Below are 1,143,308 nucleotides of genomic sequence, written 5' to 3'. Positions count from 1 at the left end.
TATCCTCTATATCTGGAAAACAAAACTTTAAAGAACCAGCAATGTTTTAAACGCAGTCATAGAATTACAATCATCTTCATGAGTTCATTTAGCTTCTTGCATTTAACTCTTGTTTGGCTTGATCTTGGGTTAGCAGCTTTGTGAATCAATCAGTTTCCATTAGAGTTTTAGAAATTCTTGCCCAATTCTGTGTTATGACCCTAAAGTTATCAGAAATCTGCATTCTACAGTCCTTGTCGAAGTTTTTCCCATGAGTCACTTTGAAGAGGAAGCATTGTTTCCTGTAGTTGATTATAAATTTTTTCAGAGAAGAATCAAGAGTAAAGCAATAACTAACTTTTGTGATTTCTCTGAAGTTTACAAGTAGATAACAAAACCTCAAAGCCAAGTACAAGACTAGGGTCTGATACTGTGTACACCGTAGGTTTCTCTTGATGAATGTTCTAGAGCCATCCCATTTCTATCAAAGATATTTACGGTATTTTCCTAAGACACAGAATCTTTCTTCCCTGGGCAGATGACACTAGAGGGAAAGAAAACATTTTATAATCTTTTACTAAAAATATACCAGTATGGGAATGTAAATTGATACAGCCACTATGGAGAACAGTATGGAGGTTCCTTGAAAAACTAAAAAGAGAACTACCATATGATCCAGCAATCCCACTACTGGGCGTATACCCAGAGAAAACCGTAATTCAGAAAGACACATGCACCCCCATGTTCATTGCAGCAATATTTACAATAGCCAGGACACGGAAGCAACCTAAATGTCCAGCAACAGATGAATGCATAAGGACGATGTGGTACATATATACATACAATGGAGTATTACTCAGCTGTAAAAAGGAACGAAATTGGGACATTTGTAGAGACATGGATGGACCTAGAGACTGTCATACAGAGTAAGTCAGAAAGAGAAAAACAAATATGGTATATTAACACATATATGCGGAATCTAGAAAGATGGTACAAATCAACCGGTTTGCTAGGCAGAAACAGAGACACAGATGTAGAGAACAAACATATGGACACCAAGGGAGGATAGCGGGGGTGGGGTTGGGAGTGGGGGGTGGGATAGCGGGGTGGTGTGTGGTTTGGTGTGGGATGAATTAGGAGATTGGGATTGCCAGATATACATTACTAATGAGAAAAAAATATCAAATTGTACACTTTAAACATATGCAGTTTATTTTATGTCAATTATATCTCAATAAAAGTTCTTAAAAAAAGAGTGAAAAAAAAAGTAAACCAATAACCTAAGAAATTTTCTGCCTTTAACAGAGAGAAAATTAAACTTGTTTTGTATCATTACATTATTGAGCTCATTTTAAAAATCCTTACAAATAAATCTGTACAATTTTAGCCAGCTCTGACCTCATAACATAACATTTCTTTTCCACAAAACTTCTGCAGCTTTCTATACCCATTTAGATTTTTGTCTGCTTTTTCCTTTCTTACTCTGCAACAACCAGTCATTTTATTTTAGGAAAAAATTACTCTTTTTTCCTTAACAAAACACATCTGACGTTTCTTGTATACTCTTTATAATAAAAAATCCCATCTTCTTTCGTATACAAAGTCATATTTTGTGTACAAAGTTGTTCCCTTCCCTTTTATTGTTCCTAATAGCTTTATTTTTACACATGGATTATAAAATTTAACTATGAATAAACTTTACTTTCCGATGAAAACTAGGAAGCAGGTAATTGTGAAGTATCATATGTTAGCAAATTTATAAATTTGTTTTTTATAGTACTATTTTTTATGTAGACTCAAATATCTTTAGTCTTTTTGTAAAAATTAAAAAGCCAAAAGCAGAAAAACTCATTTTTAGCAATTTATATCTCAGTATTTTATCTTATCTGAAAGTGATTTAGATATTCAAAGAAGATCCACTCTTTAACTTAGTGTAAACTTTCATTTTATGTACATCTTATTTAAATTACTTGTTTTCAACAATTATGCTTAGATTAGACATCACACAGCTAACTGTCATCTTAAGTTATTTTTCTTGACAAATTTTGTAACATAGAAACAGCGTGAGTTGACTTGACATGGAAACCAGGTAGGAAAGTGTGTGCATTACACTGAATGTTGAGAAGACATCTCTGCTTTTATTAAACCAACAAACATAAACTAGCTTATGTTTATCAAAGATTATCCGTGCTCATGTGACCTTGAAAACCATTTGGGCTAGTGTTTATATTTCTGAGGGTTTCAGGAATACTAAATTTATATAAGCACTGTTTTTCTTTTCCTTTTATTTTTTTTTTAATTTATTATTTTTTGGGGGGTACACCAAGTTCAATCATCTGTTTTTATGCACATATTCCCGTATTCCCTCCCTCCTTCGACTCCCTCCCCCACCCTAGCACTGTTTTTCTTTAATTCATTTAAATAGAACTCAAAAAAAAGTCACATATACATAATACCTACACACATAAACGTGAAGACAGATACAAACCAGACCTTAGGGCTTCCAGTTTTAAATTTTAGCCATGTCTCAGGTACAACAATAAAACTCAAAGAAAAAAAAAAAGAAAGAAAAGCTGGATCGAAACTGTGTTTCTGGCAGATGAACTAAGTTAAGGTTACCTGCTCAAATGGCCAAAGATTTACACTAAAGGCTTTTTATTTGTGCACTGTAAGGAATTTTAGAGAAGCTATTTCTGGAGTCCTTCTGTCCTTTAGAAGCTTCTGCATCAATGAAAGCATGCATCCCATCACCTCTGAGAGGCTCGGGACCCTCTCTTTTCAAGGGTGCCCCTCAGGGCGGACCATGTTGTCTCAGTTAAAGTTTCCCCAAAGTCGCCACTACAATCCCAAAAGTTTACAAGAGGCACAAGATCCAGTCCATGGAGGGTATAGATACAGGAAGCAGGAGTTTTTCAGGGAGGTGGAATGTTTCAGACCAGGTGGAACCCATCACTGCTTTTAGCTTCCCTAAGACGTCTTGAATACAAAGGGCCCTTTTCTTAACAGCTGTTCTAAAACACAAGCGATCACGTGTTCCCCTCATCCCCGCTTTTTGAACGGAATATGGAGACTTAACAAGAAGTGGCAACAAACAAAATACAGGTATGCACAGTGAAGTTGGAGCACGCAGAACGTAGAGAGTGGATATTGGGCGGCGGGGGGCCGGGGGGGGCATTACAGAGATGGGCTTTTACATGTCTGTTAGTAGGTTGGGATTTTACAAAACTGACGGATTTCGGTGCTGCGTTCCCCAGTGTATCAGAGAAAGGCTTATAGTCTGTGAACTGAGAACAGGTGCAGGTCCAGAGAACACTGTGAAAAGGAGACCAGATTCGGAGGAAGACGAAGCTTTCCATCCATGCAGCCCTGTAGGGAGGGGAGGCTGCAGGAGGCCCCCAGCAGGGCGAGGGCTCATGCCAGCTCAGGCTGCCCCCCAGCAGATGAAGTCAGCGATAAGGGGGCTGTGGGGCTGGACCTGCAGAGGGTTTGGACGCGGTTTGTATAGCAGAAGAAGGAGGAGCTTGGAAGGGCTCAGGCTGAGCTCACTGGCTGAGGATTTTCTCAGGGGGAGTGGACGAGTGGCATCCCTTCCCAGGTGGTCCTTGAATTCATCCCCTGAGGCCATTATAATAAATGGCCACTCACTAGGCAGCTGAAAACAGCAGACATTCAGTCTCTCATGGTTCTGAGGACCAGACATCTAAAATCAAGATGTCTCAGGACTGGGACCCCTCGAAGGATCGAGGGGAGGGTCCTTCCTGCCTCTGCCAGTGTCTGGGGGCCCCAGGGGCTCCTTGGCTTGTGGCTGCACCCCTCTGACCTCTGCCTCCATCGCCACCTGAACTTCTCTGTGTGTCTCTGTGCCTTCTTCTCATAAGGGCACCTGTCATTGCATTTAGAGCCCACCCTAAATCCAGGATGATCTCATCTCAAGACCCTCAACTAAGTAGCTCTGCAAGGGCCCTATTTCCCAATAAGGTCACATTCTGAGCTTCCGGGTGGACATTGATTTGGGAGACAGTATGCAACCGCTACAGTCGTGGTCAGCCTAGATGAATTCTGTGGAGCCCTATGGCAAAGACACAGAACAGAAGAAGCCCCTGGACTAAGTCCAATAGCAGCTGTCGGCAAGGGCTCTCTTGACCTTGTCCGAATAGCACCCCACCTCACCCAAGACCTTGGCCGAATAGAGCACCCCCATCACTCCTTACTAGGCAAAGTATCCAACATTTAGCACCCTGACCAATCACCTAATGACACCCCCTGCCTTAGGGGGTACTGACCAGTCGATTGATGCCATGTTCCTGGCAGGAATTGTCTTTGTCTTGAGGGTATAGAAATTGGCTACAACCCCACGAAAGGGTCGGCTCTCTCTGGTCTGCCAGGAAGTCTTCCAGCGTCCCTTCTCTCTAATAAACTCTATCTTCCTCACATTCTGCCTTGTGTCTGGAAATTGTTTTCCAACCCATGCTCGAGCCTCAACAAATTGCATGTTCTGCACACCTGTGGCCTCACCTGTTCCATCTGGCAGCCCTTGCTTGGAGGAAGGTGACCCAGGACAGTGGGGTTTCCTGACCCCTCCTACGGGTGCATGCTGGGGGTCAGCCCGGGCCTCAGCAGCTAAGCCAGCCAATCGCTTTGACTGGTCACTGTGCCCCTCACTGCCTGAGGGGCGATGGCAGGTAGAAGGCGCTAGAGCCCGTTTGCAAAGGTCTTCTGCGCTCTCCACCTCTGTGGACCTGTGGGGTGAGTGTCAAAGTCCCCATTGTACAGAAGAATAAAGTGACTCGCCCAGGTACCCCAGGTACCACCTGCCCTGGAATCCAGGGCCTGCCCCTGTCTCCCCAGGGTCTCGAGCAGGTGGGGTCAGGTGTCTGAGCAAGCAGACCGACAGATGCCAACCTCCAGGCAGGAGTGGAGGTCACCTTCACTGGGTGGTGTTGCGAGGCTCTCTGAGGTGCAGACAGCCTGCGGCCCCTGGGGTCCCGGGAGGGCAGAGCACCAACCCTGCATGCCTGCCTTTCAGGGGATGCTGTCAGTGATGCTTCTCCTCCTGGCCTTGAAGCTTGGCATCACTGCCCTGTCCTCTGTCCTCTGGTGGAGACAGTCCTGGTCAGCTCTCCCCAGGGTGAGTCCGGGGGCTCACGTGGCAGCACGGGTGGTGGACACGGGGCCGTGGTAGGTTGCACTGAGGTAGACCCCTCACTGAGGATGAGACAGCAGCTGGGAGGACAGGACAGCGAGAGGGTGGGGGTCTGGGACGAGGGTGAGGGGAGGATTGCCGGTGAGGACCTGGTTGGACCTGGGAGGCAGCTGCGTCACTGTTGTCCCCACTGGTTCAGTGAAAGGCGCCTGAGCTGAGCGGAGGATTTGGGTCCCACCCTTGGATGAATCACAACGTCCCCCGCCCCAGCCAACCTCTACCCCCGAGGGCTGGTGGACCTGTTCTCAAGGATTTTCTCCTGCTGGGATCTTCCTGCCTCCCATTTCACACTTGTTAGGAAGACCTTAACACACCTCCCTTACGAGTGAAAGAGAAAGAGACTCAAGCCAAATCCCACAACTCAAACACGGACAGAATTAACCAGTTTGCTTTATTCAAGATTTTATTAAGGAACCACATGAGCAATGGCAGATGCAGAAACACTCTGAGAGCCGTCTGTGGCCTCATAACTGTGGTCTGCCTGGCTGAGGGCCCACAGGGTGACATTAGGGGGAAATGGTGTTGCGAGAGATGCAGGGTCTGAAGCTCAGACCCCAGAGTGAAACGCTGGCCGCCTCCTGTCTCCTCCAGGATGAGATTCCTGGCTCAGAGGGGAACCGATCACATGCCCCAAAGAGCATATGCTGGTCCGGATCCTGGATTTGATGAGCATGTGACCTCTTAGGGGAGAGAGACACAGTGAGAGAGAAAGATGGAGGTGGGGGGCGGGGAGAAGGGGAGAGAGAGAGAAAGATGGAGAGAGGGAGAGAGAGAGATTTGCAGTGACCTGTGAAAACCAATGTCCCTGAGACAGGGAGCCCTCACCTCACTGAAAACTTCAGCCTGAGATCACCCAAGGAATGTATAAACAAATTTGTCTTCTTCTAAGTAAGTGTGTTTATTCAGTGTGGTGTCCTGGTCACCTCACGACCCCCAGACTGCAGATGGGTCAGGGAACCCCAGGAAGCCAGGCTGGGTGGTCATCACAGGGACTGTGAGGCCATCCCCATGAGGCTGGTGCTGGGGTCCCCACCTTAGCCTTCGAGGTGTCTGCAGGTCTCAGGGGAACGGCCACATGCAGACCCTGCCCTCCACGGGCTTTCACCTTTTATCACAATATTTTTACCAGCTCACAGCACATGAGGAACACTTAGATTAGATTTTAGGAACTTAGATTAGATTTTAAGATACTGATGGATTTCTGCTTGGTGCCACACAGTGTACAAGATGTGTGTTTTCCTACTGTTTTTAAAATGGACAACCAACAAGGACCTACTGTATAGCGCAGGGAACTCTGCTCAATGTTATGTGGCAGCCCGGATGGGAGGGGAGTTTGGTGGAGAATGGATACATGTGTATGTACAGCTGAGTCGCTTTGCTGTGCACCTGAAACTATCACAACACTGTTAACTGGCTATACTCCAATATAAAATTAAAAAGTTTAAAAAAAAGATGTGTGTTTTCAAGGTCAAGTCTTCCCTAAATGAGCCTAGTAGGGGATACATAAAGACAATGTTTCTCAGTGCTCTGTGAGTACTGCCCACATGCTGCAGGAGGCCCAAGCCCACACAGCTCCCCTGCAGTATTCAGCAGAGAAAGTTGTGTGAATTGACACAGAAGATCAAGGGAAACCCACTCTCCTCTCCTTCAACCTGCAGTCACTCATGGAAAGGGACATTTGGGGAGGCCAGCAGGACCAGGGCCTGTGCTGGGGCCACCCAGGGTCTGGGAAAAGAAAACTACTGGATCGTGTGAAAGGGCCAAGGTTAAGTTCACCCCCGTTCACAGAAAGGAGAGCTGAGAATGAAAAGCTCACTTGCAGCTGTAAACTACCTGCGGGCTCCTTGGCTGTGGCTTAAGTTTTGTGGATTGTTACAATTCGAACGTGTTACATGTCACCTGGATGAGTGCTTGCCAAACTACAGGTATGTGTGTGTGACGGTGGTGTGTGTGATGGCGGGTGTAGCTGTTACAGTGTTTGTCAAATTTGGGTGCCACTTGTACTGTTATTTGATGTTTTTCTTGAGAGCAATTTGCTTTTTTTACTTAGCTTCATTCTAAGCAATAAAATGTTATGTTTGTTGTGCTGATTATATTTTTATTATATGTTTGATGATAAATTATAAATTATACGATATAAATATATATAAATATAAATATGTATATATTATATGATTATATTATAAATACCTACTTAAAGCTACTATTTAAAAAAATGCCTGCAGGCTCCTCGTTCTATCTGTGCAGAGAGGTGAAAAGAAAGAAGCATGCTGAACTAGTCACAGTTTCTTCCTGAGAGATTGTGCCAAGTTCTTCTTCAACAATTCAGCATTCACTATGAAGTTTCTGGAATATACTTTACAGTTGCAAAGCAAGTAACGGAATAGTTGTAGAAAACTGAAGATGTTCACGTGAACTGGAAATGAGGAGGGTTCACCTGCCACTTGCAGTAAATCGCGCCCTTCTGTACTTGAACACTTCAGATCCTGGGTCTAGTTTTCTTCTCACTGGTCACACAAGTCAGCTAAAAATAGTGGCTCCTGCAGATTCAGACCCAAACATGAAAGGAGTACTTGTTTCTTTCACATTATGTCACATCATCTGTGTGTTCCTAAGATAAAACCTCCTGGAAAAGAGCCCCTTTTTCTCTCACTGATGGGTCTAGTTTGTAATAGTTTTTGGTGTCAGAAATATGTGAGTTTTTTAAAATAAGTTGATACATTTTGCATCCTTTTGGTAGCCTCTAGGAAAGCTTACATGATTCTAGATATTATAGATATTTTATATTTATAGACATAACAGGAATTACCTATCAACAGCTCTTTATTTTCTGTCCTACTTTCTGCACCCTAATTCCAGGTTCTAGGTTCTGCATAAGTTAGGACATTGACGGTGAGTAACAACAACAGCAAAAAAAACAGAACAAAACCAAAACCAAAAACACAAGCAAACAAACAAAACCCCAAAAGAATGAAGAGTGGTTTGAATCGATTAAGAGCTTATTTTTTTCTGACAGGTGTGCAGGTGGGTTGTTGGCACTGGGTATCAGGATTGAGGTCTCCAATTTCTTACCATTTTATTCTTTTTTTTTTTTAAGTTCACTCATTTTAAGAAAATTTTTATTTTTATACAATTTTAATGGTTACACTCCATTTACAGTTATTACAAAATATTGGCTAAATTCCCCATGTTATACAATACATCCTTGAGCCTGTCTCACCCTAATAGTTTGTACCTCCCATCCCCCACCCCTGTGTTGCCCCCCCCCCGCCCGCCACCACCACTACTTTGTTCTCTACATCTGTGAGTCCGTATCTTTTATGTTACGTTCACTAGTTTGTTGTATTCTCTAGATTCCTTGTGTAAGTGATATCATACACTGTTTATAGCCCTCGGTCTGACTTATTTCACTTAGCATAATGCCCTCCGAGTCTGTCCCTGTTGCTGCAAATTTTCTTGCCATGGGTCACTGCAAGAGCCGAGAGAGAAAAGGAAGAAGCCAGGAAGAAGGTGGCACCAAATCAGGGGGCAGACTTCTCCCATGTGCCCTGCAGACTCGCGCACCTGCCTCGCTGAGGCCGCGGCCCCATCGCGACGGACGTGCTGGTCTCCGGTGGGTGTGGGATCGTCTCCTCTCCTCTTCTGTTCTCCGGAGCCCACGTGAGACAACTCACGTGCTATCTGAAGCATTTTTCAACTGGCCTGTGACATCATCTGGGCCTGGTAACGCTGAGCTTTTAAATGACTGGTTTTGTCTTATTTAGTAATTATAACTCTTGTCTATTTCTTCTGTTTGTGTGTGTGTGCTTGTCACATATTTTTAATTCACTCCACAGTGATATTTATACTGTCAGCTCACTAAACACCACCTCTCAAATCAAGCTTTTAGGGTGAAAGAGCCACGTTGAGAAACTTTATTTCACTTGGTGGATGACAGAAAACACACAAGGCTTGAGAACGACATTGACGTCATTTCTCTGGACTGTCTCTGGGGGAGCTTGTTTACCTACATGTCCTGGGTTTAAGCCTCTGAAAATGATAGGCTTAACCTTGATCTCACTTAAGCTGTCAATTTCAATTTCTAGTTGCCTAAAAGATTTCTCTACTTTTGTGCTCAGCAAGCTCCTTATTATGGCTGGGTTTCATCTCCTCGAAATTCATGTGTCAAAGTCCTAAACCCGGCCCCTCAGGATGTGGCTGTGTTTGGAGACGGGGTCTTTAGAGAGGTGAATAAGGTAAATGCAGTCACTGGGGTGGGTCTGAATCCCATAGGACTGGTGCCCTTATAAGAAGAGGAGATCAGGACACAGACACACACAGACAGACGACCTTGTGAGGACACAGGGAGGAGATGGCCGTCCATGTGCCGAGGGGAGAGGCCTCAGGAGGACCCAGCCCTGCCCGCACCTGGATCTGGGATCCCAGCCTCCAGGATGGGAGACAGTGCATGTCTGCTATTTAAGCCGCTGTGGACTGTGGTGTGTGATGTGGTGACCTGAGCTGACTCAGACACCCTCAGACCCAAGAAAGACAACACCCCTCCTCAAATTGTTTCCTCTGCCTTCACCATCCTGTTTAACCCCACCCCCCACCCCCACCTCGGTCACTCATCCTCTAAAACTTGAAATCATAACCCTCGTTCCCATAATGACATGGCCTAATGAGAGCGTTTCCTCAAAGGCTCTTCCCTTTTACGTCTGTCCTGCAAGGTGCTGCTGGCCAGGCTCTGACAGTGCCCTTGACCCCTACTCAGTCGACAGCTGGGCCACTTCACCACCACCTGCACAAGACCGTCTAGTGGTCATGCGATCTGGAACCTCCCGTCATCTGGGGGACGTGACCACTTCTGCCCCCAAATCTTCATTAACCCGGGCAGAGCCTTAGTTTCTATAACATACCTTGTGTTCCCCCCAAATAACACTTTGTCTGTGTTATTCCCAATTCCTAAAATACTTTCCTTTCTGGCACCTGCTTGTGAGTATCCTGACAGCATGGTAATGTCTCCTCCTCCAGGAGGCGTTCTTTGATTGCACATGCCGGGTGTCCTCACCGCCCCCGCCCCCTCCAGCCTCTACGGGATGCGTTTCCCTTTTTCTGCTGAAGAATTGTTTCATCATAACCTGTGACTTGCGTGAGTGTTTTCTTGCTTCTCTCCACAGCTGTCCTTGTGGACAAGGGATGTATTCTCCTCAGAACCTTACATCAGTCTGTATCATTTTATGTCCCAACGTTAGGGCAATCCCAACCATTGTCCTAATTTTGCAGCTAAGAAGGTTCAGGAGAGCAGGTGGGCGCAGTCATGGATAACCCCAAGTCAGTGGCATCACACATCTCACCTTCTAAACCCTCGCACAGCAGAGTGAAACGTATGGCCAGAGTGACAACCCCAGAGATGCCGCCTTACTTGGTCACTAAGGAGAACGGGTCCCCCCCCCGCCCCCAACAGCAGAAGTCAGGCTTCCCAGTACTGGGAAAGGCGTGGGGTTTGAAAGCAGGAAACCTGGCTTCCTATCTGGCTCAGCCATGTACCAGCTGTAGAACTCTCAGAAAATCTTGGAAAGCTTCTCCACCTCCATGATGTATCAGCTGTGTGGCCGTGGCAGACCCCTCTTTATTAGCTTTAGTTTCCTTTGTTAGGAATAAAAGCTTCTACCTTATAATGCAATTGTTTAAATGTCATATGAAACTCAATATATCTAAAACTAAACTCATTTCTTAGGTTTCTGACAATTGCATAAATGCCATCATTCACTTGGTTATCTAGGCATAAAAACTTAGATATATCTTTAATTCTTCACTTGTGTGAAGTTTATTGTGAAGTTCAGATTTTGCCTGTAATGTTTTTTTTTTTATCTTGGGTTCATCTCATCTCCTTCTGCTGCCCTCAGCATTGGCTGGGCTGTAATCTCCTCCTCTGGTCTAAATGTACTAATTTCCTAATGAAATTTTTCCATTGTCATAGTTATATTAACCCTGCTACTGACCTAATATTTTAAAAATACTATTTCCATAATATCACTCTCAATAAAACTGATCATTGACTCAAATAAAAAAAAAGAAAGAAAAAAAGAAAAGCTTCTACCTTATCGTGAATCTGAAAACACATGTAAAGTATGACTGCACACAGTAAGTGCTAAAGAAATGCTCATTTTACTGGGTCCCAGCGCTCAGGTAAGAAAGTGCAGTGTAAGCGAAGTATGGTCTATCTGAACCGTGGAATATTATTCAGCCACGAAAAGGGAGTTCAGACGCTTGCTACAGTGTGGATGAATCTTGGAAACATTATGTTCAGTGAAAGAAGCCGCACAAAGACCACAGATTATCTGATTCTATTTACGTGAAATGTCCAAAATAGGCAAATCTATAGAGACGGAAAACAGAGTGTAGTTGTCAGGTGGGGGGAGGGATGTAGGGACTGACTGCTCAGAGGTGTGGGGTTTCTTTTTGGGGTGGTGAAAATGTTCTGGAAATAGATACTGGTGGTGGTTGTACAGTCTTGTGAATAGGCTGAAAACCACTGATTTGTATACTTGAAAATGGGGGAAATCTATCATATGTGAATTATGTCTCAGTAAAATGAAATAAAATAAAATAAAATAAAAATGAAATAAATTAAAAAGTCCAGAGCCTTCCTGGAGCAAACAAGACCCTTCTCTACGAGCCGGTGTGGCCACGTTTCTTGACCTCGGTTGCTGCTGCCTGGGCTCTGGCCTCGTGTCTTGCTTCCTCTAGCTTCTGGCCTTTTCCCTGGGCTGCCCTTGAGCCAAAGTCCTCACCCCTCACATCTCCTTTCCCTTTCACTTGCTGTCTCCTCCTAGCCCTGCTGGGGTAGGGGTGCGGTCAGCTTAGAAGTCATCGCCCCAAAGTGCCGTCTCTCCATCTCTGCACCCAGTGGTATTGCCATGGGCGTGTTGTTTTCTGAGTGCAGACATGCTCGCCTGCGTTCCAGCTGTCTGCTCAGTCCTCTATCCCCTGGTAGAAAGCAAGCCTTTTGGAGGCAGAAACTCTCTGTCACGTTGGCCATGGTCTCTTCCAAGTGCCTCTTGCGATACTTGGTGCCCACTACACACAGGTCCTTAGTCTTCTCTTCCAAACACGGCAGGTAGTTGTTTCCATGCAGGTGAGAACATTCAAGTTCAAGGAAATGAGGAGGATGTTTAAATCCCATAATACAAGGGGAGCCACCCTGTAGGTCCAGAACCATCTCACCACAAAGCCCAGCTTTGCGCACGAGGCCAGGTCTGGCCCGCCTCGCCACCCCAGGTCTGCAGGTTATCCCTCCCAGTGCTGTCCTGCAAAGCTGGCCAAGCCGGGGTCACAAACCTGTAGGTGGCAGTGGGCCCCCGGCCCACACCAATGTGTTCCTTTCCAGGAGTCTGGTATCTGGAGACTTTGGAAAATTCAGCATCTTAAAAGAACAAATCAATCATGCTAAAACCTTCAGTGGATGGACAGTTTGGTAGTAACAGTTAACCCGGCCGGGTCTGGCTGTCCTGTGGGAGCCGGGAGGAAGCAGGTGGGGGCCTGCATGGCTGTAAAAGACTGCCTGTCGGTGGCCCCAGACAGTAACAAGGTACAGGCTGGACCACGAGAAGCTACTGATACCCAGTGGTTTTTGACCTACAGAGGCGGCAATTTCATGTGATTTGATCTGGTCGCCAGCGTGGCACTGGGCACCTGGTGGCTTCAGGAGTGATCAAGAGGCCATTGTCCTCACAACAGACCCCAACAGAGGCAGCCCGGGCTCCCCCGGCCAATTTCCCCATCACTGTCCTCACCCACGTCACGGGCGTGGAGGCCCCAAGGCGTTCAACACAGGGAAAGAGGACGTATGTGCTTCTCACAGCTCAGCACATCCTCTAAGGTCAGAATAATCTCATGGGGGAGGCAGGGGGCGTGGGAAGGGGCTGCAAGCACTGGGCAGAGAGTGGTGAGACCCTAGCCCAGAATGTTCGGAGCCACTCAGGGGGTATCCCAGACCATGAAGCTAGGGGGTGGCCCCCACTTACCTTCCGGGGGCTGGTTATTCTGCTGGAGGCTGACCTCCGGTTCTAGGGGTCTCGCCAGAGAGGAGGGAGACAACCAGGGTTTGGTGCATGTCAAAGATGACGTACAGGGCTGTGGGGAGCCGAGCTGTAGGATAAAAAGGGTGCTCTGACGACCTGTGACGTTTGGCTGTGGCTGTGGCTGTCGCTGTCAGCGGGGGCTCCGGAAGTCTCTTACATTCTCTGTAATGTCCCCCCTGGTCGACTGCGCCTCTGTCTCAGGTATTTCACTCTTTATATTTTCATGTTCAGGAAAAGTTCAAGCACAAGTAAGCAAGTAGGAGAGGTAGATGGATAATCATGCAAACAGGTGTGGTGTGGGGTGAGGGCTGGTGCTGTGTGGGTTCCAAGTCCCACTAGGGGCTGGCTATGTAAGGTGTTAAGAGTCAGGAAATGCTTGAGAACCTCTGCCCCCGAAAGGCAGCCAGGTAGCAGTTCCTGGTTTGGCTTCTAGGTGGCAGTAGACCAACTTCTAGATCAGGCATGAAGCCAAACCCAGATTCTGCAAGGGCCCCAGGGCCACACATGCACCCACAGAAGGAGGCTTCCCACATGGAAGAAAGTTAGTGGAGGTCCCTAAAGGGAAGGTGGGCGTTTCCTCTCCCCATCTTTCCCAGGTCTAGACACCCAGTACAGATGAGCATGCCTGCCATCTTGAAACCTTGTTCTCGTGTGATTTCCACGAGGCCATCCCCGTCTTCCTGCTGCAGAAGAGGCTACTCTTGATGCTTGTTTCCTTCACAGGCAATAAATAACATACCTATGTGGGTACCCTTGTCCACCTTGACCCAAAGTCCATGATTTTTCCAGAATATCATAATGTCGAGGCCTTAGTCAAAGGCATGGTCACTGTGGGTTGTGAAGCAGGTCTGGTGCAACAAAGATTGAGAAGACAAAAAGGAAAGTGTGGACGGGAAGAGGATCTGGGTGGGGAGAGGCCAAGGAGGCCTCCTGCACTGATGCTCTGTCCTGCATTAGAGACTCAGACGTGCTGGTGGTGCTTCAAGTGATTAAGGATGAACCCATTTGATCCTCCCAACGGGCCTACAAGAGTCTTCATTTTTCAGATGAGGATGCAGAGCCAGGGGTGTTAGGTGACCTGACCAAGGTATCAGAGAGACTCGGGGGCTGAACAAGAAGAACGATATGGCCATGAGCTGGCAGGGGTGCACGACGAGATTTACCAGAGTACACTCTGCCAGTTTTCGTCAGGAGAAGCCCCCCGTAGCAGGACACCTCCCAGAAGCTACAGCACAGGGGTACCACCTGGAGGGCAATGAGAGCAGGGGAGCTGCTGGGTGGAGGGGAGTTGCAGAGAGCTCATGGGTTCAGGTGACACCAGGCAGCAGCATGCGGGAGCCTCTGCATCAGAGAGCACCACAGGAAGTTATGGCTTGAGGTCTTTCATAGCTGGATGTTTGTCTTATCCATGACTCACAGATGATGGGGGCAGTTCTGGATAAACAGGCAGGTTCTAACTGTCTTAAAATCTGCTTATTTGGGCTGTAAGTGAAGTAAGTCAGAAAGAGAAAGACAAATACCTTATGATATCACTTGATGCGGAATCTAAAACACGACACAAATGAACTTATCTATGAAACAGAAACAGAATCACAGACGTAGAGAAAAGACTATTGGTTGCCAAGGGGGAGGGCGTTGGGGGAGAGATGAAGTGGGAGGTTGGGGTCAGCAGATGCAAAGTATTATATGTAGACTGGATAAAAATAACTTTGTTTTCATCTGTCACTGTTTCTGGTTTGTAAATAAGTTCATTTGTACCCTTTTTTAAGATTCCACATATAAGCGATATCATATGATATTTGTTACTGGGGGTAAGAGGGGCGTTAAATTGGGGGATTGGGACTGACATATACACACTACTATATATGAAATAGATAATTAATAAGGAGTTACTGTACAGCACAGGGAACTCTGCTTAATACTCTGAAATGGGCAATATGGGGAAAGAACCTAAAAAAGAGTGGATATACCTATATGTATGACTGATTCACTTTGCTGTACACCTCAAACTAACACAACATTATAAATCAATTATGTGTCAATAAATAAATAAGTAAATAAATAAATGAGTAAAAAAGAATGGATAAACTGTAGAGCACAGACCTGTATTCAATATCCTGTGATAAGCCATAATGCAAAACAATATTAAAGAAAAGAATGTACATATATGTATCACTGAATCACTTTGTTGTACAACAGTAATTAATACAGCATTGTATATCAACTGTACTTCAATTAGAAAAAAAAAAACTGGATGTGTAAAAATTGAGTTTGGTGCTCGGTGCTGGGCTGCAGTGAAGAACTAAAGAAGATGGGGCTAGTATACAGAGGGCATCTTGGATTTGCTTGTATAGCACCAAGCTCATCCAGCTGGTAGAGGGGAGGCTGGGCTTGAGCCCACGTGCTCAGCAGCAATGTGGGCTTGCCTCTCCCGCCCCACTGGGCATGATGTTCTTTTGTCCCAAGCGCGTGTGTGTCCCCCCCCTCCCCACACAGCAACCTCCTGACTGCTGATTGGGATTCCAGGTAGGAAACGGGGCTGGGACTCATGCTGAGAGAGGATATGCCTGGAAGTAACCCTCCCAAGACCTTGTGTTAATCAGCCTTTGTTCTTCCAGCTCAAGTGTTGCCACCGTGATTGGTCCAGCAACACTTTAGGGGACGATCCAGAGCACCCTGGAAATGGGTCCTCATGCTGTGTTCCAGCGTCTACCCTCCCAGCAGTTCCATCTGTGGAAGCGTCTGTCCCAGAAGTTCCTGATGGTGAGCCCGAGGTCCTGAGAGGAAGTCAACACCAAACATTCTGTCCCACCCCCATCACACAGCGACATGCCCAGGAAATGTTAGGATTTAGTGCCTGGACCCATCCCTTGGACCACTTCTCACATTCTTTGTCATCTATTGCAGCTTGATTTTTGTTTCTAAAAATTGTGGCAACTGGACATTGGTCTTTCCAAGGGTGGTGTGTCTGGGTCCCCTCTAGAACAGTTCACCTGGGCACAGAGGGAGGTGAGTCTGTCCCCGGAGGGGGAGCCATGTGTGAACTGGGAGAGCAGGTGGAGAAGAAGTGGGATTTCTCTGTGGGATGTCTTGTTCCCACCTTTCCTCCAAGTATGAAAACCCTCTCACTCACACCTGAGCTCACAATCTTCTCTGGACCCTCAGGTGAAGTGACAGGGAGGGGCGTGGGAGGGTGGGGAGGGGCGTGGAAGGGTGAGAAGCAGCGAAGAGAGTGTTACTTGACTAGCCTCACAGTTGATCTCTGTTCTTCACATCCCGAAGCCTTATTCTCTGTTTTCAGGTTCTCCATCCACCTTCATCATTGCAGGGAGGAGAGAATTGTGCCACTGAACCACCAATGCCATCTTCATCATTGTAAGTCTTTGGTTCTATTTGATTTCTTCCTTGGTTTTTCATCGATCAACACTTCCTCGGCAGTTTTTCTGTAGTCTTGCACATGACTCCACCGTTTTTAACCATCTAAAAGTTTTAAACCTTTGCGTATGTAAATGCCTGATACTCTTACAGTCTTTGGGAGGGGATATTAATATTTAGCCATCCGTACAATTATTATGAATACTTTTACTCAGTATAGTGTGGTTACAGTAAATGATGTGTGTTTCAAGTTTATATGTCGTAAAATTTGATTTGTTTTAGTTTGTTAAAGAGAAGAAAAAAACCAATGCTCAGAAACGTGTACAGTATAGTCCTTTCACCTCTGAGATTCTCAGGGTCAACAATTAAGAACTAGTTGCATTTATTTTCACATGCTTATAAAATCATTGCACTTTCATGGTCTACAGGAATCATGTGAAAAACAAGTTCAGCTGAATTTTGGAGGGAAAACTATCATTGAAGTTGCAAAACATAGTTATTAAGACCTCTAGCCCCAGATTGAGACCACCTTGGGGAGACCCTGACTCTATACTTGCTTGACTGATGTGAGAGATAACAGATGTCTGATGATTCATTTCCAAAGAATGGAGTAAAGTTTGTGGGCGTGACCAAAGTCTCATATCAGAAAGTAACTGGGCAAAAGTTTACAGCCCAAAGTAACAGAACAAAGGGAGGCGTGTAACACTCACAATGTCTAAGCCCACCAGTCAAATAGTAACAAAGTACATATTGTAACCTCATCAATAGATGACTTTCGGGAAAGCATGTGAACCCTGTAGTACTCAGCCAATGAGGAACCAGGAGAGGGATTTGTGAACTAGGGGATAAAATGCTTGCCGTGGCCGTCCTGGTTGTCCACGTGTGCCTGTCTGTCCACCAGACACCCGTTCTTGCAAGACCGTTATTAAAGTCTCACTTTGCTGTGCTCTGAGCTTCCACGTGCTTTCTTTGGTAATTGGACAGGTGAACTTTGTTTCCCACAATCCGTGGGCTAGTCTGGGATTTATTTTGACTTGTGGGGCCCGGGTCTTCCTGAAGGGGAGGGAGATGCGTCCTGCCCCGGTTTCAGGGGGAGGTTCCTGGCCTCCGTGGATCCATAGAGCCCAAGACTGGTTTTTGGAGACAGATAAGGCGATGCTGGGGGAAGAAGAAAAAAAAAAAAGGAGAGAGAGAGAGGAAAAGACAGGCACTGCGGCGACCTGGTCATCTTGTGCACAAGCCAAGGTAGGAAAATTGAACTATGTACTGCCTTGGGGGTCGGGAATTCTTGGAGGCTGAGTGTGCGTGACTGAGACGTAACCTAGATAAGAAGCGAGTGCAGCTGCAGCTCTGTTCTCCTGGGAGGCGGTGGGGGAGATGGCCGGAGACAGACGAGCGGGTCCTGATGTGTGCAAGAAACCTCCATGAAGGGGGTTGAGTACCTCAGGGGGGCTTGGGAACTAGATCACTCACCTGGTAAACGAGAATGGTAAACAAAGAGTCGAGGACTAGGGAAATTGGGAGGAAACTTCAGAAGCTTTCCCCTGGATATTCGCCTGGGGAGTCCACTGGGGGAAGGGCTCTGTTGAAAACACGGAGGTTTGCTCAGTTGTAGGGAACTGAGAGGTCTTGGCTGAATGGTGAACAGTTGGATACAAGGCTGATGACCTGATGGTTTTCCTCAAATTAGCTGCTCCAGTGGAATTTGTGAGGATAAAAATTGAGAATTTTACATGAGAGCTTTGCTCTCAAGAAAAGGGATAAAGACTCCTCCCGGTGGGTTATTGCTTTCTCAGGTGACTGAGCAATTTACGGGAGTGGTAGAGGCGGCGTCTTCATACCGGGCGGTGGTCAAGAAAGCTGAAATGACTCTGGGATGACTCCTAGAGGAATTAAGCTCACAAACAGCGCACTGGCCCACCACCCAGCTTCACTCGTAAATTTTATCCCTGACAAATTCAGCTTTAAAGTCAGAAGATAGGACTTTTCAAACAGGAACAAGGGACATCAGAAAGCCAGCCTCTGACTGACACCCCAGGCAGGTAAACAAATATACAAGAAACCTTGAAGGGTAAAATGAAAAGCCAGTAGAAGAATTCCTCAGAGTGGCACGGAAAGTGTTTGTGAAGTGGGATGAGGAGATGAAGAATGGGATTTCATTTTATGGAAAAGAAAGTAGGTCTGAATTACGGGTGGCTGTTTTTGAATAGGAAAGTAATGATATAAAAAACTGATAAGAAGGTTTGTGGAAAGTGGACCCTGAGAAGAGAGTTTTGTGCATGATCAGGATTGACTGTTTAGAATAAATTTAGTTGAGTAAATGAATTTTAAAAGTAAGCTGGTGCAAAACTTGAATTTGGCCTTTGTCTCTGTTAAGAGGACAAGTTTTCTAGAAAAGAAAGAAATGCTACAAATATATTTATTAAAAAAAAAAAGAAAAAGGGTCATTTCAAGAGAGAGTGCCCTCCGTTGGAAAAAGGGGAAGGATTTCAAGTTCTTATGGTTAAAGCAATGACTGTGAGGACTGAAACTGATCCATGGAGAATGGGTTAAAGAGGTTTTAGAAAATTTGTTCCTCCCTGCAGAGACAGCAATAACACAAGTCAGTGGCCATCCAAGGGGGGCCCCTTTGAGGCGGTTGGCAATAGACTTGCTGATGGAGTAGCCAAAGAAGCCGCCTTAGGGAGTGAGACTAAACTTCTAACCCTCACCCCAATATGCCTGTGGTCACTGTAAGGCCACAGTTTACTGAAGAAGAGATGAAGAGAATGAAAGAATTAGGAGCTTCCCCAAATAGAGAGGGGAAATAGTTTCTCCCAGATGGGAGGGAGATGGTCAGTAAACCAATTATGAGGGAATTAATGACCATATTACACAAGGGAAGCCATTGGGGATCTCAGGCAACGTGCGATGCACTTCTGAAAACCTGTGGGTGTGTGGGCACTTACACCATTGCTAAACAGGTCTGTAGAGGATGTATAGTCTGCCAGAAAGTAAGCAAGAAGGCTATCAGGAAATCAATGAAGAGGGGGAGGCCCCCAGGGCTGAGGCCATTCCAGAGCATCCAAGTTGACTTTACTGGGATGCCAAAGAGTGGAAGACTCAGATATTTATTAGTAATTGTTGACCATCTCACTGGATGGGTGGAAACATACCCATTAATGACTGCAACAGCAGGGTCAGTAATAAGGATACTTTTGGAACATGTGATTCCTGGGTTCAGTTTAATAGAAAATGTTGATTCAGATAACGGGAGTCACTTTACCTCAAAGGTGTTACAAGGGATAATGGGGGCCCTCCAGGTGCAGTAGGACTTCCATACACCCTGGCATCCTCCATCCTCAGGGAAAGTAGAGAGAATGAATCAGACCCCTAAGAAACATTTAACCAAATTAATGCTGGAGACTTAGTTACCTTGGATTAAATGTCTTCCTATAGCGCTTCTAAGAATCAGAACGGCTTCCCGAAGGGATCTAGGGCTTTCCCTTTATGAATTATTATATGGGATGCCGTGCCTGGGAAGGGCCACCGACCTGCCCACTATGGAAACAAAAGATCAATTTCTAAGAGGATATGTGCTGGCCGTGTCCTCTACCTTGTCTTCCCTCAGGTTGAAAGGACTCCTTGCCAGCCTGGAGAACTGGTGCTAATTAAGATCAACTGCAGCCCAGCTGGGAAGGCCCCTATCAAGTGCTCCTGACCACCGAGACCACCATACGGACAGCAGAAAAGGGCTGGACTCATTATATGCATGTCAAGGGATTAATAAAGAACTTAAAAGGGGGAAGGGAGGAAAAACGGTGGGAGGTACACAAAGTGCCTGGAAAGCTTTAAAGCTGACTTTAAGAAAGACATCTTAAGGAAGACATTCAAACATGACAGCTTAATACTGGCAGATTATATGGGGGTCAAAATGGGTGGATCAGATAATCATCTCTGGTGCCCAGTTCATCCTACGGCTAAATCCAGTCTACATCGGCTACCCTGTTAGGTTAACAGTTAATGTAACCAAGCCAGTTACATCCGTAACTATAAAGTTTGATGCTTGCTGAGTTTTACCTTGTGGGAATCTAGAAGCTCAGAGGCAGCTCTCACAGGTAGACAAATATCTCTGTCCTGAACAAATCTCAGGTGAAGGTAATTGAAGTTAAAGACTTAAGGCAAACTCTAGAAATAGAGACAGGTTATGGGGACATTAATGCCTGGGTAGAATGGGTAAAATTTTCAGTACTAGCTTTGAACAAAAGCGCTTGTTATGTATGTGCCGCAGGATGGCCACAGGCGCAAGTGGTGCTGTTTCCTGTTAATTGGGACATAGACCCCACTGGAATGAGTTGTATGCTTGCCGTAAACCAGGACAAGGATGCTTGAAGAAATGAGGATTGTAAGAGCTTGTCCCTGCTCTTCCCTGCATTGCAGAAGTCAGACCCAAGGGCAATCCCCTGTTCCCCACAGGGAGGATGAATCACTCCTGGTGTCTCTCTAGGCAAGGGGAAGGTTTCACAACTCCTGTGGGGCAACTGCTGACTTGTATCCAAGTAACCTGGCAGCAACTACTCAAGGCTGCACATCCCCCGAGCAGATGTTTGATGGTACTGTGGAGGGAAAAGCTTGTGTAACCAGTTGCCATCTGGCTGGACTGGGACCTGTGCTTTGGCCCAATTGGCCATTCCATTCACCCTGGCATTCCACTCTAACTCTGAAGGAAAACTTCAATGTAGAAGTGAGAGGTCTATACAGGGATCATTTGATTCTGATGTGTATATAGACTCAATAGGGGTGCCTAGGGGAGTTCCTAATGAATTCAAAGCCAGGAATCAGATAGCTGCAGGATTTGAGTCAGCTCTCTTTTTGTGGTCCACCATTAATAAAAATGTTGAGTGGATTAATTACATTTATTACAATCAAGAGAGATTTATTAACTATACTAGAGATGCACTGCAAGGAGTAGCAGCTAGATGCCACCAGTTGGATGGCTTGGGAAAATAGAATAGCCCTGGACATGATTTTAGCAGTAAAAGGGGGAATATGTGTCATACTGGGAGGAAAATGATGCATCTTCATCCCTAACAACACAGCCCCAGGCGATATGATAACTAGAGCATTATAGGGATTAGCCACCTTGACTAACGAACTAGCTGAAAATTCAAGAAGTGAAGACCCACTCACAGATTGCCTAGAGGGATGGTTTGGCAAGTGGAAGGGGATGGTTGCTTCGGTCCGTACTTCCCTGGTCACTGTAGCAGGAATCCTAACAGCCATAAGATGTTGTATTATTCCCTGGGTAAGGGGATTAGCCCAGAGGTTAATAGAAGCAGCTATAAACAAACAAATGCCCATGACTTATACCCAAAATAACCTCCTACTGTTAGATGAGAAAGTAAATCATGAAAAAGGAAGTCAATATTTGCTCAATATGTTTGAAAAACAAGGCCTTAAGGGTCTAGCAAAAAAGTGAAAATGAATAAGTGATAAACAAAAAGAGGAGGGAATTGTGAGAGATAACAGATGTCTGATGCTTCACTTCCAAAGAATGGAGTAAAGTTTGCGGACGTGACCAAAGTCTCACACCAGAAAGTAACGGGCAAAAGTTCGCAGCCAAAAGTAACAGAACAAAGGGAGGCATGGTAACAGTCACATCATCATGAGGGACATCTAAGCCCTCCAGTCAAATAGTAACAAAGTACATATTGTAACCTCATAGGTAGGCGACATTTGGGTAAGCTTGTGAACCCTGCAGAACTCAGCCAATGAGGAACCAGGGGAGGGATTTGCGAACTAGGGGATAAAATGCTTGCCCGCCATCCTGGGGTGTGCCTGTCTGTCCACCAGACACCCGTTCTTGCAAGAGAGTTATTAAAGTCTCCCCTCGCTATACTCTGGGCTTCCGTGTCCTTTCTTTGGTAATTGGACAGGTGAATTTTGTTTCTTACAACTGAGAAGACTTTAATCATCCTGTGCCTCTATTTTATCAGCCCTGAAATGAGGATAAGAGTTCCTTGGAGTTCATTGAACTTCTTGGTTACGTAAGTAAGTGTTCTTAATAGATTTTAGAAGTTTTCAGCTGTTATTTCTTCGAATATTTTTTCTGCTCTTTTCTCTCTCTCCTCTCTGGCACTCCCATTATGCATATTTTGGTGTGCTTAATGGTGTCCCACATTTTTCTGAGACTTCATATTTGTTCATTCTTCCCCCCCTCTTTTTTTCTTTGGATTATGTAATTGCTATCGATCTATCTTAAAGTTTGCTAAATCCTTCCTTCTGACAATGCAAATCTCCTGTTGAGCCTGTCTAGTGAATTTTTCATTTCAGTTATTGTATTTTCAACCCCAGAATTTCTGTTTGGTTCTTTTTAGAAATCATTTCTATCTCTTTCTTTTAAAAAACTTTATTGAGGTATAGTTGATTTACAATGTTGTGTTAATTTCTACTGTACAAAGTGATTCAGATATATATATCTGACTATATATATAGTTTCTCATATTCTTTTCCATTATGATTTATCACAGGATACTGAATATAGTTTCCTGTGCTGTACAGTAGGACCTTGCTCTTTATCCATCCTATATATAATAGTTTCATTTCTATCTCTTTACTGATTTTTTTCTCTATTTGATGAGACACTGTCATCACATTTTCTTTCTGTAGGCATGGTTTCCATTATTTCCATTAGCTCTTTGAATATAGTTATAGTGGTTACTTTGAAGTCTTTGCCTGTTCAATTCAACATCTGGTCAATCTGACAGGCAGTTTCTGTTACCTGTTTTTCTTTCCCCAGTGTATAGTACATACTTCCACATTTCTTTTGCATGTCTTGTAATTTTTTCTTGAAAACTGGACATTTTAGGTAACATATTGTGGAAACTTGGGTACTATTTCTCCTGTGTAGTTGTGAGAATCTGCTTACTTTGCCTAAAATTTCTTCATTTCTTGTAAATACTGATGGTATCTCTGTTCCCACTCTGCTAACCACGCCACTTGCTTTAACTACTTACTTGATTTGTAGAGTTGACATTGATGAATGCCAACTAGAGACAAGTCAGTAAAAGAATTCTGGTGCTCCTGGCTTTCTAATGATATAGTAACTCATTAGCTTAAAGATTCAGCTCCAGTGTGAAAACTGAGTTAATATACTCTCTTCACATATGTTTTTTAAAATCTTCAGATATTTCTGAACTTCTGGAATTCATCTGGTAGCAACTAATTATTGAAGGTCTTTTATATGAATGCTTGGCCACAAACAAAATGCTGAAGTGTTCAAAATATTGAATTTTTTAAATATATAGCTTCATGGTTTCTTCTGGAACAACTGTTGAAATTTTCACTGATGGATGCAAAAGCAACAATAGGTAAAACAGCTGATACCTGAGCTCAAATCAAGGCAGTGGTCACAGGTGTAATAGTACTATTGTATTCTTTCCCATTAACATGGGCTCACAGCAATTTTTGGGAAAGCCACCTTCATCCAGGAATGCCTTTGATCCTTAATGAAGCAGTAAAAACTCTTAATTTTATGCTACATAGACCCTTGAGTACATGACTTTTTAATATTTCATGTGACTAAATAGGAAATATATGTAATCTAAATACATAATAAATTCATAAATATAAATATACATCACCTTTTCTGTATATCAAAGTATGATGATTTTCTCAGGCTATACCACTGCAATTGTTTGAGCTGAGAACTGAACTAACTTCTTTATTCTATTGATCACCATTTTTACTTGAAATAATGATTGATTGACCAACTGTGGTTATTCAGACTAGGAGATCTGGAAGAAATTTTCTCAAAATGAATTAAGTGAGATACTCATTTCAAGCAAAACAACTGGAAGTTTTTATTGCCAATGATACGATTTGGGCTTTCAAGAAAAAATTAGAATCCTGAAAAACATATATCTGTTCCATTGATTATAATGGCATCCCAATAATAAAGAGTTTTCTGATGAGATTCATGGTGGTATTAACAATGTGATAGATGATGATAGATGATAGATGGATAGATGATAGATGATAGGTAGATAGATAGGAGTATATAATGAAATGTGCCCACATTTGAAAGATCTGTATAACTCAGGGAACCAATATTTTCCAAATGGCTAACATGTGATGTTACAAAATCACACGTGGGTAAAAGTTCCAATCAAAGTGCAATTTAGATCAATGGATTTTAACATAACAGAGCATGAAAAGTTTATTGATATGGTTTCAGATTCCACATTACAGCTAACCTTGAAGAAACTATCACTTGTTAAGTTTTGGCATAATATCAAGGAAACATATTTCGAATTTCATAGAAGAGTCCTTAAAGGGCTTTCAAATTCCTCTTATCTTTTCCTACAACATATCTGTGTGAGGTCATATTTTCTTCATATACTTCAAACAAAATAGCATTTTGCAACAGATTGAATGCAGAAGCAGATATGAGACTCCAACTGTCTTCCCATGACATTGAAAAGATTTGAATAACGTAAAACAATGCCACTCTTCTCACTGATATTTTTATTTAAAAATTCTATTCATTTTTCATAAAAATGTGCTACTCGTGTTAATATGCAGTGAGTTTATTATTTTTATTTTAAAATGACTTTATAAAATAAATGCGTTTTTAAAATTTTTCAGTTTTATTTTAAGATGATAGATATCAACAGATGTAAACAACATGAACAAATGCTTTTTGGAGTCTTAAGATCAAAATGTTTGAGAACCACTGTTAAAGAGTTTTTAAAAGATTTGAAAAGGAAGGGACGAAGCTGAGATGACGCGAGAGAGTAGCACAGACATATATATAGTACCAACTGTTAAATAGATAGCCAGTAGGAAGTTGTTGTATAACAAAGGGAGTCCAACTCGAGGATGGAAGATGCCTTAGAGGACTGGGATGGGGAGGGTGGGGGGGACTCGAGGGAGTGTGGGGGGGGAGTTGAGGGAGGGAGGGAATATGGGGACATGTGTATAAAAACAGATGATTGAACTTGGTGTACCCTCCAAAAAATAATAAATAAATTAAAAAAAAAAAAAAGGAAGAGACGCGTGTGCCTTTTTCATTTACATTGAGGGAGAGGCTTGAGCTGGTTGACACAAGGACCCCAAACAGTGGAAATGGAACTCTCTTTTGGGCAGACATGATCAAAGTGTCCTATGACAGGCAGGAAACATGCGTTCATTTCTCTTTTCTCATTGGGTTTCTCTAATTATTGCTCCTGGAAAGATCACACCAGTACCTCATCACTGGAAAAGTGTCTCATGCAACTGAAAGTAAAACAACACAGTGGGGAAAAAATCCTTCTGGTGGGAATTTGGAAGCTGTGATAAACATTGTCTGCATCTGTTTATCCTTGGGAAGCTTAGGAGCCTGGGCTGGACCACGGTGACTCTACACCAGCTGGTGTGACTTGAGACTTTTCATCACTTATTTCTGACCTTCTCCAGGGGGCTTGGCCAGAGCTATCCTGTCTCTCCTTCTTCATCATTCTGCTGTCTCTCCCCAAAGGTTGAAGGTCATCCCATTCACAATTAGATGTGGTTTCTGAAAAGAACATGGCTCACGTCTTCAGATGGAGTAGATTCAGCTGTTCCCACCTAACCCCACTGATGCCCCCTGGAAGTGTTGATCTAGAAGCAGGAGTGCTTGGTGTCTAGGACATCTGTATGGTGGGTGAATGCAGGGGGGACATGAGAGGCTGGGACTTGGAAAGAGATGAAAGTACAGAGCATCTGGGAAGGTCAGGATGTGAGCCGAGGAGGAAGATCCTGAACGGGATGACCTTGGAGGGACATTCTTCCAGACATGACCCTCGCATAAGGCTTAGCCACCAAAATATACCAGATAGTTGAAAGTCTAACATCACTGGGATGATGGATGCCAGGTGTTAGGTGTGTTCTAGCAACTGCAAATGTGCAATAGAGGCTTGTTTCAGAGAAAAAGTCACAGGAAGAGAGTGATTTTGAGAACCTTGAGGCAGAAACCAAATGTGAGGATGAGGCAACACAGGAGGAAATGCAAAAGACACAAATGTGATATTGAGATATTCTCCTGAGATGACGCTTGGACTCTGATTGGCCAGTGACCCCACACAGGAAAAGCAAGGGACCTTGAACCAGCTTGATAACACTCAGAGTTCCACTCTCCTCAGGAGCTGCTCGTGGCTCGGTGGTCCAAGGACAGAGCAGATTGCTCCAAGATCAGACCTCTAGAGAAGAACCTCAAAGAGCGGTTCCTGGACTAGACCAGCACCAAAGGTAAGAGTGAGTTGTCCGCCTCCTACCCCTTTACTGCATTTCCCCTGGGGCATTAAGCCTGTGCCTGGTCTGGAGCCCAGAGCATCTGTGGCTTCTCAGGTTCCTCTTGCCTACTGTTTCCACCACATCTTCGCTGACCAGCCATCGCTTTGTCGTTCATCCAGCCTCTGTCTCCCTGCCTGCTGGGCTTCAGTCTGATGTCTCCATGGGGAACATTGATGCCTAGGTCATGCATGCCCTTCTGGAAAATCTCCAGTGGTGTTCCCCGCCCCTCCATTTTAGCCACCTCATGTTTGCTCTCTTCTCTGCCCACTGTACCCCACCCCAGCATACTCATCCAATTACTTATGGAGTGCCTTATGCCATTTTTGCATTAGGACTACAAGGCATGGAGCAACAAATACCTTAAACCATGAAAGTCTGAGATGAAACAGCTACTGAAGCCAGCAGTCACAGGGCTCCTTGAAGAAATAGCCTAGGGCAAATGACCCATCACAGAAAAGATGGCCTTTGTGTCCTGACCATCTTTTAGCTATTGATGCAGCTGGCCAGCCCCAGGGAACAGGTTTCTTCTGAAGACAGTGCCCCCAGGATATTTTGGTAAGCAAAGAAAAAGTTATTCTTGATGACACCAATCTCCTAGTGATCTATCCTTTATGTCGTTAGAATATTTTTACTAGGGCATTATGGATCTACAATCTAAAACCATCTAAAATACTCTAAATCCTTCATGCTACTAATGTATTTCATTAGTTCAAACTTCCAAGAAACTGCTGCTGTACTGCTCATCCCCCTCTGCTTCTGTTACTTTTTTATTTTGGTTGTGCCACATAGCATGTGGGACCTTAGTTCCCTGACCAGGGATCGAACCCGGGCCCCCTGCATTGGAAGCACAGAGCCTTAACCACTGGACCACCAGGGAAGTACCCCCCTCACTTCTGAGTCCTGCTCTTAGCTCCCAGGCATCACTTTCTGCTGTTTTCTCCCTCTGTACCCTCTCCTTTTCTGCATGCTTCTGGTCGTCCTTCATCTACCCATCCATGTAGATGGTACATCTTCCCCAGCCCCACCTCTTTCCTCCCTATAATGTCATCCTCTTCAGTGGCTTCAGCTATCTCTTATATCATGATGTTGGCTAAATCCACACCTCCAGACCACAGCTCTCTTTCTAAAATCCCGACTCTCTGAATGTCTTCATGTGGGTGTTCCACAAACAAACCCAAATCAACACAAGTTAAAATGAATTACTTACTTTCTACTCACTTCTGTCCTCAAAGTCTGGTTTAAATTTTAAAGTTTTTTTTCTTGAAGTATTGTTGATTTACAATGTTGTGTTAGTTTCTGGTGTACAGCAAAGTGATTCAGTTATACATAAATATTCTTTTTCAGATTCTTTTCCATTATGGCTTATTATAGGATATTGAATATAGTTCCCTGGGCTATACAATAGGACCTTGTTGTTTATCTATTTTATATATAGTAGTTTGCATCTACTATATACAGTACGAAGACTGAGCTCGTTGCACAAAGGCACTCATTAATTAGTGGGAGGGGCAGGAATCCAACCCAAGCAGCCTGACCCCAGAGTCCCCCTGGGGCCCTCCAGTGATTCCGCATTTCATATCTACGGGACTGGGTTTTGCGAGGTGAGATAATGTGTAGCAATAAGACAGTGCAGTGGAGAGCACACGTTTGGGGGATGGTGTTATTAGTCAGCAGTTTGTCAGGCTGAAGAAAAACGAAGGTCTAAGATATGTTTGGGAACTGAGTGATCAATGGGATGCCACATGAATGGATAAGATCAGATTCAAGTGCATTGTTTAAATAGAACAGAACAGAATGTTGAGAAACATGACCTGGAAGACGTAGGCATCTGAAGGCTGAGAAAAGGAGAGGAGCTGAATTAGTCTGAGTAAAAATAAGAAGAAGCTGGAAACAAGGAAGGAGAAATGGGAGAAATGTGAAACCCTAAGGGCAGAAAGGACCTCTCAGAACTTGAGTCCCAACCATGGAATGGGCGACCTTACGTAAGAGTTTCCTATGGCTGCTGTAGCAAATCACCACAATGACCCTACAGTTATGGAGGTCCAGAATCCAAAATGCATCTCCCTGGGCTAAAACCAAAGTATGGACAAGGCTACATTCCTTCCCAGGGATTCAGGGGAGAAGCTGTTCCCTGGTCTTTTTTCAGCTTCTGGAGGTGCCTGCATCCTTGGCTGGTGGCCCCTTCCATGCCCTTCAAAGCCAACCATTGCAACACCCCTCCCCTGCTTCCTTCATCACATCTTCTCTGACTCTTCTCCTCTGTCTCCTTCTTACAAGGATCCTTGTGCTTACATGTGGGGCCCACCTGGATGACCCAGGATAATCTGCCCATTTTGAGGTGAGGTGGTTAGCAGCCTTGATCCATGTGCCACCTTCATCCCCTCTCTCCTACCTCAAGTCGTCACAGGGTCTGGAGATTAGGGCACGGGTGTCTTTGAGAGGAGCCATCCTTCTGTCCCACAGCCACTGAGACATGAGAAGCCACAGTCCTAGGAGCTCAAGGAGCACCTTTGGGTGGCTGACCCTCTTCTCTGAGTCATTAGCACCAGGATGGTATTGAAGCAGCTGGAGCAGACAAGATCCCCTAGGGACTCAGGCACTCGCCCTATAGACATCAGTGCCTCTAGGCTGCCACCTGGTCCTAAGTAAGGAGGTAGACCAGATGCCTCCACCCACCTTTACATCACCCAGGTCCACTCCCCTGTATCCCAAACTGCTCTTCAGGTACTAATCATACTAAGAGATCTACCCTTGAACTGGACATGCTCCCCCAAGCCTCTGGTCCTTCTTCAAGTGGTTTCTCTGCATTGGGTATCATCTTCCTTGGTAATGTCTACCATGGCTTCAAGGGTCAACTCCTCTCTGAGTACCAGACCTCCAACCATACCGGCTTGCAAATGGTTGTTCCCTTGGATTCCTTGGCGGCAGAGACCAGGTCTCGCCAACTTCCCCCGCCCTGTGTTCTGCTCAGAGCCTAAGCTGCAGGGGACATCCAACAAGTGAGTCTGTTGAGTGTAGAGATGCATGGGTGGCTGTACTGATGCCCAAGGGGCCCAGCTCATGAGGATGAAGCTGAGTTCCTATCTCAGCCTCTAGGGAGAGACAAGGACCACAGGAAGGACCTGCGCTCAGTTCATTTGTGGCTGGGCTGTGGGGTGGGGAATAGTGGGCAAGGGAAGAGAAAGACAGACAAGCCTAGGGAAGAAGGGGGCAAGGAGGGAAGGAGGGGAGGAGAGGAGAGAGAAAGAGATGGGGAGGAGAGTGCAAGAGCCCGCCTTACTTGCCTAAGGTTCTGTGAGGTTTGACTCCCCCTCTCCCCCCAGGAGGGACAGGAATCACGAATCAGAGGAATCCAGCAGAGTCCTGCTGAGCTCAGATCTCCTCACCATGGACCAGTACTGCAAGACACCCAATCATTCCAGCATTGAGTTTGAGGGGCTGGCTCCAAGATCAGAGAATACTGACCACGCGGTCTTCCGGTCCGTCACTGCGGTTGTGGCCCTTTGTGGATTGGTGGAATCATAATCCGGTTTGTCCATCTGTCCACCAGGAAGAGTGCCTTCGTCATCTACAGCCTCAATCTGGCCATTGCGGATTTCATGAACATTTGCTTCCAGACAGTATTCTCTGTCTGCCAAATCCTGAAGTTTTTCCCTCACTATTGCTTTCATCTGCATGACATCCTTATAGTCCTGAGGTTCTTCTTCTGCTTCACTGGCCTGGGCATCATGACTGCCATCAGCGTCCAGCGCTGTCTGTCTGCCCTCTTCCCTATTTGGTATCGGTGTCATTGCCCCTAGAACCTGTCAGCCATCCTAAGTGCCTTCCTCTGGATTCTGACCGTTTTGTTCAATATACTGAGAGGTCATGCCTGCGGTCAGTTACTCATTGTAAAGACAAATTTCTGTCCCGCACTAATGACCACCAGCACTGTGTGGATCCTCCTCCTGTTCTGAATCCTGGGCACATCCAGCCTGCTGTTGCTCCTCCGAATCCGGGCCAGCTTGCAGCAACATTGGCCCCCAAAGCTCTCCCTGGTCCTTCTGCTCTCGGTCCTGGGCTTCTTTCTCTTCGGTCTGCCCCTCAGCATCATCAGGTTCCTTAGAGCTGACATGAAAAATTACACTGTCAATGACGTCTGCATCCTCTTGTCGTGTGTCAACAGCATGGCTAACCCTGCCATTTACTTCTTCATTGGGGGCCTTGAGAGGCAGCGGCCGAGGGAGCCCCTCAAGGTGGTCCTCCAAAGAGCCCTGGGCGAAGAGACGGAGGATGGCGAGGACGGGAAGGTGCCCCCGACGGGCAAGGTGGAGAGGGTGGACCCCTGAAGGATGGGGTGTTCCCAGTGGATATGCATCCCTACCATCTCCTGGTGGTAACCACACTTTGCTGCCAGCGGGATGGAGCTCCCCAAGTCAGCACCCCCAAATAGTTTCCTTCCCAGCCCCCTTTTTATGTAAAAACTGAGAACAAATTGTCAGAAGCAGAATTTTTTTGTGTATGAAACCAAATGCACATTGGAGCCTTTTGAAACCTGTTAAATTATCCTTCAGAAAGTTAGTGATGTCACAGGCACCAACCTCAGAAAGTCAACTTCAACCTCTGATGTACTGTTAAAAATCTGCTCACTTTCAGTTTTGGATAACAAATGCTGCTAAGTTCCTTTTGGGTGTAGATTGGCCCTACATTGGTCCTTCTGGCATATTCTAGAATCTGAATACAGTGTTTTGGGTTTTTCTTCCCTGACTTTTTTTTTCTTCACATTTTAAAGCTTTTTTGGTATATAATTGCTTTACATTGTTGTGCCAGTTTTTGCCGTACAACAAAGTGAATCATCTGTATTTATACATATATCTCCATATCCCCTCCCTCCCGCGATCTTCCTTGACTTTTAATGGATCGACCTTGTTGCATGTATGAGGGTGAGTCAAAAATTATCTGCACTCCGGTTATATTAAAACTTCTGTCGGCCGCACTGCCTTCTCAGCTCTTTCCATTCAAGGCTTCTGTCTCCCCAGTCACTGCTGTGCAGGTGTGAATGTGTTACATCAGTTCATTTGTAACTGCGGTGCGAGCAGACATGGATGCCCCACTTGTGATCTGCATGAAAAAAGAGCAGCGTGCAGTGATTCAGTTTTTGTAGTCTGAGGGTGTGCACGTCCGCACACTTCTGCCCACACTGTCGACACTCTGCAAAAACGTCGTTTTTAGGTGTTAAAGCATCCTCCCTATAGTCCTGATCTTGCTCCATCGGACTTTCACCTGTTTGGTCCCCTGAAAGCAGCCCTACAAGGACAAAGATTCACTTCTGATGAAGACGTGAAGACAGTGGTTCATGTGTAGCTCACAGCTCAGCCTAAAACATTTTTTAATGAGAGAATACGAAAGCTTGTTGATAGATGGACAACATGTATTGAAAAGCAAGGAGATTATGTCAAAAAATGACATATTTGTCTTCTCTAAAAGTTATTAAAATAAATTCTACAGCCAGAGTGTGGATAATTGTTGACTCACCCTCGTACTGTCTCTCTCAAAACTCTCTCTCTGTCTTTAGAATTCCAGCAAAATAAAGCTTTGTTGACCAATGCTGTCTGGGGGACAGTGTCCAGTTGGGTGCGGGCTTGGCTGCATCAGTAACTTGTGCTGCGGTGACACTCAGGTCTCCATGTGGTCCCCCAGGCTGCTTTACTTGTTGAGTGAAATGTTTCAGCCAAAGCTTGTACAACCATCCAGCCAAGAGGGAGGTGCTGGTGGGTCTTGGTTCTCAGGAGTGACCCCAGGACGTTCCAAGTTAGCTCTGGGTTTGACGTGAGGCTTCACTGCCCTGTCCAGCATCTGGGAGGTGGGAGCTTGTTAGTGTTTGGGTCTCAGAAAAGAGCCAGGACCCCGCACCACGGGCTGGTGCTGTAGAACTTCTCATTAGCCAAGCTCTGGTGACTACCCTATAGCTGCGGGTACACATCCTATAACTGGGGGACACTGCCTGTAACTGGGGGGACACTACCCTATACCTGGAGTCCTGGTCCAGCAGCCAGGGTCCTGGGGCCCCTAGGTGCAGGCGGCCCCTGCAGGACAATGTTCAAGACCCTGACCCTGACCCTGACCCCACAACTGGCCGTCCTCAGCATCCATGCTCCCTCCATCTCCCTTCCCTGGGGCAGAGGCCCCCACCCCACTCCCAGCACACATGGTGAGGGGGCCGCAGCCTCAAGAGGGTGTGTGGGGCTGCAGGGGGTGGGGGTGGCAGACAGGAGGGTGTCTCTTCCCCGGGGCATCAGCAAGATGCCCGTCCTCCCAGGGGACACCTGTGGGGTGCTGACACCTGCACTGAGGGGCCCGGCCGTCACCCTGGGTGACAGCCATCCCAGAAGGTGACAGCACTGTGTAAGCTGTCACGTCTCGGCTGTGGAACCTGCGGCCACATCATCTTGAGCTCATCCGTGTCACCACCCATGAAGGCAAAGGCTGGGATGAGACCCAGAGGGTCAGGGAGGGCTGCCCGCATGGGACATATCCATCTGCTCACCGGCCGTCCCCAAAACCATTCTCGAATTAGGGAAATACTCATCAGCGTACCTGGCCCACTTCAGCTCGAAGAACAGCTTTTACTGCTGTTATATTTGTTTTCTTTCTAGATTCTCCCAAAGGTGAAAGCTGAATTCTCCCTGAAGAGTAAACTGTTCCTTTGTTTTAGGAAAAACACCTTCACGGGGGTCTTAGCACGTGCAGGCTGCTGTAACAAAATATTGATACGACAGACCTGGTGACAAGTAAACAGAAGTGCACGGATCAGAGCTCTGTGGGCCGGGCATCAAGACCAGGTGTGGGCAGGGTTGGGGGAGGCCCCTCTTCTGGGTCAGGTCAGAGACTTCCCTCTGGGTCCTCAAGTGGCACAGAGGCTGGGGGCTCCCTGGGGCCTCAGTTTTAAGGACACTGATCACATTTACGGGGCACCACCCTCTGCCCTCATCACCACCCGGAGGCCACAGCCCCTGACACCAGCATGTGGGAAGTCAGGATTTCCACGTATGAACTGGGGGGGATGGATGCAGATATCCAGACCATAGCCCTGGGATCTGGCTCCACAAGGCCAAGTCTCTCTTCTAGAGCAGGGGTCGGAGATGGAGAGCATCATTGTGTAAAGTGTCTTTATGTCGGGTGACTTTACATCACAAAACAGTGGTCCTCGGTGGGGTGAGGGGGAAGTGGTTATTCTGCCCCTGGGCCTGCAGGAGGGGTTCTGGATTCCGGGGGTGGGAGACACACAGATGGTGGCAGCCTTCGGGGAAAGGGGGCAGCATGCTCTAGCTCCCTTTGCTTGGCCCAAGCCCGGAGCCTCATGAACACGTCCCTGGGTGTTCTGTCACTGTGGGGAGCTGAGGAGAAGTCTGTGCCTGTGCTTTGCAGGCCAGGGCCTGCAGCAGCATCACCAGGAAACGTGGCCTTAGATCAAGAAGCCAGCGTCCAGAGCCTGGGCCTGGGCCAGGGCCTGAGGGTGTGTGCAGTGGGCTGTTCCTGTTTGGGGAACTTGCCATCTATTTTTCCTGATTCTGATAACACCCCCCTGGTCCTCTTGGAGACAGTAGCTAACTGGTTCAGAAGTGGGCATATATGACCCATTTCTGGGCTTGTACTGAAGAAACGGGGAATCCAGGGCTTGTACTGAAGAGATGGGGAAGATACACCGGCTAGTCTCCTGTTGGATCTGAACTTGGGATTTTGCAAGACCGGAGTTACAGTGCCCTGATGCCGAGCACGGACGGAGGAAGCTAGTGCAGAGAGACAGGGTCAGGGAAGGAGAGAAACAAGTTCCAATGACATGGCACAAACCCTGGGTCCAGCCAGACCTGAAGCTGTCACCTCCCTGGACTGCTCAGCATGTCAACCAATAAATTCCTTTCCTTGTTCACCAGGTTCTCTTCTTGGGTGAGGCTTTTGGTAACTCATGTGCCGCAAGTCCAAGCTGACGCAGTTCGCTGCGGGGGCGGGCAGGGATGGTGACCGTGCAGCCAGGCCCTGGGCACAGGTGAAGCCTGCCCTGGTGGCAAATCTACACCCCTGCAGGTTTAGGTCCTTGGAACGACAGTGAACACGACCAGGAAACAGAAATCAGGAAAGTGCGCTGGTTTACAGTGAGAAGCACCGTAAACAAGGATAGAGGAAGAAAAGGAGAAAGGGCCGCTCTGCAAAACTACAAAGATTGCAAGGGGGGGTGGTGATGGGTGGGGACAGTCATCCTGGGACCACCCTCCACCCCCCAGGGCCTCTTCCATCCCCGCCTGCAAAATCCTCCTCGGCTCAGGTGAGGCTCCGGAGATGCCGCACGAGGGCTGGAGGGGCTGGGGAGAGCGCTTACTTTAAGAAGAGGGTTTAAAATCGCATCCTTTTTATTTCAGCCTTTTTTAAACAAGCTACATGGAAAACATCCCTCTCCTTGAAACATGTCAGACGGGGCTTGCTGACACGCCAGCCGCTCCCGCTCACGGCAAGCAGCAAGGCAGACAGAGCACGTGCACATCCTCCCAGGAGGGGCGCCCGCCCGCCGCGCAGGACCTAGCCTCAGTCCACGCCGTCCAGGTCCTGCCGCTGTCTCCTCTCCAGCTGGAGAACCTGGAAGAGGAGAGACGCAGCATCACCACAGGGAACCTGCAGCCACGCCGTCAACACGCACCCGTTCGCCCAAAGAGGGTCGCGGTCACGGGACTGAAACAGCAAGTCTTCCAACAGCATCTTCAGGGACGAGACGCGCGGGTGGATCCAGAGTCCGGAAGGACGTGCCTGGGCCCGGGCGTGGGGGTCACCGCTGGGCTAGACGATCACAGGTGAGCTCCATCTTGACCCCCGTGTCTTTCCGCATTTGCGGCTCTCCTGGCTGTGCAGCCTCTGAACCCCAGGCCTGATGTGGGGGAACCCCTTCCTGAGTGCATCGTGGCGGCAGCCAAGCCGCCCCCTCGCTAATTCTTTGCAGGAGGGGGGCTGTCCTGCGCACTGTGGGGTGTTTCCGCAGCATCTCTGGACCCCCCCACTAGATGCAGCAGCACAGACCCCAGCCCAGGCGTGATAACCAAAAACATCTCCAGGCATCGCCGGACGTCTCCTGGATGCGGGCCGCGGCCGGACGCACTGTGTGACTTGGGTCCCATCTCAGTTTACACACCATCCCCTCACGGATGATGCCCCCTCCCCACCGGGATTCTCTCGCTCACTGCTGTTCTTATGGTAACAGGGAAGAATCGTTGTGATTTATGACACGTTAATCACTAAAGAGATGCTGCCTATGAGCTAATTATACGTAACGGCCCATCTTGGGGAACCCTGCCTCCCAGGTAATGAGCATGGAGCTAAAATCCCTTTCTTGAGCCCACAGGAAACCTCCTGACCAGGCCCACCTACGCATGGCTGCAGGGAGGAAGAAATAAACACATCGCCTCCAGAGCCAGGAAGCGTTTGACTTTACTCCCTCCCCTTTGAGTATAAAAGAAGCCTGAATTCTAACGCAGGCAAGATGGTTCTTTGGGACACAGTCTGCTGGTTTTCCAAATAAAGTCGCTGTTCCCTGCCCCAACAACTCGTCTTTCCATTTATTGGCCTGTCGTGCAGCCAGCAGGACGAGCTTGGACCTGGGAACATTATCACAATTTATCACTTTCACGGGTCCTGTGTTCACTCATGGGCCCTCTTTCTCTCCATCAGATTCTCACCTGCGCTGGGGAGGGGCTGCCTCTAACTGGCTCTCTCTGATGGAAAAGGGAAGGAGGGAAGGACCTAGACTTGCCTTTTAAATTGATTTTATTCTTCCTTCCTTTATTGTTATTGGTTAATTAGGGGGGAAAACAGATGGTTTAGACGATGTGAAGCCAGTTGGATGCCCCAGTAGTCTGGAAGTCACAGCGATGGGTACCCCCACTGACACAGTGACAGAGCCACTGATTTCAGCATCCTCAGCACAGCTGAAAACAGCACACGCCAAGCTGACTGGCTTGAAACCTACTGCATCCTTTGCAGAAAGAAGGACGCTCAGAAAATGCCACCGTATATATTAAAACCCTTTTCAGTCCTCAACGGAAATGAGCTGATATTTCCTCGACAGACACTTAACAGGGAGAAAACCCTTTTCTGCCTGATTTACCTGGTTTTCTATGCAGCGGAACTGCCAAGGCCAGCGGGTGTTGTACAGAAATGGCCGCAGATCGAACCTGTTGTCGTCCGGGCTGTAGCTCTCGGCATGGTACGCGGGGGTCAGCGTGGTCATTTTGTGTCTGTTCACGGAATACTTCGAGAAGAACCGCTTCACTTTGTCGGCCACCTGGGAGGTGAGGGACACACAGGGCCTGACATTGGCAAAGCCAGGAAGACCCCCCCGGCCGGTGTTCTCAGTAGCATCGCCCTGGGCTGTGCCAGCTAATGGTGTCCCCCCCCACCCCCCTGCTGTGCTGGAACCTTCCTAAAGGCAGGAGTGGGCGGACGCCGCTGCTTGGGTCAGGCGGTGGGCTGAGCTGTAAGGATGCGGGTTCCTGACTCCAGCACCCCAGAAACTGCACTGGGAGACCTAGCCAGGGGTCCCAGGAAGAAGTGTTTCAAGAGGCTTCCAGGCGGTTCTGCAGGGACCACCACGTCTGTGGGTTTCAGCCCTAACGAGCCTGACAACTAGCAGAAGAGCAGCGATATTCCGACCTCAGAATTTGCCCTCTGCCCCCAAAGAGGGGAGGAGCTTGCTGGTCATGACGGGGTCCAGCCCCACTCAGACAACTCAGCCAGGGCAGACGGAGGCCCCAGGCTGCTGGGACCCGAGACCTGGGCCGTAATTCCTTAGAGACAGAGTGTTATCCTTTAAAGGTCACACAGTGGCCACCTGCTCCTGTGACTCAAATCCACCCACAAGGTGACCTTACCTGCTGACTCCCCAAGGACATCGCGTGAGGCTTACCTGTCGGGGGGTACAGGTGTCCTTCCACATGTTGAGGAGTTTGCAGAACATGCTGTAGGGCCCGGTCTTGGCGATCTTCCGGAGCCTCCCATAGACTGACAGCTCTGCGTACGTCATCCCCATGTCCTCCTGGGGACGAGAGAGACGTGTCTCACAAGTGACAAGCGAGTCATCGCTGGGGGACAGCTTAAAACGTCTGCTGGAGATGGAACCGAGGCCCCCCCCACCTCATCCTCCCCAACCCCCCCGCACCGGCCCCAACCTTGAGAGGCCTGAATTGAACATCAAAGGCCAGCAGCCCTGGGCTCCCAGGCTGGGAACCTGGCGATGGAGCACGGTTCCTTGGGGGCAGGAAGGAGGCCACGAAGGAACCCATGGGCAGGGAGGTGGGGGAAGAAGCACAGTGACAAAGCCACCATCATTACCTCGTCTGTCTGGGACACCCGTCCGTGGGCCAAAGGCTCCAGCTCGGCAGTGGCCGGCGCTTCCAGGATGCTGCGGCCAAGACACACAGAGGTCAGTCACAACAGCCGGGTGTTAACTCCGCAGATACCATGAAAGCACCAGGCTCTTCTCAGCCTGAAGATGGAGGGATGCACAGACTTCCCATCCTTACGACGGCGGGAGAAGGGTGGGGAGGGGAAGAGGGAGGCAGCAGCTGCCTGACCTGGCCAGAGCCAGGGCAGCACCGATGGGAAGGAAGGGGGTGCCTGTTCTCAGGACCCCAAGTGCCCCTGAAGGGCAGGACTGTTTCCATCAGGCGACAGGGAGCTATGGAAGGTGGCTGAGGGGGGCGAGGGCAGCCTGGGCTGTGCTGAGACCTGTACCCAGTGGCCACAGCCGAGGCCTCACGGGCGCACACGCACCTTTGCAGGGCGGGAAGCTGGAAGCGCTCCACGCAGAGCTGGACGAAGGCTCTCAGGTCCGTCTTGCTGATCCCACCGATGGGGTTGATGTCTGCGCTGGAGCAGTCGTACTTGGTCAGGTAGCCGAGGAGGCTGCAGTAGGAGAAAGAGCACGTGGTTTGGATGCAGCAGACCCGAGGGGCTGCAGTTTCCGCGAACCTGGGGGCCTGGCCATCTTGTCCCTGCGCAGCCAAAGACGCGCTTCTTCCAGGGCCCTGGGGCCAGAGCTTGGCAGGTTCAAGGGTCCTGGAGAAGCCTGATGTGCTGGGGCAGATCGGGGAAGGGGCAGAGGCTGTGGACGGCCGAGGAGGGGTATCTGGTGAGCCGGGGAGGTGTCGGGGCCGGGAAGCAGCTTGGGGAATTACCAGCTGGAAGCGGCCTGTCTGGGAGGGGAGGGCTGGGGTCAGCCGAGTGGGGAGCTGAGGGTCGGAGGTGCTTGAGAGGAAGGGGCAGGACTCAGCGCACACGGACGCTGCGCCAACAGCAACAGAGCCGCCTCCCTACTCCGAGACACCTCCTGTGGTGGGCAGTGGCCCCCCAGAGATGCCCAGATCCTAATACTCGGAACCTGTATGCACATACGTGCAAGGCGAACCAGACTCTGCAGATGAGGTGAGGCTGAGGACCCTGAGACGGGGTGACTACCCTGGATGATGGGGTGGGCCCTGCATGCAATCGCAGGGTCCTTCAAAGTGGAAGAGAGAGCTGGCGGGGGACGGGGGTCAGGCAGTGGGAGCTGTGGCCACAGAGGAAAGGCACAGAGATGCTGTACCACTGGCTCTGCAGACAGAGGAAGGGACCACTAGCCAAGGGATGCAGGTGCCCCCAGGAGCTGGAAAAGGCAGGAACAGACTCTCCCCTGGAGCCTCCAGAAAGAACCAGCCCTGTGCCACCTTGACTTTGGCCCAGTGAGATCTGTGTTGAATCCCTGTCCTACCGAACTATAAGAGAATTCATTTGTGTTCTGAAGCCACCAACTTTGCGGCCACTTGTCACCACAGCCTCATGACCCTCACACACCCTTCGATGGGTCTGGCCCTCTCCACCCCCACCCCCACCACAATATACTCGCTGGACCACTGGATGACTACGGCTCTCCACCCCATCCCAAACTCACCCACCTCCAAGGCCGTTGCTGACCTGTGCTGTGGGTACCATGTGGCCCTTGTCTCACCTGTACTCACACGGCTGACCTCTCCCCACTCTTCAAGAGAAAGACCAACCACTCAGCCCTCCAGGCTCCCACGAGGGCACAAGGCCAGGGTGTAAGACCCCCAGGGTCCCAGACAGGGGGGATTAAACTCTGCACCGCCCTAAGTGGGGCTCCTTCAGCCAACCCCAAGGTGGCGGTAACATCACTTCCAGTCCCGTTAAACAGACGACTGGTGATAGGAACAGGGTCCAGTCCGTGGGCAAGGCCAGGACTTACAGGCTGGAAGAGATGACTGTTTTCATTCGACCCCTGTGCCCCTTCTGCCCCTTGGCTGCTCTCAAAGATGCATCAGGGGCTAAGGCAGAGTGTGGGGGACACGGACCCCGCAGGCGTGGCCTCGGGTTGACCAGGGCGCCCACCCAAGGGCTGCTGCACACACCTCTCATCCACGTTGGCGGATCCGAGCACGAGAAGCCCGCCCGGGGCGCCGCGGGACCAGAGGCTCAGCTGAGCGAAGAGGTAGGCGATGACCATCCTCACCCGCGCCTGGACCACAGAGGGGGAGCGTCACCTGCGCAGGGTCGGGGCGGGGGGGCACGTGCTAACACCACCGCCCCGCAGCTCGGGGAAGCAGCTCTCCCAGCAGCCTCGGGAGAACAGCAACGTTTAAGGGATGTCGGAGCTTCTAGTGTCCAGAAAGTCCCAGAGCCCGTGGTCCCCCCACCCCTCACACCCCCCGCCGTGGGCTCCCGTGCTCCGCCACAGAGATGGAGGGACCAGAGCCTGAGGCTGTGGTGAGACAGGGCAGGGAAGCCAGCAGGGAGAGACCTCGGTCCCTCCGGTCACTCCCCGCACCACTGGGAGTGGTGCAAGGCCACCTGCGCCCACAGAAAGGGGACAGAGATGGGACAGATGCCAGTAGCTGCAGCCCAGGCCCCTTCCTCCCCTCCACGGACCACCCAGGGTCCAGCTCCCCTGCAGCTGCCAGGGAGGCAGGGCCGCATCTGAACCGTTATCCAAAGATGCAGAAAACGCACACACTTGCACACACTACCTCACGCTCACAAGCCCTCCCGCGGACGCGCATGCTCTCACGCACGCACACGCCCACACGCAGACCCCCAGCCCCGTCCATGAGGCTGCACGCTCCGTGTCTCCAAGGCAGGCTGCTGACCCCTGCGCCCTCCCCCAGGGTCCCCGCGGCACCCGCGTGCGGACGATGCCCCGTCTGGGAGGCACACCTGCACGTTCTGCAGAGCCAGGTTCTCCCGGCTGCTTCCCCCACGAACCGCAAATGCAGGGTTTCTCCCCGTCACCAGGCTGAAGATGCCCACGACGGCCTTCACGGCTGGGTCGATGTTGAGACGGATGTGATGGCTGGGAGGGGAAAGGGGGGTGTGCAGACGGTAAAACAAAAACACAGAACACAGAATTTACCGTCTTCAAGCGCACCATTCAGCGCCACTGAGTACACTGACACCGTGCCACCACCACCTGCAGTTCCAGAACTTTCCATCAGCCCAGAAGGAAACCCTGCGCCCACGAGGGGTCCCCGCCCCCCCGACTCCCTCCTCTTCCAGCTCCTGATGACAACTGAGCTACTCTCTGTCTCTGCGGATTTGCCTATTCTGGACATTTCAAAGAAACGGAATCACACAATATCTGTCCTCTTGTGTGTGGCTTCTTCCGCTCAGGGTAACGTTTTCCAGGTTCATCCATGTGGCCGCCTGTGTCAGCGAGTCACTCCTCTCTAAGGCAGATTATTCAGTGGGGAGATGATCATCCCCACATTTTGTTTACTCATTCGAGTTGCTCTGGCTGTTGTGACTAATGTGACACGTATGTGTAAACATCTGTGCGTGTCCCTGCTTTCGTGTCCTTTGGGCCCCTCCCTGGGAGCAGGTGGGGTCGGGGCAGCTTTAGCTGAGCTCTGCATACAGGATGAGCCGCTCCTTGTTTTCCCCTTGGAGGCAGAACAAATGGAACATTCTGAACGGAACCGAGTCTCCCTGTCTGGAAAGATGCCCTCTCTCCACCTTCCTCAGGTACAGAGGCCGCAGGGTGGAAGGGGTAGAGGGCGGGTCAGACTCCTGTGAGCGGCGAGGGCTCCCCGTGCTCGTAGCGGGAGCACATCAGCCTGCAGCCCGTGCCTGGGATGGAGGGAGGGGAAGGGGGGAATCTTAGACACGCAGATTTGGGGTGAAACGGACAGGAAACCTGCTCGCCTCCGGGAAGCTCGCTGAGCCACAAATGCGGCCTCGGGTGGTGCTTCCCGGGGTCACCGCCCCCTGGCCATGCCCGACGCCAGTGACCAGCTACCTGCCCATCTGCTGCGCCAGCTCTCTGGCCCTGTCGCACGTCTCCCGGGAGGAGTTCTCACTGGCCATATAGCTGGTGGTCAGGAGGCGGCCACAGAGCTCCCGGGGGTCCCGCGGGGTGTAGCTGGTCTGGTTCACGATGGTCCGGACGTCAGCCAGCACTTCCTGATCTGAACACCGACGGACAGAAGGGCACGTGCTGTGTGCCAGGTGCCTGCACCATTTACTCCCTCTCCACCCACCGCGATCTTGCCAGATCAGCCCCGCAGTGCCCATTTCTCGGCTGCGGACACTAAGGGAATGGCTGATGTCACCAGACACAGAGGCAGGATGGGAACCTGGGTTGGCCCGACCCCACAGCCCCTGTTCTCTCCTCGAGGCCACACTGCTGACACAAAGCGGCGGCAGGCACTGGTGGCTTGATGGACACAGCCACAGGGGCCCAAGGCCCTGGAAGGGACGTTCATGGCCTTGCTGTCCCCAGTCCCTGGGACGTGGGTGCGACACTCTGACATCTGAGCATGGCCTCCACCGAGATGCCCAGGACCTGGGTTCTCCCTCTGCTCCTCCCACAGGCTGACCCCCGGGACCCGAACATCACCTACTTCCGTGCTGCACAGCCTTGCAGACCTGGTGGCACATGGAGTAGACGAGGCAGGCGGTGGCCGCGCTGTCCACCCCGCCGCTCAGGGGCAGGAAGAACCCCGCCTGGAACGGGCCAACCAGACGGGGGTGTGAGCAGTGCCTCGGAGAAGCAACAGGCCCAGAGATGAGCCCGGCTCCCCCCCGCAAACACGAGCGCCCACAAAATGCTCCTGCCGGGGGAGGAGACAAGATGACTGCACGTTCCAGGATGGACTTTCCAGAAGGCGAAGGGAGGTCCCTTGTGGGGGGGTCTAGGCTGAGTCTCCATGGTGAATTACAGACGCACATGATCGTGAAATCAGAGGGAGACGGGGAGTCCCGTAAACCAGTGTCCTCACACCAGACCCCAAAGACGGGGCCAAAATTCAGTGTGACCTCTGGCCTCTGGCTAGCGGAGCTGAGGCTTCTGACTGACGCAGAGCCAAGAAATGCTTGCATTTAAAAAATGTCGCCTGCTGGCCACAGAATCAAACGCAAACCAACTGGTAGGAGGAGCAAAGGGAGCTGGTGAGACACTGACGTCTTACCTGTTGGCTACGTCTTAAAAAATCCCAGAGCCAGCACGCAGGTCCGAGGCTGGGGAACGATGGGAAGCGTTAGGGTGGGGAGACCTACCCCTGGGGGCAGGTGCCAAGGCGGGCGCAGTGCCCGTGAGAGCTGCCAGCACGACACTCCCGTCTCTGCTTTCAGCACTTTGCGTGAATGAATGCATTTGAAGTCTCAAAACAGCCCCGAGAGGCCAGTGCTATCATTGGCCCCATTGTGAAATGGGGAAACGGAGGCACAGAAAGGCAGGGACAGTGTCTCTGTGCCCAGGGGCCCAGGGCAAGGAGTGGTAGGGCTGGGCGTGGGCCAGGAGGTCTGGCTGCAGGCTCTGGAAACCAGGCCCCACTGGCCCCGTGCGGCCACCCGGGGCTGCAGGGGGTGCCCTGGGGGATGACAGGACCCCCGCTCCAGCACCGCCCTCTCCCCTACCATGCACCCTGAGGACCCCACCTGATCTCCTCGGCGGGACTGTGGTATTTCCATTCGATGGGCTCAGACAGGGGCTCTAGCAGATCCTCGCGGCAGGAGAGGGAGAAGTCCACCTTCACACGGGGGTAGGGGCTCACCCTGCTGGCCTGGGAAGGACACCCCCTCAGTGCTGGTACCCACAGAGGTCACTGGGATGACCAGCCAGCTCAGAATCCCCCTGGGGACCCTTCATGGCCGCCAGGATGGCCAGAGCAGAGACGGAAGCAGCAAACACTGGCAGGGACGTGGAGAACCTGGGGCCCTCACACAGCGCTGGGGGCGGGACGTGAGATGGAGCAGCAGCTGACGACAGTCTGGCAGGGCCTCCCACAGCTAAACACAGAATCACCGCAGCACCCTGCAGTCCAGGCCCAGGTATATAACAAAGGACACACAGACACATCCACACAGACACCTGGGCATACGTCCACAGCGGCACCATTCATCACAGACAGAGTCGAAGTGACCCCAACGTCCATTGACGGGTGAATGGACAGCGTGTGTTCCCTTCATCCGGTGGGGTATTGTTCGGCCATAAGGAGGGATAAAGCACCAACACACACCACAGAGCGTGTGATTCACAAAACATGACTCTCCGCGGAAGAAGGCAGACGCAAAAGGCCACATATGACGTGATTCCATTCATACGAAATGTCCAGAACTGGCAAATCCCTAGAAACAACGGGGCCCTGGGGGGAGGGGAAGGGGGAGTGACGGCTCACGGGTCCGGGTTTCCTTCGGGCGATGAGACTGTTCTGACCCTGACTGTGGTGATGCTGCTTGACTCCTCGAATATACTAAACACCCCTGAATCACGTGCCGACTTCAGTGAATTGCACGCTATGGGAGTGACAGCTCAATAAAGCAGTTCTTAAAAAAACATTCCAGGTCGGCAACCTAAATGCCCACCAACAGATGAATGGGTAAAGAAGCTGTGGCACATATATACAATGCAATATTACTCAGCCATAAAAAGGAATGAAATTGAGTTATTTGTAGTGAGGTGGATGGACCTAGAGTCTGTCATACAGAGCGAAGTAAGCCAGAAAGAGAAAAACAAATACCGTATGCTAACGCATATATATGGAATCTAAAAAAATGGTACTGATGAACCCAGTGGCAAGGCAAGAATAAAGGTGCAGGTGTAGAGAACAGACTTGAGGAAACGGGGTTGGGGGGGCGGGGGGTGAAAGGGAAGCTGGGACTAAGTGAGAGAGTAGCAATGACATATACACACTACCAAATGTAAAATAGATAGCTAGTGGGAAGCTGCTGCATAACACAGGGAGATCAACTCGAGGATGCGTGATGACTTAGAGGGCTGGGACAGGGAGGGTGGGCGAGAGCCGCAGGAGGGAGGGGATATGGGGATATACGTATAAATACAGCTGATTCACTTTGTTGTTTTGCAAAAACTGGCACAATTGTGTAAAGCAATTATATTCCAAAAAAGAGTTAAAAAGAAAACAAAAAACTTCCAGGTCTTTGTGAGCATGCAATGTGTGTGTCTGTAAGTGCTTACCGCCAGGTTTCGAGATGAAATCTCTGCCCTGTAGCTTCTGATGTCCTCCAAATCCAACGTGGCGGTGAGGACTTCCTGGGGAAGGGAGTTTCAAAGAGAAATCGTGATTTCCTGGTTGTTGTTGTTTTTTCACTCATATGTCTAATTTGTTTTCGTAGGTGTGCCAAATTGCACCTGATGAGTTATGCCTTCTAAGGCAAGGCCTGGGGCCCAGGGAGAGGGGACAGTCAGTGGTGCTGCTGACCCAAAGCCCTTTCTTCTGGTTGTTTTCACCAGAACTTCTGTTGAATTGAGACACTTGCTGGTGATTCATTAATCATGACACAGGACTCACTGAGAAAGTTTCTTCAAAAGAAACACAAGGAGCAAGGGCCCCTTTTCTGCATCTGAATGGGGATGCATGAAGATGGGATGGCTGGAGCTGCTGCAGCCATCCTATGACCAGGAGGCAACTGAAAATGAAGCCCCACAGAGGAAGGCCCAGCTGGAGACTCACAGAGGGGTGGAGCCAGAGCTCTGGCAATCATCACACCAGGGTCCTGGCCTGGACATGCTGCCTGTGTTCTAGGAGGTGACGTTTCATTGCCTTTGAGCCCAGATGAGATGGGGTTCTGCCACTTGCAACAAGTAGCAGAAAAAAGCATAGACGTTACTCCTTTCTTTATGAAAAATAAATCCTAATCAAATTATGTTACTAGAATATTGTCTCATACATGCAGGTGCCAGACAGCCAGTACTATTTCTGGACACTGCACAGGGACACAGGATGGCAGTGGCCCCCACTCCTGCTGCTGGGTCTCTGGACAGCTGCCTGTGTCAACACGGGGCCTAACCCAAGCTGGAAATGCCCTTGAAGAGACAGAGGACAAAGAGCTGCCAAGTCCTGCAGACCTCCTGTCATTTCCCAAGTGATGGGTCACTGCAGCCGCTGGGCTGCTCCTGATGAAGCCACAGAAAGTGGGAAGACCCCAGAGGAGTGAACCCTTCCTGAGAAGGAGGCCCCATCCACTTTCCCCAGAACTAGGTTAGCTCCGCACAAATGCCCGGCTGAGGCTGTGAGAAGCATATGCCCTTGAGAAGATCAGCTGACTGTGGAGGAGGTGGCTGAAAAGAACGGCACTGCCCTGGCTCCAGGACAGTGATGCCACTTCCAATCCGAACACTTGAGCAAAATCAGAGAATTCCGGCTTGAGAGCCCCCTCCAGGGGTGGGGCGGGATGCAACGGTCCCCAGGTTTTAGTATGGCGGACAATCATCTGGGTGCTTGCTGAAATGGGGGTCCCTGGAGGGCCTGGAAGGGGTCCAGAACCTGCAGGGACCTGCACACCCGCTCACCCTGGAGCAGGTGACCCCCGCAACCCACCTGCCAGTCACTCCTGCCGCCAAGTGCCTGTGGCTCTGATGTTTGGCCAAGTGTTTTGGCCAAACCAGCCTGCAGTGAAGCATGTTTGGAGCAGACAGACACTCAGCTTTTGCATGGACCTCATCTTCCCCTCCAAAGCCCTCCCGTCTTTATCATGGTTATTACTGAACGACAGGAGGCCTTGGGGAATGCAGCCACTTAGAAAGCAGGGCCTGGGGGACCACGATCAGGAGGAATTTTGCAGCGAGATGGAGTGTTTCTGCCACCGGGGCCCAGACTGCCAAACCCTGGGCTTCCCTCTGGGCAAGGGGAATTCTTATCAAAGTTCCTTTCCTTGGTCCATTATGAAACCAAAGTTTGGTTTCATAACCACTTCCCTGCCAACAACCTCAATGAGACCACGGAAGGGGTGAAACATCACTTCATCCACATGGATGCCAAGGACAGGAAGCAACAGAAGCTTCAACAGAGGGTCTGGGAGACTTTCTTATTCTGTGACGCCCGCTGGCCTTGCTCCGGCACAGCAATCCCGGGAGACCCTTTTATTTATTTTTTTCTTTTGCTAACACCTGCCTCTGTGAATGAACATTCACAACACTTGTTTCCAAAAAAAACCCAGAGTTGGATCCAAAGACAAGACGGCGATGCCATGTGAAGCCCATACTGACTGTCTGAGGCCAGTAACAGGGACCCTTCCCGGAAAAACTGAAAGTTATTTTGTGTTGTGTTTGCAGAATTGGAATCTATTTCCATTTTTTGGGCAATAACAGCCATTTTCTTTCTTGGGGGCTTAAAAAAAAAAACACCCAACTGTGAGAGCCACGTGATTCTCTACAAGGACCTTTCATCTCGTCTTATTCTCTCTGTAAAGGAAACTAATATCCAGTCACATGGGAGAGCTCTGCACCCACGTTAATATGTGTCTTCAGAACAGAGGGTGTGCAGTTTTCATGTTTGTGGCCCCAGTTGGTCATCGGTTCAGTGAGACCAGAGCACCCCCCCCTAGAATGAGGAGGGGGCCCTCTCCACCGAGGAGGGTGGGGCAGTCTCCAATCCTGCTTCCAGAACCCGGGAGGCAGGGCCCACAGGTAACGTGTGCTGCCTGGACCTCTGGGGAAAACCCTGTAACATTGCACCTGCAAGCCCCCCTCCCGGCTCTGCTCCTGAAGATGGGCTCCCCCAGCCAAACGACCCTCTCATTGCAGGGGCCAGGCGCGGTGCCTGCTTATTCCTGAGGACCAGCTCCAGTTCCCCACCGGCCCCAGCCGTGGAACTCTTCACACAAGCACATCACATCCTCCCAGGAGCCAGGGCTCACGCCTCCTCTTGTCACTACAAAGCCCACTCCTCCCCCAGCTCCTGGCCTCTCCCTTGGCTCCAGTGCAGCCTCAGGGGGACCCTGCAGGGCGCGTGGGGCTGATGAACTGCCATGAATCCCATCCGTGCCGTGTGCCGTGCGGGGCGGCCCCATAGCCTCGGGGTGGGAATCCTCCCCCCACCAAGGAGGCGAAGAGGAGGCGATCAAAACCGGCAGGACCCCCCACAGGGGCCACATTAGAGGCCCTGCCCCGGTTATAGGGGCGACAGAGAACACAGCCCCTGAACCAGAGACCCTCCCCACCCCCCGCCATCGCACAGGTGGCTCGTACCACGTCATCCAGCGAGAACTGGGATCCCTGGGCGAAGATGCTGCCGTTCATGGCTATCAGGGCACAGCCGTCATAGTACAGCCGGTCCCCATCACAGCCCTTCTGATTGGCCAGCAAGTAAATCCCGCCATTCTGGAAAATGCAGGCAAAAGCAATGGTCAGCTGTGGTCTGTCATCTTCACCCTCCTCCGGCCAAACACATGAAGCTTCAGTGCCATAACTAGCCCCCCACCCCAGCAAGAAAATGTACGCCCCCAGGGAACACCCCTCAGCTACGATGCCCTCGGCCTCCCAAGGTACCAGGCATCACACAAAGCGTCCACTTTCACCTCCCAACAGCCCTTCAAGGCAGGCGCTGTCACCTCCACCAGACAGGAGGAGAGCTGCAGCTCCAGAGAAGACACCTCCCCAGGTCACCAAGCCGAGATTCTGTCCCGGGAGAGAGCAAACACGGCCCCTGGTGTCACGCTGCCAGCAAGGGTGGCAAACTCGTGGGCATCCCCTGTGTCCTGCTGGCGTGTCAACGGGCATCCTGGTTCCTGGTCACTGTGTCACTTGTCCTGAGACCAGTGTGATGGTCGAGAGCCCAGGAACAGGACGGCTAGGGTGTGAGCCCAGGGGCCACTTGACCACCATATGCTGGGTGTCCTGCTCCAGACAGCGGAGGTGGCAACACTGCCCGCCTTGTAAGGGCGGTTTCCAGGGTTAAATGAGGTCAGGCCCCTGGGGCCCAGGAAGCAGGTCACACACACACACACACACACACACACACACACACACATACACACACGCACACACCAGCAGTGGCCGTGACCACTGAGCATCCTCGGGCTTGAGCCCCACCCAGCGCTGGGCGCTGGGGTCACGAGTGTGTGAGACACATGCTCCAGCATCCCCGCCGCCGCCTACCTTGGTGGTGGCCATGGTCACCAGGTCCACCCTGGCATGGGCTTTGCGCAGCACATGGTGGCTGCCCGAGGCGTTGGTGAAGATCTCCACGCCGTCCAGGCCCATGTCCACGTGCGGGCTGCGGGCAGAGGAGGGACAAGAGAAGAGACCGGTGTCTCCAACACGCCCTCCCAGCCCCACAGCATTGGGGCGTCTCCCCAGCCCCAGGCCGTGACGCCGGGTCGGCCGCAAACCCACAGTCCTCCGGGGCTCAGTGCGGATGGGCTCTGATGGTGCAGGGGGCGCAGCTGACCTGTGGGGCGTCCAGAGTTCCTCGCAGACCTCACTCCCGATGCAGGTGTCCCGGGTGGACAGGACAGCATCCCCGAAGGGCACAGTTTCCTGGGCCGGGAGACCAGAGCGCTTGAGACCCCTTGGCCGTCCCGTCTGGGCCACGTACCGAGCCAGGACCCCAGATGCCACCCACGAGACTCGTGTGGAGGCTGCCGTTCTGTTTCAAGCATTAATGTACGCTTCCTTGACCTGGAGCATTCCCAGACGGGGGCCAGCGGGCCTCTCCTCTGCTGACCCGAGGGCCTCGGTCACAGGCGGGAGCTTGCCTATGGCTGCAGCTAACCGTGGCTCAGTTCCTGAAGCTTCCGTGGGCCCAGGTGCTCAGCAGTGTCAGCATTGGCTACTGATGCTCTTTTGACATTGTCTGTGCTCTGGGGGTCCTGTCCCCATGTCAGAAACGAACCGACTGGGCCCCGCAAAGTTCACGCCCGCCGACGGGCCACCCAGCTCCTGAGCTGCAGGGCTGGGGCAGGACGCAGGTCCCTGTGTCTCCAAGAGCCACGTTCGCAAGCCCCGAGGGGTGGGAGCTTCCGTGGCGGGTTGGGGATGGAGCTGCCCCCGAGGCTGCTGCATGGGTCTGAGTCACTGAGATGAGTGTGTGCTGATGGGGTCACCTGGGCGTGCAGCCCACCTTGGCCACCTCCCTCGGGGACCAAGTTTCAGTGGTGCTGCTACTTCACTCAGCCAAGAAATCATCCCGGGAGGCCTGGACCACATCACAGCACTCTTGGTTGGGTCCCCTGACGTGTATGTGTGCGCGCATGCGCGTACAACACCCTTCATTGCCAAGGGCAACAAGCCAGGGGCAAGCCCAGCATTTTCTGTTCTGACGCTTCATGCCATGGCCACAGTCCTCACCCAGGGCCCCAAGCTGGCCATCCCGGGACCACTGCACCCCCTGCAGACCTTGCAGTGGGCGCCTTGCAAACCTGACCACAGGGGCAGGGCTGGAATCCTGACCCCATCTTCCCACGACAAGACCAGGGCTCAGAGTAACACGGTGATAAACAAAGCATCAGGGGTGGTGCCCAGAGATGGGCCCCCGACCTGAATTATCCAGGCTGCAGCAGTTACAGGGCTGCCTTTGCCCCATTTCTTGAAAATGGCCCTGAACTTTAATCCACGTGTGCCCGGGGCCAATTCCTGCAACTTGCTCCCAACCAAAGACACCAAGCTGCATCCTTCCATCTGCAGACGGCCCCCCACGTCGGTTTAGGGGGTCACCTGGTATGTTTTTTAGGATATCAAAGGGTCCCAGAAGAATGAAATGGAGGATTTCTCGAGGCAGGAGAGTTCCTGCTGAAATGTTTGTTTTTCTCACACACACACACACACGCACACACACACACACTCTCACACCCTGTGTTCTGGATCATATTGATTTTAAGTTGTTCTCGTTGCTGCAGTTCGTGGTCAGGAAAGTACCCAGGTCACCTGGGAGTGACCAGACCTGGCTGAGTTCCTTCCCCCAGCCTCAGCTGTGCCCACCCCCGACGGCCACATGGGCGGCACCGACTCAAGCTGGCCCCTCGGAGACCCTCTCTCAGGAGTCAGAACTGGTGCCAGTGACTTAATCTAGCTTTTGAACGGAGGTGACCTTGGCCCAAGGGCCAGGGAAGTGAGAGGCAGGGGGAGACCTCTGGCAGAAAGAGGAAAGGGGCTGGGGGCCTGGTGGGACTGGGCAGAAGGAGACTCCTGCTCCACACCCCCAGATCCATCCCCGAGGTCCAGGTGCGTCCGGGCCGACCGGCTCCATCGGGGAGGTTCAGTGTGTCCCCGTGAGGACCCTGAGGGCAACGGTGAGGGGTGCAGAGGATTGGGTGTCATGGGCTAAACTGTGTCCCCCACATTCCTATACTGAAGCCCTAACCCATAGCACCTCAGATGTGACTGTGTTTGGAGATGAGGGTCTTTAAAGAGGTGATTAAGGTAAAATGGGGCCACCAGCGTGGGCCCTAATCCTATAGGACTGATGTCCTTATAAGAAGAGGAGGTCAGGACACAGACACACACAGAGGGATGACCCCGTGAGGACACAGGGAGGAGACGGCCATCTACACGCCAAGGAGAGAGGCCTTGAGAGGACCCAGCCCTGCCCACACCTGGGTCTCGGATTCCAGCGTCCAGGATGGGAGACAGTGAATGTTGTTTAAGCCTCCCAGGCTGTGGTGCTTGGTTATGGCCGCCTGAACAAATTAATACACTTGGCAACCAGAATGGAAACTCAGGCAGGAGCCGGAGAAATCAGGGGCCCCCCGAAACACCCCCTCTGTGCCCCTGGCTCTCAACCCCCCGCAGGAAGTGCACAGCACCAGGTTCCAGCTGTCCCACCCCAGCACCTTCCAGAAGGAAGGGGACGGTCGAGGCCCCCAGATAAGGCTGCAAGGTCAGAGCTCTTCAGGCCTGGCCAGCCAGGTGCAAAAGACAAGAGAAGACAGATTTCTGACACTGAATTTTCACAGGATGAAAAGGCAGCCAGGTAAAGTCTTTCACGAGTTTTATAACTAGAAATGCCCCCCAAACTTGGCTTCTTGGGCAGTCCCTGGGCCCGAGCCCCAGCCCAGCAGGGAACAGCCAGCCAAGGTGGGGCAGGAGCCCCCTCCCCCAGGCTCCCCCGAGCCCACCCCGCTGTGCGAGCCGGAGGAGAGGAGGGGGCAGGTACAGAATGGGCATCATATGGAGGAAAGGAGGCGCCCCCCACCCCAGGCTCCTGGGACCCTCCCCACTTGTTACAGAAATCGCCCCTTCGTTTGTGTTTTCCTTACACGGGCCATGGTGCCGCCCGCTACTCTGACCCGAAGGGTCCTGTCCCTACGGCCCAGCCCAGAGGGACATCTGGCTGAGAACGGGTTTTCTTCTCCGAGACTCACCTGCTTTGTCAGGTCCTGTATCATCCGTGGGAGAAAATACTCCTCTGTTTGCCTGGAAAGGAAACCACCACACATCTGAGGAGGACCATCTCGGGAAAGAGGCAGAATGGCAGCCGAACATAGAGCAAAACTCCAACCGAGAGCTCAGAACCGATGAGTTGGCAAAGGAACTGTCAAGTGTTCACAATTTAAGGTGAAAAGGAAAGTACAAGGCGACTCGCTGGGGCTCCCAGGCCACATGACAGCGAGATGCGTGGTGCTCTCCTGTCACTGGCCCCACTTCCCCACGCTTTCCAGCACAGCATCTGAGACGCATGTCACGGGGCTTATTTGAAAAGTAGTCACATTTCTCTATGGAGAAATCCAGGTGGAATTCCTGATCAAAGTTCCTGGATCAAAACGATCACACCATGAACTCAACATACAGCGACCAACCTGTATCATCACTTAACTAATAAAATAATGTTCCAAATTGTACGAGATGGACACAGAGCTTAATACACAACTGTAGTACAAGGCATCCCAAGGGCTACACTAAAAGGTAGAATTCAAACAATAGATGGTTTCCAAACCTGATCTCAAATAGGCTGTTACCAGATGCACCATTAAGACATTTAATTATCTAGATTTCTTTCTGCTTTCTTAGAATTTACAAGAGCCTTCTGGGATGATTTTAGGGGCTTTTATTTAAGTAAATTTTAAAAGCAGAGAGAAGTTGAGAGGACGATGCTGTTTCTCCCTCAGTAATGAAGTAGAAGCCGCCTCTGACCCTCGAGTTGCCTTGGCATCCCATAATGAGCCCTCAGTTCACCATCGGTGGGTTTGTTGATGGCCAAGTTGCTGCATCACAATTCTTTTTAAAGGCAAGAGCTGCCCCAACGTTTCCCCCTTCATTCTCACCTCCCCTCTTCTATCCACACGAAGACCCATTCAGGACCAGATGCGGGCAAACCCACCAGGGGACGATGCAAGTTCACCTTTGCTCCTCCCACCCTCTGCTTCACAGCCAACCTGCACCTAGCGGATGGCTTGTGAGGCCTGCACAGTTCACTAAAGAGCCAAAGTATCAACAATAATCCCCCCCACCCCAATCGGCAGTGAGTCGTTCCAAGCTGGCTTCATGCTGGCCCAACCCATCTTTCCAGCTGCCCCCACACCTGAACGTCTCCTGCTCTGCACAGCTGCTCTGATGGGATGTCCTTCCTCCCCAGCAAGCATCCTATGGAGAAACCCTAGCAGCATGTTCCTGCCAAGAAACCACTTCTGGCCATGCTCATGTCGAGTCTTTTCTGCCCCCGCTGGGAGCTATAAGAGCCCCCGTGACACCCATCTTACCATGCTCAGATTTGGGGCGTCCACCGAAGAACCTAATGAAAATGAGTAGATTCTTAAATTCTCTGCTGTCAAGAACTGAGTCTTTTTTCTGTTTTCCTACAAAAACCTGAAATAGCATCTTGAAGCTGTGATGGCCACATTACTAAAGCAGGGACACAATGACATAAACATTTTATTGTCACCATTTTGGCACAACTCCCAGAGGATAAAAATTCTGTATTTTCTTTTTCTTAACCGTACCAAAACGAAAGTTTCTGGTTCCAGCTCAATATCCACTGCCACCCCTTCTACAGGGGGTGAGTGATCACTGAATGAGTGATGGTCTGAAAGGATTCAACATTAGAAACGGAGAAAAAAAAAGTGAACTAGAGGTCTATACTGGCAAAGAATTAGAGACAATAGAAACCAATGCAAGATTGCAAAGATAATCAGACAATAGAAGATAAAAAGTGAGCTTGAAACTATGAAAATAATTTGAAAAATTAAAACATTTGAAGATATGAAGACATATCAGGTGCATCAAGGAACAGAAGAGACAGGTAACCCTTGGGCGCTGTTGGTGGGAATGTAAATTGGTGCAGCCACTGTGGAAAACAGTAGGGAAGTTTCTCAAAAAACTAAAAACAGAGCTACCATATGATCCAGCAATCCCATTCCTGGGCATATTTTTGAAAAACACATAGATACTAATCTGAAAAACTACATGCACCCCAATGTTCATAAGCAGCACATTTACAATAAATAGCCAAGATGTGGAAGCAACCTGTGTCCATCGACAGATGAATGGATAAAGAAGATGTGATATATATACACAATGGAATACTACTCAGCCACAAAAAAAAAAAGAAATTTTGCCATTTGCATCATTTGTATACGGACTTGGAGGGCATTATGCTTAGTGAAATAAGTCAGACAGAGAAAGACAGACACTACTTATCATTTATATGTGGAACCTAAAAAATAAAACAAACGAGTAAATATAAGAAAAAAGAAACAGACTTACAGGTGTAGAGAACAAACTAGTGATTACCAGTGGGAAGAGGGAAGCTTGTTTCGGAAGCTGATCACAGTAATCTCTCTTTGGATGAAAATCAGATGCCTCATGACCTGCAATCAGGGATTACACACACTAAAGAAGCCATCATTTAAAGGACTCTTTCTGCAGCTGAGATGAGAGGACCCTTATCGGCACTCATAGGAAGCTCACGTGCAGTGAAACAAGGGAATTGACTCTTGAGTTCACATTTCCCACTTAGGAAGGGTCTCTGCATCAGACTGGCCTACAGAAAGGACTGCTGACCCAAACAACACCCACATCAGGATGAGAATAAGACAGCAATGGTAGACAGCTGACCCAACAATCTGGACCAGACCCATTCTACTAATTCAGTATACTGTTTACCAAGTATCTGTCTCCCCATCAACATTAAAAGTTATTGTTTTACTTCTAACCATACCTCTGCCCCCAAACTTCAGGATGGAAAGAAGATTCTCTAGTGAAGCTGTCACAGAGTATAAGTACTCATGACATGTAGCACTGCTTGCTTTGTGTCCCGCTAAAAGCACGTGTAAAATGTTTGTGGGGGAATTCAATATCATTGATAAAATGTATAGCCTATAAAAGGTTTCCTTGCTAGCATACTTCTGTGCTTGTTCAGTAAGTCTGATTAGTTTCCCCAATGTGGATAACTAGGCATCTATATTTGTTTGTGTATACACACACACACACAAACACACAAGCAGGCCTAGCACTGAGGGACACGATGGGCCCATGACAGCAGCAACCACCCTGCCATCGAGGGACAAATATTTTGATCACCAATGCTTTCTATCAAAAGATCTGTAATCAAAAGGGGGAAATGATGGGAGGAAATTTCCACATATTGAGGTAAGGGGAAGTCATTCTGGCTTATACATGATTTAACTTAAATTTTATACTAATGAGAATGGACTGTTTTGTGGCCTATCAGAAATGCATTGTACATCTGCTTTAACCATTAAGGAAAAGAATACATTTAAAAATCAAAATAGAGTAACTGTGGCTTACGCATCCAAAACAGAGCTGGGTGGCCATGGTGGGTGTGGTTTCAGACATGCCCCTGTATTACTGAGAACTTGAATTTTCTGAACTGTATCAGACTCAAGGACACCATCAGCTGTTCTCAAAACAGTATCTGCTAGCTGCCAATTGCAACCTTACCATTCTCAAGGTCTCCTCTTGTAACTATGAAATCTGTCTTTTACTTTAGGAATAGTAGCAAATGACACAGCTCAAGCCATAGCCTCCTAGCAGAGGGCTCTAGATTCTTCAGCCAGAAGGGTACTAGACAAAAAAATTGCTTTAGATTATGTTTTAACAGAAAAAGGAGGCATGTGTGTAGTGGCCAGTAGTTTCTGTTTTGTATGTGTATCACATCAGAAGCTAAAACCTATTTAGATAAAATCAGACAAAAGGCAGCTTGGCTCCAACAAACGTCATCTCCCACACCTGGATTTGATCTCTTAAGAAATATCTTCTCAGGGCTTCCTAGGTGGTGCAGTGGTGAAGAACCCGCCTGCCAGTGCAGGGGAAATGGGTTTGATCTCTGCTCCAGGAAGATCCCACATGCCACGGAGCAACTAAGCCCATGTGCCACAACTATTGAGCCTGTGCTTTAGAACCTGTGAGCCACAACTACTGAGCCCATGTGCTGCAACTACTGAAGCCCACAGGCCTAGAGCCCATGCTCTGCAATGAGAAGCCATGGCAGTGAGGAGCCCACACACCACAATGAAGAGTAGCCCCCACTCACCGCAACTAAAGAAAGTCTGCACACAGCAAAAAAAAAAAAAAAAAAAGACTGAACACAGCCAATAAAATTAATTAATTAATTAAAAAAAAAAGAAATACCTTCTCATGGATCCCAGCAAGAATAAGGTCTATATATGAGAAACTGGTGAAACTAGGTATTATTGTTTTGTGTTTGCTAGGATTTATATCCCTTTTTGTCATAACTCTCTACTGCTGTTTGTCTCATATCTTTAAGCCCAAAGCCTTGGCCTCATCTTGGGATTTGTGAGTATCTGAAATCAAATTAGAAACAGCTTCATTCCTCAAACCCTTGTTAGGCCAACACTCCTCTTCAGTCAGAAGCAGCCAGAACAGTTGTGGCCCTCTTTCCTCAAAACTGAGGAATGATCTAAAAATGGGGGGACTGAAACTGTGCCCCCTAGAGTTAACAGAAACTGATGGCTAAAAGGAATTCTTGCGCTTGTCTTGCAGAGCAGCAGATTGGAGAACAGCTTGTTAAAACCCTTCTGCTTGTAAACTGCCTTCACTGATTAAGCTCACTTTCTTTTCTTTCTTTCTTTCTTTCTTTCTTTCTTTCTTTCTTTCTTTCTTTCTTTCTTTCTTTCTTTCTTTCTTTCTTTCTTTCTTTCTTTCTTTCTTTCTTTCTTTCTTTCTTTCTTTCCTTCCTTCCTTCCTTCCTTCCTTCCTTCCTTCCTTCCTTCCCTCCCTCCCTCCTCCCTTCCCTTCCCTTCCCTTCCCTTCCCTTCCCTTCCCTTCCCTTCCCTTCCCTTCCCTTCCCTTCCCTTCCCTTCCCTTCCTTTCTTTCTTTCCTCTAATTGAATACATTCCCAGCTTCATGTAGCCCAGTTGTTTTACAAGAACATGGAGGGTGGCTCATGGGTTACCAGGGAAACCAGTAGCGGGGCATGCCCCTCACTGCCCTTTTGTTAAACTGTCATAGTGGAGATAGTTCTGATCTAAAGATTAGAATAGTCGTCACTAGCTGGGGCCAGGGGTCAAGCATGTAGGCATTTACTGATTAGGCTCCATGATTAAGAGGGAAGGTCAGTCAGGTGAGTGGGGCATAGGTGAGGCAGGGACGGGTCCAGCAGGATGTACAGAGAGCAAGAGAGCAGCCATCTTGGGTGGCCTAACTGCACAGCTGCAAACCTCAGCATCTCAGCGTTTGGTTTGCTGCATGTTGGACAAATGGACGTGTTTCAGTAACAGACTTGTGATTGCCATCTTAAGTGTGTGTGTGTGTGTGTGTGTGTGGCAGTTCAGTGGGGCTGAGCCCTGAACCTATGGGGTCAGACGCTACCTCCAAGTAGACAGTGCCAGCACTGAGTCCACTACCTGGTGGTGGCAGAACTGTAAAAAGCTAGTGGATGCTGAGTTCCAGCAATGAGTGACCAACAGGGAAAGATGGTCATTCAGGAGGCCGAGAAAACCTAGGAGGGAGGGAAGGGAAGTCCCAGAGAACTGTGACAGGGAGGGGGTGCTGGCTGCGCAGCCAGCCTGGGGGACCATGTACAGACTGGGGCAGGAAGTGCCCATCTGTCCATTGGGAGGAGCACTGGGTGACAATAGAGACTGAAAACAAAGAACAGAGATTTCTCCAGGCAGAAGAAATGAGTGAAGAAACAAGGATTCAGAACACAATCTGGGGACTTCCCTGGTGGTGCAGTGGTTAAGAATCTGCCTGTCAGTGCAGGGGACACAGGTTCAAGCCCTGATCTGGGAAGATTCTACATGCCGTGGAGCAACTAAGCCCTCGAGCCACAACTACTGAGCCCGTGTGCTGCAACTACTGAAACCTGTGTGCCTAGAGTCCATGCTTCATAACAAGAGAAGTCACCACAATGAGAAGCCTGCACACTGCAATGAAGAGTAGCCCCCACTCACCACACTGAGAGAAAGCCCACGCAGAGCAAGGAAGACCCAAAGCAGCCAAAAATAAATAAATAAAAATAAATAAATAAATCTTAAAACAAAAACAAAAGCAAAACAAAACACAATCTGCAGCTCAATTGTGAACTTAGATGAAAGCTGATCAGGAAACACTGAGCTGTGACTGGTTAGAGAGAAATAGCAAGCCCAAAACGGAGTCATCTGCCCCCAAGACAGCAAACCAAAACTTAACTGCAGTTTCAATCCCTATGAGAAATGAGACCTTTAAACAGTCCATCTGATTTCTTGATCACACTGGCGAGGTGGGCTCTGCATGACAAAGACCCTGCTGTTACTATTCACAGCAGATAAGACATGGAAACAACCTAAGTGTCCATCAACAGATGAATGGACAAAGCAGCTTTGGTACATATATACAATGGAATACTTCTCAGCCCTAAAAGAGAATGGAATAATGCCATTTGTAACAACATGGATGGATCTAGAGGTGATCATACTAAGTGAAGTAAGTCAGATCAAGAAAGACAAATATCACACGATCTCACTTACATGTGGAATCTAAAATGTGACACAAACGAACCTATGAAACAGAAACAGACTCACAGACATAGAGAACAGACTTGTGGTTGCCAAGTGGGAGGGGGTTGAGGGAGGGAAGGATTGGGATTTGGGATTAGCAGATGCAAACTATTATATATAGAATGGATAACCAACAAGGTCCTACTGTAGAGCACAGGTAACTATATTCGATATCCTGTGATAAACCAAAATGGAAAAGAATATATATACATATATAAATATAATACACATATATTATATATATAACACTGAATCACTTTGCTGTGCAGCAGAAATTAACACAACATTGTAAATCAACTATAGGTAAAAAAAAGAAAAAAAAGAAAAAAAAGCAAACCCCTGCTGCTCCTGCCACATCAAAGAGGAAGGCCTGGCCTGAAACTATCCTTCCTTTTCTCTCACTAATACCGTCTCATCCTGTCTTTCTTCTGCCTATAAAAACCTTCCATTTCGTACAACCCCTTCTTTTTCCTGGATAAGAGGCTGCCTGGTTCCTGAATCACTGAATAAAGCCAATTAGATCATCAAATTCAATCAGATGAATTTTTGTTTTTTTAACGAAGTTAACCAGGGAGCTGTGCAACACCCATGTTAGGAAGAGGTGGTTAGAGAGACTAATGGTGAGGGCTATATGTGTGAGAAATCCAGTCCTTCCAGAGCAGGAGACCACGAAAAGGCAATGTTTGCACATGACTAAGAAATACCAAAGCAGAACCCAGAGGTTACAGGAGAAAGGAGAAAAGCGGAAAATGGAAATGGACAGCTATGCGGAGCAGGACTTGGAGACAGGGCAGACGAGGGGGGTTTCTGTATTCCTTTTTTGTTATTAAGCTTATAGAATTATTTATGAGTTATAAAGCCATATTATTACATAACAAAACAAATTATTTGTACTATGTAAAGGAACAAACCACTGGACAAATCTCAAAGGCATCATGTTAAGCTAAAGAAACTGGTTACACACTATCATTCAACATAGTTTTGGAAGTTTTAACCACAGCAATTAGAGAAGAAAACAAAATAAAAGGAATCCAAATTGGAAAAGAAGAAGTAAAATTGTCACTCTTTGCAGATGACATGATATTATACATAGAAAACCCTAAAGATGCCACCAGGAAACTGCTAGCACTAATCAATGAATTTAGTAAAGTAGCAGGATACAAAATTAATGCGCAGAAATCTCTTGCATTCCTATACACTAACAACGGAAGAGCAGAAAGAGAACTTAAGGAAACTCTCCCATTTACCACAGCAACAAAAAGAATAAAATACCTAGGAATAAACCTGCCTAAGGAGGCAAAAGAGCTGTATGCAGAAAACTATAAGACACTGATGAAAGAAATCTAAGATGATACAAACAGATGGAGAGACATACCATGTTCTTGGATTGGAAGAATCAACATTGTGAAAATGACTATCCTATCCAAAGCAATTTACAGATTCAATGTAATCCCTATCAAATTACCAACGGCATTTTTCACAGAACTAGAACAAGAAATTTTACGATTTGTGTGGAAACACAAAAGACCTCGAATAGCCAAAGCAATCTTGAGAAGGAAAAACAGAGCTGGAGGAATCAGGCTCCCTGACTTCAAACAATACTACAAGGCCATAGTGATCAAGACAGTATGGTACTAGCACAAAAAACAGAAATCTATATCAATGGAACAGAATAGAGAACTCAGAGATAAATCCACACACATATGGGCACCTTATCTTTGATAAAGGAGGTAAGAATATACAATGGAAAAAAGACAGCCTCTTCAATAAGTGGTGCTGAGACAATTGGACAGCTACATGTAAAAGAATGAAATTAGAACACTTCCTAACACCATACACAAAAATAAACTCAAAATGGATTAAAGACATAAATGTAAGGCCAGATACTATAAAACTCTCAGAGGAAAACATAGACAGAACACTCTATGACATACATCAAAGCAAGATCCTTTTTGACCCATCTCCTAGATTAAAGGAAATAAAATCAAAAATAAACAAATGAGACCTAATGAAACTTAAAAGCTTTTGTACACTAAAAGAAACCATAAACAAGACAAGAAGACAACCCTCAAAATGGGGGAAAATACTTGCCAACGAAGCAACGGACAAAGGATTAATCTCCAAAATATACAAGCAGCTCATGCAGCTTAATACCAAAAAAGCAAATAACTGAATCCACAAATGGGCAGAAGACCTAAGTAGAGAGTTCTCCACAGAAGACATGCAGATGGCCAACAAACACATGAAAAGATGCTCAACATCACTACTCATTAGAGAAATGCAAGTCAAAGCCACAATGAGGTATCACCTCACACCGGTCAGAACGGCCATCATCAAAACATCTAGAAACAATAAATGTTGGAGAGGGTGTGGAGAAAAGGGAACCCTCCTGCACTGTTGGTGGGAATGTAAGCTGGTACAGCCACTATGGAAAACAGTTTGGAGATTCCTTAAAAAACTAAAAATAGAGCTACCATATGATCCATTAATCCCACTACTGGGCATATACCCAGAGAAAACCATAATCCAAAGAGAAACATGTACCACAATGTTCACTGCAGCAGTATTTACAATAGCCAGGACATGGAAGCAACCTAAATGCCCATCAACAGATGAATGGATAAAGAAGCTGTGGCACATATATACAATGGAATATTACTCAGCCATAAAAAGGAATGAAATTGAGTTATTTGTAGTGAGGTGGATGGACCTAGAGACTGTCATACAGAGTGAAGTAAGTCAGAAAGAGAAAAACAAATACCGTATGCTAACTGATATATATGGACTCTAAAAAAGTGGTACTGAAGAACCCAGTGACAGGGCAAGAATGTAGATGTAGAGAACGGACCTGAGGACACGGGCGGGGGGGCAGGCAAAGGGGAAGTTGGGACAAAGTGAGAGAGTAGCATTGACATACATACACTACCAAATGTAAATTAGATAGCTAGTGGGAAGCTGCTGCATAATACAGGGAGATCAACTCAATGGTGGGTGAGCACTTAGAGGGCTGAGATAGGGAAGATGGGAAGGAGTCGCGGGAGGGAGGGGATATGGGGATATATGTATAAATAGAGCTGATTCACTTTGGTGTACTGCAAAAACTGGCACAACAGTATAAAGCAATTATATTCCAATAAAGAGCTTAAAAATGTGCAATGCTTTATAAACATTAGATTTGAAGGGATTACTTTTCAGTCAATCCCTGCTTACTCCTTCCAAGAAAAAAAGCCCATTTTTACGATTGTTCCTTTGTGTCTTGTTAGAAGTTAGATCTCACTCTGAGCCCATTTGTGTTTTACATAGACTGTGTTATTAGATACGAACTCTAAGCTTCCAACAATTTGTAATAAAAGCAAAAATAAACAAAAATCCTTAAAGTCCATTCTTTTCTGAATTTAGAATTCGAGGTTAGAGGAATTTCAGCATTGATTAGCCGAGATATCCCTGTTGTTTATCAGCCCAGAGTCAAAGCTTGAAGAATTTATAAAGATTTCTTCTTTTGAATTTCATTCCCCGACTTCCAAGGCAACCAAGGGTAATTTTCAGTTGGGCCACTGAAAGTATAAAGATCAGTCACAGATTTCACTGAATATTCCATATCCCTCACGTAATATGTTAAAAAAAAAAGTATGGAAAGACTGAGAAACAGAGGTTAACTCTCCAAATTCAAACATATTATAAAATAATAAGATATTTGAATTATTACACAACATCAGTGCCTGCTCTATAGAGGTACTTGCTTCCAAGACTGTTATTGGTCCTGGATCAAAACTTTATTATTAGAGCATGGGGTAACTATCTGATGAGTTTTATGGTCAATGTACGTGACTATCAAGATAACAGGTTTTATAGTTGTGAGGTAGGCTCTGAAAATGTTCCACAGATCCAAGGCTGATAGTTCATCCAGCTTACTAAGAAATACACCATGCATGTTTCATAACACAGATTTGTGAAAGACAGCATGCCCATCAAAAGGGAGCAGGGACAGGGGTTGGGAAAGTGGAGAAGAGTGGGAGAGAGGGGGTGTAGTTCAGTATCAAGAGTGTCGGCTCTGAAGCCAGAAAACATGTGTCTTCATTTCAGTTGAGTTATTTACCGCTTGTGAATCCCTTGGCTTAACCTCCCTGAGTCTCATTCCCTTACTGTCTAAGGCTCTCAAGGCTACGTGACTCACAGAGAGCAGGATAAAATGTGACCTGTGCATACAAAGCAGGGCACACGGAATGGACTGAGTCGCGTCTGACTTAGGGGGTCTTGCTTCACAAGGGAGTCCTTGATGTTCAGGACACAGTGTTCGAAATCAAATGTCTTCCGAGTCGTCATCCTGTTATGAGTAATTCTTAGCTAACTGATGGAGGCTCGGCTACACGTATGCCGCCTACTGAATGCAGTTTTGTTCTTATCTTGGTTTTGATCTGCTTGTTTTGAAATCATACCCTGTGTTCAACATAATGCTGGATGTGAACACCATTGTATCTTCACTCAGAGAATGTACTATTTAGTTACAAAGATTAGCTGGTTGAACATATAAGAGGGCCCAAATAAAATGCACGGTATTTTAAAATTTTATACTTAAAAGCAATGTGATATCCTGGACTGAGTTCTCAAACAACAAAAAAAGACATTATTGGAAATACCAAGAAAATCTGAATAAAGTCTGGAGTTTAGTTAATTTAAAAAAAGAAAGAAAGAAAGAAAGAAATCGGTTACAAAAGAATGTACATGGTGTGACTCCATTTGTATAGATGGACAAGGCGAACCTTGGAGACATCAGCTGGAAAGGGGCAGGGGTGCCGTGGAGATGGCTCTATCTTCGAAGGGTGTGACTGCACAAATGCACACGATTGTCAAAAAGAAAGCACCTAAAATCTGCATGTTTTATTGCATGTTATTTATACCTCACTAAAAAATGTATTTGATACAACATTCCCAATTGTAAAGAGAATTTTTGCCATATAATTACTTGATAATACATGATTTTTGTAATATTTAAAGCATTCAGAGCACAGAAAAATAAAAAAAAAACTTTTTTAACTAACATAATACTGACATATAAATTCAGAAAAGAGAGAGAAATCCTGAATAGATACTAGTAAATGGAAACAAAGTTTAATACACCACATCCATTTGGAGTTTATTCAGACATGCAAAGACTTACCATGTTCACCTCAATATACGCTAAGAAGACATTTGATAAATTCAACATCCATTTTCAGTTAATTTTAAAGCCCCCAAGTAAACATAACTGAGGACGGATATAAATCTGAAACCAAATGCAGAAACAGGACGAGCTTTCCAAGTTAAGTTGGGAAAAAGACAAAAATGCCTGTTATCAAAGACATTTGTTCTAGAAACCCTCTAGAACATTGTTCTAGAAATGCTGGCCAAGAAAAGGAGTTTTGGAAATGTACTGAGGGATGCAAATGTTAGAAAGAAGTAAAATTAGTTTGCTATTATATAATTATATAATTTCTACTTGGAAAAAAAAAAAAACTAAGAAAATCAATAGAATAACTACTAGATCCAATAAGAGAATGTAGTAAGGTGGCCAATTACAAAAGCAACACACAAAATCTCAAGTTTTCCTACATAAAAATATTAACCAATATTAATATTAATATTTTGAAGTGGTTAGTATTTAAATATATTAAAGATTCCATTTGCAACAGCAGCAACAATACACGAAGAAATAACTATAAGAAGAATATAGGGCGGGGGTTCTCGACCAGGGATGATTCTGTCGCCAGGGGACACTTGGCAACGTCCGGAGACATCTTAAATCGTCACAAATGGATGCATCCATCAGGTGGAGGTCAGGGATGCTGCTACCCACCTTTTCATGCATAGGACAGCCCCCCAGAGCAAGCTCGATCCAGCCCCCAAGCAACAGGGCTGGAGTCGAGAAACCCTGATACGTGGGATCAGGTGTTAAACGCTGGATGATGGGTGATGGATGATGGAGAGCTTTACATGGCCTGTGATGAACTGGCTATAAACTAAGCAGCAACATCCAACCAGCCACATCTAAGTGACAGGGACTGTGGGGCAGCGACTTTGCCTGGAATGCTTTCCTGTCTCCCCCACGATCTGCACGAGCTGTGCACAGAAGATGCTTCGCAAGCATCCAAACAGCGGTCACAAACCCGGCTCCTGCATGTCGGGCAGGGACTCACCGGCTCCTGGACCACGGGGTAAACCAGCGCAGCTCGCGGTAGTTGCCTTCGTTCGCTAGGGCCATCTTGGGTCTAATAAGCAGGATCTTCCTACGGGCAGAGGAGCAAGGCTGCCCCTCAGCGGGACACGCCCGTGACAAGGGGCAGCTACGGTCCGTCCGCCCCGACAGTCGACGGGGACAGAGCAGCTGAGACCGGCAGGTGGGCACCTGCGGGCAGCTGATGTCCAGGGTCTGCAGGGGGACACAACAGGACCACCCTCCCTGGACTGACCTCCTGGAAAGGGGGCCACATCTCCCCAAACCCCACCCTGCGGTCTCTTTCTTTTTAATGCCTGAAGGTGGCGGTGGTGGCAGAGACCAGGAGAGGCAGTGCCACTTGAGTCACCTGCCTGGTATATCAGCCCCAACTAAGGTAGTTCTGAGGACGCCTCCCAGCGCTCAGCCCCCAGGGACCACGCACGCCCCAGGGCGCTGGCATGGGCGTCCGCAGGCCCCTACAGCCCGGGGGAGGCGGGGGTTCACTCTGCTCCGGCGGTCACCTACCTGTTGAGAAATATCACCCTGCAGTTGTAGCGGACGTTGCGGTGCATCACGGGCCTGCGGGGAGAGAGGACACACAGGCTTGTCGGCAGAGGGCAGTCACACGTGAAATTTCTCCAGGTCATTGACAAGGAGCAGAAGGCCCCGCTGTGGCTTTCTCAAACCAAAGTTAACAACGAAAGCACGTGTTTCTGCCACAGCACAGGCTCTAAGCGGGAGAGTCTTCAAAATAGAGCACAGAGTCCCTCCCCGCTCAGGGCTCTTCCACTCCTCCTGGAAGGTTCTCGGACCTTCCAGTGGCTGCCTCCCTCCTTTCGCACATTGCTGCTTCCACATCGCCTCTCTATTCCCTGCTGGCCTCAGGCACGAGCCCCTGTGCCTCCCCAGATCTCCCTTCCAGCACCTCTCCTGTCCTGAGCCCCGCCCCGCACCCCCGCCCCCGCCCAAGCCCCGGGCAGGGGCAATGGGCCAGAGGGGCCGGGGCAGGGGCGGGGGTTGGGGGGAGCTGAACAGATCTGCTCACCCCTCTGTCTGGACCCCTCTCAGGAGAGACATTGTGTTTCACATCTCCTCCCTGACCACGTGGCACCTTCCTCCTCTGCAGGGGAGGGGGCCAAAGCTCCACAGGCCGGGGCGCTCTGCTGGCCACTGGCTGGGGCAGAGCTGGGGAAGAACCAGGCAGAGCTGGGGTAGAACCGGGCAGAGCTGGGGCAGAGCTGGGGCAGTGATGGGACAGAACTCGGCAGAGATGGGTCAAAGCTGGGCAGAGCTGGGACAGAGCTGGGACAGAGCTGGGGCAGAGCTGGGCAGAGCTGGGCAGAGCTGGGGCAGAGATGGGACAGAGCTGGGAAGGGCTGGGCAGAGCTGGGGCAGAGCTGGGGCAGAACTTGGCAGAGATGGGGCAAAGCTGGGCAGAGATGGGACAGAGCTGGGACAGAGCTGGGGAAGAGCTGGGACAGAGCTGGGCAGAGCTGGGCAGAGCTGGGGCAGAGCTGGGGCAGAGCTGGGACAGAGCTGGGGCAGAGCTGGGGAAGAGCTGGGGAAGAGCTGGGGCAGAGCTGGGACAGAACTGGGCAGAGATGGGCAGAGCTGGGGTAGAGGTGGGATAGAGATGGGGTAGAACCAGGCAGAGCTGCCAGAGCCCAGGTGGTGGATGCCAGTGCGGGGTGAGAGTGCAGAAGGCCTTAGGCACCGGGGAGGATGGCCTTACGGAGTACTTAAGCAGATGGACTGTCAGATAAAAACTAAGAAGGCAAACAAATGCCCAGGGACATGAGTAAACAAAGCAGTGATGCAGGAGGAAGTAAAACCAACCGTTAATACTGTGGGCTGTCAGGTCAGGTGGCCGGGTTCCAATCCCATTTTACACTGGCTGAGACACGCTGCCCTGGGTTCCTCCCCACAAGAGGGGATTAAAGGACAGGACGCAGGTCGGGGTGCCCCCAGTTGTGGCCATGGCACATGGATGCCCCCAGCCAGGGCTCCCACCACTATGGTTTCTATTCCTCCCCAAGCCAAACCAAAACCTGCCTGTTCACATTTATACAAAAATGTGTTCAAGGCAGGAGGTAAACATATATTTTAAACAAAACAGAGGCCCTCAGTGAATATCTGATTTCCAATTGGAGTAAGCCTCTTGAACAAAAACAAAAACAAATGAAAAGCACAAGAAAAACTTAAAGCTCAAAACATAAAATTAAATAGCAAACAACATACAAGTAAAAGTACTTTTATATTTTTTGGGAAAGGGGTGATAGCTTTCACATATAAAGAACTCAAAATAAATTAGACACAGATACTTCAACTGTAGGCAAAAGAACAAGTATCACAAAATGGCCAAAAAACAGACAAGAAAGTTCAACTTCCTACATCATGAAAACAAATAAATAAGATTTCTTTTTAATTACTGATGATTCTAAGATTTTCTCTATTTTGTTTTTTTAAGTATTCTTTACTTTGAGCTAGTCCTTTGTGATCAGTGCTGAGGACAGCATGCCTCTAAAGACAGAGGGCTGGAAGGGAGGCTTGGCACCTTTCTCCTGGAGGATAATTTGGAAAGAAAGACAGTTCTAGATGGTAAATATCAATGCTATCATGGTATACGGGTTATTTTGTTCAAGGTGCCTACAGGTGCAGAGAAATGCTGGGTTTCCAAAGAAAAATATCTTTCAATATGATCGTTAACACTTTGAGGGCAAAAAGTAGAAAAATTAAAATAGGATTACAAATTCAAGGCCAACAGAGGAAAGTGGGGCAAAGAAAATAAACAAAAGACAAGGGGAAAAACAAAAGAAAAAGAAAACACGGTGACCAGGACACTTACTAAAGTGGCAAGAATCTGTCCGTGTGGCGGGCTGAGTAAAGGCCCCCAGTGACGTCCCTGTCCCGACTCCCAGGACTTGTGAACACATCACCTCATGTGGCAAAAGGGACCTTGCTGACATAACTAAGTTACGGATCCTGAGATGGGAGATTATCCTCGACTCCCTCTCACAATCTACACGTAAGTGCCTATACCACCTGGACCTCAGCTACGGAATCCAGGTACCGACGGAACCTATACCGTATGGACCTACACCATATATAACTACACCTATGGAACCTACAGCTAGGAATCCTGCACTAATATACCTACAGTGTATGTCGGGGTCCTCCAACATAACAAGGGCCCTTGTACAAGGGAGGAGGGAGAGTCGGAGGGGGTGTGGCAGTGGAAGTGGGGTTACAGCATCTGATCACTGGCTTTGAAGCTGGAGGGAGGGAGGGGCCATGAGCCCAGGGATGCAGGCGGGCCCCTACGAGCGAGCGGGACTTTTCCCAGGAGACCGACTCTCCCCCAACAGCCTCCAGAAGCAACCAGCCCTGCTGACCCCTTTTTGACGTCTGACCTCCGGAACCAGAAGACAACGCATTTGTGTAGGTCTGTGTTTTCCATGTGTGGGCGTCCGTCACAGCAGCACAAGAGGAAACAAACGCGGCCCATGTGTCAAGAAGGACAACAAATGTGAACAACATGGGGTTACAGATCCCATCTATTCACTGCTTAAACAAGACCCTACTACACAGATGTCATAGCAGGGTGAAATGAAGTGTGGAACACACGCAAGGCTGAGGAAAAAGAAAGCAAACTCAGCTACGTTCACGCCACATAACACACAATCAAGGATGCAGAAACAGCACAGAGGCCCACTGGTGGGCTTTGGTTACACAAAGCGCATCACAGACACACTCTAGAATAGTCCTAGGCCACAGCCCTACCCACGTGACCTGCACCCATGGAACCTATACTGCCTGGACCTGCAGGTGACCTCGTTTTACTGCACTTTGTTTCATTGTGCTTCGCAGATACTGCATTATTTATTTATTTATTTATTTATTTAATTATTTGTTTACAAATTGAAGCTCTGTGGCAACCCTGCCTTGAGCAAGTCTATTGGTGCCATTTTTCCAACAGCTTTGCTCACTTCTGGCCTCTGTGCCACATTTTGGTAACTCTTGCGCTATTTCAAACTCTGCATCTGGAAGAAGATTACAACTTGCTGAAGGTTCAGGTGATGGTTAGCATTTTTTAGCAATAAAGTATTTTTTAAGCCCACAATAAATGACAGTATAATGTAAACATAACTTTTATATGCACTGGGAAACCAAACGATGCGTGACGCACATTATTGCTATATTTGACTTTATTGCAGTGGTCTGAGACCAAACTTGCAAGGTCTCCAAGGTCTGCCTGTAAACCTACAGAACCTACACCATATACATCTATATTCATGGAACCTGCATCTATGTGACTTATACCATGTGGACCCACACCTGTGGAACCTACAGCTATGAAAGCTACACTTACATATCTACACCCTCTGGAACCATATGGTCAGCATGTAGATATGGAGTGACGTGGAAAGAGCCTAAGACTTACCATTAAGTAAAGAAAGCGCCAGATCAGAATTACAACTAACTACTGAACAATCATCGACAGAAAGACACTGGACCTCACCAAAAAAAACACCCCACATCCAGAGACAAAGGAGAAGCCGCAATGAGACGGTAGGAGGGGCGCAATCGCGTTAAAATCAAATCCCATAAATGCTGGGTGGGTGACTCACAAACTGGAGAACAGTTATACTGCAGAAGTCCACCCACTAAAGTGAGGGTTCTGAGCCCCACATCAGGCTTCCCAACCTGGGAATCCAGCAACAGGAGGAGGAATCCCCAGAGAATCAGACTCTGAAAGCCAGTGGGATTTGATTGCAGGACCTCCACAGGACTTGTGGAAACAGAGACTCCACTCTTGGAGGGCACACAAAAAAATGTGCTCACCAGGACCCAGGGGGAAGGAGCAGTGACTCCATAGGAGACTGAACCAGACCTACCTGCTGGTGTTGGAGGGTTGCCTGCAGAGGTGGGGGGCAGCTGTGGCTCACCGAGGAGGCAGGGGCACTGGCAGCAGGGGTTTTGGGAAGTGCTTATTGGTGTGAGCCCTCCCAGAGTCTGCCATTAGCCCCACCAAAGAGCCTGTGGATAGAACTACAGTCTGTCATACAGAGTGAAGTAAGTCAGAAAGAGAAAGACAAATACTGTATGCTAACTCACATATACGGAATCTAAAAATGGTATTGATGAACTCAGTGACAAGAACAAGGAAGCAGATACAGAGAATGGACTGGAGAACTCGAGGTTTGGGAGGGGGTGGGGGGTGAAGGGGAAGCTGAGACGAAGCGAGAGAGTAGCACAGACATATATATACTACCAACTGTAAGATAGATAGTCAGTGGGAAGTTGTTGTATAACAAAGGGAGTCCAACTCGAGGATGGAAGATGCCTTAGAGGACTGGGGCGGGGAGGGTGGAGGAGACTCGAGGCGGGGGAGTCAAGGAAGGGAGGGAATATGGGGATACGTGTATAAAAACAGTTGATTGAACTTGGTGTACCCCCCAAAAAATAATAAATAAAAAAAAATAAAAAAAAAAAAAAGTAAACAGTAAAAGCAAAAGCGAAACTATAAAAATAGCTGAAGGAAATACAGGAGAATGTATGTTCAAAAAAAAAAAGAGCCTGTGGGCTCCAGCACTAGGTGGCCTCAGGCTAAACAACCAACAAGGTGTGAACGCAGCCCCACCCATTAGCAGACAAGCAGATTAAAGTTTTAATGAGCTCTGCCCACCAAATCGGATTAAAGCTTTACTGAGCTCCACCCACCCAGCCCTACCCACCATCCGTCCCTCCCATCAGGAAGCACACAGGAGGCTCCTAGATAGCTTCCTCCACAAGAGGGCAGACAGCAGTATCAAGCAGTATCAGCAGTATTTCGTCTTGTGGAACTGAAAACCACAGCCACAGAAAGAGAGAGAAAATGAAAAAGCAGAGGACTTTGTGCCAGATGAAGGGACAGGATGAAACCCCAGAAAAACAACTAAAGGAAGAGGAGATAGGCACCCTTACAGAAAAAGAATTCAGAATAATGATAGTGAAGATGATCCAGGACTTTGAAAAAAGACTGGATGCAAAGATCGAAAAGTTTACCAAAGACCTAGAAGAATTAAAGAGCAAACAAACAGAGATATGCAACACAATAATGGAAATGAAAAATACACTAGAAGGAACCAATAGCAGATTAACTGAGGCAGAAGGGCGAATAAGTGACCTGGAAGACAGAATGGTGATCATCACTGATGCGGAAAAGAATAAAGAAAAAAGAATGAAAAGAACTGGAGACAGCCTAAGAGACCTCTGGGACAATGTTAAACACACCAACATTCGCATTATAGGGGTCCCAGAAGGAGAAGAGAGAGAGAAAGGACCTGAGAAAATATTGGAAGAGATTCTAGTTGAAACCTTCCCTAACATGGGAAAGGAACTAGCTCCCCAAGTGCAGGAAGCACAGAGAGTCCCAGGCAGGATAAATCCAAGGAGAAACACACCAAGACATATATTAGTCAAGTGGACAAAAATTAAAGACAGAGAAATGTTAGTAAAAGCAACAAGGGAAAAACAACAAATAACATACAAGGGAACTCCCATCAGGTTAACAGCTGATTTCTCAGCAGAAACTCTGCAAGCCAGAAGGGAGTGGCATGATATATTCCAAGTGATGAAAGGGAAGAACCTACAACCAAGAATACTCTACCCAGCAAGGATCTCATTCAGATTCGATGGAGAAATCAGAAGCTTTACAGACAAGCAACAGCTAAGAGAATTCAGCACCACCAAACCAGCCCTACAACAAATGCTCAAGGAACTTCTCTAAGTGGGAAACATAAGAGAAGAAAAGGACCTACAAAAACAACAACAAAACAATTAAGAAAATGGTAATAGGAACATACATATTGACAATTACCTTGAATGTAAATGGACTAAATGCACCAACCAGAAGACACAGACTGGCTGAATGGATACAAAAACAAGACCCATATATAGGCTGTCTACAGAGAGACCCACTTCAGACCTAGGGACACATACAGATGGAAAGTGAGGGGATGGAAAAAGATATTCCATGCAAATGAAAACCAAAAGAAAGCTGGAGTAGCAATATTCATATCAGACAAAATAGACTTTAAAATAAAAAATGTTACAAGAGACAAGAAAGGACATTACATAAAGATCAAGGGATCCATCCAAGAAGAGGAGATACCAATTATAAATATATATGCACCCAATATAGGAGCACCTCAATACCTAAGGCAAATGCTAACAACTATGAAAGAGGAAATGCAAGGCAGAAATAGAGACACAGGTGTAGAGAACAAACACATGGACACCAAGTGGGGAAAGCGGGGAGGGTTGGTGGGGAATGAATTGGGAGACTGGGACACCAAATTGTACACTCTAAATATATGCTGTTTATTGTCTGTTAACTGTATCTCAATAAAAGTTCTTAAAAAAAAAAAGAAAGCGCCACACATGTGACGGGGGACCCTGTGCTCCCACGTGTGCAAAGTGTGTTCCCACACGCCCAGTAGCATCTGGAAGAACATACAAAGAAACCTCCCAAGAGCTGCCTCCACTGGGGGAATTAGATGCCTGCAGGGCAAGGGAGGGAGCAAACCCCACTTCCCTACACGAGGCCTTCTGTGTCTTTGAAATGTGCCTTCGAATGTCTCTGGACATAGCATGCCCTTGAACTTGCCTCTTTCCAAGCTTGTCTTTTCCCACGCTCCCGCCAGCACTTACATTCCCACATCGCAGATGATATCCTGAGTGATGGGAGATTCCAGAAGGGCAGCCAGGACCTGGAGCGAATGCAGGAGGGTGTCCGACTCGTAATAATGATCCCAGCATCCGTAGCCGCTGCAGAGGGAGGGAGCAGGACACTGAGCCCCTGAGACACATCGGGTGGGCCCCGGGGTGAGGCTGGGGCAGGGGCCTAGGGGCCGAGGGAGTCAGAACGTGCAGGGGTGTAACCCAGGCCTTGGTATCTTTATAAAGCCTCCCAGGAGATTCAATTGTGCAGCCAGAGTTAGAATCACTGCTACCAAAGACCCAAAACAAAACGATGCATTTTATTGGAAATTAATGGACTGGGCCCCAACCATTTCTCATAGTTTTCAGTTACTATGAGAAATTCTTTCTCATATCAAAAAGTGTCTGCCCTTGGATTTTTTTTTTTTAACCTTCAATGTGGCCCAAATCACACTAATCTACAAGAAAGGGATGCGAAACAAAGCTGGACCCAGGGAAAAACATTCCCCAGGCAAAGGGACCACGAATAACCACCTCAATGCCACTCACACAGCTACTCCTGAGTTTCTTGCTACAGAAACTGAAGCTTGTAGCGGGCTGAATGTGTCCCCCCAAAAAGATGTGTCCACGTCCTAACCTCCAGAACCTGTGGATGTGACCTCATTTGGAAAAAAAAGATGTAAGTAAGTGAAAGATCTGGAGATGAGATGGTCCTGGCCTCTCCAGGTAGCCCTAAATCCAGTGACCGTTGTCCTTACACGAGACAGAAGGAGGAAAAGCCGTGGGGAAGAGGGAGGGCCGGGGCTGGAGGGATGTGGCCACGAGACAAAGAACTGGGAGCCAGAGACTGGAAGAAGCAGGAAGGACCCTCCCCGGAGCCTTGGAGGAAGCAGGGCCCTGCCCACACCTTGATCTTGGACTTCAGGCCTCCTGAACTGTGAGACAATCAATTTCTGCTGTTTTAAACCATGCAGTTTGTGGAACTTTGTTACAGCAGCTCCAGAAAGCTAATACAATGTTCAACAAGGCCCTGACATGGGAAGACTGAGTTGAGAGTAATTTCTCAGTCTAGGGGTCCCAGTAATGAAATGTACAGTATTTGTAAACTACTAGTTTATTTTGTTTTATTTTATTTTACTTATTTTACTATTTTATTTTATCTTATTTCATTTCATTTTATCTTATTTCCACACTGCACAGCTTGTGGGACTTTAGCTGCCCAACCAGGGATCGAACCGGCAATGATATCGTAAAGTACTAACCCCTGGACCACCAGGAAATTCCCTGTAAACTACTTTTAAATCTTCAAAAAGCCCTTCCCGCTACGCACTGGAAGTGATGTTGCAAACGCCAAGCAAACTTTGCACACATGAACACAAACCCCCAAACCGGCCTTTGCCATCCTTAATGCCTGCAAAAGCATTTCCCTCAATCTCTGGTTCTGATAAGGGGGAGAGCCTGGTTCTTAGAGGAAAACAGGGTCCAGACCAGGGATGTCCCTTCCTCTCCAAGGACAGATTTTGGCCTCAGGGGCTGTCACTCCCTCAGCTCCCAGGCCATATGTGATACCAAACGCCAGTGCAAAGCCAGATGTGCAGCAGCTCTGACATCAGTCCCAGGCTGGGAAAAGTCAGCCTCTCTATGAGCTCCTATGTTACTCAACGTAGGAATCTGGGATCACCCAGCCTTGCTGGGCCTGCTCTTGTTCAAGGGCGCCAAGCAGGCCCACCCATGGGCTTCTGATGGTCCCCTAAACAGGCCTGCATGTCCACAGTTCTCAATCCCCACCTCTCCTTCCTTGCCCTTTCGGCTGAGGGGAGCTGACACAGACACCTCTACCTGCCCCCCCTGGGGTGTCTGTGTGTTCTGCTCTCACCATATTTCCAGTTCCGGTCCAAGCCTGTATCTTGCTCCTTTGTGTTTGGCAATTTCAATACCTACGTGTACAGAGAGAGAGAAAGAGGGGCAGTTTCAGCACCCACAACCGGTCCAAAGGCAGATCCTACCCTCTGCTGCTGTGAGTGTCATAAAAACCAAAGGGCATCTCCCAGACCCTGCTGACACCTGCAGGAAATGAGACACAGGCACGGCCTGCAGGGCTAACCCTTAGCACCAAGGAGGAGGAGGGCAAGAGTATGCCAGGTGCTGGGGCGGGGAAGGAGTCACACACTGGTAGTTTATTAACAAGCAGATGCGGAAGGCCCTGTGTAAGGAGAAGGCAGGACCCGAAGGCACCAACGGCAGGTACCACCCGCCCCTGGGTTGGAGCAGCAGCTTCCAAACGCAGGCTGGGGAGGAGAGGCTGGCCGAACGGAGACTCAGCTCTGGCCACCGAGACCGCCTCTCTTCACTCTGACTAGATCTGCTCTGAGCGCTGATGAGATGAAAGCAGGTTGAGATTGAAAAAAAGGATGATGGTCCGAGGCACGTGGCTGAAAAGATGCCCTCGCCTGAATCATTCTGCTTTTACTGCGGTTGGCACCCCTGCTGCAGTAAGCTGCTGGGGACCACCAGCCTGAGGCGGCCGCGCCTGCAGGGTTGCCCAGGGCAGCCCCACTTCAGGTGGAGATGTCAACGGTGCAAACTTGCGCTCTCAGAGGTGAGCTGGTGCAAGTGATAACCGTATGGGGACCCCCGCCACACGCACAATGACCACACCTAGTCTATGAGCTGGCGGGCTTGCCCCTATTTCACTCCCCTCTTTGGGCGGGTTTCAGCTCTAGAAATGCCACATGGGACCCCAGATATATATATATATATATATATATTTAAGAACTTTTATTGAGATACAGTTAACATACAATAAACTGCATATATTTAGAGTGTACAATTTGGTATTCCAATCTCCCAGTTCATTCCCTCCCAACCCTCCCCACTTTCCCCACTTGGTGTCCATGTGTTTGTTCTCTGCATCTGTGTCTCTATTTCTGCCTTGCAAACCGGTTGATCTGCACCATTTCCCTATTTTCCGCATATGTGTTAATATACGATATTTGTTTTTCTCTTTCTGACTCATGTCACTCTGTGTGACAGTCTCTAGGTCCACCCATGTGGGGACCCCAGAGATATGTGAGGACAGGTTCGATCCCAGCCCTCCCACCTCCACTTCCACGGCCAGACTTTTCTTACCACGTGTACACGCCACGTGTCCCCAGGCACGGTGACCCCCCACCCCACCCGCATTCACCAGGAGGACCTGGGCACTTACAGGCACAGGCGGGGTGGTCACAAGACAGGTTATCTGTCCCCGTGCCCCCGGCTGCCGAGTTTCTCCAGAGCAAGGCTGCTTTGTGGGTCACGGAAAGCCTGGCGGCCAGAGCGAACCTTCGCCCCTCCGCCCCACGCCGCCCCTAGACTCACTCTTTAAAATCCTTTGCAAATTGCCCTCGAAGTCCAGGGCCCACTGATTGAGCGCGCAGGTGGCCACGGTCACCTTCCGGCCCATCCTGGCTGCAGTCGCCCAGGCGAAAGGCCGGCCGGACAGTGGGTCTTTCTGTCCTAGGGAGACAGGCGGCCGCGGCTTTGGTCCTTCCGGGTTGCCCCGCCCCGTCCGGCCAGGCCGTGCTGGGGGGGACAGGACCGCAGCGCCGCAGCGTCAGGCCCCGCCCCTGGATCGCCCTGCCCCCGGATCGCCCCGCCCCGCTGGGGGACGCGACGCCAGGACAGGACCGCTGAGCCACAGCGTCAGGCCCCGCCCCCGGGTCGCCCCGCCCCGCCCCGCCCCGCCCCGCCCGCGGAGCGCCCCGCAGCGCCTGCGCAGAAGGGGTGCCGGCCGAGCGGAGTGCGCCTGGCCAGGGCCCAGCCTGGCCAGCCGCGCCAGCCGCGCCAGCCGCGCCCGCGCCGCCTCGACTCTGACCCAGGAAGCTGGGATGGCCGCCAGGTCCTGCAGCGCAGGTGGAGGGGCCGGCCCACCCGCGTGCCCCCGTCCGTCTATTTAATGCCACACCTCCCTGTGCAAACTGCATCTTCGTACGCTTGTGCAACTTTTCTTCCCCCCCACCCCCGTGATACGGATTACGGTTTTTTCGTTATCTCTGCAGTTTGACACTGCATTGTAGGGATAAAGCAAGCTTAATTCGTTCGTAACCGACGGGCATTTCAGGTAGCAGCGCTGTGCCAGCACACAGGCGCACTGCGCTTTCGGCTCCTGCAACGCGCCTCCTTTGAGAGCACCTGTGGTTTGTCTGTGCCTACAGTTGCCAGCTTCCCCTGGGGCTGCGCCAACGTGCGCCCTGCCAGGCGTAGGCTATGCATGTGTGCAACGTTACTAAAAGTTGCCCAATTTCCTCTCTGAAGCCTTTGAACCTATCCACTACCAGCAGTTTTTCGGGGTTTGTTTTCACATTTCACGCTTCAGTCCCCTTAGGGGAGGAATTCATTTTTCTTCCCCGTGTGAATAAGTAGCCGGCTGATGGAACAGGCCATCCTTTTGTCCCGGTTTTCAGGGCCGCCTCTGCCGTACATGCTGTGCTCGTTTTCACATTTCGAACAAACTTGTTTCCTGTTGATAAAGTAATGCTTGTTCACGATCGTCAATTTGGAAATTTCAGGAAAGCACAAAAATGTTTATATGTTAATTTGTTTCATCCTCCCTTCACCCCTTCGGGGTAGTTTTCATTGCCAGAAATACCTCAATTCTTTCCAGTTTGCTCAAATATCTCCTGCCAACCATGGCTGATTCTAGGCCTTGGCCAGGGAAGGAGCAAATCCTCCAGTGTCTGGCTGGGGCAGAAAATAAGGACGTTCTCCAAAAATAATGGGAATATGTTATTTGAAAAAAAAAAAAGTCAGTTTGAAGGGGTTCCCACCGGCCAAATATGGGACAATTTGCTCTCCCAAGGTGATGACTCTAAAAAAATGTAAACAGTACAGGATCGTAGCTCAAATGAGCAAAAAATCTATCAGTCCATACTGACAAAAAATTAAATCAGAGAGGGAAATTCTTTGCAGAAAAATGCCAACTGATAAATATCGAAAGAATGATGAAGTTAGAAGATCACCCTTTTTACATCAGAACTTTGATTCAGGGAAGAGTCACCAGTGAATGCTAGATAGTTGGGCCAAAGGTTATTTGGCAGCAGTGTATTTACAGTCTCAAAGTATTACTCCACAGCTTACTCATTAATCATGAAAGGAAAAATGGAGACTTTCAGCAGAAACCACCTGAATCACACCATCAAACTTCCCATCAGGACTTTCCTGGCGGTCCAGTGGTTAAGTCTTGGCCTTCCAGTGCAAGAGGTGCGGGTTCTATCCTTGGTCAGGGAAGCTAAGATCCCACGTGCCTTGGGGCCAAAAAAACAAAACACAAGAAACAGAAGCAATATTGTAACGAATTCAATAAAGACTTTAAAAAAAATGGTCCACATCAAAATAATCGTAAAAAAAAAAAAACTTACCATCAACAAAGGGACAAAGTGACATCCTGTTGCCTCCTGCTATGATGCAGGAAGGTATGACATCTATATAGTATATTGTCCTGCTCCACAATGTGTAACCTAAATGCGAGGACAAGGAAAACCAAATCAAGAGACTTGCTGTGAAAAGCGAGCCTTGACTCTTCAAAATTGTCAAGGACTGAAAAGATACAGTAAAACAAAATAGAAATCACTGCTTGGGGGTGGGGTCTAGATTAAGGGAGGCTGAGGACCCTTGATAACTAAATGCACAGTTTGGTTCCCCAATCGATCCTGGGTTTTTTCAAAAGGAGCCATAAAGGACATGATTGGGACAATGGGAGGAAACTGAATATGGAGAATATATTAGACAGTAGCATCAAATGGATGTTACATTTCCAGAGTGTGGTCATTTTATTTTGGTAACGTAGGAGAATGTCCTTGTTTCTAGGAGAGGGATGCTGAAATATTCAGGAGGGAGGTATCATCTGTAGCTATTAGTAGTTTAGGGCGGTGGGGGGGGGGCGGGGGGAGAGGGGATACACACACCTACAGCGAGAGAGAGAAATTAAATGTGGCAAAGTGTTGACAGCGGCTGAATCTAGGTATGTGGGGGGTTCACTTTACTATTTATTCAACTGGTTTGCATGTTGGGCATTTTCAAAACAAAAAGCTACAGGGAAAAAATGTCTCTGTGAGGGATACAGAGCTGTCCATCCAGATCTGCCAGTAAGGCCAACACCCCAGATGCTGGACGTGGGGTCAGCAGACACTGTCAACTGCCTGCCCTCCAGGGGCTGCCTGGGTTGCACAGCTGCCCAGTCCAAGGTCACGCCCTTGCCAGGGTGGCCAAAGGGAGGCAGGGGTATATGAGGGAGGCTTGGCCATTCCTGCTGACAATAGGAGTAATCAATAAACCAGTCTATAATAGGAATAGAAGAGTTTTAAATTTAGCCAAACTGTGGATTAGAGCCCAGGAGACACTAAGTCAAGAAGCAATTAAAGCTACAAAATGGGGAGGGGGGGGCTTCTAAAGGCAAAAGCCCTGAAAATGACGAAAGTTGTTTGTCAAGAATTGTAATTGCAGTTGGCAAGAAGTAAGAGTGCTGGTTAAGCAAGGATTGGTTGGGTCCAAAATGGTTGCATGGTTACAAGAGGAGACCTTGAGACTATTTTTATTCTTTCTTTCTTTTTTTAAAAGAACTTTTATTGAGATACAGTTAACAGACAATAAACTGCATGTATTTAGAGTGTACAATTTGGTATCCCAGTCTCCCAATTCATTCCACCCCAACCCTCCCCGCTTTCCCCACTTGGTGTCCATGTTTGCTCTCTACATCTGTCTCTATTTCTGCCTTGCAAACCAGTTGATTTGTACCATTTTTCTATAGTCTGCATATATGTGTTACTATACGATATTTGTTTTCCTCCTTCTGACTCACTTCACTCTGTATGACAGTCTCTAGGTCCATCCATGTCTCTACAAACGTCCCAGTTGAGACCTTGAGACTTTTAAGGTTACAGCTGGCAGCCAGCAGATACTGTTCTGAGACAAGCTGGTGGTGTCCTTGAGGCTGATACAGTTCAGAAAATTCTAGGTCGCAGTGATGTAGGAACATGCCTGAAATCATGGCTACAGTGGCCACCCACATCCATTTCAAATGCCTGAACCATAGTCACTCCATTTTGACTTTAACGCATTCTTTTAGTGGTTAAAGCAGATGTACAATGTACCTTTAACAGGCCACAAACTGGCTGTTTTGGTGAGTCTAAAGTTCAGGCTGAATCATGTACAAGCCGCAAGGACTCCCCCATACCCTAACATGTGAACAGTTCTCTCGTCACTGCCCAGGGGACAACGCTGAGGGGCTCTCTTATTAGTGGGCTTCCCCACCTGGTTGCCCGAAGCCCCCGGCTGGCCTCCCCATTCAACTTCTCCCTCCGCCGAGCTCTGCTTCTTCCTCTCCTCCCAGCTCTGCACAAAGTGACCCCCACCCTGAACCTCACCTTCTGCTCCTTTCCTGGGGAAGGCCTGTGACGGCCTCCTAGCAGACAGCTCTCCCCAACACCCCTGAATAAAACTGCTACCCACACACCCTGCTTTCATCTTCTCCACACCACGGCGCACCACCTGCCGCCCTATATACCTACTTGATTGTTTGTTTAATGATTACCCCACCGTCACTACCACCACGTGCGCCCCAAGAGCGGTGATTTCGCCTGTTTTGTGGGTGGCTGTGGACCCCCGCAGTCTGTACACCAGAGGCTGTGTGTACTGCCCATCTTCCAAGCCTCATTGCCAGAAGAGGAAACTGAGGCTGGGGAGCTAAGCAGCTTACCCATGACCCCGGGTGGGCACGACACCCGAGCCTGGGCCGGGCTCCCAGGGCCTTAGGTTCCGCCCCCGCCGGGAGGCAGAGCGAGGGGCGGGTCCTCAGCCTCCACCGCCGCCGCAGAGTGGAGCCCGAGGTGGCCCGGAGTCAGCTCAGGGGGTGGAGCGAGGCGCCGCGGCCAATCGCCGGGCGCGACGGTTCCGGGCCTCATGGGGCCTGCCTCCGATTGGCCGTCTGTCGCTACACCATCCTGGGGACCGGGCGGCGACCCGCCTGGACCGCGCGGGTGGGAGCCGGTGCGCAGCTGGGCGCTTGGGTAAGTGGGCCTGCCGCGCACGTGTGGGGAGCGCGCAGGTGGGTGCGCGCAGGGGAGAGGGGCGCCGAGCAGATCCGGGGGGGTGTGCGCAGGTCAGGGGTGGGATGGGCGTGGAGGGGGGCTAGTGCGCAGGCGAGGAGCAGATGCGTCCTCAGGTGGGCAGGGGGTGCCAGCGTGCAGGTGAGCAGAGGCCGTAGATCTGGGGAGCAGGTTGGCCACCCGAAGACGGCCTTTCGGGGATGCTCCGTCCGCCGGTGGTCGGGAGCTCCCCGGGGAGGGGAACCAGGACGGGGCGGAGCCAGGTGGGTGCTTCCTGGGCCGGGTGGGCCGGTTCCTTCCAGGGGTGCCCCGCGTGAGCGGATGCAGTTTTCTGTTGAGGAAACGCGGATGGTCTGTCTTTGCTCACCGAGAAGATGAGAGCAGGTAGCAGGAGACCCTGAATTGCTTTACTAGGAATAGATTAATTGGCCGGGCTGGAGGGGATGCACGTCAGGCAGTGCAGGGAGTGCTCACAAAAGACCAAACGCGCCCTCTTTTCTTTTCCACCTTCCCTACTAACTTAAATAATGATGTGTTGCTTCTTTCCTGGACATTTTAAAATTTTATGAAAAAGGTTTTTAAGGGTAGGAATTGCTCTGGTGAGATTTCCAACAAAAGGTAAAGAAAAGAGAGAGGAAAGTTGAAAATGATGAATCATATGTTTATCCTAAGTGGTATGTGAGACCTTCTATCATTTACTGGGTGTTTCCTGAGTGTCTGACACTGTGCCAGGTACTTTGACCTTAATTCTCAGAACAACTTGCATGCTAGGCGTTGCCCCCATCTTACAGATGAGGAGACGGAGGCTCCCAAGAAGTGAAGTGACGTGTAGAGCCATGTACTCAGCGGCAGAGCCAGGGTTCAAACCCAGAGATACCAGGGACATGACTTTGGTTTGGGGGGAAGAGCCCCATCAGCAATGCCTGCATTGAGTGGGGGGTAAGGGGGAGCTGAGAAGCTTGGGGTTCACAGAGGCCAGGTGTTAGTTGAGCAGCCCCAGGCACCTTGAAGGTCCCCAGGAAGGTGGCAGGAACAGGCCTGAGGAGGATGGAGTTATCCCACCTGCAGGACACTGTCCACTGAAAAACCAGGACAGTTTGCCAGGTGAAAACTCAGAAACAGCCATGCACAGTTAATTCTTGGAATACTTCTCATAAAATCCTTTTATGTAACTGATGCTTTAAAAAAAAAAAAAGTGGCAGATTTATGTAGTAAATCTACCTAGTAGAAAGCTGCTTTCTGAGATCAGAGAAAGTGAAGAAGTGAAGTTGCAGAACAATTTAGAGGTAAACCAACCTGGGGGAAGAAAAGAGAGAGTGGGTGTGTATTATGTGACAAGTAGCTCATGAAACAATTAGGAGAATATACAGCAGAGTTCAGTGACGCCTGGGGCTGGATTGAGGGGATTTGTATGTTTGACTTTTAAACTTGTGTGGCAGTGATTGTGTTACAGTGAGTGTATATTTTGCGACTTTCGAAAAACAGAAACCCTGTATCCGCAGTCAAAGCTGCAGTTTACCCTTCAGAATTAGAGGTCAGCATTTTTGGAATTTCTTTCCAGGGCTCATGCCTATTTCTGGAGGCCTCAGAAGCGCCCCAGGAGTGGGTTGCTGTGTCCCAGCCAGGACCTCAATCCTCTCCAGGGAAGCCAGGCCAGAGCTGTCCAGTGCCAAGCACGACAGGGCTAAGAGCAGCCTCTGTGTTTGGCAATTGAGGCTTGTGACTTGCATGTGCCAGTTGAGGGAGTGACCGCACCCCTGGCAGAGGGCTGGAGGGATGTAAAAAAAGCACCCGGTAAATCCAAGAATCACCTCCCCCCATGCCTTGAGAACAGATGACCTCCCTGACCCCGGAGAGAGCCACAAATGTTCCCAGAATTGTGAATCTAAGGACTCCAAGAGCTGTTTCAACAATTCGTTTTGTTGTTGTTAAATTATTTTATCATACAAGTACACATCCAGTAGAAAAATTAGGAAAAGGAGGGAAAGCAAGCCACGTGGACATCCCACACAGCTGAGGGTTTTTGAATAGCGTTTTAGTGATAGACCGTCTTGCAGCTGGCCCTCATGCTGTAACATACCAGGAAACTTTTTCCATGTTAAGCTATTTTTTTTTTTTAAACAGTTGGTGAGTATTCCACTGTACCGTGTGTCAGTGTTTCTCCGACCTCCTTATTGATAGTCATTTTGTTGTTTCCAGTATGTTGCAAGTGCATACAGCAAACCAGAAAGAAAGTTCTTGCATCTGCGGGTTAACACAGCTATCCGTATATGTCCCAGAATAAACTCCTACAAGTAGATGCTGGGTCAGTGTGAAGGTCTATCTGGCCTCTGGACCTGTCCTCCCACTGGGAGAGCAGATGCCCCCCCCCCCCCCAATTGTATCATTCCTTTAAGTCCAAGTTGGGACATGTCTATATTTTTCAGTGGCTACCACTTCTTGCACTAACAGGTTTCCAACATAGAGCCCCTGCTGTTCCGATAATGTTCCAGCTAAATGTTTCTCTATGTATGTTAGGATGTTAGAATAGTACCCGGCACAGCACTCAGAAAGATGGGCTGAGTTATCATCACTACTCTGAATTTCCCTCCGCAGCCTCCCAAGCGTGTCGCAGAGGGTGGCATGCGCACGGGCCCAGCTCCGTCCCCAGAGGTGCTAGCTGCTTGCTCCACTCTCCTCGCCTCAAACCCCTCATCCCTAAAATGGTCCTAATGATGGCAACTCTCCAGGGTCGGGGTAGGAATTCTCTGTGATAACGGGTGCTTGGAGCTTGGTAGATGCTCAATGCAGTCACCACCTGTGATAGGTCTTACCACCCGGTGGCAGTCCTGACGACATCTCATGCTCTTCTAATGCTTGGCCACCCCCCCACCAGGATTTGGAGCCTGCTTCCTCTTTCCTGGAAAGCTGGTGGGTTTGTGACTCAGTGCAACCAGTAGAACGTGCTGGGGGTGATGACTCATGCCTTCCCAGGTGAGGGCAGAAAAGGCAACTGGGGCACCTCCTCCCAGTGCCTGGAGTCCACCATGCCCGGAGTCCACCATGCCCGGACGAAGCCCACGCCCACACCGAGTGACCGTGTGATGAGCCCCGGAGCTACGTAGCCGGGCTTCCCAGATTCCCAGTGAAAGAGGATGAAAGACTGTTTGTTTGTTTTGTTCTGTTTGGCCGCACAGCTCGGCATGTGGGATCTTAGTTCCCCGACTAGGGATTGAACCCATGCTCTTGGCATTGCAAGCGCGGAGTCCTAACCACTGGACCACCAGGGAAGTCCCAAAAGAGTGTTGTTTTAAGCCACTAGACTGAGGAGTGATGAGCTGTCCAGTGGGTAACAGAACCCTCCAGGGTTGGGTGTTGCAGGTACATCCCCCTTAGACCTCTGCCAGGCCGAACTTCACCCCGACCCCCTGCGTGAGCCCCGCTGAGCCTTCCTGAAGCCCAGGTGGTGCTGATGGCTATGTCAGCAGTGGCTGACTCGCTGGGGCGAACTCTGATGGGGCGTGGGTGGGGCCCTGAGCACTTGGCCCCATGACCTCATTTACCGACAGAGTAGGTTACTTTGTGGATGAGGAAACCGAGGCTGGGGAGTGGAAATAGCTGCTCAAGGTCATGTAGTCTCAGTTCCAAGGGAGGACATGTTGGCAACAGGACCTTATCCTGCGGAGAACTTGCAGCCTTGATGGTGACATCTGGGCCTCCTGGGGGTCCACCCTGCCATCCCGTCCCTGCTATGGTCCTGGGTCTCTGATGCATCTCCAAATACCAAACCCTCTAGATGCCAGAGGAGCTGCCACAGGGCTTAAGCCTTCTGCTGCGTGCATCCCGGGCTGTCGATGGTGACGTTCTCAGCTAGGAGTGCTGGAGGCACTCGCCCGGCCTGCTTTCTGTGCGGAGCCCTCAGGCAGCGCCCCCTCTGAGCCCGTGTAGTGGCCAGACTGGCCTTTGCAGTTCTTATTATAATTACAGGACGCCTTCAGCAAAACGCATCATGGAACGCTGAGGAATGAGATTTATTACTCACAGGTCCTGTGGATACACGCAGCCAGATTGCGGGTAGAAAGAGGGCGGGGGTATGGGGCGGGGGCTCTGCCTTTACGATGGTGTGAGGGTGGGGTGCCTAGGGGTTCACGGCTTCACTCTTTATTAGTAAATGTGAAGCATGGGAACAGGAATTAGGGGGTGGAAAGGGAGCATCGGGGTTCCTCAGGCTGTTGGTCGCTAGGTTACCCAGGGCTTCCTGAATGAGGGCCCTTCGTGGGTTGGGGATGCCTCAGTCCTCATCTGGTGGTTTGGCTGGTGGCTATGTGTTTATTCAGGATGCATGGCTTTTGAAATGGACGCTTCCTGCCAGGCACTTACCCTATGTCATCCCAAACCATCAGGAGCAATGTCCCTTTATCTTTGGTCTGTGGAACTCAAAATCCGGTCCAGGGAGCTGACCAGGGTGCCATAAAGCCCTATGCATTTCCCTGGCTCCTCCCTGGGTGTGGCCACGAAACCTCCTTTATCAAGCTTTAACAACAAGCACAGAACCTTGTGTGTGTGTGTGTGTTGGCGGGGAGGTCTTTGATACCGCAAGACACTCTGGAAGGTCACGGGGTCCAGTAAGTCTGCAGAGAACCCGGCTCTGAGCCCAGGTTACAAGCAGTGATACCCTGTATTCCTGGGTCTCACTGGCTCCTAGAATGTGCGGTGGGAATGTGCGAGCTCTAGGAGGGGCTTGATCTGGGTCGATGGCACAAACGGCTTGTAGAAACATTTCAGAGGCATGTGCGCTGCCTGGCGTGAGTCTGCGAAGAAGCCAGCTTTGGCTCATGGCTATTCGTCAGCTCCGTGTCCCCCCCTTTAGACTCGTCTCCAAGGCAACTCCTCCACGAAGCCCTCCACCCAGCTCCACCTGTTGTTAATAAGTGGTTACTCTTTGGCAGACAGCGCGTGTGCCAGGCAGAGGAGCTGTGTGATAAGATTTTCTTGTTGTGGGAGATCCCCACCCATGGGGCCTCTTGTGATCTTGAACCCCTGGGCGCTGAGCTTGCACCTTCTACTTGGTTCCAGTGGTGGGCCTCTAGAAAATATCATTTGGGTCCTTATGCTCCCTCCGTCTCCCTGAGTCTCTTCATTACCTCTGTGTCCCCTACAGGATTTCGTCCAGCGGGTTGAAAAGGATCAAGCAGGCCTTGTGGAGCATAGAAGTCAGGGGGCAGTTCGGGAAGGAAAACCTGCGTTCTGCTGTGAAGCTGCTTGGTGAGAGGTTGGAGGTAAGCGCATCTCAGCACTGCTGCTCCTGGGCAAAGGCAGTGACTTTTCAGCTTCGAAAAAGTGGAGGCAACTTGTCCATTAGCTCTCGGTATCAATTTCTTTTCTAGCAGAAAAATAAATTACATCCAGAATACCACCCTCTCCTCTTATTTGCAGCCTTCCACTGCCAAGGATGTTACTTACATTTATTAAAAATTAAATGCTTATAACACAGTGGTGAATAATGCTATTATAAGCTCAAAATAATTATTTGGGCTTGTTTTCATCCCTAGAAGATAACTTTTTCCTTTTGGCTTGCCACACTTAGTTCTCAGCCTATACGTTTCCAGCCCTTTTGCAATTTTCCAGCATGTTAGATCAGGGTAACTGCTAGGTACTGAGCTCAGTATTCTTGAGTTTTGGGGCTGTAAAGATGGGTGGTCCCCGCCCATAAAGAACTCTTCAACCTGCCTTCTACATCATAGATGCTCCATAAACTAAACTATGTAAATTAAGTGATGTGGCTGCAGTTTTCATCATTGAAAAATTTTAAATGCGTGTACAATTGTATTAAAGTAATTCATGGTCACATTTGAAATAAAATCAGTGTTAAAGGACTTACATATGAAATAAACAGTTGCCTAACTCGTCTTATTGTCTCACTTCCCAGAAGCAAATACTTTGCATTCTCTTAGCTACGTCTGCATTGTTTTACCTGCTTATTTCTTTTTTATTTATTTGTTTATTTATTTACCTGCTTATTTCTAGATGATTTGCTTTTAGCACTCCCAACTTTACAAGTTTCCTTCTATACATCTAGTAGTCATTCAATAATCAGAGTTTACATGCTCCTGGCAAAGTTATTATTATTTACTGTTAAGCAAAGTAATGTATTATCATTATGGTTTGGGTTTTTTTTCCTCTTTGTATGGCTTTTTATTTTTTCTGGAGTTAATGGTTGCCTCACTTTTTCCATATGCTAAGGTTTCTATGTATCTGTCACTAACTTTTTTCCTGCATGTTCTAACAGAGCTGTCACATGTATCAGTCATTTTTCTACACACTCGAACATCACAAAACGTGTCGCTTCCATCCCTCCCCCCCGCCCTGCCCATAGCCATTCGTCTTGTGCCGGTATGGACTGGTTATTGCCTGGTCCACTGCATAGCTGTTATCTTGGGACTTTCCCTCGTCCTTTCACTGGGCATTTCTTTAGCAGCTTTCTTGGATCCCATGTTTTCTCTGGATAATAGTTAACCTGGGAATAGAATTGTAGGTTGAAAAAAGTTTCCCTCAGGATTTTAAGTTTTCCATCCTTGTTTTCTAGACTCCAGCTTGCTGCTAGCATGGTTCTTAATCCTGGACTTTCTCTGAAAGCTTTTAACGTCATCTTTTTTTTTTATGCCTGATATTTTTTTAAAAAATTGATTGATTGATTGATTGATTTTGGCTGTGTTGGGTCTTAGTTGCTGGACATGGGCTTCCTCTAGTTGTGGCGAGTGGGGGCTACTCTTTGTTGTGATGTGTAGGCTTCTCATTGCAGTGGCTTCTCTTGTTATGGAGCACAGGCTCTAGGTGCATGGACTTCAGTAGTTGCAGCACACGGGTTCAGTAGTTGTGCGTACAGGCTTAGTTGCTCTGCGGCATGTGGGATCTTCCCAGACCAGGGATCGAACCCATATCTCCTGCACTGGCAAGTGGGTTCTCAACCACTGTGCCACCAGGGAAGTCCCAATGCCTGATATTTTGAAGCTTCACAAGTGTGAACTTGTTCTGGAAGTGGGGATGTCTCTGCTTTCCCCATATTATGACCACTGGTTGGCTTGTGTGTTGGTACAAGATGAATGTGGGTGGGAGAGAGGAATGGAAATGATAAATGGTGTTGGCGTGTGTAGAAATATGATTAATATGACAGCTCTGTTAGAGCATTCAGGAGAAAATATTAGTGATGGATGCATAGAAACCTTAGCAAATGGAATAAGTGAGGCAACCATCAACTCCAGGGAAAATAAAAAGTCATATACAGAGGAGGGGACATTTTATATGAGACCTGAATGAAGAGACCTGTAAAGTGTGCTTTAAGCTGAGAAATAGCAGGTATCATGAACAAGATAAACCATGTTTAAGGCTCCGTAGAGACCTCCACGTGCCTGGAGCAGAGGGTACGAAGGGAGAATGGTGAGGAGGGGAGGCAGGAGCACGTGGGAGGGTTCTGAGCCACGGGTGTCCAGGTTTATGTCGTAAGAAGAATGTTCTGCTGTCATTGGAAAATGAATTGAAACAAGCAAGAGCAGAAGTAGGGCCCGGTGGGAGGTTATTGCAGGTTCCAGGAGTGAGAGTCTAAGGTGCACTGATCACTTCCCTGCCTGGAATCTTCCATCCAGGACAAAGTAGACAGTAGGTGAATGAAGGCAGCCAGCCTTGTGGGGCCCGTGAACAGTGACAGGGAGGTGCAGTATCTGTGTGTCACGGGATGATCTGAATGGGGTGTCTCCTTCCCTCAGAGCCCAATGGCTGCAAAATCCCAATCCAGCGCTCCCAAAATGAAGAGTCCAGCGAGCATCACCAACGGCAAGGCTGCAACCCAAGGGCAGTGGGGCCGTGCCTGGTAAGGCTCTCACCGGTCTTCCCAGCTAGAAAGTAAAGTGGGATCTTAGTGAGAGGTTGCCAGCCTCTGGGATTTCAGGAACCTATTTAAAAAATTCTTTTTATCAGCAAGACTGTCATTAGTAGCAGTTTCCCATTTTAGAAAGTAAGGAATTAAAAGAAGAAGAAACTAAAAACTGACTCCAAGGACAGCTGGTGCCCTTGTACCTCCCTCACTGTGGAGCACATGGGGGTCATGGTTCTTGGGCCTTAGAGCGATGGGGACGTGGTGAATGTCCTCCACGGCCCAGAACGGGAAGCCTCTGGCCAGTGGGTTGTGAAAGACCTTCTGCGTTTCTGTCCTGGGCCCTGGGCTTTCTAGGGGTGCCCACGGGTCCGTCAGCCTTCAGACTGCTCTCAGCAGAGCCTGTGACGGGGGTGCCTTCCCAGGGAGCGGGGGCCTTTGCACTACAAGCCGACAGCCTTCTCTCGGGAGGTGCTGGTGGGCTTGCATGGGGAGCAAAGCATCCCGTGTGTGAGGCCAGAGGGCTGAGCAGGCCCCACGTGACCTCCTACCGTCCGTCTGCCCCGCAGGGAGGTGGACTGGTTTTCCTTGGCGAGTGTTATCTTCCTGCTGCTGTTTGCACCCTTCATCGTGTACTACTTCATCATGGCCTGCGACCAGTACAGCTGCTCCCTGATGGCCCCCGTGGTGAGCATCGCCACCGGGCGGGATCGACTCTCGGACATCTGGGCCAAGACGCCACCTGTGACGACGAAAGCGGCCCAGATCTATGCGGCGTGGGTCATGTTCCAGGTGAGCCCTCCTGGCCACCGTGGTCGGGGCTCAGCCTGAGCAGAGCATCCCCTCCTGCAGGGACAGTCCTGGCCCCTTGTCTGGGATGGCATCCTGGGTATACACTGGCATCCTCATTCCCAGGACCCACAAGGGGAGCACCTGCAGCCTGATGGGCTTAGCTTTGCCTTTGGACCAAGGGCACCTGGTGGCATCTTGGGGTCTGACTTGCCTTCCACTGAGCCTCCTCGAGGTTCAGGGGTGTGCCCAGCCCTGCGGGGACCTGCTGAGCAGGAAGCAGGACCCCGTGGGCGGGCTTGAGGGCGTGGCCCTCCAGGGAAGCCCCCTGCACAACGGGAAGCTTACCCTCGGGTTGCCCGTGGGAAGGAGCACCCAGCCCCAAAGGGCTGCTCTCGGTCTCAGCAAAGCCAAGGCTGTGTCCCCAGCAGGTGGTCGCACAGACTTGACCAAGGACAGCCTTGGCTCTGCTGTGACCCCATTGGCCTCCCAACCTGAAGGAGTTCATCAGAAGGCTGTCTGCACCATGAACTTAGTGAACACACGGTGTTTATTATCTGAACCCGGGAGGTTTCCAGGGAAATGGTGTGAGAAGATGCCCCCTCTCCCTGCCCCCGTGGTTTCCTCTCCTGAAGGAAGGCTCTGGCCACTGTTAGCTATTTCTCCCCACTTTCCCAGCTTTTGGGCTTTAGATTCCCTCTCATTTCAGGTCTCTTGGTCCCTTGGGGTAAAAAGTGATTTGGAGCAGTGAGAGTCACAATAGTCTAACGGTGGAAACAACCGAAATGTCCACCGACAGATCTGGACACACTCGCTGTGATCTGTCCACACAGTGGAATCTCGTACTGTCATGAAAAGGAATGAAGGTCTGACACAGGCTACAGTGTGGCTGGACCTTGAGAAGTGAAGCTTAGTGACAGAAATCAGCTACAAAGGGACAAATCCTGTCTGATTCCGTTATTGAAAAGCCCAGGATAGGCAAATGCATAGAGACAGAAAGTGGGTCAGTGGCTGTTAGGGGCTGCTGATGGGTGTGGGGTTCTCTTTTGGGGCAATGAGATTGTTCTGGAATTGGACATCGGGGAAGGTTGCACAAGCTTGGAGATGTACTGAACGCTTGCAGTGACCACTTTCAAAGGGTGAATCATAAGGAATGTGAACTAGTGGGTTCTCCCGAGGGAAGTGGCCGAGCCCCGTGGGGAGACAGCTTGGGTGCTCTGAGTAGTGACGAGTTTCCTATCCAGGGCCCCCTTCAAAGCCGCAGTCGGCCTGCAACCAGAGCTGCCAGAGCTGTAAACTCTCCTGGAAGAAATCACCGGCCACGTGTAGGATTTCTCCCATTCCTTTGGTGCCTTCCTGTTTACCATCTCAGTTAATAAAGCAAGGCTGTGTCAAAGCACAGCCAGGCCCTCCAGTCCGCAGGGATTGTAGCTGAAAATCTATGTGTTTCAGGTGCTTCTGTACATGCTGCTTCCTGACTTCTGCCATAAGTTTCTGCCGGGCTACGTGGGGGGCGTTCAGGAGGGCGCCGTGACTCCCGCAGGTAACCCGGGGTCCGCCTCCGCTCGCCCCTCCCCATGCCAGCTCTGCCCTGTCCCTTCATCACACGGGGCCTCCCCCCACCCCCGTCCCCGTACAGCTTTCGTCCCAAAGACTGCTCACTGACAAAGTAAAAACTTTGCTTGGGAATTTCCACACCCTGGGACCGCCCCAGCTGTGAGGCTGGAAATCACATTCTCAAGCAGGGAATGGAATAGCCCCCTGCCCCACGCTGACTGTATAGCTGGCCTCATGGAGCATCTCCTGGCGAGAACACTTTGAGTCCCTGGGTGGCAACTGGGGACGGGGCTTTTGTTAAGGGGCCCTTGGGGCTGCCTGGTCCATCGTTCCCCACAGTCACTGAGACCCCACCCCAGTCCACAGAGAGCTCCTGGCCCCCCGCCAGGTACCCCAAGGGACCCTTGTCTGCTTCTGCTGTGGCTCAGCCCCAGCCTCCAGCAAACTGCCGGCCGCTGATGGCCTCTGGCCGGTTGCGGACATTCTGCCCCCTCTCCCCCTTGTTGGGACTCAGCCAGCAGGAGCGGTGAGTCCCTGACTCACAGCGTGGGGCATGCTGCTGGCGTTTTGACTCCAGGGGCCCGAATTGCAGCAGCAGCTGCCTGGCTCTCAGGGCTGGGGGCTGGGGACCCTAGCAGCTGGGGCCCAGACAGGCAGCAGGACTGTAGCTGGAGCTGTTACAGCCAGGAAAACGCCTCCACTCTCCCTCTTCCCTCCGCAGGAATTGTCAACAAGTACGAGATCAATGGCCTGCAGGCGTGGCTTGTCACTCACCTGCTCTGGTTCGCCAACTCCCACCTCCTCACCTGCTTCTCTCCCACCATCATCTTCGACAACTGGATCCCGCTGCTCTGGTGCGCCAACATCCTGGGCTACAGCGTCTCCACCTTTGCCATGATCAAGGGCTACTTATTCCCCACCGACGCCCGAGACTGGTACGTCCTCAGTGGCTGGTTGAGCCCAAGATGGAGAGTAGGTGCCTTTTTCTGTTCCCTTAGGCTAGGAGGTTGCAAAACCCTGAGAGCTGAGATCCTTGAAGGAGGAGCTTAAGGGCACTTCACGGACTCTGGGGAGCATCCTTTCTAAATGTCTAGGTGGCTTCTCCCGCCTCAGGGAGGATGCAGTTGAAGATGGCCAAGTCCATCTTTGGCGGCTGCGCTATCTCCTGTAGGGCTGTCAGGGAGTAGGAGGGTGGGAAAGGCAACTTCTGGCTGGAGGCAGAGGCAGCCCATCGCCTGTTTTTACGTGGCCTGAAACAGTCTTGGTGAGGAGCCTTGTTAGCTCAGTGGCTTTAATGTAACAACTTCCCAAGGAGCCTTGGGTTAGTTATCAACCATCCATCCATCCATCCTTCATCCATCCATATATCCAATTCTTCATCCATTCATCCACCCACCCATCCATGCACCTACCGATCCACCCATCCATCCATCCATCCCTCCACCCATCCAACTCATCCATCTGTCCACCTACCCATCTACGTACCCTCCAACACCCACCCATCTAACCATCCATCCCGCATCGCTCATCCTTCCCTCCTTCCTTCCCTCCCCCTCTCCCTGTATCCATCCATTCACCCACACACCCATTCATCCTGCCCGTTCATCCACCCATCCATTTATCCATCCATCCCCCACCCCCCCATCCCTCCCTCCCTCCTTCCCTCCATCCGTCCATTCATCAAGAGACGTTTGTTGGGTTCCTCCTGTAGACAGGTGTAGGCAGTGGGGCTTTTGAGGGGAACAAGATTCTTGTTCTTGGGATGCTTACATTTTAGTTTGGGGATCCAAATGAAAACAAAGTATGTTTCCTTTAACTGTTACACCTAAGCTCTTAGGAAATCTGTTTGGAGGGTGGTACTTTGAGCTTGTGTGACTTTCATCAAATAATGAGGCAGTGACTCATGGAAATCATCTCTGCTTTATCATCAAATCCCCTGTTGTAGACTTTGTATATTTTGCTTCTTTCTACTTATCCTAACTAAGGGAAGTGGATGCGAACATGTTTCTCTAACACAGAAATCCCTGTGTATATACAGCAAGTTATACTTAATGAGGGTCTCCACATGGGTTATCCTGTCTGATTCCCTGATCACCACCTGGAGAGGGCTGTGAGTCAGGTAACCAGAGTGCTGAAATGTTAAACTTGCCCAGCAAGGGATGGATGTGGGCCCTGGAGCCAGGCTCTCAGCACCATGCTTATTTTGACATCGACCTTGGCATCATTTATAACTTCACTTGCCCATGGGAGGCCCGAATGCCCTGTGAGTCCTTCAGAATAAAAATATCTGTGTCTGGTCGAGCCAGTTGGGCAGCTCACCTGTGCTGTGCCTCCAGGGAGCCTGGAAGGGGCAGGGAGCACCCTGGACGCTGGCCCAAGGGAGTCTTACACACAGGTACAATCTCCTCTCTTTCCCTGGAACAGAGCGAGCAGCTCAAGGGCCAGCGCCAAATGCGGAGTGAAGTCCTGAGGCTGTGGGGAGGCTGGGAGGCTGACACAGCCTCTGCTTTCTGGACCCCTGCAGCTCACGGCAGGCCCCACCGCCCCCACTGGCCCCATCATCTCTCTTGAGCCTGTGGTACCCAGGCTGGGTGAGCACCTGTGTCCATGCCAGCCAAGTAGGCCACTTGCGAGATGTGCTCGTTAATGACACACATCTGTTCTTTGTATTTTTTTTTTAAGAACTTTTATTGAGATACAGTTAACAGACAATAAACAGCATATATTTAGAGTGTACAGTTTGGTGTCCCAATCTCCCAATTCATTCCCCCCCAACCCTCCCCGCTTTCCCCACTTGGTGTCCATGTGTTTGTTCTCTACACCTGTGTCTCTATTTCTGCCTTGCATTTCCTCTTTCATAGTTGTTAGCATTTGCCTTAGGTATTGAGGTGCTCCTATATTGGGTGCATATATATTTATAATTGGTATCTCCTCTTCTTGGATGGATCCCTTGATCTTTATGTAATGTCCTTTCTTGTCTCTTGTAACATTTTTTATTTTAAAGTCTATTTTGTCTGATATGAGTATTGCTACTCCAGCTTTCTTTTGATTTTCATTTGCATGGAGTATCTTTTTCCATCCCCTCACTTTCCATCTGTATGTGTCCCTAGGTCTGAAGTGGGTCTCTCTGTAGACAGCCTATATATGGGTCTTGTTTTTGTATCCATTCAGCCAGTCTGTGTCTTCTGGTTGGTGCATTTAGTCCATTTACATTCAAGGTAATTGTCAATATGTATGTTCCTATTACCATTTTCTTCATTGTTTTGTTGTTGTTTTTGTAGGTCCTTTTCTTCTCTTATGTTTCCCACTTAGAGAAGTTCCTTGAGCATTTGTTGTAGGGCTGGTTTGGTGGTGCTGAATTCTCTTAGCTGTTGCTTGTCTGTAAAGCTTTTGATTTCTCCATCGAATCTGAATGAGATCCTTGCTGGGTAGAGTATTCTTGGTTGTAGGTTTTTCCCTTTCATCACTTTACATATATCATGCCACTCCCTTCTGGCTTGCAGAGGTTCTGCTGAGAAATCAGCTGTTAACCTGATGGGAGTTCCCTTGTATGTTATTTGTTGTTTTTCCCTTGTTGCTTTTACTAACATTTCTCTGTCTTTAATTTTTGTCCACTTGACTAATATATGTCTTGGTGTGTTTCTCCTTGGATTTATCCTGCCTGGGACTCTCTGTGCTTCCTGCACTTGGGGAGCTAGTTCCTTCCCCATGTTAGGGAAGGTTTCAACTATAATCTCTTCCAATATTTTCTCAGGTCCTTTCTCTCTCTCGTCTCCTTCTGGAACCCCTATAATGCGAATGTTGGTGTGTTTAACATTGTCCCAGAGGTCTCTTAGGCTGTCTTCAGTTCTTTTCATTCTTTTTTCTTTATTCTTTTCTGCATCAGTGATGATCACCATTCTGTCTTCCAGGTCACTTATTCGCCCTTCTGCCTCAGTTAATCTGCTATTGATTCCTTCTAGTGTATTTTTCATTTCCGTTATTGTGTTGCATATCTCTGTTTGTTTGCTCTTTAATTCTTCTAGGTCTTTGGTAAACTTTTCGATCTTTGCATCCAGTCTTTTTTCAAAGTCCTGGATCATCTTCACTATCATTATTCTGAATTCTTTTTCTGTAAGGGTGCCTATCTCCTCTTCATTTAGTTGTTTTTCTGGGGTTTCATCCTGTCCCTTCATCTGGTACAAAGTCCTCTGCTTTTTCATTTTCTCTCTCTTTCTGTGGCTGTGGTTTTCAGTTCCACAAGACGAAATACTGCTGATACTGCTTGATACTGCTGTCTGCCCTCTTGTGGAGGAAGCTATCTAGGAGCCTCCTGTGTGCTTCCTGATGGGAGGGACGGATGGTGGGTAGGGCTGGGTGGGTGGAGCTCATTAAAACTTTAATCTGCTTGTCTGCTAATGGGTGGGGCTGTGTTCCCACCTTGTTGGTTGTTTGGCCTGAGGCCACCTAGTGCTGGAGCCCACAGGCTCTTTGGTGGGGCTAATGGCAGACTCTGGGAGGGCTCACACCGATAAGCACTTCCCCAAACCCCTGCTGCCAGTGCCCCTGCCTCCTCGGTGAGCCACAGCTGCCCCCCACCTCTGTAGGCAACCCTCCAACACGAGCAGGTAGGTGTGGTTCAGTCTCCTATGGGGTCACTGCTCCTTCCCCCTGGGTCCTGGTGAGCACATTTTTTTGTGTGCCCTCCAAGAGTGGAGTCTCTGTTTCCACAAGTCCTGTGGAGGTCCTGCAATCAAATCCCACTGGCTTTCAGAGTCTGATTCTCTGGGGATTCCTCCTCCCGTTGCTGGACTCCCAGGTTGGGAAGCCTGATGTGGGGCTCAGAACCCTCACTTTAGTGGGTGGACTTCTGCAGTGTAACTGTTCTCCAGTTTGTGAGTCACCCACCCAGCATTTATGGGATTTGATTTTAACGTGATTGCGCCCATCCTGCCGTCTCATTGCGGCTTCTCCTTTGTCTCTGGATGTGGGGTGGCTTTTTTGGTGAGTTCCAGTGTCTTTCTGTCGATGATTGTTCAGTAGTTAGTTGTAATTCTGGTGCTCTTGCAAGAGGGAGTGAGAGCACGCCATCTTAATCCTATCTCTCCTGATTTCTTTTTATTTTGTTCTTTGTATTTTTAATCAATTTTGAGTTTATTTTTGTGAATTGTGTTAGGGAGTGTTCTAATTTCATTCTTTTACATACAGCTGTCCAGTTTTCCCAGCATCACTTATTGAAGAGGCTGTCTTTTCTCCATTGTATATCCTTGCCTCCTTGGCCATAGATTAGTTGACCATAGTTTATTTCTGGGCTTTCTATTCTGTTCCATTGATCTAGATTTCTGTTTTGTGCCAGTACCATATTGTCTTGATTACTGTAGCCTTGTAGTATAGTCTGAACACAGGAGGTCTGATTTCTCCAGCTCCATTTTTTCCCCTCAGGATTGCTTTGGCTATTCGGGGTCTTTTGTGTCTCCATACAAATTTTAGGACTTTTTGTCCTGGTTCTGTAAAAAATACCATTGGTAATTTGATAGGGATTGCATTGAATCTGTAGATTGCTTTGGGTAGTGCAGTCATTTTCACAATGTTGATTCTAACATCCAAGAACATGGTATGTCTCTCCATCTGTCTGTGTTGTCTCTGATTTCTTTCATTAGTGTCATAGTTTTCTGAGTACAGATCTTTTACCTCCTTAGGCAGGTTTATTCCTAGGTATTTTATTCTTTTTGTTGCGATGGTGAATGTTCTTTGTATTTTAAAGCAAATTCACAGGCAATTTCTTCTACAACTATATGATGGGCATAGAGTTTAACCCGCGAATTGGGAAGTGGTTTGACTTCAAGCTCTTCTTCAATGGACGCCCTGGGATCGTCGCCTGGACGCTCATCAACCTGTCCTTCGCAGCCAAGCAGCAGGAGCTCTACGGCCACGTGACCAACTCCATGGTCTTGGTCAACGTCCTGCAGGTAGCCTGTCTGTGGCCCGGAGAGCGCGAGCTCTGATGCCCGCTGGGCGCTGGGGAAGCCTGGAAGCCAGATAGCTTTCCAGAGACCATAATCTGCCTCCTTTACAAGGGGGTCCGCCCCCTCCCACGTGTGTCTGGGGGACCGGCTGGTGAGTGGGAGGCGAAGACGTCGTGTCCTCACCTGCCAGGGGCTTCCCTGGCCCTGGGGACTCGTGTGGCTCACGGTGAATACCTGTTCGCGGCTCAGGTGTGTCCGTGGTCCTGGCCACACAGCTTTGATGTCTCTGGAAGGACCCCGTCCCGAGCCCGTCCACCCTGAGCCATCTCTCTGCTCCCAGCTCCACAGGCCTGGGCATCAGCGCCTGGGGTGTTGCCGGGTGCCCCTCTCTGGGCAGCGTATCATCTCAGGCCGCAGACTCAGGACGAGGACTCCCTCCCTGCCCCCCGCCCCCGCCACGGTTTTCCGGGCATGGCAGGAAGTGCAGGAGCAGCCCCGTGGTGCACGTCACCAGGGAAGCTCAAGGACACCCAGTGAGCACCCCCCCCACTGGAGTGCGGTTTCCCAAGGGCCCCCTTCAGTGCCTGTGCTCAGTGCACGGCCACGCCTGTATTGCAGGCCATCTACGTGCTGGACTTCTTCTGGAATGAAACCTGGTACCTGAAAACCATTGACATCTGCCACGACCACTTTGGGTGGTACCTGGGCTGGGGGGACTGCGTCTGGCTGCCGTACCTCTACACACTGCAGGTGAGGAGGGGGCAGGGAGCTCCCCGCGATGCACGCCCAGCTCAGCAGGAGGCTCGGCTGTCAGGTCCCCGGGCATGCGCAGCACCGCCCTCAGAGCAGACACAGCTGTCCTCACCCCAGTGTCTGTTTTTGTTGGGGGAGGGGGGTGGCGCCAGAACCTGGAGAAGGGAGGCTGCTCCCCTGTTTTAGGAAGAAGAGAAGACTTAGCATAGGAGTTAGCACAGGCAGCCGTGACAAATACCACGGACCGGGCGGCTTAAACAGCAGGGTTCATCGTCTCCAGTCCTGGAGGCTGGAATCTAAGATCCAGGTGTGGGCAGGGCTGGTCCCTCCCGAGGCCTCTCTCCTTGGCCTGGAGACGGCTGTCTCCTCCCTGTGTCCTCACGGGGTCGTCCCTCTGTGTGTGTCTGTGTCCTGACCTCCACTTCTCATAAGGACACCAGTCCTATGGGATTCGGACCCACCCTAGGGACCCCATTTTACCTTAATCACCTCTTGAAAGACCCCAACTCCAAACACAGTCACATTCTGGGGTGCTGGGGTCAGGACTCCAACATGTGAATATGGGGACACAGCTCCACCTGTGAGACAGGATGATGCAGAGCAGACTCTGGGTCAGAAGAAGTGATTTGGGGGATCTGGGTGGATGGGGGCGGGTGTTTGGTCATATGTGTCCAGATCTTCATGCTGAAGGGGGGACAGGCCTTCCTTCCTTCCGTCGCTTTTCTCTTAAATGCTTTGAGCATCTACAGCAAGAGTGCAGGAGATGTGGCGAGGAGGACGCCGGGGGGACCTGCGCCCTCGGAGCTCACGGCTGCCTCCCTGACGCAGGCAGCCCAGTGCGGGGAAGGTGTGCTTGACAGGAAGTGGGGTGTTGACCCCTGAGAGGGGGCCAAGGAGGAGCCTCCAGCCTGCAGGTGGGGGTCAGCCAGAGCACCTCGGGGCAGCCACAGCCAGGCTGAGAGCAGGATGATGAGTCTGGGGGTAAGAACGCTCCAGAAAGGTAGAGCGGCATGTGCAGCGTCTTCCCGGCAGGGAACGTATCAGGGCGGGGGGCACGTGGGGGGGCAGCGGAGGACGTTTAAGGCACGAGACAGTTCAGCGTGGCTGGGGCACAGGACGTGGGGGTGGCCGGAAGCCTCGCCAGACTGGAGGCCGAGGATCAGAGGCCTAGAAGAGGGGAGTGGACGAGAGGAGGATGCAGGGTGCGGGGCTTGAGGGGTTGGCGTGGGCTCCAGGAGAAGTTCCCACAAATAATGAATCAGGCTGGGTCCCCAGGAGAGCCTCAGCACATGACGCAGAGTTGAGGGTAGAAACCAGGCCTGGGGAGCCCGAGGGGCATGGGTCTACCCCTCTGTGGGGCCACAGCAGGGGGAGGGGACCTTGAGCCCATCCCCGAGCGTCTCTGAAAAATCAGGGCGGACCCACCTCTGTTAGGGCTGGGCGGCTCCGTGCGCGCACCCGCCGTGTGCTCTGTGCGAAGCCGAGCCGCCTGGGGGTTCTGAGGCTGTCCAGGGACAGGGGAGAGGTCTCGTCATCGAGCCCTCCGCGCCCCTCCCAGCTCGTGGAGCACAGCCCTGCTTTCCTCTGCTTGGCGGGTGGGTTCCCGTGTAGGGTGGCTGCTTGAAAGGCCTGGCAGATGCCACCTGCTCGTCCCGTAGGCAGGTGTGAAGGGGTGTGGGGATGGAAGAAAGAACAGGTTCTAGGGCACTCAAGAGATTAGCGGTAAGCTGGGCGGCCTGCCTTAACAGGGTGTGGAACCGTGGAGAGAACCAATGTGGACAGACCTGGCAGGCCGGCCGGGATGTGCACGGGTGAGTGGTGAGAGGTTACAGCCAGTCCTGCAGGCGATGGCGATGAGGCCAATGTCACCTGGCTGACTCCCCTCCCCTGCAGCGCATCCTGAAGCCGGAGCCCTGGGGAAGCAGGAGAGTCCCAGCACAGCGAGCAGGGTCTAGGGGAGACAGCCCTGGGCTGGGGCCCAGACATTCTGGGCTCTGGTCCCCGCACTAGATCCTCAGGACCCATTTCTCCGCTTGGCTGGTTGCAGCCTCACTGGTTCCCTGATTCTGTGAACCCCGCTTTCCAGGCATGCAAAACAATAGCAGCAGATCAGATACACACATGTATCTATATGTGTGGGGGTGTGTGTGTTTGTATGATTATGTGACTGTGGTCCTGTCAAGTCCAAAATCTTCAGGGTAGCTGGCAGGCTGAAAGTCCAGGGAAGAGCTGATATTGCAGCCAGGTCTGAAGGCCGTCCGCTAGTGAATTCACTCTTGTTCCAGGGACTCTTTTATTCTTAGGGCCGTCCACTGATTAGATGAGGCCCACCTACATTGTGGAGGGTGACCTGCTCCATTCAGTCTAACTGGAAATATTAATCACATCTGAAAAATACCTTTGTAACAACTAGACTAATGTTCGACCAGGTGTCTGGGTCCTGTGGCCTAGCCAACGTGACACATGGAATTAACTATCACGATACTATATTGAAATAATGTTTTTACTATTTTGTTATTATTTTATATTTATAGTATATATGATACACGTTTGTGTATGTATGTGTGTGTAGATAGATAGGAAGGTAGCTAGGTAGGTAGATATGCAAATTCGCATATTTACCTGTGATCCCATGGCAACCCTCCAAGGCAGGTGCTTCTATTCACAGGAGAGGAACCCAAGGCAGGGCACGGGGGCAGCTGGTCGGGGGCACAGTGAGGGTTTGAGCCCAGGCTGTGCCTCTCAGCCCGTGGTCCCGCTCGCCCCCCAAGCTCTCCCGTTCATCCTGCAGGGTCTGTACCTGGTGTACCACCCCGTGCAGCTGCCCATCCCCTACGCCCTGGGCGTCCTGCTGCTGGGCCTGCTGGGCTACTACATCTTCCGGGTGACCAACCATCAGAAGGACCTTTTCCGCCGCACGGACGGGCGCTGCCTGATCTGGGGCAGGAAGCCCAAGGTCATCGAGTGTGCCTACACGTCGGCCGACGGGCAGAAGCACCACAGCAAGCTGCTGGTGTCCGGCTTCTGGGGCGTGGCCCGCCACTTCAACTACACCGGAGACCTGATGGGCAGCCTGGCGTACTGCCTGGCCTGCGGTGGTGGCCACCTGCTGCCCTATTTCTACATCATCTACATGACCATCCTGCTGACCCACCGCTGCCTGCGGGATGAGCACCGCTGTGCCAACAAGTACGGCCGGGACTGGGAGCGCTACACGGCCGCCGTGCGTTACCGCCTGCTGCCCGGAATCTTCTAAAGGGCCATCGTGGGAAGAGCCCCCAGCGGGATGGTGAGGAGTGAGGGAGTCAGGTCCGCTGGGTGGCATCCTTCCAGCTCCACCCTCCAGGAGCCTCGATGTCCTCATCTGTAAAATGGAAACAGCCCGGCACTTGTCCTGAGTGGCAGTCCGAGGGTCCACACCACCTGCCTTCTCACCAGCAGAAGTGACCAGCTTTCTCTGTGTAGGGTTCCCACGACCGGGGATGACCTGCTTTGCCCACTGATGACACCATTTCTTCTCTGTCGGGGGTCCGAGCCGCTCCGCTGCCCAGACAGCAGGAGCCTGATACTGAATCTGGCGTCTCCCAGCCCCCGTAGTCAGTCCTGCCATTACTCTTGCTAGATAAAGTAGAAGTGGACACGTAAGCTGTGCAAGTTATCAGCTGACTGCCTTTCAGCTGCAGGCGCACCTACATCACCTGCTCTGCTGTGGTGAGCTGCGCCCTTCAGACTTTTCTCCTTTGCAGCCTGCACCCCGTTACATTTGTCTTTAGAGGGCGCTGAGGAACGCTGCACGCGGAATGGGCTTCTTCTGGTTCTGGTTCTTCCAGACTCGGCTCAGGTGACCCAGAGAACTTGGCCACCGTCTGGGGGCCTCACCCAAGCCTTCCCCCAAGGAGACCTGAACCCCAGGCTTGGGGAGGGGACCCCCTTCACGTGTTTTCTTGCCTTGGGTACGCTTCTCGACCTGCAGGTACTCTTGACAGCTCTCTTTAGATGTTATTGCCCTAGTTGGATTAGTAATACTTTTTCTAGGTGTCCCTGGGAGATATTGTAGGTTCAGTTCTAGACCACCCCAGTAGAGCACATTTCACGTTGAAGTGAGTCACGTGGGATTTTTGGCTTCCCAGTGCATATAAAAGTTAGGTTTACATGATTCCGTACTCTTTTAAGTATGAAATAGCATTGTCTTAAAAGACAGTGTATCGGCTGTTTTCACTAAAAAAAAAAAAAAAAAAAGAAAAATAAGTGCTGATAAAGAATCATGTTGCTTAATTGTTTTCATTAGAATCATTTATCTTTATTCATGATATATTAATTCTGTTTAAAATAAATTATAGCTATTTTCCAAAAAAAAAAAAAGACAGTGTACACACCCTGATTGAAAGATGTTTTATTGCTAAAAAAATGCCAAAATGATCACCATAGTAACATCACAGCTCACTGATCACAGGTTACCGTGAACAAACGCAATGAAGTTTGAAGTACTGCCAGAAATGCTGAAATGTGATGCAGAGACACAAAGTGAGCAAACGCTGTTGGAAAAATGGCGCTGGTAGGCTTGCTGGACGCAGGGTCGCCACAAACGTCCAATTTGTAAAAACACGGTATCTGCAAAGCACAATAAAGTGAGATGTGCCCATTTTAAACTGTCCCTGTTCAGACTTCTGTGTGGTTTGTTGCTGATGGGGCCTGGCCACAGGCAAGGGCTCTGTTTCTGGTGTGTAGACGGGATGCCCAGGGAACGTTGGATCAGATGCTTGGGCGCTGCCTCAAAGCTTTGGGTACCCATCGTGGAATTTCGGGGAGGGGTCCACACTTAGCTCACCCTTGGCCCTCTGCTGGGGCTGCTTTTGTGCCAGCTGTGAGAATCCACGACGTTTGCCAAACGGAGAAATTCCAGGTTGGCTGCCTGCCCCAGCAAGAGGACAGAGAAGCCAGAAAGATGGCACTAGGCTTGCTTCACACCTGGAGGAACCGAGGACTGGGATGTGCTGGGAGCCCCTCCCCCTGGGCAGGGAGGGCAGGTGCAGGGCTACGCCTCCCTGCTCAGGTTAGAGCCAGTTGAGCAAAGACAGGGGGCCTCCTGAAAGAGCCAGGAGGGGAACGGAGCTTGGGCCCCACCCGGGCTAAATTAGAGCCATGATTTTCCAATGTGGGTGCCCCACCCCTGCCCATGGGAGCTCATGGGTCTAAGGGGGTCCCAGGCATCCGTATTTGTCACCAGCCACGTGAGTGATGTGAGTACCAGGCCAGAGAAGTGAACGCCCACCGAGATGTCCCTGAGTGCAACGGACCCGGCCGTTTCCTCCCAGTCATCGGGCAAATTCATTTTAAGGAGGCTGGAGGGTGGTGGCTGTGAGCTCAGGCTCTGAACCCTGTTCCCCGTTCAGCAGCTGTGTGACCACGGCCAGTCAATTTCCCTCTCTGTGCCTTGGTGTCCTTGTTTGAAAAATAAGTGTGATTATTCTTTTCCTGCCTTGCGTGAGGTGGTTTCTCAGCTGGATTTCCTGGGAGAGTTCTGGATTTGAACCTTAGATCTGCCTCTCGATTTGATAAGTTTTGTTTGTGTTCGCCTCTCGGAGCTGGGCTGCAGGCTCATCTGTTTTGTCCAGCACGCTCAGCCAATGCGGTGAGGCAGGGTGCCCCATGCAACACGGCAGGTCTATCTGCCCTCGCTCACCTCTTCTGCACGTGGGTGAAACCCAGCGCCCCCTCTCTGGGCAAGGATGGGGGAGCCCGAAGCTCCACCTTTGTTCATGGTGAGGCCGAGGTGGGTGGTGGTGGGAAAGGATAGTTTCCATGCTGGAGACAGGCTGCCCACGGCGACGGGCTTGGCTTCACTGCTGTTTGCAGGGAGGGAGAGAGGCCCGGGGATGTTCCTCCAGTTCTTGGCTCTCCCCTGTCTGGAGGTGGGTGTTGTTTCAATCATGAGAAGGCAGACCGGGCAGTGACCCAGCTAGGTTCTCTGGGCGAGAGGCTGAGTTGAGGAGAATGTGGAAAATCAAAACGTAAGTCCACACCACACGCGTCTTTCCTAGAAAGGGCAGGTCGTCCTCATCCCTCAAAACCACACGCTGCCCCTCACCAGACTCAGATCTCCAGATCTATTAGGAAAGATGTAGAAAGCATGCTCTGCGTGTCCCATGGGGAGACCACAGTGATTGGGAGGCCGGGATGGGATGGCTTTGGCTTCCAGAAATGCGGTGCTCCACGTGTGGCTATCTACAAGTGACCCACAGACAGACCTGCCCAATTCCTCATCCCAGAATATGGGTGGGAATTGGAGGTTTGTGCAGGGCCAGCGCTATCACCTGGACAAACAGGGATGCTCAAGAGAGCTCTCGGTGAGAGGCAGGTAACCAGGTAACCTCACCTGTCTCGGGGCCTTAAATGCCTCCATCAACACTGGCAATTCCAGAGGTCCACTTCCGACACCTCTCTGGCCTGAATCCCATCCATGTGTCCAGATGTCGCCTCCTTATCTCACTCAGGTGGGTTAGGTTTATTAGGGTCTGAAAGTCTTCTTAATCTTCCCCCATCAGCAGCTTCCCAGAATTTGCTCTCAGGTGATGGCAAGTCCAGACCTGACCATGGAATCATCCCTGTCTCACCCCACACCCAACAGGACGGCAATCCTGCAGGCCCTCCCTGCAGACGGCATCTGGGTTGTGACCTCTCCCTGCCGTCTCCGTGGTGACCCCATCACAGCCCCACCCTGTCTTGACTGTAAGAGGAGCCCCAGCGCTGGTTTCCCTGCCTCTTGCCTCATGGCCCCAACCTGTTCTTAGCACGACAGTTAGACTTGTCCTGTTAAGGTGTGAGTCAGAGCGTGTCTTACAGGAGTGACGAGGTGTCCTGTCACTCAAAAGCCCACGTCATTTCAAGAGCCTAATGTGTGCTGTGTCCCCTCGCCCTTTCTCACACATTTGCTCAGCAATAGCCATGCCGGCCGCCTCGCTGGCCCTCCAAGGCCCCAGGACTCTTCCACCCCAGGGCCTTTTCACAGGCTGTTTCCTCTGCCTGGAACACTTCCCCTTGGCATCCGTGTGGTTCCACGGATGTCCTTCTAGACTTTGCTCAGATATCACCTTCAAAGGGAGGCCTTTCTGACACACTTATGCCAGGACTCTGCTTTGCTCTTCTTCATAGAATCTGCGCTCTGGTTACAGAACACAAATTACCAATTTATCTTGCTGATCTGTCTCCACTCGAATACAAGCTCAGTGAGGGTAAATTTCTGATTATTTTGTGCCCTGATGTATCCCCATCCCCAGAACACCATCTGCCATGTGTTAGCAGCTGACTCTTACAGCTCCTAATGTGCACTGGCCACCGTTGTGAAAACCTTACATATACTCGCTGACCTTCACAATAACACGGGTGCTAAATGCTGTTGTCATCACCTGCGTTTTATAGGTGGTGAAACTGAGGCACAGATGGACAGCGCGACCTGCCCAAGGTTACAGGCTGATACGCGGCAGAGCTGGGACTCAGACTCCATCTGGCACCAGCGTCCGTGCCCTTCCCCACCTCCCTCTAGAACTTCGTCTCCTCTTGCTCCACTTAAGTAACTAGAAAGCCTGTGTCGTGAAGCAGGGGTGGGCCAGATGCAAAGCTTTCCACCAGTGCTCTCCAGACTGTGGGTTGCAACCCACTCGTGCGTCATAAAATCATCCCTAGAAGGCAGGGTTTTGTGTTATCTGTTGCCGTGTTACAAGTGACCCCAGAATTGAATGGCTTAAACCAACAGTAAACATCATCTCACACAATTTCTGAGGCCTGGGGATCCAGAAGCAGCTCAGCAGGTGACTCTTGCCCAGGGTCTCTCCTGGAGTTGCAGGCAAGATGTCCGCTGGGGCTGCACCATCCGAAGGCTCGACGGAGGCTGCAGGACTTGCTCCCAAGGCAGCTCCTCACAGATCTGGAATTGGTGCTGGCTGCTGGCTGGGGGCCTCTGCTCCTCACCGCGTGGGCCTCTCCGCAGGCTGCTTGAGTCCTCGCAACGTGGCGGCCCCCGTGGTGGGCAACCCCAGAGACACGACGTCCCTTACCCCTAACCTCAGAAGCCCTGCATCCGCCTCCCTTCTGTGATATTCCATTGGTTACACAAGCCAGCGCCTTTTTTTGTTGTTGTTGTTAGTGACAGAACATTACCTTTATTTTTTAAATTTTATTTTATTTCATTTTTTTTGGTTTTCATGGCTCTTTTTTTAAAATAACTTTTATTGAGATATAATGGACATGCAATAAGCTGCATATATTTAAAGTGTACAATTTGATATTTTTTTTCTTATTGGTAATGTATATATGGCAATCCCCATCTCCCAATCCATCCCACCCTGGAACATTGCCTTTACTTCTGAAGCCCCCGTGTGTTCCACTCCGATCCCACTCAAAGGTAATCACTAGCTTTATTTGTGTGTTTATGAATCCCTTACTTTTCTTTATACTTTTATCAAGTCAGCGCCTTTTAACGTAGGAGGAGGCTGCACAGGGGCTGCCAACAGCCCGGGCACCATCTTGGAGGCTGGCTGCTGTAGGTTACTTGACAATAAAGGATCTTGTAAAGGTCCCTGCATCTGATGGGTGGCAGAGTTCCACCAAGAGGCAAGAGCATGGGCCTTGTCACCCTCCAGCAGCTGCACCTTCCCGCTGGGGTCCAGGGCTCCTCGAGGCGTGTAGCTCCTGCCTGGGCTCTGCCTTCTGGCCTGGCACCTGGGTTGTTCTCAACACCTGTTGCTTGATGAACTGGAGGTAAAGGCAAGGACAAGAATGTGGCAGGTTCCGCTGAGAACACGGGAGGCTAGAAGGAGACGTGAATCAGCCTTGGTGCCCCATCGCCTGATGTTTCTGGGCCTAAGATGCATCCCATGCCTTCCCTGCCATCTGATTATGAGAGTACAGCAAGCCAACCTGGGTGAGAAGGAACACTGCAAGTTTTAGAACATAAACCGGGTGTGAGAGATCTCCCCCTCCTCTGGAGGAGGCTGGCTGGACCGGAGGAAGAGGAGGTGGGTCTGCAGCCCCTGGGCTGGACGCGTGCGCGCACCTTGTCTGTTTCTGAACGGCAGTTGTTTTTCACTGTTGATTTAAAAACATAGATAATAGGCACGGCAAGTGCACTCTTGAAATTTATCCCAGAGAAATACAAATTCACGTTCACACAAAAACCGGTACATGAATGTTCACAGCAACTTTATTTATAACCGTCAGAAATCAGAAACAACTCAGAAGTCTCTCAACAGGCAAATGGTTAAGCAACTGGTACATCCATGCGATGGTGCTACGGACTGAAAGTTTGTATCCTTCCAAAAATCTGTGTGCTGGACCCCGAACCCCCAAAGTGATGGCATTTGGAGGTGGAGCACTGGGGAGGTGCTTAGGGTTCGGTGAGGTCATGAGCATGGGGTCCTCAGGATGGGATTAGTGCCGACATAACGAGAGACACATCTCTCTCTGTGATGTGAGAGGACACAGCGAGATGGGGTCCTTATGCAAACCTGGGACAGGTCTCACCAGGAACTGAACTGACCGTGCCTTGATCTTGGACTTCCAGCCCTCAGAACTGTGAGGGCTAAAAACGCGTGGTTTAAGCACCCCAGCATACGGCATTTTTGTTGTAGTAGCTCCGACTAAGATGTGGGAACTACCACTCAGCTGTGAAAAGGAATAACCATTGACACAATACAGCTTGGGTGAATCTGTAGGGGAATTCTGCTGAGTGAGAAAACACATCCCCAACGGTTACGTAGTGTGTGACTCCCTCTCTATATAATCACTGAAATGACACAATTACAGGACTGCAGAACCCATTAGGGGTTAACTGGAGTTAGAGGCACGGGTGAGGGTGGAAGGAAGGGAGGTGAGGTGGTTCTACATCATCCCTGTGGCGATGGAACATGTTGTAGCTTGACTATGGTAGTGGATACCCAAACCTGCACTGGACAATTACACACACACACACACACACACACACACAGACAGGAGTAACAGTAAAGTCAGAACAAGACTGAGCGGGCTGTATCTGTGTCACATCCTGGTTGTGCGTGTGTCCTATAGTCCTGCAGGGTATTACCCAAAGTAAAGGTGCAGGGGACCCCGCTGTATTATTTCTTACAACTGTGTGTGGATGTACAGTTATCTCAAAAAAAAAAAAAGGTAACATGTCCCATGGCCACCCTGGCCCCAGCCACCCAGTCCCCTCCCCAGTGGCAGCCCTGTTACCAGTTTCCTGGGCCCCCTCTGGAGGGACTCTGGGTGTGCTCGAGCACGTGCGTGAGAGTGCGTTTTGGAAATCCGAGTGTCAGCCTACCAGGCACTCTGTTGTGCACTTCCTTTACCTCTTGAGCACATGCCTGTCATTCCACACCACTGAACCGCCTTATTCTTTCCGAGAGCTTCGCGATCTCCCACGGCATGGGTACGCTGAGCTGACCAGCCCCTACAGGTGTGCGTGAAGTCGTTTCCAGTCTTCTGCACCTGGTGCTGTGACCCTGAACTTGCAGCCACCTGCGCAGGGCAGAGCAGAGTGGGGGGCCGTTCCCTTCAGTGGTCCTGGGCTCCACCCCAGTGGGCAGCTGGTGTATTCTGAGTTGGAGAGGGTTGTGGCCACCAGGGCAGCTCACTGGCCCAGGGCAGGGAAGAAGCAGCGCCGGGGCCCTGAAAACGTCTCTGCTGCCTGCCCTCCAAGACTTAATGGGAAAACAGCTATTCCCATCTCATCACAGCCCCCAGAACCCCCAGCTTGCATCTGTGACTGGAGGGTGTTCCCCAGAGCAGACTATTTCCAACCGGTCTGGGGTCTCCATGCTGGTGGTTAAATTCTTCCACCTGGTGGGGGTTTCCGTATCTACAAGACAGCTCCCAGGACATGGCTCAAAATATTATCTCTAGCCCTTGAGGAGGAACTAAAGGTCCTTGACTTTATTTAATGGCTAAACTGTTATTATTTTGTCTTACTTGACTGTCTTCCTTTGTTTTTGCGTTTTCTCACTTCTCTGATTAAATTTGTTCTTTGGGACTTGGGGAAGGCCTAGGAGGCTAAAGTTTTCCTACAAAAGGCAGGTGGAGGACGTGGGGGTGTCTGTCCCAGGAAGGCCCCACAAGGCAGGAGCTCGGTTACAAAAATCCAAAGGAGTTCACAAAATAGCTACTAGAACTGTCAAGTGAATTTAGCAAGATTACAGGATACAAGGTCAATGTACAAAAACCTATCGTCTTCCTATCCTAGCCAATAATTCAGAAAATGAAGACTTTTTTATACCATTTATTAAAGCATCCAAAACCACGAAAGACTCAGGATAAAATTTAATTTAAAGAAGTGTAGGACTTTCTGCACATGGAAAATGACAAACTATTTCTGAGTGAAATTAAAGAAAACCTAAGCAACGGAGGGAAATGACATGTATCAGACAACTTGATCAAGTGACAATCCTGAGGGGAGAGAAGGGTCTTTTCAATAACATTTTTTTTTTTAATTAAAAAAAATCAATGCACACTTTTGGGTCAGGTGAATACTCAAATGGATAAAAATGAATCTTGACTCCAGCTCACATCATATTTTAAAAAAATGAGATGTAAAAGGCAAACAAATAAAATCTTCTTTAAAAAAAATAAGAGCATCCTCTTGGTTAGGCAAACATTTCTTTAAAAAGACAGTGAAGCACTAACCACACAAAAAAGAAAAGAGACTGGATTTCAATGAAATTAAGAGTTTCTTTTTGTCAAAAGGAAACATTCAGAGAGTGAGCAAGCAACTGGCAAGGAGGGAAAAGTTATTTGCAACAATGCTTCCCCCACTGGAGGACTCAAGGAAAGAACAGATAAGGGACTCCTGCAAATCACTAAGACGGTGATTGACAAGCTGATTTTTGTCCAGGAGGAAGAGACTTGAACAAAATGACCAATAACCACGTGACAAGGTTCTCAGCATCCTTAGTCATCAGGAAAATGCAGATGAAACCACCCCGAGCTCCTCCACCTCCTCCGGGATGGCAAAGATTAAAGGGCCCAGAGCCCACCTCTCCCCTTCTCCAGGTTGGACCCCCAGGGACAAAGCGTCCGTGCTCACAAGAGTGTTCACAGGGCACTGCTCATAAGCAGTGAAAGAGCATGAGAGTCTGTTGGCAGTAGAGTGGGTGACCGAGGTACGGCACACAGCAACCCCCTGGGGCTACAGCGCTGGGGAGACTCAAGTGCACGGGGGCAAGCGGAGGAAGCCCGGCCCAGGAGCAAACACTCTAAGAATCCAAGGTCAGCCAGCTGCACCACTGCACCAGGAGACAGAGGGTGGCTACCTCCAGGGCCGGCAGTGGGGCGACCGATGCGGAGGGGACAGGGCATCCCCTCTGGGGACTAGAAACACTTGAGTCTCCATCTGGTTACGCAGAGGCAGAGAACATCAAAGCATCCCGGTGTGCCAGTAAGTGTGTGCACTAGATTATCTGCAAATCGTGTCTTTTCACGAAGAAGGGAAGAGGGCCAGGCAGCTCATCTGATGAACCCACAGTGGAAGGGCCAGCGCAGAGCCTCCCACAGGCGGACAGCCAAGCTGTGCAGGGCGGCCTCTGGGAGAAGAGCACGAGGCGGGTGGAGACCCTCTGGGTGCAGAGGGAGCTGGCAGTGGGACAGAGAGGCCCTGAGCAGATAGACAAGAGGGTGCTACCACGAAGCCCAGGTGCTAAACGGTGGCCGGTGTTCATCACGCAGGCGCACTTGGAGTCCACCCCGTGGCCACTCACTCACCCTCCCCTGACCCCACGGGGTGGGTCTGCACCTCCAGGTGGCCATTCTGAGGCGTTCATGGACATGACATTAGGATCCGGGTCCCGGACCCAGGGAAGCAGGGCTGTTACAGTTTAACGACCCCATCGGGGCCTGCATGCTCGCATGCCCACCAGCAGAGGCAATGCCGCAGTGCTCTTTTGCAGAAATCGGTCCCTCGAGAAACCAAGCACCACACTCAGAGGGCTGGAGAACTCAGGTTTACTAAGCCGCGGGCCCCCAACGAGCTAATGCTTCGAAGTTCTGGGCCCCAAACTCAGGGTGAGCTTTATAGTGCACGTTTCCAGAGCGTGGAAGTTTCCAAGCAGAAACTTACAAGAGCAGGTGCAGAACATTCCATTTTTTAGCAAAACATTTTAAAGTTACATTGAATTGTTAGGTCATCCTGTTTTTCTATTTTTCTCCCTGCAGCAAGCATATTTCACAAAAGCCAAATAAGCATGGAGTTGATTTTAGCTGAGTGTAAGTTTCTAACTTTCCTCTTCACTCTGAGTGGGCAGGTTCCAGGAGACCCCCTCACCTCCCGTAAGTGCGGCATGTGGGATCTCGTTCCCCGACCAGGGAGTGAACCCTCGCCCCGTGTGCGTTGAGAGTGTGGAGTCTTAACCACTGGACAACCAGGGAAGTCCCTTTTTTATTTTTTTCATCCTTTCAGTGAAGGTGCTGGATGTCCTGCCCACAGAGGAGAACCCCACTGCTTCTGTCCCTGCCTTGTCCAGGCCAGGACACCTGGGCCCTCCTCCAGCCTGGACCTTCCCTGCCCAGCGCTGAGGGCAGCTCTGCCCAATGGTCAACTCTCCTCCACTGCCCAGGGCTCCTCATCCCAGAGGACGGCCTCGGGGTTCCGGCTGGGGGCTGGGTCTCAGTTCTTTTGCAGCAGGACTGACCCCTGGAGGACCCCACACACCAAAACAACCGTAAGGGTGGATATAGGACAAGTAGAAAGGAGGTCATCAAAACTAGAGGGCACGCCGGGCCCTGGCAGGCTGGCCCTGATGTCAGGGGCAGGGCCTGAGGTCACGGCTGTGTCACAGCACAGGGCAATTGTTCTGCCTCACGATGGCTCCAGGCCACCAGGGCAAGGCCATCCCACACCCAGCACCCTTGGTGAAGCAGGCAGAGAGGTCTGTCACTTCCTTGAGAGGCTCGTGCGTTTAAACCTGTCACATTCCTGAGGTTTCAGTTAACCAGGTAGCTCAGTTGTACAGAACAGCCTTTCCCCCATGGGCGGGGGTGGGGAGGTGGCTAGTGGGTTGCCTTGTCTGTGCTGTTCATTCCGTTCTTTGTTTTGGCAGCTCTGGCTTGGCCTAGATGCTTTCACTGTTTAATTAGAGGCTTTTGAAATCTTTTAAATTATTATTTATTTATTTATTTTTTGGCCACGCTGCATGGCATGTGGGATCTTACTTCCCCGACCAGGGACTGAACCCTCGTCCCCTGCAGTGGAAGCTGGAGTCCTAACTACTGGACCACCAGGGAAATCCATGAAATCTTTTTTTTTTAATAGGAAGAGGAATGTCGCTGAGCAAGACCAAAGGTTGCTGAATAACCCTCCCCCACCCTTGAGCAGCAGGCCAGCACTCTGGGGAATTTGGAGGTAAGAGGGGGGTGGCTGCTTTCCAGGTAGAGAGGTGTGCTTCAGGAATTTCAAATTCCTTATAAGTAAAAATGAATGGTTTTTTGTTTCCCCCGATGCTTGTTTTTATTTTTTTCCTCCAACTATTAAAAAAGACTTTTTTTCTAGGTAGGGATTGAATCAAATTACTTCTAAAAGGGTCTGGAATTCAATTCTAAAGGGGTTGGGGGTTCCCTACTTTCTGTGGGTGAGGCTCCCCCCCTGAGCAGGCTCCCAGGCCCCAGAGTCAGGGGCTCCTGGCAGAATATGTAGCAAAGCAGCCTGGGTTTCTGTTCATATGTCTACACACAGCCCGGTACATCCACATGCAAATTCAGATTCTATTAAGGAAAAGCGTCCACCCTGGGCTGTTTATGGCCACTGGGAGATGAAGATACGTTGGCATTTTCTTCCAAATATTTGAAATTCACGAGTGTTTGCATTTCTCGCCAGTGACACAAGCCAGCATGAGGAAATCCCTAATGCAGCTCTAAGGCTGGGAGGGAGCAGAGCCTTGACTCAATAACAGGTGTGTAACCGGACCTGGATTTTGCCAGGATGCCCTTTCCTGTCCCCTCCTGTGGGCCCCAGCCAGGCTGGAATCGACACGTCGTTGTTGATGCGCTCCCTCGAGGATAAATTAGGCCTCCAACACTATGAGGGGATACAGGTGAATGTGGGGATGGCGCCCATGGTAAATTTCAGTGCAGCAGAGAGGGGGCGTCTGTGCTGAAAGGGTGAAACTTCGGTGGGCTTGGTGGTAGAAGCCAAAAAAAAAAGTGAGACGCTGTTCTGGGTGGAAAATGCTGGTACCTGGTGTAACTAGTGTCCAAACTGAAAATACTGGAGCTGTCCAAGTTTGAAAACACCAAGAATCTTTTCTGGCCAGAGATAGTGCCCGGCACACAGTAGGTCTGCAACAATTTTGGGGGTGAATTGATGACAAATGAAATCCACAGAGGAAGCCTCTTTCCAGGCTAACAACAGCCCATTTTACTGGTGTCTCCGCGAACCCACTCGCCCAGGGATGGGCAAACTTTTTCCAGAAAATGCCAGATAGGAACCTCTTTTGGCTTTGTGGGCCAGACAGCCTCCTTCACAATGATTCAACTCTGTTGCTGTAGTGAGGAAGCACACAGACAATATGTAGACAAGTGGGCGTGGCTGTGTTCCAATAAAACTTTATTTACAAAAACAGATGGGGGGCCAGATGTGCCCATGAGTCATGTGTGTGTTCCCCTGCACTAGACGGACTCATCGCTTCTACAGGACAGAGACAGCACCTTTATAGCCACTCAGGACCCAGCACTGGATATTTTAGTTAAGTACCAATGTGTTAGAATTGCCTCTCCCAAAGAGAACCCTCTTACACTGTTGGTGGGAATGGAAATTGGTGCAGCCACTGTGGAGAACAGTATGGAGGTTCCTCAAAAAACTAAAAATAGAACTACCATATGACCCAGCAATACCACTCCTGAGCGTATATCTGGACAAAATTCTAATTCAGCAAGATACATGCACCCCTGTGTTCATAGCAGCACTGTTCACAATAGCCAAGACATGGAAACAACCTAAATGTCCATCGACAGAGGAGTGGATACAGGAGATGTGGTACGTATACACAACAGAATATTACTCAACCATAAAAAAAAAAAACCGAAACAAAATAATGCCATTTGCAGCTGCATGGATGGATCTAGAGATGATCATACTAGGTGAAGTAAGTCATACCATATGATATCACTTGTACGTGGAATCTAAAATATGACACAAATGAACGTATCTGTGAAACAGAGACAGACTCACAGACATAGAGAGCAGACCTGTGGTTGTCAAGGGGGAAGGAGGGTGGGGGAGGGATGGAGTGGGAGGTTGGGGTTAGCAGATGCAAACTAGTATATATAGGATGGATAAATGACAGGATCCTACTGTAGAGCACAGGGAACTATATTCAATATACTGTCATAAACCATAATGCAAAAGCATATGAAAAAGAGTGTATATACATGTACAACTGAATCACTTTGCGGTACAGCAGAAATTAACACAATATTGTAAATCAACTCTACTTCAATAAAAAAAAAAAGGAGGAAAAAAAAAAAACCCTGCCTCTCCCTTTCACTATTGTGCTTACAATTTTTTTCACGTTGTCAAATGACTATGTGTGGTGTTAGGGGTACGCCGAAAGGCTGAAAACCTTTCTTTGCTCAGGAAGGAAGAGTATGTGAAACAGTTTGCTTTCTGAACTTGGATTTAAGAGCCAGGTCCGTGAGAACTGTGGTCTAGTGAGCGGCCACCAGGGGACACCCCGGGCACACAGGAAACGGAGCTGCTTTGCAGGAAGAAGCAGAAAGCAGAAGCTAGTCTTCAAGGCTGTACCATCCCAGGTGGCCTTGTGTGTGCTCTTGGGGTGCAGGGCCTGGCATCCGGAATGGAAAACACTGAACCAGAAGCTTTCTTCAGTGGCCACACTCTTCGGAAGGTTGGCTGACACGCATTATTCATGCAAATAAATACCTGATTCTAGACATGTAAGTGTGATGTCCTCTGGACTAGACCAAGAAGCATGGCATCACTAGGCGAGAAAGCTGACATCCCTTCGGGCCACGTTATTTAAATAACTGATCCCAACATTTGTTTAAGGGAGAGGTCAGGTGCTATGGGGGGCACGTGGGGGGCTGAGCCTCACCTGGATCGCCCCCAAATTCAGCTCCGTCCCCGACCTGCACACCTCATCACATCCTCCAGAGAGAGGTTGTCAGCCACCTGTTGTCATTCAGACACATCCCTTGGCGCAAATGAGCACGTGTCCACAGGGAATACTCTGCAGTGGTGTTAAATGAACCCCAGCCACGTGCACCCACGTGGGGAAATGTCCGAAGACCGCACAAAACAAGTGAGCCCCAGAAGAAACGTCCAGGGCGATCACTCCATGCACATAAAATTCAAAAGCAGAAAGAACCAAACAATACCTTCTTCAGGAATAGATCCGGGTATGGTAAAATTGGGAGAGGAAGCAAGAGAATTATGAACACAAACTTCAGGGTGGTGGTTGCCCCTCGGAGAGAGGCCGGCGGGGAAGGCTGCACAGACGTCTGGATGGTACAGATGCCTCGCCCTGGGTGGGGATGGACTTATTTATTACAATAAGTAGGGGACTTCCCTGGTGGTCCAGTGGTAAAGAATCCGTCCTGCGGTGCAGGGGATGCAGGTTCAATCCCCGGTCGAGGAACTAAGATCCCACATGCCTCAGGGCAACTAAGTCTGCGCGCCACAACTAGAGAAGAGATAATCTGCGCTCCATAACTAGAGAGAAGCCCACGTGATGCCAGGAAGATCCTGCAAGCTGCAGCTAAGACCCGACGCAGCCAACAAAACAAAACAAAACAAAAAACACGCCATTTAAAAAAATAGAGTAAGTAGTCATCTCTAAGACATGCATAGACATTACATAGATCTTGTTGTACAATACATCACTATAAAATAGTACAAGAAAGAAAAATAATACTCCCGCCTTCCCTGTTTGTATCCTGGGGTGCAGCTCCCTGCGGGAAGGGAAGAGTGTAGATCTGGGGACCCTCGATGTCTGACCATTAAGGGTTGCAGTGTGTTTTCTAGAAGCTGTAGGGGATGCACTGCAAATGCTCACCTCAACCTGAAGAGCTACACCTCATGTGAAGACCAGGCTCCGTGGTCGAATGCTAGCCGTGACAGGTGACAGCCTCAGTGACAGAGATGCTGGGTCCAGGAACACGGTGGCTGGCCCAGATGCCCATGTGGTTCCCCGTGGATGCCAGGCCCCAGCCCAGTGGGAACTAGAATTTCTGCACAGTGGGGAGTGCCTGGCTTTGGCCGCCTCTGACTGGCCCCTGGGCTCCTCGAGCCCCAGAGCCTCGCCTTTCAGCTCCTCCCCCAGTGATGGCACTTAGTGTCAGTAAATGCCACCTACGTGCACATGCTGGGCTTTTCTGAGCTGCAGAAAATGTGGCCCTTAAAGAAGATGTGGCACATATATACAATGGAATACTTCTCAGCCATAAAAAGGAATGAAATTGAGTTATTTGTAGTGAGGTGGATGGACCTAGAGACTGTCATCAGAGTGAAGTAAGCCAAAAAGAGAAAAACAAATACTGTGTGCTAACTCACATATAAGGAATCTAAAAAAATGGTACTGATGAACCCAGTGACAGGGCAAGAATAAAGATGCAGATGCAGAGAACGGACTTGAGGACACGGTAGATGGGGGGGGGCAAAGGGAAAGCTGGGATGAAGTGAGAGAGTAACACTGACATATATACACTACCAAATGTAAAATAGGTAGCTCGTGGGAAGCTGCTGCATAACATAGGGACATAAACTCGATGATGGGTGAGGACTTAGAGGGCTGGGATAGGGAGGGTGGGAGGGAGTCAAGGGAGGGAGGGGACATGGGGATATATGTATAAATACATCTGATTCACTTTGATGTATCTCAAAAACTGGCACAAGAGTGTAAAGCAATTATATTCCAATAAAGAGCTTTTTACAAAAAAAAAGAAAAGAAAACGTGGCCTTTTAAATCCCACATGCGGAGGGACCAACTGTCCCAGTCTGCCCAGGACTGGAGGGTTTCCAGGGACATGGTTCTTTCATCGTTAAACCTGGGAAAATCTGGACAGACCAAGATGAGTTGGTGATTCTGCCCAGACTTTGTGACACAGATATAAGGGCTTGGTTTTGTTCCTATTGAGTTCATGCCGTATAAGCACTCTTGGGTGCCTTCTGTAAATGCTGGACTTATTTGTGGGTGGGGGGGGGGGGCGGACAGGGAGGAAGATTAGACTTCACAGGCGGGAAGAACCTCCTCTCTTCCATCCTTGGTGGGCGGGGGCGGGCATGAGGCATTTGATGGTGAAAAAAAGCAGGACAATGTCCTGGGAATGACCTACCCACAGTGGTCATCCTGATTTTTGCCTTCCTCCTTGTGATGTAGTTGATTTGGAAGAAATCACTTTGCACAAAAGGGAGTGAAACAATCACTCAAATCTGTTTGTGATCTGGGAAAGCTGGGACCTGGGAAACCTGGCTGTAACTGCTTCAGAACTTGGCATTGTCTTCCCACCAGCTTTGATAGGTCTCGGTCATGAAGGTCCTTCCCTCCACCAGGGGTTTTCAGCCACAGCTGTTTTGTCCACCTCCCTCTCCCCAGAAACACCTGGTGGTGTCTGGAGACATTTTTGGCTGTCACAAAGGGGAGGTGCTACTGGACTCTAGTGGGTAGAAGCCATGATGCTGCTAAACACACGACGGTCCCCAGAGCAAAGAATTATGCAGACCCAAATGCCACGGTGGAGAACCCTTGCTCTTCACACTCACCTGTTCAGAGCTGACGGGTCCCCCTAACTTGCTTGGGATGAGAAGAGTTTCCAGCATGCTCCCTCTGCATGACAACGTTATCCTGCAATGCCTTCTCACTACAGTCACAGCTCAATGTCCCAGGCATGGCATGTGGCCCCAGGCAGCTCAGTTCAGTTCTGCTGCGGACCTGCAGGGCTCTGGCTTCAAGGAACTCGAGCTGGGGAAGCGAGGCAGGGAGAGAGTTTCATGGGAGAGGAATAGACGACCAAAGTTAGGGATGTGATTTGTGTAGTCAGGGGACGTGAATACTTTTGGCAAGATTGACAGGCCCTCCTTGAGAATTGTGCTAAATGAAAAGCTTTGAACATTGTAAGACAAATGTCTGCTAATCCTACATCTTAACAAGGTTTAGTGTCCAGAATGTATAAAGAACTCTTGTAACTCAAAAACAAACTCAATTTTGGGGCGCAGCCTATTTAAAGAGAGATTTCTCCAAAGAAGGTATACAAATGGAAGATATACAAATACATACATGAAAAGACACTCAATATACTTATCCCACCAGGGAAATACAAATTAAAACCACAATCAAATGTCACTTCACACCCGCTAGGATGACTATAAAAAAAGATAGACAATAACAGGTGTGTGTGGTTAAGGAGGTGGAGAAATAGGAGCCCTTGTATGATGCTTGCAGGAATGAACTTGGTGCAGCTGCTGTGGAAGGCAGCCTGGCAGTTCCTCAAGAATTTTAAACATAGAGCTACCATATGACCCAGGAATTACCCGAGAGGAATTAAAATATGTGTCCACATAATAACTTGTACACGAGTGTTCATAGCAGTGCTATTTACAAGTCATGGGATCATCTCTGGAGCCAGGGAGCTTGGAGTCTGCTTCACCCAAACCCCAAGAAGGGGGATTTGGTGGAAAGAGAAGCAAAGGCTCCAAGAGCCTGGTGGATGAACTTGGAGAAGCCTAACTGGGTCAAGAAGACGCCACCTCTGCCAATCTCCTCACAGTGGCTCCATCAGAAGCAACGACATGGAGGGACACCACCTGGGCTACAGGTAGACTCCACCTTTTACATCTCTGGACCTTCTTGTCTCCAGCTCTCACTGGCGCTAGGTATGTGCTTAGTACATTTCCTGAAGTTTGGGAGCAGTCCAATCTTCCCCTTCCTTTTGCATGTCTGTCCTGTGGGTAAACAATTTCTTAAGGGGCTGAACAATTTCCTTCCTATTTCCTTCACACCCTTCCTTAGAGTTTTGCATCTGTGTGTCGATACTGAATATGTAGGTTCACAAGTGAGTCCCAGCTCCATAAGGATTTGAACTAAAGTAGGAAAGCTCCCCTTCGTGGAGTGTCCCATCCTGGGTCCAGCAGCCCTGCCCTCCTTTCCAGCGACCAGCAAGCTCAGGGAGTCAGCCCGTTGGAGGCAAACCCCCTCCCTGCTCTGAACCAGTTATATTCCACTCAAGACACCCCAGATGAACATGTTCGGGCTTGGAAATAGCTGTGCAATTACTCGTGGCCTAATTTTCCTACTTTTGCTAAAGAAATGGAAACGGAAGGCAGCCTCAGATGATTTTTAAGAAACAAAGGAAAAATGACAGTGTTGCCACTCTGAGTTTATATGCTATTGTAACAAAAGAAGAATGAAAACCGCTTGACCAGCCCCAGAATAAATTCATTTCCGTGCCCCCCAAGCTGTGGGGAAAGAACATGCGTTCAGATCCCCCTCCCAGGTCTGCAGTTGGCTGGTCGAGAGACTTGGGGCAAACCCCTTGTGTATCAAGAGCATCTGTAATAATACTAATTCATGTTGTGTTAGTAACAATGGTGGTACCTGCCCCACGATCTCCCCTCAGCAAGACCCAGGTGAGCAAGTTCATATCACAGGAGTACTTCCCATGCTGTCAAGCGCCCGTCAATCTCAGACGTCCTTTGCAACACAACCAGCTCCCTCCATGCCCTGTGACACAGAAAAGGGGAGAGAAAGCCAAGGTCCTGGCTTCAAGAAGTTAAGTGAAGATATGCAACCAGCATCCAAACAGGAGACCCACAAAAATGGCCCAAAGTCCCCCGTCAAGGACAGACCAGAACTCCAAAGCCAATCAACAAGCAGTAGCTGGGCATCCGGCGGAGGCAACAGGAGCTGCGGGGAGATGTGGACCCTGCCTGGAGGAGCTTGTGGCCTGTGGGGGAGGCTGGGGCAGGTGGAGATGGTGGACAGCGTGGAAAGGGCCTCGAAGTAGCAGCGGCACACCGGCCGACGTCTCTGGACAGCAATTTGGCAACATGTTTATGGAGCCTTTCAAAGCTCTTGGTCTTCCAACGGGTCATTCTAAGGACGTACAGGGTCAGGACTGGTCCAGAGTTCAGGACAAAGAATGAGGAATAAGGAGGCTGTCACACGGTTACTTACAAAAACCAAAAAGATTGGCTCTAAGTCTTCCACGGTAGGGGTCAGTTAAAGGGATCAGCAGATATATCTATAGATATAGATAATATTTTAAAAGTATATAACATTTTATATTATTTTAAAATTTTTATTTTACATTGGAGTATAGTTGATTAACAATGTTGTGTTAGTTTCAAGCATACAGCAAAGTGATTCAGTTCTACCTATACGTGTATCTATTCTTTTTCCAATTTATTTCCCATTTAGGTTATTACACAGTATTGAGCAGAGTTCCCTGTGCTGTACAGTAGGTCCTTGTTGGTTATCTATTTTATGTATAGTAGTGTGTATCTGTTCATCCCAAACTCCCAATTTATCCCTCCCCTGACCTTTCTCCTTTGACAACCATAAGTTTGCTTTCTAGGTCTGTGAGTCTGTTTCTGTTTTGTAAATAAGTTCCTTTGTATCATTTTTTCAAGATTCTGCATATAAGCAATACCATATAATATTTGTCTTTCTCTATCTGGTAAAACTTAGTATGATAATCTCTAGGTCTGTCTGTGTTGCTGCAAATGGCATTATTTCATTCTTTTTTATGGCTGAGTAATGTTCTGTTGTATATATGTACCACATCTTCTTTATCCATTCACCTGTTGACGGACATTTAAGTTGCTTCCATGCCGTGGCTATTCTAAACAGTGCCGCAATGAACATTTGGGGGGATGTATATATATATAATATTTTATATGCAATGCATGCACATAATAAACGTACAGCTAGACTACATGCCACTGTCCCCGGGAATCGTATGCATGGCTGTTCATAGGGCACCAGATGGAAAATGACCCCAGTGACCCCTGTGCTGTATGTAAGGGCTGGAAGGGCAAATGCCCGCTGTTAACAAAGGCTGTCTACGGTGAGTAGGATCAGGGAAGGTTTTATTCCCCTCCACCCCCCTAGTTTTCTCTACTTTCACTAGTGAACATGCTATCTTTCTCTATCTAAAAAAGAATTAAAATAGTTTTCAAAATGAAGAAAACATTTGTTAAGATCAATTTCTAGTTAAAGTGCAATATTCAAAAGAGCAAATGGATTCATTTATTTTGAGGCCGGTTAATTCTTTAAAATCATGCATTGAAACAGAGTTGAAACAAATATCAAGATAGAACAGACAGAACAGGGCAGCGGTGGGTGGTGGGGCTCTGGGAGACTGGGGTTTCCTTCTTTATACTTTCTCATGTTTTCCAAACTTGCAAAAACGTGGAAGAAGTTGTCTAGAAGCCAAGTGGAGGGAGGGATTGATTTCGACCCAGGGCCAGGAGGTGGAGGACGTCCCCCAGAAGACGCAGTGTGGGACCCCAGCACATAGACCACCAGGACCACCGTGCCTACCAGGGTCCCCCCGCCCAAAGCCCCTGGCTGGGTGAATGGTGAAGGGGCTGCTCAGGGGACCCCAGTGAAACAAGTCACAGGCCACACCAGAGTAGCCACGTGTAGGTGGTCATCTGAGAGCCCGACGGCTCCAGCCAACTGCCCAGGGCCGCCGGACGGCTCCAGCCAACTGGCTCGCCCTCTGGGCAGGCCCGGCTCTGGGTGCACAGAGCCAAGATCCTTCCTGGCACCTCACGTGCCCTGCAGGTGAGCGCCTTGCAAATGGCACAAATAACCGCATCTTCCATCTCTCCCCGCAGCTGCCTCCAGGTCACGTGCGGGGCAATGAACGTGCCCCTCATCTGCGACTACGGCTCGGGCATCAGCAAGGTGGGCTTTGCGGGGACAGAAGCGCCCCTGGCCGTGTTCCCAACCATCCTCGGGAAACTTCGTCACGATGTGAGTGTCGGGTATCCTCCCGGGGGGTTCAGCTCCTCCCCCCACAGGCTGGCCATGTTGAGCCCTTAGAGCAGGGTGGCCATGGTGAGGGTGTATCAGAATCACGGGGTGCTTGGCTCGGCAAAATGTGGGGAGCTGGGTCCACCCAGGGTTTCTGCTTCAGCGGGTTTGCGGGAGCGGCCAAGGGTCTGTATTTCCCACCACTTCTCAGGGGATGTGCAGGCTGCTGGACCAGGGCCACACTTTGAGAACCGCAGACTTAGAAAGAACAGGCCAACTACATACGTTAGAAAAGCAGACAGTTGTCCAAAATAAATCATGCCCTTCCCTTGACTGTTTCATTTTCCCACTTTAAAGAGTGGAAGGAGTTCTCTACCTTCAGGATAGACAGCATTTCACTGGTACAAAGTGACAACTGACACTCAGCCTCTGTGACAGGAGGACAATAGGGAGGGGTGGGGACTGAGGCCAGTGCTCTGCCTGAAAGGGCGTCTCTGCTGCCTGGTGACAGGTGAGAAAAGAGGCCCAATGTTGCCGGAACTTCCCGCTCTTCAAAGAATTTAAAATTCAGTTTTTTTATTGTAATAAAATATATATAACATGAAAGTTACCATTTGAACTTTTCTAAAGCATACGATTCAGTGGCGTTAAGTACATTCACCTTGCTGTGCAACCATCACCATCCACCTCCAGAAAATTGTCATCTTCCCAAATGGACACTCTGTCCCCATGAAACACTCACTCTCCATCCCCCTCCCCCAGCCCTGACCCCACCACCTACTTTCTGTCTCTGATTTAACTCCTCTATGGACCTCACATAACTGGGACCACATAGCGTGTGCTCAGATTTCTCTGTCACGTAACAGGGTCGACAAAAGGATATATACACGTGCATTTAGCTCGAAGGTTAAACGAGATGGTGAATGGATGCTTAGCCGGTAGGAAGTGTCTAACAATTATTTCCAGGGAAATCAAGGTGATCACATCTTGAGATCCTTACCTTAATTGCATCTGCAAAGAAATAAGGCCACACTCACCAGTTCCAAGTGGACATATCTTTTGGGGACACCGCTCAGCCGACCACAGTGACCATGAGAAATTGAAGCAGATTCTGGCCTCTGTACCCTGACACCGAATTAAATCTCGGAGACAGAGTTTTGGGTGAAGTAGAAAAAAACAGCTTTATTGATTTGCCAGGAAGAGGGGGCCACAGGGGGCTAATGCCCTTGAAACTGTGTGTCCTGACCTGGAGGGGGTGGTGACAAGTTTTATGGAAATAGTTCAAAGAGGGCGTGGTCAGCTCATGGACTTTCTTCTGATTGGCTGGTGGCGAGGTCATGGGGAGTCAGCATCACCAAACTTCTGGTTCCAACCCGTCTGGGGTCTGTGTGCTTGTGGGCAGCAAACAGTTATTTCTCCCACCTGGTGGGGTTTCAGTATCTGCAAAACAGCTCCAAGATATTGCTGCGTGTATCTCTTGAGGGGGCACCAGGACCCTGCCCCCAGGCTGCACTGTTATTTCTTGGCTGTTCCTCCCTTGTTTCTGCACCCCCTCCCTTCTTTAATTAGCAACTGTTCAAATCTGCCCTTTGGAACTCAGGGAAGGTCGTGGAGGCTGGAGTCTGTTCCCTACAAACAAGGAACAGGGGGACATGGAAAGCCTTCCGTGCCCAGGAGGCCCCCAGGGTCCTGCTTGGTATCAAAATCTCAGCTCCGCTCTCAGCCCTTCCCCTGGAGCTTGTCTTTGTCTGGAGTGGAAAGGGACTTAAAGAGGGTGTGTGGGGGCAGCCTTGAAACCGTGCATCTCAGATTGGGACTCATCCCATGCGTCCGGGACTCGAACTTGGCCAAAACCCTGATTGGGACTTGAGCCCATCCTGTCTGGACTCAAACCCGGCCAAAACCCGAGGTCTTCCAACTGAGACCACACACCTGGCTTCAGGATTTCATGAAGCTCAGGTTCTTGTTGTCTCATCGTAGAAATAATTCAGTGAGAGACAAAGTGATAGGTAAGAAGTTAGTTTAGAGATTTATTTAGAGAGAAACACTCTGGAGACAGACTGTGGGCCATCTCAGAAGGTGAGAAAGGCACCAGGGTACGGGGGTTGTCAGTTTTTGTAAGGGTGGGTAATTTCATAGGCTAATGAGTGGGTGGAGTATTCCAGCTGTTTCAGGAAGGGGCGGGGATTCCAGGAATTGGGCCACCACCCACTATTATATCCTTATGGTCAGCCTTGGAACTGTCACAGGGCCTGGAAGTCAACTTGTCCACCATCTTGGACCCATTTGGTTCTAATCAGTTTATGTCATGTCCTCGGGCTAAGTCATTTTTTCAAAGGTTGTACCCTGACCCCTTCCCTCCTGTTTCAGCTTTGAGCCTGGGGCAGGCTCTCCCCACCTCCCAACCTCTTGGGTCCACCATGGCCAGGCTGGGGCAGGCTCAGCACGGGGCTCAGCCAGTGCAGAGGCTTCCCCATGGCCAGGCCCACCCTCTGCAGGATGGCCAGTGCTTCTGTGAGGAACAAGACTCAGACACAGACTGAGCCCTGCCCAGTGTTGGGGACAAAGGACCACGGGGCACCCAGGGTGTCAGGGTCCCCAGGGACATCACAGGTACAGACATCCTGGCCCCACCCTGGGCTCCAAGGTCAGAACCTCAGGGGCAGGGGTGTGAGTAGCCAACTGTAGCCGAATAAACTTTCCAGGTAATTCTGATGTCGTTAATCCGTGCAGTTCATAATCAGCCTCTGTGACCCCCCAGCTCTAAGCCCACAGTTAAGGCCACTTTGCAGGTGAGGAAGGAAACTGAGGCACAGAAGAGGCAGGGCTCCTGCATGGGGCTCACAGCTAGTGAGGCTGGGGCTCACACTCAGGGTCCTGACTGCACGTGTGGGGTCTCAAAAGGATCACAGGGTCCAGACCTTCAGCTTGTGGGACGTCCAGTCTGTGTCACAACTACATGATCAGGAAAACAGCCAGAGGCATCACGTATATCAGTCAGGGTTCTCCAGGGAAACAGAGCCAGTGTAGAGAGACAGGCACAGCTGTAGGCATAGGGATATAGACAGAGAGGGATTATCGTAAGGACTTGGCTCATTGGCTCAGGGGTTGCGGGGGCTGCAGGTTCAAAATCTGCAAGTGTGGGACCGGCAGGCTGGAGACCCCGGGAGGAGGTGGCGTTGCCATCTTGTGTTCCACCGCTGACCAGGGCAGAATTCCTTCCTCTTGGGGGACCTCCGTCCTTTCTCTGAAAGCCTTCAATTGATTGGGTGAGGCCCACCCACGTGATGGAGGGTGCTCTGCTTTACTCAAAGGCAACTGATTTCAATGTTAATCTCGCCTAAAAAATCACCTTCACGGCAACACCTAGACCAGTGTCTGGCTGGAGATGGGTCAAGCCACACCTAGGAGAACCAGTTGGGTGTGTTAATTTCCTTGGAGACTGAGCCACTAGATTTCCCAGAAGAGCCGCCCAAACTCCCAGAATCAAACGTTTGTTGCTAGCAGTGGTCACTGGCTTCCAGTCCTGTAGGCTCTGGAGTCTGGAGCGGCAGGAATCCTGGAGATAAGAAAAGGCCAGGAGAGCCTTCCTTAATCTACTTACCACGGCTCAGCTGAGTAAGAGAGGGGTCTCGACATCCCTCCAAGCCCCTCCCGACACACAGCTGTAGACTGAGATTTATCCACCGTGACACCTGCCAGCCGGTGCCGTGGAAGGAGCAGAATGGTCCGTCGGCTGCCCTCCCCCCACTGCATCTGTAGAAGCAGGAGCTCAGCCTGGGTCCCCCCTCCCTCCCTCCTCCCAAAGTTTTGGGGCCTTTTAGCCTCCTCTGCTGTTTACTCTCTATAGGAAACCGAATTCTCTCTGAATGACCTCGATAGGACAGGAATGCATTTACTTCCCACCTCTCTCACTCCACTTTTTAGGGGTTTATCTACTCAGTAGTTTGGAGAGGGGGAGTGAGAATAAATTATGGGGAGGGGGGAGGCAGTGGGGGCTTATACTTTCCCTGTTGTAACTGATGCTGGGCTAGTGCCCTGGGGCTGCAGTGCCCAAGGGCTTCTGTCCTAATGCTGAAACAAGAGACCTTTAGACTCTCCTGGTTCTGCAGCCCCAAGTCCAGAATCAAGGTGCTGTTGATTGGGAAAAAAAAAAAAAAAAAAAAGCAGAGCCTTAAAGCTGAGAATTATGTTTTATCTGGCAGACTTGCTGAGGACTTAAGCTTGGGAGATGGCCTCTCAGATAACTCTGAGGGACTGCTCCGTAGAGGTAAGGGAGGATATATAGGAGTTTTTGTGACAAAAACCAGGCAGTCAGAACATCAAGTATTCTTGTTAATTAAGGGAAAAACACATATCTCAAATTAATGAATTTAGCACTTTTCTACATATGGGGAGATGCAAGAGTCTGGGCTCGTTGGAATCATCCCTTTGATGGGCACCTCAGCTACGTGGGGCCAGTGTCCTGCTTTTCTCCATCGTGTGTCCCCTCAGGGTGCACTGTTGGGGGTGGTGGTGGAGGGGGGTGGCTGCAGTGGCTGATGGCTTTAAAAAAATTATTTATTTATTTGGTCACACTGGGTCTTAGTTGCAGCAGGCAGTCTCCTTAGTTGTGTCAGGCGAATTCTTAGTTGCGGCATGATGTGGGATCTAGTTCACTGACCAGGGATCGAATCCAGGCCCCCTGCATTGGGAGTGTGGAGTCCCAACCACTGTGCTACCAGGAACGTCCCTGGCTGAGGGCTTGATGGCCGCAACACCCTTTGCTTACTGACGTGGCAGGCGACATCCTTCATCCACAGAGTCACAGGGCCACAGTCTCTAGGGTCTAGCTGGGGATCCTCCCCAGAATCTTCCAGGTTCTGGTGGCTGGGAGCGTTCGTGGGCCTGGGGCTGCATCCCTTCGGTCTCTTCCTCCATCATCATGTGGCTTCTCTCACTCTTTTCCCTTCTCTGTCCCAGATCTCCCCTCCCTTCTCTCTTATAAGGACACTTGTCATTGAATCTCAGGCCCACCCTAAATCCAGCATGATGTCCTCTCCAGGTCCCTAAACGAATCACATCTGCAAAGACCCTTTTTCCACATAAGGTCACACTCACATAGGTTCTGAGGGCGACACATAGACCTATCCCCAGGGCCACCAATCAACGCACTGCAGCCGGTTTCTAACTCTGCTCTGCAATGTGGGGGCCGGGGTTCCTCTACCAACTGCTCCCTGAGAGGTTCTGCAAGTAGGCGGCACTTGAGGCCGACTGGAAGCTGGCAGGAGGGGGCAGTCTTCCCGTTTTCCTGCCCATTCAGGCTCCCACCAGCAACAGCAAATGCCTCCATCCTCCGGCTCCACCCACGCAGTGCTCGGCAGCCATGAGAGAGTGGCTGGGCAGAGCCCCCTCCCAGGCCGGCGAGGCCGCCTCTGAGCCCTTGTTCTGCAAACCCACTGCCCAGGTCTTCCTGCAGCCAAGTGGCCATCCGGTGGTCCTACTCTCTGCCGTTTGTGCTTTCAAACGCCCAGTGCTGTGTAACCACCTCCCTGTATTCAATCCCTCTGTGTGAAATCCTTGGTGTGGCATCTCTTGCCCTGATAGATATAATAATTTGTCCTTCAAGCTCAAAACTTAACGTTGCATTCTTTTCCATTATGGTTTAGAATATAAAAAAGGATTGTTTTTTTAAAAAACTGAATACTATAAAAAGTAAAAACAAAAACAACAGAAAAACAAAAAACAACGTTGCCCCATGGAACAATATTCCACAGCCCTGGGGGAGGAACAATACCTCTTAGCTCAACAGAGAGGCACAAGAAGAAACAGAGTGTATATATACCTGGGGAAGCAAAAGATCGCAGCAAAAACAAAACAAAACCCTCAAACCCCCAAATTCCTCACCAAAATAGCAAAGCGTGACCAAGACAAATGACCAGGAAGCAAACAACCTATCGGGACTGCAGCCGTCGGGGCTCTCTGTCTTCGTTTTCTGTGAGGCATCTCGGCTGCATCCTCCTGGGCTTCGGGCCAGTCCCTGGGTGGCAGGAAGGAAGTGTTTGTCTCCAAGAGGGTAACGTAACAGGATGCTCTGCGTGGACTAATTTCCATCCAAGAGCCATGACCCCTCCCGGGCACTTCACTGCAGCAGCAAGAAGGCAGTGAAACCCATCACGGGGAACCTGCGGCCACAGAGGGGCAGGACCAGGCTCTGCCCAGAGTCACCCAGCCCATTGTAACCAGAGCGGTCGTCAGACCCGGTACTGTCCTTGTCAAACCAGGATGACACTGTCCCTTCCTTACCTACACAGGCACCCCGGGTCCCCCTCCTTCCACACGTAGATTGGGGTGAGCTGAAAACCGTTCCTTGCATCAGTGTATGCTTTCAGTTTATAAAATGTGTTCCCAGCCACAGTCTCACTTGACTTGGTCCCCGGCAATGCTGTAGTCAGGTGTGGGGACCAGCAGCTGTTGTCCCATTGGACAGAGAAGGAGGCAGAGCTCAGAGAGGACGGCAACTTGTGTGGGGCTCGAAGCCTCTTCTGCCTAAAAGGCAAATTCCTGAGCTGTAAGAGCTTTGTGTAGATGAGCTGGGAGTGCTTCAAGAATGGGCCTCTCTCTGAAATCCCCTGTACCACTGCACCATTGCAGCCTGGCACCACTACACCACTGTATCGCCAGCATGGCATCACTGCAGTGATGCACTACTGCAGCCTGGCACCACGGCAGGGTGACCCCTGTGCACCGGCACACCACTGCAGCACCCTGCCCCTGTACCAGTGCACGCCTGTACCAGTGCACGCCTGCATCGTGACACCAAAGCTGTGCTTCCCGCCGACCGCTCTTAGCCAACAACTGAGCATCGCAGGGACACCCAGGCAGACCCACGTCTGGGAGAGACAGGACTCCTCTGATGAATGGTTTTGACTCAAGAACTCCCCAACTGCCTTGCTGACACCACGGCACTCCAGGGCCCCCACCCAGCCCTCTGTCCTGTACCCAGCCTTGGACTTGGACAACAGCCTGGTGTCTCTTCTTGCCTTGTCTGGTGTGTTCCCTAATAAAATACTCACACCTTCATCTTCTCTTGGTGTCTGCTTCTTGGTGGACCCAGATTAACACACGGCCGACTCTCGGATCCTTCCTGAATGATAGAACGAATGGTTTAATCTGCATGAAAGTAGAGAGATTTACCTTCCTAAAAAATAATAGAAATTAAATTAAATTGCACTCTTTCCCCGCTCACTTTCCAAAGTAAACGTAGAAGCCAGTGTCCTCCCCCGCCAACCAGTGTTCCTTCCTCCCCCACCTCTCTCTTTGTGGCCCCAGTGTCCTCACCTACAAAGTGGGAGCGTGTCCCAGCAAGGGGTCCTGGGGTGCACTTCCTCCTTGCAGGTCATTTGCTGAAACCCCTTAGTGGCATTTTGGCACAGTGCTCGGGTCTGAGGCCATTGATGGTGCTGCTGGGAACCAGCGCCATCCGCCAGCAGCACATCGGGGGGCCCTGCTGTTCACTGTGTGCCGACAGATGAGAGCCGAGTGCGTCCCTCCTGAGGCTGGATCTGGCCTGGCCTGTGTCTTTCAGAAACAGTTGGTGGGGATGGAAGAAGAAGACTGGTTCATTGGAAATGAGGTTCAGAAAAACCGAGGGAAACTCAACCTGCAATATCCCATCTCTCGGGCAGCCATCACCAACTGGGACAACATGGAGAAGGTAGGCTGAAGCTTCTGTTGGGTGGGACCCACTCACTGGGGCCCCACCGATGCTGATGGGTGGCCCTGCTGCCTGGCACCTAGGGAGGGATGTACCCCCAGCATCCAGGGCTCTTCCAGCATCGCTTGGCTCTGGGTCCCTGGAGACACTACATCACGGTACTAACCACGTAGGTTCTAGAGTCAGAGACCTGGGCCTGAATCCTGTCTCCACTGTTCGTGATCTGCATCACTTTGGACCAGTTACTTGGCTCTCTGGTCCTCACGTTCCTAATCTGTAAGAAAGGGGTAGAGTTTTTCCTACCACATAGCGCTGTTGTGAGGATTAAAAGGGGTGATGGATAAAAACATCCTTAATCCACTCCGCACCTATTAGGACAACTGTTATTTAGGAAACCAACCAACAACCAACCCCCCATCCCCGCCCCAAGAAAATCACAAATGTTGGTGAGAATGAGGAATGAGAAAACTGGAACCCTCAAACACGGCTGGTGGGAATGTGAAATGGTGCGGCCGCTGAAGACAGAATGACAGGTCCTCAAAAAATTAAGCTAGAATCACAGTACAGTCCGGCAATCCTCCTTCTGAGTGAATCCCCAAAGAACTGGAAGCAAGGACAAAAAGAGATATTTGCGCACTTGTGTTCACAGCAGCATGAGTCGCAACAGCTAAAAGGAAGACGTGACCCAGGTGTCCTTCCACAGATGATTGGATGGGCACAGCGTCGCCTATCCCGTGATGAAATACTGTTCAGTCTTAAAAAGGAAGGAAATCCTGACACAGGCTTCAACGTGGATGAACCTTGAGGACAGGATGCTCAGTGAAACAAGGCAGCCACAAAAGGATAAATACATATGATTCCACGTATGTGAGGACACAGGTCATCAAATTCATAGAGACAGAAAGCAGATGGTGGGGCCAGGGGCTGGGGAGAGGATGGGGAGTTGGTGCTGAATGGGGACAGGGTGTCCGTTTGGGAAGATGGAACGTTTCTCAGATGGTGATGGCGGTTGAACAGAAACGTGAATGTACTTCACTGCTACTGAGCTGTAGCATGAAGCATATGAAAGAAAGTTTACACTAGTAAGTTTTACGTTCTGTGTGTTTTACCACAATAAAAAAGTTCCTTAGTCGAACGCAGTAAGGATGCAACACGTACGGCTAATTGGGACCACTCTCTCTCTGCAGCTGAGGGCTCTGATCAGGGCCTCCATATATACGAGTCAAACAGGTGCACGTTGCCTTGGACGATACATTAATTATCTAAGGTTGATAGAAGATTCATCCCAAAACTTAGAGGCTGGAAACAGTGATGGTCACCTATGACCTCCCACAGCTTCCCTGGGTCAGGAATTTGGGGGCGGCTTAGCTGGGTGGTTCTGGCTTGACTCACATGGGGTTTCAGGCAGGTGTCCACTGGGGCTGCATCATCTGAAGGCTCGATCGGGGCTGGAGGACCCATTTCTAAGACGGTGCTCTCCGTGGCCGGCGAGGTGGGCCCTCTTCAAGTGGTCTCTCTGTGGGGCCTCTCCGGTGTCCTCAGGGCACGGTGGCTGGCTTCCCCCAGAGTGGGAGATCACAGCGGCTAAGTGGGGACTGCAGTGCGTCTGTGTGCCCCCCCTCTCTCCTCAGATCTGGCACTACTCCTTCTACAAGGTGCTCCACGTCGCCCCGGAACAGCATCCTCTGATGGTGACAGAGCCTCCCTTGAACTCCATGTCCAACAAAGAGAGAGTGTTGCAGGTAAGAGGCAGGTAGTGGGTGAGGGGGTCAGGGCTCAGGCTGCCTGGAGGGCAGCTCGGACCTCCCCCTGACCCCAGGCACCCTCTGGAGAGATGGAGACACCGGGTGAGACCCGTCCCCTTTGACATCCGCGGCCACAGTGATGGCTGCCGCTAGAGAGCTCGCCAAGCAGTCAGGCACGGGCCAGGTGTTTAATCTGAATTATTTCATCTAGACCTACAGCCACTGTATGGGCAGGGCAGTTATTAGCCGTTTGCACAGGTGAAGAAATTGGGGCTTCCAGGAGCGGGAGTAATTTGGCTGAGGTCACCCAGCGAGTGGCCTGTCGACCCACCCAGACCCCCGGGGTCTGCGTCCACAGCCCCATTATCAGCACTGATGCCTGAGGGGTCCTGCCTGCAGTCTCACCCTGACTTAAAAGCTCCCAGACCTCCTCTGTCTCTGCCCCCACCTGAAGGAGTTGGTGGTGTGTGCTTGTCGGATTGCCCCAGACTGAACAGGATTGAACTGGGTGGTGGAGCCCATCAAGGCTGGTGGGGAAAGGGGGGTGCACCCCAGTGCAGATGGCAGACTCCTCCTCAGGGCTGGAGTGGGGTCCAGGTGGGGTGGGGGCCGCAGGGCTGCCTAATGAGGACATAGGTGAGCTAATGAAGCAAGCAGCCAGCTTCCACCACCTGGCGCTGCCTCCCGCAGTGAGCGGTGACCCAGCGGACATGCCCAGCGGCCGGCAGCACCACCTGCACACGGAGAAGGCTCGCGCCGTGGCCCAGAAACAGAGCACTGCCTCATTTCACACAGCACTCCAGGGGGAGCCTGCGATTCTTCCCCTGCGTGCGGACAGGTCGCTCACAGAAGTGGGCCACACGGGGCGCCACACGGACCCGGCACAGAACCACAGCCTTACCACGGCAGATAGCAGCTTCGAGAATGCCAAGTACCCATCAGGGCCCCTGTGAGCTGGAGAGAGAAGGGACAGAACTGTCCCTCACCCGAGGGAACGTGCCACTCCAGACTGTCTTATTCAGGGTCCCCAGAGAAACAGAACCCATAAGAGATACACAGAAAAAGAGGTTTATTATAAGGAATTGACTCACGTGATTATGGAAGCCCGGGATCTGCGGCCGGCAGGATGGACCCCAGGAGAGCCGAGGGGGTACGTTCCAGTCCAAAAGCAGGAAAAACTGATGTCCCAGTTCAGAGGCCATCAGGCCGGAGGAATTCCCTCCTATCTGGGGGAAGGTCGGGCCTCTTGGTCTAGCCAGGCTTTTAACTGATTAGACGAGGCCCACCTGCTTTGGGGAGGGCGACCTGCTTTACTCACTCTATGGGCTGAAGTGTCCATCTCACAGACACACCCAGACTCACGTCTGACCCCATGTCTGGCCCCTCCATGGCCCAGGCAAGCAGGCACAGTAATTTACCCTCACACAAACTGCTATGCTGGCCACACAGCCTGCCTTAGGCACTTCCCCATGGCTCCTGGGCCCGCCGCCTGCCTTTCTGCCCTGCCTGTCTCCAAACTGACCCCCTAATTGTATCAGGATCCCAGCAGGGAACCAAAGCACACGCACATGGGGTAATGTTGGTGAGGGCTTATTGCAGAGATTACGTATAAAGGCGAGCGTGAGTCTTAGGAAAACAACATGAGGGGGTGCAGAGCTCTGGGCTGGTAACAGGGAGCCGTCACCCCCCACGCCTCCCCAGTCCTGAATCAACAGCAGGTGGGACCCATCATCCAGAGGACCCAGCAGGGAGGGAGAGGGAACGTCCTTGCTCCACCACCCTCTCCTGCCTCCCTCGGCTCTCCTTCTGGACCCCACAGGCAGACCCCAGTAGCTCACCCAGGGGAGGGGAGCCTGTGACTACAGCCCAGGACAGAGAGTGATGCTGGAGGGTGGAAGCTTCTGCAGCCTTCCGAGGTAGCCAGCCATGGGGGTCTGCACCGGGGCACAAGGAATGCCACATGGCAGTGGACAAATGGACTTCTCCACATCTGTGGGCTCCACTGTGAGCTCCCCGTCATGCACTGGTCCTCCCAGCAGGGTCCCTTCCCTGCCTACGTCCCTCTGTCCAGCAGCCAATGTCCAGGGCCCCTCCCGGAGGCTGGGACAGGCTGAGAAGAGCAGAGCTGATTTTCCTCCTGGAATAAATCTGTATCTGAAGAGGATTTCTGGGGGCCGTGTCCCAGAAGAGAAGCCAGCGAGGGAAGCAGCCCAGTGTACAGGAAGGGCCTGGCCTGGCATTAAGACCCCTGGCTGCACCAACACATGCCACCTCGAATGGAGGACTGGTCCTCTCAGTGTCCTGGTTTCCTTATCAAGAAGGATGATGACGGTCTCTCCCTGGGGTCGCTATGGAAATGAAATGAGTTAAGGCTGTAAAGTGCTTGTCCCAGTGCTTAGCATCCATCAGTAAATGCTGGTTCTTGTCTCTGGCCTCACTTTTCTCATCTATAAAATGGGAGTTTAACTGCAGGAACCCTGAAGACCCTTCCAAGCTCTGTGACCTCTGGCCTCATGCCAGGCCAGGGGGAACAGAGGTGGGTTTTTGTCTTTTTGTTTTTAGGGGGAGGGGTCTCTAGTTGGATCATAAAGGCTGCCTCCCACCCCCCACCAGGGTCCAAATTCCAGAATTTAAATTCCAGGACCCACCAGGTTCCAATGGAGGTGGCGGGGGGCACCCAAGAACAGCACAGACACACAGGCCAGCCTTTGTTTGGACATGTTTTCACTTCTCTTGGGTAAATCCCCACCCCCACCCCCACCCCCAGACCCTGCTCTGTAATAACACACTTAGTGGATAACACACTTTGTGAGCAATGTGTTCAGTGATGTCCTGACCATGTGTAATACTGTTTTAAAATTGCTGTCTTGACCTGGTTTTGAGGTCTCTGCTAGAGGCCGGTTAATTTCCCTCTTGGGCAGCTAAGTCCGCACCCCAACCACTCCCCTTATGGTCCTGAAACAACTCCCAGGGCCAATATACACCTGCCTTAGTTGCTCCAGAGCCGGGTACCACACCATTAGGGACTGCCCCTACACACAGGAGCCCACAAAATTATTCAAACTAGCCAATCCACGGGGATCCCGTGAAACCTAGCAGACCACCCTGCTGGCCCTCCATGAGCTGCCCCCAACAGCTCCAGCGCAGTCACCCTGTCCCTGGGCGCAACCCCCGATGTCCCAGCCTGGCAGCCATGTCTGGTTTGGAGCTTATGTGACAAGGCCTGCTTCCATCTATCCGGGTGACACTATGTTGGGTCCTGCCAGGCAAGGAACCTGTAGTCCTATGGACCCGTGTCACCGTCCTGCAGGGGAATCACTCGTTCACCCAGCCTAGTTCACAGAGGTGGTGCCCTGCCATGTCCTCTGGGGGTGGGGCACCATGGGCTGTAAAAGCAAGGCTGTGCCGCCCCTGTTTGCTCCTTCTGCCCTGTATACAGTCAGTACCCAGGAGAGATTTCTTGACCGACCCACGTCTGGACTAAGTGTCTGCCATGCAGTTAACACACAACAACTCTCAGCTTTCATTGTTCCATTTTAATAAAACAAACAAATCATCCCAAGTTCAAGGGTCAGCATTTCTGTACTGTCCGCCTGCCCTTGGGGAGTGGAAAGAAGGGTGTATTCGGTGGAGGGTTAGGGCAGCGATGGCTTCGTAGAGGCTTTGGGAGTTCAGCTCCATCCGCACTGTGATAAAACGGTGGTTTACAAGATGATGTGATGCCCTCTGATGGGTCCTGAGGCAGTCCGCAAGGTGCCATCCCATTATGTACCTGGGAAGGGTGCGAGCCCATTTTACAGACTGGGAAGCAGAGTCAGAGAGCTCATGGGGCAGGGTTGCAGTGAAGAATGGCGTTCCTGATCCCACTGTCCAGATCCTTCTGGGGGGGCCAAGTGCTTCGGGCCACTCACACTCATGCACTCATGGAATTAAAGGAAACCTGCCCCCTGACGGCTACACTCTTCTCTGCAGATCCTGTTCGAGACCTTCAGTGTGCCTGCCCTGTATTTAGCCAACCAAGGGGTCCTTTCTCTCTACGCCTCTGGCCAAACCTCTGGTGAGTGGTCCTGCGGAAGCCCCGCCCCCGGGACCCCAGGCCTGCCCTGTCCCTCTGGCTGCCCACTCCCTCACTGCCAAATGAGAAAAGAAAAGAAAAGAAAAATCCACAGAACTCCACTGGCCAGCCCTTTTCATCCCTCCTGATTGAACATTTCCCTCCCACCGACTCACTTTTCTTTCCCCTGAACAGCTTTATTGAAGCGCAAATGACATGAACTAAACTGCAGTGTTTCAGGTGCACAACTGGATAAGTTCTGACGTGTGGATACACTCTGGAACCACCTGCACAGTCAAGATGACAAACCCATCCATCACCCCCAAACCCTTCCCTCCCACCCCCGCACCCTGCCTCCTCCAGTCTGTCCTCCAACAACCACCAGGCTATCCCTGTAGATGTGTTTGCGTCTTCTGGAATTCTGCATAACTGTGATTGTGCAATAGGTACTCTTTTTTGTACGGCTTTTACCACGCAGTGTAAATATCTGCAGATCCACTCCTGTTGTTGTTTGTATCGGTAGTTTCAAACCTTGTTACTGCTGAGTAGTGTTCCACTGCACGCAGGCCCTTCCTTCCTATTCACCCATGAATGGACATTTGTGTTGTTTCCAGTTAGGGGCTTTTATATATGAAGCTTCTGTGGACATTTGTGTACAAGTGTCCATCTGTGTCCATTTGCAGGGACACTTGCTTTCATTTTATTCCGGTAAAAACCTAGAAGTGAAGTGGCTGGGTTATATGGCGGGTAGATGTTTAACACTAGTTACAGAGTGGTTGCATGTGCCATTTTGCGTGGTCCCATGCAGCCGTGTGTGAGGGTTCCGGTTCCTCCACAGCCCTTGGTAGGGTCAGTCTCTTTCATTTGTGCCATTAGAACAGGCGTGCAGTGGTATCTCATCGTGGTTTTGATTACTATCTCCGTGACAACCAGGGATGTTGTGCATCTTTTCACGTGTTTGTTTACCATCCATGTATCTACTTCGTTGAACCATCTGCTCGAATGTTTTGCCCTATTTTTTATTGAGTTGTTCATCTTTGAGCTTTACAAATTCCTTTTGTGTTCTGGGTACGAGTCTTTTATCAGACACCAGTTTTCAAATATTTGCTCCTAATCTGTGGCTCAACTTTTCATTCTAATGCTTCACTGTGTCTTTTGAAAAACAGAAGCTTTTAAGTTCAAGGAAGACCAATTTATCAATTTAGTTTCCATGGAGCATGTTTTTGGTGTCATAGCCAAGAAATACAGGTGGAGCCCAAGAGGTTTTCTGCTATGTTTTCTTCTAGAGGTTTTATAATTTTAGTTTTCTGTTTAGTTCTATGATCCATTTTGAATAAATTTTTGTATATGGTATAACATATGAATGAAGTTTTTTTGTGTGTGTACATAGAGGTCTAATTGTTCCCACACTATTTGTTAGAAAACTATGCTTTCTTCATTGAATTGCCTTTGCACATATTTTGGAAAACCAGTTGTCTATCTGTGTGTGGGTCTATTTCTGTACTCTCTATTCTGTTTCATCAATTCATTTGTGTAACTGAAGGTTAACACTGCATTGTCTTGATTTATAAGCCTTAAAATAAGACAATGTGAGTGCTATGCTTTTGGTCTCCTGTTTTTGATAATGTGTTGGCCAGTCTAGGTCCTTTCATTTCCATGTGAATTTTAGAATCTGTTTGTCAATTTCTACCAAAAAAAGCCTCTTTGGGTTTTGATTGAAGTTACATTGAAACTATAGATCAGTCTGGGGAGAACTGATATCTTAACAATATTGTGCCTTCCAACTAATAAGTATGGTGTATCTCCTAGGTCTTCTTGAATTTTCCTTGGCAATATTTTGTGTTTTAGAGTGTACAAATCATGCATATCTTTTTTCAGGTTTATCTCTGAGAGTTTTGCATATTTTAGTGCTATTATGGATGATATCTTTATTTCAATTTCTGATTATTCACTGCTGGTATATAGAAACACAATTGATCTTTGTATACTGATATTGTATCCTGATACTCTAACTAAAACTCATTTGTCAGTGCTGGTAGCTCTTTTGTAGATTTCATAGGATTTTCTACTTAGGCAATCATGTTGTCTGTAAATAGACAGTTTTACTTCTTTATTCCCAATCTGGATGCTTTTTATTGTTTTTTTCTTGCCTAGTTGCTCTAGCTGGAACCTCCAGTACAATGCTGAATAGAAATGGCGAGAGCACTTGTTTTAATTTTGTTCCTGATTTTGGAGGGAAGCCATTCAGCCTTATAGCATTAAGTATGATGTTAACTGTAGGGTTTCAGTAGACATCCTTTATCAATTTGAGGAATTCTTTTGTATTCTTCAACGGCTGAGTTTTTCTTTTAAATCATGAATGGATGTTGGATTGTGTCAAATGCATTTTCTGCATCTATTGATATGATCATAGGGACTTCCTATTTTAGTTCTTTAATACAAGGGGAGGGTGAGTCAAAAATTATCCACACGCTGGCTGTAGAATTTATTTTAATTAACTTTTAGAAAAGACAAATACATCATTTTCCAACATAATCTCCTTGCTTTTCAATACACTGTCCATCTGTCAACAAATTTTCGTATTCCCTCATTAAAAAATGTTTTAGGCTGAGCTGCGAGCCACAAATGCACCACTGTCTTCACGTCTTCACATGGACGAGCATCTGGCTCCTTCTTGATGGTTAACACTTGTGCGACCTTCCTTGAGCTTCTCTATACACACGTCTTCGCAACAAAACACTTTCTCCATACTGTGCAGAAAGTCTTCGATAAATAACGGCACCACGTACACCCTCAGACCACAAAAAACCAATCATGGCACGCTGCTCTTCTTTCGTGCAAATCACAAGTGGGGCATCCATTGTTGCTCACACCGCAGTTACATATGAACTGATGTTCGCACCCGTACAGCAGTGACTGGGGAGACAGTAGCCTTGACCGGAAAACACTGATAAGACAGTGCGGCCAACAGACATTTTAATATAACTGGAGTGTGGCTAATTTTTGACTCACCCTCTTAGACTGAATTACATGGATTGATCTTCGAATGTTAAACCAAACTTACATCCATGCCGTAAACCCATTTGGTCATGACATATTATCCTTTCTATATATTGTTGGATTCAATTTGCTAAAATTTTGTTTAGGAGTTTTGTGTGTGTTTGTAAGGCATCATGACCTGCCATTTTCTTTTCCTGTGATGTCCTGTCTCTCAGGGTTCACTGACATTTGTTGCCTGTTCCGTATCTTGAAAACTGTTGTTTCCTGTATTTTGTCCTCTTTGCAGGTGTTTCAGGTGGGAGGCGGAATCCACTCCACGTTCCCCAACTTGACATGGAGTTTTTCTTGACTCACTTTTACTTCATTTTTTAAAGTTAATTAATTTATTTATAGTATTATTATTTTTGGCTGTGTTGGGGTCTTTGTTGCTGCATGTGGGCTTTCTCTAGTTGCGGAGAGCAGGGGCTACTCTTCGTGGTGGTGCGTGTGTTTCTCAGTGCAGTGGCTTCTCTTGTTGCAGAGCACGGGCTCTAAGCGCATGGGCTTCCGTAGTTGCAGCACGTGGGCTCAGTAGTTGTGGCTCACGGGCTCTAAATCTCAGGCTCAGTAATTGTGGCGCATGGGCTTAGTTGCTCTGTGGCTTGTGAGATCTTCCTGGACCAGGGATCAAACCCGTGTCCCCTGCATTGGCAGGCAGATTTTTAACCACTTCCCCACCAGGGAAGTCCCACTTTTGCTTCATTTAAACTTGAAGTTCCTGGTTACCGGATTCTCCCCTGATCAGCCCTTGATGGCTCCAAAAGTCACCATGTCTCACAAAGTGAGGCCATGTGTTCCCCTTCCCACATCACATCCTTTTGGACCAGCACAGAGAGATCTGAGTTGCTGTGCTAAAATGTAGGCCTCCTCCACTGCATTCAGACTCTTGTGGCATTTGAGTGCCACCCAGAGATTCCCAGTACCCACATCAACGCACAGACAGTTCTTTGGAGAAAAAGGTGTGAAGAGCGCAATATTCTTCTTCCTCTTTTACCTCATTGGCAATTGCTGATAATACCTGTATGTCTGATTTAATAAGAAACCCTGTAGGCTTCCTCTTCAACATAGCTGGCCATTGGTCTGAGCCAGATAAGCACCATCCTAGCACATTCTCCTGCAAGGAAAAAAAGTTTCCTCCTCAGATCCTCTGCTTTCCCTTCCAGCTATTTCCTCCTCTGCCATGTCTTCCTGCAGACTCAACAACTGATGAGAAATGCTGTCTACCCAACATTATGATACCAATGTGTTTTCTTATCTAGGAATGACCATTGAGTCTGGAGAAGGAATGACATACTTTGTGCCCATCATTGATGGCTGTCCTTTGCATCAGTCAACCTTCCAGATGGACATTGCAGGCCAAGACCTAACCTTATACTTCCTACAACTGTTGTCAGAAAGTGGGCACTCATTGGTGAGCACAGGTAGGACATCATTCTTCTAAGCCAGGTAAACCAGTCTTTGGGCTCTAATAGCCTCCTTGGCTTCCTCCACCTACAGCCCTCAATTTGTAAAGCTAAGGCTACTTGACCATCATCCAAGTTCTAAGAAGCAACCCTATCTATGTTTAGGGACATTTAGTGCATTGATGATGACACATGGACAATGGGGATGATGATGGTGGTGGTGGTGCTGGTGACGATGATGATGGTGATGGTGATGGTAATGGTGGTGGTGATGGTGATGGTGGTGATGATGGTGGTGATGGTGGTGATGTGATGATGGTGGTGGTGGTGATGATGGTGGTGATGGTGGTGGTGATGGTGGTGATGGTGAGGATGGTGGTGATGGTGGTGATGGTGAGGATGGTGGTGATGGTGAGGATGATGGTGGTGATGGTGGTGGTGATGGTGGTGATGGTGAGGACGATGGTGATGATGGTGCTGGTGGTGATGGTGGTGATGGTGGTGGTGATGGTGGTGATGGTGGTGGTGGTGGTAGTGATGATGGTGGTGGTGGTGGTGGTGGTGGTGGTGGTGGTGATGGTGGTGAGGATGATGGTGATGATGGTGCTGGTGGTGATGATGGTGGTGATAATGGTGGTGATGGTGGTGGTGATGGTGTTTATGGTGATGGTGGTGATGGTGGTGATGATGGTGATGGTGGTGATGGTGGTGAGGATGATGGTGATGGTGGTGGTTATGGTGGTGGTGGTGGTCATGATGGTGATGGTGGTGGTTATGGTGATTGTGACAGCAGTGATAATGATGACAGTGATAAGTTAAGCTTTACAGAGTACTTACCCTGCGAAAGGCACTGGGCTAAGTAAACAGTTCACATAATTCTCTCATTGCTTCATGTTTCAATACCCTGAATGGAAATAATTATCTCCATTGCAAGAGAAATAGGCTGAAGCTCCAGTGGCGCAATCAGTTAGTGCGTGGTACTTATATGGCAAGAGAAATAGGCTTAGGAAGGCTAGGTGACTTCATAATTCCATGATGGATAGGTGTAGCAGCTGGGGTGTGAACCCAAGGACTCCAGACAAGGATGTACCTGTCCCACTTTTCACCCACCTCCTGGACTAAATTCCCAGCCTGTAGAACCTGCATGACACCCATTCCCAACAAGCCTATAACCTGCATTGTGCTTTCTTTTCTTCTCAAGCGAGAGGTCTGTGTCTAAACCACACAAAGTATGGAACCCTGAAGAATAGTGACAATTAGAGGAAAGCAAGGGACAGTGATGAGGACTGGCTGGGACAGGCTCGTCCATTTTACTGACACCTCACACGTAGCAAGATCACATGCACATTATTTCATCTCATTCTGATGACAGTCCTGTGAGTGGTGATTAATCTCATTCTTGAAGATGAGGAGAGAGAAGGTGTAAGAGGGTAATGAACTAGGCACTTGGTAATGGCGGAGGAGGACGAGGTGAAATGTGAACCTAGACTTGTCTCACCAAAGCTTCAATCAGGCAAAGAAGGGGAAAAACTATATCAGGAGTATCCAGGAGCCAAGGAAAGAGAAGGGTGTGGCCAACAGCATCAGTTGCTGGAAGGAAAGAAGTCAAGAAAAAATCTCAGTTCAAATTTCACCTCTCCCACCTCTGCCGTTACCAAGTGCCAAGTTCATTATCCTGGTTTAAAGGGAGTGGGAGAAGGTAGAGGTCGGACGTCCATGGGCTGAAGAACCAGTGGGATTTCCAAGTGAACAGGTATGGGGAGATCCCTCTGACCCAATCCCAAGAGTGATGATGGATGAAACATAAAACCATAACACCAGCAGACATAGCTGGGTCTGAAGCCTATTGTCAGAAATCTAGAAAGTGGAAGAGTGTAACCTTCCGGATATTTCCGAGGGAGGGGACTTAGATTGGCTTGGGCAAGTCTCCAGAGGAGGGGGCAGCGGTGAGCTGTTTGTAGGTGACACTCACAGCAAGTGGGGGGCTGGACACCAATAGCACCTCCTAGATTGACAGATAATAAAATTGAATTAACCCCCAAACACAGCATACATAGCATATGGCATGTACAATGCAGACACTCCCCCAACACTTGCATCTTAGTTCAGGAAAACTGCATTCCACCCTCCTCGTCCACAGGCCAGGCCACCAAAGCGTTACAGACCAGCAGGTACCAGAATGTGAGATGAACATAGAAATCACAGCTACAATGGTGCTGTCTCGTCCCCACCACAAGACGCTGAAGCTTCAGAAAGATGCTCCTGGGGAAAAACATCCTTTTGTGAACTCAGCTCACAGTCAGACACTTTTTCACGTGGCCCCTTTCCTTTCTGCCACAGCTGATCGGGAGTGCATCCGGGACCTGAAAGAGAAATCTTGTTTTGTGGCTTTGGACTTTGACAAGGAAAAAGCGGAAGCCAACTCACCCTCCTACGCACAGAAATGTCAGCTGCCTGACGGCCAGGAGATTGAGCTTGGGAGGGAGAGATTCTTCTGCCCTGAAGTGCTTTTCCAGCCAAACCTCATAGGTGAGCCAGTGGGAGGGTACAGAGATGACCGCAGACACGGATCTGCTGCAGAGCAGAAGGAGATGGGGCAACCAGGAGGGCATTCTATTTTGAGTAGCAAAGAGTAGCAAGATGGCATCTCATTTCAAAAGCTCCTCTGACATCAGCCATCACTTAGTAAGCACCTTCCGTACACCCGTCCCTCTGCTGACCATTGTACGTGGGTTGTATCCTTTCATCCTTCCCCAGATCACACATTATTTCATCTTACAGATGAAGAAACCCACTGGAGAGTGTTTGTCAAATGTGATGAGTTACTTCCCTGGACCAAAAGTCTCCTCTTTCGTTATGTATTACTTACACTCCACCTACCTACAAAATACTTTGAAATGTAAAAATTGAGACACAGCAGAAAAGTGAAAAACCAGATTTTGAAGGGAACTTTAACAATTTGGCTGATCTAGAGATTTTAAATGAGCCTTGAGGTAACTAAGCTCCCTGGAATGCATGGCAGGACAGGAAAAAATGATGGATTATATAATTTCCATTGACTGGGAAAATGAAGTCTGCCAGGTAGTCAAGGAAAACTAACTATTTCCTGGAATTGAATTTTAAAAATAACTGGTTACATTAATAAGGGACAGAGGGGAATAAAAGAGCAGTAATCTTCCCCAGAATTAGTACCTAGTAAGGACATAGTCTTTATATCTAGTACAGGTGAGCTTGGTTCTGTGTTCCCCGCTAGACTGTGCAGGGGATGAAGGTTTAAAACACAGCACATGCCCCCAGATAGTTAAGTGGGTAAATGAAGAAGTTGTTGGGTGAAGTTCACCCACAATGTGAAAGTTCTCTTCCGGGTCTGGGTACATCACATCGAGGGCAGGCACAATGGTCACCTTAACATTAGCTGTGCAGGCTCCAAGCACATCTGTGAATTAGACTTTTCAGTCCTTATTCCAAGGTCACCCAGTCGGTGCCACCACAGATGGGGAGACACTGACAGGCCCCAGCCAACCCTCCCAGAACCTCACAATCTTGATCAGACAGAGCCACAGTGCATACGTCCTGCAGGGCTGTTCTCATTGTATCCGAATTCACACGGGCGAGTGGTAAGTCAGGAAAGGAGGAACCAGTATAATTTTTCCAAAGCCACCTGAGCAAGGGCACTGTGTCTACAGAAGTCCTTTCATAAGGCAGTTGATACCAAGGCATTAAAAATTAATAACGATCGGTGACATTTGGATACAGTTTCTTTCAGATGAGAGAGAAGAATTAGCATTTACCTCTTCCGTCATTAGCAGGGGAGCCCACGGTCATGCTGGGTGGTTCACATACTTCACCTTGTTGAGCCCACAAGGGCCTCACGGTTGGTGGTGCTGTTTGCTCACTGCCCTTGGAGCTGCCTGAGACTCGGGGGACCCTGCCTCCCCAGTGCTTTCCAGGGAAGGGGGAAGCCCGGCCTCTGGTCCCCAAAGTTCTTCCTTGCTCTGTCCATCCTGACAGAGAGCAACCACCTGGGCATCCACATGAAGGCTTTCCAATGCGTCAGCTCCTGCAACCCTGCCCTCTGGAAGATTCTCTTTGGCCACATCATCTTGTCAGGAGGTACTGGCACCTGTTCTGGCTTGAGGTTCCGGCTGCACAGAGAAACATCTGCCCTGGTTTCCCCGAAGATTAGCGTGAAGGTACGGTCCCCTCTGTCCATCCTCTGGAGCTTGGCAAGTTCATTCCACAGATGTTTCCGGAATGCCTCTGAGGGGCCAGGTGCTCGGGGAAGCATCAGTAAACAGAAGCGACAAAACTCCAGGAGCGTCCATGCTGGGGGCGGGGGATGGAGTGGAGGAAGCGGTAGGCAGTGCAGGTCCATATCTGGACACGTGCTGCTGTACATGGTGGCACAGGGTAATATGCTGGGAGGGGCTAGAAGCCACGGGGAAGGAGGGGCTGAGAGAGAGGTCAGGGCAGCAGGGGGGGTGTTCCCAGAAAGGTGGCATTTGAGTGAATACTTAAAGGAGTTGAGGGGAGCGTGTGGATATGTGGGGAAGAGCATTCAAGCAGAGGAAACAGCCCATGCAGCGACCTAGAGGCTTGTTTCCCGGAGGAAGTTCTGGGGACAGTTGGCTGGGCTGAGAGAGGGACGGGGGTAAATGGGGTCAGAGAAGCTGGGGGAGGCTTTTACCCTGAGAGAGGCTGGAAACCACTGGAAGTTTTGAGCAGAGCTTGACATGATCAGGCCAGGCTCTGGAGGGTGGGTCAGGCTGCCGTATGGAGGGCAGACCGTGGGGATGCAGGTGGGAGATGATGCTGTGCTCCAGGTGAGGGATGCTGGTGACTTAGAGCTGGCAGCTCGGGGCAGGGGGGGGGCGGGAGGGTGGAGGTAAGGTGGTCAAACCCCGAGCATATGCTCAAGGCAATGCCAACAGGATCTGTGGGGAGATGTGATGTAGGGGGTGAGAGAGAGAAGCCCAGGGTGTGTCCCCAAGTTCTAGCCTGAACAACTGGGGAAGCGCAGATGCTGTCGCTGAGATGGGCAAAGTTGCTGGAGGAGAGGTCGGGGCAGTCTGAAGTGGCATTTTGGACTCATCCATTTGGAGATGTCTCCCGTCTGTTGGAGAGCAGAGTCTAGGAGGGACAGACAGTTTGGGGGTGGGAGGACTGGGCTCCAGGTACACACTGGCGCTTTCAGCAGAGGCGGGATGCTTAGAGCCCAGAGGGAGGGGTGCAGCCAAGGAGTAGGGCCGAGCTCAACACGCAGCCCCCTCAGTCCTTCAGGAGAGGCTGGAGGAACAGGGGTGCCCCAGGGAACCAGAGCCTCAGAGCGTGGGCAGGAAACCAGGAGAGCAGGCAGCCCTGTTGGTAACAGAGAGAGGCGAACTGCCGCGTCGGCAGGTATGAGGGGGCTGAGAACCGGTCCCTGGGGTCTCCGGGGTTCAGCATCTTCTGTCCGGTGAGACAGACCACCTGGAGGGCCTTTAAGACTGATGTCCGGAGGGCATTTGATGGGGTTTTGCCGCAATAAAGAGCGTAGAACTGGGGTGACAGTCAGGGGACGTGAGATCAGGAGGAGCATTTGCGGTTGTGGCCGTTGTTTTAAGATGGGAGAGCTACCTGCCTGTGTGACCTCTGCTGGGGACAATCTGCAGGGATGTAAAGGCTCCACTCACCCGCCCCCTCCCACCCTCTGGCTCAGGTGTGCAGAGGGCAGGCCGGCCTCAGCGCATCTCTGGCATTAGGAAATCAGGGACTCTGCCCTGCCTGACGCTTCACCCCTGCCAGGGGCTCCTGCCACCCTCTCACCACCATTTAAATTCTATTTATTATTTACCTTAAAATTAATAGCCTTTATTTTTTAGAGCAGTTTCAGGTTTACAGAAAAATTGAACAGAAAATGAGTTCCCATATATTCCCCCCTATGCACACACGCCCATGAACCCATCTTGTATCCGTGTGGTGCATTGGTTACAACCAATGATCCAGCTGTTTTTGACTGAAGTCTATAGCTGACATTAAGGTTTGGCCCTGGTGCTGTACATCCGATGGGTTTTGAGGAATGCAGAAAGTCACATATCCATGGATACACTATCCTGCAGAGTAAGTAGTTCCAGATCTACTGTGACTGTCACACAAAACAGTTCCCAGTAATGATGCCCTGGGCTCTGCCTCCTCATCCCTGCCTCCCCCACCCTGGCAACCGTGGATGATTTTACTATCTCCCCAGGTTTGCCTTTTCCAGGGTGCCACGGAGTTGGGACCGTGTAGCTGGAATCATGTAGTTGGAAGGTCACGTGGTTGGAATCATAGCGCATGTAGCCGTTTCACACAGGCTTCTTTTTGACCCCATTTTTCAAACCTGCTGTTCTTTCTTCTCCCCCCCCCCCCCCGTTTATGAAAGTAGTTCATGGTCATGACAGAAAACACATAAGCAAAGTTTATGCACTGTTTGGAATTTCAGTCCCAATTTGCACAGTGAAGAAAGCCCCTTCCCGTCTCTCCCTCTAACTGGATGCAACCAGCCCGGCACGAGCCCAGCCTGCGTGGCTGGGGGTTGGAGGGACGGGGTCACCCACATGCTTTTGGCTAAATAGGGGCCTTCTTTGCCCCTGGGGTACCCTGGGTGGAGGGTTGTCCCCCACGCAGCTGCCCTTGTCCACCGGTTCTTGGTTTGCTTCCGGCCTCGTGGCCCTGCTGCTGCCTGGAGTCCCACGTCCCGCTGCTCACAGCTGGCCTCAGGCTGGCTGCATCCTCCCTTGACCAGCTCCTGGTGGTGTCTGCAGTGTGCTCGGCTGCTGTGGGCTCCTAGAGCCCCTCCCGGAGTGACAGCAGCTCTTAATCCTGGACGCCCGGCCAGCACTCTGCATCCTCCCCTGGGCTGGGGTGGGTGGGGGTCTCCGGGACACCAGGGTGGGCAGGGGAGTGAGCGGCTGTCTCGGACCGTCTCTCCCTCTGCAGACCTGTCATTTCCCCTCCGCACCTGCCACCCTCCTGTGACACAGGACACCTGAAGGGCGCCTCCTCCCAGGGCCAGAGGCAGGAAGTAGGGACTGAATCCTTTTCCCCTCAGCCCCCCAAACTTCCCTGGAGGATTCCATCGCCCCGCCCTCACCCACCCCAGTTTCAGAGCTGGCTGCAGGCAGGGCCCTCTCAGAGAGAACTTTCTGGCTTGGGTCCTTGGTGTATCTTTGCCACCTCCCGAGCCCCTCTCCCGCCCTGCGGTCCCTGCCTTCTTCCCTTCCTGGCTCTTTAGAGCATCCGCACGGGGCTCAGTGCCCTCCCAGCCCTGATGCAGACCCTTTCCTCTCTCGGCAAAGATTGGCTCACACAAACGACAGCCCGACTTGGTGGACCGGGGTGACATTTGAAAGTAAATGTTTGCACAGCAGTGGCCCTTGTTCCGGGCGGTGTCTCTGCCTCCTCTTGCAGAGCCACTGGGGCAACGGGAGAATCAGGAATTTCGTGGGAAGGTAAACATATCAGCTGGTATTATACACGTCAACACAAGTCTTCTTTCCAAAGACAGCAGCCCTCTTTATATATACGTTATATATAACATTCCTTTATTATTATAAAAATCCATATAATACTGGAAAATTATCTCTATCCCTTCCTGTCTAAGGTTGCAGGCCTTGTTATAAATTAGGATCTACTATGATACACATTTATATTAAAGAACTGTATCCCCGCCTTTGTGCTGCCTAAGACTGCAGACTTCTTTATACAATTTCATATGATGCTACATAAATGTATGTAATGTTGGAAAATTGCTACCGACCTGCTTCCTCTCTTCCCAAGGCTGCAGCCCCTCCTTACACCATCTCACATGAAACCACAGACATTTACATAATTATTAGAAAACTCTTACCCCTCCCGGCTTCTCAGTATGAGGTCCTCGGCTGTCTTCAGGGATGCATTTCCACTGCCCCTCCTCTCGGCTCTCTGAGTTCTCGCCTGTAAAGAACTTTCATGAAACTAGAAAGGAAGGTCCAGCTTAGCCAGAAGGGAAAACAAATGGAAATGGGATAGCCTAACCTCTGTGCTTTCTTGACCATGTTGCAAAGGGCATCCCTGAAGCTGTCCTGCATCGGTTTTGCCTGCCAGCCCGTGGCCGGACTGATATTTGGACCGAGGTCCTCCATCCACCCTCTTCTGAGTCCCCAGCTCCCCACTCCCCCCGCCAACTTCTCCATATGAAGCTTGAGGGCATTGCCCTTTTCCTATAACTTTGTTAGAACTTAGCTCTGTCTCTGCCTAATTCTCTCCCATCCAAACGTCTCTTGAAGGGAAGGGGATGTAAACTCACTTTTAATCATCCACAGAGCTCATTAAATTGTTCCCCTAAAGAAGAGAAGAATTCTCTCCCTGAAATAGACTCATCCCCCTTCAGAGAACGGCTGGTTTCCATGGGGCCAACGTTTAATATAATAGCTTCTCTCGACAGCCTAAATCTTGCTATAATAATGTTCTTGTGTCACAATTTCCTCTCATTTCTTTAGGAGAGTTTTTTTCCCCTTGGAATCCATTTCTAGATGGGAATTTCCAGAGCCAGAAATATATGCACAGTTAAGGCTTTTGGAACATATGGCCAAGGTGCCCACGGAAACAGCCAGCCTCCGGTCCTGTCAATGCAGGGTAGATGGTGTCTCACACACACCTATTAATCCAGCATGGGGGCCTTCATTTTAAAAACTCTTTCCTAACTGGATAAATGAAAAATAAATGTTTTAATTTTTTTCTTTAATGACCAATGAGGGCGAATCTTCTGCAGGTTTCCTAGCTGTCTATAGTTTTTCTCTTTTTCTTTTTTTTCTTGAAGTAGGGTTGATTTACAATGTTGTGTTAATTTCTGCTGTATAGCAAAGTGATTCAGTTATACATACATATATATTCTTTTTTATATTCTTTTCTATATTCTTTTCCATTATGGTTTATCTTGGGATATTGAATATAATTCCCTGTGCTATACCTTGTTGTTCATCTTCTTTTATTTTAACATATTTTTGTCATTGCTTATTCCAAACTTTTGGCCATTTTACTGTGGGTGGTTTTACTTTCTTCTGAATGCATGGACCTCACCAGCTTTGTGCACATTTTTGTCCCATTTTGTGTGTTTGTTTAGACAAGATGCAGATGCGGTCTGTGGCTGGTAAGGGTGGCAGCCTATTGATGGAAGAAAAGTCAGAATAGAGGGTCCCAAGCACTTGTTATCAGCTCTTTTCTCTGCCTGATACCTGACCCTGAACTTGCTTCTCTCCAACCCCCTTTCTGACTCTTTTCCTTGTTTTTCTTTCTTCCTTAAAATTTTAGCCGTCTTTCTTGTCTTAACCACTACCAGCAGATGGCTTCCTAGCCAATCACGGCTCTATGGTGACAGAGCCAGTGAGCGCCCATGACCGAATTTGATAACTCATCTTCCCTTATTCCCACCTCCACCTGGACCTTGGGTTTTCCAAATCTTCCTTCTGAATCCCTTTGCCCTACGTGTCCCTGTGGCAAGGCGCTCCCCCCCACCACCCCGCCCCCGTTTTAGTATAATAAATGTTGCCTTATGATATACCTAGGAGCCTTAAGGAAAGTCAGTGAACATGTGAGGATGACAACTGTCCACACTTGAGCAAGTGAACTAACCTTCCCGAGCCTCAGTGGTCCCACCTGGCAAATGGGTATAGAGATGTTTACCTCCTCCCAGCCTAGAGGGGACCTGACTTGGATAATAAACACTGCTCTTTCCCAGAGCTGAAATGGAAGGAAATACATCCACGGCTGACGTCAGTGTAAAAGGAAAAGCAAAGCAAAAAGTTTGAACCTGGTGGCCCAGAAGGTAGAAGGGATCTTTCCAGGTGGTTTGATTACTTAGTTTTTATGGTGTTTTTTTTGCTTATCTGCATTTTCTAACTTTTCTACAAAATACATATGCCTTACGCATAGTCTTTATATACGTATCAAGTGCGTCATGTATTTTAGAGTGAATCCAAGAGCCAAGTGTGAGTCTTTTGTACTCTTTTATCCTGTAGCTTTAAGGATAAGGACCGTGAAGCATCTTTAAAGGTTGGAATAAACTGTATTTGCCGGGAGTGGGGGAGTGGGGGTGATGAGTCCTGTGAAGTTTGCTCAGGGGTTGGTATTTTGTATCCTTGATTTAGAGCAGTATTTTGATTCTGGGTTCTCTTCCTCTCTCCCCTCTGACCCTCACCCCTCCCTCGCCTTCCCCCCTTCCTTCCTCCACTCGCCCCCCTCTCTGCCTGTTCCACCCCCACCCAGGTGTCCACCTGTCCGTATTTCGTGTATGGTGCCTGGGTAGGCGGCTCCATCCTGTGCTCACTCTCCACATTCCAGGACATGTGGGTCACCAGCAAGGAGTATAAGGACATTGGCTCCTCCATTGTCGGGAGGAGGACCTTCTGATTTGTGGCTTTCTGGACCCCATCACCTATCTCATCAGCACCAGCTCCAGGCTGAGCCTCAGCGTGGCTGTATGGATCGGAGCTTGGAACTGACACAAATGTGAGCATGGCTCTTCCTCCCCAAGATGTCGATAAAAAGGATCAATAAAGGACAGACAGCCTCTTTGAGCAAGGCTTGCAGCACCTTGTGAAATGCTCACAGGGCACTCACTACGTCCAAGCAGAGTCTTGAGGGGAGGGAATTTCTGGTGACCTCTGTGTATCAGTCAGTGTGGCTAAGCTGCGCTGCAGCGACAAACATTCCTCAAGTCTTGGTGCCATAGAACAAAAGCATATTTCTCACCCATGCTACACGTCCACTGAAGGCCACAGGGGCTGTGTCCTGCCTCACTCTCACCCCAGAATCTGGCTGACAGAGCGGACACCATCTGGGACATTGTCATGCGTTGTGGGTGCCCTGCACATAAGGGTGCCCTGGACAGCCTTTCACTGGCAGCAAAGGGACACACAGCACATCTGCTCACAGTTAAATGTCCAGAACAAGTCATGTGCCCCAAACCACCACGGGGGCTGGGAAGCGCCACCTTGCCACAGACCTGACCTCCAACATGGGAAGAGCAGCACAGATGCTCTGGTTCATGAGAGCACAGCTAGGGCACATTCACGCAGGGGGTGTTACATCCTTCCCTGATTTATTCTTTTTTTAAATTAATTAATTAATTTAGTTATTTATTGGCTGTGTTGGGTCTTTGTTGCTGCGCAGGGGCTTTCTCTAGTTGCAGTGAGTGGGGGCTACGCTTCGTTGTGGTGCTTGTGCTTCTCACTGTTGTGGCTTCTCTTGTTGCAGAGCACGGGCTCTAGGAACACGGGCTTCAGTAGTTGTGGCACGTGGGCTCAATAGTTGTGGCTCACGGTCTCTAGAGCGCAGGCTCAATAGTTGTGGTGAATGGGCTTAGTTGCTCCGTGGCATGTGGGATCTTCCCAGATCAGGGCTTGAACCTGTGTCCCCTGCATTGGCAGGCAGATTCTTAACCACTGTGCCACCAGGGAAGTTCCTTCCCTTATTTATTCTTCATGACGTTGCTGTGAGATTGGCTTATTTGAGCCGATTTTGTGATGCAAGAGCTGAAGCTGAGGGAGAGTCATGATCTTGAGCAAGGTCATTGCAGCAGGGAAGGGGAGTTTAAATCTGTAGGGAACCCCTAGTAGGGACACTGGATGGTGAGAGCAGAGAACTAAGGAGAGAAAGTCAGCACAAGCATCAGAGGAGCAGTTCCCAACCTGGAGGCCCAAGTTCACCGGGTAAAGGACCGTGGAGGCCAAAAAGAGCAATGGGGCATCCTCACGGCAGAGGCTGCCTGGAGAAACCCCACAGTGTTGTAGGATAAGAGCAAATTCTGGAGGCGGTAGGAGAAAACAACAAAAAAACAGGTTAACTATAAAATAGGGTTACCAGAGAAATCCAGGCTGCCCAAGGAAATTGAATTTCAGAAATACAACAAATAATTTTATAGTATCAACATGTCCCCAAAATGGCATGTTTTTTTATTTGCTAAATCTTTCAAAAGATTTCAAAAGTCCCTAAAATAAAGAGGCATTGATTTGCATCAGAATTCTTACCTGCAAAGCTGCTGCTGCAAGATAAGGAGACAAAACCGTGACAAGGAGAAGGAAGGATGATCTTGAACTGGAAATTCCATACCTCCCACAACTGGGGTTGGAATGTTGGGGAAAAGTATCACTTGGCCACAGGTAAAGATTCAGAAAATTTACCACCCACCTGCCTCTCTCTCTAAAAAAATCAAAGATTCTATGAGATGAATAAAGAAACAAGCTAAGAAAGAAACAAGCTAAGAAAGAAACAGTGGGGAGTAAGGAAGACCAAAATGGGAGTTACATCTAAATACTTGTGTACACAGAATTTTTAAAAAGCAAAGCCACCTGGAACCAAAAAATCTCAGAGGATCTCAGAATGGGGGTTGGAGTGGGGTTAGAAGTGAATGAGAAAGGAAGTGAATTTGTGGATGACGTGGACGTAATTGAGCTCCAGATGTTGGTGGGGAAAGAATAAGCTTTGATGTATATGTTTGTGATGTAAGGAGAATAGCCCGAATAGCCCACTGCACCACTCAGACCCAGCCTGAACCTGCGAACTTCTGTTTCCTGTCCTCCGCATGAAATACTGGCCATGCAACCTGCCCCAAGCCCTGCACCTGCCCAGGTAATTCAGGCCCAGGAAAGGCACCGTTCTAGCAGCCTGCACTGCATGTCAAAGTCATCTTGCTATTGGTGGAAGGCCATTGCTGACGGCAAACAGTGGTCTGTTTGTTTCAGTTATCAGATATTTCTATTTTTTATTTTTCTGACCTGAAAAACAAGTATCACTTTGTCCATAAATTTGGAAGTAGAAGCAAAAGTTGCTTGTCATTACCTTTCCATTAGCTAGTCACCTGGCACAACGCAGCTGATAGGGCATTCCTGTGCCCTGATCTGCAGGCTGAAGACCACACAGGCATCCCTCCTCTCGATGATGAATTTCACTTTGGGTGGTGGTAGTTGAATGAGTAAATCAGGATCCCTTTAAGGTAGCAAACCTTTAAGCAACGCTTTTACTGCTTGTAAGTGGACGATGGAAGCTAAAGGAATCTAAAGCAGAAGAACCAGTGCCCTTTATAATATTCTGAATTTTGTACTATCTGCATTCAGCTTTCTTTCTTTCTTTCTTTTTCTTGGCTGCATTGGGTCTTCGCTGCTGTGTGCGGGCTTTCTCTAGTTGCAGCGAGTGGAGGCTACTCTCTGTTGCAGTGCGCGGACTTCTCATTCTGGTGGCTTCTTTTGTTGTGGAGCATGGGCTCTAGGAGCGTGGGCTTCAGTAGCTGTGGTGCACGGGCTTAGTTGCTCCGTGGCATGTGGGATCTTCCCAGATCAGGGATTGAAACTGTGTCCCCTGCATTGGCAGATGGATTCTTAACCACTGCGCCACCAGGGAAGTCCCTGCATTCAACTTTAAATGATTGTTTTAACTAACTTAAGGGTAAGCCAGGGGAAAGCAGTAATAAATGGGACTAATGTAAGATGAAATTACAAAGGAAAGTGAAAATAAAGTGATGGATAAGCCAGAAAAATGAGAAAAAAAAATAAGCAGGTGTCAAAGAAACCAAATTCCAGCAAAATGATTAGAAGAATCAGAGAGCTATTTTGCTGATAAAGGGTGAGGAGTAGCCAGAATACAAGCCATGAATCTTTTCACCTTTTTGGTGCGTTTAGCGTCAAAGCACATCAAGCAAAGGTGACATTATGGAGAATGTGCAGAGAACTCCGTCAGAATCCACGTGGCCCAAATCAAACCCTTCGTTTCTGTCCCAGTAAGTGATGGAGCCACTCAGAATCTTTAAAGCAATTCTTGCCTTTTTTCTTTCCTGGCCCACATAAAATATGGCAAATCTTAATGATTCTACCTCCAAACTCGACACAGAATCCAGTCACTTCTCACTGCGCTCCTGCTCTCCCAGAGGCTTTGTCACCGTCTCCCCTCTCCTGGAATTTCCAGCAACTTCCTGCCTGAAGTTCCCGCTTCAACCCAGCAACCAGAGTGGCCTTTGAAACACAGGTGCGGTCACAGCCTCCCTCGACATAGGACCCTCAGTGCAACCCCAGGGAGACACCCCCTCACACCCAGCTGGGTGGTTACAATCAAGAAAACAGAAAACAGCAAATGTTGGCGAGGATGTGGAAAAATTGGAATCCTGTGCATTGCTGGTGGGAACGTAAAATGGTAAGCTACACTGGAAAACAGTTTAGAGGTTCCTCCAAAAGATTAACATAGAATCACCATGTCCAGCATCCCACTTCTGAATATGCACCCCAAAGGATTGAAAGTAGGAACCTAAACCGTATGTGTCCACCAATGTTCACAGCAACATTACCCGCAGAGAGACTGTAGAACACCTGTGCTCCAATCTCTCCTCCCATATTTTATTTTTGTCTTGTGCTTTAATTTGACTTGGTTTTGTTCCTTTAGAAGTCCTTTTAGCAAGGATGTGCTGGTGAGAAACTCATGCCTATCTGAGAATGTCATTTTTTAATATAAATTTATTTATTTATTTATTGGCTGCATTGGGTCTTCGTTTCTGCATGTGGGCTTTCTCTAGTTGCGGTGAGCGGGAGCTACTCTTCATTGTGGTTTGCGGGCTCCTCATTGCCATGGCTTCCCTTGTTGCAGAGCACGGGCTCTAGGTGAGTGGGCTTCAGTAGTTGTGGCACATGGGCTCAATAGTTGTGGCACACAGGCTTAATTGCTCCACGGCATGTGGCATCTTCCTGGAGCAGGGATCAAATCCGTGTCCCCGTCATTGGCAGGCAGATTCTTAACCACTGCGCCACCTAGGAAGTCCCCTGAGAATGTCTATGTTTTGCTCATACTTTTTAAAAAAAATCTTTACTGAGGTATAATCCACATAGCGCAAAATTCATCCACTTACAGTAGGTAATTCAATGTTTTTAGTAAATTCATAGATGCATGCAGCCATCACTGCAGTCTAAGTTAAAGCGTTTTCATCAACCCTAAAAGAAACCCTGTATCCCTTAGCAGTCCCTCCCATCCTCTTCTCCCCCTGCCCCTGGCAACCACTTGTCTACTTTCTGTCCCCGTGGATTTCCTTATTCAGGACATTTCATATAAATGTAAGCACACAATACATGGTCTTTTGTATGTGGTTTCTTTCACATGTGGTGTTTTCAAGGTGCATCCGTGTTGGAGCATGTGTCAGTAATTCATGCCTTTTTACTGCTGAATGATATCCCACTGTATGGCTGGACCACATTTTGTTTACTCACTCATCCTTTGTGGACCCGTAAACACCATCCACACACCCTCTTCCCTCCCTGCTGCCTAGATTGGAGTCAATCTTCAGCTGACCTTGGGAGCCCTGGGTTGAAGATGGAGGCTGGGTCCTGGTATCCCTGCTTAGAGAAGAGGCACTGAGACCTTTAGACGCTCAATAAACAAAGTCGTGTTAGGTTAAACTCCTGAGACTGAGGGTTACCCATTAAAGTAGCTGGTGTTTCCTTAACTTATACATGTGTGGAAGGCACAAGTCAGGGGAGAAGGGGTTTCATCCTTTGAGACCCGAACCAGCCAGACCTTGATTTTTCAATTTAATAAGATAATAAATCACACACCCCTTTTTGTTATAAATAAGTTTCTATTGAGTTTTCCTTTATCACTTGGGATCCAAAATAAGCATATGTGGTACAATCTACAATAACCAATTAGAAAATAAAATTGGGAAAATGTAACAAATGCTATAAAATGCCTAGAGAAGAAAAGTAAACTAACAAGACATGTACAACACTTACATTAAGAAAACCATAAACTTCTAAGAAAACCATAAACTTCTATTGACTTGCTAAAGAAGACTCAGATAAAGGGAGAAAATAACATGCTTGAGGATGAGAAACAGTATATAAAATGTCAGTTCCCTCCAGTTCACCTAGAAATTCAGTGCAATCCTAATCAAACCCCAGCGAGATTCTTTTTTTTAATAAATTTATTTGTTTGTTTATTATTGGCTGCTGTGGGTCTTCGTTGCTGCACAGGCTTTCTCTAGCTGTGGCGAGTGGGGGTTACTCTTCACTGCGATGCACAGGCTTCTTACTGCAATGGCTTCTTGTTGCAGAGCACGGGCTCTAGGCATGTTGGCTTCAGTAGTTGCAGCACATGGGCTCAGTAGTTGTGGTGCACAGGCTTAGTTGCTCCGCAGCATGTGGGATCTTCCCAGCTCAGGGATTGAACCCGTGTCCCCTGCATTGGCAGGCAGACTCTTAACCACTGTGCTACCAGGGAAGTCCCCCAATGAGATTCTTTTGGGTGGAATTTGACAAGAAGGCTCAAGTTTCACCTGGAAAAGAAAATACACACAAAATACCAAAAACCACCTCAACAAGCTCTCTCTTGGGGTGTCCAGAGCAGCCCCCTTTCACAACAGCCAGCAGCACACCCAGGTTGCAGCCCCAGCTGCACCTGAGTCTCAGGTTGCCCTTCAGAGAGCCACTTCCCAGCATCCTAGGACGTGGTCCTGGCAGGTCAAGGGCCCAGGATCCAGGGCACAGTATCTTGGGACAGGAGTGATACCTTCATGGTCCAGCGATCTTTCTCCCTCTGGATCTCCCTTTGGGGGTGGTTTAGATGAGGCTCATACCCACCCTTTCCTGTAAGTACAGGCATACGACCACAGCCTGGCTGACCAGTCCCAGCCGAATGTCACCCAAGCCAGGCCAGTGAGACTCAACTCCAGGACATTGGCTGTTGGGTAGCAGCTCCTTCCGGGAGGGAGCTACCCTCTTAGACAGAAGTCTGGAGCTGCTGACAACCATCAAGCTATCATGATGGGGAGCCTGCATGAGAACAAAGCCGTCACAGAACCCAGGAGTGGGGAGGGGAGGAGAGGGAGGGAGAGAGAAAGACAGAGAGAGACAGACAGAGGCAGAGAAACAGAGAGAGAGGCAGAGAGGCAGAGAAAGAAAAAGAAAGGGAAAGGGAGAAACAGAGTCTGACTCCTCACAGCGCAGCTTGAACGAACCAAGCCTGAACTGCATCATGGACACATTGCTTGAGAAACCAGTAAATCCCACTCTTGTTTAATCTAGTTTGTACTTAAAGATGATTCTTTAAAGCAGAAGTTTAGAGACACAGATGTAGAGAACAAACATATGGACACCAAGGGGGGGAAAGCGGGGCAGGGGGGAGGTTGGGGTGGGATGAATTGGGAGATTGGGATTGCCATATACACATTACTAATAAGAAAAAAATCAATCAGATTGTACACTTTAAATATATGCAGTTTATTGTATGTCAATTATGTCTCAATAAAAGTCCTTTAAAAAAAAGAATTTGTAGGAAACCATCTTTAAAAAAAAAAAAAAAAAGCAGAAGAGGCCTGGGACCCAATCTCAGGGCTGGTGGATAAATATATAAAAATAAATAAAAACCTTTTCTTTGTCAGTGTATTTGGGACGGGATTTTTGCACCGAGATTTAGACTTGGATAATCTTTTCCAAATACCCGGCTTTAGAACATGCCTCCTCCTGGAGATATATTATCCACTCACTCCCTCATTTTCTCTCACCAAAAAGCCCCTTTCTACCAGGAGTGGGGATGGGGAGAGTTGAGGTCAGAAGGTCCCCCCTTCAGGTCTCTGTTCTTGCATCTGAGAAAGGTCGTGTCACTCAGCTAGCAGGTTTTGTAAAGCTTTATTTTCCTGAGGAAGGAGCTGGGAGCCCTCGCTGTCTTGACATTGTCACCACCAGCACAGTGAGTCCAGGCTTGTTCTCCAGCAGTGAAGCCACACGGCAGCAGAAGGCGTCCTGAGGCTCTCTGTCCAGTGCCCACGTCTCAGCTGCAGGCTGTGGCTAATGGAGCAGCCTCCCCTCCAGGGTCTCTTTTGTGCCTCTGTTCACCCCAACATCCAGCAAACGATTTGTAGCAGGTGCCGTGCTGAACGCTCAGGGTACAGACAAAAAGCACTGACCCTGCTCCCCAAACTCCCCAAACTCCCTGTTATAAAAGAATTCAGGCTTCTTTTATACTCAAAAGGGGAGGGGGTGTTGTTGGTTGTTGCAGACTTCTTGGTGCCAGAATCCTTTGTTCTTGCAACTGTCCACATACATCAGGTCACAATGCTCCTGCAAACTTCCAAAAAGACAAATGTTATTCTCTGTTCTGCAACTTTATGTGAATGGAAAAGTGTTACACCCTCAAAGGTCAGAGGCTCGAGAATGGGCTCTCCTGTATATTTCAGGCTATAAAGCAACATACTAAACTTGTAGCAAAAGCAATTGAATACAAAGGTTAATGTAAAACAAACAGATCTAACATGAAGTCCAATGTAGCTCTTCCCTGTAACATCCCCAAATGTCTAAGAGGGGTTCCAGTGGAAGGGATGCTAGCAGGAGGCTCAGAGAGGTGCCCATCTCCAGTTCCACGCTGCGGGTGCTTATGGAGGGCATCTTACTGGAGGGCTGAAAAGCCCATTCAGGGGTATGGGAGCCAAGGGGGATATAAAATAGAAATAGATCCTTCCGGAATTCAAGGAGAAGCAGGATCACTGGGCATCAATAAGGGCGAGGCCCACACACATGCAGGAGCCAGGATGGCAGAGGGTCTCCTGAGCCTTCTCTCCTGTCTGCCCCCACTAAGGCTTGTTGTTCAGAAAGGGGGCCTCTCGTCAGCCAATGGCCAGTCTTCCCCAACAAGAGAGCAGGACCCGGCCATGGCAAGAAGGGCTGATGCCCGGGGCTGCAGACATGGCTCCTCCAGGAAGATGCCAGTCTCTGTCCACCCTTGCCCATCTCTGACTCTGCCCTTCTCCGGTCAGGAGTCTCATCATGGTCAAGGCCCCCAGACATCCTTCCTTTCCTGTTATAACCTCAAAGCCCCTCACCAAATCTGCACGGAGGTTGCTTTCTGAGTGGCCACACCAGGACAGAAAGTGCAAACAGGATTAAAGGGAGGCATGGACAGCGCACTGAACAGCCAGGGGCAGCTCCAGAGCCCTCCCTCAGGAGTTCCCAGCTCCACCTGCCCGCAGAGGCTGAGTTCTTTCCATGCAGGTGCTCTAAGTCCAGATGCATCATAATTCCAGGCAGCGCTACTGGAATCTTCCGGTGGGTCCAGCAGGGCAGGGGGAGATTCTGCCCCAGAGGGGTGTCCAGACAATGGCTCTTCTGAATGTAACAGGATGGACTTAGGGGCTTCGGGCCTGAACTGGGAGTGGCTGAGAAGGAAAGAGCTGGGTTCTCCGAACTCAGAGGACGCCAGGCTGTTGGGCCACCACAGGGAGGGGTGGCTCAGGGAAAGACTGAGACCACCCTCCACCCCCATCCCCGCTCCAAATCCCCCCCCCCCCCCACACACACACCTCCAAGCATGGGCAGCTGGGAAGCAGGTGGGGTCGCCCATCCAAGTGCTCCACACACATCAGGAGAAGCCATGTCCCCTCGCAGCACCATGGACAGGGGCACCCCCCCCCCGCCCCCCACCCGAGGCCAGGGACCCTGGCATCCCAAACTCCCACGCACTCTGAAAGGACAGACGGCAGTTCGTTCTCCAGTTGGGTGTTGCTCTGGCCCCACCTGCTGCTGTGCCCTGGGCTGTTGGACGCAGCCTGCCCTGGTGCCCCTAGGGTACAGACGAGGAAGCATGCCTGAACCCGGGGGCCCCAGGGGGCACACAGGATGGATGAGATGGTTGCTGAGGCTTCCTGAGGACCCCGAGGCAGGGGCAGGGGGGCACTTACAGCCTGAGAATGAGGGGTTATAGAATGTGGAGTCTCACAAAGGCCTCCTTTCCCAGGGGAGCTGCCTGACAAGGAGTCTGCGGGTGGGTTGTTGGCATTCACACCTGCCCACAGCCAGGACTAGTTACAGCAGTGACCCCAACCAGGAAAGTGATGGCATCCTCAGCCTGGACAGTCAGGAGAGGAGCTGTCTCTTCTCCCTCACTCCTCCCCACCCACACTGAGCACCCAGTGCAGCAAAGGGGGTGGGGCACGAGAGAAACAGACCCTTTAACTCTCCTCACTCAGCTGCTCCCCTGGCAGAAGTCAGGGCTGGGGCAGCGGGAGGGAGACATAGAGGGAGAAAGACCTTGAATGAAATATTACGTTCATCTGTCCATCCCTTCACCCACCCCTCCCTCTACCCACCTATTCATCCACCTACCCATCCATCCACCTACCCATCCATCCATCCATCCATCCATCCATCCATCCATCCATCTGTTCATCCATCCATCTGTCCATGCATCCATCCATGCATGCATCCATCCATCCATATATCCACCCATCATCCATTCCTCACTTGGCCAGAGCAGAATTCAGGGCTAGTGCAGTGGGAGGGGGCGCTGAGGGAGAAAGGCCTTGAGTCTCATATGACATTAACATTTGAAAACAAACAGGACGGAGTTGTAGAGCACATAGTGAGACCACCTCAGCCCCTAATACAAGCATAACTTGCTTGGTGCCAGTCCTGCCCTGAGCACCCTCCCTGTGTTCCCTCCCCAAGTCTGCACCATAATCATGGAAGAAGGAGGGGCCACGTTTACCCCCATTTTAGAGAACACGAACGGAAGCACCCGAGGTCACACAGCTGAGGCTCAACATCGGGCACTCGACCAGTGCGGGTTGGCCTCTCTGTAGTAACCAGAAATATCCAAAGGGTGTTAGAGTCAGGGTGAGCTAGCACTTAGGTAACCTGCTGATGAGGGGGGGGAAGAGCAGGGATGAGGTGGGGTCTGACAGCACAGTCAGAGGTAATTAGTGGGAAAACAATCCATATTTATATCCCAGTGAATCCAGAGTCCTCAGGAATGGGTTTCACATACATGTAGAAATCCGGCTTGCCGGGGTAGTGTAATTATCAGCATTCAGCAAGTGATTTATACTAACGACTCGAGAGTGAGTATCTCCTATTAAATACACAACAATTAGTGAACCTAATAGTCCATTACGACTTAATTGGATGCTGAAAATTGCTTTGTTAAAAGCCAGCTGAGAGATTGGGGTAAATACTTGTAAACTCAGCCTCTGGATGACTTTCCTGCTCCTGGAGAGTTGGTTTCCACCGTTGGCTGGATTTCCAATCCCAGCCCAGGGTGTCACGTGTCATGGGCAGCTCAGACCCCATGGACAATCACACCCCAGGAGGTCAGCTTGACTTCAGAGCTCCGATTAGGGGACTCCTTACGCTCCAGTCTGGGTAGCAGCACTGAGGGAGGATGGTGAGAAGGTTCAAGTGGGGCCATCCTGCCACTCCCAGGGCTTTCCATAATTTCAACTGCATCACCCTCCCCAGCTCATGGAGGACGACGCTGCCACTCTGGATGCAGTCCCTGGTGCAGCTCAGCCTATATCTGTGCACTTAATGCTGGGTGCTCAGGAATATAGATGCCAGGCTAGAGATGATCCAAGGATACTACTTTCTATTCTTTATTTTCATCCATCCATCCATCCATCCATCCATCCATCCATCCATCATTTATTCATCCCTCCCTCCCTCTCTCACTCCAACCATTAATCTAGCTCTCCCTCCATCCCTTCCTCCATCCATCCATCCACCCATTCACCCATCCATCCATCCATCCATCCATCCATCCATCCATCGATCCCTCCTCCCTCACTCCATTCATCCACCCATCTCCCCATCCCTCACTCATTCATAAAATACTGAGTTCATACCTCATAAATGTACAAGTTTGCAGTAAAACACCTGTATTTGAAGTCTGGTTCGAACAAGCTGTATGACCTTATGCAAGTTACTTAAGTTTTTATCTAGCACAGTTTCTTCATCTGTAAGTGGAGAAAATAAAATTGCTGTAGATTCAAAAAGTCGACCCATACAAGGGGCTTAGAAAAGTGCCTTGTGGGTAATAAGTGCTCAATAAATGTTGTCATTTCATCATCCTCATTATTAAATATTCACCAAGAGCTACTGTAAGCCAGATGCTGTGGTTTTAAAGAGAGGTCCAGAAAGATTCTGGAGTTCAAAGAAGTTATTGGGGAAGTCTTCAAGGAGTTGGTAGCGTGCTTAGGAATTATATAATACTCAAGTTTGTTCAGATTTCAGAAGAAAAGGAGCTTAACTTTGGAACCTGGTAATTAAACATTTCCAGAGAAACCCATTTGCTACTTTGAAGTAAGGACAATACTGTGATCTTATGTTTTATTTCCGTTCAAGTCATTGCTAAAACTTGGTAATTTTTGAAGCAAATCATGACATTGTGTTAAACTAAAAGAATTCTCAATAAGAAGACTGGTTTAATATGCTGGTATTCTTAAATATCGTTTTAGTGAACAATGCTACTCCCCGTTTCTCTATCTTCATAGAGAGACAGACTCAAACTATCTTCAAGACGTCTTCTAAATCTAGTCAAAGTCAGTGTCATGCAAGGCTTTCCAGCACCAAAGTTTGCTAATTTATAGAAGATGCTGTGACTGTGTGTCCTTTGAGAAAAGGGCATAACTTAAGAGGAAAATGGATAATTTAAAAATAAAAATTAAGCCATGTCATAGTTGAATTGACTTGGCAAGCATCATTGAAGCCTTCAAGTTTGCTGTCTGCCTAGCCCCGCTCCGTCCGCCCCCCACTGGGTGGACATCATGGTCAGGCTGAACTTGCACCTCGCAACCTCAGGCTCACAGCACCATTTTGCCACACCCTAAGTGGGAGGGAAGCCTGAACTTTAAGGAAAAAGTCTACACAAGGCAGAGGAGACACCATTGGCCTCTCCTCCTTTCACACAACCTCCTCCTTTCTGAAAGAGGATGGAATGATGGGGAAAGGGGAACTTGGCAGTCCTGGCTCCGCTGTGTGACCTGTGACCTCAGGCAGGTCGCATGACCCGTCTGAGCAGCCCGTCTCCTCAACATCATCCTTTCTGACCATCTGCTCTGTCTCTGTCTCTATTTCCATCCTTATCTCTACATCTACCTTATCTCTATCTCTGTGAGCAGAGCTGTTGTAAGAATGAATAAAAAGGGATGAGATGGAGCTATATGTCATGAGGTGGATAGACCTAGAGTCTGTCATACAGAGTGAAGTAAGTCAGAAAGAGAAAGACAAATATTGTATGCTAACCCACATATACAGAATCTAAAAATGGTACTGATGAACTCAGTGACAAGAACAAGGATGCAGATGCAGAGAATGGACTGGAGAACTCGAGGTTTGGTGGGGGCGGGGGGTGAAGGGGAAGCTGAGACGAAGCGAGAGAGTAGCACAGACATATATATAGTACCAACTGTAAAATAGATAGCCAGTGGGAAGTTGTTGTATAACAAAGGGAGTCCAACTCGAGGATGGAAGATGCCTTAGAGGACTGGGACGGGGAGGGTGGGGGGGACTCCAGGGAGGGTGGGGGGGGAGTTGAGGGAGGGAGGGAATATGGGGATATGTGTATAAAAACAGATGATTGAACTTGGTGTACCCCCCAAAAAATAATAAATAAAAAAATAAATAAATAAAAGTATTTTAATGGCCCTTGTAAAAAAAGAAAAAAAAAAAGAATGAATAAGAAATGGCATGTACGCACGGATGGCCAAGAAGCACATGAAAAACTGCTCAACATCACTAATTATTAGAGAAATGCAAATCAAAACTACAATGAGGTATCACCTCATGCCAGTTAGAATGGGCATCATCAGAAAATCTACACACAGTAAATGCTGGAGAGGGTGTTGAGAAAAAGGAACGCTTTTGCATTGCTGGTGGGAATGTAAATTGATACAGCCACTATGGAAAACAGTATGGAGGTTCCTTGAAAAACTAAAATAGAACTACCATATGACCCAGCAATCCCACTACTGGGCATATACCCAGAGAACACTATAATTCAAAAAGACACATGCACCCAAATGTTCGTTGCAGCACTATTTACAATAGCCAGGACATGGAAGCAACCTAAATGTCCATCAACAGATGAATGGATAAAGAAGATGTGGTAAATACATACAATGGAATATTACTCAGCTGTAAAAAGCAATGAAACTGGGACATTTGTAGAGACATGGATGGACCTAGAGACTGTCATACAGAGTGAAGTGAGTCAGAAAGAGAAAAACAAATATTGTATATTAACACATACATGTGGACTGTAGAAAAATGGTACAAATCAATCAGTTTGCAAGGCAGAAATAGAGACACAGATGTAGAGAACAAACATATGGACACCAAAGGGGAAAGCGGGGAGGGTTGGGGGGAACGAATTGGGAGACTGGGATACCAAACTGTACACTCTAAATATATGCAGTTTATTGTAAAAAATAAACAAATAAAAAGTTAAAAAAAAAAGAAGTGGCATGTATGGATGGTAAAGCTCTCTGCAAGCACGAGATTGGCATAAGCCAGTGGTTCCCAAACTGAAAGTACATCGGGATCACCTGGAGGTCTTTCCGACGATGGCCGTTCTGGTAGGCGTGCGGTGAAATCTCACTGTGGTTTCGATTTACATTTCTCTGGTGATTAGTGGTGTCGAGCATCTTTTCATGGGCATGTTGGCCATCTGTAGGTCTTCTTTGGGAAAATGTCTATTCAGGTCTTCTGCCTATTTTTTAATCAGGTTTTTAAAAAAATTGACTTGTATGAGCTGTTTGTCTAGTTTCAATATTAACCCCTTATTGGTCATATCACTTGCAAACATTTTCTCCCCACTCCGTAGGCTGCCTTTTCATTTGTCAATGGTTTCCTTTGCAGTGCAAAAGCATTTCAGTTTACTTAGGTCTCATTTGTTTATTTTTTGCCTTTATTTCTTTCACCTTAGGAGGTGGAGCCAAAAAAAGATTGTTGTGATTTATGTTAAACAGTGTTCTGTGTATGTTCTCTTCTAGGAGTTATATGGTTTCAAATCTTACATTAGGTCTTTAATCTATTTTGAGTTTACTTTTTAAATCAAAAAGCCCACAAATAACAAATGTTGGTGAGGATGTGGAGAAAAGGGAACTCTAGTGTACACTCTTGGTGGGCATGTAAATTGGTACAGCCACTATGGAAAAGAATATGGAGATCATCAAAAAACTAAAAATAGAACTACCACATGATCCAGGAATCCCACTCCTGGGTATTTATGCAAAGAAAATGAAAACACTAATTTGAAGAGACACATGCACTAATTTGAAGAGACCATGTTCACAGCAGCACTGTTTACAATAGCCAGGACATGGAAGCAGCCTAAGTGTCCATCAACAGATGAATGGATAAAGGAGATGTGGTCCATATATACAATGGATTACTACTTAACCATAGAAAAGAATGAAATAATGCCATTTGCAGCAACATGGATGGACCTAGAGATGATCACAGTAAGTCAGTCAGACTGAGAAAGAAATATACCGCATGATCTCACTTACATGTGGAATCTGAAAAATAAAACAAATGCGTGTACATAACAAAACAGACTCACAGATACAGAGAACAAACCAGTAGTTACCAGTGGGGGCAGTGAAGCAGGGGAGGGAAGGATAGGAACACGGGCTTAAGAGATACAAATGGCATATAAAATAGATAAGCAACAGGGGTATTTTGTACAACACAGGGAAATATAGTCCTTACTTTGTAAAAATGTAAATGGAGTATAATCTATAAAAATATTGGATCACTTTGTTGTACACCTGAAACTAATATAATATTATAAACCAACTGTACTTAAATATAAAAAAAAGAATCACCCGGAGGGCTTCTTAAAACACAGATTTCTCCCCCTCCCTCACCTAGCGTTTCTGAATCAGCAAGAATTCCATTTCTAAGTTCCCAAGGCAATACTGATGCTGCTGGCATGGGGACCTTCCTTTGGGAATCACTGGCGAAAATATTTGTTGTCAATCTCTGAGTTGTCTGTTATAGGGTATAAGTAAACACTTCCTGTTAGTCTCCACCACAAAGTAGTAGATATTTTGTAAAGATTCAGAGATTTTTTTAAAAATTTATTTATTTATTTATTGGCTGTGTTGGGTCTTCATTGCTGCACATGGGCTTTCTCTAATTGGGGGGTGGGGCTGCTCTTTATGGTGGTGCATGGGCTTCCTATTGTGGTGGCTTCTCTTGTTGCAGAGCACGGGCTCTAGGTGTGCGGGCTTCAGCAGTTGTGGCACACGGGCTCAAAAATTGTGGCTTGTGGGCCCTACAGCACAGGCTCAGCTGTTGTGGCGCAGGGGCTTAGTCGCTCCACGGCATGTGGGAACTTCCCCGACCAGGGCTCAAATCTGTGTCCCCTGCATTGGCAGGCGGATTCTTAACCACTGTGCCACCAGGGAAGCACGATTTAGAGATTTTTTTTAAGTGTGTCTGTGAATCATCATTATGCTATAAAAAAAGAAGCCTTGTTATATTTATTTGACAGATGAACTTGAAAAGTTGACTCAGAGTACTGTTAAGTGCTCAGAGACAGAGTAAAAAGTTCTAGGACTGCAGCCTAAAGCGTGGCCCTTCCCCAAACTTGCCCAGATCAGAGGCCCCCCCATTGTCCCATTGCTGCTGGGACCCCAGCAAAGAATCCTTGTCTCTGGCCAGCTGCAAGCCTTAGCAAGTGCCCCTTTGCCAAAGCCCCCTCTCCGCACCCAAATTGTTATCACTGACACGCTGTCCTCTCTCCTCCGTCCCCCACTTCCCCCCTCCTGGGTAAACTTAGAGTAAAGCTCACATCTGCCCCCATTGGCTTTGTATGCCGCCTTCTTCAGGAAGGCTGTGAGCCGCAGGCTGGGCGTCCAAGAGGGGGCATTCTACGGAAAGATGCATAAACGTAACTCATCTCTCAAAAAACAAACACAAAATGATAACCCTGACTCCACTCTCTTTAATGCACAACCACATTCAGAAATTCGGACCCGATGATCATAGATAGCTTCACTGTACCGCATGCTTTGCCCTAGGGAAAGATTTCACTCTGGCTCTGAACCCGTAAGAACTATTGGAACTATTGCGCATTATAGTTGTTGACTTGGGTTTCGCCTGCTGCAGTAGATGGATGGGGAGCTGAAATCGTCTGGGAAACAGCGAGAGAGAGACAGAGAAAGAGAGAGAGAGAGATGTGCAGGGTGGGGAGCAAGAGAGGACATCAGGACCACTCTCCATTCTAACCTTCCCTAGTGCCTTCCTGGTCTGCATTTCCCACAATCCCTTGCAGTGAGCGGTCCAGCTGTGATGTGGTTGCTACCCATGGATACACTTCCATCCAACTGAAAGTGCATGTAAGGCAAAGGCTCCACCACCACTGCTTGAGGTTCCTGCAGGTGAGAGCACAGGTGTGTAGATTTCCTATGGCAGCTTCCCAGTCCAGGTGGTTTCTGGAAGTTTTTGATGGTGGCAGTGGTGGCCTGGCTCTAGAGCCTAAGAATGTAGCAGCAGTTTCCCAGCTAGGCAGGTGGCTTCCGGTGAGCAAGGAGCTCTGTGGTTGGTCCAGTTATGTTTTCAGAGTCATTCCCGAGCCCGCAGCTCAGCATCCGTTTCTTCAGCCTCTCCTATGAGTCCTCTGCCCTGTAACATCGCATGATGAATTCTTTTCTACTTAAACTAGCTGGAGGGCATCCTGTTCTGTGCAAGAGCCCTGATGCACACAACACAGGTGTGCATTGTCTGGGGAGAAGGACCATCATTTTCCTCAGCTTCTCAATGGGGCTATGACCCAAGGTAGGCTGGGAACATCTCCCATCTGCGGTCTCCAGGACGTTCTGCTGCATCACAGCAGGTGTCCCAGAACATTGTCAGGGAATCAAATCACTCTGAACTTGTGGTTTGAGAGAGTGTTCTAAAAAGCTCTGCTAATTTTTGTGCTGACCTCTGGAGCTTCAGATCCCGGGTCTAATTAATACACTGCTCACTCACAGCCGTTTTCACTTTCAATTCAATTCAACAAATTCAATGACTTGTTTAATAAACATTCACTGGGTGAGACTTCACCAGATCCTCTGCTAGGAGCTGGGGAAGTAGATACATTTGCCATAATTCTTGAGGGACCTCCACCACTGTATAAGGAGGAGAGACCCCAAAAGACAAGCCGGTGCGATATGCGGCCATTATGGCCACCAGACACATGCACCAGAGGACGAGAGAGTACAGAGGACGAGGCAGCAGACATCCCACGTCTGTGAGCACTGATCGTGGAAGATTGCAAAACCAGCCACAAATTCTTCCCCTCCCATCAGGGGGCGGAGTCAGTGTCTTTATCCCTCGGGTTGGTCATGTGACTCCCTTGGGCCAATGAGACAATGGCAGGCAATGGCGAAGATGACGCAGGCAAGGGCCTGAGAAGCACTTACGCATTGGGCTTGCCCTTGGAAACGCTGCAGGTGCCACCTTGTAGCTGGTGGACACACCTGGGATGATGGGAGAGAGACAAAAGGCCCAGTACCCCATTAGCTCCAGCTGACCATCAGCCAGCAGCAGCCAACTGCCAAACACGGGCGCGAGCCACCTGACCACCTCTGACCACAGACAGTGACAAGCCCAGCTGAGGCCAGCAGAAGAACCACCCAGCTGGCCTGGCCCGAGTCATCAGGGCACTTGGTCATGAACTAATAAATGGCTGTCATTTTAGGTCCCAAGGTTGAGGGTCACAACACCTACTCAACGCCTGGATTTCTATGAGGCCTTCAATTAGAGTTACAAAAGAAACAAGGAATATTCCCTGCTCTCAGGTCACTAAGACAGCACACCTGAAACTCGCCTTAGGAGTAGGGACAGGACACCTACACGGCGTTGTCTTCTAGAACCTTCTTCCTAACAATTGCTGATGCCCCGAGTGCTTGCAGCTTTGGTCCTCTGGTGTAGAATGTCACGCCCCAAGGCAGGTTGAGAGGCAGGCTTGTCTGAGACGTGTCCACCAGGTCAAGCGCCAGCAGACCGGCAATGAGGCAGGGGTGCTAGTGGCAAGGACCCCCCACTGTCTGTCGTGCCCGAGTAGCCCAGAGGCTGGTGGATGTGACTCTTCATCAGGCAGACCGGGTTTGAATTCTAGCTACGCCACTCAGTGGGGACATGACCCTGGTTAAAGTCACATCACCTTGTAGAGTTTCCTCGCTGGCCACCCGGGCGGACAGCTCCCGGGTTATTGGAGGTGGGAGCAGAGGGCTTGGTAGCCACGTGCCGGCATCCTCTGCTCTCGGGCTGACTCTGTCCGAGACAGATAGATGCACAATGAACAGAGGAGTGGACTTAGTGAAGGCCGTGGTCATCCATGCCTCGAACAACGTGGGTGACATCATGGATGGCCCTGGGGGACACTGTGCTAAGTGAACAAAGCCGGACGCAGAAGGACATATACTGCATGATTTCACTTACGTGCGGAACCTCAAAAAGCCGAACTCACAGAACCAGAGAGAGGAACGGTGCTGGGGAAGGAGGACCCGGGGAGGTGCTGCTCATACAGCAGGAAGATTCAGGTACGCGGGGTCTAAGGGACAGCGTGGTGACTAGGGTCACCAGTTCTGTGCTGCATACTTAGAGCGTGGTAACCGGGACGGATGCTACCAACCTGCTGGTGGTAACTGGGTCACAGGGGCTACATGTAGTAAATGGTCACGTTGTTCACCCTAAAAAATCCAGCCTGGATGACAGGAAGGTTCTGTTGGGCTGGACTGTTTGGCACCTGGAGGCCTGTCTGCCGCCTAGCAAGCTCAGTTCCAGTCTCGCCCCCGCCTTGGTTCCTGGGAACCCCCCCCCCCCGTAGGCCCCCGCCTCCTCCGTTGTGTCCACAGTGCCTTCTGGGGAGAACGTCCCGACGCCAGGCACCCTTGGTCTCCTTGCCTGTGTCACACCCCCAGCCCAGCCCCCACCAACTCCAGCCAGGACCCTGCGGCAGGACTGGGGCGGAGGCGGCTGAATGAGGCCAGAAAAGGCCTGAGACCGTGGGACCAGCAGCTGGGTTCTCCGACAGGGTGATGGGTGCAGGGTGGGCGCACCCCATGGAAGCAGCTGGGACTCGTCCGGGTGAAGGACAAACTCTGGAGGGGAGGCGGGGGTCTCTGCAGGGCCACCCCTAGGAGGCCAGCGGGGCGGTGCTGAGGAAGGATGAGGGAACCGCAAACCAGGAGGCCTGGGTGCTGCCCCCAGAGGCCCACACGTGCTGGGCCACGGCCGCCTCTGCTCAGTCAGCCCCCATGGGGTCCAGACTGCCCCCTCCTCCAGGAGCCTGAGAGCAGAGCACCAGACAGAGACTCCAACACACGTGTCTTAGAAACCTCTGTTTTCTCTTCAATCTGTGCGCAAGTGAGCATTTCTTTTCATCACGTGGGTGTTTGCTTTATTGTAAAATTTTTGCAATTGCTTACCTATTAAATCACCTAGCTCCTCCTCAAAAGAAGAGCGGGAAGAAAATGGACCCCATCCTCCCGTGAGTCCAGCCCCCCCCCCCCCCACTGGCCCCTGCCGGTCTCCCCAGATCAAGGGCACTCCCATCCGAGGGCAGCAAGGACAGCATGTCTGAGTGGCTCGTTTGTCTGGCTCGCGGCAGCTGACGCCGAATTTATGCTGATGGGATGGTTTGCAAACCCAAAATCAGGCAGAGATTTTTGTGTTGGTGCCAGTGCCAGAGGGGGATTGGGCCGGGCCATAGGGAATCGCGGGGATTTTTGGGGGGAGAGTTTAGGGGGACAACTGGATGGCCTGGAATATTGGGGTCACCGTACTTCTCCTCACTTCTCTTCTTGTCTCAGAACCAGACCAGCCTCCGGTAACAAACTGCTCAGACCAACATCGTTGGGAAAAGTGAGGACATCGGTAAATCCTTGAAGTCACGTTTCTGGAGGCCTGCAATTCCTCTGACCGGCCCTGAAGCTCCCTCCTTTTTGTTTCTTTCTTTTGTTTTTTTGCTCTAAGTATCTTACAGTTTCATTTGACTGCAGTCTTAGAGATGAGTTTTTGGGTTTGACACCAGAAGCAAAGACAACAAAAGCAAAAATAAAGAAGACTACATGAAACGATAAAGCTTCTGCACAGCCAAGGAAAGCATCAGTGAAATGAAAAGGCAACTGACCAAATGAGAGAAAATGTTTGCAAACAGTATATCTGATAAGGGGTTAATATCCAAAATATATAAACACAACTCAATAGCAAAATACAGACCATCTAATTAAAACGTAGGCAGAGGATTTGAATATTTTTCCAAAGACAAAGGCCACTCGGAGGCCTGTGTGCGGTGCTCTCATGAGTGCCCGCTGGTGCCCAGCCAGAGCTTCCTTTGGGAAGGAGCTGATTGGGCCCAGAATGAGGGGGTGCCCATTTCCCTAAGAAGCAGATTCGCAAATGAGGCAGATTTTGTCAAGAGAATTCACTGCAGCCCACCAGCTCGTTGCCCTCCCGTGCACCTTCCACAGCTTTCTGCAAGATGGAAACTCCTCCCTCCCCAGCACAGGGCAGGAGGGCTGTGGGGTGGGGGCAGGGATGCAGGGTTCTAAATTCTGAGATTCCGCCTCCTCCCTGTGGGACCAAGACCAGGACACACACCAGTTCCCAACAGCAAGACAAGGCAAGGAGGCCGGGCACCCAGAGTCCTCGTGAAGAGCATCCCATGTGGGGACTGTCACCCTCCACCCCACCCCCACTGGCACCCTGCCCTCTCCCCGGCCTGTCCATCGTACAGGACCCTGACTTGTCCCTGCAGGCTCTTGGTGGCCTCCCATGGATGTTCAGCCCCGCGAGGTCCCCAGCCCACCAGCACCAGCAGCACCCTCAGGCTTGCGGAAATGCAGATTCTCGGCCCGTCCCGGCCTTGACTCCTGGGCAGGGGCTGGGCCGGGAGTTAGCAGCACCCAGGTGTCTGCCCAAGGCAGGGCCTGGCCGGCGCCTGGTCCCTGTGGGTGGGAGCTGACCGGCAGGGGTCGCTCTGACACCAGTTTGCAGGTCCAGCTGTCCAGCTGCATGTGGCAAAGCCGGTGAAGGTCGGTGGGCAGGGCCGTCCTCTACCAGCCTGTGCTCGGGAGGCCGGCCCTGACCCAGGAGGTGGAGGGCACATGTGCGTGCGTGTGTCCGTGTATCTGTGTGTTCAAGGAGGGAGTGGCTCCGCAAGCACATCCCTGAGAAACATCCCAAGGTCAGAGCTTGGGGTGGAAGTTTGGGGGGCAGCTCTTTGGTCTCAGCCACTCCAGCGAGGGCCGGTCACCCTGGGGAGGCCTTGTGGCGACTCGGTTTCCCCAGCACACAGGGGCCGGTGGCCACCCCATCACAGCAAGGATGAGGAGTGGCCGGGGAGGGTGTGGGAAAGCCTGCAGCTTTGGTGAACACCAGTCCCGTCATCCTTGGTGGGGTGTGGTCATCTTGCATTTGGCAAACACTTTGAGGCCTGTCAAGCGGCCAGCACGTGCTCGGCCAGAGCGGGAGAGATGCCGGGGCCCTGTGGGGAGTGCGGGAGGCAGGGGCAGAGCTGGAAGAAGCCCGCTCCTGCCTCTGAGGCCCGGATCCCACCCAACGCTGCCTGGCGTGGTGACAGAGCCCCATCTGCAGTCTCTGGTCCTCCCTGCCCCCATTCCCCGTGCTTGCCCAGAGTTCTACACCCAACCTTTCATCAAAGTCTGGGTGCTGGAACCACTTCCAGTCCCGTTCTGTCTCCTATGAGGACCCTGGCCAGGTTCCCACTTCAGAACAACCTTCCCAGCAGCGGCACTTTGGAGGATGGATTGGGGCCGAGGCCAGGGGCTACCACGAGCCAGCGGGGGTGCCCGTCCTGCCTGGTGGGGCCGGCGAGCATCTCGAGAGTACAGGAAGCTCACCAAGCAGCAATTTCAGCCAACGCCACTCCCAGAATTTTCCCTTAGCTTGGAATCTTTCCCTAAAACACAGAGAGGAGCTGCTTGTTTCACTGAATGCTTGCCCTGATGCATTCTCTGGCAGGAAATTCCATGACAGCCAGGGACCCCCGGGGAGGGAGCGCAACCCCACATTAAGAAGTCTTTCTGCTGTACCTGGCCCTGCTGGGGGCAGGCCCCACCACCGCCCCCAGGGAAGATGCCCTGGCCTTGGCCGGCTAGTTGATGAGGGTGGTGGCCAGGGGCCCGGGCACCGTGGGTGGGAGGGCTCACCCCTGCCCAGGAAGGCGACACGGGAACTGTTTCAGGCCGTTCAAATGCTAAGGCCTGGACCACACCGATGCCTGTGTTGACGACCTCCTTAATCAAAAGAAATTGTTCTTGGCCTCCTTAATCAATAGAAATTGATCAGAAGCGAGAAGAGAAACTCAGGCCAGGCTTTAGTGGGGCTCCCGCCGGCAGCAAAAAGTAACAGGTTCCCTTGCTCGCTCGCTGCGTGGGGGGAGGGGTGCCGGTGGTGAGCTGGCTCCTTATATGGGGTGAGGGGAGAGGTGGGTCTAGGTGTGGTGCCAGGGGGGTGGCTTGGGTGGTCTGCCCACCCCTTTGGTGCTGTGTGCAGGGGGCAGGCAAAGGACCCTGCTTTTGCTCCCGGCTCTTCAGAAGCGGCACTTGGGTTTTTTGGTCTTTCTGTATCTTCTTGTCCATTATTTGCCCCAACTGCACCTGCACGCAGTTATTTTTAGTCCCTTATAGTTTCTGCATCTTTTGTTGCTCGAGGAGAGGTTTGTCCAGGTGCAAGCACTGCAGCGGAGGGTCCCAGGTCCCAGCCTGTCTCACCGGGAGTGCAGATCCCGCCTGCCAGTGTGCCGAGGTGTCAGGTAGGTTCCACATGGAGCTGGAGGCTGAGGAGGTGAGGAATCCTCAGTGGGGAAGGCGGGACAGTGAAACCAGCATCCTGCGTTTGAACTGTGGCTTCATGCGCTGGCAGCCGGGTGCCCGGCATCCCAGAACCCCTGGGGCTTGGTTCTCTCACCCGCTGGTTGGGGACAACGTCAGCCCCCAGGGACTCACGATCCAGCCTGTGAGTTGCCCAGCAGGGCATGGAGTCTGGGGGACCACAATGTGTGCTGTCCTTCTGTCTTCCCTGCAGGGCAGCAGCCGTCCACGGTCCCATGAGTGACCACAGACACACGGACTGGCCTCTGCCAAGACTCTGGTGCGGGCTGTGCGTGATGACGGTCGAAAAACTTGACAGAGTGTGTCTGTCGTCTGATGACCAGGGGGCCAGAGCTGGTAAGGAGATGTGCCTTCCCGCTTTGCGTTGGAGCCGAGGCCACCGATGACACTCCCAGGGCAGCTGGGTGGGGGAGGGGGGCATGGGGATGGCAGAGACAGAACACGGAGGGACGTGCCATCACCGAGGCTGTAAAACACCAACGTTGCGTCACCATCTCAGAGCAAACAGTGCTCTGCTTTCCATGGGCATTCGGCTGGGTCTGGCCTCGTGACAGTGGCCCCCTTGGTCCCCTTCTGCATGGATTCCCAGCTGGTAAGGACCCGAGCCCCGTTCAGCTTGGGAAGGTCAAGGGCACAGGAATCAACAGAGCAGATGTAGCTCCTTAAATGAGTGATGGCCAGTGAGTGAGTGAGTGAGACCACATGACCTGCTGAGCATCTTTTGTCTGGAAGACAGCGCTGGAGGGAGGCGAGGCTGGGCAGGTGTCCACTGTGCAAGTCCCACAGTGGCCCTTCGTGGGGACACTGCCCTGCCACCTGCAGGAAAAAGGTTGTGAGCGATGCACAGAGCCGTGGGGGCAGGGGTGGCTTGTGAGGGAAGGCTGCTGCAAGGATGTCTGTCTCCATGCGCCCCTTCCTCCTTGGGCCGCTCTCACGTTACCAGTCTTGGCTTTTTTGGAGGGAAAAGGTGGGAAGGCTGGTACAGGGTGGGGGTAGGGCTCAGAGGACAGACCGGCTATCTGCATCCAGCTGGGTTGACCGGGCCTGCCAGATGTGGGGCAGCTGCCTGACTGGCCTCCTGCTGAGCCTCAGCTCAGGACATCAGAACCAAGCTTCCCTGCTGGCTCCCCAGGGCTGACTGCCAGGCGAGCCCTTCTGGGGTCCGCTGGCCAGAGCCGGGCCCTGAGATGGCCCCTTCCCAGCCCCCCTGTGGCTGGGCTGGGACAGCACCCCTCCTAAGGGTTCCGGGCCTCCCAGAATCGGAGGGCTTGAGCCAGTAGAATCCTGAGGAGCAAAGGAGGAAGCAGAGGGTCAGGAGCGGTGGGCGGGCAGCCTGTCGGGTGGACAGAGAGAGACACTGGCTCAGGGCCCACACCCAGCAGCCTGGAGGCCCTGGGACTTAGCTGCTGGACCTGCATCCTCACCACTGACCCAGGGACCATGTGATGGTCCCACAGAGCTGTTGAGAAAGAGCCACGTGTGAGATGTGTGCCACAGTGGCGCTCGGCCAGCGGTGACTCACAGTTGTCACAGGAGGCTCCCAGGGACTTGGTGGCAGCGCTGGCTTTTCTCCCTTTGGGCTCAGGCAGCTGGTCCAGAAGAGCCCAGAATCTGGGGTGACCAGGGCTCAACTGAAGTGCCTGTCCACTCAGGCCTGAGCCACAGCAGGAGATGACACTTCCTGAGGGCCTGCTCGTGCCAGGAAATGTGCCAGTGCTTTCCAGACACCCCGTGAGGATCCAGGGTTCCCAACATCACTCAGGCACTAAGCACGTGAGGACCGATGTCCAAGCCCCTTCTCCTGGGCCAGCAGCCGTCGGCAGCTCAGAGCCAGAGGGTGCTGGGCTCTTCTGAGCAGCCTCTCAAAGTCGAGGGACCACGGGGACTCTGAGCATCCAACTCCCTGCTCGGGGAAAGCCTCACAGCCACCTGGAAACGCTGAGGAGTTTGCAGACGGCTTCTGTGGGGCCTCTGAGGGGACCAGCAGGCTGCAGGCCTCTGATCTTTGTCCTAAAAGACAAATGTTTTCATAACGGATAGGGGTGCGCACACCCTCCCCCTCCACTGTCCGCTCCCACCGAGCCGCTGAGCCAGCTTCAGGCAAAGCCCAGGTTAGGACCATCTCAGCCCCGCAGTCCTTGAACCAGCAGCACCTGTGTGTCTTGAGCAGGGGCCCCTTATGCCCCCAACAGCTTAGGAAGCACTTTCATGGCCATTAGCTCATGTAGTCCTCCAGGCAGAAAGAGGTGTTGGGGATGAACAGGTGTGGAAATCTGGGGCAGAGAGATGGTCTCTTTGCAAGCTCAACCAGCTGGTCTGTGGCCGAGGGGAGCCCATGAGGATCAGGGTCCAAGTCTGCCCTCGAATCTGGTTTCCATCTCTCCATGCTCCAGGTTGAGCTTGGATTCCCCTAAAGGAATCCTTCATGAAGCACAACGCTAGCTCTCTGAGCTCGTGTCCCTGTGAAACAGCAGAGCAGGAGTTTATTTCACTTCGTTCAAATAACCATCCTCCATGGGTCAAGAGGTCAGGACGTGGCTCTATGGCCCCCCGCATGAGTGGCCTCACTTTCTGATCTGTGACCCTCTTCCCCAAACCAATGTAGAGACACCTGTGATGGAGGGCTAGATTGGATGAATAGAAGGATTAGCTAGGTAGATGATAGATAGATAGATAGATAGATAGATGATAAGTAGGCAATGAAGAGGTAGATTGCAAAGATGGCTAGATGGATGGATGGATGTTGGAATAGATAGATGATAGATGGATAGATAGATAGATGATAGATAGATGATAAATAGATGATAGGTAGGCAATGAAGAGATAGATTGCAAAGATGGCTAGATGGATGGATGGATGTTGGAATAGATAGATGATAGATGGATAGATAGATAGATAGATGATAAATAGATGATAGGTAGGCAATGAAGAGATAGATTGCAAAGATGGCTAGATGGATGGATGGATGTTGGAATAGATAGATGATAGATGGATAGATAGATAGATGATAGATAGATGATAGATAGATAGGTAGATAGAAAGCTGATAGATAGATGATAGATAATGAAGAGATAGATTGGATGGATGGATAGATGGATAGATGGATATTGGAATAGATAGATAAGAGATAGATAGATAGGTAGATGATAGAAAGATAATGGAGAGAGTTTGGATGGATGGATGGAAATTGGAATAGATAGATGATAGATAGATAGATGATAGAAAATGAAGAGATAGATTGGATGGACGGAAAGATGGATGGATGGATGTTGGAATAGATAGATGATAGATGCATAGACAGATTGATAGATAGATAATAGACAGACAGGCAGGCAGACCTGCAGGCATGTGCTGTAAAGACCACCCACCCTCTCAGTGCAGGCTCCCCCTCCCACCCTGGCCCCAGAGCCCCTCCTCCCAACTTTTCTGCAGACTCCGGATGTTCTCATTGTGTCCCCCTGCCGTGCGGCTTCTCAGTGTGGATGTGATGATGAGGCCATGGTGAGCTCTAATATGGGGTAATTACACTCACTAATGACGCCTTCATCAAGCCCAGGCTGAGAGCTCATGACAAGCAGAGCTAAGCAAGAGCCCCCTACCACGAAGTCTCTGCGGCTGCAGCCCGGCCCAGAGTCCAGGCTGACCAGGACCAGGGACAGAGAGGGTCACCTCCAGACTGCACTGAGTCCTCAGATCCTGGCTCTATGGCTGACCTGCTGTGTGACCAGGGGCCAGCCGCTCAACCTCTCTGAACCTCAGTCTGCCCAGCACCTGCTGTGCTCCTTCAGTGTGTTGTCAGGAACCAAATCCTCCGCACGTTGCACAGTGTTTGGTAAATGAAGAGACACTGGTTATTATTACTTGGCTGCCACACTCAGTGATGGTCCCAAGACCAGCTAAGAGCACAGTAACGATGGGGATACCGATGGTGGTGGTGACAGTGCCAACGTAACCACAATCATGTTGTCTCCCGAGTTCAGACCCCACCCCGTCAGGGAGGTTCTCAGCCCAGTGCCTGCCACTTATGACTTCACTCTCTCCCTGTGCGGAGGTAGCTCCATTATTCCGTAAAGCCAGCAGGAAAAGCAGGCCTCCAGGAGGTGAATCTGTGGATGACGCTGGTCTCCAGACCCCGGCTCTAGAAGACACAGTCCCTGGACGGCCTGGGGACAGTCTGGCCCTCCTGAGCCGGTCCCTCATTCTGATCCCCAAAGATCAGTGGGTTCTAGGAGAGAATCCGGGTTTGCCCATTCCAAGCCTTAGGACCTGCCTTTGAGAGGCAAGCAGAGATGACTGGCCCAACTGGGTCTGGAGTCTCCCCCCAGAGGGTGGGCCCCACTCAGTCAGGCCACCTGTCACAATCCGGGGAGACTTAGCCTCGAGGGTCCATCGTGACGGATGCCTCCTCTGTTCCAAGGGGGAGGAAGCTGAGGTGCTGAGCGAGGTCACCATGATTAATTGGTGAGCCCAGCTCGTCCCAGAACTGGAGGGGAAATGGGTCACCCTCAGAGGACCTGGGTGAGAGCGTGCGTGTGTCACCTCTGAGTCTGCACGTGGCAGCAGCCAAGGGATGGAGTCGGGAAGCAGGTGACTTTGAGAAGGAGTGGACCTAAGACCTGAGGAGGGCGGCGGATGGCAGGCGTGACGACAGCTGGCATCAGAGACAGAGTCAGAATATTCTCTTTTGTTTACTCTGTCCACAGGCACCCAGGCCTTGGGTAAGACTTGGGTTAGTCTAAATATGTTTGTAGATCCAAACACATAGAGTCACATATGTGTGTAGATTCAAAAGAAGTTTGAGAAAAATGCTTACATGAGATCCTTGAGCCGCTGCCAAGGTGACCTGGAAGAATAGAGAGAGGTTTGGGTTTGTTCCTTAAAAGCATGTAAATCCAACTAAGCCAGGCCAAAGCAAAAAAAAAAAAAAAAAAAAAAAAAGGGATTTTTTTTTTTTTTTTTTGTCTTGCGTAACTGAAAGGTCAGTCTTGGGTATTAGTTTAGTTACATTTGCTGTGCAACAAGACATCCCAGAAGTAACCAGCATTGTGTTACTGCTCATGAGGCTATAAGTTCACTGGACAGTGTGCCCTGAGTCGAGGCCGTGAGACTGGGGGCCAGTGGTGCAGAATGTCCTGAGTCACATGGTGGCCAGTTGGCTCTGGCTATCAGTTGGTGCTGGAGGCCAGCAAGATGATGGGGGAGAGTGAACTCTGTGTCTCTCACCCCCCAGCAGGCTAGCCCAACAGCAGTAGAGAGCAGTCCTACACACGTACACTTTCCCAGGCTCTGCTTGGGTCACATGTGCTACTGTTGCATTGACCAGGGAAAGTCACGTGGCCCAGCCCAGATTCAAGTGGGTGAAGCAAGAGGCTCAACTCCTTGATTGGGAGGATTCTAAAGTCACAATGCAAAGAGGTGTCTTACAGAGATGGGAAGGATATGTGGCCATTTCTGCAATCTACCATGTTGGGTTTCAGGCTAGCCTGGATCCAGGGACTCAAGCGGCATCTCTGCTTCTTCCTTGTCAGATCCACTCTCAGGTTGGCTCTCCCAGCCTTTCTGGGACTCTAGCTTCCCAGTTCAGGTCCATTAGGATGAAAGGTTGTCTCCCAAGTTTCTATGTCCTGGAATTGCCTCTCCCTGGCTTTCAATGGGTCATGTCTCTGAGCAGACTCTGTGTTAGAGGAACGTGATGCTCTGATGGCCTTTCAGGGACCAGAAGGGAAGTAATCTCTTCCCAAAGATATTCTCCTGTGTTTCTCCTAGAAGGTTTTATGGTTTTTGATTGTGAATTTAGGTCTATGATCTACCTTGAATTAATTCTAGTATGATATGAGGTAAAAAATGGGTTTCATTCCTTCCATATGTATAAATATATATCCTGGAACATCCAAACCATCTTCTGTGGTCATGAAGGAATTAAATTACACTAGTGAGTCAAAAATTATTCACACTCTGGTTACATTAAAACTTCTGTTGGCCGCACTGTCTTATCAGCACTTTCTTTTGAAGGCTACTGTCTCCCCAGTCACTGCTGTGCAGGTGTGAACATGTTACATCAGTTTATTTGTAACTGCGGTTCAAGCAAACATGGATGCCCCACTTGTGATCTGCATGAAAGAAGAGCATTGTGCCGTTATTGGTTTTTTGTGGTCTGAGGGTGTACCTGGTGCTGTTATTTATCAAAGACTTGGTGCGCAGTATGGAGAAAGTGTTTTGTCGTGAAGGAGGTCACCTATGGTCCTGATCTTGCTCCATCAGACTTTCACCTGTTTGGTCCCCTGAAAGCCAGCCCTATGAGGACAAAGATTCACTTCTGATGAAGAAGTGAAGACAGCTGTGCATTTGTGGCTGGCAGCTCAGCCTAAAACACTTTTTAATGAGGGACTATGAAAGCTTGTTGACAGATGGACAAAGTGTATTGAAAAGCAAGGAGATTATGTCGGAAAATGATGTATTTGTCTCTTCTAAAAGTTAATTAAAATAAATTCTACAGCCAGAGTGCGGATAATTTTTGATGCACCCTCATAAAACTCAATAACTGGAAGACAAGTAGAAAAACCCAAGTATGAGAAAGTTCAGCAACACATTTCTAAATAGCCCATGGGTCAAAGGAGAAATGACAAGGGGAATTAGAGAAGGAGAGAGACGGCCCTCATCACCTGTCCAAAGCTGAGACTCAGCACCTCTGGTCTCCATCCCTCTGTCCACACGAACTCTCCCAGAGCCTCCTTGACAAAGAAGTAAGAGACATACCTCCCAGAAAGCAGAGCAGGTTCAAAGAAATGGTGCTGCAATGGAGTGGCTGGTATTTTAGAGAAGCGTCTGGAGTTGAACCTCATTTTCTCTTAAGCCCTCTAATTTTTTAAAATTCTAATCTTGCATCCACCCATCCATTCAACAAATACACATTGAGAACCTTCCTCAGGCACCAGGAAAACACAACCATCACAGTCCTTGTTCAAAGGGAGTTTCCAAGCAAGGGACACAGGCAAAAATAAATCACTGGGTAAATAAAATAATCGAGAATGTGCTGTGTTCTGTAAAGGAAACACAGACCTCCTTGCCGAGGCGCAAGGGAGGATGGGGCCGGCCAGTGTTCTCCCTGGCTTTTGGTTGATCCTATAAAAATACTGGCTCCTCTCTGCCTGATATTTCAGAGGACTTTCTGTCTCTCCACAGACACTGAGAACCCTTAGAGCGCAGCGAGTGTTTCCAAACCTGCACCAGGGTCACCAGCTCTCGGGGGCTCCCCTTGGGGCCTCCGGTCTGTCCTATTTCTGCTTTAGATGATAAGCCTGTCGCACAGGGCCTGGTTCTGGGGAGATGCTCACTCACTGATGACTGTCACGGAATCCAATCCCCACCCTCGGGCCCGGAACACTTAGGGGCAGAGTGGGAGACAGTGCAGAGGATCCCACTGCAGGGGGCAGGGATTCGGGGCATGGACTGGGTGTGCCTGAACTTGAGTGAACTTTGTCCTTGACCCCCTCAGCCTCCAGCATAGCCAGGGCCTTCAGGACTGGAAGGGAATTCAGGGGATCTGAGCTCTCAGCCAAAGTTTGGGAGACCCCTTTATCAGACCCCCAAGTGGCCATCCAAGCCCTTGCTAACCTCTGTCAATGGACCACTCTCTGATCGCCAAGGCAGCCACCCCATCTTGGGAGAGATGGCGGGGAGCCAAAAGTGAAGGAAACAAAGTAATCTGAGGTGGGGTAGACTCTTCGTTATACATTCAACACTAGGAAAAAAGTACTTTATATTTTTCTAGGCGCACCATAAATTTATCCGAAAATTCTGCATTTTCTGTGTCATTCAGTGGACGACTTGAAAAAGTGTGTTTCTCCTAAGATCCTGGGATGAGACTCTACCTTGAGTCTGGCCCCGTGGGCCTGGCGAATTCTGGAGGTGTCCCGGAGCCCTTGCAGGGATTTGGGCAAAGTGTTGTGTTGAGTTGAAAGTTGAGGAAGATGCCACCTCAGACCCAAGGGCCCGGGTGGACAATCTGGGCCAGCACGTCGGCTCGCACACCACCTATTTTGAGAAATGGGGCCGTCAAAAATAGAAAGGCCCTAATTCCACAGCCTGAAACACTCATCTAGAGAGCTGGTAATAAGCGAAGACAATAAGTCCCAATCCTGTGACATTTTCACAATGGAATCTTTTTTTAAATACTTTGAAACCTTTGAGAAAAAAATTGGCTAAATTGTCTTTAAGACAGAACAGCAGTTGCCAGCAGCTGCAGGGCAGAATATTCTGGCGAAGGCATGAAGGATGGCTCTGTTTATACTTCCACGGAGAGGCTAGCATTTATTGGTCCGAGGAAGCCTTACACCCTGGTTTCACAAGGCAGCCTATAAAACTGCTAGCAGGAAACAGAGGTTGTGCGGGGAAATTCTGGTAGAAGCAACTGAAATCAAATGTTTCTGGTAGTGCTTGGTCAATACTGTCCTAAACCCAGCAGAGTGTCGTGCTTAACACAAACAATAAATCTAGAAGAAGAAGGAGAAGGAGAAGAGGAAGAAGAAAAAAGAAGAAGAGGAAGGTTTACCAAGGCTAGAATTCAGGGTGTTTTAGTGATTGTTTTTTCTCATTCCAGACATTTCCTGGGAGACATAGTTTTGGCTGGGCTGAAATGTACACAGAGTTAACACTGAATGAAAGATGTTTGCCAAAATCTATGAGAATAAAAGGCATCCTTTTTCTTTTGTCCTGGTTTCTAAGAGCACCTTCTGGGTGGAGATCAGTTCTGAAGACCGCTCACCCTGGCACTAGAAGGATATCAATCAGTACTTATGAAATATTTATTGAATACGGACTTTGGGCGAAGAATTGTGGTGGATGCTGTCTGGGTTTTTGGCAGCTCACATTTCAGGAGGGGGAAGATTGTAGGCAGGTACAGCAAGCCGTGTGCAGCGGTGGGAAAAACAAGGGAGGCAGCAGCTCCAAAGAAAGCTGGTCCTGAAGCAGAAGAGAGGCAGAGGCTGACCTCCGCAGGGAGGGGGCTTGGGATTTCGGTGGCAGTGATGGGATGGAGGGGCCATCCAGGCAGGGGCACAGAAAGGGGAGGAGGAGAGATGGGAAGGTGAGTCAGGGCAGCCGTCACAGGAAGCTTGCCATTCCCTGGAGTTACTCAGAGATGCTTACTTGTGCCAGAGGTGAGCTTGGCCTATGAATTAGAAATATTGCAAAAGTGAGAGAGCATGGCAGGGGTGAGGTGATGCACTGAAAGTAGTGCCTCTGGGGTCTTCATACTGAACGGGGATCCCTCTCTCCACCAGACTCCCATTCCTGCCCATCCGAGACCTACTTATCAGGCCTAAAGAGCAAAGATCCAGATTAAGTCAAACGGATGGAGGGAACATGGAAGAAAGGCTGTAGGAAAATGGAGCTAAGCCTAGCTGGATGGGCTTGATGCCAGGGCAAAATTGTGTGGAAAGGCTGCTGGAGTGTGGGAAGACTTAGCCATGTGTAGATATGATAAAAAAAAACAAAACCCAAAAACCACATACACCTAAGCAACTTGAGGAAATATAGGAAAGTATCAATTCCAGGAAAAACAAAAAGTTGTATAGGAGAAAAGGAAAAAAAGTTAGTCAAACCTGACTCCAAAGCAAATAACATTTACCTAGTTGCAATCATGCAAATCCTGAATAGTGATTTGTCCAAATTTTGGGATGCAACTACTTTGAGAGACTGAGAGAGGAATTGATAAAGAGAGGTAAGTACTTCACCATTCTGTAGATACTGACAAGCTGATGACTCAAGAGACTGCAGTGGAAGCAATATTTGTTTAAAAGTATAGATGATGTAAACACTTAGAGACTTAACTAAAAGAGTTGAAAGTCAATGGCTCTGAGGAGTTGGGGTGGGAGTGGGGACAGTTGTTTATCTTTATACGCCCTTTAGCACTATTTGACATATGTGTCTTCTTAGATGTATATATGTACACACACACACACACACACGCATGCATGTCCTACTTTGATTTACGAAAAAATAAAAAGGAAGAGAGGAAAACGACAAGCCCTAGCCTTCTACAAGGGAAGTGTGGTGAAGGGTAATAGAGTATGACAAGGAGAGAAGATGTTTGCAAGGGCGTGTCTGGAAAAGCCCAAATCTTCTCATCCTCGGGGAACATGCCATTCTAAATCCTGCCTTTAAACTTTCCAAAGACATGAAGGAGACCATGAGGCCCCTGGGGCAGGCGCCCACGAGACCCAGGAGCCGCTGGAGATCTGGGCTCACATTTTTGTCTGCATTGTTGCCTTCTGAGCTGAGAAGCCAGGGTCCTGCCCCTTTGCCCCCCGACACGCCTGCTGCCAGGAGCTGCCACCAGGGGCTGTGGGGCGCTGTCACAGCAGGTGATGGGATGCATTTGATCATCTTCCTGAGAGCACAGCCTTGCCTGGATGGCCCCACGGTCTCCCTGTTCATGGCTGGGGGAGACGGTCGATGTCTCCGGGGCTGGGGGGCGGGTGGCACTGCTGGGACTCACCGTGGCAGGGACAGGGACCTCTAGCCCCAGGTGGATTTGAGGCCGGACAAGGAGCCTTAAACCCTGTCCTTGCTCAGCCACAGGAGATGACGTGGAGCCCCCACTGCAGACGTTTAAGGGGACAGAGTCCTTGGCCGATGCTGTTCATCCTTTTAAAACAAAACAACGCTGTTATTTCCCACCTGCCTCCAGGTTGAGTTTTCTGGAAAATCCAACCCTGCTCCAGGTTCAAAGGCAGCACCAACAGACTCACAGCTCCCTTGGGAGGTCGCGATGGGACGAGAGCTGGGGCCTTGCAGCCGCCCAGACATGGGCAATTCCCAACTCAGGATCTTACCAAACCCCCAGGGCCCCAGTTTCCTCTGTGAAGTGAGAAGAAAAGCCAGCTCCCGAGGTGTTGGTTGTGAGGAGGCTTAAAAGCGAGAGACTTTGCAAAACACGGGCGCCGAGATCACAGGCCTCCAGAGAAGCCCCTCCCGGCAGCCCCCCCAGCCATGCCATCCTCAGTGGCTGTCTTTTCACTCTCTCTTCCTCTCACAGTTTCTCTCAGCCTCTTTTTTCCCCCTCTAAGATAATCCTCGATATGATAGTGAATTCTCAGAGGTAAATGCACAGACGAAATCACACACAACAGTGTCTTCTAGCACGTTTCTCTCTTGGCAGAAGGTGGTAGCACAACGAGGATGGTAGCCGCAAAAAGAGCAGAGAGTGGGCCCCGAGATTGCAGGGCACAACTCCTGCCAAGCACCTTCGTAGCTGTAAGCCCTGGAGCGATGTGTTCAGGGCCATAGTGACTCAACAGCTCGAGAGAGAGAGGCGGGCAGGGGAGGAGGGTGCAGAGCAGGAAGGGGACCTGGACCTGGGTGGTGGAGGCAGGGGGATGGGAGAGGTGGTACCCTGGCCTGGAGCCTGCAGGACCATGGCAGCTTTGTGGAGTCAACACCAGTCCCTGAGGGCCACAAGATGCCAGCTTGGGGACTATGCCCGTATTCACGCTATTTGCATCATCTGGAATTAGTTCTCCTTTGATGATTAGGGCTTTTGTTTTGGTGCTGGTCTCGTTCTCAAGGGACGGGTGGTGTATGGCTGGTGGGATCCATTTTCCAAGGAAAGCAGCAAGACCTGGGAGGGGGTCTTGGGGGTGGTGACAAGAACCGCCCGAAAGAGCTGTTCCCCCCAGCCCGTCTCTGCTCCAGGTCAGAGGATTCTGTGATCAACTCCCAGAGGGGTCTAATCTCGCAGACTCCACTGTCGCACCTCCCATCATCTCCAGAATGTCTCCCACCCCACCCCCACCCCCAGACCTGCCTTTCTTTCCACCAATGCACCAAAACCTCCCTTGTCAATGTCACCAACCACTGCATCTGGGGAAATCCGGGGGCCAATTTTCATCCCACCTTCTCTCCAGCACTGAGACCCTGATCACTCCTTCTGGAAACGCTTTGTTCATGTCTCTTCTAAGATGCCGTGGTCTCCTGTGTCGGGAAAAATAGGGAAAGACTTTAAAATGGGCAAACAACAACAAAAACTCCCCACAACTTTCCTGAGTGTCCTGTCTACTGCACCTGTCGGGTTTTTCTCTACTTCTCATCGAGCTATTTTACACGTTGCACGGAAATGCAAATTAATTGCAGCTGCTGGAATGAAATTGGTTTTTTCCCATGGACAGAACTGTCAGGCATATATGTAAATTTATTTCTGGACTCCTTACATCCTCTCTAATGTTCTTTGAATTCTCCTTGGAGCTGGTTGTAACATCTGATTGGTTTCCTCATTAATTAGCGACTCAGATAAAATCTTGGGTGTTTATTTTATAGTCACATGAGCCTTACGATTTTGCCTTTTGTTTATTCTTTGCTCCTACCTTCCTGGCCATTCCTTCACCTTCTTTGCTGACCCCTCCTCTTCTTCCCAGCTTTACCTGTGGCCCTAGCCTTGTCCTCAGGTCTCTGTGTTTATCTATCTTCCAGCCTCCCCAGGTGATGCCGTCCAGCCGCTGGCTTAATGACCAGAGATGGTAGAGGTCCTCAGAGCTCCTCCTCCAGCCCCGCCCTCTACCATGGGCCCCAGAGCAGCAAATCCAGTGTCCCTCACACGGCTGTCTGACTACTTAGCAGGCTCATCAAACAGGCCACCGATGACGTCTCCGATGTCTGTCACCCTCAACCCCACCTGCCCTACGACTCTTGCCAGAGGGGTCTCTGGGCTCCACCCACCTCCCCAGCCTCCCTGCCTCAGTCTCCCCATCACTCACTGCCCTTCCCCGCTCAGGTCTTTGCACGGGCCGTTCCTTGCCCTGGACACACCCTTCCCTGCAATAGCTGCGTGGCGAGTTTCTCGCTTTCTTTAGGTGTCAGCTCAACTGTCACCTACTCCCAGGCTTTCCTTCACTTTCCTTTGAAAACAGCTTCTCCGATCAGTTTCCAGTCCTTTCCCTGATTCACTTTCCTTCAGAGCCTTGGGCATGTCTCAAATTATTTGACATAATGTGTTTTTTATCACCATCTTGTCGGTTAGAATGTGAACACTTTTGTGTGTTTTGTTCATCACTGCAGGCTCAGAATCTAGAAAAGTACTTGGCCATAGTAGCCTCTCAATAAACAGTTATTGGGAGATTGATTACTTTCCCTACAAGTTAGCTCCCTTACAGGTGGGACTCAAAAGATGAAAGAAAACACTGCAAGCGAAGGAAGATGTATAAGCAAAGTCACTTGGGCAAGAAAAGTCTACTATTGGTCTCCCATGTACTTGTCTGTCTGCACGTGTCCCGTTTCAGTTCAGTTTAACAACTCTCTCTCGAGGGCTTCCCATGTGCCAGGCACTGTTCTGGAGCTGAGATCCAGAGATGAGTAAGACCTAGTCCCAACCCTTGAGAAACTTAGTGCAGTGAGAGGAGTTGGGTATGTACACAGCTGACAGCCAAGGAGCCATTGTTCTGATGGGGTACCAGGCAAAGAAGAGGGGAGACACAGGGCCTGTTTACCCTGTGAATAGGCAGGTCAGGACAGGCTTCCCAGGGGGCAAGGAACTTGAGTTGTGAAGGATGGACAAGAGCCTGATAGTGGGCAAATTATATACAGGAAACAGTTTGTTTAAAAAAATTGTCATCTTATGGGACTATAATATTTGTTGAGAAGAATTGTATCAGTCAGGGTAACCAAGGTTATGCTGAAGTAACAACCATCCCCCAAGTCCTAGTTGTTTTAAACAATGCCAGATGCTTTCTCACTCAGGTAGCACATCTATCATGTATCAGCAGGGATCAGGGACAGAGAGCAGAGAGGCTCTGTTCATTGAAGTCACTCGGGGCCCCGGGGCTCAGGGAGCATCTGCGTTCTCAAACCTCGCCAGCTGCCGTGCAGATGGAGAGAGCCCTGGAGAGTCGCAGGCCCACACTCCAAATGCTTGACCTACTTCTATGCACAGTACATTGGTCAGACCTTGTTCCATGCCTCCCAGTCCCCACAAAGAAGACAGAACAGCAGCCCTGCACGTTGAGGAGAGAGGACACGGCACACACGGGGATGCACAGGCAGACTCTGATGGTGCCCAGGACCCAATCCTATTCTCCTTCTTATAGCGGAAGCCCAGTGGGGTGGGGGTGGCCTCCAGCCCAGCTCAAAGGCTGTGTTTCCTAGCTCCCACCTCTGCCAGGTACAGCCACGTGATGGTTATGAGCAATGAGATGTAAGCGATGTGCTGGGGGAGCTTCTGGAAAAGGGGCTACAAGGGGCAGACCTGCTGGCCCCTTTTACCCTCCTCCTGCCTGGAATGCATGTGGCACTAGAAGCAGACAGTCATCCTGAAAACGTACGGCAGCCAGCATGAGGGCAATCTCTGCACACTCGGTTGGCTGAGCAGCTTGCTAGGAAGAGTCCTGTGTTGCACACCACCCCTGGACTATTGACCTTGCACTTCTCGTTACATGGGGAGAATAGATCCCTTCCTCATTAAGCCCATGTGTATGAACCAGATCTCTGATCCAAGATGCAAGATTGTGGCTCATGAGTCTGGGGTTGGGTCCTGGAGCCTCCTTTCCTAATAAGCTCCCTAGTGAGGGATGCTACTGACCGTGGATCTCACTTTGAGAAGCAAACTAATGGATGAGGGGGAGGGAGCAGGAGCTGAAGAGGGAGGCAGAGGCTGGTTCTGGAAAATTGTGTAAGTCTTGAATATAAACCGATTAACCCAGGAGCCTTCCCAGGGTGGGGACTGTATTTGTTCATTGCTCACTTGCCTTGTTAATCTTTTCTTCCTCCACCCCCTCCCATACCCATGGGTGTTCTGTCTACCTAATACCTGCTGTCCACTGGACAGAATGACATCATTCCACCTGCTATCCATTTTTGAGTTCCGCCTTGGCCTGGGACCCTGTGCTGTGCCTGGGGTGGGGCCCGGCCTGTGGCCTTAGAGGGAGCTCCCCCATGACACGGCTGCTGCTGGCCCATGGGCCACACCTGGAGCAGAGGGCCAGGGCGTCCCCTCCCCACCGGTCGTACGCAAGTCAGGGCTGAGCCAGTGTGTGCCCCTCTTCGGGTGCCTCCCCAGGCCAAGGGGGGGCTGCCTAGGAAGCCCCCCAGCAGCTCTGGCTCCCTCTCCCCAGTCTGTGGCCGACAGCATCTGTGCACTCGCGCTGTGATGACTCACAGCAGTTTCTGGAGTTCATTTTTCAAAGCCAACAGCTCAGGGCCACCTCGCTCCCTCTTTAAATCCCAGCATCCCTGTGCCCTTAGTGGTGCCCTGATTAGGAGGCTGCAGAGGAGGGAGCCGTCCAGCTGCGCAGCGATGGAAGCCGTGGCTGCTCTTGTGTTAATTGGACTTTTCAGCCCTAGCTCCCAGGTTGGGAAGCCGCACAGACCCTTTTCCCAGGGAGCAAAGGTTCTGGACTCCATGCAGCCTGTAGAAAAGGTTCATCACCCCCTGGGGAGCATTCGGGGGAGGGGGTAGTCAGATAGGGAGGGGGGACTAGGAGCAGATTTGGCATCAAGGCGGGGTGGGCGCTGGACCCCTTCACCCTGGCCTGGAGCTGGGGCTCGCTCCCTCCGGGAAACGGGCCTGTGACACTGGAGTCCCTCTCTGAGCTGGGGCCTCTGCAGATCTGAACAATGGGAGCTTGCAGCTCTGGGGGGGGGTGGGGGGGGCGTGCGGAGGGGTTGGGGGAGAGGCAGGGGAGGAGGAGGGAGATGAAATTGGGGGAGGACCGGGAGGAGGAAGGGAAGGAAAGAGAAGGGGAGGAAGGAAGAAGGAAGCAGTCATCACCAAGGCAGCCCTGAGCAGGAACAGAGCTGGGACCCCAGGTCCCGTGAGGGGTAGTGTGTCTGTGAATCCCACAGAAGAGCGGGTGGAAACTGAGGGGCTACAGGGATACGCCCAGTGCCACACAGCCCTGACTGGCCACGTTCAAACTTGAGGGCCCCCAGATCCCAGGCTCTGAACCTACTGAAATCCCTGAGGAGGCAACCTGGTAGTGTGTGGCAGGTGCTGGCTGAGGTACGAGGCTCAGACATGGGGCTCAAGTGTGGGGCTCAGGTACAGGGTGCAGGTACAGGATTCAGGGGCAGACTCAGTTTGGGGTCAGGTTTGAGCTAGGGCTCGAGTCTGGACACCATGCTCATCCACCCTCTGCAGAGGGAGCACGTGGACAAAGGACTCGGAAGCCAATCAGACTGGCTGGGTGGAGAGAGGAGGATGGAGCACAGGCACCCTGGTTCTGCTGTGGGTCCTCAGGGGGACAGTGACACTGTCTTTGAAATAGAGAATCATTCTGAATTTGGGCCGTTGGGGGCAAAGGACGTGGCAAATTCGGGTAGAGGGTGTTGGTTTGGGGACACTGGGGGAATCAGACATAGCCTCTGAAGAGAGACTCTTCTGGAAGGTGCTCTACAAGTCTTCCGCATGCAGATAGGGGTGAGGGCCCTGCCCCGAGTGAGGGTCCAGAGCAGGAGGGGACACCAGGAACAGTGGCATCATGGCAGAGATGGAGGTGGGAAACACAGCAGGTCCTGGGAACAGGGGCTGGCAGAGGATGAGAGAGCACAGGACTAGAGATGCCAGGGACAGGATCCCAGCGGAGAAGCAAAGGGCTGGGAGGGAGATGAAGGGACTGGGAATGGGGTCGGCTCTACCAGAAGCATGGCTGAGGGAGGGTAGTCAGGGGTCTCTCTCCCTCTCTCTGGTTCAAGATCAGTGTATGAGTCAGTGCAGCTGCTATAACAAAATACTGCAGACCACGGCTCAAACAGCAGACACTCACTGTCCCCAGTCCTGAGACTGGAATCCGAGATCCAGGTGTGGGTGGGGGAGGTTCCTCCTGAGGCCTGTCTCCTCAGCGTGTAGACGGCCGTCTCCTCCCTGTGTCCTCACGTGGTTGTCCCTCTGTGTGTGTCTGTGTCCTGACCTCCTCTTCTCATGAGGACACCAGTCCTGTAGGATTAGGACCCACCTTAGTGACCTCATTTTACCTTAACCACCTCTTCAAAGGCCCAACTCCAGATACAGCCACTTCCTGAGGTCCAAGGTCAGGGACCTCAACATACAAGTTTGGGGGGACACGGTCCAGCCCATCTGGTCAGTAGCAACTTGACCTTGAGCTCTAACTTGGCTGTCGGTCTGAATGCTCTGAGACTCCCTGTGACATTATCACATCATCCATCCAAATCCTCAGACTCTACCGTGATTTCTCATGGGTACTTCCAAGTTAATGTGTCCCAAACGTAGCCTTGGACCTCCCCCCATGCCTACCATGCATTCGCCCCTCTGCAAGTAAAAGTATACGCCTTCTGGCTGTGGATGACTAAGACGGGGAGTTGTCCTGGACTTTCCACCCTCCCCAGGTCAGCCTGGGTCAGCTGGCGGTCCCTTCAGCGCACACTTTGAGTCCAGCACCGTCATTGTCCATCACCTCCTTTCTTCCCCAATGGCTGCGATGCTACTAAGTGGTCTGCCCCACCCACCTTGCTCCCCTCCCTCCTGCCTCCCACAGAGCCATCTTTCATTCTTTTCTTTTTAAATTTTTATTGAAATATAGAGTTACAATGTTGTGTTAGTTTCAGGTATACAGTAGAATGATTCAGTTATACATATATATATAAAATATATACATACACTTTTTTTTACAATCTCTTCTACTATAGGTTATCACACCATAGAGCCATCTTCTGTAAAATGCAAGGTGGGTTGTATTACTCCCTTCCATGAAGGCTTTGGTGCTTCTCCATTGCTTCTGGGACAAAGACTAGAATTCAGAGCGTCACCTGCAGCCCTGCCCCGTGCCCATGTTGGAATGACTGCTCACACGTCCCGAGCTGCATCACTATCAGTCATCTTCCCATTTCTCGAATGTCCCAAGTCATCTCCCTCATCAGCGATTCTGCCTGTGATGTTGCTTCCTCCTGGAATGAACTCCCCAACCCCTCACCTGGCCAGCTCCACCCCGCCTTGCAGGTGTCGGCTTAGACACCACCTCTGCCAGATGCTTCTGCGCTCCTTCCTCCAATGGCCTGTGCAAAGCTATTTATGGAGCACCCGGCTGTGTGCCGGTTAGCACTGCAGGGGACAGGACAGAACAGGCACTGGTGAAGGACGGATATCCAAGAGGTAAAGGAAATAAACGCACCGCAGTCCGGTGATGCCGTATGGGCAGCCCACCTCTCGGGGCACATGGTCTTTAAGCTGAGACCTATGTGACAAAGGAGGCAGGCATCTGAAGACCGGGAAAGAGCACCCCAGGTGGAGGGAACAGCTTGTGCAAAGGCCCTGAGGTAGGGATGGGTGTGGTTTGTTTGCAGAAGAGAAGAAAGTGCAATTGGCCAGAGCTTGTGGAGAGAGGGCAAGTACCAGCGAGGGTGGTATGAGGGGTGAGGCTGAAGTCTGTAGGGCTTGCACGCCTGGGTGAGCATTCTGGATTTTACCCTGCATATAATGGGAAATCACTGGAGAGTTTTTAAGTAGAGACAGGCCATGATCCGGTTTATATGGTTAAAAGACCATTCTGGCCGTCCTAAAGAGAGAGTACGGCCAGCAAAGAGGAAACAGGGAGCTGTATCAGGTTATTATAGAAGCAGGAGAGAGCTGATAGTGACCAGGAAGAGGCTGGTCAGTAAAGATGGAGAAATGTGGTCAGACTAAGTCTCTGGGGTTTTTTTGTTTTTTCAAATTTTTATTGGAGTAGAGTTGATTTACAATGTTCTGTTCCTTTCAGGTGTACAGCAGAGTGAATCAGTTATACGTATACATATATCCACTATTGTTTAGATTCTGTTCCATATGGGCCATTACAGAGTATTGAGTAGAGCTCCGTGTGCTCTACAGTAGGTCCTTGCTAGCTATCTATCTCATATATAGCAGTGTGATGTGTCAGTAGGTCCTTTCTAGCTATCTATCTCATATATAGCAGTGTGATGTGTCAGTAGGTCCTTGCTAGCTATCTATCTCATATATAGTAGTGTGATGTGTCAATCCCAATCTCCCAATTTATCCCTCCCCACCCGCTTTCCCCTTTGGTGACCGTAAGCTTGTTTTCTACATCTGTGACTCTATTTCTGTTTTGTAAATAAGTTCATTTTACCATTTTTTTTTAGATTCCACATATAAGCAATATCATATGATATTTGTCTTTCTCTGTCTGACTTACTTCACTCAGTAGGACAATCTCTAGGTCCATCCATGTTGCTGCAAATGGTATTATTTCATTCTTTCTTATGGCTGAGTAATATTCCATTGTAAGTCTCTGTTCTAAAGAGAGATTAAGGAGAACTTACAGAGGTTGAACAAAGGTGGTGAGAGGAGAGGACTCAAGGATGACTCTGGGGTTTTGATCTGAGCAACTGGGGGGACCCTTTCCTGGGAGGGTGAAGACAGGGGGCAGGGCAGGGGGGCCAGGATGGGGCAGGAGCTGGGAACGGTGGGCACTCTTCCCTAACGGCCGTGTAGCACAAGCTGCCTCTCAGGGACCCTCCACACACGTGCCTGGTGCGTCTTGTTCACAGCGGCGACCGTTTCTGTCACGTGTGGCCTGTAATTCCTTGTCTGATGGTCACCCCTTCCCCAGACCATCGGCTGCACCCCATGGACCCTCTCTGTCCCCTCCTCATCTCTGCAGCAGCCCCAGAAACCAGCACAGAAGTCTCAGCACATGGTAGATGCACAAGAAATGTTTCTTGAGTGGACTGATGAAAGAAAAGCAGAAGTGAAGCCTGAACGGACCATCACGGCCAGGTTCACATTGGAAAGTTAGCATTTGTTTGGCAACTTGAAAATCAGCTATGGTGGGGACTTTTTTGGGTGTGACCATCTACATATTTTATGACTTATTCTAAGAAGCCAGCATCAGAGAGCCCAATGAGCAATTACAGTCATTAACCTAAATCAGGCTCTGGGTCAGCCCCTGCCGCGCACTCCCTTCCAAGGCTGCTGCATCCTCTTCGCAGCTGATGAGCCTCCTGAAATAAACAGGCTCCACAGAGGTCCAAAGTCCCAGTCGGGAATCCCACTTGAGTCACCGCCTCTGTGGCCTCGGACGGAGCCCGCAGGCAGGGCTAGCTCCTGACTCCGGCACCTGCGGCTTTGTTCTCCACGTGGCCACCACTAGGTTCTACCCTGGAGGTGCCACCCGTTGGAGGGAGAGCCTTTTCCAGGCAGCCCAGTTCAGGAAACAGTCTCCCTCTCTGGGAGATGCATTAGAGCTCACCTGAAGCATCCACGTCTGTGAGGGGAAACCAGGATGTCGAGGCTCGTCGAGCAAATGTGTTTCCTCTTCGGAAAATGACTGCTCCCGGCAGCCCTGGACAGAGCTGAGTGCAAGATGGGCCTGGGCTGAAGGGGCTGTGGGTGAAAGCGGGGGAGGACACAGACACCTGCCGAGAAACAGGCTCTTTGGGACTTGAAAATGAGCCACTATGGACCAGAAGGGTGTTTGTGCTTCCTGCCGGACTGCCCGTGGTGAGGGACATGACGGCGCTAGCAGTTCTGCTGTTGAGACACCACTGATTGTGGAACACGGCTGCCTATGCCTGCGTGTTCCTCTCCACTGTCAAAATGCCTTGTCCTAAAAAGCTCACAGCAAATGCAACAGGCTTTCAGAGATGCATCACGTAAAAGCCATTTGATGGTCAGCAGAGCTTCCGCAAAGCAAGGCAAATGCAGGATAAAGGGATGCAGGGGATGGATTCCCAGGAGCGGCCAAGGTCGGGGTGGCAAACAACAGTGCAGGACACCCAGGTGCATTGGCATCTCATAAACAAGCAGTATGTCTTCAGTAGAGGATGTCCTGAATATTGCATGGGACACATTTATGCTTAAAAAATGGTTGTTTGGGGCTTCCTTGGCGGTCCCGTGGTTAGGACTTGTTGCTTTCACTGCCTGGGCCCCGGTTCAATCCCTGGTTGGGGAACTAAGATCCTGTAAACTGCACAGGACAGCCAATGATAATAATAATATAATAATAATAATAACAAATGGTTGTTTATCTGAGAAGTCCAACATACCTGGGTGCCCTGTATTTTAGCTGGCAACCCTACCTGGAAAGCAAAGCACTTCACGTGGGCTCTTAAATGGGTCTGACATATTGTTTCTGACTTTTTGTTTCTGAAAATGTTAACTTCTTGACAGGAAGCAGATTGGTTCAATAAGCAGGCTAACAAGGTACTGTTTAGCGAGGTAGTTTCCACTGCTACACTCTGTCCACACTGCACTCAGGGCCGTGTGGGTGGGCCCAGGGATACACACACTGCACACGTCTTAACCAAACCTGCAGGGCAGGGGTTCTTGTCCCATTTGAACCATGACCGTGTAAGGCTCAGAGACCGGCAAGACGTACCCAAGCTCACACAGTGTATCAGTTAAGGTGCTCTGGTTGTAAGCAAGGGAAAAATGGATTCTGATGAGTATAGGCTGAGTAGAATTATACTCATATTAGAAAAATGAAGGGCAAAACACAACATTGGCAGAAGGAAGGGAAAGCGCTGCCCCATCGCTATGCAGCTAGGGCTGCAGACCTGGTCAGGTGAGGGGGCTGCAGCCAGGGCCCTGAGGTCCAAGTGTCCCAGCCAGGACACCTGCAGACTGGCCTGGATTGGGACGGTCACACCTGATTAGCCAAGTGATTCAGGGCCGGTGCATCTGATTGGCTGGGAAGTTCAGGGGCGTCATATCAGATTACCTAAGAAGTTTAGGACAGTCACATCTGATTGGCTGTATGATTCTGGGCAGATGCATCTGATTGGCTAAGTAGTTCAGGGCAAGAACACCTGATTGGCTGGATCAGGCCACAGTCCCATGCCCAGCTTCCGGGGGACGGCTGGTGCTTTCAGCTTCCCTAATGGAAGGGCCTGTCCTCCCCACCAAGACTCAGGAGGGCGGGAGAGGAGAAAATCTACACCAATGAACATCTTCCCTGCTTGGCTAGTGGGCTGTGGGGACTGACCTGAACCCAGGCGGGCCCAAGTCTGAAGCCCCACTCTCTCTGTGTTACCAGCTGCCTCTCTGCCTCTCTGGCTCCAGGGTGGGCATGCAAGCCGCAGGCTCTCTCCCTCTGGACCTGTCCCCAAGGCCACGTGGTTAGAGCCCAAATACAGAGGACGCTGCCTGGGGGATGAACGAATCGGCCACAGAGATCGCATCATCCCCATGGCAACATGTCAAGTGTCCCACGTACAGCGGTGCCATCCCGGTCACACGGACCTCTTGTCTGTATCTTGTCACCCCTGCAAAGTGCACAGGTGCTATGGCAGCTGTAGGTCCCTGGTCCCCAGCACCATCCCCGCTTTATACCTGCTGCCCGGTGGCGTGATGACTGGTAGCACCGCCCTCCTTCTCCAAACCTTCCAGTGTGGATGACAAAAGGTCAGCGCCCAGGCGAGGAGGCTCCTCCGGGGAGTGCTAGGAAGGCTGTCACAGGTGGTGCGTTTCCCCGTGTGTACCTGGGCGTGCACCCTGCTAGGGATTGTTCCTGCCATTTGTATATCCAGTACTTCCTTTGTTATTTTCCCCAGAAACATAAACTGAGAGTAACGAGAAAGACGTCTGGCCTCCAGTGCACATCTTCTTGGCTGCAAGCATGTAGCTCAGGAATTCTCCGCAGAGTTTTTCTGCATACGGTGTTGCTTCTCTGAACTGTCCTCCACTGCCCGTGGTGAGGCAGACCAGAAGGTTCTGGGCCTGGCCTCCAGCTTCCGGGTTCTGTTTAGAGGCTGGAACACCAAGGTTTTGCAATGCTTATTCTTAACATCAATAGACTGTCTCCGCCCAGGGTTTGTACTTAGCAGGTGAGTAAGCCCCCAGCTCACCGTGCTGGCTCCCAGAGGGCAGCCCCCATGCCAGATGCATCCTTCACTCCACCCCATCCCCCCTCCTTCCCACCCAGGCCGGAAGCCCCGGCTCAGCCTGAGCCCTGCCCAAGCCGCACAGAGGGCCAGCTGACTAGGGTGGAGGTCTCGGGCCAGCCAGAGGCCCTCAGCTCCGAAGGCCCGAAGGGCGGGCGCTGCAGCTGCACACCCCAGAGGACAGCTAGCAGAAGCCAGCACCGGCCAGGGGTGACCCTGCCGTCATCCTACCGTGGAGGCTTCTCTCTGCATGGCCTGCTGCAAGCTCTGGGCAGCCAACCACATCATGAGCCATCCCAACCCTGGGTTGCATAAACAGGAGTATTGTGGCTAGGACGATGGAGGTGAAAGTGCAGCTGGGCTTACAGTCCCCAACTCTGTGGAGTACAGCATCTGCTTCCCAGCACCAAACTCTGGAAGGGAGGAGGTGTGTTAGGAACAGATCCAGGAAAAGTGGCCTCAGGGGCCAGGAAAGGCAGGGAGCCTTGAGCCTGGAGAAAGATTGCTTCAGGGGAAAGCTGTGTTGTATAACCACTGGTCCCCGGTCATGGAAGAGTGAATAGGCCCGTCCTGCACACCTCAGAGAACCGAGCTATAGCTTGGATGTTCATTTCTTTGTAGCAACGATTCCTGAAGACAGAGCAGTTTCCTCGGTCCCCACCTCCAGGGGGACTGCTGTGCACACATTGTCTTTTGAAGGCTGGTGACTTCCCTGCACTGTTGGTCCTGTCTCCCCCCGGAGCGAAGGTTCTGTAATTTGTCCTCATCGTGCAACCAGCACCTGTAGTGGGGTCCAGCTCAGGCTCCGTCCCTGCTGGGAACCCCTGGTGCCTCTCTGTGTGGAGAACCTTCTAGTACTGAAGTGGCCTGTGATATCCAAGCAGCTGACGGGTCTGTGCTGCTCACCCTCCATATGTCTGCAGTTACGGTCCCCGGGGTGACCGAGGAGGTGGCCCTGCTTCATGGAGCATCTAGCTGGGCCACAGAGTGAGGGGTCTGGGGAAGTATGGGTTCCCCGCTGCGGGGACTGTCCCACTGCCGCAGGTGATGGGGGCTGGGCACAGGGATTTGTGCACCCCGCTGGGCCTGCAGGTGGCTTCTCAGAGCCACTTCCACATGGGGACCCTCTGAGAAGCTTCCAGAGAAGGCAAAGAGCTCCCAACCCCCAGCCAAGCACCAGCCTCCAGGCGGGACCACAATGGTGCTGACCCTCTCTGAGACCTGCCGGTGGCATATTTCCTCCAGGGCAGTGAAGGTGAAATGGAGAGGGAGCCTGGACCACCTGGGAAGCTGGCTAATGGGTGCAGCGCAGAGACCCGCGGCCATTAGAGCCAGTGGGAGGGGCCCCCTGGGGCCAGGGGTACAGGCTGGCCAGCAGGAGATAACTGGCATCCAGGTCCTTCTCAGCATCCTGGGCTGCAAATGCCTGTGCTCCCCACTCAGACCAGTTCGGCAGAGATAGATGGGGCATCCTGGGGTCCAGCCTGAGCTTTCGGCCCCTCAGCCTGGTGCTAAGGCCATCCTGCTGGGATGCTTTTAGCCGTCAGATCCAATGGCTGATTCACAGATGGGGGGTGGAAAGAGGGCAGAAACTTCTCTCGGGACAACTCAGAAAGGTCCAAAGCCCAGGCCTCCCGATTCCCACCAGCCGTCCTTCCAGCGCCACACCAGCCTTGTCCTCGCGGCCCTCCATCCAGCATGGCTCACGTTGACTGAGCCCTCGCTGTGTGCCAGGCACTGGGCCAGGTTCCTGAAGAGCAGACTGTTCCTCCCAGTAGCCTCTGTGTGGATGTTCTCAACCCAACCCATCGCAGGGAGGGAGACGCAGTTTGGAGAATTTGTAACTTGTAGAACCGAGGAAGGTGGAGCCCAGGTCTGACTGTGGGTCCCGGCTTCGCCCTGCGGCCCTGTGGTCGGCTGCTCCCAGACCAGAGAGCAGTCGGGATGTGAGGAAAGGCTGGCCATTTGCAGCACAAAGAGCCTGAGCGAGTGGTGTTGCACTGGCTTTTCCTAGACCCGGCGGTGCCCCGCTCACCGGGTGTGGTTGGCCTGGTGCGTTGGCCCTCCACTGTTCCAGCCGCCTGCTGTGGAGCCTGCCTGTACAGCAGAAGCAGGGAAACTAAAAACTACGTTCTCCAGGTGCCCTTGGAAGGCAGGAGATGGATGGGCCCCAGGCTGAGCAGCTGGAGTTTGTCCCCTGTGGACAGATTCTCCAAAATAGCAGGAGCGAGAGAAGAGCTGAGCCCTGCCCAGATAAGAGATTAAAAAACCACAGAGTCCTCATTCCTGACTACACATGTGCAGAAAGGCTCCCCGGGGGTCAAAAAGGGAGTGATGTCAACCTACCTGCAGGCCTCTTTGCCAGACTCCATCTTGGCTAAGAGATGCACGCACACAGGGGAGGACCCTGAGATAAACCAAATATGGACTCAGAACAAGGAAAAGCAAGATGATTGGCCAAAGAAATCCCAGAAGAAATGCCCCATAAAAGGGATTCAAGCTACCACGGGGGTGCGACTCTCTCTCTGAGTCCACGGGTGTACTCTTTTCCCTCCTAAGGAACACTTTACTTGTTTCACTACCTGCCACCTCTTTGTAAAAATTCATTTTCTGCAAAGCTCACGGGCCAGGGCCTTGACACTGGCCACTGGTCCCTGGTGGTCTGATGGCTAGGATTCAGGGCTCTCACTGCCGCAGCCAGGCTTTAATCTCTGGTCGGGAACCAAAACCCTGCTTCAAGCCTCTGCAGGCCGAGGCCACCTGAGATCTCTTGCATTTGGGTTTCTGAATGAAAACTTTGCTGTATGCAAATTAGCGTTCTCTAATTATACATTTGTGTGAGCCGTGGACCGCCTGTGCTTCTGCTGAAGGACCCCACCGTGGAGCTGTGGGTTCCTGCGGTCTGGCCACTGGCTTTGTGAGTGTTGAGGGGTGGCTGCACAGGTGGAACATTCTAGAAATCAGCACTTCCAAGGGCAGCTTCCTGATTGGGCGCCTCCTTGGCTGTGGGCTCTTCCGGACAGGCTCGCCTGGCGGCCCAGCGCAGGACTGTGACTCCAGCTGGTCCAAGATCCTTTGTTTTAAAACCTAAATCGAGAGTGGTTGTTTCCTGCAACTGGAACTGAACTGATGACCCTGGTCATTTTTATAGCAACCTGAGTCAGAGAAGAAGCAAAGGTTGCAATTGTATCCATTTTACAGATTAGGGTCCCCAGGCAAGGGAGGAAATCAACCCCGAGACCCTCGTGGTGCTCAGACTACTCGTGGGCTCTTAACTCTGGGCCAGGAAGGGGTGCAGCGCAGACTAGACTGAAAGCAAAACGTACTGTCAGCGTTTGGACCCCTGCCCACCTCAGATTCCACAGCATCTCCTTCCCAGAGGAGCTTTCCCTGGCAACTCTTAGTCTAGCCGTCAACTAATCCCATTGTAAAACTCCCAGACAATGGGATTCCTGTCATTTGTAAGAAATGAATAAAATATGCTAGGACAAAACCCGATTGTTGGAGTTGATTATGCAACTCAGGCTCCATTATCATAGATGCATATGATATGCAAATGTACGCACACACTTCCGAATGTGAAATTGCATAATCTCCTACCTTGCCCTTCGAAATCTCTTTGGCAAAATGCAGTGTTGGCACCAGGGTGTGTTTGGACACCAAATTGAGCTTGAATAAGGAGATTAGAGACGAGGGAACTGCCGGCCTGTCTTTTTCCTTCTCATTTCGTGGCAATTTTGTGGATCCATCTTCAAGATCAAGGCGCGATGCTCTTAATGCCTTTAATGCAGGCTAAGAGCCTAGAAAAGCCCAAGGTGGTCCCATTTGCTGCTGCGGCCACAGCTGTGGCTGCAGTGACCAGTGACCAGGGTGCCCATCAGGCCTGACACCTGCTCAGGGCCCTGAAGGGCAAGGAGCCTGTGGAGAAGGGGAGCCTCTCCCGCCCCACTGCTTCAGTGGGTTTCCAGTGGGGCTGGCGAGGAGGGGCAGGATAGGGGATACCTGGCATCGTGGCTGGAGGGGAGCCCCAGGATTTGCACTGAATCTGGTGCCGGCTCAGTCCTCCCAGGGCGCAGGCTGGGAAGCAGCAGCTCTCTCTGCCCCCTCCCCATCCCCCACGTCTGCCCTGTTGCCCACACATGGCACCCAGGACAGTCCTGGAGCCCCACCTACGGCCCCTTCCACAAAAGCACTTCCCAATGTGGCCCATGGGCTGCTTTCTAGATGTGATGGGTGGGTGAGCCGGCCCCTCCTGCAGGTGTGGAGCTAGGCCTGGAGCATGTCCCTGATGCTGGGTCGGGTGTCCCGTGTCGCCTGCTGCCACAGCCCCCCTGCATGTTCCTCCCCAGAGGCTCTGCTCTCCCCTCCCCCCCTCCCCCCTGCCCCGAGCTCCAGAGTTAAGCCTGACCCACGTGCCCTGGAGTCCCGTCCCCTGGCTGGTCCTGGAACACTTGCCATCTCCCTTCATTTCTGTGCCCACTCTGCACTGTCGACTGAAAACAAAAAAAAAAAGCACAACCTAAACGTTGAGAGTTATGTTTTATTTGGCAGACAGATCCAAGGACTTAAGTCCTGGACACAGCATCTCAGATAATTCTGAGCGGCTGCTCTGCAGAGGTGAGGGGGGAACCAGGATATATAGGAGTTTTTGCAACAAAAGACCAGGTAGTGGGAGCATCAACAGATGACTGTTAATTAAAGAAAACCAGACATCTCAAGTTAAGAAATTCAGTGCTTTTCTATGTATGGGAAGATGCAAGAGTCTGAGCTCCCTGAAATCATTCCTTTCATATACACCCCAGCTCTCTGGGGCCAGTGTCCTGTGCTCTCTCATCCTGGGTCTCCTCAGGGTGCTCCCTCGGGGGAGGCTCAGGGCTTGATGGTGGGCATCCTGCCTCCATCCTGAGTCCCCGCAGGGCTTACCGTCAGGGCGGCTGTAACGTGATGGCTTGTTGGCTGCAGGTCCTTTGTTTACTGATACGGCAGCCACATGGTTCATTCACACCACCCTCACCTGGGAACCATCCCAGCCGTGGAGCCCCGAGCTCTCCTTAGAGTCCCAGCCCTGAAAGTCTTCAGGCGTCTGTTTCCTCACCTTGAGCACGGAGAGATGAATCCCTACACCCAAGAGGTGATATGAGAGGGGAAACCAGGAGGAATGTGTCAAAGGCCACAAAGTTCCAGTTCTGCAGGATGAATGAGTCCTAGAGGGCTACTGTCCAGCACAGTGCCTGTGGTCAACAATACCGCATTGTGTGCTTCAAAATTTGCTCAGAGGGTAGATCTTGTGTCAAGTGTTCTTATCGCAAAATAACAACAGCTGAGAGAAGAGGACGCTTCTGGAGGTGATGAGTGTGTTTATGGCCTAGATGGTGGCGATGGTTTCGCAGGGCTTTATCTTCACTCATCAGGTTGGATACATTAAGCATGTACAGCTTTTCGTATTTCAAAAAGAATTTTTTTTTATTAAACACTTTTTAGAAGAGATGCTATTAGAGAAATCTTGCAGCTCCCGCCTGGCACCGAGCAGGTGCTCATGAAATGTTAGGAACAGCTTGTCTCTCCAGTTAAGTCTGTGGTTTAAACATTTTAGGGGCCGTGAAACCCTTGAGGACCTGGTGAAAGGAACTGACCCTCTTCCCAGGACAAAGGAAATGTGCATTAGTATAAGAATTAAAGTGAATTGCAGGGGTTCCATCAGTCTTTGCTCGGGGAGTGAAGAGCCCAGCTGGCCCTGCAGCTGAGTCTCCAGGCCACGTGTGTGCCACCCAGTGGATCTGACCCCACATGGGACAGACAGGAGTGAGTGGCACAGGGAAGGGGGTGACTCCAGAGAGAGTGCTTGGCAAGAGCCCTTCAATCTGACTCACCTGTCCCAGCTCCCCGCAGGTGAAAACGCCTCCTGGCTCCCAGCAGGGCATCACATAGTGCTTCTGGGGAACATGGGGAGGGCAGTCCTACTCGGGATGGGGGGGCAGGTGGAGGGAGACTCCAGGCAGTTGCTTTGCCAAGGGCGCCTCCCCGCTCTGCACCCACCTGCCTGGGCCCTGCCTCTCCTAGCATCATGGGAATCTCCAGGACTTGATGTTATCGGACTTCAGTCTCTCCTCGCACAGTTGATTATATAAAATTTAAGGTACTCCGTGTCACAGTCAAATATACCACCTTGTTTACAAATGGAGTTTTCCTTTGGCCACTGGTGGCTGTTTTGGATATTCGATTTCTCATTAGTATTTATATGACTTAAAACACATTTCATTGTGAAGTAAACATATGTGCATCAGGATGAGACGTCCATCTATCCGTCCGTGTCAGCAGTCTGTCCTTTGGTGACTCCGCTTCTACCCTCTCTCCTTCCGCTGCTTATGGGAGAGGGGATGGGGTGGGGGAGGGGTAGACCAAGGCAGCACCAGCCGGGCCATGTGGGCCCCCCCGCCCCCCCATAGACTCTGCAACAGGCAGAAACCTACACGCTTGTCATGTACGAGCTCACTGCCTTCGTGCAGGTTTTCACTCAGCAAAAATTATCCTCCCTACTAAGTGCCCAGAACTTTCTAGGAGTTTTTGAAGCACGTAGGGTTCAAAGGGACTAAGATTTCTTTCCTAGCAATACGCCTGATGGACATGTAAATTACCTGTTAAATAGGTAAACTGTCAAAAAGTGATAACCATAGGAAAGAAAAGGGCTGTGGACTGAAAGTGTCCCCTCAGATTCGTATGTAGAAGCCTTACCACCACCCCCATGTGATGGCATTAGGAGGTCGTGCCTTTGGGTGGAGATTAGATTGGATGAGTTCATGAGGGTGGGCCCCATGATGGGATTGGTGCCATTGGGAGAGTCACAGGAGAGCTTCCTCCCTGTCTGCTCTCTGCCCTGGGGGCACACAGCGAGAAGAGAACTCTCAGCCAACCCCAACCCCACCATGCTGGCACCCTGATCCCGGACGTCCAGCCTCCATTGTTTATAAGCCACCCCTGTGGTGTTCTCTTATGGCAGCCTGAGCTGATCAGACGAAAGAGAGCAGAATTAGGAGGACCTGGGATGCATGCTGGGCTGCAGGTGGGCCACACAGGAGGCCTCGTAGAGAAGGTGATGGGTGAGCACGGGCTGCGAGGTTGAGCAGGGAAGAGCGTTCCAGGCAGAAGGAACAGCCCATGCAAAGACTCTAAGGTGGAGGCATGCACGAGAAGTTTAGGGAAGGGCAGGACTCTGGGGCTGAGTAAGTTGAAGGGAGGGAAGAAGATGAGGAGGATATACGGGGCGGCAGGGGGGACATGGTGTTCTGCAGACCCCCTCAGACTCCGTGCACCTTTGTAAATGCATTAAGTTTTACTCAGAGAGAAATGGGGAGCCCTCCTGGGTTTTGAGCAGAGTCCCGTGATGTGACCTATACCTTAAAGGATTACCCAGAGAGCCACGAAGGATGCAGGAACAGAGGCAGTGGGACTGGTGGGGAGACCACGGCAACATCCAAGCCAGACGTAAAGGCAGCTCAGCCCTGGGGGGTGGTGGTGGTGGTTGGGGGGGTGCTGAGAAATGTCCCGAATGCAGATTTATCTTGAAAGCAGAATTAACAAGTCATGGACGGATTTGATGTGGGGCAAGAGGATGAGAGAGGCTGGTTACTAGCTGAGCACCTGAAAGTTTGGAGATGCCGGTGCCCGCGATGGAGCAGGCTTGGGGGACGTTCACCAGCTGGGCGGGGTCCCTCTGAGCTGGTGGACACCCACAAGGAGAGGGACAGATGGGTCCTTATAAGAAGACAAGCCATGTAAAGACACAGAAATGCGGGGAGACAGAGGCTGAGGCGGGGCGGGATGCAGCCTCATGCCGAGGGATGCCCACGATGGCCGGCAACACCAGGGGCGGGCAGGGGGGCCTGGACCAGAGTCTCCCTGGAGCCTCAGCAGGAAGCAGCCCTGCCACACCTTGCCTTCCGGCCTCGGGACTTTGAGACGGTACATTTCTGCCGTGTTAAGCGCCCAGTTCGCGGTCCTTTGTGACAGCGTTCTGTGAGCAGGGGCCGTGGCCCAGCAGGACAGTCTGCCCTCCAGTGCCCCCATCCCCCAGAACTCTCCCCTCTCCCAGTGCCTCCCTTTCCCACACTTCCTCCATGGCCATCCCTCCCCTTACTGTCTGGCCTCACTCAGTTTATCTGACCCGGTGGTCCACTCCGCCCACAGACGCCAACTTGACTGCTCAGGTGGAGGATAAGGCCTCAGATTTTCCTGCATCCCAGGGCTGAGCATGTGGACCAATCACAAACCACGTGGAGCAGCGGGCAGTCCCGGACCTCAGGGCTATAAATCAGCCTCACGGTGTTTATTTCTGACCAGCGGTCCTGGTCGGCACACCTGGGCCTGCATGTTTGCTCTTGGCCTCTGCAAATCTCTCCCCACAGGGCTATCTGGGCTGCCGGAGATCAATCCCACATTCTAGCTGAGCATCTCTTCCTCCAGACTTCTCAGATGCCTCCCCGCCCCCGCCCCCTCCTCCCTCCCGCAGTCCATGAGGCAGTGGACCAGACCGGGGTCTCCTCTCTCTGCCGGCAACCCTGGCCTTGGTCCTTCACGTCCAGCATCTCACGTGGGGCGGGGGGTCACTGCTGGGTGGACGCAGCTGCCTGAATCCTCCCCACGGCAGCTTCTCACTGACTCTCGCCCTCCTTCTCAGCTCTACTGCCCCCAGCATCCACATCTCTCGGCCAGGACCCAGCCACTATGCATCCGTGAGCAGCCACCTCCCATCAACCACTTTTGTGGACGCCTAAGCAGAGTCAGAGCAGCGGGGCGGGGGGTTACCATCTCCCAGAACATCACATGCTGTTAGCAGCAGAAGGATGGAAGATACTAAAGACCAGAGAAGGGCAACTGTTCGCATGTGCTCTAGTGCCATGTGGGTGCTGCCAGGCATCTGTCGGTTTTGTTTTTTCATGTCTGTCTGCCCTCTGCTCCCCTCCCCTCCACCCAGCCCAGCACAGACCCTTTGTGCCTCCAAGTTCAGGGCAGGAATCAGAAACCTCTGGGTGTCCATGGGGAGCTGTTTTGGAGATAAAGAGGTACCCGCAGCAGGGGATGGGGGAGGGGCACTGCTCCCCAGATAAGGAAGAAGTTGGGGGCCAGGGGTGGTTGGGCCTTCCATTTGGGTCTCCCCAATACCCTGCCCTGAGCCCCTCAAGACTCACTCTGGGGACTCCAGCTCCAGACCTCCGTGTGCCCCCGGAGGTGGCGGGGGGGGGGAAGGAGGTGTCTCGGTCGGGACAGGGATTGCTTGCCCACCAGTAGCCCAAGCAGGAGGTCAGGCTGGAGTCAGGGCCAATTTAAAGGAAATGAAGACACGTGATCTCCTTTACACTCTGGGCTGAGACCCAGATATGCTGTAAAGAGGCGGGGAGACAGGTCAGCACAGAGGGATGTATCCTTTCTTCAGGCCACCCTGCCAGCATCTGATGGAAGCTGATCCCACCATGGAAGCAAGAAGTCCTTGGAAACACCAGACAGAAGAGTCCAAGTTCACGGTCCATTCTCAGACCCCCAGCCTGGGGCCCTTTCCCCGGGAGACGGCAGCTAGGGAGGTTCTTCTGTTAGGAGGCACCAAGTTGGGGAGCCGGGATAGGGCACGGGGGCCTCTGCGTGGGGCCCGGCGGGGTTCAGGCTGAGGGGCTGGGAGCAGAGGCAGAATCCGAGGACTGCCCGGCAGTCAGCCCCGCCAGGGAGCACCAGGCAAGCTCAGCAGAGCAGCTAATGACAGCCAGCAGCAAGCAAGTGGTCCCAAATCGATGGCTTCAGAGCCTAACTCGACAGCCGTGACTGACGTCAGACGTGTCCAATCTCTGTGGCCTGGCTCATGTGACAACTGGTTAAAAGCTTGGTAACCTCGAGGTCACCGTGTTGCTTCCAGCCCCATCACTCGGGTGCATTTGCATGTTAGGCTCGTGATTTCTTCCAGAGCAGTTGTAATTGGCTACAGCAGTAGGTCAGTAGATGAAAAGGGATGAAATTACCTTCCATGTGGCCAAAGGCTCACCAGAAATTGTCAACACAGAGGGACGAAAGAAGACAGGGTCACCCCCGGGGGGGTCCCACGGGATGGCCACAGTGAAAGCCACCAGGTCCTGTGCGTCCCTGTGCGGCCCCACCCTTGTGCGACACTGTCCCTTGTCCTCAGATGGCCTGTGATGGGGGCGCTCTGATGGCGCGTGCTTAGTGCACAGCCTGGCGCTAGAGGCTCCCGTAACCAGGAGATGGGAAATCGAGGCAGAGGGAGAAGTGGCTTTCCCCAGATCAGGAGGAGAGTGGAGGGTTCTCACTGCAGAGCCCTTTCTCCTTGTGTTACCCTGTTACTTCGACCTCTGCTCCCCCACCCCTTGTCCCCCCACACCCCGCTCTGTCCACCCACTGCCTCTAATCAACGCACAAGACCCACCATGCACGCAGTACTTATTAGGTGTTAAGGGTGGGGTGTTTGGGTCCCCAGATTCGTGTGGTGAAGCCCTAACCCCCCGTGTGGCTCTTTCAGGAGTAAGGAAGTAAATACGGTTAAAGGAGGTTGTAAGGCTGGGGCTCTGATCTGATGGGATGAGTGTCCTTATGCCACGCTCTCTGTCGCTGTTTATCTCTGTCTGCCGCTGTCTCTGTCTTTGTCTGTCTCTCTCTCTCTCTGCCCGTGTGTGCTCAGAGGAAAGGCTGTATGAGGCCAGGATGAGAAGGAGGCATCTACAAGCCAGGAAGAGAACTCCCACCAGACACAGAGTCAGCTACATCTGATCTCAGACTTCCAGGCTCCAGAGCTGTGAGAAGTAAATGTCTGCTGCTTGAGCCCCCTGATCTGCGGTGTTTTGTTACAGCAGCTAGGCTAAGACGTGAGGCTTTGGTTAATGATCTCATTTAAGCCACCTCATAAGCAAAGGGTCACTGAGGATGAGCGATTATCAGATTTCCTGCATGTGGGGTGCTCTGGTGCTTCCTGAGAAGAAAGGTGTGGGCCCAAAGAACCCCAACCTCCCCCAAACCCTGACGTGCATCATTATTTTCCCAGCATGACCATTCACGATACTGAGTGTAAGGCTGCCTGGTGGTTTCGTGGCTCTCCTCATGCATTTTGCTTTGTGATCATTTCTCAGAGAAAAAGAGAGGCCAGCACTGGAGAAACAGCAGTGAACAAAAGCATGCACGTCCCTGCCCTCGTGGCGCTCAGAGCCCCGGTGGAGAGAGGGGCTCGGAGACCCATGTCACGTGCACCAAGGATTAAAGCCCCTGCTGGTTGTACTGAGAACCCGGTCTCATAACTAACACTATCATCATTAGTGCTTATCGCATCCTTCTTAACGTAGGTTGAAGTGCATTTTTGAATATTAATGTTTATCAAACATTTACACTTGTAGGAGCAGGCTTCGGGCATTTAGTAGAAATTTCTTCCTGCAGTGCCCATTCCAGGGCTGGGTAAGCCGCTGCAGGCAGGATGTGATTTCAGATTGTTGAAGACCCAGGGGTTTCCTCATCTGACGGCCAGAGCTGTGATAGGTGAGGCAAGGGTAGGGGAGGGCTCAGATGGACCCCAGGTCCCCTCCCAGCCCAGAGCTGAATGAAGCCCCAGCTCTGTTTCCTCCCCTCCTCACAGGGGAGGGTGAAGGGCTCTGGGGTGAAGGCCAGCTCCCCACTCACTGTGGGACTTGGGCAAGTTACTGACTTGAACTTTGCTTGTGCTTCAGTTTTGGTGAACGAGGACATTTGTGTGCTGACTCTGATTTCCTTTGAATGTGCTGGAGACCAAAGAAGGGACAAACGTCTCTCTTCAAACGCACTCTCTTTAAAGCAGAAGGGGCAGGAGTTTTTTTTGTTTGTTTTCAGGTTTCCTAGAAAGCAAAATAAACCCTGTCAGTCCTGTGTTGGGTCGAGGGTCTTGGCTGGGCCTCCCAACATGTAGGCAGAAGGTCTCAGGCAGGTGGGGGCTGGCAAAGAAAGAGCAGAGTGGTAGAATCAGCCAAGATGCAAGAAAAAACACAGTCTGAAAGGACAAAGTAATGAGCAGAACAGGACTCGGATATGACACAGATGTTAGAATTTTCTGACAGTGAATTTAAAATAACTATGATTCATACATTAAGGGCTCTAATGGAAAAAGCGGACAGTACGTGGAAACAGATGGGTAATGTCAGCAGAGAGATGGAAACTCTAAGAACCAACCAAAAGGAAATGCTGGAAATAAAACCCACAGTAACAGAAAAGAAGAAAGCCTTCAGTGGGCTCATCACCAGATACAAGGCAGCCTTGGGAAGAATCTGAACATGGAGATATGGCAAGCGAAACTTCCAAAATGAAACTCAAAGAGAAAAAAGGAATGCGAAAAGAACAGAATAGGTAAGAACTCTGGGACAATAAAAGGTGGTGTAGGATACCCCTTTGTGTGTAATTAGAATACCAGAACAAGAAGAGAGGACAGAGCAGAGAAATATTTGAAGTAATAATGGCAAAGAACATTCCAAAATTAATCAGAGACACCATGCACATATGCAGAAAGCTCAGAGAACATTAAACAGGATAGATGCACACACACACGCACACACACACACAGACACACACACACACACACCCCCCCCCAAGTATATCATATTCAAACTGCAGAAAACCAAAAGCACAGAAAAATTTTTGAAGGAAGCCAGAGGAATACAACATCTTATACACAGGAACAAGGATAAAAATCACAGTGGACTTCTCAGAAACCATGCAAACAAGAGGATAAAAATATTTTTAACATGTAAAAATTTAAGAAAAGAATTATAGAAATAAATTACCCAGCAAAATTATCCTTTAAAAATAAGGAGAGAAAGGGACTTCCCTGGTGTTGCAGTGGTTAAGAATCCACCTGCCAATGCAGGGGAACGAGTTTGATCCCTGGTCCAGGAAGATCCCACATGCTGTGGAGCAACTAAACCCATGCGCCACAACTACTGAGCTCATGTGCCGAGAGCCACAACTACTGAAGTCCACACGCCTAGAGCCCGTGCTCCGCAACAAGAGAAGCCACCACAATGAGAAGACCATGCACCACAAGGAAGAGTAGCCCCCTCTCCGCAACTAGAGAAAGCCTGCGTGCAGCAACGAAGATCCAATGCAGCCAAAATAAATAAAAATAAATAAATTAAGCCATTATTTAAAAAAAAAAAAAGGTAAGGAGAGAAAATCCAAAGGAATTGACCAAAAAATCCTTGAAAGTAAAGAGCAATTATAGCAAGATTGCAGAATACAAGGTTAATATACAAAAGTCAATTGCTTTCTGATATATTAGCAATGAACAAGTGGAATTCAAAATTTAACACACAATACCATTTGTATTAGCATCCAAAAAAATGAAACGCTTAGGTATAAATCTAACAAAATACATACAAGATCTATACTAGGAAACTACGAAACTGGTGAATGAAATAGCTAAGTTAATGGAGAGAGGTTTCGTGCCCATGGACAGGAAGACTCAATGTTGTCAAGATGTCATTTCTTCCCAACTTGATCTGTGGATTCAATGCCATCGCAATCGAATCTCAGCAAGTTATTTTGTAGTTATCGACGAACTGATTCTAAAGTTTATAAGACGAGGCATGAGACCCAGAATAGCCAACACAATACTGAAGGAGAAGAACCAGGTAGAAGGACTGAGACTCCCCGACTTCAAGACTTACTGTAAATCTACAGTAATCAAGACAGTGTGATATTGGCGAAAGAATAGACAAAAATATCAGTGGAATAGAATAGAGGGCCCAGAAATAACCCCCCATAAATACACTCAACTGATCTTTGACAAAGGAGCAGAGACAATACAATGGAGAAAAGGCAGTCTTTTCAATCTGTGGTGCTGGGACAAGTGAACATCCATATACCAAAGAGGAAAATAAAAGAATCTAGACACAGACTTCATACCTTTCACAAAAATTAGTTCAAAATGAGTTGTAGACCTAAACATAAAATACAAAACTATGAAACTCCTAGAAGACAACATAGGAGAAAACCTATTTAACCTTGGTCGTGGTGAGACTTTTTTAGAAAGAACACCAAAGACACAAGCCATGAAAGAAATAATTAGTGTGCTGGTTTCATTAAATTAAAAGCTTCTGCTTTGTGAAAGACAGTAAGTATTAAAAGAATGAGAAGGAAAGTCACAGACGGGAGAGAATATTTGCAAAAGATGTATCTGATAAAGGATGGTTATCCAAAACATGCAAATAACTCATAAAAGTCAACAACAAGAAAACAAACAACTTGGGAGTTCCCTGGTAGTCCAGTGGTTAGGATTCGGAGCTTTCACTGCCATGGCCCAGGTTCGATCCCTCACTGGGGAACTGAGATCCCATAAGCCATGCAGCATGGCCAAGAGAGGAAAAAAAAAAAAAAGGAAAAAGAAAACAGATAACCTGATTTTAAAATGAGCTAAAGATCTTAGCAGTCATCTCACCAAAGAAGATAAAGTATGGCAAATAGCATATGAAAAGATGCTCCACATCATATGTTATCAGAGAAATGCAAATTAAAACAACAAGATACCATGACACAGCTACTCAAATGGCCAAAATCCAGAACACTGACAACACCAAATGCTGACGAGGCTGTGGCGCAACTGGAACCCTCATTCATTGCTGGTGGGGATGCAGAACGGTACAGCCACTTTGGAAGAGTGTTTAAAGGTTTCTTACAAAAACTAAACATATGCTTACCTTATTATCCAGCAATCATGTTCCTTGGTATTTACCCAAAGGAGTTGAAAACTTACTTCCACACACACACACACACACACACAATGCACACACATGTTTATAGACGTTTTATTCACCATTGCCAAAACTTGGAAACAACATGTCCTTCAGTAGGTGAATGGGTAAGTAAACTGTGGTCCATGCAGACAAGGGAATGTTATTCAGGGCTAAAAAGAAGCGAGCTATCAAGTCTTGAAAAGACAGGAAGGAAACTTAGATGCACATGACTAAGTGAAAAAAGACAATGAGAAAAGGTACATTCTGCACGATTCTAACTAAAGGACATTCTGGAAAAGGCCAAACTATGGAGACAGTGAAAACCTCAGTGGTTGCCAGGGATGGGGGAGAAGGATGAGTAAGTGGAGCACGGAGGATTTTTAGGGCTGAGAAAGTACTCTGTATGATGTTATAATGATGGATATATGTCTTTATACTTTTGTCCAAACTCACGGACTGCACAGCACCAAGAGTGAACCCCAAAGTAAACTATGGACTTTGGGTGATTGTGGTCTATGTAGCTCCATCTTTGGTTAAAATAAAAAAGTACCATTCTGGTGAGTGATATTGATAGTGACAGCGTTATGCATGTACAGGGACAAGAGGTATTTGGGAAATCTCTGTACTTTCCTCTCAATTTTGTTGTGAACCTAAACCTACTCTAAAAAAGAAGAATAAAAATTGCTTACTGGAGAAAAAAGTGAAGGAGAAATAAAGATCTTCTCAGAAGAAAAACCCAGAGGGAATTCTCTGAAAGCAGACCTATCCTGCAAGAGATGTTTCAAGAAGTTCTTTAGGAAGAAAGAAAATGGTATAGGTCAGAAATGTGGTTCTACATAAAGGAAGCACCTCGAAGAAGGTAAAATAGAATCTTTTCTTCTTCTTAGTCTTCATAGCCCTAAAAAGTAACTTTGTTTAAAGCAATAATAGTAACAATGTCCTGGGTGAGTATGGCCTGTGGATGAGAAGCAGATGATAGAAACGTCACGAGGGCAGGAGGGAGCCCTTAGGACACTCTTTTATGTTACCTCCACTCTCGTGGAGCACCATAGTGTATTTGAAGGTGAACTTAGATTAATTTTGAGTGAATTAGGCAACCACTAGGGCAACCACTAAAACAATTTATGAGAGAAGTATATTGAAAAATCAAAAAATGCAGAAAAGGGAGGGGAGAAACAAAATCAAATGCAACAAATAGAGAACAAATACATATGTGACAGATATTAATCCAAATATATCAATAAATCACTTAAATGTGAATAGGCTACACACATCAATTAAAAAATGGAGATTGTCAGGACTTCCTTGGTGGCGCAGTGGTTAAGCATCTGCCTGCCAATGTAGGGGACGCGGGTTCAACCCCTGGTCTGGGAAGATCCCACATGCTGTGGAGCAGCTAAGCCTGCGAGCCACAACTACTGAAGCCTGCGCACCTGGAGTCTGTGCTCCCCAACAAGAGAAGCGACTGCAACGAGAAGCCTGCACCACAGCGAATGTAGCCCCAGGTCTCTGCAACTAGAGAAAGCCCCTGAGGCGTGATGAAGAGCCAATGCAGCCAAAAAAACACAAATAAACAAAAAACAATCAAAAAACCCAAAACAAACAAAAAACAAACCCAGAGATTGTCAAAGTAGATTAAAAAAACAAAACAAAACAAGATACAACTATGTGTTGTCCACGAGAAATACACTTTAAACGTAAAGACTCAGATGGGAAAAAAGTCAAGGGATAGAAAAAGGGCTACTGAGCTCAGGAAGCTAGAGGAAAGAGAGCAAAATAAGCCCACAGCAGACATATTAATAAACTGTAATAATACTAGAGCCCAAATCAATGAAATTGAAACAGGAAAATAATAGAGAAAATCAATGAAACAGAAATCTGGTTATTTGAAAATATCAATAAAATTGATAAGCCCTTAGCCAGGATAATTAACTAAAAAGAGAGAAAAGTTGAAAAGAATGTGATGAAAAGAATCAAAGAGACCTAAATAAATGGAGAGGTATTCCATGGTAGTGTACCGAAAGATTTAATACTGTTAAGATGTCAGATCTTCTCAACTTGATCTATATGCAAAACGCATATCTGATAAAAGATTTGTGTCCAAAATACACAAAGATTTTTTAAAATATAACAAGAAGAAAAAGGACAACCCTATTTTTAAAAGGGCAACAAATCTGAAAAGACATTAAAGAAGATATATAACTGGTTTGCAAGGCAGAAATAGAGACACAGATGTAGAGAACAAACATATGGACACCAAGTGGGGAAAGTTGGGGAGGGAGGTTGTGGTGGGATGAATTGGGAGACTGGGATTGCCATATATCCATTACTAATGAGAAAAAAGTACCAAATTGTACACTTTAAATATATGCAGTGTATTGTATGTCAAAAAAATGATATAACTGATGGTTTAAGTACTGCTTAAGAGACTGACCACTTTTAAAAATAAATTTGTGATTTTGGAGAGAAAAAAATAAAGAAGATATGTAGATGGCAAATAAGTTTGTCTTGGTCTGCTAAGGCTGCCCTAACACAATACCATAAACTGAGCAGCTTAAACAACAGAAATTTATTTCTCACAGTTCTGGAGCCTGGAAGTCCAAGGTCAGGGTGCTGGCATGGTTGAGTTCTGGTGAGAGAACCCTCTTCTGGGCTGTAGACAACCACCCTCTTGCTGGGTCCTCACGTGGGGTTTCCTCGGTGTGGAGGGAGTGAGATTTCTCTCTCTCCCGTTTTCTTGTGTGGACACTGATCCCTCACCCTTATGACCTCATCTAACCCTAATTACGGCCCTAAGGCCCCACCTCCAAATGCCATCACATTGGAGGTTCAGGTTTCAACACATGAATTTGGGGAGAACACAAATGCTCAGTCCGTAACAAAGCATGTGAAAAGATGCTCAAGTTAAGACAGTGAGATACTACCTCACACCTATTAAAATGGCTAAAATTCAAAGCACGGACAATACCAAACACTGGTGAGCATGTGGAGTGACCAGAACTCTTTCATTGCTGGTGGGAATGAAAGATGACACAGCCGCTGTGGAAGACAGTTTGGTAGTTTCTTATAAGACTAACATGCTCTCGCTACATGACCCAGAAATTGCACTCCTTGGTATTTATCCAACTGATTTGAAAACTTATGTCTGCACAAAATCCTGCACGTGAAAGTTTATAGCAACTCTATTCGTAATCACCAAAAACTGGGAGAAGCCAAGGTGTTCTTAACAGGGGAGTGGATAAACAAGCTGACATATACCCATACAGACGAACGCTATCCGGCAATAAAAAAGGAACAATCTATCAAGCCATGAAAAGACGCAGAATGAATCTTACATGCCTATTGACGAGTGAAGGCCAGAACTATAAAGACGGAAAAAAGGATCTTCTGTACAACAAAAGAAACTATCAACAGAGGGGAAAGGCAATGTACCAAATGAGAGAAGGTATTTGCAAACTATACACCTAAGAAGTTAATATCCCCAATACATAAGGAACTCCTACAACTTAACAGCAAAAAACCCAAAGAACCCAATTTAAAAAATGGGCAGCAAACTTGAACAGACATTTCTCCAAAGAAGATGTACAAATGGCAAACAGGCGTGTGAAAAGACACTGGACCTCACTAATTATCAGGGAAATGGAAACCAAAACCACAATGCCTTATTATCTCACACCTGCTAGGATGGCCATTATCAAAAAAATAAAAGATAAGTGTTGGTGAGGATGTGAAGAAATTGCAACCCTTGCACACTGTTGGAGGGAATGTAAAATTGGTGCAACAGCTGTGGAAGACATTACAGAGATGCCATAAAAAACTAAAAATAAGATTACCATATATATGATCCAGCAGCCCCACTTCTGGGCATTTATCCAAAAGTATTAAAATCAGGATATTGTAGAGATATCTACACCCCCGTGTTCACTGCAGCACTAGTCACAATGGCCAAGATATGGAAGCAACCTAATTGTCCCTCAACAGACGAATGGATGGAGAAAATGTAGTTTATACATGAATGGAATATTACTCAGCCACGAAAAGGAAGGAAATCCTGCCATGGTCAAACGACAAGGATGAACCTGGAGAATATGATGCTTAGCAAAATAAGCTGGTTACAAAAGGAGAAAAATCTCACTATTCTACTTCTATGAGTTCTCTAAAATAGTCAAAGTCAGCGATAGAGACCAGATTTGTGTTACTGGGGTGGGGAGGGAGGGGCAAATGGGGAGATGTCCAAAGAGCATAAAGTTTCAATTAAACAAGATAAGTAAGTCCTGGGGGCCTGCTGTACAACAATGTACCTCTAGTCAACGATACTGTATCCTGCATGTGAAATTCCCTTAATGGCTAGATCTTGGGCTTTCTATTCAATTCTTTTTAAAGGGAGAAAATGCCCATCATATATCAAGGCAGTGGATTTTTTTTTTTTTAAGGAATCCTTAAATCCTATGCAATTTTCTTCTCCTTTCTTGACCCAGCTCCAGCGTGAATGACGGGGCCACGCAGACCCACGGTTCCTGGAGGGAGCAATGGCTCAAGTCCAAGCTCATCGTGCATGGCCTGGTCACGGAGCTTCTGCCGGCCTGGGGTGCTATTGGGTGGGGTCCAGTTCTCAGGATGACTCTGGTGATTTACACCGAGGAGTGTGGCTCCCAACCAGCCCTCCACATTCCAGAAGCGTCTTCTCAACATGCAAACTGAGGGCAAGTTTAGGAGGGCCCTTGGGCAGACTGGGGTTTAGAAGAAGCCTCCAGACCTCTGGTGGGGAGGGGGTGGGTGCATGGGGTCTCAGCTCCCTCTCCATTCCCTTTCATGTCCCACATGGAGTAAGGGACGTCTGGAGGGAGAGGGCCAGGCGTCCAGAAGCCTGGGAGCCGCCAGAGGACCGTGAGCCCGGGTGGCACGTTCCCGTGCACAGCTTCCGGGTGCCTGGCCCTGAGCCAGGTGTAGGGTGCATGAAGATGGCGCAGGTCAGAAAAGAAAATCAAATTCCAAAACGCCCTTTTTTGAGTAGCTACTTTCTTCCTGACAGCCTTTTTTTTTTTTTTCATTGGCCGCAAGGCTTGTGGGATCTCAGTTCCCCAACCAGGGATTGCACCCCGGCCACCGCAGTGAGAGCACCAAGTCCTAACCACTGGACCCCAGGGAGCTCCCCGACAGCCCTTTTATGCACAGTGCCTGATACTCTCACAATCAACCCACTGAGTATTCACATCCCTGTAAGGAAAACCCAAGACCAGAACATTCCAGAAGAAGCACAAGTCCCACGGCTGGTCAGTGCAGGTCCCTCCTTCAGACTCTGGAGTGGCAGGCTGTTTCCACCATTCAATCTGCAGCCAGTCGTTCTCCCCTGGGGGCGATTCTGCCCCCACAGGACACTGGGCAATTGTCTAGAGACAGTTTTGATGGTCAGGATTGGGACCTGTCACTTCAGTCTAGTGGGTCAAGGCCAGGGATGCTGCTACATGTCCTACTCCACAGGACAGGGCTTCACCCCAGAGAATGACCCAGCCCAAGTGCCAGGAGCACAGAGTTTGAAAAACCACTTTGCTGCAGCCACCTCTAAAGGCTTGAGAATGAAGAGCGTTTAAAAAGGAAAAGGTTGGGGGGAGGCTTTTCTAAGACTATACAGCAGGACTTCCTAGGTGGCACAGTGGTTAAAAATCCACCTGCCAATGCAGAGAACTCGGGTTTGATCCCTGCTCCAGGAAGATCCCACATGCCACGGAGCAACTAAGCCCGTGCGCCACAACTATTGAGCCTGCGCTTTAGAGCCCATGAGCCACAACTATTGAGCCCGTGTGCTGCAACTACTGAAGCCCACGCGCCTAGAGCCCGTGCTCTGCAACAAGAGAAGCCACCTCAATGAGGAGCTCGTGCACCACAACGAAGAGTAGCCCCCACTCACCACAACTAGAGAAAGCCCATGTGCAGCAATGAAGACCCAACGCAGTCAATAAATAAATAAAATTTATTAAAAAAAAAAAAAGACTAGACAGTGATTCTCCCAGCAACATCCAGTCTGGGACTCAGAGCAGCGGTTTCTGACATTGCCTGAGGTGCCTCGCCCAGCACAGCTTGGTTGAATGGTGACCCCCCCCCCCCACCACCCCCAAACAAATGTCCATGTCCTAACCGCTGGATCCTGCGAATGTGACCTTATTTGGGGAAAGGGTCTTTGCGGTGGTGATTAAATGAAGGATCTTGAGGTGCGATCATTCTGCATCACCTGGGTGGGCCCTACATGCAATGACCCAAATCCTATTAAGAGACAGAGAGGAAGATGCAGGCCCACAGGGAGGGGAGGAGGCCATGCGAAGACAGAGGCAGAGACTGGAGAGATGCAGCCACAAGCCAGGGGCTGGAGCCTGCCTGGAGCAGGGACACCTGGAGCCCCCAGAGCCTGGAAGAGGCAGGAGGGACCCTCCCCTGGAGTCTCCAAAGGGACCACGGCTCCATGACACCCTGATCTCAGACTTCTGGTCTCTAAAACGGAGAGGGGATGAATCTATGATGTTTTAAGCCCCCAGCTTGTGGGAAGTTGTTATGACAACCCAAAACACTTGTAAGACAGTCTTTGCCTTTAGATTTCAAGTGCTTCAAGGAAACTGCCCGAGGATAGCACGCATTCAGAAACATTCATGAGCATTTTAATCTAGGATCTCAGGTCCTGAACCACCAGGTGTTCCTCAAGCACCTTTCAAAATCAGCTTCCACCGGAATGAGCGGACTGTTGTGGAATAAAAAAGACTGCTTATGAAGTGCCTTCCCTGCTCAGCTAGGCCACGGTCGGTGATGATCTGATGAAGACACACCCTAAGCTCTGTGTGCATGACTCTTGCCAGCCTTGCATTTATTGGCTTTTCACAGAGCCCAACAGCCTTGCGCTGTCGGGCAGGGCAGGAACGCTGCGTCCACACCCCACAGATGGGAACTTGACGCCTGGGGACCAAGAAGCAGGACACCCAGCTCAAAGTGACTCGGAGAAAGTGGCTCTGGCAGCTGGAAGCTCAGAGCCGAGCGCTGGAGGGTGGTCACACAGTCTCCATCTCTGCTTCCCTGCGGTTCCCCTGGCTCCACTCTGCCCCTCTTCTCAGCTTGGTCCTGGAGCTGTCACGTCCCTCCCTGGGCACAAGACACTGCATTCCGGCATTCTATTCTAATACCCACAACCCAGGGGCGGCCTCCCTTAGAAGAGCCCCAGCCTTGGTTGTCACCGACTTGAAATTCTTAAGAATTTATCTTTGAACATGTGTTTTGTAACAGAGGTCCAATGGTAGAGTGGAGTAGCACGCGTGTGACAAAGGAGACGTGGACAGCATGCCTGCCCACCACCCTGTGTTGTCCCCTCTCGTATAGCTCCTGCGATACCCTTGGAGCACAATTCTGGTGGACGCACGCTGATGCATGGGCAGTGAGCATGGCTCAGGGAGGGTGCAGGGTGGGTGTGCTGCAGCTGCAGACCAGTCAGCGTGGCACAGCCCCCAGAGGCCACGCTTTCCATTTCAGTCAAAACTTGCTTCAGATGCAGAGGAGACGGTGGTGTTCTAAGGACATGAACCACCAGGGAATCTGTGTTAGTCTCCTAGGGCTGTCAGAAGAAAATACGTAACACGGGGCCAGTAAAACAACAGACATTCATGGTCTCCAGGCCTGGAGGCTGGAATCTGAGATCCAGGTGTGGGAAGGGCTGGTTCCTCCTGAGGTCTCCCTCCTTGGAGTGAAGACTGCAGTCTTCCCTATGTGTCCTCACACGATTGTCCCTCTGTGTCTGTCTGTCTGATCTCTTCTTATAAGGACACCACTCAGATTGGCTCAGGCACCCACCTTACAACCACACTTAACCTTAATTATCTCTTTAAAGACTCTGTCTCCAAGTTCAGTCACACTGGGGGTAGGCTTCAACAGATGAACTTGGGGAGGGCAGAGTTCAGTCCCACATCCTATTATATTTTTTTTCTTACTCATGTGACCTCCATATATTAGTTAACAATTCATGCTGTAAACGATGACATTGAAGGAAGAGGAGAGGTTGGTGAACCCACAGGTTTTTTTTTCCTTTCAATCCTTCCTTACCCATCAGTCAGCTGAAGGTAGAGCATGTTGGCTACTTTTTTTTTTTTTTTCAATCTTAGTGGGTAAGGTAAGGGAGCAGGTCCTGGAAGGACCTCTCTTTTTAAGTGACCTCAGCCTCTGAATTAGTGCCGTCTTGGTCCCAGCCCGGGAGAGGGGAGGGTCAGCTGCCTCCTCCCACCTGCTGTTTCTGTTTGCTCTGATGCAGGGAGGCCGAGTGAGGGGGCCTCCACTGGTCAGCAGATCCACACGGAGGAAGCAACACAGAGCCTGCCCGCCGCTCACTTTTCCGTGCCCTGTCCTTTGTCCTTTGTCGTTGTGGAGTCAGGATGCCGTTACCTGTATGAGGGGAAAGGGTCAGCGTGATACCTTTTGGACTTGGGCTGGTGGAAGAAAAAAAAAGGTACAGAGCGTGAGTAGAACAAGCACAGATTAAAGAGTAAAATAAACATAGTTGAGTCACTTTTATAAGAACAAAATTCACATGCAGGTGTGGGCACAAATTGTATGATTTCTGTGATTCTGCGAGGAACATAGATGCTCTTATATTTGCATTTAAAACTGGCATCCTACAACATAAATGTAAACATTAAAATCAATGCTAATAATTTAAACTTGTCCTTAGAATGACATTAAATTGCAAATTAAATAGAGACACATCAAGGGAGAGACTGTGGAAATAAGGGGAAAATTTATAAATTTACTTTATTCCTGCTTTTGAACAAGGGACCCTTTTTGTTTTTGTTTTTGTTTTTGTTTATTTATTTTTTTTGGGGGGGTACACCAAGTTCAATCATCTGTTTTTATACACATATCCCCGTATTCCCTCCCTTCCTTGACTCCCCCCCTCTCGAGTCCCCCCCACCCTCCCAGCCCCAGTCCTCCAAGGCATCCTCCGTCCTCGAGTTGGACTCCCTTTGTTATACAACAACTTCCCACTGACTATCTATTTTACAGTTGGTAGTATATATATGTCTGTGCAAGGGACCCTTTTTTTTCCTTTTGTTTTGAGCAAAATTATGTAGCCAGCCCTTCAGTGCACAAAGGGCATGTCTTTCCCAGCCACTAAACACAATTCCTATCTCCACCCTGATTGGATCATCTCCGGATTAATTGCTACGGCAGAGGGGAGGTCTCAGTGCTGATTGGTTTAGGTCTAGGCCATATGCCCATCACTGACCAATCACAGAAGTGATCTCCATCAGAGCCCACCCTGAGCTAGGGGCAGGGCCCATCCCACCCAACCCAGGTCTGCCCGGTAGAGGATTGCTCCCTGAAGAAGACCTGGTTGCAGTTCAGAAGGAAGAGGGGAATGGGTGCTGGGTGGCAGCCTGTGAATGTCCACTGTGTATGCTTTCTTAAAATCTTTGGGTTTCCTTGGTAAATCTACCACAACTTTAAAGAATTATACATCCACTCACTTGTTTAACCTCATCTCCTCAAGGAGACTCTGAATTAATGAGGGCAGGGACGGGCTTCTCTGGATCACAGCTGTGTCCACAGGGTGGGGAGTGAGGCCTGGTGACCAGGAAGCCGTCCTGGTTCTATCACTGCCCCCAGAACACGGAAAGAATGGAGCGATTAAGATAGGCGGTCAAGGTCACACCAAGGGCTACACCCAGGTCTCCTGTCCAGAAGCCTAGTGTGTTTTCTTTCTGACCACCCTTCTCTCTTTGGTCAAAGATCAGGAATGATTTTCAGGAGAAGAGCTGTAGGGAATTCCTGGTACCAAGAGTCCACTTGGTCTGGACTCACCATAATGGACTAGCCTCACGGATCGGGACCTGATTGGCAGGTTTCACTCAACCCTGCTTCTTCCTTCTAGGTGATTCCACCATTCAGCCTATTCTTATTCCAGATGAGCGTGTCAGCCCTCCAACCTGGGGACATCAGTGTATGTGACTTGGTCGGGGGTGGGAGTGTATATGCAAAGTTGGATCATGACTTTCCCTGGCCGGTGCTTTGAAAATCTATTCAAATTGACTTTGTAGCACAAAATTAACGGAGCTGTTGTAGAATCACAGGCTGACATATTGGATAAGCACAGAATAATTAAGCCCTCCAATAATGCTCATTTAGAAATTAGTCAATAATGATCAAAAATTACTCCTTTGCCAGCTAATGGGCCAGCGTAAAGGAGGAAGGGAACTGATTTCCAGCAAATTGTCAGTAACCCGAGTGGAAGATGGGGGCGTGAGGTTCCTCCTTGATTCTCCACCACAATTACCATCTGCAGGTGCGCAGAGGTGAGGGAAGGGTCTGTGCCTGTCCCCACGCTGCCCCTGCTCTGGTTCCCGGCATCCTCCCGTCACCTCGAGGGGCCCTTCCACAGGCAGCTGTTGCTGGCTGGGAGGGGCCAGGGGAGGGAGAGCCCTCCACTACCTCTGACTCCATATGCCAGCTGCCTGGGGATGGTCCTGCTGGGTTATGTAACCCTGACCTTGGAGAGGGAGGGTGGGGCCTGACTCTGCTGCTCAGTCCCCAGCACCAAGCCCTGCAAAGAGGTGCTGGGGCAGCTTCGGGCAACAGGGTGAAAGCTGGCTTCTGGCTGTTCTGCCCACCGAGCAGATAATTGAGAGTTTGGTTTGGTTAAATAAAAATCTAAGTATGAAGGAAACTCTCAGGTACATGTTTAAACCTCTAGGAATATGAGGCCACCCTCAAGATTCTGGTGGTGTTGAGGGGGCACAAGCGCGGGCTTGGGGGCAGAGAGAACTGGGTTTGAATCCAGGACTTGAGCTCGCCAGCTCACCCACCCTGCAGATGGGGAGACTGAGGCTCAGGGACCAGTCACAGGACAACATCGCACTGACTTGGCTCTCACTTCCTCAAGGCTATTTTTGGGGTTCCATCTGTGACCTCTAAAAGCCCCAAAGCCAGAGCCAACTTACCTCACCTCCTCCCACTAAACCCAGAAGGCAAGGCTGATGGCTCAAAACATGTCTGCAAATTCTTCAACACTCCGCCATCCAGAGCTGGAGCCTAATTTCCATCTTCTTGAATAATGGTTGTCTTAGCAACTCGCTTCTAATGAGCAGAACGTAGCAAATGTGGTGCTGCCTGACTTCTGAGGCCAGAAGGCTAGGTCCTAAAAGGCAGTCCAGCTTCTGCCGCCTCTCATTCCCTCTTGGGACCTAGCCGTCAGGCTGCGGGGAAGCCGGGGCCACATGGAGAAGACACAGGTTGGTATCAAACGCCAGCCACATGAGGGAGGATGCCTCTGAGAAAACCCAGCACAATCACCACCCGGCTGCAACACACGAGGGACCCCCCGCTGAGTCCGGTCACCCCCGGTGATGCACGGAAGAGAAAAATAAATGATGCTGTAGTTTTCAGACTCTACTTTCTGGGGTGGCTTCCTGCCTTGTAACAGATTCTTAGAACAAGGTTCTAACGAGGGGTTCAAGATCCCAGGCACAGCCCACGGGGGAGGGGGCAGACACACAAAGTGGGGCCACCGTTCGGCTATCTCCTCTCACGTCGTGACTGTGGATGCCAAGAAGCGAGACTCCAACGGCTGCTTTTGCTTTGCACTCAGCCCGTCCCAGCTTCTCATAAGTGCCGTGTCAACCTCTGACCTTCACAGTTTTGTTGAAAAGGTCACACTTAAAAAACGTATTTGCCGTCCAACCCGAGTGTGGGGAGAGCCATTACACACGAACTCAGCCGACTTCTGTTCTCTGGGTGGGTCCAGACTCTTCACCAAGCCCTTTCCAGCGTTTTCCTTCGCCAGGAACCTGAGACTTGTGTGCTTCCATGATAACTCTTCTATCCACTCCTCATCCCCCACTGGCATCACTTTCATTTCCTTCCAGTTTCCCGATCCCTCCTTATTCCTTCATGGAAAGAAGGCATTCCGGATGGTCCTCTGTGCTGCTGTCCTGCATTTGAGGCTGTGGGTGGCTTCCTTCTGGGGTCCACGTTGGTGGGAGAACCATCCTGTTTTCTCCACTGCCCCCTAAATGGCTGGTGTGCATAGGCTGTGAAGACACAGCCCCTCCGTTTGCTGAATTTGCCTGAAAATCCTCCCCCTGGAAGCAGGGAAGTATGCCCCCCACTTACAGGTAGAGTTTCTTAGCCCAAACGGGGGCCACGGCAGCCCCGGGCCCTCCTCTCCAGAGCTGGGCCCATCTTGACTCTCGTGACTGGGCCGAGTCAGCCCCCACCAAGGAGAACTGGCCTGGAGGTGGGGATACTGCCCTCCTCCTGTTACAGTGCTGGCCTGAGTCCTCCTCCCCTACACCTCCTTCTGCTGCCCGAAGGCCCCCAGAGTGGCCCCACACTGTGCCATTTCATCTGGTCTGACGCCCCACAAGGCATGGATATTCATTTCCTGTGGCTTAAAAGCATCAGAAACTGGTTCTTTCACAGCTCTGTGCAGAAGTCCAAAAGAGCTGTCAGCAGGGCTGTGCTTCCGGAGACTCCAGGGCAGGACCCTCCGTGCCCCATCCAGCTTCGGGCGGGGCCGGCAACCCTGGGTGCTCCTCGGCTGGTAGACGCATCCCTCCAGGGCCTGCCTCAGTCTCCCCTCGCCTTCCTCTGTGTCTCCAAGTGTTCCCCCCAGTTCTTATCAGGACACACATCATTGGATTTAGGACCCACCCTAAATCCAGGACAATCTCATCTTGAGATCCTGAACTTTATTACATCTGCAAAGATCCTATTTTTAAATAAGGTCACATTCATTCCTATGTACCAGGGGTTAGGACTTGGACATATATTTGGGGAAGAGGGGGAGACATTTGACCCCCTGCAGCGTGCTTTGTGCTTTCATGTTGTCCCTCCTAACTTTCCCATTTTACCTTTTTTTGTCCTTTTTTAAATTAAAGTATAGTTGATTTACAATGTTGTGTTAGTATCAGGTGTACAGCAAAGTCATTCAGTTTTATATATATATTTATATATATATATACATGCATGTATATATACATATATACACATGTGTCTGTGTGTGTGTGTGTGTGTATATCTGAAAAGAATCTTTTTCAGATTCTTTTCCATTATAGGTTATTACAAGATACTGAATATAGTTCCCTGTGCTATACAGAAGGTCCTTGTTGGTTATATGTTTTGTATATACTCCCAATCTGCTTTTTTTAAAAAATAAATTTATTTATTTATTTTTATTTTTGGCTATGTTGTGTCTTCGTTGCTGTGCACAGGCTTTCTCTAGTTGTGGTGAATGGGGGCTACTCTTTGTTGCAGTGTGCGGGCTTCTCATTGCAGTGGCTTCTCTTGCTGCAGAGCACGGGCTCTAGGCATTCGAGCTTCAGTAGTTGTGGTGCTTGAGCCCATTAGCTGTGGCGCACGGGCTTAGTTGTGCAGTGGCATGTGGGATCTTCCCTGCCCAGGGCTCAAACCCGTGTCCCCTGCATTGGCAGGCGGATTCTTAACCACTGTGCCACCAGGGAAGTCCCTAGGGTATGAGTTCTTGGCATTGCTCAACAGAAGGGGTGTTAATGTTCTGACTGCCTTATCAAAGACATTAATCCAATTGAAAAACACGCCTTAATCTTTGATATGCTGATTGGGGCACAGAGACCTTATCCTGCTCGGATTTAATCAGGACGGCCCTCCAGGGGATGTAGACTCAGCACTGGTTCTCAGAATGCTTATGACCGACCTCCTGGGAACACAGCCTTGAGCGCAGCTGCATTTACAAGAAGCCACAGCCGTGGATTTACTGAACATCTTGCTGCATCAGACTCTGGGCAGGATTTGGGATTCAGAAAAAAAGAATGGAGAGAAAGATGTAACATTTCTGGCTTTAAAGGTGGAGGAAGCGTCCGTAAGCCAAGAAATGGGGCCGCCTCAAGAAGCTGGAAAAGACAAGGAAAAATGCATTTTCCCCTGGATGCTCCAGAAGGAACACAGTCCTGCTGATTTGAGCTCAGAGAGACCAGACTTCTGAGCTCCAGAACTGCAGGGTATAAGTCCATGTTGTTTTAGGCATGTAACTTTGTGGTCATTTGTCACAGCGGCCATAGGGAACTAGGACCGGCTGGGACTGGATTTGAGAAATGCATGGTGTGGCCCAGAGGTGTCGTGTGACCACCTCCCAGGACGCAATGATGGGTGGGTTCTGGCAGGTCCTTGTTTTGGGGAGAAGATAAGAAAATCTTCATGGACATGAAGGATATTTGCTGTGTGAAGCTTTGTCAGCAGAAACACAAAGTTTTTTTGTCTTTGTGGGTTTCTGGTGGGGTTTTTTTGGTAAGGATGTTATGGGTATGTAAGGAGGCTGAATAGACAAAGGAGAGGACCATGCCAGCTGTAAACCCGTGGGCTCCCAGCACTTTGTGAAGCCGGGGCTGGGGCTGTGCCCATTGGCGGTGCTTGAGGGAGGCTGCGGGGCTGCAGGTGCTTCCTGCTCCTGGGGGCATCGCCCAGCAACACTTCTCTCTGGCGGTCGCAGTCCTTCCCAGCACATGGTTGGTCCAGTCTGCAGATTTCCCAACTTTGGCAGACCCAGTGACATTGTACCTCCTCTGAGACACCCACCGGCCAGTGTTTCCTCCTTGGAGGTCAGAGTTTGAGCTTCTAGGGGCAGCTCTTCTGCGTTTCCACCTCCTCCTGCTGGAGTAGCTGCTTCCTGTAGCCTTTGAGTCTTCACCGGGCCTCCATCAACCAGGTCTAAACAACTCTACCCCCAGGCAGCATCCTTCTACCTTCTCCTATAATAAATTCTGCTAAAACGGCTGCATGGTTTCTGTCTCATGACTGGACCCTAGCAGCGTGCTAAGCATTGTAACAGGGTAACAAAGTGCATGTTTAGGGAGAGTCATTAGGAAGTGATTCATCCTGCCGGGCTCCTCAGAGGTGGGGATTTCAGGACCCATGGAGGGAAGGAGAGCTGTTTGGGGTGGGCTGTTCATCCTGGCATCTCTTGACACCTAACACACCCAGACCAGCACTATCTTCCTCTCTCGAGGTCACCCTGGAATCTCCCCAGTTGTGTAAATTTCTCACTGTAGGGATAAAGATGTGTCCTCCAGCTGCTGGAGTAAGGCAGGAGGACCAGAAGGTGGAGGAAACAGCAGCCCAAACTCCGGCATCTAGGGCCTGGGGGGCCTTCAGCTACCCAGTGTCCCCAAATACCGCTGTGGCCCTATGATTTCAGAGTCTCTCCCTCCATACCCTGGGGCCACTATGAGACGCTGACTGGCAGAGGTGGGGTGAAGTCCTCACCTCGGCCAAGGGAGTCATTCTGAAAAGCAGAGGCCTACGTGTCCTCAGAAATATTCTTTTTGTTCCTTAAGAAAAAGCGGTTTCCAAGGATGCTTTTCTCCAGGAAAGACCACTGATGCAGATAATTTCTAAATCTGTGCTCACATGTCCTGCCTGCATCCTCTTGAGAACCTTCATTGAATTTGCACTGTTAGAACCTCTGTCTTTCATTTTCTTGCAGGCGGCCCCCCACCTGCCTGTCCCCATCCCCCCACTGTCTGGGGATCAGTAGAAAGGCCCAGATCCCCTCCCTCCCTCCCCCTCTCCTTCCGGGGTGAGCAGATGTCTGTCTGTGGTCCCTAGGGTTTTGCTGATGTTGTTTGGAAAGCCGGGGCCATTCACCTGCCTGACTGGGGAGAGCTTGAGATGATGTTGTACCATCTTTCTCTGGCCCCTAGAAACCCGAGCTTATGCAACATGTCCTCTTTGGGAGGAAAAAAGAAAAATCATTGATCATTGAGTCTGGGTGGGAGAACAGGCACAATTGTGAAATATAACATTTTTCATGTTTTTATCTGTGCCATGTGGCCACTTCGCCCTCCTTGTTTTCTAGTTTCACTGTTGTGATGAATAGCTCACACCTTTTATTCTTTGGTCTACCCTCCAAAAATGGTCTTGGGTTTGTCACATCCTGGCTGGCTGGTCTGGAAGGGCCCCACTGTGCCCACCCTTTACACATTCATTTCCTTTCTTAGGTCCTGTAGCTGCCGTGAGGGTTGACCACAAATTGAGTGGCTTGAAGCAGCGGGAATGGATTCCCTCACAGTCCCGGGGCCAGAAGTCCGCAGTCGAGGTGTGGGCAGGGTTGCTGCCTTGTGGAGACTCTGAGGGTGCCTGCCTTCTTGGCCTCCCTCCCACATGCTGGTGATGGCCAGTGTTCCTGGGCTCGTGGCCACGCCCCCCCATCTCTGCCTCTGTCCTCACATCGCCTTCTCCTCTGGGTCTCCTCCTCCCTTCTCTTGTAAAGACACTGGTCATTGGGTTGAGGGTCCACCCTAACCCAGGTGGATGTATGTCATTCATCGTACATCTTTCCAGACCCATAGATTGTGCGATACCAGGTGAGTTCCGGTGGAAACTGGGGACTTTGGTGACTACGCAGTGTTACTGTAGGTTCAGGGGTTGTGACAGCTGCACCATCTGAGTGGGGGATGCTGATAGCGGGGGAGGCTGTGCGTGTGTTAGCGGAGCAGAGGGTATACGGAAACTCTCAGTACTTTCTGCTCACTTTTGCTGTGAACCCACATCTCCTTAGGAGAAAAGGATGACTTATAGAGAAAATTTTTAAACTACAGGGTGCATGGTCAAATTTGAATTTCAGATAAACAACAAATAATTTTTTAGTGTAAGTGTATTGCATGCCATATCTGGGACATTGTGCTAAAAAATCTACTTTCTGGCAAGCTTATTGTGGCAAGAGGTGTGGGAAGAGGCTGCAGACTCGGAGGAAGGGAACTGTTTCTTGGTGGACCACTGGCTTCCTCTCTCCGGGGAGGGGCATCTCTGTGCCTGAAAGGGTGAGGCCAGAGTCCTGGCCTTGGCTTAAAAATCTCAGGGGTGGGCAGGCCTACTGTTTTGCACTCCAGGGACGTCAGTGGGTGTGGATGGTGTCCCCTTGCCTTGGGCGGGCATCACCCGCTTAGCTAGAGGGGACCCAGGGGCCAGATTTCAAGGAGCAACTGCCCTAGATTTCCGCCTCTTATCGTCCCTTCCGGCACCTGTCGAAATTCTGGGGGATTCATTTCCTGGCACTGAGCACTGGATTAGGCTTTCAGCATTTTGCCAACAATTTAATTAATTAATTAATTTTTTATTTTATGTTGGAGTAGAGTTGATTAACACTGTTGTGTTAGTTTCAGGTGTACAGCACAGTGATTCAGTTATACATATACGTGTATCTATTCTTTTTCAAATTCTTTTCCCATTTAGGTTATTATAGAGTATTGAGCAGAATTTCCTGTGCTATACAGTGGGTCCTTGTTGGTTGTCTATTTTATTTCTTTTTTCTTTTTTAAAATACTTTTAACTTTTCTTTAATTGGAATATGGTTGCTTTACAATGTTGTGTTAGTCTCTGCTGTACAGTGAAGTGAGTCAGCTATATGTGTACATATATCCCCTCCTTCCTGGACCTCCCTCCACCCACCCCCCCACCCCACCCATCTAGGCCACCACAGAGCACCGAGCCGAGCTCCCTGTGCTGTACCGCAGGTTCTCACTAGCTATCAGCTTTACACATGGTCGTGTATATATGTCAGTCTAAAACATAGCAGTGTGTACATGTGAATCCCAAACTCCCAATCTATCCCACCCTCCCACCCTTTCCGCCGGGTAACCATAAGTTCGTGCTCTAAGTCAGTGAGTCTGCTTCTGTTTTGTAAATAAGTTCACTTGTTTTTTGTTTTTTTTTTGGTTTCGCGTATAAGCGATATCATTTGACGTTTGTCTTTCTCTGTCTGACTTACTTCTCTCAGTATGACAATCTCCAGGCACATCCATGTTGCTGCAAATGGCATTATTTCATTTTTTAAGTTGTGCTGACAATTTAAACTGGACACTTTTGAATACCATGATCCAGTCGCTTTCAACCTCAGCCTTTAGAAACCCGGTGCTGTGTCCCACAGTGTCGCGAGCCAGCCTCTGAGCACCAGACGTGCCTTGCTGCTGTGACGGTGGCCGGCCAGCCTGCCGAGTCCCGCACTGTCCTGCTTGTCAACAGCTGAAGGAGCAGCTGGACTGACCACTGAGTGCGTGTTTAAAGAGCCTGGCATGTCTCGGGCTTGCAGCTTTACCTGGACAATAAGTGGGGTACAGGGGTTGCAGGGGCCACTGATGGCGACGTCATTGCGCTGCACGCGCAGCCCAAGCTCCTTCCTCAGCTGCATCCTGAAGGCCCTGTGCCAAGCTCACCGTGCTTGCAGCAGTGACAGGACAGAGCATCTGGGAAGACAGCAACAGGGCTGGGCCTGACCTCCGCGTGTGTGTGAAACACTCCTGCTGTCACAAGTCTGCTTCTAGTGAAAAGTAACCGGTTTCCCTGCCATTTCAGTGACAGACGGCAGGGAAGGTGTTTTAAGGCTGAACTCTGTGGGAGGAAAAGCAACCCAAATGGGCAATTTGCAGAAGGGAAGATGAACATGACGCACTCACCAAGGAAGAGCTGCTCAGAGGGTGCAAAGGTGAACACGGAATTCCCTTTATACCCGGCAGATCTGCAAGGGTTAGAGCATGGCCATTGCCAAACGCTGAGGAGGTGGTGGGGAGGCAGGAACCCTCCAGAACCACCCACTGTGGGGCAGATTCGGAGCACGCCAGGCTGGAAAGGATGCACAGGGAAGCGTGGGTCTGTGGCTCAGCAGTCAGGCTTGGGAAGACGCAGCCAAGAGAAATTCTCCCCGCACCCTCCTCAGCAGGACATACAGCCAGGACCATGCATGGGGCAGCCTGGGAGTCCAGCAGTCAGCACTGGGTTAGTAAAACACCATGACACAGCAGATGGACACCGCATCTCACTCCATGGGTTAGGTGTGCACACAGCCACGTGGAGACGGCTCGTGGTCACCGTGAGTGCCCCTCACACCCGTCAGGATGGCAATTATCAAAAAGATGGGAAATGACACGTGCTGGCCAGGATGTGCAGAAAGTGGAAATGTGTGCACAGTTGGTGGGAATGGAAAATGGTGCCCCTGTGCCACTGCGGAGAACAGTATGGCGGGCCCTCCAAAAATTAAAAATAGAATTACCATAGGATCCACTCATCCCACCTGCAAGTATATACATAAAAGAACTGGGGGCTTCCCTGGTGGCCCAGGGGTTAAGAATCCACCTGCCAATGCAGGGGACACGGTTTCGATCCCTGATCCAGCAAGATCCCACATGCAGCGGAGCAACTAAGCCCATGCCCCACAACTATTGAGCCTGTGCTCTAGAGCCTGCAAGCCACAACTGTTGAACCCATGTGCCGCAACTACTGAAGCCCACACACCTAGAGCCCATGCTCTGCAGCAAGAGAAGCCACGGCAATGAGGAGCCCACACACCACAACGTAGAGTAGCCCCCACTCACTGCAACTAGGGAAAGCCTGCATGCAGCAACAAAGACCCAACACAGCCAATAAATAAAAAAATTTAAAAATTTAAAAAAAAAGAACTGAAAGCAAAATCTTGACGAGGTATTGATACACCCATGTTCATAGCAGCTTCATCCACAATAGCCAGGAGTTGGAAGCAGCTGAAGTCTCCATCCACAGATGATGGACAAACAAAATGGGATCTATCCACACAATGGACCGTTATTCAGTTTTAAAGAGGGAGGAAATCCTGACACAGGCTTCAACCTGGATGACCCTGGAGGCCATGATGCTCAGGGACATCAACCAGACACAAAAGGACAAATCCTGTCTGATTCCACTCATAGGAGGTTCCTAGTGATGTTACATCCATGGAGACAGAAAGTAGGATGGCGGGGGCCAGGGGCTGGGGGAAGGGGGACGGGGGTGAGCGTTTAAAGGGGGCAGAGTGTCAGTTTGGGGAGATGAAGAAGTATGGGAGACGCATGGTGGGGAGGGTTCACAGCCGTATGCGTGTGTTTAATGCCGCTGAATTTTCCGCTTAAGGAATGGATAAGATGGTAAGTTTTGTATTATGTGTATTTTACCACATTAAAAAAAATACCAATGACAACACCACCAGCATTGAGTGAAAGACGTGTGAAAGAGAACAGGAACTAAGGCAAAACAGCCTCAATTTGAAGCACACGCTCACTGGAAACAGGACTCCGTGTTCTGTGCCGTGGCATTCACATCACACACGTGTACCAAACACACCGATTGGGATGAACGTGAGGACGGCAGTGGACAACAAGGGCCGTGAACTGAGTGTAGGGGAGGGAGGAAAATCAGCACACCCTGCTGCCCCCCAGGGCCCCAAGAAAAAGGAAAACTGAAAACTCATCCCGCCTCGCTGGATGGCTGGGAGGGAAGGAAGTGATTCAAGGGCTAAGGGGACCCCATCCAGTCTGTGTGCTCATGGTCACACATTTACTGCTTTGCCTCTGTTTTCAACTCTAATTTTTGTAAGTTCAGTGGAGGGGGCCTGGAGGAAGGGAGGCAGGGCCCACGTCTCACCCTTTCTCAAGTTCCTGGGAGTTTCGACTCAGGCAAGGCTGACATCGATTGGCTTTGGCTGTCCAGAAAGAGCCTTGGTTCTTCCCAGGGAAGATGTGTGCCCTGACCCGCCACATGTATGGATCCCGTGGCATGGCTGACCTCTCCCTGCAGCAGAAGTGGCCAAACGGTCTGGCTTGGCCCAGAGGGTGTCTGAGCATCCTGACGGGGGTTGGATCAGAGGTGGGCAGGCACCCAAGCTGATGGAGTTCAAGTTCACGTGTGGGCCCCAGGTCCAGACAGCTTGATGTAAGTTTTAGCAAAGGCAGGTGGTCCCTCCACTGGGGCCCCCAAGGGGATTGTATCAGCTAGTGTACTTTGTTACACTGTGTAACTGCTACAGGTTGCACTATGTTCCCCCACATTCGTATGCTGAGGCCCTAACCCTAGATATACCTGTGTTTGGAGACACGGCCTGTAAGGAGGTGAAGCTGAATGAGGTCAAAAGGGTGGACCCTGATCCAATAGGAATGGTGGCCTTAAAAGCAGAGGAAGAGAGAGCTGTGTGTCTCTCTCCACAGGCGAGGACACAGGCGGTAGGTGGCCGTCTACACACCGGGAAGGGAGTCCCCACCACAAACCCAAATCAGCCAGCACCTTGACCTGGGACTTTCCTGCCTCCGGAACTTGAGAAGTAAGTTTCTTTTGTTTAAGCCACCGCATCTGTGGTCTTTAGTGATGGCTGCCCTGAGCAGCCTGGGACAGTGACTAATGACCCCAGCGACAAGGGGGAGTAGCTCACGCACATCAGTGTCCCGTGCCTGGCGGCTGGAGCTCTGCTTCATGGCGTCCTTATTTCAGGTCTGAGGCTGGACGAGCAGCCCGTCTGCTGGTCTCGGGATATCAGGTCCCCTGGCAAGGAGGAAACAGTGACAGGAGAACTAGACGAAGGCCCCAGAAGCTTCTGCTCAGAAATGGCACAGGTCACCTCCACTCACATTTTCTCGACCAAAGCGTGTCACGGCCTAATGTCAACGGGGTGGGGGTGTGACCCTCCAGGGGTGGGGGATGGGCATTGGAGGAGGCAGCAGTTGGACACCTGTCCAGTCTCTGCTGGCAGCCGGCCACACGCACAGGCAGGGGCACCCTGACGCCGGGGCTCATCAGAGCCGAGCACCGCAAGGCACGCAGTGGCCTGAGCCCTGGACCCCGCCGTCCTGATTATCTGAATTTTTCCAGATTCATGACTCAGTGAATTCTTCTTATTTTCCCCTTAAACCAACTGAGCTGAGTTCTATGCCCCTAGAAACCTAGGAACCGATAGGCCCCTGTCCAAGGAGAGGACTCAGCAGTATCCCTCCCCAAGCGAGGGGGCGGCATGCTTTGCTTTTCACATCCATGCAAGATGCGAGTATTCTGTCTTGGCAGACCTACCCCATCTCATGTCGTGCCCCGAGCCCCTTCCCTGTGTCCACCTCTGTCCGTGACCTTGGGGTCAGAGAGAAGAGTAAGAGGTGGTCATGCAGTTAGACGCTCAGTGCAGTGGGGACCAGACAAGACACCTCCATGGACAGAGCAGAGATGAAAACAGGAGTGGACAGGGACAGAAGGGGTGCACCTCTCCCTCAGGGGAAGGGACGTCTCCCAGTGGCCCCGGGTGGCGGCTGAGGTTCACTTTAGCTCCGTCAGGGGTCACAGGTGGAGCCCAGAGAGGACCCCATGGCCTTGCTTGGCAGGGATGTCCCCTGGGCTGTGGCATGGTGCTGGAGGAGGGATGTGGTCTGGGGAGGGGCTGATTTGTAGAAGTTGCTGATTCTCATGGTGTAAATACCCTCACTGGGCAATTTCAGGTACCATGGTGATGGTGTCTCTCCAGAGAAACAGAATCAACAGGATGGAGATATATATATATATACACACACACATTAATATCTTTATGTATAAAGATATTAATCGTAAGGAATTGGCTCACGTGATTATGGCTGTTGAGCAGTCCAGACCCTGAAGAACCAATGGTGCAACTTCCAGTCTGAGTCCAAGTTCAAAGGCAGGAGGAGACCAGTGTCCCAGCTCCGAGACAGTCAGGAAGAGAGAGTGAATGCTCCCTTCCTTAGCCTTTTGTTCGATTCAGCCCCTCCCTCAACTGATTAGATGTGGCCCACCCACTTTGGGGAGGCCCATCTGCTGGCCACAGTCTATTGATTCAGGTGTTAATCTCATCCAGAAATACACCCCCCCCCCCGGGCTGCATCCCATTTGACCAACTACCCAGCCAAGTGGACACACAAAATCGACCCTTGTACATAGTGATGTCACGGACCATGGAGCTGGGAAGAAATGTGTCCAGCTGACTCTTGAGCCCATGCCAGCCGCTCGGGCACACGGCAGCCGGGCCCCACCCCTGTGCCCTCACGCCCAGCTCGTGCTCCCCTCTGGGTTTCCCAGGCTCTGTGCATTCCTGAACAGACCTCCCAGTCCAGGGGGCCTTTCTCACGGAGGCCGTCCACAGCTCCGAACAATCCTGCCCTGTTTTATTGTTTGCGGTAAACAAGCTGGATTATGGAGAACAAGGTCCTTCTTCCTGATTCTTGCCCCACACAACCCACCCGACCAGCCGGGCCTGTTCTGCATCAGGCAGCCGGCACCGTCCACAAGGAGCCTTGCGAAAATGGCAGAGAGAGGGGCCCTGAGAAGCTGGCCTCTCCCCTCCTCACAAGGGCTGACTGTCCCTCAGCTGCCCCCTCTTGCTGCTGGATGTTTGAGGTCATAAAATCCCTTAAGAAAGCCAGTTTCAGGGAGAGGGATAAATTAGGAGTTTGGGATTAGCAGGTATACACTACTGCATATAAAATAAACAAGGACCTACTATACAGCATGGGGAACTATATTCAATATCTTGTAATACCCTATAAGGGAAAAGAATCTGGAAAAGGATATATGTATATGTATACTGAATCACTTTGCTGTACATCTGAAACTAACAGAGCATTGTAAGTCAACTCTACTTCAAGGAGGGAAGGAAGGAAGGAAGGAGGGAAGGAAAAGAAAGGAAAGGAAAGGAAGGAAAGAAAGAGAAAGAAAAAAGAAAGAAAGAAAGAAGAAAGAAAGAAAGAAAGAAAGAAAGAAAGAAAGAAAGAAAAAAAGAAAAAGAAAGAAAGAAAGAAGAAAGAAAAAAAGAAAAAGAAAGAAAGGAGGAAAGAAGGAAGGACGGAAAGAAAAGAAAAGAGAAAAGAAAAGAAAAGAAGGAAGGAAAACCAGTTTCATTCAGTCCTCACTGAACACAGCTACTCAACACACAGCACTAGGGACTTCACTATGCCAGGCACCAAACCCAGCACTGAGGGTTCAGAAGTGACCAAGATATGGCCCCTCTCCATGGTGTTCGTGAGGGCTCCATGGTAGGTACAGGGTATGGTCAGGAATGAGAACTTCTCTTATGACCCTAATGGGCCAAAAATGGCCTCCTGTTGCCAGAGGATCACATTTCTGGTGGGGGGGTGGGGTGAATCCTGGAGTTCCCTGGGGTCCCCTGCCATCCTGGCTGCCTTCTTGAAGATGCTCTCGGATGCTGCTGCATCTCGTAGGGAAAGGTGACTGCATTGGGGAGACCAGCAGCTGCCTGGTCTCCAGAGGACACGCAGCTCTCAGCACCCTCTGGGACAGAAGGGTCCCTGAAGGTGCATCAGATGGTCACAGCGGGGAAAGTAGCCCCGCCTCCACTCCAGCACTGGCTTCCGAAAGGCCCGGGACTTCACAGGGACAATGGTGTGGTGTTTGGCCGCCAGCATCTGTCAGTCTCACCCAGCCTCCCCAGCGAACAAAGAGCTGATTGAGGACGCCTTGTTCCTGCTTCCTAAGCCTCTTTTATTTATCTTCTTCAAGGTGCAACTGAATCGAGGAAAGGGAGGGCCCAGCAGGGGTAATGCCATGATTACTGGGTCTCGAGCTAAATTGCAATAATGTGCACTGTGAGAAATCCGGAACCAGCCCCACCAGGCACAGAGCCCAGACTCGAGGGCGGCCTGGGAGAGGTGGGCTCTGCTCAGACCTTCAAGCCTCTTCAATTTTCTTGAGTGTTTTTGTGGCTGAAGCCCAGTGAACGATCATCTCGGCCAACCCACGAATGTATGTATTTTTGCCCTAAATCCTATCAGAGTTATATTTCCTGTTGAGAGTCAGACTGAAAGTCAGGCCTCAAGGTCATCTTGAGGTCCTTGTTGCCTACAGATGAAGGGCCTGCCAGTCTCTGTCCAGGGCTTCTCCTCTGCCCCATGGACCCAGGACCATCACCTAAAAATTCCGAGGTCGTTTTTACTTGACTTACTGATTTCTGTAAGCACTGGAGTCCAGTGAAAACGTCTTTTCCATGGATGACTTATTGAGCTTCTCACCTGACGGCTGAAGTCCGCTCCCCATGCCTCAGACATGGAGCAGCTAACGTCTCAGGATCTCATTTTCTGCTAAACAAAGCTTGGAAATAAATGTTATTATCCCTTGTGATTTCAGAGCAGAAACAGGCACAGAGAGGTGAAATGAAATGCCCAGTGTCACACAGCTAGCAAGTGGCAGGGCTGGGATTTCATTGTTTTACAACTTTACCGATGTAGACTTGATGTACAAGAAACTGCCCCGATTTCAAGTGTACAATTTGGTGAGTTTTGACGTATCTGCACACCAAGGTTTTTAGCCTTGGCACTATTGGCATTTGGGGCTGGAGAATTCTTTGTTGTGGGGGTCTGTCCTATGCATTATAGGATGTTTGGCAGCATCCTTGGGGGTCTCTGCCTGCCGAGATATCAGTAGCAAACCCACCAGGTGTGACAACAGAAATGTCTCCAGACGTGTCCCCACCTGAGAACCACGAGTGTGTGGTGTTCACAGCACACTCAAGATGGTGAACATGGCCACCATCCACCAAAGTTCCCTCTTTCCATGTAACCCCCACACCAGGCCACTGCCTGTCTGTTTTCTAGATTTTTCTAGTATTTTCTAGAATTTTGTGTAAATGGAATCATACAGGATGGATTTTTTTCATCTGGCCTTCCCTGAGCTTCACTGTTTTGAAACTGACCCAATTCACTGCCTGTATCTAGAGCTCACTGCTCTGTGTTCCTGAGTTGTCTCCGAGGCGTGGAGGTACCACGCTTTGCTTAGCTGTTCACCTGTTGATGGATGTCTGTGTGACTTCCAGCTTTTGGCTTTTACAAATCGAGCTGTGGTAAACATTCTCGTATACACCTTTGTGTGGACATGTGCCGTTGTTTCTCCTGGGTAAGTACCCCGGGTAGAGTGGTTGGTTGTATGGAGAGGGTGTGTTTAATGTTTTAAGAAACTGCCTCCCTTTTTCCAAAGTGGCCACAGCTCTGACTCCAAGTTCTCCGTCTTCTGTCTCTTTGCTCCCCATCCATGCGTTTCCGGGAGAGGGCAGACCTGGTGGGTGGGATTCCTGGGGACCTGGAGGCCAGCAGGAGATTATGGGTCATCTAGAAAAGTGCCAAGAAGAGGAGACTCAAAGTCCTGATGTAAAGGACCAAAGACTCCCCCCACTCGACAGGAGCCAGTGCAGACCCCAACCAGGACCTGCCCCCACCCCCCACCCAGCTGGACCTTATTCCACAGGTCTTACCTTCTACATCCTGGGTGGTAAAGCCGCCTTCCTGGGAGCCTGTGCCTCCCCTGACCTCAGAACGGGTCACATTCCATGGATAAATTAGCCAGTTTCAATGACTTGACTCTTTCAAACCAGGAGAGATGCTCCACTTTAAAATCAAAACCAAGTGCTCCTGTCACCTTGGGAACCTGCCTCTCGCATGTCGTTTCACATGGCTGTTTCATGTATTGATTGTGTCAAATTCTATTTGACTTTTTTTCCCTTGTTTGCTTCCATGAATAGCATATTTGGATCACAGAAATGAACATACAATAAACTTCCAGAGAATATGTCAATTTATCTTCTTTCCATGCATGTGGCTTCATCTCTTGACTGCAAATTCCACTAAGTGGAAGGATTTTGAAGCTGCAGGGTAAGCCTGGAAGTACTGGAGAACTGACCAGATCCTTAGGAAATTTTTTCCTTACTTTAAAACATTTAAGAATGATTTCAAAATTGATGTAATGACATAGCAGATAATCCTGCATTCTTGCATTAAATGAGATTGATTTTTTCTAAGCTAAATATAAACCTTTCAACTAGGTAAACAAGTAAGAGTACAAAGACTTTCTTATTTCTAGAAATGTGAGGATTAACATTTGATCCATAACTTTAATGAGAAACAGATTAGATCTGTGTAGGACATTAAGAATTAGCCCTGGGTATATATGGTATTATTTTAGACCATTATGTCTTTTCACTCAGAGCCCAGTGAAATTTTAGTTTTTTTGGCTAGTTGTGAATCAGAGTCATTTGAAAATATGGCTACCAGGGAAATTTTCTAGAATGATACCAAGAAATTATGATCTGTGATAAGTGAGACTGAGGGTCAGAATAGGAGAAAAACTGATTTTATTAATTGGATATCCCTTTCATAATGTTTGGTTTCTTTTACCATCAGTGCAATAGTTCCACAATTTAAAAAGAATGCAGAACACGATTTGTGAAGCATCACCCGTAATTCCCGCTATTAAGAGGCAAAGATTGTTAATTTTTTAGCATATATTTTCGCAGGTGAATTTTTATGCATTCATGTATCTATGCATGCATGTGAAGTCATGAAAAAATATATAATTGCAAACATATTTTCAAACACCGTTTTTCAAATTACAGCCTATGGGGGATGTCTTTCTGTATTAGCAAATATATCTCATTTAATGTTGATCTTGAATGTCAGTCTGTGATCTAGCTAAGGGCTCAAGGTCTTTTCACATTTTAAGTGTATCTGTCAGTTTTTGCTGTGGTAACAAACAACCCTGAAATGTTAGTGGCTTTCTGCCTCCAGGCCTGTGTTTCTTATTCACAGGACTGAGGGGTGAGGGGGTGGAGAGGGTGGCCTTGGCTCTGCCGGATCCCCTGGCTCTGCTGGGCTGTGTTCCAGGCTGTGGGTTGGATGAGCTTCAGGTCAGCTCCCCTCCATGCTTCCCTCATTCTGGGATTGAGGCTGAAGGAGCAGCACATCTGGGTCTGTTCTTATGTTGGACATCAGGAGTGTGTGAGGCCTGGCACCTGTGCCGTGCTTCCACTGCCAGCCCAGGACGGTGGGTCCCAGCCGCCCACTGAACAAAGCAAGACAAACCAACAGGATGGGAAACTGCACTCCACCCACAGGGGGAGGGCGAGGAGAGTGGGAGAACAGAGTAGCTATTCATGAACTAAAAGACCGTCTGGTAAGCATAAGGAAAGAAAGAGGAAAGGAAGTTGCGGTTCTGCTGGGTAAGTGACTAACAGTAACATTTTGTTGTTGACACAGTAGTTCTTCAAATCTTGTTCCATATTGTTTTTCAGACAAATTGTGAGCGTGTTAGTGAGTAGAATATAATTTGTGCTGATAGTAACACCAACATTAATAGCTAAGAATAACTCCCCTTTTGAGGACTTATTATGAGCATTTTCCTTGAATTATTTAATTCTCACCATACTGGATAAGGTAGTCACTATTATTCCCATTTGAAAGATGAGAAAACTGAGGTTTAGAAGATGAACTTACTTGTCCAAAGTCACATGACTAGTAGGTAACAAACATACGTCTGTTTGACTCCAACACAAGTTCTTCAACACTGTAAACTCCAAAGTCACTATTTTAGGAGTGCGTGTATGCCTGAGATTTTAACATTCTCTTTCTTACTGATACAGAGGGGAGTAGATTGCCAGCTCCCAGGGAGAGGAAAGGACCCATATTGGGATAATCCTTGGGATGGTGGGTGCCATCTGTGAAGGCTCAGTCCCTAAGAAGGTTGCTCCCACCTTTCTGTATAAGACACTGCCTCACCATAAGCACTGCTGAGGCTGGTCTATCCTGCTTCTGGTTCTCCTCCTCTTCCTGACCACGTTCCAGAGGAAAATTTCATTTCCAGAGGACCTTGACATTATGCATGGCCATTCGATGTTCCTTGGCCAATGAGGAATAAACATAAGCAGACACAGAGATAGTTAAAAGCGGGGGTGAGGGTGTGTGTGGGGTGTTCTCCTGGAGCTCTCTTCCACTGCTGTGACAATTTTGGAGGTATGTGAGGATAGCTTTTCTGGAAAGCCATGCAGACACACAATGGTGAGGGAGAAACAGACTGTGTTATTATATTAAACCAACTGGAACTAGGGGATGTTTGTTATCACATCATAACTCAGCCCATGCTAGCTGATACATGTTCCTCCCAGCTGCCTCTGGCACCACTTCTCTCTGCCTTCTCGAAGGCTTTCCACATCTTTTAAAAGAAACATTTCTCATCTGTTATGTTAAGAAAGAAAATATGAGCCTAGCCTGCCACATTCCTTACTCTCTGATCTAACACCAGCCTGGCTCCCTGCTGGCAGCCCAGGTACCCTCCTGCTCTAGAGCAGGACAGAGTCTCTGTGGTAAGGAGCCCAGCGGGGCCTCTGCCAGCACTGCCATCTCTAGATGGGGCCAACAGCTGCCCCACATCCCGTCTGGCCCCACAGGGAGTTCCTTTTGTGCAGCTAACAGGATTCAGGCTCCCATTTCTAGCCATGGATTAGAATTGGGGTAACAATGGCCCCTCCTTCATGGGCCACCAGACAGTCTGTCAAGCCGCAGCGATCCAATTAGCCCCCAGCCTTCCTCGTGCAATAATCATCAGCACTTCTCCGCAATATGCCTGGCAGGCTCTTTTACAGTCGTTTCAGTAGTTATTAATCTCAGGACTCAGGGAGACAGGGCATGTTAAAAATAAAGCAACCCAAGTGCTGAAATTAACTCTTTGGAAGCAAGTCAGGTTTCCACGTGGGGCAATATTTCATTCCCGACCTCATGCCATGGCCAGTGGGTAGAACACAGCCTCTCCTTTGCCGGCACTCAACATGACCCAACTCCAACCACGAAGACAGCATCCACCTCCGTCCTTCCCTAAGGCTCGGCCTGGAGAGTCTTAAGCCAGACAAAAGCCAACTCCATCTCGCTGCTTTTATATTTTTTTCACCGTGCCTGCCGCGTAATTTGCTATTTTTCACAACACGTGGCAAAAGAAACCCCACGTCACTATCCAAGCTCTGATTATAGAATCAAAAATAAAATGAAATAAAAGAATTCAGGTATGGAATCTATATTTAGTTGCTATTAAAAAAATCGATGGCGTATTCCACAACTGCCTTCGCATCTTCCATCTTTATTTAGGTTTGAGTCTCCTTTTTCCTTTGCATCTCTTGTGGCAGCAAAATACAGTCATGCCTCGGCCTGCGATACTCTTAATGTAAGCTCTCTGCTGCGTTCACATTAAAAGGCACTTAGGGACTACGTGGGAAGGCGCTGGGAAGGAATCATTAAGTGGAAGACACTGGTTATAATTCTTTGTAATGTGCGTTCCGTAATTAAGCTATTACTGGACCAATTAACCTTAATGCCAGGGCCTGTAGCGCAAAGACTTGTATGGCAAGAGCATTCATCTTTCCTAATGAAGGAGGCTTCAGAGGACCTCTGGGTGGTCCAAGGGTTGAGCTGAAACCCCTTTTTTGTTCTCAGTCACCCACCTTGGGAGGTTAGGAAGCCCCTCAGCTCCCCTTGCTCGCTGCTCCAGGCACCGCAGGGATGCCCGCTGCAGAACCCACACCAGCCAAGAGGGCTTCCCCTGAGATAGTCCAATGTGTTCCTGCGGGGGCCTAATCTGCTCCTCAAGGGTGTGCCCAGGTGGCCGCAGGTGGGTCTCACATTGTCCTGTGAACAGTGAAATGAACGCTTGCCGCAGGAGTAGGCATGGGAATACACTGTCTCCCAGACAGAATCCTGTTGAAATAGGCCACGCGTGTGGGTGGCCACACTCACCGAGGATGAGAAGGCAGCACCCACATGACCGTCCAACAGGCATCGAGAGAGACCAGTTTCTAGAACGTGAGACCGTGGTTTCCTAAGTCTAGGAGGACATCCGGCCAGGGCAGACACAGTTCCACTTTGCACAGGCATTGGCAAGCATGTCTAGGAGGAGATTTTGTTATTGTAAAAAAAAAAATCATTTATTTAAAAAATTGCTTTTTATTTTTTGGAATGAAAAGATTGGTTGAAGTAGAGTTGATTGCCAATGTTGTGTTAGTTTCTGCTGTACAGCAAAGTGATTCAGTTTGAATCACTTGAAAAGAATACATACATATTTGTAAAGAATTATATATATTCTTTTTTATATTCTTTTCCATGATGATTTATCACAGGATATTGAATATAGTTCCCTGTGCTGCACAGTAGGACCTTGTTGTTTATCCGTTCTATGTGTAACAGTTTGCATCTGCTAAGCCCAAACTCCCAATCCATCCCTTAATTTTAATTGAACACGTAATTTAAACATCAACTAATTTTACAATTGTTAAAAACCCAAATCTGTGTTCTCAGAATTCTGAAACGTGCTTAAAATCAGTCCTCAACATTCCCACACGTTACACCCCAAATTCTGGAGTTTGAAAGTGTGCCCTGAATGCAATGCAGTGGTGGCTCTTGATCTGATGTCAGGGAAAGTTCTTTGTATTGAATCCAAATCACAAGAGTTAGACAAAGACTAATTCTACTTCCACCGCCCATTTCTCCTGTGTTTGGTAGCCCCAGTGCCTCCTTCTATTTCTAGATTAAACACATCCAATTCTCTCCACGGGTCTTCACAGCAACAATAGTTAGCACTGAATGAGCAGTGTCTCTGTGGCAGGCTCTGTGCTAAGCCAATTTCTGTGCACGATTTCATTTGCCCTCGACATGCAGTGAAACACAGACTATTATCATCTGTATTTGACAAACAAGGGGTGTGGGGCTCAGCATGCCTAAGTAAGCCCCCAGCATCATGCAGCTGGTATAAAAGAGACCAGGCCCACATCACACAGCAGGTGCCAGCTCCCAGCCGGCAGGTGCCTGCCTCTCTTAAAGGTGGTTTCTGCTCTCCGTGTTCCGGACTTCTGAAGTGCATTCTTCCACTGACCCATCTTGCCAAAGATGTAACAACAACACAACTTCATGTTGTTGAGGGGGTGTGGGTGGGGTGGTTTCGAGGCACAAAAAGTTGCAAGGGCCCAATTAGCAAGAGCTGCTGCTTTCTCTAATGCAAGTTGGAGAAATTCTGAAATCAAGGATGCCTGAGCAGCCTGCCTTCCTCCCCACTGCCTCCTCCTCCCCACCTCCTCCTCCTCTTCCTCCTCCTCCCAAGGTCAGGCCTCCCCCCACTTCAGAGATGTGCCTTGACCAAGGGGTGGGGGGTTGCATTCCGACAGGGTGAGATGGTTTCCCCACGAGGGGGTGCTTTTTATCTTTCGTGTCTGCCTTGACAAAAATGTGTTACCCTATCACTCAATAATTTTAATAAGTAACAAGAATAATAACAATGTAACAATGTTAAAAACCAATGTAATGATAACACAAAAATAACAATGTATTAACAGTAATAATTACATGATCATCAATGCAGATAAAATCTGACTGTGTAGCATCCTATTTGCAGCTCTGGACCATCTCCACGTTTCCACTCCCCTGTGGAACATTGGGTCAACATGGGGACAACGCAGTGGGATAGTGAAGGGGACGCATGGTGACAGGGGAGGTGGTGTCTCCCCTTTCAGGCCCCCTCCGGTCTCCAACCTCCTGCTGCATCTCTGTTGCCACCTCGGAGGTCAGTTTTCAGAGGAATTTGACAAATGAAGAAATGGGGTCTCAGAGCTTTGGAGCAGTGTTTCCCAGAGCGGGGCTCCCCTGCAGTGCTTGAGATGGTTCTCGGGGGCGCTCAGACCCCCCAGCTGCCCCCCGACCCCTAGTCATGAGCCCTGGCTTGTCCATCACAGTGAGCTGCTGGGGTGGGGGCCTGCCCTGGGCTGGGGGTGGCAGTTTCCAGTCCCCTGGACAGCAAACCAGCAGGAGGAACTCAGACCCCTCGGCTGGGACTCTGGGACTACCCTGACTCCAGACTGGGAGCCCCAGACATGGGCTTCTATCTGAGGCCCCCAACACCCAGCACCCCGCCCCCAATGGGATGAGATGGGGGCCGAGTAGCTGGGCATCGTGTTTTCTTTTATTTTTAATTTTTTTTAATTTAATTTTTTTTTGGCCGTTCCCCCTGGCATGTGGGATCTTAGCTCCCCCACCAGGGGTGGAACCTGTGCCCCCTGCAGTGGAAGCACGGAGTCCTAACCACTCGACCATCAGGGAAGTCCCCATCTTGTTTTCTTAAAACCTGGCAGATCCTACCCACATCCTGCGGTATGTGCGCGCTGCGGTCCAAAGAGAGGAAGTTAAATCACTGTTAATAAAATGATTTCTAGTTCTGCTTCCCGTTTGTCCTAAGGGTGGACCCTGGGGTGGAATTAAAACATTCAGACCCTCTACTCCAGGCTGTCAGCGGAGAAGGCATGCATCTTTTGTGGCAGAAAGTCAAATAATTCACTGCTGACATTTTCTTTTGACTTTTATGTTACCTCTTTTCTCTAGAATTAATTTCCTTGACTCTGACCTCAGAAGGGCAGAGGGAGACGGCTTTGTTAAAAGTGGGAAACCGACCAAATGGCTCCACGTACTTCCCGGGCTGTGGCAACAGGCCAGATTCATCGCCGTAGTCATCATTCACTTATTTAAGATGAAAATGTTTTACTCTTCTAAAAAATATTGCCTTCAGAGCCATGGATGCCTGGAAGTTGATGCTTCTAACAAAAGTCAGCTCTGCATATTTGCAAAACTTCAACTGTTATGAGATTTGCTTCTCAGGCACCAGAGCCCTGATGGTGTGGTTGACAAGAATGCTCCCTGGGTGGCACCGCCTTGTCTCGGCGTCCCTGTGCTTGGGTGGCCTGTCCTCTTTTTGGGCAGGGGGTTCCAAACACGCCTCCACTCCATGATGGATCCGGACTGGGAGATGTTTATGCTGGAGCCCTGTTGCGTGCCGTGCCCCGAACACCAGTCCGTCACAGCAGCTCCATCATGCTTCTTATGGTAAATGAGTTCAGAAACCCAGTGTTGCAGGAGGTCACTGAGGACGCGACCGCCAGGTGACCCGTGAACTGGCCCCAGGCAGTCGGCAGTCCCTCACCCGTCCCCCTGTCCCTGAATGTGTCTTCCGCCCACCGGGCCCACAGTGGGAACTGTTTTCAAGGATGTGGCCTCCAGAGAGCAGAGTGGTGTTGACATTTGGGCTGGTATTGAGACTGAGCCCTGACCTTCATATAACCTTCAGGATTTGGCAGCTGGACATGGAGATCTACTGGTCTGGTGTACACGTCTGTACATATGTTTCCTGCTGATTCCACCTGCCCGTCTGGAGAGGCTGCCTCTTTCTTCCCTGCAAGGGGCCAGTCTGTGAACCCACCCCTGGCCTTGGGCTCCAACTTCCCTCTCTGAATGTGAAGGGCACCCTGGGGACAGGAAATGCCAGGCGCCCCCAGGATTTCCAGCCCAGTGGAGGGACAGCAAGTGTATGCATGCGATCAAGGTTCTCTGAAGGGAGGGGACTGAGAGCCACTCTCCAGAGGGGATGAGAAGGGAGACGGAGGCCTCTGAGGACCTCAGGAGGAGCTTGGAACTCACCCCGGAGGGGTGGGATCCGTGCGACTTAAGGCAGGGCAGGAATTCCGTGTGCGGACAGCCCAGCCCTCTGGAGGTGTGCCGAGGGGGTGAGGGGCAGGGCGGGAGGAGGTTCGGAACCAGCAGCAGGTGATGGAGGACAGCGTTCAGGCACCTGCTGGGTTGGAGAGACACGCTGGATGCAGGGCAGGTGAAGGAGGATGTGAGGGACTTGGAGATGTGAGAAGCTGGAGTGGGGACCAGGGGTCCCAGGTGCCTCCAAGTCCCCCGCCTGGGGCACTAAAGCTGCTACAAACATTCATAAAGAAACATTTTCCATTTCTTTTGAGTAAATACCTGGGTCGAATATATTAAGGATGTGGCTAATTTCATGAGGAATTGTCAACTATTTTCCAAAGCGCTTGTGCCCTTTCACGTAGCTGCCAGTGACGTGTGAGAGTTCCAGCTGCTCCTATCTTTTGCTCCTTTTTCTTTTCAGTCATTCTAATAGGTGTGTAGTTTAAATTTGCAGTTCTCTAATAATGAATGACACTGAGCATCTTTTCACGGGCTCATTTGCCTTCTGAATATCTTCTCCGGTGAAGATGCTGTCCTCACCTTGTGCCTGCCCATGTTTTCCTTGGGCAGCTTGTTTGATTATTGCTGAGTCTGTCGAGTTCTTATTTCGAGTATTCTGGATGGAAGTTCTTTGGCAGAGCTGTGATTTGCAAGAATTTTCTCCCAGTCTTGTTTTACATTCTCTTTATAGTGTGTTTTTCAAAGAGCAAAATTTTAAAATTTTGATGAGGTCCAATGTATCCATTTTCTTTTCTTTTTGTGGATCTTGCTTTTGTTGTCAGAACTAAGAACTCTTTGCCTAACCCACGACGGAAAGATGTTCTCCTAGCTTTTCCTCTGAAAGTTGTATGGTTTTATCTTTTATACTGAGCTGTGATCCATTTTGAGGTAATTTTTTATAAGGTGTGAGGTTCATTTTTTTCCCATATGGATGTTCCAGCATCATTGGTTAAAAAGACTTACCATTTAAAAAAATATTTTAAAATAACTTGTCCTTTTCTGTCAATTCTCCATTTTCCAATTGTTTTTAATGATTTCTATTACTTTCTGAATAGATATTTAGTCTGTAAAGAATCTCCACATATTTAGAATATGTAGAGAGTCTAGGAAACACGGCTAAGTCCACCAGTTAGTAAGTGTGGAGCTGAGACTCAAGACCAAGCAGTCTGGTTTAACAGTCCCTATTCTTAACCACAGCCCTATACCTGCCTTTATTTATTCTACTTTTTCTCATTCCCTTAAGAGAATTTTTAGGGTTTTTTTTCCTTCTAAGTCTCACAAAGTTCTCATTATGTTTACCTTGGCACTTTTTTGCCTTTTGTTGATTCCAGGAATATCATTGTTTTCTATTTCCGACTGTTTATTGTCTGTAAATAGAAAAGCTACTGGTTTCTATAGTCCCCTTACTAAACTCTTTCATGAACTTTCAGTTTATTTCCTTAGATTTTTTTCATCTAGAAAATCATAGCACCTCCCTAAATGGTGTTTGCCTCTCCTTTCAAATATGTACATTTCTTATATTGTTTCCTTATCCCATTGCATTGGCTAGCGCTTCTAGAGAAATATTAAGTGTGGTAATGTTAACAGGGCACCAACCAGCTTGCAAGATCTTAGTTCCCGGACCAGGGGTTGAATGTGGGCCACTACCGTGAAAGCTCTGAGTCCTAACCCCTGGACCGCCAGGGAAGTCCTAAGCAGGCTCCCAATATCTTCTTCCTGAATCAAAGGACAGTGCCTTAGTGTTTCCTACTGAACATCACGCTGGCTTTGGTTCGATATTTAAAACTGAACAATATCAAAGTAGTCTCAAACAATTCCTTTTCATTTACTAAGAAGCTTTGTTTGATCAAACATTTCCCCTAATAGATTTGCTAATAGTGAAACATTCCAGCCTACAGGACTAAACCTCACTTAGTCATGGTGTGTTGTTTTTTCAAAGCCCTGCTGTATTCTGTCTGGAAATAATTTAAAAGATTTTGCTTAATTTGTCGGCTTGCCAAGCAAATCCCAAGAGCCTCTGAGCTGGTTACAAGGGGACCTTCTGATATATTTCCTTTTCCAGTAACAGTGTCCAGTAGCTCCTGCTGTTTTGCATCAGCTGACTCCCTCCCTCCTTAGCGGGACATCCCCTGGCCTCAGGTCACATCACCTCCAGGGCGATCTCAGCTGTCCCTTTGGGCTTCATCTTCGTGGACATCACACAGGATCACAGATGGTGTTTACTTTATCTGAGGTTTCCCTGGAAAGCTTTGCCTGGGACAAGAACTTGGATGTGGGTTGCTGTATTTAAGACTTGGTACCTGGAGTCAGGAGTGAGGGTGCGAGGAAAGGGAGACACAGAGAGGAAACCCCAAAATAAAGGGGTTTTGTTGAGGTCTCTGCTGTAAGCATGAGGAGGCACCAACGGCACCTCTTAGAGGCCCCAGAATTTCCCCAAGTAGGACTGTTCCACTGGCTGCAGTGAGCAGAGCATCTCTACCTTAATCTCCCAGGACGGTTGAGAGCTGCCCATGGGGCCAGAACTCCTGCAGGCTTCAGGCTGCACTGGTACCCGCAGGCAGCCTGGGAGATGCCCTAGAACAGAAAGCAGAAAGATGCTGGCCTGGGGGCAGCCTTATAGGAAAAGCCTCAGCCCCTCTGCCAGCCCCTCCTCCTGCCCACTGCTCCCCCATCTGCCAATCCAGCAGGAAAAGCTTCTGAGCTGCCCCTCTTACCATTGCAAATTCCAGGAGGAGCCAGCGCTCCCTTGGTGCTCCTCCAGTGAGCAGCCCTGACTCTCTGTTCAGACATCAGTCCCAGGGGGCTTTTCAAAACAAGTCCATGGAAAATAACTTCATGGAAAATTAAAGGAGAGTAATAAAACTCCTTGTTAAGATACAGAGGGCTACATGGGAGGCACATTGGCTGAGGAGTTGAGGGATTTGCAAGATCTGGGAATATTTCTCATATCAGGTTACGGGATGAGCTAGAAATTGTCATGAAATTACAAAGAAATGAGTGTATGGTCCAATATTTGATGTGGGTGGGGAGCATGAGGGAAGTAGATCTCTTGCTAGGGTGGCAAACATGCAGGAAAAAATTGCAGAAGTGTGGGGGAGTCTGGCAGGGATGGGAGAATGGGGCAAACTTGCTGGCTGGAGCGCCTATCTTTATCTGCCTTTACCTGGCTTTCCCTGTGCATACCTGCCTTTACTTGGCTCTGACCACATGTCCTTGGGTGAGTCCCATAATTCCTAGCCCTACCACCTGTAAGCTGAAGGGTTGGGCTGGGTCTTTCCACCCAGGCAGCCTAAGAACCATTCTCTGAAGAAGGATGCTGGCCTCCAACATCCCAAACCCAGGAGCTTCTCCTCGGAAGGGACAGACAAGGCCTGACAACGAACACGGTGAGCTTCTGGGTTAATCAAAGCCACAAAATATTTATGTTTTTCCCAGGACAGAGGAGCTGGTTACGTTTCGTATCTCTTCACGGTACGATGCCCCCGTTTCTAGTTCTCTGTAAAGTGGTTACTCTTCCTGGGAAGTCCTGGCGAATCCAGAAATATTGTGACTGATGGCCGGATGCTTCAGGTTTTACAGGGAGAAAGAAAAGCTCAGAGATGGAAAATGTTACATCTTTCTGCTACCCATTCACGCATCATCAGACATGTTGTGGGGCAGGGGGGTGGTCTAGGAAAAGGTAGCTTACACAGAAACAAAAATAGGTCGTTCTGACACCAAGAAGCGAAAAGGATGATTTCCCTTTACCTAAACTGTGACGGAGCTGTGGTGCTCTGTGACATGACTGCTCTGGGCCCACCAGGAAGAAGACCGCTTCAAACGAGCAGCGCCTTGGGATGTCTGAAGACCCAAAGGACCAGCAGGCACGGGCTGTCAGGGGCTGAGGGTGCCCCCTACGTGTTCTCAGGCCATCAAGGAGCAAGGAAGGCACGGCAGCAGTGTTTTTGGACCCCCAGCCTTTTCACAAGAGGTTTTTGAAGACTGGAAGGACGTTGCCTAACCTGTACAAGGCTGAACTGGATCCTGAAATGGACACAGAGAAACTGGGACGAAAGCAGGATACTGTCCTTAAAAATGCCAAAAGATGCAGCTCACACAGAGCCCTGTTGTCGAGCAACAAGCAGATCAGAGGGACTGGAGGGGGTGGCCAAGGGGCGTCCAGTTGGGTGGACAGGCTGGCGGAGGCCTGGGCCCCTGGGGAAGTATTTCTTGAACACGGCAGAAGGGTTTTGGTATTGCAGCTTTCTGTGAGGACAGCAGCAACACGTCCCTGGCTGCGTACTGACCAGCTGCTTCCTCTGCTATCTTCAGGGTGGTTCTAGAAATCCAAGCAGGAGCATTTGGGGGGCTGGAATCTGGAATTTGGGGGGGGTGACATCTTAGGGACTTAAAGTCTTGAGTTGGGGTTGTAAGACAAACATGCCACTTTATTATTATTATTATTAATTTTATATTGGAGTATAGTTGATTAACAATGTTGTGTTAGTTTCAGGTGTACAGCAAAGTGATTCGGTTCTACATATACATGTATCTATTCTTTGTCAAATTCTTTCCCCATTGAGATTATTTTGGAATGTTTAGCAGAGTTCTCTGTGCTATACAATAGGTCCTTGTTGATTATTTGTTTTAAAAATAGTACTGGCAAACACGCCGCTTTGGATAACCTTTTTTTTTTTTTCAGGCCACCCCACACGGCATCTGGGATCTTAGTTCCTCAACCAGGGATTGAACCCTGGTGCTCGGCAGTGAGAGCACAGAGTCCTAACCACTGGACTGCCAGGGAATTCCTTGGATAACATGTTTTATTCAGGGTCATGGCGGGGACTGGTGGGAGAAAGCCTTCCCCCCACCCACCCCTTCACTCCCTATAAGCCACATCCCAGAAGATCCACCACTGACAACCCAAAGAACATCAGAACATTCTGCCTCCCCCACCCCCACCCCCCACCCCAAGGCAGGATGCCCTGCTTCCAGGCCCAAGAAGTTATGCCTGCAGGATCCTGCCTGGGCTTCACGCTTCCCGTTTGAAAGATTATTATTATTTGACTGATTGCCTCCTTTATTCATTCAACAAATATTTTATTAAATCTCACGCTTAAGAGAGCAGAGCAGAGAAAGGAGTTTGCATGTGGCAGCTGCCCTAAAGGAGTTACAGTGTTTTACCCCATGTGTGTCCTGAAATATTAGGCCCCAAACACAACTTTTTTTTTTTAATCTAAGTGCTTTTAAAGACCTCTTTGAAATGTGGGACAATTATGCAAGCAGGAAAAAAAAGTATCTAGAGCAAATATTTAACTTTGCCTTTGGTATGCTGAAGTCACCGGCCCAAGCAAATCTCTCAGGCATGTCCTATAAAGTTGACTTTAAATATATATATATATATATATATATATATATATATATATATATATATATTCCTCACGGGAAGACGTGGATTGAGGTTATGTATAGAGGAAGGCTTGCTGTTCTGGAAGCACGCTGTTCTACATCACAGCCTGAACGCGGGGACTTTTCCCCCCACCCTTTGGACTTGCACATCTTGGCGGCAGGAAGTGCTCCCCCTTTGCAGAATATCGTAAATCCCAGGAATCACAGAAACTTCCCTAGCTTATTCAGAGACAGGTGGAGTGACCAGTGAATTATCAGGGTCCTGAGAAAAGTTATTAGCCGATTGCTTGTACCCCAGGTTGGGAGGAGTAAAGCCACCGTCCCAGCTCGGAGCTGGGGGTCAGTGGCTCAGATAACTCCCTATAGGTTTGGGCAAACCCAGTGATCCCGGAGTCCTGGGTAACAACAGGATTGCCGGGGGGCTCTCCGGAGGGTGCCTTTTCGACTTTAGGACTCATCTGAGCGATTGGTTTTATTTCCCCCACCCCCTAAAGCTTTTCCCGGCTGGGAGGGCCGCTGCCCGAGAGACACGGGTCTGCACGCCCTGGACGGAGGCGCCCAACCAGGTACAGGGTGGCGGGGGAGGCAGAGGGCGCCGCATCCCCGCCCCCGGCACAAAGTTTGCATCGGCCCTGCAAACCTTCGGAGGTGCCATTGGCCTCTGTTTTTCCGAATCCTGTTAACGTGAAACACTCTGGGGCGGGAGCCGGCTGCGCAGAAGAAACCGGGCTTTACAAAATCCAGGCACTTTCTGGTCCGCCGTGTTTCACCGGCTGGGGGGGCGGCGAGCCACGCAGCCCGGGGCGGGGCGGCGGGCGGAGGCTGCCCCGGGTGTCCGGCGGCCCCCGGTTGCTACAACAGACCCCGCACGCCGCGCGCCAGTCGCCACCGGGGGCGGCAGCCGGCCAGGGCCAAGTGGGAAGGGGTCCATAGGCCTCCGCGGGGTGGGGGGGGAGGTCTGGGGCGGGGGGCGCACGGGAGTCCAGCGCACCGCGCGCCCTTTGGAGGAAAGGAGACCCCCTCCCCCACCCTTGCCGGCCCCAATCGCTGGCGCCCAGCCGAGGGGAGGGACAGCCCAGCAGCCCCTGCCGGGAGCCCCCGGCCCGGCTGCGGCGCGGGGCGGGGCCGCGGCGTCCCCACCCCCCACCCGGACACCTGAGCGGCGGCAGCAGCGGCAGCGGCGGCGGCTCCCGCTCTCCGGCCGGGCTGGGCGCGGCGTCTCTCGGGTCCCCGCGGCCGAGCCAGGTGCGCGCAGACGCCGGCCCTTCCCTGGGGGCTCCGATCCGCCCGGACTCTCCGAGCTGCGCCCCGAGCCAGGTGAGGCAGCGGCGGGGGGCTCAGGGCCCTGCGGGTGCGGGGCGGGGGTGGCGGGGGCAGCCCGTGTGGCCGGGAAGGACAGTAGGTGGCCATCGGGCGCCCGATCGTCCTCACCGGCTGCATTTTGGGTGCCTCTGAATTTCAGGAGCACCAACTACCGGGTAAGCGCAGTCCTGGGCCCATAGGGGCTGAGGATGTGGGGTGGGGGAAAGGGTTCTTCGCATCCTGGTGGGGGTCGCTTCTCAGTAGAGACACCCCCCCAGCCACGCCCCCCCGCTCCCCACCCCTCTCCCACCCCCATCATCCTTCTAGACTAGAGGTCGTTTAAAAATGCTTTGGAAGCGGCGTGGGGGCAAAGCGCAGGAGCACTCCCTTTGTCCCCCGCGCGCATGAACCCCCTCACCTCTAGCGCCTCCCCTTGGGGCAACGCAGAAGGACCCTCCTCCCCCCCCTGCCCGGGATCTCCTTGTCCTGGGTCGCCGCGCGCTGGTCCGGGTATCTGGGTCCGCCTGCCCGGCCGTGGAACTGGCACGGGGCCGCCAGAGGGCGCGCGGGGGGCGGGGACCCGCGCCGCGGTCGCCAGATCCCCGGAGACCCTGCGTCGGCTTCCCCGGCCCCGCACCGGCGCCCAGAGCCCCCATCCAGGTGCGCGCGGCTGGAGCAGCGGGCTCGCCGAGGCCGGGGCCGGTGCACCTGGCGCAGGCCCGGGGGTCGCGAGAGGATCGCCGGGTCCCTGGGGGTCGAGCAGAGCCCCCGCCAGGTGCCCGGCCTCTGCCCTCCGCGCGCCCCAGCGGGGATGCGGGGCCCGGCTGGTGCAGGCGAGCGGCCGCCCCCCTCGCCCCGCCGCCGCCTCCCGTGAATTATGCAGGAGGCTGGCACCGGCGCGCTCGAGTTGCTCAAGTTTCCCTGGCAACTTTCGCCCGGGCATCCCTCCTCCCGGCTGCCGGGCACCTCCGCTCGCGCAGCCCGCGGCCCCGGCGCCTCCGCATGGTGTCCGGGGCGCGGGGGGCGCCTGGAGAGACCAACCGCGCGCTCGCCGCCGGAGCTGGGACCGCTGGATGATGCGCGCAGGTGCGATCCCCGTGGAGGGCCTCGCCGCTCGGGTTCAGAGGGTGCGGGAATGGGGTGGGGGGGCCTCGCCGCTGGGGTTCGGAGGGCTCGGGGGCCGGGATGGACCTTGCTGCCGGGGTTTGGAGAGCGCTGGGGCCGGGATGGACCTCGCCGCCGGGGTCCGGAGGTTGCGGGCCCTCCGCTTGCCTCCTCCTGTGGGTTTGCGCTCCGACACTGCCCGGGATGGGAGGGCGGGCGCGCTGGCGAGGTCACTGTTTCCGTGGGGCTGGGGGCGTCCAGAGGGGGAGAGGCCGCTGCTGGTGGCAGTGGGCTTTCAGGCAGAGCTTTTAAAGCGACCCTGGGTGGCCGGATCTGAGAAGGCGCTTGGGCCCCCAGGTGGGAGCTCAGGCCGCGGTACCTGGGGGCGGGCGGTGGGGGCGGCCGGCAGCTATGGGCACGGTCCCGGGAGTCCTCAGAGGCCTTCCGAAAATAAAGTGATTTCCGCGTGGAAGTTCGAGGTAGTGAATTGGATACTTTCGCGACCTCTTTTTGTTTGAAACTCAAGTTCGAACGTTAATGAGGTCAATCCGCTAATTAAATGAAGCTCCGGGAAGCAGCGGGGTAATTTCGGAAGTCCTCCGTGGAGGGATGGCGCCTTGATCTCTACCTGGGACTTGCCGCTCAGGCTTTGCTGACCCGGCCGCTGGGAGAGCCCGTGGGCGCTGGGTTCAGCCTCCATCCAAGTGCCGCGCTGTCCGCGTTAAATAATAATTAGTGACCACCGATTCAGTGCCCAGGGGATTCAGGATGTCCAGAAGAGCCCCTGGAGGCGGCTGCTTTTGGAGAGCCGAGCCTTCAAGCCACCTGTCGGCGAAAACAAGGCTGCGTTTTGATAAAGGGGTTGAACATCTGTTTGCCTGGAGCTTGTGCCCACTGGGGTTTTGGCAGTGATGAAGGGGGAAAGTGGATGTGGCTGCCCAAAGGGGGCTTAAGAAATGGTAGGGCGGATTTTTGCCTAGGAAGTCACAGTATCCTTAAGGAGGTAGGAGGGAGAGTCTTGTCTTAATAGGAATTAGGCTGCTTTACAAGTGGCTGGATGTAAAACTGCTGGGGTGCAAGCATTCTAAAGGAAGCTGGTTCCTTACTATGCTGAGGAATTTTTGCTTTAACAAGAGGAAAGAACTGGGTGGAAAGCTGGTGCTTCTTTGGGGCCCCCGTGGAAGAGGCTATAATTCTTCTAGAATAAAATGGAGCCCTTTACAAATAAAGTGATGTTGCCTGTAAAGCTGCTTCCCAGTGGGCACTGTTGACAGCACTTGGCCGCTCTGAACAAATTAGATCCCTTTGGGGGGTGGGGGTGGGGAGGGAATCTTTCTGCTTCCTGGCTCCAAGTACAATTTGCTTTGGAAAGCCCTATTTACACTCAGGTAAGTTTCCCAGAGGTTTTCCTTCTCTCATTTTTTTTTGAAGTGCTTGGGGTTACAGGCAAGACCCCTTAACTGGCGTCTAGGGGTCCCCACGTGCAGGCCACTTGGTCCAAGCCTCTGGGGGGCCCCTACTAGGAGAAGCCCGGACCATCAAGGGTTTAGCAGGGAGTCACATGTGAGGAATGCCACCAGGAGGAAGATGCAGGCGTTCCAAGATAGCATTGCATTTTATATTTCATCAGTGATGGGGAAAAGGATGGAAGAAAAAGCTCGACATGAGAAAAACATGGCAGTTAACCAAGGTTCAGGAAAACACTAGTCCAACTGATTTTATAGAAAAATAATTCTTTAAGTGTTTTATTTCCAAATATGTCCTGGAGTCCTAAATGGTAGAGTTCTGATGTCCTTGTCACCTCAGGTGAGTACAAGGGGCTTTTCCAAAGTGGGGCTCTGTTTGGGAGTTGCTCAGGGAATGGTGGGGGTGGATTCAGTGTGGACCCCAGCCCCTGACCCCTGAAGGTTTCCTGGGGATTCCAGCTCCCACTTTGTCAACTTAAGGCCCAGCTTGGCCACAGGCTGTGAGATCTGAAGTCCAGAGTTACTCCTGGGGTAGGGGGTGGGGGGCGTGGCTGGAAAGACCTGGAGCCTCTCCTGAAGCCTTGCATTGTCCTGAGCCCCAAGGAGGGAACACTTAGGGTCTTCCAAGTGACCCCCGGGGGCAAATTTACTGAATCCTCTGCTTTGACTAAAGGGGTAGTTTGTGGACAGGTGGGGAGGAAAGGGCCCCAAACAAAGACCTGTTCTTTTTCATTTTGGGAGCCCCTAATCCTCACCTGGGACTGATTGGGTGAAGGGCTCGGAGCCAGTCTGGGTGACCCTTGTGACCCCACCTGACCCACCCACCTGAATGAGGGGGCCTGCCGTTCACTCCGAGGTGACTTAGGTTGTAATGGATTTTCTCCGTGCATTGTAAAAATGAGTCAACAAATAATCATCTGAGGGCCAGAAGCTGGCCACAGGGGGCCAGGCCAGGAGGTTCCAGGCCAGAGGAGAGCAGAGCGGGGACTGGATAGTTAGTGCACGGTGGGACAGAAGCTGTGATGGAAGTGACCATGGGGTCCTGAGGGGCACAGAGAGGGTCCCCCGCCCAGTCTGGGAAAGGAAGGAGATGGGGGTCTAAAAACACCTAGATGAGGCCTGGGGTGTCTGATGGTGTCTTTACCTGTGTTGCCCTGGGACCTGGCGGGAATGGTCTGGTCATTGCTCTGGCAGCTGCAAGGTGCTCACCTTCTGCATGGCAGGGCGTGGCACTCTTGACATTGACGCTCTTGTCCCCGTCTCTCACAACTCCGGAAAGAGAGAGGTGCCATTGGCTCTTATTTCCATTTTACAGATCAGTAAATCTGATGCCCAGAGGGGTAAAGCCACTTGCCCCAGATCACACAGCGCACACAGCACACAGCCAGTGCTCACGAGCTCGGATTGCACCCAGGCAGCCTGGGAGAGCCCAGCCTTTAAACCCTCACATCGCACACATCACCCAGCAGGAGAATTCATCTGATTAGAAGATTATTTTTCTTGTTACTGTGGTGTGAGAAAAACTGTAGCCAGAAAGCAAAAACCAGAGTTTCTGATCACACTTCTTGATGTGATAGGCCTTTTTTTTTTTCTTTTGAAAGCTGATTCAAGAAATGCTTTGACGGGGCTAAAAATGTTAATGTCCCTGGCTCTGGTGGTTGTTCTGAGATGGGTCTTTGGGGGACAAGGATGTGTCTAGCACAGGCCTTCCCACCACTCAAGGGGTTTCCAGTCTTAAAGGAGGGGAAGGGGAGCCCACAGCCAACACTGGGGCAGATCCTGGCGCCCGCCCAGGGCTGGGGGGTCAGTGAGCTGGGTCAGTCCTGATGGATGTGCCCTGGGGACGGGCCAGCTGTGGCACGAGCACTGCTGGGGGAGGGGGCTAGGCCGCAGAAGACTTCAGGGCTGCTGGGAGTTAGTGGGGGGCTGTAGGGCCCCCGGTGCTTGGGAGTGCAGGGAGGGGCAGGGTTTGAAAATTGTCCATGTGAGGTTTCCAGAGTCCTCTCCTTGACTCTCAGGATGGAATGAAGCCACAGGCTCCAAATGTCAAAGCTGCAGATTTCCTCCTTTCTTTCTCTCTCTCTTCCTCCCTGCCTCTCCCGCCTCCCTCCCCCTCTCCCTCCTCCGTCCCTCCCTCCCTCCTTTCCTTCTCTCTCTTTCTTTCTCTCTTTCTCTTTCTTATTTTTCCTGTTTTTCTTTCCCTTATGTATATAGTCATCTTTATTGTAATTCATGAATACATTAGAAACGGACATGGATCTCTCTATTAAGACATCTAGATTCTCGCGGGCATCTGCTTTCCACTTGTTAGAAAATCCACGGTTTACTGGAGAATGGGGGAAAAAAAGGCCAAAGTCTTAGGTCATTATGACAAGTTTTCACCTCAAGCCTGAAAGGATCTCTGGGTCTCCCAGGTCACACACTACACTGTCTTCACAGACCTGCCCACACTCTGGTGTCTTCTGGAATCCCTTATACCGGTCAGTGGGCACTGGGGCAACAGGACACTCTATTGCTCTGCTGGTTTTTAGGGTGCAGGTCCAGGGTTAAATACTGTGCTCAGACTTAACATTTTCAGACTGTCCAGGCTTATCTTCCAAAAGTAGTGTACGAGACTTCCTAGGTGGCACAGTGGTTAAGAATCTGCCTGCCAATACCAGGGACGTAGGTTGGATCCCTGGGCTGGGAAGATCCCACATGCCACAGAGCAACTAAGCCCGTGCGCCACAACTATTGAGCCCATGTGCCACAACAGGAGAAGCCACCACAATGAGAAGCCCGTGCACCACAATGAAGAGTAGCCCCCGCTCACCACAACTAGAGAAAGCCTGTGTGCAGCAATGAAGACCCAATGCAGCCAATAAATAAATAAATTAATTAATTAAAAAAAAGTAGTGTACGATCTCTCCCTGCCAGATAAAGGGACCCCAAAGCACTAGGTGTTAACCGTAAAGAAGTTAGGTGAGGCCCCTCTTCTCTCCCCAAATCTAGTTGTTTGCAACCCCAGACAAATGCTAGCACTGCACATGAGGACAGTAGCCTTTCCTGAAAAGGCCAAAGCCGCAGATCTCATGCGTTGGGCCTCACGGGTGAGAAGCCCACTCTCCTGAAATTCTGCTTGAGGCCCAAGAAGCAGGCCTGGAGCCCCCCAGAGTGCCCCACGGTCAAGGGTTCTAGGAAGGCTCTTGGAAGAGGAGGGTTGGCCAGAGCCCTGAGCCTCTGCTTCAATGAAAAGGCCTGATTTGGGAGACGCACCTGAAGCTTCCATCAGGTGGATAATTATTGCACACCTGCAGTGGCCCTGCCTTGCTGGGGCAGGTTTCTGCCCAAAAAAATTGTTTTTTCCTCTCAACTCCCTTAAGGTTGTTTTAAGCAATGGTATGTCCTCTCACACGTTTCCTGCAATATTTTCATATGAAATTGCACCCTGAGTTACTTTATACCCACCCCCAGAGCTTTCCATGTACTGTTTCCCTAGACTTCCCAGGCATTTTCAAGTCAGCCTTTAAAACTGTGCTTCATAGGTTTAAATATTTGCCAAGGATGTAGAACTGGTCTGTGAGGTAAATATTGACATTTGAAAAGTAACTGTTCCCTAATTTTAACCATATCCCCTCCGGCCCGAAGTGTGACTGGACACCCACCTTTCCTCGACAGATCCCCAGGGGGCCTTTAGGAGCTGTTGTATCCTGATGTAATAGATTTTTATGCTCGTGGGTCTTTTATTAATTGATCGAGCATATTTCTCTGCAAGGAAAATAGACATACATTGACTTTTAAAATTTCCTGTAACCTCAAGTCACTAAGTATTTTTTAAAAACTCACTTCTGGATTGAGAAGGCCCTGTGATCGAACACTGTAAATACATTACGGAGTTTTAGAAATGGAAAAAAAATATTCCTAGAAATGCCTCTCTCAGCGAACAGGGGGTGGGTATTTGGGGGTGTTTGAATTAAAGCCTTAGGTGAAGTTTGCCCTTTGTTTTATATCTGGGAGTCCCCTCCCCCCAAGATTCAGAGGGGGCTGGAACTGGAAGGCCTTTGGTAGGTAAAAGATGGGAGGGGCTGCTAGGCAAAGGGGGACCCCAGGCCTCTCTGTGACAGTGATTTTGGGAAAGACTGATTCCTTTAGACTGGGTCCCCTGGAATGGGTCCATGCATCCCAGTTTGGACCCTCCTGCAGGGGAGGAGAGAGAGATGGGTAAGGTTCTGCCCCTCTCGGGGTTCCAGCTGGTGATTCCCACGATTCCCACCTGGGGACAGGGGTGATGCCTAGGTGACAAGGACACAGGTTGCCACCTGTGCTGCATGTGGGCTAGGCCCTGTGGACGGGGGTGTCCTGCCCCAGACTGTCCTCACTCAGGGCTCCTCCCAGGGCTGTGCAAGAGAAATGAGAGACAGGGCCATTCTTCCGGGCCGGGAGCCTGGACCGCCAGGACCCTTTCCCGGGCACTCTGATGGGCCTGGTGAGGCTTGAACCTGAGGAAAGGCAGGACGGAGCAGTGGGGACTGTGTCCTGCCACACTGGGTTGCAGGATGCTTGGGGCCCAGGGAGAGGGTCACACATCCTGAGCAGAGTGGAAGGCCAGCCTGGAGGAGGGAAATGACCCTTGGAACCTTCCTGAAAATTCAGCCTGGGGTCCCTGCCCTGGGGAGGACGAGGGCTGGGTGAGGGGTGGAGGGGGCACTTCTGCCCATTTGATTTCACCTCTAACAGCACAGGGCACAGCAGCTCCTGTCCGGGCTTTTTCCTGAGCCCCCGTCATCCTGGGCGGGATTCTGGTAAACTATAGGCATTTGCCTGTTCAGCGTGCAAGACCCCTCATCAGGCAGGCAGGTGCCCGGGAAGGGACCAGATCTTATCTTTCTGTATCCCAGGGTTCAGGAGGGGCACCGGTTCGGAGTAGCCCTGTCCTTGTAGCTGGACAGCATCCGTGGTTCCGGACTTCCCCTCCCACGTGTGTGTTCAGCTCCCAGAAGTCACAAAACCAGTCAGGCCACTGGCCTGTTCTTTCGTGGCCTCACCCTGAGGGTTCAGACCCAGGCCAGCCTGGCGGCTGCACTCAGGCCTGGTCACTCCCTGCCACCTGCCTCCAGGATGTCAGTTCGTGGCAGGTGGCGCGTGAATTTACATCCACCAAGATGACTGCTGGGATGTTTACAAAGCTGGCGCAGGGGAACTGGGGGTGGGGAAAACAGCTGCGGTTACATAATTTTTGGGTGAAACTTGGAGTCCAAGCTGGAGGTGAAATTCCTGAAGACGGTTGTGGTGAGCCTGGCGTGTGCAGTTAATGATTCTCCAGACACGGGGTGGTAAATGTATGCTTTTGGTTCCCAAGGGTTTCGAGGCTTCTCTGCTTTCTTGCAGCAAAACGGTCCAAAAGTACGTGGGGTTCGGCCACCTGGTGTTGGTGTGTGTTAGTTCTTTGGGGTCCCTTCTGGGGATGTCCCAGGCCGGGCAGTGGCCGCGGGGTCTGGCTGAGTCTGCAGGATTCTGTCCTGTGTCTCGATCAGCCCGTTTCTCATGAGGTTCTTTGGGTTGTGGGGGATGGACACCCACTCACAACAGGTGTATTATGGGGACACAGGAGCGTTACTGTCACTGTAGGGCCAAACAGACTCCTAGAGTGGTCTCCCCTTCTGTCTCTCTCCCTCAGTGGACCATCTCGATGACTTTACATCGTGAAAACCCCAGGGTAACAGCAGGTGGGTGGACCCTGCCAGGCTCCACGTGCAGATGCACTCCACCCTCACCGCAGCCCTGAGAAATGGGCACTTGTATCCTCACACCCATTCTCCGGGGGGGTAAAGCAAGGCAGAGGGCTCTGACCTGGCTTCCAGGACCCTACCCCAGGCAGCCGTCCACTCCATGGTGCAGAGTTAGGGACCTGTCCTGTCCCCTCCTCTGTGTCATCTCAGGGGTGATGCCCGAGTTGATCTTTCTACTCCTTTCAGGACAAGTGTGCCAGGGTAGCACAGGACTTCTCGAACTTCTGATCTAAGGACCCCACTCCCCTCTTTGAAGAGTTTTCAAGGACTCCTGAGAGCTTTTAGTTTATGTGCATCGTATCTACCAATATGTATCCTGTTAGAAATTTAAAAAGAGAATTTAAAAGTACTTCATTAATAGTGCATTTAAAAATGACAATACTAAACCCATGTGTTAATGTACATAACATATTTTTATGAAAAAAAACCCAGCTATTTTCTGAAACAAGATAAAACAATGAAAAGCGTGGCATTGATTTATATTTTTTGGAAAATCTCTTTACTGTCTGGTTTCACAGAAGACAGCTGGATTCTTGTATCTGCTTCTGCATTTAGTCTGTTGCAACATCACACATTGTGTAGCTTCTGGAAAACTCAGCAGTACACTCGGGAGAGGGTGAGAGTGGAAAAACAGCTAACGTCTTAGTGTTATAAAAATGGTTCGACTTCATAGACCCCCTTGAAGGGCTTTGGGGAACCCCCCCAGGGTTCCCTGGAGCACACGTTGGGAACCACTCGAACTGTGGGACAGGGTGTGGGTTTGAAAGTTGGTTTTGCCCTGTAGTCAGGTGGGCGTTTCTAACACATGGCCCTTTTCTTGTCGTTCAGGATGCATCTGTGAGGTTTAGTTGGGGACCCCGGCAGGTCATCAGGTGGTCCCCACCCCGTGGGAAAGGCCCGCTGGTGGCAGAGTCTAGGGTGGTGGGATGTGGGCTCAGCCAGGCAGGAGCCCGTTTGATCCACAGCTGGGGTTTGCTAGGGGCGGGCACTTTGCTCTTAGGGGTGTAACTTGTGTGTATGATGTCACCAAAAGCTAAATAGTGTGGCAGTGACAGCTGGAGAGCTTGACAGTTCCTTAGGCGACATTGTAAAGCAAGAAGGCTGTTTTCTGATGCCAGGGACCGGTGGGCAGAGGGAGGGTGGCAGGCTGGGGCAGCCACCCGGAGGGTGGAGAGAACTTTCCATACTTATTCCGTTCCAGTCTGGGTGCTTCTGCTTCATTGTTTTGCCCCGATTGCCCTGGCTAGAACCCTCAGTCCAGTGTTGCCTCTAAGCGGTGAGAAAGTGCATCCCTGTCTGCTTCCTGACCTTGGGGAAGCATCCAGCCTTCACCGTTAGGTGTGATTTTAGCTGCAGGTTGCTTGTGGCCGCCCTTTATCGGGGGAAGAAGTTCTCTTGTTTTCTTTGTTTGCTGAGCAAATGCTTGAAGGGCCGCTGGATTTTGTCAAGTGCTCTTTCTGCATCTCTTGAGACGATCAGCTGCTTTGGGTCCCTTATTCTATTAATATGGTGTCTTAACGTTAACTGACTTTTCGATGTTAAACCAATTCTGCGTTCTTGGGATAAATCCCACTTAGTCATGGTTTATAATCCTTTTTATATGCTGCTGGATTCAGTTTTCCAGTATTTTGCTGAGCTTTTTGTGTGTCTGTGAATAAGAGCTGTGAGTCTGTAGTTTTCTTGGGATGGTATCAGGGTAATGTCGGCCTTGTAAAACTATTGGGAAGTATTCTCTTCCATTTTTTGGAAGAGTTTATGATGAGTTGATATTAATTCTTCTTTTTCTAAAATTGAAGTATAATTGATTTACAATGTTGTGTTCATTGCTACTGTACAGCAAAGTGATTTAATTACACACACACGTCTTTTTTTAAACATTTTTTCCCATTATGGTTTATCACAGGGCATTGAATATAGTTCCCTGTGCAGCACAGTAGGACCTGGTTGTTTACCCATTCTATATATAACAGTTTGCATCTGCTAAACCCACACTCCCAGTCCTTCCTTCCTTCCACCTCCCACCTCCCCCTTGGCAACCACAAGTCTGTTCTCTATGTCTGTGAGTCTGTGTTTCTTTCGTAGATAAGTTCATTTGTGTCATATTTTAGGTTCCACATATAAGTGACATCATGTGATATTTGTCTTTCTCTAAGTTATTTCACTTAGTATGAAAATCTCTAAGTCCATCCATGTCACTGCAAATGGCATCATTTGGTTCTTTTTTATGGCTGAGTAATTTTCCATTGTATGTATGTACCACGTCTTAATCCGTTACTCTGTCGATGGACATGTAGGTTTGTTCGTCCATATCTAGGCTGTGTGACTAGTACTGCTATGAACACAGGGGTGCATGTATCTTTTTGAGATATTAATTCTTTAAATTTTTGGTAGAATTCACCAGTGAGGCCACCTGGGCCTGAGCTTCCCTTTGTGTGAAGTTTCCAATTTGTTAACTCGCTCCCTACTTGTTCTAGGTATGTCCGGATCTTCTGTTTCTTCTTGAGTCACGGTGGTTGGTTTGCGTCTCACTGAAATCTGTCTGTTTCCTCTAACCATCTAATCTGTCATCTCACAGTTGCTCAGAGCATTTCCCCATCATGCTTTGTATTCCCGTGAGGCTGATGGAAGTGTCCTCCCTTCATTTCTGAGTTTGGTGATTTGAGCATTTCCCCCCCTTTTTTTCCTGATCATTCTAGCGACAAGTTTGTCAGTTTTATTGACCCTTTCAAAGAACCAACTTTTGGCCTCATTGATTTTTCTCTATTTTCCTATGTCCTTTTTCCATTCAATTTTCCACCGTCACTTTTATTATTTCCTTCCTTCTGCTCACTTAGTGTTAGTTCCAGCCAGAGGAGACAGATAATGAGAAGAGAGAAAACAGAGAGGACCCTCTGTGGTCCAGGAGGGAAGGAGAGTTGGCTAGGGGGCTGGGAGGGAGGGGAGGGTGGGCCTCCCTGAGAAGCTGGCACTTGAGCAAAGACTTGAAGGAGAGGAGGAATTAGTAAATAAGACATGAAGAATTTGATGGAAATTGATGTGAAAACACTTACTTGCACTTCACATTTTTTAAGCTGTGCTAAAATATATGTAACATACAATTTATCATCGTAACCACTTTAACCGCACAGCTCAGTGGGATTAGGTACTTTCACACTGTCGTGCAGCCATCACCTCCATCCACCTCCAGAACATCTTCCTCTTCCCAAACGGACACTCTGTCCCCATTCAGCACTAACCCCACCCCCTCCCCAGCCCCTGGCCCCACCATCTACTTCCTGTCTCTATGAATTTGACGACTGTAAGTCCTCGTATAAATGATACCGTATATTATTTGTCCTTTTGTGCCTGGCTCATTTCACCGAGCATCATCATGTCCTCAAGCTTCACCCATGTTGTAGCCTGTGTCTGAATTTCCTTCCTTTTTAAGGCTCAGTAACCTTCCATGGCGCGGATGGACCACATTTTGTGTATCAGTTCATCCGTCTGTGGACACTTGGTTGCCTCCCCCTTTTGGCTGCTGTGAATGACGGGGCCATGAATGTGGGTATCCTCCTTTCAGAAAGCACGTCTGAAGCAGAGACCAGCCCAAGGCCCATCTGGTCTTGGGATTGCAGAGCTGAGCCTCTCCCAGCCACTTGCCTACCCCAGGCTGCTCTCCCACAGAAAGAGGCCCATCTTTCTTCTGGAATCTCTTCGCAAAGCAGGGTTGACCTTGTACATTGGAGAAATTGTGGAGCGCGACTCCTCCCATATCCTGTGTTCCCGTCCCCTAAAGGGGAAAGGCCTGGAAACCGGGTCTCACCTTTGTGGGTTCATCCAGGTGTCGGGCAGGACCGAGGAAGGCGCCGGGCCAGAGAGCATAGCAGGGAGGGGATGCTTCTTGCAAGACATTGCTCGTTCACTAACTGGGTGCCTGTTGATGCCTCATGATTTCTCTGTTCTAAGTCATCCCTACCCTGTTGTTTTAAGACAGGCTCCCGTATCCTCTTCTCATAACTTTAGTGTTTTGCTTTACATTCGTTTATTATTTTTATTCCATCAGGAGTCGGCCCTTGTGTCAGGCAGGGATCCGATCTGCCTGTTTCGCACAGGAGGACCTGCCCCGCCCTGCTGGCCTCCCCCCTCCCCCTCCCAAGGTCATGGCTGCAGCTCCCAAGCTCATTTGGGGATTGGTTTTCTATTGACCGGCTCTAAGTCCACCGTGCGTGTTTACAATTCGTCTCAAAGAAGCTTTGATACTTGGTGGTATGATTGCCTTTAGACCGCAAACAGCCATGTTGCAAATTATTCCATGTTGTGGTTGAAAAAAGGAGGCAGTTCAGAGGGCTGGGCCAGCTCAGGGCTCCCCACCAGCACACGGTGGGGCGGGTCCGGCTGGGACGTGCCAGACCTGGGGCTCAGCCAGTCCAGGGTGATGCAGAAGCACTGAGCCTGTGTCTTATCTTCGGCGTCTGGACAGATGCCCCCTTGACGAGGCACCTAGGCCCGTGCCGAGCAATTGTGTCTTCAGGATGGTCGCACCAGCCGCACGTGTCTGTTGAGCCCTTGAAATGTGGTTCGTGCCCCAAGTCGAAGCGACACAATTTTGCCTGTATTGGGGTCCATAAAATATATTATAAATGTTCACTGCTACTGGGTTTTTTTCTTTTCTGATTTGAAACGTGGCTACTAGGAAATGGAAAATTACATTTGCGGCTTGAATTCTATTGCTGTCGGCACGGGTTTGCAGCAGTCCTTACTGGGGGGTGGGATCAGCTTCCTTACTTCTTGTCCCCTGCACCCCACCCAGTCCCTCCTGCTGCTGCCCTGTCGTCCCACTGTCTTGTTCTCAGATGAAGCCCCCTTCCTGCAGATGTGCTTCCTGGGTTTAGCAACAAGACTCTTCACTGGAGGATCAGGGAGCGAGGTGAGAACCTCTGTCATCCCAGCCTTCTACCCCAGGGTGGGGCTCAGGCCCACCTCTCGGAGAGACTGAGGTGGGGGGGGGACCCCAGAGCTAATTTAGTATTGATCAGGGTTCTAGAATGTTCGTGCTGGGGGGGCCCAGGTCCGGCCTTTGGGAGGACGCTGGGCTTCAGAAAGGGGATGGGACCTGGCCTGATCCCAGCAGATCTCCTGCTGGACCCCAGGCCCCCAGGGCCGAGTGGCTTCCCCCAAACACTGAGGCCAGTGTGGCTTGGTGTAGACTCTCCACGCAGACCAGGCCCAGTGAAATAGCTTCTGGGCTTTACTCTCCAAAAAAACTGGATTCTTATTGAGAGTGTCTGGGAATGGTAGTAGCAGTAGTATTTAACATTCATTGCTGTCCTAGACGTACAGACAGTATTCTGGTCCCCGCTGGCATGTCCGTATGGTCCTAAGGCTGTGGGGGTGTGCAGTCACCTGAGACACCTGGCAGATTCCCCAGCAAAATGTAACCCGTGCCCGACTGTGTGGTCAGTGGCCTGCAGTGGGGTTGGTGCTTTCCCAGAAGATAGGAAATACCTCAAAGGTAACAGACCATCCCGCCAGCTCCATGTTACGCCTTGTTTTGAGGCAAAGATGATTTCTTTACCAGGCTTATTTAGTTAATTACATCATATTAAATAAACTCCTGTTAAGTATTTTCTGTTAACAATGCCATCACATAAAATAACACAAAATAAGAAAAAATGAAATAAAAAGGGTTACCTATAGCTTTGTGGTAGCTTGATTAATTATTATTATTATTTGCATTTTATCTCCAAATTTTGTCAAAATATGTTTCATTGCCTCCCTGTGCCAGACACTTTCATGCCTGTGGTCTCACGGCATCTTCACAGTCCATCCCTGGGGGGAGGTATTGTTCTGTCCATTTTACAGAAGGGGAAATTGAGGCCCAGAGGGGTGCATTAACTGGGGCTTTGAGCCCAGCAGGTGCCTTTGTGCTTTGACCAGGCCAGTCTCAGAGCTGGAGGGATGTGAGGATTTTGTCCAGCTTCTCTCCGCGTGTGTCTGTCCGTCCTGGTGTTCCCAGTGGCCTCTACTGACCACTTACTGCGAAGTCTGCCCCTGTGACTCTATGTGTGGATAGCCCGCTCCCACTCTGGGAGGTGGGGAGGGGGATGAAGGCAGGTTCAGCTTCTCAAACGTGCTTCTGACTTGAGCACGCCCCGAACCTGGATGGTGCCTGTGTCCCAGCGGGGATGAGTGTGTGCAGTGTTCCACAGCATCCTTCTCCAGGGCCCCAGTTGGGGGTGTTCCGCCTGGAGGCTTTTGGCCACGTGCCTCCGTATAGTGCTGGCCAAGAAGGGGCGGGGCTGCAGGTATCTTACCTCTCTGCTCTTGCCCCAGAATCTTTGCAGCTTTGGGGAGTGTTTGAACGCCTCTTGGCGCATGCTTGTGTGTCCTCTAAGTAGGTGGTGCCTGCACTCTGCCACGTGACTGCTGTGTGACCTCGGACAAGCCAGTTGACCTCTCTGGGCCTGTTTCTCTATCCTGAAAATGTGATAATAACATATCTCCGGTGGCCTTGAGCATTAAATGAGATCATCTACATAAAGTTGAGACTATTGTTACCAACCAGGGTTCTTGGCCTCCTTAGTCAATAGAAATTGATCAGAGGCCAGACAAGAAATTCAAGGCAAGGCTTTACCCGGCCCCTGCTGCGGCAGGGGGGAGCGAGAACAAGCAATGGTTTCCCTTGCTCACTCCCCAAGTGGGGGCGAGCTGGTTCCTTGTATGGGGTGTGAGGGTAGGGGTGCGTCCAGGGGTTAGGCTGGAGGGGGGCTTAGGTGTTCTGCCCTCCCCTTAGGTGGTGGTATGTGCAGGGGGCGTGCTCAGGACCCTGCTTTTGCTCCAGGCTCTGCAGAAGTGGCAACTGGGTTTCTGGTCTCTGTATCTCGTTGTCCAGAATTTGCCCCAACCACGTATGCACGCAGTTACTTTTAGCCCCTTACACTTTGTATTTTGTAGCTCAAAGAGACATTGCATGTCCAGGTTGCAAGCACTGCGGCAAAGGGTCCCGGGTGGGTCCAGGCCTGTCTCCCTCTGATAGGCCTTCATGTACGGTGAGCTGCTCTCATCATCATTACTGGCTACACCTGCGTGTGCTTGAGCTGCTCCGTTTGGACCCGTGCCACATACAGGCTGGAGTCTGTAAACTGCCTTCCCCTGTCCTGTTGGGACAGGCCTGCTGTTCAGGCCCCGGTGTGGATTCTCACCCCATGTGGTCTCTGCAGAGCCTCTGGCCTGAACTGTAAGTGCCCCTGGTTTATGTGGGGGCTCTGGACGACGGGGGGAGGGACCTGGCAACCCTTCAGGGTACCTGTTGCCCCTGCAGGGATCACCTTGGGGGCTCACCCGAGCTCCTCCGCTCCCTGGTGCATCTGGGAAGTTCCCATGGGAGGGTTCTCGGAGCAGGGGACTCCCCCACCCAGCACCCCCAGGAGTTCCAGATGGCTGGGCGGGGGTGGAGGGTGCTGTTGCCTGTGGGCCTTTTTGGCTCTCAGATGATTTTCCCGACATGGACGTGCTTTTGTTCATTTGAAATTTTATCCCGCCGTCTTTTATTGAAGAGGGAGGAGAGGACCTGGGAGGTGGGGGTGGAATATTTATTTAGTCATTCAGTTAGGAGCCCTTTCTGAAAAGCCTGCACGGTGACGGGGCCTTTGGTGTGGGACAGACCAGCGTTCAGTTTCCCTCTGCGGATGCTGCCTACGTGAACCACCCGTGTGACTTTGCGCCCGGCCTGAGCCTCACCTTTGTGGGGGATGGTAGCACCCACCTAATCAGTAACCATTAGACGGAGGTTGTATCAACTAACAACTGCGTAACAGAACACTCCAGAGCTGCGGGTGAAATGACAACTCTTTATTTCAGGACCGGAGAGTAAATACTTTGTGCTTGTACACAGTTCAGACTCTCTACAGAGCAAGCGTGGCCACGGGCGAGATGTAAATGAATGGGCATGGCTGTGCCCCGATTAAACTTTATTTAGAGACACAAGCCGTGGGCCGGATTTGGCCCAGGGGCAGTAATTTGCCGACCCCGGGTTCGTTTATCTCACGATTCGGAAAGCGGACCATTTGGGCAGGACTCACACGGATGGTTCTTGTGGTGGCTGCGTTTGCCTGTGGTCCCTGGTGAGCAGCCCTCACGCACATCCCCGGGGTGCACTGTTGGCGGGGTAACTGCATCATCCGCCTCTCACTTCCCCCAGCAGGCCAGCCTGGCTTGGTCACTGGGTTCCCAAGAACGGCAAGAATGCATCCTTTTGCTCTGGCCCCTTTGGCCAAAGCGGGCGTAATGGCCAAGTGCAGGGTCACGGGGGGGGACCTCCCCAGGCAGAAGGTCCAGGGAGGTGGCGCCCCGTGTGGGTTTGGTGCAGCTCCGTCTGTCTCGTCTCCCCACCCCCCCACCCCACCCTGCCCCGCCTCTCGTCTTCCTCATCACCCAGCATCACGTGCACTGGCAGAGGGGCCAGCTGGGGTTTCACACTTTTAGGAGTCACGAGCTCTGTGGCTCTGTTGGCGGGCGTCATTAATATTTTAACTTTGTTCCTGAATAATTTTACACGGTAGCTGTGACTAAGCTCATGTCCGCCCGCACTTTTGCCCTCTCTGGTAACGGAGCCGGGGCAGAGGAGGGTTAAGAGCGGTATGTGGAGGTCAGGGTGCATGGGGACTTCCCACTGGGTCCTGCTTTTGCGATGAGTGATTTCCTGGAGGGAGTGGAGGAGGCAGGGCAGAAAGAGGCAGGAGGGGGACCCCTGGCTCTGGTCCTGGCTGGGCCCTCAGCTGCTGTGGGAACTTGGCCTCAGTTTTCTCTTCTGGAGAATGGGTAGATCAGATGACATCACATTCCTGCCAGCCCAGGCTTCAGGCAGGGTGTAGACAGCCCGGTGGGGAGGCGGTGTCCACACTCAGGAGGACATGTCAGCCGTCCACACTCCGGCTGCTCCCCAAGGACAGCGGAAGGCCAGCCTCAGCAAGTTGCTGCGACAAAAGCTGAAGGTCAGAGAATTTTTCCCCTTTCCGCCTCATCCTGGAGAATGTTGGCATTTTGCCTTGTTTTCAGGTTTTTTTCCTCCCTCCCTCCCTCCCTCCTTACAGTGGATTCTGAACCCTTGTGAGGTGTCGAGAATGAGGTTCTTTTGTATCACTGAGGTGAAACACACAGAATGTAAAAGCAACCATTTAGAACTGTGTAGTTCAGCGGCATTTAGTACAGAAAGTTCTAGTTTGTGTCACCCCGAAAGGAAAACCCCATACCCGTGAACCAACCCCTCCTCCCAGCCCCTGGCAGCCACCCGTCTGCTTTCTGTCTTTACAGATTTATCTGCTCTGGATGTTTCATGTAAGTGGACCTTTCAATGTGAAGTCATTTGCACCCGGCTTCTTTCACGGAGCAGAGTGTCTTCAAGGTTCATCCACATTGCAGCCTGTGTCAGGGCTCCATTCCTTTGAATGGCTGCATAATACTCCCTTGTATGGATAAAGCACATGTTGTCTGTCCTTTCCTCTGCTGATGGACCTTTGGTTGTTTCCACTTTTTTTTTTTTTTTGGCCAAGCCGCCAGGCAGGTGGGATCTTAACTCCCTGACCAGGGATCGAACCCATGTCCCCTGCATTGGGAGCGCAGAATCTTACCACTGGACCGCCAGGGAAGTCCCTGTTTCCACTTTTTGACTTGTGGATGGTGCTGCTAGGAACATTCTTCTACCAGTTTTTGTTTTCACCTTCGGCAGAATCAGGAAAGGACCTGCAGTATGGGGCAATTTCCGCTGCCTTTCTGGAGGAGAGGGAGGTGGTGACGTTTCCTCTATTTTGGGGACGCCCGCGGGGGAAGAAGCCATCTGTACGTGCTCAGTTAATCCCTAGGGCTCCAGGGCCGCATCCTCCTGCATCCTCATGTCACAGAATTAGCTGGAACGTGTTCAGGGGTGGCTGCAGAGCGGGGCTGGAACCGGGCAGACCAACTCCAGAAACCCTGCTCTTCAGGACAAGGGCCCCCGGGGCTGGGGCAGCCGGGTCTGTCTCCTGACTCCCAGCCCAGGACACACTGGGGCCACTCTGTGCCCCGAGCGTACCCTGGGGGTTGCAGAGCTGGTTCAGAACGCTTCACAATTACGATTTCCATCTCCATAGGAATGATGGGCACTTCTAAAAATAGCTGCAGAACGCTGAAGGCTAACATTTTAAAAGAGTTCAATAATTTAGTGATTCTCCATGGGGGACAGGGAGGATCGCTCTAAAGTGGGTGCTTTTAAAATTTCCTAGAACCCAGTCACTGCTTGCTTTCTTTTCAACAATTTGAGAGGTAGTTCACATACCATGCGATCCACACATGTAAAGTGTACAATGCCGTGTGTATTCCTGGATGGTACAGCCATCCACCACAGTCAACTTGGGGACATTTTCGTCCCCCCTGAAACAAACCCCGTACCCATTAGCAGTTGCCCCCCACTCCCATCCCCCCTCCTCTTCCCGGCCCCCGGCAATCACTCATCTGCTTTCTGTCTCCAGGGCTGTGCCTATGCGGAGCATTTTATGTAAATGGAACTGTACAATGTGAGGTCCTTTGTGCCCGGCTTCTTTCCCTTAGCATCGTGTCTTCAGAGCTCATTTGGGTGGTAATGTGTGTCAGCGCATCGCTTCTTTCTGTGGCTGAATAAGATTCCGTTGCGTGGATGGACCACATTTTATTTATCTAGCCATCGGTGGGTGGACATTTAGGTCCCTTCCACTTTCTGGCTATTAGGAAGAATGCTGCCGTGAACATTAAGGTACAGGTTTTTGTGTGGATGTATGTCCTTATCAGTTTTAGGTATATGCCTCCGAATGGAATCTTATGTCTTAGGTCACATGGCAGCGCTGTATAATTTGTTTTCATTTGTTTTATTTTCCACAATGTACTTTTTATTTTTTAAAGTGTATCTTATTTTTATTATTTATTTATTTATTTATTTTGGCTGCTCCGGGTCTTAGTTGCGACATACTTTCCAGATCTAGTTCCCCGACCAGGGATCGAACCCGGGCCACCTGCATTGGGAGCCTGGAGTCTTACCCACTGGACCACCAGGGACGTCACACACAATGTCCTTTTTTTTTAAATAAAAGGAATCTCTTTGTTTTTAAAATAATTGCAATTGTAAGAGAGAGTACAGAGCTGTCCCCTGTACCCTCTACCCAGTTTGCATCATGAGTAGCATGTTGCAGAACTAAATGCACGGCATTTAGTAGACATTGACAATGACACAGTCGAGATACAGGTATTTCCATCAGCACCAGATCTTTCATGCTGCCCATTTATACCCCACAGACTCCCTCCCACCTCAGTTGCTTTTCAACCCCTGGCAACCACGAATCTGTCTTCCATGTCTATAATTTTGTTATTTCAGTAATTACACAAAAGTGGAATCATACAGTAAGTAACTTTCTGGGCTTGGCTTCTTTCTCTGTCATCAAAACTCTGTAGAGATTGTTGTGTGTCCCTGGTCCCTTCTTTCTTATGCAGAATGGGGTGTATGCATGTTTGTTTGCAGTTCTGGGTACCAGGGTCATTTGCAGTTTGGGGCCGTTAACAATAAAGCTGCTATCAACATCAGTGCTGAGGTTTTTATGTGAACGTAAGTCTTCATTTCTCTGGGATAAGTGCCCACGAGCACAATTTCCAGGTGGTATGGTACTTGCATGTTTAGATTTTTAACAAATGGCTACACTGTTTTGCCGCATGGCTGTCCCATTTTGTATTCCCACCAGCAATGTAAGAGTTTGTCCATTTTCTCACCAGCATTTGGTGTTACTGTTTTTTCCTTTAGCCACTCTGGTGTAGAGGTATCTCACTGAGGCTTTTTTTAAATTTTATTTATTTACTGGCTGCATTGGGTCTCTGTTGCTGTGTGCCAGCTTTTCTCTAGTTATGGGGCTATTTTTCGTCACGGTGCGTCGGCTTCTCATTGCGGTGGCTTCTCTTGTTGCGGAGCACAGGCTCTAGGCTTCAGTAGTTGCGGCACACGGGCTTAGTCACTCAGCAGCATGTGGGATCTTCCTGCACCAGGGCTTGAACCTGTGTCCCCTGCATTGGCAGGTGGATTCTGAACCACTGCGCCACCAGGGAAGTCCCTGACCTTGTTTGAATTGGATGGCTCGATTTTTATTCCTGTTAAGTTTGAAGAGTTCTTTACATCCTGAACACTAGTCTTCTGTTAGATGTTGGTTTGCAAACATTTTCTCCCAGTCTGTGGTTGTATTTTTATCTTCTTCATAGAACAAAAGGTTTTAATTTTGATGAGGTCCAATTTATGAATTTTTCTGTGTGTGGCTATGCTTTTGGCATCCTTTGGCATTCCTAACCCTAGATCCTGAGGATTTTTTCCTATGAGAAGTTTTTTTCTAAAGTTTTACAGTTTTACATTTAAGTCCATGATCTGTTTTATTTTTTCTGTCATTGTTTAAGTTGTTTTATTTTTTTACCTTTTCTTTTTTTTAAAGAACTTTTATTGAGATACAATTGACATACAATAAGTGCATATATTTAAAGTGTACAATTTGGTATTTTTTCTTATTAGTAATGTATATATGGCAATCCTAATCTCCCAGTTCATCGCCCCCAAACCCCCCCCCCCCCCGCTTTCTCCACTTGGTGTCCATATGCTTGTCCTCTACATCTGTGTCTCTATTTCTGCCTTGCAAACCGCTTGATTTGTACCATTTTTCTATACTCCACATACATGTGTTAATATATGATATTTGTTTTTCTCTTTCTGACTCACTTCACTCTGTATGACAGTCTCTAGGTCCATCTATGTCTCGACAAATGTCCCAATTTCATTTCTTTTTACAGCTGAGTAATATTCCACTGTATATGTGTACCATGTCTTCTTTATCCTTTCATCTGTTTTTTTTATTTTTTTAATTTTTTTTATTTTTTGGGGGTACACCAGGTTCAATCATCTGTTTTTATACACATATCCCCGTATTCCCTCCCTTCCTTGACTCCCCCCTCCTCGAGTCCCCCCCACCCTCCCCACCCCAGTCCTCTAAGGCATCTTCCATCCTCGAGTTGGACTCCCTTTGTTATACAATAACTTCCCACTGACTATTTTACAGTTGGTAGTATATATATGTCTGTGCTACTATCTCGCTTCGTCTCAGTTTCCCCTTCACCCCCCGCCCCCTCCCATACCTCGAGTTCTCCAGTCCATTCTCTGTATCTACATCCTTGTTCTTGTCACTGAGTTCATCAGTACCATTTTTAGATTCCGTATATGTGAGTTAGCATACAATATTTGTCCTTCTCTTTCTGACTTACTTCACTCTGTATGACAGATTGTAGTTCTATCCACCTCATTACATATAGCTCCATCTCATCCCTTTTTATAGCTGAGTAATATTCCATTGTATATATATGCCACATCTTCTGTATCCATTCATCTGTTGATGGACATTTAGGTTGCTTCCATGTCCTGGCTATTGTAAATAGTGCTGCAATAAACATTATGGTACAAGTTTCTTTTGGGATTATGGTTTTCTTTGGGTATATGCCCAGGAGTGGGATTACTGGATCATATGGTAGTTCTATTTGTAGTTTTTTAAGGAACCTCCACATTGTTTTCCATAGGGGCTGTACCAACTTACAGTCCCACCAACAGTGCAGGAGAGTTCCCTTTTCTCCACACCCTCTCCAACATTTGTTGTTTCCAGATTTTGTGATGATGGCCATTTTGACTGGTGTGAGGTGATACCTCATTGTGGCTTTGACTTGCATTTCTCTGATGATTAGTGATGTTGAGCATCTTTTCATGTGTGTGTTGGCCATCTTCCTTTCATCTGTTGATGGACATTTAGGTTGCTTCCATGTCCTGGCTATTGTAAATAGTGCTGCAATGAGCATTGGAGTGCATGTGTCTTTTTTTTTTTTTGGTATACCATTGAGTATTATCCTATGTTGTATATTTCTTTTGTGTCTTTTTGAATTATGGTGTTCTCTGGGTATATGCCCAGCAGTGGGATTGCTGGGTCATATGGTAGTTCTATTTTTAGTTTTGCAAGGAACCTCCATACTGTTCTCCATAGTGGCTGTATCAATTTACATTCCCACCAACAGTGCAAGAGGGTTCCCTTTTCTCCACACCCTCTCCAGCATTCACTGTTTGTAGATTTTCTGATGATGCCCATTCTAACCTGTGTGAAGTGATACCTCATTGTAGTTTTGATTTGCATTTCTCTAAGAATTAGTGATGTTGAGCAGCTTTTCATATGCCTCTTGGCCGTCTCTATGTCTTCTTTGGAGAAATGCCTATTTAGGTCCTCTGCCCATTTTTTGATTGGGTTGTTTTTTTGATATTGAGCTGCATGAACTGTTTATATATTTTGGAGATTAATCCTTTGTCTGTTGATTTGTTTGCAAATATTTTCTCCCATTCCAAGGGTTGTCTTTCCGTCTTGCTTACAGTTTCCTTTGCTGTGCAGAAGCTTTGAAGTTTCATTAGGTCCCACTTATTTATTTTTGTTTTTATTTCCATTCCTCTGGGGGGTGGATCAAAAGAGATCTTGCTGTGATTTATGCCATAGAGTGTTCTTCCTGTGTTTTCCTCTAGGAGTTTTATAGTGTCTGGCCTTACATTTAGGTCTTCAATCCATTTGGAGTTTATTTTTGTGTATGGTGTTAAGGAGTGTTCTAATTTCATTCTTTTCCATGTAGCTGTCCAGTTTTCCCAGCACCACTTATTGAAGGGGCTGCCTTTTCTCCATTGTATATCCTTGGCTCCTTTGTCGTAGATTAGTTGACCATAGTTTATCTCTGGGCTTTTAATCCTGTTCCATTGATCGGTATTTCTGTTTTTGTGCCAGTACTATATTGTCTTGATTACTGTAGCTTTGTAATATAGTCTGAAGTCAGGGAGTCTGATTCCTCCAGCTTTATTTTTTTCCCTCAAGGTTGCTTTGGTGATTCGGGGTCTTTTGTGACTCCATACAAATTTTAGGATTTTTGGTTCTAGTTCTGTAAAAAATGCCATTGGTAATTTGATAGGGATTGCATTGAATACGTAGATTGCTTTGGGTAGTATAGTCATTTTCACAGTGTTGATTCTTCCAATCCAAGAACATGGTATATCTCTCTATCTGTTTGTGTTGTCTTTGATTTCTTTCATTAGTGACTTATAGTTTTCTGAGTACAGGTCTTTTACCTCCTTGGTTAGGTGTATCCCTAGGTATTTTATTCTTTTTGTTGCAATGGTGAATAGGATTGTTTCCTTCATTTCTCTTTCTGATCTTTCATTGTTAGTGTATAGAAATGCAAGTGATTTCTGTGTGTTAATTTTGTATCCTGCAACTTTACCAAATTCATTGATTAGCTCGAGTAGTCATCTGCAAACAGTGACGGTTTTACTTCCTCTTTTCCAATTTGGATTCCTTTTATTTCTTTTTCTTCTCTGCTGTGGCAAGGACTTCCAAAATTATGTCATGATCTGTTTTGAGTTGATTTTTTAAAAAATTGAAGTATTGTTGATTTACAGTGTTCTGTTAGTTTCAGGTGTACAGCAAAGTGATTTAGTTATCCACATATAGATATATATCTATTCTTTTTCAGATTCTTTTCCATTATAGGTTATTACAAATATTGAATATAGTTCTCTGTGCTATACAGTATATCTTTGTTGTTTATTTTATATACAGCAGTGTATCTGTTAATCCTAAACTCCTAATTTATCCCTACATCTACCCCTTCCCACTTTGGTAACCATAGTTTGTTTTCTATGTCTGTGAGTCTGTTTCTGTTTCGTAGATATATTCATTTGTGTCACATTTTAGATTCCACATGTAAGTGATACTATGTGATATATGTCTTTGTCTGACTTACTTCACTTAGTATGATAATCTCTAGGTCCATCCATGTTGTTGCAAATGGCGTTATTTCGTTCTTTTTTAGGGCTGAGTAGTATTCCATTGTATATATGTACCACATCTTTATCCATTTGTCTGTTGATGGACATGTCCTGGCTATTGTAAATAATGCTTCTATGAACATTGGGGTGCATGTATCTTTTCAAATTAGAGTTTTGTCTGGATAGATGCCCATGAGTGGGTTATTGCTGGGTCATTGTGTAAGGCTCAGTTTGATGGCCATTATTTTGTCTATCAATGGCCAGTTGCTCCAGCGCTCTTTGTTGAAGGGGGTCATCCTTCCCCAGTTGAGTTGCTTTTATACCTTTGTCAAAAATCAGTTGGGCCTGGGACTTCCCTGGTGGTGCAGTGGTTAAGAATCCACCTGCCAATGCAGGGGACACAGATTCGATCCCTGGGCCAGGAAGATCCCACATGCCATGGAGCAACTAAGCCTGTCAGCCACAACTACTGAAGCCTGAATGCTTAGAGCCTGTGCTCAGCAACAACAGAAGCCACCACACATGAGAAGCCTGCACACTGCAATGAAGAGTAGCCCCCACTCGCCACAACTAGAGAAAAGCCCACATGCAGCAATAAAGACCCAATGCAGCCAATAAATAAATAAATAAATACCTCCCCCCTCCAAAAAAAACATGAATCTTATTAAAAAAATCAGTGGGGTGTATTTATGTGGGTCTGTTTCTGGGCTCTGTTGAGTTCTGCTGGTCTGTGTCCCTGTCTGTCTCCCAGAACTACACAGCCTTGATTACTCTAGCTGTGTAAACTTGAAATTGGGTAGACTGATTACTCTCACTTTATTCTTTTCCAAATTTGTTTTAGTTATTCTAGTTCCCTTGCTTTCCCATATAAATTTCAGAATAGTATTGTCTGTATCTACCAACAAAATCTTTCTGGGATTATGTTCCCAATTTGGGAAGAGTTGATGTATTGACTGTGTTGAATCTTCCAATCCATGAGCAGGGTATGTCTCTCCACTTCTTTAGGTGTTCTTTGATTTCTTTCCCCGATTTATGTAGACTTCAGCATACAAGTCTGGTACCTGTTTTGTTAGATTCACACCTGAGTATTCTGTATTTTTGAGCAGTTGTAAATGGTATTGGATGATAAATTTTGGTGGCCACATGTTCATTGCTAGCATATGGTGATATAATTTACTTTTATATGATGATCTTGTACCCTGTGACCTTGTTCAACTCATTATTTCTAGGAAGTGTTGTTTTGGAGATTGCTTGGGATTTTCTGCAATCATGACATCTGCAAATGGGGACAGTTTTATTTCTGTGTTCCTGATCTGTGTACTTTTTATTTCCTTTTCTTGCCTTTTGTACTAGCTGGAATGTCTGCTGCTGTGCTGGATGAGGATAATGAGAGCAGACATCTTTGCCTTGTTCCTGATCACAGAAGGAAAGCATTTAGTCTTTCCCTGTTGGAATAATGTTAGTGGATTAGATGAAGCTTTGCAGATGCTCTTGATCAAGTTGAAGATGTTCCCCTCTTCTATTTTTTGGGAAGAGTTTTTGTCACAGATGGCTGTTGAATTTTGTCAAATGCTTTTTCTGCATTGATTGCTATGACCGTGTGATTTTCCTTCTTTGGCCTGTTGGTATAGTATATTACATAAATTTTGATTTTTAAAAAAATATTGAACCAGCCTAGCATTCCAGAAACAAACCCTACTTGTCATGATGTATAATTCTTTTCATATACAGTATTGCTTAATTCTATTTGATAATATTTTATTAAGGATTTTTTACATCTATATTTGAGGGATATTGACCTGTGGTTTTCTTTTTTGTACTCTCTTTGTATGATTTTAGTATCAGGGTCATATTTGTTCCATAAAATGGATTGGATTCTATTTTCTGGAAGATATTGTATAGAAGTGATATTAATTCTTTAAACATTTCATGGAATTCTCTAGTGAAACCATTTCGGGGTGGAGATTTCCTCTTTCTTACAAAAATGTGAATTTTGTAATTAGGAACTCAATTTTCTTAATAGTTATAGGACTTTTCAAATTACCTATTTTAAATTGAATGAGTTGTAATTGTTGGTATTTCTTAAAGAATTGGTTTCTTTCATTTATATTGTCTAATTTAAGTGTGTGGAGCTGTTTGTAATACTTTATCTTTTTGATGCCTGCAGGGTCTGTAATAATATCCTCTGTTATATTACTAGAATTTGTAATTTGAGTCTTTTCTTTTTTTGTCAGTTTCGCGAGAGTTTTGTCAAGTTTATTGACTTTTACAAAAAGGCAGCTCATTGTTTCATTGATTTTCTCTTGTTTTTTGTTTGTTTTTGTTTTTATTTATTTTCACTTTTTTGATTATTTCCTTTCTTCCTTCCTTTTCTTCCTTCAAACCCTTGCTTTGGGTTTATTTTTCTCACCTTTTACTAGCTTCTTGAGATGGGAACTTAGACTTTCATTTGAGATTATTCTTATTTTTTTCTTGTTTTTAAAAAAATTATAGGAGTATAGGTGATTTAAAATGTTGTGTTAGTTCTGCTGTACAGTAAAGTGAATCAGTTATACATCTACATATATCCACTCTTTTTTAGATTCTTTTCCCATATAGGTCATTACGAAGTATTGAGAAGAGTTGCCTGTGCTATACAGTAGGTCCTTATTAGTTATCTACCTTATATATAGTATATACAGTATTTGTATATGTCAGTCCCAATCTCCCAATTTATCCCTCCACCCCTTATTTTTTTCTATGCATTCAGTACTATAAACTTCTGTCTCAGCACTGCTTCAACTGTATCCTGCAAAGTTTGATGTATTTTATTTTTAATTTTCATTCAGTTCCATGTATTTAAAAAAATCTCCTTTGAAACATCTTTTTTGACCCATGGATTATTTAGAAGTGTGTTGCTTCAAAGTATTTGGAGCTTTCTGTTACCTTTGGTTATGGATTTCTAGTTGAGTCTGTTGTGGTGAGAATATACCTTGTGTGATCTGTTGAGGCTTGCTTTATGGCCCTGGATGTGGTCTATCTCAGTGTATATTCCATGAACACTTGAAAAGAATGTGTCTTCTGCTGTTGTTGGGTGGAATGTTCTGTAAATATTGCTTAGATCCTCTAGATTGATGGTATGGTTGAGTTCTTCCATAGCTTTGTTGATTTTTCTATCTAGTTATTCAGTTGTTGAGATAGCAGTGTGACATCTCCAACTCCAATTGTGGTTTCTCTCTTTTTTCCTTTCAGTTCTTCCAGTTCTAGCTTCACATATTTTGCTCTTCTGTTGTTTGGTGCATATATATTTAGGGTTGTTATGTCTTTTTGGTGGCTTGACCTTTAATCATTATATCATGTTGCTCTCTGTGGGTAGTTTTCTTTGCCCCGAGGTCTACTTATCCAACCTTAATATAGCCATGCCTACTTGCAGTGATTAATGTTTGCATAATATTTTTTTTCATACTTTTGCTTTCATCCTATCTCTGTTGTATTTGAGGTGAATTTTTGTAGACCTCTTATAATTGGCTCTTTTTAAATATTTTTTAAAAATATTTTTTAATCCACTCTGCTAATCTCTTTTAACTGGTGTATTTTGACCATTAACATTTAATGCAGTTATTGACATATTTGGTCTTAAGTCTGCCATTTTTGTCTTATGTTTTTTTTTTTCTCTATGTCTTTCATTTCTCTGTTTTCTTTTTCCTGCCTTTTGGTGGGTTATTTCAGTACTTTTTTAGAATTCCACCTTTATTTATGTATAATTTTTGAGCTTTGTATAGCTTTCTAAGTGTTTGCTCTAGGCATTATATCATACAACTTTATTACCATCCACTGTGATATAGTTCAAGTAAAAATATATGAGCCTTTTCTCCTTTTGTGTCTCTCCACCCTCCCCCATTTACAGTATAAATGTCTTAAATATTTCCTCTACATACATTTAGAACCAAATCAGACTGCATCAAATTTTCATGTCAACTGTCAAAAAATTTAGAAAATTTGAGAGGAGAAGGAAAGCCTATTGTATTTACCTGTAGTTTTTGCTTGCTATATTCTCTTTCCTTCTTACTGTTCCAAGATTCCTTCTTTTAGTTTTCCTTTCTGTTCAGAGGGTTTTCTTTCTCCATTCTTTTAGGATAGGTCTGCCAATGACAAATTCTGTTAGTTTCCCTTCACCTGGGTATGTCTTGAGTTTCCCTTCATTCTTACACAGTATTTTTGCTAAAGATGGAATTCTAGGTTGATAGCTCTTTTCTTTCAAAGAAAGAAATTTGAAAATATTGTGCCACTTCTTTTTATCTCCATAGTTTCTGATGAGAAATGTATTATTGCTCCAGTTGTTTCCCCCTATGTGGAAGGTATCATTTTTCTCTGCCTGCTTTTAAGATTTTTCTTTGTCACTAGTTTTCAGAAGCTTAATTATAATGAGTCTTGATGTGAATTTCCTTGAGTTTATCCTGCTTGGGGTTTGTTTGTTCAACTTATTGAATCTGTAGGCTTATGTCTCTTGCCAGATTTGGGAAGTTCTCAGCTGCTGTTTTTTTGAGTACTTTTTCAGCTCTCCCCCTCTCTTCTCTCTTTCTGGGACTCTGCTGAGTCACATGTTGGATTTTTTTGTTATAGTCCTACAGAGGCTCTGTTTGTTTGTTTATTTTCAGTCTGTTTTCCCTCTGTTGTTTGGTTTGGTTCGTTTCTATTTTTCTAGGTTCCAATTCAGTGATTATTTCCTCTATTCCTTCCATCCTGATGTCGAGTCCATTCGCTGAACTTATTTCAGTTATTGTATTTTTCAGTTCTCACGTTTCCAATTGGTTCTTCTACAGATGGTGCCCAACTTAGTGGTTCAACTTACAATTTTTTGACTTTCTGATAGCGTGAAAGTGATACACATTCAGTAGAAACCATACTTTAAATTTTGATTATTCCCAGGCTAGTGACACGTGACACCATCCTCTCTCATGATGCTGGGCGGAAGGAGTGAGCTACAGCTCCCATCAGCCACGTTGTCACATGGGTGAACAGCCAACACGCTCACAACCATTCTGTACCCAGACAACCATTCTGTTTTTCACTTTCAGCACAGTATTCAAAAAACTGTGTGAGATATTGAACACTTCATTATAAAGTAGGTTTTGTGTGAGATGATTTTGCTGAACCATAGGCTAATGTAAGTGTTCTGAGCATGTTGAGGGGAGGCTAGACTATGCTATGATGTGCACTAGTTGGGTGTATTAAGTGCATTTTTGACTTATGATATTTTCTCCTTATGTTGGGTTTATGCAGATGTAACACCATCATATGTCAGGGAAGATCTCTATTTCCTTGTTGAGATTTTGTTTCTTCGGTGAGGCTTTCTGTTTTTTCAGGTTTCTAGCATGTTTGCTTATTGAAGCATTTTCATTTTTACTGCTTTAAACTCTGTTTAAATGCTAACATCTCTGTCCCATCAGTGTTGTCATCCACTGGTTGTCTTTTATCCACTTAAAATCTTCCCGGTTCTTGGGATGATGAATGATTTTCAGTGGAAATGTGCACAGTTTCCTATTATGTTATGAGACTATGGATCTTACTTGAACCTTCTGTTTTAGCTGGCTTGTTTTGACATCACTTTCACAAGGGTATTGCTACTGCCAGGTGGAGGTAGATGTCCAGCTTCCTCAATTAACCTCTATTGATACATGGTGGCGGGGCACCTTGTTATTGCTGGTGGGGGAGGGGACCTGTTCCCCACGTGGTCTCCACCAAAACTGTGGTGGGGGTGGCCTTATTCTTGCTGGTGATGGGGAAAGCCCTGACTCTCCATTAGCCCTCTTCTGACCCCAATCCAGAGGGAGGGTGCCAAGTGCATCTGAAAGTCCAGGCTCCCCGTGTTGCCTGCACTAATATGATGGAATCAGAGGAGTATTTATTACAGCTTGGTGGGGAAGAAAGCCCCAGCTCTGCATCTCTTTTTTTCTGACTCTCCCCTCCCCCAGTGGAGGTTTGGCCTCACGACAGCCACACAAGGGGAAGCCCTGGCTCCCTACCTTGGCCTCTGCTGCTGTGAGTCAGGGTGGGAGCAACAGTTTCTGTGACATCTGGGTGGAGTAGAGTGGTTGTTGTGTAAACATGTTGTCCTGTTCAGCTGCCATTTCTCTGGTGTTTTGGCTGGAGACAGTAGTCATTTGTTGCAGCTTTTTTCCTACTTCTACTGGTGTTTCTGGGTTTCTGACTTCTTAACTCCCAGTCTGGGATATGAGGCAAAAACCCAGCCTGAAGAACCGACCATTGTGCCGTTCCCTGGGTCCCTGGTCCCCAGCCAGTCTGCTTTCTCTCCACCTCTCAGAGTCCTATGTTTGTTTTCTGTACAGCATCCTGGGTTTTTGTTGCACTTCTTGGGAAGAGTAGGGAAAAGTGTGTCTGCTCCATCTTTCTGGAAGCAGAAGTGCAGCCCCTGGTTTTTAGCTTGGAGATAGCAGGATGCACTTGAAGTTTTAACCTCTGCCTTGTGGATCCTCTGTCTGACCATGACCTGGTTGTCTCCTGCAGCTCTGGAAATCTCTCCTGTCTCTGTGCTTTGATCCATCAGAGTGCGGACAGTTCTGGTTCTAAGAAGCCTTTCTGCGTGGCCCAGTCTGCCCAGCACCTCTGGTGAGTTAGAACATTTTCTTCTTGTCCTTGTCACCTGCAAGCCAATCACCATCGCCATGGTGTGGTCCGCCTCACCCCTTGGGCACTGAAGCCAGAGGACAGTCAGTTCCTTGCAGTCAGGGCCCAAGTGTTTGTGTCAGGGTGGGGAGAGGGTGCGTGGCAGTGTCCTTGGTGCTGGAGGAACAAGCCTGTCCCTTGGTGCCTGGCTAATGCGACCTTGAGGGGACTTACTGGGACAGTGATGGAGGCCCAGGGTTTGGCTTCCTGTCTCTGCTCTGAGATGTTCAGGCTGAGTGCAGCCAGTGCGGCTCAGAGTGGATGGTGGAGGGGGTGTTACAGGTGCCCCGCCTCCACTGTTGCTTAGGCCAGGGGACACCTGTGTGTGTCCAGCTCAGGGACCACAGAGAGAAGCCCACAACCTGTGAGAGCCGAGATGCACTCTGAGCTTCCAGTCTGGTACCCAGAGCTCATTTTATTGAGCACCTACTGTGTGCTCCACTGGTATCATTTCATCTGTAACATGTGCCTAAAAATGGCGTTTGCTGAATGTCGCCCGAATGCTGGGCTTTACCACTACCGACCTTGTGGGGAACGGGAAGTGATTGCCACTCTCAGGTGAAGCGATGGCTGCCAGCAGTTAGACACGCTGCTCACAGCCTCCTTGGTCCTGAGAGGCTCAATCCAGCCCTGGTTGTGCACACTCTGGGCTCTTTCTTGTCTGACACCCGCAGGCCCAGCCTGGCCCTGCATATGGGGACCAGAAAGGTGGGTCTGTGAGGTCCACTCCCCCTTGCACACTATTTCTCAGCCTTTAAAAAAAAAAATTATTGCATATCCAAGGAGACATTTTAGAACACCCCATCTTGGACCACATTTTGTCCACCCCAACGAAATTTTAATAGTATGGAAAGGCTGTGTATCTGTTCATGTTCTGCTTGTGTATCTGTGCTTTCTACTTCAAAACACTAAGCTCCATTTCACCTTCCAAGATTCTGTTAAGAAAGCATGCCCTGGGGTTAGAAACACAGCAGGCAGGAGCGGAAATGTCGGAGCCACTGCCCCTGCCCTGGCCTTGGCCTCCTACCCCCAGCTTCCCAGCTCTCCAGTTCAGACCCTCTCACTGTCCTTGTTCAAGCCTCTCCATGTGGACGTGGTCCCTGCACGTACTCTGAGCTGCTTCTCTGGCCTCTGGTCCCGCCCCGCCCCAGGTGCACTCGGACGCTTTCCTGGTGGGCGGGCGGTGATGGGGCTCGACGGAGGACCGGCCCCTGTGTCCCGGCCGAGTGGGCAGAGCCTGCAGTCCCCTCGCCCTCTGTCCCCTCTCCGCCGATGCTGGATGCTCTTCCCGCGTTGGGAACCCCCTGGCTCTGAACCCCACAGTACCTGCCCCCTCACCGTGGCTCAGTGGAGAGGTGACAGATGGGTGCACGCGAGATGCGTGACTCTAGTGGAGGACGTGGCCACCCTTTCTTCTAGAAGCAGAGCAGGCTTAGAGAAGGAGGGTGTCCAGGTTTGCGGAAAGGTCCTGCTCTAGGCTGAACCATCTGGCATCGTCTGTAAGACCTGCCTTTGACGTCCTCAGGCTCAGGACTTGGGACTTACTTACCATTCATTACGGTGGCAGCTGGTGGCAGAACACAAAGTGGCCATGCAGCGTATTTCTGCATTTGGGGGCCATCTGCCTCAGGCCAGCTGGGGGGCTTGTTGGTTCACAACCAGGGTGAACCTCTCTGAGCCTGGGTTTGCACCAAGCCTGTCGACCTCCTCTGGGTTTCTTCCTGAGAAAAGGACCCTTGACCAGTTGATCCTAGCGTCTACTTGTCACCATTCCACGATCTGAGACAGGGTGCTAACTGGGCTCTGGGGTCCTTTGTCAGGACTGGGATTTGATGTCCAGCCTCTTCTTAGGAAACTACTATACTTACCGTTGCCACCAAGTGGTGGGAGCATTTGATTTCAGGATCTGTTCCTGTGACTGTCATTGTTGAGGTACAAGGGGAAAGAGAAGATGAAAAAGCTGGGCTGGGCAGCCCCTTAAGGCTGGGAGTGAGCATGTTGTCATCTTGGTTTGCCGGCCAGGGCGCTTTCCGCCTGCACAGTTGGCCATCTCCAGAACAGGCGGCTGGGTGTTTATTGGGGGATTAACCCCAGGGGAGCCTCCCAGGGCCTCTCAGCTGGAGGAAGGGTGGTGGCCCTTGTGCTGTGGATGGGGAGGGGTCTCCATCTCTCAGGGGTTGATCTTCTTGAGCCTGGGTGGTGCTGCGTCCTGGGTGCAGGGAGAATGGGGGCAGAATTCTCCATCAGACCCAGGTTTATCTGGGCTCTTCATCTCCCTCTCAGCTGCTTCTCCTGCATCCTCAGGTGTCCTACAAAGGGACCCTGCCCCTCAGGGGCCTCCGGATGTCCTAGGGGCCTGCATTCATCCTGTGGGCCCCCCGGGGTGGGTGCCTCACAGCCCCCCCGGCCCTGGCTGCAGCGTCACCTTCATCAGCGGAAACTGTGTGGGTTCTGGGTTTCAGACCTTTCGGAGCACCCCCTCCTACTGCCACTTGGGAAGCATGGAAAGTTACCCTCGCGTGGGCATTTAGCGAGTAGCCGGATGTCACGTCACCGTGGCGGAAGGGTTCCACTTTAGAGTAACAGAATCAACGTACGATGCTGTGAATCCAGGATGTTTGATGGAATGACTTCAGAGATTGAGTTGTTGTGAAATGGTCTCTGTTATTGCCTTAAATTATTTTTTCCGCTTGTGAGTGTAATCAGACACCACCCCCCCGCCCCGGGTGTGGGAGGATTTCTGAGGTTCCAGGTGAGTTTCCTGGCGGTCTTGTGACACATCCAACAGATTTGGGTGAAGACTGTCTTCAGTAATGACACTCAAGTAGTTCTCTCCAAAACTAGGTGCCTAGTGTGTGGTCCTACATCAGGGCTTGACCAAACTATGGCTAAGGAACCAAATCCTGCCGTCAGCTGTTGTTTTTTTTTTTTTTTTGATATCTATGTATTTATGTATTTATTTAGGCTGTGGCACGCGGGATCTTTTAGTTGCAGCAAGTGGACTTAGTGGTGGCATTTGGACTCTAACTTGTGGCATGCGTGCAGGATCTAAGTTCTTCCACCAGGGATGAAACCCGGGCCCCCTGCATTGGGAGCTTGGAGTCTTACCCACTGGACCACCAGGGAAGTCCCTGCCATCATCTGTTTTTGTAAATACAGGGCTTTTTTTTACTGTGGTAAAATATACATAACATAAAATTTTACCGTCTTAACTGTTTCTAAGTTCAGGGGCATTAAGTACATTTCACATTGTGGTGCAACTGTAACACCATCCTCCAGAACTTTCCATCTTCCCAAACTGACATCCTGTCCCTGTTAAACACTATCCCCCACCACCACCAGCCCCTGGCCCCACCATCTACTTTCTGTCTCTATGGATGTGATGACTCTGGGACCTCCTGTGAGTGGGATCTGACAAAATTTGTCCTCTTGTGTCTGCCTTATTTCTCTGAATGTACTGCCCTTGAAGGTTCATCCATGTTGTAGCCTCTGTCAGAATTTCCTCCTTTTCTAAAGGTCAAATAGTTTTCCCCTGCATGGAGATCAAATTTTGTGTATCCATCATCTGTCAACAGACATTTAGGTTGTTTCTTTCCACCTTCGACTGTTGTGATTAATGCTGTCAGGGAAATGGGTGAAACAATACCAGTTTTTGGGGGGATACCCCCAGAAGTGGAATTGCTGGGTCACATGGTGATTTTACACGTGACTTACTATTTTCCACAGCGGCTGCGTCATTTTCCATCCCCACCAGCAATGCCAAGGGTTCCAGTTTCTCCACATCCTCACCAACACTTTTGTCCTGTCTTTTTGATGGTAGCCATCCTCGTGGCTGTGAAGTGGTATCTCACTGAGGTTTTGGTTTTCACTTCCCCCGATGAGCAGTCACTCTGAGCATCTTTTCATGTCCTTGGCCATTCATTCATGTGTCTTCTTCGGAGAAATATCTGTTCAAGTCCTCTGCCCATTTTTGAATCGGGTTGCTTGATTTTTGTTATTCAGTTGCAGAAGCTCTTTATGCATTCTGGATGTTCATCCCTTGCCAGATATGTGATTTGCAAATCTTTCCTCCCACCGTGTGGGTTGCCTTTTGTAAATAAAGTTTTGTTGTCACACAGCTGTGCGCGTTCCTTCCTGTGTCATCTCTGGCTGCTTTCATGCTGTGGAGGCTGAGTTAAGTGGCTGCGACAGAGGCCGTGGGGTGTCAGAGCTGAGAAGATCCTCCAGCTGGCCCTTTGCACAAAGTTTGCTAACCCCTGTTCTAAATGATCTCAGGGCATCCAGTGCTAAGAACCAGGTCAGATGCTGAGAGATGCTCTCTGTCCAGAAACCCCAGGGGCATGAGCGCCGAGCCTGCTGGTGCCTGGCGTCCTCCTGGTCTGAAGCCCTCCATCTTGGTTAAGTTGTGTGGCTTCCTCTTGTGACATCTGTGTAGGAGACTGGCTGCAGATGGGGGGGCTCCCTCCTGCTGGGTGTAGGTGATGGTGACGCTTAGGGACAGTCTCCAGTGACCCCATGATGGACCAGGTCAGTACCGTATGGGCTGGCATTTAACCAGTGCATCCTGCTTCCTTTACTATAGGGAATTCCAGAGATGTGGAAGACGGCCTTCCTCGGGCTTGGAGCTGGGCCTTCGGGGGTGTTAGATCCAGGCAGCCAGAGGGAGGCCCGGGCTGGGGCCCCCCGGGGCATTGCGGGAGGAATTATGTGTCCATGCAAGAGGTCACGGGCCCCGGACACGTCCAGCAGCTCAGCCACGAAGCGGGGAGGTGCCGTACACACTGCATGGAGAGTGCGTCCCGAGGGGCCCCCCACAGCTCCCCACATCTCAGATCGCAGTGAGCCGGAGAGTGATAGGAGCTGAGGGGGGCAGACCGTGAAGAGGGACCACTCTCTCCAGATCTCCGGCTCCGAAGGGCGGGACGTCTGCTCTCACGGTCTGCATGTTCTATGCACGTGAACGAAAGCAGGATAGCTGTTCCCTCTCCAGTCAGAGCCCCAACCTGGGTCTGGTATGCAGTCAGTAAATGGGGAGCAGGCGACTGTCCCCTCCCCGGGGCAGTCCCTGTGCAGGCCCAGGCGAGGGTGATGGTGCCTCTGTGAGCGCGTGTGGAGGAGGTGGCCCCCATCACTGTTATCTCCTCAGAGGGACCCAGGGATCTCCAGGAGGAGGGAAGGGTCACTGTGTGGGACCAGTGGAAATGGCCCTGAAAGTATCAAGTCCTCATGCTGGGACCACGGGTGTCACCGTGTACCGTACAGCTTGCAGAAGTGATTAAGTTAAGGGTCCTGTGATGGGGGGGTACCCTGGATCATCTAGTTGCGCCCCTAAGACCATCACAGGAGTCCTTACAAGAGGGAGGTGGAGGGAGATGTGAACACAGGAGACCCTGTGATGATGAAATCAAGGACTGGGGTGATGCGGCCAGGAGCCGGGGAATACTGGAGCCCCGGAAGCCGGAAGAGGCAGGCAGGACCCTCCCCTGGAGCCTCCGGAGGGTGCCAGCCCAGCGGCACCCAGATTTCAGTCCAGTGCACCTGACGGCAGACTTTTGGCCTCCAGCATGTGGAGAGAGTACCTCTGGGTTGCTCTGAGCCATGTGCCTGCGGCACTTTGTTACAGCGGCCCCGGGACACTCACACACTGCGTGGATCTTGGTTGGGTCGGGGAACAGGGCCTCGCGTGTGGCCGGGACTCAGGTTTCCGCCGGGCTTTACCGCGATGGCAGGCCGGTCACCGTGGGAAGACGTGATGGCCTTTCCCCTGGTCACCATGGCCCAGCTGAACCCAGGGGGCGGGGGGGCGTGGTGCTGGCATGGGCAGGACTGCCCTCGCCCTGTCCCTCTGCAGGACGTGCCCCCAGATAAATCCCAGAAGAGGCTCAGCCTGCTCTGAACGCAGGGCCTGCAAGCGCTTCCCGCGGGCCCTGAGCATCTCCCCCCTTGGCTGGACAGGGGACAAACTGGCCGGTGTCCCCATGCCAGGTCACACACTGCTGGGCCCACATGGAAGTGCCCTGAGCACTTCACACAAACTTTCCATCCACAAACGGATGCCGTGAGTGCTTCCACCTGCTTCCTAGGCCTAGAGGTCAAGGTGGGCACCCAGTGCCCACCCATATGCCTCCTGCCTCTGGGCCTTCTGGGCAGGTAAATTCTGCTCTGTCCACCCCAGGATCTTCACCTCTCATCAGGGCAGAGGGAGCGAGGCCCAAGGGGGTTAGGCACCTGCCAGGCCACCTGCCCCCACCCCCGACGGCAGCATGTGGTCCACAGTGTCCTTGGGTGCATTTCCTGTGCCCAGTGGTTCTGTTCCAGACACGTGGTTCTTGCCTCTGCTCTGTGCACCACCCCTCCTGGTTCGCGTCCCCTCGGCTGTTGGGAGGCCCCACCTCCCAGGAGGGTTCCCTGTCTCCGCCTTTGCACACTCTCTGTGACCCTGTGCGCAGGGCAGGACACAGCTGCACCCTTGGGCATCTCGGTGCCATTGTGGGAACAAGCTCAGCACCCCCTGGGTTTCCCTTCCCTCTTCTCCTTCCACCTCCTCCAACCACGTTAGACCTGGTTACCCAGTGAGGCAGGTGGGGAGGGAAACATCTCCCAGCATCGGGGTGGGTGAGCAGGAGGACCGCGAGAGCTGATGCAGGAAGGCCCTGGGGCTTACAGAGCCCCGGGCAGGGTGTGTGATGTCAGGGAGGCCACATGGGTCTACATGGACCAGAGAATTCACAGGTGCCGCTGGGATGTTCTGAGGACTGAGGCAGAGGCTGTGAGGTCCAGGGAAAGGGGCGCTGTCATGGTGCCCATCACGTGGATCCCTCCGAATATCTCAGCCAAGGACCAGGTCATCATCTCGGCAGTAAGAGACCCTCCGTGCTGCATGTGTCAGGCCTGGCAAGCAGCACCTGGGCTGCTCACTGATGCTCCCCTTCAAGGGAGAGGATGATTGAGGAATAGGAAGATCTGGGTTTGTTTCCCCAAATGGGTCGTGTGAGTCCTAGGAAAAGGGCCGTGTCATTTTGCTTAGACTTCAGAGCCTGGCCTGAGGAATAAGAATATTCGGGCAACTTGTTGAAATTGCAGATTCTAACACCTCCTCCAGAGAAAGTCCAATTCAGTAGGAATCGGCCTTGTTAGCCTGCTGACCAGGTGATTCTGCTGCAGGTCCCCCAGGTAAAACTCCACTTTAACCATTGGGTTAAAAACCATTAGACCATGACTAACCTGTGGGATGAGAGCACGTTTTTGCAGCCATGTGTGGTATGTATCTCTGAGCTTCCTGGCAGCCAGGGAGAAAAGGGAAAGATGGGATAACAGAGTTGTCTTGTCTGATATTAAATTAGTTCCTCTGGAGAGCAGATTTTTCTTAGCACTCTAGTCTAGGAGGAATGTTTTCATGTAGTGTTTTCAGTTGCAGTTTTGCCAAAAACAAACAAGCAAACAAACCCCGAATAGTTTTCAAATACTGTTGGACCTCAGTGAAAGCTGAGGACATAATAAAAACATTTTTGAAGCTAGGGGTTCAGGTGCACTGCCGTCTCGTAGATTCAGACGTAGGACTTAACGAACCGTGGGCAGAGGGAACTTTGGCCAAGGGCAAGGCTTTTGGCAAAAGAGAATTAAAGAAGAGAGAAAAAAGAAAGAGAATTGAATGACTGTGTGATTCCATTTTATATGAAATGCCCCAAATAGGCAAATCTATAGAGACAGGAGGTTGAGGTGGTGGTAGTGGGGGGTGTTGGGCGATGATGGCTGAGAATTGCGAGTTTCTTTTTGAGATGAGAGTGTTTTAATATGGAGAGAGGTCATGGTCTACCCAACTTAATGATTATAGGAGAACCCACTGTATCGTGCCCTCCAGTGGGTGAGTTGTGTGGCATGTGAATTACATCTTCAGCAAACTGTTTAAAAAAAAAAATGACCAAACGTAAAATAGATGGCTAGTGGGAAGCTGCTACAGAGCACAGGGAGATCAGCTCGATGCTTTGTGAAGACCTAAAGGGGTGGGATGGGGAGGGTAGGAGGGAGGGGATACAGGGATATATGTATACGTATAGCTGATTCACTTTGTTGTATAGCAGAAACTAACACAATACTGGAAAGCAATTGTACTCCCATCAAGATGAAAAAATTTTTTTAAAAATCGATGACATTTGTGGTGTTGCACTCAGTCCAAGGTTGGGTGCCAGGGAGCTGGAAAGAGACGATTTGGCCTGATGAAGCCTCAGGGAGCTTCCTTGGGGTAGAGGAGCTTCTAGGGCTGCAGCATCCCCCGTGACCCCTCTAAACCATGGCCCTGAGCATTGGACCCGGTCAGCAGGACTCCCTCCCTGGCCTGAGAGTTTGAGTTAGATGTGGTCATGTGCCCGAGGATCCCAGGAAACGGGAGGAACGGGCACTGGATTACATGTTCTCACGTGTTGGTGTCTCTGTTTCCCAAAGTAGTTTGACCTCCAGCCCCGAGGCTGCTGAGCGAGGTCTTTCCCGCAGGGCTTGCCCGCGTCCAGGTGCGGAATGTGGTTTCTGCGGCTCTCCGTGAGTCCTGGTTTCTCTCAGCAGAAGCCTGGGTCTCTCCCGTCCCCTGAGCCTGTGCCAAGTGGGTGGAAATAGCCAGATGGAGTGAGTTGAGGTCTGGTCTCAATGTGGGGCCAGATTTACTGAGGCTCATAGAGACAGCTTCCTGGTAAGAAAGGAGTTAGGTGAGAGTAAATCTAAGTAAAGTGATACTAATGTGATTATGTATATGTGTGTATCTGTTTCAAAGGAAAAAAATCGTGTCACAAAACCAGGAATTTTACAGGGTGGTGACAACACTGGATATTAACCACACATTCACCTTGGGGGATGGGGGCTGGTTTTATGAAACTGAGCCCGAAGGGGCTGTGTTGAGGAAACCCTATTAAGGACCTGTGGTCCAGAGCTCATGGCTGTGTATAGTCCAGGGATGCACCCAGCCCAGAGGGTCTCAGGCACCCCCTGCCAGATGGGGGCTGGTGCTGGCCTGTCGTCTAGTTCTTCTGGAAGGGTCGGCTGCCCTGTGGCTTTATCGCTGCAGGGGTCCAGGATTTGCTGACTTTAAGTGTCTGCCTCGGAAGAACAAGAGAGAAATCAGACAGGATGTAATTCACCAAAACAAAGACATCAACCGTCTGGTGTATGAGATTTTTCCTGTCTTGGACTGTTGGAAGTCAAATGCAAGGTGTTTGGTTGGATGCAAACTGTCCCTTTTTCCTTCTTTCTTTTTCTTTTTTTACTGCTGACGTTTTTATTATATTGCAAATTATCACCTGTTCGCCTAGGAAGCAAGCCAGTCTCTGTAATTTTGCTGGGGTTGCATAGCCCTGGATGGGAAAAATAATGCAATTTACCTGTCTGTCAACAGTGCAGTCAGGGATGAAGGGAAGGGCTGCTGGCGCCCACGTTCTCTAAACATTTACGCTTGTGTTCCTCTTTTATATTTGTTCCTTCCACCCGGATGGCAGGTACACAGTCGCCTTCCGGTGCTAATTCTCCCTGAATGTTTTTAGAGGGAGCGGTTCCGCTAATCAGAGATGTTTCACCGTCATGAAATGGATTCAAAGTAATATTTAATCCAACGCACGAGGAAATGCCAGCCACCAGGACTTTGGAATGTAGTGCAGGCCCATGGGTGTTTGTTGTGAGCACGGCTGTCTGCTGTGACGCCTTCCAAAGCTGCCTTCAGCAGTAGGGGGGATGAGGGGGTGGGAGGGGAGATCTGTGAACCAGCTTGTTAAGGAAAACACAGAACACTTTGCATCGACGCCCTCCCCGCTCTGTACCGAGGTAGCGCAAACACCTGACAGCGCAGGTGGCCCGCGAGCTGGTTTGCGGAGTTCATTTGTTATTTTTCCTTCATACGTTCTCAGAGCGATCACTTCAGGGAACACGGAGGTTCGCACACAGGCTTGGGGCACACGGCGTCAGAAATCGGACACAGGTCCCCGAGGGTGGGGCGCGATGAGACTGGTCTGCGGGACCTGTGTGCTGACTGGGGCCCTTCCTCCCCAGCCGCAGCCCAGGGGCAGCTCTCCCTGGGTCTCTCTTGTCTGCAGCAGCCATGGAGAATGACCGTGGACGTGGCCCTGTGGACACCCCTGCCCTCCAAGTGACCCTGCAGGCTCGCCGCCCCGCACCACCAACACACGGATGCCCAACACACACCCTGGTCCAGAATGCCTTCGGGGCGGCTTGGGAGGTCGGGTGCGGGGGAGCCTTGGCAGATCTGCCCACTTCTGCAACTTTCCTCCCTGTGGGATTCAGAGATTATCCAGAGGCTCACCATCCCCAACTGACGTGGGCCTCCTTAAATTTAATCCCAGCAGACAGGTGTGAGAGGGCCCAGGTGTGATGCAGACATGAGGCCAGCGTCACTCGGCTCCTGTCCCCTGCCTGCCCCCAGCTCTGTCCTGAGAGGGACTGGGTCACATGCCCCAAATGTCCAGGTGTCCATTCCTCTGCCTGGCATGCCCATCAGCATCCCTAGACAGGCTATGGGGAGATGGGTTTTTTTTAAATTTTATTTTATCTTTTTAATTAAAAAAATTTTTTTTGACCATTGGTTTAATTCCATCATTTTGGTATCGTATATAACACTGATGTGAACATCTTGCATGTACAACTTCGTGTACATCTCTGATTATATCCTTAGGATACATTTTTAAAAACATGACCATGGGAATGAAAGGTTTGCATTTCCTATTATTAAGATTTTTGTTATGTATTCCAATCTTGAAGTGACTGGAAAATTCATTCACAACTGCTCAGTGGGTGTCCTTGGCTTCGTGGAGGCTGGAGGTGATTCTGTCTCCCGTGTTCTGATGGTAGCACTTCAGGTTGTGCTTGGAGCTCTTTTTTTTTTTTTTTTTTTAATTTTAATGATGTATAATTGATTTACGATGTGTTAATTTCTACTGTACAGCAAAGTGATTTGGTTATACATACAGTTTTTCATATCCTTTTCCATTGTGGTTTATTACAAGGTATTGAATATAGTTCTCTGTGTTGTATAGTAGGACCTTGTTTATTCATCCTATATATGTTTGTATCTGCTAATCCCAACCTCTTAGCCCATCCCTCCCCCACCCCCTCCTCCTTGGCAACCACCAGTCTGTTCTCTATGTCTGTGAGTCTGTTTCTCTGTTGTAGACAAGTTCACCTGTGTCATATTTTAGATTCCATGGATAAGTGATATCATATGGTATTTGTCTTTCTCTGCCTGACTTACTTCACTTAGTGTGATCATCTCTAGGTCCAATCATGTTGCTGCAAATGGCATTATTTCATTCTTTTTTGTGTCTGAGTAATATTCCACTGTATATGTGTACCACATCTTCTTTATCCATTCATCTGTTGGTGGGCATTTAGGTTGCTTCCATGTCCTGGCTATTGTAAGCAGTGCTGCTGTGGAAATTTGGGTACACGTATCTTTTTGAATTATGGCTTTCTCTGGATATATGCCCAGGAGTGGGATTGCTGGATCATATAATACTTCTTTTAGTTTTTTGAGGAACTCCTGTACTGTCCCCCGTAGTGGCTGCACCAATTTACATTCCCAGCAACAGCGCAGGAGGCTCCCTTTCCAGGCAGATGATATTTCTGTGGCATCTGTACCCCTTCCCCAGGACTGGCTCTGGGTGGCTCCGTGGAGGCCACAGTAGGCAGCATCCAGGGAGAGAGAATGAGTTTATGTGACAGGAAGCAAGCCCTTGGCCTCTTTTCTGTGTCTCTGATCAGGCCTAGGCTGAGGTGGTCCAGGTGAGACCGGGGATGGGGGGGCCTGCCCTTGGGAATCCTGCTTCCCCTAAAAGTGCAGGGGTGGCTGGCAGGGGACAGATGCCCAGTGCGTGTATGTGATGCACACCTGTCTCAGGAGTCCTGGGCAGCACCTTGTCCTGCGTCTTCACGTGGGGAGCCTGTCACCGGAGAACTTGTCTGCAAGGAATGCGGGTCCCTGCCTGGCGCAGGCTCGCCTTACCTGGGGGTTGGCAGCTGTTCTGGGCAGTGCAGACGGGAAGCACACCGGATCCTGTTACCTGCCTGGGGGGTTGTCCCCACAGTGGCAGCCACCTCGGGCCAGGAAACATGCTCACAAGCCTGGTCCTCTGGTTACCCTGGGAGCAAACGTTCTCCAGATTTCCTCTGTGTGGTATTTGATTCTTTGTTTGGATTTATATTTTTATAAAAGTAAGTTACACGCTGGTACATTAATCCAGCTACCAGTTTCCCCATCCCTCTGTGTAACTCTGCTCCTTAGAACTGCAGCCACTTACAGGACCCGATGTTTGCGGGACCCAAGACCAGCCTCAGGCTCAGTGATTCTGTAGAAGGACTCGCAGGACTCAGCCAGGCTGTTGTAGTTACACTTCCTTACAGCTAAAGGACACAGGAAAATCAGCTGATGTAAAGGCTCATGGGCCAGGGGCCAGGAGAGACCAGGCGCCAGCTCCCAGCCGTCCTGCCCCAGTGGAGACTTACAAACGGCACTTGATTCTTCCAGAAACCTTGTGTGACAACACACGTGAGCTACTGCCATTAGGGGCGCTTCCTGCAGCCTGGCGTCCAGGGGTTCTACTGGGGGTCGGTCACATAGGCATGGCTGACCACCTGCAGGCTGACCTTAGTCTCCAGACCCTCCAGAGGTCAAGCCCAAGGTCCCGCACCATAAATCACGTTCTTAGTGTAAAAGCCCTGGTGTGGCTCAAGACCTTATATAAACAAAATCACTCTGCCCAGGAGGACATTCCAAGGGTTCAGAGGTGCCCTCCCAGGAGCCCGCCAAGCGTTTGGACAACCCAGGCCCACTGTGTTCACCCTTCCTCGCGCAGCAGTATTTCAGAGGGTGGGCTCTGGGTCCAAGATCACATCTTGGTTCTCCCGTGTCTTAGCTTTCTGGTTTAGGTAGTTTTTCTAACTCTTTTTGTCTCTGTTTCCTTATTGGTAGCACAGGGGCAATCTTGGATAAGCACATGTGTAAAGAGCTTAAAGATAGAATGACAGCCGGTGAAAGAGAGTGACTGTCCTAGCCACGTCGGTGACACTGGTGAAAACATGGCCGCCCATTGTGGGGAACAGGCTCTGGGTCCTCAAAGAGTTAAACAGAGAGCTGTGACCCATGACCCAGCAGTTCCGCTCCTGGGCACATAGCCGAGAGATGTGGACACGTGTTCACATGTCCAGCCAAGAGACACAGACACACGTGACTGTTCACAGCAGTGTTCTTCATGATAGCTCCACCCCGTAAAGAGCCCAGGTGGCCGTCAGCAGATGAATGGAGAAACACACATGGTCCATCCACACGAGGGAGTATCATTCCCCCGTGAAAAGGAATGAGGCCCTGACACACACTACAACACAGGTGAACCTCAGAGACGTGAAACCAAGTGAGAGACGCCAGACACAACAGGTCACACATTTTGTGATTCCATTTATACGAAGTGCACTGAGTGGGCAAATCTGCAGAGACAGAAAGTGGATCCGTTGTGGCCAGGGGCAGGATTGGCTGGGGGGGTGGGGATTTGGAGGAGGAAGGAATGGGGGGGGTGACCCCTAATGGGCTTGGGGTTTCCATTTGGGATGGCAGAAATGGCCTGGAATTAGATACTGGTGATGTTTGTACAACACAGCTAAAAACTGAATTATACACTTTAAATGGCAAACTTTATTTCAATATAAAAAATTGCAAAAAAAAAAAAATGAAACGCACCCCGAACACCACCACACACCTAGTAGCATGGCCCCAAATCCGGAGCATTACTATCAGATTCTGGGGAGGAACTCTCATTCGTCGCTGGTGGGGGTGCAGAATGGTGCAGCCACTTTGGAAGACAGTTTAGTGGTTTCTTACAAAACTAACCACACTCTCACCACATGACCCAGCAATTTCATTCCTTGGTATTTATCCAGAGGAGTTGAAAACTTACGTCCACACAAAAAACCTGCACATGGATGTTGATAGCAGCTTTATTTATAATTGCCAAAAATTGGAAGCCACGAGATGCCCTTCAGTAGGTGGATGGATAAATAAACTATGGTCTGTCCAGATGATGGACTGAAAAGAAATGAGCTCTCACACAACGGAAAGACATGGGAGCACCTTAAATGCGATGACCACGTGAAAGAAGCCAGTCTGAAAGGGCTACACACTGCATGGCTCCAAATATAGGACATTCTGGAAAAGGCAAAACGATGGAGACAGTGGAAACATCATTCGGTTGCCAGGGGTGGGGTGGTGGAGAGGGATGCATGGATGGAGCACAGAGGGTTGTTAGGGCAGTGGAAACAATGTTTGTGATACTGTAGCGGTCGTTACGTGCCTGTCAAAATCCACAGAATGTACACACCAAGGGTGGACCCTAATTTAAACTGTGGACTCTGGGTGGTGATGACGTGTCAATACAGGTTCATCAATTGTAAGACAGTAGACCACTCTAGTGGGGATGTTGACAGTGGGGGATGTGTAGGGGCAGGAGGTACCTGGCACATCTCTGTACCTTCCCCTCAATTTTGTTGTGAACCTAAAACTGCTAAAAAAAATTGTGTTAAAAAGTGGACAAACAAGAAAACACAACTGCCTGCCTTTAGGAGGAATAATCTATTTTGAACTGAAACGCCGTTCTCTCTGCCAGGGGGCTTTCTCGCCTGGCCTTTTGCTGTCTTCTTGCATCCTTGGTGCCTGGGACACTGTCCCCAGTAACGCCGAAACACGCAGCCCTCACCCCGGGGTCTGCTCATCCTGGAAGGGGTCACGGGCTGTCCCTTCCAGACGCAGGGGATTGGAACTCTGCCCCACAAGGCATGACATCCTTCTGTGGTCCCCGGTGGCCCGACCTGTTTTAGAGGCATCCTTGGGGGGCTGGTACTAGGGACTGTTGCTGGCAGCCACACTGTCCTCTTCTCCCTCCCTTTTGCTGCCTGGGGCCCCCCTCCTTCCATGAAGCGCCTCTCACTGGGGCAGGGCCACCAGGGAGATGGATGGTGTGAACTGCGGTCCCCGTGCCTGGAGGTGTCTGCAGGCCTGCTGCTGCTGGTACTTCTGGTCCATTCCACTCAGTCTGGGCTCCAGGCCTCTGTCCGCTGGCAGGAAACTGCAGACACAGGCTGCTTCACTCGGGGACAACAGTTTGTTGCTGAGTTTTTTTTTATCCTGATGGGCAGCTTGTCCTCATCAACTCTTTGACGTGTATTTGAGTCTGACTTCCGTGGTGGCCTTTGTGTTTTAGCCGGAAACAGAATTCATCTTGTAGTTGTAGTTTACAAAGTGACTGTGCAGAGATTGATGATGGAACCATACATTACTCAGAAAAATGAGAACTACAGCTTCGTGTGGCAGGTGAAGGGGCAGAGGTTCAGAGAGGTCTAGGGACTTTCTCTAAGTCACACAGCAAGTGGCAATACCAAGACTGGTCCCCGAGGGTGACACCCAAGGGGCGTGGGCCCTGTGTCCAACGTGGTGGGGTGGTAGGGGGCCGAGGCAGAACAACGGGCTGGAATTCGGGGAAATGGTGCATCATCGCCAGCGCAGGTGGGATGCCACAGGTGGCTCTGAGTCCAGCAGGATAAGCCTGCCATGGGGCATTTGGGTGTGGAAGCTGTGGCCACAACTGCAGGCTCCAGAACCACCTCTGCCCCAGAAAACCCTGCCTCCTCCGAGGGATTTCAAATTTCACACAAGGACATTGTAGGCAAAAATGTCACCGCTCCCAACTGTGCACCCTGAGGGGACTCAGGATGGAGAAAAGCAGGACACAGGCCCTGGAGAGCTCAACTCCATATCAAAGGGATGATTCCAGTGAGCCCAGACTCTTGTGTCTTTCCATACAGAGAAGAGTGCTAAATTCAGTAACTTGAGATGTCTGCTTTGCTTTAATTAACAATAACCTAGGGCTTCCCTGGTGGCGCAGTGGTTAAGAATCCGCCTGCCAATGCAGGGGACATGGGTTCAAGCCCTGGTCTGGGAAGATCCCACATGCTGCGGAGCAACTAAGCCTGTGAGCCACAACTACTGAGCCCACAAGCCACAACTACTGAGCCCATGAGCCACAACTACTGAGCCCATAAGCCACGACTACTGAGCCCATGAGCCACGACTACTGAGCCTGTGTGCTGCAACTACTGAAGCCCACACACCTAGAGCCCATGCTCTGCAACAAGAGAAGCCACCACAAGGAGAAGCCCACGTACCACAACGATGAGTAGCCCCCACTCGCTGCAATTAGAGAAAGCCCGCGTGCGGCAATGAAGACCCAAAGCAGCCAAAAATAAAAACAAAAAAGCAGTAATGTTCTGATGTTCCAGCTACCCGGTTTTTGTTGCAAAAACTCCCATATATCCTGGCTCCTCTCTTACCTCTTTGGAACAGTTTCTCAGAGCGATCTGAGAGGCTGTTTTCCAGACTTAAGTCCTCAGCAAGTCCGCAGAATAAAACATAATTCTCAGCTTTTAGGTTGATCATTTTTTTCAGTCAACCAGGTCTACTGGATGGAGAGTCTTGTCCTGGCTTTCTGACTCTGGCGTGGAGTAAGTCGTGGTCAGGAGCAGGAGGGGGATGGAATGAAGTCCAGGGATGGTCAGTGTCCCTTTCTGTCCAAGGTCGAAGGCTGGTAGAAAGGGGGTGGAAAGTTCCAGACAAGGTCCTAAGGAAGAGGGCGTCTGTTTCCAGTGCTCTTTCTTAGAGGCGTCTCCTAACCTGACACGTGACTCCCGCCCTCCACAAAGCGTGTCCCCAACAGGGTTACAGATGCTGTGCAGGCAGCCCCAGTGTCCACCCTGCTCGGGTCACCCACAGAATTTATAACATAGACAGGCCAGCATGCAGACTCATGTCTCCATCCTGGAGGGCTTGGTGCAAGGCTGCCATGGGGCAGTGGCCCAACCAGTGCTCGGTCAACTGAAACTCACCGGACATCGTCCCCATCACTGTCCCCACGTCTGAAGTTTCTCTGACATCAGAGTTCAGAGCAGGGGGCTGACACCCATGTCTCATGGCCGGGTTGGTGATTAAGTCCTATTGCTTTACAGGCCCTTTCCTTGGGCTGCATGGGGGTGGAGACGTGGCTCAGAGATTTGCTGCCAGATCATCAACAGTTATTTATGAAATGCCCGCCCTTTCACAAGGGGTGTGCTTTAGAGCAGTGGTCCCCAACCTTTTTGGCACCAGGGACTGTTTTTGTGGAAGCCAGTTTTTCCACGGACAGGGAGGGAGGATGGTTTCGGCGTGATTCAAGTGGGATACGTTTACTGTGCACTTTATTTCTGTTATTATTACATCAGCTCCCCCTCGGATCATCAGGCGTTAGATCCCAGGGGGTTGGGGACCCCTGCTTTAAGGATGGAGACCAAGTCTAAGATGGACAGGGTCTCCGGCCTCGGGATTTATTGTCCAGTTGAGCAGGTGGGATTTGCCCAAATGGAGAGGCAGGGAGTAGATGGTCTGCAAACACTGCACACCCCGGACCCGGCTCCCGTTGTCCGACTGAGGGCGGGTCATGGGCCTGTGCCCAGCCCTCGATTTTGCAGTCTCGGAACCTGACCCAACCCCCTTCCCAGCCTGGGCTGGTCCAGCCCTCTGCTCAGATGGCTGCGGAGATGCTGCGGGTCCCATTACGCAGTCCTGGAGAACCTGGACACGGGTGGTACTTGTGAATGAAAAATGTTGCTGCCGTATCAGTAAACAAAGGATGTTTCAGCCAGCAAGTCATCACATTACAGCCACCCCGGCAGTGAGCCCTGCGGGGACTCAGGAGGAGAAAGCACAGGATGCTGGCCCCAGAGAGCCGAGGTGCATATCAGAGGGATGACTTCAGTGAGCCCGGACTCTTGCATCTTCCAGTATATAGAAAAGCACTAAATTCATTGACTTGAGAAATCTGGTTTTCTTTAATCAGTGCTTGTCTCCTGGTGTTTAGACTACCTGGTCTTTGTTGTAAACCCCCCTGTGTATCCTGGCTCCTTGCTGACCTCTTTGGAGCCGTCCTTCTGAGCTATCTGAGAGGCTGTCTGCTGGGCTTAAGCCTTCAGAAAATTCAGCCAATTAAAACATAATTCTGAACTTTTAGGTTGTGCTTTTTTTCTATTTTTTCAGTCGACAGCCGGCTTCGTTTGTTGGGAAGCAGTATACACATGTGAATCACCTATTTTTTCCCCCGAGCAGAGGTTTCCCACGCAGCAAAGAGAACTTTCGGGCACTCATGATTTTAGAATTGCAGTAAGTCCCCTACCTATGAATGAGTTTTCGGTTCCGAGAGCGCATTTGTAAGCTCAACAAACTTAGCCTAGGTACCCAGCTCACACAATCGGCTATATAGGACTGTACTGGAGTAGGTTTATAAGACTTTTCACACAAGTATATTATGTCTGCTGAAATAAATACAGGTACTAAGGATCCAAAGACATCATGATAATATTGAACTCGGTTTTAACAAATGTGGTCACGGTGAAGTAACTGGATTAAAAAGATGATGTCTGATTTTTATCTATCAGTTCAATATCTGTAATATCTAATGTACATTCCTATTCAAAATTTTTCAGCGTAATTATTTCATGGGCTTGAAGTATAATTTTTAAAGAAGTATTTTATTCTAAGTTTGCATACTCTAAGAAGTTCTGCACTAGTACCAAACAAATGAACACTTCTGTATTTTACTGGTACTTTACTACTGTACTCTATACAGTCCTGTACAGTAAAGCACACAAAAGCACAACCACTTGTAGAGGATACACGCACACCAGACACGTGAACTAACTTACGTGATGGGATATGTGAACGCACGTTCACATCTTTGAAAGTTCGCAACTTGAAGGTTCATATGTAGGGGACTTACTATAGTATTTAGTTTATTCAAGGTACAAACCCCAAGACCTGACTTTCCTAAAGCTCAGGAATTTGACTTACAGCTGCTACTGTATTTATGAATCTAGTTGATTTTATAATTACTTGAGAAGATTGGCCTTTTGATAACAGTGGGATCTCACAAACTCAAATGCCCATGAATTTTTTTTTTTTAATAAATGTATTTATTTGTTTGCCACGTTGGGTCTTTCTTGCTGCACGTGGGCTTTCTCTAGTTGTGGCGAGTGGGGGCTACCCTTTGTTGTGGTGCACGGGCTTCTCATTGTGGTGGCTACTCTTGTTGCGGAGCACGGGCTCTAGGCGAGAGGGTTTCAGTAGTTGTAGCACACTGGCTCTGTAGTGTGGCTCACGGGCTCTAGAGTGCAGGCTCTGTAGTTGTGGTGCACAGGCTTAGTTGCTCCACAGCATGTGGAACCAGAGCTCGAACCCGTGTCCCCTGCATTGGCAGGCGGATTCTTAACCACTGCGCCACCAGGGAAGTCCTGCCCATGAATTTTAACAAAAAATTGTATTTCAGGGATGAAAGTAATTCTTTTATTACTTTCATCAGTAAAGTATAACCTAATTATACCGAAAATCAGGGAAACTTACATTCTCTGAGACATTCTAGAGATTTTTCAACTTTCTTAAAATTCTATTAGGTGTAGAGTCTTATGTCTGAATCTGCCATTCTGTGGCCTATTTTGGCCGAATTGACGAGTATGAACAGATACAGGATGTAAAAGTGAAGCCTTATTTCTGGATTTAAGTGTAATACTAGTTAGGTGCTCTCATTGTCTTTTTTCGTGTCACCCTTTGGTTTAAGGCTTCTTGGGGTTACAGAGCATCGACCCATGAAGAAATCAGACCAGCCAGGCCATGTGGCCTTTAGTTTCAGGCCCGGGGTTGACAGTTGCCCAGGGTGTCCAGATGGGAGCAGGACCCGTGTGGCTTTGTCCAGTCCCCCCTGACTCACAAGGCCTGGGTCCTGCAGCCCAGCAGCCTAGGGCCCTGCTCAGGTACAGAAGCCTGGATAGTTCTTAATACTTTCAATCTGCCATCCTAGCTTGTAAGCAAGTTTGTAGCAAACTCCCTCAATTGCTTGGCGCTATTTTGCATTTCTTTGGCTCCCCTAAGATTTTAAATCACTTCCAGCTCAGCTCTGAAGACACTTTATGGCCATTTCATTAGTTCCTTCACACCTGCCTGTAACTTCTTATAACTTTATTGGGCCTGGAATTCTATATTCGTCTCACCTTGAAATCTGCCCCTCTCCCATCCTGGTGTGCCCTTTGGATCCAGCAGTTAAGCCGTGTTTACTGGCTTGATTCTGCTTTTTCTTTAAGTAAAATTTGACTTTAAAAAAAGAAGGTGATTCAAAGAAGCCCAGGGAGTGACGTTGGAGCATGAGCTCATCTGTGAGTAGCTGGTGGTGGAGGGTGGGGTGCAGCAGATGCAGCGTGGCCCCTCCCCACACCCCTGCGGGGTCCCAGTCGAACCTCAGCCCTGACCACCCGGCACTGTGCTGGCGCCCAGGGACCACGCTGACGCCAGCAGGTGCCTGCCTCTTAGTTGCACCTGAAGCCCAGCCACCTGCAGACAGACCTCAGATGCAGCCTTGATCGCCAACTGGGGAAAGCCTTTCCTGTGAGTTGTCTGGACACTCACTCTTCCCGTTCCCCCCCAACCCTGGAGTTGCTGGGGGTCCATTTGGTGTTGTAAGGCTTTGGGGTTCTCTCTGTGCCGTGATTTCCCAGTAACACAAAAGCGATGGTCCTCTGTCATGGGCTGAGCTGTGTTCCCCAAATTCAAGCATTGGGGTCCCAACCCTTAGCATCTCAGAATGCAACTGTATTTGGAGATGGGGCCTTTAAAGAGGTGAGTAGCATAAAATGAGGTCACTAGGGCGGGACCTGATCCAGTGTGACTCGTGTCCTTATTAGACGGGGATGTTTGGGGACAGACATGCACACGGGGAGAAGGCCACGTGATCATGAAGACAGCCATCCCCAGCCAAGGAGAGAGGCCTGTAGCAGGCCCTTCCCTGGAAGATCCCACATGGAACCTACCCTTCCAACACCAGGATCTTGGACTTGCAGCCCCAAAGCCGAGAGGCAGTAAGTGTCTCTTGTCACCCCATCTGTGGTGCTTTGTGTTGGCAGCCTGAGCAAACTAACACAGGCACCAAGGGACCAAGAAAGGGGCAGAGACCTCCAGGCCAAGAGCTCATTGCGGGAGGCAGTGGCATCCAGGGGAACGCTGACAGCCAGCTGGACAGGGACTCTGGTCCAGACGTCCAGGCAGCACCCTTTGACCTTGGAGAAATGGCAGGTATTTCCAAGGCTCAGTTCTCCCGTGTGATGGGGATCCCAGCATCTCCTCTGTGTGGGGTCAGGGGAGGAGTATTGCTCCGGGTCCAGCTCTGGGACATGGAATGGCTCTGCAGACAGTAGGTAAACCCAGGAAATGGGTATCTCTTTTTGGCAAAAAAAAGTTAAGGACACGTTGACTTGGAACTGCTGCAAGGCTGTGGTGAGGCGGCCCCTGGATCTGTGGGCTAGAATGCCAGGCGGGAAGCCCTCCCGGCCCCTCCTGTGAGAATCACCGTCATTTCAGATCCCAGCAGCTCGGGTGATGTGTGTAACACGGTGGAGGTGGCTGGCTTTGTCACAGCCTCGGCGCCAGTGTTACCTGGAGGGATCTGTCTCTCTGTGCACCTGACAAGGCAGCCGTGAGAAGGACTTTATTCCTTCCTTGTTCTTTTCCTGGTACTTTGCAGATAACCGGATTTAGTTCTCCAGGCTTGTTTAAGGTAGTAAGGAAGATTGATCTACTCTGCTTTTGTTTGCTTTGGATGTTTACCTGTGGCAGAAACTGCTCCCCCACTAAAGCTGTAATATTGTAGAGGAGATGCTCCATCATTTCCTCGGGTGCCCTGCACACGACTTAATTAGGCAGGCTTGATTACCTTCTCTGGGTCTCACTTTTTCCTGTCACCCTCATGAGCCGATAGCCTCCTGAGGGCTGGATAAAAACTCAAGGAAAAAGAAAGCCTTAATGAGTATAGATTTCTGTGCAATTTGCATTTGTAAGTGAAAATTCTAGTAATGACTGAAAGCAGAAAGTGTAAAAGTGGATCGATTAAGTAATTTTCCTGATCAAGGCAAGACTCTTCCCCTTAGGCTGGTGCAGCCTGTCCCATTAATCCTTGCCTTGACTTTCTTTTTATTTATGAGAACTTCATGAAGGTTCACGTTCCTGGGGCAGCTTGGGAGGTCACAGCGCCATCCTGTTCCATTTGGGGGGGGACTGGATTCCAGCCATTGGTGGGGTGAGAGTTCACATAGGCGGTTCTCTGTACTTTTGCCGTAAACATCTTTGCTGCACTTTTCTTCGCCTGATTGACCATAGGGCAATTTTGCTGTAAAAGATAAAATAACAGAAAATAAAGGAGGAACATTAAAAATGACATAATGAAACATGAGACATGAATAACAAAATTAAAAGGCTTTATTGCGAAATACAGAATATTTGAATAGATTTAAGACGTGTGTAGAGTCACGACAGCACCGCGCAAATGATGGATTTTATCGTACAAGTTGTACCTGAGCTCTTGTCTTCCAGGTCATCGTATTTTCTACCGTGTGTTGATTCATCTCCTAGTTCGGCATCACACTCATTCCTTTTCTTAAAATATCTTCCTTCGTTAAGAGAGGTGTCCGTTTCCAGACACTAGGATGGGTGCTTGCACCTGAGCTCTGGACCACATAGCCACAGCCTCCACACTGTTTTGCCCTTGTGTGTGCTTGGCCTGTTGTCACACATCCACTGATGGACGTTCCTAAGTTCTGTGGGAGATGTGAGTCCAATTCTGCATGGTTGTCGAGGCCCTCAGTCTCTTTCTTCTCCCATCGAATGTGTTTCAGAACAAGAAGCCAAATCTTGGGGCAAACCATCGTCATCTCGATAAAGACATCAATAATGTCACCAGCTGAAGAAATGCTGACACGTCTCTACCAGGTGAAACCAAACTGTACTCCAGTTATTTTATCTTTCACAGCAAAACTGTCTTACGGCCAATTAGTTAATGTGGAGAAAATGCTCTTGGCAAAGATGTGTACGGCAGAGACGCTTATGGCAAAAAAGATCGGGCATGTATGTGAGTTACACTGTGAAAACAGCAGTTTTGTTTGACGTGTTAGTAAACAGGCTCATGGATGCAGCCTTACTGTTTACAAGGGTCCAGTGTGAAGGAGGTGTTATTACAGGCGGAGCCGTGTCCCCCCAGATTCATATACCGAAGCCATCACACCCAGCACCTCAGACGTGACTGTATTTGGAGATGGGGCCTGTGAAGAGGTGATTAAGGTAAAATGGGGTTATATGGAAGGTCATATGTTTAAGGACTGATATCCTTATAAGAAGAGGAGGTCAGGACACAGACACACACAGAGAGACGAGCCTGCGAGGACACAGGGAGGAGACGGCCGTCTCCACGCCGAGGAGAGAGGCCTCGGGAGGGACCAGCCCTGCCCACACCTGGATGTCGGATTCCAGCCTCCAGGACTGGAGACAATAAGTGTGTTTTTTAAGCCGCCTGGGCTGTGGGCCTTTGTTACGGCCTGAGCAGACGCACACAAGAGTGGAGGTGATGCACACAAGAGTGGAGGTGATGCACACAAGAGTGGAGGTGACGCACACAGCTTCCCTTCACATGACGTTAAAGTGCTAACCATCCTTTAGCGAGTAGCAGCTGTGCCAAGCACGTTACATGCATTTATTTTTAAACTCTAGCCTCCTCCAGTGCCGCAGGGGCTGGCCCCCACCTTACAGATGAGGAAGTTTTGGCTGATTGGCTCTGGCCACGTGGCCGAGGCTGGGGGGCCATCAGCCCTGACGGATGTGAAAGCCTGCTCTGCGGCCGTGTTTCCAGGCATCTCTGTCCCGCGTTCTGTCAAGTCCTGCTGCAACGTCAGCACGTCTGGACGTCCGTGGCCGGAGAGGGGAGATGCCTTGAGTGGCCATCTCAGCCCCACCACCGGAGAGGGTGGTGACAGCGCTTAGATGTAACCATCGACCACCCACGGGTTCCACCATCCCAGCTTGCGGACAGCAGCCACCCATCGTCCCTTGCTCGGAGAAGAGGCTCAGACCTCCCTTTACGCCCACTGACATCCGGGGGTGCCAAGGGACCTCGCTGAATACTGACCCCCCCCCCCATCCTCGGGGCCTGCTTGTTGATTGAATGCAGGGGGACACAGCCTTCAGAAGCCGTGACCAGGGGCGCCTGCCTTTGGTGTCTGTGAAGCACTCCTTGATGTGCGGGAGGAGCTGTCACTGGCTTGGACCAGAGCGTGGACTGGGAAGATGCAGCGGCGGGCGGTGCTGACTCTGCTCAGCTGGCTGCGTCCTTTCTCAGTCGTGGGCGCGTGGCCCCCAGGTGGGCCGCCTGGGATGCGCCTGCTGTCGGTTGGCTCGTGGATCCACCGTTTGCAGCATCTCGGCAGGTGAGGCCTGTGCGGGGCTGGGAGGGAAAGCCGCTCACCTGGACAGGCCTGCCCGTTGCTGTCCTGCTAGAGGCTCTGCTCCCTGCTCTCTTATTGTTGTAACCAGGCAGCCAGCCCCTCCCCCGGGCTTTTTTTTTTAACGATTTTTTTTTGATGTGGGCCATTTTTAAAGTCTTTATTGAATTTGTTACAATACTGCTTCTGTTTTATGTTTTGGGTTTTTGGCCCCGAGGCATGTGGGATCTTAGCTCCCCGATCAGGGATGGAACCTGCACATCCTGCGTTGGAAGGTGAAGTCTTAACCACTAGACTACCAGGGAAGTCCCTCCCCTGGGCTTTGAAATCTGGGCAGTGGAGGAGCCCCAGGCCTTATCTTTGAGGCTTCCTGCCTCGTGTGCCTCCCCAGAGAAGCAAAGGGTCCAGCAGTCAAGGCTTCAGAAGGTGAGATCTGGGTTCAAAGTCTGCCTCAGCTGTGCAGCGCTGAACACACAACTTGCCCTCTTTGAATGTCGGTGGGCTCACACGTAAAGACAAGTGACACTGTCTGAGGATATGGGGTTTGTCACCTACACATGTGCTGACTGATCACCCATGATGCACGGGCGCTGGGATAATGCCTCTGGATGGCGAACAGGATCTCATCAGGGCCAGAGGCGAATGGATGGTGCCTGGGAAACCCATGGAGCGATCAGGGCTTCCGCCGGGAGATGGGGAAGCCAAGGTCAAGAGGAGGCTTGGGAGCAAGAACCCAGAACAAGGTGCTGGGGAGAGCGGGTGGTAGGTGGCCCCAGGCCCAGCACATTGGCTGCATCCATCACCCATCCCGCGAACTCCGTCTCCTCTTTCCGTCCATGGTCACTGGGTCCTGGTGTTGCGGTGGTGCCCCATGGTCTGGCAGCTTCCAGGGGCTCAGCCTTCATCCAGGTGGGAGCTGTGCTCCAAGAACCCCAGGGTTTGCTCCCATCTGCCTTCACTCATCGCTTGATGGAGTGAGACAGTGATCCCCGTCCTACTGGAGGAAGGGTCAGGGTCCCGGGGAGTCCATGTGGACCCGAGCTCCATCTTGACGTTGTCCAGGTCACAGCCAGTGAGATTGAGCAGGGCTCTGATGGAGGAACGGACGGGACCTGGGGCACCAGCACCATGCGTCCTGTCCCACACCTGGCCCGTCTTGACTTCTGCCCGTTGTCTGTGCTGCTTTACCTGGTTGCCAAGGCAATTCGTGCGGCCGCAGTTATTTCCATCTTTCAATTATTCATGTACCTGTGCTTTTGCACATGTCTGCTATAATTATTAACTGTTTTCCTGTTGCCTTGCATACACACCCCCCTCCCCGGAGGGAGAGTGTTCTGTTTCTGGAAGGGCCCACGCGGGTCCTAGTTGGAAACCCTCAGCCTGCAGAGGGATGGCATGTTCTGAGGGGTGGAGAGCTGCTTGGGCTTTTCTGGGTCTTCCTGCTGAGTCGGGATGGGGGAGGGAGTCGGGGGGCCTGGCGTGGGGATAAAGGGCTGCTCTCCTCCTGTTCTGAAGATGCTTTGAGGAACTCCTCACCCCGGGGCTGTTGGTCCCTGCGGCAGCTTCCGAAGGTGGCGGGACGGCCACCGAAGGCTTGCCCTGTTCTCCGAGGGCGCGTTGGTTGAAGGCCGCGCTCAGTGCCCACCACTGCGCAGCAATTAGCAGACATAGACCTCCTCTCCTGGAGTGAATGCCAGTCTAGCTGAGAAGCAGACCTAGAATGTTCTCCAGTCATCTACCGCTGCCTGAGAAACAACCCCGAAACTTAGGGACTTAAACAATTGTTTCACTTGCGCATGTCTCTGTAGGCTGGGCTTTCAGGCAGGGATGAGCTGGTGGTAATTGCCCCCTCCAGAACCCGGGCCGGGGCATCCCCACGTGGTCCCTTTCTCTGCAGGTGGCTCTCTGGGGCCCAGGTCGGTGCACTTCGCACGTGGGAGCCGGCTTCCGAGAGGTGGATGGTTCCCAAAAGTAAAGTCGGGCTTCATTTCTGCCATGTTCTAGTGGTCAAAACTGGCCGCTGGCCCAGCCCAGATCCAAGGAATTGGAAATTAGGCTCCAACCCTCTGTGGAAAGGGTTTGCAGAGTTTGTGGCCACCTTGAATCCTCTCCCCTATACCCACCATAATGTCTGTTTTATACAGATTGGCAAGTGGGAGGCAGGTATAGGGTTGCAATATAACCTCTCCATCTCTGAAGTCCGCCACTGGTTTGATTCCTGCCACTGTCAGCCAACAACTCTGTGACCTTGAGAAGCAGTTGTCTTTTTTTTTTTTCTTTAAGAACTTTTACTGAGATACAACTGACCTACAATAAATTGCATGTTTAAAGTGTACAGTTTGATGTTTTTTCTTATTAGTAATGTATATATGGCAATCCCAATCTCCCAATTCATTGCACCTCTCCCCACCCCCACGCTTTCCCCACTTGGTGTCCATATGTTTGTTCTCTACATCTGTGTCTCTATTTCTGCCTTGCAGACCAGTTGATTTGTACCATTTTTCTAGATTCCACATATATGTGTTAATATATGATATTTGTTTTTCTCTTTCTGACTCACTTCACTCTGTATGACAGTCTCTAGGTCCATCCATGCCTCTACAAATGTCCCAATTTCGTTCCTTTTTACAGCTAATATTCCATTGAATATATGTGCCACATCTTCTTTGGGATGCCTTTACTTTTAACTGGGGCAAATGGATGGGGTCAAGAACCATAGAGGGTTAACAGAGCTACCGTACAATCCAGGAGTCCCACTCCTGGGCATGTAGCCAGACAAGACTACAACTCAAAAAGACACAGGCACCCCCATGTTCACTGCAGCACTATTTACAATAGCCAGGACATGGACGCAACCTAAATGTCCATTGACAGATGAATGGATAAAGATGTGGTACATATATACAATGGAATATTACTCAGCCATAAAAAAGAACGAAATAATGCCATTTGCAGCAACATGGATGGACCTAGACATTATCATACTAAGTGAAGTAAGTCAGACAGAGATCATATGATATTGCTTATATGTAGAATCTAAAATATGGTACAAATGAACCTATCTATGAAACAGAAACAGACTCATGGAGATAGAGAACAAACAGGGGGAGGGGGTTAGGGGAGGGGTGGGGGTGGGAAGTTGGGGTTAGCAGATGCAAACTATCACATTTAGAACGGATGAACAACAAGGTCCTACTGTATAGCTCAGGGAACTGTATTCAATATCCTATGATAAAGCATAATGGAAACGAATATTTTAAAAAGGTGTATATGTGTATAACTGAATCACTTTGCTGTACAGCAGAAATTAACACAACATTGTAAATCAACTCTATGCCTAAAAAAAATATATAAAAAAAAAAAAACTGTAGGGAGTTTGGGATTTCCCCTTACAAGTCACCGTGCCGCAGTTTCACGATGCTGGGTTGGGTTTTACGAATCCCCTGGTCAGAGACGGAGCTCCGTCTATCACTTCTGGCAACAGCGGGAGGCAGACACCAGCATTTTGTCGTGGTTCCCTGAGCCCAGATTCCCACCCAGGGATGCCAGAAGGCCACAGGGCACTGCACACACGGCGGGTTGCGTGATGGGAGGGAAACATACTGGACAGTGAGCATGTCCACCCTCGGGTCCTAAGGGAAACACTGGATCTTCTGTCTGCGTTGAATTGGGTCCCCCCCACCCCAAGACATGGCAAAGTCCCAGCCCCAGGACCTGTGATTACGACCTTGCTTGGAAGTTAGGTCTTTGCAGACGAGCAAGTTGAGGTCATTGGGCTGGGCCCCGACCCAGTGTGACTGGCATCCTTATAAAGGAGGACTTCTGGGCACAGACACAGAGGGCAGATGATGTGGCGATGCAGGGAGGAGATGACTGTCAACAGGCCAAGAGCACCTGAGTCCCGCTGGAAGCCGGGAGGAGGCCTGGCACAGATGTTGGCTCCGAACCCCCGGGGAGCCTGCCCACACCTGGATTTGGGCATCTGGCCTCCAGAACCATGAGAGAGGACACCTCTGCTGCTTTAAGCCAGCCAATTTGGGGTGCTTTGTTATGGCAGCCCCAGGAAACGAATACATCTTTAAGGCTGCTCACTATATAGACATGGCTGGGAGCAAAGAGCCTCGGTGCCTCTTCTCGCTGGATGTGCAGGGGCGCAGACACTCCAGGAGAACGGATGGTGGTGCTACTTGTGGATGTAGAGAACCCATGATGGGACCAGATTGGGGGGGAATGTTTCCTTTTCTCTGAAGGAAGGTTATTTCATGGGAGGAGAAGACCTCAGCCCTCTAGCAAGGCTGCAGAACATCAGTCCCCGGAAATTGCAGGGAAGTGGATTTTTTTTTCCTTCACAAAAGAGGAAAACCTTACCACGCAGGCTCCCCCTGTAAGGGGGAGGGAGTGGCAGCTCGGGGCCACCTGGTGGGGTTGCTGAAGGGGTCTCTGCCTCTGGTTGGACCATACCTGTGATGCTGAACCCAGGAGGCATACCAGAACCTGTGGGGGTAGATTACTTTCTAGAATACCAGCCCCCTCACTCTCACCCCACCAGGCACTCTGATTCAGCAGATCTGAATCTGGTGGCCCAAGACCTGCATCTTGTAAGCTGCCCAGGCGGGTCTGATGGGTCCAGGTCCGTGGCCCGCATCGGCACCGCTTTGGCTCTTCTTCTCACCAGTCCCATTCATTTGAAAGGTGTCAGAAGTTGCCTTCACATAGAGCATCCCTGCAGCCACCTCCCATGGACGTCTTGTCTGGACCCCTTTGCTCGAGTCCCCACTATAGCTTCTGGCACTTTCCTCCTGCCTGTGGCCCCCTGAGGTACTTCTCTCTGACACCTACAGTTCTCATCGCCTTCGACTGGCTGACCTGCAGGGCCACCACTGGGGTCTCCTTGTCATGTCCTTCTTTTGAGATCCTGTACTGTGGTTGTCCTTCCTGAAGCTCACTAGCTGCTGGCTTCTTTGAACGTGAGGGTGCTGGGGTACCGAAGTCAGCACCCTGCCCTCCAGGAACTCACCCCCGAGCAGAAGACCTGGAGGAAGCAAACCCAGGCCATTTCCCCCAGATGCAGAGCGGTCCCCGGGTGGCCCCCCTTCCTGATCCATCTCGGGGCAAGAGAGGGGTGAAGATTGCCCTCCCTCTGTAGGTGGGTCAGCGGGTCTCAAAGGTCAGTGCACAGAAGAGTCACCTGAGGGTTGAGGGTTGGGGGTGTGGCCTGAAGCTTCACTCTTAGGGAGCATCCCCCCTCCCCCACCTCAGCCAGGTGCTCCGGGGACCACACGGAAAAATACCAACACCATGTTCAAAATAACACGCAGCATCTTTGCTAGCGTTCTGGCAGAAGTCGTGTTTCCCTGTTCATGAACTCTTCCTCAATTGCATCTAAAGTGCTTGTGGATAAACCCCTCGCTCCATTTTCCTTACCTCCTTTCTAGAGCTTGTTTTATGTATGTGAAGCCCTCACACTGCTCCTGCTGTATTGTTACACTGTTTTCTCTTCCCTCCTGTTTTCCGTCTCTTTGTCTTTTCGTCCTGATTCCTGGAAGATTCCCACAGTTTTATCCCTGGCCTTCTGTGATATGCATATAATTTGCTCGGAGTCGGATGTAAGATGGACCGTTGGCAGCACGAAAGGACGGTGGGCAGGGTTAGGGTTACAGACTGCAGGTCATCCCGCAGGGGAGAGAAGTGGGGTTTGGCTGTTTCACTGGAGAATCCCAGCAGCTGGAAAGGAACCTTTTCTCTTGGGTTCATCAAGTTCCTCAGAGACGTCTCAGTCCCAGGATCCCAGGGAGGGGAAGGGGCCATGGTGGGGGCACTCGAACTCAGTCCCCTTGTCACCTGTGTGGTCCCACCTCCCCACGTGCAGGGTTTCACTCCAGAATGTCCACTTTCCCTCTTTCATCCAAAGGGAACAAGGATGGTCCCCTGCCTGCCCTGTGGGAGGATGGGACCTGGGGACCCGACTGCTACCTGGACAAAGTTTGAACCAGTCTTTCTGCCTTCCGCCCGCTGCAAGGAACCCGCGGGTCACTTCCGAGCCTTTCTGGATTTCCGTGCTGCCAACTGGCTACTGGTCCGCCCCCAAAGGCAGCCGTGCTCACCAGACTTCTGCCATCTCTTCTGTACTTCCCTAGCTGCTCCTTTTCTGTCTGTCCTTGTGTTCGCGTGTGTTAAAAATAAAATCCCTTTGCTGCCTTTTTTTCTGTGGGATTTCAAGAGGAAGCAGGGATGTGGCCCGTCTGCCCCGTAGAAGCAGAGGTTTGCTTTGTAACGAGACATCACTGGGCAGCCAGGTCGGGGCTGTGCCGGGGACCTCCCTCGGCTGGAAGGAGAGGCTGCGTGGTGTTCTGTCCTTGTCCCCGGGTTTTTCTTTCTTTTTAAACATTTCCTTTTTTTACTTGAAGTACAGTTGATTTACAATGTGGTGTTAATTTCTGCTGTACGGCAAAGTGACTCCATTATATTCAATACACACATGTACATTCTTTTTCATATTCTTTTCAATTATGATTTATCACAGGGTATTGAATATAGTTCCCTGTGCTGCACAGTAGGACCTGGTTGTTTATGTATGGTGTAAATAATAATTTGCATCAGCTCACCCCAGACTCCCACTCCATCCCTCCCCCACTCCCTCCCCCTCGGCAACCTGGAATTTGCCTGCAACATCTACTTAAGTGTTACAGGTGGTATCTGGAGACGGTACCAACCCTGTTGGGTTGTGTTTCCAGCAGTTTCTAGAGGCTTGAGCTCCCGGGCTGAAATTAATTTGATGCACGTTGGTGTGTGGGCACTTGCAGTGTGGTTTATTTCTGTGGATTGATCAGCCTTCTCAAACATGCCACGTGCAGGTGTTTTCTGAAGGCCTGTATCTATTTCAGTTAGGAGCTGAGTGTTGTTTTTGTTTGTTTTTCTGACTTGGGCTTGAGCTGTGGGCTTGTTGTACAAAGCATTGTGAGATGGGCTTAGGGTCGGGAACTTGGTGTTTTCTTGCCTTTCTTCTGTTCCCACCCCAGCAGGAAATGCTATTTTAACTGCCCAGACGATGAATTAGCCAAGCTTGTCACCTCCTCCACATTTTTGTGTGGAAACCGCTTCCTCTGTTCTCTTTACTTCCATCCTGTACCTGTCGATCAAAAGTGCCAGCAGGGCATAACACAGGGAGATCAACTCGATGATGGGTGATGACTTAGAGGAGTGGGATAGGGAGGGTGGGAAGGAGTCGCGGGACGGAGCAGATATGGGGATACATGTATAAATACAGCTGATTCACTTTGTTGTACAGCAAAAACTGGCACAACAGTGTAAAGCAGTTATACTCAAAGAGCTTAAGAAAAAAGTACCAGCAGGTAGCATTCGTTTCAATAAAACAGCGGACATCCCATGTGGCTTGAGGGGAGGGTGGGGAGACCTGGTCGTGGGGATGTCTGGGAAAGGGATCCCCAGAGCCGATTGCTTCTGCATCACATTTTTCTGCAACTGGAAAATGGAAATGATGACATTTGTCCCCAGGAAAGTCAGCAAAGTGCCCTGTCACTCCCACGTTGCAGGGGAAGCCCCAAGCTGCTGGGTCCCTAATGGGTAGCAAAGGTTGGTGACAACTTGAACTTTGGGACCCTCCCCCAGAGGCTTCCTCTTGTTTTTTGAAGTCTTCTTTCAACAGCTGGGTTACCCTACTGAGTGTGTAGGGCTTTCACAGCTTTTGTCAGATTTTCCCTGAAACACATTATATTTTTGGTTGATACTGTACTTGGTTATTGTCTTTAAATTTCAATTCCCAGTTGTTCCTTGCCACTCTTTTGAAACACAATGGGTTGTTTTATATTCATCTTGCTTAAATCACTTAGTTGTAGTAGCTTTTTTCAAGGATTCCGATGAATTTTCTGCACGGACAATGATGTTGTCTGCAAATAAGACAGTTTTATTTCCTCCCTTCGCCTCAGGATGTGTTTTATTTATTTTTCTTGTATTGAGCAGAAGCTGTGAAATTGGACATCCCTGTCTGTCCCTGATCTTTGGGGGAATTTTTTCAGTCTTTCACCGTTAAGTACAGTGTTCGCTGTGGGCTTTGTAGAGACGCCCTTTATCAGGCTGAGAAAGTTTCTTTCTAGCCCTAGTTTGCTGAGAGTTTTTGTCATGAATCAATGGTGGATTTTGTCGAATGCTTTTTCAGCAGCTACTGAATTGATCGTATGGTTTTTATTTTTAGTTTGTTAATATAGTGAACTACATTGATTGATTTTTCAAATGTTAAATCAACCTTGCATTCCTGAAATAAATCACCCTTGGTCATGAAGTGTTCTATATTGTTGGATTTGATTTCCCAAGGTTTTGCTCAGAATTTTTGCTTCTATGTTCAGGAAGGATGTTGATCTGTTTCCTTTTTAGTATCAGGGTGATAATGTTGGCCTCAGAATAAGTTGGGAAGCTTCCTCCTCTTCAATTTTCTGAAAAAAAATTTTAACCTCTCTAGCTTTCTTTTGATTAGCATTAATCTGTATGTCTTTTCCTATCTCCTTACTTTTTACCTATTTAAAAAAAATCTTCATTGGAGTATAGTTGCTTTACAATGTTGTGTTAGTTTCTACTGTACAGCAAAGTGAATCAGCTACACATGTACATATATCCCCTCTTTTTTGGATTTCCTTCCCGTTTAGGTCAAGAGCATTGAATAGAGTTCCCTGTGCTATACAGTAGGTTTTCATTAGTTATCTATTTTATACATAGTGTCAATATTGTATATATGTCAATCCCAATCTCCCAGTTCATCGCATCCCGCCCTTTCCCCTTGGTATCCATACTCACCTATATTTATCTTAATTTTTTAATGTGCACTTCTGATAGACAGCTTGGAGTTGGGTCATATTTAATGTGCAATGGTAATGGTTTGATCAGATGTGTCATTGTGCTATTTGTGTTCTTCTCGTCCTGTCTTTTGTTTAGTCTCCTCTCTCTGCCTTCGTTTAGATTAGTAGAAGACTCTTATGATTCCATTCATCTCCTTTGTGGGCGTATTAGCTATAGCTCTTTGTTTTATTATTTTAGTGGTTGCTTAGGGTTTCTCACATACAGCTTTACCTTCTTACATCTGTCTTCAGTGATATCACACCAGCTCACGTATAGCGTAAGAATCTTACCTCAATGTACTACATTTCCCCCCTCTCAACTTGTGCTTTTGTTGTCCTGTATTTTTCCTCTACATAATTTATAAGTTCCTCTCTCTGTGTCTCTCTCTGTTTAGACAGTCAGTTGTCTTTTAAAGAGGTTTATATAAGAGAAGCCCATATATTTACCCACGTGATGGCCATTTTCAGTTGTCTCCATTCTTTTGTGTCATTTCATTTTTTTCTGGTATCATTTCCTTCTTTGTGAAGGTTCTCCTTTAACTTTTGTAGGGAACACTTTCTGGTCATGAGTTCTTTCAGCTTTTATATGTCCGAAGAGTCTTCATCTTGTGTTCGTTTTTGAAAGATGATTTCCCTGGTTGTATAATTCTCGTTTGCCTTGTTTTGGGGTCCATGCTTCAAAGACGTTGCTCCACCATCCACTCACTTGCACTGTTTCCAAGCAGAAATCTGCTGTCATTCTTAAGTTTGTTTTCTGGATGTAACATGTCTTTAACTTTTTTTTCTCCCTTTTTCTGTTTTTAAGATTTTTCTCCTTATCTTTGATTTGGATTTGTTATGATGTGCCTTGGTGTAGTTTTCTTTATGATCCTTGTGCTTGGGTTTCATTGAGCTTCTTGAGTCTGTGGGTTTATAGTTTTCATTAAATTTGTAATATTTTTGACTAAAATTTTTGGCCATGGACTCCAATTGCATATATATTAGACTGGCTGAAGTTGGCGCATAGCTTCTTGATCATCTATTCTTTCATAATAATTTGTTGTTATTTTCTCTGTGTTTCTTTTTGCAGCATCTTCAATTTCACTGTCTTTTTATCTGATTTGCTGTGCATCTTATCCAGTGTATTTTTCATTGCAGGTATTGTAGTTTTCATCTTTGCACATTTGATTTAGTTTTTTTTTTTTTAACCTTTCGTGTCTCTACTTGTCTTTTTGAACACACAGAACACAGTATAATTTTTAATGGTTTGCCTGCTGATACTAACACCTGTGTCAGTTTGGGTTAGTTTTGATTGGTTGATTGGATTCCTCATAATGGTTCATACTTTCCTGCTCTTTTGCATACCTAGTCATTTTTTATTGTTTTACTATTTTATTAGGACTTTTACTGCTAAACATTGTGAATTGTGGATTTTTCTTGTTGAGTCTGCATATTTTTGAATTTGTGTAAATATTCTTGAACTTTGTTCTGGGATTCAGTTAAGTTCCTTAAAGATGGTTTGATCCTTTCAGGTCTTGCTTCTAGTATTTGCACATGGGGTCAGAGCAGCATTCAGTCTAGGCCTGAATATTTCCCACTGTTGGGGCAAAACACTCTGTGTGTTCAGTGCCGCATAAGTCATGAGGTTTTCCGGTTTGGCCGGCAGGAGCAAGCACTGTTCCTGGACCTGTGTGACTGACGTGTAAGGTGACCTCTAGTTCCCCTGGTATGTGAGTCACAAGCATGGGCTGATCACACCCTCCAGAATACTCCAAGGACCCTCTGCAAGTCTCTAGTGGCTTCTGTGTTCCAGTCTCTTCTCTCTGGTGCTCTGTCCTGCAGGCAGTCACTGCCTTGATCCCCTTCCCCACCCCCACTGCATTCTCAGAGCCATCACCTCCACTCTGGGAACTCGCCCAGCATCACCTGGTCCTTTCTTGGATATGGCCCAGACGCTGTGAAGGCAGGAAGCTGGGAGCAGTCAGGGCCACCTCGTTTGTTTCCTTCTCTCATGCATCACTGTCCTGCATGTTTGAAAACCCTTGTTTCATATTGAGCAGATTTTGGTGGTTCTGAGCAGGAGGCTAAATCAAGCACCAGTTACTCTCTGTGCCTGGAAGTGGAGGCTCTCTCTCTCTCTCTCTCTCTCTCTCTCTGTGTGTGTGTGTGTCTCTCTCTGTCTCTGTCTCTCTCCTCTTGTCTCCTCTCCTGCCCCAGTTTTTCTCATCTTCAACTCTCCATCCAACTGGGTTCTGTCTCTCCCTTCACCTCTTGCTTGTGTGCCTCTCCCCTCCCTCTGTGGTCAGATTCCCTCTCACTGTGCTGACGTCTGTGTGACCACTGGCAGCAGCCTGGGCTTCCTCTGAGGTTCGAGGATAACTAGCCTTGCCCCAGTTGTGTTGTTTGCATGTCCACTCCCTACAGTCCAGGACCCTGAGACTATTCATTTGTTATTCTTCGAACTTTAAACCTCAGTTGGAGTAGGTGCCAAAGAAGCAGCAGCACAACAGCAGGTTCTGTCCTGGCTCTCCTGGTGGTGACAAAAAATAAAAAATATACAGATTTAACACAAACCGTGGTGGCAACTGCAGCTAAGGAAGCATGTGTTCTGTACGTGTGTTTTTTGTAGCTTAAGAGAGGGGAGTCAGGGGCAGCGTTTCCAAGGGTGTGACTGGGAGGTGGGAGCAGGGCAGGAAAGGGCAAGTTCCAGGTAGAGGGAACAGCTAGGACAAAGGTGGGTACATTCACCACGTCCACCCCCGGGGGCTTCTGTGTGGAGACCCAATCATGTGACTCCCTGAAAGCCTGTCTCCCTTCTGCTGGTTTCCTGTCTCTGCCACCTTGTTAGCCAGTGAATTCTAAGGGCCTTTGTATAAACACTGGTGGTGATTATCTGGTACTACGATTGTTTCCTTTTTCTGAAGCGGTAACAGGATAAGACTTTGGGCGTACGAGTAGCCCAAAGAGAAATCAGTTGAGAAGGGCATTGAATGGTGCTACCCCCTTGAGTGAAAATCCTTGGTGTGTTAGTTTTCTGTGGCTCTTGTAGCCAATTGCCACGAGCTGGTGGCTTAAAGCAAAAAATTTATTCTCTGACAATTCTGAAAGTCACAGTAGAAAATCAAGGGGTCATCAGGCCGCATTCCCTCTGAAGGGTCCAGGGGAGGATCCTTCCTCACCTCTTTCAGCTGCTATTGGTGCTGGAAGCCTTGACTTGACCTTGGCCCATGGACGCATTGCTGCAGCCTCTGCCTGCTTCATCACCAGGCCATCTCCCTGCTCCTCCCTGCGTGTGGTCTGCATCTTTCCATGGCTTTCTCGTGAGGACCAGTTACAGGATTTAGGATGCACTGTGTGCCAGTATGACCTCGTCGTAACTAACCTATTGCATCTGCAGAGACACTGTTTCCAAATAAGATTCCATTCTGAGGTTCTGGGTGGATGTGAGTTTGGGGGGGACCCTATTCCACCAGATCCATTTGGGCTTGTGTTGCATGAATGGGGCTTCGTTCAGCATTTGTGTAGCTTACTTTTCTGGAAGAGTGAACTCTTGGGCAGAAGTGAAAATTGTTGTAGCAGAATCCCCCTCTTGGCTTGTGGATGTGAAGAAGCATTTCTCTGGGGGATGTTTGCCTGGCTAGGCAAGGAAGAGGGTTCAACAGTAGTACCGCTTTGTGCTGGCAACTGAGCCGTCCTGGGAGGATGACTCACTCCGAGGCTGCAGGAGGTGGTGCAAATACTGAGGCCAGGGCAGCCGTCAGCCTGCCTGCACGGTGGCTGCGCCTTCAACTTCACTCTGCTCAGAAAGCTCAGATCACAGCAGGTCTGCCCACCCGTGGTCCCAGCAAGAAGGGGAACCCGGTCTGGAATTGATTTCTCCCCTTTTTAAATCTTACCCTCCATGAGGGTTGAGACTGATTTTCCTTTGATTGTTATTGAAGTCTGCAAAAGTCCGAATGCTTGAAAAGTAAATGTAAGAGATTTATAAAATACTGTCAGGTAGGTCGTGATACCTCTCCTTGCTTGGATGTGACAGATGTGACGCTGGGTGGAGAACAGGATGCCCACCCCTTCGTCCCCATCTGCCTGGGAGGCTGTGAGGCTTTGAAATGCAGCCCTTATGCATGTCTTTGGAGGACCCTGGATCCGTGTGTGTGTGCATTTTCCATCGTGTTCTCCCTTTGCGTGGGCTCTGGGAGACGAGTGGAGTGGCTGCTGTCCCCAGTGCCTGCCACCTCCTGCCCGGCGTGCAGGGTTAGACCCTGACCCGCAGAGGTGTGCGTTGCCCCTGTGTGAATGGGGCAGCTTTCTGGGAAGCAGCCTGACTGCGTTCTCTCATGGGGGATCGTGTGTAGGAACACATACATGCTAATAACACGTAAGTTCTTCCACTTCTAAGAACCTTTCCCGAGGAAGCCATTCGAGATACGGGAGAAGATGCTTAAAAGGCAGTTCTTTTAAATAAAGTTCCACAAGAAACTGTGCCCGTGGCCCTCTGCCTGTGTTCTTGGTGTCGGAGCCCTTCTCGGTCATCCTTCCTCTGTGTGAGATCAGGGAGGGAGGTGGAAATGTGGCCAGGAGGGTGGGGGTCACAGCTGCTGCAGTCTTTTGAGAGCTTCCTTTGTGCTGGGTGCGTGCACTGGGCTGGAAATCCTGACAGCCCTTTGCCCCTTCTGCGACACACTCACCATGTCCTGGGGGCTGAGCGAGTAATGCTTGTCTCTTGTTGGAGCCTTGGGTGCTGGTGGGGGTGTTCCTCTTACACTCACCCCTGCGGCCCTGGACCAGGCCTCCCAGCCTTGGGCTCCATTGTGGCCCGGGGGGCTCAAGAGCAGAGGTGGCCCTTCCCCGGTGGTATGGACTGAATGTTTGTGTCCATCTGTTGAAGCCCTAACCCCCAGTGTGGCTGTATTTGGATATGGGGGCTCTAAGGATGTCATTTTTTTAAAAATAAATTTATTTATTTATTGGCTGTGTTGGGTCTTCATTGCTGCACACGGGCTTTCTCTAGTTCCGGCAAGCAGGGGCTACTCTTCGTTGCGGTGCACAGGCTCTTCACTACCATAGCTTCTCTTGTTGCAGAGCAGGGGCACTAAGGCATGCAGCCTTCAGTAGTTGTGGCACACAGGCTCAGTAGTTGTGGTGCATGGGCTTAGTTGCTCTGTGGCATGTGGGATCTTCCTAGACCAGGGATTGAACCTGTGTCCCCTGCATTGGCAGGCAGATTGTTAACCACTGCACCACCAGGGAAGTCCTCTAAGGACGTCATTAATGTTAAATGAAATCACATGGGTGGGGCCCCAATCCTCTGAGATTAGGGTCCTCATGAGAAGAGACCCCAGAGCGCTCCCTCTCTCCACGTGAGGACACAGGAGGAGACACTGTCTGTGGCTGAGAGGAGGGTCCTCACCAGGAAGTGACCACTCCGGTACCCAGCAGAACCCCCAGCTGTGTGCTGGGTGTGTTTTCCTGCAGCTCCTGTCATTTTATGCACAGGGAAGGTGCATAGTCCCCGAGGAAACAGCTGTTCCCCCGTCATTCCAGGAGTCTCCGAGCTTTTACACCTCGGGTCTGCTGAGAGCTCAGTGTGGGGAGCAGTCCCCCTGCCCCTCCCGGCAGACCTGTCCTGTCATCCAGGGGCTGGAGCAGGAGTACAGATGGAAGCCACCAAGCCATGTCCTTCCTATTTAAAAATTATAAATCAAACTAGCAAGCTATTAGATAGAATATGTTTTCTCCTTTTGCTTTCACAGATTGACCTTCATAATGACATAAATGTAAAAGTGTGCAGATTTGCTGTCTTATATACCAAAAGCTGGCAATATACCAACATGACTGGATTTATTATTAGATTGCATACATGGGTACTGTGTCAGTGCCCAGTGATATTCGGATATGTAATAAAGATAAACTTCACTGGTTAATTATTATATATTACATAAAATGTACTTGTCTTGCCTTCTGTTTAGCAAAATTACTGTGCATGTTGTTATAATTCAGGTGTTTACATAATTTATGTTCCATGGAGAGTGATAATATAAATAATTAAGAATTTGATATGTTCAACATGTACAGAATCTGGGTGGATTTTCATAAAAATGTAAATTAAAATAAATTTAAACATTAAAGTTTTTTCATAAGGTTTCAAAGATAACAGCTGCTAAAACTTCTAATTATCCATTAGAAGGTAAAATATATATTAAAATTAATGAATATGATAATTTCACATCACAATTCTTTAAACGGACAGGTTTAAATTCAGTTGTCCAAAAATTTAATCTCGTTGAGTCTTTCTATGAAAGTAAAATGAGTCACAGTTCTGCCACTCACAGGTCCATGCCAAGAATCCGTATCTCATTCCACACGTTCTGTCTAGACTTACTTAGATACACATTTCGGAGTCACATGGATTCTTTAATATTGTCCAGTGTTCCTCAGAGGCCACTTGCCACTATTGTGACAGTTGAGTCCCTCCAGGAGGGGGATTGGAAAGTAGGTAAGGAGAGTCATGCCTAGTAGAACCAGGGTGCTGCACTGAGGTGCACCTGCTGCTTTCATGCCGTCTGGAAAGACGTGCCTTGTTGGCGGTCTGTTAACTAAGCACATCCCCTGCTCACATTCTCAGCAAGCTCAGATGTCCTGTCCATCAGTCTGTCTGTCTATGCAGCGCTGGAGGGTGTGGAAGAGTCATCCTCCAGTGGAAGTCAGCAGAGGACGAAGGGAAGGTGGTTTCCTGCCAGGGATCAAGGAGATGCTCTGTGAAGGTGGCCTGGGCTGGGTTCTGAGAACCGTGGGGCTGTGTGGATTCCTGGGTCAGGCATGAGAAGGCATTCTGGCGGGGGGGGGGGGGCTGTTCAAGGACGAGGGGTCTCTGCTCCCAGGAAAAAGCTAGATGACAAGGTAAGACACACCATGGGTTCTCAACCCTGGCCGAGCATCCATACCACCTGGGGGACACCTGAAGATGGGGGACTCCTGGATCCCAGGACAGCCTGAGTGCAGGGGTACCAAGGAGGGAGCTCTGTAGGTTGGGTGATCTCACTGTGGGGTTCAACCAGCTTCGCCTTGCTGCGGGGGGCATTGCAGGTCCGTGGTTTGTTGGACAGATGTGTCGACCTGGTGGGGATCCTCCAGGGAGCCTGCAAGAGCTTCTCACACTGGGAGGGTAGCTTGGTGGTTATAAACCCCAAGAGGAGAAAGGTATTTCCTAAGATCCTTTCTCAGGAAAACAAGACATGAAAATTGAAACTGTGGTTGCAGTGGAGAGGTAGGTTCCCATAGCCGTTGGAATGATAGGAATTAAAGAAAACCCATCCTCAGCTTAAACACTGTCATTATGGGCGATGGCAGGACTGGGGTAGCTGCAGCCCCATCCAAGGTGCAGCCAGGGCTGTCCCCAAACAAGTGGCCACAAAGCTTCCTGCAGGGTCAGGGACTTGGCGCCTGGACAGAGCACCCACGCCACCCAGGCAGCACCTGATTCCTGGGGGTGGCACGGAAAGCTGTTGGGAGATCCCTTGCTCCATCTGAAAATTTTAAAGCCTTTTTGTAACAAACTTATCTTAGTTTTAAGATCTCAGGGACACGTCATCTCTTCCAGGATGTCTCAGCTCAGTAATCTTGTTTGATGTGCCCAGTTCCGAGACTCAGGACCTTGACTTTGCTGCTGGTAGCCCAGAGTTTACAAAGGGTGTCGGTCAGCTCTTTATTTATTTATTTTTTTTTAATTTTTATTTTTTTTATTTATAATTCCAACTGCCTTCTTGTGGGGGGGGGGGTGTCTTTATTTGGCATAGTACTATGAAAAAGTCAGCTCTTTAAAAGCCAGAGCTCGCCGTCCAGGCTGGAGCTGCCTTTCACCAGCCTTCCATCTGGGGACCCGATGCCTCTGCTGCAGCTTGTCCCGGGGCTGGTGAGCAGCTGGGAGGGGGCCAGCCCCACCCCCTCCTCCACTGGGGCAGACTGTCGTGTCTGTTTCTTGCCATCACTGCCAGCCAGCCAGATACTGCTTGCATCCAGAGGCGGGGATGGTTAAAATGGAAAGGACACAAGCCCCTTGCTCTCATCGCTGTGAACTGGATTCTGAGAGTAAATGCCTTGAGGGTATTTTCTCAGGGCTGCCACCTCCCAGGAGCGCCCCAGGGCGCAGCTGCGCTCCCAAGGGTGTCCAGCAGGGGGAGCGAAGGGGGAGGCGTCCTGGCGGGGACCCCACATCCTCACCCCCTTCTCAGCGCAGTGGGTGGCCAGATCTCCTCAGGGGGGCCTACCCCAGATGCGGGGGCCTGGGGGGTGCAGCGCACCCCAGTGTCCAGAAAGCACCAGCCACCCAGGCCACATAGGTGTATTTTGATGTTACCTTTTGTTTTCGATCCTAAATGTGACAGGTTCATCAGAAGTGGGTAAACTAGATGGGACTAGAGATCTTTGTCCTTTGCAGGCCTCGGTCCAAGAGAAACTGCCCAGGAGGCTGGCCTGAGGCGGACATGGTCTAGGAGTTAAACAGAACGTTGCTTACCTGAGCAGGGGACAGAGCGGGAACACGGGAGCCCTCTGTACTGTCAGCTTCATTTTCTATCAACTAAAGAGCGCTGTGAAGAGGAGAATCTGTCACCTAAAAATATTATGTATGTTTCAATATATATGGATTATATAATTTTGTTTTTATATGTCAATAATATTTCATAATATATTTAATAATTTATATATTTAAATATATATTTATATTTTCATATTTAATGTTTATAAATATATTTATATAATATTCTTTCATATAAATATATTTGCTATGTTTTATAGAATATATTTAATAATCTGCTGTATATATTTAATATTGTGCCTCTGTCCTTCGGCTTCCCTGCTAAAGAGGAGAGTATTTGCTGCCCCAGGGAGGAAGGGATAGACCATTACAGGCAGATCCTGTGTCGTAGTCCTTTAATTTTTTTAAGCTTTTATTTTTAATTAGAAACATTATAAACACAGAAAAGTAGAAAAACATAATAACAATTCTATACCCACCATCAGAATGAAGCATTTTAAGATTTTGCCATATTTTCGTATTTGCTTCCATTTTATTTCATTTACATTTTTTGAGCTCTTTATTGGAATATAATTGCTTTACACTGTTGTGCCAGTTTTTGCTGTACAACAAAGTGAATCAGCTGTATATATACATGTATCCCCATATCCCCTTCATTTACATTTTTTTTTTAATTGAGATAATTCACATTGGCTCCCGGGTTTTCCCTCCCAAGTGTGAACTGCGGTTCTGATCTTGCGCTATATGTCTATGGTTAGAGCCACAGCCATCTATATAATTAGTGTGTGTATGAGAACTTGATAATGATGGGGTCTCTTGGAGGTGAGCTGACCCCCCCATTGTTCCCTGCCAATACATGTCACCTGAATCAGTTTGTCCTCACTGCTCTGTAATTATTTCTGATGTGGATGGAGCATCTTTGTTCGTTTCCTGGTGGCATGGGCGCAGTTGCCCATCAGTTCCTTGGTTAATTCAAGTGTCACGGAGGGCAAGTGACACTCCTGTGTGGGCCCTGGGGGCGCAGCACGGGGAGCACAGCTGGATGCAGAGGTCCTCCCTCGGGAAGCGTGTGGGCTGTTCAAGAACTGGGGATGCAGCCGGTGGGCAGAGAAGGGAAGGAGGGAGTATGTTACTCAGGGGCATTGGGGGGTGGGCTGGAATAAACACTGGGGCTGGGGGCGTGGCCTTCGTAAGTTCCTGGTGATTTGTTGCAGTGGCCACAGGAGGCTTATACACCTGCATGTTAGGCTTTTGACTCAACCACAGGCAGACTTCTCCCAGTCAGGTGCAAGCCTTGGAAGTGTGTGAACTCCAAAGGGCAGGGGCGTCTCTGCTGTAAGGAGAGGCTGTTCAACAGCTGGGGACCTCAGTGCCACTCACCGAGTCCCTGAGGATGTGGACACTGCCCTGCAGGTGCAGAGGTTGTGAAGACACTGCTTCCTGCACATAAGACAGCAGACTCCTTGAAGAAGTCTGTCTGGGGATTCCATTTTCAAATTTGGAGAAACTGATCTCTTTTGGAAGCAGACATTCTGGAGACACACACAAGAGATGAGGGTGTGAGGTGGGCTGTGACTTTAGGGCCAGTGTAGGGGCTGACTTGGCTGGGTGGGTCCCTCCCGGGTGGGTCCCTCCCTCCCTCCCTCGGGCCCCTGTGGGTGAAGCTGCATGAGATCTAGTGGTCTGGGCTGCCCAGGCCTGCTTTGCAAATAAGCTCTGTTATATTTTGCACTCGACTCTGTAGAAGGTGGGGGTCTCGGCTTGGGCCACCGTCACAAAGTACTGGGGGCCACACAATGGCCTGTACTTATGACAGCGCTGGAGGCCAGACATCCGGGATTGAGTTGCCGGCTGATTCGGTCCCTGGTGAGGGCTCGCTTCCTGCTTGCAGTCGGCTGCCTTCTCCTTGTGGCTTCACGTGGCAGAGAGAGGGGGACACAGAGAGAGAGGGAGAGAGAGAGCTCCAGTGTCTTCTTCTTAGAAGGCACGAGCCCTATCTGATTAGGGGTCAGACCTTATGACCTCATTTCACCTTAACTATCTCCCTATGGGCCCTCTCCAAATATGGCCACATTGGGGGTTAGGGCTTCAGCATATGAATTTGGGGGGACACACTTCATTCAGGGCCCGGTGGCAGAGACCCCCAGGCCCCCTTTAGGACAGCCTCCCTCATGCCTCCTCCCCATGGGGCCTGCACTTCCCTGTCTCCCATGTCCACGGTTTTCCTCTGTGGCTTAGCCCTTCCGACGTCCTTGCCCACTTGCAGCTGAGTCCTGTGCTTCGTGCTCTGTGGGGCTCTCTCTGCATTCTCTACATGCATCTTTCAGAAGCTGCGGAGCTTCCAGGTGCCTTTTCTCTGTGTGTCTGATGGAAGTTTTAACTTTCATGGTACTGAACTTGTCAGTCTCTCCCTTTAGACCTTGTATTTGGTGCTTTCTTGAAAGAAAGGCTCCCCCCCCACTGCCAATTTATTCGGCAAATAATCATTTCACCTATTTGTGGTAGGTTGAGTCATGGCCCCCAAAAATATCCGGGCTCTAATTCCTGGACCCCGTGGACGGGACCTTATATGGCAAAGGGTGCTTAGTGGATGTGATGAAGGCCAGCATCTTGGGAGGCGGAGGTCGTTTTGGACGATTTGGGTTGTTGCTGAATGTAAGCTCAGGGTCCCCATTAGAGGGAGGCAGAGGGGGCCTGACACAGATGCACCAGAGGGAGAAGGCGGGGTGACTACGGAAGCAGAGACTGTGAATGAGTAGTGGAGGTCACCCTAGAATCTGGGGAAGGCAAGGAAACGGAGTCTTTCCTGGAATCTCTAGAAGAACCAGCCCTGACCACGCCTTGGCATGAGCCCCTCATTTAGGATTTTTGCCTACAAAGCTGTGAAAGAATACATTTCTGTTGTTTTATCCCACAAATGTGGTCATTTGTTACAGCAGCACCAAAACAAGCGTCTGTGCAGCATCTCTTGAATAAGACATCCTCTATTACCATATCGTCTCCTATTCTTTTCTTTTAGTGGTTTGTAGTTTTGCTTTTCACAGTTAAGTCTTCAGCGCGTGTGGCGTTGGTTTGCGTGTGTGGAGTGGGTGGGCTCTGTTTCTTACACTTTCCATGTGAATAGCCCACGATGTTGGTATCGTGTATTTACTGGTTCTTTTCCCTCTGACACATGGACACACATTGGATTTCTGCATTTACAAGGCCTGTTCTGAGTTCTCTGCTTTTTCCATTGATCTCTGTGTCTGTCTTTGTAGCAATGTCATCCTGATCTCATGTTATAACTGTTTAGGAAGCCTTGGCATCTGGGAGAGTGATTCTCCTCTTAGTTTCCAAAGTCGTCCTGGTTATTTTTGGCTCTTTTCCCTCTTCTGCAAACTTTACAATCAGAATGTTAAGTTCTGCGAATAATGCTGCCAGGGTTTCCTTTGGAAGTTACATCAAATCTGTATTCTGTGGAGAACTTTTATCTTTAAGATATTAAACCCTAGCATCCATGATTATGGTGGGTCTCTCCATTCATCTGGGTCTTCCTTCATTTCTTTCTTTTTTTGTCACATGGTGTCTTCTTAATTTTCTCTGTAAAGGTCTAGCACAGGTTGTTTTAGATATTTTTTCTTAGATATCTTTGGCTATTGTTGGGACTACGATAGTATTTTTTTTTAGTGTTTTCTAATTGTCTATTGAAAATGTAACAATTCAATTAACTTATGTGTATTAATTTCTTATCTAGCATTTACTGGGCTTTTTCACTGTTTTAAATAACATCTCTAGATTCTCTTGGCTTTTCCATGCAAAGAAGCATAGTATCTAAAACGTAATTATTTTCTCCCATACTTTTAACCCTGAAACAGTGTATTCACTTGTCTGTTGGCCTGTTTATTGATTATATTGATGTTTGCAACAGGGTTGCAGGAGAGGCACTGATTCAGTTAAGGAAATGCTCTTTTAGTTTTAGTTTTCTAAGAGTTTAGGTCCTGATTGATGGTGTTTCATGCCCTAGTCCCCTGACGTCCACCTTGGGGCTGTTAGGGTCCAGGCCGCTGGTCCCCAAGGACACAAGGACTATTGAACACAGCTTGGGTTTGAGAGGCACCAGGAGGGGCCACCTCTCAAGAGAGGAAATCGTGACCTGTTGGCCCTCATTTCAGCATCCCTCCAGGGAGCCTTTTTCTTTGGGTAAATTGATTCTTGGTTTCTGAAAAATTGTTAGATGAGTGAGCCATGCGTGTCCTGAGAGGTTAGGAGGTGGGTGTACACTGGTTGGTCTGAATCTCTTAGTTTATGCTGGAAGGAAACTAAACTGTGGGCCTCTGATTAAAACAGGGCTTCTTTAGAATTATGTGGTCCCATTTACTATAGAGGCTCAGATGGGAGCCCCCTGCAGCCCGGTTGGAAACCCAGCTGGTTCTCTCCAGGATGGGGGTGGGAGGGGAAGGTGGAGACCGTCTTGAGTCTGGACAAGGCAGGGGTGGGGACCACACTTCTGTTGCCCAGAGAGCACACACTCCTGAGCGAGTTCTGCAGCGTGGAAGGGAAGAGGGTTCAGCTCGTGAATGTTCCAAATCCCAGCCTTTCTGTTAATTTACCCAGAACCCTTCTCAATACCTCACACTCCAGTGTCCACGTAGAATGCACCAGGAAGGCGTGTGATTCTTCTTCTTATAGGCAGCGATCTTGATCTTCAATGGAAACAGCATTTTAATTCTGTCATCTGGCTTAGCAGCTCCTTTCCTGATTCAGGGATATTGATTTTGTCCCAAAGAGAAGATATTGATTAGCTTGTAATATCCCTGGAGCCCTTTACTTCTGGGTAGAGGAATATTTCAGATTTCCTGCTGTACATGTCTTTACCCAGGAAGTATCTAGGGCAGTTGTGCTTGGCAGGGAGCTGGCCTCCACGGGACGAGCCCTGGAGGTGTGTGACACGGCTGCTGTGGGAGGTGACATTTGTCCTCGCTGGGGGAAAGTGTTTTGGGGGCAGGTGCCTTTGGGAAACGCAGCAGTTGCCACTCTCTGAGAGTTGACTGCGGCATAAAGCGCTCTGATACATTCTGTGGTAAAGTGATTGGTGTATTTTTGTTTAACTTAGTTATGTTTCCCAGACTTCTTAGACCAGGGGTGCATTGCAGTGCATGTGATGGAATGGTTCTCAGAACACTAGCTGGGAATCATCGGAGGTTAACAAGGAGGCATGGACAACTGTGTTCCCGGGCGAGAGGGAGGACAGTCTGTGTAGTTTGGGGAGCCGGGTCTGACCCGGGTTGGGGTAAGCCAGGCTTGAAGGAAGGCCTCGGGGAACTAAGAAGAGGGGCTCAGGGGGAAATGATGGAACCGACAGGTCGTGGGAAAGAGGGCACAGGTCTCCTTCTCTGAGTTCATCCATAAGGATGCAATAAGGGATGGAAGTGGAAAGTTTGTTCTAGACAGTGGTTATGGAAATGCCTGGCTAGATGGCAATTCTCGTCATAAACGTGGTTCATGCACCCATCTAAGGAGAACATCAGGAGGGTCTCACCCCCAGAACAGTTTCCTAGGGTCACCGTAGCCAAGTCCCAGACCCCGGGTGGCTTAAACAGCAGACATTCACTGTCTCCAGTCCTGGAGGCTGGAATCCGAGATCCAGGTGTGGACGGGGCTGGTTCCTTCTGAGGCCTCTCTCCTCGGCATGTAGACGGCCGTGCACCCCCTAGGTCCTCACAGGTTGTCCCTCTGTGTGTGTGTGTGTCCTGACCTCCTCTTCATATAAGGACACAAGTCCAGTGGGATTAGGGCCCCACCCTAGGGACCTCATTTTACCTTAATCACCTCTTTAAAGACCCCACCTCCAAACACAGCCACACTGTGGAGTGCTGGGGGTCAGGACTCCAATATGTGAATTTGGTGGGGCACACAGGGGCTAACACCATGCTGGTGGCCGGGGTCTGCATTTACATCCCCACCCCCCGCCTGGCCCTGCCACGTGGTAGAGGAAGTGTCCCTGTTAACAGATGGGGCGGCTGCCGTGTGGTGCCAGGTGGGCTGCAGCTGCGGTCACTCTGCTGGTGGTAGTTGCGGGGGGCAGCTTCCAGGCAAGGGTCCCGGAAGAGGTGGTGCTTGACCCGAATCTTGGTGTCTCCCCCTACCCTGGGGTGTGGTCTGATCCCCAGGGGACGTGCCTTTCTCCAGGGGAGCCTGGACAGGGCAGATCACCTGTGGGTATTGGTGGGGGGGCGCTGTGTCGGAAGGCCTGGTGTTGCAGAAACTTCCAGGGCAGCCCACCCCCACGGCCAGTGCCCCAGGACCTCCTGGTCCCTTCTCAGTGGGTGTGTCGTGTGGGTGAGAGGAAGAGTAGCACAGATTAAATAACCACCGAGACACAAGGTGTGCTTTTCTCTCATCTTCCCAGGCTGCTCTCACCTTCCACCTGGTGCATTCTTCCCTGAAACCCAGCTGCTCCCACACCCCCACTCACTCTCAGCCTGCAATAACCATCACCTATTAGCGATTTTCAAACAGTGAGACAGAACCTGGGCTCCTCCCGTATCCAGTTCCAGACCTACCAGTTCTGGTGGAGCCTGCTGCCAATCCGTGGCCACAACCTTGACCCAACTTCCCGTGTCTTTACAAAGCCCCAGTGCAGCCCCTCAGGGAAGCAGGGTGGGGAGGGGTGTCTCACTGCTTTAAGGGTGAGCCAGTTTTATATAATACATTTGAATGCACAAAATAAATGACTAGTCACAAAATCTTGCTTCCAATGTGTTAAATATGTCGGGTGGCTGTTTGAGATTCCACTTGAATAAAAACGCTTTTTTCTTTTGCAAAGAAAGATCACACACACACACACACACACACACACACACTAAACCAGAGCTGATGGACCCGCCACATTTTTAAGGTGATCTTCATATAGGGGATTCTTGTAGCTTTGACCTTGGTAAAGTCAGCGTCAGCGTCAGCCCTGGGTTTTTTTGGTTTGTTTTTACTACATGTCTTCTGTCCCGGGTTAGGTTTCATCTCTTCTCTTTGGAAGGAGCCAGGAGGAAAACCTAGCTGCCTGTTCCTCACAGGTGTTAGGGAACCCGTGAGGCAGTTTAAGATTTTATGTTTTCCTGGGACACTTCGGCAGCAAAACATGGAGTCTTTGTTAAAATTGCTTTTACCACCGTTATTTTCTTTCTCCGTTATTAATAGGTACCCAGCAGGGCCAATGAAACAAAACACATTCTAAGAGACATTGAACTTTATCGACTTGTGTTTGTATAGCTTGATATTTTCCCCGAGAGGTTAGTTATACTAGAAACGTCTGCCCACGGGTGGTAAGTAACCTTCCCTCCCGTGTCCTGGTGCTGACTTTTCCTGGGGAACCTGGTTTCCAGACTGAGTTTTGGTCTTTCGGGTCCTCTCGGTGGAGACTACCCCCCTCCTCGTGATAATGGGGTTAGAGAAGCCCCTCCGTGCCCCACGGCGTTGCCCGTTGAGATGCAGGACGCCCAGTTCTGTGTGAATTTCTGATGGATAATGTTTTAGTGTATGTCGCGTGCAGTATTTAGGAAGTACTTAGGATAAAACGGATCCGTTGTTTATCCAGGATGCAAATGTCCCCAGGTGCCCTCTGTGTCACCTGTGGTCCCACCACAGTTAATAATTGTTTTCCCAGGTGTTTGTGTTTCCCACGGATCAGCTGATCGAGTTACTCAAGCCCCTTATCAAGGTCAAGACGGTCCCGCTGACGCTTTTGGCCTGAACTCCCAGGGCATCCTGGAGAGAAGTGGGTGCTGGTGCTGCCTTTTCCCCTTCAGACCCGGCCAGTGGGTGTTGGTGGGAGACACATCCATGTGTGATGTGGTGGCCATGGCAGGGTCCTCGTGGGTGGCGGGGGGCTGGGGACACAGGATCCCTTCCCCTCAGCTGTCAGTTCTGTTCCTGGAATCAAGCCACCCCACCCCCACCTCCACTTTTGATTTTCTGGAAAGAAGACCTTGGGACCAGGCACACATTAGGGTTCAGATCTGCATGTCCACAACAGGTCACCAGCCTGGGGGCTGCAGCTGCAGAGTCACCCTGGAAAAACAAGGAATTCTGAAGATTTGTACATTCCAAGTTTTTGCCTATCATCTGGCCTGTCTCAAAACCAACTGCAGATGTGGAAATGCGGGCCATGTGCACACCCTGCATGGCAGCAGTGGCTGGCGTTTAAAGGTGGCCGGTGCCTGTGGCCTGAGGGCAAGTGGCTCTGCCCCTTGGGCCTCCGCCTGCACTCAGTGCCTCGCTGCATCCCGCTACCTCCTTTCCCGTTCGGGGTTAACCAGGTGCCCACTGACCCCCAGATACTGGAGCGACAGTGAGGATGGTCGGCCTCCCTGAAATGCTGTAGAGAAAAAGGACCAGGTGGAAGTAAAAGCTGGGGGAGAAATGTTTTTTTTAATTTTGAAGCCGGGGGAGCTGTTTCTGGAAACCGAGGCTGGAATGCATTTGAGGGAGGCACACCAGGGCCTGGCAGGAATGGGCAGGCAATGGGTCTATTCTGAGCCAAGCTCTCCACGCACCCATTTCTCAGATGCCACCACTGAGGCCCAAGGTGCCTGAAACTCAAGAGCTTTCTGGGTTCCCGGCTTAGTTGTGCGGGAATGCTGACTGAGGGACCTCACCCTCACCCCAACCCTAACCCTAACCTTAACCCCAATCCTAACCTTAACCCTAACTGGAACCCTATCCACAACCCCAACCCCAACCCTAACCTAACCTAACCTAACCCTAACCCCAACCCCGGCCCTAACCCCAACCCCACCAGCAGATGCCCCTGCCTGTGCTTGGCGTCCCACGAACCCGACTGTGGTTCCTCCTCGCTTGACACCGATCCCCGCCTATGACATGATGTCTTGTCCCACTGTCTCTCTGGCTGTTTTCTCCTGGTCCCTGCTGGGTTCAGAGGCAGCACAGGCACGGGTCAGGAGGGGAAGAAGCAGTTCTTACCGGAGCAGAAGCTACACTGCTCTAACTTCCACCCATCAGGACAGAAAGAAGCCACCGAACCCCGGAGTGACCAGACCTGACACCCGTGCCCATCCTGACCACTGACACGGCCCCTCACCCCCCAGGAGAGGACAAGGCTCATCCCTCTGCGTCTCTCTGTGCTGTTGCCACGTCCTTCAGGGGACCCGGAGCTCTGACTCAGGACCGTCACCTGGGGGGGCGTCTAAAGATGATGTCGATATTGGGAGACTGGGATGGACACATATACACTGTTGATACTATGCGTAAAAAAGGCAGCTGATGGGAACATACCGTGTAGCACAGGAAACTCTACCTGATGCGCGGCGGTGACCTCAATGGGAGGGACATCCAAAGGGAGGGGTATCTGTCTGTGTGTGGCGCCTTCATTTCGCTGTACAGTGGGGGCTCACACAGCACTGTAAAGCAGCCGCACTCCAATGACGATTTAGAAATAGATAAATAAATAGAATGTCGATATTGGGGCCTCGCCCAGACCAACTGAATCAGACCTTCTGGCACCACTGGTTTTGGTTTTGGTTTGTTTTTAAGCTCCCAGGTGACTTCCCTGTGCAGCCAGGATGAAGAACCCCTGTTCTAGAGGATACGCTTCATGGAAACCTGGAAACCTAGTTGGAAATAATTGTGCATATGCACCTATATAATATACAATATTTAAATATAATTATATTTATATTATGCTATATTATGATAACTGTGTATATATAATTATATGTAATGTATTATAATAATATACAATTATTTTTATGTTACAATTGTAATTGTAACTGTGTGATAGACTGTATAGTATACACGTAGCATATAATTATGCCAGGCACTTATTTTTTTCCTGTATAAATGGTGACTGAGCGAACGCAGGAATGAGAGTGTTGGTAGAAGTTGCAGCCAGGCTGGCTGGGACCTTCCTAAGGTAGAACCAGGAATTGTATCCAGACCCTGCCCCGGGCCACAGCCCTCTCCACCCTCACCAGATGTTGCACTTGTATGGTTGGGAAAACATTAGGCTGAAATGACAGAGGCATTTGGCGGTGAAGATGTTAACACAGAATGACACTGGCGTGAATTTTGGAAATTTAATTTAAGAAGTCAAATCTTCCTGGGTGATTTGGATGACCTGCTGTTTGAGATGTTTAGCTGGGGACCCCTCCCGGGTGGTCTGAAGGCGGAAGACACAGGAAGAGGCCAGCCTGGCGGATTGGGTGGGTCCCTCTACAGGTGCTCAGACTCACGGCCAGGGAGAGAGCTGGGCGGGTGGGAGATCTGACAGTATGGAGTCTCTTGGTTCTGGGAGGACCTGGGGAGGAGGGCAGGCTGGCCAGGGAGGTCTCCACAGCTTGCTCCCACCCCGAGTGCTGTGTGACGCCCCCAGCAATGCCAGATTCTCATGAGCCAGAAGTCTGGGTTTCCATGTGAAACTCCCAGGTTACGACACATTCAAAACCCTCTGCAGGCCAAACAGAACAGCATCCTTGGCTTGCACGACCCTGGCCCCTTGCCCGAGGACAGGCCATTTCCCCTTGGTGGTACGGGTGCCCCAGACCCAGTCATGGTCTTGCCTTTCCCTTGGCGGGCGAGCATTTCCAGAGTGGCTCCTGAGCTTTGCTGGGCTTTGTGTGTCTGGTCAGTTTCTGTGAATGGCCAGGGACCTGGTGGCCAAGCAGAGAAACACTTTTAGGGGTGTTCGCTGTCCTTAAATGAACTCTGGAAATAAATGGTGGGCTCTGCCTTCCCAAACTGGACACTGAATTGGCACTGGCCGAGTTGTGTCCTACCTGGGGCTCTTCTGAGGCTCCCCCCAAAATGAAACAGAGCAGGGGCCACGCACCCCAGCACTTGGGGTAGACGGGCAGGTGACCATCTTCCTCCCTCCCCGACCCTTCCTTCTACTGGGAAATATTTCCAACACCGTGAAAGAAAATCACAGAGACTAATGTAGCAAACATCTGTGTCCCTGGGTTCGTCGAGGTTTGCCGTTCTGTCCTGTCGGCTGAAACCAACAGGCCCTGTGAACCGCCGTCTGCCCGTCCCAGCTTTAGCGTTTGCGTTTCCAATTGGTGCCTCTGCCCGCCGCTCACATCACGCCCACAGTCAGTAGACGTGTCTGCATCTTTCCAACCATTGTGAACAAGGACACCGTGTCTGAATCGTCCTGCAGACCACCTTCCTTTCTCAGGGTTATGTTTGGGGTCCTGCGTGTCCAGCTGGGGTTCATGCCTGCTCACAGCTGTGCAGTCCATGGGAAGAAGAGGCCACACCTTGGTCAGGCAGGCCCCAAACAATTAGGGTGGCCTGTGAGCCGGGTTGCCCAGGACAGCCCATTTTGCAAGGAGGAGTCTTGGACATCTTTCCTGTGCACGTGACCTTGACTTTTGACCTCCTTTACAGAGTTCACGCAGAAGTGCAATTGCTGGTTTGGCACGTCCCCCACCTGCACCGCCAGGTCACACGGGCTTTTATCCTGACCTCTCTGGACCCCTGCCCAGAAAGGGGCAGAGCTGAGGTTTCCCAGTGGACAGACTGCTCCCCAGTTCTGTCCTGCTAACAGCCGTGGTCAGAGGTGGCAGTTGGCTTCCTGACCTGGGTCCTTGATGGGGACCTTTGAATTTTCATTGCACTTGATGGTGAGGAAGCTGCCCTCCCAGCCTCCATGGGCTCTTTGGGACCCCCGAGCCTCCCCCGGCAGCCTGCCCACAGCTTTGGCTTCTGCTGCACTCCTGGGCCTGGAGATTATCTCATTTCTGAGCCTGGTCTATTTTTACATGATACCTATCATTGCTGTGTTTGAAGCAGAGGGGGTTATTATAGCAGGAGCTCAGTACCTTTCTGACCTGAAGCCTGCACCTCTCTCTCTCCTGCTGCTCTGTCCTCCGGGAAAAACAAAGGGAGCCTTTTCTCTTACCTTGGAATGTTTCAAACTGCCTCACTGCCCCTTTGGATAATCCGTGTAAGCTGTGGTCACGGCCACAGCAAGTTAGGGATCCTTTTAAATGCTGGGTTTCCAAGCACCAGGGCAGAGCTCGCAGGGTCCCCACCGGGTCCTGGCGGCTGCCCGGCTGGGGCCTCTAGATGGGGAGGAGGTGGGGGGGGGGTGCGTCGAGGTGTGTGCGTTACACACACAGGTCACTCTGCCTGTGTTCACGCCCACTCACTCAGATGCCTGTGTGCACCACGCCCCCGGGCTCTTCCTTCCATTTCCCCCAATGCTTGTCTTCCTTCGCCCCCTCCATATAGGCAGCCATGCCCCGCAGCCCGATGTCCAGTGAGGAAGAGATGGCCCAGAGCTTCTCCGACTCCTCGGAGGAATCGGACTCGGACAGCTCCAAGGAAGAGACCATCTACGACACCATCCGGGCCACTGCGGAGAAGCCGGGCGGCACCAGAACGGAGGAGGGCCAGGGGAACACGCTGGTGCTACGCATCGTCATCGAGGACCTGCAGCAGACGGTGAGCCCGCGCCCGCAGCAGCAGGCGTGACCTGAGCTCCAGGCGCCGCTGGTCCCCTCTGCCCCGCTGGTCCGGTGGTCCGCGCATCGTGGTCCTGCCCCCTCCCCACCGAGCTTCCCGCCCGCCCTCTCCTGCTGGTCCCGACCTCCCCCTCCCTTCTCCCTGCCCGCAGCCTCCAGCGGCACCTGCTATGGGCAGGGATGGAGGCCAGGCCTCGGGGACACAAGAGACCAGCCTTGCAGAGGCAACATGCACAGTGGGTGCCTTGGCAAGTGGGCTGCCCTCCCTGAGCCGGGCCCTGCCTCTTCCCCTGCCACTCTGGGTCTCTGCTTCCTGGGATGTGCAAGCCCTCCCCGCACTGCCCACTGGCCGCCTCCTGGGTGTCCCTCGAGGCCCGGGCCCCCTGCTATTTGTTGCATTGCGCTCGGGGAAGACGGTTGTTCTGGGGTGAACGCACGTGAGGTAACCAGGGGTGCAGGACAGGGGTCTTCCTGGCTGTGCATCCATTTCAGTGGGGCCTTGGCGGATGGAGGAGGGTTTCCCTTTGGGGTAGGCATGGCAGGGGACAGGGTTGCATGCTGAAGCCTGGGTGGGCTGGACCTGAGCCCCCTGTGGGGTCACTGTCCAGGGTGTGGCTAGTAGATGCGGCGCCTGGACCCTCAGGGAGGCTGGGATGGGTCGGGGGCCCCAGGAGGGCATTCTGAAGGCCGGCCAGTTGCAGACCCACAGTCAGGCTGCGTGAGTGGCTCCAGCTGAGGATTCTTGTCTCTGGGGATCAGGTGACCTTGGGTCTCAGGGAACAGCAGTCCACGTAGGGTGGGCTCCCCTCTGGGGCAGAACTCAGGGGCGTCTCCTGTCTTTCTAGCTGTCTCTGCTTCTTAGGTCTGTGTCAGGCTTGGTGTGCCCGGGAGGACCCCTCATTTTAGAGTCAGGTGAAAGGGGGTGGGAGAGGCGGAGCTGGGTTCGTGACAGGGCTGGGATGGGTGCAGACGGGCTCTGGGAGGCCCTAGATGGAGTACCGGGTGCGCTGCATCCAGCCTTTATACTTGCAGGCCCTGATGGAGGAGGGGCAGCCCTCTGGACCAGAGGGACTGGGGGGCTGGCTACGCCACCTCCTGGCCATTTGGCACAGGTGCATCACTTGGTCTCTGACCCAGGACCATGACTTCTGATGCCTGGGGGTCTAATGAGTAGGTGTGGTGCCCAGGCGGCTGTGTCTCTGCTCTCCCAGGAAACCCCTGCTCATGGCCTGCTGGGGCCCTGCTCTCTGGGGAGGGGCCCTACCCAGGGGGAGGGTGCTGTGCTGCAGACACCCGTCATCTAAGAGCGAGGTCGGACGGCCCCACCTTCTAGGGAGAGCCCAGGACCACCTGAGCCCCAGAAGGAATCCGACAATGTGGCAGGCGTGGCGTCAGCTCTTCTTATTTTGTAACATTGTTTTTTTGGTATGGTCCATTTTTTTTAAAAGTCTTTATTGAATTTGTTACAATATTGCTCTGTCCTGTGTTTTGGTCTTTTGGCTCTGAGGCATGTGGAATCTTAGTTCCCCGACCAGGGATGGAACCTGCACCCCCTGCATTGGAAGGCGAAGTCCCCATCACTGGACCACCAGCTCTTCTTTCTTCCATGTCATTTGACACCTCTTATAAAAGTTACAAGATTATTGTAAAAACTTCGTCACATGGAAAAGCTCAGGTGCCAGCCCCAGAAGCGGTTGTCCCTAATGTTTAATGAACATTTCAGATGTGTGTCTCCAAAGGGTTACAGGTAATGGGTGGGCCTGTATGGATAGAAATACGTGGGTAGCATAGGCTCAAAGCACACACGCTGTTAATAAATCAACATCAAGATGATTTTATTTGAATATAAAAGGAGAAAAAGTCAGTGAAGGAAATGCTGAACTTTAGTCTTTTTTTTTTTTTTTTTTTTTTTTTGCCACAAGAGAGACTGTTTCCAAATGAATCTCTAAAGTTAAAAGGAATAATTACAAAACACTGGAAGGCTGAAAGCTTTGTTTTCATTTTTGATTACAGCTTTTTTCCTCCTTTTTTATTGCTGTAAGAAACTCAGTGTTCTCTCCCTGTATTGTTTGGGGTGGATTAAGCTGATTGCTGTAATAAACAGACCTCCACACCTCAGGCACTTGACGCACAGAGGCTTTATTTCTCGGTCCACTGGGGGTCGGTAGGAATGAAGAGGTGGCAGTTGTGATCCACGTAGCCATTCAGGGACTCAGGCTTCTCCCGTTGGTGGTGGGGATGTGCCTGGGACCCTGGAGTCCTCCTCTGGGTCTCCTGTGTCTGCTTAGAGGATGAGGGAGCGAAGAGAGAGAACTCATGGACCACATCTCTCCTCCTACCTTCCCTCACGTCCTCCGGAGGCTGCTCCTGACCCCATGAACCTGACCCCGTGCTCCTCACCCCGTGCACCTGACGCCGTGCTCCTGACCGCACGCACAGGACCACAGAGGAGGCTGAGGAATGTAGTTTAGCTCTGAGCCTGGGAAGGAAAAGGTCACAGTGTGTGGAGAACAAGCAGCTGTTTGCACATGTACACACATGGACGCACGTGTACACACACATGCACGCACACGTGTACACCCACAGCCTCTCCTCCCCATCCCCCGATTCTTGCTGGTGCAGAGCTCTCTGCACGTGGTCACTGTCCACCCCACATAACGCCCATCCTGCTGCAGCCCTCAGAGCCCTGGCGTCTCTCAGTCCCTCTTCCCGGGCCACACCCCACTCCTTGCCGGGTGGACAATGGCCTTCTCTCATCACAGCTCCTTATTTTGTTCCACCTCTTAAGTGGATGGAGTTGATTGTCCAGGGTTTTCTCAGGAAGAGGTCCTGGGGGCGGTGCTTCCTCAGTGAACGGCCCGCTGGTCTCATCACAGGGGGTCGTGATGCTCTTTGACGTCACCTCAACCCCAGGGAGTCCTGGGCTGTCGCCCGCAGGGGACGCACGGGGTGAGGCTTCTATGAGCCTCTGGTCGCATCTTCATCTGCGGATCAGTACACAACCTTGTTGTACATGCGTCTCTGTGTAAAGAATGTTATTTAATACACAGAGTTGACATTTTTAACACCGAGCTCACGACTAGCAGCCTGTAACTCACACCGGGATGCAGCTCAGCTGATGCGTGATTTCTCCCCAAGGCACATCACAGCCTCCTCGTCCCTCCGTGGACACCAGACCCCACTTCAGCATTGTGCCTGGGGGCCATTTTAAACAGCAAAATCAACAACAGAAAGCACAGAAATGCAAAAACGGGGTATTGAATAGACCAGGATAAAGACACTTGTTTACAAGAGCACAGCTGACACAGAAGGCAGCGGGGCCTCTATTCAGACTCAGCTGGGAACCGGCATGTCTGCACAGTGCCTGTAAGTGGTCACAGAGGGCCCACTAGTACTGATTTGGGGTTACCGATAAATTTCAGCGCGTAGGCAGATTCCCAGATATGGAATCCGCAAATAACAAGAATCAACCGTGTCCTTGAAGATGTCGACTTGTGTGTGGTTTTCCTGTGTGATCTTTGAGTCAGTTCCTGCCCGCACGTCGCCCCAGATCTGCGGGGATGTGGTTCAATGGTCCGCTTGCCCTGAACGTGCTTTGGACACATCTTGTCAGGGACTTGATTTCTTTTTTGCTGGATTCCTAAAGAATTGGCTTCAGTTACTAGACCAGGAAGTGTTTGGTGTTGGCCACTCTGTTTCTCCTGGAAAAGCTTCTGATCTGCAAATGCTGCTTGTCCTCGTTTCACAGATTTTTTTCCTTTTTTCTCTTCCTCTCTCGGGGAAGCGTTCTCTGTTTCAGGGACACATTGCTCTGGTTTTGAAATTGAAGTATAGTGGATTTACAATGCTGTGTTAGTGTCACGTGTACAGCAAAGTGTTTCAGTTATACATATACGTATATATCTATTCTTTTTCAGATTCTTTTCCATTATGGTTTATTACAAAATATTGAATATAGTTCCCTGTGCTACACAGTAGGTCCTTGTTGTTTATTTTATATACAGTGATTTGTATCTGTTAATTCCAAACTCCTAATTTATCCCTCCCCGTCTTTCCCCTTGGGTAACCATAAGTTTGTTTTCTACGTCTGTGGGTCCATTTCTGTTTTGTATGTAAGTTCATTTGTATCTTTTTTTTTTGATTCCACATATCAGTGATATCATGTGGTATGTATCTTTCTCTGTCTGACTTACTTCACTTACTATGAGAATCTCTAGATGCGTCCATGTTGCTGCAAATGGCATTATTTTGTTATTTTTTAGAGCTGAGTGGTATTCCATTGTATGCGTATATGTGTGTGTGTATATATATATATATATATATATATATACATATAAAACCTTCTTCATCCATTCATCTGTCACTGGACACTTAGGTTGCTTCCATGTCCTGGCTATTGTAAATAGCTCTGCAATGAACATTGAGGTGCATGTATCTTTTTGAATTATAGTTTTCTGTGGGTATACGCCCAGGAGTGGGATGGCTGGATCATATGGTAGCTCTATTTTTAGTTTTTTGGGGAGCCTCCATACTGTTCTCTGTAGTGGGAACACAAGTGCTCTTATGTTGGCTTTTCCTCCTCTGGTTCTGTCATCTTTTCTCTAATTGTTTTAATCACCTGGCGTTTTCCCTGTTTGCTCTTTCTTTACGGTAATTTCAGGTGCATCCTTTCTGTCCTGTGCCTTCTGATTTATCACCGTCGTGTTGTTTTGCCTTTCAGTTTGTTTTCACAACCCTGTGCTTGCTGGTTTTGAATATTACTCTTTTGAGTTGTTATTTGTTCCTAGTGTGGGTTTTACAGCTTATTATTTTCCTCCCTACCATGAAGTACTGAGATCTTTCTTCTTCTAATCGGGATGTATTTTCATCCAGAGCAGATGAACCAGGTGTCCAATTTTTGTGTGCTGTCCTCTTCCGTTCCTCCACTTCTCTCCCTGTAATGTCTCCCTTATTTCTGTGCTGTGTCTCCTGACCCGTTCCCGTGGTTTGTCAGCGACCTGGTCATGAGACTAAGTCAGACTTGGGGGTCTGTCTGTTGGCCCTTTTAGACACAAAGGCGCAGGGTTGGGGAGTGTCAAGTCTTTTTAGAAGATCCAGGCTCTCTTTTCTGAGGTTTTCTGGTGCAGAGAGCTGTCCCATTCTTGCAGAGGGACGCCCCAGCCCTCGGAACACCCCCAGTTAGCGAGCAGCCCTGCGGGAGGTGGTCCCTTCTGGACAGTCAGCCCTGGGGGTCTTCTTTTGTCTCCCCAACCCCTGTCCAGTCAGAGGAGGGAAGAGAGAAGGACCCACATTCACATCTGTCCAGATTTGAGTATACTGATGCAAAATGTCTGGATTTTTGTCCCCGCCAGTACCACTTCCGGGAATGAAGTTTGGGAGTCTTCCCCTGGAGGATTCAGTTTCTCTGGGGCATCAGAGATGGACATTTCTGGCCTTAATTGTGCCTGTTTTCCCCTTTGGGTCCTTTTGGGGGTGGCTTTCATTATTTGGGGTCACTGGGTCTGACCTGGCTTCACCCCTGCTTGACCCCTGGGTGCCGCACTGCTCATCCAAAGACCCTCCCTGGTGGGGACCTGGGTGACCCCCGCCACCCCAGTGTGAATTGGTCTTCATCCTGCAGGGTTTAACCCTTTGCACCCCTGAATTCTGTTACTGTTCGTCGATGCTGGAGGGTTCGAGGACTGGAGAAGCACTCCGCTTGGATTTCAGACTCCAGAACCAAGAGCCGAGTGGGAAGGCGGAGGAAAGAGGGAGGATTGAGCCTCCGTGGATGGCGCACATGTGCGCCCCGCCCCCCCACCATCTCCCCAGGTGGGCTGCCCCTGTGTCCCGGGGCCAGTACAGAAGGTCTCCGAGTCCCAGGCCACCCTGCAGGTGTAAAGTGAGACTCACAGTCTGGGCTCCTAAATGTCTGTGACCTTGATGGCCGTCCCAGTCAAAGCCCGTATGCCTGGACAGTCCACTTCGGGGGGCATTTATCATCATATTGAGAGAGAGGCCGTCTGCCAGCCTGGCTGCTGGGAGACTCAGAAGGCGGCCAGGCCAGGGCATGGGACGTCAGGGAAGGTTGTCACAGGCCGACCGATGGTGGGCGGCCCGGAAGGAGCTCTGTCCTCAGGCCACAGGCTTTGAGGACCTGTCAGGCATTATCGATGGAGACACACCTTCTCCACAGGCCCAGAGTTACCAAGATTCTCCCTGAAAGGAAGATCCCCCCAGGGGTTTGGTCTCTACTCCAGGAGCACAATTGTTTCCAGAACCTTCTGAAGACTACTTCTCCTCACTTTGTCCAAGACAGACAAAGGCCCCGGAGCCTGAGACGAGCAAGCCCACAGGTGTGAGCGCTCAGGACAGAGTGGCCCTTGTTCCCACGTGGATGCCCTTGCCAGGGGGAGTCCCAGAGGCGGGGGTGCGAGACAGGCCTGGAATCCTGCCCGGAGGATTCACAGAGCTGCCAGGCAGGTTCATCAGCCCAGTGCCCGCTCACAGCTTCTCCAGAGGCTCACGTGGCGGTCCCGCTCTGCCCGAGATGGGGTCCCTCTATAACCGAAAGTGGAGTCCAGCTGCTCGCCACTCTAAAGCCAATAAAGAGGCCAGGTGGAAAGTTTGCTTTATTTTGGAGGTTGGCACCCTGGGTGGGGGAGGGCGGATTCCTGTCCAAAGGCCGACTCCCCTCACTGACAACCGGGGTGAGAGCTTTTATAAACGGAGGAAGACCCCCCCAAAAAATAAAATAAAATAATAATAAAAAATAAAAAAAAAATAAAAAAAAATAAAAATAAATCTGTTGTGATGAAACTACAAAAAAAAAAAAAAAACGGAGGAAGAAACAGCACAGTCAGCTCCGACGGTCATCTTGAAATTGATCATCAGTGGCCTGACCACCGTCACCTTGATTGTTTTAGGTACAGTTAATCTTCAGGTCCATGGCTGGTTTGTTCCCATTTCCTTGAGGCCAATTCTTGGAATTGTGGCGACTTAGGTCATGGCTGCAGTCTGGTCTTGTGTACTTAACTTCTTCCCCCTGGTGGGGGTTTCAGCAAAACAGCTCACGGGACATAGCTCAGGATATTATCCACAGTCCTGGAGGAGGAACTAAAGGTCCTTGACTTTGCTTACTGACTAAACTGTTACTTTGTGGTCTTGTTTGACTGTTTTCCTTTGTTTCTGCATTTTCTCACTTCTCTGATTAAACTTACTGTTTGGCTAATGTTTTTCACAGGCGAAAGGCAGGCAGAGGACATGGGCGGGGGTGGGGGGAGGTGACAGGGTGGGGAGGAAGGCAGGATCCTGCTCCATTTCACCTCCCCAGGTGGGGTCTGGACCTGCTTCTCCTTCTGAGTGACTGCATCTCAGTGACTGCATCTCCTTCTGAGTGACTGCATCTTCTGAGTGTTGAACCTTGGGTGGAGAGCCTCTTGCAGGGCTGAGTATCCCTCCAGGAAAGCTCCCCCCGGGGCCACCGCATGCTCTGATAAGCAGAGTCCCAGGTGGGTGGGCCACGCAGGGGTGGCAGGTGGGGTGGGCTCTGGGTGTGGCGGGCAGGCAGGCACAGCCTCTGCTCACTTGTGCAGATGCACAAGGAGCTTACTGTGGGGTTGAGCTCTGGCACCCATCTGTGAACGTGGCCTTTTAAGCAAGAGGCATGTGCCAAAATCAATAGAAACTGTAGTTCTTATGTTTGTTCCATTTGGGGCACAGCAAATGGGGAAATGGGGACAGAGCTGGCACCAGGGCCTTCACAGTGCCCTCTCCAACCCTCCCTGAATGTCACATCACAAGGACAGCACAGAAGAAAACAGGAGGGGATGGTGACGAGCTTTCAGGGTCCACCTGGGTGGGTGCAGTATCCATCCCCGCGCCCACCTTCACCCAGGTTTGGCACCGAGTAGCTGCGGGGAAGCTGTCAGCCCACGTGCCCTTCCCCACGACCCATTTGAGCGCGTTAACGGAGGTGCATGGGCCTGGCCCACCTGGCAGAGGCTTCTGGAAATGCCTTTTTGCTTTAATCAATGCTTCCATTTATTAGATAACTGTGTCTTTGAGTTCATTTCATTTAGGAAAAAGCAGCTCAGCTGCTCTCCTGACCCCACAGCCACAATTTATTTCTGCTCACCCATTCCTCTCTCACTAGAATTTCTCCCCCACAGCAGCACCTGTAGCATCCCTCATCCCCACAGCATCCCTCATCCCCACTGCATCCTTCATTCCTGCAGCATCCCTGCCATGCCTGCAGCATCCCCCATCCCTGCAGCATCCCTCATCCCCACTGCATCCCCCATCCCTGCAGCATCTTTAATCCCCACAGCATCCTTCATCCCCACAGCATCCCTCATCCCCACTGCATCCTTCATCCCTGCAGCATCCCTGCCATCTCTGAAGCATCCCCCATCCTTGCAGCATCCCCCATCCCTGCAGCATCCCCCATCCCTACAGCATCCCTCATCCCTGCAGCATCCCTCATCCCCGCAGCATCCCCGCCATGCCCCACCTCCTCCGCCCCACTCGCTACATCAGCTAACCGATACGCCCCCTGACCCATCACTTGCCTCCAATCGGGCTGTCAGATCTGCTCAATCCAAGTGACCTTGGCCCTCCTGCTCATCACTGAGGATCAAAACAGAACTCCAAGAGCACACAGGGGTCACTTCTTCCTCCTTCAGGTTTTTAAATCCTCTTTTATCCTGTTGTCACAGACAACCATCATATTTGCTTTTTATACCTGTGAGGCTTCCCTGGTTTTTGAATATGAGGAGGACTTTGTCTGTCCTGGCAGTTTTTGAGCCCGTCTCCCCTGATGGCTGGCCTCTCATTCTGCAAAGACCAGGAGGTGGGCATGCATCCTGAGAGAAGGTTCTGGAAGGCCTGTGCAGGAGTGGCTTGTCACCTTGAGAAGCTTCATCGGAGCACATGGCTGGGCAGTGGCCAGTTTGTCACTCTGGGCCCCTCAGGAGGCGAGAGTCCTTCCAGAGTTAATTACAGCCTCCAAATGCCACTCCCATAAGGTTTGTCATTGATTCCCTAGGACATGTCTTTCCAGAGGGCACCTGGTGGGCCGGGTGGGCCTTCTGCCACGTTCTCTGGACGTTGAGGCACTGGGTGAACAGAGAGCAGGAGGCTCGGGACGAGGAAGTGCAGGTTGGCCGAGGCTTGCCCCTGCAGCCCAGCCCTCCCAGGCTCCCTCCTGCCCGGGCTTGTCTCACATTCAGACAGGATTCCTTTTCCTGGGAACCCCCACCCTTCCCTCCCTGATCCTTCCACCTCTAGTCTTGTCTCACAGCAACCAAGCTTGGTGAGGCCTCCCTGATCCCCCGGCTTGCAGGAGACCCTGTTTCCACGTCTGTCCAATGCTGTCCCTACCACGGTCATGGCTCCAGCTGGACCTCCCTTCCAGGGTCCAGACCTCATTTCTCCCTTGACACCTTCTTGGTTGAAAGCTCAGAGGCCCCTCAACTCACATGGTCCAGAACAGATGCCATGACCCTGTCCTTCTTCCCTCTGACCCTCCAAATCTGGCCCCTTTGGTTTCCCTCTCTCGGCCAGGGGTTACCTTAAAAAAAAACAGCTTTATTGTGGTGTTATTTACAGCCATAAAGTTCACTCATTTTAAGAGCACCGTCCAACGGTTTTCAGTAAGTCTGCTGAGCTGCCCAACCACCACCTGGGTCTGGGCTCTCCCATCACTGCCTTGTGCCTCTTTGCAGTTCATCCTTGCCCCCACTTCCAGCCCTGACAACCACTAACCGTGTTCTGTCTCCACGGAGTCCCCTCTTCTGGAGGACCCATATGAACAAGACATATGGTGTGTGGCCTTTCGTGTCTGGCTCCTTTCACCCTGCATCATGGTCGCAAGATTCATCCACATCGTGGCATCTGTCTGTGCTTCTTTCTGTTCTTTTTTTAAATTTTATTTTATTGATTGATTGATTGATTGGCTGCGTTGGGTCTTTGTTGCTGCACACGGGCTTTCTCTAGTTGCAGTGAGCAGGGGCTACTCTTCATTGCAGTGTGCGGGCTTCTCATTGTGGTGGCTTCTCTTGTTGCGGAGCACAGGCTCTAGGCGCGGGCTTCAGTAGTTGTGGTGCACGGGCTTAGTTGCTCTGCGGCATGTGGGATCTTCCTGGACCAGGGATCGAACCTGCGTCCCCTGCATTGGCAGGCGGATTCTTAACCACTGCGCCACCAGGAAAGCCCTGTGCTTCTTTCTTTTTCATCGCCAGATAGTAGCCCGTTGTGGGGCTGGGACCCCTGGGACCCCCCCGCCATGTCCACCCTGATTGATGGCCACTTCCGTTGTTCCCACTTTGGGCTGTGAACCTTCTCTGATTCCGTTGTCTGGGCCAGAACCCAGGCGTTATCCCAGGCATCCCATAGCCTCTCAACCAATCCACTCGCGAGGCAATCTTCTGCAACCCTTTGCACCTGTGTCACTATCTCCCCACCTCAGCCCTGTCTCTGCCATCTTCCTCCTGGACCAGGGGAGCTGCAGACCCCTCTTTCCTCTCAGAGGTTTTCCACATAGTGCCGGAGGTGATTGTTTTTAGCTCAAACCTGGTTGCCACTTTGTTGTCGACCCCTTCCCTCCCCCCGCGTCAAGAATCTTACTGTTCTTAGGATAAGATCAAATGAAGAAATTAATTTACAAAACAGAAATAGAGTCACAGATGTAGAAAACAAACTTATGGATACCAAAGGGGTGGGGATAAATTGGGAGATTGGGATTGACATATACACACTACTGTATATAAAATAATCAACAAGGACCTACTGTGTAGCGCAGGGAACTCTACTCAATACTCTGTAAAGGCCTATATGGGAAAAGAGTAAAAAGAGTGGATATGTGTACTGGGTTGGCCAAAAAGCTCGTCTGGGTTTTTCCATTACATCTATGGAAAAAACCAAACGAACTTTTTGGCCAACCCAATATATGTATAACTGATTCACTTTGCTGTACAGCAGAAACTAACACAACATCATAAATCAACTATACACCAATAAAAGTTAATTAAAAACAAAAAATCAGATGCACAAAGCATCCCATTCCCTCCCCGAGCAGATCCTCCGTCTTCGTGTCTACAAGACGTCTTACGCATTCAATTCAGCCCTTGCCTGTGCTGGGTGAGGGGTGACATCTGAGTTGAGCCCCAGGTAATGAGAGGTGGACTCATGAAGATCTTTGCCCAGAACCTTCCGGGCAGAGGAACACAGGAGTGGCACATCTGAGATGGGAATGAACTTGGTTGGCGTTTCAGAGCAGCAGAGAAGGCCAAGGCCACCGGCTAGGCGGGCGCACAGGGTGGAGGGCGGTGTGTAGGGGCTGAGGCGATGGGATGTGATTTCCCCTGAAGAACAGCAGGAGCTCTGGAAAGGTTTGGTGCAGAGCTTGTGACCTCGTTTATATTTGAAAGGGGACCTTGGCTTCTCTCGAGGGGAGGAGGGAAGGAAGCAGAGGAAGTAGGAGGATCCTGTAGGAATCCGGGGTTGGGGGGTGTTGATGGAGGCTGGAACCAGGGGTGGTGGGAGAAGGTGGAGATGGGGACAGATTCCTGGTGACAAAGTCGAGGTCATCAGAGCAGATGTGGCTCTCGCAGGCGAGTGTGCTCTGGCTGGGCAAAGGGTCCTTAAAGGTGACTTGTATCAACACGTTTTACAACGTGTTGCCTGCGTCTTTGCCATTTCTCAGGATGGGAAGCCCCCAAGAGGCTGAGGAACAGCTTAGGTTCCAGATGGATGTGTTTTTTTTTAACTTAGAGAAAATTAAAAATATAGAAAAATACAAAGAATAATATCATACTAGTTTTTGTTGTTTATTATGCAGAATTGACCGCGGTTAACATTTTGTCATTTTTCAACCAGGTTAAAATGTTTCCAATAAAGTTAAAGTCTCCTTCACCTTCCTGCCCAAACCCCTCTGCTCAGAGGCAAATACTGTCATGAGCCCCTCTTGTCCCTTGTTCCTTTTATGTGTGTCAGTGCTCACTATATGGCGTTGTGCTGTTGTGTAAAAAAGAACATGTGTACCTAGTATCACACTGGGTGTGTCATTTATAACTTACGTTTTCCACTTGGTGTTATATTTTTAAGATTTGTCTTTATTGTTACTATCCATCCATCCATCCTTCCTTCCATCCATCCATCCATCCATCCTTCCATCCACCCACCCACCCTTCCATCCATCCATCCAGCCAGCCAGCCAACCATCCATCCATCCATCCTTCCGTCCGTCCGTCCGTCCATCCATCCATCCATCTATACTTTTTGCGTTGCGGAAATGTATGGTTTGGATGTTTGATCTCTACTTTGAGCCACCCTGTTTTGTCCTTTGTAGTATGCGTTTGGATCAGTCCCTGACTCGCGGCTGCCTCCATTTTCTCTGTGATGTGGTGATAATCAGCCTCATTGTCCTTAAATGGAGTGGTTTACTCTTTACAGTTTCAGTCAGGGAACTGGTGAGTCGTCAGTGTTTAAAACAAAGGGGAAAGCTCGGGGGCTGTCCCGTGAAAGAGAAGCCGGCCCCATCCAGCTGCTTATCATTCGTGTCACGGGGCAGCTTCCTGAGGCCAAGAGGAGCTTTATTTTCATTTGCATCATTAAAAAACTAAAAGCCTGTTTGACCAGCCCCAGTTGTGTGTGTGGTAAGGATTCCAGGCTGCATCTTCCTGGTAGATGTGAGGCTAGTATTTCACACATGACAGCGATGGGGCCAGGTCGCGGGGTCTCTGTAGCGCGAACGGCGGACGTCTGGCTGGGTGTGCTCTTCTGCTTAAGCGCAGTGTTAATACCCTCTTAAATCCATTCGGGAAAATAAAGCCTGGGTCTGGGATTATTCCACATTCTGCCGAAAGCTTTGTAAATCCCACACCGGTGAGAACAGTGTGGTCCAAAGTCCACCCTGGGGACGAGCCGAGCTCTCCTTCTCCCCTGGTGTCCCGGGCTGATAAGAGTGATCCTGAGATGGCAACAAGAGGGCACGAATCATCAGAATTTACTTTCCTGCATTAACGCCAAGGCTGAGGCTCTTTTCTGGCACCTTTGCTCTGTGGTTGGATTTCCATGGCTCTTTCCCTCCTGGTTCTGACCGTTCTGCTCACAGCCCTCCTTCCTGGGCGGACGGGCAGGAGCGCTGACTCCACTTGGTCAGCTCAGCATCCGTCCCCATCTGGTGGGGCCACCGTCTCCCCCGTCTCCATTTCTCTTCTCTCCCGGGAATCCACTTCGCAGCCCCGCCAGGTGAACCCTCCTGATTTCCGGTCCATCCTGTGTAGCGGGACCAAGTGGAAACGCGTCAGCCCTCTGGGCCGTTCATTCCAGCCTCCTCTGGCAGCTGTGTGACACGGGGGGCAGATCCAAAGTTTCGGGGTGTTCCTCTTTGGGCTTGGGGCTGCTGATACCTCCTCCAGAAGGAGATAAGGAGGAGAGGATGCGTTTGATGTGCTTTCTTTGCTGGGCTGGCGGGTGTGCAGTGAGTGCTTTGTGTGTGTGGTCTATTTAATTAATTAATTAATTAATTTGTTTGTTTTTGTATGTCTTTATTCGAGTATAATTGCTTTACAATGTTGTATTAGTTTCTGCTGTACAACAAAGTGAATGAGCTGTGTTTAGACATATATCTCAAATCCCCTCCCCCTTGAGCCTCCCTCCGAACCTCCCTATCCCACCCCCCAGGTCATCACCAATCACTGAGTTGATCTCCCTGTGCTCTGCAGCAGCTTCCCACCAGCCACCTATTTTACATTTGGTAGTGTATATATGTCAATGCTACTATTTCACTTCCTCCCAGCTTCCCCTTCCCCTCCTATGTCCTCAAGTCCATTCTCTACATCTGCATCTTTATTCCTGCCCTGCCACTAGGTTCATCAGTACCATTTTTCTAGATTCCATATATATGCGTTAGCAGGTGGTATTGTTTTTCTTTCTGTCTTATTTTGCTCTATATGACAGACTCTAGGTCCATCTACCTCACTACAAATAACTCAATTTTGGTCCTTTTTATGGCTGAGTAATATTCCATTGTATATATGTGCCACATCTTCTTTATCCATTCATCTGTCAGTGGAAGATTTAGTTCTCCCCTGCCTGCTCTTACCCACCGCCACTTACTGCTTCTAGGAGGAACTCTTTAGCCAGCATCAGATTCTCTGCTTTGCTCCCGGCCTGCCTGAAATCATGGGGACCAACAGAGGAAAATTAACTCACCTCCAGGGAGGGTGCGGATCTCTGACATAGCCCGAGCTAGCATCTCTCAGTGACTATGGCCTTGACAGTAGCAGAGGACCACTGGCTGGCCCCTGAAAGGCCATCAGAATGCACTATCCACCCAGCACCTCACCACAGCATCTGGAGCTGCTGTCAAGCTTTTATGCTTTGAAAAATGTTATTCTGATTGGAAAAACCCTAACCCTAACCCTAACCTTAACCCTAATCCACGGCCACTTTGGCCTTTCTTAGTGTTTAAACATTCAGAAGTACTAGTATGACTCCTGGCCTTCACCTTCCTCGGACCAGGCTGTCCTTCTCAGTCAAGGTCACCCACCGTTTTCCCCATTCCATACACATCCCTTCATGTGTTACCCATGACAGCATCTTGTTGTTTTCCTCCATGAGTACAGCCTGCTGGGTCTTTGTCCACAGCAAAAAGCATTGTTTCATTTGGGTGATTGCATTTGGAAAAGACCCTGTCACAGTTTGGGGGGGCAGAGGTTTGCAGGTATGCAGATGGCGTGTGAATAGCTCTTAGAGACCAGACACCCCCTCGACACATCTTTTTTTTTAAATTTTTTATTTGTTTATTTTTATTTTTGGCTGCGTTGGGTCTTCTTTGCTGCATGCGGGCTTTCTCTAGTTGTGGTGAGCGGGGGCTACTCTCCATTGCGGTGCACGGACTCCTCATTGCGGTGGCTTCTCTTGTTGCAGAGCACGGGCTCTAGATGCTTGGGCTTCAGTAGTTGTGGCATGCAGGCTCAGTAGTTGTGGCTTGTGGGCTTTAGAACGCAGGCTCAGTAGTTGTGGTACACAGGCTTGGCTGCTCCGTGGTCTGTGGGGTCTTCCCGGACCAGGGATCGAACCCGTGTCCCCTGCATTGGCAGGCAGATTCCTAATCACGGCACCACCAGGGAAGCCCCTTGACATACCTTTAAATGACTCCTGGCAAGTTCTGTTTATTAAGCGTCCCCGAAGTGCATCATGAAAGAACTGAGGATGACATGAAATGTGCTTCTTTTGCAGTGAATGATGTGCTCAGGAACATGGGATTTCTTTCAGAACATCCTGCGTTCTTGCTACTGCACAGTTTCCAGCCCCGTATCCTTAATGGGGTGATGCAAGGGGGCTCCCTCGGCACCATGACCCCCAAAGGCTTGCTCAGCCCTCGCCCTTGTTCTTCTCGCTTTTTCTGGAAGTCAAGAGCGAGCTGGATTTAAGTCTCTCTTGAGGACCGTGTGTGAGCACACGCGGCGGAGGTGATCTGAGCAGATCGTGGAATTCAGCCTGCGTTGTTGATGGTTCTTCCCTTGGCCTCCAGATAGCTCCCTGTAACCAGACATATTTTACACAGCGTAATATTTACCGTTCTTTCAGGCTTTGTCTAGACACGTCTTCTAACATCTTATAGAACAACCATTCTCATCATCTCCTTTTCTCAGGGTCCACATGGACTTGGAGAGCTATTAACTCTCTAACGTAAAATTCTCCTGCCATGCTTTTGTGAATCAAAACAGCCTTGTCCAATGTCTGCCTGCTTCTGCCCCGCAGGCCAGACCCTTCGGTAGATACACGTGACTCCAGAGCACCAGGTTGTGTGACCCTCTGTGGATCCTGTGAGTTAGACGGCCACACAGCCATGGCCCAGCGTGGTCCTCACTGTGTGGCAGCGGCTTGGCCATGGTCACAGTGTGACGCACTGCCTTGTGTCCCCGTAAAATTCATGTGTGGGAGTCCTGACCCCCAGCATCTCTGAAGGTGACTGTATTTGCAGAGGAGGATCTTTAAAGAGGTGACTAAGGTAAAATGAGGTCACTAGGGTGGGCCCTGGTCCAACATGACTGGTGTCCTTATAAGAAGAGGAGGTCAGGACACAGACGCAGGGACTTCCCTGGTGGCACAGTAGTTAAGAATCCACCTGCCACTGCAGGGAATATGGGTTTGATCCCTGACCCAGGAAGCTACCACATGCCACGGAGCAACTAAGCCCATGCACCACAACTACTGAGCTTGCGCTCTGGAGCCCATGAGCCACAACTATTGAGCCCATGTGCTGCAACTACTGAAGCCTGTGTGTCTAGATCCCATGTTCTGCAACAAGAGAAGCCACTGCAATGAGGAGTCCACCTACCACAATGAAGAGTAGCGCCCGCTCGCCACAACTAGAGAAAGCCTGTATGCAGCAACAAAGACCCAATGCAGCCAGTAAATAAATAAATAAATAATTTTAAAAAATGAGAATTTCTGACCAAAATCACCCTATCAGACCCCCAAAGTAATAAATAGTATTTAAAACAAACAAAACAAAAAACAAACAAAAAACAACTTAAAAAAAAAATAAGACACAGACACACACAGAGGGAGGACCCTGTGAGGACAGAGGGAGGAGACAGCCATCTACACACTGAGGAGAGAGGTCTCAGGAGGACCCAGCCCTGCCCACACCTGGGTCTTGGATGCCAGCCTCCAGACTGGGAGACAGTACACGTCTATTGTTTAAGCTGCCCTGTCTGTGGTGTTTTGTGACAGCAGCCTGAACTGTCTCATACACACATATCCAGGTCTTACATGGCTGGCCCAGGCTGGGCACCTGCCTCACTCTGTCTTGAAGGCCAGGGTGCCTCCCCTTGAGTTCGGGTATTTCAGGTTTAGCCTCATGTCTTGCAGAATAGCTACAGCTCACACTGACCACGTAGGAGAGTGTATTTCTCTCACTCTCTTCACTGCAGATTTCAGTTTGACCATGAGCTGTACCAGCGGAAGGGCCAGAGTTTCGTGCAGGTTGACCACACGCCGACCACAGTCCTGCTCACATTGGTGGTGCGTCTCCCCCCTCAGGGTTTTTGCATCATTTAACAAGATGATGAGGTCACAGTGCACTTGATGCCAAGTGGGCCCCCAGAAATGGGAGCTCCCACCATCCCCATCCTGATCAAGCCCGGACCTTGCTGAGTCCTGTCTCCCAGGACGGTGCCATGTGTGGAACTTTGTATTCGGTGCAGGCCAGTTCCATTGATGTCCACCAAGCGCCAGGTATGGTTATGCCAAGAAAAGGATGTGAGCCCTGTCCTCATGCAATAGCTCACAGGGGCAGGGAGAGCTCTCGCCAGCTGAATGTCGGTGGTGCCAGGGGACAGAGGGAGAGGCAGGGTGGGGGATGTGAGTGGATGCATCTCGGAGGAGGATGCAGATGGTTACCTGGTCTTGAACGTACCTCCCTCCCGAGGATGCTGAAGCTGACCTGCGGGAGTCCTCGGAGCTTCCTGGATGCCGGGCTGTCCTCCTGGCTTCAAGGCTGGTGCCGGTCCCAGCCCCTTCTCTCGCTGTTAAAGTTTGCATTTCTGTGCCATGTTAGCCCCCCTCCCATCCCCACACCACCCAGACCCCATGATGAGCGCTCTGTTTGTCTGGACGTAGGGAGAAGCACTCTGGTGTGGGTCTCCGAGATGTCCTCACATCCTCTTGCAAGTGTTCTGTATCTTAATCCACCGAGCTCGGCGCAGACACACCGGGCAGTTTTCAGAAGGATCTGGCTGTCTTGGCGTTTGGGTGTCACAGCAGGAGATCAGCGAGTGACAGGTACCGACTCTGACCTGTCTTGTCAGGAGAAAGGGAGGAGGAATACATGTGGGTTCCACCTCCCAGGAGACAAGAGATGCGGGATGGAGAGGCTGTGACCCGCAGGCTGGACAGGAGGGAGCGAGGGTAGCCAGATTAGCTTGGATGGTCCGTGGGCAGTGGGTTCAACTCAGGGAGTTCAGCAGTCAGCTCAGCCCAGGGAGGCCAGAGAGAGGCCGAGTCCCGGGACCTGTGGGAGGTGTGAGTGCAGTTTCAGCTGGCAAACGATGTCCGGCAGGGACAGCCAGCTGGAGGCACAGGTGCGCAGGGGCGCACACGGCCCAGCTTCCCGGAGAACTGCCCGTGGGTGGTTGGGCGTTGCTGGAGTGTGAGTGTGGGTGTACGTGTATGTGTGTGTGTGTGTGTGCGTGTGTACATCTGTTTTGTGTTTACGTGTGTGTATATGTATATCTGCGTGTGTTTATGTGCTTGTGTGCACGTGTGTGTGTACATGTGTGCTTATATGTTTTTATGTTTACGGGTGTGTGAGCACCAGTGGGGTTGGGGTCATGGCAGAGGCCGCACCGACAGGCAGGATGTGGGGTGTCAATGGCTTGAGAGGGGACCTGGCGGCCGCTCAGGGAATCAGGTTGTGTGGGTCTGAGGGGCGTGGGGTGAGCTCGGCGCGGGGGCCCTGGAGTGACCTGGTGAGAGAGGCTGCTGGGCCGTGAAGGTGGGGCAGACGAAGACTCACACACCCGAGGCCCTGGATTCATCCAGATGGATCCAGAAGCTGCAGGACAGGGCAAAGTCAAGAGCTCCTCTCCCCTCCCCGCCCCCACCCCGGGTTTGTGGAACGGGAGGAGGGGCGGCCACGGAGATTGGGAAGGGGACGGGAAGGAGTGGGGGAGGTGCAGGGGGACGTTGTGGGGGGTCAGCTGTGGGGGTGAGTCATTAGGTCAGGTGTCATCACACAGCCCATGCTGGAGTCACTCACCTGTCAGCTGGCGTCTGGCTCCCAGGTCTCCCCGCTCCGTGAACTTGGGTTCGTGGTCAGTGCTTCCTGTGTGTCCGGAGCCCCTGCCACCCGTCCGCCACTGCCAGCTGAGGTTTTGTTAGTCATGAATTTATACCGGGGTAAAAAGCTTTGTTTGAAGTGCTTTGTTGTTCTTTGGGGGTTTTCGTTTGGCCATCCTCGCAGAAACCCAGCCTTTAGGTGGAAGGAAGGACACCGCGTGCGTGGCGCTCCCCTGCTTTTTACCGGAGAGGTGTCTGTCGCTAATCTCCCAGCACCGTGTGCCTTGAGATCTGTCACATTTTCTATTTTTAAAAGTATCTCAGAGCTTAGCCTTTACTTCTTTGAAAAACATTATTTACAATCTCTCAAATACTGTCCCTTTCTGTGGAGGTGGAACTTTCCCCCTCGTAACTGCCAACAGTTAACATTGGGGCAAACTGACAGGCAGTGGGAAAATCTGAACAAAGGCGGTATCTCCCTGGTCCACAGAGGACCTGAACATAAATATCCTCTTCCGTTGTCTCAGTGACGGTCCGATATTTTATCATTTGTCTGCACGGAGGTGCCGTGAGCGTGTACGGAGGGGAAATGATGTGTCGCTTAAGCAGCAAGGACTCAGGAGCCAGGTCGATGCGACTTGGGTTCAGATTGAACCTCCACCATGTTCCACACACGCCACCTTGGGGTAGGCATGTGAACCTCAGAGGCTCAGCTTCCTCATCTGGAAAACAGGAAGAGTAATGATGGTTATTATGTTATATTACAACATATAATTATATATTAATTATAGTTATTGATATAATAATACTAATCATGCTCTATCAATAATAATGATTAGGATAATAATAATACTCTCCACTTGTGGTTGTGGTGAAGGTAAATATAGTTAGCACAGTTTCTGGCGTGTTAGGAGTCAATAATTGTCAACAATGACTGTGTCACCATCATGGCCATTGTCATCAGCATTACGTCCACCAGCACCATCAGCACCACTAGCACCATCATCGCCACCATCATCACCATCATGTAACCATCATCAACATCCCCATCATCCCCATCGCCATCTTCACCACCATCATCCCCATCACCACACCCCACTAGGCTCTGAGCTCCTTAAAGGGCCAGAACCCTTATCTACTGGGGGGACACAATTCAACCCATAACAGCATGTATTATCTTCGTTCTGTGTGGTCCTTACAAGAGCCCTGCACGTTATGTAGTTGCCGTGGTTTTCATCACAGAAATCGGAGGACTACTGGGTTGGTAAGTTTGCCTGGGATCACAAGGTTAGTATATGCAGTTGGATCGGAAACACAGCTTTTCTGGCCTCTGAGCTCCTGCTCCTTCTAGCAGTTTCTCAGTGGGGCCCTCTTGGCGTTTTTCGGAGCAGGACATTTCTTTGTTGTGCAGGGCCGGCCTGTACCCCGCACAGACTCGGCATCCCCAGCCCCGCCCACTAAGTGGCAGTGGACACCGGTCTCTGGGATCGTCTACAGATGCCACACAGCCCCCACCCCCTGGGAGGGGATTCCCAGACTGTGCCCTGCTCAGCACCCACCTGCTGGCAGCATCCTTTCTGCCGGCCGCCAGGAGGGAGCCTCAGGCCCTCTGTGGGTGCTGGTCTCTAAGGGAACTGGAGTTTGGGTGTCCATGTAGTTGGAACCAGAGGCCGACCGCGCTTCTCAAAGCAGGATTGACGAGATATCCACGGCCCCACTTGGCCACCTCTGATGGAGCTACATTGTTGTGCTGGGGTTTGCGGACATTGCTCTCTCTCTGCCGAGGATCGTGTGGGTGCGGCTGGCAGTTGCCGAAGTGAACAGCCGGCCCCCACCCACCCTTGCAGCCCCGGGAGTAGCTCTGAGCCTTACTCTTGAATTCAGCCTTTGCCACTGCACTGGAGAGGGACAGACAGCACCTTTATGCTCCTGGTGTCAGGTTTCCTGGCAGTGGGATTCGGGGCGGCCTGCTCCTGCAACCTCATTGCTGGGAGCAGCAGGATCCTTTTACCCAGCAGGGAGGGGCTCCCCCGAGGCAGATGGTCAGGGAGTTGGTGGGGCCTTTTGCATCCTTGGGGTGCCGAATCCCCTTGCAGCCTCGTATGCAGTCAAACCTCATCATTTCTGAATGCTTTCACAGTGCTTAAGCAGATTTTTGAGCCCCTGCTGATGGCTGTGCAGTAGAATATAATTTTAATTCAGTAAAAATGAAAGGTTACGGTCAGAAGTGGATTTGGCCCAGTGTTTGTTTTCCTGCCTCATTGGCAGGTCTTACTGGAGGGTCTCACCGGAGCGTGACCAAGTCGTGTCATTCTGGTTCTTAGTGGCGCTGTTCTTGAAAAGTGTTCATGGTTGGTTTGCAGGAACCATCTGTACTATGTAACGTTTTGAAAAATTAATTTTCATGGCAGCTGATACGATTTCTAAATCAAACCATTTTTCCTAATCGCCACCCTGTATGGTTTGGGAGGGGCGGTGTCAGCGTTTTTGCAGCTGTTATGTTCAGACGCGGGTGGGTGGGACACAGACGCCTGTGTCCCGGGCTTTGCCATCAGCGAGGTTACTAGAGGAGACGTCTGCCTGTACCTGAGATGTCAAGAGGGAGCAGTCGGTGTAAAATCTAAGCCTCCCTGTGATTTGCTTGAGCCGTGGTCCTCAGTCTGTTTCCCGGACTGGCTACAACAGCGTCACCTTGAAACTTGTGAGAAAGGCAGCTTCTGGGGCCCGACTCAGCCCTGCTGCGTCAGACACTCTGCTTACTGGGAGGCAGAGGGTTCGACAGCCTGTGTTTTAATAAGCAGGGAAGTTTGAGAAGCTCCTTACAAGTGAGAGAGCTGCCCAAGGCCATAGGTGGTGGTGAGTTGAGTGATGACCGGAAAACACAGCTGGTCCTGGAGATCAGAGCCAGTGGTGAGAGCTGAGGCCACAGAATCCGTGACTCCCCTTTTATATTTACCAAAGCGACCAGAAGGTCATATTTTTCAATCCTGAAAAGCCAGAGGCCCCAGAGCTCAGAGGAGCTCTCAGGATGGAATGGAAGTGCCTTTTGCATCTCTGTTCACGTACCTGGTGGCATCTGGCATTGCTAACCAGGGTCCCTGTCCTTCCCTGCAGAAATGCATTCGCTTTAACCCAGATGCGACGGTGTGGGTTGCAAAGCAGCGGATTCTGTGCTCATTGAACCAGAGCCTGAAGGATGTCCTGAACTACGGGCTGTTCCAGCCAGCAAGTGACGGGCGCGACGGCAAATTCCTGGATGAGGAGCGGCTTCTGCGCGAGTACCCGCAGCCTGTGGGCAGGGGCATCCCCTCCCTGGAGGTACTGGTCACCGCCTCTCGGGGTCTGGGTGTGATAGGAACCTTCCCCAAACTCCACCTTTGATTCGGATTGGGAAATCACTCTCAAATGAAAACAGTAGTTTGCAGTATCGAGGTCGCAGCTGATTTTGTTGTGATTTGCGAACCGTTGTGCAAGTTTTAGCCTTCTGTTTTCTTACGGATTGGCCGAATTTGTTGGAGAGACACCTTGGTGTGAGCAAACTGTGGGTCTGACTCAAGCTTGTGTCACCGGGACCTTTGAGCCCTGGAGATGCAGAGTGGGGCTTGCTTCTGTCTCCCTGAGTCTCCCTCTGCCCTTGGGCACAGGATAGCCAGTGGCCACCCAGCTGTTGTCAGAAACATGGCTCCTGGGAATGACCAGTGGGCTCTTTGAGCCACTGTGGCCACTCACGGGCTCTTGGGGCTGCCTCGTGAAGTGGTAGGTGCGTATACTGGGCAGCCCTGCATCCACAGAAAGTGTGTCCCCCGGCCCCTGCCCTGGGGAGCCTGGGCTTGCTGCACCCCGAGTTTACATACGGTATTTCCACATGATATATTTTTTAATTAATTTTTAAGCAACTATACTCCAGTAAAAACTAACAAACATTTTTTTATTGGCGTATATATAGCTGATGTACAATATTGTGTTCGTTTCTGCAGTACAGCAAAGTGCATCCGTTGTACATCTACACATATCCACTCTTTTTCAGATTCTTTTCCCATACAGGTCATTACAGAGTACTGAGTAGAGTTCCCTGTGCTCTACAGTAGGTTCTTGTTGGTTATCTGCTTTATGTATAGTAGTGGGTACATGTCAATCCCGATCTCCCAGTCTACCCCTCCCCTTGACGATTATTAAGACACAAGTAGGTGGAAATGTCGTCTTTCTGCTGTTGCCCCACACGTCATTATCAAGTGATCATATTTATTTCAGCTGAGTCAACAATGAGTGTGAGCATGGCATCCTGGGTGGCATCTGGGCCATCGAAGGGGGTTACTCTGAAGTCAGATGCGCCATGGACCAAGGCAGCACCTCATCTGCACATTCCCAGGTCTGACAGTGACTTTGAGGATGAGGCTCTGAGATCCTCAACATGTGTTGAACCAGGGAGAAGGGTTTCTGTGGAGGAAAACTTGGGAGTCAAGTGGTTCCCTGTTCTGGCCTCAGTTTGCTCACCTGTGAAGTGGGGATGCACTGAAAACCCCTTTTTGGGGGCCTGCTCGGTACCAGCCCATCTCTGGGCATGGCCCACGTGCATGGGACAATCAAGATTCTGGTCCGATGGGGCTTACACTCCTGTGGGAGGCGACAGACCAGGAACAGTAAACAGTCATGTGAGGGCTGATAATTTCTACAAAGACAGTAAAACAGGGCGAGAAAGGAAGCCCGGAGCCTACCCTTGATTGGAAAGCATCTTGGAGGAGGTGACACGGGCCAGTCCCCTGGCCCCTGAGAACTGAACAAGAGGAGGCCTGGGAGAGCCTGGCGGGACCAGGGCAGGACTGTGTCCTGGCTTTCAGAACAGCTGGCACGTGTGTCCTTTGGATGTCCCATCCAGGGACTCGTGGCAGCCAAGGCTGAGAGGTGAGCACGTGAGCATTCATTGCCCCACATGGACATGTGGTCTGTGACTGCAGATGGACTTGGTCCTTTCCTAGCTGCTGTGGGACCCTGCGTGAGCCCCTACCCCAGCCTCTCGGAGCCTCAGATCCCCAGCTTTGAAATCAAGGGAACATTAGTACCATCTTCTCCGTGGCTGTGAGGCTCAGGTGAGCTATGCCTTGGAGCCGTGCTCTTAGCATCAGGCTTGGCGATGGGCGAGTGCCCTCATTGGTGCTGCAGCTGCTCCTGCCATCAGCTCGCATTGCCATGAGTCATTTACAAGTACATTCATTCTTCTCCTTGGACCACTGTCCTGCCAGGTGGTCCGCCACACAAGGTTGAGCTGGGCCTGGAGGTGGACACACCAGGGGCAGCCTGGATCTGAGCTCTTGGCCTTGGATTATTGGGTAGGACACAGCTGGCTACTTATGAAACACAGAGGTAAGAGCAAGAAAAGGACTTGTGTTCCTGAGCCTGCATCCCTCTGTAGCCACAAGCTATAAACGTTCATGACTCTGGAAATAGACGTTCTCCTGCAGGTGCTTACCCTCCTGCCAAGAGATGTTATTGACCCTAGTGTATTTTTTTATACCTGGAAAAAGCACCCATTGACTTGAATTCCTACAAATCTGTCAAGTTAAGACACTCTGTCCCATCCCCCGATGTCACTCTCAGTGGCTTCTGAAGCCTCAGAGCCCTGACAGAAGAAAAGAAGCACTGGAGGAATTTCACTGGAAATTTCACGTCCCAGAACGTGCTGTCCTGGTTGAATCTAGAATCAGAGGGGTAGGAGCCTAAGACGGGCTACATGTCCTCCCGCCAAGTCAGTTCCAGAAGATGGACACTTACTGTTCACGACAGTGCACGTGATCCCAGAACTGGGTGCAGCCTGCATTTCATGGCGCTTTCTGATTCCACTGGTTTATTTTGGCACCTAGAAAAGAAAATCAAGTTTTGGTCTGTGGCACCAAGGGATTTTGTCTGTTGTGGGATCGCTGTTTTGTTTGCAGTAGAGGGGAGGGGACAAGGTGGTCAGTCGCTCTAGAAACTTCACATGGGATCAAACTTTCAGGATTAGCTCACCCCTGTCACACCTGTGCTTGCTCAAACTCCTTGGAGTGGGTGGGAATCAAAGGAAGTGGGCACGTGAGGAATAAGATGGTATTTACCCAGCGCCGGTTCTGGGCCGGGAGGCTCACGTGCAGTCCTCAGGGTGCCCTAGCAGCTTTGTGTTGTGATCCCCGCGCGACAGACAAGGAAGCGGAGTCTGCGATGGGGCCAGTGTCCATCCCAGTGACTTGGCTGCTGGGAGGTGGCGGGGCTGGCGTTGGAGCCCTGTCTCAACCTGGAATCCCAGCGACTCCCAAGCTGCTAGCATCCTTCCCAAACCTGCCGTGGCGCATCTACTACAGAACCATCCAGGGCCCCTAGGAGAAGGAAGGTGGCATCAGGCGAGAGGCGCTGGGGATTCAAAAGCAACCTGTGGCCCTGGGGCGCCCTCCTGGGCACCATCACAGCACCTGAGCAAGTGCGTGCCTCTGTTCCCGTGATGTCTCTTCCAGGTTAGACGAGGCACAACCTGAGGCTCAAAGTCCTGGGCAGAGGCTGAGGTCAGGTGGCTTTGCCAGGCTGGGGCTTCTCAGTGTGTTTAATAAAGGTCGATGCTGTTGAGGACAGAGCCCACGTGAGAAGCAGGTCCTGATTTGGTGCTGTGCTGACGATGTGGAGGAGGGCAGAGCACATCAGGAGTCCTCGTCCCTCCCAGTTGCTTTTGTTCCTTTTTGTGACTTTCCAGCCAAAACAGCATCAGCATCTCCGCAGAAGTTATTCTTATGCTGTCGTAGGCTCTGCGGTGCCAATACAAGGAGTTTATTTAACACCGGAAGGTTTGCTAGGCAGCCTCCGCCGTGGGTGAAATAGCCATGGACAAACAAGGCAGGTTTTTCCTGTCAACGGCTGCGTGAAATATTTACCTGATTTTCTTTTTCTCCTGTTTCTGTGTCTGTGCCAGTTTCGCTACAAGAAGCGGGTGTATAGACAGTCCAATCTGGATGAGAAACAGTTGGCCAAGCTGCACACGAAGGTAAGTGAGGAATGGTTGTGGTGGCTCTTGGTGTCCATTCCTGTGTCATTGTCTTCAGAGATCAGGGGAGCTCTTGGGCAGAGGGTTCTTCTTCCTGTGAGATGCTGAGGCTGAGGTGCACCTGCTCCCACCAGAGGCCCGTTAGATACCGCTATAGTCTCCTCCCATGTGATGCAAACACTGTAGATGCCTGTGCACAAGGGAAATAATATCCCTGAGAGTGGAGGTTGGGGCCCTACTTTCTACTCAGCTCCTCCCAGTTGTTTCTGGAAGGAGGGGTGGCTGTTCCCTCTGAGCCGTTGCTGCCGAAATAGGGGACAGCACTGAAATAGGCTTCTGCAGCTGCCACTCCCATGATTAAAGTGCCGTTTACATAAACTGCACGGAGGTAAGACACACGAGGGCAGCAGGAGAGAAGCAGAGTGTTAAGGAAAGAGCCATGGGCTGTGTTCTGGATGCATCTGTGCTCCGTCAGGGATGCTGTGCGTGTCCAAGGCATGCAGGAGCTGGAGCATGTGGTGGGCACCTTGCTCAGCATTGGAGGAGGATGTGTGATACCCAAGGATGCTCGGGGATGTCTTCCTCCTGGCCCTGGCCCTCCCCGGAGAGCCTGGAGCATTCGCTGCAGAGCACAGGGAGAGCCAGAGTTGGGATGCTGCCTGGATGGCTTCCCTGAGCCCGCCCTGATCTGCCCAGGTGAGCTCACCTGCAGCCATGAGCCCACAGAGAGCATCCCCAACCTACGGGGTCCCCTTGTTTTTGTTTTGTCCTCCCATTTGTATCAGGATGGACGTGTGGATTTTGTGTTTGGTGGGTTATAACCTGCCATCCTCATTATTTATTTCTGTGCTCAAATTGTCCAGATGGGGCTGGTGGCCCTTCTGCCCAGCTCTCCTCCGCTCTCTGGCATGTCCCCTCCATCTTTGAGCACCGACGGCTTTCAGGCACAAGACGGTCGGGCTGCTCTTGCACTTTCCCTGCCCAGCCTTGGAATCCTCCTGCACAGGGGTGTTTAGACTCCAAGTCTGGGCACTTCTGGTTTTTTTTTTTTTTTTTTTTGATTACTCTCTAATGTGTACATGAAAATGTGTTTGTGCATTTAAAATAATGTCAATCAGTAAACAGCAATGAAGGTGTTCGGTGAAACCAAGTGTATCCCGTGTCCTTGGGTATTTGTTAGTGTTCAGTCCCTGAATGCACAGAAAGCGTCCAGGTGGAGATCTAGCCTGTGTCTGCAGCCTGAAGGGTCTGGGGATCTCGGGGTGGTTGGGGAAGGGTGTGGAGTCGGGGCAGAGAACTGGGCCAGTGAGAGCACTAGATTCACCTGACAGAGGCATCTCAGATACTGTGGTTGTGATCAAATAGCCCAGGCTGTCTGCTGGATGGACACAAAATTATTATTCTCCTTGCAGATGGGGCTGGGCAACCCCATCAGGGTTGAGCCCCTAGTCATTTTGATCTCATGCCGAGTGACTGTCTCTCTCACCTTGAATGGCTTGGTGACCAAGCATCCCGGTCACGGGATTACCCCAAAGTGGATTAAGCCGAGTGAGCCGTGCCCTTTTGCTCTCCATCGCGGCTGCTGCTTTAGAGATTATGAAACAAATATCAATGCTTGGGCCTCGCTCACCAAGGGATGGAGTCAGAAGACCTGGCTGCACCCTGGAAACTATAGTTTTTCAAAGGGGTCCAGGTGGCTCATCCTTTTGAAAGTGAAGGAACGTCCTGTGACTCTTGGCAAGGACAGAGATGGGTGGGGGATTTCTAGAACATTCATCCAGGACAGGCCAATTGCATTTGCCACGTGTGGGGCTCTGGGCTTGGCCCTGGGGTTCCAGACGCAGAAAGATGCTTCCTGGCGAGCCTGGGGTCTGCAGTGGGGCCCCATCCAGGGGCAGCTCTCCTCCCCACGGAGGAAGCCAGGGTGCACCCCTGCAAGATGCCTCCCCATGGCCTGAAGAGACTTTTCTCTGTAAGGACCAATTTCGCTTTTCTCTTAGACCAACCTGAAAAAATGCATGGACCACGTCCAGCATCGTTCGGTGGAGAAGGTTGTCAAGATGCTGGAACGAGGCCTGGATCCGAACTTCCATGACCTGGAGACTGGAGGTAGGGGCTGGCTGGAGAGAGTTTAGAAAACCCCACTGGAACATGGGTTCAGGGAGGAAAGGTGATTCTGCCATTCCGATTACACGTGCACAGGCAACATCACGCTTCACTTGGTTTTAAAAGTGCTTTCCTCTTCCTCCGGGAGCCTGTGTTGCTGCACGGAATTGCCAGCATCCGGGAGGCTCCTGGCACGTGGGAGGTGCTCAGTATGTATCTGAGTTGAGTGAGTGAATGAATGGCAACCAGAGGAGCTGTCTGGTGCCGGCCCTGGGAGACACGCACGCACATGTGTGTGTCTAGCTCCCCCTGCTGGAAACCAAGTCCCTGCGTGTGGGGCCCCAGATCACATGTGGGATAAAACAGTACTGGCTCTCATCCTCTGCCCTGCTGGCGTGGGGGCTGGATGAGCCTTTCTGTTTTCTACCAATTCCAAATGGGCACTGACTTTTACTTTATCTTATGTTTTTCTTTTTTTGTTTCCAGTTTTATGGAAATACAATGGAGACAAAACATTGTATTAATTTCCCCGTGTACAATGTAACGATTTGGTATATGGATACACTGGGAAATGATGTTTAGTTAATATTTACCACTGCCGGTGCTGGCCCATTTTTTTCTCTCTCCTGATGAGAACTTTTAGGATCTACTCTCTTAGCCACTTTTAATACGACACAGTGTAGTCACCATGCTGTACACGACATCCCTGGACTTCTCTTGTAGCTGGAAGTTTAGACCTTTTGATCCCCTCCACCTATTCCGCCCACCCCCACCTCCTGCCTCTGGCAACCCCCCCAATCTGTTCTCTGTTTCTGTGAGTTCAGTTGTTTTTCTGACTCATTTCATGTAGCATTATGCCCTCAAGGTCCATCCACGTTCTTACAAATGGTGGGATTTTCTTCTGTTTCGTGGCTGAATAATGTTCTGTTGTGGTGCTGGACAGTTCTTTATGCTGGGGGCTGTCCTGTGCATTATAGGATGTGTACAGCATCCCGGGCCTTCACCCACAAATGCCAGTAACAACCACCCCAGTCGTGGCCACCAAAGATGCCCCCAGACACTGCACGCTGTCCCCTGTGGGGGAGGCATCGCCACCCCAGGTGAGAGCCCTGTGCCCAGGGGACACGTGAACTCAACCAGCCTAGGTGAGGCTGTCGTGAGAGCAGAGAGCGGCTCAGGTGAGAGTCTCCAGGGCAACTCGGAGCGTTGGCCCCAGCGAGCAGGTGATGCCCAGCAGAGAGCATTCATCTCGGGCTCAGCAAGTGGGGCCTCACTCCCCTCTCCTCTTGGGCTGGGCCCGCCCTCCCTGTGCCAGCATCACATATATGGGTCCCACCTCACAGTTACTGAACCCACAACAGGTGTGTGTGTCAGCTGAAGAAGGGCGCTTTCTCATCACATGTGGGGGCTCCTCTGACCCCTAAAGGTGGGGCAGGACCTGCACCTGTGCTCCCCCAGCCGTGCACATCCCTGTCCAAGCACAGGTGCCCGTGCTGTGAACACCATAGACTCCCGTCTCCTAAATTTAACTAGGAGCAACGTGAGAGCAGGGCTGCTGGCTTATCAGTGACGCAGCTTCAATGCCCGAGATGCCAGGGATAGGACAGCGCGAGTGCGTGCTTGGAGGGGCACAGGAGAGCACAGGCCTGGAGGGGGGATGAGCGCAGAGGCCTGGCTGAAGGAGAGCAGGGTACCAGCCCAGGTGGACTTGGTGAGACCAGGAAGCCGGGGGTCTGCATGCTGGGGGGTGGGGTGGGGAGACATGGACAACCTGGGCTCCCCGGCATCCCGATGGGAGGTGTGAGCGTGAGGCCGAGGTGGGCTTCTGTGGATGGGGACCCCTGGAGGAGGAACCATGCGGTACCTGCACGGAGCTGACCTTCTAAGGTCAGGAGTGGTGGGGTGCAACCCCCAAGCTGGGGAGAAGGGCATGCAGCAGGTGGTGGGTGTGGGCGGGGCGAGCCTCTGGGAGGGTCTGGACGGGGAGGGGGCAGTTGCAGGGTTGGATGTTCTGTCTGCAGGGGAGGCAGGTGTGCAGCTGGCAGGTGTTCCAATTCTGTGGGGGTGGACGTGCCATTGAGCAGAGGGTCTGAGCACCAGGGCGGTGCAGGCATGCTGGGAGCACGTGCCGGGCCTGGCCCCGTGGCAATCGGACTGCTTCTCTCTGCCTTGCTGCCTGGGCTGGCTCCCAGCTCATCTGGGGGAGGGGGTCCTGTCCATCACTGCAACGTAGCTGCCGGCACGACAGATGGGTCTGTGGATTCCTGAGCATGAATTTGAGCCTTCAGGGACCGTCAGAGACCTGAGCCAGGCCTGGGGTCTGTGGTCCCTGACCAGCTCCTCTCCTCGGGCAGCCTTTGGCCTGGGCTCCCGCTGGCCTGGCCGCATCCATGACTGTTTCCCGATGATTCCCCGGGCCGGACACCCCCCCACCACACACTGGACCCTTCCTGTCATGACCCAGGCCTGCTTCACCGGCGGTGGTGTCACTGAACTCCAAGAGGTTGGAACGACTGTTATTCCAGAGCTAACCTTCACTGAGCGTCCAAAAACACATCAGCACAGGCTCTAGATTATTTCAAAACGGGGGTCAGCGGCCATCTCTCTTGGCTTCACCTGGAGTTAAAACCGCTCTCCTGGTGGCAATGGATGGAGTCATCGTGAGAGCAGATACCACGGAGCCGCAGGGTCCCGGGAAGGAGAAAGACGGAGGGAGGATGTCGTCCCCTCTCCCCAGAGCTTGAATGGACTGGACCTGGGAGCAGCGGCCCGCGGAGAAGGTGGCATGGGGTGAAGTGAACGCTGGGATCTCCTGAACTATTCCCTGGACCACAGGCTCTGGGCTCACTGATCAGGAGGGACCACCTCTGAGAACAGAAACAGAAAGCTGTTTCCCCCTCAAATCCGTGTAAACTGGCTCCTGACGGAGCACAGAATTAAGGGCAAGCCTTGCAGCAAAGGCTGAGACCAGGCCCTGACCCCAACAGCCTGGGGAGCGTGCGCAGGGACCCCAACTCCCAGGCAGATGGTTCTTTTACAGGACTTTCCCGGGTCTCAGCCAGTAATTAACAGTAATCAGAGGGTTTCGGTTGGATTGCTTTCTTTTGGTCTGGGTAGATAAATTATAAATTATTATTATTTTCAGTTTTAACATTTAAAGCAGAATTATCGAACAAACTTTCACGTGGTGGTTGCCAAATGGTAATTTTCTACATCACTTTTACGTCTTGTAGCTAATATTCTCTGTAGGGCAGAACTTTCCCTTCCCCTTACTCCCATATTTTTGCGATTAGACTTTATTTTTTAGAGTAGTTTTAGGTTTATAGAAAATTGAGTGGAAAGAACAGGGGGTCCCGTATAACTACCCACCCCAGGCTCCCCCACTACTAATATCTCGCGTTAGTGCAGCCGTTTTTACACTCCTGAGCCTGTATTGATACAGGATTCAGGTCCACTTTTCCATTAGGGTTCGCTCGGGGTTGTACCTTCTGTGGGTTTAGACAAATATACGAGGGTGAGTCAAAAATTATCCACACTCCAGTTATATTAAAACTTCTATCAATTCTACAGCCAGAGTGCGGATAATTTTTGACTCTCCCTCATATGAGAACCGTGTACCCACCGACATGCAGAGTGGTTTCACTGCCCTAAAAATCCTCTGTCTCTGCCTGTTCATCCCTCCTTCCAACTAACCCCAGGCGACCACTGATCTTTCTACCGTCTCCATCGCTCGGCTCTTTGCAGAATGTCATGCGGTTGGAATCATATAGAGTGCGGCCTTTTCAGATGGGCTTCCTTCCCTTAGTCATACGCATTTACATTTCCTCCGTGTCTTTTCATGATTTGATAGCTCATTTTTTTCTATTGAAGTAGAGCTGATTTACAATGGTGTGCCAAACGCTGCTGTACAGCAAAGTGACTCAGTTATACACATATAGACATTCTTTTTTTATACTCTTTTCCATTGTGGTTTATCTTAGGGTATTGGCTATAGTTCCCTGTGCTGTACATTAGGACCTATTCGTTTATCCATCCTGTATATAATAGTTTGCATCTGCTAATCCCACACTCCCAGGCCTTCCCTCCCTCATTTCTCTTTAGTTCCAAAGAATATTCCATTGCCTGGATGGACCGCAGTTTACTTATCTGTCCACCTACTGAAGAGCATCTTGGTGGCTTTCAAGTTTTGGCAATTATGCTTAAAGTTTCTATAAACATCCGTGTAGGTTTCTGTGTGGACAAAATTGACAGTGATCAAACATAGTGGGCTTTTTCTTTAAGGCAAAAAAAATATTTATGACAAGCAAAAGGGGTAAAGGATGTAGTGAAGACAGAAGGTTCTGACTGGAGGCTGAGTGTGGGCCCAAGGTTCTGCTGCAGGCAGCGCCTCGCCCAGCTTCCCTGCTCCACTCCTCACGCCTAGAGAATTGTCCCTCCCCTCCCCGGCTCAGGGACGCAGCAGACTGCCCTGGTTGAGGGGCAGGGAAACGGGGACCAAGGACAACAGGTGAAATGAGGAATGCGAACGATGGGGGGGACATTCCTGGAAATAAACTAAGCTGTGGGCAGTTCCTGGGACAAGGGCGTGTAGCGACCCCTCCACGAATGGAGACAATATTGGGAGAGGATGGAACACGAGCTCCACCGAGAGGCCAGCACCTGATATGGGGGGACAAGCCCACATCTTCCCTTTTGCCCCTGTCAGCTCCACGGGGTGACGGCCCCCACGGGGAACGTGTGAGCATGAGGTGTGTCTCCCGTGTGGAGCAGGTCATCCGAGGTCTCCAGAATGTGCCTCTCATGTCAGTAGCACAACGGAAACTCAGTCCAGGTTATTTGCTCCTTGCTGTGGACCCAGAAGGGGGAAAACGGGGCTGCTCTGGTGGCTGTCCCCAGGCGACAGGTGGTGGGACCAACTTGTCCCAGTTTTCCAGGGACGGCTCTGGTTTTCTCACTGAGGGTCCCTGTCTGGGAAGCTCCTTGGTCCTGGATGCACTGACACCCTAGACCCTTCACCTGAGAAGTGGTGGGGGCACTTTATAGTGACAGCTGAGGTTGAACAAGAACCTCCTGGGGCCCAGTGATGGGCACGGGATGTGGGGGCCCCTTTCCCTCTGACCTCGGGCTCTCACGAAGCAGGGCATCTGTGAGGCCAGCACCCCTGGAGGTGCAGGGGGCTCTGAGAGTGGAAATCGGGAGCCAGGTCACCTCAAGGGAGGGGGTGAAGGCTGGCTTACTTGCCCTCCAGGGTCCGTGCTCTCACCCCGGGTGGAAGGGAGACAGGGCTGGTGGTGGGCTCCCTTCTCATGTACTGTGCCTGGTGGGTTGTGGCTGTGGCCGTGGCCATGGCCGGCACAGAGGGTCCAGGACTGAAGGGCCTGTGGTCGCTGAGCTCCTGCTGCAGCACCGGGCTGGCCCAGGAGAGGCAAAGCTGGCCCCCGCCTCCTTTATTCCAGACACCGCGCTGTCGTCCTCAGTGGCTCTGACAACCCCAGGATGTGCCTGTGTCCTAGCAGCTCCACACTGACTTCTGTGTCTTTCTCAAAAGCCACCTGGCAAGCTGAGAACCAGACTTCACTCCCCGAGCGGAGAGCTGAAAGCAGCCTCCTTCCTAAGCCCAAGAAGTGCTATGATGCTCACACCCGCCACGTCCCTGCACTTAGGCTGCGTGGTTCTCAGCTTCTGGGCTGAGTGTGGGGACCCAAGTCGGGCAAAGCATCACTTCTGGGCTGAGGGACGCACAGGAGATAATTAAATCCTGGAGGAACGACCTGTCAGTTAAAACAAAGCAGCCGTGTTATTCCGACCGTCTGTGGAAACTGTTCTGATGGAAATTTGATTAGGTAATGAGGAAGGTAGCAGAAAGAAATAGATTCAGTCCACCAGCCTCATCTCCTGCTTCAGTTGGAAGCTCTGGGGCGAGACGGATGGTGTTTTGAGCCCTGAAAAGGAAGTAAAACTAACAACTGGAGGAAAACTTTGGGCTTTTGTTTTGCGCTGTCTTCCCAAACTTGAAAGAAGCCCAGGCACAACAAAGGTAGGCCTGTGATAAAGCTAGAAACGTCCCTCAGCCCATGAAGCATCCCGATGAGAAGTCAAAATTGAATATGCGTTGATTGGGCAGGTTTTGCCGAGCACCTGTGGGAGTCGGGGCTTCATTTCTGAGCTCCGGTGACTACATTAGCTTCCAGGAGGTGATAGTCCAGCAGCTCATCACCTGGGCTGAGATGTGCCTGGTTCCGCCACGCGCCCCTGCAGCCAGGCTCTGGGGGAGCCCCCGCCCAGCTCCCACACGGCCCAATTTGAAGGTTTCTCAGACAGTGGATCCCTGTCCACTGCTGGTGCTCCTTTGGGGCATATTCTGCTCTCTTATTGTAGCCCCTGAGCAAGTCCCATGTGCAGTTCCCCAGGAATAGCACCTCGGGGACACATTCCTGGGATCTCATAAATATCAGTTTGCAGGGGTCCGAGTACACACAAAGTACCCAGTGCCGATGGACGCAGCGTGAGGGCCCCTGAGCCAATGACCCTGAAGATGTCTGGGTGCTTTTGGCTTGCTGGGTGCAGTTTCTGGCACAGAGACATCTGCTTTTAAGTGAGAACTCCAACAGCATATGTGATTACTGCCGATTTTTTCTGATTTGTAACCCACCATGTTTCAGAAAGGATTGTAGGTGACTTGCAAAGGTGCATGTGGTCCAGGAAGATGCAATGTGTTAACTAAGAATGTGAGGTAGAAGGGAAAACGAGCGGTGATGTGGAGGCAGAGATGGGGTCCCCGAGCGAGCCTGGGCTTTGGGGACAGCACCAGAGCCGGCTGGAGTGGGGGGGGGTCAGTCCAAGAACTCAGGTCACCCACGACAGCCATGCATGGCCTTGGGTAAGCGGTGTCCCCAGGGGGCCACCGGGAGACAGTTGGTGGCAGCATTTTAACATGAAATCGTTACCTGAAACATGAACCTTGAGGTCGTTCGGGTTTTTTTAAATGACTCTTAAATGATTATTTTGCAGCAGTTTTAGATTTACAGAATGTCCCCCGCTCCGTGCCCCACACCCATTTCCCCCATCACCGTCTTACGTGAGTAGTGTATGTTTGTTATGAATTAATATGGATGTGTTATAATTCACTAACGCCCTGCTTTCCTCATATTTCATAAGTCACTGAATGTCTTTTCTGTTCCAGGATCCCTCGTGACAGTTAGTCCTCCCGTCTCCGTAGGCCCCTCTCGGGTGTGACAGTTTCTAGGGCTTTCCTTGTCTTTGAACACCTTGGCAGTTTTGAGAACTGGTCGGGTGTTTTGTCGAATGTCCCTCTATTGGGGTTTGTCCGAAGATTAGGGCGTGATTAGACGGGGCGGGGAGGGCGGGGTGGGAGGGTGGTACGTGGGTTTGGGAGGGAGGCTGCAGAGGTGGACGCCCTTCTCGTCACATCATATCAAGGGCACACTTCTCGTAGTGATGTGAACCTTGCTTCCCTGGCTGACGTGTGCTTGTCAGGTTTCCCCCGTATGGACTGCCCTCTTTGGAAGCAAGTCACTAAGCCCAGCCCAAATTCAAATATGAGAGGTTCCTTCCCACCTCCTTGAGGGCAGAATAGCTCCATAAATTACTTGGAATTCTTCTGCAGAGGAAATTTGTCACTTCTCCCCCATTCATTTATTTATTTAGTTATTTTTATCAGTGTGGATTCATGGATACTTAATTTACGATATGAGTTACAATACTACTTTACATATTTTGTTGTTCAAAGGCTCCAGCTTTAGTTGTTGGGAGCTCTTTCATTTGGCTCCTGTGTCCTTTTGGTTTTTTTTTTTTAATAGAAATATTACTTTTTTTTTTTTTTTACTATTTATTTATTTATTTATTTACTTATTTATTTATTATTTGCTTGTTTTGGCTGCACTGGGTCTTAGTTTCAGCATGCAGGATCTTTGGCAGCATGTGGACTTCTTAGTTGCAGCATGTGGGATCCAGTTCCCTGAACAGGGATCAAGCCCGGGCCCCCTGCATTGGGAGCTCGGAGCCTTACCCACGGGACCACCAGGGACGTCCCTCCTGTGTCCTTTTGACGTACCCCATCCAAGTGGATGATGATGATGGTGGTGATGGTGTTGATGATTTGACCACTTTCTTGCCTCCCGGCACCAGAAGGTATTCCAGGTTCATCCTGTCTGTTTCCTGCCCCAGACCTAGACTCTGCTATTCCTCCCAGGCGGCCTGGGAGAGTGGTCTTAGAAACCAAGATCTGGGTGCCGGGTGTGCTCATAGCCACTGGGGAGTAGTTCCTTCTGAGCTCTCCCAGAGGAAGGAACGAGGAGATACATGTGTGTACCAATCTATAAGTGTTCCTATGTGTAACCATCGGAATCTGTATCAAGCTAAACATGAGTTCATACTGACCTCCCCAGTTCTAATCCATTGCCACGGGGATCACTCTCTCCTCTCCTTGCTTTTCTATAACCTCCCACGTAGACAGTGAGAAACCTGCCTCCTGCTCTCTGCCATCTGTGTACTTAATTCCTCAATTCCAGAACACATGCAGAGTGGGTTCCAGATTGTGACCTGAGCCCCACCATGGAAAGCAGCTGTACCATCTAGAGAGCAGTGCTTGCGTGCAGTACTTTTTGCCTTCTGTCTTTCAGATGGCTCATTCCCACAGTTAAGTGGGTCCGCGCTTTATTACCCCACCTCCTCCAGTGAGCTTGTTGCTTACCTTTTTAGTGCAGTTAGACTCTTTTGTCACATTCCACAGTCCATCCTGGGATCCCACATCTCGTAAATGAACTTTTAAGCTTTATTTTAAAAATGTAAATAAAATAAGCTCACTCTTTGTGTGGCAGAGTTTATGGTTTTGACAGATGTTAGTTCTTTCTTTAAAAAAATTTTATTTATTATATTTTTAATTTGGTTGCACCGGGACTTCGTTGCAGCAGGCGGGCCCCTTAGTTATGGCATGTGAACTCTTAGTTGTGGCATGCATGTGGGATCTAGTGCCCTGACCAGGGATTGAACCTGGACCCCCTGCATTGGGAGCGTGGAGTCTTAACCACTGCTCCACTGGGGAAGTCCGCAGAAGTTCATTCTTTTATTCACCTTTACAGTGTCATACAGAATAGTTTCACAACCTTTAAAAACATCCCCTGTGCTTTTCACGTATTCAATCCTGCCCCTCTCTGGAGCCCCTGGCAGCTCCTGAGCTTTTACCATCTCCATAGTTTTGAGTTTTCCAGAATGCCATGTAATTGGAATCATACAACGTGTAGCTTTTTCAGACAGGCTTCTTTCACTTAGCAACACACATTTAAGATTTAGCCATATCTTTTTATGACTTGATAGCACTCTCCTTTTTAATCTTTAAATAATAATCCACTGTATGGACGTCCCAGTTTTGTTTATCCATTCACCTATTGAAGAGCATCTTGGATACTTCCAGTTTTGGGTGACTCTGAGTGAAAGTGCTGCTAACATTCGTGTGCAGGTTGTGGTGTGGACATAAGCTTTCAAGTCCATTGGGTAAATACCAAGGAGTACAATTGTTGGATCACATAGTAAAATATGTTTTTACTTTTGGAAGAAACTGCCAAACTGTCTTCCAAAGTGGCTGTACCATTTTGCCTTCCTACCAGCAGTGACGAGAGTCCTCTGTTGTTTCTCTGCATCTTTGCCAGAAGTTGGGGCTGTCAGTGTTTTGGATTCTATCCATGCTAATAGGTGTGCAGTGGGATCTCAGTGCTCTAGCCTTGAGTTTTTACTTACTCAAAATGTCCTATACTTTCCAAATTCCTGGTCTGATGGGTCCCATTGTCTGCTTCAAACCACATTAGTACCTGCTTGTCTGTGTTTGTGTGTGTTTTTTTTTTTTTTTTTGCCTAAGGCTTTAAGAAAATCACAGGCCATAGACCACTTCTCAGGGCCTGCCCTCCTTGATTTTGCTATTGGAAGCACAAAAGTCACAATTTCTCACCCAGGCCTTCCTCCCAACTTGATTGACAGTGGGACCCCATGGCCCATTTCCTCTTGGTCCTTGAGGGTGACACTAACAACCCCCAGGACACCTGTCTGGGCACAAGAACCACTGGCTTTCATTTTCTTAATTTTATTGAAGTATACCTGATTACAGTGTTGTGTTAATTCTGTTGTACAGCAAAGTGATTCAGTCATATATATATATATATATATTCTTTTCCATTATGCTTTATCATAGGATATTGAATATAGTTCCCTGTGCTCTACAGTAGGACCTTACTGTTTTTCCATCCTGTATATACTAGTTTGCATCTGCTAATCCCAAACGCACAATACTTCTCACTCCCATCCCCACCCCACCCCCGCCTTGGCAACCACAAGTTTGAAGAACCACCCACTTTTGAACTGTTTGACCTGGAAGCGGTTCCTCTGTGCGTTCTGCCTTCACAGGCCTAATTCTACCTGACATGGTTCTCTCAGAGGAACCCAGAACCTGCACACGTGGCTTTCCTGGTGCAGTTGGAATTTCTGCTTATCTGGGTCCAACAAGTCCAGATCTGATGACTCTTCATAAAACTAGCCAGATCAGCTCTTGGTACAGAGATTTTTATCTGGAATACGAGGCCCCTGTTCTTTCCACCAAATCTCTGCAGCTGGCCTCCATCCTTGTGTCTCCTAGTGTCAAAGATTTCCTCACAGGAAAGAGACTTGTGTCTATTTCTCCCTGTCCATTTCTGATCACAAATCTGGGTCTCCAGAACCCATTTGGGACTGTCTCTTCTGCAGCACATCTGAGTACCAAAGCCAGAGTCAGGGAGACCGTGAGGGGGATGGTGTGATTGCTCCGTTTGTGACAAGTGGTGGGAATGCAGGCATGGTTCTGCTGGCTCGTGGGCCAGCGTGGAAGCCAGTCGCCAGAGTGCTCGGTGGTGCTGACACTTTTGGGGGGAGACCACCATCGCCGCCCACACTGCTTCATGGCCTCAAAGGCCCGTGGGTTGCTTGGACGAGTCTCATGTGCTGACCTGGGGACTCTTCACGGGAACGTGTTCTCCATCCCGGGCGATAACTGTACAAAGGAAGATCCTGTAAACCTCACTCTCTTTCATGTGATATTAATCAGATATTCTGGTGGGTAGGATCTCTATTTTAGCATGCTGGAAGATTTTGTGATGTTGCGTGATTCGCTTATCATGAAATAATGAACACAAAAACACTGAATGCACATCAGTGCCAGAGGTGCTGGTTTATCCAAACAGGCGCTGTCCCCCCTGAAAGGTGACTTCCATGCTCACTTCCACCCACCCACCTCCTTGTCTGTGTTAACTGGGCAATGCGTGGCCCCTCCTCGTGCACCCTGCGACCCCGCATGCTGGAGGTGGCGGGGAGGGCCGAGTTAGCGCACCTGGTTCTCATAGCCATGTGAGCGTTTACGTGGACCAGGCAGGCGGTGTGGCTGCTGTGGACAGGTGTCAGTCAGGGAACTGGATGATCAGAGAGCCTTACCTGCAAGACATTTTGGACTCACATTCCCCATCATTTCATTTCATAAAGAGGGCACAGAGGATCCACCAGAGTAGAGCAGAAAACACCAAACGCTCTATCGCCCCATTTAGAAACCTTTCATCTGTGTGTATTCTATAATTTATTTAGTGTATTAGTGCCCCGTTTCCACATCTCTGCCTATGTTCCCAGCTGGTCTGGATTCCCAAACAACCCTCACCATGTCACGCTTTCCTTGCCTTGCTAGCATTTTCTGTGTAGGGAACATCCCCACTGTCACCAGGGTCCCTTAACTGTCCCAGAAAACTCCTATTTTTATTTTTTATTTTTATTAATTACTTAGTTATATTATTTAGGCTGTGCTGGCTCTTTGTTGGGGCGCATGGGCTCAGTAGCTGTGGTGGTTGGGATCTTAGGTCCCCGAGCAGGGATCGAACCCGGGCCTTCTGCGTTGGGAGAGTGGAGTCTTACCCACTGGACCACCAGGGAAGTCCCAAAACTTCTATTTGTAAAAATCCCTGCATGAGAAGGAGCCTCTTGTAGGTGCATAGCAGGAGTATGTCAGTTGCACTTGTGGGCGTCATACCATTTCGCTCAAGAGAGGATACATAAGTTATGTCTTACCCGCTGTTCTAGGCTGTGTCCACCCGCTGCTCTAGGGTGTGTCCATCCCCTGCTCTAGGGTGTGTCCATCCCCTGCTCTAGGGTGTGTCCACCTGCTGCAGACAGGTTACACAGAATGGGTTAAACCCATGAGTCTCACCACGAAAAATCAAGGCACGGGGGATTCCAACAGCGAATTTTAAAAGCCCTCCAAACAATACCCATTTATGGATAAATAAATGTAGGAATTACACATAGTTGGGAGTCCTCAATCTAAATTCGTGATGAAGTTGCCTTTTCTGGGGACGGAGGGTGATGTGATGATGGGTCAGTGACAGGTGGTCAGAGGGAATTCCACCCCATGGAAGATGCCCCAGTTCTTTTACTCTCAAAACGTGCTTGAGGACAGAATGACTCATTATTCACTATTCCCGTTTTGGGGCCACAGGAATCTGCATGATGTCATATTACTCTTTGCACTTTCCTATAATCTAAGAGCCTCTCAAATTAACCACATCAGAGTCGTGCCCTCAGCTCGACCATGGCAGTGGGGGGCACACGGGACACTGAGCAGGGATATCTGATAACAAAGACTGACGTCCCCCGCCATGGTCACCTGCAGACTGGTCCACCTGCGCAGGGTGTGGGGCCCCTTCCTGACCCTTGTCCCCACAAAGGTGGACTTCAGCCTTTTGTCCCCAGGCTTCTGCCCCACTTCATATGTTGGTCCTTCTTTGCGTTGGTCTGGTCCCATTATGATAACTGTCAGAGTCTCTCTGCTCACCCAGATGGAGACCCCCACGGGGCACGACCCTATGTTTCATTCGTGTGTGTTTCCCTACAGTTCAGTCCCTGGCATCTACCAAGATACCCGTAGATGTCGTGAAACTGACATTGAGCAAAGGCGGGCGTCTGCCTTTCCAGTCTTTAACCGCCGCCCTGACTGACCGCTGCTCCTACAGGGCGGCCTTGGCTGGGGCTGCAGGATTCTGTGTACTGAGGGCAGGGCAGCTTCTCAGACTCAGAGCCCACAAGGCGGTGATGTTGAACCCTGCCTCTGCCCCCATTTTGATTTGACCGTGACCCGAAGAGTCATTGCCATCTGGGTCGCCAGAGCCATGCTAAGTGCGTGGACGGTTGGGGTCAGCAGGTGGGTGGGAGCCATGATGCCCTGTGGGGGGTCAGTATGTCAAGCTCACTTTGGGACACTTGAACTTGGCTAAGGGGGTCATGTGGCTTGGCAGCTTTTCCCCAAGTGCTGCTTCTAATGTGTGTGTGTTTGGGCCCCTAGAGACTCCCTTGACCTTAGCTGCACAGCTGGACGACCCCGTGGAGGTGATGAAAGCCCTCCGAAACGGCGGGGCCCACCTGGACTTCCGCGCCAAAGACGGGATGACGGCCCTGCACAAAGCTGCCCGCGCCAGGAATCTGCTGGCCCTGAAGGTACACACAGGGCCGGTCTTACACAGGGACACCCCCTCGTGTGATCCCCTGCATCTGCCTGGGCCCCTTTTCCCACCGCACAGTGGCCACCCAGGCTGACCCCAAATCGTGTTCCGACGGGAGCTTGGAAGTGCAGTCTGGCTCTCCTGTCCCCCTGCTTGGTGTGGCTGCTTTTATGACAGAATCCCCGGTTCACAAAAAGTCATCTTTCCTCTTCTGTCTCGGCCAAAGGGCTTGTATTTTCAGCTCAAACCCACCTCCCCCGTGGGGGCGTGGGCAGCAAACCCAGCCCGTTGGCTGCTGCCACCGCCGCCCCGGACATTGGAAGCGGATGCTGGGGTGCGGGCGGGCAGAGTGGACCTCACCCCCGTCTTCCTCCCCACACTGCTATTTGAGGTCACTCTACCTGCCCTGGCTCTGCGCCCACCGAGCACCGGATAGCGGGGCCAAGCCCACTCTCTATCAGGGCCCTGGCGAGGAGGGGAGGGCACTCACTGCTGTGGGTTGATGACCCCCAAGGTGGTGCTCTTCTGTAAAGCAGATTTCTGAACTTCACAGCAGCTGCACTCGACAGCTGGCTTCCTCAGAAGTCAGGTGTTCGTGACAACGCTTGCTGGTTTCGCCACCTGCAGGACGAGCATGGGATGGTTTAGACTGGACTTTTAGGTTCGATAGTGCAGCTTTCTCCTGCAAATGCCATCTTCCCCTTATTGCTCTCCACTGGTCCACGGGGGTCTGCCGGGCTCACGCAGGTAGCGCCCTGAGGGCCACGTCTGCAGAAAGCCTCCATCCCTCAGGTGTGTAGCACGCATGTCTGCCTGGCACCAGGTGCTATTTCAGGGCCAGAAACTTCCTTGTCTAATGTTGGGGCCTCTTTAACTCGAGGAGGCCAGGAAAAGCTCGAGTACCGTGGGCTCAGTCACCCTGGCCTAGGGGAGCCTGACCCTCCTCTTTCTTCTTGATCCATCAGCCCCGCGAAAGGGGCTGTGAGACCAGTGACCACACATTTGGTGTTTTTTCAGACCCTCCTGGAGCTTGGAGCATCCCCAGATTACAAGGACAGCTACGGCCTCACGCCGCTGTATCACACCGCGGTGGTCGGGGGCGACCCCTGCTGCTGTGAGCTGCTGCTCCACGAGCACGCGGCTGTTAGCTGCAAGGATGAGAACGGCTGGCACGAGATCCACCAGGTGTGTGGGGCTCGCCCCTGACCTGCTACCTCGACGGGTGGGGCTGGGGTGGTGGGTGAACGCCCCCAATGTAGGAGCCATGGGCGCCCGGGGAAAAGCGTGGAACCAGGTGCTTTTTGAGCACAGGTGACCTGGTGCCTGGCCCGATTTCCGTGCACGAGGCGCACGTTTCCCAGATCCCATCTGTAGCAGTAAAGTTGGGGGAGTGTCAGTTCCAGTCTTGGCAGAAACAGAATCCACCTGGTGGCATGATGAAGTCTTTAGTGGACCCAGGGCAAGGAGAGGCGACTGTGTTCCCAGAAGCTGGGAGAGCGGGCCGAGGAGGAGAGAGCCCAGTGGGAGCCAAGGGATGCGGTAAAGAAGTACCACTGCTGCTCTGTCCTCCCGCCCTCCCGTTGGCTGAGCCCTGCCAGAGCCGGCCAATCAGGGAGCCTGGTGGTGCAGGCCTAGAGCTCTGGGTCTCCAGGCGGATGGAGGGTGGACAGTGGGTTTGGGAGAGCAGATGGGGAATATCCGCCCAGAAGGTCAGGACTAGGCTTTGATGTTCTCTCGCTCCAGCGTTACATTGCAATGACTTCCCCTGCTTCTCAGGCTACCTGTCTGTTTCCCTCCACTGCCGTCACCTTACACACCTGCCCATCTGGGCAGGGTCATGCACCCACCCACTGTGGTCAGAGGGCCAGGGTGCTGAGGTGCAGCAGGGGGGCCCACCCCCGTCTGGCCGTTCTCGTGCTCAGTTCTGGTTCATCGGGGTCCCCGCAGCCTCGAGAAGCATCCAGTTCCCTCCTGTGGTGGGAGGCGGGAGGGGGGAGCTTCTGCGAAGCTGCTTGCAGGAGCCCGGAGCCCTGGGCGGGGCCTCGGAGGAGCAGCGATGCCTGCCTGCTCGCTGGGTCTCCGTATGCTCATCTGTAAAGTGGGTGTCAGGGGGGCCCCCCACAGCCTCCAGCTGTAGAAAGGAGGGAATGTTAGCAAGAGTGAATGTTTTCCAGAAAGGTCCAGCCTTCCAGCTTTGGCTTTTTGGCTGAAGCCGTTGCTTCTGCCTGGAATGTCGCGTCCTGGGTCTCCAGCTACCTGCCAAGGCTGTGCACAGCCCCAAAGCCCACTTTCCTGTGTTTGCAGAGTCCGTCCAAGCCATGGGCTGCGATCGCCTGCAGTTACCCTGGGCCGTGGATGGTGTCCTTACTGTCAGCTCCTTCTGGGTGGGGGGCGGGGAGTGAGCCGTTCAGGAAACACGGGGGATGGAGGGCCCAGCGTGGGCCTTGCCAGTGACCAGCTCCAGGGTGTCACTGAAGAAGGTGTCGGGAGGAGTTGCCCCTCCCCCATTGGGGTTGTCACTTGGCACCTGAGCATTGGGCCGGAGGCCGTGATCCGGGCACTAGAACTCCCAGCGGCACTGCCAGCCAGGGGTGGGGCTGCCCTCACGCATCCAGCCACTGAAGGCACCCCAGGGCCTGGAAGAGGCAAAGGAGTAGGGATGTGAGTCTCCCGCAGAGAGTCTCAGGGCTTGCATCCTTCTGGAGACACGGAAGCGGGGCGTCAGGGATTGGGTGGGAGTGAAGTCTCTGCCGTGCCTGAGATCTCCCGCGCGACACATCCTAAGTTCCGCGATGCTGTCTTCTTTTGGGTTCAGATTCATCCTGTGAAAACACCGCATTCCCAGGGGAGGGGTGGGCCATGCGGGGCTGCTGCTCGCCCTGAGAGGAGGCATGCGTGTCTCTCAGAAGAGGGGAGGGCCAGGTACCGGAGGGAGCGAGGCCGCAAAGGACCTGAGAGGCTGGGGATGGCGGGCCGAGCTGAAGGGCAGGGGCAGAGGCTCAAGGGCGCCAGCGCCACCACCACCGGCCTCCTTGACTGGGGGCCTTGCCAATCAGGGGGCACCTGGACCCCCCAGGAGGGGATCGTGTCCCCGGGATCTGCCTCCTTTAACTCAGCAAAGCAGACGAGGGCTGGAGACCCCGACAGGCCTGGGCCCCGAGCTAGACGCCGATCGTCACTGATAGGCCGCTTCCATAGCCGCTCACGGCCTGTGGCATTTGGGTGCCACCGTGAGCCACTTAGCCGAGGCGCCGGGCGTTGCAGCCACACTGCAGACCCATCCCCACCCCCTGGTACAGGTGTCACCTGCTGAGGTGCACCTGCCAGGCCCGCTTAGTGTCCTGGACCCCGAGCCCAGCCACGGATAGAAGCGGCCCGCCCTGTGGGTCTTACGTTCCCGTGGGGGCGGAGTTGGGGGCGGGTGAGAGACAACTAGATGTGAACAAAGATTACAGAGCCACACGCGCTCACACACACACACACACGTCTGTGCCCACATGTGCAGCAGGCCCGGCAGTGCTTCATGTCTCCCTAGGATGGTTCACGTAATCACCAGGCGAGGGCGGGGGTCCCTCTACTCATCTCCACTCGTAGCCGCCCTTGCTGTCAGCTCCATGGTGAATGTTAGAAGGCCAAGCCCATTGTCCCACATGGACCCACTGAGGATGTGAAAGGGGAGAGTTTCAGGCTCCTCCGGCAACTCCTGAGGGGGTCCCAGCCCTGTTGGCATGAGCAGCCCTGGGGGGCAACCCCCCCCCCGCCCCACCCTGGTGACCTGCGTGGAAGCAGGAGGCTCAGGGCCAGGAGGACCCGGGTGACGAGGAGAGGTCACCTGAGGACAGCAGCCGCATATCCTCCTTGCGACTCTCAGGGTGTCTGCACAACAGCTGCTGGCCCAGGGTACCAGGCCGAGCTGTGAGTCGAAGAAGACAGGGTCAAGCAGGGCGTCGCCCCCGGGCCCGTCCAGAGGCAGAGCTGGGCAAGGTCGCCTCCACGCCTGATGTTTCGTTTAGTGATGCATCTGAGAGCAGCTCCCATGCTCCCCCCATCCCTGGGAAAGGAGTGTCCATGCAACAGACACGTTTACTTCCAGGTTTCCTTTGAAGCCTGAGCCCTCCCAGGACATGACAGGGGCCAAAGGCATCTACCACTGGGAACCAGGTCATCCTACCTGAAAACGCCTACATTCTTTTTTTCTGTGGATGTATCCACCCTTTAGGCGTCATTACTTTTGCTGTTTTGCAGAGTTTTCTTTTTGAACTCCAACATGTGAGTTCAGAGTATAACGTCCTTAAATGTGGAACGTGAGAGGGACACAGGGAGAGCGTCTGCCCGGAGTGGTCACGGCGTTGGGACAGTGTCCAAGTCCCCAGGCCGAGCGGCGTGGACCATCCTGGGCACAGAGACGATGCCCCGGGCGACGGGACAGACCTCAGGCCTTCACTGGCACAGATGTGGGTTTTATTCGTCCCTTTCAGAGGAATCCCCAGGGACGCTGTGTTTCCACATGCCGCGCACCTGCTCCTAAGCCCCTCTGTTAAATGTAGGTTTTTCCACTCTTCAGGCTTGGCGAGGCCAGCCCACCAGGAGACGCCTGCCAGTGAGAAGGTGGTGTATTAGTCACAGCCCACCAGGCATGGCCACACGGGGAAAGCAGAGGGTGGGCAGAGCCTTCACTGTGGTTTTCGAGGGAAGGACCAGGCAAGGACAAGCAGGCTGAGTGACCTCAGCGGTCCCGGGGCACAGGGGCTGCCCTCTTGTCTGGGACCTGCCCTGGGTGGTCCACGCAGGGGCAAGGGGTCCTGAGTGTGAGAGCCCCGCAGAGGAGAGGTGGGGTGAGGACTCTGCACGGTGGGTTTGTGTTCGGGAGCCGCACTCGTGGCTGAGTCCTTTTCCATCTCTGGGAATCAGCTCTTCCTGGCAGGGCAGCCCCTCCAGTGCCAGCAGGACCCCCGATGCCAGAGCATCAGAAACACAGGACACAGGACGACAGAACGTGTTCGGCCCGCATCCAGCCCCGTATCCCCTCAGCAGGGTGGCTCTGCGCCCCGACCTTGGAGAGTTCTCAGGGCTCCCTTCTCTCCTCCCCCCCCCCCTTCCTACTTATTCTCCCCTCCCCCCTCAACCAGGCAAACATTTCACCCCATTCCTTGCCCGGCGGCCTCACAGCGTCTGACTCCCTCATCGAATGCAGGTGACAGTCGTGGCCATCTCGGCGCTTTTCTCTTGGGACGGCCGCCCTGAGATGGAGGGTGACTGGTGTGCGAGGGGTGTGGAGGGGGGCTCCCTGCCAAGATTCTGGCCCCTGAGACCCCCTGCGTGGATTCCAAGCATCCAGCACCAGAGCCACCCAACCTCCAGGGTCACTGCCCCACCCCCCAGCACCGCATTTGGGGCTTGGAGGCCTTAACCCCAGTTGTCCCATCCTGCTCCCCACCTGCGTCCCTGTCAGGGTCCGTCCACCGCCCTCTAGTGCCTGGTTTCTTGTTCAGGAAAGTCCTGCAGAAGCACCTGCGTTATCCAAGCCACTGTCTTTACCTGCTCTGCCGTGACCGTGACCGTGACCGTCAGCAGGGTGCTTAGGGAGGGACCGCACACAGTGCTGTCCCCCGGCCCCCGGATTATCAGGGCTCACATTCACCCAGCAGACGCTGTCATCACCATGTCTACGCACCCCTCCAGCAACCCGCGCAGACACGTGCGTGTCTCTAAGTTAGCTGGGCCCAGTGAGGGTGAGTGGCCTGCCTGAGGCTCCCAGCATGGCTCCTGCCGGAAGCCTGGTCCTTTGTCCAGCCTCCAGGGCTCTCAGACAGAAGAGAGCCCTAATGACAATGCACTTGTAGCAGAAAGAAGTAAAGGGCAAGTGGGTTTGCATTGTCCAGCTGGGCTGACTCTGGCCCTGCCGTCTTGGAGAAGCACCTTGGGGTTCTGGGGTCTACAGCTCCCTCTGCGTGGGCCCCGACAGCTCCTTCCCAGCCGGCTGGCTCCCCATCCTTCAGGGGATCCTGGGCACCCGCAGCCAGGTCCGCTCACAGGTGTTGCAGGCCACTTGCTTGCCTTTCCAGGGTGTTGCCCGAGGCCGGTGTTTAATTGCAAAGGGAGGCCTTCAGATCCAGCCCCCAGACCCTGCGATTGGGGCCGCCCACCCCCTGCAGGCTGGTTTTGGAAAAGCACTTTTTTGAACTCTTGTCTGCAAATGTCTTTAAGCTTGTTATTCAAATTAACCTAATTTTTTTTAATTACAAAAGAAATACCTGCTCAACATGGAATTCTTTGAAAATATGAGGAAGGATGGGAAAATACACCCAAATGCATTCCCACAGCCCAGGAACTTGGTGGATCAGATTAGGGGGGCTTCGCTGCAGTTTTAGTTGCTAAGTACTTTCATGCCCACCAGTGCATGGCCGGGCACCTAGCTCTGGCCTGAGGGTCGGGGGGTTGGCTGTCGCAGGACTCGAGCCTGTGTTACTGGGGAGGCCAAGGGCCCTGAAGAGGATGCTGTCCCCAGGGAGAGGACAGCTGCTTAGCGAAGGAGTCGGTCTCGTGTTGCCACACACCTTCGTGGGCAGCGGCGCCCATAGGACTGGCCCACGTGGGGCGTCTCACACCCTTCCTCCTTCCCTGATTCTGTCTGATTCTGTTGGGGGCATAGGTCAGAGTTCCTCCGGGAGTTGGTACCAGAGTGCACTCTGGGCTGGAACTGCAAAACCCCCTCAACATGGCCTGGGTCACCTGAGCAAGTGACTTACCCTCTCTGAGCTTCTTTGCTAATCTCTAAAGTTGGCTGAGTAACAATTCATAGAGCTCTCAAGACAGTTAAGTGACGCACTTTCCCTAGCGCCTGGCATCTCATAAGTGCTCGGTAAGTGCTGGCCACGCCCCCATTCTTGCCATCACAGTCATCCTCTGGCCATATCTGGTTTTGTCTCTAAGGAAGGATACTTGACAGTCAGAGAGCACTTAACCAATTTGTTCACAAGCCTTCACGCAGATCTCATTTGATTTCTGCAACAGTTTTGTAAAGGATGTTTTGTCATTCGGCCTTAATTCTGTTATTGGTTGCTGTTTATTATGTATCATTTTCAAATGAGTTTTAACCTTAAGGAAATTAGAATTTTGGCCACAGCTCCCTCCTGCCCCTCTTCCTCACTGGGCTCACCCCCGCTCACCCTCAGCCCTGGGCTCCAAGTCCTTGGCACTTCCCCTGACCCCACAGTAAGGGGACAGGCCCCTGGGGAGGTTCTCTGATGGTACTCACAGCGGGGTTTGGTTCTGGGTCTGTCTGTGCGGGTGCTTGGTGCATGCTAACTGTTCTGCTGTCATCCCTCCAGCTGTCTTATAAAGCACATGCAAAAGGAGAAAAGCCTAAGTGTGGTGTGGACTTAAATAATTTTGCTTGTGGCACAGAACCAAGCGGAAAGAATTTGCAATGCAATCAACTCCACATCACTCCAGTTGCATTGCACAACCCCAGGGGGCGCTGTTTCACTTGCTGTAAGTTTAGGCTTGCAGCTTTATCACAGCAGGTGTCCAGCAGATGGCAGTGAAGGGCTTGAAGGAAGGCGCACTCTTTTCCCTAGTTTACACCAAATTATGTGTTTGCAGGGGAAGCTTAGCCCAGGTGGGTGAATCCCAAACCCCAAATCTTGTGGGGGTCGACTCCAAATACCTGTACCCGGGAGATTTGCAGGCAGTAGATGTGGGGTGGAGCCACACGCACATGCATTTTCCAAATTGCATCTCAGAAAAAAATGGTTAAGCTACGTGAGTTTAAGGGGCACTGTTTTGTTTTACATTCTAGTTACCCTGTGTCCTCTGTCAGTGCTTTTCATCTGTCTCCCAAGGGACAGAAAGCCCAACACCCTTTTCAAAAAAAGGACAAAGGGTTAATTAGCACGACTCAACTTAGGGGAGAGGAATTCTTACTTTGATAAGCTTTGAGGTCTTTGTGTCAAGCAAGTACTAATTTCTTTTTTCTTTTTTAACTGTGAATGAGTATTTATTTTAATTTCAAACCTAAAGAGGAGTTGTGAGACCAATGCAGGGAACCCCCATATACCCTCCACTCAGAGACCACATTACAGTTTTTCCCACTGTCCGGATATGAGCCCTTATAGTAAAAGGATCCAGTCTGGGGATCCTGCGGGAACCCTTCTACTCTGGGAGAGTTCATCAGTCGTCCCTCAATTCTCTCAGGGCACTCCTTTCAAGGTTAAGGGGTAGTCATTTTGGAGACTGTCTCCTGATGTGAGTTTGCTCAGTGTTTCCTCATGGTGAGATGCAGGATGTGCATTTTTGCAGGAATATCTTGGAAGGGACGTGTGTTTCTGGCAGTCCTATCCAGTGGCACGTGGTGACCACTTGCTGGTATCAGCGAGTGGACCCCCTGATCGCGTGGAATCTGCCAGGTTCTCCACCATAGCTTTTCTTCCCTTTGCAGTTAGTGAGTATTTTGTGGGATCTTTAGACTGTTTTGGAAAAATCCCTTTTCTCATCTGTCACCTGCTCGTTTTAGCATCCATTGGTGTTTTTTGTCTGAGTTAAGTAATTAATTGCTAAATGGAGATTTGCTGCTCCATTCCTTGCTTCTCACACTAATTAGTTGGCTTTCTGTTATGAGGAAGTGCTTCCTCTTCTTGTTTATTTATTCACTTATTTATAGCAACATGGTTTCATGGATTTCTGTTTCAGAGGTAACCATTTGTTAATATTGTCCCACTTCGGGTCTAGGGAGCCGCGCAGGATGGCCCGTGTATGCTGTGGACACAGCCCCATCCTTTCTTGGGCACTTCCTTTCCTTCTAGCTCAACAAAGGATTCCAAGCTCATCTTGTTCTTTTCCTGCCTCGGCCCTGGAATCGGCCATCTCTGTAAGGAGCCCTGGTTCTTTTGAGTACAGTGAGTCCCCTACATACGAGCCTCCACATTGCCGACTTTCAAAGATGGGAATGCGCATTCATGTGTCCAATCATGTGAGTTAGTTCACACACGTCCGGTGTTATCTGTAAAAGTTGGATACCAAGGCTAACTTTGTTGGACCTAATGAACAAATTGGGCTTATGGATGCACTCTCAGAACTGAACATGTTTGTAGGTAGGGGACTTACTGTATAGAGTGGTATTAAGAACCCAAGATCTGGGTATTGAGTGTGCTCACTGCTGTGGGGGCTGTTTCTAATCCCAGGGCCTCTCAGGAAGGGGGGAGTTAGGGACGTACGTCCGTACACATCCACGTGCACCTACACATTTATTTTTTTGCTTTTCTCTATATTGAAAACCATGCGCTCGTGCTGATACCTCTTTTTCCTGTCCAATGCCACAGTGTAGTCAAGTTTTCTCCTGCACCAGATTAGTGACTCCCTTCTTTGACAGTGGGAAACCTGCTCCCATATTCCTTCATTTATTTACCTGTTTTCTCAGCCCCCGAAACACAGACAGCCTGCTGACCAGTCTGGCCACCACCTCGCTCAGATTCCCTTCATCCCTCCCCGTCTGCCAGGCTGCTTTCTCAGCAAGCACGGCTTCTATTGCGTAACAACCAGAGGTTTCAAAGAGGAGACGAGCAGAGATGATCCTTTAAAAGAGTGAATGGTAGCATTTAAGATTGTGGGATTACAGGGGATTTCTTATTTCAGCGCTTGTCTGAATTTTCTGGTTTTGCTTGTTTTCATACAATACGCTTGGACTGAGATGGAAAGGGAGCTGTTGAGAGATTCTTTCCCAGACACTCCGCCCAGAGTTAAAGGCTCTACTTTATCTCTTTGTGTTGGTCCTCTTGTGACCCTGAAAGCATGACACCATCCCAATGATGTAACGTAAAACCTCACAATTTCAGATTAACTGGGGGAAGGGGAAGGGTGAGTCTGGAGTGATTGTTGAGATGTTTTTACCCTAATGCAGCTCCCTTCATTTCTGACTGCAGGACAATTAAACTGTAACACAATCTTGCCTCCTGGAAGTCCTTTGGAGAGAGCTGATTAGCCAGGGCTCCTTCAAGTTAAGGAACAAAAATCCCAACTCAAACTGGTTCGGGGAAAAGTAAAATTACGCCTAGGCTCAGGTCCTGAAAAGCAGAGGCACAGCTGTAGCTGAGAGGGGTCCACGGGACATTGCCTTGGCCGTGTGTGCATGTGTGTGTGTGTGTGTGTGTGTGTGTGTGTCTTGTTTTCTCTCCCCTTCCTTTAGCTCCTACTTGCCACTTCCCTGAGTTGGTGGCCCTGTCAGCTCCGGGCTTCTGTGGCTTTTTTGCCAGCCATCCTGGAGGAAAGAGAGAACTTCATTTTCTCAGTCCTCCTGAAAAATGTTCCAGCCTTGTCTTCACAGGCCCCCGAATCACTTGGGCATCCCCAGCCCACGCCCGTGGGCAGAAGATAGAATGTTCCATGTCCGCTCCAGGCATGGGGTGGGCCAGGCCCCCAGACCTCTGGGAGCGGGGTCGGGTGGCCCCCAGAGGGAGATGCAGGAGCTGTTGCCACAGGAAGGGAAGGTGGGAGTGGGCAGGTAAAAGCAGCCTTATCTATAGTAACGATCTGCTCTGTAAACCGATGAGATGATTTTCCTGGCGGCACAGAGGTTGCAAGTGGGTGTTTCTCAGGTTTTTTTTTTTTAAGCTCATCCAGTTTACTAGTCCCCATGCCTTCCCTGACATCCCTCCTCTCTATTACTCGAGAGCTGTAGCTCTTTCTCTTGGACTGTGCAGAGGTGAAACGCCCCTCAATCTGCCTCAGTTATCGGAAAGGCAGGATTAGTGAGCGCTTCTTCCTCTGGCTACCGTGCAGCCCGACCTGGACCACCCCCAGCTGCCAGTCCTGGCCTGGCCGGCTGTCTCCTTCCCGCCTGGTGCCTCCCCACCCTCCGTGTGAGCAGTGCCGGGTCAGGACCCTGGCTTCCTGCCTTTCCTGTCTCGCCATCCGGGTTGCCGCCCCATCACAGGGACAGTGGGTCTCACGCCCTCCGCACTGCTCATTGCTGAGCCAGTGGATGGGGTGGGGTTAGTCAGATATGACTTGCTGCCCAGGGTCAAGGGTCACCCAGCATCGAGCAGCGTGCACTGGACCCTCTGCCGGACCTGGACTGCGGCCCCCAGGTCACAGTGCAGGGCCCTCCCTGCTCACTGTGAGTGGCGGGGGACGGGGAGTGGCTGGCCTGGCCCCGAGCATCACTGGGGGTCCTTTCAGGCCCCTTATTCATGTGACTCTCTGAGAATCCCACGAGGAGTAGGGTTTCCATTTACAGGTGAAGACATAGGCTCAGAGTGAAAGTTCCGGAAAACGAGGCTAGATCTGGTTGCCCCCAGAGCCTTGTCAGCTCATATATCACACATCACCCCCTAGAAGGGCTCAGGAAAGGGTGAATCACACTGTGGGGCTGCCCTCCCCCCACCCGCCGCACCTCCTTCAGGGTGGGTTACATGTGAAAGTCTTAGCGAGGCTGCCCTTGCCTGGAGGAGGACAGGCGGGGTCTCTTCCCGGGACCTTCCTGGTCCATGCACCGCTCCTGGCTGTGCTCCCGCCTCCTCTCAGGAGGGGAGTTTGGATAAACAAGGTCCAGGATGGAGCATCCTGGTTTGCGTTTCCTGCGGCAGGTCGCTGAGACCAGGGGCAAAGATGTGCCCAGGCCTCTCTGGGCTTCCCGTCCCGCGGGTCCGAATGGAAGGAACAGGGTCCCCTTCGCAGACTCCCCCATCGAACAGCTGAGCACAGTGCTCAAGCCAATCACGAGGTCCTTTTCCTCCTCCCCACCCTGACATGCGGGGCCTGGTTCAGAGCCGGGGGTGGGCTGTGGGCTGTGTTGGCCACACCGTCCGTTCCACGGGAGCTTGGTGCATCCCGGCGGCTCCCAGTTCATGGTGTGGACTGTCGTTTCAGGCCTGCAGGTACGGACACGTGCAGCACCTGGAGCACCTGCTCTTCTACGGGGCCGACATGGGTGCCCAGAACGCCTCGGGGAACACCGCCCTTCACATCTGCGCCCTCTACAACCAGGTCAGTGAGCTGGGCAGGTACCCCACATCCTCCGTAACCACGTGGGCGCCGGGGCCGGGCCGTGCTGAGCGCTTTGCAGGTGGATGTCCAGCTCCAGCTGCTGTAGCAATGTCCCCCAGACAGGGTGCCTTAAACAGCAGACGTTGAGCTCTCACAGCCCTGGCTGGACACCCCAGACCAAGGTGCCAGCCGGCTTGGTTCCAGGAGAAGCCTCTCTTCCCAGTTTGGGTTTGCATGACCCTGTCTCGCTGTGTCCTCACATGTGGAGAGAAAGAGACCTCTGGGGTCTCTTCTTCTAAGGACACGAATCCTATCAGATCAGAGCCCCACCCTCAAGACCTTGTTTAACCTAATCACCTCTGAAGACCCATCTCCAGATACAGTCACATTGGGGGTCAGGGCTTCAGCGTAGGAATCTGGGGAGACACAGACAGTCAGTGCAGAGCGGGGAGTGGTCCTCACCTGCTTCTTTGAGAATGGTTACCCCTGAGTCACAGGAGGTGAGAGGAGGGTCCTGGGATGCAGCTGCTACAGTCAGAGCTGGGCATAGAAACCCCCACAGCTGAGGGCGCAGACTCCACAGTCACTGTGTCACACGTACCCCACAGCGGGTCTCTGCTGGGGCCTGGGTGGGGGCAGGGTGGAGCTATGGAATGGGGAAGGGTGTAGCTGACAGAGCCCCCAAGACAGCTATGGTACCCCGCCAGACCCCCACGGGACCACCACGTGACACAGGCAAGCCTTACATCACTCCATGTACAAACATGTCCCCAGTGGGCTTTTTCTTTTTCATTCCTTTTTAATTGTGGTTAAATATGTAGAACATAGCAAACATTTGACTGTCTCAACTATTTTTAAATATGTGGTTCAATGGCATTAAGTGTATTCCCGTTGTGCAACCATCACCCCCATCCATCTCCAGAACTTTCCACCTTCCTGAACGCATACTCTGTCCCCATTAAACATTCACCACCCCCCAGCCCCTCTCCAGCCCCGGCCCCCACCATCAACTTTCTGTTCCTGTGAATGACGACCCCAGGGGCCTCATGGGAGTGGAATCACACAGGATTTGCCCTTTTGTGTCTGGCAGGCTTACTTCACTGGGCATCACGTCCTCAAGGTTTATCCATGTTGCAGCAGGTGTCAGAATTTCCTTCCTTTTTAAGGCTCAGTAATCTTCCATTGTGTGGATGGATCGCATTTTATCCATTCATCTGTCAGCGGACTCGGGTGGCTTCCACCTCTTGGCTGTTGTGAAGGGTGATGCTGTGAACGGGGGGGTGCACATCCCTCTTCAGGACTCTGCTTTCACTTCTTTGGGGCACACGCCCACAAGTGAAGCCTCGATGTGAACAATGTGTATAAAGCTCGCAGTCTTCTGTGTGAGATGGATTGAAAACCAAAGCCATCTGGGCTTGGGGAGCAGTGGGGCTGGGGTGTGACCTCTGTCCCCCCGGGCATGACTCCTACGTGACAGGGGACACACCCCGTGCAGTGTGACCCCTGGGCTGCTGCATGGGCAGTGAAGCTGAGAACCTCTGGTCCTGCCGGGGGGCGGGGGAGAGGCAGGAAGTCGGCAAGGGGGCTCGTGGAGGGGGTGGGAAGGGGCTGGCTTCCCGGAGCTGGGTGGGGGCACCGCTTCAGGGGGCGGTGTCAGTTTCCTCGCTGCCTGAAGTCGAGGTGGTTCCTGGACATCACTAGTGAGGGCTCCTTGCCCCTTCTTCTTTTAGTCTCCTTCTCTGATTTCAAGGACCTTGAAAGGTCTGGAGGGGAGTGAGGTGTGGACGCTCCACAGAACAGCAGAGCAAAATAGGTGTGGGAGGTCCAGCACCTGGAGGAACAGAGGGGAAATCATGGATTATAGTGACTGGGGGCTCCTAAACTGTGGCACTCAGCTTGTCCTCTCTCTGCCATCCAACCCAAAGCAATGATTCCATCTTTTTGAGTGAAATCTCCAGCCTTTGCCTACATCCAGGTCCTTTCCCTGCTCACTCCATGGCTACTGCATCCAAGTCCCCTCCACCCACTCTGTAATCCCACTTTGCTTCTATCTATTAAACCCTCCGAGATTCTTTACCCTGAAAAACCCCTATGCATCCTTCAAAACCCAATTGAAATATCCTGCCCTCAGCCAATCCTTTCCTTGTTGAGCCCCTGGTAGAGTGAGTTGTACTTTTCACTCTGCAGCCCTTTGCAGTACAGCCAGGGTGAACTGCCCAGGATCAGGTTGTTATTAGGCCTTACCTATGGGCATCCCCTCCCCACTTGGGCCCATCTTCTCAGGGGTGTAAACCAGCATCTTTCAGGGTGTCCCCTGCTCCTGGCACAGGAGACCAGCTTAGCTGATAGGGCTGGGGAAGCATTTCAGCTTGACTCCAAGGAGTATTCTGATTGCTGCTGGCTAGCTCCTCAATGAAAGCATATTGATGAGATTTGCACGCAGCTGGGGCCCTAGGCATTTGGATGTTGGAATGGCTTTATGAGCATGGAAAGAGCTTGCTCGGCTGCACTAGAAAAAACACACATCATGAGCTTTGGCTTTGGCTGGCAAAACATCTGTGCCAACATGTGCTTCTTAATTATCGCCTTAGAGGGGAAAAACATTCCTTAATTTTCCCCAGCAGATTTTAAGCATATTTTATCATGAAAAAAAAAAAAAAAGCAAACAAACCAGAAAACCATGCTTTCTGTTTCTTGAAATAATAGTGGACAAGATGGTCTTTGAACATGGAACCTTTTTATCAGAAAAGGTCAAGACATGTTGGGAGTCTGTCTTCTGAGTTATTCATGGGGCTGGGTTTGGCTGATGTCACTCTTCACCTTCCAGATCTGTCCCTGCCCTTGGCTGATGGCTGCGGGAGGGCCCAGAGCTGCTCAGGGCTCTCAGGAAGACCCCTCCCCTTCCGGCCTTAGGTTAGAGGGTCCAGCAGACTTTTTCCTGTAAAGAGTCACTTAGGAAATATCCCGGCTTTTCAGACCACGTGGAATTCTTCACAGAGACTCAAGCCTGCTGCTGCAGTGTGAACTCAGCCACAGATGATATGCAGATTAATGTGTGGCCATGCGCCAACAAAACTTTATTTATAAAGCAGGCAGCAGGCCAGTTTAGCCTGTGGGCCCCGGTTTGCCAGGCGCAGGCATAGAAGGCTGCACCTGTCCTCTCACTGGACGTAAGTTAAGGACAGACTCCCTGCTTCAGGGCTGAGTGCCTTCCTCCCAGTGTGCCCGGGAACCCCTTTGGGGCGTGAGAGCTGTCCCCTCTCCAGGGTCCCGGGACCTTTGGGGCCAGCCTGCTGCTGTCCAGCGCCACCCCTCTGCCTCTCTGCGGCAGCATGGTTAGTAATGCCTTTGCTGGCACCTCCCGTTGTGGGCACCCTGCTTTGCATTATGTTCCGGAGGCCATCGTGGAGGGTCACAGACTGGTGCTTGGTGGCCCCACGGCCGCTGGACAGCATGTCCAGTTGGGAGTTGGCGAGTGTTTTGAGATCCAGCCTCACGAATCCCTCGTGCCCCTCCTTGGGATGCTAGCGTGACCTTTAGTCTTTTCCCTCAGGCTCCCCCTAACTGTTGAGGCATCTCATTGATGCAGTAAGAGAAACCGGTCCAGACAGCATCTCAGGGTGACTCAGAGATGCACAGCTCTGTACACACAAGCTTCCTTGTAATGAACTGTCTGAGAGGGATGGAGGGAGGGATGGAGGGTCCCCCAGCCCTTGTCTGGCATGCCCAGCAATAGTACCTAATCTGAAGCCCTGTTCTCCTCGAGTCACCAACGTGCTGGCCTCCTCGCTGTGTCCACTTTCTCTTCCTACACACGTGGGATTGCGTGGCTGTGTGAGGCCGGGCTCAGGGCCAACAAAAGAAACCGCTGTGCAACTTCAAGCAGAAAGGGGTGTCGTACACAGCACTCCGGGGAGTAATGTTGAGAAATAGACTGTCCCAAGTGTGGGGACATGGTGCCTTCGGGCCAGGATAGGAGTTAGGGAAAGGGGTTAAGAAGCAGCCTCAAGGTAGAGTGGCAATGCAGGGAGACATGGCAGTCTGGGTTTCATAAAATCCCTCCTCTGTAATGTGGAGATAATTATACCTAACTCTCAGGGTTGCTAAGAGGTTTAAAATAGAAAACAAACATATGGTATGCCTGGCACACGGTAGATTTTCAGTAAAAGTGGCTATAATGATGGTGACAGTGATGGTGGTGATGGTGGTGATGATGGATGGTGACTATGGTGATGGTGATGGTGCTGGTACTGCTGTTGATGTGATTTACAGAGCTTCTCATTAAATGTGAAAGCATCAGGTTTATGGATTGATAGTGTGTTTTATCAATTTTAGGCAAACCTCATCTGTACACTTCCAGTAAAACACACGATATTCTCTTCTCTTATGAAATCAACTAATTAGGGCTTTGATTGTAAGCAGCAAATTGCATCTAATCTGCCGACTCCCTCTGTCTGCTGCTGGCTTTCCAGAGCCCCAGAGGGAGGGATGCAGCCTGGTGTTTGTTTTACCTCCCTGGATAATGAAGGAAGGGAGGGAGTTTTAAATATCAAAGGTTACTAGGCTGGGGCAATTTGTCTGGAAGATAGAAAGATAAACCTGCCTCTCTGGAGCAGGCCTCTTGATTCTACTGAGAGCCAAAGTCAAAAGAGACAGGCTGTGTTCTGTTTGTGTCTCTGTGCCCCTCCTGCATCCCACAGAGCAGCCGCCAGCAGGGTAGCTGATGGGGGCCTCGGTGGGGTCCATCGCAGGTCTAATCATCCCCTGGGCATTCAGGGTGTGTAGAAAGGTGTCCACCCGGTCCTTCCCCTTAGATCTCCCCAACGAGCCTTGCTGGCTACTGTTGGTTTTCATTCCCTGTACAGGCCAGGAGATGCAGGCTTGGTCCAAAGCAGCTTAGCTGATAAATGACAGAGCTGGGCTTCGAAACCCACCCTGTATTTCTCCTCTCCTAGGTTTTGGGGACACGTTCCTATAACCCCTTGGTTGAGGGGAGGATGGGGCTCCAGTGGGCACAAGTCAGGCAAAGGTGTGTGCCACGGCAAGTGTGCCACAGCGTGTGTGTGCGTGTGTGGGGTGTGTGGTCTTGGGGCACCGCCCTTCTAAGGTGACGGGTTCCAACCCTGCTCTGGTGACATCAACGTCCCAGCTCTTTACACTTTACCATTTTACCGATTGCATGCATCTCGGCTTTTCTTGGGTTTATGTCTACCTGGACAGGCTCATTTCAAGGGGTCATTTAAACCAGAAACGAATTCCTGATGTATAATTTGGAGTACTGAGTAGTTCACGTCTGTGACACTTATGTGAAGATGCCCTCCGTGCAGTGGAAACGAGAGCTCCAGGGAGCACTTGGAAATCCGGAGTTAAGGCCGGGACCCTGGGTCATTTGGGGCAAAGCGGTCAGAGCATCGGTCTTGGCCCCTCCTCCGTCATCAGGCCACGTGCGCATGCTCAGAAGCTGCAGGAGTTGAGACTCTGGGATAAAATGACATGACCTGGGCCTTCACTGGCCTTCAGTCCACTTGCAGGAATGCCTGGGACTCTTCTTTTAAACCCTGGGTTTAACTGTACCCCAAACGTGAAAGATGTGTTTGCGGAGCACAGTACATCTTTACGAACTTTCTTAAATTCTTGTAGGTACACAGAGCAGTGCACGAACACACGCTCATGGAAAAGGTGAAAACAGTGTAGACAGAGTCTCAGATTTGCCTGCAGGTCCCACCCCTAAGCCATGGTGTGGGTCGTGCCCATTATCTGAACCGGGGCACGACCTCACACCCTCACGCTGCTTCTGGACACAGCAGGGCTCCTGGAGAATGTTTCCTTCCACCATCTTTTTCTGTCCTAACCTCTATCTCCTCTTCACACCACCCCACGGGGGCTGCCCTCACTCCCGCTGGCCCCGTGTCCCTCTGCCCCTCCTTGGGGACTCACCTCAAAGTGGTCCCTGGGCTGTCTCTTCTCCCATTGAGGTCCACGTGGGCAGCCTCTGTCCAGGCCCGTGCAGGGTGTGCCCCCCCAAGTCTGCAGTGACCCTCACAGCCACCCAGGTGTACATCTGAAGCCGCAGGAGCCCCGCAGCCCAACAATAATCTTTCCCCGCAGGACTCAGGTCTGCACCACTCGATGCGAGCAGTCCCCACCCTATCTGAGCCTCCTCGACGGTGACTCAGAGAACGAGGGTCCCTCTGCCCCGGTGCCTGTTTGCTCTGTGCACAAGTGGTCTTGTTAATGTCATCATCGTGCAGTGGACGCCCTCACCCAGGTCACGGGGACCAGGCAGCCCCAGCCGGGCTTTGCCACACGCGGCTGTGCTCGCAGTCACGGAGTGACCTTCCTGCCTGAGTTCTCGGCAGGCGTGCTCTCCATCTCTGTCTCCCTCTGTCTCCCTTGGTCTCTGTCTCTCTCTTGGTCTCTGTGTCTCTCTTGGTCTCTCTGACTCTGTCTCTCTCTCTCTTACTTTTCTAGTACCTGACACCTTTATTGAGATATAACTCACACACCATGCAGTTTGTCTATCTAAAATATGCAATTCAGTGTTCTTCAGTCTATTTCCACAGCTGGCTGACCATCCCCACGGTGGCTATTAGAACATTTTCATCACCGCAAACTACTCCGCAGCCCTCCCTTGCACCCCCCCCAACTCTGGGCACCACTCACCCGCCTTCTGTCTCTGGATCTCCAGCTTCATCTCAGGCCTGCTGTTCCTCCCAGTCCTCCGGCCTGTGCCGTGTGACCCGGCCTCGGCCCTGCCCTTCCCGGGACAGCGGGTCCCCTCGGGCTGGGGTGGGGCTGCTGGCCTGGCCTCGTTCCCGGGCGGGAACCCTGGGCTGTGGCTTCATTTACTGTTCATTCAGCAGTTACTTACCAAGTGTCCGGCCTGGGTGACCACACCTGTTGCCTGTGCTCTGGACTCTGTAGGTGGAGGTGGACCAGGGTGATGGGTCCAGGGTGGGGGTTTGGCCGCGACTTGCACTGGGGCCCCGGCGCGGAGGCCTGTGGGAGACGGAGCAGCCCCGCTGAGAGAGGCACCTGCCCCTGCAGTGCCTCTAAACTTCTTCCCAGAATGTAATCTGCTCATCACAGCAGCCCAGCTGCGCCAATCAGGCAACGTGTCCACATCGCCACTGCTTCTAGACCCGTGTGCTTCCACTTGTCTTTTTTTTTTTTTTTTTGGCCGTAGCTTGTGAGATCTCAGTTCCCTGACCAGGGATTGAACCCGGGCCCCGGCAGTGAGAGCCCGGAATCCTAACCACCAGGCCACCAGGGAACTCCCTTCCACGTGTCTTTTTAATCTGTGGGTATTTGTCCCCACCCTCCCATCCTTTCAAAAGGGTTGGCCTCTCGGGAGAATAGTAGATAATAAATGGACAGGCACAGATTGATTTTCATTGTACGAATACAAGAAATGACTGTTGGTTGCCTTTTAAAAACATTAGAGGAACTTCCGTGGAGGTTAGGTGGTTGGGACTCTGCACTTCCATGGCAGGGGTTGCGGGTTCGATCCCTGGTCGGGGAATTAAGATCCCGCGTGCCGCGCATCAAAGTCCCCCCCAAAAAAATTAAAATTGAAAAAAAATCAAAAACGTAAGTACAGAACATAATAACAAAAGATTCCTCCTGTTCACGCCCTCATCCTTTTCTCCTCCCTGAGAAAGTGAAGCCCGTTAACTGGTAACATCTTTCCAGAGATATTCTTTGCTTTCGATAATATAGGCTTTAAAGTGTAAGTGAAATGAAGCTATATGATTGTTCTGAGACTCACATTTTCTACTTGGACCTTCTAGGATGTTTTTCTTGTCAGTTTCTATCGGTCTGCCTTGTTTTTTTGCTACCACTACCTCGGCAGAGAACGTTTTATGGAGAACAGTATGGAGGTTCCTTAAAAAACTAAGAATAGGGGACTTCCCTGGTGGTCCAGTAGTTAAGATTCTGTGCTCCCAATGCAGGGGGCTGGGTTCAATCCCTGGTCAGGAAACTGGATCCTGCATGCCACAATGAAGATCCCGTGTGCTGCAACTAAGACCCAGCAGAGCCAAAAAAAAAAAAGAAAAACCCAAAGAACAAAAAAACGAAGAATAGAGCTACCATATGATCCAGCAATCCCCACTCCTGGGCATATATCTGGATAAAACTATAATTTAAAAAGATACATGCACCCTAGTGTTCTTAGCAGCACTGTTTACGTTATTTACAATAACCAAGACATAGAAGCAACCTAAGTGTCCATCAACAGATGAATGGATAAAGGTTTGATATATATACAATGGAACGCTAGTGGCCATAAAAATAATGACATAAGGCCATTTGCAGTAACATGGATGGACCTAGAGATTATCATACTGAGTGAATTAAGTCAGACAGAGAAAACCAAATGTCATATCACTTATATGTGGAATCTTAAATATGATACAAATGAACTTATTTACAGAACAGGAAGAGACTTACAGACATAGAGAACAAGCTTATGGTTACCAAAGGGGAAAAAGGAGAGGGGGGTAAATTAGGAGTTTAGGATGAACAGATAACACTACTATGTATAAAATGGGTAAGCAACAAGGACCTGCTTATATAGCACAGGGAACTATATTCAATATCTTGTGATAACTTATCACAGTAAAGAATCTGAAAAAGAATGTATGTGTGTATGTATGTGTAACGGAATCACTGCTGTACACCTGAAACATTGGTTAATCAACTATACTTCAATAAAAAGTTGTTTTGTAAAAAAAAAAAAGGATTCCCACTTTCCCTTATTTTAGAACATTCTTGCCGTCTCCGAGTTTTCTCTTCCTTTCTTTCCTTTTGTACTTTACTTGCAGTCTTTCCGTTATTACATATTTTGTACACAGGCTCAAAGCTCTCTGTAGATACTCTTTAAAAAGTGGAATCCCTGGCCGTGGGGTACATTGTATTTAAATGTTTATAGATTCTGCTGAGTCTCTATCCAAAGTCTTTGCAGCAGTTAAGCTTCCGATGACAGTGGGCCCGGCCATCCACCTCCTGGCCCCTCCGACAAACAAAAACGCCCTCCTGTTGACTCTGCATTTTCATTTCTCTGAACTCCTGTGAGCGCGCCCTGTGAACGGGCTTCTTTGGAGGATGCCTGTACCACCAATTTGCAAACAGATTTCTTCTTCCCTCTGTGCAGGACAGCTGTGCACGCGTGCTGCTGTTTCGGGGTGGAAATAAGGAACTGAAGAACTACAACAGCCAGACCCCATTCCAGGTAAGCGGACGTCTCAAACCCCCTGAGACGCCGTGCCGCGTTCCCACACATCCTCTCTGGGTGTTGGTACGAGCTCAGCCCTTTCGTCAGGGACGGGGTCTGTGTGTGGAGCTGTGGCCCTATTTCAGCTCTCCTGGCCACACCAGCTCCCTTCTGATTACACCAAAGAGCATCACTACTGCAGCGATGCCTCCAGATGGGCGGGTCATGACAGCAGCTGGGGAAAGGTAGCAGAGACGTGGATGCTGTTCGTGGCCGCCGTGGGCAGTGTTGGCTTCGTGCCCATCCTGTGAACAGGGGGATCTTAGTGAGAATCTCCCGGGAGGGAGCTGGCTTGCCGTCCATCCAGCTGTCCCCTCCGACCCGACCTGCTGTGCTTGGTGGAGGGTGAATGACCCCGTTGTGAGTGGCTGCAGGGTGACGCAGTGGAACGAAAAGCCAGGGTCCTGATTTTTTAAATTGCGGTAAAGTATACATTACACAACGTGTACCATCATGGTCACATCAAAGTGGACAATTCAGTGGCCTTGAGCACATGCACAGGGTGGTAGCATCACTTCTGTGTACTTGAGAACTTTTTCATCACCCCAAGGAAAGCTCTGTACCCACGGAGAGTCACCTGTGTCCCTCCCTCCTGTGGCCCCTAGACAACCACTCATCTGCTCACTGTCCCTGTGGATGGCCTCTTCTGGGCATTTCTTGTGGATGGAATCATACCATAGGTGGTCTTTTGTGTCTGGCTTCTTTCACACAGCACTGTGTTTTCAAGGTCGTCCGTGTTGTAGTGTGTATCGCTGCTTTGCCCTTTTTTATGGCTAATATTCCATTTTAATAAACATAGAGCTCATCGAATTTTGAGGCAGCTGGCCAGATGGTTTAGGATGGAAACAACATGATTTTTGGCTAAGTTATAGAAATGCATTTTCATCCTAAACACAGTCAACCCTCTCCATGCGAACTGAACATTGAGGTGACCGCAATTGTTTTTATTTGGAAATAATGTTTACATCTTACTGAGCTGAGAGGGGCCTTTCATGTAGACCTGGCTTCCACAGGCGACGTGACTAATCCTCTCCTTAGATGTTACGAATGTAGACCGGCTTGATGTCTCGAAAGTGAACCAGTTCTGTCCCTAATCTGGGCTGGATATTTAGCAATCACCATTAACAAGTGCGCCCAGTTCGTGCGTAGTGGCGGACCTTGATTTCACTCTGAATCTGCAGCCTGAAGATATTTAACGTGAAATGGGTGGTGGAGGTGAGAACCTGGTGTGCTGATGGGTCTGTAAAGACTGTGGTTTCACCCCAAAAGCGTGTCCTCTTTCCAGTGGTGATGGTGAGGGAGCCGGGGGCTCTTCCACTTCATGCTGGGACACAGCTGCCCCTTTTGGGCCCAGCTGTGGACTGGTGGCCTTGGTTTAAATATTTTGTTGCCATTAAATAATATCTTTTTTTGGTCCTTTTTTAAAAATAAATTTATTTATTTATTTATTTTTGGCTGTGTTGGGTCTTCGTTGCGGTACGTGGGCTTCTCATTGCGGTGGCTTCTCTTGTTGCGGAGCACGGGCTCTAGGTGCGCAGGCCTCAGTAGTTGCAGCACTCGGGCTCAGTAGTTGTGGCTCATGGGCTCTAGAGCACAGGCTCAATAGTTGTGGCGCACGGGCTTAGTTGCTTCGCGGCATGTGGGATCTTCCCAGACCAGGGGTTGAACCCGTGTCTCCTGCATTGGCAGGTGGATTCTTAACCACTGCGCCACCAAGGAAGTCCTGGTCCTTTTATCTGAAGTCAGAACGGTGCTTAAATTGCTTAGGAAACAGCAGCTAATGCCCTTTGATTCATGGTAAGCATGTGGATAACATCAATACAACAGAGCCGTTTCCACCCTTCCGGGCGGAGGCTTGTCGCCGCCACCTGGCGCTCCAGGGGAGTGAGCCACGCACGGCGTCCAGCACAGAAGGTCACTGTCGCTGACCTCCCTGTGAGCCCCTGCTCCTGTCCCGTCACCACAGGCAGTGGTCCCCTGGGGGCGGGGACACCCCTTCTTCCAGGAGCCCCAGCGGGAAACTGCGTGCACCCTGCCGGCAGCACATCCGCACCAGCTCAGACCCGAGGCCGTCTGTCTCTGTTTTGCTAACGAAAATGAACAAGTGCCCCAAATGGTTCAGGAAGACAGTTACACAGACACACTTGAATGATAGGGCTCTGTGCCTGCAGAGACAGTTCATGTACTGGGCGGACCAAAGCCTGGGATGCCCGCTCTGCACGCCCAGCACGGGCCCCGACTGCGCGTGTCGGGAGCTGGTCTCTCCCCTCGTGTCTCCCCGCCTCCTCGTGTTTTCACGGCACAGAGGGACTTAATTCAGTCTCTGGGGCCTTGCCGGTAAAATGTCCCCAGCGTTCACGGTCCTTCCCTTCCCAGTGGTGAACGGTGGATCCCTCACCATTGATTTTGGGGGAACGATACCTGCCACATCATTTAACAGGGATCAAGTATGTCCACCTGCGAAGCCTTGATGATACTCAGCTGCTGTCTCGAACGTGGGCTTTCCTAAGAAATCTTGAAATGGAATATTTGACGGACTTCATCTGGCCAAGCTTTGCTTCATGATTTACTCCAAAGGCTGGAGCAGCAGCGGCAGCGGGACCTGGGGACTTGAGAGAAATGCAGATTCTCAGGCATCCCCTCAGGCGCCCCAAATCTGAGACTTGGGGGCAGGGCCGCGGGGTCTTTTGTGAATGTCATGCCCAGGTGCGCTGGCTGCTGTCCAGGGAGCAGGGGCTCTTTGTCCCGCCGGGCACCCAGCCTTTAACACACGCCATTCGTGATGCAGGTTCCCGTTGTCCCTGCTGGATGGAGAGGTGGGTGGACGCCGGGGCCTGCAGCTTGAAGGGGACGGACGGTGAGGGTTTCCCATGGACCCAGGTCCTGAGTCCTTCCTCCACCGTCACTCTGGATGTAAAAGGAGGAGAAAGGCCAGAGCCAGGAAGGAGGGGTTTTTAACTCCTCAGATCTTAGGCAGTAAATTGCGGGGCCAGTCCAGGCATTGGCAGAAGCCCATAAATTATGTCTCCTCGAGCCCCTCCCTCTGTGACTCATGCTCCGATGCCAGGAACTGGCCGTTCTCTGGGGGACACTTCGCTCTTGAAAATGACCTTGGGTTTCTCCTGAAGTGTCAGATCCCGGCTCTTGTCCTTCAGACCCATGAGCATCTCCCAGAGCCCCGATGGCACTCACTCATTGAGGGTGCAGCTGGGGAGGGATGGACACTCTCCCAGGTCACCGTTGACGCTGGGCAGTGCAGTGACGCCTTCCGAGTGACCGAGTCTCCTCGTCCTTCTCTGTGTGCCCCAAGCCGCTGCTCCTGGGTCAGGGGCGGGCCAGCGACAAAGGCAGGCTGACATCTGGCGGAGTGTCCGGGTACCGGGTGCTGTACATTTTCTGGGAAATCGATGAAGTCCACCCCGCAGGCACTTGGATGCCCCGTTTCCTCCAGATGTCTTTCTGAACTTCTTTCCCTGCTAGTGATTCAACAGTAAGACTCTTCAGCAGCCCCGCATTCTGTCAAAATCCACACAGATTGTAGAGCAAGGTCAAGGCGATGCTGTTCTCTCCCCTGACCTTATGCTTCCCCATGGCATGTCGTGGGCAGGGTCCCAGCCCCTCTCCTGCTGTGCTGCCTTCTGTGCTGCAAGTGGCATGAGGTGACATTGGGAAAATTGCAGAGTTAACATAAAACTGCATTAAAGGCACAGACACACGTGCACACACATACATGCACACATGCACGCACACAGAGACACACATGTGCACACACGAACGCATAGACACGTGCACGTGCACTCGGACATGCATACACAGACACAGACACATGCACTCGCACACATGGACATGCACACGTAGACACACGAGCGCACATGTGGACATGCACACGTAGACACGTGCACACACACGTGGACATGTACATGTAGACAGATGAGCACACACACGTGGACATGCTCATGTAGACACACGTGCACGCACACGTGGACATGCACACGTAGACACACGTACACACACCCAGACCCTCTGGAGGAGCTTGTCTAGTTCAGGATTCGGAGGCTGCGGCCGTGCCTGTAAATCCGACCCCAGCAGCGTCTACGCAGCCTCATCCCTGCCAGGCACACCATGGCTCCTTTCCTCATCCTCAGAGGTGGTCACGGGTCCTCCTTCTCCTGCTTAGGGAGACTACCACCCACGAGACCCTGCCCACCACCCACGACAGACCCAAAGACAGACCCAGCATGACCGTCAGCTCACCTGGACCGGCCCACCTCAGCCATGAGGATGTTCTGTGTCTGGGGGGGCGGACCAGCAGGGGGAGGAGCAGGGACCGTGGTGAGAGGGGAGGGACCAGACCCCCGTGGGCATGGCCGCCGCCAAGTGAAGTGGGTGTATCGTGGCAGGTGACAGTGAGAGAAAGCAGGGCCAAGGACACAGGTGTGATGGGGTGGGGGGCGACACATCCGTGGGCCTGAGCGGAGATGGGGCCGCCACGTGGGGAGTGGGCAGAGCACTCCAGGGGAACAGGGCACAGCAAGGGCGTGTTCCGGGAAAGAGGCGGCCCCCCTGGCAGGCACGTGGCGAGAGCTGCAGGGGCCCCCCCGGCAAGACGGGGCGGGGGGGCGGGGAGGTGTGCTGGGCTAAATAATGGCCCCAGAAGATGTAGGTCCTCATCTCCAGAACCTGAGAAAGTGACCTCGTACGGCAAGGACTTTACAGAAGGGGTAAAGGGTCTTGAGATGGAGGTTACCCTGGATTATCACGGAGGGCTCAGCATTGTGACGAGGTTCCTTCTGAAAGGGTAAGCACAGAGGAGGCCACGTGAAGACAGAGGCAGAGGCTGGAGGGACGCGGCCACAAGCCCAGGAGCACCTGGGGTTCCAGAGCTGAAAGAGGCATGAAGGAGCCTCTGCTGGAGCCTTCGGAGGTTGCGTGGGCCTGCCCACACCTGGGTTTTGGTGCAGTGATACTGATTTTGGACTGTGGCCTCCAGAACCAGATAAGGTTTTGCTGCTTGAAGCCAGTTGTTTGTGGTCATTTGTTCCAGTGGCCCCAGGACACTGACACAAGAGCCCACCGGTGGCTGTTGAGTGGCCAGCTCACAAGTTTTTGCTCCTCAGGTGTCTGGGCGCCCTCCTGCCTGGTCCTGTGCCAGGCTCACTCCTTGGTTTCTGCTGTTTCCCTTCTGCCCTCTGTGAAACTTGTCACCAGCTTGGATGCGTCTCTCCTCTTTGCCTCCAAATTAAAGCCACTTAGGAAAGCCATGGTTTGGGAGCGGGACCATGCAGCCACTTGAACATGGCATTTGCACTGCCCGTGGTGTGTGTCAGTCTGCGTGGGCTGCTGTGACAACTGCCACGGACGGGGCAGCTCAGACAGCAGGCATTTATTACAGTCCCAGAGGCCGGGGAGGCCAAGGTCAAGGGCCCGGCCCCTCCCTTTCCTGGCGAGGGCTCTCCTGCTGGCTTGGAGATGGCCGCCTTCTCGCTGTGTCCTCACACGGCCTCTCCACTTTCAAACCCCCTTCGTGGGTGCTCTGTGAGAAGCAGCATTTAAACCCTCACAGGATGAGTTGGGAAATATCGGGTTTCATCTGAGCCCTTTCCATGAGTGACAGTGAAAAACTACTTTTTTTTAATCCAACCAGATTCTTTTTGCTTCTTTGGGAGTGTTTCTCTGGTGTGTTTAGAAGCAGCTCACTGGGGCGGGAGCAGGGCATCACTGGTACCTGCCTCACATCTCAGAATCTGCTGACCTTCGTGGGGTGGGCCACATGCCACAGACAGAGGCATCCAGCTTGCCCACATTTGTTTGTGGAATAAGCCACAGTCTGCAGTTTGCCACTTGCCAGCCGAAGGGTGGATCGCAACCCGGAGACTTTGTGGCCTGCCCAGAGGTTTTTTTTTTTTTTTTTCATAATTTTATTTATTTATTTATTGACTTATTTATTTATTTATTCTTATTGGCTGCATTGCGTCTTTGTTGCTGCCTGTGGGCTTTCTGTAGTTGCAGCGAGTGGGAGCTACTCTTTGTTGTGGTGCGCAGGCTTCTCATTGCAGTGGCTTCTCTTGTTGCGGAGCATGGGCTCGGGTGCTTGGGCTTCAGTAGTTGTGACACACAGGCTTTGTTGCTCTGCGGCGTGTGGGATCTTCCCAGACCAGGGCTCGAATCTGTGTTCCCTGCATTGGCAGGCAGATTCTTAACCACTCCTCCACCAGGGAAGCCCCCACTCAGAGGTTTTTAAAAACTAAATTCTTTGCCAACATTTAAATATCCAGAAATTTCATATACAAATTCCAAATTCCAGCTTGCCTGGAATAATTAGGGAAAGTGGGCCTGTCCAGGCATCCTTTGTGCGCACTGGCGTCTGGCCGCAGTTGGGGAGCATGACCCCTTTGGGAAGGTCGGCACACGCCAGCCTGCCGCCATCCCCACCACTCCTTACTGCCAACCCTGCCTGCCTCTTCCACTTTGTGGCCTGGCTGGTGTCTCTACGTACTTCGGCCTGTGATCCCTGCAGAGGGCATGTGGTCGGGGAAGCTATTCATTTTTAAGTAGTCTTTTTAAAAAGTAGCTCTTATTTGGGATTCAGACTCTGTGTTCCCCTAGAAACAGGGAGGAGGAAGTCGAGTGTCTAGACTGGGGCATAGGAACCTGGGAGGCCCACGTTTTGGCTGATCTACGGTGTTGGTCTGTGATGAAGAGGAATCGGGTTTCAGGTTCACTATTCCAGCCAGCAAGCACAGAGTTCCCGGTAAGAGCCATGCTCTCTTCTGGGTGCTGGCAAATACATCGATGAACAGCGACGCCCCTGCTCTCACGAAGTGCGCGTTAGTCCCTGATGGTGAACAATTAACTGGATAGTCACGGAATGCGTCAGGGTTGCTAAGTTACTTGGAGAGACATAAGGCAAGGTGAGCAGGTAGAGAGACGGGGTTTTGCTGCGGGAGCCAGGCTCTGTCACGATGGGAGCCTTGCACGACCTCTGTCATTTGAGCAGAGGCCAGGAACGAGGCAGGGAGGGAGTGGGCCATGCAGATATCTGGGGGGCAGAAACTGGCACGTGCAAAGGCCCTGGGGTTGGAGCATCCCTGGCCCATTTGAGGAGCAGCCCGGAGGCCAGTCAGGTGGGGGGGCGGGCAAGGAGAGGCCAAAGAGGGGCCAGGTGACTTGGCAAGGACTTTGGGTTTTCCTCTGAGACATGCAGGGCCCACAGGACAGAAGAAAACTCTAAAATAGGGATCAACCCATCCTGTCCGATGGCCCATCCTGGTCCCATATGGAAAGCAGGTCTGATTTTTACCTTTTAAATGGTGTGAGTGAGGGGCGCCCCTGAACTGAATCAGCCTGGGGTCAGGACAGGGAGATTTTCCTGATTGGTTGATTGTGCAACATTGGGGAAGGGGTGGCAAGGTGGAGAACAAGGCTGGGAAGGAGATGGCTTGAGGTCTGAATCATGAGGGCCCCGGGGAACCCTGGATGGGTGCCTGGTCGGGGGAGGGGGGCGAGTCCTCGGAGCTCCTCCCCGGAACCCCTGCACCACAGCTGAGGTGGTAGACTCGGGTTTCACAGGTTTAAACTAACGCGTCTGTCCCCCTAAACAGAGCATTGTGCAGCCAGCCTGGAGAACCCCCCCCCGCCCCCTCTCCCCCGCCCAGTCCCTGGACACACAGGCAGGGCTGGGTCGGGGCCCAGGGAGGTCGGTTTGCAGGTGCTGCTGTCCACGAGCTGAGAAAATCACACCCAGTCCCCAGGTAACGTGTGAAGGTTAGGAAGTGTGTGGGCACCTGACCCTGTTATATAGAAATGAAAGAAAGATGATCACCGGTCAACAGCATCAGGAAGGGGAGAAAATAGAGGTGAAGAGCATTAGGGAAACGGCCCCATCTGCCATCAGTGGGCACAGCGAGGAGCCGGCCTGCCCTCGGGTCAGGATCCCAGAGACCCCAGGTATTGGAAGCCAGGCTCCTCTGTGTTGGGGATGCAGGTGAGGCTGGAAACAGGTGTGTTGGTTGAATCTACTGGGCCCAGATGACCAGGCTCAGGGGGACCTCACTGACCTCACACCTCCCAACCCCCTCCCTCTGTCCCAGACACCTCGGCCTCCTGCTCTTCCTCAAGCACACACTTGCCCCAGGGCCTTTGCACCTGCTGTCACCTCTGTGAGTTGATCCCCTCCCCCAAGTATCCTATGTTTCATTCCCCCCATGAAAGACCCCAGGGGCCGTCCGCCTGCTGGCAAGAGCGACCTACCACATCCAGAGTTTCCATTCCGCATGCAAGTCTTCAAATCAAAAATGGGAACAGACTGCTGAGAATCACCAGTCACTAAGGGAAAAGTGCCAGTGCGAAGGGCAGACACCAAACCAGCAGAAATAAAGACGATGGATGGAAACTGAGACATTTCGAGAACAGAAGGGGACTTCAAAAATATATACCCCATATCCTCAGTGAGGTAAGAGGGGATAGAGCATTCATGAAGTGGGGGTTCGAGGGGCTCATGGAAAGTAATAACGTCAGCTAAGCTGTGATGGCAGCGTCGCTGAAGAGGACGGGAGGTGGACAGGAGAATTGAGATATGAGGTAATCCAGGAGTCATGAGCGGGTTTGACGCCTGAATAACGGAATTTCCAGAGAGAGCAGAAGAAATCAGCAAAGACGTCGTTCAGGACAATGTCACCAAACAGAAGGACATGAGAGTCCCAGTTAGAAAGGTCCCTGAACTTCCAGTGTCAAATGCGAGCATGTGTCCACAGCAAGGACAGGGCTCATGAGAGCTCAGAACTTCGGGAATAAAAATAAAAACACCGCTCAAGTTTCAAGACGGGAGAAGCAATTTCCGTATAGAGAATCAGGAGTCAAACATTTCAGCCACAGCACAGGAAGCTCACGGACCACCGTGAATTTCATCCTCCAGGGTGGATGTCACCTGGAAACGAAGGCAGCGGAGAGATGGCCTGCAGTGTTCGCACCTGGAAAGGAGGCCTCTGGTGATTCATTCATTATAGGTCAATCGAAAAGCAGATTTTTACACGTGGCCGTTAGTCACTCAAGAGAGAGACTCATGCTTGGCTGGCTCTCTCGGCTGCGGGGAAGACGGAGTTAGCCATCCTGACACAGACACTGGGTGATGACTCACCAAAACCGGGGACACACCTGTACTGGGCTGTACGGTGGGTGTGCGGGGCCCTCGTCTTCCCCGGGGTGACGTCAATAACCAATATTTAGATAGAAATAAATCAAGACAGAGCACCAGGAGTGTGCTGTTTAGAAATAGGAGGCAAAGGACTGAGAAAGCGAGCAAGTGTGAACATGGTCGGGTGTGTGTGTGTGTGTGTGTGTGTGTGTGTGTGTGTAGGTGGTGGGGGTGGGGGTGGAGTGTAGACGGTGGAGGTGTGGATGAAGTGTAGGCGGTGGGGGTGTGGATTAAGTGTAAGCAGTGCGGATCTGGACAACCGTGTAGAAGGATTTGACTTTTCAGACCATCCATCCAGATGTGTGGCATTCATAAAAGCAAAAATTTGATTTCATTTTTTTTAAAGAAAATCTTTTGTATTCCTCCTTCCCCCTTACCATGAGCTCACCTTTGCCCGGTACACTCCTATTCACCCTTCAAAACCAAAGCTCTTTCTCTGCAGGCTGCTTTCCTGCAGCCTTGGGCTGCCCTGGTGGTGCTTTTCTTCTGGTTCCTGTGTTACTTGATACGCACCTGTAACATAGTTTATCGGCATGGACGGTTTCTGCACCAGTTCCCCAGCTACACTGTAAAGTTCTTTGAGGAGAGGATGCCGTCTCTTCCGTCTTTGAAGTCCAAGTGCCCAGCGCCAGACCAGGAACACTCCTAACTGGAGACAGAATGAGCTGTAACTGGGCAGTGGTCCTTGGTCACCTGTCACGTAATCCTTGTAATTTCTCACACCGGCCACTAAGTGGCAGCGTTAACTTGGGACAGCTCCGTCCAGGTGTGTAGGTGGGGGAGCCAGGGTGCTGATGTGCTGATGGTTTTGTTTGTTTTTGTTTTTTAAATTGGAGTATAGTTGATTTACAATGTTGTGTTAGTTTCAGGTGTACAGCAAAGTGATTCAGTTATACGTACACATATATCCACCCTTTTTTAGATTCTTTTCCCGTATAGGTCATTACAGAGTAGAGTTCCCTGTGCTCTATAGTAGGTCCTTATTAGTTATCTATTTTATATATAGGAGTGTGTATGTGTCAATCCCAACCTCCCTATTTATCCCTCCCCCCACGTACCCCCTTGTAACCGTAAGTTTGTTTTCTACATCTGTAACTCTGTTTCTATTTTGTAGATAAGTTCATTTGTCCCCCTTTTTTTTTAGATTCCACATGTAAGCGATACCATACAATATTTGTCTTTCTCTGTCTGACTTGCTTCATTTAGTATGATCATCTCTAGGTCCATCCATTATGGTGCAAATGGCATTATTTCATTCTTTTCTATGACTGAGTAGTATTTCATTGTATATATGTACCACATCTTCTTTATCCGCTCCTCTGTGGATAGACACTTAGGCTGCTTCCATGTCCTGGCTGTTGTAAACGGTGCTGATGTGAACATGAGGGTGCAGGGTGCTGACAGATGTTTACTGTTTCTGTCCTGGAAGTATCTGTCCTCAATTTGTCCATCAATTTGAAGTGAAGTAGAAACAGCCCTGTGTCAGTCAGCTCCAGATACCATAGCAGAAGATCACAGATGGGACGGCTTAAATAACAACATTTATCTCTCACGTTTCTGGAGGCTGGAAGTCAGAGATTGGGTGCTGGCCCCTCCAGTGCCTGGTGAGGGCTCTCTTCCTGGCTTGCAGGCAGCCGCCGTCTCGCTGTGTCCTGGAGAGAGAGATCGCTGGTGTCCCGTCTTATAAGGGCACTGATCCCATCGTGGACCTCCTCCAACCCTTGTCCCCTCCCAAAGGCCCCACTTCCAAATACATCCCATTGGGGGTTAGAGCCTCAACGTAGGAATTTGGGAGGATGGAGGACACATTCAGTCCTTAAATCTAAACAGCGAGATCAGGAGATGTTTTGGGCCAAGGAGGTTAAGGGCGTTTTCTCAGTTTGCCATAAGGCACCTGTTATCTGAGGTTTCACGTTTGCCTTTGAACGGTACCCTGCTGTCACTCTGCAGACGTGATTCTGGGAGCAGTCATGCGTACACATGTGTATCAGGTCAGAAAACTACCCAGTTCTTCAGGAAACACCCCTGCAGCTTTCTAGAAAGAGGGAGGAGGGTGGAGAGACTGGTGTTTACTGAGTGTCCACTGTGGACCAGGCAGGGGGCTTTCACTGGGAGGATGTGGTCCTCAGATGCGCTGCACGTTTAACTCTGGTGAAACTGATCAGCCCATCTGCCTCCTGGGATTCAAGCTGATGCCTCCCTATTAATCTTGGTCTCCCCCCAGAATGAACACAGCCCCACCATCACCATGCTGTTCCCACAGGTACACCTGCAGATGGGCTCATGAGCTAGGGGCTCCTGGGACCCCCACTCAAGGCTCGTTTGTTCAAGTTGGTGTTTCTCCCCTTTCTTTCCTAGTTGCCCCCCGTGACGTTTCTGTACCGCAGATATACCGTGACTCTTTTTTAGGTGCTGTCCTGATAGCTGCGCTTGAAAAGAGGAAAACATCTTTGGCCCCCTGAGGACCAATCGTCACCTCCTTTGAGAATGGCTTAAGGCATCTGAGCCGTCTGTTTTTGGAAAATTGCCAGTTTTTGTATATAATTGAATCACTTCTATTGGGGATCGTCAGAGAGGAGAAAGGAAAGTAGGAGAAGGGCAGAGACGTAGAAGCTCCCTGGGGCCACAACAAACTGACAACAACCAGGAGGCTTGTAACAGCACCAGTGTATCTTCTCATAGTCTGAAGGCCAGGACTTTGAAAATCAAGGTGTCAGCAGGGCTGCGTTCCCTTCTGAAGCTCTAGGGAAGGCTCCTTCCTGCCTCTTCCCTCTCCTGGGGGCACCAGGTGTTCCAGGAGTTGTCACCATGTCCCTCCAGCCTCTGCCTCTTCTTCATGTGGCCTCCCCCTCATCTGTATTCACATCTCCCTCTGCCTCCTGCTCATAAGGATGCCTATGGTGGTGTTTAGGGCTCACCCAGATAATCCTGGGTTATCCCATGTCCCCATCTCAAGACCCTTAACCTCATCACACCTGCAGACCCCCCTTTTGCCATGTAAGGTCACACAGGTTCCAGGGTTGTGGACCTGATGTCTTTGGAGGGGGCATTATTCTGGCCACACAAGAGGGACAGAATAGCCGAGCCGGGAAGAGGGTTCTGGATGGGACTAGGGCAGAGGGACCCCCGCCTTAGAACTGCCTTCCCAGACCGGTGTAGGAGGGAACAGAGGCATGAGAAGTTCTGTAGGTCCGGGTGGACCAGGGAGGCCAGGGTGACTGAGACCCAAAGGCCTTGACTGTGGATGGAGCCCCGGGCTCGGGGCCGGGGCCAGTGGTAGGCTCGGCGCCCATCACCGAGGTGACCACGGCAGCGCAGCACACCCTGAGGAGTTTCCAGCGGGACCCACAGCCAGGGATGGGCGGTGACGAGGAGGCGCCTGGGGCATCCTCTTGTTTAGGAGGAAGAAAACCGCCCCTGGGACCCACCAGTGTGCTCCTCCCCTCTGTAGACCCCTCACGTCCCCCCTCCCCCATCCTGGCTGCCCCCGCACCGCGGCCCTGAAAGCTGCGTGTGTCTCCCGGTTCCACAGGCCTCTCCCTGGCCCCCAGTGCCCAGTCTTCCTCCTCTCCAGACGGCACGCGGGATGGTGTCGCTTCCCTCCAGCGACTACCTTCTCCCCCCTTCCCTCCCACGCTGCCTGACTCTGACTTCTGGGGCTTTGCAGATGCTGTTCCCTCTGCCTGGAATCCCCCTTCCTCCCCCCACTGCTCAGCTGGCTCACGTTCACCCATTTCCCCCAGGAAGCTCCAGCCCCTCCTGGAGGCGGGGTGCAGTGCCCTGGGAGCACCCCTCACCTGCAGCCTTGTCGCCTCCAGGTCTGCATCCATCTCCCCCACAGATGGTGCATTTGCACGGGGCAGAACCTCATCTCACTCTCCGTGGGCCTCGGATGACTATTCCCAGGGGGCCAGCAAACGTCTGTTTATTGGTTGAATTTCAGTGAACAGAACTTTACACGATTTTTTATAAGTGCTCCAGTGGCCTCTGTCCCTTTAAGCCTTGTGATACATTTACCCCTTGAGTTATCCTGAGTGTCTGTTTTGAGGGACTTGCCCTTCCTCGCTGAGGAGGGAAGCTTGTGTTCCAACAAGATCCCAGAGCATCAGCTAGGTTGGTGACGTTTGTGAAGTCTGCCTACCTTCCCCACTCAGTGTCACCCAATCCTCTGAACGTCCCTTCCAGGCACAGGGATAGAGACATGCCTGGGACCGTCCCCCTCAGTGATGCTGGCCCCCGAAAACCTTCTGGGATTCTGTTCTCACTCTCCCCACCCCCCCCCCAAATGTTGCCTTGCCCAGCCCTCAGCCGATTGGCTGATTCAGGGCCAGTTGGATTTTGTCCCCCAGGAAATTGGGATGAGGGGAGAGAGGGCAGGGTTGTAAAGACCCCCTGGCAATCCAGAGCCTGGGGGAGCAGAGGGAGGGTGGGGTGGGACATACTGAATGGAGGAAAACAGCGAGGAGATGATGTGGATTGGAGAGAGTAAGACGGACAGACAGACACACACATGCGCGCCCACACATGCAGATGAAGGGGTCATACAACCTGCACTAGGTTTTCCTGAGATTCCCCCCGAAACCACCTTCTTGGTGTAGCCAACAAGTGGGTTTATGTCGGTCAGATACAAGCAGCTCCTGGGTTGAACAGGGGCAGTGCCAGGTTGGACGCAGACGTTCTTGCTCCGAGTCCCGCCTCTGTTCCACTCCGTCTGCCTGCCTCGTGGCTCACACATCTTTCCCATGACCGTCCTTGGAGCCCCACCAACTGCCAGGCTCTGGGGGCACTCGGCAGGCACGTGGTCACCTTGGGTGAGAGGTGAATGCCAGGTGCACAGAGAAGGAGACAGACTGAGGCTAAAGGATGGGTCCCTGTCACCCCCTGAAGGCGGCACCAAGCCTGTGTGGCCACAGGAAGCTCTTTTCCAGAGTATGTCTGGAGCCCAGGTTGTCTACAAAGGCAGGGCTGCCACCTGCCTGCATCCAACGCTCTACTGGGGAGGGTCTCGTTCAGGCCTGGGGCCACCAACAGCACCGTCAAGCGATAGATCTCAGAGAATGGCTCTGGGTTTGGTTTTGAGTTTTGGACATTTCCCTGACTGCCATGTGGCTTCGGGATTTTTATGAGATTTCTATGTGCTCCATCACTGGTTCTCCTCAAGGGATGCTTTCTTCCACCCCCTCTCAGTTTTTAAAGCATCTGGGCATCTGCTGTTTGGTGGTTTAAACATTTCTTCCAGACATAAGCAATATGTATCCTATTACTTTGTTAAAAATGCAGAGTCCCTCTCCGCAGCTTCTTAGCTTGTCCAGGGCTGGCACGCCCTATTCTAACGCCAGGCAGAGGAGCAGGGTTTGACCAGGACAGAGGTGCCTGTCTGATGCTACAGGTCTCAGGCTTGCAACTTAAAAGCTGCAGCTGCCAGAGACGTTTCAGGAAAGGTCACGCCAGTCAAGAAATCCCAGGGGAGGAAAGGGACATCAGAGAGTGAGTTCCAACGTGGATTGATGCTTCTCCCAGGAGATTCAGTGTTGACTAAATCATGCCAGGGATGGACAGTGGTTACCAGAGTAACTTACCCTCCACTTGGGGTATTCGGGGATTTTCACTTGCTTTTAATCTCTGGCCCCTCTTCCTTCGGGAGGGCTGTCGGGAATGAGGGTGAGCGGCTGGGCCTGGGGATGTGGGGGTGGATAGCACACCGGTCCTGCCCGAGCTCACCCGGCTAGCACCAGCTCCCTCGGTGGAGAACTGCTTTGGTTGTGGCTTGTAGGTGTCAACGTGGAAACCAAAAGGATTGCCAGCAAAATGGACAAATAAATAGCCCAGACAAACGGGGTTTCGCTTCTTTTGCCTGTTGCTTTAAAGGTATTTATAAATTCTCAAGTTGGTTTTAGCACTGGGATTCTTCCCCCATCGCTTTTTAACGTTTGGGGAATAAGCCCGAGAGAGCTGGCATTTAAGGAAGGATGTTTATCCGAGAGAGAGGAAACTCAGCCAGCTGTGACAGTGAGAAAGCCAAATGGATCTCAATTCGTGTGAGACTTCAGCCTCGGGACCCAGGAGCGGTACCCACCATGGGGTTCGGCCAGTGCTGCTGGGGTGGGGGCGCAGGCCCACGTTGGTCCCTGTTGGACGTGAACCCCCAGCTCTCTGTGACGGAGGCCTCCAAGTTCCTGCCTTCTTAGGAACAATTTGCAATACAGGGTCCAGCCTAAAGTGCCTGTTAGCGTCACAAAGAAGGAATTCAGTATAAAGATTCGCTCTGCTTTTCAGAACGTGGAGTTTTAAAAGGAATGTCAAGCTGCCTTCTTCCAGACAGCTTTCTCCTTTTAGAAAGGCACCTTCTGGGGCAGGTCTGTGTTTTATTAATCTTTAAATTAAAGTCAAGGGCCCAGCTCAGGGCCTGGCACAGAGTAGGGGTGCTCGTTGATTGAAGAAGTGAACAAAAAATAAGTTAGCATCCCAGGTTTAGAGAAGACCTCCGGTCCAGACAGAGCAGAATTGGTTTTGGCTTTAGATTTTAGGGAGTTGGGAAGGTGGGCGTGACCTACAGTGACCTCCTGAGGTGGATTCTGGATGGCTCAGCCGTGAGCGCACAGGCCAGCTGACCACGTCCTCAGGGCTAGTTACTAGCTTAAGACTCAGTTTTCCTATCTGTGAAATGGGGTGAACACAGTGGGGTGAATGGAATATGGTAGCTAACACAGGTCCACATGCCAGCTCCATCGCTTTGGTTTCTATCCTGGTCCCTGGCAAGATGCAGGCAGCCCAAGACAGGAAAGTTCTAGAAGCTCAGTCCAGTTGTTAACGTGACTGGCTTTGGTTAGTCAGGCCAGCTCGTCTCCTTGGTAACGTCTCATCTCAGACCTCAGGCGGCTCATCTGATAAGTGGTGACAGTCCTGGCCATCCTGGGGAGCCCTTGTGTCCACTTCAGGTCATTCACCCGTCTACATGTACGATGAGTTGCCGTGGTGATCATCCTGGCTGGTGGCTGAGGGAAGACGTTTTGGCTTCCACGAGACCACTGTGGTGCTCAGCCGGGGGGGCTCTCGGCACCCACCTCTGCCAAGCAGACTCCCTGCAAATGCGGTGCGTCTGGGGCAGGACACCCCACTTCCTCCTGGGAGCCACCCCTTTGCCTGGGTGTGTTCCCTGCGAGGGTTCCTGGCCCCCTGGCCCCCGACTGTAATGTGATGGTCCAGGCTCGTTCATCATGGAGTGTAAACTTACTGAAAACTTTGTGTGTGTGTCTGAGTCCAGGGAAGGGACATCCCACAGTGACCAGCTCCCTGCTGTCCCTGAGCACCCACGCTGGCCTCCATTAGAGGGATCCCTGCCACCTTCTGCGTTACCTGCCAGATCTCCTGTGCCCTAAGGGACTCCCTTCTCATGATAAATCATTAGCATCTGTGCTTTTCAGGTTAGCTTCTTTTCTGTTGTTGAGCACATGAAACAGTGAGCGTCATGCCATCAGAGGGGGCTTGTATGTGATGAAACACGGTCATCACGATGGCCATAGATGCCGGGGCGGGGGTGGTGTTTGAGGGTCATTTGGTCTGGGACCCAGCAGGCTTCCCTGGGAAGCAGCATGTCCTCCGACGTCTTACTCAGAAGCAAGAAGGCGGGTGGGGAAGGGTGCCTTCTCAGACGGGGGGCCGCGTGTTTGGAGGTACCACAGCGCAAAGATGCTGGCCCCGTGGGGAGGGGGATAAGCAGGGGGAGGGGAGGCTGGCCCCACGCGGGTCTGTGTTCCCTGCAGCACTGAAGCTCATGGGCGGAAGTGAACACCTGGTTTTCATGCGCCGTATTTTTCTTGTTGTTTTATATTTGCTTTTTGAAAAGTACAGTAAAACACACATCCAATTTTGCTAGATCTTCCTGCTTTTCAAGGGAATTTAGAAGTTCAGATTCTTTTCAATTGTGGTAAAATATACATCATGTAGAAATTACCACTTAACCATCTTTAAGTGCACAGTTCAGAGGCGTTACGTACATTTACATTGTCGTGCAACCATTCCCACCATTCATTTCCAGAACTTCTGCATCTTCAGAAACTGAAACTCTGTCACCATCAAACACTCACTCCCCAGCCCCCCTCCCCAGCCCCTGGCCCCCACCCCCCCACTGTCTGTCTCTATGAATTTGATGCCTCTCGGGACGTCACGTGAGTGGAATCCTACAGGATTTGTCCTCTTCCGGTTGTCTGGCTTGTTTAACTTAGCGTGATGTCCTCAGGGCTCATGCGTGTCATAGCCTGTGTCACAATGTCCTTCCTTTTTAAGGCACAATAACATTCCATTGTACGAATGGACCACAGTTTGTTCTGCATCGTCCATCGTGGACACTTGGGTTGCTTCCACCCCTTGGCTGTTGTGAGTCATGCCGCCATGAACATGGGTATACAAGTGCTTCTTCAAGTCCCTGCTTTCACTTCTTTGGGTAGATACCCAGATGTGGGATTGCGGGGTCACGTGGTAATTTTATGTTCAATTTTTTTAGAAACCTCCACGCTTTTCCACAGCAGCTACAGCATTTTCCATTCCCACCAACAGAGCACAAGGGTCCAGTTTCTCCACATCCTCGCCGACACTTGTGGTTTTCTGTTTTGTTTATATAGTAGCCATCCTGATGGGTGGGAGGTGGTGGGCTATGTCATTTAAGCAGTTCTGTTTCTGGGGCAACCGCCAGGATGAGATCATAAGGAAGCCATGAGCCTGAGCAGGGCCTTGGTTAGGAGAACCGCCCCCCACCCCTCTAGGTGGCGGGACCCATGTGGGGCCCTGGAGGGCCTGGTTACCTCTGTACGAAGAGAAGACCTAACATCTGGAGAGGATCCCTGCTCACACCTGGGGCACAGGCCTATCAGCCTAACGGGGAAAAGCAGAAAACAGAGCTGGTGTCCTGGGAACTGGCCTGGAGTTAGTGGCATGGGTGCCCCCTGCTCTCTGGCCAGTGTCTCTGCACCCACTGCCCCCTGGCCGGGACACCACAGTCATGGGCCCATCAGAGCCTCGTTGCTTCTCCTGCTTATTTGTTTTGAGATCCCTTATTCACCCTGTTCCTGGGTGTCTAAGATGAGACCCTGCTTTGTACAGTCTGGGGTTCAAGATGAAAATTGGTGCGCCTGGAAATTAATATCTCCTGTGGCTCTTGTCAGAGACAGTGATTTTGTTTCCTCAAAGGGACTTTGTTTTTGTGGCTGAGGCTTCTATCGCCAAGGCAGAACCAACGTTTTTGTCTAGAACCAGATGTCCCCGAAATGTTTTCTTTTCTTCCAGCATCACAGTTTCAGGTGGAAAAAGCCATTTCCAACGGCAGCTACAGTGTCATAGAGATTATGGTAATTCTGAGACGTTTCAAGGGGGCTTATGGAAATGGGTAATAAATATTGTTCATAGAGACGCTTTCAGAGTTTTCTAAAAAAACAGTATTTGTTATGCTAATTCTGAATCACCAGGGTTTCTGTGGCTTGAAAATGGATGATGTTTTTCATTCTGTTTTTAAAATGTTAGAAGGATGATTTTCACTTTGGAAAAATGATCGGGGTGGTTGAGAGCGTGTATCTGTGCAAAGAGGCTTGCCCGTCAGACAGGCAGTGGCTTCAGCCTGCCAGGGCCTCGGAAGATGGTTAGATGTCAGCACCGGCTCCCGGGCCAGCAATGACCTTTCACTTAGAAGCTTTTCAGGATACTTTCTCTTCTAACTTTGAAAGAGGTCGGTGAGGTCTTAAAGATGACCTGGAAAATACTGACCCTGGTGACCGTTTGACAGTGTCACCACCTGTAAAAGGCACCTGAAGCCAGAGGACCAGTCAGCATCTTCACTTGCCCTTACCTCCACCCGCCGCAGCTGAGCCAACAGCTCTGACGTGGGTCCAAGGAGCCCTTTTCAGCCCCCCTCCAAGGGGTGGGAGAGGAGGTGGCAAGGGTGCTGTCCTTGGTTTCCCATGCTCTTTCTGTGCTTAATTAGTTCTGGAAATGGCTTTATTGACATATAATTCACGTGCCTTACAACTCACCCATTTACCGTGTATAATTCAGTGGTTTTCAGTGTATTCACAGAGGCCTGCAGCCGTCACTACGGTCAATGTTAGAACACTTTCCACTCCTCTAAAAGAAACCCTTTCCCCGTCATTCCCTTAACCCCACCTACCCCCACTCCCTGGCCACCTTGAACCCACTTCCTGTCTCTGTGGATTTCCCCCTTCTGGACATTTCACATAAATGGAATTCTACAATCTCTGTCCTTTTGTGTCTGGCTTCTGTCACTGGGTACCATGTTTTCAAGGTTCATCTGTGCTGTGGCCTGTCTCAGGGCTTCATTCCTTTTTACAGGAATGGTGTTTCATTGTGTGGATGGACCACAGTTTGTATATCCTTCCATCAGCTGACAGCTTCTGGGCTTTCTTGCTGTTACAGAACGCATTCAGGTTTGCACGGTCAGCCCCCACGGCCAGCGACGTTTCCCCAGACCTGCTGGTTACGTGGGTGTGGTTCAGCCTCAGCATCCGGCGCTGGCCAGGTGGGGTGATGGAAAGAGCCAGAATAACATAAAAACAATAAACAGAATAATCCTGACTAGCTCTTGTTACTTGCAGCAGTCAGCTTAGACTAGGTCACGTGCGGTAACAAATATGCCCACATTTTCAGGGGCTTCGAACCATCTGGTGATGCTGCCTAAAGGCTTCACCCCAGTTTAGCCTCTATCCCAGGATCCAGATTGAAGGAGATATCACTGTTCTCTGGGCAGTCTCTACAGGCAGAGTCTGGTGTCACAGGGGCAGGGAAGGACACGCTTCTCTTCCCCAGGGGTCCGTGCTAGTCTCAAGCAGTGGGCATGGCTGTCTAAGCCTCATCCAGGAATAATTAGAATGACTGGAACCAAGAAAACTCTACCTCAGGGGTTGGCCAACTAGGACCACATCTGCTTCATTGTCTTCTCTTTGTCAATAAAGTTTTGTTGGAACACGGCTGCGCCCATTCGTGTACATGTGATCTGTGGCTGATTTCATGATACAGCAGCCGAGTTGAGTAGTTGTGATAGAGATCGTCAGGCCTGCAAAGCTGGAGACATTTACACCTGTGCTCACCTCTCCTCTCCATCCCCATCCGCGTCCCCATCCTCGTCATTGTTACGGCGACACTGGCGGCTCACACTTCCGTAGCCAGCCAGGGCCTGGCTGTGTTATAGGTCGTGGTCAGCTGAATAATGGTCCCCCAATGACATCTACATCCTGATCCCCAGAACCTGTGAACATGTGACCTTACATGTCAAGAGGAACTCTGCAGACGTGATAAAGTCCAGGATCTTGAGATGGGACAATCTGGGCCTACTTGGGATCAACATAAGTGACCTTAAAAGAGGGAGGCAGGAGGGTCAGAGTGAAAGAAAGTGGTGTGATGGTGGCAACATGGGCTGGAGAGAAGAAGGGACCTGAAGATGTGGGGCTGCCGGCCTTGTGGAGGGAGGCGGGGGCCATGAGCCAAGGATGCAGGTGCCTCTGGAGGCTGGGAAAGCAAGGAAGCTGATTCTCCCCGGAGCTGTCACATGGAACCAGCCTGGTGACACCTTGATTTTAGGACTTCTGACCTCCAGGACTGTAAGATAATAAGGGTGTGATGTTTTGAGCCACTGCATCTGTGGTTCTTTTTCGCAGTGGCCACACGAAACTCATGCCCTGACCACTGAATCCTCACACAGCCCTTTGAGGCAGGTCCTGTTATTGTCCCCATGTGATGGAAGAGGAAACTGCCCATGACATTGAGTGGCCACCTTTGGAGGACAGAGCCGTGTTCACAGCCAGGCGTCCTGCATTCTCCATCGCACCCCCCATATTTCTCTGCAAAAATCTACTACCTCCTCACCATGATCTAAGCAAGTGAATGGTGACTGTGGGTAAAGTCGCATAGAGAAGATGAAAGAGGTGACAAGCCCTGGACACGTGGCTACCCCCATGGATGCTGTTCCTTTTTGCACTAGAAGCTCCCCTGAGCCCTCTCTCCATACTTGACCTCAGAGCACTTCCTCAGGGCTGTGTTCTCTTCAGAGTCCCTGTTAGAATCGGTCTGCTCCCCCCTCCACCAGCCCCACCCTCCCCAGAGGTACCAGGAGTCACTTTGGGGTCTCCCCTCACCCTTCATGGTGTGTGGGGTATTCTGACTCCCATCTCTGGCATAGGCTGGGTGTGGGGTTGAAGAGAGAGCTGCTGCCCATCCAGGTTCAGGGTCATAGGCTGACTCCTACCTGCCAGCATTGTGCACCTTTGTCAATGCTCCTGTGACTTTTTCTTTCCCTGGATTCTGCTGCATGAGTGCTTTTGGAGGAAGCTGGTTCCTCCCCCAGGAAAGAGCATCCCCGGTTGCCTCCACCCCTTCTCTTCTCCTCCTGGAGATCAGCTTTGAAACAAATGCCCTCACCTTATGCCTTGCGATTTCTCTCCATCCCAAGGCTCTGCAGTCCCATCCCATGTTCCATATCAAAGCAGGCAGGAGACCCCTGCAGCATCCTTCCCCTGGAGGGCCCTTTCTGGGGGTGAGGTTGCCCTGGCAACCACACTCAGCTTCCCATCGCAGTGAATGCATCTCAGGACTGCCCCAGCATGGACCCTTGATCAGTGCCTGGTCCATCCTGGGAGCTGGTTTCTTCACGGACTTAGGCTTCCTGGCCAGTTGACCAGCTGTCTCTGGCTTCAGTTGTTCTCCCTTCAAGTAGAAGAGCCTTTCTTTGTAGACATCTTTGTAGCACAAGGGTTGAAGAGGACAGGGCCAAGCTTCTTGGCATCTCTCCTAAGTGACTAAGGAATTGTGGAATCAGAACCATCTGCAAAGATGGGAACAGGTATTGATAGGAACATCCTTATTCATCTGAGTCTCAAGACATGTGATTCATGGTGTGGAAATGTCTTGAAGACCACCTGGACCCTCCCTGTGTCTTAATGACAATTATCATATTCTTAAGAGCTTGCCCTCCCTCACTTGAACCCCTTCAGAGATGGGGAGCTCATTATTTCCCCAGTGGCCTGCTGTCAGGGTCTCTTCCTGCACTGACTTCCACACTCCCTCCCCCATTTGCCCTCATCATTCCCACCTCGGCCAAAATTCATCAGTCCCACGGGACAAGCCCACCCCCCTCACACCAGGCAGTGAAATGACTCAGGACACATAGGAAGGGGGCTGGCATAAAGGGAATATTTAATTGTGGAATCTTTTCTGGAGATAGAGTTCAGAATCCTCATGAATATTTAAATGAAATTCAGAGTCAGTGTTCAGGGATTCTTATTTTAACACCATGGGAAGTATTATTGTTTATAAAATAGATACAAAGAATCTTTTGTCTCCATGTGTTTCTTCTGAGTCTGTTTCTTATTGTGAGTCCTTATTTTTTTTAAACAAAGAAGCTAACATATTGAGATGCCTTAACAAACATAGGATGTGTGCCTGCCTTGGGCTCTCCTTCCCAACCACGCAATGGAGCAGAGGATTCTGATGACATGTTTTTACCTCTCAGTGTTGTAAGCAGGTGGGGAGGAACCAACCAGGAGACAGAAGAGAGAGTCATGATTCACGGCAGAAAGTAAGCATGAGATACCTCCTTTTATCAGGTTGGGTCGGACCAGGGGATTCTGAAAACCTCCATGCCGTCTGTCTCGTTATTCACAGATTCTGTATTTGCAAATTCACCTCTCACTAAAATTTATATTTAACCCCCAAATAAAAACTTGCAGCCCTTTTCACAGTTCTGTACTTTTTATTGGTGATGGCACTGCATAAAATTTCCTCTGGCTGTGGTACCAAAGAGCTGTCTAGGGTCCTTAAGTGCATGAAGGCTGCGATGTGCTTTATGGAGAAAATACATGCATGAGATAAGCTTCGTCCAGGCGTGAGTGATGGTGCTGCTGGCCGTGAGTTCAGTGTCAGTGAATCAGTAGTATATATGAAATATGGTGTCTTTTAACAGAAACACACATAAAACAAGGCTATGTCATTATCAGGTGATGAAGATGTGACCATGAGCCTGTAGGAACCCAGCCCTCATCTCCGCTAGGATCCCTGGTTCAGGGTCTCTAAATCAGGGTTCACAGTGACTTCACAGACATAACTACCATGAGTGATGATGTGGGACTGTGTTTGCACACAGCACGGTGGGAAGCTGGTGCTGGGTGTGCACTGCCAGGCAAGCAGGGAAAACCCAACTCCCCCAGGTTCATGGTCATGTCATATCTGGTCCGCTCACCTGTTGAGAATCCAGCCTCTCTTCCCACTGGGCTCGACCCGCAGGGCATGTAGCGTAGGTTTGCTTTTATATGTGGACCCTAACACAGGCACGTAGGGAGCAATGATCTGCCTCAAGTGTTTTTTTTCCTACAGGTTTTCAGTATCTGGCTTTTGCACAGGGACATTTCAAGATTTCTGCTTGGTGTTGACTGTAGGTGCTGGAGGTGGGGCAGAGATATTGGGAAAGAAGGAAGGACACATTCCATGAACAGACTATGGCCTTATTAAGTGGCCTGGAGAGCTCTACAGAGATCAGGCACTACATGTGAAATCATTAAAAGGGTTTTCTTCACTCCGGTGGGCAGTCTTCGTGTTTCTTTGCTGGGAGTCAGCATAGCAGGATACCTTAGGAATGTTCATTCCGTAAAGTCCCTGATGAAATGGAGCATCTATTTAACCACTGCTTTCTTAAATGTACAGAAACAGCTTAAGGCTGCTGATTCACGCAGATATAAATAGTGGCCCCTGTGAAACCTCGCACACCTTCCCTTCAGGCTGTGGACCGTCACCTCGTAGCTGGCTTTGTATGTTTCCTTAATCCGCTGGTGGAGGGAAGCTTAGGGGAACAGTCTGGGGTGGGCAAGGGTGTTAAATTCTGTTTGCCAAGAATCTGTCCTCCTGGGGGGCAGAATGGTGGTGGGAGGGAGGGTCCTGTTGAACTTGTAGGATTGGGGGTGGGCAATTGCTGGTGAACAGAAATTCTAGAGAACACTGTGTCTCCAAAACATTGAGTTTTAGGGGAGACAGAAGCCAAACCCAGAGTCGCTTGTGACAGGAGCCATACTTCCAAGAAGACGGCGGCCTCCTTGTGTACGTGGGGTGGGGGAGGGGGGCTCAAGGAAGGAAAGAAAGAGCATACTTAGGCCAGAATCTCAAGGTGGACTTTTAGAACCGTGAGCCGTCTATGTTGACGTCTTCCTGGGTGAGACTTTCTGGTGTGGCTGCCCACAGAAACTACATGATGGATGGAAAAATCTTCAGCCATGAAGCCAGGGGGGCTCAGCCATGCCCTTTCCAGAAGTGGGGGTGGGAAGGACACTGACCCTCACACATCTGAAAACTGGCATTTCACAGCAGCACCCAAGTCCCGTGGGTAACTAGCCAGCCTCAAGCCTCCTGCCCCACCAGGCACATGCAGAGCTCACCGCTGTGTCTCCTGGCACTTGTGAATGGTCACTGGACAGTGACGGGCACATCTGCCTTCTCGAGGCTGGATGCCAAAGGCTGGAAGGGAAGAGGGGCTCCTATCTTAGCTAGTCAGGGTTCAAACAAAATGATGCCGGAGCTCAGGGATGTGGGTGAAAGCCGAGGATCCAGGCAGGCATCTGTGTGGGGACCACTTCCCCAGCTGTCACATCCCGCACTGTCATACACACAGCGCCCCCATCCAGAGACACAGGCCCTGCGTCTCTCATCAGCCCCTCCTGCCATGCAGAGCAGACTTTTTTCTTCCTCTGATGGTTTTTACCACCTGCTTGGCACCCGTTGACTCCTTGGTATGAAGAGTCCCTGTTGGGTTTTACCTGTTTTGGGGTCCGGGTTTAAGCCTCTTGTTGTAGGTTTGTAATAATATAATAGATATTGTACCTCATACCTATCATAGGTTATAGATTTTTTCAAATTAATCCTTTCCTTTAGCTTTGCTTACAGTTTTTTGAGCTCAGAAAATTTTGCTGTGTTTTTTTTATTTTTTATGTCACTAAGTCATCTTTCTCCTTGCTGCATCCTGGCTCTGGTGACACATTTAGAAGTTTTACACCCATGCATTTGAGGGCTCTTTGGCCCTTGCTCACTTATTTCCCATTTGCTTTTTTTGTTTCTTCCTGAATCTCTGGGGCTTTTTTGTGGGACCATTTTTCTTTTCCTAGAGGGAATCCCTTTTCAATTTCATGCTAGTGGTAGACTCTCTGCTTTGATTTTCCTGAATGCAATTTGATTCAGCCTTTTTGCTAGAGGATGTCTTTGTTAGGTACATATCCTACCCTGGCTGTTATTTTCTTTAAGTGTTTCTTTTGAAAAGGATCCTGCCAGTGTCATTGTAGACAGTGGTCATTTGCTATGGCTGCTTTAGAAACTTTCTCCTTGACCTTCGTTTTGAGCGTTTGTGAGCCTAGATGTAGTTTTTCCTGTGTTTATCTTGCTTGAGACTCTTACAACTTTTTGAATCTTTGGGTTTACATGTTTCCTCAGTTTAGGCTTAATGTAAAATAGTAGTTCTGGCCCATTATCTGTCTTCTCTCCTAGGTGGTCCAGTCACACAAATGTCAGAGCTTTTCACATGTTATCTATCTCCTTCCCATATTTTCCATTCTTTCCTCTCTCTGTGCTTTCGTTTGTGCATCTTCTTTTGGCCTATTTTCCAATTTCCTTATCCATCTTCTGTGCATAATCTCATTCTTATAGGTCCGTAATTAGAGATACTGTATTTTCAGGTTTGGGGTTGACAGTTGATTCCTTTTTGTGCATTTTAATTACCTTGCAAATTCTCCCATCTTTTCAGCTGATTTTTCAGTTTTTCCCTTATTTTCTGGAAGGTATTATTTCAAAGTTTTTGTCTTCCATGCTAATGCCTGGACCATCCATGGGTCTGTTTCTATTTATTGTTTTTTTCTCTTCGTTTCCGCCACATGGTTCTGTCTCTGGGATTGACTAGCAATTGTTTAGAGAGCATAGGCCTGGCATATATTTATAAAACTATAGGGACCCCAGAGAATGTTATTTTCCTTCAGAGAGGATTACCCTCTCTTGTGCAAGGTCGATAGAGTGGAGGCTTTTCACTTCATCTGGTCAGAGACTGATTGGGGTCAAGCCTGGGTTGTAGTTTTCTGAGGATTCGTTCTCTTCTGGCTCTCCCTTTCTTTTGAAGCATAACCCTAAGATGCCCTCAGCTGAGAGTCTGGTGTGCCTACATGTCCCTCTCACTGGTGGGTCCTGCCCTCCGGTTCTCATAAATAGATTTTTAGTCTTCTGTCCCTCCCAGTCTCAGAGTTTGCTAATAAATGTCTTGAAATGACAGCAGCTGAATGTCTCATTCAGTGTCCCACCCCTCCCTTCCCACCCAAACTTTGGCCCTTCGGGTCTGTGGTTTTGACTGTTTGGAAGCCTTAATTGACAGCTAAAAATTCCTCTGCACCCAGCATGGATTGGCCCTCAAGTCTCAGCCATGTCACTGAGTCTGGAATGTGTAGATGATCTCAGATCATAGGCAGCTCTAGGATATCAGCTCACTTCACTGCTGTCCTCTCTCATAACTTGGCACTCATCTCTATCATGTCCATAGCTCTGTGATGCTTTACAGAGATGTCTGTTGTGTTTGTTTATTATCTTCTGTTCTTCTTGGCGGGAGTGTACACCTGCCTCTAGAGACTTCACCGTAACCTGTCTGTGCTCAGTGGAGCCTTTTTCAGATTATTTCCTGAGTCCTTTTGACCTGATCTCCTAGTCCTTGATAGCATCCTCATTTTTTGGTGTGGCCAGGTGTTTCATGCTTCTCTAGTACTTTTTCATCTTGGACATGACATCAGCCATTTTTCCAGGGATGCCTCATTCTTTTATTGCAAATGGGTGTCAGGGACCACATTCTAAGTGCAAGGAGGGGCTTATTTTAAAGATACTATACATCATGAACCTTCCTGGTGTCACCAATCCTAATTCAGGACAAATTTTTTACTTAATCTCCTTGAACCTCCATCTGTGTCTCCTTTCCACCACGCCCAAAACAGCAGGTTTTATCAGCACCATCACTCTTGTCCTGGTTTCTTCCAGCAGACACACGCAGAATTCTCCCAGTCATTGTGCCAACACATCCACCAACAATGCCATGTTCATGTGGCTTCAGATTTTCACTTGCAGTTAGGTTTGGTCATCAGAGTAGCTCTTGTGAGAGATGTACAGTCAATGACTATGTTTAAAAGACACATGGGGTAATTTTCTCTATATGTGTGGCGCCAGCTGTATACGCACACAGGTTCATTTGTTTTGTTTTGTTTTAAATTAATTTATTTACTTATTGGCTGCATTGGGTCTTTGTTGCTGCACACGAAGTTGCAGCGAGCGGGGGCTACTCTTCATTGTGGTGCGTGGGCTCCTCATTGTGGTGGCTTCTCTTGTTGTGGAGCACAGGCCCTAGGTGTGTGGGCTTCAGTGGTTGTGGCACACAGCCTCAATAGTTGTGTCTCATGAGCTGTAGAGCACAGGCTCAGTAGTTGTGGTGCACGGGCTTCATTGCTTCGAGGTATGTGGGGTCTTCCTGGGGCAGGGATCAAACCCGTGTCCCCTGCCTTGGCAGGTGATTCTTAACCGCTGTGCCACCAGGGAAGTCCAGGTCCATTTGGTTTTGGTTTTGATTTTTAACAATTGCTTTTTAAAGTTTTAATTTTTAATAATTATATAAAATTTTTCATCATTTTCATATTAAATCTATAAAACAAGGTAAATACAAAAAAGTCCAGCATTTCTTCCTCCCCTTAAGTAATAATTTTTTTAAGCATGTCCTCCCATTGTTTACAGAGCATGCTTTTAAAAGTAATAGTTATTAAGGACCTACCATTTATTGAGTCCTGGTATATTGGGTGGTGCTGCTAATAATCTACAAGCACTGTTTCACTTCAATTGACAAGTTACCTGTGAGGTAGGGTCTGTTATTCCTCCCATTTACAAATGAGGAAAGTGAGGCTCAGAGATGTTCATTAATGTAGCCCAAGCCACACAGCACATAAACTATATCCTGGACCTAGAAGCAGGGTCTTCTCCCTGCGTGACCCCTCTGCTGTTTCCATAGCTTTGGGAACTGTCAGGTACCAAGTGATAGTGGGTTGCTTTTGATGAATGTTTTAAAATATCCACACAGACTTTGGCACTTTTTCCCCTGATTACTATTCAGCTGCCAGAGCCACCTGGGCTGTACCTGGCATGGATGATGAACTAGGAGTGGTTGGTGGCCTGGTGGTTCTAGGACGTAATTGTGTCAGAGAAATTGGTACCGTTGGCTTCTCTGCACGGAGAGAGGAAAGCTGTGACAGTTTATTAGGAGCACATCTGACTCGTGTCCTCGGGGCTGATGCAGGAGCCCCCAGTGACCTTTCTGCCCAAAGCGCCCCAAGCAGCGTGCAGACTGTGAGGCTGGGATTAATTTCTCCTGCCAACTTGGCCCTCCTCGTGGAAGGTGGGTGGGCGCCTGCGTTTCAGCACCTGCTTTTCTTTCCTGGTTCTCACGGGGAAACAATTTAAAGCGTGGGTTGGCCTGACAGCTTCACCAGGTGCGACCTTAACCCCGGCTCCTTTGTGGCAGGCGGGGCTGCTGAGCCATCTGAGGCTGGAGCGGGGACCAGCTGCCTCCCCCCTGCACGGTGGCTCTTCCTGGTCACTTTCCCGCTGCCACCCTGCTTTCCTGTTTCCTAACAAAAATGAAGCAAAGCAACCCAAAGTATTAGCCTGGTGTCCTGAGCCCCCCCCACACACACATAGACACAGACACGAACACACATCCCCCACACATATATATACACATACACACACACCCACACACATACACACACGTCCACACACACACCCCACATACCACACATGTATACACACATACACACATATACACACATATTCACACCCCTCCCCCACACACCCCTGCACCGGACTTCAGGGACCACAGGGATTTAGAAATGAAGCCATGCTTGTTGAGGGGCAGGTGGGGCCCCCCCGCACCAGCTGCTGGGCCTCCGTTTCTCCCTGGACTCCGTCTGGTCCCAGCCCCCCTCTCCACAGGCTGCTGGCCCCGGGCGTGCGCACCTGCAGGCTGGGAGGAGAGACAGACCCTCCTTCACACCTCCGTGTGGACAGCAGGGAGATGCTGAGTGGTGTGCGGGCTGCGGTGGGGGGCGGGGGATCCTTGCCGTGTGAATGACACACGTGGATAATTATATCCTTGTCCTCCTGCCAGTGACTCAGGCTCCACTAGAATTCTGAAAACCACTTCTGCAGCTTGCTGTGCAGCGGGGAGGGACAGGGCAGCAGTGTGTGTGTGTGTGTGTGTGCATGGGCAGGCTTTAGCATCTCTGGTCTCTGCCAGCCCTGCATTCAGGAAGCACCAAGGATGTTCTTGCCTCCATCCACTCTGCGACTACATGACAGGTCAGCGGAGGGGATGTGGGCAGGGCTCTTCTGTTTCGGTCCCGCCGCATCCCTTCTAGGTTGTTCCCACATCCTCCGACCTTGCCCCAGAGCAGCACCTGTGAGGATGGCACCTGGCAGAACAGGCTCCAGGGGCCTGGGGGGATGTCAGCTCTGGTCTGCCCTCTGCCCGGGGAGCGGTGGGCGGTAGAGGGGGACATATGTCCTGCAGGATTCACGGGAAGGTGCCAGCCTGCCTTACAATGGCTTTGGGCAAACCACTGACACAGAGGGTAGCATCACCGTTAGTTCCTGAACCCTCTTCTGCAGAAAATACGTAGACCTCCCCAGACACGTTGGCTCCGGAGAGGAAGGGCCACAGTGCCTGGTGGAGAGCATGCAGAGAGGCCCAGCGGACGCCCAGCATCACTTAGGTGTCTGCGGTCCAGGTGTGCGTTCTGAGATGAGAGGAGAAAGAAGAAAGATGATGGAGTTAATTTTTAAAAAGTTATGATTTGCTCAAGTGTAATTAGTCAGATAGTCCAGAAGGCTTTGCAGTATGACCTTGAGGTTACAACCTTCCCATTCGTCCCAAGCTGGGCTCGTCCCTTGCGACCCCCCGTCACCCCAGCAGGCAGGGCGGCAGCCCATGCTGGGGGAGCCTCCCTGTGTCTTCTCTGCTTCCTGGACTCCAGGGCCACGTGCTGCGTGCTCTCGGGATCTGAGGGTGCCTGGGGCCGGTGATGTCTCAGAGGTGGGCTCAGCACCCCAGACCCTCTGCTCCAACCTGCAGGGTGCAGCACCCCCGGTGGACCAGGGCCCCCCCAGAGGGGCTGCAGCCCTGCCGAACGAATGCCTTGGAGCTATTCTTGGATCATTGTCTCATTTTGTGTCCACAGACGGCACCGTGAATCATAACTGAAAGAATTAAAATGTGAGGCACCGGGATGTCGTTGCTAAGGAATTGGGGCGGGGGGGACAGTCTGCTAACACGTGCTGGCAGATTTGGGAACAGCAGCCGTGCGCATCTGAGATGAGATTCCCAGTGGCAGCAAAAGTGTCTCCAAGGGACCAAGGCCTGCGTTTAAAAGAAGGTATCCGTATTTTGATCCATGATATCAAGACCAAGGACGGACTTGTCACGCAGGACGCAGTACTGGAAACCATCCAGAGGTAGCCGTGAGCATCGGCCAATCGCGGGGAGCAGCCAGCTGAACCCTGCCGCCCATCACCGCGATGAAGGAGGTGGAAGCCAGTGCACAGTGGATAAAGGGCATTTCAAAGCGATCCACCGTAACGGAAAAGAATGTGACAAGGAATATATATGTGTATAACTGAGTCACTTTGCTGTACAGCAGAAATTAACCCACCATTATAAATCAACTAGACTTCAATACATTAAAAAAAAAAAAGTGAATGGCGCTCTGACCCTGAATCTTCCTAGATGGTTTAAGCAACTGAATTTGCTTTTCATAGACTTGTCATTTCACGTTTGCTTACAAGACTGTCGTTTGGAGGGGCCTTTCGGTGTCAGCTCGGAGTTTCTGGTCTCACTCTGGGCTTTCTTGGGCCCCAGATGGGCAGGTGAGGAGAGTTTCCTCTAGCTCTGGCTTGGGGAGCTGCTGACTCCCCTGGTGACCAGTGGGATGTGCCCAAAAGAGAGACCCAGAGAGTCAGGGAAAATCAGCATCAAAGAGAAGATGTCCTGCTCACGTGGCCTCGTGCAAGCCGGGGCGTGTCTCCAGGTCCCCAAACAGAGGCTCAGAGCACGTGTGGGTGGGTGGGGTTCTCGATGTAAACCCTCCACCACCAGGGCTTCCTCTGTTGGCTGAACCAGTGTAAATATGCTGAATCACAAAGTGTGTTAATTTAGAAGCAATAAACACTCAGGCGGCTACTCCAGCAACAGCATCCCGATGCTGGCTGCTTTCCCTTACGAAGCGCGGTGAGCATCCCCCGAACACTTACAGTGTGTGGGTCCACCCAGCCGTGTTTCAGAGTGGAAATGGAAGGGCTGCTCTGAGTGGGCCACAGATGCAGGAGAGCAGGGCCAGCCAGCAGTTACACCAGAGGCCCAAGTGTGTACAATTCCCTTTCCCGAGAAAAGACCCCTCAGCGGGTGTGTTTCAGCATGACTTCTAGTGCAGGTTTTAAAACGCGCCAACATCTAAACACGGAATCTTCTCTCTAGCCCCCAGACCGCAAAGTGGGAACATCTGAGTCCTTGGCTTCTGTTTTTAGTGGCTTTAGATGAAAGCTCACTTAGGAAAACCACCCCTTCTACGTTGCTGTGTTTCCCCCCCTTGCTCCCTCCCAGCTCCTTCCTCCGTGTTTTTCTTTCTTCCAAACTTTACCTGCTGTTTACAGAGAACCGAAATCACCAGCCCCAGGTTTTTCCTAATAAAATAAATGCCTTGTGTTTTGTTGCTGTTTTTTTTATTCCTAAAGGTGTTTAAATGCAATTTTCTGTTATTTAATCTTGTTGAGTTTAACTCATGTCCATCCCGTACATTTAGCAGATAGAATCCTCTGGGTATCCAGTGTGTTGTTCCCTGAGTGGTCAAAGCTGTAATAATAGGAGCTGTAATTTAGGATGTATGTAGGAGAAGAAGGAAGAAAACTCTCTTTATGTAATAAGTTTCTTCTGTAGCAATGGGATTAATTATAAGTTGGCATCTTTTTTGTCTAAAGGACATGACCTCGCCTGAATTTATTTATAAACACGCTAGGAGGAGTTGGAGGGAGGGGAAGAGGAGGACGAAGAGAGAGGGTTTTACGTCCTTTTTCATTTCTTCGCTGGAGAAGTCGGGGAGACAGTGGACTGAACCTGGAACTTGCCTTTATTTATTTATTTATTTATTTATTTATATTTGTTCTTTGTTTTTTTTAAAGCACTTTTATTGAGATATAATTGACATACAATAAACTGCATATATTTAAAGTGTACAATTTGATATTTTTTTCTTAGTAGTGATGTATATATGGCAACCCCAATCTCCCAATTCATCCCACCCCAAACCCTCCAACCCCGCCCCGCTTTCCCCACTTGGTGTCCATATGTTTGTTCTCTACATCTGTGTCTCTGTTTCTGCCTTGCAAACTGGTTGATCTATACCATTTTTCTATATTCCTCATATATGTTAATATACGATATTTGCTTTTCCTCTTTCTGACTTACTTCGCTCTGTATGACAGTCTCTAGGTCCATCCATGTCTCCCCTGGAACTTGCCTTTAAAGATCTATGACGAGACCGCAGCAGCTGGGGAGCAGAGCTGAAAGACGCGGGGCAGATTCCACCGAAGAGCTTTGGGTTTTGATGGGGAAACTTTGGTTCATATCTCAGAAATCTTTCCCTCATGTGACACATGGCAATGATTTTAGTGTCATTGTTTGTTTGGTTTCTTATAGAAGGTGAGCAAGTAAAGTTCCTCCTAAAGACCAAACTAGCTCCTTTTTTTTACAGCCTTGTGTTACCACAGAAGCACGATTTTAGCTTATATATAGTTTAATTTATTAAACTCGCTTCACGTCATTGGATAAAGTAAAATACTCTATGTGTGCGTAAAGTCAACTTGGAAGTATTATCCCCACCTTCGTAAAGTGGTCGCTACTATCGTCATTCCCACGCTTGTTATTTTGGGGTAAGAAATGATGTTTCTGGGTATATAGCAGTGGCCATTCTTTTCTCACACTCCTTGGCCCCGTGGAAGCTGCAGGTGCAGTTATTTTCTTAGCAGCAGCTGCAGTGAGGTTGAGATTTTCAATTCTTGGTCTCAGTCGTGGAATGATCATGTTTTCAAACTTCTGGGAAAATGGAAAGTTCATTTTATCTTAAAGGTAGCAATGATGAGGTAAAAAAATTTAAAAAAAGGGAGAGAGGGGGATAAATGTACCTTAAAAATGTAACTTAAAAGTGCCAAGATAGCCAAAATGAAAAAGATGGGCGACACCAAATGTTGGTGAGACATGCTGTAACTAGAGCTCTCGTATGTTGCTGGTGGGGGCACAGGACGGCACCCCCGCTTTGGAAGGAAGGCAGTTTCTTGTAAAGGTAGAGCCGCACCACCCCATCACCAGCCATCATGTTCCAGGGAGGTTACGAACAAGAGAACCAAAGCTACCATACCCAACAGGATGAGTGATGCTAGTGAATGGGATGCAAAGTACAAGAAACCAGACACCAAGAGTACGTAACACATGATTTCATGTGTGTGGCATTCAGCACGCGGACATAAGCCATGTGAGGTCACCAGTTGTCTCAGTTGGTGAGGGAGAGGGAAGAAATTGACTTAGAAGGGGTGATGGAAATGCCCTGTTTCTTTATCTTTTATATCAAAGTAGAATTGATTCACAGTGTTGTGTTAGTTTCAGGTGCACAGCAAAGTGAATTTCCGCTTCTGAATCAGATCGCATTATAATCTCTCCCGGATCTCTTTTCAAGCAAGAGGGCCTTGCCTAAGGGCAGGTGCAGGAGAATTTTCTGGGGCGAGAGCCATGGGAGGCCATGTACGCAGCACCAGGCTACAGCCCCAGGTCTTTGGGATCAGACGACAAGTCCGCCTTCATGAAAGGTACACATCTAACTTCCTGGAGCTCCTAAAGCCTGTTCCCTCATCTGGGAAACAGGAGTCACATCAGCTCTCCTTCCCAGGCGTGAGGATTAGATCAGACACTGCACTTAGATGCTCAGGTGAGCAGGCGTGTCAACGTGAGCCATTTTCATTGTTAATAGTTTATTTTAATTAATTTATTTTTAAATTCATTTATTATGTATTTATACATTTATGTATTGGCTGTGTTGGGTCTTCGTTGCTGCATGCAGGCTTTCTCTAGTTGTGGTGAGCAGGGGCTACTCTTTGTTGTGGTGCAAGGGCTTCTCATTGCGGTGGCTTCTCTTGTTGTGGAGCACGAGCTCTAGGCGTGCAGGCTTCAGTAGCTGCGGCACGTGAGCTCAGTAGTTGTGGCACATGGGCTTAGTTGCTCCGCGGCATGTGGGATCTTCCCAGACCAGGGATCAAACCTGTGTCCCCTGCATTGGCAGGCGGATTCTTAACCACTGCGCCACTAGGGACGTCCCTTGTTGCTAATTGATCACTGAAGTCATCTTTATAGTGTGGTAGACGCCAGTCTACCAAATCTCAGATTCTCAGCACATGGTGGTCTCGTTTATTCTGCCCTGTGAGTCAGGGGGACTGAGGGGCCAAATGGAAAAATCCTCTGTACCCCGTGGGCTCACACCTCTCCAACCTGTTGGTCCCAATGGGAGCTGCCCTCTTGAAGCCTATTTTTTTTTTTTTGCAAACATTGAAGAACTGTTTGCTTTTTTTTTTTTTTGGAATTGTATTTTTTTTAATTTTATTTATTTATTTATTATTTTTTGGGGGATACACCAAGTTCAATCATCTGTTTTTATACACATATCCCCGTATTCCCTCCCTCCCTTGACTCCCCCCCACCCTCCCTCGAGTCCCCCCCACCCTCCCCGTCCCAGTCCTCTAAGGCATCTTCCATCCTCGAGTTGAACTCCCTTCGTTATACAACGACTTCCCACTGGCTAAGATTCCTGGAGCAGATGGTGTCCTTCAAAGCCATGGCTATTTCAAAGGAGAATTTTGCATTTTATTGGCAAATCCATGTGGGAGAGGGACAAGGCTTTGGGTCCATGGTAAGGAATCACTTCTTCTTTCGTGCGCGTGGTAAACTTTGATGCCTCTCTTTTTCCCGGCTGCTTTTTCCTTGACTGTCATGAATATTTTATACCACTGAGGACTGGGTAATACTGTGCAGAGGGTCTCTTTTGCATCAGAGGGGTTGGGGGTTGTGGTCCCCTCCCCGGAGCCCAAGGGGGTGGTTCTCCCTGGTCAGTGTTGCCACGGCTGGAAGTAGACCAGCTGGATCAAGTCTGACCTTGTGTGTTGATCAGGTCAAAAACTTCTGAACATTGAAGAGAGGTTTTCTCCATAAATGTGAATTCTCATCGCCAACCGTGGGTTCCTCATCTCCTTGGTGAGCAGGGAGGAGTTCCGGCGCCGAACCCCAGCCTCCCTGGGAGGTAACGGACAGATGCCAGTGTCCTGCTTTGAAACAGCTTTAACCTGACAGCCCCATGTGTAGCACTTATGAGTGTAGGCTCTGGAGTCTGGTGGCAAATTCTGAATGGCTGTGTGAGCTTTGGGGCTTCCGCCTGGTCTCAGGTGCAGAAGGACAGACCAGATCACTCCATGGGGACCGGTGAATGTGCCCACGCTGTGGTTGCTGGGCAGTGAGTGCAGAGTGGGAGTGTAGAAGATTGAGAAGCATGGCCACGGTGACCTGAAGCCCCTCCCACGAAGAGGTAGAGTGTATTTCCCCTGGTACCTAGACTCTGGTCGTGTGCTTTTACCGGTAGACTATTCCAGAAGTGGTGCTGCAGGACAGAGGATCCCCTGCAGGCTTTGCAGCTTTAGAGTTTGCCAACGCAGAACACTGTTTTGTGGCTGCCTCGTAAGGGAGCTGGTCGGGTCTGCTGAAGCCGGGAGGCCTGGTGGAAGCAAACACGTGAGCCTCGGTCAATGCCGAGACACGCAGTGAAGCCATCGGAGCCGCTGGCCCAGCTGGAACCCCGCTCAAGGCACGGGGAGCCCACGTCGGCGGTCCTCGGAGCCGTGCCTCACTTTGCTTTGTGCAGGCTTCTTAGGCAGCAAGATATTTCACCGATGCGCTAGCGGACTACGTTCCCTTTTATTCCTGGTCTAAGTTTTATCATGAATCAGTATAGTTTCATCAGGTGCTTCTTGATAAAGAATCTATCAGAATTGATCACTGTTGCTGCAACCTTCGAGATGATCCTGTAGATTTTCCCTCTTTTCTGTTACTGTGATGAGTTATCCTGGTTGCTCTTTTATTCCTGTAATCAGCCTACATGATGGCAATGTCTTCTCCATATACAAACCTCCGCGTTTGATTTGCTCGTATTTGGTCGGGATGCCAGCGTCTATGGGAGAGATGATTCTTGCCCTTGCAGAGCCCTGATACCAATTATGTTGGCCTCGTCCATGGAGCTGGGGAAGTCCTCCCTCTTTATTCTCTGGAGGAATTGGGGTGAGCTGGATGTCGTTTCCTCCTTAAGTGTTTGGGAGAATTCATCTGCAAAGCCACCTGGGCCTGGAGTTTTCTTTGTGGGATGTCAGGCTCTGTCGCAAGCCATTTATCAGCATGAGTGATTTTAATCTTCCCGGCATCATAGAAGGGTTAGTTATCCCAGTAACAGGAGGCGAGGTAGCTTGTCTGTGGTGTCCGTGCTGGAGGGGTCCACGCCAGGGTGTCTGTGGCCATGACCGTGGCACCATGCTTCCCAAGTGAAGGCTGACCACCGCCCAAGGTATCCCCTTCACTGCTGGGCCAGGGGATGAGGAGGCCGTTTCACCCCCAGCCTCGGGGTTCCAGCAAATGAGAGGTCTCGCCTGGATGGATCTCCCAGGAATGCTCAGGGTCCCCTTTTGACCTGGGAAGGCTGTGGGGTCACCTGGCATGGCACTGCCCAATCAGCAGCCTCTAGCCCTGGCTGCCTCGCCAGCTTGGTGCCTGAAGCCCCTAGAGATGGGACTCTTGGTGGTATGGGTGCCACTTGCCTCCACTGCCGAGCAGGGGCTCTCTGCAGGCAGCCCCATCAAGGTTGGCGTGTGGTCTGTGAGCCTCTGGGTAACACACCAGTTTGCAGAGGCTCCTGGCCCCACAGGGGGTTTGGCAAGGCAACGGGCTATGGTCTGGAATCTGCAGAATTGCCTAGTGCCTTCTGGGCTCCAGGCTTCAGCCTGGAGACGGCAGAGATTCCTTGGAGTTGGTCTGGAGTGGAGGTCAGTGACCTCTGAGCCCCCTTAGTGCGGGCCCAGTCCCCTCCCCGCGTGCTCACGGGATGCTCAGAATTAAGATACCTTCCCAGGCTCCCGGGTCTGTGGGTGTGAGTCTCTTCCTGATTTGCCATAGGAGTCTGAAGTAGGGGACGTGGTGTCATCTGGAAGGAAAACCAAAGCAGGGGACGGGCCGTGGTTGCCTGCGTGGAGCTGTTTTCCAATTTTGGCAAGGACATGTCAGGATCTCAGAGCTGCCTAGAAATAGCTTTGTGTGTTGGGAGGCACATTTGGCTTTGGCAAGAGGAAGATGCTTCATTTGGGGCGGGGGAGTGGGTTTCCTCCACGTTCTGGCTGCAGATCCCAGGAGATGACGGTTTAGCCAGTGATGAGAACAGAGGCAGCTTCTCCATCACCCTGGTTCCAACTCCAGCACCAGCCCAGTGGGGTGCAGTGGGGCCCACTGTGGGCACCACAGTATGGCTGCAGTGTCTCCAGGGCCTTGACCACCCACCATCAGAGCCAGGAGACCTAGCGGAACGTCCAAATGGGGCAGCCTAGCTCCCTGGCAGCTTTATTGCTGTCAAAAGCGTCCACATGCACTGCCCCTCCCCCAGCCCTCTCAGGAAGGCATCTAGCTGGAGCCCAGCACTGGACCAGGTGACAGGTGGAAAAGGATGGAAATCCACTTGATACCTGGGCTCAGATAGAGTCATTTCCTCATGTGGAATGGAAGCTTACTCACACAAACCAGGGAGAGCTTTAAAACAGACCAAATTAAGTGCTACGTGGTGTGGTGTGGCGTACGTACGGTGTGGCAAATGGTGACACTCAGATTATGGTGGCTGGGAGGGGGTATGTGGATGGATGGGTGGACGGCAGAGTGGGTGGATGAGTGAGTGACTGGTGGCTGGCTGGCTGGGTGCATTAGTAGGTGATTGGATGAGTGGATGGATGGGTGGCTGGGTACCTGAGTGGGTGGATGAGTAGATGATTGGGTGGGTGGGTGATTGGATGGGTGGAAGGATGACTGTGTGGGTGAGTGGATGGGTGGATGGATGGATGGATGCCTGGCTGGCTGGCTGGCTGGCTGGTTGGATGAGTAGGTGACTGGGTGGGTGGTTGAATATGTAGGTGGGTGGGTGGGCAGATGGATGGGTGGGTGGATGGGTGGATGGGTGGATGGTTGAATGGATGGTGGATGGGTGGATGAATGGATGGTGGATGGGTGAGTTGAGCCCACAGAGGGTGTTTTGCACATGATGCTGGAATCTTCCAGGAAGCTCTTTGAAAGGGGCTGCTTGATATAAAAGGGGTAGAAATAGATCAGTAGAAAGTTTCAGCGAGAATCAGGCAGATCGCCTTGCACTCGCCCCCCCTACCTGCCGTCAGGTTAATTTTCCTCCATCAGATCTTCCTCTGGGTCTCTCCTTGCTCCTGGTGCTGTACGGTGCCCCCTGTGCCATGTGAGTCTCGCTGCACGTTCTGTTCCTCACATTTCCCTGGGTGGTCTTTAAGCCTCTTGGAGGCGGGAGGAGGGGGCATAGCGTGTTAGGAGACGGCGTGGGGTTCAGCCATCAGGTTATGGGATGCCCTTGAGAGCCCCAGTCTCTGGCACAAAGCCTGATGCATAGTACATGTGCAGCGTCAGCTTCCTTTGTTGACCTGGGGAGGGACGACAGGCAGGTGCCCAGTGCGAATAGGGGGTGGCACTTCACACCTCCTGTGGGACCCCAAGCAGAGGGCAGCCCCTGCTGTACCACACACAGCTCTGACCTGCCCAGGCGCCCACATGCATCCGAGCACAGCCCTTTGGCAAGAGACCTGGAACATTTTCAGGCATCCAGGATGGTTGCACCCTGAACCTTTCCTCCACGTACTCACTGGGGAGTGTGTCCCTGAGTTTGTAGGTGACAGAGTGGTCCAGTGTCTGCCCACAGGAAACCCACAAGCATTGCTGATTGAGGGGTGGGGGTGGGGCAGGGCCTGGGTGGATAGGAGAATCCACCTAATTCAGATGTAGATTAGAGGATTGAGATAAGCATCAGAAGTGAAGGGCTCACTGGGAATTTGGGGTGCTTTCTCTGTGACGGGCCCTCCCCTACTTGCACAGACGCTGGACATGGGAATGAAGATGGGGCAGAGCTCAGGGTTCTAGAAGGACATCACCTCTGCATTTCCTCTGGGTTGTGACGAAGCCCTGGGGTGTGGGCAGGTGGCCGCTGGGACACACGTGGAGTGGAGAGAAATGTCCAGGACCTGAGGCGTTGAGATACTGGTCACGCAGGAGCCTGGACCCCAGGCCCAGCCTCTCATGAACAAGGTGCCCTCAGTTGCTGTCTTCCCCGTGATGCTGGGTCCTACTCTGCTGTGGTACTTCCTGTGATGCCAGGTGGAGACCCCAAACCCCATCTTCCTAAGATTATAATTCCTGGTGAGCTATGTTGTCCTATATGGAGTTTGAAAATGTTCCTCAAAGAGCAAATTCTGTTACAAAAAGAAATAGCATTGAGACCAAGTCAATGTTGGCTGGGGTGTCCGTTTCTCAGTTACAAACACAGATCAAAAGCCCCGCCCTTGCCCCCGGCCATTTGAGTCTGGGCAGAGGGAGCAAGCTCTCCGAGGAGGTTTTGCTGCAAGGACGTTTTGCTGCCGTGCCTTGTGGAGCGGCGTCCAGGGCTCCTTTTCCTGCCTGCCACGTGCTGCTGTTGGGAAGATGCAGGTTGCTCTTGCCAACCTTCCTGCATCCTCAGGACTCCCCACGGCCTGGTCATCAAGGCAGAGTCCCTGGGGGCACCAGGCAGCGGGTTCGATCTGACGCTGATCTCAACCTCCGCTTCTCCGGAGGGACCTCGTCAGCATCACGCGACTTTGTGGTGCATCCCCGCATCCTTCAAAACTAGCTGTCGGAGGGAAAAGATGGCAGCGAAGTAGAGGGACGTGGAATGCATCCCTCTCCACAGATGCATTGGGAGTGCACCGAAGGACACAATAATTCCCACAGAGAACCAGCTGCACACCAGCAGACGGCCTCGGACACCAGAAAGGACCGCAAGGAGCCCGACATAACCAGTAGGGAGGCGTCTACGACAGCTCAAAGAGGGTGAAGCAGCGGAGCTGTGGCAGACGGGAGGGAGTGAGAAACATACGGAGGGTCCGCACCGCAGCTCAGCATTCCCGGACCAAGACGTCGATCCACAGCTGAACAGGGGGTCCGGGAGCGGGAGCGTGGGAACCGGAGAGCTGATTCAGGGGAAGAAACATTGTTGCCAGTAAGGTGATGGACCAAGAGGACAGGAGGGAAGAGGTCGGCGGCGAGGAGTGCCTACCCCTGAGAGCTGCCCGGCCATGATGGCGGCTAGAGGCTGCAGGCCCACAGGCGGTGGGGGAGGAGCCGCACACATAGCCTCTCTCTCTCTTTCGGCGCCTCTAACAGGCAGTGGAGAGACGCCCACGGGCCACCTAAGGCGCTCAGGGATAACAAGCACCCTCAGGCACTCGGGCAGGGCTGGATTAAAACCCCTTGGAACTAAGGCAGCAGAGAGGCTGCCGAGAAAACAAACAAACAAACAAACAAAAATCCTGAGAGAGGCCCAACTCTAAGACTTTCTGTTTACACCTGAGCCACCAGCGCCCTCTGCAACAGGCACCTCCAAGCCCAACTGAAACAACAGTGCACCACTGCTCACTCACTCCCAGGGGAAGGAGCCACTATTGTACCCTCTCCCTCCCCACACACCGATGCTTACGAACAATAAAGGAACCTCTGCTGGTCACAGAATAATGCAAAAAAACCCAAGGCAAGTAGAAGGACACTTACAGCTGAGACTCTAAGGAAACAAAAATATTAGTATCGATCCTATTGAATTGGTCCATTCTGGGATCAGTTCTGGATTTTTTTTTCTCTCTCTCTCTTTTTTTTCTTTATTAATTACGATCTTAGTCCTAAGGGATCTACAAGTTTTATAACAATTTTTTTAATGATTTTTTTATTCTATTTTCATTTTTTTGCCTTTTTATATACTTCTATATCTAGCTAAGTTTTTGGTAGTATGGACAATATATCTCTCATACTTTCCTTTCATCCCTATCTTTTATACATTTCTATTCCTTTCTTTTTATTTCCATATTTCCAACCACACTATGCTCTTCTGTTCCCCTTTCTTCCAGCCATTTTAAGTTTATTTTATCTTAACATACGTATAAGCAACACTATCGATCTGCTCAGACTGCTTGCTCTATTCTCCAGATGACGCACCACCTTGGTATTTAATATTAGGTTTTTGTCTTTATCTTAGTTCTTAGTACAACTGTCTAATTTCATTCTGAGAACCTCCATTCTGTCTGGTCGTACTCTAGCTCTTTTCTATATTTGATCCTAGCTTACAAAATCTCCCTGGATTAGTGTTTGTATGTGTAAGGTCTTATTTGTTTGTTTGTTTGCTTTTGCTTTTGTCTCTGATTTGTTCTGTTTCAGTTGTCAATTTCTGTTGGGTTTCTCTTTGAATATCTGGTAGCATACTGGGGTTCTGTCAGGTCTTTCTACAGCCTTATGTCCTAATGGATTCAGTAATTGTGTGTCTTATACATGTATGTGTTTCCTAGACTTAGTATTTGCTTAATCCAATACTTGGACATTAGTCTGAGGCTTAGACAGTCTTCTATAAACACCTCTATCACCAGGACAAGCAACCCCAAAAGTTTGGACAACCATGAGGAAACAAAGAAACACCATGCAGGCAAAGGAGCAGGAAAAAAACCCACAAGACCAAATAAATGAGGGGGAAATAGGAAAAATGCCTGAAAAAGAATTTAGAGTAATGATAGTAAAAATGATACAAAATCTCAATAACAAAATAGAGAAAGTGCAAGAAACAGTTCATAAGAACTCAGAAAAACAAACAGCAATGGATAACAAAATAACTGAAATTAAAAATACTCTAGATGCTCTAACCAGCAGAATGACTGAGGCAGAAGAACGAATAAGTGAGTTGGAAGATAGAATGGGGGAAATAACTGCCATAGAGCAGGAAAAAGAAAAAAGAATAAAAAGAATAGAAGACAGTCTCAGAGACCTCAGTGATAACATTAAGCGTACCAACATTCAAATTATAGGCATCCCAGAAGAAGAAGAAAAAAAGAAAGGGTCTGAGAAAATACTTGAAGAGGTTATAGTGGAAAACTTCCCCAACATGGGAAAGGAAATAATGAACCAAGTCCAAGAAGCACAGAGAGTCCCATACAGAATAAACCCAAGGAGAAATACACCAAGGCACCTATTAATCAAACTAATGAAAATTAAACACAAAGAAAAAATATTAAAAGCAGCAAGAGAAAAGCAACAAATAACATATAAGGGAAAACCCATAAGGATAACAGCTGACCTCTCTACAGAAACTCTGCAGGCCAGAAGGGAATGGCAGGATATACTGAAAGTCCTGAAAGAGAGAAACCTACAGCCAAGAATACTCTACCCAGCAAGAATCTCATTCAGATTCAATGGAGAAATCAAAAGCTTTCCAGACAAACAAAAGTTAAGAGAATTCAGCACCACCAAACCAGCCTTACAACAAGTGCTAAAGGAACTTCTCTAAGTAGGAAACACAAGAAGAGGAAAACACCTACAAATACAAACCCAAAACAATGAAGAAAATGGTAATTGGAACACACATGTCAATAATCACTTTAAATGTAAATGGATTAAATGCTCCAACCAAAAGACACAGACTGGCTGAATGGATACAAAAACAAGACCCTTCTATATGCTGCCTACAAGAAACCCACTTCAGACCAAGGGATACATATAGACTGAAAGTCAAGGGATGGAAAAAGAGATTCCATGCAAATGGAAGTCAAAAGAAAGCTGGAGTAGCAATACTCATATCAGACAAATTAGACTTGAAAGTAAAGACTATTACAAGAGACAAGGAAGGACACTACATAATGATCAAGGGATCCATTCAAGAAGAACATATCACAATGGTAAATATCTATGCCCCCAACATAGGAGCACCTCAATACATAAGGCAAATGCTAACAGCCATAAAAGGGGACATAGACAGTAACACAATAATAGTGGGAGACTTGAACACCCCACTTACATCAATGGACAGATCATCCAAACAGAAAATAAATAAAGACACACAAGCTTTAAATGACACATTAGACCATCTCAACTTAATTGATATTTATAGAACATTCCATCCAAAAACGACAGAATACACTTTCTTCTCAAGTGCACACGGAACATTTTCCAGGATAGATCACATCTTGGGTCACAAATCAAACCTCAGCAAATTCAAGAAAATTGAAATCATATCAAGCATCTTCTCAGACCACAACACCATGAGACTAGATATCCATTACAGGAAAAAAAACTGCAACAAATACAAACACTTGGAGGCTAAACAATTCACTCTTAAACAACCAAGAAATCACTAAAGAAATCAAAGAGGAAATCAAAAAATATCTAGAAACAAACAACAATGAAAACACAACAACCCAAAACCTATGGGACCCAGCAAAAGCAGTTCTAAGAGGGAAGTTTATAGCAATACAGTCCTACCTTAAGAAACAAGAAAATGATCGAATAAACAACCTAACCTTACACCTCAAACAATTAGAAAAAGAAGAACAAAGAAACCCCAAAGTGAGCAGAAGGAAAGAAATCATAAAGATCAGAGCAGAAATAAATGAAAAAGAAAGGAAGGAAGCCATAGCAAAAATTAATAAAACTAAAAGCTGGTTCTTCGAGAAGATTAACAAAATTGACAAACCATTAGCCAGCCTCATCAAGAAAAAAAGGGAGAAGATGCAAATCAACAGAATTAGAAATGAAAAAGGAGACGTAACAACAGACACCTCAGAAATACAAAAGATCATGAGAGACTACTACAAGCAACTATACGCCAATAAATTGGATAACCTGGAAGAAATGGATAAATTCTTAGAAAAATACAATCTTCCAAGACTGAACCAGGAAGAAATAGAAACTATGAACAGACCAATCACAAGTATGGAAATTGAGGCAGTGATTAAAAATCTCCCAACACACAAAAGCCCAGGACCAGATGGGTTCACGGGCGAATTCTATCAAACATTTTGAGAAGAGCTAACACCTATCCTTCTCAAACTCTTCCAAAATATAGCAGAAGGCAGAACACTCCCAAACTCATTCTACGAGGCCACCATCACCCTGATACCAAAACCAGGCAAAGATGTCACAAAAAAAGAAAACTACAGACCAATATCACTGATGACTATAGATGCAAAAATCCTCAACAAAATACTAGCTAACAGACTCCAACAGCACATTAAAAAAATCATACACCATGATCAAGTGGGGTTTATCCCTGGGATGCAAGGATTCTTCAATATATGAAAATCAATCAACGTGATACATCATATCAACAACTTGAAGGATAAAAACCATATGATCATCTCAATAGATGCAGAAAAAGCTTTTGACAAAGTTCAACATCCATTTATGATAAAAGCTCTTCAGAAAATGGGCATAGAAGGAAATTACCTCAACATAATAAAAGCCATGTATGAGAAACCAAAAGCCAACATCGTTCTCAATGGGGAAAAACTGGAAGAATTCCCTCTAAGAACAGGAACAAGACAAGGGTGTCCACTCTCACCATTACTATTCAACATAGTTTTGGAAGTTTTAGCCACAGCAATCAGAGAAGAAAAAGAAATAAAAGGAATCCAAATTGGAAGAGAAGAAGTAAAATTGTCACTCTTTGCAGATGACATGATATTATATATAGAAAACCCTAAAGACTCTACCAGAAAACTGCTAGCACTAATTGATGAGTTTAGTAAAGTAGCAGGATACAAAATTAATGCACAGAAATCTCTTTCATTCCTATACACTAACAACGGAAGAGCAGAAAGAGAAATTAAAGAAACTCTCCCATTCACCATTGCAACAAAAAGAATAAAATACCTAGGAATAAACCTGCCTAAGGAGGCAAAAGATCTGTATGCAGAAAACTTTAAGACATTGCTGAAAGAAATCAAAGACGACACAAACAGATGGAGAGACATACCATGTTCCTGGATTGGAAGAATCAACATTGTGAAAATGACTGTACTACCCAAAGCAATTTACAGATTCAATGTAATCCTGATCAAATTACCAATGGCATTTTTCACAGAACTAGAGCAAGAAATCTTACAATTTGTATGGAAATGCAAAAGACTCTGAATAGCCAAAGCAATCTTGAGAAGGAAAAATGGAGTTGGTGGAATCAGGCTTCCTGACTTCAAACTATACTACAAGGCCATAGTGATCAAGACAGTATGGTACTGGCACAAAAATAGAAAGGAAGATCAATGGAATAGAATAGAGAACTCAGAAGTAAGCCCAAACACATATGGGCACCTTATCTTTCACAAAGGAGGCACGAATATACAATGGAAAAAAGTCAGCCTCTTCAATAAGTGGTGCTGGGAAAATTGGACAGCAACATGTAAAAGAATGAACTTAGAACACTTCCTAACACCATACACAAAAATAAACTCAAAATGGATTAAAGACCTACGTGTAAGGCCAGACACTATAAAACTCCTAGAGGAAAACATAAGGCAGAACACTCTATGACATCCACCAAAGCAAGATCCTTTTTGACCCACCTCCTAGAATCATGGACATAAAATCAAGAATAAACAAATGGGACCTCATGAAACTTCAAAGCTTTTGCACAGCGAAAGAAACCATAAATAAGACTAGAAGGCAACCCTCAGAATGGGAAAAAATAGTTGCCTATGAAACAACAGACAAAGGATTAACCTCCAAAATATACAAGCAGCTCATGCAGCTTAATACCAAAAAAAGCAAATAACCCAATCCACAAATGGGCGGAAGACCTGAATAGACACTTCTCCAAAGAAGACATACAGATGGCCAACAAACTCATGAAAAGATGCTCAACATCACTAATCATCATAGAAATGCAAGTCAAAGCCACAATGAGGTATCACCTCACACCGATCAGAATGGCCATCATCACAAAATCTGGAAACAACAAATGTTGGAGAGGGTGTGGAGAAAAGGGAACTCTCCTGCACTGTTGGTGGGAATGTAAGTTGGTACAGCCACTATGGAGGTTCCTTAAAAAACTACAAATAGAACTACCATATGATCCAGTAATCCCACTCCTGGGCATATACCCAAAGAAAACCATAATCCCAAAAGAAACATGTACCATAATGTTTATTGCAGCACTATTTACAATAGCCAGGACATGGAAGCAACCGAAATGCCCATCAACAAATGAATGGATACAGAAGATGTGGCATATATATACAATGGAATATTACTCAGCTATAAAAAGGGATGAGATGGAGCTATATGTCATGAGGTGGATAGACCTAGAGTCTGTCATACAGAATGAAGTAAGTCAGAAAGAGAAAGACAAATATTGTATGCTAACTCACATATACGGAATCTAAAAATGGTACTGATGACCTCAGTGACAAGAACAAGGACGCAGGTGCAGAGAATGGACTGGAGAACTCGAGGTTTGGGAGGGGGCGGGGGGTGAAGGGGAAGCTGAGACGAAGCAAGAGAGTAGCACAGACATATATATACTAGCAAGTGCAAAGTAGATAGCCAGTGGGAAGTTGTTGTATAGCAAAGGGAGTTCAACTGGAGGATGGAAGATGCCTTAGAGGACTGGGGCGGGGAGGGTGGGGGGGACTCGAGGGAGGATGGGGGGGAGTCAAGGGAGGGGGGGAGTCAAGGGAGGGAGGGAATACGGGGATATGTGTATAAAAACAGATGATTGAACTTGATGTACCCCCCCCAAAAAAAAACAGATGATTGAACTTGGTGTACCCCCCCAAAAATAATAAATAAATAAAATTAGAAAAAAAAAAAAACAAACAAACAACTAGCTGTCGATGCTGGCCGGACCGTGGATACCACCTGAAATGCATCGTGTCAGTAATAGGCAACATCCAAGGGTTTATAAAACGAGCCACATTCAGGTGTTCACTGTCTCGGGGCAAGAGTTACAGGGCCAAGAGCATGAAAGCCCAGCCCCACTTCTGTGGAGAGAAGGGGACAGGAGGGGTTCCCCGTGCCTTCCCTGGAGGCCTCAGCAAGTGATCGCTGTGGACCACAGAACTGGCCACCCACCATCCAGGTCCTCCCCCACCCACTGCCCAGTCCCTGGAGACACCGGGCGAGTTGCTCTTTCTCTGGCCACCCTCATCGTATGGTTTCTTCCCACCGCCTCCCCGTTCTGAGGGTTTCTCTGTCCCTCTTCTCTGCAGAAGCTGTAGGCTTTCCTGTCTGAATCCCTCCCGCACCAGCCTCCGCCCTTCCCCTCATCCATCCTTCCTGTGGCTCTGACCGATGGGCACCTTCATTGCTCTGCCCAGCAGTGCCTGCTCCCGTACCCCCGCCAGCACCCTTCCTAGTGTCCACCCCTGGAGCTGAAGAAAAGAGGGGCCGAGAGGAGCCCTGGAGTCCAAAAGGGACTCCTTGCTCTCCTGGGCTTCTCCAAACCCAGACATTTCTCCTCGAGCTGGACACCTGCACTTCTTTACATCAATGACCAAACGCTTAGCTTTGGCACTGTTGCTGAGATGGTGTTTAGAGCAAGAAGGGGGAAGCAAAGTTGAGTTGAGGGGCGGGGAGGACAGGTGAGCTGGGAAGGGCTCACTTCTCAGCGCTTTTTAGGGCCCTGAAGAACCTTGTAAATGGTAGCGGCCTGCCGCAACGCCTTTCACAGCAGAGAGTTCTGTGGTCAGCCGGCCGACTCAGCAGCTGAACGTGCCTTGTCGTAAGCCCTCGAGGACAATCTGTAAGCCCTCGAGAAAAATCTGTTGTGTTAATTTTTCCTTGTGGTGCTGTTTCTCTACTAAGGTGTCCGACCTGCAGTTCTGTTACAAATTAACTTTAAAAAAATGCCAGAGTCAATGAAAAGTATTTATAGACCTAATTGTGTGTCTTGAAAATTAGATCAAGATTCTGGACCTGCATGTCGTGAGTTATGAATAATATCTTGGCTTCAGTGCTGAAAAGCTGTGTGATGTCGGGCAGGTTACTTAACCTCTCTGTGCCTCAGTTTTGGCACATGCCAAGTAGAGAGGATGGTGCCCACTTCATACAGTCGTTAGGATCCAAGAGTGTCTATCCACGGAAAGACCTTAGAACAAACAGTGTGTCCACATGCGTGCTTGATATATCTTCATTATATTATTATTATTATTGATATATATACCTGGAACCAAAGAAAACAGACCCCAACCTCTGCCTTCTCTATGCATCCAACAAGCGGCCAGATGCTTGCTAGAGGGCATTGAGATGCCGCCATCAGACCCGGTGCCCTCTGTATCCTATCATCAAGCGCTTCATGGGATGCCCACGTGTGGGGCGGGCAGCAGGACAGACAGGTGGCCGCTTCCTGCAAGAAAGGACTTTCTCAGCCTCGAAAGCATCACGGGAGAAACAGTCAGGCAGCCACCACACATACAAATTTGCACTGTTCTCAGTTGCATTGTGGGCTCAGTTCTTTTGGCCAGAACAGCGCGTGTGGCTTCTAGGCTGCAGTAACTCGGCTCACAGCTTCTCTTTGGACGCATAAGCTTGGAACTGCTGGTTGCGGGTCCATCTTTAGGTTATTTTCGGCGACCATCCTGGGTGTGCATTGGAGTGCCAATGTGTGGTGTGCACTTGTACGTGTCTGATGGCATGTTTACTGTGGGGGCTTAGGGGACCTTTATAATGAGCTGTCTGCTGCTTACATGTAAGTAGTCAGTGATACTCATTTGAACAACAACAGTAACAGTAAGCTTTTTCAGGGCTTACCATGTGCCCTAAACTTTTACGTATGCAGTCTCACCGAATTCCCTCGCCAAACCCAATTTAAAGATTAGAAAGCTGAGGCCCATGGATTAAGCCTCATGCCTGATGTCACCTAGTACTGATGTGGGATTTGCACCCAGGCAGCCTGAGGCCAGAGCCCCTCACCTCTACGGCACCTGTCTCCCAGCTTCACGTTGGGCATTGGGCTGGTGCCAGCCTATAGGAACAGGTGAGCCATGGGGGACAGGGTGTCCCTTAGGAAGAAGGACACCTCAGTGTCTGTCTCTCTGATCGAAAGTGCCTCCCTGCTTACCTTCACTCCCAGCAGAAGCAACAGCTCAGGAGCCTGGACAAGATTACCCAGAAGCGGTAGCTGCAACTGGGTCCACATGCCGGGGACTGTCCTGCTAACTAGACAGGTTCTCTCTGCTCAGCTGTGCGCTGCCCCAGGCCCCCTCCCTCCTCCCTCCTCCCCCTTAGGGCTGAGTCATCCTCCCCACCCCCCACCCCCCTGCTGCCTGTGGAGGGAGGGCTATTTCAAAGCTCAGGTGTCTCTCCTGACACCTGCCTGACTGTTCAGGGTGGGTCTGTGTTTTTATATTTGACCTTCTCGCTTTCTAGTCCACACAGGTGGACTTTTACCCTTTTTTATTGCAATAAAATACACATAACACTAATTTGACTATCTTAGCCATCTTTAACAGTATAGTTCAGTGGCATTAAGTACATTGCAACCACCACCACCATCCATCTCCAGAACTCTTTACAGAGTAAGAACTCTGTTCCCATAGAACAGCAATGCCCCAGCCCCTGGTCCCCGCCATCTACTTTCTGTCTCTGTGAATCTGATTCCTTCAGGGACCTCGTGTGAGTGAAATCACACAGGCTTGTCCTTTTGCGTCTGAGTTATTTCACTGAGTGTAATGTCTGCAAGGTCATCCACGTTGTCACCTGTGTCACAATTTCGTTCCTTTTCAAGGCTGAGTAATATTCCGTTGTCTGTAGAAACCACATTTTATGTACCCATTCATCCATCAGTGGACACTTGGGGTGCTTCTACCCTCTGAATGTAGCGAATAAGCTGCTATGAATGTGGGTGTGCACATACATGTTTGAGTCCCTGCTGTCTTAATCTGCTCAGGCTGCCATAACAAAATGCCATAGGCCGAGTGGTTTAAACCACAGAAATTTATTTCTCACAGTCTAGAGGCTGAAAGTCTGAGATCAGGTGGTCGGGTTCTGGAGAGAGCTGGCTTCCTGGCTCACAGACGGCCACCTTCATGCTTTGTTCTCACATGGCAGAGAGAGCAAGCTCTCTGGTGTCTTTTGTTAAAAGGGCGCTAACCCATCATGGGGGCCCCAACCTCATAACCTCATCTAATCTCAACCCCTCCTGAGGCCCCACCTCCTAATGCTGTCACATTGGGAGTTAGGGCCTCAAAATAGGAATGAGGGGATGCAAACATCCAGTCCATAACACTCCACCCCCAGCCCCCAAGTTCATGTCCTTCTCACACATGAAATACGTTCTTCCACCTCCACAGCCCCCAAATCTTCATTCATCTCAGCACCACCCCCGGAGTCTCAGATCCGAGTCTCGTGTAGGCATCGTCCAAATCAGGTGTGGGTGAGACTTCAGGTACGAGTCATCCTGAAGCCAGTTCCTCTCCAGCTGTGAACCTGTGAAACCAGACTAGTTATATGCTTCCAAAACATGACGTTGGTACAAGATTAGGATAGACATTCCCATTCCAAAAGGGAAAAATCAGGAAGAAGGAAGAAGCAGCAGGTCCCAAACCTATCAGGGTGAATCAATCCGACCTTAAGATGTGGAATTTTCCTCTTTGGTTTGGCATTCTGTCCCCCAGGCCAGCTGGGGCGGCAGTGTCACCCCCACAGCTCAGCAGGGTGGTCCTAACCCCCAAGGCTTCTGGCAAAGGCTCTCTGACCCACTGGAACCAAGGCAGTGACCCTGATGTTCTCAGACTCACTTTGGGGGCCATTTTCCCCTCTTTTTGAAGAAGAGCATATGTTCGCAGCCTAGTGGCTCCATCATGCCGTCTTGTCAAACCCTATAAGTCCAACAGCCTCCCCTCACTTCACCAGACTCTACCCACTTCCGTGTAAGCTGGCAGTACCTCCGTGCATGTGACCCCACAACCTCATTATCATGTGACCGTCCAGCCACACCTTCCACGTTCTCTTCAGGACCTGCTTTCTCATTTCCTGCAACATGGACAGGCTGAGGATTTTCCACATCTTCAAGTTCTAGTTCCTTTGTGCTAAATAATTCCTCCTTCCATTCATCTGTCTTTTTGCATTTTACCATCAGCAACAACTGAGAGGCACCAAGCTGCCCCTCCAACGCTTTGCTTGGGAATCTCCCCAGCTAAACGTCCACGATCATGGCTCATGAGGTCTGCCCTCCCCCAAAACTCCAGGACACAAGTTGGCTGAGCCCTCAGCCACTCAGTAACAAGGACCACTTCTCCTCCAGTTTTCAGTAAGATGTTCCTCATTTCCATCTGAGATCTGATCCAAACAGCTGTTAACACCTATATTCCTATCACGCACTTCAAAACGCTCTCAGGATCAACCCCTTTCGAAAGTTGCTTCCTGGGGCTTCCCTGGCGGTCCAGTGGTTAAGACTTCGCCTTCCAATGCAGGGGTTGCGGGTTCAATCCCTGGTCAGGGAGCTAAGATCCCACCTGCCTCAGGGCCAAAAAACAAAAACATAAAACAGAAGCAATATTGTAACAAATTCAATAAAGCCTTTAAAAATGGTCCACACCAAAAAAAAAAAAAAATCTAAAAAAAGAAGAAAGCTGCTTCCACATTTTTAGGTATTTGTTATAGCAGCATCCCACCCACAGAGTACACACACACACGCACACACAAGGTTTATCACAGAGGCTGAGAAACCCAAGATTTGAGGTCTGGCAAACTGAAGGCCCAGGAGAGTCGGGGGTGTACATTTCAACCCAAAAGCCGGCAGGCTCCAGACCTGAGAAAAGCGGATGTTTCTCAGAGTCTGAAGGCTGGAAAAGACAGATGCCCTGCTCACAATCAGGCAGCAGGAATTCTCTCTTGCTTCACCTTTTCCTTTTAGTTGGATCGTCAACTGATTAGATGAGGCCCACCCACATTGCGGAGGGTGACCTGCTTTACTCGGTCTGCTGAGTCAGGTGCTAATCTCATTGAGAAACACCCTCCCCAAGACACCCAGAGTAATTTTTGGCCAAATGTCGAGGCCCCCTGTGGCCCAGTCAAGATGACACATGAAATTAACCATCATCCCTGCATTCAGATCCCTTGGGCGCCTCCCCAGAAGCGGTGTGGCTGGATTGCATAGACGTTCTATGTAGGATGCTTTTGAGGAAGCTGAGCCCTGTTTTCCACCGCGGCTGCCCCGTTTCACATTCCCACCAGCAACACACAAGCCTCCCAATCTCTCCACGTCCTCGCCGACACTTGTTATTTTCTGTCTTTTGACAGTAGCCACCCCGATGGTGCGAGCGAGTTTTACTTTTGAGGGTTTGGCTGGAAGACAAGGAACGATTCTTTTTTTTTTTTTTTTTTTTTCCTTTTTTTTTTGGCTGCACCGTGTGGCTTGCAGGATTCTAGTTCCCCCATCAGGGATTGAACCCCGGCCCTCAGCGGTGAAAGCACCAAGTCCTACCCGCTGGACCTCCAGGGAATTCTGACCAGGAATCATTCTGACCAGCTGTCACCTAGATGACATTTTGTTGTATATCACGTGTAACCCTGCAGACCCGCCCTTTTATGCTTATGTGATAAATGCCAGCATACCAGGTCACTGGCTTCTCAGGGCCTCTGGGGACCTCCCGCCCGGGCCCCTCCCCTCTGTCCCTGTTGTGTTTCAAGGATCCGCGGTCTGAAGCCCGGGTCCCGAATGGGGGGGGGTCACCCTGCAGGAGGCTGGTGAAGGCTTTCACCAGATGGTTCTAACCCTGCCCCTGTATCTGCAGAACCGGGGGCTGCCCCTGAGATGGCCTTTGCTTTCCACGCCCACGGCCTCCAACTGACATTAGCAGTCCAGGGAGGGGGCTGGATTTGGCTACGGGCTGCACCTGTCGTGGCATCCTTGGAGGACACCGAGCATTAGGTGGTGCCCAAGAGTTGAAATCAATGTCACTTCCAAGGACCAGGGGTCTGGGGCCCCTGGGTCTCCGTAGCACCGCAGCCCCCGGCCCCTCCCCGTGAAGCTGTATCAATCAGGGTTCTCCAGGGAAACAGAGCTGGCAGGATGGAGGTATATATATATATTTATTTAAGCATATATATATTTATGTAAGCAATTTCTTGTAAGGAATTGGCTCCCAGGATTGTGGGGGCTGGCCCGTCTGCAGTCTGAAGGGCAGGCTGGGATCTCAGGCAGGAGCTGGTACTGCAAATTGAGGCAGAATTTCTCCTCCAGGAAATCTCAGTTTTTGCTCTGAAGGCCTCCAAAGGATTGAGGAAGGCCCACCCACACCATCACTGAAAGTCAACTGACCGTCGATGTGTGTGTCTGCAGGCTGGCATCTGAATGCCCAGCTCATGTGAGGGTGGAGACGGCCATCCCCCCAGCCCAGGTCTCCCCGTTTCGGGCATGGAGAGCCCTGCCCACAGGGGCTCTGGTTCAGGTCTCCCCAGGGGCCTTTGGCTTCACCTGACTGGCTGCCTCAGGGCATCAGGGACCATGTGGCCGCCTCGCTTTAGTCAACGCGTCTGTAGGGCTCAAGCTGGACTATTTTCTGCAGGTGCTGGTTTTGATGCTGTGCACACGTGCTTGGGAGAAGTTTTTTTCTGCTTGACCCTGCCCCTGTATCTGAAGAACCAGGGGCTGGAAACCCAGTGCACAGCTCTGAATGCTTTTTTGAGGTTTCCCCCTTCCTCCAGTTATGGGGACCAATCAGAAGAAAAGTTGCCCCCCGGGGGAGGGAGCTGGGACCAGTCGGGCCTGGTGGGAATGCAAGACGTGGTCTCTGGGGGTTTCCAGGCTCTGCCCCTTGAACTCCCCCAGCTGCCATGGTCTCCTGGGCAGAGGGCTCTCATGGGATGATGGCCTCATCGTCAAAGAATGACCAGGGGCCCAGAGAGGGGCAAAGTGGGAAGATGTGCTTCTGCATGGGGCCAGTGGGTACTGGGGCTGCCGTGTTAGCCGTTACGATTGGTCTACAGGATGGGTGAGCCTTGAGGGCTCTACGCTTCCTGAAATCCTCTGTGACAGAGACAAATCCTCTGTGATCTCACTTCACATGGAATCTAAACCAAACTCGTAGAAAAAGAGATAAGATTTGTGGTCCCCAGAGGTGGGGGGGGGGCGGGGGAAGTCGGGGAAGGTGGTCTAAAGCTGGACTTCCAGGTACAAGATAAATTAGCCTGGGGGTGTCGTATTCAGCACCATGGTTACAGGTAATGCTGCCATGTGGTACACATGAAAGTTGCTAAGAGAGTCAAACCTCCAAGTTCTCACCACAATGAAAAAAAATTTTTGTAACCATATGAGGTGATGGGTGTTCACTAAACTTACTCTGGTCATCATTTCACAAAATATGTAAGTCAAGTCCTTCTGCTGCACACCTCAGCTTAGTGCTGTGTGTCAACTGTATCTCAATAAACTGGGGGAAAAAGGACGATGTCTTATTTAAAAAAAAAAGAAAGAAAGAACAGCTCTGGTTGGACTCATTTTGCTGTCAGGCCGTCAGGATGTGCAAGTGTGTCCTGCACTTGATACTTGAATGTGATTTCCACTCTCGCAGGTGGCGATCATAGCCGGAAACTTCGAGCTGGCCGAGTACATCAAGAACCACAAGGAAACCGACGTCGGTGAGTAGGCTGCTCACGGATGAACCGCAAGGGGCTCCGCTTGATTGGTCACTCCGTTAGATTGGTTCAGAGTCTGCTTTTCGCAACACTTCACAGAAAGCAGAGTGCTAGCATCTTCTGCCCCTCTGTGGCTACGTTTTCTTAACTCATGGCAGGGTTGGGGTAAGGAAAACCTTAGTTGGCAGGTGAGGTCGCTGGCAGTGGCCGCAGGGCATGGCTCTCCATCCAGAGAATCAGATCACTTTGCAGCTCATGGAGGTGCGTTTCCGGGAAGATTCTGAAACACACACGATTCCATTTAAAGCAAGAGATGTCGACAAAAAGAAACAGGAAAGAGCCAGAGGCATCCCCCTCCCCTCTCTCCTCTGCATCCCTCCCTCCCACTGTCTGCTGATGACAACTCCCCTTTCTAGTACCCCTCGTGCCAACCAGGAGGACTGTCTCTGGGGCTCCTCCTCTCTCCCATCGCCCTGCCGGCGGCTGGGCCCAGTCTTGCATCTTGGAAGAGCCCGCTGGCCTGTTTCCTCCAGCCCCGGGCTTACACAGGACGTGCAGCGGGGAGCAGTCCCACTGGACCAGCAGCGGTGAGATTTCAAGGCGGCACCATCCCATCGAGGGGGCGGGCAGTGGGGCTCCAGGGCGCCTGGAGAGGCAGCCGGATGGCGTCTGTGTCTTGTTGCCTGTACCCCTCACCCCTCAGTGTTTGGGGCTGGGGGTGAGGGATACCATGCGTTTGGCTGTCCAGTCTTTACCGTGTCGAGTGTGTGGCGGGTGCCCACCTGTCCCTGAGCATCCCACGAGGATGCAGAGCCGGATGCCTTGCTTGCCTCATCCGGTCCCCTGTGCCAAGCATCAGGGCCTCCCAGGGGCTGCGCCCGCTGCTGGCGCGAGTCCTCCCGCAAACGGGGCAGGCCTCCTGACTGCTCTGAGATCCAGGCCTCCGCCACGGCCACGTCAGCATCTCCCTCAGCACATTATGCAGATGGATGAGTTCACGTCCACAAAGTGCTTTAGAAAATGAACTGAGCTCTCCAACTCTTCCCACCACCCCCCCAGTACGAGGGAGCAGTACAATAGGATAGGGTTGGCTTGAGGTCTAAAAATACCGGTTGCTGTGAAGGGAATGGGGACTCTGTTGAGCAGGGCAGGCATCCAAGAAGAGAGGTGTGCAGGCCCCGCCCACGACTGCAGGATGACTAGTGCCCCAAGGATCCCTGGATCTCTGAGTTTCAGTGAAGGTGACAAACTTGGGGCTCCCTACCCTTGTTATTTTCACTGAGCAATGCCCTCGACTGGGGCCCGCACACCTGGGGGAGGCGTGAAGTGCCTTCCTCACTCAGCTGTCGGAAGGGAGCTGAGAGAGACTAGGGACTCTGCATCCCCCCACCCCGACCCTGCTCCCAAGCCCTGCCCTACAGATTCACGCCCTTTCCACCCCAGCCAGGAACCCATTCTACTCATAAAGTGCCAGTTTTCCAGGTCGGGGAGGTTCCTGGCTTCTCATTTCCTGTCTGGGATGCACACATCTCTCTGCAAACAGATTTTCTTATAAAAATAATACCTCTTTGTTGGGTGAACACATTTTAATGACCGCTCACCCGATCTGATCAGTGATTTATTTAAACTGTAAAGGGCTTGCCCTGCAGTGAGACGGGGGTAGTCACGCGGGCGCACGCGACTTCCATGGTTCCTGGTGCGGGGACTGAGGTTTGGGGTCTGCCTGCTGTACCTCTGCAGACGCCTCGGGGCTCAGCAAGATTGGGGGGGAGGGTGGCTTTTCCTATCAATCCATGCTCCTCATTAGTGCCGTGGGCTTTCCCTGGTGTATCCAGAGAGAAAGGATAGTACGGAACATATTTGCTTCCCTGCCAGGTCCTTGCAGCATCTCTAAAGAAGGGGAAAAAAAGAGTCCTCTTCTTTCCTCTGGGTCGTCTGACTCAGCATCTGTGATTGTGAACTAGCAAACTGTGCCGTTTAAGTGGATTCTGCTGAAAATTTCGCAGAGAGATGGTGAGGGGCATGGAAGCTGTGGGTCCTTCGCGGGTGCAGACGTCACTCCGTGCGTTCATTTCCGGACCCACAGTAAATCTGTCCTGCTCACTGAGTCTCGAGGTTTGAACCCAGTTGTGTGCTCTGTGCCCTGTGACCACCCCAGCTTTGCATCTTCCCTTGTTACCGGTGTGGCTAGATGCCGGGTGTGTGGTGGGGAGGGTCTGGCTCCGTCCCGATCCCTGCCTGGGTCTTGCTAAGTCCTGCGTTTGGGTCTGTGCCCGCTGTCTCAGAAAGCCGCCCTGCATCTGGGAGAAGGAATAAGCCCAGGGAAAAAGCCAACCTTCCTGAGACTGTGCACCCAAGCATCTCACGCTTCTCCAAGGATGCACTCACTGTCTCCCTGTGACCAAGGACGAAGCTGACATGCGACGTCGCATTTGGGTTGAGTTCCCCCAGAAGCAGACCTTGAGGCAAGACTGTGAGGGTTTGCCACGGAGCTGGTGCCAGGCGGCCGCAGTGGGAGCACAGGGAGTAAGTCCGGCCGACAGGACGCCAGCTCAGGTGCCTTAGGGAACAGGTACTGCGGACACCTGAGGCCTGGTCCCACCAGGACCTCCGGGAGGTCACGGGAGCTTGCCTTGGCCTTGTCTCACGCCAGGGGTGAGACGACTTATATATTTACCCACCGGGTCACATTGCTATTGGTTCAGGCCTGCTCTGTGCCAGGGAAGACCCTCCTCCGGGAGGTGCAGGGAGGTGCCTGTGGGGGCAAGTGGCCCACATACCAGGCATGCTGATTGCCAGGGGATGCGCTCAGGGCCCCAGGGACGTCTCCCAGGCAGGACTCCCCCACAACCACTTGCCAGAGGGATTGGCCGCGCCAGACTTTGAAGCCAGGCCCATGTGACTATGGGGGGCTCTGGGCTCTTACCACCTCCCTATGAACCTAGAACAGGTGGCCGCACGTGAGGGCTTCAGGCAGCAGTGCAGGCTGGGGCAGGGAGGTCGGGGGTCTTCCCACAGGCTGGTGCTGGAACCAGGCCTGGACGGTGGGTGGAGGGAGGGAGAGGGTTCTTGGGTCCAGACCGGAGCGGGGCCGTCCCGCAGGAAGTTCTCTGGGTCTCCTGGTCTAGGCTCAGCGCTCTGTGGCCACCAGAGGTGAGCGTCTCTCCCCTGAACTTTGCTCCCCAGATGGGCTGAGAGGGCAGTGAGGGAGAAGGAGGTTGCTTCAGGGGCAGCGTGAGGCCGGGCCGGGGGCTGCAGAGGGGTCAATCGAGAATCAGTAGGATTAGGACTGAGGTACAGGCCCTGCAGACCAGCGACCCCAAGCTGTGCTGTCAGGACAACCCCAGAAAAGGCTTTGTGGCTCAGGGAGGCCTCTCACCACCGCGTGTAAGTTTTCAGGGGGAAATCCTGTTTGAGAGGATTTCTCTGTCTCCACCCAAGGCCCAGATTAAGCCCTCCCCTACGGAGTCCTCTCCAAATCCTGATTCCTCCCTGGATCCACGTTCAGTGTTCACGTTTCAAAGAGAAATGTCTTTCCTGACTATTCTCTCTCGCTACGACATATCCAAGGGCACTGGGACTGCTCCTCCCCTGGAGGGGTCAGCGTCCTCAGGGGACCTTACCAAGGAAGGACGTGGCCTGGCAACTGCTCTCTGGAGGCGGGACAGAGAACAGAAGGCAGGAGGACAGTTTTGGGGAGGAGGGCATAGAGCCATCTCCGTGGGGCCACCAAGGGAAGAGAGAGACAGAGAGACCTCAGAAGTGATTGGTCCAGAACCCCGGCATCACTGCCCCCCTCCCCCCCCCACCCCCCCCCCCCCCACCCCGGCCATTCCTTCCAGTCTCATGAAGAATTCCTGCCTCCTGGGGAAGGCGGGGACATCCTTTCTCCCCACTGTGCTGTGTTTGAACCTGCCTGGAAGCCCTGGGAGGCACAGGAACTAGCAGGCTCCTAAGGGGCCCCCCTCCCCTCCACCGCCATCCTTCTAGGAGTGTCTGTGCGTGCATCCTCTCCCCTTGGGCCCCGTGCTCATCTGGGGCTTCGGAAACATTCGTTTGTCCCAGGCCTGGCCCTTTAAGAGGTGATGATAGAGGGCGATGCCCTTCTCATCTCCCTGCCCCCAGGGTTCAGAGTAGTGTGGAAAGGACTGCAGAGCCCAGACCTTCCCAACTGGGAACTACCCATCAACCGCTGTTCCTGGGAGAAGAGCGCATGGCAGCTGAGAAAAGCAGTTCCCGTACACTCGGCCTCCGGCCTCCCCCACCCCCATCCCCCAGCAAGTCGTCTGTGTTGCTGGTGGTCAGGCCCCTAGGTGGGGGATCCCTTCCTGTTCCTGACTGTTCTAGACCCTCCGAGGCTCCACAGTGCCCAGCAGCGCGTGCCAGGTGTGGGTGCCCCAGGGAGCTTGTGTAGAACGCAGATGCTCAGAGCAGCCCCCCATGCCCCCGCCCCCGCCCCGAGAGCCTGAGCCGGGAGGTCTGGGGTGGCCTCTGCCATCGCCGTTTTCCGTCCTCCAGCAGTCTGACGCTGGACAGCCGGGCACCAGCCCACCTCTGCTTCCCGGGACCTCCAGGCCTGCCTGCCCTGCCCCCATCTCCAGTGGGCTTGCTCAGAACACGCGAATGGGGCTGCCATAACAAAATGCCACCAACTGGGTGGCTTCAAAGAGCCAAAATGTATTCTCTCACCGTTCTGGGGGCCAGAAGTCCAAAGTCAAGGTGCCAGCAGGCCTGTTTCCCTCTGGAGGCTCCAGGAGCGGCTCCTCCCTCGCCCCTCTCCCGGGTTCTAATGGTAGCTGGCAGCCCTTGGCGTTCCTGGGGGCCACGGAGATGCATTCCTCCTCCTTCACACCACCTTCCTCTCTGCCGTGTCTCAAACCTCCTCTCCTTCCTCTGAGAAGGACCTCTGTCTCTATATCTAGGGCCCACCGGAAATCCGGGATGATCTCATCGTGAGATCCTTAAGTTAATTACATCTGCAAAGACCCTGCTTCCAAATAAGGTCCCAACTGTAGGATCCAGGGACCAGGACTTGGACAGATCTTTCGGGGGCTGCCATCAGCCCCCCAGAGGGCACTCACGTTGCTGTATGGCTGTCTCTCTGGGCTGTTACAGTGCCTGGCACACAGTGGGGCCTCAGGGCCTCACTGCCTCCCACCAGTGTTCCCACCCCATGTTCAGCCCCTCCCCCACCCTCTCTTCTTGGCACAGAACCCCCGTCTCTGGGCACCTGGAGTTGGGTGTCTAGGGGCCAAGCCCTTGCGGGAGAATCGATTCCTGGATGCGTTTGCTGGGCTGTAACGTTGCAGGGGCGCGGGCAGTGGGTCATGCTGGGGGCAGTTCTCCACTCGCACGGCAGAACCTTCTGGGCCATATGTGATGAGGGGTCTCTAGTCGATCGTGTGTGACGGTCACATGGCTTTCCCGCTCCCGCTTCTGCGGCTCAGCTGCCCTGACACCACGTCTTCTGTGACCTGTGGGGGGCTGTCTTTCATCTGCCCCCAGACTCTGGGGCGATGGGCATCCGGTATGATTGCTGGGGAACTTCAGGGGCCACTTGTCTCTTATTGCAGCCTCAGGAACCATGGTGACGGGCTGGAGAGGGATGGGACGGGGTGGGGGGGCTTATGTCCACTTTATGATGGTCAGCAAATTGTGACTTATACGCTACCCCACCGCGTAGCAGAAATCTAGAAGAATGGGGACTCACGTCCTGTATCTGAGGCTCCTGGCCCTTGCCTCTGTCAGGAGGTGCCCGGGACGCTTGCTGGCAGGCAGGGGTGCGCCTGCAACAGACACTCAGTGGGGCTCCCTGGGGGCTGGGACACCCATTTTGGAGAACCCAGCCTCACGTGTCAGGATCCTGAACTCAGAGGAGATGGAGGTAAGATTCAGCTTTGCCTAAATCGTGCCAGCTTGCGTTTTTGAAGATAAACATGGTGGACGGAGCCCCCAGATTCCAAGTTGGGCTTAGGGTCGATTTTGGTGCTTCAAAGTGAGTAAATGACAGTGATACACATTTTCCTAACTTTCCGCACACAGCCTAATCAATGCGATGCCTTTCTGACAAAGTCCCTTGAAGGGCTCAAATATCCCCCGCCTTGAGCCCCGGAACCTTTGTTTTCCGGACATGAAAGTGCCCCGCCGAGAAATCAGGGCACTTAAGAGGCTCTGATGTGGCTTTAGGGGGAAGACACGAAGCGCGCTGAAACACGGCGAGGTTACTCATGGGCCCCCCGAGGTCTGTGGAATCCGGAAATGGATCCGCTCAGCGTGTGGATATAACCCTATCCCTTTAAAAGAGAGATTACATCTGTCGTGAAGCGCGCTGTTCACAATCCGGCCAGCATGTATGTTGCCGCTCACCGGTGCTGTGGTTTGTTTTTTTTTTAAACTCCCTTCCTCTTTAAAACATTAAATGTGACCTCCATTTGGTTATTTTATTTGCCCACTCGGAGAAAGTGATGGTTTAAAGGCGAGCGTGAATACCAAAGTTAATCCTGCTTCTTGTCCGGCGCTGAGCTGCAGCTGAGTCCATGAGCCCAGCAGGTCTTAAAAGCTTTTGCCATCGAGCATTTGCGATGGCTTCTATAGGATGGAGGTCCCCCCAAGCAAGGCTGTTGGGGAGCTGGGGAGCTCGAGTCCGAAATAGTCATGCAAAGATTAAGCATGTTGCAAGCTGATAAGCTTTGGACTGGGATAACCTATTTTTTACCACCTTTGTTATTTTTGTTTTTGCCTGGCTCTGTGGGGAGATGCACTGTCAGATGGATTAAATGACATGGGTTGTTCTTCTTCAGCAGAACAAGGTTTGTTTTCCTATATCTTGTCCTTCCGCAGCTATGGGGAGAGAAGCGAGAGGTTTGGGTTTTTTTAAATGAAGCCCATTGAGCTGATGTGTGAGTTTGGGTGTCTGATGAGCTGCCCGAGAATTGCTTGGATACTGTTGCTAGGTTTTGAGACCGAGCGCCTATGTAATTACGCTTTAGATATGTATAGATGATGAGGAGAGGGTGGTGTTTTCAAACAGATTTCTTAATGCATTATTTCGGGGGGGGGTGTTTATGGGTGAGAATGTAAAATCCATGCTGATGTGGGGCCATGATGCTTTTTTAAAAAATACCTGCTTGGTAGCTGTTCACCTGCTGTGAAATAAAATAGATCCGATTTGAAAGCAGCATTCAGATTTCCTGGCATTTGGACTGTAAAACGTGCTACTTACCATGTAACGCAGACAATGGTATTAAGTAAACACGGCATCCTTTGTTTGCACGTAGAGCCGGCAGGTCCTGGGGAAAACCCAGCGTTCTAACCTGCTTCATGTTATCAGATTGGCTCGTTTGGGGTCAGCACGGCCGAGCCCCCCCACCCCGCACCTTGTGAGCTTGCGGAACGAGCCTTCCCAAGGAAAGCCAGGCTGGTCTGTTCCCCAGAAGGATGCGGCCAGCACAGCTTTTGCCTGGATTCCCAGAGAATATTTTCAAAGCAAGTTGCCGAGGGAGGGAGGGAGGCGTGATGAAGCCCCAGCAGACGCAGCAGCCTGAGCGGATGTGAGCAGCCCGCTGTCACCCGTCACGGCCGATTCTGTTTGCATGTTGCCTCCCTCTCGGGGCTGAGGGAGCTGTGCAGCGTGTGTGGGCCACCAGTGCCGGGTGCCCTGTCCGTCCATCCGTCCGTCCAGGTGCACATGGCTCCCTCCTTGCCGCGTTCAGTGCCACCAGCCCCACTGTTCCGAGTGCTGCCGGGGTCTCCATCGTCCGGCTCTGGGCGTCCGGTCATGTGCTCGCTGCTGCAGCTCCCCGCCCCTCCCCCACACGTATCAGTCTACGGGATTATCCTGAAATCCTGGACCGTAGCTGATGCTCCGGGGCGCAAGCTAAGGTGATGCCCGTTTGTGACCCTGGGAAAGGGTTGCTCTTGGGCTCTTCGGGATGGGGCTTTCACACGTGGCCGACTCCCGGCACTGATGTCCGGTGAGTGTCCACTGGGGACCCACGGTGGCCTCGGTCTGTCCCAGATGCTCTGTTCACTGGACTCCCGGGGACGCATGTCGTCTTGGTCCTGAGAGAGTGCAGCAGCAGCCATGAGGCTTTGACCTCCTGTCCCCTGTGTGTTTCCCCTGCTTTGTTGCCATTGCCCGTGTTCTGCCCCTGGGGCTCCCCCGGGCCTCCCGAGCTGCCCCTTCACTCGCTCACGCATGCACACGGCCTTGGAAGGCCACCCAAGGGAGGCCCAGGCTGGGGACGCGTCCTCCACTTAGTCCCCGGCTGCCTTGTCCCCTCGTGCAGGGGATGAGCATGGCTGCTGGAGTGGGGGTCCCACCAGAGATTCTCGGAGGGTCCACCTACCCGCCCACACACATCTACTCCTTCCCGTCCTCTGGGTTGAACTGGTCCCCAAACCTGACTCTTTCCCAGCTCTTTGCTTCCTGGTCCTGGGCAGTTTGGGCTCCTGGGGAAGACGCCTTCCCACTCCATCCCCTGCGGACAAGTGGGCGCCCCAGAGACCCTCCGTCTCCCTCCACCACCCCTCCCCAGGCCTCAACCACACATTCTCTGCACAATTCCCTGCAAGCCGGGCACCTCCCTGTGCCGTGGCTCCTGAGCGCCGCAGGCCCCAGCGCCATTCATAACCACGATCGTGTAGCACCACCTTCGTTGTCCGTGAGTGAGATTCATAGATAACATAACCTCACACACACGGAATTTTTACAAATCGGCCTAACATCCTAACCGTCCTGTAAGGAACAGAAGGTGGAGAGGGATGGACGGGGAGGTGACCTGTGCGTCCACGGGGAGGTGACCTGTGCATCCACGAGAAGGTGTCCCACACCCAAGGTCCCAGGGCAGGGGCAGGTGCTGGCCCCTTTGCTCACACTTGCCCTCAGATCCCCGAGCCCCTCAGGCAGCTGTGACACCAGGAGGGCCCCACCAGCCACCCGTGCTGTGGTTTCCTGAAATCGTGAGCAAAATTCCAGACCAAACACCAAGTACGCTCTTCCACTTAGGTAGTAGCTGCATTTCCAGAAAACTCAGTGACTATCCGTGTGAAAGGGTGTGTGTCTGTGAGTCAGCGTGTGGCGGAGGTTATGCTAAGATAAACAGGCTTTGCAACTGCTGTACGCGAAGGTCTGCAGGGCTCTTCTGGATTCGTGTGGACCGTCCCACGATTGCCGGACTTTTAGGGAGTCTGGCCCCTGCCCACCCCCTGTGACAAGTATGCCCCCCACCCACCAACGGCTGGAACGATCCCCAAGGCCCCTGCGGCAGGGCGGACACCAGCCGGTGTGGGAACCAGAGCTGGGATACTGACGGGGTGGTCCCGGGCGCAGGTGGGACGCAGCCCCGGACTGCAGGCCGCTGCGTCTCTGCGTTCCCTCTCTGCGGGGCTCCTCTCTGGCCCGAGCGCCCGCTGCACTTGATTCCCAACCCCACTTCCAAGGCCCGGCCTCTGATCCCGTGTCCTAGGGCCCCCAGGCGGGGCCCTCAGTCCGTCATGAGGACCCCGAGGTCCAGGGGGGTGCACCAAGATGAGTGCGGACGCCCTTTCAGAGGGTGTGGTGTGCAGTGGCTGGCGGGCTATTTCGTCCTCACCCGCCTCCCACCTTGGGCCTCCCCATCCCTCTCCAACCTTGCCCACATTTCCAAGGCCCACGTCTCAGCCCAGGCTCAGGGAGGCCCATCCTTTCCTTTCTCTGCGGCTGTGCCCTGGATGTGCGCCTGAGCGTGGGAGGGGCGCCCTGGGATCCCGGGCTTTGCCGCTTATCCCGCTTCCTGCAGCCCTGCTTGGCCTCCCCTCCCCTTTCCCGGCCCCCCGGTCTTCTCGGCTGGGCTTTCCTCCACCCTGCACCATTCTTCTCTCGCCATGACTGTCTTCCTGGTAGACACCCTGGGCCAGGCTCCAGGCCCCGGCAGGCCAGGACTTTGTGTCCCAGCTGCAGGGCTGGGCATTTGGTGGTCAGTTCCCTGCAGGTGGAGAATGTCTACACCTGTGGGAGGGAGTGGGGCGGGGGCTATTGGCATTAGGCGGCATTGAATCCCATTGGGCCATAGAGCCAGGATGGCTTCTTGGAGGAGGAGGCAACAGACTGTCTTCATCTGAACAGCAGAAACAGTGCTGTTTCACTGCCCTTTCATGGCTGGATTGCACGCAGTGCTTGTGTTTGATCTCTGCCAGGCGGGTGGCACTGTCGCTGTCCCCATTTTACAGATGAGGAGAGTGAGGCTTCCAGACTCAGAAATGTGTTCCATGGCGAGGTCACAGGGAGCTGGGGTTTGAACTGAGCCACCGCTTAGCTGCCATGATGCCTTCCTTAACCCTTTGTGCATCTCCTCACCACCTTCTGTTCCCAGGCCCTCCCTACCCGCTCCCGTGTTTGCTGCTCCCCTGCAGTCCTGCCTCCTGGGGGGTCGGTCAGGGGCTCTCCAGCTCTGTGCACAGAGGAGCTCTTCCCCGAAGACAAACCGCCACCTTCCAGGAGGGCCCTGAGGGCACCCTCCTCCCCCCACCCCCAGTACTCTTACCAGCACCTTCTGGCTTCTGCCTGACAAACCCACACCCCCTCTGCACCCAGCAGCCCAGTTGCCCCGGCCTGTCTCCGCTGACACCAGAGCCTACAGAGCAGTGATGGGACCTTCCAAGGAGAACAGCTCTTGGCCAGTTCCAGCCTGCTCTCTCTATTTGAGCCATTTTATCTGGGAAAACCAGTTTCCCTGCTACTCCGAGATGTGAGATGTGCACGTATGAGTGGCCTGTCAGAGGAGAAACAGTGGTAATTACCTGGGGCTCACCTGGCGCCTCTGCACCTGCTCGTCTCTCAGGCTCCCTCCCCATACCCCCTCCCCCTTCCCCTCCTCCTCCTCCTCATCCCCCCCCTCCCCCATGTCGGCTGACCTGTCCCCTAACTCTGGTCCTCAGGGTGCCCCTCATACCCCACTCCTCCTCCGCCCCCTCCCTCTCTCCCTCCTCTCCGTCCTCCCCCTCCTCCTCCTCACCGGCTGACCTGTCCCCTAACTCTGGTCCTCCGCGTGTCCCTCTCCGCGTGGTTTTCAAACTCCTCTTCAGCACCAGTGAGGGAAGGGCGTGTGTGCCGCAGACAGAAGAGGCAGTATGGCTGAAGGAGACCGGGGTTCCGGAAGTCGCTGCCCATCCTGAATTCCCACGTCTGGGGAGAAAGTCTAGTGGGACCTCCTGAAGAGAGAATAGGCAGCCTCCTTGGAGATTCACCTCTGTCTTCAGATTTGCACACCCCCTCTCCCCCAGTCTTCATGGTGAGAGCTGTAGAAGGTCAGGGTGTTTTCGGAAGTAATTGTCTTTTGAGGGGGTGACAGTTCGTGACCCTAAGGAAACCCAGACTCAGAACGTGAAGGAGTCCAGAGGCACCGTAGAGACGCTTGCAGAAACCCGGGCCGCCTCGGCCTGGCCTGAGTGGGGGAGGGACGGGAAGCCTCCTTCCCCAGCAGGATGCCCGTCACCAGGAAGCAGCGGGACCCTGGCCGGTGGCCCCACATTCTGGCAATGGGCACCTGCGATTCAGGGGACAGGGCTCTCACGGGCTGCCCCGGTCAGTCGAAGGCACCAGGGGCTACCCTTTCACCCCAGCCTGGGGCACTCCCTGCGGGGCCCGAGGACCAGCCAGAGCCGGTCTCCCACATACGCGCCCTTGGGCTGCACTCAGAAGACCCGTCCACCTCCAGGAGGAAATTCCTCCATGTCGCCCACCTGTGCGTCCTTCCCTTCCAGCCCCTTCCACACAGATCAGACGGCTGCCAGCCCTCTGTCCACCCACCCCCTTTCCCCGAGCACCTATGCCACCTCTGTGGGTCCCCCCCCCGCCTTCCCAGTGGTTCTCCCAGCAGGTGCCCCCCCCCCACCGCCTTCTCACATTTGCAGGATTCCTGCATTCAGAGTAGAAGCTCATTTCACAGAAATCAGGGTGCACAGTCTGGAGGGGGCACTCCCGAGACCAGGCTCTGGGCCACTCCGCGTCCCTGGCACGCCCAGTGCCAGCTCCTGGGACTTTACTTGTCCCTGCAGAGCTGCTCGACACATAGTTGCTGAACCTCATAGAGCAGATGGGATGCAGGCAGGCTCGCGGTGGGTGGCTGCTTCCCAAACATCTGGCGAGCCTCAAACCCTGGCAGCTGCCTCCACCACCACAGCAAGACTGCTGGGTCCCATCTGGGCTCTGCTTTGCTCTGACCCCTCATCTGTGACCTTGCATTGTGGGGTCCCTGACTCACCAAGCCTGGGAGCGACTACAGCACCCCAGACAAGGCCCCCGTGGAGCTGGCATCCTGATGCCAGGAGAGGGGGTCCCGGCCTCTCCTGGACCCATCCGTTCAGGCCTTTAGGGAAATGTGTGCACCCCAGAATTTCTGGACTTTGCTGCGTAGAACCACCTGGAGCATGGACACCTCAGGAAATAGGCACAGGAAGCTTCCTTGTCGTGTAGGTGCAAAGGCGGCCAGGTAGCGAGACCAGAAGAAAGCATGAAGCCAGGTGCCAGGAGGATGTGGGTTCCCTCTGGACGCATGTGTGGGATCTTGGGGGAGGCCCGGCATCTCTCCCGGCCTCAGCAGCCACTGCAGACGTGAACGCCATCTCCGCTCTTTTATGATTAGGGCTGAGCCCAAATTCAAACAGGGAGACCTAAGCATCTTTTCTTGAAGTTCTTCGGGGCTTTGAGGGTATTTGAGCCTCATATGCGGGCGGAGGGTTTGGAAGACTATGTGGGGTGGAATTCAACTGAATGCGGAGACGATTTCTATTCTGGGCCTAATGAGCGTGAATGGAAGGATTCTAAGGTGGTTTTTGAGAAGGAAGAATTTGTCCACATGGGTGCAGAAGTGGTGCTGACATTAGCCACGGTGGAAGGGACACATTGAGGAGCTAAGTGAGCATCGGGTGGTCAGGAAGGAGGGCGAAGAAGAGAAAGTCATCCCGCTTGGCTTGCGAGGTGATGAGTGTCAAGTTCTCAGTCATCCGTGTCCAGGCACAAAACAGACCTTGATTTACACGCCTCCCCGGGGCCATCGGCCGCACGGGCTGCCCTGACTGAGGAGGCCACCCGGATGAGGGCGTCTCCAGGAAAAGGGCAATAAGTAGCTCCAGAAAGTGTCTTCTGGGGAGGTCGACGGGGGTCTTCCGAGAGAGAGCTAGCAAGGGAAGGCAGGACAAATCCTGTGGCTAGAGGGCCAGGATGCAACAGAGCTGGACTGAAGACAGGGAATCAGCCCTTCCCTTAAATCGCGGTGGCTTCGTTCGCTGTTGGCCAGTGGCCTGTTCTCAGTTCTGTGGTCCTCCCACAGCCAGCAGGGCCAGGGAAGGATGGTGAGCCAGAGAAAGGACCAGAGAAGGGCAAGGGACACGTGCTGATGAGCACAGCAGGCGGGCCCTACAGAAATTTGTCTCCGACAGCTCGGTGACTCTCCCGGGATCACACGCTCATTGCTGGGGTGAGGTCGGGCCCCTTCTCCATCGCGTGCCTAGCTTCTTGTAGGGTTTTCCAGCAAGTGGGAGACAAATTCGACACAGATGTGCTCCAGAAGGGGAAAAAACGTTCAGCGAAAACACCGTGTTTCACTCCTTTTCTTATGAATTTATCAATGTCCCTTTTGGTGCCCGGAACAGATATGAAAATATTGGTGAGGAAGAGTTGTGACAGAATTGCGTGGCCAAGGGCTTGGCCGAGGTGGGGGTGGGGGCAGGCGATGACCTTTGCTCGGTTCTTGCTTGGATTCCAGTTGTTGGCATCCGTGCCCCTCCACCAGGCGGACAGTCGCTCCCAGACAGCACCAAAGCTGGTGCGAAGGGCGCTGAGTCCTGTTCTGAGGCTGGGGGGTAAGGGCCTTTGTCAGTGTTCAGATGGGCCAGGCGAAGAGAGAGTCAGAGCATTGGGGTGGCCATGCCTGTGGCCCCAAGAGAGGATGTTCTGCCCCTAAATGCTTGCTTTCCTGGATGGTTTCAGTAGAATTCACCACCATCGCTCAGAGCTGGGGATGCCTGTGGTTGGCGGTGAGGTCCTGGGGGTCCATTGCCTGCAGTGCCTGGGACAGAGGGGGCATCCCGTAAACGCCGGGTGACGTATTTAGACATACACGTTCTTCCTTCCACCAAAAGCACGCTTTGTGTTGAAGCCCCACCTCCCACCCCCTCCCCAGACCCTGCCATCTTTCTGGTCACACGTGTTTCTGTCACTGACCTCCAGTGTCGGCCAGGATGGTTTGTCCATCGTGCTGGCCACAGGCCGCTGGTGCTGGAAACAAACCCAATTTTGTCTTCTCCTTGGCGTCACCAGTTAGCGTCGCGATCCTGCGAGCCATCCGTAAACAGCTGCAAAAGTTTATGCGCACTGGCAGAACGCTGGGGAGGACAGAGGGAGCGAGGGGTGATGGTGGCTGCAGGGGGCGCGGCCTCCACCGGGCTCTTCGCAGTGGTTCTGAAGGCGGGAGCTCCCCCAGGCAGCAATGCTCAGCCTCTCCGGATGCCGGCAGCGCCTCCCGCCTGCCCCGAGCCCTCGGCTGGAGGGTCGGGCATCCCGCCCGCTTCTGGCCCGTCACCTGCCGTTTCTGTTTGCTTGTTTCGCTCAATACGCGTCTCGGGCCGCCGCGTCCTCTTGACTCTCGAGCAGCTGCCGCTCGTGGGGGCTTTGTGAGTGTCAGCCCTGGGAAGACGTCCCTCCTTCTGTTGCTCACAGGTCTTGCCAGAGAACGTTACCATTGCCAAAGCCCGTCTTATCAAGTTCATTTAAAGGTAGAGCTCACTGCTTAGTGTCTCAGAATAGTCCCTGAGTTCTGGGATGCCACGGTTGTCACGGCAATAGTTCTTTGTTTGGGTAACCACACGTGTTCTCCTGTGAACCACATCGGTCCAGACTGGAGGTTTCGCCTCCCTTGGGGGCCGCCGTCCAGCAAGCAGAGGTACCAAACGGACGTGGGGACTGCCTGCACCCCTCCCCTTTCTGTTGGCGCCTGGACCGTCTTCCATCTTTTCGACGTTTAGGGCAGAGCAGAGGATGCTGAGTAGAATGAATGACTATGTAGAGGCAGTAAACACTAGCGACGTGCTCATTCTGCCCCGAGGAAGTGGGTTCTTCGGGGTGTCGTGGGCTCCCTTCCTTGTGGCTAGCCAAGAGACCCCCAACTCTTTGCCCTGCCCGTGAGCGACCCCAGATTTCAGCACCGAGCGAAGGAGCCCATGACACTTAAGACAGTGACAGATGAGAATTGCTACAGATCAGATTGAATTTGCCCAATCGGGGGTGGAAAGGGATCAGTAGGTGTCCCGGGCTTGGAGGACGCACACCAGAGAGTTGGTATGAACGTGGTCCAGGGACAGATCCCCCCTTTCCCATGGCCCGTGGCCCCTGTGCACCAAAAGCGTGGTCTGTGGAGGGCGCCTGTGTGGCCCCCGTCATTCCCGCCAGGCCCTTCCTGGAAGGAAGCTTGTCCCTTTCCACTTCCTCCCACCCTGAGCCCCCAGCCCACAGCCTCGTCACACACGTGTTTTTCCTTCCTTTTCCACTGTTGACCCTCCTCGGCAAACTTCAGGGTTGGGAGCAGGTACCTTGAGGGCAGGTGTCTCCACTCCCAGGCCCCACTCCCCACCCCACAGGCCATCAGACAGTGCAGGATCCACACCTTTATCCAAAAAAAGCACCTCAGAAGTGAGAGCGTGTTCATAACTCATGGGCAGTCAGACTTGACCAGAACTGATTTGAGCCTTTTATAGCCTTTATTTACCCTGCTTCGTGTGATGAGCCCTCTGTCCCCTGCCGGAGTCCGCACGTGGCTGATGGCGGGACTCTGACCAGACCCACCAGCGGTGCCCGTAAGAGAAAGCATATGGGCTGTGTTATCATGACAAGCCAGGCAGCTCGAAAATACCCCAACACCGCCACCCCACGCTTTTCAATGTCCTGGATCTGTGTTTGTTAAATGCACAAGAGTTCTCAACCTTAAAATAACCCTGGGTCTACCTGTTAAGGATTTCAAAGGATTCTTTCAAGACGGTGTTGCCTCCGAGGATGGGGTGCGTCTTTGCTTTAAATATTGAAGGGAGTTCTTACATGGAAATCACAGAGGCCTTCAGCGACTCTCTCAGTCAAGGTCAGACAAGGGCTTTGCCTCTTTCCCTGCCCACCCCCAGCCCCCTCCTGCCCCTCATGTCCACAATTTCCCATCAAATCCTGCAGGGGTCCGGGGTGGGAGGGGCAGGGGGTCGGGCGCGTCTCCCTTTGCTGTGTTTAGGGTTTCTTCTCTTCCAATCAGAGACACTGTCATTCTTATTTCTCCAAATCTCTGTTTCCTCTTTTCCTGCCTGGCTTGTTCAGCAGACGGGATAGGGGGTTGTCAGGGTCTGGGGCCAGGGGCTCACGGCCTCTGTGAGAGACAGACCTGGGCTCAGTGTGAGCAGGCTGCCCGGACACAGGCTGTGTCCTCCTTCTGCCCTCTCTCCCTTCCCCCGCACCCCGACCCTCTGTGCTGGTGACTGGTAGAGCTCTCACCTGACCTCTGCCCGGAGCCTCAGACCCTCAGTCCCACCTCCTGTGGGATCCTCCCACCCGGTAGCCCAGACCCCTCTCTGGACCCCAGGCTGCCATCTGCGATGGGCTAAACTATGTCCCCTAAAATCCATATGTTAGAGTCCTAATGCCCCGTACCTCAGAATGTGGCCTTATTTGAAAATAGGATCTTTACAGAGGTAATCAATTTAGGGCATTAGGGTGCACCTTAATCCGGTAGGACCAGTGTCCTTATAAAAGGAGGAAATTTGGAGACAGACTTGCACACAGGAATATGGCCTGTGAATATGAAGGCTGAGATGGGGTGAAGCTTCTCCAAGCCAAGGGTCCCCAAAGATGGCCAAGAAATCTCCAGCAACAGCAGGGAAGGCAGTGAAGAGATTCTCCCTCGCAGCCCCCGAGGGAACCCACCCACCGACACCTCCACCTCAGCCTTCCACCCTCCAGGACTGGGACAGTAAATCTGTTGGTTAAGTCCCTAGTCTGTGGAGCTTGGTCGCGGCGGCCCTAGAAAATGGATGCACCATTTCCTGGCCAACAGCCTTTCCTCCTGGGTGGTCCCGTCTCACTTAGGGCACGAGAAGCAGACACCCGTGACCATCCTAGATTCTTCCTGGACGCCCCTTCCAGTCCATCGGACCCCCATCTGTTTTCCGTCCAAGTACTTCCTGAATCTCCCCCCATCGCTCCTCATTGGTTTGGGCTTGTTTTTATGTCACCTGGACCACGGCAGCAGGTCACGGTGGTCTTGGCCCTGGTTTTGTCTCCCTTCACTACCAAGTGCTGCAGCCCAAGTGGGCTTCCAACGCCCAGATTCTGCTGTTCCACTCGTCCTGAAATCCCTTCCCTGGTGCCCCGAGCATCCTCTTCTTATAAGGACACCAGTCACGGGATGAGGGCCCAGCCCCTTCCGGTACAACCTCACCTTAACTAATTACGTCTGCCAAGACCCTGTTTCCAAATAAGGTCCCGCTCACAGGTTCTGGGTGGACACGAATTTGGGGGAAAGGACACTGCAAACCCAGCGCAGAAGTCACTGTCCACCACGTGTAGGGTTTCCTGAGGAGCGGAACCAGGATGTTTCAGGCAGAGCGACGGGGTACAAATTGCTGGAGGTGAGGGGCCCCGCACAGCCCCAGCGGTGGCAGAGCAGCGGGCCATGTGAGCACTCTGTGTGGAGGCCCCATCACTCAGCAACGCACTGCCCTGTTCACCCCGTGTCCAGAGACCACGGCTCAGAGTGTGACAGGCCCGAGTCATTGCACAGTGGTCACTGAGCCCCGGCTCCTGCCCCAACGAAAACCTCTGCTCACAGCCACGCTTCAAGCCCCATACACAGGGCAGGCAGGACGCCTGGCGCCTTCGGGAGCTCTGTGCCCTGGAGCCTGGCCGGGAGCGGGGGCAGCGGGCAGTGAGGTGGGAGGGGCAGGCTGGGTGGCCAGCAGGTCTGCACGGAGCTTTGCCCTCGCAGTGCAAGCCTGGCCTGGAAGCGCCAATGCCCACCCCCACCCCCAAGTGAGACATGCAAAGCGGTCGGTCCCGACAGGTTTCACAACTGCAAGGTGGTGCACCGCCTGCATCCCCTGCGGGCGGGCACAGTCCCCGTCATCCCTGCTGGTCCAGAGGAGTGGCTGAGCTGCTGGGGTTCTGCGGTGTACGGTCACCTCCCGCTGCCACCCCGCGGCTCAAACAACAGGATTCGCTGTCTCCAGTCGTGGAGGCTGGAATCCCAGATCCAGGTGTGGGCCGGGCTAGTTCCTCCTGAAGCCTCTCTCCTCGGCGTGTAGACGGCCCTCTCCTCCCTGTGTCCTCGCAGGGTTGTCCCTCTGTGTGTGTCTGTGTCCTGACCTCCTCTTCCTATAAGGACACCAGTCCTATGGGATTAGGGCCCCACCAATATGACCTCATAATTTACTCTAATCACCTCTCTGAAGACCCTGCCTCCAGATACAGTCACAGTTGTAGGTACCGGGCGTTAGAGCATCAACTGTTGAATTTCAGGGCGACATGTTTTAGCTGAGAACACGAGGTACCCGCCTACACACAGCCTCTCTCTTTGGGATCCCTGCCCCTTGGTCCCAGGACAATGGTGCTCTGGGTGGGAATCGGACAGCAAGTGGAAGAGACCCACTCAGGACGTGAAGGAGGCCACGTGTCCAGGGCCTTCTGCCTCGGGGCCCCCGTCCTATGGTGGGGACCTAGGCCTGGCACAGGCATTTCCTGAGAGGGGGTCCTTGTCCTCGGGGGATGCTGACCAATTGCATCCCCATCACCAGGTGTGGACGCAGCACAGCTCGACACACCAGCTATGAGCACAGACTCTGGAGCCTGTCTTCTTGGTCTGCGTCTTGACTCTGCCACTTCAGGGCTGTGTGACTTTGGACAAGTTACTTAACCTGTCTGTGCTGTAGTTGCCCCCTCTGTGTCTCAGGGATAAATAACAGTCAGCCCCCTCGGGTGGTTCAGGTGAGGACTACCTGTCACAGCTGAGCCTGGCTTGAAGCAGAGGTGATGGAGGGACTGGTTATCATAGTAGAAGCCCCGCTTCAGAGACGGAGAGCCCCAGTCCTGGGAGTTGATACCACTTGGCCCGACTCACCCTGGAGGGCACAGGGTGGGAAGCCAGGTTTGTCCGAGAGCAGGTCACACAGCTCCAAGTCTGTGGCCCGTGTCTGTGTGTCACCCTGACCCTGGGCAGGTGGGGCCCTTTTCTAGGTGAGCACATAACTCACCTGCAGGCTATTGGCCACATTGTTGAAAGTAAGAAAACTTCCTATCACGCTTGCTACTTGTGTTTCCAGTTATGCCATCAAGTGCCCCGACTACTGGGTTTGCATAATCGCCTGGGGGTGGGGGAGGGGGTGATCCCACCCAGCTGCTCACCCAGAGTTGACACTGATGAGCTTCATGGGAGGCAGCAGTCAGTGACGGAAGGAAGAAGTGACAGATACGCTATTGGAACATGGAATCCAGGCGGGGGTGGGAAGGGGGCCCAGCATCGCAGGCGCCGTGGGGGCCGCCGCCGAAACCCACCGGCCACATCCCTGGGGCGTTGGTGCTCAGCGCTCAAAACCCTTCCTGGGAAATGTTCCAAAGATGTGGACAAAAAAGGCCTGACAGTAGCTATCGCCACAGAATAATGGCTGTGCTGCAGGTAAATGTTACAGGGAAGCTTTTATTGGGTGAGAGGTGGGGGTCCGGCCAGCTCTGACTTCTGTGCGTGATGAGTACAAACCTACAGGCTCCATCCTTGAAAGGTAGAGTGGCCGAGCTCACGCCTTCATCCTCGGGCCAGGGGCCTGGAGAGGCTTCTGTGACCCACAGACCAGGGACAGCCGCCTGGCTGCATGTCCTGTTTGGACACGCGCAGCTGCCCTCCTGTCCCTCTGGTGCTGGAAACCTGGCCCTGGCCCTGGACCTGCTCACGGCCCGCTGCTCACCTAGAGTTGAGCCTCTTGTAGGGGCTCCTCCCTGGCACCTCTGCCTGTTCCAGATTCTTCTGAGGACTCGGGTGAGGGTCCTGTCATGGGCACCCACCCCCTCCTCTCCCTCCTGCGTCTGTTCCCGCTTGGGTACCATTTAAACTGCTTCCTAGCCTCCAACTTAGGACTGACATGTGTCTTCTAGGGTTTGGGAGAATCCGGGTGGGGAGTCCCTTCCCCAGGGACCTCCCACTCCCCTCTGAAGCACACCTAATCTGGCTCAACCCCCTGGTCTATGAGCCCCCAGCCCGGCTCTGGGGTCCACATAGGTGTTACTCATTTGGCATCTGCTTTCCTGAATTGCCAGCTCCCGGCTGGGGTGAAACACCAGTAGGGTTGCTCCTGGGCCCTCATCTCTTAATCAGAAATGTCCCCTGGGCTCCACTCCCGCAGGGCCACACCCTCAGGCCCTAATGCCCGGACGGTCCAGCCATGCTGCGGCAGGGTGGCTGCCTCCAGGAACACCTGTGAAAATGTTTCCGACACTAGATCCCTCGAGAGCCCAACAGACCTGCCTTTGGAGCACGCGTCCTGGTTGTGTGGGCATCTCTGCTCACCAGCAAGACAGCCTGTGGTTTTCAGAAGATGGAACATGGCCTCACCCTGTGAGCAACTCCCTGGGTAAGAGTAGAAGCCGTAACGGCCGCCCAGCTGGGGCCGGTGGTCCCACAGGGGGTGAGAAATCAGAGGGTCGTTCCCCAGGACACGATGACGCTAGGTGGCCACTGGCAGGAATGGAAGGTTTGCGACCTCGTATTTGCCCAATACGCTCCTGGCCAGAACGGCCCATCTCGATGAGAATTACTTGGGGGCATCATTCTAGAGGCTGTCCTTTCTGCAGAAGCTGTTGGATTGCTCTGGTGGCAGGGTAGACACAGCAAAACTCACACCCAAAAGGACCTTTAGTGATGACTCACCTCTGCAGTCGGTTGGTTGGTTTCTTCCCCGCCCCTTTCATGAACTGATAAGAAGAGTCATTCTTGCTGAGAGACATGTCAGTCCTAAGTTGGAGGCTAGGAAGCATCTTAAATGGTACCCAAGCGGGAATAGACGCAGGAGAGAGAGGTGGGGGTGGGTGCCCATGAAAGGACCCTCACCCGAGTCCTCAGAAGAATCTGGAACAGGCAGAGGTGCCAGGGAGGAGCCCCTACAAGAGGCTCAACTCTAGGTGAGCAGTGGGCTTTGGTTTCATCCTCCCTTCCTGGAGGCTGCTGCCCTCAGATCCTCAAACCCATCCTTGGGTGCGTGAATTACGGAGGTCCGCAGCAAATCATGATTTAGACTTTCTAGAAAATCAGCACAGAGGAACACTGAGGACCCTCTTTGTAGCCAAGTGTTGGTCCTGAATGTTCCTGGGTCTCATCTGCCCCTTGGTTTGCAGTTCCGTCCTGTCACCCTGGAAAGCTAATTACCTACTTCTCGCGGAGGCGGATCTCGGCTGCTGCCTTCTCTTTTCCTGTGTCTCGGTTGCTCCTAAACCGTTCCCCCAGTCTGGTGCCAGAAGGAAGCATGGGATCATGTCCCTGAGTTTTCTTCTGCTCCTGCCTTCCTGTCAGCAGGGAGCAAGCAGCCCGGCTGTGCCGTCTGAGGTTGGCGCCTGTGTTTTGCCGAGAGGGTGTGGACCTGGACGGCTCTCTTGTGATGTGCATCTTGGAGTCCAGTCTAGAACACGGGGCAGCACGGGGCCTTCAGACAAGGCAGGGACCTCGTCACCAGTGTACTGATGGCTCAGGAACCTGAAGGATGGTGGAGGGCCCCCCTCCCCTGATAGTAACTACAGGGAGAGGGGGATGGTGATGCCAGAGCCCAGGGGTGGAGCAGCTGCCGGGGGAGTCACTCAGGGGCTGGGACCACCAGGGAGGGGCCCCCTGACTGATGCACCTGGACATTTTATCTGGTGATTGAAGTCACCGGGAGCAGAAACTCGGGTACCATCCTTGTGTCTGGCTTCTCGGGGCCGGGCAGCCCCAGCCCAGGGCGGTGCTCAGTTTCTACGGAAGGAAGGAAGGGAGGGAGGGACGGAGGATGGATGTACTCATTTGGTGAGACAGTGATCAGGTTCAGGCTGTAAAGAAAACACCACTTCTCGTCTGGTTTCATCGAAGGCGATGCCAGGCGGTCTCCACAGGGTTTGAGGGTGATCTTGAAGATGGCTGGTTTCTCCTCAGCTCCTGCCTTTTGGGTCTGCCCTGCTCTTCCCCCCCGCCCCCCGCCCAATCTCCCAGGTGTCCCATCCCGTGAATGCCGTAGGGGGAGCCATCAGGGAGAAGTGAGTCCCCCCATGGAGCAGGTGTCCAGGGAGGCCCCCGCCCAGGACCTGGGCGAGCTGGGCGTGTAGGAGGAGCCGTCCCCATATTTTAATAGCATAATGAGTCTGAACAATGTAATAACCGCCCGCAGCCCCCCACCCTGGGATAAAATCTAGCAGAGCTGAAAAGCCAAAGGAAAGGGGGGCGTGTGATCCTAGTTCACCAGCCTTTAGGCAGTTCTCTCTGCTTTGATGTGACTAAGCATGGAATTTCCTTTTCTTTCTAAATTGCTTTTTCATTCTTTTATTGGTTACATTTTCCCCATAATAAAATAATTTAAATGAAGGCATTAACATACATTTATTTATTACATTGATGTCACTGCTATCATTTATTTTAAAATTAAATTTATTTAGATTATTTAAATGAAGTCCTTTTGGTCAAGAACTTCTGTAAAGTTCATCTGTAAACAGTGAAAAACCTCATCTGTAAACAGTGAAAAGTTTACAGACGAGGACACTGAAGCAGTCTCTCAATTTTTATAAAGGGCATGTAAGCAGGAAAGCAGCTTGAGGGGTAGAAATAGCAGACTTTGGGAAAAGATGTGGATTCCACTCAAGACCCCATCTTTGCCTGGTGACCGGGCGCTAATGCTTCCTAAGAGATATTTAAAATACAAAGTCTGCAGGGTTGTTGGGTAACGAGGCGGCCGCATCTCAACCCTGGGCTGCCTGGGGAAGCTCCCTAAGGCAGGTGTCCTGGTGACAACTTGCAAGCTCTCTTGGGGAGGACAGGACACCTGAGCCCACTTCCTCACGGGTGGACTCCTAGCCCAGTCTGCTGTGTTCTTTCCTTGTCGCTTCAGAACAGGGGCATCCTGTGCTCACACACTCCAGATTCTTGGTCAGGCTGTTTAGACATTGCTCAATTCTGCACCATCTTTTCTTTCTCCCCATCTTTTCTTTTTTTTTCTCCTCTCCTCTCCTCTTTTCTTTCTTCCCATCTTTTCTTTCTTCCCATCTTTTCTTTTTTTCTCCCCTCCCCTCTCCTTTTCTCCCTTCTTGGCTGCGTTGGGTCTTCATTGCTGCACACAGGCTTTCTCTAGTTGTGGCGAGCAGAGGCTACTCTTTGTAGTGGTGCATGGGCTTCTCAGTGCGGTGGCTTCTCTTGTTGCAGAGCACGGACTCTAGGCATGCAGGCTTCAATAGTTATGGCACACAGGCTCAGTAGTTGTGGCTCATGGGCTCTAGAGTGCAGGCTCAGTAGTTGTGGCGCACGGGCTTAGTTGCTCCACGGCATGTGGGATCTTCCCGGCCCGGGGTGGAACCCGTGTCCCCTGCACTGGCAGACAGATTCTTAACCACTGCGCCACCAGGGAAGCCCCCATCTTTACTTTCTATACAGTCGTTTCCCCAAGTGCCCATGAGCCAGACCCAGGATCAGAAGTTGAGTTTCCGCGGCTGCCCTCGGGGAGGCTGCAGGTCTGACTCCTCCGGCCTCCCCAGCATCTCCAGAGCCCCTCAAGCCCACTCCTGGGGTCTCTGTGGAGGACTGGCTGCGTCAGCTCTGGCTGCCATGACACAGCCCCACAGACTCAGCAACGTCCACACAGCAGGCATTTACTTCTCAGAGCTGTGGAGGCAGGAAACCCGAGATCGGGGCCGGCACTGGCGAGTTCTAGGGATCACCCTTTCTGCCGTGTAGACGGCCTGCTGCCTGGTTTATGTCCTTACATGTCAGAAGAACGAGCTAGTGGTCCAGCTTCTTATAAGGGTGAAAATCCACTACAGGGGCTCCACCCTCATGACCTAAGCACCTCCAGAGTCCCCTCCTCCCAATGTCAGCACGTTGGGATTAGGGTTCCAGTGTAAGAATTTGGGGAAACACATTCAGCCCGTTGCTGGGATAGAGAGCCTCCCCTCAACCAGCTGGTTTTACCTTGAGACTCCCCAGGTCACATCTCATCAGGCCTCAGTTTCCCCATCTGACAGTGAGGGACCTGGGCTGACCTGCAGCTAAGCCACCATCACTTGGTCAGGGTGGACATCGCTGAGGACACGCTGGGTTCACTGTGAACTCTGTGGGCACAGATGGGTTTTCTTCACTCCTTTCAGTTGCCCTGGACATGCCCATCTTCCCCACTCCCCCCTTTTCCTACTCACGAGCCCCTCCAATTTGAAAATGCGCAAATAGCCAGAGTCCCTGGCACGGTTGCCACAGCAACAGAGCTGGGGTTTATTTTCCAAAGCCTGGCCCTTGGAAAGACTTCTTCCCTTTTCCTTCTCTGCCATGAGAAGTGGACGGAAGTGGACGCCTGGGCCTGATCTGGTTCTCAGCAGGGTGCCCAGGGGTCAGGAGCAAGGGCCCGGGACAGGGGTGCCAGTGGCTCTTCCCTGTGGCTCCTCACATTAGTTTGTCAGGACAGTCCAAACACAGTCCACAGACAGGGGCTCCAACAGCAGAAACTGATGTCTCCCTGTTCTGGAGGCTGCAAGTCCAAGGTCAAGGTGTCAGCAGCACCAGTTCCTTCTGAGGGCTGGAGGGAGACTCTGTTCCAAGCCCCTCTTCTTGGCTTGTAGATGGCTGACTTCACGTTCACATAGGGTCCTCCCTGTGTGTGTGTCTGTCTGTCTGTCTCTGTGTCCAGCTCTCTTCTTCTGAGGATGCCAGTAGCTGGACTAGGGCCCACCCTCACGGCCACATTTCAACTTGATTACTCCTGTAAAGATCCTATATCCAAATAAAATCACAACCCAGTCTGCAGCAGCTGGAACAGAAGTCAGACCACGTCACCTCCACCCACTACCCAACCCCGTTGAAATACTACCTGGCTCTCCCAGTGGGTCTAGCATCAACTCCCATCTCCTTTAGGCCTGGGAGGCCCTGGGTGGCCTGCCTCTTCCTAGCTTCCACTTCATTCTGGGCCCTGCCGCTCTGAGTTTCAGCTGCCCCCGGGTCCCTTCTGCTCCTAGACCACTTTATCTAAATTGGGCGCTGCTCTGTTCCTCGTGACGGCGGCTACCTGTCCATCTTGTGGTTCTCCTCCATTCGACCACTCATTTGTTCTTGGGCTTGTTTATTATCTGATTCGAAGGATGGGACTGTGTCTGGCTTGTTCCCTGCCCTGACCCCATGCCTGGCAGGCAGGCGGCCCTCAGCTGAGTTTCTTGGGGGTTGAACGGACATGCGGCTGCCACTTGCGGGTCCTTTGGGCCTTGGGTCTGCACCTGCTGGCTGCTCACGGGCATGGCCCCTTGAGCGATGCCTGTGGGGTGCTGGGTTTGCATCCAGCTGGAAATTTAAAGACTGGGACCCCTGCCTCTGAGCGACAGAGAGTTAACTGGCGTCGAAGAGGCCAATGGAGGGCAGTTACGCCTGGGAGTGTTTTTGCATGGGGCTTTTTTTTTAACATCAATTCTAAAACTGTTTTCCACCAAATAAGACTTTTGATAAGCATTTTGATTGAAGTCACATGTTCTGATGTGCGTTCAGGTGCGGGTCGGGCTGGGAATTTTTCGCAGGCAGAAGGCCCAATTATTCTGCCTCCTTTCAGTGCCTGTCTCAATGCTGTTGATGCAGGAAAAGGTATGAATTTCCGTGTTTATACACTTTTGGGGCGTCAGAGCCCTTCCAGACCTTGTTTTGTGGTATTTTTAAAGCATTAGTCCTCACGACCCATTTTAAAAGGACGTTTGGAGGAGTAAAGCCACTAGAAGATTTGGGACCTAGTTATTTCCAAGTGGAAACAAAGGCTTCCTAGCAGGGCTCGCTGTGAAACACGACATTCCCAGTGCAGGGTTGAAACGCACAGGTGAGAGGCAGAATTGATTCACCAGGGCCCAATTGACATGCCTGGTAGGGTTGACACCTTGGACTTGCAGGGCTTGTGGACTCAGCACATCAACCTCTCCCCAAGCACGTGGGACCCAGAGGGCCAGGGCCACCCTCTATGCAGCCAGCAGGTTGAGGGACGCCTGCTGTGTTACCTCCCTGGGCCCTGGGGGAGCCTCGTCTGAGCTGCACTTGGGCTCCCGGAGAAACGAGAAGTGTGAATGAGGGGACTTGTGTTATGGTTCACGTGCCCTTTTCGTTTATCAGCTTTCACCTCCCCTCACTAGAATATACGCTCCTTGAAGGATGTTTTTTGCTCATGACTTTATCCCGAGTGCTTAGCACAGTGCCTGACACATAGTAGGTGCTCGCTCACTATTTGGTGGATGAATGGAGGAGAGGATGGGTGGGTGGGTAGTTAGATGGATGGAACTGTAGCTGGATAGATAGATAGGAGGATGAATGGATGGATGATGGATGGATGGATGGATGGATGGATGGGAGGATGGATGGATGGATGGGAGGATGGATAGATGAGTAGATGGGAAGATGGATGGATGGATAGGAGGATGGATGTATAGAGGGGAGGAGGGAGGGAAGAACGGAAGGAAAGAGATACTGTTGATGATTTAACCTGGTACAGTGGGCTAGAACACAGCTTCTACTCAAAGTTATGATGAGGGAAAGGAGTGGAGTGAAATACAAAAAAATATAGCAGCTAAAGAACCCGGCAAAGCACCCCCCCACCCCCACACAGTAGATGCTCACTCATCGTCATAGAACAGAACTAAGCAGCCACTATCTTGTCTCAATGTCAATACCTTGTATATCTTTCTAAAACTAGAATACATGATTTCATATCCATTTTCTGTTTTTAGCTTGACTCAACGCAAGTGGTGGTGATGTATATTCATCTGCCTATGCTTCTATCCATCCATCCATCCATCCATCCATCCATCCACTCACCCTCCTATCTACCCATCCACTCATCCATCCATCCATCTATCCATTCATCTATTCATTCATCTATCCATCCACCCAGAGCAGTGTGTACTAGGCTTCTTTGACCCTGGGCTAGGTACCAGTGCTACCATGGGGGAGAGGACAGTGAAGTCACAGGGAGAGATGACTGCCCCCCTATTAAAAAAGAATTCTCAAGGAAGGATTTACTGAGGGTGCCCGTTGGGCTGGAAACTGTGTGGTGAGAGGAGTCAGCCTTGCGGAGATGGGCAGGTACCACATTACTGAAAACAGCTTTTTCCAACACCCTGTGGTGGGTAAAAGCTTGCTTGGGCTATCCTGAGCACCTGGGTAGCCAGGTGTGGGCGTGTGAGCAGGGCATAGTCCTGGAGGAGAGGTGGGAGACAGGAGCGGGGTCCCCATGACCTCATGGTCCAAAATAAGCGATCTGGATTTTGTTCTAAACACGATGAAAAACCTTCGAACGGTTTTGGCGAAGGAGTCACCCTGATGTGTATTTTTAGGAGGAATCTATGGACTGCTCTGTGGACAGGTGCCTTTGGGGAGGTGAGGGAAGCAGGGTGATGTGTGAGGAGGCTGCCGTGTCCAAGGAGATGGAGAGGTGGACTTGGAGAGTGGGGACAGGATGGGAGTCTGCCTTGCTACCGGGGAAGGGGTGTGGAGGGTGATGCCCGGGTTTCCAGCTTAGCTGCCTGGGTGGACGGTCAAGGCCAGAGGGAGCAACAGTCTTGGCAGTGTGCACAGGCACACGCGTGTCATTTTAGACACACGTGCCTGCTGCCTCTGCCTACCTGACGTGGCGTGTTAAGGATTAAATGAAGAAGCAGGCTGACCGCGCAACGCCATGCAAACTTTGTGGCCGGTGCTGCTGTTATTTTCTAGGAATGTGGCAGTGAATTTTGATGACTCCATTTAAAAAACGCATTCTGAGCAGGGGACGGGGAGCAGATGCTCCGGGGTGGCTCCTGGGCTGTACTCCGCTCTCTCCTGACAGAGCACAGGCTGGGTACCCGCGCACCCTAATTTTAGCTCCCGGCACATTTGGGCTGGGATGAAAGCTGAGAAGCAGAGGTCACGGGTGTGGTATGATTTGAATAATTCCCTCTCCTCCTGGCGTCTTGCAACTTGCCATGGGCCCTGAGAGTCTGAGCTGCTGAGCAGAGACTCCAAGGTGGGGCCGGTGGGAGCTGTAGCCAACCCCGCCATGCACTGGTCCAGGGCTCCCTGTGAGCTCTGGCCACGGGTCACACAGCACCCCCTCGCCCTTACCTGCTGTCGCCACCACTATCCGACCTTCAGCAGAATTCACAGGACCTCGGCGCCCTCTGTGAAATGATGTCCTGGTGTCTTTTCGGGAAAGCATGACCATGAGAGTCTTTTCTCCTGCCATGTGTTGAGGCTGCTGTGCCCCCACAGGCTCTCGAAATTCCTCCTGGGGAGTCCCAGACCTCCGGGACTTAGGTCTCCCCATCATGCCCATGCCTGCCGGGGCAGCACGTGCTGGGCCCCGGCATGGACTGGAGTGCTGGGGGCAGTGGGGTGGGCTGCAGGACCTGTGAGTCACCCACTAGTGAAGTGGTGGGTGACCAGAAGTCCTGGTGATGCTTGGGAGGCAGGCAGAGCCAATGCCGAGGGCTCTGGGCACAGAGACAGACGTGGGCGTGTTTGAATCCCAGCTCTGCCAACAGCTTCCTGGGTGGGATTTTATAACTCCCTGTAACTGTGATTCGAGAAGCAGGAATCAGGTGCCTCGTTATAGGGTTGAAGGCGCACAGTGCAGAGGCAGGGGACTGGGTGAAGGCGGCCAAGCAGAGGGCGGTGTTTCTTTACACACGCAGCTGGTCTGTTTCTTTTTCCCTCTTTTGAGAGAGACATGGAAATAAAGAATTGTTCCCTCTCTTCCTAATCCTACAAATTGAGGAGAGATTGTGAGGACCTAGAGAGCTCACCCCTTTTGGGGGTAACTGGCACTTGTCCCTGGCTGATGGGTGCCACCAAGTCTCTAGTTGTACAAATGTGTCCAAAAGCACAGGTTTTGTATACGAAGTAGCTCAGTTTGTACACATTAGTGACCTATTAAAATAAAACCATCTGATTTGGCCTCTGATCACTTATCAACACCCCCTCTTAAAGATGTTAGTGTAGACATAAATAATACTGTAATTTTTAAATTACTCATCCACCCACCCATTCATCCATCTGCCCACCCACACATCCATTTATCCCTCCAACCACTTACCCAGCCACCCACCCAGCCATTCACTTTTCCAACCATCCATTCAACCCACACACCCATACACCATCCACCCACCCATCCATGCATCCTCCCACCCACCCATCCATCCATCCACCCACCCACCCATCCATCCATCATCCATCCATCCATCCATCCACCCATCCATCCACCCATCCACCCACCTGTCCACTCATCATCTGCCCACCCATCCATCCATTTGCCCATTCACCCACCCACGCAGCCATTCACTCTTCCAACCATCCATTCACCCCACACACCCATATACCATCCATCCATCCATCTTTTCAAGGACCCCCACCCATCCACCCATCCATTCATCCATCTACCCATTCATCCATCATCCATCCTTCGTCCATCCATCCATTTATTCTTCATCTGTCCATTTGCCCATCCATCCTCCCATCCATCCACCCATCCACCCACCTGTCTGCTCATCATCTGCTCATCCTTCATCTATCTATCCATCCACCCACCTATCTATCCTTCCTGCTTTCCTTTCTTCCTTTTTTCTTGTCATCCACTCATCCACCCATCTCCCCTTCCTTTCTCCTTCCCTTCCTTCATTCTTCCCTGTTTTCCTCTCATACACCCATCCATCCACCCATCCATTCATTCGTCCCACATCTGCTCAATGCTGAGGTTGTGCTCTGCACATGGAAGGCGGCTCTCCTGCCTTCAAGGACAGCCAGTTTATCTTCACCCACTGTCTGCTGTGAGATTGGGGGCCAAGATTTGAACCCAGGAATTCCTTCACTCCTGTTTTCTTACCACTGCCCACACCTGAGGAGCCCCGTCACAAGCCCCGGGCTCTGGGCTGGGCAGAGGTGCCCTGCATGTTCTCTGCATGCAGCTCCACTCTCACCTTCCCAGCCAGGCTTTGACACGATCCACAAACATGATTCCCGAGATCTCTGCCCATCAGTCGGTGTGACGCATGTGTGGCACTACTGGAAACTTCAAGGGGACAGAAAGGGGAGCCAACAGGATAAGGGCTCTAGGCCCCACTGGGCTGCGTGTTCTGAGGGCCGTCTGAGGGCCAGGCACTGTGTCCACTGCTGGGTCCCGTCCTGGTCCTCATAGGGGTGCCAGGAGCAGGGCCCACTGAGCTTCCGTACATAGAGGAGGGCAGTGGGGACCCAGGTGGTGGGGGAGGAATTCTTCCCCAATAGGTACCAAGTACCCAGGACTGCCTCATGGGATGGTGTGGTACAGGGTTGGGATTCACACCCTCCTAGGTTCCCAGGAGGGTCAGTACACACGAAGTTGCTAGAAATATGCCTGACCCGTCACAGGGCTCAGCGTCTGTTACTGTCCCCACGTGGTTCTGGGGGTCTTCCCCAGCGTGGGGGGCAGATCTCACTCGCACAAGGTGGTGGTGGTGGGGGATGCTCTCCCCTTGTCTGGGGACCCATGGAGGATGGACAGCACCGTGGGGGAGGGGGAGGCGGGTAATAGGCAGGTGGGCGGGGCCAGGAGACCCTCTGGGCAGTGGGAGCTGTGGGTGGTTTCCAAAGCAGTGCTCTGGTTGGAGCTGCATTTGGGGAAGCTCTGTCTGGCCTCCGCTGGACCAGGAAAGAAGAGGCTGACCGAAGGGCGACTGTCCACAGGTGGTTGGAATGGTTGGGAGGATGGGACCTGAGCCAGGGGGGCGCGGGGGGCACAGAGGGGAGGGTCCCACCGTCGTCCGTAACTGAGGTGGCTGAGGCATCGGTTTTCCAAACGCCTACACCCGCAGCCTTCAGAAGCCCGGCTGACTTCTCAGCCACTGAAACGTGGGTCCCCTGGGCTCAGGATACCTTGTTTGTTTCCTCCGAGCGCTTTCATCACGTGACCAAATTGGATTAGGGAGGAAGGAGAGAGCAGGGCAGGCGTTTTTAATTATCCCTCATAATGAAGTCGGTGACAAGCAGGCGAGCCTGCTATGCAAACAGCCAGGGCCACAGGGGGCACCTGTTGGTGTCCGTCCTTCCTTTATAACAGGTCACCAAAAGCGTCCAGATTTCTGGGACAGCAGGCCCAGGCCCCAGACCACCTCGCTCCACGCATGAGAATTAGAACATCCAGGGCTGGGTGTCTCATGGCTGTGGGTGAAACGTGCGTCTGAATTTCTGCACAAACGTAACTGGGTGTACTCTGTGCCACCGTCCCCTCCTGAAATGGGCCACCGTTGCAGCAGGGAGACCAGTCCTGTCCCCTCTCAGGATGGGTTGGCCGGGGGCCAGGGGCTTTGCTGCCGTGCTACCTGCTCCCGGGTACCACGCTTGCCAGCAGGGGGCTGAGCCTTGCCGAGTGTGAGTCTGTCCGTTTTCCACCCACACCTCCTGCAGCTCCCTTTCCAGAAGGGCCTTTCCTAGCTCTTCCCTGAACTGGGAGGCTGAAGTTTGCCCTTGGGGTCTGCGCCTACCCGCTCCCCGGCTCCAGACGGCCCACTGGCGGCAGGAGATTCGAGGCTGGGCTGGGGCCCCCGAGAGCCGGCTCTGCAGCACGCGCAGCCCGTGCACGCGTCCTCCCGCTCCAGCTCCTTCCTTTATGTTTGCCAGGGGCTCATTTGGGTAGCAGCGGCAGCCACGATGTTAAGACACCATGCTTTCCTGAACCATCAGCCGGTCACCTTCCCACAGGTGAACTCAGCAGGATCGATGCCAACATTCTTGCGGGGCTGATAACTTTCCTTCATGTGATGGTTAACGGGGGCCTTGGGGACTTGAAATAATTTGGCTCTTTATAAAAAATTATTAATTTATTTAGAGAGGTAATATGTTTTTTTAGGAACTTTTATTGAGATACAGCTAACAGACAATAAACTGCATACATTTAGAGTGTACAATTTGGTATCCCAATCTCCCAGTTCATTCCCCCCCAACCCTCCCCGCTTTCCCCACTTGGTGTCCATGTGTTTGTTCTTTAGAGAGGTCATATTTGATCTTCACAGAAATTACACAAATATTCGTTCATAGGAAAGTCTCCCAAATGCCCATCCCTCTGAGATAATCACCATCAACGCTGAGATGTCTCACCCCTGGGAGATCTCACAGGGCTGAACAGGGTCCCCCCCAAAAAATTCACATCCACACAGAACTTCCAAACGTAACCTTATTTGGAAATAAGGTCTTTGCCGATTTAATTAGTTCAGTTAAAATTAGGTCGTACTGAATTAAGATGGGCCCTAAATCCATTGGCTGGCGTCTTTATAAGAGAAAAGAGTGGGGGCTTCAGACACAGAGACGCACACAGAGAGGAAGGGGCAGCGGCTGCAGGGATGCGGCCACAGTCCAAGAGACATTGGAGGCCCCAGAAGCTGGACAAGGCAGGAAGGCTCCTCCCCCAGAGCCCCCGAGGGAGTGCAGCCCCGGGACACCTTGGTTTTGGACTTCCAGCCTCCAGAACTGCGAGAGGACACATTCCTGTTGTTTGGAGCCGCCCAGTTCGCAGCAAGCTGTCACGGCAGCCCCAGGGAACAGATTCAGAGATCACGCCCGTATTTTAGTTTTGCTTCCTCCTTTAACGGGAGACAGTGAAGACACCCCAAAATCATCCCACACGAGGCAAACTCCAGGTTGACAGGTGCTGTTTGGATGACACATCTGCCTGTATCGTGCCCGCCAAGAGGGAGCCGCGTGGGGCCCCGTTGGCCCATTAAGAAAGCGAGGGAGATGCTGCCGGTCCCTCCCCAGGTCCCTCCCCAGCTTTGTTTCACATTCATCCCCTTAGGCAGGGAAGGTTCCCTGGGGTGGTGGAAGGGTCTGGGGCTCTCAAAGCTCTGGGCTGCAGGGCTGTGGGAGGCGCTGAGACCCGAGGTTCGGCCCCGCCCAGCTGGGCTTCTGGAGTCCACTCCCCAGAGACAGTCTGGCTCCATCCCTCGGGCTCTGTAGGTCCCTGTCGCACCTGCCAAGGCTCCCTCTGTACACGAAAACCCAATGCCAGGTGCCGGAGGTACCGCAGCCGTGGCCCCAGGACACTCTTCTCCTCCGCCTCCCCCCCCCCCCCCCCCACCAAGTGTGCCTGCATCACGGCTCCCACAGCCTCCCACATTGCTGGGTCAGGGGACATCAGCTTCATCTTGTGGACAAGGACGTGGAGACCAGCTGGCTCTTGGCCTCGCCAAGGCGACCACCTCCCTGGACCCCACGCTGGGTCCTTCCTGTCAACACACTTGTCCTGGGTGCAGGTCTCAGGGAAAACACGCCCTCCCCTCCAGAGACCTGGGCTTCACGGATCGAGGTCCTGCCCCAATGCCATCCTCGAGGGGGACAACCTCAGTCCTTCCTGCCTCCCCCAGTCCTCCTGCCCCCACCCTGCATCGCACAGAGCCACGCCCTTAGACTTCCCTGCACCGCGTTCCCGGGAGGCACCTTCTAAATGATGGCCGGCCACGCACTCCAGCTGAGAGCAGTGCTTCCTGTCTGGATTGGAGCCCCTGTCTCCTCTGCAGACCCCTGCCCCAGGCTTCCCCCACGATCAGTGGACCCTGCGGATTCCTCCTGCCCCACGTGCAGGGTGGCCTATAGGGTCTTGCTTTTAAAAGGAATTGTGTTTTGTTTTATTACTTTCAGGAGTGTGCAGGGACTGGCCCATGATGCCTGGTGGAGCTCCCTGGGTCAGTGGTTTTTATTAATTGATTACAGTGTATTGTAATTGTCTGTTTAGGAATCCATGTCCCCACCAGCCTATGAGGGCCATGGGGGATCTGACCGTTGCACCCACTCAGTATCATCAGGGGAGCTGAGCCTCACCATCCAGCCCAACGGGCCCCAAAGCTCTTAATGACTCTGCTCTTCCTCTCTCGGGTATTAGAAAATCAGTGTTGCCAGCCTCTAGTAGTCATGGTAAGATCTGGATATAACTAACCAATTAATTCCAAATTTTTCAAAAGTTTGTCTTCCCAGTAGAAGTTCAGCTAGGTATTCCAGCCCTGGGGCAGTGTTCCATGGTGTCTGAGGCCCAGTTCCTTCTATCTCGTTGCTCTGCTATATGTGGACTTCATTCCCAAGTCCCCTCATAGTCCAAGGAGGCTGCTTCAGCTCCACCCATCACATCATCACTCTAATCAGCCAGAAAGAAAAAGGAGTATGAGACAGACATGTCTCCACCCTGTAAGGATACTTCTCATAAATGAAAACATTGCTTTTGTTTGTATCTCGTTGGCTAGGACCTTACCACACGACTCCCTCCTAGAAGGGAAATGCCATCTTCTTTCTGTGTGACCAACTGAAGGGCCAGGTTCTGTTACAGAGGAAGATAGAAGGATAGAAAGGGGGGACAGGCAGGAACCCGAGCCATACCAGCCCTTTCTTTTGCCTTTATTGAGGAGATCTTTTCCAGAGGAGGTCTGTCCTTTCTGTGAGGCTCTGGGGTTTGAATCTAAGGGTTGGAGAGGAAGGGCTTGGTGAAATGAAAAATCCAGAGACCTGGGTGTGGTCAGGAGAGAGTCCAGTAATTCTGCTCTGGGACTGACAGTCCTTTGCGGGCTGGGTCCCACCTTCCTCCCAGAGCCTCTTGGAGGGCCAGAGCCACATCTGTGGGTCACCATGGAGGCACAGATGGTCCCATTCATGGTACCTCGCTCCAAGCCTGGGCACACAGTGGCAGTGTGCCCATTTTAAAGAAGGAGAATGCACTTCGGCTTGGGGACCCCAGCTCAGAGATGACTCAAGGGGCCAGCCCCACGGTCCTCCTTCTCTAACCTCCCCCTAGTCTCAGCAGCCTGCCAGGGTCCTTCTGGTCGGCGTCCTGAGTCCTAAGCTGAGATTCACATTATCCAGCCCGGAGCTGCAGGCACAGTTATCCCAGGCCTGGGGGGCTCAGAGCCTGCAGAACCGCCAGCTCCACCAGGAGCAGCCAGGACACACTTTTTTTGGCAGAGGTGGTTTCCACGAGGTACCCAAGGCTCCTTCAGCAGTTCGGGGCACTGCCTGGGGCGGGGGGGAGGGCGGATAGGGAACGGGGTAAACCGCCCTCGCCTGCCCCCAGTGAATGCGCTTCTCATTCAGGGGAAATTCAGTGAAAACCTCTGCTCTTCCCCGCTCCTTGTGGCCTTGAGGCTGGCCAGTGCCAGGGCGGGGCTCGGAGCAGACATCTCCAGGGCCAAGTCCCAGATGGAGCTGTGTGACCTTGGGTGCATTGCTTGACCTCTCTGAGCCCCTCTGGCCACCTGAGTGTCGACCTCCTGACACTGTTGTGAAGATTCAAGGGAATCGGGGAGGAAATTCTACATGTCCTGCTACAACATTATAACCAAAAGTGGGGTCCAGCTGCTCACCGCTCACAAGTCAATAAAGAGGCAAGTTTGGTGGAAAGCGAAGTTTGCTTTATTTTGGATGCTGGCAACTGGGAAGGGAGGGCAGACGCCTGTCCAAAGGCCAACTCCCCCACTCTCCCGGACAATCAGGGGGCAAGAGCTTTTATAGACGGAAGGAGGGGGCTACCTGCAGAAACAGCACAGGCAGCTCTGACCGTCACCTTGAAATTGGTCATCAGTGGTCTGACCAGCGTCATCTTGAGTGTTTTAAGTACAGTTACTCTTCAATTCCAGGGTCGGTTTGTTTCCATTTCTTTGAGGCTAATTCTCAGAATTGTGACCGCTTATGTCACGGCTACAATCTGGTCATCATGTAGTTAACTTCTTTCACTTGGTGGGGGCTTCTGTATCTATAAAACAGCTCACAGGACATGGCTCAGAATCTCATCTTAATATTCTTAAGATATTAAGATATCCCTTGAGGAACTAAAGGTCTTTGACTTTGCTTAGTGACTAAACTATTATTATTTTATCTCCTTTGACTGTTTTCGTTTGTTTCTGCATGTTCTCACTTCTCTGGTTAAACTTATTCTTTGGCTAAAGTTTTTCCACAGACAAAAGGCAGGCTGAGGACATGGTTGCGGGGGTGGGTGGCGAGGACCTTGCACCATCTCAATGTGAACCTAGAGGACGCGCTGAGTGAAGCAGGCCAGTCGTAGAAGGACAAATCCTGCCCGATTCCACTCACAGGAGGACCTAGAGTCATCAGCCCGGAGAGACAGAAAGTAGATGGTGGGGCCAGGGCTGGGGAGGGGGTGGGGTTAGTGCTGAATGGGGACAGAGTGTCCGTTTGGGAAGAGGAAGAAGTTCTGGAGGTGGATGGAGGTAAAAAAAATTTATTTTTGGCGGCGTAGCTTGCGGAATCTCAGTGGCCTGACCAGGGATTGAATCCGGGCTCCGGCAGCGAAATCCCAGAATCCTAACCACTAGGCCACCAGGGGACTCCCAGAAATGGTAAATTTTATGTTGTGTGTATATGACCACCTTTAAAAATAATTTTTTGCAGAAGGAGAGAAGGTAGTGAGCCATTTACCCTCCTCGTGAGCCCGAGACTGGATCAATGGCGGCTGTCGGTGGAGGGGACGGGATGCTCCTGTTTGCATATTTGTGGCTTTGGTTTCCTTCTGGCCGCATAAATGCCACAGGGAGAACACTCAGAGGGAAAAGAGAGCCAGGAATAGCTAATGTGTGGGTCAGGGCCTTTTACCCTCACGCGAGCACCTGTGTTTCCCACTTGACGAAGGAGGAGACTGAGGCCCGGGGGTGAGGTCGCCTGCCCAGGGCTGCCTCCCGTGGACATGGGGGTCTGCGCAAGCCGGGCCCCTCATTCCTTGGCAGGCCTGCCTCAGCCACCGGCCCCGACGGAGGGAACGGCCTTGCTGTCCTTACCGAGTCCGTCTGTCCCTGTGGTGGGTGCACCTGGCCTGCCTGCATCACTGACCGTGACCTCGGTGCCCCAGAGGTCCATGCTCGGCACTCAGGCCCGTCGGGACAGACACCCCCGAGCGGGGTCACCAGGTCAGAAGGCCTGAGTGTCTGTGTGGCACTGGTCCTTGGAGTCAAGTATTGCTTCGATGCCTGGTGGTCTCCAAAGGGGCTGGGGTCAGGCTCGCCCCACGGGACGACATGGGGGCTCTGATTCTTAATGTGAGGTCGATCGCACCCCAGGTGCGCTGTGGGTGGTCTGTGTCTCGATGGCCCGCAGCCTGTGCCCTGATCACACATGCAGAGGAAGAGTCCTGGGTTCTAGAGGCTTCCCGGCTGCTCTGCAAGACACACAGGTCTGGGGCCGAATCCCATTGGAGACACTGCCTGCTTTGTCCCTTTGCGGGACCCTCAGGGTGCACTTTAGAACTTTAAAGACGCTGGAGGCTTCTGCAGTAAAGATGCTTCTAACTTTGACCTGGCGTTTCCCATACTCCACTGTGGAACCTACTTTGCATCTGCCTCCAGGGTCCCGTGGAACGCACTTTGGGAAAGTCACACTGAGTCAATACCAAGGTCACCGTGTGACTGCTGGGCCTGGTGGGGTGCCTGGGGGTGGGCTGGTGGTGCTTGCTACCCCCTGCTGCGGTGCTCAGAGAGGAAGCAGCTGTCATTCAAACCTCCCAGCCCCCAGATTCCCGGCAGCTCACAGCAGATCCTTTTATCCGTACTGTAAGACACATTTCTATAAAATAGTCACTAGTCGCGGCATTTAAAATCAGATTTCATGTAGAAATCCAGGGTGCTGGCTTCTTTTTTAGGAAGTCGTAATAATACTGCCGTAGCTAAGAGACTCGGGGAGAAAGGCTGTCCTGGGAGAGGCCCTCCTTCTGCTTCGTGGGCTGTAAAATGAAGAGCGCGGACCTCACGCTCTTTCCAGCAGCTGAAAATGGATGTACCTCCACCCCCAGCCCGGCCCTGCCAGGCCTGCTAGAGCCACAGGAAGCCACGCCCCACACTGCCCGGCTCCCCGGGGCCCCGCACCCCTCCCCGGTGCCCCCCGAGTCCTGCCCTCCCCTTTGCTCCGCACCTTCCTAGCTGACCCGCTCTGAGGCCGGATTACGAGGGTTCAGGGGGCTCGGGGGGTGGGGGTGCCCCCCAGGCAGAGCCGACTTGGTTCGTTTTTCCAAAGACCCTGGTGTGTTCAGAGGGCTTAGACGCTGTGTCTGTGACCCCGAGCCCTGGGCTGGATCACTGTGGGGGCTGAGTTCAGGGACTGAGTACTTGCAGAGCAAGGCCAGACTCGGAGAGTGGGGGGCGGCGGGGAAGGGTTGGGGGGCTGCTGTCAAGGGCAGAGGTGTGCTGGGGCATGGTGGTGGTGCCGGGCCCCTTTCCAGAGGAACCTGAAGTTAATTTATGGTGCCTCTGCCGGGTGGGGTGGGGGGCCGTCCCCTCCTCGATGGGTGATCTGGGAGCCAGGCGTGCCCCACCCCCTGCATTTTTCACACCAGCAGCAGGTTCCGGGGTGGACGGCTGTGCTTCCTGGCATTGCTTTCTTGCTTAAGAACACAGAAGAGGCCACGTTGGGGGACCCCCTCATCAGAGTGGTTGGCGGAGGGGAGGACACCCCATCCCAGCTGCCGGAGGAGCCCTGACTCCGCGGGATGGCTCCGCTGAGGCCTAAACCAGGCCTGTGCCTCAGTCTCCCCGAGGCCCTCACAGGACCCAGCGTGGGAAGGGGACCCTCTTCCTGCACCAGCCTGCACCCCTCACCCGTAAAACAAAGGGCTCAGCCATCTTGTTCCAAGGCCGCACTGGCCCAGCTGAGGTCTGTCCCCTCCTCAGAGCAGAGAAGGAGCCCCGGCCCCCTGGCGCAGTGCTCTTTTGCAAACCCAGATAAGTTGCCAGATCCCCTCGTGTGCCCCAGGTGCATCCTCTGTGGCGGGAGTTGCGCCAAAGTCTCCGTGCCTGGATCATCCCGTTCAGCCCCGCACGGCACCCACAGAGGGTAGGTCTCCAGGCACCGGAGGGTGTGCGGGGTTAAACAAGAGTAGACTCCAGGCTTCAGCTTGCATCCCAGCTGTGTGACCTCGGGTGGGTTACTGACCCTCTCTGAGCTGAAGTTGCCTCCCTGGTCTCTGGGATAACATCACTCCTTGTTGCGTTGGTGCTGAGGTTAGGCACGTGTGGTACTAAAGCAGCACTGGGACCTGGTCAGCAGCGGGTCAGTGTCAGCCAGCGCCACCATCACCACTGTTGTTATCCATTCACAGACGAGCAGCCTGAGGGCCTAGGGGCTCAGATATCTCCCCCAGGAAGCCCAGGAAAGGGTAGTGCGGACCTTTTCTGCCCAGATAGATAGGTCCCTCCCCCACTTTCTTTCCCTGACATTCCCCGGGGCTGCCGTCCTCCTGAGGGCACGTCCCCGGCCCTCCAGTCCCCTGCCCCGCCCCTCCAGTTTCCAAAAGACATGCAACCCCGTTCTCGTCTCAGGTTGCTCTGCGTCCAGACGGCATCCGGGGCGCCTGGCAGCTGCCCTGGGGCACCTTTTCCCCCGAGGTGAGACAGGCACCGGCGGTGCGCTTCCCTGCCCACGGCGCGTTGCTTGCAGTCTGATTGCAGGAAGCTCAGGGTCAAGCTGGGGAGAAAAAGCCAGCAGCACCTTGAACCGCAGCTGTTTTCCAGCTAACACGTTGGAAACACATGGTCTTTCCCTCCTTTATTCTGGTCCCTTGTTTTCCATCTCTCTATCACTATGGGAAAAGTGGGCTCATTCCCTCAGGGCCTCCTGTTTGAGTCGGAATCTCCCCGGGCATCTGCCTCCCCTTCATCACATACGTCCCGTTCCTAATGGGATCTCCGTTTCATCAGATGCCCCCGAGTCCTGCCTCAGATCCCCGGGAACAGTCTGTGTGGATGACCCAGGGGCGTCCTAACCCGGGCCTCCCATCGCCCCGCCTGTGCCCTCGGGGCCACGTCCCCCTCCTGCCCCGGGAGCCCGCTCCAGCAAGGCCAGTGTCATCAGCACAGCCTGTGCTGATACACAGACCCCTCAGACGTTCCTGAAGCCAAACAGGAGAAGCTTCATGGACTTACCTGGCAAGCCGGAGGGGCTGGTGTCACCACAGCCCATGTCTCTGCTGGTTTTGTGATGCGTCCCTGAGAGTGGAATCACATCCCCTCTAATAATCCTCTCCAGGTAGGAGGGCTCCTGTTAGCACGGGGATATTCCTACCTTTCTCAATGTACTGTTGCCTGGTTGAGATACATTGTCTTTATTTTCTCACTCTAGAGATGGACTTTTTTTTCTTTTAAGAGAAAATTCAGTTCCCGTTGCCCAGTTGTATAAACTGGTATAACTCTTTGGGAAAGCAGTTTACCAAACGTGTATCCAGAGCCAAAGAAACATGCAGACCTTTCCACTGGGCGACTCCGCTCCTGGGAATAGAGTCGGAGGAAGTGACTCGAACGAGGAAGGAATGACATGTGTGAAGATGGTCTCGGCAGCGTCGTGTATAAAAGTGAAAAGCCGGGAACCATCTCAGACTGACTCTGAGGAATTTCTCATGTTGACTCACCAGATACTCTGTGACGTGGAGTGGGATGACCCAGAATGCTGGGACAGTAGGTAGATGCTTTAAAGGGCAAATGCAGACCCAAGTCCACATCCACAGCTTTTCTGGGTGTGTCTGAATCTTAGGAAGTGGGCAGGTCTGTGCCATGTTGGAAAATGTCCACTGCATTTTAAACAATATTCTTCTCGAAGACGTGGCTGTGGTGGGCTAGACTCTGGGTTTAGGGAGCGAGAGTGCGTGACAGTTTCAGGGAGTAACAGAACAGCCTGGTGGCGACTCTGAACAGCTTGAGTTCTGTACAAGGGAGTGCTCTGCTGACCCCATTAGGAAAACGGGGCATTTGCTGGATTTTTTTTTTAAGCGGAGTATTAATGTACTGAAATGATGCCGTAGAGGACGGGTGAGTCAGGACGATGGTGCTGGAGGTTCTTTCTGTCCAGAGACGTGGAGGAAGGCTGGCTGGGCTGGGCGTGCAGGGGACACTGGACAGCTCGGGTTCCTCCCCAGCGCGGACTCCAGGGGTAACTGGGGTGGGGGTGCAAAGTCTTTGTGGCCCCTCCCAAGGATGGCTGAGGGGTCTTTGGGGAAGGATTCCCTGAGGCCTGGTCTCCCAGCCCAGGAGGAGGAGAAGGGGGTGGTTTTACAGCCACTCACCCAAGGGGATGGAACCTAGGGTCAGAAGGTAGAAGCACAGGGACGTGTGTGCGGAGTCCCCTGGTTCCCAGGCCAAGCCTGGAGGACGGCGTTCAGGGGAGCGTGGCACGGAGTGACCTTGCCCATTTCTTGGGCCTCTGGGCAGTGGGAGCTCTGCTTGCTCATCCCCGAGCCTCACAGCTAAGCTTCCTTCAGCTTTGAGACAGGGCTTGGCTTCTTCCCAGAGCATGAAATGAGCCCCTGGCTCCCGGGAGGAGCTGGGTTCTGTGAAATAGAGAATCCTGGACTCTGCTCAGCCAGCCGGGCAGAGGTGCCCACACCCAGCTGAGGGACCCGGGGTGCGGAGCTGCAGATTCCTCCCCTCCTATCACTTCTCTCCTGCCAGAGTGGCCTCTGAAAGGCCACGTGCAAAGGGCATCACCAGAGCCCCACTTACAGGCTCAGAGAGGTCATTCAGCCTGTCCGTGGTTGCACAGCTAAACCTTGGCGCAGATGAAACCAGGACTGGCCGATGGCAGGGCCCTTGCAGTAGCCGCTGTGGCCTTGGGGCTCCGTGGCTCACGTCTTGACCACCTCGGGATGGCCCATGGTGTCTCTGGGAGCCGGCCTTGGCTGCCCCAAAGGGGAAAGTGCTTCCTCCCCCAGAATGGCTTTCTCTTTCCAGCTTGTGTGTTGGCTCCAAGTCAGGGGAAGGCAAAACTATCTTATAATTTTAAAAAAAGGAATGAGTGATTTTAAAGTCTTTTCAGACATAACGAGATGCTGGAGGTGTGTAAGTGTTTTGTGAGTCCCCAAGGGCTGTACGAGTGTCACCTGAAGCCATGCTGTCCCGCTATGGTCTGATAGCAGTGGTGGCCCTGGCAGGCGGTGGGGCACCTGAGAGAGACAAACAAGGTCCCCTCCCCCCATCCTGCGGGAGCCCCGAGTGAATGGGGGGACACAGAAGGTGGCTGAGTCCCACGGGGATGGCATCCTGCCCAGGAAAAGGGCTGCAATTGCAGGAGGGCCACTCAAGAAGGCAGGGGGTGGTCCCCACTGGGACTGAAGGATGGTTTGGGGTGGCGTGGGTTGGGCTCTGGGGACAGCTTCCCAGGCTGTGGGGGCCACCGAGACTTGATGTGGACAGGTATGTCGGCTGGACACCCTGGAAGAGGTAGGAAACAGCACAGGAGAGATGGGCAGACCCCCACCCCGCCAGCCCCAGGCCTCTCCTCCTACAGGGACTGGCTCACCCGGTGAGTGAGGAGGACAGGCAGAGGGGCTGGTGACATCTCAGGGGCTGGTGCAAGCACCCAGGTCAGGACCGGAATTCCAGGCCCTTCTGGGACATGGAATCGCAGGGCTTGGGTTTAGTACCAGCTGTGGGTCAGTGATGGGGCCAAGGGCAGAGCCCCCGTGGCCAGGCTGTGTGACGTCAGGCAGGTTACTGAAGTGCTCCGGGCCTCAAGGGTCCTCCAGTGCATAACGGGGAGGAGTCATCTCTTGGCACGATCGTGGGGACGAGGGACAGATGTGAGACGTGCAAGGCAGATGTTACCTGCTGCTTCCGCTTTTGCTGTTGGGGTGACTGTTGTCCCCTTTCCGGATCCCACATCTTGTCTGCATTTCTGCAAGAGGGCAGAGCTAGCCACGGTGTCTCTGGGAAGTCTATCAAGTCCCTGCAGCCTGGAGTGGACTGACCTGAGTCTCAGAGGTGCCCCAGGGCCCAGGTGGCCAAGTGGGACCCTGCCCAGCGGTCCTGAAGGTCCTGTGGTCCTGTCCTCAATGTGCCTGGGAGGGTGGCCCCGGGCCTGCAGGCTCCAGCCTCCCCGTGTGGCCTTCCAGCTCCCCCGAAATCCAGCCTTGCAGCCCCAAGAACCCTCTGCTCCTCTCAGACAAGGATGCTCCTCAGAGCTGACAGGATCCTCAGATTTGCCAGCCAGAAGGACTTTTAGTGGACATTCTACTTGACCCCTTATTTGACATATGGGGAAACTGAGGCCCACAGGGGAGGCAGGACCCACAGCTGAGCAGAGGTGGGATCAGGACACACACAGATGAGTGGGTTGACTTCCCTGTTCAGCACACCTGGCTCTCAGGTGAGCCCCCTGCCCGGCCCCCCAGAGGGTCCACCCAACTCCCTCCTGTCCAGCAGTCAGGACACCACCAGCTAGCTTTGACTTTGAGGTGGAGGTGAAAGTGAGGCCAGCACTGCCCTGAAGTGAAGGCCACAGGTCTGGGTGAGTTCTGGCACCTCCTGAGCCTCAGTCTTCATGTCTGTGAAGTGGGTGTGAAAGGACCCAAGTCACCTGGCTGTTGAGAGAACAGAACATGGGCCAGGCCCGGCCTTGGGCTACTCTGGGTGGACGTTCAGAGTGGAGGGGGCGGTTAGTGCTGGAGAAATGACCACCACCTCGGCCCTTAGAGCCCTCCCCTGCTCATCCCAGATTGCTCACAGCAGGCGGCCGCTGTCCACACCTCTTCACCCTACTTTCCGAGGCCACAGCCCGCTGGCCAGCCCACCAGAGCCTGCTCCCCATTCCTGCCCCTCAGGGCTGGGTCCTCCCTGGACTTGAGCTTTGCCTGATGGTGGCGCCTGATCGAGCTTTGCTGCCAGCTCTGCCAGGGAAGGAATTCATTCGAAGGTGAAATTAGTCACTGAGGCTTATTAATTAGTTCCCAGAATACAGACCTGCAATAGGAGCCACTAGCGAGGCTGTGAGCCCAGGTGGGACCGACTCAGAGACTGTGGTGGTGCTCGCTCAGGGCTGCCACGAGCTCTTCATTCTCTGGGCATCCCGGCACCTGTACAAGTTTCGATCATGAACAACTTGATCTAAAAGGTGGGGGCCTGAAATTTGCAAAGGCTGGATTCTTGTGTTGAAATAAACCTCCTCAGTGTCTGTGATCCTTCTCGGCTGGGCTGCAAGGGCACCCGTGGTACCAGGAACACCTGCACGGTCTTGGCTTCCATGGCCAATGGTCAAGGCACACCCAGGCCTCCACATGCTGGCCTGTCTCTGTTTTGACAGACCCACCATCTCCCTGCCAGACACCCCTGCTGCCTCTAGATATGGAGATCAGGGACTCACTGCCTCGTACTATGTGTGCATGCAGGTGTGCAGTTGGGAGAGATGTTTATTTGCTTAATATATGTTTATGAACCCATGACGTCTACCTTCCAATAACGTCAGAGCAGCTCAGTCCGGACGAACCCCCCTGCTGTTAATGGTGACAAACTCTGGACAGAATATATAAAAATAGCAACAATTGCTTATAGCCATTGGTAGGTAACTGAAAGCAGACAGAACTAGAGGGGCCAGGACCTTGACAGAAGGACAGTCCTCCAGGTGAGACCCATGTGAATAAAGGAGTCCCCTGACAGAAAGGGACTTTCCCTGGGTTGGGGATTCAGCAGTTTTGGAGGTCAGAGTCAGGGCTGTCTGAGTAGCTGGAAATAGAGGGGAGAAACTTGGAAAGTGCACATAAATTCCCCCCAAATGCTTGACTGATTTCTGAACTATCATGTGCAAAATGAGAATCCAGGGGTCCCAGTGGAACACAATAGCTTAAAGCTCAAAGAGCCAAGGGGAGACAATGTAGACTTGAGTTCTGTCTCATTAGAGGAGTTAGTTTCTGCCAGAGCCCCAGAAGGGCCCTAGCCATCAGGACCTCCCATAAGGACCAAACCTACAGAGATTTCCCCACAAAGCCTAAAAGCCATGCTTTCACAGGACAAAGTGTTCTGCTGATAGTTTTACTCCCTGCCAGAGAAAACTCAACACTCTCCAGAGGAAGGTAACAAGACCCAGAGTCTCTACAACATGTCAAACACAATGGCTGATATAGAATCCAAAATGACTAGACAAGCAAAGAAGCAGGAAAACATGACGTAATCAAAGGAAACCTCAATTAATGGAAGCAGACCCAGATACAACCCAGATGTGAATGGGACAAGGACCTAAAATAACTAGAACGTGTATTTATAAGCTCCCACTTTGTGCCGGGTCTTGTGTTGTATCCTGTGTAAAAGCCCCTTCCCCACCCATGCCTTCCAGAAGGTTCCAGCTGTGGGGAGGAGTGGCAAGAGTTCTAGAAACAGGTGTTTCGAGTAGTGAGACAAACGCAGTGAAAGCCTCAGTGACAGAGTGCAGGATATGAGGTAGGAAAGTGCTGTTCTTTTGCTTACTCATTTATTGAATGAAGATGTAAAAGCACAGGTCTCTTATATGGTGAATAAGACAGACTCCGTCCCTATGGATAAAATACGACAATATAAGCAAACTCACAATTGATGTGATTTCAATGTTTGATAAATGCAATGAAGGAGAAGTAACAAAGGGTTAAGAGCGAGAATAAGAGGGTTGCCTTTTTAGAAAGGATGGTCAAGGAGCATCTCTCTGACAAGATGACCTTGCGTGTTAAGTGCTGAAGGGCTAGCCTTAGAGAAGCCAGCACAGGAGGGAGATTAAAGAAGTCCAGGGGGAGGGCACAGCAGAGGTGAGGCCCAGAGATGTGTTCCGGGCACTGAAAGGGGCTGGCAGGGGCCGGTGGGGGGGCCAGTGTGGAGGAGCAGGGGCGGCGGAGGTGATGGCATGACAACCCCTGGGGGCCTGTAAGGGAGGGGGACGCAGCCTGCCGTATGTGGTGTCTTTGAAGTTCAGGTGGCTCTAACAAAACACCACAGACAGGAGGCCTCATCCCTCACAGTCCTGGAGGCTGACCGTCCAAGGTCGAGGTGTCCGTCAATTCAGTTTCTGGTGAGGTTCCACTTGCTGGTTTGCAGAGTGTGCCTTCTCGCTGTGTCCTCACATGGCGGAGGGAGAGAAAGATGTCTCTCCATGCCTCTCCTTTTAAGAGCACTAACCCCATCATGGGAAACCACCCCCACCATGACCTAATCACCTCCCAAAGGCCGTACCTCCCAATACCATCCCCCCCTGGGGGTCAGGGCTCCAGCCTGTAGATTTGAGGGACATAACATTCTGTCTCTAGCACATGGTCACTCTGCTTACCCTCCAGCCAGCTCGGGGCTGCCTGTCAACAAATCGTTGAGTGTGTGGTTAGCTTGTCAGCGTGTCCTAAGATGCAGGCATCCCATAGCGCAGTGGTCCTCGCAGTATGGTCCTGGCATCTGCTGTTCAGTCCCAAATGTCCAGGTGCCCGGAAGGCTCCTGGAAGAGGTGTCCGTGTCTGGCCTTGGGGGTTGAGGGCAGTTCCATTGAGCAGTTGGGTGGAGTGGTGACTGGTCTCAGCACCCGGAGCCTCCATTTCCCCTGTGGGAAGTCCACCATCGCCACCCAGGTGTCCTCCACCACTGGGCTCTCAGCAGGGCCAGCCAAGGTGGCTGTGACTTTCTTTACTAAGCCACCGCGGTGCCCCTTGTCCCACCCTGCCCAGTGAGAGTGTTTGCCCAGCAGGCAGTGTCTCTGCAGGACTCCAGGGCACAGGCTAAAGCTGCATGGAGAGGGGGATGGTGGGGCAGGGTTTGGAATCTGCAGTCCTTCCAGAATGCACCTTGGGAGCCCTCATCCTTTGTGGTCAGCCCCAGTTCAACCCTCCACAGCCCCTCTCCCTGTCCCCGCTCTGACCTTGGTCTTGGCCCTAGTAAAGCACTGTGTTGCGACTGGGGCGTAGCCCCTGCAGGAGTCCCTGACTTCCACCACCGTCAGCATGGAGCTTGACCGCCCTGGAGAGAGACCCCCACCCTGGGGGGTTCTGAAGCCCCCTCCTCGTTGCCCCTTACCCAATTATCCAGGCTCCCTCCAGGAGCAAAGCTTCCCTCTGTGGCCCCAGCTGAGGGGAACATTACACACGCTGCAGACACCTACATCTTTGTTCAAAGATAACCCCGCATTATTGCTGAGACGCCTTTTTATACCTCCTGTTATTTATAAAAGTATGATTCATTTAACAATTATTGTGAGATGGAGAAATGTTGCCTACTAATATTTAAATTGCAGTTATCTAAAGTGACGTGGAAAGGAAGCAAGGTCTGCTATTTTGGTTCAGGTGGGGAATGGCCAGGAAGTATGCAGGTCTAGCCCACAGCCCTCCCAGGACCCGCTGCCTCCCTGCTCCTGACTCGGTGAGCTGGGCGAGGCTCTCGCACACGCGGTTTCCTTCTCGGCCATTGATTTTCGCTTCTGTAAGATTAAGTGGATGGTGGGGCTGGTGGGCCACTGAGACCCTCTGGAGTTTCGTTTCCTCTTTTCAGCTCCCCATGGGCCTCCCGTCTGCCAAGAGGCTCCAGCCGCCTCCGCAAGTTTGCGTTAAGGCAGAAATAGACTCTGGGCCTCTCCTGCTTAGCCAGCCCCTGTCTCATCCCAGCCGGCGCTCCCTTCTCCACCCCCCACAAATAGGAGGTGGGGCCTGGGTGAATCCCCAGGCCGCTTGGAAAGAGAACGGAAACAGCCACCATCTCTGGGATTTCAGGGCCTTGGAGACATTCACACCCCAGCCCTGCCAGCTGGTTAGCTGGTGCCTTTTTTTTTTTTAATTAATTTATTTATTTGTTATTTTTGGCTACAGTGCATCTTTGTTGCTCTGCACGGGCTTTCTCTAGTTGTGGAGAGCGGGGGCTGCTCTTCGTTGCAGTGTGTAGGCTTCTCATTGCGGTGACTTCTCTTGTTGCAGAGCATGGGCTCTAGGCACACGGGCTTCAGCAGTTGTGGCTCGAAGGCTCTAGAGCGCAGGCTGAGTAGTTGTGGCGCACGGGCTTAGTTGCTCTGAGGCATGTGGGATCTTCCCAGACCAGGGCTCGAACCTGTGTCCCCTGCATTGGCAGGTGGATCCTTAACCACTGCACCGCCAGGGAAGCCCAGCCAGGGTCTTATGGAAGAGATCACGCTGGCTGTTGATGTGGGAAAGGAAGGTCCCGAAGGATTTTCACGGCTCTCTGTGTGCCAAGGAGGCCAGAGAACCAGGCCTGGGAGCTATGCAGCCAGCCTGGCCACCAGCCACACGTGGCTGCTCCTGGAGCGGCACACTGTGCCACCCTGAGCCGGCTCCACGCCCACCAGCCCTGTGGCGTTGCTCCTTCTGAATCAGAGCTTTGGCCGTGCATCTGGTTGCCTGGAGCTGAGGCACCAGCGGAAGCTGGAGAATGAGCCCCCAGCCCTCCCCACACCCCCACCCCTCCCAGGCAGGCAGGAGGGTGGTGGGGAGTCTGCAAGGATACCCAGGACACTGGCCTGATCGATCCCCAGCGCAGCTGCCCGTGGGGACCTGCGAGAGCCCTACAGGGCAGGCCTGTCTGGGGCCCAGGCAGGGCCGTGGGCAGACGTGGGGGTGGATGGAGGCGGGATGGGGGCAGAGAAGGGAGGCGACTTCGGTACAGCCAAGGAGACCAGCCTGGTGGGCCTGGGAAAGGGCCTGGGGACACTCGGAACGAAGTAGAAGCTGGACTCACCGCCTCCCTCTTCTCCGGCTCATCTATTCATTCTATCACGTCCAGAGCTGTGGGGAGCACCCCCCGTTCACAGGGTGATGGGGGAGCTGGACACTGGACCTGCCTTCAGGAAGCTTGACCTCCCCTGGAACCAGGAAATGCCCCAGGAAGGACTGTTGGCCTGGCGGCCCTGTGGGGGTGGGGGTGGGTTCTCTCCAGTGATTGGATCAGTCAGGGAGACTTCCTGGAGGAGGCAGCACACAAAGAGACCATGTAAATGCATTCTGAGGGACCTCGGAGGGCTTGTCACAGACACAGGGGCGGGGTGGGGGCCGGGGAAATGGGCTTGCTATTCACTCAGAGGTTTTTTTCTTTTTAGTTAAATGTGTTTATTTAGCAATCACTGGCAGCCTTCACATCCCGGCACTGTTACAAATATTACTGACGTGCTCCTCCCCTCCTGCGGCACCATTCACTTCCCCAAAGATGGAAGAGGAAATGGATGTACGGCGATCCATGGTGACATTCCCAGGTCACAGAGCTGGGAGGCGGAGGGGCCAGGACTCGACCCCAGAAGGCTGACCTCCCCCCTTTGTGCTCCAAACAGGAACTCACGTGATCTCACAGCCGACACTGGGCATGCATTGGGTTATTGCCACCTTACAGATGGGGAAACCGAGGGCCGGAGTGCCTGACCAGCCCACAGCCGCCGAGTAGTAAGACACAGCCAGCCCCTAAATCCGGTGCTGGCCCCCTACCCTCCCCCATTCCAGCTCTTTCCCTGTCGGCCGGCACGGCGAGGGGAGGTGGGCTGATCGTCCACGCTGAGCGGGCAATGTCCCTGAGACCCACCTGCCCCGCAGACTCTCACCAGGCATGTTTATAACACCTGGCGAGTCCTGCCTGCCAGGACTTCAGAGCGTCTTGAAATGTTCTGATGTGCGAAGAGCCTTTTTTATACGAGAAATGAAATTATTTTCAGCCTGTTGTCAGGCAGTTGTCAAAAGACATGGCAAATGAAGGGCTTAGACAGTGAGGGTTTGGGAGGCGGTCAGAGTGAGGGGGGGCGGTTTGTGGGATGTGGAGGCCGAAGCTGTGCAGGTCCCAGGGGGCTGGGGGTGGACGGTGTGGGGAGGGTGGTGCGGCTCACATATAGTTTATTATTTATTTCTTTCTTCTTACCTAGGGCCTGGTGCTGGACTTGGGCTGGGTGCGGCTGAGGTGATGGCTAAAGGGCCAGGCCAGGAGGCTGAGAGTTTGGGGTTCATTCTGGGGTGACCCTCTTCCTTCCTGGAAGCTATCTGATTTGGGGGGCGGCGGTCTCCTTCTAATTATCCCTCCTCCTGCTTTTTCGTCTTTCGAACAGCACCAGAAGATGCTCACTCATCCTTTGGGGTGGATGGGTTGGTGAGCAGGTGGACAGATTTACCAAGTAGCACCCCTGTCCCCACCCCCTGCCACCTGCCACCTGCCTCACCCCAGCTGAGCTTGGACCCAGACTTCTTCCTCTCCCTTCTCCCCCTCATTTGGAATGAAATCCGTTTGAAACCAAACCTCAGTCAGCAGGAATGTGGCCAGCACAGCCTCTTATAGTCACTTGGGATGCTCCGCGAAGGACCCCATATAGGAAGAAAGGGTCTAGGAAAGCTCAGCCATCTTTGGGCATCTGGCCTCCAACACCTCCAGACCTACTTATTTGTGGGGATGAAGTCTGTACTTCGAATGCCTCGGCTTTCCCTTCCAATTAGTATGTGGCAGGTGCAGGCATGTGGTCTGTGTGACAGAAAAGGGGGCTGGTGTACGTGGGTGCAGAGCCAGCATGCTGGTAGTGAGCTCCCCATTGCTGAAAGTATTCAAGGAGAGCATGCCTGCCAGTGGCAAGGAGGCTTTACACCGGTGATGTGGGTGGAGTCAGGAGTGGACCACCAGCCCTCCACTGCCCAGCAGGATTTCTGTGGGGCAGAGCCTGGTCTGGGGCTGGGCACACAGTAGATCTGCACATGAATCTAAGCTCTCACTCCTAATCTTGGCAAAGTGTTTACTCAGTTTCCTGGAAGGGTGATTAGAAGAGTTGTCTGCTTATTAGAAGAATTGCAGATGTCCGGAATGGGACTGCTTTGGCTAAGGGGTGTTTCCTGGGGTTCCTCAAATCCTGTTGTGTCCAAAGTCTGCTTTTCTGCCCCCACGTGCCCCTCGTGCAGCCTGGGAGGGAGCTGGGATCTTCTCTGTCCTGATCACTGCCGCGTTCCCTGGGCCCGCACAGCTCGGGTCCACCTGTGCAATGGGACGTGGAACCTGGGCAGGAGCGATGAGATGAGATCCGGGGCCTCCCCTCTGCCCCAGGCTGGCCAGCCTGCTTCCTGGTTGCATATGGGGTCTGTCTCAGCAAGACTCACCTCTCGGATGGGCAGCTGGAACCCCATCATTTCCAGACTCTGCTCCTACTCGTGGACAGACTCACTGTGAGGAACAGTCACTCCGTACACAAGTGACAGGGGTATGGGCGGGGGGCCGTCCCACCTGGGCCATGCGTAAATGCTCTTTGGGCATCGCCAGTTCTGCTCCCAGCCCGGGCACGAGGGCTCCAGCCCAGGTGCACAGCAGGGGAGCCAGCGATGGCCGGGCACCTCTGGCCTTTGGCGAGGTCACCGCCCATCAGTCCCCGAACACACACTCTCTGCCAACAGCAAAGGTGGCAGCGCCGGAGCGGAGATAGGCACAGGAAGAGGCTTGCGCTCTGGGGCGGCACTGCTCACAGACAGATGGAGGGAGGGTTGAGCACCGCAGAGCCGCCCACTCCCCAGAGGGTTTCCTGGGCTGGGCGAGTGCTCAGGGCCCACGTGGCAGGGCCCCGGCATCCAGGGGAACTCCCGTGATTAACCATCACTGTGGCATCCTGTCCCAGCCAGGGCAGACGGCCAGCGCACCCCCGATACACTGGACACCCCTGTGCTGAAGACCCCTGGCGAGTAAACCTGGGGGGCACAGCTGCAGGCTCCCCAAATGTGAGCAGCTGTGTCCTTGTTGGTGACGCTTTCTGCATCCGAGAGAGATGCTTCTGGAAGCTTTTCAGCCTTGCACCAACATCCACAAGGACGGCCAGCTCTGTCCCCCAGGGACGTGAGCAGCGCGGGGCAGGTCGTGGGGTCTCTGGTGATAACGTGCACCAGTGGCCGAACGTCTCCTAGGGCAGGTCTCAGAAACGGTCTGGGCTCCCTTGTGGTGGGCGAGGGTCACCCAGAGTGGCGTTTGAATGCAGCTCCGAGCCCTGTGATGGGGCATCGTGGGAGTGAAAGGAGGGTGACGCTCAAATGCTCCGTTGGCACCGGGCACCCAGTCTCCATTCTCGCCACTCTGGAGACACTGTTTGGTGAGACATCCCGCCAGCCCCGCCAGCCCGTGAAGAGATGCGCCCGGTGCCTCTGACTGCCATTTTTGTTGACAGGAAACGTGTCGACCATATGGAATTCAACTTACAGGCTCCCGTTGCTTTTCCTCCTCTCATCCCATCTTTCTCTCTCTCTCCCTTTTCTTTTTTTTTTTTTTTCCAAATTTCAGAAGCAGTTCTCCTAGCAACCGAAAAAAACACACACTTAATTACAGCCCCGGTAGCAGATGCGTCGAGCGGCAGAGCCCGCTCCCTGGGATGCTCCGGGGATGCTTAGTTTTCGGGAAGACCTTTCTCCTTGTGTAGAAATAACCCCGTTCCACCTGCCGTGGGGCTCACCAGCCACGGCCCCTCCCTTTGTGTCTCCCGCACGGGCAGAACTTTCTCCATGTTGCCTCTCCTTGTGCCTCCCGGACTTCTGTAAGAAACGTGCAGTGTGGCTCTGAAAACGCTCATTTTTATCAGCTGCCTGGAATTAGGGCGAGCCGTGGCTGGGCTGCCGTTTATTTTCTCTCTCTTTTGTTTCAAGAAAAAAAAAATGGAGGGGGGTTGGAAATCCTGTTTTCTCCAGGGTCATTACCTCCATGGGGGGGGGGGGGGAGCCAGAGAAGTAATGGGTCCTTGTGTCTGATTCTTGCCAGTGGAAATCTGGGTCATGTTCAGAAATTCCAGAAGGCTGGCACCGGCCGCCCAGTTAACGCGGGTCTGGCACGAGGCTTATCTGGAACCGGGATGTTTTATCTCCTCGACCGGCTCCTCTCATCTGCTGGCGGACAAACGGCATTCGAGAAAACTTGCCTTTTTCTTTAAAATGAAAATCAGCAAAGCACAGTGCGTGCTCGGTAGCCCCGGGCACGTCTGAGCAGGAGTGGCCGGAGCCCCAGCCCGAGCATCCTTGGATCTTCAGGGGCTCAGGCTCCCCAATGCCTCCCGCGTGCGATGCTGACCCTCCTCCCCGATGCACTGATCACAAAAGCAGGGTAGCTCTGCTCACATGACGGGCGCGGGGAGCGGCCGCGGGCTTTGAGAGCGGCCCCAGTCTACGCACAGTGGGTTCCCAGCTGACAGACAGAATATGGGGTGGGCTCTGTCACCAGCGCGCTGGGTCTGGCCTGCCCAGCTGTGCTCGGGAGCCGGCAGTGCCCAGACGCCCGCGGCCGCTCCCCGGGTCCAAGCCGCTCCAGCGCCCAGGGGCCGGGCAGCCCTCCTCCCCTTCCTTCCATCCGAGAAGGTTATACAATGAGCGGACCACTGCCAGAGTCGGAGGGAAAATGAAGTCTCTGTTAAATGCCTTCACCAAGAAGGAAGGTAAGGAGCGAGCTGCAGGGCGCGCGGTGCGTGGGGACGAGCCGTTTCTTCCGGATTCTCAGGGGGAGCCGGGGACTCCGGTTCCTCCTGAAATTGCTGGTTGTTCATCCCTGTCAGGGGAGGGAGTGATTACTTCTGGTGGGTGAGAGGGCTTTGGTGTAGTTGGTCTGGAATTTTAACCCACTTGAAGGAGCCGTTTTTATTTTTTTTTTCCCTGAGTCTCCAGCCCCTTGCGGAATTGTGACAGGTGCCTCCCTGGTGCTTCCAGAGGGCAGGTTTAGGAACTAAGTCCTGGGGAAAATAGGAAGTTTGACCCTAGTCTGTGTGCTACCTGGAGAATGCTGAGCACTGGGCAGGAGTAAGGAAGGTCAGGACCCTGCTGGCCGCCCCGGCCGGGTGGACGCTTTTGAAACCACCGCTCGGCTTTCCTCGGCCGTCCCCGGCTTGCAGTTTCAGGGAGCGGATGGGAGCTGCAGCGTGGCGGACTTTAAAAGTGCATCTGCTTTTTGCATACCTTGTGTGATTTGTATTGTTGAAAAGAAACATATAAATAAATGCATGGAAGACAGCTAAGAAAATAGCCACCCACTTAGAGTTTGCAGATTGCCTGAAAGAAGGAAACAGTTGGGTGGAATATTAATCATTTTCAAACAGGAAAAGAGTTATTTCTAACCCTTTTCACCAAAAAAAAAAAAAAATCCCCAACATTTCCACGGCTGGTTCCAGTTAGTTTGTCAGACAGGGAGCTCTTGTTTTATGAAATCAGGTTTATGAAGACATACGTTTAGAGGAATCAGGGAGATACTTCCCAGCCCAAGCCAGAAAATAAACATGGAAGAAATTTCCAATTACACCGCACAGGAAATGCATTTAATGTGAATCTTGGTAATTAAGTGAGATAGTTTTCATTAGAATGTTCACCCTAATGTCACCTCTGCGATTCCATCCGAGTAACTGGCTGGCTCCTCAGGGCATCGTGTATTTGCAAAAGTCCCAGCTCTTTTATCCCTTACGCTTCCAAGGGCTGCTGCCCCACGTGAATAGCTACCACTCTCAGAAGGACTGCTTCCGCCTGCTTCTCAGGAATGTGTAGGAAAAGCAGCCTTTGTCTGTGCTCATTTGCTTACATGGGAACCCAGATTCACCTCCTGGGACTTTGATCTTTGGAATCTGTGCACAGCGTGGATGTTTCAGTTGGGGGTCGGGTGTCCTGTTCACTCTGTTCTCTTCTTCCCTAGATGTGTCTTTCCTTATGAGTCTTTCTTAGCCATTGGCAGGACTCTCCCCCAATTCCATCACTTTCCATCAAGGGCGTTAGTACCACACGGTTACATCGGTCAGAAAATTAGAATTGATTGTAAGGTCAGGGAAGCTGGGAGGCTTGGCCCCAGTTTGCATCATGGAGTGGGGGCGTTTCCTGGCCTGGAGAGCGTCCCCTTCAAGCTGGGGGACCCCTCCCCCCGTAAACACGCACCCTGGCCTGGCCTCGGGGGCGGGGCGGGGAGGGGGGGTGAGCCAGGAAGCCGAGGGGGCTCTACTCCCAGCATGTGCTGGGGAGGCTGGCTTCCTCCTGGTGCTGTGGTCCTGCAGCCAGCGATCTCCGTGAACAGAGAGCATCATTGCTCTCGGAGATCCTGGAACCGCCGTCCTTCACGAGGTCTCCCACCCCCGACTCCTCTGCCAGGCAGGGCTCAGATCACCCTCAGTTGTTTCAGAAGTCTTCTGGCCTCTTTCTGACACTGACAGAGGGAGTGATACAGATGTGGTTCTCCCTGGTGACCGGGACTTCTCCCCAAATTGAGATTTTTCTAGGAGGTGGGGTGTGTCTTGGGCTGATTCCCTAGTGGACCGAGCCCTGGTGAGGGCAGTCTCTTGGGCCCCAGAGACGGGGGTCCACGGTCCATCTCCCTCCCGGCCAGGCTGGCGTTGAAGGGTTCCTTTGCTTTGAGGATGCAAGTGCTGGTGTGTCTTGCTCTGACAGACAGGCTTCAGAGGAAGCATGTGGGCGTGAGGGTGTGTCTGGAAAGAGCGTGACCTCCCCGGTGTGTCATTTCCAAGTTCTCACGACTGTAAGACCAGGACATGGATTCTGAGTGTGAGTCCTCGGGGAGACTCGTGCCGTTTCTGTGCGGCTTCGCCGGGGTGGCTGCATCTCTGCTTTCCCAGGACTGCCCTGCATCCCGGGGAGGTGGCAAAGGGGTGCACTCGGTCACAGCTGTCTCGATGGAGCTGCCAGCACCACCTCTTTCCCAGTGCATTCTGCAAGTGCCAGCTCTGCCCTCCGTGAGCTCTGCCAATGCCTCCTCTTACAGTGAGCTCTGCCAGTGTCACCTCTGTCCCATAAGCCCTGCCAGAGCCACCTCTGCCCTCTATAAGCTCTGCCAGCATCACCTCTATTCCCCACGAGCCCTGCCAGCACCACCTCTGGTCCCCATGAGCTCTGCCAGCACCTCCTCTGTCCCTGTGAGCCCTGCCCGCACCATCTCTGTCCCCGTGAGCCCTGCCCTCCAGCGTGGGAGACTGGCAGCAGGGCTTGCTATCCTTGGTTTCCACGAGGACCTTCACCACCTCTGACCTTGGGCAGCCAGGGCGGTAGAGCCTGCAAGTCTCCATGCTGCACTGCTGGTGCCGTTCTCCTCCGAGGCGCTGACTTCCCAGCCCTCCCAGAGGGCGTGTGTTTTCCTGTTGCTCTGCAGTCAGGTTTGTGGGACAGCAGCCCTGGCCTCAGGCTGCATGGTGGCAGAAGCCGGGTGAGGCTTCCGGCCAAAGTGTGTGCATCCCTCAAGGGACAGGCCGTGGCCTGGGGCGGCCAGCTCAAAGGAGGCCCCTGTCCTTCGCTGCCAGGAGTCCCTGTCCTGTCACGTCCCCTGCAGCCCAGAGGCTCACGTTTCTTTAGATGCCTCTTCTTGGAAAGGACACTATCTACTTCTGGCTCCAGCCCTCAGAGCAACCCAGGGCGCCATCCGTGTGGATTCCGGCCCTCTCGGTCCCCGAGGACAGTGTCCTCATTCCCAGCCCCTAGGGGTGCTGATCTCACAGAGTGAGGGCCTTGCCTCTGGTCTAGAACTTCCTAAGTAGCATGGTGGGGCGTGTTCTGTTTCACGCTGCTGGGTCCTGGTTTAATGGATGGAGAAAGGAGCCCACTGGGGTCAGGGCAGAGTGATCCCCACCAGTAAAAGCCGGGGGCTGTGTGCATCTGCTCCACCTACTGCAACACAGGCCCACACATGGGGTGGCTCAAACCGCAAACGTTCACTGTCTCCAGTCCTGGAGGCTGGAATCCGAGACCCAGGTGTGGGTCGGGGTGGTGCCTCCTGAGGCCTGTCTCCTCGGCGTGTGGACGGCCATCTTCTCCTGCGTCCTCTCATGGTCGTCCCTCTGTGTGTGTCTGTGTCCTGACCTCCTCTTCTTATAAGGACACCAGTCTTATAGGATTAGGGCCCCATCCTAGTGACCTCATTTTACCTTAATCACCTCTTTAAAGACCCCCATCTCCAAATACAGCCACGTTCTGAGGTCCCCAGGGTTAGGACTGAAACACAGGGCTTTGAGGGGACTCAGTCCAGCCCACGCAGGGGCTCAGTTCAGGTTGTGGCGAAGAGAAACTCCGTGGCTGCCTCAGTGTCATGACTGTGCTGGGAGACAGGGCGGCCTGTCCTTGCACGGTCTCTGGGCTGCTGACGGCCTGGGCGCTGCTGAGATGGAAGTCCGCGTCCCTTCCATCTCAAGTGTTGGCTTGAGCCTCCAGGGAAGGGAGATGCTCTGGGTCTCCACCCATCTCTGCTTCTGTGTCGGGGTGAGTTCTGCACATGGCGGGGTCCCGCGGGGGGCTCAGTGCAGAACTCACGGTGTCTGTGTCCTTGGCAGCTGGGGGTCTTGGCACCCCTGCCCGTGATATCCGTGATGTGCATGCCCTCACCCGCCTCTCCTGTTCTCTTCCACCCAGTGCCCTTCCGAGAGGCCCCGGCATACTCCAACCGCAGGCGGCGGCCCCCCAGCACGCTGGCCGCCCCCCGGGTCCTGCTGCGTTCCAACAGCGACAACAACCTCAACGCCAGCGCACCTGACTGGGCCGTCTGCTCAGCCGCCTCCCACCGCAGCCTCTCGCCCCAGCTGCTGCAGCAGACGCCTGGCAAGCCCGATGGGGCCGTGAAGACCCTTGGAAGCTATGCCCCCGGGCCCCGCAGCCGATCCCCCTCGCTCAACAGGCTGGGCGGCGCCGGCGAGGATGGCAAGAGGCCCCGGCAGCCTTGGCACGTCGGGTAAGGAGCAGCCGGGTGGGCGGGCTCCTGCGGGGGCCAGGGAGAGGGAGACCTCCATACACGGGGCCCCTGGATTCTAGAACTCAGGGCGCAGCCAGAGGTTGAGCAGAACGCCTGCTTTATTCCAAGCCAGAGGTTGAGAACACTTGCAAACCAAAGTTGTGCCAGCTGCCCTGGCTCAGACGGTCTCCTGGGAGCAGCGGGCGCCCAGGGTCCCCTTCCTGAGCACCTCACCCACAATGACAGCTCAGGGCAGGTGTGGGGGTCCCGGGGTGGCTTGGGCTGCTGCTGGTGTTTGGAGCCTGTTTCCTTTCCCTGTGCATTGGCTTCTGGGTCTTAAAAGTATTTTAAGTGTGGACAGAGAGGGAGCTCGGGCTACCAGCCTGCCCTGGGCAGAGAGCTCCTCCAGGGCCCACTTTTTTGTTTGTTTGCTTGTTTTATTGAAGTATAGTTGATTTAGGTTTTGTTAATTTCTGCTGTACAGCAAAGTGACTCAGTTATATATATATACATATATATATTCTTTTTATATATTCTTTTCCATTGTGGTCTATTCCAGGAGATTAGATATAGTTCCCTGTGCTATTCAGAAGGACCTTGTTATTTATCCATTCGAAGTAAAATAGTTTGCATCTAATAACTCCAAACTCCCCCCAGTCCATCCCTCACCCCCCTCACTTCCCCCTTGGCAACCACAAGTCTGTTCTCTATGTCTGGGATTCTGTTCTTGTTTCATAGATATGTCCATTTCTGTCATATCTTAGATACCATATATAAGTGACAGCATACAGTATGTGTCTTTCTCTGCCTAACTGACTTCACTTAGTATGATCGTCTCTAGTTGCATCCATGTTGCTGCAGATGGCATTATTTCATTCCTTTTTATGGCTGAGTAGTAGTCCATGCTATATACACCACCTCTTCTTTATTCGTTCCTCTGTCGATGGACACAGGTGGTTCCTCCAGGGGCCACGTTTAATGCAAACAAACCTTAGCCAAAACGAGCGCTCACAGCCATGGCCCCCAGAAACCCTGGCACAGGTGAGGCTCTGAGAGGCCATGTCTGGGCACTGGAGCCTGACGAGCCCCTGCCCCAGACTCAGTAACAGTCCTGGCCGGTCCTCTTGGGTCTGCCCGCGAGGCAGGGGTGGGGGAGCATCTCGGCAGACTCAGCCCAGGGGGAGGGAACCCCATTCTTGTCCCTTTCTACACAAGGAGACAAGGACAGCATAGGCTAGACTAGGCATGGACCCCCCTCAGGCATCTCACTCGGGCTCTGGGCCCTCTCCCTGCTTCCCTGTCTCCCGAGCATTCGGGGGGACTGCGTTCCCACCCAGAGCTCCGTCTCCTGGGCACCCTGCCCACCTCCTCACGTGGCCTTCAGGCCAGGATGAGACATCCTGGGAGGGGTCTCGGTGCTGGGGTCTCAGTGCTGGTTGGAGCAACCAAAGCAGGGACCCTCTCTGTCCCCGTCACCCCCTCTACAATCTCACATGGACCCACAGGCACCTGGCTTGTTCCCCTGGAGGACCCTGCCGCCTCCCTGTCCCAGATGACAGTGCTGTGGCCAGGTCACGTAGCTGGGGCAGGACATGAAGGTTGTTCTCCTTGAACTCTGACCTCACCCATGGTGGCCCAGGGAGAGCCAGCATACCCGTGTGTCCTGCCTGGCACAGTGTCTCTGGTGAGGGTTGAATGCCCCCTTTGGTCCGGGCTTCTGCCCAGTGACCCGGTTCCCCATCCTGCTGTGCCCCGTTCACGTGGGCTCACCATGCCTGCCTGCGGGGAGTCGGGCCGGCCGTGGTCATTCCCGACGCCATGCCCCAGCTCCGATTGGGGATGTTGGGGAAGGGACCGGGCTCAGACCGGATGGAGGGGTCAGGGCTTCACGTGTTCCTGGGAGAGCACCAATTGCTGTGACCGGGAACAGCAGGCCAGGTGTCTGGGCTGCAGCCTCACGGGTGTGGGGAGAGCGGGCCCGTGGGGACCCCAGTCTCCTAGCCCCGCGGTGGGGCCGCAGCCTGCCCCTCCCGGTGCCAGCACCCCCCCAGGCCCACATCAGCGCTGGAATCCATTCACACTTCCCCTCAGAGCCTCTCTCTCAGACTTGAGAGCCCGTCCTCGCTCTGGTCTAGATTCTCGCCATGAGTCACCCCAGGGGGGAAGTCCCAGGTGCTGGCAAGCAGCTTAAAGCTAAATTAAAGGGTTCCCCTGAGACCTCAAATTCCACTTCACACCGTTAGCTGGAATTATGACTATAATTTTAAAAAGAGTGTGTCCCCTTCCTCCAGTACGAAATCTAATACGATTGCGAAGGCAGGGCGGCCAGGGACTTGCAAAAGCTGCAAAGGAAGTATTGCTGCGCAGGGCAGACGGCAGGCGGCCTGGTGCAGGGACCTCACCTGATTGCCCCTGACGTCCTGTGCTCCGGTGTGTGTGCACGTGTGTGTGTGCCCTCGTGTGTCCATGTGCGCATGTGTGTCTGGGTGTGCAGGTGTGTCTGTGTGTGGGTCTGCACGTGTGTGTGTGTGTGTGCGTGTACCAGTCACAGCACCAGCCTGCCCTGAGCGCTTGCTGCCGGGGCTTCCTGAGCACGCGCCCTGCACTCCTCCTGGGCCACGTAACACTCTGTGCCTCTTCTTGGGCGACTAGCAAATGAGCATCATAAAAAATCAGCTCCCCAGTGGCTCTCCAGACTGAACGAGTGACTTCATGGCTGTCCTTGCACATAATAAGTGCTCGGTCCACAGTGGCCCATAGACACGGCTCAAATCAGTGTCCTCCCCAGGGCCAGGTGCTTGGCTGGCCCGTTCCCTGTCACCCAGGCTGTGGCTTGCCCAGGACTGGGGGTTGCCCCAGATGCGGGACTTCCAGTGCTGACACCGGGCTGGCTGCCTGTCCCCATCAGGCAGAGCTGTCCCAGCCCAGCCAGCACCCACCCTGCCACATGGCCCTGACTGTGGGCCATGACTTCACTGCCATTTCCCGGCCTCCTTCCCTCCCCACCCCTTCTGAGCCTGCCCAGCCCCTGTCCATCTGCTCAGGACCCGCTCACTCACCGGTGACAGCAGCTACACCCTGACAGGAGCCCCATGGGCTGCCAGGGTCCTGCCTCCGAGATTCCCCTGTCCTAACGGGGACCCGCCAGGGGCACTGGGTCCCCGCAGGTGCCAGGATATGGGTGGCATTTGAGGCACACTCAGGCTGCCTGCTTTCACATCTGCGCTCAGGTGTGGATGCAGCCATACACACAGCCCCAGTAATGGGGTGCCTGGACTCATGTTACCACAGCACAGCCCCTGGGCCTTGTAGGGGCTCAAGGAGGTGGCCGAATCCTCCATCGGTCTCTGTCTTCGCAGCTCAGAGTCTAGCCCTTTCCTGGGACGGACGGGGACTCTTGCAGGGAGGACATGTCTCCCAGCCTCAGGGTAGCCCAGATGCCCCCAGAGCCTTCCTGGTTATCACATAACCCAGGGGTGGGTTGGGTTGCTCCCCAGTCATCGAGGCGGGAGCCCCAGGTCCACACGCACCCCTCCATCTGTGGATCCTGTCTCATTGGGTAGCTGCCAAACCGCGGGTCACATCCACCTCTGCCTTCTACCTGCTGTGTGACTTTAGGCAAGTCACTTGACCATTCTGTGCCTCCGTTTTCTCATAGGTAAAAAGGGACTAATAGGTTTGGGACAAGGATGAAGCTGAAGGTAGCACCCGCCACGTGCTGAGACCTGTGTGTGGCTCACAGGAAGTTGTGCAGAAGTGTTGGCTGCCTTAGCGTCATCACTGCCAAGGACATCTTGAAAGACCCTCGGCCACTGAGGGGCAAGGACTGGAGGGGGTCGTCCCAGTGATGGCTGGAGCTTGGGCTAAGCGGCAGGAGAAGGGAATTACCTGGTGGTCCAGTGGTTAAGACTCCACGCTTCCACTGCAGGGGGCACGGGTTTGATCCCTGGTCTGGGAGCCAAGATCCCCACATGCCACTTGGTGCAGCCAAAAAAATTTTTTTTCTATTTAAAAAAAGATTGAAAAAGAAAAAAAAAAAAAAAGAGGCAGGGGACGTAGAGAGCATCAGGTCAGCTGGGTCGAGGGAAACCTGGCATCCTGAGCACCTGGGGGTTCTGTCTGGCTGCCCACCCACCTCACCCCTCCTTCCTCTCTTGCTGCCCACAGAGAAGGCTGGCCCCTCTGCACCCCTCTCAGGAGGAGCCCTAAACACCCACTGGGGCCCCAGAAGCCTCAGCCAGGAGTGTGACGGACACCTCCATGTGGCCAGAACTGGCCTCGGGCCAGACCCTCAGGTGCAGACTTGACGAGATGGGGCCAGGGCCTCTGCAGCTGCCCAAGCCCCCACCCACCCATCCTGGGGCTCCTGCCAGCACTGGCCCAGCAGCTTCCTCCCAGGCCTGGGCTCTGTGCTGTGGGCCGGGTCAGTCTCCCCCGTGGAGCCGGCCCTCAAGAGCCAGGCCACCTGAGTGCAAAGCAGAAGAAGGAAGAGGGTACAGAGTGGATGGGAACCCGTGTGCCCACAGCCTCACCTGGAGGCTCTGCACACACCTGCTCCGGACGCCCTCTAGTGGCACCCACTGGCATGGCCGGTCCACATCCCTAAGAACCAGCCTTTAGGGGTTTCTCTGGGTGGCCCCATTGCCCATCACCTGAGTGTGGAGAGGAATGGGGGTCCTCCCAGGACCCCTCCCAGCTAGGTTCAGAACAGCTCTTGACGTCATTTTGCAAAGCTCGGGCAGTGGGTCCTGACAACTGCCCTGGCCTCACCGGCACCAGGGAGAATGCGGGCCCCCCTCGCACCTAAGGAGCGATTCCTGGTTGGTTCACCTTGGCAGGGAGGGAAACCTGCTGAGCTCGGGCAGGGAGGCTGGCTGGCTGTGTATCCCGTGCCCCTACCTCCCGCACAGGCAGGGGCTGACCCTGGCAGGGGCTTGGCAAGCCCCATCTCTCAACCAGGTTGTTCCCGGAATTCGGTTGTGCAGACAGAGCAGGGGTTTCTGAAGGTCCTGGGGTGGGGGGAATCCCCCCTACCCTGCAAACCCCTTCGAGGGATAGGCCCCCACCTGGGCAGGTTGGGGGGTGAAGGGGCACCGTGGGGTCCTCTGGCTTGCGTCTCTGTCCACTTCCATGCGCCCTCGCCCTGCCTGCTGGGGGCGCGGGGACCAGAATGCCAGAGCCGTGCTCCCTCAGTGGCACAGGGACCTGGTTTCCTCGGTGAGAACCGCAGTACTGCTCCATCCCCTGTGCCCATTCTGACCCAGAAAGAGGGTGGGGGGCCCAGCAGGCGGGTGGGGGTGGAGTTGGGCTGTGCCCCGGCCACCCCGCCTGCTGTCCGAACCAGGGTGCTGATGCGTGTCACCCGGACGTCAGGAGTAGGGGGTCCATGAGGAGCCGGCCCCCTGGGTTTATGCCGGCCACCTGGTGGGGAGGCGGGGCCAGGTGCAGGGGTCACCCTGGGGGAGCAGGTGCAACCTGCCTGCTGAGGAATCGGTCCAGGCACCCCACAGGCTGCCCTCACCTGTCACTTTCCCTCCTTCCGCTCTGGGGACATTCAGTGTTTGCTGTCTCAGCTGGTGGCCTAAACACATGAATGACCGGCCTGTGATGGGCACTCACCGTGTAGAAGTGAATGCCCCAGAAATGAGGGCGGGAAGCGTGTCAGCCCCAGGGTTGATGTGGTGGAAGACAGGAGCCCCGCCCCGGAGTCAGAGCTCACACAAGTCAGGGCTCAGACCCCCGTGGGGCAGACACGGGGCCTCCATGGAGAAGGGGGGCTCCCGAGGTGGAGGAAGGGGCCGGGCGTCGGGGAGAGGCAAGGGGTCCCGTGTGACTGGAGCAGAGCATGGGAAGGTTTAAGGAAGGACACATATTCCAAACTGTTCCCCATCCCTCGGGGGCTGTAGGTGCCCACGCCCCGCCGCCTGGAGCCAGGGGTGGCCTTGGGTTTACAAACAGGGAGGATCCCAACACCAGTGGCCTGGGGGCCCCTGGAGTGTGTCGGGGCAGCTGGACAGCGTGGGTGCTCCGAGGCGGGCGCACCTCTGAGGTCACAGTGGGTCCCGCTGTGCGCCGGTGGCCCCAGTTAGTGTCCCCACGGCCAGCAGGATGGGACGTCTAGTGAATGTCCATCCCTGCAGCACCTCCTCGGGGCCTCGTGGGGAGGCTGTGGCACGTGGGATGCCAGCACCAGAGCCATGGAGGCAGGGCATGACCCAGAAGCCCAAGAGGGGGCCACGGTGCACGGGTCCTTGTGCGGGCTGAGGGCTTCCTGGCCCGAAGGCAGAGGGGAGACAACGGTACTGGGGGTGATGTGGGGTCTCAGCTTTCATGCTTAAGACGCAGCTGTCAGCAGGGTCAGGGCTTGGGACCTTTTGTTGGAAACGCCACCCTCTGCCAGAGCCGCCAGCAGGCAACCCCGGCGGCCTCCTTCCACTCCCACCCCCGTGTGAGCCTCAAACCTGGGAGACTCCCCGATTTCTAACAGGTCACCACCTGGAGCTCTGGGCTGGGATCGGGGAGCCAGGACATGAAATCAGCTCTGTATCTCTGTGCCTAGGTCATTATTTACGGAGCCTCTGCTTTTTCACCTGTGAAATGGCATTTTGAGAGGCTCAAATTAACCTGGAGTGAGAAGATGCTTCAGCATTTGTGAGGGACCACACATCGCTACTGGTACCTAGAATTGTAGACGTGCGCTGGCCTTCAAGGACCAATTTCTTCTTCCTGCTCTTAGACAAAGGCTTTCCGGACTTGAACCAATGGGTTTGGGAGATGACCGTCTGCAGTGTGGCTCAAGGAACAGAGCTCCCAGGCTGGAGCTGTGTTTGCTTTGACTTCTCTGCCCAGTGACACACACTCTGGCACTGGCTGAAATCAGCTGGCTGACACATGCATCTTGTCACCCACTTTCCAGTTGAAGCAGAGAGTGGTAGTGGCACAGGTGTTCACACAACACCTGTGTGGAGCAGTTCCTGCTGACTCACTCTCAGGTCTCTCCAGATAACCCCTTCTCATCACATGGGGAAACCGAGGCTTCCAGAGCTTATCTGCCTTGTCCAACATCGGATCAGCTGGGCTTCTGGAAGGGTTCTTTTGAAATTTGGATGGATGAGTGAATAGATGATGTTTGTCTAAGTGGTAAAATACATGGATGGATGGATGGATGGATGAATAATTGAGTGGATGGGTGGAGGGATGGATGGGTGGGAGGATGGATGGATGGAGGATAGATGGATGGGTGGATAATTGAGTGGATGGGTGGAGGGATGGATGGGTGGGAGGATGGATGGATGGAGGATAGATGGATGGGTGGATAATTGAGTGGATGGGTGGAGGGATGGATGGGTGGGAGGATGGATGGATGGAGGATAGATGGATAGGTGGATAAGTGAGTGGATGGGTGGAGGGATGGATAGGTGGGAGGATGGATGGATGGATGGAGGATAGATGGATGGGAGGACGGATGGATGGTTGGATGGATGGATGGATGGATGGATGAATGGATGGATGGATGGATGGATAAGTGAGTGGATGGGAGGATAGATGGATGGATGGATGGATGGATGGATGGATGGATGGATGGATGGTTGGATGGGTGGGAGGATGGGTGGATGGATGCATGGATGGATAAGTGAGTGGATGGGAGGATGGATGGGTGGGTGGGAGGATGGTTGGATTGATGGATGGATGGATGGATGGATGGATGGATGGATGGATGGATGGGTGGATGGATGATGGACCTTCCCCTTTTGACCTTCTGCCTCCCCGGGGAGGAACCCACTTGCCCTACCCTGCTCCCCTCAGAGTCGTCCCCTTTACTGGTGCTTGGGGACCGAGTCATGGGCCAGCCTGCCCTCTGCTCACCACCCCTGGTGTCTGCTGCAGCCACACCTCCTGTCCAGGAGCATCTGTGCGGCCCATTTGTGACCTCATTGGTAGGACAATGAGGCCCCTCCTCCCCGCCAGGAAGGGGCGTGGAGATGGTGTAGACATAGCCCTGTGTTGCATGGCTTCCAGTCCAGCCTGGGTGATGGTCAGGTGCAGAGTGATAACTGCCATCAAAGCAGCAGTGACAGAGATGGCAGGGGGTGGGGAGGGGGAGCTTCATCGGTTCCCTCACTGATCCTCCCAGCAGTCCCACCTGGCCATCACTCAGCGTATTTAAGGCAGGTGCATCCCGGCAGATCCAAGCACTGTTTATGGAGGTCTGGGGAGAGGAGGCCTTCTGAGCCTGGTGTGGGGTTCCCCCCGGAGCCCCTGCCCTCTGCTGACCCTGAGCCTCTTCTGAACACTTGGGTCCAAGTGGAGTGGGCCCAGGGACACTTGCTATTGTCAAGGGACTGAGGCCCCTTGGTTACCAGGACTCACTGTCCCCTGGCCTGGGAGCCGGAAGGGAGATGCCCAGTGATGCTCAGCCCCTGTGGCGAAGGCGCCACCTCCCCCTCCCCCCGCCCAGCCCTGAGTCAGGCTGAGCTGAGGCAGGTTGAATGGACAGACCATCATCCTAACGCCACAGGTGGGCGGGGCGTCCTCACAGGCGGGAACTCCAAGGGCTGTGCTGCTTTGCCAGGTTCTTTCCCACCACAGGCGGGTGGCCCAGATTGTCCTTCCTGTCCATGAGTCGGCTGTCTTGCCAGCTGTCACCTCTGGACCAGAGGCGGTCACATAGCCTGGCTCTTGCAGGTGTTGCTGCTCTGGGCTCCCGGGGTGTTTGGGGATTCATGACATCTATCAAGAGGGAATGTCTGGCGCTCAGGGTGGCTTTTCCCACCTGTGCACTTTGATCTGTAGCTGCCGGGAGGGGAGAAGGGAGTGAGGAGGGACAGTGAGGCCGCGGGGCAGGGCTACCTGGTGGAGCCAGGGTTCACAGGGACACCTGTTTCCCGGGATGCTGTGACCTCCATCTGTGCCTTCAACTTGGTCAGAGAAGGCTGGGGGTGGGGGGAGGGGCGGGAGACGGGGCATCCCTGGGGACAGGGGAGTGAGGACTGTGGCTTGTCACTGCTCTGTGTCTCTGAGCCTGGGAGCATCCGGGAAATGTCCCATGCCTGCCCTCTGCTCCACGTGGTTTAGGAAAGCTCTGGGCTTTGGGGTCAGGCAGGCAGATCTGATGGTCAGTCCTTCTCCTCACCTGACCCGCATAAGTTAGCGTGTAAACTGAGCATGTCACGTGTGTAGACATGGGTTCCCATGGCCAGCTCTCACAGTCATGGCCGTGAGTGAAAAAGGAAGAGGCGTGACAAGATACAGCACGGTGACGCTTACGTGAATTCTTAAAAACATAAACCAAACCGTCCGTCATTTATCAGGGGTGCCGATGTGGTAAAGCACAGCACACAAGAAACATAGGTGGCTCACCCTAAATCCCCAAAGGGAGTGGTCCCATCACATTCTAGAATTTTCCCTGCAAGTCTGTTTCACACCGAAATGTAAGAACTTCTTCCTCGCGGAGAGCTCAGGGCTCCCTCTGGGGGCTCCCAGGCCACGGCATCTGTAGTTTGCAAGGAGGACCTTCGTTGGGGACCCCGCCCTTCATAGTCATGAATTTGTGATACGCGTGGGCCCCTCCCAAGACTCAGATGTGGCTCCCAGATTCGGGAACCTTCCCCGAGTAGTATCAATATTCCTCTTCCCCGTGGCGGGCTGTCCTCTTGGTAGACACCAGCCAGCCGCGAATGCTTTTGTTGTCCTTCTGACCGGGAGGCTCTAGAGCATCACCCCTAAATCCCTGCCCAGATTCATCCCTGTGTGTGTGTGTGTGTGTGTGCGCATGTAGTTTTTCTGAAGCTCCCACCTTGGGAGGAGAGCTCAGTCTGACTCCTGTAGATGATCATTGGTGAGACGTGCTCTCTTCCCTTGCCAGAAGGAGTCGCCCTGGTCGCCCATCACGACACAGAAAACCACTGCGCACATTTCTCTCACGTCTCACTGTTGGGCCCAGTTAAGTTAGATGTCCACGCTCACTGCCAGGCCTGGAGTTTGGCCTGGAAATGCACGGTCTTTGTGAAATATTCACATGGAACAGGAAAGAATTAAAGTCCCACTTGTGAAGTGTCACCAGTGCCGCTGGGCGTGGGCTGTCTGCACCAGGATAATGAAAGCTTCTGCCTGTAGGTTCTGGGCATTTCCTCACCTGGCATGGCTGACACTCACAGTGAGGCTGATAAAATGTCAGAGACCCAGGATCTGCCTTGAGTGCTACCTCCGCTGGAGTCTTTTTTTTTTTTAAGTTGAAACATGGATGGAACTAGAGACTGTTGTACAGAGTGAAGTGAGTCAGAAAGAGAAAAACAAATATCGTATATTAACACATATATGTGGACTATAGAAAAATGGTACAAATCAACTGGTTTGCAAGGCAGAAATAGAGACACAGATGTAGAGAACAAACATATGGACACCACGTGGGGAAAGCGGGGAGGGTTGGGGGGGGAATGAATTGGGAGATTGGGATACCAAATTGTGCACTCTAAATATATGCAGTTTATTGTAAAAAATTAAAAATTTAAAAAAAAAAGAAAACTGCGCCTAGAATTTACCATTTTCACCATCTTAACGTGTGCAGTTCAATGGCATTAAGTACATTCACGCTGTTGTAAAACTGTCCCCACCCCCCCACCCCCAGAACCTCCTCATCTTCCTAAACTGTCACTCTGTCCCTGTGAAAGGCCAACGCCCCATCCCCCTCCCCCAGGGCCTGGCCCCCACCATCCTATTTATGAATTTGACAGCACCAGGCACCCGCCATGGTGGAATCATCCATTGTCTGTCCTTCTGTGACTGGCTTCCTTTGTTTAGCATAATGTCCTCAAGTTTCACTCATGTTGTCGCCTGTGCCAGAATTTCCTCCCTTTTTAAGGCTGAACAAATTCCTTTGTGTGGACGGACCACATTTTGTGTACCTGTTCATCCATCAGTGGACACTTGGGTCCTTTCCATTTTCTGTGAATGATGCTGCTGGGCACATGGTGTGCGAATATCTGAGACCCTGCTGTCACTTCCTTGGGGTATCTCCCCAGAGGTGGAATTTCCTGAGTCTTTTAAGCATGAATGCTGCCCCAGGGCCTTTTCACATCTCCAGCCCTGTCTAGAATCTGAAGCCCCGATGTGACTGTCCCGAGTAGGTGTTTGTCGTGAACAGATGGGCCGCGGGTCTGGAGTGTGCCCTACTCTGTCTCAGGCCGTGACCCTCTCTCTCTCTCTCTGTCTCTGCCCCGCTCCCTGCTGCAGCCCAGCTTTCCCACCAGGTGCCAACAAGGACGCGCTCTCAGCCTTCGAGTACCCAGGGCCCAAGCGGAAGCTGTACAGCGCGGTGCCCGGGAGGCTCTTCGTTGTCGTGAAGCCATACCAACCCCAGGTCGATGGCGAGATCCCCCTTCACCGTGGCGACAGGGTCAAAGGTCAGTGTCCACTCTGCTTCCAGGGTGGGGTCAGGCCGGGGCCTCTCGGCCTCAGTCGACCCCTGTTGAGGTGTCGGTTTCTGGGGCACTGCTTCCACTGGGCCCCTTGTGGAAAATACAGAGCCCCAGGAGGGCAGAACAGGGATTAGAGTGATGCTTGCGGCCACACCGACCCTGATGTCCACTAGGAAGGGTGGCACATGCTCACCTGGGACAGGCGTCCACGGCAGGAAAAGCAAGGGGGGCAGGCAAGGGCATCGACGGACAGCTCCTTTCTGCCTGGAAAACCTCCCGGGGCCTCAGGAGGAGGTGGCGCTGGGATGGGGCCCAGCACAGGTTGGATTCAGGTGCGTCTCAGGGCTCAGGGAGGGGTGTCCAGGTGGATGGTTGAGCCTGGGGGCCTGCAACATTCCAGCGAGGGGGATCCACCAGGTTAGAGGGAAGGATGCCCGAAGCAGAGACCTGGGAAATGGGGGTGAAAAGGCTCCGTGCATGCCAGGAGCTAGACTTTGTTTCCAGGGTAGTGGGGAGCCAGTGATGGTCTCTGAGCAGGGAGATGAGGTGTGTGAGGCCCTTAGGGAAGATGGGTGTAGTGCAGGCACGTGAGGGAGGTTGGCAGTGGCTGTAGCCAAGGCCTGCGGTGCTGGCGGCCACGGGAGCGTGGTAGAGAGGCAGCAGGTGTGGGCTGCGGGCCACGTGGGGACAGCTGAGCTCACCAGGTGGAGCAGGAAAGGGCACACCACGCTCAGCCCTGTCACTGGAGGGCAGGCTTTCAGAAGATGTATGGCAGGGTTAGAGAGTATGCCCTTCCGGGGTAAGTTGGTCAAGTTCAAATCCATCTGGCCTTGAGCCAAAAATGACCTGCTTCCTCCTCCATACTGTGCAGTAACCTGGCCAACATCGCCCGGGTTTTACAAGTTTCCAAGGACAGCTGGAGCCCCATTCTCTCTTCAACTCCTTCTGGTAGTCCAGCTGCACGTAAACTTGACCATCTGGTGGCATCAACAAGTCCTAGGAGCTCTTTTCATTTTATTCCCACCATTTTTTAACCTCAGGTGATTTCTATTGGCCTGTTTTCAAGTTCACTTACTCTTTTCTCTGAAATGTCCCCTTCACTGTTGTTTTTATATATATATACATTTATTTATTTATTTATTTTTATTTTATTTATTTATCTAGTGGGTGTATTGGGTCTTCGTTGCACGCAGGCTTTCTCTAGTTGCGGCGAGCTTGGGCTTCTCATTGCGGTGGCTTCTCTTCTTGTGGAGCATGGGCTCTAGGCTCGTGGGCTTCAGCAGTTGTGGCTCGTGGGCTCAGCAGTTGTGTCTTGTGGGCTCTAGAGCACAGGCTCAGTAGCTGTGGTGCACAGGCTTAGTTGCTCCGAGGCATGTGGGGTCTTCCCAGCCCAGGGATTAAATCTGTGTCCCCTGCATTGGCAGGTGGATTCTTAACCACTGAGCCACCAGGGAAGTCCTCCCTCTTCACTGTCAAGTCCATCTTCTGAATTTTTGAATTTCACAAATGACATATGTTTAAACTCTAGGATTTCCACAAGTATTATTTCTATTTGCCAAGACTTCCTATTGCTCTGTTGAGATTTTCACTGTTTGGAAGCACATGCTGTTTTACGACATTGTGGTTGGGTGTCACTGTCCCTCTAAAATCCCCATCTGTAGTCCCACCGTGAGGGTCAAATCGGGGTTGGGCTCATCTGGTTTTCTCTTTTTTGGAGAATGGGCCCCATCCTCTCAGTCTTCGCATGTCTGGTAATCTTCTGTTGCATTCTGGACATCAGGGTGTCAAATTGTGGAGATTGTGGTTTTAGTTTGTTCTCTTTCTTTCATTTTGGAGATTTGCCTGGGTGACAGCTCGGGCCCCAACTTGTATTGAGCTGCTCTGCATCTGTTCAGAGAGGTGGGGGCACTGAGTTTGCCAGCCCCTCCCTGGCTCTTTCCCTTGTGGGGACACCCCCACTCTCTTCTGGGTGCCTGGTTTCCTGGTTTCATCTTTCTGGTTCTGCAGGCCACTCAGAACCCAGGTTTTTCCTCACATGCCCCTCCCCTGCCAGCCCTGCCCTGGGGACCATATTTAGTCTAGGCTACAGGCCGTGGAGAAGGGCATTCCCTGGCCCACTTCCCGCCCCTCTCCCCTCTGTGAGCATGCATCCCACCAGGCCTGTCTACTTCTCTCCACGTTCTGTACTTTTTCACATCATATTCAGGCTTTACATCTGCCTTCTGGGATGGGGGCCAGTGGGGTCTTTAGGCATCACGCCCATAAGTCCCTGATTTGTTAATTTTTAAATGATAAACGTTCAAATTATAAATATAAGCACTCACATGACCTGCAGTTTGGAATTTTAATACCAAAACGCATCGTGGGGTAGACTTTTTCCCCTGCGTGCTAAGTAGTTTTCAGCTGACTCCACAACAGTCCCAGTCTGGCCACCTCACCGCCTGTGCACAGGATGACAGGTTGGCTGATGGCCGGGGAGGTGTCCGCCAGCGGCTTCACGCAGGGCCCAGACTGGAGGCGACTAGCACATCCTTGCTGAGCACACGGAGGTCCCTGGGCAAGAGCCTCCTGACAGTGACGTCAACCCAGAAGGCCACTACTGCCCAGGGGGGTGCGTCTCTCTCACTTCCTCCAACTTGTGGGCTGAGGGAGGGAGGGTATCAAACGTGCTGGGGGGAGCCCCACTCCCGGCAGAGCTGGCGGGCCAGGCAGGGGCCTGGGAGCCAGAGAAGCCCAGGCCTCGAGGACCCTCCTGCAGCTCCCCCAGGAGGCCCATCTGCTGTGGCCGCAACCCCACCGCCTTCCTCCTGGGCAGAAGGTGGGGACAGCATTGCCAGGCCAGGAGAGCCGCCTCTGGGAGAAAGCTGGGGTGGGCAGGCTGCCAGCCTTGCTGTGCTCAGCGGCTCAGCTATTGCCTGATGACCGTTGGGGGCTGGTGCTAAATGTGACCCCATCTCCCCCTGGAGGGGCAGCGCCTGAACCCACAGAGTGAGCTGCTTGGGAGGTTGGGGGCCTGGTGGCTTGTGCGGAGATGTAGCAGGCCTGAATGGGCTGCTCTGTGTGTGCATGCACCCCACCTGGGGCCCCCAAAGAGCCCTGGGCCTCCCTGCCCAGCCCAGCTCTGACACCGGCTGAGCCCACAGCCCTGGGCTTTCATCCACCATCGGTCCATCCGTCCACCTCCCTGTCACCCCCAGGCCTGTGGGGGGTTTCAGGTGGGGCTGGGAAGACCCTGGGGAGCCTTCCCAGTGACCCAGTGGCTGGTCACTTTGTGTCTGGGGACCACGTGTCCTTGTCCACACGTCGGAGATGATGACAGAGGAGGAGATGCAGGTGGAGATTTGTCAGCGTCTGCTGTTTACCAGAGACACTGCTGGGGACGTCATCACTTTTCTGTGTGAACCTCATAGCAACTGTGGGCCGAAGGCCTCAGATCCCATTGTGGGGGAGTCAGCGCAGGCCACCGTAACAAGGCTCTCCAGACTGGGCAGCTTAAAACTCGAGACTCGCTGTCGCCAGTCCTGGAGGCTGGAATCCGAGACCCAGGTGTGGACGGGGCTGGGTCCTCCTGAGGCCTCTCTCCTCAGGGTGTGGATGGCCGTCTCCTCCCTGTGTCCTCACGGGGTCGTCCTTCTGTGCGTGTCTGTGTCCTGACCCCCTCTTCTCATAAGGACACTAGTCCTGTGGGATAAGGGCCCCACCCCCAGTGACCTCACTTTACCTTAATCACCCCTTCACAGGCCCAGCTCCAAACACAGCCACATTCTGAGGTCCCGGGGGTTAGGACTGGCAACACAGGAATTGGAGGGGCACAGTTCAGCCCGTCACGGGGCCTCAGTTCAGGTCGTGGCGAGGAGGAACTCTGTGGCTGCCTCATGTCCCGCCCACGCTGTGCAACGAGGCAGCCCGTCCTCACACGGTCTCTGGGCTGCTGAGGGCCGGGGTACCACCTGGATGGAACCTGGACCCCATTCTACCTTAATCACACCTCTTTAAAGACCGCACCTCCACGCACAGTCACATCCTCAGGTGCTGGGGGTCAGGACTCCAACAGAGGATCGGCAACACGCATCAGCCCATAAAAGACCCCGCCTGAGTTACACAGTAACTCGGGGCAAGTCTCCCACCGCTGCCTACTGGGGCGAGGGTTCACCTCTAGTTTGTCTGGACACGATCCCACCCACTTTGTCTCTCTGAGTCACTCACCCTGTGGTCGGCTTGTTGCTGGCATCACTTGGCTGTGCCCAGGTGTGTGGTCACCTGGACCTTGATGTCACCTGGACAGACAAGGGGCAGATGCACGGTCCCCACCACCAATTTCTGCGTGGGCCCTTGGTGGTCAGCCAGGCTGCTCCACTCTGCAAACAGAGGCACTCAGCTCCCCGTCTTCGGGTGTCCGGTGCTCCCATTGCAGCGCTGGGGTCCAGGGGAGTGGGGAGGGTCAGGGACCCCCGTTTGGAGTGGGGGCACCACATGTCCTGGCTCGGCTTCCCAGGGAGTGGGCATAACCTCCTGCGCTGAATGGCCCCTGTTCCCGGAAGGGAGCTCAGCAGTGAGGGGTCAGCTGTGAGCCACTAGCAGCCTGCTTCACTGCAGCTGGGGGATGGTGCCTCTTTGGCAGAGGGGAGACTCTGGGAGGTTCCAGGTGTGGGGCAGTGCAGGGCTGTCCTCGATGCTCCCCACTTCTGCCCACTTGCCCTGGGGGAGCTGGTGGCATTGAGTAGCTTGCAGGTCAGGCTTGCACAAGGAAGAATCCAGAGTAGGGAAGAGCTGTCTCCACCTTGATATTCGATGAGGCAGCTGAATCGCTGGCATGTGAGTGTGTGTGTGTGTGTGTGTGTGTACACCAGCATGTCCCTATACTGCATCCCGGTTGACAGGTGGGGGTCTCTGGTTGTGTTTCCATCGAAGGGCTGGCTCTCCTGCCTTCACAATCACTATGGCCCGGCTGTGATTTGGAAGAGAGCTTCTCCCAGCTCTGAGGTGCCGATGGCCTTCCTTCCTCCCATGCCTGGCTCATTGTGGGCTCCACTGGGCCTGACCACGGACTCACCCCCAAGGCCGCTCCTGCACTCTGGAGGGACTGAGATGCTGAAATCCCAGGGGCAGGTGGCTCGGGACGGGTCAGCCTGTGCTGGGGCTGGGACAACCAGTGTCCATCGTAGGAGCGAGAAACCCAAGGCTCCAAGGGGCCGGAGGTCCGTGAACCACACCTCACCTCCCTTGAGTCCATCTCCAAGCTCATTAGAGGCCCAGGGAAGGCATTCCGGAGTGGGGTCTGCGGGGATTCCAGTCCAATTCCCCCAGCCAGTTGGAAGGGGGCAGGGAGGGGACCGCAAGATGAACCCAGAGAACGGGGCAGGGCTTCTTGTGAGAGGGACAGACCAACCACAGCACATCCTTGTGCTTCACTCTCCTCCCAGCCTCTGCCCCCACCCCCTCAGCACCTCAGCCCTGGACGGAAATGGGTCAGGAAGAGGAGAAGGGGTGACAGTCCGTGGTGGGGAGTGAAAGGCAGAATCAGAGCCCCCGAGTCTGCAGCCTGGATGACGGGGAGGCTGGAGGAAAGGGGAGACCAGGGAAGAGGAGCCTGAGCCCCTGGCCAGAGCCGTCACACACGGGGTGATGCGGGGCTCGAGGCTGCGCAGACCGGGGGCCGTGCGAGGGTGTCTCGAGGCTGCTGTGTGGACCGGAGGCTCAGGGGCCCGTCTGGGCAGCACCCACCTCGGCCCCCGTTCCCAGCAGCCCCCAGCCCCGCGGGGCCATCCCCTAGACGGGACCTGCCCTCACCGCGGGGTGTGGGGCATTCTGGGGGCTGGGCCCATCTCCCACGGAGCATCGAAATGGTGGAGCTTAGTCCTGACACTCGACCTCCCAGGACAGAGGCGAGGACTTGGGATCTGAGGGGCTGGGGGATAGGGGGAGCCGCCTCTTCCCCTCCCTGTTGGCCTGTCTCGTGAACAGCCCTGGCATCCTTGCTGCCCGCCTGACTGGTGGCCTTGGAGATGGGCAGGCTGAGGTGAGCACAGGGCCTTTTGGAGGAATTCTCCCTCGGACCTTGACGGATGCATCACAGAGGCAGAAGGCCTGGCTGGCAGGGAGGGAGGTGGGGGAGGATTTCCTGAGAAACCCAGCCCACTCCTCCCGGGAGGTGGGGTCCTGGTGGCAGGGGGCCCTGGGGGTCATTGGCCGGACAGCACCCAGGCAGGTGCCTGCCCTCCGCTTGCCATCCAGGGTAGTGCTCCAAGACGACCCTCTCACATCTGGGTTCCGTTGGGCCGCCCTGGTGTACGTCCCGGTCAGCTGGGCTGCACCGAGTGTAAGGGCCCGGCATCAATTTTTGTAGAAAATGGTTCGAGCGATTGTGATCGTTGTTGGCGAGGTTGCCTGCCTGTTTCCTTTAGGCCATTTCTTCAAATTATTAAGCAAAGACTTCTAAAGCTGATGTCCTCTGTGCTGTTGACCTTCAAAACTCATGGGTCCTGGCGTCCTTTATCTGACCTTTGAGATTAAGACGAGGCATGGATGGAAGTAAGCCAGAAAGAGAAAAACAAATACCGTGTGCTAATGCATATATGTGGAATCTAAACAAATGGTGCTGATGAACCCAGTGACAGGGCAAGAACAAAGATGCAGATGTAGAGTATGGACTTGAGGATGTGGCGTGGGGGATGGGGGGCGGTGGGCAAAGGGGAAGCCGGGACAATGTGAGAGAGTAGCATTGACATATGTACACGACCAAACGTAAAACAGAGAGCTACTGAGAAGCTGCTACATAACACAGGGAGATCAACTCGATGATGGGTGAGGACTTAGAGGGCTGGGATAGGGAGGGTGGGAGGGAGGGGATATGGGGATATATGTATAAATACAGCTGGTTCACTTTGTTGTACAGCAGAAACTGGCACAACAGGGTAAAGGAATTATATTCCAATAAAGAGCTTAAAAAAAAAAGTATGTAAAGCACTTAGGGGAGAGGAAAAAAAAAAGGAAGAACTGACACAGGCCACAGCGTGGATGAATCTTGAAACATCAAGCTCAGGGAAAGAAGCCAGACACAAGAGGCCACATAGTATGTCATTCCGCTAATATGAAATATCCAGAATAGGTAAATCCACAGAAATGGAAAGGAGATGAGTGGTTGGCGGGGGGCAGGGGTGGGGGGCACTGGGAAGAAGGAGTAATGCCAGTGGGTGTGGGGATCGATTTTGGAGGGATGGAAATGTTTTGGAACCAGATAAAGGTGGTGGTTGCACAACATTGTGAATGTACCTAATGCTACTGCATTGTTCACTTTGACCTAGTTAATTCTATGTTATGTGAATTTCACCTTTATTAAATATATATATAAACAAACAAACAAAAATGTCCCGAGTAACCTACAGAAGGTTAAGATGCGCAGAGATTACACTGACCTCCTGCTGCACAGCCATGCTCTGAGGGAGCCAGGCTGCTTGGGGGGGGGGGGGGGGGGGCGCCCCCAGGCCAGCGTCACAGGCCGAAGAGACAGAGGCCCTCCCCCACCTCCCCACCGTGACCTTGACCCTTGCAACCAAAATACTTGTCCAAGCAGTGCCCGGGCAGCACCTGGGGCCTCGTGTCTTTGGGTTTGCGTTGCTCACCCACGCCTGGCATCCGTCAGGGTTAAAAATGAATACGCTTCCTCCCCGTGGCGGGCGTCTGTGAGGCCCTCTGTGCACAGAATGCTGAGCCCAGGGAGGGAGGACCCAGCGCCCTCAGCCCTGCAGGCGGGGCAGCTGTGTCTGTCCCACTGCCCTGGTCCTTGTGTTTTCACTGTGCGGCGGCCCCTCCTGCTGCTTGTAGCACCAGCGTGATCCCCGAGTTGTTCACTAATAAGCCAGCCAGAGGCCTGGGACTGCCCGTGGGGCATTGGCCAACCCGCCCTTGCACTTCACATCCAGGTAGCGTCTTGCAGCCGCCAGGCAGTCTGCGTCTCCGTCTCCTGCTGTGAATTCTCTCTTCTCAGACTAACGTAAAAGATCTTTTGGGCCTGGACCCTTGGCCCCCACCTCCCCAGCTCAGGAGGGGCCAACACAACTTCACAGTGTCTTCCTGTCATCGAGGTGGCCTGTCCCCCGACTCTGACACCTGAAATAACTAATGGTGGGGACTTGGAGGTCCCACGCTCCCATCTCAGCTGGGAACCGAGAGACAGGACGCAGTGGCCATACGCCCCGTGTGTAAGATACAAGGACGCCAGGGTACCCGGTACTTGCATCCTCTCCCCCAGGCCTAACCGGCAGAGGGGACCAGGAGGCTCAGAGGCTGTGCACTGCCCCCCTCCAAGGGGCGCTCTGCCAGGCCCCTGGTCCACGGCTGAAGGAGGCACAGTCAGCCAGCAAAAGGACGTGAGCCACCAGCCCTGCGCCCCCGGCCCCCACTCTCCGAGCCCCTCCCACTAACCCCTCCCCTTTCCTTACCTCCAGTTCTGAGCATCGGTGAAGGGGGCTTCTGGGAAGGCAGCGCCCGCGGCCACATCGGATGGTTCCCGGCCGAGTGCGTGGAGGAGGTCCAGTGCAAGCCCAAGGACAGCCAGGCAGGTAAGGCGGACCCACGCTCGTTGTCCACCTCTCTGGGGCCTGGGGTCGGCGTTGCTGGTGACATAGAGCACGCGGCATGTTGCGGCAGGTGCGCGCTCACCGAGAAAGGCTGAGTTTCGGAGCGAGGATTTCTCTGATCCTCCCAGCGGTGGGTGCCCCCCGACTAGGCTTTGTCCAAACCAGAAATCAGCTGCAGGGCAGCCTGGAAGCTTTGAGTTAAAACTCTGCTCCACGCGCGTGCTGGGAACCTTGGACCGTGCATTCTAGGCATTGGAAAAAGACTTTGAGGGTTGAGTAAATGCTTGAAACTGCTGCATCGATCTCTCACGCCAGCATCATAAACAGGGAGCTTTGCGTTTCCCGCCGGCCTCTGCCGTGCCCTCCCTGAGGACTCGAGGTTTGATGTCTCAATGAAAACTGCTCAAAGCAGGTCAGGGCTCACAAAGGCAGGTGGTTGCAGCCCCTCCCAGATCTCCCAGACACAGCCCCCCCGACACCCGTCCCCACGGTGATTACCGGAAGACTGAATCGATTACCACGTTAAGAGAAAACCGCTTATATAAAACAGGATTGAGAAAACACAGGAGAGCTGGAGACACACGGAGCACTAGTGTCTTGTAAGAGCCTGGACCACCCGTGCTCTGCCTGCTTCTGGTAGAATCCCAGAGCCGTGATGCACGTCAGAAGTGGCCATGTTTTGTGGCCAATGGCTTTGCCGCGTCCTTGGGCAGTCCAGTGGCTCTGACCCGTCAAGGCTTCCAGCCCAGGCCAGGAAATGAGGTGTCCTGAACACGTGAGCCCTGGAAAGCATGATGTGTCTCCAGTCCACAGGGTCTCCCCAGACCTGCTGGCTCTTCATCGGGGACACCCCGCTGGTTCCCTTTCTGTGAACTTGATTCTAAGAGAGTGTCCATCTGTGCTAACCTTCCTGCTGTACTGCTCAGGGTCAAACCCAGAGGAGAATGGTCACCTTTGCCGTATTGTGGGGGTGTCAAGTTAAGAGATGTCCTGAACTTGACCTTGAAAGGGAAGACTTGGACGTATTTGGCTGGGGAGGGAGGCTGGGTGGACCAGTGGTCAGCTGGTGGACAGGAGCGTGTTTTCGTGGGTGTGGTGATGATGTCCTGAGCCCCTTGCACAGGCTGGACCTCCTGGCCCCTCCAGTGCCCACCAGCCTCTGGCCCACACCCATGCCCTCCTGTGAGCAGGCTGCCCGGCCTCTCTGGTCTGTGAAGGGCAAGGCCACAGCCTGTGGGCTTGACTCACCTTCCCAGGATGCCGGAGGCCTCTCCCTTCTCTCTCCCCTTCCTTCCTGACCTGGAGGAAGTCCAGCCCTCCCTCCTCCTCCCGGTCCAGCAGCTTCAGCACCACTGGTTCCCCACCCCCACTCTTCCATTGGAGAGACTCAGGCATGTCGGTGCCAGTGATTTCATGCCTGGACGGGCACCCCAGGGTGACCACACGTGAGGGTCACTTGGTGACCATTGTGAGGGCCTTCCTGCTCCCTGTGTCCTCCAGAAAGTACTGGATTCCTAGACCGGGGGAGGCAGGAGCAGTTTGGCACCCCCTCCTCCCTCCCCTGCTGCAGGCTTTCCACACCTGCTCACCTGCATCACCCCGCTTCCCCTGGATGAGGGTGTGTGGTTTCCCCGCTCACTGGCAGTGTCCTCACCGGGCTGGGGGTGGGTAGAGGCAGTGCGGTTTGTCCAGCTGGGGTGTCTCTCCTGGAAGGGGCTTCCCGGGGGCAGTAACTTGTGTTTGTGTCTGTTGTGGAGAAGCTGTCAGATGAGAGGAGGATTCCTAGAAGGGTGTTTTTCCTCCCGCACACGGGATGGGATGCTTGGTAAAGTGCATTCTCCACCTAACTGATGGCTGGCACAGGGTTCGACACTCCTGGGGGCTCCAGCCAGTTCTGGGGGCAGCCCATGTGTCCTGGGTGACTTAAGAACGTGGAAGTGCATCCCCGTTTCCAAGCAGCTGTGCTGACAAGGCACAGAGGCGCCCCACCCATCGCACTCTTGCTGTGTGCATTTCCCAAGCCCCTCCTGGTCTCAGGCATCCTGAGGGGGCCTGAGCTGGAGATGGACAAACCCTAGATCCTATTGCCCTTAAGGATCTCGGGAGCTGGAAAATTTTTCCACACACTTGGTGGCTTCAAACATGACAGATGTATTATTTTGTGGTTCTGTCGGTTGGAAGTGTGGTGAGGGTCTCACCGTGGCGTCAGCTGGGCTGTGTTCCTTTCCAGAACCGCTAGGGGATGGTCCATTCCTTGGCCTTTTCCAGGTTCTGGAGGCCACAGCATCCCTTGGCTGCTGGCGCCTCCCCTGTCCTCAAAGCTCACGGTCGCGGGCCAGGTCTCAGGCCGCGTCTCCCTGACCCGCTCATCTGCCTTCTCTTTCCCCGCTTTTCAGGACTCCTGTGGTCCGTTGGCCCTGCCCAGATGACTCAGGTCAGGCTAAACTGATTAGAAAGTTTAATTCCCTTTTGCCTGGTAAGGTCACAGACTCACAGGTTCCGGGGATTCGAACATGAGCATCTTTTGGGGATCACCCTCTGTCTACTAAGGGTGGTGTAAACGAACGTGGTAACTCTACTAATCACAGGACTATTGGCCAGAGGAGGGAGGCACCCCTGTGACCTGCGGTGGGGTGGGGGGAGGGAGAAAACCGCACAAAGGAGATGGGATTTGAGCTGGAGTTTAGGGTGAGGGAGAGTCTACAGTTGTTCTGTTTGCCTGTCCGGTTCTGTTTGCCTTGGGCTTTCTGAGATCATGACCTAGCCCCGTCTTTTATAAAGGTACAGCTTACATGCAGTACAAAATGCACAGGTTATAGAATAGTTCAGTGCATTTTGACAAATGTGTACACCTGTATCTCCAACTGCAAATAAGAGGTGAAATACGTCCATCACCCCAGAAAGTTCTCAGGCTGCTTTCTAGCCACCCACCCCCTCAACTGGAGGCAACCACAGTTCTGGGTTTTGTTACGGAACCAAACGTGGGGGGTCCACTCCCCCGACATGCAGTGAAGCCAATCTGCTGACACCAGGTTGTGGTGAAGGAAGAGGACAGCATTTATTGCAGGCGTCCAACGTGGGGCCAAGCAAGGGGAACGGGCAGCTTATGTTCAAAAGCCCTAAACTCCCTGAAGGCTTTTGGGGAAGCATTTTTAAAGACAGTGTGAGGGAGAGGGTCACTGGGTACGTGATTGGCTGGTGCACGGTTCTCTGATTGGTGGGTGGTGAGGTAACAAGGTGATGTTCCGGGAACCTCAGTCATCCACCTTCTGGTTCCATTCAGTCTGGAGTCTCCGTGCTGGTGGTCACCATGCAATTAACTTCCTCCACCTGGTGTGGGTTTTAGGCTCTGCAAACCAGCCCGAGGATGTAGCCCAGGAGATGATCTGTAGCCCTTGAGGAGGAACTAAAGGGCCTTGACTTTGTTTTATGGCTAAGCTGTTATTATTTTGTCTTGTTCAACTGTTTTCCTTTGGTTTTGTATTTCTCTGGTTAAATTTGCTCTTTGGAACACGGGGAAGGCCTGGGAAGCTGAGGCTTTTTCTATAGAAGAGAGGCGAGGTACACAAGGGGTGGCGGGGGGGGCAGGGGTGGGGTCTGTCTCCAGAAAGTCCCCACAGGGTCCTGTGTGGCTACAGTTCGTCACCAGAGACAGTTTATCCTGTTGTTGAATTTCAGAGCTGGAACCTGCAGCACATACTCCCAAACCCGGTGTCTTTCCCACAGCTGAATGCCATTGCAGGGCTGTAAGTCAGTGCTCTAAATTTTTGTTGCCAAAGAGCATCCTGTTGTATATTTTCACCCCAGTATGTTTATTCACGCTCCTGGTGAGGGGCAACTGGGTTGCTTCTCATTCTGGGCTCATGGTTTAAGCTGCTATGAACATTTTTGTACAAGTCTTTCTCCAGACGTGTTTTCCTTTCTCTTGGGGTGCAGAACTACTGGATCACAAGGTAGGAGTGTGTTGAATTTTATAAGAAACTGCCAAACAGTTGTCCAGACTGCTGTGCCGTCTTATACTTCCACCAGCCAGGGTGTGAGCGTTCCGGTGGCTCCACTTCTCAGCAATATTTGGAAACGTCAGCCCATTTCGTTTCAGCCACTCTTTACGCGCAGGGAGAATATCTTGCTGCGGGTATAATTTGCCTTTTTCTGATGATTGGGGGTATTAAACACCTTTTCATGTGCTTACTTACCTTACATACAGCTTCTTTTGAGATATATCGGTTCCAGTCTTTTGTCTTGTTTTTAATCGGGCTGTTTATCTTGCCATCATTGGCTTGTATGCGTCCTTTACAGATTCTACTTATCAGTCCTTGGTTAGATATACGTTGCACGTATTTTTCCCAGCCTGTGACTTAGCCTTTTCATTTCTGTGTGTTTTAACAAGGTTTTTTAAAATTTTAAATGAAGCCCAATTTCTCCATTCTTTGCTTTCACAATTAGCACTTTTTATAGCGCCTGATTTTTTAACGTTGAAAACTGTGTTGAATAGACACAGAATCCAGAAGATGGTAGAAAATGTATTTTCAATGTTTTCATGGCTGGTTTGAGCCCTCAGGAGCCTTCTCTTTTGGGTAGGACCACTTTTACAGATTGTGAAGTGAGCCTGTAGCTTGCAGCTCCCACTCACAGGCCCTATGACAGGTGAAGGATTGGAGGAAGGACCAGTGCGATGGAGAAGCCTGCTCAGGGCACCTCATGCCTGTGAGTGGGACCGACTGACTTTTCGTCACCTGATGACAAAGATAGGAGGCCAAGGGTAGCCGAGAGCAGACTGAAGCGGTGGCCCCGGGTCACTGGCTGGCTCGTTGGTACAAGCTCCGCTCAGTTCCATGAAGAGTTGGTGGTTATTTACTTAACAAGTGATGCACTTGCTCCTCTTAACCTGGGTTCTGATTTCTTATCACCATGTGTGTTTCCAACAGGCTTTCCTCCGTGATATCTCATCCATCCTGTGGAGTAAGCAGGGCAGGAAATAACCCCGTGATTTACACACGAGCACCCATGTCTCAGCACCAGGCTGGGCTGTGGCCCATCCTTTGAAGCTTCTAACGCTCTGTGCTCTGGCCTAGCCCTGTGTCAGGGCAGCCTCCCTACAGAGTGCCCGGTGTGGGTTCCTGGAATCCCAACACCACTGATTAATCTTCATGCGTGTCCACCTGGAGCGATGGGGACTCGGGCCAGACCCAGGCGCCTTCTCAGTTCCACTGCCTCCTGGCTGGCACAGGTGACCCACCAGCTCTGCATAGGTTTCTTCACCTGGGAAGGACGTAAAGGGGATGTGTGCGTAGGGCTGGCGGGTAGGATCACAGTTGTAGGATTTTTTTGTTTCTGTGCAGGGGAGATGGAGGTGTGTCCCAATTTATAAAAACTCACCTCTGTGCATGCATCAGCCCAGAGGATTGACAGCAAGGTGCCACCGGTGACAATGTTACTGTGCGTGTGGAAGGTGGCAATTTGCAGGGGATGGACAGTGAATCATGTGCACGCCCCTCCCCCCATACCCATCACACATTTATCATCGGTATCTACAGAGTTGGTGCCCTTATAAGGATGTGCAGTGCCAGCCCTTTGATGCTCTTTGAGGGCGTGTGGTACCCGGACAGCAGGAGTGGATCTGTATCTTGCTTGCTGGCCCCACCTCCACCCAACCCTGTGGGTCTTGGTCCAATAGCCCCTCCCCCCTGCATTCCAGAGGCGGCCAAGGTGACCACAGAGAGGGCTGCTGGCCAGCTCTGGGTCCCCTGAGGCCACCCTCTCTGCCGGAGATGCAAGGGGGAGCAAAAAGCTGATAGGAAAGTAGCAATTCTATCGAGTTGCCCTTGGCATTGGCGAGGTGCTGCGGTCTTCATACCAGTTCTGTTTCTACCTGAACGTTATCCTGGTCCCACCCCCACTGCCCCACTGTTGCAGACACCTGCAGTCCCGCTCACCCTTAGGAGGGAGCTGGGCCCGTGGTACAGACCACTGCTCCGGGTCCTTCTCCACAGGGCGGTGGGACGCCCAGCTCATCGGGGCCCCTCTGCTGGCAGCAAGACCCCTGCTTTCTGAGCTGCACCCAGAATCCAAATGGTCCCTGAAGCAGATGGGTGTTTGAGTGTTTCCTTGCTCCCAGCAAACGGAAATCCGGCTCATCTTGGGTTTCGGTTGCCATGACCTGATGGGAAGGATGCCCTGGGCCACGACCCATGTGACCCAGACCCAAGTGATCCCACCCCGCAGAGGAACCCAAGTCCCCCTGGAACCCCCAAGCCTGGGGGGGCCGCCTTCTGGAGCCTCCCCTCTGGACTCCCCAGTGCCCTCCAGAGACCTCCTTTCATCCCACCGCAGGCCCTGCGCCTGCCCCCAGGTTCACCCCAAAACTCTCAGTCACCGTCCTCAGGCCTTTTCAAGTTCAGGGGCAGGATGGTGAGCAGACGTGGGGTCCAGCAGCCCCGGCCCAGGTCCTCCCAGGAGTGTGTCCTGGCACGGAAGCCCCTCCTGTGGCAGCGTGCCCTGAGGTCCTCCCTGCCCCACCCCCACACAGCCCGGGTCCACCCCGAGGGCTCAGGGGCTCCCCTGGGGTCTGGAACGAGCTCGCCTCTCAGGCTGGTCCCTGGCCACCCCAGGCTTGTGTCCACATGGATCCAAGGCTACAGCAGAGAAAGAGAGATTGAGAGAGAGATCGGATCTTTCCTGCCTCCACAAATGGCCCAGGACTAGCCCTGATTAGGTTGACTGGGTCACGTGTAGCCCCACCCCCACCCCCCACCCCAGAACCAGGCGCTGTGGCTGGGTGATGGGTATGCTCGTGTGACTAGCCGGGCCCAGGCAGGGGTGTGGGAGGAGGCTGTGCCAAGGCCAGTCGTGTGCTTGACCAGTAGAGGAGGAGGCAGCTGGGCCTCCGCCGGCTGCAACCTCAGCCACCCCTTCAGCTGGGAGGCCAGAGCATCCAGGCTCTCTGACCAGGAGAGGAGGCCACTGCCGTGACCCACTGTCACCCTGGGAGACAAGGCAGGCGTGGGCGCTGCCCCCACAGCTCCGGGCAGCTCTGGTTGGCGCCACGGGGCAGGGGCCAGCCCAGTCCTGCTATTAAACAGACGTCCCGTTAGTCACAGTGTGTGTGAACCGTCTGCAACACATCGCAGTGGGCATGGTGGGTTCCAAAATAGAATGTTTTTGTTATCTTTAGAACATATAAAAATACAGGCAAATGACTCTATTAGCACAACTGTAATCTAAAATATTAATAAGCGACAAAGGAGCCAGCTTCCAAAGGAGTTGCGAGCTGTTCCCCAACGGAACATAAAATCAATATGTGGACTCGTCGTCCCGGCTGCTAATGATTGTGTTTTTGTTAAACAACCGTGGCAGAAGCATACAGCCTCCCCCCTTCTTTCTTTTACGCCATTTTATTAAAATACACTTGGAGCTTCGCCGCCTTGGTGTGTGTGCTGCTGTCTCCAAGCAGCTGCTCTGTGTTCTAAATACCAGTTTCCACGCTTGGGCTCGCCCCCAAAATAGAGATCTGCCGGGTCTGTCTGCTTCCGTCGGGAGGATTCAGTCCTCGGCATCGCTCTGGGACCCAGGCCCTCTCCCCAGCCGGTAGCGGCAATGGCCTGCCCCTGGTTGCCGTGGCAACCTGGTGATGCCAGTTGCAGCCCTGCCCTCCTTCTCCACGGCCCCTCCTGATGCTACAGGATGTGCTGTCTGCAGCTCTGCCCGCCTGCAGTCACCTTGCATGGGGGTGGTCGCTACAGGCTGGGGTTCTGGAGGGGTGGGGCAGCGGTCGCTCAGACTCTCATGGGGGTGGGGACAAGGGCTCCCACCCTGGGCCACCTGTATGGATGGCAGTGGGCAGGAAAGGGCTGCTGTGACAAAATACCACAGATCAGGGGGCTTAAACCACAGATATTTATCTACCAGAGTTCTGGAGGCTGCGATCGGAGATCCAGGTGTGGGCAGGGCTGGGTCCTCCAGAGGCCTCTGTCCTCGGCGTGTAGACGGCCATCTCCTCCCTGTCCTCACGTGGCTTTTACTCTCTGCTGCACATCCCTGGTGTCTCTCCCTCTTCTTACAAGGACACCGATTCTACTGGGTGAGGGTCCATGCTTATGACCTCATTTAACTCTGTTCACCTCCCTAAAGACCCTATTTCCAAATGCAGTCATATCGGGGGTTAGGGCATCAACACATGAATTGGGGACACAGTTCAGTCTTGATGGTGGTGCAGCATGGTGTAGCCATGTGCCGTGATCTGCCCCACGTGGGACTCTCTGTAGATGCCTTCCCCTCCTCCCCTGCCGGCCACACAATCCCATCCCCAATGGGGCCGTTCGGTTGTCTGAGTCAGGGCAGTGACTGTGCCCTCTGTCCCAAGACTGCTACCAGCCCAGGCTGCAAGCTGACCCACCAGCATTGGGAAGCCTCTCAGCGTCAGCCCCAGGGCTGTCCTCTGCTCCAGGGCAGATTTAATCGCTACACTTGGTGCAAACCAAGGGGATGGAAGGAGAGGGCCTGTTAGTTTGTGTATATGGTTTGTAAGGTGAGTTGACCAAAGTGTATTGCCTTCCATGAGGGCAAGGAAGCAGGAGGATACAACTGGTTCATATTGGTGTTTCCTGTTCTGGATGTGGGGCCTGAAATGGAGCAGGTGCTGAGAAAGTACTTCTGGGATGGATGAGTGGATGGGTGAATAGATGAATGGGTGGATGGATGGATGAATGGACAGATGGACAGATGGACACGTGGACAGATGGATGGGCGGATGGACGGATGGATGGAAGGATGGAGAGATGGATGGATGGGTGGATGGATGGATGGACAGGTGGACAGATGGATGGATGGACAGATGGATGGATGGAGAGATGGAAGGTTGGGTGGGTGGGTGGCAGGGTGAATAGATGCATAGTTTGGTGACTGGTGGATGAATGGAGAGATGAATGGATGATGGATGGATGGATGGGTGGGTGGATGGACAGATGAGTGGGTGGGTGGATGGATGAATGGATGGATGGGTGAGAGGGCAGATGAATGGGTGGGTGGGTGGATGGATGGATGGATGGATGGATGGATGGATGGATGGATGGAGAGATGGATGGATGGGTGGATGGATGGGTGGGTGGGCAGATGAATGGGTGGGTGGATGGATGGATGGATGGATGGATGGATGGATGGATGGATGGAGAGATGGTTGGATGGATGGGTGAATGGATGGCTGCGTGGATGGATGGATGGATGGATGGATGGATGGATGGATGGATGGATGGATGGATGGACAGGTGGACAGATGGACGGATGGACGGAGAGATGGATGGATGGGTGGATGGATGGATGTGTGGATGGATGGATGGGTGGATGGATGGATGGGTGGATGGATGGATGGGTGGATGTACAGGTGGATGGATGGATAGATGGACAGCTGGACAGATGAATGGATGGACGGATGGATGGAGAGATGTTTGGATGGGTGGATGGGTGGATGGATATGTGGATGGTGGACCTTGCATGAGGGTAGTGTAGATACCAATTCTCCCTCTCATACACAGCTCATCCCAGTTCCAGTTGTGAAGCCTCTCCCACTTTAAACCTCCCCAACTCTACTGGATGAGATCTCCTTAAAACCATCGAGTCTGTGGACAAGCAGGGAAGGAATTGGGCTACTGTGAGACCTAAGAAAATACTGGCATCGTTGGCATCCCAGGCCAGGGTGCCTTCGGGTCTGGCTCCTGGAGATTGTTCAGGGAGCAGTCCCTTCAGCTGACCCAGAGGCACAGTAGCTTCCAGCTCTGCCTCCCCCCACCTCTGGACCCCCGCCCCACAGAGCTGACAGAATGGCCCTGGGGCTTGGGTATCCTGCTTGGGCAATCAACTGCCCCATCCCCCTTGTCCACGTCATGAGTGACTTGGGTCATGGGGGCCTCAGAAGACAGGCGTTGTCACACCCAAGAGGTAGGATGAGTGAGGTGCTCCTGGATGTGCAGGTGGCCAGTGACCTGCACCTGTCATTCTCCTGAGGGCAGACCCACGGCCTCTCCCTGGGCACCGGGTTAAGGATGGTTAGCGGGGCCAGGAGCCCCCCTCCAGCTGGGACACAGGAGCCAAGGGCCGCCCCCCAGAGTGAGCCGAGGCTCATTTTGGAGACCGAAAGCCATCATATGGTGCTCTGTTATTGAGTTAAGATGTTGTTTTTGGCTCCTCTGAAATAGACGATAGGAAACAGATCCGGGGTAATGAATAAACATTGGCTTATGGGGGCTGCATGCTGGGAAAGATGAAATCTCTTGTTGGCAGAGTAAATGTAAGACATGCATATGTAAAGGAGACATGTAAGGGCTAGCTTCCTGCTCCAACAAATCATGCAGCCAAGGAAAGCAGCTGTGAGGATGCTCTGTATGTGCCCTGTCCCCAGCCAGGCAGGCTCTATGGGCTTCGGGGGGTGCCAGCCCGGGTTCCTAGGGGACCTGGCACCGGGGAGCCAAGGAGAGAGGGCAGGAAGTGGTGGCTTGGGCACGACCTGCAGACGTGAGTCGAGTCAGCAAGCATTGTCAGCAAAGGCAGCTTCCAGAAGCTTCCACATGGTTAATCAAATCAGGTTGTAAGGTCAGTGCTGGATGCTCAACCCTGCCTCATTTCACTTCCCTCTATGATCTGAAGGACCTCAGACATGGCACGCGCCTCTCTATTTCCTTAAATCGAGAGAAACTTCTCAAACCGCAAGATTTGCCCTTTTAAAGTGTAGAGTCCAGTGGTTTTTAGTCTATTCTTGAGGTTGTACAAACATCACCACTATCTAATCCCAGAACATTTTCATCACCCCAAGAAGAAACCCGTCCCATTAGCAATCGCTCCCCATCCCCCCGCCCCCACCCAGCAATCGCTCCCCATCCCCTCTTCCCCACCCCTGGCAACCACTCATCTACTTTCTGTCTCCATGGATTTGCCCATCCTGGACATTTCCTGCAAATGGAAGGCTACTGTAGGTGGTCTTTGGTGACCGCCTTTAGCATAATGTTTTCAAGATTCATCGATATTGCAACCTGGGTCAGAATTTCATTTCTTCTTCAGGCTGGGTAATATTCCCTTGTAAATATAGACCCCGTTTTGCTGATGCGTTCATCAATTAGTGGACGTCTGGGTTTCTTCTTTGGGGCTTTTGAGTTAGTACTGCTGTGAATATTCGTGTACAGGTTTTGATTTGAACACTTGTTTTCACTTCTTTTGGGCACACCTAGGAGTGGAGTTGCTGAGTCACGTGCTGTCTTTACCTTTTGAGGAGCTACCAGACTGTTTTCCATTTTCCGTTCCCTCCAGTGGCTATGAGGGTTCTGATTTCTCCACGTCTTTGCCAATGACTATTTTCTGTTTTTTTGGTAATAGCCATCCTCGTGGGTGTGAGGTGGTATCTCATTGTGGTTTCCATCTGCATTTCCCTAATGACTGGTAATGCTGAGCATCTTTTCATGTGCTTACTGGCTGTTTACGTATAATCTCGGAGAGGCATTCCAATTTTTAAAACTAACATGTTATCCTACTCGTCGTGTCTGGTCCTGCAGTGAATTTGGCAAACACAGAAAGGTATGAAGAAGAAAAAACTCACTCATAATCATACCCCACGTTGATAATCCCCACCGAGATTTTTGTCCTTCTTTGAGTATAAATGTACAAATTGAATGCATCCTTTTAACTTACAGACCCTACTTTTTCTCTTTCCCAAGTGACCAAGGACGTGGTGTCATGGATTGAAAACAGTCTTCCGAAACACCACTTCCTATGGCTCTACAAGCCGTCGTGGTTGAGCCATTGGTGGGCAATGTCCATCACTGATGTCATTGATGTGACAGTGACACAACAGTGGCCATCCAGCTACCTGCTTTGCTATTGCAAGTGGCACTTCAGCGAGCAGCCTCCCAATTTAAAAGCTCTGTGTCCATGTCCTCAGGATGCATCTCCTTTAATCAACTTGCCTAGATACTTTGCCCAGCGCGAAGCCACCTCTTTTCTGTCTTCAGCCCTAGAACTGCGTTGATGTCCAGGACAGACATCCCACTGCCTCCCGTCTGCCTCCTTCAGGGATTCCCCGAGGATCCTCTCAGGGTATAGCTCTCTGCAGCTCCCTAAAGACAGGTCCTGCCCCCAGCCCTCGGAGCAGGGGACTTGGGGACATATTTACAATACACCTTTTCTCAAATCAGCAGCGATTGGCTTCGGGGGCAGGAGACGCAGTCCCCACGCTTCTTTAACGCTCTCAAGTCCTGGAATTCGTAATCAATTTTGCACAACCCCCCACCCCCATGCCCGTTTTCATTTTGCACTGGGTCCCAAAGCTTTCACAGCGGCTCTGCTGACTTGGAGATGGCACTACCTGCCTCCACCTTGTGCTTGAGGGCCTGCGTTTTGTTCTCGTACTCAGGGATCGTCACCCTCTAGAGCGTTGCCATCTTTAAACAACGGCGCTTTGTCTTGAAAACTCCCAGGGCCTCCTAATTCCTAATGGCACAGACTGGGGTATGTTGGGAACTTTTCCTGCAGCTCAGCTGAGGTTGGGATTTGGCCCGGGGAATACGCATTATTGATGCAAACTCCAAGCCCCGTCTCCCCAAGGACAGGGCTCGAAACTCTGACCACAGCAGCCCAGGCTGACCTGCTCCGCAGACCACCTGCTGGGATGGGCGGGGAGTGGCACCCTCTCCCTCTCCCGTCCAGGTTGCAGAAGCCCCTTGAGCCTCAGCGCAGGCTTCGGTGCCCCCCTGCAGCAGGAGCCCCGCCTCCAGGTTGTTTCCATTCGAAATTTGTGTTGAGAAATCATTGCCGAATGCAGCCAGATCCCCCAGGATTGTGGTCCAACTCGGCACAGCTGTTAACCGTGGCAAATGTGCCCCAGCGGCCCCTGCTTATTTAGCCGAGATGCAAATGTGCCCTTCACCCGAATCCAGAAGGTTCTCACTTTGCCCTCCATCTGTGTGCAGAGGTGCCGCCCCTGGGCTTCTCCGTGGGTCCCCTGTTCCTCGAGCCAAGCAGCTTCCTTTGCCAGGTGCCCAGGGAGCCAGCTGCCCTCGCGTCTTTAGCACCTGCCAGTGGGAAGTGTGGCCTGGAGCGCCCCAGCCTCCGTGTCTCTGACCACCGCCAGCTGCCCGCATCCCACCTTCCCCTCCCTTCAGGACCAGTGAGGGTCCTGCAAGCCTGCTAACCCCTGGGGCGCTGTGTGGGGAGGAGGGACTGAGCTCGGAGCAGGGAGGACTCCGAGGGAGCCTTCTTCTAAGGAGAGGGAAGTCCTGCCTTCTGCTTAGTGCTGAGAAAACTAAATCAAGGTCACTTTCTGCGTCACCACAGTGCTTCTGGTTTACAAACGGTTACAACTTCTCAAAGTGCCTGGTTCTTTTTCCCAGTGTCGTCCGTGGCATACAAAGGGCCCATTTGACAGAGAAGGACCCTAGAGGTTAAGTTACTTCTGGCAGTCTCGCTGGGACCCGGGCTCACTGGCCTTCTCAGCACGATGACGTCCATCCAAATGGGTCATTTAGGGCCAACCAGGGCAGGGGGAGGGGAGGGAGTCGTCAGATAATTTAGCTGGACAGCTAACCTCGTCAGTGTCTGACCATGACCTTGATGGGCTCCAAAAGTTCCCACCCTAGCAGATCAGCAGACACCTAAGGAGAGACACACTGTAGCAATGTGAGCAGTCACCCTGAGGTCTCCCCGAGCCTGCGTCACGTTCCTAGATTTTGTTATTGGAGCCAGGCTGGGCTGGTGGCTCCACTTCCCGGAAGGACACCCAGGGAAAGAGCGGGAGAGGAGGCCAAGCTCCGATCCCACACGCAGAACACTGGAGCAGAAGCTAGAACTTGCTCTCCCCTAGGCCAGAGCTTTCTCTGACCCGATTCCCCACTGAACGCTGCCCGTCAGAGACGGGGGCCCAGGTCATGCCACCCACCTGCTGTGACATACCACCCAGAGCTCACACCCTCCTGGTGGTCCCCTCCGTGGCCACCGTCAGGGTGGGAGATGCAGGCAGCCTCCTTCCCGCAGCCTTCCGGGTCTGCAGGACTCCACGTGAGTCGGAGCCTCTCTTGCTGGCACCGATCAGAGCATTGGGGGTGGGGGCCACAGACCTCACTGAGGGTCAGACGAGAGCTGCACACACGTGCTCACACGTGCGTGCACACATGCAGTGCCGTGGACTCTTCCACAGGCTCGAGGAGCCCCCGCCGTGGGCGCCGGCTGTGCAGCGTGTCCCTCGAGCACCCGCTCAGGTAAATGTGCGGCTCCCGCGTGGCTTCGGGGCCGCGCTGTCCTTGAGCGCCGGCACAGAGACAGAACCCCAGCGATGATCTGACCTAGTTCTTGTTCCTGAAGCTCCTGGCTCTTCTCGTGGACGCTCCTAGAAGGAGTCTCACTGCCAGGGTGACCGCATCATTTATCATCCAAACGGGGACACTTGTGAGAGCAAAGGAGGGCAGCTGGCATCGCTCACAGGCTGCCAGGTGCGCGGGCCCGCCCTACTTACTGCCGGGAGCAGAGGCCTGGCGGGTCCGGGTGTTAGGACGCGCTCCCTCGGTACAGGAGACTGAGGCATCGGGGCTGGTCATTCACTCACTCTCTCACCTGTTCATTCACCCCCGCCCTCTCACACTGGCCAACACCTGGGCTGGGGGGCCTGGATTCCATGGGGGAGAGCCCAGCCCTGAGTTACGGGAGGGGAAGGAGGGACGTTTATCAGGGTGAACAAACCCCACAGGGAGCCTCAGAGCCTGACGGCGGCAGCACCTGGCACTCCAGGCGCTCAGCACAGCTCCCTCTGCCCCCACACTGGCGACCTGCCTGCAGACACTGCCGGGGACTCAGCACTGACGGGACAAGTCCGTGTTCTGGAGCCTTGCTCGGCCAAGTGGGGCCAGGTGTGTCATCTTTGGGTTTGTGGCCAATGACCCTTTGTGCCTGAGAGTGATGGCTCCACCCCCAGGGTCCACCTGGAGGGACTCTCCGCAGGGACAGAGCTTCTTGGAGGTCCATGACTTTGCACTGGTGGGGACCCTGGCTTGGCTGAGGGACGTGGGGAAGTCACCTGCCCTCTCTGTGCTCGGTCCTCTCACCTGCAGACCGTCCTGTATCCACTGAACTGGGCCTGGGAAGAATGCAGATGATGCCCGTAGAGGCACCTGGCATCTCCTCGTGGTTCAGGGGCCCCGGTCCGTTGCTGCACAGCAGTAGGGGTCCAGCCTCAGAGTGGCCTCCTGGGCCCTTGGTGACCCACTGCATCCCCCATCATGGCCAGGCTTCACACTGTACGCACCAGGGCAGGCCAGCCGGGGACCAGCAGTGGCCCTGTGGCTGGGTTTGCACCACAGGCAGCGAGGAGCGTGACACTTCCTCCCCGTGACCCGCACAGCCAGCCTGGGGCCCAGTGCCCGGGCTCTGCCCCTCTGCACATGCTCTTCCTTCTGGTGAACTCTGCTTCTCCATCAAGCCTGGCCCAGGGGCCGCCACCCACTGGAAGCTCTCCCTGTCCTCCCCGTTGTGGCAAAAAGTGCGGTGCGTTTTGGCTGTCTGCTCTTTGCAGTCTGCAAGCTCTGCGTGCAGGGCCAGGCACAGGCTTGGTGAATCCAGGATGGTGGGTCAGAGCGGCCCGGGGGGCAGAGGGAAGGCGCCCTCCTAGAGGAGCAAATGCCACCCCTGCAGCCGCCACTGTGAATCCCCCTCTTCCCACTCCGAGCTCCCCAGGCCTGAGGCTCCCCCAGCCCTGCTCTCCCACCCAGGAAACCCCCCACCCGCGGCCACTCCCTCCCTTTGCTTGTTGAACCAATCAGGAGCTCAGCATGGTGCCTGCCGACTCCTGAGATGCCATCTGAGCTGCCGGGAGGTGGGGGGGGGCCTCTATCCTGCAGAGACCAGCACCCCAGTGGGCACAGGGCCTGCCCTGAGCCCCCTAGGGCTGTCCCTCTCGGGAGCTTGGCTCACACATGCTGTTCTGGCTCCAGTGCTCTTCCCACCAGCTCGCTCCTTCCCGGCCTCTGATCTCAGCTCAGACACCGCATCAAGGGTCCACCCTGCCCTCCTCTTTGTGGCATGAAACTCCTTGGCTTGTTGGGGTCTATCTGTTCCTCCTCTGTCCCCCAAGTGACGGCAGGGACCTTACCACCTCGTTTGCCATTTTGTCACCAATTCCAGGTCTGGTGCAGGTCCCACGCTGGGTCGGTACCAGCTCCCTGATTGAATCCACCACCAGGCGTGGCCCCTGCGCTTACGGACAGGCGGGCAGGGAGCTCAGCTTACACAACGGGCCCCGGCATGCATGACTCTCTCCATTTTACAAGGAAGGAAGCCAAGTCTCCAAGAAGCTCTGCAGCTTTCTCAGGACCCCCAGCTAGCAAGTTGCCATCCCTGGGTCTGAACCAGGCCTGCGTTGTTTGTCTCCACAAACCCCCACCCACTGCTTCTCGGCCCAGGGCCCGGCAGCGCCCGCAGGAGAGACCCAGAGGATCCGAGACGGTGACTCGAGGAGTGGGGGCTTGGAGGGAAGGCAGTGGTGTCCAAGCGAAGCCCCGGGCAGAATGTTCTGGAATCTTTTTTTTAAGATGTGTTTAAATTGAAGTGAAATTCACATCACGTAAAATGAACCATTTTATTTATTTTTTACCACTTTTTTTAAAGATTTTTTTGATGTGGACCATTTTTTAAAGTCTTTATTGAATTTGTTACAGTACTGCTTCTGTTTTATGTTTTGATTTTTTTGTCCCTGAGGCATGTGGGAGCTTAGTTCCCCACCAGGGATCAAACCGGCACCCCTTGCATTAGAAGGTGAAGTCTTAACCACTGGACCACCAGGAAAGTCCCCCAAATGAACCAGTTTATTTTATTTTTATCTTTAAGCATATATCTTATGTATTTTTTAACTAATTTATTGGCGGCGTTGGGTCCTTGTTGCTGCACGCAGGCTTTCTCTAGTCGTGGCGAGCAGGAGCTTCCCTTCGTTGCAGGGAGAGGGCATCTCACTGCAGTGGCTTCTCTTATTGTGGAGCACGGGCCCAGTAGTTGTGGTGCACGGGCTTCGTAGCTCTGAGGCATGTGGGATCTTCCCGGCCCAGAGATTGAACCCGTGTCCCCTGCGTTGACAGGTGGATTCTTAACCACTGCGCCACCAGGAACGTCCCCAAAATGAACCATTTTAAATTGGACAATTCAGTGGCTTTTAGAATACCCACCTACTTGTACAACCATCACTGCCATTAGAACATTTTCATCACCCCACTAATTTCTCTGTCTCTATAGATTTCCCTTTTCTGTACATTTCATGTAAAAGGGATCATATAATATATGGTCCCTTGTGTCTGGCTTCTTTTATTAGCGTAATGTCTTGAAGGTCCATCAAGATTGTAGCATAAATCGGTGCATCTGTCCTTTTTGGGGCTGAATAAGATCCCACTGTGTGGACATGCCACATTTTATCTATTCACCCATCGATGGACATTTGGGTTGTTTCCACTCTGTCGGCTGTTGTGAACATGCGAAGTGTCTGGTTGGGTCCCTGTTTTTAGTTCTTTTGGGTACACGCACAGGAGAGGAATCGCTGGGTCCTGTGATAATTCTATGTTTCTCTTTGAGGACCCGCCAGGCTTCTCCACACTCTGGAATTTTGACCCTGCAGAGTGAGGTCAGTGTGGCTGGTGCCCCCCGAAGCTGGGGTGGGGCGTGGGCTGGAAGGCTGTGGTGATGCCCTCCCCAACCCCGCCCGCCTGGCCTGGCCTCTTCCCTGTCGCCAGCAAGTGGGCATCTGCTGGGACCCTTTCCCGCGTCTGTGTCCCTGTCCCCCGACTCTGCGCTGCTCCCCAGGACAGGGACCCTGCCTGCCGCTTCCCGCTGACCCAGGCCGGCACCCAGGAGGCCCACCGTACACGCCTGCCACACCGGAGCTCGCAGAATGGACAGCAATCTGAAAGAGCTCGTTATTTTCTAACAGGTGTTAACCCACCCGAAGCAGATTTAGAATTCAATGTGGTTAAAAATCATCAGTCTTCTGCCGTTTAAAATTTGCTTGTCATTTTGTATGCCAAGAACTCTTCCAGCAGCCTACTTTTCCAAAATGATCGCTGATTGGAACAAAAACATTGCCACTAAAATTAGAGTGACAAAATGGAGTTGTTATGAAACAGAAAGGGAACCGGCAGGTACGTTTCCACAAGTGAGGAACACCCCCCTACCTGTGGGAGCAGCCATGGGCGCGGCTGCCCCACGTACTCCCAGGAGCATTTGTTTCCATGTGCGGGTTCTAGGGTTTGATTAACCCCATGATGAGAACCCACCTGAGAAAGAGTGGCTACTGAGGAGTGGAAACTATTTTAGTGACTTAGAGCTGGGCCTGGAGATGTATGAGGGAGGCCTGGCTGGAGAACTCTAATACATAGGACGCTTTCCGATTCGTGTCAAAATCCAGACATTTGTATCTTGAAAAAAGAGACCCTCCTCCCCTTTACCATCCCTCGCCCCTCAGCTGCAGCATCACGACATGGCAGGGAAATGTACAAGAACCATGGCTTCCATGAGGTAGAGGTTTGCTTCTCTGTCCTATTGAAGGAGACAGACACAGATGGTCCAGCACTGGGGTCGGGGCTCCAGGCTCTCAAGGATCTAAGCTTGTCCTGTCTCACTGCTCCATCAGCTTTAACAGGCTGCCTCATGGTTCAAGGCAGCTGCTTAGATTCCACCCATTGCATCCATGTTCCAGCAGAGGAAAGGAGAAGAAACAAAACCACGCTCCCTTTTTTAAGGACATGCAAAGTGTCTGTTCTTCTTCCAACTATTGACCACAACACAGTCTTAAAGAGGGCCAAGAGCTGTAGCCTTTATTCCAGACAATCTGAGGAAAAAGTGGAGAATTGATGTTGGGTTAGACAGCTGGCCACTTTGCCATAGTATGTCCTAAGGAACAGCCTTCTTCCTGCTTCCATAGTGCACACTGCATCTGGGCAACCTCCCCCTCTGCCACTGCCCACCCCCACCTCATCCAGAGCAGCTCGGGATGCACGGTATAAGATGTCATTTGAGTAAAGGTTTGGGGTGCTTTAAGTAAGAAAAACATTTATTTCACACATGGAGAAACTGAAGCTTGTAGATTGGAAAGAACTTGCCCAAGGTGAGTTAGTGCCTGCACACTTATACCAGCCACCCGGGAGGCCCTTGGCTGCGGGTTGCAAAGTCCCATCAGATTTCTCATTTTCTTCTAAGATCCTGGACCAGGTCAGAACCTATGTCCTGAAGCAAGGAATATTATCTCTCATATCCGTCAGGCCTCTTGATTACAAATGATAAAAATCAAGCTCAGCCTGGCTGGAGCCAAAAATGGACTATAATAGCTTTAAAGGTCAGGAATAAGAGCTTCAGGCATGGCTGGATCCAGGTGCTCAGAGAGCATCAGGAAGCTCTCTTTCCATCTGTTTTCTCTGGTTTCCTCCATATGAATTCTCTTCTTTGGCAGGATCTCCTCATACCATGTGGAGGTGGCACCAGGTTAAGATTCAACTATTTTAGCAGCTGTACAAGGAGGAGAGTACCTCTTTCCCATTCATTATGAGAGAATGTTCAGGATTGAGTCTCAATGAACAGATTTAAGTCATGTGACTTACCAGGGGGTAGGCTGGACACATTGACCAGACCAGGATCCCGTGTCCATCCTCAGAGGAGACTGGGCATAGCACATACACTAAACTCGGGCTAAGTGTGTTTTCCCAGAAGCAGGAAATGGACACTGGCAGGCTGAGCACACACTTGTTTTCCACTCCTGCTCCTACACCAGTGATTCCTGCCCTGACTCTTCTCTCCCCAAGAAAATCAGAGTTGTCCTAGTCTTGTCCGCCAGGGGCCTTGCTCACTGGCTTGTCTTCTCATTTGTAAGGCTCTTCCTCCCAGAGCCTGAGAATCTAGTAGGAGAAGGACTGTAATACCCTCTCTGGATCCTCAGTGCCTGCCCAGCACAGAACTCAGTGTAGAAGAGGTGCTGCTCAAGGTGTGGTGGCCAGTAGATGGAAGGAGGGACAGGCAGATGGATGGATAGATGGGTGGGTGTAAGGAAAGATGGGTGGCCAGGATGCATGGATGGGTGGGTGGGTGGAGGGGTGAATAGATGCATAGTTTGGTGACTGGTGGATGAATGGAGAGATGAATGGATGATGGATGGATGGATGGGTGGGTGGATGGATGGGTGAGTGGATGGATGGGGGATGGATGGATGGATGGATGGATGGATGGATGGATGGATGGATTTGTACGGGATCTAATAACCAGGTGGGGGAAGGAAAAATTTACTTGTGGGTCACACAGCCCTGATTAACTACTTGCAGTTTAATGTGGTGATATCATTTCATGCCAGCATTTAACTGTCATACCTTCAGCCCTTTGGAAAAGCATTTTAATAGCATGGGTGACACCAAGCCACGCCCATGTGAGGAGGCTGGCAGGAGGCCCAGGCCGGCCGAGCATCCCTCCTGAGCTGGTGTGAACTGGGGCTGTGTTTTCACTGGTCCCTCGTGCTGACTGAGGTCCCCGGTCTTGCCGAGGCCTCTCCCACCTCAGTGGGTATGATTCTGGTGGGAAATACATGGTTCTGTCCAAGTCCTCTTTATTACATGGAGCCCATGTCCATTATGAGTGACGCATCTGTGAGACCCAGCAGGCAGAACTCTCAAAACCATGCGTATCGTGCTGTCCAGTCACGTGGTGCTCTCTGTGTGTGCCATTGATGTGAAACTGCTGACCTGAAAGCATGTGCTGTCCCCCAGTGTGACAGCCGCTGGGACACAGCGTGGGAGCAGTGGGTGGGGTCCGGCCGGGCCTGGGCAGCCCGACGGCACCGGGAGGCGGGTGGGCTCCTCCTGCATGTCCCGGGACCAGGACGAGCACTTTCCCCGCATCCTCAGCACAGTCCAACCAGACCCCTGGGCTCCATGCCACCTCCACCCCTCGCTCCTGACCTTCATTGCCTCCATTTCCCCTTGTGTACCACATGGACAGCAGTCATCCTATCACACAGCTGTTTCCAGGATGACTAAACGACCCCATAGTTATAAAGCTCTTATGGCCTCTACATACAGTGGGCGCTCAATAAACAATGTCCCTTAGGATTTATTGTTTTGGTTGTAATGGTTGTGATTTAGACCCACCCTCAAAAGTCACTGGTCTCTATTCTCCGCATGAAGAAATGGAGGCTCAGAGAAGTTAAGTCACTTGCTTCGGGTCACACAGCCATTGAGTGGCCGAGGCGGGGCTTGAGTCCAGAGCCCGAGGGGAGTTCCCACTTCACCACACCAGGGGAAGTGGGGGGCTGGGGAGGAGGTGTTTCACCCCTGTTTTCTACCAGATTCCTTTAGAGCTGGGACATGATGTGCCCCAGGGCCTCACGCCCAACCCAGGCGGGGCGTCCCATTACCTGGGGGACCTTGGCCTAGCTGGACCTCACAGCAGTGGCTGGTGGCAGCCACATGGCCTGGCCATGGGCCATGACCTCAGAAAGATGCTTCAATCCTCCCCTCTCCTCTGAGCCCCTCAAACAAGGCCGCCCCCCCTCTGCCCTTCCTTCCTCCTTCGGGGCAAAGGGAGGGCATGTGTCAGGTGGCCACTGGGGACAGCCAGGGTGACCTCGACTGTGCTCACGTCTCACCTCTCCAGGTGAGTGTGGCTGACCTGGAAGACCCAGGGCCACCTGCCTCCAAGGCAGACAGAGTCCCAGGCCATCCAACATGGCACCGCTGAGAAGTTGTGCCCTCCACTGCCCAGGGGCCTGTGCACCTCCGCACAGACCACCTGCCTTATCGTACAGTGACGGCTCCTGGACTGAGCAGGGGCACCCGGGGTGGGAAGCTGCTTTGTTCGCACACCCAGAGCCTGCACAGAGCCACTGACCTGGTACTCACAGCACAGCTGCCCATCAGACGGACCCAAAGATGGCTGCACCCGACTTACCTGGCTGATTTCAACGCTCGCCCCCCCACCCCAGGGGCCCGACAGCAGTGATGCTCAAAGACCTGCCGCCTGCACCCCTGCGCTCGGGAGAACGGTGGTGAATGTGGACCTGCTCTTCCCTCGGCTTAAAAATAACCCTCGTTTAGGCCGTGTTTGGGAAACAGCAGCACTTTGACAATTAACATGATGGCTTGGGTTCCACTTTGTTGGAGTTTTGCTCTCCTTTGTTGGCTTCGAGATGGAAAATTCATGAGATGGTGTGGGCAGCTTGAGGAGGAGGAGGCAGGATGGAAATCAGGGGTTCTCAGAGTCCCTTGATGGGGGCGGGGATGGGCTCTTAAAATCCCACCCTGGCTGCTGACCGAGGTGGCCTGGGCTGGGGCCAGTGGGTCTCCGGAAGCTCCCTGACTGGCGGCCGCTGCAGTGGTGTCACCTGGGGACTTGCCAGACATGCAGGTGCTTGGGTTCCGCCCCTAAGTTGGGAACTTCAGACATTCAGGTGCACCTAGAGTCTAAGATCCTGGCTTAATGAAGTCAAGGGCCGTCTAGGAAGGTTCTGCTGCTCTGAGTGTGGTCCACCGACCACAGCATCAGCGTGGCCACCTGGGCGTCTGCTAGGAAGGCAGAGGCCCAGGCCCCCCGGGACCTACTAAAGGAGGACCTGCACATTGACAGAGTCCCAGTGGCTCGTGGGCAGGGTGACGCTGGGGGCTGGGGTGGGGTGTGTTCAGAGGATTTAAGCACCTCCTCTGGGATGGGCGGGAGGCGCGGTGCGCCCAGGATGACCCAGGGAGAAAGGCCACCTTCTCAGCTTCCCTCCTGTTGACTCTGCTCACCCTTCCTGAGTGTTCTCTCGCCCCACCCCCACCCCATCCAGGTGAAATGTGCGCCTGTCGCACCTCACACCCCATCTAACTGAAGGGACATGTGCAGCCCCTCTCCCTGAACCAGCTTTTGAGAGAACCAAGCTCAAGGGGGTGAGGCCACTTCCCCAAGATCACACAGGCCCCCACTAAGCCATCCGGAGACAGAAGGATGCCCCCCGCCCACGCCCTGCCCCAAGCTGGCCAGGTCAGCACTTCGTCTTCCTGTACCAGCACACGTGGAGGGTCTGGTTATTCAAAACCCAGATAACCTGAAGCTGTTTTGTAACACGGAAATAACTGTGTTTCCAAGCATAGGTGCCTAATGCAGAAGTTGTCCTGTGTAACCCTACCCCCGCATCCTCCCAGCCCCTCTCCATGTTGGAGGAACCATCTGACACAGCCGCCTCACCTCCACTTCTTGCCGTTTCCTGGACCTTTCAGGAGGCGGTTCCGGGCCTGTTCCCTATCTTAGCCGCTAGATGGCAGCCGCGGGGCGCAGAAGCCACAGAATGGGGCGTGTGGGTCCCTGCTCCACCTGGAGCCTTGGAGAGACCTTCCTCTAGGAAATCAGGCATTCCTCCACCAGGATTTCTGGGGGGAGCATGTTTTCAAGGTTACTGTTCCAAGCAGAGCCTGCTTGGCCCTGTCGACTGAGTCAGAGGCCTCTGCAGGGCCAGGCTGGGGCTGGGGACACACCAGTAGAGCCTTCCTCGGCCTTGGGGCTCACGGGGTGTTCAGGAGAAGATGGACAGTCCCGACACAGGAACAGGGCACGGGGGACTGAGGGAAGAGGGATAGAGGGCAGCCCTTCTGCACACACCTCAAGGAAGCCCCAGAGAGGCTGACATCCTGTAAGAAGGCTGCATGTGGATTTTCCATTTGTTCCAGACGCTCTGTGAGCTCGGGCAGCGGGCACAAATGCCTGCACCACACAGAGCATAAGGGACAGTGGGTTTTCATCTCAGGCAGGCAGCATGGGGCAAGGCCGTGCAGCCCCAGAGCCTGCGTTCAAACCCCAGCCTCACCCCCGACTGTCCACACGATGCCATGTGGTCCAGCTGGGTGGCCCCTCTGCTTCTCAGTTTCCTCATGTGCAAAAGAGTGAGGACGATGGATCTTGCCCCGTTTTGTTGGAAGGATCAACTGATCGAAAAAATACGAAGCCATCAGCACAGTGCTTGGCACAGGGTAGGAAGGTGCTGTTATACACGACATTATTGTGTTATTAATTAACTAAGCATCATGAATATTTACTGTCTTACATGTAAAAAGGATTCGACTCTAAGCTCAAATAATTATAAACAGGGTTTTCACACCCAGGGGGATTGTGTAGGAGATTTCCAAGCACTTCAGGTATTTTGCTTTTCTTACTGCCTATCACTGTTATTGTGTAATAGTAATTTTTTTTTATTCTTATCTCTGTTATTCATATCTTTGAGGGGACCCGGTACCCCCTGCAATCGATGTCTCTCCTGTCCAGGACCCTCTTAGATGTAACCATTTAAGCAATCCTTTCCAGCCCCTTGATTCCATCAGCATTTCCTGGGAACCTGCTCTGTCTCCAGGGCAGTTAGCATGGCCTCGGGCACCCTGGTTTCTCCCATCTGTGCCTTCCCCCTCCTGTCAGCGAGGCACCTCCGCTAACCCTCGTTGGTCTATGCAGTTCAAGTAATGGCAGAGGCCATGGGGAGCCAGAAAGCCCTCATCTCCACCGCCTCCTGCCTCAGCCTTCCCCAAGCCACTTGGAGCCAAAATGTGGGAGTCGAGGACCTGGGTCCCCTGCCTGGCACATGCCCCTCTCCTTGGGGATGCACTGAAATTTGTCAAACACTTTTTTCTGCATCCGTTGATGTGATTGTGTTTTTGTTTTCCAGTGTGTTTGTATGATCTTTTGTGTCAACTGATTTTTCAAATATTGAACCGACCTTGCATTTCTGGGGTAACATTCACTTGGCCATGATGTATTCTTCTTTGTATATGTGGCTGGACTTGAGTTCCTGGTGTTTTGCTGAGGGCATTGTGAGAGATATTGGCCTGGGTTTCTGACGCTGTCTTTGGGTTGGGTTTCGGTGTAACACTGCCTTCGTAGGTTGATTTGGGATGTGTTCCCTTCAGTTCTCTTTTCTGGGAAAGATTGTGTAGAATTGGTGGTGTTTTTTCTTGAAAGGATTGGGAAAAATTCACCACCAAAGTTATTTGAGTCTAAAGATGACTTTTTCAGATTTTTTTTTAAACTACGAATGCAATACCTTTAATAGATATAACACATTTTATATATTCTCTACTTCTTCTTGGGTGAATCTGGGCAGCTTGTGACTTTCAAAGAATTAGTCCATTTTAAATTGTCAAATTTATCTGAGTTGTTCATAGAGTCCCTCATCTTCTTAATGTCTCTTCTGTAGTGATAGCACCTCTTTCGTTACTGATATTGGTCATTTGTATCTTCTGTCTTTTTTTTTTTGTTTGCCAATCTTGCTAAAATTATACCTATTTTATTGACCTTTTCAAAGAACTAGCTTTGTTTCATTGATTTTCCTCTATTCTTTTTCTAGTTCACTGATGTCTTACTTTTATTATTTTCTTCCTCCCACATGCTTTGAATTTATTTTGCTCTTTTTCTAGTTCTATGACTCAGGATGTGTGTTCTTGGTGAATATTCTGTATGCATTGAAAAGAATGTGTACTCTGTGGAGTGTTCTATAAATGTCAATTAGATCCTATTAATGTTATTCTTCAGAAATGTTTATGCCTTTGTTGACTTGCCCTGCACTAGTTCTGTTGATGGCTAAGAGCAGAATGTTGACGTTTTCCAATATAATTATGTACTTGTCCATTTTTTCCTTTCAATTCTGTCAGATTCTGCATTATGTATTTTGGAGTTCTGGTGTTAGGTGCAAATTTATTCAAGACTATGACGTCCTCTTGGTGGATTGATCTTTTTATTATTATTTAATGTTCTTGTTCATCCTTGGTAACTAGTATTTGCAGGATATATCTTTTCCATCCTTTTACTTTAAACCTACCTATGTCATTATATAAAAAGCTGATTCCTTCTAGACTGCAACTCATTGGGTGGTCTATTAACAATCCATTCTGACAATCTCTTACCTGATGTGTTTAGACTAACTTTGATCTAATAATTGATGTGTTTGTATTTGTATCTACCATTTTATTTCTTGTTCTCTCTGTACTTTGTTCTCTTTTTTCTTTCTTGATTTTTTTTTTATTGTTTGGATAGTTTACTTCTCCATTTTAATTTACTTATTGAAGTTTCTACTCTATCTGCATAGCTTTGTGTGTGTGTGGTTGCTCCAGTTACATAACAAATTTCTGAGAGTTAATATTTTACTGCTACGAGTGGAACGTGAAAACCTTACCACTATGTAGATCCCTCTGGTCTCCTCCTTTCGTGTTATATTTTTCATGCATATTAAATCTGCATGTATTGAAAAGCCACTATGGAAAACAGTTTGGAGGTTCCTTCAAAAACTAAAAATGGAACCACCATATGACCCAGTAATCCCACTACTGGGCATATACCCAGAGAAAACCATAATCCAAAAAGAAACATGCACCACAATGTTCACTGCAGCACTATTTACAATAGCCAGGACATGGAAGCAACCTAAATGCCCATCAACAGATGAATGGATAAAGAAGATGTGGCACATATATACAACGGAATATTACTCACCCATAGAAAGGAATGAAATTGAACTATGTGTAATGAGGTGGACAGACCTAGAGACTGTCATCCAGAGTGAAGTAAGCCAGAAAGAGAAAAACAAATACTGTATGCAAACTCATATATAAGGAATCTGAAGAAATGGTACTGATAAACCCAGTAACAGGGCAAGAGTGGAGATGCAGATGTAGAGAATGGACTTGAGGACACGAGGCTGGGGTGGGGGGGTGGGGGGCGAAGGGTAAGCTGGGATGAAGTGAGAGAGTAGCATAGACATAGATACACTACCAAATGTAAAATAGCTAGGGGGAAGTTGCTGTATAACAAGGGGAGATCAACTCAATGATGGGTGATGCCTTAGAGGGCCAGGACAGGGAGGGTGGGAGGGAGTCACAGGAGGGAGGGGATATGGGGATATATGTATAAATACAGCTGATTCACTTTGATGTACCTCAAAAACTAGTACAAGAGTGTAAAGGAATTATATTCCAATGAAGAGCTTAAAAAAAAACCTTATCATATGATGGAATAATTTTTACTTTCAACCATCATAAATATCTTGAATGCCAGAAGTGGAGAATGTCCTATTACATAGATATTTACCAATTGTGTTGCACTTCCTTTATGCCTGATTCTCAGTGTCTCTCTTGTATCGTTTCCATTCCACTGGAAGAATCTCCTTTAGCATTTCTATTAGAGTTGGCTTGCTGGCAACAAATTCTCTTGGTTTTGCTTCATCTGAAAATGTCTCGATTTAACCGTTATTCCTGAAGGGTATTCACTGGATATAGAGTTTTGGGTTAACAGCACTTTCAAAACACTGTTCCACTTCCTTTTGACCCCCATGGTTTCTGATGAGGAATCTGCAGTCATTCAAGTGGTTGTTCATCTATATGAGATGAGTCATATTTCTCTATGTTTGTAGAATACTTTCTTGGTTTTTCATTTTCAGAAATCTAAGTGTGGTGTGTCTGGGTATAAATTTCTTGAGTTAATCCAGTTGGGCTACACTGAGCTTCTTTTTTAAAAATAATTTATTTCTTTATTTATTTATTTTTAGCTGCATTGGGTCTTCATTGACATGCATGGGCTTTCCCTAGTTGCAGTGAGCAGGGGCTACTCTTCGTTGTGGTGCACAGGCTTCTCATTGTGGTGGCTTCTCTTGTTGTGGAGCACAGGCTCTAGGCACATGGGTGTGATTCCAGTGTCAGTTTAGTCTTCAAAGTCTTTGCTGCCCAGGTCTGCCCCATATATGCGCCAACAGTGGCCAGTCTCAGAGATGGGTGGTGCATCACCTCTTAGACCCATTCTCAATATTTTACATGGTATTTAAGGTCCAATCCATGCATGCAGAACATGACGTAAGCCCAGAAGTTCACATATCACTTTACACAATCATTCTTCTGCTCCTTCCTCACCACAGTTTCCCTGACACTTTCCAGTGCTCTGGGCACCCCTGTTGCATCCTCCCAAAGCTGGGACCTTAATTTCCCTGCTTTGCCATGAACTTACTGAAAATGTGTCTTCATCCATGGCCACGTGGCAGGAGAACAGAGAGAAGAAAAAAGCAGTGAGGATTCCTCCCACATTCTTGGAACCACACCTCCTATAGCCAGAGAGAGGGTCTCCCCTCCTTCAGAGTTTTAGGTGCCTGCCTGGCATGCACTGCCACTGTGCCACTGCAGGATTTCCTGGAGCTGTCAATAGGAGAAAATGCAATAAAGAATAAAAGAGATGACCTCCCCTGCCTGCCCCTCCCCAAGCCTAGGATTCCCTTGTCCTACTCCTTGGGTCAAAAAAAAAAAAAAAAAAGGCTTATCCTAAAGCCTTTTTCATCTGTACCTGGTGTGCAGGCCTGGCCTTCAGGTGACCTTGGAGTCCAGCCAGCTTCTACCTGAAGACAAATAAGTGGAAACTTATAGCCTGTTTATTGGTGCTTTGAAATCTGGCCTCCTTCCCCAGTTTGCCTGCTGCTATTTTTAGTCCACAGATAATTACTCCCGCATCTGTCCAGGTTGTTGACTGCATTCACTGGGGGAGACACAGTGGAGTGTGCTTACTCCATCTTTCCAGGAACTAGAACCCCTTGCTGACCTTGCATCTGTACAACTTATTTCTTTCATCAAATTTGGAAAGTTGATATCCATTATTTCTTTTTTTCATTTTTTATTGAGGTAAAGTTGACATGTAACATTAGATTAGTTTCAGGTGTACAACATAATGACTTGATTTTTATATATATTGCAAAATGATCACCACAATAAGTCCAATTAACATATGCCACCACACTCAGTTACATTTTTTTTTCTTTTGATGAGGACATTATTTATTAAACTAATTATTTTTTTGTCTCAGTCTCTGGGACTCTGATTACCCAATTCTTTTTTTTAATTTATTAATTTATTTATTGGCTGTGTTGGGTCTTCGTTGCTACACACGGGCTTTGCCTAGTTGCGGTCAGCAGAGGCTACTCTTCATTGTGGTGTGTGGGCTCCTTGCTGCAGTGGCTTCTCTTGTTGTGGAGCACAGGCTCTAGGCACATGAGCTTCAGTAGTTATGGCACATGGGCTCAACAGTTGTGGCTCATGGGCCCTAGAGCACAGGCTCAATAGTTGTGGTGCACGGGCTTAGTTACTCCATGGCATGTGGGATCTTCCTGGACCAGGGCTTGAACCCACGTCCCCTGCATTGGCAGGTGGATCCTTAACCACTGCACCACCTAGGAAGTCCCCCCAATTCTTATATATCTTTTCATGTTGTCCTTTGAAACCCTTGATTTTTTTTCAATCTTTTTTTCCTTTCTTCTTCATATCAGATAAATTCTATTGATCTACCTTCAAGCTCACTCACTCTTTTTTCTGTCATCTCCATTCTGCTGTCTAGGCCATCCATTGAATTTTTTTTCCAGATATTGTATTTCTCAGTTTTAAATTTTCCATTTTGCTCTTTTTAATGAAAATGTCAACTACATCTCCCTTGCCTCAGGGAAATAGTTATAACAATAGCATTAAAGCCATCATCTGCATCTTCTCAAGATTGGTATCTACTGGTTGTCTTTTCCCTTGAGAATGGGTCCTGTTTTTCTGGAAATTTGGGGTTGTTTGCTTGACATGGTGAGTATGATGTATAGATTCTGGGCTCTGTTAGATTCTTCTGAGGAGTCTTTATGCTTTGTTTCAGTTGACAGTTACTCAAGCTACTTAAGCTGCATTTCACTGTCAGTGGTTCAAGTGTTCATTCAGTAATTTAATCTCTTGCTGCGCTTCTTTGAGTCTGACATACACATTCATGAGTCAAGATCAGGCTGAAACTTCTGCAGACAGACCCAGAATTAGGGATGCCTTTCTTCCTTCCAGGACACTCTCTTCTCTCTCTCCAGTGGCAGCTACATCTGCCTGAGCTCCTCCCCCAGTTCCCCCAGCCAGGATGATGGGCAGCTTTCTATTAGGGTTTTACCTGCCCGTGCCTCCCGGTTTTGGGTCTACAGCACACCCTCAGGGCCAAGCCCTACGAAATAGAAACTTTTCACTGTGCCAGTCTGCTCTTGTTTATTCTACAGGATCCCTGGGTCATTGCTGTGTAAGGTGGGGGGGGGGGTGCTATTTTCATCATGCACAGTCTTACGATTGTGACCAGTGGGAGGGTCATTCTGTAGCAGTTTCACACCACCATGCTGAGAGCAGAACTCTTCTGTGCTGTGTTTTCACTTGGAACTTTACCAAGAGCCTTTTTCCACTTCAGTGCTGACAGCAGCAGGGCTGGCGGGACGGGAGTCACCTGCTTGTTCTGCATTTGTGGCTTTTACATTTGCGGTGACTCTATATATAGGTATAAGCATTTCATATTGAAATGCAGATAATTTAACTGTGAACTACTTCCTTGTTCTCATTAGCCTGCATCTTACAGTCAGAAGGCATTATATTGGGATGAGGTATATGGGAAAGCTACATCATCTATGAATTTCACTTCGGGAGAGCATAGGGATAGCACCACAAATTTTTTTTTTTTTTGTACCAGCTACTTTATTAAATAAAACAGAATGATGAAACAAAAAAATGTTAAATTAACATAGTCATTGATATATAAAGAGATACCACTAATATAAGATCTCTGAGTTTATTTTTGCAGCCACTGTAATAGTGTTTTTTGTTTGTTTTGTTTTTACACGCTTTAAAGCTCTTCATTGGAATATAATTGCTTTACATTGTTGTGCCAGTTTCTGCTGTACCGCAAAGTGAATCAGCTGTATTTATACATATATCCCCATATCCCCTCCCTCCCACGATTCCCTCCCACCCTCCCTATCCCATCCCTCTAAGTCATCACCCATCATCGAGTTGATCTCCGTGTGTTATGTAGCAGCTTCCCACTAGCTATCTATTTTACATTTGGTAGTGTGTATATGTCTATGCTACTCTCTCACTTCGTCCCAGCTTCCCCTTTGCCAACCCCCAACCCCCCCATCACGTGTCCTCAAGTCCGTTCTCTACATCTGCATCTTTGTTCTTGCCCTGTCACTGGGTTCATCAGTACCATTTTTTTAGATTCCATATATATGAGTTAGCATACGGTATTAGTTTTTCTTTCATACATACTTCGCTCTGTATGACAGACTCTAGGTCCATCCACCTCACTACAAATAACTCAATTTCAAAAATTTTAAAGGTGGTCTGTAAGGTCTGAGAAAATTAGGGCCTGATGGATCAGATGCTGTGAGGTTCCCCCTTGAGCACTAGCCCTCTCTGATTCTGGGCCATCTCTTCTTGCCCCCGGACCAGAGATTGGAACACCCATAGCCGTGGGGAGAGGAAAGAAGCAGCCGGCTTTTCTGGGGAATGAATGCTTGCCCTCAAGTTGCACAACCCTCGCCAAAAGGACCCCATGGTCCAAGGAATCCATCCGTGGGGCACCCACTTCACCAGCAATTTGAGGAACCACAGCACCTCAGGGGGACTTAATCTGGGGAGAGGCCATCCCTGTTGGGCTGCATCTGCTGGTGGGCATCCTGGGAGCAGCTTGGAGTTCCTGAGATGGGGAAGAGCCCCCTGGGTAGTGTTGTGCCGTGGGCAGTGCACATGGCTGGGTGCCAAAGCCTAGGATGCTTCCCTCTGCCAAGATCTGTGTGATCTTGGCCAAGTCATTGAATCTCTTTGGCGCTCCTGACTGTTGAATGGACTGGTGAGCAAGGTGGTCTTCAGGCTGCTTTCACTGCTCAGGGTCGACATGCTTTTCTGTCTCCTTCCCTTCTTTCTTCCTCTAACACACACTGATATTTTCTGTGCCAGGCATATGGTGCCTGGCTACAGAGAACGGGACATGCGCATCTGTATGTGATGAGGGCAGATGCTTGTGGACGGCGAGACAGGTAGGAGTGCTCTGGCGTGTGCCCTGAGGGTCTCCATTGGGGTGGCCAGGCGTGGATGGAGCGAGGGGTCTGGGCAGTCTGAGATCGGGGCCGGGAAGCTCTTCCAGGAGGAGAGAACCCCAAGCTGAGGGGCGCCCAGGCACAAGGCAGGTTCACAACGGGCTCCAGGGTTTTGCCCTGCCGGTGTCAGGGTCTGGCTGCTTCTTCCTCATTGCCCCAAGAGCAGCACAAAGGGCGGTGCAAACCCCAAGGGTGGATGTAACACGCATCTCTCGGGCACACCCTGGATGGGCATGCCAGCCACTCTCCTGAGACTCTACAGATATTAGTGCGTGGAGCCCTGTCCTCAGCCCCGTACACGGGCATGCTTTTCACTCATTTCGCAGGTTGGGCATTGTGCAAATAATCAGGTGTCCAAGTGGTCCATTAGGATGAGGGTCAGATGACATGCAGCGCAGACCAGGGGGGTAGGATGGGGGTGGGCTTACTGCCGTGGAGCTCCTGCCTCTTTACGGCCCCGTGGGCTGGGGAGATGGAGAGGGAGGGGGGACGGGCTGGGATGCAAGTTTCTGAGTCAGTGGTTTGTCAGAGTTGGGGGCGCCTGGGCTGGGAACACAGACGTGCAATGAGTGAGGCTGGCCTAGGGCCTGAGACCTTGCCTGTGCACCAGGTAAGCTGCGGACAGGCAGGTCCCCCAACCCGCAGCGTGAGACCAGCCTCTGGTTGGGCAGAAACACCATGTGCAGGTGGTGGCCAGGACCATAAGGAGGACAGAGACACGGGGGACAGGGAACAGCTCCTTGCCAGGGCACTACCAACCCTGGGAAGGAGGCGGGCTGGGCCTCCCTTTGGGGTGGGGAATACTCAAGCCCCAGTGTCTCCTGGTTGCTCTCGGGGTCACCAGGAGAAGCCGATGGGGCCTCTGGATCTGGCCCCTGCTCTCTGCTCCCCTCAGGCACTAGCATGCCTCTGTTGGCCTTTTGTGGTGCTCTGTGTCCACAGACATATCCTGTTTGCCCCCACCTCTGTGCCTTTGCACCTGGCCACACTCCACGCCCAGTGTCCAGCCTGCCCTTCCTCATCCTCCCAGCCTCAGCCTCAGCCTCAGGCTCAGGACCAAGCTCTCCTGAACCCTCTGCCGATGCCCCTGATGGGCTAGGTGTGTCACCTGCTCCCTCCCACCCCCTGCATGCAGTGCTCCCGCCTGAAGCTGGAAGGGGACGTCGTGGTCTCCACAGGTGACTGGGGACAAGGTTCATCAGGACCCCGCTTGGCTTCTTGGAGGTGGGTCACCTAAGGGCCAGGTGGGCACCTGCCATCCTGAAGGTGGAGCCAGCAGCGGAGCAGCCCATAGGGATAGATGGGCGTGGCCCAGCATTCAGGTGGGCGTGGCCCCACGGTCCGTGCTGGCCTGAAAGCTGCTAGGGAGACCACGGACGCAGATCTGGAGGCTGGCCAGCTGCTGGCCTGGGGAACCAGGTCTTGTTTCCTGCGGATAAAGTCCTTCCCGCCGGGCTTCCCCCAACCCAAGACCCCACGTAGCCAGAGCCAGAAGCAGTAGGCACCGGGGTTCCCCGTCACAGGCCAGGCAGGCCCACTGCGGAGCTGGGGCTCAGCTCACAGACCGTCTCCCGGTGATTTGGGAGCTGGCCGCCCCAGGGAAGCATTCAGCGGCTTTTACTGGAAATGGGGCTGTTTGGGGGCTGCGCTGGGCCCCCTCTCAGTGCTGAGCAGCAGGGGGTGACAGCGTGTGCGTGCACCTGTGTACATACGACTGCGTTGTGCTCGGGTGCGTACATGGGTGTGTGAGTGCAAGTGTGGGTGGGTGTGTGTATGTGAGAGTGTGCTTGAGTGCACATGTGTGTGTCTGGGTGTCTGTACGCATGCTCCCTCCTAGCACTGCCCCGACCCCGCCTGGGTATCTCACACCCCTGGGAGGTCCCCTCATCAGCCCTTGGCAGCCTCTGTCTGCAATTCTGCCCGTTGACCCTGCGCAGGTCCAGGCACGGGATTTGTGTCATTTCTCCTCCTGTAACTTCTGTCGAAGCCCCTTCCAGGTCCCTGGCTGGCCGGATGGGCATCTGGGATCCCAGTCTGGTCAGCAGGAAGGCTGAGCAGGACAGGTCAGCACACACGTGTTCTGCTTTTTAAAGACTTGTGTTTTCCAAGAGCTTTTCCAAACACTGAAACATTATGGCCAGGAGGGACGAAGGGAGTAACCCTTGCTTGAAACCTAAGATGTGGCAAATTGAGATGTGGGGCTAGCTTTTGAGCCAAAATTGCATTCCCATCTTCAGAAATGCAGGCTGCAGCAGGGCCCAGAGCCTCCCGAGGTGGCCAGCGAGAGAAGGCCCACTCTGGCCGGCACAGGTGAGGGCGGGAGTGGGGCGGCTCACGGGAGTGGAGGGAGAGGCACCAGGTAAGGCAGGGGCTTGGGCAGCTCTGGGCAGCTCTGCCCATCCAGATTCCTCTATTCAGGACTCCCATTCCCGGGAGAGGGTCTGGGGATCCAACTGGCTCCAGGCCCACCCCAGACTAGGGCAGGGCAGGACATTCCAGGAGCAGCCCCACCGAGACCACTCACAGGAGTGGGACTGAGCCCAGGGGAATGAGGGTTCATTTCCGGGTGCAGCAGGAGGAGGGTGCACAGGGTGGAGGGCTGTGTCCTGGAGCTGTGAGTTCGGGCTGAAAAGCAGAGCAGGCAGCATCTGACCCTCTGTTCTGCATCATCCCCATGATGTGATGTGGGGCTGCCGGTATGTCCTCAGGTGCCCAGGTCTCTCTTGCAGCGTGGGGCCCATCATCCACTCTGCAGTGCCGCTCAAGAACATTTTGAGCTGATGCTTATAAAGCACTTGGGGTGCCTACACACATGCGCACACGCTACATACTTTTTAGTAGAACAAACCCTGGGTTTTAGAATCAGATATTTCCCAGTTCAGATTCCCACCTCTGCTGCTGACCTTGGGCTGTGACCCATTCTGAGCCTCCATTTTCCCATCTGTAGAATGGGAACAGCCATCTCCACCCCATGAGCTCTGCAGTCCTGTCACAGGGCTGAAGGAAAGAATGTTGTGCAGGGCATCTCACACTCCAGTGTGCAGGTTCAAGCATCATCTTCTTCAAGCTTATCCGTAGACGTGCAGCGTTGACCCTGCTCCTGGGCCGTGAGGAGGTGGAGTACACAGAGTGCGTTGGTGGGGAAGAGGGCAGGGGAAGGTGGGGAGGACATTGCTGAGCAGAGGAGGAAGAGCATCCTAGAATAAGGGCGCAGCTCAGGCAAGAGCATGGGCTTACGATGCTGCCAGGCCAAGAGCAGATGTGGCTGGAGGGGGGGGCATGTCCAGGAAGATGGGATGGGAGATCTGACCAGAAAGGCAGGCTGTGTGGTGACTGGGAGCTTTCCTGGGCTCCTGGACCAGCTCCGCCACTTACTGAGCGTTAGGAACACAGGCTTGGGGCCGGATAAGTGGGGTTTGCATCTGACACTCTGCCCTGTGTGTGCAGAGCTGTGTGTTGTGGACCACCTCCCATAACCTCTCTGTGCCTCAGCCTCGTCTTCATCCCTGGGATGATGTATGAGTCCTGGGGCAGCTTTAACAAAGTACCAGAAATGGGGAGGGGAGCACTTCAAACAGATATTTATTCTCTCACAGTGCTGGAGGCCAGATGTCTGAGCTCAAGGTGTGGGCAGGGCTGGCTCCCTCCGAACGCTCTGGGGGAGGGTCCTTCCTACCTCTTCCAGCTCCTGGGGGCTCCGGGGATTCCTTGGCTTGTGGCCGCCTCCCTCCAGCCTGTGCCTCCCTCTTCACCTGGCCTCCTCCTCTTCTGTTGGTCAGATCTCCCCTGTGTGTCTCTTCTGACTTTGATCATTAGATTTAGGGTCCAACTGGGTAATCCAGGGTGGTCGCCTCTCAAGATTCTTAATCGCATCTGCAAAGACCATCTTCTAAACAAGGTCACATTCACGACTTCTGGAGATTAGGACATGGACGTACATTTGGAGGCCACCATTCAGCCCACGACACTAACAAAGGCCCAGAAATAGAGAGCTCCCCTGTCCTGACCTACCCAGTGCCCCCAGCCCATCACAGAGGGAGCCTCTCTCCCCATCCCTCTCTCTGCCCAGCCTCCTCCCCCTGGAGGGCGGACACATCTGACCACACCTCGAGCCAGGCATCAGCCAGGACCCCGTCAGGGAGCAGAAACCAGACCAGGCTCATGGAGCAGACCCCAGCGTGGGGACAGGACCAGCAGGCTTCCTGGGCACAGAACGCTCCGGTGTACAAGTAGCAGGCCTCTGCTTGCTGTCCTGGAAGGGCTGCCCTTGGGTCTGATTTCTGGACTCCAGATGGGAGCCCAAAGGGGCAGGGCCTTCCTGGGGGTGGCAGAGATCCACACTGGGCCTCAGGCCCCCAACAGCTTGGGAGGGGGGCACTTGCAGTCCTTGAACAAGGCGGGCCCTGGGTCTCGCCTCTCAGGTCCTCATCTGTCCTCCCTTCCATGGGGGTGGGCGGGGGTGGGGTGTGCCCCACAGCAGCACATGGGTGGGGGCTCCATCCTGACCCACCCATTGCCCCCCACCCATCACAGAGGGATTCTGTCTCCCTGTGGTGGGGGGGGGGGGGTAGGGGATGCGTACAATGGATGTTTCAGGAAGGTATCTCTGAGGGCGAGGTGGAGCAGGGCTTGCGGGCCTCAGGGGGCCACGGAGAGTCTGGGGAAATCACTAGAGTCCTGTTGCAGAGGAGGGAAGGAGATGTGATGGAAGAAGACATTTTAGGGTCAGAATCTGAAGGATTTGGTGGCTGGAGGACTGTGGGAGCTGGGCGGAGCTGGCCAGGACCTGCCTTTCCCCCTGGAGGCGGGGAGATAGTGGACACATGCCCCCGCAGGTTCCCTGCGTCTCCTGTGGGCACACGCCACTGTCTCCCTGGGGGGGTGGCCCCCAGCCCTGTGACTCACTGTAGCACAAGCTTATCCCAGAGATGCATTGCTGTTGAATCAAGGGCTGAGCGGGAATTGCGTCTTCTCTGTATGAGTCAGCTTGGGCTGCTGTAACAAAACACCAGAGACTGGGTCTTCCACAACAGGTTCTCACAGTCTGGAGGCTGGAAGTCCGAGATCGACGTGCTGGCCAGTTTGGTTTTGGTGAGAGCCCACGTCCTGTTTTGCAGACTGCCGCCTTCTCACCGTGTCCTCACACGGCAGAGAGAGAGGAAACCTGCTCATGCCTCATTGTATGAGGGCACTAATCCCTTCATGGGGGCACCCCCCATATGGCCTCATCACTTCCTAGAGGCCCCTCCTCCAAATCCTGTTGCATGGGATATTGGGGTTTCAGCATACAAATTGGGGGGCACGAACATGGAGGGGGGCACCTCCACTCTGCAGTTGCGTCTCCCGAAGTGTTTTTCCCTGGCCTCGTGCTGTGAGCAGTTGCTCCGAGAGCTCCCCCTGCCACCCGCCCACCCCAGCCCCTTGTACCTGCACCCAGGGTGCCTCGCTGCGGCTCACAGCTTCTCAGGCTTTCCTTCCTTCCTTGCCCAGGCTCCGATTCCCTTTCAGATCTGATCAGTAGTCCAGCCAGCAGTGCACATTACACATAAAATGAGCCCAAAGCTTCTGCAGAATCACAGGTGCCAGGAGTCCAAGAGTCCAGGCTAAGAACCGGCTTACAAACTACACGCAAGGTATCCAAAGTGTGTATTTTCCCCTTCCAGCCAGTGGCAAACTTTCTCTTCACTTTTCTTATCAGTGCTGGTCTCACCTGTGCAGGAAGGCTTCAGAATTCGTGACCGTTCTCCCCACCAGGCACAGAGAGTGGCCGAGAACCAAGCATGCTCCCCTCCCCTCCTTATCTCCACCAGCCAGTGGGGTGGCCACAGCTGGACCGCTCCGACCTTGCAGCCTCTGGAGCCAAAACAGATTAGGGCTGCCATGGCTTCCCACCAGGCCTGCCTGTCATCTGAGAGTTCTGGACTGGGGGTAGGGGGGGTGACAAAGCCAGTTGGTGGCCTGGTTTGGAGTGTGGTTTCTGAAACCAGGATCCCAGGCCCCCTTCCTATTTGGTCTCAGGTGGTTCCTGGTAAAAAGAAGTCTGACAAGTTGGGGCCGGACCTGGGCAGGGAAACAGTGCCCCTCCCATAGGAAGAGCATCCCAAGCTTCCACTTTGTGCAGTGGCTTGAGGGGCGGGGACCCCTCGGCCTTCTTCAGCCTGGTGGGCTCCTGGGCAGCTGTGCCCTCCCAGACGGGATGACAGCCAATCTGTGTTTTGAAGGATGAGATCACCGGGAGGAGACATGCTCCCAGTGTTGCAGGAAGGACTGCAAAGTCTCTGCTTCCCTGGCCCCTGAGGCCACCAAGAGTGTGGCTTGGGGACAGAGCAGTGGACTCCAGTGGTTGAAAGTTGCCAAAATATGTAGCTGCCAAGGTGGCCAGCTGAGGGAGCAGCAGGTAACACCAGCTCCCATAAGATGAGTATCGTTATCCTGTCTCACGGGGAGGAAATGAAGACGGGGAGAGGTCCAGCCCCTTAGCTGGGACAGCGCGGGAACCAAGGTGGGAATCTGGAATCTGGACACTGAGCCTGTCCTTGAGACTTTCCAGAGTCCATCACCACAAGTACTGCTTCCTGGGGGGCCACCGGGGGAGTAGAAAGAATCCTGGATCCAGAGTCCAGCATGCATTCCAGGCCTCATTCTACAGCTTGTGGTTCTCCTGGGAAAAGCAGGGTGGACTTTGATCATCACTTAGTGGGAAGACAGAGGCAGCAGGCCTAGCACACGTCAGGTGTCCTGTTAGTTTCCTTCCTGCTCTGAGGGGTGAGTGTCAGCTGCTTGAGTTATGATGAGGGGTGGGATGCAGCCTGGCAGGGAGCCAGACAAGGGGGTGGGAAGGGCCCAGAGACTCCCACCAGCTGGAAGCTGTGAGTAGGCACTGCATCTTAGAAAGTAAGTGGATTTAAAGGTAGGAGAAAGTTTCTGGTAGGTGCTTAGTGAACAATAGGTGAATGTATGGGAAGGATGGATGGATGGATGGATGGATGGATGGATGGATGGATGATGGATGGATGGATGGATGGGTGGATGAAGATGGATGGGGATGGATGGATGGCGGATGGATGGATGGTGGATGGACAGATGGATGGATGGATGATGGATGGGTGGATGATGGATGGATGAATGGATGGATGGATGATGGACGGATGGACGGATGGATGGATGGGTGGATGGATAGATGAAGGATGGATGGATGGATGGATGGATGGGTTGGTGGATTGGTGGATGGATGGGTGGATGGATGATGGATGGTTGGATGGATGGTGGTTGGGTGCGTGGGTGGATGGATGGATAGATGGATGATGGATGGATGGATGGGTGGATGAAGATGGATGGGGATGGATGGATGGATGATGGGTGGATGGATGGATGATGGATGGATGGATGATGGGTGGGTGATGGATGGAGATGGATGGATGGATGGGTGGATGGGATGATGGGATAAGGGGATGGATGAATGAGTTGACAAAACCTCAGGGAAGCTGAGTGGGTCTGATGGTGAGAGAAGGTACCTGGTAGATGAACAATGAACAATGGATCAATGTATGAGATAGGTGAATGACTGGTTGGAAAGTGTGGGTGATTTGATGGCTGGATGGGTGGATGGTAAGTGGTTGAGCAGATTGATGGATAGATAGATGCATAAATGGTAGGTGGATGGATAGATGAAAGGAAGGATGGACGGACAAGATGGGTGGGTAGGTGAATGCATGAACAGATAAGCAAGGGATAGCACCAATAAACTTCATCCCCTCCACTTGACTGCCCATCAAAAGGGTCTTCAGCTGCGACTTGTCTCCATGGCCAGCCCCGACAAGCACCACCTGCCCCGGGGCTGCAGGTCCTCAAGGAGCTTCCCCGCAGGGGAGGGGTGTGGCTCTCCCCCATCTGCCTGATGGAACCAGACTAGCTCTGGGTGCCTGGAGCAGCCCCGGGAAGGCGCTGGCTCTGGGGCAAGCCCCCTCTCCACCTGCTGCTGCCGGGGTGTTCCAGCTGACGTCTCTTCCAGCAGCTCTGCTGTAGGCGGGCCACAGCTCCCAATTAAACTGTTTAAGTGACAAAAGACCCCGGGTAATCATGTGATTAAAAATAACTGGGGCCGGCTGATGCTGTTGCCCGAGCCTATCAGAGCAGGCAGGGGGTGAGGGGGAGGAGAAGGAGGCTTTCAATCCCAGGCCCTCTGACGCCATCACACCAGGGGTGGGGTGCTCCTGCCTCTCCCTGTTTATAGTTGCAGGATGGTATGAGACCCAGAAAAGACCAGGTCTATCCATTGAAGGAGGGTTTCCTGAGGCTTCAGGTACAGGATGGGTGGTCCCAGCATGGGGGACTCCCAGGCCACAGCGACACAGAGCAGAGATCAGGATAGATGAACCAGCATTTACTGAGCACCTACTATGTTCCAGTCCCAGGATGGGGCCCTTTCCCTGAGGTTGTCCCAAGACCCCAGTGCAGTGAGATGTTAAAATTTTCATTCATGCGAATGTAAGGATGGGGTTCTGAGAAGCCCATGCAGTCATTGTTTCATTCATCAGGTGTCTACTGAGCACCTACTATGTGCCAGGCTCTGTTCAAGGTGCCTGGGAGAGAGCAGTGAGCAGATGCAAAAATCCCGCCCCCAGGGAGCCCCTGGTCTGGCTGGTCCTGTGATCGTGCAGGATCTCCATCTAGTAGAGAGGCCAAGCTGGGGTTTTGTCCCCCCCTCATGGTTTGTTTCAGGCTCATTACCTGAAATACAGGGCATCCCCCGGGATAAGAGGGGCTCTGATATGACAGCCGGCTGCTCGGTTGGGAGATTGAGGCGGCATCTTTCTTCTCCGTGTCCCTAACCAAGAACAGACACTAGGAACTAGATTGGCTTCAGGTCACAGAATATAAGTGGAAAGGACCTCATCTGGTCCAGCCTGACCCCAGCCTGTGGCTGGACGCTTTCTGGCCAACTCCCAGATCAGCCAGTCTCATCTATACTGAGCCCAAGTGTGCCTCCGGATAGTTTTTGTTATTGATTGATGGATTGATTGATGTGGACCATTTTTAAAGCCTTTATTGAATTTGTTACACTATTGCTTCTGTTTCATGTTTTGTTTTTTTGTCCGTGAGGCATATGGGATCTTAGCTCCCGACCAGGGATCGAACCCGCACCCCCTGCATTGGAAGACGAAGTCTTAACCACTGCACTACCAGGGAAGTCTCTTCTATTAAATTTTTTTTAATTTTTTAAAAAATTTTCACACGTTGGGCCCAACTTCTCTTCCAAGGTCATGAGCTAAATACTTAACTGTTTTCATAGAACAAGCTACAAAGTTCACCTTTTAATTATGCTTTATCAAGGTGTTTTTCTTTCTCTAAAAATAATACATTCCTCACAGAAAATCTAGAAAAATATAAAAAAAGAAAATAAAAATTCCGTGTTACCCCACCATAAAGAAACACACATTGTTAACATTTAGGCATATTTCCCCCCCAACTCTTTATTTCCCTACCAAAATGTTCCTGGTTCCTTTAGCAGCGACTCATCTAAAAGGGTTTTATCACGATGGTGAAGGACCCAGCATCTCCTGCACACATCTAGCTGGTCCTTCATCAGATGCAGAGGCCACTCAAGGTGAAGATGACATTCCAGGTTAGGGCTGAGTAAAAGGGCACTATTTTTTCATTGGCAAATAAAATTGTAAGATATTTGGGACTTCCCCGGTGGTCCAGTGGTTAGGACTGGGTGCTGTCACTGCCAAGGGCCCAGGTTCGATCCCTGGTTGGCGAACTAAGATCCCACAGGCCACACGGCACAGCCAAAAAAATCGTAAGTTATTTAAGGTGTGTACAACATTAGAATTTCATATACGTACGCATCGTGAAAGGATTCCCCCATTGAGTTAATTAACACACGCTTCACCTCACTTGTCTCACATGTATCTCTCTTTTTTGGGTAAGAACATTTAAATTCTACTCTCTTAGCAAATTTCAGTTTTACAACAGTGCCATCAAGTGTAGTCACCATGCTGTACATTAGATCCTCAGACCTTATTCTTCTTATAGCTGAAAATTAGTACCCTTTGACCCACATCTCCCCATCTCCCCCATCCCAGTCCCTGGCAACCACCATTTTACTCTCTGTTTCTGTGAGGTTTCTTTTTTAGATTCCACATATAAATGAGATCACATGTTATTTGTCTTTCTCTGACTTACCTCACTTAACAGAATGTCCTCTAGGGTCATCCATATTGTTGCAAATGGCAGGATGTCCTTCCATTTTTATGGTTGAGTAATATTCCACTGTGTCTATGTACCACATCTTCTTAGTCCATTCATCCCTCCACGGGCATTTAGGCTGTTTTCATACCTTGGCTCTTGTGAACATTCGGTGATGAACTTGGGAGTACAGATCTCTCTTTGAGACAGTGATTTCATTTCCTTTGGATGTATACCCAGAAGTGGGATTGCTGGATCATATATTAGTTCTAGTCTTAATTTTATGGGGAACCTCTGTACTGTTTTCCATAGTGGCTGCACCGGTTTACATTCCCACCAACAGTGCAGAGTTGAAAGGGGACTTTCTTAGATGCGGGAAAATCACTGTAGAAGAGTTGAGAAGCCAGAGCCTCTGTAACGCGACAGGCCTGGGATCCCATCCTGGTTCCGTTGGTGTGTGGTTTCTGAGCTCCAGGGTCTCCATCTGTAAAATGGGGATAACCGTGCTTCCCTGGAAGGTTGTCAGGGGGCAGAGAGGGATGTATGTGAAGTGCTTGCTGCACAATATGTGCAAATAAGAATTATAATAGTAGCCAAAAAATAAAAATAAATCAACAGGCTTCAAGGCACCATGCAGCTTTCCTAGGAAAGCTGGGTGGGGGGTGAGTGGGGCTCCGTGTCAGTCAGCTCTCCTGCCATCACGAAATCACACGGATGGCGGGGCTTAAACGACACGTGTTTATTTTCTCCCGGTCCCGGAGGCTGGAAGTGCAAGGTCAAAGTGCAGGCAGGTGTGGTCCCTTCTGAGGCCTCTCTGCCTGGCTTGTGACACACCCTCCACCACCCCCCACCCCTGCCATCTCGCTGTGTCCTCACACGGTCATCCCTCTGTGCACGTGCATCCCTGATGTTGGACCAACCACTCGTGTGAACCGGCTTTGCCCCTGGGTGCCAACATCCCCCTTGGCCCCCGAGGCTTCTGTGGCTGTAGCTGTGGCCAGGTGTGCCGCCCACATCCTGGGCACTCTGGGCCACTGTGCTTCAAACATTGTTCCTACCTTTATCTCCGTGCAGACCCAAACGGGAGACCCTTCCAGAAGGTTCCCTTCACAGGCAATCATTCTCCACGGGTCGCAGCAGTCCAGGTGAGGGTCACCTCCACCTCCAGCCCAGGTGAGGTTTTGCCACCAGCACCAGAAATCAGGGCACAGGAGACCCAATCCAGCCCCAGGCATCCCTTCTGGAATTGAGTTATGCCATCCGCTGCTCTAGACCAAATTCCTTTATTTGTTATTCCAACGGAGCTTTAATGTGTTCGGGAAACTCGTTTGTCACATGCCCTTAAGAACACACGGCTTCGTTTTGCGTGAAGACACTCTTCGCTGTGGGTGGGGAGGAGTGAGACCCCCACCTGACGCTGACTTCCTGCTCAGACACGGCCACCAGACCGGGGACCCGGGTTCTGCTTGGCTGCAGAAGGTCCTTCATCCTCCATCTGGCCCTTGGATGCAGAAGGGAACCAGGCTGACAGCTCCAAGGGTCCGCCCAGCACAGGATTCTAGAGAAGCCGCGGCTCACTCCTTGCTTGATGTCTGCGTGACCTTGGTCAGCCCCCTGCTCCGGACCTCTGGGTCCTGTCCTGTTGGCTGGGACCACACCGTCCTCCTAGGACTTAGCCACAGGGAGGTTGCTGGGTCCTGGTATCGCCTGGGCCCTGCACCTGGCACCCGGCACCGGGAGTCAGAAGGCCTGAGCCCTTCTGCTGCAGAGGAGACCTGGGCTCTCCGCCCCTGGGTACCACTGGGAAGCCTTGTCTTTGTCCTGCACGTTCTCTGTGGAGCCTTATTAACAAACGTATCTTTTGTTTTTTTCATTTATGTGCCAAGTTTGTTACTGACAGGGAGCAAACGACAGGCCTTCTCACCATCTGTGTGCAGGAAAACTGGCCCCGTAGAGTCTGTATTCTAGAATCATCAGTCCTCTGAGCGCTAGAGATGTAAGAGTCTGTGGGTGGATTGCGGCCGTGCCTTCCTGGACGTGGGCCGAGGCTGCAGCCCCATCCCTAGCTGGCTGCCCCGCATAGACCCACCCTCTGGGGCAGGCCACCCTCTGGCCAGTTAGCACAAGGAAGCATTTACAGACGTCTCCTTGGAATTAGGATGTTCCTTGCGTTGGTCAAGCAACCCCTTCCCCGCCCAGACCAGCTAGAAGAGCATCTTTATCAGGGAGAGGAGGACTCAGGGGGAGGCTGGGGGACCACCTCAGGGAGGACCTGGGAAGGGCAGGTGACCACCTTGGGGAGGACCCCAGGGAGAGCGGGTGACTGCCTTGGGGAGTGACCACTTCAGGGAGGACCCCAGGAAGGGCGAGGGACCACCTGAGGAGTGCTTCCTCCTCTCCACGCCAAAGGCCCCTGGAGTGTCCTCTGATCCACAGGTACCAGGAGCTGGGGTGCTGCCTGAGGCTTCCCCTGGCATGCGGCACCGCCCCATCCTCTCCTACATGGTCCACACTGTGAGTAGTTGTGCTCCAGAGGTGCGTCTGGGAGGAAAGCTTCCGTTGCAAGTTTCCTCTCTCCCCAAGACAGCAGGGAGAGGGAAGTCTATGCACTGCCATTTTAGGGACCCTGGTCCTTCCAGATCACTTTCTGGGGAGCCCTTAGGCTCAGCCATCCCCAGACACACCGTCGGCAACGGCAGCATGGGGACTTCATTGTTGGGGGTCCCTGATGTTCATACGTGAGGATCGCTTGGCCTGAGTCTGACTCACTACTACTCTCCACCTCCAACCTTCGTGAGCCTGCACAAGTCGGTTTTCCCATCTCAGAATTGGGGGTACAGACCAATCTCCCTCTCAGAGCTGCTGGGAAGCATGGGTGGGTGCATAGTGGAGCATGCAGGGCAGAGGCCAGCATGAGGCAGGTACTGGGGCGACGCAGAGCTGGCATGTTTCTGGTGGGGGTGTCTGGGAAGCTGGGTGTCACTGTGTCCTCATGTGGCAGAGAGAGAGAGAAAGTTCTAGTCTTTGTCTTCTTGTAAGGGCACTAATCCCATCATGGGGGCCCCATCCTCATGACCTCATCTAAACCTAATTAACCCGCAAAGGCCCCACCTCCAAATACCATTACATAGGAGTGTATTCAACACAGGAACTGGGGGGAGGGACTTCCTAGGTGGCACAGTGGTTAAGAATCCACCTGCCAATGCAAGGGACACAGGCTTGATCCCTGCCCCAGGAAGATCCCACGTGCCGCGGAGCAACTAAGCCCATGCGCCACAGCTATTGAGCCTGCGCTCTAGAGCCTGTAAGCCACAACTATTGAGCCCGTGAGCCAAAACTACTGAAGCCCACGTGCCTAGAGCCTGTGCTCTGCAACAAGAGAGGCCACAAGAGAGGCCACCACAGTGAGGAGCCCACGCACCACAATGAAGAGTAGCTCCCCGCTCACCACAACTAGAGAAAGCCCACGCGCAGCAACAAAGACCCAACACAGCCAATAAAATAAATAAGTAAATAAATTTATATAAAAAAAGAGCTGGGGGGTGGCAAACATCCAGTCCGTAGCGATGAGTGACGTGGGGGGGGGGGGGGTGTCAAGGATGAGTAGGAGAAGCTCGGTGATGCTGTGAACTCAGGAGGATGGTGGGCATCACAGGTCCATGCCCAGGGCCATTGTCCCCAAGGATGCAGCCTTGGAGCTGCACAAACAAGAGCAGAAAAGCAGGACCAGTGACGCGAGTGGGACATGGGAGGGAGGTAGGCGAGGGCCAGAGCCGGCTGTTGGGCTGAGTGGCCAGTTCTGTAGCCAGAATCTCTGAGGTCTGAGTAAGGACAGTGTGGAGCAACACAACCGCCCGGACCGTTCCCCTGTGAGGCTCACCCTGGGATGCCCAGGCCCACAGCTGCTCCTGGGGCACCTGTGAGGTTACACTTTGCCTCAACAGGCAACATCCCTGATAACGCCCCACCCCTGCCCCGGGAGCTCTGTGCGTTGGGTCCCACATGCAGCCCAGGGCCAAGCGACTCAGTCACACTCCAGTCCCCTTCTCCCTGGGGGCATATTCTCGGCACCGGACCCCGTGGGGGTATTTGTCTGGAGAATGAGCTCAGTGGCGGGTATGCCTGCTGGGCTCAGAAGGGCTTGGCAGCTGCCCAGCAAGTCCTGCCTATAAAGCACCTGGAGTGTGCCTGGCCCTGAGGACATTATTAGTAAATGCTGCTCACTGTATCAGTCCTGGGGCGGCCGTGACAAATGACCACACGCGTTGCACAGAGAAATGGATTCTCTCTCCATCTGGAGGTGGGAAGTCTGAAATCAAAGTGTCCCCGGGCCGCGCTCCCTCCAAGGCTCTAGGGGAGGGTCCTTTCGGCCTCTCCCAGCTCCCAGGAGCCCCAGGTGTTCCTGGGCTGTGGTCGCGTCCCTCCAGCCTCTGCCTCCAACTTCACATGCCTCCCCCACCGTGTGTCTGTGTCTCTTCTGTCCCTTACAAGGACACTTATCATTAGATTTAGGACCCACCTGGGTAACCCAGGACCATCCCAGCTCAAGACCCTTAACTTAATCACAGTTACAAAGACTTCTCTTCCAGACAAGATCACATCTGCCAGCAGTACCTTCCTCTCACTGGAGAAGCACCCAGTGACTATTTACAGATAGGGGCACGAGCTTTCAAACCTGCCTGTGGTCACCAGCTGGGCACCCACCTCTCCTGGCCAGGGACCTGTGCCAGTCCTCTGCCACCAGGTTCAGCTGGCTCCTTATCCAAGAGCCTCAAGCCTGAGCCAGCTTGGGTCCAGCTTGGCCAGGCCTCAGGGGGCCTCTGATGAGGAGGCTACCATTTAATGAAGTTGAAGGCTGTCCTGGTGACTGCAGAGGAAGGCAAATGGCCGGGACCAGGAGAACCTGGCTGGCAGCATGGTCTGAGGCCATATCATAAGGAGCATGTGTCCAGGGCAAGGGAGGTGAGAAGATAGCATGCCCCCATCATACCCTCTGCACACTCTGCTGTCATGCTGGGCAGGATCTCCAGGTTCCCTGGGGTGGTGGGTTTCCTCGCAGAGCAGGACAGTGGTCCATAAAGCTGTCCACCCGCGGGGTAGCCACAGCCACCTCTAGCTGCCCACGCTGTCCCCCATGATGGAGGGATCCCATTGTCTGCGCCAGCCCAGGCTCGGTACAGGCCTCTCGCTGAGCACAGATGTTCTGCGGCCGCTGAAGCCTGCATCCACCCCATCTCCAGGGTAACGCAGAAGTCCCCCATGTGCTGCTTAAAATATCCTGCCGTTCCCAGCCACACGGCGTGTGCTCTGTTCTTGGCTGGGCTGCCTCCTGCCCGGGCTCCCTCCCCCAGGGCCCTCCTCTCCCAGACGGTCACTGGGAAGGCCCCAGGGACAGTGGCCCTCTTCTCATCTGTCTGACACAAGCCCATCCCCAGGCTGCCCTCTGGCCTCTAGAAGGCCGGGCGGGTGGCTGCTCCTTGGCCCCCAGGACCCAGGCCACAGTCCCACAGCCTCTCCTGGCAGAAGGGTTGATGCCCACCCTCCCTGCCATGTCCAGGAGCACCAGCTGTGCCCACTTCCTCCTGGGCCCTGGACCTCTAGATTCTCATCAGGGACACAGTTGAAGGACTCTATGTCCTTGGGGCACCGGGATTCTGCTCCAGGTCAGTGGAGCCCAACTGAGTCTTGCCAGCCTAAACCCGGACGTGGCTGCACTGGGCAGAGAGACACAGGCTGTCCTTTTTTCCTCCCTGTCACTCATCGCGAAGAGGGCTTCTAGATGCATCTTCTAAGTGTGACCTTCACACACGTTCCTTTCACATCTCTCAGATTTTAATTATTCTGTTTCTTTAAAACCTGCTCAGAAGCATCAGGCAGAACATTCCCAAGCAAAGCAGCTCAAATACCTTTGCACTTAGCACATTCTCCATCCACAGTGCCCTGTAGGGTCGGGCCTCCGTGCCTCAGCCCGGCTGTGCCTGCCGCCCGGCTGCCGGGCCTGTTTCTCCCCTCTTCCCGCTTCCCCAGCTGGCGGTGACCTCCCAGCTTGGACTGGTCCTCCCCCCCTCCTCTCCTTTGCACCTTCCACCTCCTGGTGCGAGCACGTCCATGGCAGGGATGCAGCCCCACACTCTGTCTCCATCCCTTTGGGCAGGCACAGGCCAGGCCCAGAAAGGCACCAGGGTACCAAGTGCTGGAGGGTCGCCCTCCCCGCCTCTGAGAGCCTGTGTTTCTCCTCCGCCATCCCCTGCTGCCCCGCCCTTACCCACTTTCCACACTTCCCCCTTCCCCAGCCCTCCTGCCTGGACCCCACTCCAGGGGCCCTGCCTACCCTTGACCTGCCTGTCCAACCTCATCTCCATCCCCTGGGCCAGGGCTCCACACACTGTGCCTTGGAGGCCCAGAGAGTAAATATCTGTCCTTGAGGGCGGGGGGCTCTCTGGGACAGCTACCCTCTTGCATCATAGAATAAAAGTAGCCACACACAGTATGTGGCGAACAGGGATGTCTGTTCCCAACAAAATTTTAGTGACAAAGTGTGCAGCAGCCTCACTTGCAGACCCCATAGTAGCCAGGAGTTCAGACCCCAGGTTCCAGTCCTGGCTTTACTCCCAAAAGCTGGGACGCTTCCAGAAAGGGATAGATCCTCTCAAAGTCTCAGGGTCCCCATCGAAAATGAAGATGGTCGCTATACCACCATGTGGGGCTGGAGTGGACACTGACAAGGCCGTCCAGCTTAGTCGTTCATTCTCATTAAGGATTATTACTGTCGATAATACTAGCCCCTCAACTGCTTGCCTTGTGAAAACATGCCCAACTTTGCACACCTCTGGGTCTCTCCTTGTGCTGTTCCTCCTGTCTGGGATGCCCTTCCCTCACTTGTCCATCTGCCAAACTCCTACTCATCCTGCAAGACCCAGCTGGGAGAGCCCGCGCTCTCATTTGCCCCAGAGTGCACGACTCATCTCCCTGCCACAACCCATCCCACTCTGTTGTGATGATCTGTTCCATGTCTGTCTCCCCCCAGCCTGTGCCTCGTCTCAGCTTAGTCATGTCTCCATTCCCAGCATCTGACATCAGAGATGCTCAGATTCATTCATTCAGCAAAGCTGTGCTAGTGCAGGCTGTGTGTGCCAGACGCTGTTCCAGCAGCAGGCAGGGAAGTGGCAGCTACTAGGGGATGGAGCTGTGTGTCGGGGGCGGGAGTGCTGGGAGCAGGGGGCAGGCGGTGCACGGGGAGGCCACAGATGGCCACGCCGAGGTGGAGTGTTCAATCTGGAGGAAATGAGGGGGCAAGCCATGCAGACATGGGGTAAGGGCATTCCAGGCAGGAGCAGCAGGTGCAAAGGCCCTGATGCGGGAATGGGCTTGTGTTTCGGGACCAGCGAGGAGGGCGTCGTGACTGTAGGGTGATGGGGAGGGGGTGATCTGACTGAGGGATGGCCCACAGTAAGGACTCTGGGTTTGTTCTGACCCACGGGGGTGGTTCAAGGGTTTGAGCAGAGAAATGCTGTGTTGGTGGAAAGGAAAGTTTGATTAATTCAGGAGGCTGGCAACGTGGGGAGAAGGTGAACTCATGTCCAAAAGCCAACTCCCCCTGCTGATCAGGGGGCAAGAGCTTTCAAAGAGGAGTTTCAGGGGTGCACAGGCGGAGGGAGGGGGCTACGTGCAGAGCAGCACGGTCAGCTCCGACTATCATCTTGAAATTGGTCTGATCAGCGTCATCTTGAGTGTTTTAAGTACATTTAATCTTCAGTCCCAGGGTGGATTTGTTCCCATTTCTTGAGGCCAGTTCTTGGAATTGTGGCAGCTTCAGTCACGGCTACAGCCTGGTCCTGATGTAGTTAACTTCCTCCACCTGGGGGCGGTTTCAGCACCTATAGGACAGCTCACAGGACGTGGCTCAGGGTGTTACCTCTAGCTCTTGAGGAGGAACTAAAGGTCCTTGACTTTGTTTAATGGCTAAATGATTATTATTTGGTCCTGTTTGACTGCTTTTCCTTTATTTCTGTATTTTCTCACTTCTCTGATTAAATTTATTTTTGGCTAAAGTTTTCCTACAGACAAGAGGCAGGTGGAGAATATGGGGTGGGGTGTGTCCTGCGAAGGCCCCCGTATAGGGTCCTGTTCGATTTTAAGGCTGCAAACAGCATTAACAATAAGAGTCCTAGGACACGCGCAGCTAGGATGAAGTCACTGCTTGCTCTCTGCAGGCCCCGCACATCTGTACGTGGAGGGTACCATTACAGATGAGGAAATCAAGGCGTGGAGAGGCTGACCCGCTTGCCCAAAGCCTCAAAGCTGCCGATGGTGGAGCAGGACTGGAACCCAGGCCATGGGGCACAGGCACCCACACCATCTGTTACTTTTTGGTAACAGTTATTGAGATGTCATTCAAATAGCACAATAACCGTGCTTTGAAAATGCGCAGTTCCATGGCGGTTGGTACATTTGTTTACGGAATTGTACCACCATCACCGCTGTCCAGAGCATCCTCTTCACCCCAGAGGGGAACCCTGGACCCGTTAGCAGCCTCTCCCCACTCCTCCTCCGCCCAGCCCCCGGCAACACCAGTCAACTTCCTGCCTCTGGGATTCATGTGCTCTGGACCTTTGGCGTCAATGCAGTCGTGCAGCTGGGGTGCACACTGTCCCTCACTGAGCATCATGTTTCATCAGACGGTGTGCATGGGGGAGCGTGTGCATATAGTTAAAAGTGTATGCAGCTTGTTTTTCTTTAAAGAAATACTGAATTGGGGGTAGCCTGGTCATTCCAACATAGCATCTCAGATAAAACAAGGACTACATGGCACCTGCATTATCTAAGTACATGTTTGTTTCAGCCTTGTGTTTTTCCAGACAGATATGTTGATTGGGTGGAAATGAATTTTCTCTGCCCGTCAAGCTAATGAGCCCGGTCCCATCCTGCCCAGGTGATTTTAGAGTCTTGGTTTTCACACTGGATTCCTTGGAGCCCTGAGAATTGACTCTACTTTTGCTGACAACTGTCCGAGTCTGCGCTGTGAACAGGCGAGGGGCAGGCTGCCAGGTTGTCTTGAGCTAATTGGCAGTCGGGAGGGGCCGCCTTCTACCAGATGAATTCAGTGTGATCGCTCCGGAAACGCGATGCCTCGGACCAGCCCACTGGCTGAGGATGAATTGGTCTCCTACTCACTCATCCCAGAGGAAGGCTGTGTGGTGCCTCTGCACATCCTGCAAAGTCCCATCTGCATTTGTGGAGGCGTGAGACGCTCCCATGTCCTCAGCGAGCAGATGGAGTGCCCTGGGCACTGGCTGGGTACCAAACGAGGAGCATCTTTCCCCGTGTTGATTACCAGGCGCTGCCCTCTCTCTGCCTGGCTCGGTCTCTATGGCGATAGTAAACAGGGAGCTGAGAGGGAGGTGTGGGCTCTGCCTACACCTGCCTGCTCTTGCCCTGACACGGCATGCTCGTGTAGTCGTTTATCCTCTTTATTTAAAGCGTTCACAGCACAGAACAGTAAACACAGCAAAAGCCTTCGCGGAGCCCTGTAAATAACTCCTGAAAAATGTCAGCCAACAAAATGGTCAGAAAACCTCTCTGCCTTCTTTTCCCGCATGAAGAGAGTCGCCCTGTTGCTTTGTCAGTTTCCTTTTGTTCACATAAATGTTCATGCACAGAAATGGAGAACAGCCCACGCCCTCCATAGGATGTCGTGGCGGAAAAGAAGTTTGCTTCTGCCAGGCCTCCAGCCGAATGTCTGTGGGCATGGCTGGTCTTCCTAGGACCTCAGGAGGTCACTTACGTCGAGTCATAACTCAGGGTGGTCCCAAGTGTTGACCTGGGTTTTCTCATCTCCACCTTATACCTGCCTCTTGTGGGGTGCAGAGCTGGGATGGTGGCATGCGTTTTACAAAAAAGGAAACAGCTCAGCAAGGGGAACACACTTGCCCAAGGGCATACCCTATGAAGTGGTTATGATTCTGGCTATAGAGCTGGAATCCAACACCTTCTCCACAACTCCGGCTCCTAGAATGCTCACTGCTATACCTTGGCGCCTCTTCTGGTTCTCATAAAGCACATAACCTGCCACCTTAGCAACGAGGAAGCCTTGGAAACTACCCAGAAGTCAGTGGAGACTCAGCACCCCATCGTGGACCCCACAGGTAGCTCTGCCGTTCTCTGGGAAAAGACATCAAACGTGGCAGTTTACACATGAAGGGCATTAGCCAACCACCCACCCCACGTGTTCCAGACCGTCCTTCTAATGCTAATACTTCTCCCCTCCATTTGCACTTTAAAGCCTTGCACTTTAAAATTCACAGTACGCTTTTTTGCAGTTACCCATGTGACTCTTACAAACTGCTCTATGAAGGGGGAAAGACTTGTCATCTCCAGTTAGATGGTGAAACCAACGCCAAGTGATGAAGTGACTTGCTGAAAGTTGGGTAACTAATGTAGCAGTCAGCAGCTGCTGCATGAGAAAGTGCCCCCAAACTTTAGTGGCTCAAAATAATAACCATGTATCTCATCACTGTGTAAATCAGCAAGTTCGGCTGGGCTCTGCAGGGAGCTTCCGCCGTTCTCACTAGATGCCGTCTTGTATCTGTAGCAGCAGTTGGCAGGGATGCTGGGGCACTGGTCTCATGGTCCAGCGGGCTAGCCCGGGCTTATTGGCACAGCGGCTTTGCAGCATTCAGGACACGTAGAAAAGGCACGGCCTCTGGAAACCTGGACTCAGAACTGGTACAGTGTCACCAACATTATGTTCTGTTGGACAAGGTCACCGTGCCAGCTGGGATTCAGGGGCTGGGCAAATAGACCTTGTCTCTCCATGGAAGGAGTTCAAAGTCACATCACAAGTGGGCGTGGATACAGGGAGGGGGATAATTACAGCTATTTTTGTGAACAGCTGACTGCTACCTGCCTTCCCAGGTAAGCTTAATTTCTCCTTCCCCAAAAACCTCCTGTGAGCCTCAGAGATGAGACACTTGCTCCTGCCTGTTTTTCTCACTGGCTTTGTTCGCACCTCTGTTCAAGTTCTGACCCCAACCAGATGGGAGCTGCTTCGGGGCCAAGACCCTACAGCTGCAGCCCCTGTATGGAGCCTGCCACACGGGGCTCCACAAAGCACTGGAGGGTGGATGTGGTTGACTGCAGGGGTCTGGGCCTGTCCAGTAGCTGGACCTCTGCTCTCTCTGCCTCTGAGACAGTCAAGGGCCCTTCCTCCCCAGCTTCCACCAGCCTCAGGGAGCCCAGGCCCCTCCAAGATGCCGGTGGGAGCTGAGTGGGCCTCTGCCTCCACCTGCTTTGTGTGGTGGAATCTGGGTAGGATTTCACTGGCGAAGAAGCACCCATCATGGCAGGCTGGGAAAGAGATTTAAAAGCCCTCCATATACTTGAAAGAAGTACAGCTCTGAGGAGCTGAGCCGAGCTTGGAGAAAATGCGTGCAGCTGAGCCCAGCGTGCCTGCATTGGGCCCCAGCCCCGCCACTGCCGGGTGCCTTCACACCTGCCCACGTGGGCGTGCAGCCCTCGGAGGCGGCCGTGTCAACTGTTAGATGGGACTGGTTAGAAGAACAAGCCCGCTTTGGGTGCTTATGAAGATGGGCACAGATGCTACAGCTCAAGAGGGCCCTGCATCTTCCCCACACTTCCTTGGGTATCTTTTCATTCACTTCACTTCTCTGCAAAGGATGATGGGAGAATCCGTGAAGATGGGGAATCGGTACATAGGGAGCCTGCCACGCGCTAGCAGGAAGCGGGCCTCAGTAACTGACCCCGCTCACTGTTGGTGTTGATGCTGAGACTTTCAAGCTGATACTGACACGTCTCCTCACTCCACGCCCCCGTGGGACAGTGGCCTGCCACGGGGTGAGGTTGTGTGAATATGCCCACAGGTCCAAGTGACTCAGCCCACATGCGCCTTTTCAGGCATCGGGCCCTCGCTCTGACCTCGTTAGCTCGGAGCTCCAGCCAGCTGGTGTCAGCGGAGATGCGGCAGCCGGCGAAGGCCTGGGAGGGGGTGTCATTCCGGGCCGCTGCACACTGGCAAGCCCTCAGCTCTCTCTATTCCTACCCTGATATCCAAGGAAATTCCTCCTGCGGACTCAGTTTTTAACAGTCCCCAAATGTTGCAATGTGGTTCATGTTAAATATGACACAGAACCAGCTGCAGATAAAGCTAAATGTTGCTGGTTTGGGGTGTAACTGGCATTTATGAATTTTGTAGGAAAACATTTACTCACTGAAATTCCACAATTTAAAAAAAAATCACTCCCTTTAGGACACTCTATAGCACGCATTTTTGCCTGTGTTATTTAGGCTAATGACAGTCTTAAAATGAGCCTCAGGATATTCCCCCCAATGAATCAAGCTTCAAAGCACCACTTTACCAAAACATAGTATTTTCCTTTTACTTTCTTATCTATGAAAGCACATGACATGTAGGGAAACCCATCAGTCCCTAGACCGGCGTTTCTCAGTAACAGACCCGTGCATGTTCCTCACATCTTGCTGAAGTCAAAACTTCAGTCTCCTGAACCTTCCCTGAATTTGAGAAAGTCTGGCCCAAGGGTTAATGATCAGAGGCATGAGACCACACAGAGACAAACAGCAGTCCAGCAGGAGAGCTGGCAACCATCAAACAATAGATCAGCCGTAGAGCAGAGCCGCAGGACTTATAGATCCTCCCTGAAGGACCTAGAAACCCATGTCTGATGCACATTCCCAAGTTGTTTTTACAGAAACCAGACTCCCACCAGATGGAAACTGCTGGCCACAAGCACGTAGACCCCAGACCAGTTGGAACCAGGAGGTCGATGACCGAGATTCCTGAATCATCACCCTGTTACCTCATCACCAACCAGAGAATCGTGCCTGAGATCACACACCCCAAGGTCCTCTCCCTCACTCTGTCCTTAAAAACCCTTCCCCGAATGCCATCCAGGAGCGTGGGTCCTTTGAGCACTAGCTGCCTGGACTCCCTTCTTGGCACCTGCAATAAACGCTGTGCTTTCCTTCACCATGACCCGGCGTCAGTAGATTGGCTTTCCCGCATGGACGAGCAGATTCAAGTTTGGTTCAGTTATAAAAGTCGGCATCCAGCACGTGTTGGTTTCCTTGCCTTTGGACTGAAGTGTGTGTTGGGTTTGGTTTTTACTATCATGGAGACTTTTCTTTCTGTCACTCAACTCATTTTTTCTAAACGGCTGCCCAGTGAGGGTACATGGACATAAACACACAGGCCACCCCTCCCCGACCCGTGTTCGCCACCTGATCAGCTCCTTAGACGTGGAGAGGTTTCCACCGCCAAACACAGAGCGTGTGGCTTCTCTGAATCCAGAGTTAGCCTGGGTTCCTGCTTCCTCTGGGCTGGTGTTTGTACTCGGGGCTTCCCAGACTCGATCTGACCACAGGGGCCCCAGCACAGCTCTGTGTGGGGTGGTCATCTGGTCGCCATGCTTTCTTGGGGAAATTCCAGCCTCTTGCATCATCTGAATTTCTAAAAGGAAATGTTAAGAGATCAAGGGAGGAAACAGCCCACCTAAGATCCAGAAGGGTTCTGAGAAAGATGTTCAGTGATTCTTCTGGCAGCAAGAGTTCGTGGGAAAGTTTGTGCTTATTCATAAACACGCAGATGCACACATGCGTGTACGTGTGTACACACACACATCCCAAAGCCCCCTCCCCAACTGGATCTTTCTTCACCTATCAAGTGTACAAATAACCTTTGGGGCCTACAGGACACACCGCCTGATGAGGACTCCAGAGTTGGATGCGAGGTTGGGGTTTTCTTCCACATGTCCATTGGCCAGGCAGGGGGTTAAGCCATGAGAAGGCTCTGTGTGCCTTTCCTGACCCCAGTGTGCGGAGACAGCTGGCCCATGGCAGCTGCTTAACAACTTTTGGAGACGCTTCCCTTTGTTTCTGCCTCAGATCTGGTCCTCATGTGTTGTCTGTCTGCCTCTTCCTCTCTGCGCTTACTAGAGTCTAGAAGGATGTCACCTGCAGGATGTCTGTATTGTGTTACACAAGTAAGGACACTTGGTTTGGCGCTGAACTCTGAGCAGCATGGGATTTGTTGGTTAAGCAGCACCACTGTTGCTGCGTGACTGTGTCACCATAGATTGAGAGGCTTACGCTGGGCTGATGGGCTCACCGTTTCTGCAGGTCAGGCCTGGGCTTGGTTCCGCTGGCTTTTCCACCCAGCATGGTGGTTGGGCTGTGTCCTCATCTGGAGACTTGACTGGGGAAGGATCCCTTCCAAGCCATCTCGGGCTGTCAGCAGAATTGAGTCCCCTGGGCCTGTAGGACTGAATGCTTCTGCTTCTTGCTGGCTGGAGGCTTCGGGTCCCTCTCAGCAGGCAGAGGCCACCCCCGGTTCCTCCCAAGCAGGATTCCCCAAGACAATCACCTGCTTCGTCCCTCCGGCAAGAGACAGAGACTCCAGCGAGAAAAGCGCTACGATCTTATAAATGACAGCATCTCATGATCACATGCCCTGTGTCCCCTTTGCTGTATTCTGCCAGTTAGAGGCACGTGCTAGGTGTCCCCCCTCCCAGACACACTCACATGGAGGGAATTTCACTGGGGCATGGGATCCTCAGGGCCACTTATCCGTCTCTCTGCCACGGAGACCATTAGCATATTTTTTAACCCCAAATGGGGTCTGGTGGTCCTTTGTAAAACGTCCTACCAAGAGAAGGAAAGTAGGAACCAAACAGGAAAGTGGCAGCTGGGGCTTCTCGGGTGTTGGCGGTAGGGTTTTTCTCTACCAGGTGTCCTTTGGAAAGGTTTTTCCAAACCTGTTTGTCAGGAGGCTTAGAATCTCCCGGAGCCCATTGTCTCCTGCTGCCACTTCTCCTGTCATCAGTCCTGCTTTTGAGCTAAGAGATTCTTTGAATAATTCCCGAGGTTAAAGGGCCCTGAGCCTTTGAGGTACAGTGGGGTAGGAGGTGAGGTTTTGACTTGTATTTCCGGCTCAGTCCTTCTCAATCCTTTCAGAAATCACCTCTCGCAGCAGCTCTGAGGTTCCCAGCTCTAAGAAGCACAATGCATCCATTTTTAAAAACAATTATGTACAAGGATCCCTTTCTCTTTTTTTGTTTTTTTTTTAGTGGAAGTATAGTTGATTTCCAGTGTCGTGCCAATTTCTGCTATACAGCAAAGTGACTGATCCCTTTCTCTATAGATGAAATTCTTATCTAAAAAAAAATTACAATACACCTAATTCCAAAAAATTAATAGCACACCCTTTATCAACCAATGCCCAGTCGAGAACAAACACACACCTCTGCAGGTGCTTTAAACAGAGAGGATGGAATACGGGAAATTGGTTTCAAAAGTACAGGAGGGGCTGGAGGAAGAGAAAGGGCAGGTGATGCCACCCAGAGACGGGTCACGGCAAGATGCCACCACTGCCCCTGGGGTAGGGCAGCAAAAAGAGCCAAGAGGCGTTCCTCGGGGTGTACGGGACCTTCCCACCAGGGATACCAGAGCAACGGCACCTCCCTGCAGCCTGGCACTAGGGTGTCCTCGCCAGAGCCTGGCTGTTGTCCCAGGAAAGGGAAACGCAGTGTCCACACTTACCCCGCTCCCAGGGTACAGAAGATTGGGAGGGGGACAGAATACCAAGGGGGGCACATGTCCCCACTGGGGTGGCAGGGAGATGTGAAAGGGCCCTGTGACGGTGCAGGATTATTTCAGCGTGTGCATGCTTGGTACCGCCAGACCAGAAAACAGTAGTTAGACAGACACTCCCGCTTAGGGGGGCACCAGGATTGCCCCAGATGCCACCTGATAGGCTTACGCACCTTGAGGGTCCCCGTCGCTAAGGGTGTGGCTTGGGGACTCAGTGAGCGTCGTGGGAAGGCTCCAAGTGACAAAGGATATTCTTCCCTTGATGTTGAAGGTGTTGATGTTTCTGGAGAATCCAGTGGTTATTTGATCCACACCAAAACCCCTGTGTCTCAGGTGACAAGAATGTAGGATCTGAGTTCCGAGACTTATGAGAAGGTCTTCCGCCCACCTGGAGTTGGCCGGGGACTGACCGCACCCCAACCCTGCCGACACGTGCTCACAGGACTTTCCAGAACTGGGGCAACAGACCCCCAGATCACCCCCAGGACACAGGACAGCTCCCTGTGAGAACACTGCCGGGGCCCCCACAGCTCACAGAGTGGCACCCAGAGCCTGATTCCACCAGCCGCTGCATTCAGAGAGAACAGAGCTTTCCTGGGAAGTAGGATGTGTGTGCTGCTGAGATTCTGTTGACCCCCAGACCCCACCGCTCCCTGCTGCCTGACAGCTGCTCCTTACACACGACCCGCCTGGAGATGTTTGGGTCTGTGACTCCTGCCTTTTTGTTTATTAAACCCAAGGGACAGACACTCATTGAGACCTGAGCCCGTGCTGGATGCCAGGGAGGAAGTGGCAGAGACGGGAAAGTGAGTGTGTGCCCGTGAGCAGCTCACACTCAGGGAAATCCCACCCGCCCTGACACGCACACCTGTTGCCTGTGACACGTGTGAATGGGACTTGAGAGAGATGCTGGGCCCTCCTGGCAAGGGTCCGGGTGTGTACGCGGAGAGCAGAGGCACCCCGACGTCCTGGGCACTAACTGGAGCCGAGGGAGATGCTGGGTGGGGTCCAACCTCAGCCCTGCGGTACCGGGCGGAAGGGGGCCCTGACGTCCCAGGAGTGGGCGCTGGGATCCTTTGGGGTCTGGAGAGAAGCTCTGAGTTTTAGGTCTTCTTTGCAAAGAGAAGAATTCCAGATCTCCAGCCCTCCCACCGTGTGTGTGCACACATGCACACACACGCACACACATGCGCACCAGCCTCAAGAACACACACCTGTGGGTCCTGCTGGTTTCTAAGTCATTAGAAGCAGATGTTTGGCCGAGAGAAGTACACTTGTCTCAGTGTCATCGGTCTCCTGCCCAGGAAGCCCCGTGGGTGTGATGGGTGCAGAATCCAGCTGCTCTGTTCCCGGCGCAGCCAGCGAGCGCCCTTGGTGCTGTATGTCCACCCCCGTGGGTCAGCGCCTCGCTCAGCCCCACTTCCCCGGTACAGGAACCCGTGTGTCTCATCTGCTCAGGACACCCTGACCGGGACTCACACTGCAGACACTTACTTCTCAGGCTTCTGAAGGCTGAAATCCAAGGTCAAGGCATCGACTTTGTCTCTAGAGAGGGTTCTCTTCCGGGCTTGCAGGCAGCCATCTTCTGCACCGTCGCGGGGTGAGAGGAGCGAGCTCTCGTCTCTTCCTTTCCTTCTAAGGACACTAATCCCCTGGTGGGAGCTCCACCCTCATGACCTCCTCTAACCCTAATTACCTCCAAATGCCACCCCTCGAGAGGGGGTAGGGCTGCAACCTAGGAGTTTGAGGGGAGGGAGGACACAGTTCAGTCCCTAACGTGTCACAAAGAGCTTCAGGAATGTCCCTGAAGTCCCGTAGCCCGTAGGCGTCAGGGAGGGGATGCAGACCGAGGCCATAGCGACCATGAGGTATGGAGCTAGTTCTTTGCTGTCCCTGGAGGCGTCTGTGCCTGCTGGTGGTGCCCTGGGCTCGTTCACCTTTGTGACAAGATGGTTGGACAGGTGATAACCCCACACGGCACTTCACAGTTTCTGCAGCACGTTCACACGTTCCGTGGATACATGGGGGCGTCTGTGGGGTGCAGGCCTGGGGACGCAGGGGTGTCCAGGGCAGACTCACCTCTGCCCGCCTGGAGCTACCTCCCAGCTGTCTCGTGGTTCCTAGAGGACATGTTCCACTTGCCCGTTTTTGCTGAAGCTGAACCTCAAAGTGGGTGAGAGACTTGCCGAAGGTCACCCATCAGAGAGGGCCAGCCCTGCCCTCAGAGGCCGGGGTTTGCCTGCTGCCCGCTCCCCTGCCGGCCTGCCGTCGGGATCAGTGACCTGGAAGGAGGTAGGAGCTCCCCTTCCACGTGCAGCCACCAGCAGCTCAGCTCCCACGAGGGACAGGGTGCCTCCAAGGACACAAGACGTTGAGCCGCTGGGGGTGTGTGGGGGAGGGGGCAAGGACGTGGGGCACGGCGTGGAGCGCAGAGGAGAAACCCGTGCTATTTTTACCCTCCTGTATCCACCGCACCTCCCATGGGACCCCTCCTGGGGAGGGGCAGCCGCGGCCCCTGGGCCTCCCGCGTGCCAGGCACGGGCTGTTTCTGTGACCCCTGCTTTGCCCAGAGATGAGTCAGACTTCGGGTGGAGGGAAGCGGCTGTGGAGAAGCTGGAGTCCACTTAGCTCTGGGACGCAGGGAAGCGGGATCAGGGAACCGTTCCGATCGGCCAGGACACCCAGTCAGGGACCCACGTTTTACTTCCTAGGAGAAAGCGCACATCCTACACATCACAGCCCACCTTGGTCTCCATCACTGGTCAGCTGAGAGCCCTGCGTCCCCGGGGGTGCAAGGCACGCGGTGGGGACACTGCGTAGGCGCCGGGCTGGGTTGAGAGGTCCGGGGTCCAGGCCCACCTTTATCTGGCTGTGTGCCCTCGGGTCACTCACTTAACGTCTCTGGGCCAGTGTCCTCATCTCTGAGTCTTCACAGGGCATTTCTTCCAACACGGTTGGGTGAACAGGACTCAAAGGGTGAGTTATACCTTGAACCAGGCAGCAACAAGCCACACCAGTGTGCGGGGAGCAGGGGTTTTTGTGCTCTTCACATTAGCAGTGAAATAAAAATATTAACAACCCTAACGTCCCATTTAAATCGTGTATGTATTAATTATTAAATTAATTAATAAGTAACTGGTTTAATTAATTGATAATTAACTTCAGATAATTCATTGTTGACCCCCTCGAACAAATAAGAGGCTGGATCCGGGCCACGCAGCCAGTGGGGAGATGGCTCCAGGCAGTACCTTGGCCACACAGCCTGCCTCTCAGGGTCCGAAGAGTGTTGACCGAGGATCACCCACCCTTCGGACCAACGGGAAGCCTGCAGCTCAGAGAGGTGAGGGTTCGTGTCTCGTGGCAGCCGTTTAAGAAAAGAAATTGGTGACAGATGAGAAAAAGGAACCAGAGCCCAGCTCTACCCCACCGATCCTTCCCAAACAAGAGCCAAGAGGGGAGAGGACATCGCTGAGGAGGAGGTAGCCTCGGCCCCCGCCCCTACCTCGAACCTTGCAGACCGCTCACCACCAGCCTTCACACCGAACGTACAGTGTCCCTGAATTTCCCCCTCACATCCCTCCAAACCACCCCAACTCCCATCCCCGCCTCCCCAGGGAGAACGGACCAAAGGAAGGCATAATGGACAGCTTCGGCCAAGACCAACTTCACTGAGATGCTGTCCCTCCCTTTGGCCTAGGTTCAGCGATGTCACGACCAAAATGGACTTCATCACCCAGCCGTCCACCCCGCAGAACACAGGGCTCAGAAACCATCAGGACCGAGAAAAACCCTGTGTTACAAAATGTGAAAGCAATTACTCGGGACAAGGACAACAGCAGCCTCTAAGTGTTACCCCGGCCCCGTGCTAATCGCTGGGTTGAATCACTTTCCTCTCCCTGCTAATGGCATGCGTAATTGCACTGGTTTTCCAGGCGTCCTTCACCCGTACTTATTTAGACTAGTGACTGATGCGTTGCCATGGAAACCGGCACTAGGAGAAAAAAAACCATCCCCAGTACAGTGGGAAGTGAAAGGATTCGGCTCCAATCTGGAGCTTACAACTTGTGTCAAAGAACCGAATTTTCAGCCGATCCCGACGTACAGTCTCCAAAAGTCAAATCTGTGAAACTCCCCGTGGATTAAACGCTTGGAGCCATCTTTCTTCTTCCTCTGATTTTTCTCCCTCTTTTGTTCTGCAATCCTGACCCCGGAGGGCTGCAACTTTTTTCCTCTTGGATTAACAGACAATAGTAGATGTGGCCGGCCTCGTGGACGCGGGCTCTGCATGGACCCGGAGAAGCAGCGGGCCCAGCCTGAGTGAGATGGTCACACCCAGGTTAGAGACGATGGCTGAGAATTCCCGGTTCAAGAAGAAAGTTCATTTCGGAGGTACGGTGCCGTCTCCCAAACCTGCTCCTGGTGGACATGCTGAGCCTTTGTTCTTGACCCGCTGGGGACAGTGGCGCGGCGGGGTCTGCCAGTCCGGTCGGCGCTGGGTGAGACGGGGTGGCTGGCTGTGTAGGCGATGGCTTTGCTCTGGGTGTGTTTTAGAATTACTGTATTTCTGCTGGTTGTGTCTCACCAGGGAAGGCTATTGTTTCTGTAACGGCTGGCTTTCTACTGCTCCGGAGACAGCAGGGAAAATCAAGGTAGCCATCACACCACCGAGGCCGGCTCAGGCCTCTCGGGCACTCTTGGCATCCCGGGGGGCCTTTCTGTATTCTCAAGAGTCCCTTTGAGCGTCTGGGGTTGCAGGGGGGGTGGCGGTTAAGACCAACTGGAGCATCTATTCCTAGTAAGCACCGTTGTTAAACTCCAAGGGCGGACAACTGTATTGTGAGTCGCTGTGACTTAAATGCATAGGTTTGTCCAGGAGTCCTGTGTGTTCCCCCAAACTGGACTAGGGCAGTGTGCCTCCTCACCCGTCCAGCCAGCCCTCCTTCAAAGAAAACGTAGCTAGTGTGGTTTTCAGTTCTGTTTGTTTGTTTGTTTGTTTTTAATCGAGTAGACTGGGTGTACCTCCAACGTTGTAGCCGTTGAGACAAGGACACAGCGTCTGTATCTTCAGATTGCATCGCCTTCTTCAACTTCCGCAGGAGGTAGTTACCAACTGCTCCCTCTCGCTCCCAGAAGCGGAGGACAGAGGACGTGGCTAGCTTGAGAGGGCTCCGGCCGGGGAGCTCAGCGACCTGGTCGGATAAGACGCATCTCTTTGAAGGAGCCCTTCCCAGGTCTCACTATAAGATGTGCAAACAGAGCCCTGGGTGGTCGAGGCTCCAGCAGCCCCCTCCCCCAGGCCCACCTCCTGGTCTTCACCCACCTGCCAGCCTCCCCCCATGTCTGTCAGGGACATGTAGCATCTTTGGGGGGCAGGTGGGTGGGTTGCAGGGAATGAGTACCCAAGAGGCTGGCGCCATTTGTAAGGTCAGTGCCGGGGTGGGTCTTTGCGCCATCCGTTAACGCCATTGGGATCCACCTAACCCTCCCCACAACCCACCCAGGTCCTTCTAGGGATGAATCCAGTTACGTCCTTGGTCCTGAACCATGCTTAGCCCAAGATGTGGCTGCCTCGATGCCGAGCTGGGAAGACTCAACCGCCTTCCCACACGATCAGGGCGGTTTCCTTGAGCTCAACAGGTCCCTTTTTCTCCTTGTCCTATTTCCTAAGCCTCAGCTGCCAGTGCCCCTAAAAAAGATTTTCAGGAACTAAAAAGAATCCTTCCGCCCCCAGTTGGTTCCTGGGTTTAAATCCAGCCCTGCTGCTCACACTCGGGTGCCCTTGGGCATCTCACTTCACCTTTCTGGGCCCCTCCGGGGGGGTGGAGGGAGGATGTGGACACATAGTCCTGCTGTCGAGGGAGGGGTGTTGTAAGGATGGAGAGAGGGGCTCCACAATGCGGTCTCCCCTGCGCCTCAGTTCTGTGCCGGGCACTGCAGTTGGCAGGGAGAGGCTACGGTCAAGTGGGAACTAAGGGCAGTGCTCTTTGCGGGGAGGTCATGATGTTGGAGGGGCCGGCGTTGGGTGGAGGCAGTGGGCTGGGGAAGCAGAAGGAGGGTCGGTCCAGAGAGCCTGGCAGGACAGAGGGAGGAGGGCTGCTGCTTCCCTGGGCCTGGTGGGTGGAACCAGTGCCAGAAAAGTCTTTTCCAGGTCCTGGCATGTTTTCAAACACCCTGCCCCTCTGCGTGGTCACGCCAGCCCTGGGCTGCTGGGCCAGGACAGGTGGGCTTCCCCCAGCCCCCAAGCACTCCCTGTGATGGAGAGAGATGAGCAGGGCATCCTTGGCATGGACGCTCTGACCGAGCTTAGCAATAACATGCAATCAGCTCCGAGTCCTCCATTTACTGTAATTTCCACTTAAACTGCCTGTCTGGCTCCATGTATTGGTATAAATGCTTCCACTAAGCCGCCTGGGCTGGTTTTTTTTTTAAAAAAAAACATTCTAATTACTATAGAGTAGAAAGCAGCTCATTGACAGCCAGCAGCTTTATGCATTTGTCCAGCCAATTTGGGAAGGGTGGAGATCGGGAAACACGGCCAGGAACCCGGCTTACTCAGCTTCCCTCCAGTGGCGCCCCAGGCTCGCTTGGCCCAAGAGCAGGGAGACAGGGAGAGAGGTGGACAAAGCAGAGCTTTGGACCCCCAGTCACAAGCGCCCGGTGCCCGGGCTGGAGGCTTCGGCTGAGCCAATGGGGATCCGGGTGTCAGGAGGTGGGCCCCTGCACCGTAGTCTTGGGCAAGTCCCGCTCATCCTCAAATGAGGGTCCAGGTTTCCTACGTTCCCTAGTAATTTTCAAGAGCAGCCTCATAAGGCATCTTCTGCAGGGAATTCTCTCGAAGGTTTGTGATTTAAAGATGTGAAGGGGAGGATGCAGTCAAGTGCATGGCGTGCCCTTGAGCCGGGTTAGGGTCCCAGCTCTGCTACTCATGAGCCGAGCGCCTTGGAAATCGTCTAGTCTCTTCTGGTTTTCTCCTGGTAGAACAGATGTGTCTCGTGGAGCTGCCGGGTGGCGACAGCAGAGGCGTTAAGAGAGCAACCTGAAAACCAGTTCATCACTCACGAGCTGTGTGACTTGGGATGGTCACTTAACCTCTCTGTGCCTCAGTTTCCTCCCCTGTAACAACAGCACCTGTCTCTTGAGGCTCTTGGTGATTAAACCAGAGAAGATGTGTCTTTGCAGTCGGGACGGTGCTGGGCTGGCTTTCAGAAACAGAATCCTCAGGAACCACTACCTAAACGCAGGGCTTTCCTTGCCCCACCCAACAGGAAGGCAGGGCCAGACCCAGCTCCTTCCTCCTGCCCATCCACAGCCGGCTTGGCTTCCACAATCCAGATGGGAAAGGGGGCGGTGCCCTGGGGAAGCCTGGTTTAGGGAAAGGAAGCCCATCCCAGCAGACGCCTGCTCCCATCTCATTGGCCAAGACCTGGTCACACGGCTGCTCCTGGGAGGAGGCTGGAGAAGTGGGTTTTTGGCCACCCAGTCCCCGTGGAGGGAAAGGAGACAGTGCTTGGAAATAGGTGTTGAGTGGCCGATAGAGCCTGCTGGTCAGAAGGAAGGCCACCTCGGCACAGGGCAGAGCGGGCTCTGCTCCCAGGTGTGCCGGGCAGTGCAGGGCAGTGGTTAGCATGACCGGCTGCGGGGCTGGATCGCCTGGGCTGGAGTCGCGGCTGCTGCTCAGCCTCACCTGCAGGCACAGTGCAGGGTATCGCTGCTGAGGGCATAAGGTTGCTGAGGCATTGCAAGGAGCTCACGTGTTTTGCACTTAGAACAGTGCATGGCCACTGGGTGTCACCTGTGATGGTGATGGCGGGTGGTGGATGTCCACGGATCAGGGCGATGATGGTGGCAGTGGTGCACCTGGGGTCCCCTCCCCCTGCCCCACATCCTCGAGCCCTGCCCTGGGAGCCTGGCTTCTCCCTCCCTTTGGGTCCTCCTGCCTTCTGACCGTATACCAAGCATCTCGCCTGAGCCACGGCCACAGCCCTTGTCCCTGGCACCCTTGGCTACCTGGCGCATGGGCTCATCTCGCCAAGGCTGAGTGGGTGAAGCTGGGACTGGTGGACCTCGGCTGGTGGCACCCGAGCCCCGCTACCACTAGGTTTTGCAGCGGCACCTGACGTGGGGCAGGAAGACCGCTTCCTGAAGTTACAGCTACACGAGCAGCTCTGCCTTCACTCAGCAATGAGACTACTGTTAACTCTCCAGGTGTTTTCTGTCATCTTACAATACAGTCGTCAATTGGCTGGGATGACTAAGGGAAAAAAACAAGCGTGCTGGGAGTGTCCAGTCCTCTGAAGTGCTTTCCATTTATCCTGAGAAGGAAAATCAGCCACATCCCGGCACCTTCCTTTGCCTTTGGTTTTTGGAGTCCGTGGGTTCGGCTCTTGTGTGGTGCCAGTGTGTTTTGGGGACCCCGCAGGGCTGACAACGACTGGCATTCCCCATGCCCACATCCCCACACCCACTCTAAGGGGACTCAAGGCACGTGGTTATTTTTCAAAACTTACCGCAGCCCATGCTGGTCCTTACCCAGCTGCGTGAGCACAGGGCCAGTTTTCCTGATAACACACGGCACACGTGCAGGGGGCTGGGGTGTATAGAGCAGTACTCCAGGGAGCCGGGAATAAATAGAACCAGTGACTCAGTTGCGTGTTGGTGCCAGAGCCCACCGTAGAGGCGGCTTCTGCCACTGAAACCAAGATGCTTCAGGGGAAGAGAGAGCAGCCCTTGGGCAGGTGGGGCTGCAGGCCGCTAGGGAAGAGCCGTCGTTTGTACAGAGCCTGGTTCCTCTCACTGAAGGAAGAACCACGGTGCAGGGGCCACAGGCACGGAGTGAACCGTTTATCCCCCTTTGCCCAGAGGAAAGGCCGAGGGTGGGAAGCACCAGCGCTCCCCTGGGTCTTACCGTGATTCTGCAGAGTCAGAAACTGAACTGAGCTCCTGCAGACGGGGAAATACACTTCCTAGAGAACCGCTTCTCGTTCACTCGGATAGTTTCTGACCTGAAAGCAAGATTCTGAGTTCTGGAACTAAGATGGGTTTAAACAGTTTTCTGAGCAGGTCTTGCCCCCCTGAGCTACCCTACAGGGATGGGTCTCTTTGCAGTCGTGGTGGGCAGATAATGGCCAAAGATGTCTGTGTCCTGGTCCCTGGAGCAGGTGACTATGTCAGGACACGTGGCAAAGGGCAAGGAAGGTCACAGGTGGAGTGAAGGCTGCTAGCTGGCTGCCGTTAAGATGGGGAGGTGATCCTGGGTTATCCCCGAGGGCCCCTGAAATCCCAGGGGTCCTTAAAGTGGAAGAGGCAGCAGAGACTTCAGAATCAGAGTGGTGGGGATTTGAGGACTCGGCCTACGGGTGCCGGCGTGGGAGGTGGAGGGAGGGGCCGCGAGCCAAGGATGGGGGCGCCTCTAGAAGCCAGAAGAGGCAAAGGAAGAGGAGGTTCACCCCTGGAGCTTCCCGCAGGCAGGAGCCCCGCCCGCCCCTTGATCTTAGCCCAGCGAGACCCCCGTGGATTCTGACCTGCAGGACTGTATACAGTAATAGACGTCTAGGCTTGGGGTCATTCATTAGAGCAGCCACAGGGAGCTAAGGCCCTGTCCTTAGAGGGGCGTGGGATAAAGTTCGGCTGCCTTTGGAGATCAGGGTCCCTATTTTCCTTCCCCTGCCTGGCGAGGCCAGTGTTCAACACCCAGAAAGTGCTGGACCAATGACCTGCAGCTGATGTAGTGATTGAGCGAGAGAGTGACCCAAGCTGCCCTGGGGGAGCGTGAGAAGTGGCTTCAGATCAAACTCGTGCCCCTCAGCCAGTGTTCCTCGGAGGGGAGGCCCTGACCCCTGTGCCCGGCAGTGGGATGGGCACAGCGCTGTGACCTGCAGTGTGGAGCTGGGCTGTGCAGGCTGCGAGCTCCACGGGCCGCCCCTCCGGCCTTTCCGCATCCTGTCCGGGCTCCAGCCAGCCCTTCACACTGGTTTGCCCCCTTTTTCGTGTCCTGGGGTCTGGCCGGGGCGGGAGGTGATGGTGAGCTCGGAGACCCCCGCCAGCCCCACACCTGCATCCCGCCGTCCCGCCTGTGCCCACGGGGGCCTCTCCCCACGCTCGTCTGTGATTCTCCGCTTTGCACGGTGCCCATCCACATCTTCGGTTTTAAAAAAGAAAAGTTATTTCTAGCTTCATCCCCAACGGTAATTTCTTTCCTGCTTGTGGTTCGGATCCTGCATTCAGCTCTCCAGCCGGGTGTAGCCCGAACCGTGTCTGATTTAAAACCCGCCGGAGATCACAGGAGCCGGCGTGGGAGGGAGGCTTGGGGATGCGAAGCTGGGGGTGGGAGTTGGGCAGCCCGGCGCCCTGTGCCCAGGCAGGAAGCGCCACCTCGCAGGCCAGCCCGGCCCTCCCAGCTCTGCCAGGTGCCCCTGTGAGGAGGCAGTGGGGCCCCGCCTGCTCAGGGTCCACTCTGCCCTTCTGCCTCTTTGGGGTGAGGGGCTGAGAATAACAGCCGAGAGGGCATGGAGTCCAAGGGAGGGGCCAGAACAGAGGGGAACTGGGGGTGGGAGGGGGGAAGCAAAGGACCACTTTCCCTTCTCCCTCTGTCTCTCTTTGTATCTTCATATCTCTCTCTGTCTCTGGGTGTCTCTTTCTCTCTTTGTCTCTGTCTCTCTATGTTTCTGTGTGTGTCTCTCTCTGTCTCTGTCTCCGTTTATCTCTCTGTCTCTGTGGGTGTATCTCTGTCTCTGTCTTTATCACTCACCATCTCTCTCTGTCTTTTTTCGTCTCTCTGTGTATCTCTGTGTCTGTCTCCATCTCTGTCTCCGTTTATCTCTGTCTCTCTGTGGATCTCTGTCTCTGTCTCTGCTTTTGGTGGGATTGAGGCTCAGCTCCAGAGGAACACCCGGACAGGACCCTGCAGGATGCCGAGGCCCCAGCTCTCTGTGTTTCTGTCCTGCACAGCGAGTGACCTCAGCCGTTCAGCTGCGGACTCCAGTCCATGGTCAGCTCAGGGGTCTGAGGGTCAGCAGTGCAGGTGGGCACACTGGGATTCTGTGCTCAGGGTCTCACACGCCCAGAGTCGGGGTGTCCCCGGGCTGAGCTTTAGCTGGAGGCCCTGAAGGAGGACCCCCTCCCCCCAGCACTCTGAGTTGTGGGGGGGACGAACCAGGCAGTGCGACCTGGAAGTGTTTCATCATCTTTGCACTCAGTCTCCCGTCCGTGGCTGATCCAGGGTCTTTATCCCGGAGAAGGGAGATGTCTAGACCCCCTGCATCCCTAGTGCCCTCCATCTGGCCATGTGAACTGAGGACCATCAGCCTGTGGCCAGGTCGGTGGTCCTCACTGAGGGTGCACTGCCCCCGTACAGGCCATGTATCGTCACAGGCAACGCCAGCACGTGGCACCTGGAGGCAGGTGTCCAGGGCTGCCCTGGCCAGCAGCACCATCGTGGTGGACGGGACCCCAGCCAGGCCCCAGGGTGAAATCCAGTGATGCTGCCACCGTCCACTTGGGTAACGAGAATTTCTACCCAGAGCGACAGCGTAGCTGAAAGACAGTGCTCTTGTGGCTCAGGAAACCGAAAATCCATGTGAGCTGGGTCAGGGGAAGAAAGGTCCTCCACTGTAGGGATGCAGTGGCCTTTCCTGGACCCTGAGGGTGGAACATGTGGTCCAGCCTCCCCTGGCCCTGGAAGCAGGATGCAATGGGGGCGGGGGGGGGAGGTCAGGAGCCAGGCCAGCTCAGCCATCTCTCTAGGGCCACACGTGTGTCATCGCCTCCCCAGGCCTCTGGCCTCAATCTCCCTCCTCTGCTCCTCTCCCCACACAAAGTGTTCCCACACTGACAGCCTCACAGCCTGAGTGGAGGTGTCTTCTCTTCACACAGGGAGCAGAGACCGGCCACTCCTCTTCCAGGCTCCCCAGAGGGGGTCTGATGGGCCGAGCCAGGCAGCTCTAACCAGGGCGTGAGTTTCTGCGTACAGATGTGGTTGGGGTCTTCCTCTGTCCTGGGGGCACATAAGGCTTTTAGAGAGCAAAGACCAAGACAGGTTCTTGGAGGACAGCAGTGGCTGTCAGGCCGCCTGGAAGGGACTTAGATGTGTGAAGGTATTTCACCCACCCCACCAGGCCATATGGTCAATCCTGCTGCTGGCCCCATATTACAGATGAGAAAACTGAGGCTTGGAGAGGTTGTTTCCTGCCCGGGGCCATGCAGCTAGCAAGGACGTAAGTGCACATTTCCTTGTCTAGATGCAGGCTTCCTTCTCTGCCTCTCCCACCCACGGCATCTCACAAGCGAGGGGACCATCCCACGTGGCACCTGGGTGGGGATCGGGGCCAGCATGTCCATGAGGCCTAGGCCCTGCTCCGGCATTCTTGCCTTCTCCCGGCAGCCATCTCTTGACCCTACAGCCCACCTCCTCCTCTCCAGCATCCTTTGAATTCTTTTTTGGCCTTTCAGAGTCTTAATAAATTTCTTTGAGAAGGTTCCTCTTCCTATTTCCTTTGCCAGAAACAGTCACACTCGAGGCTCAGAGGCCATCAGAATCCCCCCGGATGCCCCATCCTGGCTTCCTCTCGAGCTATATGGGATCCTCTTCCCAGCAGCTCTGTGTAAAACGCTATTTTAACTGCTGACAATCTGAGGCTTGTCATACAATCTGTCACTCCCTTTCACGAGTCGCAAGAGGTATGTGGAATGGAATTTCTAGGGGTTTTTTTTTTTCCTTTCAGTGTAGATTTTTCTAGGCCATATTCCGAGAAAAGCTTTTGGAGCATATCGGCGTAATCACCGCATGGTCCTCTCCTAGGAAAGGGCGTTAGGTCCCTAGTTACGTTGGTGGAGGAGCGGATGTGCCATGTGGAGAAGGCAGAGCAGCTCTGGGGTCATTTTGTCGAAACGTCTTATTTGATAGTTGAGAAAATGAGAGCCCAGCGTGGCAGAGTGAGGTCCCACGTATTCACCACCAAGGTCAGGTTGAGAGCTCCAGTTTCTCAGTTTGTAGGACAGCTGCTTCCACTCATTTGGCAGTTGGAACTAAACTCAGCCTCTGTGCTGTATCGTCAGCTTGTCACAGTCAGACCCAAGACGGTGACAGTGCCAGAGTGAGATGAGAACAAAAGGGTCCAAGAACACATGGGTTTTATCCTGGTGTTCAGTACTCCACAGCTGTTGAGCACCTACTGTGCTACCAGACTGGGTTGTAGGAGGTGGGGACCCAGCAGTGCAGCGAACTGTGAGCTGGGGAAAGAATGTCCCAGAGGGAGTCTAGCAAGTGCAAAGGTCCTGAGGTGCAAATGAGCTCGTCAGGCTTCAGGAACAAAAAGGAGGCTAATAGGGTGGGTCTAGAGTGATTGAAGAGGGGAGAAGGATGGGAGAAGGATGGGAGAGGAGGGTTCAAAGGCAGGAGGGCCACATAGTATCAGGCCTGTGTCATCAGAGGACATGAGGATGGGAGTCAAGTTCCATTGGGAAACTATTGGAAAATGTTAAGCAGAAAAGTGGCCTCACCTGATGACGTTTTTTGAAGCTTCTTCTGTCTAGGGGTTCAGGAGATGATGGTCATTCAGATGGAGCAGTAGTGACTGCTGGCCTCCAAGCTGAGTGGGACTACAGATATTTCTGAGCACCTGCTGTATGAAGCACTGAGCCTGGACCTGGTCCTGGAGGTGGGCCTGGTTGTGAGCTACTCGGTTCTTGCCTTTGAGAAGCTTCTACGTGGTTTAGGAAACAGACGAGTGAATAGTCCCCTCACAGTGGGTTGGGTTTTCTGCCTCCTTTGTCGTAAGTAGAGAGGCCTCCTCTGAGACATGCAGAGGCCTGTGCTGTGTGCCGTGCTCCCCCGTCCGATGAGATGCACTCCTGTTGTCTGTTGTGTGGTTTTCCTTTTTCTCCTAGAAGCTATGAGCATCCTCCCAGACAAGGGGCCAAACTCAGCCTCTGCCTTAATTTTGTCTGGGCTTCCTTTCGACACTTGCCAGGACTCTTTTAGTTGACAGAAAGCCAGGTCTGCCAGGCTTGAGCAAATTATGGAATGTACTGACTCACATGACAGAGAAGGCCATGTGTGGTCTGCATCAGTCAGCTGAGGCCGAGGAAAGCTGCAGTAACAAACATGCCCCGGATCTCAATGGCCTGAAACCACCAAGGTTTGTTTCCCACTCAGGCCACCTGTTTGTCATGTGTCCCAGGGGGTATACATGGGGACCCAGGCTGATAGAACAACCACCGTCTCAAACATTTTGGTTGCCACGCCCATGGGCAAAGAAACAGTGGGGGGGAGGAGGGGAGGGCAGGGAATCTTGAATTGGGAATTAAATGTTTCGTCCATCCAGGAGGTGATGTAAATCAGTTCTTCTGAAAACTCATTGGCCAAAACTAATTTCAGAGATTCATCCAACCACATGCCCAGAGGGAGAAAAGCCAGAAATATTGAATGAGTAGCCCTGGTGACCACCACAAGCGAAGATCCAGGGGTTCTCAGCATCAGGACTCTTGTGGACCTCTGTCCCTCGGCCCTGCCTCCTGCTGTGTGCGGGCTGCATTTGTAGGCTGGTTCTCCCTGTGATGTGGTGTGACAGCCACTGTTTGCCCATAGCCCATGTCCTCCCACCTCATGGCCCGTGAGCAAGCCAAGATCACCTCCTTCGGCATCCAGACCTCAGCACATCTCAGAAAAAGGCCAGCGGGCCCTCCATGGCCACATGGGCAGGTTGCACGTGAAGACGCCTCCTCCCGGGGCCCCAAGTGCATGCTGACCCAAGAGGCTGTGCTGTGCCGGGTCCCTGCCACCTGCTGGCTGGGTGACCTCCAGCAACTCATTCAACCTCTCTGAGCCTCACCTTCCTCACCTGTAAACCAGGGATAGTAACAGTAAAATCGAGCTCATGCAGATAAAGCACTTAGAATACACGTGGCCCCGCGGGGATGTTTGGAAACATCATAGCTGCTGGCTGCTGTCGGCTGGGCCAGGGAGGCACAAAGTCAGGGGTCTGCACTCGTAGGCTGTGTGACCTTGAGGGCCACCTTGGGAGGCAGAGGGGGCTAATCCTACGTGCACAGCAATACCACATAGCGCTTCGCACTTGCCAAGCCCCATTCCAGCACTTTCCGTGTATTAATTCACTTAGTCCTCAGTCACTTCCCTGTGAGTAGGAACTATTATTATCCCCACTTTACACATGCAGAGCCTGGCGACTTGCAGCCAGTGAACGGCAGGGCTGGGCTCTGAATTCAAGCCAGTCTAACCTCAGAGCCCGCATCCCTCATCATGGCTCTCTGCTACTTCTGCAAATCAGCAACAGGAAATCCACTTAGACCTGGCAGCTGTGGGAAGACCCAAGAAGGTGAAAGACTTCATTTACTGAAAAAAAGAGATAGTTTAGCAGAGCTGCAGTGATGATTAGAATGATGTTGGTGGTGGTGGTAACGGTGAAGATGCTGTGATGGGGGTGATGCTGGTAGCAATGGTGAGGATGCTGGTGGTGGTGATGCTGTCCCTCAGGACCCCTTTCTGCCCTTCGGGGCCATATCTCAGAGCAGAAGTCTGACTATGTCCCGAAGCCAGAGGACAGAGAAGGCCTGTGCAGTGGAAGTTTTTCACAAAGCAGTCAGAGATAATATGATTCCAAAAGCTCCCCTTTCTCTTACAAAACAGTTGTGGTGGTGCTGGGGAATCCATTGTTTTTAAGGCCAGCTTAAAAACTTGGTAAATCTCGTGTTGGTCTCCCTCTTTTGTTTAAAATTTTCTTGGTCCATGAAATCCCTAAGTCTGGGAACCACTGGCTAACTGACCTAGAAACAGTCCCTTTCTGAAACATTTGTTTCCTCTGGTAGACATGTGGACATGTATACACCCCCCCCCCCCACACACACACACACACACATTGACTACACCCTCTGCTCCTGGGACCTGGAACCTGGAACCTCTGACCTCAGCCAGGAGCCTGGACCAGCCAGCTCTCAGAGCCCAGCGGTTCCCTAGACAACCAGCACAGAGCCGCCACGTGGGGCTTAAGCAACAGGCCATTAAGAGTAATGATAACAATTAACAGCCCGTCCCCACGGCCATTCAGTGGCTTCATGAGCTGCTCTGCTTATCCCCACAAACAGGTTCCAATCCCACCTATCCGTCCAGGGCCCAGCACATATGTGCCCCCACACAGATGTCACAGGGCTGGCCTGGCCAGATGCACTGCCTGGCCCACGTGCTCCCCCCGCCCAGTTATCTGGCTGCAGGGCCTCAGCCAAGCCCGCAGAGGGTCAGCATCCATTAGCTTTATCCCCAACCCACCCCCAGGATCCTGAGCTGCAGAGAACAGAGCTGAGGCCCCACCTCCTCTCAGCATCCTTCTAATCCCTGCACGTGGGGCACAGGGCCTGACCTTCAGGTGGACTTGATAAATGGTAACTAGATTTGAACACGTACATGATGTAGGACGCCAGGGAGAAGAGGAGGACACGGAACACCTGGGCACGTTCGGTCTGGCTGCCAGGCAGGGGACGTGTGTGCAGCTTGGCTGGACCAGTGCCCTCAGGCCGCTCTGACAGTGTGCAGTGTGTTTCTATTTGCTGAGTTACAATGGACTGTTGAGATCAGGTCAGCAAGCTCTGACATTGGGTATCTGCCGGGAGTTGGACGCCAGAGGTGATACAGAGAGAAATAAGGCCAAATCCCCGTCTCTGAGCCCCATAGCAAGTGCAGGGACTCGGGCCCTCTCCCAGGGGTCCATTGGTGTGGTCCGCTGGTTCTGGGCCTGGGCCCTGGAGCCCATCTGCCAGCCGGGGGCCCGCCTGCCCCTGCCATTTAGCAGGTGTGTGCCTTTGCCTCAGCAGTCCTCACCAGCGCCATCTGTAAAATGGGTCCAACAACCTTACCTCCCTCACTGGGCCACTGTGACTAGCGAATGGGAGTGAATGAGCCCAGATGACCACAAATCATGGCCCAGGGGAAGGACTCAGTAATTGTTAGTGAGGACAAAGATGTTACTGTCTGAGGTTCTTGGACTCTTTAATCAGTGGAAACTGATCAGATGCCAGACAAGAAATTCAGGCCAGGTTTTCTTGGGACTGCCGCTGCAGCACAGGCGAGCAAAACAACAGATTCCCTTGCCAGCCCCCAAGGTGGGCACGAGCTGCTTGCTTAAATGGGGTGAGGATGGGGGTGGGTCAGCGGGCTGGGTCAGGGGAGCGGCTTAGGTGGTCTGCCCACCCGCTTGGTGGTGCTGTGCGCAGCGATGGTGTGTGATACCCTGCTTTTCCTCCCCGTAGCTTAGAAGCGGCAGTTGGTTAGTGGCTTTTTTGTGGCTTGTTGTCCATAATTGGCCCCAACTGCACATGCGTGTGCTTATTTTTGGTCCCTTAGAGTTTCTTTGTATCGTTGCTCAAGGAGAGGAAGAGATGTTTGTCCAGGTGCAAACACTCCAGCAAGGGGCCCCAGGTCCCAGCCTGTCTCAAAGACAGTGGTGACGTGGCAGAGACACACTGAGCAGAGGCGAGCGCCTCACTGCACAGCGAGGACACCAAGGGTGGCGTGAAACGGAGGGAAAGCAGGGGGGCCACCCCGGGCTGGACATGGTGGGACCTGCAGGGTGGCACGCGCATCCCCCCCCGGGGAGCCGTGACAGACCAATGAGTGAGGACAGGAGCTGCACTTGGAACAGGGCTGGTATACAGTCAGTGCTTAGCTGGTGTCAGGGACCGTGATGTTGATGAAGATGCTGTCGCCCGCCGGTCAGGGAATTGTAACTTTCGTATAGTTGGAGCCACAGGTGGAGTGATGGAAAGGGGTGGGGAGTCAGGGGAAATCGAGTCACAGAGAACCCGGCCACCAGTTGTTTAAGGCAGCATTAGCTGCTGTAACAAGCAAATCCTAGAGTCTAGCACAGGGCAGTACACGTTTGTTGCTCCTTTTAACAGATAATGCATAGAGACCCAGGCATTTGCTGGGAATCCCTGAGGATCCCATCATCCTGTCAGGCCTGGGATTCTGAGGTTTGAGCTGGGAGAAGTGGCAAGAGAGGGTAGAGAGAGCTCCCTGGCCTCCGTAGAAGCCAAGCTTGGAAGGGACACCCCACCCCCAACACACACACACCTGCAGTGGGATGTGCTCACGTTCCATTGGTGGGAGCTGGTCACCTGGCAATGCCTGGCTGCAAGGGGTGCTGGGAAATGTAGTCCTGGGCTAGACATCTGCACCTCCCACTCCCCATCCCCCAGGCACCACCACACTGCATAGTAAGGAATAGTGTGTTTTTGATGCACCTGCTGCCTCTGGGGGTGAAAGGGGCTGAGAGGTATCAGGCTGACCCTTCTCAGGGCCCTTGCACATGTTCACTTTTCTACTGAGCATGTGTACTTGGGTTTGAACAAAATCACGTTCACCTTGGAATGTGGAGTCAAGGAGACTGATGGCAGAGAGGTTATAGGAGTTTAAATCAGATTTTGACCCATTTTCCTGAAGACAATGCCATAATTTCTCTGGGCTTGGAGGAGTGTCCAGGAGATTTTATTCATGGAGGAGAATATCTAAATGGTAAATCATAAGCCGCTGTATTTCCTGCACCCGTGCTGTTGTGGATTTTTTCCCGCCAGCTCTGAGCTATCGATTAAGTCTAATTACATCATTCATATAATTTCCCATGAAATTTACATCAAAATTTGCTGAATAAGGGAAGTAAGCAGAGGACTTAATTAGGAACTTAATCATGTTTGTTTTTTCTTTTTTTTTTTTAGGAGAAAGCAACTATAATCAAGAAAATAACAATAAACATTATTTCCCCAAAGCAATCACCCGCAGGTTCTCAGATTTGCTAGAAGGGTCCGCAGCACCACTTAAGAATACCGTTCTAGCAGATTCCAGTGCCGAGTGGGGGGCTGCTGTCCCTGCTTGAAACTGCAGGGCCCTGTCTTCTTTGCAGAGGGCATCCTCCACCAGCCGAGGACCTTGGGACTCTGCCTCCTGTGGGGAACGGAGCTGGTGACTCTCCGGTAGTCAGCCTTGAGGTTCACCTGCATCCCCCACCTTTTGCAAAGTTAGGCCACAGAACGAGGCCTCGTCTTCCTCCCAGATCTTTCCCCTGGAGAGCGGGTCTCCCACTTCGTAGATCAGATAATTGAGGGGCGTGGCCAACCTCGTGTGGTTTCAGCGTTCGAGGACTGTGACTCTTTTTTTTTTTTTAACAGACAATAAACTGCATATATTTAGAGTGTACAATTTGGTATCCCAATCTCCCAGTTCATTCCCCCCCAACCCTCCCCACTTTCCGCACTTGGTGAGGACTGTGACTTTCTAAACAATGTCTCTCTTCCCTCTCTGTGCAGAAACTCGTGCAGACCGCAGCAAGAAACTCTTCCGGCACTACACAGTCGGCTCCTATGACAGCTTCGATGCGTCCAGGTAAGATGTGACTCTTTCTCTTTGACCCCTCTGGTCAAAGATGCTGGCAGGTGTCACGAAAGCACTGAACCATCTTGCATGGAGCATTCGGGCCCCCTTGGCTTGCTTCCCCCGTGTGTCCCCCGTCACTCCCCGCCCTGAGTGTGGACTTGGTTGATGGAGACCACTGTCTTCCAGAGGACCTGCCCGAGAGGTGGTCTCTGTGCCGCATGTGGTTTGGGGTCGGGCTGGAGTGCTCTTGGTGGGTGGCCAAGGGAGAGGGCGGTCTTTCGAGGGTAAGGAAAGCTTGGCGTTGTTTTGGGGGGAAAGCAGTACAGATGGTAAAGGTGACAACACTCAGCCACACGAGCCTTGGGCAGCACCAAGGTAGCAGCGCCCCCGTCCCCAGCTGGGGGGATATGAGGATGCCCTCTGGATTTCCACCTCATTTGCATTTTCCACGTTCATTCCTGCCACTGAGTCAAAGATTTTGTACAAGGAGGGCTCATCCCCGTGACAGTGAGCAGGCAGAGATTTTAAGGTGGGTGATTTGCTTTCTGGATCTTTCAGGAGGGGCTTGTTTGGTTCCTGTAGAGAGCAGTGCCGCGTGGGGTACGGGTTCCGACTTTCCAGCAGAAACCACACTCGTGTAACACGGGGAGGCGTCCTCGGGTCTCCTGCACCTCTGCCTTTTAACTCAGGGGGAGGCGGACACAGGCCGGGGTCTTGCTGGTCGAGGGGTGGCGCCCTATTTTTTGGGTCACAGCTCCAAGAGCAGCTGGAAATGAGCAGCACTTCCAGCCAGTGTTCCTGCTGCCACATCAGCTTCTCTGCCTCTAGCTGTCCCTAAGCACGAAGTTCCCCAGTCCGCTTATTTCTATCACAAACACTAGTCCCCCTACACTGGGGACCTGAAGGGTGTGGAGAAGGGCCCCTGTATGTGGGGAACCTGTCCCCCTCACCAGACAGAGGGTTCTTAGTGGACAAGAGGCTCCATGAGGATCAACCAGCCTGGGACTCAGGGGAGGGAGGGGTACACGGCCCCTCTGCATCCCGCAGGACGGCCATCCGTGGGCCCCTTCTTTGTACCCCACCCACCCCATCTCCTGAGATACTCCAAGCTGGAGAAGGATCTGGACCCCCTGCCCTGGGTTCTCCCCAGACTCTCAGTGGGGTCTTGAAGTTCATCTGCCTGCCAAGAGATCGAACCTGGTTTCACGTGTTTGTTTTCACTGTGTTAAAATTTACATAACCTAAAAAATTACCATAAAGTGCACAGTTCAGCAACATTTAGTACCGTCATGATATTGTGCCACCATCACCTTTATCTGGTTCCAAACCATTTCCGTCACCCCCAAAAGAAACCCCCTAACCCATTAAGCAGTCCCCATTTTCCCCTCCCCACGGCCCCCTACAGCCACCAACCTGCTTTCTGTCTCTAAGGATTTGCCTGTTCTAGACATTTCCTGGAAAGGGAATCCCGCAGTATGTCGTCTTCTGCGAATGGCTTCTTTACCTAGAAGAATATTTTCAAGGTTCGCCCATGCTGTAGCATGTATCAGTGCTTCAGCCCTTTTTTTCCGTCTAATTTTTTATTGTGGTAAAATATAAATAACATAAAATTTACCATCATAACCACATCTAAGTGAACAGCTCAGGGGCATTAAGGACACTCACATCATTGTATAACCATCACTCCATCCATCTCCAGAAAACTATCATCTTCCCAAAGTGACCCTCAGTCCCCATTAAACACTCACTCCCCATCCCCTCCCGCAGCCCCTGGCCCCCACCATCCTGCTTTCTGTCTCTGGGAATTTGACACCTCCTATAAGTGGAATCATATAGTATTTGTCCTTTCATGTCTGGCTTCTTTCACTGAGCTTACTGTCCTCAAGGTTCACCCATGTTGCACCAGGTGTCCCAATGTCCTTCCTTTTTGAGGCTGAGTAATATTCCAGTGTGTGGATGGACTGCATTTTGCGTATCCGTTCGTCCGTGGATGGACACTTGAGTTGATTCTACCTGCGGGCTGTCATAAACATGCTGCTGTGGACGTTTGTGTACAAGTATTTTATTTTGAACACCTGTTTCCAGTTCTTTGGGGTGTATACCTAGGAGTGGAACTCCTGGTTACCTGGCTTTAGCGTTGACCTGTCCCGACCATCTTTCTCTTATAAACAAGATGCACTAGAACAGAAATGCCACTCCCAGCAAAGTGCCCAGGCCCCTCTTCCAGGGGCTTTGCAGACTCTCCAGGTTGCCCACTTTTTGACCTGAAAAGCCCCAGTTGTGATCCATGGCCTGGCCACCAGCCCAGCCCCGAGAGGGCGCTCAGAGGTTGCTGGCTTCCAGAGCGCTGCGTTCACCCCTGGCTTCTGCTGGTGAGTCTTTATCTGGGTCAGATGAGTCGTTTTTGCCTTAGCAGGAGGCCGCCTGTCCAAGTGGACCCTAGGCCTGTGGTCACGGCGCTGTCACGCTTTGCTTCCATTTTAGCAGAGAGGGCGCCTGAGGCTCCGTTGCCATGGTGACTTGGAGAGCTGTCCAGGCTCGGAGAGGGGCTTTGGAGGGAAGGGGGCCTCTGAAAGCTGGAAGGGTCCCGGCCATGGCTTGCCCACAGGCTGTGGCTTTTGCAGAGCTGTGTCCCCATGAGGTCCGTCGTCGGCAGAGAGTGGCCAACAGGGCACCCTTGGTGTTGTGTGTGTGAGGCCGGGTGTACACGTACACTCAGAGCTCGAGACAGGCAGGGCTGCTTCCCCACAGAGGAGCCATTGAAGGGCCCGACTTGATTGAGCTGGGAAAGAGAGGACCCTGGGGCCGGGCTGTCTGGTCCACGTGTCCTGTGGCTGAGAACAGGCCCAGAGCACACCAGGGATGTTCACGGCAGCTTGGCCGACAGAGGACATGTGAAACCATCATGGCTGTTCAGGGATAGGGCAGAGCCGTCTTGGGAGGTGATGAGCTCCCCGTTGTTAGAGGAAGTCAAGCAGGTGGGCATCATCGTGGCGGAATGTCGTAGAAGGTTGGACTAGATGACCTCCGAGATCGTGGCCGGGTCTGCATCCCTGTTTTGGCCCCAGATGAAAGCTTAGGTTCTACGTGTGTACCGACTACCTGCTCCATGCCAGGATGTGGGACCACAGAGGTGGGGGACAGCTGGCCACACCTGGGTCACACGGTAGCTTCTAAGCAGACGGTGAAAGCTCTGGCATTGACCACAGTTTAGGAGCCAGCCCTCCCTTCGCACTAGAAGGAATCAGGCCGTGGGCCTCACGTGACCAGGTGTTACCAGGAAAGGAATCAGAGTAATGCTGGTGCTATTTGTTGACCTCCTGCCACGTGCAGCCCGCCTTGCCCTGATCACAGCACCGCTGACCACCCACCCTCCCAGCCATCTTGAAATTGGGGTCATTTTCCACTCAGCAGGAGGTGACTGGAGAGGGGACGGGAGGGCCAAGGTGAGGATCTGGCCCTCGGCCACACGAGCATCTAAAGCCGTCAGAGTACAGAGCCCGTGCCCTCAGGCGTCCCCCCAAGGTGAAGATGTTATTGCCCCAGGCTGGCCAAGGGATTAGCCTGGGATTGAGGAAGACTGGTGAGGATGACAGCCCAGATTTTCTGTTGGGACAGAACCATCACCCCGTGACAGGTGCTGGCAGAGTAGAGCAATGATGTCGCCTTGGTTATCGCAGGGCCTCCGAGCTTTTCCATAAAGGGTGCAGGTGTCAGCCTGTGGGATCCTACTGCATCCCGAGACCGGCCTTATCCAGACTGTGAACTTGGCAGGGGCCACGGAGGGCAGGCAGTGAGGGAGCCCACTCTCCGTTGTCACCCAGGTGGCTGGTGAGAGCAGCTCTGGGGCGGGTGCCGGAGCGAGAGGCTGACCTCTGGTCCTCTGGGTGTGCGGCAGAAAACGTCCGAGGGCCTTGCCTGCCACTGTGCAGGCTCAAACCAGCAGGCAGCTTGTTAGCCTGCCTCCAAATTCGTGTTAGGCGTGATCCAATGAGGCGCAGAGGTCTGGGGCCCGCACCAGCCCCCTGGACCTATCACCCCTGGTCGGCAGTGGGGTGACCGTCTGGGCAGGCAGCTGGTGGCTGCGGCCGCCGCACTGCAGATGCAAATGTGATGAAAGAAAATGCCATGGGAAGCGAGACTCAATGGAAACAGTTTGTGAATCAGTCAGGAGGTTTCTCCCCTTCCCACCCCCTCTTATGTCAAAAACTTTACTCAGAGACTCAGAGCTGGGAGCGGAATGGCGGGAACACACCCGGTCGTGGTTGAACGTGTCTGGTTGCTCCAGCTGATTCTGTCCTCAGATTCCATGCATGTGTCCAGCCTGCACATGACAGAAGGGTCTAGAAGCCTGGACACGTGGTCAAGGTCAGAAGGCAGAGGACCTGGGGCCATTTCTACACAAGACCTTATAGATATTTCAATGTCATTTTTTAAAAAGCTTCTCAACACAGGGGATGGGGTCTCAAGTTCTCACTGCCCTTAAATCAGACCCTCAGCCTCATTAGCCTGGGGTATCCAGCGGGGGCAGGCGGTACCTCAGGGTCTCACCCTGGGATGATTAGACTCCATCTGTCCATCCCCCCATCCATCCATCCACCCAACCAGGTACCCATCCATCCAACTACCTGTCTATTCGGCCAACCAGCCAGCTAGCTGTCTTCACAGCCAGCCAGCCAGCCAGCCAGCCATCCACCTGTCCATCCACCCACTCAGCTATCTACCCACACCATCTATACATCCATCCATCCACCCATCCATCCACCTGTTCACTCATCCATCCATCCATCCCCTCCCTTCGTCTATCCACCTATTAGCCAATATTCAGCACAACCTAACTATTCAGGAAGCTAAGGGTATGGGGGTAAACAAGACAAGCTCAGTTTCTGACCTCATGTAGATTAAAGTCTAATTAGTGGAGATAGCAACAGTAATTTATTTTATTTAACAAATAAATAAGTCAGAAAATCCCTCGTGGTTTCGCTGTGAAGCACATCAGCGGTACTGTCAGGCAGTCTCTTGGGCAGGTTTCGGAAAGCCCGCTTTGGATAGGGAGCGAGGGAAGGGCTCTCAGAGGAAGTGACTTTTGAGTTGAAACCTGGAGGTCTAGGAGGAATCAGCAAATGCAGAGGCACTGAGAGGCACTGGCGTGAAAAGAACCGGATATGCAGGGTGGCAGGGGACTAGGAGAGCAGAGAGGATGAAGGGAAGACCTGGGGCTTTGTGGAAGCAGTCTGCATTTTTCACGCTTGCAGTGGGAGAGACTGGAGGGCTTTAAGTGAGAGGGTGACATTGGGTCTGGTTCACTTGGCTGCAGGAAAACAGACCGAAGGATGAATGGACGTGTTATGAGACCATCGCCACCGTCTTGGTATGGTCTGATGACAGTGGTCTGGGCTGGGGAGGAGGGAGGGAGGGAGGGGTGGATGGATTCAAGACATGGGGTGAAGCTGGGGTGGACAGGCCCCGGCAAGGCACTGGATGTGGGGATGAGGGAGACTAAGGGGCGTTCCCCCCTGCCTTGGGTTTTATAGGGAGGCACACCCAGAGGGGAGGGGGCGTCAGACCTGGTACCTGCCGGCAGCTCTGCTGCTCTACTGCAGCTTCTCATTTGCTCAGAAGGAACGTGTTTACAAAGAGCTTGGGGAAAGGGTCTCAGAAGTGGTGAGATTTCATTATTCCTCTCCCTTGGTGAGACCAATTTGCTCTTGGAGATTGAATTAGAAGGGCGGCCAGTCACACCCATCCAACCCATCCACCGGTCGAATATCCTCTAGCCGTAGCTGCTTATTTTCATGGCTTTCCGACACCACAGTCCAATTTTTATGTCTTTTTAAATGGGTAATTGGAAATAGATACACACAGTCAGAAAATTCAACGTGTGCATGAGAGCCACAGCGTGAAGCGTAGGGCTTCCTCTCCACCTTAGCCCGCAGCCCCCATTTCTGTCCCCAGAGAGAACCTCTGTTACTGGTTTCCTGAGGATCTTTCCAGAGGTGGACTCTTGAGTACAGACGCATGTGGGCTTATTATCTGGCGCCTTTTAAAGCCCTTGAAAATAGAGCATGCTAAGTTTTCCATCTGACTTTCCAACTAAGTTCCTGTGTGACGTCGGGCAACTCGCTGCCCCTCTCTGTGCTTCGGTCCCTGACCCCCAACCCAGTTTGCAGAGCGGAGATCACACGTCCGACTTGTGCCGCATCCCCAGCGATGTTCACGTACGAATGAATGAGAAAACATGTGTTTAGTGCTTGCAGCTCCTTCGAAGCATGTGCTATATAAATCCAGAGGGATGCTGAATTGTGAACGGTGTGTGGGTAGCTGGCTTGCCTTTGAAACCCTAACTCTGTGTTCTGGAAGGCTGCCTCGGTGTGTAGGTAGTAATAACTGAATGGCAAGAAGCATTGATTTCCCCCATTCTTCCTCCACCATCATTTTATATTTTTATATTTTTTGTTATTCCTTAGACTCGAGAAAGAGGGATCAACCTCTGAGAATGTGCTCTGGCTGGATTTTTAAGGAAGCACACTCTTGTTTTCCTCTCTCCTGATTAATGTCTGGATCCAGCGGTTAGTCGTGCAGCCCTCGGGGCAGTCCCTTTGGGGGAGGGAAAGAGGTGGGCTTGCTTTTTATTCGATAGATATCTGTATTTGTAATTTTTTAATTTTTTACATATCTGGATTTTTAATTTTTCACACACATCTGTATTTTTAATTTTTAATGTTTTTAATTTTTATTTTTAATTTTTTTATGATGTACTGCTTTTGTAATTTTGTGAAACCAAGGAAGAGAGGGGTGGCTCTCTGGACCCAGGCAAAGTCAGAAGTCACCCCAAGTGCACGTCCCCACTCTCCCACCTCCCTCTCCCAGGGCGACCACATGCTTACACATGGCAGCTGGGAGCCAGGTCTCCGTGAGCACCAGTCACAGCCTCAGGGAATGCACCCCAGTCTGAGCCTGTTAAGGTTCCCCCCAAAAAATGCCCTTCCTTGCAGTCTGGTCCCCTCCTCCCTTTCCTCCTCACTCAGTTCATCACGAGGGTCTGAGCAGCCCTGCCTCCTCCCCTCTCCATCCCCCTGCCGCCCCAGGTCGGCCCCCTCAGCGTTAGTCCACACTCTCTGTCCCCCCCACTGTCTGACAACCCAGAAGACCCACTCCTTAGTCACTCTCAGACTAACGTTTCCCCCCCCTCACAGATTTTGGCCCAAGTGCTACGTGCATGTGATAAAGTAAGTCATTAATTTAGCAAACCACAAGGCAGGGCTGGGAAAGGAGGGAAAGCCTTGTCTTCCCACCTCTCCCCAGCCTCGTCCACACAACCCCACGCAGCGGAGGGGCCGCTTTAACTGTGTTTGCTTCATTCTTCTGGTGGTGAGCTCCTGACTCTCCGATTACCCCCTTAGGTCTTAATTTAACAACGTCAAGCACCATCGATTCTTTGCTGTGAAAGAGGAAGCTTTCGTCCACCTACCGCTTCTCTCCCCAGTTTTGAACAGTTACTGTAGATCTGCTGATTACCTTTCAAGAACATTCTCAAACACCTCTCTTGCTTAATAAATTTCAGACAGTATCACGTGACCCTTTGTTATATTTACGTCCATATTTAAGTGTTCCAGTTTCTGTCTGTAAGCTGGATTTGAAAGTTCAAACCCGGCAGAAAACATTACACTATTATGATAATGTCAAGGTTTACATCCGCTCCGGGAGTGGGGCTAGGACTCCAGTTCCTCTTTCTAGACCCATGAGAAGGGTCTTTCCAACATCACAGGCCAGTGGGTGCTTGTTTCTTCCACTCCATCAGTTGTTCAAAATCACGACACATTTTTGCTTAGTTTTAGGGTCATGATGTTTGCATCGCCTTTCTTCTTTTCTTGTGGCAGAAGAATTATGTCTTCTTTCGTATGTCATCAAAATATCATCCTGCTTCTTATGTATCACGGGGACCTCTGCCACTCTCCTCAGAGCTCTCTGGCTCTTGGCTCTGATAAGGAGTTCCCAGGGGACACATCATTTCTGAGAGTCCCCTTCCTTGAGCTACTGGATAAGAGAGCTGTGTCCCTAACCCTTGTCCCGCTGGGGCACGTATTCAAGTAACAACCTCAAAAAAGGTACCTAGAGTATAAACTGTCACGTCTGAATAGTCTCCGATTTTTAAACGTGCTCAGTTTCGTAGAATTCCAGATTCAAGATGGTTATCCTTCCGAGTGACGCAGGCATCGCTTCTTTTTCCTCTCGCCTCTCCTTATTGCTGGTGACGGGTTACAGGGCTGATTCCATTTACTCCCTGGAACTTGGTGGGAATGTCATTGTATCTATTCTCCTCCCTTCTCTGAAATGCCCTGGTGGTGGGTCTGGGTGTGAGTCTTGTCTTTATCCCCTGTGTTCACTGCCCTGGAGGCACCTTCAGATGGAAACGGCTTCGGCTTTAAGGATATCCTCGAATTCTCACCCCTGGAAGACTCCCTCCCTTCTCTGACTCTGTCTTTCTGGATTTCCCATTGGCCCTTTCGAGTTCGTTCCCCTCGTCCCGTATTCTTTCTCATGTCTTCCAACTCTCTGCCTTTTTGCTCTGTATGCTGGGAACGTTCCTCAACTTCCAGCCTCTCCCTGAAAGTTATTATTTTGACTGTCACATTTTGATGTTCCAAGAGCTCTTCCTTCCAGTGATGGGATAAGCTTCTAAGGCTTGAGAGAAGGGGTTTCTGGGTCTCTTTAGGGACAAACCAGACAGCCTTGCATGGGCAGGTCTCTGGACACAGCTGCTCTCAAGGCAGAGCCCCAGCCAACTGCATGTTCCTTTGGGTCAAACACCAAAAAGAGAGAAGCCCGGAAGCCTGTCCCTTGCCCCGCCCCACCCAGGACCACGAAAGCAGACAGACACTGGTTCCTGTGCGTGTCTGTGGGACAGGAAGTAGGATCCAGATTGACGACTGAGGGGCCGATGCGTTTTTGTTTTGGAGTGGGCACGCGCGGAGGAGCAGGTGGTGGGGTGGGGATGAGAGCAGGTCCTGGGGTTGCTGGGTCCATGCTGGGTGTGGAAAGTGGGGGCACCCTCTGGTTGGGGAGGGGCGCGCAGTGTGAAGGGCTCAGACCTGTGTCCCCCACCCCCGGACACCAGGCTTGCCCCACCAGCCCTGTGACCCAGATAAGACCATTCATTCTGCTCCACCTGGTGTCAAAACCCAGCAAATCAGCAGCTGTGATTCTGCCTCGGCCACAGGGCTTTGAATAGACAGTTACGCAGGGAGCAGGGCACGGGCCTGGCTCTTAGTGTGTGTCCTGGGTGCGCTCTGGGTTCCAGCCGTCGGGATGGCCAGGGGCTGCTGGCCTGGTGGGGCAAGTGCACTCTGGCCTTAGGGCGCTGGACTCGGTGCTCTGGACCTTCCTGGTGTCCCCAGACCCAAGTGAGGGGAGGTGGCCTGGCTGGGGAAACGCCCAGAGCCCTCCACAACAGCAGGAGTCTCCTCTTGACGGGCCCGGGGAGCAGCTCAGAAACTGCTCTGCAGGGCCGTGGGGCGCCCTGGGCCACTTTACCGGAGCAGCTGAGCCTAGCCAGCGAGGATCCCAGGACCACCCTGCTCCAGGGCAGAGAAGCCGGGCTCTCAGAGGCCCAGGGCTCTCTCATCAGCCTCTTCCAGGAGGCTCTGGCACCTTTGTTCTGGAGCTGGTGGCCCCTGCCTGGGGGCTGGGAGGCAAGTCCCTCCCCACAAGAGAGGCGCCGGGCTGGGCGCTCCCTCAGACCACATTTAGAACATGCCCAGGTGGCCAGTGGGTGTGCGGGCTGGGGGAGCGTGGGCGGATGGGGGGACGATGGAGGAGCTGGGGAGGCTGGGGTTCTGGGCGCACCTCCAGGCTGGGCTGTCCTGTGGCCAGCCTGTTCCCCACAGGGGTGCAGCAGGCGTGGACCAGCACGGCACGAGAACCTCCCAGCCCCCAAAACGCCCAGCTGGTTTACACTGGTTCTTCCTAATGTCTTCCGTGGTCACTGCCGCCAGAGCATCCCTTGCCTCTGTGCTGCCCCCACCCTGTCTGGCCTCTCCCTGCACCAGTCCTGTCTCCGCCCTGGTTTGTAGCTTTTGCCAGTGTCCATAGTGTGGCTATTCCCTCCATGGCTGATTTCAAGCTGCCAGTGTGAGGTCACCGAATGCAGAGCCGGCCCTGCGAGCTGGTAGGAGCCCACAACCCCACCCCCGGCCAATAGCCACGTCCCTCCAACCCCCACAGCCCTGGCTCAGGGTCCGAGACACAGCCAGCCCTCAGATAAGTCATCAGATGAACTAATGTGAAGTCCTGGGGGCAGCTTCAAGGCCAGGCCTGCTGGGTAAGATGCTGGGGTCCCAGTCCCAGCCCTGACACTGGCTGCCTGCCTGGGCCTCAGTTTCCCTACCTGTAAAATGGCTACATCATCCCCTTCCAGTTATATACTTCTGTACATTCTGCTTAAAAATGCTGTCCCCAAGCCAGTGGGCACCTCTGTGTGAACTTCTGGAAACTGCAGACCCCGAGGTGCAGGCACAGGCAGCCAGTGGGGGCACCAGGCCAAGGAGGAGTGTGGAGGCCAGTTCTTTCTCAAAGTGTCCCCAAGGCTGCGCTGGCACCTCGGGAGATGCCCTGCTGAGTACCCACCTCTGGCTAAGGCCTGGTGCCTCGAGTCCTCCTCCAAGAAGCAGACGGAGCCCCCACCCTCACCCCCAGTGTTTGTTGTCTAACTTGGAAGGAGCCAGAGGGAGAGGCAAGCAGACCCCAGTCACCTGGACCAAGGGGTAGCCGGGGAGCTGCTCTGCCTCTGCCCCTTCCCCTCTGTACCTGCTGTATCTGTGTCCTCCAGGACAGGACCAGGGCTGGCTCTGACTTGTCACCTTTTCCGTGGTATCTGGCATAGGGCCTGGCAAGTGCCCAACCCTCAGAGAATGAGGAGTGGGGGTGAAGGCGGGTATAGGGGATGTGGGGACGGGAAGTGGATGAATGGATGGGTGGATGATGGGTGGATGGATGGATGATGGGTGATGGATGGAGATGGAAGGGTGATGGATGGGGATGGATGGGTGGGTGGGTGGATGGATGGATGGATGCCTGAGTGAGTGGGTTGGTGGGTGAGTAGATGGAAGGAAGGCAGACAAACCAAGGCTCTGGCCTCCTCATGTGGAGCACAGGCATTTCCAAAGCAGACGTGAGTGGGTAGCAGACGGCAGGCACTGGCCTCTCCCTGGTAGCCAGTCAGCCCTGAGTCCTGTCAGTCCCCCCAGCTGGTCCTCCACCCCCGTCGCTGCAGCCTGGGCCATATGCAGATTCCCCCTCCGCCACCGCTCACCTGGACTGGGCTTCAGCTCTCTGACTCATCTCCCAGCTACCAGGAGCTTTGTCCCCCTCCCAGTCCACCCACTCGAGTGGTATTTCTAAAACGTGTTTCCTGCACGCTTACAACCTGCACTGGACGCAGTCCATTCGGCGCCTGTGTGTGTCGTATAAGCACCTCCGCTGCACCCACAGGCCCCTCTGCTCCCTCCGTGGTACTCTGTGCCTTTGCCCTGGCTCTGCTTCCTGCACACACTCACCCCAGCCCCAGCTCCAGCCTAGGTCATCCTCCGTTCATCCCCTCCCCGACCTTCATCACACTTTCTGCAGTGCCGGCACTGGGGCCACCAGAGCACTGAGCACCTATTGTATGCAGAGCGCTTGCCCTACGTCCTAGCTTCTGGTCCTCACACAGACGTGGAAACTGAGGCTTGGTCGTTCAGAGCGTCCACTGACCCCAATTTCACACCCTCTTCTCAGCACCTCATCCCAGCCCATCGGGGAGGGGAACATCTGTGTCCTGCTCTGTGCAGATGAGGAAGCCCACAGTGGGGTGGCCAGGTGCTCTCACCCTCGGCCCTACGAGGATTCGAGGGACTTTCTCGTTTAGAACCATCCTGTGACCGTTTCTGATATATTACGTTCTGCGAGGGCCCTTTCTTCCCTGTGTCTTCAAGAAGCAATGCAGTGGGGCATGCCCGCCTCACAGGGGCGGTTTCCTTTAGGGGTGATGAACATTCTGGAACTGGACAGAGCTGGTGGTTGCACAGCATAGTAAATGCACTCACTTCCACTGAAGTGTTTTCTCCATGATGGTTAATTTCATGTTTTGTCGACCGCACCTCAATTATTTTGAACAGAAAATAATCTGGCCATTTTAAAAAATTTATTTATTTGCTTATTTATTTTGGCTGCGTTGGGTCTTCGTTGCTGCGCACGGGCTTTCTCTAGCTGTGGAGAGCAGGGGCTACTCTTCATTGTGGTGCGCGGGCTTCTCATTGCGGTGGAGCACAGAGTCTAGGTGCACGGGCTTCAATAATTGTGGCATGTGGGCTCAGTAGTTGTGGTGCACAGGCTTAGTTGCTCCACAGCACGTGGGATCTTCCTGGACCCAGGAGCAAACCTGTGTCCCCTGCAGTGGCAGGCGGATTCTTAACCACTGCGCCACCAGGGAAGTCCTGGCCTTTTCTAAAGTTCGGTTTAGTCCGAGGAGCAAGCAGGCAGGACCGGACCCAGGCAGCAAGCGAAGGCAAGGGCCAGGTCCAGGGGGTGGGAAAGGGGCCACCACCCTGCTGTGCCTCCAGGGCAGAAGGACACCGGTCTCGGCTGCCAGGACACTGGCCCAGGTGCAGCCGCCTGGGGCCTGCAGGAGGGTGTGGCCTAGAAGCCCTGCTGCCTTGCCCTCACCCCACCCCTGGAGGTGGGTTACACGTCTGCAGCCCCAGGATGTCTGTCCACACTCTGGGTGGCTGGCGGCTGGCAAGCAGGGCTTTGCTGACTCCCGCCCGCCTCCGCTGATCAAGATCTGAGTGGAGGCTGGTGCGGTGGCCGGAAGCCTAGTGTGGTGGGTGGCAACCCCATGTCCCCAGTTCCTGGCCTGGAGTTGACCCTGCAGAGCCCAGGCTGTCTGTGGACGAGTGGGGGCTCAAGGATGAGCAAAGGGGGCCCGGGGGTGGGGGTGAGAGTGCAGGAGAGGTGAGGTCCTCGGAAGGTTGGAGCTTCTGAAGCCGGGTTCTGGCTGGAGACTGTGAGGTTCTTCCAACCTGTTCTGTAAGTGTCGCCTCTATCTGCTCATGAATCACCTTTTCTGCCAAGCCCCTGGAGATCTCAGATGGGACAACAGGGGTCCTCTGGCAGCACCACCTGGGGACGTGGCTGGGATGGAAGTCAGGGACCTGAGTCGGGTACCGAGGGAAGGTTGAGGTCCTTGGCTTCATCTTTCTGTGTCACGATGTCTCCATCCAGGAAATGCACAAATGCTTTACTCTTCCCTTAATCTCTTCCCATCTGTGTGCTTAGAGTTTCTTTGTCCTGATGGGGACACCGAGGCAGAGAAGCATGTGACCCCTCAGAAGTATCGCTGCCATCAGCCCCCCTCCCCTGGAAGGACAGTGGGGCACCTGTGCGTCCTGCCAGGCACAGTGTGGGGGCAGGGGTGGGGCGCCTGTGTCCTGCCCCAGCATTCTTGCCATGGCCTCACGTCCCTGATGGGGGAGAGCATGGAGAACAAGTAAGACGGTCTTAGGAAACGTGCACGGTGTCAGGCTCTGGGGGCCATTTCCCGTGTTTCAGGGTGATGAGTGGATGAGGTGATGGGTTGATGAAGACCCTCGGGAGGGGCACTTGGGACCCAGCACTTCGTCCATCTCTTTTTATGCGTTCGTGGAGAAAACATGCATCACACGTGCAGAGCTTCTGTTTGACGTAATTGGCATGTGTGGTCAGGTGAATAATGGCCCCCAAAGACGTCCATGTCAAGTCCCCAGCACCTGTGAATGTCACCTTGTATGGCAAAAAACGGAGGCCTTTGTAGATGTGGTTAAGGATGTGGAGATGGGGACGTTATCCAGGGGGCCCTAAACACCATCACAGTTGTCCTTAAGAGAGGGAGGCAGAGGGGGACTTGAATACAGATGAGGAGGAGGCCATGTGAAGACAGACAGAGGCTGGAGGGACGTGGCCACAAGCCCAGGGAGGCCTGGAGCCCCCAGAGGCTGGAAGAGGCAGGAAGGACCCTCCTCTAGGACCCCTGAAGGGAGCTGCCCCAGCCGATGCCTTGATTTTGGCCCGGCGATGACGGACAATGAACTTCTGCCTCCAGAACTGTGAGAAATTTAGCTTCCTCTGTTTGAAGCCTCCCAGTGTGTGGCCATTGGTCACAGCAGCCCCAGGACTCATGCAGGACCAACAGGACATGACCAGTTCCGTGGAAGCGGCGGAAAGTGGGTGCTGGTCAGTGGGGGGAGGGCAGGTCGCTGCATTAAACGGAGACACCGGGTGGACCCCGCTGAGAAGGTGGGGAAAGTTGGGGGCGGGGGGCAGGGAGCATCAGAGGAGAGACACCTGGGCCGGGAGCGAGGCTGGCGCCACCCAACCTCCCAGGGCGAACCCTCTCCTCCAAGTCCCTGCTTTGCCCCCTCTGCTGTTTCGCCTCCGGTGTGTCACCATCTGTGCCTTGGTTTCCTCCCCTGCAGGGTGAGCCCTGACCTCTAGGCATGTGGACACCGCCTGCTCTCTCGTACGGTTTAGGGCATGGGCCCCAGGGTACCCAGCGGCCTCCTCCTGGCGGGTAGCTCGGTCCTTCCGGTCTGGGGAGTACAGCAGCACCACCATCCTGGACACGCCTAGCCGTGCCCTTGAGGAAGACTTTCTCTGTCAGTCCCTAAAACCGCTCGCTGGGTCACATGCACTCCCGCCCACTCCCCCTCGGAAGGCTGGGGCTCGCTCGCCCTCTGACCAACGGTGTGGGACCCCCGTTTCTGTCACAGGGAAAAGCAGCTGCCTCCCACGTGGAGAAAGCCCCCCTAACCCCTGCAGGTGGGGTCCCTTCAGGTTTCAACCTCAGCACATCCAGATCCCACTCCCGTAACACCAAGGACGTGCGTCAGCATCCTCACGCAGCCAGCACAGCATCCCGTGTGTTCAGGACATCAGGGGGGTTTCTGTTACTGAACCCAAGAGCTCCTACGTAGAGACCAAAAAAGGATGGGTTTTCTCTGAGGGACACGTAGGGGCTTCCTGCCCCCACTCTGGTCACTGTGTTGGCAGACTGGGCTTGGACCACTTGTTAAACCAAAAGGACTGAGCAGACAGGAAACGGAACGATCTGGGAAGCCGGCGTGCTCCAAACGTCCCTGCTCCCCCCGTGTAAGTGGGGGGCACCCTCCCCCCCCGGGGAGGCAGTGGGAGCCCAGGGCTGCCGGTGGATCCAATTTCCTGGGGTGTCCGCACGGACGCACGGGGATGTGCACCTCTCGGCCTTCACGGAGATAATTCCCCGGGGCGCCCGCATTCCATCTTCATCTCATTAGTCTCTGTGCTGGGAATCTGATGGACTCTTTAACCTTGCAGGATGAGGTGCCCGCCAGCCCCGGCTGAAATTTGTCAGTGTCACGTGTGGGCTTAGAGTTGGGTCTTACAAAGAGCTTTCTTCCAAATTCCCCTCCACCGGGGACCTGGAAACACAGGGGAACAGTTCCATGCACGAGCGGTCCACAGATGCCCTCCGGGGCGACCCCACACCGAGGAGCAGGGGCCCCTGAGCCGCCCATGTCACTGCCCGGCTCTCTTCCCAGTCAGGGCGGGTGACAGCAGAGCCACCAGCACACGGCATGGTTGCCGTTTCAGTGGGTAATTGCATGTGGCCTAATGACTGACCTGACTTTGTTCCTCCAACCACTGGAAAGCGTGGCTCACGAGGAAGGACTGCATGAATGTTTCCGCCATGGTACCCATGTTGACCTTTTTCTCTCCCCTCCGCCCCCCAGCGTCGCCCCAGGCAGGGCCTGGGATGTGATGAGCCAGCCCCACATCCGCGAGGTTTGGTAGAAACTTTTCATCCCCAGCCTGCATCACAGGAGGGGTGGCTTGGGTGGTGTGGTGGTCCGAGTCGAGGCTCCCCAGAGACGCCCATGCCCTGATCTCCTGGACGTGGGAATGTCACATGGCCAGGGAGAATTAAGGTTACAGATGAGACCTTGTCAGAGTGTCAGCTGACCTTAAGATTGGGACATGATACTGGAGCATCTGGGTGGGCCCAGATTTGATCACAAGGTCCTTATAGAGGGAGGGGGAGGGTCCGAAGCAGTGGGACGGGAGATATGAATGAAGAGCAGAGGCTGGAGAGATGGAGGGAGGGGCCACAAGCCAGTGGGTACAGGCACCTCTAGAAACAAAAAGGCCGGAAACAGATTCTCCCCCAGGACCCCCTGGAGGAGCCAGCCCTGCCACACCTTGATCTTAGCTCAGTGAGACCTGCACCCTCCGCCGTGTAAGAGAAGAAATCTGCATTCTGGACACCACCAAGTTTAAGTTGTTCCAGTAGCGACAGAAACTAACACAAGTGCTTGTGAGCAGTGAGAACAGACCCTGGCACAGGCCTTCCCATCCCAGTTCACCGTGAGCACGTCGCTCCCTGAGACAGCGAGGGAGGGCCCCACTCTAGGATGGGGAGACTGAGGCTGCAGGAGTTCCAGCCACTCATCCAAGGCCAGGAAAGGCCTCGGGACCTCGGCTCCTCTCCCCGATGGTTCCCACTGCACCCCCTCCCTTGCTCATTGGCCTCCTTGGGACCCCCGGTCATCCCAGAGGCTTGCAGGACAGGAGGTGAGATCTGGGCTCTAGTGCCCACTGGGAAGATCAAGGCCGTCCCCTGGCTCTGAGGCTGTGCCTAGGAGGAGGGTAGGTGTTGGCTATTGCAGAGGCCCCAGCCAAGCTCCCACCTGCAGCCGGGATCACGGTGCATAGGGCAGGGCTGGGCCTTGGAGGCTGGACTCAGCTCCTGGAGCAAGGCAGCCTTGACCAGAATGACATCAGGATGGCGCCCGGGCTTCTCTTCACTCACCTTCTCCAGCGCTGCCCACTCAGGAGCTGGCCACACCCGGCCAGGATGCTGGCTGTCCCGGGAGCCTCGGAAGCCCGTGGGGCCCTGAGGGATCCTTCTTGGCCCCGGCACCTGTGCAGACAGAGCACAGAGCCGGCGTTTGCCTCCTGAGCCCGCAGCATCCCCTCCGTGCAGCCTGTGCCAGCCCCAGCACTCCGCGCGATTCACTCCCCGAATGAGTGACCTGGGCTGCCCTGCAGGAGCCCGCACACCGGGCGGCGTAGCACAGCACAGATTTGTCCTCCCCAGTTCTGGAGGCCAGAAGTCTGAGATCAAGGAGTGGGCGGGCCCGGCTCCCTTCTGAGCTCCGGGGAAGGATCCTTCCTGCCTCTTCCAGCTTCTGGGGGCCCTGGGCATCCCTGGGCTTGTGGCCGCGTCCCTCCAGCTTCTACCTGGTCTTTGCATCACTTTCTCTGTCTCCCCTCTTATGAGGGCAGCTCTCATTGGATCCAGGGACCCCCAGATTCAGAACGATCTCTCCTCCACCCTTACCTTAATTACTTCTGCAAAGACTGTTTCCCGTCACATCTCATTGACCAGTGTGACATCAGGACGGCACCCAGGTTGCTCCTCACTCACCTTCCAGAGTCCAGGGTGGACATGAATTTTGGGAGACGCTGTCCAGCCACTGAACCCCCACCTCTGTCTTCCCTCCAGCACAAGCACCCCCACGTGCCCAGGCCTGAGACCTGCCTGCACCACCCTCCCCTCTTCCAGCCCTTTCTGTGAATCACCGTTACCACACGGCTCTGGGTGGGGGCTGTATACCCCCAGAGGTGGACCTCACCCCCTGGGTGGGCCCTAGGGGGCTGGAATAGATCACCCTGCATGCTGGCAGATGGACGGCCACAGGCCTGTATGGCGCTAGGGTGCGTGGCAGGCCGCGAGCAAGGATGGGGCCAGGCCTGGCTCTGATGGGGAACTCAGGTCCCACGTAGAAGCCCCCTAGTGCCCACTGTGTGTGGAGACACCCGAGGCTCTGGTGAGGGCCAGGCCATAAGGAAGGACAGTACCCTGCCCTGCCCCCCACAGACCCCATCCAGGGAGTTCTCCAGGGACATGGGGAGAGCAAGGGACCTTGTTTCAGACGGTCGTCGATGTGGTGGAGTAAAGGGAGCAGGCAGAGGGTGTGGGGTAGGCAGCTGGAAGGGGCGGGGGGCATTTCAGGGGAGGTGACCTTGAGGCTGGACCTGCAGTGGGACTGCCTGCCCATCCTTCCCGGCTCCCTCTTGCTCCAGGCCTAAGGCTTGGGTCCCTCACCCGTCCGGGTACAGAGGCCCTTTGTGTTAGTCGTGGGGAGACAGGTCGTGCACCCCAGGCCCCCAAGTTCTACAGGGCCTGGAGGAGCTGCCCCAGACAGCACACATCCCAGAGAGGATGCTGAGGCCCAGGGGGAGCTCTGTGGTCTCCTTTCACCTGCCGAGGAGGCTCTGCAGCCCAGCGCCTCCAGTGGATGCCCAGCTCCGCCCCCTGGCAGCTGTATGACCTTGAACTAGTCACTGCACCTCTCTGAGCCACACCATCCTCACTGGGAAAGTGGGGAAGAAAGCCATGCCTCCTCCTGCATTTGTTGTGAGAGAGAGGATGGCTGTAGGGGCTTCACCCGGGCCCGGCGTGTAGTGAACACAGGACCGTCATTGCCTCGGGGGCTGCTGTTTGTGTCATCTGCATTCACACTGATAAATCCCCCAGTCACCTCTGGTGGCATGGTCCCCTGTTCTCAGTCACGTGGGAGCAAGGAGGGAGGTTCTAGTAAGTATATTTCAGCAGAAATCTGTCTTGATAAACTCAGACACCCTAAGATTCTCTGATGAATGTGCGTGAGTTTTTGCGGGGAGTAGAAGGGGGAGTAAATGCAGCACGGCAGTCAGGCTGGTTATCTTTCGGAAGACAGGAAGGAAGGAAGGGAGGAAGGAAAACAAAGATAGATGCCGCCTGGCCTTGGAGACGGGCGCCTGGAACCGAGCAGATTGCAGTTAGCAAAATGTCTGTTTGGGGCAAACTAGAAACAAGCAAATCATCATTAGAGCTCGAGGAGGAGCAGGTCAGCTGCCTCGGCACATGGGAACGGCAAGACGGATGGCCCGGCATGGCCAGCCATGTGGTGGGACTCTGGCTTTAATAAAGAATAATGAGAAAACAAGGGGGAATTAGGAGATCTTAGAGGACAGGGAAGTGAAGGGAAGAAACCGGCTGGGCTGAAACGCTGGGAAATTCAGAGCATCCGAGGCCTGGAGGCCTGGAGGCTCAGCTAGCTGCATCCTCAGCCCACGGGAGATGGGGTGGGATGTCCGGCACAGAGAGGGGATGCACAGCTGGGGACCAGCGCCTCGGTCCTAAGACATCATCTTCCTTAGGGAGACAGGTGCAGACGGCAGGAGCTGGGGGAACAGTCAGGGCGATTCCCCGGCAGGAGCCACGCAAGGGGGAGTCTCTCCAGCTCAGAAGGAGCTTGACTTCTGGGGCCCTATCCATGTTGACCCTGAAGGTCAGAGGGCGTGCAGGGTTTGATTTACGTGAGGGACTTTCCACCAATGTGGGTGGCTGCAGAGTGGGAAGTGGCAGCACCAAATGTCCCGGGGATGCTGGGAGAGGAGAGAAAAGGTTCAGAGTCACCTGCTGGTGTCAGGAGGAGACATCACACTGCTCCACTAGCTCAGCTGGACCACGGAGACTTTTCCAGAATGGAAGCCCCATGTGTTGATGAGCTTGGTGGTGGAGGCAGGGGGATGTGTCAGAGGATGGAGCCTTGGCCCCGCCGTCAACTTTGTCAGGTCCAGACCTTCTGTAAGACGGAGGGGCTGGCTCACACCATCGCGAAGTTCCCCTGCAGGTCTAAAACCTATCATTCTTTGCTTCGGTTCACTTTTGGGACATTTCCCAGCTCTGCCGTTCTTTCATCTCCAACCACATGACGTCCTTGTTGTTGCCGCTGTACTTTGGATCAGCCGGGATGCTTGGGGAGTCTGTGTTGTGGTTAGCAGGAAATTAGTCTTGGCTAAGCCCAAGAAAACCGCTTTTATTTCACTCTCGACTCTCTGAACTGAGTCCATTTGAGACGAGGGGCTCTCATCAAATCTTCCGTGGAAAACTGAAGGTTGTGCAGGACTTGAAGCCTGTGTCCCCCGGGCTCCTGAGTCCTCGCTGCCAACAAGCCGTCAGCGGAGGCGTCAGGTCTGGAGGACTCTTTGCCAGCCCAGAACATAACTTGAAGGCTACTGGGTTTGTCAGTAAGTCTTGGCATCCTGAAATTTGGGCACGGTCCATATCCTTCTTAACCAATAATCAATCTCCCCACCATCCCTCACCAACCTCTAGATGTCCATTAGGAAGCTTTGGCCACAAATAATAAAAACCCCACTAACGGTGGCTGAGACCACAGTAGTGAGCCTGGAGGAAGGCACGTCCAGGGTTTGTCCCAAGAGACAGTGGCATCCCTTCAAGCCTCTTAGCCTTTCCCTCAGGATCACATAATGGTGGCCACATCTCCACATATCATGTCCTCAGAGCAAATCTTATGCAAGAATATAGAGGAAGAAAGAGCACCGGGAAGCACTCCTCTGATCTCTCTTCCCCCAAGTAAAATCTTCTCCAGAGGGCCCCAGGAGACTCTCCCATAGGTCTCATGGGCCACAACCATGTCTGGTGACCATCTGTAATTGCAAGGGAGGCTGGGAAAACAAGGATCTGACTTTTCCAGCCTTGGTAGTAGAAGGCAGGCCTGAGCAAGGACCAGGAGCTGGGTTTGAGAGAGGGACAGACTCAGTGCCATGCCTCTAAGCAACAAGGGTTCTCCTGGAAGTGGTGGCTGTTGAAGCGGGTTTTGAAGGATGAATAGGAGTTCGGCATATAGCAATAGCAGGTAGAAGTAAAAGAATGAGCTCAAGGACAGCACACTTCTCAACCACAAAGACCTACTCATTTGGCAGATGGCCCGTTCATTGCAACAGGGAGTCATAAGGCACGGCACCTTCGTAACTAAATATGAACCTTCATACAGATGTTCCTGTACCAGTTGTTAGGTGTCAGCCTCTCTTTGCTTTCAGCTCTGCTCACCCCACCGTGTTCTTCCTTGCTTGCATTCACCAGCCCGCAGTGTGTGGTTCTGACGGTTTTGATTTTGGGCAGGATTTACCAGCAGAATCTTCTCAGGGCACCCTGGGGGTCTCTCTGAGCAGCTCAGAAATTGACAGGAAGTCAGAGATGCCTTCTCCAGAATGTGCTGCTGGAACCAGCACCGCCCCCCCACCCCCATGGGTCTTTCCCCACCTGGCCAGTGACCCCTAGGTGTTCAGTGTCATGCGGTCCTAGGACACAGCACCAGCCCCAGACTGCCCGGCTTTGCTTCCAGCTGTGTGTCCTCATGCAAATCACTCAACCTCTCTGTGCCTCAGTTGCCTCACCCAGAGAGTGGGAGTAACACCAGTTCTTCCTTCGTGGGGTCATCGCGAGGATTCAGTGAATCTACCACGGGAAGCCCTTAGAACTGTGCCTGGCAGCCCAAAGTTCTCAAAGACTGTGTGTAGTAATTATAATGTCTACTATTATTACTTATCCTTTGTTACTAATTAAGCCAGAATTCAGACCTCCTCCCACTTTGAGCCAACTAAGCACAAAAACCTAGACACAGTGGGGGGCGGGGGGTGCGGGTGGAGGGGGTGGTGTCTCTTTGTGCTTCAGAAAGCGTTTTCCATATGATCCTTCTGCACCTTTCTAGGGCATCTCACAGATGACCCCATTTCTAAAAAGGTTTTCTTTTTTTTTTCCTTTTTAGAGGAACAGCTCAGATGTTGTATCAAACCAGGCAGCTGTGTGCAGTCATACAAGTGCTGCTTGTGTAAGAGGATTAAGGCTTTCCTTAGCTTTTATGATATGTGGGTGTATGTGACTTGTTTGGGGCACTCCCATAAATGTATTATGTGTCAATTCGAGTGTCTTTAGGACATTTCGAACATGTCTTTATAACCCGACAGCCCACAGGTCCAGTCCGGCCCACCACTTGTTTTTGTGAATAAAGTTTTATTGGAACATAGCTCCACCCAGTCATTTACATAGTGTTGTGGCTGCCTTTCAGCCAGAACTAGCAGAATGGGTAGTTGCACCAGGGACCATATGGCCCGAAAAACCTGAAATATTGCCTCTCTGGCCCCTCACAGAAAGAGGTTGGCAACCTCTGATCTAGAACATTTGCTGAGCTCCTTTCAAAGGGCTCCATCCACCTGAAAATGTGTCTTCTTCACACTTTGAGTGACTTTCAGAACTGCCCCTTCAGTGAAGGTGGTCTCTCGTCCAAGCCTCAGCACTTGGAACAAAAATAAAACGTTCCTGCGGAGGGAGGTTGGTGGTCTGCGGTGGACAGGAGGGGCGTCTGGGCTCTCCCCTCCAGCTGGGGCCTGGCCGGGATTTCTCGTGACCTCTCACCTGAGAGGTCAGTGCCATCCTGCTTGGGCAGGTGAGCCTGGCGGGGGAGCTGTGGGACCAGAGTGAACCCCCCAGCCCCTCAACCCCCCCAGGTTCCACCTCCTGTCCAAAGCCGGGGTCACCAAGTGACTCCCACACTCAGTCTGATTTGGTAGCTGTGGACAACGCCCACCTCCCCAGAGGCACTCGGGAACCAGCCTGCCCAGCGTCTGTCCCCCAGCCCACTCAGTGTGGTCTTTGGGGGGCAGACTCGAGACTGACAGATGGGGCGGCCTGACCTGTCATTTTGATCACCAAAGGAAGAAAAGTCACAGCAGCCCCTTCCTACACTCCCAGCAAAATGCCAGGCACCTGTCTTGTTCCCCTGGTTTTGAGTTTTGTGTGTGTGTGGTTTTTGCTTGGTTTTTTTTAAAAGAAAGTTCAGGGTCAGGGGCCAAGGTTGATGCGTTGGCCCTGGACAGCCACGTGGCCCTGGGCAGACCCTTCCCCCACCAGCTTCATGGACTCCCGGAGGACAGTGATCCCACCCGGCGGAGGGTGGTGAGGGTCTTGGGGGAGGCAGTGTGGGGGAGCGGCTTAAACAGGGCTGTGGGCAACATGCTCCCCCCGCAGGCGGTGAACAGGAGGGTGCCCAGCTCTTCCTGGTTTGCCTGGGACCGGCCTGGTTTGAAAACTGAAAGCCCCGTGTCTCAGGAAACCCCTGGGTTCTGGGGAGCCCAGGACATGAGTCGCCCCATCTGCATCACGGGTCATAGACAAGAGTCCCGGGCTCAGGTTTCATTTGTTGAGTCAGTGAGCAGCATTTAGGTACCAGTTGGAATGTTCTGACTTTCCATTTTGCGGACAGGAAGACCCAAGCCCAGAGTGGTGGGGGTCCTGCCCGGGGTCCCACTGCCAGCCTTTGCCAGAGCCAGGACTAGAAAATGGGCCATCTAGAAGTGAAGCAGGCAGGACCAGACCTGGACCTGGGGGCACTCACACGCTGCTGGGAGAACCAGAGAACCAGACTGTAAACAAATCATGATCTCAAATTCAGTAAGTGAAAAGAGGAAAATAAAGCAGAGGGAAGGGCACAGTGTCGGGGACACCAAATGTGTGTCTGGGCAGTAGGGAAGGCCCCTCTGTGGAGTGACAGCAGGACATGAACGGTGACAGGAGTCTGGCTAGTGAAGACCTGGGGCGGTGTTCCGGGGAGAGCACAGGCACTGCAGTGGAGCTGAGGCTGACCTAAGGACGGCAGTGTGGCTGGAACAGGCAGAATGAGGAAGGGCACCGGTCAGATCACAAAGGGTCTTAGCCATGGTGGGGGATTTGGATTTTTACCCAATTCTGATGAGAAGCTGTTGGAGTATTTTAAGTGAGAAAGATATGATCTGATTTAAGGTTTTTATAGTAAAGAATGAATTCAGGGGAGACTTGTCGGCAAGCTTTTGTGATCCTCAGGTGAAAAGACAATGGGGCCTCGGGATACGGGGAGGTCAGGACAGATGTGCAGATGCCAGCTGTGTCCGGGTGCTCCTGCTTTCCTTTTACTATTTTTAAATAAATTTATTTATGTATATATTTATTTATTTATTGGCTGCTTTGGGTCTTCGTTGCTGCGCACGGTCTTCTCTAGTTGTGGAGAGCGGGGGCTGCTCTTCATTGCGGTGCGGTGGCTTCTCTTGTTGTGGAGCACGGGCTCTAGGCACGTGGGCTTCAGTAGTTGTGGCATGTGGGCTCAATAGTTGTCGCTCATGGGCTCTAGAGCGCATGAGCTTAGTTGCTCCATGGCATGTGGGATCTTCCCGGACCAGGGCTCGAACCCATGTCCCCTGCATTGGCAGGCGGATTCTTAACCACAGCGCCACCAGGGAAGTCCCCTGGTGCTCCTGCTGATGGCACTTGCAGACAGGTTGGGAGGGAGCGGAGGCTTCAAGAAGACTCCTTGGGGTGGGGCCGGCACTTGGGCGTTCTGCGTCTCATTTGTGTGAGTACCAAGGCTCTTTTCCTCAGGTTCCGCAACCTGGAGCATCTTTTCCCTGGGTGCTGGGGGGTCCCCATCCTGCAAGGCTGAGCTCCTTGCTTTTCCGGTGACACACCTCCAGCTGTTGCTCATGACGGCAGCATGCAGCGTCTACACAGGCAGAGCCCTGGGGGCTCCCACCGCTTTGAAAGCACAGGGAGGTGCCTGGGCATTCCTCCCTTGCGGGCCCCCTGCCTCCTGGTTTTCTGACTGATAGGAGTGTCCTGCTCCAAGTAAGCACACGTGAAGGATGTCCAGGCACACCTCACATGATTGCACTTTGCTTTACTGTGTTTTTTTTACAAAGTGAAGGTTTGTGGCAACTCTGTGTCAGCACCATTTTTTCAACAGCATTTACTCCGTGTCTCTGCGTCACATTTTAATAATTCTCACAACAGTCCAAATGTTTTCATCGTTACTGTATTTGCGAGGGTGATCTGTGATCCGTGCTCTTCATGTTACTATCGCAAAAAGACTACACAACTCACTAAAAGCTCAGATGATGCTTAGCATTTCTTAGCCATAAAGTGTTTTTTAATGAAGGTAGGTGCGTTGTTTTTTCAGACATAATGCTTTTACACACTGAATAGACTACAGTGTGGTGTAAACATCACTTTTATATGCACTGGGAAACCAAAAACCTCGTGTGACTCGCTCTGTTTCCATATTCACTTTATTTCCGTGATCTGGAACCAAACCCCCGATACCTCCAAGGTCTGCCCGTACCTTTATGAAGAAGGAAGCCTGGGGGCACTCTGCTGATGTCACCAACAGAGTCTTATTCTGGTGATGTCACCAGGAGATTGTTTTACATAGGAAGTGTGTAACAGTATTTCAGTTTCCATTTAGCATTCTCAGAATGAACTTGTAAGGTGCGTTCTCACTAGCTGATAAAGTCTGCCACACTCAGCTGTATGTCACACCCTGCTGTATGTCACACCCTGTGCCGTGGACTTTATTTTTTTTTAATTGAACTGTAGTTGATTTACAATGTTGTGTTAGTTTCAGATGTACAGCAAAGTGATGCAGTCATATGTATATCTGGATATACACATATCTCCTTTTTCAGATTCTTTTCCATTATAGGTTATTACAAGATATTAAGTAGAGTTCCCTGTGCTATACAGTAGGTCCTTGTTGTTTATCTGTTTTCTTTATAGTGGTGTGAATCTGTTAATCCCAAACTCCTAATTTCTTTTGTATTTACCCCATTTCTTATCCCACTGTGATGTTTCAAGGCTGAGGTTGACATCCGTATTTTGACATCCGAGGTCACAGAGCTGGTTTGGTGAAGCCAGGACCCCCGCACCCGGGCCTTTCAGCTTCCAAAGCGGCCATTCTCCCTTTTAGATCACATTTCCATTCATCTCCTCAGGGAGCGATGATCACCTCCTATCATTATTCTGAAGGCATTTAAGCTGTATGTTTGTCTCCTCCACCAGCCATTCTTGGCAGGTAACACAGCCTGGTTGTGCTTAGGAAATGCTTTGGGGTGATTTATTACAAAGTAATGAGACAATTTAATTTGAATCAAGTTCTTTGCACATTGTTGCTTCTATTAGGAAAAACTTGTAACTGTTTATCATGTTAGTGATGAGGAGGGAGACGCCGTGATCATCGCGTGTTCAAGCATCGCTCGTCGGAGAAACGGCTGGCGTAAGAGCACGTCTCCGGGGATTGGGTGGGTGGGCTTCATGGGGATGGCCCACGGTCCTCACCTGGAGACTGAGAGGATGGCGCTCCATGGTCAGGGCTGCCGGGAGCTGTGTCACCGGTGAATGAACTGGCCACATTCATCATCTCCCATATGTGACACAGAGCAGCCTGGCACAGTCCTCCGCCCTGAGCACCAAGAGGGCATGGGCTTCCTGTCCCCTGGGAATCAGGGCCGCCTCCAGCTCGTCAGGGCAGGGGTGGGGTGGACAAGAGGGCACCACCAAGTGCTCCTCTGACCAGGATGCAGGAAGCTGGGTTCAGGAAGCAGCCATGTGTATGGCCAAGAGGTGCCCCATTGGTGGCGAGTGTGGGCAGCGGGTAATAGATGACTTGGGGAAACCCTCCCACTCGCTTACAATCCGCCAGCCCTTCGCAAGGACCAGACCTGGCCCTGCCCCTGCCCGCCATGGAGCAGCCCTCTGTGCCACCCCACCACCATCGCCGCCGTGGTGAGCTGGGCCGCCTGCCCACGCCTGGCTTCTCCGTCCAGCTGGGACACCTGTTGAGGCCCCCGGCTTCCCCCTCGGAAGGTCCGACATGCTCTCTGTTTAGCCCCATCCTTCCTGATTGGCAGAGCCCGGAAATTTCTAGGACAGCCACTGCTACTCCCAGTCCCCAGAGGCCCCTCTTTCTAACAGTGTCCCAGTTCCCGCCTCCATCAGCTCTGTCACCAAAATGTGTTTCTACAGGGAGTGATGGAGACACGGCTTCTCTCGGGCTCTGTTTCCCGGCCCTGGAGGAGGCGGGGTCCCCCTACAACTGCTCCAGGAAGGAGCTTTTAGAGGTGATAGACGCACCAGCCTTGCTTCTGGGTTTCTCCCAGGGTGCCCCCAGGCACGGCCACCCCTGTGGCCTCCGCTGCTTTAGAAAGACCCCCTAATGCCCTGCACCCTGAGTTCCGGCCACCCCAGCCCAGATCCAGTCAGCTGTGTTTATCACGCCACACATTCAGTATATCTTCCTACCACACACACACCAATTCTTAAATGATTTTGGTAATTCTGCCTTTGGAGCTGTTTGCCTGTGAGTACCTCATGGCGGGAAGACCCCCAGCAGCTTCTGTGCTTTCTTTGCCTTGAGCCACATACCCAAGAAGCCTCTCCAAGTGAGAAAATCTGACTTGCAGGTAGTTCTCACATGCAAGGATGCGTGATGGATACAAAATTGAGCGAGTAGTGAAGTTGACCCCGTGTTCAATTTTCAGAGACAATTAAACGCAGACTAATTTCCATGTTGTTTGCTGTTTGGATGTGGAAGTCGGTGGATTTTACTTCCCAGCTTGCATACAAGTTTGTGGGGTCCCCAAAACTTTGAGGCGGCTGGGGGCTGGTTCGTAGGGCCCAGTTGCTGAAACAGCCCTGCTGCCTGCGTCCGGCAGTCCACACCACCCCTTGTGCAGAGCTGAAGGGGGTCAGCGCTTCTGACCGAGGCACTGCGTCCAGTGTGTGTGCCCCTCCTGTACCCTCTGACGTCCTCTCCTGCCACAGGGCCAGGCGGGCCTGATCACCTACAGCATCTCCAGCCAGCATCTCGTGCTGGTGCCCGGGGAGAGCTGTTCCAGCAGCAACGGCAGACCTCCCTGTGTGAATCCTAGAGCAGGAAACCTGGCTGTGGGGCAGAGTTGCTGCCACATGTTTAAGTCAACCTCGGGTGATCCCAGCGGGATTTGGGCCTGGCCGGGAACAGGCTGGTGGGGAACGCAGGGAATCAGCTGCTTTCTATCGTTCTGGCCTTCTCGGGTGGTCCTGGGGGGGGCAGCATGGGCTGTCCTGGGCCTGCCTGAAGCTGCATTCCAGCCTCTGGCCACCCCCGGACCCTGCCCTGGGTGTGCAGGTGACCCATACCCATGGTCTGGTGTGATCGACCCCTCCTGCCTCCCAGCCCACTCGCTCCTATTCATGCATTGGTCTTCCTCCTACAGGAAGCCCTCCAGCCCCCTTCTAGTTCACACAGCACCGTATCCTGGACATTTGTGTGATGGCTGGGTTCATGTTTATCTTCCCACCTGCCTGGTGTATGAGTTTCCTGCTGCTGCTGTGACAAATGACCACAGACTGAGTGGCTACAAACAGCAGACATGCATTTTCCCCCACTTCTGGAGCCAGAAGTGTGAGGTCAAGGTGTCAGCAGGGAAGTGCTCCCTCCAAAGTCTCCAGGGGAGGACCTTTCCTCCCCTCTTCCACCTTCTGGTGTTTGCCAGCGATCTTGGTGCGTCTCGGCTTGTGGATGCATCCCTCTCTGTCTGTCTTCACGGGGCCTTCTCTTCTCTGAGCCTATGTCTCAAGTCTCCCTCTCTCTTCTAAGGACCAGTCATTGGTTTTAGGGCCCTCACTAAATCCAGGATGATCTCATCTTGAGAGCCTTAACTAATCACATCTGTAAAGACCTCATTCCCAAATAAGATCACATTCACAGATACGGGGGGAGATGGCCTTGAACATAATTTGGGGGTCCACTGTTCAATGCACTCCCCCTGACGTGTCCATAAGGGTCAGACTGGGTCTGATTTCTTCCCCCCAAAAATGCCAAATACCCAGCGCATCACCTGACACTTAGTAGGTATTCAGTAAGGAATGGCTGCATTCATTTACGAATGAATGTGGTAGATTAGCCATTGGCCCCAGGTGCTTCTGAACTTCAGTCCTAGACCAAAACCCGATGCCAGTGGAGCAGGGAGGAAAGGGAGCTGTCTGACTTGTCAGGATCACATCACAGCCAGGATCCCAAGAGCCCGGTGAGGCCATCTGGTCTACCCCAGTGGTCCTTGTGTTCAGAATGGGGAATGCCTGCACTGAGCCCTCCCACGTGGCACAGGGCAGACGAGCCACCACAGGGCCCCACCTGCTCACACGTCTCGGCCACCCAGGCCTGGCTTCCTGTGGCTTCAGGTCTACACCTCCTCTAGGACCAGACGCCACTGCCAAGGCAGCTTGTTCCATGACTGACAAATCCTAGATGCCAGCTGTCATCGCTGGCACCTACTACCTCCGGACCCAAGCAAAGTGCAGTCTTCTCTGTAGGCCCATTGTGGGGCTGCAGGTAAGGCCACTTGAAGCTCGACTACCTGCAGTCTTGCCAGGCAGACACCAGGAGTGTCTTCAGGCCTGGCGGTGGGGCGGGAACCCTGAGGCCCTCCGTGTGGCCAACCGATTCCCCACCATACTCCTGCCTTGCTCCACATGTATTCAGTACACTCTTTTCTGCTGTGTGCGTGGGACTGTTGGGGAGTGGAAACGTGGAAACCTTGCACGGTCTCTACCGTGTGGCTCCCAGAAGACTTACGACACGGGGTTGTGTCTCCCAGTGTTGATGTGGTTCTGCATGGATACCTCCTGATTCCAAAGCATCCCATCCCCCCAGGTAGACATGCATCTGTGAACATCTCTTGCATTCTGCAAGGCAATCAATGGCCTGTACTCCATCTTTGCATGAGCTCCAAAAAAGTGCCTTCCCCTTCCTCAAGGCCCTTTACTTCCAGCTGAGCCAAAATTACCACAATAAACATATGGTTCCGTGATGGCCGTGATGTAATGGTGTCCTCTGTAGTTGCACTGTGCACGACCTGCACAATTGTACTTGGCAGGGCTAAGTGCTCACCCCCTTTGCCTTCCACAGCTCCTGGTACAGGAAGCTGCCAAGGAGGGTACATTTGGGTACATTAAAGTGCTCTCCTGTCCTGTTCAGAAAATACATGTGAAGAGAGCATAGCTGGATTACATTTTTTTTTTTTCATCACAAACACAGGTAGAATCTCACCAAGAGTAGATGTTATGCCATGTAAGGAGATTCCGAGAGAATCTCTGGGGCATGATGTGTGCTCCCAAGGAGCCCACAGGTGGTGGCTTTGCAGGTGAGAAGGGCCCCCAGAGGCTTGGGCAAGGCTGGAGGGAAGCCCCATGGAGAGACTGAGTGATGGCCCCTCATCGGGAGGGCTTGGGTGGACGTGGCCAGCAAAGGGAATGTGGAACAGGAGGCAGTGAGGTGCCCCAGGGTTCCAGCATGCGAGGACCTGGGTAAATTATAAGGCCAAGGTGAGGGTGTTTCAGGGGAACGGAACTGAGCAGACGGAGGAGATGTGAGGCTGGGCTGTGACTGGGGTCCAAGGCAAGGGGAGGTCACCAAGCAGGGTGGGTGTGACCGCTTTGGGGTTAGGCCGCTTGTTTCCCTAGGCCCCTTCCCCAGGGGCCAGGTGGTGTCGACTCCTGCGCGCACAGCAGGGGCAGCAGCGTGGGGACCGTGCTGGTGCCGAGGTCCTGCCCCGGTGAAGTCAGATCTCGTGCGCTGGGGCTGCATCTGGAGGCCAGGTCGGCTCGGGCGGGACTGGAACGGGCCAGCGTGGAGGTTCAGGCAGCTTCTGGTTCTCCGGGCTTCAGCACATCTCTGGCGGCAGCACACGGAAGCCACGTCTTCCGGACATGGCCGCGGCTGCCATCCTGAGATGGCTTTTAGATTCATAAAGCGGCCGAAAGAGCCCCCTGGGAGATTCTTACCTGGAGAAGGTCGCCCCTGAGGCCCAGGGGTGGGGTTTCCCAGCCTGAGCCCGTGCGGGTGGTCGTGCATTTGGACAAAACTGAACGTGCATTCCTGCTTTAAGGGAGTGACTCTTGTGTTCGAGTTTCCCATCACTTTTCATGGATCGCTACCAAGACTGTAGGTTTCTAACAGCCCGGGCCTGCCCTTCCCTTCCTGGGTGGAGCCAGCTGCATGCAGTAGGCGCTCCACAGTGCTGAGCTGCCCTGCCCTCTGGAGATTTTCCCGGAGACCCCTTCACTCGAAACCCTGCGGTCTTCCTTCGGCCACTGACACGGCAGCCCCTGTTCTCCCTGTCTGTGTTCACACCCATTTTGCTCCATTCCACGTGGCCCCAGGCTGGGCCACCCCAGGACAAGGTCACTGTCTCCTGGGGGATTCGGCATGTGGGATGCTGACGAGGGCACCTTCCCCTGTGGTGGGGGTAGTGGGCTTGTCTCACTTGCTCCTAGAGTCCCTGCAAGGCAGGAACTATTGCTCCCACTTTGCAGATGAGGAAACTGAGGCTCTGAGAAGCTAAGGTGCTAAATGCCCGGGTCAGGATTCAAACCCAGGTCTGTCTGTGAATGCAAGTGAGACGGGGTCATAATGAGTGGGGGGCCGGGGGCTGTTTAGATCCTGAACTAATGCAGGAGAGGGGAGTTTGCATGGCCCCTCTTTAGATCAGACACTAAGGGGTCTGGCGTTTTCTCAGCGAGCGGGATGACGTGGCCACACAGTTTAGGGGCAAGAGGGGCAGCCAGAGTGAGTCAGGAAGTTCTTCACAGGTTAGGAACCACTGAGGCTTGAGAGGGGACTGAGGAGAGGGGCTTTGCCGTTAGCTTGGGGGGTCCTCACAGGAGGAGGAGGGGCTCGGCACATGCAAACGTTGGCCCCGCTCCTGACGCATGCTTCCCACCTCGGCTCAGATGCATTGTTCTGCTGACTCCTGCTGAGGTCCTCAAGGTGGGCCTTGCTTTTATTCCCATTTTGCAGAGCGGGATCCTGAGGCTCCAAAGGTCAGAGTGACCTTGGGGTCAGAGCAAAGCCGGATCTGAGCTGAGCTCTGTGTGACGCCAATGCCTTCTCTCGCCCACCATGGTCAGTAGGGAGGGAGTCAACCAGTGCCCAGCTGGCCACACTGCCCCTAACAAGTTCCTGGCATAGGGGACAGCTAGAAGGCTGTGGGGGGTAGAGGTGGGGTCGTTTGCCTGGCGGGCAGAGCTGGCCCACGGTAGGACTGTGAGACTGGAGAGCAGGACAGGTTCACCTTGGATCTGGGCAGAGGTGGGCACTGGGGGCCCCGTGTGTCCCCGGGGGAGCGGGCATCATCTTTCCAGCGCATCAAGGGGCTGCTCTTACAGAGGGACCAGCAGGAGCAAAAGGTGTGGCTTCAGCAGCCTGGCCCCTGGAGGCCCCTCCCTGAAGAAGCAGGAGGAGCACGTGGTGGGTTTGCACCTGCCCCGCCAGGGCGCCCTCTGGCTTGAGAAGTTCAGGGGCGGGGAGAAGGGCTGGTGGGGAGACAGTGTGTCTGTGTTCTGGTTGGGGGAGGCATGGGATGGAGAGGTGGACAGGCACGGAGGAGGGTCCGCTCACCCCAGAGCTCCGCCCGCCCAGCCCTCGCCTTCCGCTCTGTGGTTCCAGTCCGGGCTTCCCGCCAGGTGGTTCCCGATGACGGTTAAAGCGATGGCTCCCTGGGGCTCTCTGGTTCTACCGCAAACCATGGGTATCGCCCCCATCTGACCCCACAGGAATCCCAGGAGGCCTGTGGCTTGTTCTCACCATGTTGTGATGTGAGGGAAACTGAGGTTCAGGCCAGCATGCGACCTGCCCAGGGGCTCCCAGGTCTGGACTCCTGGCCACGCTTCAGCCCTCGTCTGGTGGGCCACGGGGGCTGAGCTCCCAGACCTGGGGCTCCCTGTACTTGGCAGGCTGACCCCGGGGCTCTGGAGGCAGAGCGAGTGCCCAGGGACTGAACCCACCTCCCAAGTTCTGAGACCACCCTGGACTGGCCATCTTGGGTGGTGTGGTCTGCCCTTTGTCAAGGGGTGTGTCCCGCTGTGCTGGCCCTTTCCTGGAAGTCAGGGTCTTGCCCACAAGTTCCTTTGCAGTGTCTGATGCGGGGGTGGCGGGCTCGGGAGTGGGTCAGAACACCTGTGTGTCCTCCAGCCGCGTCCCCCCACCTCTTGGAAGCTCCCCCGCCTCGTCCGTGCAGTGCGATGCTCTCAGCTGCTGCCCGTTGCTGTGTCCAAGCTCCCCTGTCCCTCCTCCTCCCGGACCACCCCACCTGGTTGTGGTACTGCTTCCCAGTTGGCTGCAAGCGGGGGCCCGCATGCTTCCTGTGGGTGGCCGGTCTAGTGCTGGGCAGGGCTGACCTTCAGTGGTCTGGGACTTCGAGCCCGTCCCACGGTTCACCGCCTGCATCTCCACGCCTCTGCCTCCAGGACAGGGGCCTGTGGAATTCTTGGGGGCCCGCAGGGGCCCTTCCTCCTCACCCTGCCCTCCCACACCAGCCCCTGAGGACCCCCTGGAGAAAGCCTCTCTGGGCTGCCTCCTGCCCCTCCTTCTCCCCCTCCTCCGCAGCAGCCCTCCCCCCCCCCCCGCCCCCACTTACTTCCGGGGCAGCAGGGACTCCTAGAGGGATGCAGCCCCCGGAAGGTGGGGGAGGGCCGGGAAGTCCATCTCGGTCCCGCACCCGACGCCGCGGGCGGGCGGGATGCGGGCGGGCGTGCGATGGATCACGTGACGACGCACCCGTGCTGTGGATGGTGGGAGGCTTTGGCCACCGAAGCAAAGTTGGAGCTTTTGGGTTTCTTTCCTTTAAAAAAAAAATGCTGTGGCAGGAGGCAGCTGGTGTGGCTTTAGATGGTCTCTCCAAGGGGGAGCCGGCAGCCCCCTTGCTCCCCATCCCCACGGCGCATCAGCCCCCAAAGGAGGCCGTGTTGCCGGTGGCTTCCGTGTCAGTGGAGTGACCTGCCCCTCCCGCTGGAAGCCCCCGCCCGCCAGCCGCCCCCTCTGCCAGCCTGCGGTTCCTCTGCACGGGATGACGCTGAACCGCCGCCACCGCCGCCACCGCCGCCGGTGGCATTGTGGGCTCCGCGGAGGACTGAGGGGGGCCCGCGTTCCCCCGGACCAGAGGGAGGGCTCGCCGCGCCTCCCCCGGTGCCGGCGGCTGCAGGGACGGCTGCAGGGAGCACGTAGAATTTGATGGGGTTTTTTTTTTAAGCCCTGCGAGAAGAAGGAGGAAAAAAAAAAAAAACCTGCTGCCTCCCGTCTCCTCCGGCCGGTTTCCGTGCGCTGCGCTGGATGCTGCGCCCGGCCCGGGCTCCGTAGCGCGCGGCCCCCTCCGTGCCTGCCCGCCCGCCCGCCCGCCTGCCTGCGGGCCACTTACTTTCTCTGCTTTCCGGTGCCCGGAGCCAGCCCGCGCTGCCATCACCATGTATGACTCCTGCCTCCCGCTCGCTCCCGCTCTGCCTCGGCCCGGCCCCCCCCTCCGAGCCCGCCTATCCCGTTAGCCTGCCCCCCAGCTGCCTTCGCTCCTCCTGCGCCCGGCTCGGCTGCCTCCATGCTGCCTGGATCCGGCGAGCTGGGCTGATTAATCGCCGTGATGATGAACGTCCCTGGCGGATCGGCCACGGTGATGATGACGGGCTACAATAATGGGCGCTATCCCCGGAATTCTCTCTGCAGTGACTGCATCATCGAGGAGAAGACCGTGGTCCTGCAGAAGAAAGACAATGAGGGCTTTGGATTTGTACTCCGTGGGGCGAAAGGTAAGAGCAGCAGCTCCCAGCCTGGATACGTCCACATATGTGTGTGTGTGTGTGTGTGTGTGTGTGTGTGTTTGCATGCCTGTAGAAAAAAATGTTCCCCAGCTCAGATACAAGCCTTTTTCCTGGGGGTACTCGGTTGCTAAACAACCATGTTCTTTAACATTCTGCCTGTTAAAACATCGGGGCTTCCTTTAGGAATATTTTTAATTTTCTGTACACAATATTGCTCTGAACGCTTTCTCTCTCCCTCTCTCTCTCTTCCCTCCTCCCTCCCCCCACTCTCTTTTTTTTTTTTTTCTAATTCATGGGTTTCATCTCTGTTTTGTGGTTTAGTTTAGCCTGATTGTGGCTGGCTTCGGAGCTCCTGGTCTTAGACGCCCAGAATTACCCAGTCCCGAGTTTTGGGCACCTCGAAACTGCCCCGTTCTGGGAGTGGGCTTCAGCTCCGAGTGTGGCAGGCGTCCAGGTGCCCGCCTCTAAGGTGACTTTGCAAAGGAAATGTGGCAAGATGGTCCCCTCTGCCGTGGCCCAGCCGGCACCATACACGTCACGTGGCCTGTGGTGGGGGGCTCCGGGAACGTGTTCCACAGCCGTGCACCCACTACCAGCCTTGAACTTGGGGGCTCCTCTTCCAAAATAAAACAAAATGGCATCACCTCCCTGTGAGAGGAGACATCTGTGCCCCACGTGCGTGGGGAAACCATGTGCGAGTTTGATGTCGGAGCCTCCATGCTACGCTGGGGGTCCCGCACCTGTGCGGCTGGGGAGGCCTCCTTCCCCGGTGGCAGCCCCACCTGCTCAAGGCTGGGGCTGCCCTGACAGCGGCCCGTCGAGAGGGAGGAAGAAAAGACACATCTGTCCCCGTGTGTGCCCATGACTGTGTGATGTGGTCTCCCCTCCCCCGGCCGAGGCCATCTTCTTCTTCCCACCCGCCACCCCCGGCCGCACATGATGACCTAGGAAAGTCCACCTCTTCCCCTAGAGTTTCCCTCTGCAGCTCTGGGGCCCAGAAGCCAACGCCGGCTCTGCCGAGGAGCGGGGGCCCAGCCCTCCAATGGACGCTGGCCGCAGCGTGGCCACAGAGAGCCGGGCTCGCAGCAGAGAGAATTCATGAGCGGATTCCAAATCTGCAGCCACCCACTGGGTTAGCGTTCTGTTCCGTCCACGCTCCGAGTTGAATTCCCTTGGTTGCGAGTCTACGTAGATGTAAATTTGGCAAGCAGTTCAGTGTGGTGTTTCTGTAGCTCCATGTGGTTATGGGGGGAACTTTTCCATTTTTAGAACTGAAAATGTTTAGTCACTGATGCTTTTAAAGAAAATGACAGGCGTGTACATATAGACATGGACAGGGGAGCACGTTATCCTGTGTTTTCAGCACAGAGGCCAAGAGAGATGTTGGAGGCACCAAAATGTTGCTTGAGTCTGTGTTGACCCGTGACCAGGCGTGTCAGCCCCTTCCCAGGGGAGACCTGGCCTGGGCCACCCACTTCCCATGGAGACACAGGGTCTGCTTTCTCCCAGGGTCCCGTGGGAGGCCTGGGCTACCCACTTGGAAGCATCTCCCAGGCTTGTAATGAGGTGTACCTTGTCTTCCCAGCGGATACGCCCATCGAAGAATTCACGCCAACGCCGGCGTTCCCGGCCCTGCAGTACCTGGAGTCCGTGGATGAAGGCGGGGTGGCCTGGCAAGCCGGACTGAGGACCGGGGACTTCTTGATTGAGGTAGGGACACTGGTGTTCGTCTCTTTCTGCTTGGGGAGAGCGCCGACTCTCTTGAGGTTGGTGTCTGTGGTCTTGGCAGCGTGATCATTGGGCCAGGCCTGGGTGCACACGTGGAGGCTGCCGGGGACCGGTTGCTTCCACCCACGGTGGATGCCATGTCCTGTCTTTGAGGCTTTGGCTTTGTCTCTTTGGAGGCTTGAAATGTATGTGACTTGGCCATTGGTTTGAAGTAGAAGGTAGACGGACGAGAAAGATGGTTGCCATGATGTTGGGGACACGCACGAATCCATGGTTGTGAGTGTACAAATAGACCCATGGGGGGCCTCGGCCCATTCTTGTGCCACAAGGGCAGGTTGAAAAGTGCTGTGCTGTGGCTCTCGCTTGCATGAGGTCTGTAACATTGGCGGCTGAGAGTCCGTTGATTTTCAGGTCAAAGTAACTGGCCAGTTGGGTGGATGATGGTCTTCAAAGACCAAGGAGCCTGGGCAAGACGGGGGACTGGAGGTGATGGTACAAAAAGGAAACTTTTACATTCAGACGCTGTGAAAACCAGCTTTCTCTTGTAGGTGAAAGGAAGGGAGCGTCCTCTTCGTTTAAAAAATCTCACTAGATGTGAGTGCCCGACTGCTTCAAGCCTCACCTGGAGCTGCCATGTTGGTGTGTAAGAGGTAGCAAGCTGCCAGCACACCTGAGCTCCCTGCCTTTTGCGGGTTTAGGTGTTACTTTCAAAGGAACGTGTTACTCTTTGGAAATATCAAGAATAAAAGAATATGTTGTACCCTGAAAAAATTATTTTTAAGAGGTTTGGTGAGCTCAGATGGCCCCCGTTGGGAGTTCATGTTTCTTGGAAGAGCGTTCTGTGGGGCTAACCCTGAGCTCTGTCTCATCACCTTTGGAAATCCACCGCCAGGTGGAAAGGATGGGCGCGTGGTCTCCAGCCGGGCACTCGCCCGCTCCGCCGTGGGGCCGGCCAGACACTCGTTCTTTCTGGAAAGGAGGAGACCCAGGCCATGGCGAGATAGCCACTTGAAGCCATTTCTCTCTGCGATGTCCAAGCGTCCAAGGGTGCTTTCTGAGCTGCAGTTTTGCTCACGGTCTCCTTGGTGTTTCTAAAGACTGTAAGAGTGATGGAGATCCGGAAGGAAAGATGGTATTGGAGGAGAGAGAGCCAGGTGAAGCGGAGAAGGTGCTTCACCTCATTCCAGTCTGTGGGTCTCACTTTGTGTGCTGAAAGAAGTATTTAAATTATTCCCGACCAATCAGAGTCTGGCTGCGATGAAGCGTTGTGGGTCCTTCATTGAAACTGTGAGGTGCACATCCAGCATGGTGGAGACTGGCACCTGCGGTGCTTTCATGGGTTAACTTGATTTGTAACCTCATGAAAACGCAGAGAGACTGGGTTGAATCATCTTCTGTAGGATGTAGTTGTGATGTAAGTCCCCTTCCCGTGTGTGTGTGTGTGTGTGTGTGTGTGAGAGAGAGAGAGAGAGAGAGACACAGAGAGAGAGATTCCAGTAGGTTGACAGAGCTGTTGCTGCTTCTCGGTTTTAAATAATAAATGAGGCTGCAGATGCCGAAGCATCCCTGGTTGTTAGGCTTCTCTGATTGTTTCCTTGATAAACTAGTCAATAAAAGAAGCGTGGGACGGCTGCAGAGCGTGTGCTGGGCCCACCCCTCTCCCAGGAAGCAGAGCTGCGCTGGGTTGGCGGACGCGTCTGCAGCGCATGCCTTGGGCTGGGCGGAGAAGGCACGCCACCTGGTTGGATGCAAGGCTCTGTGGAAATTGGAAGCATCAAGAGTTTCTACCCTTCTGTTTTCAAAGCATCTCCTTTGACATTGCTTTTAACCTCTGATATGCAAACATGTTTGCCATTTGGGAACAGCTTTTATATTCTGGGTAACCTCTGAATTCCAGGATTCCAGGGAGGACTGGCTGGCCCTGAGCTGCCTTAAGGTTCTGTTGGTCTTATTACATCTCTAATGACCCGAAGGAGGAGTGGGTCCCAAACAGCCCCAGGCCCTACAAGGCTGCTCATCACAGGTCCTGCTCTAATGGGGGTGTGGTGGGATGGGGGGCCTGGGGACCCCACTCTTCCCATTTCATTCCAAGGCTACCTCGTGGGGGCTCAGAAATTCTCCTTTGGGAGCTTGGGTTGAAAAGGCTGAGAATCTCTATTGATTTGTTTTCCCAGCTACCAGATTCCGCCACTGGAATAGGAAAATCGTTTACAGCCTTATAGGTGCATGTTTTTTCCGACAGAAAATTTTTCTGTGTTTTTAAGTGAAAAGCTTCAACCTTGGAGGGGTGGTTTTAGACAGACTCACATGTCTCCGGTGGGTCTTTGTTTTGACCGGAAGCTGTCCTGGAGGCTGGGGTTTCTGGGCTCTTGGTCAAGTGCCGGGTCCTGTTTGGAAGCTGCCCCAAGTGCAGGCTAACTGTCCACATCTCCCTACATCTCCCCCACAAGGCTTCCTTCCTCTTTGCCATTGGAAAGGAACACAAAGCAGGTCCGATTTTTATTTTCTTTTTAAAAATGCATGCTGCAGTTTGAACTTGGGGACCAAGGGGCAACTTTTGAAGTGAACGTTCACTCTTCAAAGTCCTCAGCATCTCCTGAATTTCATTTTTCCTTCTGTACTTTGTCAGAACGGTCATCTTGCCGGCATGGACCCTGTCAGGGAGGGCTTCCTTTGTGCGTCCGTTTCCTGGGTGCCTCGCCCTCTAACGTGTATCTCTCTGCGTTGACTTTGGGGAGGAGTCTGTTCTTTTGTTGCTGGTATTGTTTCTTTGTTGAGCACGCCCCTCCCTCCCGCCGAAAAGCCAAAGGTTTGAGTGAGGTTCTGTGGAGAAGGCTATCTTCCAGTTGGGAATGATGCTGAAATAGATGGGCCAGCAGGTTGTTAGGAAAACTCATCTCAGGGGTGGAGAAGAGGAAGCGGGTGCACCATGCAAGGGGACGTTCGAACAGGCGGCCCCGTAGACCCCGTGTTTACCATTTTCAGATCAGCCTGATGTGCGGGTCTCCCAGATGGCTGGTGACCCTGCACCTTCCCCAGAGAGCTCTTAGGGGCAGTGGGAGTGGGCAGGGTGGGCAGTGGGAGTTGCGAGTCCCTCTGGAGACCTGGGAGGGCCGGGGGTGGGGGCGGTGCGGGGAGACTGATGCTCAGAGAGGGGGGCCGGGGCAGTGACAGCCCAGAGAGAGAAGCAGGCGGGGAGTCGGGGCATGTTTTCTTCCTGTGCGGGTCACATGTAAGGTTGGGGCCTCCACCAGCCAGGAATGATTAAGGCTCAACAGGAAACCCGATTCAGGCTGGTTTCAATAACGATGAGGCTTGCCCTAGAGTTGAAATTGAAGCATGTAGAGGCAGAGGCAGCCTCAGGCACAGGGTGTAGAATACTCCGCCTGCTATTTCTTTGAGATTATCTCAGTTCAGGCTCCTCACCCCCAGGAGGTGGGGCAGGAGAGGCCGCTTACGAGGAGTCGTCAGGAGGACGTGGATGTCATGGGTGACAGTTTTGCACGCGGTGATTAAGGAGACTGGAGGTGGGGATGTCACTTTGATTCCTGCAGGGACTCAACAAACCGGAGCGCCCGTCGGCCTCACCCACTGAAACCCAGCTGGGCACCAGGGTCACCTGCAGACCTTTCAGAGACACTGAGACCTGGTCCCAGCCCACACCCACAGAATCAGAACCACGAGGCAGGAGCATAGGTGCTTTTAGGGCGCTTTGGTGACGCTGCCTGCGGTTCTGACGGGCAGGAAAGGTGACGACCTGCTGGCCTCATCATGTTGGCTCTTTGGACCTCTTTAGTTAGTTAGTTAGTTAGTTAGTTAGTTAGCTATTGGCTGCGTTGGGTCTTCATTGCTGCGTGCGGGCTTTCTCTAGTTGTGGTGAGTGGGGGCTACTCTTTGTTGTAGTGCGCGGGCTTTAGTGCAGTGGCTTCTCTTGTTGCAGAGCACAGGCTCTAGGCATGTGGGCTTCTGTATTTGTGGCACATGGGCTCAGTAGTTGTGGAGCATGGGCTTAGGTGCTCTGCGGTGTGAGGGATCTTTCCAGACCAGGGCTCGAACCCGTGTCCCTGTATTGGCAGGTGGACTCCCAACCACTGAGCCACCAGAGAAGTCCCTAACCTCTCAATTTAGCGTTCTGACAAAAAAGTAGAAGCAGGCACTGCCCTGATCTCCTCATCTCAAAGCTACGACTGGCTTTCTTCCACAAGCCTCCCTGTTTGGAAACTTAAGTTTTGTTTCTCGCGTTACTTTTGTAAACTAAAATATCCTGTGTCTCGTGAGTTGCTCACGATACAATTAAACCGTCAAAAGAGCGAACAACAGTGACAAGAGCAGATGCAGCCCAAGGCCCGTGTCCTTGTTTGTAGTCATCGGGGGTGTATCTGCCACGCGCTGCACGATCCCATCCAACCCTCTCAGTCATCCTACAAAAGAGCATCGGTATTACCCCCATCTGATGGATGAGGAGACTGAGGCACAGAGAGGTTCAGTCACTCGTCCATGGTCATGCAGCAGGTGAGCCGGGATTCCAACCCAGGCTGTCTGAGTCAATAACGTCACAGCTCAGAGATACATGGACGTAAATTAAGAAGAAACACAGACAATGAGATACCAACTTTAATTTTCAAATTAGCAAACACTTTTTTTATTACTATACCCGTCGCTAGTGACAGCACTCCTAGGTTGCTATAGGAATGGATAAATTGCCATAAAGGTTTCAGAAATCAGTGTAACAAGATGTAATAACCGTAAAGCTGAACCAGGAATCTTACATCTAGGAACCCATCCTAAGGGAATGATCTAAAAACCAACCAACCAAACAAACAAACAAAAACAGACAGAGACCACAGGGCAGCAAAAAGAAAGGGGTGGAGGTAGAGGGGAATGGTTCAGGGGACACCATGCATCTGTTGTGAATTTATAAGAAAGCATTAAAAATTATGCTTGCAAGGAGTTCTTACTGCCATCAGGAAACAGTCACCTTATATTAGATGAAGAGGACAGAATTAAAATTATCTACACAATATTACCTAAATTATACCACCTCCCCCCAATAAAAGCATAGGAAAAAAAGGACAGTATTAACCCCTAGGTAATGGGATAGTGTGTGATTATTTTCTCTTTTGCAGACTTCTCTCTCTTTCTCAGATTTTCTAGAATGACAGTATTAATTTTTGACAAGGATTCATTTCACAAATAGGAAATTATTCCTTAGAAGAAGCCATCTCACACAGCTGAGCCATGTCTCAGCCTCCATGGCCGAGGAGTTACTGTTTGCTTTCAGACAACAGCACTTTTCTGGGCGTTAATTATTTTCCTGGGGCCATCACTCCCCAACCTGATGCAGTACTGGAGACTCCTATGGTTTTTGTGATTGTTTTCTTAGACCTGAAGTGGCAGATCTCGTTTTTTGTGTTAATTTCCCTAAATAGGTTTTGCTTTGCAATTAAAGCAGGCAGCAATATCCTTCATCCTTGAAAAGTGATGCTTGAGTTTGCTAATTACTTTTTCCTCGTATTCAATACTTGCACTAAAGATGGCCTGCAACTGTTTTATAATCTCAGTTTGCATTAAAGTGAGATCGCTGAGGGATGCCCTGGTGTTTTCCTTAGAGACTATTTGAGTACCTTATAAAATGTTTGTCAGGCTGCTGCTTGAGAACTGCGATTTGGAAAATGTAATGCAGACCCTGGCGCACATTTGCCCAAACCATTACTTTCAACCCAGCTGGAGGTATGAATAATTGTTACAACCTAGAGATAATCGGTCAGGCTCGCCAGCTTGAAACTTAAGTATTACATTGAGGAGAGTAAACAAAGTCCAGGTGGTTCCTGATCAGTGGTTGTGCAGGTCATCAATCCGCACACGCTTCCTGGGTCTCGGCATCCCCATCAGCAAAGCTGGTGGTTGTGTGAATTAAGTCAGCGGACGTGAACCGCAGTCATCCCTCGGTGTATCCGCTGGGGGTTGATTCCAAGACCCGCCACAGATGCCAAAATCCTGTAAACACTGTGCCGTAGGCAGCCCTCTGTATCCGAGGATTCTCTGTCCACAGATGTGGGACCTGCAGATGCAGAGGGCCAACTAGATAGTTACTGAAAAAAAAAATGTAAGTGGATCCACATAGTTCAAACACTTGTTGTTCGAGGGTCCACTGTACGTGCCACCTGAGCTCCGGGCACGCGGGCTGCTATTAGCCCCCATCTTGTTGTCTAGGAGACCGTGGAGGGCCAGCGGTACTGGACATAGTATCCCATCAGTATTTGTTATTGATCGACATCTTGTCCTTCATCATCATTAATGATGCCTGACTCAGAAGAGGAAACCAATAACAATGAGCTGAACCAATAGTAATAATAAATCATACATAGAGAGCGGACGTGGTTGCCAAGGGGGAGAGGGTGGGGGAGAGATGGAGTGGGAGTTTGGGGTTAGCAGATGTAAACTAGTATATGTAGGATGGATAAATAACAAGGCCCTACTATGTAGCACAGGGAACTATATTCAGTATCCTTGCTGAACAGTGGAAATTAACACAACATTGTAAATCAATTACGCTTCAGTAAAAAATAGTAAGTCATAATGTTATAATCATGACAGCTGACTATTACCACTGTCCTTTCCAGCATGTAGCCATTACAGAGCACACCCACCATGGGCCAAGCACATACAGCCGGGCACTTCCAGCCAAGAGCGCACTGGCTGTAGCTTCCTGGTGCCTCTCTGCGGAGGGGACGTCAGCTAGCGCAGACACCTGCCCCGCCCCACCCCAAGCCCCAAATATCCTTGGCAGGCTTGCCTGTGGCTTTGGCTCTCATGCTCTCCGGGCACTCATGCCTTGCTCAATCCTGTTTTGGCATGAGTCTGGCTTTTAGGTAATCTTGGAATTCCTGTTCACGATTCCCATTTTACCCTCCAGTGACAGATCCCAGGGCCAAGGCCAGAGCCCTCTGTAGTCTCCCTGGTGCCAGCATCCCTGTTCAGCCAGGTCACACAGCTCACTTTCTCTACCTTGCCTTCCAGGATATCGTGAGAGGCTTTGTCACATGTCCTGCTGGTGGCCTGCATGGCCAATCTAGGAACTCTACCCACTCCCCTCCCTTGCAAAATTCTTAATATCTTATTTAAGTCATTTTATGGGTATTTAATTCAATAACTAAGTTAAAAAGCAAATGCCAGCTGATGTTAGCAGGAAGTTAGGACGACCGGCATATTCTTGACCTTGAATCACGTCGATACTTTGGTGGTCAAGTTTTGTTGGTTTCATGTTAAAGACAGGCAGGGCCCAGGGGCTGTCCTGGGTCCCTCTGAATGTGGGGTGTTTCTGTTCTGAGGCTCTGTGGCTTCTTGCTGTGCTGGTTTTGGAAAAGGCCTGGGACCCCTGGCTAGCTTCTCACTCCAGCTCCCCTGTGCCTGGGCTGCCAGCACTGCAGGAGGGGAGGCTGTGACCTTGACCTGCCTCTCCATCCCCTTGCCTAGGCTTTCCTAAGGTCTAAGCTTCTCACCACCTTCTCCGTGACGGTTGAAAAACATTCTTTTAGTCGCATATAAAAGTCAGCACCGAGGAGTTAGACAAATTTGTTGTTTGCCTTTAGAAGATGTCAGTGCCCAGGGCAAACTGCTGTCATTCTAGTCTTTGCCCTCCAAGGATCCTGCCACTGGGGTCTTTGCTGTCCGAGGCCATAGCACTGGGGTCTTTGCTCTCTGGGATTCCTAGCATTGGGGTCTTCGCTGTCTGAGACTCATTGCACTTAAGTCTTTACTTTCTGAGGCTTTAGAGGCCACTGCTCTAGGGGAAACCCCTGGAAGTCTGGGAGGCTGGACCCCTTTCCTGCACATAGATGTAGCCCCTCCTGTACCTAGAGAATGGGTCACTTTGTCCTCCATATTGACTGAGAACAGGTGGTCCAGGCTGAGGAGCAGCCCAGAATCCTGCCGAGAAGGTAGATGCAGGCGGTTTAGCTGTTGCAGATCTGAAGTCTTGGCCCGTTCATTTTGGGGTTCTAATTTGAAGCATCAGTGATTTCAATTTCAGGCTAAAAAAAGATTCAGAATCACTTCAGGGGACCACGGCTGCTGTGCTCGAGGCTCCATGGGACTGGCAGATGGCAGTGCACGGGGTTGGATAGAGACAGAAAGGAGCCACGGTCAAGGGCACAGGCTGTGTGTGCAGTGTGATCTGGGTTTGAATCCAGGCTCTGTCACTTCTTCACTGTGTGAACTTGGGAAAATCTTTCATCTCTTGGCCTCAGTTTCTTAAACTAGATAAAAATGTGTGTGAAACATGCAGATTCTGGCAGAGTGAGTTCTCAACAATTGGTAGCAATTGTACAAATCACTTTTGCAACTTCATTCATTCAATTCTGCAGCACGCGTTGGGTGCCCAGCAGGTGCTGGGCTGGCTTGTGCTGTGGGGAGGAAATACACGAATCAGACAGAGTTCCTCGAGGAACTCACCATCTGGAAGGAGGGCAAAAAGTAGAGTATGGGGAAGACCCCGATTTAAATCAGGAAAAGGTCTTCATGAAAGAGATGGTGTTGGCTCAATGCTTTCATGAGTAAGTGGGGTTTCTACGGGCAGAACTAAAGAGGGAGGGCTCCAGAGAAAGCTCAGGGGGTCAGGAACGTTCAGGGGGGATTTGGGGAGGGGTCAGATGTGGTAGAGCTGAGGGTGACTGGGGCTGTCCAGAGAGGGCCTGGAATGTCAGTTTAAGTAGGTGCAACTACCTACAGCTGGTCAGTGGCCAGGAGCAGCAAAAGGAAGAGTGGCGTGGCTGGACCTGTCCACGGTGCTGAATCTCTGCAGGGCGCGGGATCCCTACAGCGTTTGGACCTGTCCAGGGTGCTGAAATCTATGGGCGGTTGGGCCTCTCCAGGGTGCTGAACCCGGCAGCCGAGAGGATGGAGCCTCCCATCAGGAGACTGGTAGAAGGGCTCAGCATTTTCCCTCCCTCAGTCCCTTCTCCTCCCACCTCTGTGTCCTGTGTCCTTGGCTTTCCTGGGCACAGCAGCTTATGATTCAGTCGGTGTGCTCGTCTGCTTGGTGGAGACGTCTCTTCTGTGAGGAGGGATGAAGGGATCAATGCGGTTTCGCATCTGTGCTGTCCTTTGCTCTAAGCCAGCCTTCACTTTACCACCGAAGCCTCAGCTCACATGTCACGTTCTCAGGGAGGGCTTCCCAGGCTCCCTCTGATTGCCCCTGCCCCTAACGCTTACTCTGTGTGCTTCCTTCACTGTCAGAATCTTCCCGTGTGTTGGGTGGTTGACTTATGTTTGTCTCCTTCCCAAGAATGCCTGCTCCCTCTGGGTTGGACAGTCTGCTGACCTGGTCTCTACTGTGTGTCCAGTGCCCAGCACAATGCCCCGATGCATTAAAGAGGCTCCAAAATGTGTTCAGTGGTGGACCTCCTGGGAAGTAGGTGTTTTGTGTTCATTTTGCAGGTGATGAAGCTGAGAGGTTAGGTAGCCTGCCAGGGCCCCACAGGGAAATCTGAATCTAGGTTGACTCCCAAGCTTGGGTCTGGCTGATACCCTGGGTAAATCCTGGGTCACTGAAATGTAATCTTACAATGATCTCCCTCAACCCAGGAAGGATGCTGTATACCCAGCCCCAGCCTACACAGGGTGAGGTTTGCAGAAGGCATGGTGAGCTGAGATCCTCACATAGGAAGCTTCTGGTTCAGGCTTCTCTGATGGGCCTCTTGATTCGCCTGTGAGGAGCCCTCCTGGGTCTTTTCCACCTGCTCTCCCTCCCTCCCTTCCTCCCACTCACCCACCTCCCAGGGAGCTCTGCAGGCTCTCGTTAGCATTGATTTGTCTCTGTCTGCAGTGCCCTTTTGTGGGGCGTTTCATGATGCAAGTGGTTAGGTTGGCAAATGAACTGAAGGAAGGCCTGGTGCTAAATGCCCTGTAGGATCTTTTAATTGATGGAGTTTGTCAGTCTTGGGAATGAGGGTGTGTGTGTGCCAACAATAAGTAGAGTTGAAATGAGAAGGGGCGGGGAAGGGGATGTGGAAAGCCACAGTTACCAGCTGTTGCTGAGAATGGTCTCCTTGCTTTGGTGCCATGAGACCAACCACCTACCGGCCAGTTTTCTGCTTTCCTCTACCCAGGGCCTTCAGTTTCATATGACCAAGTTTTCATTGTGCATCTGTGCTCATCCCTCTGTGGGCAGGGCTGGGGGTCATGGAGATGAAAGGAGACCATCTCTGCCTCAAGGGGAAAAGTGTGTGGGGAGAGGGAGGCCCGTAAACCTGGCTGGGGTGCAGAGGGAATAATGGGTTATTTGGATGGGTGCGGGAAGTGGCAGATCAGCCTTGACCCTGACCCTCTCTGCCTGGTCTCCCAAATGTGTGCCATGCCTCCTCCCACCCCCAGCAGCCCACACTGCTGCCTCTCCCTGCCCCCCTCTTCCTCTAACCATTACCCCTCTTCCACCTCCACCTCCTCCTCCACCAGGGTAACTCCAGCTCACCCTCAGACCTCTGCCCAGGGGCCCCTCCTCAGAGAAGCCTCCCCAACATTCCCCAAGACACCCACTCACAGTGCCTGTCACTGACCCTGCCTGAACTGGAAGCTCCATGACCTGAGGGTCCATCCAGAGCCAAGCACATGGCAGGTACTCAGTCAGTGTCTGATAAATGATGGAAGGCACCACAAGGGAAAGGCACAGTCTGGATAAAGGCTCTGAGGCAGGAACATGTAGGAATGTGTGGGAAATGTCAGGGGGCCCAGGAAGGATAAAGAAGATGGGCCCTCCAGATCAGGGAAGGCCTTGAATGCTGAGCTGAGTGGTGGGACTTCACTCTGTCACTGGAAGCAAGCCACCTCAGGTGTTTTAGAAGGATATCCATGGCCTGTGGGTCACCAGACTAGGGCCTTGGGAAGAAAGGAGGTGGAGGGGCTTCCCTGAGGGTGCAGGGTTTAAGAATCCACCTGCCAGTGCAGGGGACATGGGTTTGAGCCCTGGTCCGGGAAGATCCCACATGCCATGGAGCAACTAAGCCCATGTGCCACAGCTACTGAGGCCCGCACGCCTAGAGCCCATGCTCCACAACAAGAGAAGCCACCACAATCAGAAGCCCATGCACTGCAAAGAAGAGTAGCCCCTGCTCTCCACAACTAGAGAAAGTCCTTGTGCAGCAACGAAGACCCAGAGCAGCCAAAAAGTTAAATAAATAAAATAAATTATTAAAAGAAAGAAAGAAAGAAAGGAAAGGAGGGAGGGAGGAAGGAAGGAAGGAGATGGAGACAGAGAGACCAGATTGGAGGCCACTGCCCTTGAGAAGCAGGTGAGAGCAGGAATTAAAAGCATAGTCCCGGGAGGCAGCCCATGTGGATCCAAATCCAGCTCATCTACCTGTTTGCTGTGTGGCCTTGGGCCAGTCACGCAACCCCTCTCTGCCTCAATTTCCTCATTGGCAAAGAAGACATAGTGGGGCTTCCTAGGTGGCGCAGTGGTTAAGAATCCGCCTGCCAATGCAGGGGACACAGGTTCAATCCCTGCTCCAGGAAGATCCCACATGCCGCAGAGCAACTAAGCCCATGCACCACAACTATTGAGCCTGCGCTTTAGAGCCTGTGAGCCACAACTATTGAGCCCATGTGCTGCAACTACTGAGGCCCACGCGCCTAGAGCCCGTGCTCCACAACAAGAGAAGCCACGGCAATGAGGAGCCTGCGCACCACAGCGAAGAGTGGCCCCCGTTCACCACAACTAAAGAAAGCCCACACACAGCAAAAAAAGACCCAACACAGCCAATAAAATAAATTAATTAATTAATTCAAAAAAAAGAAGGAGAAGACATAGTATACACAAGAGGAACCATTACTATTATTGTTGCCGTTGTTGTTAGCCTGTGGGAGGGATGCAGAGCCTTTCTGACCAGGCCAGGCCACCCCTCCCCCTAGGTAGGGTCTCACCACCCGGAACCTCTCCCCATAGGACCCACCCTGGTGAGGTCAGGTGTGAGCCCCGGGACCCCCAGTGCCCAGCACGGACCCTGGAGAGCTGGGGTTTTGGGGCTGAGAGAAGGAAGGCAGGAGGGCAGTGCTCTGCCCCTGAGCTGACCAGACACCTCCGTGGCCGCCCCTGGCTGCGGGCTGCTGGGAGCCTGGCCAGCGCTCGACGGTGTGGCTTCTGATCCAGTGACTCGAGTTCTGGATTTCCCCCAAGCAAGGACGCTGCACGGGACGTCCTCCCCCACCCATTCCTGCTCCGGCTCCAGCAGCAGCTGCCACCACCAGCACACACCCCACCCCTAAGCGTTCTGTGTGTACTGACTCTCGTAGGCCTCATCAGAAGCTGGGGGGGTAGGTTCTCGCACTCTCCCCATTTCTCAGACAAGGAGGCTGAGGCACAGAAAGGTCTGCTAGCAGGCTGGGAGGCACAGAGCTCCTATGAGCTCTATGAGCTGGGTTTCCAGGGCTGTCTGGCCCCAGCGCCGTGTTCTGACCATGTCTCGCTCCTGCCTCTCAGACGCTCACACTGTCACCCCAGGAAAAATCAGGTGATGCCGCCAGGAGGCAGGGTTACTGCAACGAGGCTTATCTTCTCGGATTTTTATTTCTTTACGTGTGTCTGTCAGAGATACATTTTGTCACATGTGCGCAGACACGTACTTTTTTCCTTGTGTATATCTTTTTTGTTGTGTAAAATACACATACCTTAAAATATATTGCTGTAATCATTTTTAAGCACAAAGTCCAGGAGCATTTGGTACAATCACAATGTTGTGCAACCCTAACCTCTCTCTAGTTCCAGAGACTTTTCATCATCCCAAAAAGACAGCCCTGTACCCATTTAGCAGACAGTCCGCATCCCCTCACTTCCCTCAGCCTCAGGCTACTGCTAATGTGCTTTCTGCCTCTGTTGAGTTGCCTGTTCTGGTCTTTCACATACGTGGATTCCTACAGCACGTAGCCTTTTCACAAAGAATGTTTCCAAGGTCCGTCCGTGTTGTAGCCTGTGTCGGGGCTCTTTTCCTTCCATGACTGAATAATATCCCATTGGTGGGTAAACCACGCTTTGTTTATCCATCCATCGGTTGGTGGGTATTTGGGCTGTTTTTACCTCTTGGCTATTGGTGAATAACATTGCTGTGGACAAAAGTGTACAAGTATTTGTTTGAGTCCCTGTTTTCAGCTTTTGGGGGGTATGGACCTAGGAATGGGCTTGCTGGGTCATAGGGTAATTCTTTGTTTATCTAAACTGCCAAGCCAGACTTGGTTTGAATCAACAATATTCAGTGAGCACTTAGTAAGTGACCGTCTTGATGCTGGTCCTTGCGGAAGAAACCAGGAGCAGAGAGAGGGGAGCCAGCCCCGGCCCACGGGGACAGAACTCAAACCCAGCGTTTGCTGACTGCAAACAGCGTAAAACAACAGTGACGGCCATGGCAGTGGGAGATGTTGAAATTTCTTGAGCACTTCCTGTGTGCCAGCCTTCGCTTCTGGGATTTCACGTGCAGGAACCCACTCAGTGCTCAGCTGAGTTTGGATATTCCTATCAGTGACTATTTCTGCACAGGGAGGCTGGAGCACAGAGAGGGAGATTCACTTGCCCACAGACACACAGTGAGTGAGTGGCAGGGCCAGGCTGTGGCCCAGGCAGGCGGCTGCTTCAGAGCCCGTGCTGTGAACATCTCCACCATACAGCCTGGAATAAGGAACGGAGTAAAGGGGCTGGCCAGGGAGGGACCATGGTGGGCTGTAGGTCAGCATCCTGGGGTGGGGGATGGTAGCGGAACCAACTCCCCAGGAGAGTGTGAGATGAGACACCCACATAAAGTATATTGCCCAGTGTCCACAGTATGACTCGCCAGGGGGTGGGGCCTTGAGGGGTGAGGGCTTGGGGGACAGTGGGGTGGGGAAATCTCCCGGGGCTGTCACAGCACCCAAGCTGGTTGGGGGGGTGGGGCAAGACATGCCTCAAAGGGCTGCATCTTCCCCAAGAGGGTGGTTTTCATAAAGGAAGCACGTAAGCCTGTTGCCCTGGATTTACAGAGGCTGTGACTGGAGATGGTAGAACCAAGAAGGACCAGGGGCCAGGGGGACCAGATGACTGCTGGGGCGCGGGGTTGGCAAGAAGAACTGTGAGGACGGGATGTTAGGACGGGCAGATGCCTGGTTCTGGGTGGCCAATCATCTTGGAGGTCATGGGTGGGTCACCTGCCAAGAGGTCCAGAGGTGGGAGGAATAGAAGGACCTAGAAAAAGGACACCTTAGATGAACAAGGCGTGGGTTATGGCATCCAAGGGGGCAGTGGGGACAGCGGTGCCAAGAGCAGTGTGGGCCGGTTGCAGCTTTGAGTGATGGACATTCCCCCAAACACCAGGGTTCACGGCCATTCAGTCAGAATATGCGTCTGCTGCTGGTGGTCAGCTGTGTGCAGGACACGCCGATGTCTCATTTCACACTCCTCCCAGCATTGGGAGGTCGGTCCTGTTGATGGTCCCATTTTGTAGATGAGGAAGTTGAGGCTCAGAAAGATCACATGATGTGCCCAGCCTCACACAGTTCTCACGATGGGGCTGAGCTTGACCCTGGAGCTTGGACTCAAGGGCTGCGGTGTCCCCTGTCACATCTTTTCTTCTGTCCAGCCTGGAGGCCCAACTGGAGATGATGGAATAGTTCAGGTCTGCAGGGGAAGCACTGACTAAGCAGATTGAAAGTCCATGGAAGGCAAAAGTCATAACTGATTGGAGGATGCCTGGGGGGCTTCCTGGAGGAAGTGAGAGGAACTGTCTTCAAGCATCGAGGGAAGTTGATTAAGGGTGGAAGCAAAGCAAGAGTGCCCCATCTCCTCCATTCTCTCCAACTGATTCCAGAACTTTCTCTACAACTGACATCACTGAATCCAGACTGGCTCAGCATGCAGAGGGAGTTTGCTGGTTTGAGTAACTGAAAATCCCAGAGATGTCTGGCTTCAGGCTCAGCTGGATTCAGGTGCTCAGTGATGTCCCCAGGATCCTGCTCCTTCTCTCGGTTTTCCTCTGTGTTGGCTTCGCTCTCAGGTGGGTTCTCCCCATGAAGGTGGCAGCGGTTTCCAGCAGCTGAGCTTCTCATTCTGTCCATTGAAGAACCCCAGCAGAAAGAGAGCATCTCATTGGTCTGCCTTGGGTCACGTGTCCATCCCTGAGCCAATGATTGGCTAGGCTGATGGAAGATGCTGATTGCCCGGGTCAGCTCACGTGCCCTCTGCAGAGGCCTTAGACTGGGTCGGCCCCCTTGGCCACAAAGACTGAGAGTAGGGGTGGGCAGGCTCACAAAGGAAGGTTGCGTTTCAGGTGTGGGAAAGAGGAGGATGAATTGCTGGGTAGGCAGATTCAGGAGAATCTGAAAATCATTTTAGGCATGGACTGGACCGTGTAGGATCATGTGTGTATCTGGGTTACACATCTACAGACTTATTTGGAGCAACTGTTATATAGGGCCAGGCCTCGTGGCTGGGGAAACAGAGATGAACCGGGCCTGGTCCTTCTTCCCAAAGGCAAGGAGTTAGAACCTCCCCAGAGCCTCCTCAGCCCAGGCAGAGGGCATCTGTCACACATAGTGTTTCCTCCACCAGTATTTTCAAAGGGAGGGAAGGAGTGAAAACATGAACTGGAGATCAGGAGGAGCCAAGGGAGGGCAGAAGCTCCTGGCTGTCCCAGCAGAGCTGAGAGGGGGCAGCCCTGTGGGACCGTGTATGTTGGGAGAGAGAAGTTGTGGCCACACTATGCCTTTCATTTTAAGGGCAAGGGGCCTGGTTGGGCACCTTTGCTTAGGCGGGAAGCAAACTTGCGATAAGTGAGTGTCTCAGTCAGCTCAGGCTGCTGTAAAAATTGCTACTGACAGGGTGGCTGAAACAATAGACATCTGTTTCTCATATTTCTTGTTCATTTCTGGAGACTGGGGAGGCCAAGACCAGTGTGCCAGCTGATTTAGTTCCTGTTGAGGCCTCTCTTCCTGGCTTGCAGATGGCTGCTTTCTTGCTGTGTCCTCACATAGTAGGGGAAGAGATCATCTCCCGGGCACCTCTTCTTATAAGGGCACTAACCCCATCCTGGGGACTGCACCCTCATCTAACCAACCTCCTAAATGCCCCCACAAATACCGTCACATTGGGAGTTATGGCTTCAAGGTAAGAATTCTGGGATAACACACATTCCATCCACAGGACTGTGCTTGGGAATTGAGCTCCCAGGGCCTTTGACCTGCTGTGTGGCCCAAGGCCACGTCTGAGGGACAATCTTTCCAGCCTGAGACTCAGTCCGTTTCACCGAATGGCCCTGTTTAGGGAAACACGGCAGCCGAGGAGACCAGAAACACTACCATCTCGGGCCCTGGCCTCCAGCACGGGAGTTGCTGGGGTCCACACGGGGCTAGAATACTCTGTCCTTTGCTGAGCACCTGCTGTGTCTCATGAGGGAGGTGACAATAGTGCCCTTTTGCACCCTAGGTTCTGGGGGCTTGGTCAGCATGATGACCTTGAGAGGGAGGGACAGGGCAGGACTCGAACCCAAGTCCAGCTCCAGGTCGGTGGCTTTTGAACACTGTGTGGTCTTCTCCTGAGAAGGTGGCCCTGAGGGCTGGCAGGGAGCTCGGCCGCCTGGCGCTGGGCCCCAGGCCCCTCTGGGCTCTGCCGCCTCTGTCTGGCGCGGTGAGACGGGGGCGTGTTGGTCACTGAGCGTGAGGTGACTCAGCCCAGGGGCTGGTGGCGGGCACACACATCATGACCTTGTCGCTAGGCAGCGGTCCAGCCCCTGCAGCACCGATCGGGCCCTAAGCGATTGGTTCCCATTCTCGTGTCTGGCCCGGCCTCGTCCGTTCCAGGAAGAAATTTTGTTTGTTTTCAGTTAATTTTCCAGGAGTGTTTTTTAATGAGCCTTCTGGAAGGAATGGCCTGTTTTGGTTTGATTTGGGGTTTTTTTGAGAACAGGCTGTGTGCCCAGCAGTCCCCCTGGCCAATCCTGCCCCAGCCCGGGGCCCCTCTCCATACACACTGGCATCACGACCTTCTGATGGACCTCTTGCTGTCCATCACCCCTGCTCAGCTGAGGTCACTTTAAATGGCCAGTGGCCTCCTTCTTTGTTTTGTTTATGGAGATGCAGGTGCAGGTGTTGGTTGGCACAAGGCACGGGCTATTGTCCGGGAGATAAAAGCGTGATGGAAGGAGTTAATTGGGTGATCACAGCAAAGTGGGACTTGGCGGCCAGGAGCCTTGGCCAGTGGGCCTGGGCAGGAGTCCTGATGCCGACCTCTCTCTGGCTTTGCTCAGACTCAGCCTGTGTCTGGGAGTACACCTGCGAAAGGTGTGCCTCCAAAGGTCCATCTTCCTGTCTACTTACAGCAGGAAGGGGAGTGTTGCCACCTTGCTCAGGGCAGGAGCAGACCTGCAGGAGGGGCTGCGGGCTGTCCCCTGGGATGGGGGCCCCTCTCCATTCTCGCCACTGCCCCCTCCCCGAGGTGTCCAGTTGGGAGGCTTTGGGACCAGGAATTGCAAAGTTGGGGTACAAGGAAAGGAAGGCTGTGTGATTCCACTCATAGGAGGTCCCTAGAGTTGTCCAATCCATAGAGAAAGTAGGATGGTGGGGGCGGCGGCTGGGAGAGGGGAATGGGGAGTGAGTGTTTAATGGGGACCGAGGGTCACTTTGTGACATGATGTTCTGGAGATGGATGGAGGCAGTGTTTGCACAACAGTTTGAATGGGCTTCATACACCGAGCCGTACACTTAGAAATGATTAAGATGGTGAATTTTGTGTTATGTGAACTTTCCGATTTTTTTGTTGTTGTTCTTTTGAAAAAAGGAAAGCGATATTCTTGACTTCTTAAAAATACTTTTTGAACAATAAGGCTTTACTGTTAGACCGCCGGCGAGTCCTAGCTGTTCCTTCAGCCCCAAAGCAGATAGATGACGCCCCTGCCTGCTGTGCATGGTCCTGGGGTCACACGAGGCATGAAAGTGCTCTGCGCCGTGCGTGGCTGGTCCCACGGGGGCACGTGCCTCTCACGTGCACAGGCACGTTCCCTGTAGCATCTTTGGAGAGGTGACGAGATGGGGAAGCCCCGGGAGTAGGGGTGCTTCAGGGGAACTGCATGCACCCTGCTGGCCCCTCACTCTCCCCCAAGGCCCCATCTCAGAGGCCCCCAGAGCCCCCCCTCCCCGGCTCCTAGCACTGCTCCCCTCCCCGATCCTTTAATCAGCTTCCTGTGTACTCAGGGCGCTTGGCGGCACATGGCATAGTTTATATGCATATTTTATTGTCGGTCAGTCTCCCCAGCCCCAGAGGGAGCCGTAAACTCTAAGAGGACAAAGACTTACTTACCTGGCACATAGCAGGAGCTCAATAAATCCTTGTCAGATGAAGGAAAACTGCGCAGAAGTTGTGTATGTGCAGACACAAAGGATTCCCCAAATGCAATCCTACGTGGCAGACACGGGTTTTGCAACAGTCACTGTAGTATGGAAATGCTGTTTTCTTTAAAGTGTGCAAAGATGCTGTACTTATTCTCCGTACTCTGAATTTCCCTACGGAACATAAACATGCGTGAAAGTTCTGTGATAACCGGGTCACCTAAGCAGAGGGGACAGGCGTGGGGGTGAGTCAAACAAACTTGTGTTTGTTGCCTAATTAAAATCACACAAACCGGTAAGATCACTGCTGCTGTGCATGAGGGTCGCCGCTACTGCTGCATCGTTGCCATTCTCTCCAGGGCCTTCAGAATTCTTAGCCACCTTGAGCCATGAGACTCCTGGGCCAGCTATAAATCTCCAGGAAATGGGTGCCCTGCTTGTGTCACTTGCTATTTCCCAGAAGCAAAGGGCAGGTGCAGGCAGCCGCAGGAGGCCTCCCTTTCCGGCTGGTGTGAGCAGAAGGGGATGCTCAGCGGCTTCCCCTCACTTGTGATCAGGAGCTACTGTCCCCATAAATCAGGCAGAACTTGGCTCTGTTCTCAAAAGCAGTTCCCCCGAGATGATCCAGCAGGCCACCTTCTGCGTAGGGTTACTGGTAAGTCTTCTGCTGTCTCTACCTGGTCATTTCCCCCGGCGCTGCCATTAGGGCTTTCAGTTTGAACCAAACAGGAAATCAAAGTTATAAGCCTCCTGGCATTTTCAGCCACGAAAATATACCTGGAAACCAGCCTGACTGCCGGTCACTCCTCCCAGTGGTTTGCGATTGGGGGATCAGGGTTTGATGCAGGAAGTGTCAGAATGGCTTCACCTGGTTTCCTTTTCGAGACCTGATGGCAAAACCTATGAAACTGCTCGGGGAGAAAAGCCCACGAAAGAGCCTTCCGGAGAGACAGTGGGGACATGCAGCAGCCCCAGCCCCTGTCCTTCTGACCTTCCCTGCCCTGGTGTCCAGTGCCTGTGACCCTCTTTCCTGCCCTGAGAACTCCCTAGGGAGAGTGTGGACATAGTCACCCAGAAGAACCAGCGCTGGTGACAGTCCCTGGTGCAAGACCCTTGCCCAGGGACAACTGCCTACACAGGTCTTCCACCACCTTGGACCTTGTGTCGGCTATGGTCACAACCAGGTGCTGTAACAGACAGGCCCCAGGATGAATGATGGCTGTGATTTGAACAACAGTAGTTTATTTCTTGCTCCTCTCTTTTTTTTTTTTTCTTAAAAAAACTGTTATTTTTTGGCTGTGTTGGGTCTTTGTTGTTGTGCAGGCTTTTCTCTAGCTGGGGTGAGTGGGGGCTACTCTTCATTGCAGTGCACAGGCTTCTCATTGTGGTGGCTTCTCTTGTTGCAGAGCATGGGCTCTAGGTGTGCAGGCTTCAGTAGTTGTGGCACATGGGCTCGATAGTTGTGGCTCGAGGGCTCTGGAGTGCAGGCTCAGTAGTTGTGGTGCACAGGCTTAGTTGCTCCGCAGAATGTGGAATCTTCCTGGACCAAGGGTAGAACCCATGTCCCCTGCATTGGCAGGCAGATTCTTAACCACTGTGCTACCAGGGAAGCCCTCTTGCTCCTTTCAAGTCCCAAAAGGATGCTTCTGAAGGGCTGCCAGCCGTCACCCACGCTGTGATTAGAGACCCAGTGTCTCCGCATCTCCTGGCTCTTCCATCCCCAATACTTGGGTGCCTAGGTCGCCAGCTCTATGACATCTGGCTGGCTAGTTTTTTCTGCTCACGTTCTGCTAACTGGAATCCTGTGTCCCTCACTGACAGGGGGCAGGGCCCTGGTCTCACTGAGCAGTAAGGAGAGCAAAGGGTCAGTCTTGGCTATTGACCAAGAAGTGCCTTCTACTAGAGCCTATAGACAGACTTAAGCACTTTTTCAAAGAAATACATCATACAAAAACTTATCATTAAAAAATTTCTGTGCAATATCTATTGTTACTTTTCATGAGGGACTGACCAGTATATGATTTTAAGTAGAGCAAAGAGGCTTTTCCTGACCCTCTAAAGTCCCATTGCAGGCGGTCACTCGTACTATCAGATTAGCACTTTTGACCCCATTTTACAGATGAAGACGGTGAGGCTTTCGGGGATTGAGCGGCTCACACGGGATTCCGGAGCCCAGACTCGAGAGTGTTCTATGGAAGGTGGACAGGGAGGCATCCCACCCTGAGGGGGCGACCTGACCTCCTGACCTCCAGCCGGAGGGGCAGCTCTGTGTGAGCAGGGGAGCAAGTCAGGCCTCCCTCAAGCCACAGCTCTGCAGTCCTCACGGGGTGGGGGGTGGTGCAGAGGGGCGAGGAACTCTCTGGAGTCTCCTTTATAAAGGCACTAATCCCATTTATTAGGGCTTCACCCTCCTGACGTAATCACCTCTCCAATGTCCCACTTCCACCCACCATCACACTGGGGGCTTAGGATTTCAGCATAGGAATGTTTGTGGGGGAGGACACAAACATACAATCTATAGCAGCCAGACATCGAGATTTTTCTAGCAAATCTCCCCACTGCATATGTTGGTAATTGTTCAGATTTTCTATTATCATTACACTGGAAACTCAGAGTGAACAAAACAGGGCTCCCCTGGCCACCTCTGATTCAACAGAGTGTCTCGCGTCAGAGTGAGTGGTGGGAGCCGCCCGGACTCGCTCTGCTTCAGTGAAAAGAGGTAGATGGTCAGGCTGATGCCTTGGATCCCAGCTCCAGGGACAGCCAGTGCGGAGATGCAGGGCTGGTCCACACTCCCAGCCCCAGTGTCCTCTGTGTCCATAAGTGGGGCCAGGCGGGCACGTGTGTGGGATGCAGTGACTGCAGGGATGGCGTGTCCTGCACGGAGCCTGTCCTCGGTCACCGGGCACCGTTCCTACTCCGGCCTTGGCTGTGGGAGCTTCCCTTCCTGGCAGCGTGTTCTTTACGCCAGCAGCCTGCGGTCTCTCCTCCACCAGCCCGTTCCCCCTGGACCTGAGAGCACATACACTCCCGCTCAGAGCTGCACAGCGATGATTAGTGTATTTACCAGATTATGGGATCAACGTCTTTGCAGGAGAAAATTAGCCCCAATTGCCATGTGCGTCCCAGCCCACTGCGGGCTGTTGGCTGGCCCGGGGTAACTTCCAGCTTCCTCTGCTGGGCAGGGAGCGCTTACCTGCAAGGGGACCCGCCTGTACGGGCCTCTGAGGTGAGCTCCACAGGCCTGGGTCTGCAGGTAAAGCCAAGGCTGGTGGCTCAGACGAGACTAACTGTCACACAGCAGACCGTCGGGCTCACTGGAGGCTGGGCCAGGCACCAAGGAGGCTGCTCCCTGGGATTTCTGGGGTTACAGAGTTACTGGGCTTCTGGGGTACAAGGGGCCAGGATCTGGGGTGCAGGAGGCCAGGGTCAGGGCAGCAAGGTTGCTGGGGTTCTGGGGGCTCAGGGGTCCAGGGTCAGGGCAGCAAGGTTGCTGGGGTTCTGGGGGTGCAGAGGGCCAGGGTCAGGGCAGCAAGGTTGCTGGGGTTCTGGGGGTGCGGGGGCCGGGTGCACTCACAGTGCCCCATCTTTCTGCACGCTGCTCTCAGGAGCACCGGGCAGCATCCCTGCGGGCGCGGGCCCCGCCTGCTGCCCACCCGTGGATAACAGACAAGGCCCTGCTCCCTGCAGTCCCCGGGTCTGGGCAAGCCAGCTGCACCGTTGTTCATGGGAAGGGGCTGAATACCGGCTACCTGGTTCAAGCGCAGGGCATTCACGTGGAAAACCTGTATCGACCGTCAATTCTGTGGCCCATGGGGGCTTGGCAAAGAGGGAGAGCCCAGGCCCCACCCAGGTGTGCCGGGGGGACGGAAGTACACAGTCTGCAAGCACCAGGACGGGGCGGCCGTGATGGCTCAAGGGAAACAGGTCTGCACACGCACGCACATGCTCATACGTTCACGCATGTTCGGGGACACTCGTGTGCGCACGTGCACACACTGTAGTAGGACACATAACGGCCGCCCAGAGGTCCTCGTCCCTGGGACCTATAAATGTCACCTTATGCGGAGAAAGGGTTTTTGCAGACATGATGACGTTAAGGATGTTGACGTGGGGGGACGGTCCCAGGTTATCCAGCTGGACCCTAAATGCCATCACAGGTGTCCTTGTAAGAGGGGGCCAGGGGGAGATTTGACACAGACAAGGAGGAGGCCACGTGACGTCAGAGGCACAGACTGGAGGGACGCAGCCACGACCAAGGGACACAACACCCACCAGAAGCTGGAAAAGGCAGGAAGGAGCATCCCCTAGAGCCTTCTGGGGGAGGGTGGCCCTGCTGACACCTTGATTTCTGACTTCTGGCCTCTAGACCAAGAGAATCCATTGTTTTAAGCCCCCCGGTTTGGGGTCATTTGTCACAGCAACCCCAGGAAATGAACGTACACACGCATGCGTGCACCTGCCAGGATAGGGTGACATCCTGGCAGGGACCGAGCCTCCATCCGTGGGTGGTCAGCAAAGGGCCCCAGGGGGGAGATTTAGGCTGAAACCTACAAGATGAGGGAAGGGCTCAGGAAAGGCCAGGTGGGGGGTAGGGGTGGGGTGACCAGAAAGGGGCTCCATGCATTCTAGAACACTTTGGGAGGTGGCAGGTGAGGTCAGAGAAATGGGTGGGGCCCATATCCTAGGGGGCCTTTTAAGATGCGGTGAGGCCCAGGGCAGTGGAGAACCTTTGGGGTCTTTGAGCAGAGTGGGAACAAGATCAAGGATTTGCGAAGCCCCCCATGGAGACCTGGCCTCCAAGAAACGACAGCCTGCCTTCGCTCCCTCCAGCCCCTCCCGTTTTCTTTTTTTACACTTACATTCACCTAACGATTTTTTAAATTGTGGGAAAATATGCACAGCAAAATATACCATCTTCACCATTTCTAAGTGTACAGTTCAGGGGCCTTAAGTGCATTCATGATGTGCGACCATCCCCACCATCCATCTCCAGAACTGTCTTCATCTTGCAAAACGGAAGCTCGGTCCCCATTATACACGCACTCCCCGCCCCCCAGCCTTGGCAACCACCATCCTGCTTTCTGTCTCTGTGAATGTGACTTCCCCAGGGACCTCAGAGATGTGGAATCCTGCAGGATTTATCCTTTCACGTCTGGCTTCTTTCACTGAGCATCATGTCCTCAAGTTTCATCCACGTGGTAGCAAATGCCAGAACGTCTTTCCCTTCTGAGGCTGCATAGTATTCCATGGTGTGGATGGACCACATCTTGTGTATCCATCCAGCCATCCACGGACACTTGGGTTGCGTCCACTCTTTGACTATTACGAATCACACTGCTGTGAACGTGGGTGTGCAAGTATCTGTTCAAGTCCTGGCTTTCAGTTCTTTGGGGTACATACCCAAAAGTGAAACTGTTGGATCAAACGGTAATACTATGTTTCATTTTTCTGAGGAACCACCAAGACTATTCTCCATTCTGCGTTCCCACCAGCAGTGCACAAGGTTCCAGTTTCCCCAACTCTTGGTATGTTGGTTTGGTTTAATTGTAGCCATCCTAATGAGTGTGAGGCTGTATCTCATTATGGTGTTGATTTGCATAATGACTGGTGATGCTGGGGGTCTTTTCATTTACTTATGATGAGAGATTTGTATGTCCTCTTTGGAGAAATATCTACTCAGGTCCTTTGCCCAATTTTAAATTGAATTATGTTTTTGTTGTTGCCGAGTTGTGGGAGTTCTTTATATATTCTGGATATTAATCTCTTACCAGATAGACGGTTTTCAAACATTCTCTCATTCACCAGGTTGCCTTTTCACTCCAGTGATTGTGTCCTTTGGTGCACAGAAGTTTTTAATTTGATGTCGTCCAATCTTTTTTTTCTTTTGCTGCCTGTGCTTTCGTGTTATCGCCAAGAAATTATTACCATCCAGCCAGCCCTTTCTTTTCTATTCTTCTCTAGCAAACCCCAGGCATCACATCACTCCCCTGTAACAAACAGTTCAGTCTGCATTTCTCAAAAGCACGGCACCCTTCTCGTGAGGCCCAACCCCGCTGTCCCACTTAAGCATTCTGTGTGGTCCCTCAGCATCATCTGAAACCCACCTATCGTCACCTTTCCCCAGTCGTCTCGGAAATGTGCTTTCAAAGCAGTGACTTGGCTCAGGACCCACTGTGGCTCGTGGCAGCTCTGCCCCCTGAGTTTCTTTCAGTCTAGCCCGTCTCCCCTCTTTTTACTGCCGTCGATGTGTTAGGGACTGGGTTGGTTGGCCGTAGGCTGACGAACACCTGGCATCTCTGTCTCCCATGCGGTCATTGACCTGTTCTTCTGTGCCTGCTACCTCTTGTAGGTGGAGGTGAGTGCTAGCAGCCCGGTCCACTGGGCCCAGCAGCCCACTGGGGTACCACGTAATTCATGCCTCATCCCATCAGGAGGCGCGGAGATCTGGTTCCCTTCCTCCGGGGTGGGCCCATGGGATCCGGCGGTGACGGCTGCCTCTTCCACATGAAACTCCCCACCCACCTTTCACCAGGGGTCTCTCTGTGTCTCCAGGGTGGGCTAGCGAATGGTCATTTCCTAATCTGACATCCCTTGCAGTTATTAGCTAGGATTCTTCAATCGTGAAGAATGTTCTTTTATCAAATAAAACGATTTGGGGGACTTCCCTGTTCGCCCAGTGGTTAGGACTCTGTGCTTTCACTGCCGGGGCCTGGGTTCAATCCCTGGTCGGGGAACTAAGACCCTGCAAGCCACGTGACGAGGCCAAAAAAAAAAAATTGGTTAAGCCAAAACACTATTTGTACAAGAAGGCAAAATAGATGCTTAATGCTTTCTCTTGCATTATCAAGTTTCTGTGTAAGGAGCTGGTGCCTTAGCAATCTCCGCCCATATCCAGGGAGTTGGATCTGTATTGCTTTGTTGGGGGCTGGGGGCAGGGGGAGGATCTCTTTTTCCCTCTGTCTGTCTCTGTCTCTCTTACACGTCCTTATGGACGCACAGGAGTTTGCATATTCAGTGCGTGTAAATCAATTGCAGATGTTATTCTCTTTGATGGTCCCTTCTTTGCCCCATGGCAGCCCCTCCCGCCCGTGCCTGGGTCTGGGGACCCGAGGGCCTGTCTCCTCAACATCACCAGTGACTCTCCGGACCCGCCTGCCCCCTCATCGGTGTGAGGGCCTTGCTGGGATTCAAGGGTTCACGTCACGATGTGTCTCGGAGACCCAGCTTCCCTGCCGCGTGGCTGACCAGTGTCCTCTTTCTGGTCCTATCTGTGCCCCCACCAGTTGCCTTCCAAATCAACACCACCTTATTTCAAACAATTAAAAACTTGATAATAATATTTTCTGGAAAAAAATGCTGTATATTTACCCTTTTTTGCTTTTGTGGAATGATCATCCTGGTTACCGTATTTATTGAGTGCCCACCATGCATTGGACGTATTAATACCAGTTTACCACATGCCTGGAAGACGGGGTCTCCCAGCAGCATCAGATATAAATGGGGAGGGGCTGGGGGGCATGATTGTGTTGTGAGAGGAGGGTCTATAAAATAATCAAAATCTAGACTCGTATTAAGAAAGGAGCCTCTGGTTGAACCAAGAACATGGGTCTGACTCAAAGGCGCTTTCCAACCCACCTGGAAAGGGGGCCACACCTGGGGGCTGCTCAGATCTCAGGACAGAACAAGGAGCACATGGTGTGGATGCTGGCAGGGAAATCTTGTACAGTCCACTCCTTTTTTTTTTTTTTTTTTTAATTTTTTTGACGTGCACCGTTTTTTAAGTCTTCGTCGAGCTCGTTAAAATATTGTTTCTGCTTTTTTTTTTGTTTTGGTTTTTTGGCCACGAGGCATGTGGGATCTTAGCTTCCGAACCAGGGGTCAAACCTGCACCCCCTGCATTGGAAGACAAAGTCCTAATCACTGGACCGCCAGGGACGTCCTGTACAGGCCACTCTTGGAGAACACATCTCATTGGAATGTTTAAGGTTTCAATGTAGGCTTTCTTGGAAAAGAGTGGACATTTTCATTGTACTTTGTGGTTTTGGTTCATTTGTTTTTTTAATTTAATTTTTATTTTATATTGGAGTATAGTTGATTTACAATGATGTGTTAGTTTCACGTGTACAGCAACGTGATTCAGTTATACATACACACGTCTATTTACTTTTTCAGATTCTTTCTCCATATAGGTTATTATAGAATATTGAGCATTCCCTGTGCTATACAGTGGGTCCTTGCTGATTGAACGGTTTTATATATAGTAGTGTGTATGTTAACCCCAAGCTCCTAATTTATCCCTCCCCCTTTGGTAACTGTCAGTTTGTTTTTGAAGTCTGTGAGTCTGTTTTGTAAAGGAAAGCCACTTAAGCCTTCAAAGTCATAAATTTTTTTTTTCAGAAATAAGGGGAAATCTAATTAGTCAACTTTTCACATGTGATTCTGAGAAATGTAATAGAGAAAATTACCTTTGGAAACCACTTTCCTCTTCGGTGACTTGTGTTTCCATGATGGGCCGCAGACGGGCAGTCAGCACGGGGTGGACTGTGATCCAATTACCCCGCAGATTTCAGCCCCGAGACCTGAGCCAAGCTCTGGAGGCCTGGCGGCGAGGAGGGCCGTCCGAGAGAGGCTGATTAGATCAGAGGACGCAGCTCCATCCTGCTCAGGATGTGCGTATACACAGCCCCATCTGCCCATCCAGGAAGCGTCCCCGCACCCCCGGCCCCCCGGGTCAGGACAGATGCCGGGCCTGTGCCCCCCGCTAGGGACACCTGCACCGCCCTGTTCCCGGCACCCTTTATAATCACCTGCCTTGCTCGGAGCTCAGCCGTGTGCCTGGCTCTCGGGCCTCAATGTCAATGTCCATCCAGAGACATCGCTGAGCTGGTGAGGAGCCCAGGCCACGGTGGGGACGTCGATGCTGAGAAAAAGGGAGCAGGACCATGGTTTTGTTTGGAGAGGGTGGGGGAGGGGTGTGCGTGCACCCATGTGCCCAGGGTGGGGGGGACATTCTGATGACACAGCCCCACAGGCTCCTCTCAGATTCCACCTAAATGTGTCATTTGCACAAAATCTAAGCACCCAAGGAAAGCCCTCAACGGCCCTCCCTCTTTGTCAGCAATTGGGCCTCACTTATTCTGGAAATATCAACCCCCATCTCTTCCTAAAGGCCCCGCAGAAGGGACCCGCCTACTTCTCTTGGCAGTTGGTGGCCTGCACTTTGCTTCTTCAGAGCTAATCTGACGCACGCTTCTTGCTATTTGAATCCATTCCTATGCGTCTGGGGACGGGGGACACCAGGGGGTGGGAGCCGGGTCACCAGGGGCAGGGGCAGGATGACAGGCAGAGGTGAGAGCTGGCGAGGCCGACCATGGGGCCTCGAGACCTTGCCTTTGTAACTGTCCCCGCCACAGTCTGGGCAGCCCTGGACCCGCCTCCCCTTCCATCTGCTGCCCTCCGGGTCCTGTCTGGAGCTGACTGGCCCCGTGGGGCCTGGGGCCTCTGACCTGAGGGTTCCTGTGTCGTCAGGGCCAGCCCGCTGGGGTGGTTTCTCTTGCTCCAAGCACAGGCCCCCACCCCACCCCTTGAAGCTCCGGGTTGCTGCTGAGCGGGCTGGGAGCCAGAGCCCACGGTGGTCACATCTCCGGCTCAGGCTCTCCCAGTGTGAGCCTGTTCATCTTTTTAGAACTCGTTGCATTTGGTTCAGTCGTGGACCTGAGGTGGGCCCCTGTGGGGTCTGTGGTCCTAGCAGGGAGGATGCCGGATGCTCAGGACTCGGCCGGTCAGCTGCTCGCACAGTCCCGGGCCCATGATTCCCTGCGAGGTCTTAGAGAGGCAGCCACAGTCCCCTGCCATCCTCAGGACCAGACTGGGGCTGGGGCCTCATTGCTCCCTGTGGGTGGGGATGACAGAGCCAGGGCTCCCGTGTTCCCCTGCTCAGAGAGGAGACCAGGAGGCCCTGTTCTTAAGGCATCTTACAGTGTTGTGCAAGCATCACCACGGTCTAGTTCTAGAATATTCCCACCACCCGATAAAGAAACCCCATACCTATTAGCAATCCTCCCCACGCCCCTGCCCAGTGGCCCCGGGCAGCCACAAATCTGCCTCTGTCTCCATGGATTTGCCTTTAGTGGGCATTTCCTAGAAATAGCGTCTTAAAACCTGTGACCTTTTCTGTCCCGCTTCTTTCACTTACAGCTGTTGCCTTTTGCCCTCGAAATGAAGCCTCCTCCCCAAATCAGGGCGATTGACCGCCATCTCTCAGCCCCGTCTGTAAAATGGACACAGTAGGGAGACTGGCTTCACGTTACGGTTGTGGATGGGAGCCTCAGGGTTAGGGCTCTGTGCAGCCACCGAGTTAGTAATAACACAGCTGTTCTCATTATACCAGCTCGGAGCTCATATCACTTAGGAATTGCATCCAGGGGCCAGGAACAAACCTCAGGGGCTTAGTCCACAGAGGGGGTATGTGGTTCTCGTGGAGCCGGAAATCAGGGGGTGATACCCAGGCTCTGTAATACCTGGCTGTGGGCATGGCCATCCTCAACGTGGGGCCACCTCGGGTCCCAAGATGCCCGTCCACCCCAGCCGGTCATGAAAGTGCTGGGCAGCTAGAAGGGGAAGGGCTGGGGGCAAAGGAGTGGAGGCTGGGCCTATCCCCGTGGAGAGCTTTCTGGAAGCTCCCATGTGGACTTCTCTCGTATCCACTCCCAGCAGTGAGGGCAGGCTCGGGAGAGACCTTTAGAGCTGGTCCATTGTCCCCGCCCCTCAAGATGCAGTTGGGGAGCAAGGAAGAGGACAGTAGAATCAGTGTCATCGGACTGATCCCCCATGGAGCTGGCCACCAGCCCCTGGCTGTACAGCTGAGGAAACTAAGGCCGAGAGTCAGGGTGGGGTTTACCAGTCAGGTGTGGCAGTCAGTGGGGGAGGCCTGGCCTCTGTAGGTCTCCAGGTGGAGTGGCAGAGGTGTGATTAGAGTGGCCAGGGCATTTGCAAGAAGTGGTTCTGTTCCTCCAACTGCCCCCTCCGCCCCTTTGTATCTGGTGGATGGCAGCCCAGGATGGGTACAATTTAGTGGGAGAGGGAAGGATCCAGGGAGAGAAACTAGCTCAGCGGAAAGCACGTCCAAGACCTGGGCAGGATGAGGGGGGCAGGGCCTCTTCCTGTGCCGGCATGTGGGGGTGGACTTGGGATGCTAATGGGGGAGGGTCCCCAGGGAGGCACCCGTTGAGTTGCGTGTCCCCCCAGGTTCAGGCTGCAGTGGCCACGTGAGCCGTGGCACGTGCCTGCCACCAGCCCTCTCCGAGCGTTGGCACTTCCCTCCCAGGCTGGAATCGACTCCAAGATTAAAATTAATTTCTCTTCCGCTTCACAACAACAATTGTGCGGCCTCTCCCAAGTACATCCTGTCTTTGATTGCACAGAACACGCTCTGCCTTGTCGTGCTGGGGCCCGGAGCCCCAGAACTGGGATTATTTACCCAGCCGGAGCCTCGGGCGGGCATGCTGCTTCTGCTGCCACACCTGTTCACTCTGCCCGTCAACCGGTTCCCCCAGAACCTTTGGCGGGGAGGGAGTGGTACAGAGCGGAGGATGCTGCAGTAGCCTCTCCCCACCCGGAGGCCACACCCACAGCCGGAGGGAAGGCAGAGCCCGGGGCCTGCAGCTTCGGAATCCGAATTGGAGTGACAGAGGCTTGATGCGGGTGTGAGCTCTGCTTGCAATGGGCTGGGTGGCCTCCGGCAAGCCTCCGGACCTCCGTTTCCTCTGCAGAAGAAGGAGCTGGATACTTACCTCTCAGGACTGCAGTGAGACTGAACAAGATCCCAATGAAACGTGCTCTTTGTATATCGAGGTGCTATCCTGGTACTGTGTGCCCGGTCCTCACAGAAGAAAGAGCCCTCTCATTGGTCTTCACCAGGCCGTACACAGGGCAGGAATGACTCAGCCCATTTTGCAGATGGAGAAACTGAGGCCCAGAGAAGCTTGGCACGGATGGGCCTGGGTAGGAAAGAGAAGGAGGAGGCGTGTGTGTTTGCTACCCACCCCGCCTTCCTCTTCCATAACGTAACAAACATCCCTTCCGTCTCCACCTCTGACGTCAGCCTCCTGCCTGTGCCGCCTCCCACCAGGAACACCCCCATGGGCCCCCTTCAGAATTGAGCTCCCACGTCCCCTTCCTCAAGGACCTCCCAGCTTAACCTGTGGACCTCCGCATATAAACATGGGCTACCTGAGAAGATCTTCAGTTTTAAGAAATCTCCCCCTTGCCAGAGAAGTTGGCATTTTAAAGGGCGCCCTTGAGGTATGACCTGCCCCCAGTCTGTAGCAGTCAACACAGCCTACATCAGGCTGCAGTAACAAAACAGCCCCAAGACCACAGTGGTTTGTTTCCTGCTCACCCTCGTGGCCTGATGGCTCTGCTCTGTCCCACGTCACCCTCACTTAGAAGCCCGGGTCAATGCAGCCCCCACCCACTTGCCATCACCAGCCGCTGGTGGCCAAGGCGGCTTGAGGGGAGCCTGGTGAATGGCGTGGCTCTCTGAGTGTTGCCTAGATAACTTGTCACTTCTGCGCCTCTCTCATTGGCCACATCCAGCCTCCGGAGGGTGGAGAAGCGCCCCCCTGCGTATGCCCAGATGGAGGAAAATGGGGATTCTGGTGAACAGAGCCCAAAAGCAAGAGCCTTCCGTGCTAGAGTTCCTGGCCAGATGGAGGACTGGGGAGAGGAGATGCTTCTGGGCAAAGTGCCTCAGCCGTGCCACCATCCTAACTTCCGGGCATCTGTCTGACTCGCTGTCTGTGCCAGCTCCCAGGGTCCCTGGGTTGGGGTCCCCAAAAAATGAAACGTATGCGGCCTGAGGAGCTGGTGAAGGGCATCTCAGCCCTTGCTGGCAGGGCTCCACCCTCCTCGTGTGCTTTCTCTGGGCCTTGGGGCATCAAGGAATGGCTGGGGGTGTGATATTTCTCCACATGGCAGCAGAGACCCCCTGCCTTGCTCTGGGGTGGGAGCCCTCAGCCTCTCCTGATTTTCCAGGAATCCGCTGAGCCTTGGACTCCATGATGTGAAGTTGCCCGCTTGGGGTTTGATCAGATGAGACAAGGTCCTGAATTAGCCAAGAGCCCCGTCTGCCTGTGATAAGAAGTAGATTCTCTCCACGGTGTCTCCCTGCCTGTCGGTCCCAGGCTGCGTGCCATATTCAATGCAGACATAGTGACTGATGTGTTTGTTTCACAACTACCCCTAAACACAGAGCGCCTGCTACGTAATCTCCGGATACCATGGGAGAGAAAACCCTTCAAACGTTTGCACAGAGGCTGAGGTACTGAGTGGACCAGAAAACATGTCTGTCTAAATGGGCCCGGCAAACTGTGTTGCTGGGGGTGTTTTCCGTTGCCAGCTGAGTTGTGACTCTCGGCAACGGTCTCCTAGCAACCGTGGGTGCGGGGTACCACGCTCAGTCGGGATGGGGGGCTGGGACCGAGGCTGCCGGGGAGGAGATGAAGGCAGAGCTGTAGGGAGGGGAGCCCTGCAGGCCTGGGCTGTGTGAGCAGGCAGGGGTCCACTAAGACTCCAGACCCCCAAGTCCCGGTGGACTCCGTGAGGGTGAATGGGTAGGGACCGCTCTTACTCCCTTACTCATCCTTCTATGCATGCATTTTATACATGAGCATGTCCTACTTTTCCATTTTTACACAAAGGTCTTTTATTCCATTTCCTGATCTTGTTGGCAAGCAGCTGGGCTGGGGTTATAACCAGCACGGGCGTCATCGACCTCTGGATGGTGTGGGGCACAGAGATTTGAGGGTCCTGGTGAAAGAGCAGAGGGGCTGAGCGATCAGAGCTCAGTTCCTCCACTGCCCAGACTCCAGGCAGGTTCCCTGATGTCCAGGCCTCAGTTTTCTGGCCTGTAAAATGGGCATAGGCTGAGGCACTGAAGAACTAGCCTTATCCAAAGAGAGGTCCGGCCCTTGCCTTCGGCTCCTAGGAGGAATCTCTGGGCCCCGGGACGTCCTGTCCTGCCTGATACACGTCTTTGTCTGCTGGGGCTTCGGCCACCACCGTCTGACAGTGTGGTTTGTGATGGGGGTTTGGGGCCACCCTGTATCAGTTTTGACCTCTGGAAGAGACTGGAGCATAACCGTATTAGCCCGAACCTCTGGGAGGGGCTGGAGGCCAAAGGTCACCACGGGGCAGAGTGTGATGGAGCCCCGGGAGAGACCCCGACACCCTGGTGGGGGGAGCGTCCCAGGTTGGGGGTACACTCACATATCATCACACAGTGATGCTGAGGTAATATGTCCACCAAGCAACGAGCTGATAGTATCGGGTGGTGACCCCAGCTGGAACTGCCCCTCACGTGGGCACCTAAGGACCAAGGCAGGACGGGGTCTCTCCAAAAAGGCATCGCTGGAGCCTGAGCCGGGCAGCCCTTCCAGACCAGGGAAGGGTATTCCAGGCAGAGGGAACAGTCAGTGCAAAGGCCTGGAGGCAGGAGGGAAGCCCCAGGGTGTGTTCCGAGCGCCAAGAGCCCTGCAGGGAAGCGGGTGTGTCATGGTGGGAGGGGTGGGGGTGTCACAGGTGAAGCAGCAGCGGCCTCCCTCCAGGAGCAGGGGCGGCCTGGGGCCCGACGCACGCTGGGGAGGGTCACGCTGGCTTGGGTGGAGAGCACATTACAGGGACGCCAGCGGGAGAGCCAGCAGAGATGCAGGTGGACTGGGAAGACATGTCCGGAAAGATGGTCTTGCAGACGGGACTTGACAGTGACTGAATTTGGGAGGTGGAAAGAGGAATCAGGGTGACCACACCCCCAGCTGGCCTTAAGCACCTGGGAGGACGCTGCGGCTTGCTCCACTGTGAAGTGGGGGGGCCAGAGCCAGGGCCTGGCTCTCAGGTTGTGTGGTTCGAGGTGCCTCTGGGTGTCCAGGTGAGGGGCAGGTACAGAGAACGGGGCCGGGGCCAAGAGGTGGTGTCTAGGTACGAGTGGCAGGTGAGAGGCCCCCGGATGTCATTAAGACACCACTAGATGGGGGCGAAAGAACGGTGGCCGGAACCGAGAAGTTCGTGGGAGAAGTGGGGGCGGCAACCATGGAGCCCCTGGGGGAGGAGGACAGGGAGCGATGTGCGGGGACTGCTCTTGGATGTTTTCTTTGTAAAAGAAACGAGAAAAACGGGGCCTAGTGGCTGGGAGGCCGCCTGTCCCCACCGAGGCCCTGAGCTTGTGGGGCCGATCTGCACGTCGTGGGGTGGCCAGCACCTCCCGGTGGTCACATCCAAAACTGTCTCCAGCTAGTGCGAGATGTCCCCTGGGGGCAGGCACGGGGCTCAGCCCGGCTGAGGACCACTGCGTCTCGGGGAGATGGTTTCATGTTCGGTTTTGTTTTTTATGCGGCCCCAGGCCACGGGGGCGGTTATTGGACAGACAGGACTGGGCGGTGGAGGAAGAAGTGGACGTGAGTCCTGCGAAGGTGGGGGGACCGTTGTTACCCTCTGGGAGGGGGCAGTGTCCACCCAGACCTCCTGAAGGAACTTCTCCCAGGAAGGAGGGGCAGGGGACCAAGCACCGCCCGTCCTTGGGCTGGGGAAGGCTGGTGGGGGCGTGGACCTCTCCATCTGTCCCCCGGGAGGGGAGTAGGATGTACACCCACCTCACGGAGACCGGGGCCAGGGAGGGAGCTGCCGCGAGTGACAGGCCACCCCCACGTCTGTCCATGCGTTCTCAGTGCTGGTGGCTGCACAGCCTCCCGTGAACGCCCCCAGCCTCAGCCCCTCGGAAGCCTGGAAGCCTCCTCGGGGGGGGGGGGGGGGGGCGCCTGCTGGTCCTGGGATGGAGTGGTCCCAGGAGGTTCTGGGCAAGCTGAGGCTGGCCTCTCCTGTCCCCGCAGAGCACACCAGGGCCTCCTGCTCTGAGGTGACCACCCTCGAAACCGCTTCTCCCCGTGGGGGGCAGAGGCCCCGGCGGTTCCCACTTCTGGGGTGTCTTCCCCATTCCTGGTGGCAGGTCCCGCTGCACACACCCTTTGGACTGAGGTCAGGGACTGTGCCCCCCACCCCAGTGCCCAGAACAGCCCAGTGGTGTCTCCCCCGCGTCCAGCCTGGCTCCTGGGGGGGATCAGAAGGTCGGAGGAGAGGCTCAGGGCACCTCGTAACCCTGACGGCCTCTAATTCTCTCTAGTTCAGTGGTCTGGAGGAGTGTGGTCCAGCAGAACTTTCTGGAAATGTCCCATCTGCCTGATGTGGTACCACTGGCCACAGATAGCTGTTGACCACTTAAAATGTGACCATGTGACTAAGGAACTGAATTTTTATTTTTCTTTAATCGTAAGCAATTTAAACTTGTGTCCATAGGTGGCTGGGCCACCATATTGGACTCTCATTCAGTGAGGTCACCATCCACTTAGAAGAAGCCCCAGCAGCTTCTTCCTCCCTCCCTCCCTCCCTCCCTTCTTTCCTCCCTCCCTTCCTTCCTTCCTTCCTGTCAGTCTCTCCCGAGCACCTGCACGTACCACGTCCACACCTGGGCCTGCCCTGGTGGAGCTTCTGGGCAGGCAGTGGGACGGGCAGTGGTAAATTAACAAGGGCACGTGGTGTGAGGGACATAAGCCAGAGGGACGCGGTGGGGGGCCAGCTGGAAAGTCAAGGTCACTAGCCAGGAGGTGGGAGCAGAGGAGCCGGGGCTGGCACCCCACACCCCACCCATCCCACCCCGACCCTCCACGGGTGGGAGCGGCTGCGGGAAGGCCCAGAGGTGGAGACTGGCAAGAGCCTTGGGGGGCAGGAGGTCCGAGAGGGGGGCCGGAAGTGGGGCGGGAGGAGAGGCAGGCACAGACCGGGAGGGACGCGGTGAGGAATGCAGATCTTATTTCCAGGGCGACAGGGTTTGCCGTAGGCAGTCACACGGGGGTGGGGGTGTGCGTCTCAGCCTGACGGGCTCCCACGGGAAGGCTGGATTGGAGGGCGCAGTGGGTTAGATAGTGTCCCCGCACCCCCGCAAATCTCACTCCACTGGTAACCTCGTTTGGAAGCAGGGTCTCTGCAGCTGTAATTATAAGGATCTTGAGATGAAACCATCCTGCATGCTATGGGCCCTAAATCTAATGACTGGTGTCCTTCTGGGAGGCGGGGCGACCCAGGAAGTGGGGAGAAGCCCCCCGGCAACGCTGGGAGGGAGGCTGCAGCAGGTGCTCCTGGGTGCCTCCCGGGGCTTCGGGTTCAGGCTTCTGGCCTCCTGAGCTGTGAGAGGACAGGTTTCTGCTGGTGGCAGCACCACCCCACCCGCCCTCCCAGTGTGTGGTACTTGGTGGTGCGGCCCCAGGAAACTCACCCGGAGGGGCAGGGAGACACAGGGGAGGCCCACAGTCCATCCAAACATTGGGGTGGAGAGAAGGAGTCAGACAGGGGGTCTGTTCCGAGGGTGGAACTCACAGGTGGGGGGATTCTGGTTTTCTTCACATTCAGCAGGGCGACCGAGGGGCCCTCTGGGCCAGGCAGCTGGGCTGGGGGGAATGGAGAGCCCCCTGTGCCCTACGGGGGTGAGATGCCCACTAGATGTCCCACTGGATCCAAAAGGTGCCCAGGAGCTGTCGGCCGGCTGTTCTTGTCGGCTGTCCGCTGCCAGCCCCAGGGGCACACGTTTACCCTGACTCGCAGCGGGGACAGCCCGGCAGAGCGGGCCAGGGCCCCTTCTTGGGGGAACCAGGCTCAGCTCTGGGAGCTCCCAGCAGGGTGTGGACAGAACTGGGAGGTTTGTTTTAGCTCGGAGACACCAGAGTTCAGAAGCCGATCTTCTCCTGGGCTGAGGGAAGGAGCTGGAGGTGGCCTTGGGTATGGGGTCCCACCCCTCAAAGCCTTTACCCCTCCCCAGCAGGGACCTGCAGGCTCCTGAGGCCTGGGCACAAGCGTCCATCCCACTGGCAATACTTGTCAGGCACACACTTTATCGTGTTCTGCCAGGAAGCCATAAATCGTGTGTTTCTCGGCTAGTTTACCGACGTCACCGGGGAAGAGTCACAGCAGGGTCCCCATCCATCTCCACGTGCGGACAGCATCTCCTCCCTCCACGACAGTCCCCAGCCGGCGTTGCTTGGGGACATCGTGGTCCAGACAGGCCCGGGGCTGGAGCCGGGTCTTTTGATTCAGAAGGCCTGGATTTGAATCCCACTTCTCCACATGTTCCCCCTGTGACCTTGGGCGAATCCCTTGTCAGCTCCTGCCTCAGTTTCCTGGGCTGTAAAATGGGGATCAGAACAGAGGGACGTTGTGAGAATCGATATCTCCATGTGAGTAAAGCATTTAGAACTCCTCTTGGAGATGCAGAGCCCCAGAAACGGGGCCGTCCTGGGAGGTCACAGGCAGAATCTTTCTGTCCACCCCAGTATTTGGTTTTTGTTTTTTGTGTTTTTTCTTGTCTGCGTTGGGTCTTTGTTGCTGCGTGCGTGGGCCTTCTCTAGTTGCGGCGAGCAGGGGCTACTCTTCATTGCGGCGTGTGGGCTTCTTAGTGCAGTGGCTTCTCTTGTTGCGGAGCACAGGCTCTAGGCACACGGGCTTCAGTAGTTGTGGCACATGGGCTCAATAGTTGTGGCTCGCAGGCTCTAGAGCGTAGGCTCAGTAGCTGTGGACATGGGCTTAGTTGCTCCATGGCATGTAGGACCTTCCCAGCCCAGAGATCGAACCCATGTCCCCTGCATTGGCAGGTGGATTCTTAACCACTGCGCCACCAGGGACGTCATCCACGCCAGTGTTTGGGTGGAAGCCTCCTGTGGGTCTTACTGCCCTGCTGTGTGATCACTCAGAGGGGAGCCTGGAAGGTTTAATCCCCGTGCAGCCTTGGAGCAGGTGCTGTTGCCGTGCCCCTTACAGGTGGGGAAACTGAGGTCAGTGGGCATCACACCCACCCCCACAAATGTCTTCGTCAGCACAGGCTGCCATAGACTGGCAGCTTAAACAACAGACATTTATTTCTTACAGTCGTGGAGGCCAGAAGTCCAAGATCAAGGTGCAGGTAAATTCAGTTCCCAGTGAGGGGCCTCTTCCTGGTTTGCAGATGGCCACGCTCTTCGCTGTGTCCTGGAATGATGTGGAGAAAGAGGGGGAGAACATGGCACTGATGTCTCTTCTTATAAGGACACTGACCCTATCAGATCAGGGCCCCGCCCTCATGACCTCACTTAACGCTAATTATGTCCTTAAGGGTTCCGGTCTCCAAACGCAGTCACTTCGGGGGTTGGGACTTCACCAAATGGATTTGCCAGGGACACACACTTTCAGACCATAACAGCCAACTTTGCACTTGACCTAAGGGCAAGGCCAACGTGGATGAAACAGCCCAGTGAGTGATTTCAGAGCAGATGGGAAAGCAGGACCCCAGAAAGGAGTCTTTGGGAGGAGGACAGGAAGGGGCATCATGTCCGTGCCTACAGGTGGTGGCAGCCTTGCCCAGGAGAGGCAGCTCTCCGCGTTCCCAATGATCCTGATGGGGACACCTGTTCGGCTTCATTAAGTCCTCTATTGACAGCCCCTGAAATCTGCTTTTCTCCCAACCCTGTGGGGGCTTCTGGAAGGCAGAGCAATTATGTTTTAGTTATGATGAGGCTGCAGCAGAGCAGTGATGCTTCTGCCATGGGAAAGATTGACCATGTCTCAAGTAGGCTGGCTAATATTTATTAGGAAGGCTGGTATCTTAGGCTCCCAAAGTGCCAGGCACCGTGGGAAGAGCTTAACTTACATCCTCACCCCAAAACCCCACACCTGCCTCACGTCACCTCTGGGGAAGCTGAGGTAGAGAGGTGGGTGCACCTGTGCCCCTAGAGGGTAAGTACCTGTTCCCACCCAAGCAAGGAGACCGGGGCAGAACGGAGTGAAGGCAGCCGTGCTCTGGACCAGGCAGATCCCTCACAGTCCGGAGTCTTGGCACCCATGGACCGAGGCCAGCCCAAGGGTCAGTTGCAGCAAATACCACCAGCCTGGGCCAGCCCTATGGGGTCCCTGGGCTGTGACCTCCCCTCCAAGCCCAGTGTCCTCCTGATGGAATGGCAGTGTCTCCCTGTGGTCGGCTGAACTCAGCCCCCAAGACATCCTCGTCCTGATCTCCCTGACCTGTGAGTACGTTGCCATCCACAGCAGAAGGGGCTCTGCAGATGTGACAGAGTCAGGGATCTTCAGATGGAAGATTATCCGGGATTATCCAAGCAGACCCAGGTCATCACAAGCGTCCTTAGTAGAGGCACCAGAGGCAGATTTGAGTACAGAGGAGGAGCCGGCAGAGGTTGGGGTGTTGTGGCCACAGCCAAGGACCAGCTGGAGCCCCCAGAAGCTGGAAGAGGCAGGAAGCATCCTCCCTCCCCTGGAGCCCCCAGAAGGAGCGGGGCCCTGCCCAAACCTTGATTTCACCCGGCAGTCGGAGCTGCAAAGCTGTAAGATACGTTTAAGCCACCGAATTTTTGATCATGTTACAGCCGTAACAAAGAATCTAATACACTCGCATCCAGGTTTAAGGCGTAAGTGATTCGTACAAAGGAAGTGCTTAGAAAGGCGCCTGGGGGCGGGGCTGGGGGCTGCCCTGCGGATGCTGGACAGAAGCCCGGCCTTCAGGCAGGGAGAGGCAGGAGGAGGGATGGTGGGCGTGTAGGCAGCGACTCCCCCCGTCCATCCCCTTGCTGCTGCTGGGGTGTCCCAGTCCCCACGGAGCTCACCACCCCTTGACATAACTCCCGGCATTGGGTGATTCTGCTCTGTTGTCACGTGTAGGTCCTGGGGAGCCAGGCTCCTCATTTCCGGGCCTTTCTGCCCAATTTCCCAGGCCCGGGTTTGTTTTCGCCACGTTCTGCGTGGTGTCGGTGTTTAGACGTGGGCTCACGTCACCCCGAAGTTTGGTACTGCTCTGCAAGCCGGTGTTAATTACACTAGATTACGGTATTCATAAGCTGTACGCCTCGCAATTCTTCTCTAAGCAGCCAGGCTGTGCTCTGTGGCTTATTTACTGAGTCCCAGCCCCAGGGCCCTGCCGCTCGAGGGATTCTAGCGGGAGGATTGCCCAGGAATCGTGCACCTTCATCCTTGGAGAGCGAGGTGGGATGTGAGTCCTGTTAACACCGGGACTTGGGTCCTAAGGCTGGAGGAATTTTCCCCCTGGGTTCCTTTTCACCCTCTGAAATGGCCTCCTCCGTTCATTACAGTGTGAACGCAGAGTTGAAATCACCCCGGCATCTAGCATATCACACTTGAACTGACGTGGTCACCCAGGAATCCTGATCTCCAGCCTGGGTCGTGTTGGCTGACGGCAGACCCCATCCTGGTACTGAACGTCTGGTCTCTGTTCCTGCCGCCCTCCCAGTCTCCAAATTCACCCTGAATTTGAACGTGCTCCGGGGCTCGTGGGTCCTGGAAACCTGAGGGGATACTGTGTTGTCTCTGGTTTTAGATGCTACGTCTCCCTTTTCACATGGCCCCCTTCCCCCCACCAGGAAGCCTGGAACTTGCATCCCAACCAGAGTACACCTGTGGTCTGTGGTTCTGACGATGCACTCTTACAGTCTTCTTGTTCCTGGGTCTTTAAAGATTTTGTCTTTTACGGAAGGTTTGGCAAACTCTGGCCAAATTTGACCTACCAACTGTTTTGATGCACCCTGCAAGCAGACAGGTTCTTACCTTTTTTTTTAATTTTTATTGAGTTATAATTTACATACCTGTACAATTTACTTGCTTTACTTGAACAATTGAATGATTTTTGGTATATTTACAGAGTTGTGTAACTATCACCATAGGCATAGAGTTTGGGGGGATTTGTGTTTTGGGGGGTTTTTTTGGCCACCCTGCATGGCATATGGGATCTTAGTTCCCTGACCAGGGAGCGAACCCACAGCCCCTGCATTGGAAGTTCGGAGTCTTAACTGCTGGACCACCAGGGAAGTCCTGGTTCTTATATTTTTGAAGGATTGTAAACGTACACACACACACACACACACACACACACACACACACGGGAATTTGTGACCTTGACCCTAAAACAGCTAAACTCTGGCCTTTGCAGGTGATAGTTGCATCCCTCCTGCATGATGGCATCTGTGTGAGTTTCCCTGCAGAGGCCAGCTGCTCACTGGGGGCCGTATTAGGTGGCAGGCTTGGCCGAAGGCCTGCCTGAGACGCAGCCAGCTCCAGGCCTCTCGGGCCTGGAAACGCATCCCAGCCTCCATCCCAGCAGCCTCCGCCCTCCCTCCTCCTAGCCCACCCCCTCCTCAGGTGTAATGTCCTTACCTGGAAGGACTCACCCAGGACCCAGAGCCGGGTGCTGGGGACTGGTCCTGGGCCTGCAGGAAGCGGAACCCAACCCTACCCACGGGGCCTGGTCCTGCCTCCGGTCCCTCCTCCCTCTGCCTCTACCTCCCGGGCGCCACGCAGCCTGTCCCGCTAATACTTGCATGTTATTCCTCTGCTGGGCTCACTGCCCAGGGCTGGGGATGGCCGCCTCTTCGGGTCCCCTGAGCCCATCCCTGAGTCTTTGGCAGCACTTGGCCCCATGTGAGGTCAGCAAGGGCCCGTCTGCAACGTGGGCGGGGCGCGGCCTCCTGCTTTCTGGGGCCTCAGTGACTACTGACTGGAGCAGGTGCTGTGGATCAAGGAGCCTATTAGGTTGAACCACATCAAGCTGCCCCTGTGTAAGCCCCTGACCTGCGACAATGGCTCTTCCCTGGGGTCCCACCCAGGGAGAAGCTGACTGCCTTCCTGATGCAGGCTCTGCTCCCCACACTGGCCTTCATCCTGAGATGCGCGTTGGGCTTGAACGGGCACCAGTAAGTGTTTTGTTCACCCTCAGGTCACCGCTGATCCAAGGGGGAGCCAGACCAGGAAGCAAGAGAGGCGGGGACAGAGACCTCCCTGACCACCCACAAAGCCAGAGCTGGTCCATGAAGCTGAGCTCTGGGTGGGCGGGCTGCTAGCATCCAGCCCAGAACTGGACCTACCGGCCCGACAGCTGCCACCCAAGGAGCCAGTCGTCACCATGGAGGGCAGGCAGGGGCTGCCCCAGGCAGAGATGCTCCAGCCCCGCTTTCCCTCCGAGCCCACCCCGTAGTGGGCCGTTCCTCCCCCACCCCTCGCGTTCGGACACAGGCCGAGAGCATCCGGCCCTCTGAAGGCCTCATCCATGAAGTGCTGCAGGTGGCGCGTGGTTAACAGGTCCACGCATCGAAACAGGTTGTCTTTCTTTCCTTCCTTCAGCCTCAGCAAACCTCCGGGGCCACAGTCCCTCAGCCACGAGCAGAAGAGCTGCCCCTTGCCTGTCCCCTCTCGGAAGCCTCGAAACACAGGGATGGGAAGTGCAGTCCTGCCTGCTGTTAAGATAAAGGGGTAGAATCCGGCGGGTGCAGAGCTGTGTTGAGAAGGGTTCCGATGTTCACCCCATGCTCAGGGGGGTGCAGGTCCTTGTGGATCTGTGCTGGGCTTCGGTCCTCTTTCCTCTCATGGTGATGGACCTGTTTGGTCACGAGACAACTGCTGGGCTGCAGGGTGGGCCGGGGCCGGGGCGGACCTGGAATGCTGCTTGTATTAGCATCTTAGGGTCTGTAGCAAAGCACCACAAGCTGGGGGCTTAAAACAGCAGAAATGCATTTCATTGATCTGGGTGCTAGAAATCCCAGGTCAGGGTGTCAGCAGGGCCACACTCCCGCGGAGGCCCCAGGTGAAGATGTTCCCTCACCTCGTCCAGCCTCTGGTGTTGCCAGCAGTCCTGGGCTTGCGGCTGCTTCCCTCCCGTCTCTGCCTCTGTTGTCACACGGCCTTGCCCCTCCGTCTACGTCTGTGTCCACATTCCCCTCCTCTTTTAAGAAGAGTCTTTTTTTTTTTTTTTGGCCATGAAGCATACAAGATCTTAGTTCCCCAACCAGGGAATGAACCCAAGCCCCCTGCAGTGGAAGCAGGGAGTCTTAACCACTGGGCCACCAGGGACATCCCCAAGAAGAGTCATTTTGATTTAAGGGTCCATCCTAACCTCATCTTAACTTACATCCTAATTACATCTGCTCAGACCCTATTTCCAAAGAAGGCCACATTGACAGGTGCCAAGAGATAGGACTTAAAGTGTATCCTCCTGGGGGGACGCATCTTCACTGCAGCACTGCTGCACAAAGCCAGGCCTTTCAGAGCCTTTTCCAGTTTTGACACTTTGTTTTTGAAAAAATACATGAAAGAGACCCCAGGTTGTGAGCAAGTGTCATTGTCCACGAAAATTGAAAATGCACCAACTGTAAGAGCAGCAGTTCACTCTGGGGCCCACACACCACCACCACCCCTGCCACCCCTGCCACACTCACACACACGAGTGCCAGGGCACACACACGAGAAGCTTCCAAGCCACTCGGCTCACAGTGGCAAGAAATTGGGGATGAGAGTACCTATTAATGAGAGAAATGATCAAGAAACTGTGACGTGTTCGTACAGGGATGCTACCTGGCTGTGGGAGAATGAATGAATGTCAGCCAGGCACAGCAGGGCAGGTAAATCTCAGAGGCAGTGTGGAGGGAAGACTAAAGTGTGACTACAGTTGGGCTTCCCTGGTGGCGCAGTGGTTAAGAATCTGCCTGCCAATGCAGGGGACACGGGTTCCATCCCTTCTCCAGGAAGATCCCACATACTGCGGAGCAACTAAGCCCGTGCACCACAACTACTGAGCCTGTGTACTGCAACTACTGAAGCTTGCGCACCTAGAGCCCATGCTCTGCAACAAGAGAAGCCACAGCAATGAGAAGCCTGCACATCACAAGGAAGAGTAACCCCGGCTCTCTGTGACTAGAGAAAGCCCCTGCGCAGCAACAGTGACCCAACACAGTCAATAAGTAATTAATTAAAAAAAATAAATACTGATTACAATTTATGTCAAGTTCCCTAAAATGGAGGCAGAATGAATCAGTGGGTTATTTAGGGGTATGAACATGTGATAACACACGAAAACACAAATGCAGAATCCCACTTACCTTGAGATAGAGGGAGGGCTGGCATCCGGTGACCTTCAGCAGTGTCGCGGCACTCTGATATATATACTCCTGGGATGGTGCTTCATTAAATGTGTGCATTTGTCTAAATACATTTATAATCGTATAAAGTAGAAAAATCTTCAAGAGGACGTACGCGCGTATGTGCGTATAAGTAAAGAAAAATGTTTGCGCGGCCACAGATGGCCCCTTCCAGCATCAGATCAAAGACCAGGCTGGCCCCTTCCTGGATGCCTGAGAACTGTACGGATGGCCCTGGCCCTGGTGGTGGGGAGGCAAGTGGGGTCCCAGGAGCCAGGGTCCTGAGTTCACTGGGCTTTTAATTTGCACCCATTTTGTTGTACTTTCCATGGAGAGGCACCCAAGCAGCAGCCGCTTCCCGGAGTTCAGAAGAAGCTGCAGCTGAGCTGTTTGGTCCTCTCCGGTGTTGCCTTAGCACCCGATCAGGGTCTCGTCCTCAGGGAGGCCCCCCCGGCCAGGGCTGCTGCCTGGGCTGCTTGCAGTGAGGGGCTGGGGAACCTGCAGATCTGGCCCATGAGACACGCCTGGGGATCACCTGAGCAGGGCCCACGTCAGGACACTACATGTGCAAGACGTGAGGGGCAGGCGTCCAGGGCTCTGTGTAGGGGTGGCCCCGGGACCCAGCTGCCCCGGGCTCCCCTGACTCCAGGCCCCGGCCTGTTTTTGATGAGAAGGTGCATCTTCCAGACCCTTCCTGCTCTGGCCTGAAGCCCCACCTGGAGACATGGGCCCGGTCAGCTGGATGCCAGGTGCTCACCTGTCCTGCAGCAGTCTTGAACCGTGCCACCGAAATCAAAGGTGGGGGTGTTGTGGGTGGGCTTCCGTGGCGCTCTCGGTGGTCTTCTCCAGCCCCGCCTCATGTGTTCTTGCACTCAGAGTCTGTGTGTGCAGGCGGGAGGGGGCACCTTCATGGCCTTTAGTAGAATACATGCCCCTACAGGTGACACTTGAAGGGCTCCCCCACCCCAACCTGGCATGGAACCCGGGGTCCCTGGACTCCCCTTATGATGGTCTCAGTGCTCACGACCCCTGAGGGCTGCCTTCCTTAGCAGTGTGCAGGGAAATTTGGGATGAGGCTTTTGGTTCCCTTTCAGGAGCACCCTAGTTTCGTGATCCTAAGTGCCTGGGAGAAGAACTGAACATTGCCTTTTTTCTCCATTTTCAGTAGAAATGAAGACAATTTTCTAAACTCCTTCATTCATCCTGGAAGGCCCCTTCTGAGTGCCCAGATACCTAGAAATTCTTTGTAAACAGTTAAAGAAATAAAAGAGCCTCTGATGACACCTCCCTCAGGACACCCTCCTAGATTGCCCCGGCCAACAGGTCCCCACCGTCTGTGGGTTTTTAGCCTTTCCAAGACCATGGTTTGATGTAAGGCTGAAGTAAAGCATGACGAGATAAACAAATGCAAAAATGCCCTCAGACCCAAAGTCCTCTGTCCCTCTCCCATGTCACTCTGCCCTGTGATGCAGCCCCGGGGGTCGGGGGGAATCCTTGAAGGATGACATACAGGTGGTGAGTGGTGACCAGGTGACCTGGGGGCTGTTGAGGGACCACACAGGTAAGACCAGGGAAAGGGCAGGTGGGGAGAAGCCGGGGGTTCCAGTTGGACCTGTGGGGTCGGGGGTGACAGTGCTGTCTGGACCTGCCCAGGCCTGCCTCACCGTCCCCTCCAAGAGCAGGGACCCAGCCGACCGGCACCTGTGAACTTGCCTTTTGTAACCATAGTGAACTTTCCATCGGGGGCTTCTGGGAAGGAGCCCTTTCCTGCACTGTTTCAGCAGCAGCCCTGGCAACTGGCATCTTTGATTTGAGAACCTCAGAGCTCTTTTTAAAAGGATGCCGCTTCTAATAAATTCCAAAGCCTCAGCGTTTGTGGGATAAGTAGGCTCTGGGTTGTAGAAATCTGGAAAGCCTAAGTTTGCCTATTAGTCACTATGGCGACAGGTTCAACACCCTTCTCAGGGTGCCCAGAGGTTCCATTTGGAAGCAGCGTTCGTCTTTGAAGGACCATTTGTTTTTCAAAATCAAGGAGTTTTAAGATGAGAGAGATTTCAGTCGTTCTTGGCACAAGTCCCGTCGATCCCCACGGGTCCTCTCTTGTAGCCCTGGGATCTAAGAGCTGCTTTAAATATTCAGAAAGCCTAAAGGAGCTGGAAGGGCTGCCTGGGTACCCTGTGCCTGCCAGCACTGTGTCTCGTTTATGTCTGGGCTAAAATCACATCGGCTAACTCGAAATTCTCCGGACCTGTTCGGTCCGTCGGCACCAATCAACAGCTCTGGCTGGCAGTTACGTTTGTCTTTAATGAATATAAAGTGGAAAATTAAGTACTACTTTGCGAAATGCAGCCTGCTTGGAAAACCATCATCCTTGGAATCGGTGAACCGAGGGCATCCTTGGAGCCCAGTTCAAGCTTCCGTGTTTGCCTTTGAGAAGCCCGAGGCTTGGAGAGGGGTGGGGACTGGCCCGAGGTCACAGGGTGTGATTTCTGCCACCCCACAGACCCCCTGCAGAGCGGCAGCAAACCAGACTCAGGCGTGACGTCATCCTCTGCCCATCAGGCAGCAGGAGGGGCCTGGAAGCTGAGTGCAAGGCCATCTGTGTGAGAGGCAAACATGTCCATTTTCCAAATCTAAGAATGGGTTGAGCTGATGGAATTTCAGGGGCACTGATAGCGCCCCTCTAAGTCCCCTGTTGATCCTGTAACTGCTTTTTTTTAATTGTGGTAAAATACATATAACATAAAACTTACCCTCTTAACCAATTAAAAGTGAACAGTGCCGTGGTCTTAAGGGCTCTCACAGTGTGGTACCACCACCATCACCACCATCCAGCTCCAGAACCTTTTCATTACCCCAAAAGGAAACCCCATTTCCATTCAGCAACCCTCCCTGCACCCCTCCCCCTATGCGCTCCCCGCCCCCAACAACCACCTATCTGGTCTCTGTCTCTGGATTTACCTACTCTGGACATTTCATATAAATGGAACCCCACAGTGTGTGACGTTCTGTCTGGCTTCTGTCACCGAGCAGAATGTTTTCAAGGTTCGTCCACGTGGTAGCGTGTATCAGTGCCTTGTTCCTTTTTTTCTTTATTGAAGTGTAGTTGATGTACAATGTTGTGTTAATTTCTGCTGTACAGCAAAGTGACTCAGTTATACACACGTATATGTTCTTTTTTATATTCTTTTCCATCATGGTTTATCCGAGGCTGTTGAATCTAGTCCCCTGTGCTATGCAGTAGGGCCTTGTTGTTTATCCATCCTAAAAGTAATCGTTTGCATCTGCCAACCCCAGGCTTCCAGTCCACCCCTCCCCCTTGCCAACCTCAAGTCTGTTCTCTATGCCTGTGAGTCTATTTCTGTTTTGTAGGTGGGTTCATTGGTGCCTTATTCCTCTTTATGGCCAAATAACATTCCACGGTGTGGACGGACCCTTTCTGTCTTCTCCTTGCTTCTGGTGATGGACATGTGGGTTGTTTCTCCCTCTTGGCACTTGAGAATTGTGCAGTTCTGGACACACGGGTACGCGTGTTTGGACACCCGTTTTCAGTTCTTTGGGGCGCATCCCCAGGAGTGGGGTCCTGGGTCCTAGGGTGACTCTACGGTTAACTTGTTGAAGACCCGCCAGGCTGTCTGTACCCATCGCCGGGTTCCACAGCCTCAGTTACATCTCTCTGGGGGCCCAACTTGAGCACATAGAGCAGCCTTCTGGGACCTCTCCTCCTCCTGCAGCCCAGCCCCCCAGATTCCTCTTTTCTCCCTTCGCTCGGAAAATATCTGCCTTCAAAGGCAGTCCAGATGCCCTTCCAGTTCTTTGTGTGTGTGTGTGTGTGTGTGTGTGTGTGTGTGTGTGTGTGTGCGGTAAACGCTGTCTGAGCCTCGTCTCCTGCGGGGGCAGAGGGCTGAGGTGTGAGCAGACAGCCCGGCCCCGCTCTGGCCAGTCGGTCCACGAACAGACATAAGCCTGCTGGGTGCAGTGAGGCGCTCACACAGGCAGGGTTTTCTCCGTTGAGCCCCTCTGACCAGGCTATCCAGGGAAGCATCCTCTCCAAACAGTGAACTTCTTAGCATCAGTTTGTGTTTGCATTATCTCATATTCAAAACCAGGCAGCATCCTTCCAGAGAATTCCTGGGGTCTGTGTTGGGAGGGTTATTTATAGCCGTCCAAGCGAGGTTCTGCGTAATAAACCACATTGAACTGAGTGGCTTGTAATTTGAGATCAAGTTTTATCATCTTCTGTAAATACACGAGACTAAATAGGATAGACTTTCTATCATGAATGGGCGTCTTTGCGCCTGAGGGCCGTGCCCAGGTGATTGTGTGGATAGCTGAGTCCCGCAGAGAGAGGCCGGGGCAGAGCAGTGCCCCGTTGCTAACCGATGGGGATGTGGCCAGAAGGAAGAGGCAGCGCAGCCCTCCGCTGAGCATGAGCTGGACACTGGCCCTTCCATTACCCCATTTTCCAGATGAAGAAACTGAGGCTCAGAGAAAGGATGGGTGTTGTCGACTGAAATGAAAAACAGACAGCGTGAGAGCTGTGAGTTTCAGTTTTATTCAGGGACTTACCAAGGACTGTAGCCTGGGAGACAGCCTCTCAGAAAGCTCTCAGGAACTGCTCCGAAGAGGTAGGGGAGAGGCCGGTATAGATGGGATTTTGGCGAAGGGGGAGCGTGCAGTCAGGCACCTGTCTTGTTAGAAGGTTGCTGCTGGTCTCGAGAAACAGACGTCTCAGCTAATGATTTTAGTGCTTTTCCGAGTACGGGAAGATGCAAGAATTCGGGTTCGTAAAACCTTTTTCCTGGAATACAACTATCCGAGGGCCTGTTTGGCCTGTTTTCCCAAAGCACAGAGTCCCTCCTCCTGCCCTTCATCGTGAACTCGTTTCAGGGTATATCCTAGGTCAGCGACTGCAGGGGTTGTCCTGGTCCAAGCATGGGTTGGAAAAGAATTTCCAGACACAAGGCAGAATGCAAGAAAAATAGAATTTATGAAAGAGAAGGGACGCTGCTAGAAGAGCAGGCCGACTTCCTGGTAGCCAGAGAGAGTCGAGGAGGAGCATGGGTCGCTTGTCCGTTTTTACAGCCAGGGAACAAAGGGACTTGCAAGTCACCTGCTGATTGGGTGGGGTCTGCATGTTTCCGATGTGCAGAACAGGAGAAAAACAGGGTGACTACTTTTCCTTATATGGGATGGGAAAGGAGCCAGGCAGGCTGCTTGGGGAGGCTCAGAGATGTCGCAGTGGTTGCCGTGTGACAGAGTGGTACGGGTCCAGCAATGTTGGCTGTTCAAGTTTATCTTGTTCTTGTCCTTGGAGCACACCAGAGTGGTCCATGACCTGATCCTTGCACGACCGAATGGGGAGCACGTTCCTTGCTTTGCAGGGACCTGCCCGGGCTGCCAGGTCTCAGAGCTACAGGGCTGTCATTGAACCCAGCCTGCCTCCCAGGCCCGTGGGCCCCTCGCCAGGGACTGAGATTTCCCCAGGGGGCTCCCTACCTGTCCGACTAAGTCAATCCTCATGCCACCCAACCAGTGGCTGAAAAACTAGCTCTTCTCACAAAAAGAGGCAAGAAAAAGACCCTCCTTGCACATCAGGGAAGATTTCCAGCAAAAGCATCTGGGAAAATTTGCCTTGTTTCTTCTGCGGCAAATGTGGTGGGAAGTGGTCCAGAGACCTAGTGATGCCTTTCCTGAGTGACCACTGGGGTGTCAGTCAGCCTCTCTGGTTAGAGTCAAGTGGGCGGACGATAGGCAGCTGCTCACCCTGCCCCACTAGGACAGACCAGAAGTAGATTCTTCTTTCTAAGAGAGGGTGAGGAGTGAGGGGTGAAACCCCATCCAACAGCAAGAACACTGGGTGACCTCGTCCGGACCCTTGGCTGGCCGGGGCCTCTCGCCCGCACCCCTGGCCCTCTGGATGGCACACTGGCTTCCTAAGGGACAGGCCAGCCTGGAGCCAGACAGCTTGGCTGCTTCCAAATGATGCACACCGGACAGTGTCTGGTCTCGGGCCCACGTGGGCCCCTGGTACCACTTTCCCCTTCAACAGCACAGAGCAACATGAGGGACACCAGCCCCTCCTCCAGGCCAATCCACTTGGTCCCCAGCCAGCGAGTGGGGGTGGGGGTGGGTAGCACCAGATGGGAGCACCTGGAGCCGGCGGGGGGGTCTGATGGTGACCAGATCCCTGGGTCCTTGGCATCTGCCAGTCGGCCACCTCTGACCTTCCAGGGAGGCCTGGCCCGGAGTTTAGCCCAGAAACCGCTTCATGCAGTAAAATCTCCCCAGGCGTGTGGTGTGAGGCCTGGCCAGGTTGCCGATACCCCAAGCCTGGACCACTTCTTTTCAGGCTTGGGGAGGGCGCATCGCCTCGTTGGTTTCAGGGGATGAGGCGGGGTGCTTCCTGGGAAGTCACCTCCTTCTGAGGGACCTCGGATCCTAGCGTGGATTTGAGACCCGTCTGACCGCAGCTCTGTGGAGATGCTGGAGCAGGAGCAGGTGCCCTCGCTGGCCGCCACCCCACCCGGTGCCTCACGTCCAAGCTGAAACACAGGCATCGTGGCAGGGGCCTGGGGGTCACAAGCCAGAGGCTGAGCCTCGCCCGTCTCCAGGGCTGAGTCCAGGGATGAGGACATTGCAAGAACAAAGCTGCCCCAAGATGCCGCCTGGCCCTCCTCGCTCCCAGCATCTTCCTGCTGCTGCCTGACCCAGTAATGGGGATCAGGGCTGGGGGAGCGCCTGAGGCCTGACAACACGTGAGGTCTGCTCCGCCTGACTCTGCACCTGGGCACCTCCCAGCCCTGGCTGGGTCCTGGGGGTCAGAGAGGCGGCTGGGGTTTGGCCAGGCCCTCAAGGACAGGAGAAGGGTCCATGTGTCATGGTTAATTGTGGTGCATCATGGTCTGAGATGCACAAAGATTTTTGCAGGCAGGTCAGTGGAAGAATGGAGTCACCAGGGCTCTAGAACATCGGACTCCAGGCATGGCTCTGGACCAGCCGCCTCCACATCACCTGGGAGCTTGTTCAGGATGCAGGAATCTGCTCTGCCCAGCACCTGCCGAATCCCACTCTGCAACCTAATAAGATCCCAGGCAATCTGCTTGAACATTAAGGTTGTAAATGCAAGCTAGGATTTTAAGAGACTGGGTAGGAGTCTCTTAGATGGAAACGGTAGGGAAAAGATGTTCAGAGGAGTCAGAAGAGCATGTGCAAAGGCACTGAGGCAGGAAGTAGCTGGACTTGCTAAGGCTGTTTCCATGAGACCCTCAGTCCCATAGTGGAGAGTGAGGAGACGGTTTCCAAATAATGGGATGGGCTGATTTTCAGATGGTCTTTGATGGTGATGGAGTAGCTCAGAACGTTCTTTGGATGTCCCAGGCCAAGAACACTCCCAGGCAGTGGCGCTTTGAGAAGCAACCCCAAGTTGCTGTGGCCCATCTGGGGACCCCAAGCGCTCTGGTGGTTTTTCCCCAGAGTTCCCACAATGTCTTTTTATTCCAGGAAGGGCGGGAACAGTAAATTATTTCAGGGGGATCATTTCAATCCTGCGTGTCCTCCTGGTGGCTCCGTGCTTCCTGCAGAGAACGTGGAGAGAAGTGAAATCACTGAAGCAGCGGCGGCTGCATTTCTTTCCAATCCTGTTCCAAACGGTGTGGCTTTGGTGCCAGGTCTACAGCTCGGCTGCCGTGGTGACCGTGGACCAGAGCCAGGCTGCCTGCCATCCTGGGGCTGGTTGCCATCAACTTTCCCAGTTTCCCTTTGCTCTGCCTCCAGGGGGAGAAACGTCAAGAAGTGGGTTGGAAATTTACATCTGTAACTTGGCTTTGTGAGCTGAGTCCAGGGAACTGTGGGGTCCAGTTTTGCACCCCTCGCCTCCATCCGCCTCTTCGCAAGAAAGTGTGAGATGCAAAAGTTCCCGATACGTCTGCACTTTCTCTAAGCAGTAATTGGAGTGGAAATTGCTAAAAATAGGGTGACTGGAGGCCCCAGTCCATTAAGAACTCAGCAGGAGCTCGCGCCACCAACGTGCTAATCTCTGGAAGGTGAGGGACCAGCTGCATTAGGAAAACTCAAGGGTCGAGAGCTTGACCTAAAAATGAGTGGTAATGAGGGGCCATCCCGAGAAGGGGCCCTTGCCGGGCACGCACGCGGGTGGCGGGCACACAGCTGGCCCGCGGGGTGTGCCGAGCTCGGCTGCCCCGGGGCTGCTCTTCTCACTGCGAGTGTGCCCACCCCAAGGCACACGACCGTGTGACCGTTTGACCGTGTGACTGTGTGACCGGGCCGACCAGAACAAGAGCATCTTCCCAGGGAACCGCTGTCAGTTGAGATTTGGAGTCGCCGGAAGGGCGTTTTTCATACGAAGAAAGGTGGCTTGATGGAAAGGGCCATCCAGGATGGAAGCACTGTCCTTAATTAAATATATTGTCCAGGGTCCCCTCCTTGGAGGGTCGCTGCAGGCGTCTGGCCAGGTCCTGCCCAGTGAAGTCCCTGCCCCTGGCTGCCACGCCCCGAGGCCCATGCTGAATGAAGCCTCCTGCTACCAGGGTGGTGCCTACAGATGGGCCCCCAAACTGCTGAGCCCGCCCTGTAAGCCCTCATGCCTCCCACATGTGTGTGTGCACATGGGTGTGCGTGTGTATGCGTGGGTGTGCATGTATACATCACCACCCCGCCCCGGGTGTCAGGCTCCAGGACCGTTCCGTCCGCGCGTTACTGTGTTAGATTGTGTATCTGTGCACGTGCACACGCACCACAGTTCACATGGACACACGGTGCAGGGGACAGCCTCCCGCCCCCTCTGGAGGCAGTGTCACCGTCCTCATGCAGTGACCCCTGCCCTTGTCCCGGCCGAGGGTCCGTGTCCGCAAAGTAAGCGGTATGATAGTGCCACCCCAGCCCAGGGTGCCGGCGCCACCTCTCCCAGGCCACCTCCAGCCCAGGGCCCATTGGACTCATCGTCCAGACCGGTCAGAGGGCAGAGGGCCCTGAGGGCCCCCAAGTAGCTGTGCACCTCAGGGGTCCCCAGTCACTGTGTGCAGACTGGACAGAGGTGTGGGGAGGGCCCGGGGCGGGGGCTCGGGGGCTGGCGTCCAGCAGCGGACAGTCGTCAAGAAGCCCCCTCTGCCAGAAGAGCCAGCCATTCAGCGAGTCCCCTCCCCAACTCCGAGGCCCCCTGCTCCCTCCTCTGGAAGTGACCGCTGGTCAGGCCGACAGCCCCCAGGAACACTCAAGAGCACCACACCCGCCTCCCCGACTGTTAGGTCCGCCAAGGTCACGGTTACGTGCTCGCTTGGTTCACTTTGGTCTGGTTGCTCCGAAGCCCCTCCCGGCCGTGGGTTGGAGAGGCCTTTGGGGATGTTTATCAAAGGAGAGAAGCGGGGGCAGGAGGAGGTCTACGTGAGCACCTGCAGCTCCCGCCCTTAAGTATTTGCATGAGTAATTGTACTGGGCTGTTCTGCTTCCCTGACCCTCTCTGCTGGGCACTGACCTCCATCTGCTTACATCACTGTGGCCACCAGTGTCTGAGTGGGTCACTGCATGTGTCCCCCGAGGTGGGGGACGGCTCCCTATGAGTGGAGGGCTCCAAGGACTTCTCCTCACCTGCCAGTTGGGCTGAAAAGGGGGGGATGATAAGGGAGGCAGTCCAGGGCCTTTTGGGTTTTCATGGAAGCAGCAAAGGTTGGAGCGTTGGAGCAGGACGGGCAGGAGGAAGGGCTGTACAACATGGAGGCCACTTCCCCAGATCCCAGCGCTATGGCTTTGTGACCTTAAGCAAGTTACTCAACCTCTCTGTTCCCCAGTGTCATTATCATTATTCTTAGCTGTTCATCTGCTCGAGTATCTGTGTTCCTCCTGAGTAAAGGCTCTACTGGACCCTGGGTTCACAACAGAGACAAACGCAAATATTTCCCGTACTTAGCTTGTCATTTAAGGAGAAAGAAAATGAATAAGGAAGGAAAACTGTATACAAACTGTGAGAATGTCACGAAGGCGGCAGGTAGGGTGTGGTGACAGCAACGCAGGGGACCTGGGTAGTCTGGGTAGGTGATAGGTGATCCTGGGGGCCTTCCTGGAGGAGGTGACACTTCAGCTGTAATCTGGGTAAGAGTAGAGCCAGGCAGATGCCAGAGAGGAGCATCACAGACGTGGAGGAAGGAGGCCTGGACCCCTGTGCTTTAGGCTGACCTACGGTCCTGAGAGACCATGCAGTTGCCATGGCGACAGTGGAGCAGGAGGAGAATGTTGGGTCAGGCAGCCACTGCAGCTGTGGATGTGCCGGACCAGCCTCTGGATTGGATCTGGGGGTCAGGAAGAGGAGAGCACACAGGACCTAGGTTTCCCCTTCAGGTAGCAGGGGTGGGGTGGGGTGCCTGTACGGAGGAGGGAGAGCAGGAAGAAGTGTCTGGAGGGCAGTGAGGTGTGTGGCTGGGCAGCGATGTCAGGGTGATGTTTGCGGCCCCCTGCCTGTTCTTGGCCGGAGCCGCACGTGTGACCTGAGCTGGGGCCGCACGCGGTCCAGGCTTGGACTAGTCTGGTGGAGGTTGCCCATCCGTGACAGGTTCTGTCCTAAGTTCCGCATCCTGGAGTCATCACGGAGGTGCTGGCCTGAGCCCAGGGAGCGTTTGCAGGGACAGCAGGGGCCTTGGCTGTGAGCTGTCTCCCTGCCACTGCTTCCAGCTTCCCCTTGTGGCTGGAAGTATAGTTGATTTACAATACTGTGTTAGTTTCAGGATGGCTACCTGGGTTTATATCACTAAACAGAGCTTACTTTTGCCTGCTTCCCAAGTTTATATAAGTGGAATTTGGTCATCTAGATTTTTGGGTGACCTGCTTCTTTAGCTGTCATGATGCATTTGAGGTTTATCCTCAGAGAATTCTGTGCCTTGTGTATTTGTTTCCCCAGGAAATGTAAAGGATTCCATTTAGGGGCAGACAGGTCCTTCATGCCTCAAGCAGAGCCTGTGGGGCCAGGTTCGTTTCAGAGCAAAGGTGATAAAATAGGAATGCATTATGTGTGTGTTTATTTTATACTATAAACTCAATTTTACAAAATATAAGGTTCTTTTGTATTTGGTAGAATCGCAGCGAGGAGCACCCTGTGATCAAGCACGTTGATTTTCCTGCATCAGAATATCTGGACGTTCACGCAAAGTGGGATAAATGCAGGCGATTAATGCCTTTGCATCTGTTGGGACCAGGTTTTGCTACCAATCAAATTACCCAAAGAAAGGAGAAAGGCTTTTTGTTTTCAGGGCCATTTGGACGGGGAGTTTGGGAGACGGTGTGGGTCTCTGCCGTCGTGTGGGTGTCCACACTCCTGCTGGTGGACTTTGGGCGGCCTCCTGGCTTTTGTGGCTGTAACCAGGGCAGCTTTCCCAGGGGGTGGCACAGAGCTTTCTATAAAGGCTATTGTCCAGACCTTGTAGTTTTTGTCCATCTAGGGGCATTCAGTGGTTTTTCCTTGGCATTTCGGTTCACATTGCCTGATTACCAGCGGACTCTCTGGAGCATTTCTGGAACCCCATGCTTGTTTTCCTCTTTTACCCAGTCTTCCCTGGGGTTGTTTACCTTTTTCTTACTGATTTGTGTTCTTTATGTACGCGGTTTGCTACTTCTTAGCTTGCCTCTTCCTGCTTTTTGGTGAGGAGCAGTTCTCACTGTAACACAGATGAATTTACCCAACTTTTCCTGGAAGGCTTATGCTTTTTTGTGACTTGTTTAAGAAATTCTTTTCTCCCAAGAGGTCATAAGGATGTTTTCCAGCCTTACTTTCTAGGAACTTAATATGTTTGCCTTTCACATCTAAGTCTTAATCCAGGAATGTGTGTGTGTGTGTGTGTGTGTGGTGTGAGGTAGGAATCTGATTTCATTTTTTTTTCCCCTAAGTGGAAAACCCATTCTTCCAGCATCATTTGTGGAGTAAGACCCTTTTCTCCAACTAATATAGTGCTGGCTCAGTCATAAACCAAATGTCCACATGGATGCAGGTCTGTTTCTGGGCTGGGCACTGGTGCCTCTGTCCTGGTGACATCTGGACACACCTCCCTTCCCCTACCTGACGCACCTTGTTCCTCTTTAGGATCATTTTAGCTCTTCTGGGATCTTTACTGTTCCATATACTTTTTTTCAATCAGTGAATCAAGTTACACCAAATAACAAACAAAAACACCGTGTTTGGATTTGTATTAGAATTGCATTGACCCAAAATAGACCAGTATGGGGAGAATCCACACCTTTGCCGTATCACCTTCCTCTCCAGGAACATATCTATCTCTCCATCTGTGAAGGTCTCCTTTCATGTCATTCAAACAGATTGAATAATTGTCTCCATAAAGAGCTTCGGCCACATTTTTTAGATTTATTCCTAAGTAGTTTCATTTTTTGTCGTTTCGTGGTATATTTTGTTAATTACATTTGCTGATGCTGGCTGGAGTGTAGACATGCAGCTGACTTCGGTATATTGATTTTTTTTTTTATCCCGCTACCTTGCTAAATTCTCTTATTAATTCTCATTTTTTATCCGTTGGTTTTACCCTTTATTCTTTTCTCTCTCTGCTGACTGGGATCCACCTGCCGTAAAATGTTGAATAGACGTGGTGATAGAGGGTCTGCTTGTCTTGATCCTGATCTTAAAAGAAAAGCTTTCAAAATTTCTGTTGACTCTAGGTGTTTTTGGACACACAGTTTATCAGGTTAAAGTATTCCTTTCTCTTCCCAGTGTGCCGAGGGGGATTGGTTTAATGGCAAATGGATATTGAATTTCATCAAGGGCATTTGCGCATCACTTAATAAAATCTCGTGTGGCTTTTCTCCTTTGCTAATTAATTACGTGAATTGATTTTCGAGGAGACCTGTCTTAGGTTCCTAGGATAACCCAGCTTTGCCACGATGAAGTAATCTTTTTAATACATTGGTAAATGCCATTCGCTAATATTTCATTTAGGATTTTTGCATCTAAGTTCGTGAATGAGATTTCCTGGAATTTTCCTTTCTGATACGGTCCTTTTCTCATCCGAGAATCAATGCAGTCTCACAAAACAAGCTGGGCAGCGGTGTTTTCTCTCTTTGCCTCTGGAAGACGTTATTTGGGTTAGAATTATTTGTGCCTAATGCGCAGGGTCGACCCTGCTCAGATAGCCAACTGAGCCTCATATTTTCCCAGTTAAAAGATGTGTGATTGCCGGTGTGATGTCTTTCATGGGTACCGGACTATTCCGGTTTTGATTCCTTCTGGAATCATTTGTGCTATAACTTGGGGTCCATTCTAAACTCCTTCCCCAGATATTTGAGGCCCCCGAGCCTACATTTCCAGCCTCTTCCCCTGTCTTCTCCACCTTCAAACACCCTACACTCCAGCCGAGCAAAGCTGTGTGGAGCCCTTCCTTCATTCACTCAACAAACAAACGCATATTGAACACCCGCTGCAGCCTTCCCTCCCTTCCCCCCCACAGCAGCCGCCCGGACTCCTCAGGGGGTGGGGGATGGAGAGGGGCTCATTCACCGCCAGATCCCAGCCAGGCCCCACCGGTGCCGGAGGGAAAGCGCAGGCACCCGGGGCGGCTGCTCCTGGATGGGATGCCCGGAAAGCATCTCTAGGGTGGAGCTGCATCTCCTCTCCATCTTCTCTCAGCCCCCGCCCCCAGCTCTCCACCTCGAGGCCTGTGTCCATGCTGTGCCCAGGCCTGACCCACCGCCCCAGCCCCGTCCCGGCCTCCAGGCTGCCGCGTGGACCCCACTTCCTCCTCTGAGGAGCCTCCTGTGACTCCCCAAGTCAGGGTGAGGGCCCCGCTCTGGCACCCCCAGTGCCCTAGGTGCACCCCATCCATGCACCCGTGACCCTGGGCTAGGCGAGCTGTCCGTGGGGCCCAGGCGGACGGGCGCCTCCTGTTTACTGCTGTGCCGAGGCAGGAGGTACCTAATAAATCTCGCTGAGGGAAGGGCTGGGGCAGGAGTGGAGAAGCAGTGGCTGGCCCGCGCCTGAGCCTCTAACACACCAGCCCTGCTGCCCAGGCAGCGCCTGCTGGACCCCCTGTGCCCAGTTCGGATTCTTCTCTTGGCATTTTTCATTGCAAGCCCTGGGGTCCTTTGGGCATAGTGAGGCCTGGGGGTCCCAGGCTGCATCTCCGGGTCACGGTGCCTCTCCCGCCCCAGAAGCCTAGAATCCCTGTGGGCAGGGGCCTCCGAAGCCCCTTCCCCTCACGGCCGCCCAACCCCAGCCCATCTCAGAAGCACCCCCCAACCTTAGCCCCTGCCCATGGCCTGTGGTTTCTTCTGGAACCACCTGGCAGACACGCCCCCATCCCTTTGGTTCCCAGACACCAGGTCAGCCAGAAGGACATACAAGGCGTAGGAGGCCTGCAGCGCAGCCAAGTGTCCGGTTCAGCCACGTGCCCCTCGAGCCTTCCGTAGACGTGTGGCAGGTGCCTCCGGTGTGCCGGCTGCCGGCTGCTTGTCAGAGCGCAGGGGAAGGAGCTCCCCTTGCAGTGGGGGAGGGCTTCACGTCCTGGGGCAGCCGGAACAAATGACCACACACTGGGCGGCTTAAACCACACAAATTGATCCTTCACAGTCTTGAGTCCAGAATCCCAAGGGTCAGCAGGTTGATTTTCTCCAGAGGCTCCAGGGGAGGGTCCTTCCTGCCTCTTCCAGCTTCTGGGGCTCCAGGTGTCCCCGGGCTTGTGGCCGCGTCCCAGCCTCTGCCTCCACCATTCCATGGCCGCCTCTTCCACGTCTGTGTACTTTGTCCTCTTATAAGGACACCAGTTGTGGGATCAGGGCCTGCCCTACTCCCCTTGACCTCATCTTAACTAATTACATCTGCAGAGACCCTATTTCTGCAGGTCACATTCTGAGGTTCTAGGTGGACATGAATTTTGAGGGAACACCATTAAACCCAGCACAGGGGGGACCCTTGGCCTGGGGAAGGCCTGTGGGTGCCACCTCTCCTGTGACTGGGGGGTAGAGTCTGTGCCTGGGGCTGTGGGTTTTCTCCTCCAACTTCACAGACGTGTCTGGCTGTTGGACGACGGAGCACGTGGCCCCGGGTGGAGAGAGCTTGGTGCCTGGCCGGGCGCTTCCCTACGTGGGCACGGCTCCCTCTGGGCCTCCGAAGCCCCAGCTCAGAGATGAACGTTCATCTTTAAGAGAAGCCTCAGTTGCATTATAAAGAAATGCATTACATTACACGTTGCTGCAGATGGTGCTGTGTATTTTGAACAAACGGGCACAGACTTGGCTGGCTACAGGGAGGCCAGGGAGGGCGGGACTGGCATGGGGACCTCAGGGCCGGCCAGGCCTGCAGCCCTCCACCCCCGCGGTCCGGGGCCAGTGCCAGGGCCGGCCTGCAGTTCTGCCCGGGCCGTGGCGAAGAGCAAGAGCAGGAGGGGCCTCAGGCTGCAGAAACCTTGTGGCAGCCAGGGACCCTCCCTCGGGCTCAGCCCAGCCCAGGGGCTGCAGGGGCGGCCGGCCCCTTCCCCCGCCGCCCAGGGAGCAGGGAACGTGACGTATGTGTGTGTGTGTGTGTGTCCACAAGGCACGGGCTCCCTGAGGAGGACCCGGCCCCTCAAGCCTGAAGCACTTCTCACTCATCATAGGTTCAAGTTCATTTTTAAACATTTGATTGAGGTGAAGATTAACCATTTCAAAGTGTCCAATTCAGTGACATCTGGTGCTTCCACGATGTCCTGAGAGCACCCCCTCTATCTGGAACATTGTCATGTCCCCCCCCAAGGAAACCCTGCACCATCCGTTGTCACCCCCCAACCCCCGCCTGGCAGCCACTCATGGATTTTTGGTCTCTATGGCCTCACCTGTCCTGGACATTTCGTGCACATGGAATCACACAAGATGCAAACTTTTGAGTCTGTCACTTAGAGCAGAATGTGCTGGTGGGTCATCCACGGGGTGGCGTGCATCATTCATTCCTTCTCGTGGCTGAAAAATAGTCCCCTGCATCGGGGGGACACACAGGTTTTGTTCATACATTCCTCCATCAGTGGCTTCTGATGGGCGTCAAGCTCCCTTTTTTATCTTTTTTACTTTTTTCCCTGTGTTGAGTCTTCGTTGCTGCACACAGGCTTTCTCTAGTTGTGGCAAGCCGGGGCTACTCTTCGCTGCGATGCACAGGCTTCTCATTGCGGTGGCTTCTTTCATTGCGGAGCACGGGCTCTAGGTGCACGGGCTTCAGTGGTTGCAGTGTGTGGGCTCAGTAGTTGCGGCACACGGGCTTAGTTGCTCCGCGGCATGTGGGATCTTCCAGGTCCGGGGCTCAAACCCGTGTCCCCTGCATTGGCAGGCGGATTCTTAACCATGGTGCCACCAGGGAAGTCCCAGGCTCCCTTTTTAAAGGGACCTGTTTTCTATTGATACAAAGCACTCATGGCCCTGAGAGTATTCTTCCTGTCTAGATGGGCAGGGAGGCAGGGCCAGGCCTCTGAGGACGAGGGAATTGGGGTGGGACAGTGTCACGGGGCCCTTCTGGTCTTGACCAACTGACCACAAGCTGTCGCGGTGGCCATGTGTGTCAGGCCTGTGGGCCCGGCCAGGGCAGCGTGGGAAGGTCAGCTGCAGGCCAGCCTCACTGCCCCCAAGCAGGCCCAGGCCACACCTGACAGCACAGGTGTCCTCCTTGTTGCATGAATGAATGAACAAACTAGTGGAGGAACGAGAACAGCTCCACAGACCCCCCCCAGCTTCCGTCTCCCTCACGCTCACACCCGCAGCCCCCAGCTCTCCATCAGGCCCACCCGCAGGAAGCGGACAGGCTGTGTGGGGACCCCCGTCACAGGGTGTGGAGGGGGGGATGGCGTTTTCTCTTGGCTTTTCTTGTTCTTTGCTTCGCGAGCGGGAGCTGGGAGGGTGCTCGCCTTTGTTCTTGGCCCGTGGGGCGCTTTGGAGGGAAGCTCATGTTGGAACAGCCTTTCTGTCTACGGAGGGTTGGAGAGGGGACCCTGGTGGCCCACCACTGTCTCCATCTGCTCAGGGGGGCGCCTCCCAACAGCCGGAGGGGGAGGGGGAGGGCGGCCAGCCAGCAGGCCTGGGGGCTGGTTGAAGGAACAGGATCGCCCCTTTGTCCCTGCAGAAGGTGGACACCCTTTGCTTGGCCACAAAGTAACCTCCACCACCCCCAGGCTTCTTGACGCTTAACACTCATTTGCTCCCTTGTTCATTCATTCATTCATTTTACAAATTGGTTGTGGACGCCCGCTGCCTGGTGGCATCGTAGGAAGTGCCTTCCAGGCACTTTGGTGTTTTCCGACTTTTGTTCTTGGCAGCCCTGTGGGGCAGGCGGGTGGCACAGCCAGCAGGCCCCGTGAGGAAGCGGAGGCTCGGGGGTGGCGGGCGGTGACACAGCACCACCGTCCTCCAGGACACCTTTGCCAGGAGCTAAGAGCTCGAGAGCTTTGCCAGAGCAAAGATCTAGAAAAGTCACGGGAAGGCTCCAGAACTTAGAAAGATAATTAAACCATTTAAATGAGTAAATATTTAATTACTGTATCCAAACTTCATTTACTGTTACACGGAGTGTTCATTGGAAACTAATTCGTAGGTGAGATTTCTCACCGGGGAAGGGACCTCAGAGCCACATGAGGACCACTGAGCAGGTGTGGTCCACTCTCAGCAGGAGACTCACCCAGCCAGACGGCTGCAGAAGCAAAAGTGTACAAACGTCTTCTGATGTCTCACAGCCAACAAGTTACTTGCTGGGCTGTATGCGTGTTAATGTTTAAACAGTGTGGGTTGGGGATGGGGGGGCGGGGTGGCGCTGTGCTTCAAAAGGCAGCAGAGGCAGGCAGGGCCTCCCCTGGGCGGCAGGCACCATGCGTGATCCTGGGAACGGGCCGTCTGAGATGTGGGGTAGGAGCCCCGGCCCCCACTCACGGCCGGCACCCCCGAAGGCCTCTGGCTTCCTGAGTGAGTCTGTCTTCCTTTCATCCGGGGTTTGCTGAGCACCTACTTAGTGGCAGGCCGGGGTGGGGGGACGGCCGGGCCTCGGTTGTTACCGCAGTGAGGTGGATGAGCCCGGGCTCCCTGGGTGGGAAACAGGAGCCCGGGAGGTCCTGGTTTGGGGCAGGCATGGGCTTTGGGGCCGAATTACCACGGCTGCAGACACGTAGTGAGTGCCGACAGACGTCAGCCCATAGGGAGAGGAAGTGCGGAAATGCAGGGGTCGGGGTGGAGGAGGAAGCTGTGGACCCGGAGAAACAGGGCGAGGAACCCACCCAGCAGCCTCGGCCAGGGTGCAGATAGCTCCTGCTAGGGAGGATGAAATCCCAGCCGCAGAGCTGTCCACCACTTGGTGGGGGGTTCGGAATGTGTCCACCTTCCAGCGAGCCAGGCCTTCTGCCTCATTGTCCAGCCCAGGCCTCGTCCCCTCTGGAGGCAGCCGGAGACCAGGGGCCCCACGGCCCAGCTTCCCCACAGTGTCCGCCTGGCCAGGGGTCTGTGCGCAATGAGGGAGACCACCCCTCGCTTCTGAGCTGGCGTTTACCGGTGTCCCCGTGGCCTGGGCTGTGCTCACTCCCAGCAGGGTGACAGAGGGACAAGGCAGTGAGCACTGGACAGCATCTGGGAGAGAAAGGCTGATGTGACCCAGCAAGGTGAGCTTTGAGGTTTGTTGATGGACTGGGCTGTGTCCCCCTAAATTCACATGTTGGAGCCCTAACCACACGCGAGAGGGTTACGCAGCTCGGGTCCAGCTGCTCACAGCCGGAAAGCCAACACTTGAGAGACAAGTGTTAGCAGGAAGGAAAGTTTGCTTTATTCAGGAGGCTGGCAACCTGGGGAGAAGGTGGACTCGTGTCCAAAAGCCAATGACCCATGCCGATTAGGGGGCAAGAGCTTTTAAAGGGGAGTTTCAGGGGTGCACAGGCAGAGGGAGGAGGCTACATGCGGAGCCGTGCGGTCTGCTCGGACAGTCACCTTGAAGTTGCTCATGTGGGGTCCGACCAACGTCATCTTGATTGTTTTAAATACAGTTCATCTTCAGGTCCCATTTCCTCGAGGCCAGTTCTCAGAATTGTGTAAGATAGAGCAGCTTATGTCACGGCTACAGTCTGGTTATCGTGCAATTAACTTCCTCCACCTGGTGGGGGTTTCAGTATCTACAGAACATCTCACAGGACGTGGCTCAGGATGTTAGCTATAGCCCTGGAGGAGGAACTAGAGGTCCTTGACTTTGATGGCTGAACTATTATTATTTTGTCTTGTTTGACTGCTTTTCTCTACTTCTGCATTTTCTCGTTTCCCTGATTAAATTTATTCTTTGGCTAAAGTTGTTCTACAGACAAGAGGCAGGTGGAGGACATGGGTGGTTGGGGGAGGGGGGCGCATGTGTCCTGGGAAGGCCCCATAGGGTCCTGCTCAGTTACAAGGGTATTTGGAGGTGGGGCCTTTGGGAGATAATTAGGGTTAGATGAGGGTGGAGCCCCCGTGATGGAATCAGCATCCTTACAGGAAGAGGACGAGACCAGAGCTCTTTCTGCCGTGTGAGGACGCAGAGAGAAGGCAGCCGTCTGCAAGTCAGGGAGCGGGTCCTCCGCAGAGCCTGACGGTGCTCACACCCTGAACTCGGACTTCTAGCCTGCAGGCTGTGAGATGGTCAAGTCCTGTTGTTTGAGCCGCAGTCTGCGGTATTTTCTTACAACCACCTGAGCTGACTCATGCGAGGTCTGACAGAGCCGGGTTCGAATCCCAGCTCTGCGGGGTCCTAATGGAAGGACCAGGACTGCTCCTGGCCCCCCTTAGGCCGAGGAGGTGGAGGGTGTCGTAGGGGCCAAAGTGCTGGGGGGGGGTCTCCAGAGACTCTCCAAACAGTGCTCAGTGTGACCGAGGGTGCAGAGCCGGGTGCGTCTTTGCCTCTTGACCACACATGCTGAGTGGAAGCCCCAGGTTGGCAGACACCCTGCCTCTCACGCTGGGTGGGGGCCGGCGATGGCATCCCCTCTCCAACTGGCCCAGAATGGGTTACCTTTCCCTGCTCTGCCATCACCTGTGATCACCTGTGGGCACCTGCACTGGCCTGCCCCACTCTTTTCCCATCCTCGCTTCTCCCTTCTCTGCCTTCCATTGTCCAACCCATCCTAGTTCTGCACCTTGTCTTTCCCTCCAGCTCTCTGTCTGCTCCTTTTTTTTTTTTTTTTTTTTGTTTGTTTGTTTGTTTATTGACTGGATTTTTTTTTTGGGGGGTACACCAGGTTCAATCAACTGTTTTTATACACATATCCCCATATTCCCTCCCTTCCTTGACGCCCCCCCCTCGATTCCCCCCCACCCTCCCTGCCCCAGTCCTCTAAGGCATCTTCCATCCTCGAGTTGGACTCCCTTTGTTATACAACAACTTCCCACTGACTATTTTACAGTTGGTAGTATATATATGTCTGTACTACTCTCCTGCTTCTTCTCAGTTTCCCCTTCACCCCCCGCCCCCTCCCATACCTCGAGTTCTCCAGTCCGTTCCCTGTATCTGCTTCCCTGTTCTTGTCACTGAGTTCATCAGTACCATTTTTAGATTCCGTATATGTGAGTTAGCATACAATATTTGTCTTTCTCTTTCTGACTTACTTCACTCTGTATGACAGATTGTAGTTCTATCCACCTCATCACATATAGCTCCATCTCATCCCTTTTTATAGCTGAGTAATATTCCATTGTATATATATGCCACATCTTCTGTATCCATTCATTTGTTGATGGGCATTTAGGTTGCTTCCATGTCCTGGCTATTGTAAAGAGTGCTGCAATAAACATTATGGTACAAGTTTCTTTTGGGATTATGGTTTTCTTTGGGTATATGCCCAGGAGTGGGATGACTGGATCATATGGTAGTTCTATTTGTAGTTTTTTAAGGAACCTCCAAATTGTTTTCCATAGTGGCTGTACCAACTTACAGTCCCACCAACAGTGCAGGAGAGTTCCCTTTTCTCCACACCCTCTCCAACATTTGTTGTTTCCAGACTTTGTGATGATGGCCATTCTGATCGGTGTGAGGTGATACCTCATTGTGGCTTTGACTTGCATTTCTCTGATGATGAGTGATGTTGAGCATCTTTTCATGTGTTTGTTGGCCATCTGTATGTCTTCTTTGGAGAAATGTCTATTTAGGTCTTCTGCCCATTTGTGGATTGGGTTATTTGCTTTTTTGGTATGAAGCTGCATGAGCTGCTTGTATATTTTGAAGGTTAATCCTTTGTCCGTTGTTTCATAGGCAATTATTTTTTCCCATTCTGAGGGCTGCCTTTTAGTCTTGTTTATGGTTTCTTTTGCTGTGCAAAAGCTTTTAAGTTTCATGAGGTCCCATTCATTTATTCTTGATTTTATTTCCATGATTCTAGGAGGTGGGTCAGAAAGGATGTTGCTTTGATGGATGTCAAAGAGTGTTCTGCCTATGTTTTCCTCTAGGAGTTTGATAGTGTCTGGCCTTATATGTAGGTCTTTAATCCATTTGGAGTTGATTTTTGTGTATGGTGTTAGGAAGTGTTCTAATTTCATTCTTTTACATGTTGCTGTCCAATTTTCCCAGCACCACTTATTGAAGAGGCTGTCTTTTTTCCATTGTATACTCGTGCCTCCTTTGTCAAAGATAAGGTGCCCATATGTGTTTGGGCTTACTTCTGAGTTCTCTATTCTGTTCCATTGATCTTCCTTTCTATTTTTGTGCCAGTACCATACTGTCTTGATCACTATGGCCTTGTAGTATAGTTTGAAGTCAGGAAGCCTGATTCCACCAACTCCATTTTTCCTTCTCAAGATTGCTTTGGCTATTCGGGGTCTTTTGCGTTTCCATACAAATCGTAAGATTTCTTGCTCTAGTTCTGTGAAAAATGCCATTGGTAATCTGATCGGGATTGCATTAAATCTGTAAATTGCTTTGGGTAGTACAGTCATTTTCACGATGTTGATTCTTCCCAATCCAGGAACATGGTATATCCCTCCATCTGTTTATGTCATCTTTGATTTCTTTCATCAATGTCTTAAAGTTTTCTGCATACAGATCTTTTGCCTCCTTAGGCAGGTTTATTCCTAGGTATTTTATTCTTTTGGTTGCAATGGTGAATGGGAGAGTTTCCTTAATTTCTCTTTCTGCTCTTCCGTTGTTAGTGTATAGGAATGCAAGAGATTTCTGTGCATTAATTTTGTATCCTGCTACTTTACTAAACTCATCAATGAGTGCTAGCAGTTTTCTGGTAGAGTCTTTAGGGTTTTCTATATATAGTATCATGTCATCTGCAAAGAGTGATAATTTTACTTCTTCTTTTCCAATTTGGATTCCTTTAATTTCTTTTTCTTCTCTGATTGCTGTGGCTAACACTTCCAAAACTATGTTGAATAACAGTGGTGAGAGTGGACACCCTTGTCTTGTTCCTGTTCTTAGAGGGAATTCTTCCAGTTTTTCTCCATTGAGAACAATGTTGGCTTTTGGTTTGTCATATATGGCTTTTATGATGTTGAGGTAATTTCCTTCTATGCCCATTTTCTGGAGAGCTTTTATCATAAATGGGTGTTGAACTTTGTCAAAAGCTTTTTCTGCATCTATTGAAATGATCATATGGTTTTTATCCTTCAATTTGTTGATATGATGTATCACGTTGATTGATTTGCGTATATTGAAGAATCCTTGCATCCCAGGGATAAACCCCACTTGATCGTGGTGTATGATTTTTTTAATGTGCTGTTGCAGTCTGTTAGCTAGTATTTTGTTGAGGATTTTTGCATCTATATTCATCAGTGATATTGGTCTGTAGTTTTCTTTTTTTGTGACATCTTTGCCTGGTTTTGGTATCAGGGTGATGGTAGCCTCATAGAATGAGTTTGGGAGTGCTCCGCCTTCTGCAATATTTTGGAAGAGTTTGAGAAGGATAGGTGTTAACTCTTCTCGAAATGTTTGATAGAATTCGCCTGTGAATCCATCTGGTCCTGGGCTTTTGTGTGTTGGGAGATTTTTAATCACTGCCTCAATTTCTGTACTTGTGATTGGTCTGTTCATGGTTTCTATTTCTTCCTGGTTCAGTCTTGGAAGATTGTATTTTTCTAAGAATGTATCCATTTCTTCCAGGTTATCCAATTGATTGGCATATAGTTGCTTGTAGTAGTCTCTCATGATGTTTTGTATTTCTGAGGTGTCCGTTGTGACTTCTCCTTTTTCATTTCTAATTCTGTTGATTTGCATCTTCTCCCTTTTTTTCTTGATGAGTCTGGCTAATGGTTTATCAATTTTGTTAATCTTCTCAAAGAACCAGCTTTTAGTTTTATTTATTTTTCTTATGGTTTCTTTCCTTTCTTTTTCATTTATTTCTGCTCTGATCTTTACGATTTCTTTCCTTCTGCTCGCTTTGGGGTTTCTTTGTTCTTCTTTCTCTAGTTGTTTGAGGTGTAAGGTTCGGTTGTTTATTCGATCATTTTCTTGTTTCTTAAGGTAGGACTGTATTGCTATAAACTTCCCTCTTAGAACTGCTTTTGCTGCGTCCCATAGGTTTTGGGTTGTTGTGTTTTCGTTGTCATTTGTTTCTAGATACTTTTTGATTTCCTCTTTGATTTCTGTAGTGATTCCTTGGTTGTTTAATAGTGAATTGTTTAGCCTACATGTGTTTGTATTTTTTGCAGTTTTTTTCCTGTAATTGATATCTAGTCTCATGGCGTTGTGGTCTGAGAAGATGCTTGATATGATTTCAATTTTCTTGAATTTGCTGAGGTTTGATTTGTGACCCAAGATGTGATCTATCCTGGAAAATGTTCCGTGTGCACTTGAGAAGAAAGTGTAGTCTGTCGTTTTTGGATGGAATGTCCTATAAATATCAATTAAGTCGAGATGGTCTAATGTGTCATTTAAAGCTTGTGTGTCTTTATTTATTTTCTGTTTGGATGATCTGTCCATTGATGTAAGTGGGGTGTTCAAGTCTCCCACTATAATTGTGTTACTGTCGATGTCCCCTTTTATAGCTGTTAGCATTTGCCTTATGTATTGAGGTGCTCCTATATTGGGGGCATAGATATTTACCATTGTGATATGTTCTTCTTGGATGGATCCCTTGATCATTATGTAGTGCCCTTCCTTGTCTCTTTTAATAGTCTTTACTTTCAAGTCTAATTTGTCTGATATGAGTATTGCTACTCCAGCTTTCTTTTGACTTCCATTTGCATGGAATATCTTTTTCCATCCCTTCACTTTCAGTCTATATGTATCCCTTGGTCTGAAGTGGGTTTCTTGTATGCAGCATATAGAAGGGTCTTGTTTTTGTATCCATTCAGCCAGTCTGTGTCTTTTGGTTGGAGCATTTAATCCATTGACATTTAAAGTGATTATTGACATGTGTGTTCCAATTACCATTTTCTTAATTGTTTTGGGTTTGTATTTGTAGGTGTTTTCCTTTTCTTGTGTTTCCTACTTAGAGAAGTTCCTTTAGCACTTGTTGTAAGGCTGGTTTGGTGGTGCTGAATTCTCTTAACTTTTGCTTGTCTGGAAAGCTTTTGATTTCTCCCTCAAATCTGAATGAGATTCTTGCTGGGTAAAGTATTCTTGGCTGTAGGTTTCTCTCTTTCAGGACTTTCAGTATATCCTGCCATTCCCTTCTGGCCTGCAGAGTTTCTGTAGAAAGGTCAGCTGTTATCCTGATGGGTTTTCCCTTATATGTTGTTTGTTGCTTTTCTCTTGCTGCTTTTAATATTTTTTCTTTGTGTTGAATTGTCGTTAGTTTGATTAATATGTGTCTTGGTGTATTTCTCCTTGGGTTTATTCTGTATGGGACTCTCTGTGCTTCTTGGACTTGGTGAATTATTTCCTTTCCCATGTTGGGGAAGTTTTCCACTATAACCTCTTCAAATATTTTCACAGACCCTTTCTTGTTTTCTTCTTCTTCTGGGATGCCTATAATTCGAATGTTGGTACGTTTAAGGTTATCACTGAGGTCTCTGAGGCTGTCGTCTAGTCTTTTTATTTTTTTATCTTTTTCCTGCTCTGTGGCGTTTATTTCTTCCATTCTATCTTCCAACTCACTTATTCGTTCTTCTGCCTCAGTCATTCTGCTGGTTAGAGCATCTAGAGTATTTTTAATTTCAGTTATTTTGTTATCCATTGCTGTTTGTTTTTCTGAGTTCTTATGAACTGTTTCTTGTACTTTCTCTAATTTGTTATCGAGATTTTGTATCATTTTTACTATCATTACTCTAAATTCTTTTTCAGGCATTTTTCCTATTTACTCCTCATTTATTTGGTCTTGTGGGTTTTTTTCCTGCTCCTTTGCCTGCATGGTGTTTCTTTGTTTCCTCATGGTTGTCCAAGCTTTTGGGGTTGCTTGTCCTGGTGATAGAGGTGTTTATAGAAGACTGTCCAAGCCTCAGACTAATGTCCAGGTATTGGAGTAGACGAATATTCAGTCGGCTATGTCAGGTTCTCCGCAGCCCTTTCCGGTGTCCGAGGCCGTCTGCTGGTGTTCAGCTGGTTCTCTGTGGGAATGACTGTGTCCTTCCGTGCATTCCCAATGCATCTGTGGAGAGGGATGCACTCCACGTCTCTCTACTTCGCCGCCATCTTTTTCTGTCTGCTCCTTTTTAAGACTTAACATCTCTCAGGGGCAGAGAGACAACTTACAAGACTGATTATCCAAAGGACGAGGGTCTTGCCCCCGAGAGGACCCTCATCAGTCCCAGATGCCCCTGGCTCTCGTTTGCTGTGGATCTTTTCCACGAATACCTTTTCTCTCTGAAGTGTGGACTTGTAACCTGCCCTTTTTCAGACACACAGGGAGGCCACAGAATCTCCCAAACCAATTTCGTCTCCCTGGCTTTCACTGTTCAGAGTGTTCCTGCGTTGCTGCTGCCATGGTCTGGCGTTTCCCTGGGGTCTCCTCGCCTCCCCGCCCACCACCCAGTCGCTGGGCTGGCAGGACCTGCCTCCTGGGGGTCTCAATGGCCAGTGTGCCCTTAGAGAGCATTTAGAGGAGAGGCCGGGAGGAGTACTGTTCCATCCTCTGGGTGACTTGTGCAGCGTGGTGTCCCTGGACACCTGAGGGAACTGCCTTCATAAACCCCAGAACGACTCTCCGTGAAATACGGTGCAGTCGTGAAGAACAGTGCCGGAGATCCAGCGTCCAGGCCAAGACAGCCGAGTGATGAGAGCAAGTGGCAGAAGGAGTCACAAACTCAGAGTGACCCCATTTTATTAAAAGAACACTTGTGTGTTTCTGCATTTGTACAAATGTCCGAAGAGGTATGTTTGCAGTGTTCCTGGGAAACAGTGTTCCTGTTGGGGGAGGGGAAAGGGGGACTTTCAACTTTTCTGCGATATTCAGTAGCAAAGCATTCTGGGACTATGTAATTTAAGCACCACCCACGCTGGTAGGTGAGGCTCTCACCTGTCCCAGGTAGCGGCCTGCAGGACACACTCCCATGATCAGCACTGGCTGTGAACTGTGCTTCCTGCCTTATTCTCCCAGGAGAAGGGGACCAGAAAAATAAACAAGAAGAAAGAGAGTCCTTGTTCAAAATTTGAGGTGCCTTGAGCCCAGTCTTGCCAATTGGTTTCCAGGGAAATGGTGGTCGAGCCCAGTGACGGATGCTAAGGGTTCACACCTGTCCCCTCCACGTGCCACTTGGCTGGCTGCCCAGGTGCCACCACCAAGATCCCCGTGGAGATACACTGCCTGACTCTGAGTGACCACCTGTGCCGCTAGTTCTGGCTCTTCCCTAAGAGAAGCAAAACCAATACACAAACATAGTGACCTTCTAATGGCATCCCCACCCCAGGTACCTCCCTCCAGTGCACCTGCCTCCCCACGCCTGCAGGGATCTCTCTAAGATATGCAATTTTTTAAAATTTATTTGTTTGTTTATTTGTTAATTTATCAGCTGCGTTGAATCTTCACTGCTGTGCACCGGCTTCTCAAGCTGCAGCGAGCGGGGGCTACTCTTCATTGCGGTGCGTGGGCTTCTCATTGTTGTGGCTTCTCTTGTTGTGGTGCACAGGCTCTAGGTGCGTGGGCTTCAGTAGCTGTGGCACATGGGCTCAATAGTTGTGACTCGTGGGCTCTAGAGTGCAGGCTCGGTAGTTGTGGCGCATGGGCTTTGTTGCTCATGGCATGTGGGATCTTCCCGGACCAGGGCTCGAACCCATGTCCCCTGCATTGGCAGGCGGATTCTTAACCACTGCGCCACCAGGGAAGCCCTAAGATACACAATTGCTTGTGCCCCAGACACTCCCACTGAGGATGAGCCTCTCTCCTGCCAGCTCTCCTGCTTCCCAGATTCTGCTTTGCTACTGCACATGTAAATAATGCGGAAAATGAAAGTCCCCCCTTTCCCCTTCTCCAATCTCACCTGCCAGACCTGGGTGGACCCTGGGTCCAGGTCTGTTGGTCACATGCTCAAAATAGCCTGTTCTGATCTTGCTTGATCAGAATAGAGCCCACTATGTTACACACCCCCAGGGCAGGCACCTGTGCCACCCTCCAAGAACCTTCACACTCCAGTTAATTGTTCAGTCAGCGTTCCCACAGGCTGGGAGCTCCACAGGCCAGGGTCAGATCTGTCTTATTCCTCACTGTCTCCCTAGGGGTAGATGCTCATTCAGTAGTTCAAATCGCTGTTGGTTGGATGGATGGATGGATGGATGGATGGATGGATGGATGGATGGGTGGATGGATAGATGTGTGGATGGATGGATGGATGGGTGGGTGGGTGGATGGATGGATGGATGGGTGGGTGGGTGGATGGATGGAAGGGTGGATGGATGGATGGATGGATGGATGGATGGATGGATGGATGAAAGCACACCTGTACTTATTAGCAACAAGAACAGGGACAGATTCTGGCCAATTTTTTAAATGACACTTGGGGTTGGGAGATATTTTAGAGTCAGAGCCTGGGTACCTGGGGTAGCTTTACAAACTGGCTGCTGTCCCCGTCCCTCCCTCATGCTGTCCCACCTCCCCTTTGCTGATCTGTTCTACTGTCACTGGCCCTGAATTCTCTGATTTTAAAAGCAGCCCATCCGTCTGGCTCTACAGGTCATCCCTGCCCCATTGGGCAATGCCCTTTGCATTAGACTTTGACGTTGGCCCCTGGCCAGCCAGTAGGTGAGCCACCCCTGGGTCAGCTGCCTGTCTTGGGTCAGTGGGGCTGCCAGTGCACTGAGTATAGTTCTAGCCAGGAGGGGCTGTGAGGTGGCGTTCACCATGCCTCACATACAAAATCCAGGACAACCTCTCCAGCACTTAAATCAAGCCCCAGGCCCAGTGCTGCCCCTGGGGGTCATGGCAGTGAAGCTCCAGGGCTTCTCCTCCAACCCTCCAACCTCCACGTCTCTGTTGACCCTCTGAACAGGCACCGGCTGGAAATGCAAATGGGCAGAGCCATAAAGCGAGTGGTCTGGGTAGCAAGCAGGTGATGGTTCTACAGGGAGGTGAAGGACGGCTGGGGGAGGGGCGGTGGTTAGGGCTGCTCAGCGCCAGGGGAGAGAGGGAGCCATTCGGGCGTCTGGAGAACATCCTTCCAGACTCCACGTGCCATGCCTGGAAGCTGAAGGAGAGCAGGGAAGGCTTGAGCTGGACTGAGTGAGCCAGGAGAGGGGCTGGTGGTGACGTTAGGGGTGTGGCTGGGCGAGGTTGCAGGGACCTCGTAGGCCACTGTGCAGGGTTGGCTTTAACTCCGTGTGTTTTGTGCCCTGGGCAATGAGATCTTCTTTGGCCGCCTGGTTGAGAATAGACTGCAGAGGGGCAGCTCGGGGAACCAGTTCCCAGGTCCCCACCCGAATCCGGGTGAGAGGGTCCTGACAATGGGTGTGCAGGGTAGGCGGACTTGAGGTCGACTTTGGAGGAGGTGTGAGCTGGTTTGCTGATGTCAGAGGCAGAGAGGTGAGGCGGGCCCCCAGGAGGACCCCAGGCTTTTATCCTGAGCAACGCAGCACAGCGGGGGCCACCTCTGGGGATCGGGGTTGCAGTTAACCGGGCGTCTGTCCCCTGCTCCGTCTTCCAGGCCTCCTGGCACCGCCCCTCTGTAGCCGGGAAGTCAGCTGGCCCCATGGCTCCCACATACCCCTCGGAGAAAGCCCCTCGTCCCTCCCCCAGGGCCAGGCAGAATCCAGAACCCCCCCAATCTCCCCACTGTCCCCTGCCAGCCAGCCCCCCAGGTTGGCACTCAGCGCCAGCCCTGACTGGCCATCGGGTTGTTTCCCGGCACCGAGCCTCACCCCGTCCACACGGCAGCACCCGTATCCAACACAACACGCAGGCCCCACTCACTGCCCCCAGCCCAGACCCACTGACTCAGATCGTCCAGGGAAAGGGCCCAGGGTTCCACATTTTTCCAAAGTACCCCCTCCCCAGCTGGCTCTAAAGATCCGCCAGATTCCTGCACAGCAGACGCAGTGACCCCTCTGAGCGTCTGTCCGCTGGCTGTGACCTCTAGGCAAAGCCTCTTCAGGAACACAGACTGCATCCAACACCAGGCTGGGGGTCCTCAGGACCAGTGTCACTCGGGGGCCACCCTTGATCCGCCAGGAACCTGGGGACACATTTGCCTAGCCTGCAGCCCCCCAGCCGGCACCACGTCATCAGACCCGAGCGGATTCCTACGGGTGGTGCCTGTGTTGTCCGCTGCTTCTGTGCAGAGCGCACAGGGTCCAAGACGTGAGAAGGAGGAGAGGCTGAGCATTCTGAGCACGTGAAATCTTACCCAGGCACTCGCCGTGTTCAGACGTGTTCACACGCTAATTGGATCTGGGGCCGGAGCTTTGGGGCCCCACCGAGATCAACCAGCTTGGAGGGGCTTGGAGGGACAGGACGCCAAGGGTGCTGCCTAGGAGCCGATCCCCACCCAGGCCCCTCCCGTCGCACGGATGCCAGCGCTGGGTGTTTCCTTCCTTGTGTTCTGCACCAGCTCTCCCCACAAAGCAGGCCCAGGCCGCTCTCGACCGCTGCCCAGTCCCTGTCTGCTCTCTCCTCGGGCCAAGCCCTCCCCTGGTGCCTGCTCTTTGGCTGAAAGGAGAGGCCAGGCCGAGAGAGACATTCCAGCCTCACCTGCCTCAGCCTGAGAGATGGCATCAGGACCTGCTCTGTACCGGAGATTGAGTGAAAGCCCAGAGAAGTCACATGGCTTCCCAGGGTCACACTGCTCGGAGACGGCAGAGTGAGGATGAGGCAGGTTCCTTCCATGAAGGTACCGGGATGCCAGCCAGCCCCCACATTTGATCTTTACCCTCAATTAGCTTAAAAAATACAGGGAAGTTATGCTGTCGGTCAGTAGTAAAAATATATAAATAAATGAAAAGAAAGCCCAAGCTGCCTTAACATAACACACAATGTGTTCTTCAGATAGAATGGTGACCTCTTTCAGATGACAATGGGCCTTTCCTAATTTAGTGGAATAACTGATCAGTTGGCGGTTTTGTTTCAGTGACCACAAAAGCTATTCCACCCCTGCCTACCCACCAAACAGAATTGATTTCCCCACTGTGTCCTTCCCCTGCGGTCCCCGTGGACGACTTGTCTGTGGGAAAGGGAGAACTGTGAGCTTATGTTTATCCTTAATTCAGGCTCCTCTTGTCCCTAGTCCAGCATCTTCCTCCCTGGGTTATATCACTGAAGTGGCTTAACCCAGGATGCACACGTGCTGAGGGTGGCAGAAAAGAGTGGGGGCTTCGAGAGTGCCCTGGACATGGCGGGGCAGGGCGATGCAGTGGAGGGGCACTCCCGTGGTTCACAGAGGAACACGAAAACCAGCAGGCCAGCCCCCAGGCCTGCCCTCACCTGCCTTGCAGGTCTTGGCCACTGCGGGTAGTACGGGCTCCGAAGCCTCCCGCTGGCATGTGGACCTGAGGCTGGAGCCAGCCCCACTGGCCCAGCTCCTGCCCGTCCCAGGGCCGACCCTGGCGGGGCCCCAGGTTCTCTCTGTCTGTCTCTGGTGGGGCCAAGGCTGGAGGCGGACTGGGGCCTGGAAAGCGGGGAAGCAGCTCCCGCGCAGGGTCTCAGTGAGCCTCGCCTGAGGAGCTGTCCTTGGTCCTGACGGGTGACCTGCTCCCTCCTCTTCATCCTGCGCCCCCGTGGGCCGTTGGCATCTCCGGCTGCTCCACGCGTTCCTGTTGGTGGCCGTAAGCGGACCCCAGAGTGCCCAGAGCGAGGCCGGGTCACCGGCCGTGCAGGCTGCTGACCCACACTGCACATCAGCGGCCGGAATTCCTTTAGCGGATGGGCGATGGATGGATGCTCGAGGCTGATGGGTCTGTGACATGAGGGGCACCTCGGAGACGGCCCACTGGTGGCCAGTGGACACGGGGGGAGTTTCAGGGAGCAGGGCTGAGTGCTGCCTCCTGTCTGCTGAGAGGTATTCAAGCACAGCTGGTCCCCACCCGCTCCCTCCCCACAGCCGAGAGGGGAGGAGCTGGTCTGGGAAGACCCTATCCATCAGCCCCCAGCTGCATCCTCAGAGCAGCTTGCTCTGCTCCGGCCTCTGCAGAAGCCAGCTGTGCACATGTTTGAGTTCCCTGCGGCTGCTATAACACGTGACCTCGTATGTAGTGGCTTAGAACAGCCCACGTTTATTATCTTGGAGCTCTGGAGGGGAGAAGTCCAAAATGGTCTCACGGGGCTAAAACCAAGGAGCAAGCAGGGCTGGTTCTTTCTGGAAGCTCCCGGAGAGAATCCATTCCTTCCACGTCCTTGCTGGATTTGGGGGAGGTGATGGGGCGGGGGACGCGTCAGGACAGACAGTGCCCAGTAGGTTTCAGCCAGTGACTGCTACCCTGTGTCCCTGGTTCTGCCCACACTCTAAAGTCCCAGGTGTCCCCCCAGCATGGCTCTGCTCCCACCCACCCCCAGTGGAGCTGTTCTTCCCGCCTGGGGGACCCGCTTCTCCTTCTCAGTGCCGACGCCCCACCCCCGCTCTCCAGGACCCACTTCTCTGCTCTGTGTGCTGTGCCCCTCCCCCAACCCGTAGCATGTATCACCAAGTGCACACAGCTGTCCTTCCTGCTGCAGTGTGACCATGTCTGTCTCCTTCCCCATGAGGTCCCAGCCTGGCCACAAAGCTGGCACAGAGGCCCCACGGAGAATGTGTGGGATGAAGGCCAAGCTATGGAGATGGGCATCACATTGTACTTCAAAGTCCTCTGCATCTTTTCGGGCGACTCTGGGGGTCTCCACTGTCTGGCACAGTCCAGGGCTGGTTGTCAGGTTTTGCCGAGAGAGCCTCAGTGCCCGGTGCAAGCCTTTGTCTGCAGGACACGAGGGGTCCCCCAGATGCCACCTTCCACACGGGACCATCGGCTCAGTGGCAGACCCTGGTCACGGCCACACAGCACCTTTGAAGGGCCCGCCCAGGCTGCCCCGAAGCGCAGCTGCCACGTGGCGGGGGTGGGTCTGTGCCGACAGGTGGCCGACACATGTCAGTCACCAGGCGGTGAGCAGGGCTGCTCGAGTCTGGGGTTATGGCCCCTGGCGCCTGGCACAGACCTTGCACATCCTGGATGCCCCAGACAGACCACCTCCTTCCCTCCAGGGCTCTGCTCAGCAGGCTCTGCTCAGCAGGCTCACCTAGGTTCCCTGTTATTGTAAACACGTGCCTGGGTCTCGCAGGGGCCTCCATTAGGTAAGACACATTTAAACCCATCCCAGCCTTGGACGGCCCTGGGCGAGGGCTCCCACCCGTCTGTCCTCTCCAAGCCGTGTGGCGACCAGACACGGATGGGGGCCGCATCCCACCGCCTGCCGTCACGGGACCCATGCTGGGCCTCCCTCTGTTTTATCAAGAAGTCGCACCTTTGTTGTTACTTAGACGCTTCGCCGTGCCTCATGGGTCCACTGGCTAAAACAGTCGGATGACCCCACCACGGCCCGTAGAGAGCGGGGCCGGGCCAGGGCAATGTCCACACCCTCTGCATCTTCACGCAGCACTGATGGGGTGGGTGCAGAAGTTAGAGAAGGACCTACTTTTTGTTTCTTTTCCATCATGGTTTATTACAAGATATTGAATACATTTCCCAGTACTATACAGTAGGACCTTGTTGTTTATCTGTTTTGTATATAGTGGTGTGTATCTGCTAATCCCGAACTCCTAATTTATCCTTCCCCCCACTTCCTCTTTGGTAACTGTAAGTTTGTTTTCTACGTCCGTGAGTCTGTTTCTGTTTTGAAAATAACTTCATTTGTACCCTTTTTTTAAGATTCCACATATAAGTGATATCATATGATATCTGTCTTTCTCTGCCTGACATACTTCACTCAGTATGATAATCTCTAGGTCCATCGATGTTGCTGCAAATGGCATTATTTCATTCTTTTTTATGGCTGAGTAGTATTCCTGTGTGTGTGTGTGTGTGTGTGTGTGTGTGTGTATACATATGTACCACATCTTCTTTATCCATTCATCCCTTGATGGACATTTAGGTTGTTTCCGTGTCTTGGCTATTGTGAGTAGTGCTGCTATGAACATAGGGGTGTGTGTATCTTTTCGAAATAGAGTTTTGTCCAGATGTACGCCCAGGAGTGGGATTGCAGGATCATATGGTAGCTCTATCTTTCTTTTTTCTTTTTTTTTTCATTTTATTTATTTATTTATTTATTTTTGAGGTACACCAAGTTATCTTTCTTTTTTTAAGAAACCTCAATAGTGTTCTCTGTAGTGGCTGCGCCAATTTACATTCCCACCAACAGTGTAGGAGGGTTCCCTTTTCTCCACACCCCCTCCAACATTTACAATTTGTAGATTTTTTAGTGATGGCTGTTCTGACCAGTATGAGGTAGGTTTGGTTTGCGTTTCTCTAATAATTAGTGATGTTGAGCATCTTTTCATGTGTCTGTTGGCCATCCATATGTCTTCTTTGGAGAAATGTCTCTTTAGGTCTTCTGCCCATTTTTTGATTGGGTTGTTTGGTTTTTTGGTCACTGAGTTCTATGAGCTGTTTGTATATTTTGGAAATTAAGCCCTCGTCGGTCACATCATTTGCAAACATTTTCTCCTAGACTACTGGTTGTCTTTTCGTTTTGTTTATGGTTTCCTTTGCTGTGCAAAAGCTTATAAATTCAATTAGGTCCCATTTGTTTATTTTTGCTTTTATTTCTATTGCCTTAGGAGACTGACCTAAGAAAACATTGGTACAATTTATGTCAGAGAACATTTTGCCTGTGTTCTCTTCTAGGAAGTTGTATGGTGTCATGTCTTATATTTAAAGAGAAGAACTACTTTTAATGAATTCGACTAAGAAGGACATTTAACCTAGTGTTTACACCCACCTGTATTCAGCAAAGGCTGGAGAGAAAGGGCAGATGTGAGACCCCCCACTGACACTGCTGTGGGCACGGGAATGCCACCCATCCCGGGTCAAGGCAAGAAACAGGCTGAGAATCGCCACAGTAGGTGACCTCTGAGCTCATGGCATCCCGAGAGTCTAAACCATCGCACATGAGCAACACTGTCTCGGAAAGAACAGTCATTTCCACGTGAGAAGAAAATCAGTTCCTCAGTCATCTCTGAGCTGGGCTAGCGTCCTCTGGCAGGCGGTTCTAACTGTCCCAATACTGTGAAAATGAGCAGGTGGACTCGTGGAACCATTTTGCTTGCCTTCAGGCCCGAGGCCGCCCCTCGGCTGGTAAGCCCTGGCGGGTGAAATGAAGGCTCAGCCTGTGACCCCCCCCCCCGGGCCCCTCGGGCCAGGACCACCACACCCTCCCGCCTTCCTGGGGACACGCCATTGCCATCCCTGTGGTTGGACCACCGTCGTGGCCCAGTGTGTCCTCCTTAGTCGTTTGCGGGCGTGAGCGCTTGGGGGCCCTGGGACGTAGTCAGGCCGGGAAGTCTGTGTCCTGTTTGCGCGTCTGGGCTGCTCCCTGTGGGAAAGGACGGTGGGTCCCACCTGAGACCTCGCATTCTGTGCGTGACATCAGGTGGGCAGGGCGTGGGCCCCCCGGTCCTAGCAGCCTGTTGTCGTTCTGAGAATCACAAACACGGTCTGCAGGCAGAGGAAAGTGGGACCTTGCGGGGCGACGGGGGGCTCTGGGTGTCCGCCTGCCAGGGCCGTGTGCCACCGGGCCAGGGGCCACACACCTCTCTGCGTCCGTTTCCCGGTCTGTGAAATGGGAACGGAGCACGTCAGCGTGGACAGGTCGCTGCACTTACTACGTGTGTAAATTGGCTCAGACTGCTGCCGCCAAGCACCACACACGGGGCGGCTTAAACGGAAATTACTGTCTCCCGTCCTGGAGGCTGGAGTCCGAGACCCCGGCGTGGGCGAGGCTGGTCCCTCCCGAGGCCTCTCTCCTCGGCGTGGAGACGGCCGTCTCCTCCCTGTGTCTTCCCGTGGTCGTGCCTCTGTGTGTGTCTGTGTCCTGACCTCCTCTTCCCGTGAGGACACCAGTCCTCTGGGATTAGGCCCCGCCCTAGTGACCTCACTTCACTGCACCCGAGTCACCTCTCTAAAGGCTCATCTGCAAGTACAGCCACCGTCTGAGGTGCTGGGGGCCAGGCTGCAGCATGGGTGTCTCGGGGGACACAGCCCAGCCCGTAAGTGTGTTCTCGGCACCGTTGGAGTACTTCACGCCCCAGCCTTGAAGCCCCCACAGCCCTGGGAGGGTGAACAGGTTGGACTAAGGAGGCCTGGGTGGCCGACCTCTGACCTCTCTGCCAGACCTGCCCAGCCCCCATCCTGTGCACTCCCCGCCCCCCTGCCCGGCCCTCCCCAGACCTGACCTCGTGCCCAGAGGGGCCGCCCTGAGCCCGCCGCCTCCGGCCCTTCCCCCGCATCCTGAGCGCGTTGCAGTCCTGATGTTTCCGGCCCCCTCGCCAGCCCCACCCTGACGAAAGGGCCGTGAGTGAGCACTGACTGTGCCGCACGCCGGGGTACCCGACGCGGCTCAGGCGTTGACATCTAAGTCCAGGGGCCACGCGGGGCCGTGGCTCGTCACTGGCCCCAAACGTCTCTTCTTGGTTTGGGCTCTTTGCCAGGGTGGGAAGAAGGACCCTGGTGACACAGCTGTGTGGGGGCCCAGCTGTGTCTCTGGGGCAGCCACCGAAGCCGCAGGTCCCACCGAGCTTTGGGGTGGGGCCTGCAAAGAGAGCATTCTAGGAAATGGAAGTTTCCGGAGCAGAGCTCCTGACGTGGACGGGCCACCGAGGGAGTCAGGCCCGTAGCCCCATCACTGTCCTCACTGACCACTTGTCCCGTGATGCGGTGTTGGCCAGAGCTCCCCGGCCCGCCAGCAGACAGGGTTGCAGGGCTGCCCGGGACCCCAGGTGCTTTCGGGGACCTCTGCTGAGCCTCACAGGGGCTGTGGGCATCTCTGTCACATAAAGGGAGAAAGTGAGGCTCGGGGAGGGCGTGGCCCCTCATTCGAGCTGCTAAGGGCAGAGCCAGGGCTGGGAGTGTGGTTTCCTGACCTCGGGGCCGCTGCTCCCTCCCCTGGCCCGGCTGCCTCCCGAGAGGTGCAGGGCCCACACACCACCTTCTTTCCCTCGCAGGCAGGGCTCCGCTGGACCGTACCTCATCCCCCCGGCAACGAGGATTCTCATCCTGTCCCATCCCATCCCCATCCCACCCCAGGAGGAGCGCAGAGTCACAGACAGGCTCTCAGTGGCTACAAATGGCCCAGTGCCCAGAGATTCCACTAGCCTGTCCTCAGAATTCACGCCCCGCAAGACGTCCCACCAGACGCCTGACTTCCCAGGCTGGGGAGGGGAGGAGGTGGCGCGCCAGCGTGTACCAACTCCCAACACCCTCAGTGCTCGCCTGAGTCAGTCAGCAGGTACTGAGCCCCTGACACCACCAGGCTGCATGAAGCCAGCCCCGAGGATTTGAGGTAGATGCTGGGAGAGCAACGTCTGGCCCCAGCTCTCAGGACCACGGAAACTCGCCTTCCATCATCCTGTCCAGCCCATGTCCCCACACGTCGCCACCCAGCCACGGGCCGGGGGTTCTTGAAACACGTCAGGCAGTGCTCTGCAGCCCGCAGCCCCTGCCCGTCTCTGACCTTGCACCACCCCCCCAACACCTGTGTGTCTATTTACGTACCCACACCCTGGGATGCACGCACGAGTTATGAAGCCGGGGTGGGGGCCAGGACTGCATGCTGAGTGGGGGACGGGCAGGGAGAGCTGCAAGCCAAGCCCCTCTCAAGGGCAGAGGGATGTGGGTGGAGCCAGGGGCCAAGAGTCAAATACTTGATTGATGAATGAATAAATGAATGGAGACGTCAGGCGACCAGTCCAAAGGTGCAGAGTGGGGGAGGAGGCAGAGGCAGGCACCGAGCCAGCCTGTTCTCCTGCCTCCAAAGGCCCCCCACCCTCCCAGTGCCTTCCACGGTGGGGAGGCGGGGCGTTGACATCCTACGATGTTGGTTCCGGAAAGGTGTGTGTGGAGCGCCCAGCCCTGTGCACAGGAGGCCAGGATAGCCCGAGGTCAGTGCCAGCACCCCAGCAGAAAGGCCCCAAACAAAACACGAGCTGGAGATTGACCGGCCAGGGTAAATGCAGGCAGAATCTAGCGGCACTGGGCCGGGCGCTGCTGTGAGTGCTGTGGGCCGGGAGGTCAGACGCCAGGGGGGCACTGGCTGGGTTCTCCATCATTGCCAAGATGGGGGGCATGACTGAGCCCAAGGAGACCAGACTGGGCAGAATTTGGAGATCTGGGCTGGGGGCAGAGCTTTGGGTAGAAAAAAGGAAGGGCTGGTGGCCAGAGAGAGCCTGGCGTAGCGGGGTCAGGCCCAGGGAGCGTGCAGAGACCAGGGCTCTGCCCGGACCCCGCCGATGTCAGCCCAGGCCCAGGCAGGGTGAGGACAGCCCCCAGTGTCACGCGGGAAGGTGGGCCCCCAAATCCTCAGAGTGAGAAGCATTTTACAGCCGCTAAGTCAGAACGTAGGAATGGTCTCTTCTGAACTGACGTGTGGGGTCTGGGGCAGGAGTGTCAGTTAGGGTCCCATTTCCTGTCCTCACCCCAGGAGCAGCAGAGCTGGCGGGCGACATGGACTCAGACACCATCTCCTAGAACTCTGAAACTTGATCTGGTCAACGTCAGAGGGGCCGTTGCAAGGTCGTGTTCATGTCTTGGTCACACTTTTTTTTTTTTAAGGATTCTTTTTTTATTATTATTAATTAATTTATTTATTTTATTGGCTGCGTTGGGTCTTCATTGCTGCACACGGGCTTTCTGTAGTTGTGGCGAGCGGAGGCTACTCTTCATTGCGGTGTGCAGGCTTCTCATTGCAGTGGCTTCTCCTGTTGTGGAGCACGGGCTCCAGGCGCACAGGCTTCAGTAGCTGGGGCACAGGGGCTCAATAGTTGTGGCTCACAGGCTCTAGAGTGCAGGCTCAGTAATTGTGGTGCACGGTCTTAGTTGCTCCACGGCATGTGGGATCTTCCCGGACCAGGGCTCAAACCCATGTCCGATTCTTAACCGCTGTGCCACCAGGGAAGCCCTTGGTCACACTCTTGTATTTTCTTCATACTGGATGCCATTCCCCCGATGTGGGGCGGCCTCTCTGGTGATCTCCTGAAATACGGTGTGAAGATTTTTTTTCCCCAAAGAGCTTTATTGAGGTATCAATGTAACAATGTACGATAAACTTCAGATATTTAAAGTGTACCATTTAATGAGTTTTGACTTATGTGTGCCCTGGCAAAACCACCACCAAGTTCAGGATAATAGACACATTCATCACTCCAGAAGTTTCCTGTGTCCCTGCGTGACCCCACCTCCTGCCGGCCACTATCACTTAGCTTGCTGCTTCTACAGCGTGGTTTGCTTTTTCTAGAATTTTACATCAGTGAAACCACACAGTCTGTGCTCTTTTTTTGGTTTCTTCCGTTCAGCATAATTATTTCAAGATCTGCACATGCCGACCATTCCTTCTCCCGTATTTCTGCACGAGGGTCCCATGCACGATGTCCCACTGCGCGGTTGTGCGCTCGCCTACAGATGGGTGTTCGCTCGCCTACGGATGGGTGTTCGACTGTTGCCGCTCGGCCGCAAATAACCTTGCTGTGAATATTCGTGTTCTAGTCTGGGTGCAGATTTGTGTTTTTGTCTCTTGAATAAATACTCAGACGGGGAAGGGCTGGGTCACATGGTAGATAAATATGTAACTTTTTAAGAAAGTTGCCAAACTGTCTTCCAAAGCGCCTGCCACAGTTTGCACTCCCACCAGCCACGTGGGAGAGTTCCAGTTCCTCCACACCCTCACCTACACTTGGCGTGGTCGGTCTTTTTCATTCTAAACACCCTGATAGGTGTGCAGAGGTGTCTCGTTGTGGTTTTAACTTGCATTTCTCTTATGACCCGTGATGCTGTGCATATTGGCCACCTGTGTGTCTTCTCTGTGATCAGAACTAGAAAGTTGTGGGGAACACACCAGTTTGGGGGGGTCTCCTTGTCCTGTTCCCTCTCTCCCTCTCTCCCTCTCCCTCCCCTTGGCACCTACATCTTCGGTTGTGTGACACGTAGGGTCTATGTCCCTGGAACCACACTGATAGCTCTGAAAAGGGAGCTGCATTTGAAGCCCCGGGGGATGTGGGGCCCTGGGGCTGAGTGGGCACCAGTTTCCAGATGCCTTTGCCACCCTGCTCCCCACTCCAGGACTCCCCACGTCCTATAGCCCCTCGGCTGAGAGAGGCCCCCTCGGTGTCCCCTCTCAAGAAGCCAGCCCAGCTGAAGAGATGCAGGAAGGAGGCGGCGCTGTCTGAATCTGGGCCCATGGGCGGCGCCAAGTGTTCAGCAGAGCAGGCGAGGTGCCAGCCCTGCCCACACAGAGATGCGGGGTGCAGGCTGCTTCCAGGGGAAGGCCTCCACGGGGGTCTGGTGACGGGACAGGGATCCGCATCTCCAGAAGCAGGCTCGGGGGTGCTCTTGGGGGTCCGCAGCTTCTAAACAGCACCAGGCAGCTCCCTTCCTGGGTCAGGGCTGCCTGGAGAGCAGACCCCAGGGAGGTTCTACCATTAGGAATTTGAAATAAAAATTTTTTAAACTCCTTATCAAGGACAGGAGTGCTCCGTGCCCCTCATGAACCCCATAAGATCTACAAGAAGGAAGGGCTTCAAAGGGCCGGGGGCAGTACAGCTCAGCAGAGCAACCAGCTGCATCCGTTTTTATTCTGAGCTCTTTCAACTTCGAGTGATACAAGTCCCCTCTCAGCAGTGGAAGCTGCCGTGTTTTTAGGTCAAAAAACAGTCAGAGAGCGACAGCTTATATGGTCCGACTGAATAGCTGAGGTTTCACTGGCAACTAAGGTGCAGGTGACTGAATAGTTAGGGGCTGGGGCCCCAGATGCACAGCTGGATGCAGAGGTCCGCAGTGGTACCCCGCTCTCACTCTCTCTCTGTCTCTTTCCTCTCTGTCTCTCTGCCTCACTGTCCCCGCCTGTCTCTATGTCTTGCTCTGTATCTCTGTCTCTGTTTCTCTGTCCCGGTCTCTGTCTTTCCCAGTCTCTGTCTCTCTCCCTGTGTGTGTCTCTGTCTTTCTCTCTGTTTCTGTCTCTGTCTCTGTGTCTATCTCTCTCTGTCTCTGTGTCTATGTCTCTGTTTCCGTCTCTGCATCCCTGTCTGTCTTTCTTCTCTCTGTCTCTCCCCTGCTGACCTGCTGCCCTTCAGGGTGCTGGCCTGTCTTTCCCACTGCTGAGGACCCCCCGCCCATTCCTGTCCTGTTCAGTACCTTCCCAGCTCCCCCCAAAAACCTTTCCCCCAGGAGACCTGGCAGAACCCAGGCAGGATTCTGATTGGCCCAATTTGGGTCACGGTGACCATCCCTAAACCAACCACGGTGACCTGGGAAATAGGAAGCTCTGATTGGCCAGGACTGGGTCATGTGGGTGTTCCCATGACCAGAGAGGGCTGTCCTCCCATTGACAGTGTCCGGGACCACATGGGGAGGCCAGGGAAAGAAAAGGGCTGCAGTTACCAGCAGAAGGGAACTGGGGGGGCCAATGGACAAACAGAGCCAGGGTCCCCCTCACCACCATCACCACCACCTGGGCCTCTACTCCCTCCTGCGGTTTCATCTCTGCGTCAGCCCACCATCCAGCCCTGCCCAAGGCAGGGACCGGGGAGTGTCCTCCTGGGCCTTCACAGGGATGCAGATCTGCCACTCCCCCCACACCCTCCATAGCTCTGGGACCAGTCAGGCCGAATTCCTCCCTGCCACTCCCTGCCTGGAAACCAGGGAACGGGGTGTCCCACCAGGGAGACAAGCAGAAGAAAACCCAGGCACAGCTGCTCAGACCCATCACCCAGGGCCCCCCCAGCCACCCACTACGGAGGCACAGCCGCCGAGCCCTGCGCACCGTCACTGGGGGCTGATGTCTGCTCAGGGTGCAGGGACCCCGGAGCTGGACTCACCTTCCCCTGGTGGCATCACCCTGAGGTGCAAGGAGGCAGTGGAGGCCGTGCCCTGTGGGCCCAAAGCTGGAGAAAGGGCAGGCTGGGGGCCTAGAGCTTCCTCGGGGAACGGGAGCCATGGCCCAGCTGTGGCTCTGTCACTTGCCATCCAGGGCTTCCCAGGCATCTGCTAACCAGATGCAGTGGGGGTACCGGGGGCTCGAGTGCCCAGGAGGGAAGGAAGGAAGGAAAGAGGGCACTCTGCAGTGAGGGTGGTACCAAGGACAACAGCCTTGGAGGCCACACCCTGCAAACAAACCCTGGTTAGCTCTGCCTAATTGCCTCCAGCCCAATGCTCCGCCCCGGCCAACCACACCCCGGAGCGCTCCATTCTGCCGTTTATTCACTGCTTTCCAGAAAAGAACAAACCCCTCTCCTCCCAGAAGAAGTGGGTAGGCCGGCAGCACTGTGCTGCCCACGTGGGGGAGCAGGTGCCGGGCGGATCCCTCCTCCAGGAGAAACGGTGGTTGGATGGATGGATGGATGGATGTCGTCTGCAGCTAAGTGGCCAGAGGTCCTACCCAGAATAAGAAGTCCCCCAGCTCCATGGAGCTCTGTGAATTTCAGCTGCCTCCAAGAACCGATCAGATGTATTCCCCAGGATCGTTTTTATGGCTTTTTCTAGGTTATGAAGCTGGGGTGTTCCTGCGAGGACCTTTCAGGGAACTGAGAGGGGGAGGGGAACTTAGCTCTCTGCGTTTCTTTCTTGGCACTACCTTTTCCTGAGCTCTTAAGCTCATGGCCGGGATGTTTTCAAAGAGGAAGTCAGGATCCATCCTGGGACTGGACACAGCTCCTCCCTCGCAGGGTCCCCACCTCCAGCCTTCCCCCATCACTGTCTCCATGTAAGAGGTGACAGCTGCAGTCGCCTGACGAAGCCGATTTCTCGATTCCTCCTGTTGGGAGGTCTTCTCTGACCCCAGCCAGGATGGAGGCCGTATTCCAGCCACCTCCCCCGGCCTCACAGCCCTCCATGAATGCACCCCCAGCCTGCCGTTGACCATGACCTAACCGCCTCGACATCTCACTTCTAGGGTCATTATTCAGTCTTGTCACAATTCTGTCTCCTCACTGTGTTGGGGTTTGAATTAGCACCGTCCATTTGAAGCTGCTTGAGTTGGAAAACACACTCGGCATCCATAGTCTCCCTGCCATCCCTGCATCTGGCGCTGGGCTTAGCATCTGTCCTAGCTCAAACTACCGTAGCCAGACACCGCAGGCGGGGTGGTTTAAATAACAGAAAATCATCATCTCACAGTTCTGGAGACCGGAAGGGCCAGTTTCCTCTGAGACATCTCTCCTCACCTTGCAGACGGCCACCTCTCTGTGCAGGCACACCCCTGGGGTCTCTCAGGGTGTCTCAGCTTCCTCTTATAAGGACACCAGTCAGGATGGATTACGGCTCACCCAACCAGCCTCATTGTGACCTCTTTAAAGGCCCAATTTCCAAATACAGTCACACTCTGAGGTACCGGGGGTCAAGACTTTGAAATATGAATTTGGATGGGGACACAATGTAGCCTATTACAGCACCCCGATAAAAGGTGCTCCTCAGACCACCTTTTCATCAGTCATAGCCAAGTGTGCCTGGCGTAAGGTGAAAGGGCAGCGCCCCTTGCAGGAGGGGGTGGCACTTGGCAGCCCCTTGGGGGTTCAGAAGCCTTGTGCCTCAGTGGAGGGGACCATGCGTGCGTCCTGCTAATGGAGGCATCGATCAAACCAGGTGGGGCTGCTTTGATCATGGTTAGCAGATGTGTGGCTGAGAAGAGATCCTTCCTTCCTCTGTCCAGGTAATTAATGAGCGACTTCAAAAGCTTGAGGCTTTCCTGCTGAAATCAATTATTCAGATTGATGCATCCAAAGGTCCCCAAACAGGAAACAGAGAAAAGAGATTGCTGAGTGGTTATGATGGAGACTAAATGGCTTACTTGTTAGCAGACCACATCAGATCTCACAGCATCTGTGAGCTGCTGTAGCTATAGGTGTCTGCTGTCTGTGGCGCGGTGTGGGGGGGGAGGGGCTCGGGCTCCCAGGAACACCAGTAATTTCTTCCTTTTTCAAGATCAGTGGTCAGCTGTGTCTTCAGCAGTTGTGATTGTGGACCCCAGAATGAGCCCAAGTGGATAGTCTTGTTCTTTCTGGCGTTTGGGCTGCGGGTGCCTCCTCAGCCCCCAAAGTGAGCCTGGGCCTGGGGGCTGGCAAGGGTCTTCTCAGCCCTGGGCTGGGGTCAGGGGGTGAACAGTCATGGTCCGGGGCTGGATGCAAGTGTCACTTTCCCACTCTTGCCATGGGTCAGCTACTAATAGCACAGAGAGAAATGCAAGGTGGTGTGGATTCAAGGCAGGGAAGTGAGATTTTGCTTAGTAAGAATATACCATAAAACAGATGATTGTGGAAGTTTGAGGAAAGGTCATAGGGTTTCCTGTGGTACTCTACTTTTGTTTATGTTGGCAATTTTCAAAAAAGAAACTTAGGAACTAAAAAATAATAATAATGCCTTGGGGTGGGATGAATTGGGAGACTGGGATTGCCATATATACATTAGTAATAAGAAAAAAAATATCAAATTGTACACTTTAAATATATGCAGTTTATTGTATGTCAATCACTCAGGAATCCAACACTGAGAGACAAGTGTTGGGTAAAAGGAAAGGTAGCTTTGTCAAGAAGATGGACTCATGTCCCAAAGAACCAACTCCCCACTGCTAATCAGGGGGCCAGTGCTTTTTTTTTTTTTTTTTTTTTTTTTTTTATTATTTTATTTTATTTTTTTGGGGGGTACACCAGGTTCAATCAACTGTTTTTATACACATATCCCCATATTCCCTCCCTTCCTTGACGCCCCCACCTCGATTCCCCCCCACCCTCCCTGCCCCAGTCCTCTAAGGCATCTTCCATCCTCGAGTTGGACTCCCTTTGTTATACAACAACTTCCCACTGACTATTTTACAGTTGGTAGTATATATATGTCTGTACTACTCTCCCGCTTCTTCTCAGTTTCCCCTTCACCCCCCGCCCCCTCCCATACCTCGAGTTCTCCAGTCCATTCCCTGTATCTGCTTCCCTGTTCTTGTCACTGAGTTCATCAGTACCATTTTTAGATTCCGTATATGTGAGTTAGCATGCAATATTTGTCTTTCTCTTTCTGACTTACTTCACTCTGTATGACAGATTGTAGTTCTATCCACCTCATTACATATAGCTCCATCTCATCCCTTTTTATAGCTGAGTAATATTCCATTGTATATATATGCCACATCTTCTGTATCCATTCATTTGTTGATGGGCATTTAGGTTGCTTCCATGTCCTGGCTATTGTAAAGAGTGCTGCAATAAACATTATGGTACAAGTTTCTTTTGGGATTATGGTTTTCTTTGGGTATATGCCCAGTATTGGGATGACTGGATCATATGGTAGTTCTATTTGTAGTTTTTTAAGGAACCTCCAAATTGTTTTCCATAGTGGCTGTACCAACTTACAGTCCCACCAACAGTGCAGGAGAGTTCCCTTTTCTCCACACCCTCTCCAACATTTGTTGTTTCCAGACTTTGTGATGATGGCCATTCTGATCGGTGTGAGGTGATACCTCATTGTGGCTTTGACTTGCATTTCTCTGATGATGAGTGATGTTGAGCATCTTTTCATGTGTTTGTTGGCCATCTGTATGTCTTCTTTGGAGAAATGTCTATTTAGGTCTTCTGCCCATTTGTGGATTGGGTTATTTGCTTTTTTGGTATGAAGCTGCATGAGCTGCTTGTATATTTTGGAGGTTAATCCTTTGTCCGTTGTTTCATAGGCAATTATTTTTTCCCATTCTGAAGGTTGCCTTTTAGTCTTGTTTATGGTTTCCTTTGCTGTGCAAACTCCCCACTGCTAATCAGGGGGCCAGTGCTTTTAAAGGGGAGTTTCAGGGGCGCACGGGCAGAGGAAGGGGCTATGTGCAGAGCAGCACAGCCAGCTCTGACTGTCACCTTGAAATTGGTCAGATCAGTGTCACCTTGATTGCTTTAGCTATACTTAATCTGCAGGTCCAGGGTCGGTTTGTTCCCATATCCTTGAGGCCAGTTCTCGGAATTGTGGCAGCTTATGTCATGGCTGCAGTCTGGTCGTCACGTAGTTAACTTCTTCCACCTGGTGGGGGTTTCAGTATCTACAAAACAGCACGAGGGAGGTGGCTCAGAATATTAGCTCCAGCCCTGGAGGAAGAACTAAAGGTCCTTGACTTTGTTTAATGGCTAAACTATTATTATTTTGTCTTGTTTGGCTACTTTTCTTTATTTCTGCATTTTCTCACTTCTCTGAATAACCTTATTCTTTGGCTAAAGTTTTTCTACAGACAAGAGGCAGGTGGTGGACGTGGGGCAGCGTCTATCCTGGGAAGGCCCTATAGGGTCCTGCTCCATCACAAGATGAGCCCTCTGACCGCCCAGCTTCCTACACCGGGATTTTCCAGGCTCAGCTCAGGGAGTGAGAACCCCAGCAGAGGCAGGAGGGGTACTCAAGTAGAAGAAATGGAGCTGAGAGCCGGGGGACCACGGTAGCTACAGTTTGCAGGATAGAGTAACAGGGGTGGAGCCCTGGAGAACTCAGCAGAGCATTGATCAGCGCACACGTGTGAGGAAACTACCAGGAGCTGGAGAGAGTATCACCCAAAGGATTAGAGAACCAGTGTCTGGAACTCACTCAGGATGGGGTAGTACCTCTTCCCACCCACCAGATGGAATTCGTGGAGCATGGGGAATGAGCCTTAGGCTAATTATAGCTCTCTCTCCCCTGACAGATCTTAAAGCCAAGACCTGAAAGAATCAAACTCTCTCCAGGTAATTTAGCCACGCCCAGAACCAACCTCAGAAATATCTGTAAGAATACAAAAATATCCAGCACCCACAAAGTGAAATTTGCAATGTCCGGCATCCATTCAGAAACTTCCGGACTTGCAAAGGGCAGGAAAACACAGCCTGTAGTAAGGAGAAAGTTCACTTGGTCAGAACTGACCAGGGATGGACACACATGTTAGAACTGTCAGACAAAGGATAATAAAGAATCATTATAACTCTGTATTCCATGTGCTCAGAACATTAAGGGAGACATGGAAGATTTTTTTTAAACTCACTGATCTATACACTTAAATATGTATAAGACAACAAATTTTATGTTATGTGCATTTTACCACAATTAACATTTTTAAAATTTTAAAACTCAAATCAAAAACTTCTAGAGGTGAAAACTGCCATCAGTGTCTGAGATGAAAACTACACAGGGTTGGGGGGCTTCCTAGGTAGCACGGTGGTTAAGAATCCCCCTGCCAATGCAGGGGACACGGGTTCGAGCTCTGCTCCAGGAAGATCCCACGTGCTGCAAAGCAACTAAGCCCGTGCGCCACAACTATTGATCCTGTGCTCTGGAGCCCATGAGCCACAACTGTTGAGCCTGTGTGCCACAACTATTGAAGCCCACGCACCTAGAGCCTGTGCTCTACAACAAGAGAAGCCACTGCAGTGAGGAGCCCGTGCACCACAATGAAGAGTAGCCTCCACTCATAGCAACTAGAGACAGCCCGTGTGCAGCAACGAAGACCCAATGCAGCCAATAAATTAAATAAATAAATAAATTTATATATAAAAAAATACAGTGTGGGATTTGTGGCAGATCGGATGCTGCAGAAGAAGAGTGAACTTGCAAAAGTAGCATGAGAAACTACCCAAAGGAAACACAGAGAGAAAAAGGAAGTGTTATTTTAAAAAAAATAAATAAATTAAAAAAGAACAGAGCCTCCGCGAGCTGTAGAACAGCTCCAGGCAGCCTGATGTGTGCCTGTGAGTCCATGAAGGAGTGGGGGTTGAGGTGAGGAGAAGAACAAAGAGAATATTTGAAGAAATAATGATGGAAATGTTTCCAAATTTGAAATGGTCTATGAACTGCCAGATCCAAGAAGCTCCATAAATCCCAAGCTCAAGACACATTGGGGAAAAAAAAGTGCACCAAGACACATAGTTTCAAATTGCTCAAAACTAGGGGTAAAGATAAAAATCTTAAAAGCCACCAGAGAGGGAAAAAAGATGCATTACATACAAGGAATAAAGACAAGCATGACAGCAGACACACTTTCAGAAACAATTAAGTGAGAAGACAGGGGAGAGATGTCTCTAAAGTGCTGAAAGGGAAGGAAAAAACAGCTATTTCAAAAACAAAGGTAAAATCAAGGTTTCTCCAAAATACAAAAGCCGTGATACTCTGTCACCAGCAGACCACACTATAAGAAATGTTAAAGACGTCTTTCAGGCGAAAGGAGGGTGAGAGCAGATGGAGATACTCAGAGGAACTAGGGACAGCAGAAATGGTGACTGCCTGAATATGTAAAGGGATCTTCTTACTATTTAAGTCCCTCTAAAAGTCATTGGCATTAAACAGAAATGACAACACCGTACTGTGGAGTTATCACACGGAAAGATAATACATACGAGGAGTGGAAAGGTTCTTATCCTGTTGTAGTGGGAACTCCAGGAACTTTAGGACCCAGAGGCCATAATTCAACTGGAGAGAAACAAAGCTGGGTCCATTTGTTATCTACATGTGCCTGCTTACTCCACAACTCCTCTTGCATGTTTCTGCATATCTCTGTTACTAGGTAGCCCTTGTAACTCTGAAGCTGCCCCAGAGGCCATGAGAGAAGAGTATCCAATCAAGTCACATGCTTCCATGTTACCTTATTTGGGGGACAAAAAAAGCCTAACGTATGGAAAGTTAACAAAAAGTGTAAAAGAAACCGCCCCGCTTTGTTCAGGGCTTAGCCTCTGCATACGAATCCGCTGGGCCTGTGCCAGCATAAATAAATGCTGCTTCCTGCATACAGCCTCGGTGTCTTGCTTCACTCTGTAAAATCCTGCACCACTGTATGTGAAGTCACAAAACATCACTTGATTATAAGTGAAGGCTATCCACCGTAAACCCTAAGGCAACCACTAAAATAACCGTATAATTAAAGCTGTTGAGCTGACTGGAAGAGGTAAAACGGAATCATAAAAAGCACTCAACCCAAGAGAAGGCAGAAAAAGAGGGAAGGGGGGGGTACACAGGACAAATAAAAAATAAATGGAAATAAGACAGATCTGAACCTAGCTGCGTCAATAATTCCATTAAATGTAAATGGTTTAAATACTACCCCCCCCCCAATTAAAAGGCAGAATTATCAAGTTGGATAAAAAAGCAAGATGCTTGCCTCCAAGGGACACACTTCAATTATGAAGATGCAGATATGTTAAAAACTAAGAGGATGAGAAGAATGCACCATCTTAACACTAATCGGAAGAAAACTGGGATGGCTATTTAGCATCGAGGAGGACTTCAGAACGAAGCATGTCAACAGAGTTGAGGAAGGCTACTTCACAACGATAAAAAGGTCAGTTCTGTAGAAGGACATCAGAACCCTCAGCACCTAATAACAGAGCTTCAAAATACAGGAAGCAAGAACTGCAAGGAGAAATAGACAGATCCACAGTCACTCAGATTATTTCAAACCCCTTCTTTCAATAACTGATAGGACAAGTAGCAAATCCATGGATAGAAAATTTGAACAACACCAACTCACTTACCTAACTGACATTTATAGACCTCTTTATGCTTTTTTCTTTTCTTTTCTTTTTAATTTACTTATTTATTTATTGGCTGCGTTCGGTCTTTGTTGCTGCGCGCGGGCTTTCTCTAGTTGTGGCAAGTGGGGGCTACTCTTCGTTGCAGTGCATGGTCTTCTCATTGCAGTGGCTTCTCTTGCTGTAGAGCACGGGCTCTAGGCACTCAGGCTCAGTAGTTGTGGCTCACGGACTCTAGAGCACAGGCTCAGTGTTTGTGGCACACGGACTTAGTTGCTCTGTGGCATGTGGAATCTTTTTGGACCAGGGCTCGAACGTGTGTCCCCTGCATTGGCAGGTGGATTCTTAACCACTGCACCACCAGGGAAGTCCCTATGCTTTCTTTTCAAATTGGCTCGGAAATTATCAGTTAAATCATATTCTGGTTCATAAAACAAGTGTCAATAAACTCAAAATTATCCAAGTCATGCAAGTGTGTTCTCTAACCACAAGGGAATCACATTAAGTACCAAATAAGAGAAAGATCTCTGTAAAATCCCCAAATATTTGGAAACTAAATAATATTGTTCTAAACCATGCATGGGTCAGAGTAGAAATCCGATGGGAAATTAGAAAGTATTTGAGCTGAATGAAAATGAAAACACAACACATCAACATGTGTAGGGTGCCACTTCATGAGAAATTTATAGCACAAAATGCCTCTATTAGAAAAGGGGAAAGCACTCAAATCAGTGACCTCAGCTTCCACTCTCAGAAGCTGAAAGAAAAAGCAAGGTAAAGCCAAGGAAGCAGAAGAAAGGAAGTAGTGAAGGTTACAACAATCGATGGAATAGAAAATAGAAAACTAATAAGGAAAAATGATGATACCAAAAGCTGGTTCTTTGAGAACGTCAATAAAATTGATAAACCTCTAGCCAGGCTAACCCAGAAAAAAAGAAAAAAGGAAAGAAAAAGGCTCAATCTACCAGTAGCAGAAATGAAAGCAGGGACGTGACTACAAGTCCTTTCTCCATTGAGCTGCCTTTGTCTGTGCCTCTACCAGACGTTCACACGTGTATGCGGGTCCAGTTCCGAGCCCTCTTCCATCCCATTTTCTGTTTGTTTGTCTTGGACCACCGTCTCGGTTACTGCCTCTCCATAAGTCTCCAAATCGGGTTGCATTAGTTCTCTTTGTCTTCTTTTTCATGAGTGTTTTGGTTACCCTAGATATTTTACACTTCCCTGTGAATTTAACAATGAGCTCATTTTCTATAAATAGCCTGCTGGGATTTTGACGGGGATCAAGTTGGGGAGAAGTGACATCTTAACTGAACAATACCAAGTCTTGTGCCCCACGGTCGTGGGAAATCTCTCCTTTGAGTCCAGCTTTCCACATTTCTCAGCAGGGTTTTAAAGTTTCCAGTGTGCAGGGCTGCACACCTTTTGCCAGATTTATACCACGCTCCTTCGTATTTTTTGAAAATAGTGTAAAGGTATTTGTAAATTTCTGACTTGATTGTTTGTTGCTGTTTTGCACAACTACACCGATGGTATCTGCAGGGTCCCCTGGGTTCTGCCCACTTGGTATGCAGCCCTGGGGGGTGGGGTGGGGGGCTCCAGGGTGAGAAGAGAGAGGGCCCATCTGTCTCAAGACTTTTTTCACATCCGATTACCTACCATTTGGGCAAGAGTCAGGTGGGCAGAAGTGCTTTCTTACATTTCGGGAAGAATTTACCTGGACCCAGGTCCTCTTGCTGGACGGCCGGGCCCTGTGATGTGAGCGCCACAGAGAGTGGACCCAGGGCCCCTCCATGGTGTCGCTCCGTTTCCCAGCTCTGCGTGGCATTTCTCTGCTTGAAGGATGATGGCGCTCCTGGTGGCATTTCGTCTCGATTGGTATTTAATGTATTTGCCAAGCCTGTCATTTTGAACAGGGAAATGTTCAAATAGCAGTGACTCAGACCCCGGCTCCGCACCCTCGTCTGCCGGCCTCCGTCTCTCCACAGGGGGTGGGGGTGTGTGTGCGCGGGGCTTCCTCCCCGCCCCCGCCTAGAATGCAGGCAGCAGGAAGCCCAGCCTCCGGTCCGGGGTGGGCGCTGCTCCCCTCGGAATCGCCATGGCCATAGGAGGCTGCTTGCCCACCTTGGAGCTTCCAGGCCCAGCTCCCTTGGCATCACTAGGGACTCAGCACCAGGGGGGCGCCTGGCCTGGGGGGGCCGGGCCAAGCGGGGCCTTCTGCTTGTGTGTGGGGGTGGGGGGGCTATGATGAGCAGGATGCCAAGCATGTGGGATGTTGGGGGCCAGGGCTGGGAGAGCGGGGGCTCCTCATTGCCACCCTGCCTGCACCCCCCCACCGCCCACCAACACGTCTCCCCTCATGCTGCTGGCCTGGCCTGTCCTCCGCAAAGAGCTCGTCCACACCCAGCCCCCCGGGGCCACATCCGGCCTCATAGCCAGGGCTGCCGACCAGATCTAGGGCTCCCTCACCCACCGCTCTTCCAGAGCAGGCTTCCAGAAGCTTCCATGTGGAACCCCTGCAATGTCCGTGCCTCCCATCAGGGTGACCAGCAGGGACTTTGCGGGGGCAGGGGGGCCGTCTGGGAACTCACTTTGGGATGGTATCTTTGTTCACTTGTTGTCTGTCACCCATGTGAGCCTGAGCCCCATGGGCTGCTCTGTCCCTGGCCCTCGGAGGACCCGCCTGCAGGAGGCACGCGGTGGATGTGGCGTGAAGGAGGGAGGCTTTTAGTGCAGTGCCGGGTGTGTAACAAGCAAGTGAAACATGGGAGCTCTGAGGACCTGCGAGTCACAGCCGTGGCGCCAAGACATTTGTGGCCGCGGCTTTGTGAAACTATGGCGGGGCTCGGCAGGACAGTTCGCAGCGACTGTATTCATAATCCTTGAAACCAGAAGCAACCAAGCTGTCTTTCAATGAAACTGTGGTACATCCATTCAGGAGAATATTATTCGGTGATAAAAAGGAAACGAGCTATGCAGCTTCCCTGGTGGCGCGGTAGTTAAGAATCCGCCTGCCAATGCAGGGGACACAGGTTTGAGCCCTGTTCCAGGAAGATCCCACATGCCGCGGAGCAACTAAGCCTGTGAGCTGCAACTAGTGAGTCTGTGTGCCACAACTACTGAAGCCCACCTGCCTAGAGCCCATGCTCTGCAACAAGAGAAGCCACCGCACTGAGAAGCCTGCACATTGCAACGAAGAGTAGCCCCCGCTCGCCGCAACTAGAGAAAGCCCCTGTGCAGCAACGAAGACCCAATACAGCCAATAAATAACTAAAACTTTAAAAAGAACAAGAAAAAAAAAAAGAAACAAGCTCTCAAGCCACAAAATGACATGGAGGACCCTTAAGTGCATATGTCTGAGGGAAAGGAGCCAGTCTGCAAAGGCTACACGCTGTGTGACTCCAACGTATGACATTCTGGAAAAGGCCAAACTATGGAGACAGGAAGAGGATCGGTGGTTGCCAGGGGCTGTGGAGGAGGGGGTGAACATATGGACCACAGAGGAGTCTTAGGACACTGTGCTGTAGGATGTCGGCATGGTGCTCACAGGACAGCATCCCTTTGTCAAAACCCATGGACGGTACATCAGCAAGAGTGAACCTTCGTGTAAGTGAGGACTTCAGTTAATAACACTGTTTCACTACTGGTTCACCAGTTGTAACAAGTGTAGCACATCAATACCAGCTGTTAATAATATGAGGGGGGAAGCTAATAAAAAAATGGGCCAAAGACCTTAACAGACACCTCACCAAAGAAGATGTACAGATGGCAACTATGCATATGAAAAGATGCTCCACATCAAAAGTCATCAGGGAAATGCAAATTAAAACAACAGTGAGATATACTACTACACAGCTATTCAAATGGCTAAAATCTGTAGCACTGACATCACCTAATGCTGGAGAGGATGTGGAGTGCAGGAACCCTCATTCACTGCTGGTGGGAATGCAAAATGGTACAGCCACTGTGGAAGCCAATCTGATGCTTTCTCATAGAACTAAACACACTCTTACCATATGATTCAGCAGTCATGCTCCTTGGTATTTATCCAAAGGAGCTGCACATTCATGTACACACAAAAATGCAAATGGATGTACCTAGCAGCTTAGTTCATAATTGCCAAAACTGGGAAGCAACCAAGATGTCCTTTAGTCGCTGGTAAAAGGATAAATAAACTGTGGCACACTCAGAGAGTGGAATAGTGTGAAAAAGAAATGACCTATCAAGCCATGAAAAGGTATAGAGGAACTTTAAATGCATATTTCTAGGTGAAAGAAGTCAATCTGGAAAGGCTACATACTGTATAATTCCTCCTATATGACATTCTGGAAAAGGCAAAACTATGAAGACAGTAAAAAGATCAGTGGTTTCCAGGCACTGAGGGTGTGGAAGAGATGACTAGGTGTCCCACAGAGGATTTATTGGACCAAGAGCAAAATCTATATGGTACCATAATGATGGTTACATGTCATTATACATTCGTCCAAAGCCATAGAATGTACAACACCAAGAGTGAATTGTAATGAAAAAAGGCAAAATATGGAGTGGGAGTGGGGCATGGGATCTCTCTTTCCTAGCTGCTCAGTTCCTCCGTAAACCTAAAAATGTTCCAAAACATAAAATCTTAATTAAAAGAAAATGTGACACTCATCCTCCCAAGTCCTTGTGGCAGAGTGGGGTTCTTAGGGAACCCATCATCCAAAGGGGACAGAAAAGAGAAGCGGCTCTAGAACCTTCTGCAGAGCTCCACAGGGGTGATGACCAGAGTGTCGCTGGCCTTCCAGTGGGTCTGAGGAGTGACTCCCTGTGATCCCATCAGGGCTGAGGTCCCTCCCAGGAGGAAAGCAGGGCATCCAGAAGTGGCTGGCGGGTCAGGGAGATGTGTGTGATTTCTGATCAGGGGACTTCGGAGCAGGGTTGCAGACGTGACGTTTTCTGCTCCCCGTGCAGCTCTGGGGAGGCACCTATGGACCCAGGAGTCCCTGGCACACGAGCACAGGCTGCTAATGCCATCTGCTTCCCTCCCAAAGAGAAATCACTTTGAGGCCGTTACCCACGTGGAGGACTTCCTGCAGCCAGGGGCCCCCATCGCCTCAGTGACCTCAGGCTGTTTCAGGTTCTCCTTCACAACTTTATTTATATCACAACCTCCCTGCCACGCACCGGCTTGCTGTCCACTAGGCTCACAGCCTCTTCTTCTGAGGCACGCAGCTGGCACCACTGCCCAGGTGCCTGTGTTCTGCAGTCACGTTTGGCCGTGGGCCTGAGCTCTCATTCCATGGCCCAAGCTCCGTGCACCACCTCCACACTCTCCATCCATCCATAACATGGATGTAGGTGGGCCCCCAGCCCAGAAGCTCCCAGTCGAGAATAGCAGCGCCTGGGGCTCCAAATCACTCCTTGGAAGCGAGCTGCCAGTTCTCATCACCTGGGTGAGAAATAACTTCCGATGGGACTGAGCTCTTATTCATTAGGGAACATTGGTTTTAGCAATGGGTGTGAACTAATACGAGGACACAGCACACATCCTGACTTTGAACCCAAGTCACTCAGATGACCCCTTGAAACTCAAGTGTGGTAGAGGCAGAAGGGACCTAATATTGTCTGGTTTATCCCACTCGATTCCCCATAGAAGGGACGCGTCTTGCCAAAGATCACAAAGCCGCGAGATGCTGGGGGTCCTGACCCTGATTCACTGCCCTTCCCCACACATCGCGTGGGCGCAACCTCCAGCACCAACGGGTCAGGAGAGGAGTTAGGGTGAGCAGTCAGGGTGAGAAAAAGAATTGTTGGGGATTGTCATGGGCTGAACTGTGTCTCCTAAATTCATATACAGATGGCCCTAACCCCCAGCACCTTAGAATGTGACTGTATTTAGAGATGGGGCCTTTAAAGAGGCTGTTAAGGTAAAATGAGGTCACTAGGGTGCATCCTAATCCCATAGGACTGGTGTCCTTATAGAAGAGGAGGTCAGGACGCAGCCAAACACAGAGGACCAACCCTGTGAGGACACAGGGAGGAGACGGCCGTCTCCACGCCGAGGAGAGAAAAGAAATTACCCTGCTGACACCACGATCTCGGATTCCAGCCTCCAGGACTAGAGACGATGAACGTCTGCTGTTTAAGTCCCCTGGGCTGTGGGACTTTGTTATGGCGGCTGTAGCTGACTCACCCAGAGACTGTTGGAACTGGGTCCCGGTAGATGTCAGCCAGACCCCAGACCATCCTCTGTCTTAAAACCCATGTGGAATGGAAAAAACATCCCAGTCCACAGGGACCTGGCTGGCCCCTTGTATTATGGGGGCATCCGCTCTCTGGCCACTCATCCAACGCGACCCGTGGGGCCACAGGTTTAAGTAACGCCCAGTGATGAGCTCTGGGGCTCCCCAAGGTGACCTACTTTTTGCCCAGAAGCAGCCACCACCTGCATGGACCCAGGTGGAAAGTGATGAATTGCCTTCCGGGATGAGCACCTGGGGACCGGCGCCTCGGAAATGACGTGTCTCATCCCCTGAGAGAGTTCATCGTCTGCTTTGGGGATTAATTTTTCAGGTGCTGCCTTCGAGTTGAAGCACTCGATAAATTTCTCGTTGTGATGTGGGACGCGCAGGAGCTAAACTGAGCTGTAAATCTCCCGGGCTGGGTGCCCACGCTCCCTCCAGGCGGCGCTCACGCACGCATATTCGGCTGGGAGACAGGCCGATGGACGATGCCTGCCCGGGCTCCGCTGGGCCAGCCCAGGCCGGCCTTCTGACCTCGGCCGGGGCTGGACACCCCCAGCGAGTTTTACTGCATCCCCTCCTCCCGGAAAAGGCCAGCACAGACACCCAGGTTAGGGAGCTGAGTGGGGGTGGACACGCACTTTACAACACCAAGAAAGGAGGAGGTACCACGGCCTTGCGACCTGTGGGCCGGCCGGCTCCTGGCCACCCCCAGGCAGGCAAGGGCAAGGAGGGTCTTCTTTTCTGGTAGACGCTGCATTTCCCATCACCAATACCCCCTTCCCCATGCCTTACCAGGGTCCTCCTGCTGAAGACCACTAGTATTTTCCACTGCCACAGCTGCGAGTCTGTCACCCTCCAGTTGGTGGGTAAAGGCTTCTCTTAGGAAGGAAAACGCAAGTCCTGGGTTTGGGCTCATCTTTGGCCATCCCTGTACCCCATCAGCCAATGGGCTGAGAACTGAGCAGTGTTGTCAGCACTGGCCCCAGATCAGGGGCAGATTCGGGGAGGGGCTTAGCAGGGATGGGGAGCCCAGGCCCTGCGTGCCATGTGCATCCCCCACAACAAGGGGCAGCTGCCGTCGTCATCAGAGCCGGAGACAAGCCCGAACACTGGTGGTGATGGATATGCTACCGTCTCCCTGGCCGAGACTGTGCCCCATTTGATGAGCCTGTGTCTGGGGTCCTGCTGGGCAGATCCTACAATGTAATCTGCAGGCGCCGTCAGGAGGGGCTGGCGCTGCTGTCCTGTCGGAATCCGCTGAACGCCGGACCGGGGCTTCTGGGTCTCTGCAGGCCCGTACCTGCCGGGGAGCCCAGGTTTCAGAATGTCTCGAGCATAACACATAAAGCACAGCTCTGTGTCCTTGACGCGGGCGTGTGGGTGTTCACTATGGTGGAGACAGGCGGCCTCCCAAAGGCATGATTTTCTGGGGAATTCCCGAGGGGGTCAGCCACCCTGAGACTCCCCTCTGCTCCTCTTGGATGAAGCGGCCCTGTGCTGGGGGTCCGCTGCAGCCTGGGCATCCCATTCGGACCTCCCCTCTTCCCCGGCCGGTGACCTCGGGCATCTCACGCCCCAGCGGACCCTCGGCTCCTGAGAGGGAGTGACGGCCCTGCTGCCCTCCCCACACTGCCCTCCACCCAGGGCACAGCGGCCGTGGACTTGCTCTGCAGTGTCAGCGAGGGTGGGCAGCTTCCGGGTCCTGAGTTCATGGGGCACCTTTCTGGGCCATCCAGTCCCCGGTTTTCAGGGGCACACGTGAACTTTGTGTGAGAGAACCTCCCACATAAAGTAGAAAGGGCAAGTGAGGGCTCACGCCTCTGAAGTTGTTGCGGAGGGAGGAATTTTCCTCCACGTTTTAGGCCCTCCACCTTTTAGGACCCTGGCTGGCTCAGAAAATTAAACTGACAGAGATTAACAGGAGAACACTTTGCAAATCTTGTGAAATTCTTCCAAGTACGTGGGAGCCTTCCCAAGAGAATGAACAGGAAGGTTTTACACCTTTTAGACAAAGAAACAATGAATGTGTGAAGAATTGACAAGACAAAGTGTTTGGGGTCATCAGTGGTGAAGGAGTAACTGGGAGATACGGGGTAGTTTGAGGCTTGTTTGTCCAGATTTCCCAGCCAGAGGGTCTTTCCTGCCTCTTCCAGCTTCTGGGAGCCAAGTATCCGTGGGCTGTGGCCACATCACCCCAGGCTCTGCCTCTGTGGTCACATGAACTTCTTCCCTCTGTGTGTGTCCAGGTCTCCCTCATCTTATAAGGACACCAGTCATTGGATTAGGACCCATCCTAACACCCTCATCCTAACCTAATTGCCTCTGCAAAGACCCTGTTTCCAAGTTAGTTGGGGTTAGAACGGGGACGCACCTTTTTGGAGGACACACTTTTCACCCACAATGACCCCTGATCCCAGAATCCAGCATACAGCACTCAAAGGCCTCTCCTGGGGGCCACACCCAGAGCCCCGCAGGCACACAGCCCATCTGGACCCTGGCAGCCCTGCCTGCCAGCGCTGCAGGGAGGGCAGCATGAGAGGACAGGGCTCCTGGAGCATCTGCCCAGGACTGTCCCGCTGGTCAGAGGTGCTGACTCCTGGGGCCAGGCCCTGAGGACTCCTGGGGCCAGGCCACCAGCCCCGCTGCGTCCTCTGAGGCCAGCAGGAGAGGGCAGGCGTGTCCACTTCTAGGAGTGCATCCTGGCCTGAGTCGATAACAAGCTGTCTTCCCTCTAGTGCTGTGGAGCTCAGACATGGGCTCCCAGGGGCTTGATGAGAGCTTTTAAATTCTCTGTTTTCGCTTTGCTTGTCCACTTAAACCGTTCGGAGGACAAAGCATCCCTCTAGCAGAGATCATTTGCGTCAGGAAGACAATTACCTTGAATAAGCGCTGTCTTTCAAGTCAGTCATGCCAGCTGGGGTCCCCGTGAAGTTTTTCTTTTCCAAGTGGGTCTGTTTCTTCCTCAAGGCTGAGGAATGGCGGTAAAACGCAGGCGCGCACTTTGGCCAGGCCCCTGCCCCCATGTGGGACGGGGCGGGCACAGAACCAGCTGAGGCAGGATTTGCCCAGAAGGCTTCACAGTTGGAGGGACCTCAGGGCCAGCAGGAGAGGTGCCCGCTCGGCACTCACTTGACCGAGCCAGGGAGGGGCCCGGAGCTGCCCACCAGCTGCAGAGGCCACCGGCGTCGCAGGCAGACCCCAGGCAGACTCCACCTGTTCCAGCAAGTGTCTGCACCAGCCCTGCCCCAGGCAGGGGCTCAGACAGGGTCGTGAGAACCCCAAACACGGAGTGATGGGGAGCCAAGAGGGGTTCCTTCTGAGGGAAGGACTGCAGAAGGAGGCAGGGTATCTGGGCGGGTGACAGCTGTGACATGATCAAAAATAAATTTGGTCTGTGTCCTCAGTTCCTGGCACAGAGCTCCTGAAATCCTTGGGATCTACTGCCTTTTGAATGCTGAGATGATTTGGGACGGGGGGCGGAGGGGGGGTTGCCTAGAAGGCTTCAGGATGAGGGCTGGTCACCAGAAAAACCCTCCTCTGGGGGGGTGGGGGGAGCTGGAGATTGGGGTCAGTCACCACTGGCCAGTGATTCCATGTCATCACTACATAATACAACTTCTAAAACTGAAACAGCAGGGCTGGCAGGCAGGTGGGGGGTGGGGGGAGGTGATGCGGGGTTTTGGGAGGGAGGGAAGGGATGGAAGCCCCCCCCCCCCAGTACTTTGTCCCGTGCATCGCTTCCATCTGGCTGTTCCCGAGTCGTGTCCTTTAAAATAAACAGGTGGTTTATTATAATAAGTAACGCACTTGCTTGAGTTCTGTGAACCATTCTAGGAAATGACTGAACCCGAGATGGGGATATGTGAACCTCTAATTGCTAGCCAGCCGGTCAGCAGTGCGTGTGGCCCAGACAGGCGATGTCAGAGTGGGGAGGGGCCGTCTGTGGGGCCGGGCCCTTCCCGGTAGGGTCTGCGCTGACCCGGGATTGAGTTAGTGTGGGGGTGCTGGTGTGGGAAAGTCAGGGAACTGGTGGGAACGGTGGACGTACTTGGCGTCAGGGAAAGCACACGAGAATCGTGATGTCTCTTCCTGGAGCACTTGCTGCGCGCCAGGTGCTAGGGGCTCCATCCGTGACTCCTCCCCGCCCCACAGCAGCCTTGAGAGGAGGACACAGACACGAAGCCACGCTCAGGGGGGTGGGGGTGGGGAAACTGAGGCTGGGAGGTTGGGACTCAGCTCTGCCACGGGCTTCGGGCAGAAACTGCACAAGAGGGCAGGGCAGGGCTTCCGGCACCCGACAGTGCCCAGGGTCTGTGCCCGGGACCCCGCAGTGGCCGAGGCCCTGGGGCCAGCAAAGGCTGCAGGCACTGGAGACAGGAACAGCCTCTGGCGTGGGAGGAGGGAGCTCGTTAAGGGATGACACGTGCAGGGAGAAGCTGATCCTCGCGGGACAGCCTTGGACCAGCAGACAGCGCTTGGGACTCAGAGGCCTCGTTCAGCCACCCATCAGGCCCCCAACCAAGGAAGCGCAGCAGATGGACCCCCCTGCAGCATCTCCCACCGCGGGCTCTGCTCGCCCTCTGCCCTCAGGCCCACCATTTGGGACTGGCCTTTCATCTGCTTGTGTCCGAGAAACTTCTCCAGCCCTGGAGCCTCCTTCCTCTTGGGCCCACCCCCACCCCCATAAAAACCCATGGCATCTCTGGACCTCAGGCTGGGTAGCCTCTCCACCCCTGGCCCACCTGTGACCGCTCCCCTTGGTCTCTAGGGCTCAGAAGGATGCAGCCCCTGCAGGGCTCTGACCTTGCCCAGGGCCCCCCGACACTTGTGCCTCGAGGGTTCCCTTCTGGACTCAGAAGCCCAAAAAGCTCAGGGCAGGCTGAGGTCCCCTTTCAGGTAGAATAAAAAATAAATATTTGGTCCTTGTCCTTAGTCACTGGCACAGGGCTCCTAAAACTCTTGGAATTTAGGTCACTAGGGCAGTTGGCACCCAAGTCACTGCAGGGGTGGTGGCCCTGCCTCTAGGGCCATCCTGAGCCCAGCAGCCACCATGCTGGTCCAGGCGAGGACAGGAGGCGTCAGGGGTGATGTCCACAGTGGACTAAGGTGGGGGTGGCCCCTCCCACCCCTGCCCTGGGGCAGGCCTCTTCCCAGCTTGCACACACCACCGCCGTCTCACTGTGTGCTCAGGGGGCAGGAGGGGGCCCAGGAGCTCTCTCCTTGCAAGGGCGCTAATCCTGTCAGATCAGAGCTCCACCCATACGACCTCCTGTAACCCCAATCCCCTCCCAGAGGCCTTGCCTCCAAATACCACCCATTGGGGGTTAGGGCTTCAACTCGTGAATTTGGGAGACACCAATATTATCTGTAACAAATGGTGTTCATTACCAGCTGGTGTGGGAAGATCCCAAACGTGAGGGCTCCCCTTCTTGTGCTACCCCCACAGCAGCTCTGATGTGGGCACTGTGATCACCCCATTTTACAGGTGAGGAAACTGAGGCCCGGAACAGTACCCTGGCCCCAGGCCTCTGTGCTGGACGTGGGCAGTGTGGACTTGAACCTGCCCATCATTCTCAGCCTGGGCGCCCCTCCTGGCTGGCGCAGAGTGGGTACCGGCTGGATTTCCCAACCGGCTTGTTTCTCGGCTTCTTCCAGGGAGTGTCCTGCCAGGCGGAGGCTTGTTGCTAATCGCCTCCTGTCGACTACGAATGCGGCACTGGGTTCCTCCATGCCTTCCTAAGCCACGGGTCTCCCCACGTCACAAACTGCAGTTCCCCATCTGACTGCCTGGGGGAGCTGGGCCGGGGCCCCCACTGGGCCCGTCGAGGGCTCTGGACGGGGCCCTCCAGTCACCCAGCACGGGCTGCCCGCCTGCCCACCTGGCTCCAGTATTACAAACAGGATTGGTCAGCCATCCTCGGGAAGCCCCCTTCCAGCTGATCCTAGAGGGACAGTAGGACCCACTCCGATAATCCAAGATGGTCTCATTGTCAGATCTTGACCTTCATTACATCCACAGAGACCCTCTTTCCAGAGAAGGTCACGTTCACAGGTGACGGGTCAGGATGTGGGCAGATCTTCTTGGAGGCCACCATTCAACTCACTGCACAGTCTGTCTTCATAACCTCCCCACCTCCACCCGCCGCCCCCCGAGGCCCAGGCATACAGTGGCGCTCAGAGTCTGCTGAGTCCCTGTGGGAGCTGCCCCGGGACACTGCCCTGGACTCGGCGGCCCCTGCACAGATGGGTCCTGGGTGGTAAACCCCCTCGGCCACCGTTGCCAGGGTGGGAGGGGTCTCGCCCCATGCAGCTGCCTCAGGGACTGCGGGTGCCTTCCAGCACGGCCACCCGTGGCCCCAGAGTGGTGGCAGCCTCGCACTGGGACCCTCGGGGCTGTCTCGTGCATTGTAGCAGCCTCCCTGGCCTCTACCCACTAAAGGCCCATAGCTCCCCTCCAATTGTAAATACCAAAGTGTCTCCAGACATCACCAAATGGCCCCAGGGTGGAGGCACAATTGCCCCAGTTGAAAACCACTGCCTTAGACTATAAGCTGGGCTCTCGAAGCCACCTTGGACAGCCAACCCACAGCCCTGGACCAGCCTGCAGCCCCCGTCCCTGCTAACCCAGAAATCTCTTGGGCTTGGTCCATGGCTGCCCTGCAGTACTGGTCCTCAGCTGACCCCGAGCTTGCCTGCTCACAGCCTGCCCACCCACACAGAGGTGACCGGGTCACAGGGCATGCCGGGGAACCGCCAGGCTGACCACAGCCACCGTCGGTTTTCTTGGTGAAGCCGAGGACCATGGGTCTGGGGCAAGTGGATACTGATTGCTGCCCTCAGGTGATGGACTACAGGAGATTTAGGGCGGCAGTCGGGCTGGATGGGAAGGACAGACGTTCTCAAATAAAGAGCCAGTCCTGGCCTGTGTGTCCTTCCACAGGTGAATGGATAAACAAAATGCAGTCTATTCATACAGTGGAATATAATTCAGCCTTAGAAGGGAGGGAAATTCCGTCACTTGCTGCAACAGAGATGAACCCTGAGAACACGACTGAGTGAAAGAAGCTGGTCACAAAGGGACGAATACTGTACAATTCCACTTCTAGGAGGTCCCTATAGGCATCAAATTCATAGAGACGGAAAGTAGGAGGGTGGGTACCAGGGACTGGGGAGGGGGAGGGGGGAGGGTTTAAGGGAGCAGAGTTTCACTTTTGCAAGATGAAAAGTTCTGGGGATCTGTTTCACAACAATGTGAATGTACTTCATAGAACGATGTATTTAAAAATTGCTAAAGCAGTCAATTTTAGGTTATATGTATCTTATCACAATTAGGAATTAAAAATGAAAGCGCCAGCTCTGGGATGTTTCTGGAGGGGTGAATGGAACCGTTTCAAGGTCTCGGCAGCCTTCGCTTCGCCTTCGGTTACTAGCGGTGAAGCCACAGCTCGGGTTTCAGACTCTGCGTGAGCACGTCACACGTGTGAGGTCCTGTGTGGGCACTGTGCTGCCCTGTAAGGAGGGCACGAGGGTTGCTGTCATGCGCCACACCCCACTTCACAGAGACGGGGGCCCACGATCTGAGGGCAGCAGGGCTGGGACCTGGCCCAGTTCCTCCGGTGCCAGGGCCCCATCCGTGCCCTCCTGCCATCTGACCGAGCCGTCCCCCAAGGTCGCGGTGTCCCCCCGGCTGGCCTCATTCTCCTCCTCGCCGAGATGGACGAGACCAGCCCTGCCCTTGGGTGGAGGGTTTTGAGACACACGTGTCCACACCTCACTGTGGCGGGCTGAACGGTGTCCCCCAAATCCGTACGTCAGAGTCCTAGCCACCCAGAACCTCAGACCGTGGCCTTATTTGCAGACGTGATTAGTCATGATGAGGTCCTAGTGGACTGGGGGAGCAGGGGGGTCTTAATCTGATGAAACTGTGTCCTTATAAAAAAGGGAACTTTAGACACAGACATGGGGAGGGCGCCGAGATCAGGGGATACCTTTACCAGCCTACAAACACCAGCGATAGCCAGAAACCGCCAGAAGCTGGGGAGAGGCCTGGACCACATTCTCCCCTGGAGCCCCCAGAAGGAACCCGCCCCACCGACACCTTGACTTTGGACTTCTGACCTCCAGACCTCGCAGTGCTGCTGCGCGAGCCGCCCAGCCCGTGAGTTGTGTTACGGGCCCAGGAAACTGAGACACCCCCTGGAAACTCAAATCCTAGAGCCAGAACAGGGCCCTGACTCAGGCCACGCTCTCCGTGTCTGGCTCCTCGGTGGGCCCTGTGTGACTTTGTCCTACTGCCTGTGCGCTTGACCTTGCAGCCTTTCCTCCCGAGTGGCTTCCTGTCTCTCGCCCCCTGTGATCGGGGACCAGTGAGCCCGCCGTTAGAACCATGTGTAAAAGCAGAGCACACAGGCTCCGAGGGAGAGACAGGGCCGGCCTGCCAGCCAGGCGTGGGCATCCGCCTTCGTGTCACCGGCGGGTGGGCGGCTCGGGAACTTCCTGGCCAACAGGGCAGTGACTGCTTGCTGGGGTGGGGGCCCCGGGGCAGCCCTCACACTCGGATGGATGGTCTCTGCTCCAGTCGGGCTTCTCCCCGTAGGCCGGCCCTGCCCGCGCAGTTGTTCTCACGGGGGCTGTCGGGTCTCATTCCCATGGGGGCACCCCCGTCGCCGGAACAGAAGTGGCCTGGCTTCCTGCTGCCCCATCTGTTTCTTGCTTTGGAAATGCCAGCCCAGCTCCCTCCTTCTGTCTCAGCTCAACACTGACCACGGCCGGGACCCTGGGCATCCCATGGGAGAGTAAGGGGGCCGGGTCAGCTCCCCTAGAGCCCCAGTAAGCCGCCCACCATCCTCACCCCGTCCTGACCCAGGCACAGAGGCCCCACGTGCCATCCAGAAGAAGGTCGGGAAGGCAGTTCTGCTCTGCTGGGCATCCTGGGCCCAGCCTCTCGGGAAAGACTGTTCCCCGGGTCCCCTGACGACTCAGGCCACAGCTGAGCGTCCCGGGGAAGGACAGGAGACAGGAGAGGCCATTTGGGGCCCCCTGGCTGCGTTCACAGGTAGGGGCACCAGATCCCGTGGGGCGGGGGTGACGCTGGACCCCAGCCCAGCACAGGCCTCAAGCTGGTGGAGACAAAGGGACACGTTGATCCCCTCCCCCCACCTCTGTGCTGTCCCTCTCCTGCCCGTGGGTGGCTGGACCCAGGACCAGATGGCTGAGTGAACACTGGGCTGTAGTGCCAACCTGAAGTGAGTCAGCCCCTGGGAAATCACTCTTTCAAGAGTCTCTGGAGCTCTTCACCTGCGGCTAAATTTAAAATCCAGCCAAGCAGGTAACTCACCTGAGAGTCACACGATGGTTCCTGGCCCCGGGGCTGGGCCCCCTCCCCAGTCCCTGATGCTCAGGGAACCCCCACCCCTACCCCGAGCTGGCCGGGGTCTCCGCAGGACCGGGGCGGCCCAGCCAAGCGCCTGTTTCTTTGCTTTGTTCAGCCTGAGTGTGTGTGAGTGACCCAGGGCCACCCGGCCAATGACCAGAAACCGGACGGCTGTAAACAGGAGTTTATCCTCTCCTGGCCCTGGAGGCGGGAGGTCCCAGATCAGTTTCACTGGGCTGAAATCTGGGTGTTGCAGGGCTCTCTCCCTCCAGGGGCTCTAGGGGAGGGTCCTTCCTGCCTCTTCCAGCTTCTGAGGGCTCCAGGCGTCCCTCCAGCCTCTCCTCCCCCTTCACACGGCCTCCTCCCCTACACCTTCTCTTCTGTCTCTAAATACACCCACGATTAGATTTAGGGTCCACCCTAGATCCAGGGTCATCTCACCATGAGATCCTTCTCTTAGTTACATCTGCAAAGACACTTTTTCCAAATAAGGTCACATTCACAAGTTCCCCAGTTAGAGCACAGATGTGTCTTTGGGGGAGATACTCATCTCTTGGCCCATCAGGCCTAAATTCTGGGTGTTGTTGGGATGACCGCTGCAAGGGGCTTCCAAGGACAGATGCTTGGGGGACATGTGGGCAGGGTCTGCTGGCTGCTGAGGTTGGAGAGATGGGACTAGAAAGAAGCTCAAGGAGCCCACTACTCTCCTTCAGTCTACTGCATTGGTCCTAGCTGCATTCTTCTTCCTCGGGCCCCGTCATTATCCGCTCTGTTGTCGCCCTGCCTGCCTAGAAACCCTCCCCATCTGCCCGCCACCCACAGGACAAGGTCCCAGGCTCCTCATCCCAGTCCTCTGTGGGGCCTGGCTGCCCCCGTCCTACTGCTTCCGGCCTTGCTCAGGCTTTGCCTTCACTCGGAAGGTTCCCCGCTGTCCCCAGCAGGGCTCCCCCTCCAGTGCCCACTCTTCCCTGCCAGGCTGCCCCTCTGGCCTTCATCGCCTTCCCCTGGCACCAGGTCACCTGGGCATACATCTCAAATGCATGGCCCCTGGACCAAGCTGCAAGCAGGTCTCTCCCAGGCACTCACTCAGCACATGCGTCCCGTGTGGCATCCCTGGCCCAGCTGTGCCGGCGGCGTCCTGGGGGCTGCAGAGATGGCACTATGTCCACGCGGAGCCATCACTTGGCTTTCCTAAGGGGTGACACGGGAGAGAGATGGAGCCAGACTGGCCCCAGCTTACACCTCATGTCGCCACCTGTCCTGAAGGGTTGGCTTTCCGCTCCTGGCTGAGGAGGAGAGAGAGCCCAGCCTTCCTGAAGAGCTGGGTTTAGTACTGATGGAGCCTTCTGGTTCCTCATCAGGGCTATGGGTGTAATGTCACAAGAGAGCAGGACCCAAGGGCGTAGGGACGTGAAACCTCTGAGTTGGACAACACCTTACCAAGTTTCTCAGTTAAGGACTGGCTTCTGCTTTAAAGATAACCAAATTAAACAACAGCTTAAAAACAAATTGGAGGTTATTTGATCTTTAAATCTGTAGGTCAGTAGTTATAGGCGTTAGTTCAACAGGCTAAGTAAGCATCCAATAGCGTAAATGATCTTGACCATCACCTCATTGTCACAAAATGGCTGCTGAAGGTCCAGCCTGCTAAGGTCCACATTCCAGTCAAGAAGCCCAAAAGGAAATGACAGATTAGCACCTATATTAGAAAAGCCAGACTTTCCTAAAATTCCCAGCCGATTTGCACCTGCGTCTCACTGGCTAGAACTCTGCTGCACTTCTCCCCGCAGTTTCAAGGGAGGCTGGGAAATTATTCACTTTAAAATCTGGGAGTATGGCTTCCCCAAGCAACATCAGGATTACAGCAAGATGGAAAAATGGGGGACACAGCCATCGGCTGGGATCCAGGCGGCACCCGCCCCACCACACTCCTGGGGCCGGACATTTCCAAGGCCTGCTCCCTAGACCCCAGTGCTTGGGAGCCTTCGAGGGAGGGAGAGGAGGATGAGCGGACCGCACTGCAGCCCCCCTCCCAGCCTTATCTGGGGGGCTCTTCTTCTAGCCGGGGCACAGCCCAGAGCCCCGCACGCGAAGGGGCTCAGGAAAAGCTGTGTTTGGCTCCTTGTGGGAGAAAGCGTCCTCTGCTTTGTTCTGCCCCGTGGCTTCCTGGCACAAGAAGTCGGAGCCAAATTGGGCTGCCTGGCTCCCGAGCCTCGCTGAGAGGCCTCTGCGGGTTCCAACCCCAAGCACTCACAGGGGGAACTGAGTGTGGGAACCAGGCCCCCGGCAGCACATCCTTGTGTCCACCAGACCCACGGGTCCCGGGCTGGGGGCTGGCTTCTCTGCCCTTGGGCTCCCGGGGGGTGGCAGCTGGGCTCCCAGGGGACAGCCCAGCTGGCCTGGGGGGCGACAGCCCCGGGGCCACACAGCAGCGTGCGGCCCGCAGCCCCCAGCCGCCGTGGAGAGGCCTCCAGCCTGCAGAACCAGCCCACACACTGACGCAGCTCCGGTGTTATTTTAGACCAAGCCTCATCCTCAGCACAGTCCAACAGACTTGAACTTTAACAAAAAAAGAAGAGGCGTGACGGGCCCAGCCGCGCCCCACCATTTACAGCTGGCCCAGCCCCCCGGCTTCCGGCCACGTGGGGACAGCTCAGCATGACGCCGGGCAGAGGTGGGGTGGCCGGGAGGTCTCCTGGGCCGACGTCCTCCAGCAGGCATGGGTGGCCTTCAGCCCAGGTGACCAGCCCCAGGAGGGCAGGCTTGGCGATGTCTGCTGGCCTGGACCTCGGTGGGGAGCGTGTGTGTCTGCAGAGTTGGGCCCGCACCCCCCAAGCCCACCTCGGTCACGCAGCCTCGTTCTGGTCCGTGCTCGTTTCCTCAGGTCCCTGGCCAGTATCCACGTCCTCCCCTGGCTTTCCAGGGCCCGAGGTCCCTGCCCATTCTTCTCAGGCTTTCAAGCCCCCTGAGTACCAGGTCCCTCCTCCCTGCCAGCAGGTGGCCCTGGGCTGCCCACCTGGATCTCCCTACAGGATTCAGGGACCTTCCCCAGCCTGCAGGGGGGACTTCCCTGCTACAGCACTGGCCCAGCCTCCCACTGGTTGGCCAGCCTCATACCTTATATGTTTACAGTGTGTGACACAGTGCTTAACCAAACAGGCATCAGCTGGAGCAGTGGATGGAAGGATGGAAGGATGGATGGACAGATGGATGGGCGGATAGATGGGTGGGAGTTAGGGTGGATGGGTAGGGGGATGGTGGACGGGGCAGAGTAGGAGGACAGGTGGATGGATGGATGGTGCGTAGGTGGGCAGACGGGTGGATGGGTTGACGGACGGACAGTGGGAGGGAGGGAGGGAGCACGCTTGTAGAACTTTCTCTGGCTGGTGTGCGGTGAAGGCAGTCTTCCCTCCAGTGTCAGCCCTGCCCCTTTCAGCGTGGGCTGGGGGGAGGGGGGATAGAAGGATGTGGGCACCGAGGGCCACCCTGCTCAGGGCCGTGGAGTCACTCATCTGTGTGTCACCCGGCTCCCTGCCTCCACGCACAGGGGTCCAGCACCCCTTCCTGTACGCGTGAAACCTGGCAGCCCCAGCTCCGTTGGCTCCCATACAGGAGTGGGGACGGTGACAGGACCTGTGTCCCAGGTCCAGCGAGGAATCAGAGGTTCCTGCCACCCCCCACCCCCACCCCCCGCCGGTACAGCACCCGGCAAATGCTGGCTCTTCCTCCTGCTCAGAGAGACCAAGCAGGAGTCCAGGCAGGTGGACCAGCCGCACACGGGGGTCCTGTGAAAGTGCATGGGGACCTGTGTGGTGGACTATTGCTCACCCGTAAAGAGGAACGAAGCACTAACACACTGCCGTGTGGATGGACCGTGGAAACACGCTGGTGAAAGAAGGCAGATACAAAGACCACATTTCATATGATTTCATTGCTACAAAATGTCCCAGGATGAGCACGTGCATAGAGACAGAAAGCAGATTCGCGGCTCCTGAGGCTGGGGGTGGGGTGGGGTGACGGCTTATGGTTGGGGGGGGGGTTCCTTCTGCGGCAATGAAAACGTTCTGGAACCAGCAGAAGGGGGTGGTTGCACAGTTGTGAGCGAACTAAATGCCACTAATTACAAAGGGTGAAAGTTACATTATGTGAATTTCACCTCAATTTTTTTTTGAGTCTACGTATTTTAAAAAACAGCTTGTGGGAGCAGGTTATTGGGGAACAGGGAGGCGCTGGGGCGGCTGCCGAAGACAGTCCCGGTGCGGGGGTGGGGGGCACGGCCGGCTGCACCCTGTGGGCCTGGGGCCTCTCGCGGAGCTGGGCAGCAGGTTTGAGCAGCCTGTGAGGCTGTTTCTATTCTGTGGGAGACCGTGCTTCCTTCCCTCGAGGTCTCCCCCAGACAGCTCATCTGTGATGTCTGCTCTCCGGGCCACACTGGCTCTAGGCGGGCCACCCAGGGCCACGTGCTGAGGGGAGGGGAGGGACACCAGCGTCCACCACCCCCCCCCCAAGCGGTGTTTGGGTGGCCCCACGGCTCAGCTCTGAGATCCAGGCCTGGCTGCGGTGGCAGGAGAGACAAGAGCAGGCCGTCGGGGCTGTGGCACGTGGCCGGAGGCTGCCCAATCTGGGGGCCAGGGACGCCCCCTCGTACCGCTGGATACAGGTGGCCAGATCTGGGGGTGTTGAAAGCTCACGTTTTGTTTTTTTGGTTTTGGGGTTTTTTTTTTAAATCCCGAGAAGCGCGTGCAGAGCTCCAGAGCGCTTGCTCATATCGGCTGCGGCTTCTTTCTTTCTTCTTTGTCTCCTTCTCCGTGTGAAGAGGACCCCGTGCCGGGAGAGCACACCTGGCGCTGGGGTCCTCGGAGGGGCCTGTCCAGGTGCGCTGTGAGGAGGGCCCGGCCGGGGCAGAGGAGCCGGCTCTGTGCTCCCCGGAGCCGGGCGTCTGCTCTGTGCTTCCCAGGGAAACACTTGCCCAAACGCTGTCCTTTCGCCGCCCTGACCGGGGGTCGTGGTGGCTCCAAGTGCAGGTCAGCACACAGAACTGTACCCGAGCCCGTGACTTCCCAGAGGCCTTGTGAGGACGCGACAGAGGCTGCTTCTTACGGGCTGAACCCTGTCCTCCCAAAAGATGTTGTCGTCCTGAGCCCAGCCCCTCAGAACGTGACTACATTTGGAAAGAGGGTCTTCAAAGAAGTGATTAAGGTAAAATGAGGTCACTAGGGTGGGTCCTAATCCCATAGGACTGGTGTCCTTATAAGAAAAGGAGATCAGGACACAGACACACACAGAGGGAGGACCACGTGAGGACACAGGGAGGAGACGGCCATCTACACGCCGAGGAGAGAGGCCTCAGGAGGATGCAGCCCTGCCCACACCTGGATCTCAGCTTCCAGCCTCCAGACGGGGAGAGAATGCATGTCTGTTATTTAAACTGCCTGTGGGACAGTGTCTCAGCAGCCCGAGCTGACTGGTGCACAGGCTGGAACCCCGGCTTCTGACTCGAGTTCCCGAAAGGAGGCTGTATGAGCACCAGGTCTGGCCTGTGGGCTCTGGCCCCCGGCGCTGGCCCCGCTGACCGAGGAACCCTCACACCCCAGGGCCCTAGCTCCCTGGACCCAGGTGGGTGAAGTGTCTCCAGCCCTCCCTCCAGAACTGAGGCCCCTTCTACATCAACACGAAAACCATCAGTTCACACTGATAAACTGAGATTTGAAGGTAGCCATGGCGACCACCAGCCAGGGGGCTTGCTGCTTGCTACAGGGGCTTCTAGGGTTTGGTCTTTATCGGGGCAGACCCTGCGTCTCCCTCCCGTGGGTCCTCCCTAAGAACGAGCATCTCGGGAGAGACCAGCTTCCCTCTGTCTTCAAGCCCAGGGAAGGATGAGGGTATCTGCCTAAATGCTCACTTTTTTTTCAAATGAGATGAAATTGACATAACATAAAATTAATCATTATAAAGTGAACCATTCAGTGTGTTTAGTATATTCATAGTGTTATACAACCCCCACCTCTGTCTAGTTCCAGAACATTCTCAACACCCCAGAAAGAATCTCTGAGCAGTCACTCCCCATCTCCCTCCCCCAGCCCCTGGCAGCCACTCATCTGCTTTCTGTTTCTGCAGATTGGCCTGTTCTGGACATTTCACAGAGATGGAATCACACGATGCGAAGTCATTTGTGTCTGGTTTCTTTCTCTCAGCAGGACGTCCTCAAACTTCCTCCACACTGTAGTGTGCGTCCGTGTGACATTCCTTTTTATGGGTGAATAATTTTCCACGTGTGGACGGACCATCGTTTGTTTCTCCATCCATCATTCGTCTCTTGATGGACATGAGGGTGTTTCCACCTCTTAGGTCTTGTAAATAATGCCGCCGTGGACATGGGTGGGCATACACCTGTCCCCGCCCCAGGCATGTCCTGTTTACCCAGGAGTGGAATTGCTGGGCTCATTCTGTGTTTCACTTTTTAAGGAAACTTCAGTTTTCCACGTCAGCTGCCCATTTCACATTCCCATCAAATGCTCACTTTTTTGCATAGAACGTGGACCGTTTGGGGTGTGGGCTTTGTTAGGCTGCACCTGCTGCCCTCGTGGGGGGCCTCTCCACCTCTATTTTAGAATCCGATGAGGACCGGGCCCTCCCCGCCCCCGCCTTGGAAAATGCACACAGACCCACAGTGTTGCCCGCAGCCTCGAGGCAGATTAGAAAGGCACGCCTTTGCAGGGGGAGGGCCACAGGGAGGCGAGCAGAGTGCGGGCTGGACGGGAGCCCCACCCAGCGGGCACCCTTGCACAGTGAACAACCTGCACGGTCGTCCAGGGCGGCCTTGGCTGCTGACACGTGGAAGCGCGTTCATCCTCTTATGGAATGAGCTGTTCCCGAGAGCAGCTGCCACAGTGGAAGTGTCTGTTCAGCAAACTCCGTCCCTCGCCGATGAGCAGAAGTGTCCAGGAGTGGTGTTCTCGGCCCTTCTGCCCAAGTGCTGTGAGCTGGAGTGGGGAGGCCTGGGAGGGGGAAAGTGCTTGGAGCCTCACGCCTGGCCTCTACCCTGGAGACGGGAGCTCAGGACCAGCGCAGGGCAGCCCGGCTTCCAGGGCTACAGGCGGGAGCGAGACGCACAGGTGGACGGCAGGGCTGAGGAGCCTCTTGGGTCCGCGTGGCGCCTGCCAGCGAGCGACCAAGAGTGGACGAGCTACTGCCAGCCCTGGGTGATGTGCAGGCGGGGCTCCCCGGGGCGCAGCCTCTTCTGAGCTCTCTGGTCACCATACCAGGCGGGAGGCACTGCTGGCCCCTCACAGGGGGGACAGAGCCGCGGCACAGCATCCGCCACCCCATGGCAGGGCCTGGAGGATCAGGTGGGATCTTGGCCTCGTGCTTGTCCCTGAAGCTGTGCTCCAACCCACGGGACCCCAGCCTGCCCTCCAAGTGGCCCCAGGCCTCCCACCAAGTCAGGGAAAAGGGTGTCCGTTCGTGGGAAGTCAGCCACCCTGGTGACCGTGCCCCTGCCCCGGTCTTGGGCCAGCACTTCGTGAGCATTTACTTGGTCCTCTGGGACCCTGTGAAGTGACCCACAGTCAGCCCATTTCGCACATGGACACTGTGGCCCAGAGAGCAGCTCCCAGTGACCGGAGGGTGGACACAGAGCCAGGACCGGGTTCCTGGACCTCAGGTCGTGCCTTTACCTTCTTTAAAAAAATGTTGATTTTTAACTGTGGTAAATAGGCATAACGTGAAATTTACCATCTTAACCATTTTTAAGTGCACAGTTCAGTGGCATTAAGTGCGTTCATAATGTTATATAACCATCACCCCCATCTCCAGAACCTTCCATTGTCCCAACCTGAAGCTCTGCCCCCTTAAACACCCCCCCTCCCCCAGCCCCTGGCCCCTCCATCCTGCTGTCTGTCTCTGTGAATGACAACTCTAGGTCCTCACGTGAGTGGAGTCACATGGGATTTACCTTTTCACGTCTGGCTTCTTCCACTGAGCGTAATGTCCCCGAGGGTCACACACGTGTGGCGGGTAGAATTCCCTTGCTTTTTCAGGCTAATACGCCCTCGAATGCATGGACCGCACTTTACCTGTTCATCCATCCACGAACAGCTGGGTGTTTCCCTGGTGTAGCTGTCGTGAATTGTGACACCATGAACATTGCACACAGGTGTCTGTCCAAGCCCCTGCTTTCCGGTCTGTTGGGCATATACCCAGAAGTGGAGTTGCTGGATCATATGGAAATTCCATGTTTAAGTTTTCAAACAACCACCAAGCTGTTGTCCACAGTGGCTACCCCATTTTGCATTCCCAGCAAGCCTTTCCCAGCCATGCTCCGCGGACGTTTGCTTAAGACCAGGTGGCGGGTGAGTCACTGACAGAAAGACAGGTGTGCTGGGTCCTGAACGTGTGTCTCTGGCCCGGAACCTGGAAATGTGTGTGAACTTTAACTGCTCCAGTGTTGCAGATACAAATATTTGATATAAAAGGCTTATATACGTTCAACGTCATTAGTTGTTAGGGAAATCCAAACCAAACCACAGGGAGATGCCCCCGCCCAGCGACAGGATGAGTATAAGGAAAAGGACAGTGACAGGAATGGGTGAGGATGCGGGGAGACCGGGACCCTCGTACGCGGCTGGTAGGGATGCACAATGGTGCAGCTGCTGTGGGAGACAGCTGGGCGGGTCCTCAGAAGTTAAACTCAGGACTGACGTGACCCAGCAGTTCCGGTCCTGGGCATATACCTGACCCTGGTTCCACCGCGTGCGCGCGGCCTCTGCCACGGGCTCTGTGGCTTTGGGCAAACTGCTCGCCTTCTCCGGGCCCCGGTCACCCGTCTGTAAGATGGGAAAATAATAGCGTCTGCTGCCCAGGCTGTCAGGAGGACTCCGTGCCCATCCGCACGCGACACGCCAGCCCCGTGCTGGCCCAGAGAGGTGCTGTGATTGTGTTCTAGGTGACCTGCCGTGTCGGGGGGCTGCCTTGGAGCTCAGATTTCTTGACTCTGAGGTGCCAGGCCTGGGGCCCAGGGGTGGCCTGGCTCTGCCCTCCCACCCCCCGTGTTGGGCACCCATCCTCAGGCTGGGCAGGTGGTACTGGCGGGTGGACACCTGCGCAGGGCTCAGCCCGACCCAGAGAGGGGGAGAGGGAGGGGCCGGGGTTCTGAGAGCTGAGCCCCCACCTGGAGTGGGCTCAGCTGGTGACGGGGGTCTGAGTGGGGGGACAGGCCAGTTCTCCCAGTGCGCCCAGTGCCAGCATGGGACAGGGAGCCGGAAGGCAAGGCATGCGGCCCGAGGTGCTGCCGGCCTCCGTGTGACCCCCTGCAGAGACTCGGCCCAGGGGCTGAGCGGCCATCAGGGTTGGTGGGGTCCTGACACACCGATAACTCCGGGTCCTCGGTCTGCCTCAGGAAGGGGGTCAAGAGGCCCCTCTGTGGCGGGAGCAGCTTCGTGAGCTGGGGGCGCGTGGAGGCCCAGCAAGCGATGGGGCAGGACACCAAGGGGCCACGGGCCTCTGCCCAGACCCTGCTGTGGTCAGAGAGGGAGGCACCTGCCATCAGGGAGCGGCGCGGTGGGGGTACCAGAAGGGGCAGGATCCGGGTCTGTATGTGGCTGGGGAGCCAGGAGGATGTGTGAGTGACCCCACGTGGGTCAGGAGGGAAAGTGAGGAGGCCAGGAGGGCATAGCAGCTTCCAGAACCTTCTAGCAGGACCTAGGAAAACTCGCTCCAAGGAGGGGAGGGAGGCAGGGACAGAGGTGGGCTCGGTGTGTTCGTGGCCATCCCTTGTGGGGAAGGAGCCTGCCCCGCAGAACCTGAGCGGGTGTGATCCCGGGTGGCCTAGGCCCGCAGTGGCTTGAAGCAAGATTTTCGGTTCCTGGCCAGCGATTTAAGTCAGGACATGGCAGTGAAGGCCCTGAATCCTAGCCACCAGGCCATCAGGGCCCAGTGGTCAGTGACAAGGCCCCTGGCCCGTCAGCTGTGTAGATATGAATTCCCACAAAGAGACAGAAAGTAGTGAAACAAGTAGTGTCTATTAGGAGGAAAAGGTACATGTGGATAGACACATGGGTGGGCTCAGACAGAGTCACGCCCTCGTGGTAGTTTGCATCACTTACATGGGGCATTTCTTCCAGGTTTCCTCTGGTCAATCAGCTTGCTTTGCCTGGTTCTGAGTCTGTATTTGGTTTATGTCAGGGTCCTCCCCTGTGTGCGAGCATCTCTTAACCAAGGTGGATTCTAGCAAAGAGGCCTGTGGGTAGGTTGACATCACCTACTATGGGGTGGTGCCCCCTCCCATTTTGGCCCACAAGGAGCCTTTTTGCGTGTGTGTAGTTGGGAAGGTCTCCTCGACCTCGAGGATGAGGGCCATGTGGTCTTCTGTCTCTTATCTGGGCAGGGCTCAGCTCTTCTCTCACTCCTGCTATTTTGGAGAATCTGCCCACCAGGGGCGAACTCCAGCTGCTCAGCCTGGGCCCGTCTATCTCCTGCCTCAGGTGCATGCCCTCCCTCAGCCCCCCTTTCTAGAAGCGGGGGGACTGTGACTTTGGGGGGGCCCATTTGGTGCTGGAGTCACGGCCACCCATCCTCTGTGCCGGCCTCCCCAACCCCCTCCTGACCTCTGGGGTCCTGCTGTCCGGCCAGTTCTCTGTGACGTCATGGTGACGAGTGAGACTCCAGCCCCGTCCCTGAGGCTCCACCATCGTCCCGTCGTGCAGACGGGAAGCCGAGGCTCCGGGAGGCCCGTGTCCTTGGCCGCCTGGCCCTGCCCTGGGAGCAGCCACGGTCCCCATGTGCCGTCAGAGGAGGGGCTGCTCACCCAGGAGCCCGGCCCCCGCTGGAGGGCTGGGCATGTCCGACTGCGCCGGGCTCAGCCATGTGTCACGGGGTCCCCTCCTCTGTGATCCCACGTCTGAGTCACCGGCCGTGGGGACGCAGGAGGCCGTGGGGCGGGCAGAGAGGCCCCTGCTCCTCTCACTGCCGCGGCAGGGGCTCCACGAGCAGTGCCCCCTTGGAAGCCCAAGCCGACGATCATTAGGCGCAGCGGTGCCGTGGGCGGGGCGGCTGGAGGGCCTTTTTTAGCAATTGCCCTTCTGAGTTAAGAACAAAACGATTATTTTAAACACACCGGAAAGCCAGCCACTTTAGCATTCCCCAACCTGAGTCAGGCCCACCGGAGCCCACACCCTCCCTGGGGCTCCAGGCAGCGGCAGGGTCGGCCCCAGAGGAACAGGGCAGGGTCCCCAATAGGGGTCACCAGAGCCGGCCAGCAGGCAGGGCACCCGCACCCTCTTTGGGAGGCTTAGGTCTAGGGATCTTGGGGGGAGGGGGGGTGGAAATTTCTGGAGAGTCTGGGCAGTGGAGGGAGGTGCATTGTCAAGCGCCAGGTGTGCCCAGACCAAGGCTGCAGGCCCCCAGGCCATGCTGGAGGAAGCCAGCCCAGACAGAGGAGGGGTCCAGAGCCACGTCCCTTGGGGAAGTGTCGGGGGCCCGGGGTGTCTGGTCTGCAGCCGAGGAGACCGGGTTGTTGGCACACCCTGGGGGGCAGGGGTGCCCCTGGAGGGGCCAGGATGGGCAGGTGCAGGGAGGTGAGCTGGGCTTCAGTTGGGCCCCCACTGAGGTTGTTCTGGAGTGAGGGGGTCCCTCCTGCTTTTTTTTTTTTAATTAATTAATTAATTTATTTTATTGGCTGTGTTGGGTCTTTTTTTTTGGCTGTGCGCGGGCTTTCTTTAGTTGCAGTGGGTGGGGGCTACTCTTCATTGTGGTGCGTGGGCTCCTCATTGCCGTGGCTTCTCTTGTTGCGGAGCACGGGCTCTAGGTGCGTGGGCTTCAGTAGTTGCAGCACATGGGCTCAATAGTTGTGGCTCTCAGGCTCTAAAGCGCAGGCTCAATAGTTGTAGCGCATGGGCTTAGTTGCTCTGCGGCATGTGGGATCTTCCTGGAGCAGGGATCGAACCCGTGTCCCCTGCTTTGGCAGGCGGATTCTTAACCACTGCGCCACCTAGGAAGCCCCCTCCTGCTTTATAGGATGGACGGGGGAAGATTAGGAAGCATTGCTCCTGGGGCACCCTCCTGGGGAGGGGCCAGTGCCCACGGGGCCCCACTCCGGCTCGGGTGCGGCCTGTTCCTTCCCTCCACCCACCCCCAGCCCAGTGCAGGACCCAGAGAGCCCCACAGGCCTCGCAAGGCCAAGGCCTGAAAAGGAGCTGACGTGTGACCGCCCCACGCTGTACCTCAGCCCATCCACAGCCCAGCCTGGCCCAGACCCCAGGCCGCCTCAGTTATAGGGCTTCCCTCGGGGCCCCAGCCTTCCCAGTCCAGCCAGAACGCCAGCTGGTGTGATAACATCCTACAATAGCACCACACCCACCCTCGCAGACGTGAGCCCAGATATGGATTCCCCAGCGACTTATCTCCCCCCGTCCAAGCAGAGGCCCCTCCGGCTGGACCCCACGTCCACTCTGTGAGGAATGTGTCCCCCAAGCCTGGGGGCCATGGTGTCCCAGCCCCCACCCCCCACCCCCGCCTGGGCCTGCACTCCAGGCTGTACCTCCTCCCCCGGCCACCCTCCACACCCACAGTCCTGCTTGGTGTCCCCAGAGGACGGGGGGGTACCCCGCCCCACCCTCACCAGATTCAGGAGCCCAAGCGGCTCCTCTCTGAGGGCCCACCCCCCATCCCCCAGGCCAGCCCCTGAAGTAACAATGTGTCCTCTTTCCCAGGAGGGAAGAGAGGTCCCTCCTCCTGGTGTCCCCCGGGGCCGGCACGCAGCGAGGCTGGGCTGTTTTCCTAACCCCCTCGAGTCTGACATTGACGGGGACCCTTCAGCATAAGAACCAGGGCTGGGGCGTCAAGGGGAGGCAGCCGAGGCCCCCACCTGGGGGGGGGGGCAGTGCTGCCCCCAGGGCCACAGAGACGAGGGGGCTCCATCCAAGGGGACGCGAGGAGAGGTGGCTTCTGAAAGCAGGGCCGTCCCACCCGGGGCCACCCTGCCCCTCCTCCTGGCCTGCAGGCGGCAGTCCTGCCCCTGAACTTGGGGTGTGCTCGGCCCGTGGCAGTGCGTCCCACCCGGCCCCACCTGCCCCCTGGACATACCTGGTCCCGGGAATCGTGTTTGCACTTGCCACCACCATCAACACCTTCATTTGTGCAGATGTGTTTCCTCTTGCTGTTGTCTCAGTGCGGCTGATGCTCTGGACAGACAGCCGGGAAAACAGGAGGAACCAGCATCCTCCCACCCCATGCGGACCTGCCAGTCTGGGGCTTACAGCTGGGAAGGAGCTGTCCTGGGTGCTGGGTGCTGCTGCCCTAGCTTCCTGGTGGGCAGCTCGTCTGTGGTCCGTTACCCCCAACCCCCGCCAGGTGAGTCTTGGCAGGTGGCACCACCGTTCTGGCCTCAAGCCCCCAAGGCCCATAGCCAGCCAATGGGTGAGTTAGGAGAAGAGTCATCTGCAGAGAAGGGTGTCGGTCTGCTCCACAGCCCCCAAGCTCTGCGCCGGGATCCCCTCTGTGCTTGCAGGGAGGTTCACACAGCATCCCCTTTGCCGTGAACACTCAGCATCACTGGGCCCCCTGGACGGCATGGCCAAATGGCTGAGTGGCCAACCTTCCCTGCAGCTGGGGACCTGCCCTGGTCCCTACTCAGCAGCAGCCTCACAGAGGGCTTTGTAAGCAGGTGGGGAACACGCGCTCAAATGTGCCACATGCTGCCTCCCGACCCCAGAAGGGCTGCCAGGCCTCACGCGTGCATGTGGCATCCTCCAGACCATGGAGCCCCAGAGCATCCCGGAGACCCCACAGCATCCCAGAGCCACCCCCCAAGCATCCCGGAGCCCCAGAGCATCCCAGAGCCCCCCTCCTCAGAGCATCCCAGAGCCCCACAGCATCCTGGAGACCCCAGAGCATCCCAGAGCTCCCCCCCGCCCCCGAGCATCCAGGAGCCCCAGAGTGTCCCGGAGCCCCCCTCCCCAGAGCATCCCAGAGCCCCACAGCATCCCGGAGACCCCAGAACATCCCGGAGCAGGCAGCCCCTGCGTTTCTGTGGGATTTACCTCCCGCCCTACCATTTGCATAAAAGATGTCGGGAGCCCTTGCGGCTTCCTGCTTGCCAGACACAATCCGCACGATGCCGTCCACACAGGGGCCATGAGACGCTTCGTAGGAAGCCGGGTTGCTTGGCTCTGCAGCTGTGTTTGGGCCAAGTCGGACCTGACGTAGCCCCGAGGCCAGGCCGTGCGTGTGGGCTGCTGGGGTTCTGCCCACGGGATTCCATGACATAACCATGGAAAGTCCCCAGCACAGGGACACCTCGCAGGTGCTCACTTAACGTCCGCTCTGGGTCTGGTTTGCTAGTCACGCTGCAGATGCGGCCTGGCCCTTCCATGTTCCCGGAACCACGCCTGGGCCTCTGGGTCCTCTTGTCTCACATGGGCCTTGGAGCTGCCACCCCCCACCCCCCGCCAACCCTGTGCCTCTCTGAGTGGGGATGAGGAGGAGGAGGACAAGGGGATGCAGGATGCCGTGATACAAGGTCACCCTGCTTCCCCACTCAGCCTGCATCTGACTCTTTTCTGCTGCTTTGACCTGAAATGCTGGCTAGTCACCTGGAAAAAAGACAGCATAGCAGGCTGAGAGCCTCCCAGAGCCCCCCACTCACGCCCAGCTCAGCCCGAGCCGGAGAGCTTTGCCTCCAGCACAGGAAGTGATTAGTGTCATTCTAAGGGGGACACGGGTAGAACAGCCGAGAAGGAGACATGGCCGGAGACGAAGCCTGCCCGAATGAGAAGGGCTGGCCCAGAGCCCATCATCCCGTGAGAGAAGCCCTTTGGGGGTGTCGGGGGGGAGACCCTTTTCTGGCAGAGTTGAGCCTCAGCTTTGCTGACACTGATGTCACACACACACCCGCGTCGTGTCCTCGTGGAGACGGTGGGGCTCGCTCCCCTGGTGCTGCCTCAGGAGGTGCTGTCCTCCAAGCCCCGTCCAGGGTCACCGTCTCACTTGGAAAACGGGAAGCTGGCACTTGAACCCAGCATTCCGAGCCCCCCCCCATGTTGCCCCACTTTCCCAAATATTTATGGAGCGCCTGCTGTTGTGCAGGGCTGGGAATCTGTAACGGGCCCCACCACCGTGCTGCACACTGAGGTGTGAAGCCCAGCCCAGGACACGCCCTCCAGCGTGCACGCACACCAGCCCGAGTGAACACAGACACCCACCCACAGCCCCGCCACGTGCCTTGCTGCTCGGCGTGGGTGGGAAGGAAGTGGCCGGCTCTGAGCCCACACCGGGATGCTGGGTCCTTGGGCTCGCTGCTCCCAATCTGGGGCCTTGCATGCAGCATCTTTAAAGGGGATGTAGATGGGGCTGCAGGACCACTGCCACATGTTGCTAGGAGCAACAGTGGCTGCTGAGGGGGGCCCATGGCATTCAGGGCCACAGCGCCTGACCAGCCCAGGGGCACCTTCTCTTCTCCCGCAGTCGTCCCAGGAGTGATCTGCCTGGGTGCGTAAACTAGAGAGTTACCCTTTCTCCCTCCCCGCTCCTGGTCCGACAGCGGTACAGCTGAGGGAATAGCACAGGCTCATGGATGCCAAGGGCAAGCTCAGGGCATCCTTGGAAGAGCACAGCAGGTGGCCGGCCAGCCCGCATCTGAGCTGGGGGAGGGGCCCGGGTCTGGAGGGATCGCATTCTAATCAGAAGGAAACAAGATCGGGGTTTGAATAAACCAGGGTTGGAGACAAGCTAGGAATTAATTATGGCCCAAACTCCTTCATGTGCTCTACACCCTGCCCCCAACAAAGGACTCACAAGATGTGGCTCGCGGTGGCTGCCCGCGGGGAGGGCACAGCCCAGCCACAGTGGGGGCTCTGCCCGTTGGTGCACCTTTCCCTGTAGTGGAGTTCTGGGGACCTAATTGTCGACGTCCAGTTAGATGGCCGCTGAGGGCGGCACCTGCGCTGCTTTCTTCCGGAGCCCCGGAGGGGCAGGAAGCATAAATCACCCAAGGCAAGGGGGTGAAAAGCCGGCAGCAGCGCGGTTTTGTAAGCCTGACGGACACGGACTTAGACACCCCAGAGTGCAGGATCCTGGGCTGCCGTGCGGGGGGCAGGCTGAGGCGGAACTGCCCCGCGGGACCCTGGCAGGCCGAGGCCGGGCAGCACGCGGGTCCTCCGCAGGCAGAAGTCCCCTGGGGCCCAGTCAGATGACCGAATCCCAGGGATTCCTTCCGGCGGAGGACCACGGTGCCGGCAGGGAGTGGAGCATCTCTGGGGCAGGGGCGAGAGACGTGTGATCAGAAGGTGGGGAGCAGACACACACGTGTACACACGCATGCACACATACACACACACACGTGCAAAAGCACACGCACTCGTGGACGGCATACACACTCTTGCACATGCGTGAACACACATGCAGGCACACACAGGTATTTGCTCATTTCTCCTTTTTAATGGAAGGGTAATCCACGCACAGAGATGTTTTTTAATTTAGTGTTGCCTCGGGGTAGAGCACAAGAAGAGAAAGAAAAGACTTTTTTTTTTTTAATACAAATTGTTGGAGATTAGAGTATGAAATTGGGTGAATACTTCACAATTAAATCTACACTTTAAAAATCAAAACCAAAATAGGAGAAATGAACATAGCCACAAATTAAACTAATGGCGCTAACGGGGACATCACTTCAAGTGGCAGCTTGTGTGTCGCTGCACACCGAGGGGAGCCCGTAAGCTCTTTTCAGTAATTATGTTGTTAGTAATGATACTGATATTGTTAGCCTGAAACTTTCTAATCATTGTAACAATAGGTATGATAGGTGATAGATAAATGCTAGGTAGATACATGATAGGTGATAGATAGATAGACATAGATATGGATTTAGATAGATGATAGATGATGATGACAGATAGATAGATAATAGATTAGGTAGATAGATGATAGATAGATAGATAGATATAAGTAGGTAGGTAGATAGAGAGATAGATTAGATAGATAGATAGAGGTGGGTAGAGAGATAGAAGATAGATAGATAGATAGATAGATAGATAGATAGATAGATAGATAGATAGATAGAAGATAGGTAGGAGATAGGTGATAGATAATAGATTAGATAGATGATAGATGAGAGATGATAGATAGATAGATAGATGATAGATAGATAAATGATATAAAAAGAGGTAAAAGGATAGATGGATGGACGGACAGACGGACAGATAGCTAATAGGGCAAGAAAATAAGTCATTACCTTAATGTCAGTCATTAGGAAACCAGATTTTTAGCAGAGAGGAAGAGATACAAATACAAAATCAAAGAAAGAAAACCCCTGCTATTCTGAATTTCAGACAAAATTATAAACTCACAAAGAGCCTTGAACACGTTGTGTCACCAGCAAGAAAGGACAGTACTGCAGACGTTCATGGTCCCATAAAAAGGGCTCAGGAGTGGCCGTGAAGAGGCCCCACTGAGCACATGTGGGACGTGTGGAGCATAAAAGGGACAGGAGCCCAGGGCCTCTTGCAGGGCCAGAAAGGAAGTGGCGAAGAAGCAGAGGAGGGAGGTGGCAGGTCTCAGGGACACAGCAGCGCCCGATGGCCTGACGGGAGCAAACTGAGTGACCGAGTGAAGTAGAACTGGGTGCTAAGCCACAAGTCCCGCTGAAAGAAATAAACAACTGAGTAATACGTAAAGAGAAGGGACAGGTCTCCCCGCAGAAGAGTCCCTCGCGTTTATGTGGAGAGTCGGCCCTCAAAGAGATGGGCCTTCACTGCCCACCCCGTGGGTGTGGCTGTGCACGGTGACTTCCTTCCAAAGAGGACAGCGTGGGAAGGAGAGAGAGAGCTTCACAGAGGACACGTGGACAAGCTCCGCTCAGCCAGGTGAGCACGGCACCGGCGCAGGGACCAGCCGTGTGTGTGCCCTGATACGAGGGGACGAGAAGGCACTTCCTCCCCAGACCCACGCCCCTCATCGTGGGGAAGAAACCCCAATAGACGGATAGGCCACCAAACCCCTGATGGGTACTCAGAACCATCAAGGTCATCAGAAACAAGGGAGGTCTGAGCTGTCACAGACCAGAGGAGCCTAAACGTCATGTCTTGTCCTGGATGGGCTCCTGGGGCAGAAAAGGGACACTGGGTAACAGTGAGGGAATCTGAATAAAGTGTGGGCTCTAGTTAACAACAGTGTATCGTAGTGGTTCACCGACTGTGACAAATGTACCATCTTAATGTAACATATTCATAATGGGGGAGACCCGGGCGGGGGAGGGGGAGGGCATATGGGAATTCCTACGTTATCTTCACGTCTTTTCTCTAAATGTAAAACTATTCTAAAATTAAAAGTTTTTTAAAAAAATGAAGCATAGGACTTCCTAGGTGGTGCAGTGGTTAAGAATCCGCCTGCCAATGCAGGGCACACGGGTTTGAGCCCTGCTCCAGGAAGAGCCCACATGCCGTGGAGCAACGAAGCCCGTGCACCACAACTACTGAGCCTGCACTCTTGAGCCCGTGTTGAGCCTGCGTGCCGCAACTACCGAAGCCCACGCACCTAGAGCCCGTGCTCACCGTAACTAGAGAAAGCCCGTGCGCAGCAACGAAGACCCAACGCAGCCAATAAATAAATAAATAAAAATGAAGCATAGTAATTGCAGTGGATTGAAACATATCAAATGTTTTTTAAACATCCCTGAATTCACAAGGACACTTTTTAAAGAATGGGTCACATTTTTTTCTTTTTCTTTTTCTTTTTTTAACTTTATTGGCATATAGTCAGTTTACAATTTGTGTTTCAGATGTACAGCAAAGTAATTCAGTTACACATGTACGTATATCCATTCTTTTTTAGATTCTTTTCCCATATAGGTTATTACAGAATACTGAGCGGAGTTCCCTGTGCTGCACAGTCGGTCCTTGTTAGTTATCTATCTTATATATAATAGTGTGTGTGTGTTCATCCCAAGCTTCTGGTTTATCCCTACCACTCCCCACCCCGACATTTCCCCTTTGGTTACTTCTGTTTTGTAAATAAGTTCATTTGTTTCTTTTTTAAAAAAATTACATTCCACACATGAGTGCTGTCATATGGCATTTGTCTTTCTCTGCCTGACTTACTTCACTTAGTTTGATCATTGCTAGGTCTGTCGTGTAGCTGCAAATGGCATATTTCATTCTTTTTATGCCTAATACTCCATTGTGTACATGTACCACATCTTCTGTATCCACTCCTCTGTCGATGGACTTTTAGGTTGCTTCCATGGCTTGGCTGTTGTAAACAGTGCTTCTGTGAACATGGGGATACATGTATCCTTTCGGATTGTGCTTTTTTCCAGATATATGCCCAGGAGTGGGATTGCTGGATCATATGGTAGTTCTGTTTTTAGTTTTTTAAGGACCCTCCATACTGTTCTCCTTAGTGGCGGCACCAATTTGCATTCAAGAACAGGTCACTTTCTAGGGAACCAGTTCATTAGTCTGAAAGCCGGTGAATAAAAAACAAAAAAGGAATGGAGCACGCATCTTGCCCTTCTCCTAGAGACTGTCCCTCAGAGCGATCGAATAATTGAGGAGGGAAAGTTTCTCTTCACAAATTATTCCAAATAATAATGGAGAAGCCACAACAGAGGTAGAACATCACCATTTTACAGCCCCCGAGCGGTAGACCATCCAGGCAGTGAACACTGGTGGCAGCTAAAAATGTCAGTGAGTAGCTGACGGGGAGTGGACCAGGCTGAGCCTGCCTGAACCCACCCGTGCATCTTGACATCTCAGAAACCCACGAGCAGCCACTCAGGGGCTCTGACGTGGGGGCACACAGCCCCACCCGTGACAACCGCCCCACCTGTGACATTCACCTGCCACAAACCAAACCTGAACCGGGTTCCCGCCTCCAGCCAGCAGCGGGTGGCACAACAGAGGACACAGGTGCACCGTGAACAAAGCCAGGGGGCGCGACGGCGTCGCTGCTTCTGCAAGTGGACGGCGAGGGAGTAAAAGAGGAGAGGGGAACCCTGGGGAGTAAGAGACTTAGGAGTCGTGCCAGCAGACACAACGTAGGGCTCGTGTTCAGCTCCTGATTCCAGGGAACCGGCCGTGTACTCTGGGACAGTTATGAGACAGTCGGGAAAATCTCAGCCGTGATGGAGTATTTCGGTGATATGAGGATGAGAGTTACCTTTTAGGTGTGACGGTGGTGTGGTGGCTGTGTTTTGAGTGTGAGGCTTTGTCCTTTAATACGAAGCAGCCTGGGCTGCGTTCAGGCAGGGTGAGAGGAAGCTGGGACTTGCTCCGTGAGCACCCGTGGGGGGCGGGGGGGCGGGGGCCGTGGAGGCACGAGAACTGATCAGGCTGGCGCTGGCTGACGAAGCCACAGTGGTCAGGAATAACAGTCTCCCTGCTCTTGGTTGTTTGTGGGACAATTTTTCATAATAAAAATTTGTTGAAATGAGCGTCCTTTTTAATTAATAGACTTTATTTTCTGAACAGTTTTAATCTACAGGAAAAAATAGAGTGAAAAGCACAGAGGGTTCCCACAGACTGCTCTGGTACATGTGCTACAACTGACGGACCAATACTGATGCGTTATTGTTAACCAACGTCCACAGTTTAGATTAGGGCTCCCTCTTTGCGTTGTACATTGTATGGATTTGGACAAAGGTATAATGTCATATACCCACCATTACAGTATCATACAGAATAGTAACTTCCCGGCTCTAAAAGTCTCCTGTCCTCCACCTGCTCATCCCTCCCTCTCCCCGACCCCTGGCAACCACGGATCTTTTTATGGTCTCCATAGTTTTGCTTCTTCCAGAATGTCATGTAGTTGGCATCATACAGTATGCGGCCTTTTCAGATTGTCTTCTTTCACTTAGCAGGGTGCATTTAAGATTCCTCCATGTCTTTCAGTGGCTTGATAGCCCATTTCTTTTTATCACTGGATAACAGTCCATTGTCTGGATGTACCACAGCTTATCTATCCACTCACCTATTGAAAGGCATCTTGGTTGTGTCCAAGTTTTGGCGATTAGGAATAGAGCTGCTCTAAGCCTCCACGGGCAAGATTTTGCCTAGACACAGGTTTTCAGCTTATTGGGGTGAATGATCACCAAGGAGCCTGATTGCTGGCCCACGTGGGAACAGTACGCTTAGTTTTGTAAGTAACTGCCGAACTCTCTACCAAGTGGCTGTACCATTTTGCATCCCCACCAGAGACGAGTGAGGGTTCCTGTCGCTCCACATCCTCTCCAGCGTTTGGTGGTGTCAGTGTCCTGGACTTTGGCCATTCGAGTAGCTGTGTCGTGGTATCTCACTGTTGTTTTCATGTGCGTTTCCCTAATGACATATGCTGTTGGTCATCTGTCTGTCTTCTTTGGTGAGATGTCCAGGTCTTTTGCCCAGCTTTTATTTGGGTTGTTGGTTTGCTTGCTCTTTTAAGAGTTCTTTGTGTATTTTGGATGCCAGTCCTTTATCTGATACGTGTTTTGCAAAAGTTCTCTCCCCATCTGTGGTCTGTCTTCTCATCCTCTAGACAGTGTATTTTGCAGAGCGGTTTTTCATTTTAATGGAGTCCTGTTTATCCATTTTTTTCCTTTTATGGATAGTGCTTTTGGTGTTTTCTTTAAGAAGTCATTCCTAAATTCAAGGTCACCTAAATTTTCTTTTATGTTATCTTCCAGAAGTTTTATACTTTTGTGCTTTACATTTAGGTCTGTGACCCATTTGGGGTTAATTTTTGTGAAAGGTGTAAGGTCTGTGTCTAGATTCTTTTTTTTTTTCACGTGGGTGTCCCATTGTTCCAGCACCATTGTTGAAAAGACTATCTTTTGTCCATTGAATTGCCTTTGCTCTTTGTCACAGATCAGTTACTATATTTGTGTGGGTCTATTTCGGGCCTTTCTATTCTATTCCATGATCTATTTGTCTCGTCCTTCACCAATACTTGATTACTAAAGTTTCATAGTAAGTCTTGAAGTCAGGCAATGTCAAGCACCCGACTTTGTACTTCTTCAATGCTGCAGTAGCTGCTTTGGGTCTTTTGCCTTTCCATATAAAGTTTAGGATCAGTTTGCCGGTATTCACAGAATAACCGGCTGCGATAGAAATCAGCTCTTTAGGGGTCTCCCTTAAATATGAGCTTCCTGCCAAGGAGCACCAGACATTGATGAAAGAATTAATATGAAAGACAAAGCCCAAAACAAACATACTGCAGAGGGAAAAAAGGAGGAAACACAGTATGCAGGGAGAATAAGATTATGAAAAGACATTATTAGTATGATCAGTGAGATAAAAGATATTGTATCCTTGAGGAACAAAATGCTCTTTTTTAAAGTAACAGAGAATGAAATAAGAGCTCTTGAAATTAAAAAAATTACAGCAGATGGGACTTCCTCGGTGGTGCAGTGGTTAAGAATCCGCCTGCCAATGCAGGGGACACGGGTTTGATCCCTGCTCCAGGAGGATCCCACATGCCGCAGAGCAACTAAGCCCGTGTGCCACAGCTATTGAGGCTGTGTGCTGCAACTACTGAAACCCTTGCACCTAGATCATGTGCTCCACAACAAGAGAAGCCCACGCACCACACTGAAGAGCAGCCTCCGCTCGGCGCAACTACAGAAAGCCCATGTGCAGCAACGAAGACCCAATGCAGCCAATAAATAAATAAATAAAAATAAATAAATGTATAAAAAAAATTACAGCAGATATGAACATTCTGATAGACAGAGTGAAAGATAGGTTGAAAAGAATTTCCCAGAATGGTACCAAATTGTACACTCTAAGTATATGCAGTTTATTGTAAAAAATAAAAAAAATAAAAAATAAAATTAAAAAAAAAAAGGAAAGAATCTCTCAAAGAGAAAGATGTAGAAAGTTGGAGGGGAAAGATAATTAATTTAGAGGTCCAGTCCCCAAGGTCCACCGTGTGCTAAATAAGGGTACCTCAAAGAGCAAATGAAAGAAAAGAAATGTTCAGGAAATACTCACAGGAAACTTTCTAGAATGGAGGGATGCAAGTTTCCTGATGGAAAGGGATTCATGAGTACACAGTGTAAGAGATGAAAACAGAGACACATCAAGGCACAGCAACAAATTTCAGAAAACCTGGACCAAGGAAAGTACCTTACAAGGTTCTCTATCTTGGGGGGGAGGGGACAGTCTTTTTTTTTTTTTTTTTTTGTCTGGCTGTTTCATCAATTTGAGAAAGGAGTATTAAGACTTCCTACTATGTCTGCAGAGTTGCCTGTTTCTTTAATTCTGTCAAATTTGGCTTCACTATATTGAGGCTATATTATTAGGTGCATAAATGTTCATGACTGTTGTGTCCTCCTTAGGAATGACCTCTTGTATCATTATGAAATATCCCATTTTATTTCTGGTAATGCTTTTCTCCTTAAGTTTATTTTTTTTCCGGCTTTGTCGATATGTAAATTACATACCATAAAAATTTCAACCTTTTGAATGATGCAATCCAGTGGATGTAGTATATTCAGAGTTGCGCCACCATCACTAGTTTGATTTTGGATCACTCTGTCACTCCAGAAGGGAATCTCATGGCCATCAAGGGGCTCATTCCTCCAGCCCCTTTCTGGCTACTGTGAATAATGCCATTATGAACTTTTGTGTACCAGTATTTGTGTGAACATATGTTTTCAGTTCTCTTGGGAATATCCTAGGAGTGGAGTTTCTGGATCATATCATAACTCCATGTTTAACTTTTTGAGGAACTGCCGGAACATTTTTCAATGTGGATAAAGTCTATTTTGTCAGATACGAACATAGCCACTCCATCTACAGGAAATTTTTTCCCATGTATTTACTTTCAGTCTCTCTGTGTCAAGCGCACAAACAGCATATTTAGGTCTTTCTTTTTAACCTGTTTTTATAATAGCTGCTTTTTAACTGGCGCTTTACCCCCATTAATTTAATATAATTACTGATGCTGTTCAGCAGAGGTGTACCAGTTTGTTTTCTGTTTCGTTTCCATTTTCCTGTTCTTCCTTTTCTGCTTTACTTTGGATTATTTGACTAGTTTTAGAACTCTATTTTATCTGCTTTTAGCTGTACTTCTTTACATTCTCTTTAGCAATGGCTCTAGGATTACAGCATACATCCTTAGCTTTTCCATCCACTTAGAATTCACACTACACACTTATCACACGAGGTATAAAACCCTGGCAGCCATATAGGTGTATCTGCCTCACTCTTGCCTTCCCTTATGCTACAGCTGTCTCAGGTATTACATCTACTCACATTATAAACCCCACAAAACTATATCTTTCTGCCTAAAACAGTCATATCTATTTTTTTAATAAGAATGAAAAAATCTTTCATATTTTGCCCAGGCATTTATCATTTCTGCTACCCTTCATGCCTTCTTTTCCTCCAGCTTCAAGAACTTCCTTTAGCATTATTTGTAGTACAGGCAACAAATTCTCTTGGTTATGATTTATTTACAAAGGTCTTAATTTTGCCTTCATTCTTTATATGTTCAGTGGTTATAGAATTCTAGGTTGACAGTTATATTACTTCTACAGTTTCAAAATGTGCCAGGTTCTTCTTGTCTCCATAGTTTCTTAGGTGAGGTCCACAGTAGTTCAGATCACTGTTCCTATATAAGTTAACACGTCCTTCTCTGGCTGCTTTAAGATTTCTTTGGCTTTCAGCAGACGGACCACAGTGTGCCTGGGCATGACATCCTTTGTATTTATCCTATTTGGGAATCACTGGGCTTCTTGATTCTATTCATTAGCGTCCTTCACCTAACTGGGGAACTTTTCAGCCATCATTTTTTCTGACCCATTTTCTCTCTCTCTCTCTTCTGGGACTCTGATTTTCTCCCCTTCTGGGCCTCTAATTATCATTATGTTAGACCTTCTGATGTCCCACAAGTCCTTAACACGGTGTTCACTTTTGAAAATCTTTTCTCTTTTCGTATTGGATAAGTTCTATTTCCATACTGAAGTTCACTCTTTGCTCTGTCATCTCCATTCTGCTATTAAACCCATCTAGTGCATTTTTAAACTTCAGATACTGTTTTTAGCTCTAACATTTCTTACTTTTTTTTTCCTTTGCTGAGATTTCCTATCGTTCATGCATTAAGAGTATATTTGCCTTTACCCGACTGAATATTGTTATAATAGCTGCTTTAAAGTCCTTGTCTAATAATTTCAACACCTTGGTCATCTATGGACTCGTCAAGTAAGTTTGTATTATATCCTGAATATTGTGAATGTTATGCAGTGGCAACTCTGGATTCTGTTACATTTCTTGCATGAGTGCTGACGTTTTTGTCTTAGTTGGTAACTACCTTGGTTCAAGTTGCAGACTGTCTAGCCTGCTGTGGCAGCAGCTCAAATACCAGTTCAGGTGTTTCAGCCTTATCTGCAAGCTGTTCTGAGTTGGCACCATGCACACATAGCTCAGACGTCAACCAGAGACTTGGGAAGAGTTTACACACAGAACATGGAACTCCTCTTCTCTGGGTCTCTCCCCTCTGGAATTCTGCCCTCACTTTGGCAGCTGTGGATACAAAGGGCTCTATCCTCTGATTTCTAAGCAGAAAGGCTGCAGTTTCTACCAGAGCATCAGGTAACTCATTGCACACTATGTCCATGGCCCAAAGCTTCCAATTTTCCACTTGTGTCCAAAAAATCTGCCTACCTTTGTTCATGTTCCAGAACTTTCAGGGAACTGTTTTTGTTGGTTTGGGTTTGAGGATGAGGGACTATATTCTGTCCAGACTTTATGGTTGTTACCTACAGAACAGTTAGTCTTAGGAGCTTACCTTACCTTACCCTCCCACCTCAAATTTTATACCCAAGCAAACAACTATTTAAGTCTGCACAAAAAGCCATTTGAAAATGTCTCAAAAATATCACCTCCCAAACTCCTTTTACTGGAAAACGACTGGAGAATGTCCTCTACCAGAAATGAGGTTTTGAATCAAATAAATTCATACATGGGGTCTAGGATTCAGAAGATAACACAAGACAGAATCAGAAGGAATCCTGAGGGTGACAGTAATGGGGACACAGGCCAAGAGAACACTCAACCCACATTGTTAGAGAAGTCTTCAGGAGCGATTTGTTCAAGAGGACAAACTTAACAAAACACCCAATGGTCTTGCAGACTTTGAAAAGAGATTTACATAATTAAGGAAGTGTTGGGGATGTGAATTACTGTTAAGTACATAGAAAATTAAACGAATATAAAAACACTGGGAAATTATTTCACTCCAGGGAAAACAAAATGAACTGGAAAAGACAAAATCATGGTAGACTTTGTGGTTGATGTACGAATGGACATCTCATAGTCATGATGTAAATCCTGAATGTTGACCTGGCTAAAACTACTGTGTAGCGATCACCAGAGGATGGAAGTCCTGGGAAAGTGGTGGGATGGGGGATGAAGAAAAAGAGCTAAATTAGCGGTTCTCAGCTGAGAGTGACTTCGACCTCCCAGACAACAATCGGGAATGTCTGGAGACATTCTCGGTTGTCACATTTGGGGGGGGGGGAACTGCTGGATCTAGTGGGTAGAATGCAGGAATGCTGCTAAACGTCCTGCAATGCACACCCGAACAAAGAATTCACTGGCGCAAGCTTGCAACAGTGCCACAGCTGAGAACACTGAGCTGTCATCACTTTCAGTAGCGGTGTGTCAGCAGATGATATCTAAAATTGAAGCATCAAGTAGCAGCAACGTAAGCATGATCAGGGATGCAGTGATGGATATAGAAAGAATTGGCCAAAGGCTTTGGGAGTGAGAAGTGGGGCTAGGTGGTAGGGTCTCGTTGGCTTTGTAACAAGCCTTGTAGAACTCTGTATCTTTAAACTATGTACACATACAAGCTTGATATTTTAAAAAAAACAGTTTAAGTGGAATTAGAGAATTATTTAGAAAGATACAAAAGTGTGTAAAGGAAGGCAGAAATTCCCTGAACTGTGGTGGTGGCCAGGCTGGTGTTCTTCCTTCTGCCAGGCTGTGGCCATAGTTTACCCCCTCCATAAGCTGTGCGTCTGTATGTAAGAACAATGCAGTGGAGAGAATGGCTCTCTCTCTTACAGTTCACTAGATCTGCTCCAAGGCTGTAATCTTCAGGACTTGGCTTAACCTGTAAATGTGGTGAGTGATGAAGGCACACACCCTCTGGTGGCAGCATGCTAGAATTGCAGGCCCAGTGTGGTGGTTTGTTGGAGGGTTTTTTTGGTTGTTTTGGGGGGGTGGGGTTTAGTTTTGGTTTTGTTTTTTTTTGAGGGACCATGAATGTTCAGCGGGCAGCTGAGGAAAGAGAAAGCATGGAACCTGCTCAGCCTCTGAGGCTCCTGTCGCCACACAAGCAGTGTGGAGCACCTGCTTTTAGGATGGTAGCTAGCTCAGAATTACCGTTTCTGTGAAACTGAAGTTTCCATTTGTTTAAAGGCTGGGAAACTAAAGCACGGCTCTGCTCTGCTCCGCTCTGTTCCTCTACACCAGAAGGAGGGTGGAGCCGCACGTGCCGGCCCTGCCGCATTGGTCCTGCTCTCGCTGGTCCCAGGTTGGAAGGCGCTGCCGTGTTCCCGTGCCTCCTCAGAGGAGGGTATTTACACGCATCACGGCACAGCCACGTGCACCTCTGTGCTGTCACTGTCCATGTGCTCACCTGCACACCCACAGCTGAGCCACAAACACCCACAAAGCCTACAGCTCAGACCGTGGCATATTTCTTGCTTTTTGGGCTGGACTCCATCTAAAGCTTATTTACCTGCAGAGAAGGGTGAGAACTTACGTGGGGTGTGGTTTAGGGGAGATGGGAGTGGAACAAAGAGCAACAGGGGCCCACAGTCAGGGTGGGCTCTGTGGGGGGCTGGTGCCCACGGCACGCGTGAGAAGCTGGTCCTTCTGTCCGGAGCAGGTATTACACTCGTGCTTGGGGGGTCCTGGAGCCCCACCCCATCATGCCTTCACTGACCCATCATGAACAGGGCAGGAGCCCACCTGTCGGCAGCAGGGTGCGGTCCTCCCCTCGGTCCGCTCACCTAAGACTGGCCCCCGGCCACCCGCCTGCCGGGCCTTTGCTTCTGCTCTTGGCCCCCCCCACCCCCCATCCAGAGTGACTGGTCCTCCTAAAACATGAATCAGCTACGCCACTCCCATGCCCACAACCTAGCATCTCAGCTGGCATGCAAGCCCCCACTGACTGGGCCTCAGGCCACTCAGAACCTAGGCTTTTCTTCTACCCCCTTCTCCTTCTCTGATCACACTGCTCTGGCCCCCTGGGCATCTTACTGTCCCATTCTTGCCTCAGGACTCAGCCCTGGCTACACTGCCTATCCAGAATGTTCCCTGCACCCCCTGCCCAGTGACTTTGCACAGGCGCCTACCCCCCTCTCCCCACACACACCCCAGTGCCTTTGCACAGGCACCTACTCCCCTCTCCTCACAAACCCCCAGTGCCTTTGCACAGGTGCCTACCCCCCTCTCCCCACACTCCCCCCCCAGTGCCTTTGCACAGGCGCCTACACCCCTCTCCCCACACTCCCCCCCCCAGTGCCTTTGCACAGGAGCCTACCCCCCTCTCCCCACACTCCCCCCCCCAGTGCCTTTGCACAGGCGCCTACACCCCTCTCCCCACAACCCCCCAGTGCCTTTGCACAGGAGCCTACCCCCCTCTCCCCACACTCCCCCCCCCAGTGCCTTTGCACAGGAGCCTGCCCCCCTCTCCCCACAACCTCCCAGTGCCTTTGCACAGGAGCCTACCCCCCTCTCCCCACACCCCCACCCAGTGTCTTTGCACAGGAGCCTGCCCCCTCTCTCTCACCAGCCCTGCTGTCTCTGGTGGCACTCAGCATGGCTGAGATGACATTTGTTCATTGACTTCTGTGCCTTCCGACTGCCCCTGAGAACATAAGCCCCCGGAGGGCAAGGATGGACCGTCCACCCCGCTACCACCTGGATTTACTGGGCCCTCAGAGTGAGAGTGCTGGCTGGAATGGATGAATGAGCACTGCGGTCCCAGTGCGCTCATGGGAGGAGAGACACACAGGGACAGAGCTTGTGTCCCGGGTGTCTGCAGTCGGGCCTCTGCCCTAGGGAGCTTGAGGACACTGCCTCCTCTCCCAGCCGCACTCTCCATCTCCCTCTCCCTCCATCCAGCTTCTTTACTTCCTAAACCCATCTGGTTTCCTACTCACACCCTGAGAAAATCTGTGAAAGGGAGAGCCACTAACAGTCACTTTGCGAAGATAGCTGCTCTGGCCCGGAACCAGGCGCATCTCCCCCTCCAAGGGTGCCTCCTGCACCACCCTGTCCTGGTGGAAGGGAGGGAGGCTGCACCCCCAGGGCAGGGCCCGTCCAGGCCTGAAGGGGATCCCAGGCCCCGGGGAGAGCCAGGGGTGAAGCAAGCTGAGCTGGCCTGGAAGAGGCCTGCAGAGGTGATTAGACTCGCTTGCCTGGGCCCCGGTCATCAGAGCCTGGCACCTGGTGTGCCCACCAGGGTCTGGTTACACGGGGTGTTGGACTTGTGAGCTCGTCAAGCCTTGCAAACTCTACTGTTTGCGGCTACACTGCACTGGGACGGTTTTTAAGGAATCCACAGCAGGAGAAAGACGTACAGCAAACCAGGAACTGGCGGCTGCAGAGCTGGGTGGGGTTTCGGGTGCCTCTTACTAGTTTTTGGTCATCAGGGCAGTTTTCTTTCTTCGAGGATGGTGCTCAGAGTGGTCACGAACTCCACCCTCCTGGGGGTTTGTCCTCTGTGCCGCCCTCCGCGCCCGGCGCTCACACCAGGAGCTGCGGGGACAGCAGGTGCCAGAGCCCACCTGGGGTGGGGGGGGGCGGTCAGTGCAGGGGGCGTGAGGGTGGGGGCAGCGCTGGAGGTGTAGGGAGGGAGGCATAGCTCAGGGGAAGCCCTCTCCCCACACTCGGAGCCAGGCCCGCCTTCCTCGTGGATTCAGCAGTGGTGGAGGTGGTGGACACAGCAGGCCTGCAGCCCGGCTGAGCTTTAGGAGGGGCCCAGTGCGTGGGGACCGGGCCCCGCCCCACCACGGGATGTCACCTTGGGTCCCGTCTGCCTCCTTGCCATGCACATCCCTCACGATGGGGACAGATGGTGGTGAAAGGGGAGGTAACGGGCTCTGACGGGCACCGAGAGCTCAGGGAACACTGCCATGGCCACGGTGGTCCTCAGGGGAAGTGACGTCGGTGTCCCTGGAGCAGTTGTCCCGCCAATAAGCAGGGTGACCCGTTGGCCTTAGCACCTCGTCACCCAAGCTTTATGCCTTTTCCGGCCTCTGGGCAGGAGAGGAGGAAGAGGAAACAGGCCGTGGCCGTGTCCGTGTACCGCATGTTCCCACATACGTGAGCGGCGGTGGAGGGTCCCGTCCCTTCTTAACTGTGATGGTGGCAGCCGCAGCGCTGCCCGGGGGGTCTGCCTGGGTGGACACCTCCGAGGCTCAGGCCGCACGGGAATCAGCCCTGTCCCCCAGCAGCCGCAGGGACACTCGCTCCCAGAAAGCAGCCCCGGCCGGTGACCAGCTCCGGCCGCAGAGGCCCGGCCTCACCCTCCCCGCCGCGCAGCCTCCACTAGGTCTCCCCGAGGGCGCGCACCTCTGCTCCTGCGGCGCCCGCCCGCCCGCGTGTGCCCCTCCAGCCGGCGCCGTGCCCCTTCAGCTCACCGCCCTGCCCTCTCCTGCAGGTAAACAACGAGAACGTGGTGAAGGTGGGCCACCGGCAGGTGGTAAACATGATCCGCCAGGGAGGGAACCACCTCGTCCTCAAGGTGGTCACGGTGACCAGGAACCTGGACCCAGACGACACGGCCAGGAAGAAAGGTGCCGCCCCCGCGGGCTCAGCCCTGCCTGAGGGGTGGGTGGGGTGGGGGCCCGGGCGCTTCCCTCCAGCCTCCCGTGCTCAGGCCCTTGCAGGTGTGCCCTGTCTCCTTCCACGGGGGGGTCCTGTTCCTCCTGCCCCAGAGCAGGAAGCAAGTCCGAAAGGGAGGTGAGGGCAGCGGTGGCCTCGGGCCGGGGCTGTGCCCAGCAGACGGCGGCCTCCGGGCCCCCACTCCGAACTGCCCTGCACCAGTCACTGCGATGCCCGAGCCGGGCCTGTGGAACGGAGGTGTCCTCAGACCCACCCTCCTTCCCAAGGGCGGTCACAGCCGGGGGACACCGCAGCTGAGTGCGGGGGGCCGGGAGCCGGCCAGACGCACCCCCAGGCAGGAAAGAGACCGCAGAAGCACGTTAGAACCTCCAGCATTTCAGCACGTCCCGTGACCACGGCCGGCTTCCCCACCTGGGGGAGGCCCCACCTCCACCTTCCCAGCAGGCCCAGGGCTCCCACCTCCCGGTTATTCTGGAAGGGCTAGAGGAGTGGTGGTGGGGGCCGTGTGACCAGGTTCTCACCAGCGTCTCTCCCTTCTGCCCCTCAAGCTCCTCCCCCTCCAAAGCGTGCTCCGACCACGGCCCTCACCCTGCGCTCCAAGTCCATGACCTCGGAGCTGGAGGAGCTCGGTAAGTGCCACGTCCAGCCCGCCAGCCCCGCGCTGCCGCCAGCGCCCAGCGCCCAGCGCCCAGCGGGCCGGCCTCGGCAGAGCCCCAGCCTGTGCACGGCCCTGCCCGTGCCTGCCTGCCCCCCCCACCCCCGACACCCGGGGAGGCACCAGCATGCAGGGCTCCCACGCTGCCCGCGGGGTCCTGCCGGCTTCGGGAGTGGGTGGCAGTTTTGCCTCCCTTCTTTTTGGTTCGTCTAACATTGTTTTGTTTTGAATTTTTGGGCCTCTCACTAGTGGATAAAGGTAAGCTGCCCCACTGTGGCCCCCCAAGCAGCCCGCCTGCTGTCTAGGGTGCCCCCCGAGATCCTCCCTACTGCGTGTGGCTCCGACCACAAAGCTGAGGCCCTGGGGTCTGGCATGGAGAGCAGTGGGGTGGGCGGGCCCGCTGAGCTGCAGACCGGGGAGAGGGAGCTCCTGGTGCTTTCTCAAAAGGACTGCGAGGAACAGCGGGCTGCGGCCAGCGGGCCCCGCCACGTGGCCTGGGGAAGGGTGTGCAGAGCAGGGTGAGCCCTGGGGCGAGCAGCTGTGTGGCTGAGGGAGAGGGATGACTCCGGGTGCCCGTTAACCGTCCCACCGGGGTGTCACCGTGGCACCCAGGGACACCTCCAGGAGGAGGGTGCTCTGACCACACAGGAATGGTGAGCGGACTGAAGGCCTGCTCCACTGAGAGGGCCCGGTGTGCGGGGCGGGGTGAGCGTCCGTGAGCCCAGCCCAGGGCAGGTTACGGGGGCACGAAACAAACCCTGAGCCCACGCGCCTGAGCCCACGCGCCCCACCCCCAGCAGGCCCGGCGGGTCCAGGGGGTGGGAGTCTGGCCGTCCTCGCTGGTCTGTGCGCTGCCGCTCCCACCTGGCCCCAGCCTTCGGGGGGAGACCCTTTCCTTTGGCCCTTCCCTTCAGAAAAGCACAGGGCCGCCCCTTCTTCCTTGCAGCTCCTCTGGGAGGGTCTCCCACACTCTGTCCTCCCCAGGCCCAGGCTGCCTCCCAGCGCCGCCACCCCCGCCTGTCACCACGTCCTGGGGCCAGAACCTGTGGCTCAGCCAGAGGCCTAGGTCTTCCAGAAGAGGGCAGCCCTGCTGTGGGACGGCCCGCCCCCAACCAGAGCCAGCAGTCCGCCCAGAGCCCCTTCCTCGGCGCCCTCCTTGACCGCAGCTTGTCTGTCCAAACAAGACTGGCCAGGAAAGCCCCCTGCACCCCAGGCCTGGCCCAGGCCCCCACGGGGGTGACAGTCTGAATTACCACACGTGCTGCTCCAGAGCCAGACGGCATGTGCCACGTGGGCTGCCCTGAGGGGCCTGTGGCCGGCTTCCTTCCAGGGCACCCGCAGGCGGGCCGCCTTTAAAGGGGGGGGCTCCAGCGGGGTCAGCTCAGGGCGCTGTGAGGGTCCTTCCTAAGAGCTGCCTCGGCTCAGGGGGTCACTCTGGTGGGGTGCAGGGTGGGGGCTGAGTGAGAGGAAAGCCCCTTGTCCTTGCAGGAAGCAGGTTTCCAGGAAAGGCAGGCCCGCTACCGCCAGGTCCTAGGAGAGCGTAGACAGTGCCTCCTGGCCCACGCACGTCTGCCCCGCCCCCGGAGCCGGGGGTCCACGCGGTGGGGTCGCTCAGCCCCCAGCCAGGCAGCCCAGCCCGGGCCCAGGGTGAGCGCTGCCGGGTGAGCACGGCCACCACCTCCGCGGGACTCACGCTCCCCTTTCTGTTTGCAAGCCTCCGTCCGGAAGAAGAAGGGTAAGGGGCGAGCCCCGCGTCTGTCTCAGCCCCCTGCCCGCACGCCCCGTGGCCCCCCCGGCGTGGCGTCTAGAGTGTGCCGTGACCTTGTACTGTCGTCTTCCCACTCGAGGTCCTGTGGGGGCCCGGCCCCGGGACGCGTCCGTTTCCGTCTGTTCCGTCTGCCTAGCTCCTCCCGTCTGTGGTCCCCCCGGCGTGTTCTGCGTCTCCCCGAGTCGTGTCCACGTCACCGTGCCTGTGGGCACCCACGCCCTGTCACAGCCGGGCCTGCCTGGTCGGGGGTGGGAGGCAGCGTCTGTGGCTGTCGGTCAGGCTGCAGGCCAGCGGGGCCCCTGGCAACGTGCCCCTGACCACCCTTCACCAAGAGCAGGGGCTGCCTCCCTTTAAACTCCGCCCTTGAGCTGGGGGGCTGAGGTGAGTCCCTGAGACACAGCCCCGCGTGTGTCTGGCAGCTGGGCCTTGACGGACTTGTCCCCTTCCCCCCCCCCCCCAGCAGCACCCACGTTTGGGGGTTCTCACCTAGCTGCTGGAGATAATGACCCCGATGGCTAAAGGTAGCACTGCCAGCCCAGGGGCAGGAGGGGGTCCTCTCACAGTTCCCAGGCACCACAGCTAAGAGCTGGGACACCACACAGCACACAAACGCTGCCAGGGGCCTCGGAATCTGGCAGAGCCGTGTCTGGGGCAGCATCTCGGGTCCCAGAGCACCGGGAAACGCCTCCTTTCTCACCCACTGTCGCCCCAGAGGCTGCCAGCCCTCGCAGCCTTTTTTCTGGAACAGTCCTGGGCCTCTACTACCCCCTCCCCTCCAGGGGCTGCCCGGGATATTCCCAGTGGGCTTTCTAGGACCAGTCACTGTCAACCGTGTGGTGGATGCCCAGGGCACAGGAAGTTTCCTGGGATTCCCTTTCCCTCTGAACCCCCTTCAATCCAAGGCCAATGCCAGCTGGCAAGAGCAGCCCCCCCGTCCACCACTCCTTCCACCACACCATGGGTTGCAGGAGGCCCGTGCCGTAACAGGCCTAGCCGTGCAAATCTGTCTTCAGGGGAGCAGCTCGGACACGGGGCTGGCCCGGCCTCGGGGGCGCATGTGGCCGGCACCCACCCGCCCCAGCAGCCACACACCCCTCCTGTGACGAGAGGACAGGGGTCATGTTCTGCGTGGCCAGCCTGGGCCAGGCCAGAGTCCTGAAGGGGGCCCACCTTCCTCTGGGCAGTGGAGAAAACTGGATGTGAGTCAGAGCTTAGACGCCCCCACTGAGTCCTCGAGTGTTCCCTGAGGACCTGCTCTATCCCAGACACTGCGCTCACGGGCGCCGGCAGAGCGCAGCCACCTCGAGGGCCAAGCCAGCCAGGGTGGAAGCCGGGCCGAGGCTGGTGGGACTGGCTCCACTGTGGCTTCCGGGCCTGCGGCCACCTCTGGCTGCAGGCGTGTGACTCGTCAAGGCCTGCAGGCCAGGAACAGTCTGCTGGGGTCCGAGCGCCCACCCCCGCTCCTGCAGGACCTCCTGGGAAGGTTCAACAAGAGAGGGGCAGCTGACAACAGCTGCTGCTTCACTGGGAGACAGGGTGAGGGGGCCCCTGCCCCCCAGAGAGCCTGGCAAAACAGCTTGTTCAAGGTCACGCGGAGGGACAGGATTCCTGGACATCTCCAAGATTAGGATGCTCATGACTCTGACTGCCCGCAAAGCTGAAGGACCTGAGAATCCCAACCCCGGCCTTGCCGGACAGTTCTGGAGCACCCGGGGTGCTTCCCGACGATTCTGAGGAGCAGGGGGTGCTGGATCCAGCCCGGCACGTGGCCACAGGCAAATGGGGGCACAGGAATGGGAGCCAGAGTCTTTGTGGCGGGCGCCCCACTTCCCCCAGGGGGAGCGGTGCAGCAGAAACGCAGCCGCAGGCCCCCCTCGCAGCCAGGTGTGCCGAGTCAGCCTGGGCCTTGCTTCCCCACCTCGCCCCACCCTCAGGGGTTACTCCACTCCACGATGCGATGCCTGCCTCCTGCAAGGCCAGCAACGTCCGCTGGACGAGCTGGGCTTTCTCCAGCAGGAGGGCTTGGGCACGCGGGTGACTCCGCCTGTGGTCCGGGGAGAGCTCACGGGGGGCGGGGGGACTCCAGGGACAGGCAGGAGTCTCCTGCCCATGCTCTGGTTCCCAAGAGACACGTGGCTGCATGCCACCCACCCACATGTGACATCTGCCCCCCCCCCCCCCCCCCCACCCAGGAAGCGCGTAGCCTGTGGACGGTGGGCACCAGACCGTATGTCTGCTTAGAAAATTAAAGGACAGGGTCACTTCCACAGTGTTTCCATCGACTCACGACTAGATTGTTTCTGAAGAATTGACAGTTTTCCAGTCTGTCTGCAGGACTGCTTTCAGCCTCAGAATACTTCATTGTAAGACTGCAGGGGCTGGACTCACTAATCCCCTTCAGCTGGAGTCCCTGAATAGAGCCCCAATTCCAGGCTGTTATAAATCAAGCATAGTAATCCTGTGAGCCCAGGATGAGAAGCAGGAACCCAATCTCACAGCTTTTCTTAAAAGCCTTCACTTGGCCATAGGGCTGAGCAGAGTCAGGCCACCAGCCTCCCTTTGAGACGAGGGCCAGGAGGGGACCCTCTGGATCTGAACCACACGAACCAGCTCTCGCTGACGACAGAACAACAGCCCCAACACAACCCCCACAAACCAAGATGCTCTCGTGTGTTCTGGTCCAAAAGATTGCTTAGGTGGTAAGCAGGCCAGAGGGCAAAGGTTTAAACAAAGACCAGGATGTCCACTTCAAGGTCACCGTAGCTCCAGGGAATACACCTTCAATTACACCCCAAACTCACCCATCTGGATGTGGTGTGACTGGGAGAGACGGTGCCCTGATTTTTCAATCAATTGCACCAAGCAGACCATTCCAATGGCAACCCTAGATTTCCACTGTTGGCCAGGGTGCTGAGCCCTGGACACAGAGTAGACAAGGGGACCACAGGGTGGACAGGAGGTCCAGGTGGTCGCAGCTGCAGCCCAGGCTCCCACCTGGTCCCAGAGTTCCACCTGCATGAGTGACCTTAAGCATCTCAGATGCTCAGCTGTTCTCTTTGCAAAATGGAAATAACCCCTCCTCCCCTATGACCAGGTCCTTAGTAGGATGAGAAACGGGATGAAGGTGCTTAGAAGTTCCACCAGGGTCGGGGACTGCTGCCATTAGCTATGGTGCCTTTGCCTCACCTGCGCACACCCACCATCGAGGTGTGTTTAGGGGGTGCCTGCCACATGCCTGGGGCCCCAGGATCACAGTCCTCGGCTTGTGCAGTCCAGGCACGTGAAGATTCCAGGAGGCTGGGGGTGGGGGTGGACCAGCCCCACGAGCTGGGTTAACACCAGACGTGGACTTGCTGGGCCCAGCTGGAGACAGGAGCGAGCCTCTGGAAGATGCAGCTGGTGTAACTCTCCATCGCAGGAGAGCCGTCCTGGCCCGGAGCCCCGCGCCCCGCACTGTGCCCCGACACGGCCAGCTGCACAGCAGACGAGCGCGCCACCTCCAGTGGCCCCCACTTACAGGAGGCCCTGCTGGGCTCCAGTCGCCCTTTCCCCCACTCGGTGGCATCCCCTCCAGGCCCGCATTCCTAGCTAAGGCTGAGCCCGAGAAGACGGCTGCCCCTGCAGACAAAGGTCCCAACGCCAGAGACCGACCTCGCTCCCCACCACAGTTGGAGAAACAGCTGTACCTGGGCCGAAGCAAAGCCGACAGCCACTGTGAGGGGCCCGGCTTCCAGGGACGGGCCAAGGGGACCTGCAGGGCACCACGGGCTTGCCGAGGAAGTCAACCGAGGACCCTGAGTCCCGCAGCCGAAGGCGCGGGGGTAGGGGAGAGCAGCACAGAAGCAAACCCCAACCCAAACAGAATCCCGGCCCAGACCCGAGGGGAAGGCTTCCTGGAGGGGGCGCGTGGCTGGGATCAGGGGTGCGGGGGCAGGGACTCCAGCAAAGGGAAGAGGGTGAGAGGAGAAGGGGCACCGTCTGGACACGCTGGGCCAGGCGGGTGGGCCCTGGGCAGCGCCCAGGACGCGGGTGAGGAGGAGACACCGTGAGCATAGCTGGGGTGGCCCCACTGCCCACACCGGAGACACAGGTGTTTCCGACCAACTCCCTAAGGGGCAGACGCTTACCAGGGTCCCCCGACATCCCCGGGGGAAGGGATGCCCCCGAGGCAGCCAGGAGCTGGGGGGAGCGGGGAGGATGCCGACGGGGATCTGAGAGTTCCCGTGCCCGCTCTCGGGTCAGGAAGGGCCTCCCCGAAGCGGCCGCTGCCTGAGCTCCTCAGCCTTCCCGGGCAGGCGACCTGGGGCTGGGGGCCCCTGACCCCGCTGCAGGACGCGGCTGGGGACTGACCGGGAAAGGGCCCCGAGAAGCCGGAGTCCTGCCTCTCAGCAGCAGGGCGGCCGCGGTGGGCGCCTGCCTGGTCCCCCTGCCATCAGGCCCTCTTGTTGGGGTCTGGGGGGCCTTCTCCGGGGGCTCCTGGGAGGCCACGGTTATAAAGCGGCTGCCGCAGGTCTTGAACGTAGCACCCAGAGGTCCTGTCCTGACCCTCACACTGGTCTCGCAGCTTGGGGTCTGCAAAGACCCCAGAGGGTGTGGGGTGAGCCCGGAGAAGACCTCAAGCTGTGGAGGGAGTGTTTGGGGGGTCAGGAGAGTACAGTGTCTCACAGGGTCTGAAATGGGACATTCCCACCAGGCCCACCTCACACCAGCTTCCTGCTGCCCTGGGGCCTCCCCCGTTCTCCGCAAACCAGGGTCCTGGTTTTAACACCCTGATGAGATGCCGGTACCTGAACTGGGGACGGCCTGCCAAGGGGTGCGGGGGTGTCAGGCAGGTCCAAGATGTGCTCCAATTTTGGGGTTTTCCCCCAAATTTAATGTTTTAAATTTAAATTTTTTAATAATTTCTTAATCTGTAAGCATCACTAATAACTAACCCTCAGCTTTCTTTTTCACGAAGAACTAAGGATGTTCAGTTTTCGGGGGGCCGGGGGACTTCCCCACACAGTAAGGCACAGACTTAACTGGCTCCTGAGACCGATACCCTGAGACCGATACCCACTGCCCAGCCGCCCTGGGTGCAGGGTCCTTAGACCCTGGCAGCTGCGTTTAGTGACAAAGGAGCCACACCTCTGAGCTCTTTTTTTTTTTTGGCACACGGGCTTCGTTGCTCCGTGGCATGTGGGATGTGGGATCTTCCTGGAGCAGGGATCGAACCCATGTCCTCTGCATTGGCAGGCGGATTCTTAACCACGGCGCCACCAGGGAAGCCCCCTCTGAGCTCTTAAAAAGAAACTGGAAACACTGCCTTGGCTCCCACCACCAAGAATGAACGGCAGGCGTATGAACAAAGCGGTGCCTCTGAGTTCGGGGGCTGAGGCTGCTGTGCGGTCTCCTTCCCCGCCGTCCACGAGTCGGGGGTGGGGAGCAGATCCTGTCGGTGTCAGCACTTGTGGCTAAGAGGCATGCGTGTTCCACACCATGGTGACAAGCCGCCCCCTGCACCATAAAAGCTGTTAAAATGCAGAAGGCACTTGGGCATTTTCCTAACCGAGCCCCTCACCCCGATTGTGTTTTGGGGCTTTGTCCCTGACGCCTGCCTTGACAGTCACGTTCACGTTGCAGACAAACCCGATGAGATAGTCCCGGCCTCCAAGCCGTCCCGGACTGCGGAGAGCGTGGTGGAGTCCAGAGTGGCCACCATCAAGCAGCGGCCCACCAGCCGGTGCTTCCCCTCCGTCTCGGACATGAACGTGAGTGCCCGGGTCGGGGCTGGGGGGTGGGCGGGGTGGTCAGTGTGGGTGGTTGCAGCTCACCCTCCCCAGTGTCCAGACCTGGAGCCCCAAGCCGAGGGCAGGGGGTGGGCACCCCAGTCCACGGCAAACCCACGGTGGGGGACAGACCGCCACGTGACCCACTCCGTCGCTCGTCCCCCAGGGTCTTCCCGCAGGCCACTCGGAGCAAAGCCGCCCTCCGGTGGAGGAGGCCCCCGCTCACCGCCTTGGGGAGCACGGCCTCCCCGAGTTCTCAGGCCACTGTGATTCCCAGGGGCTGAGGCCTCCCTGAGCGGTCAGCAGAGGCCGCTGTGGGCCGCCAGAGCCGCCCGTCCCCTGGGCGGGCTGCGTCTCTCAGGCTCCAGACGGGGCCCTCTCCTGCCCGCTGCTGGCTCTGAGCACTCCCTGTTACGGTCACCGACTGTGTTCTCCACATCCACTTCAGACTGACTCCCTCTGTTAAACCTCCCCTGTTCTTAATAACACCCTAAGTATCATCCATGTGATACGACGGTTTTGTCTACTGCACGGTAACAGGGCGTTCGGCCTGCATGCCCCCCTCACCTCCGTGATGCCCGGGGGCAGCTCCTCCAGGGCCCTGACCCCCGATGCCTAGCCCTCAAGGCATCCCACGCCCGCCTGGTTCCAGACCCTCTCCCAGCCATGCGCCAGGCCGCAGAGCAGAGGCCCAGCACCGGGGGAGGCTGGGTCGCATAGGGACAGTCTGGCCGTGCGCGTTAGACCCCATAAAGCTCGCACGCGTGTTTCCTCTGGGCTCGGCATCCAGCTGTTTCCTGAGTCTCCCTCCAACAGCACGGCGGGGACGGTGGAGCGGTGACGGGGGGCAGCCAGCAGCCTCAGTTTTCCAGTCAAAGCGGCAGGTTGAGAGGGGGCTGCCCAGGGAACCTGTTTCCAAAGCGAAGGAGGGACACTCGAGGCTCCTCCTGGAGGAGGGAGGATGGGGCAGCCCACCTGCCACGGGGCCCACGTGCTCACACGCACGGCCCCCCACGGGCCACTGCGGTCAGCCCACTTTGTGGAGGCGGACGTGGCTGAGGTTGGACCCCACTGGCCACCGCCAGGTACTCTTTCCTACAGGCCACCTGTCCTGGCCATTCTCGGTCAATCAAGGTCAGGCAGACCTCGGCTCCACCAAGCAGGACTCACCAGCACCGTGAGGGCAGGGAGGGCCCCTCCAGGGTCCTGGATGCTGGTGTGAACCGTGGTCAACCTCAGCTGGACACCGAGGTGCTCCCAGAGCAGCTGGGGGAAGCCACGTGACAGGTGTCCGCGGCGCGGGGCTTCCGTGTCCGGTCGCTGTGGGCGGGCTGGCCTGACACGTCTGCCCCCGGCTCTCTGGTTTGCAGTCCATGTACGAGCGCCAGGGGATCGCCGTGATGACGCCCACGGTTCCTGGGAGCCCGAAAGGCCCATTTCTGGGCCTCCCTCGAGGTACGATGCGAAGGCAAAAATCAATAGGTAAGCAGCGTGGCCACACCCACAGAGGTGCCCCTCGGCGACCCCCGGGGGCCCTTGACCATCTGAGCCGTCTGAAACGTGCCCACCCTCTGATACCAGACCCAGGGTGTCTTCCCAACCTGGCGCGCGCGTGTCCACAATAATACTGCAGGGTGAGGGCCACAGCCAGGAGGGAGGCGGGGGTGGACAGGGGAGGTCCAGGAAGCTCCCGCCCCTCGCCCCGCGTGTCTGGGGTGGGCCCGTGTCCCCTGCGTCCCCCGCGAACGGCCACCGTGTGCTTCGTGGGTGAGCCGGCAGACTCGCGTCTAAGGGTGGCTGTCCTCTGAGGGCACATGTCCTGTGTGCCATGGGAAACGGCCACCATCTCGTTCACATCACGTGGTTCCTACTGACTGTTCCAGGCAAGGTAAACGCGGCCCCTGCAGACGGCCCCCCTGTGAGATAACGCAGCCGTGCCTTCCCCGTGTAAATCCTCAGGGCGGCTGAGGCCCCGCCGGACGCCGGGGGCGCGGCCCTGCTCCCCGTCCAGCACTGGGGCCTGGGCCGGGCGTCTCCGGTTTGAGGGGCTGCAGCAGGCAGGAGCTAAACAGTGAGGCAGGAGGAGGTGGCGTCTGCGGGGCCTGACAGCGCCCCCCGGAGCTGGGGCCCCCGCGCCGCGGCGCACACGCCACCTCCTGCCCTGGCTCTCTCACTGCTTAGTAACAGTCTATTCCCTCCCGTCAGACAGCAGAATCTTTCTATCAGGTTAGTGACCTTACCGTGTGGAATCTGCACTGTGAATGCAACGATTTACCCCATAAGGCGTATTCTGAATTATTACTCCTCGGGCACGCGATTGCCACGCACGCACGGTCAATCAGAAGGCCTCTGCGCCAGCATCTTTGTGATGCCAAAACGCCCTCCCACAAGGAGTATGTGAAATTTGGAATACCCTTATCGAATGGACGTTTTCATTGGAATAAATTATTGTAGCTTGTCCCAGGGGTTCTTTTTGATTTGAAGTAATTCATTTTGTTACTTCTTTAAATACCCTGCATGCCCCCGCCCCACACAGGCTCCTCGTACTGGACGTCTGTCGGCCTCTGTGTCTGTGATCCCCTCCCTGTGTCCAGAGTGCATTCTGTTGATGTTTTTACATCTCAAACTGTTGGAAAGCATCTGAAAGTCAACCCAGTGGATACACCAGAGCTCCGGGGCCAAATGTGGCTGTGGCCTCCGCCGGCCCTCAGCACGTGTCTTATCCGACACCACAGGCTGTGGTTCGTGGGGACCGTGGTGAACCACCAGCGGGTCTTAGGACCCAGAGGGGCTCGCTGGGGTGGGCAGCCGAGTGTTTGCCCAGGAGCCTGCTCCTGGGTTGGGTCGGGGTTGGGTGAGAGGCCTTGGGCTCGGTGCAACACCTCCTCCGGGGCCGCCCAGCCGCCCTCCTGAGGGCCCGGGGAGCTCCCGTGCCCTCGGGGCCCAGAGGAGTCAGGCCACAAAACGGGCTCCTGTTGAGCGGGTGACAGGGCACTGCCCAGGGCGCCAGGCTCGCCGCACACCTGCAGGACGTCGGCCCCCTGCTGCCCCCAGGCAGCAGCACCACCCGAGTCCCGGCAGCTCTGCAGCCACGTGCGTGCCCTTTGTCCTTCGTTTCCAATGGGCAGCTCGACAGCCTCAGTCCCAGACCCGGAAACACCCCCCGGGGGGCCCTAGCCAAGCCTGAAGCGATGGATGCCCCGATCCAGGCCTCCCCTGCCTCCCCCCTCCACACACACACACACACACACGCAGCCCTGAGGCGTCAGGTGCCCTCACCGCCCCAGCTCGCACCTGCTGCTCTGAACATCTCAACAGCACGCACTCTGTGCCCCCCGGTGCCTTTCCCTTCTTTTCTTTTTTCCTTCTTTTTTTCTTTCTTTTTTTTTTGGCTCAGAATGGGCCTTGTGAGCTCTTGGCATTGTGGCTTGTGTTGCGTTCCGTGAACAAGTGTGCATCGTGGCTCCTTGTACGTGTGCAGAGACATAGCGTGTCACACCATCCTAGGAGCGTCGTGGGGTGTTTGTTAGTGCCGTGATTTAAATCTAAACCTGTCTTCTGCTCGTAGGAATAACGGAGGAAGAGCGACAATTTCTGGCCCCTCCGATGCTCAAGTTCACCAGAAGCCTGTCCATGCCGGACACCTCCGAGGACATCCCCCCGCCACCGCAGTCAGTGCCCCCGTCTCCTCCCCCACCCTCCCCCACTGCCTACAACTGCCCCAAGTCCCCAACGCCCAGAGTCTACGGGACAATCAAGCCTGCGTTCAATCAGAACGCCGCCGCCAAGGTGTCCCCCGCAGCGCGCTCCGACACGGTGGCCACCATGATGAGGGAGAAGGGGCTGTACCACAGGAGGGAGCTGGACCGCTACTCCCTGGACTCCGAGGACCTCTACAGTCGCAACGCCGCCGCCCAGGCCAACTTCCGCGGCAAGAGGGGCCAGATGCCCGAAAACCCGTACTCCGAGGTGGGGAAGATCGCCAGCAAGGCCGTGTACGTCCCCGCCAAGCCCGCCCGGCGGAAGGGCACGCTGGTGAAGCAGTCCAACGTGGAGGACAGCCCCGAGAAGACGTGCTCCATCCCCATCCCGACCATCATCGTCAAGGAGCCCTCCACCAGCAGCAGCGGCAAGAGCAGCCAGGGCAGCAGCATGGAGACCGACCCCCAGGCCTCGGAGCAGCCGGGCCCGCTGCGGCCCGACGGCAGCCTGGCCCCGAGCAGCCCCTTCGCCGCCGCCATCGCCGGGGCCGTCCGCGACCGGGAGAAGCGGCTGGAGGCCCGGAGGAGCTCCCCGGCCTTCCTGTCCACGGACCTGGGGGACGAGGATGTGGGCCTGGGGCCGCCCGCCCCCCGGGCGCGGCCCTCCAGGTTCCCCGAGGAGGGCGGGTTTGGCGAGGAGGACGACACCGGGCCACTGTCGTCACCCGCGCCAGGGGCGGCGCCCAGGGAGCCCGAGAACCACTTTGTGGGTGGTGGCGAGGCCGGAGCTCAGGGTGAGGCCGGCAGGCCGCTGAATTCCACGTCCAAGGCCCAGGGGCCCGAGAGCAGCCCTGCGGCGCCCCCCAAGAGCAGCAACGCAGCCGGCCCTGAGAACTACGTCCACCCGCTCACCGGGAGGCTGCTGGACCCCAGCTCCCCTCTGGCCCTGGCGCTCTCCGCGAGGGACCGAGCCCTGAAGGAGTCCCAGCAGGGCCCCAAGGGGGAGGCCCCCAAGGCCGACCTCAACAAACCTCTCTACATCGATACCAAAATGCGGCCCAGCGGGGAAGCGGGCTTCCCTCCGGTCGCCAGGCAGAACACGCGGGGGCCCCTGCGGCGGCAGGAGACGGAGAACAAGTACGAGGCCGAGCTGGGCAAGGAGCGGAAGGACGACAGGAAGGGCGCGCTCCTCAGCGCCGTGGACGCGTCCCAGCAGAAGTCGGCCGGGCTGCTGATGGTGCACACCGTGGACGTGGCCAGGCCGGACGACTTCCTGCGGGAAGAGGACGAGGACGAGGACGCCGGGGCGGAGACGGAGCCAGACCCCTCGCCGTCCGTGGTGCCGGAAGGTGTTCCCGAAACCGAAGGTGCTTTACCGATCCCCGCCGGCCCTGAGCCCGCGGCCGCCGCGCCCGGCAGGACCCTGGTGGCGGCGGGCTCCGTGGAGGAGGCGGCGATCTTGCCGTTCCGCATCCCTCCCCCGCCTCTGGCATCCGTGGATCTGGACGAGGATTTTGTTTTCACAGAGCCATTGCCTCCGCCCCTGGAATTTGCAAATAGTTTTGATATCCCCGATGACCGCGTTGCTTCTGTCCCCGCGCTCTCAGACCTGGCCAAGCAGAGAAAAAACGACGCCTCCCAGCCCCCGTCGTTGAACTCCAGCCAGCCGACCAACGCCGCAGACAGTAAGAAGCCGGCCGGTCTTTCGAACTGTCTGCCCGCCTCCTTCCTGCCACCCCCCGAGAGCTTCGACGCCGTCACGGACTCTGGGATCGAGGAGGCGGACAGCCGCAGCAGCAGCGACCACCCCCTCGAGACGACCAGCACCGTCTCCACGGTGTCCAGCATCTCGACCCTGTCCTCCGAGGGCGGGGAGAACGCGGACACCTGCACAGTCTATGCAGACGGGCAAGCATTCATGGTGGACAAACCCCCAGTACCTCCCAAGCCAAAAATGAAGGCCATCATTCACAAAGGCAACGCGCTTTACCACGACGCGCTGCTGGAGGAGGATGTGGACAGCTTCGTGATCCCCCCGCCGGCGCCCCCGCCGCCACCCGGCGGGGCCCAGCCCGGGACCACGAAGGTTCTCCAGCCAAGGACCTCCAGGTTGTGGGGTGACATCCCAGAGGTCAAAAGCCCGATTCTCTCAGGCCCAAAAGCAAACGTGATTAGTGAGTTGAACTCAATCCTGCAGCAAATGAACCGAGAGAAATCTGCAAAGCCGGGGGAAGGGCTGGACTCACCGATGGGACCCAAGCCCGCCAGCCTCACTCCAAGGTAAGTGCCGCGCATGGTGTGGGCGCCGACCGCCGGAGCCGGCTTTCCTCTGCCCGTCCAGTGCTGACCAGGAGAGGCCCTTGGGAGCAACCGAAGCGGGCACGACGAGGGGAGCTCCGAGAGCCTTCTGTGTCAGCCGCATCTGTCGCGCACGCACGCGCTCCTCTCGCGCCCCTGGACCCTGGTGTCACAGAGGCGAGCGTCCGGCCCAGCAGGACGTGGCTCCCCACGTGGAGACGTGTAAGGAGGCCCAGCCACGCATTCGGCCCCACCGTGGCTTCCCGAGAGGAGCCCCACTCTCCCCCCATGCCCTCCATTCTGGAGCCTCGGCCAGCAGGCTGCGGGAAGGGGCGTGCCAGCGGCAGGGAGGGGAGGGCCACCGTGTGCGGTCACGGCTGCGGTCACGGCTGCGTGCGGGGCTCTGCTCCCCCATCCCGTCACTGACTGGTCTGAGGCTGGGGAGGGCCGGGCTGTGGACCCACCAGGGAGCTTAGTGAAATGCAACCCGGCGCCCGTCCTGACCCAGGGCAGATGTCCTGGAAGGAAAGCATGTGGACCTCCCCCCGCGGGCGCGCTCACAGGGCCAGGCATGGTGTAAGGTACTGCCTTGGAACCAGGGGTCGTGGAAGGCGGGGAGGTCAGGAGGTGCCGTCCTAACCCAGCCTGAGGGCTTTATCAAGCACGCCACGCTGTAACAGGCCCCCGGCCCTCTGCCTAGCTGGTGGATGACCCCGCCAGAGCCGGTGCCTCCACACATCACTCACAGCTCTGCTTCCTTCGCCAAGACACACGCCATCTCTCGGGTCTCCAGATGCCAGTGTTCTCCACGTTCCCCCGCCGACATTTACTCTCGGGTTTCATCCGTCGAACGCATGAAGTCATTCTTCATCCTCTTGCTGGGCAGGCATTTGATTCAAACATCTACGTCCATTCATCCGCAGTATTGCACTACAACTGGGTCCTTAGAGCAGGCTGAGAACCACAGTTCTCCCAGGTATCCTCCTCTGGGGGGTATGTAAGTTACGTGGATGGCTCCCACCACTCCTCAGAGGAAACTGATGGGCCAGTCTCGGTAGAGAGAGGCACGCCAACACCACCATCTTTTAATGGGGCACCCGTCGTTAACCGTGGCGTTCAAAGAGCACGACAGCTGCACGGAGATTCCACACAAATTCCCCATTTCTGGTGGACTTGTGTACACACACACCCACAAGTCTTCCATACTTGAAAGTCTCAAGGAAATGTTGCATGCTGGCTCCATTATGTAGCGGTACCGGTCTTTGGTTGCGAGGTTATGTGAGAGTATGACAATTAAGATGCTTCAGCTTTGTGTTCCACATTTTACCAAACACCTGGACGTGGGTGAGTAATCCTCCTAACAGCTGGTGGGAAGCAGGTATTAATTATACCCATTTTTCAGAAGGGTAAATAGAAACTCAGAGAGGTCTGTGGTGTCTGAAGCGTGGAAGATGCAGAAGGGCACTGACTCTAGGGCTGTTCAGGCTGGGGGCAGCCTGCATGCTCCCGCCAGGTGTCCGGGGGCCTCTCTGCACAGCGTCCGCGTTGTTGGCCTCCCCAAGTCCTCTCCTGGCTGGGTGGGCTCCTAGGACTCACAGGAGGGGGGGGTCTCCGAGTTGCAGGTGTGTCTAGGGTTTCTCTGGGTGGGAGGGGCCTCAGAGCTGGGGCCAGCTGGCAGCATCTTGCTGGGCTTCTTGAGAGCAGCTGCAGGACGGCTTCTGTGTGACCCAAGCTCCGCTGCCAGGAGCAGCCACCTCCAGTCTCTTCTGTTATTTATACCCCAGCCCATCATGGTGAGAGCATTAGCTGACGTCTACTGTGCAGTCACCAGGTGTCAGACATCCTGCGGCACTGGCCCCAGAGGCTGGGCTGGCACCTGCTCCAGGGTGCAGACGAGTGAACCGGGGGTCCGAGAGGTGAAGCCCTGGGCCATGGGCGTGCAGCTGGAAGGCAGAGAGGCAGACCTCCAGCCCAGGGAGCTGCCCCAGGGTTCACTGGAGCCAGGGACTGACCTGGAAGGAAGGGGCCAGTACCTAACGGAACATCCGCAGGGCCAAGCTCACCGCGGCGGGGCTCTTCTCAGGCCTTCGGAACCCCCTTGAGTCCAGCTGAATGTCCAGAGGTCTTCTTGGCTTACCTGGTGACTGATAATCCACAAGGGTGGTCCCCAGGCAGTCCCCAGCACCACTGACCACCCCAAGGCGGTGTCCCCTCCTTCCCTACTCGCTGTCAAGGGCTACACGGAGTTAGAGCAGGAATAGGTCGGCCCGAGGCCCAAGGACAAGAAGGAAGGTCAGTCACTGACTCCGAGCCCTAAGCTGGGCACTCGGCTGCCCACTCTGGCTTTTCCAACCTCACGGCCCCATTGGGCAAAGCCCAGTGGACATGAGCTCCAGCCACGAGGTGTGCTGACCGGGGTGAGCAGGGGACAGCTCCTTGGCAGAGCCACCCGAGGGGGTGACTGAGCCCCAGGCACGAGGCCTTTCCCGTGTGCACAGACAGCACACACCGCACTTCCCTTCTCGCGCAGACACGCCCCCGGGACGCGGCTCCCTCTGCTGTGCTGGGTCGCGCCTGGGGTTCAGTTCAGCCGTTCGGGCATCAGACAAAGCCCAGGATGCTCCCGACCAGGGCTCATCTGCCTGGGTGTCTCATCGCTACTTTTAAATGCATCTAAAAATTAAGAGCTGTGAAAGGCCCTGGGCAAAATGGGGCACGAAACTGGATGAAGGAAATTCCCAGTGAGAGAAAAGAAACAGGTTTTTCTAGGGAAAATTGAACACCAGCCACGCACTTTGAGATGACAGACAAGCACCGGTGCAAACACCCCATTTCCACAGAAACAAGTTTGATCACCCAAGAAAGGGACAGGTTTTTGAGTTGCTCCACAATCGTTTGTCCACGAAGAGGGCAGAAACCCCAGGTGAACCTGCCCCTTTGGAAGTTCCTTTTGCCCTTGGGTCCCCTCTTAACTCTGAGATGCTACAACCCCGCCAGGTTGGGGAGGGGAGAGCCCTGAGCAGCGGGGCCTTTGCTGACTGGGGTGCACGTGCCTTCACCTGAGCCGCGAGTGAATCTCTCCTGCTCTTACACGTCCCCCAAAATCAGGGACTGCGTGGTCTCTGCCGACGTCTGGATCACAGACATGCTGGAGAGGAAAGACGGCCACATCGTTTCCTTTCCTACCCAGCACTGGCGGCACCTCCCTGGGCCTGATGTGGAAACACCCTCTAAGAACAGGGCCGTCAGGCAGATCTGGGGAAAGTGTTCCTTTGGCCTCCCTGGTTTTCCCAGGAAGATTCTCATCTTTGGAGAGCGTGCCCACCAGGATCAAAGGGCAGCTGAGCTCCGAGGGCAGCGTGAGCCTCCGGGGTGACCAGCTGCATCTCCTACTCGGCACCGCCCCAGCTACCCCGCAGGCTGGAGCCCAGCACAGGCGCCCGGCACCCTGCAGCCGGCACCTCCCCTGGGGAGCTCAGAGCACAAGTGGGTGACAGCGGGCGGCCGGAGAGGCGCAAGGGCCCTGCTGGTGCCCCCGAGCACGGCCTTGCCCCGCACCGGGCAGCCGGTTGTCGCGAGCCTTTTGCTGATGCAGACACGTGAGCAGCGGTCCCCTCACTTCAGAGCACATGGCCTCTTCCTTAGCGTCATGAGAGGGCGACGTGCCCCAGACTCAGGGCTGGGAAGCCAAACGGACACTCATCTTCAGACCTGGACCTGCGGCCCAGCCCCATGGCCTCCTGAGGGGCTCTTGGCAGGAGCCCAGTGTCAGGCCGGAGGGAGGACAGTACCGAAAGGGGCCCACCGTGGGAAGTGGGCGCAGACTTCGTCATGAGCCGTCCTCTGGACCACAAGATACTGATGACCCCGTATGTGCCAGGCACCACGCTGGGCCCAGGATTCCTCCCTGAACCAGGAGACACTCAGGGCCTCTCCTCCTCTGAGGGCACCATTCTCCAGGGGGAACGGATGAGAAAGAACCAGCAGGACGAGCCCACGGTGCGCAGGCAATGCCGCGGGACGAAGGCGGCTAACAAGGCCGTGACCGCGGGCCGCACAGAGGCAGCCCTCCTTAAGGAAGCGGCCCCTGAACCACCTGACACGCAGAGCGGAGCCGGCTGAGCGTAAGCCCGGGAGTAGAGCATCCCAGCACAGGCGTCAGAACGTGTGCTCCACGCGCACAAGCAACTGGCCAGACTGGAGGGCGGGCAGCACGGCAGGGTCTCAGAGGGTCGTGCTTGCCGAGGGGAAGGGCTGGGTGGCGTCTGACAGGTGGCTTGGCATGACCTCACTCTCATGTCATGAAGATGACCCGGGAGCTGTTCGGTCAGGGGGGTCACAGTGACACAGGGAAGCCCCGGAGCAGGCCCGGGTGGGGTCCTGGGGGGCCTCCGCTCTGGAGACGGCAGGAAGATGGAGTCTGACCCAGGACACCCAGCCGTCAGTCTTCAAGCACGATGACCCTGCTCCCCGTTGGCACTCCCAGCGGAGCAGCAGGCCGGCGGGTCCAGCTTCGCTCCCCCGGCTGCTGGGAGGAGGGTCAGGGTGGTGAATGGACGCTTGCGGGGGTCCCTGTGGCTCCCATCCAGGGGGGCGGTGGCATCGACTCAACCTCCGCCAGGAGCCCCTCCAAACCCCCTCACGCTTTTCGGTCGTCCAGAGGAATCTTCACCTCCCAGGGGCAGTGATGGAGCTTCAGGGCCCCCGAGGGGGTTCGGGCTGCCTGTGGGGGAGTCCCAGCCCCTCCTGGGGAGACACCCTCCAGCCTCCAACTGCCCTTCCTGGGGGGCCCGCACCCACCGCCCTGGCCCAGCCAGCGCCTCAGCTCCTCGCTGGCTCTCCACAGTACCATCGTGAGAGCCTCTTGGTTTTAAAATAAATCCGTTTGGGTTGTTAAGAACGTATCTTTGCCCAGCTGGTCCCAGAGCACTGACTTCAAAACCAACTCGATAACAGAAGCTGCTTGATGGCACTTTCATCACCCCAGTGCCGTCACCGAGGTTCATCACTTCCCGGCAGCAACTGAAGTGCTCAGATGGTGAAATCGTGGATGGTGAGGTGAGCACTCGCGCAGGGATCGTGACACCCGCCGCCAGCACGTCCCCTCGCACACGCGCACGTGAAGGGGCTGTTCTGGTCCCGCTGCAGCCTTTTATCCTTCACACGAGATTCTCACCTTCTCACGTGCCAGTCTGGACACTAGCACCACTCAGCCAAAGCGTATCGGGGGATGGATACCTCCCCCTGAAAACTGGGCACCTTCTGGACCTGCTCAAATGTGTCAGAAGGACTGCTGAAGCCGAGGCAGCCCCCCTGGCCCCCGGGCCCCGTCTGCTTGGCCGAGTCACGTCTGAAGGAACTCCTCTGCGGGCCGGGCCGGGCCGGACCTGAGGATGCACAGGGCTCGCAGTGCCCAGAGCCGGGAGCAGCGCTGCGCCAGGGCCAGGCTCTGCCCTGCGCAGATCTGTTCACGCCTCGGGCCACCTTCCCTGTCTTTTTAACGCCCAACCTTTGGAGATGCTATAAAGACAGAACTCAGTAAGATAGCAGTTCGGAAATAAGTGCCATTTTGCATGCGAGATGGGGTTCATCACAAAAACCCCACAGTTCCTAGAATGCAGAGGTCCGGCAGGCATGCTGGAGACAGGCTTGCGCGGAACGGGACCAGAACCCCAGCCCCGGCCCGTGAGGGACAGGCCTCGCCGTCTCGCCGAGCGGCCTCTGGCCCACAGCCAGTCACTGTTCAGGAGCCGGACGGCACATGTACACACGGCAGAAAGGCTACTGAGCCCTCCCCCCACCCCAGTCACCTTGCGCCGACTGATAAAATAACAGCGCGTCTCGGGGTGTCAATTAATTCTCCATCTTTGTTTTAATTCTCATGTTTCCATATGGACCGGATTGAAGAGGCAGGATAGAGAGTAATAATCCAAGAGAGGGCGTGCGTGTGCGCGTGTGTATCTGTCTGTGTTCTAAATCGGGGCAACAGATTCTTGCGTGTTCCACCCGGGAACCCAGTGGTTGCTTAGCAACATAACGATCTCCGCAACCAGGAGATGCAGTGAATACCCGTCTGATTAACTGAGAGTCGGTCACGCCACTGCAAAGGAGCCAGGCTGGCCCGGTCCCGGGCGGCCTCCACTCGCTCCTCAAACGCACGGGTTCTTCCCTTCCACAGCGGTGTTCCGCAGGGCCGTGGGCAGGCCCCAAGCACGGGGCCAAATCGGACACCCCCTCTAGTAGCTGCCGGGCTCCCATCTCTCAGCGTAGACTTGACGCAAAGCACGGCCTCCCCCAACCAGGAACGCTGAGTTACCCTTCAGCCTCCGAGGCTGCAGGAGACAAAGGCAGCTGGGAACGCAAGTCTGGGGGTCAGCGATGAGCTGGCTCTCAGAGGCCTTCAAGCAGAGGCCAGCGTCCTCCTCTTCCCCCACGTTTTCCTGGATCTCTCTTTACATCCACACCTTCCCCAGCTGAGGGAGGCTGAGCTGTGCGTTTCCCACCCTACGTGTGAAAGCGACGTCCCCTGCCGCCGTTCTCTCCCGGGCAGCTCTGCGCACTGCCCGCTCTACTCCGCGCCTACAAAAGGGGCAGCCGGGGTAGGTTCTCAGCCAGTATCTGTGCCATCGCTTTCATGTCATCCATTGAAAAAAGCCGCTTTTTTTAATTGTAATTGATTTTGCAGTGTTGTCTCAACCCGTTCCATTTTGTCATTTCCGTTTGCTCCCACGATGGGTGGTAAAAGAAGAGGGTCGTGCTGAACAGAAGTAAGTGCCGCGTGCAGACACCTCTTCTCTCTGCCGTGTTCTCCTGTCCCTCGTCCTCACTGCCCACCCGTGTGTTTGCTTTTGACGACGCACACAGCTGCCTGCAGAGCCTTCCTTTGAACAAAACATCTCAACTACCTGGGAATGGCGGGGGTGTTCCCAAACGGGGGGGCGCTGACGCCCACCCGCTGGCTCAGAGAGGCCCGCTGTTACATGTCGCCTGGGTTTAAAGCAGTTGCTGTCGTTTTGGGGATTCCCTTGCCCCTGCTTCACAAGGCCCGTCGAACAAGGTCACTGTCCAATTGTACTGTCCCAGTGGGTCTACCGGGTCAGGCAGGTCACAGGCCCAGCACCACACAGAGTCCCCTTAGGGGAAGTGCAGTGCGTCCCTGTGACATGACAACTCCCTTCACAAACCCGTCCTCCCCTGAAGGTCCCCTCTGGGTGGGGCTGCCTTACACGCACTCAGATTTCCTTTCAGCCATCTCAGCTCAGCGGTCGCACCCAAGTGGTTCCCGTGAGCCTTCCCCAGACAGGTGTGCCCACGGCCGTGGGGCAGGCACGGGGGCGGACAGGCCCTGCTGCGTGGGGACTGGAGAGCATCTTTCAGTCCCGGCTGAGCACGGGAATTTGCAGGTTTCTTAACGCCTCGTGGTGCTGATGGCCCACCTGTCTCTCCGGGACCGGGCTCTGGGGGCTGGAGGTGGCTCCCACTCCCTGCATGGAACACGCTGGACCATGCGGGCGCCCGATGCTTGACTTTGAATAACGAGCCTGGCAGGAGTGACCGAGTCATCCTCAGAGTCTCACCTGGGGCTGCCGTTACCTGTTGGTACCCCGTCTCCCAGTAGAGCCAGTAACCCAGGCCCCTGGAGGTTCTTGATAGGGGTCTCCCACGTGTACCGAACCCGACCCTGGAGCCGCTGGCCCTCCAGGAAAGCACATGCGAGTGCCCTGTGAGTGGGTGGGGGTCCCTGCCGCGCGCACCCCCGCCCCTGGGAACGTGTCTCCTCGGGACAAGATCGAAGCCCGGGTCCAGCACAGGTCGCCCCTCGCACCTGCTGCTGCCTCCTCACGTGCAGATCCCACACTGCACGTAGCACCGAGTGGGAAGTGGCGCGAGGCTGAGGGGCACCTCGGTAACCAGCTGGTGGCTTCACCCAGATGTGTGTCCGCGGCGGAGAAAACAAACAGCAGCAAAAGGCCAGACCAGAGCGCAGACAGACAGGGCCCCGGGGCCAGCCCTCTCCCGCCCGTTTATAAAGCGCCTTCCTCTCACCCTCAGCCCCGACCCGGTCACGCGGACACTGCCGCGTCCCTGCGCGCCCCTAGGGAGCGGAGGGGCGTCCCACTCACGGAACCAGGGCCAGCCTGCCGGGCGCCCTCCCCTGCACGTGTCCTTTTAAGCCAAAAAGCCGTAGGTCTGACAGGCAGAGGGAGGGTCTCTCCTCAAGGGTGCCCGGCCCGCTACCTGCTGAGACAGAGGCAAACGATGCCCCTTGCTCAGGGGGCAGTGGTGTGTCACAGACACGCCCCGGCCAGGGAGCAGGACGTGGTTCTGCCCCCACCCCCCGCCGGCTTCCGGGGAGTGGCCGCCCCCCCCCCCCCCCCCCCCCGTGTGCTCTGGCGCCTCCTGCCCCTCTGCCCCGCCCCGGCACGGCAAAGCGTCCGCTCGCTGGCGCGCTGCCGTCAGACGCTCTGGTGTGCTCTGGGTGTCTCCCTCCCCCTCCTGAGGACTGTGTCACCAGACTGGTGATGGTTTTCTCTGTTCCTGCCGTTTCAGAGGCCCAGAGGTCATGAGCACCGTCTCAGGTACACGGAGCACGACGGTCACCTTCACAGTTCGCCCTGGGACCTCCCAGCCCATCACCCTGCAGAGCCGGCCCCCAGACTATGAGAGCAGGACCTCAGGACCACGACGTGCCCCCAGCCCTGTGGTCTCGCCCACGGAGCTGAACAAAGAGATCCTGCCGGCCCCCCCGGCCGTCGCCGCGGCTCCCTCTCCCACCCTCTCGGATGTTTTCAGCCTCCCGAGCCAGCCCCCGCCCGGGGACCTGTTTGGCTTGAACCCAGCAGGACGCAGCAGGTCGCCATCTCCCTCGATACTGCAACAGCCAATCTCCAATAAGCCTTTTACAACTAAGCCTGTCCACCTGTGGACTAAACCAGACGTGGCGGACTGGCTGGAAAGTCTGAACTTGGGTGAACATAAAGAGGCCTTCATGGACAACGAGATCGATGGCAGCCACCTGCCAAACCTCCAGAAAGAGGACCTCATAGACCTGGGCGTGACGCGGGTGGGGCACCGGATGAACATAGAAAGGGCTCTGAAGCAGCTGCTGGACAGATAAGGGTGGCTGCTCGCCACCTGCACAGACTCCTTGTTATAAATAGAGATGGGCTTGCACTGGAACGCTGGATGCTGAGCGCCAACCCCGTCCCGCGGGCTGGTCTCCTGGTACCCAGAGCGATGCTGTGTGTCCCTGGCGTGGCTGAGCAGGGGCCGTCCACCCCCCAGCTCTCTGTGTGGGCTCCTTGGGCTGTTTCTGTCGCAGAGGGGACCAGGGGAGGGAGTCCCTCCAAGGTGGAAAGAGATGCGCCGCTCGCCTCCCGCATGCAGGTGACCTCACCTCGCCAGGCCCAGGAGCGCAGGGCCCTTGCTCCTGCAGGCAGCCACCACGGCACTCTAGACACATACCTCCCGCGGCCTCCCTCTGCCGTCCATCCGGGCAGCTCCGCCCACCCTGGCGTGAGGCCGTCCTCAGCCTGCAGCCCCTGGAGGGCGCCCGTGCCTGCGTGCTCCTCTCTTTCCTGGACTGGGCTCGCAGAGAGACGCCCGCCCGCAGATGTGTGTACAGGTGCCCCTTTTGGAAGGCAGAGCAGCTTTCTTCCCGTGGATTTTTTACCCGTCCCCTCCGACGTGCGCCGTGGCTCTCTGGCCACGAGGTCTGTGGCGGGGGTGGGCTGTCTGAGCAGGATCGTGCTGGGCTTTGCTTAGCTTTCTTTCTTTCTTTCTGCAAAGCTATTAGCATAATTCCAAAGTGGCCAAACAGATGTCACGTGGAGTTAGTCAAAGCACAAAGTCACGATTCCAAGGAGGAGGGAGACCTGGCCGTGGGAAGCAGCCTGTGTGCAGCTGCTGGGCCCAGAGGGTCCCCCAGGAGGGGAGCAGCTGTCTGCCTGGAGTGGCTCTCCAGGAGCAGCTCTCCAGGAGTGTGGGAAGGGGCTTCTCTGCCTTCTGGCATCTTTTTAAATTGAAAGTGTGTTGAATTCTGCAAAGGTGAGGGCAAGTGAGCATGCATTTTGACACGCGGGACGCCGCCAGGTTCACAGTGGGCGAGTGCCGCTGCCGGGAGCTGGGCGGGCCGCGTGGCCACCCCCAGTTCTGAGCCCGGTCAAGGGGAAGCATCGCGGCTGAGACAGCCCTTTTGTCCTCTTGAGGCCAGGGAAGACGGGACTGGGGGCTCTTTTTCCCTTTTCCTCTGAGTGTCCAGGAATCCCACCAGCTTGTCTTAATAGTACAACAGGTTTTTGGAAAACCCAGTGGGTATGACACGTAGACAGAACCCAGGGTGAGGGTGCAAAGCAGATACACGAAGCCAGGATAGAGCAGGGAGGCCCATGGACTGCTGGTCTGGCCTCTCTGGCAAGGCTTTGTTGGGCCCTGCCCCATTCTCCCCCCTGGAGCCCCCTCCCCTGTGACAATACCTCTACCTTCCAAGGGAGGTCGCCACCGGCACCCGAGCCACAGAACCCCCAGGCAGGAGTCAGCATGTTCTCCCACGTGTGGAGGAAACGCGAAGGTCAAGTTTTTGGCTTTTATTATGATTCCAGAACTAGCCTAGCCCATCTCTAATTATAAACACATGATTTTTTTTTTCTTTCTTTACGCTCACAATCAAGTGTCTGATTAGGTCTGGAACAGCTCTAGGATGAACACGTAAAATTTAGCAATTTAAAATCTTTCTTTACTGCAAGTTTAAATAGTTGTACAGATAGTTTATAAGCACAATATTTTAAGAAAAAAAAGTGGCTGGTCTACTAGGCAGCCTTTGTGCCACTTCAGTGCTAGAAAGTTAAAGAAAAAAAAAAAACTTTTGTGATTTAATAATACTATTTCTGTGGAATAATTATAAAAGTATGACCTTTTTAAATCAACCTTATTTGGATGCATCTGAACCAGCAGAGCTGTGTTATATTTTCTATCTTTGCTAGAACTTCGTCATCAAAGGACAATTATTTCTTCAAGAGTGGTTGTAATTCACAATGCAGCAGTTTCTCCAAAAGCAAACACACGCACCACACACACGGATTTTCCAGCCACGTGCCCCTGAATTGGAAATTGAGTTTTGGACCTGCTGTTCCAAAACCTTCTGCAGGTCAGTCTTTGTCGCTGAATGACCCATTCCACCTTGAAATCAATTGACTATTAAGGCGCTTTACTTCCACGTACTTTCAATTTTCCCATCATGAGATGAACAAATATTACCCTAGAGAAATTTCAAGCCAAGATACTGCAGGCAGCCTGCTGAGGCCACCTGATAGTTCAGAAAATGTAAAATGGTGGTTTGGCCATTTTTTGTCTTCCATTTGGTGATACTGCAAACTGCAGTAAGTACAACACTTTGCCATGGCTTTCTCCTTTGCCTGCTGTTGGTATTGCCTCCCTGCTCGGTGCCGGGCAAAATGCTAGACAGGGAGAGAGTAGAGGACGCCGCGGGTAGACGGTAACCAGCGGCAGCTCGGGGGCGTTGGGGTGGCTGGACTTTGGCAGCCAGAAGGTGAGCGCTTGCTGCTACTTCCTTTCTTAAAGAGACGTCAAGTCACGTGCAACCGACCAGAAGCAAGCAGACTGAGACGAAAGTGCTGACGGCATGGGTTGTCTCACACTGTCTTACTATAGAGAAGTGACAGGACCCATCAGAACCTGCACTAACCACCACAATAAACACGTTGCCAAGCTGAATCAGTCTCTGGCTCTAGTCGCCGGTTTTGCTACAGAAAGCAATAGTTCCTCATTTAAACCACCGCCCACTGTTCTCCCCCTTGGGACAGGTCAGGACCAGGCCCTACCCTATGCCCCCCTTTACTGCTGAAACAGATGTTAAACTGCTCATATAAAGATCATGTTAATACTATTCCAGGTTTTAAAAGGACCCACTTTTGTTATATACTGTAATTTAAATAAATTGCATTTACATGCCTAGTTTCTGTAATATTGTGTATACAAAACCAAAATTGCTCAAAATGTAAATTATGTATACCTGCCAAGATACCTTCTCCAGGGTGTCTGTACACATTTTAAGTTAATCCCTATAATATAAAAATGACTCAGTGTGACTGTTGATTTGCTGAACTTTACATATCACAAAGTGAATTATTTGTGGTACTTAAGTTAATAAAATGGTGATTTTTTTTTTTCTGAGTTGCTGAACAAGCAAGCATTACCCAGGGTGATCTGGCAATGACTTTTTTGTGTGTGAGCCACAAATATTGATTTTTCCCATTAACAAATTTTTTGTTTTTTAGAAACTAATATGTTTCACACTATAGTTTGTGTAACGTGTTCGCATTATCTATGTTTCTGTTACTTTTGTGCTTTTATTCTTTTTAGACCTTATTAAAAACAAAAAGAAAAAACAAGCTCCTGTAATTTGCACTTTCTCCCAATCCTTAAATCTCTTGTATGGCAACCAAAATTACTGTAAAAAAAATAAATATACTATTGCACTAAGGTTGTGGTTCTGATTGCAAACAGTTGAAAACTTTCTGAATTAAAAAGTTGCCAAGCTTACAATCCAGCCACTTGACCTCTATGAAACTGACCAGATAATATCTTTCCTCAAAGAGTGAAGATCCTCCTTTCCGTGAGCTAATCTGCCTTGGTTCCACTTCCTTAAAGTTTTCTCAATGCATAGGTGGAAACGAGTATCATTTCAGAACTGTGAAAAGCGTCACCACGGACGTGTGTGAACACGGGCTCTCCTCTGTCGGGGACGGAAGCAGAGGGGCACAGAGGGAGCGCCAGATGCCAGCCTTCCTCCGCAGAGTAGAGGCGCCGGCACCCCCGGCAGCTGGCTGTCTTCTTGCCGTCGGGCTGCAGAAGCGGGCGGCCTCGCTGGCTGACCCGGAGGCAACAGCCTTTTTGGTGAACGAGCGTGCACTGAGGCATGGGGCAAGAGAGTGCGTCTTCTGGCCAAGAACTGAGCCAGGAAGGCACGGGCTGTCCCTTCCGCTGGAGGGAAGCATCTTTTAAACTGAAACACTGAACCTCTTCTTTGGCCTCATCAGTAAAAACTCACTGTCTTTAGTTCCTGAACAGTTTCTTCTATTTTGGCACATTCTCCACTTGAACAGCAGCCACTGTGTTTCTATGTTCATGAAAAAATTCTCAGCCTCACATCTTTTGTAGTTACCCTCCCTTCCTGCTCCACTATCCAATGGTTCCTCCCAGACCACCCCCCATTTTCACCGTCCAATGGTTTCCTCCAGACTGCCTCTTCTAGATAAATGTCTCTGTCTTGTTAAGAAAAAAATAGATATTGGAAGACTTTTTATTTGTACTTTATTTGATGCATTTTAATAACAGTGAACTGGAGTGTCTTCTGTATTTGTAGATGTCCACGTACACACGCAAGTAGGTGACAATTCCACAGTGGCTGGGTGACCACAGCAGCTGCACGCATACGGACCTGCCCAGGTTCATGGGGAAGCGGGTAGTTTCCAGACTTGTTTCTCAGACTTAAGCAGATCTGATCACTTCAAGTTTTAATCCACGCTGTATCAGTGGTTTTGTTTCTTTACTGTTCCTGTAACATGTTTCACGTTTCACAGTCTCTACCGTGTTATGTTTAAAATTACAACAATCACTGTCCATTGCTTCTACTCTGGAACTCTTTGTTTATAGCAATTCTGAAACTTTAATATGAGCCTTCAAATAAATACAGAAACAAACAAAAAAAAAGGAAAAACAGTAAAGTGTGTGCCTTGGGTGTTTTGAACCTGATCTGCATAAAACCATATTGTATTCAAATGCTGTATATTTAATGAAAGGGTAAATATACCTTCACTGTATTAATGTAGCTGATAAAATAGTTATAGTGCCTTGGTTTCTGAACTGAGAAGCCCATATCAATGCACAACGCAAAGTAAAAAACGATTCGAGAAATTAAATGTTGAGAAGACCTAGACGTGATTCTGGAGCCTTTCTCATCGTAAGACTGTGGAATACACACAGTCGTTTAAGTTAAAAAATAAAAAGAAAATTGAAATAATTCTGTGTTATCACTTAATTTTCCATCAGAAGTGCTCTCCACTATATCATTTTCAGTATTTTCATTCAGTTAAAATACAAAACATGGTTGAGAATTTCCGAGGAAAAGAAAATGACATTTTCCCCGCGTCCGGGGCTCTCAGACCCATTTCCCCGTGTGTTGTGTCGCCCCCCGGTGGTACTTGTTGGTAGCGCTTGTCCAGGTCGGCAGTACCGAGCCCTCATCGCCACGTTTTGTTAAAAATAAACAAAATGTTTGTTTTTAGTGACTGAGGCCACTCATCACAAAAGAATTACTTCCATTTTTCATAAGCTACAGGCGTGGCAACACACAGTCTGTTTTTTAAAAAGAAAGACGATGGGAGACGTACATCAGTCTGATTCTCAAGGCCATCACCTCCACTTGCTCGAACTTAAAACCCTCAGCCCCACTGCACAGCCTCTGTCATCTGGGAGGATGGGTCTGAGGTGTAGAAAGAGCCGCCACTCTGCTTGGGACTAGATTAACCACAGCAACAGTGATAGTTCGCGGGGTGGTCCCCCCAGCCCCAGCAGCAGCAGCCCCGCCTCTGGACCCTTGCGGGGGGCAGGGCAGATGCCACGTGCTGCGTCCAGGGCACGGCTCTGTGCCTCTTCAAGTCACAAGACTGTCAGCGGTGCTGCTACTTACCAGGCCAAAGCCAATCAGATATCCAGGCTTTTTCATTTCAATCAACAAATGTAGCCAATACCTGAGAATCTGAAGTGGGGGGTTGGGGAGAAACGACCAGGTTTCCCGGGGGGCGCCACTGCACACACTGCTGGGGCCTCCGCTGGAGGCATGCACGAGCCCAAGAGCCAAAGGGGCGAGCCGCTGACCGTGGCCCCTGGGCAAGACAGACCAGCAGTAAGATGGGGCCCCGGGAAACAGCCAGGTAGCAGCACCGAGGGCGCCCACAGCTGACCACTCGCCTGCACCTGGCAGCCGGCACACCTGTCCTGATGCTCGGACACCTCAAGCCCTCCTGCCACTGCCCACTCAGAGTCTTCCTTGCCAAAGAACTCAAACAGAATTGAACATGTTCTTCAAACCCCAGAACCCAGAGAGCAGGAAAGCCACACAGCCCTTGAAGCTCCCGGGAAGAGACCACAGCACAAGGCAGAAATCTGTGCACGGTCCCAAGAGGCAGTACAGGCTGGAGATAACAAGAAGTGTGCCCGCGCCAGGCACCAGGCAGAGCACTGCACCCCGAGTGTCACCGGCGCTGTGAGGCAGGAACAAATGGCCCCATTCTACAGACGCGGAGACCAAGTCCTGTCAAGGTCCGCGGCATGCGCGGGACCAGGATGTGCAGCAGAGCTTCTGTGGCTACACCTACTCGTAGGCAAGAACCCCGAGAAGTGCCGCTGGTGTCAGGATCCACCACTCACGACAAGGACACATCACTCCGCTCCCCTCCAAATGCGTCTGCCAAGGGCCAGGGGTTCAGAAGGTGGGGCAAGGCGGGGGCTCCTCCCAGCTGAAACCCCTCAGGGTTGTGGAAAAGGGAGATTTAATGCAGAGGCAACCTGCTTACCTCACTTCCCTCGGCTAGAATCAGGGAAGCCTGGACCTCAGGAGCCCAGGTTTTCACAGAGCAAAGACACAATATTTGCAAAATGACCCAAAGGTCAAAGATGCCTGACATGAGACATCTGCTTCAGTTTCCGAGACATCTGCTTCAATTCCTGCCAGAATCCACAGTTAAGTACTGCAACGGTGATTATCTCCTTCACCGATGGCCCCAGGCCATCCTTCCCTGCTCTGAGCTACCCAAATTCCTCCCAGTGGGTTCCTCTGTGGCCTAAGTCAGTCCACGCCCATCTCTGTTGCTTGCGACTGCAGGCTCCTGGCTGGTACAGCGCCTGACCCGGAGGCCAGTGCGCTCTTCACACCCTGCAGCCTCCTTCTGCAGTGCGAACTGGGGCAGCCCTCCTCTCCCTTCACTACCCCCTCAGTGGCACAGACAAACGCCAACTGAATGAAAAATAAGGAGTCACCGAGCTGCAGGATGAGTTTGAAAATGAGTCCAATAGACCCACAGCGCTTTGAAGCTTTACATAAAGCCAAAGGCAGGGAGCAGCAGCTCCCTCCCTGGGCCTTGGAGCCTGCCATCTGGAGAAGCTAAAAATAAAGGCCCCATTTTCCAGCGAGAGTTTATAAATGTGACTACAAAGGCCCCGATAAAGACATCAAGGCCCTGGGGAAAACCGCAGGGCCTGAAACCTTTAGTGCCCCACAAGCTCACCGGGAAAGCCCGGCTCCCCCTCTCCCACACGGGCACCAGTGACCACCTTGTTCTGGCAGCAGCCAGGAGAACGAAGGGGAGAGCGTGGTGGCTCTTTGTGGCGGGAGGAAGGAGACCGTAACAGGAGACTGGCTATAGCGCAAAGTACAGGCCACTGTGCACTCACAGCGGCAACACCGAAACAGAACCCACCAGGCCTATCCCAGCCCCACCACGCAGCCCCACGCCCACCGGCCCAAGAGATCTGACCCCTGCCCACCTCTCCAAGCTTCTCCTTCCTGCTCACCGTGCGCCAGCCACGACCCCCCTCTGTGCCTGCTGAATCTGGAATGTTCTTCCCCTACCTCTGCACGGCCTAGACCTCCGGATTCAGAGGACAACCACCTCCATCATACACTCACAACTCCCCACTGTCTCTTCTCCCCCCTACGACTTACTACCTCATCCTAGCGTATTAATCTGCTTATTGATTCTTTCACCCCCAGACACTTCTGGAAGATAACCCCACGAGGCCGGGAGCTCTGCCTACCGCATGCGCTGCTGTCGCCCTGGCAAAGGCAATGAAGGTCTGCACAGACAGCCCCTCCTGCTTCCAGGAGCCCCTGGGGGCCCCCCAAGCCTCAAGCCCATTGCAGCCACACACACCCACCCTGCAGCCACTCCAGCTCCGGAAGCTTCCATCTAGTCCTCAGAGACCTGGTAAAGACAGAGAATCCCCTCCAGGGACCCCTCCCGAGCGATGCCTGCCCCTGCACCCACCCCTCTCGTCCGCCGCCCGGAGAGCTGCTGGGAATCCTCCCCTCGGCCCATCTGCGTATGAGCAGCTCTTGTCCTAACAGTCCGCAGCCCCAACACCCCGTGAAACCAGGCACCTCCTCCACCCAGACCTGCCTCTCAGGTCCTGCCCGGTAGAGGCTGCAGGGGCAGACGTCGGAGCGGTCCCCAGGGGGAGGCGGTGGGGCACCAGGCGGGGAGGGAGGCACTTCCCAAACCCCTCACCAGCCGCTAAGCAGCCCGCCGTGGGCAGATGTAGAGGCCCAGGCTCAATCGTCTCTTGGCCTCTCCCTCGCCGCCCCCTCCCCCACCCCGGGCCAGCCACGCGGATCAGGCCGCACCAGCAGCTGGGAAGCGACACTCGGGGGAATGCCTGGGGGGAAGGAACCACCCCCCACCCCCAGGGCCGGGAGCGCAGGGATTCCCCCAGCTGCGGAGAGAAGGCGCCCGTCCTGCCGTCTGCTGGGCCGAGACCTGCTCCGCGGACCACAAAGGCGCCCGCGGGGGTGGGGGGGGGGCCTGCGCCCTCTTCGTGCGCCCCAGGCAGCCCCGGGCGCAACCGCCAGGCCCGGGGTGGAAGTGGACCGGGACCGCGGGGCCGGCCGGGCGTCAAGGGGACCATCCTGGCGTCGGCCTCCAGCCCGCCCGCCCTGGGCGCGGCCGCCGTCGGAACCGCCTCCAGCCCGGGATGCCTGCGCTACCCCGGCAGCGGTACCCAGGGCCTGCCCCCGTGCACCAGGGCCCCAGCGGAGCCAGGAGGCGCACCGGGCCCGCGGCCTGACCGCTGACCCCAATGCCCTACCTCGACGGCCTGCGCTCCCACCTGAGTTCATGCTGGAGCAGGGCGCGGAGGACGCTGGGCCCCGCAGGCCACGTGTCGCCCCGTGAACCAATCACGGCTGGCAGCGGCCACGGGGACCAATCAAGACTGCAAAAGGAACTGCTGGTCACGTGCCCCACGGGGACCAATCAAGACTGGCAAAGAAGCGTGGATCCACGATTAGCCCAACTGAAGTAGGAGGGGCAGCTTCTGACCAATCCGGAGGCCAGGAGGCGGGCCATGGGCGAGGCAGCCCCACCCACCCGGAACCGGGGCTTCGGAGGCGTGGGTGTCATGGGCTCAGGGGAGGCTGGGAGCTGCAGGTGCTCCGAGGGAGCTGGTGCTGGGGGAAGCGGGGAGAGCCGCTGCGGAAACTGAGAGCTGCACCCTGGCTTCCTTTCCTCCACGAGGCTGTGTCTGCCTCCATCTGCCACCCCTTCGCCCACTCTCAGCTGCCAGGCCCGGGAGGCTTCTCTGTCATGGGTCCCAGGCCAGTGTGCGACCCCTGCTCTTCCACTGGGACGAGCGCGGTGTTGAAGGTCATTGTCTTAATAGACTCGTTGCTTTGTGTTTCAGGGCCTCACAGCCACTCTGGGTGCACATGGAGAGAATGACTGCAGTCCTGCCGCCAGACTAGCATCTAGGCGAACACACCGCCTTCCCTCTCTGAACACCCATCCCCACACTTTCTTTCCAATCATGATACGTTTGCACTGTATCGCTTTCCTGTACCCCAAGCCTTTGTCACAGGGTTGCAGTGTCCCCAGCTCTTCGTGGTAATGGTGCTGAGGTACTCTTCCCTGAAGAATAAATTCGCCCCTAATCCTCCCTGTGCAGCATCAGGGGACAGCTGAAGCGCCACCGTGTCCCGTCTGGCTGCATGGCGCTGAGCCCACGCCCCACTCTCCCAGGGGTCCTGGCCCTGCAGGTTGCCGAGTCTGCACCAGGACGCCTCTGAGGGAAGCCCATCTGGGCACGCCGAATGCCCAGAAGGAGGGCACCGTGGGCCTGAGGCCACCTCCGTCGTCCTGAGCCAAGGGGCCGGGGTTTCTGCCCTGGGTGACCCGCCCCCCAACCATGGTTCACTGTCTAGGGTGGGATCTCCTCACCTGGGAACCAGCCACCCTGTTCCCACCTGTACCAACCACCAGTCAATGAACCAAGCAACCTTTGGGCCACGGTTTTCGTCTGAAATACGGGCTGACCATCGTAGCGGCCCCAGGACCTCTGTGGGGGCAGATGCGGTCCTGAGTGGGAAATTCTTTGGCAATGCAAAAGGGAATAACCAAACACAGGCTGAACTATCTTTTTAATAAAGAGATAAAAATGCATGTGGCACAAAACTCAAGACAATCAGGAAAAGGCTTGTCTCCCTTCCCCCCTGGGCTCCCCAGACCCCGGGCCCCACCCCAAAGCCTATTAAAGATTCCTTGTGATTCTCTCCTGGCCTGGTGGATACATCTACAAGCACAGGCCTATGAATCATTAAAAAAACCAACTATCCCTACTCTACACACTGCTGGGTACCAGTCTTGCTCTTCTCAAAATTATTATAAAATATATTGGGCACGCCAAAAGGATGGGGACAAAAAAGCACCCAGGTCCCCACCCAAATGACACCAAACACCCCAGGTAGCTCCGAACCCTGTGCAACCCATCCTCCTGAGTCCACCTCCTCTCCTCCCACCCAGAGGTAACCACTGCCCTGAACTTGGCGTTTATCATTTCTATGGATGTTTTTATATGTTTGTTGCCTGTGTCCGTGTCCATAAACAATATGTAGTAATACTATGCACATTTTAAAGCCTTATGTAATTGGTCTCTACTTCATGCACTATAAACCCGCAATCCTCATAAAGAGAATGGCGCCCGGCACTCTCACCACACAGTTAAGTGTCAGCTACTTAACTATCTTATCATCAGCTACAGTATCCTGATCGGTGGCGTTCATGAACTCTGCAGCTGGCTTATTTTGTTGAGTACAACTTTGGAGGTTCATCGAGGATGACAGATGCATCTCTAAATCTTTCAGGGTCACAACTGAGTCCTATTTTATTACATGCATATATCAAATTTATTTACCCATTCACTTGCTGATCCATCTTTAGAGTATTTCCCTTTTATTATTTCATGCTTTTCAGCATTATGCTCAGTGAAAGAAGCGCGTCACAAATTACCACATATTGTCTGGTTCCATTTACATGAAATGTCCAGACCAGGCAGGTCCACAGAGGCAGAAAGTCAAGTCGTGGCTCCTGGCACTGGGGGAGGGGAGGCGTGGGGAGTGACTGATGATAATACAGGGTTTCTTTTGGGGATGAGGCAAATGTTCTGGAATTACATAGTGGTGATATTTCCATGACACTGTGAATACACTAAAATCTATGGAATTGTACACTCTAAATAGGCGACTTGTATGGTAGGCAAATTATAGTTCAATAAATCTGTTTTTGAAGGAGGGAAAAAATGCTTTTCTAAACGTAATGTGGGATCCCAGAGTGGACCTTGGAACAGAAAAAGGATGTTTACAGAGGACTTTATGAAATCCAAATAGTCTGTCATTTCAGTAATAGTGTGGCACGAATGCAAATTTCTTAGCTTTTATAAATGGACTGTGGCTAAGTAAGAGGTCAATTTTAGGGGAAATTGGTAGAGAGTACACAATTCTCCATTTATATTTACAACCTTTCTGTAAAACTAAAATTATTCCAAAATTTACAGTTTATTTTAAAAATTTAAAAGGCAGTGCTGCTGCAAACAGCCACGTGCACCTGTGAGTGTCCCAGGAGAGGGCTCACCCGGAGGGAGTGGCTGCCCCGCCCCGCCCCCACAGGACCACGGTGTCCGTTCTTTGGATGCTGTCCATTCTCCTACACATGTGCTGCACTGTGTCTGACGGCCCCGGTGCAGAGAAACATAGGTCATCTCCTTAATGCGCATGTGTAAGCACATCTGTGATAAATCCTCAGAAAGAGAACTGTGGGATGAAAGGGCAATTTATACATCTTGATTAATATCTGAAGGGTCCAAATGCAGGCCCCTCCCAATGGCATCAGCACATGCCCATCAGCATAGCAACGTTCTCCATGAGGGAGGCCAGGCCCATTCTTTGCTGGATTCAAATGAGAAGTTCAAACATAAGTAACGTACATGCCTTATAAACTATGCCAAATTTAGTGAAAGCTGCAGTAAACACTGAAGATCTTCGGGTGGGGGGGATGAATTAGGAGGTTGGGATTAACACGTACACACTACTCTACACAATACAAAACAGAGGACCTACTGTATAGCACAGGGAACCATATTCAATATCTGGTAATAACCTACAATGGAAAAGAATCTAAAAAAGTCCATATATATGTATATATTTAATATATATGTATCTATATAATATGCATGTATATTTAATATATATGTGTATATGTAACTGAAACACTTTGCTGTACATCTGAAACACAACATTGTAAATCAACTATATTTCAATAGAAATTTTAAAACATACATAAAAAAACTCATTGATTATCTCACATTGTTTCTCAAGGTCAGGAACAGGGAGCAGGTCAGCTGGGTGGTGCGGCTCAGGGTCTCTCGTGAGGTTTCAGTCCTGGTGTCGAGCAGGACTGGCTGGGGATGGAGGGTTCATTTCCAAGGCGACACACACACCACGGGAAGCCTCAGTTCCATGCCACCTTGACCTCTCCAAAGGACTGTGTGAACTTCCTTACAACAGGGTGCTGACTTCTCTCAGAGCAAATGATGTAAGACAGCAAGGCAGAAGCTTTAGTGTTTCCTAGGCCCTGTGTTTGGAGGTGACACTCTGCCACCTTCACAGTGTCCTATCGTCATGCAGACCAGCCCGATTTTATGTGGGAGGGGGCCGCACAAGGGTGTGGTACTTGGAGGCGAGAACCACTGGAAGCTGTCTCAGAGACTGGCTCTGAGAACATCATTGCACAATTGATGGATGAAGGTAGGACTAGAGAACATATTTCAGTCAATGCTATTATAAAGGGGCAGGGAGGCAACAGGAAGAATCAACTTCCTCAGTGCGATGAAAAGCATTTACACAATGGATAAAGAAGACGTGGTCCATATGTACAATGCACTACTACTCAGCCATAAAAAAGAATGAAATAATGCCATTTGCAGCAACATGGAGGCAACTAGAGATGATCATACTAAGTGAAGTACGTCAGCAAAGAGAAAGACAAATGTCATATGATACCACTTATACGTGGAATCTAAAATATGGCACAAATGAACCTATCTGTGAAACAGAAACAGGGTCCTACTGTAGAGCACAGAGAACTATATTCACTGTCCTGTGATAAACCAAAATGGAAAAGAAAAAAAAAGGAATGTATGTATATGTATAACCGAGTCACTTTGCTGTACAGCAGAAATTAACACAGCACTGCAAATCAACTATACTTCAATACAAACAGACAAATAAATAAATAGCATCTACAAACACCACACCTAATGGAGAAAAACGGAATGCTTTCCTCCTAAGACTGGATGTCCATTCTCAACATAGTTTTGGAAATCCTAGCCTGTACAAGGCAAGAAAAGGAAATAAGAGGCATACAGATTGGAAAGGAGTGACAGAACTGTCCCATTTTGCAAATGGTATGATTGTCTATGTAGAAGATCCCAAGGAACCTACCAAAAAATGTTTCTAGAACATATATGGGAGCTCAGCAACATTGCAGGATACAAGATAAGCCTACTAAAATCAACTGCACTTCTACAGACTAGCAATGAATATGTGTACAATGAAATTAAAAATACGCCTTTTATAGTTGCTAATAAGATACCTTAAGGTGTAGGTCTAATTAAACACCCACACGACTTGTACACTAAAAACTACATAATGCTGATGAAATAATTCAAAGAGTATCTAAATAAGTGGTGAGAAATACCATGTTTTTGTACTGGAAGGCTCTACAGAGTGAAGATGTCAATTCTCCTCAAACTGATATATAGATTTAACATATTTTCTTTTCTTTTAAATTGTAGTATAGGCACTTTACACTGCTGTACAGCGAAGTGAATCAGCCATACGTGTGCATACATCCCCTCTTTTTTGGATTTCCTTCCCATCTAGGTCACCAAAGAGCACCGAGTACAGTTCCCTGTGCTATACAATAGGTTCTCATTAGTTATCTATTTTATACACAGTAGTGTATATATGTCAATCCCAATCCCCCAATTCATCCCACCACCACCCCTTCCCCCTTGGTATCTCTGTGTCTCTATTTCTGCTTTGCAAATAAGATCGCCTATACCATTTTTCTAGATCTGACACATACACAATATACGATATTTGCTTTTCTCTTTCTGACTTACTTCACTCTGTATGAGAGTCTCTAGGCCCATCCACATCTCTGCAAATGACACAATTTCGTTCCTTTTTACGGCTGAGTAATATTCCATTGTATATATGTACCACATCTTCTTTATCCATCCCTCTGTTGATGGACATTTAGGTTGCTAGGTTTAACATATTTTCTATCAAAAGTCCCAGCAAGATTTTTTGTAGTTGGAAAAAAGGTCATTCTAAAATTTATATGGGAAAGCAAAGGAACTATAACAGCTAAAACAACTTTGAAAAAAGAAGAATACAGGGAGAAAAATCAGTCTACCCAGGTTCAAGACTTATTTTATGGCCCCAGTAATCAGGACTGTGGGGCACTGGTGGGAAGAGAGGTAAACAGATCAATGGAACAGAGTGGAGAAGCCAATATCAACTCTAACCCCACATTCTCACTGAAGGGAGAAAAAAAATTTTTAGAAATACAAATAATACTGTATGTCCTTTGTTTTCAGTAATTTAAATATGAAGGCTTTTTTTCTTGAGCGTACACATGGAAAAAGGTAACCTCAAAATACAGAGGGTTAAATTCCAAAAATTTAGGAACTCTACTCAATATTCTGGTATAACCTATATGGGAAAAGAATCTGAAAAAGAGTGGATATATGTATATGTACAACTGAATCACTTTGCTGCACACCTGAAACTAACACAACATTGTAAATCAACTATACCTCTATATAAAAAAATTTTTTTAAAGTTTAAAAAAATTCCAAAAATTTAGTTTTATTTACGGCATTCGTCTGTGAGGACTCTGGTGCTGAGAAGTTAAATATCGTGTATTGTCTGATGCCTGAAGGAGCCTCCCAGAAAACATGAAGTCCTTTTTGATCTGGCCCTGCCTGGGTCTCCACCTTCAGTGTCCTCCATTCTCCACGAGGGCCTGAGGTTGCAGCAGTACCGAAGCCCCGTTCACACAGTCTCTGCCCTGCTGACCCTTCCGCTCAGAACATCCTACATCTCTAAGATGCAGCCCAAGCCCGACCTCATCCCAGAATCTTTCCCTGACTCCACCCGCCTGCCATGCTCTGGATGCCCAGGGCTCCTGTGTTTTTCACATGGTGTCAGGATTGTCTGTCTGTTCCCACACCCACAGACTTCAGGACTGAAACTCTCTCTGCCTCCCTCCTTTTTAAAAACCATCGTTTTAGTGTACAGCTCAATGGCATTTCCCACACTCACAGTGCCGTGTAACCACCACCTCTGCCTAGTGTCAGGACATCTTCATCACCCCAAAAGCAAACCCCATGCCCATCAGCAGTCACTCCCCACTCCCCCTCGTCCCCCAGCCCCTGGCAACCACTAGTCTGCTTTCTGTCTAAGGACTTACCGAGGCTGTCTCTTTTATCTATCACCAATTCTTGGGTAAAAAAGGCAAGAATGCAGTCAGCCAGCCCTCCATTTTTGTGGGTTCTGCATCCTCAGATTCAACCAATCACAGATTGAAAGTATTTGGTGGAAAAAATTCCACAAAGTCCCCAAATGCAAAGCTTGACATTTCCAGGCGCCCAGCAACTACCTACATAGCATTTACATGGTATCAGCCATTGTATGTAATCTACAGAGGATTTAAAGTCTGTGGGAGAATGTGCATGGCTTATATGCAAATACTACACCATTTACAAAACCGACTGGAGCATCCACAGGCTTTGGTGTCCGAGGGGGTCCTGGAACCAACTCCCCCTGCCCCAATACTGCAGGACGACTGTAGCAGCAAATAAATCCCTGCCTTGCTCAGAGGGTAATAACCAAGCTGTGCCGAGTTACTGGCACCACCTAGCGTCCAGTTTGAGGAAATGTCTTGCCCCACCTCCTCCCCTTTCCTATTCTATCCAGACCCCTTACAGGATCCCGCCCAAGCTTGCCCCTTCCACCTCCTTTCATCAGTCAGGAACCTCCTTTAGGCAAAATCTCAACCAAACATCACTCAACCTCTTTCCCCCCATCCAGATCTGAGGACTAGACAAACAAGTTGTCAGACTCTCTGCCAGTGGGCAGATTTTCACCCCCCTTCCCACCCTTTCCTTGAGGCAATGCCCCCTTAAGGACCCAAGCCTTACTCAGGTCCTCTGTTGCAGCAGCACACCTTGCTGGACCTAAAGCCTTATCTCCTGCCCCATGTGCCTGGCAACCCCTGGGCTCTAGGTCCAGGTATTAAATTGATGACCTCGTAGTAATCAGGATGTCAGGCTGGCTTTCTGTTGTGTTCCTGCTTCCTCTTCTGTTTCACCCCCAAAGATGTTCTTTACTTTCTTACTAGCTTGACTCTCCATTGAAAATATGCTTGTTAAAGTTCATCTAACAATCTTGGTATTTTATGGCAGGAAGGTTTTCATAATGTCTAGTCCAGAATTGAAAGTCTTTGAATTTTCCCATGAGCTTGTAGAGAATCACTTTGTGTATTTTTAAAAAATAAAGCAAAAAAAAAAAAAAAAAAGAGAGAGAGAAGGAAAGAAAGGGGGCCATACACTGGAAATAAAATCAAACATAAGCAACAACAGAAAATATGTTTTCACTTACTAGATTGTCAGAGGTTTAAAATTTTAACAACGTTCATATTTGGCAAAAGTACGAAGAAACATGCTCTCCTGTGTAAGCTAGGGCAAACCTATTTAGAGGGAAATTGCATATTCACTGACCCAGTGAATCAATTGGGAATTGTTTGCTGCTGCAACAGATACTGGAAATAGCAACGGTTTAGATAGAATAAAAGTCTTCTCAAGTTAAAACACATAAACACGAGCTGTGAGTTGAGTTTTACTCAGGTTGTTACTGAACTGTAGCCTGGAGACAGCCTCTCAGGTAGCTCTGAGAAGTAGGGGGAGCGGCCGGTACGCGTATGGCCAGCGGCAGAACACGTGCAGCCAAGCATACATCTCAGTGAAGGTCACTGTGGGGGATTCCCACGCGGTCCAGGGTTAGGACCCAGCGCTTTCACTGCTGGGGGCCCGGGTCTGATCCCCGGTCGCAGAACTAAGATCCCTCAAGCCATGTGGCGCAGCCAAAACATTTCTTTACATAAAAATAAAAATCAAAAGGTCACTGCTAATCACAAGCAACAAGTATCTCAGTTAATGATTTTAGTGTGTGTGTGTGTTTTCTATGTATGGGAAGATACAAGAATCTGGGTTCATTAAATTCTTCTGAGATATCTAACTATCTAAGGGGCCTGTTTTTCCAAAGTACAGAGACCCTCGTCCTGTTCTTTGTCCTGAATTCCCCTCAGGGTGAGCTGTCCATCAGCAACTGCAGTGACTGATTTGATCCTTGTGGAACTGGATGGTGGGCAACATTCTTTGTTTTCCAGTTTATTTAAGTACTGAAGCAGGATGACTAGTGTGGCAGCTCCATGATGTCATCATGAACCCAAGCTCTATTTTCTGCTCCATCATCCTCAGAAGGGACCTTCAAAGTGCCTTATAGTCTAAAACAGCTGGCAGAGCTCCAGCCATCACACCCAAATTCCAGACTATAGAAAGGAAAAACAGGGGAATGGGGACTGGCTGCTCACGGGCATGGGGTAAGGGCCTCCCCTCCGAGGAACACTGGCCAAGGGGCACGACTTTGATTTGAAGCCACTTCTCACACTCACACCACGGCAGCTTGGGTCACTTGCTCAATCACTACATCAGCTGCAGGTCATTGATCCAGCACTTTCTTGGCGCTGGACACTGGCCTCGCCAGACAGAGGAGGGAAAATAGGGACCCTGCTCTCCAGAGGCAGCAGGACTTTATCTCACCCCCCCTACCCCCACCCCCATAAGGACAGGGTCTTAGCTCCCTGTGGCTGCTGTAATGAATGACTCCAAGCCTAGAAGTCTATAACTGTACAGTCCTGCAGGTCAGAATCCACGGGGATCTCGCTGGGCTAAGATCAAGGGGCGGGCGGGGCTCCTGCCTGCGGGAAGCTCCAGGGGTGAACCTCCTCTTCCTTTGCCTCTTCTGGCTTCTAGAGGCACCCCCATCCTTGGCTCGCGGCCCCACGCTCCACCTCCCAAGCCGGCACAGGCAGGTCGAGTGCCTTTACCGGCCATCACTCTGACAGCCCATCTCCCTCTTCCACTCGCAAGGACCCCTAGGACTACATGCGCCCATCGGGTAACCCTAAACCAAGGCCAGCCCATTAGAGGCTTTACTTGCCCTTTGCTATGTAGAGTGACACAGTCCCAGGCTCCTGGGACCGGCACACAGACATCTTTAGGAGACCACTGCTCTGCCTACCCAAGAGTTATCAGACCTACAGAGACGTTCACCCGCATCTCCCCCACACAGCCCACTGGGGAGGCGGTACTTCCGTTTCTATTATGAGGCTTAATCAACAGAGAAAATATCCACATTACATCTAGAGATGGCGGATGTTCGCAGGAAACTTCTGCAGCTCACAAGTGACAACTGAACTCTCCCAGATGGTTTTAATCGTAATTGAACAAGCAATATTGTAAGACAGAGAGTGGGCAGGAAAAAAACAGCTTCTCACCCAGCCTATTTCTATGCCTATGTTCCCTTCCACTTGTCATTTTCACAATCGTAAATGCGAAGTTTGTCTTCCCAGCGGAGAACAGACAGGTCAGAAGAAATACCCAAAGGGATAACGAGGGGAAAAAATAGAATTTAAAACATGGTTCTGAAATGATAAGATTAGGGCATCCTAATGTTTCAGGAAAAACAAACTCCTAAAAATATATTGTTATGTCTTACTGGTAAGAGGCATACAATTTACCCACCAGATCCTTAACGTGTATCTCAGCAAAACTCTCCAAACTCAAGTACAGAGAGTGAGTCCTAAAGCCCCTGTCTGAGAGGAAACATGTAGTTTTTATTCCCTTTTACAGATGAAGAAATTGGAGGGTAACGTCAGCCAGGCGTCAGTACAAGTATCAAAACAGGTGCACGCTCTATGCTGCGTGTTAGGGGACGGAGCCTCAGAACACGGCGTCCTTCCCTGGGAGCCCCCACCTGCCCGCCAGGCTCTGTGGTCAGCAGGACACATGCAGACAAGGCCAAGATGTGTCTGCTCCTGTCACCCCTGCCGTGGTCACAGGTGGAGCCACGCTGGGCAGACACGGGGCCAGCGGGGCCTTTCTGCCACTGCCTTCGTCACATTCTGCCCCCACCCCATCGTGGGGAAACCTCCCTGCCCCACCATCTTCAGGACCACCGTCCCCCACAGGTGGCTGCGGGGCAGGGCAGCCCGACTTCCAGCACTGGGGCCTCCTGTCTGGCCCTCCTACACTGCCGTTGGGGAAGAGGGGAGTTCTCAGGCTTGGATCCTGAGAGCAGAGCTGGCCAAGGGGCAGCACAAGTGTCCAGAGAGCACTGGTGTTACCGCCAAGCTTGAAAGGGCTCGATGGGGCAACTCAGCCCAGGCAGAAGGTTCCACAGGAGGGCCTAGCAGGAAGGACACGAGCCCAGGAACCCAGGCCCCCAGCCCCACCCCCCAGCTCCCAGGAGAGCCCAGGTGACCCAGGTCAGCTCCCACCAGACCACAGGAGGCAGGGACATGAAGGGGTCAGACCCAGAGAGGCAGATGGGACGTGGGGGCAGGGGGCAGCCAGGACTTTTTACTACCTGAATTTTCGGAGAGTGCCACTATAACCAAGGACCAACCCCTGGCTGACTCACTGGAGACAGTCCTCCAGTTTTAGCTCCAGAACAAAAGGTCACCACCACACCTGCCTGAGGGTCTAGGCAGCCGCCCAGACAAGGGTCCTCGGGGGGGCGCTGGCAGCTGCTCTGGGACGCAGCTCGCCCAGGAGGCCGCAAGGACGATGAGGACTGGGGAGAGCACATCTTCCAGAAGCCTTGACGCCCTCGTCCTGCCACACGAGCTGCCTGCAAGGGGAGACCCGCCTACCGCCTTGGAAACGGGGGAGCTCACGTAGCTCGCAGCGCCACCGACCTCCCCTCCGTCGGAGGACCCACAGCAGATACCAGCACGACAGGGAGCGCACCGCCCCTCAGCGCGTCGGCCTGAATGTGTCGGGCCCCTGGCATCCGCCCCAAATCCTCTGGTGCTTCTCGGCTGACCCCGCGGCTGTCAGCCCCCCTCCGCCCCCCAGCACCCCAAGCCCGCCCATCCTCCGCGGAGCGCCACGCACTGTTTCCGGCCGGGATCACTGCGGCCCATGAGAAAACGATACACCTTTGGCTACACTGCAACCACCTCGCTATTTGTTTTGAGAATTGCAATTCAGAAACGAGTTTTAGACACCGCATTTCCTACTTTGCTTGGAATCCTTGTGTAAAATAATGACAGTTCGAGAGTTAAAACGTTTCCCCTCCTAAAAAGCACCTTTGAAGGAGTGTGCCTCTTCAAAAGCAAACCTGGTTGGCCTGCAGGTGATAAATGCGAGGCTTTACCCTGCTGGGTGCCGACAGCAAAGCTGTCCCCACTGTAGAATAAAGTGACCAGATGCAAAGCAAATGAGCAGCAAATGCATCAAAAAAGTTTATTTTGAATATTTAATTTAAAAAAATCATACCTATGAGGTGTGCTACAGAAATTTAGATACAAGAATTGCATATAAAACCCGACCTAATTGTGGTAAAGCAAATGCACTTCAGGAAAGAAAACATGTACCTCGGGGTCACCAACGTCCCAACATGCGAAACGCTGGCACGCGATCGCCCGGGAGGACAGCGCCCCGGCCATGGAGGGCCTCCCGCGGGACGGGCTCCACGGGAATGCCTCCAGCCACGGCGCTGCCCCCGGCCCGTCAAATTCTGCTGTCATTTCACACGGTCTTTTGGCAAAAAGCGCTGCTCGCATGAAGGGAGGCGATCCCGCGGCGCCCCACGGGGAAGGGACCTGCCTCCCCGCAGCAGAGGCTGCTCCCCCCACGGCGGGCACGGGCCGCCTGCCTGCAGCCGCGGCAGGCGGGGGCGCAGGCTGGAGGAGCCCGGTGACGCGGCTGCGGGGCCCAGGACGCGCGCGAGGAGGGGCGCGGAGGAGGGCGGGCCGCCCCCAGCTCCACCCGCCCGCAGGCCCCGCGCTCCTCCCCCGAAGCCCCGACCCCCCCCCGGCCCGAGGCGGGGCAGGGACAGCGCGCTTAGGCTCAGAGGGCCCCGAGGTGGCTCCCCCCATCGCTGATTTGGCAAAAGAAAATACCTTAAATGCATAAAGACAATCACCGAGTCCTCCAAGGAGCAATGATTACAATATATTAGCAAGTTCTGTGGCGTAAACATTTCCAAAGCATCAGCAGAAGTATTAAATATAAAAGCAGTGCGAATGCTCCCCTCCACACCCGGAAGACACCACCAGGAGGTGGGCGTGGCCGCGGTGGGGGCGGGGTCACCTGCCCGAGGGCGTGGTCCTCCGCTGCGGGGCGTGGCCATCCACCGCGGGGCGTCGTCATCCGCTGCAGGGGCGTGGCCCTCCGCCGCGGGGCGTGGTCCTCTGCCGCGAGGCGTGGCCACCTGCCCGAGGGCGTGGCGCCTACTGCCGCAGCTCCACGTAGTTGGCCGGGAAGAGCCCGTACCTGCCCTTGCACAGCCCACGCCACCAGCCGTCGTCGATCATCTCGATGTTGGTGATGATGTCGTCGGGGTCGAAGGAGATCTCGTCATCGCCCGCTAGGGAGGAGGGCAGTCTGCTGGTCAGCCGCCAGCGGAAGAGCCCCCGGCAGCCCCTGGAGCTGGCGGCCCCCCACTGAGGCTCCCTGTGGCTGCGGAGCTCTGGGGGTGCAGGCTTCTTTCTGGGGGTGCAGGGCTCTGGGGGGTGCAGGCGGCGCTGTCTCCCCTACTCTATGAAGGTGGCTTTGCGCGCACAGGGGCGGCTACAGAGACCGCAGGGCCCTTCACACAAAACCCGAACCCGGACAAGAGGGAACATGGTTGAGAGAATACGGGAATTCCGCGCCCTGTATCTGCAACTTTTCTATAACCTTGAAACTGTTTAAAAATAACATTTTTAAAAATCGTAAATAATGCTCAGAGTCAGACTCTGAAGAGACAAGTCCCTGGAAGCCCCCCACTCCCAAGCCCACCCCATTTCCAGCCCGCAGGGCAGGGTCTCACCAGCCTGGTAGTCGTAGAGGGCGATGGCTGTGATTCCTAGGTCGTTTTCATACTCATCGTAGGTACCTTCCTCTAGAATAAACCAGGACAGGGTCTGAGAGAAGCAGGGACCACTCTCGCTCCCTGAGACAGCCCTTCCTAAGGTCTGCGGGGAGGAGCCCGTCAGGAGAGAAGGCTCCCCCGCGCCGAGGGCGCGCTGTGGGCCAGGGGCACCTCCTACAGACCTGAGGACCCGCTCCAAGCAGCGAATCCACGGCGCAGTCATCTCAAGAGAGACCGTAACAGTTTTCAGGGTATAATTTCTTACATTTTAAATATTTAGCACTATTTTTAAGAAAGGTCATATCATGAATAATGAATGGCAAGCGGGAGACAGCTGATCACACCTCATGTCATGTTCACGGAAGGTGAGAGAGCTGCCCTGGTGTAGATTCTGACAGTAATTTTCACATCACTCAAAGTGGGAGAATGGGCTTGTGTTAAATCTGTCCAAATATGTTAAAGAAAACCTCATCTTTAGAAATAAAAGACCAATTTGAGAGTTCACCCATCTATAAAGTTTTCAGACTGCACAGAAATCTCCATCTTTAGAGACCTCAAGATACTCTGGCTTCCTGGAAGACCTCACGCACTTCCACTCTGATAAGGCAACAGCAGAAGCTCCTTCCTTCACGCCTGCCCCTCTCGGTGCCCCCAACACAAGCAGGAACCTACTGGAACCCACCCCCCTGCCAGGAGGCTGTGCCAAGCCCCCTGGGGGCTGGGGCCCTCTCAGGAGGAGATGAACCCTGCAGGCACGGCAGAGGTGGGGCAGGTCAGCCAGCGGGGGAATAGAAGCAGAGGGGAGCAGAACACAGGAGACCCCTGTACCTGCTTGGTAGTGGCCTGGGCCCTCTGTGCTTTCATAGACGGCCTCCGGGGCGTAGGCCTCCTGGTACTCTGTGGCCTCTGGGGTGTACACGGGCTCGGGCTCACTGGCATAGCTCGGCTCAGCCTGGACTGGAGTCGCATCCTGGGGAGAGTCAAGGAGACGGTTCCCGTGGCCCGAGCTGGGTCACGGCCACGGCCTCACAAGCAAGAGAGACACACGGACCCCTCTTCAGCCCCTGCTGGGGCAAGACAGACACAGGGATGAGGAAGCACCACCTGTTGACATCCTGAGAACACCTGGGTCTTAACTGGGTCCCGCAGTGCGGAGAGGGCCAGGTTCCTCCTCACAGTCTACGACACCCCGGGTCCTGCCGCTCCCAAAGAGCCGCCGGCCATGCGTTTCCCTGGGGCAGTTCTGGCCTGTTCTCTTCTCGGGCCCAGACCTCCGAGGCAGCCCAGCCCTCCCAGGCCCCTCCCACCCACAGCTGGCGGGGACCGACCTCACCAAACCCTCTATGGGCATGAGAGGAACCAAGTCACGCGCAACAGGACACCTACAGCGCTCTGCTGACAGCCATCTACCACCAAAGGGGGCTTCAATGGTGGTTTCCGACCCGCATCCACCCGAGGGTAGCCTCGTGGGTAAGGAAAGCAAGGCGCGCATGGAGAGCTCCAGGAAGAGCCATGGTCAGGCCCCAGCCTTTCGAAGGAGGACAGCGGGTGCAGCAGGCGGGAGAGGGGCTCCCCCTGCACCGGGCACCGGGAGCCACTCCAGGGCCAAGCAAGGGGGTGCTAGGCACCTACGGGCCATCTCCCCTGGAAGCGAGGGGAACAGACCAGCGCGCGAGGGGCCAGGCTGTGCTGTAGGGCCACCCTGAACAGGGCGGGGCGGGGAGGGGCCACTGCGCAGGGCTGCCAGCAGTGCCCTAACCTCCTATCTTCTGGCGGCAGCCCCTCCGCCCGCCCCGCCCCCATCACATGGTTCCAGGCAAGCCTCCCCGCCCCGCCCACCAGGGCTACGTCACTCCAGCTGTCTCAAAGCACCCACTGCTCAGTGACAGGCCCAGCAGGGGCCCCCTTTCCCCTGGATTACAGATTATAAGGCCACATCCGCCCCACGTGCCAGGCAGGAGTGAGCCTGTGGACCACCCCCAAGCCCGGCCCGCCCACAGCTCTCCCACAGCCTCAGCCTCTACTGCCCCAGCTGAGTCTAGTTTTAGCCCCTTGTGACCCAGTGGCCTCTGAGGGGTGACATCCAGGTGAGGAAAGATGGGTGAGTGAACAGGGCCGTGAGACAGACAGGGGACTCGGGCTCAGCGGGTGTGGGCAGCGGGGCCACGCTGCTCTGGGAGAGGGGCCTGCAGAGCCTGTGTAGACCCCGCAGCAGGGCCGGGGCTGAGGGTGGGGGCTCAGTGACCCAGAGGTCAAAGGAGCAGGTCCTGGGGACTGAAGACGGAGGAGACGGGACCGAGGACAGAGTCTCTGGAGAACATGACGCTCGTGAGGGCCGAGGGAGAGGAGAGTTGAGGGGCAGTGGTCAGGGTTGGGACGCGCCAGGGTAGGGATGAGCATTCTAGAAGGGGGTGTGGTTTGCGTCGAGGGCAGAAGAGCGTAAGCGAGGGAAAAACCAGCAACCATCTGACCCTTGGTGTCAGGAGACCGCAGCGGGGTGGCGGTGGGAGAGAAGCCCAGCGGGGAAGCAGAAGAGGGGGGAGGCCCTGCGCTTAGGAGGGCACAGGGAGGGACCCCGTCAACGGGGCGCTGGGCTGGGAAGGGCATCTCCAGGGCATCAGACTCCTGGCAGAGCGAGTAAAACACCAACCTCGTAGACGGGGCTCGAAGGTGGCCTCTCCTGAGCCGGCTGGGGCGTGGGGGACGCGGGGGGCGTGGGCTTCTGGGCCCGGGCTTGCTCCTGAAACGCAGAGACCGCGGCCGTGAGCACATCACCAGACGACTCCGTGTCACCAGGCCTCCTCGCAGCCGCGCACTCCTGCCAGAGGAAGGAGCGGGAACACCGAGCAGAGACGGAGCACTCTGAAGACAAGGCCACCAGTCGAATCTTCCGGAGACACGGCCCATGGCCCACGCACGCCTGCCCCCACTTCGGCTGACGGAACAGGAAGCAGAGGCTGCAGAGCAGCAGTGCCCCCCACCCCTGCACCTGATCCAGAGGCTGACATCTGGGCTCTGAGCTGATGCTGTAACGGACTGAGACCTCGGGGACTTTCAGATGGAGTGAAGGGATTTTGCACGTAGGATGGACACGAAGCCTGGGGGGGCCAGAGAATGGACAGTGGTGGACGAATGTGGACGTCCCAACCCCTGGATCCTGTGAACATGTGACCTTACAGGGCGAGAGGCTGCAGACGTGACCAAGGTGAGGGGACCCAAGACAGGAGGTGGCCCTGGACTATCCGGGTGGGCCCAGTGTCATCACAGGTCCTTACAAGAGGGAGGCAGGCTGCTGAGGGGCAGAGTGAAAGCAGAGGTTGGAGGGGGCCACGGCCAAGGCTTGGGGGTGGGGGGAGGGGCGGGAGCGCTCTAGAAGCTGGAAAAGGCAAGGACAGGATTCCCATGTGGAGCCTCCAGAAAGCAGCAGCCTGTGACCCCTTCCAGGCTGTTCTAAGCCACAGTGGGTGTGGAGGTCTGATGCAGCCCCTGGAAACCAGGGCTGACGCCTGTGAGACGGACTTTCTCCACCCCACAGACCAGGGACCTGAGGTTCCGGGGAGGTGAGTGGCTCCCCAGGGACACGGCGGGAGCAGCAGGGGCGGGAGCTGCACCCCCCCCAACCCTCCCCATCTGCTCTGCCAGGCCACCTGACGGGTGCCAGCCTGACGGGTGCCAGCCTGACGGGTGCCAGCAGGACTGCCCTGTGGAAACCAAGCCCTCCTGAGAGCACACAGCTGTGGACCCCAGTGCAACTTTGCCTGACGCGCACCCGCAGGATGGCCATGGGTCCACGCAGAGCTGGGTTAAGCCCTGAGGCCGCGGATTCCCTGAAGGGGCCACGCCTGGGCTGGTCCGAGCCTGGGCTTCCGGAGACCCAGGCTTGCCCCTCGCGCAGCACCTGCAGATGCCCCGCCTGCCAGAGGGCGCCCTGGGACGCGGGCGGGCCATGCCCCGCCTCCGGAGAGCACCTCACAACCCAGAGGGCTCTGGGGGGAGCGGGGCTGGGCTGACGGCAGGGGCGGGCGAGGAGCGGGGGCAGGGGCTGGACACAGCGAGGGCTGACCCCACGGGAGGGACGGCGAGGACTTCAAAGGCACAGAAGCCGGACAGCAGCGACTGAAGCCTCTTTCTCCTCAAGCCCTCCCGCCCTCCCGCAGCTTTCAGATCACAGGGGTTCCATTCCAAGTCATAAAACGAGGAAAGCGTTATTTGAAAACAAGACCAAGTTACCAGAAAAAATGCCTCGTAGTGTGTGAGTATGTGTGTCTGCAACAAGGAAAAACTTACAAGCACCTAACTGAAAACTTGAAGGAGAGCGAGTTTTGACATTTCTGGCAAGTAAGGAATGGTACGTGATAATTACACACATTTGCTACTATTCCCGCATCGCTGCAGAGGTTGCATATCAGGGCGTATTTAATTCCCGGCCCCCATGCCCACTGCACGTGAACTGCCACACCACCCACGCTCCCTCGAGGGGGTCTTCAGAGCCCTAACCACTGACGTGGGGAGGAAATGTCTGTAGATTTAAATAGACCTTTACAATCTATAGACACCATATGCATTACTTCTGATTCCACTTCCTGACCACGCCAAAGTCGTGGTCTTTTCCACACCCGTTTCACAGGCGAGAACGTGGGCCGTGGGACCGTGGGTGGATTTGCCTCAGGCCGCCCAATTGGTAGGTGACGGAGTGGGACCCGAGACAGCAGACATCAGTCCACGTAGAAGAGTTCTGGAAGGAGAAAGCCCACGCGCTCCTGCTCACTCCTCACAGCTCCCACGTCCACTTGCTCGGGTTTGTAAAGACGCACAGGAAAACCCGCACACGCCAGCTCCAGGGTGAGAGCTGCAAGAGCCAGCAGCCCAGCTTCTGCACCGGGTTTCCTCCTGTGTCCTCAACCTCCCACCCATGGAGACAGCAGGTTTCCCAGGGTGACGTGTGGATGGGGGTTGGGCCAAGGGCACGTGGGCTGCCACCCGGATGGGGGAGGACGCTGGTTCAGCACGGCCGCAGCCAGGGTGGGTCAACTGTCTAGTATGTGGCTACAAAAACCTGGATCATCTGTGCCGCTGAAAGTCAAGCTCCTGAGAGCAGAGCCTTCAGTGTGCGTTCAAAACATTTCTTCCAGGTAACTTCTGGAGCAGAGGCAGGACCGCGCCGGCCCGCGGCCTCTGCACGCGCGCCAGGGGAGCCCGGGCCACCCGCACTCACGTCCAGCTGCCTGCGCGCCTCCTCCTGTTCCTGCCGCTCCTTGGCCATCCTCTGTGCCCGCTCTGCCTCCGCCTTCCGCCTGTCCTCCTGCTCCTTCTCCTTCGCCAGGTTCTCAAAGTTCGCTCTGATGTTACTTGTTTTGCTGGTCACTGCGGGGGAAGGAGGGAGTCACTCAGGGCGCCACCCCCTCCCCGGCACCAAGCCTCGGGAACCGGCACCCGGGCTGAGCAGGGACGCAGCCCACGCCCAGGAACAGCCGTCACCATTGTGTGTGCTGCACCCGCAGCGGGAAGATGGGCAGCAGAGCTCTGCATCTGGAATAGTCTTATGTTCCAAACAGCACTGTATTCTTTACCACCAGACACTCGCTAGGAGGAAAACGCCCCCTAAGGACGCCCTTGATAAAACAGTACAAGGTACTGATTCTGCATAGATCTCAACCCTTTTAATATTTCGTGTGACAAAATGGGAGGGCGGGGCGCCCCGCGACTGCCCCTGTGGACGTGCTGTGGGGCCTGCGGGGTAAACACATGCAACTATCTGAGATGCAGGCCCAACTGATTTTTCTTGGAACACCATTCTTCCCTTAAGTAACAATGCACGAACTATGGTTACGCCCTCCGGGTACGAGCCAGACACTTTCTCCAAAAGGAACGAGCTGAGCCTATCCTGTTAAAAACAGCTACAGCATTTGTCATCAGCGGGAAAATTCAAGCTCTCAAGCAAAATCAGAACTTTGGAAAATCCGTGTCCTCCGCCATGAGTTTGACAACTTCCCACGTTTACCCAAAGCATCCAGACCGATGCTATTCACCAATCAGATTTGGGGGGTGTTGTAAATGCAATGTGTCAGTGTGTGGAAGATGAGCGTGACTCGGTGGTCGATACTTTCCAGTAACCCTGTCGTGATGTCACAAAGTCTCACTGTGCAAGAGAGACCAACCTTTAAGAAAACCACTGGCCGGCTGCCTGCTGGACTCGGGTACAGAGAACATCCGCAATGACCGGAAACGGCCAGTGAAAGGCCCTTCCCTTTTCCCACCGCTTATCCGGGCGAGTCCAGGTTTCCTTCACCAGCCTAACTCGTCACGAGAGACGGGAGGAGAACGAAGCGGCTGAGAGCTCCTCTGCCCGACTGAGGAAACGCCGCCACCTGGAACGCGGCCAACACCGCGCAACAACTACACGTGGAGGATAACCTTGCAGTTTTGAATTACTACGTTGTGCATCTGAAACTAATATTGTAAATCGATTATACGTCAGCTTAAGAAAATGCTACTCTTCTGCACTTTATGGTTTTGGAAAGGTAGTTATTTTTTCATAAAAAGTATGACTTTAATACGCGATGGTTTTATTACTTTTAAATGTTAAGTGAATTAACAAAATGTTAATCTCTTCGTCTCTGTTTCAATCCTAACACAGTAAAGATCAGGAGACATAACCCAAGGAAACAAACGTTCTTTGGGGCCTCAGCAATTTCCACAGGTGTCCTGAGACCGGAGTGCATGGACAGCTGACCCACTGGGCGTCCACGGGACATGGTGGCCTCCGCTTGCTGCGTTTAACTGACCGCTCCTATCACGTGTAATACTCCCCCCAACTAAACGATATTCTCTGAGGTTGGCCCATGTGTGATGGTTCCCCAGCAGACACCAGGACCACGGAGGCCAATCAGGCACGGGAAGGGCAGGTTGCAGGCAGCCTGGTCCAGGCCTAGACGTGGTGACATGCTGCTCAGACACGCCACAGCCGGGGGAGCAGCCGCTACCGCAGGAACCTCTCAGGGCCTGGGCACCAGCAGGGAGCAGGGCCCTCGCGGACGTGCAGTTAACCCAGCTCTGCTTTGGGAAGCACCCCCCAAAACAGACCCCCATCGCCAGAGAGCTGCAACACCCGTGTCTGAAAGGTGCCTCTGAACTTCTGCAGAAACAAACAGCATCAAACGGGTCATCAACCACCGTCCCCAAAATACACAGAACGACATGCTCTCCACTACCGCTCGCCCTGCTCCTGCCAACTCTCCTTCCCCCTCAGCACTGCCCCCAGACCGCACAGCATGGAACTGCTCCCAGAAAACCTCGGTGCTGCCACAGGGTCTGCTGGGACTTACCTGCCTCCACAGGCACAGTCTTCTGATAACTGGAGGCCACAGTGGCAACGTCCTCAAAGGTGGAAGCGTTCTACCAGGACAGGAAAGGGGAGATCAGGAGAGCTCTTCTCTTTCTCCTTCGAGGACTGTAAAGGCTTCTACTGACACAAAGGCTAAAGCCTGCCCCAGACCTTCCCAAAGAACCAACCAGGGAGCCCACAGATTTCGTATCTACCTGTTTTGCAAACTAACAAGCATGAAAAGTGTGCTGATACACGCTGGCTGGTGACCACATGGGTCAGTGCCAGAGAAGAAACACACGTATGGGGGGGAATCAGTAGGGCCAGGGTGTTTAGGGCAGCGAAACTACCGTGTAGGAACCGACAGTGGTGGATACGAGTCACCACACACCTGTGCAAACCCACAGAACGTACGGTCCCAGGAGTGAACCCCAACCCCGACCTCAGCCTTGGTGACTGTGATGCAGGCTCAGCGTTAAGTTCACATCACATTGTAACAAATGGACCACGGTGCGGGGGCAGGGGGCGGGAGTATATGGGAAATTGCACCTTCCTCTCAAATTTGAGAAAACTACTCAAAAAAAAAAGAAAAACCAAAAAACCCCACCACGTGTCTTCATCTTCACAACCATAAACCAAGTATGTGTTCCTCCCGAGCTCTCGCTGCCGAGCATTTGCAGGGGGCCCAGAAGCCCGAGCTGCTCCGGGTGAGGACTCTGGGACATACGAAGGGCCCCCTCCCCACCCGATCGTCCACTTTTCCCAATAAGCACGACTCTACTTTGGTCTCATAGGGGAGCAAACTCTGAGTGACAACTGCCCACGCAGAGGCTGACGTGGTCGCAGATCGAAAGGCTCTGGGAAGCACAGGCCACTGTGAGCAGATGCCTCCCAGGGAGATACCCCTGGGGCTCAGCAAAGTCACTGCCTGCCTGACACCGGAGACCAGGAGACAAGACGCGCAGAAGCCTGGAACTGAAGTTCACCTGGGGATGCCTGAGGCCAACTGGGAGCAGCAGTTTTGAGAAGCGCACACCCTCCCCCAAGCTCAGGTACAGGCAGCTCTACCACGGCCACGGGGATCCGGAGTTCTGCCCGGCACACCCAGGGGCCGGCCCTGACCCTCCTCCCTTCTCCCCCCTCCTCCTCCTCCACCTCCAGGGTGGCTGCTCGGCTGCCCTGACCAAACCCTCTCCCCTCCCCAGCCCACCCCCTTCCCTGCTCCCCAAACAGCCCCATCTCCATCTCTTTTCAGAACACGCTCTAAGCCCCCGCCCCCACCAGCTGTCCCACGAGACTCCTGCCTGCCCTGTGGCCTCAGTAGGGGAGGTGTCAGCGCCCTCCCCGTGGCTTCCAGGCAGTGGCTCCTGCGCACCCGCTGCCACCCCATCCAGCCAACTCTCCAGCACGACGCTCAGGGCCATCTCTCCACCTTCACCCACAGGCGTCACCAAGACCCACCCACCGCCTAGAACCTTCCCCTCTCCCCGGCCACCCTCCTCCTCCGCCTGGACCCGGCTCCTCTGGCCTGGCAAACTCAAGGTCTCAGCCTCCCTACAACCTGCCTGCCAGGATCCTCTCACCTGTTTCCACCACCCACAGGGACTACGAAAGACCTGAATCCCGGCACTGCCCTCCCCCAGGAATGGCCTCGTGCCGCAGCCAGGGCTGAGACCTGGGCAGGTGCCTCACCCTTCTAAGCCCCGGGTTTCCCAACTGCATAGCACAGAGCGCCATCTGGCCACAGTGAGAACCCTGCGCTCCCCACCACGCCCCAGGGCTCCCCTGCACCTCCCTGTCTATGGCCTGGGCTCCTCCCATCTTAGAATCATTGCCTTGGCGGACCACTGCCCAGCTCACATCGACCATGACCTGAACTTGCCAACTCCACAGCTCCCCTCCCCCACCGCCCAGACCCCTGCCAGCTGACCTCCCCCAAACTACCCCCCACCTCAAAAAAAGGCCCTCACCAGCCATCAAGCACCGCCACACCACTGACCCAGACCGGACCCGCCCACCCCCCACCCCGTCCAGCAGCATAGCATCACTGGGCACAGAGGATCGCTCCCTCCTCCTCAAAACTCTCCACCCCCAGACCAGCACCAGGGACCCTGCGGGCCACCCCCGCCTCCCCAGGCACCCTTCCCGGTCCCCTCTGACCAGCCTGCCCGCTGCCATCCCGCAGGCGTGGCCCTTGGCCCCCTCACCGCTCCGCGGGCTCCCCAAGTCCACCTCCACCTGCAGGCACCCCCTTACCACTAGACCCGCGCTATCTGCTCCGCCTGGCAGCCCAACCAGACAGGCCCACCGCTGACCCACCTAACCCAGCCCCGCCCAACCCCGCCCCCAGCTCCCCAGCTCAGCAGATGGCCCCACCATCCACCTGGGAGGCCCCGCTCCTCCCTCGTCCTCACCCCTAAAACCCGGGGGCTTCAGCACCCACACTCGCTCAAGGCAGTGTGTCTCCCTCCGCCACCCCCACCCCAGCCTGCGCTGGAAGCACCCCAATCGTCCACTGAAGCCGCCCCCCAACTGGGGCCCTGGCCTTGCGGCTTCCTCACGAGCCACTCTCCACCCTGCGGCCGGGGGCTGCTCCGTGCACATCCCATTCACATCATCTGCCTGCCAAACCCTCCCAGGGCCCGGCAGAACCCACCTGATGAAACACACCACCTTACGGGTCAGCAGGACTCCCGGAGATGGGTCCTGCCCAGACACTTCCCCTCGCCCCCTGCAGTGGGCCCGCCTGGCTTCTCTCAGACCTTCTGTATCTTGTCACAACACCTGCCCCATGGCCGCGCACACACCCTGTGCCCGTCTCCAGGCCCCTGGCCCCGCCTACCCCAGCGAACGCCCCCCCACTCTCAAAACTGAGCTCAGACTCTCACCTCCCCAGGACACTCCCAGCCCCGCAGCCAGAACCCTGTGCCCTGCCGCTCGCTCCCAGGGCCCACACATGCCACGTGATGGAGCCCCCAGGAGTCAGCCGGGAGCCTGATGGGAGGGGAACTCTGGGCACCTGACTGGGCAGAGCAGCCACAACCTCGGTCCAGCTGAACTGACAGGAGACAGGCCCTCCCGGTCGCCAGGGCAGATCCTCCACACCGCTCACAGGTCTGCCCCTCCCTCCGATACGGCTGGAGTTCAGATTGGAAACCCGACCGACCGGCTCGCTGAGACTCTGAAGCCAAAAAGGAGTGACCAGCAGGAGGAGGGCCCCGGGGAGGGGCGAGTGTGGAGCCGCGCGTGGCTCTGGGGCTCTGCCCGTGGCCCTGGCGGCGCTGTCAGGGCCCCACAGTGATGCAGACATCCAGGCCCGCCTTGTCGAAGACGGCAGCCCCCACGCGGCCGGCATGGCCAAGGACCTCAGCTCCCACCTGGGCTCACCCCTAAGTGCCTTGAGTGCAACGGCTGTGTGTCCGGGGGGCACTCGCGATGGTGGCCCAGCCACTTGGTGCCATGTGGTGCCCAGCACTGCGCCTCCTGGCCAGGGACTCCCCCCGCCATTAAAATGTAACAGGGACAGTAACTGCCCACAGCGTGGCCTCAGGGGCTCCAGAAGAGGACACCCATGACACAGGAGGTGATGCCTGGCACGCATGGGTGCTACGGGCACCACCGCGGTGACGCCACACGCCTGCCCGCGCCAGGCGCCCACCAGAGATCAGAGACCACCCACGGAACAGCCGCCGACCCGCAGAGAACGTCAGGTGCCCGGGCGTCTCAGCAGGAAGCACCGAGCCCTGGACGCGAAGCACTCACCTTGTCCATGCGGTCCTTCTGCACCCCGTACTTCCCGCCGAAGCCCTTGGAGTAGTCTGAAATGTGACAACACAGGGCTCAGTCCCAGGCTGAGGCCCGGCCCGCGGCTGATAGCAGACACATGCAAACAGGTCCAGAAACAGCCTGAGAAGGTGCACCCAAGCAGCAGAGACGAGAACGCGGCAGCACGCGCGTCCGGCGCGAGGCACGCCTGCTCTCCCCATGGTGCTCAGCAGCAAGCAGGTGGGGGCAGGGAGGAGGTGTGCCATGCTCCCACGTGCGCGGGGGACAGGGGTGCGGGGGCGGGCAGGCGCCACCTCCTAGCACAGTCTCCGCCCACCCTCACCCGCCCCGCGCTCCCGCTCCATGGAGCGCTAAGAACAGGCGCAACTGCAGGGCTTCCCTTGCTTCTGAAAAGAGAAAACATCCCCTGGAACTGCCACCAGCCAGATACTGGTGTCACGGCAACACTGGTCTACGGGCCAGTCACACCGCCGTGCGGTGTCAATGCCACGTAGAGCCAAGGCCACGTCCACGCAGTCTGCCAGGTCAGCCCAAGGTGCTTCTCCCCTCCCTGCCTCTCCAGACCCTGGGGCTGAAGGCCTAGACTCAGCTCCATAAAATCAGGACTCGACTCCCTGCCAACAGCGTGTCCAGGTTCTAATGACCAAGCCTGAGCCTTGACGGTCATTAGGGAACTGAGCAAAGTGTGTTTGCCACCTGGACTCCCAATATATGTACCCAGAAACTTCCTGTGGACTTCTAACTCTGTGTACACACTGTCTGGTTCTGTGTCAAGGAGTTACACACAGGTGGTGTTGCCAGAAAAAAAAAAATCAAAAAACACCACCACAAGCGAGGCACAGAAACCACGTGGACACGCCTGCCCCGTGCCCATGGCCCGAGGCCAGTGAGGGCGCTGAACATAGCACGTTTCTCCTGGTCGTGGAGGCGGGAAGGTGGGTACTCAACACTCACAGGAGTCCCGTCAACAGCAAGAGCTGCTGCGGAAGCCGCCGGGAGACCAGATGGCCCGCTCCAGACACCAGGCACGTTACAGGGCGAGGATGACCTGCCCCTCACGCCACCTTTCACCACACACCCCCGAAAGGTCACGGGAGGGAAAAAACAAATGGGGGAGAAAGGGTGCGAGCCAAGTCCACGCTGGCAGAGCACTGGGTTGGAAGCATCCCTGCAGGTGACAAGCGGGGGACGCGGAGGCTGAGCCCTGAAGTCTGTGCTGGAAGTGGCGGCACTGAGCGGGGAGGGTTGGGGGACCGGGGGGGCAACTGTGCCTTGCTGGGACTCGTGCTTGGCCAGTCTCTCCTTGTAATCAAACCCCACAGCACAGGAGTCCTGCCTCTCGGACTGAACACCAAATCTGCCTCCGAAACCAGCCTTATAATCTGAAATCCACAGGTGACAGTGGAGAAAACAACCGAGAGAGGAAACAGTTTGGTTAGAATCACGTGAACACGTGCAGGACTCGAACACGTCGCCTCGAGGAGGCAAGGGCTCCGCCGGGCTTGGGCAGGGGTGACACGGCCAGCTTCCGGGCTTACCAGCCGCCACGAGGGGCACAAAGGTTAAAGGACACACAGAGGCCGAACATGCCAGCCAAGGCCCGAAAGCAGGGTCGGGACTTATTGGAATTGATGGGGAAAAGCCACTCCATGCTCTGAGATGTCTCCCTGGGGCCCTGCCCACGCTGCAGACAAGCCCCCGCGCCTCTGTTCACAGGAAGAAAGACACACGTCACACACACGGCCCGGCCCGCAGCCCCACGGCAGCCCCGCTTCCCGCCCTGCCGGCCGCCACGCTCCAGGGGATAGGGCCCGCCCCTCAGGCTGGGAGCGTCTCGTCACCCCTTGGCTGCCCCGAGCGGGCAGCAAGCAGCCCCCCCAGAAACACTGAGGCAGCGGCTGGGGCTTCGGGGCACAGGCGTCCCCCCACTGCAGCGCCCTGAGGTGGGGGGGGGATCACTATGGGTGGAAGGGTCCTTTCAAAGCTGGGGGAGCAGAGGACCCCTCCCCCAGTGAAGACAGGACAGCACTGCGACACGAGCACAGCAAGGCCGGCACGGACCTGGAAACAACGATGACCTTCTGGAAGGACCCAGGGACGCGCAGGCGGCGTGAACGTACCTTTCTGGGATTCGTGCAGCTGCAGCTTCTCCTGGTGATCCCAGCCAAGCGCACACTTGTCCTGTCTGTCTGTCTGCACACCGAACTTCCCTCCGAAGCCTTTCACATAGTCTACACGGACGACAAGGAGGGCCACGATCGAGCGTTAATGCGCAGCCCGCGTTACAGGGAGAAAGCGTGTTTTCCACGAAGTTAAATACACACAATTCGCTAAGCCAGCCTCTCTCCTCCAGACCTTTGGTAGAACTTCAGGTAACATGCGTTAAGAGGGCCTCCTCGTAGGGACTTCCCTGGTGGCGCAGTGGTTAAGAATCCACCTGCCAAGGTGGGGGACGCGGGTTCGATCCCTGCTCCGGGAAGGTCCCACATGCCGCGGAGTAAATTAATTAATTAAATACATAAATAAAAAGAAGGCCTCCTCGCAGCATGTCCTGACAACCACCTCATCCACCATCTCCGCATCGTGGATACACACGACGGGACCCCCCACAGGAAGCCCCGAGACACAAAGGGTCCCCAGCATGGAGGAGCCACCGCATCTCATGACTCACACAGATGTGTGACACACAGCCGTTAGGAGCCACACTGCTGCAGCGCTAGAGCTACAAGAAGCTTAAGCACTGGATTTCCTAGTTAACAGCTCTGTTTTTGGATTCACTGTTTTAAAGTTCAATGTTTAATAGAAAGAGACATCCACCCTGAGGGTCCCTGGTTCTGTTCTGTTTCTCCATTTCTGTTCTGGTTACCACCTATCGTGTTAATAGCTGCTGCCAGGAGAATAAGGTAAAACCAAAGCCACCTTTCTGGGACTCGTGCTTCTCCGTTTTGCCTTGATACTCAAAGCCAACCGCGCTCTTGTCCACCTTGTCCTTGTCGATACCGTACTTGCCGCCAAAACCTTTGGAGTAATCTGAAAACAAGAAACGTTCAGTTCATACACCAGCCACAGACCAGCGAGTGCGCTGTGGATCTTAGTGGTCTTTAAGGAAGTATTTTGTCTCTCAATTTAAAGAAACAAACCAAAACTCTTTGAGGCTCAAAGATCACTACTGTGGGAAACGTTCCCGAGTATCCTAACATTTATATGTAATAACAGAACTATGAAGAGCAGCCAACGGAGCTGATGAATAACGGTAGCATCTCACCTTCACTCCAGAAGACAGCGTGAAATAAGAGCGGACCTAAAGTTTCAGAGGTCAGGATGACCCCCCACGAGCAAGCTTCTAAAAGGCCACTCTGCTTCCTAAACCACAGTGAGCAGAGCTGTGCCGGGGGCACCGCCGAAGAAGCAGGGCAAACACGGAGCATCTTCCAGAGACGTCAGTTCTGCTCAAAGCTAAGCTACTATTATCCTAAACGGCTATTTTTACACTGAAGCATGACTCCATTGCGGACGTGTTAATGGAGCACGAGGAACTCGAAGACCAAATCCCTTCCAGGAAGGCCTGGGGCTGCCGAGGGAGCCCCCGAGCTCCCTGCACTTTGGCGTCTGCTCCCCGACTTCCTGGAGGCGTGTTCATGCTTCCTCAAGGGCCTCTCGGGGAGGAAACCTGGTAAGCAGGAACAGGATCCAACAGCAGGTACGGCTTCACAGGCAGCGTGTGGGGCAAGGAGCACAGGCGAGCGCCCAGAAGGGCGGGAGGAGGCAGGTAAGAGGAGGCCCCTGCAGCAGGCGGACCCGCCAGGCGGGAGGGAAGTGATGCCCTCGGCAAACAGGAGCCCCTCGGCCCCACGGCCGCTCCCTCGGGGAAACGCCACGCCAGTGGTGCTTCCAGGGCTGGCTTTCATTTTGTTCTGTTTCTTAAAAAAACCTGGGGTTTCAAAAAATATGTGGGCTCTCAGTTTACACGCTGGACATTGTTCTGAAAGGTTTAAACGTGCAGGCCAAACAAAACCAACCCACAGAAGACCCATGAAATCAGGAGCCCGGCTGTGGGGCCGAAGCGTTAGCCCAGGCTCCACACACACCCTTCACGGCAAAGGGTCACAACTGAGCGCCCACGCGCACGTCATAGGGAAGGGAGGGTCAGGATGGCTTCTAAGGACAATCTGGAAGCATCGACCAGAATCTTAAATTCAGTGTCCTCTGACCCAGCAATTCCATTACTAGAAATTATTCTTCAAATGATCCCTTATGTACGTAAGAGAATAGTCAATGCAGTCAATTTTTAACATCAATAACTGGAAATAACCTAAATTTCACATTTCAGAGAGGCACAGTTAAGCGGACCACAGAATCTTCACACAACGGAGGACAGAGCAGTCATCGAAATTACAATAAACCACCTGCTCTGGCCAAAAAAGGGCAGGGATATCCAAATGTTTTAAGTTAAAAGAATTGTATAAACATAATATAAACAAATATGCATCGGGGAGAAAGCGCCCTGGGTGTGTGTCGGTGGACGCGTGAGAAACGACAGGGCCGGGGGTGCCCTGATGGTCAGCGGGGCCCCCACCGCCGCAGCCCACCTCTCTGCGACTCGTGCTTCTCCGTTTTGCCCTGGTAGTCAAAGCCCACTGCGCTCTTGTCCACGCGGTCAGACTGCACACCATACTTGCCACCGAAGCCACTCGAGTAGTCTGGGGAGACAGGGCAGTGGTCAGGAAAACACATCAGGCCAAGTGTTGCTTTGGTTAAACGAAGCAAGACAAAACCGTTTCGGGTGGCAACTCACCAAGAGACCAAGCCCACATTTTAAAATGCACAACGAGCCACCGACTGTCACCCACGGGTGACACAGGAGCCGTCTATGTGCCCCTGCAGTCTGGGGGGCAAGGTGAGCTGCAGGCCCGCTATGGAAAGTAACCGTTCAGATAAAGGTCAGCGTATAAAGTATGCAGCTACACATAGCTTTCTTTTCTAGAAAGACCCAACGTCTCCAACACATCAGGCCAGGTGGGCTGGGACCGGCCCCTAGAGCACTCCCAGGCCGAGCTACTTCCCTGGGTCATCAGGTGACCCACAGAGGCGCAAGTAAACAAGCTTGCAAAACGCACGTCAAGGGACTTCCCTGGCGGTCCAGTGGTTAAGACTCTGCACTTCCACTGCAGGGGGCCCGGGTTTGATCCCTGGTCAGGAAACTAGGATCCCACATGCTTTCAGTTACAAAAAGGCTTCACCAGGGAGCGTGACTTCATAAAGATCAGCCAACGCCGTGTTAAAGACGGCACGTACACACTGAAAACATCCGTATCTCAATGGCTCCTTCCATCCTCTGGGGAAAGTTAGTTTTGCCAACCAAGCCAGAGAGCGAACTGTGCCGGGGCAACGCTGCTTGGAAGAGGCGGAGGCGGTGCCGGGACGCAAGTGGCTGGGGAGTCGTGTGCTGCGTGGCGGGGACCCCGCCGTCACACCTGCCCAAATGACCAGACACCTGAAGGCAAGAGCAGCGTCCTGCCCGTGGCGACACCCCTGGCCCCGGGGAAGAGGCCTCAAGTGACAACGTGCTCCTGCCCTTCGGAAGCAGGCAGGGCTGCCTTCCTGCCGCCATCTGCGTCTGCTGCATCTCACCTTTCTGTGAGGCGTGCTTTTCAGTTTTGCCCTGGTACTCAAAGCCCACAGCAGACTGCAGTCAAAGAGAAGCGGGAGAGAGAAAAAGGGAAATGCAGCTTTAAACGCCTGGACCCATGATACAGAGGACATTTTAAAACACATGAACCGTATTGTTTTTTGGTCTTTGATTTCCTAAGCCATTAACGCCCAAAGCCCTGGTGTTCTGAATGTGCACCCCGTGCAAGGCTCACTGAAGCCTGGGGGGCTGCCCCGGCCAAGCTGTGTGTGTAGCAGCCTGTGCCCCACCACCTCCCCCCCACCAAAGCCAACCTGCACAGACGCCCGACCACCATACCTCCGCCCACTCCTCACACGGGCTCCCCAAGACCCGCGTGAACAGCAGGGACCAGGACCGGCACAGAGGTGGGCACCACGCACACACCCCGGGGGGCCGTGGCTACACACAGCCAGGCATACTCTCACGTCCAGGCTCTCAGGGCTGCCTCGGAACCCAAAGGGCTGACAGCTCTGAGCCCGGGACCCGGCTAGGGTTAGGGACAGCAGGGCAGCACCCGGACACTCAGCACAGCCGGACAGCGGGCATGCGGGGGACACGCTGCCAGTCTACTCCGAACACCCTGGGGGTCCCCATTACAGTGACAGCCAGGCAGGGACGGTGGGTGGCAACAGTCCCCACGGGCATCCTGGGACACATCTAAGGCTGTCCCGGGGTCGTCAGACAGGTGGAGACCAACATGGGGGTTTCTACGGTAACCAGTGAAAGAAAACCCTTAGACTCGACTGTTCTCACCTCTTAAGGAGCCAGTCAGTCATCTGAGAGCAGCTGGGAAGGGGAGCCCCGTGGTCGGGACGCCCACTCTGCAGTCCCCCAGTCAGAGGCACCTCTGCGATACCGAGAGGCCCGGAGCACACCTCTGAGAGTGGGCTCTGACCTATAAGGAGCAGCCCCCTGCCCTCCCCGGGCCCCAGCTACCCACGAGCTTCACTCACCTGGTCAACTCTGTCCACCTGGACACCAAACTTGCCTCCAAACCCCCGGACGGAGTCAACCTGCGAGCAGTGCTTGGCGAGCTTCGACTGGTATTCGTGCCCGACGGCGGACTGGAACAGGGCGCAGAAATAAAGCCTCAGGTGCCCACCAGCACCGCCACACTGCCCCGCCCCCGCCCCCACCCCCCACGCAGGGCCTAAGGGCGCAGCCCCCACGTGCGCTCAGCGTGGCTGACCCAGACTGAAACCACTCAACGTGGAAGTTAGCCCAGGGGGAGCTGCCTCCCGGGGGCATCAGAACGCCGGGGTCCCCGCCCAGGCCTTCCCTGAACTCTCTTCGCACTGGGCTCCCCAGAAGCCGCCCAAGAACCCGGGCCACGGGGAGGCTCCTGATGGGACTGTGAGGAAGCAGGAGGCCGGACCCCCTTGGGAAACCACAGAGCCAGCCGCCTGCAGCACGACTCCTAAGGTCCGTTTCCGGGAAGACTGCTGGCAGGTGGGACGTTTTCACACCCAGGGATCGGGACACGGCACGCACTTGTTGGCTAACACGGCCGGGTGTGCTGGTCACGCCACGCGTCCACCCCACGGGCAGCAACACGAGTTTGGCGACCTCTGCTCAAGGTCATATGCCGACCAAGCTGTCCACCCTGGGTTTCCACAGCACTTTCCACTGTGGGTTCAGCAAACCGGGGCCCGGGGCCCACGGCCCACGTCCAGCACCAAGGCTTTTTGTAAGCAAAGCTTTCTGGACCACACCACACCTGCTCATTTTACAGAACACCTACGGCCGCTTCTGTGTCTCGACAACACAGCTAGCTCAGGAGCCGCCTGAGACCCCACGGCAGCCGAGAAGCTGCACGTCGTATCCACTCCCCAGACTCTGAGCGGTCCAACCTCCCAGGCCCCTGACCTTGGGGTTCGGCACCAGGCTCTCAGGCTCCCTCAGCAGGATGGACAGTGGTCACGGACCCCTTTCCGGACATCGAGGACACAGGACATGTGACAGACACGTGACCCAGTGCGGGGCGAGGACGAGCACCTCCAAACCCTAATTCTCACTCCTGGGACGTGCCCCCACCACGGCCACTCCTCCAGCGAGGGGCCTGCCAGCGCACCACCAACGCCCTTCCTGCCTGTTTGTCCAGGACTTCTGCAGCTGGGGTCAGGGTCACCACCACAAGTGACAATTCTGCAGGCAACTCCGCATCCACTCTCCCCAGAGGTTTTTTACTTGAAACTTCAGAGCCACGACTTTCTCTCCTTCCGGGTTCACTCCAGCGCCCAGAGCTAACAGCCGATCCACGGCTCCACAGCCTCGGCAAACTCCCATGGCAGAGACTCCCCACCCGCAGCTTCTGGGGTCTCACCCAAAGAACAGCAGCAGCACCATGCGGAGAGGACCCCCCAGCGGGACTCTTCATCACAAACAACTTACAAGAACACAGTTTTGAAAACATGCCCAGTGACAGCTTAGTAATTTTTCCCACTTTTTTTTTTAATTTGCAAATTTGATTTTTCTTTTTTCTTTTTTCTGGCTGCATCTTACGGCACGCGGACGTTCCCCGACCAGGGATTGAACCTGCATCCCCTGCAGTGGAAGCGCAGAGTCTTAACCACTGGCCCACCAGGGAAGCCCCGATTTTTCCAACTTTTTGATCAAAAGAGATTTATCCCCAAATTGCCCTTGATTTTATGCTGACTAGACCACACTTATTATCAGACAGTCAGCACTGCGCAGGGTGCTGCCAGAAGCAGAGGTGTACCCTCCGGTCTGGACGTGCCTGGTGAGGAATGAAGCCTGCATCCTGGACCACAGTCCCCGCTGAGCCCTGACAGAGGCATGCGAGATGCCTGGACCACAGTGTAGATGGGATCCCAACAGCTGTTGCACGTTCCGGGTCCACGGCCCTCTCCCAGGCAGGTGCCTGCCCAAGACGTGTTTTATTCCGGAGGTCTATCACGCATTTTCAACACACAAATCTCTGGGCTTTTTCTTTTTTCAATTTCCGGAGAGAATAAGTTACAAATAGCTTATGGGTTATTTGTTTGGGTTGGAATCTTAGTTTTCTGTTTTTGTTTTTGACATAGACCATTCTTTTAAAGTCTTTACTGAATTTGTTACAATATTGCTCCTATTCTATTCTACTTGGTTTTTTGGCCACAAGACACATGGGATCTTAGCTCCCCGACCAGGGATCAAACCCACACCCCCTGCATTGGAAGGCAGATTCTTAACCACTGGACCACCAGAGAAGTCCCATGGAATCTTAGTTATTCCTGACAACAGGCTGGTCCAGTGGTGCTCAGGTGAGCTGACAGGTGTGCAAGGAGGTACCGGGGAGGAAGGTACTGGGGAGGAAGCGCCAGCCGGCAGTGACACCCCTGCGGGATCTGCCTGAGGGGAACCACTGGCTACACCCAGCTGCAGTGAGAGCTGGCTTCCCGGAGCCGTTGGGTGCTGTTAACGCCCCAGCAGAGGCTGGCTCTGGGCACTCACACACCGTCCACCGAGTGCCTCCACGACACCAGGCGCGGCACAAGGCAAGGACAGCGCTTCCAGCCTCGACAGGAAGGACAGCACGACGCAGGGTGACGCTGACAGAGGACGGCATGGAGAAGCATGGGGAGAGGCCAACGTGAGCCGGTGGGAAGCCCACTGGACCCAAGCGGCCCAGGCCAGAGGTGCTGGGGTGAGATGGCTGGCACAGTGCAGCCTCGGTGGCAGCGGAGAAGCCAAAATGACGAGGGCTTCATTGTCCTCACCCAGAGCTCCCTGGACAGATTCTCAATGTTTTCCCCAACATATCATGTTTCCAGCCCAGAGCTGGGGACCCAGATTTATACTGAATTTCTCTTTGCTTCATCTCCCCATAATCCTGAGAGCATGGGCTCTGTCAGGTGGGAAGGGCTTCTACCTACTTGATGCTTTCAACTCCCGAAACACATGGGGCTTCTGCCTGCTTATGCTACGAAAAGCCACCAAATTTTTTAGAATCCAAGGATGGTTCTGCTCCCCTTTCCTGTGTGTTGTCCAGACGTCTCCGGGAGCGACGGGGTCACTGGGGGCGTCCCTGACTCTCTCCTGCAGACTGCCTTCATCAGACTCCATCTCCAGGCTCGTTTTGGACGTAGTGTGGGGTGCCCACAGGTCCCCAAGTATCCACTCTGTATGAACACAGCCTTGCCATTCCAGGCCCAGCTCACATACCAAGTCCAATCCAGGCACAAGGGGGACGGGGTAGAATTACAGCCTGGAACCTGACCCTAGCTGATACCCCTACACAGAATAAAGGCAGACATCTCGCGTTACCAGCCTGGGAAACCCACCTCTCTGGGCACGCCTGCAGACCTGCTTCAGTGCAGACACACGCAGATGCGCGACGGTCCCCTGTCCTCGCTGCAGGGTGGACACCAGCCCCTCAGCTGACCCAGCCCTTCTCCGAGTGCCAGCAAAGACTGTGGCATTGGTTAACAACCTCAGTCTCCACCCACCTAGACCTGCCCACCCCTAGCCTCGTGGGCAGTGGCTTGACGCCAGCACCCAGGGTCACCTCCCGAGTTCACTACATGTGGGAAGGACATCAGCACCCCTGCTGGCTGAATTTCCACCCTCGATGCGCAACAAGGCCCACAGACCCGACTCCAGTCTGCAGGTGGGCACCACTCGGGCCACAGGCCACACCGCCGTGGGTACGCCCACACCTGCAGCCAGGCTGCCTCTGGGCCTCCGTCCTGGTCACGGCCACCCTCTGGCAGAAGCTGATCTCCCACTCCAGGCCTCCCAACACACCACCCGCACACCAGCAACTAAGAGCAGTCAAAGATCTTCCAAAAACGGGAGCCCTTTGCGGGTGAGGCCAACAGAGACTACCTCTGGCCAATCTCATGCTTGACAAGCCAGCCTCAACTTTTCATCAAGCGGGAGGCGTAAGTGACCACTCTGCCGACCAGTCCGGCACCAGGAGCCCGCCATGACGTGGCCAGGCACTTACTTTGTCCATCCTGTCCTGCTCCACGCCAAACTTCCCTCCGTAGCCGTGTGAGGCTTTGGGTCCCGTCTCGAGCTCCTTCTCCTTGAGGGTCTGGTGTTCTTGAAACACATTCTCTCTCAGTTTATGGATGCTTGGAGGAAAGAGGTGGAAGAGGAATACGTGGGTCAGACAGGTGTACTTCCCAGGAGGAGGGACACGTGCAGGATGGTTCGTCCCGGCAAATCTGCAAGGCTTGGCTCCTCGGGGCTCCCCCATCCCCGCCTCCCTGCGCTGGCTCGACGGTTCCGCCAGCCGGCCGCCCAACTTCAGCAGGTCTCAGTCAGATGCAAGTTAATGGAAATAAGAAACCAATCCAAACACATGCACTGAGTCATCTCAAACCCCCCACGGGGAGCTGGGCTGATTCTTCCACATGGAGAAAAGCTCCCCAGGGCTTATCAGATACCTGACTTGGGAGAGCTAGCTCTGTAAATGTCACCAGAGGCGGAGGGGAAAACAGAGTCAACAGTCCCGCCCAGACAGCCCAGGACAGAAGCCCAGAGACAAGAAACACTCAGACGGCTTCTCTTCGCTTGAAGTACTCCAGCTTTCCATTCCAAGGTGAAGTGAGAGGCTATCAGAATTTACAATGTGAAAACCATTTTTACTTTAAACTCTGGGAACAGTGGGACAGATCACAAGATGTAGCCAAAACCGAGCAAGCCAGCAAGCCTCTGCAGCTGTCACCTCCAGGAGACCCAGTGCAGCACGAAAGCCACCTCACCGGGTACTCTCTGCCGGGGGGGGGGGCCACACCCACCCCTCAACCTCTGGACAACAATCCCAGAAGTTCGCCTGCAAAACCAACCAGGATGGCCACCTCCCAACCCCTGGACAAGCAGGGGGAAGACGACCAGCCTCCCAAGAACGTGGAAGGAGCACAGGGCACCAACAACTGTCCTGTCCCCACGTGTTCTCTGGATTCTAACCCACCGGGAGGCTGCCTGACCAGAGAGAGTTCCTTTCTTCTCTAGTCCGCCCTCCCCAACAAGTTCAGACACCTCAGGGAACAGCAGAGATGAGAGGCCCTGATGACATCACCAAGTCAGAAGAGAAACTAACGCCCACAGCAGGTGACCCGAGGCAGCCCCCAAGGCAGAGCCCGGCTCGGCTCCTCTGACCAGTCCCAGGCCCTTCCTCAGGGTCTGGTGTGGAGGAGGTGGGCTCAGCGACTCGGGAGGGAGGGAGGAACCCTGGTGTCTAACGCGTCCACACTGCAGACTTCCCCTCCTTTTCATCAGGGATGATTTCCTGAATCTTTCTCAGCGGAGAACAGCTTCCTTCTCCTGCAGAGATCCCAGGGCCAAGGAAGCCCAGCTCTCTGCAAATGACCAAAGCGGGTCACCAGCCCGTGAAGACCCCTCAAAAGAGGGCCCGGGAGCACACGCTCTGAAGCCGGCACAGCCAGAGCTCATTCTGGAAGCCCCTCTATCTACACCTCCCGACAAGAAAGTGAGCTGAGGGAGCCGAGCCAGGCGCCTCTCCTCCTCCGGGCTTCTGCGACAACACAACGCTGAGAATTCAGCTCATGGTGTCCAACCAATGATGATAAAATCGTAAAATTATAACAAAATAATAAAAATGAAGGGGGGGGTGTTCACAGTCTAAAGCATTCAAAGACACCTCATGCTTTAGAAACCTCCCATCAGCAGAGACAAGACCTCAGGGAACTGTGCTCCTTGCCAGAAACCACATTGTTGAAAAGCAAGCTCTGGAATCAGAAGTACAAGTCGTGTGCAATGGGAATTCTTAAGTTACTGAGCACGTGTGTGTAGATACACATCCACAAACACACACATTAATACATACGTCAGGTCCCACATTCACCTACTGCATAAATATCAAGTCACAAGACAAAACAAAGGCCACCCCAGCACACGGAGGCGTGACCTTCCCTCCTGCCCCGGCCTTGTCTCTTCCTCTCCAGAACACCCTTCTCCCACAGATACCGAGACAGTCTCTTACTTGATGTGCTCCTGGTGCCCAGACCCCTGCACGGTTTTTGCCCCCCATCGCTGCTCTTTCTCACTCACGTCATTCTGAAAAAAAAATAAATGACAAGTACACCCTACACCCTGGATCGTAAAACAAACACCCCTCACCCACCCCCGCCCCAACCCAAACCCCAGGAGATGGGCACACAGGCAGACGGGTGCCTCGTACCACGAAATCGGGGTCGGTTTCCCAGTCGTCAGCTCCTGCGTCGTCCTGGGTGATGGACACGGTGTGGCCGGCTGAGGCTTTCCACATCTGGAAGAGCACCGCCGGGGTTACATGGGCCCGGGAGAGCCCCGCTCAGAGGCCAACGCGGACACCTCTGCCTGGGACCCCACAACCTTGGCCAGCACAGGTACAAGGTGGTGGCGGGGGTGAATCAGGGCACCGAGCTCTCAGATTTATTTCCAGATGTGACCCCTGCCGTGTCACCTGGGCGAGGAATCAAGTGCCACCGGGGGGACAGGACCAACAAAGTCGCTTCGGGGCCATCTGGAGCCTTGTTCCCCCTGACCAGGTATACGGAAACACGGCAAGAGTTTCCCAGACATGAATTGCTCTTGACATGATTTTTGAGAGCCGACAGACTAGGCTCAGCCCCGGCAGGCACAACCAATGTGCCCGTCCTCAGATGCAGAAGCAGCGGCCTGAAAGCTTAACAGTTTGCCCCCCGCCCAAAGCCAAGTCTGCCCCGTGGCACCACACCATACTGGAGAAGGGGCTGCCCGCATGCAGGACTCCAGCTGCCTAGAGTTTCAACCACCGAGGAGATGGTTCCACGAAAGGACGGAGCCTCCAGTGAGCTCACTTGCCCCCAAAGGCAAAGGTGTCCTGGCCTGAGACTTCTCCAGACCAATGGGGCAAACACTAGCAGAGCCTACTCTTCACCCATGGGCAGGTGGGCACTTCCAGGCCCTCCCTCACGTCGGGCCCATGGGCTCCCCCACCCACCACGGGACGGAGAGAGGGGCCAGTGGCTGCTCCGAGAGGACAGAGACGTGCCAGGTCCCCCGCTCCAGAGTTCTGCAGGGTCCCCTCCACGTCCCACACCACAGGCAACACTGGAAACTGACTTTATTTTTCAAACAAGGATGTTTCCTCCCAGAAAGTTATCATCCCTATCTCTGCAAACCCAGCAAGAGAACACCCCTGGCTTTCCTTGTCACAGGGGTTTTCCTGCCCGCCCAGGGGAGAGCACAGGAGAAATGTCCACAGGGCACAGACCTTACCTTTCCAGATGAAGATGGAAGCCACTCAAAAAACTCTGTTCAAAACACGGTTATCCAGCAAGGAACTTCCGAGCATTTGGGAATGGTTCTGTCTGTAAAGAGATTAAGGGTAAAAAGCTCAGAAGGACGTGTGCTCACAAGCACGTCTTTATGTGCAGAGATCCTCTGAGAACACCGCTGAAATCCTCCCAAACATAACGGGGTTGCGTACTGCAACCTGCAAGGAGGCTGGGAAGAGCTGCATTTTACTAACCAAGCACTAGACTGATTTTTAGCCACAATGACAAACTACAGAAAATAAAGAAGTTCCAAAAGATTTACCACTGTATGAAGTTTCTCCTTAACGCAAGCAGAAATCATTGTCTCAGCTGCTAACATACATTTCCTGTTTGCTGAAATCCTGACAGCTTTCCATTCTGGTTCATCTTAATTTGTGACTTTGCTAAAAATAATAAAGTTCCATTACTCTGGGTTTTTTAAAAAAAAAACAGTAACATAAGAGAAGCACTCCCTGAAGGAGGGGATCATGGCGTGGCTGGGATAAAACCCAGCATGGTGACGGCTATCGGAGTGTGAAGAGGGGCGACTCGAGAGCAAAGGAGAAGCAGGCTGCATCTCTAATGAATGGGTATGGTTACTGCACGAGACCAAGACGCCAACTCCCCAAGCCACCAGCTCAGCACCTCTTCCCTAAGACCATACAACACAGCACCGCCAGACATGACAGGTGAATACTGTCCCCTTGTCCAGGAACAAACCAGTCACAGGCACAAGCCATCTGTACTGGCACACGGCTTGGCATGCATTCAGGGACCAGAGGGATGATGCTGTGGCCTTCCTCACACTCAGCTTCCCCTCTGGAAACCCTAACCTCTGCAGGTTGCTGAGTACATTCTGGGTATCCCAGTTGTCAGCCAGCATCTAAGAAAGTCTACCCAAGGGCAGCCAGTGATAGGCTCAAATCTACAATCATTTATTACCTTCAATATTTTAAGTTTTTGAAAAACCATGGAAAAATCAAACATTTTCAACTGTTTGAAAAAGTAAAAGGCTGGGTTTTTGTGTGTTTTTTTTGGTTTCAATTTCCTTTTGGATCCAAAGACAATGCCTCTGGACCCCTCCCTCACACCACACACAAAAATTAACTGAAAAATGGATCAAAGACCTAAATGTCTGAACTAAAACTACTAAATTCTTAGGAAAAAACGTAAGCATATATTTTTATAACCTTGAACTGGCAATAATTCTTAGATGTGATAGCAAAAGCACAAGTGAAAAGAACTCTTACAATTCAATGATAAAAAGGACAATTAACCATATATTTAAACAGGAAAAGGACCTTGAACAGACACTTCTCCAAAGATAAACAAACGGATGATAAGCTCATGAAAAGACAGTACCATTAACCATCAAGGAAATGCAAATCAACACCACTGAGATAGCACTCCATGCCTTCTAGGATGGCTACTATCAGATCATAACAAGCTTGGTGAGGGTGTGGAGAAATCAAAACCCTCTTATGTTGCGGGTGGGAATGTAAAATGAAAAAGTCTGGCAGTTCCTTGCAAGGGTAAACACAGAGGCACCACGTGTCCCAGCAATTCCAGTCCTAGACATATACCCAGAGAAGTGGAAACCTCCACAAAGAATCTGTACAAGAATCTTCACGGCGGCATTACTCCTAACAGCCCAGAAAGGAAAGCCACCCAAATGTCCATGTTACATAACAGATACATAGCTGACAGTCTGTCCATACAATGGAATATTATTTGGCAATAAAAGGAGTGAAGGATTGACAGGCTACAACATGGGTGACTCTTGAAAACATTACGCTAAGTGAAACAAGCCAGACACAAAAGACCATATATTATACAGTCCCGTTTATATGAATGGCCAGATCTGGCAAATCTACAGAGACAAGAAGTAGATTAGTGGCTGCCTAGTGTTGGGGGGTGGGGTGGGGGAGGGGGACAGGGACAAGGTTTCTTTCTGAGTTGATAAAACCACCCATGCTGAATTAGCTTTCCATTAACCTCACCCTCTCCAGGGTAGCAAAAAACAAAGGGAACAGAAAGGCATCTGGGTAGCCAAAACAGACATCACAGGGCCCATTCTCTACATAATTACTCAGAGGGCTCCCCCTCACCTGGCCTGGCACAGTGACTCGAAGCACTTGCCTGCACAGTAAAAGACAAAACCCCTGGTCGACACCGGCCCTAGATCTCAGGCCGCAGGACGCGGGCCAAAGCAACACGAGGCAGAACACAGGGCTCACAACCATTCTCTCCCTCAACCATGAGCTTCCTGAACCCCTACTGCAGGCACCGACCAGAGATCTGAATCACCAATGACGTTCATCCAATTTAAAAGTGTTTTACAGGGACCTCCCTGGTGGTGCAGTGGTTAAGAATCCATCTGCCAATGCAGGGGACACGGGTTCGAGCCTGGTCCAGGAAGATCCCACATGCTACGGAGCAATGAAGCCCGTGCGCCACAACTACTGAGCCTGCGCTCTAGAGCCCACGAGCCACAGCTACTGAAGCCCCGGTGCCTAGGCCCCGAGCTCCGGAACAAGAGAAGCCACCGCACTGAGAGGCCTGCTTGCCAAAACTGAAGAAAGCCCTCCTGCATCGACAAGACCCAACACAGCCAAAAATAATTTTGAAGACCCAACACAGCCAAAAATAAGTAATTTTTTTAAAGTGTTTCACAGATATGTTCCCCAGAATGCTTCAACTAAAAAAAGTAGTGGGGGGCAGACTGCCAGTTCCTGGGAGGCACAGCATCAAAGACGACCCTGCATCCCCAGCTCTTTACCCTGGTTTCCGACGTGGCCTCTAGGACCCCTCCCTGCCCCCAGGGCGTCTGGAGAGGAGCTGGCCTGCCGCTGGCACCCGCGGTGACTCACCCCGCGGTCGGGCCCTGCCCGGCGCAGGCCTGCGGGCCCGGAGGGTTAAGCCCCGACCAAGCTCCGCGGCCCCCTCACACACCCCTCCTCGAGCCGCGTGCAGCGGGAGGTGGGTGCCTCCCCCCTCCCCGGGCCGGCCCGACTCCAGGCGAGGAAGCCCTGCCCCCCTTCACCGGGACCCTCCGCGGGGCCGTCGGCTCCCGTGGGCCCCCCCCCCCCCAAAGCCCCTCCAGGAGGCTCCCAGCACACCGGCGGAGGGGCCGCTCCAGACCCCGGCCCCCCAGCTCCGCCGCGGCGCCCGTCGCGCTTCTCCAATGACCTGATGGCAACACCTCCCGGTGGGTGCGCCCGGGAGCAGGGCGGGAGCAGCCCAGCCCGGCCGCGGGGGACCCCGGGGCCGCCCCTCGGCCCCCCACCCTTCCCTAAACCCCGGGGCCCGACCTCTGCCCCTCGGCCCTCTCTCTGCCCCCGTCCCCTGACCCTCCAGGTCTTGGACCCCTCCTGCGGGGGCCCTCTCCTACCCTAGTCCCCCTCGGCCCTCCCGCCCCTCCCCCTAGCAGCCCAGGCGCCCTCCCCTCAGGCCCCGGACCCCTCTGCGCCTGGCCCCCCCGCCTGCCCCGCCGCCCCACAGCTCCGGGCCCCTTCCCCTCCATCCCCCGACCCCTCAGAACCGCGTGCCCTACCCCTGCGGCCCCGGCCCCTTCCCGCACCCCCTTCTTGGACCGCAGCCCCTCCCTCCAGCCCCCACTAGGGCCCAGCCCCCTCCCCTCGGCCCCCCGCCACCCCATCCCCTCCCCTCGGGACCCCACCACCCCATCCCCTCCCCTCGGGCCCAGCCCCCTCCCCTCGGGACCCCGCCACCCCATCCCCTCCCCTCGGGCCGCAGCCCCGGGCCCGGAGAAGTCTGGCCCGCGCTCTCCCCGCGCCCGAAACCGCGAGCGGAAATGCGGCGAAGCCTCTGCGGCCGCGGCTTCCTTCCCGTTTCGGGAGCTGGCGGCGCCCCGGGACCGCAGCTGGGGAGCTGGCCCTCCCCACCCGGCGCAGGCCGCGCTCGCTCACCGTCGCCCACGGTCCGTCCGCTCCGGCCTGGCTCGGCCCCTACGCCGCCGCGCCCGCCGCTCCCAGGCGCCCCGCTCCACTTCCGGTACGGCGGGAGGGGGCGGGGCCGCATCCGGGTCCCCGAGGCCCCGCCCCCGCCGGCGCTCAGGCATCCCAGCTGGCGCAGGCGGCACGGCGGTTTGCGCGGTCCAGCCCGGGAGGTCGGCCCACGGTCCCTCCTGTCTGCCTGGTCCACGTGGCGCGGGCGCGAGCTCCCACCGAGCGCCAGCCCGCAAAGCGCGCCTAGAAGTGAGATGACTGTACCGAGTCTATGCACGCAGCGCCCAGACGCAGAGACAATGCGAGGTGGTATTCCTGGATTCGAAGCACTGCCCGAGGGGACAAAGGGGAAATGAGCCGGGCAAGGGGACAATGCCAAGGGCTCTGAGCCCTGAGGCCACAGGAGGTAACTGGGACGGCCGGTCAGCTGGGGGGACCGGCGGCCTCCTCATCTATCCATCCATCCATGCGTTACCCATACACACACCATCCATCCATTCATCCGGAGAAGGCCAAATAGTATCAGGAATAGAGATCAGCAGAATAAACGTGGACCTTGCTCTCAGAGGCTTCTTAGCTTCAAAGAGGAATCAGGCATTAATCAGATAGTTATGTAATTAGGAAACAACATAAATGCTATATAAGTCGAAGGTCGCGACATTATGCTGGGGAGAAGGTGGGAACTGAACTCATCCGGGAGATCAGAGGTTTCTTTGAGCGATTAACATTTGTGCTAAGATCTGAAGGCAAAATAGAAGTGAACAAGGGAAGAATTTTCCAGGCAAGAAGAGAGCCCGTGCAAAGGCCCTGAGGCAGGAAAGGTCCTGCCACAGAGAAACCGAAGGAAGTTCAGTGTAGCACAAGTGTGGTGATGAAACGGAGCAGTGGGGTGAGATGGGGCCAGGTCATGTAGACATTGGGAGGGCAGAGCAAGGACTTTGGTCTTTATTCTAAAAGAAATGGGAGAGAGAGAGGATTAAGATGGCGGAGTAGGAGGACGTGCACTCACTCCCTCTTGCAAGAGCACCGGAATTACAACTAAATGCTGAACAATTGTGGACAGAAAGACACTGGAACTCACCAAAAAAGACACCCCACATCTAGAGACAAAGGAGAAGCCTCAATGAGATGGTAGGAGGGGCGCAATCACGTTAAAATCAAATCCCATAAATGCTGGGTGGGTGAACAGTTATATTGCAGAACAAGCTGGAGAACAGTTATACTGCAGAAGTCCACCCACTAAAGTGAGGGTTCTGAGCCCCACGTCAGGCTTCCCAACCTGGGAGTCCAGCAATGGGAGGAGGAATCCCCAGAGAATCAGACTTTGAAAGCCAGCGGGATTTGATTGCATGACCTCCACAGGACTAGGGGAAACAGAGACTCCACTCTTGGAAGGCACACACAAAAGTGTGCTCACCAGGACCCAGGGGGAAGGAGCAGTGACCCCATAGGAGACTGAACCAGACCTACCTGCTGGTGTTGGAGGGTTGCCTGCAGAGGTGGGGGGCAGCTGTGGCTCACCGAGGAGACAGGGGCACTGGCAGCATGGGTTCTGGGAAGTGCTCATTGGCATGAACCCCTGCAGAGTCCACCATTAGCCCCACGAAAGAGCTTGTAAGCTCCAGTGCTAAGTAGCCTCAGGCCAAACAACCAACAAGATGTGAACACAGCACCACCCATTAGCAGACAAGCAGATTAGTTTTACTGAGCTCTGCCCACCAAATGGGATTAAAGTCTTACTGAACTCCGCCCACCCAGCCCTACCCACCATCAGTCCCTCCCATCAGGAAGCACTCAGGAGGCTCCTAGATAGCTTCCTCCACAAGAGGGCAGACAGCAGTATCAAGCAGTATCAGCAGTATTTCATCTTGTGGAACTGAAAACCACAGCCACAGAAAGAGAGAGAAAATGAAAAAGCAGAGGCCTTGTACCAGATGAAGGGACAGGATAAAACCCCAGAAAAACAACTAAATGGAGAGGAGATAGGCACCCTTACAGAAAAAGAATTCAGAATAATGATGGTGAAGATGATCCAGGACTTTGAAAAAAGACTGGATGCAAAGATCAAAAAGTTTACCAAAGACCTAGAAGAATTAAAGAACAAACAAACAGAGATATGCAACACAATAACGGAAATGAAAAATACACTAGAAGGAACCAATAGCAGGTTAACTGAGGCAGAAGGGCGAATAAGTGACCTGGAAGACAGAATGGTGATCATCACTGATACGGAAAAGAATAAGGAAAAAAGAATGAAAAGAACTGAAGACAGTCTAAGATACCTCTGGGACAATGTTAAACACACCAATATTTGCACTATAGGGGTCCCAGAAGGAGAAGAGAGAGAGAAAGGACCTGAGAAAATATTGGAAGAGATTATAGTTGAAAACTTCCCTAACAGGGGAAAGGAAATAGCTACCCAAGTCCAGGAAGTGCAGAGAGTCCCAGGCAGGAGAAACCCAAGGAGAAACATGACAAGACATATAGTAATCAAATTGACAAAAATTAAAGACAGAGAAAAACTATTCAAAGCAACAAGGGAAAAACGACAAATAACATACAAGGGAACTCCCATCAGGTTAACAGCTGATTTCTCAGCAGAAACTGCAAGCCAGAAGGGAGTGGCATGATATATTTCAAGTGATGAAAGGGAAGAACCTACAACCAAGAATACTCTACCCAGCAAGGATCTCATTCAGATTCAACGGAGAATTCAAAAGCTTTACAGACAAGCAACAGCTAAGAGAATTCAGCACCACCAAACCAGCCCTACAACAAATGCTAAAGGAACTTCTCTAAGCGGGAAACATAAGAGAAGAAAAGGACCTACAAAAACAAAAACAAAACAATTAAGAAAATGGTAATAGGAACATACATATTGATAATTACCTTGAATGTAAATGGACTAAATGCACCAACCAAAAGACACAGACTGGCTGAATGGATACAAAAACAAGACCCATATATATGCTGTCTACAAGAGACCCACTTCAGACCTAGGGACACATGCAGACGGAAAGTGAGGGGATGGGAAAAGATATTCCATGCAAATGAAAATCAAAAGAAAGCTGGAATAGCAATAGTCATATCAGATAAAATAGACTTTAAAATAAAAAGTGTTACAAGAGACAAGAAAGGACATTACATAAAGATCAAGGGATCCATCCAAGAAGAGGAGATAACAATTATAAATACATATGCACCCAGTATAGGAGCGCCTCAGTGCATGAGGCAAATGCTAACAACTGTGAAGGAGGAAATGCAAGGCAGAAATAGAGACACAGGTGTAGAGAACAAACACATGGACACCAAGTGGGGAAAGCGGGGAGGATTTGGGGGGATGAATTGGGAGACTGGGATACCAAATTGTACACTCTAAATATATGCTCTTTATTGTCTGTTAAAAAAATAAAATTTAAAAAAAAATAAAAGAAATGGGAGGGACTTACCTGGTGACACAGTGGTTAAGAATCTGCCTGCCAATGCAGGGGACACGGGTTCTATCCCTGGTCAAGGAAGATCCCATATGCCTGTGAGCCAAAACTATTGAAGCCCACGTGCCTAGAGCCTGTGCTCTGCAACAAGAGAAGTCACCACAATGAGAAGCCCATGCACCACAACAAAGAGCAGCAAGGAAGACCCAATGCGGCTATAAATAGATAAGTAAGTAAGTAAAAGCGGAAGTCCTTGGAGGAGATTCGGCAGAGGAGAGACATCATACAGTTATCATACAGTTTGAATCATAATGAAATCCCTCTGGCTGCTGGGAGGAGAGTGGAGGGCCAGGTGGGAGCCTACTGTGGACAGGCAAACTGGTGGTAGCAAGTTCGATGGAGAGACGTGAGTAGGTACAAGATACATACAGGAAGTTACATTGTCGGGTTTGAGGGTGGATTGGGGGTGTGGGGTGGGGAAGGAGATGTCAGGGGTCAAAGGATAATTTTTTTAAAGATAAAATCATGATTTTCATATACGTATAAAATGAACACATCAAAAATCTTATTTCACTTAATAAATGAAGCAATAAGGTGTTATAATTTGTTCAAAGGAGAAGTTGAAAGAATGCTGAAACAAACTTGCAAAAACTGGTCTATCCATAGGGCAATGTCACTTATATTTCACTGGACACATCTAATTTGCCTTTCTGCAGATAAGAATTATTTGCACTGCTGTCTGTTTTCTACAGGTTAACATCTGTCTCTACAGAGGTCCGGAATAGTCTAGGCAAAAATAACAAAGGCACACATGCCGTAGAATCACCATCATCAGAGGCTCCAGCGTCCTGTTAAAGGAAAATCTAATAATCACTTTTGCCCACTCTAAGGTCTGGAACTTTTCCTTACGAAAGGATGACTCCTAGCATCTGAGTAGATGCTCAGACCAGGAAAATGGGCGGGGAGCAGGGTGGTGAGGGTTGGAGGTCGGGGAGAAGCTGCACTACGACTGCGGTGAGAGAGTGAGAGTACGGCTGTGGACTCGGTACCTTTGAGGGGTCTGTGACGGGTCAAGGTGAGGTCCAAGAAGTGATGCTGGAGAGACGGCTTTTGAGCTGGAGATTTAATAGTAGGCAGGATAAGGACATAAAAAGGTAGGAAGGCCATCCCGGAATGAGGGAGGGCTCGGAGCAAAGCACAGAGGAAGGAAAGAATGCGTAGAAAACACTGAGGTCAGACAGATAGAACCAAAGTGTTTTCACGTCCATCACTACCACGGACAGTGCGGCACTGTGCGCAGTCAGGCATCAAGCTAATTGCCTGGAAGACTAAGGGAAGACTCCCTTTTGATACGGACTTAAGGCAGCACCTGAAGTCAGGAACAGGTGTTTCTTGCACACAAAGGCTCTGGAGGCGGAGGATCTGACCGTAGATCCCACTCCAAGGCCTGCTAGCTGTGTGACCACGGACAGTCACTCTGTCTTTCTGAGCCTCGGTCTCCCCGTTTGTGCGGCTAGCGGCTGCCTCCTGGAGTTGTGATAGGACGGTCCCATGTTTCTTGATTAGCCTAGGGCCTGGCATACAGTAAGGGCCCAACAAGTGTTGGCCCTGTCGACTGCAAAAAAATGCACAGTGTGAGAATTGTGAGTCAGGTCTTATTTGGGGCAACATCAGGAGTATAGCCTGGGAGACAGCCTCTCAGGTGGCTCTGAGGAACTGCTCCAGAGAGGAGGGGGTGGGTCGATATTATATGTGATTTTCGCACAGGGAGGGGCACGTGCGATCAAACACATATTTTGGCAGAAGGTTTGCTGCTGGTCACATGGAGCAGATGCCTCCGTTTATGATTGCAGTGCTTTTCTACGTAGGAGAAGAGGCAAGAAAGTGAGCTCAGAAAATCTCCTTGGACTTCCCTGGCGTCCAGTGATTAGGACTGTGCTTCCACTGCAGGGGGCGTGGGTTTGATCCCTGCTTGGGGAACAAAGTTCCCACATGCTGTGCAGTGTGGCCAAGTGAAAAAGAAAGGAAGGAAGGAAGGGAGGGAGGGAGGAAGAAAACAGAAGAAAAGAAAACCTTCTCCTGAAAATACCTATCTGAAGACCTGTTCCACCAGCTTTTCCCAGAGCACAGACTGCCTCATTCTTGATCTCCACTCTGACCTCCTCTCAGGGTGTGTTGAAGGTCAGCGACTGCGGTGGCTTGTGACTTCGTCCTTGAAGAGGCAGACGGGAAGTGATAGTTCTTAGCTGGCAAATGCTCGACAGGAAAATCAGACCTGGAAGGAGAGAAACTAACATTTGTGGACAGCCTAGCTTTATCCGACACCACTGTGAGATTTTTAAAGTATAGGTGTGATATTGTGATTTATAAGAAATATATATTTGGGAATTCTGTGGTCATCTAGTGGTTAGGATTCTGGGCTTTCACTGATGTGGCCCGGATTCAATACCTGGTCAGGGAACCGAGATCCCACCAGCCACATGACACAGCCAAAAAAAAAAAGACAGAACTATGCATTTAGTCATTCAGATGACCAAGTGTACATTTCTTATGTATATGTAATCTTCATCCACAGTTCCTGTTTTACAGCTCTGCAAACCCTGGAATTTCCTGTTAAAAGCATAAAAGTGTCTCATGAATGAGGTGATGTTTGGAAAGCACCTAAGGATGGGGGCTGGATGTCAGGAGAATCAACTAAGTGACTAGCGGGTTGCAAATTTCGGTCCTCCCCTTGAGCTCTGGGGAGGGGAGAAGAGAAGGGCTGCGGGTTGAATCAATCACCAGTGGCCAGTGGGTTAATCAATCGTGCGTGTGTAATGAACCCTCCGTAAACACCCATAAGGACGGGTTCTGGGAGCTTCCGGGTTGGTGGACACGTGCAGGTTTGGGGAGAGCGGTGCTCAGGAGGCGTGCGAGCTTCGTGTCTGTCCCCCACACCTCGCCCTGTGCGTCGCCTCCATCTGGCTCTCCCTGAGTTTATAACCTTTTATAATAAGCCTGTGATGTAGTAGGTAACATGCTTCTCTGAGCTCTGCGAGCTGCTCTAGCAAATTCATCAACCCCAAGGAAGGGGCTGTGGGAACCTCTCACTTGTAGCCAGGGGGTTAGAAGCACAGGTGACAACTTGCACTTGGGGCTGGTGTCTGAGGGGAACCTCCAATCTATAGCCAGCGAGTCAGAAACACAGGTAGCAGCGTAGACTTGCCATTGACATCTGCAGTGGGGGTGGGGAGGTTGTCTGATAGGGCTGAATCTGTAACCTGTGGGATCTGACCCCACCTTGGTAGGTCGTGTCAGAACTGAACTGAATTCTCAGGCACCCTGCGCGTGTCTGAGAATCGTTTGTTGGTGTGGGGGGCGGAACTACCCCCATATTAGAAGTGGAGTCTCAGAACACCACTTTAATAGGATATTTCAACTTCCCCACAAACAAGCTTTATGAGCTGAAATTATTATTATTTTTAGAAAACAGGCTTACTTTAATTTTATTCATTGATTGAATTTATTGGCTATACTGGGTCTTCATTGCTGCACGTGGGCTTTCTGTAGTTGCAGAGAGCGGGAGCTACTCTTCATTGCAGTGCACGGACTTATTGCAGTGGCTTCTCTTGTTGCGGAGCACACGCTCTAGGCGCATGGGCTTCAGCAGTTGTGGCATGTGGGCTCAATAGTTGTGGCTCTCAGGCTCTACAGCGCAGGCTCAGTAGTTGTGGTGCATGGGCTTCATTGCTCCACGGCACGTGAGATCTTCCCAGACAGGGGCTCGAACCCATGTTCCCTGCATTGGCAGGCAGATTCTTAACCATGGCACCACCAGGGAAGCCCTGAAATTACTTTTTAAGAGTTGTTTTATTGAGCTATAATTATCTAAAATACAACACACCCACTTACAGCTTACAATTCAGTGGTTTTCTAGTATTGCCACAAGGGTGATGCTATTACCGGCCAGGGTTCTTGGCCTCCTTAATCAATAGAAATTGATCAGAGGCCAGTCAAGAAATTCAGGCCAGGCTTTACTGGGGCCCTTGCGGCAGCAGGGGAGTGAAAACAAGTAACAGGTTGCCTGGCTTGCCTGCTGGCTGGAAGTGGGGGTGGGGGGCCTCAAGCTGGTTCCTTATATGAGGTGAGGATAGGGGTGGGTCCAGGGGTCGGGCCTGAGGGGTGGCTGAGGTGGTCTGCCCTCTCCTTTGGTGGTGCTGTGTGCAGGGGGCAGGCACAAGACCCTGCTTTTTCTCGCTGCTCTTCAGAAGTGGCAGTTGGGTTTTTGGTCGTTTTGTATCTTGTTGTCCATAATTTGTATCTTGTGGTCCACATGCACGCAGTTATTTTTAGCCCCTTATATTGCTATATGTTAGTCCCATTTTGTTGCTCGAAGAGATGTTTGTCCAGGCACAAGCACTGCAACAAAGGGTCCCAGGTCCCAGGCCCCTGCCCGTCTCAGTGCAACCAACACCACCGCTGCACTTCAGAACATCTTCATCCCCCCAGAGGAGACCCTGGTGTTCGCGGTCAGCCCCTATCCACCCCACCCCATCCCACCCCAGGCAACCACTCATTGGCTTTCTCTCCATAAGCTGGAATGGCTGCTTCCATCGTCCAGGTTAGGATAACCAAAGCTCACAGGAGACTGGTCAGCAGGAAGGTGGTATGAGCTTTGTGACGCTCAAAGACCACTCTGGCAGCTACCTGGAGAACAGCCCATGCGTCAGAGTGACTTCTGGTGAAAGGCATGGCAGGTTCCCCCTTGGAAGCACTGTTTCTGCCTCCATGGGAGGGTGTGGGAGAGACCAGCTGGCCACCTGGCAACTGTAGAAATGATGTTAGCTTTGAAAAGCAAAAAGGTACAGTTATGCTCCACTCTGTGGACCAGAAGTGAACAGAAACGCAAAACAGTGAGCCGGCTGAAGCTGTGGGTCCACTCACACGTGACTTTTTCCCAAGAGTAAATGCATTAGTACCACGTGATCCCAGGTTGGTTGAATCTTCGGATGTGGAGCTGCAGATGTGAAGGCACCACATATATGGAGGGCCCACTACAAATTATACTCAGATTTTCAACTTTGAGGAGGGCTGGCACCCCTGACCCCTGAGTGGTTCAAGGGTCACCTGTGCACCAAGAAATACAGTAAAACTGCAAACTCTCAAGAATCAAAAATCATAAAAGCTACCAGAATGAAAAGACAAACAATTTGCAAAAGAATAACCATTAACCCCACTACAGACGTGCCCTCTGCCTAAAGATGTGGGTGACAATGAAATGCCGAGAGACTATAACAGGAGATCTGGGATGTGATCAAGTATTTCCGAGAGTGTCGTAGATGTTGTCATAATGACCCTTGTTATGGACTGAACCGTGTCCCTGACCCCCAGCACCCCAGAATGTGACTGTATTTGGAGTTGGGCTCTTTCAAGAGGTGATTAAGGTAAAGTGGGGTCACTAGGGTGGGCCCCTAATCCTACAGGACTGGTGTCCTTATGAGAAGAGAAGGTCAGGACACAGACACACACAGAGGGACGACGCTGCGAGGACACAGGGAGGAGACGGCCGGCTACACGCCCAGGAGGGAGGCCTTGGGAGGGACCAGCCCCGCCCACACCTGGGTCTTGGATTCCAGCCTCCAGACTGGAGACAGTAAACTGGGGCTGCCACAATGGACACGAACCAATGAACCACGCAGCCCTGTGTCCACACCTCTCTGCTCTGTGGCTGTCCCCGTCGGTTTGGGCTATAACAGCAGAACACCATAGGCTGGCTGGCTTACGCATTTATTTCTCACAGTTCTCGAGGCGGGAAACCCAAGGTCAAGGTGCCTGCAGAATTGGTGTCTGGTGAGAGCTGGCTTCCTGAGTCACAGATGGCCAGCTTCTCCTGTGTCTTCACATGGCAAGGGAGCTCTCTGGGTCTTTTATAAGAAAAAGAATCCCAATTCCTGAGGTCTCCACCCTCAGGACCTAAGCACCTCCCAAAGGTCTCACCTCCAAATACCATCACATTGGGCATTAGGTTTCAGCATGTGAATCGGGGGTGGGGGGGACACGACAACAGATATTCAGTCCATAGCAGTGACATCGCTGTCCCACTTATCAGTGAATAGATGGGATCTTTGTCTCCAAGCTTTTTTTTAAAAATATGAATGTTATTTCATCAGAATCAATGATGTTTGTAGTTTCCACATAAGACTGCCTTCTCTACCCTTTAAGAGTGTTGCACTTTGAGCATCTCTCTCTCTTTTTTAAAAATTTTATTTATTTATTTATGCCACACCACGCAGCATGTGGGATCTTAGTTCCCTGAACAGGGATTGAACCCGTGCCCCTTGCAGTGGAAGTGTGGGGTCTTATCCAGCTGGACCACCAGGGAAGTCCTATTGTATGAATTCTGAATACAGAGTTAAGGATCTAGCCCTCACGATGCCTTCTGGTCTTGCAATCCTGTGAACCTGAGGCTACAGTGCTGTGAAGAAACCCCGCGTAGTCTTCTGGAGTATGAGAGATGCCACAGGAAGAACACAGGCCTCCCAGCCAAAAGCCAGCACCAGCTGCCAGGGCCTTGACTGAGGCCATCTCAGACTTTCCGGCCCCAGAAGAGCTGTCAGGTGACTGCCATCACGTGAGTGGTTCCAGCGAAGACCAGCAGAAGAACCACCCTGATTGCCAGTCCACTGAAGCAAGAGAAACAAGAAATCATTGGGTTTTTTTTACCACTAAGTTTTGGGGTGGGTTTTTACAAAGCAACAGATAAGACAGCAGATGGTGATCTTTTAGGGAATTGTGAAATCAATTTTCTGGGGGAGGAAAACAGCATTAAGTATATATAAAATGGCAGAATAGAAAATATGAGTTCATTTCATACATACTAGTGGCAGTTATCGATTGCTGTGTAATAAGGCGCTCCAAGAGTCCACGGTGAAGAACCACCACCATTTTATGCTGAAATTCCGGGGATCAGGAGCCTGGAAACGGCAGGGGATGGTCCACCTTTGTGTCCGATGGAGCCTCGGCTGTCCTGGCTCAAATGATTGGCTGAGGATGGATGAACTGGTTGGGGCCACATGTCTGGGGCCTTGGCTCTGACTGCTGGGTGACTTCCTCATTTCTTCTCCCCATCACGTCTTCAGGAACAGGAATGTCCAACTTGACTTCTTCACTTCCAGTAGGCTGGCGAGAGCATTGGGGGATCTCACTCTCTCTGGCTCTCCATGCGGCCAGCTGGGGCTTCCTTACAGCGTGGTAGCTGGACTTCTTACTTGGTGGCTGGTTTCTGCAAGGCTTCTGCCAACCTCGCCTCAGAGGTCCGAGAACATCATCCCTGCTGCATTGTTTTGCTCAACCAGGTAAGTCACTGAGGCCCTCCAGGCTTAAGGGGCAGGTGGGAAGGGGGGATTAAGACCCCACCTCTCAGTGAGAGGAGTAGCAAAGAATCTGCAGTCTAGGCGATATTTTGTCACATACTGTATTTCTAAGATGTCATTGCTTGTAAGACACACCCTGACTTCACAGGTTAAAAAAAATGTGAAAAAATGGTCATCATAAAATTGATGAAAGTAGTGTATACATGCTGAGCTGCGCTGTAAAATGTTTTCCACTGTGGGTTGCAGTTAAAAAGCTCAAAACTGGGCTAAATTACATTCCAAAGTGAGAGCCAAGAAGCAATTTCCAGACATCTAGTCCAGACTGAGACAGTTAATCACATGGAGGGTGTCCTTAAAATAACTATTAAAATTTTTGTTATGATAAAACATCTCACACGAATGTAAAAATAGAGTAACATAAGAAACCCTCCAGAATCCATCACCCATCTTTAACAATTATCCACCCACACGGTCGATTTTATTTGAAGAATATCCTGACCTATCTCTGCCCCAAGACTATCTTAAAGCAAATGCCAGACGCTGTATTATTTCATCTGTAAATACTGAGGAATAGTCTTTTCATGTGCTTTTTTTGTTGTAATTGTAGTAATCCACTTTGTTCAGCAATAAATAATATTTACAGCCTTATTAATGGAAACAGCGAACATGGATTTAACCAACAACTTTGATTTAACTGTGTTGAGAGATTGCGAGAGGGAAAGGGAGAGCAGAGGAATGCTAAAATTCCCACCTACCCTAGAGTTGCCAGTTGGTAAAGTCTAAAGTTGGTGAATCAAGGGGCCACATAAAGCACAAGTTATTTAGGAGCAAGGAAGCAAGCAGAGGAAACAGTTAACCCAGTTGCACATGGACCAGAGAAGGGGAAGTCAGAGTGTGGGGCCACTCGTGTTTTACTTTAAGTGATATACATGTTACTACTTTGATTAAAATAAAACATTAAAAAGAAAATAAGATGCTGGAGAATTGATAACTAAAATCTCTTAGGCCCTATAGGTGGTATAATATAATTCCTCGGTTATATTGTTTTCATTTAAAAAATTTTTAAAAAGTTAACATTGATTTTATTATTTTTTAATTTTGGCTGCACCCCACAGATCTTAGTCTCCGACCAGCGGTTGAACCTGGGGGCCCCCGGCAGTGCAAGTGCCGAGTCCTAACCAGCGGACCGCCAGGGAAGTCCCCAAATCACTATTTAATAGAGCAGAGCCCCTGCATCTACCTTTGTAGCCAGTGAGACTCTACACATTCAAGTTGGAATTGTAACTCTCCTAACCAGTCAAACCTGTTTGCATGCCAAGGGTCATTTTGATTATTTAAAAATATTTTCTTGTTCTTCCTGGCTGGTCTCTGCCCCCACCCACCATGTCACTGCTAGCAGTCTGGACCCTCCTTCCCCCCATGTCCCAGCCCAGCTCCCTGCTCTCTGCACCCAACGCCCTTCATGGGATGTCAAAGGTCCAGTCCCCACTAGAGGGTGTTCCCTGGGGAGGGCCGGTTCTACCCATCTTGGTATCTGCAGGGCAGGGTTTTCTCCAGAGTGTTGAATGGTGGTGGCCCCACAGAGATATGTCTAAATCTCTGGAATCAGTGAATGTGACTTTATTTGGAAACGTGGTCTTTGTAGATGTAATTAAGGATCTTGAGATGAGATTGCCTTGGATTACCTGGGTGGGTCAATGACAGTAACATCTCCACAGTGGTGAGGGTGGGAAACATCGCCTGGTGAGCTAAGGCATCTGTGCTCTCATCCTGGTGCTGCCTGCAGTGGCCCTCTGTAAGCAGCCACCCACATCCCCTCCCCTGCCACCTACTACTGCCTGGCTGTCCCCCTGGGGATCCACTTTCAGCCCCCCCCGCCCCAAGCTCCAATTGGGTGTCCCCACCCCCCTGCCACGCTGGACCCGGACGCGACTCAGGACTTGGCTTCAGCTGTCACAGAGGCCCAGAATCTGGAAGAACACAGCCCTGGGACCCTCGTGTGACCACGCGGGAAGAGCAGGAGAGCAAAGCCTGCCCAGAGGAAGGAAGCGGAGCTAAGGAACGTGCACACAGACACAAACACTGCAACTGCCAGCAGCACATGTGCCCTCTTCTTTGCCACTTGCTCTGGCCCTCTGGTCTCACCTTAGCTTGAAACAGGACCCTGTTCCTGCTCCGCAGGTAGCTCCTAAAAATGCACCTCCTGCAGTAGCAGCTGCTCCCACTGCCCCGGGGCTGCGCTGAGTGTTCCCGGGCTGCGGCAGGCTGGGGGCACCTGACAAGTGCGGCTGCCATGCATAATGCTGGGAGGGTGGGAGCCTGCTGCTGGGGCGGGGGAGCCTGATGAGGTGGGGAGCCTGTTGCCAGGGGAACGCCTGCTCGCAGATGTACACAGAGCTGTGATTACGAATGTCCATTAAAAATCCTTTTTCCTCCTCCCGATTCCCTTGCTACATTCTTGTTTCTATGGAATATGTAAGTAAAAATTGTTGACTGAAAAAAACTACAAAGCACCCACACCCATACACGTGCGCGCGCGCGCACACACACACCCTAGTCTCCCCATTCAGGTCGGGGCACGGCCGCCCCGCCGCCGCATCCCTGGACTCGGCAGGTGAGCCTGTGCCTCTCCGCTCTGTTTCCGGCAATTGGCCCGTTGCCTGCACCTCTGGCCGCAGAGGTTTCCAGGGCCCGGTTCCCAGTGGGTATTGATGAGATGGCGTCCCTGGTCTCCAGAACCGAGGGCACGAACGCCTGGTCATCCTCTGGAGGACACCTGATCCTATACTTCCATCTTCCAGCCTTTTTATTGTCAAACGATTTCTATAACAGAACTTCCCTATGATGACACCGGTTCCAATCAGTCGGGTGGAGCGGGAGACAGAACAGCTGCGGTCCGTTCTCAGCAGGAGCACAGCTTACCCTCGGTACTCTTTATTGGCAGTGGAAAATTTTGCTTCAGTACTTTATTGAAAGAAAGCAATAAATAATACTGTGATAAAAATAGTTCAAAAGTAGACTGTACATACTTTGTTACATAATCAGGAAGTTCACAAAAGATTAATAGAAAAACAGAACGGTAACAATGAATTGTACAAGTAAATTAAAGGCGGAACCCAAATGTAAAGACATGCCGTCTCTGTCTACCGATATATCAGCTGCATAATAAATAATGCACCATGATCTGAACACGTCTCTTGCTGGCTTTTTAATACGCCATTTAAGAAGTAAAAGTTACATCTGCTACTTATACAATCCAAAATGGCTATATCGTCAAAATCTGAAAATGTACCACTAGGTCCATTCTTTAAACATGTTTACAAACAAGTGTAAAAAGATGATTTACATCAGAAAAATAAGGCCTTGATTAGAGCTGCACTACATCTTCGAGATCTCGTGCCTTCCTCCTCCGCGCACCAGCGTCTCCGCAGCGAGTGCAGTGCTTCGTGATTGGTCCTCTAAGAGTTGGCGCCCTTGACCCTGCTTCCCAGGAGGGGGCGGGGAAGGCGGGGGCGCAGCGGGCTGCCGGGGCCCAGGCCCCCCCCCACCCGAGTCTCTCTTCCCCCAGCTCATGGCCTCTGCCAGTCACCCAAGACGAGGGATCCGGGTCCACAGAGACTAGGCTATGGAAGAGTTCACCGGTCCTAAGAGAGTTTCATAGTGTTCTAATAATCCTTCCAGTCCAAATTTGATTAGAAGCTGACATTTAACACCTGATATTTTTAATCTCTTCACGCTGCAGAGTAAAGCATTTCTTGCTAGAAAAAGTACAGTTAAGGTCAGTCATTAAAATACAACAATTGCTGGAAATTAAGGTTGCTTCTTTCAAAATGATTGTTGTAGAGCTAGGTTATCTTTTGTAAAGGATAAAGGACACTGTGTCATGATGATTCTACACACGCAGTAAAATCCTCTTCTCTCTCATGGTTTATCATTAAAAAATTAAACAAGGGTAATTACAATAAATGCATAATTTACAAAAGCCCTATATTTGTTCATAAGATTTGTACATACAAGCATTACAGTACATTCGTGTGAAAGACTAAAACCAGATATAAGAACATGAATTGATCTGAAAGGATATTTATAGCCTGGACATACATGAAAAAGTAAGTAACTATATAAATGAAGTCATAAGTTTACATAAATATAAGAAACATTAAATTCTAAAATATTTTCTCTATGGTATTCATGAATTTTTCACTAATTAAAAACTCTGTAATAAAATATCTTAGGTCCATATAACAAGTATTAACAGATTAAAGATTCCATGGAGCTCAAAACGTAGTCTCTGTCGGATTCAGAATGCTGCATAATCACCTGTAGAAGTAGTGTGGGTAAACTGGAAAACAAAACAAACACGCCAGTCAGTCCTGAGACGCGACAAGCTCCCGAGCTCCTGCCCCTCCACGGCCTCCCGACCCGGCTTTCTGTGCTTCAGCTGCTTTGAGTATTTAGACTAACATCAAGGACCAAACATATCAAGGAGAGTATTCCTTGGGTGACTTTATTTTGACATATATCTCAAAGCTGCTAATAAAAAAACCAGTCAAACCCTCCAGCCGAGACACCACGGCGGAACAGAGGAGAACAGCCTCCAGCCCTGAGAGCAGCAGGGAGGGTAGGGCTGGGCTCCCGGGTTGCCCCACCAGGAGCCCCGCCCACCTGCAAAGCAAGGGTGGCCCCTCTGCAGCGGCTGACCCGAGATGCCGGGGCAGGTTCGTTTTAAAAACTGGGCTCTGGATTGAGAGGCACACGGTGGGCCTCCCGAACCTTGATGCTTCGGGGCTTGTTCCCTCTGAGAACGTGCACGCGGGACACGGCCAGCAGCACCGCTAACGCGGGAGTGACACCAGCACACACGGCCCTGCCAGGGAGGCCCACGCCTGTGCTCTGACCACGCCTGGCAGTGGCCGCTAAGCGCCAAGGTCACGGTCTCCTCTGCCACCTTCCGATATGCCGTCCCGCCGCCCCGCCCCCAGACACTCCGACGCCAGGGCGTGGCCTCCGCGCGCCTGCGGGACCAGGCGCCCGGTACTCACCGGGGGAGGCTCAGCAGGAGTAAGTCCTGACTGTAGCGGAATCCAGCCTCTGCGTCCCCGCCACGCTGCCTGGGCCGCCAAGCACGGGAGGAAGCGTGCAAACACAGCGTGCGGTTAGTGGTCGACGGCACATGGGGCACAAGGACAAACACACACTCACACCCACAGCAGCACCTACACCTGCTAGGGTTCTGAGGGAGCCTCTAGAGAGCGGGGGCAGACGAGCCTGGAGAAAGAGAACCTAAGGGCCACCGCAGGGGTTCCCTCCACCCCGCCACCCAGGGGGGCACGGGAGGCCCCTCTAGGGTAGCAGGCACATCAGGCGAGTGAGAAAGGACTGTGCAGTGACGGCGACTCTGCGTGATCACTTGGTCTCTCCTTAAACTCTCCAGATTCAGAGAGCAGCTGGGCTTCTCTTTCAGCCCTGAACACTGTAGCTGGGAACAGCAGCCGTGTCAGGGGTCAGCGCCCAGCGAGGGGCAAAGGGGACAGAGGGCTGCTGCCCAGGGGGACGGGCCTGCTCTCCCCTGGGCGCCCCCCGAGCGGCTTCGGCGGTGGGCAGAGGACAGGGACTTATCTAAGAAAGAGGAAACCAGTCTCAGTTCCCATTGGAAATGATGTCACCACTCACTGACTTTTTTTTTCTTGTCAAGAAACAGGCTGCAGGGCGTAATAGGTAAGCCCCGTCCCCTCTTCAAACTGAGTGAGAAATTCCCATAACCCTGGCAGAAATCCATGGCTCCCAATTCAACAGTTTTCGTTTCTCCGCAGGTCCACCTTTTATCAATCTTTGGCCCATGGTTCCAAAGAGGCCTTAAGACAGCTGGTGCTGCTGATGGGGGTGGGTCTGTCTTTAAAGCCACTGATTTGAACATTTTAACTTTGTTTCTTTATTATTTATATATTTTGGCCCCATCACTGCAGCATGTGGGATCTTAGCTCCCCCACCAGGGATCAAATCCGTCCCCCCCACCCCACCCCCGATTTGGAAGCACGGAGCCTGAACCACTGGTCCACCAGGGATGTCCCGCAGATCATCTTTCTAAATCCTTCGAAGGACCCTGGAGACCTGCTGCACTCTGCCTTCAAAAGCCATGAAAACAACCCATTTTAACAGTTCATGCCTTACTTATCACACAGGGGTAAAAAGCCACTTCCCATATAATATATTCCCTTTCTAGGTTTTTTTTTTTTAAAGATTATTTTGATGTGGACCATTTTTAAAGCCTTTATTGAATTTGTGACAATACTGCTTCTGTTTTATGTTTTGGTTTTTCGGCCAAGAGGTATGTGGGATCTTGGCTCCCCGACCAGGGATGGAAGCCGCAACCCCCTGCATTGGAAGGAAAAGTCCTAACCCCTGGACTGCCAGGGAAGTGCCTTTCTAGGATTATTTTTCATCTCTCTGAACTCTAATGTCAGTACCGCTGTGAGCATTTAACAGGGAAGTGCACTTTACAATAAGGAGAAGGGAAATGAAGCTGTGAGGTCAATAAGGAGGTGCTCACTGAGATGGTCCAGTGGCCTGAAGCCCAGGCCACGCTTAGCATTCGTAAAGATGAACTGCATGCTCCTTGGAAGAAAAATGCTATTCAAAAAAAAAAAAAAAAAATCACTGGCTCCCCCCACCAGTTAGGCATATTACTGAATTCTGGCAAAGAGATGCAGGTTTTTAATAAAAATGCTGCCCTCTAAGCCGTCCTCACTAAAAGCATCCAGCTTAGCAAAGGCTTTCCCTAAACGTACTCTGCTCTGATTTCCATACAGGCAAGTGAAAGCAAAACTCACAAACCTCCTCACGGGAAGGGCTAGTTAATAACAGGAAAACACCGCAAAGCGCCCCTCAGTACACCTTTAAAAGCCCTCCCTCTCCTGCAGCCGGCCACAGCAGAGTGGGGACGGGCTGAGGAACAGCAGCAGCGCGGTGACCCTGACGCTCCGCTCCCACGGGACGGGACGGAGGGCGCGCCAGGTGCTTTCCTGAGCCCTGACCCACTCGTGTAACCACACAGCCAGCCGGGGAGAAGGCGCCCCCTGACACCACCCTCTTTCAGATGGGAAACTGCAGCACGGTGCTCAAGGTGCCTCCTAAGCTGCCGCCTGGCTCCTGATGCTGTCCTGGAGCGGGGACGCGGCAGCGCCGAGGGCACGCTTCCGGAGCGGTGCCCTCTGGCAGTGCGGCTGTCACAGGGAAAACCAGAGCTGGGTGGGAAATGGCAACTGCGAAGCTGGCATGTTTACGGGCCTGGCCGAGCTCGGGTGGTGGCTCCTCTCGGTCTCACCTTCTCCCTTCTCCCCGTCCTCCTAGAGCGTGTGAGGGACAAGGAACAGTGACGATGGAGGGAGGACAGGAGGGTGGACGCTGCTGTTATTTCAAATGGACTTAGCCATCCTTCCAGCGTGGAGAGGAGCCCGGGGATAACTGGTGTGGTCTGAAAGCGACCACACTATTTTATGAAAGAGTTCTTGAGCACTGCCTGCCACACACACATCGTTACAAGCATGGGTGTCGATCTAACACCCTGAGAACACACACGATTCTTAGTTGTGTTAGTTGGAAGAATATGCTAATATTCAACCAGACAAGAACTTAAAAAAACACCGTATTACTGTTAAACCTTTATAAACAGATGTTAGGACTCACTGTGAAACATTTACACCTGGGCATGCACCAGTCTCCAGTGCCTCGTAACCTATGAGGTGGGCCATTCCAGCCTGCCAGCCCCAAGGCTGTTCACGCCACCTGAGAGCGGCCGGGGCAGCACCGCGTCACCTACCGTCCAGCTGCATCTTCTTTGGCTGCACAGACGGCGAGGACAGAGAGGACGGGACCCGGAAGTTTGCGGGGAGGGTCTCTGCTGACCCAGCAGCTAAGCCACGAACGTCCTTTGGTCTAAATTTTTTTCTCCAAGAAGGTGCTCTCCTAAAGCTTTTATCATCGTCCTGGTAAATCAAAGAACAGAAAAGAAGACAAATTTTAAAATAAAGGACAAAAGCCTGAAGTCACCAGCCCTGTGAAATGACTGAGCTTGTCCCAGCGGCTCTGCTGGCAGGCATTTCACCCATCTGGGACACCCATGAGACCAACTGGGGATTCTAGCGAGTCGCAGGCAGCCTGATGATACTGACGCTGGACCCTCACTGGGTGGAAACCAGGACAGCCTGGGCCACCGGGGGGTACGTTCCTCCTGACCACTGCCAGGGTTCGCTCCCTGTCTCGAAGGGATCAACTTCTTGCTATAGAAGATAACATGTTTGTACTTGCCTTAGAAACAGTTTTCAAGCTGTACGCGATTGTGTCCGTGCTGGGAGAGCCAGCAGGCGCTCCCTGAGGTGCCCTGCTATTCACGGTGTCAGACTCAAGCTCTCCTCAGGTCCAGGGAAGAGAACCACAACAGTGGGGCGGAGGGGGACACACACACATACGACACACACTTGGGTCCAGTGGGTAAGACTCCACACTCCCAACGCAGGCGGCCTGGGTGTGATCCCTCATCGGGGAGCTAAGACCCCACAGGCTACAACTAAGAAGCCCTCATGCCGCAACTAAAGATCGGGTGCAGCCAAAATAAATACATAAATAAAAAAGTAAATATAAAAACAAAAAACAAAAGTGTGGGAGTAACTGAGTCATGGTTTTCTATAAGGGGACACTGGTATTTTGTGGTTTCAATACACTCATAAAACATGCCACACAGCACAAGGGCTCTGGGCATCCAGGTGGTCCCCAAAACATAGCTTATAGCCTCCACTCCTAAGCCGAAACCAGTGTTTCATGATATGAAAGATCTCTGTGAGACATAGCAAAAGTTAAATAGGAAAAATAAAAAAAAAAAACCCCTATCCGACTGAAGATATTAGTTTTTTAATAGCTCGTTTGTTAATAAATTTTTAAGAGCAAAGCTTAACTTGTAGGGACTTCCCTGGTGGCGCAGTGTATAAGAATCCACCTGCCAATGCAGAGACACAAGTTCAATCCCTGGTCCAGGAAGATGCCACATGCCACGGAGCAACTAAGCCCATGCGCCACAACTACTGAGCCTGGACTCTAAAGCCCGTGAGCCACAACTACTGAGCCTGCGAGCCACAACTACTGAAGCCTGAGAGCCTAGAGCTCGTGCTCCACAACAAGAGAAGCCACCGCAATGAGAAGCCTGAACACTGCAATGAAGAGTAGCCCCTGCTCGCTGCAACTAGAGAAAGCCTGCACACAGCAACGAAGACCCAAGGCAGCCAAAAAATAAATAAAAATTTTTTAAAAAATGGTATTTAAAAAAAGAAAAAAGCTTAACTTGTAAAGTAAAATTATCTCCACATTTAGAAGAGATACCCTGACTACATGGGTCATACAAGCATAATAAAATAATTGATATTAATGCAACTTTAAAAATCATTAAGCTGAAAACTTACTTCATCGAACCTTCTGTCAGTCCCCATGACCAAAAGGTTGTTAAACTCTCTTTCTAAGACAGCACGAGCCTGAAATCATAAAACAACACCACCTTAAAATGTGCAACAATTTCATGTGAATGTCAATCAGCACACAATTGTTTTTTTACACCAGCACTTAACCGAAGCGTGAACTATGACAGTATTTTAAGTCAAGGATTTAACATGGAGTCCATGGATGGGCTTCTGGGGAGAGGGATCCGTGAGCTCCTGGAAATTACATACAAAGTGCGCCCTGTGGGGTGGTGCTGGTGGTGCTGGTGTAAGAGGTATACAATCTTCTGTAGGAGAATAAAAAAAATCTCCTCCTTCTCAAATGAGCCCACGAGTGACAAAGAATCACACGGGCCCTCACCCAGAGAGACCAAATCAATGAGACGTCTTCACCTGGTGCACAGAGAGTATGTCTCTCTCCACAGAACTAAATCCTGAGACACGCTGCTCTTACCAGCACACTGACTTGAATGAAAGTTCCCCTCATTTTGTTTATTGCAAGACTCTCATGCTTCCAACTGAGAATGAAAAGAGGACAGACAAAAACACTGAGGAATGAAGCACCGCTGACTTTGAACCAGCCTATGCCAGACTTGGTATGGGATGAGATCACTAGTTGTCCGGGATGCTGTTTGGCCTCCATTCGGATAACAAGCCCCATGTCTGCCTGGGGAGAACGGGTGGCACGCTGTGCCCACGTGAAGCCCGGCAGCTGGGCTGTACCTGTGTGTTCTGCGTGGGGATCTGTAACAGGAGGGCCAGCGCGCTGAAGTCGAAGGTCTCGTCTAAGGCCAGGAGTGCACCGTGCACGCCGCTCTCCACAAGGTTGTCTGCATACTCCTTGAGGCCAATGGAGAGCACCCAGCGGATCACCCGGTCGTTGCTCCACACAAGCACATCTGCAGACAAACGGAAGCTGTTTGAAAAGTGGCCTCAGAAAGCCGCGCTCATCACGCGCGCCCTGCCGCCCTGCGGGGAGAGTCCTGCCGTGATCCTGACCCTTCAGCTGCTAGGCGAGCAGCCAGCCCTGCTACACTGATCTCGGCCCTTCTCCATCCTAATGGGAACTGCCCCGTCAACAGCCCACGCTTCAAGTGAACACAGCCAAGAGGAACGCAGTTATTACGTACACCTAACTTCCAGAGAATAGAAAATGAGGCTCCAGGGATCAGAGACAAAAGGACACGTAAGAATGTGAATGCCCACCAGGTAAGAACGCGCTTCAGATACAGACTTGAGAGTCTTTTGATGCACTTTCTTCCCATCACAAAGAGGAGCTGGCACCATATCTGGACACCTGGCTCAATTCAACATAAACCTCTCATTTATAATCTTGAGGCCTTTTCTCTTGAAGCCATTTTTGTTGTCTCATTTTAAAAAGAGAGAAACTTAAGGGTGTTTTCCAGCATACCAGAGATTTGGTGGGAAGACCTTGTATTAAGCCAAGTAATAAATTATTAAATTTCCTCTAGTACAGAGCTAAAAATAGCCACCCTGTAAAATACATGCAGACAATCACCAGTTACTTTCAAAGACAGCTTCTGCCAACTGTAAAAAGATTTTAAATGGATACAGAAAACGAAACAGGTTTATAGATTCCATTTCCAATGCCCTTTTCTGGATAAAGGTAGAGATGGTATAAACATTGGCTTCTGGCTTCTCTTTTATTTTCCTTTCTTTTTTTTTAACTTTTTAAAAAATGTATCTTATTTATTTATTTACTGGCTGCATTGGGTTTTCGTTGCTGCAAACGGACTTTCTCTAGTTGCAGCGAGCAGGGGCTACTCTTCCTTGCGGTGCGCCGACTTATTGCGGTGGCTTCTCTAGTTGTGCAGCACAGGCTCTAGGCGCGTGGGCTTCAGTAGTCGCGGCACATGGACTCAACAGTTGTGGCTTGCAGGCTCTAGAGCGTGGGCTCAATAGTTGTGGCACACGGGCTTAGTTGCTTCGCAGCATGTGGGACCTTCCTGGAGCAGGGATTGAACCCGTGTCCTCCACACTGGCAGGCGGATTCTTAACCACTGCGCCACCAAGGTAGTCCCTTGGCTTCTGGCTTTTCTCATGATTCAAATGAACTCAATCACGACTATTCTTTAAATGCGCCATCTCTCCAACCATATTTTTATCTTCAGTTTCTTTCTTGTAAAAATTTGGGATGAAAACAGCACGTACACCCACAGGGCTGTGGTAAGGATTAAATAACCTATGGAAGTGCCTGGACTTGTTCAATAAGTCTTATTATTATTACTATTATTAGTGATTTATTTTCTGAAAATTGCGGGAGGTTCTCCATTGAGCTGAATCACTAACATCTAATGTGAGAAGCTCCTCGTACCCGCCTTCTAACTGGAATACCTTTGCCTTCCTCCCCAGCTAAGGAGGTCCCACTGCAGCTTCAAGCCACCCCCCCGCCACCCCCCCCTCCTGGAGCAGAACCACACTCTTCTCCTCTGTGCTCAAGTCCTTGGACAAATGGCCAGAGTAGTATTTTTTGCATTTAAATCAAATGCGTGAACGGCAGGTCTTGTTCTTGGCTCTGGAATTATCTACAGCGTGTAGCAGCATTTTTGAGTGAAATAGGACACATCAGAGTAACAGGAAGTCTCTAGAGTCATGGGAAAAATGTTTACCTTGAGACGCGTAACTCACAGACTGATGTAAGCACAGGACACAGGCCCAAGTTCTCTGGCCACAGAGGAGGATCTTAAAAACACCCCTTCGTCTATAATGATGCCAGACATGTTTTCTCCACTTAAAGCATTTTCTGATTTTTTTCTTTAAAATAGGAAATCACTGAGGCTGCTAATACACTCGGAAGGAAGAAATGTGACTGTACTAGCCTTTTAGTTCATTTTGGCTTTCTTCTCTTTTTCTTTCCAGTTCTTTCCGGTCATAATTTAACCTTCGCAGACACATAATTCCACACTGGAAACTGTTTCTATTTCCAAGAGAAAAAGAAAAAAAGAAACAATTTAGACCTGGTGACAGTCAAGCATCTCTCAGCCGATGAGTGAGAACTGCTGCATGAGTGAGAACTGCTGTGGCGACTGACCTGTGAAAGCTGTCCACCATCTTCAGCTGCCCGCGAAGGTCCTTCTTGGTCAAGTGGTCCAGCATGCGTGCATCCACGAGGCACTCCATGAAGTAGCTGCGGTACTGCGGGAGGCCCAGGCTGGGCAGCCACTCGTTGCCAATCCACTCGTGGTTCATGTCCCCGTACGCCAGGGTCTGCTTTCAATAATCAGGACCATCAGTTCAGGAAAAAGCCCACGGAAGCAGTCACAAGGGCTGTTCACATCATCTTTAAACTGGACTTTTAATCTGTTACACAGTCTCAGAGGCTAAGCTAACAACAACATGGTTGCTTATGATTTCAAAATAATTTGACCTCTTATTTACTACCTTATAAATCTGCTAGCAAAATTGTATACAAAAGGAATTATGCCATTAAAACTCTGACTCATTTGCGTTTATAAATTTAACCTATTTACCAAACCACAGTAAAACTATAACTGACTACACAGTACTTTTCTGAAATAGCTTTTCTCAATAGATATAATACTATATCAACAAAGACAGACCACGACTCATGAACAAGTTTGAAGGATCAACCTAACTCTGCTCATTAAAAACATCTCTGCTGCTCTAATTTCATTTTTAACACTTTGTTTTCCAAATTTCCTTAATGAAACATCTGTTAATTTCAGTCAGTTAAGTGAATTAAAAAATAGTTTTAAAAGAAGAGGTAAGCAAAGCAATAATTGATAAGACTGAAAGGAGAAATAGACAAACCCACAATTATAGTCAGAGACCTCAACCCTCCTCTCTCAATTATTCAATAACTGATTGAACAAGGAAGCCAAAACAGACAACCAACCAACCTCAGTAAGGATACAGAAACCTTAAGCTACACTATCCACCAACCTGACCTAACTGGCATTTTATATAACACTCCACCCAGCATCAGCATGATACACTCTTTTCAAGGGGATATGGAATATTCTGCAAGACAGACAAATCTCAGCATACTTAAAGTGACTGAAATCACACAAAGTATGTTCTCTGACCTCAAGAGAATTAAATTACAATTCAGTAAAGCAGGAAGAAGAAAATAAAAGAGCAGAAATCAATGAAATGGAAATCAGAAAAGTAGAAAATGAAACGACAAAACTAAAATCAGGTTCTTCATAAATGTCAATAAAATTGACTAACCAGAGTGATGAAGAAAAAAGAGAAGATAAACTACCAATATCAAGAATGAAAGAGGGGACATCAGATATTCAAAGGACACTAAGGGTAAACTGTGAGCAACTTTAAGCAATTTAGATAACACAGTCTAGTTTCTTGAAAGACACAATCTATGAAAGCCACTCAGTAAGAAACAGATAACCTGAATCTATTAAAACTCGAATTTGTAGTTATAAACCTTCTTACCCACCTCCCCCACCCCAAATCTCTACCCTAAATGGCTTCACTAGTGAATCCTATCAAATATTTACGGAAATAATACCAATTCTACAGAAACCATCCCAAAATAGTGAAGAAAAAAATGCCTAACTCATGCCACCAGGCCAGCTTTATCTTGATACCCAAACCAGAGAAACATATTACAAGAAAACTACAAACCAATATCCCTCAGAGACACAGAGGCAAAATTCCTTAACGAAATACCAGGAAGTCAATAACCAATTAATCGATCAAGATATCATGACAAGTAGGGTTTATCCCAAGAACATAAGGTTGGTCAACGTTTGAAAGACCAATGAAAGTCACGATATCAATGGACTGAAAAGAAAAACCACAATATCACCTCAAAAGATAAAGAAAAGGCATCTGACAATATTCATCATTTATATATAGAAATCTAAGCAATTTAGGAATGGAAGAAAACTGCCTCAACCTCATAAAGGGCATCTACAAAAAACAGAGCTGACATCATACAATGCATTCTCTGTAAGATCAGGAACAGAGCAAGGAGGTCTGCTCTCACAACTTTTATTCCACACTGTATTGGAACTCCTAGCCACTGTAATAAGACAAGAAAAAAGAAATCAAAATCATATGAATTGGAAAAGCAATAAAACTATTCATAGATGACCTGATTATTAATGTCAAAAATGAATCTACAAAACAGTTAAAAGAATGAAACTGAATTTAGCAAAGTTGCAGGATACAAGGTCGACATATAAAAATGCACGGTATTTCTAAATACTAGAATGGTATTTAAAGAATACCATTTATTATAACGTCATCAAAACCCAAGAAATCCTCAGAGATAAATCTAACGGAATATGTGCAAGGTCTTCACAATGAAAAATAAGTTAAATATATATATACACAGTCTTCAGTCAGAGAAGACTAAGGTATCTTCAGGGAAATTCTGTACATTATGGAATCCTTGAAAATAGTATCTCTCAACTACCACCATGGTCCATCTCAAAAATACAGCCTCTAAACTACTATTTATACCAACGAAGCTGGAAGGAATGACTCAACCTCCAAAAAGAACCCTCAAGTTCTAATAGAAAAAAAAAATGTTTCTAACAGAAAAAAAAAGTCTATAAATAATCATGAGTGGAGATAAACGTCAGACATTTTTGGGCCAGCATCACAATATCATGTTTTTTCACTCTTTCAAACCCAACTCTCATCTCACAGGCCTGACACTTACAGCATGAATACCTGGTATTATTTTCTTGCCTGCTGAGTATGCATTCTTAGCCAGACACAGAATGCAAAGACATTTCTAAACAGAGAATTCCATGGAAGCAGAAGCCTCCTTGTTTTTGTTCACTTCTTTATGCACTCTGTTCACACTTAAGTGGTTGATAACGTAAGTTCCTAAAGGATCAGGCTCAGTCCTGGTGAGACCCACATCTCCGGGGCTGTCATCACAGCCTCTGGAAGAAAGCACACACGGGGCTCTCTCGAGATCAGAGAACATTTTGGATAGAAGAGACTCTACAGGGTCCGTTTTTCCATCACTGAAATGATCACAAATACAAATCAGTTTTCTCAACTCTGTACAACGAGAGAGTGATGGCGCGAGTGTGGCTGTCCTGTTCAACCCTGTACCGCCAGTGGGCAGTGCGGTCCGGCGCTGGCAGTACAGGGTTGAACAAGTAGCTGGGTGATGCTACTTGCTAAATGAAGGCATTGTAGGCATGCACCACACCTTGATGTCTTCTTCCCCTGAGTGCCCAAGGGCATCTCAAACCTCCCCTTGACTCGGGAGCTGGTCACTGTGTTAACAGCACAGGGAACATGTACTGCACCACCTGCCCACGGCAGCTTCACAGACGCTGGGAGGCCTCTTCACTTTCCTCTCCTCTAAAAGGGGGTAGAGTGAGGGTGGTCCTTGCTTACGCTGAAGACTGAACGTCATCGGCACAGCTCATCCTTGTTTATGCTTCCATTGCAAAAAGCAAACGGTCGGGTTATTTAATTTACACATTGTGCCCCACAACGCAGGGAATTTTATATTCAAGTGCTTACAAAGTTCTTCTTCTTAGTGTAAAATATACTGACATTTAAGTACTTAGGAAATGCACTCTTTCCAAATCACCGATAGTCACTATTGACTAGGTTGAACACTTAATGAGGACATTTATCTGGGCTAGTGGCACAGAATACCTAAGTGGGGGGGCAGCTCACAGAATCATATTACAGCTTTTTCTCTTCTGTTAAAACGTGATATACTTGGCTTCACTTCACAAGTACAAATAGAGGGAAACAGGTGTTTCAACCATCAACTTGTAGTCAGGAAAATTCTGATTTAAAATTCCTTTGACTTTTCGGTTACACAGTTATCCTTTTAGGGTCTGTGAACAGGTGCCACTAGTGAGCGCCTCAGAGAAACTGCCCACCCAACCTGGTAGCCTTCCATTTGTCGTGTGTCATACGGCATTGTCGGTGGGATCACATGTAGGGAAATCGTTTTTAGTCAAGCTGTCTCAAAGTAAAGCTGCAAAACAGCTGTCACAGAGCTTTTTTTGAGTTGAACTGAGGCCCTAAAAATCCAGCATGTATGTGAAGTGAGAGGGGGCTCAATCTCTGAGAAATCCATCAGTGAGAAGCCTTTGGAACAACACCATGTTAGGACAGTTCGCAGTAAATGCCAACAGAGCTAGAGTCTCTATGGCAACTCTTGTGTTGGAAATTTATTAGAATACAATCCTCTTATCAGTAGATCTTGTAACCAATGCTACCCCACCAGGGACCGAAATACATCATCTCAGGAGCTGCCGAAGCCATAGGGCTTTTTAGGAAAGACCATGTGTCAAACTAAGTAATTGACGTTAATTGAGAATTAACTACCAGGGCACCACTCAAGAAATGTTCAAAATTGTCCATGAGACGTACTCTTTAATCCTGTGCTTTCTTTGGCTAATGCTTTCAAATCATTAACAATATTCTGACAGTCAAGATGTTAAAAATGTCAAGAAAAGTAAATTACAAGTTTTCATACTCCAATTCTTTTTGTTGCTGTACATATAGTGAAGAATACATTATAGAAAGTCTCCAACCTGAGCCCAGCTTCCCTCCTCATCTTCCTGATGTTACGTGGTTAGGGATGCAAAAGAATAGAACTATTAGTATTGGTGAGCTTAGGAAGGCAAGCAACTTAACTTTGCAGGGCAGGTGCAGCTTAACTGGGTGGAAAGGGTCCAAGAATCAAAGCATCATGCAAAACTCATGCAAAACCAGCAATTCCAGCATCCCATGCAAGGAGCGGACCTCTCATGGTAAGCACACCATGAAAGGAGAAAACTAGGGCGGAGGGCTGAACGGAGGCCTCCTCTAAGGAGCCAGGAATTGAGTCTATGCTACATGGAGCAAGTCTACCCACTTAAAGTTCCTGAAAAAAATATAAAATCAGATAAAATATGGACTGTTTCACACATTTAACTAATGCCTAAAGGAAAGACTCATCCAGAACAATTTACTGTGGAAGGACATTTCTGTTTTCCACAAAAAGGCCGAGACCGGTGCGGCCCTGAGGCGGGGCTGCCCAGGGAGGGAGACGCGCGCAGGGCCGGGACTGACCGTTTGTGGCGTGGCCGTGAGCGTCTCCATCTCCTCGTGTGTTAACCAGACATTTCCTGTGGTCTAGGGGGCCCCGTGACAGCCACATCCAGGGCAAGGACAGCAGTGACAAAGAGGAAAGGTGGCAGACACGTGAGCCAGCGCACGGGAGGGGGTGGGGGGAGGAGAGGCCCCCCCACCTCCCCGTCCTTGACGCCCAAGAGAACGCGGGTGCGCACCCATGCCCAGTCCTTCTCCTGGGAGAACCCCACCTCCTTAAGGAGGACAGCCCTTAGCGCTTCACCGGCCACACGTACACCTGAGCTACGTGAGATCTGAATAGAAGAAAATGCACTGAGTACTTCCGAAAGTGGCCAGAGATTCTCAAGGAACTACTAATCCCACGTATTTAAAACGGTCTCACCCTGGCACAGCACAGGGAACAGTACACAAGGCCAGCCCTGGGTTCTGGGGAGGCGACCCTGAGCAGGCGCCGCCAGGGACCGGGCCTCTGCCAGAGGCGGGGTGCGGGGACCCAGTGACGGCACCGCTGGGCAGGCCCCCGGGCGCGGGTGGGCGGGTGGGCAGGCTCCTGGGGAGGGGGTGCTGCCTTTGTCTCACGGGGGACAGGATCCTCACGGGAGGCCTGCTCATCCTCCCCGTCCATCACCCTCAACCCAGAAGACGCTCCCTTCACCAAGACACTTGATAACAGCTGTGGGAAAACCCCCAGCACCTTCATCTGTAAGAAGGCGCCTCTCTGGGCACAGAGAGCAGATCGGATACATGGAGCTCACGTGCATCTGTGTGAGGGGAGGACACGGGCTGCTGTCTGTCACCACCACGCTGAGAAACAAAGGAGGACAAACAAATGAAAACCTTTCAGGCTTTTCGAGTAAAATGACTGTGAGCCCTGAATCCGGCCTAGACCTGTGGCTCAGAGGGAGCGCAGCTGCGAGGCCGAGTCTCCTCCCCGTGGTTCTCTCCGGAGCAGACAGACGGAAAGCAGAGCGGGAACTGAGCTGGTGGACAGAGTCTGCACTTGGGAAACGAAGAGCTGGCCTGCCCTTGTCTCCCGATAACAGTTCACGTTTTCACTAGATTCGTTTTACACTTCTTCAACTAGGACCCTCTTAAAGGACGTTCAAAGTCTCCCCACGGGAGCACAACTGGGCGAGCACAAGCCCACCTGGGATACACCTGCAGATGCGTGGACGCATAACAGCCCGGGGTCCACAGCTCCCAACACAGAACGTGCCAACAGGCCGCACAAGTCACACGAGGAAAACACCGGCTACAACTCAACCTGGGGTCCAAGCTTTCTCTCCTTCACTGTCTTCAACTTTGTATTTGTGATAATAACTTCTGTAGGTTTTCAAAAACTGCCGTTCCTATATTACGACACCACTGTAGTCAAGCTGTTACAAAAGTGCTCACTCATGTATCTTTTAACAACCCAACTGCCCCACGTTACAAGCCGCCCTTGCTTCTGCGCCCCAGACCGGCAGCCCAGAGCAGCAGGTGTGTCGGAAGCCGCAGGGCCGGGGGGCGGGGCCGTACCGTCCGGGACGTGGGCGGGGCGGACGGGCTGGTCAGCGACATGATCTCCTGGATGGCCAGCCTCAGCTTCAGCCGGTGCAGGGGGTTGCTGATGCCTATCTCCCGCTGGATCTCTGTGTCCGACAGGGCGGACATGATGGCCCCGCTCTTCACGTTGGCCCGGCAGGCAGCCACGTACCAGGCTGGCATCCCCACCCAGAGCTGTAGACAGAGACACGGTGGCCGCGAGGTTAGGCAGAGGGCAGTGGCCACACACACTCCGCCCAGGACCGGGGGGCTACGTACCTCCAGCCAGACGACAACAGTGGGCCCGTCCCATTGTGCGAAAGGTAAGCCTTGTCTCCGGGCTTCCTCGAGCAACTCATGCCTGCAAGTAACGAGACATGCAAATGAAAGAATCGCTGTTACACATGGACATAAAACAAGCTCAGCAAACACCCCCTTCATATGTTTTCAAGAGTGTAATACCGCCTCTCTCACTGTCCTTTCATCTTCTAAACCACCTGCTTCGTGGTCATCTGGAACACAATGCAGAGAACGCCTGAGTCATGAAATGCTGAAGGACTCTCGCGATTCTCTACAGGTTCATCTCCTTCCAGGACTGAAGAATTATTACCAACTTAAACAGCCAGTAGAGCCTCCATGTCCTAGGTAGGATATTCGAGGGAACACACAACCACGCTTCCGTTTCTAAGCCATGAGGACAAACATGTAGGCAGAGGAAACTATACCGAGGTCTGCACAAAGGAGTCTGCCCCTGAGAGCTTCAGAAATGCTCAGCATCTCACAACAAAACACAGAGAACACTGCAGACTTCTAACACCAGAAACGCTCTAACATCACAGGCAAAGAAAAGGCCGGACCTTGTCTGCTTCTATTCTACACTGTCATTTAGCTATGTAGGTATTTGCTAAATTAAGACACAGAATCATACTTTTTTTTGGGGGGGTGGGGGGTTGTTTTTCTTGTGGGGTCCTAGTTTCCAACCAGGGATCGAATCCATGCCCTCTGCAGTGGAAGGGCGGAGTCCTAACCACTGGACCACCAGGGAAGTCCTGGGTCATCCCCTGGTTTAACCCACAAGCTTCACACTGAGAAAATTTAAATCCCAACAACCTCTATCAGTGCACTAAGGGCAGGCCGGGAGCCTATGATACTGACGGCAATACCAGCTACCACAAGGCAGGAGGCGGGGAGGGGTCCTGGGGTCCTTTATGGCAGTGGTGCCCAACCTTTTAGGCACCAGGGACCAGTTTCATGGAAGACAATGTTTTCATGGATGGGGGTGTGTGTGGGGGTGGGGTGGGGGTGTGTGTGTGTGGGGTGTGGAGAAAAGCCAGGGGCAGGGGGGATGGTTCAGGTGATAATGTCAGTGATGGGGGCAATGGGGAGGGATGGGGAGGGATGGGGGGTGATGGGGGACTGGGGGGATGGGGGGGATGGGCATGATGGGGAGGGATGGGGGTGATGGGAGTGATGGGGAGCGATGGGGAGGGATGGGGGGTGATGGGGGACTGGGGGGATGGGCACGATGGGGAGTGATGGGGAGGGATGGGGGTGGCAGACGAAGTGTCACTTGCCCACCCACCACTCACCTCCTGCTGCTCAGCTCAGTTCCTAACAGGCCACCCACTGGTACCGGTCCTCAGCCTGGGAGTGGGGACCCCTGCTTTATGGAATCAGAAATGTACTGTGTGCCTGACATTTTACTGTTAACATTTTTTAAAATGACTTTGTCTACTGATAGCACAGTCATGGAAGAGACAACACAAGAAGCTTTATGAACCTCATTGTACTTCTTTGCGTTATGTACTTACAAACCTTTCTACAAGTCACCAATTAGTTTAAAAATGAAAAGTCTAGGAGAGAAGATGGGACTGGAGTGGAAAGGACAGGTCCATTTACCTGACTGGACATCCCTGAGTCATTTCAAAATTCCTAGGTCGTTCTTAGTTATTTTTCTACAATAATTTCTGCAGATTACACCACTGAATCTTTCATTTCTAAAGATACCTAATTAGTGGCTTTTCATTCTTTCTCTCTTTCTTTTTGTTTTTTGGCCATGCTGTACACCTTGTGGGAGCTTAGTTCCCACTCTCAACTAAGATCCTTAGTTCTTCTAACAAGTACTAAATCCTTGGCACTTTGTCAGAGACTTCATTCTTTAATATGCAATAGACACTCCCTGTAAACAAGGAGTTCAGGGTTGAAAAGAGCCCGCTGACTCCATCACCTGGAGACCGGTGCAGTCTGTTCTGACTTCACGACCATGGCAAGGCTCGTTCACTTTCATAAAAAGCCTTTTCTACTACGGATGCACTTCTGGGATTTAAGGGCTCAGGCCCAGGGTCCCGATGAAACCAGGATAAGGCGGCAGAGACAGGACGGGGCAGCTAAGAGACTCAGGAAGCTAGCCAGAGGCTGAGGAGACCCCGGCTGGGGGACCGGCCCAGGTCTTGGTCTGCCACCCAGCTTCCTCCCCTGCCAGGCGGTGGAGCTGAGGCCCCTGCTCCCCAAGGTGGCGAGCATCAGCTGCAGGCCACCCCCCCCCACCCCTGTGGCACAGGAACAAATCACTGCTCCTCTCCTGCTTCGTTGAGGACACACTTCTGCCTGCTGTCGGCAGACGGCGGCTCTCCTGACCCCGTGACTGCCCCGAGTGAAACACCACGCAGACTGGGATCCTCCACGTCTGTTCTCTCCCATTCCCACCTCTTCTCGCCAGGGCTCACACATCACCCTTCCCTGGACTGTCCACCTGCGCCCACGGCTGCCTCTCTCCATCACAATCTTCTTCACCACACGGCTCTCTGCTGCCCTATGACCAACTGTTGAACTTTTATCTGTTCCAGATTTGGGGACTGATGTGGCACACAGCGTTTTGTCTCCCTCACTGAATCCCATCACGTACAGGCTTAGAAACCAGGAGATGACGGCAGCCATTTGGAGACTGCTTGGGAAGATAGACCAAAAGCAGCATACCTGGTCTCTGCTGATGGAGTATCGGTAACAAAAGGCCAGGAGAAAAAGGCTGTATGATAAAACATGATGTTTACAATACTGCTGAGTGGCAGAATAAAATCTTTTCTTCATTTAAAAAGAAATGGGTTTCTTTAAAAAAATTAAAATGTACTGGTATCAAAAACAAACAAATGCGAGGTAGAACCTACCAATTCACCCACTCTCTCACATGACCACACTCTAATAATCAACAGAACCGTTTGTCGTTTTCCTACTTTACTGCAACTACAAAATAAACATGATAGGCATTTAGTTCTCAGCAAAGTTAACTGTCAGGGAACCAGGTATTCTTTCACAGGTCAGTTTTCTAGAAAACAAGAAATCTGGTCATTAGCTCCCAAGGCTAAAACACGAGCACTAAGGTGACAAGACTCCAAGTGCCTTAAATCTACCCAAAGCATCCAACTCTGTTCTGAAGAATCTGAGCTACAAGCCAGTGCCCTGGGGGCACAGGGTGTATACCACTTGCCCGGGTTCTACGAGACTTCTGCTGGGATTCATTTCCTTCCTCTGCTGGGAGAGCACATTACCCTCTCTGTCACTGTGTCACTCTTACCTGTGACCTCAGTTTACAGAGATGACTGGGGCAGATGGGATGACATTAGCGCTGTGACCACCCGGCTCGGGCCGCATGTGCAGGTCTACTCAGCTGGGACTCGATCTGCCCCTCAAGGATCAAATTCTAGACCCCGCGCACGATTTATTAAATCCTGCTCTAGAAGTCAACTGACGTGGGAGGCTTCAAAGCCTTGAAACTAGAGGCACAGGAGGGAGACCTCAGAAATACGCTGAGTTCTATGGGGAACAGAGACACCCAGGAGAGGAGGGTCATGTCATCTGTGAATGACAATGTGCACTGTACATGAGGACGTGAGCATGACGGTCAAGCTGTCTTTCATGACAAGACAGTTGTGTGAGCTTCGCGGATCAAACGCTGTATGAGTGGCGCCAACCCGAGAACAGACACGGCCTCGTCTTGCTGGGGCTGACAGTGTGCCCACCCGGCACCTCCCACAAAGGCCCCCTGGGCTCCACGTCGCCGCTGCAGCCACCACTCTGAGGGTGGACGCAGGCCAGGCCGGGAGGATGGCGGCGCTGCTCCCGTGGAAACAGCTCTGCGCAGGGCCTGCACTGGTGACCAGCAGGGCGGAAGGTCTCAGGACGCACAGCCCAGCCAACCCGCCGGCTACGCGGCCCCTGCGAGCGCACGACAGCGGCCACCAAGGGGAAGTGGAAAGACAGCCTTTAAGGCACGAGGTCCTTAACCAGGCTGAGCTCAAACACCCCTGGGGAGGTCCCCACGCACGGGGGCCCTGGCCTCTACGCACCCCCCCGACCCCAGCACGTCCAGCGCCAAGTGCGCCCGCCGCGCTCTCTCATGTGGCTTTCACAAAACTTGAAAATCTGATCTTCACCAAATCTTGAAAATTCTCTAAAAGTGGATGCATTGGCTGTGTAAATTGAGCAGTTAAAACAACACCCTTGAGATAAATCAGGGCTTAATAAAAAGAAAACACTTCTGAGAAACGTACTTTGATTCTCACATCTGTAACACCATAAATGTTAAACTATACTCAAACAATATTTTTTCTGGAAAACGAAAATATTTTTTTCACATTTATAAACAAAGCATTTTCCCTAAAGTCAGTTTTATCTCTGGTTAACTGACAGAACTAAAATCACCCACTATAATCAGAAAACCTTCGTACTCTTGAGTTGTTCTCTATTAAGCTGCCAGGACGGTCCTAGAACTTGCCGTGTGTGACGACGGAGCAGGGCATAGCCCTCTCCTACAGACTCAGCCACGATGACACAGAGTCAGAAGTTCAACCTGAACACCCCAGCTCCAGACAAGCCTGCCTACCAGACACACACACACCCCCACCCACCACACACAAAACTGAGACACACACTGGGGCAAATCACCCAATAAAGCTTTCCTCACACACTCGAGCACACCTCCTGAGAATTACAAAACAAACGCAGGAAAACATAGGAACACATTTTGGCCAATTTATACTACTTGTGATCCTATGTGAAATACATGCTTTTGGGAGCAGAGGGGTGGGAGGACTGGCAGGCACAGCCACAAGTCTGTGTTTTTGTTATGGTTAAGTATGAGGATGTGAAATAAAACACATCAGCAAAATCTAGGAGACAAAATTTTCCTAGTGCTGCTCCAGGAGGCAAAAGGCCTAGTTTCACATAAGCAAACAGCAATCACCCAAGTTACCTTAAAGCATTTTTATACAGTTCAAAGACAGCAACATTCAAATCAGATCTTGCCGTTAAGTGGTTTGTACAAATTTCCACTCACAGGAGCCAAAGACCAAGCATCCCAATGGTGTCGCGAGCCCTGGCAGAGCGATAGCACTTCACCCGGGACATTCCGACACTGTGCCAGGCAAGCTTGCCGTGGCTCCAGGAAGAGGGCTGAGAGAAGGCCAGCTCCAGAGAAGAACATCTGCAGGCAACGCCAGGGGCTACAGGCAGACCGGCCCCGCGTGGAGAGGCTCCCCGTGGGCTCAAGGGTGGCCCTGGGGTCAGTGCCTGCAGACCCCGGGTTCCAGGCCAGTGCTGGTTTCTCCAAGTACTCAACAGTGGCCGGACTGCCTTCCCCATGGTCAGCTTTCTCACAGGGCCTGCCCGGCTTTCCCATCTCAGGGCCCAGCGTTAGCACCTCGTCCCCCCTTCCGCACTCTGAGGTTCATGCTTGCCCAGACGCCCGAGCACTCAGCCGTGTCTCACTGCTCAGGACACTGGGACAGTCTCAGCTTACGCAGGGCATGCCCTCAGCTCTGGTCTGGGGTGTGGTCACCTGACACGCAACCCGTCCTGGACCAGGAAACGTCTCTGGACACAGAACACGTGCGCACGCTCGCCTCTGTGCCTGACCTGGGCACCGCAACGTCCAAGCTCCCTGGTGGGAACCACCCCTACTGCTATTGCTGACTTTCAGAATCACGACAACTCAGAAGTAAAATTTCTTAAGATTACAAAACTGAGAGTCTGTTTAAGATAAAAATAACAAAATCTATCAGAGAAGGAAGAAACAGGGCAAACTAGTAAGTGCCTATTTCCTGATCGACCACTAGTGTGAGGAGCAAGCCTCTGAACGCTGGTGGCAAGTCCCCGCAGCGGCTGCAGGTGGTTACACACAGTCCCGTGCATCTCACCAGATGCTGACACTGTGTACAGCATACATTTCAGCAGACATGTCTGTACAGCTAATGCTCCTAAAAGCCCCACCAGGTAGGTACCGCTATGACTGCCATCTTACAGACAAGCAAACGGAGGCACAGGACAGCTGAGTTTCCCGGTGCCTAGGCCACCTTGTCCAGCAGCCGGCATTCAGACACCAACGCGCGCCCTTGCCCGACACCTTTCCCAGTGGACCAGGGACCCCCGTGAGTCCTTCCCAAATTCCACAGGCGCTCTAAGTCCTCCAGAAAGCACAGCTCAATACTGGCTTTGGGTCAAGCTTTCAGAAGATAACGTACAAAGAAGAGCTGGATATGACATTTAATCCAGAAACATTAGTTAAAAATCTGGAGCAACTGGGAACTGTTTCGTGAGATCGACAAAAACAAAAAGCTTACTTTTTTTGAAGTTTACGATTTTTTTCAGCCTGTCCTCCCAATTTGCTGAGTCCCAAGGCATCCTGAGATGAGTTTTCTGTCTCTGAAATACCAGCTACGAGGAAGCAGAGTGGTGAAAACACTGAGAGAAAATCAACACAGCCAAGTTAAGTGTTTCTGCACAGGTGGAGGGGTTTCTGCAGGGAGACTAAAGAAAATTCTAAAGGCAAACTTTCCTACCAGATGACACACACACGAAAATGCTCAAGAGGCAGTAAGGCTGTGGCGTCTGGGAGTTCCCCGTGCTCTCTGGGTCTCGTGTAGACCCACTGAGAACACAGACACAGGAGAGCATCCAGCTCGTGTGACAGGAACCACATGGGGACGGGCTCAGCAGGCACACACGCAGTCCCCTGGAACCACCCACCTTGGCTTAGCGACTCTTTGCCAAGGTGTCCAGGTCGGCCCTTTTCTTTCTTGCCGAACAAGCGGCCAATGGAGGACTTGATGCCCTTCTTCTTGGGGGCTTTGTGCAGCGAGTCCTGGCTGCTGTTGCTGCTGCTGGGGTTGCTCACGGGGCCGTCCTGTGAGCCTGTCGAGCTTCGGGGACAGAAAAGCATCTTTAACAACCACCCACCCCCAGGAGCTAGAAGTACCCACCCTTCAACACTTGGCGCCTCAAACCTCACAGCAAATGGCGGAATCTTCTTCACAAACTACATTATCTACAAGAAACCTATGTTCCCCCTCCATGGACAACTGCTTCAGAAAGCTGAGATTCTCTGATCTGAGCTCTCCTCCAAGGAGGGGCCTGACTCTAGACCACCCAGTGCAGAAGGCGCTGTGGACCCCCTCGGGGTAACCGCTCAGCAGGTGCAGATGCTCCCAGGGAAAGGGAGTTCTTACCTCTGGGCAGCTCCCCCGCTCCCTGAGTGTGGCCGTCCCCAGCCAGGGCAGGAGAGGGGCGGTCACCATGCAGGGGTGGCTGGAGCTAACCACGCACCTGCCATCGAGCGCCGCCCGGCTTGGGACAGGAGCTCGGCAGGTGGTAGCCCGAATGCGGACAGTGTCAGTCATAGGACTGTGACTGACGGCCTCCCAAGAGGAGGCACTCACTCGGGGAATGGGGAAAGGCAGGGTGGGACACGTAACAGCTCGGAAAGGACAAGATCGCGTCCAAGAGGCACGCAGTGTCCTACAGAGAGGTCACCCTCAGAAACGTGCCCTGGGCCGGGGAGCAGTCAATCTGTAGACTCTAAAGAAATGAACTTTTTCTAAAATTGCTGATATCACTTAACTCTTTCCTTTCCAAGATGACTCTGCCCAGACAGACAGGCACCTCCTGCTGGATGTCACGACAGCACCCTAAGTCTATCACTGAAACAAACACACTGAACTGCGTGGCGTCTCTTCAAGACCAGCGCTCAGAGAAGAGGAACAGGGCCCCTGGAAGTGGAGTGGGGAGAGCGGCCCCCTACTTGCGCACGTCCCTGACGTCCTCGTGGCTGGCCGTGTGCAGCGCCCCCGCGTGCAGCCGGTCCAGTCGCAGAGACCGCGGGGAGGAGGGGGGCGAGGTTTCACATTTGATTGTCGTCTTGTCATCTCGTACCTCTTCTCGGGAAGCTGGCAGCTGAGGGGTTGAGATAAGCGTAAAATTACGTAACAACACACTGTGACGAATATAGGAAGGCGCACAGGCTTTAATTTACACTATCACCAGAAACTTATTTGAAAACCTATGCTTTCTGCCAAGTACAAAGAACCTTGTTCTCGCCTGATGCCGCCTTAGAGGACTGTCCCGTTCATGAGAAGCAGGGCTGCGGAAGCAGGCGGAGCACTGAGCAGAGCTGACTCCTGCCGGCTGCACCCAAGTGAGTGCAGAGACCTGGGCAGGAGCCCCCGCAGCCCGGGCTCTGCCCTCCCCAGGAGCCAGGCCACCTGGAGAGGCTCCCTGCAGGGGCCACAGAGGGCTGAGCCATGCCCGAAGCCGCGGGACGACGGTATTAACTGCCCCGACGCAGAGGACCCCGACGATAAGGACCCTGTGTGTCTTCCTCTCCTGATGCCGTTCAACAGAAACGCGAGCAAGGGTAAGAAACCTCTTGGGCGAGACTGTCCCCACCTTTCTGTTTGAGGGGGAAAAAGAAATAGCTTGTTCTAGGTGTTCATCCAAAGATGATCTCTTCCAGACTCCCAGTTTTCCTGCTTGTAATGGGTGTGAGTAGGGGAAGGAGCGTGGTGGTAACAGTATTGGTAAAAGATTAATTCCTCCAGGGTCCAGGCAGGTCTCCCTTACAAATTCGGGTTTTGTGGTTAAGCCAGGTTAGATTTTATGAAATATGTGTGGCGAGCATTTGTAAAAACAACAAGACTTGAGCAACCAACCTGTGCCTTTTTAATGGGATTCTGTAAAGAATACTGATCCACTGCAGCCCCCCAGTGGCTTGGTGACAACCAAGTGACTTAGTGTAATACACAGCTGACCTCACTTAAGCAATAGCTGGATAAACTCTGCATCCTCTCTTGATTTCTAATTACAATCACCAGACAACAAAAGGCTGTAAAGGCTAGAAATGATCAATGTGAAACATAACAGGGATCGATCTCAAATTCAAGTTAAAACAATCATTTATAAAAATCAAAAAACAACAAAGGAGAAGAGGTCAGGGAAGTGACACACGTCTGAGATGACCATGGACTCAATGGAGTCAAAGCCCAGCTGGCAGGGCGAGCCCTTCCCAGGGGCCTCTTCCTAAGGAAGTCCTCCGGGCTGGCCCGGCCTGGCTGCCTCTTCCCCTGCACGAGAGCCCACCCACCCGTGCCCCCATGACTGGGACAGGCAGCTGCATGCAAACTGGACAGGCATCTCGGCACCCACCAGTGACGCAGAGGAGCAGCCAGGTCCCCGGTGCCTGGTTCTCGGCACACACACACCAGACCTAGAACGAGGCCCTCTAAGAGCCGGGCAGCAAGCTCCAGTTACCACAGCAACAGACAGGCCACCAGGCCTGGATGTCATCAACAGGCTACTTCCTTCATTGAGAAAGTCTTGCCACCAAGAAAACTACAAACATATGCCAGCAGAACCGTGGCTCACCGCCGGCCGGTGGACAGTGCACGGACAGCACAGAGCAGCCACCGCGAGGGGCACGCGTCTATCGCTATCCTCACTTAACAGGAGGGCAAAGCAGGGCACAAAGCGGATGGGCGGCTCACCCAGCCCATAAGCCGATCGAGGACAGAGCTGAGACGTCACACCGCCGCTCCCCCGCTGTGCTCAGCAGAGGGGCTCCCGTGTGCCAGGCGGGTTGTGTGTGTGAGAGGGAGGAGGCACCATGGCCAACAGATCTGGCTCTCAGTGTACTACATTCCCTCCAAGAACAGGGGCCGGTCCAGGGTTAACTGAGGGGAAGAGGCCCCGAGCTCCCTCCGTCAGGGACGCTGTGAAGAAGATGAGCTCCCAGAGGAAAAGCGGGCCGGGCGGGACTGCGCCGTGGCTGAGGGTCCAGGTTCTGAAATCAGACAAATCCACACCACGCCGCAGACTGCCTGTGCGAGCCTGGACGCAGCGCCTGGCTGCCTAAGCCTCGGCGTCCACATCTGCTGAATGGGGATGACGACAGCACCTGGACCCCACGTGGGTGTTTGTGGGATCAGGTAACAGGCTTGTACAGCACTCAGCATGGGGCCCGGCACACAGCAGGCGCTTACTGAGCACTGCTACCTATGACTATTAAAACTGCTTTCCCCCGAACCTAACATCCATGGCTCCGCCTCAATTATTTCCCTTTAAAAACCACTGTGGGGACTTCCCTGGCGGTCCAGTGGTTAGGACTCGGCACTCTTACTCCAGGAGCCTGAGTCAGTCTCTGGTTGGGGAACTAAGATTCTGCGAGCTGCGCGGCGCGGCCGAAAATAAATAAATAAATAAAATTTAAAATAATAATAAAAGAATAAAAAACACTGTGTCTATTATGAATAAGCGTGCAAGGATTAGCAGGCAAGCCAGTGGGAGAAAGGCAAACTCCTACATTTGTCCCAATGAATGACCTGTTTCCAGCAGAACCATTAGCACAAGTTAAGTGGAGGGTGAGTTTCAACACTTCCATTAAAACGTCAGTTATTCACCATTACACAACCATGTAGTGCTCATTCATGTACAACGACAGGGACGCTCCGATACTTCACAGAGAAACAAAGCATGCTCAATTACTAAATAGTTTACCTTTCTACGGTGTTTCCTTAAATCACTAGGCTGACAGATGCATGTAAAGAAATGAAGAGAAACCAGATTTACTGCACACTTTGAGGTTAAAAATTCAAGGATCAGTACAGGCAAATGTATTAAAAAGAAAATGACAGAACACATACAAGTGAGATAAGATTTAGAGAAAATGTAACTGGAAATAGAACATTTTTTTTTACCACAGAAGTTAAATATAAGCTATTCAAGATTTACTAGAGAAACACTACAAATTAGCCCTCAGGAAGATACAATTCTATTACAACATACGTGAGTTATTAAAATACAGCATTCTATATAACAAAGGGCCCTAACTGTTGTCTATTCTAAGCCAAACTTGTCTATAACTTAGTTTTTCTTAATAAAAACACATTATACTTTAAACTAGCAATCTAACTGATGAGGAAGTAATTACGATACCTATTTTAACACTGAACAAATCTAACCACCTACTGGACATTAACTGAAAATCCTTACCTAGAATTTGATTTAAAACTTCTCAAAAGAAATTTATTGATTAAAGCAGGTACCCTGTGAAAATACGTAAGAATAAAAGCTAGCATAATAGCAGGTGGAGTCTTTACATTTTATGATTCATAGAAGATAATTTAATTAGAAACAGTCTAGTAAAGACAACAACTGTGCACGTTCAATAAACTGATGAGATTTACAGTCTTAAAGTATAAGCACCCAACCAGAAAGTATACTGTGTCAAGAGTCTGTTAATTCTACCCTTAGGGGGTCATGTGTTTATGCAGCAACATTGCACGTTTGCACTGCAGGTACGCTGCGCAGTGTGAGGAAAGCCCTCTGCTCCAACTGCATCACGCCTGTAACCACACCTCTTATGAGGCGACACACTAACTACAACTTACCGCCACGGGGAGAAACCCTGTTTAATGAGAAACAGAGGTAAAGCAGGAACCCCACTGACGAGCCGCGACCGAGCGCGGACACACGGACACACGCCGTGGACCATAGCGCTGCTGTGGGCAGAGCCAGCAGGAAGGGGCTTCTAACAGAGCGGGGTGGACAGCAGGGGTGCTGGACGGGTAAACTCCAGGCTCGGCGGGGGTGGGGGCGGGGAGGCTGGGGTCTGGATTAACAATGACAGACACACAAAAGGATGATACAGGAAATCGAAACCAGTGACAGAGGCAGACACACCGTCAGCAAGCGTACAGAACTACAACGAGGAAAAAACACACGCAACTGTTTCTACACATTCTCTGAAAGAAATTAGGCGTGAAACCACAAATGAAATTGTCAGAGTTTTAAATATCAGCTAATTAGCTAATGATGCAAATTATAAAAATAGTATGTCAAAACACCACAAAATGGACTAGTTTCCACTTTACATGCCACTAAATGATTCACAGTTGATTTAATTACACCCTGGCTAACAATGCAGCTAAAAATGGAATCGGGTGGTAACAGAAAACAATTATAACAGAAGTGCAGTTAAAAAGCAGAATGCTGTAAACACGATTTCATGTGGTAAACAGCAATGCACTCACAAGACCTCAACTAAATACACAAGAAAGTTACAACGTGTGCTTTAGAGCTGCACACTTTGTCACCAAAAATCATAAGGTCGTCGCCCTTCCAGATGTAGAAGAGTGAAGAAGCCTATCTGCTTGCCCGGGGGCCACAGAGCACTGGCTTTTCACCTGGTGTCACGTGCACAGCTGGCGTGAGCGCTCGGCCAGGGGCGTCAGCAAGAGGACCAGTTTAGCTCTTTTGGTTTTGTTTTGACCACATGCCCTGTAGCCTCCAGGCAGGCACCCCTAGTGTAAAGGAAGACAGCACGGACCCCGCAAAGTGTTTGAGATGCCGTGAGAGCTGCCTGTATTCACTCTCGCTAAGCTGTCTATTCCTGGAAAACAAAAACTTTCCTGTAGTGGCTGGGCTTTGCAGAGGCCATGCCCAACGTTACACAATGGAAAACTCTAGATGAATTCATGATGATGTGCTAAGCTGGTCGTCCAAACATTAAAATTAATATGTCACTGTGCTGTTAGGGAATGATCAAAAACTACTAGTTTTAAAAATCTTGAACTTCTGAACACAGGGTCTTGTACCTCATTTTCTTCTGGGTTAAAAAAAAAAAAAAGCTAATCAGATGTGGTGTGCTGCGGGGAGGGATGCGGCAGGAGGAGGCAGACACGTACCAGAGTCATGACACCTAGTCTATCCACTTCCCTCGCTGGGCTGTGCGGCATCCTCCGTGGGGTGGACCGCCCGCTGCTGGGAGGGGAGGAGCCAGCGAGCGAGGAAGCAGGATATGGGGGGATGGAGCTCATTGATCTAAAACGACCAAGGTTGTCTAAGCTCCCACTGCCCACCCTGCTCTCAATCTCCTCCGCCCGCTGCTCCGTGTTCTCCTTTTCTTCTTGTATCAACCTAAAACAGAATAAAACCGGTCACCTGCCCTTGTCAGCAAACAGAGGAATGTATTTGGATAACAAATCTGGGCTTGTATTCTGTATTACAATTAGTAAATTCCAGTAACAGTTGCTCAATTAACATCTCAGCAAAAAGCTTCGACTTTTCATCTTTTTAATATATTCAAATTTAGAACAGCTTACCTAACATAAAAAAAAAAAAAAAACCAAAATAGAACTTACCTGAATCTTCTTATAAAGTTGCTCTGATCATTCACGTTTGATTTTACTTATTTACACTAAAATTCTGATGGGGGCTGGGTGGCAACTCTCACTGCACAATGACATATTTGAAGCTTATGACTTTTACCTTCCCTACTCTTAAAGCAAGGCCGCATACCAGTCTGTCAATTTTTTCAGCTGGAAATCAGGAACGCTGATATAATCAAAAAAGCAATTCACAGAGCAGTTTGGAGTTTCTAAACACAAGTCTCTAGACCGGATGAGAATGTTGAGTTGATTTTTTTTTAAGGTTGAATTTGAACAAAGGTACTATCTGATGAAGTTCTCTACCAGCCTCCTGTGAGTTCTGGACTCATATCAACTGCACTGCATTAATCTGGAAGTCAAGGTTAATGTTCTCCCCTAATGTGAAGGTGGACGATTAAACAGCAGTTTAAATATTTGACTATGCAAATAAATTATTTTGATATTAAAATACAGGATCCTTGTCACAACCTTTCCGATTTAAGTTCTATTTACATATCCTGAAAGTATTTTTTCATTTTTGACAACAAGTTGGTGGACAGAATTTACCACTTATATCAGGTCAACCTGTTGCATAAGAAAAAAAAATCACTTTGACCTGGCAACAGGCTGTAAAAATAAAAGCATATAATTGTTTCATATTTCCCACAGGGATGGGGAAAGACAATCTTGCAGAGCTCGTCTCCGTTCAAATACAGTACACGAAGGCGTCAGTTTGCTGTCTTTGCTGTTTATTCTGCTGCCTTCCCTCTGCCCCCGCTCTCTGCCTGTGTTAACATGTCAGAACAATCTGAGCAGCAACTCTGCCCAGGCCCACCGCAGGGTCACCAGGCTGTGGCTGCTCTGCACGTGGACTTTGGGAGAGGAGGTGTGGCCGTGGCAGGTCTGACACTGGACAGGCTTCAGGGTACCTGGTCACCCTGCTGCACCCAGACCTAAGGCCTCCTGATCACCACAAGGCAGTCCTGTGGATTCTACTCCATTTTGCAAATTAACTATCATAACTGCTATGAGAGTTTCTAAAGAAAGCATCTTAAATATATTGATGAGACTAAAAATACTCAGACACACATCCTCTGACCACTGTCTTACAACAAACCCATTTTCACATTGTTAATTTAAAAAGCAAAATGGTTTCATTATGAAAAAGCTCTCGAGACGCTTGTAAAGCTAATCTAATTAAAAAGATGTATAAATGTTCTTGAAAAATTAAAAAAAATAAAAAATAAAAATAAATAAATAAATAAAAAGCAAAATGCAAGTTTGAGTGGGAATCTGCCAACCCAAAACTCCCAGCTTTCCTGTTCCAGGTGGCTTCGGTACACACCCCAGAACACGTGAGGCTCTGAGGGACACACAAGAGGGTGACCCCCTCAGTGCTGCAGGAGGCATGGGCTGCAGCGGGGCCCACCTCAGGGCTCAGCGTTGGGGGGGACACTCTGGCTGGCAGAGGGCTGATGAAGTGATGAAGGGCGCCCCTCACCTGTGGCACGCGCACCTTCACCTGCCCTGGCCCCATGCTGTGGCCTCTCTCCCGGTCGGCCACACCGTCACCCAGCACCTGCCCCACGGAAGAATCCAGGCAGCCGGCCTCTTCCTGACTCCCCGGCGCTGCCCCAGACCACGTCTCCCCCCTGCACCCACCATCTCCCTCCAGCTGTGTGGGCAGCTGCCGGGGGCAGGGCCTGCACACCTCACACAGTGTGCTGACACCACGACTGTGGAGAGAACGCCCTGGGTGACTGAGTTTATAATCAAGCGCAATCTCCGAACTTAAAATTCTTAGAACGAAACAGAAGTAAGCTTCTTCTCATGGGACGCTTAGACTTTTCTAAGTGGAGACGGCTCCGCAGAGACACCAGGAGCCCCGGGTAGCCAGGCGCGGGCACACGCACCGGATCTCTTTGTTGATGGCATCCAGCTGCTCCTGAAGCATCATGGCCAGCGTCTGCGCGTCGGCCTGCCCGCTGGGTGACAGCAGAGCGGCTGAGCTGAAGAGGGTGTCCCTGTCGCCTTCGCCATCAGACACGTCCACGTCACTCTCGAAGGCCTGGGCCACGTTGGCCAGCACGCTGGCTTGCTGGGCGCGCTCCCAGTCCTGCTCATTCAGGGTCTGCACCTGTGCACAAGAGGCTGCGTCTCAACAGCGACGGTCACCGCAACTTCAACCTACCAGACACTTAAAACACTTTTACAGGGAGGCCCAAGATTTTGGAAAAAAAAGAGTCACGCTTATAAGCCACTAACATCCTATTAAGCAAGCAGTGTTTGAGAAATGGGCAGGAGGAGACTCTATTTCTTAGACGGCCTGGTGACATTCATGCCTTAGTGTGGACAAGTTATTCACAAGGCTGAGCAAACGAAGTCAGAAACAAAAACGGAAAGTTAAAAACTACACCCGTGCCACCAGCAGTCAGGCTGAAGGGAAGTAAACACAAACCCACCAGATGCAAAGCCTCTGGGTCACCTCAGCTGCTGCAACTTTACCAGTGTCACCAGATAACACAGTTCTTGAAAGTTCCTAGTCTTCCCTTTCCCTGGGCTGGTCCCAACAAGCGCAGACCAGAGCGAGCAGTGGCAGCAGACAGCTCTCCTCTCGGGCGCAGGGAGCAAGGAGCCGCAGCCGCACTTTTCTAGAGACTCCAACTGGCTGCCAGGGCACCTCTGTGCTGAACCCCAACACTCTGTGTCCTCTCTGTCCGAGGAGAGGGCAACGCACAGGAGAGGTGTGCTTGCTGGGGCTCTGTGCTGCCCTCTCCTCAGGGGCATCTCACATCCCTTCTCTCCCCAAACCTTCTCTCCCCCTACCTTCACCCCCACTCTCAGCCCAGGGTCCAACCTTCCGTGTCCCAGACACAACCTCAGGGCAACAAAGGGGCAGCCTCCAGACACCGGCTCCTGGTATCCCCATCTCCCAGGACCTGTGCACCGTCTCCCTCCCTGACCCCCGACAGGGCCGGGCAGCCCCCCTTGGCTCCAGGATCACCTGCCATCATCCTACCTTCTCTGCAGCTAATCCACTTCCTAAGGGCTTGTTCCCGTCAGCCTTAGGACCTTCTCCCTGTTTCTCTCTCCTTAAAATCACACCAGGAAGCAAAGAACTCTCACTCCATGGCTCCCTCCAGTGACCACCACGGTTCTCTTGAAAGCTCCCCAGGAGTGGCCTCTACTCCGCTCTGCAAGCAGGCCTGCGCCCCCTCCAGCAGAGGGGCTCTGGCTTCATGGGGGCTCCTTGGCCCCACCCCCTCCTCGCCCACCTCCATGCCGCCTCCCCTCCTCTCCCCCAGCACCCTGTGCAGCTCAGCTGGCTCACTCGGCTCCAGGCCTGCCCTCTCCGGGTTTCCTCCTCAGGCTCCTACCCCCCTTTCTCAACCTCCCCAACTTCTGAATTTTGGGGTGCCCAGGGCTCTATCCTTGGACCTCATCTCTCTCTCCACAGGCACCCATCTGGTGACTTTATCTTGCTATCTTGCTCATGCCTTTCAATACCATCTGTGCACTCATGACCCCAAGTCTACCTGGAATTGAGACCGCTCCCGGGTCCAGGCTGGAACACCCAGCTGCCGACCTGACACGTCCACCTGGACACCTGCTGGGCCTGCCCACCTGAACAGTGCCGAGGCTCAACTCCTAGCCTCCCCTGCCTGGCAGTCTCCCTCACCGCAGGAAACAGACGCCACCATCAAGCTGCTCAAGCCTGAGCCCTGGGTCCTCCCTGACCCACCCCCTCTCTCGTACCCTATATTCAATCCATCGGCCCATCTTGTGGGCATGACCTTTTACCTCCAAGTGGCTATATCTCTTCCCTCCTTCAGGGACCTGCGCAAACGTCACCCTCCTGGTGCTACCTCACCTGTCACCCTCTTTACCTCATTACCTTCCTCGTTCGACAGCTCGGGCACCCCTGCTTTCCTCTCCCTGCTTATGACCACCTGACGGGCACTGCTGGTTTAAAAACATGTCCACAAGTTCTTTACTCCTCCTCCTTCAAGAGGCAGAGGGTGACTCTCCCCCAGCCCCTCTGCATGAGGGCAGCACCGCTCACTCTACCAAGCACAACGCATAGCAACGGTGCATAGCACGGAAGGCCCTGGGCGCTCCCCTGAGGTCTCTGAGGGAGGTCTGAGCAACGCCAGCCCGTGAAGAGGCCTACATGGCAAGGCCCGGGCCCTCTCGCCGCCAGCCAGGTGAGGGAGTCTGCAAGTGTGCCATCCAGCCCAGGGGCCCTCCCGCAGCTGCGACCTTGGGAGGCCCTGAGCCAGGCCGCCGGCTGGGATTCTCCCACATGCACAGAAACTGTGGACTACTGAATGCTCAGTGTGAAGCCACTTCGCTCTGTAGTGACCGGCCACATAGCAGTGGGTAAAGAACACACACCGCGTATTCTATTCTAGTCTCCACTCACTGCTGACTCTCTCCTCTCTAGAGTGTGCAGGCATTCTGTTTTTTATTCACTGCTGGAGCTCTAGGTCTGATGCTGCCTCGCCCAAACTAGCTGCTCACTAAATACCAGAGCTCCAAATACAGACGTATATAAAAGCATATGCCGTCCAACAGAGCTTCCGAGTGAGAATCCCACTGCAGGAGGAGCGCCCGTGCTCACTTCCTCTCAACCACGACCTCACACCTGTGCTGACGGGCACCGTGCTGTGCCTTAGAGTAGGTCACCTGTTATCAAAGTTTGGTCTTTAAAAAAAAGAAGCCTTAAAAATAAACTCGAGGGGGGGAGGAATACGGGGATATGTGTATAAATACAGATGACTGAACTTGGTGTACCTCAAAAATAAATAAATAAAATGGAAAAAAAAAAAAAACTCTTAGCCAGAGAAAGGAAAATGGGGGGAGGGGAAGAGAGACAGCCGTCCATCAACGCCTTGTTACCGAACCGGAGGGTGAGGAGGCAGGGGCGGGGCTGGGGGCGTGGCCATGGAGGGGCGGGGCGGGGCATGGCCATGGCCAGGCCCGGACAGGACCAGGCGGGGGCGGGGGCGGGGGCGGGTCCCTTGCCTTGGAAGGCTCGTCGCGCAGCGCTGCCAGCCGGCCTTTCTGCGGGCGTCGCAGCACGGCGCCGCTGCTGAAGGGGTCCGCGGGCCCGTCCGCCACGGGGAACCTGAAATCTGGGACGCTGCCCAAGTGGGGTCGGCTGGAACACGGGGGAGAGAAGGTCGTTACTAGAAGAAAAGTGAGCTCACTCCGTTAGTCAAGCCTGAACCTGTCCATGTGGAACACAAGGACTTTCACAGGAGAAGGCCCCCCGGGCGGGCGCCGCTCTCCTGGTTCCGGCAGCAGGACGCCGCCCGCCCCCACCGGCTGGAGCCCCGCCCTTCCCAGGACACCTGGGCGGACCCAGGCCAGGGTCTGCGGTGCACCCGGGATCCCGCCCCCAGGTGCAGATGTGGGCCCTGCGCTCGCCCTTTTCCTGGACACACCTCCCCGCTGGCTTCAGCTGCCCTGTCCCTGTTCGTTTAGGCCAAGACCCCCTGTGAAGCCCCTCCATCACAAATACGCCTCCACCCGGACCACTGTCCACACCGCCGTAGGCAACTCAGACCAAACCGGCAGCAGAAACCCCAGGAGCTGGTGTTTCTGAATCAGAAGCCGAGAGGTGAACCACCAGGGCTCTAGGTTGAACAAGTCCCAGAGCAGGTGCCTGGGCCCCCAACATGAGCGTCATGAGCTCCCCTCGGGACAGGCCCCGGCCGGCGGAAGCGTCCTTGTCTCTGGGAAGAAGGGGCGCCTTCACGGGCAGGAGTCCCGAAACCCGGCAGGCAGACCCCTGCCCTGGGAGAGCCCGTCCTCACGCCCCCTGCAGAGCGGGCCAGGACCACGTGCCGGCGCAGCCTCCTCTGCTTCACACATTGCTCCACGGTTATAACAGAAGTGTCTTCAAGTGTTGCACAGGATTTATGACTTTGCGGTAGATCAAAGTCTGGAATCTCCCTTGAACCACAACTGTCTCCTCCTTCCCCTCCCCCCTCACTCCTAAAGAAACCACTCCTTCTCTCTCAGCCTGACTTCTACCCAACTGCTTTGGGGCCACAGTGCACCTCAAAATTGGGTGAAAGCTACGACACAAAGCCCCGCAAGTGATGCTGATGGCCGGCGGACCCCCTGACGTCCACAAACGCCTCAGGAGTCTGTCTCCCGGCAGCAGCCATTTCCCAGTCTCCTTATGGAGCCCAACCTCCATCTTTCTCCTCCTCCTCAACCAAGGCTGGCTTTCCTCCCAGGAGACCTCAGAAACAAGGTGACCAATTTACGGGGAAGTCCTGCCAAACAAGCCCAGCCCACCCTGCCTGCGAGCCATCTTTTCAGTCCTCCCCCCCCACCCACCCACCAAGGCCCCACTCCCCACCTGCTGTGATTCTCCCGTTTCTACAGCTCCCGACAACCTCTCTGCTAAGCCACTTGATGGGACACCTCCAGAGCTGCCTCCTTGAAACATCCCCTCCCTCAATACCCAGGCTCTCCGGCCCAGTCTTCAGGGCGCAGACCCCCTCCCGCTCCCCCAGAGCACAGGGCTCCCCTCCTGCCCCCCTGCACCATCAGAGCACAGGGCCCCCCTCCTGCCCGCCCTGCACCATCAGAGCACAGAGTCCCCCTCCTGCATCCCCCTGCACGATCAGAGCACAGGGCCCCCCTCCTGCCCCCCTGCACTGTCAGAGTACAGAACCCCCCTCCTGCACCCCCCCGCATCATCAGAGCACAAAGTCCCCCTCCTGCATGCCCCTCCCACACCATCAGAGCACAGGGCCCCCCTCCTGTTCTCCCTGCACCATCAGAGCACAGGGCCCCCCTCCTACCCCCCCTGCACCGTCAGAGTACAGAACCCCCCTCCTGCACCCCCTCGCATCATCAGAGCACAAAGTCCCCCTCCTGACGCCCCCCCCACACCATCAGAGCACAGGGCCCCCCTCCTGCCCGCCCTGCACCATCAGAGCAAGAGCTGCTTCCTCTTCCGTCTTTCACTTGACTATCACACATGGGGCTGGTGATCATGCCCAAGGCTTCTCCATCTGAAAACCTCCCAAAACTGAGCCATCCCTTAGGGTTCCGGCAGCAGCGCCCCTTCATTACTCAAACTCCCAAAGAGTAATGGCTGTGTCCACCTTCTCTTCCTCCACACCCCCCGCACAGTTCTCCTCACACTCGCCTGGCCCCGCCATGAGCAAGGGGTCTGCCTCCACCTGTGACAACACCAGCCTCTCCCCATGGAGGATCCCCTCTCTGTAAACACACACTCCCTTCTTGACCTTCCGCCCCCAGTGGTTTCAGAGACAGGGAAAGTTTCTGGCACCGCCTCTGTCTGCATTGATTTCTCTTTTTTCTAGAAGTAGGTTCAGCAGGGACCCTAGAACTTGAAAATCCCCTAAATTTGCAAATACAGAAATATTTGTGTAGGCTCTGAACTGCCCCCTAAACCGTGGTTCGAGCAGGAGTCTCTTTCCTACAGATGAACAAATGTCACCAGTTAAGCACATCAATAACTCTTGCTAAAGTGTAACTCTCATTTGATGACCATTTCGCAAAGAAGTCAAAGAAAAATCTGAACAGCTTCATAAGAATCACTGCCCCAGGGGCTTCCTAGGTGGCGCAGTGGTTGAGAATCCACCTGCCAATGCAGGGCACACGCGTTCGATCCCTGCTCCAAGAAGATCCCACATGTCGCGGAGCAACTGAGCCCGTGCGCCACAAAAAAAAAAAAAAAAAGAAGAAGAAAAAGAAGAAGAATCACTGCCCCATAATGATGAGTAAGAAGGAATCGGATGCTGAGTCATCTGCTCGACTCGCTCACAAGCAGGTGGCTCTTCCCATGGCAGCCAACGCCAGCCAAGTCACGTCTCAGATTTTACAATGACCACAGGTCATTAACCTCCTGCGATTCTTAAGAAACATCCGTGTCACAGTCTGTCAGGTCCTTCAAATGAATATACCCAAATATTATTGGGTCACCCCCCCCACCACCTTCCAAACCTCCTCCTGTGGTTTTGAGTTTTGTTAATAATGTGACTGCCACTCTCCTAGGCACCAAGTTCTAACCTTAGGAATGATGTTTTACTCTTCCCTCTCGCCTGCCACTAAGCCACAGGCTCCTTGAGGTGTGACCACGAGCTACACCCAGTTACACAGCCCACACGCCCTCGTATGCACACAACAGTGCGGAGCAGAGCTATGACCTGGGGAACGGCCTACCCGTGGTGAAGGGGAGTCCCTCTCAGCCTCGTCTGATCCAGTTCAGCTCTCAAGGCTTCCAGGTTTAGTATCAGCTGATCCTACAAAACAACAAATGACACACACTGCACCTATCGCTTTCAGGATGTAAAACGGCTTGCATCCGAAAACGCTCAAATGCTGAACAAAACCAGAACAGGTTACATTAGCAGTTACAAATTCCAGACGTTTTAATTCTGAGAAAATTTTCTTCAAGAGTCCTATAGCAAACTCAGACCAATATTAACTATATGAACAGTAATGAATAAAAAGCTGCATCTTAGACGTAGAGAAGCTTTTAGAGGACAAATACCAAGCCACGAGCAATGATGAATTTTGTAGAGAGAACCTGAACTTGGGGGGAAGTGGTGAGGGGCGGGGAGGAAACGACTCACACACAGGACTCACTTTCCCTGCACTTGCTCCTCTGCACTGGTTTCAACTGTCTGCATCAAGCACACACTCCTTTGCGTGCCATCTCCACACCCAACCTCACTTCCTCACCGAGCAAAATCACAGGTCATACTGACAAAGCCTCTGAGTCGCGTGGCAGCCTCCTAGCTCTGCGCTGTGGGCCGCGGCGGCCACTGCACACCTGAGACGGGCCGGGCCCAATCACGTGTGCTGTGGCCGGAAATCACAGTTTCAGACTTGAGGTGAAAAAAAGGACGTAAAGTAGCTCATTCATTTTTATATTAATTCTGTGGTAAAATAACATTTTGACTACATGAGGTAAAATAACATAAACTTCACCTGTGTTTTTTTTACCTGTTTTTCTTTTTGAATGTGGATACTAGGAAGTTCTAGATTATATGCGTGGCTCACATTATCTTTCTGATGGACAGCACTATTCCAGATGAAAGGCTCCCGCTCTGTCTCAGCTTTCAGATGAGCCCAGAAAGGGCTCAGCATCTGAACCACACACAGCGACCGGACTCTAACTCCATCTGAAGGGCAAGCACAGTCACTGCACAAGCCCAGAAGTGCCACCTACACTACAGCAGGGGACTAGCCAGGAAGGGAACCGTAACTTGCCTTCTGCTAAACATCTGCAGTAACTACACTAACAACGAACCCAGCTCAATTCCGCTCTTAACAGATTTCTGAACGATTTAGAGACAGAAGTACCTTATCATGTTGCATTTCTTCTAACTGCTTTTTTGCATTTTCAACTTCTCGTAGGAGAGAATTCTGAAAAAGATATAAATAGTCCTTTAGTGTTAATTCTTAAAAATGTTCCACGTCCTATAGGACAGTCACATTTCTGTTTGGACAGGTAAAGCACCGCGGGGAGCAACAGGCCACGTGAACATACTAACGGGCGGATCACACTCCCAGAGCTGAATGCCGGCCACCAGGCCAGATGACAACTTTTAACAATAACTTGTACATATAAAATTTCCTTCTTCACCGGCTGATTTTCTAGATATAAGAAGGTCACATTCATGGGGTAAGTTAAACTGGTTTATACTGGCTTTCAGCTTTTGCAGTTCAGTGGTCACTCGGGAAACCGGCACAAGTTTCAAGCACAAAATTCAAATCTGAGACAAAAAATCTTCCTCCCTTAGGGGCAGCCCACAGATCAGGTAGGAAGTGAGGTACGTATGTGCCCTATGTGGTCTCCAGTAACGCACTACATCATGGGTTTTGTGTAAAATGCAATGTGCCATATAATTAGTAGTAACCACTGGGTTCTCAGGGAAGATTCTGGGCCCCATCTTTAGGGCACTGGTGCCGTCGGGACAGGTTTTTATCAAACCGGAATCAAACTGTCGCCCACTAGAGCTTCTCTGACATAGATTCTCGGCTACTCCCTTACTCTGGTTACAGCTAAAGAAGGTCCGTGATGAGAGTAGCAGGAGTCCAGGCTCAGACATTTTCCAAACCACATGAAAAGAGAGAAGGCTGGAGCTGGAATACGAGAACGCTTGTTTTTAGCTGATTAAATCTTTTACATTACATCATGTAAGAGAGACAGAAATAAACGTCTAATGCAAGAGCAACGAAGGGGTGAGGGCTGGACCTAGAAGAAAATTCTGGCGCAGGCGCAGATAAACTCGGGCCCGTCAGGCAGATAAACTCAGGCCCATTGGCCAGATCCGGCTCACTGCCGATTTCTGTAAGTGTTACTGGCACACAGCCAGGTCCGTTCCTTTATAGACTGCCTGTGACTGCTTTCATGCTACCTGCTGACAAGCATGACATTCTTCTACTCGATTACTCACAATTAGTAAAAGCCTAAGATGTTTACTACAGGGCCCCCTATGTCAGGTGAACGTGATAACCACTACACTACGGAAACTACAGGGCCCTCTCTGGAGACAGTTTTCCAACGCTTATCCTGGGGAGCAGGAATGACCAACAACGCGCCCCCCACAGGCTGGGGAAGGCCAGGACCAGCGGCGCCCTTCTGGTGAGGGGCCTCCAGGGATGCAGTGCTTGCCCACCTTGTCTTCCAGAGCTGCCATCCTCTCTTTAAGATGAAGCTGAAGCCGCTCGTTAGACTCTGAAAGAAGCTTGTCAACCGTGTCTGATAAACGTTTATTATGTTCTTCATTCATTTTCTCCCTCTGCCTGGCCTAAAATAGGAAAAACAAAAACTGAGAAACTTCAAGAACAAGTAGAGCAACAACGTGAGCGGCCTGGGCCCCGGCTCCCCAAACGGTCGCTCCCACTGCCATCTCTGGGGGACTCTGCACCATCCCAGAGCTGACTCGCGGGGGCAGAGAAAGGTGAGAGGAGAGTCCCTCCCTCTGCTCCTGTTCAACAGAGCACCCAGGGGGCCTCAGAAGTGTCACCAGCCATTAAGTGTCAGATGGACCCAGGGAGTGGATTTACATGCAGAAATAAGTATATTTTAAAGGGGATCAGCTTCTACACACACTGCTGGAGGAATTTCCCAGTATGTAAACAGAAGCTGGAGTCTGGATTAAGGAGGTAAAATGAATTCAATTTATTAAAGCAAAAGGTAAAAAAATTCATTTTGGAAAAAAAAAATCACTGGAGATGAAGAGGTTCTCACATGTTTTTCTTTATACTCTTAACATCACCTGAACTCTTTGTAATGATGATTTATATTAAAAAACTAGAAATAATTACTTCAAGTAAGTTTTAAATGTAATAACAAAGCTGATAAGTCTGTGTTTTATAAAACTAGCATCAATTTCATGGCTTTAGAATCTACTGTATAAAAGAAAATGGAGAGGGGATGGGAGAACGATAGAGATGGGAAGAGACTGGGCCCGTGCTGATAATTCTTGAAGCGAGCTGGAGGACTCACAGGCATTCATTACACGACTCTGTCCACTTCTGCATATGTTTGAAATTTTCCATAATAAGGAAGTTAAAAAAAAAAGAAAAAAAGCTTGATTTCACCCCACACCCTGCGTATGTGGGGGGACAGGAAGTGCTGCCAGGCAACACGCGTGAGGGCGGGTCACCTTAGCGGGTCTCCCTCTTCTCTTAGGTTGTTGGGAGGATTAAGTAGAAATCACTCAGGATCACGCCCAAAACACAGCAACCACCCAGCTCACCACATAATAAGGTATCAGCATTCAAATATTTTTAAAGCAAAAGAACTTAAAAATTTACTTTGAAGTGCTGTAGTCATAAACAGCATCCCTATCTCAACAGCCGCTGTCAGTCAGTTCTGAAAGTCACTCAGTGCGTCCCGCAGTGGGTAAAAATCAAATTCTCTGCCTAAGGGGGGAGGGTGCGTGCCTGCGTCGGGAGGCAGGGACATGTAATGTGTGGATCTCTGGATGGGAGTCAGAATCCTTCCTTCCTGGATGCTCTGCAGCCCAGGCCCAAGAAGACAGGGTCGTGGTGGCGACAACACTGACGTCGCACAGCTGGGCCTGGGGTCATCCTGCGCTCTATTTCCTGGATGTTCCATCTCGACACACGCCCAACCAGCTTTTCCAGGAACACTCAGAACTGGGCCGACATGAGCCTCCACCATCACACTTTCCTTACACTCTTTCTACTGCAGCTCAGCTAGGGTTTTCCTCCTGCTCAGGACGAGCCACCCTACATGGACACACCTTTGTGTCTGGATAGTACTTAGGAAATCTGGGACAGAGATCAGGCCCGTGACCTGAATCTGGGGCTCCAGCACCACATCCTAGGCAAGCGGACTCAACACCTAGGACGCCGTGCCTTCAGTTTCATGGGGACCCGGACAGCCCCGCAAGCCTGTTTGAGGAGCACCTGTAAGGGCCCACTTGCACCTGGAGCAGCTCCCTCGACACACTGGCCACCCCACCCCTGCACACGCCTATGGGCGGCCATGGGGTGGGCGCACCGACCAGCAGACAACACGCAGAGGAGGCCACAGGCTGATACGCACGAGGGGCGGGGAGCTGGGGAGCCGCGTTCTCCAGCTCTGGGCTTGGCTTCTCTGCCGGGACACGTACCCGCTGCAGCTCCTGATTCTTCTCCTCCAGCTGGGCCTCCATCTGGCGCAGCCTCTCCTCGATGTTGCCGTGTCTCTCTTCGGCCTGTCAGCAAAGAACGGCATCAGTGCAGCTCGTGGTTGCCCTTCCCGACAGCACACGGGACACGACGGCAGTAGCGACAAGCGGGACATGCTCGGTGTGGACGACTCGCCCCGCGTTCGATGGAAGGCACGCGCTCACACCTGCTCACACATCCCGCGCGGCTGCATGTGTGCCACTGTGAGGCAGCTTCCCCTCTCGGGGGGAACTGAGGCGTGACTGGCGCTGGTGCCCAGCTCCCCCCACCCCACCGGCCCCGCGCCCACGGGCGGGCTGTCCGCCCGTCCTCAGACGGCTGGGGCGAGTCAGCACAGGAAGCAGGAAGCGGCAAGCACGGCGGGTGAGAGCACGGACACGTTCTACCTTCCTAAGCTGGGAGGTAAGTTCGAACAGTTTAGCTTCCTTAGTGGCAGAGTTTCCAGAAGACAAAAGGTCAGACTACAAGGCCCACCAGGGACAGACAGGAGAGATGAGAGGGGAGAAAAGAAACCGAGACTTTAAATGCAGGTCACAAAGGAGAAGGAGTGCTTCCGTTACAGCAGTTAGCAAAGACCCTGCTCTCAGGAAGGTCTGCGAGCACCTGACACCTTCCGTGCCCCCTGCCTGGGTCTGTGTGCCCCTCAGCAGTGCGCTGAGCTCCGGGCAGACACACCAGCACAGGTGACCATGTCCCCATGCCTGGCCGGCCGCGCGCCTCCTCCCCGTGCGCACACGCCGTCCAGCGCCACCTCTCACCCCAGGCTCCCTGGGGGCAGTGAGGGCGGGACCGGTGAGGGCGGGACCGGGTCGGGCGCGCCCGCCAGGATTTGTTGAACCAGTGAATGAATAAAGAGTTAAAAATCTGTTTATTACAAAGTTATTTTGGTGTCTTTAAAAGAGAACGGGATTTTCCTCTTTTCTGAGGAAAAGTCTCCTGCTTTGACACAAAGTTTCTGTCCCCAGGCCTGGGGCTGCTGACTTCCGTAACTATGCAGCAGTGACTGAGCCGAAGCGCCCCAGGGACACACAGCACACACCTGACAAAACTGGAGGGAAGTTAGTGTACGGATGACAAAAAAGTGGGGATAACATCTGACATTCAAAAGGGGCTGCAATCTGAAACAACACAGCACAGAAAACAAGTCCGAGCTACTTCGTGGATTTAGGGGCACCGACAGGAACACATCAATAAGGCCCATGAACAAAGCACCCTCAAAAGCAAACTCTGATGTCTGGCCCCGAACGTGACCCAGGGCAGCACCTTGGAGAGCGCGGCCACCCTCTGGGCCAGCTCCGCCTCCACCTCCGGGAGCGTCTCCGCCCTCCGCAGGGTCTGCTGCAGCTTCTGTTCGGCCAGCTCCAGGCGTTCTTGCAACTGGCGGTTTTTATCCTCAGTCTGCAAAATGAGAGCAAAGCATCAGCGTGGGGCACATCGTGGAGCCACTTCCACCTGTAATAAAATGCACGTATCTACTAAATCTGTCCTGATGGAAACCACTGTTTTGGCAGCTGCTTCACAGTAAATTTTTTCTTTCTGTGAAGAGTGCACACCCACTTTCTTGGGCTTGATTTCAATGTGCAAAACACCTCCTGCCAAAGTATTTGCTTTTCCTAAATACCTCCAAAGAAGTCTTAAAACGCACACGCGCATGCGCGCACACACACACATGTTCCTATACATTAAAGAAAAGCCGTTTTCTGTAGAAGCTTATTCATTCTTATTGACAAGTTAAGGAGAGAAGGGTTCAGTACTAACCCGTCCCCAAACTTCATCAGAATCATCATCTGAAGGGAACCCTGCTGACAGCAGGCTGCCACGGGCATACAAGCCAGGACGTGGCTTTCATCTCCTTTGAGATACAGACCTGCTAGGAGTGTGTCTAATGAAATGCTAGTCAACTTACTTTTGTAAATGTATGATTATTCTTCAAAAAAATCCTTACTTTGAAAAATTTTCAGTGTAGAAAATTTAGACAGATTTTTTTTTAAAAGGAAAAATTTTACATCATCTATAAGCTCAGGTTCCTGAGAGGTTAACGCTTGTTTCTACACAGCTCTCTTCTTCCTCCTGTGTGCACACTGCTATGAACATGTACAAACAACACATATGCTTTCAAACCCTCAGAAAACAACAGCTCACAGTATGTAGTATTTTCTGATCTGCATTTTAAAGTAAATATCTTGAACATCTTAATGCTCTTAATTAGCATTTCACACCATAAATTTTAATGCCTTTCTAGTATTTTATTTTTATTTTGGGGCCAATGATATACTTTATAACACACCACACAAACTTGCTTCGTTTCTGAGAAGCTAGATTTGGTTTTCCTGGTTAACTCTTGGAGCAAGTAAGGCTTACCAAACCACAGGAGATACAAACCTTACTCAGACTGCATCTCTACATCTGCCATTTATCACACTGACCCCAGTTACCAACAAGCAGCAGCTGCCTTGAAGTTCTTTGCCACTCTCTGCTCTTTTGGTAAAAATGCTAACATTCAATTAAAACAAAAGAGTGCATTTTGTGGAGCTACACTCCACAAAATGGTTAAACCAAATCCTAAATAATGAAATTCTGTAAGTTGCAATCACCTACAATTTTTTAAAATTTATTTTATTCTAGTTACAGTTGATTTACAATGTACACCCACACTTTTGAACATAATATACTAAGATCATAAAAATTTTACATTGGGACTTGATTTCCAACATGAAAATCACAGGAAAAGGTCTTTACCTTCATTGGTAATTAATTAATAAAAGCCAGACAAAGTTCAGTAAAAACCACTACCTGTCGATGCATAGAATCCTTGTTTGCAATCTCATTTTCAAGTTTATCGTTGAGGTCGTGCACAGAAGTGGCTTCACGCTGTGCTGCGAGGTAGCGTTTCTCAAGAGTAGTGATCCTCTCTTCCATGTCTTCCTTCTGGGCCATGGCCTGCATTGGGTATTTTGGAGGGAAAAAAGGTAAGTCATTAATAGATAACACACTGATACACTTAGGACAGAAAAAACTGGGCTAAATCCTAAAAGTGTCAAATCAAATATAAAATTAGTGTCCTCAAAATGAAATTGAAAGACACGCCAGTTTTCTCTGATGTGTGCGAAAACATACCTACCTCAAATATCATAAATATTCACCAAATGATTAGCACTTATCTGTCTTAGTGCTATGTGTGGCCGCTCGGCTGTTTAACCAAGATTATCCTTTTCTCCATAACATTACCAAGGAAAAAAAAGTGTAATAAAACATCCTGCTACTGCAAGAGTTCCAGGAGGGGAAGGTATCTGCCATGAAGACAGGACCTCTGTTTGCCTCTCAACATAGGTAGGCTTTACCCAGGAGAGGGAGCAGCCTCTCAACAGACACAACAGTGAGATGTGCGTCTCATTTTCTTGGGTAGAAGTTGGATGAAATCTCATCCAATCACCACACAATTAAAGCAATAATACTGACAAATGGAAACAGAAGTCAAAGTTTAATACAACTGGAAGCACCCTTCTACACCGATTCTTCTAAAGCAAAATTATATGACATAGTATCAAATGCCGAAATAGCACAAGAGCTTTCTGCTAGTGCAAGTCCTGTCCCCCAGCTAAAAATCCATTTCAGGCCCCCCCTGTTCACTAAGTAACCAACATCAGCAAAGTCTTAATATTAAAAATGACAAGTCTTAAAAAAATTTCAAAATTCTCTGCATATTAAACTCTGCCACCTAATCTCCTGTTGCCAAAGAATAACGTACACAGGTTATATACATACGCACAAATATTTTTGTTTTGAATTCTTACACAAAACTACTCACACCAAGCTGCTAAACAGAAAGTACATACACTTTAGAGGGGTTCCCCATGAGCCGCTCTCCCCAGGGTGGGGTGGGGCTGGGCGGGGGCTCAGTGTACAAAGCAGCGGTTAGGCTAACAGGAGGGGGCGCCAGAGAAGGCACCCAGCACTCATCTGTTTTTACAATGACAATTAGCAAGTTTCTCACAAGTCGTGACACATGCATAAATGTCTGCCAGAAATGCATCTGTTTCTACACAGTTTTATAGCAGGAGCCTGACCACCCAAGTGTGAGCACAGGCCACTCTATTGGTCTGACCACCGATACCAATATTGTACATTCCTTCAAGGAGCAGAACATCAGAACACCAGAAAAGAGGCCACCGGTGCTGCCTTAGCAGAGCCCACAAACTGTGCTCACATCTCTCAGAGAGACCCAGCACCACAGATGTCCCCATACTCGCTCCAGTGTATCAGAAAGAAACCTGAGCATAAGCAGGATGACATCCTACAGCCTAGAGCTTGTAGAAATGAGGAGTCCACACCCAGGACACTACGGTCATAGCAGCACAACAGGAAGGGCCAGCTTCACGTCCGTCCCGCTGCCAATGGACCAGCCGGACCAGGCCTCCTCTACCTTTAAAGACCTCGACACAGAAATGGGGAAGCAGCAGTCACAGTCTCAAGGCACTGCTGTGTTTCGCCCTTACACTATCATTCAAAGGTTGAAATAATTAGAAGAATAAGGGACAATCCAACCAAAACAGCCCCCACATCCACCCATGACTGCCCTGACACGGCCACTGTCGCTCACCTCACGGACATCTCGCTGCAGTTTCGTGTTCACCTCCTCAGATTTGATGAGGTCTTTCCTGGCCGTGTCCAGATCCTCCTCCAGCTCCGTCACGTGCGAGGAGAGAGCTGCCAGGCGCTCCTTCATCTGGCTCTGCTCTCTGGACTGCTTGTCTATGACCTCCTGGAGCTCCATCACTTTAGTCAAGTCTTCCTCGTGGCTCAGAGAACCGTCGGAAGATCTCTAACGGGGGAAAAGAACCCTTAAATGGCCGTGTTTGGTGGTAAGGTCAAAACTGCCTTCTGTACACTATGGGCTCACATGACCCTCCCAGGCACGCAGGCCTACGCGGGGCGTTGGGGACAGCTTCCCACAGGCCCGCACGGACTGGACGAGTGAGACATGGACCAGACAGAGGAGGAGACTGAGGACTTGCCTTTCCATTCGCACTTGGTGTGTTTTCTTCCTCATGGTTTATGTCAAGTACCCCATCTGTTAGAGTCTTTTTCTGGTTATTCTGCTCTTTAAGGATCATTAGCTAAAACCAAAAAATTGAATGAGAATAAAGAAATAAGTAAAGATAGCACAACTCCATTTGGAAAAACACAACTATAAACTGCAAACACAGTATAAAAAGAAAATGCATGGTGATGTGATCCACCCTGAATACAACCAGGTTATTAAAGTCAGAATCTACCATCTACTGGACAAATGGGCACTTAAGAGATTCTGCAACTCTGAAATAAAAGTCGTTTACTAGTCATTAAAATGACCCAGATGGGCTGGTCCTCAATCAGAAAGATTAACATCTGACACCCACTACTACAGCCTTCACACTGTTTTAAAATGAAGGGATAAAAATTACGAACCCTCAACTGCAATTACACGGTGATTTATCAAGCTTACCTCTTTATGTGTGGCACCTAATTCTTCTTCTAACAAACTACACCTTTCAAGTGCTACTCGTAGTCGCTCTCTCACCTGAAAATTAAAGGGGTTGAGTTAGTGTGTGTGTGTGTGTGTGTGTGTGTGTGCGCGCGCGTGTGTGTGTATGTATGTTAATGCTTATTGTACAGTTATCCTAATATACTATTAGTGTAATATAACATAATAGAATACCTTTAATGTCTTTCATTGATCTTAATGTCAAGAAAACCTGCCTGTTAATAGCTTTAAATTTTAAGTTTGAGGAAAAATTTCATCCTAAATAAATTGTATTACCCAATTCTTAATAGCAAATTGATATACAGAGGCATTTCTGCCAACTAACACTTTTTAACCGTACAGAATTCTGGCTTCTTAAAGAAAAGAATGTGTTTATAAGAATTCAAGCTCAAAAGCCAACTAGTTACACAAACACCTGCACTGTCGCCTGATACCGCAGCGCATGTGTGAACCCAGAGCCGACGGGTGGCGGCGGTACCTTCTCATCCAGGGCTTTGTGGTGCTCAAACAGTGACTTCAGGGCTTTGAGCACCTCCACCTCACTGGACACGCCCGCAGGGGACTGCGCCTGCCTCTTCACCACTGTCATCCGTAGGGAGCGCTCGTGCCGGGACACCAGGCACTCCAGGTGCTCCAGCAGCAGCTGCACGGCAAGGCCAAAGTCAGCACGCTGCAAAGAGCACTTTCTATCTCATCTCTGAATCTGGGGCAAATAACTCCTTTCAATCGCACGCTAAAACCAAAACCGTGCGAAGACAAGCCTGAATCCCTCCAGCTCAGTCTAAAGTTAGAGAGGACTTCCCTGGCAGTCCAGTGGTTAGGACTCCACACTTCCACTGCAGGGGGGTTCAAGCCCTGGTTGGGGAACTAAGATCCCACATGCCATGTGGTGCAGCCAAAAAAATAATAAAATAAAAAGATAATAAAGTTAGAGAAATTCCCCCCTCAAATGTACTAAAATTACATTAACTTTCATCATAAATTTCAAGCAAGGTATGAGAACCCTGAACTGATCAACCCCAGTCCGCTCAGTGGGAAAATGTTGAAAATGTGTTTAAAACCAGACAGAGTGGATCATCTTTTGAACTTAAAGACAGCAACGCAGAGCCAGCCGATCGTGCCCTAGAGGCGAATGTGAACACAGCGAGAAGCCCCCTACTGACCCTGGTGTTGTTCCTTTCCGCTTTCAGTTCAGCAATTTCTTCTTCTCGTTCAAGGAGCTGTTCCCTGCATACATTTAGTTCTTTAGTAAGTGCTGCAAACTCCTAGAAAACAGTTAAATAAATAAGCAAATAAATATAAATAAAACAGAGCGCGAGAGACCGACCCTCTAAAGACTGACTCCCGTCAAGCCTCTCAGCCTTCACACAAAGGCAGCCCCCATCATAGGCCATGCAGGACCTCTCTGACCTCCAGAGAAAGGGGGTCCACTGAGCAGCCCAAGACTACAAAGACCACCATAACTCAGACCAGCCTTTCACCCCTCCACCCCTGACCCCAGCACACACATGGCAGGGGACGGCAGGGAATCCAAGCCTGCCTTCTCAAGATCCAGGGAAGTCCAAGATATTTTCCTGAACATAAATTCTAACACCAAAGTGGATATTTTTAAATGATTCACAGACATGTGACCTAGAACCACTGGGCAGAGTAAGGAAAAAAGGTCTAGAAGGCCACCAGGCTTTGTGGAGCGTCCACCGGGAAAAAGGCTGATGGTACTCCCAAGGCCAGTCTGTTAGCCTAACTCCACTGAAGTCATCCAGCCATTAAAAGCTGGTTAAAATGGTACATTTATGGTACACACATTTTACCACAATTCACACAGGCACACGCACGCGCACGGTGCTCTCTGGAGACAAGCCTGCTCCCGAGAGCGCAACCTGCTGAACAACAGGAACAGCTCTTTACTTCAGTATTTTGGCGCAGACCTGCAAACACGAAGAAACCCCAGTGAGGCTGGAGAGGAATAATCCAGTGTGTCTTCGAAGCGGGCGAAGATTCTGCCCACGCGGATCCGTCTTCAGAGACCTGGCCAGCAGCATCGGCACGGGACTTCGTGGCTGGGAAGCAGGGAGCAAGGGGCCGCCACGGGGACTCTGTCTCCTCTCCACGTGCTCCTAGCAAGTTCATCTTCCTTCCTGAGTGTCCGAGGTTTCGTCCAGATGTGCCCACGTTAGGTATACTGAATACCCTGATCTACATCTCCTCTGGTTAAATAACTAGTTGACTGTCAGATCATCTAACGCCTAACACCAGTGAGAGGTTTTCATCTAATTCCTAAGATCCTGTATCCGGAAATAATTCTTCCTGTGACAGGTGAGAGAGCCTGACTCAAAGTAGCCTGGGCTGAGAGGCAGTTATTACACGTGAGTGTCAGTCACAGGCAGGGCTGGCTCTGAGCTCGCCTGAATTCAGGGCCCTGGATTTTTATTTGATCACACTGTCCCCCTTGTACTGCAATCTGAGTCGATTTCGTGAAGAAAATGCCAATTTACTAAATCGGTCTTTGATGACGTCTGGTCCAAAGTTTACCATCCTGACATTTTTTTAGCTGACTAGATTTCAAATTGTTTTTTGGCCAGGCCCTCCTGCTCTTGTTTCATTTTTGTCTGTTTTTGTTTTATAATTTCTAGTTGCTTTTCATGGATGTTAACATCTTTTTAAGCATCTTAAACACACTTCTTTGACCGTTTTGCCAGACCCCACCCATGAATCTCAGATGGAGTAAATGGACGCTGGGTAGGGAGTCGGCTCCAGGAGGGTGTCTCAGTATGAGGTCTTCGTGCTATGGGATCTGGGCTCCAGCTCCCCTCAAGCAAGAGGTGATGCTGTCGGCACTGACCTCCCCAACTAGGGTCCAGTGGTGTCCTTGGAGCCTCCCAAGGCCTCGGGCCAGAACTACGTTCCATGGTGACCGAGGGCCCCTGCTGCCTGCTTTCATTACAGACAGCGCAGATCCCCTTAGAGAACCAACCACCAGTCAGGGCTGTGTCTTCCGGGTACTGCCTTCTACCTTCCCTGGGCCCACAACTTCCTATAAAGCCCCAGTGGACAGACGCAGTGGCCTTAGGTGGAGTCTGAGTCTAGTTCTGCTTCCCCTCCCTCCACACTTTGGTTCCCATTACCGTAACCCATGTGGGCCACGTCTCCTGTGCCACCGCCGGCTCGGAGCCTGGATTGCAGTAGCTGAGGCGTCCAGCCAGCTCACACCACATGGGGTATCCCGTTTCTGTCCTTAAGGGTATGCTTCTCTTTAGGGGGCCTAGCCATATTTTTTGGTCTATGTCTCTCTGTTTCAATTTACCTTTCCACTGCTGGGTTTGGAGAAGAGATACTCAAAGCACAAGTTTATGCTGCCACCCTAACTGGAAGTCACAACTCATGTGAGATGTGGTTGCACACCTGGTCTGGCTGAGCACCAGGAGGCAAGCCTGGACGCTCCCGGGCATCCTACAAAACACATGCGAGCGAGCAACGACCCCAGTGCAGTCTGTGCTCTGTGCAAGAGTCGTCCAGCCAACGAGAGTGGAAGCCACCTCTGATGCGAAGTGGGCGCACAGGTCCAAAGGTTTGCTGCCGGGACGGCACCTGCACTGAACTGCAAGCAGGACCTGGCTGTCCAGCTGGTGCGAGCCTCGTCACAAAAGCACAGGCACTGGAGGGTGGAGAAGGGCATCTGCAGACAGGAGCAGGGTGACGCTGGAGGTGGGCAGAGGCTAGAATGTGAAGGTCCCATGTACCCCGTCAGGAGTCTGGGCTTCATCTACAGACTTTGAGTGAGCGGGCAAAACTGTTGAAAGTCCCATGCCTGACACAAAAGACATGCTCAAAATGGGTTTGCTGGGTAAACAAAAGCCCCAGGAGCAGCACTGCAGCTGGGCTGGAGGAGGTAGAGTGAGAAACCAGCTGAGTCCACAGCAAGAAGCCTGGGGGGACACGAGGGTCTGACCTGAGACTCAGACTAGCGAGACGCAGGACATAATAGCATTCTCAAGGAGAAACGCAAGGATCCCATGCGCCACTTGCTGTGCCTGTCACCAGTTTTCAAAGGACCCTCTGGATGCTGTGCTCAGAAGAGCCTGTAAGGTGAGGCCAGATGTGGGGAGACAGCCTGGCGCTGCAACCATGCAGGAAAGGCCAGGGCGAGGGAGCACACCACACCGCAGGAAGAGGAGGGGGCTTGGGACGGGCCTGAGAGGGGAGCCAACAAGATGTGCTGACGAACCCAACAGACCTGCGACAGAAGCCCAGGACGACTCCAAGGATTCTGGCAGGAGCGAGGGAAAGATGGAGGCACTGTTCTCTGAGAAGGGAATGTCTACGGGCAGAGCAGGCTCTGAAGGGACAAGCTTAATCTCAGACGTCCTCAGGCATTCACACAGCAGTGTCGAGTCCAGAGCCGCACCTCCCAGTCTGGAGTTCTCGGGATGCTGGTTGAGGTGGGAGAGCATCTCCTTCCATGCAGACCAATGAGGCACCGAGTGTGGGTGAGAAGAGATCTGGCTCGAGCCCTGTGAGAAGCCAAGGCTGGGCGGCTCAGAAACGGGAAATGGGAGGCCAGGGGGAAGGAGACCACCTGGGAAGTCACGTGTTCCCAGAGGAACGGCCACCAGTGTCAGCGGCTGCTTGGAGAGGGAGTCCGTTGACTGGTCACTGGTGGTGGTGGATCTGCTGAAATGGAGGCCAACGGTGGCCGTGACCACAGCAGGTCAGGAGCCCTGGCAGGGCTGAAAGTCTGAGTGGACAGAGGGCACAGAGAATGGGAGGATGGGAGGACAGCAGTGGGCACACATTCATTCTTTTGAGGGACTTTGCAGTAAAGAGTCGAAGAGAAATGGGGCAGTGGTTAAAGGAGATACGGGGTCAAGAAAGCCCTGCTGCAGGAGGGGACAAGTGCTCCCACGCCGACGGCAAGAATCCAGGGCAGAGGTGGGAGTCGACAGCCACCACCCTGAGCAGCTGAGGGCAGGTCGGTCAAGTGGGCACGTGCAGAGGGTGCCCTTCCTGGGGGGCGCACAGCTCACCCCCAGCCAGAGCAAAGGCAGGCGAATACACGGCACAGATGCAGACACACAGGGAGGCGTGTGGCGGGAAGTTCTTCCAATTTCACCAAGAGAACAGACGCCACTGTGCTGAATGGAAGGGTGGGTGCGGTGCAGGAGGGGAGGGCACCAAGCAGCCATCGAGCAGAGAGGGGTGGGACACCAGCACTGTGACCATGGGCATCTGGGTCCACTGTAGGCTGCTGGCGATGCCCATGGATGGGGATGGACTCGACGGGAGCAGGTTTCCGCCAGGTGAATACAAGGTGAGACAGGTGGGTGAGAGAGGTGGGTGAGTGCGTGTGAGTGTGAGAGAGAGAGGTGGGTGAGAGTGTGTGTGTGTGTGAGAGAGAGGTGGGTGTGTGTCTGTGAGAGAGAGGTGGGTATGAGTGTGTGTGAGAGAGAGAGAGGTGGGTATGAGTGTGTGTGAGAGAGAGAGAGGTGGGTGAGAGTTGTATGTGTGAGAGAGAGAGGTGGGTGTGTGTGTGTATGAGAGAGGTGGGTGAGAGTGTCTGTGTGTGTGTGTGTGTGAGAGGTGGGTGTGAGTGTGAGAGAGAGGTGGGTGAGAGTTGTGTGTGTGTGTGAGAGACAGAGGTGGGTGAGAGTTGTGTGTGTGAGAGAGAGGTGGGTGTGTGTGTGTGTGTGTGTGTGAGAGAGGTGGGGGTGTGTGTGTGTATGAGAGAGGTGGGTGAGAGTGTCTGTGTGTGTGTGAGAGGTGGGTGTGTGTGTGTGAGAGGTGGGTGTGAGTGTGTGTGTGAGAGAGAGAGGTGGGTGAGAGTTGTGTGTGTGTGAGAGAGAGGTGGGTGTGTGTGTGTGTATGAGAGAGGTGGGTGAGAGTGTGTGTGTGTGAGAGAGGTGGGTGTGTGGGTGTGAGAGGTGGGTGTGAGTGTGTGTGTGTGAGAGAGAGGTGGGTGAGAGTTGTGTGTGTGTGAGAGAGAGGTGGGGGTGTGTGTGTGTATGAGAGAGGTGGGTGAGAGTGTGTGTGTGTGTGAGAGGTGGGTGTGTGTGTGTGAGAGGTGGGTGTGAGTGTGTGTGTGAGAGAGAGAGGTGGGTGAGAGTTGTGTGTGTGTGAGAGAGAGGTGGGGGTGTGTGTGTATGAGAGAGAGAGAGAGAGATGGAGGGGAGAGAGAGAGAAAGGGAAAAAGAGAGAGGCTTGCGAGGTTGTGATGACAACGGACCACGGAACCTCAGTGGGTAAAGAAGACGGGAGTCATGGGAAGGGCGAAGGACCACAACGAGGCGGTGGGGTCGTAGGCTGCAGGCCCCAGGAGGGTTGGATTTCGGTGTTTTACTTTTTAAAGTCTTACTATCTATCCCGAACACATTTCACTGCCTTTAAATGAAGTACCAGGTCAAAGCATGACAAGTGGACACTGCAAGTCTGTGGGGTGGCAGGGGTCAGGGGAGCTTGAAAACTCCCATATGCACTGGCTACGAGGAATTAATGATTCACAGACTGACCTACCTTGGAAACAGAAGGGATCACCATCTAGTCCCACTTCCACTCAGGTACAAGCCCTTTTCCATATTCCCATCAGCTCCCTTGTCCTTTAACTCCTTCATCACCAGAAGCAAGCCTACGTCTTTTACATACAAATTTTCCTTAAGTTTTTCCTAATAGCGCCAAACTGTCTTCATTCACCTATTAAGAGAATATTTAATTCCCATCATTTTGGCTAAATACAGGTGTTTCTTACAATAAATTCAACAGCCAAAACCATTCTATGATATACTGCTTTAAATACGGTAGAAAACAAATTTATAGAACTTCACCATTATTTTCACTCCTTAAGGAAAAACCTTTATCTTTGCTCGAAAAAATTCAACTGAAAAAATATCAAAGCAAATTTAAACTTAGGAGTTTAGATAAACATTAGACAGGAAATTCCAAAGTTTAAGATTCCAAAAGCATGTTCATATGTGCACTGTGTTTGTATTATTATTGCAGAAAAAAACTATTAGAGCCTGAATAAATCCCAAATATGTGCAATAAATGATCTACTCTATCGCCATGATAGGAACTTAATTGTCAGTATCTAAACTTTTTTTCTCTTTAGAAAAAATGTTTGTTTAAAAAGTACTGTAAGCCAGTTGAAAGTGACATTCTATTTACCGCAATTGAAGTTTGAAGTATTCTTTGAAACTGAACAGATAAAACAATCATTGGGATATTTTCAGTGTAAAATATAAGGCTGCACAATACAGATTTGTATTTCCATTTGACGTTTTCTAGGACCGAGACAAGGGAAAAGAACGTTCAACCATTAAAATCAGCTTAGGAACTCGATTTCACATAATGAGTGAAAATGCCAACACTTATTTATCATTTCTGGATCCGGATAATGGGATCAGATTACATGAACCAGACATGACTGATCAAAGTCCCCAATCGAGCCGATTTTGAAGTCAGTCCCATGGGGCAGACGCAACATTTGGTTCCAGAGCGATGACCATCCTCTCTTCCCAGACGCCGCGGCAGACTCAGTGGGGAACAGCAGGGTCTGGTCACGTTCTGCCCTCACATGGAACCGACCCCCCTTCTGATCTCCGGCCCTCTGCCCGTGTTCTCTACCTGACCATCCTGTGTTACAGTTCTACATCTTCTATTTTCTATAATCTCCACCAATAGCTCTGTTTTATTTTTTAATGACATTTCATTATTTTTGCTAACCTGCTAAAGTAAGAATAAAGCTTCACTGGAGGCAAGAAGTATACGTCCTCTTCGTATAGGGACATGGAATGTGATAAAGGATGGAAACGGGGTCTAATTTGTAGCAAACCAAAAACAACACCCAAAAACCTGACCTGCAGAACTGACTTAGATTATCTTCTGACAGCAGCTACTGATATTTGCCACAGTCTTAGGTTTAAAAGCATGTCAAATTTTGAACTGAAAGAATATTAGAAGCTTATATAGTAAAATGAATCGGCAAATCATATATTTGAAACTCCACTGTATTGATTAAAATTACGCTTAGAAAGGTTATGTATAACTATTTATACTGTGACCTAACGATGAGAGGAGGAGGACAGGGGAAAACTTAGAAAGAAAAAAGACAAACTTTACACCTTTGCAAAATCTGAGTCATGAGCTCACTAGACTTATTTAAAGCCCTGAATGCCACACCATTGGATTTTCAATCACTGATTATATGCAAGCAACAGAGGAAAATGCACAAGCAGTTCAGAAGTCCCAATATATTTAATTTTGTTTCCCTCTAAGAATCGATACTGAGAAAATTTATGCTCATACGTAGCATTTGGCAGTCAAGTGATTGAGACTGTATCTTCTGAACCTAAAAAACATGGGGTAGAACAGTATTGCAATGTGATCTCAATTTGGTTAAAAGCAAACACAAGCGTGTGTGTTTCTTACACATACATAAAATATAGGTGGACACCCACCAAACTGCTAAGGCAGACTATGGATGGGAAAGCATCCATAGTCTTTCTTTTTAACTTATATCGCTGTTTAATTTCAAGTAAGTATGTACTCTCTGTGTATTTTAAAAACAAAACAAAACACACCACCACCAGGGAATTCCCTGGCGGGCCAATGGTCAGGACTCCGCGCTTTCACAGCCGGGACCCGGGTTCAATCCCTGGTCAGGGAACTAAGATCCCACAAGCTATGCGACGCAGATAAGATAAGATGAAATGAAATGAAATAAAATAAATCATTAGCCTAACTTGCTTTTTAAAAAAAAGACAAATCCTTACTTCTTTTTTCCTTTCTAAACAATGTTAAAACTACAAAGCACGAGCAGAATACAGACTGCCCACATGGATGGAAGCTGAGAAGATATCTTCCCCCAAAGGCTCTGCATCTCAGCCTCTAATGCCTTCTCCCGCTCCTCACTGCGAGGCGGCCTCCGCCTCCAGCCTCACTGAACGCGCTCTGGCTGACACACCAGCAGCACCCATCTCCGCTGAGCCCAGGCCAGTTTCAGTGCTCACCTGTGCTGCCTATATGGGAGCATCTGACCCCTCCTTCCTGCTCTCCTCCCCCTTGTGCTGGTGATCTCACAACTGCTGGTGCTCCCAGGGCTCCGCCCAAGGTCTCCTGTTCACCTTACACACCGTGACTGTCTGACCTGTGTGTCAGGCTTCAACCCCCCACGCTGGGCAACTGTCCAACTGCCCACCTGCCTCATACACACCTCCACTCAGTTATCTTCCAGGACTTCACCCTCCTCCTCCCAGTCCCTCGGAGCAGAGGAAACCACATGGCCTCCCTCCTCTTCCTCCATGTTATTTAGCCAATCACTGGGGCAGCTAATTCGAGCTCACACCTACATCTCCAGACCTGCTCGCTGCCGCCTCTCCCTCCAAAGAAACCCTGACTGAGCGCTGCCCCTCGCCTCCACCCTCTGGCAGCCACCGCTCTGCCTGCCGTCTCCAGGGAGCTGCCTATTCAGGACAGGTTGCACACCTGGACTCGTACAATATCTGTCCTTTTGTGTCTGGCTTCTTCCACTCTGTGATGTTTTCAAGGTTCATCCATGACACAGTGTGTGTCAGGCGCTTCGTTCATTTTTATGGCTGAACAAGAATTCCGTTACGTGGATGGAGCACCTTTTGTTTATCCATTCACTTGTTAACGGACACCTGGGGTGCTTGTGCTTTCCAACTCTCAAGAACGACGCTGTGTGAACATTCCTGTGCACACTTTCGTGTGGATTTACACGCTGTTTCTTGGGCATACCTAGGAGTAGATATATTTCTTCACAACATCAATGGGTGGATTGTTTCATCTCTGTTTCTAAATTTCAATTTAAATATCCAGCTTTCTCAGCCATCACTCCTTTCTTTTTTTTGGAATGTATTTTCTCTTAGGCAAAAATTGGGATTTCCTCATGGGCAGTAAGTATAAGTTTTGCTTCACATATTTTTATCTTTCTGCTAAAGAGCAAACCAAAATGTTTTTGGCTGTTATTAGCATTTCAGTATTTAAACACACACAACTTCTTACAATCAGTCAAGACAAGCTGAAATATGAAGGCACATGTATATTTCAAAACAACCTGAAATACAAGCATGAATGCATACCTCCTATGTTTTAGAAGTGTGTAAGTGTATAACGTTAGTGAAATATCACAGGCAAAAGCATTCTAATTAAATTTTAAAAACTGAGCCTGGGGGTTGAAGGAGAATCAAACCAATGAGGTAAAAAAATCAAGGGCAGAAATCCTTCGTTCAAATAGGAATGAGTACCTTCTGAATTCTAAAACATAGAAAATAATCAAATGGAAACACAATATGAGGTACGTTAACATCCAGGTATATTTACATGTTTCAAGCTTCCCAATAATGCCAATTATGTGGTTTTTGGCACTACTCATGCTTATCGGAGTATAAAACAGTTTTCATTTTCAAATATTGCATCTCATTGATCTATGCATGTGCCAAGACATTACTGAATCATAAAGTCTTCAAAGTAGGGGACCAGAAACTGCCTGTCTGACCTTGACTGTCTAAACCATCATTAGGAACAGTGCAAAGTCCATATTTCCACAGAGATGTTTCTGCTGTAAGAAACTTTTTAAAAAAACAGTAATAGCAGCAGCAATGGAAGGGGGCTAAGGACAGAGCTTTTTTACACAAATCTTCAAAATACATATATATTTGAAACAATGAAAGGTATACATAAGAAAAGTCTCCCTTCTATCCTTGTCTGCCCTTCCACACAACAGGTAATTACAGTTATGGGCCTCTTGCTCATCTAGAGGTGTGTGTGTGTGTGTGTGTGTGTGTGTGTGCGCGCGCACGTGCGCCTCTTGCTCATCTAGAGGTGTGTGTGTGTGTGTGTGTGTGTGTGCGCGCGCACGTGCGCCTCTTGCTCATCTAGAGGGGTGTGTGTGTGTGTGTGTGTGTGTGTACGCCAATAAACACATGCCCCCTGGACTTCCCTGGTGGCGCAGTGGTTAAGAATCCGCCTACCAACGCAGGGGACACAGGTTCAATCCCTGGTCCGGGAAGATCCCACATGCCATGAAGCAACTAAGCCTGTGCACCACAACTACTGAGCCTGTGCTCTAGAGACTGCGGCCACAACTACTGAGCTTGCATGCTGCAACCACTGAAGCCCACGTGCCTAGAGCCTATGCTCTGCAAAGAGAAGCCACCGCAATAAGAAGCCTGGGCACCACAACAAAGAGTAGCCCCCACTCGCTGCAACCAGGGAAAGCCTGCGTACAGCAACAAAGGTCCAACGCAGCCAAAAAGCAACCAATCAAGCAATCTTTAAAAAAAAAAAATACATTTCCCCTTGCCCTTCCTCAGTTAAGGATATAACCTGAAGATGTTTCCATATCAGTTCATCCTGTCCTCTTCTTTTTTTATAGCTGCAATGACTGCATATACCAATGAATTCAAAAGCCATAATTTATTCTTTATTCACTTGCTGATGGACATCTATGTTTGTGTTTCCAATCTTCTATCACAAATAACATGGCAGCAAATAACCTTGTACATATATCATTTTGCACATGTCAAGTCTATCTGTAGGATAATCTGAGAATTTCTGAGTCAAGGATATTTATAATTGTAATATACACTGCTGAATTATTCCTCACAGGCCAGCAATGTGTGAAAACATCTGTTTGCTTGCAGTCCCGCCACCCTGGGTGTTATGAAACTTTGGTGTCAACTTGGCTTTCTGGATCCATCCTCCTTCCCTCTTGCCTATCACACAAAAGTCCCCAAAACTGTCCTCTACGCTAGCCGCTGACTGCATGCCCAGCACTTGGTGTGAGCAGGAGGTAACACGTTCTCTGGAACACCCCTCCGCTCCCCGGAACACCCCTCCGCTCCCCGACCCTCTCACAGGGAATTATGCTGCCATTTCTCCACAAAGAAGCCTGGGCTGTTGGTGAGGCTACGACACGTCCTCATGTTCTCACCTGGCAACCTGTAACACGAATGACACGTTATCCTTATTCCGGTTACTGCTGTTTATTTCTCTTTGATCAAATACAAGTGAGATGAGTCTGTTTTTACTTATCCTGATACATCCTGACGGTCCCATACTTTTCCATACAATGGCTTCTGATATCCATTAGCAGAAGCACAAACAGCTAACTTACATCTTCCACTGCAGGTGTGCCCAAACATTTACACAGAAACACTGTACTGTAAACTAACTTTAAAAATCACTTTATAGTACAATTAGGGTATTGTACTGATTTCTTAAAATCATGTGTTCAGCCAGATCTTTAAATGAATATGATTTTATGATAGTACAGATTATAATTTAAAATATTATAAAAAGGAGCTATTGGATTGCTTTAAGGCACACACCTAGAAACAGACCTGCTGGGTCAAAGGGGTATGTACATTAATTCTCAGTGTTTCAGATGTTATATGTTACCGTGCACTAGATATTAGTTTCACTGCTTTTGTCATCTCTTTGTACATTTTATACATTACAGGGTTTTGATGTCCTGACAAAAAAAAGTAAAAGTAAAGGTCACAAATGAGCGTAATTCCGTCCAGTGATGAGGAAGATGGCTCGGCACAGGCTCAGCCCGCATGGCCACCTTTACAGCCCTGCGCCAAGGGCTGCCCTGCTACTCTTTAGACATAAAACATTATTTGCCAAAAAAAAAAAAAAAAAAAAGGCATTTATTTTATTCAAATGTCACCACAATTTCTCCATGTAGAATCTTTGCCTTTTCTAACCTCCCCATGGTAATAAAGGACGAATTAAAGTATTGTGCTATTACATAACAGTAATAATAATCACCCCCCATGATCATTTAGCTGGATACCCAACTATTTATTTAAATATTACACATACAGTGCACATGCCCAAATATAAGGCAATTTCAAGTAAAAAGCAATTCCCCTATTTTGCCATTAAGACAACTGCCAAAAGGTTTTTGGCCACTTTAACATATACTTTTAGGAATGCAGATCAAACATCCAACTCTGACTCAGGCTCAGTCCTACAAATGTATGAAACTAAACAGATGAAAGTACTTATTTTAGGTGTGTGCTAAGTGACTGTACCTGACATGCTTATATTCTACCTAGTCACATCACATGGACTTAAGACATCTCTGAGAAATCCTTAAACTATGTTTTCTACTCTTTGCTGGGACAACAGTAGCTCACCTTTTGGGGGGCCATTTGGGAGGAACCTGACACCAACCACCACGTGGGCACCCCGCGCATGTGCCTCCATCACGAAGCCGAGGCAGGCCGCTGCTCTGCCACGCCCCGGGCCGCTCCCCACAGCCACTGCTGGCCCCGCCACAGCCTCCCGGCAACGGGGCACCGTCAACACGCGCGGCACAAAGACGTCCGGGAGTGACGGGAGGGTGTCCGTGCTTGAGGCACCCCGAATTTGAGAAGGAAGCCAATGCCACCCTGAGGGAAGGACAGTGCACCTGAGGAACAGCCCTGCTCCTCTAAGAAGTGACATCATGCTGCTCTCCCGGCACCACCCAGGAACTGCCACACAGTTCACAGCTTAGCAAGTCTCCTGCAAACCCTTATGCTGTGCTCCTGGGTTTTCTGATTTAGTCACAATTTTAGAATGTTTCGGGTGTGTCATTAGCTCCTAGTAGCACCTCAATTTTGCCCCCCCCAAAAAAAAGCCACAATCACCTCTTTTACATGTGATTAAGCATTCTGAAATTACTTCTTGACCTTTATTAAATTAGAGCATCCTAGGTGTGTAGGAGCCTTCGGACCCTACCTTCCAGGGCCCTCATAGTATCAGCAAACACAACTGCACAGAAAAGGTTATGACAGGACCTACTATACTGCCCTGTAAGACTACACTGTCGACAGGAAGAGAAATTTCCACCATATTCCCAGCAGGTACCACTGAAGAGCAGCTGTCTGACACCAACAGGGTCAGCTGACACTGCACCTGATTGTGCCCTAGAGCTACGATGTGACTTTAAAGACCTCAAGAAACAACGATGGGGAACCCTGGCCGGCGTTTAACAGACATGGGGGCCCGTGCCTGAAAGCTCCAGCCTCGGCACACAGAAGACCAAGGACAGTCAAGCGGGCCACTTTCCTGAGACACCAGATGGAAGACAGTTATCTCGCAGAGTGAATCAAAGGTCTCGGTATAAAACCATAACTGAAAGTACTTTATTAGGGATTTCCTCTTAGGGCTCTACTATGCTTGGTCAATAGAAATTCAAGTTTAAGAATGAGTAGTCTCAGAGTATCTATGGCTACATTTACAGCATTTCCTGAAATTCTGCTGACAAGTCAAAGAAACACAAATGCTGCAGTGTTTAAGGCCATATAGCTAAGGGTGAAAGTAATAAGTACAACTGAACTTGAAAAAGGCTTTTGATTCTCTGTCATGCAGTTTTCATAACAAGAATGACACTGCCTACTAGAAAACCCAGCGCTGGTTGGTGGAAATGATCCAGATAACGGGCTGCCTGTCAACAAGGCACCTCGGCTGCCTGCGAGGCGGCCCTCTGCCTGTCCAGAACGACCCTCCCCCAGAAGCTGTCACACAACCGGCTCTGCCCCTGGTCACCACGTTCCTGGGAGCCACACCCTCAAGGCCTCTGTCAACTGTTCTCCCACCCCAGGGCCGAGGACCCATCCCCACACTGTGTCAGAGCCACACACCCGTCGCTGTCCTCCTTCCCCACCTGCTGACCTGCGGGCCCAGACCCACACGCTCCCGCAGGTGAACACGGGGTTGCGGGCCGGGCTTGACCACCCACCTCCCAGTCAGGCTCTTCCAGGCCTCTGCCAACACTTCACTGCGCAGACCTCACTCTATTCCAGGGGAAGACACGCTCCCTTCCCTGTTGAAACCCCAGTCTCCCCACGAAGAGTCTAGCAACATCAAGTGTTGAGGCAATGGAAACATATCAGTAACATTAGGGGCTTTGCTGGTGGCGCCATGGTTAAGAATTTGCCTGCCAATGCAGGGGACACGGGTTCGAGACCTGGTCCGGGAAGATCCCACATGCTGTGGAGCAACTAAGCCCGTGCACCACAACTAGAGAGACCGAGTGCCACAACTAGAGAAGCCCATGCACCCAACAAAAAGATCCTGTGTGCTGCAACTAAGACCCAACGCAGCCAAATAAATAAATAAGCAAATACTAAAAAAAACAAGTGAGTAACATACTGCCTCTGACAGCGAGTATTGCTTTGTAACCTCCTCAATCTTTTGTGGGGCTGTGTAGTTGTGTCTTGCAAACCAGTCTGACACGAGCCCCTGTTTTAACAGTTTTACCCCTAATTTAACAAGAAGACACCTCAGAACGAATCAAAGGCCCAGGTGCAAAACCAGAACTGTGGGTACTTTATTAGGGGTTTTCTCTGTGGCTCTATTAAGCTTAGTAAATAGAAACACAGGCTTAAGAATGAGTAGCCCTGTTAGTTCAAATAATTTACTGAACCAAACAACTTCTGAGGCACTGTGCTAGCACGCGTAAGATGTAAATATTAATGGCCATAACTTTTTGTTTAATGCTTTCTGGTTTTCAAAGTGTTTTCATATATTTTTGTCACATTCTATTCTCAGCCACCCAGTAAGGCACTCATAATTACCTCACTTTACAAATTAAAACACAGGCCCAGGCAGGTTAGTGAAGTGCAAAGGTCACTCGGTTAATAAGTGGCTTGGGACTGAGAACTCAATACAGACGTTATGTTATCTTCAGGGGAAGATAACACAGTAAGTACCAAAACCAAGTCCACAAGCTGGCTGAGCTACCCCCCACCCCCGTCCCAACCACCTGTGCTGGAGTGGTGGGGGGGTGTTAAGGGCTTTGCAGACAGAGGCCTCCTGTCTAATGAACGCCGACTCTGTGCACTGCAGTGGGTGTTTCACTTTACCTCTCACTAAATCTGCCTATAATATTGGGAAATAAATAGTATCTCTATTTTATAGATGACAAAAGTCTCAGAAGTGACATACCTTGCCTGAGATCAGAAGGTTAGTAAGCAGAGGACTGCAGACTTGAAGCACGTGTGGAGGGGGTGGAGAGAAGGAAAGATTGGGTGGAAAAAAGATCACTCAACAGTTAGTAAAAAGGAAGGGACTGTTACAGCCCACCAATAACTTCACCACCATCACCAGGTGGGGGAAAGAGGGCAGCCACATACCCCCAGGGTATCTTTTTGTGATTTCTTTTGCCCCCCCTCAAGAATGACCTTGATATATACCCGATCTTACCACCTCATCTGTGTTTTTCTTAAAGCCAATGGCATTTTTAAAAACTGGAGAAAAGAAAAAAGGAACAAAAAGTAAAACCAGCCCCAGGCATCAGACTCCATGTTCTCCTAGAGATGGGACAGGCCCTGAATCCCAGTAGGAATTGGAGGTGTGAGATCAGACCTCACAGGGTTGACTTTGGCCTTGAGAGACAGGTGTGGTTTTTGAAAGAGAGCGGAAAAGGCATTCCAGGCACAGGGAATTGTGTAGGCTGCGTCCCGCCAAGGTGTGAGGGGAGAGGAGCGGAGTGAACAGACTGGTTTGGCTAGAAAGAGGGGCATTTATAGAGGGAAATGGTGTGGGAACGCTGAAGAAAGCCAGAACGTGGAGTTGTGAGTGCCAAACAAAGAGCTTAGGTGTTGCCTCTGCTGCCAGGGAACCTGTGCCCAGGGAAGGTTCAGGTTTACCCGGAGCGGGACAAGGTGTGCTGGATGGACTGGAAAGCGGAGAGGGTGCATCACAGAGGCTCCAGGCGCAAAGGGCCCACTCTGGGAAGCCAGAATACGGAAGAAAATAAAATTGACATCAGGAAAGAAAAACCGAAACAGTGCTGAGCGGTCTTGGAGGGTAAGAGAGGAAGGAAAGCCTGGAGGGGAGGCCGCAAGGCGAGGGCCAAGCGAGGAGGAAGCACAGCCCAACTCTGGACGCGAGATGCAGCAGGATGGCCTGGGCCGCGTCTAAAGGACGTGGCAAAGCTCAGGGCTGGGGCATGAAAGGTGCATCACACACTCGGGGCTGAAGGCACAGCCGTGGCGGTCACCTTCAAAAGGGGGGCGCTGAGCCCACAGAAGTGAACAAACCTGCATGGGGACGACAGAAAAGGGGTCGAAGGCTAGGATTTTAATGTATTTCCTAGCCACGAGCACACGCTTTTGTTCAAATGAAAACCATTAACCAACTATCCGTGGGTAGCAAGTGCTTCCTTTCCCTCAATTCTTTCCGCAGAGGTTTTCCTAATGTGAAAAAAAAAGAACCTAACACCTGCCAGTGAGCACAGGAGATATACAAAGACAGGAACCTGAGCTCCCTCAAGTTACTGACAACTTTTAAAGTTACTTTAAATTAGGATTATGTGTGTCCGTATGTCTTTATAAAACTTCCAATGAGAGAATCTTAAGAAAAAGTTGACACGCAACACCAGCAGTGTTTCAAAGCGCTCATTCCAAGTCAGCAGCGAGGAATTCCACGTCTTTGCTGAGTGTGATGAGACCGTTTGAGCAGCGAGGTGAGGTAGCGGCCTGGAAGTCGCTGCTACACAGGCTACAGTATGAACATGTGCAGGTGCACCAGAAAACGTCTCACTTCCCGGCAGCACCTGGCCCTTTTACTAGCAGTCATGAATAGTGAAAACACAGCGAGGAAACAAAGAGGAAAGTACCGGACACTCAAGGGTTTGTACATAGCACGCAGAACCTATCAGCAGGAATGTGCTTTCAAGCAATCTCTTAATTCACCATTAAACTTTTTTGGGACCAAGTATTTCTATGGTTTGCACAAGAAAACAACCTTGGAATGTACATTCTTTCCAACTTAAACCCTTTGTTCTAACCACCCACCACCTTCCCCGCCTGGGCCTTTGCACACAGGTCCTGGTCAGGCAGCCCGCTACACACACCAGAAAGGCAACCCTCCCAGCCTGCCAAACTTCCTCCCTGAAGTGGGGAAAGGTCATCGGGAACAGGGATAAAAACAACTTAAGGCAGTGATAAAACCGAAGGGCTGACAAGAGGGACACCTCACCTCAATCTCTGTTTACTGTATTCCTCTCTCCCCCGCGGGAGGTCCGAGTTGGGGAGATGGACGTGGCGATGGGGAGATGGACGTGGCGACTGCCCCTGAGAATCCCAGCCAGGAAGAGGCCTCACCATCTGAGCAAACGCTACGCTGCTTTCTTAAACAGGAAATACTCGTGGTCATGTTGTTGCCACGTGTCACCCACTCTGGCCACCCAGCCCCGGAGTCCCCTTCCCAGGCTGGGCAGTGGTCTGCCCTTGAGGAATAGCACGTGACCCAGAGGAGGCGCCGAAGCACCAGCCCCTGCGCTCCCGGCCTCGCCCACGTCCGGGGACAGCATAGAACAGCCCCCAGGCCCACCAATCACAGGCCTGGAGCCCTGACTCTGAACGGGAAGCAACACGCAGTGTCCAGAGACAGTCAGGCATCCGCGGCTCCGGGCAGCAGTGCAGGTGCAGTTTCTGTACCAGCAGCTTCACCAGAGCCTTGTGCGGCAGGACGGGGCTCGCAGCCTCCAGGCCCGGTCCCCCCACCTTCCCCGAGACCCTGGGAACTACTCAGAGTCCACAGGATAACTTGTGTTTCTGCGCGGATCACCGGGCAGGCTGTAACAAAGCCCCCAGACTCAGCCTGCTTGTGCCACTCATACCTCCACCCATTTTTCTCAGCGAGAAGCATGGACGCACAGTAAAAACGCCACTGCCTTTCTGACATCACCCAGCACTGTGGGCACACCGGGTAGAAGCAGAGACTTACTTTGTACACTATACGTTTCTATATTGTTTGCATTTTTTTCCCACTTTCCTTTCTCCCCTACTGGTCACAGTTAAGTTTGGGAATCACAGAGGAAAGGACCCCTCGTCATCGCCACTTCTGGATGCTGCTCAGCAGGGCCCCTCGGAACACCAGCGAACATCTCCTGTGCTCCCCAGGGCCCAGGCCCTCTTGGGAGGGCTCTGTGGACGTGTCCGGGTGGTGTCACTGCAGCCTGTGAAGCAGCTCTCACTGCAGGCGGCGGGTGAGGGCCCAGCCCCAGAGTCCCTGCTCTTAATTAAGCACAACCTCCAAACCACACGGTGTGAAAAAGCAGCCCCTCCACACGGCAAAAGCAAGCATGATGAAGAAAGTCCTTGCAGTCTCCCTCCCAGCATTCGATTCCTTGCCCTTCTCACAAAACCTCCATTCTCACTCACGGTAGGAGTCACACCCCATCCAAAGGCACCAGGATGCTTCCCGCCAAGTGGCTATAGGCCGCGGCCTCCGCCCTGGGAGAGACGTTTGGAGGAGCGGTGCGCCTGCTCAGGACCACCATGGCCCCAGCATCAATCCTCGCTCTTCAGCCCCAGCTGCAGTGAAAACCACGGCCGAACCTTTCCCTCCCACGTAGAGAAAAGGGCTGTGCAGGGGCCACTGCACTGACCGTCATGGTGCCCAAAGGGGCGTGGAGATCATCCAGCTCCCAGGGCTTCCTGAGCATCCTCCCTGACCCCTGGGCGGCCGCAGGGTCTCAGCGCGCAAGGCTCTCCCTGCGGAGCCGGCCCCTCGGAGACCCTCCAGAGACAGGCTTCTCTCCACAAAGCTTTCAGCTACAGGGTCGAGTCACCCCCTATTCTACAGAGAAGCGTCCAGAGGCTCCAGGAGGTGACCCAGTGATGGAGCCTGCCGCGCGGCCACCCGGCCACACCCGCAGCACAGGCAGTGACGGAGGGCAGGCCTTGGCCACCCGACACGCACGCTGCCGGCTGACCTGTTCTGCCCCAAAGCCACGGCTCTCTCCTCAGGACCCGCCCGGGGCCGCCGTCCACACACCCGTCAGCCCCGGCACACGCTGCGGGCAGGAGCACCCAGGGAAAGGATAAAGGACACAGGAGGGGCCCTAAGCATCCTGGACTCAGCAAGTGGAAGAGCCGCAAGTGAGAGACCCCAAGGGCCTGCTCTGAACTCTGGGTTTCAGTGGCCGGCAGCTGGAGGCGGGAGAGGCCCGGTATGTGTGACGCACCCTCAGCCAGCGTGGGGCCAGACACAGGCTTCCCGCCCGCGTGTGCCTGTGGCGGAGGGCGAGGGGCTGAGCCACCACACTGCGAAGTAAAATTCTACCCGGGATGTCCTCCGCCCTTGGCTTCAACTGCACTTCACACTTAGTCACAAATGAGTCCTTTAGATTTAATTTGCATGAAAACAAATACCACCACAGACGATTCAAATTAATACTCAGATGACCTGAAACACACTTCCCCTGCCACATGTTCCTATTTTAGGACACAGAGGGTACCTGACCTCACCTGGCATTCACGTCTTCCCGGGAATGACTTTGGAGGTGGGGAGAAGAGCGGGGCCCTAGCTTCCAATGGCACCTTCCCACTTCACGAGAGATCAACAAGGGCTCAGAAATATCCACTAGTCTCCAGGAGAACTTAAACTTTGCCACAGACGATTCAACAACTTCAGCATGCCACCACATGAAATCAATGTTTATGTTGCTATTGGCAGGGGTTTAAAATTACACAGGCAGGAGGGATAATTAGCCCATTTGCAAAGCAGAAAACTTGGAAATGCAAGATATGCTTTAAGCTCCCAAATTTATTTTCAGAGCAGAATGAAATTTCCCCCTCAGAATAAGAATGAGACTCTGCAAGCAAGAGTATGAACTCCCAGGGAGGACCTTCCCTGCCAAGGACCCGCTATCCAAGTCTGCAGAACTCGGCCAAGAGCTCACTTCCAGCCACAGGGAAAACCTACAAAGGGGAAACATTTTGTCCGCATCTCTAATTAGCGAGCAACAAACTTTCAGCTCTGCCTCATCTCTGAGCCTGAAAGGGAGCAGGAATGCTAACTGCTCCGGCTGACAGGCAAAACCTAGGACCATCTCAGGCAAACCAGGACACACGGTCGGTCACCACACCTGTGAGGGTGTGTGGGACGGGGTCAGGAGAAGCAAGGCCTGAGAATGCCTTCCCTACAGTGCTGACTTGTGAACCATGTGAATGCTACATGTATTTGAAAAAAATTAACTCTGAAAGAAAAGTGCAAACCCTAGAATAAATAACCCAGAAACAAATGAACCTAATTGTATATCAAATTTTATTTTTGTGCTTACTTCACATTGCTTTAAAACCCACTGTTCTACTATTTACAATAGCCAGGACATGGAAGCAACCTAAATGTCCATCAACAGATGAATGGATAAAAAAGATGTGGTATATATATACAATGGAATATTACTCAGCTGTAAAAAGCAAGGAAACTGGGACATTTGTAGATACATGGATGGACCTAGAGACTGTCATACAGAGTGAAGTGAGTCAGAAAGAGAAAAACAAATATCGTATATTAACACATACATGTGGACTACAGAAAAATGGTACAAATCAACCAGTTTGCAAGGCAGAAATAGAGACACAGATGTAGAGAACAAACATCTGGATACCAAGTGGGGAAAGCAGGGAGGGTTGGAGGGGGAATGAATTGGGAGATTGGGATACCAAATAGTACACTCTAAATATATGCAGTTTATTGTACGTTAACTGTATCTCAATAAAAGTTCTTAAAAAAAAAAACCCACTGTTCTAACTATATATATATATATATATATATATATATACACATATTTTTTAAATAAACATTTATTTTCTCTATTTTTTGGCTGCATTGGGTCTTCGTTGCTGCACAAGGGCTTTCACTAGTTGCAGTGAGCGGGGGCTACTCTTCGTTGCAGTGCGAGGGCGTCTCACTGCGGTGGCTTCTCTCTTTGCGGGCTCTGGATGCGAGGGCTTCAGTAGTTGCAGCACGTGGGCTTATTCGTTGTGGCTCTTGGGCTCTAGAGCACAGGCTCAGCAGTCGTGGCACACGGGCTTAGTTGCTCCTCAGCATGTGGTATCTTCCCAGACTAAGGACTGAATCTGTGTCCCCTGCACTGGTAGGCAGATTCTTAACCACTGTGCTACCAGGGAAGCCCTAATTATATATTCTTAAGATATGTTTATTCTAAGGCCCAAAAGAATTGCAAACAAATTCTAAAACTTCATACAGTAGGATGATTATAATAATATGGTATTAAAATGTTGAAAATATTTCATGTATATCATAGGATAAAGAAAATAATGCTAATAACATCATTAGAAATCAAAACTGTCAGTATAAGACAAGAATTATAAATACAAAATAAATTAAGGGGAAAGACTCCATTCTCATTTGTTAAGGAAATATCAATATGAAATGCAGGGTTTTTAAATGTATACTTCTGTCTAGCTGTGTTCCCTAGGACCTGAAAGACACTAACCCCTGTGAACATGAGCATACCTGGCCCCCAGACGCTGATTTCTGAATAGTCCCCCACGAAAAAGAACCAGGGCTCCTAAGAGGAATGACTGCAGATCTGAGGCAGGAAACACAAAGTGGAGCTGGGACAAACTTGCGGCCAGAAAACAAGGAAACACTCAAAGACTAACAGGACCTTGCCAAAGGCCACAGGAGCCAATCCAAGGGGGACAACACGGGCATTTAAGGAGTGGTGGTAACTGACCGTAATACCCTGAATAAATGCCATTCCAGTGTCCACAGTGACCAAGAGAAAGACAGCAGAAAGGGACGCTCTCTACAGAGGAGTGTCAGTTAGCAAAAGAAGACAGACGGAGAGTTGGAGAAACCTCTGCTTTGCGACTTCCAGTGTAAGAAGTGACTTGGCAGGAACACCAGACGGACGCTAAGGTCCTAGGAAGTCCCCTAGTGACCAGGAAGGTCCCTGGGGAGCAAGAGGACGTGCAGAGAGAGTCAAAGAGGGGTCCGAAATCACCGCCTCAGCCCAGTGAGCCCCCCTCCCACCACAAGAACAGGACACCAGAAATGGTTCCTTCCCAAAGTGAAGCCAAAAATGGGGGAAAGGAGGAAAGGCTGGGAGGCAGAATGGAGACATTAAGCCCCTGGGGAACATGAATGACACATTATTTCTACTTTAAGATGGTTTCTAGCGGCGTACTGCTCTCACGCTTCTCTAACCAATAAGAAGTGTAAGTCATATTCACAGTTGTTACGGTGAACATCACCACGCGTGAGTTTCCCCCAGAGCAGGACCCCTTCCTTAGGAGAACTGAAACTGCCCCGTCAGGACCAGAGCGTTTCTGAGGATCTTTACACGCAGGGCAAAGCTGGTTCTCTGAAAGAGTGAGTTTCCAAATTACTCAGCAGTAGCTAGCGCTAAGAGTCAGTGAGCGGAAGGCAGGGTAAGAAGAGCGGCCTTCTCTGAGAGAACAGCATATTTACCAAGAAGCGGCAGGAAAGCAAAACATCGCATGTGAGGAACCACCTACGACCCTACAAGCCAGCATGGCTGGTGTGGGACAGAGCGGGGACAGGGGACAGAGAGGCCACTGGGGTCAAGCCCTTCTTGAGTCACTCTGGTGGAAGAGGGTGCAGACCTCACGAGTGGGTCTGGGAGGCCGCCTCCGGGAGACAGGAAAGGCACCTCCCACAGGACCTGGAGACCAGGAGGATGAGGGAAAGCCGTCTCCTCGTTTTCTGACCTCGACTAGGTAGAAAACCGTACCGATCTCAGGGGGAGGAAGAGACGTGGGGAAAAGACAGCCTGGGCCCATGCTGAATTCAAGAGGCTCGACGTCCACCCACATGGAGGTGTGCCACACGGCGCCAGGCGGGCAGCTGTGACCCTAGCGGCAGCGTGGGGAGGACAGAGGGTCGTGGAAATGCAAGGAAAGCCACCTGGCAAGTCCCCCTGAGCAGACACAGCCAGCCCCTGCCACTGCTCCTGCAGAGGTGCTGTCCACGCGCTAAGCTTGCGCAAACCCAACTGTACAGAGGCTTTCATGCTTCTATATCTCTTTGCACAAATAAAAAAATATTGGGCTATGTAACTCTTACTACATACTGAGTATTCAGCACCTAGAACAGTGCCTGACACAGAACAGGCACTCAGTGACTCTGCCAAGATATCCGTGTGTACTATACACTATACACATAAGCAGCATGTAGGCATCATGAAAATACTATATGTGAGGTGGGTGATGTTAGGGGTTTAAAATTTTTGCCTCAATTACTGACTCTATAGCTCAACCCTTGTACCCCAAGTGACTCCTCTGGCCAGTGGTTTCTACCCATATCCCTTCTTGCCCTGCGCCTACCCATCCTCCATGTAGCACCTGCACGACCTCTTACAACCTACAACCAGATGGTGTCAATCCTTCCCCACTGAGGCAAAAATGCTGTGGGCCCACGACCATACTTACAAAATGAAACGAAGACCCCAGTCCTTCGCCAGGTAAGGCCCTGTCTGATGGGGCCCAGCCCACCGCTGCCCTCACCTCGGTGCACTCTTCACTCTGTTCCCGGGCCAGGGGCGCTGCCCTGCTTCCATGGCAGGAGCCGAGGCCAAGTTCTTCCTCGCCATGGCCTTGGCTCTGCGGTCGCAGCTGGGGAAAAGCGCCTACAGGTGGCCCCTTCCACCACCCATCCTCGGGGATGGGTGCAGCCCCTCACCCGCGCAGCAGTGGCGGCTGCTCCACTCGGCCAGGCACCTCACCTATCACGGCTATCCCGCTATCACCATTCTCTCGAGAAGAAACGGTGCAATAGCTCTGCCTCTGCCACTGTCTCCCCGGAGCCCGGAACAGACTCGGTCGCGAGGGGCTCCACGGAGACGGGCGTGCTGGGCTCAACGGTGCAGAGACAGGAGGGGTGGGGGACTTCCAAAAAGATGCCACAGCGGGAAGATGCCGAGCTCAAGCTCTACTTTGAAAGGATCCTGTTTCATGTAGTACTGAATAGTGTTAACCGTCTCAGAAACCAAAAACACTAGAAATAAGCATGGTCTTCTACAAGGGGTTTTGTCACCTACTCCCACTAAAAAAGCCGCCAGTGAGGCTCATTGGAAGGGCACCACCTAAACTCAAGGGCACCCCCAGAATCCACCCTGCAGGAGGAGTCACTGAGCTCGTTGTACCTCACTCTGATTCTGAGGTCAATTCTCCCTAATTGACTCACTCACTGAAGCTCAGCAAGTGCTTAGCCAACCTCATTAAGGGCACTGACAGTGAACCCCCAGTGGAGTGCTGGACCCCGCCGTGAACTCAGCGGTACCTGAGAGAGGCTGGGGGTTCTTCCCACCAGAGCCTCTCGACCTCAGCCCTTGGCTGCCAGATAACCCTGTCGTGAGGGCTGCATCGCAGAGGCTCAGGAGCATCCCCGCCCCGAGCCGTGACAGCCACAGCCCCTGGGACCCTGCCCGGTGTCACCCCTTCCTCTGTCCCCGCGGCACCTCCCATCCCCCTCACCCTCCACACTCTCAGATACCCCAGCACAGGCTACACTGCTCCCGGCTCAGCCCAAACCTCTGCTGTGACAACGGACACCCCTGACACAGGCAGACTAAGCTGTGACTTTAGAAGCTTAGTCCTTAGGGTGTTTGGAGTCCTATATCCACCCATCTCAGGAACTCGCAGACTCTGGGACAGACAGAGGCACAGTGTGGGGTCCCGCCCACAATTCAACCTGAACACCTTCTCTTTTCTCGGTTTTAAATACTGGAGTTCTCTGAGATGTCTTTTTAAAATCTTAGCTGCTGCTTTCAGAAAGACTGTAAAGTCGCTGCACTCAACTTTAAGAACAAAATCTTCATTTTCAACTTTAACATGCAATTGGAGGGAAAACTAAAAGCAGTAGTTTTTATAAATACTGAAAAAGAAAACCCACATGGGATCAATCCACAGAATAAAGGTCACGCAACCCCTCCCACCTCCTCAGCCTTCTCCCCTGCCAGCCTGTCACCGTGAAGCCTGCCCCGGGCTGGCTCAGGGCAAGGGGACGAGGGGAGACCAGTGCAGGGCTGGGACAGCAGCACAGCGGCCGTGAGAGCAGCCGCACGCAACGCAGGCCCTCTGTCTATGGGAGATGTGGGCCGCTTGCTCCATCCTCTTCCCAAGTGCAAGTGGCTGAGCACAGGCAAACGGGGGGTTCTGATGAGAAAAGGACCAGCGGGGACGAAGCAAGGACCAGCAGTTCTTTTCTCCTGCATCAAAAAAAGCTGACCAATATGTTTACTGTGACTATTACGTGTTGCTTCAGATGGAGAGAACACACCAGTGTTTCCACACTTGCGCTTACGTATAAGAGCAGCTTGTGAGTCAGCCCACCAAGAACTAGAAAAGCTAAATACAATACATTTTTAAAGGCTGTCTGAAGGCATCGAAGAGGTACTGAGGCAGCCGCAACTGGAGGGTTCACAATTCCAAACAAAAGGGAAGCCCAGTGAGGGAGTGGGAGACTGAGAGGGCCGCTCCTTCCCTCGGGGCATGTGACCATGCTGACTCGGAAGAAAACACAGTGAAAAGTCGAGCAGAGAGTACTGGCTAGCAGAGCTCTGGACAGTTCCATAGGGCTGGGAAGACAAAACTTTGAATGCAGCCCTGACAAGTCAGCCAGGACTTTAGGGATCAAGCTCCCCAAGGAAAGGGAGGCACAGAAAATGAGCCCAGCACTCTGCACAGAGTGGCTGAGCAGCTGAGCTGCAGTAACCTCATGGTGCTCGGGAGACAAAAGCTGAGCTTCAGGACCTGCCACCAAGGGGCCCTGGGAAGCACCCCAGGCTTCCAGATGGGGACCCTTGGAGGGCTCCCCCCGGGGTGGGGGGGTGCTGGTTGAATGCAGCTGAGACTGAGGCTAACAAGGACCCCCAGCTCAAGCCACTCAGTCCCTAACTGAACTGAGAGCTCTGTCCCTACTCTGGGTCTGCGTCAGAGGAAACTGAAGGAAGACAGCATCACCCTGAACCTCTACAGTTTTTAATGCGTAATGTCCAACACTCAACTGGGAAAAACAAAAACCAACATCACAACAAACAGGAACAAGAGAAAAAAAGAAGAGAAATAGAAACAGATGCAGAGAGGACCCTTATACTAGCGTGATCAGATGCAAACTTCAACTGTTCAAAAACATACCTGACAAAAGGAAAATTTTCCATGAATAAAAACTGATTCTAGAACTTGAAAATAATAGTGACTGAATTTAAGAACTCAATCTGCAGACTGAACATCAAATCGGACACAGCTGAAGAGAGGAGCAGTGAACTGAAGGATGGATGACTTAAAAAAAAAAATAGAAGTTAAAGGGAAAAAAGTCTAGAATATATCAAAGGAGCCCAAAAGCCTGTCGGACGCTGGTAAAAAGATCTAAGGTACAGTGGAGGAAAGACAAAAAGGGGAGTAAGAAATACCTATAAAGACAATGGTCAAAGTTGGTTACAGAATCAAGCCACTGACTGAACAAAGGAAACCACACGACAGTTTTCAGCAGCTCTGCTGGTGCCTAAGGCAAGACAACGGCATTAAAAGTGCCCAGAGGGAAAAGGCGCTGCCTCTAATACACAGGAATATAATGGACTGGCATCTATAAAATGCGGAAAAACAAATAACCACCAACCTGGAACTCTGTACCCAACAACAACATTCTTCAAAAGTGAAGGCAAAATAAAGACTTTTCAGGCAAACGAAAATGAGCCAACGCATCACCCACAGACGTGAACTAGAAAAACCTGACAGAAATGTGAAAAAACAAGTGAAGAGCAACAAAAAGGGTAACTATGAGGACACATCACAATAAATGTTACCTGTACAAAACGATGATGATGCCAAAAACATACCTAAAATTTCGAAGTATGAGAACAGCGACACAAAAGGAGGGAGGGAGTTCAATGGAATTCAAAGAACACAGTGTCAGGGAGGTAGTAAAAGTACTAAGTTAGGCCTAAATGCAACACACACCCTGTATCTGCGAATGTATACCCAACAACCTGACAGAACAGTACGGAATTAAGCAAACACTTCCTACTTCTAAAAGAAGGCAAGAGAAAAAGAATACAAAATAGGTGGGACAAACAGAAAACAAACAGTAACACAGTACCTATAAACTGAAATATCGCAATTATATTTAAAGAGAGCAAATACCCTAATTAAAACACAAAAATTGTCAAACTGATTAAAATCAAACTACACACTATTCCCAGAGTACAGGCTAAGATATAAGATCACAGGCAGGTGAAAGTTAAGATACCTAGGCATACACTCACCGAAAACTGCCCTGGCAAATACCACCACCAAGCAGTCCCTACAGAAGCATTGCTAGAGATAAAAGGGCACATTTCACAATGACACAAGTTCAATCCAGCGAGAACTCTAAATTTGAATGTACTTAATAACATAATTTCAAAACATCAATAGATAAAAACTGATAGAAACAGAAAAGGGGACACAGCCAAATTCATAACAACCCTCCTGGGAGACTTTAAGACGCGTCTCTCTGTAGACGGGGCCGCCCAGAGTGTGGTCATGAGCGGCTGCGCGGCACCTGATGTGTGGCAGCCCCTGACCGAGACGCGCTGCAAGCATGAAACGCACGCTGGGTTTTAAAGACTTAGCTGGAAAGAAAGGATGTAAAATACCTCATTCGTTTTTTTCATGTTGATTACACACTGAAATGATAGTATTTTGGATATCTGTATTAAATAAAATATAATAAAATTAATCTCACCTATTTCTGCTTTACTTAACATGGCTACCAGAATCTGAATGACATGAGGAACAAACCTGATCTGACACACATTTTTCAAGCGCCCAAGAACATTTAACAAAATGAATATATTTTGGAAAAAGTTCAACTCATTTCAAAGGATGGAAATAACGCAGGATATACTTAGGGATGGCAAAAGATTGACAGCTTATGTCCCCTCAAAATTCACCCCTGCCAAGGAGATGGCACTAGGAAGTAGGGGCTCCGGAGGGATCAGGTCATGAGTGGGACGAGCTCCTCTGCCCCCTTTCACCCTGTGAGGACAGAGAGAAGCAACTGGCTGTCTAGGGACCCGGAAACTGGCCTCACCACACTTGGAATCTGCCGGCACCTTGATCTTGCGACTTCCCAGCCTCCAGCACCATGAGACATAAACTTCTGTTGTTCATAAGTCAGCTAGTCTATGGTATTTTAAAACAGAAGCCCCAAAAGACTAAGACAGGGATCGTCACTGAATTTAACTAGAAATCAACAAAAAGATAACTAGAAAAACCTCCCCAAACATTGGGAAGTTAAGTGACATACTTCTTTAGAAACCTTATGAATAGTCATTTTAAAAAACAGTGAAAATTAGAAAATTACATAAAAGATAAATGAAAATTTGGCTTATTCAAATTTGCGGGATGCAGCTAATGGTATTTAGAGGGTAACTTACAGCCTTAAACACATATACTGGAAAAGAAAAAAGGCTAAAAATCAACTACACATCTATTCCAAGAAAGCAGAAAAAATAATAGCAAACAAAACACAAAGCAGATGGAAGAAAAAGGAGCATAAAATAAGGAAATAGAAAACACATGGGACTTCCCTAGTGGCACAGTGGTAAAGAATCCACCTGCTAATGCAGAGGACATGGGTTCGATCACTGGTCCAGAAAGATCCTACATGCCAAGGAGCAACTAAGCCCATGTGCTGCAACTACTGAAGCCTGTGTGCTGCAATGAAGACCCAACACAACCAAAAAAAAATTTTTTTAAACAAACAAAAAAAATATGAAACATTTAAAAAAAATCAATAAAGCCAAAAGTTGGTTCTTTGAAAGGACTGATGAAATTAATAAACCGCTAAAGATACTGATTAAGAAAAAGAGACAAAGCACAAATTACCAGTATCAAGGATTTTAAAAATGTGTGATATTACAACACATTTTGCAGATAATACGGGTATTACAAACTGCTTTACATTTACTAATTAGAAAGTTTGGGTGCTCTGAATAAATTCCTAGCAGGGGGAAAATGCTGTACCTAAATAGACACAAGAAGACATAAAAAATCTGAAAAATTCTATTTCCATGTGAATAATTAAAACTGAAATTAAAAGCCTTCCCACAATGAAAACCCTACAACTGGTTTTGTCAACAAATCCTTCCAAAAAATCTAAGAAAGAAAACTCCAATCTCACAGGAACTCTTCTGGGGGGTAAACAAAGAACACTTTCCACCTTGTTTTATGAGATTAGCATAACCTTGATATCAAAACCCAACAAGGACAAGAAGTACAAGAAAATAAAATTACAGACCTTGAATACAGATGCAATAACCCTTAATAAAATATTAACAAATAAAATCCAACAAAAGGAGAATACATCAAGATCAGGTTAGGATAATTCTAGAATCACAAAACTTTTTAAGAAGTTAAATCATCATATAAAAGAAAAATCACTTGGGACTTCCCTGATGGCACAGTGGTTAAGAATTCGCCTGCCAATGCAGGGGACATGGGTTCGATCCCTGCTCCGGGAAGATCCCACATGCCGCAGAGCAACTAAGCCCATGTGCCACAACTACTGAGCCTGCGCTCTAGAGCCCTCGAGCCACAACTACTGAAGACTGTGTGCCTAGAGCCTGTGCTCCGCAACAAGAGAAGCCACTGCACTGCGAAGCCCGCAAGGGTAGCCCCCGCTTGCCACAACTAGAGAAAGCCCACGCGCAGCAATGAAGACCCAACCCCCCAAAAATTAAAAAATTAAATTAATTTTTTTAAAAAAAGAAATAAAATATACGCATTACTTTATTTCACTTACTTGAAGTCAAGAACATGCCAAAGTAGTCAATGGCGAAAAGTCAAGCCCACAGTCAGCTCTGGGAGACACTCCCGGGGGTGGGTGGGAGAGGCTTCTGGCAAGCCTGGTGATGTCCTGGGTTGGGTTCGGGGCAGTGGTCACAAGAGTGTGTTCACTGAGTGAGAACTCCACCGCCATGTACACTTGTGACCTGTGAATTTTTCTGACATATGTTCTGTTACAGCTGAGTTTTTTTTTTAAGTACACTATTACCTGCCTACCTAATCTGGCAGGAGTTTATTCACATGCCTACCTGGTCACACAATTAGCCACCAAACAGAAGGCAAATGCCAAGAAAAGGAAGGATCCAAAAAACGTTTACTTAATGGTTCCTGTGTTTCTAAAATGCTGGATTCAGGTGCTCAGGTGGCGAGGTGAACCAGTGACGTCATCACAGTCTCAACAGGCATTTCCAGGCTAGGACACGGAGCCACAGCTGGAAACTAACCACTGAGCGGCTGTCCCACTGGCTGCTATGACGACCTCCACTGTTCAAGACTGGACTTGACAAAACTCCTGTGCCTTCCGTCAGCTTGGTAATTTACTAAGTTCAAATGAGAAAAAACTTAATGATTCTTGAATCTGACAAAGAAGGAACATAACAGCACTGACATCAAATTACTGTTGCTAAAAAGGAAATCCAAGTGTTTGGCTTATCAATCTTTCAGGAGAACTGACTAAAACCAAGTAATGCATTAAGGCTAGTAATTACTCATTTACTAACTGACCACTGCAGACCCCTCACGAGAGAATAAACGCACGCTTCCTCAGGTCCACCTGAAAGCACCATAAAGGCACTTACTATGAGTAAGTAAAATGGCAGCTACACAGCTCACCAACACCCGAGCAACCTCACATCTCCCACTGCGCTGTGCCACCCACCGCACACTCTTCCGGCTGACACCCTCTCCCTGCTCCTATCATGAGATCCCCACTCAGCTCCACCGGAAAAGGCCTTCCAACACTGCTCCAAACACCATATCCTTAGATGAAAAACGTCAGTCTGATTGTAAGCTTTATAATTCTCATCTGCCAAAGAGAAAGTTCCAAAAGAATCCATCTTCAGTCTTCTATCCCCTAAAACAAACCTGATTTACAAAACACTGGTGTTCTGAGAAAGGTGGACTGTAAACCTATTTTTCCTGTGAAATCAATCCTCTTTGTCCAGTAAATTTCATTAGGAAATTGGAAATACAGAACACAACCCCTGGAAACACACGTTTAGGCCAGGAATGGCTGAAGACAACAAAACAGAAGGCACCACAAAGTGTGGTTACTTCCTGGCCCTTTTTCAAAAACTCAGGAACACTATTCCAAATCCAGGCAGTTCCTTCTGCCACCCTAAAGAGAGGGGCAAGAGCGATCAGGTGTTTTCACGGGACTTCACGGCACACCAGCGTTTGTTCTCCCTAAGAAGTGTAATCCTCAGGAACTTTATCTACACGGCACTTACAAATAACAGAACCACCATTTCACAAGTGATTACGCAAAACACGCATCTAAAAATTTCAACACCACAGAAAAGCGTTCAGAAAAAACCCGCAGGTGAAAACCATCCATACCTGTGGAAGCGCAGTATTGAGCTGCCTCTGCAAGGAATCTCTTTCGTGACCAACCTCGTGCAACTTCCCCTGGGTTAGTGCCAGCGTTTCTTGAGTCTCTCTCAGCGTGTCAAGAAGACGGTCCCTCTCTTCCAGCATGGAGACCATCAACTGTTCAAAGTGGGAATCGGCATCTGGCTGCGACGGGGAGCTGGACCCGTGGCTCCCGCCTCCTCCGGGGGGGCCTTCCGCTTCACTGATGGTGGGCATCACCTCGCACATCATCTTGAAAGGAAAGACCCAGACCACAGGCATCAGGCGCACAGGAAAGGCTTCCCCGAAGCTGCCGCTTTATACTTATATCTGGAGCTGACGAATGAAAGGTCGACAGCCTCATGACTCCCAGATCTGACTGCTATGCTCTACACAGAAATAAACTGGGAAAACATACGCACGCATATCTGAAGTGCCCGGAGCACACAAGAAGACGTTCATACAGTCAATAATCCAGTGAAGAGGGGTAAAGACCCAAGAAGACTGCCCCTCACATAAAGAACAAACCCGGTGGCATTTTGTGTGTAAAGCTGTACTTTCTAGTTGTCGAAAAACAAGTGTGCTTCTGTAACCTTTATTTTTTCCCCTTTCTGTTTCCCGGTGGGGGGAAGAGAAAGTCAAAACTCGTGCCACCCAATCACTTTTCAGGGAGAAGCACAGAAGGCGCACACGGCCAGCGAAACGGACAAGTACAAAATCCATCAGGCATCTTACAGGAATGTGTGCAGTCAGCTCCTGGGAAGGACTGACGGCTCCCTGAATTCTTGGGCTGGATCTGGTGCGCGATACACGGAACTGGGGTCAGTAAGGGCTGCGAGGGGGGTTTTTCAACGGCTGCAACGGTTGGTCAGTTAACCTCACGTAAGTTCACACCACCTCCCCCCACCCCCAGCCCCAAGAAAAATTCCACAATGGAAATACAAGAGGTCGAGACGGCAGTGGACGGCTGGGTAGGAGGGACACGTGAAAGGTGAGATTACGGAAGGCTACTATTCAGTGTCTCAAATATCACGACAGGGCGCCGACGGCCGGGGCCTGGGCTCGAGGCTGCCGGCGGCGCTCCGGGCTCGACGGACCCCCGGGATGGAGATGCCCGAGACCGCGCACCGCGCACCTGACGGCGACAACGACCCTACCCCGCTCGCACCCGCACCCGGTACTGCGGCAGCCGGGCCCCCGGGCTGGCGAGAACCGTCCACCCCCGGAGCCCAGCCTGGCTCGCGGCTTCCTGAGGCCCCAGGTCCGCGCCCCGCGCCGGGGTCACCGGGCGCTAGAGTCGGGCCGGGGGGCGCACGGCCCCGAGAGCCCCGTCCGCCGGGGGTCCCGCCGCGCCCCCCCGCCCTCGGGGCTGACAGGCGCCCCCCGGGTCCCGCCAGGCCCCCCGCCCTCGGGGCTGACAGGCGCCCCCCCGCCCCCCGGGTTCCCCCGCGCCTCCCGCCCTCGGGGCTGACAGGCACCCGCCGCGCGGCCCCCGCTCCCCCCCGACCCTACCTCCGTCCCCCGCTGCCTCACCTTGCTCGCCGGCGGGAGCGGGCGAGGAGGCTCCGCGGCGGCTCGCGGGCGGCTGCTCGTTCCAGCCGAGCTCGGGGCCTGACGAAGGCAGCCCGCCGCCCGCCCCGCGCCCGCGGCCCCGGGCCCGCCGCCCCCAGTTGCTAAGGCCGGCCCGCGGCCGGACACTGGCTGAGCGCAGGAGGAGCGGGCCCGGCTGCGCGTCGCCGGCGTCAACGTGCCCGACGTCGGGCGCGTCGGCATAGCGTCAGCGCCGAGCGCCGCCGGAACGCCCCGCCCCGTCCCCAGGGGGCGGAGCGCGGGGGGCGGCCGAGTGCGCAAGCACCGCCTCCTCAGGGGCGGGGGAGGGCCCGCCTCTCGGGCGTCGATTGGCAGGATAGGGGCGGAGCCCCGCCCCCCCAGGCTCCGGCCAGGTGGTGCGGCTCCGGGCAGCCGGCTCCGGCCAGCATCCTCCGACACCGGGGCTGCCTCCGAATCTCCGCTTGCAGCCGCGAGAGACGCCAAAGGCAGTTATCCAGCGTCTCCTGGGCGGCAGGTTCCGAGCCGACCCTTCCCAAACGCCCCGGCCACCCACCTTACGGGAGGTCGCGCCCCAGCGCAAGTCACCTGTTCGCGGCAGGTGGGGACCCGCGGTGCGGGCCCTCGAAGCCTCCTAGGGAGCGGTCCTTGCATGACTCGCAAGGACGCGGTTTCTACGCAAGACCCACTACCGAGTTTTACCTGCAGTACCTGGGGAGGCAGAGATGGGCAGCGTTTGATGTTGAGACTTCTGGGCGCTGTGTCGAGAAGGCAGGCTTCAGAGCCGGGCACACCTGGTCCAACTTCCAGCAGACGCTTCTGCCTGCAGTGTGGGCCTGGGCAACGCGGGGGAGCCCACCTGTAAGATGGGAGAATGATACAGACCTACCCCAGGGCTGTTAACAAAAAACAGAATTTGCAGGGAGCATCGAATCAAGGACCTGGCCGGGGAGGTACTTGGCCGGCCAGTGGTGGTCATTTTTTATCTTTCTCAAACCCTGTTATCTTTATTCATATCCATATTTCATCCTTGCTCAAACTTTTAAAAACACCCACTATGCGCCAAGTCCTGTACTAGATCTTGCAGGTAAAGAGATGAATAAATATACCTTTAACAAAGGAAAGCAGATGCTCCCCACTCAAGGTCTGGCTCCTGCATCACTGACTCTTTGGAAAACAAAATGTCCGGGCATTGTTTCCAAGTGACACTGGCCACTGCCTGGCTAAGTCTAAGTAAAGTCTGCATGGGAAGGGCGGGGTGGGGGTGGGGGGAGCATTCCAAGGTGGATTCCTTGATTCCCAGGTATGAGCTCACCAAGAACAGGTGCTACCTCTGTTTGGCTTTCTTACCTCCCAAGTCCAGGACCGCACCTTTCATTCATGTATTTGTTCATTCACTAAATATTTGAATGACTCCAGGTACATATGAATTTGCATCCCTAATCCAGGGTCTGGAACAGAGGAAAACATCCAGATCTCCTCAAGTGAACCAGCTGAAGTCATGCAGCCCATATGGGCGCTGTCCTCAGGAAGTATCTACCTCCTAAAAAATCAGCACAATACTAGAATTTTGTTCAACAGAGTAGAATGTTCACTCATTTCATGAACATTTGTAGAACATTGTGAGCCAGGCGTGGCCTAGGTTTGGGGAACACAGGACTGCCACAGACTTCACCTTCTGTGATGGTGATGGAGGGGAGAAGAGAAACAGATTATTACAATGTCTGTCCTGCAAACAGTGTGTGGCTTGGTGCCTTGGGACCACAGAGGAAGGAGGAACCAACTCCCCAGCTGGCATCATGGGGGCTTCACAGAGAGATAACATCTGAGCTGGGTCTCAAAGGGTGAGCAGTTTTCCAAGCAGAGAAGGGAGAAGCCCATTTGGTATAGCGGCAGGAAAATGAGAATCCCAGATTTCACACATTTTCATTCATTCATTTCATTCCCTCAGATTGCAAAATCAGTAAGAGGAAAATTGTAAACAACCTGAAATGGCCAGCAAAAAACGACTGATTAAATGCTTGCACTGCAAATGACAGAAAGCTTGATGACATTCCGCGGTATATGTTAGATGACTAATAGAAGGCAAAATTCTTGATCCTGATTGTGGTGGTAGTTACAGGACTGCCTCCGTTTGTCCAAGCTCACAGAACTGTACTTTAGTATGTAAATCGTGCCCTAATTTTTAAAAATTGAAGTATAGTTGATTTACAATGTTAGTTTCAGGTGTGCAGCAAAGTGATTCAGAGATGCATATATATCTATTTTTTTTCAGACACTTTTCCCTGCAAAATAATTGAGTATAGTTCCCTTGCTATACAGTAGGTCATTGTTGGATATCTATTTTATCAATATATGCCTAATTTTTTAATGGGAACATAAACTTTAAAAAATACCAAGTTACATCCAAGTATATAGAGTGTGAGTCTATACTCAAAAACAGAAAAGTTAGTGTTTAGAAGTCTGTATTATCTACGATTTGTTATCTTGTATCTGAAAAATTCTAAATATTATTCATCAAAGTGATACCATTTTAATAAAATGAGTTTTTCATGAAATGAAATATTTTTGAAAAGTGAAATTCAATTTTAAGTCTCAGATTTGTAAAAGAAAACACATATGTCTATATGTGAAAACATTGTTACTGAGTTCAATTAGTTTTTTACATTTCTCTACATATGCGTGTACACGGACACTCCTAGAAAGTTACTGTCAGCCTGTTGGCAGTGGTTGTCTTTGAGGGGAACTGTGGGTAGTTTTCACTTTCTTCTTTCTGCTAGTTTGTGCTTTCCAGATACTTTATCATGACTGTGCACCCTTTTTATCATTAGAGGAAAAACACCCACCAGTGTTACTTTAATAAAACCTAGGCAAGAACAAGCTGTGGAAAATTGCTCTCAGGAAGCTAAGATGACATTTCGATGTAGTTATCTGTATCACTTGACTAAACTCTTTCACAGAAGTATTTACCTGAAAAATGTTTCAGAGGCTCCATCAGGAAAACAATGAACATGGGAAATGTTTTCCCTCCAATTTTGCTATTAAAGGCGCGATAAAATATGGGAGTACAGGTGGGGGGTAGAGTGTTTTTTACTGTGTCCAGAGTTGTGTTTTCACAAATGTGCCAGCCAGTTTTGACTCTCCAGATGATGTAGTTAGTTGTCAACCTTGAGCGTGGCCAGGGCCACCTCCCCTTTCTAGAAATGTAAAGGGACCCGGAAGGAGAGTTGGGGTGAGATTCAGATTATGGCCTGATCCAAGTCTATTAGAATATGTAAAGCAACCTAAAGAATGGTGGTGAGGCAATACTGTTTGGGGTGGGGGTGGGGATGTGACTCTCCATTTAAGAGGAGGAAACTGAAGCTCAGAGATGCAAAAAACATTTGTCCCAGGACTTCCCTGGTGTCGCAGTGGTTAAGAATCTGCCTGCCAATGCAGGGGACACGGCTTCTATTCATGGTCCGGGAAGATCCCACATGCCGAGGAACAACTAAGCCCGTGCACCACAACTATTGAACCTGTGCTCTAGAACCCGTGAGCCACAACTACTGAGCCCATGTGCCACAACTGTTGAAGCCCATGCGCCTAGAGCCCGTGCTCCACAAAAGAGAAGCCACTGCAATGAGAAGCCCACACACCACAACAAAGGGTAGCCCCCGCTCTCTGGAAATAGAGAAAGCCCGTGCGCAGCAACGAAGACCCAAAACAGCCCCAAAATTCATTAATTAATTATTTTTAAAAAAGCATTTGCCCAGCAGCACCCTGCTAATTTGGAACTTAGCTTGATGACTTTGGCCATTAGAACCAACCCTGTGTGGGTTTCCCATGTGTCCCTGCCCGTCGGTGGTGGGGAGGGATTGGCAAACAAGGAGAAAGGAAAGAAAGAGCACTGTTTGTCTCATTTAGTTCTTAAAATAATTCCCCACATGGCTGTACCTGTATCCTTCCCACTGTGCACATGAGGAAACTGAGGTCCCAGTGGCCACAAAGCAGGGACGATCATCAGCCTGAGGGTTCCGGTTTCCACGGCAGTTGTGTTTCCCACAGCTGACCAATCAGCTGAAGTTCTGGCCCATGACTGAGCCTCTCTGGAGCTTGGTTGGTGTGTGTCCATCCCCAAGAGCACAAACAAGAGAAAGCATTTACAGAGAACCCCTCGCTCACATAACCTCACTTGAGCCTCACAAGTGTATCCTTCATCCTTTTATGGATGTGAACACGGAGACACAGCACGATCAGACCACCTGTCCAAGGCCCACAGTTTATGATTTGGTAGAAGCTAGGGCTTGAACCCAAGACTGCCTCCCAAGCCAGTTTTCGTGCTGCCACATCAGAAGGAGTCCCCAGGCCACCAAAGCTGGGGACAAAACCCCTCGACCAGTGCAGGGCCACTGAGGCACTAAGCCTGATGCCCACTGAGGGTCTACATACCTCTCCACCTCCTGGTCTGAAACGTGCCCTGTTGTCCCAGCACAGTGCCAGGCATAGGGAGGTGCCAGCTTCTAGAGGACCTCAGGGCCTCCCACACGGGCATGAAGATGTCCGTCCCCTTCATCTGTGTAATTATATTTAAAAGCAAGTCATAAGCTCCTTGCAAATTGCTTCTCTTGACAACTTCATTATGCCCTTCAGGTAAAGCCAATCTAATAAACATGCCCAGCAACTGGAGGAAGAAGGGCCCGGGCAGGTAGTTCAGGCTCTCTGAGGACAAAGCTGGGGCCCCAGCCCTGACCTTTACCTTGACCTTGGGTGAGGTCCATACCCTTAGGAAGCATCAACCTCTTCATCTATAGATAGGGATAATAACACGCACACTACCTACCAAGCTGGGACATTGTGAGACTCATGGCTGGTGATGAGAGGGGACTGCCCTGCAGGCTCCCTGCTGAGTGTGGTCATCAGGCCCCTCTTTGAAAGGCATTTTCACACAGTAGTTATACATGTAGGCTCTGGAGCCTGGTGGCCTAGTTCAAGTCTTGGCTCTGCTTCTTTTTGCCATGGCTGTGTATTCTTAGGCAAATTTCTTGACCTCTCTGGGCCTCAGGTTCCTCATTCCTAAAGTGAGGATGATAGTACCTTCTCATAGTGTTGCGGGAAGGGGTACCCCTTCCAGGGCCCAAGAGGGGGCTCTTGTCTCACACTCAGAAGTGAATGGTCCGAGGAGGCACACGTGCTGACAAAGCAAGAGACTTTATAGGGAAGGGGCGCCTGGGCAGAGAGCAGGAGGGTGAGGGAGCCCAGGAGGACTGTTCTGCCACAGGGCTCGCAGTCTCAGGTTTTATGGTGATGGGGTTAGTTTCTGGGTTGTCTCTGGCCAGTCACTCTGACTCAGGGTCCTTCCTAGTCGTGCACGCATCACTCAGCAAGATGGATTCCAGAGAGGAGGATTCTGGGAGGTGGGTAGGACGTATGGACTGGCTTCTCCTTTTGACCTTTCCCATATTTTTCTGCTTGGTGGTGGCTCGTTAGTTCCGTGTTCCTTACAAGGACCTCGTAAAATAACTTATGTCGTAAAATAACTTATGCAAATTGTTATGGTCTTTGCCTGGCCAGAGTGGGCGGTTCCCGTCAGTGTTCCCCTGACATTAGGATGGCTGTGAGTGTTGTGGTAGTTGGGAAGGGAGATACAGGAGATCTCTATTATCACCTGGGGGAGGCCCTTTCATCCACCCTGGAGAGAATCGGGATTAGGCTGAGTCCTCTGGCATCTCATTGCTCTTTGCCCCCAAAAGGCTCAGAGAGAGCCTGAACCCTGATCTCCTCAATGCCACATAAGGGGCAGTGCAGGGGCTTGTGGGATTTCCTCTCTGTCAGAAGAGAGAACAGCGTGGGAAGGAAGCTTTGTGGTTCTTCTTCCTATTTGCCCCCTGACCTTCAGGACATGTGGCCAGGAGCTTGGCAGCATCCTGAAGCCACAAGGGGAGACACTGCCCATTGGGTTTCCAGGCAGGAATTCCTTCCCACCATTTCTCATGAAAGTTATGTTTTTCCTCATGCCAAATAGTGAGAAATATCGGTCAAGACATGGAGACAAAGGGAAAAGCATTAAAATTCTCTTTGGAGAATGAAACAGTCAACACGAAGAGGTTCCTGGTTGGAAGGAATCCATTGGTCAGGTCAAAAGCAAGGTTGGGAAGTGCTCTCACATGGAGATGAAGGATAAGGTCGACATTGTGGGAACTGGGACGGAAGCAAGGGGGCCAGAACAAGCCACTACAGAACCAGTCTGGCTTGTGGCTGCGGCACATTGTAAGTGCCTGCTCCGGTCATTCTTGTGAGTAAAGTAAATATGAATGAGTTTATACACACAGGATACTTCACACAAATCCTATGAGTGGTGTTCTAAGGAATAAACAAAGTCCTTAAATTGGCAACTTTACTGTGTGATTCTGTGTAGTGCTATTAAACTTGCTCACGGATCTCAATGTTACATGATTTGAATCCCACTCAGTTATACTTGCTGGCACGTCTCAGTGTTTGCATATTCACTGTAGGCTATGGTTTTGTGAAGCAGATGAAATAGTTTCACCACTAAAAAAGTGGCCTCATGGGGATGGAAAAAGGTATTCCACGCAAATGGAAATCAAAAGAGAGCTGGAGTAGCAATACTCATATCAGACAAAATAGGCTTTAGAATTAGGACTGTGGACTTCCTAGGTGGTGCAGTGGTTAAGAATCTGCCTGCCAATGCAGGGGACATGGGTTCGAGCCCTGCTCTGGGAAGATTGCACATGCCATGGAGCAGCTAAGCCCGTGAGCCACAACTATTGAGCCTGTGCTCTAAAGTCAATGAGCCACCACTATTGAAGCCCATGTGCCTGGAGCCCATGCTCTGTAACAAGAGGAGCCACTACAATGAGGAGCCCGCACACCACAGTGAAGATGAGCCCCCGCTTGCATCAACTAGAGAAAGCCTGTGTGCAGCAACGAAGACCCAATGCAGCCAATAAATAAATAAATAAATAAATTTATTAAAAAAAAAAAGAATTAGGACTGGTACAAGAGACAAAGAAGGACACTACATAATAATCAAGGGATCAATCTAAGAAGAAAATATGGCAATTGTAAACATATATGCACCCAACACAGGAGCACCTAAACACATAAGACAAAAGTTAGATATAAAAGGAGAAATTGACGGTAACACAATAGTAGTGGGGGACTTTAACACCCCACTTACATCAATGGACAGGTCTTTCAGACAAAAAATCAATAAGGAAACACAGCCCTTGAGTGACACATTAGATGAGATGGGCTTAATTGCTATCCAATTGTTCTCCATGTTCCATCCAAAAACAGTAGAACACATTCTTTTCAAGTGCATATGGGACTTTCTCCACAATAGACCATACACTGGGCCACAAAGCAAGCCCTGGTAAATTTAAGAGAACTGAAATCATACCAAGCATCTTTTCTGACCACAATGCTATGAGATTAGAAATCAACCAGAAGAAAAAAACTGCAACAAAGTGACCTCATGGACGAACCTTGAGGACATGATGCTAAGTGAAATATGCCTGCCACAAAAGGACAAATTCTATGTGGTCCCTAGCAGAATCAAATCCGTAAAGACACAAAGTAGGACTGTGGGGGCAAGGGGCAGGGGGATGGGGATGGGGAGTGAGTGTTTAATGGGGACCGAATTTCAGTCTAGGAAGACAAAAGAGTTCTGGAGATGCATGGTGGGGATGGTTGTACAACAATGTGAATCTACTTAATACCTCTGAGCTATACACTTAGAAATTGTTAAGATGGTAACTTTTTGCCTGCCAACGCAGGGGACACGGGTTGGATCCCTGCTCCAGGAAGATCCCACCAAAAAAAAAAAAAAGATGGTAACTTTTATGGTCTATATATTTTATCATAATAAAAAAAAAAGCAAGCTGTACTATCCTATTGGCCAACTTGAAGAATGCTTTGGACTCCTAAAAATCTGGCCTTCATCAATGCCAAGTGAAAGAAGTTTTTCTACACCTGGAATATTTGTCATGAAACAAAGGCTCAAGACTATCAGGGCAATTAATCTTTTAAATATCATATATTTGTGGAATTTTCTATAAATTTTCAATAACATTTTTTATGATTTTAATTGAAGAATAGTAGATTTACAGTGTTGTATTAGTTTCTGGTGATTCAGAATATATATATATTCTTTTTCAGATTCTTTTCCATTATAGGTTATTACAAGATATTGAGTATAGTTCCCTGTGCTCTATAGTAGGTCCTTGTTGTTTATTTTATATAGAGTAGTATGTATATGTTAACCCCAACTCCTAATTTATCCCTCTCCCCCTTTCCCCTTTGGTAACCATAAATTTGTTTTCTAAGTCTGTGAGTCTCTTCCTGTTTTGTAAATAAGTTCCTTTGTGTCATTTTTTTAAAGATTCCACGTATAAGTAATATCATATGATGTTTGTCTTTCTCTGTCTGGCTTACTTCACTTAGCATGATCATCTCTAGGTCCATCCGTGTTAAAATCATTTTTAATTGGCATTTGTCTTTTGCTAATAGTCCCTTCTTTTTATGTTTTCTGTTATCCAATCTCTACAACAGATAGAGATCCTTCCCACATGTTATTAAAATATGTAATATTGTCAAAATATATTAGTTTATAATAACAAGAAGCCAAGAGTGTATGATTTTTTTTTTTTACAGAAAAACCTCTGAACCTGCTTATTAGGGTCCATCATTATTGAAATCACATAAATACAGTGTTTTGAAAAATATAGACTAATTAGGGTTTGGGGAATTCTGATACCTCATTTGGGAGATCTTAAAGATGAATATCTGTTGGGAATTTGGAAACCGTGACTGCTGACTTACTGAGGAATGAGGATCACACTGAGACACTGTGCCAGCCAGCACCCACCCCCATGGTCCTGGGAGGTGGAACAAGAAGCACGTGTTGTTTGAGCTCTTTCCTTGAATGAATGAATGGCCTCACTGCAGCCGGGAAAGCTTTTTCTTTCTTCCTGACACTTCCTTAAAATCATTTTAACTTTGATAGATGACATGACAACTGTAAGACGTGGCCATTTTTATCCATTTCATTCATTTATTCAACAGACGTGATGTTGAACCTCTTTCTGCCAGGCACCAGGCCAGGCGCTGAAAGTACATCAATACATTAGGACGGCAGAGCTGAGCATCCAGGCAGAGAAACAGACAAGTAAGCAAAAAACTGCACCTGGTTTGAACATCACATGTGCTGCGGCCAGGGATGGCCCTGGAGACGGGCTCACACCTGTTGGATCCCCTATATTGAGAAGTAGCAATGAGGCTGCCCCGTGGCCGAGAGCTCCCCTCTGCCCTTCTGCTCCCCCCATTGTGTAGGAAAGGAATGAGCTTCCCTGGGGAGAAGCCAGAGAGAGGTGGACAGACATGAAGTCAGCGTCGATTAACTGATGAATCCGTGTATGGAGCTAAGAGCTCTCATATGTGTTTTGGATCTCTGCCTGCGAGAGACTGGTTGTCCATCTTCACCATAAACACCGAGTGAATCTAGAACCAAAGCCTTAGCATTTCATGCAAAAAAAAAAAAAAAAAGGGAAAAGCTGAAAAACTTTTTGTGTGGACTGGCATGTGTATTACTTTGCTAGAGCTGCTGAAACAAATTGCCACAGGCGGAGAGGCTTAAGCAATAGATATTTATTGTCTCTGGGTCCTGGAGGCTGGAATCTGAAACCCAGGTGTGGGTGGGGCTGGGTTCTCGCAAGGCTTCTCTCCTTGGTGTGTAGACAGCTATCTCCTCCCTATGTCCCCACAGGGTCGTCCCTCTGTGTGTGTCTATGTCCTTATCTCCTCTTCTTATGAGGACACCAGTCCTATGAGATTGGGACCCACCCCAGTGACCTCGTTTTACTTTAATCAGCTCTCGAAAGACCCCAACTGCAAATACAGTCACATTCTGAGATGCCGGGGGTCAGAACTCGAACACATGAATTTGGGGGACACAGTTCCACCCATGACAGCCTGCCTCAGCAGCGTCCTTGGCTATGATGTAGATACACCAGTAATCTCACTCCACCTTCAGTGTTGACTTCCTGCCTATCACACTTCCATTTACAAGGTCTGGCCATTGGCTAGTCTAAGCTGGAACAGCCAGGGTGGACTCAAGGACCGCAGCATACATTTTACCCTGTTGAGAAACTTGTTTCAAAAATGAATATGGAAAAACCCACGTGGCAGCGGGGGCGGAGGTTCTCTAATCCCTATGTTTTAAGTATATGTTTTCCTACCATGCCTGACGAATACCTAGAGCCAGTACTTTACGCCACGTTGGTGAGGCTGTAAGTTGTTAATGACAATTTGCCTTTATGTGTAGCTGGCGGCAGATGTCTTCATCTTGGCTATTGCCTTTGTCTAAGTGCGTGTGTGTGTGTTTTATTGTTGTTGTTTGACTGTGCTGCTTGGCTTGTGGGATCTTAGTTCCCGGACCAGGGATGGAACCCCGGCGCCCTGGCAGTGAAAGGTCCGTGTTCTAACCACCCAACCGCCAGGGAAGTCCCACAATTGTGTGTGTTTATAGCATGTTGGGGGGGCGCCTGTGATTTTCTCGTGCTGCATGGATTCTCACACATCTGATGCTTCTCCCCTGCCACTTCTCTAGATAGCACATGAGTCCCCCTCTTTTTAAAATAGCAGGGTGAGTCAGATCCAGCGTGAAAAGGAAAGCGTCCCCCACGTATGAGGCAAACTTACTTCCCTTGAATGGGGCCTTGACCATCTGCTGCAACCCCACAGCGCCCCTGCCCCATCCCGCCCTCCCCATCCCACCCTGCCTCCACTCCCCCAGTGCCCACCGCCCAGGCAGCCCTCAGGCCGCACCTCCTCCTGGCCGGGATGTCGAGATGCTGATGGCAGGGGTGGCTCACAGCTTGGCAGGGAGTGACAGGGAGTACTGTCACCGTCCCCTCCAGCCCAGCGTTCTCAGAACGCGCTGGCTGTGGGTCAGGACAAAGAAGGGGAAATGAGACCCATTCCTAGGGCAGTGGGGGTGGGGAATTTTTTTTTTTTTTAATTCGGATCGAAATATTTAGCCCTGAGCAATGCCTCCCATGAAGAGTCTGTGAAGGCCCATGAAGGCTGCAGGCAGGGTGTGAGGGTCAGGGCTGTGAAAAGGAGTTTGCCAAACTCCGGGAAGAAGCTGGGGCGACTGGAGCGCAAAACCGCCCACGCGGCGCCGGGAGGTGCTGCCCCAGGAGATCTCTAAGAGTCGATCCCCAAAGAAAAGCTGGGCAGGCTAGCAGCCGGGGTTCTGGGAACTGCCCATCCCGGGGACCACCGTCCGCGGTGATTCAGCGCTGGCTGGTCTGGGCTTTCACAACCGGCAGGACGCGGACGCGTGGGATCTCTTTCCCCGGCTTCCCGCGTGGAAGATGTAAGCGGATCCTTTGCACGCTGAGGATGGGGGAGGCGTGGGGGTGGCGTGGGGGAGGCGTCGGGGAGGGCCGGGGGCAGGGTCTGCTCCGGGAGCGGGGCGGAGCTGTCTAGCAGCACGCTGTCCCTCTGTCTGTCGCTCCGCCTTCATCCTCCGGCACGGAGCAGGTGTGCAGTCGGCACCTGTGCAAGGACTGCTGTCCCGCGGAAAGGTCCCAGGGAGGCCACGTGGAGCCGTTCCTTCCCCCTGGGCGGGCCGGGCGCCTCACTGTGACCTCGCTCACCCTGCTGGCTCCCTCGGACCAGGGCGGGAAGGGCCCGGATCACCCAAGCCCCACCTCATTGGTTCAGAGCTCAGCGATCTCTCCAGGGCCTACGGGAAAGGAAGGAACAGGACAGGCAGGATCCTGGGGAGGAGAGAAGCCTTAAAGAAGTAATTACCCAGTCATTTCTTCAATCACATGGTGAGACATGCCCCGCAGGAAAGGAGGGGAGCAAGGAGAGCTGACAGCTGTGGCAGCGCTGCGCGGAGCTAGGCTGAAGGGGGAGGGTGGTGCGCGAGACCAAGGTGCTGCGGCCGCCTGGTGCGGGCAGGTCTTCCTGCCCGCCCCTCTGTGCTCTGCCCATCGTTGTTGCTTGTTTTTAATATTTATTTGGTTGCACAAGGTCTTAGTTGCAGCATGCAGTATCTTTAGCTGCGGCATGCAAACTCTTAGTTGCAGCATGTTGGGATCTAGCTCCCCGACCAGGGATTGAACCCAGAACCCTTGCATCCGGAGCTGGAGTCTTAGCCACTGGACTGCCAGGGAAGTCTCCTCTGCCCATCTTAACAGACCTGCAGAGGTTCCTGAGCAAGCTTCCAGCAGCCCGGACCAGATCCCATCTCCTCCATCCCACTGAGCAGCTGGGGGACCCTGAGGCATAAAATGTAGTAGTCCTGTCCCAAAGGAGAGGCAAAGTCTGTCCCCCCACTCTACAGGGGGGACAGACTTTCGGATCAACACCTCCATCGCTAGGTAAATTTTAAGCACCTTCCTCTATGTAATGGTGGGTAGGTATGTCCACATCTTACCCCTGGTCCCTGTAAATGCAACCTTACTTAGAATAAGGGTCTTTGCAGATGTAATCAAATTGAAGCTGTCAAGATCACACCATCTTGGATTTAGGGATGGCCCCACATAGAATGACTGTCGTTATGAAAAAAGGAGAGGACACAGACATACAGGGGAGAAAGCATGTGAAGACGGAGGCAGAGACTGGAGGGATGCGGTCATAGGCCCAGGAACACCAGGGGGTTTTGGCTACCATGGGAAGCCAGAGGAGAAGCATGGAATGGATTCTCTGTCGGGGCCTCGAGAAGGAACCAACCCTGCTCGCACCTTCATTTCAGATTTCTGATCTAATTTCTGGTCTTCATTTAGGATTACTGGTGATGGAAGTGTTTGATCAAAAAGTCTAGGGTGGGACTTCCCTAGTGGTGCAGTGGTTAAGAATCTGCCTGCCAATGCAGGGGACACGGGTTCAAGCCCTGGTCCGAGAAAATCCCACATGCCGCGGAGCAACTAAGCCCGTGCGCCACAACTACTGAGCCTGCGCTCTAGAGCCTGCGAGCCACAACTACTGAGGCCACGTGCCACAACTACTGAAGCCTGTGAGCCCTAGACCCTGTGCTCTACAACAAGAGAAGCCACTGCAAGGAGAAGCCCATGCACTGCAACGAAGAGTAGCCCCCGCTGGCTGAAGCTAGAGATAGCCGGCGTGCAGCAACAAAGACCCAATGCAGCCAAAAAAAAAAAAAAAAAGTCTAGGGCCTCCAGAATAAGAGAATACATTTCTGTTGTCTGTCCAATTTGTTACAGGAAGCGAATACATTAAACACTCCCTACTAACATCCTATGTGCTCTAAGACCGTAGAGCAGCCGGCACAAGGCAGGAGGAGCACAGGCAGAGGTGAGATACAGTGAAATTGGGTCATGGTTCCCTGTGGGACAGAGTGGGGGGGAGCCGGGCATGGATTACTGAAACAGTGAACCAGTCAACAAATACATGTCACTAACCAATATTAGGCCGATTCATGAATTTTGCAAAATATTCTTCCCTCATTTATTATTTGAGTGGTAGCATTAGAGATGATCTAATGGAGAGAGAAAACGAGGTAATATGAATGGGAAAGAGACAATGTATAGATGAAATAATTCTGGCTACAATTTCGAAATAACCCCCTTCAAATGAGGGAGAAATTTCCATAGAAATCATAGATGTCTTAAAAAATATATACAATTTCTTCTAATTTATAAAATAATGCTACGTGCAAAAAAGCACAAAAAATGAGAAGAAAGACTAAAACCGGGAACGTGCTCAGATTTTTCCTACTATTAGAATGAACTGGTTTGGTGTTATTAATAGACCCAAACAGCTTCTACGAGCATCACTCCCATATGAGGTGCACCAGGAGGTGTAATTGGTTGGCCCTGGCAAGTTTTATTTCTTATGTGGGCGCTGGTACACGGGCGTCCATGTTATCTTATTATTATTTTCACCTCTGTGCTTTTGTATACATGAACTACTTTTTTTATATATATAAATTTATTTATTTATTGGCTTCGTTGGGTCTTTGATGCTGTACCCAGGCTTTCTCTAGTTGCGGTGAGTGGCAACTACTCTTCATTGTGGTGCAAGGGCTTCTCATTGCGGTGGCTTCTCTTGTTGCAGAGCACAGGCTCTAGGCGAGCGGGCTTCAGTAGTTGCAGCACAGAGGCTCAGTAGTTGTGGCACACGGGCTTAGTTGCTCCGCGGCATGTGGGATCTTCCTGGAGCAGGGATCAAACCCGTGTCCCCTGCATTGGCAGGCAGATTCTTAACCACTGCGCCATCTAGGAAGTCCCTACATGAACTATTTCATAATAGACTTTTTTAGAGGGTGCGGGATTTGGAGTCAGGTACTGAGTTCATTTTCTGCATATTCCAGCCTGCGGTTTGGGACACTCAAGCGGGAGTAAGTGATGGTGGGGAGAGTGGAGCACCTGGCCCAGGTGGGCATGCTTTATCAGACCCCCAGGGACTGGGTGGGACCGCAGCTCCAGTCACACAGCCAGTCCCTATGGCAGTGCAGTTTCTTTCCAATAAGAGAAGAAAGAGGGGTCCTTTTTATCAAATAATAACACCTGTTTACATTTCTTAGACCTTTGTGTAAATATCTTAAACCCAGACAGAGCTTAAGACAAAAGACACGCTGCCTTTGCTAAAAGGCTCGAGTGCTGGGGACTTCCCTGAGAACCCAGTGGTTAAGATTCTGAGATTCCACTGCAGGGGGCACAGGTTTGAGAACTGGGATCCCCCTCGAGTGTTCTTTGTGCCCCCATCTCCATCCCTGTGGGTGGTGGAAAAACAGGTTCTCTCACCCCTGACCTATTTCTGACTGTGTAATATTAACATTACCTCTGGGAACCAGAAGCTGAGCTGTTCTCCTGCTCTCCCCATGATGCTTTCCTCCCCGCTGTGCCTTCAGGGAACACTTCCAAGTAATGGCCAGCGTCTGCAGGATAGGGAAGGCGGCAGGGATGGGGACCGCAGTGATGAATCCCCCTCGAGCCCTGTCCCTCAGCCTCAGGCCAACAGGCCACCCTGGCTCAGGAATGCCTGCCCATAGCAGCCCAGGCTGACTCAGATCGTGTCCCTCCCTGGCTTCTAACTCACTTGGAATGAAATCCACAGTTCAGCCAGCAACACTCACACTGGATGCCTTAGTGGCCCTCAAACCTGCCAGGCTGGTTCGTGCCCCAGGGCCTTTGCACTGGCTGCTCCTCTTTTCCCTGAACACTCTGACCTGATCTCTCACATGGCTGACGTCTCCCAGTCTCTGAGCTGTCACGCCATCGAGTCACCTCTTCCAGGAGATCACCCTGCCAAGTAGCCCCTCTGCCCTGCTCGCCTCCCCTGCCCCGTCCCGCACACAGCTTTTTGTGCAGCTCCTGGCTGTGGTCCCAGTGGAGAAGGGGGAAGCCAGGAGCCTCAGGCAGTGAGGTGATGAGCTTGGTCCTGGGAGAGAGAGGTAACCAGGCCAACTCCCGTCCCAGTTACTGCAAGCTTATGAGGTTCTGTAGGGCCAGGCGCTGAGGACACAGGGAGGGTAAGAGGACCCAGCCTCGGCCCTCAAGGAACCTAAATTCTGTGGGTGCAGACAGAGTGCAGGGGATGTGAGGTGGTGGGTTCTGGAAGTCTGGGGGAAGGCACCACCTCTGGCCCAGGAAAAGCAGGATAGTCTTCCTGGAAGAAGCAACATTGAAGGTGGGACAGAAAGGATGAATAAGAGTTAGTCATATGAGCAGGGTGGGAGAAGAAGGTCCAGGCAGAGGGACCAGCAGCACCACGCCTAGGAGGAGTGTGTTCGCAGAGGCTGGGGCGTCTACTAGACACTTCACCTCCCCCTTCCCCAAAATGGGGAGGGGCTCAGGTTTGCTCTGCCTGAGGAAAGGGAAATTCTGCAAGAAGGAGAAGGTGACGGACTTCCCTGGCGGTCCAGTGGTTAAGATTCCTTGCTCCCAATGCAGGGGGTGTGGGTTTGAATCCTGGTTGGGGAACTAAGATTCCGCATGCCGCACAGCACGGCCAAAAGAATTAAAATAAAAACAAATTTAACTAACTAAATAAATAAAATCGAATTTCCAGATGACAGCCCTCAAAGATGCGCTTACATATAAAAAAAAATAAGAGGGAGAAGGGGGTTCTTCCCTCCCACCCCCTTCTCTGGGGCCCCCAGGACAGTGAGGGGGGCCCTCAGCCCGTTTCCCAAGCCTGCAGGCTCCTCCCCCCACAGCAATGCCAACTGGGGCTCCAGGGGGCGTGGAAGCAGCCGCGGGCTCCCACCCACTGGCCGAGCAGCAACTTGCCTGGGGATGACAAGCTCAGTCTCTCGTGAGGACGGTGAGGAGGGCCTCTAATAAAAACTGAAGAAACCAAACCCAGCCAGACCAGCAAACCTCACCAGGCTGAGTGGGGAGTGGCTTCTCCAGGCTTTGGGCTCCGTCTGGTGCAGAAGGTAGAGAAGGAAGGGCAGGCTGACACGCAGGGCCGATGCGCCGGGCCTGGGGGCTGCTTGCTGAGTGGACACAAGGACCGTGGCAGCCACATGGAGGTTTGGAAGCACCTGCCCTTCGGAACCCCCAGTGCTCAGGCCCCGTCCTGTCCTCGCTCCGACCCACTGAGCACAGAGCAGAGCCCCAGGCGAACCCAGACCCAAGACCACTGCCGGGAAGCCTGGAGCAGGTATACAGGCCTGGCCAAGACAGCTTCCACGGTCCCCCTGAAATCAGCCAATGACACTCCATCCCTAGCAATGGTGACCAGTGGCAACGGTCAGCCCAGGCCACGCACTCTGTGAGGCACCGTGTCTCTGGGCCAGACCACCGGGGTCTGGATCTGGATCCTGGCTTCCCCGCCTCCCGTGTGACCTTGGGTAGACGCCTTTACCTCTCTGTGCTCGGCTTCCCCATCTGCAGTGTAGGAGGAACAGCGCAGTCGTGCAGTGGTGTTGGCGCTCAGTTCTTGGTGTGAGACAGCCCCCAACCCGCCCCCCGCCGGCAGGAGTCACGAGTGAGTCCACAGGAGGGAGTACGCGGAGCAGCACTGGCCCAAAGGGAGGGGTCTGCAGTTGCCAGCTGAAATTGGGCCTCCTAGTCTTTCTGGGCACAGGGTGGGGGCACGTGGGGACGATGCCATAAGGCTGCCAGGGCCACAAACGCAGACACGGGAGGTCGGGTGCCCTGGAGACCCAGCCTGGGAACTTCAGAAGGGGACTCGCCACTGTGGCTAAGAGTCAGAGGGAGACGTTGGGGACCTGGGGTTTTGGGGAGCAAAATCAGAGACCAAAGCGCCCAAAGGAAAGCAGCAGATGGAGTGGGCGGTGCCCCCCATGTGGCATCACTGGCAACCTCCTCTACGCAGTGGGTCCCGGCCCTGAAGGCTCCCTGCCGTGTGTGCAGGTCCGCCTCCCTCATTCTTCCCACATTCAGGGAGTCGGGTTGCGGGGGGGAGGGCGGTGAGGATGGGTTTCCCTCTCAGTGACTCCACGTGTGGCCTCGTTCTGGGGGTGGAGCATGAAAGTGGTGAGCATTGGGGTGAACACGGCAGGGGAGCCCGTTCTCTGACACTGGGGACCTCAGGCAGATCAAAGGCCCAGCTGTAGCCAGGTGGCCTGCCCCAGTCACCCATTCCCCTAACAGGCACTCCCTGAATGTCTGTTACATGCCGGCACTGTCCTGGGGGCAGCAAGTGTGGGTTGCTAAGCTGGAGGGGCTTCTGGTCCTACAGGAAGCACTGACGGCATCAGAAAAGCAATACATAAAAAGAGCCACTCATTACTCCACTGGCCTCGGAGAACGCTCCAAGGCCAGTGTGTGAAATTTAAAACCAAAATGCTGCGCAGGCTGGGTTTTCCCCAAGCAGTCCCCTGAAACTGCTCTCTTCCCGGAATGCAGAGACCCCAGCTCAGCACTTCTCTTTTTTTTTTTCACATCCTTAAAGAACTGTGTTTATTTCATTGAAAAATAAAATATCCATATTCAATCTGAAGTGCTTTAAGGATTAAAAACTTATTTTACAGTTAGCACATGCACTGTACATATCGTCACGTGTTCACATAGAAATCTTCTTCCTCTCTGGCAAGATTTCCCTTTGGCACCCTTTACCTGTCCACCCAAAAGAATTCACTAAACAATTTTTCAGTGCTTCTCTTACTTGGTGCCCATGGCACTCAGTCCTGCTGACCCCACACCCCCTCCCCGTCCCAGCTGCGTCCAAGCCCCTGGTTCCTTTTGGGGGCTCCTCACCCTACGGCGACCCCCTTAAACATCGGAATTCCATAGGGCTCCATCCGAGCCCTCCTCTCCATCTGGACTCCCAGGGCAATCTCATCTTTTCCTGACGTTTCAATGACCATCTAGACAGTGATGGTCCCTGTAATAGGTTGAATCGTGTCCCCCACCCCCACCCCCAACATTCACATCCACCTGGAAGCTCAGCATATGAGCTTATTTGGAAATAGGGTCTTTGCAGATGCAGTTAAAGTTAAGATGGGATCACAGCTAGAATAGGGTGGACCCTGAATCCAGTGACTGGCATCCTTAAAAGAGGACCATGTAAGACATACAGGGGAGAAGGTCAAGTACCAGAAGGGGACAGAGGTTGGAGGATGCAGCTGTAAGGCAAGGAACACCAAAGATCGCTGGAAAGCACCAGAGGCTGGAAGATGCAGGAAGGATTCTGCCCTGAGTCTATGGAGGGATCAAGGCCATGCTGACACCGTGATTTCAGATTTCTGGTCTCCTGAACCACGAGAGAGTAAATTTCTCTTGTTTTAAGGCACCCAGTCTGTGGTCACTTGTTATGGCATCTCCAGGACTCCCATGCAGCCTCTGTATCCCACCACGGCCCTGAATGTCACCCTTGCATTTCCACCTGCCTGCCAGACACTCCTCTCTCGACATCTGTTCCTATTCCGGAACTCCTCATCTGGGGAATCGCATCCGGGCTGCCCAAGCCAGGGCCCAGCTGTCCCCTGGACTCCTCCCTGCCCTCCACCCCGACATCCAGTGACTCACCAAGCCCTGCACATTCCACTTCCTGAATCTTCCTTAAAAGCCAAAGGGATGCAACCAAATGCAATCCTGGAAACTTAATGGGTCCCTGGATTTCAAAACAAACAAAACCCAACTTTGAAAGACATTCCTGGAATAACTGGGGAAATCTGAACTCGGACTGAGTACCACATGCAGTCCTGTTGAACTTCCAGTGTGATACTGCTCTTGTGGTTACAGAGGAAAATGACCTTACACCAGGAGATGCAGCCAAAGGACTCAGGGACAAAGCATTGTCGTGACTGCAACTCACTTTCAAGTGGTTCAGAAAAAGGAAAGCTACCTATCTCGCTATCTATCTATTGAGAGAAGGAGAAAGGGGAATATGGTAGTGATTGTTGAAACCAAGTGGAAACCGTGGTCACCAACTGTTCTTCCAACTTCCCTGCAGGGTGAAGAGCTTCGTGATAAGGAGCTGGGGGAATCTTCTGGTTGCATCCTGTTCTCTCTACCCTGCTGCCAGTGCCCTGCTCCAGCTCCCATCACCCTCTCCTGCCTGGGCATCTCTGCTCCAGCTTTCCTGAGGGCTCCCTTGCACTCCCACTGCTCATCCCCGCCTCCCATCCCTCCAGCCTACTGTCCACGCAGCAGCCAGAGTTAGGGCTCCAAACCCAGACCCTTATCATGCCCCTCTTTGCTTGAAGGCCTCCAAGCCTGCTCTTGGGACAAAGTTCAAATTCCTTACATGACTACGAGGTCCCTTGTCGCCTCTCCAGGCCTGTGCTACTCTCAACATCAAGCTCAATGCTCCGTCACGCTCCTCGCTCTGAGCTCACCTCCCACCCTTCACAGGGAATGCACTTCTGGTCTTTACCTGCCTGTGCTGCCTTCGGGTCTTGACTTAGATGCCACTTTTCTTTTTCTTTCTTTTTTCTTTTTTTTGGCTGCACCACGTGGCATGCAGGATCTTAGTTCCCCGAGCAGGGATTGAACCCTTGCCCCCTGCAGTGGAAGCATGGAGTCTTAACCACTGGACCGCCAGGGAATTCTCCTAGATGCCACTTTTCTGCAAGTCGTGTGTCTACACCATGTGCTCCATGGAGCTCATTCACTCTGTACACAATCTAGCAAAGCTTGAATGCTGTATCATAAATACTTTCTGATGGCATCTCTCCCCCACCTGACAGTTGTCCCCATGAGGGGAAGGACTGGGGCTGTATCATCTGTATCTCCTCCCCTCCTGGCCGACAACTTGCCACATTGTGGGTACCCAATAAATGATTGATGCTGTCTGGGTGGATGGATGGAGGATGGATGGATGGATGGATGGATGGAGAATGGATGGATGGATGGAGAATGGATGGATGGGTGGATGGATGGGTGGATGGATGGATGGATGGGTGGATAGGTGGATGAAATAGGACAAAGGTGTCATGAGACCTTGGAGGAGGTGGGGTCTTCAGCTTTAACTGTGAAGAAGTCTTATTAGACTAGCCGAGAGGGCAGCATTTTGATGAAGCTGTGAGTTGGTGAGCACTTCCTCTTTGCTGGACACTAGACCTGGTACTTTACATGTGTTACCTCCCTTCATCCTTAGGGTAGCCCTTGGAATGAGATATCGTCCCCTTTTCTGAGTCTTGTTTCATTAGTAATTACAATATTATTTTAATAAAAATTTTATTGGGAGTAACAGATACACACTACTATATGTAAAACAGATAAAAAACAAGGACCTACTGTATAGCACAGGGAACTATACTCAATGTTTTGTGATAACCTATATGGGAAAATAATCTGATAAAGAATATACATTTTTCGTATATATGTATATGTATAACTGAATCACTTTGCTATTCATCTGAAACTAACATATGTTGTAAATCAACTATATTTCAATTAAAAATATTTAAAAACCAACAATTATAAAAAATCTTTAAAAATCTTTGAAAAATTTAAAATAACTAACACTTGCATATAATACAGCATTTAAAAGACACCAAGGGGGGAAAGCTGGGGTGGGGGGATTGAGGGGGGATGAATTGGGAAATTGGGGTTGCCATATATACATTACTAATAAGAAAAAAATATCAAATTGTACACTTTAAATATATGCAGTTTATTGTATGTCAATTGTATCTGAATAAAAGTTCTTAAAAAAATAAAAAATAAATAAAAGGTACAAAAGGATAGACAGTGAAAAATAAGCTTTCCCCACTGCTGAATTCCCAGACTGTTGTGGACATGACAGAATTTCAATAAATATGCATTGAAATTGAATGACATTTTATACAGGAAGAAACCGAAGCCCAGAGAGGTTCGGAAACTTTCCCAAGTTCTCACAGCTTCCTATGTCGGTAAAGTCAGGGTTATAATCAGGTTCCTCTAACTCCAAACCTGCCATCTTAGCCTGGGAGGAGAAATGGGGTGAGGAGGGCAGACATGGCGTGGAATCACAGACGAAGGCTCAGAGGCAGGAAAGCCGGGACACGTTTTGGGGATGGAGAGGAATTAGATCCGAGGAGAGAGCTTGCGTCCGGAAACAGGATGAAGCTGGAGTTGGCACGAGGCCTTGAGTGTCAGGCTCAGGAGCAGGCACCGACCCGACCCGACTGCTCTGAAGGGCAGTGCTGGGAGCAGCAGCAGAACCAGGCGGAGGGCAAGGGCAAAGGTGGTGTTTTTGGAGCCAGGACGGCAGGAGGCTGGGGCGAAACAGGAAAGCTGATTTTCCCGAGTGGGGTGAAGACAGCTGCAGAGAAACTAGCCACACAGAGAAGCTGGCCTCGGCTGGGATGCCTGCACCTGGTCCTACCTGCTCATCCTCACCGCGTGGTCATTAATCACCTGCTGGCCCAGGGATGGAACCCGCCACCCTGCCCACGTGGCCACGGCAGTGCCTGGCAGAGGCCAGGCTGCACCGGGGCCACTGCCCCCTCAGAGCACTGGCTCACAGGGTCAGGGCGCACAGCCTGGTTTCGGAGGCTCCCAAGGGCCCTGTGGCCACTGTGTGGGGGTGGGGGTGAGGGGTGTCTGAGCCCCTCTCTTCTTCCTCACAGAGGTGGGAGGGTGTATTGACTTAGAATTAGGAGCCCTGGATCCTGGTTCTGGCTTTGCCACCAAACAGCTTTGTGACATGACCCAGAGCAAAATTCCTGGCCTATTTGAGCCTTGGTCTTCCCTCCTGTGAAATGGGATGATGCCTCTCTCAGGGATGCCGAGAGCAGCAAAGACACTGTATGCGGCACCTGGGAGGCAGGCAGTGAATGTAACGCCCAGTCTCTCCTTGTCCCTGGGCCTCAGTCCCACCCCCCCTGGAATGAGGGTGGCAGCCGAGGGTGGTTGTAAAGCTGTGGGGCACTGCAGGCTGCGCCTACGCAGAGGTGGAGTGTGGGGCCTGTTCCCCCCTCGCCAGCCTCTCGCATGTGTGCTTTGCTTACGGAGATGAAATCTGCAGGGAAGAACCTTCATAGGGGTGTCAGGGGCTTGGGACTTGGGGAGCAGATGAGGAACAAGGAGCCCTGGGCTCCCCCGGGACCAGCGTCATCTGGGACAGCGGATTCAGGGTGGTGGTGGGGGGACCGCCCCTAGGGAGTGTCTGGGAAATTTTGGGGGGGTCGCTTGTTACGGTGGTTGTGGGTTCTACTGGACATTTAGTGGGGGCAGGGGCAAGGTACGAGGTTATTCTAGAAACTGCATTTCCGGAGAGTGCAAAGGGCTTTATGGGATGTTTGCTACAAAAAGCGGGCATTGGAATTCTGCACAGGCTACGACGTGGATGAACCAGGAGGACACCGGACTGAGAAATAAGCCAGGCATAAAAGGACAAATCCTGTAGGATTCCACTCATGTGCGGTCCCTAGAGTCATCAAATTCATAGCGAGAGACAGTCAGGTTGTGGGTGCCAGGGGCTGGGGGAGGGGTGCGGAGTGGGTGTTTCACGGGGACAGAGTTTCCGTTTGGGGAGATGGAAAGTTCTGGAGATGGAGGTGGGGGATGGTTGCACAACAGTGTGAGTGCACTTAAGGCCACCGAGCTGTGCACTTAATGTGGTTAAGATGGTGAATTCTCTGTTACGTGTATTTCATTCCAATTGATAAAGGGGGGAAATGAGGTTCAGAACCGCTGATCTTGATCCTCAAGGTCAAGCCAGCAGGGGACCGTGGAGAATTTTGCAGTTGGGGGTGACAGGATGGTGGGCAGTGTCCAGGGGAATCCGTGCAGATGGCTGGGGCCGGGGTGGGATGAGGATGAGGAGGGAGACAGTGTGAGAGAGACACACGGTGGGAGAGAGAGGGGCCCAGGGGTCTTCCCCACCTCTCTCTCCACTCTCCACTCAAGGAGAGAGTCTTTTGGCTGATTCTTATTCCCTGATGTGACACGTAGCAAATGCAGTTGTGACACGCGTAGATTAGAAGGGGGGGTGGAGAAGACACACTTGGGAAATACCTGGCCTTACGTGCACTTTTAATTTTTTAAAATTAAATTAAATTATTTTTAAAATTTATTTTATTGGGGTATAGTTGATTTACAATGCTGCGTTAATTTCTGCTCTACAGCAAAGTGATTCAGTTATCTATAGCTATACCTATATCTATATCTATATCTATACATTCTTTTTCATAGTCTTTTCCATTACGGTTTATTACAGGATATAGAATATAGTTCCCTGTGCTACACAGGAGGACCTTGTTGTTCATCCATTTTACATAAATGGTTTGCATCTGCTGACCTCAAACTGCCACTCCATCCCTCCCTCAGCCCTCCTCCCGCTTGGCAACCACAACTCTGTTCTCTATGTCTGTGAGTCTGCTTCTGTCTTGTAGATAAGTTCATTTCTGTCATAGTTTAGATTCCACATATAAGTGATATCATACGGTATTTGTCTTTCTTGGTCTGACTTACTCTACTTAGTGGGATCATCTCTAGCTGCATCCATGTTGCTACACATGACATTATTTCATTCTTTTTTATGGCTGGGGACTATTCCATTGTATATATGCACCACAGCTTCTTTATCCATTCTTCTGTTGATGAACATTTAAGTTGCTTCCATGTCTTGGCTATTGTGAATAGTTACACGCATTTGTAAAAAAAAACTTATTTTTTAAAAGTTTTGGGACTGTCCTGGTGGCGAAGTGGTTAAGAATCTGCCTGCCAATACAGGGGACACGGGTTTGAGCCCTGAGTCGGGAAGATCCCACACGCCGCGGAGCAACGAAGCCCGTGCGCCACAACTACTGAGGCTGCTCTCTAGAGCCTGCAAGCCACAACTACAAGCCCACGTGCCTAGAGCCCGTGCTCAGCAACAAGAGAAGCCACTGCAATGAGAAGCCTGTGCACTGCAATGAAGAGTAGCCCCTGCTTGCCGCAATTAGAGAAAGCCCATGTGCAGCAACAAAGAACTAACACAGCCAAAATAAATAAACAAATAAAATAAAAAATAATTTTAAAAAAAGTTTTTTTGGCCATGCCATGCAGCATGTTGGATCTTTGTTCCCCAACCAGAGATCAAACCTGTGCCCCCTGCATCGGGAGTGCAGAGTCTTAACCACTGGACCACCAGGGAAGTCCTACATGCACTTTTTAAAGAGTAAAATCTTTTCCTTTTCTCTGCCACAGTTGGTAAGTCAGAGAGAGGAGCTGAATGGGCCTCCTGAACCAGGTGGCCGCAGGGCAGAACTAGGAGGGCACTAGGGTGGGTGTAGCTGGGAGTGGTGGTGTGGGGGGTGTGTGTGTGCGAGTGACCTGTATCTGCTGTAACAAATGACCCCATGAACTGAGTGGCTTAAAGCAACAGAAAATAATCTCTCTTCTGGAGGCTGGAAGTCCTGGAATTAACATGCTGGCAGGGCTGCGCCTTCTGGGGACACTGGGGGAGAGTCTGTCCCACCCCTCCCCACTGGCTTCTGGCAGTTGCAGAACATCCTTGGCGTTCCTGGGCTTGTAGCTGCATCCCTCTAACCCCTGCCTCTGTCCTCACACAGAGTTCTCCCCGTGTGTCTCTCTATCCAAATTTCTAATTCTTAGAAGGACACACATCACTGAATTTAGGGTCCACCCTACTGCAATATGACCTTGTCTTAACCTGATTACATCTGCAAAGACCCTATTTCCAAATAAGGTCCCATTTGGAGGTTGCAGGTGGACATGAATTTTTTCCATGAATAGAATACTATTCAACCCAGTAGAGGGGGGATCGTGGAAGGGACCCCAGGCTAGGGTCCACTGCCTCTGTGGCCTTTCATGCTCTCCGTGACCAGGGATCAAGATGTAAGTGAGCACGGCTCTAGGGGGCCTTCCCGGAACAGCTAACCCCCATCCTCCACCTGCTTCTTGTTTGTAGAAAAACTTTAGCCTCTGAGGCCTTCCCTGAGTTCCGAAGAATAAGTTTAATTTAATCAGGGAAATGAGAAAATGCAGAAACGAAGGAGACTAGGCAAACAAAACAAAATAATAATATCGTTTAGTCATTAAACAAAGTCAAGGACCTTTAGTTCCTCCTCAAGGACTACAGATAATTTTCTGAGCCACATCCCCTGAGCTGTTTTGCAGATACCGAAACCCTCACGGGTGGAAGAAGTTCTACTGCGCGCTGACCACCAGCACGTTGACCCTGACCGGCTGGAACCAGCAGGCTGATGATACTGACTCTCGGTTACGTCACCACCAACCAATCAGAGCTGAAACGCACCCCACAAGCCCCTCCCCAGCACGTAGCCCCTTTCTCTTTTCCCTATAAAATCTCTGAGCAATGGGACTTCCCTGATGGTCCAGTGGTAAAGAATCCGCCTTCCAATTCAGGGGACGGAGGTTCAATCCCTGGTCAGGGAACTAAGATCTCACATGCCACAGGGTAACTAAGCCCACGCACCACAAATACTGAGCCTGTGCGCCACAACTAGAAAGCCCATGTGCCACAAAATACAGAGTCCACGTGCTCTGGAGCACGTGCACCATAACTAGAGAGACACCCATACAACGCAGCAAAGAGCCTGCACGTCACAAAGAAAGATCCCACATGCCGCAACTAAGACCTGACGCAACCAAAAATTAAAAAAAAAAAAAAAAAAAACCACCTCTGAGCAAAACCTGGGGAGGGAGGGAGGAGCTGGCTCTTTGGGACATGAGTCTACCTCCCCGCCAGGACTATCAGCTTCCTCCATAAGACTGTCTTTCCTTCTACCCAGCACGTGTCTCTCAGTGATAGATTCCTGAGCGACAAGTGGCCGCAGCTGAGTTTGGTGAGAGAGCGGGTTGGCACGTTGGGTCCGGGAAGACTGTCCAATAAGTGCACACCCTGGCCCCTACCGTTGACCATTTCCCTTCTGCAGAAACTCTTCATTCAGCACTGCTGTGCCGGCGGGGAGGTGGAGTCAAGCCACAAGGCTCTCCAGCATCCGGAAAGGGCTTGTCTATGGTGAGGCTGCTACACCGATGGTGGAGGTGGGCCCTCCGGGTGGTGGGGGGGGGGGGGTATGGCCACCACGTGCTCACCCGGTGAGATGGAAACGGCCTTGTGAATGCCCGGCTCCCATGTGGTGTCACGAGGCTCACCTGGCCTGGGCTAAGAGCCCCGAGCCCTCCCTCCACCGGGAGGATGACCACTCCAAGTGAACCAGCAGGGGCTTGCCTTTCCCAGCTGTCTCCCGGGAGTCCACTCCTGTGGATTATAAACAGGACGTCAGCTGACCAGGGAAGGGCAGGATGGAGGGGACAGATCTCTGGGGCCAATCAGTCAAGGCTGTCTTCACCACAGAGGTCACTTATTAGGCACCTGCGCTGTTTCAGGTGTTTTCCACCCAGAAACCCTCCTGTGTCCCCTCTGAGGCCAGCATGGGTGTTGTCATCCGTGGCAACTGTATTTTCCCAAAGATGGTTGCCACGACATCTCCTGTCCCACACGCTCTTCTAGAACCTTCCCACTGCCCCACCAAGGAGTGGGGGCTAATTCCCCTGCCCTTGAACCTGGGTGGGCTGTGGACTCACACAGGCCGTGAGCCCCGAGCCACGTGTAGGTGGTTCAGCCACCCTGAGGCCACCATATTGGGAGGAAGTCCAGACTGGAGGCCCGAAGCCAGAACCAGCCCGGTGAGCCCTCCTGAGGTCCCGACCCACAGGAACCCTGGCAGACAGGACAGGATTGGTGGTTTAAGCCACTAAGGGTTGGAGTCGTTTGTTACACAAGAATAGATCACTGGACCGACAGACAGTTTCTCAGCGAGGAAGATGAGGCTGAGAGAGCTGGGGTACACTTGCCCAGGGCCGCACAGCAAACGCACAGGACAGTCTGCATCCCAGCCCAGCTCGATGACGTCAAGGCCCAGGGTCCACGCAGCTGACATTTTCTCCACCTGCACGTATGCACACATGCGGGTCAGGGAGGTCGCCTGTGTCAGGAAGAGGGCGTTCAAAGCCCTTTGCTGTGGCTGCGGAAGGAACAGCACTGGGTTGGGGGCAGGGACCTGGGCTGCAAGGGGCCCCTGCGGGCTGGGGGCCTGGGCCACCTTGCCCTCAGCCTCGCTGTCTTCGCCCATCTGGTATCTCACACGTTCATTCCTTTGTCGATACCGTTTCCTGAAACACCTGCTGCGTGCAGGCTCCCGCTAGGCTAGGTGCTTGGAAGTCAAACGTGAGTAGAGTTCCCTGCTGCCACGGGCCCCCGTCTAGGAAGGAAGACAGGCCCCGAAGGGTCCCCCACCATCCAACCTCCATTGTGGTGGGGCACGCTCAGCGCAAAGGCTGTCCTGCTGCCAGCAGGGCTGAAGCTGTGTCTGCTGAGCTCCGGGAGGTGACCCTGCCGGCCCAGGGGAGCAGACTCCTCGCCTGCCTGACTCGTGGCTGTAGCCCCTCGCTTGGCGTGTAACAAAAGCAGCTAACGTGTCCGGGGGGGCTTCGTGAATGCTGGGCTCTGTTCCACAATACGTACTGATGGATCTAACTCTTTATGCCCATTTTACACACGAGCAGGACTGAGGCAGGGAGGAGAAGCTCCGTACCTTGTCCAGGTCACCCAGCCAATGGGGGCGAGGCCTGGCGGCTGGCCCTGGAGCCGGTGCTCGGAACCACAAACAGCAGGTGCTTGAGAAACGTCTACTAAAGGATGACCTGGGGTAATATTTGGGCAGGGGCTGGGTGGTGGTGGGGCAGCAGGAAATGGAATTCCAGAGGGTGATAAACATCGTCTGTGGCGGGAAGCTGGGCTGCTGGTTATGGCGGAGCCCACGGGCCCTGGGGGAGGAAAGGAAGGGTGGTTCCAGGCTAGGAGCGCGGGTGTCAATAGGCCGATCCCACCTACCATGCAGGCTTCATCCTATCCTGCGGGGTGTGTTCAGCCGGATGACTTTAGGTGGCAATGGGGTAAGGGACCTGGCACTAAATAGCACTGAGTCACATGGTGAGAAAGATGTTCCCCTCCCCTTTTTTCTTTTGAAAGTTTTCTTTTTTAAAAAAATAAATTTACTTATTCTTTCATTCATTCATTTTTTGGCTGCACTGGGTCTTTATTGCTGCGTGTGGCCTTTCTCTAGTTGCGGAGAGCGGGGCTACTGTTCCTTGTGGTGCACAGGCTTCTTAGTGCAGTGGCTTCTCTTGTTGCAGAGCACAGGCTCTAGGCATGCAGGCTTCAGTAGTTGTGGCTCGCGGGCTTAGTTGCTCTGCAGCACGTGGGATCTTCCCGGACCAGGGATCAAACCCATGTCCCTTGCATTGGCAGGCAGATTCTTAACCACTCTGACATCAGGGAAGTCCCAGATGTTCCCTTTTCAATTATCCATCAGTCCTGAGCAAACTGAGATTCAGTCTCAGACTAATGATGACTAAAGTCTTTTTTTTTTTTTTTTAATAAAAAGAGCAGTTCTTGGGTTCAGAGCCTTGAAGGGTGGCTGCAACTATCAATATTTTTAGAATATTATTTTTCACTGCACTTGTTATAGTCACATTCTGTGCACTCCAAATGATACTGTGTTTCAATTGGTATTAGGTTTATGTCAAATGTCTGAAATCTCCAAATCACAGTGACTTCCGTGAAAGAAGTTTATTTCTCTCATACAAATGTAGTCCTGAGGTAAGCCTTCTAAGGCCAGTGGGGAGGCTCCATGACCATCAGGAACTCAGCCTCCTTCTATATGGTTGCTTGCTCCCTCATGGTCCTATACAGCTGCCCATGCTCCAGCTATCATGTTTGCATTCCAGCTAGAAGGAAGGAAGAAGGGGATGCTGAAGCGCACATCCCCCTCCTTTTAAAAACACTTTTAGGAAGTTCCAACCACCACTTCTGCTCATATGCAGAACTTTGGTTGAATGGCCATACCTTGCTACAACTGGGGTTTGGAAATAGAGCCTGGATCTGGGCAGCTAAAAGTCTAGTGTAAAGTGAGAAGGTGTGAACAGATACTGGGGACATCAGCCACATCTGCCACAGATTGCTTTCCTTTTGTAATGGAGACATCATGTTCCCTTTCCATTTAAAATTCAGTGAGGAAAGAGAGTCAATTTGAAGGAAAAGGTAAGTAGATAAGAGAACAGGTGGAACACGGCTAAGGCAAAAATTGCCAAGCTGGCCCTGGAATCACTGAAACTCGGGAAACATGCTGTGAAGACAGAAACATGAAGGGGGTGTGTAAGCTGAGGATCGGGCCAGCTCCCAGGTCCAGGCGTGGAGAGGAGCCCACAGCAGGAGAGATCCCAGGAGAGTCGGGGAGGAAGCAGGTGCTTGTTTGTTCCACCAGAGAGGCTGAGTGGGTCTGAGCCAGGCCGGGGAGCGGGAGGCCAGAAGAGCTAGGTGAGGGCTGTCACCTGCTTGCTGAGAAGGGCCAGGGTGGGGCCACCCCAGCAAGGCTTGCAGGCTCCTGCTGGCCTGCCTGTTTGCTTTGGAAGTAGGTGCTGAGGTCGGGGCGGGGGAGGGGACGCGATGGGGTTTCAGAAGAAAGAGAAAGGTTTGGAGCCAAGGTGGTGAAGTTAAAGGGGGACAGGTCAGAGCTCAGGAGGTCAGAGGCTGCTGGGAGGAACCCACGGGGTCTGCTAGGGTAAGCCCACAGGTGGTCCTGAATAAGTGAGTGAACGATGCATTGACTCGGGCGGGACTCATGACCTTGCCTGCATCCTCTCACTGTACCCTCACAGCACGATGCAGCTGCTCCTGCCTGCCCCCCCACCCACCAGGCTTCCTGCGCCTTGGTCAGCTGCGCTCCCTGCTGTGCCCTGATGCTAAGAGCAGGGCCTGGCACAGGAAGGCCACTGCAGGGACGTGCTGGTGAACGACCAGTGGGCGACCGACCTCTCCTGCGTCTGTGTGCAGACTCCCTCCAGCAAGCGTTGTGTGGATCAAGGCGGCTCTGGGTGGCGAGGGCTTGATTTCCCCAAATAAAAGGGGTGGGGACGGAAGTGTGGCTCTCGTGCTCCACCCTGACTCCCTGGGCGGGAAGCCAGCAGATGGGCCTATTTCCAGCACTGTGGTGCTTGCAGCAAAGTATTTTTGGAGCACACGATCCTTATTTTAGCTTTGGGGTTGCTCCCACCCTGGTGCCGCCTGCAGTGAGACGGGGCAGCCTTCCCCGGGAGCCCCTGGCTTGCCCCCCACCTCAAGCCGGGCCACTTTCCGGGCCTGTCTGGGGACTAGAGAGTTCTGCAGGGCAGGCTGGCTCTCTTGGTCTGGCAGAGTGACTCGAGACCTCACTCCTCCCCCTCCTGCTGCAAGACCCCCATGCTAATCCCCAACTCCTCTGCACCCCCATTTCCTTACCTTTCAAAAGGGGAAACCAACCTCCCTTAATACAGTTCAAGGTTCCTGTGAGATTAAAACAAGAGGCAAGCCCTAAAGCGCTTAAAAAACCCCCCAAAACCCTTAACTAGTGCCACCTTCTTCCTAAGGGATAATAAGTGTTACTACATTTTTTTCCTTAATTCTCCTGAACCTGCCTGGAACTGGCCCCACTAATCTACTTGCTGCCTCCTGAACAAACCCTCCAATTCCATGCCTCTTGGCCTTTGCACTTGCTGTTTCCTGTGCCAAAACCACTCACCATCTGGCAAACTCCTATTTATCCCATAAAACCCAGCTCAAAAGGCGCCGTCTCTGAAACACAGCTAGATGTCCTGGATATTGCATGGGCCTTGGGGTCAGGAGGCTTGAGTCCTAGTCCTGTCTTTGCCCTGTGACTTGACAAATCACTGCGACTCTCAGGACTTCAGTTTCTCCTCTCGTAACTGTTTCTCTGTTTGTCTGAACATCAGCCCACGTTTTATTCATTCCAAGGCCTCTTCTTGCTCCCCAACACCTAAGGCAGTTGCTATTCTGGGGTAATAATAAACCAGCACTAGCTTCACTGGGCTCCGCACTGGCCTCATCCCCCAGAAGCCGCAGGGGAAGGCAGAGTACCCCCAAATGGACTCGTGGGAAATGCAAGGTTGGGAGTTCAACACCAATAAGTAGCAAGTGCCTGGAGGCAAAGGTGTGACCCCTTCCTCAGCAGGTCCCAACCCTGGATGCTGAGGGGACCCTGGATTCTCAGGGTCCTAAGGACTCACAGCCCAGCTGCGGGGACTCAGTGAGTGTCAGAGGCAGCCCAGTGTCGCCCTCCTGAGGAGGCTGTGAGCACCGCGCCTCTCCTGCTAGAATGGAAGCTCCAGGAAGGCGGCTCCTGGATGAGGCTCCCGTCCGGGCAACAGCTACCCCTCATGCATGCAGCAGGTGCTCAGCAAACACTTGCTGACAAGTGGATGAGTGAGGGGGTGACTTTGGGCAGACTCTTTACCCTAAACTTCGTTTCCTTCAGCTCTAACCACTTCACAAGGGGTCATCTCTTTAAACTTGTTCATAATATTTTTAGATATGTAGACTTTTTAGTTTTTTAAGTCATCAAATTGGTCTTTTATTTTCTGGCCCACTTCTTCTTCTTCAAGATGATAAAGTCTCCCAGGGTTGCTTTTTATTTTATTTTATTTCTTTAGTATGTGGCATTGCATTGATTTGCTTCATATTTAAAAAAATCCAACTCTTGCATGCACTTGGGGTTTGAGTAGAAGAAATGAGGTAAGGATGCAACAAACTTTCCCGGTTGTCCTAACCCCATTTATTGAATTTTTTTCCTCACTGATTTGAAACACATTTTTATGTTCCAAATTCCCATTTGATCACTATGATGGCTTTCAGTGTATTAAACATCAGAAAAATCCAACCAAAGTGTCTTAAAAAATTGTAAAAAGAAGTGTTAGCAAGTGACGGAGCCCAGAGGCAGAGCAAGTCGATTCAGCAACTCGGGGACACTTGTCTCTTGGCTCTGCTGTCTGCTACACACGTCACCGTGGTTACGAGACAGTGCCCGGAACAGAGGCTGCAGGTGTCCTTGTACCCACCCTGTGCCTTAGGAACAAGTCATAGCATCCCCTCAGCATCCTATTCCTTTGAGGTAGGTCCTACAGCAATCCATCTTGTAGGTGAGTTACTTTGCCCAGTGCCATGTATCTGCTAAATAGCAGAGCTGGGGATCGAACCTGGGCAGTTGGCTCCAGGGGATGCCATGCCTCTCAGTGGCTCACTTTACCTCTATTCCATCTACCCTATTAATTCTGTTCTCCTTTGCCTTTACAGGGTCCCCCACTGTGTGAGGAAGAGGAGTTAATCTCTTAGTCTTGTTCTCTACTTACATTTACTTGTATTTCCATGGTCTTTGGTTTATGGTCTGGGGTGCATACAACATCGGTGGGACCAGATGACAGAGGACTCCCCTTTCTCGCAGTAGGACTCAGTGGCCGGGCCTGGGTCACGTGCTCCTCGGTGACAGGCACTGGGGCCAGTTCCCCAGGTATCATCTGAGGCCTCCAAAGACCTCAGGGAAATGAACGTGTGATCTGAGAGTTTCATACCTAGTCAAGCTGGTGTAAAGGCAAGTCTTTCGGACTTGAGGACATGGGATGGGGGGCAAAGGGGAAGCTGGGACGAAGTGAGAGAGTAGCACTGACATATATACACTAGCAAATGCAAAATAGATGGCTAGTGGGAAGCTGCTGCATAACACAGGGAGATCAGCTGGATGATGGGTGATGACCTAGAGGGCTGGGTTAGGGAGGGTGGGAAGCAGCCACGGGAGGGAGGGGATATGGGGATATATGTATAAATAGAGCTGATTCACTTTGTTGTACAGCAGAAACTGGCACAACAGTGTAGAGCAATTATACTCCAGTAAAGAGCTTAAAGAAAAAATCAAAAAAAAAAAGTCATTTGAAACACGTGCAGTCACTCGGGAATAATTACGATAAGGACATCGGGGCCTTCACCATGTGCCACTAACTCCCAGCCACGCCCACCAGTCATTTTCTTGGATCTTGCAGCAACTGGTGGGGGTGGGTCCTGTCAGGTGAGAAAGGGTGGTGGGGCTCCACTGTGGGGTCACCAGCTAGAGGGAGGTGAAGTGCCTGCCCCCCACCCCGTCTGAGCTGTTAGCCCTTTGCTAAGAACCTACTGAATGAAGGTCTGGATGGGTGGGTAGATGCATGAATGGACCACAGTTTCAGAGCGCCCAGAGCCAAGAGGCCTGTGTTCTTGGGCAGGTGGCATCAGTCCTGCCTGGGGAGGGGCTCCTTGGGGTGGTGGTGTGGGGGGGTAATTCAGGGGTGGAGGTGCCTCCCTGGGGCCCTTGGCTAGACCTTGCTGGGACTAGGCGGTGTGAAGGGCAAATCCTGGGGCCACGTCACGGCGGGGCACGTGGGCAGAGAGGCAGCCTGGTCCCTGCACTGGGGCCCCTAGGCCTGGCCTTTCATCGTCACAGCTGACTCCCTTGCTCCCAGCACCGCTGGGCAGCGGTGGCAGCCGAGGTGACCAGGAAGCCCCGCCTGGTGGGGCGTGGCCAGGGCCGGAGGGGTCCACAGCGAGGGGTGGGGGTCGACCGAGGCCGCTTCACTCTGGGTGTGAGCCAGGCCTCAGGCCCCCCGGGACAAGGGATGGGCGTTCGGGGAGCGAGCTGCACAGGGCCCGGCGCCCCTCGCGCTCCTCGCGGCGCTGAGGTTCAGGGCTCCCCAGAGGGGCCTGGGTACCCTGCAGATGGGTTTCTCCAGCTGGAAACCCCTCTGCAAGGCGTAACGGGGACCCAGACTCCCTGTGATGGGTAAAGTTTTATTTATAATAATGTTACTTCCACACACACATGAGCCAAGACAAGCGTATGCTTCTAGCCCTCGTAACTTATAAAACGCCAATAAAATTCAAATTAGAGAGAATCCCGCAAAACGAATACAATTTAGATAAACAACGTATAATTAAATGAATTTAACGTGAAGCATTTTTAAAGCTGTAGTAAAATAATACACAACATAAAACTCACCCCTTTCACTCACAACGTTGTCAACCATCACGCTATCCACCTCCAGAACTGTCCTCTCCCCTAACAGAGAAAGCAGCACGTGTGCTGAAACAAAACCGTCACCTGTGTCAACTGTCACCAGGCAGGTGTGGGGAAGGGAACCTTGGTCCTGCCTGCTGCCTGGGTGACCAAATGGCCCACGTTCTTCTGTTCCAGCCTCCCAGTCAGACGCACTGACTTGGCCTTGGCTCCCTGGTGACCATTAATGTGGTTGGTACCCACGTGGGACTCTTGCCAGTGTCTCAACTTCCTCACCGCCTTAAGAAACGGAGGGCTTCTCTGAGGGAAACGGTTTTCAATTGCACCTTTTCCCTGTAGAAGAGAAGTTCTGCCTCCATCCCCGCAGGTGTAGGGCGACCGGCCGTGTCCGCAGAAGCACGCGCTGCCCTGTGTCACACTCGCCTGCCCGGTTCCAAAACGCGATGCACACAGGAACCTTGCGGTTAGAGTGGTCAGCCAGGTGACTCAGGATACTTACCATGGAAATAAAAATACACACGTGAAAAACGCGTGCAGCGGGCTTGCGGCTTCCAGGAATACGGTCAGGTGTCGGCGGTACAGCTCGGCCTGTGTTTCCGGCTGCTGATGGTGGCGGGAGGGGCGGGCAGCAGCCGGGGCGGGGCTATCCCGGGAAGGGTGGGGCTCTGCTGCTGCGGGGCGGGGGGGGAAAGGAGAGATGCTTGGGAGGCAGCGTCCAGGGCAGCCGGTTCTGTGAAACGCAGGAGAGCAGGCCTCAGGGAGAGGGCCGGGGTCTGCGCCGAGGGCAACCGACCGGATAGTGGCGCCAGGCACGGACCTGGGGATGCTGAGCCTGAGGGGTGCGATGCGCAGAGCGCCTGCCCCCACGATGCCCAGGTCCTCATCCCAGACGGCTGTGATCCGCTCCCTTGCGTGGCCGGCGTTGCGCCCAGGCAGCTGACGATATGGGTCTGGGGGCTTCGAGAAAGCCGCGTGGGAGGCGGCAAGGACCTGGGACAGATAAGGCCAAGGTGTCCCCGGGGGCGGGGGCTCAGAGAGTGGGAGGGGGTGGGCTGGTGCTGGGACAGAGTGAGGAGTCTCAGGGTGCCCTAGAGGCTGATGTCTGGGGGTGGCTGTGGAGGTGGCAGGCAGCCCAGAGGGGAGAACAGGATGGATGAGGGGGTGGCACCCCACCCCCCGCCATGGAAGAATCTGGAGGGCGTAAGGATCTGGGACCGACGCCCCGTGTGCCCAGGGCAGGGCTGCTGTGGGGAGACGGGCACAGGGAGGCCCTGAAGCTGGGAAACCTGTGCACGGGAGAGGGCGTGACCCTTCCTTTCAAGAAACACTGGTTCAATTCCCCTTCGTGGGCGGGGAAACCACCCCCAACAAAACACACACATCTGGACCCTTCCCTCCCTCCTTCTCAGGGAGAGAGGACTGAGAGCAGAACGTGGCTCCTTACTTTTGCTTTCAAGTAAACCATGTGACTTGTGTGCAGCTTTATTAGAAAAAATTTTTATGTGATTAAGAGAAAAAGCGAATTTTTTTTGTAAAGTTGCCTTGACAAATCCTTCTCCAAAACCTGCAGCAGCGCCCTGCCTGGTGGGAGGAGGCGGGGTGTGTGTGTGGCTGACTTCTCCCTAGGGTCACAGTTCTGATGAGATGTCGGCCACATCTGTCCCAGGAGGGGTTATGAGAAAACCCAGGAGACTTCCCTGGCCGTTCTGTGGTCACGACTCTGAGCTTCCACTGCAGGGGGCATGGGTTCCATCCCTGATGGGGGAACTGGGATACCCCAGGATGCACAGCCGGCCAAAAAAACAAAACACAGGCCAAAGGCCGTGCTCAATGTTCTGAGACCACACAGAGCAAAAGAGCCTTTGACAGACCTTTGGGTAACATGTCAATCTTTGTTTTTAAGGTAAAAGTAGTGCCACAGACTTGGACAAGCACTTCATATTTATCTAATGGCCCCTTCTCCGGGAGGTGCAGCCACAAGGGGCACAGCCCAGGGTTCACATCCATCAGACTCAAGAGCCCACGTGACCCCCTGCTCTCCAGGACGCTCCCCACCGCAGGCCACGTTACACCCGGCACTGTACCTGGTGGACAACTGAAAACCACGTTACAGAAACGGGGAAAATACAGAAAGCACACAGAAAACCAGTATCATCCAAAAAACTGTTCTCAAACACTTGCTGTGCACCTTTCCACTTTTAGGGCCACAGGCACACTGTGCTTTTTCTATACTCTTTCTTTTAAAAGATTTTTTTGGTTTAATGTGGACCATTTTTAAAGTCTTTATTGAATTTGTTACAACACTGCTTCTGTTTTGTTCTTGTTTTGGCCGCGTATGGGATCTTAGCTCCCTGCCCAGGGATCAGACCCACATCCCCACAACCCTGTGTTGAAAGGTGAAGTCCTAACCACTGGACCACCAGGGAAGCCCCTCTATACACTTTTATGGCACCTCTTCCTTTCGTGTCACAGAGCTGGGGACATCCTGTGCTTCCTGAGGGCAGGGTGCCTGTGTGCTCAGTCTCGTCTCAATGCCTGGACGTGCAGTCACGGTGGAAACCTCCTGACCACTGAGGACTGAACAAAGGGATGCTTCTACCTGGCCTTGAGCCCCACCTTCTAGGGGCAGTTTCTTGTGCACATTCACCTGCCACCAGGCTCTGCAGCGTTGCCCCCATGGCCCACAGCTGCCAGGGCTGGGCCACCTCCAGGCCCTGGGAAGTGGAGAGCAGTGCTGGAAGGAAGCGCTTTCTCACCCATCACCTCTTCTGTCCTGGGACTCAGATCTGTGCCTCAGGTGGTGCGACTGGGTCACACGACGGGTCTACTGAGGCTGCTCCAACTCCCTCACCAGCTGGACAGGAGCAGCTCGCCAGGAGAAGTCCTGGGATGGCAGTGCCCAGGGCACGGTCCCACGCAACAGAAAATCCTGAGTGCTGTAAGCATGTGTTGTCAAAACCTCCATGAGAACACCTGGTACGATGGAGGGTAGAGGCTCCTTCCAGGTGTGAGGACCGCACCAAGGGACACAGGCCGGCTGTCAGGGTGCCCGGCACCCGCACATTTCAGTAGCACATGCCGTAAACTGTGAGAGATTGGCACCACATCCAATACCTGCCTCTGTTCAAGAAATGGGGACACATCTCCCAGATCACCTATCCCCCAAAGCCAGCCATTAGCCAAGCCACTCATTTACTGTTGGTGATGATGTGCGTCTCCCCCACAGAACCAGCCCTGACCCGAGGCCTGAAGAGGCGAGTGCTGCTGGCGGGCAGCGGACGTTCAGCGCGTCACACCAGGCCAGGCCACACGGCTCTGGGACTGAACTGGCCCAGCTCCCAAACCTGTGATGAACTGGTTAACACCCACGTTCCTGGCCAGGCCTTCGGGGTCAACAGAGCAGGGCCACTCCTGCCTTGTCCACCGCATGGCCCCGCCTCCTAGCAGTGCCCGGCACGAAGTATCTGCTGAAGGCTGGGTCCACAGCCTGGTGGGGAGCGCTGCTAGGGCCTCAGCAACCCAAGGTCACAGCTGGAAGGTACAAGGCATGGCCGCTGGGCTCCCTGATGCCTCCTCGAGGTGGACAGGGCCCAAAGCTGGCAAGAGCTGCCCTTTGGCAGACCACGGCTCACCAAGGTAAACATTCCCCCCACCCTTTAAATTTTTTTTATTGGAGTACAGATGCTTTACAGTGTCGTGTTAGTCTTTTGGTGTAGAGCAAAGTGAATCAGTCACACGTATACATATGTCCACTCTTCAGACTTCCCTCCCATCTAGGCCAGCACAGAGCTGCCTGCACCACACAGCAGGTTCTCAACAGTTATCCTCTTTATACGAATAGTAGTGTATATGTATCAATTCCAGTCTCCCAATTCATTCCCCCGCCCACCCCAAACACTCACTCCCCTTGTTAGTGGTCCTTGCGACTGCTATGAAATGCAGCCACCCTACTCACAGTCTGGGCCTGTGATAACCCTCAAGTAACACGGAAATCGATACAATAAAGCTTCTGAAAACATGTAAAATGAAATAATTATCAACAGGCATAGAAAATTCTTTGTAAGGTGGAGGCCTCCTCTGTGCTTCAATAGATCACCTGAGAACCAGGAAGATCACTTCTGAAAACTACAGGCTCCAGCTTGCTAATTCTGTTATCAGAAAGATAGTGATTTTGCTAATTCTGTTATCAGAAAGATAGTGATTTTGATACAAAATAGTAACCTACTGTGGAGTCACAGGAATCACAACTCCTAAGAACTAGCATCTGCCTGCCAAGCGACGACTGTGCCCCAGCTTCTCAGTACCTCACAGGGACGGCCCTGGTCCTGTCCCCTGTCCCTGCCCCAGCATGCCTCATCCCTCACCCCCATGCCACCTGCCCTGGGAGTCCAAAGCCTTTGGCAACTGTGGGGGCGGCAGAACGAGCCGGTGGTTCCAAGCGGGGGCTCTGGAGCTGGACAGCGTTGGCCCCCAGCCCAACCCCCCCCCCCCCCATTACTACTGACTTCCCTCCAGCTCGACCCTGCGTTTCCTCACTTGCGCAACAGCAACTTTTATGACCCTAACTGCTAACTTCTACAGCTCCTCCCTACGTGGCAAGTCCTCCTGCAGGAACTCATTTAGTGGGGACGACAGCATCTCCCTCCCAAGGCCGTCACAGAGCCCCCAGCCTGCCTGGCACAGAGGGGACACGGTCGACCTCAGTGGAGGGAACCAAAGCTCGTACAGGTGGATGCCCTTGGTCCTTGGGAGAGGAGCAGCCGGGTCATCGGGAGGTCCCCAAGGCAGGCGAGTCTGGATCCCAGGACATGAGAGACACAGGGTCGCCGCTCTCGCTCTGGCGGGCTCGGGCTTGCTGGTCCTCCTCGACGAGGTCCGCCACCAGGTTCAGCCGGCAGGCCCTGAGCGCCCCCACCAGGTGGGACACAGCCGCGTCCTCCCTCTGGTTCTTCTTCCAGACTCTCAGCGACTCCCTCACCTGTTCCGCCAGGTTCCGGGGATACTTCTCCTCGATGGCATCAATCTTGGGGTCCGACACCCTGAGGTGACGAGCCAGCCTCCTCCAGTCCTTCCCCACGTTGTCACAGATGATGTCAAACGCTGCCTGGAGGTCTGGGAAGGGAAAGAACAGAATGACTGACCTGAGGTTTGGGGAGCTCTTTAGGGGAAAGGTAACCCCACACTCCCTGATTGAGTGCTGGGTACCCACGAGGTGCTCCTGCAGAGGCCGACCTCGCCCAGCAGCAGGGCGGCCAGGGGAGGTCGCAGAAAGCCCAATCCTGCCCCAGCCAACCACACCCTGAAACACTACCCAAAGGGCATGCTCTACAGACTTCGTGGTTGGGCGTGTTTTAACGGAGACACTGGCTCACAACAGGGAGGTGGAGTTGCTCCCCCACCTCACCCTACAGTGGGTTGAATGGTGGCCCCTAAAATTATGTCCATGTCAAATTCCTGGAACCGTGAATGTTAACTTATCTGGAAAAGCATCTCTGCAGATGTGATCTTGAGATGAGGGGATCGCCCTGGGTTATCCAGGTGGGCCCTAAATCCAGTGACAAGGCTAGGTGCCATGGAGGCAGAGACTGGAGCCATGTGGCCACAAGCCCGGGAATGCCTGGAGCCCCCAGAAACCAGAAGAGGCAGGAAGGACCCTCCCCTGGAGCTTTCAGAGGGAGCACGCCTGCTGACACCTTGATGTGACTACTGGCCCAAGACCTGTAAGAGCATCAAATTCTGCTGTTTGAAGCCACCGAGATGCGGTCATCGGTACGGCAGCCCAAAACACCCCGATTCTTAGACGAAAGATGCCCCAACACTAGCCTTCAGTTTCTGGCTACTATGTCTTCACCTGGGTCACTACTGAGATCAGCATGGCAGACTGTAAGAGGCTGTTTCTGGACTGGGGAGGGAAGAAGAGAAGGGACACGATGTTCTTGGAAGGCTCCCACAAAGCTGCGTCTCCAGCTACAAGCCCCTGATAGGCTGTCGGCCTGTGTACCGACCGCTCCTGCTCTGTGGGTGGGCACCTGTCTTACTGACCGTTTCTACACAGGAGGAAATGGAGGCACGGGAAGGTCAGTGTAAGTCATTCCCTGAGATCACACAGCTAGAGCCACCGCCACACCTCCATGACGTGCTGCCCGAGTCCGGAGTCCGTTCTTAACCCTTATGCAAAACCTGCCCCTTGTCAAGCAACCCGCACCTGCTGCGACTCTTCCGGTGCACTTCCGCTCCCGCCGGGGCCCCCTCTGCCGACTCATCCCCGCCGGGGAGGTCAGCAACGCCCCTTTCTTTAAAGGAATTTCTAACCTACACGGAAGGAGTGAGGTCCTGGAGACAATACGGAGGCTGCGGGGGGGAGGGGGGGGTCCGTGCTCTACGACTAAAACTCTTAACTCCTCTGCGCTTTGATCCTCCCATGTGCAAAGTGGGCCTGTTACCCATCCCCCAGGACTGCTTAGGGAAAACCCACGCAAACCGAACCCGGAAAAGGTAAGGCGCCCGGAAGATTGAAACTATTCCTAGGCCAGCTGGCCCTGCCTTCCCCGGTGCCCGCCCGCCCCAGGGCCTCCAGGTCTCCAGGCCCCGCGTCCCCGCTCCCCCATGCCCCCAGGCCCCAGGCCCCCGCTCCCGCCCGCCCCCCGGCCCTCGCCCCCCACCTCGCTCCTCCGGCGACGCCCCGCCCGCCGCGCCCGCCTCGAAGTCGTCCAGCAGCTGCTGCAGGTCCTGACGCCGCAGGGAGGCGAGCAGCTCGCGGAGCAGCGCGGTGTTCTCGGCGCTCAGCTCGTTCTGCTCGAGCAGCACGGAGAAGAGGTCCAGACCGCTCTGCACGCGCTCCAGCTTCCGCTTGCCCACGCGGCTCTGGCACAGAAACTTGAGCTCCGTCAGCTCGCTGTTCGACAGGCCGGCCGACACTGAGTGCAGCAGCACCAGAAACGGGTCCATGGCGGCGCGCGCGGCGGGGCCCGGCCCGGCCCTCCTCTCACGTCCCCCGCGGGCCCAGCCCGGCCTGGCCCGCCTCTCGCGTCCCCCGAGGGCCCAGCCCGCGCCTCCTCCAGCGCCCCCGTGGGCCCCTCCGTTCAGCAGCAGCAGCAGCAGCGGCGGCGGCCCCCACCTCCCGCGCCCGACGCCCCGTCACCCCGTCACCGGAAGTCTCTCCTGGAGCCGCTTCCTCTCGCGAGAACCCCCGGGACTCGCGCATGCGCCCCGAGCCCAACCGTAGCCATTTCCGCCCGGGAGGCTCGCGGCCGCCTCCGGGAGGCGCCCCTGACTGGCTGGCTGGCAGGCGGCGGACGGGGGACAACCTCTGCGCCTGCGCCCTGACGCCCTTCTCCCTCTGCGTGGGGGTCCTGTGGCTTTTCTGGGGGAGGATCCCGACACCCGGGGCGCGGGGCCTGCGCTTCCGAAAATAAGTGCATTTGTTTATGGACAAGGGTGAACTTGCACGTCCTTTCGTGCCCCCTGGAGAGCTCTGCGGAGAAGACTGTTCAGAGGTTTATTAGGTCTATTTAGTGTAAAGTTTAACAAATACTGGAGTTTCTCTCGTGAGCGCTCACGAGCGTGGGTGGACGCCTGCTGGGTCCCGCGCGGGAGGTGCTGGAGGCAAATTCGCAAGCGCAATGCAGAAGGCCCCGCCTGCCCGGAGCTGTCAGTCATCGAAGCCCGAGGGGACCCAACACGGAAGGGAAAGCGCGGTTAAGCTGGGAGGTGACGGGAGCCACAGGAGGGGGGATGCGGCGAGTGCAGATGGGGGGGGGGGGGTTGTGTCGGAGCAGGCCCCGAGGTACAGGGGCAGGTGCAGGGGCCGGGTAGGTGGGTGTGGGGGAAACGGGGCGCGGTCCCAGCCGGAGCAGAAGCAAAGGCTGGCTGCAGGAGCAGGGCTGGAGAGGCAGGAGGTGGTCCGCGAGGGGAGGGGGCGAGTGAGGAGCAGCCGGGCAAGAACGCGTCTTTCCTGTCGCTGAGCCCTTGCGGAGGATGAGCGGGAGGGTGAAGCCATCTAAGTTACCTCGGGGGAAAAAAAAGTCTATGTATATGTACATGTCATTAAGATATAGTTCACATTCCCTACGGCTATACCGTTTAAAGTGCACAATTCAGTGGTTTTTAATGTGTACATAAGGTTGTGCAGCTCCTACCATTAGCTCATTTTATTTTGTTTTTATTTTTAGTTTTTAGTTTTTAAGCTCTTTATTGGAATATAATTGCTTTACACTCTTGTACCAGCTTTTGAGGTACACCACAGTGAATCGGCTGTATTTATACACATATCCCCGTATCCCCTTCCTCCCGCGACTCCCCCCCGCCCTCCCCGTCGCGGCCCTCTAAGGCATCACCCACCATCGAGTTGATCTCCCTTCGTTATACAGCAACTTCCCACTAGCTATCTATTTTACAGTTGGTTGTGTATATATGTCTATGCTACTCTCACTTTATCCCAGCTTCCCCTTCGGCCCCCCCCCCAACCCCGTGTCCTCCAATCCAGAACATTTTCACCACTCCTGTAGAAACCTGGTACTCATTAGCAATTCCTCCCTCTCCCCCCTCTCTCCAGCCCTGAGCAACCACTAATGGACCTCTGTCTCTCTGGATTTGACCATTCTGGACATTTCCTGTAAGTAGAACCACACCCTGTGTGGCCTTTTGTGCCTGGCTTCTTTAACTGAGAGTGACAGCATCAAGGTTCCTCCTTGTTGTGGCCTGTGACAGTGCTTCATTCCTTTTCATGGGTCAGTAATATTCCACTGTTTGGATAGACGGCATTTGTGTGTTCAGTCATCAGCAGATGGACCTTTCCATTTTTTCCACTTTTGGGCCATTATGAATACAGTAAGTGCTCTACATATGAACCTTCAAATTGCAAACTTTCAAAGATGCGAATGTGGAGCTTGCTAATGAGGAGCTGATGGAACTGGAGGCCCAGAGAGAGGATGAAGAGACACAAGAGGAAGGTGAAGTAACTGAAGAACCGAAGAGATTCACGATATAGGAAGTGGCAGGGTATTTTCTTTGTTTGAGGAGGCACTGTTAGATTTTGAGGCACAGGACCCAAACGTAGAACAGTACCGGAAGGTTGCAGCAACTGTGCAGAATGCAGGCCAGTGCTACCATGTCATCTATGATGAGAAAAAACCAGCTACTACTCAGACATCATTGGGTCATTTTTTTAAGAGGGTAGATAGAATTGAATCCAGCAAGGAACCAGAACCAGTGCCGTCAAGGTCAGGTGTGAGTGAAATTGCAGCTTGCTCTCCGTCTCCTATTCCTGATGATCCTTCAGCCCTACCATCTCGCACCCCCTCTCCCTCCTCCAGTCGGTGGCCTGTTCACTTGATGCCACCCCTGTATGCCAGCTGTCGTGCTGTACTACTGTACTTTTCAAGGTACTGTACTGTAACAATGTTTTTTGTGTGTGTGTTTTTATATATTATCTGTGTGAAAAGTATTATAAACCTATAGCAGTACAGTACCATATAGCTGATTGTGTTAGTTGGGTAGCTAGGCTAACTTTGTTGGACTTACAAACAAATTGGACTTCCGAATGCACTCTCAGGACGGAACTCGCTTGTATGTAGGGGACTTACTATACCGTTAGTGTGAGCTCTGAGTTACATTTTTAAAGAATCACTGGGTAGACTCCAGGAGACTCCACAGTAATCCAGAGGAGCGGTGAGGGTACTTGGACCAGGTGCAGTGGAGGGGTGAGAAGGCAGCAGCCTTCTTTTGATTTTGGGGTGTACGTAAACGAGAGGCATTGAGGATGCTTGTAAAGTCTGAAGGATGGAGCGTCCATTGGCTGACCTGGGGAAGGTGTAGGTGGGACTGACAGGAGATAGATGGGCCCCAGGTTAGACATTTACAACTAGCCTCCTGTTTACGCTTTAAAAATAAATGTAATAACAGGAACAGAATAAGCAGTTGGACTTTGTCTCCTGTGGACGCGTCAAGATAATAGGAACGGCAGGAACAGAGACGGGCTGAACCCTGCTTAGGTAAAAGACAAAGAGACCACGTAGTTCTCATTCTTGGGGGCCAGGAGACTTCCCAGACTACGCATGTGCAGAAAGGTTCCTCAAGGGAGGGGGCCCTAGACCATAACATGTTCTGCTAACCTCCCAGAGACCCTAGCGCTGAAATCCATGTTGGCTAAAAGATGCCTGTGCACACAGGGGAGGGCCTTGAGTCAGCCAGATATGGACTCAGAGCCAGACAAAGCAGGATGATTGGCTAGAGGAAACCGGGAGGAACTCCCCCCATGTAAGTGATTTAAACCACCCCCCAACGCACATGGCTCCCTTTCCTTCCCTCCCTCCCTCTTTCTCTCTCTCTCAGCCTCCCTGTGTTTTCTGTCTTCTCTCCTAATCAGCACTTTACTTGCCTCACTACCTTTTGTCTCTTTGCTGAGTTCTTTCTTCAAACCAGACAAGAGCCCGGGCCCTGCTCCTAGCCACTACTCCCTGGTGTTCCGGTGGTTAGGATTCAGCGTTCTCACTGCCGTGGTCCAGGTTCGGTTCCCAGGGAACTGAGATCCCACTTCCAGCTGCCACTCACCGTGGCCGCCCCACAGCCACCTGAGATTAGGGTGAGTTTGGGGAGGGCCTATTGGAGATGTTGACTGGCAGTAGGATGTACAGGACCAGGGTTCGGGACAGAGATCTGGGCAGGGGATGTGAATTTGGGAGTGTCCTGCAGATAGATGGTGTTAGTGATGGTTAATCTTATGTGTCAACTTGACTGGGCTAAGGGGTAGCCGGATAGCTGGTAAAACATTATTTCTGGGTGTGTCTGTGAGTGTGTTTCTGGAAGAGATTAGCATTTGAATTGACTAAGAAAAGCAGATGGGGACGTCCCTGGTGGCGCACTGGTTAAGAATCCGCCTGCCAATGCAGGGGACATGGGTTCGATCCCTGGCCGGGGAGATCCCACATGCCGTGGAGCAGCTAAGCCTGTGCACCACAACTACTGAGCGTGTGCTCTAAAGCCCGAGAGCCACAACTACTGAGCCTGAGTGGCACAACTACTGAAGCCCACACGCCTAGAGCCCGTGCTTTGCAACAAGATAAGCCACTGCAGCGAGAAAGCCCACACACCGCAACAAAGAATAGCCCCTGCTTCCCGCAAATAGAGAAAGCCCACATGCAGCAACGAGGACTCAATGCAACCAAAATAAATAAATGAATAAGTAAATAAAAAAAAGAGAAAAGAAAAGCAGATGGCCCTTCCCAATCTGGGTGGGCATCATCTGAATAGAACAAAAAGGCAGAGGAAGGGAGCATTCGCCTTCTCTGCTTGACTGCCCCCCCACCCCCACAAATTCGCAGGGCTTCGGACTCGAACTGAATTACACACCAGCTTTCCTGGTTCCCAGCTTGCGAACGGCAGACTATGGGACTTCTTGGCCTCCGTCTCTGTAACGGGAGCCAGTCTTATAATAATAATCTTCTCGTTTATATATCCTATCAGTTCTGTTCCTCTTGAGAACTTTGACTAGTCCAGTATTTAGAACACCCAATGGAGGGAGAACAGAAAGAAAAGAGGACCAAGGTCGGAGGCCAGAAGGTGTCCAGTTGTGATGGACGTGTGGAAGAGCCAGGGGAGGAGGCTGGGGTGGGAGGTCGTCCAGGGAGGGCTGAGCTACATCCCCATCTGCCGCATACCCTCCCCACTGCAGTGTTGCTTTGTCCCCTGCACGTGGCACCTCCTGACTTGTACACTACATTTTTCTTCCTACTCTATTTTTCCCCCCTGCCCCCTGCAGAGCCTCCAAGTGCCCAGAACGCTGGCTGGCACTTCATAGCAGCTCACAGAATACTTCTGACTGAGTGAATGTTGTACAAGGCTTGGTTAATCTGAATCTCCGTTAGCACAATTATTTGGGCGTCTGACCTGCTACCTCGCAGTCTGTAGCTTATCATTTTATCCTCTGTACATGATCTTTCACAGAGCAAAAATTTTAACTTTTTAAAAAAATGATTTTGTAAGTTTTTTTTTTTTTTTAAAGCCCCCCTCAAGGCCTTCCCTGGTGGTGCAGTGGTTAAGAATCTGCCTGCCAATGTAGGGGACACGGGTTCGAGCCCTGGTCCAGGAAGATCCCACATGCCTCAGAGCAACTAAGCCTGCGAGCTGCAACTACTGAGCTTGTGCTCTAGAGCCCGAGAGCCACACCCACTAAGCCCACGTGCCACAACTATTGAAGCCCACGCGCCACAACTATTGAAGCCCACACACCTAGAGCCCGTGCTCCACAGCAAGAGAAGCCACTGCAATGAGAAGCCCGTGCACCAAAATGAAGGAGCACGATGAAGACCCAATGCAGCCAAAAATAAAGTAAATAATAAATAAATCTTAAAAAATAAAGTCCCACTCAACATCCTAATTTTTTTCAATGTTTTTTTTTGGCTGTGTTGGGTCTTTGTTGCTATGCGTGGACTTTCTCTAGTTGTGGCGAGCGGGAGCTACTCTTTGTTGTGGTGCGCAGGCTTCTCAGTGCAGTGGCTTATCTTGTTGCGGGGCATGGGCTCTAGGCAGGCGGGCTTCAGTAGTTGTGCGTGGGCTCAGTAGTTGTGGCTCATGGGCTTAGTTGCTCCACGGCACATGGGATCTTCCTGAACCAGGGATCGAACCCGTGTCCCCTGCATTGACAGGTGGATTCTTAACCACTGTGTCGCCAGGGAAGTCCCAAATTTTAACTTTTGATGAGGTCCAGTTCACCAAATTTTTCTTTTATGGATTTGATGGTTATAAGGCTACTCAAATTGTCTATTTCATCTTCATTGAGCTTTGGTAGTGTGGGCAGTTTTGAGGAATTGGTCCATGTGTCTAAGCTTTAGAATTTACGAGCATGGTGATTTGTAGTATTCCTTATTTTATGTCTTAGGCCATTTGTGCTGCTCTAGAAAAGTACCATCGACTGGGTGGCTTATACACAACAGAAATTTATTTCTCATGGTTCTGGAGGCTGCAAATCTGCAGTCAGGGTGCTAGCAGGGTCACACTCTGGTGCAGGCCTGTTCCAGAGTGCAGGCTCTGAGCTCTCATTGTAGCCTCATGTAGAGAAGAACAGAGAGAGAGGGAAGCAGGTTCTCTCTGGACTCCTTTAAAGGTACTGACCCCATCACGGGGGCCCTACCTTCAAACACCATCACAAGGGCGGAGGGTAGAGTTTCAACCTGTGGCTTTCGGGGGAACACATTCAGTCTGTAACATTATCCTTTTTTAAAGGCTACGAGATCCATAATGCATCTTCAAGTTCATTCCTGAAATTGGTGATTTGTGTCTTCTCTGTTTACGTTTGTCGGTCTTGCTAGAGGTTTATCAACCTTATTTATTTGTAAGGAACGAGCTCTTTGTTTCAATGATTTTTCTCTATTCCCCGCCCCCCATTTTTTATTTCATTTTTTTGCTTGTCTTCGCTGTTTTATTTCCCTTGCCTTGCTTTGGATTTATTTTGCTCTCTGGTTTTTTTTTTTTTTTTGGCCATACTGCATGACTTGTGGGATCTTAGTTCCCCCACCAGGGATTGAACCTGACTTGGCAGTGAAATCACCACGTCCTAACCACTGGACCGCCAGGAAATTCCCTTTTATTCTTTTTTTTCTAGTTTCTTGAGGCAGGCACATAGGTTATTTATTTCTCAGGTAAGCATTTAGTTTTACGAATTTTCCTTTCAACATTGCTTTAGCTTGTCCCACAAATTTTGATGTGCTGTGTTTTCATTTTCATCCATTCCTACGTATTTTTATTCCCTCCGGGACTTTCTCTGTGACCCATGGATTATTTGAAAGTGTGATGTGTAACTTACATGTGTTTAGAGACTTTCTTGTTGCCTTCCTGTCAGTGATTCCTAGTTTGATTCCATCATGGTCAGAGAACACACTCTGGACGGTTTCAGTTCTTTTAACCTTGTTGAGGTTGTTCTAGGGCCCAGCTTGTGGTGGTCTGTAGTATTCCCTGGGTTCTTTTACTTTTTTTTTTAAACATTAATTAATTAATTGATTAGTTAATTTTTATTTTTGGCTGCATTGGGTCTTTGTTGCTGTGTGCGGGCTTTCTCTAGTTGCAGAGAATGGGGGCTGCTCTTCGTTGTGGTGCTCAGGCTTCTCATTGCGGTGGCTTCTCTTGTTGCGAAGCACGGGCTCTAGGCACGTGGGCTTCAGTAGTTGTGGCACATGGGCTCAATAGTTGTGGCTCGCAAACTAGAGTACAGGCTCAGTAGTTGTGGTGCACGGGCTTAGTTGCTCTGTGGCATGTGGGATCTTCCTGGAGCAGGGATTGAACCCATGGTCCCTGCATTGGCAGGTGGATTCTTAACCACTGTGCCACCTGGGAAGTCCTTCCCTGGGTTCTTGAGAAAAAAATAGTGTGCTCTGTTGTCATTGGGTGGTGTGTCTATAGATGTCAAATAGGTCTTGGAATCCACCCCCCACCAGGCCCCTTCTCACCTCTTCAAGTGTTCTGATTGAAGCTCTGCCCACTGGGAGGATTTCTCTTTGCCACTGTCCCTCAGGGATGCCCCAGAGAGGGGCTGTAGTGTTGCACCCATCCACTTTCCGGGGATGCCTGTGTATCACCTAGAGCCACTCGTAAACCAGACCTGAGTCTTCTCTTCCTCTGTGAACTGATCCTTGGGGAACTCCCCATGAAGCCATAGGTGAACAGGAGTGTATGAGTGTCTGTTTGAGTCCCTGCTTTAAATTCTTTTGTTTTTATACCCGGAAGTGGGATTTCTGGATCATACAGTCATTCTGTGTTTCCTTTTTTTGAGAAATCATCAAAGTGTTTCCCGTAGCAGCTGCACCATTTTACATTCCTACCAGCAATGTACAAGGCTTCCAGTTTCTCCCCATCGTCACCAGCTCTTATTATTTTGTTTCTGGATAACAGACATCCTAACAGGTGTGCAGTGATGTCTCGTGGGTTTGATTTGCATTCCCCTGAAGACCAGTGATGTCGACCATCTTTTCATGGGCTTCTTGCCCGTTTGTACGCCTTTTCTGGCGAAATGTCTGTTGAAGTCCTCCACCTACTTTTAATTGGGTTGCTGGTCTTTTAGTTGTTGAGTTGTAGAGGATCCTTATATATTCCAGATAGAAATCCCTTATCAGATATATGATTTGCAATTATTTTCTCCCATTTTGTGAATTGTCGTTTCACTCTGTTGATTGGGTAAGAAATGCAAAAATTTTCTAACTTTGATGGAGTCCAATTTACGCATTTTCCGTTCACTTGGCTGTGCCTCTTTAAAAAGAGAAAGAAGGGCTTCCTAGGTGGCGCAGTGGTTGAGAGTCCGCCTGCCAATGCAGAGGTCACAGGTTCGATCCCAGCTCCAGGAAGATCCCACATGCCGCAGAGCAACTAAGCCCGTGTGCCAAAAAAAAAAAAAAAAAAAAAAAAAGAGAGAAAGAAAATGCATCTTTTGCTTGTTTCCTGGATGCATATTGGTCTTTATTCGTGAGGGTGAGGAACAGTTACTTTCTTTTTTCTCCCATGACTTGGTGTCCCCCGGGCTCTTTCTTTTTCTGTTTGTTTTGGTCTCTCTCATTCTTGTTGAAGTCTTTCCTTAGATATCTGGGGACTTTGAGCTTTGCTTGGGGGTAGTTAGCTTTTTCCAAAAAAAAAAAAAGCCTCTTTCCTGGGGGCAGGGGTACATGGTAGACAGAACAGTGGCCCCCAAGGTGTCCAATCCCAATTCCCAGACCTCGTGAACAAGTTAATTTACAGGGCAGGAGTGACTTTGTGGGTGTGATGAAAATGAAGGATGTTGAGTTGGGGTGATCATCCTGGCTTATCCCGGAGACCCAGCCCAATTATGGTTCTCAGGAGCGGAGAGCTGGACAGATAGTCATGGGAGGAGGACTGGCCGCCACGGCTGGCTTGGAGATGGAGGGAGGGATCCAGCCCTGCCCACCCCTTCTTCTTAGCCCCGTGAGACCTGTGTCAGAGTCTGGCCCACGGAACTGTGAGATAGGACATTGGTGTATTAAGTTCAGGGTCATTTGCTGGGTAGCCACGTGCTGGGTCTCTTCTTCCAGAAGTGCAGCTCCCACAGGACGCCAGCAGAGGACAGCAGCCACCCATAAGTGAAACCAGGCACCCTCGCTTCTGTGGCGGAGGTAAGGACAGCGGGTCAGGACAGCCGGTCTGGACCTGGGTTACAGCTGGGTGAGGAGGGGTGGCCAGAGGGGAGCACCAAGGAAGGCTTCTGGGGCGCCATGCCATTCTGATTCTGAGTCCTGACTACAGAGGTATGCATTTTATGTGGAAATTGATTGTACACTCAAAATCTCTGCAGTTTTCTGTATGTTATAGGTCAATAAAAACTGTGGGGGGCGGGGGGAGAGGAGAGGGAGGGGCCCGTGAGAGTGGACACACTACATAAATTACCTGGCAGAGCTCAGGAGGTCAGACCTCAGGATGTACAAGGCTGCCTTTTCCCCAGGGGTGCACCCGGCAGGCTGTGGGCAGAGGCAGCGTCCACCAGCCCATCTGAGCAAACCTGGCTTAAAATGCCTCTTCTGAGCCAAGTAGGTGCCTGCAGGCGTCAGCTGTATCTCTGCCACGTGCTTCTCTGCCAAAGGCTGTGTGTGAGTGAGCAGTGGATGGGCTGCTTGCTGTGGGCATATCTGTGGTCCGGAAGGCACCAGACCTTACCTCCCATGGGCCCCTTCCCTCCTCCACCAACATTCCTGCCAGCTTGACTCGGAGGTCCAGTTAACTCAAAGGCAGAAAGGCCCAGTTGTCAGTCTTTTTGCCATCAGTCCATCCACCCATCCACCCATCCACCCACCCATCCACCCATCCAGCTATTCATCCATCCGTCTGTCCATCCGTCTGTCCGTCCATCCAACTACCCACCCACCCATTCACCCATCCATCCATCTGTTCATCCATCCACCCCTCACTGACCGATTCATTCATTCAGCACTTTCTGGTGCCTCCTCCATGCCTGGCACTGTGCCAGTGCTGCTTCCTGGCCTCTTTTCTGGAAAGTGTTAGCCATTCTCTGCTTTGCTGTGGCTCTTACAAAACATGGACGGATGAATGAGTGTTGCCGAAATGTGGGGTACACACCATCTGTGGTAGGGGGTCATGGGAACCTGCAGGTGAAAGTGTGTGGGCACTGGGGATGTGGGTGCCCTGGGGCAGGGGCTCTGCGTCCAGCCTTAGGGTGGGGACAGCCCTGTCTCAGGCACACACCTTGGCCAAGCTCTGTTCCAGGGAAGCCCGCAGCTGGTCCTGGATGCCAGGACAGGGACTGGGTCTGAGGCTTGTCTAGAGAGGCCAGTGACTCCAGGAGCCTCAGTCTCAGCCGCCCCCTTAGCCAGTTGGTAGGCACGTTTGGGAGAGTGGGGAGAGAGGCTGTGATCACCAGGAAGGACACGCACCATCTAAAGAAGAAAAGCCACCGCCAGGCTCGTCAAGTGCAAGAATGTGACGCGGTGAAAAACACGACTGTGTCATCGGTGTGATTTTTCAAGAGAACATGCAAATCTGGATTTTTATGTGTATTTACCTGGTTTTTAGATGTTAAATTAACTAAAAAAAACTTAACAAGCATTGAACCTAGTAAACAGAGGTGTCTTGGGTTGGTTGCAGTTCACGGCAGCCTCTACCTTCAAGAGAACAACAGGGTCCTCATAGCAGATGCAGGCAGGAGTGCCCCCGGCCTGACACCTCAGGCCCCCTCCCTTGCAGGCCCTGGTCCTTCACTCTCTGTGCTCTGGGGCCAGCCCTACCCTGCTCCCACTGCACCGCTCCAGGGACCAGCAGTAGGAACCATTTGGTGCTGGGTGCCAGGGGGCCTGGGTCCCAGGGACGTCTGTGTAGCCAGCTTGCTGTGTGACCGGAGCAGAGCCCTGACCCTCTCTGGGCCTCAGTGTGCCTATCTGTGAAATGATTGCACTGTCTGACCAGCTCAACTAGGGATCCTTTCACTGCCAGATCCCAGGTCTTTGTGATGTTAATCTGTTGTTGTTTTTTTCCCACCCATCTCTACCACCCTCGTCCAAGTCCCATCATCGCTCACCTGAATTTCTGCAACTCTCCTCTCTGGCCCCCCACCCCAATGTGGTTTCCACCCAATGCGGTTTCCACCCAATGCTGCCAGGATCTCGAAATGTGAATCATGTTCATCACTGCTTTGGTTAAGACCGCCAGCCCCTGCCGTGGACTTACCACTGAGCGTGGGTCCTCACAAAGCTGGGGGCTGGTGTGAGTTGGTTCCTGATCCTGTCCTGCCCCATCTCCTGCTGCCCTGACCACCATCACCTCCAGACACGATGAACTTCTTGCCACTCCTACAGCTCACCCAGCACACTGCTGCCTCAGGGCCTTTGCACAAGCACTCTGTTGCCTGAACCGTCCTGCCTTCCTCCAGGGTTTTATATTCTGGCTTCTCCTTGCTCAGACTCCAGGGGCCTCCCTGCCCAACTCGGTCACTCTGAGTGACTCTTGGTCACACCCCTGTTATATTTTCATCAGTGCCCCTTCCTGCCTCTGAGATGAACTGGTGCTGGGTTCATTTCCTCGTTCAGCATCTGATGCCCTGAGGGAACAGGCTGTGTCTGCCTTGACACGCTGCTGCTTCTTTTTTTTTAAACAATATTTATTTATTTAGGCTGTACCAGGTTGGTCTTAGTTTTGGCATACAGGATCTTTAGCTGCGGCATGTGGACATCTTAGTTGTGGCATACATGCAGGATCTAGTTCCCCGACCAGGGATCGAATCTGGGCCCCATGTATTGGGAGGGTGGAGTCTTACCCACTGGACCACAAGGGAAGTCCTTCACAGCTTCTTCTTTTTTTTTTTTAACAGACAATAAACTGCATATGTTTAGAGTGTACAGTTTGGTATCCCAATCTCCCAACTCATCCCCCCCAACCCTCCCTGCTTTCCACACTTGTTGTCCATATGTTTGTTCTCTACATCTGTGTCTCTATTTCTGCCTTGCAAACAGGTTGATTTGTACCATTTTTCTATAGTCCACATATATGGGTTAATATATAATATTTGTTTTTCTCTTTCTGACTCACTTTACTTTGTATGACAGTCTCTAGGTCCATCCATGTCTCTAGAAATGTCCCAGTTTCCTTGCTTTTTACAGCTGAGTAATATTCCATTGTATATATGTACCACATCTTCTTTATCCATTCATCTGTTGATGGACATTTAGGTTGCTTCCATGTCCTGGCTATTGTACATAGTGCTGCAATGAACATTGGAGTGCATGTGTCTTTTTGAATTATGGTGTTGTCTGGGTATATGCCCAGCAGTGGGATTGCTGGGTCATGTGGTAACTCTACTTTTAGTTTTGCAAGGAACCTCCATACTGTTCTCCATAGTGGCTGTATCAATTTACATTCCTACCAACAGTGCAAGAGGGTTCCCTTTTCTCCACACCCTCTCCAGCATTTACTGTTTGTAGATTTTCTGATGATGCCCATTCTGACCGGTGCCTCACGGCTTCTTCTTGAATGTTGCCTGCATGGATGTCTGTAAGCTCTGGGTGCCAGAGAGCTCTGTCATCTTGGGCAAGTCACCTCTCCCCGCGCCTCCCCGAGAGTGTTTCCTCATCTGCCCACTGGAGCTTTAGCTTTAGATCTCATGTGAGCCTCTCAGGCCCCTGGGAGGACCCATGAGAGGCGGGGGCTTCCGGTGATGCTGTCCCTGGGAGCTGCCCCCATCAGGACTAAGGAAGTGGATCCAAAGCTTTAGAAGGAACTTTTATTTTTTTTATTTCTTAATTTATTTTTTGGCCGCACCACACGGCATATGGGATTTTAGTTCCCCGATCAGGGATTGAACCCAAGGCCCCTACATTGGAAGTGCAGAGTCTTAACCACTGGACCGCCAGGGAAGTCCCCAGGAGGACGTTCTTGACCGCGAGGCAGCCAGGGCCTTGTGAACTTGGGTTTGCTGAGACTTCCCTGGGGACGCAGCAGCCCTTGGGGCGCCTGAGGCCCTCCCTGGCCCTGAAGGTGTGTGGGTAGAGGCCTCCTGACATCTGGGTGAGAAACACAGTCTTTCTTTCATGAAATGATGGTGATTATAGGTGATGGATTAAAGAAGTGTCCTCACTTACCCAAATGAAAACACTGGCAACCCTGGGATGGTCCCAGAAAGGTTTGGGGAAATTTTAGGTCCACGAAATCCTACATACTACTCTGTCGGGTTGCTGGGACCAGGGGTTGGGATCTGGGGGTCGTGGAAGAGGCTGCTGGGAAGGTGTGACCACAATTCCCATCCCCCTATATGTGTATGTGCAAGCACACGTACAGACAAAACAACACAGAAACACATGCACGCAAACCACACGTGTGTACACACACAGACACACACACCCATGCACGTGCTCCCCAGGGAGCCGAAGACCCAGGAATATCCTGAACGAGTTGTGTGTCTGGGGCCGAGGATATGGAGGCTGATGCGTCCCTCCCCAAATTTGCAGGTCCCACCACGGGGCTCTGGGGTTGGCCCCTCGAATTTCCTGGGGCAAAAGCCACGTGGACGGGGTTTGAGAGGAAGGTGTCGTGTACGTAGATTTACTCAGATGCATGTTCAGCCACGGTCCTCTGTGGATTTGTGTACATTCACTTAAAAAAAAATGGTTTCCATAAAAGGATTTTTGGTAATCACCTCATTTTTAATACAATGTTTATATACAAAAACCCCATTTTAAACTACTTACTGTACAAGAGAAAGTAGAAGCATCAGATGGCATGATTTTAGCAAATAACGAACATCTACGACACCTAAGGACTTCCCTCCTAGTTGACAGCTTACGGGAAGGTCAGCGTCTCACCGACCACACGTTCAAGACAAACACGTTTATGTTTTCGTCCCTCCCTTCGGTGAAGACATTTCTTTTCTGTTTCTCTGGGTGCTTGAGAAATTTCAGATCATCGGTTAGTATAATGACTACAAGTTGAAATTATTCCTATCAGCTATGAGATTTGTTTTTACAAGCTTTTAAAATGATAATTGTCCAACAGGAAGCTTCCTGTAAGTAAAAATATAGAGAAGTGTTACCAAAATAGAAGCCTTTATTAATAAAAATCTTTGGTAGTAACAGTATTTTAAATTCCTCTCCATGATATTTGGTTAGCTAATAAAATAACGCCTTCCACCTTTGAGCTACAGAGAAAAAACCCTTACATCCACTGTGGAGTTGATTTTAAAAAACCCAATAAATATTCTGAAGCTGCAAAAGTACCCCCGGAAGCCTTAAGACTTCTTAAAACCCTTAAGACTTCTTGAAACCCTGAAGCCATCTGCAGAAATGCCTCTGCAGTCATAATCTCTCATGGCCCATTTTCCTGTCACCCTACGCTGGGGGGAGGTGTGTGGCTGAGGGTGGGGACCCCAGAGGTGCCTGTCACCACTCATTCAGGACACCTGCACCCCACTACTTCTCCAAGAGTCAGTTCAGAGCTCCCGGGCCCTCTGAGTGGACACAGCCAGGGCACCTCTCTTTCTGACCAGTGTCTCGGTTTCTGAACACACGGAAGGAAAAGGTGATGAAAAACCTCACTTTTCTGACCTAGAGACAAGTGATGTCTTTTGGAACTGGTGTCAACATCGTTTATTCTGTATCCATTTCTCTGTTTTGCCTTGGAATACCACCTTGCACCTCTCTTAAGGCATCAGGAAGATTAAAGAAGATGACTTCTGGGGGCAGCTGCTCATCTCCAACTGCCAAAGAGACCGCAGGCTCCAAGCATCGCTTCCGCAAAGCACCTGCATCTGCTGTCTGTCACCCTGTCCCCAGCAATTGTTTTGATTAACCTTGAATACTAAAGATAACAGAATTCCCTGCATGATGGTTTTGTGTGAAAACAAACAAAAAACCCCACAAAAACAGAAGATGGAGAAATTTTGTCCTATCAGAAGAAGGTGGTCTTCCAGGTTTGCCACAAACCCAGGAGCCACTGGGCCAGGTGGGTGCGAGAACCTGCCTGCCTGCCCGCCTGGGGAGAGGGTGCGCACGCGCCGCGGGGGATGCCCCGCTGCTACAGGGCGCCCCCAGGGAAGTCGGGGCTGGCAGGGCGGGCGGTGGAGGTGGGGCTGTGGTTGTTGCAGGGCTCCGCCTTCTTCCGGTCCTTCTCCATCCAGGTGTCCAGCAGCTGCTGCTTGCCCTGCTCCTCCCTCATGAACAGCTCCACCATGAGCACCTTCTCCTTGTGGATCTGCTGGCTGATGTCCTTGGGGATGTCGGGGATGACCCAGTCCACAAAGTCACTCATGAACATGACCAGGTTCTGCAAGGAGAGTCAGCATCGGGGGCTGGGAAGGAGGACCCGGGAAACGCTCTCACCTCCACCTGCACCCCACCAGGCAGCACCTCGCCCCGTCACCCCTCCCCCCCCCCCACTGCCTGGGGCCCTGGGACCTCAGACACACCCTGGACCTCCCGGCCCCGGTTTCCTGGAAGGTATAAATGAGACAGGAAACCAGCCAGCGGGCTCTCCGGCAGCTGACTTTCTTGAAAGAATCTGAGCTCAGTAATTAGGAAACATCTCTGAGTGGTTCTGAATCTCTTGGCTGGGAGGCTTAAGAAATGATCTGATTGGTGACACATCACCAACTACATCAAGCGTGAAGGCTGGAAGGGAAGATAGTTAAAATACAAAGCGCACAAAAATGGATGGAGCTTAAACTGTCTCTGAGGATTCTGCAGGCCCTGCTGCCGTTTGCAAGGCCTCCCCCATCACCCTGAACGTTTGCCGCCTCCCTCGATGCATTTCTGGTCCATAGGGTGCAAATGGGTTGGCTTTTATGGAAAAAATGGAAATCTCTGGTTTTTAAACTTCCGTCTGATCGGCACGTGTCAGCATGTGTGGCTGAGTTAGTCGCCTTGTTGCGGAGGATGTCCCCCCATCACCCTTCTGGGTTGGCGCTCTCAGCCCCCAGCTGTGGCCGGTGTTGGCCGCTAAGGCTTACAGCTGCCGTCTCCAGAGAACCGCCCCCTCCTGTCTCCCTGTTCCCGGCCTGGATGGCCTGAAGCCCATGGGCAGACCAGAGGCACCCTCTTGCGTCAAGGTGGGCCCACGTGTGTGGTGGGATGGATGCCCAGACCTCCTCCCTGCTGAGCTGCCCACTGGCCATGAGGCCTTTTTCCCATGATAACCTGTTTGCACCAGAATCCTCGTCTCAGGCTCTGCTTCTGGGTGGGGAACTGGGCCCCGGACACTAGTCCCGGCTCCCGAGGGTTACGGAAAGCTGCCGGAAGAGGCAGCAGGGCCTTGGGGGCCAGAAGCCCTGCTGGGGGCCACACTGTGTAGAAGGGGCAGGGCTGGGGCTTGAGCTCAGTTCCTGAGATTCTTGGTGCTGGGGGGTCACACAGGGGGGCAACCCCAGCAGAGTCGCCCCCGCTGGGACCTCAGGACCACGTGCACCAGCTGCTCCCCAACCTGGGGTCCTGTCCACTGGGAATTGCTCGGGCGTCAGAGTTAGCCCCTCTCCCCTGAGACTGGGCCAGGCAGGGCTGGGTCCCCGGCCTGCTGCGGGGGGTGGGGGGAACCCACTGCCCTCCTGTCCTTGCTGGCCCTGTCCACTGGAGGGCTTCTCCTGCTGCACAGTGAGAGGGGGAATGAGGTGGGTCCCCCCACGGCTCCTTCAATAAAGACGGCTTGTATTTAATTAAACCTGCCTTCTCTGGGTGACCCCCAGTCCTTCTGGCCCCTCTCCTGCCTTCCTTTAACTTGGAGGGTCTGGGAGCTGTCCTTGCCCAGGGCCTGGGGTTGCCAGCGCCCCCCACTTGTGGGTGCCCAGGGCAAGTCCTCCAGCCTCCGAATCCCGACGCCGGCCAGCTCCTGCCCTTCTGACCCTGTTCTGGGCACAGAGCGCCTCCTCGGTGCCCCAGGTCCCGAACCTCCCGGAAGCAGACAGGGCCTCGCACCTGGAAGACGATGACAAAGGCCAGCCGGGCGGCCAGGACGGCCCAGAAGTCCTTGGAGATGTCGTACTTGTGTTCCGACCATGGAGGCTCCCGGTAATCTTTGTACCTGAAAAATCGAGGCGGGTCTGCAAGAGGAACTGGGGTCTGGCCACACCAAGGGACTCGTGAGTGTTGGGAAAGCCTGAGTTGGACCCTGGGCCGCCTGCAGGATGGTGCCCTCCCTGGAGGAAGAGGCCCCCTCCCCCGCAGCCCACTCACAAGGCTGGGGAGTCTCCCCACGTTGGAGGGGGTGTCCCCATAAGCCCAGCTGTGGGCCCAGAGGAGGGGGCTCTGGGACCCTCTGGTCCCGGGGTTCCAAGCTTTGGAAGGCAATGGAGCCCTTTTTTCCAAAAAGAAGTCCATCCTGAGATTCTGGTTGGTCACACAAAGCAAGTGGGTCCTCCCTGGTTGAAGAGGGGTGTGGTCCCTAAGCCTAGAATCTCCACCCAAGCCCCATCATCCACAAAACTACAGGCTGGGCACCATGAGATCCAGTTTGAAAACCGCCTCTCCAGTCTCTTCCCTCTCTGTGGGGGTAACTATTGGAAAAAATGAAACATTTTCTCAGAGTAGCACTTGTATGAGGTGAAACAGACAGCTGGTGTGGTCAGGGCACCAGGGAACTGTCCGCAGGTGGGCCCAGCCCCATGGGGCCCAGAGCCCTAGGGGCACCTCCGTCCCTCTCCCAACCTTACCTCCTTATCTCTGTATAATGAATACCAGCCCACCCCTCTTCTCATCACTTTTATTTTTTATTTATTTATTTTATAAGAACTTTTATTGAGATACAGTTAACATACAATAAACTGCATATATTTAGAGTGTACAATTTGGTACCCCAATCTCCCAATTCATCCCCCTACCAACCCTCCCCTCTCATCACTTTTAGACACTGCCCACGAGCTCCTGCTGGGAGAGAAGCTCACTCAGTCCCCTGGCCCCCCAGTCCCACCTCTGTCCCTTGTGCAGCGGGAGTGGCAGGAGCTTCCTGGGCTTTAGGTCTGCCTTTTTCTCAGAGGCCCAGAGATGCCCGGTGTGGGGACAGAGTGAGGAAGAGGACCTGGGGTTCTGTCCTCACCTAGGCCCCGCAACTGCCCCCAAATTTGGGGGTGCTTGGTTTTAACGGGGCCGACCCCCTCTGTGTTGGAAAAGCTTCCCTAAAGCCATCTGAGAAAGCCATGGCTGGGGCGGTGTCTAGGTGCTGGGCCTCAGGTGTGCCTTGTTGGTCACTGAAAAGCTGAGGCCCAGTTGGGGAGACCAGGAGAGGAGGCACCTGGCTCCGTGGGCACAGGCCTGGTGTGGACCCAGAGCCAGCTCCCACCTTGCTGTGTGTCCCTGTGCTATCACTTGGCCTCTCTGGGCCTCGGTCTGGCATGCCTTCACTTAGTCACGTCACAAGTATTTACTGAGCAGCTACTGCACGTCCCTGTATTTCAGGGGCAGAGCTTGTGGGGGTGGGGCACAGACAGGGCCCCTCACCCACAGAGCTTTGTGCCTGAGGGAGCCGGAAGGGAGTCTCAGAGGGCCTGTTCAGCGCTAAGCTGCCAACCCCAGAGACAGGATCGGGCTGGGAACACGCTCTGCTGTCAGCTGCTGAGCTGCACAGACGTTGCACAACCTGATCTTCTATGGGAATAGACATCCCATGTTCTCCCAGCATCAGAAGCCACCTGCACTTGCTCCTCCCTCTTCTTTCTGTACTCAAGGCCAGCTGCACCGGGATGCTGGGAAATGTGTTTGGGTCACCCGGCAAACTCCTATGCATCCCTCAAAGCCCAGTCATAGACCTGTGCAGATGCCACCTTCCACCACCTGCCCTGACCTCTGTCAGAGAGGATTTTACTGTTTTCCTTGCCTAGCTCTTGTGCTCAGCCTGCCTGCTCTCCCGGGGAGGATAAAAACGCCCTCTCTTGGGGTTGGCTGTGAGCATGCCATGAGATCATGCCTGTTTCAGTGCAGGAATAAATGGTAGCCAGTAACGATCACAGCTCTCAGCTCTGCTAAGCTGCTTCTCCCACACCTGCTGCCCCAGGCTGGGCTGGGAGCTGCTCCTCCCACAGCCAGTTCCTCTGTAGCGTGGCACTCACAGCACCTACAGCACTTAATGGTGTCCCAGGGAGCAGAGTAGGCTGGCCCATGGCCTTCCATCTCTGTAGGGGCAAAAGTAACAAGGTTCTCACTTAAAAACCGGGTCTTGGAACATTACAATTGATACACTGCTTACATTTCTGATTTACAAGAGAATTATATTGATTTCCATAATTTATGTTTATTTTACATTTAATTCGCTATGTTTCATAAAGAAAAATCTTCTTTACAGTTATAATATATGAAGTGTTTTATCATAAATGCTTATGACATATGTAAAAAAACAAAACAAAACAAAACCGGGTCTTTGCCCTGTCTCCTTGGCCTCCCCCTGCATGGCCAGGACTCCTGACTGACACACGGATGGGGAGCTGCTTCCGGCAGTTGAATGCCTGATGCCGGATTCTCGAAAACCGGTGCTTACCCTGGAAACACCAACACTAACATTTCTGAGGGAATTTATCATAAACGACCACCTCTCTCCCTGCCTTCTTTGTTGTAAATCATTCTTCCTCTGAAATTCATTTTGAGTTAAATAGGTCGGCCCGAGTGTGTTCTTGGTGTGAGACGTTCAAACAAAGCAAGAGATGTGCGGTGCTGCCTGAGAAGCCACAGAGGTCCTGGACCCGAAGCTCGGGGGTCTCTGGGGCCCATGACTCTGGCAGTCTCCTCCACCTCCTGCTACTAGGTCAAGGGGATGAAGACAGGCAGGTAAGCTTAACAAAACTATGTGCAAAGTAAGAGTAAACAGGCTTGGAGTAAATACCCGCCCTGTGCAGAAACGGCCGTGCTTCACCGCATGGACTTGGGACACGTCTTTTGGCCTCTGCAGTCTTTCGTGTTCTGAATCTCAGCTGGGTTGGAGGCCGTTCAGGCTGTCAACGGACACTGGTGTGCTGCGGTCACACTGCCTCCACTCTTCCTCTCTGCTCTCAGCCTCACGTCAAAGCCAGTGGGCAATCACACCACAGCCCTCTGTTTCCTGACCCGGGATGCCGTGCCCCTGCCCGCTCCTGCAGTCTCACCACCTACCACGTTTCCCTTTACGCCCCAGAACAGGCTGCAATTTCCCACCTGCAAACACGGCTGCTCACCACTCTGCTTTTGCCCACTTTCCGCCCCCCCCGGAGTGCCCCCCACCCCCCGCCTCCACCCTTTACGTGGGCTTCCAGCGACTATCACCCCTTTCATCGGATCTGTTTATGCTTCTCTTGCCCCCCGCATGAGGTGCCTGGACAGCAGAGATCACGTGGCCCACTGGCGAGCCCCCAGCCCGGAGCTCCCAGCCCCTAACCCAGCCAAGCTGGCACGTGGAAGATGCTCAGCGAATGGCCAGGCCTAGCTCTGTGCCTCAACCACACCATACCCCACCCCGTCCCCACCTTCTCTTTCCCGGGGTGCTCCCTGCCCACTCTGAGTGTCTGGCCAGATGATCAGCCCCACAGGTTTGATTGTCTCAGACATCTGTTGCTTTTGCCTACCCAGCATCCATCTCCCCTTCTTTGAGTCACAGCACCCCAATTTTCCTTGGGATGCCCCCACATCGATGGCCATGACCCCACACCCTGGAACGCAGACCTAGCCAACAAGAGCCCTGCATACTCTTGGCAACAGTGATTGGTTCAGGGATGGGCCTGTGACCCAAGACAGGTCAGTGAGACTCAGTCCAAGGACTTTTTGCTGACTCTTGAGAAAGAGAAATTCCTCCCACCAGGACTGCTGAGCAGAGAGGACTGCTGGGGGACCCTTACTGCCAGGAAATGTCAACATGCAGGAATGTCAAGTTGAGAGGCAGTGCCAGAATGGGGCTGGATGACAAATGGCAGTTGCTGGATCCAGCCATGCCTGAAGGTATACTGGACTTCTTAGTTAAATGACCTAATAAATCACCTCCTACTCCCACCCCAGGGACATATATATATCTTTTTCTTGAAGCAAAATTGAGCTGTTCTATCACTTGCCCCAAAAGAATTCTGGCTTGAACTGAGGTTTTCCCAGAAGCCTACCAAATGGGGTTCTTTAAAGAGAGTTTCTGGGGCAGTACCTGCAGATGTGCACCTCGTAGCCCAGGTCCATGGGGTCGTTGGGGGCCGTGCCATTCTGGAAGTCGCTGACGTTGAAGGAGGAGAGGGTGTGGTTGACGAAGCCGTGCATGGTCCCATTCTCACTGTACATGTAGAGGTACACCAGGCGAGGGATGAAGTCCGATGTGAAGGAGATTACGAATGCCTGGGCCAGGGAACGGAGCAGTGAGTGCGGGCCCCCGCTGTGGGGGGAGGGGGATGAGACCCAAGTTGGCAAATGTGACCACGTGGCCTCGGCTTGTCAAGTGAACAAATGAAGAGTTGGGGGCACTCTTGTCAGCCCCTCCGGCATCCTGAGGAGGGGGCCTGGGGGCTGGGAACAGGGTGCCCCTGAGCAAGAAGGCTTGGGGGCGATGCAGGCTGTGTGGCCCTGGGCAGGTTGTCTGACCTCTCTGTGCCCCCATTTTCTCTTGTCAAACAGAGCTTACAGCTCCCACTTAAGGTGCCTCTCCTTCCTGGCTTGTTTGAAAGAGAACAAGGCAGGGAGGAAAAGTGCTTTGTAGACTGTGAAGTTCAGACCCAGCTCATCCTATTCTAGAGCAGCACCTGGGGCAGTGTGGTGTGATGCCAGTATCAGAGCATGGACCTGACAGCCTGGGTAAAGTCCAGCTCTGCCTCTTGTTGGCTGTGTGACCTTGGGCAAGTCACCTGACCTCTCTCTGTCTCAGCTGTATCACCTGCAATACAACAACCCCGTCTCCATGGGCCACGTGTACACTAGTGGGTGGGTGCACTGAAAGGGCTTAGAAGGGCCTGGAACATTCTAGATGCTCAATAAATGTTAGCTGTCATGGGCTTCCCTGGTGGCACGGTGATTAAGAATCGCCTGTCAATGCAGGGGACACAGGTTCCATCCCCGGTCCGGGAAGATCCCACATGCCGCAGAGCAACTAAGTCCGTGCGCCACAACTACTGAGCCCATGTGCCGCAATGACTGAAGCCCTCGTGCGCATCTAGAGCCTGTGCTCCGCAACAAGAGAAGCCACCGCAATGAGAAGCCCATGCACCTCAACGAAGAGTGGCCCCCGCTTGCCGTAACTACAGAAAGCCTGTGCGCAGCAGCAAGGACCCAACGCAGCCAATAAATAAATACATAAATACATACATAAATAAATAAATTTATATGAAAAAAATGTTAGCTGCCATTATTATTATTGTTACTGTTGATTGAGACTTCCAGTTTGTTCCCAGCAGCTCTGCTCACGGCACCCCCTGGGGCTCATGCCCTAGAGGGGCTGTACCTCGGTGTTTCCAGCCCCCGCCGCCATCAAAACATGCCCCCGGCTCAGCCCAGGTTGGGGTGTGGAGCCATCGCTGCACAGCGTGCAAGCTCAACCCACGACCTCCCTTCATTGATGGGTTTCAACGCCTTAACCCAGCGGGAGTGGGTGGCTGATGGGGGGCTGCCTGCCGGCAGGGAACGCAGGTCCCAGGGCTCTGCGGGCCCTCCTCCTGGGCTGAACATCACTTCCTGTGCTATAGGGACCACGTCCCAGGGCCTCACGGTGACCCTGACCCAGCCCCACAACTGTGACCATCTGCTCCGGAGGGCCGCCTGCCTGGCCCCACCACCCCACAAGGTACAAGGTGGCAACTTCTGGGGGACTCAGGCTCAGCCGGCAGGTGGAAGGGTGAGGGTCACAGGGCTGAGGCATCACAGACCCTCCTGCGTTCTCGTGTCAGGAAGGTGTGGACCAGATGCTGGCGGAGGGCTGCGGAGGGCAGGGCACTGTGTGTCTGTGTGTGTGTGTGACTGGCAGATTCCTCTTCCCTCTGTGTTTGAGCTTTTCTCAAACTTTCTTTAAAGAGCAAGCGTGAGTTTCACCTAAAGGGGGAAATTAACTTTTTTTTTGGCTGTGCCGCGTGGCATGTGGGATCTTAGTTCTCGGACCAGGGATCGAACCCGCGTCCCCCGCAGTGGCAGCATGGCGTCTTACCCACTGGACCACCAGGGAAGTCTCAAAATTAACTTTTTAAAAAAAGAGCAGAACAGTTGCTAAGGAGGAATCTCTGTCTGTCTGTCTCTCTCTGTGTCTGTCTCTCCCTCCCTGCCGGCCCCTCTTTCTCTCTCTCGTTTGTTCTCAGGACTCTGGGGAGAAAGGGGACTTAGGAGCCAAGGTGGAGGGTTTTGTCCACGGTGGCAGAGAGATGTTGAGGGAGGAGGTTTTGTCATTCCCGCCCAGAGCTCCCCCCACCCCCTCGATACGACCAAGGGACACGTCTGAAGAGGAGACGCTCCCACCAGCCGGGGGGCTACACCGAGGCTGGAGGCGGAGAGCGGCTCCCCGGAAGGGGCGCCCGGCTGTGTGGCAGCTCAGACGGGCTTCCTGGCCGAGGTCCTGGCCACTTACGTTGATGATGACGGCAAGCTTCCCGACGCCTCTGAGGATGTTGTACCAGATTCCTGGGGGAAGAGAAGCACAGCTGTAAAGACCCTCTGCCGCTGGCTCTCGGGAACTGGGCTAGCGGGCCGCAGCCTGGCCTTCGCGGGGGCCGGTCGGGCCCTTTTCTGGGGCAGGTCAGACACGTGGTAACGGGCGTCGTCTGGGGAGGACCCGGGGGAGCCTGGCTGACGACAGAGTCCGCGGCTTGTGCTGGTTCGTCCGCTGTTTGCGAGCAAGCTGTAGCTTCTCAAAGAGATGCTTAGACACATCTGGTCCCTGGTTCTGAACAATCTCCTGCGAAGCTGTGTAACTACTGACTGGCTTGGATGGAGCCTTTTTCTAGAGAGACAAGGGTTCAATGCTGCCCCAAAGAGCCCACGCAGCCGTAACGGGAGATGGAACCCACGACGTTTGATGTCCCAGCACATTTCGGAGCTCTAGTGCCAGGAAAACTGAATTTAGGGAGAGGCCAGAGGCAGGGCCAGCGTCAAGGAGCAACGTCACGGCCCCCCGGCTGGTGAGGCCAGGACCACGTTCTGGGTGTGATGACTGGACAGCCGTGCGGTGCAAGCCATTTCCCGTCTGGATGCCCCCTGTTCCCACCCCTTGCAGGAGCAGCGCTGTACCTAATCACAGGTGAACAGAAAGATGACCACATAGCACCCGGAGAACCACACGCTGCTCCACTGGCCTCCCTCCCAGCAGAGACAAGAACCAGAAGGCCCGGGAAGGAAGCGCTTTACCCGAGGGCCCAGGGCAACTCCTTAGGGCCTCAGAGTTGTGACTCCTGGAAAGGGGCCCACTGTCCTGCCTGGCCCCACCCCCACCCTGACCTCTCAGGCCAGGCACACATCATCGCAGATTTGGGGCTGGAACCCTGTCCTAGGCATTCTCTCTCCCTGCGCAGAGCCAGATCTGAGGTGGTGACAACAGCACGTCTCAGAAAGGGCCGCAGGCGACAGTAGCCGGGGGTTGGGGGGTCTCTACCCAGGGCACATAGAGCTGCGCACGGGTGTTCCTGCCCTCGCAGCCAGCGCCCATTTCGGGGGTGCATGCTGGGGGTCTGCAGAGACAGCAGGAGTTCAGGCCCATGTGGCCCAGGGGCTGGACACCACAGGCTGAGACCCAGCACCCAAGGTCGGCTGGGAGGGGGGCTCCCCAGCGCCCCCCACCGCCCGGGGACCACTCCACGAGAGCAAGTATTTGCGATGCCCGCTGCAGACCCTCCTGTGGGGCCTCGTGGCAATAACGCTCCCCTGCCTGCCCATCAGCCATCCTGGCACCCGTCTGGGCTATCACCGAACCCGAGAGGGGATGTTCGGCCCAGTTCTGTTGGGTCTTCCCACAGGGGCAGCGGTTCCCAATTCACTTTTGTGCTGGCGCAGCGGCAGGGCAGTCACGGGGCCTGTGCGCCTCGGGGCACTAGATCCACCACCCTACCCATCTGTCACGAAGGAAGCACCCGGGCTGCCTGTGAGTGGGAGGCGGCTTGTCGGGCAAGGCATCCTTACAGAGCCCGCGCCGTGCTTGGCCCACACGCACGGCTGGCTGTCTCGGGGCCTGGGGGCCCTTCTGGAGACTCCGAGCTTCCGGGGAGGCTGTGGATGGCACATCCTGCGTCTCTCCTGGGCCTAGCACGGAGCCTGGCATGGGCGGCTGGGCGCTGTTGGGTAGGTGTTTGCTGAGTGATTGCACAAGCATAGAAAGCCCTTCCAACTAGACTCTTCACGCCCGAGCAGAGGTTGCCACCTCCAGGCGCGTGGGTGTTGCATCGAGCTTGCCCGCTACTTAAAACATCTTGATGGATGTTTACAAATCAGGATGATGCATTTTTTTAAAATAAATTTATTTATTTATTGGGTCTTCGTTGCTGCACACGGCCTTTGTCTAGTTGCGGTGAGGGGGGGCTACTCTTTGTTGTGGTGCATGGACTCCTCATTGCAGTGTCTTCTCTTGTTACGGAGCACGGGCTCTAGGTGTTTGGGCTTCAGTAGTTGTGGCACGCAGGCTCAGTAGTTGTGGCTCACGGGCTTAGTTGCTCCGTGGCATGTAGGATCTTCCTGGAGCAGGGATCGAACCCATGTCCCCTGCGTTGGCAGGAGGATTCTTAACCACTGAGCCACCTAGGAATTCCCGGGATGATGTATTTTAAAAAGCTAGACTTGCTGCTTCTAAAGGAGTCTCAGCTCTGGGCCAGCAGCGGGCTGGCATCTCCATGACAACAGCTGGCGGTGGCTGGCAGTGGTGCCCCCTTCAGGCTACCCCATGCACTGTGGTTCTCTCTGTACCAAGGCAACTCCCTTTATCATCCCGAGTTGCTTAGAGAAACATTTATCTGAACCGAGACTGGACTAAAGCAGGGAGACAAAAACCCCCAAGGGCTGGGTGTTTCCAGGGAACTGGGAACAAGCACTCGTGGTGCATATGTTCTGTCCACCTGTTCATGCGGCCCCGCCGAGCCCCATGGGGTCTGAGTTTAGAACCCCGAGTTGGGGTGTGCAGTGCCTGTGAGCCGGGCAAGTTGAGATCTCCGGGCAGGGGGCTCCCTCGGGAGGTGGCCCCTGAGCTCAGCAACAGGAAACGGGTCTGAGGCTGGGCCAGGGGACTGGTCCAATGGGCCGAGAGAAGTGACAACATGAAATGGGGATGGTGAGGTGGGGGACAGCGAGAGTTTTCCATGGCCCTGGACTGAGCCTGTCCTCCAGGTCCTGCAGCGCCTTTGTGTCCAGGCTGACGGTCCTCTGTGCAACCCTCCCACCCCAGGACCATGGGCTCCTGTTTAAAAAATGCAAAACCAGGACACAGCCTTGGCCTGCGGGCCAGCCTCTTTTGGAGTCTTGACTCTCCGAGTTGAGCAGACACACACGCCAGGACGAGAGTCACTGCTCTGATGACCTTGAGGTGCAAGGGGCTGGTGCTGTTTGGGACAAATCTTGGCTTCCTGTGTGAAAATCTCACAGGGAGAGCTGCCTCATTTCCACCCGCCTTCTTCCTCAAGGCATCCCCGCTGTTACAGAAGACGCTAAGCCACGTTTCCAAGGACATGACAGGGAGGTATTTGGACGTGTCTGCCGGCTCTTAGCGCCCAGGAGCTGAACGCAGGCAGAGTTTCTCACCCGGAAGGCTCTGAAGAGTGAGCGTGAGGGCAGCAAGCACGTTGGTCTGGGGTCAAAGGTCAGGACTGGGATGCTGGAGCCGGTTCTCATGGGCACACAGGGCTGGGTCCCTGAAGTGATTCGCCATGCCCCACCCTCCGTAGCCAAGCAGGGCAGTCGAGGTGTCTGTGCTTTGTGGAGGAGCTTCCTCCAGACACCCCTGGTGCCATAGGTGCAGGTCATGGGGGCCACTGGGGCCCTCTGTTCCTTCAGGGCCCAGCACGGATCACAGGAGGAATACAAAGGCCTCTTCAAGGAAAGGTTACCGTGGAGGAACCCATAAACAAACCCAGATTATGCTTCAGCCAACCTGGCAGGAACCAGGAAGCGAGCAGCTGATCTGTAAGCACTGGGAAAAATCGAGGGACGGTGAGCAGGGACTCCGAGGATGTGGTCCAAGCCCTGCTCGTGGTGGGAATGACAACGCCCACTGAGGCTGGGGAGGGCAGCCGGGGTTGGGTGTGTGCCCTGGTGTTCATTTCCACCCTGGGGGGGCTGCAGGGTTTAGGTGCTGCTGCAGGGCACAGCCAGGCACAGATGCCAATGCAAACACTGGCCACTGTGGACACGCCTGGGGCCTCCGGGCACCTGCGAATTGGGCCTTTGTAAGCAACAAGTGGCGGGATGTGATGCTCTTTGCTTCACGGCCACTGGGCACGGGCTCAGAATTCCCAAGGACTATCCAGGGAGTGCCTGGCAGGCTGCCCCATCCGCCCCAGCCAGGTGTCAGGCGTGCACCCATGGGAGTGTGCCGGGGGGCTGAGGGCTTGAGGTCTCCGGTTCTAGCTCAGCTCTGCTAACACCTGGCCTCAGTCTCCCCATCTGGAAAGTGGGACTGAGGATTTGCCCCAGCTTCCTCACGAGGCTCCCAGAGGACCCAACAGCAGAGAGCCCTGGAGAAAGTTCAATGCCAGACACAGCTCTCTGGGGTCGTCCTCAGAGTAGGGTGTGGTTGGCTTCCGAGAGCCCTGGGTTCCACGTCACCTTGATGTCCAGGGTGGGTTGCAAATAAGGCCCATGGCCCAAATCAGCGCATGGCTGGTGTCTGGATGACCCAGGAGCGAAGAACAGCTCTTACATTTTCAAGTGTGAAATGAAAAAGGCGTGAGAAACGTAGCGTTTCAGTGAGAATTCTGCACATCGCCTTACCGTCCATGAGACAAAAACATTTACTCACAGGCCCTTCATGGAAACGTGAGCTGGGCTCTGACCCAGCACAGCACCAAACCCACTGCTGTCCCCCGGCCCTGTGGCCACAGCCCTCCTGGCTCCTTAGGGGTGTGGCGTGAGGGGTTTGCTCCACAGCCACAGATGAGGCAGAATCAGGAAGCCTGGGGGCCAGAAGGGACTTTAGAGGGCCAGCGAGTTCAGGGGCCTTTGTAATCTTTTAAAATCATAAACGAGAGCAGTATCAAGCAGTATCAGCAGTATTTCATCTTGTGGAACTGAAAACCACAGCCACAGAAAGACAGAGAAAATGAAAAAGCAGAGGACTTTGTACCAGATGAAGGGACTGGATAAAACCCCAGAAAAACAACTAAATGAAGAGGAGATAGGCACCCTTACAGAAAAAGAATTCAGAATAATGATGGTGAAGATGATCCAGGACTTTGTAAAAAGACTGGATGCAAAGATCGAAAAGTTTACCAAAAACCTAGAAGAATTAAAGAGCAAAAAAACAGAGATATGCAACACAATAACTGAAATGAAAAATACACTAGAAGGAATCAATAGCAGATTAACTGAGGCAGAAGGGCGAATAAGTGACCTGGAAGACAGAATGGTGATAATCACTGATGCGGAAAAGAATAAGGAAAAAAGAATGAAAAGAACTGAAGACAGCCTAAGAGACCTCTGGGACAATGTTAAACGTGCCAACATTTGCACTATAGGGGTCCCAGAAGGAGACGAGAGAGAGAAAGGACCTGAGAAAATATGGGAAGAGATTATAGTTGAAAACTTCCCTAACATGGGAAAGGAAATAGCTACCCAAGTCCAGGAAGCGCAGAGAGTCCTAGGCAGGATAAACCCAAGGAGAAACACACCAAGACACATAGTAGTCAAACTGACAAAAATTAAAGACAGAGAAATGTTATTAAAAGCAACAAGGGAAAAACAACAAATAACATACAAGGGAACCCCCATAAGGTTAACAGCTGATTTCTCAGCAGAACCTCTGCAAGCCAGAAGGGAGTGGCATGATATATTTCAAGTGATGAAAGGGAAGAACCTACAACCAAGAAAACTCTACCCAGCAAGGATCTCATTCAGATTCGATGGGGAAATCAAAAGCTTAACAGACAAGCAACAGCTAAGAGAATTCAGCACCACCAAACCAGCCCTACATCAAATGCTAAAGGAACTTCTCTAAACGGGAAACATAAGAGAAGAAAAGGACCTACAAAAACAAAAACAAAACAATTAAGGAAATGGTAATAGGAACATACATATCGATAATTACCTTGAATGTAAATGGACTAAATGCACCAACCAAAAGACACAGACTGGCTGAATGGATACAAAAACAAGACCCATATATGTGCTATCTACAAGAGATCCACTTCAGACCTAGGGACACATACAGACTGAAATGGAGGGGATGGAAAAAGATATTCCATGCAAATGGAAATCAAAAGAAAGCTGGAGTAGCAATACTCATATCAGATCAAATAGACTTTAAAATAAAAAATGTTACAAGAAAGGACATTACATAAAGATCAAGGGATCCATCCAAGAAGAGGAGATAGCAATTATAAATATATATGCACCCAGTATAGGAGCACCTCAATACACAAGGCAAATGCTAACAGCTATGAAAGAGGAAATGCAAAGCAGAAATAGAGACACGGATGTAGAGAACAAACACATGGACACCAAGTGGGGAAAGCGGGGGGGGGGGGTTGGGGGGGGATGAAGTGGGAGATTGGGAGTCCAAATTGTACACTCTAAATATATGCTATGTATTGTCTGTTAAAAAAAATTATAAATGAAGTCTAGTAGGGAAGGCATCTGCTTGCTGAGTCTTTGCTGATGGTCTGGGTCGTCCAGATAGGAAGGAGAGTAAAGTAGCAAAACACAGGGCCTGGACTTTCCTGGTGGTGCAGTGGTTAAGAATCCACCTGCCAATGCAGGGGACACAGGTTCCATCCCTGCTCCAGGAAGATCCCACATGCCATGGAGCAACTAAGCCCATGTGTCAAAAAAAAAGTAAAAAAAAAAAAAAAAAAAAGGCACAGGGCGATGGCAATGACCTCTGTACTGGAGCTGGGCTGAGACTTCCCTACTGCTGGAACAGCAAGCATTCCTGGACCCTCTCTAAGCCCGGGCCCGGCAGGTCACATCATGGACCCCATGTCGCAAATGTGAACCAGATGACATCACTGATACCTGAGTGTGTTTGAACTGTGAAAATGGCAATTTCACCTGGTTCAGCCTGCGAGGCTGCACTGTGTAAAGCAGGAGTCCAGGCTTCTCGGGTGTGGGATGGCGGGGTGCTGGGCGGGCAGGATGGTGGAGAATTGGTGGGCCCGGCATCACGAGTGGGTGGGGGCCGCACCACGGGGCCCAGAAAGGCCAGGGAATCCCTGGCCTGGGATGGGATGGCCCCAGGGGCATTTTCAACCAGGATGACTCAATGCCAAGGGCAGGAAAAGCTCTTGGAAGGAGTGATGAAGTCCCGCATTTTTGCAAGATTATGTTTGGGCTACAAAAGCCCAACCTGAAGATCTATCACGCTGGTGTGCAAACCTTATTTTGGTAAAATGACAGATAACATCCCTAACACACAATTCAATCTTGTTTATTCCAGGAACCAGCACAGAACTAGCACCGGTGCTGTTGTAACTAAAACTGTGTTCAATAGGAGAGAAAATGAACATGTTCCGTAATTTTCCGTCTCATTTCAAGATAAAATCCCAATGAACACGTTTTTGTTTTTACCCTGAAGATTGGGTCCCTGTTTAATTTGATTCCCCTTAAGAGAAGATGGGCATCGTCCCTACTGGGGAGCACAGGCTCCGGCCGAGGCGTGCGTGGGGCTCTGAGCCCTGCCCGCTAGATCTCCCGACTCTGGGACAGACGGGCACCCACATCTGCTTCAGTGCCTCTGGTGACAGGGAGCTCCCCACTCCGCAAGGAAGTCAGCTCCACTTTTGACACCTCTGACTATTCGAAAGTTACTCCTTATGCTTGATGTTAAATGTCCCGCAAGCCCCAGCGCCTCCTCCACGTGGATGAGGAGCCCTTGGTGCCTCGGGGTTAGAAAGCCCAGGCTGCTCTTGGCCCGTACCTGACAGGCAGGTTACACAATGCTCTTCCCTCGCTGGTGGGAGAGGGCTCCCTCCTTCCTTTACTTTTCTGCGGACGTTAAATGACTAAATGACACACTGTGTAGGAAGGCACTGCTGAGCTGCTAATATCAGCTTCCCTCGTGGTCTGGCTGTGCGCTCTGGGGCCACACAGATGTCCAGGGTGGGGCAGGGGGGTGCTGAGGACCAGCAGAAGAAAGTTATCTCGTGGAATTCCAGGAACAGCACACCGGGGAGATGCTCAGGTATCCGAGACACGAGCCCTTTCCCAAATGTTCCCCGTGGCCAGCACATTTCAGGAGCTGGGAGTTCGGGGTGGGGTAGAGAGGGGCCTGGAGGTCCTGCATCCCTCCCCTTCCCCCCGGCCCCATCTCTGAGTCTCCCACCGGCGGGGGGGTGCAGTGAGGAGTCCGGGACCCCACTTTGCCAGCTCTGCCTCTGGCTTCCGGGAAGTGGGATCCCTTCCCCAAGCCCAGCATGTTCTCAGACCCCGGTGCCCGGGCCACTCACCGATGTCCTTGGCTCTGACAGCCACCGGCCTTCGGAGCTCAGTGACGAACTTTTTGGCGTCCAGGCGGATCTCAATGATGTTGTTCAGCAGCGCGAAGAGTGGGGCCAGCGGGAAGGATGCGACGAACAGGGTGACAAAGCCGAACTGGATGACTGTGGAGAGAGCTGGCGGTCAGATGCGCCGTCCCCGTCCCAGCGCAGTGGGACCCCTGCCCCATGTGCCACACGGTGCCCTGCCTCCCATGTGTAAGACGGGATCTTGGGACACGCCCCATGGCCCTGGGTGACCCCAGGCCAGGAGGGGGCTGGGGGCAAGGTTCCAATTTTGCTCTGGACCTCAGTCTTGCCTCTTGAATAAAGGGCATGTGCTCATTTATCACACGTCTGATCTTAAAAAAGTCACCAATATGGGGAAAAGGGTGCCCGTGAACACGAAGGACCAGCCTCAGTCACCCTGCGTCCGGGCTGGGACAGGGCCCAAGTGCTTCTTAGGACCTGGGGGGCCCACCAGCATCACTGTGTCTCCAACAGCCCCCAGCATCCCCCCGCCATCGGGCCTCTGGGAGCCGGTCGGGGACCACCGTCCACCATCCTGGACAACCTCGCCACCCCCCCGCCCCGCCTCCCTCCCTCTCTCTTTCTTGTTGTTCTTGCCATTGACTGGCCGGCTCTGGGGTGCCTTTGGCCTCGGAGGCCGCAGCTGGCACGAGCCTGGCTCCAGGGGGGTGGGGCAGGGGAGGTCGGGGAAAGGTTGCTGAACGGAAGTGAGTGGGGGAAGCTGGTTCAGGAATTGTACAGCCGGACCCTGTCCAAGGGTGCTGGGCGCCAGGCGGTAAACAAGGAAGCCGGCAGAATGTCACCTCGGGCCCAGTGGGCTGAGTGTGGCCATTGTTAGCACGTTGGGGCCGGGGCGGGGGAGGGGGGTTGTTGGGCTCCGTGTGGTCCTCATCCCAGAGCCACGTCCCTGGCCTCTCGCGTGCCCCACGGGATGCTTCTGTGGACGTTGGCCTCGCCTGAAGTCTCTGGAGCTGATGGAGGTGATGGAGGCCACCAGATAAGCTCGGCGTGGGGGTGGAGAGGCTGCGGATCCCCGAGGCTGTGGGTTCCCTGACTCCCGGGTGGCACTGCCTCCTCTTGTAGGGACAGCAGAGGGGAAGGCAGCTGGAGATGTGGGTGGGGCGGGGGCCTTTTGCCTGTTCCAGCGAGAGTCGGCCTGGAGAAGACTGGCAGGCACAGGGTGGCCCCTCCCTGGGTGGGCAGGAGGAACCTGTCCCAGGAATTTCATTTCACGAAACCCCAGACGACCCAGGACTCTCCAGCCACCACAGAAATCAAAATCTGGGGAAATGACTGACTGCGGCCTCTCAGCCGATCACAGGCTGCTGTTCTCGCTGTCTCTCCTCCCACGGGGGCAGGTGGCAGGCAGCGGAAACCCTCCTCCCAGGCCCCATGATGCATGTACGCTGGGCAGGGGGCAGGCCTGGGGGAGGCAGCACCCACAGGGCAGGGAGCTGCCCTCCTGTCTCTGGTACAGCCTGGACGTGATTCTGGGACAAAACAGAGGATGTCACCCGAATACCACACTGTCTCCTTGTTTTAAGCCTCAGAGCCTTGAAGGCAAGGTACTTCTGCACCGCCGTCCAGAGGCTGGGAGTGACTTACCGGGACCAACTCCGCCAACAGGGACAGTGCGGGGAAGCACCCGTGGTACAATGAAACAGAACTGCTCCTGCAACCCAAGGCCACCTGTCCCTGACCAAGTCACCCTGCAGGGCAGTCCTTGTTAAGATGCAGAGTCCGGGTCCCACCTTGTGCAGGCCAGGGTTGGGCCTGGGAACCAACATTTAAGATAGCTGTCCACGGTGGCCGGGGGCATGATACTCTGGGACCCCTCCGTGTGAATCTTCCTGACCGCCTTCACGTATCCACTCATTCAGTGAACATGTGTTGAGCACCCACTGTATACCTGGACCTGCTCTAAGTGTGGGGGGGTACAGCAGTGAAGAGGAAAAAGACCCCAAAGACCTGCTTTCATGGAGCTACAGGATAGACAGATGAAGGAGGAATGGGAGTCATGGGGCCTGAAGATGCCAGCTGTGGTAAGAACCAGAAAGCAGGGGGAGGGGCTGCCCCTTTTAAACGCTGGTGTCAGGAAGACCCCTCTGGTGGGGGAGATTCTGAGCAGAGCCCTGGAGGAAGGGAGAGAGTGATGCTTGTATCAGGGGAGAGCATTCTAGGCAAGGCACAGCCAGTGCAAAGGCCCTGTGGCAGGCGTGACTCTGCGTTTGGATCACAGCAAAGAGGCCAGTGTGGCCCGAGTGGACGGAAAAGTCGGAGGTGAGGTCAGGGAGGCTCCAGGTGGCTGCCATGCAGGCCACACCTGGCCTGTCCCCTCTCTCCCTTGCCCCACTCCTGGGGGTCCTGTGCCACCTCTGGGCATCCTCCTGCCCAGTGACACAGCTGCCGGTGACACAGCTGAGTCCTGGGCGTGTCCCGTTCTGCGCAGGGATGGCGGTGAGCCCCCCAGGTGGCCAGTGGGCCCGTTTCCCTCCCGCGCCGGCTCCCAGGACGGGACTGTGTGGTCACTCACTCATCTCCATGTACTCCGGGGTGAGGCCCGCAAAGGGCTCCAGTGTGTAATCCACCTCGTAGCGCTGCTTCCTCTTCACGTACTCCTCGTGGTCAGAGGGGCTCTGGGGCTGCAGCCTCAGGTAACGGATGAACTTCTTCATTTTCCTGAGACACACGGCGCCGCCTCGGTTAGGGTTCCAGGAAGGTGGGTTTGGGGGTCTGGCGCCTCCAAGTTGTTTTTCCAATTCTCTGAGCCGTCGAGTGTTTTAATCCTGAACTAACGTCTTAGCAACGACCCCTCTGTGGATGATTTCCTTTGCCCTTTCCCCCGCGGGCAGGGGGCAAGTGTCATCGCTTTGTTTGCGACATAAGGAAACGGAGGCCAGGGAGGGCCCTACAGGTGTCGGGGTCTGGCCGGGCCAGAGCAGACCTGGCTGCCTTGGACCACGGGGGCCGGCACGCGGGTTTAGGGGCCCCTGTGGGTACCCCGCATCCTCAGCCAGTTGGGGGGCAGCGGGTCATCCTGGCCTCGTCCCTCTCCACGTCCACCAGAGGCAGGTACTGCCCATCTCCCCGCTGTGTCCTCACCACCTCCCTGCTCTGGTGCCCCCATCCTGGTCCAGCCCCTGCATCACCTGTCCCCCAGACCTCCGTGGAGCCCCCGAGTGCCCCAGGCCCCCGGTGCCCCCCTCGCCCCGCTGTGACCCGAGGCTGCTGCTACTCACGGTATGCCGATCTCAAACAGGTTGTTCTGGATCAGCTGTTTCCCCAGCATAATGATGCTCAGCTGGATACAGAGTTCCATCAGGCAGCCCCCCGGGGCGCACTGCGCACAGGGAGCAGGCGCGTCAGCCCCGCCGCGCCCCGCCCCGCCCCGCCGCCCGCGCATGCGGGAGGTCGGCCCTTGCGCTGAGGGCTGAGCTGTGTCCTCCACGTCCCAGCTCCCCCAACCTCAGAATGGAACCTTGTTTGGACATAGGGTCTTTGCAGATGTGACCGAGTTAAGAGGAGGTCACGCTGGCGTACGGTGGACCCTGCCCCCATGGCTGGTGTCCTTATAAGAAGAGGAAACACACAGGCACACAGAGGGGAGCAGGCCCCGTGAAGACAGGGGCATCCATCAGCAGGGGACGCCAAGGATTGCCAGCGGCCACCGGAGCTGGGAGAGGCCTGGAGGAACCACCCTCCCAACCTTGAACCTTCCAGGGGGCGTAGCCCTGCTGACACCTTGATTTTGGACTTCCGGCATCTGGAACCACAAGAGAATGCCTGCTGTTTTAAGCCACCTGTTTGCGGTATCTTGGAAGCTAGTACATCTGGCCAATAGGCTGTTGGAGCTGGAAGCAGGCTCCGAGAGGGGAGCACACTGCCAGGGAGTGGGCAGCGGCGGGGCTGGGTCCCAGGGCTCCTCCTCCCCCAGGACTGCGCCGGCTGGGGCCCACGCGGCAGGGAAGCCACGTGGTGAGGCAGCCGGCCACCCCTCGGAGGGCCAATGCCCTGTCCTCCGTGGGCTTGTACCGTCACAGGCCAGGGGGCCGGGCAGGCAGTCAGAAGATTAACTCATCTAAGTGAAGGGAACTCAAGGGACGCTGGGTGACACTCTGGGGCACAGCTGACCCCTCTGAGTCCTGAGCAAAACTTTATATACCATTACCAAAACGTTTATCTGGGAGAGCCATCATCTCATTAAAAAAAAAAAAAGCCCTATGCTCTCTTCTACTCCACAAAGGCATTTCCCCAACTTCCCCAACCATTAACGAGCTTGACAGGGTGTCATCTATGTAAAGGATGTGTCAGGTAGTGGGGGGAGCACTTCGTGGGCTTTTTGCCCATTACTACGGATGAGGCCTATGTCTTGGGATGTTTGGGGGCCAGCACTCAGATGGTTGAACCTCTAGACTGTGCCCCAGGCAGCTGGATCACCCTGTACCTGATGCCAACCCCAATCCTCTCTACCCTATTTCACAGAATCTTTATCAGGGAGACCCTGATAAAAAGACTCTTCTTTTCCAATAAGCTGAATTATTCTGCGAGTTGGAAATTTGGACCAGTTACCCTGAGACCTGAAGCCTGGCTTGGTCTGATGGAGCTAACAGGGCAAGTCTGGGGGCCAGGACTCAGCGGCAGAAGTGGCCAGCATCACTGAGCAGACGTCAGAGGTCACCAGTATTGTGTTTGGCAGGGAGAGAGGTGGCATTTCAATGTTAAAGTAAAAGAATTATAGCTGAGGTCTGTTTTTTTCCTAATACATCCTAACCAAAGAGAAAAACATTCAAGGTCTTATAGAAAAAATAAACGGGTGTAATTTTTTTGGCTTCTATGACCCTGAAGAGATATTCTCCTTTTAGTAAAGCCAAAGAAGATTGAAGACCCATCCCTGCAGCCAGAGAACAGAGCAGGGGTCTCGCGGGGCAGGGAACCGTCAGGTTTGCTGTGCAGACAGAACCGGGAAAGTGCAGCAGCGTGTACAGACTCATTACCTCTTCCATCCGGAAAGAACGGAAAATGTACACGTAGTCGCCCGGACGTCCGACAAATCTGCAATGATTGGGGGTCAGTTAGGGGAGAGAGGGGAGAGCGGGCACGGGGAGACCCCTGAGGTGGGGGCTGCACCGCATCACGATTCCCCAAGTCAAAGCCTCCTGAGTCTCACAGGGTTTTCCCTCTGCCCATTTCAGTGACTAAGAATCAGCCACAGTGGTTTTCTGTTGGTGGAATGTTCCTGTGGTTCCCAAACCCGCAGGTGGGTAAGAAAATGTAGCTTCAGCAGGAAACCAAGAGGCTGAAGGGCAGATGGAGGGGAGGAGCCCAGGAGGGGAAGAAGATGCAGCAGTCTGAGCGCAGAGGGTGCCGCCTGCCACGGCAGAGTCACCCACGGAACCACGCTGGGGACCGCAGACAGGCTGGGGTGGGGGTGGCCCTGAGGCCGTCTCTCAGCTTCCTGTGGGACGTGGGGGCTGGGGGGCCTCTGAGAGCCTGCCTCGTTGTTGTGGGTGCTCTCGGGGGGCCTGGGTGCCTTGGCCCAGCTCCAGGACCCTGGGGTGGGAAGGTGACCACAGCACTTGTAAATCACATGATGCTGAGGAAGGTGACTTCGGGAGGGGTTCTGGGATCAGACCTACCAGGCTCTGGCTGGAGGGGTGGTGGGGAGTATTGGTGGGGGGGTGGTCACAGGCCCCTATAAACCCAGGATGGCTCCAGAGGGCCAGGGCATGGGGTTCACCCCACCACCAGCCCAGAACTCCAGCGGCTACCCTTCTCACGGCTTCTCCTGCAGCCTCACCCCTCCACTGTGGGAGCCCCTGGAGCGTGCTGCCTGGGGTCCCTGCTTCCCTGGGGGCCCTGCTCCCTGGGGTCTCTGCTTTCCTGGGGGCCCTGCTCCCTGGGGGCCCTGCTCCCTGGGGTCCCTGCTTCCCTGGGGGCCCTGCTCCCTGGGGGCCCTGCTTTCCTGGGGGCCCTGCTTTCCTGGGGGCCCTGCTCCCTGGGGGCCCTGCTTTCCTGGGGGCCCTGCTTCCCTGGGGGCCCTGCTCCCTGGGGGCCCTGCTCCCTGGGGTCCCTGCTTACCTGGGGGCCCTTCTCCCTGGGGTCCCTGCTTCCCTGGGGGCCCTGCTCCCTGGGGTCTCTGCTTCCCTGGGGTCTCTGCTTCCCTGGGGGCCCTGCGCCCTGGGGTCTCTGCTTCCCTGGGGGCCCTGCGCCCTGGGGTCTCTGCTTCCCTGGGGTCTCTGCTTCCCTGGGGTCCCTGCTCCCTGGGGTCTCTGCTTCCCTGGGGTCTCTGCTTCCCTGGGGGCCCTGCGCCCTGGGGTCCCTGCTCCCTGGGGTCTCTGCTTCCCTGGGGGCCCTGCGCCCTGGGGTCCCTGCTCCCTGGGGTCTCTGCTTCCCTGGGGGCCCTGCGCCCTGGGGTCCCTGCTCCCTGGGGTCTCTGCTTCCCTGGGGGCCCTGCGCCCTGGGGTCCCTGCTCCCTGGGGTCTCTGCTGCCCTGGGGGCCCTGCGCCCTGGGGGCCCAGCAGGAGCCTCACTGACTGCTCTCCCCGGGGCCCAGGTGTCTCCCACCTGAAGAGAGATGGGGGAGGGGAGCCTTCCACTGAACTGGGGGAAAGTGGTGCGTTTTAGTCACTGAAGAAGCCCCTACCGGCCTTTGAAGAACGCCACGTAGAAGATGGGGGTGTAGGAGTTCACGAACTTCAGCAGGAAGGCCTTGAAGATCAGCCTCTCCTCGAAGCTCTTCTCCGTCTTCGGAACCTCTAGAAGGAGAGAGACGCACGCTGCTGAGCCAATGCCCCGGGCCAGGCTGCCCGCTTCCCCCAGCTATCACGGCCGCGGGGCTCAGAGAGGGGGGGTGGCCCGCCCCCGGCCCCACGGCAGGAGGGGCGCGGCCGGGGCGCTCACCGATCTTGGTGAGCCACCTGGCTATGCAGCCGTAGACCTCGTCCAGCAGGATGATGACCACCAGGTTGATGATGACCGCCGTGGCCGTGACGGTGACGCGGATGTTGGACCGCACGGAGGGGGAGGAGTTCATGGCTAAGGCGGCGGCCGTGGAGATTCTGTAGATGATGACGCCAAGGACGATGGCGAAGGTCACCGCTATCTGCAGAGGGGGCAGGGGGCGCTCTTGGCGGGGCCCACCCAGTCTCATCCGACCGCAACCTCCATCTCCCTGGGCCCGGCTCTCCCCCCACCCGAGAGCACTTCCGCTTCAACACAAAGACGGGCGTTCCTTGTCGCCCGCCAAATACCTGGGGCTTTATGGGTGTTAACTTCACAGACAAATGAGGGGCTAGGTTCTGTTTTATAGAAGAGGAGGCTGACGTTCAGAGAGGTTAGGTCACCAGGCCGGGTCGCCCAGCGCACCAGCTGGGATTTTCCAGGTGGGTCCACCAAGCCTGGAGCGCACGCATGGTTCTGCTGCCTGCTGTGGGGCAGCGTGACATCTCGCCCACTGTCCCCAACGGGACACCCGGTGGCTGCAGCCCCAGTAGCTGCCCGGTTTGTGCGCCGACAGGCTGACTACAGGGTGGGCTGCCCCTCCCCCTGGCCTGGGTGACCCTGAGCGGAAGCAGTGCTGTTCTCGATGCTGTTGCAGGAGGTGGGTGGGGCGTGGGGTGGTCTGGTCCCGCTGGGCAGTGCTGCAGGCCTGGCTGGGACAGACGGATGCAGTCCCTTCTCCCAACGTCCCCAGGAGCCACCCACACCCTTCGGCTTGTCCCTGGGAACAAGCCCCTGATCTTGCCAAACCCACCGTGGGACCAGAACATCCCCTAAAACGTGGGCTGGTGCTTGCTTGAGAGGCCAGGGAGGAGCTGTCTGCCTGCCTGGGCTGCTCTTCTTTACCCTCAAAGGCCCTGACTCACCTGGGAAGGCCCTGTCCTCATCCTGTCCTGCCCTAGGGCTGAGGGTGACTGCAAATTCCAGTCCCGAGGGAGCACTGAGGGTGGAGGGCAGCGGTGCAGGGCTGTCACCTGAGCCCGACTGCACCCCGCCTGCCGTGTGCCCCAGGTCCCCAGCATGTCACTCCCACTGAGCATGTGCAGGGAGGCCCGCCCCTGCCAGAATGGCCCCCCGAGGCTCCCAGGACAGCCCTGGAGAGCTCGGGGACATGCTATGTGCCTCTCGGGTTGCAGCTTGGAAGGGCCGTGGCTGCTTCACCCCAGAGGGGAGGCCACAGCTACGGGAATCTCCTAGGAAGCTCTTATTTTCAATTTGGGGCCAGTAAGTCCGCTGCTGCCCACGTCTGAGGACTGAACAGTGACCACACCCGCCCGGGGAACGTCCGCGCCCCACACCACACCCTGATGAAGGGGCGGCCCTGTGGTGAGGTGTGGGTACCGCTCCCGCCAGTTCCCAGTTCCCGGAATGAGCGCTTTCCTGAGAAAATCTCTTGCTCCTGCCAAGAGGTCCCTCCCAGGGGAAGGCACCACCCTTAGCTTGGAGATGCCCTCCTGCCTCTGTGTGGAGGTGCAGACGGGGCACCAGGCCTGCAGGGTGACTCAGCAAGGCGCCCCCTTTCCCTGTCAGAGGGCGGGTACACCCCCATGATAAATCCTATAGCCGTGCCCCCTCCTGGGTGCAATGCCCCCTCTAGAAGGAAAGGGCTGCGGGGGCCAGGGTTTGGCCCCTGTGTTCACACCACTGCCTCCAGGACCAGGAGCATGGGGGCACCTTGTAGGTGCTCAACTGCAATTTGTTCAGAGAATGAAGCTTCTGAGTGCAGGACGAAACGGATTCATCTGTGATGGGGTCACCAGGACCTCAAGGGCCAGCGAGTTCCTACTCGCTGTCCCGCCTTTGCTGGAAGTGACAATGTGCCCATTTCCCTGCCTCCTTGTGGTCAGGGGTGGTCAGCTAGATGCAAGCAGAGGTGTGCCTAAAGAGGGGCTGCCTCCACTGGCATCTGTCTCCTTCCCCTTGGCCGTTCCTCTTCCTCGTGCCTGGAAAGTGGAGGTGATGTTGGAGATGAAGCAGCCATTTTATGTCCAAGAGGGACACAGGCACAGGACAGGTGTGCAGAAAGAAGAACAGAGAAGCCAGTGCCTGCTAGTGTCACGGAGGTGCTGGACCAGCCCTCCACTGTCCACCACCTCGATCTTACTATGTGAGAAACTCAAAACTCCCTGGAGACTATTCATGGAAGTGACACGCAGTCTGAGGGCTCTTGTTCAACCTTGCTGTGCTGCAGGAGAAGGGCCCACAGCCTCCCACCTCCTGCCACCCCCTCGCTGCACCTTCTGTGGTGACACTGCTTCTTCTCTGCCAGGAGGGGCTGAACCCTGGTGCCTGAGTCCCCCATTTCCTGCACCCCTTCCCCCACCGGGTGAGCCCCAGGGGTGCTCCAGGCAGGGACCACGTCATCCTAGGTTACCCCTGAGCACCAAGCCTGGGGGCATAGCACTCATGTGCGTTTGGGGTGTGTGCTCCAGGGTCTTCAAAACATGGCTGGGCCCACTGCCACCCAGAGTCATCTGGACGGCACAAAAGTCCTCCCCACAGCGACTCCACGGTCTTGGGGGTCCCCACCACGGATTTCTTTGCTGTATGTGAGCATGAGGGGAATCGGAGTCCTCACTCTGCTTACAACTACTCAGGTTAGGGGGCCTCAAGCACCCCCAGCCCCAGTGGAAAATCAAGACAAGCCCACCTGCGTGTCTCCAAGGTCACACAGAACAGCGGGGGCCCTCGGGGCAGACTGCCTGCCTGGCACCTGGCCTGGGGAGAGAGGAGACCTCTGGCCTCCGTTTCCTCAGCAGCAGGAGAGGGACAGGCAGGTGTGAGGCCCTCAGGCAGCTGGGCACAGCCCAGCCCTCGGTCCACAGTGGCCATGCGGGCCCCTGGGTACCAGGCTACGGGGCCGGGGGCTGTACAAAACTCTAACTTAAAGCTCCGGGGCTGGACAAGGGGATGGTCATCTCTACAGTGACCACGGGTGGCCCTGACCTGTTGGGGGGGGGTGATGAAATCACGGCTAGCACGGGCCTGAGGCCTTCCAGGGACATGGCCTGATCAACTGGGGATTAAAACCCCCTAAGAGAGACGGCTGCGGTGTGGGCGATTTACACAAATCAGCAGCGTCCGGATGAGCCTGGCGTCACAGACCCTCTTGTCACCTGAGAGGCACCGTCCTGATTTTTGTCCTGCCTCTGTGTTATTCATCTAATGGCCTTCTTTAAAACCCCTCCATTTTGCCTTAAATAATATCTGTGAACTCCTGGGTTTGAATGACGAGTTACTCACACGTGTCACTCTCAGAATGAAAGATGTGTGTCAGGGACCACAGGAAACCATGTCACGGGCCCCAGGGCTTGGGGAGCCCCCGGGGGTCACTGCAGAACCCAGCCCCCTTCCCATTTTAGGGCCGCTGGTGGAATCTCCCCGTCCCCACCGCCCTGCCCAGCCTGGGATGAACACAGCTGCCACGAGGACGCCTGACTCCACCCAGGTGAGCGCGGCACACCTTGGTACTCCCCCCACCCCCCAGCCTCCTGGAACTCACCATGAAGATGATGGAGACCAAGTTGGTGAAGTAGGCTGGGAACCGGTCTCTCCAGGTGAGCTTCACTTTGTCCGTCTACAACACGAGACAGGGCAGGGTCAGCAGTGGGGACCATCCCGGTGGACAGATGTGTGTGTGTATGCACGTGTGTGAACAACTTGGACAACAGAAACATGGTAAAAAACAAACAAACAGTGCAGGTGATGAACCAATGCAAACATCTGGCACCTGGGGCCTAATCCCTGATGAAATCATGCTATGAAATGATAGAAATAACAGTTGTCTAAAAAGGTGAGTCCTCTGTGTAAGAGGCGTGATGATGCCAGAGGCTTTTCTAAATTAGACGATCAGACCCCCATCTGGGAGAAGCCTGGACTCTGTTTCTTGGCTGGAAGTCTCATTTCCAAGGTGAGAAGATCTAAGCTGTTTTCCTTCGCCACCCAGACCATAATAGTAATTTTCCTTTGCAGAGCAAGTTGAAACAAGCCACCAGCACTACAAGTTAAAACGCCACCCGCCGCGTAGCAACGGCAGACGGTGGGGACACGTGGCCCGAAGGCTCTAGCACAAGGATGACGTGGTCCGGAGGGATCTGAAGTGGACTCTTGTCACTAATCTGGGATGTTTCAAGAATGGGGTGGATCTTTAATGGGAAAAATGCACGGGAGAGGTCAAAGAATGCTGGCAGGCATGACATCCGAGGCCACGCATTCCAGGGCAGGTGGCATGCATGTTAATGAGACCAGGGACTGCTGGCAGGCAGCCGCGACAGGCACATTTCACAAGCTCCAGAGACAGCCGAGCTCCCCCCATGAACCCAGAGTGGCCATGCAAGACATCGCAACACGTGTCACAGCCTGCGGGTGCTGAAGGAAGGCAGAGGAATGTGGATGTGAATGTTAAAATCATAATACAGCAGTCAGAGCTGGTTGAGGAAAACACAATGGACTTTGGTCGTCGGCAAACACTCAAGACTCGCGAAGGCCCCGACGCGACATGTACCAATTTCACCCCCGCCATGGCTGTCTTAACCCTCTGCCTCCATTTGTTTGTTGGCTCCTCCGGAAGGTGCCGGCGCTTCTGGGGCGGATGGAGGGAACAAGAGAGCACCGTGGGTGAGACCGCCGCCCAGGCCCCCGTCAGCCCCCCGGGGCAGCCAGCCGCATCCCAGGCTGTGCTGCCTGCCGGGGTGGATTCAGGCTCTGGGCATCTTAAACCCACTAGCGATGTCAGAGACCCACATTCTAAAAGAAAGGCTGCCACAATGGCGATGGAAATGGAGACTCCAGCCCGGAAGCTCAGTGGGCTCCGTGGGGCCCCTCCCATTGACGGTGGCCGCCATGTAGACGGTGTGTCTTGTGCAAAGACACGGAGCATTTTACACCAACGTGAAGGAAGTCACGCTCAGAATCCTAGCACATCAATGAAGGGGTGAACTTTTTATTTTTCTTTCCTAAACGAATTTGGTGGCATAGCTGGGGAAACATTTAAACCATAAAGTTGAGAGCCGGTGAAACGAAGGAGAAACTCAAGGGTGTGGCCCACCGGAGGCGTTCACTGCCTGGAGTCACTATCAGAGGCCGGCAAAAATGAACCCTGACCTTTGCTGCTCTTGTGATCAAGGAGCTTAGGTCAAAGCCAAGAAGCGGAGTGACTGAGAATCTGGGATACTGCCCAGGCCTGGCGCTCGGGCTTGGTCGAGCCCCTGACTTAAGTGGATGTGACTTGGGCCACGAAGCACTTTTTTCCTTAGGAAGAAATGAAATCCTACCCAAGCTCACACTATGAGGTGCCACCGTAAAGCCGTGGGGTGGACTGTCTGGGGGCGGAGATGCTGCCCTGCACGCAGGTCGTGGTGGCCCACGGTGGGGGCCTGGGGGCTTCAGAGCAGTGGCACCCACGCTTCTCCCTTTAAGAGGGGAGACACAGCCCAGGGGGGCTGATGGAGCCCTTGGTTCAAGGCCACAGGACAGCTGCTCTGAAGGCAAGGTGCACGGGACATGCAGGCGTTCTGATTTGTTAAGTTAAAAGGATAGTCTCCTTTTAACTTAGGGGTGAGGACTCACGCTTTTGTAGTTATTTTCTCTGCACCCTTGATTCCACTCAGACTCTGAGTTCATGGAAGTGCACCCCCTTTCTGGCTGCAGGAGGACTGAGCTGGGCTTTCGATGTGTTACAGGAACTGGGGCCCGAGAGGGGGTTTGGCTGTACCCACTTTGCCCCCCGAGAGGGGATTTTGGTAATTGGGACCCCTGGCCACTTTGTACCAGCAAACTCTGTCCATAGGACACAATGACAAGAAAAGATCAAAGCAGGGGTTTGCTCTGGTCACTTCCAGAGGCCGAGGGTGCAGATGTGACCCGTGTGGACACTGGGATCTGGGAAGAGTGTCCTGCGATTGTTCCCCATCCCTTCAGGACCTGACTTTCCAGCCTCAGTGAGAGGCTGACAAGGGCCCTGGGGCTCCATGCTTGTCCCATGTCATATAAGAAAACCTCTGATAAAAAAATAACCAAGCACCCCAGAGGTTTCTGAGAAATTCACGCTGCGAACATGACTGCCAATTTGAATGAGAGGTTTTAGGAAAGGCATTTGTTATAAAAAAGGTGATGACTTCAAGAACATCACAAAAACGCTTCTCTCCCTCATTCTCATCGTCTGGGAGTGAGACAAGGAACTGGCCAGCTGCTCAGGGGCTGGGACCAACCCTTTCATCCATCATTCAACGTAGAACACGAGGGCTGGACACAAGGACCACCCAGCGTGAAAAAGCTGCAAAGCTGCTCGGTTCTTGATGTTGAAATGTTGGCTGAAGTTTGAGATCACCCAGGATAGACCGAGAAGGTAGATCTCTAGTAGGGTTTGACAAATCCGGCCCCCTGCTTGTTTTATAAATAAAGTTTTATTGGAATACAGCCAGATCCATTTGTTTACCTGTTGTCTATGGCTGTTTTCATCCTACAATGGCAGAGTTGAGTCGCTGTGACAGAGGCCTGCAGGGTCTAAAATATTTACTGGTGCTGCCTGGGGGCCGGCCTCCCATCTACACAGTGTTTGCTGATCCCTGGCCTGACATGTTGATGAACATACAATGTTTTACCGCTGGCAAAGCCAACTGGCAGCGGCCACCGTACCTCTTTCTTTTTGGATTCTTTCCTAAGAGACTTCTCCAAAACTCTGGCTTCATATTCGGCTCTGGGATGGTCCTGTGAAAGAAACCAAGTCAGCGGGGCGGGGGGACTTTGTTAATTTTGGGAGTTTGAGACCCTCACCAGCAGCACGTGTGGCAAAATCAGCCCAGACATTCCCTCGGACACCCTTTGGGGCCAGTTCCTAGCTGACTGTTTGTACCATTTCCAATTTAGAACTCCTTGTAAGCAGGTCATCCAGGATTCTCCCCCTCTTGGGAACCCCAGCCCACTGGGAAGGCCACAGAATCGGGCTCTGTGTCCTGCAGGCAGGTCAGTCTGCACCAGGCTGCAGCCCATCCTGCAGCCCACTCACTCCGAACACCCAGCCATGAACTGGCCCCTGAGAGCGTCCTATCAGGAGCCGTGGGGGTCAGAAGAGATGGCAGTGTCAGCAAGCGCGGGCAGACCAGAGGCGCCAGCCTCGGGGGAGCCCAGAGCAGCTCAGCGAAGGGCACTGGAACAGAAGAACAGGGGTTAAGAGAGATCGGAGGTGGGGGAGGAAGCGGAGACCCCTGCCCGCCGTGGAAGAGCTGCAGGGGACCGCTCAGCAGAAACAGACAGATCAGGTGTGCGAGAAGGTCCCTCTCCCAGGGAGACAGGCTACCGGAAGACAGAGGAGTGACAAAAAATTCCAAACCTTGACAGCCTCCTTCCAGGAAAACCAGAAACGTAAAACAAAAACAGAAAGATTTCATTACTTGTGTTGTTTTTTAAGAAATAGGCTACGTCTGCTAAAGATGATAATCTTTTCTTTCTTTTCTTTTCTTTCTTTCTTTCTTTTTCTTTTGGCCATGAGGCATGTGGGGTCTTAGTTCCCCGACCAGGTATTCAACCCATGCCCCTTGCAGCGGGAGCACAGAGTCCTAACCATTGAACCACGAGGGAAGTCCCTCAACATGAGGTTCTTAAGAACCAGGATGAAGAAAGACAGACACGGGTGGACAAGGAAGGCTTGCTAAAGGCTGATGCTACTTTAGGGTGACTGCGTTTTGCTGCTTCTGCAGGACGCATGTTCTAGGCAATTCTCGAGGGAGTGCTAGGCTGAACTGTCCTAGAGTCAGGGAAGAAGTACACAGGACAGATGACTGGGCACAGGCTTCCTTCTGCTCTGAGAGCCGACACCTGGGGTCACGTCACGGAGAGGCTGCCTCTTCATCTCAGGTGATTAACCCCAGAAGAGGTCTTGGCCGGCTGGGGGTGGGGTGGGGGGCTCGCTTTTGGGGACTCGTTCAGGCCCCTCAGGGACCCCTGTCCAGTGGCTCTGATCACTACCCTATCATCTAGTGCCTGAGCCGTCAGGGTGAAGAGTTCACAGGACAGGTCCCCAAGGGGTCGAACTGCCCCAACCCCAGGGACATCATGAAAAAGACATTCTAAATCTACTTCCAAAATAACGAGACAACACTGCTTTTTGTTCTACTTGAATCTTTAGAACCTGCTCCGGCAGACGGGGCTGACCCAGGGCGGGCCCGCCACGGGGCATGGAGTACCCTGCTTCCATGCCTGTCTCTGCCCCTAAGGAGCTGCGTGTCTGTCCTTGCATCAGCCTCGGTCCTGCCATTTGTGAAACGGGACGATGAGACCCACTGGGGAAGGGGCTGAACCCAGGGGTGGGAGACCGGTTAGGGAACACCCCCTGGTGCCGGGCCCTGCTCGCAGTGCTTTATATCTGCTGACCCAGTGAGACCCCCTCAAATCCTACTCCTCCATCCCTATTTGAGAGGTGAGGACACTGAGGCACAGAAAGGTTAAGCAACATGCCCCAGGTCACACAGTGAGGGTGGTGCCGAATCAGGATGGCCTGGTCCCAGAGGCCGTCTTATCACCGCTAAGCTGGTGCCTCTTCCAGCACACTAGTGCCCTTGTCTGCAGACAGTACAGTCAGCACAGAGCCCACACAGGGGATTCTCAGCTACACATCTGACTGACCCACTCAGTCTCGGAGGGAGCATGTGTGCGGGGAAATGCAATATAATAGGGACGGTTAAAAAGATGATGGAAGAGATTTTCACAGCACAATGAAAGTGGACAAGCAGTTTCTCTTTTAAAAAAACTGAGCAGAAGGTTTCATAACATGAAGCCGTGGTCTGCGTGGCCACACCTAACGGCCCTGGGTTTCGGGGGACCTTGTTCCTTTTCATTCCCACCCATCCCACAGGGATTCCACTTGGAGCTTGCAATTCAAGACGGGGCAGCAGCAAAACTTCTCCTGAGCAACCCTGGGCAGAGGGGGCCACCTGCCATCGCAGTGGCCATTCGATCCCGAGTGCCCCTCTCTTTGGTGCACGAAGGTGCCCAGCACGTGGCTCCCCTCTTATTAGGGAAGGGTCTGCCCTACTTCTCCGCCATGCCCGACTGCAGGCTGAGAGCTGGCTCTGGGGATCGTGGGTTTAGCACCCGAGGCAAAGGCTCACGGCCGCCTTTGGGGACTCGGCCTCGTGGGTGGCGGCGATCCCCTCCCCAGACCTGCCGGGCCGCCCCCAGACAGGATGAGGTCAGCGTGGTGAGCCTTGGCCCGCGTCCCCGACCACACTGCTGGGTGGTGCGTCCCTGTGAGCATGCAGATCAAAAACACTAGAACAGACATTAAATGGTCACCCTGGCAACCACGGGGGATTCCAACATCAGGGACATGAGCCGAGAAGCAGGTGGGGAGCAGCTTCGCCTGGGCTTTACGACCTAGGGCTCCCACGTGAGTCTCCCAGAAGGAACGGGGTGGGGGCCAGAGGGGGGGAAACGGGCAAGGGCACCAGGGGCGCAGCTGCCAAACCCACTCACCTCCTCCTCCTCGAAGCCTGTGAGGTCCCAGCGGTAATTCAGCCGCATCTGTTTCCGCTTCCAGTGCTCCATGAAGGTGGCGGCTGCAGGAGGGAGGAAAACCAGGAATTAGGGGCTCAGAAGCCCCACGACATCGGATGACATGAAAGCATTTTCCTCTTCTGCACCATTTGGCGAGTGAGGGCAACAAGTGCTGGACCAAGAACTTCATGTAAATTAAACCGTTCAGCTCTCCCACTGACCCTGAGAGGCAAGGATGATCTATCGCTTATTTTACAGATGAAAAAACTGCGGCACGGGGGACCGAGTCCCAGCCAAGGTCATTCTGCCAGCTGGTGAAGGGCTGGACAGGCTGGTCCCAGAGCTTGTGCTCTTAAGCATTTTTCTCCCCTGATCTTGGGGACCCTAAGTCACAGGTGGGAGTCCTGAGGTCAGAAAGAGTGAAGGGGAAGCCAAGGCCACTCACTCAAGCTTCAAACCCCTGCAGGTAGGTGGTCTGACCACTGAGCTCTCTCTTAGCTGCTACCTCCTGCCTTGTCTTCCCAAGAGACTAAGCATAGTTCAAATGCCACCTCCTCCAGGAAGCCTCCGACCATCCCCCTCAGCGTCAGGAAAGAAACCAACTCCTCTTGGGACCTCTCCTGCTCATGGGGTCCATGCCACATTCCATTATGGTCCCTGTCCCACATCTTGTGGCCCCTCTGGGGTGCGGGGCGGGGATGGGGCCTCGCCATCTGGGTCCCTGGTGGAGAGCCCCGTGTCCGGCACAAGCAGGCGCCTCAAGAGAACTCACTGAATGAATGCAGGGCTTCTATGAGTACACACTCGCAAATGGAGATGACACTGACTGAACCATTTATCATTAACGCTTCCCTCCCCTCACCTCCATAAAGGAAAATCAGCAGAGCTGCGGGTTGGTGCAGTGATAGGGGTGGCCAATGGGTAACCAGAGCTCCGGATTCTTGAGCTGTCATGTGCCAGGCACTGTTCGAAGAGCGATCACACAAAGTGTTAATCTCATTTAAACCTCACAGTAATCACAGGAGGGAGGTGCTATAAGTTCCCTCACTTTACAGATGAGGAAACTGAGGCTCAGAGGACTTAAACGGCTTGTGTGATAAGTGGCGGTGTCCAGACGGAAATACAATGAGAGCTGTAGTGCAAACTCCCCAGTGTCATCCTTCATCCGGAAAGAATGCAGGCTTCGGACCTGGCAAGACATGGGTCTGAATTTGACTCACCTGCTGGTTCAGGGAACGTGCACGCCTCCCCGTTAAGGTGAGAACAGGGCCTCTGAGATTTGCACGTATCTGCACACAAGGTGCACACGTCAAGTATTAGCTACTGTACCAGCCAGGTCCAGCCAGGAAACAGGAACCTCTTAGGTCTTTCGGACCGGGGTAATTTAATCCTAGGGCTTGGCCACACAGGCAATGGAAGAGTTGAGAAGACCAGCAGGGGAGGGTGAGACCACCCAGAGGTCAGCAACTGTAGGAAGCTGCTGCCTACTTCAGGGTGGCAGGAAAACAGGCGGCGGGGTCACCGGGGCCAGGAACTGGAGCTGCCCAGGAGCAGCTAGGATCATGGAGGAAGGGCCTTCTGGAAGAAGTTAGAGCCATGGAGAAGGCACAACCTCTGCCAGAGATGCCCCAGGAAGCAGAGGAAGAGAAGGAGAAATACCCTAGCTTCTCCCTTCCTCCTGCCAGCTGATCCCACATCAGGGCTTCCCATTGGCCGAGCCTTCCAGGAAGTGGGACAACAAGGGAGCCTGGGAAATGTAGTTCCCTGTGATACAAACGTGCTCTCCATGGACACATGTGGCCGGCGGAGCAGGCCTGTCTGCAGGCGGCACGGCCCCCCGAGAAGGAAGGTGTGAGGATGTTTCCTTCCGCCTCTTTCAACATGTCCTGTTTACCTTCCCTGTCTCAGCCTCCCCAAGTCTCCCCATTCTCAGGCTCACCCACCCCCATCTCTACCTCCTGGACCTCCCCCTTCCTCCACTCACCAGCCTGCAGTGTCGTAACTGTTACCTTTTAATGAGGACTCAGCCTGCACCAGGCTCTGTGCTAGTGACTTACTGACACCAGTTACATGAACCCTCAAAACAGCGCCCTGCAGCAGGAATGATTTCTGTTCACAGTTTCATGCACAAGGACAGAGGCTCAGAGGGTTAAATGCTCTGCCCAAGGTCAACTTCAGGTTAACAGCAGGAGTGGGATTTGAACCAAATTCTATTTGACCCCAGAGTCTACACTTAACCACTATACTTGGCCGACCTTCTGCACAGATGTTTGATTTCCATGAAGGGAATAACAACTGTAGTCATCATAAGGCTGATGATTACAGCAAAACTTGTCTTGCCATTTTATGGAGGAGGAAACAGAGGCACAGAGAGGTTAAGTAACTTGCCCAAGATCACACAGCTGGGCAGCTTGTATTGAAACCCAGGCACTCCTGTTCTATAATTTTGCTGTTAAATTTAAGACAGATATAAGGACCCTCTCCCAGGGGTATTTGTAGGTTGACCAGGACTGAGACTGGACCTGAGGTCACAATCTGGCGGCCAAGGAGTGGAGATGGTACACAGACAAGGCTGGCTGGGCTCAGCTGTGTTTAAGAAATGCATACATTTTTTAAAATAAAATCATGAGTTTCCTGCTTCTGCTTTAAAAACTGGAAGTCTCAGCATCAGAAGGTCGGAGATGAGGAGTGACCAACCCCTTTGTCAAGGTTTGGGCATATCTTCTCCACTAGGCCACAGACCCCACCATGCCCTATTGTCTGGGATCTGCAGCACCGAGTTTGCCACGCCTATGCTCTGCCACAAAGGGGTGGAGCTGTGACACCCAGGCTTGGCCAGGAGGACTGCTGAGCTGGGGGCAGTCCTGAGCTCTCAGCTCAGAATCAGGCATCGCAAGCAGCGTGAAAAACCACCTGCTAATGAACTGGGCAGAGGCAGGAAGGAAACCGAGGGCCGGTCCTTCGCAGCTGTGCTCCTGCAGCCCTCCCTCCCTCCAGCAGCTGTGTGGACAGCAGCGGGTCCTGCAGGGTTCCCACTCCTTCCCTTTAAGGTGCCCAGTAACAGTTCTGCTGGCCAACGTGCCGACTGCGTCACACAGACGTAATGCGGTGTCTAGCTGGTGTCAGGTGCTGGGTGTGCTTGGGGCGTCTCCTTTCCTGCTGCCCGCAAGCCCTCAGTGCAGGGATAACGCACGCCTTTACACCGAAGGATAAACCGAGACCCTGAGGGGTCAGCTACCTGGTTAATACACAGCAGAAACCTGGATCTGGGATTTCTGACCCCAAGATCCATCGGGGTTAGGGGTGTGGCTTCCCACCCACATGAGGACAAGCTGTGTGCCAAACCCGGTCCGGAGTACAAAAGACATGAAGAGATAGTCTTGACCCCAGCAGCCATATAAGGGGCCAAGAAGATAAGACCATCCCCCTGAAATGCAGAGCCTAGAGGGCAGTGCAGCACAAAACGCAGGCAGTGAAGAGGGAAGCCAGGCAGCGGGTGGCTGAGCTTCTTCCTTCAAACGTTTATTTTAATGACACCACGTGAGACAAACACTTTCTTGTAGAGGAGCCCAGAGGTAGCAGGTGAGCCATGGACCCTGGATCTACCCTGGATGGAAGCAGGTATGCACTTGGGCACGGGACCGCCCCCACCTGCCTGCCAGCCTCAGTCGCCACGTGTGTACAATGGGCTTGATAACAGGGCCCACTGTGGGGCTTCTTGTGGGGCGTCCAAGAGCTGATGCACAGCGGAGCCCAGGGCGGGGCCCACCTGGGCGGGGCGGGGCGGGGCGGGGCGGGGCGGGGCGGGGCCCACCCGGAGCGGGGGGGCCCACCCGGAGCGGGGGCCCACCCGTGGTCAGGGTTGGACATAGGAGTGGTCCTACGACCCAGCCCCTCGAAGGGTCTCCACCGCATCTCATTAAGAGGCTGACCGCAGAACAAATCATACGGTTGGTTCCATTTATACAAAGCTTCCAGAATATTTACAGGTAAATCCATCACAGAGGCAGAAAGCAGACTGCTGGCTGCCAGTGGGGGCAGGGGAAAGGGGCAGACTGTAAATGGGGCGCAGGCTCTCCACCTGGGGGGACAGTGGTGACGATGGCACGACATGGTGAGTGTCCTAAGTGCCAATGAACTGGACACTTAAAGCGTTAATTTACGTTAGGTAAATTTCACGTCAATTTAAAAAAAAAAAGAATCACAGAACAATAGGTCCAGGTTCTGCTTTGGGGTTTAAGTCTCCCTGGCGTACGCTGGAGCTGCAGAGAAAATGGACCAGAAGGACACACCTGCGTGGTTACCTGGGGGTGGGGGCAATTTGTGCATTTCCACAGGGGTTTCTCAGCGTGTGGGCTGTATCCGAATCCCCACTGCAGGGGGCTTGCTGAGATACAGATTCTTGGGGACCAGGTAGACCTGGGATCTGAGTTCTGGACAAGCCCTGCAGGTGGCCCGGTGCACACAGGTGTCCGGACGCACGGACTGACCCGTCATCTGCCCTTTCCTTCCACCCATCTCTGTATCCATCAGAGGAGCTGCCGGTCCACCCTCCGCAGAACCCCCGGCCTCTGCTTCGGCTCTCCTCCCAGGCAGCATCCCACCCCACCGCCCTTGGGCCCTGCCTGACCTGTCCGAACTGGCTTCGCTCCTAGGCCTAACCCCAGCTTCCCTAATTCTGGACGCCTCCTGGGCTGGCTGCTGATCCCCGCGCCCTCCTGCGCCCTCCCTCCCCTGAAACGCTGCCGTGGACCCTGTGGCTCAATTTCGGACGTGCCGTTAGATGCTCGTGGTCCGGCCGCCCCACTGTCTTTGGCTGGAACCTCACAGCCTCTCGAGCTGCCATGGGAATCTCACAGGCCACGGAGGGAAAGCTCTGACCGATGCCGAGGCGCTTCTGAGGCTGCCCAGAGAATGGCCCCATCTCCCTGCTGAGGCCCAAGCTTCTTATGGGCCGGGGTCTTGTCTCCCAAACCTGTGCCAGGCATTACCGGCACATGGGGGCCCGGGGACAGGCAGGGCCTCACCCTCCTTAAAACGAGGCCCCTGAGAGCAGAGACCAGCTCCACGGACCCCTGGCTCCTGACAGTCAGACACCTGCGCAGAGCAGATGCCTTTCTCTGGACGCGGAGGTCAGATATGCATCTCCTCGGGGCTTCAGACATGAGAGTGACCTGAAACTGAGCGGGGCCCTGTGCGGCTCCCTTGTTTCTTACAGGCAAGACTCCAGTTCCTCAGGGAACTCCACTTCCCTGAGCGCCAAAGGGCAGATTTGAACTAATCTAGGGAGGGGCAGCCTAGAAACCCCCTGAGGCCAGATTAAACGGACCAGAGAAGCTCATCAGTCAGGAGACCCACCTGAGAAGAGATTAAGGGAATGCAGGCCCTGGTCACACCCTGATCTTCTCAGAGACTCCATCCTTGAACCACTGTTACAAAACCCTCATCAAAGCCTCCTGGGTGGAGACACACAGTTTTTTGAGGCAAAAGCCAGCTGTGTCCTTCTTTTCCTGGCAAAGTAATAAAGCTCTCCTGCTTCACTCAAAACTCTGTCTTCAAGATTTGATTGGCACCAGTGCACAGAGAGGCCGAGCTTTCAGTAACAAACCCGCCTGTCAGCCTGCAGTGGAGAAGGGGCTTCTGCAAAAAGGTACCCCCGTCCTGCGCCCCCGGCTCTTCATTTTCTCACCGATCCTACTTATTTACCCCCGAAAGAGTGTTCACTCACAAACACACTGCTGGCCTTTTAATTCCAGCAGAGACTGTCTCCCTCTCCCTCCATCCCCACCCAGCTCGAGTGACAGCCGGTGACCTGCCCACTCCATTCAGAGTCTTGGGCACAGGGGTTTCAATCCACCTGTCATTCCACCAATGCTAGGACGATCTTTCTCCAGCTCCTTGAAGCCAGGCTCGAATCAAATAACCCCCTTTGTTCAGCTGGGAACTGACAAGCCTTTATAAACCCTGTTATTATGCCATCATTTCAGAAAATTGATCCCGGCGCGAACAGCTAAATGCAGCTCAAAGTTGCTTCACGTGACACCTTACTGAGGGCTTTGAAATGTCATAAATCCCAGGCAGCGGAGAGCTCAGCCAGAGGTGGGGCTGCAGGACCAGAGGCTCAGCCTCTGGGCAAGCCGGACCCCCCCCCCCCCCCCCCCCCCCCCCCCCCCCCCCCCGCCATGATGAAAACAGCGGCCAGAGGCGACTCCTGGGGCGGTGACCCAGCCCTGCTACTGTCAGTGACAGGTTCGGGGTTGCTCTCTGTCCCTCTGCCAGCAGACACGTTAGCAGCTGGAGGAGAGGAAAAGAAAGGACACAGTAGGAGAAGAAACACCAGTGGGAAAATGATCCTTTAGAGTGTAATGAACAAGTAATTGAATAAGGGATTTAAAAAAACACCCTCAACAATGGCAAGCTCTCTGCTAATTAAGCTTGACAGCAAGTGTGAAAGGGCCTGGGGACAGAGGGACGGGCGGCTCCCTCCACCCTGAGGGCAGGGGCGGGTTCTCAACAGGCACCTCTCAGCCCAGCGGCCCTCTCCCGTTGCTTCTGTCTTGGTTTATAATAAGCTCCTCTTTCTGTAAGTGCTTCGTGTGAGTGGTTTGGCTTTTTCGCTTTTTGTTTCCTCTCCCCCAAATGGGAGTGTGTAGACGGAACTTGCCCTTGACAGACAGGTACTTTGTTGTCTCCCATGGTGGATGGGGAGCTGCAGGATGTGGGGGCAAACAGCGGAAACACAGATTTGCCCATTTCCCTGTGTCTTGGATGGGGGAGGATGGGACCCTCTGTCTTTCTCTAAAGGACAGGGCTGCTGATAAGGGCTGGCCAACCCCTTTGAGGGTGTGAACTGGTACCGCTCTGCACACAGTAGGTGCTCAATAAAGAAGCGGGACATGAGCAAGCTGGCTTCACTGAGGCAGTGCACGAGATTCAGTCTACTCCCTGCCTGCTGGTGGGCTGAGTGGCAGTGCTGCCTGTGTGCCCCTCACTGCCCACTCATGGTGAATCCCTGCTCCCCCAGGAGGGCACAGAAGTGGCGTGAAGGATGTTTGGATGAAGACGTGAGACCAGGGCACTAGCTTGGGCCGCGGAGGCTGGAGTGCCAGGCACGGACCTGTCATGTCTGTTACGAATCTGCCGGCTGTGTGATCTTGGACAAGTCACTTAACCTCTCTGTGCTTCCGTGTCCTCATCAGAGAAGAACAGGTTTTCTCTCCAGGGCTGTTGTGGGGACCAGTGAGGTAGTCTGTGCGGAACTCTGAACAGAACTCTGGAGGGAGAAGGGAGCCTATTTGTCTGGAGGGAGTCGGGGAAGCTATTCCAGGTGAGAGAGTGAGTTTAAGGTAATCCTGGCAGGAGTGAGCACAGACATCAGCCAGAGCTGATTGGTAATGCTGGCAGAGGGCGTGGAGCCCAGGGGTCAAGTATGTGTGGCCGGGGAGCCAGAAGCTGGGGTTCAGGTCTTGCCTCTGCCTCTCGTTAGCTGGTGTAACCCTGGGAAAGTTGCCCCGATTTGTTCATCTGCTATATGGGGTAGTAAAGCCCGTTTCCCTTTGGTAATCACTGGGAGTGACTATCAAGTCACCCACATAAGATGCTCAGGACAGGGCCTGGCACAGAGTAGGAACCAGCCAGCTGAAGCCAGTGTTCTTTTCTAAAGGAGGTGAAGTGATGTAATTCACAGAGGCGCCCAGGCACAAGGTGACAGCTTAGATCTGAGCTCATCTCTGAGGGTCTAGGCTGTTTTCACATTTTCAGGAAGCAAGTGCTCACTGATCTGATGAACAGCTGGCATGATGTGACAGCTAGCACCAGGCACGGCCCTAAGACGTCACAAGATGGGACTCGTTCGACATCCCCGACCACCCTCTGGGGTGGGTTGTATTACTATCTGCATTTTACAGACGGGGAACCCCGGGGCCCAGAGAGTGGAAGCAACTTGCCTGAGGTCACACAGCTGGCAGGTGACACAGCTGGGAGCTGAACCTGAGTCTGGCCCGCGGACGGGTACTATTACCCGCTGACTAGCCATCCTAGCTCACAGCCAACCCAGCTGGGCACTGAACTGGACCAAACCGTCCAGCCGGCAGCTGCAGAGCCAGGCTCCACCGTAGGTATGAGTGCCGCAGGGTCAGGCTTCCCAGCTTGCAGCCGGGGAACCGGGAGGCTGGGTGTCCAGCCAGGTGTTCCAGCCTCAGCGCGGAGCTTCCTGGGCCCTGATGAGAGAGTAAGGGAGGGAGCCGACCAGAGACCCTGAGGAAGGCCAGGGAGGAGCAGAGGACAGCGAGGGGTGAGGGACGCTTCTGATGGATGCAGGGTCCAAAGAGACCTGGGGTGGGCAGGGGAGTGGGCACAGGCTCAGGGAGACAAGAGCCTGTTCCTGGCCCTGCCAGGGGAACCCCACTTTGCTCATTTGTGAAATAGGGACAGCTTAGCTGTGGGATGCGGTGGGATGAAGCACAATGTCAGGCACGCACACATCAGCTCAGGGACTGATGGCCATTCAGCCTAAGTTTATAGTCAGATCGATCCCAGAATGAATCATCAGAGCTGAGGGTGCTGCAGGGAATCTTCTTGAACCACACACAGACATCACCTCCCCATGTGCTTTGGTCGCCCCGGTAAGAACTCCTCCAACCTCAGCTTGAATGCCTCCTGGAACAGGGCGCTCACCACCTGCCTGGCCAGCCCAGCCCAGCCCAGCACTCACTGTAGGACATCTCTCCCTTCACGGAGCTGGTGACCTATGACTCTCATTCTTGGCCTCATTTGGAGGACCAGCCTGTGCCCCTGATGACTGTGCTGATTGTGAAGCTATGCTTGGAGCTCCCGCAGCCTGGGTGGACAGAGTCCTGGGTACCTCTGTTACCCAGAGGTCCACGGGCTACAGGCCACTGCTGAGCCAACGAGAGACGGACAAGGCTCGCCAGGGTCTCTTCTTAAACAACCAAGTCTCCGAGTAACCCGGTCTTCTCAGACTCGAGGTGACCGCACAAGAAGGTGCTCCGAGGACAAGGCCCGGGGTGAAGGAAGCTCGTCCTGTGGGTGCAGCACCCAGGCATGTCCCGCAGGTGATGGGGAAGGTGCGGGGGTGTGACACACTAGGACACGCTAAGAATCCAACAGAGTTCTCAGGGCTCTGGAAACAAGAGCCACCCCTGGGCCGATCACAGAAGAGCATTAGTCACAGAGAGCTTGGAGCTGGAAATGGGGTGATTAGCGCCCAAACGGTCCATTCTTTATCAGCTCCTGGCTCCCAGCTCTCGCCTTGCTTACCCTGGAGCGAGCTCTAATCAGAGCAGGAGACAGGGAAAGGCAGGGCGCGTGTTTGCAGAGGAGAAGGGCTGAGCGTCTGTAAGCCACGTCCTGCTTGGGGATGCTTGCAGAGGTGGACGTGTCTGCAGGCAGCTGCAGGGTAGCCGGCAGTGGAGGGACCTCCCCAATCCCAGGGCTGCACCCGGCCGGGCAGGATGTGGGGGCTGTCATTTGTACCCCTCGTGCTCCACGTGACACCGGCTTGGCCAAGCCCGAGACATCTCCTTAGCTCACAGGAAGGGTGAACATGAGAGCTCTTGGGAGTGACCAGTCTCCTCCAAGGCCCTCGGTTTGGAGCAGCAGTTACCGGGCGTCTGGGCAGGACAGCGGGAACAGATGGGACACAGTCGGGGAGCCCGCGGCCAGGGAGGGAGGACACAAGAGGCCCGCTAACTGCTTCTCTTGCCCCTTCCCACACGGCCTCCTACCCCTACCCTGTGGTGCCGCCCTCGGGAGAAACGGGTTCTCCACATCATGTGTCAGTGGCTGAACATCTGTCTGGGAGCTCACATGGGTCTCAAGCGAAAGCCCCGCCACTGTCCCCAGTCAGAGCTGGGTCAGCCTTCCCCCACTACCTCCCCAGCTGCATCTTACATAAGTTGCCGTCTCTGACTCAAGTTTAAGACGAGAAAACCTCTGACACAGCAGGCAGGCTGCACTGGCTTCCAAGTTCCCCCAGTGAGAACACAAAGTCCTCTGCAGCCCGTGCTGGCCTCCAGAGTCCTCCTGCTCCCCCCCCCACCTGCTCCCTGCATCTGCAGGCTCCTTCAACAGGCCTGCACCCTCGCCACAGGGCCTTTGCACATGCCTCACCCGCCTGAATCCTGGACTGAGGCAGTGGACATAGTGGTTTCTCCTCCCATGGTTTCCCCTGTGCCCAGCACAGGCACTTAGTAAATACCGGTCGGTACACACCCTACACACCAGGCACATCACCTTACTCAGTTTTACACGCCTGCAGTGTGGCAGGCAGCCCTGCCAGCAGCTTGTGGTCACAAGCACAGGACCATTTATTGAGAATCGGCCATGTACATGCTAAGCATTGGCTGAGATTTTGTGCCCACTGCTTCTGATCCTTTTCACAACCCCATTTCACAGGCGAGGAAGCTGAGGGTTGAGTGATGAGGTGGGGAAGGACAGAGCTGACTTCTCTCCTCCAGGGGTCCTTACCCTTCACTCCTGTGCCCCCTCTGTGTGCAGCTCCATCTCCTACTAGATGGGAGCCCCTGAGGGCAAAGATGGGGGCTCTGGTGCCCAGGGGCCAGCTCACCATGCAATGCCCGAATCCCAAATGCCCCGCTGGCAAAGGCTGTACAAGGGGCCACGGAGGAGGAAAGAGGTTTGTCTGCTCATCCAGAAACATCTACGGAAGTGCATCCAAGCACCACTTCCCTACCTCCCACGCCCTGCCCCCCGCCCCCTCCAAGCCTGAGATGGGTACCAGATGGGACGTGCATTCAGGAAGAGCCCGGAGGAGGAGCCGTTTGCCCTGGATTCCGGGTGGCAGTGGAGTCCAGTGGTTAAGGGCACAGGCTCTGGAATCACAGGTTCACTCCTTGCCTTGGCCTGGCCGCTTGGGAGTAACTCACATCAATTGTCCCTGGGCTTTGGCTTCCGTGCCTGTGAAATGGGCACGTGACGCCTGCAGGGAGGCTGTAGGGATAACAAGAGATATGCCCCAGGGCCCAGGCCTGGTCAGCTTTCCCAGCACCATCAGGAAGAAGGCAGGACCCTCGGCCCTCCTTGTTCTAAAGCAGCCGCCCTTCCTGGGCCAACAAATCCTAGCCCCAGGAAATAAGCCCCGTTTCCAGAGCAAAGCACCCCCCTAGGCTTTTCATGCGGGGCTCTTGGCCGGGTCAGATGCATCTGTGGGGCGTGTGCACCTGTGACCCAGCGCAGACTGGGGTAACCTGCAGACGCAACGTGGGTCACGTCCCTCCCGTGAGCATTCCTGGCTAAGGCTCCCACGGTCAACCTCGAGGAGAGGGAGGGAATGTCGGGACCCACCCGAAGTTGCCTCTGCCCCATAGACGGGGTGGTGGCGCTTGGCTTACCCCAGAGGGCCATGAAGATGGAGAAGAAGACAGTGGCGGGGTTGTCGAAGAGGTGGCTGGCGCGGGCGGTGGCGCACGCGGAGCTCATCTTCCAGTAGCTGCAGGTCTTGTCACACAGGGGGCACATGGTGATGTTGTGTCTCTGGTCGCACATCTCCATGCTGGAAGACAGGCAGCAGTCCAGAGTCCGCTGGCCGGTGTGCAGGGCCCCTGCCGGCCCCGTGGACCGGCACCTCCCCGAGCCACGTTGGGTGGGAGAAAGCGCTGGGGGTCCCCGCTGCGGTGCATGCGGTCCAGCTTGCCAGCCAGCTTCCACCGGGGCCCACATCCCTCTTCTCCATTCCAGGCCAGCTTCAGGGATGTGTGACAGGTGCTCCCACACAGGGGCCCCGGCTCAGTTTCACACTCTGCCCCCGCTTCTTAAAGCCTTAATGATTTTTGAACAGGGCCCCGCGTTTTAATTTTGTCTGCAGCCTGCAACTTCTACAGGGGGCCCTGGGTGTGGACCTGTCGGACTTGCTGTGTGGCTGGAGAGGGGCGGGTGAGCTTCCATCTCTGGGGCGGCCCCGGGCAGCGGGACTGATAGCTTGTCCCGGAGCTACCTCTAGGAGATGCCGAGGTCCCAGCCAGCCTCCCTCTGATACCAGGCATTGTCAAGGCTGTGCGAATAGTGAATGCTGTCCAGGTCCTGACATGACGAGGTCCCGGAGACCCGAAAGAAGAATGGGGTCAAGGCACAAGAACACCATGCCCCTCCTGAGACCTGGCCACGTGCCTGGCACCTGCTAAGTGCCGCTCCTGCAGGCTTCGACCCTGTGGGGATGCCATGGGGCAGCTGGCCCCGGGCAGGCCTGGGTACCAGCTTGTGGACATCTCTGGGCACTCTGGACTCATAAGAAGATGGAGAAACGGTCCTCCCAGACCTCCTCTCGGGAGATAGGTGCCTGGGTTGAAAGGAACGTGCCCACAAGCTGCCTAGGGTGGTGGTGGTGGTGGTTGTTTTTGTGTGTTTTTTTTGGCCACGCCGCGCAGCATGTGGGATCTTCGTTCCCCAACCAGGGATTGAACCCAGGCTCTCGGAGAGTAAAAGCGCCAAGTCTAAGCACTGGACCACCAGGGAATTCCCCGAGGACCCATGCTACCGGGTTGTCAAGACGATTAAACAGGGGGACGCATGTGAGGCCCTCGGACAGCCCGGGACACATCCTCCTGCTCACCATCATCACTGTGGCAATAACGGAGCACCCACAGCTGCAGTGACTGTAAAAGGAGGTGCAGAAGCTGCCTCGAGGGGGCCATCTCTTGTCCCTCCCGGAGCTTCCTCTCTCCTGGGGGGTCTCTCCTGAAGGGCAGAGGGGCAGGACATCCCACCCGTGCAGGACCCCAGCCCTTCTCAGGGAACCGGTGGATGGAAGGCCCCCACACCATCGTCAGCGTGCCGCCTGGGGCCACGAGGGCGGGGGGCCTAGAGCCCTGAGGATGGGTGGGGGCCCGGGAGGGCCAGGGCTGATGCCTCTGCCTGCCTGTGAGTCTCACGGCTGCCCAGCCCTCCCCCCTGCCAGCTTAAACATCGCCCGCCAGACAGAAAGCCTGTTCCTGCTGGTTTGAAACCCTCAGCCTCTCCTTCCACTGCCTTCAGCCAAAATAAAGACAAGCAACGGGTGGGGGTACTCTCTGAGGCACACAGAGGGGCAGGGGCGGCAGGGCAGCTTTGTGCGGGGGGTGCGGGTGGGGGGGCAGGGGGCTCTGGCTCTCCTACAAACCGGCGTGGGCCGGGCTCCAGAGGGACGCACACCTCCTGCTTTGTCCACGGCACCACGCGAGCAGAGGCCGAGGTCAGACGGGGCTTCAGACTCCCCCGTGAGTGGCCCCCCTGGCTCTGCGACAGCGCTGGCCCGGCCCGGCCCGGCCCGGCCCGGCCTGGGGATGCGGGTGCCCCTGTCGGGGAGCCCACGCCTGCCTGGGCAGAGGGACCCGGCCGAGGCCGCCAGCCGGGGAGGGAGGCAGACGGAGACGTCCTCCTGGGGGGCGCCCCACCCTCCGCGCGCCGTGCCTCTCGGACTCTGGCGTTGAGTCCCCGCCGCGTCTGGGCCGCTTTGATCTTCGCCTACGTCAAACCCAAGCGCAGCGAACTCATGTCACTGGCAAACAAAGGAACAGGCTTTCTCCTGCCTGCGCCCACAATAACCCTGGAGGGGACACAGGCCAGACTCCTCTGAGGTTTTGATTCCGGGCGGGTGGAATATTTTAGGTGTGATTCACGTGTTCCAACATCACTTGCACAGAAAGTACCGGATGTGGCCTTTCTGCACCGCCGAGTCCCCAGGAGCCAGTTCCTCCACCAGGGGAAGGACCCCTTCACGGGCTCTTTACTGCCCAGAACCACGGGTGCGTGGTCTCAACCACAGCTCTGCTTCAGAGATACTGGGCTGAGCTGTAAGAAACGTAAACTGCCCTGAGGTACCAGGACTGTCGCCGACAGACGGCCCGCTCCGGGGGGAGGCAGGGCCGGGGCCTCTGCTTTTCTAGCCAGCGTTTGGCTCACCGGCACAGCGCTCCTGATGGGAGCTGGGCCTGAAGTCCTGAACCCAGGACACAGTCACCCCTGGGTGGGCATCAGCAAGTGTAGGAACCAACTAGAAAAGAGGGGAGCTGGCTCGTCAAGCTCCTGCTGCCTGCCTCGCCTTCTGGCTCGCCTCCTGGGAGAAGCACACCCGGCACGAGGCCGGGCTGTCTCTGGGGTCTCGGCCTCCTTCCACGAGCCCCACCCCCAACGCCTGGCCTACCCCTTGGTGAACAGTAGCAGCACCAGGCCTGCTGCACCAGGTCCGCCCTCGTGACGGTGCTGTTGCTGCAGGATGTCCCCAAAGCCGTGGGGACAGGGGACACGGCAAGGAGACGGGGCCCGGCTGGCTGAGCGCACGGCCCCGAGGTCTCCAAACGGTCATCTGTCTCATTTCCTGACCTCACAGGGAAGCAGTGAATTGTCTTGTCACATAACGACTAAGAGCTACATGGGAAGAAAAGCTTCAAAGGACGAAAAGGAGTCGGATATTTATTTTATGTCTTCCTCTCGACAATAAAACGTCTCCTAGGGCGATCTTGCCGGCAGAGGCCGCCCACGCTCTCAGACGGCTATTAAACCCTTCGGACTGGGTGGCTCTGGTCCTGACAGTGCCTGGCCTGGCCTGTGACTTCCCCGGGGCTGCTGAGCGGGTGCACGGGGCGGAGGGAGGGGGCGGTTGGGGTGAGGGGCCCGAGTCCCAGGGATTTCTGTTCCTGCAGTACGGGGAAAGTGGGCTCCTTGGGAAGACATGGATGTGTTCAGAGGGAGGGCTGCCCGCCTACCTGGGGATGTTCTCATCGACGGTGGCCCATCCGTAGAGGAAAACGATGATCCCCACCATGGAGGCAGGGATGAGCATCTGGGTGTACACGCCCAGCCAGGCGAAGTACAGGCCGATCTTCTCCCCAAAATACTTCCTGCACCGCAGGGCAAAGCCACACAGAGACATGCTTACTCTCAACCCACACCAGGGAGGGGGAAAATTACACCGAGGCCCCTCCCCAGCAAGGAACAGCTCACATGGGGGCCCCTGATTCTCTCAACCAAGAAGCAGGGAGTGGGGGCCGCTGAGCCAGGCCATGAGGTTTGGGGTACTCTCTGCTCTCCCTGTGCCGACACTTCTCTGCTGTGCTCGGAAGGTGGGAGCATTTGCGCTTGGGATGCTCATGCTGCTGGGTGAGATGCTGCCCAGAGGCGGTCAGCTCCGTTCCAGCTCCGTTCAGCCTAAGAACAGGAGTAAACTCCGGCCCAAGGCACCAGGAGAACCAGTCACTCCGTATGCTAAGCGTCTCTGGCTCCTTGATGGACTGAGCTCTGGTCTACGTGTCCCCACAGCACACACGTTGCCTGATCTGTTTGCCTCTTCCTGCCCTGGGATGGAGGTGCCCTCGGGAGAGGACAGAGTGCCCAGAGGGGCAATTCGTACAAATTCCCAGGCAGCTCTCCTCTTCCTTTCAACACAGATGCCCGGCTGGGTCAAGTCCGACTGTGACTTTAGGGGGAGACAGTGACTATGACAGATGAGAGCCTGTTCTGCAGTGAATTTTAATAAACTGCTTCTCTAAGGCTCGGCCAGGCTGCTGGTCCTGCCGGGAGATCTTGGCTTCCCTGCGCAAGCTCTTCAAGTTCAAGCAGGCCCCCACGTACTGCAAACACAGTGCGTTCGAAAAGCACAGGGATATTTATTTGATCAGGCCTGCTCCTGGAGCCCCTTCTTACCTGACCAGGTCGATGGGCTGGTACTTGTAGAAGACCCTGTAACTCGCCCACTCTTCGTACAGGAGCTGGGAGAGAGGAAGTGGTGAGGGGTTGCAGAGAATGTGATGCTCCCAGGTCCTTCCCCAGGACACAGAGCTGCCAGTGCCCCCACGGAACTGAGGTGCTCTGCTCACAGCTACGTCACTCATTCACTCAACAAACACGTATAGAGGGTCAGCCCTGTGCTGGGTACCGTGCCAGACACTGGGCTCTGAGGTGAGCACAGCAGACACAACCCTGAGCCCTGGAGCTCTCGTTCTGGTTGGGGAGACAGACATGAAAAAAACGGGTCAGAACTTTCAGCTCCGGTAAAGACCTCGAAGAACCCGCAGGCAGTGCTGGGGTCCTCGAGCAAGAACAGGCCTATGTGTTTAGGTGACGGTGGGTTTGGGAAAGAAGCTTCTGTCATCATTACGGAATCCTCACTCTTTACGATTTGATCTGGGCTTGATCTAAAATGGCCTGCTGCTATCAGACACCTCACTTTCTTTGTAAAACACAGACCCACCTGGCTTTGCAGCAGAGAGATACCAGTGCTACGTTTTTAAACAGTCTCATGAGATGCAAAGAGACCTGACGTGTATCTCCTGAGATGGGCTGTCTGATTAGCACGACTTAGTGAAATAAATGAAATCTACACACAGCCCGTTACGCCCCAGGCTTAGGCAGGATGGTAATGAGCTTGGTGATTGGAAGCCTTGTATGAGCACGTATGTACAGGGTATCTGCAGGACGATGCCAGGTTAGGGCTGCTGGTTTTAATAAAGAAATCCCACACACATGGGTAATGAATGCTTTACCAACCTTAACTCAGAGCCTATGGTGACACTGCTGGCTGGAGGGGAGCTGGGCCCCGGCTGGGAACCCAGGGCCTCGGCTGCCTGTCTCTGCTGGCAGGAGGAAGGCGTGGGGATGACCCGAGAACTCGCGTGGGCCCCAGGTCTCTCCTGTCCACTGAAGTGTGGCTTGTATCCTTTCTCCTTTCCTTAATATTTAAATTTCAAAATTTTGGGGGCTCCTATATTCAGATTCTGCTGTGGCCCCCAAACACAGCCTTTTAGATCATCACCCGAAATACTCTGTACTATGGACTGAACGTCTGTGTACCCCCCGATTCACAGGTTGAAGCCTTAGCCCCCAGTGTGACTGTATCAGGAGGCTGTGTCTTTACGGAAGTAATTAAGGTTAAATGAAGTCATGAGAGTGGGATTTTGATTTAACAGGACTGGTGTCCTTATAAGAAGAGGAAGAGACACCAGAGCTTTCTTTCTTCCTGTGCACACACGGAGCAGGGGCTGCGTGAGAGGACACAGTGAGAAGACGGCCGTCTGCAAGCCAGGAAGAGAGCCCTCCCCAGGACCCAACCCTGCCGGCACCTTGATCTGGGACTTCCAGCCTCCAGACCTGTGAGAAATAAATGCCTTCTGTTTAAGCCACCCAGTCTGGTATTTTGTTGTAGCAGCCTAAGCTAATATTACCTTCTACTTCACTGACTTGGAAGACCCAGAGTTGAAGGGATGGTTTTCTACGCACCAAGATCCCTTCAACTGAGTCTCTGAAAAGTAAAAATGTGTGAGAGGCTCACTGGGAGGGGTCCAGCTACCACAGACCAGGGAGTCAGGAGTCCCTAGAAATAAGCCGCTAAGAAACGTCTCCATTTCCTCTCTCCTTCTGCAGCTCTGAGAACAATACTCAGCAGAACACAGCCACTGTGTTTCATCAAAAGCCAGCACAGAGGGGCAAAATAAGCAGGGAGGGAAAAACAGGGAGGAAAATAACATAGAAAAGCTAAATGCATTCTTAATAAATTACAAGCGAACCTTGCTGTCAAAATCCTGGGTTTCGCCTGCTCTGATCTCTACAAGAGTAGCTTTCTTTAGATTTTAAGACTTTCTGTAAGTGGCACAAACAGGTCGTGAACAGCACGACTCCAAGTTCTGAAAGACTTAATCGCAAGTCTGGCTGCTGGTGGGGCAGCCTCTGTAGCTCCTGGGTAAGGAACCGGGATGCACGGGGCCTCCCCCATCTCAGAGGAGAGGGGGTCCAAGAGTTACAGCTGTGCTGCCGTGCTGGGGCGGAGGCTCTGCTGGGTCTGGAGTGGGTGTCCTGGGAAGAGTCCCGAGTGAGTGATCTGAGCCAGGCCCTCCCGCTCTGAGCCCCGCTGGGCATCCAGGGACGATTCCTCCCCTCCGGGCCCCATCGCCTCCTTGATACTTAAGGAGTCCATCCTTCCTCCCAGGTCACGGAGTGGACCTGGATGGGCTCATGCTTTGTGAAGTGGAGTGCCGAGGGCTCATTAGGTGTCATCTGTCTGCTTACGCAGAGAAGGAGGAAGAGCTGTGCCACTTTTCCAGTGGCACAGCACCTCTGGAAAAGCAAAGCAGCCGTCACCAACCCGACCCGGGCAGCTTCCTCCCCTTGGCTGAAATGTACACCATAGACCAGCTCGGGGTGCATCAGAGGGAGACAGAGGGAGAGAGGGAGGGAGGGGGGACGGATGAGGAGAGAGACCCTGGGATGGAAAGAGAGGGAACAGAGACTGCAGTGGAGGAGGGGAGACACAGAAAGGCCCTCTCGAAGCCTTGCCCTCATCACCCTGGTCACCCTGTTCCCAGGCCTGCCCAGTGGGACTGGCCACAGCAGGCCGGCCACCATCCACTGATAGATGTGACAGGTGGGGGCACACCCCAGCTTTCTACATAAACCACTTTACCTCGGCGGACTTTTCTTCCTGCCAAGAAAACATCAATCAGCCTGCAGTTGTTAGCGTAAGGAAATCAAACGTCGGATTTCCTGGCTACGGTTGGCAGAACTCTGGGTCCCCTCGGCCTGTGAGCAGGTGGGAGGTGTCAGGCACCCTGGGGTAGACAGGTCACAGTGACCCAGAAGCCTCCCAGCACCCGGACCTCAGAGGGATCCTGGCTCCACCCACTGGCATCTCTCCTGCCCAGACGTCCCACCCGGGCCCACGTGGCTGGGCAGGCCCGACTCGGCACTGACGCCGTCCTCGATGACTGTGCATGTACTCGCCACCTGCCGTCTCCTCCGAGCATAGAGGCACCAGGTCTCTCTGGTCTGTGTCATCCCCAGCTTCTCAAACAGGGCAGATAACGGGTTTCCAGTAAGTAATTGTTGAATGAATGAACGAATTATGGTCTCAGTGCCGTGCAGGGATGAGGCCACCTCAATCCACACCTGGAGCAACCCTCCCCTCGCCCCCCTGCTCCTGGAGGAAGGAGTGCTTGGCCCCAAGGCCCCGCGTGTCTGTGGCCTGAAGACCAGGCCGAGAGCTACGCGGTGCTCAGCCCCGCTCAGGCCTGTCTCTGCTGAAACGTTCCTGCTGAGCCCCGGCTCTGCCAGATCAGCATGGAAACAGGGCCTCGGCTTGGCTACGTCTCCCTTTCTGCCCTGCATCCTCGGGCACTTGGGGCTCCTGCCACTGACAGGATGCCACAGATTTTGTCATTGTGAAAGCGAAATACTCAGGACCAGATCACTTAAGCTGGAGTCGCCACGGGAGAGTGAGCTCTCCGAGTTAGGACCCAAACCCACATCTGGGGCGTTTCCTCTTCTTCCCTTCCTTCTTTCTTTCCTTCCATTCACCTGCCACTACTCACCATCCATCCATCCTTCCACTCATCTATTTACCCATCCATCCGTCCATCCATCCATCTATCTGCCCATCCATCCATCCACCAGTCTATCTGTCCATCCATCCACCCACCCACCCATCCATCCATCTGCCCACCCATCCATCTGTCAATCTATCTGTCCACCCATCCACCCACCCATCATCCATCCACTCATCCAACATCCCTGACCATGGACCAGGCCTTGTATTCATAACTGGGACATAAGATTAAGTGAGGAGGTGGGTGCAGAGTGGGCCGTGTTCCATGCAGCGAGCGTTTGCGTCTGGATGAGCGTGGAGCTGTCTGTGGGGCCGGCACACAGTAGTACCCAGTAAATACTTCCTGATTAATGACTGAATGAGACAGTCTTGACTCTGACATGACCATCAGCCAAGTCGTCTTTAGATTAGAAAGGAGGCCAGTGAGGCGGAGCGTGGGGGGGAGGGTGGGAGGTCAGGGTGGAGGGGCCTGGGACCTGGAGGCTGAACGGCCAGAAAGGGGGTTGCCACAGAGGGAGGGCGTCAGGGAGTGGCAGAGGGACGAAGGGGGCTGGTCCCCGCGGCCAGGGTTGGTGCAGGGCAGGCCCGTAGATGTGATGGGGGGAGATTTGCAAGTCATGGGCTCAGACGAATGCCAGATGTTGCACTAAAAATAACCAAATATGTAATTTTTGTGCTACATCAGATAGCATCTTCAGCTGGATTCTTGGGTGGGCAGGCGGGCGAGTTGTATCAAGTACCAGAGGCTTAAAAACATGTATGGGGGGCTGCAGGGAGGTGGGAGCAGAGAGCAATCCACATACAGAGCCTCCCGTGCCCTGCAATCTGGGACAAGACCTCCATTGTGAGGTTCTCAGGGAAGCATCCCCACCCATCACCTTGGAGGGGTCCACTCTTGCAGGGCAAGAGGCAGGGCAAGGGGGGGTGGTGCGTTGCTGAAAGGGCCCAGGGAGGGCTGCTCCCCGAGGTGAGGGAGGGCTGGGCTTGTTGGGGAGCTGGGAGGGCACATGTGGAGGCAGGGAGGCTGGTGTCCAGGTGGGCATGCGAGGGAAGGAGGAGAAGTGGCTGTGGTGGGAGAGAAGCAGGGTGGGTGCAGGAGCAGAGCTTCCTGAGAGCCTGGGTGGGTGGAATTAGGGAGAATAAAGGGTTGATTGGTGTTTCCCAAAGTGTGTCCCACAGAACACCAGCTCCATAACTTTCCCATTGAAAAGGGTTCCAGGTCAAGTAAGTTTGAGAAACACTGGTTCGACTGCCATGCTGGGGGCTGGGGCGCTTCAGGCAGTTGGCCCCACCACTCCCAAACTTAGTTCCCTGGAAGCCAGGCGGGATTAGGCCAAATGTCAGCAAAGAGCCCTGGAGGTTCTGTCTGATCTGGTGAGTCACAGGTTTTAAGCCGGCCAGGTCCGTGCAGGAAGGAAGGACGGAGGGAAAGGCCAGGCGGGGGGAACGTCCCTTCCCTTCACACGCTCGGACAACCTGCCAAGGATGCCTTTGAGAATCAGAGAGGGAAACAGTCCAACGAGGCGAGTTCACCAACCTTCTCGCTCAGATGTGGGGCCACAGCGCTGAGACCCCGTGACCCCCCGCTGGCCCCAAGGGCCCCGGACCCTGAGGGGCGGCCTCCCGGCCCTGCAGCACCTACCTTCCTGTCGTTGAACTCCACGTTCTCCCCTTCGTAGTCTCCCTGTAAAGAGAGAAGGGCGTTTTACTGTCCTGCCGCCTTTCCAGACGTGTACCCCAGCTGCCCCCACTGTGCAGGCAACCTAATCCCAGGACGGAGCTTCACACGGTGTGGAAAGGTGCCCAGGCCCCCTTGTCCTCGGATAAAAAGTGCCCCCGGGAAACCCTGGGCTGTCCCGCCAGTCCTTCACCCCTGGGAAAGACCGATGTGCCTTCCCCTGGACATAGAGATGACGTGCAGGAAGGGAACGCGGTCAGTCCCTTGGAACAGGCGACACAGAGGAAAGGGGGCTTTGGGAGCCGGAGGGATTGTCAACAGGGTGAATGGGCATCCCACTTCTCATTGCAGGCCCCCCCGGGGGGTGCCCCTTCCCTCTCAAGTGTCCCAGGATGGACGGTCCCGGTGCATACAGATTGGTGAGCCCTGCTCCCATTCTACAGATGGGAACACCGAGGCTCAGAGCAGCAAACTGACTTTCCTGGGAGAGAGACAGTGAAATGCAGTCAGACCTGGGACTTGGATCGAGGTCTCGAAATCCAGCAGAAGAGAAGGAGGGTCTAAAAGTCAAAAGTGAGCCCAGCATTCCAACGGGTGACACTGACGACTAGGAGCCGTGAGAGAGACGCTGGGAGGCCCCAGCATGGCTGGCCTGGCCTGGCCAACTGGGCCTGAGGATCGCTGGGCAGATTAAGCCCTGAGGGCTCTGGGAGGTCTGCCTGGTGCCTGCTCCACTCACCACCTCCTTCCATGACCCCCACTGGCCCCGCCAGCCCCCTCCAGGCGGGGAGAACTTGACCACCAGCTGGGCAACCGATGCCTGTGGCCCTTGAATGAAGATGCTCTGGGAGCAGTTTAACCAAGTTTGGCGCCCCCCCCCGCCCCTGAGTCTTCAGGGCCCCTCCCTGCCCAACCCAACCTTTTTGTCTTCCTAGGGTTTTCCCTCTTGGCTGAGACAGCTCCACGATTCCAGCAGCACCTCATTTTTGTAGAGGTCAGTTAGCCAGTGACCTTGAAAGGGGCAGATGCCACCCAGGAAGGAAGCCAAAAAGCTGCCCAGCAGCAGCTGAAATGCCAAGTTACGGAGTGGAAGGCTCTTCCTCCACATGCAGTCCTATCGGGCTGCTGTCTGGTGGGCAATGACCTTGGCCCCTGGCCCGACAGAGTGAGTGAATGAATGCAGCGAGGCCCTGGAGAGGGTGGGATGTTCCGGGTCATGCACTGAGGTGTGACCTGGGACAGCTCAGGGCCGAGAGGCGGATGGTGAGAACCCTGCACACACGGGAGGAGCCTGCCGCCCGCCAGAGGCCGAGGTGCAGCCTCCTGCAGCCGGCATCCTCTGTTTAAGGCATGGGGTCTACGGGCCTTGGTTCAGAAGGATTTCTCTCCCCAAATCTTTGAACATCAGCTTCGGTATTTAATGGGGTGGGTATCCATAAGCTGTGTGGAGAATTCATGGATGTAAAATCTCGTCCTCCCTCGAGATGACTGAGGTCCATCATCCAGCTGGAAAGAACCCTGGAAGCAGAGCCAGGGGATCTGGGCTCCACTCCTTGGCTGTGTGCCGCTGGGCAAGTCGCTTGAGCAGCTGCAGCCTCAGTTTCCCCATCTGTAAAGTGGGAACAGATCCCACATGGCAGCTTCCCTACTGCTGTGTAAGGTACAAAGACGGTGGTGAGCAAGGGGTTTCCAGCATGAGGATCTTGGAGACGCTTCCCGTGAGCCTAGTGGATGAGAGAGTCTTGTCCTCATCGGTTTAAACTGCGGTGAGAATCGATTCCTAAGACGAACGCGGCAGCGAAGCCTGAGAAGTGGGGGGTGCATTGGCCTCCGGGGGAGGATGCGATGGTGGTGCAGCCAGGGGTGGAGTAGCCTGTTGTCAACCAGGGTTGGCTTCTGGCCCCAGTTCTCCCACTGGGGCTGTGTGACCTTGGGCGAGTCACGAGACCTCTCTGAGCCTCCATGTTTGCACCAGATTAAATGAGATAAAACTCCTACTAAACATGGTCCTTTGCATACAGTGGGTATTGAGAAATGTTGATTTCTCCCCTTTCCCTTTTGAGACTTAAAGGGCTGAATCAAGCAGGCAGGGAGGCCCTGAGATGTTTCGGCTTCTGTCCCTGACATCTTGGCGGGGGTGACCGGCTCAAAGGCCAAGCAGGGCTGTGTTCCCGGCACCAGTGGGGCTGAGCAAACCTAAGAGGCATGGACGGGGCGAATGAATAAGGCCCCTTTCGGGAGAAGCCAGGGGTACAGGCAGGGACCTGCGGGGTCTGAGCCCTGCCTTCAAAACATTCATCTGGCAGCACGTCAGTCACCAAGACAGCTTGCCTCAATCCCACGCTGATTTACTGAGCACCTACTAGGTGCCGAGGCTTTCATGAGATGCGTGCATAACGAGTGGCTAGTGGCGGCCAAACAGTGTTGTCTTTGGCCTCCAGGCTCTCCAGAGAGGAAGGAAGACTCATCCCTATGGGGGAGGGGAGAAGGAAGGCTCCATGCGGGCTCTTTGTCTGCCCTGGGGAGGGGATGTCAAGGCAGAGGAGGCAGGAAAAGCATTGCATGCAGAAGGAACAGCAAGAACGGAGGCACAGAGGTGGGAAAGCTGGGTCAGTTGACCCCAAATCCCTACAGTGAGTAACGGGGGACGGTGGCAGGCAGGCTGAGCATCCTTCCCTCCGAGTCAACAGTCTGGGTAGAGAGTCCTTTGCTGTCCGTCTGTCCAATCCAGTGTCTTACTGAAAGCTTCCGTTTCTGTAGTCCCACCAACACCCTCTGCAGCCCTGGCAACTGGACAGGGCAGGCATTATTCCCGACTTGAAGATGGGGGGCCCTGGGGCTAGACAGGACGGGGGCTGCCTCCGCTCAAGGTCACAGAGAAGTGAGCGGCCAGGACTGGAATCTGGGTCCCCTGACCCCTAGGCCCGCCCTCTCTCTCTCCTAGCCTTTGCAGTAACACACATTTGAAGCGTTCCAGAGATCCTCTGTCTGGGGTTCCCACACTGCTCAGGTCCCATGGCCCATCCCCAGTGGCCTGCTGAACTCTAGTCCCTGTTTCCATAGAGACAATAAGGAGAGAATCCTCTCTCTCTCTCTGTCCGGAGCCAAGACAACGCGGCCGTGGCCACAGGCTATATTTGTCAGGGGGATACCAGTGGGGTTTGGAGATTCAGCTCAGGAAACTGCCCACTTGCTCTGCAGAAATAGATACATACAGAGTTCTGGTCATTCTGCCAGAGTCCGGGCGGGGCTGGGTGGGGGAAACTGAGCCAGGGAAAAGTTTTTGTGGACCAGCTGGCCGTGAAGTTCAGATACAGCTGGCAGAGTTTCTGCCACAAGTGGCCTTGTCTTGGTGGAATGGTTCAGTGAGAAAAGATGGCTCTGGTCTCCACCCTGGGGCACCGGGAAGGGCTGTGAGTGGCTGACATTTACAGGAGCGCCAAAGCAGGAAGCCCAGACCGCAGGATAATGAGAGCTCCCTGGGGGGTGTGGCCCTCGGGATCTGCGGAATCAAATGACAGGCAGAGATGAACTGTGTTGGTCAAGGTTACTTACATCGTGCAGGGGGTAGGCCGCCGAGTAAACGCCGTTGGCCAGCAGGCTCGTGATGCCTTGAAAATAAAGGCAGAGAGAGGATTACGGACCAGGCACGTCGGCTCCGGCGGCTCCGTGTTCAATCAAAGCAGACCTAGGACTGTCTCAATCACCGAGAATTTTCGCAAAGCTAGCCGCACCTGGCTGCACAGAGCCCAGCCACCTTTCTGGGGTTTCCTCCCCGGATTCGACTAGGAGATGATAAAAACATGCTCTATTGGCAGAATTAGGAAGACACAGAGGAAACCCCAAGAGGAAGTTACATCTGGGAGGAAGGAGGGACCCCCAAACCTGCAATTCACCAGCTACCCCCGCCGGCTTGAGGGCAAGCCTGCAGATGAGGAAGGTGGATGTAAGTGGTTAGAAAAGCTGAATCATGAGAAAAATATGGACAGGAAAATTGATGGTGTCAGAAAACACATACGATTTGGAATTAGATTTTAGGTTGATTGGAAAAGCCAAAGAGGAGGCCTGCGGGGCCCCACGCAGGGGCAGAGGCACTTACCGTAATTACCACATTTTCGCCTTTTATTTAAAAGGGCAGAGTCCTTCTTTCTTCCCTCTCCTTGCCCTGTTTATACATCCGGCTATTAGTTACATGAAAAAGGGCCTGAAAGGATCAAAGCTGCATTTGGGGGGCAAAGCGCTCACTCTTGCAGTCCAGCGCTCCTAGGGTCAGTGCAACGATGTTTGCTGCCCGAGGCCCCGCACTGGCAGCAGGATAAAAATAACCACACCTGCACCTCCTAGAATCTGGAGGTGTGGACTTCAGCACCCAGCCCCAGAAGACAGCGTTGTGAACGGGGGAAGGCAGAGCACGGCCGTGCACGGGGCCGGGGCTTCCTGGAGATCTGATCTTGCTCCGCAGCATATCCTTGGGGGCCAGCGCAGCCCAGGAGTTTCCACAAAGCCCCTCGCTGGTCACAGAACCCTCTGCCTGGCTGAAGAAGCTTTCTAGGTGGTAAGTGGGTCAGATTTTTCAGTGGCCTGGCCGGCCCACTCTTGACTACTCTGCAGTGATGCTGGTGGGAAAGTCACTCCCCGAAATCCACTTAGAAACAGACCATCTCCTCAGCTAGTGATCTGGAATGGTCAGGACACCTCGGGATGCTTAGAAATCCAAACCAGAGCCACGTGGGAGCACGTGGCCAAAGCCCCACGAGTGGAAAGTTCAGCTGCAGTAAAAAATGACCGAGGGGCCGGATTCAGGTTCATTGATTGGCTCCTCACTGTCCCTAGAATGCTCTCCACACTGTGCTGCCACAGGGCCTTTGCACAGGCTGCCCCCTCCATCCGGAAGGCTCACCCCTCAAATGTCACCTCATCAGAAAGACCTCTGATCACTGGTTCTACATCCCCCTACCGCTTCCCAACCCCCTCAACCTGCAAGCTTATGTTCTGGTTTACCTGGTTACCTCTGATCTGATTCCTTCCTCCAGAGTAGAAACTCCCTGAGGGTAGGGGCCTACCTGGCACAGAGGCTGGTGGGTGACAAGACCCATCACTGAATCTGGGGGTCAGCAGGGCTTTCAGACAAGGTGCCAATGTGAAATGGGGTGCAGAGAAGCCCCCTCCATCTCTCTGCTCTGTGACTGGCGCTGGGAACCAGCCCTGCCAGGGAACTGGCCAGAACACACAGAGATGTCCGCCCCCAGGATGGTCTGGCATGGGGATCAGCTGTAGCTGAGAAGCGCCCGACCCCGGACTCTTTGCAAACCATCAGAGCAACCACACAAGCCTCCACTGGAAGGGACCCTACAGGGACCCTCAAGGGAGACTGAGTTCTCAGACGCATCGCTGGGATGAGACCCTCACTTCCCCTCACCTCTGGTGGCCTGGACCCCCTGGAGGGTCTTGCTCCATCCAGGGTTGTTTTCCGGGTCTCCTCTTGACTCCTGAATGTGCCCTCCTCCCTCACTGACTTAGGACACGGGCTTAGAGATTTCAGGCCCAGAAGGGCAGCCCCGTGACTGACCACTGGCCACAGTGGGCAGGGGACACGCAGCCCGCCTGACCCTGGAGGCGTCATCCCCCCCACCCCCTGCATCCTGGGCCTGCCCTGCACCCTCGAACTGCAGCCTCGAAGCTTCAGATGCTTCTAGAGCACGAAGGACAGTGCTGTGAGCTTGGCTCTCAACAGGCAGTGGGGAGAGGCCAGGAAGAGGCATCCCTTTGCCCTGAAATGTTCCGCGTTAGCAAACTCAGCCTGTGGCTGTGGGCAGGGACCGCACTGGGGAGGGGGCCCCTCTAGACACTTTAATCAAGAAGGTTTTGCACCCGTGGTTGAGGTGTTCTGTAAACCAGTACCTGAGGAGCCCAACGAGGATGGTTTTGTGGCAGGTCCCGCATCAGGGCACGTGTCCAGGGGCACCCCTTCAAACAAGGCTGCGGCCCGGGTCGGGTACCTTCTCACCTATGTGCGGGTCTGGCTGCCGTGTCAGGCCGTCCCACTGGCTGGAACCCTAACTACCTCCCCCTGGACTGTGAGGGTCCAGAGAGGGTCAGGCCCCCTTGGTCGCCCCTCCAGTCTCCAGCAGCCAGGATTGACCGCCTCTGCAGCGAGAGGCTCCATACCACAACTGCCTCGAGCCAGAGAGGAGGATCCTCTGGTGCTTGAAAGGGCCGTAAAACCGCCCCAAGGTCCTGGAGCCGCCCTCCTGCCTGAGACTGCTACACAGGCTTAAATCAAAACCCACTACAAAACCCCCAGCCCGGCCGCCCACCTCCCACGGAGAAGATGGGGAGGCAAGATTAGACAGCCGGACGAGCGCTGAGCTCAAGCCCCAGGCACGCCCTTACCCATGCTGTACTTGGCTTTGGTACAGGTCGTTCTCTTCAGGATTTCGTAGACCTGTTGTGGAGACAAGGAGGGGCCGTGGTTACCCCATCTAGTGTCACCAGCAAGGGAGGTGGTGATCGGCAGCAGCGCCGGCCTCCCGCGTCCCTCAGGACGGCCTCAGGGTTTGCATTCTCAGGGACAAGGTCACCTCCACCGTGCTTGGGCTCAGGGTTACAGGGGTCCCGTGCACCTCGGTGGTGGCTTCCGCTGCCTCTTTTGACTGAGAGGTGAGTTGGAATTCAGAGGTGCAAGGACCCCGCTGACAGGACCACTCTTGGGTGTGGGCCTGAATGTTCTAGAAACCCATGTCCCTTTACTAACAAGTCATCTCACTTCACGTCCTGGGGAGCCCTGGCTTGGGGGTCTGCCTGCCTGGGTCTGAGTCCTTGTAGCTGTGTGGTCTTGGGCAAACTATCTCACGCCCCGTGCCTCAGTTTCCCCATCTGCAAAATGGGGTGCAAAGAATCGGCCCTGCGCCATAGATGGGGGATCAGAGTTTTCCGACCACCCCCTGTGGTCCTCTCCGCCAGTGTCCCCCAGGCCCTGTGTCATCTGACCTTCTCTCCTCCTCTCCATAGCCCAGCCCTGTCCCAGAGACCCTGCCTCCTGTCTGCCCCCCTCACTCACCAGCCCTCTCCTGAGGTCGCAGGGCCTTCACCCTGGCTGTTCCTTTAGCCAGAAGCGTTTGTCTCCCGAGAGCTAAATGCTGCAGGTCCACCTTAACAGACAGGCCACCGAGCAGCCATCATCCCTGTTGATTTATCTTAGAAGTCTGCTCTCTCTCTTTTTTTTTCAGCCGCCCCGTGTGGCCTGTGGGATCTTAGTGCCCAGACCAGGGATGGAACCTGGGCGCCCCGCAGAAAAAGCGCTGAGTCCTAACCACTGGACCTTCGGGGAATTCCCTAACTCTGCTCTCTGGTCCCTGATCCCTTCATACCTGCCACGCTACCCACGTGCATCTCCCCTGCCTCCCGCCCTTCTTGGACAGACACCAGATGCTCTGTAACTGACTGATGACAAATGAACGAAGGACCCAGTCAGCTGGCTGCCTCCCCAGCACCCCCTGAATCTAACTGGTGGCCTTGTCCTGACTGTCCCGATTCCCCCGGATCACCTCCTCCCCCCTGATCACCTCCTCCCTTCCACGTGCAGTCACAGCCCCTGTTCACAACCCACTGCTGTGACCCCACATCCACCCTCCATCTGCCTTTCTATGGCTGGCCTTTCTAGGGCCTTGCTCTACCACCATCTATGGCTCTCTAGTGCCTACAGGCTGAAAATCTAAGTCCTAAGAACCAGCACCTCGGGTCCCTCCCCATTGTTCTCTGCTGATCCTGACTCCTGCCGCCTGAACGCTGGGCTGCCCCATGCCAGAGGTGCAGGGGAGGAGACAGGAGGGACTGTCATATCTTTGTCTAGAATGACCCCGCGTCTCCAAGACCATAGGGTTTAACTAACCAAGGGTAAAGTTTTGCGTTGTCACCAGAAAGTTTCTCTGGAGCCTTGGTGGTTTACAAACTGGCCTTCAGGGTCTCTGGGAGAGACTGCCCCTCCCCCCCACCAAAGGTCATCAGAGTCATGGATTATGGATCCCTCATCTAACACTTAGTGGCTCGGACAGAACTGCTTTCTGTGACTTGGGGATCACGGTCTGAGCTCAATTTTAAAGCAGATTCCCCAAGAGATGGGGCCTAGAATTTTCATTCACACATGCCCCCCAGCCCTGGGCCACCTCCCCAACAGGGACAGTGAATTTACCGGGAATTCCCTGGCTGTCCAGTGGTTAGGACTCTGCCCTTCCACTGCCAGGGGCCCAGGTTTGATCCCCGGTCAGAGGAACTAAGATCCCGCAAGCCACACAGTGCGGCCAAAAAAATAAAATAAAGTAAAAAAAAAAAAAAAAAAGAATTAACGAATCTGCACCCTGCCCTGTGCTTTCAGGAGCATCCTGGCAGCTCCAGATAATGTAAAAAGCCGGCCGCACATACGTATGGAAACTCAGCACATGCCTCAGTGCCCCCAGCTGGCCACTGCAACTCTCTCCCATCCCCAAATGACAAAGAAAGAGTGGAACCGTTCAGGTTCAACTGCATCTGGTTCTCCCAAGCGGTCGATGTCCAGGAGGGAGAGGTTACCTCTCCTGGACACATGTCAGCCCCAAGCTACACCAGCCGCTGACATTTTTGCCCAAGAGTTCCTCGCTGTTTATTATAATATTTAATTGCTAATCTCATCAGTAACATGGGCAATAATGAAAACCACAGCAGTGGCTGTGTTCCCAGCACTGTGTCCAGGTTACCCTTGGTGCGGGTACACGGCTGCCCTCGGAGCAGGAGGCCACCTTGTCCCGTTTGTGAGTCGCTAGGCTGGGAGGGGACACCGGATGGATGCGACTGGGGTCTGCCTGTCCAGGCAGTGGCCTGAGCCCCCCCACGCCAAGGTGGCCTGTACCACTGTCCCATGCCTGGGTGCCTGCCAGTCTCAGACGTGGTTGTGAGAGGCGGTTATCGGCTCAAGGTCAAGCGGCCACCTCTTCCCAACCCTGCCCCTCTCCTGGCCAGGCTGGGCTTTCTGGGCCAGGAAGAGAGAAAACTAGTAGCCTGGCTGCGAGGTTAATCCTTGTTTAGATAGAAGCTGGGTCCTGAGTCGTGCACAGCCCAGCTTGGCTGGCGGACAAGTTGGTTGCTGGTGGATAAACATGAAACCAATACCTGGAGTAGGGAAGGGTGGCCTGCTCAGATTTCAAACCACAGTCTGCTCATCTGGCAAAGCCCTGGAAATCTACCCCAACCCTTAAGCCTTTGCCTACACCTCCCCATCACTCCTGCCAGGCCTGCCTGCACGGAGACCTCCAGGCAGGTGGGAACGTACAGATTCCACTAAAGGCAAGTGGCCAAGGAGGCTGGAGAAGCGTGCTGGGAACTTTGAAGACGCGGGAATGTTTTGAAATAACCTGAGGGGTCTGGAGTCCCTCTGCTTCTTCCCTGCCGCTCCACCGGGCATCTCCTGGGCCCCTCGAAGCCTGCTGGTTTTATTATTCTAATTATTTCTGTCACAGACAATTAGAGCCCCCTCCCCCCAGAGGAGTTTGGCTGAAATGAAATTATCATCCCGTTTCCCCAGGGCCACCTTGCTGGGGAGCGATGCACTCCCACGAGTAAGGGATACTTACTATCGTGCTCCGGGTTTTGCTGTCGAAAAAGGAATCCTTGTCAGACAGGTCAAATCTGTTGAAATATTGGGAAGAAAAAGAGACACAGCTCACTGGAGTTGGCTCTTCCGGTTTCCAAGGCCCTGGGGGACCACACTAGCCCCATGAGCAGGGACCGTGAAACTGACGGAGCTCCGTCCGTACGCCGGGTGTGACCGACCCTGGGCATCTGGAAGAGTCTGTTCATCCCTTCACCCCTTGGGGAGGCGGGGAGACCCACACGGGTGGGAAGCGACCCCAGGGGCAACTGTGGTCAGACCTCCCTCCCTAGAGATCCCTTTTCCGTTGGATGACACCCTTGGGGGGGAAATTTTAGTCTCTGCTGCAGCACTGCCGGGGTGATCCCACCATTGGACACTTTCCTATTTCAGACAGTCTCCCTATCATTTCCAAATGGTTTCTGTCCTGAGGTCTTGGGCCACACAGAGATCTCCTAAGGCTTCCTGAGGGCAGAGGGATGTATCTAGAATATATTCCCCACTTCCCAAGACACTCAGGGTAGAGCTGGGGAGGGCGACTTGGGTGTGGAGGTGGCCCAAAGCCTGGAGGTGAGCCAGGCCTGGCAAGGCTGGGGGTGCCGAGGGAGGCGGCCAGGGCAGAGCCGAGGGAGGCCAGAGGTCCTGGGGGTCGCAGAAGGAGGGCATCTCCCTCTGATGCCCGGAGCTGGAGGGAGGCGCTGGGCCGGGGCCACTTCCTTCCCTCTCAGGTCTTACCCCCAGTAGGATCGGGAAACAGGGAGGGAAGCACGTGGCCCCTGCCCTGTGACTAATGCCCTGGCCAGGGCGGAAGCCCCCGCTCTGAGTGGAGGCACGGCTCTACATGTCCCGTGGGACCAGGGGCGTCCAGGAGCCTCCCACCCCTCAGAGCTCGTCATCCCAGCCCCACAGGATTCCCAGACTCCAAGCTCTCTATTCCCACCCCTGCCCACGCTCAGCTCTGCGCAGCGAGGCCCTGCAGAAGCCTTGCAGCTGCCACTGACCTAGGTGGCTACGCCCCAGCACCCCTTGGGAGCAGGGGAGGAGGGAAGGTTCCAGAACGTGTGCAGCCCTGCCAGGCAACCCCACTGGCTGCGAGTCCCTGGGGCCTCAGGACTCCAGCTGGGGCTGCTTTTCCCTTCTTGGCTCCCAGAGCTCGGCAGCCTTCAGGAGGTGCAGTTAACCAGACCCAAGTCCTCGGAACGCATCTCGAGAGGGACGTGGCCGGGCAGGGGTAGGGTGCCCAGACCACTGCCCTGGGGCTTTAATCCCGGGCCCAGGCCTGCTCTCACTGGGACCCACGATAGTTTTCCCATCCGTCACCCAGCAGGAGGACAAGGCTTGTGATTCGCTCAATTCCTCCATTGATAGTGACCTTGGAGATTATTTCCAGGGCCTCTTCTGTGCTCAAGAACCCCAAGCTCTTATGCGAATGCGCTCCAGGGGCTGAAATGGCCACTTCTTTGGGGGATGGAGAACCCCCTTTGGGCTCCCTTTGACTCTGTCCCACAGCCTGCATTCCTCATGTCATGTCCAACACGGGGCGGAATCACCACACAGCAGGGGTCCTCCCCCCGCAAAGGGGCAGGTGGATGGGGGTCCCGACTTACAGATGCTGCTTCTCCCGGGAGAAGGGATAGGAGAGCCTCTTTGTGGTCTGGGGTCTGTGCTCCGCCACCTTGGGCTGGATGGGGTCTGTGACCTTCTGCAGCACAGAGTTGATCTTTTTCAGGAGGCCACGGGTCTCGTTAATGTGATACAGCTGCGGACGAGGCAAGGCAGAGGGACGCATGTCATCTGCTGAGCCACCACCCTGCGAATCTATTCTGGAGCCGGCCAGGCCTGGGAACGGGGGCGGGGGGGGGCGGGGATGGGCCAGGAAGCCCCCTCCACGCCCGCGTTTCCTAATGAGCCTGAAAACTCAGCGTTTCAGGAGATCCCAGCCCAAAGGGCAATTCTAGTACATTCCAGAGAACTTCCCCCAACTCCGCTTTTGTTTAAAAAGAGGTAATCCGGAGGATTCCGGGGGATTTGAGAAGCCGGGAGCTGACTTACTCCTGAGAACAGCTTCACCCCCACGGCTTTCGTCTCCACGCACGAAAGTAAACCCTGACGCCTTGCTAAGCCCCTCGGATGCGTTGGCAGATTGCTTCCCAGCCTGAAGTTGTCAGAGATGAAGACGGAAAACCCCAGCAAGCGAGGAAATGGAATTAAAACAAGCCTGATGAATTAGCTGAAATACTGAAAGCACGTACAGCCAGAGCGGGAAGTTTCACTGTGTCTGTATTTATGAGAAGTTCCCGGGCTCCTGTGGCATCTCTGTATGGGGGGTGGGTCACACGCTCTGCCCGCAGGACACTGGAAGCCTTCTGCCCTCCTAGGGGTGGCTGAAGCTCCTTTGGGCTTTTTGTAGCAACGGAGACCCTCCCGACGACGCTGTTTTCTTGCTGGGGATCCCTGAGACACAGACCCGGCGACCCGCTCTGAAGCAGAAGCATCATCCCTCACCTTCTTTGTCGGCATCTTCAGTTTCAAAAACTCGGCCTCTCTGCACAGCACGTTCCAAGGTGCATGGATTTTTACAAATCCAACCCCGTGAATTTTCGTCTAGAAAGAGGGGAGAGGTCCTCGGTCAGTGTGTGGGCAGACACTTGGGGCTGAAAACCATTTTCACCTTTGGGGGCAACTACAGTTTACTGGGCAGCAGCGGGAGAGGCCGCTTCTGGCCGTCACCTCCCCGCTCCTCTGTTGATGGTCTGAGGCGCCGTTAGAATCCCCTCCTTCCAGACGAGAGAAGAAAGCTGGGGGGCTGAACGGGGCTCCCCTGGGAATGCTGCACAGCCAGGAGGGTGCCTGGAGGGAGGTCCCAGACCCCACAACAGCTGGGACGTCCTCAGGGGGGTAGCCGAGGGGCCCCAGAGCCGCCTGAGCCAGAGAAGACCTTCCGCACCCGAGAGCCCAGGCCCTTCGACGGAGTGGGTGTACTCGGTGTCCCCGGGGTGCCCACACAGAGAGGAGGAGGTGATGGTGAAGATGGTCCTCTTTGGGCATCTCTGTGGGGTCAGGACGCACCTCTGGCTGCACCCGGCCACCCCCTGGTTTCCCTGTGTCAGCACTGCCTTTATTCTAACGTGAGTGGACTCGAGGCAACCCTGTATTCAAGTCCAGCCCCCCTCCCCGACGAAGCTGCTGTGAACTTGGACGAGCCACTTCTCTCTGGTCCAGCGTGTCTGAATGACAGGAGTGGGCAGCCGAGGGTCACGGAGCGCTGCCCCACCAGGAACTGCACAAGCTAAGCGCTTCGAGAACTGACTCCAACAAGCTCGAGGGGAAAGGCAGGACCACTGCCCCCTTCATGCATGGGAACACTGAGGCTTGAGAGAGTAAGTCCCTGCCCAGGTTCCTCAGAAAATTAAAACTAGAGACACCACATCATCTCGCCACCCCACTTCTGGGTGGTTATCCCGAGGAGACGACATCAGGGTCTGGGAGAGACATCTGCACCCCCACGTTCACTGCAGCACCACCCACGACAGCCAAGGTACGGAAACAACCCCAGTGTCCTTCAATGGACGAACAGGTTGGGGAAGCGTGGTAGACACGTGCCGTGCGATACTATTCACCCATGAAAAAGAAGGAAATCCTACCATCTGTGACAACATGCGTGAACCTGGGAGACATTCTGCTACATGAAATGAGTCAGAGAGACAAGCATTGTATGGTATCGCTTTTATGTAGAATTAAAAAAGCGAATTTCATAGAAACGGAGCAGAACAGTGGTTCCCGGGGGCTGGGGGGGCGGGATGGGGATGGGGAGACAGGTCAGAGGAGGGTCCCAGCTTTCAGTATAAGATTAAGTTTTGAGGACGTGATCAACAGCAGGGTGACTGTAGTTAATAACATAGTATTGTATTCTTGAAAGGTGTTGGGAGATCAAAGTGTTCTCACCGCGCGCGCACGCGCGCACGCACACACACACACACACACACACACACAGAGTTAACTGTGAGAGGTGATGGATGTGTCCGTTATCTTGATCTTGGTAATCATTCCACCATGTCTATGTGCACCATGTCATTACGGTGTAGGCTTTAAATATACACAATTATATTTGTCAATTACTGCTTAATAAAGCTGGGGCTGGAAAGTCGGGGCCTGGCATCTTGCAGCTGGCAGGTGTGGGAGCCCAGGTTCCAATGCAGGCTCCACACACTCTTAATCGTGGGTGAGACCCGACTCATCCCAACCACTCTCTATTTTTCTATTTTCCTCTGTTCCCCTTGCCTTTTGTGTTTAAGAGATTCCCTTTATACCGAGCTAATAGCATCAATGTGGCAAAAACACATTTCCCCATCTGAGGTGCATGAAACACCAACAGACTTCCCAATCACCTCGCCATAACTGGGGTGCCTCTTTGCAAAAAAAGGCAAAGAAACACGACATTCCCCCGAGACAGAGCCACCCTACAGCAGTGGGGTCCTCAGTTCACCAGACTTCTCAAGGGGACCCCAGGGGCTCAGAGCCCACGCTGGGCCCTCAGGTTGAGGCCCCGCCTTGCCTTTCCACAATTCCGGGGGCCCAGGCAGAAGGGAGCCAGGCCACGGCAGGGGGTGTGTGTGGCCAGCACTCGCGGCTCAGTGTGAGTCCCAGGTCCTGTCACCAGCCTCAGAGTGCGCACAGCTCACGGGATCACGGCATGTTTTTGGCAAAAAGCAACAGAGCCAAAATCACTTGGGGATGATTTTTAAGAAAAAATCCTCAGTGAGCCAAACACACTCCCCCAGCACCAGCCTCGGCCTCCAGGCGGACGTGGGGCTCCTGGTGGTCCCCATGGAGAGTCATAGACAGCTCTGCCCACATGTCGCTCTGAGCTCCAAGTGGGGCTCCCCCCACCTCCAGAGAAGGGCCACATCTGCTGGGTGAACCCCCGCTCACGTTCCACCTCTGATGCCCCCCACGACGGGAGGAGCCAGCCTCTCCCCGGGGCTTCGGTGTCATGGCACAGGCCTCGTCTATGCGGCCCCAGGAGGGGCGAGTCTTGTCCGGAGCCTCCCAGCTCTCTGGCCCTGTTGCCCACATTGGGGCAGCGCAGACACTCCACGCATCCGCTGAATGAGCGGATGAGGGCCCTTAACAGTAAGGATGACAAGGAGGGGGAGGGGGAGGAGGAGGTCGTGGAGGCTGAGACCCACCGAACGCTCACCACATGCTGGTCCCCCCTTCAGGCATCTGTGCGTATTAACTCATTTAACCTCACGACAGGCCTGTGAAGGTGGTCCTGCCTCTGTCCTCACCACAGCGCCGAGGGATTCCCATTCTGCAAGTTCAATGTGAGTGTCCGGGGGCGGCTGCAGCCAACGGCCACAGACTGGGCAGCTTTACCACAAATTCATTCTCTCCCTTGGGCTTCCCTGGTGGCGCAGTGGTTAAGAATCCGCCTGCCAAAGCAGGGGACGTGGGTTCAATCCCTGCTCCAGGAAGATCCCACATGCCACGGAGCAACTAAGTCCGTGCACCACAACTACTGAGCCCATGCGCCACAACTACGGAGCCCATGTGCCACAACTACTGAAGCCCACGCCTAGAGCCTGTGCTCCGTAATAAGAGAAGCCACCACAATGAGAAGCCTGTGCACCATAATGAAGAGTAGCCCCCCACTCTCCGGAACTAGAGGAAGCTCGCATGCAGCAATGAAGACCCAATGCAGCCAATAAATAAATAAATAATTAAAAAAAAATTTAAGGAACTATCATTTTGCAGAAAAAAATACCGAAAAAAAAAAAAAATCACTCTCTCCCAGTTCTGGGGCCAGAAGTCTATGATCAAAGTGCGGGCAGGGCCGTGCTTTCTCCAAAGGCTCTAGGGGAGGGTCTCTCTCGCCTCGCCCAGCCCCCTGGGACCCCAGGCCTTCCAGGGCTTATGCCCACATCACTCCAACTTCTGTGTCCGTTTGCACAAGCCTTCTGCCCCCTGTGGCTCTGTGTTTCAGGTCTCCCTCTCTTTTCTCTTGCAAGGACACCAGTCATTGGATTTAGGGTCCCTACGAATCCAGGATGATCCGGTGCAGAGACCAGTAACTTCCTTACATCTGCCAAGCCCCTTCTTCTGAATAAGGTCACATTGGCAGATTCCAGGAGGACAGCTTTTGGAGCTGCCACTCAGCCCAAGATACTTGCCATAAAGTGGCAGGTCACAGCCCCACGGAGCTTAGTAGAGGGAGCTTATCAAAGCGGCTGGAAGCTTCGAAGAAGCAGGGGTCCAGGAGCTGGGTCCTGAGCCTACTTCAAGGACCAGGGTGTTGGGGCAGAGATGGGCAAGGCTCGGTGGTGTGCTGGCTGGTGTGGGGCACGCCTGCAGGGAGCCTGGAGCCTGACAAGACGGCCCAGGGCTGGGGGACTCAGTGCACGGGCTTGGGAACAGACGCATCCCAGTGTGGACTAGAGGGGGCAGCCCTGGGGGCTCGGGCAAGGGGAGCCCAGATCTTCCTGCTGCCCTCAGGGGGCAGGTCGGCTGGGCACCGGGGGAGGCCCTGGATTGGGTGGCCAGGGTCCGAGTCCTGGCCTGGTGCTGTGCTGTCTCCAGCAAGCGACTCAACCTCTCTGACCCCCCGTTAGGCTCATCTGCAAATCTTTGCCATACAAGACTTGCTCCACAGTTGGAGGAGTCCCTGGTGCTCCTAGCACCCCCACTCAACCCCGTGACCTTGAGGGCTATGCCTCCTCTCCATGACCTTGAGGCCACTGAGACCATGCCTACATGGGCTCCTTTGGCCGAGAAGCTTGAGGCTACCTTCCCAGCCCCAGGAAGCGCTGAGGGCACCGAGACCCAAGAGGTGGCAGTGCCCCCCACCCTGGTGACCCCCGGGGGTAGGGCCGACCTTGTGGGGCCCTGTGAAAGGGCCGGGAGGTGACCACAGACGGCCCCGTGTGGCAGAGCCCCTCTCTCCCATTACAGCCAAGGGTTATTTCTGTGCGCGGTGCTCAGCTGCACGCAGAGACCCAAAATATATTCTTCCGAGTCTGTGCAGAGTTCTTTTGAAGGTGGTCAAGGACCAGTGCCTGGGGCCGGCCTCCCTGGGAAAACATGCTCGGCTGTTTATGTGAGCAACGGGGTCCCTCCCAGGGAAACATCTGGCAGGACTGGGGAAAGGGGTCGTGGGACCAGTTGGACAAGGACACACATGGGATGTTTTAAACCTTAGTGCCCGGCCTGACAGCGGCCCGCCCCTGGCGGGAAGAAACTGTGACATGCTGGGTCCCCTCCCCCAGCCAGACGCCCCAGAGCCCTGGGTTCTGTCCCGAGACTGGTCTCAGGGTGGGGAACCTGGAGGTCACAGAACTGCTGGGGCCGCGTGCCATGGCATGGGTGTGGGGTGGGCCAGGCGTCAGGGCCCCCCAGTGGCCTGCCACCAACTGCTGGATGAAATAAATAAATAAAAATGTCACACCTTACGGTCGCTAAAGAGCCGAGAAGGCCCAGAGGCGTGACCAGGACTGTGCCATCCAGGGTGGGGGAGGGGATGGCTGACGATGCCCTCCCAGCCCGAGCTAAATGGGGATAACCCTCCGTTCCCAGCGCAGCTCACAGAAAGGGAGACTTCCCCACAATCGTTCCTGCCCATTTCCTTTTAGAAGGAAGAGAATCACAGACAAAACAAGCAAAAACGTCCCCATGGGGGATTTGTGGTGGTCAGGGATGCCGAGGGCCCCCCCACGTCCTGCCGGCCGCCTGAGCCTGCTTCTTCTAAGTCACCGAAACCCACCTCGGCCGAAGCGCAGGCTCGGAAATGGCTGGTAGGTTGGCACCAGTGAGGCCGAGCGGGCCATCCCTGGATGCCCTCAGCCCCACAGAGGGCTCCCGGGCAGTGTATCTCCCCAGCCCAGCCTGCCCCACAGCTGCTGCCTGCCCGGGAGGGCACCTTGGCCGAAATCAGGGAATTAGGGGTCCCACGTGCTTAGGCCTGAGGGTGGTGGGGCCACGCGGAGGGGCCTCCCTCGACAGCATCCTGTATGTGCATCCCTGCCTGGCTTATGGTTCAGCAGGAACCACAGGAAGTGCGCCGGGCACGGCAGGGACGCAAAGACTGTTCCCCAGCAAGCCGGGCAGGGGAAGCCAGGAGCCCCAGTGGGAGGCGTGGGTTGGGCCCTTACTACCCCAGGGGCCTGGTCAACTTCCCTTTCTGCCCTCTGCTTCCTCAGCCCCAAGGAGACACCACTACCCCGGAGGACTTCACGACGTCCAGGGCTGCCCTCTGGGAGGGTTCGTGTTCTCCGCCTCATGTAAGTTTCCAGGGCTCCTGATGCCTGGTCAGTCCCTTATGACCAGGTGCATTTTCAGGAGCACTGGCGCCTGCCTGCTCTTCCTGGGGGCACTGGGGTCCTGCATGGCTGTGAGCTGGAAGGCTGGCTCTGGCCCGGATCTGTCTGTTTAGTTGACTGATGTGTGCCTGGGAGGGAGAGACTGCCTGGCACGCGGTGGTCCTCATCCTCTCCTTCTCCTGCTCAGCACCAAGACCACCTTCCTTGCAGTTCCCGGAGGTGGAGGAGGGGGCCCTTTTGGGTCACCTGAAGGTGTCATCTCATGGGGGTCCGGCTTGATGACATTTGCTGAGTGAGCCATGGGGGGTGGGGGGGCAGTCCCTGCTGAGCGCCCACTGTGTACTGGCCAAGGATGCTTCCGCGGTCCTCCCCACCCCCAACCTCTGGCAGGTACCCTTGTGTCCACTTTAATAGATGTGGACAAGGGTGCAGGCAGAGGGCTCCACCCTTGGGCTGACCTTGACACTGACCCTGACCCTGACGCCCTCCACCCGGGCGGCTCCTGGAGGGGACAGGAATGCACTCAGTCGGTGGGGAGGGGTGGTCCATTAACTGGCATTTCCCACGCCATGGATCCTGCTGACCACGTCAGCACTGCCCAGGAGGAGTGGCTTCCGGTCACTGGGGTGCAGTCACATGGCGCACTGGCGCAACCATGCCGTCTACAGCATCCTGGACGTGGCACCCTCCACTCGCCTCCAGTGAGCCAGAACATGGTCTCCGTGGGAGGCAGGGATGTGGGACTGGGTGGGGCAGCTTTACCCCCAGCCCTTGGCACAGGGTCTGGCCCCCAAGGCCTGCCTTACTGAAGGAATAAATAACAAGTATTCACTCACAGCCCTGCTTTGAGGACAGGTGGGTAGAGTCCTCAGATCCACCCTCCCACGGAAAACAATAAAAAATGCTGGAAAAAAAAAATAAATAAATGTCACTCAAAGTTGCTGAAGGGCCAAGAAGACCCAAAAGAGCAGCCAAGACCCTGCCATCCAAGGGGCTTCTACCCACGCAGACACTTGGGCTGGAGGCGGGATGGAGGTTCTGCCCCAGTCCCGCCCAAGACAGGGAGTTCAACACAGGAGACCCTCCCACATGGAGCCAGACCTCCATGAGATGACACTTTCAGGTGACCCAGAAAGGGTCTCCCTCCTCCAACCCCGGGAATTACATGGAAGGCAGCCCTGGTGCCGAGCAGGAGAAGGAGGGGATGAGGACCACCCTGAGAAGCCTGGTCCCAAAGGCCACGGCCCCAGTGGGTCCGGGCACCTCAGCCGTGACCTTGGTTCAAGGTGGTTCTGTCTATAATGCCCTCAGATGTGATGAATGCAAGCCTTTCTGGTCAAGGGCGCCTTCCTCCCAGGCTTGGGGACCCTCCATGGGTTATGTAAGGGTGGTGGCCAGAGGGCAAGAGCGCCAGGCCCCCCAGGACGGGACACAGCTGGAGAAGAAGCAGCAGAAGCGCCCTTCTCGGCCTGGGGACTCTGAGAGGATTAGATGGACAATAAACAAACTCTGCTCACCTCGTTGAAAGAAATAAACTTCAAGACAGAAAGGTTCTGTGAAGGACAGGAAACTATTAAAAAATGACACAGCCAACTTGGAAAAGAACCAAACAGAACGTGCAGAAATAAAAAAGCATCGGAATGAGAAGCGAAAATTCAACAGACACGTTTGAAGATACTTGACCTCTTCAAGGAAAGGGAGGCACGTGCGCACAGAGCAGGGGGGTGCGGTAAGGTATGCAGCCCTCCCTGCTCTCCAGGAAGAAGACACCAGCCCTGATCTGCAGCTGGAGCATTTGCCAATTTCCACGGTGTAAATACTCCCGCCATGGCCTGTTTCATGCTACTGAAGGGTTAACACCCAGCTGGCAGGATTCCTGATGGGCCAGGAAGAGCGGACCCTGGTACCCCATGGGCCTAGAGACACAGGAGGACGTCAGTACTGCAGCCACGGTGGCAGACAATTCACCCAACTACCAGGGACCCCGGCAGAGCGGTCCTTGGGGAACTTAATTTTTTAAAGATTTTAAAAAAATGTAAAAGTTTCTTTGATGTGGACCATTTTTAAAGTCTTTATTGAATTAGTTACAATATTGCTTCTATTTTATGTCTTGGATTTTTGGGCACGAGGCATGTGGGATCTTAGCTCCTCAACCAGGGATCAAACCCACACCCCGCACTGGAAGGAGAAGTCTTAACCACTGGACCGCCAGGGAAGTTCCTGGGGAACTTTAAAGACATGACTTTTAAAAAGTGTCCAGAATTTACTTTATAGCGAGTATGCTTCCACAAAACCAAGACAGGCCCAAGGAAGTCAGGTGGGGTGTATAAAAGCCTTAGCACTTAAGACTCAAGAGCCATAAAAACTTTATGGCCAAAGAAATGAATGGGTAATGGTGGAATTATGAACAGAGAAATGATAGCTTCAGGACTAGACAATGGCCCCTAACATCCCACTGTAGGGGAGGCTCATGGTGGAGGCGCTAAGCCTGTGGGGTGGGAGTGGGGGGCTGAAGACCACATGGCTCAGGGCAAAGAGCATGGCATGAGGAGCCAGGACCCAGGTTCAAGTGCTGGCCCTGCCCCTGTCGGGCCCAGGGGCCTTGGTCTCCTTGCCCCACCTCTCCGAGCTTCAGTTCCTTCCCTCTGTAAAGGGATCTGATCCTTGTGCCACGTGGTGGGTTAAGGCGCCCACATCGGGTGGGGTGGGGTTTGCTTTCAAACTGACAAGTCCCTGAGAACGTCTGTTGCTCCTTTGTCCTTATATGTGGAGATGTCGGGATTAGACCTCAGGCTCCTCAAAGTCGAGGACACCCACTCCAACACTGGGGCTATTGGACCCTCCCCCCACACCCCCCTCATCACCACGCTCAGCCAAGCCCCAGAGCCATCTCGGAAACCAGCTAATGCCTGCGAGGCCTCAGCTGGACACTGTAAGAAACACGTCCCTCTCCCTGTCCCGTGACCATGGCAACCCTGCCCACACCTCCAGGAGGAAGGACATGCCATCACCTCCATTCTATAGATGGGAAAACTGAGGTCCGGAGAGGGGAAGCCACTTGCCCAAGGCTGCTCAGTCAGGAAGCAGCCAGGCTGCCTCTGGACCCGCACACGCAGCCCTCAGAGGGGCCGGGTGGGGTCCGAGCCTCTCTGGAAGCTCAGTTATCCTCACCACCTGACTGTGCGTCCCGGAGTTTGGTGTGGAAGCAGCACCCATCCTCCCGCAGTCAGTTCCTCACTTGCTTTTCAAAAGCAACATCCACAAAGCTGGGAAGCAGACACCACCGCTGCGGGCCCACGCCACCTCGGGGCAGGAACAGGCTGCCAGCCCCGGGGCACGGAGGGGAGCCCCGAACAGCAGCACGAAAGCAAACTGACTTCAAAGGGTTCGCGTGTCTGCGGCCTTAACAAAGCCAGGATCAAGTTCAACTTCAGGGCAGTACGGGCCTCGGTCACCCCCAGCACACAGCCAGGATTTAGTGGGTGGCCTTCTCAGCAATGACCAATGGACATAAATCACGTCCGGCTTTGAGCTTGGACTTGAAAAATGCTGATGGATATCAGTTGCAAGGAAGCGTGTTGGTCACAAGCTGCTCTTGTCCGTTTTCTGGGAACCCTGGACGCTGACCCCACTCTGCTGGAGGGAGGGAGAGGAGGCGGCGGGGGGAGGAAGAGGGTCTCCTTGAGAAGCAAGGTCTGTGCTGCCTGCCTCCACGGCCTTTTCCTCCCTCACTTCCCATCACGTGTGCTGTCCCAAGGGGTCTCTGACATCACACCCCTCTGGGACCCTCATGTGTGAAGCCAACTTTGGGGGCTGTTCCCTGATCAAGGTGCCAGACCCTAACTTGATACCCGGGGTCCCTCTCGTGCAGGCGGCTGGGGAAGCCGTGTTCAAACTGGGTTCCTCTGAGCCCGTGGTGCCTGGGGAAGGGTGGGGGGCAGTGGGGCACCTGTGGTCAGAGCCTGTCCGTCCTACAATGAGGGTTATAAGCACGTCTCTCCCAGAACCATCACTCCCCTCTCCACGGTTCTTGGCCCAGTGTGCCCGGTGTGGGAGTCTCTGTCTGGGGCTACCTCTGGGGCACTGAACAGTAGAGTGGGGGCCTGCGTGGATGTCGGGGGCCCTTCACTGGCATGTTTCTGACGCCTCATTGGAAAGCAGGCTGCTGCGCTCCTCACGCCTCCTCCAATATGGTCTGTGGTCCGCAGCTACTTATGCCCTGGGAGCAGGTTAGAAGCACAGCGTGGGGCCCACCCAGACCTACTGAGTCAGAGCCTGCATCTTGGCAGGACCCCAGGAGATTCTCGTTCACATCCCGGGCCCTGCACCGCAGCAGCCAGGCCAAGGCTCGGTCCTCCCCAGACCACCTGCCCTGCTCTGCCCTCCAACCACGAGCCGTGCCTTCCCCCACCCCCGCCACTGTACACCTCGAGGGGTCCTGTGTGAGCCACCTCACTCTTGGGGATAACCACCCCTGTGCAGAGTCTCAGCTTTGTAGGGGGGTGAATGGTGCCCCCAAAAAGATGTCCACATCTTAACTCCCTGTATCTGTGAATGGGACCTTCTGCGGACGTAGGGTGTTTGCAGATGTAATCAGGTTAAGATAAGCTTATACTGGAATAGGATGGGCCTTAAGCAGAATGACTGGTGTCTTTATGAGAAGAGGAGAGACACACAGAGGAGAAGGCCATGGGAAGACAAGACACAGGTTGCAGGGATGCGGCCCATACCTGGGGCCCCCAGAAGCTGGAAGAGGCCAGAGGGATGCTCCCCTAGAGCCTTGGGAGGGAGCGCGGTCCTGCTGACACCTAGACTTTGGACTCTGGCCTCCAGAACTGGGAGAGAATCAATCTGTGCTCTTTTAAGCCCCCCAGTTTGTGGTCACTGATTCCGGCAGCCCCAGGACACTGCCTGTTCTGTGTCCCTAAGAACCGCCCCCACTGTGCCCTCAGCCAGGCCGGCCTGCCACCAGGTGTCACGGGATGTCGTCACAACAATAAACCTCCTGCCTCGGGAGAAAGGCTCGCCCCACACACAGGGGCCCCGGCCGTGTGGGGCTCACAGCCCATGCTGCCCGGGAGCAGCTCCGCCTCGCACACCCGCTGGCCCTGGGGGAACAAAGGCAGGTCACACCCCTCTGCGCCGCTGGTGACCTCCACACGCTGCCTGGTCACAGCCACAGGTGGCCGGGCCAGCAGATACCTCAGGAAGGTGGCCTTGTATATCTTCCCCCATTTCTCTCACTCCCACTTTCCTTTTGCTCCCACCCACCCCGTCCAGTCTTCACAACAGGCTCTCAGTGTTGGCACCCAGGGGACACTGGCGACGTCTGGGGACATTTTTGGTTGCGTTTAAGGATGCTGTGAAATGTCAAATGCCAGCAGTGCCGAGGCTGAGCAGTCTCGCTCTAAAGCAGCACTTCTTCATCCTTTGGGGGTCACTGAGTATCTGATGGAGTCCACGGATTTTTTTCTCCCCGGGAACGTGCACATAAGCCCCTAAATTTTGCTTCCAAGTGGGTAAGATTGTGCGACTGGGCTCTCTCTCTGAGGCTATCTGGTTCCCCAAACTGCAGACCCTTTCACTCCTTGTAATCAGAGCACACCCCGGGAATGAATCAGGAGCCAGGCGTCTCTCTGTTAATCTCGCTGGCGGGGACCCCAACACACCCCGCAGGCTGCACGCGCCCAGCCTGCCGGCCCCTGGATAGATTCTGCTCTTGGGTGAGCAGGTGAAAGGAACAGGCTGCAGCAGACGAAGGTCCTTCCAACAGCCTCGGGGCCTGGTCCATCCCAGAGGGAAGCTCGGGATTGCAGGGGACCCGTGGAAAACTCGGTTATGATCTGAAAGACTCCAGCAGGAAGATGATTCCCACTCAACTCCAGCCACTTTGAAAGCCTAAACCGTCTAGTTTATGCCACCGTAACATTTTTATTTAAAAAAGGCCCAATCAACTGCTGGAAAAGCTTTTTAAGCTCTAGAGCCAAATTATCAATGAAATTTTGGGTCACCGTGATCTTGTGATCTGTAAAAAGAAATAGATTTTTGGTCTTTGTACCCCTGGTCTTTGGCACAGTTCTAAAACTCTAGGAATTTCCTAAGTGGGGAGGACAATAAAGGTGTCTCTTATTAGGTGAATGAAGTGACTTTTTGGAAAGAACCTCCTTTCCAAAGGATGGGAACTGGTTGCCTGGGGAACCAACCACGTGATTAGAGGGTTGGAACTTCTGGTCCCTCCCTGGTTGTCTGGGCAGGCAAGAAGGGCTGCAGGTTGAATCAGTCGCCAGTGGCCAGTGATCTAATCAATCGCGCGTGCGTGTGTGTGTGTGTGTGTGTGTGTGTGTGTGTGTGTGTGTGATGAGTCCTCTATAAAAACTCAAAAGGACAGGGTTCCAGGAGCTTCTGGCTTGGTGGACACATGCAGATTTGGGGAGAGCGGCGTTCAGGAGGCATGGGAGCTCCATGCCCTTCCTCACACCTCATCCTGTGTGTCTCTTCCACCTGGCTGTCCCTGAGTTACGTCCTTTTATAATAAACCTGTGATCTAGTAGGTAACATGCTTCTCTGAGTTCTGTGAGTTGCTCTAGCAAAATTAATAGAACCCAAAGTTGTTCTACAGTCTGAACTGTAGCCAGTGGGTCAGAGCACAGGTGACAACTTGGGCTTGCAAGTGACGGCTGAAGAGGCGGTGATCTCGTAGGGCTGAGCCCTTAATCTTGGGGTCTGACGCTACCTCCAGATAGGTGGTGTCCAAATCGAGTTAAGTTGCAGGACACCCAGCTGGTGTGGCAGAAGTGCTGGCTGGTGTGCGGCAAAGAACCCGTACGTGTTGGAATTGGGTGCAGAATCCTTACACATATAGGGACAAACTCGATCTTTTTGGGGGGCCATAACCAATGCCTCTATATTTGCTGTTTATTTCAAAGTCATGGAGTTTTTAAAAAGATATGTGTGTGGACTTCCCTGGTGGCACGGTGGTTAAGAATCCTTCTGCCAATGCAGGGGACACAGGTTCAATCCCTGGGCTGGGAAGATCCCACATCCCGCGGAGCAACTAAGCCTGTGCACCACAACTACTGAGCCCGTGTGCCACATCTACTAAAGCCCACGTGCCTAGAGCCCGTGCTCCGCAACAAGAGAAGCCACTGCACTGCAACAAACAGTAGCCCCCGCTCGCTGCAACTAGAGAAAGCCCACGTGCAGCAATGAACACCCAACACAGCCAATAAATAAATAAAGTAATTAATTAAAAAAGAGATATGTGTAGCATAATATTTAATTGGACTTGGAAAGGCTCTTTCCTTTCTCCTTTGTGAGCACGGCCATTCTAGTTCCACAGGCACAAATAATATATGATTGAATATTCACATCAGCCAATGAGAATTTCCCAAGCGCCAGACTCTCAGTCAAGTACTTTACTGTTGACCCAGTGATGCAAACACTATTGTTATGTCTGTTTGACAGATGGGGAAGCTTAAGAAGTCTTGTAAAGGACAGGTAGAGGGTCTGGGATCTGGCCAGGAGAGGGAGAGTGCGAATTGCCAGATAACCATCCCCACCCCGCCCGGGGCAGGAGGTGTCCTTTCAGACATGAGATTGTAAAATTGTAGTCAGGAAAGAGTGACAGGGACAGAGAGTAAATCTCTCGGTGAACAAACAAGGCACACGAAACTCTGCGCCCGAGATCACAGCTCCTGGGAGAGGCCTCTGCCACCAGCCTCCCTCTGGCCTCTCTTGCCTCCGACAGAGGCCATTTGTTCCTCCAGTTATAAAGGACACGCTGAAGTCAAGCCTGTAGAGTAGCAGTATTGTTCCGACAAAGGGCCGTGGGGCTGGCAGGGCGGGACTGGGAAAAGGCAGCGTGAATGACCGTTCTCTCTCCCAAGAGGCCCCAGCTCAGGTCTAAGACAAAGTGAGACAGAGAACTCGGAAGACCAGCACCCGTCTGTCTGCAGCTGCTGCCCTCACGGTCAGGGAGACAGGCTCTCTGCCTCCTGCTCAGGGTCCAGGCTTTACTTCCTGACCATCAAAATGTTTTAAGGCCCCTCGTGCCCTCACAACTCCAACGGGAACCAACCTACAGCAGAAACAACCCTACAGCAGAATCCACCAACACCTGCCAGGTAGCCAAAGCCCCACGCAGAGGGGTGGTCCCCACTGACCGCAAGATCCCTTGAGCACCAACCGGGTCAAGGTGGAATGAGGTGAGTTGAACCTATTTGGTTGCTTTCAGGGCTAGTAACATCGACGTGTGAAACAGCATCACACCGGCTCCCCGATTGACTAGATTTCTCGTCTAAGAACCCCAAAAGCCTTCTCTTCACCAGACCCGAAGCGTTCACCATTTAAGGACGCAGTGGTTCTCATTGATGAAAATAGCAAACCAATACCAACTTCTATTTTAAACATTCACGACGGACTCATGCATCCCTAAGTCAACCTGCTGACTACTTCTCCTGCTCCTGACGTGCTGTAGAGACTTTGGTTGATTCTTGGTTAATCTGCAAAGCGACAGTTCCGCGGACTAGGGGCCTGACCCCAATGTTCATGGAAGGAAGGCCCCCACCCCACCGTGCACAGAGAGGTTAAGGAGTTGGTGGCAGGGGAGCTTCAGTGAACCCACTGAGAAGTCGAGGGGGCCGCCCCACAGTCCCCTGTGCTGCCAAGGTCATCTCTGCACACCCTGCCGCGCCTTCTGCCACCAGGGCAGCCAGCAGGCCAGGGAAGCCAGCAAGCCGACCTTCTGCTCTCCCCAGAAAAATTTCCCTTAGAAAGATTCTCAGGCTTTGCCAAGGAGAGGAGCTCCGGGAGCCAGTGCTATGGTCACAGATTTCAGTGACCAGGGCCCCAGGGGGTGAGCCAGGCCAACCTCCTCCTGTGACAGACTGAGAAATCGAAGCCCCCAGAAGCCAAGGTCAAGCGCCAGGGAGACTCCCAGGAGAGCTTTGTCCTCCGCCCGTCAAACGGGCATCTGCCCATCTTCCCAGGGGTGAAACTGACCAGAGCAGGAAATGCCTTGACCCTGAAGGTCATCTTTGAGAAGGCCAGCCCCTCCCCGGGGGCAGATGTGGGGCGGTGGAGGGGGGGAGCTTTGGTTCCGGCCTTTGCTAAGAACAGGTGACCTTCCCGCCCGCCCAGCCGCCTGCCCGGCCGCAGGGAGAAAGGGATAGTTACGTCCTCGTCCCGCTCCAGCTCCAGGCCGGCCTCCACCAGGTTGCCCTCGTACTCCTCCCGGCGGAAGCGCTTGTCATCCTCGTGGTAGTCCAGCGGGGGCTCGGGCTCTCCCGCCCCCACGGAGCCCGCCTTCCCGGGCAGGGGCTGGTCCTGCCGGGCGCTGCGGGCGGCCCGGCCGGCGTCACTGTGCTGGACCCTCCTGGCCAGGGTCCTGCTGGCCGAGGCCCTCTTGTGATGGTACACCAGGACATAGTCCACCTTGCGCTTGCCGTCCCTGAAGTACAGCCCGTACTTGCACTCGGCGTCAGGGTCCACGGACAAGGAATTCAGCAGCTGCGGGGGGGAGAAGAGGAAAGCCCCTCACTGTCAGGGATGGGCCTTCGGAGGGGAGCGCATCTCCACGACAACTGGGCATCCACGTCCCCCCCCACCCCCAGCTCTTTCCACTAATGTCCTCTGATCGCCAGGGGCCCAGACGGCCGAGAACAGGGCACAAGCCCCTGCCCTCAAGGGGCTGCCGTTCAGGAGACGTCGCTGCTCGTCGCACCTGAAGATGCACAGCTAGGTGCTCACACGCAATGGCCTCCCGGCTCTACCCAGCGAGGGCGGGCTGCCTGGGAGGGGCCGGGTGGCTGGAACGGGATGTGAGATCTGCAAGGCCGAGCCCCCAGGGGCTGCTGTTCTCACAGACCCACAGGGTCCCAGGCAGAGCAGAGCTGAGCGTGGGTGCTGTACCTGCACATCGCGACCTCTGATGGCCAGTGGGCATGGCAATGTCGCGTCAAGGTGGCCGTGGGCCCATAATGACTCTCGCCTGGCCCGGCTCTGCCACTACTTAGCTGTGTGGTCAGGCCCAGGCAACCGCTGTGTTGGTCTAGGTTCTTCCAATTCGACTCCCAGACCCCGAGTCGGGTACTTGGGTTCAGCAGTTTGTCTGGGGCGGGGGAGGATGGTCTCAGGGGCCAGAGGGAGGTGGGGGGGGGGGTGGTGGCTGGTAGTGATGGGGTGCAGGGAGGGTCACTGCAGATACAGTCCTGCCTCCGTTTCTGTATCTGCCTCAAGGACTCCACGGGGCCAAGGAGACGGGAGCCCGCCTGGGGCGGAGGATTCAACGTCCAGGCAGCCCCAAGGGTGCCACGGTGCACGGCTTCTGCGAAAGCCACACCCAGATCTCTAGAACCCCCGTGGGATTCGGCTGATTATTGAGGGCGTCAGATTCCTCAGCAAGCTGGCCTTTGCAAATAAGAGAAAACAAATGCAGCCATGCTGGGAAGAGGGCTCACGAGCAACCCCCCACCGTTTAGAGTCCTCGGAGCAGCACTGGGGCTGAGAGGCCAGGCCCACACCCAGGCGGGCAGCGGTGCTAGGACGGCTGGGGGCCTGGGTAGGAAGAGGGGGGCGGAGCCTCCCGTGCCCAGCACAGAGACCACGGACCACCCCAGCACCTTTGGTGCGTCACGTTGCAGGAGAGGGGGGAAAGAGCTGTTTACCTTAACTTGTCTGGGGAAACTGAGGCCCGGTGGGGTGAGGGGCACGCGAAGTGACAGCGCAGGTGGGCTGAGCCCAGCCTGGGATCCTGTCTGCACCCAGGGTGCCCCCCTCAATGGTGACAGGGTCTTGGGGTGACACTCTTTCTTGGCACGGGCACGTCCTCTCAAGGAGTCCCTGCGCTAGGGCTACTATAATTAGGGCTACTGGACCCGGAGGAACTTGGGGCTCATGTGAGTGAAGATGTTGCCCAGCTGACCCCCAGGGGCCTGCTCCACTGGCCACCGTCAGGGCGACTGCAGCCACTCAGGTGAGCCGCAGTTCTGTCCCCGCTGTTCCCGGAACCACAAATAAGGTCAGGGCGGAGGGGAGCTTTGGGTAACGAGAGGCCTCGGGTAAGTCCAGGCTTGGTCCCTCTCCAGTTGCGAGTCCTGAGGGGAATGCCACCCGCTCTGGGCCTCAGTTTCCGCCTCTGTGAAATGGGTGGATAATAGGAGGCTCTCCCACTGGCGGCAGGAGGATGAGTTAAAGAGCGTCTGGGTTTGGTGGACTCTCCCTCTAACTCCCGGGTCAGGCACCCGGGGCCCATCCCGTCTCCCTGCCCTCCATCCCTGTGCCGTCTCCCTGCCCTCCATCCCCGTGTCGTCTCCCTGCCCTCCAGCCCCGTCCGGTCTCCCTGCCCTCCATCCTCGTGCCGTCTCCCTGCCCTCCATCCCCATGCCATCTCCCTGCCCTCCATCCCCATCCCATCTCCCTGCCCTCCATCCCCATCCTGTCTCCCTGCCCTCTAACCCAGTGCCAAGGCAGGTGCTCATTCACCTGGATTATCTCAGGTAGGGCAGAGAAATGCAGCTTTGTGGGGAGCTGGCCGCTAAAGGGGGTTCCTCTCCTCACAGGGGAGTGGGCACAAGAGCCAGACCCGGAGGCCACCCCGGGGGAGGTGGAAGGCACTGGCCAGTGCTCAGGAAGGAAGCTGCTGCCGCTGGGCAGGGTGAGAGCACACCGCCTGCTGCCCACATCCTGGGCCCTCCAGACTCTCGGCGTCTCTCCAAGAGGCTCATCCCTATTTTCCAAGTGGGGAACTCAGATCTTCTGAGCTGAGACGGCCCCGTGTGCAGCTCCCGAGGGCTGGAGTGGCCATCCTCCTCTCCTGCCTACACCACCCTCACCAGTTTCCTCTCCTCTTCCCTCTCCCCCCGCCCCCGCCCCTGGCCTACAGCCTACACTGGAGTCAGGACATCTCATCCCCTCTTCCCTGCCTTTGCACGTGCTGTGCTCCCCACCTGCGCGTCTGCCCTTTGCAGTTCTCCCCAGCCTCCCTGGCACTGACAAACCCCCGTCCTCTGCGATCTGAGGTCCCTGACCTCTCCAGGTCTCGCGTCCTGGGACTGCCTCGGAGCTGTCCACCCACAAGGTCTTAACTCACGGGGGGCCCCTCAGCTGGCTGGCAGGCCCCCGAGGCCGGGCCAGGCATCGCCCCTAACACACTTCCCTCCAGGACCTGCTGCACACACAGCGGGCTCAGCACCTGGTGTGGCCGGGAAATGCCCCTGGTTGGCTGGAATAATGGCTGATACTGAGCAAAGGGGACCAACAAGCCCTTGGCCAACGGGAAGGAAATTCAGAGTGACCCCCATCGAGTCAGACAGCAGGGAAACTAACACAGGGAGAGAATTCCCCACCAAAACGAGACAGGCTCGAAACTCAACGGCTGTCCATCCACTGGGGTCTGATCGAGGACCCTCAAAGCCTGACAGTCTGGGGAGCACAGAAACATCGCCTAAACATCTCCTGCCACCGGGGGAGCAGCAGCATGGAGGCCAGACAAGGGTGGGTGTCCTCTGCTTTCATCTGAAGACTAGCTCTGCCACTTTTAGCTGTGCCACCCCAGGCACGTAGCTTCATCTCTTTGGCCCTCTGGATCCCTCTTTGTAAAATGAGGGCCAGAGGGAATAAACAGACCTCCCTCAACTAACATGACTTCCCTCAAAGCGTTGTTGGAAGAATTAAACATGTTAATATACGTAAAGTGTTTATAACAGGGCCTGGGGTACGCTGAACCCTCAGCAGAAGTTTGCTATAATTGGGAACTGAGACACGGCACAAACAAAGAACTAGGGAAAGACAGGGAAAAATAATCTCATGGTCAAAGTGGACCACAAGTTAAAGATGGTGGCAGTGCTAAAGCGAGCTGGTTGCACTGCCAGCTCTAGCAGGAGGCAGCACCAAGCACTGGTATGAGTCGCAGATCCTGCCCCCAGGCCTGGCCCTGTCACTGATTTGTTGTGTGATCCTGGGCAAGTTGCTTTGTCTGTTGGCATCTGGGCTTTAAAAATTGGGGATGATCCTACCTGAAGAAGTGTAAGGGGCGAGCAACCTTTAAACAGAAAGTGTGGGCTCTTCCTTGTACATTCAACACAGGCTGGGAGGCCCCCAGGGTCTGGAGAGCAATCCTGAGCTGGGCTTAGAGGGAGCTGGGGAGGTAGATGCACAGCAAGGACCACAGAGGCTGCTGGGGTGGCCACGTCACTTTACAGGGCTTTTCCATGGAGCAGGATAGTGGGTGCTTTTCTTGTGCAGAACAGGACAAAATGGCAAAGATCTAACTTGCAGTGGGCAAGACAGGGGTTAGACTGAATACCTAACTTCCCAATTCAAAGGCTTGGGAAGGCTTCAGAACGTCCTTTCTGTATCCGTAAGAAAGGGACAGTGACCCCTTGGTGCACCTTTACTGAGGGCGAGGGATTTCTCACTCTTTTAATGCTCAGCACTGAATGCACGGCTCTGGAATGAATGCATGCGTGGGGGAATGAATGACAGAGGTATGGGGTTTGCACGCTGCTACTGGTAGGAGCCACCAGATCAAGGACACCGAAGCTGAGATCCAGCCAGGCCAGAACTTAAACACCACCACCACCTTCCCCCAGCCCCCGCAAGCCTCAGTTTTTCCATCTGTGAGATGGGGACAAAAACATCTCCTAGACTTAGGTCACAGGATCCTTGTGAGGACCAAGTGTGATGGGAGAACTGCATGTATTTTGAAGATGAACCCCTGAGCTGTCCCAAGGAAGGTAGAAAGATGGCTCCCTGAGGTTACATGGGAAGAGGTCAGGGGCCAAAGGTCCCCTTCACAGCCAGTGTGCCCTGACCCAAATACCACAAACAGCGAGAGGGCAGTCTACCTACCTCTCCAAACTTCTTCCCCGGACTCTTAGAAAAGGGCAGAAGAGGAGAACGGAGCCCTGTATCTATACCTTGGTCGTTGGACCGTGGGGGTTGCTGGACACAGTGCATTCTTTCTTTACATTTATTTATTTTTTATTGACGTATAGTTGACTTATAGTGTTGTGTTAATTTCTGCTGTATAGCAAAGTGATACAGTTATACATATATATACATTCTTTTTTAAAATATTCTTTTCCATTATGGTTTATTACAGGATATTGAATATAGTTCCCTGTGCTGTACACTAGGATCTTGTTTTTTTTTAATCCATCCTGTATGTAATAGCTCACATCTGCTAACCCCAAGTTCCCACTCCATTCCTCCTCAAACCCCTCCCCCTTGGCAACCACAGGCCTGTTCTCAATATTCAGGATTCAGTGCATTCTTTCATTTGGCTTCTTACCTAGAGTTGGAGCCCCAGGAACTGAATTCACACATTTGTGTAAAATAGCTCAAGTCAGGGCAAGTCTTAATAATGATCATTCCAAGGGAATCTACTATATTCACTTTTTCCATTTCGTGGGAAAATGAAATCAGTGACCTGCGCAATTTCTTTCCATTTTGGGACTCTTTGAATTTCAACTCCAAAGGGAACATCACTCAAATGCTTTTATTCCCAAAAAGTTTACACTAAACCACTCGCACTACATATCAATTTATGATTGCTGGGCGAATTCCGTGATCTAGAAACAGATCATCTCCAACAGCAGATAAAGAGGATGCTCTTATCTTGCAGGCAGGCAGATGCCAGCATCAGGTGCCTGTCCTTGGGGTGTCTGGACTTGTTGGGACACAGATCCCAGGCCACTGACAGCCGTCAGTTTGAAGGAAGAAAGTAGAAACACTCAAAGATTAACATAAAGAAAACTTAAAGAACTAAATTGCACCCAACCTGGGCTTCTAGCTTTTGAGTCGTCTCTTAGACCTCTTTTTACAGAAACAATGAAATGACTTTTACCCTTGAACTTGGGAATGACAGAGGGAGGAGAGGCACAGAGACATAGGCTGGAAACCGCAGCCTGCGTGGGAGGGGCTTATTCTGATGGCCGATTTAAATGACGTGGACACCCCAAGTATGGGATGCATGTCTGGGAACCGGATAGAAACTTTGTGAAATGCAGTTCACGCCCTCTGGCCTTTGCCTGCACAGAGCCGTCTTCTCTGGGTGACTCAGGGTAGTGACTGAGAAACAATTATTGGCTTGAGCTGTGTCGGGGATGCCCTCGGAGGCTCTCTCCGCACGCTGCCTGTCCTGCACAGGCAGGCCCCCAGCTCCCAGAGCCGCAGCTTCCAGCCTGTCTGTGGTCCTTTCTCTGGCGGGACACCTCTCAGCCCCCTTCTTGTGGCCAAGTGCCCCTGATTCACTGCCCTCCAAGCCAGTCATATCTGAAGCCTCCATACCATAAGAGTTGTGTGCAAAATAAGAGCCACTAATCTCCACTGGGCTTGTCTACTTGCTTCTGGGTTGTGAAGAGCTTGAAAGAAGAGCCGAGCTGCCTCTTTGCAGACTTTGTGGCCCTCACCAGAGTTTGGGGGAGCAGAGAGTTTCCAGATCGGGATAGGCAATGGGTCCCTGAACTAAAACTCCAGAGCCCAGGAACCATTTGTTAAGAGCTCCATTTGTAATTTCACAACCCGTTCTTTCTCCAGTTGAGTCTGGTCTACTTTGGAATGTCCGTTTCTCTCCATTTCCTTGGCTACTACCCCACCTCATGCCTCCTAGCCAGTGTCCCCCTCATTCCCATCTCTGGGTCTTCAAATATGTGATTTCTTAGTGAGAAAGGCCCCCCCCCCCCCATTACGGGTATAACTGGCCCCTTCTCCTCCAGAAGGTTCATCCCTCCAGCAGGCTGTCCATGGTTGCTTGCCTCTGAGTCTAGACCCCTCCTAGCTCTCCTCCCAGCTGGTGGGTGGCATGGGACAGTCATCCACCCCCTCCCAGCCTCAGTTTCTTCACCCACAGGAACAACACCTACCCCCTACGGTTATTGAAAGAGTAAAACCAGCTAACACACAGCAGCCGGCCCATGGCTATGGAAATGTCCCTTGTCGCTCTCCTGGGTAACTTCCACCACTGCTCCTTAAGCCCCAGCTGGGCGGGGTGCCCCGTCTCGGCCCCTGTGGGGATGGCACAGGGTCCCGCAGGCCCCAGCACACAGCAGGCACACAGTGTGTGCTGAAAAGATGACCCCTACACTTTCAAGGCCACCAGCAACACTGGTCCCTAACCCTGAAGCATCTCTGTGCAGGCCCAGCTGTAGAGGACCACCCCCCCCCAATAAAGCCCACAGGAGCCCAGTCATGACCCCAGGGGGTGCAAGGCTGGAGGGTCTCTGCCTTTCTGGTAACACACCCCGCTGCCACCTCCCTGGATGCCTGGCTGGACTCTGGCTGAAGCTAGAGAGGCAGGCCAGAACAAAACAAGGGGGCTTCGGATGGCTGTGGGGGAAGGGGTCAGAAAGGGGAGTCTCTTCTCTGGCCCCAGAATGAGCAGCAGTGGGGCTCCCCAGCCAGGGCGCTGGTCTGGGCCCTTCCACCTTCCGGCAAACTTTGTTCCAACTTTAAGCCAAAACCCTCATGGGCTTATTCTGACCTCCTGGGATCCTTACGACCGCTGGGTCCCGCCCCAGGGAGAGTGGTGGGGGTAGAGGGGACCCGGCACAGGGGCCCCAACCACGTGGTCGGGTAGGCGCTGGCCCACGCGGCCGGGCTACCACCCAGGCCAGGCGCGAGCTCCGGGCTGGGGACCGGACCAGCGCGGAAAGTTGTCTCCACCGACTGGCGCCCTTCTGCTGCCCGGGGTGTGGGGAGCTCCCTGCCGGGCACCGCGCCCCGGTGCAGGTGAGGGAGACGCCCGCGGGTCCATCCCCGGAGCGTGGCGGCGCGGTGGGGCCATCAGACTGCCTGCCACCCTCCCCGGGTGAGGCGGCTCCCCCCCACCCCCCGCCCCGGCTGTCCCCCCTCCCCCTCCCCGGGGCCCCAGCCGCGCGCTCGGGCGCGGACTCCGGGCCCCGGGGCGAAGCGGCTGCGGGCAGGGACGCGGGGCCGGGGACCGGGGCGGGCGGGGCGCGGGCCTGCGGCGGGGCCCGCGTGCACCCCGAGCCCCGCGGACCCGGCGCCCCGAGTCCCCGCCCGGCCCCAGGCGCGGCACAGGTGCGCGGCCCTCCCCACTGCCGGATCGCGGCCGGCTGCCGCCCGCACTCACCGTGCCCTCGGACGGCAGGTAGCCGATGTCCTCGATGGCGCAGATGTTGATGATGTGGACGCTGCGATCCTCGGCCGGGAGCGTCGAGTACTTCTCGGGGACCCTCATCGCGGCCGCCTGTGCGCCGGGACCGCCGGGCGGCGCGCCCTCCCCATCCACGGCCCCGGCGGCCTCTGCAAGGGGACGGGCAGCGTTCGCGGCGCGCCGGCTCGCAGGGGGCCGGGCCTCCCGCTCCGCCCGCCGCCCGCCCCGGCCCCGGCCCCGGCCCCGGCCCCCGCCCCACGCTCCGCGGTGCGGTGGCGCCCACCCTGCCCGTCCCGCGGGGCCCGCGCGCGCCGGGGGCCTGGGTGCCCGGCCGGCTGCCTTTGCCTCCAAGAAAGATAAAAGCGCTGCGAGCCCGCGTTATGGCCGGGCGGCGGCCACGCGGCTCAGATTTTCCGTAGAAATTTAAACACAGGAAGAAAGTATTCCATTCCTGCGGGCCCCTCCAAGTTTTATTTTTACCCGGGGGAAGTGCCCCTTGAGCTTCTTTGGCGGGAGCCCCGGGTTTCACCCCAGGGAGGGAAGGTCCAACAGCCCCCACCTTCAAGCAAAGTCTCGGGTCGTCGCAGATCTGTGGCGGGTCACCTTGCAGGGGAGAGACGCTTCCGAGATTGAAGTCAGGAATGCTCTCCCTGCCCCTTCCCGCTCCACCCGCTGGCGGAGTCCTGCCGTCACTCAGTTCTCACCTCTTCCGGGGAGCCTCCCCTGCTTTCTGCACGCCTGCCCTGTCCAGCTCCTTCGCAGCCCCCATTTATGGAATGTTTGGCACTCTGTGCCCAGGCGCGGGCAGAGTCTGGAACACAGTTCATCTCATTTAACGCCCCCCCCCCCACCCCAGCCTGGTCCTCCTTTGTGGAGGGGTCTGGGGGCTTCGGAGGCCAAGAATGGGGGGAGGTGCTCTTGCAGAGCTGCCTCCGCTCCTTGCATGTCGCTCTGCTGCCTCTCTGAGGGAGGGATGGTGGCTCTGATCCCTCTCATCCCAGAACCAGCAGGGGCCAGGCACACAGTAGGTGCTCCTTGGGGGACATTTTTAATCCTCCATCCCTGCAGGGGGTGGGGGTGGGGGCGGATCAGGTCTCCAGGGGCAGTCGCTCAGGATTAGCCCTGGGGGCCAAACTAGCAACCCTGCGCAGTAGGAATGAAGTCTCCCTTTTTTCTTTCTACATCCCGTTAGTTCCTCAAAGCGTGTACCAAATGCCACCTCCTCCAGGAAGTCATCCTGGACTGCCCCTCACCCAACACTCAGGCCCAAAAACCTGCCTGTACCTTGACCACAGCACTTTCTTTACTCCACCTCATTTTACAGTGGGTTCATATAGTTGATGCTCAATGATTGCTTGTTGAATGGCCACTGAGGAACATTCAGGGTCTACAGAAATGATTAGAAAGCTGCCTTCTAAGGTCATGATGTCATCAGCCAGCTGTGGGTTCCCAGAATGGATTCTGGGATCAGACAGGATGGGCTGGGGGAGGTGGGGTGGGGTCAGGTTCCCGCTCTGGCACTTTCCAGCCCTGTGACCTTGGGCGAGCCTCCTTAGGCCTCACAGAGCCTCCACATGAGTGTTAAGCTAAAGTACGGGGGGTTGCTGGGCAGTAGTAGCCATCTACTGTTACTACTACTGCCATCTTGTCATTGTCATGACCTTCTCCCCTCCCCTATTTAGCCTCAAGTTCGTGAATTTCTTGAACCTGGGGAAATGCAAGAAGGTTACTCTGTCCTTGGGCTGGCCTTGCCAACGGGAGCGGAGTGGCCCTAAAGGATTCTTTGTCTGCACCTTGGACAGCTAGGGTAGGTTTGGAGGCATGCGCTAGGCTGCCAAGGCCCACCAGAAACAGTCCTCTATGGTTTCTGCCATGCCAAGGAGACCTTGCCCCTAAAAGTTCAAGTTTTCAGCATTTCTCTCTTGCGCGCGTGTGTGTGCTGTCTCTCTCTATCTCTCTCTCACACACACACAGGATCATGTAACTTCATTCTCTTATCCTTGTTGGTAAATAACCAAGATTGTGTAACCCTCATGTACCATCTTTCTAAATTTATTTTGAAGTGGCAAAGGGTCTTGCGGAAGTCTACAGGATAGAATTTGTGAAAAAAAGAGTAAAAATGTAATTCCTCAATTCTGGGTATGTTGGTTTTTCCAAACATTTGGGAGGTGACACTTGACCGCTGACCCCGGGGGGGCTTGGTGGCTTTGTGTCCTGAGCCATTCTGGGGGCTGCAGGGTGGGGGACAGTCTCTTAGGCCTGGAGCTCTCCACCGCCTCCTGAGACAGCACCCCCCCATCTGGCTTTGCCCCTCAAAACTGTGTTTCTCCTCCTGTTTCTGTGATTCATGCCTTAGCCAGGTTCAAGACAACTGCCTGCCTGTAAAGCATCACTTTCTTTGCCACCTGTCCATAGGTTTCCTTGCTTTGCTCTCCTCACGGTGTCTGCTTCCTCTCGCCCCTCCGCCAGTCTTCCCAGGTGAAACAGCATGGAGATAGTTCATCAAGGGGAGGGGAGATACAGGGCGGCCGCTGCCCAGAGCAGGTGCAAGGATGGCCAGCTGGGATCAGTTCCATCCCCAGGCCACTTATAGCCTGAGCTTGCGGGGTTCTTGTGTCTTGGGATTCCAGGGACCAACAAGAAGTAAAACCATTCCCCGAAAATCAGGAAGGAGGAATGGGATTCTTCTAGTTGCAATACCTCCTACGTTAAAAGGACTTCAAACGGTCCCTTTTGTTCTGGTGGTGATTTCACCTCCCGGGTGCCCCTCTGTACTCTGTCTCACGGGCCATCACACTGGGGTTCCGTCTCTACTCCAAGTCACTAATTGCTTATAAGCAGATCCTCTAGATAAACTGTTGCATTCATTTTTCGTTTTCTTCTTTTTGACTCAGTGATTCTCACCATTAAAAACCCAACGGGGGATAGGATCAAGATGGCAGAGTAGGAGGACGTGCGCTCACTCCCTCTTGCAAGAGCACCAGAATTACAACTAACTGCTGAACAGTCATTGACAGAAAGACACTGGAACTCACCAAAAAAGACACCCCACATCCAGAGACAAAGGAGAAGCCACAATGAGACAGTAGGAGAGGTGCAATCGCGTTAAAATCAAATCCCATAAATGCTGGGTGGGTGACTCACAGGCTGGAGAACAGTTATACCGCAGAAGTCCACCCACTAAAGTGAGGGTTCTGAGCCCCATGTTAGGCTTCCCAACCTGGGAGTCCAGCAATGGGAGGAGGAATCCTCAGAGAATCAGACTTTGAGAGCCAGCGGGATTTGATTGCAGGACCTCCACAGGACTGGGGGAAACAGAGACTCCACTCTTAGAGGGCACACAAAAAGTGTGCTCACCAGGACCCAGAGGGAAGGAGCAGTGACACCTTAGGAGACTGAACCAGACCTACCTGCTGGTGTTGGGGGGGTTGCCTGCAGAGGTGGGGGGCAGCTGTGGCTCACCAAGGAGACAGGGGCACTGGCGGCAGGGGTTCTAGGAAGTGCTCGTTGGTGCAAGTCCTCCCAGAGTCTGCCATTAGGCCCACCAAAGTGCCTATAAAATCCAGTGCTGGGTGGCTTCAGGCCAAACAACCAACAAGGTGGGAACACAGCCCCACCCACTGGCAGACAAGCAGATTAAAGTTTTACTGGGCTCTGCCCACCCAGCCCTACCCACCATCCGTCCCTCCCATCAGGAAGCACCCAAGAGCCTCCTAGATAGCTTCCTCCACAAGAGGGCAGACAGCAGGATCAGCAGTATTTCGTCTTGTGGAACTGAAAACCACAGCCACAGAAAGACAGAGAAAATGAAAAAGCAGAGGACTTTGTACCAGATGAAGGGACAGGATAAAACCCCAGAAAAACAACTAAATGAAGAGGAGATAGGCACCCTTGCCGAAAAAGAATTCAGAATAATGATGGTGAAGATGACCCAGGACTTTGAAAAAAGGCTGGATGCAAAGATCAAAAAGTTTACCTAGAAGAATTAAAGAACAAACAAACAGAGATAGGCAACACAATAACTGAAATGAAAAATACACTAGAAGGAACCAATAGCAGATTAACTGAGGCAGAAGGGCGAATAAGTGACCTGGAAGACAGAATGGTGATAATCACTGATGCGGAAAAGAATAAGGAAAAAAGAATGAAAAGAACTGAAGACAGCCTAAGAGAGCTCTGGGACAATGTTAAATGCACCAACATTCACATTATAGGGGTCCCAGAAGGAGAAGAGAGAGAGAAAGGACCCGAGAAAATATTGGAAGAGATTATAGTTGAAAATTCCCTAACATGGGAAAGGAAATAGCTACCCAAGTCCAGGAAGCTCAGAGAGTCTCAGGCAGGATAAACTCAAGGAGAAACACGCCAAGACATATAGTAGTCAAAATGACAAAAATTAAAGACAGAGAAATGTTATTAAAAGCAACAAGGGAAAGATGACAAATAACATACAAGGGAACTCCCATAAGGTTAACAGCTGATTTCTCAGCAGAACCTCTGCAAGCCAGAAGGGAGTGGCATGATATATGTAAAGTGATGAAAGGGAAGAACCTACAACCAGGAAAACTCTACCCAGCAAGGATCTCGTTCAGATTCGATGGGGAAATCAAAAGCTTAACAGACAAGCAACAGCTAAGAGAATTCAGCACCACCAAACCAGCCCTACAACAAATGCTAAAGGAACTTCTCTAAGCGGGAAACATAAAAGAAGAAAAGGATCTACAGAGACAACAAAACAGTTCAGAAAATGGTAATAGGAACATACATATTGATAATTACCTTGAATGTGGATGGACTAGGTGCACCAACCAGAAGACACAGACTGGCTGAATGGATACAAAAACAAGACCCATATATGTGCTGTCTACAAGAGACCCACTTCAGATCTAGGGACACATACAGACTGAAATGGAGGGGATGAAAAAAGATATTCCATGCAAATGGAAATCAAAAGAAAGCTGGAGTAGCAATACTCATATCAGATCAAATAGACTTTAAAATAAAAAATGTTACAAGAGACAAGAAAGGACATTACATAAAGATCAAGGGATCCATCCAAGAAGAAGACATAACAATTATAAATATATATGCACCCAGTATAGGAGCACCTCAATACACAAGGCAAATGCTAACAGCTATGAAAGAGGAAATGCAAGGCAGAAATAGAGACGCAGATGTAGAGAACAAATATATGGACACCAAGTGGGGAAAGCGGGGAGGGTTGGGGGGGAATGAATTGGGAGATTGGGATACCAAATTGTACACTCTAAATATATGCTGTTTATTGTCTGTTAACTGTAACTCAATAAAAGTTCTTAAAAAAAAAAAAAATCCAACGGGACCGATTTCACCAGCAGGATTAATTCCCGCTCAGGAATGAATAAAAGTGTGTCTCGTGAATTTAAATGGTACCTTTTATTATGGGACGTTCTGGGCCTCACAGCTCACTGTTCTGCCACTGTGTTGCCCTTTTGGGTCACTGTGATGTCACCCACCGTTAGGCATTTTTGACGTGGCTGACGTTTGAATAGTCACCAGGAGTGCAAGCACAGAGTGACACGGGACGGGACGGGGGAGGGGAGGCTGAGCATGCCGCCTGCCAGGTGAGTGCCTCCTTTGTAAGGGGCTCAGGAGGGGCCCTTTCCAATGGTGGTTTCTTTGCAACATCAACTTCATCTCCCTGGGATCGCGCATGAGAAAGAAAGAACGTCTTGCTTTCTGCCTGTTTAGCGGCACAGGTCTGAGCCTCCTCAGGAGAGCAGATGGAGCTTTGCACAGCAAGCAGAATGAGGCCACAGTGAGCCTGGGGCAGGGGTTATTGCCACAAGGGTCTCTCTGATACGGTGCTCTGCGGGGGGCTTCTCACCTTGGCTCTGTGGATATCTGGGGCTGGATCATAATGTGTCCTGGGCCGTCCTGGGCCCTGTAAGATGCACAGCAGCATCCCTGACTTCCTCCCATTAGATGCCAGTAACACCGGCTCCCTCCCAGGGTGGCAACCAAACATGTCTTCAGACATTGTCAGCTGTCCCCTGGGGGCAAAACCCCTCCTTGTTGAGAACCCCTGTTCCCAGGCAGCGAGGAAGACCCAGGAGGCTGATCTTATCACCCCAGTTTCTCTGATGGGAACGGAAGCCTGGAGAGGTGCTTGGCTTTTTATTAGAGATACATGAGGTGGGAGTTTTGGGTTTGTTTTTACAAAATACACAGATTCCCCCCCAGGGCTGCTCTCTGTTGGTGGGGGGGCTGCTTAGTCTCTCGGTTCTGGCCACCCCTGCGTGGGGCAGCCTTCTTCCAGGACAGATCTCTGTACTCAGAGGTGCTAAATAAATGCCGTTGACTCACAGGCAGCCCGGGTGGGGAGAGGAGCGTGGAAGAAGTGAGCAGCTCGTGACTCAGGGCTATTGCCAGCGCCAAGGGCCACCCCTCCCCCGCTGGCTCTGCGCGCCCCCCTGCCCCCCCCCCCCATCTGGTAGGCAATCCCTGTAGGGAAGAAACGAACACCCCACAGGTATATGACCTAACGTGCTAAAAGTGACTCAGGGTGTAATTATCCCAGGGAAGATGTGCCTGGGGGAATTTATAACTGAGATAACGGTGGGCGGGAGACTGGACCCCTGTCATTTCCTTCCTTTGAATGATGTCAGAACCCTGAGCAGAGGCCAGAGAGCTGCAGCTGGATGGGAGGCTCCGCGGGCATGGAAACTGCCAGCCCGGAGTTCTGGAATGTAGCCAAAGGGTGAAGTTCTGTCTGGGGGACTTCCCCCCAACAGAATCCATGGGTGTTGTTTCCATCAGAGAGTTTTCAGATGTTTCTCAGGTCCGCCTTCTGAGAATACCTAGGAACTCTAAAAACATGCCCGGGCTAAGTGAGAACCCAGCCCATCACCTCCTCCCGGAAGCCCTTCTGCCTTGACTCAGTTTGCATTACTCATCCGTGTTCTGCTGGCTCCGTCCAGGCACTCGGGCCCATTTCTGCTCCATCCTCCTCATGTCTCCTGTTTTATTTCTGCACTCTTCATCCCTGCCCCCTTTGGCACAATATAGATTTCCCTATTTATGTTTGTTTACTTAACAAGCAGTGGGACAGCACTACGAGCCAGCTCTCTACAAATATTAACTCGCCTTCTTATAGTGATTACAACTGTCTGCAAGTGAACGCACATGCACCCCCTCCTCACCCCGGGCCAAGGTCCTTTCTTTGAGGGTTTGGGGAGAAGTCCAGACCGAGTCTCCAATGGCTCCCTCCTCCCCGGCGACCCTACAGGAATCATGACATGAGTTCCCGTGTGACAACAGGCACTTGGGCACCAGAAATCCTGCCCACCAGGCATGGGAGGCAGGAAGCAGCCAAGCCAGCCTCTGGGAGGAGACCCTGATCACAGCGTGCTCACTGCCCGCCTCTCAAAATGAAAGCCCCGTCCAGGGATCTGACTCTTCTTCTTGGGGCTTGAAAGAATAACAGAGCTGCAGCCTGCCCTGCTCTGAGTAGTATAGCCATTCCCTTTCATCAAGGCCCCCAAAGAGAACAAAGGATTTCCAAGTTCCACGCACAGATCGCCTTCATTTGGGTTCACACCTCACCAGGCAGAGCCTTCCAGATTATGGAGCTTCTGAGAGATAAGTGCTCCAGGCTGAAGGGGGCGTTTATTTACTATTTATTTATTTATTTTGGCTGCGCTGGGTCTTAGTTGCGCCACACAGGATCTTCCTGGCGGCACATTTTAGTTGCGGCATGCTGGATCTTTAGTTGCAGCACGCATGTGGGATCTAGTTCCCTGACCAGGGATTGAACCCAGGTCCCCTGCATTGGGAGCTCAGAGTTTACCCATTGGACCACCAGGGAGGTCCCTGCCCTATAAGAATTTGAAATCTGCTGTGTGTTTTACGTGTTACAGGGCACATCTCAATTCAGACAAGCCCCGTTTCCAGGATCAAATCTGCCTGTGTTCAGGGGTGAGGTACTGAAACAGCTTAGCTATAAAGCCTTTTCTTATTATGTAGGAAAACTATATTGCATGGCTGTTATTTTCTGCTTTACATTTCTCTGAGTTTTCTAAGATTTCTGCAGTGAACACAAATTAGTTTTATCACCAGGAAGAGGGAGACTATTATTAAAAACTCTGACATACCGTATAGCCAGCAGGGTAACGTGGGTCCCTTTTTACCGTTTGAGGGAAAATGGCCGATGTATCAGATTTTTATCTGTACAGCACCAATTTAGAGAAAACCACCTTTGCTAAGGGCCAACTGGAGACACATTCCTAAAATATTTTGACAGAGTTCGGTCTTTGATTACAAAGCCTATCTGATTACACAGCTGGTCACACAGGCTTTTGAATGGAGGAGGCGAGAGAGCCCTCTGTTTGGAGACCCAAAGGGTGGCCACCTGGTCCACCTGAGGGGATCCTCCAAGGGTTCTCACACGAAGTGTTAGGTTCAGCACACGTGGGCTGTCTGCTCCGCCAAGGAGCACAGGAGCGGATGCTGTCTGGGATGCTGGCCCGGTGTACGGGGCGGGACATCTTACCCAGCCGCCTGCCCGGAGGACTCCTGGCCCCTGAGAGCTCCTGGCCCCTGGCTCCTCTGATAGCACTGCCTGGGCTGGTGGGGGGTCACTCATTCCCTCACCCATGCATCCATCCATTTACTCACCCATCATCCACGCACTAACCCATTGGCACCTTTGCGCACTCACTCTCTTGTTACCTACCCGCCCCACACCCTGTCCATGTCCATCCATCTCTGCTTTTCTCTGCAGACTTCACCCCCCCCACCCCCCCCCCGCCCCCCATTCACTGCATAATTCCCTTCATTGTCTCGTTACTTGTCTGCCCCGCCCCCTCCCTTGGCTAGAATGTCAGCTCCAGGCTATTTTGTCATGATTCACTCAGTGACTCCAGATTTCCGTGCCTGAAAATGACACCAGAAGTAAACCACAGGGAACCGAGGACAAAGGTACAGAATAAGCCAGTTATTCAGTGAGTTTGGGCCCCAAAGCATTTTCTCTTAAGAGGTAAAATGGGAAGGAGGGGAACGGGGGAGAGAGAGGAGCCTCTGTGACCGAGGATGGCGTCTGACTCTCAGAATACACATCATGGGCTTCCTAGGTGGCGCAGTGGTTAAGAATCCGCCTGCCAATGCAGGGGACACCGGTTCAAGCCCTACTCCAGGGAGATTCCACATGCCGCGGAGCAACTAAGCCCGTGCGCCACAACTATTGAGCCCATGTGCTGCAACTACTGAAGCCCACGCACCTAGAGACCGTGCTCCACAACAAGAGAAAACACTGCAATGAGGGGCCCGCGCACCACAACGAAGAGAAGCCCCCACTTACCGCAACTAAAGAAAGCCTGCACACAGCAAAAAGACCCAACATAGCCAATAAAATAAATAATAAAAATAAATAAATAAATAAATAGAAAAAAAAAAAGAATATACATCAGCAACCCACGAGGAATTAACTCAGCTCCATTCAGTCCGTTTGCTTCCATAGACAAAACCCAAAGGCCCGTGTCCTATCGAGTTAGTAGGTTCACACACACACACACACACACACACACACCAACTCAACCCTAAAGAGTTAAAAATGGGCCCAAAGTGTGTAACCTGCTCCCTCACACTATACAATTCGTGGTCCCGGAATCCGCCCAGAAGCTCATCCCGACCACAGCCCAATCCTTCCTGATCTGTGGTCCTGCAGGTGGCTCAGGCCCGCCCCTTTCGTGGTGCCTGAGCCCCTGCCTCCAACACCATCACTTCCAAAAGCAGAGCCTGGGAGCCTGTTTCTCTGCTTCTGGTGCAAGAATTATTACATTTGAAATCAGACTTCCTGGAAACACCACATGTCTTCTCTTTTTCCCCCTGCTCCTTCCACCCACCCCTACGTGGCAAGAGAATCCCTTGGAGGAGGGATTCTTAATTAATTGATGTTTTATTCACAATTCGATTCTCAGGGCAAGCACCTTGAGATTTTGGTAACCATCCACCCCTCCTTCCTGCTTTCTGCCCTGTTTGGTAGGGAGGCTGAGCCCTGACCTCAGCCCCAGACCCCTCCCCCTGCTGTAGAACTCACTCCCTCTCCTTCCAGCTCCTTTCGGAAGAGAAAGCCCATCCCCGCCTTCTTCAGGGAGGATGTCTGTGCCCCCAATTCCTTCTAAAAGGAAAACAAGGGAAAAAGAAACTCAGGATGGTGCCCAGAGATGGGTCCAGGCCTCTGTGAGCAGAAGCATGTTAATCGCTTCGTAAGGCAAGGTGTATCGAGGGGGACACCCTGCTATCCAGGGGGTACTTCACCGGCCCGGCCCTCCAGCCTGAGAAAGGACACAGGCACAGGGCTGTTGGAGCCTCCTGGCCTCGGAGCTTGCCGGGCCTTTGCAGTGCCAGCAACACGTGGGAGCAGCTTGCAAGGGAGGAGCCAAGTGGCAGGGACCCTTCCTTCTCCCATCACAGCCTTGTTGACTTTGGGGACCACATCAGGGGACTGTTTTCCCTTGAATGAGGGCGGGGATCCCCTCTGCATGGCCAGACACTTGCTAATGGCTTCACAGGTGTTAACTTTCTCCCTGGGGTTCCTGCTCAGGTGTCCCCTTTCCAGGTGTTCCCTGTCCCCTCCCCCCACACCCCTCACCCCGCCCCCCCCCCGCTTTGAAGCACTTGTTCTCTCTGTGCCAGGAAAGCAGGGCCCTTGTCTGTTTCACACTCTGCCGTGTTCTCAGCACCCAGCAAAGCACACAGCAGGCTGCAAGAATATTTGTCGAAAGCACGAATGAGTGAATCACACATGCTTCATCAGTGTCCACGGACTCCAGCACCACGCTGAGCAGGCACTGGCATGAGAGGGCAATTTTAATCTGACTCAGACAACCCCTGAACCACCTGTCTTGGCCAAAGGAGGTGTGGAATCTTCACCAATGGGTTCTCCCCGGAAGCCAGGAGGATGGAGCTATTGTCTTAACATTTTCAAGTTGATGGGGCCGCTCGGGAAAGTCCTGAGGCCACTGATCCAGCTGCCACAGGAGCCCAGTGACCAGCCCTCATCAGGCCTCTGACCAGCAGGAGGGAGGGAGCAGGGTGGGACTCTCCAGGCAGCCAGGTGCCTCCTCCTCCACTGGGCAATCAGTGTATTTACTAAGGTTCTCCTGTGTACAGCCACGGAGCTGTGAGCCCAGACACAACCACATGGAGCTTATAGTGCTGGGGAAAGTCAGAAAACCCAGGGAGAGGCCTGAGAGAGAGAGAGATCACGGTAGGTTCTGGCAGGTTCTCCAGAGCAAGTGGTTCTCAGCTGAACCCTAAAGGGTCCCTGGGAACCAGGAGGATGAAGAGGGAGGGGGAAGGCCTGGAGGCAAGGGTGCCAAGGGTCTCGACAGTTTTGCCTCCATCGCTGCCGCCGTGTCCCCGTGAAGTGACAAGGTTGTCCCGGTGTGGGGTAGAGGGGAGGGGGTCGCCCCCAGGGAGTGGGGTGAGCAACCCCCCATGGGTGGCCAGGGGGGTCTCTCCATGAAAGGAACATTCACAGCCACTCAGGAGAGAGACAGAGAGACCTTGGGAAGACTTTGACAACCAGATTCTGTTTTTATGCAAATAAAAGGATCTCTAATGACGTGCATTGGTGCTTCTTTTTCAAGAGCAAGGGTTCCCTGGCGGGGGTGGGGGGGCAGGCAGGGGATGGAGATCAACCCCGGCTGAGCTGGTCTGGGGGTGTTGGCGCCTCCTCCCTCCTGATCACGGTGTGACTGTGACTCGGGGGTCCCTTCATCCACAATCCACAGTGAAGGGGAACGTCATGATGGCGGGCTGGCTGCATCCCTGTGCCTGGAGGTATTTTAAATTCTATGGGACAGTGGATGTCTCTGTGGCACCATTACCAGGCAAAGGCCAAAGTCAGGCTGCCTCTGCACGTCCACCCACACTGAATCCCCAAGGAGAGGAAGGTGCTGTGTGCTTCGGCCCTGACACACAGCAGGTGCTCATGCTCATAAATGCCCCAGAGGACACTTTACAGTGTTGACTTCTCTGTCAACATGGCATAGGCTTCTTCCCTCCAGGGCCCTGCGCACCTGCAGGGTGACCTTGGACAAAGTAGGGAGGCGCTGGAGCAGAGGATGGCATGATGGGAGGACCAGGCCCTGGATGGTCCAGGGAGGAACATTCCAGGTGGAGGCTGCAGCTGGGTGAAGCCTGGAGGCTGCCGAGGCTGGTGGGGGACCCGGGCAGAGAGCGGGCAGGGTGGTGGGGCTGCAGGGGCTTGACCCCTCTGGGTAGGGGAGGAGCACAGAAGTAGAGAGGGATGTGGTCTGGGCTCTTTGGTTCAGGAGATGGAAGGGCTGTGAAGGGGTTCGGCAGGGTGCGGGGGCCCAGGATGTGTCTTTTAGCTGAGGACCCCGGGCCTCGGATCTGGTACCACCCCTGACAATGTGCAAGGCCTCCTCTGGCGACGGCTGAACCCAGAAGATCTCAAGCCCTGTGACGGAGGCTTCATTAGGGCAGCTGACTGCCCCTGGGGCAGCTCTGAGGGAATCTGCTCCAAAAAGCCAGCCCTGCTTCCAGGCTTGGGCAACCCACAGAAATACCCTGTTACAAGAACAACGTCCAAGATTTAGAGTCAGCCATCCAACAAAGCTCCCCGCACTTCCTCCTTGCCCGGCCAAGCAGCCACAGTTCTCTCTACTCTCTGCCCTGGTTATACCACAAATCACTTTCAACTGTATATTTTCAAAATTTTGTCCTAGAACGCGGACAGATGCAAGCTAAGTGAGGACTCAGAGTCAGCAGCCTGGTGTGTGAGTGCCTGGCTCTGCAGAGGCCCTACTAGGTTGCATCCTCCCTCCATCCTTTCCTGTAGCTGCCCCTGGAACTGTCTATACTGTGACTCTAAGCTCCTCATTGACTGAGAGAGCAAATCTCATGAGAACAGGCAAACTACCAATCTAATTCATACTATGGTGTAAATGCCTTTTTTCTCCCACATACTTTTAATAGGTGAACAGGGCAACCAGTATCAGGCCCACGGACATCTGAGGATGGGGGAAGTGGAGAAAGGGAAAAAACTTCCCATGGCAAAGGGAAAGGGAAGAAGGAAGAGGTTTGGGAGAAGAGGGAACAGGGAAAAACCCTTATTTCCTGTTGGTCTGGCCTGGACTGACCCAGCTCTTCACTGCCCACTGCCTTGACTTTGAAGGCCAGCACAACCAGGGAGGGGCCAGAACCTGTCTGATCCCGGAGGGCAATTTTAAAGCTCCCCTCAGTCCAAGGCTTCCATCCGAAAAATCTCTCCAGAGCATAAATAAGACCAAGAACAAAGGAGAAAAAATGGTGAAGCCCAACAAAGGGTGCATGGGGGACTGAGAAACCTGTTTCTCAGATAATCACCTGGCCTTGGAGAAGTGCTCCTTCTCATCTCCGGGGGCAGGGAGCTGAAGCCAGAGAACCAGTCCTGGGAGGCGGGGGTGAAGGAGAGACATGGGGCTCTTCCCGACGGACAGACGGATGGATGGATGGACAGACGGACGGTGCCCGAGAGGTGGCCGTGCTTCCGCTCCGTGGGCTCCGGCTGCGAGACCCCCCACCCCAGCCCCGATCCACCCTGCAGCCTCCCCTCCCCTCCCCAGCATGATCTCGGGAGTGGGAAGGGCTCTGCCTGGCATTTCATAAGCCTCCTTCCCTCAACAAGCCATAAAGCGGCCGTGTACCCAATGCGGGAACAGCCTCTGTGCCCTGGGAAGGTGCCCCCCACCTGCACATGCCAATCCACTTCCAAAGCATGAAGACGTCCAGTAGAGAAGAAAGAGGAATGAGGACGGGAGGGGAGGGAAAAAAAAGAAACAGGAAAACAAGGGAAATGAAGAGAGAGCAAGATTCCCTGGAGGCTTAAAGACCTGCGGTTCAGCGAAGAGGGATGGGAAACCCCCAAGGGCAGAGTCAGGACCACCCGCCTCCCCCCGTGTCATGTTGAATATAGTTATCGGTGGTGGCTTGCCTTTGATTCATCCAAGTGTTACCCAGATACCATATAATATTGCTTATATGTGGAATCTAGAAAAATGGTACAGATGAATTTATTCGCAAAGCAGAAATAGAGACATAGATGTATAGAATGGGTACCAGAGGGGAAGGGGGGAGTGGGATGAATTGGAAGATTGGGATTGACATATATACACTACTATGTATAAAATGGATAACCGATGAGAACCTACTGTATGGCACAGGGAACTCTATTCAATGCTCTGTGGTGATCTAAATGGGAAGGAAATCCAAAAAGGAGGGGATATATATATATATATGTTATATATATATAACACATAACTGATTCCCTTTGTTGTACAGTATAACTAACACAATATTGTAAAGCAACTATACTCCAGTAAAAACTAATTAAAAAATAATCTCTCTCTCTTAAAAAAAAAAGTTACAAAAGAGGGGGAAAAAAGAAAGACTTGCTATGACCAGATCACATTTCCCCAGAACCAATGGGGTTGTGAAGCCCAGGATGGTGGGGCACGGAATGCCCAATTTTCCTTACCATATGTAACGAGACACCAAAAAAAAACAGTGGGTGAGACACTTGGGGACCGCTGGACCCCGGCAAAGGGTACCAATGCCAGGTGGTGCGGTAAGACTTCCATTAGCATATATTTAATCTTATCTTTAAGAAAAGCAGGAATCGCTCAGCTAAAATGCCCGCTCCTGCTGCCAGGCCACCGGTCAGCAGCCTGGAGTGGAATTTGCTGGGATTAGAGGGGCTGAACGCTTCTGTCCCCTCCCCACCCGCTCTCCACCTTCCCTTGACCGCCCCTCCCCCCGCCAACAAACATAGAGTACCAGGCACACTCGGGCAGTTTCTACCCCAGGGAAGTTCAGTGTCTTGGCCAATATTTATGTCAGGCTTCACATTCTGAGATTTTCAGCTGCCCCCAGGGGCTCAGAGGGCAGCCAGATTTGGCACCCACCTAGCCTCAGGGGGACAGACACGTACACTGGTGACCGTGGGACTGTGGGACCCGTAACCCTTTATGGAGACAGGCACGGAGTCCACGGAAGCCCCGGGGCGGGGTCGCTGGACAAGGCTCCGGAAGAAGGGCAGCTTCTGCACCCTCCGCCCACCTCGCTCCGGCCTGATCCCTTCAGAACACGCAGCGCCAGGGCGCATTCGTTCCCAGGGTCCGCCTTTGCTTGCAAGATTCAGCTCATTGGGAACGGGCCCTTCGGGTTTTCTGGAAGATGGGTGCCCTGGGGAAGGCTTCACGGGGCACACGCCCATCCTCTGTAAATATCTGTGGCGGGTGGGGGGCGGCACCGCCACACGGCGAAAGGCTCTGGTCCTGGTTCCGCCCCTGTATTTAGGGCCCACTGCATCATCTTCTCTTCTTCTTTTTCTTTTTTTAGTATTTGTCTTTATTTTAATTACTTACTTAATTAATTGGCTGTGTTGGGTCTTCATTGCTGTGCGCAGGCTTTCTCTAGCTGTGGTGAGTGGGGGCTACTCTTCATTGTGGTGCGTGGGCTTCTCACTGAGGTGGCTTCTCTTTTGCGGAGCACGGGCTCTAGGTGCGTGGGCTTAGTTGCTCTGCGGCATGTGGGATCTTCCTGGCCCAGGGATGGAACCTGTGTCCCCTGCATTGGCAGGCAGATTCTTAACCACTGAGCCACCAGGGAAGTCCCTGCATCTTCTTAATTAAAAAAAAAAAGTCATAGCTCTTTTCTCAAAGTACCCTAGGCTGCCTTCCCCACAGCTCATCCTCATACAGAGTCTATGAAATACGTGGCACAGGTGTCATTAGACCCATTTTGCAGATGAGGAAACTAAGGCCTCAGCAGATCCAGTGGCTTACCCAAGGTCATGCATTTGGAAGCAACAGAGGTAGAGACCCTCCTCTGACCACCTGAGCCTGAGAGCAGGCTTTTCCACTGCTGTCTGAGAAGTTCCAGCTCTCACGGCCATGCTGTGTGTGTACACCCCTCTAAAGCGTAAAAGAGTCTGTAGGAGGCAGCAGCTGAAAAGATGCACAACAGGAGCCCTGTTTCTGGTCACAAGAGCGTAGTCACTGTGTTAGAGTAATCTTTCTGCCAAGCACAACTATAGAAGCTGCACAAAAACAAAACTAAAAAAAAAAAACACCCTAGGTGTTAGAAGAACTTGGAGGACAACGGAGGCATTCCGGACCTAAAGGCTAAGACCCCAGAGAGAAGGGAACCATGGAGAAATGGACTCGACATTCTGCTCTGTTTGTTCCCAAACTGCTCACATACGAGGCTGAGCTGCTGACAAATAAGGCAGAAGGTGACAAGAAAGCTACGGGAGATTTGGGCAGTCTCTTGATTCTGGGGAAGAAAAAACCAGATTTCAGGGCCTGCCAGGAAGGTGTAGGGTCCTGGTAAACTGTCCAGCTTTTAGATGAGAACCCTGAAAGGCTATATTCCAGAAAGAGACCAGCCTTCCCCAAATCCTGAAGTCCAGCCCCAAATCACCTCCAGGCCTGATAGAAACAAGCTGACCTGTGTGTATTCTGCCCATCAAAGAGCCTAAAATCCTCTCCGGAAGAAGCAGACATCAACCAGAGCCCCCCTGTTTTTCATACATGATGTCCAAGGGGCAATGCAACACTACCACAGGTGCCAGGAAGCAGGGGCAAATCAGCAAAAATCAAGCAATACAAACAAAGGAGTCAGAAGCAATCTCTGAAAAGAGTTCAACCAAGAATTTCCCACAACTACTGACAGATAACCAGGGCACATTTAATTACGGATGACAGAAGCTCTATCAACCTCAAGTGGAGACACACAAAGGAAACCACATGTAGCTACAGGCACACCTCGTTTTCCTGTGCTTCGCTTTACTGCACTTTGCAGATACTGCATTTTTTTTTACAAATCGAAGGTTTGTGGCAACCCTGCATTGCGCACGCCTGTCAGCCCCATTTTTCCAACAGCATTTGCTCACTTTGTGTCTCTGTGTCACCTTTTGGTAATTCTTACCATACTTCAAGATTTTTCACGATTCTTATATTGGGTATGGGGATCTGTGATCAGTGACCTCTGACAGTACTATTGCAAAAAGATTACAACTTGCTGAAGGCTCAGAGAATGGTGAGAAATTTTTTTGGCAGTAAAGTATTTTTTAATGAGTAAAACAAATATTTATTAAATAAATCAAGAAATACTAGAAAGAAAAAAGTACCTGGAGAATCATTTTTTGACACTTTTTCTTTTTTACATTGTATATGCCAGTTCCATAAAATAAAATGTTAAAAATTTTTTAATTGAAGTATAGTTGAGAGTAAAGCCTTTTTAAATTAAGGTTATGTACATTTTCTTTAAAACATAACACTCTTTCACATTTAGAAGGCTACAGTATAGTATAAACACAGTTTTTATATGCACTGGGAAACCAAAAAAAATCGTGCAACACACTCTATTGTGATATTTACTTTATTGCAGTGGTCTGGAACCAAACCTGTAACGTCTCTGAGGTCTGCCTGCACATAATAGTGAAACTGGTGAAAACAAAGGACAAGGAAAAAAAGACATGATTTTCACAAGATCAGTAATGTTAACGACTAACACTTCCACAGAAACAATGGAAGCCGAAGACAACAGAATGGCATATTTAAATTGCTGAAAGAAAACAGCAGCCAACTTAGGATTCTGTATCCTAAGTATCTTTCAAGAAAGAAGGTGGACTGCAAATACATGGATGATTTAAATGGCAACGTAAACTTGCTCACCATGCCATGGAAACTCAAAGAAAAGAAACTATTCTTAAAATGTTACTATGGGTATTTTCTTTTGGTGAATAAAGACTGGATTTAATGTTGCTTTGAGGGTTTTAAAAGCTGAACTACAGACTTCCCTGGTGGTCCAGTGTTTAAGAATCTGAGCTCCCAATGCAGTGGGGGCCAGGTTTGATCCCTGGTTAGGGAAATAAATCCCGCATGCCACAACTAAAGATCCCACATGGTGCAACTAAAGATCCCGCATGGTGCAACGAAGACCCTGCATGCTGCAACTAAGGCCTGGTGCAGCTAAATAAATAAATACATAAATAAATAAATATTAAAAAAAACTAAGGCTTAAAAAATAAAGAGGACATATATAAAAAAATAGAACTGAACTAAGTGAAGATTTGTGAAATAAGTTTAAAAAAAACAATGAAGGTGAAATAAAGATGTCTTCTGTTAAATGAAAACTAAGAGAATTCATTGCTGGCAGATCTGCTTGGAAAGAAATACTAAAGGGTGTTTTTCAGACAGAAGGGTAATAATCCCTAATGGAGGTAGAAAGGACTGAATAACACGGGAAAGGGCAAATCTAATGAATATTGACTGTTTAAGATGGCAATAATAGCGTCTTGTGAGAATTGAAATATAAGCAGAATTAACACCTGACAAAAATAAGACAAAAGGTAAGGGGGTGAATGAAATGAAATGCATTTAAAGTTCGACACAGTCCAAAAGTGAACGGTAAAAGCACTATTACAAGACAGACTCTAAAAAGCTAGGATGTATTTGACAAATTCTATTGTAACCACCACAAGAATAAAGGAATGTATAACCAGACAATAGAAGAGAAACTGGAATTAAAAAAAGATTAATCAAAAAGGAAGAGGTAAAAATGTACACCCCCCACCCCAAATCCAAATGGGACAAATGTAAAACAAAGAGTGGATGTAAACCCAAATATATATCAACAATTACATTAAGTATAAATGGGCTAAATACTCCAATTAAGTGACAAAGTTATCAGACAAGTTTCTTTTTAAACTTCAACTCTATGCTATTCACAGAAGACACACTTTAACATAAAGACCCAGAATGATTAGAACTTGAAGGGTGGAAGAAATATATATCATGCATACACAATCAGAAGGAAAGTTGGTGCTGCTATACTGACGTCAAAGAAGGTAGATTTCAAGGCAAGACATTTTCCTAGAGATAAAAAGGGATATCTTACATCAAGTTGTTAGGGGAAACACAGACTGAAACTGCCCGCCCTGGCCAGGCAGACAGTAACAATTTGCGGGAGTTATTTTATGACAGGAGGTCTTGGTAAGGAACACTGAACCAACAAGCCACCACCAACCGGAAGAATACAGGAAAGGTCAAAAGGAGATGCCAGTCTATATGTCCTACCCACCTCCCAGGATCCTCCTCTCTGGAATCCATCTTGGCTGAGTGATGTGCACACCACCAGGAAGGACCCTGAGTCAGAGCAATTGGCCAGAGATGACGCAGAAACCCACCCCATCACCATAAAACCTGAGATTGCAAGCCACCTGGCAGAGCAGTCCTCCTGGGCTCCCTCACCCTCCTGCTCTCCGCCCGGATGCCCCTTCCCAGTAAAGTCCCTTGCTTTGTCAGCACATGTGTCTCCTCAGACCATTCATTTCCGAGTGTGAGACAAGAGTCCCCCCTCGGGCCCTGGTAGGGGTCCCCCTTCCCGCAACAAATTCAGCAGAAGGACATAACAATTCTAAAATATATTTACCTCAAGGTACATAAAACAAAAACGGAGAGAATTAAAATAAAAAAATAAATTTTCAATCATACTTGTATGTTTAACTGTGAAAATTTAACTCTTTCAGGGAATGGTAGGATAAATTGCAGAAAAAATATCAGCTAAAACTACAGAATACAGGTTCTTTTGAAGCACATGCAAACCATTTGCCACAACTGCCCATGTTGGCCCATAAAGCCAATCTCAACATTTTTTTTTAAATTTTAATTAATTAATTAATTATTTATTTATTGGCTGTGTTGAGTCTTTGTTGCTGCACTTGGGCTCTCTAGTTGCAGCAAGTGGGGGCTTCTCTTGTTGCAGAGCAAGGGCTCTAGGTGCATGGGCTTCAGTAGTTGCAGCACCTGGGCTCAACAGTTGTGGCTCACGGGCTGTAGAGCACAGGCTCAGTAGTTGTGGTGCACGGGCTTAGTTGCTCTGTAGCATGTGGGATCTTCCCGGAGCTGGGCTTGAACCCGTGTCCTCTGCATTGGCAGGCAGATTCTTAACCACTGTGCCACCAGGGAAGCCCTCAACATATTTTGAAGGACTGAACTCTCATTTTCTGATGACAGTGAAAATAAATGGAAACCAATAACAAAATGACAATCCCCAAAGGTTTGGAAATTAAGTGATACTCTTCTAAATAATCTATAGCAAAGAAGAAATCATGTTGACAATGTGAAGATAGTTTGAGCTGGATATAATGAAGATAGGATAGCCCATATCATGTTATCATATGCAGCTAAATCTATGCTTGAAGATTGTATAGCCCAAAAAGCACATGTAATCAAAAAGAAGAAAGGCTGATCAGTGATCTAAGTGTGCATATCAAGAAGCTAGGAAAAGCCAGCACATGAAACCCAAAGCAGAAGGAAGCAAATAATAAAGATGAGAGTGGACATCACTGATTCAGAAAACACACATATCATGGAGAAATTAGCAAAACTAAAAGTTAGTTCTTTGAAAAGACTACTAATATAGATAAACCTCTATCAAGACTCAGGCCTGCCAGCAAACAAGAGCAGATTGTATGCCATATGTCTAATATTTAAGTTATAAATCAAGCTAAGAAATTGTTAAAATATTTTCTATCTTCCTACTTTGAGAAATACACCTTTGCACAACAGAGAAGGCAAGGTCCTAATCTAGAAGTGGCAAAGTCCTCATAGGTCTATGCCAGGAGATGGGGTGATGGGGAGATGATGCCTGTCCCCACGTCTTGCCACCCCAGCACCACCTCCTACCATGAGGAGTCTGCACATCCACAGTCTGACCACAACCCCATAGATAGCGGCATTCAGCCACCCACGGGGCCTGCACAGCGAGTCCATGCTCTGCCTTTGAGAGGGCAGTCCAGGGAGGGGGCCCATTCAGGCTCTGGAAGTGGGCTGGGGGCCATTTGGGTCAAATCTTTGCAGCCTGAGTATCCAAGCGTGGTATCAGAAGAGAGTGTGGGCTTGGGGTGGGCAGTGATTTCACCCCATGGGGTGAGGTGAGGAGGACGAGAGCCAGAGCAAGTCACGTGCAGAAGAGGGTTCCGAGCTGGGCCCCTGTGGGGCAGAAAGGAGAAGGAACAAGAAGGCAGACATCATTACAGTTCCCACAGACATAAAGAGATATTACAAGGGCATCAGGAATAACTTTATGCAAATACATTGGAAAAGTTATACAAAATAGACAGTATTCCAGAAAAACACAACTTTCTTAAAGTTTTCCTATGAAGAGATAAACCCAATAGTCCTAAATCTATAAAATAAATGATTTAAATCCTTTTCACAAAGAGAATTCTAGGTCCACATGGCTCCACTGGTGAACTTTTCTAATACTTCAGGAAGAAATAACAACAATGTCCCACAAACTCTTCCACGAATAAAGAGGGACTACTTCTCAATTCACTTTAACCCAAAAAGCACATTACAAGGCACAGTATCCCTCATAAACATATATGCAAAAACCTTGAACAAAAATATTAGCGAACAGATTTCATTAACAAGGGTAATATATGATAAGCAAGTTGAATTTATTTCAGAAATGTAAGGTTGGTGTAAAATTTAAGAAACAAAGTAGGTACTTCCTAGGTGCCGCAGTGGTTAAAAATCCACCTGCCAACGCAGGGGACAGAGGTTCGATCCCTGGTTTGGGAAGATACCACATGCCGAGGAGCAACTAAGCCTGTGGGCCACAACTATTGAGCCCACGTGCTGCAACTACTGAAGCCCACGCACTTAGAGCCCATGCTCCGCAACAAGAGAAGTCATGGCAATGAGGAGCCCGTGCACCACAATGAAGAGTAGTCCCCGCTCGCTGCAACTACGAAGCCCGCGTGCAGCAACGAAGACCCAACACAGCCAAAAATAAATAAATAAATAAATAAATAAATAAATAAATTAATTAATTAATTAATAAAGTTAGAGAGAAACATAAACTAAAAAAAAAAAAAAAAAAGAATTAACAAAGTAAAGGGACTTCCCTGGTGGCACAGTGGTTAAAAATCTTCCTGCCAATGCAGGGAACACCATTTCCATCCCTGGTCTGGGAAGATCCCACATGCTGTGGAGCAACTAAGCTTGTGCACCACAATTACTGAGCCTGTGCTCTAGAGCCTGTGAGCCACAACTACTGTACCCATGTGCTGCAACTACTGAAGCCTGTGTGCCTAGAGCCCATGCTCCACAACAAGAGAAGCCCCTGCTTGCCCAACAAAGACCCAACACACCCAAATAAGTAAATAAATAAATTAATTAAAAAAAAAGAATTAACAAAGTAAAGACAAAAACAAGAGGTCATCTCCTTAGGTACTAAAAAAAGCATTTGGTAAAATTTAACACCTGCTGATAAACACTCCTAGCAAACTAAGGATAAGTGTCTAAACTGCAACAAATAGCATACTAAATAGTGAAATATTGAAAGCTTTAACCCAAGGTTGGAATTGTCTGCCATCTCCACTTCTAGTCAATGTTGCTCTGGAGCTCCTGGTAATGCAATAAGGCAAGAAAAATAAATACGAAGCTGTGGATTGAAAAGGAAGAAACAAACCGACATTGTCCACAGACAATGTAATTCTGAATGGAGAAAACCCAGGATTATCTATGGATAAAGCATTAGAATAAATAAACAAATTAGGCAAGGTCATTGAATATAAGCTTAACATTTAAAAGTTAGTCATTCTTCTGTATTTTAGGAAATGACAAAGTCTGAAAAACTTCTGCCTTTTAAAATAACATCAAAAAGTGAAGTAGCTAAGAACAAACAAAAAATATGCATGACTTCAACAAAGAAAACCATAAATCCATGCTGTATTTATGGACTGGAAGACTCAATACAGTATTATATGCTGTCCATTCTCCCCAAAGTGATCTATAGACTCAATGTGGTCCCAGTCAAAATGCCAGAAGGCGTGTGTGTGTGTGTGTGTGTGTGTGTGTGTGTGTGAGAGAGAGAGAGAGAGAAGGCTGACAGATTGACAAGCTGATACTGAAATTTATATGGAAATGCCAAAGGCGAACAATAGTAGAGAAAATTTTAGTTCAGGTTAGAGGACTTGTCCTATCTGACATGAAAACTTATCAAGCTACAGTATTTAGCAGAGTGTTGCATTGTGCAAGGATAGAGAAATAGATAAAGGGAACAGAGTCCAGAGACAGACCTGCACTTATACTGTTATTTGATTTACTGCAAAATTGCCACTGGGGGAAGCGATCATCTTTCCAATAAATGGTGTGAAATCAATAACTCGTGTGGACGGCCCTCGGGAGAAAGATGGACCCTGACCTCCTACCTCACACCATCCACAAAGCCAATTCCAGATACAGAAATAATACAACAAAGCTTCTAGAGATACTGCAGGAGACGGTCTTCACGACCTTGAGATGGACAAACATTTCTTAAACAGGACCCAGAGGACAGTAACCACAAAGGAAAAGATTAATATATTGGGCTCCATTAAAATGAAGAACTTCTGTTGGTCAAAAGATATCATTGTCAGAAGCTGAGTCATAAAAGCAGGAGACTGGATTTGCAATACACATAGACCTCAAAGGGCTCATATTCCAAATATGCAAATACATCTTACAAAGGAAGCAAAAAAGACAAACAGCACAATTAAACAAACAAACAAACAAAATAAACCTGTACAAGCTCTTCCCCCAAAGACGCTTTCCAAATGGCTTGTATGCGTGTGAAGTGGGATCACCACTATTGGTCACTTCCTGGAATGCCTACCGCTACCTTTCAGCATTTGTCTAGTGCTGGGGACATAGTAAGTGCTCAAAGCACCACCTGCTAAGTGAGAGAACGAACCACCGTTTCTCCAATACCAGCTACGTGGCAGGCATTGACTGCACTTCATACCCGCTGTGTTGGTCATCTTTGGGAAAATCTCTAGGCAGGGACTATTATCCCCATTTCACAGATGAGGAAACTGAGGCTTAGAGAGGCAATGTCACTTGCCCAAGGTCAGGGCTTGGAACTGCAAAGCCAGAGTAGTGGGCGCTGAGCTGAGCTGGATTTTGGCACCTTTTCGGATGTTGGATTTTCACCTTTCAGGTTGCAGCCAACTCCCAACATCAGCCACCTGAGTTAATCAGGGGCTGTCGCCGGTGGCGACTCCTGTGAAAAGCAGTCGCGGTTCAGGAAGAAAACATCCTGCTCATCCGGGAAGCATGTGCCCAGGTGTTCACAGGACACACAGACCAACCCGAAGAAACCAGGCATAGCCCTTGACATTCAAGAAGAACCTGTTTCCCCTGGCAAACACAGAGCCTCGAATCCCGTCTGTCCACTTTCTGGTGCAGTGGGAGGCCCCCAGGTATATCATTTCCTGATAAGCAGAGATCTTCTGCCAGTTTGGCTGCCTCCAGGGTGTGTTACATAGCACCTAGTGGCCAGCAAGGTGACTGCCATCTGTGCACTCCTCTGGGGAAGGGGAGAGAGGGAAGGAGCGGGGTGGGGGGAGAGGGAGGGAAGGGGGGAGGGGGGGAGAGGGAGGGAAGGGGAGGGGAGGGGAGAGGGGAGAGAGGGAGGGAAGAGAGGGGGAACCGGAGCGGGGAGGAAAAAAGAAGGAGGGAGGGAGGGAATGAAAACCACTGACAAAGTTTATTTCAAGTCTTGGAGTTCCTGACCATTCAATCTCAGATCTAATCAATAAACCACTCCTCACGCATTGCTTAACCTCAAAAACTTGATTAAACACAAGCAGAGATGGCCTTCTTAACCATTTTTGAAGCAAGATGGAGAAGAATATAAACTCCTCTTAAACAAAATATTCTGGGTGAACCTTAAACTTTATTCAACCTTCAAAGAAGCTAAAACATCTAATAAATTGATACAGTTTATAGAAACTAGATAGATTATTAAATAGGAAAATGTTTACTATGTTTCAAAAATTCAAATCCACCAGTTCATCCATTGGGTAAATGTTTATCTGAAAGTTCAGGGGCAAAGTTAAACAGTTGAAATAAAATGGAATTAAGCCTTAATATTTTGTTTTACTTTGAGTACAGAGGGGAGACAAAAATAATATCTCATAAAACGGAAAGTTTCTATTTTCACCAAAATATTTGGAAAAGTTATTTTATTTTTAATTTGGATTACCTAGATTCCATGTAACTTTTGCAAGGGAGGTTTCAGCAGAATCCTGGGAGCTGGAGCCTTGCTGGAAACTGGCTTTGGTTATTATTTAAAACATTCATTCCACAAAAATACAATTTGTTTCAAAAAGTGTCAAACCAGCCAGAAACGGCCTGTAAATGCGGTGCTTGTAAAATCACGATGACTCCAGGGGAAATTCCATTCCCCTTCCTTTCATTTGACCATATCTCAGGTAAAAAGGCTCATTCTGCATCTTCATACTTAAGTTACTGCCCTACTAGATGCTGAGTTCTTCATTGCTGAGTTTTTTCCCCCCGGGTCTTTCATTTATAACAATGATTTTATACACAATCATCAAAATTATTTTAAAGAGTGGCATGGAAATGCTGAATTACAAGAAAAGGTCCTTATAATTCAGATGATTGTACCAAGAATGTTATCTCCTTTTCTTGTTTTCCATCGAGAAGAAGGTCTTCAGAGACGGAAAAGTAAACAGAAGTTATTCTTAATAGAAAGCCCTTCTTTGGTCTTTTTTTTCTCCACCCCCAACTGCAGGGAAAGAAATAGTTTTAGCCTATTTTTCTGTCTTCTTCACACTGTATCAAGTCTTGGACTCACACATGTAAGCTTCCTCTCTCTCTGATCATTCAAAGAGTCATATACCTTTAATGTCTTTCAATCTATTGTGGCCATTATTCTTATTTTTCCACACATTTTTGTTTGTTTTACAATAGCTTCAGATTTACAGAAAAATTGAGGAGATAGTACAGAGAGGTCCCATATACACAGACCCAGTTTCCCCAATTACTAACAGCTTGTATTAGTATGGTGTATTTGTTACAATTAAAGAAGCAATATTAATGGGCTTCCTTGGTGGTGCAGTGGTTAAGAATCACCTGCCAATACAGGGGACACAGATTAGATCTCTGGTCCACGAAGATCCTACATGCTGTGGAGCAGCTAAGCCCGTGCGCCACAACTACTGAGCCCACGTGCTGAAACTACTGAAGCCCATGCACCTAGAGCCTGTGTTCTAGAAGAGAAGCCACCGCAGTGAGAAGCCTGCGCACTGCAACAAAGAGTAGCCCCCCACTCGCTGCAACTAGAGAAAGCCTGTGCGCAGCAACAAAGACCCAATGGAGCCAAAAATAAAAAATAAAATAAATAAATTTATAAAAAAGAGAAGCAATATTGACACATAGTTATTAAAGTCCAGACTTCACTGCGATTTTCTGTTTTTACTTAATATCCTTTTTCTGTTCCAGGATTGCATCCAGGATGCTCTTTCTGACTCACTCATTCAGCTTTGAACACTTCTTTGCTGCCTGGCACAACGAGACACTCCAGGGTCTTTTTGGTCCTTTCTTACCCTGGGATCTGGAATCATCCAATTCTCACAGGATCCTGGGTGGTCTCATGTACCTTAAATTGCCGTATTCCTGGAAAAGCTGGAAATCACAATAAGCCACATTGTGTTTGTATCTCCCAAATGTTTGAGATGCTTTTGCAACATTCATAGCCTTTTTTTTTTTTTTTTTTTTTTTTTGGTGCTCTTTGCCCAGGTAAATTCTGCTAAACTCTCTGGACTAGAGGTTCCCAAGCCTTGCACACTGTTAAAGGGCTCCCGGAGATGGACTCTTGGGTGGATGTCAGGTGACAACCAGCTACTGCACGTGTCACCCTTACACTTCACATCCTGACATTTGGATAAATAAAAAGAAACTGCTCCACAGGGGACCACGTGTGCTTTTACGGCATTTAAAGAGCAGAGGGTTGCCACTACAACACAGGTGGGCACTGGGCATTTCTGCAGAACCATGTTTTCCCCATGGTTATCCATCACAGCTTTCTTGCACATTCAGAGTTTTTTGCTCTTCCCTGTGTGGCCCATGTTGCCTTGTGTGATGTCCGGACCAACTCAGATATCAGATCTCAGTGACCCGGGAACCGAACTCCCTGTCCGTCTCCTGCACCTAGTTTCAGTGCAGTCATCTAAGTTGATGTCACATATTCTAGAGCAAGAAAGGACTGGATTGGAGGGAGAGGATGAGCAGCATCCCTTTTTCTCCCAAGGCCAGTTCCAAATGAACAAAACCCTCACCATCCTGTATCCCTATCTGTCCAGATTCTGTATCACATACAGAGGGGTCCTCCTTTCCATCTGAAGCCAGTCAGTCTGCTGTTTTGATCCTCAGATGGAGGTACTTATCGGGAAATGCTTTTTCCCAGGGATGGGAGTGGGAGCAGAGAGAGCTCTGGAAAGCAAAGCTCTTCCCTGAAATATCTCATTCATAAGATATTGAAAACCATCTGCTGTGTAAATCAAGCTCAGCTTCACATCCGGGTGAATTAGAAGCACCATTAATTCATTAGCGACTGAACCTTGGCCCTGGTGGCCTGGCCTGGAATGTTTGTTAATTCTTTTGCTGGTGCCTTCCGTGTCTCAGTTATGAAATTTTAGGACCACGTGGAGGATGACTGAACCTTTTGCTTTAAAATAGCCTTATTCTTCAGATTTGTTTTCTTTCTACATGAACACAGCTTCTTAATATCCAGCCAGCTCCAGAAATTCTGCTTTCAGAGCACATTTGGAATGAACCATTACTTACAAAAAAGGAAGAGTTGGTTCCAAAGTACTGAAGTTTTTTCTTTGTTTATCTTTTTTTCTTTTCGAAAAAAAATTTAATATTGAGTAATTTCAAACACATAGAGAAGTTTCAAGGATGGTACAAGGAACACCTGAATGCCTTTTACAAAGATTTGCTAGTCATTTCCTTCTGCCCTGTTGGCTTTATCATTCTCACTTTACCTACTTCCGTTTCTGTTTCTATTTCCATCTGTATGTACCTACAGAGCATTTCTTTCCTGAACCTTTTGAAAGTAAGTTGGAGCCTAAATACTTCCGTGTCTATTTCCCAAGAATAAAGACATTCTCTTACATAACCACAGTACAAGGATAAAAATCAGGACATTTTACATGAGCATTTTATAGTGCTATCTAGTCCACAGTATATATTCAAATTTTGTCACTGTTCCAAAACTGTCTTTCATAGCATCCCCCCCGCCGGCCCGCACCTCCCCCCCCGCCCCCGCCAAATCCAGAATTCAGTCTAAGACCAAGTGTTGCATTTCATCATCACATCTTTTCAGTCTGTTTTGATCTGGAAGAGTTCTCTGCCCTTTCTTTGTCATTCTGGATCTTAGTTTTTAAGAATACAGGCCAGTCTCTATTTTTCCTTCGTAATCAGGAAGAAATTTGTGGAGAGATAACATTATGACTATGTAAATACTATGTGTTTTTTTTTAATTAATTAATTTATTGGCTGCATTGGGTCTTAGTTGCTGTGCACAGGCTTTCTCTAGTTGCAGCAAGCAGGGGCTACTTATCCTTGCAGTGCATGGGCTTCTCATTTCCGTGGCTTCTCTTGTGTGGAGCACAGGCTCCAGGTGCCATGGGCTTCAGTAGTTGTGGCACACAGGCTCAACCATTGTAGGTTGCAGGCTCTAGAGCTCAGGTTCAATAGCTGTGGTGCACAGGCTTAGTTGCTGCATGGCATGTGGGATCTTTCTGGAGCAGGGGTCGAATCTGTGTCCCCTGCATTGGCAGGTGGATTCTTAACCACTGCACCACCAGGCAAGCCCCAATGCTATGCTCTTTATCAAGCATTCACTGTCAACGGTAGCTTCAGCTACTTCTATATTTATAATTTGGTATTCAATTGTAAGGAAGATCTTCCTTTTCTCTCTCTCTCTCTCTCTCTCTCTCTCTCTCTCTCTTTCCCTGGGGACTCATAGCTTTCTGTTTATTTAATGAATTACAATCTGTTACTATAGTGTTTCTTTTCATGGTCCAGTTGTTCTGGACTAGGCTAGCGAGAGTCCCTTTAAGCTGACTCCTCTGTCCCTTTTGTTAACAACATACAATTAAATCTTGTTTTTTTGATCCAAATTGATCATCTCTGCCTCTGAAGTGGAGAGTGTAGACCACTTATATTTAATATAATTATCAATAGTGTATAGTATAAATCTATCATCATTATATATATATAACTATATGTATAACACAAGTGTGTGTGTGTGTGTATATATATATACTTTCTTCTAATTAATTGAGCATTTTTTATAATCTCATTTATCTCCACTGTCTCCACTACTGGATTACTAGTTATACAATTTTGTTTTATGTTACTTTTTAAGTGGTTGCCCTTAGGTTTACAATAGACATTTTAAACTTATAACATTCTACCTTCAAATAGTATTTCACCACTTCACATAAATTTAAAGATCCTTCAGTGACATACTTCCATTTCTCTCTCTCATTCTTTGTGCTAATGTCATCATACATTTTACTCCTATGTATATTGTAAGCCCAATAACACATTTTTTTGCTATAACAGTCAATTATCTTTTAAGTAGATAAAAGATAAGAAAAAATTTTATGATTTTTCAAAATACACATATTTGTTATTATTTGTTAATTACGGCAGTCTTCATCCAAGTGTGCAGACCCAATCTTCATTCATTACCATCTTTTTTTTTTTGCCTGAAGAACTCCATTTATCATTTCTTGTTCTTCTGGTAATGATTCTCTCAGCTTTTTTTTTTTCTGAAAATATCTTTATTTCCTCTTTAATTTGAAATATAGTTTTGCTGACTGTAAACCGTAGGTTGGCAATTTGTTTCTTTCAATACTTTAAATATGCTGCTGCACTGTCCTCTGACCAGCATACATTTTGAGGAGAATTCTGTTAATTCTTAGCTTTGTTTCTTTTTATATAACATGTCCTTTATCTCTGGCCGCTTTTAAGATTTTCTCTGTTGCTTGTTTTCAGCAGTTTGACAAGGATGTGCCTTCATGTGTTTTCTTTATGTTTTTTCTACTTGGGCTTTGCTAAACTTTTTAGATATATGGGCTTGTGGTTTTCATTCATGATGGAAAATTCTTGGTCACTATTCCTTCAAATACTTTCTCTATACACCACCCGCCCCACCCCCACAATTTCTTAGACTTTTACTGAACTTATGTTGGACCACTTGACATTGCCCCACAAGTCACTGATGTTCTGTGCATTTTTTTTCCTAGTCTTTCCCCAGCTCAATGCTGTGTTTTAAAATGTTTCTATCGCTGCATCTTCAACCTTACTGATCTTTTCTTCTGCAGTACCTTATCTGTTGTTCATCCCACTCTGTGTATTTTTCAAATCTAGAAGTTCTAGTGGGATCTTTTTCTTTTAAATAAGTTTATAATTTATTTATTTATTGGCTGTGCTGGGTCTTCATTATTGCACACAGGCTTTGTCTAGTTGTGGCGAGTGGGGGCTACTCTTTATTGTGATGCAAGGGCTCCTCATTGACTTGGCTTCTCTTGTTGTGGAGCATGTGCTCTAGGTGCATGGGCTTCAGTAGTTGCGGCACAAGGGCTCAATAGTTGTGGTGCACAGGCTTAGCTGCTCCGCGGCATGTGGGATCCTCCCGGAGCAGGGATTGAACCGTGTCCCCTGCATTGGCAGGCGGATTCTTAACCACTGCACAACCTAGGAAGTCCCAGGATTGTTTTTATATCTTTCATTGTTTTCCTCATTTGCTAATGATTCCTTCTACTTTCTGAATATATGAAGCATATTTTTAATTGCCGTTTTCACATTCTTATTCTCTAATTCCATCATTGGTATCATTTCTCAGTCTTTTTTTGTTAATTGACTTTTCTTCTAGTTATGGGTCATGTTTTCCTACTTCTTTGCTTGTCTGGTACTTTTTTATTGGATGCCAGACATTGTGATTTTATGCTGTTGGGTGCTGGATTTTGCTGTTTATTCCTTTCATTAGTGTTAGACTCTGTTCTAATGTGGAGTGAGGTTGCTTAGAATCAGTTGAATTCTTTCAAGGTTTGCTCCTATGCTTTGAAGCACAGGTCCAGAGCAGCTTTGAATCCAGCTAACTCCCTGCTATATGATGCCCCACATATTACGAGAGCCCTCACTTCAGCTGGTGGGAACATGAGCCATTCCCAGCCATCTGTGAGTCCTCAGAAGTTTCTGATCTTCTGCTTTCTATTGGTTCTTTCCCCAGCCTCAGGTGGTTTCTTCTCATGCCAAAGACTCACGGGCACTCTCTGCAGCCCTCTCTCTCTCTCTCTGCTGCATCTTCCCCTCCATTCTCTGTTTCACGAATTTAACTGCCTTTGCTCCTTCACCTCTGATCTTTTGTATGTTCAACTCAGCGAGACTCCTGGGCTGCTTGGGCTCCTCTGCCCGCACTGTAGCCTCAACACTGCCTCTAGGAAGGAAGATGGGGCAATTACCGTGGGTTCACCTTGTTAGCTTCCTTTTTACGAGGAATCACAGTCTTGAGCTGCCTGTTGTCCAACATCTGAAAGCCACTTCTTCATAGATTTTGTTTGTTTGTTTGTTCTCTACATCTGTGTCTCTATTTCTGCCTTGCATTTCCTCTTTCATAGTTGTTAGCATTTGCCTTGTGTATTGAGGTGCTCCTATATTGGGTGCATATATGTTTATAATTGTTATCTCTTCTTCTTGGATGGATCCCTTGATCTTTATGTAATGTCCTTTCTTGTCTCTTGTAACATTTTTTATTTTAAAGTCTATTTTATCTGATATGACTATTGCTACTCTAGCTTTCTTTTGATTTCCATTTGCATGGAATATCTTTTTCCATCCCCTCCCTTTCAGTCTGTATGTGTCCCTAGGTCTGAAGTGGGTCTCTTGTAGACAGCACATATATGGGTCTTGTTTTTGTATCCATTCAGCCAGTCTGTGTCTTTTGGTTGATGCATTTAATCCATTTACATTCAAGGTAATTATCGATATATATGTTCCTATTACCATTTTCTTAATTGTTTTGTTTTTGTTTTTGTAGGTCCTTTTCATCTCTTATGTTTCCCACTTAGAGAAGTTCCTTTAGCATTTGTTGTAGGGCTGGTTTGGTGGTGCTGAATTCTCTTAGCTGTTGCTTGTCTGTAAAGCTTTTGATTTCTCCATCGACTCTGAACGAGATCCTTGCTGGGTAGAGTATTCTTGGTTGTAGGTTCTTCCCTTTCATCACTTTACATATATCATGCTACTCCCTTCTGGCTTGCAGAGTTTCTGCTGAGAAATCAGCTGTTACCCTTATGGGAGTCCCCTTGTATGTTACTTGCTGTTTTTCTCTTGTTGCTCTTAATAACTTTTCTCTGTCTTTAATTTTTGTCATTTTGACTACTATATGTCTTGGTGTGTTTCTCCTTGGGTTTCTCCTGCCTGGGACTCTCTGCACTTCCTGGACTTGGGTAGCTATTTCCTTTCCCATGTTAGGGAAGTTTTCAACTATAATCTCTTCACATATTTTCTCAGGTCCTTTCTCTCTCTCTTCTCCTTCTGGGACCCCTATAATGTGAATGTTGGTGCATTTAACATTGTCCCAGAGGTCTCTTAGGCTGTCTTCAGTTCTTTTCATTCTTTTTTCCTTATTCTTTTCCACATCAGTGATTATCACCATTCTGTCTTCCAGGTCACTTACTCACCCTTCTGCCTCAGTTAATCTACGATTGGTTCCTTCTAGTGTATTTTTCATTTCAGTTATTGTGTTGCCTATCTCTGTTTGTTCTTTAATTCGTCTAGGTAAACTTTTCAATCTTTGCATCCAGTCTTTTTTCAAAGTCCTGGATCATCTGCACCATCATTATTCTGAATTCTTTTTCGGCAAGGGTGCCTATCTCCTCTTCATTTAGTTGTTTTTCTGGGGTTTTATCCTGTCCCTTCATCTGGTACAAAGTCCTCTGCTTTTTCATTTTCTCTGTCTTTCTGTGGCTGTGGTTTTCAGTTCCACAAGACGAAATACTGCTGATACTGCTTGATACTGCTGTCTGCCCTCTTGTCCTTTATAGATTTAAAAAAAATTTTATTTTATACTGGAGTATAGTTGATTTACAATGCTATGTTAGTTTCAGGCGTACAGCAAAGTGATTTAGTTGTATGCTTCACAGATTTTATCTGGCTTTCTAGTCATTTAAGGCACAGTGGGGGTTGCTAAGTCTGATCCCTCACACTCCACCATGACTCCCGTCCTGTATCTTTTTTTAATTAATTAATAAATTAATTAATTTATTGGCTGCATAGGGTCTTCATTGCTGCAGTGAGCAGCGGCTACTCTTCATTGCGGTGTGCAGGCTCCCCATTGCAGTGGTTTCGCTTGTTGCAGATCATGGGCTCTAGGCCCATGGGCTTCAGTAGTTGTGGCACGTGGGCTCCATAGTTGTGGCTCACAGGCTCTAGAGTGCAGGCTCAATAGCTGTGGCACACAGGCTTAGTTGCTCTGTGGCATGTGGGATCTTCCTGGAGCAGGGATGGAACCAGTGTCCCCTGCATTGGTAGGAGGATTCTTAACCACTGCGCCACGAGGGAAGTCCCTGTCATGTGTCTTTTTAATGCTCTCCTCACCTCAGAGCATGTCCTTGCCCCGATCTCATTGTGTGCTTTCCCGGTCCCAGCTCTGGAATCAGCCATCTCTCTGAGAAGCCTTGGTTTCTTTTAGTGGAGAAGGATATTTAGAAGCCAAGGTCTAGGTAACCAGGTGTGAGCATTGCTTCTACTTTGTTGGCAAGTTGTTAAAAATAGCAATGAAACACCTATGCAAGGAAACAAACAGGAGCCTCAGGGGGGAGTTCCTTGTCCCTGTTTCTTGAAATGAAAGTGAGACATAGCAGAGTAAAACAATTCTTTTCACGCTCTCCACTGATAGAAAAGGAAGAACAGGGAAACTGCTTTTTCAACAGATCTGCATTGAGAACTCCTGGATGCCAGGCTCTGTTCTAGATGCTGAGGATACAGCAGCTGCCAGAACCAGACAAAGACCCCCACCTCGATGGCGCCTGCACACGTGACAGTTGTGATTATGGTGCTGTTGCAGTGTCTCCCGAGGTCACACCTTTTTTGGCAGTAAATGTGGCCCTTTCTGCATAGTTCCAACATCTGCATGAAACTCAGCCCATGTTGACAATCACTTAAGGGACTTCCCTGGTGGTGTCCAGTGGATAAGACGCCACCCTCTCAATGCAGGGAGCCCTGGGTTCCATCCCTGGTCAGGGAACTAGATACGGCATGCATGCCGCAGCTAAGAGTTCACATGCCACAACTAAGGAGCCTGCCTGCTGCAACTAAGACCCAGTGCAACCAAAAAAAAAAAAAATCACTTAAATGTGTGTGCTTTGAATTGCTCAGATGTGTGTTTCACCGAGACTAAATAGCTGAGTGTGCGAGAATTTAAATTTCAAGTCTCAGCGCTATATTTGTAAATGCCCTCCTGAAAAATCAGTGACATAAACCCAGATGTTAAAAGAGTAAGAAGCATAAATGCTGTGGTGAGGAGCGACCCCTTGCTTTGTCAGGAGGCTCAAGGTGCCTCTAAAAGCATGAATATCCTTGCACTGTCACATTGCCGCTGCAGCGTGGCACTCACAAAACCCCACAGTTTCTACAGAGAAACTGAAATGTGATGTGACTGCAAATGTCACTTGTGATTCAAGGGGTCAGCATCCTGTCCTCCCAAATGCCATATGTGGGCTCGGGCGCTCAGATCACCTGGCTCCAGGCGTCTCTGGACTGTTAGGAGATTGAGACCTTGCCTACTTCAGAGTTTCATTCAGTGTTTGAACCCCAGCACCAGGTCCCCGCCAAGCTCCTGAGATGTTTCCACTGACAGAGCCCCTTGAGCCGAGATGCTTAGAGAGCTCTTTCTCTGTTCACTTAAACACTAGTCGAGGGACTTCCCTGGTGGTCCAGTGATAAAGAATCTGCTTCCAATGCAGGGGACGCAGGTCAGGGGACTAAGATCCCATATGCTGCTGGGCAGCTGAGCCCGCGCACCACAACTACAGAGCCCACGAGCCCTGGAGCCTGTGCGCCACAACTAGAGAGAGAAAACCCTCATGCCACAACTGGAGAGACACCCATGCACCACAGTGAAGAGCCTGCACACCACAAGAAAAGATCTGCGTGCCTCAGTGAAGATCCCACATGCCGCAACTAAGACCTGACACAGCCAAAAATAAATGAATAAATAAAAATAAATAAATAAATAATAAGTATTAAAAAAACCCAAAACACTAGTTGACTGTTTCTTTATAATTTTTGCCCATTCTTTCACATTCTGCTTTCTGAGGCCACATGGAATACGTACAAGTCATTCCTAGTCCTGCCCTTGGGAGGGCCGCTCTGTCCCCTCCACCGGCCAGTCTTCACGGGACCTGGTTCTGAATCCTCTCACATCTGGCCACATCCAGCCATCATATTTCCATCCTTACTCTCATGTGCCTCTTCTTTTATAGCATGAGAACAGTTCTCTGCTTCCTCCTGGGGTTGGAACCCAAGACTCTGCTATAGAACGAGCTTGTGACCCCAGACAAGCTTCGTGACCACCTCAGTTCCCCCATCTGCAAATACAAGTAACTGTGTGCAGCCTGGTGTTGCTGTGAGCATTCAATGATGATGTAGCCATGTGCTCGCACGGAGCCCAGCCCCAGGAAGCCCCTGCAAACACAAGCTGGTGATGCTGTGCTATCTGGTGGTTGTTTTACTACATGCTTTGGGTCTATTATTTCAAGTCTTCAAACAACCTTTTCAGGAGTCAAAACAGAGGCTCAGAAAGGCTGGCTAACTTTCGTGAGGTTCCACAGCTGACACACACCCCTGCCTGTTTGACCCTAAAAGACATGTTCTTCCTGCCAGGCCACCTGGGTCAAACTAAGCACAGCCCCTGCTCTCCTTCCTGTTTCAAAAATGGGGGTGTTCCCAGGGTTGGCCCTCCTACTCCCCAAGTTTGCACATTCCTTCTGGGTCATCACATCTTAGCCATTGTCCCAACCACCCCTGTGTGTTAATTAACCCCAATCCAAGTGCTTCTTCAGCTCTTACCCTTCTCCACAGCTCCAGACCCTTATTTCCAAAGACGTTCCCACGGCCCCACTTGAGTATCCCAGAGGCATCTCTCCCATCTTTCCTCCTCCTCCAGGTTTGCAAAGTGCTTTCACAAACATCATTGTTTAATATGACCATTCAACACATTTACCCAACAAGGCACGGGTGAGCCCCTTCTGCAGCCCACAAGGTCTGTGCATGAGTGCTGGAGGGCCAGAGACACTGAAGGCAGGCAGATCTTCTGGTCCAGGCACGTAGGCAGAAGTCTGAGGGCAGAATTCTGAGAGCCATCCTTAGGAAGGGGTTGCTTATTAGGTGGGGTAGTGGGACTATGGGGTGATGGAGGAGTCTCCCATGTTACTCATTTGCTCATCCACGTCTTCCCTGAGCAGGTGTGTACTGAGTGCCAGCAAAGCACCAGCCACTGCCTTAGATGCTGGGATGCAAATATGCCTGAGATGGGTTCCTGGGCTCTGGGGGAGAAAACATGTTAAAGACTAGGTGTAGGATTTCCTAGGTGGTGCAGTGGTTGAGAATCCGCCTGCCAATGCAGGGGACATGGGTTTGATTCCTGGTGTAGGAAGATCCCACATGCCGTGGAGAAACTAAGCCTGTGTGCCACAACTACTGAGCCCGTGTGGTGCAACTACTGAAGCCCAAGTGCCTAGAGCCTGAGCTCCACAACAAGAGAAGCTACAGCAATGAGGAGCCCGTGCACTACAATGAAGAGTAGCCCCTGCTCGCTGCAACTAGAGAAAGCCCGTGTGCACCAATGAAGACCCAATGCAGTCAATAAATAAATAAATAAACAAATACATAAATTAAAAAAAAAAGACTAGGTGTAGTCAAATGTCAGAGTTGACATGGATGGTGGGAGGGAAGTGTCCTCAGCCCTTTCTCTCTTCATCCCCAAAAGGAAGAGTCACTGGCCACGCCTCAGTTACCAGTGGGCAGGTGCAGTGGCCTGAATGGTGGCCCCCAAAAGATGTGTCCACATCCTAACTCCTGGGACCTGTGACTATGGCCTTATTTAGAATTAGGGTCTTTGAGGATATAATTAAGGATCTCGAGGTGAGGTCATCCTAGATTATCCAGTGCCACGTGTCATAAGAGGACACACAGGGGACAGACACAGGAGAAGAAGAGAAGGCAACATGATAGAGACAGAGGCTGGAGGGACGTGGCCACAAACCCCGGGATGCCTGAAGCCCCCGAAGCTGGAAGGGGCAGGAAGACTCTCCCTTGGAGTCTCTGGAGGGAGCAGGGCCCTGTCTACACCTTGATTTTAGACTGCTGGCCTCCAGAACCCCAAGACAATACATTCCTGTTGTTTTGAGCCCCCAGCTGTAGTCATTTGTTTCGGCGGTGGCCCCAGGACGTGCACACAGCAGTCATGATAAGTGAAATGGTCCCAAGTGGCAGAAGGACTTGCCCCCTTGTCTGCCCTTCACATACTCAGCCCTTGGATGTTCTCAGAACCTGGGGATACAATCTACAATCTGGACACAAGCCTTGCATAGAGCTGGACTTAAAACTCTTGCTCCTGTCCAGCTCCCAGGAAGCTCTGCGGGGGGCACAGCCCTTGGCTAGCGGGAAAGCTGGACTCCGTTTCCTCTTTGCTGCTGTCCGTCTGTGCACAGCCTGTTCGGGAACTCATAGGGAGAGGGGAGGCTCAGCCAGTGGGTCCCACCCTGCTCCGGCCAGCAGAGTGTCTAGAGCATGGGGTCCCACAAGGGCCCAACTGTAGGCCACTTGGGTGTAGAGAGGAAGGTGTGGCCACTAGATCCTGTTGTCCTGCCCCTTCCTGGTCTGGGATGCGGCTGGAACGATACATCTGTCAATTCAGCAAATATTGACCAAGCAGCCCATTCTCCGCTGGGCCTGTGCCACTGCCCACTGCTTGGGCTTTTCTGGCTCTGGTTTCACTTCTTTAAATTCATAAGCCATTAGATGCAAAACCCCCAACATTGAAAACAATTGCTTGTGTGGAAACTCTAACTTTTTCTGCGTACAGTTTGGAATGTCTTTGCTCCCTGCCCATCTTCTCGAGCTTTTTTCTCTTCTGGTGTATAATCTTTGTCCAGGTCTGTCCATGAAAGCAAAGTCCTGGCAGCCCCCTTTCCTGTGGTAGACACTCAGCTTGTGGCCACGATGGCTAAATAAACACCAGGGGAGGTGGGCGGAAATCAATGTGTGATTGCTTCCTTCTTCTTGTACGATGAATAATTTATGTTGGTTTTGGACACTGCATTGATCAGGGAAGAAGGAAGGTTGACTTTCCCACTTGGCAGAGCGGTACCCGAGCTGACCTTGTACTTTGCGCACATTTGCCTCCACCACCCAAACGCTGATGCCGCAGGTACCAAGGGCCCATGGAGCTTTCTGGGTTGTCCCTTCGCTAAAAGGGACTTCTCGGCCCTTGCGCTCCTGACACACTGTGCTTGCCCTCCCAGATGGCACGCAATATCTTCTACCTTGAATTTGTCATGAGTTGGCTGCCTGTCTTATTTTCCAGACCAGGATTGGCCAACTTTTTCTGTAAAGGACCAGGTAGTAAATATTTTAGGCATCATGGCTCCTACAGACAAGACTGGCTGCATGATTGATGCGCTTCAGTGCAAAACGAAAATGCAGAGCCTTTTGTTAAAAAATTATTAACTCTTTCAAGATTGTGACATAGATGATCAAGATGGTGACGTGGAGCCCTTCTAAGTGCAGGGCCTCATGAGATGGTTCAGGTCACAGTCCATGAAGTGGTCCTGCATGTGGTCTCTGTAGCAATGACTCAACTCTGCCCTTGTAGTGCAGAAGCAGCCAGAGATGATGTGTAAATGAATGCGTGTGGCTGTGTTCCAATAAAACTTTATTTACAAAAACAGGAGGGGTGAGGGGGGCAGATCTGGCCCCTGGATAAGAGTTTGCCAACCCCTGTTCCATACAACTGTAAGTTGCTTATAGGCAGGGCATCTCCCACCCATATACTCAACCATCCATCTATCCATCGACCCATCATCCATCCACCCACCCATCCCCCATCCATCCATCCATCCATCCACCCATCATTCATCCATCCATCCATCATCTATACATCCACCCACCCATCTATCCATCCATCATTCATCCAACAAAGCATTACTGATCACTTACTATGCTCCAGGCACTGTACTAAGTGGGAGGCTACAGAGCGAAGAAGCGGTCCCCTGCCTTAGGCACATCTTGGACTCCAGAAGACGCATATCATCTTGGTGCAATATGGTGTCAAAGACTCATGGTAGAGTTTGAAGTGCACTAGGGAAGGATTTATTTTCACATCCTCCCAGGTCCTCATAGGCAAGAGAGGAATAAACATCAGTGAATGAAAGCCTGTTTTGATGATCTAGACTCTTGGTCTTGGAGGGTTTGTTGGAATCCTGATAAAAGCTGGGTCTGATACCATCTGTACCTTCTATGACTTTGCGCAAATGACTTAATCTCTCCAAATCTTAGTTTTTTTGTCAGCAAAATGCGAGTGAGCAGGCCCCCTGACAGGGATGAAGAGAAGATGTAATGGGATACCCCCACGTTGAGCACTGAGCCTGACACCTGGAGGCACATTACCTGAGTCTCCTTCCTTCCCCTGGTCCAGCACCCAGCAGGCCTGGAGGAAAACATGCTGGGTTGGGGAGGCGGGCAGAGGTTGGAGATACAAGAAGACGTTGTTAAGGGACCTGCTTATGTTTGTACAGAAACAGAAAAGCCTGGAAGAGAGCAGTGTACACTGCGTGCCGTGGTCTTCACTCGAGAAGGCAGTCACTTATTTCTTCCATAACATTTCAATTTCTCTCTCCCTCCCTCCCTCCATCCTTTTTCCTTCTATCGTTTCTTTAATTTCTCCCCCTCCTCCTCTCTTCCTTTCCTCTCTCCTTTCTGCCCCCTCCTTTTTAAAAGCAATTAACTTGCATCACTTTCTAATCTGAAAAGAAAAAAGGCAACCCTCTTTCATTCCCAAATGAACTGATTGGATTAAAACACAGGCAGAAGGATGCTGGAACCGTTCTTTCTTTTTTCCAGATGAAGGAAAGTTGCAGAGCTTCTGACCTCGTCTCAGTAAATGCATCATCAACTAGAAACTCGGAAACCACCACGGACACCCCCCCGCCCCCGCACCCACCCGGGAGGTTCTGTGAATTAGACCCTTCAAGTTCACCCTGAATCCACCCCACCTCCTCCACGTCCACCGGACTCGCCCTGGGCAGGGCTACTGTCCCCTCCCCCACCCCACGGGTCCTCCCGGCTCCCGGCTCCCTCTCCACCTCGTCCCTTTGTTCTACCCAGAGTGACTTCTCAAGACACAACAAGGCTGTGCCCTTCTGCTGCTTTCAAAGCCATCTTGGCTCCCTTCCGCCTTAGACGCAGACTCCCAGCCTCTCACGAGGGTCCGCTCCTGCCTCATCCCCCGCCTCCACGCTTTCTGATAACTGCCCTCCTGTCACAGGGGCCTCTTTTCTGGTCCTCAAACTAGCCAAGCCCTTCATCAGCCATGCTGCTCGGGCTGGCCTCTCTCCCCCTCTATCCCTTCCTGATCTGGGGTAACTCCCGGGTCCCCTCCTCACACCCGCGTTCACGTCCCTCACCACACAGACCACAGTCGGGACTGTCCAGCCGTCTGGTCCCTCCATCTCCCTCACTCGGTTCCAAGGGGCAGGGTCCACATCTGTCCTGCTCCTCTCTGAGCTCCTGGAGCCCCGCAGAGCCCCCGTCGCGTGGCGGAGCCTCAGTAAGTACCGTCAAGTGAACGGAAGCAAACGCGTGGACCGTGGGTGCGGGGGTGGGTCAGGGTGGCGGTTTGTGGTCAGGGTGCTGCTCAGGTTCCCCGGGAGTCTAAGTTGCTTCCACAGGCAGGAAAGTAGCTTCTGGACCCCTAGGGAGCCCTTGTGGGGCAGCGGGGGCATGGGTCTGCAGCATCCTGAGTGGTGATGCTCAGGGCACTGCTGTTCCTCTGAGCGGGCGGGGCAGCCTGGCCAGCACTGGGCAGGTGAAGGCTGACCTGCCAATACCTGTGACTGTGGCCCTGGCGACCCAGGGCACGGCTAGGGTCTTTGGAGAGTCCCCTACACACCTCTTCACACTCGGGCTTCCTTTGTCCTCCCACCTTAAACACGAGACCCCCCACCCTCCCTCCCCCAGTCCCTTGGTCTCCTGGACACTCCACTCTGGCTCTCAGAGGCTCCCCTCAAAAGGGGTCCTTCTCCCCTATTCCTCCCTTCTCTCCCTCACAGGGTTCTTTCCAGCTGGTGTAGTGGCCTTGGTCAGAGGGATAATGGCCCCTAAAGATGTCTATGTCCTATGTCCTAATTGCTGGGACTTACGACTATGTCATCTCATCTGGCAAAAGGCACTTTGAAGGTGTCATGAAGACTCTTGAAATGGGAGATTATTTTGGATTATCTGGGTGGGTCCTAAATGCCATCACATGTGTCCTTATAGCAGGAAGGCAGAGGGACATTTGACTACAGACAGAGACAGAGGCTGGAGGGATGTGGCCACAAGCCCAGGGACCCCTGGAGCCCCTGGAAGCTGGAAGAGGCAGGAAGGGCCCTCCCCTGGAGCCTCTGGAGGGACAGAAGCTCTGCCCACACCTTGATTTCAAATTTCTGGCCTCAAGACTGTGAGAAACTAAACTTCTGTTATCTGAAGCCATCAGTTTGTGGTTATTAGTTCTGTGGTCACAGGAAGCCAGCAGACGTTTCCAGCAGGAGCCCCGGATGCTTTCAGGGTCCCGTGCATGACACGTGACCTTCACAGCTTTGACCCTTATCGGCTTGAGTCACGAGTCGCAATCACGGATGTGGGTGGAACTGTTTGCTGGGAGTGGTGATGGAAGCCCCTGACCCCACCCTGCAGCAGCTCTGGGGGGCTCTAGGCCCTCAGCAGCCCTGACAAAGGGTGTGGGGCTGTGAGCCTGGAAGGCTGCTGAGAGCCGTGAATGTGCGAGTCTCCCTGCCCCCTCCCCAGAGAACAGGTGGTTTTTCCCCAGGCCCCCCAATGCTGCCCCTCCCCCCCAGTGGAGGCTGACCTCCCCTCCCCACCCCAGCATAGGGGAGGGGGAGGAAAGTCCACCCTGTGAACCTGAAGGCGGAGGGGGCATCCATCTTCAGGCGCCCCATTTGCTTACCTCGCCCCCCAGCACAGAAGTGAGGGGGACCCTGCTGGGCTCCAGCTGCCCTGGGACATGAGCCTCTCCACACACGTGTGCAGGGTGCACGCACATACACACGCACCTGCCCTTGACCTTAGCTCAACATTTTGGAAACAGGAAGACAACGGCTGGAGTGGGGCAGGGGGAGGGACCCAAAAGACACTTGTAAGATAAACACTGAACCCCAGGCCCGACCTGGCAGTTATTGCAGGTTACTAGGGCTTCAACGAGACACACCTGTCTTTAAAGACACTTCATTTTTATACCCAACAGATTTTAAAACATATCAATCTCTCTTTGGTAAACAGGGTTGTTTACTCAGACATATTTCTTCTGAGGGAAACTGGTGGTACCTTAACTTTTAATGAAATAATCTACTTTTTGAGAAAACAGAAATACTTTCTACCCTTAAAAAAAAAACAACCCATGGGTATATTTAACTTAATTGTTTTAAATACAAATGAAAACCACAGAGGTTCAAAACCCAGATCCCTTAAAATAACATACATGCCAAAATGACATTAGACAGAGACTAGGATTTTCACGGTGTGCTTTAAACGGCGCTTTAAAAATGTGCAGAAATGGTGGGAGTTGAACTACTTTCACCTAAAGGTGAGCACTATTTCACATCTTCCCACTAATGAGACGTGCACCTGCATCTAAAGCATCCCTGGGCATTGTCCATCCCCCCCAGATAGGACCACAACAGAGCATCCTGCCCAGATCTGCCTTCATCCGTTATTTCCTCACTACAGAAATGGCAACTGTTGCTCATTCAACCACAAACAGTGGGGCTACTATGTGCCAAGGAAACAGTCCCCACCTCCTGCGGCTTACGAGCCAGTAGGGGAGACGGAGAACAAACCTTTCACTACATGGTTTGTCTGCGAGCACTGAGTGCTGTGGAGAAAAACTAATCAGGTAAAGCACACAGCAAGGGTCTGATGGGATGCAATTAGGGGTGTTACTATCACACTTAGCGGTGTCGGGGGACACCTCTCTGGCCATCTGAGACATTTGAGTAGAGACCTGAATGAAGGAGGGCATGAACCATGTGGATAACTTGAGGAAAAGTGTTCCAGGCAGAGGGAACAGCAAGTGCAAAGGTCCTGAGGTGGAAACACGCCAGATGTGTTTGAGGACTGGTAAGGTGGCCAGTGTGGCTGGGTGGGGGGGGGAAGGGGGAGGGTCCTGGGGCACAAGGTCAACAATGTGGGCAGGGCTAGGCCAGGTAAGGTCCTGCAGGCCATGTGCAGTGGACAGCCTTCGGAGGGCTGAGGGTCAGAGAGGACCAGGGTTTTCAGCTGAGGAAGGCTCAGCAGCTTGAAGAAGCTGGAGGAAAACATTGATCCACCGTCTGTTTGTTCATTGCAATCTCCTGCCCACAGCATGCCTTATTGGTCTGAGCCCGGTCTCTTGAATAACAGTAGCAGGGATGATATACACCATCACCACCATCACCACCACCACTACCACCACCATCACAGCCGATATCAATTATGTCCTACATGTCAAGAAGACTTTGAACGTTGTTTCATTCTCACAACTACCTCGTGGGCTGGATATTCTGTCCCTTGCCCTCATTTGGATGAGACACAGAGAGATGAAGTGACTTGTTCAAGGTGGTCCAGCTGGTAAGGAGAAGAGCTGGGCATGGAACTTGGATCTGAGGCCAAAGCTGGGCGCTGAAACCATGCTCCAGCCTGTCTGGTGTTCTGAACAGCCATGGACAGGACTTTTTATTTTTTTCTGTTGTTTTCCCTTTAACTTAGACCCTCAGATGCTCTTCTAGTGTAGCATTCCATCACCGAGTCCTTGCAGCTGTCTGTCCCCTCCCTGCTG

The 1,143,308-nt window shown here is 52.4% G+C and overlaps 7 protein-coding genes, 1 long non-coding RNA gene and 1 other non-coding gene across 36 annotated transcripts; 4 read left to right on the top strand and 5 right to left on the bottom strand.

The window, feature by feature from the left end:
- Positions 1–35,287: 35,287 nt before the first annotated feature.
- On the bottom strand, positions 35,288–76,622 carry NADSYN1 (NAD synthetase 1). Of its 11 annotated transcripts, none has more exons than XM_057727914.1 (21): positions 76,371–76,617; positions 74,887–74,947; positions 73,002–73,118; positions 65,835–65,888; positions 65,290–65,379; positions 52,522–52,573; positions 49,611–49,699; positions 49,319–49,436; positions 48,410–48,541; positions 45,398–45,472; positions 43,858–43,982; positions 43,389–43,437; positions 42,822–42,924; positions 42,218–42,386; positions 41,140–41,275; positions 40,338–40,444; positions 38,707–38,838; positions 38,266–38,335; positions 37,841–37,969; positions 37,043–37,219; positions 35,288–35,523 (listed from the first exon to the last, which is right to left on the bottom strand). In XM_057727914.1, the coding sequence occupies exons 1-21, from the start codon at positions 76,453–76,455 to the stop codon at positions 35,473–35,475; spliced, it is 2,121 nt and encodes a 706-aa protein (XP_057583897.1). In that variant the 5' UTR covers positions 76,456–76,617; the 3' UTR covers positions 35,288–35,472. The 11 variants fall into 11 exon arrangements, with proteins under 11 accessions (XP_057583897.1, XP_057583901.1, XP_057583898.1 ...); XM_057727918.1 differs by having other exon boundaries at positions 43,389–43,401; XM_057727915.1 differs by having other exon boundaries at positions 65,290–65,522; positions 76,371–76,451.
- Positions 76,623–80,965: 4,343 nt separating this feature from the next.
- On the top strand, positions 80,966–102,641 carry DHCR7 (7-dehydrocholesterol reductase). Of its 2 annotated transcripts, none has more exons than XM_057729548.1 (9): positions 80,966–81,055; positions 86,235–86,352; positions 88,837–88,940; positions 89,513–89,735; positions 91,185–91,275; positions 92,011–92,224; positions 97,033–97,237; positions 97,853–97,984; positions 100,779–102,641. In XM_057729548.1, the coding sequence occupies exons 3-9, from the start codon at positions 88,843–88,845 to the stop codon at positions 101,241–101,243; spliced, it is 1,428 nt and encodes a 475-aa protein (XP_057585531.1). In that variant the 5' UTR covers positions 80,966–81,055; positions 86,235–86,352; positions 88,837–88,842; the 3' UTR covers positions 101,244–102,641. The 2 variants fall into 2 exon arrangements, with proteins under 2 accessions (XP_057585531.1, XP_057585530.1); XM_057729547.1 differs by lacking the exon at positions 80,966–81,055 and adding an exon at positions 81,336–81,357.
- Positions 102,642–336,712: 234,071 nt separating this feature from the next.
- On the top strand, positions 336,713–807,565 carry SHANK2 (SH3 and multiple ankyrin repeat domains 2). 2 transcript variants are annotated; one of them, XM_057729608.1, is made up of 24 exons: positions 336,713–336,919; positions 358,828–359,031; positions 362,645–362,716; positions 364,717–364,825; positions 378,186–378,337; positions 379,360–379,527; positions 390,208–390,324; positions 399,479–399,556; positions 454,593–454,659; positions 511,945–512,260; positions 523,493–523,662; positions 532,125–532,238; positions 609,286–609,361; positions 643,591–643,673; positions 645,271–645,395; positions 783,932–784,067; positions 784,665–784,745; positions 785,021–785,029; positions 786,486–786,506; positions 792,162–792,289; positions 793,678–793,789; positions 794,513–794,533; positions 795,876–798,288; positions 806,857–807,565. In XM_057729608.1, the coding sequence occupies exons 1-24, from the start codon at positions 336,713–336,715 to the stop codon at positions 807,422–807,424; spliced, it is 5,547 nt and encodes a 1,848-aa protein (XP_057585591.1). In that variant the 3' UTR covers positions 807,425–807,565. The 2 variants fall into 2 exon arrangements, with proteins under 2 accessions (XP_057585591.1, XP_057585592.1); XM_057729609.1 differs by lacking the exons at positions 336,713–336,919; positions 358,828–359,031; positions 362,645–362,716; ... (4 more) ...; positions 399,479–399,556; positions 454,593–454,659 and adding an exon at positions 507,962–507,998.
- On the top strand, positions 573,856–573,928 carry TRNAD-GUC (transfer RNA aspartic acid (anticodon GUC)). Its single transcript has one exon. It is a non-coding gene; the product is annotated as a tRNA-Asp (tRNA).
- Positions 807,566–828,726: 21,161 nt separating the features above from the next.
- On the bottom strand, positions 828,727–858,698 carry CTTN (cortactin). Of its 7 annotated transcripts, XM_057726634.1 has the most exons (19): positions 858,602–858,698; positions 854,635–854,726; positions 853,574–853,660; positions 853,376–853,449; positions 851,372–851,501; positions 847,377–847,487; positions 846,384–846,438; positions 845,342–845,452; positions 843,672–843,782; positions 842,873–842,983; positions 842,024–842,134; positions 840,729–840,784; positions 836,968–837,037; positions 834,858–835,006; positions 832,293–832,382; positions 830,471–830,612; positions 829,601–829,672; positions 828,975–829,156; positions 828,727–828,933 (listed from the first exon to the last, which is right to left on the bottom strand). In XM_057726634.1, exons 3-18 carry the CDS (start codon positions 853,658–853,660, stop codon positions 829,020–829,022), a joined length of 1,617 nt encoding a protein of 538 aa, XP_057582617.1. In that variant the 5' UTR covers positions 854,635–854,726; positions 858,602–858,698; the 3' UTR covers positions 828,727–828,933; positions 828,975–829,019. The 7 variants fall into 7 exon arrangements, with proteins under 7 accessions (XP_057582617.1, XP_057582615.1, XP_057582618.1 ...); XM_057726632.1 differs by having other exon boundaries at positions 828,727–829,156; XM_057726635.1 differs by having other exon boundaries at positions 828,727–829,156; positions 834,876–835,006.
- A 13,897-nt stretch (positions 858,699–872,595) lies between these two features.
- PPFIA1 (PTPRF interacting protein alpha 1) lies at positions 872,596–954,144 on the bottom strand. 6 transcript variants are annotated; one of them, XM_057725963.1, is made up of 28 exons: positions 953,923–954,144; positions 952,378–952,641; positions 921,361–921,462; positions 920,676–920,840; positions 920,159–920,233; positions 919,689–919,790; positions 919,274–919,495; positions 917,467–917,613; positions 915,937–916,071; positions 914,616–914,699; positions 912,648–912,779; positions 911,329–911,391; positions 910,183–910,262; positions 906,997–907,132; positions 903,885–904,108; positions 901,510–901,741; positions 896,574–896,725; positions 895,523–895,695; positions 895,117–895,210; positions 888,782–888,863; positions 888,497–888,697; positions 881,964–882,139; positions 881,752–881,849; positions 879,635–879,810; positions 878,879–878,947; positions 877,246–877,411; positions 874,469–874,537; positions 873,043–873,768 (listed from the first exon to the last, which is right to left on the bottom strand). In XM_057725963.1, exons 2-27 carry the CDS (start codon positions 952,639–952,641, stop codon positions 874,479–874,481), a joined length of 3,609 nt encoding a protein of 1,202 aa, XP_057581946.1. In that variant the 5' UTR covers positions 953,923–954,144; the 3' UTR covers positions 873,043–873,768; positions 874,469–874,478. The 6 variants fall into 6 exon arrangements, with proteins under 6 accessions (XP_057581943.1, XP_057581948.1, XP_057581946.1 ...); XM_057725961.1 differs by having other exon boundaries at positions 874,469–874,533; XM_057725960.1 differs by lacking the exon at positions 874,469–874,537 and having other exon boundaries at positions 872,596–873,184.
- Positions 954,145–989,720: 35,576 nt separating this feature from the next.
- Positions 989,721–995,356, bottom strand: FADD (Fas associated via death domain). The gene is made up of 2 exons (XM_057726021.1): positions 994,885–995,356; positions 989,721–993,334 (listed from the first exon to the last, which is right to left on the bottom strand). Exons 1-2 carry the CDS (start codon positions 995,168–995,170, stop codon positions 992,988–992,990), a joined length of 633 nt encoding a protein of 210 aa, XP_057582004.1. The 5' UTR covers positions 995,171–995,356; the 3' UTR covers positions 989,721–992,987.
- A 640-nt stretch (positions 995,357–995,996) lies between these two features.
- Positions 995,997–1,010,457, top strand: LOC130848097 (uncharacterized). Its single transcript, XR_009052527.1, has 4 exons — positions 995,997–997,605; positions 998,126–998,214; positions 1,004,254–1,010,158; positions 1,010,334–1,010,457. It is a non-coding gene; the product is annotated as an uncharacterized LOC130848097 (long non-coding RNA).
- On the bottom strand, positions 1,010,144–1,099,969 carry ANO1 (anoctamin 1). 5 transcript variants are annotated; one of them, XM_057726016.1, is made up of 28 exons: positions 1,099,852–1,099,969; positions 1,099,269–1,099,441; positions 1,091,351–1,091,683; positions 1,076,367–1,076,465; positions 1,075,469–1,075,620; positions 1,073,845–1,073,899; positions 1,070,633–1,070,684; positions 1,068,339–1,068,404; positions 1,067,795–1,067,850; positions 1,064,204–1,064,245; positions 1,058,892–1,058,956; positions 1,057,955–1,058,089; positions 1,054,607–1,054,767; positions 1,043,214–1,043,296; positions 1,041,073–1,041,084; positions 1,040,379–1,040,450; positions 1,038,247–1,038,324; positions 1,037,245–1,037,319; positions 1,033,644–1,033,845; positions 1,033,387–1,033,498; positions 1,031,738–1,031,795; positions 1,029,983–1,030,083; positions 1,029,277–1,029,422; positions 1,026,687–1,026,839; positions 1,018,682–1,018,734; positions 1,016,291–1,016,475; positions 1,012,120–1,012,225; positions 1,010,144–1,010,479 (listed from the first exon to the last, which is right to left on the bottom strand). In XM_057726016.1, the coding sequence occupies exons 2-28, from the start codon at positions 1,099,374–1,099,376 to the stop codon at positions 1,010,231–1,010,233; spliced, it is 3,009 nt and encodes a 1,002-aa protein (XP_057581999.1). In that variant the 5' UTR covers positions 1,099,377–1,099,441; positions 1,099,852–1,099,969; the 3' UTR covers positions 1,010,144–1,010,230. The 5 variants fall into 5 exon arrangements, 4 of the variants coding, with proteins under 4 accessions (XP_057581999.1, XP_057582001.1, XP_057582000.1 ...); XM_057726018.1 differs by lacking the exon at positions 1,038,247–1,038,324; XM_057726017.1 differs by lacking the exon at positions 1,068,339–1,068,404.
- Between the last annotated feature and the right edge of the window lie 43,339 nt (positions 1,099,970–1,143,308).

This window comes from Hippopotamus amphibius, chromosome 3, assembly GCF_030028045.1.
Source record: "Hippopotamus amphibius kiboko isolate mHipAmp2 chromosome 3, mHipAmp2.hap2, whole genome shotgun sequence".
NCBI classification, from domain to species: Eukaryota; Metazoa; Chordata; class Mammalia; order Artiodactyla; family Hippopotamidae; genus Hippopotamus; species Hippopotamus amphibius.
The sequence above is the reverse complement of the archived record's forward strand: the minus strand, read 5'-3'. Positions and strand labels throughout refer to the sequence as shown.

Excerpts from the sequence above, each read along its gene's own strand:
- ANO1 (XM_057726016.1), bottom strand. The coding sequence starts at position 1,099,376 with ATGAGGGTCCCCGAGAAGTACTCGACGCTCCCGGCCGAGGATCGCAGC. Across the intron at positions 1,054,768-1,057,954 it reads GTCGATGAGAACATCCCCAG|CATGGAGATGTGCGACCAGA; the intron begins GTAGGCGGGCAG and ends CCTGTCTTCCAG. Across the intron at positions 1,033,499-1,033,643 it reads CAGGTGGCTCACCAAGATCG|AGGTTCCGAAGACGGAGAAG; the intron begins GTGAGCGCCCCG and ends CTCTCCTTCTAG.
- CTTN (XM_057726632.1), bottom strand. The coding sequence starts at position 853,660 with ATGTGGAAAGCCTCAGCCGGCCACACCGTGTCCATCACCCAGGACGAC. Across the intron at positions 851,502-853,375 it reads GGGCACCAGGAGCACATCAA|CATCCATAAACTGAGAGAGA; the intron begins GTAAGAGACTGT and ends CTTTCCTCCAAG. Across the intron at positions 832,383-834,857 it reads AGGCGCGCAGGCAGCTGGAC|GAGCAAGCCCGGGCCCAGAA; the intron begins GTGAGTGCGGGT and ends TCTGCGTTTCAG.
- PPFIA1 (XM_057725960.1), bottom strand. The coding sequence starts at position 952,641 with ATGATGTGCGAGGTGATGCCCACCATCAGTGAAGCGGAAGGCCCCCCC. Across the intron at positions 912,780-914,615 it reads AGAATCAGGAGCTGCAGCGG|GCCAGGCAGAGGGAGAAAAT; the intron begins GTACGTGTCCCG and ends TTCCTATTTTAG. Across the intron at positions 895,696-896,573 it reads GACGTCAGGGACGTGCGCAA|CTCGACAGGCTCACAGGACG; the intron begins GTAGGGGGCCGC and ends CTGTCCCCGAAG.
- NADSYN1 (XM_057727914.1), bottom strand. The coding sequence starts at position 76,455 with ATGGGCCGGAAGGTGACCGTGGCCACCTGCGCGCTCAATCAGTGGGCC. Across the intron at positions 52,574-65,289 it reads ACCCCGTGGTCCAGGAGCCG|GCAAACAGAGGAGTATTTTC; the intron begins GTGAGTCCCTGC and ends TTTCCTTTCCAG. Across the intron at positions 49,700-52,521 it reads TACAGGACCTGACAAAGCAG|GAAACTGTGCCCTTCGGGGA; the intron begins GTGAGTCTCGGA and ends CTCCCGGCCCAG.
- SHANK2 (XM_057729608.1), top strand. The coding sequence starts at position 336,713 with ATGCCCCGCAGCCCGATGTCCAGTGAGGAAGAGATGGCCCAGAGCTTC. Across the intron at positions 643,674-645,270 it reads TGTACTCCGTGGGGCGAAAG|CGGATACGCCCATCGAAGAA; the intron begins GTAAGAGCAGCA and ends TTGTCTTCCCAG. Across the intron at positions 784,068-784,664 it reads CGACACGGCCAGGAAGAAAG|CTCCTCCCCCTCCAAAGCGT; the intron begins GTGCCGCCCCCG and ends CTGCCCCTCAAG.
- DHCR7 (XM_057729548.1), top strand. The coding sequence starts at position 88,843 with ATGGCTGCAAAATCCCAATCCAGCGCTCCCAAAATGAAGAGTCCAGCG. Across the intron at positions 91,276-92,010 it reads GGGCGCCGTGACTCCCGCAG|GAATTGTCAACAAGTACGAG; the intron begins GTAACCCGGGGT and ends TTCCCTCCGCAG. Across the intron at positions 97,985-100,778 it reads CGTACCTCTACACACTGCAG|GGTCTGTACCTGGTGTACCA; the intron begins GTGAGGAGGGGG and ends TTCATCCTGCAG.
- FADD (XM_057726021.1), bottom strand. The coding sequence starts at position 995,170 with ATGGACCCGTTTCTGGTGCTGCTGCACTCAGTGTCGGCCGGCCTGTCG. Across the intron at positions 993,335-994,884 it reads GGCGTCGCCGGAGGAGCGAG|ACCTCCAGGCAGCGTTTGAC; the intron begins GTGGGGGGCGAG and ends TTCCCTTCCCAG.